Raw genomic sequence first — 1,153,433 nt, 5'->3', positions numbered from 1 at the left:
CTTGTTTCAGACAAAGGCTAGATATATTTTTATGTAAGTAGATTTTTTTTCTTTTATGCTTAAGGAGACTATATAATTGTTCAAACCTGACACTTCAGAGAGTGAAAGTAAAGTGAAAGTGTTAGTCACTCAATCATATCTGACTCTTTGTGATCCACAGACTCTAACCTGCTGGACTCCTCTGTCCATGGAATTCTCCAGGCAAGAGTACTAGAGTGGGTAGCCATTCCCTTCTCCAGGGTTTCTTCCTGACCCAGGGATCGAACTCCGGTCTCTTGCATTGTAGGCACATTCTTTACTCTCTGAACCATGGTGCTATTGATAATTATGCTGGGATACCAATGAAACTGGCTATTCCAGGCAAACCTGGATGAGTGGTCACCCCAAGTGTATATCCATCCCTAGTACCTGATTTGTGGTGCAGGCTCAGAGAACTTGGGCCATTGTCCATTGAGGGAAATGGAGGCACATGGGACAAGTGAGGTTGCTTTTATCTTTCCCGGCTTATCGGAAATCATTAAACCATTAAATCGAGGTTAGCAATAACTGTCTTACATGGTGACTGTATAAATTAAATGAAACCGTGATCTTATAAAGCATGAGTGTACATATGGTAATTGCATACCTCTTGAATCCCCTGTCCATCTCTGTAGATTACTTTACTGGCTCTGGTGGCTAAGTTTTGTGCATGGGTGTTTCTGCTGTGCTATGTACTCACCCCTCATACTTCCTTTCTCTATCTTTTGACCAGACATTGTAGGTGGTAATCGTAACTACACACATGGTTCTGCAGTTTACAGTGGGAGTTTAGTCATCTTGTTCAGTTGCCAAGTCGTGTCCTACTCTTTGTGATCCAATGGACTGCAGCACGCCAGGCCTCCCTGTCCCTCACTATCTCTTGGAGTTTGCCCAAGTTCAAGCACTTTTTGACCCTGAAAGGCATGAGTTGTAGTATTCAGTAACCACACCCACGTTCCCTGTGAAGTGTCTGTGGTATGCTTTTTTGTGTGTGTGCTTACTATTTTTTGGATGAATCATAATCTAAATAGGGGATTTTTTTTTTCTGGTAAATATCTGATAAGTGTGAATGTTTATATGCATTTAATAGACTTTGTGTGAATCAAAGACACTTGTTTTAAATGTCAGTTGTGGAGATGTATTTCTTCCCTGGGGAAAAAATCTACTGGCTGAGCCTTAGATTCGTAGGATAATTGGTAGCATATATAGCAGATCTGGTTTTCTTTTGTCCAGTGTTTATCTGTGTATGAGGCTGTGCCGGGTCCTAGCTGTGGCACGTGGAGTCTCAGTTGTGACGTGCTGACTTCTCTAGTCGCAGCACACGGGCTTCTCTGATTGCAGTGAAAGGGCTGAGTCGCCCCTTGGTATGTGGGATCTCAGTTCCCCCACCCTCAATCAAACTTGTGTTCCCTTCATTGGTAGTGAATTCTTAATCACTGAATCACCAGGGAAGTCCCAGCACAAAACTGTGGGAAATAGTAGACCTCCAAGTTTGGCTCTTTTGTAAAATGATCAGAGCCTTTTACCATTATCTTCCATAGCTGTTCTCTTCATCAGCAGTTCTGTTGGACATGGTATGGCCCAGTCTTTTGACTCCCAGAGAGTTTACTAGGGGCTAAATAAGTGAGTGGTTATGGTCATGTTATAAATTATGCATTAGTGAAATGAAAGGGAGAATGGATACATGTATATGTATAGCTGAGTCCCTTAGCTGTTCTCATGAAACTGTCACAACATTATTAATCAACCGTGATAGTAATAGTGTTAGTCACTCAGTTGTGTCTGACTCTTTGTGACCCCATGGACTGTAGCCCACCAGGCTTCTCTGTTGATGGAATTCTCCAGGCAAGAATACAGGAGTGGGTGGCCATTTCCTTCTCCAGGGGATCCTCCCAACCCATGGATCAAACCCAGGTCTCCTGCATTGCAGGCAAATTCTTCTGAGCCACTGAACATACCCCAATATAAAGAAACTTTAAAAAGGAAAATAGTGGAATGCAGGAGGTGCTGTGGGAGCCCATGGCGGGGCACTGCAGCTGCAGAGGTTAAGGGGGACTGCTTGTGGAGGTCATTTGAGCCGACTGTTTAAAGGTGAGTTGGTCTGCAGGGAGGCAGAAGAAAGCGTTCTCGAATAGCCTGGGAAATAGCAGATACAGAACCTAGAAAGGCACATACGGGGCATGATGTGTTTGGGGATAAACAAGTACATCTTGGTCTGAAGATGAATATGGATGAGAAGCAGATGACTGATTTTTAAAAGCAGTATTCTTTTTCTAGTTTGATAGAAACAAGCTTTCCTTTTAGGGGCTCTGGGCATTATGGTAATTGAATGGATAAATGATATATAAGTAAATAAAGTTCTAATTAGAAGATAAGTAGAAATATTGATGGTTTGGAGTAACCTAAACTTCACATATCTCTGTAAGGAAAAAATTTGTTGACGCTTTTCATTCTTGATGATTTCATTATAGTCTCAAGAAATTAAATATTTAACATATGTTTGTTCTTCAGAAGGAGATTGCTACTTTAAAATATTCTCACTTTAAAAAATAGGTATAAACAGATAACACTGAAAGCTATACTATTTCTAGCCAGTTGATTTAATGTTCCATTCACTTTAATACTTTCTCCTGTGAGCTGCTCTTGCCACTGGAGTATGTTACTGTGCAGATTCTTTGCAAATTTTGCCTTGTCAGAATGAGGACTGTGAGGGATGAAATTATTAAATAGTGCTTTTTTTTTAAGACAATAAATAATGCCTTTCAGAAAAATAGGCTGATTTTAACTGCCATTTCTACTCCATTTTGCTTCCAAGGGTCATTTGAATGTGTACTCTCAATCTTTTCATTATATCAAGAGGTAGAAATATAAATAGTGACTTTTACTATTAACCTAGTAGTAGTATTTCTTTAACATCTGAGCCACTAGAGAAGCCCCAATTAAGGGAAAACATATTTAATTAAAATTTGAAAAAGTATTGTCCCAGTCTTAAAAAACCTGTGTCACAGACAGCAGTGCCTTTTACAGTATCTGAGTTTCCTATCAGCGTACCTGTTAGTAGCCTGTACTTCATCATTGCTGTAGTCGTGATATAGGTGTAAGTGTTACAGTTAGTTATAGCCATCCTCCAGTACCCGTGGAGGGTTGGTTCCAGGGCCCACCACAGATACCAAAATCTGAGGTTGCTGAAGTCCCATGGCTGTGTCTCCGCATCCACAGATTCATCCAGCCGTGGATCAGGTAGTACTGTAGTATTTATTGAATAAAAATCCATCTGTAAGTGGACCCACACAGTTCAAACTCAGGTTATTCAAGGGTCAGCTGTACTTGATGTGTCTTGTTATTTACGAATTTAAGTTCATGTCTCGTATTTTTTTCTTTTATTTCTCTTCTTTCTGGCTTCTGTGTTGAGAATTATCAATCTGAAGGTGAAGGACGTGCAGGGAGAAGCAGTGAGACTCATTAGGAGGCAGCTGGAGTAATTCAGGTGGAGAGTAGGGTAGGGTGGATAGAATCAGAGCCAACAGGGCCTTCTGACAGATTGCATAATGGGTGATGAGAGAGAGGAGTCAGTATTAACTGTAGGCATTTTGGCCTAAGCACCTAAAAGGATGCATTCTGGATGGTTTGAACTGAGGTGAAAGAGTGTGGGTGCAACAGATTATGGAGGTAAAATCAAGAGTTCCTTTTGAGCATGTGCCCCCGAGTGTTCAGTGCAGCACTGTTTATAATAGCCAAGACATGGAAGCAACCTCAATATCCACTGACAGATGAATGGATAAAAAAGCTATGGTATATATGTGCGTGCGTGCACACATACACAATGGAATATTACTCAGCTGTAAAAAGGAACACATTTGAGTCAGTACTAATGAAGTGGATGAACCTAGAGCCTATTACACAGAGTGAAGTAAGTCAGAAAGACAAAAACAAATATTGTATATTAACACATATATGTGGAATCTAGAAAGATGGTACTGATGAGCCTATTTGCAGGGCAGATTCTTTACACTGGGCCACCTGGGAAGCTTTAGTGCTTTAGTTAGTCTGATATACCCTTTCTGCCTTCATATCTGGTTGACTTCAGCCACTGGAGCCAACTTGAAGAGGACTTGATGAAGAAGAGTGCTCTGGGCTGCAAAATTCTATTGTGATGGCACAGCAGGAGATGATTGATCAGGGCTTTTGGACAAACAAAGGGCAACATGAGGAGCTGTTGGATCCCTGCAAGGAGAGGGTATGGGGAACTGGGAGTAGAAGGGAGACTGGTTAGGATCAAACCTGTTTATGAAGACTAGATTAGTCAGGTGTTTTCCAGATGAGCAATATTATTTTCAATAGTGGTAGTTACTTTTCTCAGCCCTTGCTTCCTCTTCACCTCCTATCCCTCAAGCGCCCAAGTCAAATAAATGTGATGACCTGATTAATTAACTAATAAATGGAGACTGGCCCATGAACTTCCATTTAAATCTAGTGTCTTTAAATCTTTTGTTTCATATGTGTAAGAATAGTAGGCCTTTAGGAGATGCTTTTTTTAAAAGTGTATTCTACTTAATTATTCATCATTTTATTAGGCGGTAGAGTATTTATTAGTTCAGGGTTTGATCTCTGGTTACAGGCTGCCTGGATTCAGGCCTTGGCTTTTCCCCTGTTGAGGTATGTGATCTTGGGCAAGTTTTATAACTTCTCTGTGCCATGGTTTCCTCTTCTAAAAAGTAGGGACAATAATAGTACTAGTCTCTTAAGATTATTATAAGAATTAAATTTTTACATCCAGAGCACTTAGAATAGTGTCTGGCATATGGTAAATATTTAATAAATGTTAATACTTTAACAAAAGCTGTCAGGCATTTAATATTTTTAAAGTGAGAAAACGAAATCTCCACTTCTTCCCCAAATAGTGTTATAACTGGCAATGAAGGCTTGAGTGTCGGCTGTGTGAACTGTAGTTATTTAGTCTTCTTCCAGTGGCTGTAAACGGCTTCTTGTATTTCTGAAGATGAAGGAATAGAAGTCATCTTCCCATCTGGCCTCATGTCTGTATATCACCTTTGACACCTAAACGTAACGGTGCTCATATGAGACTGAGTTGGATTTTTAAAAATTGGGGGAGATTGTGATTAATATCTTGATTTATTTTTTTCTTAGGCCTTCAGTATCCATGATCTTTAATGTCATGTGAGTTTGTCCATCTTCCTGCTTTGTCCCTCCACCCAAATTTATAGAATCAAAATAAAGGAAACTGTATTTCCAGAATTTAAAAGAAGATGAGATTTCCATGCAGCCAGTAGCCTGTTATCCACTGGGTCTGTGTTGGCATGGACTCGTTCTCAGGGAGCTTGGCAGTTCTGCCCAGTAATGAGGGCAGAGTTCTCCTTGTGTGGTATGCCCAGGGACTACCGTCCCAGCTTCCAGATTTGTTCCCAACAACCCAAGTCTGTTTAATAAGTCCATGGTAAGATGTGGCTTCTCTAGCAATAGCCACCTGGTGCGACAGCTCTTCAGAGTTCATACAACACTTCTAAGTAGATGAGCCTAGTTTGACACTCACAGCAAACAAAGGAGAGAAATAGTCTTATCAGTATTCTACAGAAGGAGAAGTAAGAATCCATGCATTTAAAGGTGTTCAGGGTTAGACAGTAAAATAAGCAGTGAGCCCCCAGGTCTGCTGACTCTTTAAATCCTCTGCCCTTCCATTTTCCTGATGTCTAGTCTAATTCACTCAGGCTCAGTAAAATCATGTTATAGTCACAGGTGTCAAAGCCAATCCTATTAATTAGAAATCATAATCATGGGGTTAGAATTTCAGGTAATGCTATTATATTTGATACTTTTTTTAACTGTTGAAAGCTGCTTTTTATAATAAAAGGACCTAGTTTCCTTTTAGCAATATTGTTCATTCACATATAACATAAGAATTTTCTAACCAGCTTTAAATTTTTAAAAGTCCTTTTTTCATTTTATGTATATATATGTACATAGATATATACTCTTTGTCTTTAAAGTGGGTTTCATGTTGACTGAAGTTTTCTCTTTCACTGTAGCTGGTATTGAGCAGGCCTAGATTAAGACTCTGAAATTCTTAGAAAAGTGTAATTACAAGTTCTTATCCTATACTGGTAGGTAGGTGAGTGGTCCCAGGAAGGGTGAAATGGTTCTATTTTTGTAACCATTATTTTCCTAAGCCTCATTCTGAGTAAAAGGCACATTTCTGTATCGCGTGGACAAACCACAGACCCGTGGTGTTGGTTTGAGGTATATAAGAGGGAGGCCCTGGCCATTTGCTGCTTCGTGGAGTTGTGTTTGTGTGCCTGGCATGAGCTGCCAATGCCTCTGCTCATCAGATGCAGCCACAGCTGCCAATGCCATAGGTCCAGTGACTTGCTGAGTGTGAGCTTAGTCACCACTGCAGCAGATTTGGGCAGAGGCCTGCCTAGTCCAAGATCACATTCACTGATCAATAACTAATGAGCTCTGAAAGACTCAAACTCCTTCAGTAATACTAATAGCAGCTATTTTTAAAGTCATTACTACATGCCAGGTTGTATTTAAGTCTTCATAGTTATTGTAACTAAGCTCTGACAAATGTAAAGATTCTTATTTCCACTTTGGAGAAGGAAATGGCAACCTACTCCAGCATTCTTGCCTGGAAAATCCCATGGACAGAGGAACCTGGTGGGCTATAGTCCATTTGGTCACGAAAGAGTCAGGCACGACTTAGTGACGAAACAACAACAATTCCCATTTTAGAGCCAAGGAAGCTAGTAATTTGTCTAAGGTAATATACCTAATGAGTGGAGAGGTCAGCATTTGAACCCAGGGCTGTCTGAGCACTAAAATGTGTCCCTAACTAGCAGCTTCCATAGGAGGGATGGTGAAATATATCACATGTATATGCTGCCTGTCTGTGTGTGTGCTCAGTCATGTCCTACTCTTTGTGGCCCCATGGACTGTAACCCACCAGGCTCCTCTCCATGGAATTCAACACACCAGTGGGTGTGTTGAAATTAGGCTGATTTGCTTTGGGGAAGTAATATAGAAAATAATTGCCATATTTTATCAGAAGAACAAACATGCAGTATTTTTCTGTAGACATCTTGGTTGAAGTAGACAATTAAATTTCAGTTCAGTCGCTCAGTCATGTCTGACTCTTTGTGACACCATGGATTGCAGCACGCCAGGCCTCCCTGTCCATCACCAACTCCCAGAGCCTGCTCACACTCATGTCCATTGAGTTGGTGATGCCATCCAACCATCTCATCCTCTGTCATCACCTTCTCCTCCTGCCTTCAATCTTTCCCAGTATCAGGGTCTTTTCTAATGAATCAGTTCTTCAAATCAGGTGGCTAAAGTATTAGAGCTTCAGCTTCAGCATCAGTCCTTCAATGAATATTCAGGACTGATTTCCTTTACAATTGACTGGTTTGATCTCTTTGCAGTCCAAGGGACTCTCAAGAGTCTTCTCCAACACCACAGTTCAAAAGCATCGATTCTTCAGTGCTCAGCTTTCACATCCATACATGACTACTGGAAAAGCCATAGCTTTGACTAGATGGACCTTTGTTGGCAAAATAATGTCTCTGCTTTTTTATATGCTGCCTAGGTTGGTCATAGCTTTTCTTCCAAGGAGCAAGTGTCTTTTAATTTCATGGCGGCAGTCACCATCTGCAGTGATTTTGGAGCCCAAAAAATTAAAGTCTGTCACTGTTTCCACTGTTTCCCCATCTATTTGCCATGAAGTGGTGGGACAGGATGCCATGATCTTAGTTTCTTGAATGTTGAGTTTCACGCCAACTTGTTCACTCTCCTCTCATTTTCATCAAGAAGCTCTTCAGTTCCTCTTCAACAATTAAATTTAATACAGGTTAAATTCCACTTTAAATAATATAAAATCATCTCCATGTCAAAAAAAACTTAAGTTGATTACTGATTTATGTATATATATTTGAAATTTTTCTCATAGATATTTGAAATAAAAGAACAAATTTTGATAATGTTCATGGAGTTTTAAATGAAATTAGATTTTTTCTTTTTAACAATCAACAGAAACTGGCTGTGGAATCCCTATTAAATTTTAATCATAGATCAAAATACTAATCCTATAAGAATTGAATTTAAAATTGTGTTACGGTTAAAACTGTGGAAATTATTAGGATTACAGCTTTTAGTTAGTTAGTTCTTTTTCCTTTTGATCATAGCTACTACTTTGACTGAAGATGGTGGTTTTGTTTGTTTTTTTTTTTCTTAATTCCACAAATGATCAGATAGACATTCCAGTGTCTCTCCTGCCCCTCTCCCCTTTTTAAGTTTTTTTAAATTAATTAATTAATTTTTTGGGGGTGCTGCTGGGTCTTCATTGCTGCACACAGGCTTTCTCTAGCTGTAGCGAGCTGGGGCTGTTCTTTAGTTGTGGTGGGCAGGCTTCTCATTGTCATGGCTTCTCTTGATGCAGAGCTCTGTTCCAGGCACACAGCCTTCAGTAGTTGCAGTTCACAGACTCTAGAACACAGACTCAGTGGGCTCAGTAGCTGTGGCACACGGGCTTAGTTGCTCCAAGGCATGTGGGATCTTCCTGATCCAGGGATCAAACCCATGGTCCCCGCATTGGCAGGTGGATTCTTAACCACTGGAGCACCTGGAAAGCCCCTCTTCTGACTCCTTGATTTATAAAGGGGCTGCTTCCACTGCAGGATTATTGAAGAGCATCTTGGCACAGGATTCAGTGTCAGAATTCTTGAGCCAAAGATCAGTAACGCCTACAATATTCAATATTCAATTGTCATTCCTGCTGCTTAGTGTTCAAATTTCTAGGAAATTCATTCTTTTCTCCTCTGAAATCTGAGATATAAACTGAGAAATAGAAAACAGAAAACATATCAAAATATGTTTTTATAGGTAAGCAATTCAATCAACAAAGAGATTGAGGGTGAGATTTAATCCAAATTAATGTGTAATATGGGGCTTCCCCTAGCTCAGCTGGTAAAGAATCCACCAGCAATGCAGGAGACCCTGGTTTGATTCCTGGGTTGGGAAGCTCCCCTGAAGAAGATCATGGCAACCCACTCCAGTATTCTTGGGCTTACCTGATAGCTCAGATGGTAAAGTATCCACCTGCAATGCGGGAGACCTGGGTTGAGAAGATTCCCCTGGAAGGCTGTGTAAGGTCATGGAAAATTGCTTGTCTTTTGTGGGTATCTTTTAACCTAAGTAACTTTAAGTACTTTTAAGTTATTTATCTCAATTTGCAAAGAAATGAAATAACTGGTTAGTAGTATTTCTTCCGTCACTCTGCTTGTTCTCAGTAATACCATTTCTATTTCTTCTTTATTGATAAGGTTCTAGCTATTCATACTTTTAAAACAGAAGATAATACTTCTCTGTAAGACTGTGACCACAGACCCCACTAACTCTAATGGTTACTTTGAAGTGCTGGTGGCCAGTTGAAGTTTATAATTTGTTACCAAATTACTATTATCTTTATTTTTATCCTGTATTTTGCCTGTCAGGCAGTCATACTGTCCAAAATTGTAGAGTCAAAACCTTCAACTAAAGAGTTTGTTTAACTAGAGACAGGAAGAGCCTATTTACCCTTGAAACACATGGGAAATTCATTCATTTTCTTTTGTTTTAAACTCTTAAAAGTCTGGAAGTTATTACGGGCTATTTAGGGGTTTGGTTGGTTGTTTGATTGGTATTTTTTGTTTTGTTTTTGGATTTTGTGACACTTTTTCTGATGTCTAACCAGTGCTTTTTCCTTGCTTGATTTATAGTGTTCCTTTAGATAAAGAATTAGCTTCTCACTAATTTTAACATCTCTCAATAACCTTGGACCATAGCTTGTGTGTCCAGGATTTTTCATGTAACATTACTTTAATTAATCTGCATATTCTTGTTGCCTATTTTGCAATCACAATTTGGGGTTTGATGGGTGGCGCAGGGTGGGTGGGTGGAGACAAAGGAGGACTTTTTTTATTTTTTTTATTTTTTTTTTTTTTAGGTTTTTTTTTTTTTTTTATTAAATTTTAAAATCTTTAATTCTTACATGTGTTCCCAAACATGAAGTAAAGCACTATTACCTTTAGAAGAATATCCAACCTCAAAAACACAATCACCACACCCTGGGGAATGGATTCTGTGTGATTTTTTTCCTTAGCTGGTATGTCAGTAAGACTTACAGGGGAGTACAGGGATGAACGTGCACAAGGCAACGGAAGGATTCTGGGTATTCTGAAACAAACAAGGCGATCAGTGAACACCAATTTTAGAAGATTGGCATCACCAATCTTACATGGTGCATTGAGAATGGAACCTCCTTCCCTGGCATGGTCAGGTTTGAAGCAAGGCTTGAAGTTTGGGATTTCTGATCATTGACTTTATAGTTGCTTACCTGACTTAAAGTTTGCTCTCCTGATTCCTGTATCTTGGTATTTTCACTGGTAAGTCTTGCTCTTCTTCCATCAGGACAAATACTTCTTTATTACACTTATGTGACTGGATTGCAAATGTGTCTCATCAGTCTTCAGAGTCCAGAGGCTGCAGAGTAGAACATGGGGACCAGTTCAAACACACAGGAGTACCAAGTGGCTCAGGGCTTTTTTAATGTATTAATATTTCATCGAGGTAGAAGTGACATGTTCGTTTTGGGTGTACAACATAAGGATTTGATATTGTGAAACGGTCACTGCAGTAAGTTAACAGCATCCCCTTACAAGATGTGTTTTTTCTTAAAATGAGGACTTTTTCTTTGTGTGTAGGGGTTTTTTTTTTCCTCCCTTGCAGTGAGAGTTTTTATGATTTCCCTTAGCAACTTTCAAATACAGTATTACTAACTATAGTCACCGTGTGTGTGTTTATTAGTCACTCAGTTGTGTCTGATTCTTTGTGACCCCATGAATTGTAGCCCTCCAGGCTCCTCTGTCCATGGGCTTCTCCAGGCAAGAACACTGGATTCGGTTGCTGTGACCTTCTCCAGAGGATCTTCCCGATCCAGGGATCGAACCTGGGTCTCCTGCATTGCAGGCAGATTGTTTACCATTTGAGCTACCAATTATATCCCCATGCTTACTTATTTTATAATTGAAAGCTTGTACCTTTGACTCCTGTAAGCCAATTTGCCCACCCCCTCCATCACCTCCTGCCTAGTTCAACCACCACTCTGTAGCTCTACACTTGGGGTTTTGTTGTTGTTGTTTTAGATTCCACCTACAAGTGAGATCACATGATGTATCTTCTTCTCCCTTATTTCATGTAGTATAATGCTTTAAGATCCTCCCATGTTGTTGCAGATAGCAAGATTTCCTGGAATAATATTTGTGTGTGTGTATATACATGCCACATATTCTTTCGTTATCCATAATGGTAGTTTAGGTTGTTTCCATTTCTTGGCTATTGTAAGTAATGCTACAGTGAACATAAGGGTGTGTGTATGACTTTCTTTTGAGAATGATAGTATTTAATACTTGTGTATTATACATACAAATCAATTTGAGTATTTGTTTATTTTGTTAAAGTAATAAATTAATATGATGTTGAACCTGTCTTGAGAAGGAGAGAAAATAGCAGGTGAGTTTATTTAATGCATACTCTTGATATACCTGTTTTATAAACCCTTTAATTATTTTAAAGCATTTTCTAAATATCTGGAATAAAAACTGTTAGATTGTCCAAGTTTATCCTACTATATCTATAACAGATATATTTTCCAGCATATATAAAATTGTTTCACATTAATCTAACAAACTACTGTTTTCACATTTGTTACATACTTACAAAAACACATGAGTTTTTACTCCCAAAAGAATTTTCTCATTGCCAGAAATTATTGACAACTTTTAAAATTTATATATTTTATTGCAGGATAATTGCTTTACCATATTGTATTGGCTTCTGCCATACATCAGCGTGAACCAGCCATAAGTATACATATGTTCCCTCCCTCTTGAACCTCCCTCCCACTCCATCCCACCCCTCTAGGTTGTCTCAGAGCATCAGATTTGAGTCTCTGCATCATACAGCAAATTTCTACTGACTATCTAAGATATATATTTTTGAGTTAGCATGCTTTTTCTTTTTTGGATAAATATCCAAAAGTGGGATTGCTGAATTGTATATACTTATATTTTAAATTTTCTAAGCGACCTCTGTTCTCCACCAAGTTCACATTTCCACCTACAGTGCACCAGAGTTCCTTTTTCTCCATATCCTCTCCAACACTTGTTATTTGTTGTCCTTTTATAATATTCATTCTGACAAGTGTCAGGTGATACCTCACTGTGATTTCCGTTTGTATTTTCCTAATGATTAGTGCTGTTGAGCATCTTTTCACATGCCTGTTGGCCATCTGCGTATTTTCTTTGGCAAAATGCTTATTCAGGTCCTCTGCCCATTTTTTAATCTGGTTGCTTGGCTTTGGGGTTTTTTTTTGTTTATTTTTGATATTGAGTAGTATGAGTTCTTTATATATTTTGGTTATCAACACCTAATTGAACATAGAGTTTGCAAATACTTCCTCACATTCAACATGTTGCCTTTTAATTTTCTTGAGTTTCATTTGCTGTGCAGTAACTTTAGTTTGATGTAATCTCAAACTTGTTTATTTTTGCTATTATTGCTTCTGGTTTTTGGAGTCAGATTCAAAAAATCTTATCAAAACTATCAGGGAACTTACTGCCTGTCTTTTCTTCTACGAATTTTTTGTCTTCAGGTCTTCCATTCAAGTCTTTAATCCACTTTTAGTTAATTTTTGTATATAGTGTAAAATAGTAACCTAGTTTTATTCTTTTGCATGTGTCTATCCAGTTTTCCCAAAACTGTTTTTTGAAGAGCCTATCCTATTTCCATTATATCTTCTTGGCTCCTTCATCATAAATGAATTGACCATATATGCAAGGGTTTATCTCTGGGCTTTCCCTTCTGTTTCATTGACCTATGTATCTGTTTTTAGTCTAGTAACACACTGTTTTGATTACTATAGCTTTATAGTATAGTTTGAAATCAGGAAGTGTGACACATCCAGCTTTGTTCTTTCTCAAGAATGCTTTGACTATTTAGAGTGTTCTGTGATTCCATACAAATTTTAGGATTGTGTAATTCTATTTCTCTGAAAAATACCATTGAGATTTTGATAAGGATTGCATTGAATCTATAAATCACTAGTAGTATGGAAATTTTAACAGTACTAATTCTTCCAACCCAGGAGCACAGAATATCTTTTCATTTAGTGTGTCTTCTTCATACTTGACCAATGTCATATTACTGCCTTGACACAATTTATTTCTATTTTATTTGATGTAGTTGTAATTGGATTTTTTTCTTAATTTATCATTTTGAAGGACACTGAGTTATTATTTCAAAGAAATGTTTGGATTAGTTTTTAAAATGCACTACTTAGATTGTAATACCACATTTTAAATTGTGATCTTTTAGATAATTCTCTCATGAAAGGGAATTTAATTTTCTGGATATCCATTGTTTGATAGTGATTTTTAAATTGTGTCTCTAGGGGTTATAGTTTAAAAGTTATAACTTTATGGCATTTGTCTAAGATATAATAGGAAAAGTATAAAAATAAATATCATTTGGTATATATCACAAATGTATTCATGTGGTAAAAGACTGAATATTACTTTATATGGAAAAGAAATAAGTTAAGGATCTCAAATCCTTATCCTGGATTATCTAGATGAGCCCTCGTGCAGTCGTATCTATCCTTGCAAGAGAGAGGCAGAGGGAATTTTTGAGGCCAAAGATGATGAGTCAGTGGGAGGCAGAAACAATAGTGATGTGGTCATAAGCCAAGGAATGCCTGAGCCACTGGAGGTTTGAAGAAGGATTCTTAAAACTTCTCTTAGTACCTTGGTAGGGACGTGGCTCTGCTGATACTTTGATTTTGGTTCAAAATCAAAACTGATTTTGGACTTCTGATCCCTAGAACTGTAAGAGAAAATTCTTTATCACTTTGTACATGGACTGAATGTTTGTTTTCCCCTAAAATTCATGTGTTGTGGTCTTACCCCATTTTGATGGTATTTGAAGGTGAGACCTTCAGGAAGTAATCAGGCTTAGATGAGGTCATGAGGTCATGAGGATAGAGCTCCTATGATGGATTTCATGCCTGTATAAGAAGAGACCAGAGAGCTAGTTCACTTTCTCTCCATCCTAGGAGGATACAACAAGAAGGTGGCTGTGTAAAAGCCAGAAAGTGGGTTCTCATTATACAGCAGATCTGCTGGCATCTTGATCTTGAATCTCTCAGCCTCCAGATCTGTGAGGGATAACTGTTGTTTAAGTTGTCAAGTCTATATATTTTGTTCCAGCAGCCTTAACTAAGATACTCAGTAATGACACAAATACAACAATAAAATGTAGATATAAGGTAAATCATAGGAGAAAATCTTTTACAAAGAGAATGACAACTTTTTTTTTTTTGAGAATGACAATTACTTTTTAAAAGAGAGTATTGTATGTAGTGATAGTGAGGAGATAATAAGACAAGCATTTTCATACACTTCAAAATGGAGCAAGATTATAGAGCTATTAGAAACTGTTTTCAAAGAGTATTTAAGGTCAAAATATGACTACCACATAATCCTAAGTAAAAACAGAATTTTTTTTTTTTACATTATGAACCAAATTTAAGTATTAGTTAATCTATTCCATAGGAAAAGAAATATGAAGTAAAAAGCAACATATGGAGCAAATCTGCCTTTTTTTTAATCCTTCCTTTTCCAATTCTTAGCTGTGCAGTCTGGGCAAAGTACTGCAGATTTCTGGGCTTCTGTTTCCATCTACGAAAAGCATGATAAAACAACCTATGCACCTTATCGAGGACTAAATGTGGTGGTATTTTCTCAGTGCTCTAAACAATGACTAGCATACTCTTTAAGTGTGCAATGTAGTGTTTTCATTTGTGTATAATACAGATTGGAATAAAAAATTTGTAATCTAGGAGAGTTCTTTACCTGATGACTTCAAAATTCATTTCCTTCTTCCTACATTTGAAACACAGATACTGAAGAAAGGCTCCACTTCCACAATAGCAGACCTCCCCCACAGCAGAATACAAACATAACTGGTAGAAACTATTAAAAAATAAAACAGTCACTGGATATTGCCCCACAGGTATGTACCAAATGAAGAAAGATCTATTCAAGAAAATCTACTCACACATGGTAAGGACAACCAATATGGCAGCCGAATTATGACCTACTCCTACCCTGTTGCCCTCAACTCAGCATTACAATATATCCACTCTTAACTGGTGTGGCTAAGAAGACAGGCTTCCTCTCCTTTCATCTCCCATGAAGGGATACCATGTCTTACCAGGAGGGTAGGCTGCCAGTATTTCTCACCTCCTCCAATGTCAAGTTACAGAGGCTGGATTCCTGGTAAGTGCAGCCAAGAGGTCAGGAGCTCCCTTCCTTCACCCAGCCCCTACTGATAGAATGAAGACGCCATTGCAGGTGTGCAGGCCTAGAATACTAGGGCCCTAGGTGCCCTCACTCCATCTTGCTTGATGGCCAGAAGTTCCACACTGGGAGAGAAAAGCCAAGGAGACCAGAGCTACTGCCTGCACTGAGCTCTTGGAGCAGTGGCTCAGAGATCTTGCCTAGGGGAAGACACAGTCCCTAAGAACAGAGAGCTTCAAAGCTCTTTCCACAGGAACTGATTTTATTTGAAACAAGAGTGTGGGGAAGTTCAAGTTTCAGGATACTCTCAAAAACAATGGAAATCTCTAAAGTAAGCAAATGAAAGAAGGCTGGTAGAACCTCTTAGTAAACAAAATGCTAAACCATAGGCCAGTTTCACAAAAGAGAACCTAGGAAAGAGCTAAGAAAAGCCTTCCTGAAGTCAAAACAAACCTCAAAGATTAGTTGAAAAAACTGCCACTGCCCACACTGAATTGCATCAGACTATGAAACAATTTGGACTGCAAGGAGATCCAACTAGTCCATCGTAAAGGAGATCAGTCCTGGGTGTTCATTGGAAGCACCGATGCTGAAGTTGAAACTCCAATAATTTGGCCACCTCAGGCGAAGAGTTGACTCATTGGAAAAGACCCTGATGCTGGGAGGGATTGGGGGCAGGAGGAGAAGGAGACAACAGAGGATGAGATGGCTGGATGGCATCACTGACTCAATGGACGTGAGTTTGAGTGAACTCTGGGAGTTGGTGATGGACAGGGAGGCCTGGCATGCTGCGATTCATGGGATCGCAAAGAGTTGGACATGACTGAGCAACTGAACTGAACTGATGAAACAGTTTATGCCTCATAGCATTGTTTGCAACAATAGAGCAATATGTCAGCAATTCTTTAAGCCCAAAACCTAGGCAGATGCCTTAAGTAGGGGTAGGGTGGAGGTGCAGGTAACTGGTAACAGAAACTGTGAAAGGACTCAGATGTTGAATTTAACAGAAAAAGACCTCAAAGCAGCTGTTGTAAAGATGTTCAAATAACCAAAGGAAACTATGCTTAAGGAAGCCATGATGACAGCTTCTCATCACATTGAGAGAATGAAGAAATTATCAATATAGAAACTGTAAAGGAGAGCCACATAGAAATTCTAAAGTACAATGAAAAGTACAGTAACCAAAATGCAGAATTCACTAGAGGGGCTCAGCAGTTGGTTTGCACTGGCTAAAGAAACTAATGAACTCAAAGATGGATTGACAGGAGGCCATGCAATACAAAAAAAAGAATAAAAAATGAAGAAAAATGGACAGTGCCTCAGAGAATGGTACCACTAGGGCTACTGACATAGTAGAGTACTAGAAGGAGAAAAGAAAGAGAAAAGAGCAAGGAAAAAAATGGAATAAATAATAGCTGAAAATATCCCAAATTTGATGAGAAACATTAATCTATACATCCAGAGAGCTTGATGAACTCCAACAAGGATAAACAAAAAGGGATTCATACTCAGGCACATCATTATAAAATGCAGAAAAACAAAGAGGAAATCTATTATAAAAGCAGCAAAAAGAAAAAACAACCAGTCACTTAGAATGGAATCCCAATAAAATTAATAGCTGACTTCTCATCAGAAACAATGGGGATCAGAAGGATGATAAAAAAAATTGTCAATTAACAGTCTTCTGTCCTGTAAAACTGTCGTTCAGAAATAAAATCAAAATGACATTTCCAAATAAACAAAACTCAAGAGAATTTTTGCTTACAGATTCACCTTGCAAGTAATCCTAAAGGAAGTTCTTTTTTAAAAAAAAAAAAAATAGCAATAACATCGGATTTATACTCAACAAACTTAAGTATACAATACAGTATTGCTAACTATACACAGCTATATATTGCATCGCTAGATCTTTTTCATGTTGCTTGACTGAAATTTTATACCTATTAAACAGCAACTCTCCATTGTCCCACACCCCATCCCCTGGCAGCCACCATGCTCCTTTCTGCTTCTATCTGACTGCTTTGCATTCCTCATATAAGGAGAATCTTGCAGAATTTGTCCTTCTGTGACTGCCTCATTTCACTTAATAATATGCTCCAGCTTCATCTATGTTGTAGCTATGACAGGATTTCTTTCTTTTCTTTTTGTGATAGAATATTTGGTTGCATGTATATACTACATTTTCTTTATGCATCCATCCATTGATGGACATTTAGATTATTTTCAACTCTTAGCTACTGTGAATAATGTTGCACTTGACGTAAGTGTATAAATTTATCTTTGGGATCCTGATTTCCAGTTATATTGGATAAATACTCAGAAGTGGGATTGCTGGTTCATATGGTAGTTCTATTTTTAATTTTTGAAGGAAGTTCCGTACTGTTTCAAAGAGCCTGCACCATTTCATGATAGTGCACCTGCCAACAGAATACAAAGGTTGCAGTTTCTCCACATCCTCACCAGCTCTTTCTGTTTTTGTTTTAGTAATCACTGTCCTAACAGGTGTGAGCTGATGGCTTACTGTGTTTTTGATATTTGTTTCCTTGATGATTAGTGATGAGCATCTGTGGATGGCATGTTTGTCACCTTTGGAAAAATATTATCTATTCAAAAATTTTTGCCCCGTTTTAACTTAGGTTATTAGGTTGTTTTTGTTTTTGTTTGCTCATTTTTGCTGAGTTGTAAGAGCTCCTTGTAAATTATGGCCATTAAAATGTTATCACATATGTTTTGCAAGTATTGCAAATGTTTTCCCGTTTTGTAGGTTGCCTTTTCACTTTGTTAACTTCTTCCTTTATTGTACAGAGCTTTTTAGTTTTATGTCCTCCCACTTGTCTATTTTTGCTTTTGTTGCCTGTGATTTTGGTGCCATATCCAAGAAATTACTGCCAAGCCTAATGTCATGAAGCTTCCAGTATGTTACCCTCTGAGAATTTTACAGTTTCAGGTCTTACGTTTAAGTCTTTAATCCATTTTGAGTTGATTTTTGTGTATTTTGTGAGATCAGAGTCCAATTTCATTTATTTACTTGTGGATATATTATTATATGTTTTTAAATCACAAAGTGTGATGCCACCAGTTTATTATTCTTTCTCAAGATTTTTTTGTGTGTGGGGGGGACTACTTGTGGTTATTTGCAGTTCCATATGAATTTTTAAATTGTTTTCTCCATTTCTGTAAAACATGTCATTGAGATTTTGATAAGGATTGCATTGAACCTATAGATCACTTTTGATAGATTGGACACTTTAACAGTACTAAACTATCTGTACCTGAGCGTGGAGTGTCTTTTCCATTTGTGTACTCTGTAATTTCTTTCATCCAAGTCTTGCTTTCAGTCTACAAGTCTTCCACCTGCTTGGTTAACTTAATTCCTAAGTATTTCATTCTTTAATGCAATTGTAAATGGGATTGTTCTCTTAATTTCTTTTAATGGCTGTTTCGTCATTAGTGTATAGATATCTGATTTTTGTGTGTTGGTTTTGTATCCTGCTTCACTGACTTTGTTAGTTGTAACATTTTTTGTGTGTGGATGCTTGTTTTCTACATATAAGATAGTAACATCTGCAAACAGAAAATTTTACTTCTTTCTTCCTTATTTGGAGACCTTTTATTTCTTTTTCTTGCCTAATTGCTCTGGCTAGGAATTCCAGTACTATGTTCAATAGAACTGGCAGGAGTGAGAATTCGTGCCTTATTCTCAATCTTAGAACAAAAGCTTTCAACTTTTCAGTTTTGAGGATGATGATAGATGTTGGCTTTTCATATGTGGCCTTTATAAGTTGAGTTAATTTTCTGTACTCCTAGTCTGTTGAGAGTATTTATTATGAAAAGGCATTGAATTTTGTCAGATGCTTTTTTACATTGATGAGATCATGTGATTTTTATCCTTCACTCGGATATGTGGGATGTTATATTAATTGGTTTTTGTATTTTGAATCATCCTTGTATCCCAGGGGTAGATTGCACTTGTTCATAGTATATGATCCTTTTAATGTGTTTTTCAATTTGGATTGCCTGTGTATTATTTAGGATTTTTGCGTCGATATTCTTCAGGATATTGACCTGTAATTTTCTTATACTATGCTTGTCTGGCTTTGGTATCAGAGTAATTCTGGCCTCAAAATAAGTTTGGATATGTTCCCTCCTCTTCAGTTTTTAAGGATTCTGAGAAGAAGACTTTGAGAAGGAGTGGCATTAATTCAGTTTTTAAAAATATCTGCTCTCATATTTATTAGTTCCCTCCTTCTGCTAAATTTGCACGTAGTTTACTTTTCTTTTTCTGGTTCCTTAACCCATAGAGTTAGGTTGTGTGAGTTTTTTTTTTTTCTTTTAATATAGATGTTTATTGCTGTAAACGGTCTCCTAGGTACTGAGTTTGTTGGTCCATAAATTTTGATTTATTGTGTTTTCTATTTTGTCTCAAGATATTTTCTAATTTCTCTTTTACTTTTTGACCCACTGATTGTTCAAGAACATTCCATTTAACTTCTGCATATTTCTGGATTTTCCTGTTTTGCTTCTACCTTTGATCTCTAATTTCATTACATTGTGGTTAGAAAAGATACATGTTATGATTTCAACCTTAAATTTGATAAAATTTTTTGGTTATTCAATATTTGATCTATCCTGGAGAGTGTTTTATGTACACTTGAGAGGAATATATATTCTACTGTTGTTGGGTGGAATGTTCTGTGTGTGTATATGTCTTTAGGTCCATTTGGTCTATGGTGTTGTCCAAATCCTTTGTTTCCTAATCTGTTCTGAATGATCTATCCATTGTTTAAAGTGGGGTATGGCTGTTCCCTATTATTGTATTGCTGTCTGTGTTTCCCTTCAGTTCTGTCAGTGTTTGCTTCATATATTTAGATATTATGATTTTGAGTGCATGTATATTTATAGTTGTTGTGTCTTCCTGGGGAATTTTACCCATTATCATTATCTCATGACACTGACTCTAAAAATATTGGCAGAGGTTTGGACATGTATTTGATTAATGTCAAATATGTAAAATACTTGTCATGTTTTATTATTTACTGCCTAACCCAGATTTACAATTAACCAGCCAATTACCATTCTCAATTATAGTAGTAAGAGACTTCTGCTATGAAGCTCTGGCCTTGGAGCTGAGAACTTCCTGGAGACTGGGTTTGCAAGTTGTTAAGTCATTAATAACATTAAACATATTAAGCATCTATTGTGTGTTTGGCCTGTCAATATGTAGCTGGTCATCGATACCATGACAATGACTTTGGTCACTCAAGGAGAGAGTATAAATGAGTGGCACAGAGGATAGAGCCAGAAATTCACTAGTTAACAGCAGCCTGAAAAAGAACAGCCCACAGTGATGACTAGTGGAGAATGACCAGATGGATAGAAGAAGCTATGAAAAGTAGGATATAAAAAATCAGGAAAGAGTGTTTACAAAAGAATGGTCAGCAGCATCAATGCTGTAGAAGCACCAAAGAAGATACAAAAGTAACTTGAGTATGAAGATATGGGCCACCAAGCATGAGATTCTTGGGAAACTTGTTGGGAATATTTCATTGGTAAATGGAGGACAAGTTATAATGAATTCTGTGAGATGAATGGAAATGAATTATAATTGTAAAAACTTCAACCATGTATAAATTTAATATTGTGCATATTTGAAAATATGTTTCAATCATAACTTCATTCTCTTTTCCCATATTCTGTGGGATTATAGGTGATTTTATTATCTGGAGCCTTCCTCCGGTTTTTAGAATTTTCTATAATGAACATATATTGCCTTTGTAGTTGAGAAAGAAAGTGTCTAAAAGATATAATGTATCCAGAATCTTTCCAAAAGATACAACAATTTGCAATAGCCTTATCTATCAATATGTTGGAATACAAAAAATGTTTTCTAAACAAGTATTTCACAAATTGCTAAAAATTTCTGGGCTACAAAAGACCCTTTTCTTTGGAATTTCCTTTAATTTTACATGGAATAAGAAAAATTTTGTTTTGGAAATTTCTGAAGCCTTGGGTAATCGTAAGGGTCTCTGCTGAATTGTTTTTTGGCTTGTATAATCCACACACATGGAATTATTAACCTATTCTAACCCTTGAATTTTACTTCTCCTTGTAGTCTCCTTGGACTTCCCTGGTGGCTCAGACGGTAAAGCATCTGTCTACAGTGCAGGAGACCTGGGTTCGAACCCTGGGTCGGGAAGATCCCCTGGAGCAGGAAATGGCAATCCACTCCAGTACTATTGCCTGGAAAATCCCATGGACAGAGGAGCCTGGTAGGCTACAGTCCATGGGGTCGCAAAGAGTCGGACACGACTGAGCGACTTCACCCCTTGCAGCTGTAGTAGAGTGATAGCAAATAGAGAGAATAGGGCTCTCACTTACCTAATGGGATTGAAAAAAAGAGATTGAAACTTTTGATCATCACCTCCTTTCTTGTATTATATATGAGGTGTGGTGAGCGGGAAAGTGTTTACCTACCATGTGTTTAGTGCAAGACACTGTGATGAAGTCAGGGTCTTTTTCTCTCCAATTTGTTTGTAAATATATATGTATATATATATATATATATATAGACCCTGAAGGAGCCCTGGCTAATTTCCTTATTCCTGAAAGCTAGATTTGGTAGATAAAATGTGGCTTTGACATGCAAAACTAGATTTAAAAAGCAATATAAATCTTTACGGCAGCCTTTAGTTGAAAATGCCCAGGAGTGGGTTCTTTTTATAATACAGAGTAGAAAGTCTTGAAGTCTCTCTCATCCAGTTCTCTCCATTCTCCCTCACTAGCATGGTAGCCATCCAGCAAATCTTATGCCAAGAAACTGCGTCCCAGTGTCCATCCGTCACTGCTTAGCTCTGTTTATCATGTCAGCCTCAGGCTGTTTTCACTGCTAGTGTCCAGTACCTGCGTTTCTGCATTAAGGAGCAAGGTGGTGAAGGGGTGGCAGGGGGCAGGGGAGTCCATCCTCATATGGTTTGGCTAGGGAGAGAAGAATGTTGCAAACCTGTATTTTTAAAAATTGTATCCTTATAACAAATACACAAGTGCTTTTTTCTCTTTGTTTTTTTAAATCTCTCTGGGGAAGGGTGACATCTGGTGGCTGAAGCAATAAGCCCCAATTCAAGAGATACAGAGCTGGAGGTAAATCATTTCTGCTGAAATTGTGTGCATATGTTCATGTTTTGTCTTTGTGTGTGTGTGTGTGTGCGCAATGTCCCATGTACTCATTCCAAGTAAACCAGTGTCTTTGCCACCATGTTTAAATGCTGCCTCTTATGTTACTCATCACCTATGTTTTTTATTCATGCTTGGCCTTAATTCAAGATCCAAAATACTTCCTTAACGGAATGTTTCTTAACAAGACTGTCTTCTTGATAATCTCTTATGTAATTAAAACCTAAAACTTTTCTGTTCGTTTTAAGTTCTTAATTGTTAGTGATCATTCTAATAGAAAAACAGTTTTACCTAATGGTTAAAGAAACTATCCACCTGAAATTAGGCTGTATGATTTATAATCCTAGCTTTATTTATCTTTGAATCAACTTTCTATCCAATGTTTAATTGGGTTGCTTCCTCAGAGATACTTATCCTTAACTTGTTTAGTCCATCAGTAAATGGCAACCAGAATGTCAGTTTTGTTTTCAGGTGGTTTTCATTGGTTTGGTTATTTTGCCTCACTTTGTTTAAAATAGGAAAAAAGTGGGGGAGGATTTAGGGCAACAAAGGCATGTTACTAAAAAATATAAAAGTTTTTTTAAAGTAAAAATGTGGCAAAAGAGATACAGGTATCTTTCTCTTAGAGTACAGATTGCACTATTGTATCCCTAAATTTCCTCAAAACTGATTTTAATTCATTTGTTTTTTAATAAGCAGTTGATAAATATTATAGTGATCAATATAGTTACAGTTAATGATAAAATAATTCTTGGTAGTTTTTCCCCATGATCAAAAGAATGCTTTACATTCACAAGAAAATAAAAGGCAGTTTTGTTCAGGAGTCATGGTTTTCAGAATTTAGACCTACATTGTTCCTCATGCCTTATAATCCTGAGTAGTGGGATTTTAAGAAGCAGAAGTGAATCCATTCCACATAATTATGCCTGCTTTGAAAGAACTTTCTGTGAGGCGAGGCTCTGTAGGATGACTTTTTAAAGCCTCTTGTCTAGAGAAGATGGATTTTATAATCCAGTATTGAATTTTTGTCTATCACACACAGAATTATCAGCCTGTTACGTTCAGCAGAACTGTTACTCACCCCACAGGCATTTTTGCCGAGGTGTTTGGGGCTTCCCTGGTAGCTCAGACAGTAAAGAATCTGACTGCAATGTGGGAGACCTGGGTTTGATTCCTGGGTCAGGAAGATCCCCTGGAAGAGGAAATGGCAACCCACTCTAGTAATCTTGCCTGGAGAATTCCATGGACAGAGGATCCTGGCAAAGAGTTAGACCCAACTGAGCAACTAACACTTGGTATGATACAGTAATTTCCATGTTACTCTAAATATAGTAGAAAAGTGTATTCTAGTGGATCATATTTAACCTCTTTCGTAAATCAAGTAGGTATCTTTGAATTTCTGTTTTTTTCCCAGAATCAGATTTTTATAGATAAGCAACTTCAAAGTAACATCTAAAACAGTTAAGACTCAAAAAAAGTTGTTTTAACATATAGTATACCAACAACTGGTTTTCAAGGTCAATTGTGTATCGTAAAATATCAAAACTATGGTGCAAAGAAAGCAATTAAGTCAAAAGCCAGACTGTGCTTAATTACTACATTTCTTGAACCATTAACCACTATTTTGTTGATAATCTGGGCTTCCGTGATAGCTCAGTTGGTAAAGAATCAACCCGCAATGCAGGAGACCCTGGTTCGATTCCTGAGTTGGGAAGATCCACTGTAGAAGGGATAGGCTACCCACTCCAGTATTCTTGGGCTTCCCTGGTGGCTCAGCTGGTAAAGAATCCGCCTGGAGTGCAAGAGACCTGGGTTCAATCCAGGGGTTGGGAGGATCCCTGGAGAAGGGAAAGGCTACCCACTCAATTCTGGCCTGGAAAATTCCATGGACTGTATAGTCCATGAGGTTGCGAAGAGTTGGACACAACTGAGCAATGTTCACTTTCACTTTTATTGATAATCTAAGACATCTTAATCTCTCAGATACATATGACACACCATTTTAATATATTAGTTTCTAGAGAAACAGGACTTCAATGTCATACAGTAATAAAGCAATATAGAGACTGTGTAGCTGTTACAGAAAGAATGTACTAATTACTCAATGTCTGCAAATATGCTTTACAGAGTATCAGTACCATGTAGATAATCTGTAAAGTACAAATAAATATACTATAGCATGTTTAGAAACATACATCCAGTTACTATGTTTACAGAATTTTAAAATGAAGCATGATAATATTTTAATCACTATTGTTTCCTATCCTCATCAAAAATATTGACTGTTCAAACACTAATAGAAAATAATAATGTAAATATAAAGAGGGGGAAAGTAGTTTATTTGCGACCACACCTCTTACAGCTACACTTCACATCATCAAAGTTATTTGTCTTCCTTTTTATCATCTAGTCAGAGGTCTACAAACTTTCTGTAGAGGGCCAGGCAGTAAATATTTTAGGCTTTCCTGGCCATGTGGTAGAACCACTCAGTTCCCACACTGTAGCACATGGCAGCCATAGACGGTAGTAGGTAAATTAATGAACGTGACTCTGTTTCAGAAAAACTTTATTTACAGAAACAAGCAGCAGGCCATACATAGCTTACTAATAATCCCTTCCAATATGATCATAGAGATAGCAAGTTGAAGCAGCATAAATATCTGACTTCTGACCAGCTTGGCGGCTGCTGCTGCTTTCAGCGTCTTTACAGTGATATAATGCCTGACAAAACAGTGCAGTAGGCTTTCCCAAACAGCGGATTTACTTGCAGAATTTTTTCCTTCTATATTTTGAGGTATTTGGAAGTTTATGATATTTTGCCACTCCGTAAATGAAGCATTTGACAATGGCAGGATTGCTTTCATACTATTTTGCCAGCATTACAATCTCCCTACCTCAGCGGTAGGTTTGAGGAGTTTCATTGTGCCAGATTTCTGGGTTACTTTGATTTTACCAACTGCTAAACCTTTAAAATGTCAATACTACAGGGTGCTAGATTTGGTTACGTTTTTTTCTTTTCAGTTGTATCCCTTACTCGAGCTTTCAGAGTATGCTTTGGCTCTGTGTTACACTTGGGATCCATGCTTCCTCATCAAGATGCTGTGAAGTTAATATAGAGTTCTTGAGCTGGACTACCCACCTTTTCTTAAGCCTCTGTCATTGCGCTTCATAGAGGTGTGCATGTGTGCTAAGTCGTGTCTGACTCTTTGTGACCCTATGGGCTGTAGCCCACCAGGCTCCTCTGTCCATGGGATTATCCGAGCAAGAATACTGGAGTTGGCTACCATTTCCTTCTCCAGGGGATCTTCCCGACTCAGGAATCAAACCCTTGTCTCCTGTATTGGCAGGCAGGTTCTTTACCACTGAGCTACAAGGGAAGCTTAATAGAGATACAGACCAGATTTGAGCCAGGCTGAGGGAAGGGTACAGTTTGGTAGCAGTGGGCCAGGACAGCAGAAAGGCATAGCAGTTATAAAGTTATGAATGCTGAGATAATAAAAGTTTTGAACTATTGGCAGTGAAAATGTCAATCAATTGAGAAATTTCAAAATAAAGTATTGGAAAACAAATGTCTGATTCTAAAGGTGCTTTTTAAGTCTGGATAATCAGGGTTGGGGTAGGAGAGCTTGAGAGAAGAGGGTTTAATAGAGATTTCAGTAAAAATTTACATGTAAAATTACAGCGGTCCTCATCATTATTAAAAATATTTCTCATTTAAAGATATTCAACAAATATGAAAATAATGCTTTAATGGTTTGATATGACCTGTACTTTACTTATAAATATGTTCCAGATAAATGTACCAAAATATCTTGTTTCTCATCATCATGTGCTATTTTAATGCAGTATATATTTGTGTGTGTTTAATTTAAATTTATATGCATGATACACAGCCTACAGCACATAAAGGAAACTTCCCGTATCCCAGGAGAGCAAGTAACTAAATTATGGCCTTGGGAAACTTGAAAATTTTATATCTGGAAAACTTTTTGGATTAGGAATTTTTCCACTGAGCTTGCTTCACTGGAAATATCTTTCCTCTCAGATAGTTTGTAGCACTTTCTTTTAGCTCACTTCATCCATTTTTTGGGTGATGATTTACTAATTTATTTTCACATATAAAACTTCTAAATGTCTTTTGGAAAAATGTGTGGAAATATTTTGCTTGTTGTTGCTGCATTTTTCCTAAAAGGAAGTGGGAGAAATTTGAGTCATTAATATGTAACAATTCTACTGTGTCTGTATGCATTTAGATTCACAGCAGGTTGTTCAAAATCATCTAGGTAAGGAACTTTGGAATGTTTATTCAAAACAAACTTCTGGCACTGTTTGTACAGAGAAGTATATCCCAAAGTCAAGTTCGAGAACTCATGGGAAATCATCAGGGCTTAGTCAAAGGTTCCCTTGGGATAGATGAATTTTTAGAAAGAAGAACGATTAACAAAAAAGAATTTGGAAATTGCTGCACTGGTATGAAGCAAAGAATTTTGAAAATATTTTCTGGCAGTTTTTATATTATATTTACCTGTGTTTTTAATTGATAAAACACATGAATTTTTAATCCATAGGAATCTCCAAATCTATTAAAAGGGGCTACCTAGATTTCATTAGTATGTGCAAGGCCAGTTTCTTTATCACTCTTTGATTATTTAAAACAAGATTAGTAATAGGAATATCAGCTGAGAAATTCTAATGATGTTTGAAATGCCAAGATTGTCCACATAATTAAATGGCATATGTACACACTTTGGCTGTATTCCAAACCCAGGGATTACATGCCTACATTAATCCCATGTGTCTACAAAAGCTGTTAGGGTAAACATCTGGAATCTTTTACTACCAAAACTAAAATATTAAACCTAGTCAGTCAAAAGAGCTTCTTACCCACAGATGTCCTACAGAGAGCAATTTTTGTGTGTGATCTTATTTTAAAGCAGATGTGTAGGGAACTAAATGTATCCGATGCTTCAGCCACCCTTGAAACGTGACTTTTTCTTTAAGGTAAAAATAAGGACAGGTTAAATGTTGCTGAAGAGTTCTGTTCAACCCCAAATATTCCATAATGAGACAGACAGGATCAGTTGGAGATCAAATTCTCACTAAAACTGTGTGGCTCAGTTCCCAGGCGGCTATAGAACCTATTGGAACTCCTTTGATCGAAAGCATTTGGTATCTACTTACATAAATACTGAAGCTCTAAGTAAAACTTGTGATCTTTCGGGTTGCAACAGAAAAACCACAAATTATTTATATCATTTTTTGGTTTTACAACATAAAACAACAAGAATAGTGAGCTTTCCCATATTATTTCCACTATGTTCCTAAGGTGTGTTTTTAGTAAGTTATTATCTCACTCTTTCATCCTAAAGCATATTAAAATTTTCCAGAATAGAAGTGGTTTCTCTAGAAAAATCACATTATCCAGATTCTTATTTTAGAGGGAAAATGAATAACATGAAGGGTTATTGGTTTTCTTATGATAGATATAATATGAAAGTGAATATTCCCATTCTCACAGAAATAAACTTAAAGAGTCATTAAGATTATGACCAACCTAGACAGCATATTCAAAAGCAGAGACATTACTTTGCCAACTAAGGTCCGTCTAGTCAAGGCGATGGTTTTTCCTGTGGTCATCTATGGATGTGAGAGTTGGACTGTGAAGAAGGCTGAGCACCGAAGAATTGATGCTTTTGAACTGTGGTGTTGGAGAAGACTTTTGAGAGTTCCCTGGACTGCAAGGAGATCCAACCAGTCCCTTCTGAAGGAGATCAGCCCTGGGATTTCTTTGGAGGGAATGATGCTAAAGCTGAAACTCCAGTACTTTGGCCACCTCATGGGAAGAGTTGACTCATTGGAAAAGACTCTGATGCTGGGAGGGATTGGGGGCAGGAGGAGAAGGGGACGACAGAGGATGAGATGGCTGGATGGCATCACTGACTCGATGGACGTGAGTCTGAGTGAACTCTGGGAGTTGGTGATGGACAGGGAGGCCTGGCGTGCTGCCATTCATGGGGTCACAAAGAGTCGGACATGACTGAGCGACTGAACTGATCTGAACGGAAGTATTGTTTTTGTTTAAGCATATTTTTTTGTGGAGGTGAAAACTGTTTCTTTGCCTTTAATATGCAAACCTGCCTGGCCCATGAGGTGTTTGCAACCCTCCAGGTAAAGATTAACCTCAAGGACTAGAGTCATACTCAGTTCCTGTCTCAGCTCCAAGTATTAGCTGTATTATATCAAGTTAATTAACCTTTTGGAATGCAGAGTTCTAAAGAATAGCAAGGAGATATAAGAAAGCCTTCTTCAGTGATCAGTGGAAAGAAACAGAGGAAAACAATAGAATGAGAAAGACTAGAGATCTCTTCAAGAAAATTAGAGATACCAAGGGAACATTTCATGCAAAGATGGGCTCAATAGAAATGGTCTGGACCTGGAAGCAAAGCTAGTGGAGGTGATGGAATTCCAGTGGAGCTGTTTCAAATCCTGAAAGAGGATGCTGTGAAAGTGCTGTACTCAATATGTCAGCAAATTTGGAAACCTCAGCAGTGGCCACAGGACTGAAAAAGGTCAGTTTTCATTCCAATCCCAAAGAAAGGCAATGCCAAAGAATGCTCAAACTACCGCGCAATTGCACTCATCTCACACGCTAGTAAAGTAATGCTCAAAATTCTCCAAGCCAGGCTTCAGCAATACGTGAAGTGTGAACTTCCAGATGTTCAAGCTGGTTTTAGAAAAGGCAGAGGAACCAGAGATCAAATTGCCAACATCCTCTGGATCATGGAAAAAGCAAGGGAGTTCCAGAAAAGCATCTATTTCTGCCTTATTGACTATGCCAAAGCCTTTGACTGTGTGGATCACAATAAACTGTGGACAATTCTTCAAGAGATGGGAATACCAGACCACCTGACCTGCCTCTTGAGAAACCTGTATGCAGGTCAGGAAGCAACAGTTAGAACTGGACATGGAACAACAGACTGGTTCCAAATAGGAAAAGAAGTATGTCACGCTGCTTATTTAACTTCTATGCAGAGTACATCATGAGAAACGCAGGGCTGGAAGAAGCACAAGCTGGAATCAAGATTGCCGGGAGAAATATCAATAACTTCAGATATGCAAATGACACCACCCTTATGGCAGAAAGTGAAGAAGAACTAAAGAGCCTCTTGATGAAAGTGAGAGAGGAGAGTGAAAAAGTTGGCTTAAAGCTCAACATTCAGAAAACTAAGATCATGGCATCCAATCCCATGAAACAGTGGAAACAGTGGCTGACTTTATTTTGGGGGTCTCCAAAATCACTGCAGATGGTGATTGCAGCCATGAAATTAAAAGACGCTTGCTCTTAGAAGAAAAGTTATGACCAACCTATACAGCGTATTAAAAAGCAGAGACATTACTTTGCCAGCAAAGGTCCGTCTAGTCAAGGCTATGATTTTTCCAGTAGTCATGTATGGATGTGAGAGTTGGACTATAAAGAAAGCTGAGCGCCGAAGAATTGATGATGCTTTTGAACTGTGGTGTTGGAGAAGATTCTTGAGAGTCCCTTGGACTGCAAGGAGATCCAACCAGTCCATCCTAAAGGAGATCAGTCCTGGGTGTTCATTGGAAGGACTGATGTTGAAGCTGAAACTCCAGTCCTTTGGCCACCTGATGTGAAGAGCTGACTCATTTGAAAAGACCCTTATGCTGGGAAAGATTGAGGACAGGAAGAGAAGGGGTTGACAGAGGATGAGATGGTTGGATGGCATCACCAACTCAATGGACATGGGTTTGGGTGAACTCCGGGAGTTGGTGATGGACAGGGAGTCCTGGTGTGCTGCGGTTCATGGGGTTGCAAAGAGTTGGACGTGACTGAGTGACTGAACTGAACTGAATTAACCTGCAAAGCCTCTACATTCTTACTTGTAAAATGAGCAGGATAATAGCATTGCCTTCATGCTTCTGAGTTCACAAGTGTCCTGGCATAGAGGAAGCTCTTGGCATCTGCTGGTGCCTCCTTCTTACCACCACCTCATTAAGCAGGACCAGAGGCACCTGGGGCTCACCTGGTGAGGTAGGTAGGAAGGAAGATGTTCCAAGCAGAGAATATTATACATGGTGAGACACGGAGATTTGGTTGCCTCAGAAAGGGAAAGTGTAGTTGAGGAAGGGGCTGGAGTGACATGGCATTGGTAGGAACGTGGACTTTATCCTAAACGTCAGTGAGGAACATTCATGGATTTGAGCATAAGAGGCCTAGATATATATTAAGAGTGAATAAATGAAGGAATCAATGAGGAAATGAACTAGGTTGCTTTTGGATACATTTTTTCTGAGAAAAAGCTAAAAAACGAAGAGGTTGTCATGGTATCTGCTTTTTTTTTATTTGGCTGCGCTGCACAGCCGCAGGGTCTTAGTTACCTGACCAGGGATCAGACACAGGGTAGTATGCACATGGTCTTAAGCACTGGACCACCCGGGGAGTCTAGTGTGTGCTAGTTAAGCTGAGTTTGAACACTTATAATTAGAGGAATGAGGCATAGATGGCTTTATATATTCATCTTTTCAGTATTTTCTATTTTCTCCCCCTTCAGTGAACGTTTCTGTTTTTGTTATTGTTAAAGAAATGTTAAATGTATGAAAAAAGCTCTCTTTCAACCAGGTGATTTATTCTTAGCCAACTGTGAAAACAGGAGTGGACTGTCATTAAACCATACAACTTATTAAGCAAGAGTAAAACTGGCAGACAGTCATGCCCAGCAAGAAGGGTCATTGCTTTGGTACAGCCTAGAGAAGTTCATTAACCTTACCTCTGGGAGTTAATAATTTTTATCAATGGTATTGAACACTTGGGAAAATGCCCATTAAAGTTTACTGGGAAATGCTGGAGGTATCTTCATTAATCTAAAAAATAGGATGAAGTTCATAGCGACTAATGCACATAGAAATTAAAACCAAACTGCTTCAATACAGAGAAGGTACCTAAAAAGATAAGAAAAGTCTACAACAAACCAATTAGAACAACTCTGTAGCTTCTTGGTGAATCTACTGTATGTTTTTAGTTAGATGGACTTTTAAAGCAGTTCTTAATCCAGTATCAAATTGTAATGGGTATATTACATAGAAAAGATGTAATAAATAATTTGCTGTATTTAGACCATGTCTCACCCTTATTTGACTTCACCTCCCCTTCCTTTCTGCTTTTTAATAAAGTCGCAGGAAGTTTTGCAAAGTTTTCTGAATTTGAAGTGCAGACAGTAAATGCTGGAGGACCTGGAGTTACTTAGCCTATCAGAAAAAAATCATGAGTAATCTTCTAAGAAGATTGTTTGATCATTCCCACTCAAAAGCTTTATTTTTTGAAGTAGTAAGTGTGATGAAAATCCTAGGTAAGCATGGGGCTATTCCTTCCTGCCGCTGTGGACACATCTCCCATCCCCCTGCTCACCCCTTGGCCACTGTATTTGTGGAAGCTGAGTATCCTGTCTTTGTGGTGTCGTAGCTGGAAAACAGAGAAACCCTGACCCAGATGATCTCCAGGTTCTTTCAAGTGCAAGAGGTGCACATCCTTTAAATGTGTGTAATTGCTGCTAAAGAACTACCCTAGTAAGGGAGATGGGCGTGCATGCGTACTCAGTGGGTCTCACTCTTTGTGACCCCTTGGACTGTAGCCCACCAGGCTCCTCTGTCCATGAGATTTCCAAGGCAAGAATACTGGAGTGAGTAGCCACTTCCTTCTCCAAGGGATCTTCCCGACCCAGGGATCAAACTGCGGCCCTGACTCAGCAGGTGGATTCTTTACCACAGAGCCACCTGGGAAGCCCAAGGTAGGTGGGAGACTGCCCTAAAGCAAAAGGTGGAGAAGCAGTTGTGCCTGGTGATGTAGCATGTATGTTTCAATGAGTTCTGAATATCACTCTGGAGTAGAGCATATTAAAACAGACTAGTTAGGAGATAATGAAAAACAGCGGCCTAGCACTGCTGAGCCACCAGGGAAGCCCCTGTTTTTTCAGAGATTGTTAAATTGTCTTCTTTTAATTAGCAGCAAGGAAAAATAGGAAGCAAACAAAGGTGAGAAACCATTTCAGCCTCTCAATTTAATATGGAGGAGACCAGAATGTTCAGAAAGTTGGTGTGGATTTGTTTATATACATTTGTTGGGTTATGTCAGATATCTTCCAAGGTCTCTGTGATTTCCATGATATTTCTTCCTTCTTGTTTCTGTGCCCACATTTCGACAAGAGTTAGAAACAACTGGCTTAATGAATTTTTAGTTCATTGTTGATAGAAACCATCTGAATATTCTTTGTAAATCATACCTCTATGATTGCAGTGCATGTTGGGGAAATCTATGACTCACTGTATAGATTCATCTCAAACCTTTTGACAAGGACTTCTCTTTTCTGAAGTGGAAAATTATAACTGGGGAATAAATAGAAAGTTATTTAGCAAAGATTAATGAATGTCTTATTTTTTTATTAGACAACCAGCAGTCAGGTTAGCACTGAGATATGTTTAGCACAGTAAATGTAGGTAATTATTTTCAAAAGCGAATCTGTTTCATGGCATCGACAGCCTTTGCATGGCCAGTGGACCTCCATGACTACCTCAGTGGGCTTCTCACAACTTGTGGTTGGCGGGGGTGGGAGGCAGGGGGGAGGTGTGCACGGACCTGTTCATGAACACAGATTGAGAGAAGGAAGCTGGACGCAGGGAAAGAGCTTCAGAAGAGTGGCTGTGTCCAGAAAGCTACCTCTAAAGGCTACCACTTTCCCAAGAGTCAGAGACGAAAGGGAAGTAATGGCCCAGCCAACCTCAATGTAAATTAAGCCAAGACCAGCTCCATTCTTGACCTGAACTTGAGTGCCTGTGATGTGTGTATACTTAGGATCTCACTTTCTCTTTGGGATGTTGTCTTTCTACATGTCTCCACTGTCACTTCACATACTAAGCCTGTGATTGTCTGTAAACAAGCCATACGTAGTAGTATATATGTGCTTGAGATGAACTCATGCCACATAATAAAAGTTTGCTCTCTGAATAATGTCTTCTGTACTGATTTACTTTTAGAGTGAAGTGTTGTTTCAGGATCAAAGTCTCAAAGGAGAGCTTCCTAAGCCCTTTTGGAAAGAGACCATTTTTTAAAAAGCAATGAAGACCACAAAGATAAATAAGCTAAAATATGTGGTTTTGACAGTTTCCTGAAAGCATTTACATTCTCCATTAATTTTGAGCACCCCAGACCCTGTGTAACTACTTATGTGTTTTTTATACTTTGTGTTTAGAACTCCAGCTTCTGAGGCATGTTGAAGAGCCCAAAACTATAGAACTAGATATTTGGTTTTTAAATATGTCTTCAGCATACACTTTCATCATTGTTACCCAGGGCATGTTAGAAAAAAAAGAAAAATTACTTGTATAACCTACTCTTTAATTCCCAAAATTAATTTGGGAAAATAATTCAAAATGCTTTCTTCAAAAGTTTTGGGTTTGTTTTTTTTTAAGCCCATTTAAAAGGGAACATATTTAATTTGCTTCATTTCCAAGCAGATATAATTAGTGCTCAGTGAAGCCTCAGCTCCCAGCACGCAAAAGTAGGACGTTGCTTTGTCTCTTGTCAGTTTTATTTAATTTGACTTTAATGTCTTCACAATGAATTTATTGGCCTGATAAATTACTCCTTTGTTTTCAGAGACAACCCTTTCCTATCACTCAGGTCTCTCAGTTTTTTCCACTTAGAGATTTGTGAAACAGTAACAGATGTTCATTCTTCCTATATGATTGTAGAACTACCTTTTTTTCATAGAAAATATTTATATTCTTCAAGTGTGTTTTGAGTTCTTTTCTTTTAAAAACTATGTTAATGGCACTTGCAGTTTGAGGTATTGGAATCACAGGACTGGGAGGAACATCTTAGGATTTCCTCGTGACTGAGCTGGAAACAGGATCCAAGGCTGTGGGTTACCTGTGAGGCTCCTCCGCCAGTGAAATTGAGCCTACTGCTCAGGATCAGGCTCCAGAGGTCAGGAAGGGGTCTTTCACAGCATTTTCCAGAAGAATTAGCTTTGCTAAGTAGACAGGTCAATCTCTGTTGCTTGGTTTTGTAGGCAGATGTACAGTGGCCTTTTGATTCATCTGCTTATAGTTCCCTTGTGATAAATTGAGGGAGGTGATAGGGGTCTGAATGGTGAGTTTTATGGTACATTCTATTAGGGCTGGCAGTTAGAGAACTGAAGATTGGAAACCTGAGTTCTTATTAACTTAACTCTTGAGCAGTTTAGTTAACCCGCTGTTTTGGTGTGTTTTGTTTTGTTTTTGGTGGTAGGAAGGGGTGTTAATAAAATCATTGTGATAACTGCCTTGCCTAACTTTATAAATGATCTAACACTTATCAACACTATTTGAATATTTCAGGGTAAAAAAAGTATTATCTTGAGGTTTAATGATTCCCACACTGTGGTCAGTCATGTAAAACATCATGGTCTGTAAACAGCAGTAGTAATTAATGATTTCCATGTCATCTGCTCTGGATTTTTCTAATAGTATGATTTCATGTCAGTGCTCTTGGCCTGTTACCTTCAAAGGAGTCTTCCTGTGACCTGAGAGTTGAAAGGGTGCCTTTTGCTTTTACTTGCTGTTTAGTTCTTGAGTGGATTTATTTAGATAAAAATTGTACGTGCTCAGTCGTGTCTGTTTGCGCCCCTACAGACTGTGGCCCACCAAGCTCCTCTGTCCATGGGATTTTCCAGGCAAGAATACTGGAGTGGGTTGCCGTTTCCCTTCTTTCCTTCAGGAGATCTTCCTGACCCAGGGATTGAATCCATGCCTCCTGCATCTCCTGCATTGGCAGGTGGATTCTTTACCACTAAACCACCTGGGAAAAAATTATAACTACTGGCTTAATTTAGAGAAATCAACTAATTTGCCTAGATTTAATGAGCAACTATAAAAAGAAAAAGAATGTTTGTTATTTGTGTCTGTTCTGTATAATCACGTGTTGCTGAATGTCTGATCCCGATGGTACCATGATTAACAAAGAGCATGGGAATCACACTGTATATTTTAAATTATTTTATTCCTTGACTTTGATTATTCACTCCACAAATTTGTGTTGGATTCATTTAAACAGTAGCCTTTTTGTTCTGTTTTTAGTAATAGTCACATTGGTTTTGTGTTTTTAGTTAATTTTGAATAACAACTTTAAACATATTAGTATTCTTACTTTTTTTTTCAGCATTAAATGACATTTATTGTTCCATACATCTTTTTTTTTTTAACCCCCCTCTCACCTCCCTCCCCATACCATCTCTCTGGGTCATCCCAGTGCACCAGCCCCAAGCATCCTGTATCCTGCATCGAACCTAGACTGGCGATTCATTTCTTACATGATATTATATGTGTTTCAATGCCATTCTCCCAAATCATCCCACCCTCTCCCTCTCCCACAGAGTCCAAAAGTCTGTTCTATACATCTGTGTCTCTTTTGCTGTCTCGCATACAGGGTTATCGTTACCATCTTTCTAAATTCCATATATATGTGTTTGTATACTGTATTGGTGTTTTTCTTTCTGGCTTACTTCACTCTGTATAATCGGCTCCAGTTTCATCCACCTCATTAGAACTGATTCAAATGTATTCTTTTTAATGGCTGAGTAATACTCCATGTTCCATACATCTTGAGACTCAAAAAGGAATACTAACTAGACAAGCAAAACTCTAAAACAATGAAGAGAGAGCTCACTTCTTTCCTAAGTGATTGGTACAAAAAACATGTGGTCATACGAAAGCAAAGGGGAAATGACAGAAAGGAAAGCTCTCCAGCTTAGGGTCTATACAAGTAGATGGAATACTTAAAGACGATACTTCTTTTTTATATCAAATAACCCCACTTATGAATAGTATTCTTACTTTTTAAAAAGGAATTTAGCACATTGTTTCTCTTCATAATGTAAGATTTACGGTTCAGTAGCTAAACACAAATGATTGGATATGAATCAAAAAAAAAATTAGCAGCTTCATTCTCTTAATCATTTTGCCACTATTAGGTAAATTGTGAACAGTGGGAAAATTTTCAAAAGGAGTCCAAATTTAGACTTCTACTAGTGCTTCAGCACCTACTAATGCTGTAGACACCTCTTGACAATGAAAACATCTGTCCTGTGTTACAATGCAGAAATATCCGTAGTCCCATCCCCACCCCCCTCCCCTGACCCCACCCCAGCCATCTGAGAGTAAACTCCTTAGGACTTGAACCAATCCTTGATTCCCCTTTCATTAATGAGGTAACTGCTGACTCTTTATTGGGCTTTGACTTTTTATTGTTTTCTGAGCACTGAATATATAGAACTAAGAAGTGTATTCTATTTCATTTTTTAGACCATGATTAGCATAGTTTTATTCTGTATGATTTTTTCATAGTCTAAAATTTAATAATCTATCTTCTCTCCTGAATATTGTTATCCATCACATTGAACACAAGTCATGAGATTTTTTACATTAGTTTTCATATATACAGCTTTTAGAGTATTTCATTGTTTAATTTATTCCTTAGAGGTTCATACAGTTGCTTTTCTTTGGGAATTCAGAATAGTATTATGGATTTGTGGAAATTTAGGCAATCAGAAATGCATAAATCTCCTGGCTTTGACATTGGATGATTATATAATTTGAACAGTTATCTACTGGGTAATTCATTAATTAATGAGCATGCAGTCTGTTTATAGGATATATAGTTTTGAAAAAGGGGGTATCCTGACTGCTGCTGCTGCTGCTGCTGCTGCTGCTAAGTCGCTTCAGTCGTGTCCGACTCTGTGCGACCCCATAGACGGCAGCCCACCAGGCTCCCCCATCCCTGGGATTCTCCAAGCAAGAACACTGGAGTGGGTTTGCCATTTCCTTCTCCAATGCATGAAAGTGAAAAGTGAAAGTGAAGTCGCTCAGTTGTGTCATCCTGACTTCTAGTTAAGCTATAAACAAAGAGTATGTATATGTGTAAATGGGCACTTGTGTGAATGTATGTGCATATGTATAATATAGATACATGTATAAATACATAAATATATACACATACATACATACATGTGTGTATACACATGTGTGAATTCTCCAGGCAAGAATACTGGAGTGGGTTGCCATTTCCTTCTCCAGGGGATCTTCCCGACCCAGGGATCGATCCCAGATCTCCTGCACTGCGGGCAGACGCTTTACCAACTGAGCCACCAGGGAAGCCATCATACACATACACATGTGTTAAACTAGAAATTGCTAGATCTGAAATGCTAATTGTCTAGGTCAGTCTTAAAGGGAAAGCATAGGACAGCCCAATATAAATTTTACAGTAATTCTAAAGAGAAGCTGTTTAAGGGATAATTAGCATATACATGACTGAGTTTTATAGCTTGATGTCTCCTCTCCGATGCTTTGATGTGTTGGATCTGTCTTCTCAGCATGAGGTACGAATTTGCCATTTTGTTGGATGCTCTACAGAAATATTTTGCTCTTACAAATTCAAAATACCTAAAACGTAATTAACTTTTCATTTATGGCAGAATCACACTAAGATAATGAATTGCTAGTTATTGTGGATGTTTTGGCATTTTTCGAGTCTAGTTTTAAAAATGAGATGAGGTATATGTTAATTCTATCCTGAAATATTATAAGTAAAAAGGTCTGTTTATTTTTTCCCTACCTAAAGAAGCTAAACATAGAAATTTAAGAACTTGCTGACTGAGAAAACAGATAATGTATTTGAAGGAACAGTTGGGTAAAGAGCATGTGTTGTATTCATTCTGTATATTTCCAGGCTATAAAATGAATATTACCACAGCCTATCTATGGGTTTATTTATCTCCATAATCTTAAGTTATTCAGATAGATAGTTCATAAACCAGAATCTGAAAATGGCTTGAGAAGTCTGTGCTGTTTACTTTTATCAGTTCCTTTGTTTTGATTTCATTAGATTCCTTACATTCTTTTTCTTAAAAACCCTCTTAGTTTGTAGGGTGGTGCTTGTGTTTCTTCTTGACTGGTGACATTTGGCCTATTTTGATTAATTTGTTTTTAAAGAAGAAAGGCTTTGCTTAAGTGATAAGGTACTGAGAAAGAGCTGTGTCAGGAGAATGTTATACTACATTGATTTTTTTTTGCCATTTCTGAACATTAGACATTTTTTGCAGTTATGTTTCTATCTATTCTTTCATAAATGTGATTTACTTGCACATTTTGTTTCACTAATTATTTTAAAACTAATATTTCTAAAATTATTTAAATGAAATGTTTTACTTGGGATTTCCCTGGTGGCCTAGTGGTTAAGATTCTGGGCTTTGACTACATGGACCAGATTCAATCCATGGTGAGGGAATTGAGATCCTGCAAGCCACATGGCACACCCCTGCCCCCCAAAATATATATATGTTTTATCTGAGATCACATGGAAGCCACAAGTTGTAGGTTAAAATAATAGCATTCCTTCTCTAGGTATTGACTTGGGATATATTTAAGAACTTTACAATATGGTGCAGCATTCACAGTAGCATCTTTAATGATAAGATTTAACATTTATTCCAGAGTTTAAATCAATAATGCAAGGTTTTACTGACCTTAAAATACTTGAATGCCAATTTTGTCACCTCTGGGTTCACACTGACACTTTCTCACTAGTTCTGTGCGTTTTCCCCCTCAGTTAATGGTAAACTGTAAATTCTTTCTCGTGCACTTAGCACAACAAATGCACGGTGCATCCTGTATGTGTCAGCCACTGTGCTGGAGTGTTCAGGAGGTAGAATGAGAATCAGAGGAGTTAGCAGGTAAACACTTTGAGAGCTGCCGTGGTAACACCAAAACAGCTCTTTGGAAGCACGGGGGAGAGTAGCCACCTCCAGATCGGAACAGGGGCCAAAAGGGAATCAGAAATGTTTTCCAGTGAAGGAGAGCAGTGGATGCAGGGTAAAGATGCTTGAGAGAATGATATATTCAAAGAACTGAAATATCTTGGAGCTGGGAGAGTTGCAACGTAATTAAGCGGTGGTCCATCAATGACCAGAGGGCAGCGGAGAGCTATCAAAGGACTCTGAGCAGGAATATAGAATCAAATTTGTGTTTAAGAAAGATTTTCTGTAGCAATAATGTAAAAAATGAATGTGGAGAGAGAGAGATGGGAGGGAGGGCAGAGGGATCAGTTGGCAGGCCATCATAGGCTGGAGCAACTCCACTCCAAGCCAGGTGGCCTCATTTATAATAACCAAAAATTGTAAACAACCATGCTGTCCATCAAGAGAAGATAGATGAATAAATCGTGGTTTATTTGTACAATGGGAAATCCTACTGCAGTGAGAAAGAACGAAGTGCCTGCTATGAGCAGCAATGGGTATGAAGCCCAGCAGACATACTGTTGCCAAAGAAACCAGGCACCACTTCATAAGATAGACCCCATTTATGCAGAATCCCAAACCAGGCAAAACTAGTCTGTGATGAGAGGCCCCTTCAGGGAGGGGTCAGGATTAGGAGAAGGCTTCTTCTTGATCTTGGAAGTGACTAGACAGGAGTGTGTTTGCTGTGTGAAAATCCATCACACTTAATTGCTGAATTTTTCTGTAGTATGTTTTACTTTAATTAAAATGTTTCTTCAAAAATCAGCTTTTCTCAACTGCTAGGCACATACATTACTCCAGGACCATTCCCAACACCCTTCTATCTAGTGAAAGTGAAAATGTTAGTTATCCAGTTGTTTCAGACTCTGGGACCCCATGGACTATAGCCTGCCAGACTCCCCTGTCCATGGAATTCTCCAGGAATTCTTCAATTTGTGTTTCTTACAAATTGAATATTTATGACAACCCTTCATCAAGTAAGTCTGTTGGCACTATTTTTCCAACAGCATCTGTGTCACATTTTGGTAATTCTCACCAGTATTTAAAGTATTTTAAACTTTCATACCATTATTGTATTTGTTATGGTGGTCAGTGATTTTTGATGTTGCTGTTGCAAAAAGACTCAGATGGTGGTTAAAGTATTCTTTAAGGAAGCTATGTATGTACTTTGTCTTTTTAGACAGAATGCTTTCACATACTTAATAGACTTTGGCATAACTTTTATATGCACTGGGAAAGCAGAAAATAATTTGTGAGCCTCACTTTATTGCTATAATCATTTTATTGCAGTGGTCTAGAACCAAACCCTCAATATCTCCAAACTATGCCGGTACTTTTAAATATCACCAAAAGATGTACCTATTTTTGCACATCATCTAGGGATTTCATTACTTAATCAACTTATATTTTCTTCAGGAAATACATAGAATAAGCAAAATAATTTTTGGCTCTTTTCTGATGGTTTGAATGGATACTTTAAAAATTTTCTTTCTGTGATTTGATATAGTTCTAGTTTAACAAAGATGCTTAGAGATCACGCCTGTTTAATTTTGCCAGATATAATATCTGCTTTCCATACTTTTAAAGCAGTTTGTGCTTTTATCAGCTGGTCCCAGGAGAAGAAGGCCTGGAAAGGTCAGGGAGCCATGGGTGGCATGAGACAGCGGCCACTTGTTTGGTATGAAGGGGTGTCCTAAAAGCGACGGGAACGGAGACCAGCACACAGAAGCAAACACATCAGTCTAGGCCAGGGCCTCCAAGAGCCGCTACCGCCACCCTCTTTGTAAGCCAGTTCCTGATGGCAGTGGAGCCATTGGAGGAATCTGAGCAGGAATGTAAAGTCAAATTTGTATTTAAGAAAGACAGTGTTACCCTTGCTCTACTGTGTTAATTAAATCTTAAAATTGAAGTTGTAAAGTTTTATAGTCTAATAACCACTTCGACAGTCAGTAAAAGAAAGGTGCTCACCTTTTCCTTAATTTTATATACTTATTTTATTACTATTTCCTCCTCAGATCATCTTATTTTGGCCTTGAAATGTTCATATACTAATTTAGCTTTGAAATACATACCTGAAAAGGAGCATGTTTGATATATAGTGGTAGTGGTGGTAGTTTATTCACCAAGTTGTCTGACTCTAGCAACCCCATGGACTGTAGCCCACCAGGTTCCTCTGTCCATGGGAATTCCCAGGCAAGAATATTGAAATGAGTTGCCATTTCCTTCTAGGGGATCTTCCTGACCCAGGGATCCAACCCCCATCTCCTGCATTGCAGGTAGATTCTTCACCACTGATCCAGAAGGGAAGCCCATGTTCAGTATATAAAATCTGGCTATTTAAGTCACCATTGTAACTGTGTAGGACTTCCCTGGTGGCTCAGAGGGTAAAGCATCTGCCTGCAATGCAGGAGACCTGGGTTCGATCCCTGTGTGGGGAAGATCCCCTGGAGAAGGAAATGGCAACCCACTCCAGTATTCTTGCCTGGAAAAACCCCATGGACGGAGAAGCCTGGTGGGCTACAGGCCATGGAGTCACTGAGCGACTTCACTTTGCAGCTGTCAGTCAAAAAGTGTTTTGTCGAAAAGTTTATGCACTTAATTCATCATAGCTGTAAAAATGGGCTTGTTTGTCAGAATTAATGGACTCGATGTTTATGATATTAAGAGTGAGAAATCTATAGGTGAAAAATACATTTACTTTTATATTAAGTAAAACTATGGGTTTCATTGAAGAATATCATTAATGCTAAATTCAGAAAATAGATTCCCTTTACCTGAATGGAGGCTATAAAGTATTGAACATGATTTAATATCATGTAAATGGATGAAAACCAACAATGCAGTAGCCCATATCTATTTGGGTAAGGAGAAGAAAAATAATTCTGCCTTGCACATTGGCTTATTGTAGTAGAAAGAAAATAGACTCCAGAAGTCTGAAAGCATTTGGATTCAGACAGAAGCTCTGTTCTTACTTTACTGAGACGAGCGTGACTGGCAGGAACCTCAAGGATCATGTGTTCCTTACTAAGTCTGATTGGATCATTGACCATCAGCCCCATGTGTCTCAGTTCTGTGGCAGTAATTAAGCTAAGTATGTTACTCACCCTAGCGGTATTAGTGGCGCTAGTGGTAAAGAGCTTGCTTGCCAGTGCAGGAGACAGAAGAGATGCAGGTTTGACCTCTGGGTCGGGAAGATCCCCTGGAGAAAAAAATGGCAACCCACGCCAGTTTTCTTGCCTGGAGAATCTCATGGACAGAAGAGCCTGCCAAGCTACAGTCCATAGGTCGCAGATAGACTTAGCACACATACACTCAAGTCATTCAGCCTAGTGGCATTAGAATTAATAGCCACCATGGTCCATCTGGCTTCCCTGGTGGCTCAGAGGTTAAAGCGTCTGCCTCCAATGCAAGAGACCCGGGTTTGATCCCTGGGTCAGGAAGATCCCCTGGAGAAGGAAATGGCAACCCACTCCAGTATTCTTGCCTGGAGAATCCCATGGACTGAGGAGCCTGGTGGGCTGCAGTCCACGGGGTCACAAAGAGTCGGACACGACTGAGTGACTTTACTTATTTATGGTCCTATCTACCTGATTACTTTCTCTTCTGAGCCAGAACTGATGATTACAAATGTCCTGACAAGCTTTACTAGTAACTTTATTTCATCAGTATGAATAAAATACTTACTTACTTTCAAGTAGAAACTGGGAAGACAATCACATGTAAAATAGTTAAGTAAAAAACCTTGACAAATACACTCATTTGGTCATCAAAATATAAAAAGCTGAAAATGATATTGCATTCGATACTTTGAAAACAGCAGTATTCTATTCCAGTGACAAACCCAAAGCAGATCCCAACTAAGAGTTAAAGCTCTTCTACTCATACAAGCAGCCCTTAGACAGGAATCATACACACTTTCATCCAGAATGGTCTCACCTCCCTATCCTTACCTTTTTATTTTGTTACTTTTATGGAAATTATTCCATGTGTTTATGTGTTTTCCATAAGTAAATTTTTGTTCAGAATGCCACTAAGCAACTACAGTCAACCTCAGACAGAATCTAAATCATTTTTATAGAAGCAGAAATAGCCCAATAAGGGGGTCTCAGGTTAAGTGAGAGGCGTGGGTGGGTTACTAATCAACATGGAATGATTTGTCATTTGATCAGCACAGTGACATTACTGAAGGCACTTTGAAAATTGGCCCCACCCAATAAATCACCCATGGGATGCAAACCTCATGGTCCTGGAATCCTTTCTCAAAGGTATGAATGAACCACAAGGACTCGCCAGGAGAAGGATGAGGAAAGGCCCTGTCCTTGCCATGTGTCGGGAGCTGACCGGAGACAGTTATGTCCTTGTACAGCCCGTGGGAACACAGCGTGTCCTGGCATAGCCGTGGCCCACAGCCGTCCCCCAGGGCGCACGGGAGGTGGGTGTGAGTGGGAGAAACTGACTGACTTGGATGAGGGGCACGCAGCACCCCCTGGAGGGACAGGGTCGGGGAGTGCCACTGCGGCCTCCAAATCGCCATCCTGGGTTCATCGACCGGTCTCTGCTCTTTCCTCCTGGGCCTCCTCGCACTGGGGGTGGGAGGGCTGGGTGTCTTCCTCCTGGTCCTCATTGTTGTAGAAGTGAATGGTGGCTCGCACTGGGAAACTGGCTGACACCTCCTCCCCTGAACTCTGCAGATACTTTTGACACTTAGAAGTGGGTAGCTGAAGTCTTTCAGGATGCTGAAACCCCAAGGCCCCTTCAAACCAAAGGTTTGTTGTTCACCCCCTGGCTCAGGATCGCTTCCAGTTCTGGTGGGTTCAGCATCCTGAGGAGTCAGCATCCAGGGTCTCCGTGCAAATGGCTCTCGGGCCTGCGCAGGGGCAGAGGTCCCCGGGCACCGTCCCTGGCGCAGTGACAGACACAGCCCCGTGCCTCCCGGGCCCTGACAGCCTCCTCAGATGGATCTCCTGGTGACCTCTGAGCTTGCACCCCTCCAGCAGCGGCAGTAATTGGCCATGCCTTTAACTGCCCAGGTGAGGGCGCTCCAGTATAATTAAACTTTTTAGTAGTTGAGTATTATCAGATAAGGATCTGCCACATGCTGGTTTAGTGACTCTGGCCTAGTTACTGATTCCTCTATGCCTCAGTTTCCTCATTTGTTTCATAATAATTCATGTCACATAGATGAGTATCACAAGAATTAAATAAAATTTTATATACACATTTATTACATATATGATACATGTAAATATATACACACTTAGCTTTGCATCTCTCACATAGTAAGAGTTCAGTAAGTGTTAGCTGTTTATTATTGTTGTTGCTAGATTAAGTAACAAAGATATTTCATTTGAAGTGTTTGGTTTACAATTGAGGTACCTTGATATATATATATACACTTTGGTATCTATTTAAGGAGAAATAGCATGAATCTGGGCTTCCCTGTTAGCTCAGCTGGTAAACAATCTGCCTGCAATGCAGGAGACCCCAGTTTGATTCCTGGGTTGGGATGTTCCCCTGGAGGAAGGGCATGGCAACCCACTCCAGTATTCTTGCCTGGGGAATCCCCATTGTCAGAGGAGCCTGGCAGGCTACAGTCATGGGGTCACAAAAAGCTGGACACGGCTGAGCGCCTAAGCACAGCACACAGTACAAATCTATTTGTACTTCAGTCTATCTTTTAAAATCTCACCACGTTTTCAGTGACTGTTTTAGTAGAAATACATGATACCATTATTGCTCACTGCCGGTTTTCTAATGAACTTAAAGGAGAGCCATGAAATAGCATATGTAATAAAAAGCATGGTTTAACTGATGCCAGAATTCAGGGTTTTCAAGTGACTTTAGCAGCAGCAGCAGCATATTAACACTTGGAGAGTGTGATATCTTTCCTGGTCCTGAGAGCTCCAACAGAAATTAAACCATCACAGAAGGTGGCTCTACACACATGCCTGAAGCTATCTCTAAAATGTCACAGGGTAGACTGGGACATCTACAGAAGATATAACTATAAAACAGATGACTTTTTAATTTTTTTATTTTATTTTTAATTGGAGGATAATTTCCCGTATTGTGATGGTTTCTGCTATGCATCAACATCAAGCAGCCACAGGCATACACTTGTCCCTTCCCTATTAAACCTCCCCCCCCACCTCCCACCCGCTCCCACCCCTCTAAGTTGTCATAGAGCACTGGCTCTGGGTTCCCTGCATCATACAGCAAATTCCCACTGCCTGTCTCTCTTACATAAGGCGGTGCATATGTTTAAATAGATTGATTCTTTACTGTCTGAGCCACCAGTCCTAGCTATTGTAAGTAGCACTGCAATGAACATTGGGGTGCGTACATTTGTCTTTTTCAATTATAGTTTCCTGAGGGTGTGTGCCCAGTGGTGGAATTGCTAGGTCATATGGTAGTTTTCAGAGAAGACGATGGCACCCCACGCCAGTACTCTTCCCTGGAAAATCCCATGGATGGAGGAGCCTGGTGGGCTGCAGTCCATGGGGTTGCACAGAGTCGGACACGACTGAGCGACTTCACTTTCACTTTTGACTTTCATGCATTGGAGAAGGACATGGCAACCCACTCCAGTATTCTTGCCTGGAGAATCCCAGGGATGGGGGAGCCTGGTGGGCTGCCGTCTATGGGGTCGCACAGAGTCGGACACGACTGAAGCGACTTAGCAGCAGCAGCAGCATGGTAGTTTTGTTCCTAGTTTTTTTTAAAGGAATCTCCATACTGTTCTCCTTAGTGGCTGTATCAGTTTCCTTCCCACCAACAGTGCAAGAGGATTCCCTTTTCTCTATACCCTCTACAGCATTTGTTGTTTATAGACTTTTTGATGATGGCCATTCTGACTGGTGTGAGATGATACCTCATTGTACTTTTGATTTGCATTTCTCTAATGAGCAGTGTTCAGCATCTTTTCACGTGTTTATTAGCCATCTCAAAACAGATGACTTTATGTTCCTTTTTTTCGGTAATACAGCAGCACAAAGTGGAACCCAATGGTGTATTATTTTTGTACTTTTAGATTTTTTAACCAGCAAAATCTAGTTGTAAGGTCACACACTATCCCACCTTCCATGAACATTTAAGAAAATTGGCAAAAACAAGCAACATACAGTTTTTTCATGCTAATTTTCTTATGTCAGTGGCACCCCCCATTTTATGGTCCAACTGTTTTCATTAGAGTTCTTAACAGGAGCAGCTCCCTCAACATCTTCTATATTGGGCACTTAATTTATCTCAATATGTGTTAAATTGAATTATTTAATTTCAGTTTTCAGAATAATCTAAATTGATATTACTCCAGAGATTGGCTAATGTCTATCCATGTGACCTTGATCAAATGATAAAGTTTGACCAGACCTCAGCCTTCTGTGTTCAGTGAACTGATTATACTAGTTGCTGGACAGCAGATTGCTAGCTCTGAAAAGCAAGATAGCTGTGCATCTGGTCTCAGTGAACTCTCTGGAGTGAGGGCCCTTATATGTCTGGAGAAAGCACTCTCATGTGGCAGTCCCTCCCTAGCATGTCTAGGTGTAAGGAATCCACAGCTTCCTTGGGACCTCACCCTGCAGAGCCAGATTACTTTTGAGTGACATTGGTAGGCTTGTGACTTAAAAGGGAAAATATGGCAAGGCTGGAACAACAGAAAAAAAGAAGAAAAATGCATGTGTGGAGATTAGTAGCATTCATGTAGAATGGTGGCATTCCAGATGAAGTTGACTCAGGCATACTACCACTTGGAAGATTTCAGCCATCAGGAATTGGCTTACAGTCAGGGCTGTAGAGGGTCTTGGAGGCCCCCAAGACTGAATTGTTCATTTTTGTGTGTTGGTCTTGGTTCATTTCCATCACTTTGATAACATGCCTTCAGACTATCCAAGTGGCCTTTGTCTCATGCCTCCTGTAGCTCCCTGGCTTCTCCATGTCTTCTTGTTCTCCTGTGACCTTTTTCAAGATGCGAATTTCCAGGTTAAATTCCAAAGCAGAACACTTCCCTTATGAGTATTCTGTTAGCCAGAAGTCAAAGAATTCAAGCTAATAAACATGTCTTTGTGTTTCCATGGGATATTAGAATGATTTTACAAATGGTAACCATTTTGAGAGGATTAGGGAATAAATTACTTTTTGGTGATGTCAGTATATTAGACTGATAAAAGGAGTTATTTAGAAGAGCTTGCTTTTGAGATGAACTTTGGTTACTGGAAAAACATCTGTTCTCTAAAATGGATAATTAAAGATTTTGCTTTTTCTTGAATTGTAATTAGTACATAGAAATCCTGTATTTCTTATTCAGAGCTTCAATTCACAGGTCAAAAATCTACCCAAATTGTTAGTTCATATATAAGTACTGTCCTGGCAAAGTACTGAACTCCTAAAAGATTTTCGATAACTGCTCTATGACCTGTTGGTTTACACCTCTCGGTGTGGGAGAAGTCTCCATTTCAAAATCATAGATATGAGTTTAACCTTATATTTGATTCAGAAAAATATAGTTGTCAATAAGATATCTGGAAATGAGCTTTCAATAAGAAACTCCAAATTTCATGCTAAAGAAAAAACTGAGGTTGCTAGATAATGTTTATTTTAAAATTTTAATTTTTAAAAAAGATAATTCTTAGTAGAAGGATCAGTATTTTCATATCAATGACTTTATTTTTTTTTTAAGGCATTCTATTTCTCACAAATGTCACTTGAGAAGTTATGCATCTTGGTTGAAGTGATATACTCAGGATTTGAATCTCAGAATGCTATCACCCTGATCAATGTTCCCTTGAAAAAAGTGGCTTATTCCAGGAAGTAGTTTTTAATAGTGTGAATTTAAGGAAATGCCGGAAATATCTAAGAAGCTTTGCTTTATATTTAAAGCAAGAGTTAAAAATCATCACAAACAGGCAAGCATATTTTATTTAGGGACTCTGTAAAATAAACGTCAACATCATTTTCTAAAACTGGAGGAATAATTTGTTGGCACTGAAAAATAAATGTGATGAAACACTTATTTTGCTGAAATGCACATTTATCATAGGTTCTCTGGACTAAAACTGTAGTCTCTTAGCACAGTTTATTAATAGGTGATTTGCCTCCTCTGTCTCCTGGAATGGCAGATTTGTACCTACTGTCCCATTGTTGTTTATTACTAGAAGTAAATTTCCAAGAGATGACAGATGAGATTTCTTAGTGTAATTTAGGACATTTTAAGAGCATTTATTTGGGTACAGTAAGTCCTTTTAGAGACTAGCCTTATTCATTTCTTGGTTTCTTTATTCACCCCAATTGTGAATATATGCCCCCAAAATACTAGGTTCATGACCTCGAGAGAATTAGTTATTTAAGCTTTCTGAGACTCAGTTTTTTCACCTTTAAAAGAAGATGAGTGGTACTGAACTCAGTGAACTGTGCTGTGAGGAATAAATGGGGCATGACACGTGGGCTTGGCAGATGGTTAATACTCGTACGAGCACTCCTTGCCATGGTTGCAGAGTGGCCACACGCACACGTCGTGTCTGAGAAGCATCAGATCATCACCTGTGTTTGAATGCTGTGACCTGAGGATGGTGAGTAATAGAGGAAAGAGTATGGGTTTATTGGATTTAATAGTTAATACACACGTAGTACTTAGCATTTTAAACGTTTAAAAACATACTATTAAAGAAAAATTCTATGATTTAGACAGATGTCTGAAAAGAAACGATATAAAGCCCTTCTTTAGAAGAGATGACCTTGTTGTGGCAATGAAGACTTTTTTTTAATAAGCAAAAGAGAAAGCAAGGGTTCTTTTAAATTTTCTCATTTGTCCTTTATTGTTCCTACAAGTAAAACTTCTAACTGTATCCATCACCACTTCTAAGTGCCTCAAAATACATTAAAGAGTGGGCAGAAATCTTATTCTTATACATAGGCATATTTTCTAAAAGCTAGTAGTTTGCATCCTATAGTATAAAACAAAGACTTTTTACAGGCACTGTAGCCACTTCCACTGCTCACCTCCACCGCCCCCCCACCCCCACCCCACCCCCTTTACCCCCGCCCATGCTAAGTCACTGAGTAAGTTTAACAGAGTTTGACTAGTTTCTCTACCATAGGGTATCAGAACCTTTGTCTCCCAGAGATGACATGTGATGAGAAGTTTCCCAGAATTACTGAACTGGAAGACTTTATTTCCCATGGTGCATCTCTCAGGACTGCCATTGTCAAGAATTAATTTTCAGTTCAGTTCAGTCGCTATGTTGCTGCTGCTAAGTCGCTTCACTTGTGTCCGACTCTGTATGACCCCATAGACGGCAGCCCACCAGGCTCCCCCATCCCTGGGATTCTCCAGGCAAGAATACTGGACTGGGTTGCCATTTCCTTCTCCAATGCATGAAAGTAAAAGTGAAGTCACTCAGTCGTGTCCGACTTGTAGTGAACCCATGGACTGCAGCCCACCAGGCTCCTCCATCCATGAGATTTTCCAGGCAAGAGTACTGGAGTAGGTTGCCATATTCAGTCGCTCATTCGTGTCTAGCTCTTTGCGACCCCATGGACCGCAGCACACCAGGCATCCCTGTCCGTCACCAATTCCTGGAGCCTACTCAAAACTCAAACTCAAACTCCTCCTCAAGTGTCCATTGCATTGGTGATGCCATCCAACCATCTCATCCTCTGTCATCCCCTTCGCCTGCCTTCAATCTTTCCCAGCATCAAGGCTTTTTCAGTGAGTAAGTTCTTTGCATCAGGTAGCCAAAGAATTGAAGTTTCAGCTTCAACATCAGTCCTTCCAATGAACACCCAGGACTGATTTCCTTTAGGATTTGACTGGTTGGATCTTCTTGTAGTCCAAGGGACTCTCAAGAGTCTTCTCCAACACCACAGTTCAAAAGCATCAATTCTCCAGCACTCAGCTTCCTCCATAGTCCAACTGTCATATCCATACATGACCACTGGAAAAACTGTAGCTTTGACTAGATGGACCTTTGTTGGTTAAGTAATGTCTCTGCTGCTTTTTTTTTTAATTGGGGGCTAATTACAATATTGTAGTGGTTTTGCCATACTCTGCTTTTTATTATGCTGTTTAGGGTGGTCATAGCATCTTTTAATTTCATGGCTGCAGTCACCATCTGCAATGATTTTTGGAGCCCCCCAAAAATAAAGTCTGTCACTGTTTCCCCATCTGTTTGCCATGAAGTAATGGAACCAGATGCCATGATCTTAGTTTTCTGAATGTTGAGTTTTAGGCCAACTTTTTCACTCTCTTCTTTCACTTTTGTCAAGAGGCTCTTTAGTTCTTCTTTGCTTTCTGCCGTAAGAGTGGTGTCATCTGTGTATCTGAGGTTATTGATGTTTCTCTCGGCAATCTTGATTCCAGCTTGTGCTTCATGTGGAAGACGCTTATTTGTTTTACTAAGGTCATCTTCCTTAGCACCACTCTTGACCTTGTGTACCTTTTTTTATAACAACCCACTTTCTGTGATACCATTTACAGAACTGCGCTATAGTGAAATAATGAGTTGGATTAAAGTAACCTTTGACTGGCGTCTGAGGCAGCTTTCCAAAGACTGTTCCCGCTGTCTGCCAAATCGGGGTGTTTTCACTGTCTCTCTCTTCTCTCACGTTATGCTTCATCCTGTCATGCTCTCCAGGTTGTTTTTCTCTTCAGTTCTTTTCCCATTTCTGCAGACAGCAGGTACCCATAGACACTTTTTACATCAGTAATATTTCAACATTAAGAAGTTATTACTTTTTTAGTTGGTAGCAATGATTCTATACAGTTTCATTGAATTCTCACATCAAATTAGTTTTGGAACGAGCTAATATGAACTCCTTTTAGTTATATTTTTTTACCAATTTTGTACACAAAGGAGAATTTTAGTATCTGGTTATTAGTAGTTCTTATAAGTCCTATTCAGAATATATATTGTGTTCGTTGTGCTGAATCTCTTTCTCTGTGACACAGAAAGAGCTAGCGGCCAGCATCAGTGTTTGACTTAACTAACTAGTTTGATCATGAAAATGTTATTATAACCCAGTTTATCTGTATACTATTTTTACACAGAATTCTTTGACATGCAGTAATGTCAGACCTTGAAGAAAGCTAGCAACAAAAGAAATGTTAAAGTTGGCAGTAAGCTAGCGTGTGGTTGCATGCAGTGTCCAGGGAGTGATGAGATTTGCTCAACAGTTTGACGGTTGCTCTCACAAGGAAGTTATATCCTTTAGAGATACGCCATCAGTTCTCATCATTTGCAAGAGCCTTTGGTCACAACAGTGTCATCATCTGATAGTATATCACCTTGTTTTATGTGTTTTTCCGTTTAAAGACACTTTGTTTAATATATGTCATTGATTCACCAACATTGAATTCACAGTCAACAGCACTACTGTACATGCCTGAGCAAAGCGTACCTAATAATGTGTATTTTTCTCTAGGTCACATCAGAGCCTTCTTGCCCTTAGGAACCCTAGACAGCACTTCAGCGCAGTGCGTGGGGACTTTTTTAAACAGTGAAGTCACCAAAAGAAACTACGAAAATGCAAAATATGACCCTATATATAGACTGAGAAAAGGACATTTGTTGACAGAATGGAGCTGAAATAAGACAGCACAGATTTTGCCCAACCCCAGCGGGGAACACTAAGCCAGGCAACTCCAAGTTTCCACCTCTTTGTACGTGTCTGTGAGTGACCATGCAAGCACCACAAGTGTGGATCTGGGGGTTGCAAATAAATTTTAGTGAGTGGGTGAGTTCACAGATAAGGAATCCACAAGTAATGAGGGTTGAATGTAATTGTTTATTAAAAGCCCTGGTCGTGGGGTAATATGTCTCCACAAATTTAGGTGCTTAATTCCAACAGACATTTTTTAAATTGAAGTATAGTTGATATACTATACTGTGTTAGTTTCAGGAGCACAGCAAAGTGATTCAGGGTGTTTTTTTGTTTGTTTGTTTGTTTGTTTTTCAGATTATATTCCATTATAGATGTAGGTGGTGCTAGTGGAAAAGAACCTACCTGCCAGTGCAGGAGGCATAAGAAACACAAGTTGGATCCCTGGGTCGGGAAGATCCCCTGGAGGAGGGCATGGCAACCCACTCCAGTATTCTTGCCTGGAGAATCCCATGGACAGAGGAGCCTGGTGGGCCACAGTCCATAGGGTCGCACTGAAACGACTTAGCACACACACATAGGTCATTACAAAATACTGAATATAATTCCTTGTTCTATACAGTAAATCCTTGTTGCTTATCTACTTTATTTATAGCAGTTTATATCTGTTAATCCCATATTCCTAATTTCTCCCTCCCTCCCTTCTTTGGTAACCATAAGTTTGTTTTCTGTGTCTGTAAGTCAGTTCCTATTTTGTATGTAGATTTATTTGTATTGTTTTTTTAGATTTCACATATAAGTGATGCCATACAATTATTTGTCTTTGTCTGACTTCATAAGAATAATATTTTCTAGGTCCATCTATGTTGCTGCAAATGGCAATATTTCATTCTTTTGTTTATGACTCAGTGATGTGCTATTGTACATATGTATATCACATCTTCTTAAGCCAGTTGTCTGTTGACGGGCATTTGGGTAGTTTCTATCTATTGGTTATTATAAATACTGCTGCTGTGAACTTTTGGGTGTATGAACATATAAAGAAAACATATGCATCTTTTCGAATTACAGTGTTCATTTTTTTCCAGATATATACCCAGGAGTGGAGTGTTAGCTCTAGTTTTCTATGGAATCTCTATTATTTTCCATAGTAACTGCACCAATTTACATTCCCAACAGTGTTAGACTTCCCTGGTGGCTCAGATGGTAAAGAACCTGCCTGCAGTGCAGGAGACCCAGTATGAGCCCTGGGTCAGGAAGATCCCCTGGGGAAGAGAATGGTTACCCACTCCAGTAATCTTGCCTGGAGAACTCCATAGACAGAGAAGCCTGGCAGGCTACGGTCCGTGGGGTCGCAGAGTCGGACACAGCTGAGAGACCAACACTGCCACTACAGCTACTGCACCAGCAGTGTATGAGGGGTCCCTTTTTTCCACACACTCTCCAGCATTTGCTATTTGTCGAATGTTTGATGATAGCTGTTCTGACCCGTGTGAGGTGATACCCTGTTGTGATTTTGATTTGCATTTCTCTAATAATCAGCAGTGTCGGGCATCTTTTTGCTTGCCTGTTGGCCAGCTGTTTGTCTTCTTTGGAGACATGTCTGTTTAGGTCTTCTGCCCATTTTCTGATTGGGTTGATGTTTTTTATATTGAGTTGTACAAGCTATCTGTACATTTTGGAAGTTGTCTGTTGCATCGTTTGCAAGTATTTTCTACCAGTCTGTAGATTGTCTTTTTGTTTTGTTGATGGTTTCCTTTGCCGTGCAGAAACTTTAAAGTTTGATTGTTGTTCAGTCACTAAGTCACATCCTACTCTTTACCACCCCAGGGACTGTAGCCTACCAGGCTCCTCTGTCCATGGGGTTTTTCCAGGCAAGAATACTGGAGTAGGGTTGCTGTTGCCGTTTCCTTCTCCAGCGGTATCTTCCCAGACCAGGGATCAAACCCACGGCTCCTGCATTGGCAGGCGAGTTCTTTACGAGTGAGCCACCAACCTAGCCCATTAAGTTTGATTAGGTCCCACTTATTTTTGCTTTCATTTCTTTTGCCTTGGCAGACTGATCTAAGAAAACATTGCTCCAGTTTGTCCCAGAGAATGTTTTGCTTATGTTCTCTCCTAGGAATTTAATGGTGTCATGTCTTAAATTTATAATTAAACCATTTTGAATGTAGTTTTGTATATGGTATAAGGGAATGTTCTAATTTATTTGATTTATATGTAGCTGTCTGGCTTTCCCAACACTACTTGTTGAAGAGACTGTCTTCTCCATTGTATATTCTTGCCTTCTTTGTCAAAGATTAGTTGACTGTAAGTGCATGGGTCCAATCAACTTTTAAGATAATAAGTGCTTCTTAGCTAAAAGAATACTTGCTCCCCAGTTGCAAGTTACTGAATAAACCTAGTTCTTCATTATAAAAATTATTAAAATAATAGTGGTTTGAATATAGAAACCTCATAATGAAAACAGTAACAACTCTGCAGTAGAACCTTACTTCTACCTACATCACTGTTTCCATGGAAAAAATGTATTCCAAATTCCAATTAAGATGCTATGGTCCTTCTGCTTCCTGAGTTTTTAGTTCCAATGATGACCAATCCACCACACGCACCTACAGTGTAGGACTTCCATTTTCCCCTCTAGTCTAGTTCTGGGAGCAGAGCTTAAGAGTTGGACTCAGAGGGTATAAAGGAAAGAACAGGGTTGCAGCTTTTAAAAGAGAGTACTTGGGGCTTCTGCTTAGAAGATATGTTTCAAATGACTCTCATGAGTAACCCTGATCATAAAGAAAGGAAGGAATGATTGTCAATATAGCTCCACACTTGACAAAAGCAAAGTGATCCTCCTGCAGTAGAATTTTGGACCATATGGTTATTTGATCTCATCCATAAGGGTGTTTCCTACCCTCCTTAAGAATCTGAAAGATATTATTAGCAGTGTTAAAAATGCAGATGCTGATCTTCGCAATGATGAGGCTGTGGTAGGACGTCTCTGATCAAGAGGATAAATACCCTGAAGTTTATATTAATTAAGCAGTATTATTTATGCTCTGTGTTTTCCCACAACTTTACTATACTCTGTGATATTTAACAGATGTATATGTCTTATGTTCATTTGTATTCAGTTAATGATTAAAAATTCAAGGTGAAAAGATACTAATGCAGAGAGGAAAATATATGATGGTATACTAAAACCTTTATGGAACTTAATAATGAACCTCAGAGGTTTCTTTTAAACAACAGGCTTCCGGGGGTGGGAGAGGAGGACTTTTAATGAGATCTGCTATCTTTCTTCTTAGTTTTCCCAAGTTTAATCTTTTTAAAAATAATTGTTTACTTTTATAATGTTTAAAATTTTAATACTTTAAAGTTTTATTTCCATTTACAGTTGTTGCAAAATATTGGCTATGTTCCCAATGTTGTACAATACATCCTTGAGCCTATCTTACTTCCAGTAGTTTGTACCAGCCACTCCCCTGCTCTGTATCATCCCCCACATCTGGTAACCACTAGTGTGTTCTCTGTGTCTCCTTATCTTTTTATACTCACTAGTTTGTTGTATTTTTGTTTTTAGATTCCACATGTAAGTGATATATAGTATTTGTCTTTCTCTGACTTACATCACTTAGCATAGCAAACTTGTCCATGTTGCTGCAAAAAGCAGAATTTCATTATTTTTAATGGCTGAGTAGTTTCCACTGAATATATATACCACATCTTCTTTATCCATTTTTCTGTTGATGGACACTTAGGTTGCTTCCGTATCTTGGCTATTGTAAATAATGCTGCTGGATACATTGGGGTGCATGTATCTTTTCAAATTAGCATTTTTGGTTTTTTTCAGATATATACCCAGAAGTAGACTTGGAGAGTCATATATTAGTTCTATGTTTCGTTTTTTTTGAGAAACCTCCATATTGGTTTTCCACAGTAGCTGCACCAGTTTACATTCCCCCCAACGGTGCATGAGGGTTCCCTTTTCTCTGCATCCTGGCCAACATGTGTCATTTGTGTTCTTTTTAATGATAGCCATTCAGACAGGTGTAAGGTGATATCTTCTTGTGATTTTTGATTAGCATTTTCCTGATGATTAGTGATGTTGAGCATCTTTTCATGTGCCTATTGGACATCTGCATTTCCTCTTTGGAAAAATGTCTATTCAATTCTTCTGCCTATTTTTTTAAATTGAAGTGTTTGTTTTTTTGATATTGAGTTGTATGAACTATTTATATATGTTGGATATTAATCTTTTACCAGCCATATTATTGGCAAATATTTTCTCTCATTCAGTAAGTTGTCTCATTGTTTTGTTAATGGTTTCCTTTGCTGGGCAAAAGCTTTTAATTAGGTCCAAGTTTAATCTTTAAATGAAACATAAGGGACTAGGTATTAAATACATTTAAGAATTAAAGATTTTAAAATTTAATAAAAAAAATAAATAAATAAATTTAAAAAAAAAAAAAAAAAAAAAAACAAATGGATGGGCACCCTCAATTACAAAGAGATATATAGAAATTATGGGCAGTGTCAGGTGACCTTACTATATGGACGGGAAACTTTACTTTAAATATTAATGATCCTAAGGGGCCATTTCAAGTTCATTTGCATATTAATAAATCTTACTCTGCTATAAAAAAAAAATTCAGCTGTTTTTTATTTTTAATAAAATAATTTAAATATATTAATGTAATACAATATTAGTGTTTGACTACTTTTCATCTTAATTTATCCCCAAAACAAATAATGCCTATTCTATTTTTAGGAAATAGAGTGCCTACCAGGAAAGGAAATCAATCTTATTTAAGTCAGAACTCTTAGGTTTCCTTTCTATAACTGGTCTCTAAATAGATTAGGAATGCTACTGCTGCTGCTAAGTCGCTTCATTCATGTCCGACTCTGTGCGACCCCATAGACAGCAGCCCACCAGGCTCCCCCGTCCCTGGGATTCTCTAGGCAAGAACACTGGAGTGGGTTGCCATTTCCTTCTCCTAGATTAGGAATAGTAGCATATAAACCTCTTGTTTGAAATCTGGTTTGTACACCAGCCTATATAATGTTCCTGGAAATCTAGCTGCAAAGGAACTTTTCAGGCTTTATCTACTGGAATTCTTACATTTCCTTGGCTTTGAAACCCTATTTCCCCAGAAATTTTAACATCTTACATTACTTTGTAAATGAGGGAACACAGTTATGGGAATCAGCTTGTTGCAGGCAAATGGCCCTTTCTCTGGGCAGAAAGAGGCTTTGTGAAGCCACCTTGGCTGCAGTGGAGACAGCTGAAGCAGCATACTGGGAACCTCAAGTCTTTCTTCCCCTTGTTTTCAGGACGACAGAAAATATTTTGTACCTTCTCTAGAAAAAGTAATTAGGTTTATTCTCCTTCATTTCACATGTGTTCTGACTCTGCCCAGGTGACCAGGTGACCTAGAACTGCCTTAGGTCCTGTAAGAAAATGTGCAAGGACTAAGTTAATATTTTGTAGGAAAAGTTTTATTGTTTTTTAAATAAGTTTTTTGATAAGTAATTAATCCTGAAATGCCAGTGCCATTGTAAACCATTAAACAAATTTAAATGTTTTCTTTAATTAAATCAATCTTTATTACATGTCATAAACTTTAACATTCTTTTTTAAAAACAGCAAAGAAATAGGAAGATGACAATGGGCAAACAAATTGTAGACTGACTAAGGATTTTTATTAAACACAGGAACAGTTGAGTTTTTAAAAACCCACAGGAAAAAGAATTGCATGTGATTGATTTTTAGTAGGGTAGTAATAACTTTTAATCAATAGAAGAAATCAAGGCATTTGATTTGACCATATGAGAATGTAAAATTTTCTGTTTCACTTTATTTATGCAGCTAAATAAAATATCAAACACTGGGGAAGCACAACAAGTAAAACAGAAAGATTGAGGTTTACATTATTGGAATAGCTCTTTAATTTAAGGCAATTATCTAACTCCTTGTTAAATAAATAGGAAGAGGACAAGTAGCTCGTACACAGGAAGGATCAGTCAAAGAAGGATTACATAACCTCAGGAAGATATCTTTACAAATGTTGGCAAGGCTGCAGAAGCTGGTTCAATTATTTATGATTTCTAAAATGACCAGAAAAAACGTTTTTCTTTTTTTTAACCTCAGAAGTTATCCTAATGAAAGTTTTTTTTAATTAATAGTTTGCAAGTTGAGCAAAAGGGCTCAGGCAAATAAATATGACTTCTTATAGTCAGTGGAGAATGATGTTATGAGTAATACTCTGATCGGGAAGATGGTGGTACCATGAGATGTCATGAAAGGTGGCCATGGGTGTATCTACACTGCTCAGTGCAGTTCAGTTCTGTGAATCAGTAAGCCCATGGTCATTAATGGTGGTAGGACTATGCTGTATTAAAATATGTCTTGGTAACATTTACTTATTAGAAGAAAAGTTAAGATTTGTTTTCTTAACAGTGTTTTTTCCTCTTTTTAGCTGACTACGCAGTCTCTCCTTTTCTGCGCTTTCGTGGCCAGAGACATGACCTGACACCTTGACGCCCAGTCTCAGGGCCCTCGGGTGACTGGCTGGGGCACCATGGAGCTCAAAGTATGGGTGGACGGAGTTCAGAGGATTGTTTGTGGGGTCACCGAGGTCACAACTTGCCAGGAGGTTGTCATAGCCTTAGCTCAAGCAATAGGTAAGTGAACTCTCGGGGTGTCTGAGACAGACAGTTATGCCTATGCTCTCTGCTTTTGTTTGTTTGTTGGTTTCAAGTATAGGAGTCGTGTGGGTTTTGTTCATTTGGTTCCATGATGCACCTCTCAAGCGCGCTTTTACTGACTGCTGTCCCCCACGGCCCGCTTAGGTCAGTCTGTGAAGACACTTTTCTCTGCCTCTCCTGGATTTCACTCATCTTGAGTCTAGAGTCTGCGCTGTCTTTTCTTCTCCTGATGTTTATCCTAAACAACAATTTCTGGAACTGAAAATGTTTTCTTGAGCCAAAACATGGATTTCAAGTTCCCAGACCCTTCATTAGGGAAAATCCAATTTACTTATTATTCTGAATACTTTTAGAAAAGAAAATTAACAACAAATTAAATGACATGTTTCTTCCTGTAAAAAGTACAGGATGATAACATGCACTTTTCAGATTTTACACAGTGAAGGTGAAGTTGTCAAATCCACACTTGCTGGCTCCGTCTTACCCACTTACCATGCTGCAACTTTTCTTCTTACTTATTCTCAATTCATCTTTATCATATTTTATGCATATATTTTAGTTGCTGTAATTCCTTTTGGAACATGATGAGCACATAAACACCTGTACCAGTAAAGCCAGTGATGTGGGCTAAAGTTTGTATTTGTATCTTAAATCCATCACTTAGCAAACATGTAGAGTTGACCCTTGAACAGCACAGGTTTTAACTGTGAGGTCCACTTACATGTGGTTTTTTCCCCAGTATTAAATCCTGCTCTACTACACAGTTCAAGGTTAGTTGAATCCATGAATGTGGAGGATCTCCTGATAGAGGGGGCCAGCTGACTGTAAGTTACTTGCAGATTTTCAACTGCGTTAAGAGTTGGTGCCCCAACCCCTGCATTGCGCGCTGTGCTCGGTGTCATGCTGGATTTTATTGGAAGCATGTCGAGCTAGCTCAGGCTGGAGACAAGTCACTGTTACTGTGGCGCCTTTGCATCTGGTAGAGGTGACTGTCACCCAGCTTTGTGGCAGGTGCACTGTTCGAAGTTGTCAGTGTCCCTGTGCAAAGACAGAGGCTTTCCTTTAATGCTGACGCCTTTCGATTTTTCCTGAAGCACTGTATAGCACACTCATATATTAAAACAATGCTGAGAGTGCTAGGCTTTCACATCCCGTGAAATTTTCTTACATTTGGCACTGCTGTTATGTTTGTAGACATAAATTCAGTTAATAGAGAGGAGGAAATTAAGGCATTTAATTTTATCTCATATTCTTTGCAACTTAGTCCTCGCCCCCTTTAAAAGCCTCACATAATTTATTTGGAGTAAATGTTTAGTATTGTTGGTTTATCTTTCTTAGTGAAAACTAGAATTAGCAAGTATCAAATCTAAGTTTCGTTATATTTGAGAATCAAGCCATGGACAGTGGTTAAAAAACAAGATGGAGAAGGCAATGGCACCCCACTCCAGTACTCTTGCCTGGGAAGTCCCATGGACGGAGGAGCCTAGTAGCTACAATCCATGTGGTCGCGAAGAGTCAGACATGACTGAGTGACTTCACTTTCACTTTTCATTTTCATGCACTGGAGAGGGAAATGGCTACCTACTCCAGTATTCTTGCCTGGAGAATCCCAGAGACAGGAGCCTGGTGGGCTGCCGTCTGTGGGGTCGCACAGAGTCGGACACGACTGACGTGACTTAGCAGCAGCAACAGCAGTTTTTAGAAAAGTCGGAGCAGTTGGAGACTATAGTAAGCTGCCTTTGTTCAATTGGTAACCATGTTCTCTACACAGAATTTCAAGGGGAAGCTGTCCAGATGTACCAGGTGTGTGCTTATCCATTTGGACTGAAAAGGGTACTTGTTTGTGGACAAGCTAAAAAGAAGCTTTAACTGAACCTATCCCCCAATTTTGCTTTCTCAGTAACTCAGTCCAGAACTATTTTGAAAAGTTGACAACTTGAATACAACAGACTTTATGACATTTTTCCATACCTGGCTAAGCAACTCTTTTTCTGATTCATAAATACTTCATTGAATTTAGAATTCACCTGAGAGATGATTCAACTGTTGATCCCCGCTTCTGTTGTACCATGAGATTTTCTCAGCCTCGTGTTCAGTATGCTTCTGATACACACGTAGATATTTATCTCCCTTGTCATGAGAGTTATTGATATTCCAAGTCTAAACATTAGATGAAGATGTTACTGTATTTTGACCTTATTTCTACCATAAAAAATAATAGAGGACTTATTATTTAGGGAAATTTCTGCTCTAACAAACACCTGGAGAAATCTCTGTGGCTTCACATAGTAAAAGTTTAGTTACATTAATAGCAGCATATGGACTGAGCAAAACTGCAGATGTTTCTAAAAAATTTATAATGAAGCAACCTACAGAATAGCCTCTTGGGTTTAAGTCCATTTATTTGCCTCATATAGGGGCACTATTGGAGAAGGCAATGGCACCCCGCTCCAGTACTCTTGCCTGGAAAATCCCACGGACGGAGGAGCCTGGTAGGCTGCAGTCCATGGGGTCGCTGAGGATCGGACACGACTGAGTGACTTCACTTTCACTTTTTACTTTAATGAATTGGAGAAGGACATGGCAACCCACTCCGGTGTTCTTGCCTGGAGAATTCCAGGGACAGGGGAGCCTGGTGGGGAGCCTGGGTCGCACAGAGTTGGACACGACTGACGTGACTTAGCAGTGGCAGGGGCACTATACATATGATTAGGGATTATTGAGTTTTTCTGGATAGCTAAAATTGCTTTCCGGAAACCATCAGGATATAAAAACATGTACACAAGTTGGCAATCTGCAAATATATATAACAGCTAACAGTTTCTGATGCAATGTTGTTAATAGTGGTCAATCAAATTAAGTTAGAAAAGAGCTTAAGACAAACCATAATTTGATAAAAGATTTTTTTTTAATATTTATTTGGCTGCCTTGGGTCTTGGTTGCTGCAGGCAGGATCTTTCTTTGCAGCACGCAGGCTCCAAGCGTGAGGCTTCAGTAGTTGGAATGCATGGGCTTAGTTGCCCTGCAGCACGTGGGCTTCTAGTTCCCCGAGCAGGGATCGAACCCATGGCCCCTGCATTGGAAGGCAAACTCCCAACCACTGGACCACCAGAGAAGTCCCTTGATAAAAGATTTTACGTGTTATCTTCTAGTATAGCTGAAAATCCTTTCTGCTCTGATATTTGACTACTTGACAGGTTATATTTGGGTGGTAGAAATCGAACACTTTCTAAAATTATAAGACAGTAACTAAAAGTGAAACCACGACGACACACTTAATTGGCGTGAAGTGATTAAACTGCCCAGCAGGGGTGCACTGTGTTGGTCACTGTACACCCTGGGCTTTCTGAAACATTCCCAGTCATAAATATTCAACCTTGGTTTTCCCATATACCATCCCAGAAATGCCATTATTTCAGAGTTTGAACTGCTTCTCAAAACTGTACATGAAACAGAAAACCTTTGACAACTCATATGTCTCAAGTTATAGTGGAGAAAATACATTTGCCTTGGTAAAATCACAAACAAAAAATATGAAAAGAAGATACTTCTGCCCTCAAGTAGCTTAGAACTTAAAGTACAGCTTACAGAAGATTAGAGAGGAAGAGAAGAGGACGAAATCAAGGCGACTAAGGGAGAGGTTTCCTGATTCGTATCGCTTTGTTGCCTGGTGCCAGTGAAAGTACTGAAGATTCAGAGTGTTTCTCTGTTCCCACTTCTTGTCCTCATATCTTTTTCATTTGGGGCCAGTGAAAGTGCAAGTCGCTCAGCCATGTCTGACTCTTTGCGACCCCATGGCCTATACAGTCCATGGGATTCTCCAGGCCAGAATACTGGAGTGGGTAGCCTTTCCCTTCTCCAGGGGATCTTCCCAACCCAGGGATTGAACCCAGGTCCCGCGCATTGCAGGCAGATTCTTTACCAGCTGAGCCACAGGGGAAGCTCTTATGGGCCAGAGCTAGCATTTTTAATAGAAACAAATTGATTGGAGCTGGGGGCCCAAGGTGGCATGGACTGTTCTAAGAAGCCACGTTTCTTAGAGTTTGCCCCAACAGAATCAGTTTTCACACAAACACATTTTATACTGAACTCTAGTTTTACTATTTGTTAATATTTCTTTCTCTTCTCTGAAAGTTCCTTCAAAGTGTGGAGGTCCTGCTTGTTTTTCTTATACCATTGCTTTTCCTGAAGCAGCTGCTCGATAAAACAGTTTCTAGAACAGTGGTGCCCCATAGACCTTTCTGCAAGGATGGTGATGTTCTGTGCCTGCAGGTCCAGTGCGGTAGCCTTGAGCCACATGTAGCTATTATCTCCTTGAAGTGTGGCTAGTGTAACTGAGGAATTGAATGTTTAATTAAAGTTTAAATGTGGCTAGTGGCTACTAGCTATTGTAGTAATATGACTAATTGCTATCTAGACTAAAAATGTCAAAACCCAAGCTTTGTGTCCCATCTGTTGCCCATCCTCAGATTTCTTCCTTCTCATCTCCACAAATGAGGATGCTTGCTTTTTTTTTTTCCCAAAGAAAAAATTTTAATTGTAATATTAAAGGATGAGCTAAAGGAGGAGCAAGGGGAAGAAAGAAAAACAGGAAGAAGTAAAGATAAAATGTGCATCAGCAAGCAGGCCCTCCTGCATCCCATCCCACCTCAGACTGCAGGCCTAGCCCCAAAGGCCAGCAAGGGGCTCTCTGCAGAACCCTGGACAGCTCTCACAGCCCTGCCTCACGACCTCCACTTCTTTCCCCACCTTGCAGGTCCTGCCTTCACTGTGGTGGGGCCAGAGGAGCCCAAGGGCCTCCTCAATTCAGTTCAGTCGCTCATTCGTGTCCGACTCTGCGACCCCCTGTCCATCACCAACTCCCGGAGCCTACCCAAACCCATGTCCATTGAGTTGGTGATGCCATCCATCTCATCCTCGGTCGTCTCCTTCTTCTCCTCCTCTTTCCCAACATCAGGGTCTTTTCAAATGAGTCAGCTCTTTGCATCAGGTGGCCAAAGTACTGGAGTTTCAGCTTCAACATCAGTCCTTCCAGTGAACACCCAGGACTGATCTCCTTTAGGATGGACTGTTTGGATCTCCTTGCAGTCCAAGGGACTCAAAAGAGTCTTCTCCAACACTACAGTTCAAAAGCATCAATTCTTCTGCACTCAGCTTTCTTTATTGTCCAGCTCTCACATCCATACATGACTGCTGGAAAAACCATAGTCTTGACTAGACAGACCTTTTTTGACAAAGTAATGTCTCTGCTTTTTAATATGCTATCTAGGTTGGTCATAACTTTCCTTCCAAGAAGTAAGCGTCTTTTAATTTCATGGCTGCAGTCACCATCTGCAGTGATTTTGGAGACCCCCAAAATAAAGTCTGACACTGTTTCCACTGTTTCCCTATCTATTTGCCATGAAGTGATGGGACCAGATGCTGTAATCTTAGTTTTCTGAATGTTGAGCTTTAAGCCAACTTTTTCACTCTCCTCTTTCACTTTCAAGAGGCGCTTTAGTTCTTCTTCACTTTCTGCCATAAGGGTGGTGTCATCTGCATATCTGAGGTGATTGATATTTCTCCTGGCAATCTTGATGCCAGCTTGTGCTGCTTCCAGCCCAACATTTTTCATGATGTACTCTGCATAGAAGTTAAATAAGCAGGGTGACGATATATAGCCTTGATGTTCTCCTTTTCCTATTTGGAACCAGTCTGTTGTTCCATGTCCAGTTCTAACTGTTGCTTCCTGACCTGCATACAGGTTTCTCAAGAGGCAGGTCAGGTGGTCTGGTATTCCCATCTCTTTCAGAACTTTCCACAGTTTGTTGTGATCCACACAGTCAAAGGCTTTGGCATAGTCAATAAAGCAGAAATAGATGTTTTTCTGTAACTCTCTTGCTTTTTCGATGATCCAGCAAATGTTGGCAATTTGATCTCTGGTTCCTCTGCCTTTTCTAAAACCAGCTTGAACAAATGGTAGTTCACAGTTCACATATTGCTGAGGTCAAAATGACCCCACCTGCACCTCAGAGACAAGGGGCTGAGCCCAGAATTGCAGACGAGTAACACTTGCTTTTGGAGAAGGCACTAGCACCCCACTCCAGTACTCTTGCCTGGAAAATCCCATGGATGGAGGAGCCTGGTAGGCTGCAGTCCAGGGAGTCACTAAGAGTCGGACACGACTGAGCGACTTCGCTTTCATTTTTCACTTTCATGCACTGGACAAGGAAATGGCAAACCCACTCCAGTACTCTTGCCTGGAGAATCCCAGGGACGGGGGAGCCTGGTGGGCTGCCGTCTATGGGGTCGCACAGAGTCGGGCACGACTGAAGCAACTTAGCAGCAGCAGCAGCAACACTTGCTGTTAATTGCTTAGATCTAAAATCTTTGAATTATCTTTGATTATTTTCCTGCCCTAGTACCGTACAGCTAATCCATCAACAAGTGCTGCCCACACTACCTTCAGTGTATATTCAGAATCGTGTTGCCCTCCCCATAGCCACTAACACTTGATATAAGCCTCCATCATGACTCACTGAGATTTTTGTGGTGGCCTTCCAGCCCATTTCCCTGTATCATTCTGATCCCCTCCAGCCTATTCTCAACAGATTTTAAAGTAATACTTAGAAAATGCACATTATCATCAGTGTTCTGCTCAAAACCCCTTAATAGTAACCAGACTCACTCAGAAAATTTTAAAGTCTATGCACTGGTCTTCAGCACCCTAGATGAATCCCTGCTTTACCCACAGTCTCACTCACTGTTGATTGCTTTCCTCTTAAACATATCAGAGACATTTCTGCCTTAGTCTTTGTATCTGTTCTTCTCTCTGCTGAGAATACTGTGCACTCAGATATCTTCCAAATTCACTTCCTTGGCTCACTGCTTAAATGCCATCTTTTTAAAAATATTTTTTAATAATTTTATTTACTTATTTATTTTTGGCTAGCACTGGGTCTTTTTCTTTTAACTTTTTATTTTGTATTGGAATATAGCTCAGTTGGTAAAGAATCCGCCTGCAATGCAGGAGACTCCAGTTCGATCCCTGGGTTGGGAAGATCCCCTAGAAGAGGAAAAGGCTACCCACTCCAGTATTCTGGCCTGGAGAATTCCATGAACTGTATAGTCCATGGGATTGCAAAGAGTCGGACGCAACTGAGCGACTTTCACTTTCACAGCTGATTAACAATGTTGTGATAGTTTCAGGTGAACAGCAAAGGGACTCAGCCAAACATATACATGTATCCATTCTCCCCCAAGCTCCCCTCCCATCCAGGCTGCGAAATAACATTGAGCAGAGTTCCCTATGCTATACAAAAGTAGGTTCTTGTTGGTTATTCATTTTAAATATAACATTGTGTACAGTTTCTTTTTAAATTCCACATATAAGGGTTGTCATAGGATATTTCTCCTTCTCTGACTTACTTCTTTCAGTATGACAATCCCTAGTATATCCATGTTGCTGCAAGTGGCATTATTTCATTTTAATGGCTGAGTAATATTCCATTATATATACGTACCACGTCCTCCTTGTCCATTCCTCTGTCAGTGGACATTTAGGTTGCTTCCTTGTCTTGGCTAATGTAAACAGTGCTGCAGTGAACACTGGGGTGCATGTATCCTTTTAGACCATGTTTTTCTCCAGATATATGCCCAGGAGTGGGATTGCAAGGTCATATGGGAGCTCTATGTTTGGTTTTTTAAGGAACCTCCATACTGTTCTCCATAGTGTCAGTACCAATTTACATACCCACTAACAGGGTGGGAGGGTTTCCTTCTTTCTATACCCTCTCCATCATTTATTGTTAGTGGATTTTTTGATGATAGTTATTCTGACTGGTGTGAAATGATATCTCCTTGTAGTTTTGATTTGCATTTCTCTAATCATTAGCCATATGAAACACCTTTCATGTACCTGTTGTATATGTTCATTGGAGAAATGTCTGTTTAGATCTTCTGCCCGCTTGTTGACTGGGTAGTTTGTTTTGATGCTGTTAAGCATCATGAGCTGTTTGTAAATTTTGGAAATTAATCCCTTCTTGGTCACATCATGTGCAAATATATTCTCCCAATCTGTGGGTTGCTTTTCATTTTGTTTCTGTTTCATTTGCTGTGCAAAAGCTTTTAAGTAGGTCTCTTTAATGCCGTCTTATCCCAGAGCCCCTCCCTGATTGTCCATCCATGCATACCTGCGCATACATATCCACACACATGCGCATACTCCCCATCTGCCATACTCTATTTTTCTCTATTGTACCCCGATACATTACCTATAGGCCACAGTCCATTATCCACATTTTTGAATCCTAAAAAATTCTGAAACCCTAAAGTTTAATCCTAGTTTGTTAGCCATACCTGTATACCTTGAACTCATTTGGGAGTAAAAACTGATGATTTGATATGAAGCTGAGGCTGTTTTTAATCTATATTTATTCAATTTGGCATGAAATTGATATATTTTAGAATTTTCAATATGTTTGACTGTGGACTTGCAGGATAGCACTCTGCTACCTTTCTGTCAATCCAAAAAATTCTTAATTTTTAGCATATCTGACCTTAAAGCTGATGGATAACGGACAGTAGACCTACATTCATTCATCCATGTGCTGTGTATTGCCTGCCACTGTTTGCTTATTCCTTATTGCCATAGCTTAAAACCATGTCTAGCATGTAGCAGACACTCACACACACTTGTGAATAAATGAATGAATGTTTTAAAGTTTCTGTGAACTTGGTTGAAATTGGTGCAGGCTGAACTGTACAGTACAGACTGAACGTGGTGACCACCTAATGTCCTATTCATCTGTAAGATTATATGCTACTTTAGAAGATAAAAGAAAATAATGTATCATCACATTTAACTCTTAATTTCATATACAAATGATCAATTTTAGAAAATTATGAATTGGTTAATTTTGTATCTGCTTACAAAGTGGCACTATCTATTGTAGACTGTTTTGAAGTTTAGCAAAACACAGGCAAGGTAAAGAATCGCTCATGACCTTGCTTCCTAGAAGTAAACATTAAAAGCAATGCTTTCTATGTTCCTACAGATGAGCTTTAAAAAAAAAAAGACTTCACTCTCCATAAAGCTTCATAGTTAAAGCCTCACTTTTCACTACTGAATTGGGAATTAAATTTTCCACATCATTTAATCCTCAGAACAGTCTTATGAGAAGAGCCCTGTTATGACCCCTGTTTTGGAGGTGATGGAGCAAGGCACAGAGATGCTAAATGACTTGCCCAAGCTCCTGTAGCTGGTAAGGAGCATCCTGGGATTCAAACCAGAAGTCTGGTTCAAGAACCCCGCTGTTAACTACTGTTACACTGCATTATTTATATCCTCTATAATCCCAGTGGACAACTGTTAGAAAATATAGTTACCGACTGAATTACATTGAAGTGAAAACTAAAAATCCTTAGTAGTAAAATGTACGACTTTTTTATAACCAAGATCATCTTTTACAATTTTTATATTTATAGCAGTAGTATAGTGTATCAGCCATAATTCTAAGTATCTTCTATATATTCCACATCCCTAAAAGATATGAACAAATGTGAACACATGTAATTCACAACATGCATCAGTCAGGATGGGTAAGATTATGCTGCATTAATAAACAATCTCCCAAAACTTAGTGGTTTATATTGATGTGTTAGCTGTTATTTTGGTTAATACTATTTATGTAAAGTAACCAGCACAAAGCCTAGCATATAGGGGACATACTCAGTGTTAATCATTATGAAATCAATAAATGTTCATTGCTTTTAATGGTAGTAAATTTGTAATAAAACCCTAAGTAAGTCCTAAGTTAATATGCTGTAATTCTGTGATTGTGTGATAGTCTCATCAACACACTGGGAAAACATACTGCGAATGGTTTAAGAATGTGCTGAGTGCACAGCTAGCTGACAGGCTGCACTGTGTCACTGTCATCATAAGAGTACTCTATGGGAAGTCATCTTAATAGCTACATGCAGGACCTATAGAAAATGACTGACAAATTTGCAGAATACTTGCATATCACCAGGAAATTTATATATATATATATATATATATATATAAAATATGTATAGATATGTATATAATCTGCCTTCCAGTGCAGGAGACTCAGGTTTGAGTCCTGGGTCAGGAAGATCCTTCTGAGAAGCAACCCACTCCAGTTTTCTTGCCTGGGAAATCCCATGGGAGTGCCATTCCCTTCTTCAGAGGATCTTCCCAACCCAGGGATTGAACCCAGGTTTCCTGCATTGCAGGCAGATCCTGTACCACCTGAGCCACCAGGGAAGAGACCATGTGTGTGTCTGTCTGTCTGTCTGTCTGTCTGTCTGTCTGTGTCTGTGTGTCTGTGTGTGTGTGTCGGTGTGTGTGTGTTTATATGATACAATGTAAGTTCTGTTACAGAGCAATGTTTATTGTAAGAATTCTAAACCATTACAGAATGAATTAATTAGGTTCACTAACTAATTTCAAAATGTTTATAACTCAAGGGGCAAAGTATTGTCAGAAGAACTGAGTCAGACAGCATAGATTTTTCACTACAGATATAGAATAACTCCAATGTTAACTGAATAATATGTCCAGAAATAGGAGGATATATTATCATTAAATTCGTAAGAAATCAGTACAAGGTCTCTGTCATGTTCTTTTCAAGAACATACATTATTCATCTTTGGAGTAAGGAGAATTTGATACTGGAGAAAAAAATCAAATGTCAGATAAAACTAAAATTTCTGCAGAGCATTTATAATAAGGGTGTTTAATTGAATATATTCTCATGGCCTGACACTATTTCTGATAAATGTATGTTCAGTGTATATTTGTTGAATTAAAGCAAGATGTGACACTTTTAAATGATGATTTTACTTTCTGTCTCTAAGAAATTTCTTAAAATTATTTCTAAAATAATAGTTGCCACTCTTTTTAAATTGTTGAAATAAGGGCATAATGCTTCTGGATGACTCATATTTGAATATTTGAGTATATATTTGGGTATATATTTCTAAAACTTCATATTACTTCATAGTCTTGTATTCCGCTTTAAATTAGGTGAAAGTCATCTGTTACCTCCTTTTAATGATGTCACTTATACAGTGAGATTCCCCTAATGCGCTAAAATCTCTTTGTGATTTTCCTCATTATATGAAGTTAATGATTCTTGGGATTATACTCAATTGCTTCAACTCTTCTAAAGTGTAGCCAGTATTTATCACTACAGATTATAGCATTCAGACCCAGGTAGCCAAAAGCTTTAAACTACAAATGCCACAGATAGATAGATATTCCTTTTTATTTGTCTTAGGCTACATTGAGATAGTATACAAGGTAAAACTAAATGTATCCATTTAATAAACTGCACTAAAAGGAGTTCTGCAGGAAGAATTGGAATCTGTCTAAATGAAGTATTCAGATTCTGTAAGACCTTGCCAAGTATAGGTATTAAAAACAATGATTATGGGGTTTAACTCTATGTCTATCTAAAACCCAATTTCTATAATAAAATCAAAGTATTAATTCATTTACCTCTTAAAAAGCTTTTTTATGTTGCTGGATATATATATATATATTTTTTTTTTTTTTTGCCTAATTGCACTAAATATGCATTATTTAACAGAAAGGAAAAGCTGGCAGTAAAAGCAATATTAAATAATCTACCAAGGCATTCTCATGGAATAGCATTGGAAGAATCAGCTTTATATATAATTATGACTCAGTTACAGGCCTTAAGAATTTTTATTTTGTTCATACAGTATAATTATTCAGTTTTCTTTTTAAAGACACTTCATGGCCTGGTAGGATTAGAGAACATTCTACTGGTCTTGTCTAACCCTTCATATAAACTGGTGAGGACATGGGGTCCAGGTGCCAGGAGAGAGATCCTAAAAGTCGCTGACAGACACCAGAGCCAGGAACACAAAGTGCTGTGATCTTTGAAGCAGAGTATACATGTGGAACGGGTTTAACCTTGAAGATTGGTCATGTGGTTTTTCTGCGGGTAATTACAGTCATTTTTAACCTGAAAATCTTAAGAACATTTTTATTCCAGAAAGCCAAATCCAGGTTGCAAAGACATTTCAGTCTCCTTGTTTGCCCAGGTATTTCGATAATAGTAACAACTAATGGTGCTAGTGATAAAGAATCCGCCTGCCAATGCAGGAGGCACAAGAGACGTGGGTTCGATCCCTGGGTTGGGAAGGTCCCCTGGAGTAGGAAATACAACCTGCTCTGGTATTCTTGCCTGAAAAACCCCATGGATAGAGGAACCTGGCGGGCTACAGTCCATGGGGTCGTAAAGAGTTGGACACAACTGAGTGACTAACACACTGACTGTCAGAACCTGTGAGGTGCTACTGCCCTCCGCATTGTAGAAGTGAAGGAATGCTGCTCATCCATTCAGTAATTTACCCAAAATTAAAACTCGAGTCTGTTTGCTTTCAAATCTTCCAAGTTTGCAGCTGCATCCAAAATTCGGGTTTCCTTAAAGAAGATCATACACATATACTTAGAGCAATGTCATTTTTCAGCTTCTGAATTGCATATGTGAGTGTTCATATATACATATCCAGATTTCCATTTATTGGACCAGTAGTTGAGGAAATACTGCTACTGGTCCAGAAGTTCATGAAATTAAAAAAGAAGACACAGAAAATAAATCTGTAGCTGTATATGCCAGTATTATAATTGCTAGATGGCAGGGGGAGGTTTTTTGGTAATAATATTAGCGATTAATGGATACTTTTTAAAATTGAGATATCACTGATATATAGGGGCTTCCCTGGTGGCTCGGGGAGACCTGGGTTTGATCCCTGGGTTGGGAAGATACCCCTGGAGAAGGGAATGGCTACCCACTCCAGTAGTCTGGCCTGGAGAATTCCATGGACAGAGGAGCCTGGCGGGCTACAGTTCATGGGGTCATAAAGAGTTAGACACGACTGTGCGACTTTGACTTTCATTGATATATAACATTAGTTTCAGATGTCTAATAGACATTGTTCACAAATTAATATCCATCTGACCCACACGTCTTAAATGGAAATATTTAGGAAGTGTATTCAAACTAGGGACATAAAGTCTTCTGAATCTTTATCTTCCATAATCACTGTTATATTCAGTATATTTTAATATAAATATAATTTTATTCTATTTTTGCTCTTTAATAGTATAATTTTTGCCTTGTTAATTTTTTTTAAAGACTCTTTGAAGTTATTATTTATCAAAAGTGAACAGGATTTCTCTTCAGGTCCCACTTTTTATATGAAATTGTTTTGAAGGGTTGTTTTCACTGAGGTGATTTTTTTTTATTTGCCACAGGTATACAGGAAGGTGAGGGCAGAGGAAAGGCCTGTCCTGTGCCTGTTAGCTGGGTAGCAGGCCCTCCATTGGCTCCATGTCTCCCTTCAGGAGGAGAAACAGGGGCCCCAAGCTTCCCAAGTCCTGCTGTGCAGGGAAATCAGCAGGATTCACCAAGTAGACATTTGCTCGAGTTCTGAAGTCCTTCCTGGTTCCTGGAACCAGGTCCTGGCTTCCAGCAGGACTCTCTAGTGATCTCCTTAGTTTCAGCGGAGGTCTTGCCCCAAACGAGGTCTGGGCACTCAGACGGGAAGATTCTCATTGAGGTTTAAAGTATAAAGATGATTTTCTAAAGCAAGTCTGAAGGGTATATGCAATTCACATCCCATATTTTATGTGTTACATATCTTAAGGAGTTCAGTGTCTTTGAGTGAAGTTTTAAAGGCATCATAGACCGGAATGTGATGCTTATTGAGAAGACACAGTTATCCAATAGGTCCTCTGTTTGGAGGCATTATTTTAGCTATTACATATCCCATCTTGAAAATTTATTTTTGTGTTTTTTATCTAGGTCGAACTGGAAGGTACACGCTTATAGAAAAATGGAGAGATACTGAAAGGCACTTAGCACCTCATGAAAATCCTATCATATCTTTAAACAAGTGGGGGCAGTATGCTAGTGATGTACAGCTGATCTTACGTCGCACAGGGCCATCTCTCAGTGAGCGACCCACGTCGGATAGTGTGGCTCGAATTCCTGAAAGAACTTTGTACAGGCAGAGTTTGCCCCCCTTAGCTAAACTGAGGCCACAGATTGACAAAACAATCAAAAGGAGAGAACCTAAAAGGAAATCACTAACATTTACAGGAGGTGCCAAAGGATTAATGGACATTTTTGGAAAAGGTAAAGAAACTGAATTTAAGCAAAAGGTGCTGAATAACTGCAAAACAACAGCAGATGAATTGAAGAAGCTGATCCGTTTGCAGACCGAGAAGCTCCAATCCATTGAGAAAGAGCTAGAATCAAATGAAATAGAAATACGATTTTGGGAGCAAAAATATAATTCTAACCTTGAAGAGGAAATTGTCCGCCTGGAGCAAAAGATCAAAAGAAATGATGTAGAAATTGAAGAGGAAGAGTTTTGGGAAAATGAATTACAGATTGAACAGGAAAATGAAAAACAGCTGAAAGATCAACTTCAAGAAATAAGACAGAAAATAACAGAATGTGAAAGCAAGTTAAAGGACTATTTGGCTCAGATTCAGACTATGGAAAGTGGTCTTGAAGCAGAAAAATTGCAACGGGAAGTCCAAGAGGCACAAGTAAATGAAGAAGAGGTTAAAGGCAAGATCGGTAAGGTCAGAGGGGAAATTGACATTCAAGGCCAGCAGAGTCTAAGGCTGGAAAATGGTATTAAAGCTGTGGAAAGATCTCTTGGCCAAGCCACCAAACGATTACAGGTAAGAACCTTTTTATAAAAAGAATTTTTTTAATCTGTTTAAAAGAATATCTTTCGGCATCTTCTTTAATGATTATTCATTTTCCCTTACATTTAGAGTTAGAAACCTACCTTGGTTTATAAGTTCCTTAGAATTTCTGTGACTTATGACAGTGCTAAATAGGAGACTAAACCAAAGATGAGAGCTGGAGCCACAGGTCCTTTTCCATGAAAGCAGCTTTCTTAACTGGGGTAATAGCAGCACTAGGAGGAGAAGGCAATGGCACCCCACTCCAGTACTCTTGCCTGGAAAATCCCATGGATGGAGGAGCCTGGTGGGCTGCAGTCCATGGGGTCGCGACTGAGCGACTTCACTTTCACTTTTCACTTTCATGCGTTGGAAAGGAAATGGCAACCCACTCCAGTGTTCTTGCCTGGAGAATCCCAGGGACGGCGGAGCCTGATGGGCTGCCGTCTGTGGGGTCGCCCAGAGTCGGACACGACTGAAGCAACTTAGCAGCAGCAGCAGCAGCACTTGGTAATTGGAGACAGGAGATGAGAACCTCCGAGCAGGTGTGGACACTAATGATGAGGTCATGAATCTGACCTCCTCCTTTTAACGGTAGGGTAACCAAAGCTGATCACCGAGAAGTGGTTCACAAAGGCTGTGTGGCTAGCTGTCTGCGTGTCTAATCGCCTCTCCTTTGTTGCTAACCACGTCTTCTCTCCTCTCCAGAGGAGCAGGTTCCTCCCTGACTTTTTCCCATCTCTAAACCGCATACAGGAACATTTATATTTCACACTCAGACCATGATCACTCAGCTTATATTTCTTGGATGCCTATTCTTGGAAAGACAATGTGGGAGTAAATGTTAGGGGAGTTGCAAAGAGGTATCTGACAGCCGAAATGAGGAGACACAATTGATTATCAAATGTTTACTTCACATTTTTTAAAAGATTTGGGGGGCGGGTATGTGGACCATTTTTAAAGTCCTTTTTGAGTTTGTTACAGTATTGCTTCTGTTTTAGTTATTTATCTGTTTATTTTTAGTGTTTCAGTCAGGAGGCATACCAGGGACAGGAATCACACTTAACCACTGCAGCGCCAGGGAAGTCCCTGGCTACTTACGTTTAAACTGAAGTTGAATAATACTCAATGAAGCTGTTTAAAAATATTAAATAAAGTTAAATTTCTGTTTTAGTCATATTTGGCCTCTTTTCAAGTGCTCTAGTAGCACATCTGTTCAGGGGCTCATGTATTGGGCAGTGCTGATTTAGAAGCTCTGTAATCATGGATCAGAGAGTGAACCATGAGGCTTCAGGGCACAATGGTTAGAAATTCAGACTGTGTGTAGTAACAGCATCTCCAAATAGCGCCTGTGCACATTGGAGTTTGAGAAGAGATGCTTTAGAGGAGGGACAGTTCCACAAGCAGAGAAAGCTGAGGTTTCAGGAAGAACTGATAGGATTTCCTGTCTCTGCCACTCATTACGGTAAGAGGCAGAACTACCACAAAAATTTGGAAAATCAGGAATTTCTCAGTAATAGAAGGTTGTTAACCTATGACTGGTCTGTTAACCTATTGTACTGTTCTGTTCAGTTGCTCAGTCGTGTTCGACTCTTTCGCAACCCCATGGGCTGTAGCGTGCCAGGCTTCCCTGTCCTTCACCATCTCCCGGAGTTTGCTCAAACTCACATCCATTGAGTTGGTGATGCCATACAACCTTCTCATCCTCTGTCAACCCTTTATTTAGACACTTAAGGGTACATTTGGTAATGATATTGCCTTGATATTACATACTAATTTATGAAGATTGTTATTAGTAAACTCCACTTCCTGTGAAAAGTATCTGAGAATCAAATTACTCAGATATCTCCAAGTACCCCCTACACTCAAAGTAGCAAAAAACAACCACTCCTTTCTCTTTCCTCTTCCCTATCCTTACCAGAACCTTCAGACTCACCCAGCTTAGATAAGGCCCTCCTGCTTTTCCTTACAGTGCCCTAAGAGAGAAAGAGAAGAAAGTCCATTTGAATAACAGAATGCCTCTCCTTGCTTTTGGACCTTTCTGGCCATCCAAACTTGGTCTCCTTACGTTAGAGCTCTTCAGTTCACAGACCTGCTTGTCGAGGATTTAAAAACCCCATAGTGGAAATCTTGCCTTCCTCGTGCTCTAACATAAATCTCAGTAAAGCATTTCATGAAAACTTAAAAACAGTTTTAAAAAAAAACAAGGAGCATGAATCTCATGAACCAAATGACTGTTAATTTTGCTGCATACTGTGAAGTAGTGGGCTTCCCTGGTGGCTCAGTTGAAGGAGTCTGCCTGCAATGCAGGCAATACCTGGGCTCAGTCCCTGGGTCAGGAAGATCCCCTGGAGAAGGAAATGGCAGCCCATTCCAGTATTCTTGCCTGGAGAATTCCACGGACAGGGGAGCCTGATGGGCTACAAACCATGGGGTCACAAAGAGTCGGATACAACTGATTGACTAACACTTATTATGAAGTAGATATGGGGAAGTATAGTTATGAAGAACTTACCAAGATTGCTGTAAACGCTGGGATAGATGGAATCCAGTATTTTATTCATGAAAGTCTGTAGACATAGATTTATTTCATCAGGTACATAGTGTACTCCTAGCAGAGGAAGGCATGACATTTAAAAGCACAAACTGAAGAAGCTGTTGTCTTTTATTTGCTTATTTTTTGGCCCATGCCACAGAGTGAGCTTGACCTCCTCAGCCCAGTATGTCAATATAAACCGGGTTTGTTACAAGCACTCTTGTGAAAGTGAGCATCCCACCTTTAACCCTGTAGCAGGTGAACAGTGACCAGGATGTCTGTAGCTGGCCAATAATGAATCCTCAAATTTTAGAAAAAATTTAACTTCCATCTAGGACAGAGAACAAGAATTGGAGCAGTTGACCAAAGAGCTGCGGCAAGTCAACCTCCAGCAGTTTATCCAGCAGACAGGGACGAAAGTCACCGTCCTGCCAGCGGAGCCCATTGGAGTGGAGGCCTTGCATGCAGACACAGAAAGGGGTAAGCTTTGAGAAACTGCTTTTTAAAACCTTGATTTTCACTGTTAACTTTGAATAAACTGCTTACATTTGGTTGCAACATTCTCCTACTACTCAAAACTGATTCTTGGGTCACTTGAAATTTTTTCTGGGAAGAATCAATAATGTTTACATTATTTATTTACTTAGATGGGTAAATATCCTATCACTCATTTTAAACTGTTTCCTTGCAAACTTGTCCTGAAATATGTGTGAGTCATGGTCTATTAAATTGAGTGGTAACTTCTCTTTGTTCCTAAGGCCCCTTCTTCCTCTCCTAAAAGTCTTCATTATTAATTTGTGCTGGTATTTAAAAGACAGTTCTAAATCTGCCTATGCTTATGATATGAACAACCCAGAAAGAGAGGCACAGTGCTCACCTTTTTCAAAAGATCATGAACTCCTCAGATGACTGGAAACTATTTAATCAACTGAGAGTGTCAAGCAGACTCAGCCTGTCCTCTCACCCAGAACCTATGGGGGTGCAGTCATTACTCTGTATCACTTGGTTCTTGAGAACAGGGAAAGTTCTGATTTCTCATATCCAGGTCACTGGTGCAAACATCAAATGACGTTCTCTGTTTCTTGTTTAGAGGCACCATTCCAGTCCGGGTCTCTGAAGCGGCCTGGCTCCTCTCGGCAGCTCCCCAGTAACCTGCGTATTCTACAGAATCCTATCTCATCTGGTTTTAATCCTGAAGGCATCTATGTATAACATTACCTGTCTTCAGGGGAGAGACCCAGTAAAGGTACCAAGGACGGTGAAGATTCCTTCTTTGATTTTGTGCCAATGATGAACGGAGGATCTGTTTCACAAGCCACCGCATCTTTTTTCTGTCCTAAGTTGCATACCACTTGGAGCCATACCCTGTGCACTGATGCTAAAGAACAAAGAAACTGTGTCTTCACACATCCACAGTGTTGACGTTTTTGTCCAGCAGCTGTAATGCCAAGCCTTCATTTTTATTTGTAGCATTTTGAGAGCATTAGGAAAGTATTATACAGTGTGCATACGTAAATAAAACCGTGACTTAAGAGTGAAGAGAAATATGTGACTGACTTAGTTTATTTATTCCATGTAATCAATTAATGAGTGAATGTTGATGTTTTAATATTTTTATTAATACTTATCCTGTGACTGTATTACATTACATACCGTGTGATAATGACTTCGTGTGCATGTCGCCAGACTCCACGCATTGCTGATTTACAGCTCCACGAGCGTCATAGGACGCTCTGCCATTGTGAACCCATCCTAGCCACTGCTTAATTAGGTGAGAGAATTCAGGTTTTCTTTTTAATCTGAAGCTTAATCTTTCCTTTACAGTATTTCCAGCATAGGAATGACCACATACAAAAATGGAAATATTTTCATGAAGTAAATTTTATATATATGTTTAAAATGTTTGCAGTGCTTCAGACACTGTTGAATAAAAATATACTTGCTGAATATCTATCCAAACAGGCATGGGGTTTCCCACAACATGATGTGTTTTGTTTCTGCCCTGCCTTTTGTTTTAGTCTCATGGATCCTCAGAGTTGCCGTAATAGACAAATTAGAGAAATCTGAGGATATTTTCAGGAAGGTTGCTTTAAGTGATATAATTTTTAAAATAACCCACTTTGTATGTATGGTCTATTGCTGAAAGCACCCTGGATAAGTTATTGCTTGCACATAATTTACTGTGTACATTATAAACAGTTGCAATTTCTCCAGTCATTTAGACAGAAAGTAGATTGGAGTTAGGTACTTTTTACTAAGGAAATAAAGTTAAATTCAATGTTTGTTTTCATTAATTTTCAGTTCGACTTTTACAGGACATGAAGCTCCCTTTGTGCATATATTTTCTTATTTGTAAAACCAAAAATGAGTCAACACCTCTGACCTAACTGAGATGCACCAGATTATCTGGATGGATGTGGTCAGATACCTAGCCATTTTTACATTCCCTCTGATCAGAATTTGGTACAATATAATTTAGACTTTATTCTAAAATTTAAAATAGTTTTTAATTCTGAGGAAAACATATTGTCTGTATTATTGACATGCAACAGAATAACAGTGGGTTAGTATATTAATGCAATGGTAACAATAAAAAGATGTAAGTTATACGCTATGCATGAGGGCAACTTTGGATGTTTTAAACATATTTGACTTATTTTTGGTTTAATGAATGCTAAGAATGCTGCTATATTTAGGTTTCCAGTGAAAATTTTTAAGAATGGCTATGACAATATATAGAAGCTTCTGAACTGAAAGTAATAATGCATAGTTGCCTTTTCTAGTCCAGCTAAATGGCAGACCTCAACTAAAGATATTTTCTTTGGGTTCTTAGAATTACCAAGTTGACCTTGCCATTATACTGTTTTGCAAAAAAACTTGATAAATCAATGATTCTTACCTAATAACCACAACCTATACACATTTGCTCTCAGTTTGTAATAGTTATTTCATATCTATATATATTTAAAAATTAGAATTAAAAAATCAAAATAATTTGTAGATTTTCTGATAATAATGGTTTATGTATGCCTGATATATGCCTTATTTTTAAAAGGTTCCATTCTATACTGGGTCATTTTGTTATTGTTGTTCAGAGAATTGAGATCTTATTCACAAAGAAAAACAATTTTTATAAATTGATTACATTCTATTTAAATCAAAATGCTAAACTGAAGACATATTAGACTTTGCAGTTTTTCATTGCAAAGATGCCTGGGCATACCATGAAAAACACAAAGTCAGGATCCAACTCAATTGTTGTCAATTATTATCAGCATTAACCTAATAACTTTAACGAAAGACTGGCTGGATCCTGACAGTTCATCTGAATTTTCAAGCTGCCAAATAATCTTCACAGACCTAATTACGGATAGAAATACTATTTCCTAGATAAGAAGATTATATAAATGTGAATTTGATTAATACAACAAGCAACTGTACTTTTTAATCAGTTATATAACTTCTGGAAGTACATCTCTAAGAAATCTTTTCTAAGTCTTTTTTTACAATGGAGGAAAGAAAACTCATCTCCCTAGAACATCTTAAAAATATCTTAGTCTATTTCTGATCATTTTTATCTATTGTAAATATAATGAGTTAGATTAAGTACCACATCTTTGGATATATTTCAGAGAGGGGAAGTGGGCACTGGTATGTAAAAATACTAAATAGAAAAGTTTGCATGTGGGGGAATATTCAGTTTCTGAATACTAAATTAGATTATAAGTTTTTTTAATTATTACACTGAAAGTTGTTTTATTGTGATTTTCTACAGGTATTAAATACATTAGAAGATTTTTTTTTCCTTACCAGGGGATAATTTGAAATAGTATTAGTATATTTGACCCTTTGGAGTGTTTGTCATCCTCAGAGAATGATCTGTACTAGGTTGCCTCAGTCCTTTTTATTTCTGATGAAATATTTTGGTTAGCTTTTTTTTTTTTTCCTCATGCATGGGGAATTTATATGTGAGATTTCAGTTGGTGTTAATAGGAGTTACCCAATTAATTAATTCCCTCAGCCATCACTGAGCTAGTCATCAATTTCTGTAGTTCAAATTAACTGTAGATGAGAGCTAAAGCAAGACTAAGACCATAAAAACATAGAACTTATGGTGTGAGATGTGAATATTAACAATCTTTAAGCAGAACAAAAAAGCACTCACTTCCAGAACATAAATACATTTTGTACCTGCACTAAAAGAATATTTTCTTTGTGAATAAGAGCAAAGTGGCCTTTCAAGAAAAGAAACTTCATTTAAATCCACTTCTGTGAACACCTTTCCAAGTTAGAACTATAATAACAGATTGAAGAAATAACATGGAAAAGGAAAAAAAAACTCTTGACTTCAGGTGTGCAAAGGGCATGAGCAGATGGATGGTTCCCTGTGTACATTGCCTTTGAAAAATTGGGCCTTAATTTATATGTAAATAACAGTGCTGTGTTCACGTCCCTCTTCTACCTAAAGTTGTCTTTATTAGTCCATATTGTATTAAAATTTAGCTCATTAAGTCTTACTTTTATATTATGTCAGTTGTTTTTTTAAGTTGCATGTTTATGCTATTTGCTACAGTGTTTTTCAGTTTGGGTTGAAGGCCATCAGCTGTATGGAGAAGACAAAACAATCACTATTTATTCAGTATTGCTGCTTTACATTTCCAGAATAAGCTTTCGATGCCAGGACAGTGACTGCTTGAAAGCTGCAGGAGCTCTATTCCAATGCATTTTATATATTTTTAGAAACCAAATAAATGCAGATAACTATTTAGTATACTAATTATATTAAACCAGCAGAAATATAAAGGCAATAAAGTATATACATATATATATGGGGGGAGGGGAAAGGTTAAAAAAATAGGTTTACAGCCAGACACAGTGATAAGCCCTAAATGTATTTCTCAATCTGTCTTTCTTTATTGACCCGAAGAGGATTTGAGTTGCTGCAGCTTTACACAGAAAATTGCCATGTTCACCTACTATGAACCCATAAGTATGCTTTTAGTACTGCTTTGCTTATGTACAAGTAAAATACCTGTAATCTGTATTATATGTAATTATTTCTTTTCTTTTGACTGTCATTTCAAAATGTATATTTTCTGATTATTATCATGAGCTGTAAAACAAAGGATCAATATCTGATATTCTCCCAAATAATAAATTTTCAGGATTCACCGGGGCATTACAATTGCTGGCTTGTTTCTTTAATATTTTTAAATATAATTTTATTTCCTTTTAAAAAATGCCCAAGAGAAAAGGTCTGCCTAGCAGTGACACAGAGTTACATTTTTCTAAAAGTAATGTTAATTATTATAGGTAAGGCATTACCTGTTGCTGCCAAGACAGCTGCTTCATCTAAGTGAAACTGAATTAAACTAATATGCCTCGCTTTTATTTCAAAAGTAAAAGAAAAATTATTTATTACTGTAGCTCTGTATTCCCAAATCTCTTTAAAACTACCAGTGAAAGGAAGAGAAAGAGCAATTCAGGACTTCCCACCTGGCCTGCCAGGCACAATAGGAGGTGTGTTCCACCATCCCGGAACTTTACGTAACTCGTAAGTAGTTCACAGGGCTGTTGAATTTAGTCCTTCCAGATACCGAGGTACTTTCCTGAATCCCGTGATAAAGCTGCATAATCAGTTATACAATAACCAGCTTCTACATTTTAACCGCCTTTTTTTTTACTGCGCTGCTTGGCGTGGGGGATCTTAGGTTACCCATGCGTCCCGCTCAGTCGTGTCACTGCTTCCACCTTTTCCCCCTTCTATTTCCCGTGAAGTGACGGGACCGGATGCCATGGTCTTAATTCTTTTAATATTGAGTTTTAAGCTGGCTTTTCACTCTCCTTCACCCTCATCAAGAGTCTCTCTAGTTCCTCTTTGCTTTCTGCCATTAGAGTGGCATCATCCACATATCTGAGGTTGTTGATATTTCTCCTGGCAGTCTTGATTCCAGCTTGTAGTTCATCCAGCTCCACATTTTGCATAATGTGCTCTGCGTATAGGTTAAATATAGAGGTTGACTGACAATAAACAGCCTTATCATACTCCTTTCTCAATCCTGAACCAGTCAGTTGGTCCACACAGGGTTCTAACTGTTGCTTCTTGACCTACATACAAGTTTCTCAGGAGACAAGATTGTCTGGTATTCCCACCTCTTTAAGAGTTTTCCACAGTTTGTTTTGATCCACACAGTCAAAGGCTTTAGCATAGTCAATGAAACAGAGGTAGATGTTTTTCTGGAATTCTTTTGCTTTATGATCCAGTGGATGTTGGCAATTTGATCTCTGGTTCCTCTGCCTTTTCTAAATCCAGCTTGAACACCTGGAAGTTCTTGATTCACATAATACTGAAGCCTAGCTTGGAAGATTTTGAATATAACCTTACTATAAGATATCTCTAGTCTAACCTTATGGAGAAGGCAATGGGACCCCACTCCAGTACTCTTGCCTGGAAAATCCCATGGGCAGAGGAGTCTGGTAGGTTGCAGTCCATGGGGTCGCTAAGAATCGGACATTACTGAGCGACTTCACTTTCACTTTCCACTTTCATGCATTGGAGAAGGAAATGGCAACCCACTCCAGTGTTCTTGCCTGGAGAATCCCAGGGACGAGGGAGCCTGGTGGGCTGCCGTCTGTGGGGTCGCACAGAGTCGGACACGACTGAAGTGACTTAGCAGTAGCAGTAGCAGTAGTCTAACCTTACATGGGAGATAAGTGCAATTGTCTGGTGTTTCAAGCATTCTTAAGTACTACCCTTCCTGGGAATTGGGATGAGGACTGACCTTTTCAATCCTGTGTTTTCCAAATTTGCTGACATATTAAGTGCAACACTTTAATATCATCATCTTTTAGCGTCTGAAATAGCTCTGCTGGAATTCCATCACCTCCACTAGCTTTATTGACAGGAATGCTTCCTAATGCCCACTTGACTTCACACTCCCAAATGTCTGGCTCTGAGTGAGAGACTACACCACCATGGTTATCCATCATTCAGATCTTTTTTGTACTAGTTCTTCTGTGTATTCTTGCCATCTCTTCTTGATCTCTTATATTAGGTCTTTACCATCTCTGTTTTTTATTGTGCCCATCTTTATATGAAATGTTCCTTTAATATTTCCAATTTTCTTGAAGAGATCTCTCATCTTACCCTTTCTGTTTTCCTTGGAATTCTTAGTAATAAATGCTGCTTTTAAATAATAAAGCAAATCATAGACACTTTAAGCAAAGAACACAATGAGCTACATGCTGTACAGCCACAAACAGCACACAGGAGGCTGGGCAGAGCAGGGGTGAGTAGTATATGCCAGGAATGCCCCACTCCGGCCAGAGGGGCAGTCACAGCACTGCCCGACTGCTTCCACACTATCTCCACCAAACAGCTTGCATCAGAACCCCCAAGGACTAGACCCACCCGGGCCACCTCGACAGGTTAAAAAGGTCTCCTTTTTATTGAGCCTAAATAGATTTCCTTGCTGTTTCCAACTTTCCCTAAGACCCAGATAGAAGAAACAATCTTTCACCAATGTGACGGCACTTCAGATATTTGAGGGCTTTGCAGGAGCGGTAGAGAATCCACCTGCCAACTCACCATCACCTACAGGAGATGTGGGTCTGATCCCAGGTCAGGAAGATCCCCAGAGAAAGAAATGTCGACCCACTCCAGTATCCTTGTCCTATGGACAGAGGAGCCTGGCTGGCTACAGGTCATAGGTTTGCAAAGAGTCAGACATGACTGAGCAACTGAGCACACACACATATTTGAAGGCATCTCTTAGGCCCTCAAGTGTTCTCTTTCCCCAAGTTTAAATAGTATATTTTCCAGTCTCCACACTTGAATGTGGCAAAGAGGACTGAGCACAAAACTCTGTCTGTGATCTGACCAGGTCAACTTGGAGGAATTTGATTCATTGTTATGCAGCCTAAAACTCAACTTGGTGGGTGGTTAGGTTTTGGTGAACTTTGTCTCATTATTGAATCATAGAGCTGAAAGTTGGCTAAAATCCTGGTTTTTGGTTTTTTTACATTTTCTGCTGCTAGCCAAGTCTTTCCTGATTTGTATGTGTGTGGAATTGAATCTGGGGAAGCATGTGCAGAATCTTAATTTATCAGAATACTTATCATCCCTGAACAGTCTGAAAGTAATAAATCCCAGAAGGAATATGTGGACTTTAGTCAAATTCATAACAAGGTCACTTTCTTGGAGGGCAGAGTGCTGCTGGAGCACATCAGAGGTGAGCAGAAGGCAGGAACGAGCTCCATCAAAGAGAGAGCACAGGCTCTGGAAGAACTAGTAGGCTTGCATCAGCCATGTTTTTTTCTTTTCTGAAGGCTAATTGTTTTACAATATTGCGTTTGTTTCTGCCATACATCAACATGAATTCAGTTCAGTTCAGTCACGCAGTTGTGTCCGACTCTTTGCAACCCCATGAATCGCAGCACGCCAGGCCTCCCTGTCCATCACCAACTCCCGGAGTTCACTCAGACTCAACGTCCATCGAGTCCATGATGCCATCCAGCCATCTCATCCTCTGTTGTCCCCTTCTCCTCCCGCCCCCAATCCCTCCCAGCATCAGAGTCTTTTCCAATGAGTCAACCCTTCGCATGAGGTGACCAAAGTACTGGAGTTTCAGCTTTAACATCATTCCTTCCAAAGAAATCCCAGGGTTGATCTCCTTCAGAATGGACTGGTTGGATCTCCTTGCAGTCCAAGGGACTCTCAAGAGTCTTCTCCAACACCACAGTTCAAAAGCATCAATTCTTTGGTGCTCTCAGCTTTCTTTACAGTCCAACTCTCACATCCATACATGACTACTGGAAAAACCATAGCCTTGACTAGACGGACCTTTGTTGGCAAAGTAATGTCTCTGCTTTTCAACATGCTATCTAGGTTGGTCATAACTTTTCTTCCAAGGAGTAAGCATCTTTTAATTTCATGGCTGCAGTCACAATCTGCAGTGAATTTGGAGCCCCCCAAAATAAAGTCTGACACTGTTTCCACTGTTCCCCATCTATTTCCCATGAAGTGATGGGACCAGATGCCATGATCTTACTTTTCTGAATGTTGAGCTTTAAGCTAACTTTTTCACTCTCCTCTTTCACTTTCATCAAGAGGCTTTTCAATTCCTCTGCACTTTCTGCCATAAGGGTGGTGTCATCTGCATATCTGAGGTTATTGATATTTCTCCCGGCAATCTTGATTCCAGCTTGTGCTTCTTCCAGTCCAGTGTTTCTCATGATGTACTCTGCATAGAAGTTAAATAAGCAGAGTGACAATATACAGCCTTGACGTACTCCTTTTCCTGTTTGGAACCAGTCTATTGTTCCATGTGCAGTTCTAACTGTTGCTTCCTGACCTGCATATAGGTTTCTCAAGAGGCAGGTCAGGTGGTCTGGTATTTCCATCTCTTTCAGAATTTTCCACAGTTTATTGTGAATTAACCATAGTTAATATAGACATATTACATAGACAAATGTTCCCTCCCTCCTGAACCTCCCTTCCACTTCCCACCCCATCCCACCCCTCTAGGTTGTCAAAGAGCACCAGTTTTACTTCCCTGAGTCATACAGCAAATTCCCGCTGGATATGTATTTTACATATGGTAGTATACATGTTTCCATGCCACTGTCTCCATTTGTCCCACCCTCTCCTTCCTCTTCCCCACCTTCTCCTTCCTCCCCTTCCACACCCTCCATGTCCATACGTCTCTTCTTTATGTCTGCATCTCCACTGCTGCCTTAAAATAGGTTCTTCAGTACCGTCTTTCTAGATTCCATATGTCAGTTCAGTCACTCAGTCATGTCCGACTCTTCGCAACTTCATGGACTGCAGCACACCAGGCCTCCCTGACCTTCACCAACTCCTGGAGCTTGCTCAAACCCATGTCCATCGAGTCAGTGATGCCATCCAACCATCTCATCCTCTGTCGTCCCCTTCTCCTCCTGCCTTCAATCTTTCCCAGCATCAGGGTCTTTTGCAATGAGTCAGTTCTTCGCATTAGGTGGCCAAACTACTGGAGTTTCAGCATCAGCATCAGTCTTTCCAGTGAATACTCAGGACTGATTTCCTTTAGGATTGACTCATTTGATCTCCTTGCAGTCCAAGGGACTCTCAAGTCTTCTCTTCTTCATTCAGTCTTCTGAATGTTGAGTTTTAAGCCAGCTTTTTCACTTTCCTCTTTCACTTTCATCAAGAGGCTCTTTATTTCTTCTTCACTTTTTTGCCATAAGGGTGGTGTCATCTGCGTATCTGAGGTTATTGATATTTCTTCCAGCAATCTTGATTCCAGCTTGTACTTCATCCAGCCCAGCATTTCACATGATGTACTCTGCATATAAGTTAAATAGGCAGGGTGACAATATATAGCCTTGACGTACTCCTTTTCCTATTTGGGACCAGTCTGTTGTTCCATGCCCAGTTCTAACGGTTGCTTCTTGACCTGCATACAGGTTTCTCAGGAGGCAGGTAAGGTGGTCCTGTATTCCCATCTCTTTAAGAGTTTTCCACAGTTTGTTGTGATCAACACAGTTAAAGGCTTTGGCATAGACAGTAAAGCAGAAGTAGATGTTTTTCTGGAACTCTTTTGCTTTTTCAGTGATCCAACAGATGTTGGCAATTTGATCTCTGGTTCCTCTGCCTTTTCTAAATCCAGCTTGAACATCTGGAAGGTCATGGTTCACATACTGTTGAAGTCTTGCTTGGAAAATTTTGAGCATTACTTTGGTAGTGTATGAGGTGAGTGCAGTTGTGCAGTAGTTTGAACATACTTTGGCATTGCCTTTCTCTGGGATTGGAATGAAAATGTATTATGTCTAATAAAGCCCATGATAAAAACCCCAGCTGGACGTAAATGAAAAATCTGTAGACTCTGCAGAGAGACTGTCCAAATGGTGCCACAGCAAAAATTTCAGGACCTGGCCTTTGGCTTAAGATCAGGTTGACCCATAAAATTAACCATCAGAGTGTATATTTAGATTACAATACATATATATCAGCCAAATAAAACCCTTTCTTCTTACTGAATACCACTGTGTACAAACTCTCCAGTATGAGTCTCCAGTAAACCATTGGAATCAGTATTGCTATTTGACCATATTTCTCTTGCCAAGAGCTCTGGCATCAAATAAATGTATAGGATTTAAAGAAAACAGTGGATCAACACTTTCCACAGTCCTCCCTAAGCAAACACTCATGAAACTTCATGTCAAGCAACCAAAAGGACGTTTAGGCAAACTCTTAAAAACCTGTTTGCTAGAAACCAGTTCATATCTAACCATACGTCTCTTCTTTCCTTGACTATTTCTTATTTTATGATGTAACCAAGTGAAGAGAGAATGCTTCTGAACCAGATTTTCACTGCTTTTCATTTTTTCTTGCCTCAAAATTATATCCTTGATTCTTCCAAATCAGCAAACATTGGCATGCCCTTCAGGTCCATTCAGGGCACTTGTATGCTGATGGACATCATTCTGGAATTCTACCACTTTGAGATATCTGTCATGGGGGTGGGATCCACCAGCAAAGGAGCTACTGAGAGGATAGTGAGTCTAGATTTGCACTTTTCCTGTTGAGATGCTGGTAGAATCTGCATTGACATAGCCAGACATGACATATCAAGGCAAACAGATGGGGAAAAATTGGGAACGGTGAAAGACTATGTTCTTGGGATCTAAATCACTGTGGACAGTGACTGCAGCCATGAAATTAAAAGATGCTTGCTCCTTGAAAGAAAAGCTATGACAAACCTAGACAGCGTATTAAAAAGCAGAGACATTACTTTGCCAGCAAATGTCCGTATAGTCAAAGCTATGATTTTTCCAGTAGTCATGTACAGATGTAAGAGTTGGACCATAAAGAAGGCTGAGTGATGAAGAATTGATGCTTTTGAACTGTGGTGTTGGAGAAGACTCTTGAGAGTCCCTTGAATAGCAAGGAGATCAAACCAGTCAATCCTAAAGGAAATCAGTCCTGAATATTCATTGGAAGGACTGCTGCTGAAGCTGAAGCTCCAATACTTTGGCCACCTGATGCAAAGAGCCGACTCACTGAAGAAGAGCCGACTCTTTGAAAAAGACCCTGATGCTGGGAAAGACTGAGGGCAGGAGAAGGGGGCGACAAAAGATGAGATGATTGGATGGCATCATCAAGTCAACGGACATGAGTTTGAGCAAACTCCAGGAGATGGTGAAGGTCAGGGAAGCCTGGCATGCTGCAGTTTATGGGGTCACAAAGAGTCAGACACAACTGAGTGACTAAACAGCAACATCCAGTCAGCATTTGAATATGCAGGTCTGAAGCTTGAGCAGGAAACGAAGCTGAAGATGGACTTACAGAAACTATCCACATCAAGACAACAGTTGAAAATGCAAGAAAACACCCCCTCATAAAAAAAAGTACAAATATATTTTTAATGAAAGAAGAGGTAAGTCTTCTTAGGGAGAAGTATACATATTTGCTATTCAATATGGTCAGAGGACCAGCAGTCTTGGGGACAGCCAGGAACTGTCTAGAAATGTAGTGTAACCACACTCCAGACTTCGTGAGTTAGAATTTGTATGTTAATGCCAATAACATGATATTCACATGTGTGCTCAGCTTGGAGGAGTCCTGGAATTCACCCAGGAGAGGGCCAAGGGCAGGAGTTGAGGAGCCATCTGCATTTATGAAGCTGATGGACCCAAAGAGAGACGAGGAGGAATCAGAAGCTGAAAACATCAAGAGAAAAGTTATCGTCTAAGGGCAGATGCTAGAACGCCAGTCTAAACAAATTGCACCTGGGTAACAAGATGATAGGAGGACAAATTTTTAAAATTAATTTTATTGGAGTATAGTTGCCTTCCAATGCTGTGCTAGTTTCTACCGTACGGCAAAGTGAACCAGTTATACGTCCACATATATCCTCTTTTCTTTTTATTTTTTTTGGATTTCCTTACCATCTAGGTCACCCAGAGCACTGAGTAGAGTTCGGAGAGTACAGTCTGTTCTCATCAGTTATCTGTTTTATACATAGTATCAATGGTGCATATATGTCAGTCCCAACTATGAGGATAAATTTAACCAATGCCTTTTAGCTTTTAGTGTCTTTTGTCTGTAGCAACTCCAGATTTTGTAGGAATACAACAGTATCCTCTTTCTCTACTCTTCTGGCCTCCATGCTCAGTTAGTCTCTTTGCAACCCCATAGACTGTAGTCCACCAGGCTCCTCTGTCCATAGGATTCTCCAGGCAAAAATGCATGTTCAGAAGGGATGAAAATATCATCAAGTATCCAAATATCTGAGCCCTTCTTACCTCTTAAGACGGCAAATTGCTTTTTGTATGCAGGTGAACTAGGGTGGTGGTGCTGCTGCTGCTCCTGCTGAGTCGCTTCAGTCATGTCCAACTCTGTGCGACCCCATAGACGCCAGCCCACCAGGCTCCCCTGTCCCTGGGATTCTCCAGGCAAGAACACTGGAGTGGGTTGCCATTTCCTTCTCCAATACATGAAAGTGAAAAGTGAAAGGGAAGTCACTCAGTTGTGTCCGACTCTTTAGTGACCCCATGGACTGCAGCCTACCAGGCTCCTCCGCCCATGGGATTTTCCAGGCAAGAGTACTGGAGTGGGGTGCCATCACCTTCTCGCCTTCTCATCTCATCACCTTCTGAATTAGGGTAGGTGAAGTGAATTTTGAGATGGGAGTAAACTGCCCTACAAATAATCTTGATGATTTAAAGCTAAGAGGCCAAACTAGATGTCCACTGACAGATGAATGGATAAAGAAGACGTGGTACATATACACAATGGAATATTACTCAGCCATAAGCAAGAATGAATTTGAGTCAGCTGTAGTGAGGTGGATGGACCTAGAACCTGTATTAACAGAGTGATGTAAGACAAAGAAGTTTTGTCAGAAAGACAAAAATGTTGTATATTAACGCATATCTATGGACTCTAGAAAAGTGTCACTGCTGAACCTATGTGCAAGGAAGGACTGGAGATGCAGATGTGGAGAATGCACTTGTGGACACAGCAAGGGGAGGCGGGGGATGAATGGAGAGTAGCACTGACCGCTATCATGTGTAAACTCACATGTAAAACAGCCACTGGGAAGTTGCTAAGTAACACAGGGAGCTCCGCCTGGTGCTCTGTGATGACTGATTTACATTGTAGGACAGAAACCAACACATTGGTTGGTTTTGCATGCAATTTTCCTCCACTTAAAAAATAAAAATTAAAAAACTGAGATGCTTGACATTTTAAGATACATGATATGCTGACAAGTATTTGGAAAAGATTAAGAAATAGTTTTAAAAATACCTTCAAAATAATGAAGTATTTCATACATGAAAAAAACAAACATGATTTGAACTCCAAGTTACTGCATCCCTTATAAAGCATTTTTTAATCATTAAAAAAATAAATAAATAAAGCTAGCAGAATAACAAAGGGCAATAGACTGGATTGGGCCTGAGCAGTGAGGGTTGAATAGGGAGGAATAACCAACACCTGGAGGAAAACAGGATCAGCCAAGATGGAGAGGACCTGAGGGCTGTGGGCTCTAGGGACATCCACAGATGCTTCCGCAGGGCAGGGGATGCGCCAGACTGAGCGTGGCTGCAGCAGGAGGCTCGTGTGGCTCACGTGGAGGTGGGGAGAGCAGAGCTGCGGGTTCAGTCCGCCGCCTTGCAGGGCTCCTCCCCCAGTGCGGCCTAAGGACCAGGCCCCTCACCTCTTCTCTTCAACTACATAGCTCCGGGGCTCCTTGTGCTCTCCAGCGGAGGGGAAGGAAAATACCAAAAACTGACCAATATAGCATATAATTATGAAAAAGAACAAATCTGACATTGATTTAACTTTTAGTGTTGCGAAGAAATTCATTCCGTTTCATTTCATTTGCCCTCTATGCCACCAGGGGCTTCCCAGGTGGCGCTAATAGTAAAGAAACTGCCTGCAAATACAGGAGACCTAAGAAATGACAGGTACGATCCTTGGGTCAGGAAGATCCCCTGAGGAAGGAAATGGCAACCCACTCCAGTATTCTTGCCTGGAGAATCCCATGGACAGAAGAGCCTCGTGGGCTACAGTCCATGGGGTCACAGAGAGTTGGACAAGACTGAAGTGACTTAGCACGCACTATTGCCACCAGAGTTGCTTTTTTTTTTTTCCTGATAGACTTTATTGGAAACGGTTTCTCACAGGTTAACAGTCATTAACTCCTAACACCTAGGATGAGGACCCCGTCTCCCCACTCAGTGTGGTTGGACAGACCCTCCTCTGGCTAAACTTTACCATTCCCAAATCCTCTCTGCAGGGTGTCCTTGGATATCAGGCTGTCCATTGTACTTAAAGAGTGACCCTGCAGGAAGAGGGCCCTCTGTCTCCGTCTCCAATCCTCATACCTGCCTTCCTGGCTGTAGATAAAGAAGTCTACCTAACATACTTCCTTTCTTCTCACCCCATCAATTAGGTTCATATGCTAATAGCATCCTTTACTTCCAATCACAGAAGTTATAATTAGGTAGTGGTTTGTCTGATTATGTGATATCTATCTCCTATACATCATTCGGGCTTCTCTGGTGGCTCAGCAGTAAAGAATCTGCCTGCAAGGCAGGAGACGCAAAAGACTAGGGTTTGATCCCTGGGTCAGGAAGATCCCCTGGAAAAGGAAATGGCAACCCACTCCATTATTCTTGCTTGGGACATCCCATGGACAGAGGAACCTGATGGGCTAGAGTCCATGGGGTCATAGAGAGTCTGACACAACTAAGCACACACACATAGATCATTTAATGTCTATCTTACTATCCTGTAAGCACCAAAAGGGCAGGGACCATGTCCAGCACCAATCCCAGTCACTGCCATTTGATATGCAGTCAATATTAAAGAAATAGAGGAAAACAATAGAATGGGAAAGACCAGAGATGTCTTCAAGAAAATTAGAGATATCAAGGGAACATTTCATGCAAAGATGGGCACGATAAAGGACAGAAATGGTATGGACTTAACAGAAGCAGAAGCTATTAAGAAGAGGTGGCAACAATACACAGAAGAACTATATAAAAAATATCTTAATGACCCAGATAACCATGATGTGTCATCACTTACCTAGAACCAGACATCCTGCAGTGCAAAATTAAGTGGGCCTTAGGAAGCATCACTATGAATATAGCTAGTGAAGGTGATGGAATTCCAGTTGAGCTATTTCAAATCCTAAAAGATGATGCTGTTAAAGTGCTGCACTCAATATGCCAGCAACTTTGGAAAACTCAGCAGTGGCCACAGGACTGGAAAAGGTCAGTTTTCATTCCAATCCTAAAGAAAGGCAATGCCAAATAATGTTCAAAGTACCGCATCATTGCACTCATTTCACAAGCTAGCAAAATAATGCTGAAAATTCTCCAAGCTAGGTTTCAACAGTATGTGAACTGTGAACTTCCAGATGTTCAAGCTGGATTTAGAAAAGGCAGAAGAACAAGAAGTCAAATTGCCAACATCCTTTGGATCATAGAAAAAGTGAGAGAAATCCAGAAGAACATCTACTTCTGCTTCATTGACTGTGCTAAAGCCTTTTACTGTGTTGATCACAACAAACTGTGGAAAACTATTAAAGAGATGGGACTACTAGACCACCTTATCTTATCTCCTGAGAAATCTGTATGCAGGTCAAGAAGCAACAGTTAGAACTGAACGTAGAACAACAGACTGTTTCCAAATTGGGAAAGGAGTACATCAAGGCTGTATATTGTCACCCTGCTTATTTAACTTATATGCAGAATACATCATGAGAAATGACGGCTGGATGAAGTACAAGCTGGAATCAAGATTGCTGGGAGAAACATCAATAACCTCAGATATGCAGATGACACCACTCTTATGGCAGAAAGTGAAGAGGAACTAAAGAGCCTCATGATGAAAGTGAAAGAGGAGAGTGAAAAGCTGACTTCAAACTCAACATTCAAAAAATTAAGATCACAGCATCTGGTCCCATCATTCCAAGGCAAATAGATGGGGAAACAATGGAAACAGTGACAGACTTTATTTTATTGGGCTCCAAAATCACTGAAGATGGTGACTGCAGCCATGAAATTAAAAGATGCTTGCTCCTTGGAAAAAAGTTACGACCAACTTAGACAGCATATTAAAAAGCAGAGACATTACTTTGCCAACAAAGGTCCAACTAGCCAAATGATTTTTTCAGTAGTCATATATGGATGTGAGAGTCGGACCATAAAGAAGGCTGAGAGCCAAAGAGCTGATGCTTTTGAAGTGTGGTGTTGGAGAAGACTCTCGAGAGTCCCTTGGACTGCAAGGAGACCCAACGAGTCAGTCCTAAAGGAAATTAAGTACTGAATATCCATTGGAAGAACTGATGCTGAAGCTGCAGCTCCAGTACTTTGGTCACCTGATACGAAGAGCCAACTCATTATAAAAGACCCTGATGCTGGGAAAGATTGAAGGCAGGAGAAGGAGACAACAGAGGACAAGATGGTTGGATGGCATCACTGACTCAACAGACGGGAGTTTGAGCAAGCTCCGGGAGATGGTAAAGGACAGGGAAGCCTGGCGTGCTGCAGTCCATGGGGTTGCAAGGGATGGACATGACTGAGTGACTGAGCAACAACAACAATTTAATGGAATGAAAAGAATGAATTTCACCTTGCATATGAGAAGATGAAGACTGATTAGCCATGTCATATCACTAACGAGTGGGATACAGAAATATGGATCTGTTCTCACTGTCTTCACCACCCCCCTGTCCTCCATGCCAGGAGCCCCCCACCTTCCTCTAGACGTCAGTCTCCTGGTGGTCGCACTGGTGCTGGACCAGGTGGTGAGGGGGATGCGGGTACAGAGGTGGCTCCGGACTGGTCTTTTCTCAGTTGCCCTTCTCTGCTTGTTCACTCATGGTCCGTATATACTTTATGAATACTAACTTGGCATCTACCCTCAGAAGTCTGTCTGTTTGCAGAAGGTCTTAGCATCTGGCCCAGCAGCCTTAACCCTCATGTAGAAGATCGTATTGACGAATCCAAAACCGTGACCTCTCACCTCTCCTGCACCTTCATCCATATCATGGACTTGTCAACTGGGGGGGCGGAAGGAGCACAAGGTGAAAGTTGAGAATTGTGTTCTATTCTAGTGGGCTTTCTGAGGACTAAACCCGGAGAGGCGGCCTCAGATAGTTCTGAGGGATGGCTCCGAAGAGGTAAGGGAGGAGCCAGGATGTATAGTTTTTGCAACAAAAGCTCAGGCAGTTAGAACATCAAAAGATTACTGTTAATTAAAGAAAACCAGATACCTCAAGTTAATGAATTTAGTACTTTTCTCTGTATGGGAAGCTGCAAGAGTTTGAGCTCACTGAAATCACTTCTTCGATATGCACCTTAACTACCTGGGGCCAAACTCCTGGTTTTTTCCATTCTGAATCCCCTGGGGTACACAAGTGTGGATGGCTGCAGTGGCTGATGACTTGACTTTCTGATATGGCAGGCAACATTATTCAAGCACAGACTCCAGTACACAAACACTCGGGTTAACATATGGTACTTGTGTTTTTTCCAACGGGCAGGATCACGTCTCATTCCTAATGCAGCAATTCTGTCTGTGTCCCAGATACCTGGGTTATGTAACCTGAGGCTAGTCCTTGATCCATGAAGCCAAGCTCGAGGTCCATTCCCAAAGCCTAGGTGTCCTTTGCCTCAATTTTCTTTCTCTTGCCCAGAGCTACATTCCTCAAAATGTCCACTCTATCTGCTACATCTGCTTACCTCCCTCTTTCTGTCTTCCATGCCCACAGCTCCCTTTTATTAAAATATTTCTTGGGAGTTTGAGACTAGCAGATACAAATTATTACATATAGAATGGATAAACAACAAAGTCCTACTGCAGAGCACAGGGAAAAACCATAGCAGAAAAAAATATAGAAAAAAATGTATCTAGCTATATAACTTAATCACTTTGTTGTACAGCAGAAATTAACACTGTAAATCCTCTGTATTTCAATAAATAAAATATTTCTTCAAAACTCCATTAGGCTTAATATCCCTAAGAAAATAGGATAAACACATTCTTGCCTAAATGGAAATTAGTTTAACTACCTTTTCTCATTGTATAATGTCATTGAAGCAAATTCTCAAAGTTTCAATGACTCGAAGTACTTTTCAATGATCCTTTTACTTGTTTGTTCTATTTATCACAACTCAGAGAAAAAGCATTCTCTACAGACTTTCCTCTACCTCTGTTGACCATTTATTGGATTTTTTAAAAGCCTGTCTTTCTCCAAACCAGCCTGTAGCACCGAGAACATGTGAAGAAAGAGTGAGGACGTTTGCACGCATGGAGTACAAGGTCAAGCCGAAAGTGATTCAGTTGCCCCTGGAGCGTGATTATGAATCAAGGCCTGATTTAAGGCTCCCACCTTCCCAGGGGATGCAGTGAGCTACAGCCACGCTCTCCCTGCCTGGTCGCCGGCGCCCTCTGCCGGAGGACTCTGTCTTGGCTTCATCCCTCTAAGTTAAGTTCCTGCAGTCTTCACAAAGCCGGAAGCCTGACCTTGTGACACTGTTACCTGCTAATTGCAGTCCGCCCCCCTCCCCCCGCCAATTCCCATCTGTTTAAAACTGGGGATTTGTTTCCACGCTACTAAATTTCACTAAAAAATTTCTGTCTACACAGAAATTCTGGTGTGTGGCCGACTTTCAAATCTGGGTGGAAATTCTGACATGGATATCCATGTTCTGATTTATTTTTTAAATCCCTTGGCATATAAAAATAATTACCTTCTTGTTTTCCCTTTGTTCTAGATCTTTAACCTAAGTCTATATTTCATTTGATCTTCCATACTGAAGAGAAAGTATTTGGAGCAGGCTGAGCTGAAGAGTAGAAAGGGTTATGGTGAGAGAGAAATTAGGCTCTAAGCCTCATCTTCTGCAATTTACTGCGATGCCTTGAAAAGCCATCTCACTCCTGTGGGCTTTGGTGTTATCTTCTGTAAAATTAAGAACATACCAGCACGATTCCCCAAGATTTCTTCCAGCTCTGAGAATTAGTCACCCAATGCCAAAGAATGCTCAAACTACCACACAATTGCACTCATCTCACATGCTAGTAAAGTAATGCTCAAAATTCTCCAAGCCAGGCTTCAGCAATACGTGAAGCGTGAACTTCCTGATGTTCAAGCTGGTTTTAGAAAAGGCAGAGGAACCAGAAATCAAATTGCCAACATCTGCTGGATCATGGAAAAACCAAGAGAGTTCCAGAAAAACATCTACTCCTGCTTTCTTGACTATGCCAAAGCCTTTGACTGTGTGGATCACAATAAACTGTGGAAAAATCTGAGAGAGATGGGAATACCGGACCACCTGACCTGCCTCTTGAGAAATCTGTATGCAGGTCAGGAAGCAATAGTTAGAACTGGACATGGAACAACAGACTGGTTCCAAATAGGAGAAGGAGTACGTCAAGGCTGTATATTGTCACCCTGCTTATTTAACTTCTATGCAGAGTACATCATGAGAAACGCTGGACTGGAAGAAGCACAAGTTGGAATCAAGATTGCCAGGAGAAATATCAATAACCTCAGATATGCAGATGACACCACCCTTATGGCAGAAAGTGAAGAGGAACTAAAAAGCCTCTTGATGAAAGTGAAAGAGGAGAGTGAAAAAGTTGGCTTAAAGCTCAACATTCAGAAAACGAAGATCATGGCATCTGGTCCCATCACTTCATGGGAAATAGATGGGGAAACAGTAGAAGCAGTGTCAGACTTTATTTTGGGGGTCTCCAAAATCACTGCAGATGGTGACTGCAGCCATGAAATTAAAAGATGCTTACTCCTTGGAAGAAAATTTATGACCAACCTAGACAGCATATTCAAAACCAGAGACATTACTTTGCCGACTAAGGTCTGTCTAGTCAAGACTATGGTTTTTCCAGTAGTCATGTATGGATGTGAGAGTTGGACTGTGAAGAAGGCTGAGTGACAAAGAATTGATGCTTTTGAAGTGTGGTGTTGGAGAAGACTCTTGAGAGTCCCTTGGACTGCAAGGAGATCCAGCCAGTCCATTCTGAAGGAGATCAACCCTGGGATTTCTTTGGAAGGAATGATGCTGAAGCTGAAACTCCAGTACTTTGGCCACCTCATGCGAAGAGTTGACTCACTGGAAAAGACTTTGATGTTGGGAGGGACTGGGGGCAGAAGGAGAAGGGGACAACAGAGGATGAGATGGCTGGATGGCATCACTGACTCGATGGACGTGAGTCTGAGTGAACTCCGGGAGTTGGTAATGGACAGGGAGGCCTGGCGTGCTGCGATTCATGGGGTCGCAAAGAGTCGGACATGACTGAGCGACTGAACTGAACTGATGCTTACTCCTGGGTCATCCTTCTCTGTCAGTATTTATCACTTTTTAAGAGATCCTGTAAAACCATTTTTACCCCCTACCTTGTGTTTCGTGCCATTTAATGGTCATATTTATGAGTCTGCTGCATTCGCTGTACTCTCTAGAACAGAGGTCAATGATCAAACATGTGAATTTCTCAAGAAAAAGCGATGACATAGTCATTTTGATCATGTTTTTAAATTGTTAAAACCTTTTTCTTTCTTTCTCCATCCTCTTTTCAATTATGTATTACATAGATATTTCTTTACTCTGTAGATTCTTTAGTATCCAGCATCAGACTCTGAAGGGATAATAGTTAGTGATCTTTTATCAACCAACAATAAAAACATTTACTGAGCACCTACTATGAGTCAGATGTTCTGCCAGGTCCTATGAATACAAAGACAGACCTGGACCTGGTAAACTAAAGCTAAGAAGAAATGTTCTGTACTGTTTAGAAGTTAATGTGTTGCTGCCTGCTCCTCATTATTCTTGCTTTATCCCCAAACTGATTTCAAAGATATGACACTGGATCTCCAGTCCCTAATGTGGACAGATAATCTGAGGCAGAGGAATACGATCTTCATACATAAAATATGGCTTCTCTTATATACATGTGGCAAATGAAAATTCTTACATGATTGTCTCAGCTTCTTGATCTGTAAAATGTAGTTTTGTGTGTGGACTTTTGGCAGGCGGTAAGACTGCACGATTCTAAGGTTCATTCTCATTCTTAGAGATCTGTGGTTTGGACTTATAGGTCAGTATGCTGCTGCTGCTAAGTCGCTTCAGTCGTGTCCAACTCTGTGCAACCCCATAGACGGCAGCCCACCAGGCTCCCCCATCTCTGGGATTCTCCAGGCAAGAATACTGGAGTGGGTTGCCATTTCCTTCTCCAATGCATGAAAGTGAAAAATGAAAGGGAAGTCACTCAGTCGTGTCCGATTCTTCGCAACCCCATGGACTGCAGCCTACCAGGCTCCTCTGTCCATGGGATTTTCCAGGCAAGAGTGCTGGAGTGGGGTGCCATTGCCTTCTCCAGAGGTCAGTATACAGTGCCTTTAATAATTGATAAGAGACAAGACTTTACTTCTTCATAAAGTAGGCAGAATGCTTTATAAACTAGAAGCAATGAAGCCCAATTCATAGACTCTTTTCTTGTAGGAAAATCAAATACATATCTACAGCGGTGGACTAATTGGTCAAGATCACAATATCAGTGGAATAAAAACTTCATTAAAACAGAGGCACGTGCATTCAAAAACAAATCTCATATCTGGCTGATTGTGAAGATCATTATCATCTTTTTTTTTTTAAAAAAGTAGAGATGAACAAAGTTGAAAAACTCCATGGCCAAAATACCTGAAGTACAAGCGATGTTCAAGCAAGTCCTTCAGGCAGAAGGAAAATGATACCAGTTGGAAATATGGATCTACCCAAAGACGTAAAGAGACCTGCATTGAACAGATTTCATTTGCTTATATTCCAGCCTCTACCAGATGAAAGGCAGCAAATGAAGAAATGGTAGAAACAGTTCAAAGGTCTGGTAAACACATAAGCTGATCATTTGCAGAAGAAACAGCTGATGACTCTACATCCAGGGAAGAAAAGAGGAATAAAATTTCTTGGAGGAGGAAAAGACAGAAGAGAAGAAATAGTTTTAAAATCCTAATGGGCTAATCCCAATTAGGATTGGCCATCAAGAAAAAAAATCAAACTACATTCAAGATATGCTTGAAGAGGGTAGGAAACCAAGCTATGCCTTTAAGAGATTTTTTGTTTAAACTGAGTAAGCTAAAATTTCATTACGAGACTAGCAAAAAATTTAAAACTGGGCTTACACTCTTTCTTTATAATTTTGTGGCTGCTGTTCTGATTTCCAAACCAGATGGGTATTGGAAGGCAGGAATTCTGCCTTCTACCTCCAGATTCCCTCACTCTCAGCACAGGCTCTAAGCCTGGGACTCACAGAACAAGTGCACTGTGACTGAATCCTTGATAAATTAATTGCATAAATTTTCAACTAAAATTTGGTCCAGATACCAGGCCTATTTAGTCAAACCTTGAAAGTTTAAGCTGAAGGAACACTACTCCTAGTCTCTTCTTAAATATTACGAATTTGAAAACTTTAACTTAAGTTTGCCTCTTGTCACATAATTATGCTGAAGAGTCAGAAAATCTTTTCTGGTTTCTTTACAGCAAATATCTTTCTAGTCTTTTAAACAGAGATTCCCCAGCCTCCAGGATCTAATGCCTGATGGTCTGAAGTGGAGCTGATGTAATAATGATACAAATAAAGTGCACAATAAATGTAATGCTCTTGAATCATCCCGAAACCATCCCCCACCCCCATTTCGAGGAAAAATTATCTTCCATGAAACCAGTCCCTGGTGTAAAAAGGTTGTGTGTGTGTTAGTCAGGCAGTCGTGTCCAACTCTTTGCGACCCCATGGACTATAGCCTGCCAGGCTCCTCTGTCCATGGGATTCTCCAGGCAAGAATACTGGAGTGGGTTGCGTTTCCTTCTCCAGGGGATCTTCCTGACCCAGGTCTCCTGCATTTCAGGCAGACTGTTTACTGTCTAAAGGTTGGGAACTGCTGTTTTAGAATATGCCCCATTAGATGTAGTAAACATGCCCTCACAATTCCTACAATAATGATCTTTATTCTCATCTCAAAATGATGGCGCTGAATGAAACCCTCCCTCCCCCAGGTAGGACCCAAGCGTGAGGCTTCAGTCACAGAACGTCACTTCAGCTGCCCCTGCCTGCAAGTAACTGTTGACTGGTGATTTTACACGAAGAAAAGTGCCTCCATATTCTCCCAAAGACCCTGAATTACACATTCCCATTCAGGACTGATGAAGTACGAACATGCAAAATAGATTTGGAATCTACATCTGTGGAACAGATGAAACTGACAGAAAGCCAGATCCATGGGCCTTCAGTCTGTACAGGGCCCTGAAACTGAGGGCCCTCCCTGTGCTTGGATTAATGCTCTGCTGTAACTGTCATGAAATTCTTGATAATTTTATTTTTGACTTTGTGATTTGTAAGTGAAGTCAAATGGGAGAGTGGAGTGAGCACGTGAGCAGAAGAGATACACAAGATATGCATGTCCATTGTTCCTTCGCCCCTCATCTGCAAACGGCATTCTCCATGTCCCATGAGCACAGAAACCCAGTGGGCCCACAATGCCAAGGAGTTCAGCCACATGCAAGGCTAGTGCAACATAAGTGTCCACATTGATGATTGAGCCAGTGGGAGCACGGAGAGACATTTTTTTCTTTGGAACCATAACTCGCTTTCAATGCAAATAGAAGACAGTGGTGTTTTAAGAAACACAAAATGACTAAGAAACCCTATCATATTCTTTCCCCTTGCTGTTATCTATCCAAGCATTTATGCTGTATGCTTTGACATAGAAGAAAAGGGGGAAACATTGGGCAACTCACAGTCCCTTTTCCTTTCCATCCTTGCTTACTCATCAGTGAGACAAAGGTAGAGAATGTTGGTTGGATGTTCGTGAAGCAGGAAGTGAAATTAAAAAAAAAAAATAGTTGAAGTACTTTTGTTTAGCATTTCCATTGTTCTGGGAAGAACAAAATACATAAGTGTGTATGAGCTACAAAATACAAATTGTGTAGTTTCAATAATTTCAGTGTGAGTTACATTTGTGCTTAATAGAATTATATTTATTCTTGTATTTGCACTCTGTTCTTAAGGATTTGCACAGAGCGAAGTAAGCAAAACTTGTCCAGGGCTTGTAACACTTTAAATGTTGTCAGAGCTCATGTGGGGCACAAGATAAGGGGCATAATATATTGCACAATATAAGAATGAAAACAAAATTATTTCAAGTAATAAAATTTTGTTTTTAATTTTTACATTATTTACATAAAATAGCAAATAAAACCACCATAACAAGTTTAGGGAGGGGGTGAAGTAGAAAAGAAAAAAGATTTTAATATATATTTTAGTACTTTTAATGGTACTCTTGTCCTGTTTTTTAAACAAATAATCCCACGTTTTCATTTAGCGGTGGGCTTTCATTAGGTGTGCAGCCCTGAAAAGGAAAAAGCAGAAAATGATGATAAGAACATCAAATTTGAAGCAATGACAGGAAAACATTTATAGGACTTTTTCTTCAAACAATTACAAATAAATGTTATAGCTACTCATTCTAAGAGAATGATATACGCTTTTAAAAGTTCTCAATTATCTGTATCAGTTAAACACAGCACCTTTGTTTATTTCCCACGCATCTGGCAGTGGGCTACTGGAGATGCCTGCAGTAACAAGACGTTCTACACTAGGGGGCAGCAACTACCCTTCATCAACCTTCTGGGGCCCCAAAGCGGCAGGATTAGGAGGAGTCTTTGAAGAGACCGGCAGAAAGTCTACCTAAGAAGTTTGCTGTTTATTTTAATTTGCCTTGCTGTATCGTTTTTGAAAGTACATGGACCTCTTACCCCAAAGACTTAAGTGTTTCTTTGCCAGAAAAGAAATAAGTAGTAAACATATTTTATTTGCTCACACTCTATGACTCATTTCTAAAGTGACAAAGTAATAGTCTGAAAGATGGATTTAAACTGTTTCTCTGTAAAACATGGTAGCCATTGGTCATTTTTATCTCTCATGCATTTGATCAAAGGGAACAAATCATTTCACTGAGGCCACTTAGCAGCTGTCAGGTGATAATTTTGTAACTCACGAAGGGTGTGCAGATTTCAGAGAGTACTGCCAAGACTGCCAAGGATTAGTAACCATTACAAAGTCCACACTCAGTCACTCAATGTGGCTTGAATCACTGAAGAATCAGTGTCCTAAACAGAAACAAGAATCTACAAGTCCATATTTTTAAAGGAAATAATTTACAAAACTATTTGTCCAGCTATGGAAAGCTATCCAGTTACCATAAAGTGGGCATAGCATTGCCCTACAGATGAGTTGGCTCAAACATAGCAATATCATATTCAATTGCTCCAATAAGATTTCCCAAATAAAAATTTTGTAAAAACTAGATTGAAAGCTCAGTGAAACAATATAATAAGAATCATTGCTGGTTATTCCAGACTCTTTGAAAGATTTTGTAAAAAAAAAAAAAGTATATGTATATGTATATACGTAGATATCTCAGGTTATCACCAACATTCAGGGAGGTGCTTCTCAACAAAGGCAGTTCTACCCACGAGGGGCATTGTAGATCTGCAGGGTATTCCTGGTGGCATCAGTGATTAGAGGCACTACCACCACGTTACACAGTGGAAAGCAGGGATGGTAAACCTCGTTCAATGTACAGGGGAACCGCAAACACTGAAAAAGTATCCTCATGTGTGCCTCACAGCTTTTAATGCCCTGCCTTAAATTACCAGGCCATCCCTGGTGGCTCAGATGGTAAAGACTCTACCAGCAAGGAGACCCAACTTCAACCCCTGGGTTGGGAAGATCCCCTGGAGAAGGAAATGGCAACCCACTCCAGTCCTCTTGCCCAGAGAATTTCAACGACAGAGGAACTTGGTGGGCTATGGTCCATGGGATCACAAAGAGTTGGACATGACTGAAGTGACTAACACTTAAATTGACCAGTGGAAAACTTGTGAATAATCTTTTGATCCCGGAAATGAAGTCTATTACATGTATAAGCACGAACCATTTCTAGTGTTTTTTTAATAAAAATTGAGTGTTCCAAGAATATAACTACCAGGTTCATCAAAGGAAACTTGTGCTTTATTTTTTTCAAACTTTACCAGCCGTGAACTAGCTCTGAAGATCACGTCACCAGCAGCATCTCCGCCTGTGGTACTGAGTTATCAGTAGAACATATTGGCAACAGTTTGTGTCAGTAACTTTTGCTTTATGGTAATTCTGTGGGTACATTTAAATACAGTGAGTTCCCTATGTATGAACCTTCAAGTTGTAAACTTTCAAAGATGTGAACATATTATAAACCTATTTTCCTAGGCTATATTTGTTGGACTTATGAACAAATTGGACCTATGAATATGTTCTTGGCGTGGAACCTGTTAGTATGTAGGAGACTTACTGCCTCTCGGTCGTCATTCATGATGTCAAACACAAGAGAATCAACTTGAAGATTTTTCTGCATCTCTTAAATTTCACATATTATCAGTGTAAGCATCTGACTACATTGTGTTTTATAGTAGAATTATATCTATGCATTTCATATATATTAATATATTTTTTCCAGTTATTTCTTCTTTATATTATAGGGAAAATAATATGTATTTTTAGATTTTGTGTATTATAAATTATATTTTCTATGGATTTTGTTTCAGGGTGGTAAGGGAAGATACGAAAATATTTGTTATATAAAGGGGGCTTTGAGTCTTATAGGTTTGAAATCCAAGGTTCTAAGGGTGTAGCTACCTCACCATCCCTCCCCCTTGCCCCACCATACTCTTGTTGTTTGCACAGAAGGGAAGAGTAAGTAATAAGAAATAAGTAAGTAATAAGAAATGGTTAGTAACTAGTCCATGAACAAATTTTTCTTCTGACTAATAGTTTTTTTAAACAGTTATAAATTGAGCATTCTCATACTATATGGGTATAAATACAGAATTGTGAAAAGTACATATTAATTAATGTAATTCATTAAGTACTATTAAGTGCCTATAGGTGTAAGACATTTTGCAGTTAAACAGATAAGTGTCTAAATAGCAACAAAATCATTGTTACCATAAAGAAAATCTCATTCTGGAAAAATGAAACAAAACAAAAAATATGGATTTAATATAAAGCTGTTTACTATACATGACAAAATAATTGACTGGGTGAAATTTTCATCTGGATATTTTGGAAGCATTTAATTTGTGGAAAAAGTGAAAGCATTAGTTGCTCAGTTGTGTCTGATTCTTTGCGACGCTGTAGACTGTAGCCTGCTAGGCTCCTCTGTCCATGGAATTCTCCAGGCAAGAATACTGGAGTGGTTTGCCATCCCCTTCTCCAGAGGATCTTCCTGACCCAGGGACTGAACCCAGGTCTCCTGCACTGCTGGCAGACGCTTTCCATCTGAGCCACCAGGGAAGCCCCATTGACTGCATGAAATTTTCGTCTGGATGTTTTGGAAGCATTTAATTAGAATCCTATCCATATCAGGCAGGTTAGGTCACAATAAACCAAAAGCAGAGTAGCTATGCAAGAAAAATAAGATGAAAGTAAGATTTCACATTAGGGGAATAAAGCAATTTTTAAGAAAACAACTCAGTAATAAAATGATACAGTAGTTTTGACACAAATATAAATTTCTTAGAGTCAGAATTACACGACTGTAAAATTAGTCTAGTTTTTGAAGTTTTTTTATATGACTATTTGGAATCAAATTCTTTATAGTAAATTTAGTGATAGAAAGAAGTAGTCCAGCAATTATTAGGGACAAATAATATTACTATAGAAATGTTACTATGTTAAATGTTACTATAGAAATTTGTTTTTCTTTCCTCTGACTGGTTGCTAAAATCAGGTATGGACTAGCAAAGGGCAAAACAAGCCTGGCGAGGGTGGCTGTGTGACTAGAGCAAGTTGCTTAATCTCTCAGTGCCTGGGTTTCCTTATCTCTTAGCACCTACCTCATAAATTTCATAAATCAGTACATGCTATGTGCTTAGCACAGTACCCAGCAGTATATATAGTAAGAGGCACATAGCAAATAGCCACTGTCATATCCCTTTTCCACACCAGAAATACGAAGACTGTTCATGGAAACAATCACCTAACTCAGGAAGGGCCATCTTTTTTTTTTTTTTTAAAGCATTAACTATCCTACAGGGATTCAGGGCATTACACATTCTATTTTTTAATTTTTTTAAGCTTTTTACTTTATATTAGAAAAGAGCGGATTAACAACATTGTGATAGTTTCACCTGGACAGCAAAGGGACTTAACCATACATAAACATGCATCCATTCTCCCCCAAACTCTCCTCCATCCAGACTGAGAAAAGACCATCTTGACCTGACTAGACTCACGTGACTTCCTTAGCAGTTCAGGGTTCCAGACATGAGATCTGTCTGGATGCAATTAAGGGTAGTTGACAGCCTGGGACTCCTGGGATGTTCTAAGCATATATTCAGTTTTGTGCTGGTTAGAAACATGGAAGGTCTGTGTGGATTTTAGATACAGGAGTTTGTTATCCAGCAACAGACAGAAGTTCTTGAAGAAATTCTGAGTTATCTCGTATCTCATTTGTGAAGCAGCTTCCTGTTCAGTGGCTATTGTCTCTGACCACAGTGAACCCAAGAGCTCATGGTCCTCTGACCCAGAAAAACCCTCACATGAGAACTGATTAGATGGTGAGACACAAAGAAAACTAGTTTTACAACCTACAGAGTGGCTGAAGGTCGGTCTCATTGTCTGGGGAGCAGGAAGGGCAGGGCCACTGCCCCTCACTGCCCCCAATAGGGGCAAGCGTGGGAATGAGCTACAGAGCCTCTGCTGCTCTGTGGCCCCAGAAAGGGCCGACCTAGCTGGGGCAGGTTGATCCCTCATCCCAAGCAGAGACCACACCTGTCTCCCTGCCTTCCCAGCTTTCCAGAAAGCAATGAAAATACAGCAAGTCTAAGATGATGTCATTTAACCCTTCTAGCTATTTTCAGCTCATTAAAATTATCCTTTATACAGGCAAGGAAACATAGATTTAAAGAAGTAACAGCTAAGGTCATAAAGCAGATAAGTGAGACTGAAACTAGGCTGTCTCACTTCAGAGTCCATGCTCTTGACCTCTGTGCTAGACTGCTTCCTAAGAACCAACTACAGCTAACATTTGTTTGGCATCTGAACATTCATGAAGCTCCAAACCCTCAAGGATCTTATACCGTCACCGTTTCTTTACATCAGTAAGGAAATGGACAGAAGGATGTGTAAGTGATTCTCCCAAGTTTATGCAATTAGACAGTGGAGCCAGGATCTGCACCCCAGGCGTTTTGAACCTCAGCAGAATTTACTATTGGAATGCTCAAATGGAACAGGGTGAGCTATGCTGAGAGCCCAGCTTAAGGTGAAAGAGTGCTGAGGCCAAGACCTTCGCCTATTTTTGCCTTTGCTTTGCCTATCCAGACAACACTTTTACACGGATAGAATTACCCGATGATAACCTGTATCCTGGTTACTGCATTTGTAGTCTAGATATATTACAGTGATATATAGGATTTGTATAATCTGGGAATGTCTTGTCTATTGAAGATGAGTATTGAAGAGCACACCTTGAGATTTAAGCAATATCCTTAAAGTAATAGGTCAGGAGTATTCCACTCCACGTGGAAATCCTTCCAGCTTTAGTGAACAAGTACTGTCTGTCTACGCCAAAGCCTTTGACTGTGTGGCTCACAATAAACTATGGAAAATTCTGAAAGAGATGGGAATACCAGACCACCTGACCTGCCTCTTGAGAAACCTGTACGTAGCTCAGGAAATAACAGTTAGAACTGGACATGGACCAACAGACTGGTTCCAAATAGGAAAAGGAGTACATCAAGGCTATATATTGTCACCCTGCTTATTTAACTTATATGCAGAGTACATCATGAGAAATGCTGGGCTGGATGAAGCACAAGCTGGAATCAAGATTGCCAGGAGAAATATCAATAACCTCAAATATGCAGATGACACCACTCTTATGGCAGACAGTGAAGAAGAACTAAAGAGCCTCTTGATGAAAGTGAAAGAGGAGAGTGAAAAAGTTGCCTTAAAGCTCAACATTCAGAAAACTAAGATCACAGCATCTGGTCCCATCACTTCATGGTAAATAGATGGGAAAACAGTGGAAATAGTGGCTGACTTTATTTTGGGGGGCTCCAAAATCACTGCAGATGGTAACTGCAGCAATGATATTAAAAGATGCTTACTCCTTGGAAAGTTATGACCAACCTAGACAGCATATTAAAAAGCAAAGAACATTACTTTGCCAACAAAGGTCCATCTAGTCAAAGCTATGGTTTTTCCAGTGGTCATGTATGGATAGGAGAGTTGGACTATAAAGAAAGGTGAGCGCCAAAGAATTGATGCTTTTGAACTGTGGTGTTGGAGAAGACTCTTGAGAGTCCCTTGGACAGCAAGGAGATCCAACCAGTCCATCCTAAAGAAATCAGTCCTGAATATTCATTGGAAGGACTGATGTTGAAGCTGAAACCCCAATCCTTTGGCCACCTGATGCTGGGAAAGATTGAAGGTGGGAGGAGACGGGGACGACAGAGGATGAGATGGCTGGATGGCATTACTGACTCAATGGACATGAGTTTGAGTAAAGTCTGGGAGTTGGTGATGGACAGGGAGGCTTGGTATGCTGCAGTCCACGGGGTCACAAAGTGTTGGACACTACTGAGCAACTGAACTGAACTGAACTGAACTCTCTAAGATGCTAAGACTCAGAAAGAGATCACAAAATGAGAATCTTCCATCACCCTTGAGGACAAAAGCTCTCTAAATTTTCAAGCTCATTCCACCATGGTGATCTAATAACCTACTGCTTACTGTGGATTTCAGAAAATCTGAGAGGGAAGAGTAGTTAAATCTATAGGGGATTGCTGGGCATGAGAAAGGAAATAGAAATAACAATCTTGGTTACAGCTGAAGCCCCCAAGCTTGAGCCTCTGTGGTGCCTGTCTCATAACACTGCCAGGCATCACCAGGAGGTTTTGTGAGCTCAGCGATGTCTGCAATCACAAGGACCTTAGCATCTAAATGTATAAGAGAGTTACGGAGATCAGTAACCTCATACCTGTTTCACCATATTTCCCCTCCTTCCCCGGGAAAACTTCGTTTTTCAGCTATAAAACATATCAAGTGTTTCACCAGTTTATCTCTTTAGGCTCAGTTGTAAAGTTTATTTCATGTTATCTCAAGTAACATGGGTGCTCAGGTGTGTCTGTCTCTTTTGCAACCCCATGGACTGCAGCCCACCAGGTTCCTCTGTCCATGGGGTTTTCCAGGCAAGCATACTGGTGTGGGTTACCATGTCCTCCTTCAGGGGATCTTCCCGACCCAGGGATCGAACTCATGTCTCCTGTGGCTCCTGCATTGTCAGGCAGATTCTTTACCACTGAGTCACCTAGGAAGCCCTAGTTAATTTACCAATTACCAATTTATAATAAATGTAGAATATACTATTCTCACAAGATAAAACTTTCTCAAAAATATTTTCAGCCCATGAAGTAAAAAGTAATGCAATGCTTTTCTCAACTACATAATAAATGATCAATACTGCCAAATTTTACCTATTTTCCAATATTAGAGATATTAAAAGAGATTTTAGAAGGTCCATTCATTTTATGGGTGAATGGATTAACTAATTAACTACTTTTTAAAATATTTACTTAATGCCAGGCATGGTGTTAGGTACTGGGGCTATCCAGATTAATAATTAACCAAAACCCAATAGCCTACCTGGTCAATAAATCAGTATAACTTCATGAGCAGCAACAAGGAAAGTAAGTCCATTGGAAGTATTCTAAGTGAGGACATTTGAGGAAAATTCCAAAATAGAATTTAGGAGACATTGTTTTTGTCCTATTCTGGCTCAATTACTTTGTTGTCTGTGTGAGCCAGAGAGCACACATTCTCCCACTGTGACAGGAAAGGGGTGACAAGCACTTCAAACCCACTACGTGTTTTTTGGGCAGAACCCATCAATGGCAAGACAAAACATTTACAGTTTATTGTAAACCTAGATCCAAACTGAAGGAAAAAGTTTCCTGAAATATAACCTTGAATTCTTGATAACAGTGCTTTGGAGCTTGACAGTCAGGAGTTTCTTGGCAGTCCATTGGTTAGGATTCCACACTTTCATTGCCCAGGGAAGGGTTCAATCTCTGATTGAGGAAGTAAGATCCCACAAGCCACGTGACACCATCAAAAAAAAAAGTTCCCAGGATTAAGAATTACTCACTACTATATATAAAATAGATAACCAACAAAGACCTACTGTAAAGCACAGAGAACTACGCTCAACATTCTGTAATGACCTATATGGGAAAAGAATCTGAAAAATAATGAATTTATGTATAACTGAATCATTTTGTTGTATACCTAAAACTAACACATATTGTAAATTAACTACGCCTGCGTGCTAAGTCACTTCAATTGTGTCTGACTCTTCACAATCCTATGGACTGTAGCCCACCAGGCTCCCCTTTCCACGGGATTCTCCAGGCAAGAATACTGGAGCGGTTTGCCATGCCTTCCTGCAGGGGATCTTCCCAACCCAGAGACTGAACCCGTATCTATGGCACTGCAGTCAGATTCTTTACCACTGAGCCACCAGGGAAGCCCAAGTGTATGTATGTGTGTGTGTCTGTGTGTGTGTGTCTGTGCGTGTGCACGTGCGTGTGCACGTGCGCGCACATGTGTCGGTTGCTCAGTTGTGTCCAGCTCTTTCCGACCCATGGACTGTAGCCCGCCAGGCTCTTCTGTCCATGGGATTTCCCAGGCAAGACTACTGGAGTGGGTTGCCATTTCCTTCTCCAGGAGATCTTCCCGACCCAGGGAACGAACCTGGGTTTCCTGCATTGCAGACAGACGCTTTACCATAAATCAACTGTTTTCCAATAAAACTGAAAAAATAATAAAGATGGGCAGTTCGCCTTTACCTCTGCCGAAACATCTATTCCCAACAACCAGAAAGAAAAACGACTAAAACCACAAATGTGGGGAGGGGAGCTGGGTATTAAACTTCCAGATGTCTTGCAGGCTGATGCTAAATCCTGTGAGGAGAGCCAGCGCATCTCGGCCCTTACCACAGCCAACTGTCCAGGAAAGGAATCCTAGTCCCCACAGGCAGGTGGAGAGTTTACTGACATGACAAACCAACTCAACAGCTTGACATCCAGTCCTTTGAAACTGGACAATCTGGGTTCAAGCCAGGTCAGCTGTAGGAAGGTAGGCCTTCATCCGCAGGTAACACAGAGGCCACACAGTGAAGGAGATCCCATCACCATTCGATGAGTCGGGCTGGATAGGAGGACAGTGGCCAGGGCACCTAATTTCTCACTGTCATGAATTTCCCAGGACTCTAGAACTAGAATGGAGTTGATAAATACAGATATATCATCCTTATTTCTCTAGAGACAGATGCTATTTAAGTTAGGTAGACATAAATGAAATGGCTAATATTTATCTATTTGAAAATGTATTTAAGGGAACATGTATTTAAGGGTCCCCTTTAGTTCTTAATTTGGGTTGTGAATTTCGAGTTAAGAAAATCTGCTCATCACATAGTGTCAGTGGGTACTTGATGTCCACATGACTTATAAGTGGTGATGTCGACCTTGATCTCCAAGTGAAGGTGGTACTTTCCAGGGTTCTTCACTATAAATTACTACTTTTTCTTTCCATACTAACTTTGGATGTAACCCCAGTCTACACTCAAGTGGGATGTTTTGTTTACTATTTATTTTGAAAACACTTCAAACTTCCAGAAAAGTTAACAAAAATAGCGTGATGAATTCCCATGTGTGCTTCATCTAGTTTCTCCCCAAGAAACATGCTTTATCAGTCTCTCTCACTCCTTTTACACATCTACATATTAATACTATTTGTATTGTTATTGTTTCGACTAAACCATTTCAGAGTAAGTTGTAGACAGCTTTGTCCCAAATACTTCCACATGCATATCCCAAGAATAAGGAGTTCTTTCATAGCCACACTACAGTGATCAATTCCTGGAAATTTTACATAAATACAATACTATCATCAAATACTATATAGTTCAGCATTTCTGCTTTTGTCTGTGACGGAGGATCTGGTACTAACCTTCTCACCTTAACTATAAAATTAGACAAAATGTCTAAGGCAAGTGTTTTCAAACATTGGAGAAGCAACAACACAGGGTAGAGCAGGCAGAGAATCAATCCCTGGAGGCAGGGAAACCTAAGAGGGGAGCCTTATGACTCCCGGCTGTCTGCCTGGGGAAATTCGCCTGCTTGCCGTGTAGCGATCTGGAATCCAAGCCGAGAGCAGCCGTCCCTCTGAGCTGAGGAGGAGGAGATGGGGCCTTGGGCAGCTGAAGCACTGGAATCTGCAAGGCAGGGCCTCAGGCAGGAGCTGTGCAGTTTATATAAATACCATCATGAGTTCACACTGACCCTTCTAACTCTAATCTAGTATCACAAGGCTTTCCCTAGTCTCCTAGTCCATACGTCTGGCACTCTTTTAGAAACCCAGAGCAGACTGATAAGGTAAGTCACCATTCTCATTGCCAAGTCTCTCAGCTGAAGAAGAGCTTGCCAGGGGTGACGTGACAAAAGGAGGGACCAGGAGCAGCCATCACTTGTGAGAACCCCTGAGGACAAATGATAGAAAACACAAAAAGTAATGGATCTGGGGACAGAGGGGGCCCCAAACATAAGTAGAAATTTAGAGGGTACACAGTAGCATGTCTACCTTCTAGAGTGTCAATTAGATGTTACTTAAGTGAAATTTCGGGTTATTTAGGGGTAATGTATTTTTTATTTACCTCAATAATTATTTCACCGCAGCATCTTCATTTCTGAACTCTTTCTTTTGATTCATTTCTCTGTTCTCTAAGTGTCGATCTTTCAGTAATTTTTTTGCTGAAAAAAGGGTTCATGGATTTGGTTTCCCTCGATTCAGTGATTTTAGTCTGAGTTGCGTTTTGTAATGACCTTGGCTGCTGCTGCTGTCACGTCAGTCGTGTCCGACTCTGTGCGACCCCATAGACGGCAGCCCACCAGGCTCCACCGTCCCTGGGATTCTCCAGGCAAGAACACTGGAGTGGGTTGCCATTTCCTTCTCCAGTGACCTTGGCAGCTTCTGAAAAAACTGTTGGCTTCTGGTCATCCTCTCGGGCCAATTCAATCAAATTCTCTGAGCATATGATCCATGCAAAAGAGGTTTTTAAGAAATTCCTCAAGTGGTTCTAATTTGCAAACAAATACTTCCAATTTCAAAAAAATTACATAAATAGGCTTTCTTAGGAAAAAGAAAAACAAAGGACCAAAGAAAATTTCAAGCAGAGTTCAAAGCAGCAGCCTAGGGGTCACCCGAAGATCTGATCAAGCACAGATTCTGATTCAACAGCTATGAAATGGCAACTGAAATCCTGCATCTCTAATAAGCTTCCCCCAGATGCCAAGGCTGCTGGTTCATGTACCACACTTCTGGGTAACAACGCTACTCCTCTGTCCTCTGCAGTGAATATTGCTGTGGAGGAATCTGGAGCTACCTGAACTTTTCCTCGTTTTCCCCTTTTGGGTAGCTTGATTCTTATTCCTGGATATTGATAAGATTCTCTTCTTTGAAATTCAGATTTAGGTTATGGGTATTAACAAAGAACAGAATGAAGATTCTCACTTTGATATGACATTTGCTTCTAAATTTTTTTTTCTGGTGCCCAAATGCATAACAGTTTCAGCTTTTGCTAAAGACGATCCATAGAATAGGCATGATACCTGGCCTGCAGAGTGGCTGAGACTCCTGTCTCCTCTTTTGCACATTCATTCTTAAAATAAAATGCCATCACTTGAGGGAACTGGAGTGAGTCTGTTCCTTGCAACCAAAAGAAATCAATTAAAACATTAGAAACCACAGATTAAAAAATACACAATATGAAAATCAAGATTGCACAGAAAGCTGTGTCAAAAAAACATGAATGTAAAAAAAGAAAATGTACTTACAGTGATGGCTGGCAGTGGGGGACAGATATTTTCTTAATTTCAATGTGCTTCTTACAAATAATTATTTGAACTAGACTGATTGACAGATAATAAATAAGAGAGAATGTAGAAAATTACAGAGCCAAAAAGGAAGGGAAGAGAGAATACAGATTAAAATGTGATCCTAAAAGATTCTGGAAGACTTAAAACCAATTAAAAGCTGAAAACTGAGAATAAGAAACTCTTCAAGGAATAACAAGGTGAAATCTTACACCAGGAGAATTATAAAAACTTACAAAACAGAAGTACAACATGGACTATAAAATAAGCTGAATAAAGAACAAGAAAGTAAAATTTGCAAGGATACCAGAAGGTTAAAATAACTATTAAAATTAAAATAAGAATGAAAGTTAGTTATGAAATAATTTTAAACAGATGAAAGTCAAAATTAAAAAAGGTTGAAGGTGAACAAGGTAATAAGGAAGTTATAAAATAGATTATGAGAGTAGGATTAAAGATAAATATAATTAATTTATACAGACTTTAAAATACCATCAAAATATATTTTTTAAAAGTTTAAAAGTTGGAGGAAAAGAGAATAGAAAAATGACTCAAAACATACAAGAAGAAAGCAAGCTTAGTGCTTTTATAGTCTTTCTCCAGGGGACAATCTGGTAACTCAGCAGTGGTGTCCTTAGGTGGAACCCAAGGGGACAGAGAGCAATGTGACACCTTGGACATGGAGGCTTCCCCATTGCTCTCCTCAGCAAGTGCCAGAAGCCAGCCTCACCAGCAGTAATCAGAGAAGACAAATAGGAGGTATTAATACAGCAGACTCACAGCTGGACGGCACCGCCCTGACCCAGGAGGAACTCCCTAGCCTGCCAGCCACATTCGCCCCTGGATTATCTCCTCCAAATTTAGCCCACACTCAAGAGTCAGGGGAAACTACTGTCTCTACATCAATACCCACGAAGCATCAAGTGTCAACAGTTGTCTTTCATAGCTAGACAATTTTTTAGGAACTGGGCTATAGCCCCCAGATTTTAAAAAGAAAGCGGCGGGAGGGGGGCACGTTTTACTCTCCGTTATTCTTGCCTGGAGAATTCCATGGACAGAGGAGCCTGGCGGGCTGTGGTCCATGGGGTTGCAAAGAGGCGGACACGACTGAGAGACTAACACTTTCACTCTTTTGATAAACATTTATTTGATAAATGTTTATTAGGCATCTTGCCTGTCCCTGACAGTGTACTAGACTCCAGGAATACAATGATGAAAGAATAACAGAACTGCTTTAACAGAAATCTGGACTCACCTTGTGGAAAGGAGAGTGGTGGTTTAACAGTCATCAGTGACACAGATCGAAGGGCTGGCTCTGAACAGAAGGGTGACTTTTTCCTCTGTAGTGGCAGGAAGGAAAACGAGGGTGTGGGAGGCGGTAGGTAGGAAGGGTGAGAGCTGGGGAGATGATGCCTTATGATTTGAAGCAGGAGTTTCCCGAGACTGGGAAGATTCACAGAGGACTTGAGGTAAGTGGGACAAAGGTCCGAGACAGAGGGTCATTACGGAAATATGAGAAGGAGCTAAGGACAAGTCAATAGTCACAGCATCGAGGGCCAAGAGAGGCTGGAGATGGCGCCAATCTGAGCAGGAGCAATGTTTGGTGCCAGGGTGTAGAAGACACACCCAGTTAATTACAACACAATGTGAACAATCCCAGGGTGAGAGGGTAATTTATTGAGACATTATCAGTGTCTGTTCTCATTGCATTTTTCCCTTCACCCATTTTCAAGAATAACTTCAGGGCTACTTGTATCAGGGAAGTTTGGGGTTAAATGCTTGAAGGAAACCTTTCATCATGCCGTCCTTCCATCCCACTCCCACCCTCCTTTAAAGCAGAGGTCTCAGAGTGACTTCCCCAGGCTAATACTTTTGACAGACATGCTTCATTTATAAGGAATAGTGTTTTGAGGTTTTTAAAAATAGTCGCCAACATTCTGGGAGTAGATTTCACATTAAAATCTAGACTTCAGATTCTCCTGGAAAAGTCCAGTGACCTGGAAGTTCTGGGCAACCTTTTCACCTGGCTACAATTAGTTGGAGTAATGTCTGCCTCTCTTACGGGGGTACAACCTCCAGTTCACTGTGACCCCTGTCATTCTCTATGGTCTTATTCTCAGCCAACATCACTCATTTAAGTTAACTGCCTGGCTCCTATAACCCTCTCCAAAGTTGGAGATTACCTTAGGAGTAGAGGCAGAAGCAATAAGGCATTGCCGTCACAGGTCTACAGTTCTTTTGATGTGGCAAAGGCCCAAGTGGGAATGGGGACTCAGTGCTCCTAAGGTCTGGATCCCCAGCCTCAGCAAAGACTGTACCTAGACAGCGGCAGTCTTAGACACTGACAAGCATCTCAGACAGTACGAGTATGAAGAGAACCTTTCTTTGTTATCCTGGAGTCCCAAGTCCTTGTGAAATCCTAAGGAGGGTGGAAGTGGGACGGCCCACAGTGACTGAGATTTCTTCCCACCAGCCCTTGGGGAGGCGGCTTGAAGTTAGACTTAATGAGAGAAATAAGGACATCATTTCTTGCACACGCATGCTTGTGCAGTGAGAGTTTAAAAAGCCAAGTGGAGATTTAAAGAAAGGGCTAAGAGAACACAAAGCAAAGGAATGGGTGAGGTTCCCTTTTGATTCAGACAGTTCTGGAAGTTTTGACAGAGGAGATGTAATTTGGGCTGAGTTTTGACGCATAAGTAGGAGACTTCCAAATAAGGTTATTTCACCCAAAGACAAACATTTGAGAGTACAGAGCATCTTAAGGAACTTGTGGTAGTTCAGTGCAACTAGGGCAATTGATGCCCATCGTCTGGTTGGGGGCAATAGGAGAAGGGGCAGAGTCAAGGGAAGTGAAACTAGAAGGGAAATTGAAGTTTTCATGACTTCTTCATGTAATGGGTTGTCTCTAACTATTCTTTAGTGTGCTGTTGATATTGAAAGAGTTAACTGAGCTGGCAGTGCGGTCAATGCATGGGAAATAAAGACTGGAAAAAGGCCACTGAGCAGGTTCTTGCAATAATCCAGGTGTGAGACAAAAATACTTGGAACTAGGACAATGATTGTGGAAATGGAGAGGAGAGTTTGGATTTCATCAGCCATTTATTGAGTGCTTACTGTTTGCCAGGCATTGTGCTAGATGCTGAGCACACACTGACACATGCTGACTGGCTCTCCCCATGAAGAAGCTCATTGCCTAAGGGACAGAGGTTATCACACCTGGCAAAGCTAATGAGGAATAGAAGCATTTGGGACCTTCAAGCCCTATGTACTGTAAATTCTATCATGGGTTGAAGTCTGAGGATCCCACTCACTTTCACGCAGGCTCAGTAGCCATCTGACAGCTGAGACAGAATCTTTGATACGTAATTCTTCTACAGGTTGCCTCGGGATGGGGAAATGCTGTCTAATTTTTAATTTCAAAGCAGGTATTTCAGTTTACTGAACAATTTCTTTTAACCATAACTTGTAATCATTTGGACTAAGATGGAAATGATATTAATTCTATTGTTAGGGGAAATCTATTAATGCTTAAATACCATGTTATTGCGACAATAAAATTCAATCAGCCTCCAAATCATTCCCAAGTTGTTTCCCATTTGCAGGCATCGGGCGTTAACTGCCTTTGACTCCTTATCACTTGCTGGTGGCTCTGTGTCACCCAGGTGCTCAATAAGTGTTGAGGAAATGAACTTTAACAGGCAAGGGTTGCTTTGAAAGGCCGTGTTCTGTTGTCTTTAGTGAGGTAATCAAGCTGAAATGCTTGCCAGAGATGTTCATTCATTCATCCAGCAAATGTCTAGCTAAGATCAATACATGTTTAGTAAAAAAATTAAAAAAAAAAAGGCAAATAGGACTTTCCTGGTGGCACAGTGGACAAGAATCCACTTGCCAATGCAAGGGACTCTAGTAGATCCCTGGTCTGGGTGGATTCCACGCTGCGGAAGGACAAAGCCCCTGTACTCCTCAACTACTGAAGCCTGTGTGTCCTGGGGCAAGCAATCCGCAACTACTGAGCCTATGTGCTGCAACACGGAAGCCTGTGCACCGAGAGCCCAGTGATCTAGGAGAAGCCATCGCAATAAGGAGGCCATGCAGCACAATGACGAGTAGCACTGATCACTGCAACTAAAGAAAGCCGGCTCACAGCATCAACCAACCAGCGCAGATTAAAGAAAAAAAGAGCAAATAAATATTTATTTATTGCCAGGTACCATTCTTGGCATTAGACAAAGGGCTGCGAACAAAATAAAGTCCGTGTTCATCCCAATGAGACAAGCAATAAACAAATTATATGTCTGTGTATTCATACAAATCTGTACATACATGATGTCTGGGTGATTCCTGCTATGAAGAAAAAAGAGCAAAAATAAAATGATAAGTGGCATTTTATATATTGCCTACAGGCTGCTCAGGGGGAACCTGAAGAAGCTAGCATTTGACCAAAGACCTAAAAAAAACGTGGGGGTGCGGTTGGAGTCAACTATCCCCCTACTGGGGATTGAGTGTTGCAGGCAGATGGATGAGCAAGTGCACACATTCTGGGAAAAGATCAAGCTTGTCCTGTTGAAACAGCAGCAGGGAGGCTAGTAGGCTCCAAGAGGTAAGGGAAGGGAGAGGGGAGGGGAATTGATGCCTTTTGCCTGGTATCTTCCTAAGTACCAACTGAAAAAAAATCCAGTGCACTGAGAGATATGATCTCTAGAGGCCATAAATAATAATTGGTTGGCAAACGCCTGGGAACTTGCAAGGCTTCATTGCAAGTTTTGAGCACCATGATGGGTGAATACGTCTATATAAGTCACTGCTATATAGCCAATGCTTGGCATATAGTAAGAGCTTGATAGATATTTGTTGACTGAATAAATCTACCTTTGCTTTTTCAACTTTCAGAGTATTACTGATAACTAAGCTGTCTCCTACAAACACTTTGGGTGGTACAGAAGTGTTATTCAAACTCAATCTGCAAGACATTGCCCATACATATCAGTAGGAGGCAAACGACCATGAATTCGTTTTGTGTTTTGTGAATGTCTGTTTGCTCACAGCAGTCTGCCTCCAGGGTGGCACTCAGTGTGCCCTTTACTCTGGAGAGTTTACAACCACTGTAGCACGTCTTAGCAAATACTGGCACCTGACTTGTCCAAATATTATTGGCAACCCCAAAGCTCACTTTCCATCACATGACCCGAACCAAATCTGCAAAGGGGTAGTGAGGCTTCTCTATCTTTGTAACACTGCCGTGTGCACCCGCTTGGCCAAAGGGCCTCACGAACTCCACATTTCTTCAGAGGAATTACTCAGTTTAGATCCTTTATAAACATGCACGTTTCCAGACGTGTTACAAAATCAAGTTACTGAGATCACTTCAAAAAGCCGAAGTATGAGACTTGCTCATTTTTCCTAACAGCGTTTCTAAGTAATTTTTGAAAATATAAAACCCATCCCCCAGCCCCTGAATAATTTCCTCCACTTTAGTGCACCCTGCAGAATCCTTTAGGGCCAGAGAATCACTCCTTTTACTTTACACCTTGCCTGGAAAGTCCCAATATATTAATCACAAATAAATCTCCTACTGATTAATTAATGAGAATTCAATTTGCAAAACCGAGACCAATGAAAGATGCTCCCCCCAAACCCCGCCCCCCCAACCTTGCCCCTGCCACTGCCAGAGGTTTCTCCAATAAGACATGCCCAGGTCAGGCCAGGGTCTGGCCCGCGTCCCGGCGCCGCCGGGTGTGTCACAGGGTGTTACCCCCACCCCTTAGCTTGTCACTTCCCCCGGCTGCGGCCAGCCCAGGCATGAAGTTCCCGCCCCCAGGCCCTCCAGGGCGGCTGTCGACCTTCCTCTAACCCGCGCCCGGCAGGGCTGCTCGGAAACTGCTGTGTCAGAATGGTTCGAGGAGCGCGGAGTCACAGCCAGCTTTAATTCGGGAGGAATGACTACCGCGGGCCGGCCCGCTAGGACTCGGAGAAGCAGGGTGCGGCGCAGCTGTCGGGAGGGCGCGTCCGCGTCCCCGCCCGAGCGCCTCGCCCAGCCCTCTGCTCGGCCCTCCGCCGGACCGCCCTCCAGTCCACCCCAGCCACCCGCCGGCTCCCTCGAGTCCGTTTCTTGTTGGGGAGCTGGGGAGCGGGAACCGGGTCCAGCGCGCACGCGCAGAAGGCAGCGCGCCGGAGTCTCCAGGTCCCCGCCCCGCCCCCTCTCACGTGCCGCGCAGCGTGCGCCGCGACATGTGCGGCTGCACGTGACAGCGCCGCGTCCGACCCAGGCTCCCTCACCCGGCTCGGCTGTACTTTGAACCCGGGCGTGGGAGGGGGGAGAGGGGGAAGGGGAGGGGGCCCGGAGGAAGGAAAGCCGGGCGGGGACGGGAGGGGGAGGCCGGCCTCCGGGAGAATGATATCACCGGCCGATTTATCGCTAGGCAACCTAAGAATGCGTCTCTCTTTCCAATCCTAGAGCTCCTTGAAGATCTGCCGGTTGATGACATTATTCCCCTCTTGCTTTACCTCCCCCACCACGCCGCGCTCTAACGGCGATTTCAGAACTAGAGTTGGTTTTCCAGTTTTTAAATGAGTACTTTTCAAACACAGAGCTCAGAAATAGGTTCTTTATCGCGCCCACTTGTGTCTGCAGAGCTCGCCAGGGTGCGGGTGTTTCTTCACCAGTTTGGTCTCATGCGGACCACACAGCTACGTTATAGCTGTGCAGATAAGCCCCGTTAACACACATATATACTCGAAAACAAAACTCCGCGTAAACCACCGAAAGAGAAGCCAGTGTCTTTAAAATCCCCTGTCAGAGGGAATTTTATAATTACTCGAAGTAACTCAGGTCTTCAGAAATTTAATCCAAACTGCAGTCCCCCTGTCAAAACTAGCTTTTGAAACACTGCTTGAACCTGTAAAGCCGCATGTGAAAGCGAAGTTTTACAGAGTTACGTGGTGGATACTCAGCATTTGATAGTGTATATACACGTGCATACCCATATGTAAGAGGCTTCAAATTGAAACCGTAAAGTTGTGAAGTGAAGTGAAAGTCGCTCAGTCGTGTCTGACTCTTTGTGACCCCGTGGAATTCTCCAGGCCAGAATAGTGGAGTGGGTAGCCTTTTCCTTCTGCAGGGGATTTTCCCAACGCAGGGATCGATCCGAGGTCTCCCGGCATTGCAGGCGGATTCTTTACCAGCTGAGCCACAAGGGAAGCCTTGTAAAGTTGACAACACCCCAAAAATACCCCATATAAAAACTGTAGCAGAGCACCCTCTTTTCTACTTCAATTCTAACGATTCTCTCTGTCCAGATGCTTGGCTTAACTTGATCCCTCCTTTCATGGAGAAACTTTAGAATCACTAGGTACAGAGGGGTAGAGACAGAGGTGGTAAACTCACTAGATTATGTGGGGACTTCCAAACCTAGGAGGAAACCTTTCTGGAGGTCTCCAAAGTGAGTAGACAGCAAAATTGTATGGTTCTTTGTAGAGTATGTTGAAAATTGTTTTTCTAGAATTTCGCCATCATAATTATCACATGCGTTTATGACATAATCTGAAAAGGTTATCACTGTGCTAATCTTCCCTTGTTCACCAAAATCATACAGTCTGCTTCTTATGACCGCAAATGGACTGGCTTACCTCATTTAAAGAGAAAACCACAGCCTATCGCCTCCTAATTACTATACTATAGGATAATGGTATAAAGAACAGTGGACTTAAAACCAAAAAATCTGGTTCTAGTCTTGGTTCTGCTACTTACTGAGCTACCTGACCTCGGATTAGTTGGCTACTTCAGCTTTGTCCCAGAGGTTTGGAAAAACAGGCTTTAGGATTCTTGTTTCCCTCTAGGGCTCCTTTCTCTCATTTCCCCTTTGGGTACTGAGTGGAGAACATGGATCGTCATGCCCCTACCTGTAGGGGAAGAAGTCACCCTGAGTTTCTTTCTAAGATGGATGGGTGAGGTGAGACAGAGCTGCTTGCCAGGTACTATTTTTTCCCCCTCTACTTCATTAGATATTATCAAGTTATGAATACTATTCTTTGCAGTAGGAAATATCATGACCCTACCTCAATCCCACCGAATGGCCCAGATCCTCAGGAGATGATGGTGAGAGTCAGTATGGCAGTCAAGTCAGAAAGAGACTTGAGAAGTTAGGAAGTACTTACTCAGACCTCAAGTCAAATATAACCAATTAAACGGTCCTGGCCCTTAGCACAGGACCAGACTGTGCCAGAGCCTTCTCTTTGGAGATGGACTTACTCTCCTGTTCCTTCTGTAAAACCCAGCTACTTCTTAAGGTCTTCTCTGGTCCACCCAGGTGAAGTTAGCAACCTTCACCCCCAAGTACTATAATCACGGCTCCATAGCACTTACTATGTTGCAGTGTAATTTATTTTAGTGTAGATCTGTCACCCCTAGTAGACTTTGAGATCCTGAGATCATTAATCTTTAATTTTCCAGCTCTTACCACAGCATCTCACACACAGGAGAAAAACAAATACCTGGAACCTCATGTCCACTCTTTCTTGAATATGTAGGCTCAAGGAAAAAAGAGTCTGTTGCAGTCCACACACAAGGAGTCTAGAACCTCTCAAGGCTCTCCAGTGGGCATGTCTAAATTCACAGACAGCATCAGGGCCTACATGTCTTCCCTGTCAGTTCCCAGAGTGCATTAGCTGGACCTGCCAACCAAGATATCCAAAACCCAGAGGCAGAGGAGATGGTACACCAGAATCAAGGTCCAGAGTCATCCATGAATCAAAATGCAGGATCAGTTTTCACTGAAGGCCATTGGCCCCCTATTCCTATCAACCTGAGAGAAAGAGTATTTATCAAATCAAATAATTGGCTTCTGGCATTGGAATTTATTTTGTAGTAACTGTAAAATAAAACCATTTTTATGTAATAAAATGATTAAATATATGAAGTGTTTGAAGGCTTTTGCATAAGTGTTTCTGATATAGAATATTGCTGAGAATGTGAAAGTTAAAGGAAGAAAATAAAATTGGCAAGATCACCATGTCATTGATTCTGCAAGTTCACAGAATTTAGAGAAGTGCCCCTCAGGTACTCTGTTAGAACGTATTTATTCTCATTTTATACGCGTTTCAAAGGGTGTGGTTTTGGTTAAATGGTTTCCCAGGCTATAGTAATTCAGAAGTAGCAAATTAGTGAAGACTTGGAGGCAGAGGCTCTGACACATCAAGAAGTGAAGCTGGTAGCCTGACCCTGAGTAAAGAGACTGAAAAACCTATAAAAAAGCAGATATCAGGACTCAAAAAGGAATTTAGTGCAGGTACCAGTCTTCCCAGATGATATTCATAGTGCAAAAGTGATATTTATAATGAATGATGACCCTGAATTATTGAGAAAGGTTAACTACAGATAAGGTACTTCTTTCTAAGATACGTGTAACATATTTTACTAAGCTTTTCAATGAAATACTAAAGAAAAAATAAAGAAAAGACAGACAATGTTGGCACCTGACCATAGAAGCTTCTGTTTTCTCAATCATTGTTTCATGGGGCATGTATCATTCCCTGAAGTAACATAAATTGGACATCACTTGGTTCAAGATTTTAAAACATCAACTTTTATAAAGGTTTAGTTTTACATTTGTTCAGTTTTCAATATGGAATCACTGAACAAGTGCAAGAAACCTAATTTTAAGACAAATGTCCAATTCCTTTCCCGGAGCATTTTTTTTTAAGTACATGCTGCACATGTTTTTTTAGTATGAATCCCATCCTAATCATAGAAAATATGTGATAATTTTCCATGTCAATCCCCTGTCATATTCTTTGAAAAACTGGAACTTACACTGGGCTTAAGCATGCACTGTATGGGGAGTTACACATCCTCATGGGGGTTTCCCAGGTGACCCTAGTGGTAAAGAATCCACCTCCCAATGCAGGCAATGCAAGAGATGTGGGTTCGATCCCTGGGTCAAGAAGATCCTCTGGAAAAGGAAATGGCAACCCACTACAGTATTCTTGCTGGGAGAATCCCATGGACAGAGGAGCCTGGTGGGCTACAGTCCATGGGGTCACAAAGAATCGGACATGACTAAAGTGACTTCACACACATATGCACTGTATACCCATTTGGACTTATTTAAAACAGCACAGTTAGAACAATGGGTGGGCCTAAATACTGATCTGAGAGTCTAACAGATTAAGAATTTTTCTTGAATGAAAAACATCAGATTGCTCTCTGAAGTAAAACACTATTATCACAATAATATAGCCAACTTTTGGCATTATAATGGGCTTAATTTGCTCATGAGGGCTCTGTTCATTTCTATCTAAAGTAAAAAGTCCTGCCTAGTCTGTACAGCCTTGTCTTCTCAGAATCTCTACTAGAGTTCACCTCCCATGAAGAGGTTCAGAATTGACCTGTGACATGGGCAGGAACAGCCTGAGGCTTGACATACTTCTGAACAAACCTCAGGTAATGGGCAATAACAAAAGTTGTGGCCTGTATGGTTAGTAACAGAGAAGAAAATGAGAAATAGTTTTCACAATGATAGAAACTAAAATTCCAGCCATACTTTCAAGAGCTATTAAAATATAGTTCCTAGTGCCTTATAAACGTGCTTAGTCCTTTGGAGTAGGAAAGGATTTTTATCAGTTCAGTATGAACTTTGCTAAGAGCTCTGTGTATGTAAAATTAATTGATATAATACTATATGTGTAAAAACATTATTGACCCAAGATTCATATTTGTCATATATTGAAAAATCACATATACTACAAAGGATCTAGGCTAAACTTCACAGTAATAGGTATAGAATCCTCTTCAGCAAATTATGACGACTTGTCTTTTGGTTCATTAAAATAAATCAATGACTAAAATAACATTTTCCAGACGCAGTATAGATAATATTATTTTGCAACTCTCTCCTCAGCAGCTTTATCTTATTACCATGCTAGTATAAAGGCATTTGAACTAAAAATCTAATCTCTAAGATCTAATCCAACCCTAAGGTTTTTTCTTTTATTATACCAAAACTATACAAATGGTAAAACATTTTATTATCCTGACTTACTTTGCATCTCTTTTGGCTATAAAACAGATTATTACAACATGTCATCAACATGTAGCTCAAACTATTCAAAATGCTATTTTTTCCTTTATTTTGGTTTAGACAGAATATTTTTTTAAAGTTCAATAAGTTAAAATGCTCAAAAATCCTACATAGTTTTGTAATGTTAATATTTGTTTCCTTTGTTCCTGTGGCTTATTTGAATGCTGCCCAATCAAATTTGGTTTATTTGGTTCAAGATGCTGCAGTGGGAAGTACTTCACTGACTGGGGAATACAACAGATCTGGCCTCTAGTGCTCACTCTAGGTAGCTGTGTGACCTTGGGCAGATATCTGATCTCTCTGGGCTTCATTTCTATTTAAAATGCAGGGGGCTGGACAGCTGTTCTCTGAGCTTCCTTCCGGCTCCACTTTCTATGACTTGCAGTTTGGTTGCCATAAAGTCAGCAGAGGGAGCACTTTTTCTACATCTCATAAATTTTGACTATTATTTCAATACCTCTAAGAAATCAAGGGGTTTGTGAACATTGAAACTAAATATTGACAATCCTTCACACAGTTGGTATCAAATCCAAATCTGATTATAAACTTGAGAAAAGTCTAGAAATAATTATCTCTTACTTGAATTCCATAATAAAGTCCCACAAGGGACTTACTTTATAAAGCTTAAGCTAAAATATACCGAGAAATTAGCCACTCCTAAGTGGTACAGTATTTATATGGGACCCAGTGAAAGAGAAACACCAGGCCATATATCAGAGGCTATCTGGTGTCAAAGATGAAAAGGGAAACACACCTCAATCATGAAAGCATTAGAAAACTGGGTGTGACATAAACTAGGGGAGTGATTGATAGGTTTTTCTTTTGCAATTTTCATGCAGATACATTGGGAACAAGCAAGTAGATACAGCTAGAACCTGGAGGCTTGCAAGACATTTGAAATGTGTAATATCAAGCCACAGACAAAGTTGGGTATCTGAGAACCTAAATGACCTTCATCCCTGTATTCTTAGATATCTTACAACTAATCGAGCATCCCTTATGCCTTTTTAATTATTAGACGATCTCATAGCATACATATATTAAAGTTTTTATTCCTTAGTAAGAATTTTAAAATCACAAAATAGCATGGCAATATTTATTTTCAGTAATAGAATTTATGGAGTGCTGAAAATACTAGAATATAAAGATGATTTCTAGTTTATCTTCACATACTCAACTTTTCTAAACCAGCTGGTTTCTTGCAGACAGTATTTATTTTTTTTAATAATTTAAGACAGCATAAGCTTGTACCAAGCATAAGCATTGTAACAAAAGTGCAACTTTTCAGCAAGTCCTCCCCCAAAGATATTTTAACTCAAAATATCATTAGCACTTATTTTCTCCCTACAAAAATAGCATGTCAGACATCATTAATTGGATGTATTAACAACTATGTACATAAGAGCCACCTTGTAGGCTAAGAGTTTAACGTTGTTTAAACACAGCGTTTGAGGCAAACAGTAGCAACAGCAGCAGCAAATGCACCAAACGGACTGAACGACCCAGATATTTTCTTCACTCATAGTCAGACTGTTGTGTCTCACCCCTTACATAACATTCAAGTGAGATTTCTCACAGTGCTACCTTGGCAACACACTAAAAATATCTAGACAAGGTCTTGGTTTAAGCCTTATTAAAAAAGCTTTCTTTGTGATTATCTAGTATCTGGTTTGGTCTCCAGAAAATACATAGACTTGGAGATAGGAAGGCCTCACAGGGCTCCATTCCACACGTTTACAACATTTCCAAAGGAAACTGTCCATGCCTTCCTCCTCCACTTTTGTGAATTAACAGAATATAGGATAAATCAGTTTGGACTTTTTAAAGTTCAGTGCACATTCTGTATTTTAACAGGAAGATGATACAAACTTAGAAACATGATGGATTAAATAATGACAGGGTAAGAACAGAGGCACTCAATTTCACATATATATGTATATATATGAAATTAAGATGAGTTAATTGATTCACGGTCAGTTTCTCAATAAAGTGCTAGCAAATGTACTGAGAATGACTCTGGCCTTCTTCATCCCTTTCCCTGACTTAGTTCAGACCATGGCCCAACTCCGCACCTCTTTTAAACGAGTGCAAGTACTAAGTAAGAGATACCACTCAAACCACTTCAGAATGGATTGCAACGCGAGCGCCTGCACTCTCACCTCTTCCTCTTTGACAAATGCACGCCTTTAAAAAAGCTAAACACTATAAAATACTGGGGTAAGTCGAACTCGAAAAGGTCCTCCTTGTGCCTGTGGAAAGCCTCCTAAAGCAGGGAGGACAGCTCTGAGACGCAGGCAAACACCAGCTACCTGGGGTTCCACGTTACCTTCTCTTACCCTGGTTCAGAGAGCAGACCGTTCTCACTTCCTCGAGAATTCGGTTCTGTATTTTCAAAGAGAATGGAACGTGGCCTAAAAGAAGGCCAAACTTATTATGGGGAGTTCTTCAAAGAAAGAAAAGAATCAATATCTAGGAGGTTCTTTGACAGCTGGTGGGGGGGCAAAAGGGATGTAGGTGTGTGAAGGATAGTGGGCGGTGAGGGGTGAGCAAAACAGGAACTCCACATGTACACAAGACACCTGTGTTGTTGTGTTGGTTTTTTTTTTTTAAAGCCTGTCGTGCGTCTCTTACACTTCCTCCCTTAAAAACGTTAAGGGTGTTTTAACTTATTAATATTATTATTCCGCGTGAACCCTGGTCCCCTCTCAAGTGGAGCACGGATTCAGAGGGTTTCCTTTGCTGGCTGCGAGGGATCTTCCTGAGCAGAGCTCTCCGGGTTCCCGGGCTCGCGAGCGCCGGCGAAGGGCAGGTGGGTGCGGCCGTGCGGGTGCGCGGGGTGCAGAGCCCCAGGGGGCGCCACCTCGTGCGGCAGGAGGGTCGCGGCGGCGGCAGCGGCCGCGGCCTTCTCGGGAGGGGGCGACAACACGGAGGACAGGCAGGGGAAGGCGGCGGCGGCGGCGGCGGCCGCGGCGGCGGCGGCGGCGGCGGCAGGAGCGGGGATGCCGGGGTACAGCAATGGGAACGGGGCGGCGGCCGCCGCCGGGTACAGATACTTCTCCAGGCCGCTCTTGTCCAGGAAGGGCTGCACGTAGGCGGCGGCCGCCGAAGGCGAGAGGAAGTAGAAGGGCAGGCAGAAGGGGGCCGCGGCGGCCGCGGGCTGCGCGAAGGGCGCGCCCCCGCCTCCGCCGAACGCCACCAGCGAGCTGAGCAGGGCGGCGTCGGGTCTCAGCAGCGCGGCCGCGGCGGCCGGGTCGGGCCCCAGGAGCGCGGCCGCCGCCGCCGCCGCGCCGCCCCCCGGGCCGCCGCCGCCGCCGCCGCCGCCGCGGGTATCCAGCCTCATCCTCTTGGGCGCCGGCAAGTCCTCCCCGGGGGGCTCCTGCTTGATGGTGACGCGGCTCGCCCCCGCGCCTTTGCCCTTTTCGCGGTCCGGCCGGGCCTCGGCCTCGCCACCGTAGCCGCTATCGGTGTCCGTGTCGTTCTCGGCGGCGGCGAGCTCGGCGCTGGGCTGAGTCCGCTGGATGACCGGCACGCAGTGGGCGAGGGGTTCCAGCTTCTGCCCCGCGCGCTCCAGGCAGGGGACGGCCCCGGAGCCGGCGGGGGCGGCGGCCGTGGGCGCGCCGGTGCCTTTGCTCAGAGGAACCTGTTGAGTCAACAGCTGCGGGGTGGGCAAGAACTGGGTGGCCACGGCGTGCAAGTGGTTGATCAGCTGGACACACCGCGGCTCCCTGGGCGTCCAGCTCTCAAACCGGGCGAGGTATTGCAAGACTTCTTTGGCGCATGTTTGAAATCCCGAGTGGAACGCATCCAAGTCGGACTGAATGGGCGATTTCAGAGATCGCTCCCCTAGGATGAGGAAGGGGTGGGGGCGGGGGAAGGGAACAGAGGAATGAAGGCAAGAAGAAAAATATCGACGTTGAAACATCTGCTTATCACGTGGGCCCTGCACTGACTAAAGTGATCTCGGTTTTTCCTCTGTATTCGCATGATATTATCCACCGGTTGCCGAGCGGTGGGAGGAGTAGGGGGTGGCGGGGGTGGGGAAGCAGGGGGGCGCTCTAGTCCCAGCTGAGAAACTAAAGTGGAGAGGGCGCAACCACCACTTTAAATAAAAATTTGATTCCTCCGAATTCTGCTGGAAGCCTCTAGGATGCGTCGGAAGTGGGCACTTTCCAATGAAGGGAAAGTGTAAGCAATTTAACAAATGAAAGTGAGCCCTGGGAAGGAGGTGGAGGTGGGGTAAGAATCCTAACACTGCTCCTCTGTGGGTTGCCCTCCTTCATTGGGGTGGGTTGGCCTCCCTGAATTGACTTACCATTCTGTAAAGCAATTATCTTCTGATGTTGCTGCTCCGTTAAGGCTGTCAAAGCTTTTAAGTGTTTCAAAGTTAATTCCAGGACTACCGCTTTCTCCAGATGCCCCAGAGTCTGCAATGATGCAAAAAAGAAGGGAGCACTTGGTTACTTAAAAACATACATTTGGCTTGACTGGCTCTGCATTTGGCACAGCAACTTAAGCAAATACTTGAAAGAAGTACTATTCCTATACTTCTCTGAGTTTTCCACCATACAGGTTATAAATGATTTCTTGTCTTCAGTTGTGAACACCTACTCTTGAGTTTGCAGGAAACTCTACACTATAGCACAAGTTGTAAGGCATGTGATATTTACATTTATTCTTATTTCTCTTGGGAGTGGTACCAGGCTATTAACACAACCCCGGAGAACAGCAAAGAATAAAAATGTGCATCTTACTGTCAACTTTAGATGTTCAGGCAGTAAGTCTTTCAGCTGAGCAATGCATTCATTAATTCGGTCTCTTCTTTTCTTTTCTATTAATCTGTGCGGTAATTTGTAGGTATCCTACAAATATGAGAGTCATGGAAGAGAAAAACCGATAAGCTAAATATTCACTTACTGCATATAACAATACTGCCCCCTCCCCAATACTACGTGAGAAACTATGCCCAAGACACCTCTTTCCTCTGGGCTGTTCTGAAATACAATTTAAATTCAGGTATAATGTTTAATCTCCCCCTGAGAGTATCCAGCAAACCACTTAAAATTCACAGTTGGGGAAGCTCAAAGGCTGGAATATATTTGCGGGCAGAGCTTCCCTGTGAAATCAATGGCCCTAATTAACTACCCAGGCAGGTTATGGGGAACATAGGAAACTACACTTACCTTGCTATCGTCTCGCTTCATGCTCCTTTTGGGCTTACACATATACAAAGAGGGATAATCCAGTCTGCAAAACAGAAATCAGCATCAGGCACCCATTCGGGGAGGGGCTCTGCCCTCGCCCGCTCCATACCACTTTCTGGAGAAAAAAAAAAAAATTCAAACTGAAGCCTAGACAGATTTTCGCAAGGGTGCGTGCACCTTACCCTATAAAATCTCTATGTTCCAGTAACTGTCTCTCTTGCAAATGAGGAATTCCTTCGTCCATGTTCAACCGCTGTCCGTTTCCTCTGTTTCGATTTTTGGGGTTTATAATCTGTGGGACGGTAGCTTTGGGAGATCTTGGGGGATCTGTAGGTCTCCAGTCTCTCTCTCTCTCCCTCTTCAGTGCAGTGTTGAAAGTGTGAAGCAGTTGGTCCCCCCCTCCCGCTGCGCTTGCTCTCTCGCACACACACGCACACACACGCACGCACACTCGCGCCGGCCCCACTGCGCTGGTAGTTTGCTCTCACTCCGGGCAGTGTTTGGCCACAGGGCACGCGCGTCGCCGGCCAGACCAGCACCCAGCTCACGTGCGGAACGTACCATCCGCGGTCCAGCCCGGAGGGGGGCGGGGGAGGAGGGGCCGGGCCGGGAGGGGGCGCAGGGAGCAGGCTGCGAGGGGAGGCGAACGGCGGGAGGGGGCGGGGACACCTGATCAGGGCCACCGGAAAGGAAAAACAACTTCAGCCAAGCTATTCATCTTCCCGAGGGCGGTGCAGTCAGCTGGGGAGTGGGAGGGGGCGCCGGGGGTGCGGGGCCGCCGGGGCTTCCTCGCCTCGGAAGTGCGACTCCCTCCAGCCGTCCGTCATGACGGTTCAGGAACGTGAACGTGGCTTTTTGCCTTTCCACCGACTGTGCTGTTGGTTTGGACCAGAGAAAGGAAAGAGAAAGAGAATTCGCGGTGGGTCAACTTCAGCCCCAGAGGACAATTTGGAAACTTGTTTGCTCACCGCTGGGCGGCCTGGGTAGGGGGGAACCCCTTATAGCCCTGATTGGAGGTTGTCCCGAAAAGGGACAGTTTGAAATACGCTCCCTGAAGGATTTAAGATAAATGCAACTGTAGCCACTAGGACAGAATGTCGCAACCCGAGTGTCTTTCGGCCACACGGTGTCCCTGGGCCACCCAAACTTCCCGCAGCCGCCGGAATTGCGGTGCCACTAGTCACAGCCGCAGATGACGACGTTCGGGGCCTCAGGCGCTCCCGGAGGGACGCAGCGAGGAGGGAGGGGAGAGGATGGGGTGGCAAGAGAGGGGCGACGGCGGAGAAGCAATGCAGCAGTATCGTTCGCGGGCTCAACTCTGCCGCCCCTCCGCGTCTCGGGTGGTGCTGCGTGCTTTCCCCGACCCCTCCCCCCGCGTGTGATAAGCGTCGCCGGGAGTGTGCAGAGCCCACGTTTACTACCGCTGGCACCTCCAAAGCCTCCCTCCTTAATCCTGTCTCCAACGGGTACCAGCACAGGGCCAGCAACGTGATCCGACCTGCCGCGGCTGCCACATCACTGCGCGGGGAACCCGTGCGCGCGCGCGCGCTCGCCCTGCAGCCGCGGCGCTCGGCGCGGGGAAAGCACAGGCCGGCGGAGCAGGGCTAGCTTTCCCCAGAGCCATCCCGGGAGCATGACTCACTGCTAGTGAGAGTTACCCGGAGGTGCCCGCATTTGCGCAGCGGAGGGCCAGGGACCTTGGAGACCAAGCGTGGTGAAGCGCCTTCTGCGGGACCCCCAGGTCTCTGGCCCCGCTGCCGCCACTTGCGTCTGCCAGGGCAAGGATGGAGAGACGATATGTTAATCTGTCTGTACACAAGTAAATCGATTTCAAACCCAACGTTTTTCCTTCCTGCATTCTCCCGGGTGATCCCCGAAACATTCGTTATTGCCAGTGGCACGTGAACCAAGGGGCGATGTACGCTGAAATGCACGCGCACCCGGTCGCAGCAGGGACCGGGGCCGTCGCTACGTGTCCCCCGGCCCGCCCCGCCGAGCGCGGGTTCCGGGGACGGGTTTGGGTCGCGGGAAGCGGCGGCCGGGAGGAGGTCACGTGTCTGCGGGAGTCGCGTCTCCTCCCCGCCTCCGGGAACCGCCGGGGCTGCGGCCGCGTTGCTGCAGTCTCCCGGGTCCTGGGCGGAGACGCGCCGCGTCTGGCTTCGTGACTCCGGCGGCGGCGGCGGCGGCGGCCCAGGCTCACCCCGGCGTGAGCAGACGCTCGCGGCCCGTCCGCTCCGTTTGCCCAGAGGGCCCTCTAAGGTCGCTCGACTTCCTCCAAGAGGGAGGCGTATTTTGCACCAAACAGGCAATTTAATCATGACAATACTTTAAAAGTATTTGCTATAAGAAATACTGATCGTATTTTTTAGACCTAGAGCCAGTCTCTCGTTTCCAAGTGATTGGGTGATTAATTTCCTTTGGTGGGAAGGGCAAATTGTATGTTTAAAAGCAGCATACCCCTGCGGCACTGTATCGTTTTGTCCTCTTGTTCTAAATAACAACCCCCCCCCCACACACACACCAAAAAAAAGAAGGGGCGGGGAATGTTTCAAAGTGAAGAATTTTTAAAAATGAAATACCAGCACCCCTTATAGGTTTCTAACGGTTTGGAGAAGAAAGAGGGTGTAAATATTTGCTCTAGAGCTAATTTTTCACTTGAAAAGGATGGTTGGAATATTTAGGGAAAACGTAGTGAAGATTGCGTCTTGGCCTTGAGGGTAAAGCGGACCAGACCCAAGGCAGACAGCTTACCAGGACACACCTTAGGGAGCTAGTCCCGGGCAGACTCTAAGGCAATAGGAAGAATTGGGAAGGAAGTCTGGCCGATCAGAAGTGTGTCAATTTTGGATGTAAACTTCCCCTAATTCAAAGACAGAGGCCTTGCTGCAAATGAAGCCTTCCTGTCGCCATTTTCATCTCTCTCTCCTCCCTGTCTCTTCTGTTCCAACGCTTCTGTTTTCTCTTTCACTCTTCTTTTTCTGATAGCTCAGGCTCTAAGTGGAGTGTTTGCTCGTGTTTGGTCTCTTTTGTTACTTTCATTCCTCCATTTCTTCCTTTTTCATGCCCACCTTTTTACTCTCCCCCCCCCCCCGCCTTTTATTTTTCTCTTCCTACCTTTACCCTCCTTAAATGTCTGCTTTACTCTTTCCCTGTAGCTTTTGCTGTCTTATTTCCTTTTTGTCTTTGTAAATTTCTCACCTCACTCTTCTTGCTTTTTCACTCCGCTTAACCTTAAATCCTACTCCTTTTCTTTCACAGACTTTTGCCTACTGGAACATCAGGCACCATTTAATGCCTCTGAATGTCACTTTGCTGCAAGGACGGTGTAACAATAGCTACAAATATATAGCACTTACAATTAGAGTATTGGGCACCATTCTAAAGGGCTTTTAATGTAGTAACTCATGTAAGGTAGATACTATTATCGTCTCCACTTCTCAGATGAGAAAATAGACACATAGGGAGATAAAATATGTTCATGCCGCGGAGCTAGGATTTAAGGACAGACGTTGGACAGTGTCTGCGTTCTTCACTGTTACCCCTGGATGTGAACAGTGAGGACAAGATCTAAATGTTAACTAGCTGTTTCAGGGATATTTCTTAATTTAAATTAAGAGGGAGTGTGCATATTTGTTATTGTGTGTGTGTGTAGAAGAGAGATGGGAAAGGGAGAGACGTTAGTATTGGAGCCCATAGTAGAGAAAGTAAAAGGTATGGAAAAAAAAAAGGAAGGGTGGCAATCTTTAATCAGTAAGCGATTTCATTGGCATCTAGCCCCAAATGTATTGATTTAAACCGAAATATCTTAATTAATGTCATAATTTGTTATAATTTCATACAGATGGACAGAGGAAAGTACAGTTGAGAAAAAGGCTAATTATGACCAGCTGTTTACATCCGCTGAGCAAACTAAGCTGCAATCTAATGTGATGTCTCAGGTTAGTGATAGGGAAGTTCACCTGTGGTAAGTTAAGAAAAGGAAAAAAACTAACCTAACAAAGGAACAGAAGACCAGAATGCCCTCTTTGGGTATGTTTAAAAATAGGTTGAGTCGTATCTTTTTAGGAAGGTTTAATACTGTCCTGCTGAAAGCCAAGAAGCTACAAGATGAGCTCAAAGCCCCTTTGAGCCTATAATTAAAGAGTTTTGTGCTGCTTTGCTTTCAATTAAAGATACCCATCTTTCTCCTTTTAATGGTGGAGGGAGGGGGTGCTGCTGCTATTGCTTTTCTTGGGTAAGTAGGGAAATCACTTAAAATCATTTGGGACTCTAATTAAAGAGAACACTTATTGCAGGTCCCACCCCTCTGCCATCACCCTGGCCTAATTATTCTAAGCCCAACACTCATTTTAGTCACCTTGTGACTTTAGAAGGTCTTATGATGTTTGCAAAGTCTTGAATTTCCAACAGAAAATGAACTCTCCAGAGAGGATTAGAGTTTCCATGGAGAAGAGGTGTCCTATCTTTTTAGGATTCTACAAGGTTTGCCAGTCTCCTGGAGTGGTGACTACGGTGTTTGGGACAAACTACCCCTGCATCTCTAATGGCCTTTAGGCCCCAGATCTGCCCAGGGGTGAGGAGCCTCCTGCCTGCCAGAGAGGTGCACCATTAGGTGTGCAGAGGCCTTTCTTAATCACCTCTGTTTAGGGTAGTGGACAAGAATTTGGTCATTCTATATCATTTTATGTCAAAAAAACCTTCATGAATCAGTTTAAGAAAATCGAAAAAGCTTAGGGCTGATGCTAAAATCAAAGTGGAGGCCACGGGGCCGTGGACTAGAGGGAGATGATAGATCAGGGATGTGTGAAGCCCCTGGGAACTCCTCTGGCCATGCACACTGCTCTCAGGGGAGAAAGGTTAATGTTGTCAGGTACATCACAGGAAGAAGACATACCACCTCCTAGGAGCATCTAAGGAGGGAAAGCCCCACTGCTATTCACCAGAAGCCAGATAGGAATTGATAATGCTCTTTGCTGAAGGCACCAGGTTTAAGATCCCAGAATAGGAGGCTGGGGTTTCTAGTTGCATCTTCAGCAAATTAGCACAAGTGTCTTTATTTAATTCGTAAAAGAACTTCAGTCTTTCTGTAGGCTACCAATTAATGTGTCTTTATGTTGTAAACATACACATGAATCACATTTTATATATGCAGCACCACTCAAGAAGTTTATATACTTACTAGACTTTGCTTAGCACCATGGAGCAGGTAATATTAAATATAGGAAATGAATTTTATTGCTACTGATATTATCTGTAGAATTATTGAAATTGTTGAAATAATTATAGGAAATTATTTTGTGCTTATCACAAACACATGCATGTGGGCCTGAATTTAGCATATGCTCAATGTTCCTGGAGTTCTTACATACAAAAGACAACTAGAGGAGAGCCAAGCCTAAGACCACTGCGGGGGGGGGGGGGGGGTGATCCCCGGGGATCCCCCTGGCTCTTCTCTCCTTAAGTATCTGCCTGGTTCCTCCCACGCCCAGGGGCTTCGCATACTAATAGAGACCGGAAAAGTAGAGTGAGAAGCAGATGACACATCCATAAGAATTTTCACAAAGTGATCACTGCCTGTCTCTGGGTTCTCAGACCAGCTGGATGGTGCAAATAAGAGAAGCTTAAGAGAAGCTGTATGAAGAGGGGACTTTTTAACTCCTGTGTTTCTTTTGTCACTGTTGGTGAAAATCCTTAGAAATTCTTCAAGAGATATATGTTTGTGCTATTGTGTAAAACACAATAGGAATAAGATATACAAATAGCCACTTATTTCACCTGCCCATTAAGGGCGTGGTTCTTGACTTGGTCTTCAGAGGGTGTCCACCCAATGCGGAGAGCTATCTATAATAGAATCTGGCACTTTTATAAAGGCAGCAAAAGACTAGATTTAACCTACACTTTGAATTATTGGTATAAATTTTATTCAATAGTTAAAGCAAGAATTCATATATAATTATGAAAAAAATCATATGTTTCTGATATTATGGTTCTCATGCACAAGGAAACTAATGGCAACCTAGGCTAGGTGTGAGTATCAGTTAAGAACTGCATTTAAGCCAAAATAACAGCAGTTTAAACAAATGAACTTCTTTCCTAATCCCTTAAAACAAGTGTGGGGGAAAGGAGTCCAGGGGTAATGTGAAGTAGTAATAGTGTCATCACTGTCCCAGACTTATGTTCCATTCTACACCATCTTCAGGATTGCCTCGTTGTCATAAGACGGATGCTGGAGCTCCTGCAGGGAAGGATAAAAGGGTGTTTACTAGCTGAGTCTCCTTTAAAGAGCTTTTCTTATAAACTCCACCCATTGATTTCTGCTTTGTGCAATCCTATCCCTAGGGACTAGAAATACAGTTTTCTATTTAAGGCTCCCTCCAAAATGTAGGGAGTTCTTTAGTAAAGAGGGAGTAGAGAAGATATTCAGTTGGCACTAGCCATCTCTGTGGTGGTAACAACAAAAGGAGATGGCTTGTTTGGGTCCTTTTCATTTTTTCATCAGTGGGCCTTTTTTTCCCCTCCACCATGCCATCTGTGTTGGCAATGTCCCTTTATTGTATAAGGTATTTAAAACCAATTTCAGAAATATTTCAGTCTTTCCATAAGCAATTGCACATACTTAACTAGTTCCTTAAGCACATGGTCTTTAACATCTGTATTTGTAAGTTCTATTAATTGCAGAACTCTGCTTTTCTAGGGAGTGAATTTAAAGTGTTTGCTTTACTTCCTTTAGAATGCAAATTGCAGCTGCAGTGTTTTCTGGAAAACAATTGTCTTCTTCTTAATGTAGTTGCATCTGTCCTCTTGCTCTGCCTTCTGCCCCAGGCATTTGAATTGAAGAGACTGAGAGGGACTGAACAAAAACTTCCAGCAGAAATTTACCTTCTGATAGTTCCCACCTGAACGGAGCTAGGACTTTGCTCTTCCATCTACTTGGAGCCAAGTTCATATAGGATACTTTATATCAGGAGATTAGGAGAAGAGCTTTGTGACTGCAGTTTTGGAGCAGATGAGGGAGGAGAGAAGAGGTGGGTGAATGTAATAAGATGCGAGCAAGCAGGGCTAGTCTCTGAGACTGGAATCGGGAGGTGAATTCTGGAAGAGAATGCAGCTTTGGAACATTTTGCTGCTGCTACGTCGCTTCAGTTGTGTCCGACTCTTTACGACCCCATAGACGGCAGCCCACCAGGCTCCCTCATCCCTGAGATTTTCCAGGCAAGAACACTGGAGTGGGTTGCCATTTCCTTCTCCAATGCATGAAAGTGAAAGGTGAAAGTGAAGTCGCTCAGTCGTGTCTGACTCTTAGCGACCCCATGTACTGCAGCCTTCCAGGCTCCTACGTCCATGAGATTTTTCAGGCAAGAGTACTGGAGTGGATTGCCATTTCCTTCTCCATTGGAACATTTTAGTGGACAGGTATTAAGACAGGTGTCTTAGAAACATTATTTAGATCTCTCCGTTTTTGAATGAGGCACCAGTAACTCTACTGTATAGCTGAACAAACTCAGATTTAGAGACTTTAGGTAACTTGCAAAGCCAGACAGCAGGGAACCTGGGTCCTGAGGTGCTCCTGGTGTAGTCACCAGCAGGAGTCTAGTGCTGTTACGGAAACCTCTCTTCAGCCCTCAGGGGAATCCCCAGTCAAGACTTTCACCTCCCTTGGTAAAGCCGGTACTCCAGGCTTTGGGAACCATCCCCAGAGGCTGTTTCGAGGAGTTATTGAGAAATGAAGAAGGTGGTGAGAGGGGCCATCCTTGACCCCATTCTAATTGTGGAGTGGTATTCCTGATATGGGTGTTCCTACGTGGGAATTTTGAGTGTTTCCTCACAGATGGACACATGGATAAACATTGTGGTTAGCCCACTGGATGAAGCTGCCCAGCATCTTGAAATCTGCCAATCTGTCTTCATCTGCTAAACTGATATTTATTGTGCATTGTGAGGAGCATTAGGGATTCAGTAAGGAACCTTGTCTCAACAGCCTTGCAATTTAATGGATCATAGTTTCTCAAAGAGGAGCTGTCACTAAGGAAGCTGAGTAGTTATCCTAAAGCCTTCTCATGTTCCAAGGTCTATATATACTCAGACACCTCCTTTTCAGGTATTTGAGATACCCTTACAGCTATGCTTCTCTAGAAAGCACTTTAGAAGTCATTCCAGAAGGTGTAAACAGAATATCCCTCAATGGGAAGATGGACAAGGAAAATACTATCTGCCCTGCTCCCACAAGCTGCCGAGACCATCATTACCCTCCCCTGATGTACCCTGCCTTCTTGATATTGGTGGGAACGCCCCCTTCAACACCCACCTTCTCCAAGCATCTACAGCTTTACTTTATATGCTCTTCATCTGCTCTGTCTCTGATTCCGCCATCCCCTGTGACCTGATCTTCCCATAGCTTAGTGTTTGAGCTTTCTCTCTTTGATATTTGAATCTAAACTTTGCCCTCTGGCTTATGAATCGGTTTGCCTCCTCGGTGTTCCGTATTCTTTGTAGTCTCCAGAACGAAGCTCCTGCTCATCCTTGTCACTCAGCCCTCACCCTGGCCCCAGCTGCTTGGTTGTTGCCCCTTTTTTAGGGGGAGATTGGGACAGATCTTGGCTTAACTGACTTTCTCTGCTCTGCAACAAGTTGGAGCAGTTTTGAAAAAGGTGATAAGCCATTACAATGGCCCTTAGCATCCAGGGTGTAGATTTTCCCATCCTGTAAAATGGCACGTCTTCCTCACCACTAGTCTGTTGACTTCCTCTTCTTTGGCTTCAGTCTGGAAAGGAACCTGGGTAGGGCTGCCACTTGGGGCAGCCTGGTTTCCATACCCCTGTGGCTGCATGGACTGGCTGGCAAATTTAACAAGATTGCTTGAACATAAAGCCAAAAACTTGGTGGTGATTTTTGACCCCTTCTCCTCCCCTATTCCCCTTATCCAATTATAACAATGTCCTGCAAATGCCACTTGTTAAATCCACATTAAATCCATCCTAATTTTTTTTTCTATCCTCACTGCCTATACCCGAGATCAAGCCCTCATAATTTTTTACTCCCAATCCTGCAAAAACTTCTTAACTGACTTTAATAGTTGAGGTTGAGTGAGGAAAACGGAAACTCTACATATCTCAAGTAGGAAGGATTTAACCTAGGAGACTGGAAGCGTACATAATTTTGGATTATGCTGGGGCAATCGAGGTTAGGAATAATAGCTACCAACCTTAGGGAAATCTTGACCGTTTGAAATTTCAGGAAAGCCTGAATGCCTTTGGGCTCAGCAGTCTGCTTTGCTGAAGAGGCTGACTTGCAGGGGCTTGCCTGGAAGTGAATATGAACCTCCTCTCTGCTGACGTGGCTGCAGAAACATAGTGTATCTCTTCCACTTTCCTCCTCTTGCACAAGGACCTCTCATCAGTATCATCTAAGCCGAAACCCTGTGGGCCCGGGAGAGTGTAAAACATCATTCCCAAACCACCTGTCATGAGAGCCTGGGGAGAAGGCAGTGGATCTGGGGTAGAGTTGACGGCAGACAGCTCATGCCCATATCCACCATGTAGGACTGCCTTCTGCCTCCACCACACCTAATGCAGTTCTACACGATGACCAGAGCAAGCTTTCTGTTCATGTCAGTTCCTTGATCAAAACCTTTTGTTTCCCATTTCCATCAGGTTAAAATAAAAATAAATTCTTCAGTGGCCTGAAAAACACTGTCTATGACTTGGCCTCTGCCAGCGTCCTCCTTGCATCTCTCATTTCTCTGTCTCTCTTTCCAGCATGCTGGCTTCCCTGTAATCTTTCTTTTTAAAATGTACCCTGACCTTTCAGGTCCTTCACTAATATTGTCCCAACTTCCCTACAGATTCAAATGCCTTTTCCCCACATCCCGAACTCCCTTCAACTCTTGTCCTCCTAGTCATCTTTCAGGGGTCCTGTGAACTGAAGCCTTGTTCCAGGAAAAGTCATAACCCAGCCACCTAGCATTTGAAGGAGCCTCATAGGTGCAGGAGGTAGGAAATGAAGCTTGGCTCCTACCCTTCCGTCCTCCGCCTGGCACCTCCCCATATGATCTGGCTCTAATGAGCAGAAGCACTGGGCACTTCGGCAAGTTTCTTTCTTGGCCTCGCCTGGTATATGAAGATCAGAATCGTAAATGCTTCTAAGATGGCAGGAATCCCAGGAGGCCGGCAGGGTCTCTACTGGAGGTGTAGGCAGTTCTGTTGGGACCTAGAGTCTGGACCTCTGGAATGGCCGTTGGTCACCGTGCCAGGGTGGACGTGTTCTGTGCCCAGAAGGCAGTCAACTCTGCCAGCATGCTTCCTACCAGTCTTGGTGAGTTGGTGTTCTCACTCACAGAATTGTACTTCCTTTTGCAGTGTGCATAGGCAAGGCAGAGCCTTCAGGGGCTGAAACTAGCCCAGCTGAATTCCACAGGTCCTCTAGAGACTGTGGGCTGGAGATGTAACATCCAGGGCCTGGCTCTCTGAGGCCAGCAGTGGGGTGGGGGAGCAGTGTTTGGCATGGCAGTCTGTGTTTACAGGTCTGCTGGGCAGAGTGGATCACAGGAGGGGGTCATGGGGCAGTGCCAGCGAGCTCGGTTACCAGGAGTGCAGCGAGAAACAAGCACTGTGCCAGGATGTAGGAGTCAATCCTCAGACTGTGGAACAAAGTGGGAGGGTTGGGAGCCAGTGAAGCCAGCCCATCAGAATGCCAAACTGGTAGGCACAGAGGAGACAAGGAGTGAGGCAACAGCACACACAAAAGAGAACTGGAGTGAGATGCAGGAGGCAGGAGCCAGGTTGGCATGAGATGCTGCTAATGTGGGGCGTTTTGCAGTGGGGAGAACCACTTCCACCCTCACCCCCAAACCAACTTTGCATTTACTCCTGGCTCTCACATTTGCAGAAACACAGAGGTACTATTTCCTAATATATTCAGACAGACAGCATTGATTTTCCTGATCATGAGGTTGCAAAATAAAGGCTACCCATATCAAACCCAGGTCCTTGGAGATCCGGTCCATACAATTCTGAGCCTATTGTGATTTTAGATAGTAATGCTAATGATTTTTCTAGAACCTATGGTGTTTTTGTTTTTTTTTAATGTTTTAGAAATTCTGCCTCAGACATAGGTAATGAAATTGACATCGTATATTTCTCTCCTGTTTCATATTATTTCACATTCCTGTTTATGGTGACAGAACGTTGTGGGCTCTGGCTTTAAGACCAAGAGACTTGCATTCAAGTGTTGTTTTCCCCTGTCCAGCTGACCTTGGGAAAGTTATTCATGTGTCAGTTTTCTCAAATGAAACCCAGAGGTATTGGTGCCTACCTCTACCTGGTTTTTGTGCAGGTTGGTGACAATGCACGGAGAACCCCTGCCGCCTACTGGGAGAGCAGCTGTGCAGTTGCTCAGTCGTGTCCGATTCTTTGAGACCCCATGGACTGCAGCACACCAGGCTTCCCTGTCCTGTACTATCTCCCAGAGTTTGCTCAAACTCATGCCCATTGAGTCAGTGATGCCACCCAACCATCTCATCCTCCATCGTTTCCTTCTCATCCTGCCTTCAATCTTTCCCAGCATCAGGGTCTTTTCCAGTGAGTTGGCTGTTCGAATCAGGTGACCAAAGAGGTGAGCAGTAAATGACAGCTATTATTGTCCTCCTTTAGCTTCCAGGTTAAAATTATGGGTATCATAGAGTATGGTTTGAAAATAATTGATAGATTTGGTAACACATTTTAAGTTCAAGAGGTAAACCTATTGCTTTCAGTTATTCTTTCCTTTACTAATAGGTGAATAACAAGTAAAATAGAAGGCCAGACCTGTCTCTGTGATTTTCCACTAATGAGGTGTAATTCTATTTCATGTCCTGGTTGAAAATGAGCACCACTCACCACAACCATATGATTTTGAATCATACTCTTCATCAGAAAGCTCTTCTGAGAGGTCACACAGTTCCACATTTTTGCATGAGTGTGGGGAGACACTGTCAGCCCCTGTTTTGTCTTAATTAAAGTCTTCTTCAGGTCTTCAATGAATGACATGACTGAATTCAGTTTCAAGGGTTTTTTTTTTAAATTATTATTTATTTTGGCTGCACGGGGTCTTGGCTGCACCCAGGCTTTCTCTAGTTGTGGCGAGCTGGGGCTACTCTCTAGCTGGTGCTCAGGCTTCTTGTTATGGTGGCTTGCTTGTTGCGGAGCACTGCCTCTAGGCACACAGGCTCAGTAGTTGTGGTGCAAGGGCTTGGTTACCCCGGGGCATGTGCGATTTTCCTGGACCAGGGACCAAACTGCAAAGTAGATTCTTAACCACTGGACCACGAGGGAAGCCCCTCAGTTTCAAAGTCTGTTACCTGGCTGTAGAATATACATGGACTTATTTCTGCTTTATGCCATCTACCCTAATAATAACAGCAAGCACTTTTGTAGCAGTTATTTGGTGTCATGCTCTCTTTCAGTGTTTTAATTTATTTAACTGCTAAGTGGTCCTTTGAGATGGAAACTGTGATGAAGCCATTCAGAAAAGAGGAAAACTGAGGCACAGGAAGCACTAATTTACCCACGTCACACATCTCGTAAGTGGCAGAGCCAGGGTTCCATAGTCAGTGCCCACAATCCCCTGTTTTATTTCCTCTCTGCATAATGGCCTCTCCAATATCCAGAGGAAAATGAAACATTTCTATTCACTATCCGTGACTTTTTGTTTAGAGAAGAGAGGTTCATGGTGCCAGAAGGAACTTGGGCTTTGGAACCTGAAACAGCACAAAGTTAAACTTTGCCCTGTTTGTCTGAAGGCAAGGTATTGAGCTTCTGCAAACCCCAGCATCCTCACTATTTATATAGTGAAGATATTCTATACCTGTTGTGAGGGTGACAAATACTTTGTGTGATACATAGAAGGATGCATGCCCAAGAAAGATGTCCCGACGTTGTTTACTAAATATCTAAATATATCCAAATGCCCAATTATTGGTGGTTTCTTTCCTCCTGCATAATCACTTCTTGACTTCTTTTTAGCTTTTCAGCTTAGAAAAATAGGGGAAAACTTGATCACTCAGTTAATAATGAAGCATGTCTATGTGGAAAGCATTTTCTTCATCGGTGCTATTCCGCAGAACTTTCTGTGATGATGGAAAGGTTCTGTAATCTGTGCTGCCCAGAACGGTGGCCACTAGCCTTGTGTGGTTATTAAGCTTTTGAAATGTGATTAGTTTAACTAAGACACTGATTTTCAAATTTTATTAAATTTTAATGAATTAAAATTTGAGTTTAAATAGCCACGTGCGCTTCGTGGATAATTGTATTGCTCAATGAAAGTGTAGATGGTTTAATCAGGTCCAGATGGCTCACAAGCAGATAATTCTTTCAAAAAAAGTCAAGTCAGTTTCTCAGTCTGTTCTTTTTCTAAGATATCTAAGACTTCTGTGTGGGAAAGAAAAAATATCAGTTATCAAGCACAAATTCAGGCAAATAAAGAGAAGCTATAGCCCTCAACCTCTGGGTTTTATGATATTTGACAGATCCATTTTAATTTTACTGGAATCCAAATGACATAGCTCATCAATATTTTGATCATGAATTTGCTGTGAATATTTTATTTGCTTCCCATAAATAGATAGTAATGTAATAATTTTAATACTGCATGTAATACCATATGCCTATTGGATTTGTATGTAAGAAGTAGGATGCTGGTAAACCATTAACTAGCTCTCTGGGGAAAATATGTGCATGTATGTTTGGGTGTATTTATATAGTTCAGTATACTTTTTACTGTTTTTAAAGGATATGTAGCAAAGCACACATTTACACACAACAATAAAATTACAGTATTTTCTAAACTCCATGTAGTCAATTGATTCTCACTGAATGCTTTTATTGGTTTTTTGCCAAACTCTTTATCCCTTGCCAACCTATGGTTGCAATTAATTTACAAGTGTAATTCCTACATGAATGTTGGTTCATTTTTTTATTTGCTGTGTTATGAGTTGCTATGTTAATGTTCTGTATATTACGTTCATAACTAAAAGTGAAAGTGAAGCAATGAAGACATATGTTGGAACCTTACTCATCAATGATATGAGCAACTTCTTTATTAAACCAGATAATTTCCACATTCTAGAAAAATATTTCCTGAATTTTTTGTGCTATACACAATATGATGACTATAGACATGACACGTTTAATCTGCTTGATTAACATTTTCCCTATCACTTTCTTGAGTCTAAGCGTTGACAAAATAGTAAACCAAGCCCTAATCTGTAGCGCGTGCCAGTTTCCATGGCATACACACTCCCACCACCACCAATTTTAAGCTACTGATGCAACATCACTGAACACGGAGTTGGGAAGCTACAACAGACATAATTAATCTCAAGAGCACAGAGAATAGAAAAATGTAGTAAAATAATTAGGAAGTGTTGAGTTTTGAGTATTTATTACTTTTGTTGTTAATATGATTTATTTAGTTTCTGTTTATGTAATTTAATTTCTAATAATGTCTAGCCCAGAATTAGTCTTGTATTCATCAGCATTTCATTGAGGGGCTGCTCTTTGCCAAGACTAAGTGCTAGGGCTATAAATATGAACAGAGCCTGCCCAAAACACGTGCTTGCCCTCTCTCTACCTACTTTTTCTCCCTTGATGATCTCATCTAGGCTTATGGCTTTAATATCGTCTTTATGTTGATGACTTCCAAATTTATGTTTCCATCTTCGTTCTCATGGCAAGCTCCAGACTCATAAATCCAGCTACCTAATTGATGACCCCCCTTGGATATCTTAAACTAGTTGTCTTAAACTTGATTGTTTCAGTCTGTACATCTTAATGTCCACCTTCTGCCCCAAAGCCGCTCTTGTCAATGACGCTACAGTACACCAGTTGATTGAAACCCAAATTTAAGACATATCCTTGGTCCTCCACTCTCATTGCTCTCTGCATCCAGTCCAATAGCAAGTTCTGTTCTAAAATATTTCCTGAATGTGGATAATCATCACCATCGTCAGTGCTATCAGCCTGGTCTCATCCCTTGGGACTAGGAGGAAACTCATTTGAACCTCCCTCTTGAACCTCCCTCCAACTCCCACCTCATCCCACCCCTCTAGGTTGTCACAGAGTACCAGCTTGAGCTCCCTGTGTTAAATAACAACTTCCGATTAGCTGTTTGTTATACATATGGTAATGTATATGTTTCAGGGCTACTCTCTCAATTTGTCCCACCCTCTCCTTTCTCAAGTGCATCCACGTTTGTTCTCTGTGTCTGCATCTGCATTTTATTTTCTTCATAGCCTTAATCAGGGTTCAAAATTGTCTTAATAATATGTTTATTGTCTTTGTAACCCCTTACCAGACACATCATTAAAATAGAAACTTCATGAAATCAGAAATCTAATGTACCACGTTCATCCAGTAAACACTCAGTGAGTATTTGTGGAAAAAAATGAATGAAAACAGGCATTTTGCCCCCTGATGCACACAGTAGATGGACAAGAAGATAAATGAAGCTGCATAATAAGTGCTATGAAAGGGGTTCATGGAACAGTGTAATGATTGCTATGAAAGGGGTTCATATGGGGTATTCTAGACATCTATAGGAAAAGTACCTAGGCAGTCTTTCCAGAGGAATGACTACTGGGAAGAATCTTGACACAAAAATAGGAAAGTAAAGCCAGGTTAAAGAGAAAAAGAGCAGGTGGATTTTCAGGCAGAGGAGGTTGGTGGGGCAAGGGCACAGTAGTGTGAATTAGAAAGGTATTAAGGGCATTGCAGGTGGTTTGGCTACCTGGGAGCCTAAAGTGAAAAGAAAATGCCTCATCACGGATGACTTTGCATGACCTACAGAGAGATTTTAAATTTGTCCAGGTGGCAGTTAGGGGTCCTTGAAGTGTTATAATCTGTGTCACTTTTTCATTGTAAAAAATTCATTTTGATGACATTCTGGAGAACAGATTGAAGGGGAGGGATGCTGAATGAAGTAGGATATTAGTTGGGCAGATATGGCCACTGTCAAGATAAAAGACCCCAGGGAAGTAGCAATGAAGATAGAGAATGACAGGGAGAAGCAGTTTAGAAGTGTATTTTATAGGATTGAAGACCAATTCATTGCATTAAATACGGGAGAAGAAGGACTAGGAATGACTCTCAGGTCTTTGGCTTGGGTGACTGGGCAGAAAGTGATACCACCAACAAGAACAGAGAATACAGGAGGAGAATGTGAGACAGATTTCACTATGATATGTTTGAGGTGCCAGGAGGGCGGAGGAGACACCCAAGACACTCTTGGATAACTGGATCTGAAGCTTGGGGGAAGGATAGGATGTGAGGTTTACATTTGAAAGTCAATGGCATACATGATGTGGGTGTCTGAGAGAATTCCACAGACAGAGAGACTAGAAGAGAAGTGGGTCAAGAGTGGAATGCTGTCAAATAGCAATTTTTATGCATTGGAAGGAAGAAGATTAATCCAAGAATGGGACCAAGGTGGAATAGTCAGAGAGGAAGGAAGAATCAGGAATAAACTCTTGCCCAGAGGTGCCTGGCTTCTTCATCTGCACCTGTGCTTTAGCACTTGTTTCAAATGTTGCCTCTTTTAGGTCATCTCAGATGAATGCCATCACTTTTCTCGAATTACTACCACTCCTTACCTGTGCCAATTTTATGGTGATTGTTATATTGTATTTTTTTTTTTGTACTTTGGTCTAATTATCTCCCTCCTAGCTTGTAAATTTCTTGAAAGCAGAGACAATAATTTAGTTTTCATGGCTTGCAGTTTTCAGTAGAATATCTCACACGTGTCATGCTTACGACGAATATGACCACTGAATGTACCAAATATTTTGGAGACCAACATTTACTCACATTTTAAAGAAAACAGTAATCATTTGAATAAATATAGGTGATACCAAACAGCTAAGCCAAGTATCTCTTCAAGATGACTGGAGTGTATCATGTTGAGACACTTGATCATTATGAGTTCCCATGTAGTCATAATAGAGAATTATTTACTGAATGCTTACTGTCACAGACATTCTACAAGAACTTTACACATATGGTTTCTTTTAATCTTCCTGATAACCTATTGGGTTGGTGTTATTATTATTCCAATTTCACAGGTGGAGGATAGGAATCTCAGAGACGTTGAGTAACTTGCTCAGGACCACACATCAATGAAAGGCTAAGATTTAAAGCTGGCACCCTGTCTCCAGAGCTCCTATTTCTCTAGTGCCTTTCAGGTGACTTTGTAGGCAATCTTGAGCCAAGGCAAGTAGAATACAAGAGGGGGTATTCAGAGACCTACAAAAGGATTTTGTAATTAATTGCCCATAAGCAGGTATGCATTTTGAATAGTTAGAAATAAAAATATGATATATTTGCGTGTGAAACAAATAGTTGCATTTCTTTGGTGAAACAAAAGACTTGCTGATTGAAACAAACACTAGAATAAGATCAGTTCGTTTAGTTAGAGATGTAGGATGCAGAATTTTGCCATAGTATACAAAACACGAAAATCAAATCTTGGCCAAATACTCTAAGGTAGGAACAACTGAATCTAATGGAGTGAAAGACCTAAAGAGAGTTTAGTACCCGAAGGAGATGAGCATTAAGAGAGATTGTTACTTCAGCCTCAGTAGTAGTAGCCAGTCCTCCTGGTTCCTTACTGTTTTACAGTAAGTGGGAGAATGGTCTTTGTTTCCACTGGCCTGTTGAAATTGTAACCTATAATATATAAATTGTGCTTTCTCAGACTTTGAGCCTCTCAAGCAGAGCTCAGTTTCCCCAGAATTCTGTAACAAAGACAGAACAAGATCTGTCAATGGGTAGAATACAACCTGTAGCAATTTTGCAATATGAGGCAGGTACAAACTATAGGAGGTAGGGGCTCTGCCGTCTCTGTTTGCCGCTGACCTTCAAGACAGATCCTGAAGGAAGCTAAAATTTGTTGGAAGAGTGGGTTTATAGAATGGGATAACTGTCTGACAGGTGAAATGGATTATATACGAAATCTTTCCATTTCAAAGTCTGTGATTATATTATTCACAGTCTAAAATCCTATTGAAAAATTAGGAGTTGGTCACCTTTTTTCTCTGCCAAAGCCATACAAACTATTATTTTCAGTTTACTTTTCCAGATTCTTCAACATAATGATAAATTTGCTAGTATGCAAGTACTTCTATAGCCCCATATAGTATGTTTTCAACTACTATTTCAATTAATTCAATAACAGCAAATTTAAATGATTGACTCTTTTATTATATGTTGGAGCAAGAAAGAATTTTAATACTGTCAAACCCACCCACTCAAACCCATGGTCTATGAATTGTATACAGTCTGTGTTTTTGCCAGTTATTAAAAACTAGAATTGACGTGTCTGTCAAACTCCTGTCACATCTATATCTGTGGAATCAGAATATCTCAGACTTCACTGGTCAGATAACACCATTGTGCTCTTTAGGATTCACCCCGTGCAAGTGGCTGAAACCAGATTCAAATTAGCCGAAGCTGCAAAGGAGTGGTGCAAAAAAGTGGTGACTGGAACCAGCTGAGCAGAGGGCAAGGCGACAGAAGTACAGATGAGAACATCGCTAGGTGTCCTTCTCTCCAGCTCTCATCTGAGTTCTCTCGGCAAATTAGCTTTATCTTCTCAAGCCAGTTTCTTCCCCAGGCTAAACCAGAGGTGACGGACGGGAGTTGAGGGTGGGGGTAGGGGGCACGGGACTTCGGCTTAAAGATACATCTTCACAGATTTGTAATCAGAAGGATTTTCCAGTTTTAGCTCAAGGATTCTGACTGGCTCCTCTTGGGAGTTGATCATCTGTATGTCCTAGAAGGGCTGGGAAGGGGCTCTGATCGATTAGCCTCAGTGACAGGTTTGCCCTTATGGTTGGGAGTGAGGTGGGATCTATATCAAAGGGATGGGGGCACAGGGCAGGAAAAACAGTGGTGTCCTCCTACACCTAGGACATCAGCATTCATTCCCTGATGGCTGTGGGCTCCCACACTGGGGACAGCAGGGACTTCTGACGTGTACAGAGCCTCTGTCCACTAATACTTCAGGCACTCCTCGGAATGCTTCTAAGTATCCAAGACTCAATCTCAGCTTTCACTCCCTATTGCTCCCACGGTCCTAGACGTGTTCCTGATACTCTTCATACAGAAATGGGGTCGCAGCCTTGGGTTGGATACCGGTGGAGATGACTACCTGCTCCACGAGGATAGAATTGGAATGCTGCCCAGTGGCCTTCCACCAAGAGTCTGCAATTCTTGTGCTTGCCTTGAGATAATTGCCTCTAAATAACATTCCTCTTCCAGAGACATAATCTACTTTGGTGTATGTGCTAGGATGGACAGAGGTATGACTGCGTTAGTTACCTCATTGTTAGGGTGAGTTTTGGAGCACCCTCAGTCTCATCCTCATTCTGACCTCTGTTGGGACCATTTCAGGTTAAGAGGTGTAAGGAAACTTTATGCTATTGAATTGTATCCCCCAGGAGTGATTCTCTGATATCAATTGATTTAATTATCTGCATAATTTCTTAAAATGGAAATTCATCTTAACTTTAGTAGTAATAGGAACCCGACCCCCTCCACACACAACTATTAACCTTTTAAACCATGCAGAGAGCGAGTTAAGGAAAACCTACTGTTTGTAAATTTTTTAAATAACAGTTTTATTGAGGTATAATTCACATACTATAAAATCCACCTATTTAAAGTGTATAATGGGGCTCCCCAGTTAGCGCCAGTGGTAAAGAACCTGCCTGCCAATGCAGGAGACATAAAAGATGCGGGTTTGATCCCTTGATAGGGAAGATCCCCTGGAGGAGGGCATGGCAACCCACTCCAGTGCTCTTGCCTGGAGAATCCCATCGACAGAGGAACCTGGCAAGCTCCAGCCCATGGGGTTGCAAAGATATACCACACTTTATCAGTTGATGGACATTTAGGCTATTTCCACTTTTAGCTATTATGATGTACAAGTTTTTGTGTAGACACATGCTTTCTGTTCTCTTGGGTATAGGACTAGGAGTTGAATTGCTGGATCATATGGTAACTGAACTGCCAGACGGGTTTCCAAAGTGGCTGCATCATTTACGCCCACCAGAAGTATAAGAGGATATGAATTTCTCCACATTAAATAGATGGCATGACAAATGTGAAAGTGAGGCATGTGAAGTCATGATCTCCCTTATTTACTGGCAATAAGCGCAAATAGCTTAAAATGTTTAAGATTTGTTTTATTCAACCTAAGAAGTAGTGTTTAAAATACATATCTACATTGTATCTAAGAGAACTTTTCAGAGTTTAGAATACATCTTAGTATTTATATAATGAAGTAAAAGCTTCATAAATAGAAATGGCCATGAGATTATAAAATAATTAGTACATTTATTTTGTGATTTGTAATTATGTGAATTTCCGTTAAGGGAGGGACTTAGAGATCTTGCCTGGGGATGAAGACCTGTACATTAACACAGTGCACTTTTCAAGGACCTGTGTGATCCAGCCCTGGCTCCTTTTCCATCCTTCTACCACGCTTCCTTTTACGCACCGAGAGTCAGGTTATCTCCATGGCTTTGTGTAACTCAACCTTACTTTGAGGAGTCACCTAGCTTCTTCCTCAGATTCTAATAGGTGGCATGGCCCAAGTTAATGCTATTGTGGAGGAAATAAAGTAGGATACTGCCTAGTTTGTATTTTTATTTTGGGTGCTGCTGGTAGGAAACCCTAACTGATCTGAATAAAACCCAGGCAGTTGAATGCTCTAGTTTTGATTTTGTAAGATAAATAAGTGAATACTGTAGGCTTGTGTGATGATAAAATATAGACCAACTTGATGTACAGCTTTATAGAGTGGATGTAAGTAAAAATTTGAGGGGTTGGAACAAGTCAGAATTCCTCTGCTTCAGGTTTTATGATTTTTGCATCTTGTATTCTATAATATTTTCATTCAATTCCATCTTGTTTCATCATGGCTTTCTAAAACTATGTCTACATAAAGTGAACACCATGAGCTCAAAGGATTGTAACATGGTGATTTTAAAAAAGCTTCTTAAAAAAGCTTTTTTTTTTATCTTATGAGATTCTCTCAGTGGTGCTCTTAAGCGACATTTTCCATTCAGAAATGTCTTAAAAATAAATGAAGACTTTCCAGAATCACAGTGGACAAAATGCTCTGTCTGCCCTATCATTACTGGCTAATCTTAGTGCAGTTACCATTCTCATCTGTATTGTTACATACTCAGACCTACTGGGTGACCCATGCAAATTCCTGGATTTTTTTTTTAAATCAGAAATTCTCTTTGTCCCCCATCAAGCATTATTCCTGTTTAAGGTTTGCAATTAGAAAAGCATCAAACGATCTTGTATTTTAAAGTAATGGTAGATTTTCCTTCTGAAACATTTCTCTATGGTGAAGAAGCACTTAGTGTAAACTGATGAATGTAGGGCTTACTCCCTTTACTTGGTGTAGAAAAACTATTTTAAAATTGGCTTAGATGTGATGCAGTTTATAAATTCCACCTCAAAAGTACTGTGTCTATTTGCTTGTGTTGCTGCATTTGTAAGCATCCATGAAAGTTTACTCATTTGTAACTCTCAGGATTGGAAATATTAACACTTTCTACTTTTTATACATTTACCATATGTGGTAATTCATGACCAAATTGGTGATTGAGAGGCACTGGGACAATGGGGATTTTTAAAAAATCATCAAAGGAAGAACAAATTTTGTCCCTAATGATTTCAGTATTTAATTCATTTTATTTTAGCATAAAAAATTGGCCTCAGAGAAGCCAAACATCAGACTTGAAGCCCAGCTTCATCTTTGCCTAGCTCTGATCATGGGCAAGTTATCTCACCCCTCTTAGCCTCCTTTTCCTCATCTCTGTCTCATTGATAATCACATATAGCTCATAAGTTTCTTGTGAGAATTAAGCAAGCCAATGCATATACTTATCTGGCACATAATTTGTCTTCAGTACGTGTTGCCTCTTGCTATTGTCAACAACAGCAATGGCAACAATACTACTACTTTGGAAATATGTGTTATTCTATGTGGGACCTGTGTTGTAATCTTTATTAATCAAATAATGTGATACCCTATGACTCAATTACTACACCTCTTATTATGTAGGTAATATATGTAGCTATGCACACATGTATAAACATGTATGCTCACACACACACAAGTCCATACACACTGTACCTGAAGTTTTTTAAAATTTATTTTTAATTGGGGGAAATTGCTTCACGATGTTGTGTTGTTTTCTGCCATACGACAATACAAATCAACCATAACTATACATATGTGGCCTCCCTCTTGAGCTTCCCTCTCCTCCCCTCATCCCACCCCTCTGTGTCATCACAGAGCGCCAGGCTCGGCTCCCTGTGTTATACAGCAACTTCTCACCAGCCATCTATTTGACACGATCGTGTATATATGTTGATGCTACTTTCTCTACTCGTCTCACTCTCTCCTTCCTCCATTGTGTCCACAAGTCTGCACCTGAAGTTTTGAAGGAGAGGTCCTAGAATTTAAACCCTCCTATGTTGGGATACATATATTCTCAAGGTCAGTACTATCTCAAGTCTTCTCAAATGCAGGAAGAAACATGGGCACATAACTATGCTATACGGTGCACTGTCTCAAATTTGAAGATAATTCCGGCTGACTGAACACCATCTTAACCTAGGGCACCCATGGTTTATAGCTCCCTCTTGATTGTGTCAGGAGGGCTCAAGGCCAAGCTTGCATTAGCCCGAAGAAAGAAAGCACTCTGCAGAGATCAAAAAGTGGATTTGACTCTGGGGCAGCACCAGGGTGCTGTGATTGTCCTACCCGTAGTCTCATACTTTCCACTTCATACAAAGCTCTGTGGCAACATCTCACAGATAAATATTCTAACCTTGAACAGTGCATTTTAGTGAAAGTTTTTTTTTTTTTTATGTCTGTGTGACAGTCACCCTCAAAAGGCACCCTCACAGGTGAGTCTATTAACCAGTTATAGTTTCACATATTGATGCTATAAAACTGATTTTAAGCTAATGATTTTATCTTCCCAGTAATGACTAAGTTGTTTCTTTGTCCTATGCAGAGAGTTTAAATATGCTTCGTAAAGAATTGTTTATAAATGTCCTAGTTAAAAAAAAGTCAAGAGAAAAGCTACATATTTTCTTTTTGTGCAAATCCCTGTACATTTTTAATTTGGGGAGTCATCAAAATTACTATAACCTACTTACCTCTGAAAAAAAAGTCTTAAGGGAGATTCTTGAGACCCTGAGCCGAGGACATTTTATAATGAATGAACATAAGGCCCAGAGCTGTGAATGCTAGTGAATTTTGGAAGGAAGCATGCGCTTTGTTTCCTCAGACCCTTCTTAAAACCTGGAGAGAGGCATCACTGGGATTTGTGCTGTGTTCTGCATGAGGATAGTTTTGCCTCTGGGAAAGTCAGAGCCAGGCCAAAATCACCCCTGGGATTTGAAGTCTGAAGTCACTTGTTTGGCTCTGTTACTAGCAGGACTCAAGAATGCTATTCATTGGCCAGTGTGAACAGTGGTTAAGAAATGATTTGCTGTAGCAATCATTTCCACAATTTGTGAAGATACAGAAATTCATCTTCATTGTGTTTCAGGCTCCAGAAAGACAAATCTTGGTGGGGTTTTCAGGTGGGACTTAGAAATAAAGGGGCTGTTATATATTTAAAAATCTCCAGGACTGTTCTCTCAGAGAACTTTTAAGCGCCTGTTTGCTTTTGAACAGGTCTGTTGAATAAAACAATCGTACTGTAATGCCAGCATGAGATCAGCTTTTGTTAGAATACCCAAGTAAAACCATCGAACATTACCAAATCCTTTTGGAGGTGTTAGAAGAGAGCCCAGAGAGAAAGTGAAGGGAAAAAAGTTCAATCTGGGATATTTAGATTTGTGTTTACATTATTTCCCTATTTAGATCTTTTCTCGACCATGAAAAATAGTCGTGTACATTGTGTTAATTTTTCCCTTGCTGTTACCCAGCACAACTGCTTCCTATATATATAAAATATAAACTTCTCCAAACAGAAGTTTAGAGACTCAATTGAGGATTTTAATCTCCTGGAGAAGGAAATGGCAACCCACTCCGGTATTCTTGCCTGGAGAATCCCATGGACAGAGGAGCCTGCTGGGCTACAGTCCATGGGGTCGCAAAGAATCAGACACGACTGAGTGACTTCACTATCACTATCTATATATATAATAAAGTTTATACTTTTCATATAAACTTTCACTGTCACATTTAGAAACTTCAACACATATTTATTTAATGCCTAGTGTGTATTGGGAGTTGTTCAAAGTTCTCAGACTACATTGGTGAACAGACAAATCTCCCTGCTCTCATGGACCTTGCAATTTAGCTCACACAGAACATATAACATATCTATGAATGACAAGGTCCAGACTTTAGCTTGCTTAAAGGGTCCACGTGGCCTAAAGGGGTCTATTACAAATTGCTTGTAGTGTGACTGCAAATTCACTAACATATTATACTCAGACATGAAGAAAATACATATTTTTAAAATTTTTGTCCATATCTGATTTAATTTTCCTTAGTTACCCTGCCTGGAAGAAAATAAAAACAAAACAGCTAGATATTTTCTCATCCAATGCGACAATGTATTGCTTTTGGGTAACACTTAGTCTCTGAATTGAAAAAAGCAGCGCTGCATCAGGTACTTCTGTATGCTGGAAGACCATTTTCTCAATATTTTGTGCTATTCATAATTCAGTGACTGTAGACACAACACACTTGTCTAATTGGCATGGTTTACATTTCCCCCGTCATTTTTGTAAGTCTAGACAATCAACAGAACAATAAGTCAAGCCCTGGTTATAGCATTTACAAAATACTTTGATCTTGATATGCAGATGATACCACCCTTACGGCAGAAAGTGAAGAGGAACTAAAAAGCCTCTTGATGAAGGTGAAAGAGGAGAGTGGAAAAGTTGGCTTAAAGCTCAACATTCAGAAAACGAAGATCATGGCATCTGGTCCCATCACTTCGTGGGAAATAGATGGGGAAACAGTAGAAACAGTGTCAGACTTTATTTTTTTGGGCTCCAATATCACTGCAGATGGTGACTGCAGCCATGAAATTAAAAGATGCTTACTCCTTGGAAGAAAAGTTATGACCAACCTAGACAGCATATTCAAAAGCAGAGACATTACTTTGCCAACTAAGGTCCATCTAGTCAAGGCTATGGTTTTTCCAGTAGTCATGTATGGATGTGAGAGTTGGACTGTGAAGAAGGCTGAGCGCCGAAGAATTGATACTTCTGAACTGTGGTGTTGGAGAAGACTCTTGAGAGTCCCTTGGACTGCAAGGAGATCCAACCAGTCCATTCTGAAGGAGATCAACCCTGGGATTTCTTTGGAAGGAATGATGCTGAAGCTGAAGCTCCAGTACTTTGGCCACCTCATGCGAAGAGTTGACTCATTGGAAAAGACTTTGATGCTGGGAGGGATTGGGCGCAGGAGGAGAAGGGGACGACTGAGGATGAGATGGCTGGATGGCATCCCTGACTCGATGGATGCATGTCTGAGTGAACTCCGGGAGTTGGTGATGGACAGTAAGGGCTGGTGTGCTGCAGTTCATGGGGTCACAAAGAGTAGGACATGACTGAGTGACTGAACTGAACTGAACTGATTTCAAGCTACCGATGTGACGTCAGTGAATGTAGACAAGAAGTGCCACAGTTCATCCTTGTGTACTGTTTCCACCAAACAGATATGTAGCCACAGATGACTTCAAGATCCCAGGTATAGTAAACATGTAGTGCAAGTAAGATATTTAGGAAGTGGTGAATTTTTGAGAGTTCAAAACATTAAAATTTTAATACAATTATAAATTTATACAATATGATTTTGAGTAGTGACTATGTTTAACAACTGGCTTATAGAATTCCTAAAAATTTAAGAATTGACTCTCACAAGTCACTGTGTCAGGTCAAAATCAGAGTAAATCATAAACGATTCCTCTAATTCTTTTATCATTCTCCTTTAGTCCAATAGCAAATCATATTGACTCTCCTTCTGAAACACACCTTGAATCACTTCCTTCCCTTTTCCCGTCATACTTCTCATCACCAGCATGTCCTACCTGTGTTCCTGCAGTGTCCTCCTCTCTGCTCTCTCTGCCTCCACTTTTATCTGCACTTCATTCTTCATACAGTAGCCAGAGGCATACTATTAAAATGTATCACATCATAGCAGTATCACTTCCCATCTTCAACACTCTCGTTGTCCTTAGAAGAAAACCCAAGCTCTTATTATGCCGAATAACACCCTACATCATCTGGCTACAGCCTCCCTTACAACTTCATCTTGCCCATTGGCCTACTCAAGCACTACATGCCAGCCACACTGGCCTTTCTTCTTCTAAAACACAGTTGATCTCGAGGCCTTGCCATTTGTTCCCTCTGCTGGAAATGCTATTTCTTCCTTCACAGAATTCCGGGCCTGATTCCTTCTCATTAGGTTTCTGTGAAATCACTCAGTTCACTTCTGTTCAGTCACTCAGTCGTGTCCAACTCTTTGAGACCTCATGAACCACAGCACGCCAGGCCTCCCTGTCCATCACCAACTCCCAGAGTCCACCCAAACCCATGTCCATTGAGTCGGTGATACTATCCAACCATCTCATCCTCTGTCATCCCCACCTCCCCCTGCCCTCAATCTTTCCCAGCATCAGGGTCTTTTCAAATGAGTCAGCTCTTCCCATCAGGTGGCCAAAGTATTGGAGTTTCAGCTTCAACATCAGTCCTTCCAATGAACACCCAGGACTGATCTCCTTTAGGATGGACTGGTTGGATCTCCTTGCAGTCCAAGGGACTCTCAAGAGTCTTCTCCAACACCACAGTTCAAAAGCATCAAATCTTCAGTGCTCAGCTTTCTTTATAGTCCAACTCTCACATCCATACATGACTACCGAAAAAACCATAGCCTTGACTAGACAGATCTTTGTTGACAAAGTAATGTCTCTGCTTTTGAACATGCTGTCTAAGTTGGTCATAACTTTCCTTCCAAGGAGTAAGCGTCTTTTAATTTCATGGCTGCAGTCACCATCTACAGTGATTTTGGAACCCCAAAAAATAAAGTCTGACACTGTTTCCACTGTTTCCCCATCTATTTGCCATGAAGTGATGGGACTGGATGCCATGATCTTAGTTTTCTGAATTTTGAGCTTTAAGCCAACTTTTTCACCCTCCTCTTTCACTTTCAACAAGAGGCTCTTAGTTCTTCTTCATTTTCTGCCATAAGGGTGGTGTCATCTTTGTACCTGAGGTTATTGATATTTCTCCCAGCAATCCTGATTCCAGCTTGTGCTTCATCCAGCCCAGCATTTCTCATGATGTACTCTGAATATAAGTTAAATAACTAGGGTGACAGCCTTGATTTACTCCTTTACCTATTTGGAACCAGTTTGTTGTTCCATGTCCAGTTCTAACTGTTGCTTCCTGACGTACATACAGGTTTCTCAAGAGGCAGGTCAGGTGGTCTGGTGTTCCCATCTCTTTCAGAATATTCCACAGTTTATTGTGATCCACATAGTCAAAGGTTTTGACATAGTCAATAAACAGAAATAGGTGTTTTTCTGGAACTCTCTTGCTTTTTCCATGATCCAGCAGATGTTGGCAATTTGATCTCTGGTTCCTCTGCCTTTTCTAAAACCAGCTTGAGTATTTGGAAGTTCACGGTTCACGTATGTTGGAGCCTAATTTCTATCGTAATGGCATTTTGAAATGGGGCCTTTGGGAAATAATTAGCCCCCATGAATGGGGATTAGTGTCCTTATAAGATGAGATACAAGACAGTTTATGTGGATCTGCATCTCCTTTTTCTCCCACAAGTTATCACATTGATCCATTAAATTGAGGACTTTATGTTAGTTGAACCTAGTGAGAAAGAAGTAGCAACTACTCTAGACTTATCAGTAATGATGTTTGCATGCCAGAGCGTGGGAAATCTGACAACATTTCAGACGAAAATAAATCTGACAAAAATTCAGACATCTTCTACCTCGGTGAGATTTCCAGGGGTCTGGTTGGGTGGGGCATGTAGGGAGATTTTTTTCTAAGGTGAAGGATAAATTGTTGCACCCAGGCCCTCCTACCACCAAGAAAGAGGCATGGCACCTACTGAGTCTCTTTGGATTTGGGGGGCAACATAGTCCTCATTTGGGGTGTGTTACTATGGCCCATTTACTGAGTGATCTGAAAGAAAGTGAAAGCCACTCAGTCATATCCAACTCTTGGCAATCCCATGGACTATTCAGTCCCTGGAACTCTCCAGGTCAGAATACTGGAGTGGGTAGCGTTTCCCTTCTCCAGGGGATCTTCCCAATTCAGGGATTGAATAGCTGCGAGTTTTGATGGGACCCAGAACAAGAGAAGACTCTGCCACAGGTCCAGGCTGTTGTGCAAGCTGCTCTGCCACTTGGGCCATGTGACCCAGGAGATCTAGTTGGTCCTTCAGGTGTCAGAGGCAGAGAGGGTTGCTCTTGGAGCATTTGGCAGCCGCTGTTGGAGTGGCTCAGATGGTAAAGAATCTGCCCGCAATGTGGGAGACCCAGGTTCAATCCCTGGGTTGGGAAGATCCCCTGGAGAAGGGCATGGCAGCCCACTCCAGTATTCTTGCCTGGAGAATTCCGTGGATAGGAAAGCCTGGCAGCTATAGTCCATGGGATCACGGAGTCATATGTAACTTTCGCTTTCACATAGGAAAATCATAGTGTGGGCCCTTGCGACTTTAGAACAAAGCCTTTCCACTCTCTGTAGATAATTACTCTCCTTTTGAGAAACAGTATTTGACCTGCTACTGGGTCTTAGTAGAGAATGAACAGTTAACCATGGGCCACCAAGTTACCACATGCTAGTAAAGTAATGCTCAAAATTCTCCAAGCCAGGCTTCAGCAATATGTGAACTGTGAACTCCCTGATGTTCAAGCTGGTTTTAGAAAAGGCAGAGGAACCAGAGATCAAATTGCCAACATCCGCTGGATCATGGAAAAACCAAGAGAGTTCCAGAAAAACATCTATTTCTGCTTTATTGACTATGCCAAAGCCTTTGACTGTGTGGATCACAATAAACTGTGGAAAATTCTGAAAGAGAGGGGAATACCAGACCACCTAACCTGCCTCTTGAGAAATCTGTGCAGGTCAGGAAGCAACAGTTAGAACTGGACATGGAACAACAGACTGGTTCCAAATAGGTAAAGGAGTACGTCAAGGCTGTATATTGTCACCCTGCTTATTTAACTTCTATGCAGAGTACATCATGAGAAACGCTGGACTAGAAGAAGCACAAGCTGGAATCAAGATTGCCGGGAGAAATATCAATAACCTCAGATATGTAGATGACACCACTCTTATGGAAGAAAGTGAAGAGGAACTAAAAAGCCTCTTAATGAAAGTGAAAGAGGAGAGTGAAAAAAGTTATGGAAAAACTATGCAGCCAGAACCCAAAGGAGGGTAGCTGGGGCTCTACAGTACCTTTCTGGGCCATCCCTGAAGGAGAATCATGATGGGAAATCTTCTCAAGGAGCAAAACTTTGAGCAGTGCTCCTAGCTGTCCACTTTGCGGTGTTTACTGAAGGCAAGGGGAATATGGAGTGGGTAATGGAAGAAGGTAGTAGTTATGAATACCCTGTGACCAGTCACAGAAATGAGGACTATTTCCTCCTTCATTAGTTATGAATAGGTGTGTGTATCAAATATCTTTGTTTCCCTCTCATTTCCTTATCATGTAACATAAGATATATTGGTTTTATATCATAGTCTTTTTAAGTGTTGTTAATTTATATCACAGTATTTCAGTTATGAGAAATCAAAGAGAAGAGTTAACAATACTCAGAACTTTACCTCTTCTTCGGAGGAAGAGATTAGGATGTTATAGCTTGCATGCAGGATAGGTAGATCATGTTAGGTGGAGTTATGACTTCATTGTCTATATTTGGAGATTGCTGCTGCTAAGTCGCTTCAGTTGTGTCCGACTCTGGGCGAACCCATAGACGGCAGCCCACCAGGCTCCCCCATCCCTGGGATTCTCCAGGCAAGAACACTGGAGTGGGTTGCCATTTCCTTCTCCAATGCATGAAAGTGAAAAGTGAAAATGAAGTCGCTCAGTCGTGTCTGACTCTTAGCGACCCCATGGACTGCAGCCTACCAGGTTCCTCCATCCATGGGATTTTCCAGGCAAGAGTACTGGAGTGGGGTGCCATTGCCTTCTCCATGGAAGCGATTAAGTATGGCTTAATGTGTATGTGTGTCCTTAGTCACACAGTTGTGTCCAACTCTTTGTGATCCCATGGACTCTAGCCTGCCTGGTTCCTCTGTCCATGGGCATTCTCCAGGCAAGAATACTGGAGTGGATTGCCATGCCCTCCTCCAGGGGATCTACCCAACCCAGGGATCGAACCCAGATTTCCCGCATTACAGGTAGATTCTTTACCATCTGAGCCACCAGGGAAGCCCATACATGAGTCAGTACCTTATAATAAATCTCTTTTCATCTATTTGTCTGTCTATCTATCTCCTGTATTGTTTTTGTTTCTTTGGAGAACTCTAACTAATATAATGTCCTAGGAGAGTCTTCCCTGATGATTTTATCTAAAGTAGCCCCCACTCTCCACGTTACCACTGTCTCTCTTGTTACCTTATTCCCATGAACTCATGCAAATTACTTAGCCTTTTTTATGTCTCAACTTTGCAATATGTTAAATGGGTGGAACTGTAATGTTTTCCTCAGTGAGTGTTAAACTCTGAGTTTTCTAATCTGTAAAATAAGAATAAAAATGGTACCTATGAGAATTAATTGAGATAGAGTAAGGAAACATTTTAGCTCAGAATGTGGTACCTAGTATGAGTTCAATGACTAGAAGCTATAGAGAGCTGTTTGTTTGCATATTATCAGCAAGCAGATTAAAGAGCAGGAGAGTGTCTAGAGCACAGTAGAACTAGAACCAGTAACACAGAATCATAGCAGATCCTGGGCCTTAGGAAGAAGTGGAGTTTGGGCCTGGAGGTTGGGCACCATGGTGGCAAGTGTGTAATGAGATGGTTGCTCATGACAGTAGAATGACAGAGGAATAAATCAGTTTTCATAGATGGAAAATTTTATTAGGAATGATATCTGGATATTTATCAAAATGTTGGAGAATCTCTATTCTTCACTTCTGAATATCTATTTTTTAGAGAAAGAAAGAAAAACCATGTTCTAAGACCACTGAAGCAGAACAACTTGGCTGTGGGCTCATTTTAAATGAATGACAGTTCATCATATGAGGCCAGGTCACTGGGTAACCTCTGTTCATTCTTATATTGGGTAGGTCAAATAATAGAGAATCGTGAATTAAAGTTACTAGTTCAGATTGACCAGGGAGAGGTGAATCACCAGATAAGTGGAGAAAAAGAAGAAATAATTGTGAACAGGGAAGAGAGGGCCACAGATGTAGGGAATAGGAGCAGGTGTCTGAAATAGAAGGGGATGGTTTGGGGTAGAGAAAAAAGTGAGAGATAAACAAGCCTTAACAATGTAAAAATGACCCAGACTTTATCCCTAAATGGCTATAGCATACAACTTGAAGACCTCAAAGAAAAAATACCTTAACATTTAAGAAAGTATCTCCTGGCCCACCAGTAATAGACTGATGCCCCTTAAATGGCTTTGAAATAGGTGTGTAGGCGAGAGAGTGATTTGGCAGAAAGGGGAAGAGTTAATCTATAAGGGGAAATCTGAGGTTAGGAGAACATGAAAGCAGATCATTCATGATGCATGTAAAGGAAAGAGCAAGATTTAATAATGAATCAGGGGGACAAAGTTCTTCCCAAGCTAGGGATCAAACCCAGGTCTCCCTCATTGCAGGCAGATTCTTTACCAGCAGAGCCACCAGGGAAGTCAGACAAAGATTAGCGCTAACAATAGGAACCGTGTACTTATGACTCATGAAGCCCACCATGGCGAGCTTTTTACATGTACCACCACATTGAATGACAGCCACCCATAAGATGAGTCTGTGGTTAACCCCACTGAATGGGGTAACTTCGTAACTTTGTGGAGATGGGTCTTAGAGGCAGGAGATCTGAGTTTCACATCTAGGCTCTCTGAGACAATGACTCGGGTGCTTAACTGTTCTCCCCAGCTGAGAGAAGATGGTGAAGCTCCGGAAAGGACTGGGAAGGGGGAATACAAAGAACTTCGATGTTAAAGAATTTTAAAATGAAAGTAAGACACAGCAAAGAGGAAAATGTTTCTAAAGGAGTAAAGGAATTCATATTTATTGATCATCTTGCAAACTCAGGAGCACATATATAATGTCTCTTCATCACCCAAGAACTCTTGAAATAGACGTGATTTCCGTTCACACAGATGAGGAGATCGAAGTGCAGAAGTCACCGTTAATCACCGAGTTCGTAAATACCAGAGCCAGGATTAGAACCACTGTCGACTGCATTAGAAAGCCCACAGTATTTCCATTTGAACAGCTGCCTTGGGAAAGGAAGTACTGAGGCTGGGTGTGAGAGAGCAGAAATGGCATCTCCTTCGAATGGTGGGGCAAACATGCAAATAAAGCATGACTAGAAAGACAAAAAAAGGAAATGAGAAAGGGAGGACCACAAGGTGATAATTAGGCTCACACCACCTGTTTTTTCCTTTGGCCAAAAAGGTCTCTCTTCAAGGCTTTGAGTGACAAACAAAGCAACGGAGTGGCTCAGAAAGGCCAACATGGGTCATCACATGAGATGTTCAGAGATGCTAAACATGTGATTTCAAGAAACCCCAAACTGTGACAAGAAAGAGATCCCAGACAATTGACATACTGCTGCTGACTGCAACAGATATGTCACAGAAAACAATCATTTGAAAAAGGGATAAACAGAGAGGAGCTCAGGAAGATGCATTCTCTAGAGGTGCTTGACAGGAAGTGTGGTTACTGTATAGATAGGATCAGGAGCCACATAGCTGTGGAGGAAAAACAACCCTGCAAAGCTGGTGGGTTAGGTTTAATTATCACCACTTTGCATAGAAGGAAACTGTGGCCCATAGAGTTTGAGGACTTGCTCGTGGTGCCTAAGTTTTAGACTCTAGGTGTCAGACCCTCAGTCAAGTGTGATTAGTACATGAACCATTTGTCATGTAAAGCAATATGTTTCTAATGGTGAATTTAGAGATTCAGATTATGCGGGAAATATTTTTGAGCTGAGCTCTTTACTTTGTGCCATACAGGTAGCACTTTTAAAACATTTATCTAGTTTTTAATAAAAGCAACCTTGGTTTCTAGATGAAAATGACATTCAGTTCAGTCTTGTTTGTGCTGTGTTTGGTTGCGGTAGTATTTTCCGGGTGCGGATGCATGTAGAACCTTAACCCTGTATGGGCTAATAATTAACAAAGGTGGACGCTGACTTCACAAAGTGATTGGGGATCTGACAGCAGATCCTTTTGTTTGCAGCCATCCAGGATACAGTTATCCTCTGGAAAGCGATTCTTTGATGGCCAGCTAAAGGTCATTCACAGATGTAAACTGACAGCTGGGAAATGCACACCACAGCCACCCCCAAACCCCACCCCTCACCCTGACCCTGAAGTCTTTGTTTCACTCTTAAACTTGTCTGAGTAAATGGACTGAATTAACTCTGAACCATTCAGAATAAAAGCAACTCGTTTCAACCCACAAACCTTTATGTTAGATATATTCACAATTACCAATTCATGCTGACACTCTTGGACTGTTCAGATAACCAGTTTTGTTCTTCTTTAAGGAAGTCAAAATGCCCAGCTCTCTTTTCCCAATTTCTGACCTAGGATGAGTAGAAGACACTAAAAATTATGGTCTAAGTGATTTTAAAGTTTCCCGTTGAATGTCTGTAGACACTCCGTGGTTATATTCTGCATCCCTGTTTCATTCCATTTGGATAAAATAAATATTCCCTGGTATCAGTAAGACTAAGTGGCTCATTAACAGCATGGCAGCCCCAAAGTAGAGGACAAAAATCAATGCCTTGACCACTATCCAGGCTCTTCATGAAGAATCAGCTATTTCCTGAGTCCAGATGGGTGATGTGCTTGATCATTTCTCCTTTTGACATGGTTTGTTCAGGTTTCAAAATATTTTTATAAGAAAAAGCACACAAATCTCATTATCCACCTTCTGAGCTGTGATAAAGGGGTACTTCATCTTTTTTCTTTGCTCAAAATCTCAAATCCAAGGCAATTAGAATTAGAGAAGAAATTTTGTTTTAGATGGTAGAAAACTTGTTTGTTTTAACATAACAGAAGACAGAAGTGGGATATTAATCAGTGTAGCTTGATGAGAGAGAAGATCTCCAGAATCTTAACAGCTAACCCCTGTTCACCATCCAGTCTCTTCCCCACCTCGCTGTATTTCCTCCTTCGCTCCCTCACTTTTGTCATTTCTTTTCTTTCTTTTTGCTCTTTCTCTCCTTTCCTTCCTGTGTCTCTCCTCCCCACCTCCTCTCTTCCTTTCCTTCCTCTCACTCTGTCTTTCTTCCTTCCTTTTGTTTTTAATTATTCTGTATTTGTGGGGCTTCCCAGGTGATGCTAGTAGTAAAGAATCTGTCTGCCAGGGCAGGAGATGCAGGAGATGTGAGTTTGATCCCTGGGTCAGGAAGATCCCCTGGAGGAAGAAATGACAACCCACTCCAGTATTCTTGCCTGGAGAATCCCATGGACAGAGAAGCCTGGTGGGCTATGGTCTATGGGGTCTCAAAGAGTTGGACACAACTGAGTGACTGAGCTTCTGTATTTGAACATCCTTACCTACTTCCTGTTCTAGACCTCCTCTTCCCCATATATGAGCCTACCCTGCCTGGGTTGTCTAAACAGACACATAACCTTTCTGGCCACATCTAACATCCCTGGGCAACAAACTGGCCAGGATGGAGACCGCTTAATGGCTTAGTTGTAGCACCTTTAAGCTCTGAATGACAGCTTCTTACACCTGCACCACAGACTGGCAGGAAGTCCCTCTGACGATGCTCACTGACTCTAACAGGCGCTAGCAATTCTTTCTGTAACCAGAAGAGGCAGATAAGGTCCTCGCCGAGAAAAGTTGGACGGGAGGTTGCTAAACACATAGAGCTGAGGAGCCCAGAAGGAAGGGCTGCTCCCAAAGAAGACAACTAGGATCTCATTTAGTTTTTATGTCTAGGACACTCTGATTTGCCCACTGTCACATAGTGGCCCTTGAAAGCCAGGTGCTGTGAGTCCTAGTTGAATGCTGTTGAAAGATTGTTCTCATACCACGGACATGACATTGATTGCCCTGTCCTCCCAATATAGTGTAAACATGGACACTCATTTTATATTTCTAATTCCCCCCTGCCCCTTCATGTTTTTTTTTTTTAATACTTTCAAGTTTATTCTTTATTTTCATTTCCAATTTGAAGTCAATTTACTTTGTCTGCAGACCCAACTACTCACTGCCATCTAAACACGGATGACATCATTGTGTTAGGTGGTATGAGAAATTACTCTGCTATTCTACAGTTACTGTCAGAGCAAGCCCATCTTTACATCAAATGCTGTCAGTCATTTTGAGGATTTATGCAAGCAGCAACATTCAACATAAACATACCGTGGTTTGTCTCCTTGATAAGAGAAAGGGATGTGTGATTTTTTTCTGCATAAGTAGAGCTTGTCAATGGCACCCCACTCCAGTACTCTTGCCTGGAGAATCCCATGGACGGAGGAGCCTGGAAGGCTGCAGTCCATGGGGTCGCTGAGAGTTGGACACGACTCAGTGACTTCACTTTCACTTTACACTTTCATGCATTGGAGAAGGAAATGGCAACCCACTCCAGTGTCCTTGCCTGGAGAATCCCAGGGATGATGGAGCCTGGCGGGCTGCCGTCTTTGGGATCGCACAGAGTCAGACACAACTGAAGTGACTTAGCAGCAGCAGCAGCAGCAGAGCTTGTCAATGGCAGCTCTTTCACCATTCTTCTTCCTTCTTTATAACCTGCTTGGTTCTTCCTCACTTATTGCCTCTACTGTTGCCACCCTGGTCAGAGCCACTGCCATCTCTAGTCTTTATTCATTTACTGATTATTTTGGGGTGTACTGGGTCTTCATTGCATGAAGCCTGTTTAGCTGTGGAGCCGGGGGACTACTCTCTAGTTGTGGTGCATGGGCTTCTCAATCAGTGGCTTCTCTTGTGAGCACAGGCTCTAGGGTGCACAGGCTTCTATAGTTGCCTCACATGGGCTCAGTAGTGGTGGCTCCCAGGCTCAAGAGCACAGGCTCGGTAGTTGTGGCACACAGGCTTAGGTGCTCCGCAGCATGCGGGATCCTCCTGGATCAGGGATTGAACCCCGTGTCTCCTGCACTGGCAGGTGGACTCTCCACCACTGAGCCACCAGGGAAGCCCCCTCATCTATTGTCTTATTGCAAGTGCCTCGGGAAGATAGCTCTGCTTCTGCTCTTCCCATCTTCAGCCTATTCCCAACACAGCAGTCTGAGAGAGCATTTTAAAAGAAAGTCATATTCCATCACTCTTCTGCTTAAACCCTTCCTATGGCTCTTGTTTCACTCGCAGTAAAACGCAGACTATTTTAGCAAGGTCTACAGAGCCCTTCATGATCTATTTTCACCCTTCTTAACTTCAATCTCCTCCTTTTTCTCTTCCCTCACTCCCAGCCACGTGGCTTCCACGCTGTCCCTGGAACCTATCAAGTGCTTTGGGCCTTAGAATCCTTGCATTAGCTCTTCCATCATCCTGGAACAGTCTTCTCCAATGACAGCCATCAGGCTCACTCCTTGCCTTCTGTAAGTCTTTCATCAAATCTTTGTTCTCAGTGAGGCCTGCCCTGACCACTCTAAATTTGCAGCTCATTGTGCATCCCTGTGCTCCTAATCCTGTACCCAAGTGGATATGGGACCTTCCTGGGACAGATGCTCCCCCAAATCCTCTGCTTTAGCTCTTCTCTGAAGTACCTAGATAACAGTATCTGATGCACATTTCCTGTGTTTTTCTACAAATGCTAAAACCACCACCAAATGGAAGAAATTAACTACTTGATGCCAATGTGTACATAGCCCCCAGACTGACCGGCACCTAGGGATTAATAATGGTAACCCCTGTGACACTACCTTGTCACCTCACTGTCAGCCAATTAGAGAATTGTGCATGAGCTGATCACATGCCCTGGGGACTCCCTCTCCCTCACCTAGCTTTTGAAAATACTTTGATGAAATCCATCAGGGAGTTTGAGAGTTTTGAGCACTAGCTATCTGGACTCTGGGCTTACCTGATGGCTCAGTGGTAAAGAATCTGCCTGCAATGCAGGACACCCGAGTTTGACCCCTGGATTGGGAAGATGCCCTGGAGAAGGGAATGGCTACCCACTCCAGTATTCTTGCCTGGAGAATCCCATGGACAGAGAAGCCTGGTGGGCTACAGTCCATAGAGTCGCAAAGAGGCAGACATGACTGAGTGGCTGTCACCTTCACCTTTGTCTGGACTTCTTGCTTGGTGCCCTATAATAAATGCCGCACTTTTTCTTACCACAGCCTGGTGTTGGTACACTGGCTTTATTGTGCACGGGCAAGTGAACCAAAGTTTGGTTCTGCAACAGCTGCCCTTAATCTGCTCTATTTTTTATTTTCTTTCTTGCCTTAAAATACTTTATGATTTACTTACATTTTATGTTTATTTATGGGATGTCCCTGGTAGCTCAGACAGTAAAGAATCTGCCTACAATGCAGGAGACCCAGGTTTGATCTCTGGGTCAGGAAGATCCCCTGGAGAAGGTAATGGCAACCCACTCCACTATTCTTGCCTGGAGAATTCCATGGACAGAGGAGTCTAGTGGGCTACAGTCCCATGGGGTTGCAAAGAGTCAGACATGACTGAGTGACTAACACTTTCACTTATATTTATTACTTGTTTTTACTGTCCCTCTAATAGCATGTAAACTCCGCAAAGACAAGGATTTGTATTTTGTTCAAGTACCTAGAACAATATTTGACATGTAGTGGGCAAATCCCCGGAGAAGGCAATGGCAACCCACTCCAGTACTCTTGCCTGGAAAATCCCATGGACAGAGGAGCGTGGTAGGCTGCAGTCCATGGGGTTGCAAAGAGTCGGACACGACTGAGCGACTTCACTTTCACTTTTCACTTTTCACTTTCATGCACTGGGGAAGGAAATGGCAACCCACTCCAGTGTTCTTGCCTGGAGAATCCCAGGGATGGTGGAGCTTGGTGGGCTGCCGTCTATGGGGTCATACAGAGTCGGACACAACTGAAGTGACTTAGCAGCAGCAGCAGCAGCAGCAACCCAGTACATACTGTTGAATGAGTGAGTGAACAAGCAAATATTTGTGGTACATGCCAGTTTGTTTGAACTTTTGTCCTTCTTTTGTGTGATGTATCACTGGCCAGTCCTTTTAGTCATCACCTCATTTGCCTTTTGGGTACCTGTTGCTATCTCATTTCATCATCTTGCATGCAATGGTATCAAATCACTTCCACATTTACCCATGTAATTGTGCTTTCTGTCATTCATCTAGGTCTGTAAGACTGCAAGAGAGCCTCTCAGCCAGTCCTACTTTTAGGCAAATGAAAATCCAATGAATCAGTTGGCTGTTGCAGCTGAGTCCCTCCTGCTGTTAAACTTATGGCTCTCTTGCTTTAGCTGAAGCCTTGAATTTCTCCTTTATTCTCTTTAAACCTGGATAACTAATCACCAGACATATCTTCCCATGAAGCCCTCCATGTAGCTGAAGAAAATAAATCTAACCCTCAGCATGCTAGTCTATAGACCAATATCGTTAATCTTTCTCCAGGAGATGTATTTTTTCTGAAAAGATGCCACTTTAAAAAATATATTTCACAGCAATTTACTGACTGCATCAGTTGACTAAAGTTCAGACTTTAGTGGGGAGCAAGAATGGCCTTTATGAGGAAACCACATAAACTTGCCTTAAAAGAGTTTTGCTTGGTTTAAACACTAAAATGTTCATGGTAGGAAAAATCCCATTAAGGTACAACTTCAAAATGACCTGTATGTTTCACTGTATGTGTGTGTGTGTGGGGGGGGGGGCAGGGTAGAGTGACAGAGAGAGTGCCAACCAACAGAACAAAAAGCATGAGGCCTGGGACTTCAGAACGTAGAATACAAATATGGCCATAGCATCACAGCATGAAGAAATTGAAAGCAGTGTTTTCTTTTTCTCTTTCTCTTTCCTTCTTTTTTTAAAATTGAGGTATAATATTATAAATACAACATTATATTAGTTTCAGGTGTACAACATAACAATTTGTATACATTATGAAGTGATCATAAGTCTAGTTTCCTCCTGTCACCATCAAAGTTACAAAATATATAATGCAATATTATTGACTATAGTCAGCATACTGTACATTATATCCTGACTTACTTTTTCTTAATGACTGAAAGTTTATATCTCTTGACACCCTCCCCCAATTTTGCCCACCATCCAAACTTCCTTCTGACAACTACCAGTCTTTTCTCCATGTCTGTGAGTTTTATTTTGATTGTTTTTTGTTTTTAAATTTCATATATAAGTGAAGTCATACAGTATTTGTCTTTCATTGTCTGACAGTATAATGCTCTCAAGGTCCATCCATGTTGTTGGAAATGGCAAGATTTCATTCTTTTTTAGGACTGAGTAATATTTAATTGTATATTTTGTTACTGAGTTGTATGAATTCTTTACATATTTTGGATATTCATCCCTTATCACATATATGATTTGTAATATTCTCTATGTGTGTGTTTATATATAAAGTCCATTTGGTCTAATGTATTATTTAAGGGCAATTTTTCCTTATTGATTTTCTGTTTGGATTGGCTATCTATTGATATAAGTGGAGTATTAAAGTCCCCTACTTTGTCTGGGAAATCCCATAGACAGAGGGGCCTGACAGGCTACAGGCCATGGGGTCACAAAAGAGTCAGATATGGCTTAGTGACTAAACAACAACAACATATACTACTATTATATTTTTGTAAATCTTTTTTTTTTAAGGTCTGTTAATATTTCCTTTACATGTTTAGGTGATTTTATGTTGGGTGCATGAATATTTACGAATGTTATATCCATCTTGTTGGAATGACCTTTTATCATTTATATAGTATTCATCTTTGTCTTTTATTACAATTTTTGTTTTAAAGTCTATTTTGTCAGATGTAAGTATACCTACTCCAGCTTTTTTTGGTTTCCTTTTGCATGAAACATGTCTTTCCATCTCTTCACTTTCCACATGTGTGTTTTCTTACATTTGAAGTGAATCTCTTTAGACAGCATATTTTTCTCCATTTAGCTATCCTATGTCTTTTGAGATGATCCTAAATGATGCCGTGAGAATGCTGCACTCAATATGCCAGCAAATTTGGAAAACTCAGCAGTGGCCACAGGGCTGGAAAAGGTCAGTTTGCATTCCAGTCCCAAAGAAAGGCAATGCCAAAGAATGCTCAAACTACCACACAATTGCACTTATCTCACACACTACAAAGTAATGCTCAGAATTCTCCAAGCCAGGCCTCAACAGTATGTGAACCGTGAACTTCCAGATGTTCAAGCTGAATTTAGAAAAGGCAGAGAAACCAGAGATCAAATTGCCAACATTTGCTGGATCATCAATACAGCAAGAGAATTCCAGAAAAACATCTACTTTTGTTTTATTGACTATGCCAGAGCCTTTCAGTGTGTGGATCACAACAAACTGTGGAAAATTCTGAAAGAGGTGGAAATACCAGACCACCTGACTTGCCTCCTGGGAAATCTGTATGCAGGTCAAGAAGCAACAGTGAGAACTGGACATGGAACAACAGACTGGTTCCAAATAGGAAAAGGAGTATGTCAAGGCTGTATATTGTCACCTTGCTTATTTAACTTATGTGCAGAGTACATTATGTGAAATGCTGGTCTGGGTGAAGCACAAGATGGAATCAAGATTTCCAGGAGAAATATCAATAACCTCACATATGCAGATGACACCACCCTTGTGGCAGAAAGTGAAGAAGAACTAACGAGCCTCTTGATGAGAGTCAAAGAGGAGAGTGAAAAAGTTGGCTTAAAACTCAACATTCAGAAGACTAAGATCATGGCATCTGGTCCCATCACTTCATGGCAAATAGTTGGGGAAACAATGGAAACAGTGAGAGATTTTATTTTGGGGGGCTCCAAAATCACTGCAGATGGTGACTGCAGCCATGAGATTAAAAGTGCTTGCTCCTTGGAAGAAAAGCTATGATCAACCTAGACAGCATATTAAAAAGCAGAGATGTTACTTTACCAGCAAAGGTCCTTCCAATCAAAGCTATGGTTGTTCCAGTAGTCATGAGTATGGATCCAGTATATCCAGTATGGAAATGAGAGTTGGACCATAAAGAAAGCTGAGTGCTGCAAATCAATCACTGTGATACACCACATTAACAAATTGAAAGATAAAAACCATATGATTATCTCAATAAATGCAAAGAAAGCCTTTGACAAAATTCAACATCCATTTATGATTTAAAAAATCCAGAAATAAGGCATAGAAGGAACATACTTCAACATAATAAAAGCCATATATGATAAACCCACAGCAAAACATTATCCTCAATGGTGAAGAATTGAAAGCATTTCCCCTAAAGTCAGGAACAAGACAAGGATGCCCACTCTCACCACTGCTATTCAACATTGTTTGGAAGTTTTAGCCACAGCAATCAGAGAAGAAAAAGGAATAAAAGGAATCCAGATTGGAAAGAAGTAAAACTCTCACTGTTTGCAGCTGACATGATCCTCTAGAAAACCTTTAGAAAACCCTAAAGACTCCACCAGAAAATTGCTAGAGCTAATCAATAATATAGTAAAGTTGCAGGATATAAAATTAACACACAGAAATCCTTTTCATTCCTATACACTAACAATGAGAAAACAGAAAGAGAAATTAAGGAAACAATTCCATTCACCACTACAACGAAAAGAATAAAATACTTAGGAATGAAGCTACTTGAAGAAACAAAAGACCTATATATAGAAAACTATAAAACACTGATGAAAGAAATCAAAAATGACACAAAGAGATGGAGAAATATACCATGTTCATAGATTGGAAGAATCAATATAGTGAAAATGAGTATACTACCCAAAGCAATCTATAGATTCAATGTAATCCCTATCAAGCTACCAACGGTATTTTTCAGAGAACTAGAACAAATAATTTCACAATTTGTATGGAAATACAAGAAACCTTGAATAGCCAAAGCAATCTTGAGAAAGAAGAATGGAACTGGAGGAATCAACCTGCTTGACTTCAGACTATACTACAAAGCAACAGTCATCAAGACAGTATGGTACTGGCACAAAGACAGAAATATAGATCAATGGAACAAAATAGAAAGTCCAGAGATAAATCCACGAACCTATGGACACCTTATCTTTGACAAGGAGGCAAGAATATACAATGGGGAAAAGAGCAATCTGTTAATAAGTGGTGGTGGGAAAACTGGCCAACCATTTGTAAAAGAAAGAAACTAGAACACTTTCTAACACCATACACAAAAATAAACTCAAAATGGATTAAAGATCTAAATGTAAGACCAGAAACTATAAAACTCCTAGAGGAAAACATAGGCAAAACACTCTCTGACGTGACTCATAGCAGGATCCTCTTTGACCCACGTCCCAGAGTAATGGAAATAAAAGCAAAAACAAACAAATGGGACCTAATTAAACTTAAAACCTTTTGCACAACGAAGGAAACTATAAGCAAGGTGAAAAGACAGCCTTCAGAATGGGAGAAAATAATAGCAAATGAAGCAACTGACAAAGAATTAATCTAAAAAATACACAAGCAACTCCTGCAGCTCAACTCCAGAAAAATAAGCAATCCAATAAAAAAAAAAATGGGCCAAAGAACTAAACAGACATTTCCCCAAAGAAGACATACAGATGGCTAACAAACACATGAAAAGATGCTCAACATCACTCATTATCAGAGAAATGCAAATCAAAACCACAGTGAGGTACCATCTCACATTGGTCAGAATGGCTGCTATCAAAAAGTCTACAAACAATAAATGCTGGAGAGGGTGTGGAGAAAAATGAACACTCTTACACTGTTGGTGGGAATGCAAACTAGTACAGCCACTATGGAGAACAGTGTGGAGATTTCTTAAAAAACTGGAAATAGAACTGTCATATGAGCAACAATCCCTCTGCTGAGCATACACACTAAGGAAATCAGAATTGAAAGAGACACGTGTACCCCAGTGTTCATTGCAGCACTGTTTACAACAGCCAGGGCATGGAAGCAACCTAGATGTCCATCAGCAGATGAATGGATAAGAAAGCTGTGGTACATATACACAATGGAATATTACTCAGCTATTAAAAGAATGCATTTGAATCAGTTCTAATGAGGTGGATGAAACTGGAGCCTATTATACAGAGCAAAGTAAGTCAGAAAGAAAAACACTAATACAGTATATTAACACATATATATGGAATATAGGAAGATGGTAACAATGACTGTATATGTGAGACAGCAAAAGAGACACAGATGTAAAGAACAGACTTTTGGACTCTGTGGGAGAAGGCAAGGGTGGGATGATTTGAGAGAATAGCATTGAAACATGTATATTATCATATGTGAAGTAGATTGCCAGTCCAGGTTCAATGCATGAGACAAGGTGCTCAGGGATGGTGCCCTGGGATGACCCTGAGGGATGGGATGGGGAGGGAGGTGGGAGGGGGTTTGGGATGGGGAACACATGTACACCCATGGCTGATTCATATGAATGTATGGCAAAAACAACCACAATATTGTAAAGTAATTAACCTCCAATTAAAATAAATACAGAAAGAAAGAAAAAAAGGAAAGCTGAGCGCTGAAGAATTGATGCTTTTGAATTGTGGTGTTGGAGAAGACTCTTGAGAATCCCTTGGACTGCAAGAAGATCCAACCAGTCCATCCTAAAGGAAATCAGTCCAGAATATTCATTGGAAGGACTGATGCTGAAGCTGAAACTCCAATCCTTTGGCCACCTGATGAGAAGAACCAACTCATTGGAAAAGACTCTAATGCTGGGACAAATTGAAGCCAGGAGGAGAAGGGGAGGACAGAAGATGAGATCATTGGATGGCATCACCGATGTGATGGATGTGAGTTTGAGTAGGTTCTGAGAGTTGGTGATGGACAGGGAAGCCTGGTGTGCTGCAGTACATGGGGTCGCAAAGAGTCGGACACGACTGAGTCACTGAACTGACTGATTCTATGTCTTTTGAGAATTTAGTCTGTTTACAGTTAAAATAATTATAGATAGGTGTATACTTATTACTATTTACATAGAGTAACTATAGATAGTTATATATTTGTTACCATTTTGTTAATTGTTTTGGGGTTGTTTTACAGTTCCTCTATGTGCCTTTCTTCTTCTCTTATTCTCTTTCCTTGTGATTTGATGATTTTCTTTAGTGTTATGTTTGGATCCCATTATGATTATCTTTTTTTGTATCTTCTATAGGTTTTTGCTTTATGATTACCAAAAGATATATATATATATGTACATATATGTATATATAACTTTAGTTTTAGTTGAAATTGTTACATGTGAATGCATTCTAAAACTACATTTTTACTCCCTCCACCACATATTATGAGTTTTTCATGTCACATTTTGCATCTTTTTTATTTTGTGGATCCTTTAACAATTGTAATTATGGTTGTTATTATTATTATTTTTTGCTACTTTTCTCTTTTCAGTTCAGTTCAGTCACTCAGACATGTCTGAATCTTTGCAACCCCATGAACTGCAGCACATCAACCTTCCCTGTCCATCACCAACTCCCGGAGCTTGCTCAAACTCATATACATTGAGTCAGGGATGCCATTCAACCATCTCATCCTCTGTCATCCCCTTCTCCTCCTGCCCTCAATCTTTCCCAGCATCAGGGTCTTTTCAAATGAGTCAGTTCTTTGTATCAGGTGGCCAAAGGATTGGAGTTTCAGCTTCAACATCAGTCCTTCCAATGAATATTCTGGACTGATTTCCTTTAGGATGGACTGGTTGGATCTCCTTGCTGTCCAAGGGACTCTCAAGAGTCTTCTCCAACACCACAGTTTGAAAGCATCAGTTCTTTGGTGCTCAGCTTTCTTTATGGTCTAACTCTCATATCCATACATGACTACTGGAAAAGCCATAGCTTTGACTAGACAGACCTTTGTCAGCAAAGTAATGTCTCTGCTTTTTAATATTCTGTGTAGGTTGGTCATAGCTTTTCTTCCAAGGAGCAAGCATGTTTTAACTTCATGGCTGCAGTCACCATCTACAGTGATTTTGGAGCCCAAGAAAATAAAGTCTTTCACTGTTTTCATTGTTTCCCCATCTATTTGCCATGTGGTGATAGGACCACATACTACAATCTTAGTTTTTTGAATGTTGAGTTTTAAGCCAGCTTTTTCACTCTCTTCTTTCAGTTTCATCAAGAAGCTCTTTAGTTCCTTTTCACTTTCTGCCCTAAGATGGTGTCATCTGCATATCTGAGGTTATTGATATTTCTCCCAACAATCTTGATTCCAGCTTGTGCTTCACCCAACCCTGCATTTCACATGATGCACTCAGCTTTATGAATCTGATCTGAATATCTGTTTCCTTCTCCAGGGTAAGGAAGTTTATAGCCATTATTTCTTTATATAGATTTTCTGTCCCTTTTCTCTCTCTTCTCTTTCTGAGATCCTGTAATGCTAATATTATTTTACTTAATGTTTCATATAAGTTAAATAAGCAAGGTGACAATATACTTTTGTCTTTTAACCTTCATATTCTACAAGTGATTAGTTCACTACCTTTACTATACACTTACTTTTACTAGTGAGATTTTTTTTCCTTTCATGTGTTTTCTTGCTACTAACTTGTGCCCTTTCTTTTCAGCTTAAGGAAGTTCCCTCATATTTCTTGTAAGACCAGTTTAGTGCTGGTGACTTCCTGTAGTTTTTGCCTAACTGGAGGACTCTTTTATTTCTCCTTCAGTTCTCAGTGATAACCTTGCTAGGTAGAGTATTCTTGGTTGGAAGTTTTCTGCTTTCAGCACCTTGAATATATCATGTCCCTCCCTTCTGGTATGTAAAGTCTCTGCTGAAAAATCTGCCACTGGTCTTATAGGGGTTCCCTTGTATATAACAAGTTGTTTTTTCTTGCTGGTTTTAGGATACTCTCTTTTAACTTTTGGCATTTTAACTGTAATATGTCTTGGTGAGGATCTCTTTGTGTTCAACTTATTTGGTGCTCTGTGAGCTTTCTGAATCTGATCTGAATATCTGTTTCCTTTTCCACGTTAAGGAAGTTTATAGCCATTATTTCCTCAAATAGCTTTTCTGTCGCTTTTCTCTCTCTTCTCTTTCTGAGATCCTGTAATGCAAATATGATTCTGCTTGGTGTATATAGCTTGAGATCCTTAAGCTATCTTCATTTTAATAAATCCTTTTTCTTCTTGGTGCTCTGTTTGGATGAGTTCCACTGCCCTGTCTTTCAGATCTCTATCCTTTCTCCAATTTCATTGAGTCTTCTGTTGAGCCCTCTAGTGTACTTTTCAGTTCAGTTATTATATTCTTCAACTCTGTGACTTCTGTTTGGTACTTTCTTGTATTTTCTGTCTCTTTATTGAAGTTCTGTGATCACCCATTCTTCTCCTGAGATTGGGAAGTTATCTTAGTGACCATTACTTTGAACCCTTTATGAGGTAAATTAGTTATCCCTGTTTCACTAAGCTTTTGTTTTTTTTTTTTTCCCCTGGGATTTTGTCTTATTCGTTCCTTTGGAACACAGTCCCCTGCTACTTCATTTTTTTTGACTTTCTGTGTTTGTTTCTGTGTATAACATGAAATAAGTACCTCTTCCAGTCTTGAAGGAGTAGTCATAGGAACACTGGGGTTGCATTTTAGTCTACTATCTGTGAAGTGCCCTGGGTGAGTCAGCCTGCCAAGACTTGTCTCTCTGTTTTGGTCCCGTGGGGCCCTGAAATGCAAATTCCCTGACCACCAATGCCAAAATGTGTCCCCTATATGCACTGCACTCCTGCTGGGTTTGGCAGGGTGGGGTTGTGCGGGAGTATCAGTCTGGGCCAAGCCTACCTGCTAAGTTTGGTAGGACAAGAAAAGCAGTTTTCTTGAGTGAGGGCAGATTTAGACTTGAATGTACTGACAGTAAAATGCAGGGAGTCTAGTGAGACACACTAGACTTAAAAAGGCAATCAATACCTTTTCTATGACAAGTTGTAATCAGTTGTTAAGATAATACGAAACGACTCTGAAGTCCTCAGCCAGAGCAAGAGAAATAGGTGAATGTGAAACATAAGAATAAGTGACAAAATTTTTCTATTCATAGTTCTAAAGCTTGAATATAAGTGGAAGGGCTTCCCTGGTGGCTCAGACAATAAAGAATCTGCCTGCAATTCAGGAGACCTGGGTTTGATTCCTGGGTGGGGAAGATCCCCTGGAGAAGGGAAAGCAACTCACTCCAGTATCCTTGCCTGGAGAATTCTGTGGACAGAGGAGCCTGGAGGGCTACAGTCCATGGGGTCAGAAAGAGTAAAACACAACTGAGTGACTAACACTTACTTACTTATAAGTGGGAACCTCTGTTACTCCAATAAAGATTTATATTTCTTTAGGCACAGATATGTTATATATCATATGGCATATCTTAAAACATTAAATAAACATCAATAGCATTGTGCCTAACATAGAGCAAAAAATATAATGAACTCCAGTGTGCTAAGTACTAAGGTCACCAGGGTGAACAAAAACAGTTCCTGCTTTCAAGAAGCTTAGTTGACAGAGGAAATTCTGTCCATACTGTGTATCTTTTGAGCAATTGTTTTAATGAAGAGTTGTTTTAAAAGAAATAAAGAGCAGCAGTAGATTGCCTGCATGAATGTATTATAGCTACTCTTAATTGTCGGGTCTGTATAAAACCCAGTAAGCAGATCACTCAACTGTAAGTTACAGCATCACCACGTACCAAGGGTAGATACCTGAACTACAAACAGTGACTAAAAAAGAATTGATCACCCTCTAGAATAATGTTTCTCAAAGCCTTGTCCAGAGACAAACCTGCATATAAATTATGTTTCAAACTTGTTTAAAATACAGATTCTTGAGATTCCTTCTCAAGAATTTACTTATATCATATTTGCAGTGTTGGCTGCTGGAGTCTTTGTTTTAAAGAATCTCCAGGTAGTTCTCCAGCACTGTTTCAGAGTCATGCTGTTTGGGTTTAACACAGAATGGTTTTTACACATCTGAACCTATGACAGGATGACAAGCGTCAAAATATCCTAAATTTATATTAGCTTATCTCCTAATGACACTATATTATTGATTGGTCAATATGAGCTTCATTGTCAAATATGAGCCCAAGTTTTTTTTTCCTATCATATGGAGACCTAACCAGTTCTTTCCCTATATTGCATTTGTATTCTTGGTTCACTTTTATTTCTTAGATGGTATATCTTTTTATATTTGTTCCTATTAGATTTCATACTATTAAATGTCCCTATTGAGTTTCATCATTTTGATCTTTAAAAATCTAATCAAGGCTACCTTTGAATTTGTCTCTTTCTCTATAGTATTTTTCAACAGTTCAATATAAGTGAGAACTAGTGACATATTTACAAGCCTACATTTGATTTCTTCTTTTATTTGTAAAGATGCAGATAGGCAAACCCCCTCCTAACTCTGCTCTTCAGACTGATTTTTGTGGAATATCACTTTACCCATTAGTGGTCCTCAACCATGAGTAACTTTGGCCGTAACTTTCACGTCATTCCCATAAAGATAAATGACTCTTTTCTTTGTACATAGTTTATTGCCTGGTTTATACAAACATCCCATACAAAAATACTTAGAGGATGGTGGGGGTGGGGTGAGGGTAGCAGTGGTTATAGGAAGAAGAGTTCTTGAATGAGTATATTTATTTGAAAGGTTATTAACTTCTAGTTGGAATAAGAATAAAGGTTTATACCATCTTCATATTTTAAAATTAATAAATAACTGAGAAAAGCTCTAGATGATAAGTCACCACAAATCTTGAGCCCCAAATAGCATCTATAGAAAGCTGGGGAAAGAAAGGATTTCCTCTTTGTAAAGAGCTCACTGTCTTTCTTGGTCTGACCCAGTCCTTTGGCCTTCAGGACATCTTATAAATCTGCCCCTTCTAGATTTTGAGAATAGTGGCTGTCAAGCTGATATTTTAATGCACCATGTTTTAACTACTGCTGCTTTGTTATATGCATCCTAATTGAATCTTTTCAATTTTGTACTTATGGCCTGAAGCAATCTAATCAACCGGGATACAATTTTAATAAATTGAAAAAAAATTTTTTTAAGGTACAGTAATGAATGGGACTAATAGTCATTTTGCCTCACACAGTGTGAAGTAAGCAGGAGATGGTTAATAAATATTAATTTATGACCACGACAGTTAGCCCTAGAGGCAGGGTACATGGTTTTCCTTTTCTCTGAGTCACCATGAAATCAGAGAAAAGGTACTTTTATACTTCAGTTGCACAACCCACAAAAGAAAATAGTTCTTATTCATCATTATCAATCCGGGATAGAAAAAGAAATGCAAAGGGATTAGGTTAATAATTGCCTTTGTGTTTTAAGGTGGCAGCTGGCCAGGTGTTCTCAGACTCAACTGAAGAATTAGAAAGAAATGTGTTGGAACTGGGAAGATTAAGGTTAAATGATGAAATTCTGGAATGCTCCTGCTGGACACCTTTTAACTGGGCTTTCTTGCTTCAGATGGCCACTGCAGAAGGTTGGATAGGATGATCTCATACAATCTCATCACTCAAGTCAGTTTCAGGAAACTGTTATGTTTTAGAGGTAACACACTGCAATGGGAGCTCTTGCACAGTCTCTTAATAATTATTTACTCTAGGATAAAAACATTGATTATTTAAATACCTAAACCTAGAAGATTAATGTCTGAGAAATATGGTTGAAGGAAACTGTCAAAATTACCAGCAAGGCCCTGGTTGATTGTGTATTCTTTGGTTCAGGAATCCTTAGACTCTAGAGCAAACTATAAGCCATCTAGTCATAGGCCTGCCGCCTATTTTTGTACAGCTTGTAAACTAAGAATGGTTTTCACCTGATTGGAGCAAAATTTTAAAAGACTAATATTTAATGACCCATTAAAAGCTAAATAAATTTAAATTTCATTGCATATGTGTAAAATTTTCTCTGAACACAGATATGCTTATTCATTTACATATTATTTGTGACTGCTTTTGCATTACATGAGCAGAGATGAGTGGCTGAGAGAGAGACCATATGGCCTGCAAAGCCAAACAGATTTATATCTGGCCCTTTACAAGAACAGTTTGCCTATTCCTGATCTAGAGAATCTATCCAGAAGAATAGAATACACTTGTCATCATGGTGTTACATAGAAAAATTGGGAAAAATTGTAAAGTTTCCCCAAGTATATAAAAACTATTAAATAAACTGTCATATCCACTCAGTGGACTATTTCAAAACCATGAAAAAAAGAAGACAGTGACAATTTAACAATCAATTCAGTTCAGTTCAGTCACTCAGTCATGTCTGACTCTTTGAGACCCCATGGACTGCAGCACACCAGGCCTCCCTGTCCATCACCAACTCCCGGAGTTTACTCAAACTCATGTCCATTGTCAGTGATGCCATCCAACCATCTCATCCTCTGTTGTCCCCTTCTCCTCCCGCCTTCAGTCTTTCCCAGCATCAGGGGCTTTTCCAGTAAGTCAGTTCTTCTCATCAGGTGGCCAAAGTATTGGAGTTTCAGCTTCAACATCATTAACAATATTGAAATATAAAATGGTTATGTTAAGTAAAGTGGAAAAAAATCAGAGCACCAAGTTGTGTAACTATATAATTATAGCCTTTCATCATTCAATTAATTTAGTTATCCAACACCCCAAACTGGTACTCTGTGACAAGCTAGAGAGGTGGGATGGGGAGGGAGATAGGAGAAGGGGTTCAAGAGGAACGGGATATAAGTATACCTATGCCGGTTCATGTTGATGTATGGCAGAAACTATCACAGTATTGTGAAGTAATTATCCTCTAATTAAAAAATCAATTTAGTTACCCAACAAACATTTACTGGAGTCTAGATTATTATTGATATACACATGAGAGGAAAAAAACCCTGGAAACATTTATACATAGTAACTGGGAGAAAGTTTTGGATTTTGTTGATTTTTTTTCTCATCTCTTTTTACTTTTTTTGTATGATGTTTATGTTACTTACATATTAAAAACCTTGTGGAAAAACATTGGAAAAAGCATCAGAATACATAAAAGGACAATGAACAGCTCTCTATCAGACTGAAACTGCCTGGTGGGGTTTGCAGAGGACCCTTGACTTTGGTGTCTGTGGCTTGTTCTGCTCCAGCAACTTCTCAGTCTTTATCTCCTCAGTTAGCGTATTCCTCTCTATAAAAGGAAAAAACTGGTTTTCTTTTTAAAAATCTTCTCTGCTTTCTACCCACATCAACCCAAGGAGCCGATAGGCATGAAAGACTTTCCCCTCATTCAGAAAAAATTATTTACCAATAGGTGTACCGTGTGAGGAAACCGAGTTTTTCTCTGAAGAGATTTAATGGTATTCTGTGTTCCCAGGTGGTGGTAGGTGTAAAGAACCTGCATGCCAGTTTTTGCAAAAGGTGTAAGAGAAGCAGGTTTGATCCCTGGGTCAGCAAGATCCCCTGGAGGAGGGCATGGGTACCCATTGCTGTATTCTCTCTTGAAGAATCCCATGGACAGAGGAGCCTGGTGGGGTACAGTTCATAGGGTCTCAAAAAGTCAGACACGGCTGAAGCCATTTAGCGTGCACGTTCTTCACAATGATCTAAGGACTCACACAGGAGCAAGGCGAAGTGGGAGTTTTTCTGAAATAGAAGTGGTTCTGGAGCTTAGATGCCAAACACCCAGCTCCTTCCTCTCCTTCCCCAGTGAGGAAATGGCCATTAATTGCAGTCCTTAAGGTAATAGTATCATCATTCCTTAATATTGCTGGTTCAATATTTTGAGACAGTAAGAAAGAAAATAAATAGCAAAGAAAACATTCATAGGATTAAATTTGTGACTGACACAAAACACTGAAAGAAGGGGCACTAAGAAATTACTCTGCACATAAGACATCCACAGAAAGATGAAGAAAAGAAGTTCAAAAAATGCCAGAATGATGTAGAGAAGGAAGGATCTATCTGACCCAGTATTCTGAGGCAGTTGTGGACCACTCAGTGGGAGTAGGCAGCAAGCATGGATGGTTCCTCCCCATGAATGAAATCGTACTGGCCTTGCAGTCGACCCTCTCTCTTTACCTCTGGATACAGTTCTTACGCTGGTCAGAGTCATCTATGGGGGCTTTGGAAAGTGGAATTAAATCTAATCTAACCTCAGCAACATTGAAGTTAAAAAGTATCAGAAGATGGTGTACTCTGGTTGACAGGAGGAAGGTGGAATGGAGAGGGTGGGCATCAAACTGCCATGGCTGTGATTCAGACATGAAGACATGGTGACAGTAGCAAAGAAGAACACAAGGAAACATGAGACACATTTCAAAGGCAAGATCTGTATGGCTTAGTGATTGATGAGATATAGAGCTCTATATAGAAGTTTCCTTGAGGACAGTGTTTGTGCCCTAGACAAGCCACAGTGGCTAACATGGTACCTGTCATTCAAATGTGTTTTGAATGAAACGGGCTGAAGATGATTGTCAGGCTGGGAGAAATGTGGTACCATTAACAAGATTAAAAGATAAAGAAAGAAAGCTAGATTTACTTAAGGATTTTTTTAAAATTTATTTTTAAAATTATTTTTAGCTGTACTTGGTCTTTGTTGCTGCTTGGGCTTTTCTCTAGGGGCTGCTCTCTAGTTGTGGTGCACAGGCTTCTCATTGCGGTGGCTTGTCTTGCACAGCATGGGCTTCAGTAGGTTGTGAGGGCTTCAGTAGTTGTGGCTCCCAGGCTCTAGAGCACAGGCTCAATAGTTGTGGTGAATGGGCTTAGTTGCTTCTCTACGTGTGGGATCTTCCCAGACCAGGGATTGAACCCACGTCTCTTGCATTGGCAGGTGGATTCTTTACAACTGAGCCTCAAAGGAAGCCCTTAATTTTTTTAAAAGAAAGATTCTGAGCATAGTTTTGGAAAAATAATTCAATATAATGGTGGATTATCCAACATCAAATATCTTGCTAGCTGATTGGAATTATGGAATTCTAGGGGAACTTTTGAAAACTATTTCTATAGTCAGCAAGCATTTCTTTAGTTTTGAAACTCCTAAAGAATTGATTCTGCTTTCTAATAACAACTTTGGCTCTTTTTTTTCAGCCTTTCAAAAGTAGTTGGAAGGGTTTCAGTTAATGTGCAAATTAATGTTGTCCAGTAATATTGCCTGAGGATGAGATGGTTAGATGGCATCACTGACTCGATGGACATGAGTTTGAGCAAGCTCGGGGAGTTGGTGATGGACAGGGAAGCCTGGTGTGCTGTGGTCCATGGAGTTGCAATGAGTCGGACATGACTGAGCGACTGAATTGAACTGAACTGAATAATATTGCTTGGATTCTGAGCAATGACAATCACTCATGATGGGGGATGTTTTTGAAATATATTTATAAGGTTTTCCCATACATTTTTCTCTTTTTTTCAGAGCACCCATTTGCCTTGAGAAAATTTAGGAATGTTATAGAAAGAATGAATACAAAGGGCTTTTGTGGGGTTAGTATTTATCCTCAGACATTAAAATATGATTTTCAAAATCATATGATAGTCATTTAGCTAGATTTCTCCCAGAAAGAAAGATTTTTCTAAATTTCTTTAACTATAAAGACTAAGCCATGATAATTTAAATCAGAGATTTTCTTCCATAATTCAGAGAGGAGAGCTCTTACCCCTTAAGAGAGTTAAGCTATGAAGGTGGCTGACTGAGGAGAAAAAAGGCTATGACATAGAGGAAGCAGAAAAATTGAATCCTGTGCCTTCTGGTCCAAGGGAAGGAAGACAAGAATTTTGAGGAGATCAGATAATCAACCCCTCACTCCTACCTCCCATGTGAAACTGAAAGCTCAGTTAGTAAGGTTTTAGAAACACCCAGATAGGTATGTGGAAGCTGAGGACATTTGGACTGATGTCTTACTTTCTGAGGCTAGTGTTGTAGAAGTTATGGTTCCTAGAAAAAGCTCCAGCCCTTGACTTTATACACATCCAAGATGGCATGAAGAAGATGGCATCAGGGTAGAGGACAACACGGTTCAAGAGGTGAGCAAGGGGTTCCTCCTGCTCACATATGTGCCCTTAAAGGGAACCCTCCTGGAAAGGTGCCAGGGGTGCAGAAAGAGGCTGTAGACCAGCAGAGGCTTAGGTATGGAGAGAGGAGACTGAAGAGTTGAAGACTTAGAGGCAAGTGACCTGAACCACAGATTCTAGTGTTGGAGACTAGGCTTTCAGTTTCAAAAACTAGACAGTAAACAACAAGGTTCTACCATATTGCACAGAGAACTATATTCAACATCCTATAATGGAGAAGAGTGTGTGTGTGTGTATAATAATCATTTTGCTGTACATAAGAAATTAACACATCATTGAAAGTCAACTATTTGTTGTTGTTGTTCAGTCACCAAGTTGTGTCTGAATCTTTGCAACTCCATGGACTGCAGCATGCCAGGCTCCTCTGTCCTCCACTATCTCCCAGAGTTTGCTCAAATTCATCAGAGTAGGTGATGCTGTATAATCATCTCATTCTCTGCCATCCCCTCTCCTCCTGCCCTCAATCTTTCCCAGCACCAGTTCAGTTTAGTTCAGTCGCTCAGTCATGTCCAACTCTTTGTGATCCCATGGACTGCAGCATGCCAGGCCTCCCTGTCCATCACTAACTCCCAGAGTTTACTCAAACTCATGTCCATTGAGTTGGAGAGGCCATCCAACCATCTCATCCTCTGTCATTCCCTTCTCCTCCTGCCTTCAATCTTTCCCAGCATCAGGGTCTTTTCCAATGAGTTGGTTCTTCGCATCAGGTGACCAAAGTATTGGTGCTTCAGCTTCAGCATCAGTCCTTCCAATGAATATTCAGGACTGATTTCCTTTAGGATGGACTGGTTGAATCTCCTTGCAGTCCAAGGGATTTTCAAGAGTCTTCTCCAGCACCACAGTTCAAAGCATCAGTTCTTCTGTACTCAGCCTTGTTTATGGCCCAACTCTTCTCATCAGTACAGGACTACTGAAAAAATCATAACTTTGACTATACGGACCTTTCTCAGCAAAGTGATGTCTCTGTTTTTAATATGCTGTCTAGGTTTGTAATGGCAATCCACTCCAGCACTCTTGCCTGGAAAATCCCATGGATGGAGCAACCTGATAGGCTACAGTCCATGGGGTCGCAAAGAGTCGGACACGACTGAGCGACTTCACTTTCACTTTCACTAGGTTTGTCATAGCTTTTCCTCCACTTAAATAAGGAAAAAAAAAAAAAAGACTGAGTTTTAAAATCTAATCAGAAAAAAGCTAGACAGATTTTTGTCACATCTCAGAGGTCACCAGTCCAAGGAGTGGCACACCCCACATCTCCCCAAGTTTCTCCTATGAGGACGCAGAGCCTCGGCCCCTGTCCTACACCCAGAAGCTTTCAAAGAGAGGAGCAGAGGAGGGAGGCAGCTTCTAAATGGCTAAGCATTTATCTGAAGTCATCTAAACAGAAGCTGTTATCTGAAGAGATCGTGCAAATGACTGGATAGGATTAACATGTGTAAAGTAAAGAAACTATGTACCCTCTGACCACCCTCCCACTTTCCAATCCTCCAACAATGTGCAGACTTAAATCTGAAAAGTTGTAATGTAATAAAGAAATTGTATTTTGGGGTACATCTGAATGTATATCATGTAAGTGAATATTCAGCACTACTCTGTATTATTAAAATTAGGAATTAAATGAGGACTGACAGCAATAACTGATTTTCATTGTAACTCAGTAAGTATAGGATAAAGCTGAACTAAGAAACTTGTCTTCAAAATGTGCAGAATTATTTCCAATTGCTCTGAGTAAGAACTGTTCTAAGCCATTATCAGACCATCTTCCTCCAATGACATTAAAGCCGACTTCGAATATAGAGCTAATTTAAGAGTCTTTATGTATTTACTGAGATCCAAACAAGTGGATTGATTATCACTTTTGAAATCCTTTCAAAGTAACAAAGCACTGTGAAAAATCTGTATACCCATTTCTGAATTGTATGCTTCACCTCTTCTTCTCTAATCATCTATTGTCATTACTCTAATTTTTCTCTGTGATCCGTGATTTGCTAATTCCAAGTATGTTAGAGGACAGTTGCTTCGGTTCAGAATCTGATATTTTATATTTTGAAATTCATTGAATAAATAGTTATTGAGCAAGTCCCTCTTCCGAGTGAGATATTACCTCCCGTTTTGGCCTCACTTATTAGTCTAAGGGTGGAGATGGCGAGACACAGCTTTGTCTATTTGGTTACAAAAGTAATAGTAAATGTAAAAGTGCTCATCGTTTGTCAAGCATTATCAAAACTACAATGAGGTATCACCTCACATGGGTCCGAATGGCCATAATCACAAAATCTACAAACAATAACTGCTGGAGTGAGTGTGGAGAAAAGGGCACCCTCTTGCACTGTTGAAGGGAATGTAAATTGATACAGCCACTGTGGAGAACAGTATGGAGATTCCTTAAAAAACTAAAAATTGAACCACCCCATGACCAGGCAATCCCACTACTGAGCATATATCATGAGAAAAACATAATTCAAAAGATACATGCACCTTAATGTTCATTGCAGCACTGTTCACAATAGCCAGGACAAGGAAACAACATAAAAGTCCATCAACAGAGGAATGGATAAAGAAGACATGGAACGTATATGCAGGGGAATATTAACTCAGACATAAAAGAAATGAAATTGGTTCATCTGTAGAGACATGAATGGACCTAGGGATTGTCATGCAGAGTGAAATAAGTCAGAAAGAGAAAAACAAATATCGTATATTAACACATATATGTGGAATCTGAAAAAATTGGTACAAATAATCTTATTTACAAAGCAGAAATAGGGATACAGACATAGAGAACAAGTATATGGATACCAAGGGGGGAAAGCCAGTGGTATGAATTAAGAGATTGGGATTGATGTATATACACTGTTGATGATATGTCTAAAACAGATAACTAATGAGGTCCTACCATAAAGCACAGGGAACTCTATTCAATGCTCTATGAACTAAATGGAAAGGAAATCCAAAAATGTAGGGATATATGCATAACTGTATAATACATATACATATAACTGATTCACTTTGCTGTACAGTAGAAATTAGCATTGTGAAGCAACTATATTCTAATAGTAATAAAAAATAATTACTTTATAAATTATCACATTTCACCATCACAGTAACTTTACGAGTCTGGACTACTTTTATCCTTATTTTATAGATGAGGAAACTGAGATGTAGTATCTTGCTCTAGGCCTTTGACTGTGGCAGCCACAACAAACTGTGGAAAATACTTAAAGAGATAGGAATACCAGACCACCTTACCTGCCTCTTAAGAAATCTGTATGCAGGTCAAGAAGCAACCATTAGAACTGGACATAGAACAACAGACTGGTTCCAAATTGGGAAAGGAGTATGTCAAGGCTGTGTATTGTCACCTTGCTTATTTAACTTGTATGCAGAGTAGTATATCATGCGAAATGCTGGACTGGATGAAGCACAAGCTGGAATCAAGATTGCTGGGAGAAATATCAATAACCTCAGATACGCAGATAATACCACCCATATGGCAGAAAGTGAAGAGGAACTAAAGAGCCTCTTGATGAAAGTAAAAGAGGAGAGTGAAAACGCTGGCTTAAAACTCAACATTCAAAAAATTAAGATTATGGCATCTGGTCCCATCACTTCATGGCAAGTAGTTGGGGAAACAATAGAAACAGTGACAGACTTTATTTTCTGGGCTCCAAAATCACTGCAGATGGTGACTGCAGCCATGAAATCAAAAGACGCTTGCTCCTTGGAAGAAAAGCTATGATCAACCTGGACAGCATATTAAAAAGCAGAGACATTACTTTGCTGACAAAGGTCTGTCTAGTCAAAGCTATGGTTTTCCCAGGAGTCATGTATGGATGTGAGAGTTGGATCATAAAGAAAACTGAGCAACAAAGAATTGATGCTTTTGAACTATGGTGTTGGAGAAGACTCCTGAGAGTCCGTTGGACTGCAAGGAGATCCAACCAGCCCATCATAAAGGAAATCAGTCCTGAATATTCATTGGAAGGACTGATGCTGAAGCGGAAGCTCCAATCCTTTGGCCATCTGGTGCAAAGAGTTGACTCATTTGAAAAGACCCTGATGCTGGGAAAGATTGAGGGCAGGAGGAGAAGGCGATGACAGAGGATGAGATGGTTGGATGGCATCCTGGACTCTATGGATGTGAGTTTGAGCAAGCTCTGGGAGTTGGTGATGGACAGGGAGGCCTTAAGTGCTGCAGTTCATGGGGTCAGAAAGAGTCAGACACGACTGAGCAACTGAACGGAACTGATCTTGCTCAAAAGTCAGACTGCTAGTAAGTGGCAGAGGTGCAAACAAAACCCATTCATTTTTAACTTGCTAGCTTTTCTTAACAATGCCTCTGTACTCTAGCTTGGTTGCTCTATTTCTATACCGGATTGCTGTGTGTGTGTGTGTGTGTGTGTCTGTGTGTGTGTGTACTCAGTAGTGTCCAACTCTTTGTGGCCCCCTGGGTTGTAGCCCACCAGGCTTCTCTGCCCATGGAACTTTCTAGGCAAGCATACATAGTGGGTTGCCATTTCCTATTCCAGGAGGTCTTCCTGACCCAGGGATTCAACCCATGACTCTTTCATTGGCAGGTGGATTCTTTACCACTAGCGCCACCTGGGTAGCCCACTGGAGCACTGGAGCTCATTCTGTTGTGGTATTGTGGTACTCTGTGTTGAGCTTTGTTTATTTGATGTGTCCCACAGTGATTATTTCCTAGTATATATCCCTCTATTAGGCACTAGGTTGGGGCTGAACCATAGATGAGTTCACAGCTTAGTAGAGCACATGGATTTGTCAACAGCTATTATGGAATGAACTGTGTGGATGACATTGAAGGTTACTGAATTCTTCCTGGGGAGAAAAAGTGGAATCTAAAGTAGAGTCTGGAGTCTCTGGAGGTCCCTGAAGCCCTTTCAGGGGAGTTATAAGGTCAAAACTATTTTCTTAATTATACTAAGATATTATTTGCCCTTCTTATGTGTACAGTGAAGTCTTCCTAGAGCTTACTTGATGTGTGCTCTCACAATACAACGAGTGCAGAGCAGTTATGAGAACCCAGCTGTCTTCCATCAACCCAGAGATTTACAAATATTTAAAACAATGTCCCTGTTTTCACTCTTTTCTTGCTTTGGGAATTATACTTATTAAAATATTTATGTTAGTACATGAATTTTTATTTTATTTTTAAATGTATTTATGAATAAATATTTTTAAAGATCTCAGTTTGAACTGTTGATATGTAAACATTCATAGGTGTGATCCACTTAAATAAAATGTCTTTGGGCTTCTTAATAATTTTTAAGAGTATAAAAGAATCAGAAATCAAACTTTTGAGGACCGCTGGTATGGAAGAAAGAATACCGATGTTGGCATCAGAGGGCTCCAGCTCAGGCTTTACTTGTGCCAGCTCTCACCTCTGTGCATGGGGGAACCATCTAAAGGCACCAAATCTTGGTTCTCCCCAATACAAGAAAGCAGCACCTCCTTACCCACTAGGTGTAGATCACATAAGATACTGCCCCAAGGTGTTGATCAAGTGAAACTGCCCCAAGTCACAAGAGTCATTCATCGTATTCGATGGGCAATAGATCCTGCTTCGGAGAAGGCAATGGCAGCCCACTCCAGTACTCTTGCCTGGAAAATCCCATGGGCAGAGGAGCCTGGAAGGCTGCAGTCCATGGGGTTGCGAAGAGTTGGACGTGACTGAGCGACTTCACTTTCACTTTTCACTTTCATGCATTGGAGAAGGAAATGGCAACCCACTCCAGTGTTCTTGCCTGGAGAATCCCAGGGACGGGGGAGCCTGGTGGACTGCCGTCTATGGGGTCACACAGAGTCGGACATGACTGAAGCGACTTAGCAGCAGCAGTAGCAGATCCTGCTTATTTCAGTGCTTATTTTCAGTGCTTAATTCGTAGACACTCACTTTAGAATTTTAAAAATTCTAAAATAATTCAAGAACATGGTAAGAAAACCCAAATATTCCAGAAGGCTTTTGGGCGGGAAAAATATCTCCTGGTCTTTAGTTCATCACTTCCACTCTCCAGAGGTAAATATCTTCTCTTATCCATGGCTATTTTCAGTTCCAGATGTAATTCCCATCACAGCTCTAAATAACAGGCTTACTCCTTTACTTTGACTGGAAATTTTCACAGTATCTAAAAGGTCCCTGCTGTGAAAGATGGGGATACAGCTCAGTGTATTTATACCTGAATAGATGCTAATATATCTTTTAAAATAAGATAATTAGAACTCTACTTGCTGCCGCACCACCTCTTTTTCCTTTTTTATTTCATTACAGTTTTAGACAATCTCTTTTCTCTACCCAGAAGATTCAAAGCTGATAGCATTTTTATCCTGTATCAAGTTATTTTTCCTATATTGTATCTACAGGTTGATTGAAATATCACTGAACAGCTGAAGATCTGGAGAAAATTTCCAGCCTGAAAGTCAAATGTGTTTTCAGCATATACTCAAAAATATCCTGATTTTTGATTTTTTATTACATTAATATAATCACTAAATACAAGGAATCTACTTCCACTACAGAGATCTTTCTCATTTTCTCTCTGAATCATCTGACCTCTTGTTTCAATCCATTGTTTTGATGACTTCAAATTCTTATTTTATGGATGCAATATCTTCACTGATAGCCCAAGAAGACTCATTAAAAATGTTAGCTAGTCCTCTTCTGTATCCCCAATTCTCTATGTTCCTTTTGAGGGTCATTCATTTTGATCGTTCTGTTTTGGGGAGGCAGGATAGAATGACTGGCAGGCTCCTAGTGTTTCCCAACTTCCAGAATTTGGGACGTTTAGTCTGGGGCATGACCTGCTAGCTAGAAATCTCAACACTTTCATTTAGAAAGAGTGTGGAGGTAAATGCCAGGGTGGTCTGGAAGGGTGCTGTTCAGCATTGAAAAGTGAAGGTGGAGATGGGGATGACAGGTGCCACTCTTCTCTAAAGAGCGTTTTAATTAAATCCTAAGTTTTCAGGCCCATCTCTGACCTTTGCCCTCTATTCCTGCAGATCAGGAACCCAGAGCCTCCCTAGGGCTCTCCTCAGGACCCTGTCTCTGCACCCCTTTTCTTAGGGGATAATCAGGGGTGCTTCTCCTGTCGAGGTGCTCCCTCCCTCTTCCCAATGTCCAGATGGTTTTGATTTCCTGCAAATGCTGATGACTCCTTCCCTTTCCTTTCCCTGTACACTTGCAAGCTTATGCCTTTCTTCTCCCCTCCCCTCTCCCTTCCTCTTCTGCCTCATCTTTCTCCTCCTCTTCCTCCGTCTTTTCCTTCTCTATGGCCATTTAAATAGGGTCTTGGGAAAGAGGATAAGCAGATACGTATGCTCAATCATTATCTTATATCAGAAGCCCATGGTATTTTTCTTAAAAAGCTATTTTAAGGATTGATGGACCAGCCATTATATCTTCAAATTTTATGTTTCAAGAAATTTGAGGGCTAAATCCCAGTACATTAAAATATGTTGCCCTGATCATTTTTCTTATTTCTTTTTGTTATTCTGTTGACTGTGGCCCATGCATGTGGATGATTAAGCTTAAATAATGTCTTTGAGGATGAATGAAGAAACGGAGATTTATTTAATATCATAAAGCTGATAGACAAGGAAAAATACATTTACAACCATTTCAAAAACTCAGATGAAATATGTGGTACATGTGATTTCTGTATTAAATTCATAAATTTCTTTTAGTGGAACATCCTAAGACATGGAAAGCAGAGCTCTCATGGTTAAAAGTATCCTAGGGAGGAAGTGGCCAGTATTTCATTGGTCACCAAGGAAACAAATACACCTTGTTTACAACCTAGTAAAGATGCAGGAGGAGAAGGGGACGATAGAGGATGAGATGGCTGGATGGCATCACTGACTCAATGGACGTGAGTTTGAGTGGACTCCTGGAGTTGGTGATGGACAGGGAGGCCTGGCATGCTGCAATTCATGGGGTCACAAAGAGTCGGACACGACTGAGCAACTGAACTGAACTGAACTGAAAGATGAAGTAAAAATAAATCAGGAAACTTCCTCATCGTAGCCACAAAAAATGTTAGATATTTGAAGGTCAAATACACTTGCAGGGCATCATCACTAACTTATTTACATACTTGATCTTTAAATACTATCTTGGTTAAATATTGATTTTTCTTCAGGCTCAACTTAGACCACTAATACTGATCACATCTGAGTTTTTTTCACTTTTAACAGCTTTATTGAAGTTTAATTGACGTGTAATAAATTGCACATATTTTAAAAGTACAATTTAATAAATTTTGACACATGCACCCGTAAAATCATGACCACAATCAAGATAATGAACAAATCCATCACCCTCCAAAAGTTTTGTGATCTATCCCCTCTTGTCCTCCCCGTCTCCCTTACCATCTCCAGGAAACCACTGATTAGCTTTCTGTCACTGTAGATATGTTTGGATTCTCTAAGCTTTCATAGTACTATATGTACTTTCTCTGTCTTGCTTTCTTCTCTTGGAATAATTATTTTTAATTCTTCAATGTGGTTGTTTCCACTTTAGGGCTACTGCAAATACGGTTGGAATGAACATTTGTGTACACATCTTTGTGTGGACATAAGCTTTCATTTTTCTTAGGCTGGTTCACATGTATACTTAACTTTTAAAGAAACTATCAAACTCTTTTCCATAGCGCTTGTACTATTTTGCATGCCTACCAGTAGTGAATGAAAGTTCCAGTTTCCCCACATTCCTGTCAACACTTGGAACGTGCAGTCTTTTAAATTTAGCCATTCTAATGAGTGTGTAGTGATATCTGCATTTCCATAATTATTAATGATATTATACATCATTTCAGGTACTTATTAGCCATCCATATACTTCTTTTGTGAAGTGTCTATCCATATCTTTTGCCCATTTTTTAATTGAATTATTTGTTTTTTCTTACTGAATTTGAGAGTTCTTTATTTATTCTGGGCATGTCTTTTGTCTGTGTGGTGTGCAGATATTTTCTCCCAGTCTATGGTTTGTCTTTTCTTTCTCTTACCACCTAGAAGTTTTTTTTGTGGTCTTTAAGGAAATTTTCATTTTTTTAAACAATGAGGATAATCATACCTAGCAATCACACCCAGTTCAGTTTCTTAGCTATACAGAAAATCCAAGGTGATACTTCATCCTTTCAAACCTACATTTCAGAGACAGTTTACTAAAGCTGATAGTTACTATGGGTAGTATAATTTTATGGAATAAACAGATGTTGTTTCTTAAAATTAAAAAAATCACAAAGCCATATTTTCATGGTTTTAAAAGGGAATATATTCTGAGTATAGAATTTTGAATTTCTTAAACTACAGAAAATTTCAGATGTAGGAATTCTTTTTGCTTTGTTGGTCTCTTTCTTTCTGTTTTCATTTAGATATTTTAACCTAAATTGTTCCAATTAAATAATTTAGTCTCTCTATCTTTCATCCTTTTTATAGATAGAAGACTGAGAATCATTAAATTGGCCATAGACTATTGGGCTATGTGAATCACATTCAGTAACAAATGAAAGGGAGACTATGGATGATGACCCTACTCCTTAATAGTACAAGGCTTTCTGTATTCTTAAAGTGGTGTAAAGATTTTGATATATTTAATCCTGGAATTCAGACAAATTTTAGATAAGGATGTTAAAGCAGTATATTTTAAATTCAGCCTCCTTAGACTTGGATCTTTCTGTAGGCAATGGGAAGCTGAACATTCCTGAACAACTCTCAGAAACTTCTATATTAAAAATCTTCTTTATCACTCCTATTGTTATATTCTTGGTGCTTGTTCAGAGTGAAACTACATATTCCTTCAAAAGTAACTGAAGCTGTTGGGCCTTCCCTGGTGGTCCACTGGTTAAAAGTCCAGACATCCTATGTGATGTGGTTAAAAAAAAAAAAATACAGAGTAATTGAAGTTGCATGATCTGCATATTCTTTGGAAGTAACTTAATCCTCTACTATAGAAACACCATCCCCACCTTTCTTAAGTCAGATACTTGGTCACCATTTTCTTTTCACCCTCATCCCCAGTTCTCTACCATGTCCAAACCCCCATTGTTTCTCTTCTGGGTCCTTACAGCAGCCTCCCTTTTGATGTCCCTGCCTCCGTTCTTTTCCTCCCTTAGTCCATTATCCACACTGCAGCCCAGTGATGCTTTCAAAATATAAATCTAAACACATTACTACTTTCCTGCTCAAATCTTGGTCAAAGTTTTCTATTATCTTAAGCATAAAGTCCAATTTTCTTACTGTGACTTTGCCAAGCTGTTCATGTTGAACTTTATTCTTAAGGAAATAAGAATAGAAGAACAGAGGGAGATAGAATCAAAAGAAGTTCAAAATATAAAATTAGCAAATCTCAGTGACCATTCCCGAATAGATAGAGGGTCATTGCAAGAATCCAATGAGGTGATTTAAGTAAAACGGCTTTGTGAAACACCAAACATTATTTTATTGCCGTTATCATATTAGTATTATTCCTTTCTGTCTCTCAGTACATCACTGGCATTACTGAATACAAGAATTTCACTGTTGAGTGGCTTGCTATTCCAGCCTAGACTTGTGAAACCCTGGCATAGGGGGTTTGTTGCTATGGCTCTGAACTCAGATAAAAACTGTACCACTGGGGACCTTTGTTTGCATGCACAGTCCTTAGAGGTGCTCAGCTTTGAGCAGTCAAGCTGCCCCATGGCTACTCAGTCAGGATCATCCCAGGGGAGGGACTGTGGAGGTAACGGAAGCCCCGCAGGGATCAGCCCCACCTGTTGCTTCACCGCCCAGGAAGAACACCGTTTTACTTCTTAGGCTCACCTGGAAGGACCAACTGGGTTCCTTGGGGACCAGAAATCTTGAAGTAATTGAGTTCTAATAATAAATCCTTTGGTTACTAGCAACAGAAATCCTAGAACCTGGAAACCAGAAAAATCAGGAACTGGAGTTAGTATCTCTCAGTCTTAAGTAATACATGGTCTCTCTCTCTCTCATCTGTTTCTGACTATATGCTCACTCTTCTGCGGCAACCAGCTCCTTACTTCAGTAAGCACAGAAGACCCAGCATGGCCTCATCCAGTTCCTATCTACCATGTATCAGGACTGGCTGTCTCTGACATCCACTAACAACAGGACTAGCTGCTCAGTTCCCAATTCAAGACTATCCAGAGAGGATTCTGATTAGCCCATATTGTCATTTGAATAAGGCCCCAAGTCTCAGTTCACCGTTGGCCTATGGATCAAATCTCCTGTGTCAGCTATTTAAGTTACCTAACTACTTGAGGCCATGAAGTGCAAGGCCACATTCTTTGATGTGTGTGGCTCAGACATACAAGACCTTCTAGAACTAACACCCAAGAATGATGTCCCTTTCATTACAGGGGACTGGAATGCAAAAGTAGGAAGTCAAGAAATACCTGGAGTAACAGGCAAATTTGGGCTTGGAGTACAGAATGAAGTGGGGCAAAGTCTAATAGAATTTTGCCAAGAGAACATACTGGTCATAGCAAACACAAGAGAAGACACTACACAGGGACATCACCAGATGGTCAATACCAAAATTAGATTGATTATATTCTTTGCAGCCAAAGATGGAGAAGTTGTATACAATCAGGCAAAACAAGACTGGGAACTGACTATGGTTCAGATTATGAACTCCTCACTGCAAAATTCAGACTTAAATTGAAGAAAGTAGGGAAAACCACTAGACCATTCAGGTATGACCTAATAAAATCCCTTATGATTATACAGTAGAAGTGAGATATAGATTCAAGGGATTAGATCTACTAGACAGAATGCCTGAAGAACTATGGACAGAAGTTCATGACACTGTACAGGAGGCAGGGATCAAGATCATCCATAAGAAAAAGAAAGGCAAAATGGCTGATAAGGCCTTACAAATAGCTGTGAATAGAAGAGAAGCAAAAGGCAAAGGAGAAAAGGAAAGATATACCCATTTGAATGCAGAGTTCCAAAGAATAGCAAGGAGAGATTAAAAAAAAAAAAAAAAAAACCTTCCTCAGAGATCAATGTGAAGAAATAGAGGAAAACGATAGAATGGGAAAGTCTAGAGATCTCTTTAAGAAAATTAGAGATACCAAGGGAACATTTCATGCAAAGATGGGCACAATAAAGTACAGAAATGGTATGGACTTAAGAGAAGCAGAAGATATTAAGAAGAGGTGGCAAGAATACACAGAAGAACTACACAAAAAAGATCTTTACGACCCAGACAATCACGATGGTCTGATCACCAACCTAGAGCCAGAATCCTGGAATGTGAAGTCAAGTGGGCCTTAGGAAGTATCACTATGAACAAAGCTAGTGGAGGTGATGGAATTCCAGTTGAGTTATTTCAAATCCTGAAAGATGATGCTGTGAAAGTGCTGCACTTGATATGCCAGCAAATTTGGAAAACTCAGCAATGGCCACAGGACTGGCAAAAGTCAGTTTTCATTCCAATCCCAAAGAAAGGCAATGCCAAAGAATGCTCAAAGTACCACACAGTTGCACTCATCTCACATGCTAGTAAAGTAATGCTTAAAATTCTCCAAGCCAGGCCTCAAAAATAAGTGAACCGTGAACTTCCAGATGTTCAAGCTGGTTTTAGAAAAGGCAGAGGAACCAGAGATCAAATTGCCAACATCTGTTGAATCATCGAAAAAGCAAGAGAGTTCCGGAAAACCATCTACCTCTGCTCTCCTGACTATGCCAAAGCCTTTGACTGTGTGGACCCAACAAACTCTGGAAAATTCTGAAACAGATGGGAATATCAGACCACCGAACCTGCCTCTTGAGGACCTGCCTCTGTATGCAGGTCAAGAAGCAACAGTTAGAACTGGACAAGGAACAACAGATTGGTTCCAAATAGGAAAAGGAGTACGTCAAGGCTGTATATTGTCACCCTGCTTATTTAACTTCTATGCAGAGTACATCATGAGAAACACTGGGCTGGATGAAGCACCAGATGGAATCAAGATTGCTGGGGGAAATATCAATAACCTCAGATATGCAGATGACATCACCCTTACGGCAGAAAGCGAAGAAGAACTAAAGAGCCTCTTGATGAAAGTGAAAGAATAGCGTGAAAAAGTTGGCTTAAAACTCAATATTCAGAAAACTAAGATCATGGCATCTGGCCCCATCACTTCATGGCAAATAGATGGGGAAACAGTGGCTGACTTTATTTTTTTAGGCTCCAAAATCACTGTAGATTGTGACTACAGCCATGAAATTAAAAGACGCTTACTCCTTGGAAGAAAAGTTATGGCCAACCTAGACAACATATTAAAAAGCAGAGACTACTTTGCCAACAAAGGTCATCTAGTCAAAGCTATGGTTTTTCCAGTAGTCATGTATGGATGTGAGAGTTGGACTATAAAGAAAGCTGATCACAGAAAAATTGATGCTTTTGAACTATGGTGTTGGAGAAGAGTCTGGAAGGTCCCTTGGACAGCAAGGAGATCAACCAGTCCAACCTAAACTAAATCAGTCCTGAATATTCACTGGAAGGACTGATGCTGAAGCTGAAACTCCAATACTTTGGTCACCTGATGGGAAGAACTGACTCATTTGAAAAGACTTTGATCCTGGGAAAGATTGAAGGTGGGAGGAGAAGGGGATGACAGAGGATAAGATGATTGCATGGCATCACCGACGCAATGGACATGAGTTTGAGTAAACTCTGGGAGTTGGCGATGGACAGGGAGGCCTGGTGTGCTGCAGTCCATGGGGTCGCAAAGATTTGGACAGAAATGAGTGACTAAACTGAAATGAACTGAACCATTTTCTTCTCCAGGGGATCTTCCCAACCCAGGGATTGAACTGAAGTCCCCTTCATTGTAGGCAGATTCTTGACCATCTGAGCCATTAGGGAAGTCCCCCAGTTAAGAGAATGGTAAATATTTATTTGGTACTTGCTGTAGGCCAGGCTCTGTGCTGGGACTGCAGCAATAAACATGTAAGTGCTCAGACAGTCATAGGCTGACAGCAGAGGAATAATCACGACAAGACACAAAGGGCTAACCATGACAGGGCGACTTTCACAGGAGAAGCATGGGTGCTCTGCAGAAGGGCTTGAAGGGCAAAGCTGACCAAGGCTGTGAGGTCCAGGCAGGATTCCTGGGAGATGGCTAGCGGGGGAGGGCAGAGAAGAGTGTTCAGGGCACGGAGAACAGAGTGTTCAAAGGCCCAGCAACAAGAAGGCAGCACATCTTGAGGGAGGGAAGGATTCTCATGTGCCTGGAGAAGAGACAGAGAGGAGAAGGTGAGGGCAGAGTGAACAGCAAGGGAGTCTGGCTAAGAGGTGTGCACTTTTCTGCAGAGGGTAATGGGAAAGGGTGGAAGAGGTTAAACTCATCACTTATGGACTGGCTTTCATGCGTACTGATGGATTACCTTCTCCTCTTTGGATGGGTGTAGAAGCCAGGCGCTAGGACATGGGGTGGGGAAGGGCGGTGGGAGCACGGTACCATCAGGACACAGGAGGGTTCAAAAGTAATGCAGGCCCATGTCAAGAGAAATCCCCTCTACCTCACAGTTTCGCTTGGGGACTCTGTATTCCTCAATCTATCACTGATAAACCAAAGCTCTACATGGGCATTGTGTTCAGTTTCTCGTGACCGTACCCATAACGGCATCAGAAACACTGGCTGTCCTGCTTATGATTTTAGTTCCAAATGCCTTCTAAGAGGTCTTGCAAAATGGCGTTAGCAAACTGTGTGAAAGTCATCAAGAACAAACAAACTCAAGTTCATGCCCCAGTTTAAGGCTACCCGTTGAAAGCGGCAACAGAACCGATCCGTTTTCAGCTGTGTGCACTCTGTGTGTGTCTCTCTCTATTTTGCACACACAGACACACACACACACACACAGAGTGCTGCAGTCTCTTTGCTCAGGGCAGCACTTGGGTAATTGGAACCTTCAGAGAGTTGGATCCTGTGTTCAGCCAGGCTCTTTTATTTTGTCTTTCAGTGCCATAGTCAAATATTTACTTCAGATGCTGTCTTTTTGTATGAAGAGACTCAGCTGGTCCTGATGTGCAGAAGTATGCCCCGTGTGGCATTTTTGTTGGCACAGCAAAGGCTAGCGCCCCCTGACTGTTCTGTGCTCTCCCACAAGCATTCTCGGAACTACAGTACTTTGGCAAGTAGCTGAAGAACTTTGGATGTAGTTGAAAAAAGTTAGTGAATTTATATTTCATCTTTTTTCTCTACTTCTTCTCCTGGAGGTGTGAACAAATAATGAAACTGCTAAAAAGGAAAGGCACCTTGCAAGCAGGAGGCTACACAATTGGCCCTTGAAAATTCAGCATCTTGACCGTTAGCCGAGAATCTGAGTTGGAGGTGCTGAATATTCATTCACACGATCAAGCACCGAGCGGTGAACTTTCTTTTCTTGACACAATGAACAGAGTGTCCCGACACCTTTAGACGCAGGATGCTGGTGGAACCTTGTCAGAGGTAACAGGAAGGGAAGGGACTTTTTACTTTGCCTCCCACACCAGCTCAGAAAGCCCCACCATCACACGACCTACCTGACATACATAAGCTCAGGCTACAAAATATAAACTGCACCGCTGAGTTTACGAAATTTGATTTCTCCCATTTAACTGTCCCCTGGGTGTTCTGAGCACAGTAGCATATTTTTCCCAAATCTGAAATTTAACTTTCGAGTACATGGTTTAATAACAAAACAATTTGAGTCCAGAGAGATATTCCAGGGTGAAAGAGCATTACCTTAAGGTACAAGAAAACTTGAAAGGTGCTTGAGATCTTTTCAGAGGAATGGGGAGGAAATTATATATATATATTTTTTGTCTTTTCATTTTCTCCTAATCATACAGCATCTCACACAAGTAAGGGACTCAAATGCTGAGTTCAACTCCAAGCTAAACATCTATCAAGGATTGTTTGCATGCATAGAGCATCCAGAGGGCAAGAATAAAAGTGGAAAGATACGCAGCAGAATTTATAGGTCTGGATAGAAGAATTAAAATTATCTAAGGGGGAAATAGGTTTTCCCCAGTGGCTCAGCAGTAAAGAATCTGCCTGCAATGCAGGGGACCCAGGTTCTATCCCTGGGTCATGAAGATCCCTGGAGAAGGAAATCACAAGCCACTCCAGTATTCTTGCCTGGGAAATCCCATGTCAATTCCATGACAAGGGGGCTGGTGAGCTATAGTCCATGTGATCCCAAAAGAGTCAGACATGGCTTAGTGACTAAACAACAACAAGGGAGAAATAAGCCCTATTTTCTGCCAGTTCATTCAGATGGTCACACTGATACACCCTCCATAATCCTTGCTGCTTTGGCTATGCTCCAGAGAAGATACTGTTTGAGAATGAGAAGCAGGCTTAACAAAACCAGAATGATTCTCTTAACTGCACAGAATCTCATACAAGTTTTACTTTTGCTTAAAAGCGATCTATTTTCTTTCTTGGGCTTCCCAGGTGGTGCAGTAGTAAAGAATCTACCTACCAATGCAGGAGATGCAAGAGATGTGGGTTCAATCCCTAGCTTGAGAAGATCCCCTGGAGTAGGAAATGGCAGCCCACGCCAGTATTCTTGCCTGGAAAATCCCATGGACAGAGGAGCCAGGAGGGCTAGAGTCCATGGGGTCACAAAAAGTTGGACTTTACTGCGCATACACACACTTTTTTTTTCCCTCTCATTTTTCCTCTCATTTCCTCTCATCTTATAGTATAAAACTATGGTATCTGTGAAAATCTTTTTCTTTTCCTAGAGTTTAATACTCATTTCTCCCTTTATATCTCAAGAAGCTGTTCTCGGTATAGTTGAGGCATTTTATCCATTTCTTTGTTTATCCAAATTCTGTGTTATCTTCTATTTGAAGAAATGATCACAGCAAAAATTATGTTGTTAAACTAAAGTTATTATTTAAGACCAAAGTCCTACTCCAACTTTCTTATTGATCAAGAGAGATTGGTCAACAATGGCAGCCTTCATGTGATACCTTTTTCTTATAATTTTCTCCCCAAAGGTGGCTTATAAAAGGGGTGTGGTTAGAATGCATTAAAAAAAAACAAACTAGTTTCTCTGGATTCAACAGGACAGTTTACACAAGGCAATTAGGTAGGCAATCTGGCAATCATATCTAAAACTGTATAGTTGTGAAAACAGAGATGCCTATTAATCACAGATCAAAGTTTAGCTATCTTTTTTTTTATTATTATTTGTAGGGTGATCTGAGCCAAATTTGTCCAGTGAGATACTGGCCTGATGAAAATTAGTAACTAAACCTTGCACATTGATGCCCCTCATTGGAACACTTATAAATGAAAGGTACACTGTGCAACTTAGAAATCAAAGACTGAGTTTTAAGAAACCAGAATTTATAGGTAGAGATCAATTTGTTTCCTTCGAAGTAGTCACTTTGGAAGGTGTTCCACTCACATGGTGTTACTGTTGCTGTAAGTAGTTTTGTTAATTAAGGTTATAGAATTTCTTTTAAGCTCTGTGTGGCACATTATTTTAAATACTCTCTATGGACATAACAGTATTTTGGAAGGATGGATTAATCTTTTGGGACAATCAACACTTGTTGGAGATGAGTAAAGCAGGTGGCTGGTTGAGGGGAATGGAGCACTGAGAATGTACCCTTCTGATTTTGAGACACAACACTGCCATCAACTAGTAGTGAGTCTGTGGGCAAATGGCACAGCTAACCTGAGGCCCTCAGTGAAAATGAGGAAGCAGAATCATTCATCCATTCACTCATTCACTCACTCACTCACTTGTTCATTAAATAGAAGCTAAGCCAGCATTCACTATGTGGAGCAGAAAACAGGAGGGGAGGGTTAAGGTGATTACCTGACTTTACATTTCTGTCCCAAGTTAGCAATCAATCTTTAATAGAATAAAGTTAGCAGGCTAGGTTAATACAAGCCTTAAGTAATAAGGATGATTATCAGTTGGCTCTTCAATCATCTTTTTACTAAATTTCCCAAAGAAAAGTTCCAAATGTTTGAGCAATTAGAGCTTTACTAAGTAAAAGTTTACCTTCTTTCCATTGACAAAGTTGGAGGACCTGGGTCATTTCAGATGCATTAGTTGGTGCCTGGATTGATTGATGAATTTCATTTGGGATAATGACCTACAACCCCAGCTATCCATCAAGATTATCTATGGAATATCTGAAAAGTGCCGACGCTGTATGTCAACCCACTTCCTGAATTAGAATCTCTAGAGGAAGGTCTTGGTCACAAACATTTAAAAACATATGAGTGATTCTGATACACAGTCAAGGATAAGAACCACTGGCATACTATAATCTCTCATACTTTCAGAAATTTTTGCTTTTATCTTAGTATATTATACCTATCTTTTCTTTTAAAAATATAACCTTAGCAAAATCTCATTATTGAAACTAAATTCAATTAATATATGAAGATTCAATCCAGAGAGAATTTCTTTATCTACCAAGTATAATATCTTTTTAACTGAGCATCTGTTATGTACCTAATTCTCCCTTATTTAGGTGACTCTAAAATAAATCTAAGACTCAGTCTCTACTGAAGTGAGTTTCTTTTGAAAACTAAGGGTATAGGGGGGTGTTTGGTTTGGTTTGTGTTTTGTTTTGGTTACATGATAATATAATGTGCCCATTCATGAACAACAGAAAAATAGGAAGAAGTGGAAAACATCATGCATGTCCCACTGCCCCCAAGCAACCGCTTTGAGCATCTTGATGAATTTTTTTCTAGGTTTAGGTGCTAGTTTCATTATTAAACCTCAAGCAGCTTCCTTCAATAAGCATGTCACATGCTTTCTCAGCTCTCTCTAAACAAGATGCACAAGAAGATTATTTTGATTTAAAATATGGATTGTTTAGGCTTTTAGGAACAGAAAAAAAAATAATGCATGATATTGGAAACCATGCCCCTTCCCAAAACCTGCATGGTGTATTACCTGTTTAGTGTAGATGGCTTAGGGATGAAAAATATGACTAAGTGAAAAACAGATGCTGAAGAAAGTTGCAAATGATTGACAGGCATGGGGTTCATGAACTCCAGCAAGATCTTGGTTCTTCAGTACGCAGGAGAGCTGAGAGAGGGCTGTCCTCCGAGGGCCCAGCCATATGGTTGAGGGGCTTTCCAGGTGGCACTAGTGGTAAATAACCTGTTTGCCAAAGCAGGAGACATAAGAGACCTGGGTTCAATCCCTGGGTCAGGAGGATCCCCGGAGAAGGGAATGGCCACCCACTCCAGTATTCTTGCTTGGAGAATCTCATGGACAGAGGAGCCTGGCGCAAAGAGTCAGACACAACTGAAGTGACTTAGCATGCATGCACACATTGAATCAATCAGCTCCACCCACTGTGTCCTGGTCTGATTGTATCTTCACTATCCTGAAGTAGAGGACCACCAAACTGAAACATGGAAAGTTTGTCTTCAAGGACCAGGAATAAGGAAGGAGCTATTCGCTGGGTGCCATGATGCGGTAAGTTTGAACCAGCAGGTCCAACATCTCACATCCAAGCATCAGCCCATGGATAAAAATCCACAAGGTTGAATGATCCTGCTGCTCTGCCATACATTTCCCAGATACACAGGCTGTGTGCCTTAGATTGTGATGTGCCCTTATGGCTTGCTATGCCTTACACACACGTCTGTCCACGCACATGTAACACTTTATTGCACTTCTCTGTTGTATTTGTCTCCCTCCAGTTGAAGGTGAGCTCCCTGAGAGCAGGAACCTGCTGCCTTTTTACCTGCTGCCTGATGGCTTACTTGGCCATATTAAGCAGTCAATAAATGTTTACTGAATGAACTCAAGAAAGAACATTGTACATTGCTCACTCTTGAGAAAGAAGTACCAAGAAGAAATAAAATTATAAAGTTACAGTTGATCTTTGAAAAAGGAATGTTTCTTATTGCCGTAGGTGATGGCTAGAGTGTTGAGTTAGCTTGGAGTGTGTTCTGGGCAGGTTTTCAGAGTGATACTTAATCACAAGCATGCATATTCAATTGTGTCTGACTCTTTGCGACCCAATGGACTGTTTCCCACCAGGCTCCTCTGTCCATGGGATTTTCCAGGCAAGAATATTGGAGTGGTTTGCCATTTCCTCCTCCAGGGGATCTTCCTGGCCCAGGGATCGGGTGCAACCCAAATGGACTAACTACCTAGACTCCACCTAAAATATAACTAAATCAGACATTCAAATCAAAAACAGGTCTTTAGTATTCTATAGGTGATTCCCACCAACATCTCTGGCTTAAAAGCAGTGCATACAAGTATCTGTTAACTTAGTACTTAATTTTATGATTTAGGCTAATGAAAGAGCAACAAAAATTCCAAGTATAATTAGCTAGTTGAGCATAATACTCATACAAATACACCTAAGATGAAAGTGGTATCGATTATAAAATAGCATTTGGCATTTCCTCATCTGCCACATTGCAAACATATTGTAAACAGACACTTAATAAAATATCTACCCTGCCCTACAAAGGCTTCATATCTTCTGATATAATTTGTATCTTCTGATATAATTTGACAGAGAAAACCCCACCCCGATATTTTAACATTCCTGTCTTTGGAAATATACTTGCTGCTCACTTGTTACTCCTGTGTGTTTTTATTAGGTAACTGCAGGTCTGGTGTTGCTGAGGCGAGGATGCTCACAGCAGAACAGATTCACCTGGGTGGGTGCATTATTCATGGTACCTTCAGTTTCGAGGGATAAAAATAATTAAGCAAAAGGAATATTTGTTGTCTTGTTTACTTATTTAACCATTCAGCAAATGCTGATTGAGTCCCTTGTGCAGGTCAAGAGTGATGGTGCAGTGTAAGCAAGACCACCTCCTGCCTTGGGATGTCAGAACATCAATGAGCTGTTTTAGGTACAGTTGTTTGTTGAGGCTCAAATGTCAACAAACCTCTCTCCTCTTCACCTTCTCCATAAACCCCCCAATCTTTTTGGCTCTTCTAGCCTTTGTTCCTCTTTGCTCATTGGCCTTATTCTCACCTATCATAGGAATAACCCCTCCAGGTTGTGGGAAAGAAACCCTACAATTGGCAGCCTTCCTTCTGAAAGAAGAGAGGACCACACCTCATCCCAGCATCCTTATCTCATGCCAGTGGGAGAATTCTGGTTCATCCTGCACTGAATGAGTCCTTCATGTGCCTGGCCTTTAGATACAGGGCAGGGGGCAGGGGTACTACAATTGGCCAGACCATGTCCAAAGGCCTACTCTTGTCATCATGGGGTGGGCAGCAGTTGGCATGTGTAAGGAGTCATTCCCCAACATAAAGACAGATATTAGGCCAAAATCATTGACAAATACTATACCATGTATGCTCTTTTAGGGAATATAACACTTGAGAAATGTGAACTTTCTTTCTGTCAAGATTTCACTAATCTAGCTTAATGTGAGATGATCAAAACTTTGTTTCTGAAGTATCAGCAATATCAGTAATTCTGTGAAATAATCTGAATTCATTTGGAGAAATCAAGTGAGAATTTCCTATTTATTTTGATGTTACCTTCACAAGGGGCATAGCAAAAGATTATAAATAAAATGGCAATCCTTTTCTGATTGGCTGGGGTGGATGACAGACAGTATTTCAGTTTGGTCACTTCCCTGAAAGGGTTCCCAGGTGGCTCAGTGGTAAAGAATCCACCTGCCAATACAGGAGATGAGGGTTCGATCCCTGAGTTGGGAAGATCCGACTGGAGGATGAAATGGCAACCCGCTGCAGTATTCTTGCCTGGAGCATCCCATGGACAGAGGAGCCTGGCGGGCTTCAGTCCATGGTGTCACAAAAGAGTTGGATGGGACTTAGCAACTGAGCACGTACCCTTCCCTGAAGCAGGGGGTGGGGCCAAAGCTCAGATGAGGGGGCACTCTAAAGAAACAGAACACTAGAAGAAAGGGGGAGGCCTCATCTTTCTCTAGAGGTCATTCTGGAAAAGGGACTGAGTAGAGAGTGTGGCGATGAGGAAAAATAAAATTACGTTGTGAAGCCAATCTCTAATTCAGAAGTTGAAATTTCAGAGTTATCAGATACTGAGTATAAGAGACCAATGGGGAGAGTTAAACATTCTGTGGGGAGTGTAGCAGGAGAAACAAGGACAGACTTACCAAGGAGCAAAGGAAGGTAACGCAGAGAAAGGAAAAGTGAATTAGAAGAGAGAGCGGGGCTAGGGTAATAGCGAACGCCTGCTGACTAGTTATCCCTGTCAGGAAACGTCCTCTGTGTTTGCCTGAACTATTGTATTTACACTACATAGTATAAATGAGGTAAGTACTTTTAATATTCACATTTCATGGATAGGGAATCGAGGCCTAGAGAGGTGAAGGAAGGCAGCTGGTAAGAATTAGAACCTCAGTTGGAACTCAGGCTGTCTGAGTCCAGTGTTTGCACTCATTGCCACATAAATATGAGAGAGAATTCATAGAGGAATGGTAGGGGGAAAAGAACAGACTACAAAGATTTGTCTTAGGGCCAAAAATGTCTTTAGAGAGAGTGATGATTGGATATAGAACCAAATGCAGGGAGTTGTAAAGTCTATGGAACTCTGCATATTATAAAAATGAAAAAGGATGTTAGTCTGGCTTAAAGTCAGACAGTGACTCAGTTACTCTAAAGAGAAAGATTAGCAGTCAAAATGAAAATCATACAGTTTGTTTATAACACATAGGATATTTAAAATACACTTCACGGTGTTTTTAATGTTATTATTTAGAAAACCTGGTTAGAATTCATCCAAACTGTCTTGGTTGAGTTATTCCTAAAGACGACTCTTAAAAAGAAAAATGGACAAAATATGCAGTTCAAGGATTTTAAAGATATATTTTACATATATAAAATATCTGAATCCAGATGAATCTTGTGTGTAAACTGTATGACTATTTAGGATCTATAAATATATATTAAAACCATACAGTGTTCTTGGCATCGAGCTGGGTACTGTGGAAACAGTACAGACTAAAACCCAAGATATCGGCCCTCACCGTGTTTATGGTACAGACTCTATACTGCTTCTGTTCTTACTACTCTGGGACTTGGTAGGAATATCTATGCACAAAGCACTTATGCTCTTGTGATTTATAACAAGATATTTGGTCTTCATCACTGTTTCTGGTACAGAGCTCCTAAAATCCCTGGAATTTCCCAAGGGAGAAAGCTACAAAGTTGTGTTCTGTTATGTTAATGAGATGACTTTTGGAACACACCTAAAGGTGTAGGCTGGTTACCAGGAGAACCAGTCACATGATTCAGTTCAGTTCAGTTCGGTCGCTAAGTCCTTGCCCACTCTGCGATCCCATGGAATGCAGCACGCCTGCAGGCTTCCCTGTCCATCACCAACTCCTGGAGCTTACTCAAACTCATGTCCATTGAGTTGGTGATGCCATCTAATCATCTCATTCTCTGTCGTCCCCTTCTCCTCCCACCTTCAATCTTTCCCAGCATCAGGGTCTTTTCAAATGAGTCAGTTCTTTGCATCAGGTGGCCAAAGGATTGGAGTTTCAGTTTCAGCATCAGTCCTTCCAATGAGTATTCAGGACTGATCTCCTTTAGGATGGATTTGTTGGATCTCCTTGCAGTCCAAGGGACTCTCAGGAGTCTTCTCCAACACCACAGTTCAAAAGCATCAATTCTTTGGAGCTCAGCTTTCTTTATAGTCCAACTCTCACATCCATACATGACTATTGGTAAAACCATAGCTTTGACTAGACGGACCTTTGTTGGCAAAGTAATGTCTCTGCTTTTTAATATTCTGTCTAGGTTGGTCATGACTTTCCTTCCAAGGAGCAAACATCTTTTAATTTCATGGCTGCAATCACTATCTGCAGTGATTTTGGAGCCCCCAAAAATAAAGTCTGACACTGTTTCCACTGTTTCCCAATCTATTTGCATGAAGTGATGGGAACAGATGACATGATCTTAGTTTTCTGAATGTATAGTTTCAAGAGTTTTTCACTCTCATCTTTCACTTTCATCAAGAGGCTTTTTAGTTCCTCTTCGCTTTCTGCCATGAGTGGTGTCATCTTCATATCTGAGGTTATTGATATTTCTCCCAGCAATCATGATTCCTGCTTGTGTTTCATCCAACCCAGCATTTCACATGATGTACTCTGCATATAAGTTAAATAAGCAGAGTGACAATATACAGCTTTGACGTACTCCTTTCCCAATTTGGAACCAGTCTGTTGTTCCATGTCCAGTGCTAACTGTTGCTTCTTGATCTGCCTACAGATTTCTCAAGTGGCAGGTCAGGTGGTCTGGTATTCCCATCTCTTTCAGAATTTTCCACAGTTTGTTGTGATCCTCACAGTCAAAGGCTTTGGCATAGTCAGTAAAACAGAAGTAGATGTTTTTCTGGAACTCTTTTGCTTTTTTGATGATCCAACAGATGTTAGCAATTTGATCTCTGGTTCCTCTGCCTTTTCTAAAACCAGCTTGAACATCTGGAAGTTCACTGTTCACATACTGTTGAAGCCTGGCTTGGAGAATTTTGAGCATTACTTTGCTATCATGTGAGATGAGTGCAGTTTTGCAGTAGTTTGAACATATTTGGCACTGCATTTCTTTGGGATTGGAATGAAAACTGACCTTTTCCAGTCCTGTGGCCATTGCTGAGTTTTCCAAATTTGCTGGCATATTGCGTGCAGCACTTTCACAGCATCATCTTTCATAGCCATGTGATTAGAGGGTTGGAATTCTCAGTCCCAACTCCAAGATCCCCAGGGAAGACAGCCCCGTCCCCTCCACCGCCCCCTTCCACCATGGAGGTTGAACCAATCACCAGTGTTTTTAGTCACTCAGTCTTGTCCGACTCTTTGCATCCCCATGGACTGTAGCCCACCAGGCTCCTCTGTCCATGGGTATTCTTCAGGCAAGAATACTGGAGTGGGTTGCCATGCTCTCCTCCAGGGACTCCCCAACCCAGGGATCAAATCCAGGTCTCCCACATCGCAGGCAGATTCTATGCTGTCTGAGCCACCAGCCACTGATTTAATCAATCAGGCCTATGTCACTGGGGCTTTCCTGGTGGAAGACTCCATAAAAAATCAAACAAAAAAGAAAAGAATTGGGAGAGCTTCCAGGTTGGTGAACCAGAACAGTTCCATGTGCCACACTGAATGGCCCCAAACTCCAGGAGGACAGAAGCTCCTTTGTTAGGAACCTGACTCTGTATCTCTTCATCTGGTTATTGATATGTGTCTGTTAATATCCTTTGTAATAAATAGGCAATTTACTGAGTAAACTCATTTCCTGAGTTCTAAATTCATGGACCCCAAGGAAGGAGTTGTGGAAACCTCTGATTTATCATCGGTGGGTCAGGAATACAGATTACCATCTGTACTTTCAATTTGCATATGAAGTGGGGGCAGTCTTGTGGGACTGCCCTAACCTGTAGACTCTGATGGTGTACTTGGGTAGACAGTGTCAGAATTGAGTTGAATTGTGGGACAGCCAGCTGGTATTGGAGAATTGCTTGGTGGGAAAACTCACACAGTAGAATTGAGAGCATAGCCCTAAATATGTATGTTTAACATATATGTGAGCATATTTAATACATATGTTAGCACACATTTGCCTTTACCATGCATGACTGCCTGGGCGTGCAATGTATTAATGCCATTTCTCAATATAAACAATAAAAATCCGTCAAAATAAATACAGTAATTTTGTTCAATTTTTTTATGTACCAATCAAATCTCAATAAAGCTGAAAAAAATTCCACGTCATTCAGCTAAAATATAAGTGGCAAGAGCAGTGGAGTTGGAGCTTAGGACTTGTAGCCTTCAAAGGAGATAGCAAGAGTCGGGGGAGATAAATTAGGAGTTGGGGATTAACATTACACACTGTGCTGTGCTTCCTTGCTCAGTCATGTCCAACTCTTTGTGATCCCATGGACTGCATCCTGCCAGACTCCCCTGTCCATGGGGATTCTCCAGGCAAGAATACTGGAGTGGGTTGCCATGCCCTCCTCCAGGGGATCTTCCTGACCTGGGGATCAAACCCAGGTCACCCTCATTGCAGGCAGATTAGTCTGAGCCACCAGGGACACCCAAGAATACTGGAGTGGGTAGCCTATCCCTTCTCCAGGGGAACTTCCTGTCCCAGGGATCAAACTGAGCTCTCACAAATTGCAGGAGGATTCTTTACCAGCTGGGCTATCTGGGAAGTGTATATCTATATATACACTACTATATATAAAACAGACAAACAGCAAGGACCTACTCTATAGCACAGGGAACTATATTCAATATCTTGTAATAATCTTTAATGGAAAAGAATCTGCAAAAATATTGTATATGTATGTTATATATATATATACACAAATCACTTTGATGCACACCTGAAACTAACACAATTTTTAAGAATGGTTTAAAAAATGTAGTCACTTAACTTGAACAAGTCACTTAACCCCTGAAGAAATTTCAACTTCATAGGGTTTGGTTAGATTTAGAGTAATCATTTGAGTACTTCGCAACCTATAAAATATATGTAAGTATGTCTGTGTATATATCTATATATGTATATACAGCCCAGACATCGTTATTATTGTACTTTATGTACTTTATGTAAATGATGGGTTTTGTTCCTTCAAAAGAATATTTCAGAAGATAATGTAGCTTCATTAGAACTTATCCATGAGATACAGCAGTAAAATGTGCTATGGGATAGCTTTGGAAGTAGAATGGCTCCTTGTCATTTAGAGGAATATTGAGACTATATCCATTGTCTGAATATTCTAGACAAGGCCAGAAGAGAGAGATTCCAACCGCCTTCCTCCCACACCTGCTCACTAACCTGTGTTTTATCTAATCTTACATTCTTTCCTTCTATCTCAGCCTGTGAAGGGACTTTCCTTTTGACTAATTCTCCCACCTCAAGAAACTTATCTGATCAATTGTCGATAAAAAGAGAGGCAGACTTTTCCTCACCTTTAAATTATCTCCTTTGCTACAACTTTTCCTCTTTCTTCCCCTTCATGTGTATGTGTTAAGCCGCTTCAGTCGTATCTGACACTTTGCGACCCTATGGACCGCACTGTCCATCGGATTCTCCAGGCAAGAAGATGGGTTGCCATGCCCTCCTCCAGGAGATCTTTCTGACCCGGGGATTGAACTCACCTCTCTTATGTCCCCTGCATTGACAGACTGGTTCTTTACCACTGGCACCATCTGGGAAGCCCATATACATATATCCCCTCTTGGATTTCCTTCCCATTTACGTCACCACAGAGCACTGAGCAGAGTTCCCTGTGCTAGACAGTAGCTTCTCATTGTGAATACTCTTTGATTCTTTACTGCTCTTTCTTTGAATAGACAGATCTTAATTCTTTTCCCCTCAAATGTGATCTGGATTGAATGAATCCCTTTTAAAGAAAAGAAAGTGGCTCAGTTGTTGCTAAGTGACTTCTGAGGCTGCGTCATAAAAAGGATAGCTTTTGTCTTGTTCTTTAAATCTCCGACTCTCTTGTTCTTGTTGAAGTCAGCCACCATGTTTTGAGGACACTCAACCAACCCTGTGGAATGGCCAATGCAGGGAGAGGCCTCATGAAAGGGAGCCAACCTGCAGCCAGATGAAGGAGCCACTTTGAAGATAAATCTTTCTGCCTCAGTCAATACCTCCAGTGGTTCCAGGCTCCAGTCTTTAAGTCTTTCAGCTGAGACCCCAGAAAATGTGAAAAACAAACGATCCCTGCTATACCCTATTTGAATATTTAGCCCACAAGAACTGTTATTCCAAACTAGTAAGTTTTTAAATTTTGGGTAATTTATTATACAGCAATAGAAGAATCAGAATGGCATGGGAAAAATGAATTTAGTAAGATAATTCAGATTAAAAAAACTTTACGTTTTCTATTGTTAATAACCAATGGATATACAATCACTTCCCATATTTCTCCTTTTTACTACATTTCAAAAATTGAGATGTCATTACATATAATAATATGCATAGATCTTAAGTGTTGTTCAGTGAGTTTTTCACAGTTGTTAACACCCATGTAACTACTACCCAAACCAGGATATAAAGGACTTCCAGCACCCCAGAGCATCCCCTCCTGTTCCCTTCTGGTCAATTCTCTCATCCCAACTCCACAAACACTTTTTAAAATGCAATTATCATAGATTTTGCCTTTTTAATTTTTATATAAATGGAATTATGCTGTGCATATTCATCTGTCTAGTTTCTTTCATTCAGCAAACTCTTAGTGAGATTCATTCAAGTCATTGCCTGTATCTGTGGTTCATTCCTTCTTATTAGCAAGTAGTATTCATGGTATGATTGCACCACAATTTGTCCATTCTTCTCCATGTATTTCTTAATTATAATAAATAGTTATTTCTGCCTTATAGGCAGTGGACACATCAAAATTGTATAGACAAAGATATTTACAAAATTACATGTAGAATAATTTGGTATTATAAATAACATCATATAAAGAGGTGGAATACATTAGAAAAGAATTGATAGTTATCACTATCAATTCTCTACAGAATGAGAAAGTTATAAGACTCCTGTGTACCACAGAGGGTACACTGCATATATGATGTTTAACTTGAGAACACAAATTGCCGTGCAAAGATCATAAATGGGTCGATTCTTTAGAGAAAAATTGAGCCAGAAGATATCATTAGAATTAATGATATATAAATAAAGAAAACACACACAAAAATGTTTTCTTTTATTTGTTGTGTACACATACATCGACAATATCTCATGTCACTTTAGATGAGACAGAGAAGTCAACGGTGCTTCGAATCATAAATGGGCTCTCAATTGTTCTCTGTAGAATATCTGATACTTCTTTAAATCAAATCTAATTGAATATTTAAAATAGAATTCATTACATACTAAAGAAACTTGACACAGACCTTGAAACTGTAATAATTTCTCCTATGAAACCTTTTTGTTCTTGGTGAATCTAAGATCATGTTGATTTGGATTATTTCTAGTTGTATTAATATTTCCTAAGGACTTCCTGTAATGACATTAATTTTTTCCCCAGTTCTGAAATCCTGAAGCATAAATATGTCTAAATAATATTGAAATACAGAAAACAGAAATACTAAGCTTATTTTTGTTGTTTTCTCCAGAGGATCAAAATAATCTCAAGCCTTATATTACCTACTCTCCTGCAATTTCTAATTTACAATCTCTGTCAGTTTTGAATAATAGAAGCACCAATAGAGTATCTGAAGACAATTTCTTTCTACTTTGCCTTTTTTTCCCCCAGTAATATAAATATCTGAAGAGATTATTGCTTAGCCTATAAAATAGAGACATTATAATTTATGAATACTAAAAAAATCCTGTTCATTTCTGTTAAACTAGATGATGAACTGGAAATGGTGATTTTTCTCATGGGAAGGACATATTAAAGGAAGAGCTTTCTTGTTGTTGTCTTTAAAGACCCTTTGATCCCATTTTAGCCTTGACTGCTCTCTATAACTTTGTTGTTGTTGTTTAGTCACTGAGTCACGACTAAAGTTGTTTAGTCACTTAGTCACTTTAGCCACTAAGTACCCTGCCAGGCTCCTCTATCCATGGGATTTCCCAGGCAAGAATACTGGAGTGGGTTGCCATTGCCTTCTTCAGGGGATCCTCCTGACCCAGGGATCAAATCTGTGTCTCCTGCACTGGAAGTATTCTTTACTACTGAGCCATCAGGGAAGCTACTAACCTTCTGACAACCTTTCTCACCCTCTTCTTTGTTTCTACTACGTAACATCAATGAAATGAAAATATCATCCTCATCACTACTCCCTTGTGGTATTGCCAAAGCCCAGGCCCCCATTGGACACAGATTCAAGAATTCGGTTGAGAATCTGAGCAAGTGAAAGGCTCCCCACGCTACTGCCACCTTCCTCCACTGGAAGCTGAAAATTGAACTTGGCAGTTGTAATCAGACTAGAAGGATTGCAATTTATCTGGGCTGTTGTTCACTGCTACTTGTAACTTGTCTCAGCTAGGCAATTAAAAGTAAGCCTTCATTATAATAATTTATGTCCCACTGGAAGCCACACTAGTTCTGAAACTCAGAAGACCAACCTACAGGAATATCCTATTATTTTGTTTACCTATTCCAATTTAAGATATTGAGGAAAAGGTTAAGAATATTCTTAGCTAACTGATAACCCAGCAGAATGGTCAGCAAATAAAGCTTGTATCTAGCTATAAGTCAGTAATAAAAATAAGGGTCTCAATCGACTCTCATATATATTATGGTGGCAGATCAACATATTTTTTGTAATGTACTGAAATACTCTTAGGTTCAAGGCTAATAGTGAATTCTGTGACAGACAAAATACTACCTGTGATCATTAAGGGACTCGTGAGAGTCCCTTGGACAGCAAGGAGATCAAACAAGTCAATCTTAAGGGAAGTCAACCCTGAATACTCAGTGGAAGGACTGATGCTGAAGCTGAAACTCCAGTATTTGGGTCATCTGATACGAACAGCTGACTCATTGGGAAAGTCCCTGATCCTGGGAAAGATTGAGGGCAGAAGGAGAAGAGGGCATCAGAGGACAAGATGGCTGGATGGCATCACCGAAGCAACAGACATGAACTTGGGCAAACTTGGGGAGATGGTGAGGGAAAGACAGGCCTAGTGTGCTGCAGTTCATGGGGTCACAAAGAGTCAGACACAACTGGGCGACAACAATGATCATTAGATTGTTTCACATCACAAATGATTTAAACAGTTCTCCCACTTGCTTGTTTACAGGGAATAATGAATAAAACAGATAATCTACAAGGGTTCATATTTGGTTCCCCTCACTCATCTAACTAGATGTGGTACTCAATAATCTGGTTAGTGAATAACTCCCATACTCAATTTTTTCATTGTTAAAAGAAGAAACTATAATTACACGGTGTTTGTAAGGAGTAATAGGAAATAAAGTAGTTAGCATGTGCTTGTTACAGAATAGATACTCAGTAACTGGTAGCTGGATCATCCCTAAGAACAAATAATTAATTCAAGGTAGTCAGTTAGTTTCCTAAAAAAGTTTTCTAGGTTTATGTAGAAAAACTTGGTCATTTGGGTTGTTCTCAATCAGGCACAAGTCACATAGGTACCTTGGTGTAGCAACAGCTTGCATTTGTTCTCACTAAAAATCCTAATGGCATAAGGGCCCCAAAGCTGACAGCAACCTTTCCTCCGTCCCACTGCTGCTCTTGTGAGAGTGAGTGCTGCTTCTCCTGCTTCTAGGTAGACCACTGGGATGTGCAATTTGGTTTCTGCTTGTTAAGTTACTGCATTTGTTCCATGGACCATATTTTTCTCACTGATCCAGAAGGACTCCCGTGTCCCTAAGCCGAGTCCAACTCTTCGCGACTCCAGGGACTGAAGCCCCTCAGGCTCCTCTGTCCATGGGATTTTCCAGGCAAGAATACTGGAGTGGGTTGCCATCTCCTCCTCCAGGGGATCTTCTAGACCGAGGGAATGAACCCAGGTCTCCTGCATTGCAGGTGAGTTCTCTTACCACTGAGCCATCTGGGAAGCCTGATCCAGAAAGAAGGTATAAGGAAAACACTGCAGTTCATAAAGTAAGCATATATTTAATACCTTCAAAGGTGCCCAAGGAAAAGCTGATGATGATTAGTTTCTTATTTGGAGACAAAGCAAGGAGTTAGATTTTTCTTTAAATTAGCTGATAGCAAACAATCAAGGAGTAGCCTTTATCCTAGCATCCTGGCAACATCACTTAGTTTTTAATAAAGCTTTCTGAACGCTAAAATGACCATACCAAAGTAGATATAAATACTCCAAAGTGATGGTATCATTTCTTAGTGGTTTTACTGAAGTTTGCTCTAAGTGCTACTGAGGAGAGCTATGTGGGAATAACAATGATTGGTTTTATTGATTTGTTCGGTGACTTAAGGCAGGGACCAAATCTACCTTGAGCATCCTTCTTTTCTAGCACACTGTAGGTGAGTTAAACATATCTCAAATGTGGACAGAGTTATTAAACCCTCTAGCTTTCAAGGTGTATAATAATCCCCCTAGGCACCGTTGTGGAGATTGGCAAAGACTGGCTGGGGACTTTACATAAACGATTAAAGGGGCTTTTAAAAGCAAATACACGTGAGAGAGTTCCCAATTAGCCGAGAATCTCTATAAACAGTCATTTCAAAAGCAAATACCATTTTCAATGGGAAAAATGCCTTGATTTGTCAGCTGGATCGCAGAACTTTAAAAAATAAGAGCCCAGGCCTTGGATGGAAAATAGGGAACAATTTAACTTCTGGAAACGACTTCACAGCTTGGAGCCTAGTAACGCCTCTTTTGGATTAAATTGTCTACTAATTAAACTCAAGTGATTTAAACACTCATCACCTTGCATTGCGCCTCTCAGAAAACAGAAAAGCGAAAAAATCCTGGGGTTCGAAGTGGGGAAAACAGACAACACACAGAGACGTGCAGATGCACGCACACCCCCCACGTGCGCACACATACACACGCACGCGCGCGCACACGCAGCCTGTCCAAAGACAGGCCACCCTGCCGGAGTCTGCGGGCGCTGCGTCCTGCCCGGCGCGTTGGCAGTTGGCGACCCCCCTCGACTCCCCCTCCGCCGCGGGCTCCCCGTGGCCTTCGGAGGCTCGGCCAGTCGCTCCAAATGTTTTCCATATTTGTTCAGCCTCCGTAACTCGCCGAGCCGGGCCGGCGCGACCCGCCCCGCGCCGCCCCCGCCGCTGCCGCCCCCGCAGCCGCCATGGGCAGGGAGCGGCCCGGCCGCGGCGCGCGGAGCCAAGGGGGACCGCCAGCCGCCGACGCCGCGGGGCCCGACGACATGGGGCCGAAGAGGGGCGCGGGGGCCCCCAAGGAGAGCGGGGAGGAGGCCCGGACGTGCTGCGGCTGCCGGTTCCCGCTGCTGCTCGCGCTGCTGCAGCTGGCGCTGGGCATCGCCGTGACCGTGGTGGGCTTCCTCATGGCCGGCATCAGCTCCTCCCTGCTAGTCAGAGACACTCCATTTTGGGCTGGGATCATTGTAAGCATCGAGTCTGTTTTGCCTGAGCGCGTTGCCAGACAGGAATGCCACGCCGCATGGTCGAGTTACCACTAACCCACCTGCATGCGCCCTTCCCCGGCAACAAGCCTCTAACTCGCGGCGGCTCAGTGACCGAGTCCCGCCGGACCAGGTCTGCCCAGGCCCGGCGCGGCGGGGCTCGTGCCCTTGTCCTGCTTGCGGCTCCGAACGCCTCCGACACTTCTGAGCCTCGGGCGCTGGAGCTGGGGAGGCGAGGCCCGGGCTGCTTATTCTGGTCACTTTGAACAGTCTCAGTAACAACAGCAGATCAGCCCCACGGACCCCACCCTCCTCCCTCCAGGACTAGCAAAAAAGTGAAAAGTTCAGCTTGTGAAAGCAAGTTAGGAAAATTCCTGTGCGTGGAGTGGCCCCATTGGGTAGAATTGATTTTAGTTTTTAAATCGGAGGTTCCATTAGGAAGTTTTAGAAAACCGTGGTGGAAGGCAGGAAATGCGAATACAGCAAGCACAGCCTTAATCCGCTGGAGTCTAAAGTGGGATAAACCCAGGGCGCTGGCCGAGGCGGGAGACTATTTGGGACCCAGCTAATGAATGTACTGTTCCAAGCAGAACCCCGTTCAGCTGTTGTGTTTGCACACAGCATACTTTTAGCTTAATTAAACGTTTTCTCTGATAAGAAACGGGTGCCATTTATTGAGCACCTACTTGGGCCTGTCCTGCTAGAGGCCCTACATATTATTTCTAACCGTCACATCAGTCTTATGGGATAGTTCTTATCCTTCCATTTCTCAACCGAGAGAACCAAGGTCAAGAGTTGGCAAATCAGCCAAGTTGATACCTTTCTGCTCCAGAATACATCTGCGCTTGCCTCACTAAGTCCCGTCACTCCTACCTTTAGTTTGTAATTTTAATATTATATGATATTTCCTTGGAGTCACTAAAATCTCTTCCACCTCCATCGTTTCATTTGGTCTATGGAACAACACTTTTGAGGTGGGAACTGTGGACATGAGGAAACAGGCTAAGAGAAGTTAAATGACGTTCTCAAAGTCCAGAGGTGAGGCATGGGAGAGCCAGGAGGGACAAGGATCCATATTTCTGGCTCCCAGTCTCACATGGCATCCTCACCGTAATTACTGACCAGAAGAACCATAACTCACAAAACAACCCTCAAAATAATTTTGTATCAGGGACAGATGTTAAAAACACCTGATTAAATATGCATTGATGCAGGTATTTTCTAATTAAGAGTATTTGAACTCTCAAATTCTTGCAGAGTAATTTAAAACTTTTAATCTGTGTACTAAGAAGTCCCATGAAATTATCATGATTGGAGTTTTCTAAATCAAGTGATTTTAAAAATAGCTTTTCACTAAGATATACTGGGTATTTTAGTCACTTCAGTGACTGTCAACAGACTCAGAGGGAAAATATGTCTGTTCTTTAAGGCTAGGCGAATTCATAGAAGAAAGGAATGAAGCTTCTCATATGGTGGTGGTTTTGCATATTATTTGCAAATGTGTTTTCTATCCATTCTTTACTCCAACTTTAAAAAAGTCCAGTGCCAAAAAAGCAGACTAGCTGGGAAAAAATTGTCTTAATGTTCAAGACAGGAGTGTACAAACCTTGCAACTCTGAAATTTCTTGAGCAGCTTTTAGGAGCATCACATGTTCCTAGTTGCCCAGGAAGCTCCTTGGGTGTGTGGCAAAGAGTGTTATCTATAGCCAGTTCTGTTTTTTTTTCTTTCCAAGTTTCTAGGTTATGATCTGGGATCCACGTGGAGTTTTCTGGTAGTGATATTTGTGCTGGTGATATCCGTAGTCTTCTCGTTCAATGGAGAGCATATGTAGAGCAGAGCAGTTAGTGGAGATGGCCTGAGACAAGTGAGGAGGGACCCTGAGGAGCCTGGTGAGGAAAAATTCAACCCAGCTGGGCCAAGGCTGCAGGCACCTTGTCCCTGTTTCCCACAGACACCATGCTTGTTGTCCTTGTCACGCTGTCTGTGGTTGGTCCCGGGGCGCTCTTCCAAGTTTTCAGGGAAGAGAAAAGGCAGGGAGGCAGGATGGTAAAGGACAGAAGCAGGACTCTGGAGACGAACCTGCCCCCCACCTCCCACCCCTCACTGTTATTTGCTGAATAAGTCCAAGTGAATAACTCAGTCAAGGCAAGTTCCTTTCACTTCTCCAGGCTTCTGTGTCTTCATTGATGAAATCCAAATGTTAATGATAATACCTACCTCTTAGGGTTGTCCTGAGGAATAGATAAGTGAATACATGTTCTTGCACTTAGAGTCCTGACTTGGGGTACACGTTCAGTGAGTTTGCGCCTTTTATTAGCGAAGAGTGGAGCAGTCACTGGTAGCAGCACTCTTGGAAGTAGCCGTGGCTCTGTTTTATCTCTGATCGTGAAGAACAGTCACTTTGGACTTGCTCCATTTCCAAGACCAGTTTGAACCCTAAAGGAGGTATCAGCTCGGCCATCTCACCTTTCTCTGATCTCAGCCAAGTTACTGTTAGCAGTCTTAGCGGTATTTGTTGAATCTGGTACTTTCTGAATGACACGACTGAGCGACTGAACTGAAAAACTGAAAAAACTTTCTTAATCTCTCTGGAGGTTTCCAAAAACTAACTTGGGGGGTGGGGTGGGGGGAAAGGGCCTCCTCAGGGTCATTTTTCCCTAGGAACAGGGAATGATTCTGGCCTGGTATATCCGCCAAGGAATACTAAAAGTTTGCCCTGTTTAGCAGACATGCTAGACCAAAGTACAGGTCAACACTCCCTGCGAATAGGGCAGAGTCAAACCTGCTTCTGGAATGTATGCTGAATTCAAGCACGGCACCTAGACTGAGGCACCGTCCTCATCCACAGCTTGACCTGCTTCACTCTTCTATTTCTGTTTGTATTGGTTGCCTCTGACCATGATACGTCCTTCATTTTAACAAGGCTTGCTATGGATTTGGGTATCACCATTCCCATGATACAATCTAAGTATACAGATAAACTCACTTAAGCAACTTCTTCGTGACTTCTTCGTGATCTGGGTGACTTGAGGAATATGCAGTGAAATTCTAGTTATAAAAAAGAGACATTGGTGCTCTCTGATCTGAGATTTATGTCAAGGCATTTTAGAAAAACAACTTATTTCTTACTTACCTCTCACTCTCCATCAGAGGGATGACTGAAGTCTTTTTACTTCAATTACAAAAGATTCTCATAAAGAAAAGAAAAAAAAGAATGGAGCCACTATGGAGGCTATGTAACCTGTAAGAGTGCCATTCTTCTCTTAAATTTTTTTCTATGTAGCTTGAGGGTTGCAAGTCACTTCACAGGGACAATGCAAAGTCAACCAGAGTCTTTGAGGATGCACGTGGCTAGGGGAAAGGGATCCTAGGAAACCCAAGTTTGCGCAGCATTTTATTCTATTAATGACTTGAGTAGCTGGGTTGAATAGGCATTCAAGTTTGTCGTCATTCAGAATTATTCTTGGTGAAAAGCTGCATGGATTGAAGAAATCTGAGAACGTTGGGGCCTTTACTTCCATTTTACTTAATACAATTTTGGTTCCAGTTCAGTTCAGTCGCTCAGTCGTGTCTGACTCTTTGCGACCTCATGAATCGCAGCACGCCAGGCCTCCCTGTCCATCACCAACTCCCGGAGTTCACTCAGACTTGCGTCCATTGAGTCAGTGATGCCATCCAGCCATCTCATCCTCTGTCATCCCCTTCTCCTCCTGCCGCCATTCCGTCCCAACATCAGAGTCTTTTCCAATCAGTCAACTCTTCACATGAGGTGGCTAGAGTACTGGAGTTTCAGCTTCAGCATCATTCCCTCCAAAGAAATCCCAGGGCTGATCGCCTTCAGAATGGACTGGTTGGATCTCCTTGTAGTCCAAGCGACTCTCAAGAGTCTTCTTCAACACCACAGTTCAAAAGCATCAATTCTTCGGCACTCAGCCTTCTTCACAGTCCAACTCTCACATCCATACATGATCACTGGAAAAACCATAGCCTTGACTAGACGGACCTTTGTTGGCAAAGTAATGTCTCTGCTTTTCAGTATGCTATCTAGGTTGGTCATAAGTATAACATGTTTGAATCTTTGCTTATTTTTCTTCACTCAACATTTGTTGGGGATGTCTGCCCAGCTAGGTATTGGTTTAAAAATAATGAATCATATACTAGGAGGAGATCTCCAGAGATCCTGATGGACATGTGGCCTTATCATATCTGACAGTAATGAGTACTTCCGATTAAAAAATTTAACCTACGCAAATATTTTTAAAGTCCATTTACCTTTCAAAGTATTTCACTTACAGTGATTTATTTGCTTTGGCATCTTTACTCTGAAGTCAATTTAGAGCAAACTCTTGCTTCTCATCCCAATGGGGATGTTTAGTATTTGTTAGTCTCTTGGCCCTTGTAGGGAATATTGCCATGAAAAGTGGGAACTTATTTGCCTTATTGTGGTTTTAGTTTTCCTCACTCTTACTCCATTGCTCACATACCCCACCTCCTACCCCTGTCTACCTGGAATAAAATCCCTGAGATATATACTACATGAATCACTTTAGAAAGTTTAAGAAAAGGGCTTTTAGGGAAGTATGTTGTTTTTCTTTAATATCATTCATACAACTTATCTTATGAATTGTAATAAGAGTCTTGCTGCTGCTGCTGCTGCTAAGTTGCTTCAGTCGTGTCCGACTCTGTGCGACCCCATAGGCGGCAGCCCACCAGGCTCCCTCGTCCCTGGGATTCTCCAGGCAAGAACACTGGAGTGGGTTGCCATTTCCTACTCCAGGGGATCTTCCTGACCCAGGGATCGAACCCATGTCTCTTTTGTCTCCTACATTGGCAGGTGGATTCTTTACCACTGTGCCACCTGGGAAGCCCTGCATAAACTTTGGGGATGATCAAATAAAAAGTAAAGCAGGCAATTCTCTTTAAGTCTGTTAGGTGTCCATGGGGCCATTATGTATTCTGACACATGATGGTATCCAATGTGTGTTGAATTAAACTGTATTCCATACTTACTATTAGAGTTTCTGTTTTAACTTGTATATATCCACTTTAAACTATGGTTTGAAAAAATGACTTACAAATGTATTTTGCAAAATAGAGAATTTTAAGTTTATTGATAATGCTGAAAAACACTGAGAGGTAATAATAAGGAGTGTGTTATTACTCCATTTTGGGCTCTTCAGTTTCAAAAATATTCAGAATATGTTAACTTAGAATTATTGAGATATTTTATTTCAGATTATAAGATGACTGCAGGATTTAAAAAAGAAACAAGAAGTCACATGATTTATTTTGCATGCCCCTAACTTGAATAAATTAGGACAAATTGGGATTGATGTGGCTGAATGGTAGATGTCAACATTTGCAACCTTACCTTTTTACAAAGAGAGCAGTGGTATAGGTTTTCCTAATATTTGGTCTAATAGTTTCCTAGATTGCCATTATGATGTCTACTTTCAATTTGGTCTGAGGAAATGGATGTTTTCTAGACTTTTTCTTGCAATTCGCCTTGCCCATGACATTTCTATTAAGGGCAGTTCTTTACCTGGGTCCACTTGCCTGTGCTGCACCCTGAAGGACTGCCCTCGACATTAAAGGATACACACAAAGGCATGTGAAGAGTTCAGGGTGCATGTTTCTGTGTTACTGTAGAATACGGGTGGAATCCACTCATTAAACTTTAATTGGACACCATTTCGCTGCAAAGCATAGTTCACTTTTAGGACTTAGGTCCTGGCAAACCAGAGACATGTTGCTCAAAAGAGCCCATCAAAATCCAGAGTCGGATGAGGCCTTGTGATGACGTATGTAACCCTCTAGTTACTACTGGCTGTAAACATTCAAGTCTAGGTTTAATACAATGAGTTTATAAGCTGAAGGGGAACTTCTTATGGATGTGGGGAACAGTATTTGCAACTGTATAAAAGTGTGTCTGTATAAAATGTCTAAAATACATTTTCCTTTCTGTCTTAGTCTGCCCCAGCACGGTGGGGTTCTGGTGAGGAGCTGTCTTCCTAGCTTGCAGATGGCCTCTTTCTTGCTATGTGCTCATGTGGTCCTTCCTTGATGCATGTATGAAGAGAGAACAGGGGATCTTTCTCTTCCTTTTCTTCTAAGATCACCAGTCTTGTAGGATTAGGACCTCACCTTTTAACTTCTTTTACCCTAATTACCTCCTAAAAGCCCTGTCTCCAAATACAGTCACATTGAGGATGAAGGCTTAAACACAGGAATTGGGTGGAGGGGGGCATAATTCAATCCATAGCCCTTTCAGTGAGGAATATCCACTTGTACAGCCACCTCAGTGATTCATAAATGTGTTTTCTCATCTTTTCAATGAAGATCCCATGGCTTTCATGGAACATCTAGAAGTCTGAATATGGTGAGCCAGTAAGCTGACACTTGGCAGTGCTGTGAGATGGCATAACTGAATTGTTCATGCCAGTAGTGAAACATATGGAGGAAGGTATTTTCAAGGCATTTTACTAATTGTTTTTTTTGTGTGTGTGTGTCAATTTTCACTAAAAATAAAATCAAGTAGATTAAGGTGGTACATACAACTCTAAGGGTAACTTAGGCATTTCATTTGTCCCCTCAGTTTTTTAAAGCTTAGTACTCACGTTTAGTAAATCTCTAACTTTTCATATTGCTCCAGGAGTGAGTCACTGTCAGGATCTAGCTACATGACACCCTGGCTTCGGAGGCAAGGAAATGAGGATGGTAGACTGAGCCCGGCCTTGGGGGTATGCTCAGATTTTCAGGAATTGGATGAGCCCTCTGGCCTCTGGGAGCAGTGATCTCAGGCTTGGTCTTTCTAGAATTCAGGGAAGCCAGCTCTCTTCCCCGAATAATATACAGCTGATGCTTTTTAATATGTAGCTGATGATTTCTTTATAATAATGCAGCTGATGCTTTCATTTTATGATGATGATTTTGAAAATTAGGCAAACAGTCTTTGTTCTGTGGAATGGGTCAAAATAAAGCCTGGGGGGTGCTCCCACCTGGGGGCTCATGCTGTCACAGCCTCCAGCCCGAAGCCCCTGGTGGACCCCGCTTTGGTCTGCCATCAGGGCTTCTCCCCAGTTCCCCGGTGGCTCAGTGGTAAAGAATCCATCTGTGACCCAGGAAACACAAGAAATGTGAGTTCAATCCCTGGGTAGGGAAGATCCCCCTGGAGGAGGGCATGGCAACTCTCTCCAGTATTCTTACCTGGAGAATCCCATGGACAGAGGAGCCTGGCGGGCTGCAGTCCATAGGGTCTCAAAGAATTGTACAAGACTGGAGCGACTGAGCGCTCACACACAGGGCTTCTCATCTGATCCTGTTTGTCCAGCTTAGAAATCCTGAACTGTGCTGCACAAACCCCAACCATCCCAGAGAGAAAGACTAGAGGAGTGACTAACCATCTGATTCGCCGCCTTTTGGTCCAATCCTAGTCCAAAACGAGTAGTAAACAAAGGCAGGGCCATGGTTCCAGAGACATCCTGGAATGTCGCTGGTTTGATTTTTGAGCTTATTTAAAGTCAATGCTCTCTGATCTAAGGTTGCTAGAGCCACATCCACAGCCTAACACAGTCATGAATCTGAGTGTTTCAGTGCTGTCTTCCCTGCGCTCTGACATGAGGCCGGTAAGTGGCTGTTAGAAAGCAAATGGTTTGTTCGCAGATCGCATTCCCACATTCTGCTGAAGAAGCTCGCTGGGCCTGCTTCTGTTGTTGCAGAAATGAGCAACTTCTCCCCGGCTGGGAGAGGCTGTGGAAACCTCAAGGAGGCTCTTTTAGCGGCATCCCACTCAACTGTTGTTTTGAAAGTGTTTGATTCGGCATTCGCTGTAATGAGCCATTAAAATCCCTTTACGATAGATTGTTACCAAGGCCTCTCTCTTGTGTAGAAGATAGTGACAGGTGACAAGAAAAAAAAGAAGGAATTGCTAATGTGTTAACTAGACCCTGACTAAGGAATGGATTTTTGCTTTATTACTAAGGGAAAAAAAAATAACACCCGCTTCCTTCTAAAGTATCAGGTGTGGCACACATATCAGGCTTTTAGCCGTGCCATTTATCTGTGCCAGGAAAAGTAAGGAGGCATTTTCTAAGAAAAGGGAAATAGCATTTCAGCCTTCATCCTTTCTGGTGGAGGGTGGAGGATGCAGGGAGAAGAACACAGGAAGAACATCCCTCCTGTCTCAGTGGAGGGGTGCAGCTTCGGAGGCAGTGAAAGGGCCAGCTAGGCCTCTGGAAGGTGTACACTTCATAATTGAAGCAAAATAACTTCTCCATGACCACCTACAAATGAAAGGCAGAATTCGACCATTTTAATATACATGTTCCACATTCAGGAAGTTTATGCCTATCTGTCATGCGCCTGGCTACTTAGGTGCTGAAACAGACGGATCACACCACTCCGGCTGGCTTTGTCATGTAACCTTTCATGAATAAGTTGTCTGGGATGCCTACGATGAGAGGGTTTCAGAGTTAAGGGCCCTGAGACCAAGCAAAAAATTTTAAAATGAACATAAGGTAACCGTAACTATTGTGTTCGAGAACTCTCGGTAAACAATTCTCATTCAGTCACTGAATCTAGTGCGTCACGAATTTTTCCACCTGGAGACCTCCCTGAAGGCTCGCTCCCCCTTCTCCCTGTCCTCACACACACATCACAAAAAGCTCAGTGTCTTGCTAACCCATGTTGCCATGGAAGGGAAGAGAGGAAATGCGGGAGAGGCTACAGGCTGCCTGGGGACACTGACCTCTTCATGATGAAGAGGACAAAACACATTTTAAAGAAGTAATGTTACTATATGTTACTTGGCATTCCATTATATCCTGTTTTGTTGTTGTTGTTGTTTTGGTAAAAATTACTCTTCATTGGAAAAGCCACCTGATAATGTTTTTTAAAGGCTGTATAGGATGGTTCTCTCATTTACGCTTCAGTTTTGATTGACTTTGTATTGATTTACTGTATAATTCCTATATACTGGACCATTTCATCAAATTTCACTTGCTGTGCTGTTTCAGAGAGATGGGCCCAGGAGTATTAATGTAGAATTATCTGTGCAATCATTTCTAAAGTGGGACCTAATTTGAGAACCAACTTAATTATGCTTGTATCATAAAATACAGCTGAACTCTATACCTCTGCATGTGTGTGCAAGTCACTTCAGTCATGTCCCATTCTTTGCAACCCTATGGACCATAGCCTGCCAGGCTCCTCTGTCCATGGGATTCTCCAAGCAAGAATACTGCAGTAGATTGCCATGCCCTCCTCCAGGGCATCTTCCCAACCCAGGGATTGAACCCATGTCTCTGATGTCTCCTGCATTGGCAGATGGGTTCTTTACCACTAGTACCACTTGGGAAGCCTCTCTCTACCTCTGGAATAGGCTAAATCCATATTTATAAGATTCCTTTCGCTTCTGAGGACTTGAAAAATCCTGAAATGGAACAAATGAGTTGTACTTTATTTTTTTCCACAAATATGTAACACTTCTAACCCTTGTGTTGATTCATGAGAAATGCTGAAACGTTTTAGTTTCAGATTTTAGTTTCTCTTATATTCTTTGAAAATAGATTACTTTGCAAAAGTATGTATTTGTAGAACCTATTGATGATTAGCTTCTGGTAAGTCACCATAAGCGTGAGGGAGGTGGTTGAAAAGCAACAGAACAGAAGCCTATAAAAGAAAGATTGTTGTTTAGTCACTAAGTCATGTCCAACTCCATGGACTATCCTGTCAGGCTCCTCTGTCCATGGGATTCTTCAGGCAAGAATACTGGAGTGGGTTTCCATGCCCTCCTCCAGGGGATCTTTCCCACCTAGGAACTGAACCTTCATCTTGTGCATTGCAGTTGGGTTCTTTACCACTGAGGCACCTGGCAAGCCCTAAAGAAAGATTACTGACTTGTAAAACAGAAACCTTTCAGATTTAGCCATTCTCCTGGTATCTTTCCATATGCCATACAGGTTGCCACCAGGAGCTGTGTATGGGGGAATACACACACACACACACACACATACAATCAACTGCAATAAGTTTAAAAACCAAGTGTTTGAAGAAAGTGGCACAGAAGGTGTGATTAATCCTATCTGAGAAGAATCAGAAAAGACAAGGAGAGGGGCCTGAGACTGCAGGAGGTCCTCTAGTTTTGGAGTAAAACAAATGTGGGTACAATCCAAGCTCTACAATTTTCAAATAAATTTAGGTTATTTTTATTTTCGTGCAGGTTGAACAAGTATGGCCAGTTCTATACAATCCTATGATTTTAACTATAAAAAGATGTAACTGTATAATAGCATGCATGTATGTATGGTAAGCCGCTGCAGTCATGTCAGACTCTTTGCAACCCTATGGACTGTAGCCCACTAGGCTCCTCTATCCATGGGATCCTCCAGGCAAGAATACTGGAATGGGTTACCATGCCCTCCTCCAGGGAATATTTCCAACCCAGGGATCAAACCCTCACCACTTTACGTCTCCTGCATTGGCAGGAGGGTTCTTTACCACTAGTGCTATGGGAATCCCATATAATAGCATAGACAGAATAATAAAGCAACTTCCTATCCAGATTCCTCAAGTTTTAATATTTTGTCATAATTGTATTGTTTCAATACATTGAAATTGCATCTTTCCTTTCTTAATCATACTCTCCTGCCTTCTTCTTCTCCAGAGGTATCTGTTGATTATATCTTGAATTTGGTATTTATCATGCCTATGCATGTTTTCATACTTTTTTTGTATAGATCCATAACCAACAATTATTTTCTGTTTTAAATTTTATATAAATGATAGCAAAATATCATTTTTAAATATTGTTTTGAGTCATTTATAATAATTCATGGATATCATTTATTCATTTTTGCTATACTATATTTCATTATACAAGTATGCAGCAATTAACTTACTCATTCTCCTGTTAATGAAACTTTAAGTTGCTTTCAAAAGAGAACTTTTTCCTCGCAATTACATATAGTGACATAGTGGATGTTCTGTTCCATGGCTCTTTATACATACATTTCAAAGTTTTTAAAGAATATTCCTAGGAATTGAATTACTGGCTCTTCAGATACAGACATTTTCAACTTTCTAGATATTGCCAAATCAGTACTGCAAACCTAAAGTTGTATAGATTTACACTCCCAGTAAGTAAGAAGTCCCACCCACTGTTCTATATACATGCCAACATTTGTTACTTCCAGACAATTTTAACTTAAAAAGTACTTATATTTTTTTAATTAAAAAATGTTAGTGCAGTTTTAAAAAGTTTCTTTCCATTTGCAGTTATTACAAAATATTGGCTATATTGCCCGGGTTGTGCAACATCCTTGAGCCTATCGTACATCCAATATTTTGTGCTTCTCATCCCCTCTTTATTTGTTTTTCTCTTTCTGACTTACTTCACTGTGTATAATAGGCTCTAGGTTCATCCAGCTGATTAGAGATGACTCAAATATATTCCTTTTTATGGCTAAGTAATATTCCATTGTCTGTGTGTACCACAGCTTCTTTCTTTATTCATCTGTCAATGGACATTTAAGTTGCTTCCATGTCCTAGCTTTTGTAAATAGTGCTCCAGTGAACATTGCCCCTCATCTCATACTGCTCCTCCCTGAACACTGGTAAACACTAGTTTGTTCTATGAGTCTGCTTCTTTTTTGTTATATTCATTAGTTTGTTGCATTTGTTAGATTCCACATATAAGCAATGCTGCTGCTAAGTCACTTCAGTTGTGTCCGACTCTGTGTGACCCCATAGACGGCAGCCCACCAGGCTCCCCTGTCCCTGGGATTCTCCAGGCAAGAACACTGGAGTGGGTTGCCATTTCCTTCTCCAATGCATGAAAGTGAAACATGAAAGTGAAGCCACTCAATCGTGTCCGACCCTCAGCGACCCCATGGACTGCAGCATTCCAGGCTCCTCTGTCCATAGGATTTTCCAGGCAAGAGTACTGGAATATCATACAGTATTTGTCCTTTGTCTTTTTCTGTTTGACTTATTTCACTTTGCATAATGCTGTTCAAGTTCATTTATTTGGTTGCAAGTGGCAAAATTTCATTATTTTTTATGGCCAAATAGCAGATAATTATAGTTTTTGCCTATCTTACTTGTGTGCAATGATATCTTATTTTAATTTATATTTTTCTGATTACTGCTGGAGTTGAACATATATGTTTATTGACTGCTCAATTATGTTTCCTATCCTTTATTTATTCAATGAATATTTTCTGTGAGTTGTTTTTCTCTAATTGTTTTATAAGATTTATTATCATTGTGACTTAGTGTTTGTGGTTTTAGGTGCTGCAAATATCTTCTCCTAGTTGGTATCATCTCTTTTACTTTTGTTTATGATGGTTTTGTTGTGGAAAATACTTAATTTTAATGCATTTACATATATTAAGCTTTTTATGGTATATGCTTTGATATATTTAAGGAAATCTCCCCCTGCTTCAAAGTCAAAAAGGTATTTTTCTCTAGTGTTTTCTGAAAATATTGAAAATGTGCTTTTGTATTTATATCTTTAAGTGGTCTAACTTTTTGCATAGGGATATGAGGTAGTGTTCATATTTTATTTTTGGAGTGTTAATTATCTTAGTACCATCAATAATCAGTCCTTTCACACTGATCTGCAGTTTCCATTTGTCATCTACCAAGTTTCCATATTAGATTTGAGGAGTGTATCTATGATTCTCTTCAATCTTGTTGTTTTCTTTGTCTGTCACTGTGTTGATATCACACTATCTAAGTTAAAGTAGCGCTATGATGCATCTTGTTATAAAGATGATGGCATAAGCAAATCCACCCCTACTCCTCCCTGCGTATTTGCTCAGTCACTCAGACGTGTTCAACTCTGTGTGACTCCATAAACAATAGCCCACCAGGCTCCTCTGTCCATGGGATTTCCCAGGCAGGAATACTGCGGTGGGTTGCCATTTCCTACTCCAGGGGACCTTGTTGACACAGGGATCGAACGTGCGTCTCCTGTGCTTCCTGCATTGGCAGGCAAATTCTTTCCCACTGCACCACCTGGGAATCCCTACCCCTATCTTATTCTCCTTCAAAATTGTCCTGAGTCTTAGCTATATTTTCTTCTGTATATATTTTAGATTTGGCTTCTCATGTTCCAAGAAAAATACTTTTGTATTTTCATTCAGTTTGTACTTTCTGTGTGAGCAAAGAATATCTCACCATTTATTTGAATTTTCTCTAATATCCTTTTTGGTTATCTTTTGATTATTAATTTCAAATTAATTGCTTTGTGCTCAGTTCATGTGTTTTCGTACTATCAGTCCTTTGACATATGAGACTTACTTTGTGATCTAGTATGTGACTAATTTTTTTTTATAAATGTTCCATTTAGCTTGGAAAAAATGTGAATTCTCTCATTTGAAATTAGGGTTCTGTATTTCATTTAACAATCAAGCTTTTTAACCATGTTGTTTAATTGTCTACATCTTTACTAATATTTTTCAGCTTGATATGAATATCATACTGAGAGATGTGTATTCAAATTTCTCAATGTTAGATGAATATGTTTCTCCTCGTTTTCCCATTTTCATTAAACATTTTTAGTCTACTTAATAACCACATACAAGATAGTGATTATAAAATAGTTCACTAGTCTGAGGTTAACAGCTATTTTTTCCCATTAAAAAATATACCATTTCATTGTCTTCTGACTGCAGTTATTGCTGCTAAGCAGTTTGGTATAGAATTGTTTTTCCTTTATAGATAACCTGCCCCATTCCTCTGGTTGCTTTTCTGATTTTCTCTCTTTGGGGTTTTGTAGTTTAACTACAGTATGCCTATCTGTGGGTTCTATTGTATGTTTCCTGAATCTAAGATTTTTGTGTCTTTCATCAATTAAAAAAATTGAGCCATTATTTATTTCTTCCAAAGATTATCTCCCTCTTCTCTTCAGTTGCTTTGCTGGAAATGCTATTTTAGATGTATTTGGACATTCTTGTTTTCTTTCCCTTATTTCTCAACCTCTCTGTTAAGTTTCATCTCCCTGTATCCTCTGTGCCATATTTTGGGTCATTTCTTCATATCTAATCTCTAGTTAAATATTCCCCTTTTCAGTTGAATTTAATCTGCCTCTTACTTTTCCAAGAGCTTTTAATTCCAATGATTTTATTTTTCATTTCTAGAGCTCCTATTTTGCTTTTATTGATTTTTTAATATGTTCCTGGAATTTTCAGAAGTGCCCTGTTGTTTATTCGTATTTTCAATTCCTTCTTTTACATCTGTTTACTTTGAATGTACTTTGAAAAATGTTTATTTATTCAAATATGTTCACGGTAGATGGTTATGTAAAAAATAGTTACAAATCACATATATAATATAAAATTATCTTGTAAACCAGTAGTATAGTTCTATATTGAATGTACTTTTTATAAGCTCTATTTGTCAGTTCTGCTATTTGAAATTCATCTGGCTTTAATTCTGAGAAAGAGGAAAAGAGAGAGGAGAGAAAGAGAATATGTGTGTGTGCATACATACACATTTATATGCATGTGGTTTCTGGCCTTTACTAATGAATTGGTTCTTCATATGTTTGGTGTAAGTGGTCTATGAGTTCATTTTCTAAGAGGCTTTATATGTGATAATTTGGTGTGGTGTAACCTTTCCAAACAGTTTGCCTTGCCAAGTGTCCCAATGGTATCATGATCCAAGAATTGCCTTTTTTAAAAAATTTACCTATTTATGGTGGAAAATTTTCAAACATACTCAAAAGTAGATAAAATAGTATAATGAATTCCTATGATTCCATATCTAGTTTCAATAATTATTACAAGATGATCAGTGTTGCTTCATTTGCCTATTCTGGCACTTTCTCCACAGCGACACATCACACACTGGATAATTTTGAAGTAAATCTTGGATATTATGTAATTTCATCCATAAATATTCCACTAAGTCAAAAGATGAAGACTAAAAAATAATCAAAATAGCAGTCACACCTAACAAGTTAACAAGATGAAATCGGAGTTTGAACATTCATGATTAACTCATGAATATTTCTTCACAGTTTGTTGAAATCAGGATCCCAACAAAATTCATGAACAGCAATTGGTTCATATATTTTTTACATCCACTTTACTCAGAGATTTACCTTTTCCCTCTCCTTTTTCTTCTTTATTTGCCTTTTTCCTTTCTTTCTTCTCTCCCTCTCTCTCCCTCTTACAATTTATTTGTTGAAAAAAAAAAAACTCAGGATCACTTTCATGTTGCTGTCTATTTTCTTACCTTCATGGGTTCCAAGACTCTGCAAGTATTAAAATCCCTCAGAATCTCTACCCCACACCATCGACTGAGACAAAACAATTTTCTTGATGAATTTCAGTGCTACTGGGTTAATTATTTTGTAGTCCTATAAGGGTGTAGCCATTTAGGGGCCTACCTTCATGCCATGGTCCATCCATCTCTTAGCCTATATAAGCTCAATGCATTTGAAAGTGTTTTATAGAGAGAAGTTTCTTATCATTTTGTCCTTAATACTGTGTAAAAGTGAAACCTCTTAATGCTTAAAAAAAAATCTTTGGATTTTTTTTGCAAGTTTCTTAACCTAAGTTACAATATTCTATAAAATGGGGTATTTTTTTTTTCTTATTACTTTGTTTGGGGGAATAAATGAGCTGAAAGTGTACAAAGTGGGCAATGAGTATAGAGGATCTTTGAACAGACTTTGAAGAATGAATATACTAGATTCAAAATGATTGAAGGAGGAGTACCAGGATGATAAAGAAGTAACTTTATTGCTCAACAATTTTGTTGTTCATGCTTACTCAATCTTTTTTTTAAAAGGTTTTAATGTCGTTTACAGACTTTTGTTTGTTTATCTTTGGCTGTGTTGGGTCTTGTTGCAGCATGTGGGAGCTTCTCTGTAATTGTGGCATGCGGGCTCTAGAGCACGTGGGCTCAGTAGTTGCAGTGCGTGGGCCTCTCTAGTTGCAGCTTATGGGCTTTGTTGCCCTGCAACATGTGGGATCTAGTTCCTCAACCAAGGATCAAACTCAAATCCTCTGCATGGGAGTGCAGAGTCTTAGACACTAGACCACCAGGGAAGTCCCCTGGGCTTATTCAGTTTTTTGAGGGTGTAATTGCAAAGCTCTCAGCAGTTCCTATAAAATATGTATCTTGGCATAGATGTGCAAATCTGCATTGCAGTATTAAAATAGGACCCAAACGAAATGGACTCTACTTGAATGTCTGTTTGACAAGTCATGCACAGGATAGTTGTCGGATTTTTCTCAGTTTTCTGTACGTAATTTGATGAAACAGTTGTGAGATTCATTGGTTTTAAAATTATGAGCTAATTTGCAGTCATTTGCAAGCAAGGTTTTTGAAACTTAGAAATTGTAGCAGCTTTGTTCTGACACATCTCTTGCAGATCTCCCTAGCTTTCCAACCTATTTTGGCAGGAACATCAAGGAAAGCACACTATATCCATAGGATTTGGAGGATTCAGGCTCCCTTCATCCAGCTGCTGGTCACAGGTTCCAACTCATCTTTATCAGTCCCATCAGGATAGCTTTCTAACATCTTCTAAAGCAACATAGCAGATATAACCATCTGCAAAGCACAATGTGTGCTAAGAAACAGGGTAGTCACCCAACAGCACATTGTCCTCCCCACTCTTTCTGTGTTGATTCAACAGATCTGGCTAACCTCCACAGCAGTGCAAAGTATAATGTAACACTGGTTAAAAATTTTTTCTAAACACGTGTATAAAATCTACCTATCATAAATTATATATATATATAATCTTTCTGTATATAAGAGATTTATAAAGATATATAGCTATATTAATATCAAAATAAACACAGATATAGATATAAAATTCTGGTTATTGGATAGCTTCAAATCATGATAAAACTCATTACTTGGAATTAGAAAGGATATATTTTACTAAACAAAGGACTTCAGTCTGGTATGTGCTTCTTAACACTTCATATTTCTTGGCCAGGCAATCAGATCTTTTATCACAACAAATCAGTTGAATCCACTCTCATTGCTGGCAATGGCAAGAGCAATAATTTCCTGAACAATTGTCTCATAAATTCTTAGAAATTTTACTTCTACAATTTATTTTCCAAAGCGATCTAGATTAAAGAAAGTTCTAGGTGATGATAGACCTGCTTTTTTCAATTTATTAGCACACAAATCATTCATTTTGCTTCGATTGGAATGTCTTTGCAAACTCATAGATGGAAAGTCCATAGATTACAGCAATTCAGACATAGATCTGTCAGGTAACAACTCCTCAGGCAAGAAGACAATGATAGTAACAAAGGGAAAGAAAAAGACTGAGATGTTACAGGTGAGCTCAGCTTAGGTATGGTTCAGCAAGTGTCTTCTCTCTTTAAACTCTGCAAAAAAATAATTTTCTCTGAGAGAATTCATCATCTAGAATTACCTCTTTGCTGAGAAATTTTGACCTGGATCTTTATCAGCTTCTTGTAAAAATAATCTGACTTGCAAACTAAAGATTACAAATTATTCCCTCCAAGAAATACATAGAAATGCACAGATGGGGATGTGTTTCATAACCCAAACTCTTCCTGGGGCAGGTGGAATTTAATCCTTAGATGAAGAGAGTATTTCTATACTACATCTCTTCATTGACAACATTTACTGTAATGGAAAAATGAAAATAACAAGAGTAGAGCGACGAAGTTCTGGGGTTGTAGATTCCTAAGGCAAGTGGAAAGGCATTGAGTATCTTCCTAATAATATGTCAGCCAAATAAAACACTCCTTAAAAAAACTTACTAGCTATAAAAAGTTGTTGCTCGCTATAGCTTTATTTGTGGTAGAAAAGAAGCTGCTATTTTGCGTGCTAAGTTGCTTCAGTCATGTCTGACTCTGCAACTCTATGGACCACAGCCTGCCAGGCTCCTCTGTCCATGGGATTCCAAGGCAAGAATACTGGTGTGGGCTGCCGTACCCTCCTCCAGGGATCTTCCCGACCCAGAGATTGAACACAGATCTCTTATGTCTCCTGCACTGGTAGGCAGGTTCTTTACCTCTAGAGCCACCAGCTTAGTTTAATAAAAGCCAAGAAAAAATTTTTCAAAGTTATAGTGTGCTATGTTTTAATGCTTATACAGTTATATTTGTAGTATTTAGAGACAGATAGTTACAGTTTGCCCCCTCATCTTTTTTTTTTCTTGTTGGAATTTTTAAACTGAAGTATAGGTGATTATATGTTATAGGCGTAATATAGTGAGTCACAATTTTTAAAGGTTATACTCCATTTATGGTTATTATAAAATATTGGCTGTATTTCCTGTGTTGTACAATATATCCTTGTATGTTATTTCATGCACAATGGTGTGTACATTTTAATCTCCTACCCCTATATTGCCCTCTCCCCATCTCATCATTGGTAACCAGTAGTTTGTTCTCTGTATCTGTAGGTTTGCTTCCTTTTTGTTGTATTCACTCGTTTATTGTATTTAGATTCCACATATAAGTGCTTATAGTATTTGTCTTTCTCTGTCTGACTTAATTCACTTAGTATAATACCCTCCAAGTCCATCCATATTACTGCAAATGGCAAATTTTTATTCTTTTTTATGGCTGAGTAGTATTCCATTATATATGTATATATGATATATATATCACATCTTCGTATATAGATCATATATATCACTATCATATGAGTCACATATATCATATACATATCACATCTGCTTTATCCATTTATCTGTTGATGGACACTTAGGTTGCTTCCACGTCTTGCCTGTTTTGAAAATATTGCTGCTATGAACATTAGGGTTCATGTATCTTTTCAAATTATGTTTTTCTTTTTATTATTATTATTTTTTAATTTTACTTTATTTTACTTTACAATACTGTATTGGTTTTGCCATACATCAACATGAATCTGCCACGGGTGTACATGAGTTCCCAATCCTGACCCCCCCCTTTCCCCTGCCTCCCCGTACCATCTCTCCAGGTCTTCCCAGTGCACCAGCCCCAAGCATCCTGTATCCTGCATCTTTTTCTTTTTTTTTTTCATGTGTATATACCTAGGAGTAGAATTGCTTTATCATATGGTGGTTCTATTTTTAGGAACCTACAATCTGTTTTCCATAATGACTGCATCAATTTACATCCCCACCAACAGTATAGGAGAGTTCCCTTTTCTTCATATCCTTGCTAACATTTGTATCTGTGTTCTCTTTGACGACAACCATAGGTGTGAAGTGATACATCACTGTGGTTTTGATTTGTATTCCCCTGATGACTAGCCACACTGAGCATCTTTTAATGTGCCTCTTGGCCATCTGCATTTCCTCTTTGGAAAAATGTCTATTTAGGTCTTCTGCCCATTTTTAAATTGTTTTTTTTTTTAATGTTAAGTTTTATGAGCTGTTTATACATTTTGGATATTAACCCCTTATTAGCCATATCATTTGCAAGTATTTTCTCCCATTAAGCAGGTTGCCTTTTCATTTTGTCAGTGGTTTCCTTGCTGTGCAAAAGCTTTTAAGTTTAATTAGGCGCCATTTGTTTATTTTTGCTTTTTTTTTTTTTTTGCTTTAGGAGACAGATCCAAAAAAATATTGCTATGCTTTATGTCAAAGAGTGTTCTGCCTATGTTTTCCTCCAGGAGTTTTATGGTTTTTGGTCTTACATTTAGGTCTTTAATCCATTTTCAGTTTATTTTTGTATGCAGTGTTAGAGGGTATTCTAATTTGATTCTTTTATGTGGAACTGTCCAGTTTTCCTGGCACCACTTATTGAAGAGACTGTCTTTTCTCCACTGTATATTCTTGCCTCTGTTGTACATTAATTGACCATAAGTATGTTCTCCTCTCATCCTGATGTTCAATTCTGCCATAAATTCTGGTTAATTTGGAACCTTTACTTTTACATGCCTATCACTTTTAGAACTTCCTATTAATATCTGCACACTAAGTTTGGCTGAAACAATTTTGCTTTTTTAAAAAAGTAACATTAATTTTGGATCTATTATGGATAGAAAATATTTTTAACGGCATCGCATTTTTTTTTTCAGAAATTAAATGCTTATCTTTGTAAAACCTTAATAGTGTAATCAGAGAAACATATACAGCTCCGCATGGTTACCAGGATTGGCACTTCCTGAGTAGTACATAATAAATATTTAGATTGTAGCACAAAAGAAAAGAAATAGAGAAAGAGGTTTTATAATTCTTAGGTCTTTGCAAGCTATTTAGGTCACATTATTAGAAAGATTTTTGAAAAGTAGGTCTTTGCTATGAAAGCAAAAGTAGCCCAAATCTCTCAATGAATGGATTCATTTATTCATTTATGTATTTGACAAACAAGTATTGACTGCTTCATGTGTGCTGGTACTATAATAAACCTTTTACACATGCTGTCTTATATAATCTTCACAGCAATTTATGAAGTAGGTACTGTGGTTATCATCCCAAGATGATGCAACTGAGGCTCAAAGAGGTTACCTGTCTGAGACTGAAAGCTAAAAAGTGATGGAGGTGGCTTTTGAATCCCGCTCTGTCAGATCCAGAGCTAAGATATACTGACCCAGTTTCTGCCAGTTAGATGCAGCTGATTTTGCTCTCAACCTTTATGTACTTATCCTCTGTTGTCCATTCTCTGGGAGCCTGTGAAGTCTTAGCTAACTTAGAGTGGATACATGTTGTTGAAATAATAATCAATGAGATTCTCATAAGAAACAACCTAGAGTCTACCATCTTGTCTTAAGGAATTGCTGGGTATTACCAATTCATTTTTAGGGAGAACATAATCACTTTAAGGATTTATTTATTTTTGCTGATTACTATATGTCATGTTTGTGTGAAAAAGAAGCCATGATGTTAAATGCTATGCTCTCCATAGCTCTTCTCAATGACTGACACATTACATTTCTTTAAAATATATATATTTATTTATTTGGCTGCACCAGATCTTATTTGCGGCATGTAGGATCCTTAGTTGTGGCATGTGGGATCCTTAGTTGTGGCATGTGGGATATACTTCTCTGATCAGGGATCGAACCCAGGCCCCCTGCATTGGGAGCCAGAGTCTCAGCCACTGGACCATCAGGGAAGCCTCAACACATTATATTTCTACTTAATTCACTTGTTAAGGTCTGCCTCTCCACTTTAAAACATTGGCTCTATCAAAGCAGCAATTTTTGCCTCTACTCTTAACTCTCCAGAGCCTCTGGAGCTTCTAGTATCTCCAGAGCCTCAAAGACTTTCTAGCACATGGTAGATACACAGTGAACACTTATTAAATGAAGAGAATGAGATTATTTCTAAGATGTGATAGAGGGCTACATCTATTTATATCATTCATTTCAGCTCAAATTTCAGAGTAAGTTGCACTGGCACAGTTTGAGGTCATATGAGATGGAAAAAATAATACCTACTACCCTTCTGGGCACATTATTTATGATCCTTAAATTATAAAGGAAGTTTTATTTTCTGTTTTATACATGATGAGATTGAGCCTCAACGACTGTGTCCTCATTCCGCAGCTTAGACAGAGTCTGGATTTCAAAGACTGATCTTTACACAATGCCTCAGGAGCAGGGCTTCCTGCCCTCCCACAAGGAGAAGAGCAGATGATGGAATGTTTTCTAAATCTCTGCAGCTCTCCTTCTCTTATAGGGCTGTCTAGAGTCCTCCAAAGAGAGGCAGCCAGGATGTATAATGGTTAAAAGTCAGGCTCTGTACTCCTGACCACATACAGCCTTGAGTTCTGTATTTGCTATATGACCTTGAGCATAAAACCATTCTGAACTTTAGTTTCCTCATCTATAAAAATGGGGTAATAACAGCAACTATCTCAAGGATATTTTATGATACCAAAGAAGATAATTTACAAAGAGTTCTTAGTTTAATGCCTGGCACATAAAACTGCTCAATATTAGCATTAAAATGTCAAACAATCTAGACTTGTTAATTAGTTTTTCTTACATAAAGATTGTACCAAGTATCCACTGGCACTAATAAAAAATATTTTCATATTTGTAACCAAGACAGTACATGTGTTTTCAGTTCTAAACCTGCTTAAGTTGGTAATACATTTCTGATCCCTGAAATACACTCTAAATTTGGCTTACTGTAATAAATGTATGAGTGGCTCTACTTGCAATAATAATTATGGTAGTAACCACTAGAAGTTATTATCCATTTGTTAAGATATTATCCTAGGCCCCTTACTTATATTATCATTAATTCTTTAATTGACCATCAAAAGAAGGCAGTATTATTTGCATCTCACAGATAACAAAACCAAGGCTAAGAAGCTATAATTTTGTTCAAGATCTTTTAGGTGCCAAGTGGCAAGGTCAAGATTCAGACTCTAGAGTCCACATTTGTTCCACTATGCAGCACTGTCTCCTTGATTATAGTTCTAGACTTGATTTTAACAAAACTAAAGAAGCAGTAATCACCTGTTGAATGAACTGTAACTTGATGTTCATGCTTTTGAGTTATTTTTACCTTTCTCATCTCATCTGATTGGAGTAGTTTTTAGTCCTTTTATCTTGCTTTTACCTTAATGCAATTTAAAATAATAACAAATGTGGAGAGTGGATAACTTCATCATTCTACCATATTTACAGCCTATCTGATTAACAGAAAACACTTTGTTGTCTTTAAAAACTAAGGCACAGCAGGAAAAAAAAATCACAGTTGATTCAATGTCCCTTATATTATGGAATGCATGAGCGTTTTTAAATTAGTTAGTTAATTGATTAATTTTTGGCTACACTGGGTCTTTGTTGCTGTGCATGGGCTTTAGTTGCAAGAAGCAGGGGCTTACTCTCTAGCTGCAGTGCATGGGCTTCTCATTTTGGTGGCTTCTTTTATTGTGGGGCACAGCTGTAGGTACATAGGCTTCAGGAGTTATGGCACATGGGCTCAGTCGTGTGGTTCATGGGGTCTAGAGCTTGCGTTCAGTAGTTGTGGCACATGGGCTTATTTGTCCCATGGCATGTGGGATCTTCCCAGATCTGGGATGGAACTTGGGTCCTGTGCATTGTCAGGCAGATTCTTAACCACTGGACCACCAGGGAAGTCCCAGCATGAGAGGTTTTGATGAGCAGTCAGGAAATAACAGTTTAAATGAGTTGCTATGGGCTGCTCATTCTTACACTGGATCTATCCTGGTCAAATGACATTCTCCATGGCGATTAATTTTCCCATGCCTCAATTTCTCTGCAAAGTAGAGATTAAACTGTAAGTTTCTAAAAAACAAAGGCCCTATCTTACTCTTCTTCCTAGTGCCTACCACAGTAAAGCTGCTGAGCTCAACTCAGTTGGGGATTGATGCCTACATTGGCATGGTCATGAATAACAAGAGCTCAGAGATTGTGCTGCCACAATTCTTACTCCATTTTCACAAATTAGGAAATGAGTACTAGGATTTCTCCCTGGCTTATTCCCCTGCACCTTTATACTATTGCACCTTGATACTGATTCTGTAGGCTAGTTTCAGTGATTCCAAACAACTAATAAAAAGTAATGTGTCAAACTTTACTCTTTGTTGTTGCTGTTTAGTTGCTCAGTCATGTCTGACTCTGTGACCCCATGGACTGTAGCACACCAGGCTTCCCTGTCCTTCACCATCTTCTAGAGCTTACTCAAACTCATGTCCATTGAGTTGGTGATGCCATCCAAACATCTCATCCTCTGTCGTCCCCTTCTCCTGCTGCCCTCAATCTTTCCCAGCATCAGCGTCTTTTCCAGTGAGTTGGCTTTTTGCATCAGGTGCCAAACTTTGCTCTTTAGTTACAAACTAATCCCACTTGGTAACCAGATGCTTCCAAAGAGGAGGCATACAATGTGGTAGGAAGCGCAGGATGTTCTAGGGCACTTCTGATGGACAGACAGTGCAGTAGGGGTGTGGGGTGCGCTAGGGTACAGCTGATGGGCTAGTGAAAACTGATTGTGTACATCTCTTCCCAACTCTGTGCTCAGTGACTTCACATTGGTAGCTTTAAATCAGCACTGGTAGCAGTATTTCCACCATGGAAATTAGCAAATGCTGCAAATAGCAGCTTCCAGCCCTGCAGCTGGTAATCATTTACCAGCACCCTGCTAAAGAGACGGTCCAGTATTGGATGTTTGCCTTACTCTGGCTTGGAGTGCCATAGGCAGTGCCTGTCAACAGTAGCGGAGTGCCACATCGCACTGCGATGACTTAGAGATGCTCCCCAATCATCGACTACACACACTAAGGCTACAGGCTCTAGAATGAGGTCATATTCAAGTAGTAATGAAGACAAAGCATATTTCCCTCCAATTGTAAGGAATTTTGCTACAATAGCCATGACTAAATTTATTTATGGGGAAACTACCGATACATCTCATTACTACTGGTAATAAACAACTCTTCTGTAGGAAACTCCACAAGTCAATGTATCACTTCTAACCCCTAATCATCCAGATAAACCCCATAGCATCAGCATTTAGAAGAGTACATTTTTAGCTTAGACTAGCGGTTCTCAGGGCTTCCCTGGTGGCGCAGCAGTAAAGAATCCTCCTGCAACGCAGGAGACGGGGTTTCGATTCCTGGTTTGGAAAGACCCCCTGGAGGAGGGAGTGGCAACCCACTCCAGTATTCTTGCCTGGAGAATCCCATGGACAGAGGAGCCTGGTGGGCTCCAGTCCATAGGATTGCAAAGAGTCAGACACGACTGAAGCGACTTAGCAGGCAGGCAGTGGTTCTCAAAGTGTTGTCTTCTTTGTTAGAAATGCAAGTTCTTGGTCTCTGCCCCAGACCTATTGGATCAGAAATCCTGGAAATAAAGGAGTTTTCACCAAGTCCTCCAAGTAACTCTGAACCACTAGCTTAGACTTGTGGTTACCTCTTACCAGAGGCAGTTGCAATGAGAATCTAGTAAAAATGCTTAAGCTGTGCTAAAATATTCTATCCCATTCTTCTGAAATCTTGATCCAATAGATATCTTTTAATAGATTCTCTGAAATGTCCTCTTGAATATTATTTAAGTCTCTGATAAGCTATGTATTCATAAGCAATTCTTTTGAGACTGCTTCATTTGACAGATTACAATATATCTATCATTTGTTGCAAATTATTTCTGATACACTACCTTAAATTCTACTAAATAGGTGAAAATCCATAGAAATTCTCTTAAGAAATATCCAGAGAAACATTTATAGTTCTGCTCCATCTCTTGTTGATCATCTTGGCTGTGCAAACATGAGAAGAGAGTTTATTTTGTTACTCTATTGACTGAATTAAAGTACTTTAAATACAAGGGTGAACACTGATTAACTTACAGAAATAGAATCACATTTCAGGTACACAAAGGAAAGGGAGGATGAAAGGAGGAGAGAAACCTTGAAAGGCATTTGACAGGGGAGGTTATATTCCCCAGATAGCCCTGTCAGGCAGCTCTGTCGACAACAAAAAAGAAGAAAACAAATAAATTGGAGGTTGTGTGAATGTCACAAGACCAGAATATAAATATGACACAGAGCAAAGTAAATACCAATAATTCTCACAAAATGTTTTAGGGTGATATCTTCTTGCTATGTCAGAATGAAAAGGGGAAAAAATGATATGTAGGTAAATCTGCAAGACCCTGGGTGCAACATTCACTCTTTATTCATAATAAACCCACCCTCAAAATGAACCACTGCAGGTACAATAGGCCAAATAACACAAATAAAGACCAAGAGTGACAAGACTCAGGACATGGATTTAAGATTCAGATGATGCAGTCTTCACCCTGAGCAGACAAAGAAGCTCTTTAGAATGTGAAATTCAGGACTTAGGTTTTCTCTTCTTGCTAAACAGACTGCAGAAATACACATCCAAGAATAGGTTTTAAATGATGGCTTTTCTCTTTATTCATTAAAAGCTTCTTTCAAGCTTTTGCTATCAACGTAATTATCCATCTGTATATGAACTAGATCTTGACAAGCTCTTCGAGGCTAACCCCTCAGCACTAGTTTTCTCATTGCCACCCAGGTCCTGTCTGATTTTGTCCAGTGATTCCACCTGTCTGCCCCTGGTCCAATGGACGCCTTCTTGAAAATCTTACATAACTGCCTTTTTCCTGTTCCATGGCTTCACCTCCCCGTATCTAATGGGAGCCCTTGCTCAGAATCCAAGACTGTTGTTCCAGAGAAGCCTGGCGAGTGTCACTGCTCATGATCAAGAACTTGCCCTTTCCCGCCTGGGGAAGCCAGAACACCCTGTCTTCCTGGCATGCCCAGGTCCTGCTGGCTCAGGAAACAAGACTCTTGGTCTGGTATGAGAAATCTGCTTCGCTCCCTGTGGTCATAAAGCCTTCAGCTTTAACTATTCAATAAATCCTAAAGGAAATCAATCCTGAATATTCACTGGAAGGACTGATGCTGAAGCTCCAATACTTTGGCTACCTTGGGAAGAGCCAACTCATTAGGAAAGACCCTGATTCTGGGAAAGATTGAAGCTAAAAGGAGAAGAGGGCGGTGGGGGATAAGATGGTTAGATAGTATCCAATGCAGAGGGGGGTGAAACCGGGCTCCTCTTGAGTTTGGCGGGACACTCGGTGTTCCACTCGAGTGGAGACGGGTATGTCGGGGAACTTCTTGTGTTGCAGCAAGGGTGTGAAGAACCCTTTCGAAGTTCAAGAAGGAAGGTGTGATTTCCCTCGAGACGCTGCAGTGGAAAAGGGCCTCATCTCGCCTGGAGGGGAGAGCCTCCTGGTTTTTCTCCAGTTGTGGCAGGTTCCTCTTGAGTTACGATGGGGACCTCAGGGACCCGCTCGTGTGGCCTCAGGAAAAGCAAGTCGCCATGCGAGTTGCAAGGGGCCTCTCGGGATTCCTCTCCAGTCAGTGCCAGGTCCTAACTCCAGGAGATAGTGAAGGACAGGGAAGCCTGGAGTACTGCAGTCTACGGGGTCACAAAGAGTCGGACACGACTTGGCGACTGAACAATTCAATAAATACTACTTTTCTATAAGGTGCTTGCATTCTAAATTCCAATAAACTCTCTGATAAAGAAGTATTGTTCTCTATGACTGATTCATACTGATGTTTGGTAGAAACCAACATAATACTGTGAAGCAATTATCCTTAAATTAAAAATAAATAAATTTAAAAGCAAGTTACAAAAGCATACTGTAGTACGGTGAGACTTACACAAATTTAAGAAATAATATGATACTATGTTTTGTTATGGAGATGTATGTAATTGAGGGTAATGGGAAAAATTATTAGGGAAGTTGCAGATCAACCTCAGGAGAGTGTTCATCTTTGGGACTGGGAGTGTAATAATGGTTTCAATTGTATCTATAATATTTTGTGTTTTAACATTTATCTAAAACAATTTGGACAAACATTAAAAAAAAGTATTGTTCTAATATGCAGAGCTGTAGGTGAGAAAATGAACTCCCTCACTCTCCTTCCAGAACCAATCAAGCCAAGAAGTTAAAATATGTTGGATCGATCCAGGCTTTATAGTAAATAACCTATACTAGGATATAGAAGCCAGAGAAGGCAATGGCACCCCACTCCAGTACGCTTGCTTGGAAAATCCCGTGGATGGAGGAGCCTGGTGGGCTGCAGTCCCTGGGGTCGCTAAGAGTCAGACACGACTGAGCGACTTCACTTTCACTTTTCACTTGCATGCATTGGGGAAGGAAATGGCAACCCACTCCAGTGTTCTTGCCTGGAGAATCCCAGGGACGGGGGAGCCTGGTGGGCTGCCATCTATGGGGTCGCCCAGAGTCGGACACGACTGAAGCGACTTAGCAGCAGCAGCAGTAGCAGCAGCAGGATATAGAAGCTGAAACTTCTAAAAATCCAAAAGGATGATCATTTTCATAGTATTTAGACATGTCATGGGGTACAACCAAAGTTAAGAAGTGTATTTAAGGTGCTTTCTGTTCAAACTATCCAAAGGTTCTTCATAACTGGGTAACTTCTTTGGCTCTTTTTGTTTTCCTTAGACTGTCTCTGGGTGAAACAGCATTTCTGATGGTTTCCATTGCCTCAAGGGCTTATCTTCAGCTCAGACCTCTTTCTGAGTTCTAGGCCCATGTGACTGACCTCTGAGTTCATGTGGGCTTCACTGATTTCAGTTCCCATTCTGCTTTTCCTCTTATTAAATGTGACTTATTAAATGCGAACTCCATCCACCTGGCACCTCATGGCAGTAACTGAGCATCTCACGGATCCCTCCCTCTCCTTCAGCCCTCACATATAATTAGTTCTCAGAGCCCTAAATCCACTTCCTTCACATCACTCAGACCCACCTATTTCTCTCAGTTACCTGCTCAGGCACGCTCCATTTCTCTGTAGATAAGAACAACTTTCTAGCTGGTCTTCCTCCCCTAATCCATGCTTCACAGCCAGAAAGACCATTCTAAAAGGCAAAGTCAATCACATAACTCCTTTGCTTCAAATGTCCTAGACTGAAATGAGTCCTTTGTGACCTACTTCCTGTCCATCTCTGCAGGCTCATCTTTTGCTTTCTCTTCTTCCATCCTCTGCGCCGGAACTACGGGAGAGGATGTTTACTGTGCATTTCTCCATGCTTTTATACCTGCGAGTACTCTCTCTACTCTTCCTCACATCCTTCTGCTTGATTTCTGCTTACCTTTTAAAATCCATCTAAGTTTCTTCAAGTTACCTTCAGATTAATCACCCCTTCCATGTATTACAGCAGACACAGTCTAGTACTTACATGGTATTGTAACTTCACTCTCTTTCCCCACTGGACTGAGAGCTCCTTGAAGGCTGAAACTTTTTCTTATCACTCCGTTCCTGGAGATGTTGAAAAAAGTCTGGCCTCAAAAAAAATACTTCTATCTAATGACTAAATGAAATACTCTAAGAGTGTATGTTCCTGTGGTACTTTTTGCTGGAAACAAGCTAAATTAAGGCTTCAGAGAAGTAGATATTACTGAAGTCAAAAAAATTGTGCAAGGAAGGCAGAGTTAGATTTTTAAGATACTGGTCAGTTAGGCTTGATTGTTGGAACGTGTCTCTCCTAAAGACAAAGGGGAGAGTCTTGGCAGTTGCCAACTTCCCAGCAGCCGCTAGGGACAAAAGCAGTTACGTGGGAGAGAGCCTGACTCTGTGCACCTGTGGACAGATGTTAACAAAGGACCCCAGACACGTGCTTAGGGTCTGACAGTCCCCACGGAAGCAAGTTTAAAAGTCTTCACTGGGCTTGTGGCCAATAAACAAAAAAAGGTCTTTCTTCCATTGTTTCAGTTCTGTAGATTCTTAATTTGAAAAATACATAGTAAGCCCCTATAAGCCTTATCAAATTTACACTTCCATTAGATATATTTAAACATTTTAAAAATGTATTTATTTTTAATGGAAGGATAATTGCTTTATAATATTGGTTTGATTTCTGCCACACATCAACATGAATTAGCCATAGATGTACGTATGTTCCCTCTCTCTTGAATCTCCCTCCCTAGATATATCTTTAAAACAAACTTTGAAAAATAATTTCATGCCTCACTTGAAAATACAGCCACATTTTGGACTTCACGAATAATTTCTGTATCATTACCTCCACATTTGTCAATGCTCTGCTGAAAAGCTGCCTTTCTGGGTTCTATCTGCTATATTTTCTACCCAAACCTTTCCAACCCACATTCTTGTCTCTCCACCAGACATGTCATCTATGTTCTTTAACCATCAGCCTATCCTAGTGGCAGAAAACCCTGAAAACAGCTTGCATTCAAAGAAGACTTGGCTTTGGCTTCACAGCCCAGTGGAAACCTCACCAACTCTCAACTTGGGAATCTGTGAGGGCACAAGATACTTACTGATTTTGTCATCAAAGGGAGAATGGAATAGAGGTTCTACCTTAACATGCTATGTGGGCTTTGTAAATAAACAGATCTACTGCTCTAGCAGAGATGGTCTGAGGTTCAAAGCTGGCCCTGGAGGGTAGGAGTTATGATATCGCCAAACCAGCCATTCAATGACTTGCTGGGCGACTCTCAGCCACACTTCCAACTTTGTCTCTAGGAAAACTGTGCTTATTGGAAAACGCAGTTTGGTTGCTTATGTTTTCCATCCTAAAGTAGAACTTAGCAACATTTTAAGGTTTCCAAAGTTGAGTGTGAATAGGTATGCTCTGATTAGGAACTATCAATCAGAGTTTAAGAAACTCTAATGCACTAAAAAGGAAATCAGATCAAGCATGTTTTCTGTCGGGAAGCCCAGGTGGCACAGTGGTAAAGAATCTGCTGCCAGTGCAGGAGACACAAGAGATGTGGTTTGGATCCTTGGATCGGGAAGAGCCCCTGGAGTAGGAAATGGCAACCCACTCCAGTCTTCTTGCCTGGAAAATTACATGGACAGTGGAGCCTGGCTGGTCCGTGGAGTCGCAGAGAGTCGGACACAACTGAGCACTGTCCACACGCATTTAATGTGCCACGTCTTCTTCATCCACTCACCTGCTGATGGACACAAGGTTGCTTCCATGTCTTGGCCACTGTAAATAGTGCTGCAGTGAACTCTGAAGTTCATACCTTTTCAAACTAGTCTCTTCTCCAGAACATTATTCAGCTATAGAAACAAATAAAATAATGCCATTTGCAACAAATGGATGGACCTAGAGATGATCACATTAAGTGAAGTCAGAAAAAGCAAAATATCATATGATATCACTTATATATGGGCTCTTAAGAAATGATATAAATGACCTTATTTACAAATCAGAAATAAATTCACAGATATAGAAAACAAATTTACAGTTACCAGAGGGGATAGTGGGGGTGGAGGGGGAGATAAATTCGGAGTTTGGGATTAGCAGATACAAACTGCTATATATAAAACAGATAAACAATAAAGACCTACTGTATAGCACAGGGAACTATATACAGTATCTTGTAATAACCTATAATGGAAAAGAACCTTAAAAAGATATATATATATATATATATATATATAGTGAAAGTGTTACTTGCTCAGTCATGTCTGACTCTTTGTGACCCCATGAACGGTAGCCTGCCAAGTTTCTTTGCCCATGGGATTTTCCAGGCAAGAATACTGGAGTGGGTTGCCATTTCCTTCTCCAGGGGATCTTCCTGACTCAGGGATTGCACCTGGGTCTCCCGCATTGCAGGCAGATTCTTTACTGTCTGAGGAGGGAGATAAGTTAGGAGTTTGGGATTAGCAGATAAATACTATATATAAAATCGATAAACAACAAGGACCAACTGTATAGCACAAAGAACTATATTCAATGGCTTATAATAACCTATAGTAGAAAAGAACCTAAAAAAGAAATATATATATATATATGCGTGTGTGTGTGTATCTGAATCACCTTGCTGTACCCCTGAAGCTAACACAACATTATAAATTAACTGTGCTTTGATTTTAAAAATTGTTTTAAACATTGATTCTGTTTTATAAGCTGCCATTCCTCTTGAAGCCTTCTTTCTGTCAGGCGCAGCCCCGCTTTTTCGGTCACTAACACTCAAGAGCTTGAAGATAGCTTTCTATTTCTCCCATTCCACTGTCCACCCATCAGTCACACAATAGTCAAGATGTACAGATTTTACTTTCACTTCGCCTTTCCTCTCACCTCTTTCTCTGGCTTTGTCCACCACCCTCTGAGCTCTGGCCCACTGGATGGATTAATCCTGCTTTTAGATTCGTAAAACAAGATTCTGATGTCTTCACCGCCAAGCCACCCAACACCCACTGCTCATTTTCCTGAGCCATGTCTTGAAGAACGTCATTCCCCTGCTCAAAAGTGCTCAAGGGAGCCCCACTCTTTGCTAAATCAGGTCTATCTCACCACCTACCTTGCCTGCTCTAGCCTGTGTTATTTCCGCTGTGGATACATGTTCACCCTTCTTTCCACACACACTCCTGTATCTGTGCTCTTGCCCATACTGATTCACCCCAGCTACCTGATTTAAGGTCTGGTTCCAGCACTTCCTAGCTTTGTGCTTCTGTTCCCTCATTTATAATACAGGGATCATAATAGCACCTACTTCATAGGGTTTTGTCCTGATTACATGAAGAAATCCACACAAAACTCTTAGAAGAGCCCCAGCCACAAAGTAAGTATCCAGTGACAGTTAGTGATCATTACTATTATCGTCATCCCTTTCAAGAACCATTTCAGATCCACCTCTTTAGCAAAGGCTTTTTTAATTGCCCAACTCAATGTTTTGTTTTTTTTTTTTCCTCTTTTTGTACTTCTCTGAATAGCATTTGACACAGAATGCCCTGCCTTAGAATAGTGTGTGCACTTATTGTCGCCTGGCCTGGACTATACAGTTACTGAGGTTGAGGAAGTTTTGTTCATCATCGTATGCACTGAAGGACCTTGCATAGCACCTGGCACATCAAAAGGACTTCATAAATACTGGCTAAATTGAAATAAATTGACTTTCCTATTTTTAAAACTCCATTCCAAGCTGAGGAAAAATATCCCATAAAGATAAGCAAATGAAGTGAACACCTTGATAACAAGGATGTTACTGGTGAAAGACACAGAGATTGATGTCATTAGGAAGCTTGCCCTGATAACATCCTTTCATCCTTGTTCTTGGTTGCAGGTCTGCTTAGTGGCCTATCTCGGTTTGTTTATGCTTTGTGTCTCCTATCAAGTTGACGAACGGACATGTATCCAGTTTGCCATGAAAGTAAGTTGTCATTTTTCTTTCTCTTTTATTGTCACAGAGAAAGAAACATGAGTACAAAATCGGAGGACTTTTTAAGGGGTTGCATATCTGATTATTCTAGAAATTGGATTTTTAGACAGGCCAAAAAATGTTTTAGGAGGGCATTCATCCAGCCCTCAGAGGTAATGCAGATTTTTTTTTTTTTTTTGGTAAGTCTTAATTTCCTTGAACTGGATTTGCATGGAGCATATGAAGTCTGTCCTCCAATGCCCTTAAAAGGAATATCGAAAATTTGTCAGTTCAACAAAACACTTGGCTAAGGAAAAGGTGTCTTAGATCAGTGCCCACTTTCCTATGTTGGGCTTTTTTTTTTAGAATGCTTTAATAACAAAGCAGTCTAAGTGCATTTCCCCTTATAGGTGGGATCACTGAGACAGAGAAAAATATATTGGGTGCACCCAAATGATCTGTGCCAAGAGTCTGGGGCAAAGGTGGGAGATTGGGATATGGTTGGTGTAGCAAGTGTGTGTGTCTTTCCTGTGTGTGTCTTTTTCCTGTTAGAGACGGTGCATTTGGTTGGAGCCAATTCAAGTACACAGCATTTTCACTGCACAGTAGAATCTGCTCCAAAGGGAAACACAGACACACCCTTTCAGAGTTTAGGGAGATAAGCACCCCACTCAGCCATCAGAGTTAGTAGAAATTCAATTCCTACATTCTCTTTTGACTCCTGCAGCAGAGAACAAAAAGCTTTCTGTTATGTTAGTGGTGGTTTTTTTTGGGGGGGGGGTATCCACTCACATTGTTTACTTTTCTTCTATAAGAAAACACACAAAAACTGGATACTCTTTAGTTCACTAAAATAAGAAAGCATAAGGCATAAGAATAAGTTAACTATATCATTTGGAAATTACAAAAATGAAGAAAATAAGATGTCAGTGTATTCTAGTATCTTGACATAAAAAACAGTGTGCTGATACATACATATATGTATATATTTAAGTCACTGTAAAAGATCAACTAGTGAAGAAATACTCAAATTATTTTGACTAGCAAAAAAACTGGCTACACAAAATATATGGTATGATCATACAAAAATAAAATAGCTCTTATGTACAGAGAAAAAAATAGTTTCTCTGAGTGGTGGGATTATAGATAACATTCTGGTAGGTTTTTCTATTCAATTTTGAGGTGTTCTCCAATAGTTAGATGTAACTTATCTAATTTAAAAATTGAATGGATGCTATTTTAAAAATTGATAGAGTTAGAATTTTGGTGGATATGCCTCACTTGGAAATTTTACTTTTTCTGTCTGAGGGTGTTCCTTAAAGAAGTCCAGACTAAGCAGACATCATCCCTGTTTACTTTTAGAGTAGAAGTCTGAATAAACTGCAAGGCTTAGTAATGTTTTTTTTTTCAAAGCCAGAGAGCCTAGTAAGAAATGATATGTTAAACCATGTGAACTTCGTTCATGAGGTTAAAAGGGCTCTAAGCTAGGTTCATCAATTTCTGTGAACCGCCCTCATCTCCCTCTCCCTCTCCCCCAAGATCCCAGGAGACAATAGAGGCAACAGCATCATCTTCAAAGAGGCCCCTAAAGCCTAACGTCTTCACTTAAGGTGTAAGGACAAATAAATAAAATAAAAAAGGCATTGCTAATGTCAGCCAGGTTGAGAAGTCCCCACTAGGAAGATCTCATTAGCTATCTTTTTTTTTCCCCCACCTGTGACAGACATTGAGAAATACAGAAACACTTTCTCTTCTCCTGAATGTGACCTTTCCTGATGCTAGTTTCCAGCTCTCTAAGGTGCCCGCTGTATTATCTTCAGGTCGAAAATGAGCTTCAGTCAATCTCCGGGTTTTCCAAAGTCAAGACAGGTTACAGCCACTCTACCCTTGTGCTTCTTTCTCATCGTTTAAAGGAGAGGGGATGAAACACACCTTCCTGTGGTGTTTCTTACTAGCAAAACCATTTTATTACTTTGGAGAGAATTTATTTCCTTGTGTTGAACGCCCAGATGGCCAACACACACACACACACACACACACACACACACACATTTATTACTTTGGAGAGAATTTATTTCCTTGTGTTGAACGCCCAGATGGCCAAAACACCCACCCACACACACAGACCCTACCCCCCCACTCCCCGCCGTAAGCATCCTTCCATTCTTCTCCCTGGATTCTGCTCCTGGGCTTGGGGGGCCATCTGGCCGCGGATTGGGCCTCCTGCCTATTCTCGTGGCTCTATCTTCTCGGGGCTCACCTTGATGGTTTTCAGAATCGTGTCTGGTTCATGTGCTTGCGGAAACACTCGAGAGGCACATTCTCCTACGAGGGTATTGGAGGCGCAATGGCCCAGTACCCACCGCCCTCCGGGAGGCCCCCTGGCTGCCGCCGCTTCCCCCTGCCCATCGAGGAGCAGAGGGGCCTTACCCTGCCTGCCATCGGGAAGATAATTAAATTGAAGCCGAACCGCCCTCCTCCCGAAGTAACAACGCTGAAGCGGCGGCCGGGTACCAATTAGAGGCGGCGAGCGCGGGGCCGTGGTTACATAAGTTGCAGGGGGCGCCCGCCTCCGCCCGCTGTCCTGCGCCGGCCGCCGGCGTGTTACCCGCAAGACAGATGAGGCCGGACCGCGCTGCTAGCAAGATATATTCGCTGGCATTCCCAAGGTCATCGTAAACACTTTCATTGATAGTTTATTTGTGCCTTGTAGGTAAAACCAGCCACTTGATTTTAAATTACAGATTCTGACTCAGAAGCTTGTTGCTGTCGGCTGAGTTGAAAGCCGCGAAGGAAAAATGCTATAACGCTGCAAAAGTGGCCCATAGGCTTTGGCCGATCAAGTCTATATTTATGTCTTGAAATGGAGAAGAAACTTGATACTGTGGCTCACTCTTGTTTACTTGGCCCGATGCTTTTCTGCAGTGGGAGAAGCAGACTCACCATGTGTGAGCTAGTGCACCAATGAAAATGTATTCGTATTTAAAGGAGCGGAGGGGCATGGCTTTCATTGGTGCTCTTGAGGCTTTTAGCATATTTAAGATACTCGGTTAAAACTGAGTAATCTCTCCGTATTTGTGTAAATATTTACATCTTTTATACAAGCCAAGTATGTGTTGTTATTCTCACATGACACAGAAGACAAAGTCAGTAGGATTGATATCCTAAAAGTCCTGAGAACAGGCAGCTCTTTCCACGTCTACTAATGTGTTTATTTCACACATACTTAAATAGTGCTACTGAGTACCAGCCACTGTTCTAAGCCCTGTACATATATCAACTCTTTGGATCCTGGGAGTAATGCTGTGAAGCCAGTGTTAGATGAAGAAACAGAGGGACACATGGGATTGATTAATTTGCCCAAGGTTCATAGTTAAGGGGGGAGAACCAGGATTCTAACCCAGGCTGTCTGGCTCCCCAGCACATGCCTGTAATCCTCATCCAGCCCTGCTGTGCACTTGGTAAATGTCTTGGCAAATCTTTTGATCTTTAGGCCAAAAAGTTCTCTTTTAAAAAGAGACAAAACTCTCATTTCAGCAAATGGATTTTCATAATGGTTATGAGAAAAAAATGTTTTTGCAACAATTTGACTAATTTACAGATCAAGAATAAGGGATTATTGTCATTGTTTTGAGATAATGCATCAGTGGCTGCTCTAGAAATTCTCTAAGGATATATATGTGAGTGTGTGTGTGGGTGTGTTATGACAAAACGTCGTTAGTACCATCCATTGATGACAATAAAATGTGTAAAGAATATTCTAGTTGGGGCCTTTCTAAAGAAGCGGATGACTCTCGGGTGGGAAATTATCCCTTTAATTTAAGCCTTCTCTGCTGGTAGAGTCTCTGCCATATCCATGTTCCCAGAGCAATTTGTTCCCAGTCCCCTGTGTCTGCGCTGGAGACGCAGCTTCCAGCGGCAGGCACGGGCCACGTGGCCAGCACAATTTAGTCTGGTCCTTGGTATCAAGGGCTTGAAGTCAGTTGTCAAGCCTGAATATTTCAAAACAACCCAAAACGTTTCATACATTCTGCCTCGATGACCCCACAAAATAAATCTATACATTTTAGCCTATTTTTCTAGAAAATATGCCCAGTGAAAATTTGGGGGATAGGCAGAACCAAGGCCATCCATTCAATATTACAAATCAAATAGTTCCTCTTAATTTTTATTAAAATAGTGCCACTGTGTGTGTTTGTGGTTCCCTTCCTCCAAGAGAGAATAAACATGTTGTGCATAGGTTATCCTTGTTAGGTCCCTGAGATAGAGGTTTCCATAAACTGTGTCACATGTGAAGAAACGTGGGTTATATGTGACAGTCCTTCTCATATGATTTGAAAATGAAAAAGGGACTGTGTGTTTAAGATAATTTTGTTGAGAAGATCCCAAGAATCCCTGCATTCTTTGCTCCTGCAGCCACGTGACGTCCAAGTGGCTTTAGCCAGGTCTATTCTCTTCTTGTGTCTGCAGCGAAGCTTCCAAGCAAACCAGATCCATGCACAGAGCCCCAGCACACACACCCACACCCACACACACACACCATACCACATACCCCATTCAAGAAGGAAAAAATAAATTTGGAAGTATTCTATATTTAAGACTTGAAATTGTCCCTGTGTGGAAAATCACTTATCTGTAGGACTTATGTGCATGTATTTTATAATCTTACATGTATGTTTTTATTTTGAGTTGCATTTACTTGGAGGTAGGGGGAGGGCATAATCTTTTCAGAGCAATTTTTTAATTGGAGGATAATTGCTTTACAATGTTGTGTTGGTTTCTGCCATACAATGGAAATCAGTTATAATATATACTATATACTATATATATATATATATATATATATATATATATACTCTTGCCTGGACAGTTCCACGGACAGAGGAACCTGGAGGGCTACAAAGAGTCCAAAGAGTCAGACATGACTGAGCGACTAACACTTTTAAAGATATATATATATATATGTATATAAATCCCCCTCCCTCATGAGATTCCCTCCCCCTCCCTCAGATCAACTTTAATCTGAACCTGGACTGGATGTGCCTGATCTTCCTTTGAGGAGCTCACATTCACCGGAACTGCTCTATGGGCACCTTTTGACTACAGGTGTGCAACTCTTACACTAAGAACTTAGTTCAGTACACCAGTGCCAACAGCTGGGGACTCTGTTCCTTATCTAGATCCTCAGTAGGCTGGACCATTAAGAGGAAGGATTCCAGTAGGGAAGTCCAATCACAAGATTTCTTGTTCTATAAAATGGTTTATATAGCAGTCACATCAACAAGTATTCACAATTTCATGATCAAAATATTTCAGGTTTAGGGTAAATGTCTGAGTTGTTCAGGGATTCCATGGTTCTTTAATAGCAGAGTTACAACTTTCACCAGACTTTTCCATTCCAAGGCTAACACGCAGGCTAATGGTGTTTAGAACCTTGGTGACCAAGGGGCCAGAGGGACCACAGGTGACCAGATAATGAAGCTAACGTGGAGTAACCTACTTTCTGGAGATATATATATATATATATATATATATATATATATTTTTTTTTTTTTTTTTCCCAGCTACCTCTGACTGGGGATATTGGCATTCCTGGACATAGTTTGGCAACCACTCCATTGAGCATCTTCCCATGTGATGCTAGTGGTAAAGAACCTGCTTGCCAGTGCAGAAGATGTAAAAGACCCAGGTTCGATCCCTGGGTCAGGCAGATCTCCTGGAGCAGGAAATGGCAACCCACTCCAGTATTCTTGCCTGGAGAATCCCATGGACAGAAGAGTCTGGCAGGCTACAGTCCATGGGGTTGCAAAGAGTCAGACATGACTGAAGTAACAGCACATACACAAGCCACTGAACATAGTTTCTTGTTTTTTTATTAACACATGTTGCTAGTTGACCAATCATTGCCAGTTTTGGCCAACACAGTGTTTACATTGCAGAAACTTGTTCTCCGCTCCTAGGGTTGTTGCAGTCTTTATGTCAGCAATCGTTAAGGTCAAAACAAGCACAGTCTGTCCTTCAGGGATGGCTCTTGTGTTTGGGATTCATCTAAGCTGCCTGCTACACCCACACACAAACAGCCCCAGATTAAGCTCAAATTGTTGGCTTGATTCATGAAAACACCCTCCATCTGTACGGCAAATGAAAAGACCATCAGAGTTCCAGGAAGGCTCACTAACAGTCCATAAGGAGCCATTGTCACGTCTTGGGCACCACGTTTCTGAGGATAGAGGGGGAGCTTCCTAGGAGAGAAGTCTTCTGTATTAGCTTTGGCGGTAGTCATCCAGCATTCTCTGTAACTGGAAAGCCTTTCTTCTGCTTTCTTGCAGCTCTTGTACTTTGTGCTGAGTGCCCTTGGCCTGACAGTCTGTGTGTTGGCCGTGGCGTTCGCCGCTCACCACTATGCCCAGCTCACACAGTTTACCTGCGGAACCGCGTTCGACTCCTGCCAGTGCAAACTGCCCTCCTCCGAGCCCCTCAGCAGGACCTTTGTGTACCGGGATGTGACTGACTGTACCAGCATCACTGGCACTTTCAAACTGTTCCTACTCATCCAGATGATTCTGAACTTGGTCTGTGGCTTGGTGTGCTTGTTGGCCTGCTTTGTGATGTGGAAACACAGGTACCAGGTCTTTTATGTGGGTGTCAGGATGTGCTCCGGGACAGCTTCCGAAGGTCAGCAGCAAAAGGTCTAACATTCTTGCTCCAAGGTAGAAGAGCAAACAGCAGCCTGACTAACTGAGATTTTTTTTTTAAAGAAGAGAAAAAGAAGGAAGGAAGAAAAACTTTTGACAATAATCAGTATTCACCATTCTAAATGAATATTTTTCTAGTTTTCAGGAAATGAAAGAGCATTTTTTCAGGTTTCCTTAGTATTTTTTTTAATAAATTCTTAAGATCTAAATTGACTTTGAGATGTTAAAAAAAAAAAACAACCCACAGAACACAGAGAAAGGTACAGATCTACCTTAGAGCCTGGAGTCTATTCTTAATACTCCTGTATCTATTGCTTATATAATCTTCTTTCCTGTTAGTCCAGCTTGATTAGGACAGTTTCAGGCCCACTTGCTAAATTTTCTAGACTCTTCCTCCAGCCTCTCACCCTTCCTGCCATGATTGTCACTGCACTTCAGAGGAAGGCAGGAGGCAGAACTGAACAGCCAGGGTGACTCTCTCTGTTCTATTTTCCCTGGTAGAGATGTCTCCAAGGCATAGAAACAGCCTAAAAGAGCAGAGTAGAAAAGGAAGAGACTTTGTGAAAACGCTAAATAGTTACAAACACCTGGGCTGGGGTGGCCTTTCTCCTCTGCTCCCTCAGTTTGGGTCTGTAAGCAGATCACTTAGTGAATGCTTTGGATGACTGTCTGCTTCTCAATAATTGAGAGTTGGTGGTAGCTATGTTCTTAATGGGGCTTCCCTGATGTAGAAGGCTTAAAAATAATTACATTATGCTTCTATTCTGTCATCTAAAACAAATCATTAAAACTAATTTCTAGCTAATTGTTAATTATAATGATGCTCAGAAGTCTATTTAATGAGCTCTGGCTGTACTTACGTAGCACCATCGGTATTAGGAGAAATTACTCACAAGAGAGGAGGCTCAATGATTCTTCCTTGTGAAAGCCAAGCTTTACAAGGGAGAAAAAAATTTTTTTATTAATAGCTCAGGTTAAAAATACTCATTTAAATAAAAACAAGAGCATTTGTAATGGGAAATGTTTATACAAATAGCACATTTGTGATGTTTTATAAAGTTTCTCTCTTGGCAGCTAAGCACTTTTGAGGAAGATTGGGTAATGCTGATGTGTTCCATTCACGGAACTCGATTTGATATGTAATCCTAGTGTTGATTTGTATGCACAGTCAACTAGAGCCTTAAACTAATATTTTGAGGTCCTTGTTTGAACACTGGGCCATTGACTTGGAGGGTAGTTTTCGGTTTTGTTTTGTTTTGAAGTGATTGACTTTAAAAGAGTACAAGTACACTATGGTGGGAGACTTTCCTCCCTAATTATTGTTATCATTAAATTTGGAACAATATCAGTGTTTTAAGGAAGGAGCTGAGATGCAAGTTCATGTAGCATAAATGTTACCAAGAACTTTCTCTATTAGGCTGCTCTGTTGAAAGCAGAAACTCAAGATAATAATTGAGCTTAAATTTGCTTCCTTCTCCACATTGCCTATAGATATATTTTACTAATAATTAAATCCTACCCTTAAAAAATAATTCCTGTGTTTGCCTTATAAGGCATTTGAATAATTCCATTGATTGTGACAGAAGTGTCAATTATTATATACAATAAATATTTAAAAACAGGAAATATTAAGTTAGTTGGAGGATTATAAATAGAGTTTATGCCCTCCAGATAAAACACTTGATTAACAGATGTTAAAACCTTTTTATGTATTGACTTGCTTTAAAAATGACCTTCCTACATACTAGCTAGGACAAAAATGCACACTTAGGGGCTTAGTGGATGACTCAAGAGCAGAGGTTTGATCATGCACAAAAATTACATCAACACAACACCAAGCGTCTTGGTGACAACCTGAGAAATACTTTGTGCCCTGTTTTTAAAAAGTTCCAATAACAGTGTCCATTTTTTATTTTGATAGTTTCCTACAAAAGAAAATGATTGATACTCTGTGGGCTCTTTTTTAAAGAATAAGAAACCAGTGCTTTAATGCTAATTACTATGAATAAAGCATCTTTGGAAGCACACTCTGAATACCTTAAAAAACTTTTATGGCAAACACTACAAATTTTTCTATCAGAAAATTAAATCCTACACAACACTAAGGTGCTCCATGCTTTACAAGCAACTCACAGGGTATTTCAAATGGTAGAATAACTCTAGGTTATGTGCTTCCTTTTTTTTTTTTTAAATAATGCAACCAGTAAGAACTGACATAATGATAAATTGATACTAATCAGGAGACATATATATATATGTATATATGATGTAGGGCTTCCCAGGGGGCTCAGTGGTAAAGAATCTGCATGCCAATTCAGGAGACACAGGAGACATAGGTTCAGTCCCAGGGTTGGGAAGATTCTTTGGAGAAGGAAATGGTAACCCAGTCCAGTATTCTTGCCTGGAGAATTCCATGGATAGAGGAGCCTGGTGGGCTACAGTCCATGGGGTCACAAAGAGTCAGACACGACTGAGTGACTAAGCACACACCACATATATGTTGTATATATAATGAGGATTTTGCTATTGTGTGACTGAATCATTCTGAAATCCCTAAAGAAAGAAAAAAAATTACTTCAGTTCAAGAATTAAAAATAAAATGAAAAAAATTTAAAAGGAAAGAAAGGGAAGATTTCTGTGCTGCAAACTCACTCTGTATTGATACATGTGAGAATTGTGTTGCATGAATAACAAACTGCTTTGGGCTGAACTTGAAGTATTTTGAGGTTGTGTTTTGCAAATATTGAAGTTACAGTAATGGCAACAGAAAAGGAACAGATACAGAGCTTTACACTTAGCAAAATGTTACATTTAAAATCTGACAAGGAGCCAAGATGGTGACTGTCTCTTCTAAACCATGCAACAGTAAAATTTGCGCAATCCTCCTCCTCTCCCACCTCCTTCAGGGGAATTAAATGAATCAAGACTTTGAAAAGAGGGGGAACAGCCAGGACTTGGCAGCACTTGAAATAGGAGGAATACAGCAGCCTAAATGTGCAGACTTTGTAACCAAGCCCACCCGAGATCGGTCTGTGCTTTCACGTGACCACCATCTGTGCCTCCCTTGCTTCATCCAAATTTGTGTAGGCAGCTCCTTGGAGCCATTCCTAAAAATATAGCTACACCAGGCCCTGGAAACTGTAGTCAAGTAACAGGCCTAAGTTTTTTCCCGCCTTGAGTTAAACCTCCATTAGATCTCTTTTGAGGGACCTTTCAGCTGCAAGCATCAGTGTGTTCCGACAGCGAGACACGTTATGTGTGTGTTTTCTATTTGGATCCGGGGCATCAGGATACAGTTCATCTTCTTGTACTTCCTCTCTGGCATGCAGTATATCTGGACTATGTTTAGAAGTCTGTCTAGTAAAGGGTGGGATAGAGGATATCTAAGGGAGTTTCCGAGGGACGGAGATGGATCAGTTAACGATAATCAGAAATGAACTTAAAAGTTGCCTTGAAAAACCAATCACATCCTATCATGACGCATACCTTTACATTGCCTAGCTCCTGTCGCTGAACTGTTGCTGTGTAGCCGTACGTTTCTATAAATCTTGCTGACTCAGTTATCACTGTACTCAAAAGAACTCGATCGTGTGTTTAGATGTACGTGTATTGAGGGTAGTGTTACAAAGTGCGGATGGCCACATATATTGACTCACAGTGGAAACATTCATTTGGAGAAAGCCTCAGTGGCTCAGCCTGTGAAATGAGCCTGTGATGGGTTCTTCTAATTGTCTAGTATTTTACTATCTCAAAGAATTAGTCCCTTTGAAAATATTGGTCTGTACTTTGGTGCTGTGGTTTTGTTCTTCTGGCATTGAGGGTATAGTGAGTAGAAACCAAAGTGTATCTTACATGTTTGAGGTGGTTGTTTTTGAGAGGGTGTGTATAATGTAGATTTTCTTTGTTAATAAAATTTTCATTATCTCTGAAAATGCTGTGTTTGAATGTGTTTTAAAGTGATGGTACGTTGCACATGAACTAGTCTACATAAAATCTTAGTGTTTACATCAAAAATCTGGGTTTAGAGCAGACAAGCACCAATATGAATTTTGACTCCTTTGTTCCAATGTTCTTTCGGTATGCTACAGCCACTGTTGAAGTCGAGGTTGTAAATTCTCTCCAGGCAAACGGAGTTGAAAAAAAATTTTTTTGCAAAAGATACTTGGAATGCTGATCTTCATTTATACATATAAATGTTAAGTAACATGCATGCTCAGTTGTGTCCAACTCTTTCCAACCCCATGAAGCGTAGCCCGCCAGGCTCCTCTGACTATGAGATTCCAGCAAGAATACTGCAATGGGTTACCTTTTCTTCCTCCAGAGGATCTTCCTGACCCAGGGATCGAACCCACATCTCCTGCTGCTTCTGCATTGGCAGGCAGATTCTTTACCACTGAGTCATCTAGGAAGCCCCAAGTTTGGCCTAAAAGAATGGGGTACATGTCGAGTATTCTATGCTCAATCATATTCAACACTGAATTATACATAAAAACAGACAGCCTATTCCATTTCAAACCTGAAGACAAGGGCTCCTTCTTACCAACTCAGAGGCAATTTAAATAGTTGATTAAACTGTAAAATGCTAGTTCAGCTTGTAGAATGCCAAAGGAAAGGGGTAATAATTAGGACACACGCTCTGAGCTGGATTTACTATCCTTAGTCCTAAGACTGCAAGTCCTAGGCTTAGAAATCTGTTTGTCACTTTCTGGCTGTGTGACTTTGGACAAAGCATTTAGTTTTGTTTCTTCATCTATAAAGTGGAGAAAAACATAACTGCCTCACAGAGTCATGGGAAAGGTTAGATGAAACAGCACTTTGCAAAGTGGCTCATAGAAGGGGCTTGATGAATATTTGGTTTCCTCCTTCCTTGCATGCTAAGTCATTTCAGTCATATCCAACTCTTTGCAACCCCATTGATTGCATCATCCCAGGTGGCACTAGTGGTAAAGAACCTGCCTGATAATGAGGAGATGTAAGAGACATGGGTTTGATCCCTGGGTTGGGAAGATTGCCTGGAAGAGGAAATAGCAACACACTCCAGTGCTCTTGCCTGGAGAATCCCATGGACAGAGGAGCCTGATGGGCTGCAGTCCATGGGGTATCAAAGAGTCAGACACGACTGAAGCAACTTAGCATGCACGACTGTAGCCTGCCAGGCTTCTTTGTTCATGGAATTTTCCAGGTGTGAATACTGGAGTGGGTTGCCATTTCCTCCTTCAGGGTATCTTCCTAATTCAGGGATCAAGCCTGTATCTCTTACCTCTCCTGCATTGGCAGGTGGGTTCTTTTTAATACTTCCTTTTAATAAGCCAGGAATAATATCAAATGGGCATCAAACAGAAATTTTGCTGTTAAAATAAGATAGTACCAGTTCTTACTCATGATGTGCATGGAATCATTTGCTGGTGGGATCCCTATTTGTTGGTTTATACACCTGAATGTGTCATCTTCTCTCAACGCTTCTCTCTGGCAGAAGTAGAAACTGAGACATTTCTCCTGACTTTTATAGCTCTTGGAATTTTATGTAACAGAAGCATGTTTAACCCCAGCTCTTAAAGTGTAACTTTATCAAGCATTGGTATTATACATTATCACTCTACTGCTTATTAGGTTGTAACATACAATCCCTCATTTATTTAAAAACCAACCGTTGAACACCTTTAATATGCTTGATTCTGTGGATCACTGATTCTCATTCAAGGATCATAAAAGGTTTTATTTTTGTGTACAGTCAGAAAATATCAGCGAATCTCCAGGCTGCATAGGAAAACATTTGTATAAATCTTCATACTTGTGGTGAATTTAATTATTAAAACCCTACAGCCAAAAATCTACTTTTCCCTTGATACAGTCTATCTATATTTGTACTTCAGGACAAATTATTATAAATTGGTTTTTTACTTGACAAATTCATCTTTTGTAAGTTAGCGTTTATGAAGTACAGGACTAATGTCAGCTACTGCACATTGAAAATTCAGATTGTAAGCAGATGAAAATAAAACTAATGTGTGGGGATGCCAGCTTGGAGACAATATTTCATTCTTCTATTTCTTTCCAACAAATATATACATATATATACATATATATATATATATATATATATATATATATATATACATACACACACACACACACACACACACACACATATATGTTTATTCAGGTTTCCCTGGTAGCTCAGCTGGTAAAGAATTTGCCTGCAATGCAGGAAACCCCAGTTCAATTCCTGGTAGGGAAGATCCCCTGGAGAAGGGATAGGCTGCCCACTCTAGTATTCTTGGGCTTCCCTGGTGGCTCAGACAGTAAAGAATCTGCCTGCAATGAGAGAGACCTGGGTTCGGAAGATCCCCTGGTAGAGGGCATGGCTACCCACTGCAGCATTCTTGCCTGGAGAGTTCCATGGACAAAGGAGCCTGGTGGGCTATAGTGCATGGGGTTGCAAAGAGTCAGGCATGACTGAGCAACTAAGCACACTGCTGAGCATGTTTATTGATTCCTCCCAAAGCCTGGGTTCTTAGAGGAAGTCTTTTTCTGTTTGAAAAGATCATCAGAAAGATCCTTTAATCAAAGAGATGAGGGATATACCTTCAGCTCTATTTTGGGGGAAAAGCAGATATTAGGGCAGTAATTCAAATTATCAAATTATTTCAATTCAATTGAATTGATTTCAACTGAGAATGAAGCCTTTTGTTTAACAAAACCTTTTGACTGGGGCAAGGGAGGAAGATGGGATGACTTGTGGGACGGGTGCTGGTCCTTCCTCTTCCACATGAGTCCTGCTGGAGAGGGAGGTAGGGGTCCCTGAAATGCTGCTGCTAGGAATTACCCAGGAGTGAGAGGCCAGGGGCACTTTGGGGTCTCTGAACCAGGACACATTGAAGACACCTCTCTCCAGGTGGGGTGCTCTGTCTACTCTGACTTTCTACTCAGACCCTTCTCCCCAGAAACTTAGTGCATTATCTTCCCAACCGGGTGTGCAGGGAGAGAGCAAAAGGATTACTCTCAAGGACCAAAGAAGCAATGGCTCTTGTGACCGGAGAAGATGACTGTAATCTTACGATTCGTCTCCCAGTATCTTCCTAGCTGCTGCTGCTGCTGCTAAGCTGTTTCAGTCATGTCTAACTCTTTGTGACCTTGTGGACCGTAGCCTGCCAGGCTCCTCAGTCCATGGGATTCTCCAGGCAAGAATACTGGAGCGGGTTACTATGCTCTCCTCCAAAGGATCTTCCTGACCCAGAGATTGAACCCACATATCTTATGTCTCTTCCACTGGCAAACGGGTTCTTAACCATTAGCGTCACCTGGGAAGCCCACATCTTCCAAGGCCCGTGTTTAATAGGCTGTTAGTACCTGTGAAAGTGGTGTGCCAGCAGAGTGAACCATCGGAAGTAGAGGAACCAGAGTCTGAACATTATGGAATTAAAGTTCTCACCAGCTTCAGTGGATTATTTTTACTTCTCTTTCCCTCAGGATAGAATTCACATATTCTTACAAAGTAGGCAATGTTCCCTCAGATACTTTTATGGGCAAGAGTGGATTTCCAATGTTTTATTAAATTTTTTTCTTAGGTTGCAACAAAAGTGACCAAAGGATGGTTATACAACTGAAAAGAGAGAGCGCGCTTATGTATTTTACTATAGTGAAGTTTACACTGTGGACACTGAGCTTGGCTATGTATCCAGCAGCTGGGAGCATGTCCTTGGACAGATGTAGAGAGGAGAGACATCTTGAGTGTATCTGGGCCCTGGATGAGGGGGCTGTGAGAGAGAAACTGGGTCCCACTTGGCCCCGCTTGGCTTAGAGTAAGAGCAGCCATCCTGGTACAACCCTCACACTGCCAGATTTTGAAGATTTTGAAGTTGACCTGACAACTCTAGGTCAAATGTCCAAGAAGACCGCCTCTACTTCTGAGATGTATATCTCTCTCCTGGGCTCTCTACTCTTCCAGAGAACGGACAGCTCCCCACCCGCACCCTATCCCACAGCAAAACCTGCCCCTCCTTCATGTCCTGGCCCATGCCCATGAAACTCAACTAAGGTGTTATTCACTCTGGTGCAGGGTGCAGGGTTGCAGGGTTGGGTAAAGACCTTGAATACAGTTGTTCAGTGACCTCATGGACTGCAGCTCACCAGGCTTCCCTATCCTTCACCATCTCCCAGAGTTTGCTCAAACTCATGTCCATTGAGTCAGTGATGCCATCTAACCATCTCATCCTCTGTCATCCCCTTCTCTTCCTGCCCTACATCTTTCCTAGCATCAGGGTCTTTCCCAATGAGTCGACTCTTGACATCAGGTGGCCAGAGTATTGGAGCTTCAGCTTCAGCAACAATCTGTCCAATGAGTATTAAGGGTTGATATTCAGGTTTGATTTCCTTTAAACACAGAGATGCCTGAAAATATGGTTTTCATTTTCATAGACTATTTCTAAAGATCAGAAAATGTCTCAGATCCAGAGAAAGGAGGCATGATGCCAAAGAGGGGAGACCTGCCCGGTTGTCCTTCCAACCCAACCCTGTGGGCAGCCACCTACTCTGTCTGGGCAGAGGAAGCAGAGCTTCAGAGCTTGCAAGACGTGGAGAACATTTGCCCTGGGCCCTGACTCCAGCTGTGGCTTGGGAACCCGCGTAAGTTTGTGGAGGCTGCGGCCGCCGGTTACAGCTGAGCAAACGCCAGCTCAGACTCATGGAAGGGAAGCATGCAGAGTCTGTGGGAAGGACTCTCTCCTCCCACCATCTCAGAGGGCTCTTTATTGTGGAAGACAGAATGGGGAGGCAAAGGGAAGAATCCATGTGGAACCTCACTGCCCCTAGTGCCAGGCTTCCTGAGCATTGCCTGTGACAACTCACCAAGGTTGACTGCCTTCGTTCAGACCCCGGGCTCCTCTATTCATCCCACATAGAACACCCTCGGAGCCTGGCTTGGCTTCACCCTGATGCCCAGGGGAGAACGTGTCAGGCAATAAGCAGGAAAAAAATGCTCATGTCTTATTGAAAAAAGCCAAAATTGTAACTTAACAGGATGATCTTCTTTCTAAATTTTTATTTCCAAAATGTGCTTTTCCCCCAGAGTCCTTGAGCACAGACCTGTGGTTTTCTCTCTTGGGTTTTACAGTCTTTCTGCCTCAAGCCAAGAGCCTTGGCTCCACTCCCCCTGAGTCAGAGTCTCGGCTGGTAGCTGAACCCAGGAAGCTCTGGCCCCACGTCTCTCCCTGGAACCACCAGACCACACAGCCTCCTGGGCTCAATCCTTTGGCTGGGTGTCTTGCCTCCTCTTTGTTTAGAAAGAGATGTCTTACGTAACCACACAACCTACTAAATGCTCCATTGTCTTCCACTTGGGAGAGCTCAAAATAACCCATTCGTGACTTATGACTTATCACAAAGATGGAATCTATTACCCACCTAGCCACAGCCCCCAAGGAGTGAGCCTCACCTATCTTACTCAGATCAACGATCCCAATACCAGTGAGACTAAACAACTGTGGTCTTTGGGGAATTATAAGTTCAGGACAAGGTGCAGGAAATACAAAGCCTGGTTCATCTATAGGTCATGGTGTTTTGCTCAAACAGCACAAGAAAGTCATTTGTAATTCAAGATTGAGACAGGCATAAACAACTCTGTCGGATGCTTCTCTTACTAATCTGATTTTGATAAACAACTGATGAAAATGGAAGGTGTATGTGTGTCTGGTCACCGGAGGAGAGATACCTAGGCAGTGAAATCAGTTGCTGTTATCTCACTGAGCTGGATTTATTTCAAGGCTCCTGTTAATAGCCCACAATACCAAGAACTGTGATCACTGCCCCAGACTGGAGAACCCTCTGAGCAGAATGACAGAAACCGATTGGTAAGGTCTTCTCCATCTTTATTGTCTATGAATCCCTGATTAGCCCTATTGGGAATTAGTTTAAGCTGGTATCTCTAGAAAAAAACCTCCTTGGATTCAATTAAAAATGAGAAGAGCTGCTGCAGGGTGTTACCAAGGAGCTTTTGCTATGTAAGGCAGGGGTATAGACCAGGATGAATAAAACACTCGGCATTAGGTGAGATCTGGTTCTGCTGCCAGAGCTGCCCAGGGAAGGGGTGCTGGAGAGAGAGAGAGAGGGGACAGCCTGCTTCAGCCTGCTCGTTCTTCCCCATGAACCTCTTCTTCTTTCAAGGATCCCTCAAGGCTCTTATTCATTTCTTTCTGCAGCAGACATTTTCTCACCTGAGATGAATATGTGATTAGTTTCAGTTGGAGGTACATTTCTGTCCTTGCTTGGTGACATGGGAGCCCTCAGCAAAGCATTCAGAAGGGACCCCTCCCTAAACTTGGTGACGTGCAGCCAACTCCAACAGCCTCATGAAGTGTCCCCTGGCAGTCTGGAGAGAAGAGGTGAGGGGCTGCCTCCCCCTGTGCCTGCTACCCTCTGCCATTTACTCGAGGTCTTTGTACCAGATACCAGTCCAGCAAGTGCAGTGTGTGTGTGTCTCTGGATAGGAGCAACCAAACTAAATGTGTAAGGAACTGTGCTGTGCCAAGTCTTGTGTGCAAATGTGCCTCTATGTGCGTGCTAAGTCACTTCAGTCATGTCCAGCTCTTTGCGACACTGAATAGTGGAGTGGGTTGCCATGCCCTCCTCCAGGGGATCTTCCCGACACAAGGATCAAACCCACATCTCTATGTTTCCTGAATTGCCATGCAGGTTCTTTACCACCAGTGCTACCTGGGAAGCCCAAATAGGCCTCCATGTCTCATCATATCAGCTCATAGAGTTAGAAAAAGCTGAGAGCAGAACAGGGTTTCCATTCTGGCTTCACAAGAGTGATTTTACAAGGATCTCTGAAACCTAACCCCCTACAAGAACCGGGAGCTACATGCCTGCATTACAGTGAAAAATTTTAGGGCACATAATTTGAAAATCACAATCAACCTTGAAATAATAAGAAAAAAAGTTTAGCTTCTTATGGTTTCCAGTTTCCAGGAGACACAGTGGAGTTTATGTCTACCTTAACTGAGAACGTCAGATTGTTTCTGTTTTATTTGAATACAACCTGCAGCCAGAAGTGGCTGAGGGCTACTTGTACTGCAAGAACAACTCAAAAGGCAACTCATCATAGCTAATGCAAGTGTCATTATAAATCCATTTTCTTTTCTAATGCTAACTTGCTGCCTAGGAAGGAATGGAAATACATATTCGAATGGCATTCCTAACTATCAATGTGCAAGATATGGAAGAGATTACCAAGGGCAATTGTAGAATCCCAATCTTCCCAGAATATTAAATAATCTTATCTAAACTATGAGAAAAAAATTCTTTCAACTGTAAATCATGGGAATTTACCAAACCAACAGACTTCTAATGTTGTCACCGTCCCTTTTTATTTGTCTCTTGGTCTCTTCTATCGCTAAGAATACTTCCAGCGTGGGGTATTTTGGAGGCACTCAACAGTAGGGAAGTTAAGAACAGTATATAGGAGTGGATTGGAAATATAGAATTGTTGTTTTAAGGTAACAATAAAAATAAAACTTAATGAAAAAATTCTTAAGCTTGGACTACATATTTTAAGTTTATGCATTAAAGTAATAGGCAAAAACACAGTCCTGTTTGAGTAGATCTGAGAAATCCCAGAAAGCTATTTTAAGGACCCTTTGAATTCAGTGTTTATATGCATTTGAGATGCCATATGTGTGTGTCAGTTCAGTTCAGTCGCTCAGTTGTGTCCGACCCTCTGCGACCCCATGAATCGCAGCACACCAGGCCTCCCTGTCCATCACCAACTCCCGGAGTTCACACAAACTCATGTGCATCGAGTCGGTGATGGCATCCAACCATCTCATCCTCTGTCATCCCCTTCTCCTCCTGCCCCCAATCCCTCCCAGCATCAGAGTCTTTTCCAATCAGTCAACTCTTCTCATGAGGTGGCCAAAGTACTGGAGTTTCAGCTTTAGCATCAGTCCTTCCAATGAACACCCAGGACTGATCTCCTTTAGGATGGACTGGTTGGATCTCCTTGCAGTCCAAGGAACTCTCAAGAGTCTTCTCCAACACCACAGTTCCAAAGCATCAATTCTTTGGCGCTCAGCTTTCTTCACAGTCCAACTTTCACATCCATACATGACCACTGGAAAAACCATAGCCTTGACTAGATGGACCTTTGTTGGCAAAGTAATGTCTCTGCTTTTCAATATTCTATCTAGGTTGGGTATAACTTCTCTTCCAAGGAGTAAGCGTCTTTTATTTCATGGCTGCAATCACCATCTGCAGTGATTTTGGAGCCCCCAAAAATAAAGTCTGACACTGTTTCCACTGTTTCCCCATCTACTTCCCATGAAGTGATGGGACCAGATGCGTGATCTTAGTTTTCTGAATGTTGAGCTTTAAGCCAACCTTTTCACTCTCCTCTTTCACTTCCATCAAGAGGCTCTTTAGTTCCTCTTCACTTTCTGCCAAAAGGGTGGTGTCATCTGCATATCAGAGGTTATTGATATTTCTCCCAGCAATCTTGGTTCCAGCTTGTGCCTCTTCCAACCCAGCATTTCTCATGATGTACTCTGCATAGAAGTTAAATAAGCAGGGTGACAATATACAATTTGACGTACTCCTTTCCCTATTTGGAACCACTCTGTTGTTCCATGTCCAGTTCTAACTGCTGCTTCCTGACCTGCATACAGGTTTCTCAAGAGGTAGGTCAGGTGGTCTGGTATTCCCATCTCTCTCAGAATTTTCCACAGTTTACTGTGATCCACACAGTCAAAGGCTTTGTCATAGTCAATGAAGCAGAAATAGATGTTTTTCTGGAACTCTCTTGGTTTTTGCATGATCCAGCGGATGTTGGCAATTTGATCTCTGGTTCCTCTGCCTTTTCTAAAACCAGCTTGAACATCTGGAAGTTCACAGTTCACATATTGCTGAAGCCTGGCTTGGAGAATTTTGAGCATTACTTTACTAGGGTGTGAGAGTGCAATTGTGTGGTACTTTGAGCATTCTTTGGCATTGCCTTTCTTTGGAATTGGAATGAAAACTGACCTTTTCCAGTCCTGTGGCCACTGCTGAGTTTTCCAAACTTGCTGGCATATTGAGTGCAGCACTTTCACAGCGCCATCCTTCAGGATTTGAAACAGCTCAACTGGAATTCCATCACCTCCACTAGCTTTGTTCGTAGTGATGCTTTCTAAAGCCCACTTGATGTCACATTCCAGATGTCTGGCTCTAGATGAGTGATCACACCATCATGATTATCTGGGTCATGAAGATCTTTTTTGTACAATTTTTCAGTGTATTCTTGCCACCTCTTCTTAATATCTTCTGCTTCTGTTAGGTCCATACCATTTCTGTCCTTTATCAAGCCCATCTTTGCATGAAATGTTCCCTTGGTATCTCTAATTTTCTTGAAGAGATCTCTAGTCTTTCCTGTCCTGTTGATTTCCTCTATTTCTTTGCATTGATCTCTGAGGAAGGCTTTCTTATCTCTCCTTGCTATTCTTTAGTACTGTGCATTCAGATGCTTATATCTTTCCTTTTCTCCTTTACTTTTCACTTCTCTTCTTTTGACAGCTATTTGTAAGGCCTCCTTAGACAGCTATTTTGCTTTTTTGCATTTATTTTCCATGGGGATGGTCTTGATCCCTGTTTCCTGTACAATGTCATGAACGTCCATCCATAGTTTATCAGGCACTCCATCTATCATACCTAGTCCCTTAAATCTATCTCTCACTTCCACTGTATAATCATAAGGGATTTGATTTAGGTCATACCTGAATGGTCTAATAGTTTTCCCTACTTTCTTCCATTTAAGTCTGAATTTGGCAATAAGGAGTTCATGATCTGAGCCACAGTCAGCTCCTGGTCTTGTTTTTGCTGACTATATAGAGCTTCTCCATCTTTATATATATATATAGTCATTAAGCACATGGTTCTAAAATTAGGCTGCCTGGGTTTGAATTCCAGTGTGTGGCCTTGGGCAAGCCAAATACCCTTGCTGTGCCTCTCTGACTCTGTTTCCTCATCTGAAGGGTAATTATAAGGTTTTTGTGAAGACTAAACCAATGAGTGAATGAACAAATGATCGTCTGTGATAGATTTAGAATGGAGCCTATGGTCAATGCTATGTAACTGATGATGACAAAGTTGGTGAGTGTGTGCATGTGTGCTAAGTTGCTTCAGTCATGTCTGACTCTTTGCAATCCTATGGACTGTAGCCCACCAGGCTCCCCTGTCCGTGATATTCTCTAGGCAAGAATACTGGAGTGGGTTACTATGCCCTCTTCCAGGGGATCTTCCCAGTGCAGGGATCAAAACTGTGTCTCTTATGTCTCCTGCATTGGCAGGAGGGATCTTTATGACTAGTGCCACCCGGGAAACCCGTTGATGAGTATAAACTACAAGAAACTGAAATTTAGGAAAATATCAGGAAACAGGAAAACAGTGGTAGCACGTGTAATTCCTATAACAAATCATGGTGCAGCAACACACAAATTAATAGTTTCTGTCCTCTGGAGCCTAAGTACAAAACAGTGATCCCCCTGCCCCTTGCAAACATTGGATATGCAGTTTAGATGATGAGAGTCAGATCATAAAAAAGGCTGAGCACCGAAGAATTGATACTTTTCAACTATGGTGCTGAAGAAGACTCTTGAGAGTCCCTGGTGTTCAAGGAGATCAAACCAGTCAATCCTAAAGGAAATCAATGCTGAATATTCATTGGAAGGATGGATGCTAAAGCTGAAGTGCCAATACTCTGGCTACGGTGCAAAGAGCCTACTCATTGGAAAAGACCCTGATGCTAGGAAAGATGGAGAGCAGGAGGAGAAGGGGACAACAGAGGATGAGATGGTTGGATGACATCATGGACTCAACGGACATGAGTTTGAGCAAATGCTGGGAGATGGTGAAGGACAGGGAAGCCTGGCATGCGGCAGTTCATAGGGTCACAGAGAGTCAGACACGACTTAGCGACTGAACAACAACAATAATACTCAGTGATCCCTCTGCCCCTTACAAACATTGAAGTGCAATTCAGATGATATCGTTGTGTTTATTTCCCAGCCACGATCTCTACTCAGGGCTTTGCAGTCCTGGCCTGCGACTCACTGACCTGGGAAATGATGTACCAGGGCCAGAGGAAGATTTTTAGAGCCCAGAGCCACCCCGTGGGCCACTCTTCTAGTCCCATAGATATAGAGGGCTCCAGGTTATTTAAAAAAAAAAAAGCCTCATGTAGGCTTTGAGGGAGTAAAAATGTCACAAAGAACTTCCAATCATGGGCAGTACACACTGGGAAGGGAAACCACCATTTCTGCTTTGGAGATGCTGGATGGTTTATGAATTAAGTGTTTGCACAGTTATACGTGACTTCTTTCTTCTTTCAAACCCAGGTGGAAGAACTGCTTTCTTCCTCCCCATCCATCAGCTCTGAGTCCGTGCCCAGTACCAGGCTCCACATAGGGACAGGACCTTGGCAAAGCCCTAGGAGGGACCTCTGTGTAACAGTAACATGGCTCAAAGCAAACTGGGATCTTTGAACTTTTTGGATCCATGTCTTGATAGCCAAGGTCAGCCCTAGAAGCCAAGAGATAAAATCTGCAGAGGACTTTTTCAAAGCTGTTCTTACCAGGCCATGTTGCTGGCCCCAGAGGCGCCATGGGCAGGTGCCAGAGTGGGCTTAAGATGCAAGCCTCCTCACAGGCTTATAAATGGGTTTATAAATGCAGAGTTTTATAAATTGACATCTTGGGCTCTCTGAAGAGCTGAGATAGATGAGATTTAGATTCTCAGCATGCCTGTGCATTAAAAATAGAAATTAAATACAGACAAGAAGAGAACTATTTGATTAGGGGGTGGTTCCTTCTTTTTATTTAAGAGAGATGTACTGAGATCTAATCTGACCACCAGCAGACACTCCAAGCCACACCCATGCCTCCAATAATTGTAGAAATAGGGAATAGCCAGGACTACCCCTTGGAGAAGGAATGACAACCCACTCCAGTATTCTTGCCTGGAGAATCCCATGGACAGAGGAGCCTGGCAGGCTACAGTCCGTGGGGTCGCAAGAGTCCCATACGGCTTAGTGACTAAACCACCACCACCCAGGACTAACCCTGACTCTAAAGTGCTTCCCCTTCTACCCCAAGTTCACTCTTTCCCAGCGTCATTTTCACGTAGAGAAAGACGTACAATGGGGCGGGGCTAAGAGTGGGGACAGGATATGTGCCCGCAGAGTTTTGTACTGTGTATTTTGTATTCTTTCCTCAAAAAGCAGTTCTGGACGAAGACGACTTGGAAGGTCAGACTGAATACACATGTGAGGGGCTCAAAGGGCAGCACCAGGGATTTTTTACACTATGTTCTATGGAAACCTAGGATTTACTGAAGGATCGTGTACCCTTTTGCGAGAGTAGATTTCAGGTGGGTTTTTGTTGTTGTTGTTGTTTTAATGAAATTATCAGATTTTAAAATGTTTTTCTTAGAAATAGTATTTCTGTTCTCTGACCCCCGGATTATACTCCCTTCCACACTCTACAACCTTGCATTTTTTTCCAAATACAGTCAGGACCCTTGACATAAATCCAAAAGGAGAAATGTTTGCTCTCAGGTTTTGACTAATGAATCTTGTTATTTACAGGATCAGTTATTCAGCACACTTGTTTTACTGTAATAAGGAAAAAATATGAAAAGGGAAGAGAAAATGTTTTACAATTTCTGTAGTTCACTCCCAAACCTTTCTCCTTAGCATTTGCTTCTTTATCTTAACATCATTGCCTTTTAGCTGGAAGGAAGCCTCTTGTCCGACTTGTTTCCTTTCACAGAAAAGCAAGCTGAGGCCACATGAGGGTAAGTAACTTGCTCAAGGTTACTAAACTTCTCTGTCGTTTCTCTATTTAACTTGTCTTTGGCATAAGTTCTTTCTGTTTTATTTTGTTTCTTTACTCTTTGCCATATTTCTCTGTTTGATTGGAATCTGCAATGACACACTTTCTGACTTCAACAAATTGGAAATCCCCACTCCATATTCTCAAGGAGAGTAAGCGTGGTTTTTTATTTTTCCGGAACAAGGTGAAAACCCCGTGTTCATTTTGCTAATATATTCCAGGACATTTCTTCTACACTTTTTTTTTTTTAATAAAGTAATAAAATAAAAGTTACTCATGTGCTCCCAACCTCAATGACCCCGAGTAAGCAGAGGAAAGGAAAGAGTGATTCAGGGGAACCTAAGAACCTGCTTGAAGAGGAGCAACTCTAAGCGGCTGGGGAGTACTGAGGGGCAGAATAAACAGCTCCTGGACAATGTGCATTTGGTGCTGATGAGATGATGCTGGAGACTGGAATCCTCCAAGGAGCTGCTGTTGGCCTCACTTAAAGACACAGACTCCAGAACGAGTTGGATTGCTAAGGGTCCAAGTCTAGGTTTTGCTACCATTTATCAGGACATATGGTTTAGCCGCTAAGTCATGTCTGACTCTTTTGCCACCCCTGGACTGCAGTCCACCAGGCTCCTCTATCCATGGAAATTCCTAGGCAAGAATACTGAAATGGGTTGCCATTTCCTTCTCCAGGGGATCTTCCTTAGTGACTAAACAACAACAACCAACTACAGACTCTTAGGAAAAAGTCCTTAACTACTCTATACCTACATCCCTTCATCCATAAAATTAATAAGAGCACCTACTGCATAGAGTTGTTGTGAAGATTCTGAGAGTTTGTATCTGTAATGTGCTGGAAACGGTGCCTAGAACATTCGAAAGGATCAGTCTGTGTTAATTATTATCATTACCTGTAATTACCCTTTCTCCTAACCCTACACCCAACTTTAACCATCAAGGCATACTTGTTCACAATTAACATTCAAAATAGAGAACAGTTTCCAAAGCATGCTTTCTTAGAGAATTTTCTGGTAGACTTCAAAACTTTTAGATGAAAGTCTGGCCGCTGGTTAATATAACAAGCCTCTGTGTATCTAATATACACCGGGTTTTCTCAGTGTGACATGAGAACTGTAACAGAAATGACAGTCCCACCAATCTCAAGTCTTCCTATTTGGGGTTACTGCTGCTGCAAATGCTGGGCTTCCTTTGTGGCTCAGATGGTAAAGAATCTGCCTGCAGAGTGGGAGACCTGGGTTTGATCCCTGAGTGGGGAAGATCCCCTGGAGAAGGGAATAGCAACCCACTGTGCCTTTCTTGCATGGGGAATTCCATGGACAGAATTCTCCTGGTGGGCTACAGTCCGTGGGGTCACAAAGAGACGGGCACGACTGAATGACGAACAGTAAGCTCCAAATGCTCCTTGTCAATAAGCAGTAGTTATTTCTTCCCAGTCATTTTCCTGTCCCTTTGGTGATTCCCTTTTCAAACCTGGGCTTATCCTCTGCAGAGCTACGTCCTGATACTTCTAAAGAGAACCAGGATTTCAGAGCCAGCCCTTTTAGATGCATGAAGAGGTTTGGTATGCAAATAATGAGATATTTCTCCCCTTCATCAAGTCATCACTCTTTCTAGTATTGTGTCAGTTTTTTGCCTTTAGAAGGGTTGTTGTAGATCTCTCAGGAAGTATCACATAACACAAAAAAGTCAGGAGAGGAGCTAAAGAAAATTTCCAGTGGCAGTTAATGGGCCTGACATCAGCAGATTCTGAAAGCCATGTTATGCTAGGAAGAAAAACAGTGATCTAGGAATCTCTGTGATGCTAATGGAACCATGCTGCTGGAGAAACTTTCACTGCTTCTGCTTTTTCATCTTTGTCTTGTGTACAACCACCAGTGCAAACAGGCGACACCCACAATGACTGGGTAAGCTGGTGAATTGCATAAACTCTTTCCAAAGCGGTCAAGATTGTCTTTCCCCACTGCATTTGACAGAAAAATCAAACATGCAACTTAAAGCTAAAACACATCAGACTTTGGAGTTAGTAGGTAAAACAGAAACAAGCACCATCATCGGTCAATGCCACCAAAACAGAAACATTCTTCACCTGTTCAACATGATAAAAGGACCGGGTTCCTCCTTATCTCCTGCTGAGCAAGTGAGTAATGTGAAATCAGCCGTGGGGAAGCCTGCCACGGGTCTCAGAACAGGCTCCTCTGCTCTGTGTGGTGCCCTTGGCAACACAACAGAAGGCTGGGGGGAGCTGGGAGAGGCCTGATCGAGGACAAGGAAAGAATGGCATGAAATACGATGCAGCTGCTGAACCTTCTTTTCATTAACTTTAAATTATATCAATTTCTAGACTTTTGGATACTGAAAGGAGAAAAAAAACACTGAAGAGACAAGCTGTCTGCTTTTAACCTAACTCAAATTGAGCGATAATGAAAGTGATTCAGCCTGGTGCAGAAAGACAGGACCACCACTATCCTGGCTACCCACCTTTCACTTTTATTTAGCTAGAAGTTTCCATTTCAGCTCTCCTCCTCCAAGACAAGAAAAACACATCTCCAGAAGGAGGCAGTCCCCACAGCTGGCTCTTCTGCCCAGCCTTGCCCCTACATGGAGTAACTCAGCCAGGCAACACCTTCGCAGTGTGGCATCAGGACAGAGAGCTTGTAATGTGGCTGTGTGAGTGTGCACCAACATTTCAGCTTGCCTATTCACACTGTCCCAAAGCTCATCTACCAGACATGGCCAATAGCGCCTGGATCATTATTTTTGTACTCCATTGTCCAAGCATCTTCTAGGGAAGAGGTGACTAGGAAGCTGTTTCTTGGCTATACTAAGCCAGCCAAGACTGAGGTGGATGGATGGGAATGTGGTAGGTGGAAGGGTGGGTATTATCTCTCCTTGTCAGATCCCCAGGTGTTTAAGGTATTAGCCCTCCAAGCCCTTAACTGATCTTAGCCCCGAGGTGCCTTTATTATAACTGGATCCACAGATCTTTGAATGCTCTGAGCTTTTCCAGAATAATTGTGCCTCTGGTTTGTTGTTTAGTGGCTCCGTCGTGTCCAAGTCTTTGCAACCTCATGAGCTGTATCCCACCAGGCTCCTCTGTCCGTGGGATTTTCCAGGCAAGAATACTGGAGTGGGTTGCCATTTCCTCCTTTAGGGGATCTTCTGGACCTAGGGGTCAAATCTGAGTCTCCTGCCACGTCTCCTGCATTGCAGGCAGATTCTTTACTGCTGAGCCACTGGGGTGGGGGGTGGGGGAAACAAGAGCAAGAGCAAGAGGAAAAGGAAATGTAAAAGATTTAACACTCTAATACATGTTTATTGAATACTTACTTTGTGTTAGTCCTTATTCTAGGAGCTGATTGTATAAAGAGTAACAAGACTTACATTCATGCAGGAGAAACAGACAATGAAATATAAGCAAATAAAAACATTTTAGATAGCAGTAAGTATTATGAAGAGCAGAGTCTTGGGAGAGAGTGAAGGGGCAAGGCCACATTGAGATAATGAGGGAAGACCTCTTTTGGGACATACCATTTGATCTGAGACCTTAGAAATGAGAAGAAATGAGCCATGCAATGATTTTTTGAGGGAAAGCATTCCAGGCAGGAGGAACAGCAAGAGTTCATACCCAATAGTGAGGTTAGGCAATCAGAGAAAGAAGATGAAGAAATCTTGATCAGAGTGCCGTAGGGGCAGGCTGCTACCAGATAGGAGTGAGGAGGTAAGTTGAGGTCAGCTCCCAAAGGGATCTGATCAGGGAAAAGAGTTTGGGAGATACTGGAGTGCTTGTAAGCAGTGCAGTCATAGGAAGCCTGCCTCTCTGTTTCTCATTCCCACGTATGACATACGTACATACACACACACATAAGGAAGATACATAGAGTAGAAGCTGAGCTTGGGTTAGGACAATACTTTTTATAATTGCATGTTACTTTAGATTTGATATTTAGAAGGTTGAACTCTTTCTCAGAAAGGCAAGAAGGGCTATGTTGCAAAATAAGGCAAATGTTTCCTTGAAGCCCTTTTGTAAAATTAATACCTGAAATGGAATAGCGCCATCCATACACAAGTCATGGGGGACATTAATCTTTCAAAGCCAACTGTTAAGATATTTTGTTATGGCTAGAACAGAGACACAACAGGGACGAGAAAGCTAGATGGCTTTCTCATAAGTCCCCAGGGCTTAGATATCCATTAAGAGAAGGCACAACTTGGTTTAAGAAACCAGTAACCAGTAATTTACAAGTGGCGTGGTTTCTCTATATTTGCAGAGAGTACCAGGTCTCCCTCTGAGATCCAGACGAGAACCTTCAGTTTTACTCACTTGTTTAACCACAATGGTTTCTCTTTGTTCCAGGACATTGGCACCAAGCTGGAAGATCCAGTCAATGAAAGGACTTGAACAAGTAAATGTTTTGGGGTTGTTGACCTATGAAACTCTTTTAAATACTCCTTTTTCTATGTCACTTTCTTTCTTTTCTTTATTTCCTTCCTCCTTTCTTTCTTTCAAAACTTTTAATGAAAGGAAAATCTGACAGAAAATGATTTTTATTATGAACTGTGATTGTGTATAATAAAGCTAAAATTACATAATGCTATTCTTGTAAAAGGAGGAAGTTTTAAACACCTAGTGATTAGAGGCATCTTTCAGACTGCAGGTAAACAGAGACTGCATATCCACAGAATTTCTTGTTGTTTAAAGCAAATATGTACAAAAGTCAAACACATACCTTTTTATAAAACAAAGTTAACATTTGAAGAAAGACCGTGATGGACTTGAGCAATGTACTTATTAACAAAGAATAAATGAAAACATGAATTTCTTATAGATATATTTTTTTCAGTTTATTATATTAATCCTTTGCCAACTTAAAGACATTAATGAAATACAAAATATTTTAAATGAGTAAAAAGAAGTTGAACATTATATAAGATAGGGAGAGTATAAACAGTAGGAGAAGCTACTCTAATTAAGCAAAATACTTAGCTCTGAAAAATGTGGACACTTTCTGCCATCACATACTTCAATTTCACAGTGGTGCGCTGAGTAGCTCAGGCATGTCCAACTCTTCGTGACTTCATGGGCTATAGCCCACCAGGCTCCTCTGTCCGTGGTATTTTCCCAGCAAGAATAGTGAAGTGGGTTGCCATTTCTTCCTCCATTTCACAGTGATTCTGAGCCCTAAATAACTTAGATTTTTAAGTTTCATTTTCACCTCAAAGATAGTTCCTTCATTTAAACAGACATTGGAAGTTAACTCAATGACTAAAAATCTAAAGAACTGAAGTTTGGGAGATGGATCACTGACCCCCAGTAGATATCCATTTTCTAATCCCCAGATCCCATGAATGTTATTTTACATAGCAAAAAAGGATTCTGCAAATGTGATTAAGTGAAGAGCCTTGAGTGATCATCCTGGATTATCTGGATTGGCCCTAAACATAATCACATGCATTCCTATAAGAGGCAGAAGGAGGCCATTTGACACAGAAGGGGAGAAGACAGTGTGAGTACTGAGTCAGCAGTTGGTGTGGTGTGGCCACAAGCTAAGGGGTGCTGGCACGCATTGGAGCTGAAAGAGGCAAGGAGTGGGCTCTTCCTGACAGCCTCTGGAGAGGGGCAGCTCTGTCGATACCTTGGTTTTGGTTTGGTGAAACTACTCAGCAATCACAGGAAGCCAATGCAAAAACGGCATTCTGAATTAATACTCACTGGCATCTTAAAAGGAGTGAAAATAGCTGTGGGGAGCAGGAGAATGCTTTTTAATGAGGCAGCACTGAAAATTATTTTATTTCTATATCAGAGGAGTAAAGTACAGTACCTATTTCATTGTTTAGTACACATGACTTCTTCAAAGAAAAATGGATAAATATCTAGGTTATATTGACTGGTACAATTTTAGTACTAGGCATGTAGAAAGCACTGATTCTTCACTTGTTGAAAAAACTATAAACTCTTAAACATTTTTATATCAACATAATGCATGCACATAATAAAAAATGGTGCAGAGTTTAGGCTGAAAGCTAATTTTCTTCCTTGAGAAATTGAAAGGATTAAAAGGGAATTTTATGAATAACTGTATGCCCATTATTTCAACAACTTAGGGTTAGATGGACAAATTTTGAGAAAGTTTCAAATTACCAAAACTGACTCAGGAAGAGATAGAAAATTGAAATAGATCTATAATAAGTAAAGAAACTAAATTAGTAATTAAAAATCTTCCCACAAAGACAAACTCAGGTCCAGAGAGTTTCACTGGTGAATTCTATCTAATATTCTCTCTAATATTTACAGAAGTAATACAATCCTTCACAAAATCTTCCAGAAAGTAGAAGTAGGAACACTACCCAACTCATTTTATGAGGCCAGTATTACTCTGATACAGAAGTCAAACAAATACTTCACAAGAAAAGAAAACTACAGACCAATGACCTTTATAATTATGGACAAAATAATAATTAAGACAATTTTAGTGTAACTGAATCCAGCGACATAAAAAATGAAGACAAGGTAAGATTTATCACAAGAATGCAAAGTTGGTTCAAGATCTGAAAATCAACTTAAAATATGAAACAAGCACCACATGATCATCGCAATAGAAGCAGTAAAAGCATTTGACAAAACATCACAGCCATTCATAATTAAAAATGTAACACAAATAATAGAAGGGAATTTCTCTAAACTATGAATGTCGTGATACTTTCTCGATACTCTAAATTTGCTGCAAGTCATTTAACTGTGTAATTACAATAAATAAATTTTATTACATAAAAATTATATCTATGTAGCTATTATTTTAAAAAATGCTTTTAGTATTTAATTCTCATCAGTAGAAGATGCTATAAGCAAGAAGTGTACCTTTACTATGTTCTCTTTGGAGCACAGCTCATTAAGATTGCTCAATCCTTAATGGTTTACTCAATTGAGATTTTAAAAACTAACCATATTCCATGGACTATACAACCTAAAGCGTAGCATTTAAGTTATTACATGTCTTCACTATAATTCATTCTGTCTTCTCAAAGCAGCTTCTTGTACCCATTTCTCATTTCTGATCCTTTTCTGATTCTGAACCCTTCATCCACTAGGTGGTACTTTTGGTACTTGTAGCTTCGTTGCTAATCAAAAGACTCAGGGTAGTTTGAGAGAGGCAAATGCATTATGTAAACAGGCCATTTGTTAGTGGGATATTCACAAGCTGAAGAGAGCCTTTATCAGATGTACTTAGACAACTTTAACACACACTCATGGAATACATCTTTTTCTTTTCTTTAGCACAAGTGGAATATGAAGGATTTCATGTTTCAGAATGTTTCCAAAATATGGGTTCCTTGGGCTATATGCACATGAAAGCCAATCTTATGAGGGAGCAAGTGAGCAGCTGCCCTAGTAATAAGGCTTCACTTGTTAATTCTTCAGCCAATATGTATTGAACAACTGCTCTGTGCCAAGCACTGTTCTAGGTATTGGAGTCACAGCTGTATTCAAAAGTTCTTGCCCTCATGGGGTCTGCAGTTGCGGGAGAGATAATCACAAAACAAATAATTGTTGATGCTTGGTCTGTTAGGACTTTGGGAAAACTTGCAAAGCAGAAAAAGGAGAAATTGGAATGATAGAAGTGGAATGATAGCAGTCACCATTGTATGTGGAGTGGAGGCCCAGAGCTTTTCTAACAAGATGAGGTTTAGTACAAATGCTATATTAAAATGCAGGCATCATGTCAGGTGGACTTCCCAGGTGGCTCATTGGTAAAGAATCCACCTACCAATGCAGGAGATTCAGGTTCAGTCCCTGGCTCAGAAAGATCCTCTGGAGAAAGAAATTCCAGTTTTCTTGCCTGGAAAATCCCATAAACAGAGGAGCCTGGCGGGCTATAGTCTATGGGGTCGCAAAGAGTCGGACACGACTGAGCGACTAAACAACAGCAACATCTGTAGGAAGCAAGGGAGGGGATCATGCAGCTCGTTTGGGAAAAAGCAACCCAGGCAGAGAGAAAACACAATATACAAAGGATTGTAGGCAGGAGCACTCTCAGTATATTCATTTAAGAGGAGAAAGGGCATGTGAGTGGGTGTGGCATGGAGTGGAGAGGGTACATGGTAGAGATTAGTTCAGAGGCGTAGACTTGGTGTGGCTTGTAGAGCATGAAAGGCCTTGCAGGGCATTTTAAGACCTGTGATTTCACTCTGAGTGAAGGGTTTTGAGCAAAGAAGTGATACAATCTGACTTCTGTTTTAACACGATTACTCTGGTTGCTGTGTTGAGGCTGACTGCAGTAGGACAGAGGTGGAAGCTGGGGAACAGAAGCTGGGATTATTGCAATAATCCAGGCAAGAGGTGATGGTGGCTTAGATCAGGGTGTAAGCAATGGGAGAGACAAGAAGAGAACATGCTTTATACATTTTATTTCTAAAGAAGAGCCAACATGATTAGCTAATGATTAGATAATGGGTGTGAGAGAAGGAGAAGAGCCAAAGATGACAATTTATTTTAATTATTTAGCAGAAATTTGAAAGTGTGAAACTTAGTCGCTCAGTCATGTCTGATTCTTTGTGACCCCATGGACTGTAGTCTGCCAGGCTCCTCTGCTCATAGAATTCTCCAGGCAAGAATACTGGAGTGGGTTGCAGTTTCCTTCTCCAGGGGATCTTCCCTACCCAGGGATCGATCCCCAGTCTCCTCTATTGCACATGGAGTCTTTACCATCTGAGCCACTAGGGATAAATAGTGTGAGAAAAAGAGAAGAGCCAAAGATGATGATTTATTTTAATTATTTAAGAGAAGTTTATATAGTGCTAATTCTATACAAGGCACTGTTCCAAGTTCTTGACAAATATTGACTCATTTAATCTACGCAATAAGCCCATGAGATAGGTACTATTTTTGTCCTCTTTTTCCTGCCTTCAAGGTTTTGGCTCTGAGAAGCTGGAAGGATAAATCTGACATCTACTGAGAGAGGGAAAGCTATATGAAGAGTAGGTTCAAGGTGATATGTTAAGGTCGAGAAGACTGAAATAACTGTGTGAAGATGCCAAGCAGGTGGTTGGTTATGCAAGACTGGAGTTCAGGAGAGTGATCTGGTTTGGAGATACACATGCAGTGAAAAGATGTGATTTAAAAACAGGAAACTAGATGACATCTCTAGGAGAGTAGAGATTCAGCAGAGGGTGAAGCACCAGTATTAATGAGGACATGAAGATGAAGATTCGAAGAAGACAGGCATTGGCCAAAGAGCTTGGCATCCTGGCAGCCAGGAGAAGAAGGTGAAGGAGAAGAGGGTGAGCAACTATGTGCAATGCCTCAGCTTCCTCCAGGAAGAGAGAGCTCAGAATTTACTGGTTACTTTGAAAAGAGCTATTTCATTGAGTGGTAGGGATGAAACTTGGTGTGCAAATGAGGTCAACAGAAAAGAAGAGGAGGAAATGATGAATAAAGAGAACTGTTTTGAGACATTCTCTATAAAGAGGAATATGGCAGTAATCAGAGAATAGTATAGGTAAGGTCAACAGAGGGTGTCTTGTTTTTTGTGGTTGTTGTTTTCTTTTGTTTTAAAAATGGGTGAAATTGTGAGTGAAATGGGTGAGTTGTATGCAGATGGAAATGGTCCAAATTGATACAGGAGAGAGGAGGTTAAATGATGTTAGTGAGCTGATGAAAGAGGATGATAACGTCTGGGGCTTGGACTTCGATGGAAGCAGAGACCATTTGTTTCTGATAAATGGAGGGAAGGCAGGATATACAGTGATAGATGCAGTCATGTGGGGAGTTGGGGCTTGACATTTGTGGCTGTTCTCATCTGGTTGCTTCTCTTTTTCTCAGTGAAACAGGGAAAAAGCCATAAGCCAAAAGAGATCAGAAGAAGTATTGGAGTTTTGAGGAGACCACAGCTGTGACAAGATCATCTAGGAAAATGAGGACTATTATCCAAAACATTAGCTCAACCACAGGTCAGCCCGTGATTACAGTCCCATTATTGGGGTCTAGAAAAGTCTGATTTTCAAGTGGACTCTATTAAAATGCAGATACTTAGAAGCCCAAGCGCTGTTCAGCAGGCTTTCTCTTGTAACACATTCACATCAGAAAATGTCTGAGTTGTCAGACTGCTGGAAGTAAGACCCTCAGGGCATGATGCATTTGCTCTCTTTTTCCTGGGCAATCTACATTTTTACTCATTTTGTTTTTTCAAGAGAAGTAAGTTGTTAATGTAGAACTGAGTGTAATTCATTTGAAAAGCTTTGCAAGATTCGATATAATTAAATCCACATATAAGAAAAAAAATTCCTCAACCCGTTTGTCCCATTTTCTCTCCTATAGAAATGTAGCATAAGTCCAGGCTCTTGGTAGGAATCAGAGTAGAGTAAGGAAAGACCTGATTTGTTTTTCAAATGGAGGAAAGTGGCTTCCTACAGGAATTAAGTATTATTATTCCAGACCAATAATAATTCTTAACAACTCTGGGGACCTTCTCTGTGTCTGTCAAACCTAAGTATATATCATTTAGGTAATGTGTGTGTGTGCGTGTGCGTGCGTGCTAAACCACTTCAGTTCAGTTCAGTTCTGTCGCTCAGCTAAACCACATCAGTCATATCCAACTCTGTGACTCTATGCACTGTAGCCTGCCAGGCTCCTCTGTCCATGAGATTCTTCAGGGAAGACTACTGGAGTGGGTTGCCATGCCCTGCTCCAAGGGATCCTCCTAACCCAGGGATAAAACCTGCATCTCGTATCATCCCCTGCACTGGCAGGAAGGTTCTTAACCACTAGCTTTACCGCCCGGGAAGCCCCATTTAGTTAATATCCCCTCCCACATTAATAAATATTGAGCAGGAACATACTGAGTTGTCCTTTTCTGTACAACTGTGGTCTAATAAATTGCTATAGAATTGTCTTTTTTAAAAATGCACAGATTGGTCCACAGATAAGATGGCAAGAGAATGTTGTTAGTTAAGACACAGAGGCTCTGGCATATCCTTTAAGCTTCAGTTAGCATTCCAGGTCTACTACACCCTGACTTTGTGGTGTTGAGGAAGCCTCTGATCCTCACTGAGCCAACCTGTCTTTCATAAATCATGGGTTACTGATAAAAGTTGCTACAAAATTAAAAGAAGCAACCTGTCCAAGTAAATGGGCAACACAGTGTCTGGCACACAAATGGCTACTGCTATTGTCTGTGTTCCAGAAAAACATCGATTTCTGCTTTATTGTCTATGCCAAAGCCTTTGACTGTGCGGATCACAATAAACTGTGGAAAATTCTGAAAGAGATGGGAATACCAGACCACCTGACCTGCCTCTTGAGAAACCTATATGCAGGTCAGGAAGCAACAGTTAGACCTGGACATGGAACAATAGACTGGTTCCAAACAGGAAAAGGAGTACGTCAAGGCTGTATATTGTAATCTTGCTTATTTAACTGATATGCAAGAGTACATTATGAGAAACGCTGGGCTGGAAGAAGCACAAGCTGGAATCAAGATTGCTGGGAGAAATATTAATAACCTCAGATATGCAGATGACACCACTCTTATGGAAGAAGGTGAAGAGGAACTAAAGAGCCTCTTGATGAAAGTGAAAGAGGAGAGTGAAAAGGTTGGCTTAAAGCTCAACAGTCAGAAAATGAAGATCATGGTATCCGGTCCTATCACTTCATGGCAAATAGATGAGGAAGCAGTGGAAACAGTGGCTGACTTTATTTTTCTGGGCTCCAAAATCAGTGCAGATGGTGATTACAGTCATGGAATTAAAAGACACTTACTCCTTGGAAGGAATGTTATGACCAACCTACACAGCATATTGAAAAGCAGAGACATTACTTTGTCAACAAAAGTCCATCTGGTCAAGGCTATGATTTTTCCAATAGTCATGTATGGGTGTGAGAGTTGGACCATAAAGAAAGTTGAGCACTGAAGAATTGATGCTTTTGAACTGTGGTGTTGGAGAGGACTCTTGAGAGTTCCTTGGACTGCAAGGAGATCCAACCAGTCCATCCTAAAGGAGATCAGTCCTGAGTGTTCATTGGAAGGACTGATGTTGAGGCTGAAACTCCAATACTTTGGCCACCTGATGTGAAGAGCTGACTCATTTGAAAAGACCCTGATGCTGGGAAAGATTGAGAGCAGGAGGAGAAGGGGACAACAGAAGATGAGATGGTTGGATGGCATCACCGACTCAATGGACATGGGTTTGGGTGAACTCTGGGAGTTGGTGATGGACAGGGAGGCCTGGCGTGCTGCAGTCCATGGGGTCGCAAAGAGTCGGACACGACTGAGCGACTGAACTGACTGACTGATTGTTTGTGTGTTGCTAGACACTTAAGGCAGTATTTTCCCTTGTACCTGAAGGAACATCTAGAGCAGCAGTCCCCAACCTTTTCTGCACCAGAGACTGATTTTGTGGAAGACAATTTTTCCACAGACCAGAGAGTAGGAAGTGGTTTGGGGATGATTCAAATGTAATACAATTATTGTATACTTTATTTCTAATCTAATGATGCCGCCGCTCTGAAAGGAGGTACCTTCACCACAGTCCAAAGTTTGGGGAGTCTTTTCTAGAGGATTTCTGTTTACACTCAATCCAAAGATGCAGCTATCCCTAAACAGAGGTAAGTAAATGGAGAAGAGTTGGGAAAGTAGGGAATGTACTGGCTGTTTTTTTTTTTTTTTCTTTCTTAGAAACATCTTCATTATGAGCGTTCTTCTTTTAAGGGATAGATCTGGGACTAGACCCTGCTTTTCAAAAAATTGAGATATAATTGACACATTATATTAGTTTTATATGCATAATGTATATGTGCGTATTGCAAAATGATGATCACTGTAAGTCTAGTTAACATCCATCACCACACAAAGTTAAAAAAAACTTGTTTCTGGTGATGAGACTTTTCAGAATATACTCTCTTAAGAACTTCCAAACATACCACACAGTATTATTGACCATAGTTACCACACTGTGCATCACATCCCGGAGCTTATTTACTTATTTATCTTACAACTGGAAGTTTGTAGCTTTTAACCACATTCATTTTACCCATTCTCCACCTCTGGCAACCACCAATCTGTTCTTTGAATCCATAAATTTATTATTTGTACTATTTTTTCTAAGATTCCACATAAAAGTGAGATCATTCAGTATTTGTCTTTGTCTGACTTATTTCGCTTAGCATAATACCCTCAAGGTCCATCCATGTCATTGCAAATGGCAGGATTTCCTTCTTTTGTTATGGCTGAATGATGCTCCATTGTGTGTGTGTGCGCACATGTGGGTATCTCACATTACTTTATCCATTCATCCATCGATGAACACTTAATTCATTTTCCATATCTTGGCCATTGTAAATAAGGCTGCAGTGAACATGGGGGTGCACATATCTTTTTGTGCTGGAGTTTTCATTTCCTTTGGATAAGTCGAATTGTTAGATCATATGATAGCTCTTGCCTGGAGAGTCCCCATGGACAGAGGTGCCGGGAGGGCTATAGTCCAGGGGTTGTGAATAGTCAGACACGATTGAGCAACCAAGCACAGCACACAGTCGCTCTGTGATTCCCAGATGGCTCAGTGGTAAAGAACCCACCGGCCAATGCAGGAGATGCAGGAGACCAGGGTTCAATCCCTGGGTTGAGAAGAGCCCCAAGGGGAAGAAATGACAACCCACTCCAGTATTCTTGCCTGGAGAATCCCATGGCCAGAGGAGCCTGGCAGACTATTGTCCGTGGGGTTGCAAAGAGTTGGACATGACTGAGCAACTGAGCATATATGCATGGTAGCTCTATTTTTAATTTTTTGAGGAAATAGCCTATTCAGGCTATGTTTTTAATTGTCTCCTTGGTAATATAAACATGTCATGGACTGCTGTATATATTTTCATCTCTAGCTTGCTTGAGATTCTGAGAATTTTTAGCCAAACTGAAGAGGACATCTTCATTTTACCAGAATATTTGAGAAATTCCAGAGGGTGGTGACCATATGTCTAACTGAACGCAGTGGGGCTACTTAATAACTCGTTAAATAGAGAATAACAATCTAACAAAAATGTGTGAACTTCCCAAGCAGTTGAGTTTCAAAGGACTGTGGCCACAGTCTCCATCTCACACTGGCCTGGCCCTGGGAAGTGAGTGGGTGTGCTGGCTGCTGGCCGTGAACCTGGATTTAATGATATCCTCCAACACTGCATCCTTTGCTGATATAGCTGTTTGAATCTTGCAGCTGTTGTGTGTATTTTCTTGTATATTACAGTTTAAAATGAAGAGAGCAGGATAAAGTCTTTGGGGCCACACATGGAGCCCCGTGTGCAGTGTGTCCTCAAGCTGGGATGCTTAGGGAATAACAAAGCCAAGGTCCTGTGTTCCACAAAAGCCTGTCCTTCTGTGACCTCTGTGCATCCATCAGCCCAGATTACAGACAGTCTGGCCTGTGGAAAAGGCTAGGGCCCCAGGACAGTCCTACTAGGCAAAATCCTGGTTGAGAGCTCAAACTGTTACCCATTAACCTGCCCAGGTGGGAAAGAGTCAGTCTGTGCCTGACACACTAGTCTACAGGTCACAGCCACATCTTTTACAACCAGCTGGAGTGTGGGGCCACTCCCATGCTTGTCACCTGGCCCTTTTTTTTTTTTTTTTTTGCTGGAAGATATCTATTTACTCCTTTTCCATTCCATTCCTACAACTAGGCTGTAGCACTCGGTGAAATTTACAAGATTATGCTGTTCAAAGGTTTTTAAAGCATCTTTATTTAGCTGTAGAACGTCGTCTCCCAACAAAACGTCACACAAAAGTCCAATATTTGAAAGAGTTCATGCAAGAAGTATCTGGCTTGAAGTGGAAGGAGATGGTCTCTACTTATCCCATCACACACACACACACACACACACACACTCTCTCTCTCTCTCTCTCTCTCTCTCTCTCTCTCTCTCTCCTTGAGGCACCTCTGAAGAATTCCTAGGACTTGAAGCAGAGAAGTTTGAAAATCCCTGATGGTCTTAATTTCTCATTTTTGCAGATGAGATAAGACATCTAGATCTGCCCTGTCCAGTGTGTGCTAGGGTCCACAATGTTCCAGGGTGGTCCACCAGGAATGTGTAGCCTAGTGAAATGGCTAGTCTGAACCGAAGATACTATAAGTGCAACACACACACTCAATGTCAAACATTCGGTACCAAAACCAAAGAATATAAAATATCTCATTAATACAGTTTAAAAACTGACGGTCCATTGGTATTATATTTTAGATAGATTAGGTCCAGTAAAATACATTAAAATCCATCTCACTTGTTTCATTTTACTTTTCTTTGTAACATGACTACTAGAAAATTCAAAATTACATGAGTGGCTCTCCCTCATGGCTTACATTATAACTGTTGGAGAGCGCTGATTCAGATTGTTCTGCCCAGATCACTGGAGGCAGGTCGGGACTTGCTGTCCTAACCACTCTCACCTTACTCATTTGCCTGGAGACACAGTCAATAGACAAGCCCTTAACGTGACATCCCTGGGCAGTTTCATTTAATATGATGGGATAAGAGAGAACTTGCAGTGGTGGGATAGGATTAGGCCCACAGATTGCCTTCCCAGGCACATATATTTATCTGGCATCTAATATACCCAGGGAAGGAGCATTGATTTAGAAACAAGAAGGCCTGAGTCTTAGGCCCTTTGATGATGATGCTCCCTTTTTGTGTAGGTCATCAGACTTCTGGATCTCATTTTTCTTATCTATAAAGTGAGAGAGTAAGTTTCCAAGGCTCAAAGTCTTCTTCATTCCCTGGAATTCTGTGATTTACTGTTTATCTATTCGCTTATATTCTTCACTGCCAGAAAAAGCTTTTTGATGAGGTGTTCCTGCATCTATTTCTCTTCCCTTTCTCTTTTACTCCTCCTAAAAGTGAACTTCAGCCAAGAGAAGTGGGTTGAGAAGGGAAGTGAGCTCTAAATCACTTACTTTTACCCTTAACCCTGAGAGCAATGAAAGAGCTGTCATGCCCTTAACCTCTGTCACAGAAAGGAGGACCTGAAGGAGGAAAGGGCAAGGAATGGCTGAAGGGAAGGGGAGGTGAAAGGATAGGGGAAATAAGAATAGCAAGAAGCAGGTGACGCAGAAAAAGAAATCTTCACACACCTGTATGTTCATAGTAGCACTATCCACAACAGCCAAAATATGGGAACAACCTAAATGTCCATCAACAGTCGAGTGGATAAGAAGATGCGATGCCTAGATTTAAATAAAAACTACTCAGCCATAGAAAAGAATGAACTAATGGCTCTTGCAGCAACATGGATGGACCTAGAGGTTACCATACTAAGCAAAGCAAGTCAGAAAGAGAAAGATGAATACTATATGATATTACTTATATATAGAATCTAAAATATGACAGAAATGAACTTAACTACAAAACAGAAACAAACTCACAGACGTAGAGAATAGATTTGTGTTTGCCAAGGTGAGGGAGAAGGAAGGGGCAGATTGGGAATTTGGGACCAGCAAATGCAAGCTATTATACAGAGAATGGATAAACAAGGTCCTAGGATAGGAACTATATTCAATATCCTGTAATAAACCGTGTGTGTACGTGTGTGTGTGCTGTGCGCATGGGTGCACACTCTCAGTTGTGTCTAGCTCTTTGCGACCCCGTGGACTGTAACCCACAAGTCTCCTCTGTCCATGAGGTTTCCCAGGCAAGAATACTGCAGTGGGTTACCATTTCTTCTTCCAAGGGATCTTCCCGATCCAGAGATCAAACCTGGGTCTTTGCAGGACCTGCATTGGCAGGCGGATTCTTAACCACTGTGCCACCTGGGAAGTGTAATAAATCATAATGGAAAAAAAATTTTGTTTAAAGAAATACATATCTGAAGTATTAATTAGCCTTCTATCTGGACTCCTTGGTTTATTGACTCCAAGGAAGCAGGGACTGTGTCCAATTTTTTTTTGACAGGGGAAGTGTTTTTCTTATACAATACCTGAGCACACTGCTATTTGCTGGATGAGAACCATGAAGTAATCTCCTCGTGTGGCTCACTGAGTGTTTTATAGCTGCTTTTTATGGCTGGCGCATCTAATGAAGGCAGATGAAGCACATAGGTACGCAGGGCAGGAGAAGTCAAATTAAGCAACACTTTTATTAAACTTTTTCCCCTCCTTCCAAGCTCCTAGGAAGCAGAAAACACCCAGACATTGTTTTAAGTCAGGGAATTTCCAACTTTGCAACTGAACTCCCTGGCGGAGGGCCAGGCCTGCCATCAGCGCGTGGGAGAGCACGCGGCATTCTCAGGGCTGGGTTGGAAGTTCCAAGTTTATGGGACATTTATTTCAGGATTTAGCTCTTACCTATGGGTTCAGGACAGAGAAGGCAATGGCACCCCACTCCACTACTGTTGCCTGGAAAATCCCATGGACGGCGGAGCCTGGTGGGCTGCACTCCATGGGGTCGCTAGGACTGGGACATGACTGACGCGACTTCACTTTCACTTTTCACTTTCCTGCATTGGGGAAGGAAATGGCAACCCACTCCAGTGTTCTTGCCTGGAGAATCCCAGAGACGGGGCAGCCTGGTGGGCTGCCGTCTATGGGGTCGCACAGAGTCGGACACGACTAAAGCGACTTAGCAGCAGCAGCAGCATGGGTCCAGGAAAAAGGATTTTTCCTCAAAAATGTACTTTGTCTCTGAATCGCAGCACATGTTATGACACTGGTTTATGCCCTGTTTTCTTCTTAACACTTCTCTAAATTCTGTCTCAAAGAAAATGATGAGGCTGGAAGCTTCTCTCAGGTCCCACCCACACTTGCACGCCCTGAAGGGAGAGCGGTGTTAGGGGAAGTGGCTCTGAGGAGCTGTCCTGGACGCTGGCCTGTGGCGCCCCATTGTCCTTGTTCTCACATAGGCGTGGGCAGTGCGGATGGGGAGGGATAGGGGCAGCCTTGAAAGGCAGCTAGCACTCAACCTTTCCTGCACACTCCAGGGGCACTCACAGTGGAGCTTAGCTTTGCCAGGAGCCAGACAGCATTTAATTCAAACAGACTTTTAAAAAAAGAAATAAAGGAAAAAAGGCAAAACCAGAATATTTCATTAAAATATCAGATTTAGGGAAAGGTTAGAAAAGATTAAAACTGAAGTAATTGAGATGGTGGTGGTGGGAGGGACCCAATCATTAATCCCTCAGCGCTTTTATACTGTTCATGTTGATGTCCAAACCCTGCCTCATAGGAGAGAGAAAACAAAACTAAGCCCTAGCAAAACTAATAGCCTTCCATCTAATGCTGTGTATCATGTAGGCCTCCTTCCTGAAGTTCCCCTAAGACCCTCTCAGCCAAAACCTCGGACTAGTTTCCCTTGATATACGTGAGGCACGTGTATAAACCATTCCTTTGGCAGGTTCTTAACTGAGAAGGGACTGCTGGAGGGCCTGACTGGGCTCCAGGAAAAGGGATTGTCAAGAGGGGCTGGAGGAGAATGTCCCTGGGTTGAGCACACTGTTGAGAAAGTGCTGGTTAGAACATCCTGGAGAAGAAGGTCCATAGAACTGCATTTCCTTACTGGGTCTCTGCATCCTTCTCTGCACCAGGACATAGGAGCCTTCAGAATTTTTCTTAAAACACTCAGGAACCCAGTCTCCAAGATCCATTTGTACTCAGGACTGTGATAGGGGGAGGAAGGCCTCTCTCTCTGTGTGCCTTAGCTTTTCCTTCGTGAACCATCCATGGAAGGGACAGGTTTTGAGTTCTAAAGAAAAGCCAAAGTCTGCCTGTAATGCTGGAAACCGGAGTTTGATCCCTGGACTGGGAAGATCCCCTGGAGAAGGGAGTACGCACTCCAGTATTCTTGCCTGGAGAATCCCATGGACAGAGGAGCCTGGTGGGCTACAGCCCATGGACAAAGAGTTGGACACAACTGACCCTTTCACCAGATTTAGGGCAGTTTCAGGGTCACCATGAATATTAGTCTGCTAGGGCTGCCACAAGGAAGTTTTACAGGCTGGGTGGCTTAAACAGTAGAAATGGATGTATCATCTTGCATTTCTAGAAGCCAAAAGTCTAAGATGCAGGTGCTGGCAGGGTAGACGTCTCTCCTTGGTTTGTGGATGGTTATCTCTCCCTGTGTCTTCACATGGCCTCCCTGCTGCCTGTCTGTGCTCTGATCATCTCTTCTTCTAAGGAGACTGGTGGTATTAGAGGGGCGCCCACCCATGACCTCGATTTAACTGAATTATCTCTTTCAAGCCCCCGTCTCAAGTACAGTCACATCCTGTGATACTGGGTTGGGGTGAGGGTGTAGGTTAGAACTTCAACAGATCAGTTTGGTGCTGGGAAGGAAGACACATAATTCAGCTATGATATCATGTCTATGACTTTCAGAAAGGCTGGGAACTCCAGACAGCCCCCCTACTCATGGCCATACACACATTTAGATAACCCAACAGTGCCTTTCCATTCCTTACAAAGTATTCCAGATTTACCAGTCTTTCTGAGCTCATTAGGCCAGTCTTCTCCAGGATCTCATTTCTTCTAGTGTCGGGGATGTTTCCTGGAACATTCCTCTTGAGGATGGCTGCCTTGCTGAGATGGAGGCCACTGTGTTCCCTCACCCACCGCTCCTCCCCTGCAGACCCTTCCCAGTTCTGCTCAAGTAGACCACCAAGCCGTTAAGGAGAGCTGTGGTCCTGCCCAAAAAGCCAGGTATATACACCCACTCCCCCAAGCCCCTCGGGGTGGCATTTGAAAAGACAGTGTTCCCTTCATCAGCTGGTACTTCCTGTGGTGTCCATAAGCAGGCCTTCAGTGCATGAAGCAGGTTCCAGAAATGGATGTGCAGGATCTGGTTTGCTTCCCACCACTCCTCAAAAAGGGACGCCCTAGTCATGTATGCTAGTCATGCTGGGAAGGAAGACAGGATTACTGAGCCCAGCAAAGATGCATCTAAGGCCTCAGTTTCTTTCCTAGAGCAATTTAAAACCACTTCTCCTCTCCCTGAACCAGAAAAAACAACTGTTCCTATACTCTGGGCTCTGCAATTCAACTCTATTTTCTATGATCACAGTGCTGAGTTTATTACACAGAAACAGCCCTTACGAATCCTCTCCCTCAGATGGATCATTCCTGGGTGGTCCTTCTTGGGTGGGTTCCCCAAGCGCAGGAATCCCATACCATGCCTCCTCCTCTGCTCAGCGTATTGGGCAGATTGTACCTCAGGAAGCTCAGCTCCAGCTTGTCAAGAGATAAGATCAGAGACGTTGCAGAAGGGCCCTGTTTTAACAAGGCCAAAAATACCAGGTTATTCCAACCTTCAAGCCTACTGTGCAAAAACTATCCCCCCCCTCCACAACACACTCTGGCTTTGGGGGCCCTCTCCCGGAGAGTTTCCTCCTCTCGTAAAGATGGATATCACCAGGTGAGGAAAGAGTCACGTTGCTCCCAGCCAAGCTTCCAGTCAGAAGGGCTTCACTTTCAATTACCCAAGAACAGCTGTAGACGGCTGCTTATGTAACCACCCCGTGCCTCCTTCTCAGGAGGAGGACGTGGAACCATTTGGTGTTTGCTGAATAATGAGTCATGGTCAGATTTAGGGAGTAGAAACAGTGGATTTCCCCCCTTCATGCTTCATCCGGAACTTCTAGTAAAGGACGTGAGGCTGTGAGTCAGTGGCTGATGGGGTCAGCCCTGGGAAGGGAAAGTACCACAGAGGGCCCTGAAATGAGGCCCCCTGCCCGACCCAGACTTTCATGCTGAGCTGCTGAAGGAACTCCAGGAGCTGGGCACTCTGTGAGGAGAGTCACCATTTATTTAGACCTGTGGCTGACCCAACAGGGGCTTTCCTATCTTGGAAAGGCTGCAGTTGCAGCTTTCTTCCAGGCCCTAGACACGAGGCTCCAAAATGAACAGAGTTTTCTCCAAACCTCTTCTGAACCCCAAGAAATGAAACAAATATGAGAGGTGGGAATCGAGAAACTAAAAGGTTTGCTTTCATCCAGAAAGAAGAAAGAAATTAAGATATGCTATTGTTTATCACATTCTGAGGTAAAACAAACAAACCCCCAAGGAAAAGAAATTAAGCTCTGTAAGAAAATGGACCAAACATTATTTATCCCTTTGCATATTTCTAAGAAATTCAGTCACACTTGTAGATTTTCACATTATGAAATTATTTCTCATGACCCCCACCCCCCATTCCTTGCCCCCAGAGATGCTTTTTCAGCATGCCCAGGAAGAGTTTATTGTGCTTTGTCACAGGCTTTATTGTGCTTTGTTAGCAAGTCATAGGGCTTCCCTGCTGGCTCAGAAGGTAAAGAATATGTCTGCAATGCAGGAGACCAGGGTTCAATCCCTGGGTCAGGAAGATCCCATGGAGAAGGAAATGGCAACCCACTCCAGTATTCTTGACTGGAGAATCCCATGGACAAAGGAGCCTGAAGGGTCTACATTCCATGGGTTCACAAAGAGTCAGACACTACTGAGTGACTAACACTTTCACTTCAGCCAGTCACACCCTAAATCTGTGTCCTTGTACAGGGCTCTCTCTCTTAGGGTCGGAGTGTCTACGTTACTTTGCGGAGGTGCGGCAGAAGTTTCACGGAGTGTGTCTTGATGAATGATGAAGGGAAATTTGCCTCAATGCACAAGGCTTCGAGCTCTGCCCTTGAGAAGTCACACAGGCACAGAGGTTAAGGTCAAAGTGCCTCAGCTTGAATCCCAGCACTGCTACCCACCACCAGCTAAGTGACTTTGATGTGCCATTAGCTTCTCTGCTTGGTTCCCTCATCTGTAAAATGGAGTCAGTGAGAGTCTGCACCTTATAGGTTTATGAGGTCTGAGGCAATACTTCTAAGGCACTGTAAATGGTTTCTGAACATTCACTAATGATAATGACAGTGATATTAACATTACCATTATTATCATTGTTATTTTGTTCCTCTCTAGTGACTTCTACCCCGAAACATAAATAGAACAGCAGGAGTAGGCCTTATGGTGAAGCAGATCCAGCCTTTGTACAATGAGTACAATCTTTCTCTAGTATTTTTGTCTGTAAAATGGGGGAAATGTTGCAAATTTATAGCAGAGATTCAATAGAATAAAGGATAGCAAGTTTTTTAGTTTGGAAAATACTCAGTCCATGGTAGCGATTTTGGTTATTATTATCGAGTTCATGAACCTGAATTTCTGCTCAAATAAGTTCCAGATTGCTTTATCCCCTGTAACAAAATGAAGTTCCAAGACCAGATCACAGGCCTCCCTTTAGAGTATTTCTATGTATATTTATGATAAAAATTTTCCAAGGGGAGGCAAACTCGTAGAATTCTAATGTAACACAGAGGTCATAAGGGACCAATCTGATGTCTGGTTGAGGAAAAAAAAGGGATAAGGGACAAGGCAATTTTTTAGATTCTTTAAGAAGGGCTCTTTCAGCTGAGTTATATTGATTGCTTTCTTGCTTTGATTTACTTCATGGTATTTTGACCACAGGAAGCAGATGACACACCTCCTCTGTGGGTGTGTCATCCTGTAGCCTCTCTGAGTGCTGTAGGATGGAGGAGGGGAGAGGGCAGCCACATAACCAGCACCGCCACCACCACCATCATCATCCCCCAGCCACACAGCTCCCACATTTGGGGAGCTCTTACTATATGTCAGGCACAGCACAAGGGACTTTTATCTCAACTTTATTCTTAACATGACCCTGCTGTTTTAATATTATTATCTCTATCTAAAGGACAAGAAAACAGTGTTCCTTAGAGACTTGCAACCTGCCCATGACCCCACAGCTGTAGGTGGCGCAGCTGGGGGTGGAATCTAGGATTCTGATTCTGGAAGCATCATCTATTAATACCAGGCTATATTGCCATTACTACTGGGTGTGTGGTGTGGGGCCAGGGTAGGGTTGGGGGTGGAGTGTGGGTTGCTACCTGAAACACCCTCTGCAGCCGTGGCATATAAATCATCTGTCCTCACGTCTCTGTTGAGCAGGAAAGGTGACCTGCTCTCCAGGAAAGCTCATGGCCGGTCTGTGTTTGAGGGGGCACGGCAGCCATTGCCGACAGGCTGCAAGAGGCCATTGCCATCCTTGGTGTAACTGAGATGAACTTGACCAAAAATGATCCAGTTTCACGGGAGAATGAAATTCCCCACAGCACTTCCAAGTCATTCTGCAGAGCCAGCGGTAGAGGGAGGGGGACCAACCCCTGTCGTTTGGGGTGGTGGCCTCACACGAGAATGACTCCCACCCCCCAGTGTCTTCATGCAGCTATCAGAGCCCTTTGAGAAGGGCAGAGCTGATGGCTTGGACAAGTTTCTTTTCTTGAAACAAAGCTAATTTGTCCAGTTTTTTGTGGCTTTCTTATGTGGAACAACATTAGCTCATCCAAGCTTGTGGTTTATTTGAAAACGAAATTCCGGTAAATCTTTCGCACCATCTGGCAGTGTGGTGATTGGCCACAAGTTAGGAACAAGCCACGGAGCACACAAGAAAACAAAGCAAAGAAAACCCACCCCAAACAGAGAGGCTTTCTATAATCTCTGCACCAAAACAACCCCACCGGGCTCTCAGGATGGGGCTGCCCTATGAGCAGAGCTGTAACCTGTCACTCTCCGGGTAGGAACGGCTTCCTCTTGATCGCTGAGGCTCAGTGGAATTTCTCAGCCTCAGCTTTAGCCAAGGCCTTGCATTCTTTCTATATAGATTAGAATGGGCCCTCTGAGATCACATACAGAGGATCTAGAAACCAACATAAGTGATCAGGAGAAAAGGGAAATTCAGCCATCAGTGGTTGACCTTTGGAGTACAGAAAAATGGGTAGGCCTAGGTCCCTGAGGGATGTAAAAGATTCTATTCTTATTTATGTGTCTGCCACACCCACCAGTCCTGTCCCCACCTTCATTATACATACAACAGACATTTCCCCAGCACTGACTATGTGCCTCAAACTGCCTATGTCACAGGGACCACATTGTGAACTAGACAGACATGATCCTGCCTTTAAAGAGCTTAGCATCTAGTAGGATAGACGGATTAGAAAACACATCATTTAAAGTAATACTTTCAAATACACTAATTGCTGTGCCAGAGACAAAACAGGGGCTGAGAAGGAGAATCAGTGTGGGAGGCTGAGGGATCAGGACCATTTCTAGCTGGGTCGCTCAGGGAGGACTCTCAGAGGAGGTGACATTTAAGCTGAGACTCTCATGATGAGATGATGCTGGTCAGGCAAGGTGTGGGAAAGCCGAGAGTGCTAGAGGAACTGAGAGACCTGAGAAGACAGGCAAGAAGAAGGGATTCATAAAACAGAAAAAGAAGCCATTTCCCCCTTTTGCACAAGTGCCAGGCGGGAAGGCATGATCTAGCTTACATGGAAGAAGAGCATTTTTGTCATTCAGGAGAATGAATCATAGGAGGACAAGAATGGAAGTAGAAAAACAAGAAGTTATTTCAGTTGTCCAGATGAGAGGTGATGGTGGCTTGGGCCAAATAGAAGGCAATGGAAAGAGAGACAAGAAAAAGATCAGAGGTAGAACCAATACAATTTTCCAATGGATTTGACACTGGAGGGGAAAGGGGGAGATTCAGTAAGGATGCTCCCAGGTCTTTAGCTTGAGCAACTGGGTAGGTAGTGACACCAGTTAGTGAAATTTAGAAGCACAGTGGGAGCACCATTATTGGTGGGAGGGATCAAGAAATCTGTCTTAACTTTGAGACATCTGATATATTTAACTTGGAATACCAAATAGAGATTCTAGAGGTCAGCAAAGCAAAAGTATAAATTAAGATGTCATTAGCACGAAGCTGGTATAACTCATGGGGAATGATGAACGGACTAAGTAGATGTGGAGTAGAAAATTACCCCAGAAAAGAATATTTAGGGATTTCTTCTGTCCTGGCTTGCATAGGCCCCAACACAGACAGAGGCTCTACAACCACATCAGAAGAGGCCCTGTGTACATATGTGTGGAGACCTCAGTGGCTTGTGTACAACTCACAATCTCCACCACTAGTTCACTTACTATCCACAAGTCAGGGATGAACTTGGGGAAAAGGCTCTAGACGGGCCCTGAAAATGGGCCTTGAGTTGTTTGGAAGGAATTCCAGGGTCCTGGAGAAGTGGTCAGAAGGGAAGCATGTGTGGTGGGTGGGACCTGTGGACCCTCATTCATCTGGATAAGGGTCAGAGCAGGGACCACCAACGCACAGGATACAGGGCAAGGGCCCAGATGCCAGATCTAAGGCTGGTTCTGTGTATGTTATACTCCCAGGGTCATCAGGGCCATTTCTCCAGGCAGCTGATGTAATAGCCCTGGGAAGGGAACTTGCATAACTCACTCTGCCAACCCCTGGACTACTTCTGTGGCTTTTACTACACAGTCCACCACCTTGATCCATACTGACCTTGTCACAGTAGCAGTGAGCAGCCTTCTAAACTTGTCATGACTTCTATTGGTGGGAAGGAGGGAAATGATGAAGATGAAGATTCTAAGATGAAGGCTTGGGTGGAAGGGAAGCAAGGCAGCTACAGAGCCTGACCTCAGCCAGGTGCATCACCAGCTCAATGCACAGGGTCCAGGACATTCAGTGGACACTGGAGCATCAAGCATGGTCCAATGAGATAGCAGGGAGAGACCATCCTTCAGGTTGTGCCCACTATGGGAGTTCTAAGCCCTGAGTGACATTCAGGAGGTGAAGAGCAGCATGGTTTCTGCTGGACTGTCCACTCCAGTGCCAGATCCAGCAAAGTGTTGACTGGCCAAAGAACAGAATTCATTCAATGCTCTTGGACCCCAAGGGCTGGGAGTTAGCAAGAGCCAGCTTTCTAACTGTGAGCCTTGGGACTGTGTTCCCTTTTTAGTGGGTTATGAAGGTGCTGGGCAAGATAATTCATTGTACTCTGTGAACTGGGTCAACGTTTTGGGAGAGGCGGGGTGCCAAGGATGAGACGCATTTGCTCATTTACAGTGTGTCATCCACTCACACCTCCAATATTGGGACCACTGATATCATGAGTTAATTTCCTGCTTCATAATAGAGGGCTAAGCCACCTACCTCTGACCTAGTTGGCTCAAGTCAAGACAGGGTTGCAGGCTCAGCCCATCAGCTTTCAGTTTTCAAACACTCAAGGACTGGCAGCCCTCCCATCAACTTGAGGACTGGTGACCAGGTCTTATTTGATGTCTAAATAATGAAATCCTTAGCGTTCCTCATCTAACTGAGCAAATTCCCAAGGGGCAGATGTCACATACAATAGGGCTATAAAAATAATACAGCTGCCTGACTCTCTGTAACTCATTTTTTTTTTTTTTGGTCTTCATAGCAACCCTAGTCTCCCTGTAAGGCTGTCAGGGAAAGGCCCTGAGAACCAGTAACGATATGTCTCATTCCAAAGCCCAACAGTGGCACATTTTCTGGCCTTGGGCAAATCATTCAATCTATCTGCTCCTTTCCAAAATGTGAAACAACCCAAAAGGGAGCAGGGAGAATTCAATAGTTGAGTAGAAAGGTTTGAGCAACTTGGTTTCATCTGTGCGATAATGACCTCTTTCTCTTTACAAGACTTTGGCTCCTCTTCTCACTTCACTTTTGATAGTCAAGTGTATTTGCAAGTAAATGCGAGCTCTTATTAGCAATCTGCAGAGCTTTCTAAAAGCCTCTGGTTTCCAGCTTCCAGAGAAAATGTCAGGGACCCTTTAGAGTGTTACTTAGAATGGCTTTCAATAAGACTCAAGTCAAGACCATTTTGGAGCAAGATTTATGTGAAAATGAGTTTGTTATATTCCTCCTTTAAATTAAGGCAACTCAAAATTTGTTTCTTTGCATTGTGGCCTTGAACTTGATATGCTCAGTTACCTCCAAAGACTGACTCACAGTCTAGTGCATGGCTTTGTGTGTGTCACATTTAAATGCTTAACTAATGCTTCTGGCCAGAGAGATGAAGGCATGGATGACTAAATCTTGATTAGTCAAAAGTCACCTACCATTAAGTTTCACCCTCACTCTGGAATTCTCAAGATTTGGTGTTTAGGATCCTCAACATCAGGATCCTGATGTTAACTTCCAGCCTCTTACTTCAGCAGAGTTCAAGTTTCGCTTGGATTGAGGTGAAACCAAAAACAGATTCACTACGCTTCTTTGCAGCTGTGGGAAAACACTAAAAAGTACAGTTTGTATAGAGAAAAAAAGTGCAGTTTGTGTATGGGCTTGACTTACAGAAATAGAAACTAAGTCTTGGAGACATTGAGCATGTAGTATGGTCTTATTCCTAAGTAGCCACTTGTGGTTTAAGTGCATTGAAAATCCCCCACCCCAAACTCTTGTCGGCTATCTTGCTCACACTTTTCTAAATGCTCCTAGATTCTCTGTACCAGGACAGGAATTCTATGCCATTCCCAATATCTTCACAAGATCAGTTTATCAGATTTGCTTCTGAGAGTCTGAACACAATCAGGCCCAGAGAAGAGACTAGTTCAGCCTTAGTGGTCACCAGTCTGTAGAGCAGCCCAGACCACTCACTTCCTAATAGAAGCTAGGGATGATTCAGAAGATTCCATGTGCTTCATGGGTACCATTTTCCCATTCCACCATGAGGTCTCATGAACCTCTGATGGACTAAGTACTTAATATAAGATAGACTGAAGAGCTTCCTAAAGAGACTGTTGAAATTTAATACCAGACTAAGTTTATTGTGTTCATTGCTCGGTCGTTTCCAACTCTTTGCAACCCCAAGGACTGCAGCCCACCAGGTTCCTCGGTCTAGTGGAATTCTCCAGGCAAGAATACTGGAATGGGTAGCTATGCCCTTCTCCAAGGGATCTTCCTGACCCAGGGATCAGACCTGGGTCTTCTACATTGCAAGAAGATTCTTTACCATCTGAGCCACTAGGGAAGGCCATAAAAATGGGCAGCACGTGCCGGGAGTCAGCGTGAGGAACTCCACCCATGGCAAAGGTCATGAGGAAGGAGGCTTCGGCATAAGCAAAGACAGGATCGAGCCTCAGGAAACCCCTTGTTCCCGAACATCTACCCCCAAAACCAGAGTCCTACTTTACTGTTTTATGCTCTCACCTACACCTCTGACTTTACGGGGGACTCTCCCCCATCACCTCTCTCGGAGAAGGAGTTAACCTACAGCTCCAGTTAATAAAAATTCCTGGGCGTGACAAGAGTGTTTCAACTTACGAACTCCTCTGAAGGTTATCTAGCCTGCCTGTACAGGTTCGTCCAGGCACATGTGATTGTTTACAGCCTCCCAACCGTGAGAGCCATGAGATGTTTTAGACTTACTACAGGCAGATTCTTTTAGGAATTTAGAAATGATTAGTATAGTGGGTTGATTAGGAATTATATTGGTGAAGGTTTTTTCATTTGTTGAGCCAATATTTGCTGCTAAATCTCCATATTCCCTGCCCTTATAATGAATATGACTAGCATATAGAAGAAATAAGTATTAACCTTTAAGATTAATCATGTTAAACCTTAGGCTAAGTAAATTCCTTTCTTAATTGTAACCCACTACACCCTCACCCTATAAGAATACAACTTTATCTGGTACCTTCAGAGGGTGGTGCCTGGTTTAAGAAAAATCACCCCTGGAAAATAAGTTTTTTGGTTGACTGACCATTATCAGAAAGAAAGGATCATAAAATGTTAGCGGGCCTCATGGCCAGAAGATGATGTAAAACCCCTAAGACCTTTTTGTATTTATATGAAGCACCTGATTTTGATAAAGGTCAGGACTGCTGACCCCCACATGACTTTAAAATTTCCATTTGTCTCTGCTGCTGCTGCTGCTGCTAAGTCACTTCAGTCATGTCTGACTCTGTGCGACCCCATAGATGGCAGCCCACCAGGCTCCCCCATCCCTGGGATTCTCCAGGCAAGAACACTGGAGTGGGTTGCCATTTCCTTCTCCAATGCATGAAAGTGAAAAGTGAAAAGTGAAAGGGAAGTCGCTCAGTCGTGTCCGACTCTTCGTGACCCTATGGACCGCAGCCCACCAGGCTCCTCTGTCCATGGGATTTTCCAGGCAAGAGTACTGGAGTGGGGTGCCGTCACCTTCTCCGCCATTTGTCTCTATGTGTAACAAAAGGTATATAAGCAAACCTGAAAATAAAGAAAACAGATCAGTTTCTGGAAAGACTGATTCCCCTGTGTCATTCTTTCTTGTTCTCCGTTTTTCTGGCTGAATTCCCATCTGGAGCGTGGGTGCTCGCCAAGCCTGCTAATTTTGCCCTGGCTTTTAAGTTCCACGCGAGAGGTAGCCCAAGGCAGGGCACCCTCTGATATTCAAGTGGGCGCCAGTGGCCTACGTAGGTGGTGCAAGCTTCTTGTCTTGAAGCTTTATTGGTATCCCATGTAAACCAAGTTATTCAGCCTCTTTTTCTCCACTAATTTTCCTTCTACACTATTTCTTTCTAATCTCCCTCCATATCTTTAATTAAGCAATTAATTCCTAGGACGCTGACTCTGTCCCCGCTTCGAATTACCCTGGATCTACTGGGGCTGGACCCTGGCAAGCACGTGTGCTCAGTCACATCCGACTCTTTGCGACCCCATGGACAGAAGAGTCCACCAGCATTTGCAGGCAGATTTGGAGCCATTGGAGAAGTTTACTGTAGTGTCTAAAAGCCTCACTACTTAAAGTGTGGACCCCAAATCAACTACATCTGGCAACCCATTAGAAGTGTAGAACCCAGGACCCTCTCCAGACCTAATGAATTCTGAATTCTTCAGCAGATCCTGAGATGATTCATTCAGATGCACATAATAGTTTGAGATGCACTGGTCTAAAGTACAGAATCTTTCTCTGTCCCTTCCTCATTGTCCAGTAAGTTCAACTTAAGCAGCTATAGCACAATATGAAAACACTTTTTTCCCTACACATCTCAGTGCACCCTAAGTAAATTTGTGGCCCTACTGCAATTGAATAGAGGTAAAGAGTAAACTGCAGAGAAAAGTGGGAGCTTCTGCCAATTCTCTGAGTAAAAAGAAGCAGGTAAAGCCATGCTGGCAATTGTGTGTCAGCTCACAGGTCACTTCTGTCTGTTGACAGCTGCTGTCTTGAGTGCTGTGTTGAAAAGGATTCTGAGTCACCCCAAAGGTCAGTGGGAAGGAGAGCCATGCCAGATTAGCTATAACTGTCCTGGCTGAGGGATGGGAGGGTACCAGACCACCTACCCAAGTTTGTCAGCTCTGAGGTAGGAGATGTGCTGAGAAGCACCAATGGGGATAGAGCCTTCGATCTCATCTCGCAAAAGCTGCAGCAAAAGCTGCAGGGAAAATTAAAAGTTCTTTCTGATTTTTTTCTTTCCATGCTTGCGTGGCTTGTGGGATCTTAGCTTCTGACCTGGCCCTTGGAAGTGAAAGCTCAGAGCCCTAACCACTGGACCACCAGGGAACTCACACTTTATGCTTAAAGAAAATGGTTCAGTGAATGACATGGGCATAGAAAGTCTACCTCACCATAGAAGAGACCCTGAGCATTTCGGGATCCCAGTCATTTTGACTTCATTCTCTTTAAGATGCAAGTGGCCAAAAAAAAGTGTTTTGCTAAGCATAGCATCAGAAGAACAAGTCATCAGGACCAGACTTGGTCCTTGTTTGTGGAAATGTTGCTTTCTTAAGTTTTAGAAGCACTGGTTATATATGATTTAGGTTTCATGAATTTTACCAGAAAAAAAATGTTTCTGCAAACATTTTTTTTTGTGTGTATGAACTGCATTATTTAAAAGAAATTCCATATTTAAGATGTTAAAGATCAGACATCTTATTTCCTCCCCTTCTTTATGGCATTATGGTAAGAGCACTGGACTGGGGGTTGAGAAGATGTAGGTTCCAACTCTGATCCTCTTTCATACTAGTTATGTCGGCTGCTGCTGCTGCTAAGTTGCTTCAGTCGTGTCCACCTCTGTGTGACCCCATGGACAGCAGCCCACCAGGCTCCTCTGACCACAGGATTCTCCAGGCAAGAATACTGGAGTGGATTGCCATTTCCTTCTCCAGCTATGTCTACACTTAATTTAATAAATCTCTCTAAGCCTAGTTTCAATGGTACATACTAAGCAATCAATAACTTTCTTTAAAGAAATCAATCCAAGCTTCCACGATAAATTTTATTTCATTTGAGTACATATTTTTGTTAATATAGAGACTCTTTGATCTCTGAAATTTTCAGGGCATCAGACAGATGCTGAGGGTGGAGGAGCATAAATCTTTGCAGCTAAAATTCATTCCTCTTTTGATTTAATGGCACAGACCTCCCTGGAAGCAAGAGATCAGGACAGAAGACCACCCCTCCTAGAGGCCCCTGATTCCCTAAATAAATGCGGTCAGGTTGAAGAATATTAATAGAAGAAAAAGCACAAGAATTTGCCATAGCCTGTCCCTCCCAAAGGGCTAAAAATAGACAGACAAAAACAGACTACTTCAGGTGGCCATGGGCTGCGCTACATCCTCCTGGGGCATGGCGCCCATGGCTCAGGGGCTAGTCCCAGGAGTCCCCACACAGACCATTTACTTCCATATTTCCAGGGACCCATTTTAAAGTCATTCACAAGCAGTTGCATTTGCTGGGGATCTTCAGCAGCAACAACGATCCCACCCAGAACAGCCAGAGAACCGTAAGCTCATTGTCCAGGCCCACCACTTCCAGTGGGCGGGTGGAGAGCAGGAGCAGGCTGAGGTCCGTGACCCCTTCCCAGCTGCCCGCTGGACTTGGAGGCTGAAAGCAGGGATGGCAAATGGGAGAGCCATGATCTCCTGCTGCTGGTGATTCATAGAGCATCCAGGTGCGGGATCCACCTCTGACACCAGTGGGAGCGTATTTCGTACAGACCCAAGAGCCTCTGCTGGCATGTGAGAACCACATGAGGCTGGGAAGTCACAGAGGTAGCTGGGGGGTGGCGGGGGTGTGTGGTGGTGGTGATGTGAGTTCTCACAGTCCAGACCATCCTGGTGCCGAACTCACTGTGTCTTCTTGCTTTTCTTGCCATCAGAGGCCTTTGTCCATTTCTCCATTAGTCTGCTTAGGACACCTGGGCTTCCCAGATGGCTCAAGCGGCAAAGAATCCATGTGGGTTCAATCCCTGGGTCAGGAAGATCTCCTGGAGAAGGAAATGGCAACCCACTCCAGTATTGTTGCCTGGAAAATCTCATGGACAGAGGAGCCTGGCAGGATGTAGTCCATGAGGTCTCAAAGAGTCAGACACAACTGAGCATGCGTGCACAGCTTGCCTGCAACCTGCTCCAGCTGCATTCCCCATTTTACTTTCACAGGCATCCTGAATCGCTAAGTCTTTGGGGCTTCCCCAGTGGCTCAGCAGTAAATAATCCGTCTGTAACGCAGGAGACGCAGGAGATGGGGGATCGATCCCTGGGTGGAGAAGATCCCCTGGAGGAGGGTATGGCAACCCATTTCAGTGTTCTTGCTAGGAGAATCCCATGAACATTGGAGCCTGGCAGGCTGTGGTTCATGGGGTGGCAAAGAGTGAGACATGACTGAAGCGACTAAGCACTTTTGTAACTTCTCCACAGACATACCAAAAGAATCCCATACCTTCTAGAAGGATGTAGCCGCTTTCACCCCCCACAGAAAATCAACTCAGGCCAGGTCTCCTGGCATCTTATTGCCTATGAAGTTGTGTGAGGCTTGGGCCCCCTGCCTTAAGTATGAGACTCTTATTAGACTACAGGAAAATCAAGCAGCAGCTATTTGGCTTTTTCCCCTGAGACAGTCTCCAGTGGGATTTGATCTGTTTCCTCCTCTCCTTTCTCCTTGCCACAAAATGCTTTGCTCAGGATACTTGGCACCAGAAACTCATCATGTGCCAACCAGAAACTTATGTGTCCCTGTTCCTCGGGGATCAGGATGCTTTCACATCATCTGAGGCAGAGTGGCCTCCGTCTCCACATTGTCTGAGGGGTTTCCTCCCTTTAACACTTGAAAGTGTTAAGTCACTGTTGTGCCCTTTCCTCTCCTGCTCCATCCTTCTCCCAGGGAAGGAAACTGCAAGTTCTCTCCTCATGTGATTTCTAGTCACAGGCAAAACCCTGAACTCCACACGGGTTTACTAGAGCCTATGTCTGGGCTGCCTGGTGTCTTTTTTTCCCTATCTGCCTGGCTGGACATCACCACAGCAGGAGTCTGGAGGTGCCTCTCAGTTCCCAGCATGGGTGCCACACATGCCCGGAAGCACGAGACACAACATTAACCTTTTAGGGGATTTTCCAGAGCAAATGAGACCAAACATGGCATGCTATTTACGCCTCTTCTTCTTCACCCATCCTTTTTAAAGCAGCTATTTGGAATGGACAGAAGAGAGCAGAAGTCAGAGAACGGTCTATGCATCCTTTCCTGAGCTATGATTAAGGTGGAAGCTCATTTGTCATCCCGACCATTGGTGCAATCAAGCATAGGATAGAGCGAGATTTTGGACCATTTTTATCAGTTCTGGAACTGCAGCTCTTCCGTGGCCAAATTTCCCTTCATGTCTCAGATTTCCCAGCGTAGAATAACATTTCCCGCACAGACAGGCCGGGCCTCTGCTCTTCTGCCTCGGCTGACCACTGTTCACTGTAGCTGCATGCAAGGGGGAGGAGTGGATGCCTTCCAGCTTGCTGGGGTTTGGAAAGGCACCTCTCATCCCCAGAGAAGGGATTCTCTGTGGGGGCTGAGTTGGCAGCACTCAAGCTTGCCTTGTGGTCGGCACGTAGGCCATCAGAAATCATCGGGGTGTCAACCTGCCAAGCTGAGGCCATCCTGGGGCAGAAGGATTTATTGCTAACAGAAGAAAGAAAAGAAGGTATCTCTCTAACACTGCTCTCCAGACCACTATCATAGCAAGGGACTCCACTGTTCCCCTGTCAGTTCAATATCTAATTCATCATGCCTATGTTTCTCCCCAGCAGTTCAGGCCTGCCTGCCGTCAGGAACAGGTGCCAAATCAGAGTGTGGAATTTTCCTAGCAGGCCCCAGGGTGTGTTGCTGCCAAGGCAACTGTGGTAGGCTTGAGGAATAGCAAGTGAACCACAAATCCAGAAAAGGAAGAGGAGGCCGCCTTTTTGGCGTGGGCTGACTCAGGCACAGGCCGTCCCTTGAGGAAAGATGTGGGCTGTGAAGACCCCCCTAGTGCCAAGGCCGGACAAGGCCAGGGCAGGCCAGGCTGGACCCCACAGAGCAGCTTCCCAGAACTGGGTTAATCTGACCAGGTGAGGACAACAGAGAGTGGCTGCCCGTGAAAGTCACAGCAGGCTCTGCCCAGGAGGAGTAGCAGGAAGCAGTGGGTTGTTGGGAAGTCCTGAGACCTGCGTTCCGTGAGCAAAAGCAGCACTGAGTGAGTATCTGGAGTAAGGGCTGGAGCTAAGCGGATGCCAGGGAAGAAGCAGAGCTGTGCGCCACATAGGGGCAGGCCTGGCCTCCAGACAGGATTGGGCATGTTCAGAGTGGCATGGCCATAGATGTAGGTTTGGCCTTCAGAAGAGAGGGACAAGGGCAGTGATATCCAAGGAAGGGAGGCCAAAAGCCCAAGCCAAGTGGGTAGAAACAGAGTAGCAAGCTCTTTGGGGCCAATCAGGTGCAAATATGGATTGGCATTCTCTGATAGAGCCTGGTTCTCCCCATCCTCGTGATGGCAACTCCACCTGTGACCAACATGGTATGCAGCCTACCTAGACAGACAGGAGGCTTGTACCCAGTACTGCTCACCTGCCTTCACTTGTTCTGGCTCTGCAGCCTTGGCTGCAATTCTGAGACCACATCCAAGGTGAGTGGGAGTGACTGATGCGGTGTGATGCCTGCTGCGGAAACAGGAAGAGAGACTGAAGGCGCAGTGGTCATGGACATGGTTTTCCTTCCTGAGTTTTTGCTTCATTAACTTCATGAATGGAAACAATGACAGATTTTATTTTCTTGGGCTCCAAAATCACTGCGGAAGATGACTGCACCCATGAAATTAAAAAAACATTTGCTCCTTGGAAGAAAAGCTATGACAAAGATAAGTTAGACAGCGTATTAAAAAGCAGAGACATCTCTTTACCGACAAAGCCCGCTTGCTCCTTGGAAGAAAAGTTATGACCAACCTAGACAGCATATTAACAAGCAGAGACATTACTTTGCTGGCAAAGGTCCATATGGTCAAAGATATGGCTTTTCCAGTAGTCATGTATGGATGTGAGAGTTGGACCATAAAGAAGGCTGAGCAACAAAGAACTGATGCTTTCAACCTGTGGTGCTAGAGAAGACTCTTGAGAATCCCTTGGACAGCAAGGAGATCAAACCAGTCAATCTTAAAGGAAATCAGTCCTGAATATTCATTGGAAGGACTGATGCTGAAGTTGAAGCTCCAATACTTTGGCCACCTGATGCTTCCCTGGAGTTGGTGAAGGACTGGGAAACCTGGCATGCTGCGGTCCATGGGGTTGCAAAGAGTCAGACAGGACAGAGCGACTGACTGGACTGAACTGCGAACAGCCGACTTCATCGGAAAAGACCCTGATGGTGGGAAGAATTGAGGGCAGGAAGAGAAGGGGGCAAGAGAGGACGTGATAGTTGGATGGCATCATCGACTCAATGGACATGAGCTTGAGCAAACACTCAGGAGACAGTGGAGTCTGATGTGCTGCAGTTCATGGGGTCGCAAAGAGTTGGACATGACTGAGCAACTGAACAACAACAACTTTATGAAGACAAACAAACGTTTTGTTGAGAATGACTGAGCCTACAATTTGAAATGAGAACCATAGTTTTACATTATACTTAACATTAATTTAAACAAAATTGTACATAGCAAATTAAGGATGTGGAATGAGATTTGACATGAAACTCCAGGCCTTCATCACTAAACAAATAAACAATATCAGTGTATTTGATTATTTGGTTCTTGTCAAGTTTTGATTCATCTAGTTCATTGTTCCTCTTCTATGTACACATTTATTGGATAGGATTAAGATTTTTCTGGTTTGAAGTCTGAATTGAAATTCCCACTGGACTGAATCATTGATTCCCTGACACTCCCTATATTCCAATATTGAACATCACTGGCAGAAAAACTTGACATTCTCTTTTCTAAACACTATTGAGTGGGCATAGAAGGATTGTTCTACCCAATGACCTCTTAGGGAGGTGGAACAAAGCTATTTCCTCCTCCTTTTTAAACGAACAGAGCTATGAATGTCTAATATTTCTATAGGGTTTAAAATCTTAGAGTTTGTGCTGGCAGTCTGATAAGGAGAAAAGTAGACCAACATTGAGTAACAAGGTATCGAGCACTATGCTGGAGCTTTCTCCTATAGATTGTGTCATTAAATCTTTAGAATAACCCAGAAAGGAGTCTTTGCTTCCATTGTTATATATAAGTATAGGACAGTTCAGATAGATTGAATGCTACAGAATAATAACTGGTAGACCTGACATTTGAATCTGATTGTAAACCCCACGGTGCTGCTGGATTCTATTCTTTTGATGGTGATTATTTTGAACTACTTGTTTCTTCAAACACTTTATGCTATAGCTTTATAGCTTGACACATTAGCTGCATTCACCATTAGATAAATAAACTGACTAGTCAATTTGGAAAAGAGCTTGATGTTCTGTCTTCCCAGTACTGTAGTTATTATATTTTTAATATTGTATCTATAACTTAAATGGTGCAGATATTTCAACAATATTTTGATTCCGAGGCAGATTATTCTGTAAAGTTTATGGTATGTGATAAAAGGCAAAACAGTACAACCTGAGCTGACCTCATTGATTCTTCCATTTTCACTTGTATGTTTTTAAAGTTTTCAGATAATCCAAGGGCATCATAATTCTTGACTAGAAACTGGGCTCATTTTCCTCTATCATTTCTTTTTTGTGTTCACCTGCTCATTCTCTCTCACCTCTCCTACAGATCTCCTGATTCTGGGATTTCAGCTCTATAAGAAACTACATTTTAAAGCATGAATCGTTCTGATATGACTGATGGAAAGATGTCTGAGGTATATAAAAGTATGGGGACAAAGAAATTGTTGGCCTGTGTCAAAACTGATTGTAAAGAGATGCTCAAAGCCCAGACCTGCCCACAGGAAATCTGGCTGCTGCAGCAGAGAAAAACCAGAGAGGCAGCATTTGAGTCTGAAAACAGAGAAAATCAGAGGCTCTCAGGACAGAACCTTTAGAGAGTATAAACTCTTGAATAACAACAAAGAACTACTTGGGATACAGGTGCTGTTTTTATCACTTAATTCTACTGAAAGTATGGATTTGAGATGAAAGAGAAAGAGCTAAGAGATCAATGATTGCCTGTCCAGAGAGTGTTGATAACCTGGATTTAGATTTGGGGCCCACTGGCTTAAGATACTGGAATACTGGGTTCTTGGCCACAAGTGGTTCACTTTTCACAGGCACAGAAATAATGTGTCTGCCCAGAGGCTAGACTGACAGACCCAAAAGGCTTTTAACTCAATATAGTGGATGAAGGAGAAAAGCAATCAGATAAACCTGGGAAAACAGTTACCTTGGAGAAGGGCAGGTAGAAACATGGAAAGAAGAAATCGAGAAGGAAAAGGCATGGTGAGTCATACCTGTGATGGAGAGCAGCCTTCAATATCAGTGCATCAGAGTGGGGAATTCACAAGGGTAGGGGCAGGTGATGATGAAGGGATCTGGTCCTCTGTAACAAAGTTCTGAGGAAACTTCAAGGGCACAGCTTAGGTGGGGAATAAGGCAAGATGCCAGGAGGCAGAGCAGCAGAAACAGTTTGAGAATTTGATCCCAGAATGGGTTGCAGTGATTAGGTGCAGGAAGTAGGCTGAATCCATGCTTTAGATAAACATGTTTATTAAGGTGTACCTTACCCTTAAATTTTAAGAGATTTAATATCTTGCTTAGGGAGCTCAGCCTAGTGCTCTGCGACAATATAGAAGGGTGAAATGTGGTGGGAGGTGGGAGGGATGTTCAAGAGGGAGGGGACATATGTATACCTATGGCTGATTCATGTTGATGTATGGCAGAAACAAACACAACATTGTAAAGCAATTATTCTTCAATTAAAAATTAAAAAAAATACCTTGTTTAAAAAAATCAAGAAGAAGAAGGCTGGATCTTTTCCAAGTTGCCAAGGGTTATTCAGACTAATATATGTACTTAGGAGGTGACAAGTGGAAGTTGGGCTTGTTAAGAGGCCTATGGCTAGGCCAAAAGTACATCTTTGGGCTTAATTTCATCCATATTAATAAAACTGGATAGAATTTCTTACTGACATATTTATTTATTTAACAAGTATGAATTGGGTGCCTATTTTGTTGGGGTCCTGAGGATAGAGCACTGAATGAAAGAGGTGAGAGCCATCCAATGATGGAGCCTAACTAAAAAATGAGAGGGAACGAGACAAAAGATAAACAGGATAGCAATTCAGTTAATGAGTATTGTACACAGTGATTTCTCCTATGAGAAAAAAAGTGATAAGACTGAGAGACTGCCAGTAGAGATGTAGAGAGATGAGCAGTCAACATGAAAAGGGAGATGGTCAGGGTAGCATTTCTGAAGATATACTATTTGAATGAAGTCCTAAATTATGAGTTGGATTCACAATGTGAGGGAATAGAGACTGAATAATCTAAGCCAAGGGAACCGCATTCACAGTTGCCCTGAGGGAGAATCCCACCTGGAAAGTTTCAAAAAATAAGCCAGAGTAGCTGGAGGATTGTAAATGAGGGGAAAATAGGAGGAAATGAGGTTGGAAAAGTAGACAGGGCCTCAGCATGCAGATATTTGAGAGTAATGGTGAGGAATTTGGATATTTTTTTAAGTATAATAGGAGGCCATTGGATCTCTACAAGACTATCAGTGGATTTCTCAGCAGAAATTTTGCAGGTCAGAAGACAGTCGGGTGACATACTCAAAATATTGAAAGAAAAAAAATTGTGAACCAAGAATACTATACTTGGTTGGATGGCATCACCGACTCAATGGACGTGAGTTTGAGTAAGCTCTGGGAGTTGGTGATGGACAAGGAAGCCTGGTGGGCTTCAGCCCATGGAGTCTCAAAGAGTCAGACATGACTGAGCAACTGAACTGAACTGAGCAAATACTATACTTGGCAAAGTTGTCCTGCAGAAGTGAAGAAAACATAACAATTTCCCAAACACACAAAAAGTGAGGGAGTTCATCATCATCAGACCTGCCTTACAAAAAAATGCTAAGGGCATTTTTCAAGCTGAAATTAAAGGATGCTATTTAACATCATAAAAACATATGTGTTCACAACTCACCAGTGAAAGTAAATAGATTTTCAGAAATTTTCTAGTATTGTAATGGTGATAAGCAAATCGCTTCAATTTTAATTTAAAAATTAAAAAGAGACATATTGAAATAAATATAACTATAATAATTTGTTAGTAGATACACAATGTAGAAATGATTTCAACTGTAACATCAGCAACCTAAAATGTGAAGGGAAAAAAAGTAGAAGTATGTGGTTTCAATATGCTATCAAAGTCAGGTTGTTCTCAGCTTAAAATAGGATGTTATAACTCCAAGATATTTTACGTAAGTTTCACCATACCCAAAAAGGTAAAGCCTGTAATACATACACAAAGGATTAAAATAAGGACATCCAAACATGTTGCCATAGAAAGTCACCAAATCATAAAGGAAGAGAGCAAAAAAGAAGAAAGTGACAAAGGAACTACAAAACAGTCAGAAAACAATGAAAAAAATGGCAATAGTACATGAGTTCCCAACCCTGAACAATGTATAGCAAAACCAATACAGTATTGTAAAGTAAAAAAATAAAATTTAAATTAAAAAAATTTTTAAAAATGGCAATAGTAAGTCCTTAACTATAAATAATTACTTTAAATGTAAATCAGTTAAATTACCTGATCATATAGTGGCTGAATGAATAAAAAGGAAGCAGAAAACTCCAAGATACAACAATATGCTGCCTACTCTTTAGCCTTAAAGACACATATGGACTGAAATTTAAGGAATGAGAAAGATATTCCAAGCAAATGATAACCAAAGGAAAACAGAGGTAGCTATACTTGTATCAGTCAAAATAGATTTGAAGCTAAAAATTGTCATGAAAGACAAAGGTCATTATATTATGATTTAGAGGTCAATTCATCAATAAGATACAACAATTGCAAATCTATATTGAGCACCTAAATATGTAAAGCAAGTACTAACAGAACTGAAAGGATAAGTAAATGACAATGTAATAATAGTCGGTGATTTTACTACCCTATTCTCAACAATGGACAGCTCATCCTTACTGAGAATAAATAAGGAAGCAGTGGATTTGAATCACACTAGAGAACAAAGGAACCTAATAGGCATAAACAGAATATTCCACAAAATAGCAGCAGAACACACATTCTTCTCAAGCACACATAGAACATTTTGTAGGATAGATCATATTTTGAGCCACAAAACAAGTCTCAAAACTTCAAGATAACTTGGATGGATCTATGGGAGAAGATTTTCACAGCTATAAAAATCTTTGTATCATATATTACATACATACCAGATAGCATCAGCCACAAACAAAGCATAAAATATCAAGCAGACAGAATAACTTAGCTAGCTGACATTAGCAAACCTCTGTCATCTGTCAGTCCAGTGCTGGCGCAATGCGCCTATGAACGGGGTACCATCATAGCATAGTTGGAGGCTATTCATGGGCTCAGTAACATGGACTTCCAATCACCAAGGCTGATATAGCTATTCCTACCACCAAATGTCCAGTCTGCTACCAACAGAAACCAATTATAAGGCCCTGATATGATCTCATTTCTCAAGGAATTGACCAGACACTTGATGGCAAGCTGATTATATTGGATCCTTTCCACCTGAAAAGAACAGTGGCATATATTCTGGGTGTGGTTTTATTTTTCCTAGGACTTCAGCCTGCAGTGCTATCAAAAAGCTTATAGAGTGTTTGATCCATTGAATTGGGATCTTGCATAACAACACACTGGATCTACAAACTCACTTTACAGCAGTGGTTCTCAAAGTGTGGTTCCTGGACCAATAGCATCATTGGAAAAGATATTAGAAATGCAAATTTCTGGATCCCACCCAAGAATTTTCATAAGACTGCGGTAGGGCCCAGAAGTCTATGTTTTAACAAGCCCTTCATATGATTCTAATGCACACTAATGTTTGAGAACTACATATTTTTATAGCAAAGAATATGTGACATTGGACATTTGACTATAATATCTACTGGTTGTATCACATACTGTGCCACCAAGAAGAAATGGCCTTTTGAATGTGCTTGCTTGCAGAAACCACAGTGTAGATACGTCATCCTCTGGGGTAGAGGATATACCCTGAGTCTTTCTCAATCAAAATTCCATGAGAGATTTAAGCCACACCCCAAATTATTAGAGGGACTATTTTCTCAATTTTCACAAGGCTGATCCACAGCTAATAAATACTATTCTAGACTCTAAGGAGTAAAGTTAATTCATTGTATATAATGGATATATTATGGCATTAAGGCTTGATTATCATGGAGAATCCTTGTTAAGAATAGCTGCCATAAATCAATGACCACTATATTGTGCTGTGCCTCCAACAGATAAAATAAATGGGTCTAGAAAATAAGAGGAGAAGTGGTCTAGAAAATATGATGGTCACTTACCATCATCAGTGACCCATTTGGGAAATGTGTGCTCCTTGTCCCTACAGCTCTGGGTTCTGTGAGTCTAGAGGCCCTAGTTCCCAGAAGATGTGCTTCAATACAAAGAAAGAGTAACCTGTGAAAGGGAAAAAAAAATGTTATCTGGAAAAGAGTGGATTCAGCTTAGGAGAGGGTGAAGATTTAGAATAGTAACTATACAACCTACACTGAAAACAAGTTGTAAAGTTTGAAACAGCAGGATTGGGTGCCTAGGAGACAGGTATCCAAACTCAATAATGTAGATACTATAGATGGTAATGTGATGGAGCACCCAAAAGAACTGAGAATATGCAGATGCAAGTTACGAAAGTAAAAATTTAAAAAGTTTCAGGTAATAGTAGGAAAAAAAAAAAATATATATATATATAGAACAACTCAGGTAGAAATAAGTACCTGAGAAATAAGTATGAAGGGAAAAGAGAGTTGCTGATAGCATGTCCTCCCTAGCTGAGTTATCTAGGGAAGACACAAATAAAGACATGAATAAAATGAAGGAGTAAGTCATGAAGTTAAGAGAGTCAGGGAGAGAAGCATTCAAGGTAACAACAAATACAAGTGAACAGAAAGGGCATTAGTATGGAAAGGAGGAAAGGAGGAGGATTGGATGTCGGAGGTGGAAAGGAGGAGGATAGGATGTTGAGTATTTGGGGAGTAAAGAGATGTGTGGAAAAAAAGTCAATTAGGACAGCGTCAAATCTACTGCTATAAAAATGATGTGGTGTGCCAGGCAGTGTGGTGTGCCCATCTGAGGTCTGTGGTCATGAATTTAAGCAAGATTACTGGCACCCCACTCCAGTATTCCTGCCTGGAAAATCCCATGGATGGAGGAGGCTGGTAGGCTACAGTCCATGGGGTCACAAAGAGTCAGACACGACTGAAAGACTTCACTTCACTCAGTTCAGCATGATCCTGTGATTTTTTTCCAGCAATGTTAAGACTTAAGATGTAGGCACAATACAGGATGTAATCAGAATCAGAGTTTAATTAGGTGAGTATGATACACAAAAAAGAGGAAGATATCTGAGATGTTTGTTCAGTTATTTTAATGATGGAATTTAAGCTCACTAAGGAGTGAAATGGCGCTTTCCTGGCAGCTCAGTGGTAAAGAACCCACCTCCCAAAGCAGGAGATGCAGTTTTAATCCCTGGGTCGGGAAGATCCCCTGGAGAAGGAAATGGCAACCTACTCCAGTATTCTTGCCTGGGAAATCCCATGGACAGAGGAACCTGGCGGGCCACAGTCCATGAGGTTGCAAAGAGTTAGACATGATTTGATGACTAAAAAACAACAATAACAAAGGAGGGATGTGGGGCCATGAAGGGGGGGTGATGGATAATGAAACTTTTCCAAGTTCAATAGACTTAAAAAACAAGGTCTAACCCAGTAGGAGGGGATGCAGTTTAGTTGCCTAAGAAGTGTACATCTCCATAAAAGTGTAGAAACATATAAATTTGAGGGTGAGAACATTAGACAGGAACATGGGTGGTTTCAGGAAGGAGAACACACATGGGGCCAGCTGGCAGAGGGGATAAATTCCTGACCCAGATCTCAACATGGCTTAGAAGCCTACTCTAACCAAGAGGGCACCCGCAGGGAGTCTCACTTGGCTAAAAGTAGAGCATCTGACAAATTCCTGTTTTACTCTACTGACAGAGGCGTCAATCAGCAAGTGGAAGGAGAGACAGGAAAAGCTCCTACTTTAACAAGGAAGAATGTCTTGGCAAAAGTGCAAGTGATGGGACTATAGAGAGAAAGTGGTCTGATTCCCTTAACTGTTCTAGATGAGCCCAGTTCTCCTGGTTCATGAGATCACTGAATTCAATATTGGTGACTTTTTGTGGAATTGTGAAAAAATAAAATAATGTTGGCAATAGGTAAAAGGTTCTGCTTACTTTCTCTGCAAAATAGCTGAAGGATTATTGGAGAAAAGGATAATTAGATGTAAAAATAAGCAGTTTCTGACCTTATCCAAAGGATGAAGATTAATCAGAAGATATTTTTGACGACACCTGACAGAAAGCAGGGGGGGAAGAGTTAATATAAAGAAGCTTCCCAGGTGGCACTAGTGGTAAAGAACCTGCCTGCCAGTGCAGGAGACACAAGAGACGTGGGTTCGATCCCTGGGTCTGGGAGATCCTCTGGAGTAGGAAATGGTAACCCACTCCAGTATTCTTGCCTGGGAAATTCCATGGACAGAAAAGCCTGGCAGGCTATAGTTCATGGGGTCGCATAGGATCGAACATGACTTAAGTGATGCAAGCAAGCAAAAGCCCAACCATAAATGGCCCCCAAATGTTGTTATAGTGAGCTAAATCTACTAATGCCAATAAATTGGTTTTAAAAAGCTGTCTTTTAATTCTGTACTTATATGGACTAGCTTCACTATGGTGGAGGTGGTGGTTTAGTCACTAAGTGTGTCCCACTCTGTCTATGGAATTCTCCAGGCAAGAATACTGGAGTGGGTTGCCATTCTCTTCTCCAGGGGATCTTCCCCATCCAGGGATCAAGCCCGAGTCTACTGCATTGCAAGCAGGTTCTTTACCACTGAGCCACCAGGGAAGCTCCAGCTTCAAGCTATTTCTAACCCTAAAGCAACTTTGTAGTGGAATTCTTACTGTTGTGGTAACTGAAATTGAATAAAGTAATTGACTTTCCTGAAATCTCTTAGGATATGATAGGGCCAAGATTCAAATCAGGTCAGTCTCTCTACAAAGATCCTCCCTTGATGTCACTTGCATCTGAAAGACAACTCCATATAAAGTGTATGCGAGAGAGCTTTGTAATGATGAAGACAGTCTTTTAGTTGACAATGGCCCATTTAGAGTGATTCCTGGTGGCTAAGCTGTAAAGAATCCACCTGCAATGCAGGAGTCTTGGGTTTGATTCCTGAGTTGAGAAGATCCCTGGGAGGAGGAAACGGCAACCCACTCCAGTACTCTTGCCTGGAAAATCCCATGGACAGAGGAGCCTGGTGGGCTACAGTCCATGGGGTCACAAAGACTGGGATACGACTCAAGGACTAAACAGCAACAGCCCACTTAGAACCAACAGCGTGGTTCAGTGATCACAAAAACTAAAATGGTTTTAGTTCACAACAGCAGAGTGTGAGAATATAGACTAGTAACTATGTGTCTCAGCTATAACTATACTGTTGTGTCCAACTGTGAGTATCATCCTTGAAAAAGAGATATAGACAAATGAGATTATATTTGTAAAGGAATGATCAATTTAATGGAAACTCAAAACCATGTTGACGGCCCAGTGAAGAAACTCAGCCTTTGGAAAAGAGAATACCTAGAGACGATACGATGTTTCCTGAAACACTTGTCGTGCTCCTTTGTGGAAGAGAAAACAGGCTTATTCTATATGACATCCAAGTGATAGAACAAGAGCTAATTGATACTAAGACTCAGAGATTCAAATAGAATAAGGGAGGACTTCCCTGTTGGTCCAGTGGTTAAGAATCCACCTTGCAATGCAGGGAACATGGGCTCATCCCTGATCTGGAAAGATCCCACATGCCATGGAGCAACTAAGCTCATGCAACCATAACTACTGAGCCTGCACTTTAGAGCCCATGCTCTGCAACAAGAGAAGCCCCTGCAATAAGACTCTGCAGGACAACTAGAGAGTGGCCCCCCCACCTCGCTCACTGCAACTAGAGAAAGCCCGCATGCAGCAATGAAGACCCAGTGCAGCCAAAACTAATTAAGAATAAATAAAAATATACTTAAAAATAGGGACTATCTGAAAAATACATTAAGTTTCTCATCCTGGTACGTTTGTCAACTACTAAGCACAGATATCGGAGAAGACGATGGCACCCCACTCCAGTACTCTTGCCTGGAAAATCCCGTGGACAGAGAATCCTGGTAGGCTGCAGTCCATGGGGGTCACTAAGAGTTGGATAAGACTGAGCGACTTCACTTTCACTTTTCACTTTCATGCATTGGAGAAGGAAATGGCAACCCACTCCAGTGTTCTTGCCTGGAGAATCCCAGGGATGGGGGAGCCTGGTAGGCTTCCGTCTGTGGGGTCACACAGAGTCGGACACAACAGAAGTGACTTAGCAGCAGCAGCAGCAGCAGCAAGCACAGATATTATAGAAGTACTTCAAGCTTCAAATGGGTGATTGTGTTACATGATTTCTATATTCCTCTCGAACTGTAAGGTTTTATGATTCCATGAATTCTCTTTTTTTAAGTCAATTTTCTTTATACACACAACTATATGGTACTATAATACATAAATGCTATTATGTCATACCTGCTGTTTTTTATAAAAGTAAAGTCCAACATGCTTCTTTTCCTTTTTCAAACTTAGATTTTCCCCTCTTATTCTCCCTATTCCACTCAGTTCAGCAGCTTTGCACCCCTGAGGGTTCAAACCTCAGCTCTGCCATGTACTGTGCATCCTTGGACAAGTTACTCAATTTCTCTGTAGTAATACCTGGCTCATAGCTTTATTATGAGGATTGATAAGTCAATACATGTGAAGCAGTGGAACCATGCCTAGCATTTAGGAAGCACCAGATAAACCAGGGCCACCAGATAAAGCACCAGATAAACCAGAGCCATTGCTATTCCTCATGTCATTCCATCCAGGTCAACGGGCAGAGCACTATTTGACTGTAATGGTCGCATAATAGTCTACAGTTTACTCAGTTCCTCTTCTTTTGGTGAGTATTCTCTTTTTTTCCAGTTTTCCCTCATACAAATAGCATTGCAATATGTATGTATGTGTACTTAAGTCTTTTGCATTGCTGCTTTTGCTTCTATGAGTTTAAAACAGGAACAGATTGCTGGATTGAAGGATATGTGCATTTTTAATTGCAAGAGATGCTGCCATTTTTCCCTCATGAATAAAACTTAAAGTCTTCATATTTCTTCCAGTAATGTATGAGTGCATTTGCCCCTACAATCCCAATGACAATAGGTAGTAGAGTTCTTTTTTGCTTCTGCCAAATTAATAGGTATTAAAGTGATATTTCATAGTTTTCTTTAATTTGAACTCCCATGATCTTGAGGAATTCAAGCACCCTTTCATGTTGGTTAGCCATCTACTCACTTTTCTATTGAGTTTCTTGTATCTTTTGTGTCAGTTTCTAAGAGCTCTTTGTATAGCAAAGATATTAACTCCTGTGTGATTTCCCTTAAAACAACCTTGGTTCTAACCATGGACACAACCCTATTTGGCTCACTTATGCACTGTCCTTTCTACCTGAATCTTCTTCCTCTCCTTCTCTCTTGAGTACCTGGGATGGAGATTGGTCTGTGAGGAAGTAAAGCATCCCAGAAGAACACAGTGGGGCTCCATGGGAAAAGACACACTACCCCAGAGCTCATGAGAGAAGAAACAAGGATTAAGTGATGGGACAAGCAGGATGAGAGATTAATCTGAAGAAGCTGAAGACACAGGATCAAAGTCAGAATCTCAGAGCCAAGAGTGTGAAGCCAAAGAGATGAGACCAAAGTGTGGGAAGGTCAGGGTGAGGGGGCAGTGGGGTGGGGTGAGCCATTTGCTTAAAACACCCATTACAGTTTGAAACTGTCTTTATGGACCAGCAGGACCATAATGTGGTGGTGGGTGGACCCAGCTTCAAATGCTCAGGCAGGCACAGACAATTTGCTTGTTCAGAAATCTTTATTGTAGCCTCGGTGCCTAAATATCAGAGTCCCTGGTACTTTAATTTGATCTTCAAGGTCTTCTAAAGTCTGATCTGACCTTTCTCTTCTCACTTTGCACCCTCTGTTCCTTTATTGCTCCTCAAATTCCTTTCATCTGCTGGGTTTTGCCTGGAATGTCATTCTCTGGCCTTTCCTGTACAAATTCTATTCATTTTTAAAGGCTCTGTTCCTCTGAATGCTGTCCTGACCACTCTGGCCTGATGTGAACTCTCCCCATGCTGAACTCTCGCAGTAATTATTATCTGCCCACGCATTTGGCAATTGATCATTGTCTCCTTGAGATCCTTTTGGAAACAAATTCCCCACCAAGCCAGCTTAAGCAATAAGGAAATTTATTATCTCATGTAGCAGGAAGCCTTGAGTTAGGAGAGGCTCCAAGGTTGATTCAGGGACTCAGATGCATCATTGGAAATGCAAATTTTCTCCGCAGTGCCATCCCATGTCTGGTTTCTTCTTCGTGGTCACAAGAGGGCTGTTAAATGCAACTAGGGCTATGCTCTATTTTGTTCACTTCTAGTGACAGAGAGTAGGAACCCTCTCCTCAAGCGGTAACTGTTTTCCTCCAATCAGCTTGAGCCAGCCTTAGTCACATGTCCACTGCTGGACCAATAGCAGTAGCACAGGGAATGTCATGTGTTAATTGTCTTTGCTAATCAAAATCTAAGGGCTTCCCCGCATGGCTCAGCTGTAAGGAAGCCACCTGCAATGGATGTAGGTTCGATCTCTAAGTCAGGAAGATCCCCTGGAGAAGGAAATGGCAACCCACTCCAGTATTCTTGCCTGGAAAATCCCATGGACAGAGGAGCCTGGAGGGCTACAGTCCATGGGGTCACAAAGAGTCAGACACAAGTTAGCAACGAAGCAACAACAATTAGGATCTAAACCTGCTCTGGGAGAGAGTCATCTTCCCCTCTGGCACCAGGAGGGGTGAATACTTGAATACAGTTGAGCTGCAGATAGAAATCCAGAAATGGGGAGATGAATGCTATATAGTTATAGGCTGTCCTGTGACCATGCTCAAGATCTTAAATTGACTATTTATCCTTTTCATTGTCACTTTTTCATAGTTTTGATGTCTTCTCTCCCCAAGTAGATGGCAAACACTTTGAGAGAAAGCCTCTATCTTTCATCCTGTAACCCTCAAATGACATTTTTGTAGATGTCAGTAAGTATTGTTCAGATCTGGCTTCTCAGAATCACCCACGTTCTCTAACCCGTGAGCACAGAAGCTTCTAAGGTTCAAATGATAAACATAAAAATAAAAAGCTTTGGCAACTCCAAACTCGGAAGGCTGGAGATCTGTTTGGGCTCCTTCTCCACCTCTGCCTCAGGACTACGTGTGTATTAGCATCAAAGTCTGATCCAAAAAGTAAACCAAGGAGAGAGAAAATTCTGTAATGCAATACATCTTTTTATCTTTGATACTTGCATCTGAGTACAATCCACTGCTGAGAATTATGGAATTTCTCTGAGTGACAAAACATTCATTTTATTGTATTCTTTTTTTACATATAATTTTTTTAATCTATTTTTGACTGTACTGGGTCTTTGTTGCTGCTTGGGCTTTTCTCTAGCTGCAGAGAGCAGGGGCTACTCTCTAGCTGTGATGCCAAGGCTTCCCATCGCAGCTGTTTCTCTTGTTGTGGAGCATGGGCTGTAGGGTGAGTGGGCTTCAGTAGTTACGGTGCGTGGGCTCCCAGGCTCTAGAGCACAGGCTCAGTAGTTGTGGCGCATGGGCTTAATTGTGCTGAGGCAAGTGGGATCCTCCTGGATCTGGGATAGAAACCATGTCTCCTGCATTGGCAGGTGGATTCTTTACCACTGAACCATCAGGGAAGACCCGATTGTATTTCTTTTAGGAAAGACAGTTATCACAAGATTGATACTTAAGATATTTCATTTATTAATTTAACTTATTTTTTGAATATTTATTACCAAGCTTTGTGCTAGGCCCAGGAAATAGAAAGTTGGATAAGAAATCATTGCTGCCTTTGACTTGCTTATTCATAGATATGCTATCACTTCTTCAAATGTGGTATTCTGTGCAGCCACTGGGTTTAGACTTCACACCAACACCTGGAGTATCTACTCTAGAAGTCAGTGTTTCACTGTGGACATTTTGCTAATTTTGGTGGTAAGAAGAAGTACATTTTCAGCCTCTGTTCAATGTCTAAGGTGATTCACTTAGCTCAGCATCTGTTTCACTAAAATAGGAATTAATTCTACTAGCCTGCTTCTGGTACAAGCTATAAAACCCATTACCCACGTGTGAGGCATAAATCTGACAGCCTGAGCTGGAGAATATCATTAGCTAAAGTGTAGTGAGATGGGGTGAGGTGGTTGTTACGAGATTTCTGAATGAGTCAGGCCTCTGGTGCTAAACATATTAATGAGTCATTTTCTTGCCTAGCAGACACTGTGGCAGAAAGTGAAAGAAGAAGCCATTCGATGTCTCTTTTTTAAAAAAAGTGTGTTCTGATCTTCTCTCCACCAAAGGAGTTTTTGACATATTTTCACATTTTAGACCTAATACTTGTCACCAAAACATTCTTCGGTTTCCTCTCATTTTGGAAACAGCAATTGAGTACTTGCCTCCAGGAATGGGGAAACTGGCTTTCATCTCCTTTCAAGGGTTTTGGATGATAAATCTTAGTGGCCAGACATATCATCCATTATTGTGCCTTGTGCAGCACCTAAGATTCAAATCTCATCAGATTCCAGCCCTTACTGAAACCTTCTTCGTGACAAGGATGATGACAACTTGTTGACCACACATTCACCTACCTTCTAGGACTTTATGGGCATTCATTTCCAGTGCATACCTGTTTCTACCTGCAGCTATATCCTGAGTCTCTTGATGAGAAATTTCCCAACCAAGATCTCAAATTAGTCCTTGATTGCAACCTCCTCATCTAGTCTCTCTTCCACTCACTAACAAGAAATAAAAGTCCTCTTTTACCGTTATGCTACCGTCAAGTACTTATTATTCTTTCTACAACACCAGCACCTTCCAACTCCTCCTGATACTTCATTCAGCTTGGGCTCATAGTCAACTATTATAACATTGTCCCTGCCAAACTAGACTCCTTGCCAAGTCTATCATGAGAACCCCAAACTCTGGTCTGCACTCACTACGTACTCAGGAGCTGCCCTTGTCCACCAGAGACTGTGGAATAAAGATTCAAAATCTTATGGGATTTGTCTTCAAATTTACACTAGAAATTTCACCTGACCTGCAGAGCAAAACCAATACAATATTGTAAAGTAATTAACCTCCAATTAAAATAAATAAATTTATATTTAAAAATAAATAAATAAAAATAAAAATTCTATCAGAAGACCAAACATTCCTCCCAGTCAGTATTTCCAAATGCCCCATCTTCTTTAATCTTCAGCCATGCTGTCCTTGACCTCCACAAATTAATTTGCCTTCTTAATTTATAGAAAATACTGATGCCATTTCATAATTTTTCACCTTCTTCCTTCTTCTCTCTCTCTCTGTCTGTGTGTATATCCGAATAAACATATCTATCTACCTCTCATTCTCTCTCTCCATCTATCTAAAACTCCTTACAGTATCCATCTTGGCTCAAGCCTTGTGGTAGCCTTGGAGATACATTGTCCAGATTCCCCTTGAAGGAATGACTTGCTGCCCAGCTGTGGGCAATGTGATCTGTAACAATTCTGTGTCAGCTTCTTAAGGGTCTACTTCAGCTGCCAGAGTTGCCTTGCCTGATCTCACATTCTTATAAGAGTGGTCCACATCTATGATTGAGGAAGGCAAAAACAAAGTCCAAGCTATTTCACCCCCACCCCCACCCCACCCCGCTCCATTGCAGGATGCTGCTGCTGCTGGTGCTGCTAAATCACTTCAGTCGTGTCCGACTCTGTGCAACCCTACAGACAGCAGCCCACCAGGCTCCCTGTCCCTGGGATTCTCCAGGCAAGAACAATGGAGTGGGTTGCCATTTCTTTCTCTGATGCATGAAAGTGAAAAATGAAAAGTGAAGTCACCCAGTCGTGTCTGACTCTTAGCGACCCCATGGACCGCAGCCTACCAGGCTCCTCCATCCATGGGATTTTCCAGGCAAGAGTACTGGAGTGGGTTGCCATTGCCCTCTCCACACTATAGGATGACTGATGAGCAATCTTAGCTCTTGGGCTTTCCATCACATTCAAATTTCTCTACCTGATCTTGCTTCTTCATCCATCCTTTATAGGTCTTCATCTCTAGTAAATACATTGGCTCCAAACTCTGTCTCAGTGTCTCCTTCTGGAGAAGCCCATCTAGGAGTGGTTCTATAAAATAGGCAGAAATTAGATTTTGACTCCTGGCTGATAGCGAGGAGACCATTGCTGGTGGAAGGTGAATCATAGATTGCCCCTGGCACAAAGTGGTGATGATACAAGCCTATGTTCTAATCCTTCTGATGACTCCACTACAACATCTACCTTGATATCACTAGATGGATATTTAAGGAGTTGATGACTGTGGGTTCCTTGCTACTAACCAGCTATCCCTGCAAGATGGCAGGGGTTGGGGGTCCAGGTTGTTTGTCTAAGTCATGTTAAACTTAATAATTTTTAATGCATTTAGTAGACTGGTGGTCAAGAAACTATCAACAATTGGTTGGTTTGAAAGATGGACGAGTCTCTTAAAAAATAAATCAGTCTTGGCAAGATAAGCTTATGAAATGTTGTCTAGAGGACTGGGTCAACGTTATAGGAGAGAGGCAATTTTGAATTCACCAAGTCTCTGCTACAGAAATCATGTCATACCTATTTGTCCCTCCTCTATCTTATCTTCAGCCCTCCCCAAACCATTTACAATTATATCATGGCCATGGGGAAAGGCCATGGTATAAATAAATAATATTTATCTTATAATGGTGTAATATTATACTATATTTTTAGTTTAAGGATCTACTTGATGTCTAGAGAGATTAGAGTGGAAGACAACAACAGATACCAAGTTTATTCATTTCCTTTTAGCGAAAGTAACTCATTAAAGCAGAGAAGGTCTTTTTGTCTGCTGTGGGGTACTAGTCAAGGGGTATCACTAGAACTGAGACTTATTCAAGGCCTAAAGACCCAAGGAAACACTGTGCCCTTTGTATTCTTCAGATGTAACTCCTTCTGCTTTACCAGCCCACACTTCTGAGACTTGAGAGGTGTTCTGTGTGGACTACCCTATCTCACTATCATATTTTAACACCTGTTTCATAGGCCTTCATTGGCAACTCTACCCTGAAATCTCACCTCCTCTTTTAGAACTCCAAACATATTCAGTCTGTCTTTGGTTCAGGTTCTCCAAAGAAACAGAATTATTAGGATGAATATATAATAGATTATATAGATTATAAGAAACTGGCTCAGACAATTATGGAGGCTGGCAAGTTCAAAGACACGTAGTTAGCAAGCTGAAGATCCAGGAGAGTATTTGGTTTCATTCCAGTCTGGAAGCCAGTAGATTACAGACCCAGCAAGAACCCATGTTTCAGTTAGAGTCAGAAAAAAGTTGATGTTACGGTTTGAAGGCCCATAGATAGGAAGAATTCTTTCTTGTTCAGGGGAAGGTCAATCTTTTTGTTCTATTCAGGCTTTCAATGAATTGAACAAGGCCTATCTACATCAGAAAGGGCAATCTACTTTATACAAACTAAAGTAGATTTTTAATTGTTAAATGTTAATGACAACCAAAACATCCCCATGAATATATCCAGAATAATGTTTGATGAAATATATTATCATTCCATGGACTAGTGAAGTTGATACATTAAAATTTACCATCACTGGCTGTGCCAATAATTTTGGCCCTGAATCACCATTTTATATATATATATGGCTTAGTTACTGGAGAAAATGGGCACTAGGTTTGAACCATCTATATAGTATTCAGCAGAATGCTAGGTCCATGGTGATCTGAAAAAAAAAAATCTGTTGAAACAATAAATGATTTAAGACAAGGGTTAAATGTAAAATGAGAAAACACTGACTTGGTGATCTTACATTCTGCTTCTTTCTACTTTCTTGCTTTTCTCCCTCCCAGAGCAACCAATCAACATAACATAACCCACTCTGGTTGCCCTAGTGTGAAACCTCAGTCAAAAGGTGAAACCCCACCCGAGAGATGAAAACCACTTTGGGAAATACCTTACCTCTTTGATATTTTTTTCTTTATTCTTTGATATGACTTTCTTCCCCTGTTCAAAAGTGACTGACTGTCTAGTGATGCATTCCTATAAGGTCCTTGCTAGGAAACAGGAAAATCTGAAAAGCTACCTTGCAATAAGTTGCTAATGGCCCATGGTAGCTTAATAGAACCCTTTGGTTTCAATAGCAACCTTGAACATGCAACTCATTTAGATAAAATTTACTCTATTGAGTATTTTTCCTGTTAGATAATACAGGGCCTTGTCTTAGATGTTGCCATTAAACTATGTCATTTAATAATTACAATAGCTATGAAAGTTAGCATCCCTACTTTAAAAAGGAAAAAAGCAGAGCCTCAGAAAAAGTAATTTATTTGCTGAAACTCGAAGAAAGCTGAATTGAAACCCTAGGGAAGTGTTCTGTCCACTCACTAAATGAGGGCTTTCAGCATCTGGGTAAGTGTGACTTTTCTAAGCAGTGGAACTTGTGGCAATCCTTACACTGTTTGTCCTTAGGCTGTCTGTGTAATAGCAACACCTAGGTGAACACCATGTTTTTGTCTAACACAAAAGAGGTAGAAGATCGCTTTTCTATGTGTTTCTATGTTATTTGTGAAACTGCCATTCACATGTATTTTCAAATAAATGCAAACAAAACCTGAGGTTACTTTATTTTTCTATTGCTTCAGTCACAAGGGAATAGACTCTGGAAGCAGCATGGGTTCCAAATTCTCTCCTTTGAGGGAATCAGTGGGCATAAGAAAAAGAAAACTAAACAAAGCGAGTCTTTTTCACAACTGTACATGAATCACAACACGCATCCATCAGGTGGATACTATTGTGCTATCTTCTGCTTTGAAAAATGATTAATCAGCAATTGCACTCATCTTACACACTAGTAAAGTAATGCTCAAAATTCTCCAAGCCAGGCTTCAGCAGTACGTGAACCGTGAACTTCCAGATGTTCAAGCTGGTTTTAGAAAAGGCAGAGGAACCAGAGATCAAATTGCCAACATCTGCTGGATCATGCAAAAAGCAAGAGAGTTCCAGAAAAACATCTATTTCTGCTTTATTGACTATGCCAAAGCTTTTGACTGTGTGGATCACAATCAACTGTGGAAAATTCTGAAAGAGATGGGAATACCAGACCACCTTACCTGCCTCTTGAGAAACCTGTGTGCAGGTCAGGAAGCAACAGTTAGAACTGGACATGGAACAACAGACTGGTTCCAAATAGGAAAAGGAGTACGTCAAGGCTGTATATTGTCACCTTGCTTATTTAACTTACATGCAAAGTACATCATGAGAAACACTGGGCTGGAAGAAACACAAGCTAGAATCAAGATTGCCGGAAGAAATATCAGTAACCTCAGGTATGCAGATGACACCACCCTTATGGTAGAAAGTGAAGAGGAACTAAAAAGCCTCTTGATGAAAGTGAAAGAGGAGAGTGAAAAAGTTGGCTTAAAGCTCAACATTCAGAAAACGAAGATCATGGCATCCGGTCCCATCACTTCATGGGAAATAGATGGGGAAACAGTGTCAGACTTTCTTTTCTTGGGCTCCAAAATCACTGTAGATGGCGACTGCAGCCATGAAATTAAAAGATGCTTGCTCCTTGGAAGGAAAGTTATGACCAACCTAGACAGCATATTCAAAAGTAGAGACATTACTTTGCTACAAACGTCTGTCTAGTCAAGGCTATAGTTTTTCCATCGGTCGTGTATGGATGTGAGAGTTGGGCTGTGAAGAAAGCTGAGAGCCGAAGAATTGATGATTTTGAACTGCGGTGTTGGAGAAGACTCTTGAGAGTCCCTTGGACTGCAAGGAGATCCAACCAGTCCATTCTGAAGGAGATCAGCCCTGGGACTTCTTTGGAAGGAATGATGCTAAAGCTGAAACTCCAGTACTTTGGCCACCTCATGCGAACAGTTGACTCATTGGAAAAGACTCTGATGCTGGGAGGGATTGGGGGCAGGGGGAGAAGGGGACGACCCAGAATGAGATGGCTGGATGGCATCACTGACTCGATGGACGTGAGTCTGAGTGAACTCTGGGAGTTGGTGATGGAAGGGAGGACTGGCGTGCTGCAATTCATGGGGTCGCAAAGAGTTGGACACAACTGAACGACTGAACTGAATTGAACTGATTCTTTTACTAAAACTCAGATTTCTTGGATTAGGATAAGTTGCTTTGTAGTTAAGTTTTTGAAAGACAGTTTGTTTGCTGGTTTACTTGCTTTGTCTATTCCTGATTAGCATATAGAACCTGATTAACTGTAAACCTTAACCTATTTACAGTGTTAGAAATAAATGGATACTTTCCCCTAATTTCATACAAAATATCACTTTTATTAGCCATTAAAAATTGATAAAGTTAAAAGGTGCTTTCCAGAGAAAGAAAATAAAAAGTAATCTGGGAAAAATATTATCAATACATGTATCTGGAAAATAACTTGAATCCAGAATAGCAAAATTTATAACTCAAGAGTAAGAAGTGACACAAATAAATATGGGTAAGATGGGAGCAGAAAGTTCACAGAAACACAGTCTATAAGAGAGAGTTACCGATAGCGGCGTAAGAAGTTCCTGAAGTCCCTCCTCCCATGGACACAACAAATCTACATATGGAATGACATATAGAATAATTCCCTCTGAAAACTGAAAAATCATCACAACAAAGGGTAAAGGGACAGTGCTGAGACAGAGAGGAGAAACAGAGATACAGAGATGTGGTCATGCCAAGGAAAAAGACCACACCGCAGCTGCAGTGATCCACAGTCAGAAGGATTATAAAGGTATAGATCTTTCCTCGAAGAATGAGGGATGAGATTTCCACATCTGGTGCCCCAGCCCTTAAATCCTGCACAGGGATGATGAGACCGCAAGACACCTGGTTTTGAGAACCAGTGAGGAATACATCTAAGAAACACTGTAGACCTAGAGAGTACAGAAAAATCCACTGGCAAAGTGAGCAGGCTCAGCTGACCTGAAAATAAGCACAAAAATGCCAGACTGAAAATCTCATGGACAATAGGTGAAGGAGATGCATGTGCTTATCCTGAAGCATCTGCTTTAGAGGCAGGGACCTGTTTGGATGCTCTTTGAGGACTGAGACACTAGACAGAGTCATTTTTGTGTCCTTGCTAATACTGGTGCTGGTGGGCACCATTTTGAAATTTTCCATCTAATCTGTTAGTTTCAGTGGGCATACATTAACCCTGCACGTGAGCTGGGTCTCACAGCAGGCTGGGCAATAACCCAGCCCTCCAGCACCTAGCAACCACTATGGCCAGGTCCAGTAGCCATTTGAAGGTCAACCTGACACACCAGCCTAGAGCTGCTGCCACATCTAGTCTATGTTGGCATTCTGAGGGCCAGCTCTGCCCACCAGCATGCTTTAGTAGTGGCCATGTCCCTACTAGACAATGCATGCAGTATACACAGGGGAAATCTTTTGAAGACCTGGCTCTGGTAGTCAGAGGGGATTGTGCTTCTGAGCACCACAAGACATCTCCTAAATAAGATCACTCCATCCAGAGTGGGAGAGGTAGATGATTTACCTAATACATAGAAACAGATATAGAGAATTAGGCAAAATGAAGAGTCAGAGGAAAATATTCTAATTAAAAGAAAAAGTCCAAACCTCAGAAAAAGAACTAAAGAAAATGAGATACATGGTCTACTTGATAGAGTTAAAAATAATGGTCATAAAGAGGTACATTGAACTTGGGAGAAAAGTGTATGAAAACAGTGAGAACTTCCAAAAAATGATAGAAAATATAAGAAAATACCAAACAGAAGTTAGAACTGAAAAGTACACAAGAGGGGTTCAAGAGCTGATTAGATGACACAGAAGAAAGAATGAGTGAGCTGAAAGAAAAAGCAATGAAACTTAGAATAGCAAAATAAAAAAGAAAAAGTGAAGATACCTTAAGAGACATTTGGGGCAACATTAAATGAAATAACACTCACAGTAAAAGAGTCCCAGAAGAAGATGAGGGTGAGAAAGGTCCAGAAATCTTTTTGAATACTGGCTGAATACTAGAGATGAGAGTAGAAAGGACCAGAAATTTTTGAATACTAGCTGAAAATTCCTCCTAATCTGGGGAGGCAGAAATCTAGGTCCAGGAAGTCCAAAGATTTATAAAAAGATGAAGTCAAAGAGACACATGTCAAGACACAGTATAATTAAAACGGCAAAAGTTAAGGATAAAGAAAGAATCGTAAAAGTAGCAAGAAAAATAACAGCAACTCATTATATACAAGAGAAACTGCAAAAGTCTATCAGATTTTCCAGCAGGAACCTCATAGGCCAGAATGGAGTAGAAAAACGTATTCAAAGCAATGAAAGAAATAAAACTTCCAAAGAATTCTCTACCCAACAAAGTTATCATTTAGAATGGAAGGAAAGAATGAGAGTTTCCCCGATAAGCAAAAGTTAAAGGAGTTCACCAACACTAAACCAGCCCTGTAAAAAATGTTAAAAGGACTTCTTTAAAATATAAAGAAATGACATTAATTAATATTAAGAAAATGTGCAAAAGTAAAAATCTCACAGCAAATGGTAAATGTATTTTAAAAGGTAGTGAAACAATTACTCATAAAGGAAACATGAAGTTTAAAAGACAAAACTAGTAAAAGTAACTAATCTTGCAGTAATTAGTTAAGGGATAGAAAATAAGAAGATGGAGCATTTCATCAGAAGTTAAATCGTGGGGTGGGGTGTAAAAAGGTAAGAATTGTGGATGTATTCAATTTAAGTTGCTACCAACTTAAAACTAACTTATTTGCATAGAATGTTGCACGTGAACCTAACAGTTCAGTTCAGTCGCTCAGTTGTGTCCAACTCTTTGCAACCCCATGGACTGCAGCACGCCAGGCTTCCCTGTCCATACCAACTCCCGGAGCTTGCTCAAACTCATGTCCATTGAGTCCGTGATGCCATCCAACCACCTCATCTTCTGTTGTCCCCTTCTTCTCCTGCCTTCAATCTTTCTCAGCATCAGGGTCTTTTCCAAAGAGTCAGTTCTTCACATCAGGTGGCCAAAGGACTGGAGTTTCAGCTTCATCATCAGTCCTTCCAATAAATATCCAGAACTGATTTCCTTTAGGATGCACTGTTTGGATCTCCTTGCAGTCCAAGGGACTCTCAAGAGTCTTCTCCAACACCACAGTTCAAAAGCATCAGTTCTTCAGTGCTCAACTTTCTTTATGATCCAATTCTCACACCCATACATGACTACTGGAAAAATCATAGCTTTTGACCAGATGGACCTTTGTCAGCAAAGTAATGTCTCTGCTTTTTAATGTGCTGTCTAGGTTAGTCATAGCTTTTCTTCCAAGGAGAATGTGTCTTTTAATTTCATGGCTGCAATCACCATCTGCAGTGATTTTGGAGCCCAAGAAAAGAAAGTCTGTCACTGTTCCATTGTTTCTCCATCTATTTGCCATGAAGTGATGGGGCCGGATGCCATGATCTTCGTTTTCTGAATTTTGAGTTTTAAGCCAGCTTTTTCACTCTCCTCTTTCACTTTCATCAAAAGACTCTTTTAGTTCCTCTTCACTTTCTGCCATAATAGTGGAGTCATCTGCTTATCTGAGGTTATTGATATTTCTCCTGGAAATTTTGATTCCAGCTTGTGCTTCATTCAGCCCAGCATTTCACATGAAATCTCTGCACATAAGTTAAATAAACAGGGTAAACAGGGTTTCAATATACAGCCTTGACGTACTCCTTTCCCAGTCTGGAACCAGTCTATTGTTCCATGTACAGTTCTAAATGTTGCTTCTTGACCTCCATACAGGTTTCTTAGTAGGCAGGTAAGGTGGTCTGGTATTCCCATCTCTTGAAGAATTTTCCAGTTTGTTGTGATCTACACAGTCAAAGGCTTTGGCGTAATCAACAAAGCAGAAGTAGATGTTTTTCTGGAACTCTTGTTATTTTGATGATCCTACGGATGTTGCCAATTAAACCAGCTTGACTATCTGGAAGCTCATGGTTCATGTACTGTTGGAGCCTGGCTTGGAGAATTTTGAGCATTACTTTGCTAATGTGTGAGATGAGTGCAACTGTGCAGTCGTTTGAGCATTCTTAGGTATTGCCTTTCTTTGGGACTGGAATGAAAATTGACCTTTTCCAGTCCTGTGACCACTGATGAGTTTTCCAAATTTGCTGGCATATTGAGTGCAGCACTTTCACAGCATCATCTTTTAGGATTTGAAATAGCTCAACTGGAATTCTATCACCTCCACTAACTTTGTAGTGATGCTTCCCAAGGCCCACTTGACTTTGTATTCCAGGATGTCTGGCTCTAGGTGAGTGATCGCACCATCATGGTTATCTGGGTCATGATCTTTTTTGTATAGTTCTTTTGTGTATTCTTGCCACCTCTTCTTAATATCTTCTGCTTCTGTTAGGTTCATACTGTTTCTGTCCTGTATTGAGCCCATCTTTGCATGAAATATTCCTTTGGTATCTCTAATTTCCTTGAAGAGATCTCTAGACTTTCCCGTTGTATTGTTTTCCTCTATTTCTTTGCACTGATCACTGAGGAAGTCTTTCTTATCTCTCCTTGCTATTCTTTGGAACTCTGCATTCAAATGGGTATATCTTTCCTTTTCTCCTTTGCCTTTCACTTCTCTTCTTTCTCAGCTATTTGTAAGGCCTCCTCAGACAACCATTTTGCCTTTTTGCATTTCTTTTTCTTGGGGATGGTCTTGATCCCTGCCTCCTGTACAATGTCATGAACCACCATCCATAGTTCTTAAGGCACTCTGTCTATCAGAGTTAATCCCTTGAATCTATTTGTCACTTCCACTGTATAATTGTAAGGGATGTGTTTTAGGCCTACCTGAATGATCTACTGGTTTTCCCTACTTTCTTCAATTCTTCAATTTTCCTGTGGCTACTTCAACCTAACAATAGCCACAGGAAAAAATTTAAAAAATACACAAAAGGGATGAGAAAAAATCTAAGCATAACACTGCCAAACGTCACCAAAACACTAGGTAAAAGGTAAGAAAATAAAGGAGCAGAGGGGAACCACAAAAGCTGCCAGAAAATAATTAATATAATGGCAACTGGTGGTGGAACTGATTGGTTCAAGATGGAGAAAGGAGTAGGACAGGGCTGTCTGCTGTCACCCTGCTTGTTTAACCTATACATGGAGCACATCATGAGAAATGCTGGACTGGATATGAGTTATAAGCCAGAATCAAGATAGATGGGAGAAACATCAAAAACCTCAGATATGTGCATGATACCACTCTAAGGGCAGAAAGCAAAGAGGACCTAAAGAATCTCTTGATGAAGGTGAAAAAGGAGAGTGGAAGTACCAGCTTAAAACTAAATATTAAAAAAAGGCTAAGATCATGGCATTTGGCTCCATTCAGTTCAGTTCAATTCAGTTCAGTCACTCAGTCGTGTCTGACTCTTTGCGACCCCATGAATCGCAGCACGCCAGGCCTCCCTGTCCATCACCAACTCCCGGAATTTACCCAAACTCATATCAATCGAGTCAGTGATGCCATCCAGCCATCTCATCCTCTGTCGTCCCCTCCTCCTCCTGCCCGCAATCCCTCCCAGCATCAGGGTCTTTTCCAATTACTGCATGGCAAATAGAAGGGGGAAACGTGGAAGTGGTGACTGATTTACTCTTCTTGGGCTCCAAAATCATGCAGATGGTGAGTGCAGCCATTAAATCAGAAGACATTTGCTTCTTGGCAGGAAAGCGATGACAAACCCAGACTGTATCGAAAAGCAGACATATTACTCTGCTAACAAAGGTTCGTATAGTCAAGGCTATGGTCTTCACAGTGGTCACGTGAGAGCTGGACCAATAAGAAGGCAGAATGCCAAAGAACTGATGCTTTCAAACTGTGGTGCTGGAAAAGACTCCTGAAAGTCCCTTGAACAACAAGGAGATCAAACCAGTCAATCTTAAGGGAGATAAACCCTGAATACTCACTGGAAGGACTGATACTGAAGCTGAAGCTTCAGTATTTTGGTCATCTGAGGCGAGCAGACGACTCATTGAAATAGTCCCTGATGCTGAGAAAGACTGAGGGCAGAAGGAGAAGAGGGTGTCAGAGGATGAGATGGCTAGATGGAATCACTGATGCAATGAACATGAACTTGGGCAAACTCTGGGAGATGGTGAGGGACAGGGAGGCCTGGCGTGCTGCAGTTCATGGGGTTGCAAAGCGTCGGACATGACAGGTGACTCAACACCATGGTGGTGCTAGTGGTAAAGAATTCACCCGTCAATGCAGGAGATGCAAGAGACATAGTTTTGATCCCTGAATTGGGAAGATCTCCTGGAGGAGGAAATGGCAACCCTCTCCAACATTCTTGCCTAGAAAATCCCATGGACAGAGGAACCTGGCGAGCTATAGTCCATAGGGTCACAGAGTCAGACACAGTTGAAATGATTTAGCATGCACGCACGCACATGTACTTTTATGTCCATCGCGGCATTATTTACAATAGCTAAAATTTGTAGACACCCTCAGTGTCCACTGACAGATGAAAGGATATATAAGATGTAATATATCTATACATGGTGAAATGTGAGCAGCCATAAAAATAGAATGAAATTCTGTCATTTGTGACAACACGAAAGGACCTTGAGGGTAGCACACTAAATGAAATAAGTCAGATGGGGAAAGACAAATACTGTAGGATTTCGCTCGTATGTGGAATTAAAAAAATAAACAAAACCAATCAACACATGAAAGCAAATTCATAGATACAGAGAACAAATTAGTGGTTACCGAAAGGGAAGAGGGTTGAGGTACGGACAAAATGGGTGATGGATGGTAACTAGACTTGCATGCTGATCACACTGCAGTGTATACAGATGTTGAACTATAATGTCATACATCTGAAAGTTATAAAAAAAATTTTAAAGCTCTATAAATTGGCCAAAAAGTACATGAAAAAGTACTTACCAGTAGTCATTGGGACATGAAAATTAACAGTGCAATAACATCTGAAGCCATTAGAATGGCTAAAATTTAAAGAACTAAAAATTCTAAATGTTAGTGAAAATGTAGAACAACAGGAACTCTTGGTAGCTGGAGTGAAAGAAATGGTACGGCAACTTGGAAAAAAGCTTGACAGTGCCTTATTTAAACATAAACTTAGGAAACCATCCAGAAATTTCACTCCTAGGTATCTATTCAAGAGAAACAAAGTGCATGTCTATAAAAAGATTTGTGTGGAAATAATCACAGCAGCTTCGTTTGTAAAAGCTTGGAGAACCACCCAAATTTTCATCTACAATATAATGAATAAATCTATTTGAGCATATTCACAAAGTAGAATCTTAGCAATAGAAAGGAACAGACTGATACAGACAAGCTGAGTAAATCTCAAATACGTTAAGTGACATCATCCAGGTACAAAAGATTACATACTGTCTGATTCCGTTTCTATGAAGTTGTAGGACTGGCAAGATTGATATATGGTGGTAGAAATCACATCAGTGATTGTCAGAGAGTCATGAGGAGGGGAGAGGAGATTGTAAAGTAGCACAAGTGAATTTTCGGACTGGGCAGGTTGTTACATGTATATATTTATGAAAAGTGATCAAAGTGTATACTTATTTATGACTGCTAATATACAACTTATGATACATTTGTTTTTAAGTGGATAGGCACAATAGTAAGTATTGAGCAAGCCCTGGAAGTTGGTGATAGACAGGGAAGCCTGTCATGCTTCAGTCCAAGCGGTCACAAAGAGTCAGGCACGACTGAGCTACTGAGCTGAACTGAACTGTAGACTACTTCATCCAGTGACAGCAGAATACACCTTCTTCTCAAGTTCACATGCAACACTGACTAAGACAGACTAAATTCTGGGCCATAAACCACACCTTAATTTTATAGGATTAGACATCATACAAGTCTGTTCTCAGACCACAACAGAATTAAAACTAGAAATCAGTAACTGAAAAATAACTGAAAACCCCAAAATACTCCCAAATGATTAAACAACACATTTCTAAATAACACATGGGTCAAAGAAGAATTCTCAAGGGGATTTTTAAAATATTTTTAACTAAATGAAAGTGAAACGTCAATTTATCAAAATTGGTGGGAGGTAGTGAAAGTGGTACTTAGAATGAAATTTATAGCATTGAATGAAAAATATAGCAAAAAGAAATATTTAATTATATAATATGTAAAATAATAATATAATATAAATATTTCTTTATGGTAAAGAAATATCTAAAATCAACCATCTAGGATTCTGTCTTAAGAAGCTAGGAAAAGAGCAAATTAAATCCAAAGAAATAGAAGAAAAGAAATGGTCAAGAGTGAAGCAAAAACCAGTGAAATTGAAAAAAGGGAATCAATAAAGAAAATGAAATCAAAAGCTGGTTCTTTGGAAAGATCACTAAAATCAATAACCTTGTAGCTAGACTAACTGAGAAAAAAGAGAGAAGACACAAATTACTCATAACAGAAATGAAAAAAAGGATGTCATCATGATCTCATGGACCTTAAAGGGATTAATTAAGGAATACCATGGGGGAAAAAAAAAAAAGAATACCATGAACAATTCTATGACCACAAGTTTGATAACCTAGGTGAAATGGAACAATTCCTTGAACTTTACAATATGCCAAACACACAAGAAGAAACAGACAATCTGAATAGGCTTTCATCTACCATAAATACTAAATCGGAATTTTTTCACTTTCTCTTGCCCCATGTGCGGTTGGTGTCCACAACTATGGGAACGTCTGGGCTTTGACACCCCCTGTCTATGGCTAAGTGTCAGAACAAAGTACAATGACCATGGAGAACCCTGAATTCATAGGCATCATTTCAGGGAGTAATCCAGGGACGGCAAACCAATGAAAGCAAAGAACCGTCTTGCGTCAGATGCAGTCATTTCCCATACTGGTCTAATCACCTGCGAATTCTTAGTCTTACTGGGTTTGCTGACGACGGGTCACCTGAATTGAATTCACCTTGATGGGTGAAGGACCATGTAGACAATTGGCCTTCATCTTAGGGCCAATCTGTGTCACCAGAGTTTTTCTTTTATTTTTTAATCTATAAGGAATAAATTTATTGTCTTACAAAAATCATTGTCTAGAAATACGGGAATACAAGAAAAGATATTTGCAGTCAGGTGTCTGGTGGTCAACAGCCTGTTCTGGTGCCTCACCAGGCAGCTTGGGTTTTATGTATGAGTCATAATGAATCAGAATTTTTGTTTTGATCCAGTTCAGCAGTTATGTCTCTGAGAGGCTCAGGTGGACACTTGGAGCCACCCAGACACAGTTAGATTGCAAATTTTGTCACAGAGGGAGAACTCTACAAATCATCCTCTGACTGGTTCCCAAAAGGACGAGGAAAACAGGATGGTGCAGCGTTTAGTGTCACCAATTAGCAAAGTCATGGGGCTGAACCAGTCATTCCAAAACTGAATATCCACCAACTCAAAGGCAAGCGGCCTTTTAATTATTTGGGAATAATGGGCCTCAGGGAAGCAAGTGCTCTCAACCTTGTGATCTGAGCAAGGTTCAGGAGCTGGAAAGGTTTTGGCTGAGTCACCGCTGGCTGCATGACCCCACACACATCACCTGACCTCCACATGCTTCGGCTGGCCCTGCTGCAGAGATGAGTCAATGCGGCCCAGAAGGCCTTGACGCGAGAGACGGCCTTTTGCACACAGCTGCCCTGGGGCAGCTTCTAGGGGTGCAGGCTATATCTGTTAGGAGGATCCTAAGAGGGACTCCCAGAGGAGCCTCATTCTAAAAGCCATCTCTGGAAAGGTGACCCTTGCCTACTCTGGGGGAGGGAGTATATGCTGGCCAAAACTTCACATATTTTGAACATATGATTTTCCTCCAATGATATTTATTCTTAGAAAATCATCAGTATTGTATACAAACATTAATGTTCAACAGTGTTCATCACAGCATTGTCTTTAATGATGGAGAACTGGAAATTATCTAAATGTTAAACTGCAAATCATTGATAAATAAAATATAGGATCTCTGTATTTTGGAATAGTGGATAGCTAGTCAAAAAATCACTATAGCAGAACAATTAATAATTTCCTAGCAGATGTGGGAAAATGTCCACAATAGTAAGTAGAAAAGGATTATAAAACAAGGTGAGAATAATCCAACTTATTTAAAACTATATATACTCCCATGCATATAATAAACAGCTGGAAGGATATACACTAAACTGTTAAGTGTTTAGTTTCTGGGCCTTAGAATTGTGAATCCTTTTTTTATTCATGATGTTTCCTGAAGCTCCAAATTTTCACAATAAACATGTGTTCTTTTTGCCATAAACATCAAGTTTCTGTTAACTGGGACTCTCGCGTATGAGGCCAACCTGCACACATACCTATGGAGCAAATGAATACAGTGACATGTCTGTGAACTAAGGCTTGAGCAATACCAGCCCTGGAGGCTCTCTGGCCGGGGAACAGAGTGGGATTTTTATTTGAGAAGCCTGAGCCTGGAAGAATGATGACTGTGTGGGTGGTTTCATAGATCCTCAATGGACGTGGCTTCCAGACCTGACTCTGCCCTAAAATTCTGGTTTGCTGACCAAAACTGAACAGTGAGTTCGCCTAGGCTGTTAATTACCCTGCATAAGCCTGGGGTTTACTCTGTATATATTTAATATCTATTAAGCAACACTTGATCCTGCTCACTAGGAAGTATGTTCCAAAGGGAAGCTTTCTTTTAAAGTTAAGCAAACATCCTTGGTCAGGGGCCCTAACAGCTGGGAATCACGCAGTTAACTTCTTAAGCGTCAAGTCTACATGACCATCCTGAGTCACAATTCCATAGTTGACGGGATGGTAATCTCACTGTGATACACCCTGTGTGGGAACAAAACTTTTCAAATGGCACATCTTCCTTTGAGGAGAAAGCTGTATCCATCATAATTCATACTGGGAAGAAAATAGGCAATTTATGGGAAAATAAAATTCCATCATGCATAGAGCTTTCAAGATAATATTCTGAAGCAACACAGTCATTCTTAAATCCCTTTACCAAAGCTGAGAGGCTGGGGTAGTAGATCTCAGAATTCCTGACATCTAGCTTGGGATGGCTTGCTTAGGGTCATAGCAAACATGTATCTTTCCTAAGCAAATTTTTTTTTAATTTATATTTTATTATATTTTATTATATTTTATTTTTAATTGTAGGATAATTCAATAACCTCAGATATGCAGATGACACCACCCTTATGGCAGAAAGTGAAGAGGAGCTTAAAAGCCTCTTGATGAAAGTGAAAGAGGAGAGTGAAGATGTTGGCTTAAAGCTCAACATTCAGAAAACGAAGATCATGGCATCCGGTCCCATCACTTCATGGGAAATAGATGGGGAAACAGTGGGAACAGTGTCAGACTTTATTTTTGGGGGCTCCAAAATCACTGCAGATGGTGATTGCAGCCAGGAAATTAAAAGACGCTTACTCCTTAGAAGGAAAGTTATGACCAACCTAGATAGTATATTCAAAAGCAGAGACATTACTTTGCCGACTAAGGTCCATCTAGTCAAGGCTATGGTTTTTCCTGTGGTCATGTATGGATGTGAGAGTTGAACTGTGAAGAAAGCTGAGCGCTGAAGAATTGATGCGTTTGGACTGTGGCATTGGAGAAGACTCTTGAGAGTCCCTTGGACTGTAAGAAGATCCAACCAGTCCATTCTGAAGGAGATCAGCCCTGGGATTTCTTTGGAAGGAATGATGCTAAAGCTGAAACTCCAGTACTTTGGCCACCTCATGTGAAGAGTTGACTCATTGGAAAAGACTCTGATGCTGGGAGGGATTGGGGGCAGGAGGAAAAGGGGACGACCCAGGATGAGATGGCTGGATGGCATCACTGACTCAATGGACGTGAGTCTGAGTGAACTCCGGGAGATGGTGATGGACAAGGAGGCCTGGTGTGCTGCGATTCATGGGGTTGCAAAGAGTCGGACACGACTGAGCAACTGAACTGAAATGAACTGAATTGAATTGCTTTATACTATTGTGATGATTTTTGCCATACATTGACATGAATCGGCCATAGGTATACATATGTCCTCTTCCTCTTGTAGGCCCCTTCCACCTGCCCCTCCCACTCATCTAGGTTGTTGCAGAGCACTGGCTTTGTGTTTCCTGTGTCGCACAGTAAACTCCCACTGGCTAGCTATTTTTCTGGTGATGTGTGTGTTTCAATGCTATTCTCTCAAATCATCACACTCTCTCCTTCCCCCATTGTGTCTAAAAGTCTGTTCTTTATGTCTGTGTTTGCTTTACTGCCTTGCACATAGGATCATTTGTATTACTTTCTAGATTCCATATATATGCATTAACATATGATATTTGTCTTTATCTTTCTGACTTACTTTGCTCTGCATATTAGGCTCTAGGTTCATCTACCTCATTAGAATTGACTCAAACACATTCCCTTTTTTAGCTGAGCAATATTCCATTGTATATGTGTACCACAGCTTCTCTATCCATTCATCTGCTGATGGACATCTAGGTTGCTTCAGTGTCCTTGCTATCGTAAATAGTGTTGCAAGGAATATTGGGGTACATGCGTCTTTTTCAATTATGGTTTCCTCAGTAGTGGGATTGCTGGGTCATATGGCAGTTTTATTCCTAGTTTTTTAGGAATCTGCATACTGTTCTCTGTAGTGGCTGTATAAATTTTCATTCCTACCAGCAATGTAAGAGGGTTCCCTTTTCTCCACACCCTCTCTAGCATTTATTGTTTGTAGACTTTTTGATGATGGCCCTTCTGACCTGTGTGAAATGATATCTCATTGCAGTTTTGATTTGCATATCTCTAATAATGAGTGATGTTGAGCAAATTTTTATGTTTTTATTAGCCAGCTGCAAGTCTTCCTTGGCAAAATGTCTGTTTAGGTTTTCTGCCCAAGTTTTGATTGGGTTGCTTGTTTTTCTGGTATTGAGCTGCTTGTATATTTTGGAGATTTATCCTTTATCAGTTGCTTCATTTGCTATTGTTTTCTCCCATCCTGAGGATTGTCTTTTCACCTTGCATATAGTTTCCTTTGTTGTGAAAAAGCTTTTAAGTTCAGTTAGATTCCACAAATCAAGCCTTGGTAAATTTTAAAAACTTGAAATCATTTCAAACATCTTTTCTGATCACAATGCTGTAAGATATCAACAGCAGGAAAAAAATTATGAAAAACATCAACACATGGAGGCTAAATACTACACTACTGAATAACCAATAGATCACTGAAGAAATCAAAAACAAAATACAAATATGCATAGAAACAATTGACAATGAAAACACAACTCAAAGCCTAAGGGATGCAGTAAAAACAGTGCTTAGGAGGGAAGTTTGTAGCAATACAGTCTACCTTAAGAAACAAGGGAAACATCAAATAAACAACCTAACCTTACATCTAGAGCAACTAGAAAGAGAATGACACAACAACAACAAAACACACCAAAGTTAGTAGAAGGAAAGAAATCATAAAGATCAGAGCAGAAATAAACGAAAAATGAATGAAAGCAACTATAGCAAAGATCAATAAAACTAAAAGCCGGTTCTTTGAGAAGATAAAATTGACAAACCATTAGCCAGACTCATCAAGGAAAAAACAGAGAAGATGAAAATCAGTAAAATTAGAAATTAAAAAGGAGAAATTACAACAGATAACACAGAAATACCAAGGATCATAAGACACTACTATGAGCAACTATATGCCAATAAAATGAACAACTTGGAAGAAATGGACAAAGTCTTAGAAAATATAACCTTTCTAAATGGACTATGATTTTTTCAGTGGTCATGTATGGATGTGAGAGTTGGACTGTGAAGAAAGCTGAGCACCAAAGAATTGATGATTTTGAACTGTGGTGATGGAGAAGACTCTTGAGAGCCCTTTGGACTGAAAGGAGATCCAACCAGTCCATTCTGAAGGAGATCAGTCCTGGGTGTTCATTGGAAGGACTGATGCTGAGGCTGAAAGTCCAATACTTTGGCCACCTCATGAGAAGAGTCAACTCATTGGAAAAGACCCTGATGCTAGGAGGGAGGGGGCAGGAGGAAAAGGGGACAACAGAGGATGAGATGGCTGGATGGCATCACCGACTCGATGCACATGAGTTTGGGTGAACTCCGGGAGTTGGTAATGGACAGGGAGGCCTAGCGTGCTGTGATTCATGGGGTTGCAAAGAGTCGGACATGACTGAGCGACTGAACTGAACTGAACTGAAACTGAATTAGGAAGAAATAGAAAATAAGAACAGACCAATCACAAGCATGGAGATTGAAACTGTAATAAAAAATCTTCCAACGAAAGCCCAGGGCCAGATAGCTTCATAGATGAATTCTGCCTGTTTTTTTTTTTTCCAGATTTTTTTTGATGTGGGCTACTTTAGAAGGCTTCATTGAGTTTGTTAGGGCTTCCCCGGTGGCTCAGCAGGTAAAGAATCTGCCTGCAATGCACGAGACACAGGAGATGTGGGTTCAATCCCTGGGTTGGGAAGATTCCCTGGAGAAGGAAATGGCAACCTACTCCAGTGTTCTTGCCTGGGAAATCCCCTGGAGCCGGGCAGCCTACAGTCCATGGCGTCACAAAGAGTCAGACAAGACTGAAATGACTGAACACATTGAATTTATGATCATATTGTTTCTATATTATGTTTTGGCTTTTTCGCCTTGAGGCATGTGGTGTCTTAGCCACATGCACCCCTGCACTGGAAGCACAGTCTTAACCCCTGGTCTGCCAGGGAAGTCCTTGCTCAACAAACTTGTTGAAGATGGCCCAGGGGCATGCCCAGCAGAAAGGGGAGCAGTCAGAAGTATATTTTAATATCGTTCTGGATAAATCGGGTCTTCCCTGGTGGCTCAGTCAGTAGAGAATCAGCCTGCAATGCAGACTTGGGTTCGATTCTCGGGTCTGAAAGATCCCCTGGAGGAGGACATGGTAACCCAGTTCCGTATTCTTGCCTGGAAAATCTCTTGGACAGAGGAGCCTGGTGAGCTACAGTCCATGGGGGTCACAAAGAGTCGGACATGACTGAAGCAACTGAGCACGCAAGCACACAAGGATAAATCACAGTATGAAATAAGAATAACATTATCTCCGTTTCACATAAAAGAAACCAAAGAATCACCCAGAATCCTAATTTATTTAGTATCTAATTTGTGTTAGGTACTGTTTTAGGCACTGGGGAAACAGCAGTGAACATACAAGGTAAAGTTCTTGGCCTCAAAACACTTACATTCTATTGACAGGAAACATTAAACAGATGGATAATATATTGAATGAAAACTGATATAAAGAAAAATAAAGCAGGGGACTTCCCTGGTGTTCCAATGGTTAAGACGGTGTCTGCTGATGCAGGGGACACAGATTCCATCCCCGGTCTGGGAAGATTCCACATGTCGCAGGGCGACTAAGCCAGTGCACCATAACTACTAAGCCTGTGCTCTAAAGCCCAACAGCCACAACTCCTGAAGGCTGTGCACCCTAGAGCCTGTGCCCCTCAACAAGGGAAGCCACTGTGATGAGAAGCCCGTGCACCACAACTGGAGAAAGTCCATGCCCAGCAACAAAGCCCTAGCGCAGCCATAAATAAATAAAGAAAATTAAAAAAAATAAAATAGGCCAGGGAAAGGGAGAGAGGTTGGGGGAGCTGCAATTCTACATAGAGTACTACCAAGGGGGGCTTTCTCTGATAAGCTGACATTTGAGGAGAGACACAAAGGCGAGAGACACATGAACCCTTGCAGGATGAATGTTTGAAGAAAAGAAAGTGAAAAGTCAAGGGGTGAGCAGTTCATGATGTTTAGAAGATCAGCAGGGAGGACAGCGTAGCTGAAAGCCATGGTAAGACTCTGGCCTTTGCTCTGAATACTATGAGAAGTCACTGGAGAAGGTTCCCAGGGGAGGAGTGTCACACTGTCACTTACCTGAATGTGAAGGGTGGGCACGGTCATGGATAAGAGCAGGGTAACCAATTAGGATGTTATTACCATCATCATGGTGATCACGATTTGGACCAGGCTTGAAAGAGTGAAGGTGTAAAAAGTGGAGCAATTTCAAAGGAATCTATAAAAGGACCGGTTGATTGCAGGTGGGAGGTGAGAGGAAAAGATGAACAAAGATTGGGCCGAGCAACTAGAGCAATAAAGTTATTTTCTGAGATTAAGAATGGGGTGGAAGGAATTCACAGTTAAGGTTTGGATATACAGTCAATTCTGCTTATTCACAATAGTTATATTCTACGAAGTCACCATGAACCCTGAATTAATGAGTACTGAACCTTTGCACCTAGGGGAAATATAGGGATAACTTCCAGGGGTCCCCTGATACCAATGTTTTTGTCAGCTGCAATATAGGACTTTCTTTTATGTATGCTTCTGTTTAAAGACATATTACTTAATATGTGTTGTTTACTCACTGTCATTGAACTCATTGCCAACAGCATGATAACTCATTCCTGAGTGAAGCTTATGTAACACATGTATTTTCTCCATAAGGCACATCACAGCCTTTTTGCACTGAGGAATGCTAGACAGAGCTTCAGCACAATGCTTAGGAATCATTTTAAACAGGGAAATCACAAGGAAAGTACACAAATTTTTAAAATATTTTATTAAAGAGATTACTAGAGGATGCTTATTTACATTATGGGAGTTGATGCAAGAAGGCAAAGTGTTGCCATGTTTGACCTTAGTTGGAACGTGCATGTTGAATGACTCAAATTTTTGCAGCTTTGCACATGTGTGCAAATGATTGAGAAGGCACCATGGGTATTGATTTGGGGGGTCACAGATAAATGTTAGCAAATAGACAAATTCTCAAATAATGAAGACTGACTGCATTAAGATTAAGAGGCCAAGTGAAGATATGAAAAAAGAGTCAGATTCTGGGGGATTCCAGGGGAAACATTGGGGCAGGAGGTACTGACTTGAGAGCCATTGTCATGTATTTATATCTGTAGCTTTCATGAGACTGAATGAAATCATCAAGGGAGCACAGAAAAAAAGGACAGAAAAGTTCCAGAGACTAACCCCTGGGACAGTCCAGTGAGGAAGTGTCTGTAAAGGGGACGAAGGAAGAGTGGGCAGTGGAGAAAGAAAAGAAACAAGAAAGAATTGTGTTTCAGAACAAGGGAATCCAGGATGAGTCAAATGCTGCTGAAATGTTGTGTCCCACTCGAGGACCTTCAAAACTGACCTTCAGACTGGGCAAGATGGAGTTCACTCATGATTCTGATGAAAAATTTCATTGGAATAGTAGAGAAAAGAAATAAGGTTTAAACTGGAGCAGGATGTAAGATCAAGGATTCTTTTTCAAGGGAGATATTACAATAGAATGTGTACACTAAGGGGAATCAACCAATGGAGAGGGAATGGTCGATCAGAAAATAAGAGAAGGGACAATCCCATGTGGTCCTCTCTGTAACTGTAGTAACTCATTGCAGTTCAGTTCAGTTCAGTCGCTCAGTCGTGTCCGACTCTTTGCAACCCCATGAATCACAGTACACCAGGCCTCCTTGTCCATCACCAACTCCCGGAGTTCACTCAAACTCATGTCCATTGAGTCAGTGATGCCATCCAGCCATCTCATCCTCTGTCATCCCTTTCTCCTCCTGCCCCCAATCCCTCCCAGCATCAAAGTCTTTTCCAATGAGTCAACTCTTCGCGTGAGGTGGCCAAAGTACTGGAGTTTCAGCTTTAGCATCATTCCTTCCAAAGAACACCCAGGACTAATCTCCTTTAGAATGGACTTGTTGGATCTCCTTGCAGTCCAAGGGACTCTCAAGAGTCTTATCCAACACCACAGTTCCAAAGCATCAATTCTTCAGCACTCAGCTTTCTTCACAGTCCAACTCTCACATCCATACATGACTACTGGAAAAACCATATCCTTGACTAGACGGACCTTTGTTAACAAAGTAACGTCTCTGCTTTTTAATATGCTATCTAGGTTGCTCATAACTTTCCTTCCAAGGAGTAAGCGTCTTTTAATTTCCTGGCTGCAATCACCATCTGCAGTGATTTTGAAGCCCCCCAAAAGAAAGTCTGACACTGTTTCCCCTGTTTCCCCATCTATTTCCCATGAAGTGATGGGACCGGATGCCATGATCTTCGTTTTCTGAATGTTGAGCTTTAAGCCAACCTTTTCACTCTCCTCTTTCACTTTCATCAAGAGGCTTTTTAGTTCCTCTTCACTTTCTGCCATAAGGGTGGTGTCATCTGCATATCTAAGGTTATTGATATTTCTCCTGGCAATCTTGATTCCAGCTTGTGCTTCTTCCAGCCCGGCATTTCTCATGATGTACTCTGCATATAAGTTAAATAAGCAGGGTGACAATATACAGCCTTGATGTCTCCTTTTCCTATTTGGAACCAGTCTGTAACTCATTTAATGTCACATTAATTGTATGTGGTCCATACTATTACTATCTTCAGGTACAGATGAGAAAAATGAGGTACAGGAAGGCAAGTTACTTGTGCATGGTCACACAGTGAGTAAGAGGCAGAAGGAGGATGCCAACCAGGGCCTTCTAGAATGGTGCATGTGTATCATCAGTCATGTCCAACTCTTGGTGATGCCTGCCAGGATCCTCTGTCCATGGGTTTCCCAGGCAAGAACGTTGGAGTGCGTTGCCATGCCCTCCTCCAGGGGATCTTCCCAACTCAGGGATTGAAACTGTGTCTCCTACGGTTCTTGCATTGGCAGGTGGACCATTCTAGAATGGGGGCCCATGTTTTAGCCTCTGTGCAACTTTAGACTTCAATCAGTTCACTTACACTGATTACACATTTCAAGCAGGCACCAAACAAAGCTTAGTGCAGAGAGGAAGAAGGAGTGAAATCCAAGACATGAGCTTCTCTGCTCAGCACTCTTTTGGAAACATCACACTTTGTCCTCACAGGTGAGCAACGAAAATGCTGCTGTGGCAGTTTGGGGGAAACCCATGAAGTCTGGGTCACTGCTCATAGTTGATGCTTCTGGAATGTGTCTCACCTTACAGCACACGGGAAATAAAATTCATTCCTTGGGGTCATTCCCAAGTCAAGAATTTAATTAATCTCCTCATAAACTCCTCCAACTCTTACCTTGGTCCCATATGAGAGATTTCTGAGAAAATTGCTCAGCTTTCCCCCAAATGTATGCAGCTTGGCATCCCTTGGACCCTGTCTACTGCCATTAAATAAATCACTTGTTGCTAAACAGAGCAATTTATTCCCCTGACAGCTACATGGCCCTCTTGGTTTATTTTAAAATATATCAACTAACTTGCCACAACTGCCATTGCTTTTAATGTGTCTGACACATCCAATTTCGATAGCTCAATGAAAATGTCCTGTAATAAAACAGAGAGAGGCAGAGGGAGAAGGCAAGAAGTTGGTGTATAGACACAACCTTGAAAAGTGAGCAATGAAAAGGCTTGTTCAGGTGGGATTCAGGAAAGGGTCTTCCTGCCAACAGCATGAGAAATTAATTTGATTACAGAAATACCTCTTTTTATAGGCTTCCTTGATGTCTCAGATGGTAAGGAATCTGCCTGTAATTTGGGAGACCCGGGTTCAATCCCTGGGTTGCAAAGATCCTCTGGAGATGGGAATGGCAACCTACTCTGGTATTCTTGCCTGGAGAATTCCATGGACTGAGGAGCCAGGCGGGCTACAGTTCATGGGGTCACAAAGGGTCAAGCCTGACTGAGCCAGGAACGCACGTACACACTTCTTATTATATATTCTCTTTACAACATGAATTCCCCCACATGTGTTATTTTGGCTAATGGAATCTACCCTCTCTCCCAAGCTTTTTCACAAGAAGTAACACCTTTCTGACTAATATAATTTTTCTTTTAAAATAAATTTATTTACTGGCTGCACTGGGTCTTCATTGTTCTGCTCAGACATTCTCTAGCTGCGGCGAGCGGGGCCTACTCTCTAGCTGGGATGTGAGGGCTTCTCATTGGGATGGCTCTCTTGTTCCTGAGCACAGGCTCAAGGGCACACTGGCTCAGTAGTTGTGGTGCACAAGCTTAATTGATCCTGGGCATGTGGAATCTTCCCAGACCAGGAATGGAACCCGTGTCTCCTGAATTGGCAGGTGGATTTTCAACCACTGGTTGTCCCTTTAATTTTTCATTTCCTTGAAAATAGTTACTCAGAAATGTAATCATGTTATTTAACAAAGTAAAGACTTTAAAAATGTTATCCATACAAATGAATAAATCCAGTGATTTGATGCTGCCATACACCAGGCATTGTGACGAACATCAGAATCACAAGAATTAATAAGATTGGGTATGATCTCCATGGCTTTGCAGTCTTGTGAGGATTGTCTCTCTCCAGGCAAAGGTAGAAGGATGTGGTTCAGTTGTAGCTCCACTAATAACTGTGTGATAACTAACACAACAGACTTTGATTCCTCAAAATTGGAAGGATATTAAAGGATATTAAATATTATCTTGGAAGAATATTAAGTACCTACCCTTAGGATTATTGGGGGGATTAAAAGTAATGTCATATGTTAAAGTATTGTAAAACGATGTAACTTGATTCTTCTTAACTGAATGCAAAATACACTCAATTAATTCCTCTCTATCTATTTATTGTTTGGTCTCTCACTTGTATCCAGCTCTTTATGACCCTATGGACTGCAGCACTCCAAGCTTCCCTGTCCTTCACTATCTCCTGGAGTTTGCTTAAACTCATGTCCATTGAGTCAATGATGCCATTCACTCATCTCATCCTCTGTTGCCCTCAATCTTTCTCAGCATCAGGGTCTTTTCCAATGAGTCGTCTCTTTGAATCAGGTGGCCAAAGTATTGGGGCTTCAGCATCAGTCCTTCCAATGAATATTCAGGGTTGATTTCCCTTAGGATTGACTGGTTTGATTTCCTTGCTGTCCAAGGGACTCTCAAGAGTCTTCTCTACCACCATAGTTTGAAAGCATCAATTCTTCAGTGCTCAGCCTTCTTTATGGTCCAGCTCTCACATCCATACATGACTACTGGCAAAACCATAGCTTTGACTAGATGGACCTTTGTCATCAAAGTGATGTCTCTGCTTTTAAATATGCTATCTAGGTTTATCTATAGCATTAAGGACAGTGATTCAGTTTCCATCTATAACCTGTTACTAATGTTTTTATAGGGAAACTATCTGGCATTGAAAATAAGGTGTTAGGTCACCATGATGGTATTACTTTGCCTCAACAATGATAGAGTCTACTATAATATTTATCTGGATGTCTGGTAGATTCCTCAGATTCCATAGATCACAAACCTGCCCACTGTGAAGAATTTTCTCTCTCCACTGATGGATGTCTACCCTCGCTCCCAAATTAGAATCTTAAGATAATCCTCAACAACGAGCCTGCTATTGATCTAAGATCCTCCACCTCTACCTTGCTGGTGTCTCTTGGACCTGTCCATGCTTCTTTGTAGAGCACCAGTGCCCTGGCACAGGCCTTTCCTTGGGTGATCTGCACAACAATCCAGCTGAACTGGCCTTCCTGTTGATACCTTCTTCCTCTCCAATCCAGCCCTCACTCTAATTACTTTTCTAAAACTAAACACAATCACATTCTGCTTCCCATTTAAAAGCTTCCACTAGCCCTTCTCCCCTTGCTCCTTAGGATAGTAACACGGACAATTTCATGGCCTGGCTCTTAGTACTCCTCCAAGACACAAAAGCCATTGTGACTTTGGCCATTCTGTAAATACGGCTCCTTTTCCTTGTCTCTTTGTTTGCCTTCATTCTTCTTGACACTTCAAATGCCTCTTCTTCCCAAGCCTTTCTTTGGCCACTTTTAACTTCCGATTCAATTCTTCAATGTCGTTTCCTCTGGGCAACCTCTCTCCCCACATTGGATGTGGCACCTTCCATACTTCAATGATAGTATTTACTACTGTGTGTTGAAGTATACATTGGCCCTTCTCACTCTGGAAATGCAAGCTCCTGAAGTATAGTGGTTATATTTTATTTGTCTCTGTATTTTCAGTGCCCAGATCAGTGCCTGGAACAGTGTGTGACTTTGACAGATGTTTGATGGATAGATAAATGTAGGAAAAGGCAGAGCTTGTCTTCATTTTCTCCCATCCCTCAGGCATTTGTCCTGCATCTCCATCTTTTGAGAGCTGCCAAGCTTTCCTCCCACCTCTGTCTCTTCTACTTTTCTTTAATTATTTAACAACACTGCCATATTCCCATCTCTTCTCCAACATGACTTGTCCCACACCTTTTGTTCTTCAGTGCATGGGATAGCACATGGGTTGAGAGGATGGATTTTAGAGTCAGACTGTGTTGGTTCAGGCTGTACAAGTTGTAAGACTTTGGGCAAATTGCTTAATTTCCCCATGCTTCGGTTTTCTCATTTTTAAGCTAGAGGTAATTGTAATACATCACAGGGTTACAGAAGAATTAAATGAGTCAAAACATACGTGCAGCATGTATTGTTTCTTGGTGCACAGTCAGGGAATGCTGGTTGGTACTAGTGGTAGTCAGGTGTGAGTGCTCCAAACACGGACTCCTCTTTTTTCTCCTCCAAGCTCCTTCTTCTGGGCTCCACAGTCTACCCCTCTCCACCACTCCTTTTCCTCCCATGAGTTCTTTTTTGCAGAGCATGTTCCACTTTATCCCTCATCTTCTATACATAGAACAATTATTTTTTTAAACTAAAATTATTTTTACAATTTTCATTTTCCTTTTATTTTTATTAATTTTTTAACTATTATTTTTAAAGATGTGACTATTGAGTAATAGTTCATATCAGATAGACAGTGACTCTGGACAAGTAGGGATGGGCCTGCATTTCACAAAATTAGCTACTGCTCTGTGCTGGATTGGCTGCCCTTATAGCTCATTCACTGAGCCAGCTCAGGGTCTTTAAAGGTGACCCTAAAGGGCTTCCCAGGTGGCTGAGATGGTAAAGAATCTGCCTGTGATGTGGGAGACCCAGGTTTGATCCCTGGGTCAGGAATATCCCCTGGAGAAGGGAATGGCAACTCACTCTAGCATTCTTGCCTGGAGAATTCCATGGCCAGAGGAGGCTGGTGGATTACATACAGTCCATGGATGGCAAAGTCTATGGGACATGACTGAGCGACTAACACTAGGGGAAGAAGATTGTGGGGGCACAAAGTCAGTCTCAACCTTGTTGTATAGTACATCCAATATTTGTACGCTTGTCTATATGCATGTCCATGCACAGTCCTGCTAAATTATTTTAAATGAAGAGAAGGCATATAGTACAAGGTACAGGTCAAACCAATAAAACAATGTTGAAACTACTGAAAAGCAGGTCAATTGTTATGTGCTGTGATTCTTCAAGCCAGAAAATTGGGCTCTGCAATTATGGAGTGAGTTTGAACTGGTGATAGTAATATGCTTATCATTTAAAATTTCCTGAGTTTATACTTGTCTGTAATGCTTTACGTAACCAAACAAAGGAAGGATTTTGGCAAATGACGGGAGTGGGAGGTTGGGGTTGGCAGAGGTAAGTTTCTATATACAGGATGGAAAAACAACAAGGTCCTACTGTACAGCACAGAGAAGTGTATTAAATGTCCTATGATAAATCATAATGAAAAAGAATATTAGGAAAAGGGTATATATATATAACTGAATCACCCTGCTGTACAGCAGAAATTAACACATTATAAATCAACTACCATTCAATAAAAAAATTCAGTTGTAGAGAAGGCTCTTCTGCCACTTTCTTTTTAGTTCAGCATTCAGTTACATCTCTACCGTGAAGTGAAGTTGCTCAGTCGTGTCCAACTCTTTGCAATCCCATGGACTGTAGCCTACCAGGCTCCTCCATCCATGGGGTTTTCTAGGCAAGAGTACTGGAGTGGGTTGCCATTTCCTTCTCCAGGGGATCTTCCCTATCCAGGGATCGAACCCAGGTCTCCTGCATTGTAGACAGACGCTTTCCTGTCTGAGCCACCAGGGAAGTCCCTACCATGTGAAAGGTGACTTGAAGTGAAGGCTAGGAGTTGGTTCCTCAGGATGTCCTGTGCTATACTGAGCCTACTTCATGCTACCTTCCTTGCTGTTCAGCCGCTCAGTCATGTTTGACTCTTTGAGACCCCGTGGACTGCAGCACACCAGGCTCCCCCGTCCTTCACCATTTCCTGGAGCTTGCTCAAACTCATGTCCATTGAGTCAGTGAGTCATTCAACCATCTTGTCTTCTGTGACAAGAGGAGAACCCGCTTCTCCTCCTGCCTTCAGTCTTTTCCAGCTTCAAGGTCTTTTCCAATGAAGGCTCATCACATCAGACAGTCAAAGTATTGCTACCTTCCTGGGATCCTTCAATCAGCAACGCTGGAGGAAGGAGAGCACGGACTTCCCTGTGGTAGAAGACCATTTTCTTCATTCCCACTTCACTTCTCTTGCTTGAGCAGGTTGCTACGCATGCTGGCAGCCCAAACTGTGGTACCTAGTTAGCACTTTTCATAGAAAACATGCTTCCCTTCTACACTGATTCTTGATTCTGGATTCTCTAGATGCGGCACATTTATTATTCATTCAATATATGTAAGCATTATCCCAAGCAACCTTCCTGTCCCAGGGTCACAACAGTTTTCCTCCACTGTGCTGTTGTTCAGTAGCTCAGTTGTGTCCAATTCTTTGTAACTCCTTGGACTCCACGTGTAGGTATGCCAAGATGAACCTTGCTTCTCACCTGCCTCATTCTACTTTCTGTAGAGTTATACACAGGAAATTTATCTCTAGAGGTTGAATGAGATTTAATGGGAACAGAAGGGAGAGGGGGAAGTGTGACGTGGGGACTGATGGACTCAGAGCATAGTTCCCATGTAAAAGGAGATGGCCACTTATTATTATTATTTTTTTGAAGAGTGGAGCCCATATCTTGGGTAAGGGATAAATTGTGAGAGTGATTCAAAGTTTTCTCCTAGTTTCTTTTTTTTTTTTTAATTGTTTCTTTAAGGCTATGCTGGGTCTTCATTGCTGCATTCAGGCTTTCTGTAGCCGTGGTGATTAGGGGCTGTTCTTCCTTGTGGTGTGCAGCCTTCTCATTGTGGTAGCTTCTCTTTTTGTGGAGCACTGGCTGTAGGCCTGGGGGCTCAGTAGTTGTGGTGCTTGGTCTTAGTTGCTCCATGGCATGTAGGATCTTCCCAGACTAGGGATCAAATCCATGTCCCCTGCACTGGCAGATAGATTCTTAATCACTGGACCACCAAGGAAATCCTCCCTTAGCTTCTTACCTTAGACTGTCCACAAATTAATTCTGAGAATGGAATGTCAAGGGAACGGCCCCAGTGTAGTTAGAAAAATTCCTTTAACTCTTAAATAGACTTTGCTTTAATAATTATATTACCTAGTTTATGTGTGATGATGGAATTTTGCTTCTATAACATATTATTATGTATGGTATTACCTAATATGCTTAGAATAGAAACTTAGGAGAAAGTTGAGTCTCTGACACTCTACTAGTATATTTGATAGGAAATTTCATATCTTTTTGAAACTCCTCCCTTGACTTCTGAAACATTATTCTTTTTTGTTCTCACATTAGCTCTCTGACTTTTCTTTTTTTTTTTTTTAAGCTTCTCTTGCTAGTTGTTCTTTGGGGCTCTGTCCTTGATCTTCTCTTCTCAAGGTCTAATCTCTGTCTTTCAGCATTTATTTACTTCTTTAGTCTCACTGTCATGTATGTCTCAATGACTCTTACAACTTTTATCTCTAGACCTGACTTCTTTCATAGACTTCAGACCCTTATAACCTCTATCAAACAGATATTCCTTCCCGGATATGTCTTAAAGAACTAAAACTGAGTATGTCCAAGAATAAACTCATCTTTTATTTCCCCCTTGAGCCCACTTCTCCAGTATGCCCTAGCTCAGTAAACAGCATCACTCTTTGCCTATTCAGCAAACTCAAAGCCCAAGAATCATCCTGGAATCCTTCTTCTTGAGCATCCAATTGAGCACCAAGTTCTGTTGATTCTCCCTTCAGAATATTTCTTGTAACCAACCCTTCTTTCTATCCCCAGTGCTTACTCTTTAAGATAAAATCCTTATCATATCTTGCCTGGACTTCTTTAATATTTCTTAAATAAAATAAACACTAAATATACACATGTTGAGGGGCTCCCCCAATTACTCAGGCGGTAAAAGATCTTCCTGCAATGCAAGAGACACGAGAGACTCAGGTTCGATCCCTGGGTCGGGAAGATCTCCTGGAGGAGGAAATGGCAACTCACTCTGGTATTCTTGTCTGGAAAATTCCATGGACAGAGGAGCCTGGTGGGCTACAGTCCATGGGGTTGCAGAGTCAGATGTGACTGAGCATGCATAAGATGAGAAAGATGTAGAAGTAAATGAATATATCAATATAGAGCTAGAGGTTACTGAAAATCTCAAGGTTTGTTTGCTTTTTACATGAGTCATTGTCTTCTATATCCTATATTTATGCAACTGAGCTCTTTGGAGCTAAACTTTACATTTGTCCCAGTTAAAGTCCATCACAATAGCTTTGTTCATCATTCTAGTTTTCTGACCATATTGTTAATTTTGTCATTCATCTTGTTAACTTCCCAACTTTATATCACCTCCACATTTTAAAAAAAATTGCTATTTCTTTATTTCAGACATTGAAATAAATGTTGATCAGGAAAAGGCAAAGGACAGAGATTTAACAATAAAGTGAAAGTGAAAGTGAAGTCACTCAGTCGTGTCCGACTCTTTGCGACCCCGTGGATTGTAGCCCACCCGGCTCCTCCGCCCATGGGATTGTCCAGGCAAGAATACTGGAGTGGGTTGCCATTTCCTTCTCCAGGGGATCTTCCCGACCCAGGGATTGAACCCAGGTCTCCTACATTGCAGGCAGACGCTTTAACCTCTGAGCCACAGGGAAGCCCTAATTAATTAACAATAGGCCAAGGATATTTGGGGCCTCCCACATGGTGCCAGTGGTAAAGAATCTGCCTGCCAGTGCAAGAAATTCAAGACCAGCTTTGGTCACTGGGTTGGGAAGATCCCCTGGAGGAGGAAATGGAAACCCTCTCCAGTACTCTTGTCTGGAAAATTTCATGGACAGAGGAGCTTGGCAGGCTATAGTCTATATGAGTTCACAAAGAGCTGGACATGACTGAGTGACTGAGCACACACACATACACAAGGATATTTTACTCAAATCTCATGTCAAGTAAAATTCCCTCATGTTAAGTTTACTTGCATACCTATTTGTAGAACTCTGTTCTCATCAAGGACACATTTTGTATCATCTGTAAAAAATCATTCAACTTTTATTTAATGTCTTGTTGAAATCAATATAAACTGTGGCTACAGTATTTACTTAATCCACAGTTTCAATGATCGTATAAAATATAAATGAATTTGGGAAAACTTATTCTTAGAAAACACTTGTTGGATTCAACACAACTTTCATTTCCTTTTAAAGATGCTTAAACCATAAAAAACTTAGAAAATGAAAAAGGAAACTAATATATAATCCCATAGTTATTTTAAAATAAATACCATTATAGTGGATTTTGTTCAAGTCCTTTTGAGAAACATGCTCTTCTATAGTTAGAAGTGTACATAAAATTTGTAGGCATTTTAAAAGTTTATTCTGCTTGTTTTCCAATGTAGCCTGTTTACATACTTTTGGTGGCTCAGATGGTAAAGAATCTGCCTGCCATGCAGGAGACCCTGGTTCGATCACTGGGTTGGGAAGATTACCTGGAGAAGGCCATGACAACTCACTCCAGTTTTCCTGCCTGGGGAGTCCCATAGATAGAGGATCCTGGCCATCTATAAGCCCATGGGGTTGCAAAGAGTTGGACATGACTGAGTGACTAACACATGCACACCCACACACACACACACACACACATGACAGTCCATTCCATGATTGAATCATAAATTTTAAAACACACCCAAATTACTGGGTCTTTGTACTGCATTCAATTTTTAAAATTATAGTTTGTAAACGTAGATTTTTCTTCATCTTTTTCTTGGATACATCTCAGAAGCTGTACATTTGGGTTAGTTTTCTGGTCCCTAATACAAATGTCTGTATTAGTTAGGTAGACTTGTGTTATGCTATAGTAACCATTGCATATACCCTAATCTCATTTATTTAACAGGAAACAAAACTTTTAAATGTCAATGACTTATCACAGTTAAGTTTTTTACTCATATCAATTCTGCTGTGTGTATCAAGGATCTTCAGGGTATTTCTCTTCAAAGAGCCAACTCAGGGTTTCAAGATGGTTCCATCTTGGCCTCCATGATTAAAGTGGTGGGAAAAGAACTTGAGGTTGTGCAGGGACTTTTTTATTGCCTCCACTTGTCAGTTGCACTCACAATTCACTGTTCATAACTAGTTATATGAGCCACATGCACAAAAAATAAATAAATAAAACAGAACCACTGTCTCACATCATACAGAGAAATCAACTCAAAACGGATTAAAGACTTGAATATAAGGCCTGAAACTATAAAAATCCTAGAAGAAAACATAGGCAGTATGCACTCTGACATTGGTGTTAGCAATGTCTTTCTAGATATGTCTCCTTAGGCAAGAAAAGCAAAAGCAAAAACAAACAAATGTGATTATATCAATCCTGAAATTTTCTGTACAGCAAAGGAAACCATCATCAAAATGAAAAGACAATTTACAGAATGGGAGAAAACATTATATATCCTTTATCTATATCCAGATTCTATATCTGATAAGGGAGTAAGATCCAAAATATATAAAGAACACATATAACACAACAACAAAACACAAATAACCCAATTAAAAATGTTTCCAAAGAAATACAAAGGGCCAATGGGCACATAAAGTTCAGTTCAGTCGCTTAGTCATGGCTGACTCTTTGCAACTTCATGAACCACAGCATGCCAGGCCTCCCTGTCCATCACCAACTCCCAGAGTTCACCCAAACCCATGTCCATTGAGTTGGTGATGCCATCCAGCCATCTCATCCTCTGTTGTCCCCTTCTCCTCCTGCCCTCAATCTTTCCCAGCATCAGGGTGTTTTCAAATGAGTCAGCTAAAAAGATGCTCAATATCACTAGTTAGGAAATGCAAATCAAAACCACAATGAGATATCACCTCACACCTGTTAGAATGGGTATTATAAAAATGCAAGAAATAACAAATGTTGCAAACAATGTGGTATACTGTTGGTGGGACTGTAGTCGGTGTAGCTACCATGGAAAACAGTATGGAGATTCCTCAAAAGGTTAAGACTACAATTACCAAATGATCCAGCCATGATACTTCTGGGCATTTATCCAAAGAATGTGAATCCACTAATTTGAAAAGATACAGGCACCTTTATGTTCATCATGGCATTATTTATGATAGCCAAGATATGCAAACCACCTACGAACCCATCAGTGGATGAATGGATAAAGATGTGGTATATATAGACACACAATGGAATACTGATGAATCATAAAAAAGACAAAATCTTGCCATGTGAGACAACATGGATGCACCTTGACAGTTAGTACTAAGTGAAATAAGTCAGATGCAAAAAGACAAATATCATAAGATTTCACTCAGATGTGAAATATAAAAATCGAATAGATAAAATAAATGAACAAACTAAACCAAATAAAAACAAACATGTAGATACAGAGAACAGAATAGTGGTTACCAGAGGGGAGACATGGGTAAAAGGGATCAACTATATGGTGATGATGGAAACTAAATTTTTGGTGGTGGGCATCGGTGGTGGACAAGCTGTAAGGCCTACAGAAATGGAAATATAATGCTATAAAACAAAGTTACCCCAGTGAAAAATAAATCTTGGGACAACCCTCGCAGTCCAGGAGTCAAGATTCTGTGCTTCCACTGCAGGGGGCATAGGTTTGATCCCTGGTTGGATCAAGAAAACTGAGATCCCATATGCTGTGCAATGTGCCAACAAAACAAAACAAAAACAACCCTTATAAAACTCTGAAAAAAAAAAAACACCCAGTAGTGTGTCTCCTCCCAGCTGCAGTGGGTGCTGGGAAATGTGTCGTTTGTGTGTCCAGGACAAGGAGAGCATCACTACTGGGGAGCATCAAGTTCTACTCCAGTGGAGTGGCTTTGCACTACCTCAATTTAGCTTAGCTAGAACTACATTTCCCAGAATCCCCTCTCTCAGAGGATTAGAGGTTACTTTTGACCACAGGAAGTATTTTCCTGAGATATGGAAGGTGGGAATGAAACAAGAGTTATTAAGTTCAGAAGGAGTAGACAACAGCTGCCACTGAAACCTGATCTCCTGCTCATGATACTGGTGTGAACAGTGGCGAGAATGACAAGTCTTCCATTTTCCAGCTCCCATCAGACCTCTAGCTTCTCTGAGTCCTGGGTCAGATGCATTCCGTTCCATGGTGAAGGCCACCAGCTTTTTATGCCATTGAGTTCGGAGGTTGTGAGAGCCAGAGGCAAATCTTAAGTTTGTCCTCCTGGGTTGTAATTTGTTCTTGCCCTTCCATGCCTCACACCCAGCTTTTTTTTTCTGACCACCAGTCCTACTGACTTAGTGATTTCAGACTCAACCGCCAATGCTGTTGCAGCAGGCTTCTGCAGAATTCTTCACCAGCTCTTCACTACAACTGTGTGTGCATGCTTGAGTGCGTGGTAAGTCACTTTAGTTGTGTCCGACTCTTTGGAACCCCATGGACTGTAGCCCTCCAGGATCCTGTTTCCATGGGATTGTCCAGGCAGGATTACTGGAGTGCGTTGCCATGCCTTCCTCCAGGGGATCTTCCTGCCCAGGGATCGAACCAGTGTTTCTTTAGTCTCTTGCATGGGAGGCAGATTCTTTACCATTAGTGCCACCTAGGAAGTCCCCTTTCCTATAACTGCATGAGGTCAAATCCTTAAAATAGATCGCTCAGTCCATGTCACCCAACCTGATTTTTCTTTTCCCATAAAACCCTAAAAGATCTAAAATACATATATATTTAATACAACCAGGTCTAATTTTAAGGTATTGTGTTCACAAACTTTTCTATTAGAAGATAACTGCTGAAAAGATCAGGATCACACAAAAAATCTGATCTATGTCGAAAGAGAAGGAACAGGTTATGGCAGACAAAAAGGCAGATAAAACTGTCCACAGTGAAGACAATTATAAAAACAGAACGAAAAAGCACAGTTGTTAGAACAGGCAGCAGCCTCAGTGGCAACTTTTCCCTGTGCAGATTTGAGTGGAGAAGACTTGGGGAGGAAGCACTGCGGTGGATTGTAGAGGAAATTCACACCTGTATCCACATTTCCACAGCTGTGAGGACAGTTCTACCTGGAGCTGATTTTACTCCAAGGACCAGAGGGAAAAGGAAACAGGCTAATCAAGGCAGAAATCCACACTGAAGTGCAAAGACCAGGTTTTTCTGTTAGATTGAGCCAAACTATGTTCAACAATTCATTTCTGTTATCAGTTTTCTACCTTCATCAAGTTTGGTCTCTGTGTTTCTGCGTTCCACGTGGCAGTTTCCCTGAGATATGCCAGTGCCTCTGCTTTCAGGGAGGGACATAGGAGTGGTTCGAGTACACAGATTTCTGGCCTGCAGATTTTTGTGCTCTGAAGACTTGGCTTCCTAAGACTTCCTCAAAGCACCGCGGTTGACAGTCAAATGCAGGGTCACTTTCCAGTGTCCATGACGCTCCCCACCACGTGTATCCTCCGTTTGTGCCAATTTCTCTCACTGGAAGAGGAACTCATTGTTCAGTTTCCCTCCCAAAGCCTTTCCTCAGATCGCAAACAAAACAAAACAATTCTTGTCACCCAGCTTCAAGGACACTGCAAAATGTCCATGTGAGCAGAGAATTCTCTTCGTGGTTTGCACGTGATTCATGCAAGTCATTTTGATTTCAGCTGTGCCATGCTCTGGGGGTGAAGAACTAGGAAATTCTGGATGACCATATGATCTGTGCCCATGGAGCCCCTGCTGGGTGTCAGCACAATGTTGATATACTAGGAGGTGCTGGCCAATTGGGAGTCGGGCCAATTCCCAGTAAGCGTTGGGCACAACGGCTCACCTGAACTATCTTACCAGTGTGGTTCAAGCTGCCAAAGTTTTGTCCCCTAAGTCACCATGTAAAATAGCAATAGTAATGATTTTCATACCAATATAGTATTTAGAAACATTAACAAATGACAAAGCACTTGAAGTATCACACACAAAAAAAGTTTTACAAATTCAACTTTATTAATAATAATTTATAAGTTATCTGGTCTTGACATATATTAGAATCATACTTTTTGAGGCAAATATAGCAATCTTCTACTGCAGGGGGAAAAAAGGCTTCTGGTGAAATGAGAAAAACTGGTATGATACTTTCATCCATTACTCAAGTCTGTGGAAACACTCAGTTCAGAGGTGAAATCCGGCTTTGTTTTCAGATTTCTTGAGTTTCACATGCATTTTAGCTCCTCTGCTCCATTTTGGTGTAGTGTACTTTCTTCTACTAAATGGTGTAGATTTACCAACAATTCTTTCAGAGATAACAAATGAGTGACTGTGCTTAGTTGCTCAGTTGTGTCCAACTCTTTACAACCCCATGGACTACAGCCTGTCCGGCTCCTCTGTCTATGGGGATTCTCCAGGCAAGAATACTGAAGTGGGTTGCCATGCCCTCCTCCAGGGGATCTTCCGGACCCAGGAATTGAACCAGGTCTCCTGCATTGGGATTCTTTACCAGCTGAGCCACCGATGACTAGAGAGCCTCAACTGGCCTCAGGCATTTTCTTCCGAGTGGAATTAGGTGTCAAATTTGTAAACAGAAAGCTCCCCACATTAGCAGATGCAAACTAGTATATACAGAATGGATAAACAAGGCCTTACTGTGTAGCACAGGGACCTGTATCTAATATCCTGGGATAAACCATGATGGAAAGAATATGAAGAAATGTACGTACATATATAACTGAAGCACTTTGCTGGACAGCAGAAATTGACATAACACTGTAAATCAACTATACTTCAATAAAATAAACTGAAAAAAGAAAGCTCCCCATGGGTTTCCCCTTCCCTACATACAATGCTCCCCTCACAGCTGCACTCATACTAGTCACTTTTCTGGTTCCTATGGGCACCTGCACTTGTGTTTAAGATGCCTGCTGCACCCCCTTTTTGCATTGCATTGAGTGTCAGGGCTTCCTGGAACAGGTCTGTGGGTCAGAATATGCTGATATGCGATTCTGTTAAGATTTAAGGACTGCTGGAGGGAACACATCTCTTACGGATACTCTCCACAAAGCCCTGTTCTTTGCATGTTTAAGGGTTATCTCTTGAGATTGTAATCTGTTAAATCATTATACCTGCGCAATATTTACTTACTTATGTCCCAATCTACTGGGTCCCTGGAGGGTAAGCCCTGTTCATCCTACTATCTACCCTTTACTCTGTCTTTCCCCTAATCATACTACGTTATTACTAGCTCAGTTGTGTCTGACCCTTGGCGAACCCTGGGCTGTAGCCTGCCAGGCTCCTTTGTTCATGGAATTTCCCAGGCAAGAATACTGGAGTGGGTTGCCATTTCCTCCTCCTGGAGATCTTCCATCCCCAGGGATTAAATCCGAGTCTCCTGCTTTGCGGAGGCGGGATTTTCACCACTGAGGCACCATGGAAGTCCTTCCCCTAATCACAGTGAAGTCCCAACGTGCACTTTCCCTCCCCAAGTCTGTAGATCCCCAATTTCTCTGCTTTTTCTCAGGCTTGGGGCATGGGGACAGAGGGTGGACCCTTTGGCATTACTGCTTCTAATAAAACAACTATAAACTAAAAAGAACAACCAAAACAATGAGTTGTGAGCTGAGAATATGGAAAAAAGCAAACAGTTCTGACTTGAGCAGAATATCTTCCTGATTTATCAATAATCCACTAGAAAATGCATCCTCATCACCAACAGAAAAGTTTCAGTATGCAAGAAAATAAGCCCTTGTCTAAACAAACTTTTAAAAGGTAAAATATGTTAATTTTACATGTATAAAATTTATTTTTTAGTATTATAGTCTTAAAACATACCTGCATGAAACTCTTGGGCTTCAGAGTGGACTATGTAGGGGAATCAAATCCTTTTGAAATTAAAAATTATGTTCTGCAGAAACTGATACTTTTAAGCCAATATGGGTTTTAATAACTAAACAGTAAAACATTTCTCTCAACATCAAAATCAAAGATGATTGTACTTATTTTAATATCACTATATAAATATGAGAATGTTAATTGACACTTGTTTAGGTCAAATATTCCAGTTGCATTAACAAACATATATAAAACAAATATAAATATATAGTGAAAGTCATGATTATCTGCTTCATCATGAATTTAATAGCCTGAAAGCTGCCTCTTTTGTTTGCTTTCGTTTATTTTACTTTAATAATCTCAAAGTATTGAGGAAGGAAAGAAGAGAAACACAACTGAGCAATATTTCAATTTTGATTAAATAAGAGTCTGGTTAGTTGCAATCCCTTCTGAATACGTCTCAGAGGAGAAAACACACTGTGATATGGTGACTTGCCACTCCACAGTGGTTGGAGAGGTTAGGCCATTTCTTGATAGCAGGTACATAGCCAATGACTCATTTTCCCTAAAAAAAAAAGTGTAAGAAAAAAGTAGGTAGTTCATCTGAGAGGCTGCTCTCATCTGTACAAACTGATTTTTTTTCTTGATGCTGGGACATCCATCAGAAACATGTTAGCTTGTGCTAAACAGAGATAGGTTCTGACACTGCAATATAGCCAGTATTTACTACTTTACCCTGCCTGTGAAACTCTCGGCCTGCCTAGTTAAAATACTTTAAAAGGGTACTTTTCATCTAATACTGTTAATAACAAGAAGGGCCTTATTTTGTGATTTTTTAAAAATGGCTGCTTTGGTCTACTTCAGTTTTGGTGAAGTCATTTAAAAATCAAAATGTGATACGGTTTAAAGTTTTAGTGAAGCATTAGGACTGAATGACGTAAAATTTCTCATATATTCACTGAATGCCCACTGGGTCCTAGGCTCTGTGTTGCATATAGCTCAGTTTCTGAGTATCACTTGATCGTGATCCTTCAGGGATCAGTCCAGAAAAATACTATCACATCAGAGTGAGGAATTTTTAACTTGGGGAGTTATTTGGGGGGGGGCATGTTATCAGCAGATTCAGTTCAAAAATTCACTGCTCTGGGTTCCCACAGCTTTCCTCCAAGTCTACATTTTAATGGGGTGTGGAAGAAGGATGGTTTTGGGCATCCTTTATCATCTTCCTAGACCGTGATTAGAGAATTTTAGAAGCCAATAGCTTAAACTACATTCCAATAATCCAAAAGCTTTAAAAAGGGGCATAGCAAATCCTGTCCAGACCTTAAACCTTGGTGGTAATAACACGAGAGTTTAAAAGGCAATATTTCGTTCTTTTGGGGGCAGCAACCAGAAAAGGTCAGCTTGCTGAGCACCTCCCAGAGTCTGGTGTCAGTGCCTTGCTCTCTCACCATATGGTGGTTCTCCTAACACTTTCATGATGTGAATTTTGCTTTAGCATTCTAAAGGCATAGTCTCTGAGACTAACACAGGCATGGCAGGTTATTTTCTCCCTCTACAAATTCTGGTTGCATAATTTAACATAAAAACAATTTGAGAAAGAGATTATTATCTTTTTACCTTTTGCAAAGCTCTTACTTATAGAGTTTAAAATATACAATTGAAACGTTGTATTTTCTGGAGTATTCAATACATTTCTTGGATTGTTTTCCTAACTGCAGGAGTAGAATAAATAAAACCACTCAGTTCTTAAGCACAGCAAACGTGAATCAAATAGCTTTTACTCCATATTTATAAAAGGCAATGCCACCATCATAAGTTTCTCTGTATTTCCTGTCACCTTTAAGCATTTTCATCTGTTAATCTCAATGTATTTCAATAGCACACATACGTTCTCAAAAAATTCTTCTCTGGGGCTTACTGTCAGCTTTTTTGTTCCCAAATCTTTGATAGTCTTAGTCTCTACATGATTTGAAACATGATGTTAACAAGTTATATGAAAGCCTCCTTTTGTGCTCTGTATTGACAAGAGTCCCTCTGAATCTGGGAGAAAGCAATCATATTCCAGTCGTGTTGTCAGCTGAGGGACATAAGCTCCAAAGCACTAGTTCCTAGGGCCATAAATCCATTGTGTTCCATGTTATAAATAAGGAAATTGCCTGTGATGGCTACGATTTGGAAGCATTAACATTTTTTATTTGCAGCTCTCATTTTTAATCTTTTTAGTTATTTCCCTTAGTAAAACTTAGCCACCAAAATATGACTTCCTGTATCACTGACCCAGATGCCATAATTAAAAGAAAGACATTCCAACCAATCATGACAAAGGTTGCAGTGAGCATTAAAGACAAAACAGACCCTTATCGATTCAGCCAAAGGTAGTTCTCTCTGCCCTGCATCTCTTTCCCCCCTGCCTCCCCCTTCCTCTCACTGTCCACTGGAGCAAGCGGCTTCACTTTGCATTAAGAATGCGTGATGTGTGCTTTCTAGCGGCTGCATTTTAAGTTTGGTCTTCTCAACCATGAAAAACACAGTTAAAAATTGTTCTCAGAGCTAAACCACTCAACATCTTGGCACTTGGTTGTTTTTAACTTTTCAACAATAGGCACTGTTCACTCCCCTCCGTCTCAGTTCTTTATTCAGTGATCAGGCAGCACACTGATGAAAGGCTAGTCACGGCTGCCCCCATGGTATCAGTGTGGTGGCATGTGATGGTTCACATGGGGTGTGTTTGATCCGAGAAAGCCCAGTCTCTGCTTATTCTTCCTTTGTTCTGTCATCTGGGGGAAAAGAGAGAGTGTATTAAGCTGATTTTTCTCACTCCTTCCCAGCGCTGGTGGAACACACAGTGTTGGGTGAATATTTCCCAGTGAATATTTATTGAAAAAGGGAAAATATTTTTAAAAATGAATTTCCATAGGCAGAGAAACACAGCAACCCCCTCTCTGTGGTTAAGAAAGAGGAACCATGGTTCTTTTAAAGCAGCCCCTGCTTGTCACATATCATCACTGCCATCATCTTAGTCATTTTAAAAGCGACCACAGTTAACTTTTGATACTATTTTTACTAAGGCTAACAATCTTACGTGAGGAAGGGATTGACAGTAGCACTGAAATGACAGATACTAATGACGATCTGCTTTTCTGACGAACTTAATAATTGCTGTGACGGCAGAATATACGATTTTTTATCAGAAAGTCCAAAGCGGTCCCTGTCTTTCAGTATTTGTTCCTTTTCCCCTGTTCCACAGAAGAAGTGTCACACAAGATGCGTGTGATAAGCAGAAGCAGCCTCTGCTTGCCGAGAGGTGGTTCTTACAACATAGCATGGGGTTTCTTTACTGTGATTTACAATCCCGTGGATAACAGTGATTGATAACAATCTAACTGCCAGGATTCTCCAGTCTCTCCCACTCACAGTGTGAAAGACTTCCCATCACCACCCCCACTCCCACCACCACCACCCAGCTCCATCTCCGAAGGGCACCCACCTGCTCCTTGAGCTCTGCCAGCTGACCGGACAGCTGTTTGACCAGACTCATGGTTGACTCCAGCTTCTCCTGCAGGTTCCGAATCTCGTTTTGCTCGCTGTCACCTTCATTGCTAACAAGGGACATGGCTCGCATCCGAGGAAACCAGTCCAAATTCTTCTCCTGAAAGCAAATAAATGTGCAGGAACAAGGGAATAAATATGGAAGGGAGCCTGAAGTTATGTAAAGAATGTTTAGAAGGGTTCATTATCATTAACATTTTGGAGAAGAAAATGGCAAGCATGAACAGAGGAGCCTGGTGGGCTATAGTTCATGGGGTCGCACAAAGTCGGACACAATGGAGCAGCTGAACACATTATTAACATTCTTAGCACTTTCAAAGCAAAAGGTACTCTTTCTGGCCAGGGGTGGGGAGAGGTTGAGGGTGGGAATGAAGTGAAGGTTCCACATTAGTCTTCATGAGCTGAGGGAAGATTTTAAATATTGGAATGAATTTCTTATGGTTTACCCCGGAGGTCCCCGGTAAAGCATTTAGGACAGCATCCTGCACCCTGTAGGCAACTAGTGAATCTTGATGAATGATGAGCTATGCATTGGAGGCTGAGAAGAGCAGATCCAAATGTGTGTGGGGACAGTAAAGGCCTGAGCTGTTTATCCTCCTTACCCGATCCATGCCCTGGCGCAGAGGAGAAAGGGGTGGTGGAACAGGAGATGATAAAAGGCATGTTTCAGTTCCAGGTGCCCACGCCCATTTACCTCCCACTTCCCCAAGACAGGCTCTGGGGAAGAGGGAAGTGGGAGGGCATGGCCCTGGGTTAGCCTGTCTGCTCCTTTTGGAAACAGTTTATTACAGTGGGGATGGGGTTTTAGAGTTAGACTTCCCCAGAGGGCAACAGCGGGTGCCACTTCTGTTTTTCCAGGCTGAGAGTGTAGGGGTATGTGTGTGTAAGTGCACGTGTGTGTGTTCCCTCCATTGTGGTAAAAACAGATGGTTACCAAGATACTCACATCTCTTGAAAATTCTTCCTGATTGCCCAACATCATAGAATCCCTGTGAATTACTTGTATCCCATCTTTCAATCCTCAAGAAAATTTCCCATTTTACATATGAGGAATCGAGCAGTTCCAAGAGTTTAATTACCCTCACCACAAGCTAGGAATTGGCAGAGCTAGGGTTTGAAGGCAGGTTAGCCTTTTGGCTGGGTTTCCCTGGTGGCTCAGCAGTAAAGAATCCACCTGCAATACAAGGGACCCAGGTTTGATCCCTGGGTAGGGATCCAACACAGGAGGGGATGGCAACCCACTCCCATATTTTTTCCTGGAGAATCCCAAGGACAGAGGAGCCTGACAGGCTACAGGCCGTGGGGTTGCAGAGTCAGACGTGACTGAGTATACACACAAGCCTTTTAGCCACTGATCAGGAATCCCAGTCTATATTTACCTATTTCCTTAAATCACCTTCTCCCAGTATCCCTAGCAGTGACCTTCCTGCTTAAGATTCTTTCCACTCCAGAAAAGACCACTGCAGTGGCTACAAAGGCATCTGCCCAGCTGATGCCTAGAACAAGAGCAGGAAGAGTTCTTTCTTCTCCTAAGGGGAAAGGGGAAACGTCCAACCTCCGTACCTTGGCGCTTCCGTCTAAATCTCATCTGGCCCTTTGGTTGGTTTCTTTGGTAGTTGTTAGTCAGAGAGCAACACATTCTTTATAGTTCCTGACCCCCAATGGCAGTGGAAAGGGCTGATAAAGGATAGGATAAAATATTCAAGAGAGTTAAGCTGCATTTAAACAGCTGAAGCTAATCAGCATTTCAAAGGAGAATGGTAACTTATTCTGAAGTGCTGAGTGACAGCCAGATTTATTCGATTAGTGCTTCAACATCTATTGCCAGGTATTTAAAGATGAAAATCAGGTAAGACAAAATATCTGCTCTCAAGTAGCTTGTGGCTCAGGACAGCCCTCCATGAAAAGTGGACTGGGTAGTCTGCCTGTCAAAATTCCCTGGGGTTGCTTGTAAAAATAGCAGATTTCAACCCCACCACCTCTTATGAAATCAGAACTTCCTAGGGAGCCTGCATGATTTGTAGGTGCACTAAAGTTTTAAGAAGTCTGATCTATGGAGACATAGAAGATTAACAAGAACCACTAGGGTAGTGGCAGATTAGGGAGATGGAGTGAAAAGGAAAGATCTGATGTGGCTGGTATAAGGAACGGGAAAAGTGAGAAATGGGACTGTTAGTCACTCAGTTGTGTCCGACTCTTTGCAACCCCATGAACAGGCTCCTCTCTCCATGGGATTCTCTAGGCAAGAATACTGGAGTGGGTTGCCATTTCCTTCAACAGGAGATCTTCCTGACCCAGGGATCGAACCCAGGTATCCTGTCTTACAGGCTGATTCTTTACTGTCTGAGCCACCAGGGGAAGAGAAGCCAAATAGAGACCACTGAATGCTTGCAGGGCGGAGTGGGAAACCCTACCTTGGAATGACTCCATCAGAGATAGGGCTCACCAACAGCCCAGGTGGGTGTGCAGCTGAGGCCAAGAGCTGGACTGATACAAGATGGTGTGTCCCCCAGAAAGGGCATCAGAATGACAAAGGTTATCGGGAAGCTAGGTATGTCAGCAGAGCAGTGGCTGGTGAGAGGAACACTAGTGTGTGGACTGGTAGGAGGGATGGATAATAGACAATCCAGTGAACTCCAGTTCTCTTATCTGTTTAGAATCTGCATTATCTACTGTACTATCTCTTATCTGAATTTTACAAATGCAGAAACTGAGGCTAGCCAGCACAAGCTGGAATCAAGATTGCCGGGAGAAATATCAATAACCTCAGATATGCAGATGACACCACTCTTACGGCAGAAAGCAAAGAAGAACTAAAGAGCCTCTTGATGAAAGTGAAAGAGGAGAGTGAAAAAGTTGGCTTAAAACTCAACTTGCAGAAAATTAAGATCATGGCATCTGGTCCCATCACTTCATGGCAAATAGATGGGGAAACAGTGGAAACAGTGAGAGACTTTATTTTTTGGGCTCCAAAATCACTGCAGATGGTGACTGCAGCCATGAAATTAAAAGACGCTTGCTCCTTGGAAGAAAAGTTATAACCAACCTAGACAGCATATTAAAAAGCAGAGACATTACTTTGCCAACAAAGGTCCATATAGTCAAAGCTATGGCTTTTCCAGTAGTTATGTATGGATGGGAGAGTTGGACTAAAAAGAAAGCTGAGCACCGAAGAATTGATGGTTTTGAACTGTGGTGTTGGAGAAGATTCTTATCCAACCAATCCATCCGAAAGCAAATCAGTCCTGAATATTCACTGGAAGGACTGAAGCTGAAGCTGAAACTCCATTCCTTTGGCCACTTGATACAAAGAACTGACTCACTGGAAAAGACTCTGACGCTGGGAAAGACTGAAGGCGGGAGGAGAAGGGGACGAGAGAGGATGAGATGGTTGGATGGCATCCATGATTCAATGGACATGTGTTTGAGTAGACTCCAGGAGTTGCTGATGGACAGGGAGGCCTGGTGTGCTGCAGTCCATGGGGTTGCAAAGAGTCGGACACAACTGAGCGACTGAACTGAACTGAACTGAGGCTAGCAAATTATTTTGCTGGAAGCCCAACCCAGACCTGTCTGTATCTAGGCCTTCTGGCCAGAAAGGAGACTGTGGACAGAAAGTTGAATAATAATAAAGTAGGATAACTTCAGGAGATAAAAATACTAGAGTAAGAAAGTCTGAAATCTGATAAAATATCAGTGAATTTGAGGAATTAGTATATCATGGGTAATAGTTGGAGAACTTTAGTTGGAGAAGATGAAAAATTTCTGGAGATGGACAGTGGGGATGTGTGCATAACGATGTGAATGTACTGAATAGCACAAAACTTTACACATAAAATGGATTAAATGGGGCTTCCCTGGTGGTTCAGTGGCTAAGACTCCATGTTTACAATGCAGAGGGCCTGGGTTCGATCCCACATACTGCAGATAAAAGCTCCCAAATGCCTTAACTAAAAAAAGAGTCTGTATGCCACAACGAACACTGAAGATCCTGCATGCTACAAGTAAGACTCAGTGCAGCCAAAAAAAAAAAAAAAAAGTTAAAATGATATGCATATGTATACTCAGTCACTCAGCCATGTCCTACTCTTTGTGACACCATGGACTGTAGCCCACCAGGCTCCTCTGCCCATGGGATTTCCCAGGCAAGAATACTGGAGTGAGTTGCCATTTCCTTCTCCAGGGGATCTTCCCGACCCAGGTATCAAACCCGAGTCTCTTGTGTCTCCTGCATTGGCAGGTGGATTCTTTACCACTAGTGCCACTTAGGAAGCCCAGGATGGAACAGAAAGGTGTGACAGCCTCAGATGGCTGGCTGGATCTGGGCTGAGGAGGTACCAGGAGACATGATGGAGGTGGCGAAAACCTCAGCTTTTAGAACGTTTCCTAGAGAAACAGAGACAAAACACTGTTCTAATACTTAGTTCACTGGAAAAGACCCCGCTGGTGGGAAAGATTGAGTGCAGGAGAAGTCGGCGATGGAGGATGAAATGGATAGATGTCATCAGCAACTCAATGGACAGAGTTTGAGCAAACTCCAGGACATAGTAGAAGACAGGGAAGCCTGGCATGTTGCAGTCCATGGGATTGCAAAGAGTTGGACATGACTGAGCGACTGAACAACGACAACAATGCTTAGCAAAGATAACATGGGTGAGCTGGAAACTGCCTCCAAAGAAACTGCCATCATAGGTATCTCAGGGGCCAGATCAGCTCAGTCCACAGTCTCTTGCTTTTGAGGAAACAAAAGCAGTTCTCAGGGGACCACTGCCCCAGCCGGTTGGGCCACGGGACTCTTTTCCTTACACACTCTTTCTTCACTTGTTCCTTTGTTCATGTCTTCATGGACTAATTCTTCCTTGTTGACCCTGTCTGTGCTAGGCACCGGGAGAACAATGGGGAGCCAAACCCAGTGCGATTCTTGTGCTGGTGGAATTGACAGTGACAGCCTAGGTGGAGGATAAGACTTCAGTCAAAGATGGTGAAAATAACGACAAATCCGACTTAAGTGCTGGGGAGGAGTCACCCGGCTCCACTGTCCTTTCTTCTAAGCTCCCCAAAATTATTCTCTCTTCTAACCGTCTGGTTTCTCTCATCTGTCTTCCTTTCACTGCCTGTTATCTTTCTCTGTGTATGTTGGCTTGGTTCTCAGCCTTTTCTCCACTCATTTTATACTGTTTCAGTCCTCTTTTTCTCTGTATACCAACTGACTATAACCTGAAACTAAAATATAATGTGTCATTAAGATTTTTTTCATAATTGAATGCTTTCTGGTTCCTTTTCTTAATTTTTAGGAACCTGACTTGAATGCCTTGCATCTCACTAAACTAACAAAAAATAAGCACCCTAAATTGATTATCTTTTGTCCTCTTTCTACAAAAAAGCCAGCCTTTTAAAAATAAATGTTCACCACTGATTTCTCCTAGTACAGAAAGTGTATTCTTTTCACCAAAAAGTAACTAAAATCCAAACAAGTTCTTAGAATAAATGCTGCACGTGGCTTTTCACAGAAAGTGGTTTCCAATGAAATACCCCAAACTTCCTCTCTCTGCTCCAATGTCACAAGGAGCAGCTTCCACAGGAGGCTCAGCCTGAGCAGGGTGAGAAAGGAAACCCTGGACTTTATTCTGAGCCAGAACCACAGGACAGACACCCAGAACACTTGGCTGGTTAACAAGACACCACTCACTCACCGTGTTGACTTGTAACATGGCTGCCATCTAACAAAGCAGTTTGATTTGATTTGTTATTTCTTGGTTACTCACATAGGTTATGTCCAGCCTGTGATCATGCTCATGATTAGTAAATTCCCATGGTGACTTTGGTTAGTCAATATGACATCATTTCTTTGATTCACCAGGAATGAATATGTTTGACCACAGGGTAGTATAAAGTTGGGAAGTTACAGATTAAGTGTTAGTTTCTGAGGTTACAACTTACGATCCTAGAAACTTGGTGAGTGGAAAGCGAAGCTTTTCAAAGGTACCAAGATGCAACTCCCAGAGATGAAGGGACAGAGAGCATGGCAGCCGTGATCCTCTTGCTATCCCTAAATTTTAATAATAATGCATCTTCTTAGAAGACCAGAAGATGGATAGATAGGAGCGTAAAAACCTTTCAAATAGTCCTTTTAACAGTCAGATCAATTTGCTTTATTTAATTTTGTAGTTATTCAGTAAATGATTGGGTTGTCAGAGTCAGTCAGAGCTTATCTGTGCTGTCTTTATAATTTGTCCTTAAATGTGATACCCCATCTTCAGGAAAGAGGCCACACAATATCAAGGAAAAGGCACTGATCTAGGAGTCAGGACACCTGGGTTCTGATTTTAGTTCAACCAAAAATGAACTATGTGATAGAAGGAGGGTGGGGAGCCTTATTCTCCAAATCCAAGTTTCCTCGTCTGTAAAACCAGAATGTTAACCCTGGGTGGTCTCTATGTCTCTTCCAACTCATCATTCCATGAGTTATGAATTCAAAACTTTAAAAATCAGATTGCTGAGACAAGCCCTAAGCTTGCCAACTGAGCAAACAGAAACATAGCATTTAGGCTAGAAGCAACCTTGAAACCACATAACCCAAGCTCAGCACATTACAGATGCCCAGTCTGGATCCTAGAAAGTTTAGGTTTCCTTGAGGTCTCACAGCTGTTCCTCTGTACTTGATTTCCACTTCTGGACAAGTCCTTCAACTTAATGTAGTGGAACAGCTCTTACATAATGTAACCTAGCCCTGCTGATGTTTAATCGATGACAGGCTCAAAAAAACATAGAGTGTAATGATTTCTCTCCGTATCACAATGAGATTGAAAAGTAGAATAAGATTGAGTTCAGTGAGCCAAACATTGGAGAAACTGTCTTATGTCTCTTTAATGTGTACTAGGTACACATTAAACGATGCCTGGGATAAATTGGGAGTTTTGAATTAACAAATATATGCTGCTATATATAAGACAGATAAACAACAAGGACCTACTGTTTAGCACAGGGAACTGTATTTGATATCTTACAATAATCTATAATAGAAAAGAATCTGAAAACAATACATACATCTATCTCTCTCAATATATATATAACTGAATCACTTTGCTGTATACCTGAAACACTGTAAATCAGTTCAGTTCAGTTCAGTCGCTCAGTCGTGTCCGACTCTTTGCGACCCCATGAATCGCAGCACGCCAGGCCTCCCTGTCCATCACCAACTCCCAGAGTTCACTCAGACTCACGTCCATCGAGTCGGTGATGGCATCCAGCCATCTCATCAACTATACTTTAATTTCAAAAAAATGTGGAAAAAAAGTTGCCTGCATGTAAGTTAAAGAGAATGCAAGCACTGTAGTTCTGTATCATAGTAATAATCCCATTTTTAGCTGCTTGGCAAGTGTCAGCCACTTAAGTCATGCTACGGCCAATACCCACAAAAATTCCATAAGGTTGAGACTGTTGCCAGCCCCATTTTACAGAAGACAACACTGAGACAGGAAGAGGATTAGTTACTGGCCAAGGCCACAGAGTGGTGGTAAATGGCTGGGACAAGCTTTGGCCTCCACCCTAGGTGACTGGAAATCTTGTACTCTTTTCACTACCCTGGACTATTTCTCCACGTCCAATAGAGATGCCAAATGCTTAGCTTCTCAACTTGCCAGAGAAAATAGAGACTACCCAAGGGCTCAGTGGGTAAAGAATCCACCTACAGTGCAAGAGACACAGGAAACACGGGTTTGATCCCTGGACTGGGAATATCTCCTGGAGGGAGAAAATGGCAGCCCACTCCAGTATTCTTCCCTGGAGAATCTGATGGACAGAGGAGCCTGGCAGGCTACAGTCCAGAGGGTCACAAAGAGTCGGACACGACTGACCGACTAAGCATGCACCACAGTGAGAATATATTTTATAACTTGAATTCCCCTGATAGTTCTTCTCGGGTAGGCTGAAGATTTATTTATTGAAAATCAGAAATAAATGCTTTAGGCATTGTATCAGAAATGTAGATGCAGATACTGTGGAAATACATTGATTGACCCTTGACATTAGCTGCAATTTTGCAGACCGCTCTGAAATATTGCTAATGAGAGGTACCGCACTGAACGTACCACTGTACTGTGCTGTACTGGAATACTGATAAACTACTGTACATGTATCTTCACCTCCACTTCCAGACTCTCTATGCTTAAAACATGCTGTCACAAGACCATCTGCAAAGGTTTTTCTTGGTTACCATCCTCTTCTAAGCCTCAAATTTACACTGCAGTTTCTATTCTAAAACTGTATGTGAAGCCTCCTAGGCTGAGGAGCATAACCATCTGCCCAAAGCCTCAGTGTGACCCACTACATTCCTCTCTTGGCACTTCTGGTTTCAAGATGTCAGCAGAAATGGCTCTCAAAAGGAACACCAGCAACGCTAATACTATCTACTCACTGGAAGGTCCCTGAGGGAAAGACACTATTCCTGCTTTCCTGGAACTTCACAGACCAAGGCCAATAATCTAGAAGAAGGATTCCTTCTGATTACTTCTGTAATCATATGATTACTTCTGAAGTCAAAGTAATCATGTGGGTTAACGGGAAATGAGTCATATAGCCCATCCCAGCCTCTGCTCCATGAAGGAGGGGCATGGTGGGCCTCCCACCCTCCAACCAATATGGCGGCCTTGCTGGCAGGTGAGACGTTGTCTCAAACCCTTAAGGAACACCCACAACACTGGCATTTGGACTTCTAGCTTTGTTCCTAGTGAACACTCCACCTGTATGTGACCAGAGTTGCTTAATCTGGACAACAAAAAGGCTGATTCTCACAGGGCTTTGCACACAGACCCTGGGTTAAAAGGAAGGAAGGATGAGCTGGGAAACACACTCTTGTCTGACAAACACCGGGGACTGTCAGTGAAAGAAAGGGTCCAGCTGTGTCCTTTGAAGCTAAAACGCTATTCTTGGATTGATAAATAAATGAGAAACTTGTCAACTAATTCTAAAAAAAGGGAGGGAATAAGAGTAAAAATTTTGCTGTGTTAGAAAAATAGCACATTCCAGGACTGGAAGATTCATTTGCCACCCTTTATTAACTGCATCTTCCTTCTGTCTCTGTTTATTCTGTTCTGTATCTTCCTTCTGCAACTGAGTTCCTGAAACTCTGGCAGAGTACCCGACATGGGTGGCTTGAGAAATTTAAAATATGTTAGTTATTCAAGGCAAATCTGTATGAAAGTTTTTGTAAAGCAACAAACTCCTTTACGGTGTCATGTTCAAACTTTGAAATATTTTACAAATCTAAAGGTGTGGACGTCATGTTTGCATTGTGTATGTGAAAGTGGTTTGAACCTTACAAGGTGGAGATGGGGATGTGTGTTGTGTCAGTCACGTCTGACTCTTTGCAACCCCATGCACTGTAGCCCGCCAGGCTCCTCTGTCCATGGGATTTTCCCAGCAAGAATACTGGAGTGGGTTGCCACTTCCTTCTCCAGAGGATCTTCCCAACCCAGGGATCGAACTCACATCTCTTGCATCTCCTGGCATTGGCAGGAGGATTCTTTACCACTAGCACCACCTGGGAAGCCCTGAAACTTACAAAGCAAGGTACAAACATCAAAGATCCTCGGACTGCTGAACAGACTGCACAGAGGCAGGAATCTGTCCCTTAGAGGCATTTGACGAAGGCTGAAAAGCAAGAGACCTTGACATCCCTGCAGGGCTCCTGCCTGACCCCTTTCCATGGCCCTGCCTCCAGGGGGCTGCTGGTGTGGGAGCCCTCCAGGGACAAGGCCTACTTTATGCAGTCCCTGCTCCCAAGGTCCAGCAGAAGTACCACCGAAAGAAGAATGGTGGAATGAAAATGACTTAACAGGTTACTGATCTCGGCAGGGCCCCAGGCTGGTAGTCCCAGTCTCAGCTGGGAGGGACTGGACACCGGTCCAGTTTCCTAGTCCCCTTGTTTTATATGCAGGATCACCGCGGTGGGAGCGGCTGGCCTGGGCCCAGCACAGGGGGTGCAGGAAGGCACTGCTCATGGCCTGGCAGGCTCAGTTTCTGTGGCAATGAAAGCCTGAATGCCCGCCTTCTGTGGCTTCCTCATCTTCGGAGCCAGAGCAAAGCAAGTGAGTGTGGACCTCATCGGCTGCAAAGAGGGTTAAAACAGTTCAACCAACATTTATAGAAGAGTGTCAGAAAAAGTGCTGGACTCAAGTTTCAGACTCATGGGTTGAGATTTCTGTTCTTAAACATTTCCAGACTGTTTGTTTTTTAAAAAAAAGCTATCTAGGTGCTGGTAAAAAAAAAAAAAAAAAAAAAAAAGAAATCAGTTGCTTAGTCATATCCACCAGGCTCCTCTGTCCATGGAATTCTCCGGACAAGAATACTGGAGTGGGCCGCCATTTCCTCCTCCAGGGGATCTTGCGGACCCAGGAACAGAACATGGGTCTCCTGTTTTACAGGCAAATTCTTTACTGTCTGAGCCACCAGGGAAGCCCCAGGTGCTAGTAAAGTCAGCCGCTCATGGGGACTTTGGCCTCCTGCAACGGGCAAGAGGCACTGCATGTACTAGGTCAACCCAGAGGTCACTGCCTAAGGGTGGTCTACATGCTGGATGGTGGGCTCCAGCTGCTTGGAGGTTGAGAGAACTGTGATTGCCAAGGCCCATCTAACCCAGCAACCTGAAAATGCACTGATTTTGAAAAGCAGGGCTCTCAGTGGTGACCTGGAATAGGTTACCATCTGATGATATCACAAGGCTTGTGCCCCTGGGAGTGAGCAGTAAATGTCATCACTGACAGCAGGAAGGACCATGAGCAGAGCCCACAGCCCCGGGGCACCCACCTTGCTTCCTAGCCCGATCCTACTCCCTCTCTGCTTCCCAGGGCTCCCTCTTAGCCGCATCATGTCTGTCCACAACCGTAGGGCAGTGGCTGCACTCAAACTGAAAGTGCGTGTGGATTCTCTTTTGGTCTCAGACTTCCCACCTCTGATGCAGCTAACCATGGCCCTCGGGTGTCTACACAACGCAACAGCTACATCCACAAATGGAGGAGTTCTGATCTGCTCCCAGACATCAGGGCACCTAAGGAAGCAGCTGCACTGAGAAGAGACAGTGGTCCATGGCTGGGAGGGCTGAGAGGGCCCCGGACCCAACACAGCTTAGGGCAGCTGGGAGCTATAGTTCTCTCGTCAGTATCTAGCCCTATTGCTAGGTCAGGAACATCGAGGGGCGGGAGGGCTCTGGTTGCGGGAGCAGCTGTGATGTAGGGCTTCTGGAGGTGATGGACCTTACCTTGAGCAGCAACCAGGTGGGCAATCACTCAGAGAGAGAGGAGGGGAGTCCAGCACCCAGAGCTGCTTTAAGCACCGGCCAGCTGATCCCGAGATACACAGCAGCCCCAGAGGCAGGGACTGAAACAGTCAAAGGTCTGAGGATGCAGTGATGGGAGGCTTGTCTGCCAACTGGCTGTGAGTGATCAAGGAATCAGAGGGCCTGCCTTTCTCCTAGATTCCTCTTGCTGGTTTTCCTAGAGAAGTGTTAAGTGGGAAGCATTCTGACCACAAAGGAAAAGTAAACAAATAAGAAAAGCTTGTGTAACAGAGGAAACCGTCCTCGTCAGGGACACTGGGCAGCTCCAAAGTCCTACCTGTGGGCTTCCTCAGAGCAGGTCATTTCCCTTCTTGTTTGTGGTTTTCTTTTCCTGTCAGTTCATAACTCCACTTACTCAATATTTTTGCTCTTGGGACTTTAACCCTTTCTTCGTCTTATGATTTGTTAATTTCCATATTGATTCTCATAAGTTACTCTCTCAGCCTTTTTATCAAAGAATATATTTACTTTCTTCTGCAAATAATCTCAAGTATGAGCATTTGCAAATCTCACTAGGACAGAAGAAAACTGGAGATTTCTTCATGGTGAGATTGTACTCTGAAAGAATTCTGAAAGTATTCTGAACAGAGTACTGAATACTCCAGTGGTCATCTGTCCAACTTCTGGCTGCCTAACACCTGCTGCCTCCAGTGCGTGAGGAAACCGCTACTGGGGGTCATGATGGGAGGCTGGGTGCAGCGTCCTGCTCTGGAAGCTGAAAAGGCTGATGCCCGTCTGTCCTCTCTGAGGCAGTCAGGGTGCAGTCATATGACTTATGAGTGCCCACTCGTTGCTCCTGCTTGAGATTTGGATGTGGAACAAGTGCTAGCAAGAAGAATTCTTTTTGTTCACAATGGGTGAAAGAGTGACTTCTGGTTGTGAGGATACCATTCGTGCCAAGGCCGACTTCCAGGACACTGCAACATGGCAGGGGCATCTTCCCTCCAGCCAGCCTGGCCCAACCTGGGACTTTCTGGCCGGTTCACTTGGTCTGGATTGTGCCCAGGTGGGCCTGGTTGTCACTTTCCTCTTAATTCTGTGCGTCCCTTCCACAGATCAGTTGTTACTGTTTAAGGACTCTTGATGGGTGCAAGTGTCAAGGGACCTACAGGACCAGGTGCTAATTTAACACTGGCAAATTCTGTCCAGAATAAAGATGATAAAATTTTACAGTGACTAAGGTCCTTATCTAAGTCACAGGTGTGTTCTTAGTCGCTCAGTCTTGTCTGACTCTTTGCGACCCCATGGACTGTAGCCCACCAGGCTCCTCTGTCCATTGGGATTCTCCAGGCAAGAATACTGGGTTCAGGGGAGGGGGGAGTTGCCATGCCCTCCTCCAAGGGGTCTTCCCAACTCAGGATTGAACCCAGGTCTCCTGCACTGCAGGAGGATTATTTACCAGTTGAGCTACCAAGGAAGCCCAAGAATACTGGAATGGGTAGCCTATCCCTTCTCTAGGGGATCTTCCCAACCCAGGAATTGAACTGAGGTCTCCTGCATTAGAGGTGAATTCTTTACCAGCTGAGCTACCAGGGAAACCCTATCTAAGTCATACAGCTAACTAGTTATTATATAATTGTATTTAATAATATCATAGCTATGGGAGAATTATCATCATACCATAAATAAAATATCATAATCATATCATAATATCATGTCATACATAATTAATATTACTGATTAATTATGGGATCATCAAACAGAGAAAAATTCATAAAGTGTTTAGCTTATAAGCCCTTTAGAGGGCAGTATTTCTTTCTGATGTCTTCTTGCATCTTCCATTTCTATGTCCTTGGCACTAGGTATCTACTGTTGGTAAAAGAGATGCATGATAAGGAGTTGCTGTATACAGTGCAAATGAACATAAGTAAACACAGTAACCTGAATTTTTTAATAAGACATATTTTATTATGAATGGTTCCCTTTCCTTTTTGTTCTTTATTCATCCAAAGCAAAAAGACCTCCTTCCTCTTTCTTCAAATGTATTTAATGAGCACCTGCCATGTAGTCAATACCGTTCAAAGCTCTGGGTAAAGCAAATAAGCAGCTCAGAAAGGACCCATTTCCATTCTAATGAAAGGTGAATAAGGGGATGAAGACAATAACAAATGAAAACAATTTCAGATAAGGGTAAGTACTATGAATAAAATCGTGGTTTGAAGCGTAATCTTTAGAGAAGAGGGGGCTACTGTGGATTGAACTGGCTGTAAAGGGTGCTCTGAACTAATGGGTCAGAGTTTCAGGCAGAAGGAACACTCATGCAAAGGCCCCAAGGTTTGAAATGAGGCTGGCATATCTGGGGAACAAAAAACAAACAAAACTAGAGTGTGCTACCAAGGGAGAGATCGAGAGAAGTAAGAGAGAAGGTGCCAGAGGGGGACAGGGGAGGCCTGGAGGTGGGGGGAGCCGAGGAGAATTTTGACTCCCAACAGTGGAATGGCATTTCCTGGTTTGCAGCAAACACATACACACACACACATGCATTCAACACACACATACACATTCAACACACACACACACACACACACACACACACACACAAGCTAAACAAAACATTTTGGCTGCTGCATGAAGAACAGACATGGGAGACTTCCATTTGGAGAGCACCATCTCCAGGTGGGCATTCTTGGGGGCTTCGGCAAGGGGGTGGGCAGGAGTAGGGCACAGGGAAGTGCTTCCACAATACTGTCAGCCCCCGGGGGGCTTTGAAGGCAGCCACTGAGTGTTTGGAAATGCATGCTTGACAGGCAACACCAATCCTGGAGGATAAGACTGCATTCAAAGAGCTCAAAATATTTGGTTTGCATGATTAATGTGATAGGTAGACTGGACAATTCAGCCCCTAAATGGATTACTGGGTCAGAACTTCACAGCTGCTCTCCCACAGGAGACAGCTGGGTTGTGCCACTGTGCCCATCTCTGAGTTCAGTGACACCACATTGGCAGCCTGAAATCAGCCATGGCGGGAGTAATTACACCAGGGAAATGGGCAATGCTACCACCACGGCATTCCTGGTACCCCCAAACTGCCCGTTAAACATTAGTGCAGTACTAGAACGTCTCTTATTAATAGAGATGGAGGGAGCCTTAAAGATAGTTTAAATTAAACCACTAATTCCAAAGTCACAAACCAGAAGATCATGGCAGAACCAAGGTGACAACTCCTGATACCGAGTTGGCCAAAAATTTTGTTTGGATTTTTCTGTAACATCATACAAAAATCCCCAAAAAACTTTTTGGCCAACCCAATATATCAACTTCAGGAGATGTCACCAACTGAATTCTTGGTTTACAGAGTTCCTATAAGTGCCTTTTTTTTTTTTTCATTACTGACTTTTCTTTTTTGATTTTAAAGAACCGGATGATCTTACTCTAAACACACTTCTCACTGTCATAATTGAGGAGAGTAATATTCAAAGTACACATATAAACACAGAACAACAAAGATTCAGGAAGAAAGCTTAACCTATGAATGTTGTAAACTAAAAATTCAGTTGGTGACGTCTCCTTAAGTCAAGAGACGTTTAAGGTCAGGGACTTCCTTGATGTGTTGGGATGGTTAAAAAGTCTGGGATTTGGTACAATGTTGCAGAAAAATGCTGAATAACAAGGAGCGACATAAGCAGTAAAATGTAGATCAAAGCTCCTTTTCCTGATATTTTGACAGGGCTCTCCGGAAACTTTGCTCAAACATCATCGTTCATTTCCACTGTACATGATTTCATATGAAGTAAATTAAGAATAATACATTTATTTTAAAAAATAATAGTCAATTTATAAGTAGAGCTCAGGGGAAGTTTTTTGGAGACACGTCTATACAGAAAACCTAGAGAAAAAACTTTCCCAGAAATTCTTTTACACCCGAGTCAAAGGCAACACAATAAAAAAATGGAATGAAAATCTGTTTTAGTAACTCCATCTGTTACTGTTTGAACTTCACTGTCTTTCATACCTCATAGACATGTATCACATATATGTATGTGTCTATGTATATATACATATGGGCTTCCCCGGCGGCTCAGCGGTAAAGAATCCGCCTGCAATGTAGAAGATGTGGGTTCGATCCCTGGGTCAGGAAGATCCCCTGAAGGAGGGTACAGCAACCCACTCTAGTATTTCTCCCTGGAGAACCCCTTGGACAGAGGAGCCTGGTGGGCTACAGTCCATACGGTCAAAAAGAGTCAGACACGACTGAAGTGACTGAGCACCGCATGTGTATATACACAGCACATACAGGTTTGTCTGAAACAAACAAAAAGATGAGTAAATCTTTGAAAAGACCACTTAAATTCCTCCTCTGGAATTAAAAAAGAAAAACAAAAAAGAATGTCCTTTTTCCCCCCACGAAAGTAAGCTATATAATGAATTGTCACCAAATCTCAAAATCACACATACAAGCAGTGAAGGATCCAGCACATGGTTATCACTGCAGGGCTTCACCCGTCATAATCTGATTAGACTGAGTTTGCAGCTGGCCAGCTCACCAGCTGACGTTCTTATACGAGCCTGTAATATGAAGACGTTTTATCAAATTGTGCTTTTAACTTGGTTGGTTTATTGTAAAGTCTTTTTCCTTGTCTTCAAAGTACTACCAAAGCAAAGGAAAAGAGTTAGTGGTCCTTAAGTGTGTCTATCTTGGGCTAGCAGCCTTAACATCAAATGGGAAACAGAAGCGCAGATTCCCAGGCCACAACCCAGACTTGCAGAATCAGGTGCTCTAAGGTTGGGGCCCCGTATTCTATGCTTTAACAAGCCCCCCTGGGTGATGCTGATGTGTACTACAGTCTGAGAATAACCACTTTAAATAATTCAAGACCTAACCAGTAATATCATCACTAAGTACTGGATGAACCTTAACGAAAATCCTTAACTGTATTCCTGTACATATTGAGTAATCAAACAATTTGTAGGCTAAATAGGGACACATTTGGGCTTGACAGGAGTGTTATTAAAAATTCTGCAGAGACAATGGCATAACCAGAATCGTTCCCATCAAAACTATGGTCCCTCATGTTTCCATGAAAACCGAGACTATCATTTATAGTATCTGGACCAATCCGTTAGGAGAATGAAAGAATTCCATATCTGGGCAGCCTGGAGATAAGAAAACTGCATGAGGCTTCCCTGGCGGCTCAATGGTGAAGGATCCGCCTGCCAACAGGAGACCCGGGTTTGACCCCTGGTCGGGGAAGATTCCACATGCCCCAGAGCAACTAAGCCTGTGCACCACAACTACCGAAGCCCACGCACCTAGAGCCTGTGCTCGGCAATGAGACCACAGGAGGAGCCCACACACTGCAACAAAGAGTAGCCCCTGCACACGGTAACTAGAGAAAGCCTGCGTGTAGCAACGAAGACCCAGCTCAGCTTAAACAAACAGAATTACATAAAAAAAGACAACTGCACTATGGACATAAATTGCTGAAAGGATATTTGTGAGATATTATCTACTATGAAGTCATATTTAGGTCACTTGTAAATTGCCTATAAAAATGGGTTTTGATACATTCTCATGGGAGTTGTCCATGCCTGCCTTGCTCATTTCATTATTTCTCATTCTTTTTCTTTTTTAAAGTGGATGGATATTAATAAGTCCCTGAAATCTCTCTTTGATGCCAATGAACTTCTGCTAAAAAAAATCCAAATTTGTTCCTTTAGTTTTTATCATCATTGGTCTCTCTGTCAGTCCCTGAATTGTTTAAAAAATCTATCATGAAGAGCTTCAGCATGGTTCCAATCAAGATCTGGAGTGGCTTTTCATAGGTCAGTCTCTAAGCACAATAGAATTAAAAACACTTTCTAATACCATACACAAAAATAAACTCAAAATGGATTAAAGATCTAAATGTAAGACCAGAAACTATAAAACTCCTAGAGGAGAACATAGGCAAAACACTCTCCAACATAAATCACAGCAGGATCCTCTATGACCCACCTCCCAGAATACTGGAAATAAAAGCAAAAATAAACAAATGGAATCTAATTAAAATCAAAAGCTTCTGCACAACAAAGGAAACTATAAGCAGGGTGAAAAGACAGCCTTTGGAATGGGAGAAAATAATAGCAAATGAAGCAACTGACAAACAACTAATCTCAAAAATATACAAGCAACTCATGCAGCTCAATTCGAGAAACATAAACGAGCCAATCAAACAATGGGCCAAAGAACTAAATAGACATTTCTCCAAAGAAGACATACAGATGGCTAACAAACACATGAAAAGATGCTCAACATCACTCATTATCAGAGAAATGCAAATCAAGACCACAATGAGGTACCATTTCACACCAGTCAGAATGGCTGCGATCCAAAAGTCTACAAGCAATAAATGCTGGAGAGGGCATGGAGAAAAGGGAACCCTCTTACACTGTTGGTGAGAATGCAAACTAGTACAGCCACTATGGAGAACAGTGTGGAGATTCCTTAAACACCTGGAAATAGAACTGCCTTATGACCCAGCAATCCCACTGCTGGGCATACACACCGAGGAAACCAGAATTGAAAGAGACACGTGTACCCCAATGTTCATCACAGCACTGTTTATAATAGCCAGGACATGGAAGCAACCTAGATGTCCATCAGCAGATGAATGGATAAGAAAGCTGTGGTACATATACACGATGGAGTATTACTCAGCCATTAAAAAGAATACATTTGAATCAGTTCTAAAGAGGTGGATGAAACTGGAGCCTATTATACAGAGTGAAGTAAGCCAGAAAGAAAAACACCAATGCAGTATACTAACACATATACATGGAATTTAGAAAGATGGTAACGATAACCCTGTATATGAGACAGCAAAAGAGACACAGATGTATAGAACAGACTTTTGGACTCTGTGGGAGAGGGAGAGGGTGGGATGATTTGAGAGAATGGCATTGAAACATGTATAATTACATGTAAGAAATGAATCACCAGTCTAGGTTCGATGCAGGATACAGGATGCTTGGGGCTGGTGCACTGGGATGACCCAGAGAGATGGTATGGGGAGGGAGGTGGGAGGGGGGTTCAGGATTGGGAACTCATGTACACCCGAGGTGGATTCATGTTTATGTATGGCAAAACCAATACAGTATTGTAAAGTAAAATAAAGTAAAATAAAATAAATAAATAATAAAATAAATAAATAAAAACAAACAGATGGGACCTAATCAAACGTACAAGATTTTGCACAGCAAAGGAAACCATAGGAAAATGAAAAGACAACCTATGGAATGGGAGTAAATATTCACCAATGATGCAACAGACAAGGGCTTAGTCTCCAAAATACATAAACAGCTCATACAACTCAACAACAAAAAAACAAACAACCCAACTGAAAGATGGGCAGAAGACCTTAATAGACATCTTTCCAAGGAAGACATACAGATGTCCAATAGGCATATCACAAGATGGTCAACATCACTAATCATTGGAGAGATTACAGATTAAAACTATGATGAGGTACCACTTTACACCAATCAGAATGACCATCATTAAGAAATCTACAAATAACAAACGTTGAGAAAAGGGAACCCTTCTACACTGTGGTGGGAATGTAAGTTGGTACAGCTACTATGATAAACAGTGTGAAGGTTCCTCAGAAAACTAAAAATAGAAGTAGCAAATGATCCAGCAACTCCACTTATGGGCATGAAGAAAAACCTATAATTCAAAAAGATACATGTACTCCTAATGTTCATAGCAGCACCATTTACAATAGCCAAGATATGGAAACAACTTCAACGTCCATCAACAAATAAATGGATAAAGAAGATGTGGTACCTATATAAAATGGAATCTTGCTCAACCATAAAAATAATATTAATATCATTTACAGCTAGATCCAACTGGAGATTATCATACTGAGTGAAGAAAGTCAAAAAGAGAAAGACAAATATCATATGATACCACTTTTATATGGAATCTAAAGTATGGTACAAATGAAACTATCTACAAAACAGAAACAGACTCACAGACACAGATCAGACTGTGGTTGCCAAGCAGGAGGGAGAGGGGTGGACTGGGAGTTTGGGGTTGGTAGATGCAAACTGGAGAAGGCAATGGCACCCCACTCCAGTACTCTTGCTTGGAAAATCCCACGGATGGAGGAGCGTGATAGGCTGCAGTCCACGCGGTCTTGAAGAGTCAGACACGACTGAGCAACTTCACTTTCACTTTTCACTTTCATGCATTGGAGAAGGAAATGGCAACCCACTCCAGTGTTCTTGCCTGGAGAATCCCAGGGACGGGGGAGCCTGGTGGGCTGCCGTCTCTGGGGCCGCACAGAGTCGGACACAACCGAAGCGACTTAGCAGCGGATGCAAACTATTACATTTAGAATGGATAAACAAGGTCCTATTGTAACAGCACAGGGAACTATATTCAATCTCCTGGGACAAGCCATAATGGAAAAGAACATAAAAAAGAAAGTAGATATGTGTACAGTTGAGTCACTTTGTTGTAATACAGAAATTAGCACAAAATTGTAAATCAACTATACTTCAATAAAAAAACAGAAAATAAAAAAGATCTGGAGTGTCTATTTGGGGATAGTATGATACTGAGACCTAAAAACAAATTCGGAGTTGGGCCAAGGTGATGTGCCAGGCTGTACCACAGAAATCTTACACTTGGATCATTTTCATTAGCATCAACGAGCTAATATATTTTCACTAAAGTTTTTGCAAAGGGCATTATATGGATTGAAGGAGGCTGAATAAAAAACTCTTGAGTCAAAACCAACACGTTTTTCTGGGATAGGGGCAAGCAGGATGTGATGTCAACATGAGACTGAACTCTAAGTCTGATGATAGCTTGCAGGGTATAGCACTGACCACTGTCGAGCTGGCTCAGGGACTTAGAAGAGCTGTAGGATGGTGCATAGGCTTCCAGGTGGCACAAGTGGTCAAGAACCCACCTGCCGAATGCAAGAGATACAAGAGACCTGGGTTGGGAAGATCCCCTGCAGGAGAGCATGGCAACTCACTCTAGCATTTTTGACTGGAGAATCCCATGGACAGAGGAACTTGGCAGGCTACGGTCCACAGGGTCACAAAGAGTCGGACACGACTGGAGTGACTTAACACACATGCACGCATGCTGGATGGTGCACAGTTTGACTTCGACTGTCAAAGCATCAACAGCTGGTCACTGGGTCCAAGGACCATGTAGCCCTGAATGTAGGAAGCCTAACGGCTACAGGTGATGACACGTAAGTCTCCCAGACAGCTGCTGTTAAGTGTGAGAAGAAACAAGATAATCTCAAGTGCAATGAACAAGGGAAACCAAATGACACAGACGAGCTATGGGCTGCCCAGGACACAAGTGAGGCTGGCAGAAGAGTAGGGTGTACTGGAATCCCAGGGGACGGCAGCTCTTTTTGAATGACTCCCGGCTGACTGCAATGATAAGATGCCCAGCCACAAAAGGCACAGGGTCTTGGTGAACAGGAATTGCAGCCATAAGGCCATGTGGAAACAGTCACTGATCATACAGTAGGTGTTGTATTTCTGATTTCTGTACACTTTCACAAATACACTCCCCATTTTTCCAACTGAGGCTATTCAGGTTTTATTCATCTTCATGCATTCCACCCCCCCTTTCTTTTTTTAAATTCTTGGCTGTACAATGCAGTATGCAGGATCCTAGTTCCCCAACCAGTGATCACACTTGTGACCCCTGCAGTGGAAGTGTGGAGTCTTAACCACTGAGCTGCCAGGAAAGTCCCCATGTTTCCATTTTTGAAACATTTCCCTAATTATTTGTTTTTATGGAACATCAATCTGACGTAAGACTTAAACTGAAACAGATGCTGAAGCAATGCCTACATGTAAAAATCATTTCTGTCACACGATGGAGCCTGTCGATGAAGCACGGTGATGCCTGGTGGTGACCAGCTGCTGCACACAGGTGCTCTGTGTTGATGAGAACTCAGACGCTGTCCTGCTTTATACCGAATACTGGCTGACTTTTAGACTGTTGGGCTTCCCTTGTGGCTCAGCTGGTAAAGAATCCACCCGCAATGCGGGAGACCTGGGTTCAATCCCTAGGTTGGGAAGATCCCCTGGAGAAGGGAAAAGCAACCCACTTCAGTATTCTGGCCTGGAGAACTCCATGGACTGTATAGGCCATGGGGTCTCAAAGAGTTGGACATGACTGAGCAACTTTCACTTTCTTTCACTTTAAACTGTCTCCTCATTCAGGTGGTGCACATCTTAAGAGTTGAAATCTTGGATATGGCTATATGTATGTGCCTCCCACCCCTGTCGCCAGCAGTACAGGCAATTTCTGATCTCACATTTCTCCTCTGACTTGCTTCTACCCCTATTGCCTTCCTCCTCACTGACCACTCTCAGGCCTGTCCCTCTCCTTGGCTACGGCCAAGTTATATAACAAAGACTAAGACTGTTTCTGGTTGATTCCTAAGGGGAGATTCTATTCTCTTGTATAATCTGTGTGCATGCTCAGTTGCTCAGTCGTGTTTGACTCTTTGCTTCCCAGGTGGCACAGTGGTGAAGAACCTGCCTGCCAATGCAGGAGTGTAAGAGATGTGGGTTCGATTCCTGGGTTGGGAAGATTCCCTGGAGGAGGAAATGGCAACCTATTCCAGTATTCTTGCCTGGAGAATTCCACGGACAGAGGAGCCTGGTTGAGCTATAGTCCACAGAGTCGCCAAAGAGTTGGACATGACTGAGCGACTTAGCATGCACATACTTAGGGTATAACCACACAAGGTAGAAAGATTTATCCAGGGTGTGTTTATGGATAAAGAATAAAGCGAAAAGGATGCTTTTGGATTACGACCTTAAGTTCTCTCTTCACTCCCTACGTTCTGCCTGAGTGGTTAGGAGCGGTTTGAATCTACCAGCCTGTGAATGTTCTGTGAATTGAACTATTAACTCTAGGATGTGCTCCCCATTTCCTTGTCAGCAGTGAATTTGGTGCATGAGATAATTGACAATGTTGAAGCAGAAAGTGAAATCACTGATAATTTTTTTAGAATAAAATGTCCTGGTAAAAATATAAACTCCTTTCCCAGCATGATCCAGTCTCTGCCCTCTCCTCTCCTATAGCCTTGACAGTCATCTGCTTTCCTCACTAGCTCTGGTCAAGTGGGCCACCCTGCTGTTCCTCCCTCATGCCCAGTCCATAGCTGTCAGGGACTTGCTCTTGCTGATTCCCAGATCTCTCCATGGCTTGCTCACTCACTCCAGTAGAATATACCTCCATCCCTCTACTCCTTCAGCTTTCTTTGCTTTTAATTGGTTTAATTAAGTCTCATTTGTTTATTTTTGTATATTTATTTCTTTTGCCTTAGGAGACTGGTCCAAGAAAATATTGCTACAATTTATGTCCAAGAGTGTTCCGCCTATGTTCTCTTCTAGGACTCTTGTGATTTCAGATCTTACATTTAGGTAAACCATTTTGAGTCATTTTTGTATATGGTGTAAGGGAATGTTCTAATCTCATTGTTTTACATGCAGTGGTCCAGTTTTCATGGCACCACGTGTTGAAGAGATTGATATTTCTCCATTATATATTCTTATCTCCTTTGTCATAGATCAGTTGACCATAGGTACATGATTTTATTTCTGGGCACTTTGTTACATTGGTCTATATGTCTGGTTTTGTACTAATACCATGCTGTTTTAATTACTGTACTTTAATTTTTAATTTTATAGTATAGTCTGAGGACTGGGATGGTCATACCTCCAGTTTTGGAGGTATGTGGGTTTTGTGGTCCCATATAAATTTTAGGATTATTTGTTCTAGTTCTGTGAAAAATATCCTGGGTATTTTGATATGGAATGCATTAAATCTGTAGACTGCTTTGGGTAGTATGGCCATTTTAATAATATTAATTCTTCCAATCCAAGAGCACAGGATATCTTTCCATGACTGTGGAATCATCTTCAGTTTCCTTCATTGGGGTTTTATAGTTTTCAGAGTGTAGGTCTTTCAGCTCTTTGGTTAGTTTATTCCTAGGTATGGCAAATTTTTTTTTTTTGGATGCAATTGTAAACATGTTTTTTAAAACTTTCTTGTTCTGATATTTAATTTTTAGTGATGGAAATGTAACATATTTCTGTATACTAATCTTGTATCTTGCAACCTTGCTGAATTCATTTATTAGTTCTAACAGTTTGGGGATGGAGACTTTAGGGTTGTTTATATAGAGGATCATGTCACCTGCAAATAATGACAGTTTTACCTTTCCTTTCCAATTTAGATAGCTTTTATTTCTTTTTTGTGCCTGACCGCTGTGGCTAGGACTTCCATTACTATGTTAAATAGAAGCAGTGAGAGGGGGCATTCTTGTCATGTTCCTGAATTTAGCAGGAAAGCTTTCAGCTTTTCATTATTGGGTATATTGTTGGCTGTGGGTCTGCTGTAAGTGGCCTTTATTATGTTGAGATACGTTCCCTCTATACCCACTTTGATGTCAGTTTTTATCATGAATGTTGAATTCTGTCGAATGCTTTTTTCACCTCTACTAAGATGATCACGTGGTTTTCCTCATCATTCCCTAACATGGCTTTCCTTACATAGTTATTTGTCAGTTTTCAGTGATAAAATGCAAATTCTAGGAGAGCAAGGATTGCCTGACTTGTTCTTAGAGCCTAGAACAGTGTCTGGAACACAGCAGGCTTTCAATAGATGCTAGCTGAATAAACGTAGAGGCTCCAATGGAGGATACAGAGGAAGAAAAGGTTTCTGCCATTGCTCCAATTTTTGCAAGGTCAGAGCTAAGGAATATTCAGGTAAAAGGTGAAGTGGCTTCTGCCATCCTAGACTTCATGTTAACACTTAACAAGGTGAAACCACTCAAGACATTTCCCAAGTGAGAGAACACTTAGATGAGCAGCGACCCAGTAAAGCAGGCTGTGACTGAAAAGGCAGGGGTTTTGGAGGCAATCCATTTTCTTTCTGAATTCCAGCTTTTTCTCTCATGAGGTGTGTGATCAGAGAAGATTACTGCTCAAGTTTCATTCTCTGAAAATGGGGATAATAATACCTATCTTTTAGGACTTGTGTCAGGATTTGAAGAAATGATGTAGAAGAACTACTGCAATGATTTTGTCTTGTGGGGAACAAGAACTAGTATGTATAACACGTTTCTGGTGGGAGGAGAGTGGAATGGGAGCCAGGCAGGGTGGTGTAGGTGTCGGATGGGGCAACATATGGTTGGGGCAAAGAGGACGGAGAGAGTGGGAAGACTGGCCTGTGACCGGCCTCATGAGATTATGACATCACTGGAATCAACAGATTTTAAGGGACAAGAACAAGGAGTCCCCCTGACATTGAGTTTTAACATTTCCCCATGTCGAATGCTACTTGGGAGTTTCAGAAGGTTTTCCCTCCATTCTGCCCCACCCCACCATGAGTAACCTTGTGGGAATGAAGAATCTATTCATTTGTTTCCAAATTCCCACTTACAACTTTGCCTATATCTGCCCACTTTTTAAAATGTAAATTCTTCCAGTCACCATGGATTTCAAAATCTACTGCTTGAGACTCACTGACACACAAAGAGAGGAGGAAGGCCAGCTCAGAGTGGAAGAATTCTACTTTTCGCTTCTGTTTCTTTGCAAGGGCAACCTGTGGTCAGGCTTCCAGGGGTGGTGCGCACACAGAGCCCGTAACATTGGTGTATCCAGACTGTTACTCGGAAAGAAAATGCTAAGACTCTGTTCCAGGGTATTTTAGTCCTTCCACATTTTACTAAACACACTATTAATTCTCTTTCACTTTCTCCTTTATTTGTTGCACCCAAGGTACAGAGAAACCCTCCTGATCAAGTTTATCTCTTCCCTTTCCCATTCTGACCTCCTTGTCACCTCTCTTCAAGGCTCACTGTTTTGGAGAAAGAAGTGATGTTGACCTGTGGCTTTGCGTGGTCACAAAGCCCAGGGTCATGCTATGAATTGTGTTGAAGAAGCCTTGCCCTTGGAGCCATATTTGGCTTTGCCTTAACTTTGTGCTTGAAAATAAGATTACGTGAGATGTTGGCACTTTGGCCTGGTTTATGGCATCAATATGCTGCCAGTCAATGCATGCCTTCTTAACTTCTGAGCTGACAAGGCTTTTTAGTGCCCTAACAAACAAGATTTATTTGGATTAAAATTTATCACCAGGAATGGAAAACTGATAGTTTTGCCAGTGTTAATAGGCAAGACTTCCAAGGTCCTGCTGAACTTAAATTTATCCTTAGTTCTCCAACAGATGGTCTGCTATATCCTATACATCCCACCAGGCAGATATAAATATATATATTTTCTTTCTATGACAACTTCAATGTAATTTGATTATACATCTTTGTGTGACAATTACAAATACTTTTATAAGACACTGCAGTTGTCCAAACAATACATTTTTTGGAACTTGGAGTACTTACTTAGAATATAAAAGAATGTTACCAAATAGCCTCACATTTAATTATGTTGTGTTAGGTTGAAAATTACATTATCTATTGGAATTATAGCAACACCTATTCAACATTAGTTAAGATATATGGTTATCATTTATATCCTTGGTCATGGTTTACGTATCTTATAAATTTGAGCATAATTCCCCCACATTTCTGTCCCTCAGGGTAATCTTTGTACCCCAAGCCCATTGTCTCTTAACTCTTTTTTTTAATTTGCTGAAAAAATGTGGGGAATGATTTGGTAATACAACTATATAATGCAGATAGTATTGGTTGAGATTGTACACAATGACCAACTCCTGGAAAAAAGATAATCTGTTCTGACTCAAGACAGGTAGGTGTCATTAGATAATATATATAAGACCAGATTTATAAAACCAAACAAAATAGATTATTTGCTATTCGTTTCATAAGTCTTTCCTAAAAGAATAATCCCAGGATTTCTTTAGGTAACAACTTTCCCAGGTACACCAGAAGTATGTTTCCATTTTCAACACAAAACATTTCACTTGTATGTGACACTCCAATGAAGTGTCTAGGGTTAAAAACGAAGGAGAGATCTTTTTGATGTGCACCATCAGGTTAAGCAGCTAATTTAGCAAATGATTATTTATATTGACAGCCATTGTCCTGCAAAATGGAATTGTACAGGATGAAAGCAGTCAGTGCAATGTGCAGGAGAAACTTTCTACCACCCAAATCCCACTTTCTCTTTTTTTTGAAACAAAATGTGTTATTTTACTAACCCTACTTTTGTCATACACTGGCCACCTCTTTAATATCTAGAGACTAGATACTATAAAATTGGGACCCATTTGTAAAGCACATACATATACCTATACAGTAAAGTTAAATGAAGCACATTTAACACATGGAAAGCCGAAATGTTCTAGCACGCTAGCAAAACCTTTTGCAATCTTCCCTCCCACTTCCCTCAACCCAATGAAAAAGCACAGAGTACACTGTTCAGAGAGGTTTACCAATTTCATTTCTAACAACAGTATTTCCCGTCAGTTTTTTACGGATATTTACAAGCAACATTATTCTACCCCTTCTGCTTTTATATGCATCAAGCACTTCTAAATACCTAGAAAGACTAGATATTTCATATAAGAGTTTACTTGTCTACTATGTAGATAGGAAACTAAAGAGCCTCTTGATCAGAGTGAAAGAGGAGAGTGAGAAGCTGGCTTAAAATTCAACATTCAAAAAACAAAGATCATGGTATCTGGTCCCATCACTTCATGGCAAATAGATGGAAACAATGGAAACAGTGACAGACTTTATTTTGGGGGACTCCAAAATCACTGCAGATGGTGACTGCAGCCATGAAATTAAAAGACACTTGCTCCTTGGAAGAAAAGCTATGACCAACCTAGACAGCCTATTAAAAAATCAGAGATATTACTTTGCCAACAAAGGTCCATACAGTCAAGGGTATGGTTTTTCCAGTAGTCACGTATGGATGTGAGAAAGTGAGAGTCGCTCAGGAGTGTCCAACTCTTTGTGACCCCATGGACTATACAGTCCATGGAATTCTCCAGGCCAGAATACTGGAGTGGGTAGCCAGTCCCTTCTCCAGAGCATCTTCTCAACCTAGGGATCAAACACAGGTCTCCCACATTATGGGTGGATTCTTTACCAGTTGAGCCACCAGGGAAGTGATGTGAGATCTGAGATGTGAGATGTGAGGATGGATGTGAGGACTGGACCATAAAGAAAGCTGAGCACCAAAATTGATGCTTTTGAATTATGGTGTTGAGAAGACTCTTGAGAGTCCCTTGGATTGCAAGGAGTTCAAATCAATCAATTCTAAAGGAAATCAATCCTGAATATGCATTAGAAGGACTGATGCTGAAGCTGAAACTCCAATACTTTGGCCACCTGATGCGAACAGCTGCCTCATTAGAAAAGACCCTGATGCTGGGAAGGATGGAAGGCAGGAGGAGAAGGGGACGGCACAGGATGAGATGGTTGGATGGCATCACTGACTCGATGGACATGAGTTTGAGCAAACTCTGGGAGATGGTGAGGGACAGGGAAGCTTGGCATGCTGCAGTCCATGAGGTTACAAAGACTTGAACGTGACTGAGCGAATGAACAACAACCCTGTACACAGCACTGTTAAATAAAATTGTACAGTGTAACAATGGCTATAATCTGAGGCATCTTCTAAATATGACCATTTGGGCCTGAACCATTTCCTCCCTTGCTTCCTTGTAGCCACCACCACTCCACCTTGCTGTGTATAAAGTGTATATAATGGACAAATGAGTCCTAATTTACAACAGCTAGTCTCTCTATATGTTAAAGAGGTTGCCAGAGTATGACAAAAACAGAGTTAGTAAATAATACATCTTGTACATTTTGTGTTAAAAGTTTCTAGGAAAGATTGTCTTCTGAAAATTTGAGCATTATAGCCCTCTGGGTTGGTGGAGGTGGCGGGGGACAGAAGAGAGGAGTCTTAGGCTATGAAGACACTTTCAGATTATAATTGGTACATGTGTGCAGTTTATTCAAGATTGCTCTGTATATAGTGGACAAATTAAGTCCTTATTTGAAACATCTAGTCCATCTAGATGTTTAGAAGTGTCCGAAGTATGTCAAATGTAGTAGTGAAATATCACTTTGTAAATATCTTTTTGCTCAGCTTTATAGGAAGTACTGTCTTTGGGAATGTTAAATGTTAATAAACTATCTCTGTGAGCAGCACACTGTTGTCTATACTGGTTAGTGGTTTGGAGGAGGTGGGGGGCAGGGGAAGAATTGCAAAAGGTAATATGCTAGTACATTTGCACCTGGATATTTTCAGATGAACCCATTTTTGTATATGTTATGTGCATTTTGTTTTGTTGTGTATATAGTGTATATAATGGACAAATGAGTCCTAATTTTGTGACACGTAGCTTCCAGATGTTAAAGAGATTGCTAGTGTATGACAAAGTAGTTAGTAAAATTAGCACATTTTTGCACACTTTGTGTTGAAATTCATAGGAATGCTTATCTTCTGGAAATGATTTTTGGATATGAATTTGTTCAACCACCTCTAAGTGTTACAAATCCCTTTTTTAATACAGCATCTCCTGTGCTATTTGCTGCCTGAGTCATAGCATCTCCTTCTTATCACACAGAATCCCATTATAATAAATACGCTTGTGACGGGTGGAACAAGGCAGTGAGATGTTTCTAATATGCTCCACTTCCAAGTGGCCCAGGATCCTGCAGATGAAGGCAATGCATTTCCAGCAAGGCTCTCGGCTGCAGTGAGAGCGCTGAAGCACCATCACAGACTGAGTCCCATGCAGCTGTGCGGGACAGTGCACGGAGCGGGGTGCCTGTCACCTGCTCCAGCTCACCTGCTCCAGCTCTGGAGAGGCTCTCTCTCAGAGCTGCTCACTGGCTATATATTTCCAGCCTGAGCTGGAGATCAAACCCAGAGCTCACAAGGATGTGGTCTCTCTCTCTCTCAAAAACAAAACAACTTATATAGTGCTTTCGTAGTCTAAACATCAACACAACATTTTAGAGAAGAAGTTTTCTCATCCTTTCCTGATGTCACATGTACCTAATGACCCCTCAGGCATTTCTCTGGTTAGTGTCTGGCACACAAGCCCAACAAGCACTCAGATATTTGGGGCTAGATACACACATGGAAGAATGCGGGAAGATGTTTCACTATCATCACTCCCTCATCTTCACAGATCACAGTCTTGTTGTGGTGAAGGGGCTTATGTAACTCACTGAAGCTATGAGCCAGGCTGTGCAGGGCAACCCAAGACAGACAGGTCATGGTGGAGAGTTCTGACAAAACGTGGTCCACAGGAGGAGGAGCTGCAACTCACTCCAGTATTCTTGCCACGAGAACCCCATGAACCGTATGAAAATGCAAAAAGATATGACAGCAGAAGATGAGCCCCCCAGGTCAGAAGGTGTCCAGTATGCTACTGGGGAAGAGCAGAGGGCAATTACGAATAGCTCCGGAAAGAATGGAGCGGTTAGGCCAAAGCGGAAACGATGCTCAATCATGGATGCCTCTGGCGGTGAAAGTAAAACCCGATGCTGTAAGAACAATATGGCATACATGAATCTGAGCAAACTTCGGGAGACAGCGAATGACAGAGGAGCCTGGTGTGCTGCAGTCCATGGGGTTGCAAAGTGTTGTCAGACACGACTTGGCAACTGAACAACAACAACTCTACCTGCTATTTTTACTTAGTCGCTCATTACTTATATTTTTATTTGGTGTCTCATCAGACCCTTTTCCTCTAATACAGTACTGCCAGGACTCCTTTAAACCATCATAATAAATTCTTCTCCTGTTTAAACACCATCATTTTCTAACCTATTGCGAGTGAAACTTTTTGGTTTCTTGATGTAACATTAAAGCTCAACTACTAGAGATGTCCCTGGTGGTCCAGTGGTTAAGAATCTGTCTTCCAATGCAAAGGACATGGCTGATTGGGAACTAAGATCCCACATGCCTCGGAGTAGCTAAGCCCATGTACCAAAACTAGAGCGCTTGTACTCTAGAGCCTGTAGAGAAAGCCCTGCCCTGTGATGCAAGTGAAGACCCAGTGCAGCAAAAAATAAAAGAGGCTCAACTACTAGGCAGCTACTTTTCCTAGTCCTTGTCAGTACCATACTATAGTCGAAAGAATGCATAAGTGGGAAACAAAAGGTAGGGAACATGCTGGCAGCCAATCATCTTAGGTAAATACTTTTGTTCTCTGATCCTCTCTTGGAGAAGGAACTCCTGAGTTGGCGTGGAAAGTTGGACTAGTTAATGCAGCCCTTAGATTCTCTAAGCTTATGCTTTATCATCTCAACTCCTACTTAGGATTGTGGGCAAAATATTGGTACAGATCTGAAAGGAAAAGTGAAGGAGAAACTACTAAAAACATCATTAAAATTGGTACTACTTCAATCACATAATACTTTACATAGTTCACTGCTCTAAACAGTTGTTTTAAATAGTTCACATGAACTCTGTGAAGGGCACCCCAAGACAAAACTAAAAGGAAACTAAGGTCCATCGTTGTCATTGCTTAACCAGTGTCACACGAATGATGAATAAGTCAGAACTAGAATACAGACTTTTGATTCTCAGGGCCCCAAGACCCTTTCGCTGGGGATCATGAGATATTAGAATCCTTTTCATGATCTTATCCTACAAATTGCTCTAAGTATGCAGGTGCCTCTCAAATGCTTGAAGTTAAGACTTAAAAACTAACTTGTGATAAATGAAATTTGTACTCTGACAACTTAAGGATAACATGTCCTCCAGAACAAAGCAAGACCCACGGTTAATGAATCAATGAAATTAACTCATCTAAAGGCAACTTTGTCTACTGCCAGGAAGAAAGTTAGCTTGGGACAAAGTGGGCAGAAAGCATCACAATTGGCTTGTGTGCCACTCACTCACCTAGGCTCCATGTGGTCCCTGGAAGTGGACACGAGAGCATCAGGAATAATAATAACTTAGAATGAAAAATGTAATGGTCTGGGTCTTGTCATATTTACATTCATTATTTCACTGCAGTTAAAAGCAACTCCAGCACTTCCCTGGTGGTCCACTGGTTGAGAAACCCAATGGAGGAGACATGGGTTCGATCCCTGGTATGGGAAGATTTCACGTGCCTTGGAGCAAGTGAGCCCATGTGGTGCAACTAACTGAAGCCCGGGCACCCTAGAGCCTGAAACAGGAAACAAAAGAAGCCACCTCAGTGAGAAGCCGGTGCACCACAACTAAGAGGAGCTCTCACTCACTGCAACTAGAGAAAGTCCACGTGCAGCAACGAAGACCCAGAGCAGACAGGGACAAATAAGTAAATAAAAGGAACGCCACCGCCCTCGTTCTTTCCCCTTCTCTGCTTAATTTTTCCCTGTAGCATCCATCACCACCTAGCATACTGTGATGTTTATTGATGTTGTTGATGGCCTGCTGTTAGAGCATAAATTTCATGAACATAGGGATTTTCCTCTGTTTTGTTTACTGCTCCTTCCCCAGCACCTAAAATAATGCTCAGTTCATTATAAGTACTAATAAATACTTGGTAATGAATAAACAAGTGAATGAGTTTTGAGAACCCTAAGGTAGGCACTAGTTCTCTCTCATTTCACAGAGAAGCAGACTCTTATACAGAGTGATTACTTCCCAAGGTCACAGAGCGAGGAGGTGGTAGAGCCAGGACTCACCCACGGGACTCAAGCTCTCATTTACAATCCAGTCTACAGCTGCATGCAGGGATGAGGCAGGATCAGTTTATCTCACGCTGACCCACTAAACATTCAAATCATGCATCCAACTAGCTCCCTTTGCTCGGAACCTCTGCTCATTAAGCAACCTTCAGATTACAATCTGACTTCTCAGGAAAAAAAAACAAATACACTGACCGGCTAGTATGTGTACCTGTTCTGTTTGGAAATTATAATTTATCTTGTTAAATCAATGCCTAGGTGTTCTGATTTCTCTACAGCTCTGTCTTTATCTTGTTAAATCAATGCCTAGGTGTTCTGATTTCTCTACAGCTCTGTCTTTGGACTCTGATTAGTACATTCCCACCCCAATTCATTCTGTGTGTCCTGATGGCATTGAGGATCTGAGGCTGGGAAGTTGAGCACAGGATCTAGAACTTTCATCACATGGGAAAGGACCTGTGTGGAGCTCTGTCCCTGAGACACCATCTGGTGACCTGCTGTAGGTCAGCCTCTCCAGGTGGTGGCCCCACATCACTGCATTCACATTTGATCTGGGATAAAGCATTTTCAGCAAAGCAGTAGTCTAACTACAGTTAACTGATATAATTTGTGAATGACAGTGATGAACAGGAATCATGAAAGAATGCTTACTGATCTCAAGCTAAGAGTACAAAAGCAAGCCATAACTTTATTGCAGTTTCCAAGCAAGGTTAAGGCAATGGCGACCCACTCCGGTACTCTTGCCTGGAAAATCCCATGGACGGAGGAGCCTAGTAGGTTGCAGTCCATGGGGTCGCGAAGAGTCAGACATGACTGAGCGACTTCACTTTCACTTTTCACTTTCATGCATTGCAGAAGGAAATGGCAACTCACTCCAGTGTTCTTGCCTGGAGAATCCCAGGGACGGGAAGCCTGGTGGGCTGCTGTCTATGGGGTTGCACAGAGTCAGACACGACTGAAGCGACTTAACACTAGTAACAGTTAACAGCAAGGTTAAACTGGAAACTCTAAGGAAGTCTGACAATTTTCATGCTTAAACACAAAGGACTTCAGCAAAGGAAAATGAACAATGTCACTATATATAGAATGTAAATTAAATTTAAAGCTTAGTAATTCCCGTAGCCTGAGTACCTAACAATATTTTTAATATAAGAGTAAGACATTGTGCATTCCCCAGTCATGCAAGGATTCCAGAAAGGGCTCCTACAACTTTAATTATAGGAACCATTTTTAAAAATGAAACTGTTTCATTTTTCTTGACACACTGTATCCCCAGACTTAAGATATGGGAATTCAGGGGTAATAGATCAGAATTTTCATTAAGCACATATGACATTCTTGAAACATAAGATTGTTCATGCCCATTTACCATTATATACATATATGAGTTGCAGCTTTAAATCCTAAAATAAATGAGTTCATCTGTGCGTTTATTCTAGAAAGCGAGAAGCAGAAAAGAAGTTCTCTAAGGAAAATAAATTGTGAAAAATATTTATCTACTACTTAAAGGAAAAAATGTTTTAATTAAAAGGGAAATCTATCACCTAAAGAGTTTAAATAAACTTAAAAAACACTTCGTCTGATTAAGATGATGTTAAGTGATGAGGGCAGATAAAGAAAGCAGAGCACCGACGGATTGATGCTTTTGAATTGTGCTGGAGAAGGCACAAGAGTTCATTGGACAGCAAGATCTGAAACCAGTCAATCTTAAAGAAAATCAACCCTGAATACTCATTGGAAGGATTGATGCTGAAGCTGAACCTTCAATACTTTGGTTACCTGATGCAAATGGCCAACTCACTAGAAAAGACCCTGATGCTGGGAAAGATTGAAGGCAAAAGGAGACGAGAGTGACAGAGTATAAGACGGTTGCATGGCATCACCAATCAATGGACATGAATTTGGGCCAACTCTGCAAGATGGTGAGGGACAGGGAGGCCTGGAGGGATACAGTCCATGGGGTAGCAAATAGTTGGACATGACTTGGCAACTGAACAACAAGGAGTACAGGCACAGGAGTGAGTGAGCAAGAAGAAATCTTCCACAGACACTGGCCCCATGGTGTTGACTGCATAGAAACCATTTCGGAGTATTTTTAGGTAATATTGCATTATTCTTGCATGTTATCCAATGTACCATGAAAACTATAAATTATATTAAACTAGAAAAGAAAAATAATAGAGGATTTCTTTAAAAAGACATCAGAAGAGAAATCTATTTTAAATTAATTGCCAGTTAAATATCTTCTTTCTGCCCGCTGACAAGTTTTCAGTATTTATGCAACAGTTATTCTTATTTTCCTACATTAGGTGGACTTTTATGAAATGGTTTAGTCTGCTTTCCTTGTTCTCTTTGCAAACTTTAAAGACATTGTGTGATGCAGAAAATGTAGTTTCTGCTGGTTTAATGGCTAATTACGGCAACAAGCAAGGAAACAGGAAAATCCAACTAAATTGCAAATAAGTCATGAAAGGCTTTGTGAGCTCTAACTACAATTTCACACTCGGTTGCAAATGTTTTACACTCTGTTTTTAAATAAAGCCTTTGTCAACAATTCTTTTTGTTAATTTTAGTTTGATATTTCTATGTTTATTAGGTACCAGGGTTTCACAGAAAGCGGCTTTGGATTGTGCTTATGCTTTTCGTTAGCAAGGATGTCTTTATCAGGATCCACTCAACTACAGTCCTATCTCTGCTCTATCTCCAAAATAAGATGCATTCTTCTTCCGGTGTTGGACTAACTCAAATACTATCTACCGTGTTCTTCTCCACTATTGTTTCAGAATTTCTTTGGCTAAGAATACTAAAGAAAAATGCAAGTTTCTACAAGACTGTCCCTCCTCCTTTGCACACCCCTATTTACATTCATGGCAGGAGGGAAGCATGCATTTATCTGGGAGGGTGTATTTTACTTGAATGTTTCCTTTTGAGAAACAGCAAAAAAACCAATCTATTGAACAGTCACTGCTGGAAAGGATACCCATATTGACAGTTGCCATAACCATAAGGAAAGAAAAGTCATTTTGTAAGAATGCATTTTCTAGCTCTATAAAGTCAACACTCTATTTTCTCACAGTGAATACAAAAGAGCAATGGAAACTCATCCATATATCATTTTAAACTAGGACTGATTAAAACATTAAAAAATGGATAGTTAACTGTGGGCACTAGAGATTATTAAAAATATAACTTGAAAGACAAGCAGACTGTGTCATGTAGCCAAATTCATCTTCCCCCCCCAAAAAAAAATAAAAATATCAACTTCAAAATCTCCTCCAAATCCCCAAACTATAATGCAATTCTTGATCTACTCAACTTTCTGGAGTGGCTGTAGAGGCATCTATTATACATAGACAGGATGTACCTAATTTACAACACTAGATATATACTTTTATATCTGAAGGCCTTTTGAGGCAATTGTGTAAAATATTATAGCAAGGATTGTTGGAAATATTGAATAATTTCATACTGTAAAAATGACATTAATGTCACTTTAAATTTAACAAAATGGTTCCTTACTTTTCCATATACATTTTAACCATCTTCTTCACAAACTTCTTCAATAAATACTGCACAAAAACAGCATTTCACACTTTGTGCCATAGATGCAATTTGCCAACTGATTGATTTCCTTCTGCGTAGCTCACCTGGCTTCTATATATTATATATTTTCTCCTTTATTAAAGATGATGTAATCTTAGCTTCTATGATATTTACATCTACAAAGCCTACTGAGAGAGATGCAAAGATGAAGATGGGAAGGAGAGGATTTCACAAAGCAGGTTTGCAACCAAATATAAAAATCTGATAAAAACTCATAAGGAAGATGCAGAAGAGTGATAAAACAATATTATATAAAAAGAAGAAATCTGAACCAAACTAAGACACATACCTGGAAAAAACTACGAATGAGCAGTAGGAAACCAATTATTTATTCTGAAAAGATAATGTACTATGATTTTATCAGATCAAATACTTTATGTACTGCCTGATGGAGAAATTGCATTCACATGTGTTAGCCCATGTTTCTATCACTGTTTATATCTAGACAGTGCCTTGTCTCTCTCTGATGATAGAAACTAATTTCTCTTCCTTCTTAGGCAGTGTTTTATCTGAGAAAGAGTAAGACAGAAAAGAGATGCTGACATGGGCACTGAGCTAAATCTGACTCCACTTTCAGCTACATTTTTGCTGCCATTTCTCTGCACGGACCAGAATTAGCCATGAAAATCATAACCATGATTAGAAATAAAGCTTTTCAGTGACTGCTTACATCCTACAAAGAAAATTTAGTTGGGGCTACAGGACCACCTGGTGACTATTTGAATGAGCAGACTCTTATGAGAAAGAGAGCACCACTGCTTTTCTTCCACTTTTGGTGTATGATTCTCTGATGCACCCCTGGATTCCATGTCTCTCAAGACCTGTCGCTTCGTTTATAAAACCAAAGCATATCAGGGCTTGAAGCTTTTCTGATAGTCTTAATTCAGTTCAGTTCAGTTCAGTTCAGTCACTCAATCGTGTCCAACTCTTGGTGACCCCACAGACTGCAGCATGCCAGGCCTCCTTATGCATCACCAACTCCCAGATCCACCCAACTACAAACCCATGTTCATTGTGCCAGTGATGCCATCCAACCATCTCATCCTGTGTCGTCCCCTTCTCCTCTTGCCCTCAAACTTTCCCAGCATCAGGGTCTTTTCCAAGGAGTCAGCTCTTCGCATCAGGTGGCCAAAGTATTGGAGTTTCAGCTTCAACATCAGTCCTTCCAATGAAAACCTAGGACTGATCTCCTTTAGGATGGACTGGTTGGATCTGCTTGGAGTCCAAGGGATGCTCAAGAGTCTTCTCCAACACCACAGTTCAAAAGCATTAATTCTTCAGTGCTCTGCTTTCTTCACAGTCCAACTCTTACATCCATACATGACTACTGGAAAAACCATAGCCTTAACTAGACGGACCTTTGTTGGCAAAGTAATGTCTCTGCTTTTGAATATACTATCTAGGTTGGTCATAACCTTCCTTCCAAGGAGTAAGCGTCTTTTAATTTCATGGCTGCAATCACCATCTACAGTGATTTTGGAGCCCAGAAAAATAAAGTAAGCCAGTATTTCTACCGTTTCCCCATCTATTTGCCATGAAGTGATGGGACCGGATGCCATGATCTTCATTTTCTGAATGTTGATCTGTAAGCCAACTTTTTCACTCTCCTCTTTCACTTTCATCAAGAGGCTCTTTAGTTCTTCTTCACTTTCTGCCATAAGGGTGGTGTCATCTGCATATCTGAGGTTATTGATATTTCTCCCGGCAATCTTGATTCCAGCTTGTGTTTCTTCCAGTCCAGTGTTTCTCATGATGTACTCTGCATATAAGTTAAATAAGCAGGGTGACAATATACAGCCTTGACGTACTCCTTTTCCTATTTGGAATCAGTCCGTTGTTCCATGTCCAGTTCTAACTGTTGCTTCCTGACTTGCATATAGGTTTCTTAAGAGGCAGGTCAGGTGGTCTGGTATTCCCATCTCTTTCAGAATTTTCCACAGCTTATTGTGATCTACACAGTCAAAGGCTTTGGCATAGTCAATAAAGCAGAAGTAGATGTTTTTCTGGAACTCTCTTGTTTTTTTGATGATCCAGCAGCTGTTGGCAATTTGATCTCTGGTTCCTCTGCCTTTTCTAAAACCAGCTTGAACATCTGGAAGTTCATGTTTCACATATTCCTGAAGCCTGGCTTGGAGAATTTTGAGCATTACTTTACTAGCATGTGAGATGAGTGTAATTGTGCAGTAGTTTGAGCATTCTTTGGCATTGCCTTTCTTTGGGATTGGAATGAAAACTGACCTTTTCCAGTCCTGTGGCCACTGCTGAGTTTTCCAAATTTGCTGACATACTGAGTGCAGCACTTTCCCAGCATCATCTTTTAGGATCTGAAATAGCTCAACTGGAATTCTATCACTATCACCTCCACTAGCTTTGTTCGTAGTGATGCTTCCTAAGGCCCACTTGACTTCATATTCCAGGATGTCTGGCTCTAGGTGAGTGTGAGTGGTCACACCTTTGTGATTGTCTGGGTTGTGAAGATCTTTTTTGTACAGTTCTTCTGTGTATTCTTGCTACCTCTTAATATCTTCTGCTTCTGTTAGGTCCATACCATTTCTGTCCTTTATTGAGCCCATCTCTGCATGAAATGTTCCCTTGGTATCTCTAATTTTCTTTAAGAGATCTCTGCTGCTGCTGAAGCTAAGTTGCTTCAGTCGTGTCCGACGCTGTACGATCCCATAGAGGGCAGCCCACCAGGCTCCCCTGGCCCTGGGATTCTCCAGGCAAGAACACTGGAGTGGGTTGCCATTTCCTTCTCCAATGTATGAAAGTGAAAAGTAAAAGTGATGTTGCTCAGTCGTGTCCGACTCTTAGCGATCCTATGGACTGCAGCCTACCAGGCTCCTCCATCCACGGGATTTTCCAGGCAAGAATACTGGAGTGGCTTGCCATTGCCTTCTCCATGAAGAGATCTCTAGTCTTTCCCATTCTGTTGTTTTCCTCTATTTCTTTGCATTGATCGCTGAGGAAGGCATTCTTATCTCTCCTTGCTATTCTTTGGAACTCTGCATTCAAATGGGTATATCTTTCCTTTTCTCCCTTGCCTTTTGCCTCTCTTCTTTTCACAGCTATTTGTAAGGCCTCCTCAGACAACCATTTTGCTCTTTTGCATTTCTTTTTCTTGGGGATGGTCTTGCTCCCTGTCTCCTGTACAATGTCACGAACCTCCGTCCATAGTTCATCAGACACTCTGCCTGTCATCCCGTTGTTTTTCATACAAGGAAGCAAGAGGAGGCCAAGCAACATGGCCAAGCTCTCATGTCTCTTAGTCTCTAATTCCGTCTTCTGTGTCTACTCGGTCTATTTTAGACTTGTTGACCCCTCTGATCCAAGGTTCCACTTGAATGTGTGTATACTGGAATGTACTAGGAGAGAGTAGTTTCCTAATTATGAAAGTGAAAGTGCCTAGATGTCCATCAGCAGATGAATGGATAAGAAAGCTGTGGTACATATACACAATGGAGTATTACTCAGCCATTAAAAAGAATACATTTGAATCAGTTCTAATGAGATGGATGAAACTGGAGTCGATCATACAGAGTGAAGGAAGCCAGAAAGAAAAACACCAATACAGTATACTAACACATATATATGGAATTTAGAAAGATGGTAATGATGACCCTGTATGCAAGACAGCAAAAGAGACACAGATGTGTAGAGCGGACTTTTGGACTCTGAGGGAGAGGGGGAGGGTGGGATGATTTGGGAGAGTGGCATTGAAACATGTATACTATCATGTAAGAAACGAATTGCCAGTCTATGTTCAATGCAGGAGGCAGGATGCTTGGGGCTGGTGCATGGGGATGATCCGGAGGGATGATGTGGGATGGGAGGTGGGAGGGGGGTTCATGTTTGGGAGCTCATGTACACCCGTGGCGGATTCATGTCAATGTATGCCAAAACCAATACAGTATTGTAAAGTAAAATAAAGTAAAAAAAAAAAAAATAAAAAAAAAGAAAGTGAAAGTGAAGTCGCTCAGTCGTGTCTGACTCTTTGCAACCCGTAGACTGTAGCCCACCAAGCTCCTCTGTCCATGGGATTCTCCAGGCAAGAATACTGGAGTGGGTTGCCATTTCCTTCTCCTGGGGATCTTCCCGACCCAGGGATCGAACCTAGGTCTCCCACATTGCAGGCAGACACTTTAACCTCTGCACCACCAGGTCTTCAAACACAGTTTTAAGTGTTAAGGTAGATAATAGTTTGTTTTTTTCCCCCTTTTCTTTTTTAACAGATGAGGACACTGAAGCAGAGGGGCTAAGCAAACTGCCCAAAGTCACACAGCTAGGAAGCAGCCAAACTGGGATGTGAACTCAATCTAATCCCTGTACACGTCTTACTAGCCCATTTTGCTCACCAACCATCATCTGCACTATTAGGACGCTAAGCTAAGCCACTAGAGACATATCATTATTTATTTCTTATTCATTTGTTTGTTCATTCCGTCATCCATTCATTCAGCAAGTACTCACTGAGCACCTACTATGTGCTAGCCATGGCTTTGAGTCCTGTTAATATAGCAATGACCAAAAACATTGTTGCCTTACTGCAGATTATGTTATTTATGTATGTACGAGGAAGACATGCAGTTAAAAAATAAACATACAATATAATGTCAGGTTGCAATAGTGTTTGAGAGGAATCAGTAAGAAGGGTAGAGGATTAAGAATGATATAGTCAGGAGAAGTGCCTCTTTTTGAAAAGGTGACCAGAGACAGACTCTCTGAGATGCTGACATTTAAGCAGAAACATGCAGGATATGAAAAACAAGTGGCATGCTGTAGGCCAAGGGGAAAAACGAATACAAAAGTCCTCAGGTAGAAACAGGCTTGGTGTATTGTGGGAGGAGCAAGGTCAGACAGGCTGGAGCCAAGGAATGAGAGAGGCAGTGGATGGCAGGTGTCAGGGTGTATGGGCCTGAAAGCAAATTTGCATTGTATTCTGTGTACTTCAGAAAGCCAGTGGATGGTTCTGAGCAGGTGAGAGACATACTCTGATTTACAGTTTAAAAACCATCACCTTGTTCTCCAAGGAATAATCAATAAAAGGGCAAATGTGGAAGCAGAAGTTTAGAGGCACCTGCAATAGTCTAAGTGGCAGCTGAGGGTAAGAGTTTTGGCAACAGTAGATTCGTATCTATTTCACCAGAGAGAGTAGATGAAATATTTTGATGGAGCATGGCGAAAGGAATGGCAACCCACTCCAGAATTCTCTTTTTTTTTTGGGTGGGAGGCAGTTAACAGGTATATTTTATTTTATTTTTAATTTATTTATTTATTCTAATTGGAGGCTAATTACTTTATAATATTGTGGTGGTTCTGCCATACATTCACATCAATCAGCCATGGGTGTACATGTGTTCCCCATCCTGAACCCCCCTCCCACCTCCCTCCCCATCCCATCCCTCAGGGTCATCCCAGTGCACCAGCCCTGAGCACCGTCTTATGCATCAAACCTGGACTGGCGATCTATTTCACATATGATAATATACATGTTTCAGTGCTATTTTCTCAAATCATCCCACCCTCGCCTTCTCCCACAGAGTCCAAAAGTCTATTCTTTACATCTCTGTCTCTTTTGCTGTCTCACATATAGGGTCATCGTTACCATCTTTCTAAATTCCATATATATGCGTTAATATACTGTATTGGTGTTTTTCTTTCTGACTTACTTTGCTCTGTATAACAGGCTCCAGTTTCATCCACCTCATTAGAACTGATTCAAATGTATTCTTTTTAATAGCTGAGTAATATTCCACCATGTATATGTACCACAGCTTTCTTATCTATTCATCTGCCGATGGACATCTAGGTTGCTTCCATGTCCTGGTTATTGTAAACAGTGCTGCGATGAATATTGGGGTACACGTGTCTCTTTCAATTCTGGTTTCCTCGGTGAGTATGCCCAACAGTGGGATTTCTGGGTCATAAGGCAGTTCTATTTCCAGTTTTTTAAGGAATCTCCATGCTGTTCTCCATAGTGGCTGTACTAGTTTGCATTCCCACCAACAGTGTAAGAGGGTTCCTTTTTCTCCGCACCCTCTCCAGCATTTATTTTTTGTGGACTTTTTGATAGCAGCCATTCTGATCGTCATGAGATGGTACCTCATTGTGGTTTTGATTTGCATGTCTCTGTGAACTTCCTGATGTTCAAGCTGGTTTTAGAAAAGGCAGAGGAACCAGAGATCAAATTGCCAACATCTGCTGGATCATCGAAAAAGCAAGAGAGTTCCAGAAAAACATCTATTTCTGCTTCATTCCTATGCCAAAGCCTTTGACTGTGTGGATCACAATAAACTGTGGAAAATTCTGAGAGAGATGGGAATACCAGACCACCTGACCTGCCTCTTGAGAAATCTGTATGCAGGTCACGAAGCAGCAGTTAGAACTGGACATGGAACAACAGACTGGTTCCAAATAGGAAAAGGAGTACGTCAAAGCTGTATATTGTCACCCTGCTTATTTAACTTATATGCAGAGTACATCATGAGAAATGCTGGATTGGAAGAAACACAAGCTGGAATCAAGATTGCTGGGAGAAATATCAATAACCTCAGATATGCAGATGACACCACCCTTATGGCAGAAAGTGAAGAGGAGCTAAAAAGCCTCTTGATGAAAGTGGAAGAGGAGAGTGAAAAAGTTGACTTAAAGATCAACATTCAGAAAACGAAGATCAGGGCATCTGGTCCCATCACTTCATGGCAAATAGATGGGGAAACAGTGGAAACAGTGTCAGACTTTATTTTTGTGGGCTCCAAAATCACTGCAGATGGTGATTGCAGCCATGAAATTAAAAGACGCTTACTCCTTGGAAGAAAAGTTATGACCAACCTAGATAGCATATTCAAAAGCAGAGATGATACTTTGTCAACAAAGATCCGTCTAGTCAAGGCTATGGTTTTTCCAGTGGTCATGTATGAATGTGAGAGTTGGACTGTGAAGAAGGCTGAGCGCCAAAGAATTGATGCTTTTGAACTGTGGTGTTGGAGAAGCCTCTTGAGCATCCCTTGGACTGCAAGGAGATCCAACCGATCCATTCTGAAGATCAGCCTTGGGATTTCTTTGGAAGGAATGATGCTAAAGCTGAAACTCCAGTACTTTGGCCACCTCATGAGAAGAGCTGACTCATTGGAAAAGACTCTGATGCTGGGAGGGATTGGGGGCAGGAGGAGAAGGGGATGACAGAGGATGAGATGGCTGGATGGCATCACCAACTCAATAGACGTGAGTCTGAGTGAACTCCGGGAGTTGGGGATGGACAGGGAGGCCTGGCATGCTGCAATTCATGGGGTTGCAAAGAGTCGGACACGACTGAGCGACTGATCTGAACTGAACTGATAATGAGTGATGTTGAGCATCTTTTCATGTGTTTGCTAGCCATCTGTATGTCTTCTTTGGAGAAATGTCTGTTTAGTTCTTTGGCCCATTTTTTGATTGGTTTGCTTATTTTTCTCCATTCCAGTATTCTTGCCCACAGAATCTCATGGACAGAGGAGCCTGGTGGGCTACAGTCCATGGAGTCCATATAAGAGAGACAGGAGGTAGGATTCCTAACTTCTAATTAACTTTTAAAGCTCCTTTCCACTTTAAATAAAAGCAAAAAACACATATATAGGAAATGGGGAATGTATCTACTATACAAAAAGGAATGTGACTGGTCTTTATCCCTGCTTCTAGAGAGGGAGATTCTAATTTGACAAAAGTGTCTTTGTTATTCATGAGTCCCTCAGTGTTAAGAGATAAGATGCCTCAGGATGGGGGCTGGTCATCAGAAACACCAACACTATGATTATAGAGTTGGAGTTTTGAGTCAGTTCAACCTTCGGGGGGCAGGGAGGGGGCTGAAGGTTGAGTTCAATCATTTGGCCAATGCCACAAAAAGTCAACCATGCCTATGTAATGAAGTTCTGATAAAAACTCTGGACACCAAAGCCCAGTGAAGCTTCCTGGGCGGTGAACACATCTCTGGGCCAGGAGGAAGAAGCACCCTGGCACACCCACAGAGGGAGGCCAGTGGAGTGCTGTGTCTGAAACCCACTCAGATCTCATTTGGGCTTCCCTGGTGGCTCAGAGGTTAAAGCGTCTGCCTCCAATGTGGGAGACCTGGGTTCGATCCCTGGGTTGGGAAGATCCCCTGGAGAAGGAAATGGCAACCCACTCCAGTATTCTTGCCTGGAGAGTCCCATGGACAGAGGAGCCTGGTGGGCTATAGTCCACGGGGTTGCAAAGAGTCGGACACGACTGAGTGACTTCACTTTCACTTTCAGATCTCATTTGGCTATTCTCAATCTCTATACTTTAAGTAAAACTGTAAGGGTAAGTATGGTGTGTCTCTGAGTTTTGTGTGTTACTCTAGTGAACGATCAAACCAAAGGGCTCATGGGAAACTCTGAATTTATAGTCAGTTGGTCAGAAGTGCAGGTGTCCTGAGAACAACCGAAGTGCAGCTGGCATCTGAAGTCAGGGAGGTCTTGCTGCGGACCATGACCTGTAACCTTTGGGGTCTGGGCTAGCTCTGGTGGACACCATCAAAGACACAGTGCAGTATAACCACTGGTTTGAGAACAGTATCCCAGATCACCACGGCTGTACAGGACAGAATGGACCTGGGGAGAATGACTCATCCACAGCCAGGTCCTAATGACAAGGGAGTCCTTTAGTTCCACCACCACTCTGCCCTAAATACTGAACAAATTCATGTAACTATTACATGTTAACATTGATTTACCGTGATAAAAGTTCTTAACATTTTCCTTTCAGTTATTTGAATGAAAATATAGGATTTTCACTCAAATATCAATAGCAACACTAACAGTCTTAAATAAATCAACCTTTATTATTACCACCAGTTAGCAAGCATGAATTTCATCTATGAGTTTCATAACATCTTCAGTTTCGTCAATCTACTCTCCTGGACTCCAGTTTTGTTATTGCCAGGAACCATGCAATCATTAGCCTCTGGATTGATGTCCCACTGTCATCATATGTGGAGTGAGCTGGCAACCAAAATTACTGTTTCCCTGCATGTTTTGGGGGGGGGTTAATTGTTAATATTTCAGGCAAAAAGGTATTCTCTAGTCACCCAAACTGAAAACCTTAATCTTCTTTTCTCTAAACCCATGGTCAGCTAAGAGTTTGATTCTCAGGTGGAATTAGGGAGTCAAAAATCAGGTCTGGAAGGACCTCAGAGATGAGTTATTTATACACTTCTTTAATAGATACTTGTTTGAGAGGCTTTTTATTCCAGATGCTATTCTAGGGACTGGGGAAACAGTGAACAGGACATTCAAGAGTTCAGTTTCCAGGGAAACAAAGACTCAAAAGTAAGTTAGCACACTCATCCGCATATCATTTCAGACAGTGCTGAGGATTTTGTAAAAATATGACCAGATGCTTTTATCAAGGGCCTGGGGGCTTGGCCAGGAGTGGGATTTTAGTTCTTGAACACTGGCATTCCCAGGGGACGGGAAGCAGGAGACAAAGTTGGAAGAACATTCCTTTTCTGAGGAAAGAAAAGCCAGGAAAGTTGGGCACAGGGACAAAACTGCCTGGTTCCTAGGTGGCAGAAAAGGACAACAGCCTGTCCTTGCTCTTGGTCCAGTCTTCGTCTCACCACACCCTTCCTTTCCATTCTAGATTCCTTCCATCACATTTTCCATCAGTGATGCTCACCAGATTCCCTTCCTCCAGCCTTCTGCCCTTTCACTACTGCTACCGTTTAGGCCCCGTCTAATCCAGGGGTGGGTCCCCTTATGCTTTGCTCTCACTCCTCAGATCTGCTTCTTTCCTTTACACACAGCCAGCTCTCCCCAACCTGCAGGACAGTTCCTTATCTGCACCTCAGCGTATGTTGCTACTTGGTGTTATTAACCAACCTTTGTGCCCATGTATTATGCTCTCTGTATTAGGCACAGGCTTCTTGATAGCTGGGAATTCATCTGTCCTTTATCTGCGCTCTCCTACATGATCTAACCCATTGTTACAGTCATGGCAGGCACTCAATATAAAAGTTGTTGAATAAATAATAATTTCTTGAGCCTTGAAATGCTATTCTGATATATTTGAATTTGTTTTTCATCATATAAAAGTTTATTTTCCTGAGTGTGGTCTGTATAATTTTTTTAATTGGAGGATAATTGCTTTACAGTGTTTGTGTTAGTTTCTGCTCTACAACGTGGATCAGCTCTAAGTATGTGTGTGTGTTTATATATATATATATATATATATATATCTCCTCTCTTGAGCTTATCTCCCAGCCCACATCCAACTAGTCTAGGTGATCAGAGAGCACCAAGCTGAGCTCCCTGTGTTATACAGCAGCTTCTGATACATATTTTAAATTTTAATGTAATATTTACTGTGTGTCAGATACTGTAAAAATATTAATTTGTTTAATTATCATAAAAATCATAGAGGTAGAGATGGTTACCTACTTTTCAGATGAAGAAACTGAGACACAGGAAGATAAAAGCATCTGCATGAGCCCCCCAGTCCATGTCAACACACCATGCGAGGCTGTGTCATTCTCACATACGGTATCCCTCAGTAGCTCCCTTGCAACACTCCCCGCTCTTACTTCATCCTCAGATACTTGCGCACAAGTGAGTTATGTACTAGAGGACCAAGTGAGGAAAACATGATCCTTTCAAGTAACCATACATTTTATCATTCCCAGTAAAATGAGTTATCTTTGTACATATCTGTTGGCACTATGTCCTTGTCTCCCGGGTTGAGTGCTTCCAAACTATACTAGAACATGAGCTCAGGAAACAGGAAGTCTCTGAGGCCCCGCAGTACAGGGACCCCCACCAAAACCACAGAGGTTTCTCAGAGGTGAGGCTCCAGGTCTTAGAGGGTAATTTATGGTCTGATACTAACCAATGCGGTCCTCCAGGGGACTCCAGCAGCATGGATGTGTAATCCTGTGGACAGCAGACCATTTACCATCTAAGACCCAGGCTTCAGGAAGGGTTGGGGGAGAGGTCAGTCCTAGAAACAAATTTGGACCACTCCAAACTACTTTCTATCCCAACTGCTTTCAGTTTGTAACAGAAAACAAACATTAACATACTCAAAATCTGATGTAAAGAAAAATTTTAAATATTAGAGTTGTCAGAATTTTAGAACTAGAAACCACTTTAGAAGAGACTTTAGAAACTACTTCCATTCTCACTCTGAGTGAGAAATTGATGTGTGTGGCAGTTGAGTCTCCAGGTTACAGGTAGAACCAGGGCCAAGGGCCTTTATACCACAGCATGGTACCCAGCTGGCTAGAGAGAATTCCTGGGTAATTGTCTCTTTGTCAAGTTACAAGTACCTCTGCAAATAAATGAGGCTTCCCTGGTGGCTCAGATGGTAAAGAATCTGATTGTAATGCATGAGACTCGGCTTCAATCCCTGTTTCAGGAAGATTCCTTGGAGAAGGAAATGGAAACCCACTCCAGTATTCTTGCCTGGAGAATTCCATGGCCAGAGGAGCCTGGCGGGCTATCGTCCTTAGGGTTGCAAAGAGTTGGACATGACTGAGTGACTAACACATGAATTTGGCTATTTTTGAATTTCAGATGAACTGGTGAACTGGTGTTTCCTTTTTAAGCCAGTTGTGTTTGAAATTCTGATCAGTACTCTCACAGAATGGCATAACACTAGGAATCCTTTCTTAAGAGTTAATAATGACAGTAGAGCTCCAATGCAGAAGGGAAGTTAAATTCAGGATATTCTTTCTAAAGGGAAATGTGTGCTTTATATTAGAACTTTATGAAATGCTGGGGAAAATTTTAAAAAGTGATTACATGACTGAAAAATGCTGTAAATTCTTCACTTGAAGAAGCCTAAAAGGTACTCTTTGGAGATGAAACAGACTTTCCTATGCCTCCCACCACAGAGCCAAGATAAAGGGAAAGTTTTCACCCTCCCCACCCTTTCCCCCAGGGGGAACTTGAAGTAAGCCAGACAAAATCTGTTTTCCCAGTGCTTTTGTTCTGACTCAGTGGCAGCTCCTAGTTCTCTTTCCAAACAGCCCAGCCCCCGGGTCCTGCTAGTAGGACCTTTCCTACTAGCATCACACCATCGCTCTTCGGGGAAAGATCTGGCTTCCCCAGTGGCTCAGATAGTAAAGAAACTGCAATGAAGAAGACTCAGGATTGATCCCTGGGTCGGGAAGATCCCCTGGAGTGGGAAATGGCAATCCCCTCCAGTATTCTTGCCTGGAGATTTCCATGGACAGAGGAGCCTGGAGAGGAGCCATGGGATCACAAAGAGTTGGACACGGTTGAGCAACTAACACTAAAGTCACTTATTGCACTCAAATGAATTCAATGGTTCAAGCAATATTGAGTGAGTTCCTGACTTTCAGCTTAATAAAAAGGAACAAATGCCAGAAGGACTTGAGTTTGGGTCAGGTCACAAGATAGGAAAGTCCCTCTGCCCAGCCTGTTCTAAAGATAACATTCACTATGTAAAAACCATCCTGACTTGTTTAGGATCTGCCTTCTGCTTTAAACAGAAAATTCCATGACAGGACACACTTGTCCTGCTCTCCTCTGTCCACCTTTCCAGGAAACACTGTAGTGTCTAGGACAGTTCAGTTCAGTCACTCAGTTGTGTCCGACTCTTTGTGACCCCATGGACTGCAGCATGCCAGGCTTCCCTGTCAATCACCAACTCCAGAGCTTGCCTAAACTCATGTCTGTCGAGTCAGTGATGCCATCCAACCATCTCATCCTCTATCGTCTCCTTCTCCTCCTGCCTTCAATCTTCCCCAGTATCTTTTCCAATGAATCAGTTTTTCACATCAGGTAGGCAAAGCATTGGAGTTCAGCTTTCCAAAGAATATTGGAAATTGGAATACTGGAAAATGGAAAATTGGAATACTCAGTCTTTCCAATGAATAGTCAGGACTGATTTCCTTTAGGATTGACTGGTTTGGTCTCCTTGCTGTCCAAAGGACTCTCAAGAGTCGTCTTTAATACCACAGTTCAAAAGCATCAATTAGTGCTCAGCTTTCTTTATGGTCTAACTCTCACATCCATACATGACTACTAGAAAAACCATAGCTTTGACTAGATGGACCTTTGTTGGCAAAGTAATGTCTCTGCTTTTTAATATTCTGTCTAGCTTGGTCATAGCTTTTCTTCCAAGGAGCAAGTGTCTTTTAATTTCATGGTTGCAGTCACCATCTACAGTGATTTTAGAGCCCAAGAAAATAAAGTCTGTTACTATTTCCATTGTTTCCCCATTTTTTTGCCATAAAGTGATGGGACTGGAAGTCATGATCTTCATTTTTTGAATGTTGAGTTTTAAGCCAGCTTTTTCACTCTCTTCTTTTACTTTCATCAAGAGGACATGGTAGGTAGTAGTTATTGAACAAATAAATTGACTATTCCCTGATCTCTAAGAGGAACGTGGTGCTGAATGCGAAGAGTTTGAACATTAAAACTCTTAAGAATGCTATGAATCTGTGAAACAGTATTTAAATAGCCACATTATTTGAAAAACATCTATTTCTGCTTCATTGACTACACTAAAGCCTTTGACTGTACGGTCACAACAAATTGTGGACAATTTTTAAAAGAGATGCGATTACCAGACCATCTTACCTGTTTCCTGAGAAACCTGTATGCAGATTTAGAAGCAACAGTTAGAACTGGACATGGAACAATGAACTGGTTCCAAATTGGGAAAGGAGTATGAAAAGGCTGTATATTGTCACCCTACTTATTTAACTTACATGTAGAGTACATCATGTGAAATGCCAGGCTGGCTGAATCATAGGCTAGAATCAAGACTGCTGAGAGAAGTATCAACAACCTCATATATGCAGATGATACCACTCTAATAGCAGAGAGTGAAAAGGAACTAAAGAGCCTCTTGATGAGGGTGAAAGAGAAGAATAAAAAAGCTGGTTTAAAACTCAGCATTCAAAAAATTAAGATCATAGCATCTGGTTCCATCACATCATGGCAAATAGAGGGGAACAAGTGGAAACAGTGATAGATTTTCTTTTCTTAGGCTCCAAAATCACTGCAGACAGTGACTGCAGCCATGAAATGAAATGACACTTTCTGCTTAGAAGAAAAGCTATGACAAAGCTAGACAGCATATTAAAAAGCAGAGACATCACTATGCTGACAAAGGTCCCTATAATCTAAGCTATGGTTTTTCTAGTAGTCATGTATGGATGTGAGAGTTGGACCATAAAGAAGGCTGAGTGCCAAAGAATTGATGCTTTCGAATTGTGGTGTTGGAGAAGACTCTTGACCTTGGACTGCAAGGAGGTCAAACCACTCAATCCTAAAGGAAGTCAACCCTGAATATTCACTGGAAGAACTTGTGTTGAAGCTGAAGCTCCAATACTTTGGCCACTTGATGTGAAGAACTGACTCACTGGAAAAGACCCTGATGCTGGGAAAGATTTGAGGGCAAAAGGAGAAAGGGGCAGGAGATGATGAGATGGTTAGAAAGCATCACCGACTCAACGGACATGAATTTGAGCAAACTCCAGGAGATAGTGAAGGACAGGAAGCCTGGAGTATTGCAGTCCACAGGGTTGCAGAGTCGGACATGACTTAGTAACTGAACAACAGTATTATTTTAAGAGGCCAATGTTTTAAGTAGAAGTGGAATGATCAAATATTTGTTGACCAGTGACTAGGAGTCAGACACCATGTTAGGTACAAGGATGGATGTGATTTTGTTGAATACATACAGGAATCATGGTAAAGAGGAGTAGGATCACCATTTATAGGTGAGGAAACAAGATTCAGAGCTGGGGCAAATTATCTCAGATGCTATTGTTTCAGAACACCTTGATCTCTAAATCCTCATAAAAGTAACTGATTGCATACACATGACATTAAGTGACTCATCTTTGAAATCCAAGTGCTGAATCATTTTTGTAAAATTCAGCCATTATTTTTCAGGAATTCCCTTAGATAAAACTAGTCCAAAATCCTATGGAAACTAGCTTGCCTGATAACCTTACCTAACATAAATGTAGTGTTTCAGCTTAATTGCTGTCTTGACTAATTACTCATATGGGGCATAGGCTATGCTGGTCTATTAAAAACCATTAGATAGAAGCTGTGTGGCTTTACGGTATATAGTTCTCATTCCCACAACTTACATTTTGATGGCATCTGTTACTCTCTGGAAGAAAGCCAGAATTTCTGAGTAAAATGTATCAGTCCTAACAATGTGGACATTATTATTCCAGAAAGCCAACTGAGAATTGAACAAGATCTTACGGTAATGACCAGAACTGGGAAACAAGAATTTTCTTCAGCACAGTGGGAAGAAGTCTTTTTATTAAGGTAAAGAGAATCAGAGATATGAACATCCCTTTATAAGGTTCAAATAAATACCTGAGGATGGGTCATAATTCAAGTAGGTTTCAAAGAGTCTTAGATTGAATGAAACCCAAATAGCTTTGGGTTTGCAGCATAATTCTATCCTGAAACTTACTGATCAATGTTGGGTTATAAGACAGGCACAAACTGACCAAAACACTGCTCAGTTAGCTGGCCAATGAAAAATTAAATTTGTTTTTTGGTGCCCTCCTACCAAAATTGTTTTTCTCTTTTCTGGGTTCACTTTTTGATGAGTAAAATCTGGGTGGCAGGTTCTAGACATTACTATTATTGTTAGTTGTTATCATCAGTATTATGTAGGTTACAGTTCTGTGTCTGTCTAAGAACACGTTCCTGTCAATTACGCACTCTGTGTAGTCTCCCTTGGAAAACTTTATCCAAATTCAGCTATCGAGTATATTCCATGAGGCATAAGCTTTGTGGTCATTTAAGAAATCTTTACGGTGTACCTACCCTATACCAGGCATTGTTCTGTGCTCTGGAAATCTCCCTTCTGCGGTACTTGATCTTCCCTAACTGTGGGAACTGGAGACCTCTCTATTCTGTTTCTTACTGGACAGACACATGCACTTAGAAACCCAAACTGCTCCTGTGCCCTTGAATACCATGAGGCAAACTGAGATGATCACACTTCCTCAGCTGGCTCCTGATGAACCGATGGGAGTTGGGTTGGGCCCCACTGCTCAACCCACTGCCCACAACTACCCAAGACTGAAAGCTCCTTCCTCTTGCCTTCAGAAAGTCTTCTGCCTGAATCTTTTCATCCTCATCATTTCTTCTCAATCCCCAGTGGCATTTCATACCAACTCCCATCACTGCTGCTAGGTAATTTTTTTCTTGCTCCATGACGGTCCCCTTAAATACAGTTCCCATGCTGTCATGGAACATACTTTCTAAAATGCACACCTGACATTGTCTCTTTGGTTTAATAACTCTGAAGGGCTTCCCTTAGCTTTTAGGGTGAGGTAAAGACTTCCCTGGTGGTTCAGAAGGTAAAGCGTCTGCCTACAATGCGGGAGACCCGGGTTCAATCCCTGGGTCAGGTAGATCTTGGAGAAAGGAATGGCAACCCACTCCAGTATTCTTGGAGAAGGAAATGGCAACCCACTCCAGTGTTCTTGCTTGGAGAATCCCAGGGACGGGGAAGCCTGGTGGGCTGTCGTCTCTGGGATCGCAGAGTTGGACACGACTGAAGCGACTTAGCAGTAGTAGCAGCAGCAAAGACCTCCAAGCACACAAGGACCTTGTGATCTGGCTCCTAGTTACGTTTCCTCCTGGACAGCTTCACTCTTTCCCTAGACGGGCCGACTTGCTCCCTCCACCTGCTCTCTCCTAATTTCCTGACTCACTCGAGCATCCAGGCATGACCTCATAAAGCCTCCTTGCCCAGGCCGTCTGCTCCACAGCAGGCTCCGCTGCTGTCTTGCGCCATTATCACTCTTTTATTAGATTCCTCTGTCTGCTGTATTTCACCAGTGCTTCTGGAAGGAAGTAATGGTCTCTGCCTCAACCCTGAATCCCCAGGCAGCCCACTAAGCATTCAGCCTGTGAGCCTGTTTTCATCAGATGAACAAATCTTGAAATGATGAAAAAAGATTTATTGGTTTGCATTTTCAAGACATTTGGGATTATGCCTCAACTACTACACCTTAAAAACTAAGGATTCTAATTCCTTAAAACAGCAGTCCCCAACCTTTTTGGCACCAGGGATCAGTTTTGCAGAAGACAATTTTTCCACGGACTGGGGTTGGGGTGGGGGGTGGTTTCAGGAGCATTATAAGAGCATTACATTTATTGTGCACTTTATTTCTATTATATCAGCTCCACCTAGGATGATCAAGCATTAGGTTCTGGAGGTTGAGGATCCCTGACTTTGACATAGATATTGGAGAAGCAGGAAGTGCTTTCTTCCTTCCAAAGGATGCCTTTGGTTGGTGTTTGGGTTTGTTCCTCTACCTTTTCTCCAACACTGAATTTAATATATATTTGATCTTGGTTGTTCTACCTGATTCTTCACTAAGAGATAGCAAAGTTAAAGCAAAATCACATACACAAGTCCCAGAAAAATGAATGTTTGGATTCTGGTTCAACGCTTACTGACTGAGTACCTTGGATAATAAGTAATGAGCTTCTCTGAGTCTCAATGTACAGAAAATGAGTATAATTAAATAACATGCAAAGCTGCTGGCACACAGCATACGTAGAATTCATCTTCTTTTTCTCTGCTTATCCTTTCCCTTTAAAGATACACACTTCACCTGGAATATATCTTCCTCCATCCCTCCTGGCCACATCCTCCTCATTTTTAAGGTCCAACTCTCCTCCAAATCTTCTCTGTGCAGTTGTCCCTGAAGCCTTCAGCCAGAAAGGGCTGTCCTGTCACTGGGGCTCCAGTGCCTCAATATCTTATTCCCTTTGTTCAGCAGATCTATGCCGAATGCCCACAATGCCCACTGGGCATTAATTTTGGGGCTGGGAATCAGCAGTGAACAAAACAGATGTGGAAAAGGCTGAGTCGTAGTGGAGAGGAATAAACTTGCTAACAAGTATAAAAACAATATTTGGTCAGATGACTGTAAGTGCTCTCACGGGTAACAGGAAAGGAAGTAACTGGAACAGGGATGTCAGAGAGGGTGCCAGGCATGGAAAGAGCTAGGGGACAACAACTGCAAGTGGAAGGCACCCACATGCCAAGGCTCTGACCCAGCAAAAGTGCGGCATTCTCAAGGAAAAGCACAGGGTCAGTGCAATTGAACTGTCCTGGGCTAAGCAGAGTGGGACGGAGTAGGACTGGTGAAGTAGGTAGAAGGGGGGCCAGGAAGATAGCCTGCATTTTATTCTAAGTACCACTGAGCAGCTTTAATAAATCAGGGCTCAGGGACTTCCCTGGTGGTCCAATGGTTAAGACTTTGTGCTTCCAATGCAGGGGACGTGGGTTTGATCCCTGGTCAGGGAACTAAGATCCTATATCCTGTGCATTGTGGCAAAAAGATAAATAAATAAGTAAATAAATCAGGGGGGCACTGGTATACTTTGTTCTAAGATTTCTCCAGCTACAGTGTGGCTGAACATCTACTATCTCTCTCACAGGAGTTCTGGTTTGCACTATAGTTTTCTGGTGCTTGGCTTCCCTGGTGGCTCAGATGGTAAAATATCTGCCTTCAATGTGGGAGACCTGGGTTCAATCCCTGGGTCGGGAAGATGCCCCGGAGTAGGAAATGGCAACCCACTCTGGTATGCTTGCCTGGAGAATTCTGTGGACAGAGGAGCCTGGCAGGCTATAATCCACGGGATCAAAAAGAGTCAGACACTCCTGAGCAACTAACACTACACTTTCCGGTGAATACAGCTGTTCTATTACCCGGTGGTTCTGTAAAGGCAGTAATGATGTTTTATTCTTGTTCCCATCAGTGCCTCGTGCACAGTCTTCCCAGTAAAACGCTTGTCAAAGTAAATGAAAATGTCCCGTAGCTTTTCTTACCTACCACTGTAATAATTGTAGTTGCAGCCCTTCTAATCTTTGCAGGAAGCATGCCATTGCCAGCCAGCTCTGAACAAGGACAGTCCTATTTGTATTTCTCTCAGGCCTTCCTGCCATTGTAGGCTTGTCTGCTGACTTCCTGTCTTCTGGCTCAGTTACTCCTGGGCCCGGCCTGCAGGGTACATTTGTGGTCCCTCTTAGGTAGAGCATGAGGTTTGTGCTGGAACCCCGCCCTCAGAGGAAGCACTGCCGGTAGCTTTACATAACGAACAGCATCACAGCACAATAGCACGCATGCTGGCCACTGCATGTCACGGACACAGCATCCCTTCCCGCTGGCCGTGCCGTTTGGGAGCTAGTTACCAGTCCTCTCTAAGCCTCAGTTTAATCCTGTGGAGAGTTGGGATAATCATAACAGACTGCCACCTAGGGCTGATCCAAGGCCTTTAAGAGATCATGTGTGTCACTCACTTAGTACAGCACTGAGCACACAGCACTCATCAAATGTCAGTTTCTATGAGTCACAGTAATGCTAGTATGCAGGATTTCATTTAATCCTCATAGCATACTACTTACTATAGACAGGGTTAATATTTACCTGGTTGGCATAGATGCGGCCTTGCTAGTTGCTAAAACTATTGCAGTATTTCCTAGTTTTCAGATTACCCACTCTCTCAAGCCCTCCAAGTCCTGCTCCCCTCCCCACGACCCTGCAGCCTTCTCTGCCCAGCTTCTTTCCTTGGGATCTCTGTCTGCTTCTTCGCTTCATGATCCAGCAGCTAATGGAACAGGATCCCACAGAGCAGGAGGCCTCTGGGATCCAGGCACAATTCAGCTCGTTCAACTCTGAGTGTTGACTGGCTGACTATACTTTCTTCATGGATAGGTAACGTGAAGTGCAGAAGCAATCAGGAAAAATCATGGGTCTTGCATAAGGGAATTCTAGCAAATCAGACTTCAGAATCTGAGGCCCAGGTTCCTTCTGTGACACTGAGCTTCTCCATAGAAACTGATTAGAAAAACTAACAAGAGCCACTTTCGTTTCTTGAACTTTGAGGACTATTACCTGGACGCCAGGGGCTTTCCCAGTGGCTCAGCGGTAAAGAATCTGCCTGTGATGCAAGAGGTGTGGTTTCGATCCCTGGGTCTGGAAGACACCCCTGGAGGAGGGTATGGCAACCCACTCCAGTATTCTTGCCTGGAGACTCCCATCAACAGAGAAGCCTGGGGGGCTTACAGTCCATGAGGTTGCAGAAAGTCAGGCATGACTGAAGTGACTAAGCACATACCTGAATTCTGGCAGGTTCAATTTCTGATTAATTCAGGAAACCAGTCAATGACAACTGAGAGCCCACACCTCATGTGCCTGCCCTGGTCCTTCTTACTCATTCCACTTCCATCCCTGAATCTCATTTAAAACAATCTGGCCCAATCCTTTCACCCTCACTTCTGGTCTTTAAGATGAAGACTCTATGTACATCCACACTGTGAAATATTTACCTTTTCTATCTCTGTATTTCAAAATAAGATGAGGATTAGAAAGATGTTAAGATGTACACAAAAATGTGGTAACTCATGGATCATATGTATGAATACTAAAGAGGAAATTTTAGAGGATAGATCCCACCACAAGAATGAAATCCAGAGTTGGGAACTGAAAAAAAGATGCCTCTTAAATTGAAGACACATGTCTGGATTTAAAATGTGGACAGCAGAGGTGGCTTTCCCTTCTTAATTGTGCATTCTGAAGCTATAACCTCTAGCCTCCTGCATCCCTGGAAATGTAAACATTTTAAAAGTGTCTTATTATGTTCCAACGACTTTAAAATAGGTTTTGAAGATTGAGCAGTTTCATAATTGGCTTAATTAGATCCAATTACACAATTAGCATAAACTGGAAATAATAGAATCAGAATGTGTAATTTCATAATTATAACACATGACAATAAAGCAGCAATTAAGTCAGCAAATGCTGTTGATGCAGAAGGGGGGCATATAAATCTTAGAAGACCTGATGTCTTTCATGAGCCCACCTCCCTCCTGAAATAGTTACTGCTCAAAAACACCGTTGAACTAAATGAGACTGATTTTGAGTTCCAGACACAGAAAAACAACATCTGGTAAATTCTGAGTTCTTTTCCTTCCTTCTGGGTGACTAGACTGCTTTTCTATCTCATTAAAGGATAGCCTCTCTCTTTCTGAAGTCTTCATAGATCATGGAAGAATTCATTCTAATGGGTGAATCATGCAGAACAACCCACCATTGTGCATGCCTGCCCTCTGCCAGACCAGCAGCTTCAGGTGCACTCCTGAGTGCTTTGCATGTATGTGAGGAGCTGGTCTTGAGAAATACTTGACGACAGAGGGATTAAATCACCAGTCTCTCAAATCAGCCATCTGATTTTTAATACTGCATCCATTATACTTGGTTCGGGTGGCATACCCTTCCTGCTTTGTCTTTACCTTTTGACTTTAAAAGAGGGGAAAAGATGATATTTGCCTAATGAGAAATTCATAGTCTAAACCCGTGCAGCTATTTTGGTATATCTTTCTGTAAATTATGTCCAACTACCAGAGAGCTAAGAAACTGTTCATTTGTTAATTCACTCATTGTTTTATGTACTCATTCAGCAAACATTTTAAGCTTCTTGAGGGTAGAGATTGTGTGTGCTAAGTTGCTTCAGTTGTGTCCAACTCATTTGTGACCCCATGGACTGTAGCCCACCAGCTTATTCTGTCCATGGGATTTTCCAGGCCAGAATACTGGAGTGGGTTGCCATGCCCTCTTCCAGAGGATCTTCACGACCCAGGGATCAAACACACGTCTCTTATATCTCCTGCATTGATAGGCGGGTTCTTTACCACTAGTGCCACGTGGGAAGCCCAAGGGAAGAGATTACTTCTTGTTTAGTCTTATGTATCAAAACCACAGAATAGCTGCTAGCATAGAAGAAACACTAAATGTCTACTGAGTTACTTTTAATGTACATTACAGATATCACCTGCTCTGGTCTTACACAGAACAAAAGCTACTCTATTCCTAGTTGTGGCCTTCAAGAAACTTAAAATTGTTTTTGTGTCAAGACAACTATTATATTAACAAAAACATGAGTTAATTGGTACAATTATTATGGAAAACAACATAAAGGTTCCTTAAAAAACTAAAAATACTATCATATGATCAAGCAATCCCACTCCTGGGCATATATCCAGAGAAAACTAATCTGAAAAGATACATGTGCCCCAATGTTCATAGCAGCACTATTTCAATAGCTAAGACATGGAAGTGACCTAAATGTCCATTGGCAGATGAATGGATAAAGAAGGTGTGTTATATATACACAGTGGAGTATTATTCAGCCATAAAAAATGAAATAAAACCATTTGCAACAAAATGGATGCAACTAGAGATTATCATACTGAGTAAAGTAAGTCAGACAGAGAAAGAAAAATACTGTATGATGTCACTTAATACATGGAATCTAAAAATAAATGATACAAATGAACTTACCAAACAGAAATAGAGTCACATATGTAGAAAACAAATTTATGGTTACCAGAAGGGGAAAGGGGGGACAGGATAAATTGGGAGACTGGGATTAGCAGATACAAACTATATAAAATGGATAACCAAGAAGAACCTATGGTATAGCACAGAGAACTCTACTCAATACTCTGCAATGACTTATCTAGAAAAAAAATTTTTTAAAGAGTGTATGTGTGTGTGTGTGTTTATGTATATAAAACCGATTCACTTTGCTGTATAGCAGAAACTAACATAATATTGTAAATCAACTGTATTCCAATAAAAATTAAGAAAACAAAAAAAAACCCCATACAACTCCAGCCCCTCAAAAAAGAACAAGTGAAACTGTCCCAGCTGACATCACCACGATGTCCACAAATAATTATTAGTCAAGAGTCAAATAAGCATAAGAGCTTAAAAGTGCCATACACTAAAATGAGGAACTGGTCCCCCCCAAAGCCAAGGTCATGGGGCATGGCCAGCCAGGGTCTGGGTTGCCACCCAGTACACCAGAACACGTGGGCAATTCTCTGAACAAGCAGGGTACCTGCCTTTCCAGTACCTCTGATTTCAATCTCACTGTTTGTCAAACTAAGTACTAAATATTCCCAAAGGTCCCTAACATACCTTGGCAAATGAGCAACTGAAAATCTGAAAATGTCTCCAAAATGTTACAGAAACCTCTAAAAGCCTTGGGCATTTTTTCTAATGATCTCTATTTTGTTTGTTCCTCTTCAATATCGTCCTTTGGGTAATGGCAGAAGCAAAGGGGCATAGTGATGCTCACAGGCCATTACTAGCACAGCCTATAGGACTTACCCTCCTAGGCCCTTTCCTCCTAGTTTATTGGGTTCTTTTTCATTATTTTTACTTTCCTGCACGGTCCTTCCTTTTCTGTCTCCCAGTTAGTGTCCCCCAATAAACACTAGCTCAAAATGTCAATTCTCTTATAAAAAATGAGAACCTGTTTGCCAGAAGAAAATATATTCCCCAAATACCCTGATCTACTCACATCTCCCATAACAATATCCCAAAAGAGTTTTGTGTTAATTCAAAGACTCAGACAGTGGATAGTTAAACATCTTGACACAGGGTCTGAAGGCAGGAGTGAGGAAGGTTTAAGTTCCTATGAATATTTTAGAGGTTTGACCCTGTCACTGGGTGGACGTAGAGGCACAAATGTATTTTCTAAGAATCTAACCCCGAGAAACAATATATCAATTTATTTATATATATGCTTTAATGCATATAAGTATAAATATTCTTTATGCGTGTTTTGTGTGTGCCAAGTTGCCTCAGTCCTATCTGACTCTTTGTGACCTTTTAGACTGAAGGCTTCTCTGTCCATGGGGTTTTCTAGGCATGAATACTGGAGTGGGTTGCCATGCACTCCTCTGGGGGATCTTCCCAATCCAGGGATTGAACCTGTGTCTTTTATGTCTCCTGCATTTGTAGGCGGGTTCTTTACCACTAGTGCCACCTGGGAATGAGTGCCACTCATTTTTACCTGAGCATAAAATGGATGGATTGGAGGTGAAAAAATACACAGAGGGGAGAAACAGCCCCAAACTTGGTATATTCTTTTTTCTCATTTCACCAGAAGACAGGAAGCATTTGCTAAGGCCCCCTAGGTCCAAACTGGGCTTACTTATAGTGTAGTAGAACTCAGATGAGTTGTTTCATGAACAAATATGAGGAACTTCCTTATTTTATTTTGCATAAATCCTTGAGGGTAAAACCTATGTCCATCATGAAGAAATGAAAACTTCTTCTAAAGTTCTATTGATAAACAAGCATTTAAATCAAACTGGTAAATGTATCTAATTTTAAAGACCAAAAATTGAAGTGGTAGGAAAATGGAAGATTTCCTACCAAGCTGTTAAGAGTGATTACCTTTGACCTGGAGGAAGAGAAAAATACAGTCTTTGAAATGAGCTACAGACGTGTGTTGACTTGCCATGAGCTCGAAAATCTCTCTCTTGGTGGATCAAGATTAGGAGGCCATAATCTCCATGGAGCTTGAAGTACCAATTTTCCAAACTGGGTTTGTCAGTTACAGATTTTCAGGTTTTCCAAAAGGGCTATTTCAGTAAATGAACACTCTTAAGAGTCAAATGACTTTTTGTTTCCATCCTTCCTAAGCTTAATATCAGTCTTCCTTCTCCTGACCATTAAAATTCAGGACCAGTGCCTGTTCTCTTGGATGTGGTCTGCCTGGATGAGAATGAGACATTTCATGCTTGAATAAGCTTGTGGTTCTCCTCCCTCTTGTCCTGCTTCTTGAGAGAGGAGAGAATGGATAGACACATGGAAATCTAAGTCTTAAACATTCAAGAACAAGAGCCTGGAAAAATGGTGATTTTAATATGAAGGCTAAAGATGGGTCAACAGTTTCTTGGCAGTTACCGGGGATTTCCTTACCCAAGATCCAAAGGCTTGGATCTGTCTCTTCTTTGCAACAACTGATGCTGTGAACTCTGACACTGAAAATGCTCATCTCTAGGCTTCTGACACACTCCACTTCCTGGTGCTTCTTCTACCCTTTTTATTGTCTCCTTTTTCTCCTTATTTTATTTGTCTTCTTCCTTCTTCCTCAAGATGAGATCCCCCAGGTTTTGTCTCTGGCTTTCTCTTCTCTTTATATTTCTCCTTTCTCCTGCCACTCACTAACCTGATGGTGCCAGCTGTCTTTCCATGTGGATGATCCCAGGGAAAACTGTCAATTACTGAGTACCCAACCATAAGCAAGACACTTTTTACACATCATCTCACTGATCTCACACCCATTTTCTGCCTCTCAGGTGAGGAGGCAGAGTCTCAGGGAGGTTCAAAGACTCACCCAAGATACCAAGACCACACAGCAGATCCATGCTAGAGTCAGGGGGTGAGTCCAGATCCTTCTGGCTGTAAGACGCCTACTGTTGTCACTATACCATCTCTCCCAATGACTCAGGCTCCTGTCTTGTTTCAAAATCAACAAGTCTTCTTCTCTGACTCGTTTCTCCACCTCATAGAGACTTTCTGAAACCCATTCGCTACCTTTCTCCCGATGACCAGGCTCACAGCGTCAGGTGTCCCTGGCTCAGCTCTCAGCCTTTCACCTGCTCCTCCACGGCCCCCTCCTAATCCTGTCAACTGCCAAGTACCACCTCTCACTTCGTCTTTCCCTTCCCCAAACCAGCCCACGCACCTCCGCCTGAACACTCCACTGGGCCATATTATTCCCTTAGGTAAAAACCTCTGTGGCTTCCCTTTGCTGAAAGAAAATAATGACCAAAACCTACACCTCTTACTCAAAAGTCCAGTTGACTTTTTGGGTCATAACTTGCAGGTCATAACTTGCAGAACTTCCTTAGAAGTAAACCATGTGCTGGTGAAACCAGGCAAGTAACTATTCCCCAAGTGTTTGAATGTCCCATTTTGAGGCTTTTCTTTAGGCTGCTCCCTCTTATAGGAACTTAATCCAGCAGACACGCCTCATCTGCACAAACTCTACCCTGTCTCATGTATTACACATACATGTAGACACACACACATGCACACCCCTCAAATGCCTTCCACCACCTTCCAGTTAGTTATCACTCTACATCATTAAGTCTTCAGAGCTTTCTCTTTTCCACTCTTAGGGAACTTGGTTTGTTGTACTTTAGGTTTATTATTCACCTCCTCTTCTTCAGTTCAGTCAGTTCAGTTGCTCATTCGTGTCCAACTCTTTGCGACCCCATGAATCACAGCATGCCAGGCCTCCCTGTCCATCACCAACTCCCGGAGTTCACTCAGACTTATGTGCATTGAGTCAGTGATGCCATCCAGCCATCTCATCCTCTGTCATCCCCTTCTCCTCCTGCCCCCAATCCCTCCCAGCATCAGAGTCTTTTCCAATGAGTCAACTCTTCGTATGAGGTGGCCAAAGTACTGGAGTTTCAGCTTTAGCATCATTCCTTCCAAAGAACACCCAGGGAAGCTCTAAATTCTTTGGCTTTAAGAAAAGGAATGTTTCAGACTTCAGTGTATTCTCCAAAATCTTTAGTCCAAAGGACATAATAGATGACTGATAAATATATATTAATTAAATGTAACTCAAACTTTTAAAAAATACAGCAGTGTGAGGTCACATTGTATTTACTTACTTTTCTAAATTTAAAAAAAAAAATTGGCCACACCTCAAGGCATATGGGATCATAGTTCTCCAACCAGGGATGGAACCCACAAGCCCGGCATTAGGAGCATGCAGTTTTAACCGCTGGAGCAATAGGCAAGTCCCGAGGTCACATGTTAAATGAATGCTTACATGATTTTTCCCTAGTAAGCAGAAACAAAATGCTTCACACAAATAGTCTCTGAGCATCTTGAGATCAAGAATAAATGATGACTGTGAGTGTCTATTCTCAAAATGATAACCTGTTTCCTAGTTTAGAAGGAAGAGAGGGCAGATAAGGCTACACAGAAAAAAAAGAAACAATATTAGGTTCTGCCCACTGTCATATAAAAATGGAGAGAAAATAACTTACAGGAGGATGCATGTCCATAATAAAATAGGATGAAAAATGCTGAATTAAAAAAACTCAGTTTACACGGAGCTCTCCTGGGACACGTAAATATTGTCAGGTAAGGTAAAACAGTGCAATGTTAAGATGTTGGTAACTTAGTAAGATGTTAGCCTCTGAACATGTTCTTTGGTTGTTCATCATATTGTAGCTTATGCCTTCCTAAGTGGATATAAGCTCCCAGAGGGGAAGATCCAGACCCATTGTTACCTGGCTCTCCTGACACTCTGGTGTTTAAAATGTTATCCTTGGGATGGGGCTTCCCAGGTGGTGCCAGTGGTAAGGAATCCACCTGCCAATGCAGCAGATCCAAGAGATGAGGATTCGATACTTGGGTCAGGAAGATCCTCTGGAAGAGGGCAAGGAAACCCACTCCAGTATTCCTCCCTAGAGAATCCCATGGACAGAGGGGCCTGGTGGGCTACAGTCTATAGGGTCATAAGGAGTTGAACACGATTGAAGTGATTGAGCACACACATTCTTGGGACTCAGCATTAAAGAGGGTCTTGGCTCTTCGAAGGCTGCATTCTCAAATAATTAACACAACTTTGGAGGATGGTTTTTGAGGCAAAATCCAATATATGGCCACGTTTATTATAAGAATACAAGAATTTCTATCAGATGCAAAGATTTGTCATTATTCAGTTACTAAGTCATGTCTGACTCTTTGTGACCTCATGGACTTGCAGAAGACCAGGCTTCCCTGTCCTTCACTATCTCCCAGAGCTTACTCAAATTCATGTCCATCGAGTCGGTGATGCCATCCAACCATCTCATCCTCTGTCATCCCCTTCTCCTCCTGCCTTCAATCTTTCCCAGCATCAGGGGCTTTTCCAATGTGTCAGCTCTTTGCCTTAGGTGGCCAAAGTACTGGAGCTTCAGCTTCAGCATCAGATGCAATGATACTCACTAACTCAATGGACAGTGGGTTTGAGCAAACTCTGGGAGATGGTGAAGGACAGTGAAGCCTGGTGTGCTGCAGTCTATGGTCGCAAAGAGTTGGACATGACTTAGTGACTGAACAGCAAAATACATATCATGGATACGGGAAAGTTGCAACTCTGACTTCTCTTTAAGCCAGTTCATTTTAATTTTCTATGAAACAGAAGAAACTTTGAATTGTGGACAACCATACTCTCTATGCAATGCTACTGATCGTGAGGAGGAGTCACAAGCAACTGGACACAGCAGGATCAGGGCAAACCCATCACCAACACTGGTCAATCAATCCAAAATGTACACTGACAAAAAGTCAATGCTGTCCCACTGGGGTTGAACATTATCCCCTCCCCAAACACTCTTTAATTGCTTAAATGCTTGATTTCTGAAATTCAAGGCATTTCTTGAAGTATGAATCATGTGCCAATGTGAAAGTTCCAGATTTGGGGAACTGAGACATTAGTGATGACAGGAAGCATGAGGTCAGACGATGACAGAAAGGACTGAATTCACTGCACAAAGAATTCTCCAGGAAATACCATCTGTACATCTGAAGCTTAGATACGGTTTGTATAACCAAGACGGCCACTAAGATTCAGCCAGGAAAGGGGTTCTTTAGTGATTGACAGTCCTATTTAAAAGTTAACAAAATGACTCCTAGAACCTTTGCATTCTGGAAGAAAGGTAGGGTAGGGAATTGGAAGCATACAGAATACAGTATAGTCATAGATCCAAACCCTCCCCTCACTCACCACAATCATCTGAGCCACGTAACTTTCAGGTCCAGTATATTCAGTTGGGTCTTTCACCTTCACCAGGACTAGAAAGTACAAATAATGCCACATATTGTGTTCTGACTTGATGTGTTCCTCAAAAGAAACCGTTTTATTATCAAACTTGTCCCTCTCGAGTCCTGCAAAAAAACCATGAGAGACAATGTGTGTAACGTGTCATTTAATCAGCACTCACTTTTGGCATAAAAACATAATCATTATTGTGAAGAAACATTTTCTGAAAGAGCGTGACAATTTAAAATGTTATGATTAAAAACAACGCAGTACACAAGACCTCCAGAAAAAATGCCAGAGTTTTTCATTTCTTCCCAACTAACATTATCCCCTGTGGATCCTGGGAAAAGTGGAGTCCTATTATAGATGCAAAATTTGCAGACAATTTAAAACGTAACCAAATAAAAATTGTCAAATTATAATAAATTGGACCTCAAGTCTAAGAAAAAGAAGTCAAAATGATTGTGCAAGAAAAAGCATGCATGCTAATAATCGGGGCAGGAAAAAAAATGCCATTTTATCCAGGAACTTGGGTAAAAAGAGAAAAAAAGGCAGCTAACAGTCATCTCTCTTCAAAACCACTTGTAATCAGTGAAGGGCAAGAGAATGTCCACAGAGATCTGTGCTCCGAATGCAATAAGGATTCACAGGCTTGTCCCACCCTTAGACTACTGTGTTCCAGGCATTCTGGGGAGGGGAAGGTCTGATCAATTTCCAGGGAATATTTTTTTAGCTTCTGGAAGAACACTGAGGAGAGGATCTGGGTAGTAAGATGCTTTTCTCTCAAAGGCTGAAGGGGAGATGAAACGAAATGAATGGAGATGAAGAAAAACGTCTATGGAAAAATGAATTAGGCTGCCAAGTAAAATGGGGTGTTGGGATTCAGTCTGGTTTTGCAGTTCGGATACTGGAGAAGAAATCTGGAAACTGAATTCCAAAACTGGCTACTTTCTTCCTAAACATATTTTTTTTTTAAAAAGTCATCTGGCCCTTTAGGCATGAAGAAGACCCTTTAAACAATAAGATACAAAGTACATAAATCAAAAAAAGTCTGTCCCCAATGAAGGTGTGACCTTTTAAATTATATTATTGGATATTTTTACGGGAAATACCATAAAATTTAGCTGGCTGATGGTCATGCCTCGTCTTACTTGACCTATCGTCAGCTTAGCATGCTTCAAATAAAAATCCAATCCTCTCCTCAAAACGAGCTCCACCCACGTCCTCTTTTCATTCCAGTCTTTCAGTTTTCAAGCCAAAAGTCTAGAGTCATCCTTGAATCCTCTGTCTCACATGTCACATCCAATTCATGTTGAAATTCATTTGGTACTTTTACAATTTGCCCCACCTTCACCTTCCTCTGCTGGGTCCACAAATCTGTTCTCTACGAGGCTCATGAATACCATTTTTTCTAGATTCCATATATATGCTTTAACTATACAATACTTGTTTTTCTCTTTCTGGCTTACTTCACTCTATAAGAGGTTCTAGGTTCATCCACCTCACTACAACTGACTCAAATTCATTCCTTTTTATGGCTGAATAATATTCCATTGTATACATGTACCACAACTTCTTTATCCTTTCACCTGTTGATGGACATCTAGGTTGCTTCCATGTCCTGGTTATTGTAAATATGGCTGCAATGAACACTGGGGTACAAGTATATTTTAGAATCATGGTTTTCTCACGGTATATGCCCAGGAGTGGGATTTTTGGGTCACATGTCAGATTTCTTCCTAGCTTTTTAAGGAATCCCCATACTGTTTTCCATAATGGCTGTATCAGTTTACATCCCCACCAACAGTGCAGGAGGGTTCCCTTTTCTCCACATCCTCTCCAGCAATTATTGTTTGTAGATTTTCTGGTGATGGCCATTCTGACTGGTATGAAGTGATACCTCATTGTAGTTTTGATTTGCATTTCTCTAATAATTGAGAAAGTAGCTCTGACATATATACAGTGTGTGTGTGTGGGGGGTGGGGGGTTAGTGGCTCAGTTTTGTCTGATTCTTTGGGACCCCATGGACTGTAGCTCACCATGGAATTCCTAAAGCAAGAATGCTGGAGTGGGCTGTCATTCCTGACCCAGGGATTGAACCCAGGTCTTCTGAATTGTGGGCAGATTCTTCACCATCTGAGCCACCAGGGAAGCCCATATATACACTATGGTATATAAAATAGATAGTGGGAAATTACTAAATAACATAGAGAGCCCAACCTGGAGCCCTGTGATGACCTAGAGGGGTGGGGTGAAGGGAGTGAAAGGGATATATATAATTTATGACTGATTCACATTGTTGAATGGCAGAAACAAACACAAAATTGTAAAGCAATTTTCTACCAATTAAAATACTTTTAAAAAATTAAAAAAAAAAGAAATTATTTTGGCTGTATCTTCAACATATACCCAGGATCTGATCACCTCTCACCACCTGCAAGGCTACCACTCTGGTTCGAGCCATTATCATCACTCATCTGGTTTACCCAAATAACCCCCAGGCCTCCTTGCTTCCATGTTTCCTCTCTAAGGTCTGTTCTCAACACAGCAGCCAGAGTGGCCCTTTAAAAACCTGAGTAGGATAGTGTCTTTCCTCTGTTTTAAAACCTGCAGTGGTTCCTCATCTCCTCAGAAAAAAGGTCAACTTTCTTACAATGGCCGATGAGTAGGGTTGCCAGGGAAAATACAGGATCCACAGTTAAGCCAAAAATTGAAAAAATAATGAATAATTGTTGAGTTTAAATATATCCCATGCAAAAAAAAAAAAAAAAATATATATATATATATATCCCATGCAATAGCAGCTTGCTAAACCCTATGTGATGTGGCCCTCCAGCCTTTCTAATCTTATCTCCCATCTCCTCTCCCTGGCTAACTCTCCCCAGCCACCAAGGGCTTCTCTGCTCTTCCTGGCACCAAGATCCCTGCCTCAGGGCCTTTGAACTGTTTCCTCTCCCTACAGCTCTCTTCTCTCTGATATCTCTTGGACTAACTCACTTGCCTGCTAGTTTTTCTCAAACCTCACTTTCTTAATGTGGCTTAATTTGATTGTTTTATTCAGTCTGTCCCTCCCTTTCTACTGATACTTTTGATCACGCTTTCCTTCGTCTTACAGTGTTTTTCATCTCCAAACAGACTGAAAATAGCTGTATCAAAGGTGTTCAATTAAACTGGACCACAAGTCTCAGGTATATAGGTAAAAATTATTGTGCAAGAAAAATGCAGCCTGCTAATTAGCACAAAAGAAAGGCATAATGTTTTATCTGGGAACTTAGACATGAGCTTATTATGTTGGTTATTTACTGCATGTCCACAGGTAGATATATGTGTCTCTTTTCTTCAACAGTGGTCCCTGTAGTTTAGAACATTGCCTGGCACATAGTCAGCACTGAACAAAATATTAATTGAGTGAATTAAGAGTATATCACTAAGAACACAACAGAATTGAAGAGATTCAGGAAAGAGTGGAATATAAGCAGAAAGCAATGAAGCAGTAGAAGTTGCAAACTGGCAGAAATCAGGAGGCAGAGCCGCAGGTAGAGAGAGGGAATTAGAATGGCCCTAGAAAAGAGAGAAAGGGGGAAGCTGAGAAAAAAGTTGGGTAGTAGCGTATGGTGGGGCTGCGGGTCTTGCTAAATTAAAGCACCTGGCTCTCCATGATGGCTCTTTTGCTTACTACATTTGTTATCTTAAATTGCTCATGCAGTCTTTCAATAAATGCTCATTATTTTAAGAAAAAAAAAAGGAATATGTCACTAGGATTCATAGAATCCTAGGATGTTCCACTAGGATGCATATAATCAAAAACAAATAATAGCAGTATTGATGACATGGATAAATTGGAACCCTCCTATACTTCAAAAATAGTTTAGCAGTTTCTCAAAACTTGAACACAGAGTTACCATGTTACCAGCAATTCCACTCTTAGAAAAAAATGTATGTCCACACAAAAGCATATACATGAGTGTCTGTAGCAGCATTATTGATAATAGCTAAAAAGTAGAAACCCAAATGTTCATCAACCAATAAAAAGATAAACAAAGTATGGTATATCCGTACAATGGATATTTTTCTGCAATAAGAAAGTACTGGTGCATGCTAATGTGAACCTTGAAAACACACTAAGTGAAAGAAGCAAGTCACAGATGACCACACATGATACGATTCCATTTATACAAAATGCTTAGGACAGGCAAATCTAGAGTGACAGAAACTAGATCAGTGGTGGCCTAGGGCTGAGGAGGATGGTCAGTTTGATGGGAAGGAAGGGAACAGTGATGGCCAAAGGGCAGGAGGTTTCTTTAGAGCGCAATGAAGATGTTCTAAAATTATGATGATACATGTACACCCGTGGCTGATTCATGTCAATGTATGGCAAAAACTACCACAATATTGTAAAGTAATAAATTAAAAAATAAAATTATGATGCTAGATACACAACTCTGAACATACTAAACCCACTGAAAATGTATACTTTAAATCAGTCTATCATAAGGTTATGTAAATTATATCTCAACAGAGCCATTACAGAAAAATGGAGAAAATTTTAAAGTAGCTTTCTCCTAGAATCCAATTCAAACAATTACCTACCTACGTACCTGTTGCAAGGTACATAGATCTATAAAGATAAAAAGATAATGTCTACCATCAATCAATCCATAATAGGGTAAAGGAAACAGACAAATTATATTACATTCTAAGTGGTATAAACTATCAAGGAAATATAAAGGAGGGCAAAACGAGTGCTGATCAGATACATTTTAAAAGGTCTCAACAAGGCATAAAGTTGTAAACGTCTGACCTATGAAACATGACCTTGGCAAGTAGAGAAGAGATGATCAGTAAGAAAGGGTACTTAATTTTTACTGAGCACCTATTTATGCTGAGAACTATGAAGATGTTTAAATATGCTATAATAACAACAATAATCAATCTGACCTTTCAGCATGTGAAAAAAGAGATTCAGAGGGATTTCATTGATTGCTCATGTTAATACCTCTACTTAGTGGAAAAGCCAGCCAATATTTAAATAAAAATATTCCTGACTCCAAATCTATGTTCTTTTGCCTCTGGGCAGGGGAAATAGCACAGCAAAAATTGAGATGAAAGCAAATGCCCTGTTTGGGGTACTGTCAATTCTTCTTGTATGGTCAGGAGGGAACGCTCGGACATGAAGATGAAATGGTACATTTGGCACAAACCCTGAAAAGTTTTACACACAAAGCTAAGGAGCCTGCACTTTATTCTGAAGGTTTCTGAGTGGAGCCTAGCATACTGGGTGCTGCGCTTTAAGTAATTTCTGCTGACAGGATTTAGAGGAAGACTGTGAGAGAAAAGGAGAGGGTGGGAGTCCAGGGGGCCAGAGCATGGGAGGAGGCATGTAACGGAGGGAAACTGGTTGTCTTTCATCATCATTAGATCTTACTCTCTAAGCATCACAGTCCACTCGTGTGGTTTCAACCAGCATCACGCTGATGATTTCTCAATCTTTATTCCCAGTACCGACCTTTCTTCTCAACTTTGGATTTTATTTCCCGCTGCCTCCTGAATAACTTTACAGGCATGTCAAACTCAACTAATCAAAGATTTATGTTTCTAGCCCTTCTTCTCTTCTGCTAATGAAGTCCCTGTCCACCAAACCTGATGCTGCCCTCAGACTCAGGGACTAACTATCCACTCTGCACACGTCCTGTGGCCGCCCTGACTTTCTCACTATTCTCCAAACACACCAAATCCTTTGAAAATCCTATGCCTCTATCTAGTCTCTTTCCCACTTTATAGGAATTCCTTCTCCAAGAGCCAGCTCAACCCCTGGCACCACTCTGACTCCCTTGGTTGATCCTTTCAGTGTCTTTCTGCAAAAACTTGTCTGTTTCTATTGATTCCTTAGGCTCTACTACTTTATTGTCTGATTTATTTTTTGTATTACCAGCACCTGGCATAGCAACTGGAAAACAGCTGACATTCAACTAAAGTTGACAGAATAATTGAATATATGAATAAGAGATTGAAGAGGACTCACAAATGAAAACTGAAGAGGGCTTGATGTCCAATTAGAGGTATAGATTTAGTAGGAATGAAGGATGACTGACTTTTCTGACTTGGTGAGCGAGTTTAAGGTAATATCAACAAATCAAGAGGAAAAAAATTGAAGGAAGAGATTTTAAAGGGAGGATATGTTTGATATGGGATGGGTTCCGCTTAAGATGCCTATAGAAAAATTAATGCTGGGATGCTAGGTAGGAAGCTGGGAACTCCAAAAGAGCATTCACGATGTAACTCTACTAGTTCAAGGATAAATGACATAAAACAACAATGAAAGCCAGAGCACTGGATGAGATGACTAAAAAAGAAAGAAAGGATGGGTAAGAAGAGTTCTGTGTGCCCAATACGAACTTTTCCGGAACAATGAGAAGACTACACTTATGCTGTGTTTCACACCCAGGACGACTAAGGTAAGGGCACATATCCACTCAGCAGCCAGGCATTCCTATTCCTCTTCTCTGCTCTATTTTTCTCCTAGTCCTTGTCATCATTTGACACTGTATGTGTGTTAGAAAATAAGCTCCATGATGACAGTGCTTTCTGTCTGGTTTTGTTCACTGCAAGATCCTACTACACTGTGGATATAAGTATTGAACAAATAGATGAATGAATGACTTTCATGCATAAGTTTAGAGAATAAGAGAATAAAACAGTGCATAACATATAAGAGAATAAAATCACGCATAAGGTATAGAGGAGGAATTAACATACCAAGAGAAGAACACAGATGCTTTCCTCACCAAATAACCTTTATTTCCTATTCAAGCATCTAGAAAGATCTTTAATTCCAGGAATCTGACTCTCCTTATGATAGGAATTCTGACCTTTCTCCGTTTTGTTATTCTGTTGCACTTCAGCCTCTAGTAATTCAAAATTAATAGTTAATGTGGACAACAGAGCCAAACTGTTTCCATGCTTACTGCTTCAGCTCTGTCACGTGTTCATCACCACCCTATCATGACTGCCTTCTGGATCCCTAAGCAATTGTTTTCTGAATCATAACTGATACACCTGGTCATGTCTTTAAGGCTTAGAAGTCCCATCTGCTCTCATTGCCTGTCACAGTACCTACCTCTTCTGCAAACGCTACTATGAGTATCCTTGGAATATTCCTAGAGCCAATTCCTACTGCGGAGAATCCCTTTCCTGTTATTTGATACCATATTCCCCTCTGGATCACAATTTAATACCAGACTGTTCGAAGAACCGTTTCTAGATTAAACACAACTCTTTTATAGTCTTCTAATACAACTCCCAAATATCCCACGTTTAAATCACTCTTGAAGATATATTATTATAATATATATGGTATATATTTGGGCTTCCCTGATAGCTCAGTTGGTAAAGAATCTGCCTACAATGCAGGAGACCTCGGTTTGATTCCTGGGTTGGGAAGATCTCCTGGAGAAGGGAGCGGCTGCCCACCCCAGTATTTTGGCCTGGAGAATGCCATGGACTGTATAGTTCACAGGGTCACAAAGAGTCGGACATGACTGAGCCACTTTCACTTTCAGTGGTATATATTAGATCTTATATGTAATAAGCGATTCCAGGAATGAATGCATATCTACATATACATGATCACAACACTTTATACATATTTCTGCTTTTTGAGGGCAGAGGATAAAGAACCCTTAAGTTACTGAGGTCACAGGGATTAGCAGCTATAGGAACTTGGAAACACTTTTCAATATTTAAGTTTCTAATTTATTTTAAATGTTCATACTAAATTTGTTCTACTTTACAAAACAGTTGTTCCAGTATAAAAAAATACTATTTAAATTTGTTGTTTGGTTAACTTACCTAAATGGCCTCTCAAATATTTGAATAAATATGAAGTTTCTGAACAATACACTACATTGATCTAATACTTCTTGATCTGTGTGTGTGTTAGTTGCTCAGTTGTGTTCGACTCTGTGACCCCATGGACAGTAGCCGGCCAGGCTCCTCTGTCCATGGAATTCTCTAGGCAAGAATACTGGAGTAGGTTGCCAGCTCCTTTCTCCAGGGGATCTTCCCAATCCAAGGATTGAACCTGGGTCTCCCACACTGCAGGCAGATTCTTTACCATTTGAGCCAGGGAAGCCAATACTTTTTGATATCTCACACTATATATCCCTGTGGATATGTGTATGCCACAGAAACTATACCCTACATGTAACAAAATTTGGAGTAACTTGGAATTAGTGAAATTAAGGTTTTTGTCTACAGTATAGAGTAATTTAGGATTTACTTGCTTTATTTTCCTTTATAAACAATAAGCCACATAAGTATAGAGACAATGTTAATTTGGAGGTGACTAATTGGATAGTCATTCATTAAGCAAATATTTATGAATAATCTCCAATACATACTGAATTGGCCAAAAAGTTTATCTGGAGTTTTCCATTACATCTTACAGAAAAACTCAAAAGAACTGTTTAGCCAACCCAATAACTGGAAGCATAAAAATGGGTAAGATGTAGATGCTGATCTCCTAAAGAAGAGAAGTTACCACGTATTGAAAGCTTACTTTCAGCTAAGCACTGAGTTAGGGATTTTTATATACAAGACTTCATTTATAGCCACCACAACCCCAAAACATGGCAGCATATTCTTCACTTTCAAGGCGAAAGAAGGCTTGGCTAAGATCACAAAGCCAGGATGGGGAACCAGTGTAGACCCACATATATGTGACTGTAAAGTTCATTTACTTTCTATAACATGGCAATGCATAGTATCCAACAGAGGAGATAAGGCTACGGAGAATACGTACAGTACCCTAGAGCTAATCATGATTGAAAAATTTAGCAGCGAATGCGTTTGCTCCAGATTAGTAAGACCAGAGAATGCTGAACTCATTCAATAACAATTTTAGATCTGGGTCTCAGAGAGAGGGTGGTCGTTCAACAGCCTAGGAGTTTGGGCATTCTAAACAGAAACACCATAACTGAGAACAGAAGAAAGAGTTAAAGATGAGTAACACGTTGAACCAGACCTTGAGCTATACATGGGAGAACAGTGGAAGGAAAGACAGGCAGAAAAAAGAAGAGGCCCAACTGCAGGGCATCCTACATGCCAGGAAAATCAGCGTTTTTGAGTTATAGTCTGTACAATGCTATTGATGGTCTTTTGAATAAGGAAATGATGAGCTCAATGTGGAAAATTTTGTCTGGCAGCACTGAATAGGTCATTTGGGGGTATGAGCCAGGGTAAGCCTGAAAAACCAAGGTGTGGCTGTGGGAATATGTGGAAGGAAGTGAGTGAGATTGTGAAAACAGATTCATTAGCACGTGGTAAGCAGTGCATCTGGAAGAGGAAAAAGGAGATGCTTAGAATGATGGAGAAGCTGCCAGCCCAGTAGGTTGTCATCAATTGCAATATGGAAGTCAGGATAAGCTGCTGGGTTAGAGGAGGGAGATAGAGAGGCATGATGTACGGGTTCGCAGACATGGTAAAATTGGCTGCCAGGAAGTCATACCTTTTAAAATGTCAATCAACTGTGGAAAACAAAGGATGAAAGTTTGGAGAGAGTCTGGAGCCTTGGCCACATATTTGGCAATAAACTGCATAGAGCTGTGTTAAAGAGGTCAGCAGAGGGAAGACACAAGGAGTCAATGATAAAATCATGGGTTCTGAGAAAGTCTGAGCCCTTGTGATGGACCCAGAGAATGTGCAACCTGAGCTAGAAGAAAAGGTCAGCAGGAAATTCATGTTGAGGTTTGAGACAAACACTTCCATTTGGGGAAGAAGCTTAATGTGATATTTTAAGGAATTTATAGGTTACAAGCTTTTTGATAACTTTGAAAAGCCAGAGAGGATTTTGATATTGAAGGGAAAGCTCAGAGGAGCAGGAATGGGGGTGAAGTGATGCACTTATTTGCTGTTCATGCTTTTTCTTGTTAGAATAGGGGAGACAGGATCATGCCTTAGGATGAGATTCACATTGTACTGACAGGTTTTTCCAAAGAGCCCATGTTTCAGAGGCAGGGTTCTGACACAACAGTCATTGTGATTGTGAAGAAAAAGGCTTTGAGGAAGCAGGGTAAAGGCAAAGACCACGAGACACAGGAAACTCTTCAAAGGCAGTTGTCTTTCTTCCTCTGTGAGGCTCACCCTTCTGTTAATATATAACTCTCTTCTCAAATCCCCCAATTACTGTACAACATCTTCCTGACGCCATGTCAGTCTTGCGTTCCTCCACCTAATCTAGACATATAAAGAGAAGACTCTTTTCTGTGTCATTTCCTTCCAGCAAGTCCCTCCCCAGCACTGTGCAATCTGGTCCCTGCCCTTATCCACATGGAAACTCCTAAGACTCCAAAACCTCCTAAACAAGAAATTCAAAGGCTGTGTTTCAATTCATGTTACTGGCCTTCTCTGCTTGGGCACAGTTGATAATCTATTGTATTCTTCCCAAGGCTATTTTCTCCTTTCACTTTCACGTGCCATCTGTGCCTGGCTGTCCTCACACCATTCATACTGGATAGTTCTTGTGTGTCCGTGATCCCCTTTCTTTGCTGATGTTTTCCACTTGAATCCCATTGTCTCCTCTTCTTACTTGGAAGCCTTCCTCCACACTAGCTTTTTCTATCCCATTCAGGCTGAGGACTCCCCAGTACTGTCTCCTTCTCTGAGCCTCAGACATATATGTTCACCTCTGTGCCGGGTGTATCCCACTGGGGTGTTCAGTTGTTGCTCAGTCGTTCAGTCATGTCCAACTTTTTGCGACCCCATGGACTGCAGCATGCCAGGCTTCCTTGTCCTTCACCATTTCCTGGGGCTTGCTCAAACTCATGTCCCTTGAGTTGGTGACATCATCCAACCATCTCATCCTCTGTCATCCCCTTCTCCTCCTGCCTTCAATCTTTCCCAGCATCAGGGTCTTTTCCAATGAGTCGGCTCTTCCCATCAGGTGGCCAAAGTATTAGAGCTTTAGCATCAGTCCTTCCAATAGATATTCAGGGTTGATTTCCTTTAGGATTGACTGGTTGAATCTCCGTGCAGTCCAAGGGACTCTCAAGAGTCTTCTCCAACACCACAGTTCGAAAGCGTCAATTCTTCAGCACCTAGCCTTTTTTATGGTCCAACTTAGTACACACCTCATTTTCAGTACTTTCAAAGCCAAATTCAGCCTATGCCTACCTAAAATTGTTTTTATTCTTCCATTCTCAGACTCAACTTTTGTTACTATCATCCACCTGGGCACCCACATTCTTTCATATCCATTACAAACCACTGAGATTTAAGGATTCTGTGTGTGCTTATGCAAGCTCAATCATGTTCTACTCTTTGCGACCCCATGGACTGTAGCCCAGGCTCCTCTGTCCATGGGATTTTCCAGGCAAGAATACTGGAGTGGGTTGTCATTTCCTCCTCCAGGGCATATTCCGACCCAAGGGCTGAACTTGTATCTCTTGCATCTCCTGCACTGGCAGGCAGATTCTGCCTCTCCAATATTTAACTCTGTCCATTACCCTGAATATTGCCATCACTACCTGTCCTGGATCAAGGTTTCTTTACCTCTTCTGGACAATGGCAATAAGCCTCCACCTGGCTCCTCTGCCTCCAGTATTGTTCCCCGATGAACAACTTCCCATAGCTGCCACAGTGACTGAAAATAATAATTACACCCTGTATCTTCTATTTAAATTTCTATAATGATTCACCATCTTCACCATCTATAATAAAACCATAAGGATAAAGTCCAAACTTTTTAACATAAGAGGTCACGCATAGCCTGGCCAGTCTCTTTTGCTGGCATACCCTGCTCTGAAACTTTCACTTTAGCAACATCAAACTGTGAAATGAAGATTCTTTTCATCTGTTTATAGGAAATGAACATTCTTTTCATCTGTTCTCCTCTCCATGCTTTTCATTATGCTAGCCACTGTGCTTCTGCCCACTTTCATATGGCTCTCTCCTTTCCATCTTTTACCATCAGCTCCATCACCATCTATTCCAGGAAACTTTTCCTAACTTTCTATGCCCTCTACTACAGACCCATGAAATGTTAACAACCTTTAAACTTCTCTATCATTTCCCTAATGCATTAGACAGCAATGGTATTTTTTTTTTCTATATTTCACAATAGACTGTGGATACCCTGGAGACGGGCATGTTGAATCTGTGCTTGTTTCCTTGGAAAACAGCTCAATTATTACAGGTTAACATCTGGCACACTTCCACCTGTTGGAGTGACATTGGGAAGGCTTGGATGAGCCATTCAGGGAAAAGAGACAGGTGACAAAAGGTGAACTGAGGAAGGAAGGGGATTACTGAGGGTGCAGTTTAAGTTACATAGAATAAATGTTATCTATGTTATCTACTATATAATGAATGTTGAAGCCCTTATGCTTATTTTGTGACTTCAGCTCAATACGGAAAAATAGATGTTGAGTATCCCCAGGAGTTGGTGATTATTCAAGGAGGGGAAAGGGGGACTTCTCTGGCAGTCCAGTGGTTAAGACTGTGTTTCCATGGCAGGGGGCTTGGATTCAACCCTTGGTTGGGGAATAATATTCCGCATGTCACAATGGCGCAGCAGGCAAAAAAAGAAAGAAAGAAAGCAAAACTACATCCATGTTATAGCTTCTATAAAAGAAAAGGAGGGGAAAGGATCCTAGGATGACTAAGCCAGCTAAAGAGACAACTAAAGCCAGAAAAGGCTGAGGTCTATGAAGCAGAGGGTGGAGCCAAAGGACATAATGAGGACGAAAGGAAAGTTGGGTGGGTCTGAGAAAGGAAGAGGAAAAGGACAGGGTGTGAGAGACGGGGAGAGAAAGACAGAAACTGGGAGAAAGCAGAACTCAGAATGGAAGACAAAGTGCTGCCAGGGAGTAAAGAGGTCAAGCTGCTGGAACAGTCATCTGTGGATTCATAGTCTAACCAAATAAAATAAAAATCACTCTATTGTTTAATCAATATGTTATTGTGATGAAAAATCTGTTTGCCAGTTGGTGGAACCTTCTGGCATTTTGCAACACATGCTACAGTTAGAGAATCATACAAATGGCAGAAATAATGACAAGAGAGCTTTGGGATGTGATTCTTCTATTTCTGGAAGCAGAGTATCCCGGTCCAATGCTCAGTTACATAATCTGAATTTTGTCCAGCTTTCATTTTGAAATAATTTTTCCCAAGGCATGACAAACAAAAAATCCTTCCATCCCCTCCTTTCTAGTGGGTAGTTTCTTTTTCTCTTATTTTAGTATCTTGAGAACACTCACCACAGATGAAGCACGTGGTCTTTAGAATTTCTTCTTTTTTCTGTTTTTCACTTCTGAGATCAGCAAAAGTATCAATGATAACCCCAAAAATCAAGTTCAGAACGATAATGATGACAATGAAATAAAAAAGAAGGTCATATATCACACGGGCGGCAAACAAGGGCTCCTGAAATAAAACATTTTAAAAACATTAAAAAAAAACCCCTCTATCATGTATGTATACAAACTCACATTTTCAAGGCATGTTGATTTAGCATATTGTCTAGCAGAAAGTACATATTCAATAACTGTTTGCTCAATGACTATAAGCAGTATTCCAAGTTGGAAAAAATAAGACCCATTTTCTATCTTCGTTTACTTTATAAGTTTTGTGAGGAAAACTTTCCAGTCTGTCCCCAGACTCCTTCCATGGACTTGTACTTTTCTTCTCCAAAGGAGGGATTTATCATGTGTTAAAAATCACTTTACATGTAATTATGCTAAATGCATTTTGGTGCAGTGGGCTCCTATCCCAGGAGCTACCCAGAAGGTAAACAAATGCCATTTCCAAAGATCAAAGAGACTGGAAATTTGAGTATCATCTAACGGTCTGTCCATTTCTGAAGGAGATTTTGCTCTTGGCCTTATAGGGTCAAGTACATTAACAACTCGAGCATATTTCTACTTGATAAATGTTATTAAATACACATTAGAGATCAGATAATCTAGGTGTTTCATAGATGAAGAAACGTGAGATGGCTGGACAATGTGATATGGCTGGCCAGTTAGAGGACTGAACTTGTTCAAGCTCCCAGGGGGGGACTTGAGATGCTGCCACCAATGAGAAGTTTTTCAGCCTTGCCACTTTGATATATGAAATCCTGTTAGAATCCGTTCAGATCAGATATTCCTTGTGGACAAATAATGGAGGTTGTCCCTATTCAGAGGCAAAGAGTAAATCTCCACGCCTGCAAAAACCGAGAGACAAGAGACAGCCTGGTTTCTGTTATTTATGTAACAATCAAACTCCTCCATAAAGTCAGAAGTCATGATTTTGTTGCTGTCATACAATATACAGTTCAAAGTTGCTAAGATGTCATGACCTACTAACATATATAGATTTTTAGGACATTTGCTATTTCTATGGAATTCTATTATACAATGGGTTGCTTTCAATAGCTACCATTATATTTTTATAGCAAACAACATAAAATGGAGTACCCTATAAACAAAAACTGGGTTGTAAATGCTGTTAAGAAAGGTTAAAAAAAAGACTGTGTGCTCCGTGAAAAACTATTTTTCTGCAGCTTACATCTTTCGATGGTCTTCTCAGCACATCGCCCACGCCTCCACCATTCCTGAGGCCCTGGTTCAGGACAGTCACAATGCACATAAGAAGAGTGTCACACGTCCTTTCAATCCCATCTTCATATTCCTCATCAGCTATAAAAACACAAAGTCACACTGTACAGCAAACTCACGTTTTTAAAACACTCTTTTCTACATCTAAAGATCTGTTTCTTCATAACTGTGCCAGGACACACTTTTTTGAAGTCATATATTAATAACACATTTTCTATGTGGCATCCCAAGACTGACATAGACTGATAAAGCCACATGTATATCCCCAAATCACTTTTTCTCCCATCAGTGGAAAATGACAGAATGAAAAGGATGAAATATAAGAAAGTTACTATTCATTGTGCGTTGTCGTGGTATGGGGGGAGTTCCATAAAACCTTCCGAAAACAATCAACTCACCCAGGGGAAAGAATGTGTACAAGAAAGCTAGGTGAGCCCAGCTTCAAACTCTACTCTGTTCCAGAACTGGGACTTGGGCAAGTTATTAACCTCAATGTACTCATCTGTAAAATGGGGAAATCTGTTTAAGGATTAAACCTTTTGGAGGGTTGTTTAAGGATTTTATTTAAGGTATGTAAAAGACTTTGCACAGAGATTGGCATACCCATAGTAAATGCTTACAAGTTGAGGGCAGATATTATTTCATTTCTTTGGTAAGTGACTAACTTTCTGAATGACTAGCACAGTGCTACAATGCATTTATGTGAACAATTTGTTTCATGTGAATAATTTATTTTATGTGAATGTGTTTATGCGAACATGTGCATGCTAAGTCACTTCAGACGTGTCTGACTCTTTGTGACTCTATGGAGACCAAAGTCAGCCAGACTCCTCTGTCCATGGTATTCTTCAGGTATGAATATGGGAGTGGGTTGCCAAGTCCACCTCCATATGTGAAAATATTTAGGGACAAATAGAGAGAGGAAAAAAATTACTATGCGACAGAAAAATCTATAGTTTTTTTTAAGATAAAATTACTAAAATTGGTAGTAATCTCTCAGTCACTTAAAATAATAAAAAGTTCACACCAAGCTAGAAATTAGAATCAAGATATCCTAAATTGAGAAGTGAGAAGAAATGTATTTTTCTTGTTAGATTAAAAAACCATATGGTGCTGAATTTTGGAATTGTGTAGCCTGTCTGCATGTTATGGTGTGAGTATAAAAATCACCACTACCAAAGGGAAAAGAAGTACTTTCTTATGAAAAGGCTGGTTTTCTTCTTGTAAGCTGACTTTAATATCACATGGATGGGGGGTCTGATATTTTCCCTTTACTCAGAGTTGTTTCTTTCTAAAACATACACCTCAGGGTATATGCCCAGTAGCAGGACTGCTGGGTCATATGATAGTTTTATTCCTAGTTTTTTAAGGAACCTCCATACTGTTCTCCATAGTGGAATACCAGTTCATTTGTTTTTTTAAATCAGTTACCCAGTGAAATTCAAAATCAGAAAGATGAGGGGAAAAATACACAGTAAAATATTGTGAAGTGGAACTGATGGAAAAATATGACTCCCTTGAAAATCAAATGTTTTCATACCCCACTGCTCACCATTTATTCTAATTCTGACCTATCTAGTGGTTAAGAAAAATCCCTAACATACAGAATCCCAGATTTATTAATAGTGTTGATTAGGAACAATAAATAAATTTGCTTTGAACAGCAAAAAAATAAATAAAAATTTAAAAAGCAGAGCATACAACCTTGAGAGAAGGGCGGAAGTCAGAGATGGGCAAGCGCCAAATGCAGCTTGAAGATACTGGCAGAGCCTGCACTGGACCGTGGACCTCAGAGGTGAGCATCAGGCACATTCTGACTTAGAAAGTAGAAGAAATGAAACTGCTTTTGGAGATGTGGAGGAGGGGAAGCTTGTGGTGACAGCCGTCAGGGCAGCAGAAGAGACAGGCAAGGCAGAGAAGACAGAGAGCAAGCTCAGCGTGCCAAGTGCTTGGTTAGGTCCCAGTGCCTGGTGGCGGTGATGGCAAGCAGCATGTGAAGAAAACAGAAACATGTAAAAGAGGTAAAGGAAATTTTGAAGAGTAATATAGCTTTCCAGCAATGCCATCATGGGCAGTATGTCTTATGCTACTTTGCCATGGTTAGACTTGCAAATAATCTTCTATCTAGTGGCATTTATTTATCTAATCAGCGACTGCCTGATCATATGACACCAGTGTTTACTAAAGACTTATTACATGTGGGTGAATCAGTTCACAGAAGCTACAGGAAAGCACGCCCATTTCTACCCAATAATTGAGAAGTGAGGTTGCTTGTTCTTTAGGAGGCCAGTACAATCCACACGCAACTCACGTGATTAGCCATTGTGAAGTAAAATAGATTGGCTGCCAACACATGAGGAGAACTGGCTTCCTGTGTGACATGCAAACAAAGGCAGAGTGCCCAGGTCAGGGTCAATGCCAGCAAAAGCCCAGTCCACTCACTCCATACCTAGTGCTTAAGCATGCTGGAATCACATAGCAGCCTCTGTGAGTATGGATAATAAGCTTCTACCTTTATGAGATGGATCTAGTCACGATTTGTTAAGCCACGATTCCAGGCATTCAGACTGAGAGCCAGGCCCTCAGTCATGGTGAATCAGTTCAGTTCAGTTCAGTCGCTCAGTCGTGTCCGACTCTTTGCGATCCCATGAACTGCAGCACGCCAGGCCTCCTTGTCCATCACCAACTCCCAGCATCCACTCAGACTCACATCCATTGATTCCGTGATGCCATACAGCCATCTCATCCTCTGTCGTCCCTTTTTCCTCCTGCCCCCAATCTCTCCCAGCATCAGAGTCTTTTCCAATGAGTCAACTCTTCACATGAGGTGGCCAAAGTACTGGAGCTTCAGCTTTAGCATCATTCCTTCCAAAGAAATCCCAGGGTTGATCTCCTTCAGAATGGACTGGTTGGATCTCCTTGCAGTCCAAGGGACCCTCAAGAGTCTTCTCCAACACCACAGTTCAAAAGCATCAATTCTTTGGCACTCAGCCTTCTTCACAGTCCAACTCTCACATCCATACATGACCACAGGAAAAACCATAGCCTTGACTAGATGGACCTTAGTCGGCAAAGTAATGTCTCTGTTTTTGAATATACTATCTAGGTTGGTCATAACTTTTCTTCCAAGGAGTAAGCATCTTTTAATTTCATGGCTGCAGTCACCATCTGCAGTGATTTTGGAGCCCAAAAAAATAAAGTCTGACACTGTTTCTACTGTTTCCCCATCTATTTCCCATGAAGTGATGGGACCAGATGCCATGATCTTCATTTTCTGAATGTTGAGCTTTAAGCCAACTTTTTCACTCTTCTCTTTCACTTTCATCAAGAGGCTTTTTAGCCCCTCTTCACTTTCTGCCATAAGGGTGGTGTCATCTGCATATCTGAGGTTATTGATATTTCTCCTGGCAATCTTGATTCCAGCTTGTGCTTCTTCCAGTCCAGCGTTTCTCATGATGTACTCTGCATATAAGTTAAATAAGCAGGGTGACAATATACAGCCTTGATGTACTCCTTTTCCTATTTGGAACCACTCTGTTCCATGTCCAGTTCTAACTGTTGCTTCCTGACTTGCATACAGATTTCTCAAGAGGCAGGTCAGGTGGTCTGGTATTCCCATCTCTCTCAGAATTTTCCACAGTTTATTGTGATCCACACAGTCAAAGGCTTTGGCATAGTCAATGAAGCAGAAATAGATGTTTTTCTGGAACTCTCTTGCTTTTTCCATGATCCAGCGGATGTTGGCAATTTGATCTCTGGTTCCTCTGCCTTTTCTAAAACCAGCTTGAACATCAGGGAGTTCATGGTTCACATATTGCTGAAGTCTGGCTTGGAGAATTTTGAGCATTACTTTACTAGCATGTGAGATGAGTGCAATTGTGCGGTAGTTTGAGCATTCTTTTGCATTGCCTTTCTTTGGAACTGGAATGAAAACTGACCTTTTCCAGTCCTGTGGCCACTGCTGAGTTTTCCAAACTTGCTGGCATATTGAGTGCAGCACTTTCACAGCATCATCTTTCAGGATTTGAAATAGCTCAACTGGAATCCCATCACCTCCACTAGCTTTGTTCGTAGTGATGCTTTCTAAGGCCAACTTGACTTCACATTCCAAGATGTCTGGCTCTAGATTAGTGATCACATCATCATGATTATCTGGGTCGTGAAGATCTTTTTTGTACAGTTCTTCCGTGTATTCTTGCCTTGTCTAACTCAATGAAACCAAGCCATGCCTGTGGGGCAACCCAAGACGGGCGGGTCATGGTGGAGAGGCCTGACAGAATGTGGTCCACTGGAGAAGGGAATGGCAAGCCACTTCAGTATTCTTGCCTTGAGAACCCCATGAACAGTATGAAAAGGCAAAATAATAGGATACCGAAAGAGGAACTCCCCAGGTCAGTAGGTGCTCAATATGCTACTGGAGATCAGTGGAGAAATAACTCCAGAAAGAATGAAGGGATAGAGCCAAAGCAAACACAATACCCAGCTGTGCATGTGACTGGTGATGGAAGCAAGATCCGATGCTGTAAAGAGCAATATTGCATAGGAACCTGGAATGTCAGGTCCACGAATCAAGGCAAATTGGAAGTGGTCAAACAGGAGATGGCAAGGGTGAACGTCGACATTCTAGGAATCAGCAAACTAAAATGGACTGGAATGGGTGAATTTAACTCAGATGACCATTATATCTACTACTGCGGGCAGGAATTCCTCAGAAGAAATGGAGTAGCCATCATGGTCAACAAATTGTCCGAAATGCAGTACTTGGATGCAATCTCAAAAGTGACAGAATGATCTCTGTTCGTCTCCAAGGCAAACCATTCAATATCACAGTTATCCAAGTCTATGCCCCAACCAGTAACGCTGAAGAAACTGAAGTTGAACGGTTTTATGAAGACCTACAAGACCTTTTAGAAGTAACACCAAAAAAGATGTCCTTTTCATTGTAGGGCACTAGAATCCAAAAGTAGGAAGTCAAGAAACACCTGGAGTAACAGGCAAATTTGGCCTTGGAATGCGGAATGAAGCAGGGCAAAGACTAATAGAGTTTTGCCAAGAAAATGCACTGGTCATAGCAAACACCCTCTTCCAACAACACAAGAGAAGACTCTACACATGGACATCACCAGATGGTCAACATCGAAATCAGACTGATTATATTCTATGCAGCCAAAGATGGAGAAGCTCTATACAGTCAACAAAAACAAGACCGGGAGCTGACTGTGGCTCAGATCATGAACTCCTTATTGTCAAATTCAGACTTAAATGGAAGAAAGTAGGGAAAACCGCTAGACCATTCAGGTATGACCTAAATCAAATCCCTTATGATTATACAGTGGAAGTGAGAAATAGATTTAAGGGTCTAGATCTGATAGAGTGCCTGATGAACTATGGAATGAGGTTTGTGGCACTGTACAGGAGACAGGGATCAAGACCATCCCCATGGAAAAGAAATGCAAAAAAGCAAAATGGCTGTCTGGGGAGGCCTTACAAATAACTGTGAAAAGAAGAGAGGTGAAAAGCAAAGGAGAAAAGGAAAGATATAAGCATCTGAATGCAGAGTTCCAAAGAACATCAAGAAGAGACAAGAAAGCCTTCTTCAGCGATCAATGCAAAGAAATTGAGGAAAAGAACAGAATGGGAAAGACTAGAGATCTCTTCAAGAAAATTAGAGATACCAAGGGAACATTTCATGCAAAGATGGGCTCGATAAAGGACAGAAATGGTCTGGACCTAACAGAAGCAGAAGATATTAAGAAGAGGGGGCAAGAGTCATGGTGAATTCACCTAAGTAAATGCCACCTGGTGGAGACTTACCTACATAACCAGCTGGCTTTCCCCATGCCAAGCCTGTCTCATTTCACTTCATCAAGAGCCCCTGGGCTGGGTACTGGAAATATAGGTGAGAAGACGAAAGTGCTGCAACCCCCAGGAAACTCATGGTCCTCTAGGAAACACAGGTCAGCATATGAACGGAGGCAAGGCATGAGTACCAAGGAAGCAGGATAGATATGCAACTCATGGGCTGGGGCATCAGGGAAAGCATCCTAAAGAAGGTGGCACCTGGGTTGACTACTGAAAGAGGGGCATCCTTTGCCAGTAAGATGAGTAAAGACATACGAGGCACATAAAATGGGATGAGCAAAGGCAAACAGGCTTAAAAGTATCTGGAGTGTTTGCAGAATGACACATGGATGGGACTTCCCTAGTGGTTCAGTGGTTAAGACTCTGTACAGTCAATGCAAGGGTGGTGGTTTCTATTCCTGATTGAACATGCTGCTAGTGCGGCCCACCCCCCAAAAAAACACAGTAGACCAGGAATGGCTGGGCCTTTGGGATATACAGACGAACATGGGAGCTGTAAGAAGAGAAGGAGATAGGGGCCAGATTATTGCAAGAATCATACACCCAGGTGAAGAATCTAAACTTTATCCAGGAAGCGATGAGGAGGCACTGGAGAATTTCATACAGAAGGAAGGTGATTTACCATCTAGTTGGCAAAATAGTATGAGATAAAACATGAACTTAATTAACCACACAAATTAACACATGATAAAAGCCATAAGAGTGGCTCAAAGAGATCAAAACAGAGAGAGAACTTTTAATAATAAGGATAATGAGAGGGGAGCCCTTCTAATTAATGCAGATACTGAGTTTGCCTTGACTATTCAACAGAGTCAGAAAGCAGGAGATTGGCATTTCACAAGGCATGGACAGAGTTAAAAAAAATTGCTTAAAGATGAATAGCAGTATGTAGAGGAGTGGAAGATATGGCTGGCGATAAACTGGGAGCTCTCCAAAAAGCTCTAAGGAGTTTGGATTTTAGCTGGCAGGCAATGGAGGATTGTGGAGATCTTAAGCTGGGGTAGGGGAGAAAATATTCAATGCAGTGATTTCTGACAAGTGGTCTTAGCAGTGATACAGTGGGTGAACTGAAGAGGAGAGAATGACCAGATGTAGGAAGACCACTTAGGAGGCAGTTGCAATAATTCAGGCATGAAGTGCTATGAGTCTGAATTAAGAGTAATGGTTGTGAGAATAAAAAGGATGAAAGAATAGGACCTAGAGGGACTTGATAGGAAGGAGATGGCAACGTTAAGTATCAGACTGAAGCTTCCAGCCAGCGGTCACTTGGGAAAGGTTGGTCTCATTAAACACAGAAACAGAAGCTTTAGAAGGAGGAATTGGATGCTTGTGTTTTAATGAAGACAAGGGAAGAATCTAAGATGCTCTTTGTTTATGGGATATGAAAATTAGAAAACATTTTAAAAGGCTAGAGAGGACAAGAGAGCTAGGAGTGTAGTGTGATTCAAAATTAAGGAAGACAATAATTTAAAGATGAAGAGAGTAACAAAAAACATCAAAATTACACAAGGATCAAAGGCAATGAGAAAGAAGAAAAGGTCACTGGGTTTAAAATTAGGTGATCAGGAAATGATCGGAAGATGGCAAATAGTGTAAGAGAAGACAGCTGATTCAGAAATTGAAAGAGAGAGTATACATCAATTGTTTTTAGAGAAAAAGTTGGTGCTGAAAGGAAAGAGTTAATAGGGTATTAGTGCTGAGGGGGATAAGCGAATGCTAAAGAAGGTTCAATTAAGACCCAAAAGTGTTTATAAGAAAAAAGAGAATAGATGGTAATAAGGAAAAGATTTCAGTTATAAACAATGATTGAACTAATGATGGCAAAGGCGGAATGATGAAAAACAGAGATGGTTCTAAAAGAAGCGAGAGGACACAGTTGTTTACATGCAAAAAGGAAAACTTAATGGAAATAGACTTTCATGTGGATATGTTTTAAGAACTAAGTATATTCATGTAAGTAACTTAGAATACTGCTTGGCATGTATTTAGGGTGTAATAAATTCTAGGTATCACAATAGCATTCTTACAGATAGATGGCTCTCAAATCTCATACAAAGCTATAGTTTTAATACAATCAACAAATTCTGTACTTGAACAATATGAGGTTAAATTATACTCATTTTCAGTTTAGTAGTATTAGGAAGGATTTTTTAAAATTCCTAATAGGAATGTTTCATATGAGAAAAGAAATAAAAACATATCCTATTGACTCTGAAATAATTCCCCTAATCTGAGGCGTTAGTCTGTAAATTATTTTAATATTGGACATGCATGAATAAGAGTGTTTACTAATGTAACAATTAAGTTATTTCTTTTTTATGGTTTCTTAGAAAGTAACAAATTGTCATTGAGATACATTTGAAACAATGAGTACAACTGAGAACTTCTTGTGTGTTGGCCTTGAAATTTAATCACAATCAACTCAATATGGAATTGCTGATTTAAAAAAAACAATTAGGGAAAAAAAACTGAAAACATTGGACACCCAGTGAAGTGGCTCAGTCATGTCCGACTCTGTGACCCCATGGATTGTAGCCTACCAGGCTTCTCCGTCCATGGGATTCTCCAGGCAAGAGTACTGGAGTGGGTTACCATTTCCTTCTCCAGCGGATCTTCCCGACCCAAGAATCGAACCTGGGTCTCCCCCATTGGAGGCAGACACTTTAACCTCTGAGCCACCAGGGAAGCCCAGTAGGAACCAGGGACACCCAGTAGGAAGACAAAATGTAGAGCAATATAAAGACTGACTGGTTTCTGCTATTCATCAACCTTTTTTATTACAGTAAAATACCAGAATATACTCAATGTGAATAACTCATAGATGTTGGACATCTGTTAACTTCCTCTTTTTCCTGTCTATTCAAATGATTTGAACTGAGAAAATAATTGCAATATGTATCATATATAGTGCTTCCTCGGTGGCTCAGGAGTAAGGAATCTGCTTGCAATGCGGGAGCTGCAGGAGACGTGAGTTCATTTCCTAGGTCAGGAAGATTCCCTGGAGGAGAGGATGGCAGCCCACTACAGTATTCTTGCCTGGAAAATTTCATGGACAGAGTGGACTGGCAGGCTACAGTCCATAGGCTGCACAGAGTTGGACATTACTGAAGAGGCTTTAACACCCACACATGCATATTATATATATAATATGCATATGTACATGTCCAGTCATATCCAGCTCTTGCCTCAAAAAAGTCTTACTTTTTTTGAAAATCAGTTTGTTTTAAAGAGATATTTTTTTGTCCAGGAAGTCAGGGAGGTCTGCAGCAAATAAAAGGTTTTTTGTTTCTTTATTCAACCACAGTTGGTTGCCAGCTGCCATGAGAATTTGCTACCTCTGGGACAATGACCCTACCCACATTCGTGGGGCTTCCTCAGGAGTTGGCAGCTCAGCCTCCCACTCCCCGCAATGCTTGTTATCATGCTACTGCGTGTGTCTGGGTCTTTTGTAATGTGGACCTGCTGTCCACTAGGTGACAAACCAAAACCTTCACAAATGCACACTAGGGCTTGCAAATTAAAATTTATCCTGGTCTTACACATAGCAAAGTTATTTTTAAATCTAAGTGATACATGCTGCACAACAAACCCCAGGTTCTAGCTTTCATTCTACTTTCGCAGTTAAACACATGTGGCCAAAATTTCAAGGTGGCCAGGGCTCCAAGATCAAATCCATTTTCAATCAAATGTAAAAAGGGCACAGAAGGAAAAGGAGATTAATACAGGCTTTCCGGTAGCTTTTAATACTCATTTAGGAATGATCCCTAATGATGAACAGCTATGGCCACCAACTCTATCTCCCACCATCCTCCCTATCACACCTCCAGTGCTGAAATCCCTGCAGGATTCTTTCCTCCCTACTCTGGGAGCTTCCCTTGCAAAATCATACCCAGCTTTCCCCACAACTTCTAGCTCAGGTCCAGCCTAAAAAAAATGGAGACTCTGCCCCTGGGGTGCTATGCCTGGAAGAACTGTCCCCATTTGTCCATAGGGAAAAAGGAAGTTCTGTTCTCTGTATAATGTAGTAGGTAAAAGTGATGGGTTATAGAGGTATTGTGGGAAATCTTTTATTCATGTGCATTCAGGGCTATAATATAAACCAGTATCCGAACAGCCTTTACGACAGAACAGGGTTTCTCAGTCTTAATACTATTGACATTTGTGCTGTGTTCAGGTTGTGCCCAACTCTTTGCAACTCCATGGATTGGAGCCATCAGGCTCCTCTGTCCATGGAATTTTCCAGGCAAGAAAGAATACTGGACTGGGTTGCCATTTCCTCTTCTAGAGGATCTTCCTGACCCAGGGATCGAACCCACTTCTCCTGCATCTTCTGCATTGGCAGATGGCTTGTTTACCACTGTGCATGGGCGTGTGGGGCTGGAAAAGTCTTTGCTGTGGGGACTGTCTTGTGTATTGAAGGATATTTAGTAGCATCCCTGGCCCCTACCCTCTAAATGCCAGTAGGACTCTTCCCAGAGTCACGGCCACCAGAAAAGTCTCCAGACATTGCCAAGCATCCTCAGGCCAGGGGGACAGGTGAGAGCATTAACTCCAGTTGATAAACACATAAGAGAGAAGATTTATTTTTTAAGAAATTGCCTCAGAAGACTATATGCATAAAGAAAATCTATCTAAGCACTCTTGTGGGAAAGGCAATATGGTAGGCAGAATTATAACAATCTCTAAATTTTGGCTAGGAAATAAACCATTTGTAGAGATTAGTCTGTTACTTAGGAGGCGATAAAATTTAGAAGGTTGGAACATAGGCCTTGAATCAGAGATCTAAATTGATTTACTAGCTGTGATCTTACTGAACGGCTCTGTCCTTCAGTGTTTCTACCTATAATATGAGGATAGTTAGTAGCATTTTTCTATCCTTGAACATGCCTCAAGGCCTTCATTTATGCAGTTCCCTGCGTCTAGATGGCTTTTTCTTCCTCTTGGCCTGACTGGCCCCCTTTTATTCTCCAAATCTCAGTGTAAATAATCCCTCCTCAGAAGGGCTTCTCTAATTGCCAGCAGCCAGGCTCTCTTGTGATTACCTATCATAGCACCATATCATAGTTCCATACTTTGCAACTTTGCTTCCCTCACTATTTTATAACTTCCATAATGTCCAGGATTATCTTTTATTCAACACTGTCCCGAATAACCAACATGATGGCTGGCCCATAACAGAGGCTCAACAAATATTGTTGTATGAAGAAATGAATGAATATACAAGGTTTTCATAATTATTAATATATCACTGTCATCACTGAGGATCTGTACTGATTTGGCTTAATTTCTAATTTACAAAAACACTTCATTGTGTTAAATATTAAGGTCAAAATATCACAATTCGTGAGAATATGTGAAACAATGCCACCAGAATACCTGGCTGAGCATCTACAACAAGGCCTGGGGAACTGTACAAAGCCTAAAATCCGCAGACTTGCATAGAGCTGGACAGCCACATCCTGGGATGTGTGCACACATGTGTGACCTGGAGGACCTCATTCTTGGAAAGTGGGTTCCCACAGCTCTCACACTGCACCTTAGAGTTTCTGGACGCTTAGTGGTGGACAAGCACCACTGACGCTCAGCTGCTGTGCTGGGTCAGCCCCCTTTACAAACTCTGGCAGGAGGAACACCAGTTTCTTTGTTGGTTTACTGACAAACCAATATTTTCCTCTTAAAATCAAACCACTGTTTCAGTATATTTGTTTTTTAAAAAAGGAAATAATTTTTTTTTTCCTTTTCATAAAGGGAATTAACCTTGAATACTCACTGGAGGGACTGATACTGAAGCTGAAGCTCTAATAATTAGGCTATCTGATGCAAACAGCCCAATCATTGGAAAAGACCCTGATGCTGGGAAAGATTGAAGGCAGAAGGAGAAGAGGGCAACAGAGGATGAGATGGTTGGATGGCATCACTGAGTCTATGGACATGAACTTGGGCAAACTCTGAGAAATGGTGAGGGATGGAGAGATGTGGCGTGCTGCAGTCCATGAGGTCACAAAGAGCTGGACACGACTTGGCAACTGAACAACAACAGTAATGAGGCAGGAATAGGGTTACTCTATTTGAGATCATGTCGTTAAAATATTTTTGCTAACAAGAAAGTAAATTTTTAAACATACCTGTTTTCATATTTGGTCTAGGAGAAAGAATGATAAATTGAAGAAGTAACAAGTATTTAAGACAATAAATTGATGTTCAAGGTGGCTGAAAGATCCCAAGAGCGATTTAAATTTAGCCAGCTTCTTAAACTAGGTCTACATCTTTGAAATAGCTGTCTGTGATTTTTTGAATCATGGATAATGGCAAGAGAAGAGAAACATCTATAGACCTGAACTTGATATTATGATAAACTCTGCAAACTATGACAAATAAGATTAATGCTGATTCCACCAGATAAGAGAGGTCATTTAAAGGATAGTGTGGGAAGGAGTCAGGATCAAGAGAAGACAGTATGGGTTCTGACTAACCTCAAATTGAGAATACTGGCAGATTTTATGTATCCTGGCTTTGGCAAGAAGGAATTAAGTAGTAGCCTCATGTCATACTTTTTTTAAAAAAGATAGAGGAACATGGGCTAAATGGTAGTTTATTTAAGACAGATTTCTTTGTGGGTAAATAATGCACAAAACATGCCTACAGCAATCTGAAAGTATGTTTTCAGTGGCTGCATGCCAAGGACTCTGTTCTTAGCATTGTCTCCATGTAACATTTCTAGCACCTTTTGTGAAAATCTTCTAGAGGTTGGCAAAATTTATTCTGTTAAGGGCCACAAGACAAATATTTTAGGCTTTGTGGGTTACAGATAGTCTTTAATGCATCTTTTTCTTTAAAGGAAGAAAAAAACTTTAATGTAAATAAGTTTAACAAAAGCTACACATTAAATATACGAAGATCATGGCATCTGGTCCCATCACTCCATGGGAAATAGATGGAGAAACAGTGGAAACAGTGTCAGACTTTATTTTTTGGGGCTCCAAAATCACTGCAGATGGTGACTGCAGCCATGAAATTAAAAGATGCTTACTCCTTGGAAGGAAAGTTATGACCAACCTAGATAGTATATTCAAAAGCAGAGACATTACTTTGCTGACTAAGGTTCATCTAGTCAAGGCTACGGTTTTTCCAGTAGTCATGTATGGATGTGAGAGTTGGACTGTGAAGAAGACTGAGCACTGAAGAATTGATGCTTTTGAACTGTGGTGTTGGAGAAGACTCTTGAGAGTCCCTTGGACTGCAAGAAGATCCAACCAGTCCATTCTGAAGGAGATTAGTCCTGGGATGTCTCTGGAAGGAATGATGCTAAAGCTGAAACTCCAGTACTTTGGCCACCTCATGTGAAGAGTTGACTCATTGGAAAAGACTTTGATGCTGGGAGGGATTAGGGGCAGGAGGAGAAGGGGACGACCGAGGATGAGATGGCTGGATGGCATCACTGACTTGATGAACACGAGTCTGAGTGAACTCCGGGAGTTGGTGATGGACAGGGAGGCCTGGTGTGCTGCGATTCATGGGGTCGCAAAGAGTAGGACACAACTGAGCGACTGAACTGAACTGAACACATTAAATATGAAACTTTAAGACTGTCCTTAAAAAAGCTCATTCTCTTTTTGCTGAGTTGACTTTCCCTCTTATTTTATTTATATGCCATTCTAAAGACACATAACAATATTTGGGACTATAAATAAAGTCAATGAATTCAGTTGCAAACATTCTTAGCCCGAGAGCTGTACAGAAACAAGTGACATTTGACATGTTTTCTTCTCAGATTTCCCCATGGGCCAAGTTTGCTAACCCCTGTTCTAGAGCTTATCAGACTTGATGATGACACGTGACAGAAAGAATATACTGCTTAACAGAATCAGGATTCATTAGGACACCATGAGCTCATGGCACGTGAGCACTGGAAGGGACCTGAAACCTAGAGACCATCTGGTCAAGATGCCCCTCCTCTATTCACAGGAAAAACTGGGACAGCCTGGGGCTATGGGTTGGCAGAAATATATAAATATAAATGCATGGTTTTATACTTGAAATCCCAAACTCCCAATTACGTGACTACAGAATAGGCATTTACGGCTTGATAGCTGAACCACTGAAGAATGGCATTTTAACTGAGAGTCAGTCAAATATGGGTCAAGAGTGCGGTGTGACTGCAAGTTGCACTATTCTGAAAATGATCACCCCATTCAACCTCGTGCCTTGGAGTGTTACATGAAGAGTCATGGCCATAATACATAGGCAAGAATGAAGAAACTGGAGGTGTACAGGCCTCAGGAGGCATGTAATGGGATTTCAGAAACTTCAGAGCACAGTAAAGCTACACAAAGACAGAACAAACTGGTTTGTGGTTTACAGGCCTGAACTGGGTACCCAGGAGGTCAGGGAGAAAAGAAGTCTGAGTGGTCACTGCTCACAGTGCCTAGAGCTGCTGGCACATGGGAATGGAACATGTGCGTGCGTGCTTGCTCAGCCGTGTCTGACTTTATGACACCATGGACTGTAGCCCACCAGGCTTCTGTGTTCATGGGATTTTCCAGGCACGAATACTAGAGTGAGTTGCCATGCTTTCCTCCAGGGGATCTTCTCAACCCAGGGACCTGTCCTCCTTCAGGGGATCTTCCCATCCCAGGGATCAAACCTGCATCTCCTGTATCTCCTGCACTGGCAGGCGGATTCTTTATGACTGAGCCACCTTCAAAGCACAGTGGAACATATGAATGTGTTTAACTCGCTCTTTAGGTCATAGAGAATGAAACATTTAGTCAGTAGAAGGGATTGTTCGTTTTTGCTGGGCTTCAAGCAATAGTCTGACATCATATGGTAAGAAGCAACTTGGGGAAAAATCCTCTGTTGTTATGACTAAACAGTGTCCTTCTGGATGGAAGTGAGGAAATCCATCCTTACGCTGTGCTTACCTCTTGCTTCCCTCACTTTCTCTGAGTCCAGTTTTGCCTTTTGTAGATATCACAGAGATTAAATCCATTCCTTTTTTATATATAGAACTCTTGAAATAGCTAAACACTTCCTAAATCTCTGCTGCTTCTGGAAATAGATCACTAATTCCTTCTACAATTCATTAAATTTCACAAACGCCCTAGTTTCCAAATTCCTGCCACATCCTAAGAGGACAATGTAGAGTTTTAAACATTTTTTGTATCTATGGTTACATTTGTTCCTTTGCAGGCAAGAAAATATCATAAGCCCTACCTACCTATCTATCTATCTATCTATCTATCTATCTATTACCTCCTTATCTCCCTGCCTGCCTCCCTTTCTTCCTTCCTCTCTTTTTGGACAAGCCATCTGAACAAAGTCTAGGAAATTTACATAACATATCCAAGACCTAAATCTAGAAAGCAACAGGTCAAGAATTATAACCAAGCCTTTTGAGTTCTAAACCCATGCTTTTCCATTCTTTGTTAATGGATGGATTCTTTTGTTAAAGGTAAGACACTCAGTGAAAGGCTATACAGTGGAAAGGGTCTTGCTGAGTGCAGTATGGTTTTGCAATCTGGTAACAGCATTTTTAGCAGTATGTACCACAGAGTAAATCTGAAAAATTCTCATGATTAGAAATGATATAAAGAACAGGGTGAGAATACAGAATGTTGGATATGAGAATCCTTTCCCTAGTTTGAAACTTTTAGGTTCTTTCACCCTCCATTCTATTTCAACTCACCATGAGATTTTCAGAGCAACTTTCTAACCCCAGGAGATCTTCCCAACCCTGGGATTGAACCCTGGTCTCCTGCATTGCAGGTGGATTCTTTACCAACTGAGCCATCAGGGAAGCCTCAAGGTGTAATAACTTTAATCAACTAAACATAACTTCAGAATCATTGAGTTCATGCTGTCCTGGAGCCCCTTTTACAAACCTGTATTTGAAGCTGGTATTGTAGGTGAGCAGTTGTCCTTTTCGCACGTGCTCAGGATAGAAGTTAAAGTCATCGTAGGAACTGCATTGCTACCTGAGAACACACAACAGAGACACAGTAAAGAGATGAATATACAAGTGATAAGAAGTGAGCAGATAATTACAAAGGCACACACATAAAAGGCACTATTACTCCAATTAGCTGCCTTCCTAAAGTTTTTGGTTAAATTAGTGTGGAACTCTGAATACAGTTTTGCCTACTGAAGCAATTTTATAAATAGAGAATAGGTTCATGGGCCAACCCACTAAAAGCCTTTTCTATCTTTTTAAAGTGGCTGAGATAAAGTATTAATAATTCTGCAGGCACTAACCACCCTGTATGACAAGTTTCCCATGGCCAAATGCATTCAGGGCTGCGACTTGGAAATGCCAGCAACACGGTCCCCCAGGGTTGTTGGCACCCCATGAACCCTCAGCCACTGATGCCCATGGCTGGAGGTGGCGGCTCTAACAGTAACATGTGGGCTCCTGGGCACAGGGCATAAAGCATCTCAAGGAAGCGAGAATCATCTGCCAGATCCCTTTCAGGATCTTGCTTTTCTTCCTTAGTCCCCAAGGATCCATCTGCTTGCTGGCTTACCACCTACCTCCCTGGCCCAGATGTAACAGAAAATAGCAACCTTCTTCTCCACTTAAAAAAAGTTTCACATAGTTTGTTGTTAGTAACAAAGTGAATAGGTTCATTCCTCTCAAACCCATTTATTACATGAAGCCATCAAGGAAAGCCCAGAAGATACAGGGAGAGGATTTGGTTTGCTTCTTTTTTTTCCACCCTGCTTAAGCACATTTCGTTTATCGTCTTCTTGGTTGGTTAACCACTGAGTTGTGTCTAACTCTTTGTGACCCCATGGACTGTAGCCTGCCAGGCTCCTCTGTCCAGGGGATTTCCCAGGCGAGAATACTGGAGTGGGCTGCCATTTCCTCTTCCATCTGTTCATTTTTATACACTGAAAAAATATTCAAGTGCATGTCAGGGCAGCACCCCCCTCAAGGTTAGCCTGGTTGTTTAATGAGGAGAGGGTGCAAACGGAGAATGGTGGCTGGAGTTCGGACATGTGATGAGGAGAGGGACTAGGCCTGGGTTTGCCGCTGACACAGCCCTGGAGACGAGAGAGTTGGGGTCCACGAGGAAAGAGGTCACCAATTTCACCTCCGTCTCTCCCCGCACCCTGACTGGGGCAGCTTGGTGGGTAAATCATGGGTGTAGCATGAGTCAGGTGGTCAGAGAAAGAGAGGTGAGGTTCCTGAGTGTCCCTTATAGCCATTCCCTTAAATTAGTAAATATTTACTCACTTTGTGCTGGCTCTGAGGGCTCGGAGTTGGGGCCTTGAAGAACCCACAATCCATTAGGGACACAGAGGCGTACAGACATAGTTATAGCTGAATAAAGGGAGTGCAGTACAGGTGAAGTGAAGGAGTACCTCAGGAGAGGGAGAAGGGAATTCTAGAAAGGAAAACACAAAACTTTTCGGAAAAAGATCCATCTCGAGGAGACAGGATTTACCCAGGTAGAGAGAAAAGGCTGCAGTTCCGGGAACAAGCGGTATGAAAAGGCACAGCAAAGGCACAGACGAGGCAGAGCTTCCAGGCTAAGGATTTTAAACAAAGCATTCCACAGCCAGCCCAGGATCCAGCAAGGCGCTGAACCCATGAGACACAGAACCAGAGCCACGGGTGGAATGAACGACATGCACTGGCAGGAGAGAGGATGCCATCTGAAGCCATCTGGGAAGTTTCTACAGTTTCCTGGGGAGAGGAAAAGAGGGTGAGAAATAGGAGGCCAGCACTGAGGAGGGGCAAGAGGGACAGCAGGGGAGACTCTGGACCCGCCACTTGGCAACACCACCTTCTCGCCAACTCCTTGGGCTCATCTAACACACGGATTCCTCTGACCCCTGTCAGATGGAGCTTCCTGCATCTACTCAGATTCTACTGGTGCCAAAGGCGGGATCTGCACTGTGCTGAATTCCCAAGGCCATCGGCAAATTGTCAGCCCCCTGTTCTCCCACGTGCCTGTGACGCTCCTGTCATTCACTCTAGAATCTCAACCTCCTCTTTGCTCCCTGACTCTTCACATTTGCTGAAGGGTTGCGTATTTATGTACTCCCAATTTCACTTGCTCTCCAGATGTGTATCTTTGATAATTTCACTCAACTCTGGGAGAAAATAGTGTTCAATAACTGAAAGGATAAACTTTATGCTATGTATCAACAGCCATAATATATAAAATTAGAAATTAAGCCAAAGCTCCAATACTTTGGCCACCTGATGCGAAGAACTGACTCACTGGAAAAGACCCTGGTGCTGGGAAAGACTGCAGGCAGGAGGAGAAGGGGGAGACAGAGGACAAGATGGTTGGATGTCATCACCAACTCAATGGACATGATTTTGAGCAAACTTTGGGAGTTAGTGAAGGACAGGGAAGCCTGGCATGCTGCAGTCTATGGGGTCACAGAGTTGGACATGACAGAGCGACTGAACAATGAACAACAACAACGTAAATACGAGTGATTTTCCAAGGAAATGGTATCACATACGTACACTCTATGAAATAAAAAGCTCTCAGTCTTTGAGGAATCAAAAGTTTAACTTTGTTAGCTGGTTTTGAGTGCTAGATTTACAGAGCATTTATAAATGCTTTATTTAACAGTTTTCATATAAACGCATAAATATTTTTAGTGACGATCTTGACATTTTAGTTTCAGTGCTACTTATTATGCAAAAAAAAAAGACTTTTAAAATAAAATATTTCTAAGGCAAATATATCCATAATATAATGACACTAACCTTCTTTTAAAACAACACAATTAAAATTATTTACTACAAGATTCATAAAACAATAATGACCATATACATTTGAATTCAGAAATGATGCCCAAGGGTCAGGCTTCCTGGACTTCCCTGGTAGCTCAGAGGTTAAAGCATCTGCCTGCAATGCGGAAGACCTGGGTTCGATCCCTGGGTTGGGCAGATCCCCTGGAAAAGGAAATGGCAACCCACTCCAGTATTCTTGCTGGAAAATCCCATGGACAGAGGAGCCTGGTGGGCTACAGTCCACGGGGTCACAAAGAGTCAGACAGGACTGAATGACTTCACTCAAGGGTCAGACTTACTCTGTATTGCATAAATCAATATGATTAAGCCTAGTAAATACTTAGACAAAGATTTTTGAGAATAGGAATTCACAGTTTAGTACAAGTGGAGTTTTGGGTGTATTTGTATAGATGAGCTTTTCCTATAAATATTTATACCTGTAAATCTCTGGATAAAGAAACATTTAAGGAAGAACAAGAAAGGTCATAACAGAAAATGTACGATGTGGCTGTGAACAAAGACTACTACCTAGGTCTGAAATTCAGTCTCAAGTTTAGTAACTTTCAGCTTATGTATATGTTGTTTCTATTCTATGCTTTGATCACTTAGACTCTAATAGATTTAAATGCCATTTAATTATGCTATATTTTAAAAGCACCACTAGTTAAATCCTGCTTTTAAATTTGATGGTTTGAAGAAAGAAAGTGTCATTTTGTGGCTTCCTTTCCCTGCAATCCACAGGCAGTGGAATCACCCAGAGAAACTGTTAGCAAAGTGCAGTAACTATGACATCCATCTAGCAAAACAGGAGAGTGAAATGAGAGTAAGAATAAAATTTAACCAAAACAACAAATGTAGGCAAAAGGGAAAAAAGAAATCATTAGGGAACATAATAAATAAAAAATCCAAAGTAAGATGGAAAGAATCAACCCTCACATCTCAAGAATCACAGTGAGTATAAATGAGGCATGGCTAACCAGTCAGACAACAAAAATAAATATCACACAGAAATTCTGACAGCCACAGACTCATGGATAGTCTTAATTCTGACAGTATTAATGACAATACTTTGAGCATTTATACTTTCCAGTTATTCACGTATAATATAATGTACTGTGAGAAAAATGTATGAAGTAATGACTGTAAATGATGCTGGATATTCTTGGGAGAGCTAGCCCACAATGGGAAAAAGAGGAGGAAAGAAGGAAAAGAATCTCAAAGCAGTTACCCTGAACTGAAATTGTCAACTGTCTCTTGGAGTACGGTCAACAACTGTTGAAACTTCTGTACTAAGACTGAGCTTATGTGATGCTTCTTGTACAAAGATTTTCCTAAATAGTACACACTGTCAGCTAACAAACAGCCTATGGGTATTTCACACTCATGAGCTCTTAGTGAATAAGAAAATGTTTTCAAAGCAATGAAAGAAAACATTGCCTCCATTAGTGTTTATCTGTGATCCTCTTAACAAGCTATGTACAAGCTGTGCGTGATCAGTCACTATGTCCAACTCTTTGCCATCCCATGGATTGCAGCCCACCAGGATCCTCTGTCCATAGGGTTTCCTAGGCAAGAAGGCTGGAGTTGGTTGCCATTTCCTTCTCCAGGGATCATCACAACCCAGGGATCAAACCTGCGAGTTTTGTAAGGATATTAACTGCATTACCTGTGATGGGAGTTCTGTTTTTCAGCCTATCCACCTCCATAGTGAAGTCATCCTTCAGAAAAAGGAACCCAATAATGGAAAACAGGTAGACAAGGATGAGGGCAAGAACCGCAGTTAGAATAATGGATCGGCCATTCCGTGTGACACTTTTTATGACATTGAGCAGAGTCTCTTCTCTATAAACCAAATCAAAAAGCTACAGGAAAAAAGAAAAGAAAAGAAAACAAAGGCAGGGGAAAAAATGCAATGAAGCAACAAGTGAATAAATACAAGCGTAATCACAAATACAAATGCAGCCATTTTAGTTTACCCATGAGAGAATAACAATATAAATAAGGCCTTAAAAATGAACCAAGATAGGTATTTCTTCCCTAGTTGGAATGTATTAATAAACTGCTTTTCACTAAAGATAACTCTAATACAATATATAATGTGCATCTACTGATTTCCCAACCAACAAAATATCAACTTTTTTAAGACATGGAAATAGCACAGAAAATTCAAATTTGAATTTAGAATTATAATATTATATGTAATCAACGTAGCTGCTTATTCCCTATTTTTAATCTTTCTAATATTCTACAGTTGCCTCTGGAATAAGTGAAATAGCTAATGTGAAAATGCTGAATTATGTTCACCTAAGTGATGAATAATTGACAGATTCATTCAATGTATTGTTCAATTAAGGGATTAGAGGTGAGATGATAAGAATTCAATTTTATGAGCCCACTATAATATTAATAGAAAAAGTATGCAATTTAAAAATATTTGAGAAATGTAAACATCTTTCTTAGTTAAACAGGTAGAATGAGGGCAAAATCTATTACTTTAGTATGTACTTGTGGAAACAAAAATATAATACACAGTGCTAATTCATTTCTTCTCATAGGTTACTATCAATTTTGTATTTAGTAGTAGAAAATCTATGCTCTAATTAAGAACCTAGGTATGTGTTTGCTATCTGTTGTCAACATTAAGGAAAATTTTATTTATTGTTATATTATAATGTTGAAATTAAACATTAGAAAGTACCTGTTTTATTATCAAAAGCTGGTTAAAGACAATAAAGTAACAGTTCCTTTAAAGAAGGCATTAATAGCAGTATGGAAATGAATAGCATTTTTAACACTGGAATAATTGGGTTTGTCTTCTACTATCTGTGGGCAGTGATTAGAATTTCTGACCTGGTTTAAATTATCAGTGTCACTCATCCTTTCAGAAACACCAGGGCTTTGTACACTGTTTTTCTAAGTACTGAGGCTTATATGGTCACTTACCAATTTAATTGCAGCTGTGCAAATAATTGCCCTAAAGATATTAACTTGTTTGCTCACCTTAAGACACGGATATTTTATGATGGTCAAATATAAAAACATATGTTTAACTATTTTGCTATCTGTTTATCTCAGGAGGGAGCTACAACATTTAGAAATAAAGTCCATATTCTTCCATAAAGACAAATTAAGCAACGCTGATTCAGCTTCCAAATTATTGACCCGGCTTATTTAACTTATTTAAACATTTAGTTGACAGAAAGGAGATTTTTCCTCAGTTGAACAGTGGCTGGAAGAAAAGGTCTGGCAAAATATCTAGTTCATTTCTGGATAGTTTCTGAAAGTTTTTAGTTTTCAGAAGCCGATGGGATGCTTGCTAAAAAATACATATTTTGGGGCCCCATTCCATATGTATGGAATCAGAAGTTTGAGAAGGCAAAGGTATTGACATTAGACAGATGAATGGTTCCTTCTGTTTATTTCTGTAAGAAAAATCTACAGTGTGGTTTTTATTACTGGTTAAAGGATGCCCGGGCATTTGTGGACATAACTGAGAGTGCATATTCATATATTTTTTAAATATAAAAATATTTTAAAATACATTGAAATACTATTTTAGCACTATATTCAATAAAATGTCCTCCTAGTACTCTAAACATGAAAATGAAATATATCCTTTTATAATCAACCCAATGAAGACAAACTAGCATCAGTGTTGTACAATTTGAAAGATGAAAGATGAGGAAAATGCAAATAGAAAATAAGACTAACACAAATTAATAGTAACATTACTATTAATAACTCATATAATAATTCATATATACCTTTATTTTGTCAAAAACCTTTCCTTCAATAATGCAGAGTTACATACATCATTTCACATGGTTTTCATATTATTTCTTTAATGGGTCTTGATATTATTAGTCTCTCATACTAAACCTATCCATTTTATAAATAGGGAGGTGTTTTTTTTATAAAAACACTGTCATAAATTTTACATATTACAGTCAGGGAAAGGTTCTGGGTATAACCTATTATATCATATATAATACATGATATAACTTGTCTATTAAATATCATAGGCAGATTTTTTTTAATGGAAGTTTTATGGTGAATCAGAGCAAAGAAGATATTCATTTGCATCCCTGGATCAGAAAAAAAAAATCTACTTTTGATTGCTGAATACTAATCTAACTAAACTGCCTAGAATATAATTTTGTATCCTTATGTTGATAAGGGACAAATCCATTCTTCACTGCGGCTCTTTCCATTGCTTTAGGGTAAATGAAAATGCAGCCTCTTATCCAGAATGTGGCTGTTCTGGATAACAGGGCAGCAGAAGACTATGAATTTGCCTCTCATGATCTAAGCAAACCAGTCAAGATAATGTTTTTAGATCTTCAGCTTGTTCTTTAGGAACTATTTTATTGGGTAGTGCTCTCCTCTGCACGTCAGTTGTGAGGTAAAGATATAAAGAAATTGTGCTTATGGCATCATGATGCTAACCTGGTAATGGTCTATGGTTCAAAACATTATATACTTGTATCGACTCTTCTCCTGGCTTATGGCTGGAGAGCATACACATAGGAAGGAAAACTGATAATCAACAAAAACCAAAACCAAAACCAAAATACAACTTTAGAAGAAATCTGCAAGTCTATCCAATGAATAGATATATGTAAATAAGTTTAACAACAATGCCATGTTAAATCTGAAACTATAAGAGTGTCCTTAAAACAACTCATTGTCTTTTTGCTGACTGTTGGCTTTCCCTCTCAGTTTATTTATATGCCATTCTAAAGATATACAAGATACCTGGGATTATAAATAAATACAATGAATTCAGTATCAAGAAAATAAATCGCTTTTCTTGCTCAAGAATCTCTAAGCTAATATGATGTGGCTAAAACCCAAAGCAGCCCACTACACGAAGCCTGGGTCAAGAGCTGGGTCTCAGAGAGTACATAAAGAATTGCACCACCTATGTAGTATCTCAGAGAAAAAGACTAAAAATAATGATAATGCATGATTTTCCCAGGCAAGTCTAAAAATAACATAATTTGTCCTCAATGCCAGACTCTGCTTAAAAAAATCAAAGAGAGAAGCATAAGAAGCAGCAGCATTGTGTATGTTTTTCAGCAGTGACTGTCCACATAGAGATGTACTCACCAGGAAGCTATAGAAGAATTCATGGACAAAGAGGCCCAGCATGCAAACCAGGACATACGCCACGTGGTAGAGAAAGGCCATATCCAGGATGACCGCTCGGTAGCCTCGGGTGAACGTACCACGATTTCCAACAAAGCTCACCAGAAACACTATTTTATTACAAAGCTAAAGGGAGGAAAAGATTCGATTTTATTGTCTTATTCATACCGGTGAAGCTCACAAAAACAGCAGGTCACTGACAAAACCTATTATTTGCAAAGTCTGTGGTTTTCTTTGATGATTTCTCATTTTGCAATTTTTCAACACTGCTTACAAATCTACATGTAAACACAAGACAGACAAACCCTGTATTCTCTGAAATTCCAGGAAAAGCGAGCAAGAGTGACTAAGAGACCCAGCTCTGCAATCAAGACAGACCTGAATTTAAATCCTAGCTATCCCACTACTATTATATGATCCAGGCCATGCAACCGTAGGCCTTGGTTGTTTCTTCTCAAAAATTAGAATAAAGGAATTCCCACCTCAGAGAACTCTTCAAAGAATTAAGTAATTCATAACGCATATGAAGCCCTTAGTAAAATGACTCTTGAAATATTACTTACTATATCTTCCATATTAAAAGTAATACATGCAATGTTTTAATCATACTGTAAATGAAACAGAAAAATACATTTCAGAAAGCAACCAGAGATTTGTCCTGGATTTTTTTTATCCTGGATTTTCTCCACTGAATATTATTTTATTTTTTTTTTTTCTTTTTTTTTTTTATTTATTTTTATTTTATTTTATTTTATTTTATTTTTTTTTTAATTTATTTTTTTTTAATTTTTTTTATTTTTTTTTATTAAATTTTAAAATCTTTAATTCTTACATGTGTTCCCAAACATGAAACCCCCTCCCACCTCCCTCCCCATAACATCTCTGTGGGTGATCCCCATGCACCAGCCCCAAGCATGCTGTATCCTGCGTCAGACATAGACTGGCGATTCAATTCTTACATGATAGTATACATGATAAACAAGCAAGCAATGAAAAATTATTTTTTAAAATTTACTCTGCATTCATAAAAAATAGATTTATCTACTTATATTAAAATAAATATAATACTTGCATGTATCTTCTAAGCTGTATGTATGGTAATTATTCAGTAAGCATTTTGGAGTATTTATTATGCTTTGTATCATGTAGAGTATTTAATATTTAAGTTAAAACTACATTTAAAATTGCCTTATGTGGCATAATTTTAGAATACAGAAATTTATACTGAGGTTTGGGGCAATAACAATGACCCATGTAATGATTTCCAAAGAACACGGCTATCATAAACTTAGTGCCATCTCTTTGGTTCTAGAATCACTGCATTATTTATCAATGGAAAGACTAATTTTTCCATTTAGTTATCAAGGAAAGAATTACAGGTTTCAAAATTTCAGTTAGTTCTTTCAGATCATTTCCTGAGTCCTTAAAAATTTTCTAACGCCACCATATTTGTCTTTATGTGTCCAGACCTAACTTTAGGGAAGACAGCTTGCTCTCGGCAACATCATACATTTCTCAATGTATATGAAAGAAATTGTCTTATGGAATGATTTTGAGTAACATAAGAAGGAGAATAAATAACATTTTGGACAGAAGTAAAATTTGAGAAGTTGAAAAACCTTCCCTTCAACTTTCTGAAGTCCAAATCAATACAGATAAAATGAGAAAAGGCTTATCACTGCACCTTGTGAAGTTAACCAAACCAAATCAACAGCATGGCAAGTAAAAGTTTCAAACCTTTTCTAAGTTTGCTCCATGTTAATTAAATATCCTCTCAACAATCACCTTTATAAATTTCATCATCTTGGTAACAACCTGAATAGTGTCAAATGAAGTTTTACTTTACTGGTGTTACATCATCATATCTTGACATTACTATTAAATATAGCTACAGTATTAATAGATGTCTTTATGCTTACTATCCAAGAGCAAGTTTAATTCATTCACCCAAATCATTAATATGAAACAGAAATAAGAAGTTCAATAAAAATGAAATTAAAGGTTTAAATTATGACTTTTCAGAAGGATGAATGATAAGCTGCAGACAAATTATTTATATATTGTGTCTTTAAACTGAGTCATAAAAAGTCAGGCATGAAAACTATGTACACATCCTTTATACTAAGTAAAAGGGATATACTGATTTCAAGTTCTCAAAAAGAGCAATATATTTCACTTCTCAAATGATGCAAAAGCAAGGACACACTTCTGCCTGAAAGGGCCTCTGCCATTATTGCATGAAAAATAAAGATTAGCCTTATTGGTTTCAAGTTAATTCTTCTGAACTTTGACCTAAAGTTTGATGTTGATGGACATGCTCCTGTTCTCTTGATGGAATTGATACTGGTAGTGACAGCCACCTATTTCTGCACAGAATAGAAACAAGGAATTTGAGGTCTTTTTAAGAGTTCATATCATGAAGAAATAAGTGCAAGTATAAATGATTTGGGTAGGAAAGAACTTGAACACTGGTTTTTCTTGCCCATGACCTTGAAATTTGTGAACTAATCTTACTGAGCATTAGTCATGAAAGCTGGGAATATTCACGAAAATAAAGAAGTTATGGAAACATTCTCCTTCTTCATGTCATTACTTATTGGACACTGTCTAACCAGTCCTTCATTTATGAATACCATTATGTAGGCAATCATTGCTTCTATGGCAGGGGTCCATGTGGGCAACAATAAATGGGGAGTGTGGGAACTGGGCAAGGTGGTTAAAAGGCCATCCTCAGAAAAACAAACATTGTATATTAACATATATACGTGGAATCTAGAAGAATGGTATAGATGATCTTATTTGCAAAACAGAAACACAGATATAGTGAACAAACATATGAACACCAAGGAGGGAAAGGGGAGTGGGATGAATTGGGAGACTGGGACTGACAGGTATACACTACTGACACTATGCATAAAACAGATAACTAACGAGGACCTACTGTAGAGCTCAATCTTCAGTGACCTAAATGGGAAGGAAATACAAAAAAGAGGGCATATATGTGAACACATAGCTGATTCACTTTGTGTACAGCAGAAACTAATACAACTCTGCAAAGCAACTATACGCCAATAAAAATTAATTTTAAAAAGGTCATCCTCTTCTGAACTGCTGTTGAAAGGACCTTTCAGTCAGCACACAAACACCAATATAAATGATCATAACTATCCCATGTATTTTTTTGTTCTCTGTGCTTCAAAGCTGCCCTTGATATATCGGGTTGACTAAAAAGTTTTGTTTGGGTTTTCCTGTACAGAAAAACCCAAACAAAACTTTTTAGCTAACCCAACAGTTTTCATTGGAAGGACTGATGCTGAAGCTGAAGCTCCAGTAATTTGGCCACCTGATGTGAAGAGCTGATTCACTGGAAAAGACCCTGATGCTGGGAAAGATTGAGGGCAGGAGAAGGGGGTGACAGAGGATGAGATGGTTGGATGTCATCATCAACTCAATGGACATGAGTTTGAACAAACTCCAGGAGATAGTGAATGACAGGGAAGCCTAGCGTGCTGCAGTCTATGGGGTCACAAAGAGTCAGACACAACTTAGTGACTGAATAACAACAACAATATTTTTAATTAAGAATATGGTAAATTATGTGAAGATTGGGAGGAAAAAGTGGTGGGTGAGGGAAAGAAAGAGTAGAAAGATAAGTTCTCTGTACAGCCTTTTTAAAAGTGGCACACCATCCAAATGATTTATGAATGTCTCCTACAATAGCAAAATTAATGCTCATTTGTTAATTAATGTACACTAAAATAAGTTCATTAATTTTAACTAAGTAAATTAATTATACAGTATAGCAATAGTTTCACAGATACATTACATTTAATTGATATGTCTTTGCAAAACTTTTAACAGCACAGTATAGTGGAAAGACCCTGGCTTAGAAATTGGGCCATCTGGGTTCTAGCCTCTGTCATTAATTACTTTGGTAAATCCTCCTGGTCTCTATAGGATGTGTATATACTCATTTCTAAAATGAAATGACTAGAAGGGAATAAGCCTGAAGGTGCCTCATAGCTCTAGAATTCAAAGTGGTGTTCTTTAAATTTTGCTATTTTATGTGATCCCAGAAATTTCCAGCTGCCTTTATATTACCCTATTTGTTATTTGACTGTGTATTCCTGATCGGTAATCCCACCCCTATCTTACATTGTTCCTATTTATATCCTAGGAATAAATTAAATTAAAAGAAGATTGGTTTATTGAAAAGCAAAACTAAACTTATTGTCTTGAACTATAGTTTAACTATATTACCATATATTCATCAACCATCAACTTTCTAACTAAAAATGAGATTATTTGATTCAAAAATTTCCATTTCAGTGATGTTACATGGGCAGGATAAGGTTCCCCAGTTGTCAAAGCCTAAGGCAAAATTGTTATGTAGTCAAAATCACCCAAGAAAACTTTTAAATTGTCAACAAAACAGTACAGTAAACAAGGGTATAAACAGTAGTGTCTCTTACTAAATTCAACACAGGCTACTAACAGTATTCTCAAAGCACTGGAGCAGTTTTCTGTCTCTGCAACTGAATATCAGAAGTAGGTGCCGCAGTGAGTATATTACAAGAAAAACACACAGAGAGTGTGAGTGTGTGTGTGTGTGTGTGTGTGAGAGAGAGAGAGAAACGAAGAGAACAGGAAAGTTTTGACTCAGAAAACATCTTTCACAGATATATACTGTATTATTATTTACTATAAAAATAATCTAAAAAATATGAATAGTAAGAATTAATGGGATGGTTAAATAAATTATATGATATCCATACAACTGGAAATATTATCATTACTAAAATGAGATTTACAAATAGGTTTAATGGTATGAAAAAATATTAACTGATCCCAAATTGTTAAAAACTGTTTATATTTGCCAAACTAATGTTAATTTCCAGTACCCATAGCTAAAATTGTAATGCAGAGGGTGGGAAGGAAACTGTATTGGGTTATAAGATAGGCTTTTATAACAGAGAAAAACATTTGAATTTTTTAAGCATCTCAACGATTGAGATAACTAACCCCTGTGACAAGACAAGAGAAGCTATCTGCAAACTAAATAAAACTTCAATTTTTAGAACCTAGTAAAGATGAAGCATCATAATAAGCAGAAACTGATAATATGAAGTACTCAGAACACAGATTGAGGTTTTTCCTCCCACTTGATTCCTTTTCCAAAAAAGGAACTTTCTGTATTTGCTTCAAACTGTGAAAGACACTGAGTCAGAAACAAACAAGTTCCTGCGAACCAAAACACAAACACTTTAAGGATGATGACAGCAACGTTCTACAATTAAATCCTACTTCACATATTAGGTACCTAGTAAACACGAGCCTTCATTGCTGTTTTATCATTATTACTGCTGCTGTTCTTTTTAAATCTTCACACTAATCTCCCGAACTGATCTTCTCAACAACCCATTTTACTGATGAAAAGAATGAAATTCTGAGGCATGCTATTTGCCTAAGGTCTGAAATTCTGATTCTCACTAAGTCTTGACTCTCAGGTAGACATTTTTTTCCTGTTTCTGATACCTATAACTTTTAGTAATTATAGTTCCACTTGTTATACAATGCAATGTTTTAAGTGCAAATTAAGTTACTAAATATGTTAAAATTTAAGGTACAAACACAACTGATTTGTTTTCTTTTTCCCCCTACCTCCTAGGAAATGGTAAACCATAGATAGTTCTTTAACGATCCTGTACGTTAAATGTTAAGATAAATGACACTCACTAAAACATTTCTATTTAACTGTATAATATCAAAACTATAGATAAAAACTCTATCAATATTTATCATATCAGAATTACAATTATTCCATTTAATTTGTCCCAAACGAAAGCTGATTACTTCTTTTTCAGTCAACATGCTCTAGATAGGCAGATAATAATGCATTATTTAGGGGTTGTGCAAATAAGTGTTTTATGCTCTGAACATTTTAGAGTACCAACAGATTGACAAAGTTAAATAAAACAAAGTTTTATCTCCAGGTAGATTTCTTCTCATGAAGAAATTAAAGTATAAAACTTGTCAGTCAAACAAATACTCATTTCTTACGGTGGAACTATTTTCACCAAACTAGGCAGAAGTTATCTTTTTATCCTGTCTCCCGAGGGGGAAAATACTCCCAATGTTTTCGGTTTTCCCAATAGACTTTAAAATGTTATTCCTTATTTCTTTATACATTCTTGAAGCTTCTGGATGACAAGAACATAAATCCTCTACTGGAGACCCAATATATGCTGTTATTTTGGGTCTAACTCTGTCTAGCTATTATTTCACTGATCAAATTTGAATTTTCTCACTTGGATTAATGTCTTATTGAGAATCAGCTATTAGTTTATGTATATTATTTGCTTCTTCAAATAATAGGGTTCAATAGTCACTGTATTTTTTAAAGAAAAAATAATAAGCTGGAAGTAGTAATAGGCTTAGAAAAATCAGACAAAGCCATGAAGATTCCTTAACTCACCTGCTGGAAATATGGCAAAATCAGCTTATTTCCAAAGCACAGAAAGTACAAGTTCAGTTCATGTAAACCATTTTTGAATATTTAAGTGCTAGGTATTAAAGTAAAATGGGGCAAGTATTGAGGTGGACAGGATTATACCTATGAATGTGACAAACTCTGCCCTCAAGAAACTTATAGAAAAATATATTTGGTACTTTACAGAATTTCTACTGATAAACTATTTGTATGCATAGTATACTTCACTTTATTCACAATAATTGTGGAATAATTGGTAACATGGTGACCTGAATGTTCTAGTTTAACATATATAAACATATAAAGGTATCTGTCATATCAGTTCAGTTCAGTTCAGTCACTCTGTCCTGTCTGACTCTTTGAGACCCCAACGGAATGTAGCATGCCAGGTCAGACAGATAAGGACATCTGTCATATATGTGTGTATATATATATGTATCCATCACATATATATGTACATATCTGTCATATATATCATGTTCAATTTTCGAATAATTATAATAGAGATCGGAAACATAGATTTGGCCATACTAACTCAGCTTTATAATTCTCAAAACTTCAGTTGATTATTTCATTTATTCATTTTCAATATATATTTGCCACATTTTTATGGTGAGGCACTGTAAATGTGTAAGAATACAAAGATAATCTTTCACTCATTCATCTACTTGTTCATTACTTAAATTACCTAAGAAACATTTGTTGAGTATGAATCATGTTCCAGACTTTGAATGATTACTCATTTTTCTTAAGAACTTATGTAGAAAGGGAGATACCAGATACAGATAAACAGATACCAGAATATAGGACATTATGTTAGAAACCCAGTGAAAAGAAAAGAAAGTACTTAGGTATTCAGTGGACATATTAGCAAGATTTATTTGCCTACATGCAACTTGTTCTTTCATCAACTTGGTGATTTATTGTTTCTTAATATGCCTTTTCATCTGTACCATACAGAAAGTTGTTTAGTCCCTTTAAAATTTTATCACTTGGGCAAAATTACTGCTATCTGCAATAGTAGTCTGGCTTACTTATCTTAAACTTACCTAGTTAAGGCTGTGAAATGTGCTCCCTTGTTCTAATATTTTAAAATTCAGTGGAAAAAAAAAACCCTTAATCTCATCTATCCCTTTCACAAGTTAATAGCTGTTGTTCACATTTTAAAAAGCCCAATTTCATATTTTCTGTTATAGCAATCCTTTTCCTTTGGTCATTTTACAAAAGATACTCACTTCTAAAATTCTATTGAATATAATTTAATCTTTCTTGGATGATTTAGAAGTTACTTTAGAATGTTAACAGTGGCTCAGAGTCATTTTTATCAATAGCTGCCCATATAGGATGCCAAAGGCATTAAAATTGGATTGGGTTAAATTGAGTGCAGAACTGGGTCATGCCCCAGATGCTGCCATCCTAAATATATAAAATTTTCACTTGTCATTTTTTCTTTCTCTAAAAAAGTCAATGAAGAAGGTACACATTAAACTCAATTTAATTTGGATTTACAATAAATTAGAATTTATTTACAGAGTTAAAGCATAAAGCTACATTTTTATATTTAGTACACTTTTAATTAATCTAAAACAGTACAAAACTAAATAAAGTACTTACATTTGCTGCACCAAGAAGTATTAATGTAGGCCCAAGACCTATTGTATATATTGATCTCAGCATTATTGACACAAGAAATGGCCGAATACCCACAGGCTTGGAGAAGAAAAACAGCATAGATGTGCAGATTGCCACTGCTATCCAAAGTAGAATTGAGAACAACGGTGAAAGAGTACCTGTAAAATGTGGAAGGAGTTTATTTTTACTAAGAACAAAACTGGAAAATGTTAAATCATTTGCCACTTTATTTTATATATATGAAACTCCAATACTTTGGCCACCTGATGTGAAGAACTGACTCATTGGAAAAGACCCTGATGCTGGGAAAGATTGAAGGCAGGAGGAGAAGGGGACAACAGAGGATAAGATGGTTGGATGGCATCACCAACTCAATGGACACGAGTTTGAGCAAGCTCCAAGAGTTGGTGATGGACAAGGAAGCTTGGTGTGCTTCAGTCCACAGAGTCACAAAGAGTCAGACATGACTGAGAGACAGAACTGAACTGATTTCATATAACAGAGCAATACAAGTTGTAAGATACTGAATTTCAAAGTAACCCACTCTACATTCAGAAAAGTAAGATTATGGCATCCGGTCCCATCACTTCATGGCAAATAGATGGGGAAACAGTGGAAACAGTGACAGACTATTTTTGGGCTCCAAAATCACTGTAGATGGTGACTGCAGCCATGAAATTAAAAGACACTTGCTCCTTGGAAGAAAAGCTATGACCAACCTAGAAAGCATATTAAAGAGAAGAGACATTACTTCTGCAACAAAGGTCTGTCTAGTCAAAGCTATGGTTTTTCCAGTAGTCATGTATGGGTGTGAGAGTTGGACTATAAAGAAAGCTGAGCACTGAAGAATTGATGCTTTTGAACTGTGGTTTTGAAGAACACTCTTCAGAGTCCTTTGGACTACAAGGAGATTCAACCAGTCCATCCTAAAGGAAATCAGTCCTGAATATTCACTGGAAGGACTGATGCTGAAGCTGAAGCTCCAATACTTTGGCTACCTGATGTGAAGAACTGACTCATTGGAAAAGACCCTGATGCCGGGAAGGACTGAAGGAGGGAAGAGAAGGGGACAACAGAGGATGAGATGGTTGGACAGCATCACCAACACGATGGGCATGAGTTTGAGTAGGCTCTGGGAGTTGGTGATGGACAGGGAAGCCTGGCGTGCTGCAGTCCATGGGTTGCAAAGAATTGGACACAACTGAGTGACTGAACTGAACACACTGTATATTTAGAGATGTCTTTGTATATATTATTCGTTATTTCTTGTACTCAGACACTCAGTGGTGTCTGACTCTTCATGATCTTATGGAATGTAGCCCCCTCATCCCCAGCTCCTCTGTTCATGGGATTTTCCAGGCAAGAATACTGGAGCAGATTGCCATTTCCTCCTCCAGGGGATCTTCTGGACCTAGGGATCAAACCACCATCTCTTAAGTCTCCTGAGTTGGCAGCTGGATTCTTTACCACTAGCACCACCTACATTTCCAGAAAGCTTGTGATGAATCCCAGGCTGCTTAAATACTCACTCGCCAATGCTCCTTACATTAGTTCTGAAACTTGTGTGTCTTTCTTTCCAATGGGAGTCATGCTAGATGCTTTGGATAGGGGTTTCTCATTTAATGAATCTTAATTCAAAATGAATGACTAATGGCCATCAACTATTCAGCTAAACCAAATGGAATCCAGCACTGAACGCATACCTTGTCCTGTTTTATTATAATCAAGGTTTTATATTATATTAAAGAATTCAGAATGCACACTCTACTTTTTAATGAAATAGACCTAAGCTTTAACTGTTAAAACACACAAGTGTGTTTATGTGTATGAATACATAGGTATATGTGTGTGTTTCTCAACTTCTAAAAATAATGTTCGGCTATTTACTTCATCAGAAAACAAAAGCTCCAAATGTTTCAAAACTAAACTCCATTGCAACAACAGTTTCTTTAGAAATGGCCCAAGAAGGGGTTTATAAATACATTTCTTTTTTTATAAAGGACAATTTATTGATATTTGCACTGACATGTGTATTCAAGGAATCCCCCTCTGAAGGTTAAGTGATGCTATATTTGCAGAAGTAAATTAACGGGGAACACTCTTGGGCTGATTAGACCTCAAACGTGTATTCAGGTTGTTGAAGTCAGAGGGGAGACGACAAAACAGGGATTTTCCACTAGTTTTCCACTAGTAAGATTTTCTTACTAGTTCAGATAAGTCAGGAATCAGGCACTGAACTCATATCTTGTCCTGTTAAATTATTATCAAGTTCTTATGGTGGCTTAGGGGTAAAGAATCTGCCTGCCAATGCAGGAGACATGGGTTCAAGTCCTGATCCAGGAAGATCCCACGTGCCTCTGAGCTACTAAGCCCTTGTGCCACAGCTGTTGAGTCTGTGCTCTAGAGTCTGGGAGTCCAAGTGCTGCACCTACTGAAGGCCTCTTTGCAACGTGTGTGCTCTGCAACAACAGAAGCCACCACAATGAGAAGCTCTCTCACTGCAATGAAGAGCAGCCCCTGCTCGGCACAACTGGAGAAAGCCTGTGAGCAGCAATGGGGGCCCAAGCTTAAGTGTTTTTAAGTTATAGATTCAGAATGTAAAATATCCATTCTTTAAGGAAACACACCTAAACTTTCACTGTTAAAACACTTGTTAAAACACACATTTATATATATGTGTGTGTGAAAGTAAAAGTGTTAGTTGCTTAGTGGTGTCCGACTCTTTGCAACCCCATGGACCCGCCAGGCTCCTCTGTCCATGGAATTCTCCAGACAAGAATACTGAAGTGGGTAGCCATTCCTTCCTCTGGGGGATCTTCCTGACCCAGGGATCGAACCCAAGTCTCTTCCATCTCCTGCGTTGGCAGGCAGGTTCTTTACCACTAGTGCCACCGGGGAAGCACCAATTATTTGTTGACTATAAATAGAAACATAACCTGTGAGCTCGTTTTGAGTAAGTCCATCTCTAGTTCTAAATTTCCCAAGTTGTGGAGCTTCACTCTTAGGTTTAGTAAAACTGCCAACATCTTTGCACACTTAACTCTCATCCAATCACTAGATTCTTCAGTATAATTCATAAGCAATGTCTTGGTGTGACATTCTTATTTTAAAAGTCTCAACTTTGGCACTGCTAGTCACACTGTACATTGTCACTAATGCCTGATAAGCTAACCACAACTTGACCACCCTTTCTCAGACAGTATCTGGCTTACTGATATTTCCTCTTGATCCAATGAGAAATTATAACCATGAACTTAAAACTGGACATTTGATCCCTTTGTAGAGAGAACTCAAACAGTGTCTAGCTTAGTACCCTGCACATAGTTTAATGTTAAATATGTATTTGTGAAGAGTAAATAAATTTAAAAGTTACTTAAATGGCTATTTATACTATTGTCAATTGACAACAATTTGTAATTATATTTTGTAAGAATGATCATATTTGTTTTTAGCTGAAGATTTGATCTTCAACTAGAAAAATAAACTGAAATCCTCTGACAAACTTTAGAAGACAGTAGACTGTCAAAGCCGTTTTTTAGCCATTAACGGTGGAAAGAGGGGACTGTCTTCTTGATATCTGTATTAATTTTCTATAATGATCATGTATTCTTTTATAATAGAAAAAAATTTAAGAATTCACTCTATACATTTTAAAATATTAGAGTATAACACTTGTCCGTAATAAAAGAAAATTCAAATAGAAACACTGGAGACCTCAATTCTACTCTCATATGTACTTCACACTGACTTGTTTTCTTTCTTTATTTTATTTTTTAAAGTTTACTTATAGCAGGGGTTCCCAACCCCTGGGCCACAAACCAGTACTGAGCAAGTGAAACTTCATCTGTATTTACAGCCACTCTCCATAGCTCACATGCCATGGTCTAGGGAAACATCGTCTTCTATGAAACTGGTCCCTGGTGCCAAAAAGGTTGTGTGTGCATGCTAAGTTGCTTCAGTCATGTCCAACTCTTTGCAACCCCAAGGTCTGTAGCCCACTAGGTTCCTCTGTCCATGGGATTCTCCAGGCAGGAATACTGGAGTAGGTTGCCATGCCTTCCTCCAGGGAATCTTCCCAACTTAGGAATCAAGCTATTTCTCCTGAATTACAGGAAGATTCCTTACCCATGAGGCACCAGGGAAGCCAGATGGTCGGGTACCGCTAACGTATAACACATGCTGCATCTTACTCCCCTCTCTCCACTCCTCTGCCTCCAGCAGAGACTTGTAAGGACTTCCTATTTCCCCCTTCTCAATCTGGCTAACGCAAATTAGATAAATCTATGGGTGTTCTTTACTATTGTGTCTCACTCCTTTCTTCATCCTTTAACTAGACTATAAGCTCCTTGAGGACAAGGTCAGTTTTCCCAGTGTTTGTATCTCTAGGGTCGAGCACAGTGTCTGGCATCCAGCCACACTCTATCAGTGGTTGCTATTAAGGTGAATGAATTAAAATCACCTTGAAGATTTATTTCCTTTAACACAAAGCACTTGAGGGAAAAAGAATGACATCCCAAATTTGAACACAGTATTTTTAAAAAATCACATGCTAAATGGATATGCTGCTGCTGAGTCTCTTCAGTCGTGTCCGACTCTGTGTAACCCCATAGACGGCAGCCCACAAGGCTCCCCGTCCCTGGCATTCTCCAGGCAAGAACACAGGAGTGGGTTGCCATTTCCTTCTCCAAGGCATGAAAATGAAAAGTGAAAGTGAAGTCGCTAAGTCATGTCCGACTCCTAGCGCCCCCATGGACTGCAGCCTACCAGGCTCCTCCGTCCATGGGATTTCCCAGGCAAGAGTACTGGAGTGAGCTGCCATTGCCTTCTCCAGCTAAATGGATATAAGAATGCACAGTTCTCTGCTAACCCCTCTGCCTTCACCAAACTGGGCAGGGATCGTTGGCATGGCAATGCTCAACTTCTGAGTGGACATCTTGGAGATTCCCTAGCATCAATAGCTGTGGCTTCAGCCACAACCAGCATGACCTCATTACCTAATTTGGCACAAGTTTCATTCTTAGAGAAGCATATGTTAAGCATATACATTAATCAACCAAACAAGGAAACCCACACCAAAATCTACAGCACACCAACAGGCCCTGGATTCTTGAAGAAATTCAAAGAAAGCTCTGCAAAGCCTGACTATGGAAAGAGATTATTTGCAGTAGGCATTGGGAGGGTGGACGTCTGACAAGCTGGTACTCTGAGAATCACCTTCCATTAAGTATCTCCCTTTTATTATCGTATTCTACTACCCTGGTTGAAGGCAGACTCTGTTCTCTCAGTTAATATTATAACGTAAGCATGAACCAGATATCTGGACACAAGTGATTTCCACAAGCTCACTGTGTGTTCAGGCTAGAAAATACCCTTGGAGACAGCATACACAGCCCATTCCCCCTGCTGCCAGCCTCTCCGTCCTCACCTGACACATTAGCCAAAGTGACTCCGGAGCAGCTTGTATTAGGATCTGGGGTTGGAAAAGGTGGCCCGTTTGGACCACAGGTCTTTTTTTCTGGCTCAAGATTCACCAGGTGATTTTGTGATCAACTTCTGCCCAGAATCTAGGAACCTCAGAGCTGGATGGAATCCTCATATTTACTTATTTTTTCTAACTTTTAATTGTAGAACTCTTTCTGACTAATGTTACAGTTGCAAATATAATACAAAATTCTCATTGACTCTTCACTTGGCTTCCCCAAATATCGACACCTTACATAATCACACAACAATGATCAATGTCCAGAAACTAATACATTAATAGAGTCGGACCATAAAGAAGGCTGAGCACCACAGAACTGATGCTTTCAAATTGTGGTGCTGGAGAAGACTGTTGAGATTCCCTGGACTGCAAGGAGAATCAAATCTGTCAATCCAAAGGAAATCAACCCTGAATATTCATTGCAAGGACTGATGCTGAAGCTGAAGCTCCAATACTTTGGCTACTTGATGTGAAGAGCTGACTCATGGAAAAGACTCTGGTGTTGGAAAAGATTGAAAACAACAGGAGAAGGGGACAGCAGAGGATGGGATGGTTAGATACCATTACTGACTCTATAGACATGAATTTGAATAAACTCCAGGAGATAGTGGAGGACAGAGGAGCCTGGCGTGCTGCAGTCCATGCAGTCGCAAAGAGCTGGACACTTAGTGACTGAACAACAATCACTTTAATCTACAGACCTTTATTCAAAGTTCATGAACTGCACAAATAACGTCTTCTTTTCTGAACCAGGATCACACATCACATTTAGCTGTCAATTTAGCTGTCATGTCTCTTAGTCTCTTTTAATTCCTCAGCACTCCTTGGACTTCACAAGCTTCAAGAGTACTGGCCAATTATTTTGTAGAATATTTCTCATTCTGCATTTGTCTGAAATTTCCTCACTTTATGCATTTTTGTCAAAAGATGCCATATCCTTGTCAGCACATCATGTCAAGAGGCACCTGATGTTGCTGTGTCTCTTCACCGGTGACATTAACATTGATCACATAATTAAAGTGATTTCTGCACTTTAAAGTCACTCTCTTTCATAATAAAGTATATGATGGGGAAATACTTTGACTACATCAATATCCTGTTTCTCATTATACTTTCTGATCTAACACTTCTCTGTCAATTTTAGCATCCACTGATGATTATTACTATTATATGGTATTTGCCAAACAGCAACATTCTATTTCTATTATTACTCTTTCTACACTGATTAACAGGAATACTATTGTAAGGAAGAGCTTTCTCCGCTACCAGTATGGATTCCTGGATTCTTATTTTATTCTGTGGGTTATTATGTATTACTGTAACTATTTTTATCTCAAAATTTCCACAGGCTTGGCCACTGGGAGACCTTTCAAGTTGAATCCTGTGCTCTCTGACACATTCCCATCATTTTTTGTAGCACTTTTTGGAAGGAATCTTAATGATCAACTAATTCATCTTTAAATCATCTCAAAGCGTCCCAGTCAAGGAGTCATCCAGTCTACGCTTGACAAAATCCAGCATTAGAAACTTGCATGCCCACCACAGAATTTACCTTCTCCAGCCAGTTCTGATGGCCAAGTACAGTAATCAGTCTTAACTTTGCTTTTTCAGCCTTCTCAGCTATGTATAGCATGTAACTGAAGGTTAGAGGCTCAGCTAATCCTGATCAAAACTGCAACCTTATTCATGGAGCTATAATTAAATAACTCATCTAGAACTGTAATCAGATTACCCAAATATAACCTTGGGGTTCCATACTGCCAAAATGGCAGCTCATGCTTTCCTTTCCCCCTTAGTGCCATACCCACACCCAGATACTTAAGAGTGAGCCTCCACCTTGATCATTGCTATTCACCTCTACTCAGTCCTATCCGAAGAGTAAAGTGCACACCTGCACCTGATGAGGATACACCTTGTCTTCCTGCCTGGTCTTATTTCTTTCTGAGGCTGGAGCCTCATTCCCAGTTTTACCATATATGTGGTTTCAAGCTCTTGTTCAAGGACCAGTTGTATTAGTAACACCTCGGGAAACTTGTTAAAAAGTATGTATTTTCAGACTCCCGAATTACTGGTCAAATGTTCCAAAGCCTCAAGTTCTTCATCCAGAAGGATGAAGTACTTACTTTGTAGAAATGTCAGGAAGATTACGTAGAATTATGTACGCGACGTGCTTAGCCCTTTGCCTGATCCAATCTAAACAGTAAACAATAACAGTTGCTATTATCATCATTAGCCATACTATTACAACTGTTATTAGTCAGGCAAATATGAAAAAAACGTATCAGACGCTTTACTTTCTCCTCAATGAGTAAAGAGTAGATGTTCAGAGGGGACCCGTGCCCGTCACCATCATATTTAACGTATAATAGGTGGCAGCACAGGCTATATACTTTGGCTCTGGTGGTCTTGTAAGGTATATCATGGCATAGAACTTAGGGACGACGATGCCCATGTATAAAGGGGCACCTGTTATTAACACGCTTCTAACCTAATCATCCTGCAGAAAAGTCTGAGAGCACAAACAAATGCTTTAACCATCTAGTCTTAGATCTGCCATTCTCTGGGCTTCCATCTCTTTATGTGTCAATGATGATTTGATATTAGATGATTTCCAGAACTGCTTCTATATCTAAGACGTTATGCTCTACTTACCAGGATGCTACAATCTAGTTAGCATTCCGTGTGCAGATGATACTAATTTATCATTTCAGGCTGGACTTCTCTCCTTACGAAAGTTATGTTCTTTTGTGCCAAGAGGGCTATCATCACTAAATGAGACTAAACACAGTGAAGAGAGCTGTTTCCACTTCCTGCTGTATTTGTAACTTCCCCACAATGGACGGCCAAATATTTGCTATGTTTTCATTGCTATTTAACTCACACATCTACTCCCTTGTCAAATATCCTTTTATTAGCGCTGGCGTACCTTCTAAAAAAAAAAACCGTTCTATAACTACTTAGATTATACCCAAAGGCTAGAACTTTGCTATCTGCCGTCTGCAAAAGACCTTAGAAATAGCAAATTACTTCTGCACTCCCATTTCCCTTCCTGCTCACGCCCCTTCCTACTCAGATCTAAAATAGGTTTAAATAGCTCTTGCTCTTCTCATACCCTCATTTCCACCGAGCTTCCCTTTGTAGTACTAATATTCACCTTGTAACAACAACAGCTAAGCTTTATCAAATGATTAGTAGTAGTAGTGTTAATTGCTCAGTCGTGTCTGACTCTTTGTGACCCCACGGACTACAGGCCACCAGGCTCCTCTGTCTATGAAATTCTCCAGGCAAGAATACTGGAGTAGGGTTGCCATTTCCTTCTCCACGGGATCTCCCAAACCCAACTGAACCTGTGTTTCCTGCATTACAGGCAGACTCTTTACTGTCTGAGCCACCAGGGAAGCCCAGATAAAATATAAGCGCTATGTAAATAGCTGAAGATGAGTGGCAAATTCAAGTTTTATTTTTTGGGTATCATATGATTACTAGTTGCTATTTTTAATGCTTTACCTACAACATCTCATTAAATTCTCACATAATCCTATAAACTGATGAGATACAAAGGCATCTTGTGGTTATTATTTGCCGGTATCTCTCATCCTGTCCTCTGAGCCATTCTTTCAATACCCATTCCAAAGTTATCTACCTGATTGTATCCCAATCAGGACACAGATTGTGACATATTCTCCCAAGTTCTTCTGCCAGGTTTAAAGAAACCTTAATTTCCACAGCATTTAGTGTATCTCTCCTACTATTTCCCGTTTCACTTAACATGGGATCATTTTTCTTGTCTTTGCTTTTGCAAAACCTCATGTATCAGCAGTTTGATAATATTAGCTTCATGGTCAATATCCTTTGTGCTCTATTATTATAATCTGCCTTATGCTGTACATTTAAAATTATTTTTCCAATTATCTGCATGCTTACTATAGAATCCTTAGACAATACCAAAAGCAAAGAAAAGAGAGTAAAATAGAGATTCTACTGCTTAAGATAATCACAAACAACATTTTGGCATACATCTCTTACTTTCCCATGTATTTATAGGATTTAGATGATATATAAAATGCTTTTGCTCACAAAGTAAGGTAGAAATATTTTTCTTGCCTTATTTATCAATATAGCTCTTCTGTATGAATTTCTTGAAAAATATTTATATTGACCATCATTTTCTGCCTATTCTACTTACGATCATTCTGTTTCCAGTGAATAAAGAAAAGCTATTTAACAAGAATGAAATTGTTGTAACTGGGGAGATCTAAATAGTTAAGGCATGCATCAAAAGTATTGTTTTTAGACTCTAACATACTTATCATTTAAAGACAGACAAGCACTTACCTTCATCTCCATCGTCCCCAAATGGGTAGAAGAGGGCCACAGCTAAGTTGATGAACACAGCCAGGTTGAAGGAGATGCTCCCCCAAAGAGAAATATGCCTTGAGAACCAGAACAGGGCAGGATTACCTGGTGAGAAAGAGGCATGGTGGGACAGAAAAGAAAATGAATTTTGATTTCAATACCAGAGCCCTACTGAAATAACATCTTCCTAAATGCATTTTTGCAAACTACTATAAAAGCATATATAAACAAACATTTAATGCAACTTATTTTAGAATATTTATCATCAATACCATAAAGGAGTTTTCCATTTGATTCCTTCTTTTCTTTAGCCAGTTTACACCTAAGCTATTGTAGAAGGGTGAGTAATTCTGCAACTGCTAATTCTGGTCAGAAAAGATGACTCTGGGTTAATTCCCTTTAATATATCCCTAGAGCAGGTTGGGGGAAGGCAGTTTAGCAGTCACCTGGGGCCCCTTTTAATGGAATGGTATACACTGCTGTGTAATTTAGTAATATCAATTAACTGGTCTCACTCCCCTGTCTTAAAGTAAAATAAAACCCTCACCCTTTGCACAGATGTATCTCTGGTGAGAGTTTCAAATCACAGGCCCAGTTACCTGAAACTCTGAAACTTAATAGCATGGCATAGCACTGCTTACTGGGAACTAGTGATTTATAATATTACCTAAGTTTTAAACCTTTATGCTTCCCAAGAAGTTGTTGGGTTTGCAACAGCGAAAGTGAAACATACAACAAAAACTACCAATAAGTGGGAGAGGTTTTGCTGAATATTTTCAGAAGTGGGATTCTGTATCTGTCACCAGAAATGAACTGATAGATGCATCTACTGAATAAAATTTACATAAGCCAAAATTCAGTTTCTTTCACCTCTCCTAAAAAACTGAACAGACACGTCATGCATACAAGTTTGTCACGCAACATATTCAGGTCTTGTCCACTGTTTAACTCTTAATAGTTTAACATTAGATTTAAAATATTAAGAGTCAATTGAGGGGAAAAGCCATCTAAATTTTCAAATAGAAATTTTAAGCTTTACAAAGTATGTTCTGAGAATTCCAATCTCAAATCTGCTGCTTACTTATAAACTACACTTCCCTTCAGTACATCTTGTTTTCTTTATCTTGGAATAGAGCATTCCAACACCGGAGTAGGCTATGATTAGCTACGGCATTTAGTTGACTAATGTGTCATAAATTGTAAGCATTTGCATTTTCATCATTCCTGAATTAGGAGTCCTCATTTTAAAAAGCAGAATATTAAGACAAAATTAGAAGATGTTGATACATACATTTGTAACAACAAATTCATCAAATGAATTAGATTCTGTCTAAAACCTCATCATAAGCTACTTCCAAATTTTAAAAGTAAACTGTACACTGGAAATTATTTTAAGGTTTTTTTTTTGACAAATGACAAAATATTTATCTCAAAAACACTGGAAATTATTTTAAGGTTTTTTTTTTTGACAAGTGACAAAATATTTATCTCAAAAACACAGACCCCACAAGCACTAGCTCATTATCCAATTTACTTTTTGTCAGGAATAAAATGAATGATTTTCAAATTGAGTTTCTGTTATGTTCTCTGAATACCTAAGTTTCTCTGAATTCCATAAGGTTCTTCATGGGAAAGTCTATGGGAGAGTAATTTCTTTATTTTTTTCAAATATCCTGCTAAGAAAGTCTGACAATGCATGCTACAATCTTTATTCAAGGATGTTATGTCTCAAGCTCAACCAAATTCATAAACCATAATCACTGACGTTCCCAGGAAACTAAAATGATGCAACACTGTTGAACAGAAGTATTGAGAACATATGCCTGTTGTCTGGAAAATCTCTCCAATAGTCAGAAAAGCCCTAATCAAAAGTTTTATCCCAACGATTTTTATTAAAAACTCATGATATTTCTCATCTGGGAAAGTAAAGTTTATTTTAGAATTGAAAAATTTTCAATCCCTTTGCGGTCTTATTTAAAAACTTTTTAAAACGTATTGGAGTGTAGTTAATTAACAAAGTTGTGTTGATTTCAGGTGTACAGCAAAGTGATTCAGTTATCCATATACACGTATCTATTCTTTTTCAGATTGTTTTCTCATTTTGGTTGTTACATATTTCCAAATAGACTTAAACCTGAGAAATAAGTAAGGGGAACTATAAGATGGTAACTTTTAACTGTTACATTATAAGCTTGCCTGCTTTGAATACAAGTGTCACACAATTTTTACTTCGACTTGGCAAGATTCAGATACGTTGAAAAAAGGAATGAGTTTCAGAAAAAACACTCAACAGTCTACCTGATCATAAGATCACAGATACAAGAGGACAGGCATGCCTATGCCAGGATCTCTCCACTCCATTCACTGATTGTTAAGGCCGATCAAGGCCTATTCATGGACTTCAAACCTGCAGCTGCTCCACAGCTGAAACACACAGCTGCAATCTTGGATGTCATAATATTTGTAAAACTATAGGATCAGCACTAAAAGATGATCTAATTAGTCAGAACCTTGTATGTTTCTTAAGCCACAGGTGTCTTGGCTCCAACTATAGACAGAGCTTACATGCTTAAGCTTATAAGTGATTTCAGTAACATCAGACGGCAAGAATTTAAGAGCCAATTGAAACGAACCCTGTCATGTATCCCAAAGTACTGGTGTATCTATCGTTATGCTCAAAACATTTTCATTATGCTCAGATCATTTTGGTTCATTGAACTTACTCCTGATTTTCTTCTGCCACTTCATCTCATTGTAGAGATCTTCAGTTTGCTGGAAAAAGTCATTCACTTTACTTCCCTGTTCATCCCTCTCTGTGGTGTTGAATACACGACACTTGGATTCTCGCGTGAGGTATTCACATATATTGGGAACAGGAAATACTATTTGTTCCATTGTCCTGTCATGCCGAACAATCTGAAAAACATTAATTTGCATTTGTTTTAAGCTTTGGAGAATCTTAGATGACTTTCTGCTTCTAGCATGACTTCAATAACGATGCTTTATGAATTCAGCTATGAAAAAATATGCCAACTTGAAATATCTGAAATAGTCCTGTATATTATTCTCTTTAAATGAGAGAAATTAATCAGGCTAATCTATCATCAGTATTATACTATACTGTAAATAACAAAAACCAAAATCTTTCTCAATTAACATTAAACTCTTGCCACCCATTTTTATCTTCACGAAGTACATCAGACAGCTAAGAGGGTCTTCACTGGGAAGTGTCTGGCTATGTAACCTTAAGCACAGCACGTGTTGTATTTTTATCCTGCTCTTAGCCTATTCTTCCTAAAAATGGCTACTGGGGAACAAATGACATATACAACATAATGTGCCCTGCATTCTACAGAGAAAAATGTTTTATGTCATTAAAATGTTTTCCTGATAATGGCAAACATATTTTTATGTGTAACATCATTCAAGCATACACTCAGATGTGAATATTTGTTGTTTTGAACTTCTCTAATTTGGTATTGGTAACAGTTTGTTGTTTAGTTGCTGAGTCATATCTGACTCTTTGTGACCCCCTGGACTCTGTCCACGGTGTTCTCAAGCAAGAATTCAGGAGTGGGTTGCCATTTCCTTCTCTAGGGGATCTTCCTAGACCAGGGAGCAGACCTGCATCTCCTGCACCGGCAGGTGCACTAGGCCACCTGGGAAGCCCTGATCACAGCTTAGCTTTAGACAGAAAAACAAGTTAAATGATTTCATACAGAGTCCCTATGTCACAAGGGTTCATGCAGACTGCCTGTCAAGGTTCACACTGATGTGCTCTGCCTAGCCCTCAAGAATTAATCAGAAATTAGTCTAAGCTAAAAGAGTCATTCTATCTCCCTGTGCTACTGACTGGTATGGTCATGAGCACTTGGCCTATTTCTGGAAAATGAGGCATATGGAGAAATATCCTGGGGCTAGAGGTGCTCTCAAGGGAGATTTTCCTTCTAGAAAAGACAGAAGCCACATGAGACAAACAAAAGATCAAATATACAACACACCAGCTCTTTTTCATCAGTACCCTCTTTCTCCCTGATTAGAAAAAAAGGTGATAATGCTACTTGAAATTCTGGCAGCCATTTTGCAACCATGAGGTGAGACAGCACCCACACAATAAGAAAGACTTAGCTGAAAATATGGAAAAGGTCTGAGTGTTTGAAGGCATCACTGCATCACTGAATCAATTATAGAACTACTGGTGCCTCCAGACTTCCCATTATGAGGGAAAATCAAATATTTTTATTGTTTAAAAACTATTAGCCTGGTATTTTGTTACTTGTAATTGAAACTATCCTAAATGATATGTTATATATACAAACCACATACTAGAATACTATCATAAAACAAAGAAGAAATCTGTAGTGGTAGATAAAAATTCTTGGAACATAGGTTAAAAAAATCAATCATACAAAATAAAAATTGGAAGTATTTGGTATGGTAAGCAACTACATGGGAAAAAATGGTTTACTGGTTCAAATAGTGCCAAACATTAAAAAAAAAAATTCTCCAGATGCATTTAAGAAATAATGTCCTGATGACTATAAGCCAAGCTTTTCAGCCCCTTTGTGACATGTTATGTTTGATCCTGGTTGTTACATTTCACAAGGGACACTGACAGACTGGAGGGAGTACTGAAAGAGATGGGGATGTGTTAACAGCAAAAAGCCAAAAAAGGGATGCTTTTTTCAATACACTTATACCACACATGCTTATTCAGGCCTTAGGTGAGGAGTCCTGGGAAATTCAAAGTGAAAAAGCATGAACCCCAATCTATAAAGGCTTGCAATTTTGTAATCACGATGGCACCTCAAATGTCTGAACCAAGCTATCATGGTGACAGGGGAGCAAACAGTCTGAACAGCAGGCAAACATGAAAGTGGGCTGGATTGTGTGTGTTATCAAAAAATAATTTTCTAATTATTAGCTATTCCAAATCAGATGTTTCCTCCTGAAGTAGTGAGATGGCTGTCACAGGAAGAATTTAAAGCTGAAACAGGACCTTTGCAAAGCAATTCCTCCTTGGACTGGTGAATAGACTAGGTAACCCGTAAGGTCCTTGCTATTTCCCAGGGTCTTTAAGCCTATAATATACAGACAAACTATTATTTGCAACAATATTTATTATTCTGAGGCTATGTTTCAAGATTTGGACTGTGAAGAAGGCTGAGTGCCAAAGAATTGATGCTTTTGAACTGTGGTGTTGGAGAAGACTCTTGAGAGTCCCTTGGACAGCAAGGAGATCCAACCAGTCCATTCTGAAGATCAGCCCTGGAATTTCTTTGGAAGGAATGATGCTAAAGCTGAAGCTCCAGTACTTTGGCCACCTCATGCGAAGAGTTGACTCATTGGAAAAGACTCTGATGCTGGGAGGGATTGGGGGCAGGAGGAGAAGGGGACGACCCAGGATGAGATGGCTGGATGGCATCACGGACTCGATGGACGTGAGTCTGAGTGAATTCCGGGAGATGGTGATGGACAGGGAGGCCTGGTGTGCTGCAATTCATGGGGTCGCAAAGAGTTGGACACGACTGAGCGACTGAACTGAACTGAACTGATGCTTCAAGAACAGTGTTCAGTATTGGAAATAAAAGGGTGATTAAGAGCAGTCCCTGCCTCAAGTAGGGGGCCAGTGACCCAGAAGAACCTAACAGTATTCCACATGATACCTTAAAAAAACAGAATGATCAAAATGCCTGTGGGAGTATAGTGGGATAAAATAAATGAATGCAGAGGTGATATAAGCTGGTCTTCGAATAAGCATGAGGTTGGTCAACATGAAGAGTTTAGATCATCAGTCCAGATTATTCCTTTGAACCCCTAACTTCTATATCCAGCTTCATGCATTCCTCAAGTCACCTCAAATTCAATTTATCCAGGAATCAACAAATGACCTTCCAGAACATTTTAACTGCCAAAGTTAGGATCCTTGTGCATAACACCAATTTCTGTCCATTTATTCAAACCAGAAGCCCACGGGGCATCCTTTCCTCAGTGTTTCCCTCACCTTACATGCAGAATCCAACATCAAGCATCAAGCCCTGTGTATATGTATATGTGTGTGATGTAACATAATAGTGTCTCTATTTCCTCCAATCTGTCATCTTCAATTCCACCATCTCTCTCTTTTCTATCTTCCTATCTCATCTACTTGCTTTCCTTGCCTCATTCCCTTTTCCAGTCCTTTCTCCAAACAGCAATTTTAATAATCTTTGAAAAGAATCTTTTCCTTTCGTATGTTCTTTCTCTTTCCCTTCATTCAATTCTACCTGGAATTCCATGCCCAAATTTTAGTAGAAAGAAACCTCTACTCGATCCTTTAATATATATTTTATGACAACTTTCTTTGTGAAATCTACCCTGAAATACCCCAGGCACAGTTAAATACTATTTTCTCTAAATATCCTTTGTTTATACAATTACTATACAGAATGATATTCTCTATGTATATGTAACTGGTAGAGAGTAAAGGCTCAGTAAACATTTATAGAATGTATGTATTCACAGCTAAATCTCTCCTCACCGCTGAGACCCCACAGAAGTCTAACTCCAACCGCAGTCCCCAGTTCTTACAGAGAGGTATTAATTCAACCCCTACTTCTGGCCCACCTGCTATTCCATCTATTCCTCATATTCTCTTCTAATTACTAACCTTGTTCTTTGGCCTCTGGGACCTTAAATAGAAACTTGGTGGTTTGATGATCTATTTGTATCAACTTATCTGGCTTCTCAGCCCCTAAGCACTTAAGATAGTGAGCAATGTTTTTGCTGTGGGTGCAAAAACCCCAGCTTGTGGGTTGCACTAGGTCAAGTCTCCCACCAAAGCTATTAATGTTCATAAATGTGAGTAAGGGATCCACTTTGCAACACAAGGTAATAATGATCATTATTGCAAAGGTTTGGCAACAGTAAACAAGATGGTTCAGTGATAACATACCCTGAGAGTTAACAGCAGTAATGCCATTGTGCACTCTTCTAAAAACTGAAAAATATCTGCCGAAGTGGATGAATGCATGAATGTAAATTACCTTGACAGGCGTCAACTATTCTATTCACTTCTGCCTGATCATCTCTGCCAACCAGTGTCAAAATGATACCATAGCTAGTAAATGACAGCCAGATGGTTCTCACAACACATAATGATTAAGGCCATCTTGATCCACACCTCCAAAACTGCCACCAGCCCTTAAGTAAGGGCTCATTTATGGGGGCAGGGTCAACTGCTGCAGACTGAAATGGAAACTGTTAAGCCATTTCAAGTCCATGCTATCAATATGAAAACTTTACTAGTGCCTTCCGTTTTTCCCACCCTTCTGTACACTTTCTTACACAGAGAGCTCTTCTTTAATAAGCCTTCCACAGTTTTTTAAAAGAAACAATTTCTTGAATGATAGAATCTATTATAGTAATCCTGTCTCTAAAATATCTTCCAGGACCAAAAGAAAATAAGAACAACTTTATTATTTACAAAAGAGAATTTACATAGAGTTCAGGTCAAAAAAGAAAGACAATTTTGAAACATGTGCACATTGATTTCTTATAGACCACCCCTCACATCTCCTCTTTTGGTATATATGTTGATACTTTGACAGTTTACATCACTCAATTCTATGTCATTGTTCTAGGAAACAATTATAAAAATGGTCTGAAAGAGAAAACAAACATATCTTTTCACAGTTGGGCCCATTGATGGTTATTACCTCAATCTGTGCGGTATGGTTGGCATAATACTTCAAGGCTTCGTCGCCATCATCTGGATCGGATCCTGGTTTGAGCATCTGCTGTAAAAGTTTGTTGTGGCGGGCCAACTAAGGGAAAAAGTGAGAAAAATGTTTTAGTTCTTTTTTCCCCTCTTTACTGAGGACAGATTTTGAAAACACTTTATCTACTTTAATACAGAACTTCACAGTTCTGGGACTAATGGCAATTAATTCCATTTCAGGAGAGGATGTCTATCTGAAAGGCATAAACAATGACATCACTATAGCAATCTTGCATTTTTATTTGGTGATATAGGTTCTTAGCAAGGGCTTCCCATGTGGCACAGTGGTAAAGAATCCACCTATGAATGCAGGAGACACAGGTTTCATCCCTGGGTGGGAAAATCTCCTGGAGTAGGAATGGCAACCCACTCCAGTGTTCTTGCCTGGAAAATTCCATGGACAGAGGAGCCTGGTGGGCTACAATCCATGGGGTTGCAAGGAGTCAGACATGACTGACAGTGCATGAATTCATGCATGTTTTTAGCAGATGACCATGTCTTGCTCAGAGTAGGTATTCAGTTGCTATTGTTGATTACACATCTTCAATAAATGTATAATCGTGCCAAGAAGAAGAAAAGCCCACAATGATATATAATTGACATTCCTTATAATAAATTTTGGAGAAGGCAATGGCACCCCACTCCAGTACTCTTGCTGGGAAAATCACGTGGAAGGAGGAGCCTGGTAGGCTGCAGTCCATGGGGTCGCTAAGAATAGGACATGACTGAGCGACTTCACTTTCACTTTTCACTTTCATTTATTGGAGAAGGAAATGGCAACCCACTCCACTGTTCCTGCCTGGAGAATCCCAGGGACGGTGGAGCCTGGTGGGCTGCCATCTATGGGGTTGCACAGAGTCGGACACGACTGAAGTGACTTAGGAGCATAATAAATTTAGACTACATGTACACATAAAATAACTTGATGAATACTGTGATAGTTCAATGGGTAGTGGTACCAATATAAATGGCAGCTTCTTAATGCACATAAATAGGTATCTATATTTCCTATAGCTTCTAATCAAAGCTCTACAATTAGCAGTTTCTACTAAAATCCTATGCTTCTGCATAGTCAGATGTCAAAATTGCTGTTTTATGAGTACAGAGCTCAGTTTTATTAAAATTGAAACCAAAGATTTAAAACACAAAAATTTCATTATAAATTATCTTAAATGGTTGTCAACAGAACTAATGTTTTTCTCTCATTTGAATGTCAATGGCATTTGTTAGCCTGTTCTCTCACTTTGTAGATAACTAATACATATTGCCTTCAAATAGCTCTTTTATGGTTGTCTTGAACAATCTCTAAAAACCTCATAATGTCTTTAACCTTTCAGATTTTCTATTAAGCCCTAAGTTCCCTGAGGGCTTCTGGTAACAAAAACTCTGACATATAATTATTTTATTCCTAGCACCATTCCTATCTTTTTCTCTGTGCCAGACACTATCCTAAACATTTAGGTACATGAATGCATGTGAACCTAGTAAGAAATCCTGGGGTAACCACTATTACCCCATTTTACAGACAGGAAAACCGAGGCACAGAATATTTAAGGAACTTGTCTATGAGAACATAGCTCTCGAGCTAATGATAGCTCCAGTATTGAACTCAGGCAGCGTGGTTCCAGAATTAATACTCTCATCAACATGAAAGAGCAATAGATAAGTGTTTGTATTATTCATTAAATGTTATTATAAATTGTGGGTGTGAAGAATAGTAATAAATTTTAAACAACAATCCTGAATCTATGAAACTAAATAAATATCATCCTTGTTAGTGATAATTTGGTAAGTTATATATTCATTACATTGATGTGCCTCATTTTATTAAACTATTATTTTAGAATTGGCTTTCAGGGATATTTATAAATCACTCAAGAAAGCCATTCCTATTTTATATTTATATTTAATTTTTGACTGAAATGTGAATTATATAGATTTTATTACAAACCATAGTCATAAAACTTGTTGTGACTTGCAGGTGTTTCTAAACTCTAAATGAATTTCAAAGGATAAGATTATGGTAATCATTTAGGCACATTAGCATATGTTCTAGGAAATGGCCAGTTCTTGAAGGCATGAACTGGCATGATTTGTTTATCGAGTGAATCTGAGGCATGCGAGAAAGAGAGGAGTTAAGGATGGACTCCAGAATTACTGACCTGAGCAAGTGAAAGTCTAGAAATGCCCTTTACTAAGGAAAAATGCAGGAGCAGCATAACTTAGGGGGTCAGTATCTGGACTTTGGTTTTGGACACAGAAAGCTTCAGATATCATTCAAAGGGAAAGAGTGAGCAGGCTCTTTGCTGTTTGCCAGGAATTCTAGGCAGGGGCTGGGGATGGAGCTGTATGGTAGGCATCATCAATATATGGCTGATATTTAAAACCATGACCCTTGAAGAGATCAGCTGCCGTAAGCTTAGCCAGAGAAAGGAGACCTAAGGAACTCTGATAGAGGTTAGAAAGATGAGAGGCCCCAGCAAAGGAGGCTGGGAAAGTTGGGCCAGTGAAGTAGGAACGGAGCCAGTGAAATCGGGTCTCCCGGCAGCCAAAGGAAGAGAGAACTTCAAAACGGAGGGCATGATCATCTGTCTCACATCAGATGAGGGCGGGGAAGTGGTCACTGGGGTTACCAACTTGGAAGTCGTGGTAACCTTCACAGTGGCAGTTCAGGCAGTAGTGGACACCAGTGTCTAGTCGTAGCGAGTTTAAATAAGAATGAGAGGAGAGGAAGTACAAACGACCAGTGTAGGCAGATCTTGAAGACTGCAGCTGTTAGGGGAGCCAAGAAATAGGGTGGTAGCTAGAGAAAGGGAATTACAATGAGAGTTGCCATTAAGGAGACTGTGGGTTTTCTGGGTTAACAACATGCCAAAAAAAAAAAAGAGAGAGAGAGAGAGAGAGGTGGAATTTAAGAGTCTGTGCAAGGAATGTATATAGGACCATGGAATCTCAGCTGAATAAGGAAGGAAATGAAGCCAGGAGGAATGATGAAAAAGTGACAGGATCAACAAATTGTAGCTTCTAATGTGGTTTTAAAAATGTGTTGGGAGTTTGGTGCAAGGTAGGAAGCGCTAGTCAGAGTGAGATACTTGAAATGGAGCTGACTGACAGAGAGCAGGGAGCAGTGATCAGTCAGGACCAGGTTTCAGGAGTGTCTATCGTCTAATCTCTATCTCCTACCTCTCACACCTCCACTTCACCCTGGTCCCAGTCTCCATCTCCTCTCGCCTGGAATTCTACAATAGCCTCATAACTGTCTCCTGGTTCCACCTCTGTCTTCTAGATATCACTTTACTCCAAGGCCAGAGTCCTTTCGATCAGATCATGCCTCTTTTCTGTCCCAAATCCTCTGATGGCTGTCGTCTCACCTGGAGTCAGAGCCCAGTCCTCACTGTGGCCGTGAAGGATGACAGAACATGGCCCTGCTCCCTCTATGGACTCCTCTCTGCCACCCTCCCCAAGTCCAGCCACACTGGGCTCCTGGCTGTTCCTTCAGCCTGAGAAGCATGTTCCCGTCTCAGGGATTTGGCAGGTGTGGCTCCCTTCGCCTAGATTCTCCTCCTCTGGATTCCTACATGGCTTGCTCCCTCAGCTACTTCGGGACTCCTTTCAAATACTATCTTATCAATGACTATGCTTTCAGGGACCACCTTATTCACCTCTCCCAACACATCTAACCCCACTTTCTGCTTTGTTTTTCTCCATAGCACGCACTATGACATACCATATTTTATCACTGATCTATCAGCTATCTCCCCCCAGAGAATGTAAGCACATGCTCTCAGAGGAAATGGGTTTACCTCTGTTTTGTTCATCGCTGTATTTTCAAGGCTTAGAACAGTATCTGGTACATAGCAGATGCTCAGTACATACCTTCTAAAAATCAACTGAATGTCAGTCTTTAAATCTTAAATTATGGATAGCTTCCCAAGGTGAGACACTAACGTGAATGATTTCTTTTCAATTTATTTATTAAAACGCTTCAATTTTTTTTCTTCTCTAGTCTTTCTATTTTTAAATTGCCACAGAGTTAATTTACAATGTTGTGTTACTTTCAAGTGTACAGGAAAGTGATTCAATTATGTGTATACATATAAATGTATATTCTTTTAAGAGTTTTTTCCATTATAGGTTATTACAAGATACTGAGTTATTTTGACCTGTGCTTTTTAAAAAAAAAATCTATCTTTTTTTCAAAAAAATCTATTTTATATATAGTACTGTGCAGCTCTTAATCCCCAATTCCTCATTTGTCTTTCCCCCAACCCTTGCTATCCCCTTTGATAACCATAAATTTATTTTCTCTGTCTGAAAGTCTATTTCTTTTTTGTAAATAAGCTCATTTGTAAAAGAAATAAAAAGCTTTTATGTCTTTATAGGCACTCTATAGTGTCAAAACTGCTATAATTATTTTAAGAAACCACTAATGCTATTTCATATGATATAATCAATAGTACAAATCTATACAAATAATTTTTATTTCATCCAGAGTAACAGAAATATGGTAGGGCCTCTCTCTCCTTCAGTCCTAATGAAATGCTTCGTTTCATTTGTCTTGTTTGACTGCAGATGAGAGGCACCCTAAAAGGCACATCAGAGGCTTCCCTGATGGTCTAGTGGTTAAGATGCCAGTGCTTCCAATGCAGGGAGCCTAGGTTTGATCCCTGGTCAGGGAACCAGATCTTGCATGTCGCAACTAAGAGTTTGCATGCTGCAGCTAAAGATCCTGCATGCCTCAATGCAGACTGAAAATCCCACGTGCTGCAACTAGGACCCAGCACAGTCAAATAAGTAAAAACATTAAAAAGACACTTTAAGAAAATGCCTAGGCCTCCTTTCACATGTTCAAACATTTATTTTATCTTCATTCACAATATGTAAGTAATCTATATAACTCCTGGAAAATTTGAAATATATATATATATATATATATGCTGCTGCTGCTGCTGCTGAGTCACTTCAGTCATGTCCGACTCTACATATATATATTAAAAGACTGATTCATTTATATCTGTGGCTGAGCTGGGTCTTTGTTGACGCACGGGCTTTTCTCTAGCTGTAGCAAGCGGGTGCTACCCTAGCTGCAGTGCACAGGCCTCTCACTGCAGTGGCTTCTCTGCGGAGCGCGGGCTCTGGGGTGCTTGGGCTGCAGCATTCAGGGTTGCAGCACGTGGGCTCAGGAGCTGTGGCCCGACAGCTTAGCTGCTCCATGGGCTTATGCTCCATGGCACGTGGGATCCTCTCTGACTAGGGACTGAACCTGTGTCTCTAGCACTGGCAGGCAGATTCTTTACCACTGAGCCTACCAGGGAGCCCTGAAATACATAATTCTTTCAAATAAAAACAAATTAGAAGTAATTGTCATTTTTAAAACCTGGACATCTTTTACATTCTTTATAACTGATGGCCTTTCCTGACTAAAGTCACCTAGTTTCTTCTTCATTGTTCTGTGTTCAGATATTGCCCTTTACATTTCTAGAGAGTATAATTTTCCATATTTCCTCTTAGTAACTATCATTTTTCTTCAATGGGCTGCAAACAACCTTGAGAAAAAGTGCTTGGGCTTATTCACTTCTACATTCTCAGAGCCAGAAGCAGAACTTGGTACACCAAATAGACAAAAACAAATATTTGTTGGATAAATAAAGAAATGGGTTAACTAGTGACAGTCATTATGCATTTAAATGAGCAAGGACACGTTTAAGTTTCAGTAAATTATCTCTGTTTTCTCCTCAATAAATGAGAAAGGCCAAAGACAAAGAAATATGATTAGATATCAGATGATGACAGAATTCCCAGCATTGGTAGAAATAAAATATTTTAATATTTTTTCTTATCTCATAGCTGTTCACGTACTTCTATTTCTTCCGCTAGATTGTAAACTATTTGGAGAGGAAGGAACTGGGTACTCAAAAACTGTTGAACTGAATCCTTTACGAAGCAAGGATACATTCCTATCACATAGGCAAAATACAAAAAAGTAGACTCTCTCAATGATTCTGAAATGTGTGAAAATGTGTCACTTTAGAGCTCTCTCTTGGTCCAAATTTATAGTTTACTAAGAGCACAGTACAAATTCTCAGGGACCAATGAACACACATCTAATTTTTAAAAATAAAGATTTAGTCCCCTATTTACGCAATTCTATCAAAAATATGAAATGTTCCCTTGGTATCTCTAATTTTCTTGAAGAGATCTCTAGTCTTTCCCATTCTGTTGTTTTCCTCTATTCCTTTGCATTGATCGCTGAAGAAGGCTTTCTTATCTCATCCTGCTATTCTTTGGAACTCTGCATTCAGATGCTTATATCTTTCCTTTTCTCCTTTGCTTTTCACTTCTCTTCTTTTCACAGCTATTTGTAAGGCCTCCCCAGACAGCCATTTTGCTTTTTTGCATTTCTTTTCCATGGGGATGGTCTTGATCCCTGTCTCCTGTACAATGTCATGAACCTCAGTCCATAGTTCATCAGGCACTCTATCTATCAGATCTAGGTCCTGAAATCTATTTCTCACTTCCACTGTATAATCATAAGGGATTTGATTTAGGTCATACTTGAATGATCTAGTGGTTTTCCCTACTTTCTTCAATTTAAGTCTGAATTTGGTAATAAGGAGTTCATGATCTGAGCCACAGTCAGCTCCTGGTCTTGTTTTTATTGACTGTATAGAGCTTCTCCATCCTTGGCTGCAAAGAATATAATCAATCTGATTTTGGTGTTGACCATCTGGTGATGTCCATGTGTAGAGTCTTCTCTTGTGTTGTTGGAAGAGGGTGTTTGCTATGACCAGTGCACTTTCTTGGCAAAGCTCTATTAGTCTTTGCCCTGCTTCATTCTGCATTCCAAGGCCAAATTTGCCTGTTACTCCAGGTGTTTCTTGACTTCCTACTTTTGCATTCCAGTCCCCTAGAATGAAAAGGACATCTTTTTGGGTGTTAGTTCTAAAAGGTCTTGTAGGTCTTCATAAAACCGTTCAACTTCAGCTTCTTCAGCATTACTGGTTGGGGCATAGACTTGGATAACTGTGATACTGAATGGTTTGCCTTGGAGATGAACAGAGATCATTCTGTCGTTTTTGAGATTGCATCCAAGTACTGCATTTCAGACTCTTTTGTTGACCATGATGGCTACTCCATTTCTTCTGAGTGATTCCTGCCCGCAGTAGTAGATATAATGGTCATCTGATTTAAATTCACCCATTCCAGTCCATTTTAGTTTGCTGATTCGTAGAATGTCGATGTTCACTCTTGCCATCTCTTGTTTGACCACTTTCAATTTGCCTTGATTCATGGACCTGACATTCCAGGTTCCTATGCAATATTGTTCTTTACAGCATTGGACCTTGCTTCTATCACCAGTCACATCCACAGCTGGGTATTGTTTTTGCTTTGGCTTCATCCCTTCATTCTTTCTGGAGTTATTTCTCCACTGATCTCCAGTAGCATATTGGGCACCTACCGACCTGGGGAGTTCCTCTTTCGTATCCGATCATTTTGCCTTTTCATACTGTTCATGGGGTTCTCAAAGCAAGAATACTGAAGTGGTTTGCCGTTCCCTTCTCCAGTGGACCACACTCATTTCATGCAAAGATGGGCTCGATAAAGGACAGAAGTGGTCTGGACCTAACAGAAGCAGAAGATATTAAGAAGAGGTGGCAAGAATACACGGAAGAACTGCACAAAAAAGATCTTCATGACCCAGATAATCATGATGGTGTGATCATTAATCTAGAGCCAGACATCCTGGAATGTGAAGTCAAGTGGGTCTTGGAAAACATCGCTATGAACAAAGCTAGTGGAGGTGATGGAATTCCAGTTGAGCTCTTTCAAATCCTGAAAGATGATGCTGGGAAAGTGCTGCACTCAATATGCCAGCAAATTTGGAAAACTCAGCACTGGCCCCAGGACTGGAAAAGGTCAGTTTTCATTCCAATTCCAAAGAAAGGCAATGCCAAAGAATGCTCAAACTACCACACAATTGCACTCATCTCACATGCTAGTAAAGTAATGCTCAAAATTCTCCAAGCCAGGCTTCAGAAATACGTGAACCGTGAACTTCCTGATGTTCAAGCTGGTTTTAGAAAAGGCAGAGGAACCAGAGATCAAATTGCCAACATCTGCTGGATTATGGAAAAAGCAAGGGAGTTCCAGAGAAACATCTATTTCTGCTTTATTGACTATGCCAAAGCCTTTGACTGTGTGGATCACAGTAAACTGTGGAAAATTCTGAAAGAGATGGGAATACCAGACCACCTGACCTGCCTCTTGAGAAACCTGTATGCAGGTCAGGAAGCAGCAGTTAGAACTGGACATGGAACAACAGACTGGTTCCAAATAGGAAAAGGAGTACGTCAAGGCTCTATACTGTCACCCTGCTTATTTAACTTATATGCAGAATACATCATGAGAAACACTGGACTGGAAGAAGCACAAGCTGGAATCAAGATTGCTGGGAGAAATATCAATAACCTTAGATATGCAGATGACACCACCTTTATGGCAGAAAGTGAAGAGGAACTAAAAAGCCTCTTGATGAAAGTGAAAGTGGAGAGTGAAAAAGTTGGCCTAAAGCTCAACATTCAGAAAATGAAGATCATGGCATCCGGTCCCATCACTTCATGGCAAATAGATGGGGAAACAGTGTCAGACTTTATTTTTTGGGCTGCAAAATCACTGCAGATGGTGACTGCAGCCATGAAATTAAAAGATGCTTACTTGGAAGAAAAGTTATGACCAACCTAGATAGTATATTCAAAAGCAGAGACATTACTTTGCTGACTAAGGTCCGTCTAGTCAAGGCTATGGTTTTTCCTGTGGTCATGTATGGATGCAAGAGTTGGACTGTGAAGAAGGCTGAGCGCTGAAGAATTGATGCTTTTGAACTGCGGTGTTGGAGAAGACTCTTGAGAGTCCCTTGGACTGCAAGGAGATCCAACCAGTCCATTCTAAAGGAGATCAGCCCTGGGATTTCTTTGGAAGGAATGATGCTAAAGCTGAAGCTCCAGTACTTTGGCCACCTCATGCGAAGAGTTGACTCATTGGAAAAGACTCTGATGCTGGGAGGGATTGGGGGCAGGAGGAGAAGGGGACGACCGAGGATGAGATGGCTGGATGGCATCAGTGACTCGATGTATGTGAGTCTGAGTGAACTCTGGGAGTTGGTGATGGACAGGGAGGTCTGGCGTGCTGTGATTCATGGGTTCGCAAAGAGGTGGGCACGACTGAGCGACTGAACTGAACTGAACTGATCAAAAATATTCTGCAGAATGGCCACACTGACAACCAGAGACATCAGGGTTTCCTCAGAGATGGGCTCTTACTCTGGCCACATCTTGTCCATTCTATCAGCCATGTACCTTTTCCTATGATGCAAATAAAGAAGAACAACCCCAGCATCCAAAGATGCAAACACTCGCTAAATTTCTGGACAAGTATGGTATGTCTGTCAAGAGCCATCACAGTAAGAAATATAATTTAAATCCTAATGAAAAACTGGAAAACAGCTAATTTAAATAATCAAGGACAGCCATCTTACAATATCCAACTTGACTTGACAGAGACCCTCACCACAGCACTCAAAATCATATGATGTCACGACACACCACAGTCTGGAAAGCCAGCCAACAATCAATAGTAGTAATCATGAAAAGCTGAACATGGGCAACAACACTGGATGCTAAAAGGGATAACGTCATAGGTGGGAAACCTCTGAGAACAGAAACACTTGTAATCCACAGCAATACTTGTAAGGCAAAATAGTAGCAATTGTTTTACACATGATATGGACACAGGATTTACACTTGTTGTATCTGCTTAGTACGTGATGGTCAAATAATTTTACCAATAAACAACTCCTATTAGCTCATTAATACAAACAGGAAAATTAGTCCTGAGATAATCTGTTGTCTATCAAAATAATAAGGCTTTAAAACAAATTGCAATGCAATCATGGGGAGATATATTAGTGAGGAAAGGATCAAAAGCTTTGGTGGATAGTTAGCCTTATAAAAGGACTTCCCAGTGGCTCACAGTAAAGAATTTGCCTGCATGCAGGAGACCTGGGTTTGATCCCTGGGTTGGGAAGATACCCTGGAGGAGGGCAAGACAACCCACTCCTGTACTGTTGCCTAGAGAATCCCATTGACAGACAGAGAAGCCTGGCAGGCAGTGGTCCATAGGGTTGCACAGAGTTGGACATGACTGCAGGGACTGAGCCGCAGCAGCAGCCTTATAAAAAAATCAAGACATCCCTAATAGCAAAAGACTGCCAAGAAGGGCTAGGGTTCTTTCACTATATATTGAAAAGAAAAAATGAAAGTCATGTACCTTATTATTAATTATGGCATTTTTAATTTAGTTAAATACATATGCAACACTGAATGGAATTTAAAATATGTATATGTATGTACACACACTTTAAATACAAACCTTATACATAAACCTATAGTAGGGTCTTTGACTAACGCTGGGCAGTTTTAAAGTCCAAGATTGGGAAATAAAGATGATGGACCTGGGCTTTTCACTTTTAGCAGCAACTCTTGCGGAAACAGTGGAAACAGTGTCAGACTTTATTTTTGGGGGCTCCAAAATCACTGCAGATGGTGATTGCAGCCATAATATTAAAAGACGCTTACTCCTTGGAAGGAAAGTTATGACCAACCTAGACACGATACTGAAAAGCAGAGACATTACTTTGTCAACAAAGGTCCATGTAGTCAAGGCTATGGTTTTTCCAGTGGTCATATATGGATATGAGAGTTGGACTGTGAAGAAAGCTGAGCACCGAAGGATTGATGCTTTTGAACTGTGGTGTTGGAGAAGACTCTTGAGAGTCCCTTGGACTACAAGGGGATCCAACCAGTCCATCCTAAACGCCATCAGTCCTGGGTGTTCATTGGAAGGACTGATGCTGAAGCTGCAACTCCAATACTTTGGCCACTTCATGCGAAGAGTTGACTCATTGGAAAAGACTCTGATGCTGGGAGGGATTGGGGGCAGGAGGAGAAGGGGACGACAGAGTGTGAGATGGTTGGATGGCATCACCAATTCGATGAACATGATTTTGAGTGAACTCCGGGTGCTGGTGACAGACAGGGAGGCCTGGCATGCTGTGATTCATGGGGTTGCAAAGAGTCGGACACGACTGAGTGACTGAACTGAACTGAACTGAACTGAACTTGTTAAACCATTTCGCATTTGCATTCTTATCATTAAGATTTTAGTGTTTATTTTAGTTTGGAGCCAAGTAAGGATGAGGTAAAAAAAAAAAAATCAAGCAATTGCATTTGAATGTTATGCAACAATAATTATTCTTTGGCACCTCTCATCTGTGAACTTTTTCATGTAGTCTCCATTTTTATTAATTGGTAAAACTGACACAGCTATCCAAAGATCACAAAGTGAGCTGGAGCCTGAAGTCAGAATAATTGCCTTATCTGCTCAGGTTTGGTACACTGCTTTTATACCAAACACTCTTCTTATTTGAGCTAAAAATCAGCAGAAGAGGGTATAAACTAAAGTTTTACCTATTCTAACATGCTTAAAATATACAAGGCCTCTATTTTCAAATTATCTGTTTTCCTCTGATTTTGTGATTATACTATATGTAAAGCACAGAACTAGTGTGGGATTTCAGAGATAAGTGAGATACTTTATTCTTTTAAACAACTTACTTTTTAGTTGGAGGAATTAAAATGATTACAGGAATGTAATTCAAAGAGGGAACACAAGGGCAGAAATACAAGGAGTCACATTTGGGTGGTGATCCTAGAAAAGGAATCACATATGAAATCCATCTGATAAAGGTTTTTAAAGAACAGAGAAAATGAAGAAGCAGCTGGAGATGATAGCACAAAGAAGTTATCCTGTGTAGAGACGGATCCCCATGAACAAAGTCACAAAGAATGGGTAGCAGGAGACAAGACTAGAATTTGGAGCCAGATTAAACACCCACATGAGGAGTGTGAATAGAGAATATGGCTGTGCTGCTGCTGCTGCTAAGTCACTTCAGTCGTGTCCGACTCTGTGCGACCCCATAGACAGCAGCCCACCAGGCTCCCCCGTCCCTGGGATTCTCCAGGCAAGAACACTGGAGTGGGTTGCCATTTCCCTCTCCAATGCATGAAAGTGAAAAGTGAAAGTGAAGTCACTCAGTCGTGTCCGACTCTTAGCACCCCATGGACTATAGCCTACCAGGCTCCGCCATCCATGGGATTTTTCAGGCAAGAGTACTAGAGTGGGGTGCCATTGCCTTCTCTAGAATATGGCTGTAGATTGAATTATATCCACCAGAATGGTACATTCAAGTTCTAACCCCCAGGACCTGTGAAATTGACCTATTTGGAAATACAGCAAGTTCTGTTCAATGTCCAGAGCATGTCCAATTGTTCATAAGCCCAACAAAGTTAGCCTAGGCACCCAACTAACACAATCAGCTATATAGTACCATAGTACAGTAGGTTTATAATATTTTTCACACAAATAATACATACAAAACAAATACACAAAAATAAAGAAAACATTTTAAATTTTACAGTACAGTACAGTAGTATCAGCTACATCACTGATGCTTTTATGCTTGCTCCTGGACATCTCAGGCTTGAAATAAAGACACTGTACTACCGTACTATAGTACCATACAGTAAAGTACACAAATCCCCTACACACACTTGTAGGGGATACACGCATGTGACAATGTACGCCAGACACATGAATTATTAAGAATTTAAGTGACTGGACATGCGAACGCATATTGGCATCTTTGAAAGTTCACAACTTGAAGGTCTGTATGTAGCGGACTTACTATAAGGTCTTTGCAGACATAAAGATATTAAGATAAGTCATATCGGATATTGGTGGGCCCTAATCCACTGAGTAGTGTCCTTATAAGAAGAAGGAAATTTGGACACACACACACACACACACACACACACACACACACACAAACACACAGAGAATGCCATCTGATGACACGAGAGATGGGAGTGAGACAAGCCAAGGAACACCAAGGACTGCCAACAACCACCAGAAACTAATAACAGCAGGAGGGCAGGGTCTTCCGCTAGAGCCTAGAGAAAGAGCCAGGCCTGCCAGCACTTTGATTTAGGACCTCCAGCTTCCAGAACTGTGAGATAGTAAAAACCTGCTGTTTTAAGCCATCAAGTTTGTGGTAACTTCTTATCACAGCCCGAGGAAGCTGTCTTAGTTTGTTCAGGCTGCTATAACAAAAATATACACTGGTGGCTTATGAACAGAAACGGATTTCTTACATTCCTGGCTGCTGGGAAGTCTAAGAACAAGGACCAGCAGGTTCAATGTCTAAGGAGAGCTCACTTTCTCATAGTCAGATGTCTTCTCATTATAACTCTACTGGTAGACAGGTCAAAAGATCTCTCTCAGGCCTCTTTTCTATATAAGGGCACTAATCCCATTCATAAGGGCTCCACCATCATGACCTAATTACCTCCCAAAGGCCCTGCCTCCTAATACCATCACATTAGGCATTGAAAGTAGTTGCTCAGTTGACTCTTTGCAATCCTATGGACTGTAGCCTGCCAGGTGCCTCTGTCCATGAGCTCTCCCAGGCATGAATCCTGGAGTGGGTTGCTATGCCCTCCTCCAGATGATCTTCCTGACCCAGGGATCGAACCTGCATCTCCTGCATTGCAGGCAGATTCTTTACCATCTGAGCCACCAGGGAAGTCCCCACATTAGGCATTAGGATTCAACCTAAGAATTTGGGGGGAAGGTACGTAAATACACAATAAAGAACAGAAACAAACTAGAAAGCAAGACAAAGGGTGCATCTGGGGACTGGGCATGGGATCATAAGAAACTTTATCATTATTTTTTTAATACCATTTAAGCTTGGAAGCAATTAAGTTCAAGCATAATGATTTAAAATTCATGGTCTTAAACTGAAATTGTTTGTACCAAGCTAATATCTGTTGCTAAAAATTTTGTTATAATTGCTTCCAAGCTTAAATAATGATAAAGTTAAAGTTTCTTATGATCCCATGCCCAGTCCCCAGATGCACCCTTTCTAAAGTCCAGTTTGTTTCTGTTCTTTTAGTGTGTATTTACGTACCTTCCCCCCAAATTCTATCTTTATCAATCAAAATAGGAACCATTACAATCAACACATTTTTGCCAATGAGAAATAAGTTTCACACTCATTCAATCTATAGCAGAAGCTAATACAAATACAAACCATAAAGGAATTTTTCTCTTAATGTCGCAAGATAAATTGAGATCCTTATCTATTCTTTTTGCTTCTGTTAGAAAAGGAGTCGGGGATTAGAGAGAAGCCATTTGGGATTGGTGTCACCTGCCCAGAGCCACTCCCAGGACTGTGAGGTCCTTTATAAAGAAAGTAGACCAAAGAAGAAATAACTCTTCTCCCAGGATATGGATGCCAGAATTATTATTCTGTTAGAACAGGGTCAAAGCCATGACGAGAAGAAAAGGTTTTCTCACATGAGGTAGTTCAGCTGTGTGGTCTTGGCAAGAGAACAATCACATCACCATGGCAGGAGCTGTTTGTACTACGATACGTCAAAGGAGAACTGGCTTTAGGCCCTCCAGGTAGACAGGAGAACACCCCTCCCACCTCAGGCAGTACAGCCCAGGCCACAGGAAATCCCCATTAATATTCGGCTCATGTCTGAGGTTAAGAAGTGAAGGGCTCCTTTCACAAGGGGAACATGATGGCTTTTTCCCAAAGGGAGGAGGTGACAACATTAGGGACTGGGGAGAAGTCAGGTAAGAATGAGGCAAAGCGGGAAGAGTACTGTAGATGGGCCATGGGAAGCAGAGCCAAGTAGGGATTCACCACCAAATAGTATAATGGAATCGATTAGCTGGGAAAAGTAACAAATCTCAGTCTTAAAAAGTTAATTCACAAGTCCCTTTTTCTCCTTCTCAGGTTTCCCCTGTTACTCAAACACAGTTGTCCATATTACCTTGAGCAGTATTTGGACTGTAACCAGAATGAAAGAGGAAAAAGGCAATATTTGTTTTTCTGGATTTCCAAACAGGCTCCTGAGAATCCAAAGAGAAAGCCCTTAAGACAGTGTAACCAAGAGGAAAGCTGGCAATGAACAGGAGAAAGAATAGCCTGGGCGTTCATTCTGAGAAATACAGTTTGGCACCCCGGGAAAGAGATGGGGCAAATTCCTTAATACCTTGCCAGGCAGCTGTGAAGGATTCATGGACCACCAGCCCAAAGAATCCCAGACCCAGGAAAGCATGAGGTCTCACGACTGCTTTCTCTTTTCATTGCCACGTATACACAACCACTGGTCCTTTCCCTCCAGTGCAGGACTGAAGGAGGGACCCTGCAAAGCCAGTATTACTCTGTTACAGCATTGTTATCTAAGGTGTTAAAGAAACATAGCTCTTACTTATCTAATATCTAAAATAAATCCTTTATATTTCTTAGAGATCAGTTTATTATTTCCATTTTACAATGGTAGCCAATCTAAAGATAATGGGAAATAACAAGAAATTTGCCAAATTTTTTAAAACTCCTAATTTCCAAATGATCTAGACTCCTATTCATGAGGGTCTGTCTAAAATTATAGTAAAATCAATAAAAGACCTTTAGTGATCATAGTAAATAAATATTTGACAGCTAAACCCTTGAAGCAAGGCAAAAAAGGAGAGGGGGGAAAGGGCAAGAAACAATGCATTTTAAAATGACTGAAGGTAGTAAGTTGTCTTTGAACTAAAGTTCTGCCATAAAGCATTACAAATTGTTGTGAGGAAGAATCTAGCTTTCTTGCTGATTGCTAATACTTAATGGCAACCCAATCCAGTATCCTTGCCTGGAAAATCTCATGGACAGAGGAGCCTCAAGGGCTGCGGTTCATGGGGTCGCAAAGAGTCGGGCACGACTGAGCGGTTAACACTTACTATGCTAATATAAAGGTTCTCAGAATATGGTCCACTACCGGTGACATCAGCATCACCCGAGAACTTGTTAGAAAGGCAAATTCTAGGGGCCCACTTCACCTTCAGAATCAGAAACCCTGCAGTTTGCAGTTGGGGGCCAGCAACCTGGTTTAACCAGCCCTCCAGGTGATTTCAATGCTGCTAAGAGTTGAGAATCCTTGTCCTTTATAAATTTTTATCACCAGTACCAACTTATATTCTTAACAGGAAATCCCCTTTTGTAATCTAAAATTAAACTTAAAATTTAGAAGCAATTCTGTTTTTAAAGGAGGTGACTCAGTGGGTAAATAATCCACCTGCAATGCAGGAGATGCAGGTTTGATCCCTGGGTCGGGAAGATCCCATGGAAGAGGGCCTGACAACCCACTCCAGTATTCTTGCCAGGAGAATCCCACAGGCAGAGGAGCCTGGAGGGATACAGTCCATAGGGTCACAAAGAGTCAGACAAGACTGAAGTGATTGAGCACGCAACATTTAAAAACTCTTAAAAACAGTAGTTACTGAATCCATTTAAAAATAAAAAACAACTGAAATTGGGATCAGACATATAAAAAGTATTCCATTTAATTAAAAAAAATTGGCCACTTATCATTCACACATTCCAATTTCTGAGTTCACTTTGCTCTTTTAAAAAGATTTCTGTACTCACTATTTACAATAGCCAGGGCATGGAAGCAACCTCAATGTCTATTCACAGAGGAATGGATTAAGAAGATGTGGTACCTATATACAATAGAATATTACTCAGCCATAAAAAGAACGACATAATGCCATTCGTAGCAACACGGACCTACAGACTGTCATACCGAGGGAAGTAAGTCAGACACACAAACACAAGTATCAGATGATATCACTTATATGTGCAATCTAAAAAATGGTATCAATGAACTTATTTACAAAATAGAAAGAGTTACTTACAGCTGTAGAAAACAGAATAGAGTTACCAGGGATGAAATAAGGCAGGAATAAATAGGGAGAATGGGATTGACACATATCCACTACTATACATAAAACAGATAACTGATAAGAACCTACTGTACAGCATGGTGAGCTCTACTCACCACTCTGTAATGACCTATAAGGGACAAGAATCTAAAAAAGAGTGGCTATATGTATATATAAAACTGATTCACTTCTCTGTACACCAGAAAGTAACACAACATTGTAAATCAACCATACTCCAATAAAAATAAAATAAATAAATAAAATATTTCTGTACCAAAATCCCATTCAAGTAAAAAATGTTTATTAGAAGGTTTACATAATTATATAAGCATATTAGTTTATCAAATTAGTTTACAGATATATTTTCATGAATAGATGATCAAAATTACCTTCTAAAAGATAGCTTTTTCCCTAGAATTGCTTGTCATATTTATTCTTTAGTTTCACTTCTTCAATTAAAACAGGTCACACTTTCTCATATTTAATACTGTAGAAGTTATATATGTTAGTATTTTATTAAAATTTTATAATTTTGAAGGAAAATATCTGTCATTTTGTATTTTTCATGAAAAAATTTAAAAAGTACAATATAATGCTGAACTGCTTCTGATATTAATGTAAGAATATTTTCTGAGTGACTAACACTACTGTCCATGAAAATAAATTGTATGTAAGTAGATTATATTCTCTGAAATCAGCATTTCACAAAAATATTCTATATTAATCATTGTTGGCAGCATTCTACTCAAAACAAATAAAATATTTTCATGGCTAGAAGTACACAAAAAATTAATCTACTTGTTTAGTGGAGCTGTTCAAAATACAGATTAACATTAGCAAGTGATCTCCAGGAAACACCCAAATGATATACCCTAAGGAGTTTTTCTTTTGCTTTGCAGAATTGATGAAAGACAGACATTTCTTCAGACTCTATTTCTTTCTGATGTAAATAAAGACAAGTCTTGGAAATTTCCAGGTTTTACTAATCCCATAGGGCTTCTCTGGCAGCTCAGTTGGTGAGGAACCTGCCTGCAGTACAAGAGACCCGGGTTCGACCCTCGGGTCAGGAAGATCCCCTGAAGAAGGTAATACCAATCCACTCCAGTATTCTTGCTTGGAGAATCCCATGGACAGAAGAGTCTGGCAAGTTATAGTCCATGGGATCGCAAGAGTTGGACATGACTTAGCGGCTTAACCACCACCACCACGACTATTCCCATAAAGGAAGTAATGCATTTCTTCAGACCCAGAGATAAGAGGATAATAATACTTTAGTAGCTTCTTCAATCATCTAGAAATAAATTAGCTGGAAATTTACAATCATGTCCCCTCCCTAAAGATCTTTCAAATGTAGTTTGGGAAACACTAGCAGAACAGAAGGATCTTTCTCAACAGAAAGATTAATTAAAATAATGAAACATGGCTGTGAATTAGCATTTATCTGATGTTAGAGTATCTCCCTCACCTAGAGTAAAGTCCTGGGAGGACAGGAATTTTGTTTTGTTCATGATTGTGTCTCATTTATCAACAGAGTCCAGCATACAAAGACTCCTTAATAAATATTAATTGGATGGATGGATGGATGGGTGGGTGGATGGCAGGCATAAAGAGTTTTTGTTTGTTCGATTTTTAATGGTAAATGTGTTTAATTTTCCAAAAGAGATTGATTTTTAGAAAATATTGAATCATAATTTGTAAATGTGAAAGATGGTTTAATTCATTTTTATGCAGGAAAGCAATTGTTTACTTACAAAATAAAGAATTGATGAATTAGAGTATTGCTTATCTGTTCAAAAGTATTCTGATTCTTTCACAGTTTCTAGTGATTCTTTTTTTCCCCCCTAAAGGAGAGCATTAAGAGATGAAGACAGTCATCTTTCTGAAGTCTTTGAACATATTAAAATGGGTCTTACGGTTGTCTGGGAAAACTTAGAGAACACTTGCTCTCAAAATAATTGTTGGAGTGAGGGGGTGGTTATTATCCACATTGAGGGATTATCTCTGGTTCTGCCCTGACCTTTCACAGGAACATATACAATTACTTGACCTTTTATGTCTAATTTACCTGGCTGTGAAATAATACCTACAATACCCTATCTAAGAGAATTACTGGAGAACCTATGCTTCTAATACTCCTGACATTCCTCAACCAATCAGGCTTAGCGAAGAGCACAGTATTACTGCTCTACTCTCCATTATGATAAACCTCGTCTAAGAATGAGTCAATTGCTTTGCTCTTGCTCATAGCCTTGACAGAGCCACTTCAAAGTGGCCTAATTAAAGGCTTAGAATCCTAATGATGAGTTCCACAACAGTCCTGCCACTGCCAGTGTGCTCAGGAATCTAATCTGAAGTGCACAAATGAGTCAGATGTAAAACTGGGGGAGGAATGTGGGGAATTGAGCAGAAGCACCATGAGATAATTTTCAGGAACTTTAAGATCAATTGCTTGAAAGCATTTCAACCTCAGGTTTCTGCAGCTTTCTATTTCTGAGTTACATCAGACTGAGAAATTTACCGTGGTAGTGCCTCTCTATGTTTAACTGTCTAATCAACAGCTGCATTAAACAAAAAAAAAAGGTCAGCCTTTGTTAGACAGACTGGTTCTCAAAAGTGAGAGAATTATTGCTCAAGTGAACTTCTGCATTCAAAGGCAAACCTAATAAAGGAGGAAATGAGGTGGCAAGGTGAATTTCAACTCTAAGTTAGGATTCAGATAAGTTGAATCAAACTGAAAAGAAACAAAGAGTTTCAAACAGACAGATTTTGTTGCTTGTTCATTCTGTGACACCCAACACCTTTTAAAAGTTATACAGTAATTCAGAAGTTAAATTACCCAGGTTGCAACTGAAGAGACAAAGAGAAGGCATGCTGTGAAAAGAGAAAAGGAGGAAAGAAAATTCAGAGACATACTCAATTAGAAAGACTTGTTCTCCTTTCTTAAAAAATACATTGCTAACTGGTCGATATCTAAGGATATAGGCATCAAACACAAACATATAGATACTACAGAGAATGCTATATTCTGCAATTTATGCTTCTTTGGTATTACATGATAAGGTCATGAGTTATCCATAAAAGAAACAATACTGTTCGATCCATAAAGCACTGCAGCTGCTGCTGCTAAGTCGCGTCAGTCGTGTCTGACTCTATGCGACCCCACAGATGGCAGCCCACCAGGCTCCTCTGTCCCTGGGATTCTCCAGGCAAGAACATTGGAGTGGGTTGCCATTTCCTTCTCCAATGCATGAAAGTGAAAAGTGAAAGTGAAGTCGCTCAGTAGTAGTAGCAGCAGCAGCAGCATATGCAATTTTAACATAACAAAAACGCCACTTATCCCAATCCAGGACAACAACAACAAAATTCTCTTCATAGTGTAAGCAATCATGAGCTAAATACTATGACTGGCGAATACCTTCTGTGTTCATTCTAAAATGCTTCATGAAACTGTGATGTGTGTCCAGTAATTCTCTAAACATAGGGAGCATGCATAATAGTGAACGTAACAGACAAAATTCCTGCCCTTATGGACTTTCCAGTCATGGGAGAAACATACACAAACAAATCTATGGCCAATCAAAAGGGGAAAGTGCTAAGACAAGAAGCAGAGGATGGGAGTAACGAACACTGGGAGGGGCTGGAGGTTGCTATTTCAAATGAAATAGAACATTGTAACAGAAACTTAATAACAAAAGAAACAGTAAATTCAATGATAGAAAGCAGGAGTATGTTTGCTGGTTTCAAAACACAGCCTTAAGACCAGGGTCACTTAAGTAGGGGAGGAAGAGGGTGGCCACAGAGGCAGGCAGAGGGGGTGCAGGAGTCAGGTCATATTGGGGAGCTTTTGAAGCCAATGATTTGATGCTGTTTACAAACTAGAATTATCAGAAGGTTGTGAGCAGAAAGATGACATAATCTGCATTGGATTCTTAAGGGTTCAGGGCAGTGCTGTTAGAGAAGCTGCTAGGCTTCCCAGGTGGCCCTAGCAGGTAAAGAACCCACCTGCCAATGCAGGAGATGAAGAGACATGAGTTTGATCCCTGGGTTGGGAAGATCCCCTGGAGGAGGAAATGGCAACCCACTCCAGTATTCTTGTTTGGAGAATTCCATGGACAGAGGAGCCTGGCAGGCTACAGTGCACGGGGTCGCAAGGAGCTGGACATGACTGACACAACACACCAGCTTCCCTGCTTCCATTCACCCCAGTGTCTTCTCTAACAGTACGCCGTGTATGTTAAGTTGCTTCAGTCATGTTCGACTCTGTGCAAATCATGGACTGTAGCCTGCCAGGCTCCCCTGTTCATGGGATTCCCCAGGCAAGAATACTGGAGTAAGTTGCCATTTCCTTCTCTAGGGGATCTTCCTGACCCAGGGACTGAACCCACATCTCCTGTGTCTCTTGCAGGCAGATTCTTTACCACTGAGCCACCAGGGAAGCCCTCCAGTAGCAGTACTTTATTCCTATTTATCTCAGAGTGGTAATGATTTCATGAGATACAGCACTCAGTACTTGATAACTATGAGTCTTTTTTTTTTAAAGTAATCAGGCACATGAGCATCAAAGGTCTCCCAAGCCTGTTTGTGACTGCCTGCTCTGTTCTATTGAAAATGACTGAAAAGTTTGGTGAGGAGACAGACACAAGTAGTGGGTATTTTAGAACAATCCCTCTGACCTTCCGGTGGAAAGTGGATTAAAAAGGGACTTCACTGGAGGCAAAGGAAGGAGGCTGTTACAGCTGCCCGGGCAGAAGGAGGAAACGGGCAAGAAGAGGAAGAAGCCTGGGCAGGTCTGAGAGATGTCAGAGGGAGGAAATGGTGAGCTATGCTGTCTGGGTTGGTGGGTGGGGAGGGTGGAGATGAACGCCAGCTTTCCAGCTGGGGAACTGGTTAGAGAACCGTGCCATCACTGAGAAAGGGGGCTCAGTGCAGTTCTGGGTAGAGGCTGGTAATGACTTTAAGGTGGCTGCTTCTCTGTGCCACCAACTGCAATGCAGACTGTGACGCACAAGAAAAGAAAACATCTGAGCCCCCAGGAGAAGCGGGATAGAGCCTGGCTGACTGTCACCACCTGCGGCCTCAGCACTCATCTTTCCTGGATACGCTGAGTGTTTATTACTTCGGAAGACTTCTCCCTTCCTCTGCATCAATGCTGAACATATGGAAGTGGTCAACTTTCCATTCATCTCCCAGAATAATGGAAATAAAAGCAAAAATATACAAATTGGATCAACTTAAAAGTTTTTGCATAGGAAAGGAAACAATAAACAAAATGAAAAGACAACCCACAGACCAGAAAAAATATTTGCAAATGATGTGACCAATAAGGGATTACTCTCCAAAATTTACAAACAGTTCATGACGCTTAACAGCATCAAAACAAACAACTCACTCAAAATGGGCAGAAGACCTGAACAGGCATTTCTCCAAAGAGGACACAGAGATGGGCAATGGGCACAGGAAAAGATGTTTAACATCGCAAGTTAGTGCATAAATGCAAATCAAAACTACAATGAGACATCATCTCACCCTGGTCAGAATGCCTATCATCAAAACATGCATGACAATAAATGATGGAGAGGGTGTGAAAAGAAGGCGTCCCTCCTGCACTGTTGGCGAGAATGAACACTGGTACCGTCGCTACGGAGAATAGCATGGAGGTTCCTTAAACACTGAAAGTAGAGCTACCATGTTGTTGTTTAGTCGCTCAGGTGTGTCCAACTTTTTGCGACCCCATGGACTGCAGCACGCCAGGCTTCCCTGTCCTTCCCTATCTCCTGGAGTTTGCTCAAACTCATGCCCATTGAGTTGATGATGCTATCCAACCATCTCATCCTCTGTTGCCCTTCTCCTGCCCTCAATATAACCCTGCAATCTCACTCCTGGGCATATATCCAGAGAAAAACATGATCCAGAAGGATGCATGCACCCCAGTGTTCACTGCAGCACTGTTTACAATAGCCAAGACATGGAAGCACCTAGATGTCCACTGAGAGAGGACTAGATAAAGGAGATATAGCACATACATACAGTGGAATCTGACTCGGCCATTAACAAGAATGAAGTGCCATTCGCAGCAACATGGACGGACCTAAACAGTGTCACAGTGAGTGAAGTAACTCAGACAGAAGGAGAAACATATGACATCCCTTTTATGTGGAATCTAAAAAGAAATGATATAAATGAACTTACTTACAAAATAGGGACTCACAGAAAATGAACTTATGGTTGTTGGGGGGTTGGGATAGTTAGGGGACTTTAGGAAGATCATGTACACACTGCTATATTTAAAATGGATAACCTAAAAAAATAAAATAAAAAAAATAAAATGGATAACCAACAAAGACCAATTAAATGAAGCATAGCCTTTCACAATAAAACAATGTTTTGTTTTTTTTTTTAAAGAACAAGCTAAATTCAATTCATAGTCAATCAAATGGGGATGATGGATGATGTCAAGGAAAACCTGCCAAAGAATGTGTTTTCTGTTAAAACGATGTAGACTAATGTTTGTTTATTCCTTTTGGAGTTCATTTGTGGGCCCTCTTGCAGTGTCCATTTAGGATCTGAATCCAGCTGTCTGAATTCGAGCCCTCCCCAACTCTAATGAGCCTCAGGAAGGCTGATGCACTTCTCCTTCCTACTTCTGTCTCAGCAATCTGAGCATGAAGGCCTTGCTGCAGCTCCCGAGCTCACTGACATTTAATTAGCACTGTCGCTGCTGTCTCATCACGTGAGTTACCATCTGGGAACCGCAGAGCACCACGCAGGGTGGGTACCAGTTGAAATAAATGCCTTGTCTGGCAGCTAAAGATCTGCTTTTGCAAACAGGAATGCGTATTTCCTCTTAGCCCTTTCCTGGCAGTGCTTCTGGATAATGCCACTGTGCTAAGAGCAGAGACAAACCTGTATGAGGAGGCTTCGGAAATCTGGGATGGGCACGTTAAACAAAACACACACACACATACACACCCATTTCATCTGAAGAGCAACTGCCGTGTGTTGAGGGTATAAAAGCTGCTCAGTGACAAAGAGAAAATTTGATCTGTAATGCCACCAGTGTTTATCTCATCCTCCCTTCCCTCAAAGATTTGGAACTGATATTTCACTTTAATTATGCTTAAGACAGGGATCAGAAGAGGATACACTGGCTAAGCGGCTCGGATAGGATACACTGCTTCTCTAATATGCACCCAGAGCGAATCCACTTTTTAGTATTAACCTACAGCCCTCTCTGCTCACTGATGTCTGTTGGGGGCCCCCACCACTCAGTATGGATTGCCCCTAGTGAGGCTGTTGGTGACCTAAGTGCCAAACCCTGTTGGGATTTAGGGCTGCACTTTAGGTATTGCCTGATGGTTCAGATGGTAAAGACTCTGCCTGCAGTGCAGGAGACCTGGGTTTGATCTCTTCATTGGGAAGATCCCCTGGAGAAGGGAATGCCTACCCAATCCAGTATTCTTGCCTGGAGAATTTCATGGACAGAGAAGCCTGGCGGGCAACAGTCCATGGGGTTGAAGAGTCAGACACGATTAACACTTACATATTGAGTTCGTTGGAGTCCCTGGTCCCCTGCTCCTTTGTGAGTCTGTCTATTTTGCTTTCATGCCCCATTTGCTCAGACCTCTCATTCTTAACCTACATGTTTCTCTTTCTCCTCCTTTCCTGTAAAGTGTTCCATTCTTGGGGCTTCCCTAGTGATCCAGTGGTTAAGAATTCGCCTTCCAGTGCAGAGATGCAGGTTTGATCCCTGGTCCAGGAACTAAGAGCCCACATGCCTTGAGGCAACTAGCCTGCGTGCTGTAACTACTGAGCCTGCACACATCATAGAGAGCTTGCACACTGCAAAAGAAGATCCACTGTGCCACAACTAAGAGCCGCCACAGCCAAATTAATTCGTAATTTTTTTTTAAATAAAGCATTTCATTCCTGATCTTTTTCTCCTCTCATTCCAACTGTCCTGAGAAATCTCATCTATGCCCACCAATTCAAATAGCATCTATATACTACTATCTCTGTCCATTCATGTTCCAAACCCAGGTCTCTTTCCTGAGAATCAGGTACATATAATAAACTGAAGGTTATATACCTGTGACCCAGTGTCTCACAAATTCCTCAAACACCAGAGCAGCTTCTTTCCCCCGCATCCTACCCCCTACGTAACGTAAGTTGCTCAGTCATGTCCGACTCTCTGCGACCCCATGGACTGCAGCCTGCCAGGCTCCTCTGTCCATGGGATTTTCCAGGCAAGAATACTAGAGTGGGCTGCCATTTCCTTCTCCAGAGGATCTTCCCAACCCAGGGATCGAACCCGGGTCTCCCTCGTTGTAGGCAGATGCTTTTACCGTCTGAGCTACCAGGGAAGTCCTACCCCCTAGTTGTCTCTATATCCCATCATACCCAGCCACCAACTCTACACCTGGCAGTTATCTCCCATCATCCCGTTCTCCTCACGCCATTCCCAGAAACGGAGTGGAGTTTGCATTTAGACGATGCTAAAGGTCAACCCCCTGAGGAAGCTCTCCAAGTGTCCTGGACTGACCCTGCCAATGTCCCCTGCCTCATCCCTGGCCCTCTCCCATGCTGTGCCCCAGCTGTCTGGCCTTCTCTTCTTGTTTGGTCCTTAGGAATTTTACAAGCAAAGCATGGTGAGGCTTAGGATTCTCACACAGCTATGGGGGATCTAAGAATCCATGCCCACGAGGAGAAAGTTATGGTTTTTGTTTTGATGTAAAGTTTTTTAAAAAGATTCTTTCTGTGGATAAATCACCCAGGTTAATTCTTTTAATTTCAAGTAAAAGAAAATTAGGTGATAATCAGATTAGTTTGATAGCACAAAGGTAGAAATTTCAAAAGGAGAGGGACAGGAAACAGATTAGAAGAGGCTGGATCTGGGTCAGGTGACCAGGCTCTGGGACAATTAGGGAAGGAAGCTGGCGAGGGCGAACGTCTAGCCTGCGGACAACTTGAATAAAAATACCCAGGATGGATGGTAAGAGGCAGTTGCGGGCTCCACCCCAGACTTAGTCAATCAGAGTTTCTGGGGACAGGGTCCAAGAGCTGATGCACACTACAGAGGGATAACTGCTGCTCTGACCTCAACTTTTTAAATTTAATTAGAATATAACGGCTTCACAGTGTTGTATGAAGTTTCTGTTGTACAACAAAATGACGCTGCCATATGTATGTGTATTGCCCCTCCCTCTTAGCCCTCCCTCCAGCCCAGTCCCATCCCGCACCTCTAGATCATCACAGAGCACTGAGCTTAACCTCCCCATGCTACACAGCAACTTCCCACTAGCTATCCGTTTTAGACATGTCAATGCTACTCTCTCAATTTGTCCCACCCTGCCCTTCCCCTCCGTGTGTCCACGAGATCATTTTCTCTGTCTGTCTCTATTCCTACCCTGCAGATAGGTTCATCACAGTGTTTCCCCAGTTTGGAGATGAAAATATTACCTTTCCCCCAGCTAGCAGTTTCTTTAGTTTGCCCTCTCACCTCTACCCCTAGGTCTGTGTCATTCCAAGTATTGTGCCCCCATGCTCCCCTCTTCTGCTTCTGTTCTACTTGATGCATCCATACCCCCGTTTCACACTTGATTCACTCATACTCTCAATCTAATGATTCAGCATACACTGCCCAGTCAATGGGTTAGTTAGCATCAGGCTTCCACTCTTCATAGAAGGCTGAAATCAGGATCTCAGCAATGCAGAGTGACTTCACTTTTATCCAGGCAGATTCTAAGTGTATGTCTCTCTGTGGTATGTGTGTGTCTGTGTGTTATAATCATAAACAAAGTGAATTAAATGTTATAAATATAGAGATGAAAAATAAATGACCTATCACTTCTGACTCACAGAGATTTTTCAAACGTGAGAAACTTCAGACTGTGAAGATTCTACAGATCCTCTAAAGCAGAGTTTGGCAAACTCTGGTTTGTGGGTCAAATCTGGCCTAACATCTGTTTTCATCAGTGAAGTTTCATTTTAACACAGGCTGGTTTGGCACTAGACTGGTAAGTTAATGTTTCCAGCAGAAACTGTATAACTGAAAACTAGCCTAAACTATTTACTAGGTGGCCCTTTGCCGAAAGTTACCTGTAAAAGTAAAAAAACAAAACCAAATACTTGCAAATACTTTGCAGGTCTCATAGAGCAGACAAAATCAAAGAGAGAGAGAGAGATACATAGTGAAGTGAGAGTCGCTCAGTCGTGTCTGACTCTTTGGGACCCCATGGACTATACAGTCCATGAAATTCTCCAGGCCAGAATACTGGAGTGGGTAGCTGTCCCCTCCTCCAGGGGATCTTCCCAACCCAGGGATCAAACCCAGGTCTCCCGCATTGCAGGAGGATTCTTTACCAGCTGAAAAGGTATCTTTTGAACTAAAGAGCTTTATACCTCTACACTTGATATTACTTCACTGATTACATAAATCCCAACATGGGACTTTCCAGAACTTTCCCCTTATAATTTCAAACAACTACTTGATTGTGATGTAGAAGAGGGACTTTTTCAGTCTGGCTGAGGGTATCTACTTTCCTTTCTGAAACTTGACCTTTTAGTTCAACAGTTTATCGTCTAGCATTATTTTGTCACTGTGGTCTTTCACTTTTCTGTGCCTCTGTTTAAGTAATTCTAAAACTCCAAATGCACCAACACCCACAAAATACAAAGGCTGGGCCAGCTCATCACGTTACTAGTAAGATTCAACATGCCTACAGAAGTCTCTCGGCTACTAAATCAGAAAAGAACTATTCTCATATTCCACCTTAATACTCTACCACTGGATATATTGATTAAAAGCGTAAAGTAGATCCTTCTGTCCTGACAGCCCATCCCATCTCATACTTCTACAACATGTTCTTGGAATAAAGTGTCAGCTATCTGTTAAGCTCTCTTCATTTATGTTGGAGCTGGAAAAACAAGTTAACCCATAAACATAGGCAGATACAGGAAAGCACATACACACCAACACATACATCCAGGATACTCCTCGTGCCAGGACATTAGTGTTTTTATATTGGCGTACGTGTTTACTAATTACATTTTCTCATGGGTTTGTGTCTAATTGATCTGTCTTTAAATACTTGCTTAATACTGTCAGGGTATAACTTAGCACATGGAATAAAAGTACAGTCATTAAAATATCTTTTGGAGACTTGTAATAATGCTTTTGAGTTGGTGGATATATTTAAAGCCAAGTTCTGTGCCATGTGTCTCTGTGTTAGTATGTTTAGCATTCAACAAAATCCTTAATGTCTCATTAATTTTATGGCAACATAAATAAGAACTAAGTATCCTAAGGAAGAACTTAGTAGAAACTTACACTATATTTTAATAAATATATCAACTGAATTATTTTTTGGCACTTAAAACCCTCCAGAATTTCGTAAGGTATGTCCCTCCACTGCTACCTCCACATCTGAACAATGCTGCTCTATCTCCTGATGTCCCAGAGCTCCTCACTTCCATACACATATCATGATGACTACTTCTGGTTCCTCTGCTCATTTTTTCCCTGTGATGGAAATGCCTTCCTCTCTTTTCTCTGCTTATCTAAATCTTATCAGAGCCTCTTGATGACGGTTAAAGATGAGAGTGAAAAGCTGGCTTAAAACTCAACATTCAAAACACTAAGATCATGGCATCCTGTCCCATCACTTGGCAAACAGATGGGGAAAAAATGGAAACAGTGACAGACTTTATTTTCTTGGGCTCCAAAATCACTAGGGACAGTGACTGAAGCCACGAAATTAAAAGACACTTGCTCCTTGTAAGAAAAGCTATGACAAATCTAGACAGTATTAAAACACAGAGATATCACTTTGCCTATAAAGGTCCGTATAGTCAAAGCTATGGTTTTTCCAGTAGTCATGTATGGATGTGAGAGTTGGACCATAAGGGAGGCTGAGCACTGAAGAATTGATGCTTTTCAAATGTGGTTCTGGAGAACACTCTTGAAAGTCCCTTGGAAAACAAGATCAAACCAGACAATCCTAAAGGAAATTAACCCTGAATATTCATTGCAAGGACTGAGGCTGAAGTTGAAGTTCCAGTACTTTGGCCATCTGATGTGAAGAGCCAATTCAACAGAAAAGATCCTGATTCTGGGAAAGATTGAAGGCAGGAGGAGAAGGGGGAAACAGAGGAATAGATGGTTGGATGGCATCATCAACTCAATGGACATGAGTCTGACCAACTCTGGGAAATGGTGAAGGACAGGGAAGACTGGCGTGCTGCAGTCTATGGAGTCTCAAAGAGTCAGACATAACTTAGCAACTGAAGAAAACAAACCTTATCAATATACAAGGTTTATCTAATATGTTATCCTCCTTGGTAATTCCTGATGGTCCATTGGCTAAGACTCTGAGCTCCCAATAGAGGGGCCTTAGGTTCAACCCCTGGTCAGGGAACTAGATTCCACATGCCACATCTAAGAGTTTCCATGACACAATTGAAGATCCCACATGCAGCAAATAAGACCTGATACAGCTAAATAAATAATTATTTTAAAAAGTACAACAAAATGTTAGCCCCTCCACAAAGCCCTCTACAGTAACACCAATGCTAAGCTCTTCCCTTTCTAGTCATCTGTGGCACTTATTAACTGTAATAGTCACTCATTTAATCACTCAATCAAAGTATTTACTGTATCAAACACAGTCCTGTGCACTGGGCAACACATTCATGAATAAAATAAAACTAACGTTTTTACGGTCTGGGTCTGTATCTAAGTTAAAAAGACTATGGCAGAATCAAGAATTTCATTACAAATATGTTAAGTGTGAGATGCCTAAAAAGGCATTCAAATGCAGACTTCCTGGGCGGCACAATGGTAAAGAACCCACCTGTCAATGCAGGACATGTAAAAGGCAAGGTTTTGATATCTGGGTCAGGAAGATCCCCTGGAGAAGGAAATCACAACCCACTCCAGTATTCTTAGTGGAAAACTGCATGGACAGAGGAGCCTGGTGGGCTACAGTCCACGGGGTGGCTAACAGCTGGAGACAGTTGAGTGACTCAGTACACACGAACAAGATGCCTAAAAAGACATTCAAGTGAAGATCTTAAGCAGTTGGATGTACATATCTGGTGTTCAGAGGAGAGACTCAGGTTCAAGATATAAACTGGGAGTTGATTATGGTACATCTGCTGTTTAAAGTCACGTGACAGAATGAGACCATCTGAGCGTCCGCTGAGAAAATCAGAGCTGTGGAATGGGTCCTGGAACTCTCCTTCTGATAGAAATGGGAGAGGAATAGGAACCAGTGCTGGGAAGAAGGCAGAAAGGGTGGAAAACTGTGCAGCAAGAAAGCTAAGTATTTCAAGATGACAGCATCCCAGTGTGTGAAATGTTAGTGACAGAGAAATATGATGGAGACTGAGGACAAGCCATTCAATTATTCAGGTGGCAGTCACTGGTGACCTCATTAGAAGCTGTCCTGGTGGCATGGTCAGGAGGAAAGCCTGGCAGGGAGGGATTTCAGAGAGAATAGAAAGAGGAAACGGAGGTAGCAATTGTATACAACTTTTGATCGTTTTGCTAAAAAAGGGAGCAGAGCTACGGGTCAGTGGGCTAGGGGTTTTTTTTAGAGAAGCTGATTTGCCTGCGTGAGTGCTGAGCAAATGATTGAGTAGGGGGAAAGCGATGTCTCTGTTCCTCTGACTCTCTCTCTCTCTGTGTCTCAGCCACACACTCACTTTCCTGTGCACACTCCTAACCTGAGATCCCAGAGCATCCCAGGGACACACTGTCCACAGGGTTGCTATGCTGTGATTGTCTTTATGTGGCTGTCGTTTAGTCACTCAGTCACGTCTGACTCTTTTGTGACACCATGGACTGTAGCCCGCCAGGATCTCTGTCTGTGGGATCTCCCAGGCAGGAATATTGTTGTGGATTGCCATTTCCTTCTCTGGAGGATCTTCCCAACCCAGGGATTGAACCCGCATCTCCTGCATTGGCAGATGTATTCTTTGCTGCCACCAGGGAAGCCCTTGACTGTCTTTATGTCTCCCAGTAATAAAGGGTAAATTCCATGAGAGCAGAGACTATATCTCACTGTCATGCCCTCAGATTTCTCCATCTGTGGCACAGTTGGTGTCTCTAGAATGGCTTTCCCAAAAGGAACTGGTGATGTGATCTCAGGGATCAGGCTCATTGACCATGGAATCTGCATCTGTTTGCTGAGAATATAACCAGGTGATAATATGTGATCAATAAATTCACATTGACTTAAGAATGAACTAAGAATGAATTTAAAGTCATGAAAATAAATCTGATAAGCCTTAAAGTTGATGGAGCACTTCTGAAGCATCAGGATCTGTCCAGGTGCTGGATGTGTATGTAGGAATATCTGTGGAGAGAATTGTCAGTCTTTATATCATGTTAAAGTCGTTACTGAAAATACAATTGCCTTCTATCACTTTGCTGTATGGCAACAGGATACAGCTAAGTACTTTTTAAAATTTAGAATCTGACAGGCCTTTTTAAATTGCGAAGTTGTATTAATCTAAACTTCTATCATATGACCAGTAATTAACACTACTAGTGAAGGTTCCCTCAATCAATTCCTATATTCCTCAGGTACAATGAAGTGTTGTACTTCACTAATCATCAATATGGGTTTGTTTTTTTTGGGGGGGGGGCTGGGTCTGGGTGGGGTGTTATTTTACATTATATATTATCATATAACTTAAATATTTCTATGCCTTGGTTGCCAAGACACATAGAAAAATTAATGCTCAAAATAATATTAGTTAGTAATATTTTTTCCTGATGCTAAAAGATTGAAGGCAAAAGGAAAGGGGGGTAGCAGAGGATGAGATGGTAAGATAGCTTCACCAACTCAACAGGCGTGAATCTGAGCAAACACAGGGATAAACTGGAGGACAGAGGAGCCTCAAGGACTATGGTCCATGACGTTGCAAAGAGTCAGACATGACAGCAACTGAACAACAACACACAATGTATTCTCTTATGTCAAACTGCCATATGATAGCAACATAGAAAAATATCTTTCTTGTAGTGAGAAAATAGCAGATCCTGGTTTTCCTATTCCTTTGAGACAAGAAAACTTGCAATTATGTTCAGTTTTCAGTCAAAGTTCTTTTAATTGCTTACATTTCTACATATCTATCTGCCAAGTCTAACAGCAGGTTTTTTACCTAGCAGGGCAATTAGGATACACGTATTTTCTGTTATTAGATAAAATAATCTCTTGATATTTAAATTATTAGAATTCACATATTAGAAAGTTTCTACAATATGAAAGTCTCTCTATGAAGTGACCTTACATACCTATTTTCAGAATGAGTGTTGTACACACTTCACATTTATTTATATTCAACTCTTGATTATAACTCAAAAATACAGATAATTATTTATCCCTGAAGACTAAAAACAGTTATGTTCATTTTTTTTTTCTGGTGTGTTCTGCAGAACAGTTTAGAAAACATTGTTTACAATGCTGTCTTCTCCCCTTGTATATGTTTCTTTTAGAATTAAATAACAGTAATAAGTTGGTCATAAATGAAGAGTATAGATATGACTTGTATTGCCCATTATTTTTCACTCTTGCTTATTACCAAGAAGCTCAGCACTACCACTGATAAACAAGAAGGATACTGGGTAAGATACCTAGCATACTTCGATTCTTTTCCTTCTCAAGCCTTTTGATCTTGTATTCTAACAGTCTAATTATACAAGTGCATTTCTTGCTCAACCTCAAATTCCTTTTAAAAGTAGGTAAGGTAAAAATAAGTACATAAATATCTAGTAGCTGGTTAGTTTTGTTGCTCTTGTTCAGACACTAAGTCACGTCCAACTCTGTGACCCCACGGACTGCAGCACGCCTGGTTTCCCTGTCCTTCACCGTCTCCCAGAGTTTGCTCAAACTCATGTCCATTGAGTTGATGATGCCAGGCAACCATCTCATCCTCTGATGTCCCCTTCTCCTCCTGCCCTCAATCTTTCACAGCATCAGGGTCTTTTCTAATGAGTAGGCCCTTCGTATCAGGTGGCCAAAGCACTGGAGCTTCAGCTTCAGCATCAGTCCTTCCAAGGAATATTAGGGGTTGATTTCCTTTAGGATTGACTGGTTTGATCTCCTTGCTGTCCAGTTAGTTACTTTGTTACATTACTTAAAACGTAATTTAACTCAGTAAAAGAATCTTTACCGTCCAACTACTTCTAGTTCAGTTGAGGTCAGTTCAGTCACTCAGTCGTGTCTGACTCTTTGCGACCCCATGATCTGTAGCATGCCAGGCCTCCCTGTCCATCACCAACTCCCAGAGTTTACCCAAACTCATGTCCATCAACTCAGTGATGCCATCCAGCTATTTCATCTTCTGTCGTCCCCTTCTCCTCCTGCCCACAATCCCTCCCAGCATCAGGGTCTTTTCCAGTGAGTCAACTCTTCGCATGAGGTGGCCAAAGTACTGGAGCTTCAGCTTCAGCATCAGTCCTTCCAATGAACACCCAAGACTGATCTCCTTTAGGATGGACTGGTTGGATCTCCTTGCAGTCCAAGGGACTCTCAAGAGTCTTCTCCAACACCACAGTTCAAAAGCATCAATTCTTCGGCGCTCAGCCTTCTTCACAGTCCAACTCTCACATCCATACATGACCACTGGAAAAACCATAGCCTTGACTAGACGGACCTTTGTTGGCAAAGAAATGTCTCTGCTTTTTAATATGCTGTCTAGGTTGGTCATAATTTTCCTTCCAAGGAGTAAGCGTCTTTTAATTTCATGGCTGCAAGCACCATCTGCAGTGATTTTGGAGCCCCCAAAGATAAAGTCTGACACTATTTCCATTGTTTCCCCATCTATTTTCCATGATGTGATGGGACCAGATGCCAGGATCTTAGTTTTCTGAATGTTGAGCTTTAAGCCAACTTTTTCACTCTCCTCTTTCACTTTCATCAAGAGGCTTTTTAGTTCCTCTTCACTTTCTGCCATAAGGGTGGTGTCATCTGCATATCTGAGGTTATTGATATTTCTCCCAGCAATCTTGATTCCAGCTTGTGCTTCTTCCAGCCCAGCGTTTCTCATGATGTACTCTGCATGTAAGTTAAATAAGCAGGGTGACAATATACAGCCTTGACGTACTCCTTTTCCTATTTGGAACCAGTCTATTGTTCCATGTCCAGTTCTAACTGTTGCTTCCTGGCCTGCATACAGGTTTCTCAAGAGGCAGGTCAGGTGGTCTGGTATTCCCATCTCTTTCAGAATTTTCCACAGTTTACTGTGATCCACACAGTCAAAGGCTTTGGCATAGTCAATAAAGCAGAAATAGATGTTTTTCTGGAACTCTCTTGCTTTTTCCATGATCCAGCAGATGTTGGCTATTTGATCTCTGGTTTCTCTGCCTTTACTAAAACCAGCTTGAACATCTGGAAGTTCACAGTTTACGTATTGCTGAAGCCTGGCTTGGAGAATTTTGAGCATTACTTTACTAGCGTGTGAGATGAGTGTAATTGTGCAGTAGTTTGAGCATTCTCTGGCATTGCCTTTCTTTGGAATTGGAATGAAAACTGACCTTTTCCAGTCCTGGGGCCACTGCTGAGTTTTCCAAATTTGCTGGCATATTGAGTGTAGCACTTTCCCAGCATCATCTTTCAGGATTTGAAATAGCTCAACTTGAATCCCATCACCTCCACTAGCTTTGTTCATAGTGATGTTTTCTAAGGCCCACTTGACTTCACATTCTAGGATTTCTGGCTCTAGGTGAGTGATCACACCATTGTGATTATCTGAGTTGTGAAGACCTTTTTTGTACAGTTCTTCTGTGTATTCTTGCCATCTCTTCTTCATATCTTCTGCTTCTGTTAGGTCCATACCATTTCTGTCCTTTATCGAGCCCATCTTTGCATGAAATGTTCCCTTGGTATCTCTAATTTTCTTGAAGAGATCTCTAGTCTTTCCCATTCTGTTGTACTAGTTAGTGTCCAATAGATCTCTGGAAGTTCGCTTTGCAAACATAGCTCATGGATACTCATGTTGTTGTTTTTTCCCCCCCAGAGAAAGCTGAAGTCAGAGAATTTGAGTGACATAATCAGCTAATGGAGAGAACACAGAGTTCAGGGTGAATACAAGTTAAGCAGTTTGTACCATATTCTGGACAACATATGACTGTGAGTTGAAAACCCAGCCATGTTTTCTACTCTCTGCACTACAGGCAATAATAAAGATGAAGTAATTGTTAAGCTAGTTAAAATCCTTCAAAGATATTAAGGATGGAAGTCATGTATCCAATTACAGGCCCATCCTTCTATTTCTAGGAATAAAATGAAACAAGGTTGATGACTACGTATTAGCATAAGAAAATAGAAGTGGCAGAGAGGTGAAGCAGCGTAGGTCTCTAGGGAAAACATTTTAAGTAATCTGAGCAATATGTACATTTCATATGATTTTCGTATAAAGTAAAAATTAGCTACTTAAGAGTTATGTATATGCATATCCCTTGAAATGAATATAGCTCTAGCTGTGAGATAAGAATTTTAAGGGGAAAAAACAGATTAATGACCAATAACAACTCATTAATAACAAATTCCATCAGCATGACAGAAAGTACCCTAGTCCTTGAAATAGGATGGCAGTTCCTACCATCCTCTAACCCCTAAAGGGGAAAAAAAAGAGACACAGGCTTTGGTTTGGGACAAGGTAACAACTCAAAGGTTAAAATATGCTAGTCATGCATTGGAGAAGGAAATGGCAACCCACTCCAGTGTTCTTGCCTGGAGAATCCCAGGGACGGGGGAGCCTGGTGGGCTGCCGTCTCTGGGGTTGCACAGAGTCGGACACGACTGAAGTGACTTAGCAGCAGCAGCAGGGGATGTATGTATTTCCCTGCATGGAGAAAAAGTATATAGAAACAGCCCGCCTGGTATCTCTAGCTCTACTAATAGACTTTGAATTCAAGAATATAGTTGAAATCAGAGCAGACCTAAAGAGGAGCCAAAGAGGGCTTCCCTGGTGGCTCAGAGGGAAAGAACCTGCCTACCAGTGCAGGAGATGCAGGTTTGATTCCTGATTCAGGAGGATCCCATGTGCTGCAGAGCAGCTATGCCCATGTGTCACAGCATTTGAACCTGTGCTCGACAGCCCGGGAGCCACAAATACTGACCCCATGTGCCACAACTACTGAAGTCCATGTTCCCCAGAGCCCGTGCTCCAAAATAAGAGAAGCCACTGCAGGGAGAAGGCCACACAGCACAATTAAAGAGTGGCCCCTGCTGCTACAACAAGAGAAACGCTTGCCACCCCATGGTCTGTAGCCCACCAGACTCCTCTGTCCACCTAATTCTCTAGGCAAGGATACTGAAGTGGGTTGCCATTCCCTTCTCCAGGAGATCTTCCTGTCCCGGGGTCAAACCCAGGTCTCCTGCGTTGCAGGCAGACACTTTACTGTCTGAGCCACCAAGGAAGCCCAATGAAAACAGCACAGCCAAAAAACAGGTACATAATGGCAATAAAAAAAATTTTTTTAAGAGGGGCCGAAGACACAACAAAGGGCTTCTACATTCCTAGAATTCAGATTGATGCTCTAATAATGTCACTCAGAAATAAATATAAGTCTACCAACTATGAAATGTTAAGCAGAGAAATAATTGCTTTAGCTGAACTTGACTTGATGATCCTCACACCAAACTAACAATTAGAAGTCCAATTACAATCCACTTTCTGGACTATACTTTTTTTTACTGCTCCCACTAACCATGACTTGGAGAGGTCATATGAAAGGCAGTAATCCAGAGATTCTTTGGTGCTTGTTGAAAGATATGCAGGAGCCTATTTGAGGGGTTAAATACCTAAGCATTTTTCCCTGAGACAGTTTTCTTCATGAAAAAAAAGTTTTTAAATGAGCCTTCATGGGTGCCCAGATTTCACGAATCTACTACTAATAACGTAGCCAAGACCTACATACATGAAATAAGGAACAATTCTAGAATTATACACAGCATAAGCTAGTGAGAAAGAATGTAAGCAGTTTGGGGCAGTGAGTGTGGACATAACAGAACTCAAAACGAAGATCACTGTTCACTGGAAATGGGGTAACTAGGTTTCAATTTGAGCTTTAGAGGAACTAAGGTAATAATAAATGAATTTTAAAAACAAGGAGAGATATTTTGCTAGTTCAGAGGAAAGATGGTATCCTGAATGAAAATAAGAAAAGTTCCTGATATGCGGGAAGATATTGTGGGATCCTGTCTATGTAGTTTGCTGATATGACTGGTAAAGAATAAACTACAAAATTAAAAAGAAAGTCCACAGCAGCTGAGTAATATCCGTGACTGTGAGAATGCTAATGTCAATTTTGCAGGATTCTATAAATCTTAGAGTACCTGTATTTATATAAAAACACTATCAGCATGCATGAATTTTTGCAAAACATTATTCTCCCAAACTCTCGTTAAGTATCTACTATAGCTAGGTACGATACTTAGCATAGGAACGGAAACAATAATTGTTTGTGCACAGGATTTATTCTCCAGTGGAGGGAAATACCATTAATTTTGATTGTGGTAATGAGAACAGGAAAATATCTTCGTTTTTTAATTACAATACTTAGGTTAAAAATATTAAAGTTTTAGAGTATATCATGTCCTATTCATTCATTCACTCAATCATGCAACATTTGTTAAATGCTTACAATCAGGGTCATTACAATTATGAAAGATGTTGACTCAATTCAAATTATTGTAATTCATTTCAAATAAAGACATAAGTAGATACCACACCAAATCCTTAGCAATATTCCCCAAAGGAGTTCCTTTCTCTAAAATGTCTGTGGTGTATTTTTGCAGAAGTTGTTGCCTCTGCCTGGAATGTCCTCCCCAATTTCCCTATTTGTCAAGATTCAGTTCAAGTGTCACTTCCATGCATTCTCTCCTGACTTAAGAGAAGTGTGTCTTGTACATACCTCCATTTTAACAAACGTATGTTAGATTATCATAATTTATCTGTCTCCCTCTCTCCACTCCAGGGTTTCCCGGGTGGCGCTAGTGGTAAAGAACCTGCCTGCCAATGTAGACAGACGTAAGAGACACAGGTTTGATCCCTGCGTTGGGAACATCCCCTGGAGGAGGGCATGGCAACCCACTCCAGTATTCTTGCCTGCAGAATCCCATGGACAGAGGAGCTTGGCAGTCTGCAATTCATAGGGTCACACAGAGTCGGAGACAACTGAAGCAACTTAGCTCTCCCCACTCCAACACACACTTAACTGTGAGCTTTTTAATGGCAACTTTATTCATGTTATACCTTAGCAACTAAAATGATGCCTGATATAAGAGATGTTCAGAAGGAGGGGAAAAGCAAGGCCAAGGGATGCCCGTGGTGGTCCAGTAGTTAAGAGTCTGCCTGCCAGTGCAGGGGACACAGGTTTGATCTCTGGTCCATGAAGATCCCACATGCCGCAGGGCATCGAAGCCCATGTGCCGCAACTACTGCAGCCCGTGCAACCTAGAGCCTGTGCTCTGCAGCGAGAGAAGCCACCACCATGAGAAGTCCATGCACTACAACCAAGAGCAGCCCCTGCTCACTGCCACTAAAGCAAAGTCCACACAGCAATGAAGATCCAGCAAAGCCAAAAAAAAAAAAAGAGGTGCTTAATCAGTAAATGTTCCTGAATGATAATCTTATAATAAATGAGCCTCAGGTGCAGTGTTTGTAATCACTATAGTGTTTAAGTGCTGGGAGCTGGGTGAGGGTCCAGCTACACAGGTCTTCTTCTCCTGGAAACATGCCAAGCTTACTGCCACTTTCCAGACATCTCTGGGATGCGCCCCCACACTGCTCCACTACATACTGCTGACTTCTGCTTTTTTCACCTAGATCTAGCTTCAATTTCACCTCCCTAGAGAGAACTCTCCTCATCAGTCATTCTGCAATAGGCCTCCTGAGTGCCTTTCATCCCTCCCTCTTCTCATTCACTGCATAGCTTGTATGACTATCTGCTCTCTCTGGTTTGTCTACTCATCACTGCTACCAGTCAGAATCTCAGTCCCCTGAGAGCTGATTTCGTCCTGCTTTCCCTCACTGCTGTGTTCCTAGTATCTAGTTCAGTGCCTGACATCTGGTATAGCACTCAAAAAGACCATATAATTGAATTAAAACTGAATGAGAAATTCAGATCCCTTAGTCCACAAGTGGGCTTCCTTGGTGGCTCAGTGGTAAAGAATCCACCTGCTAATGCACGAGATGTGGCTTTGATCCTTGGGCCAGGAAGATCCCCTGGAGCAGGAAGTGGCAACCCATTCCAGTATTCTCACATGGAAAATCCCATGGACAGAGGAGCCTGGCAGGCTACAGTCCACGGTGTCGAAGAGTTGGACACGACTTAGCAACTAAACAAATCCACAAGTGGCAAACTATGGTTCGTAAGTTGCATTCTGCCTGCTGGTAAATTTTGGTTGGCATGCTTGATGTTTTTAAAATTTTTGAATGAGTTGTCAATTTTTTTAAATTAGATTTTACAATATTTTAAATTTAAAAATTCAGACATTTTGAAGTAGTGGAGAAATAGGAAATTTAGTGCCTGCAATCCCAATTGGAAAGTCAACAGAAGTAAGTAAGAGCTTACCAGATCACCAGATAGTCCCAGCCTCATCTGCCCCCACATCACCCATTTTTGCTTGATCCTGAGGTGGTTTGGGTTTTGGCCCTGGTATCTAATGTCCTACATACATCATGGTCATGTAATTACTAGAAACCCTGCCCTCCTGGACTGCTGTTACTACTAAATCTTGGACTATGTCTTTTCAGATAAATTAGAACAAGAACATACCTTTATATTATTGTTCCATTATGACATGGAAAAATTAAACAATTAAGAGCAAAAACTGAATTTCCTAGATACCAGAAAAAAATCTAGGTGAGTGTTTAAAGATATCAAGGTAATGGAAAAAATTATCATTAAAACATTAGAAAGCAAATGAACCAGGATGAAATAGATATAACTACTATGACTAAGATTTGTTGACCTTAATTAAAATTCACAAAGAAAAAAATGAAACCCAACTGAAGAATGGACAGACACATTTTCAAGCAATTCAGAGAATAAGTAGAAATGACCAAATAACATATTAAAAGACAATTCATTTTATTAGGAATCCAAAAGATTTGGATTAAAATGAAATTCCTTTTCATCTACCTCATTAATTTATTCAACAAACATGTGTTGAGTGGTCACTATGTTCCTGACACTATTCAACTTGGTGAATCTTTATTTAAATGGTAATAATTTTAGGATTCAGTAAGATGATTACCATCACATGGTAAAAAACAATTTTATAATGTGCATCAAGAACCATAAAATAGTTACTACCATGAAACCTAGTAATTAAACTTCTTGGAATTTATCCTAGGGAAATCGTGCAGCAGACAAACATTAATGTATGAGGATGTTAATCATAGCATAATTTATAATATCAAAAACATGAGAGGCCTAAATGTCTAAAAAATAAAAAGTGATTAAATAAATTATGGTGCAATAAAATGGTGAACAATTATGCAGACATTAAAACTGAGTTTTCAAAGACTATTTAATGACATGGGGAAATGATGATGAAAAAATTTAAAGCCTATATTTAAAAATAATTTCATATATACAGTTAAAGTGATCCATTCTTTCTTGCCTTAAGAGCCAGGAGTTGTTTTTGCTTTCCACAGGCAAGCTATCTAATACTTCTCCGAATACTGCAAGGCACATAACATTTCCCATTTCTCCATATGCTTCTCAACTCTAGTAGGTACTGAAATAAACGGTCTCACATGTTCACTGCAGCATTATTCACAATAGCCAAGACATGAAAGCAGCGTAGTTGTCTTTCAATCAATGAATGGATAAAGAAGATCCAATATAGCTATACAATGGAATCTTATTCAACCATGAGGAAGAAGGAGCTATTTGCAACAACCTGGATGAACCCTGAGAGCACTGTGTTCAATGAAATAAGTAAGACAGAAAAGGACAAATGCTGCATGAGATCACTTATATGTGGAATCTAACATGACAAACTCAGAGAAGCAGAGATAGAGTGGTGTTTACCAGGGTTTGGGAGGTGAGGGAAAAGGGAAGTATGGGAGTCAAACTCCCAGTTGAAAGATTACCAAATTCTGAGGATCTGATGTATAGCCCAGTCATTAGAGTTAGTGATATTGTATCACAAACCTGAAAGTTGCAAAAAGAGTTGATCTTAAATGTTCTCAACACAAAAGAAAAATCGCAATCATGTGATTAAACTGGGTGTTAACTAATGTATCAAATCAACATACTTAGACCTTAAACTTACACAATATTATGTGTCAATTATATCTTAATAAAACTGGGTAAGAAAATAAAATTAACACAAAATAAACTCTCATAAAAACAGAACTGCCACATGGAATCAAAGAAACAATGTGTGTGTGTGTGTTAGTTGCTCAGTCGTGTCTGACTCTGTGTGACCCCATGGACTGTAGCCCTCCAGGCTCCTCTGTCCATGGGATTTTTTTTTTAGGCAAGAATACTGGGGTGGGTAGCCATTCCCTTCTCCAGGGGATCTTCCCAACCCAGGAATCGAACCCAGATCTCCTGCACTGCAGGCGGACTCTTTACCATCTGAGCCACCAGGGAAGCCCTAGAAAAACAATAGGCCTGCATATATGTTAAACTTATCTAAAGTACTGAACATTGTTCTAGATTTCATGCAATGCCTGTTTTATAGAAAGATAGGAAGAAAGAGAAGGAATAGGAAGAAAGTAGAATATAAAAGACCAAAGCTAGAGCAGAGAGAGGAGGCAGAGATGCATGAGAAGAGCATGTGAAGGACAGAAAATGTAAAAGGACACATAGCTGAATTTTAAGGAAATTACTCTGCATGACACTATGGTATTAGAACTTAAGAAATTCCCCTTTTCAGGTATTGATAGTTCTATGTAGATCAGACAAGACGCTTACAAGAAGCATTATTTGTTTCTGGTAACATCAACCACAGGAAGGGCCAAAAAGGATGTCATGGTAGAAAAAGCAGAACTACCCAACTACCATGAAAAGAATAACAACAAAAATTGAAAGTCTGAGGGCACCAAAATAGACTGTCTGTGCAAAAGATGATTATAGTAAAACAAGGAGGAAGCTGAACCTCAGTTTTGGAATTACTGAACTGTGCAAAGGCAGAAACCAATCTGCACGGTCATCAGCACGGCAGAGCCAAACAACTCCACATTCACAATGGATACAGCCAAACCTGGACCCCAGAAAACTCTTGGAGCACGGCTACATGGCTACTTCTGAAGCAAGGCTTACAACCACTGTCTTTGGCATTTGTGCCTCAGTGTGGAGGCTATCTGGACAACAGAGTCATAAGGAAGGAATTCAGCAACCATCTCTGCTTCCTAAGAAACCAGTACAATATCCTGGCCTAGAGAAAGCCAAGGAAGTCACTTCTGGAAAGATCAAAAGAGCATGGGTTGGCTCTCTTTTGAGTGAAAACTGAATTTTTCATTAAAGCTGGTGGGAGGAGCCACCCCAAAGAGGATGCATGCATAAAGCGGCGAGGGAGCAACTTCCTGGGTCATTGTAAGAAAGTGAGCAGGCCGTTCGTTGCTTAACCGCCCTGTAGGTTATATACACTGTTCCACACATCTTGCATTCCTGTCCTAGACTCCCGTTTCATGTTTACACTCTTACAATTTAATCACAAGGCCTTAAGGATTCCAGATCTCCTTCCCTCACTCAGTCTGACATTCTCCCTCTTCCTGAAGTCCGATTTTATTTATGTGCCTATATATTGTACCATCGCGGCTCTGCATACTACTGCTTTTCTAACATTTTGGTTTGGGGGAGATTCAGAAACCTTCATTCAGGCCATTTTCACATCCATTATCTCTTTGTTTCAGTAAGTAGTTTTTAGCTCTTCGTTACTTTTTTTTAACAGGTAGTTCTGAATTCCCACTCGTTGGACAATTCCACCATCATCATTGAATCTGTTTCTCTCTAAGCACTTTCATAAACTCAAATCCATCAAAATCATTGACATTATGCTGTCTTCATTTTTAACCTCTTTCATAATTTAAATCATTATCTTTCAATCTAAGAGTAGCTTTTGTATTCTTTATTCTTATTCTCCACTCTTTTGAACATTCACCTTAACTTGTCTTAAAAATCTGTATTCTTGGGACTGCCCTGGCTGTCCAGTGGTTAGAACTCTGAGCTCCAACGCAGGGGACACACGTTTGATTCCTGGGTTAGGGAACTGAGATCCCACACCCCATATGTCATGTGGCATGGCCAAACAAAAAACACAAAACCCTAATCTCTACTCTTGTATTTAATCTACTTAAAACTGAACTGACCGAATATGGGTCTTTCCTGACTATTTTTATTGTTATTCATAACTGGTAACATGAGATAACACTTTTAAATGTCTTCTCCACGGGTTCAAGGTAATTTGTCTCAAACATCTACTCTTCTATTTGTCTCAGGGGTGACTTGGCTGGTCAGGTTGTTCACTTCCAACTTGAAAGACACATGGTTAGATCTTGCTCATGTAGCTGCTTGCTCAGGCAGCGGAATAACCTTTCCAGGCAGAGCGAGACTAGCTTTCAGCCAAAAGAACACAATGGGTGGCTGTACTCCCTGACTTCCTTCTAAAACTTATTACTGCTCACTCTGCTCTTCTCTTTTTCAGTCGAGTTCCTTCCACAATGCTGCCGCTTCTGAAATAACTTCTTGCTCATGTACACGTGCTGTGTCACTCTATTTCTATCCTTGTTGTAGAAGCCAATATGATCTTAATTCTCAGTTTGTGATTTTTTTCCCTCTGTACTCTCATTCACTCTCTGGACAGTCCTTTTCTGGCTTGACTCGATTGCTGTCACCCAATTTCTTTCTCTCTAAAAGCATACCTCTTCTGCATCTTAAATCTCTGTGTTCTACTTTCTTCAGTGCATCTCTTCATCTTAGCTTTCAGTTCCTCAATACTTAAAATTATCTTGTCTTCCTAGCTTTAACCCCTTTTCCCTGACCTTTTCTGTTCTATATATGGATTTTGCTATACTGTGAGAAGGTTCCCTGATGGCTCAGCAGGTAAAGAATCCACAAACCATGCAGGAGATGTGATGCTAGTTTGATTCCTGTGTTGGAAAGATCCCCTGGAGAAGGGAAGCAACCCACTACAGTATTCTTGCTTGAAAAATCCCACCAACAGAGAAGCCTGATGGACTACAGTCCACAGGGTTCCAAGAGTTGGACGTGGCTGAGAACATACTGTGACAGACCTAAAAATCTTCTCAATGGTGCAAACTATACTATAAAATTATTGCAGCTTCTTGTATTAATATCTTTTAGAATTTGACTCCTTTTTAAATTTTTTATAAAAATTATACTCAAGGTTACATGCCTTAGGCAGTTATGTATAAGGACAGAGATGGTTAAGAATCGTCTAAAGAGGAAATTTTTAATACCTTAAACTTACACAGTGCTATATGTCTATTACATCACAATAAAACCGGAAAAATTTTAAAAATAGAAAGTTAATCTATTCAGAGTCTTATTTATATCTACCAATGTTTGTTCAATTACCTGATAAGATATACAAGGAAGCAGGAAAAGGTAGAGATTGTCAATGGGGGAAAATGACTAGCAAGACAGTCTAGAAATTTAGACTTTATTCTGTAAAAAAGTGAGAGCTATATAGATAATCGCTATACGATGTGAAGAACTGACTCCTTAGAAAAGACCCTGATACTGGGAAAGATTGAAGGCAGGAGGAGAAGGGGATGACAGAGGATGAGATGGTTGGATGGCATCACCAACTCGATGGACATGAGTTTAAGCAAGCTCCGGGAGCTGGTGATGGACAGGGAAGCCTGGTATGCTGCAGTCCATGGAGTTGCAAACAGTTGAACATGAATGAACAACTGAACCGAATTGATATAGATAGTCAAATGGACATACGTACATCTCAATTTTTTAACTTCTAAAAAAACTCTGCATTAGAAGATGCAAGTTTAAAGTGGATCTTCAGGAGTTGAGCTGCATAAGTTGCTTGTATATTTTTGAGATTAGTTGTTTGTCAGTTGCTTCATTTGCTATTATTTTCTCCCATTCAGAAGGCTGTCTTTTCACCTTGCTTATATTTTCCTTTGTTGTGCAGAAGCTTTTAATTTTAATTAAATCCCATTTGTTTATTTTTGCTTTTATTTCCAGAATTCTGGGAGGTGGATCATAGAGGATCCTGCTGTGATTTATCTCTGAGAGTGTTTTGCATATGTTCTCCTCTAGGAGTTTTATAATTTCTGGTCTTACATTTAGATCTTTAATCCATTTTGAGTTTATTTTTGTGTGCGGTGTTAGAAAGTGATCTAGTTTCATTCTTTTACAAGTGGTTGACCAGTTTTCCCAGCACCACTTGTTAAAGAGATTGTCTTTACTCCATTGTATATTCTTGCCTCCTTTGTCAAAGATAAGGTGTCCATATGTGTGTGGATTTATCTCTGGGCTTTCTATTTTGTTCCATTGATCTATATGTCTGTCTTTGTGCCAGTACCATACTGTTTTGATCACTGTGGCTTTGTAGTAGAGCCTGAAGTCAGGCAAGTTGATTCCTCCAGTTCCATTCTTCTTTCTCAAGATTGCTTTGGCAATTCGAGGTTTTTTGTATTTCCATACAAATCTTGAAATTATTTGTTCTAGTTCTGTGAAAAATATGGCTGGTAGCTTGATAGGGATTGCATTGAATTTGTAAATTGCTTTGGGTAGTATACTCATTTTCACTATATTGATTCTTCCAATCCATGAACATGGTATATTTCTTCATCTATTAGTGTCCTCTTTGATTTCATCAGTGTTTCATAGTTTTCTATATATAGGTCTTTAGTTTCTTTGGGTAGATATATTCCTAAGTATTTTATTCTTTTCGTTGCAAAGGTGAATGGAATTGTTTCCTTAATTTCTTTTTCTACTTTCTCATTATTAGTGTATAGGAATGCAAGGGATTTCTGTGTGTTGATTTTATATCCTGCAACTTTACTATATTCATTGATGAGCTCTAGTAATTTTCTGGTGGAGTCTTTAGGGTTTTCCATGTAGAGGATCATGTCATCTGCAAACAGTGAGAGTTTTACTTCTTTTCCAATTTGGATTCCTTTTATTTCTTTTTCTGCTCTGATTGCTGTGGCCAAAACTTCCAGAACTATGTTGAATAGTAGCGGTGAAAGTGGACACCCTTGTGTTGTTCCTGACTTTAGGGGAAATGCTTTCAATTTTTCACCATTGAGGATAATGTTTGCTGTGGGTTTGTCATATATAGCTTTTATTATGTTGAGGTATGTTCCTTCTATTCCTGCTTTCTGGAGAGTTTTTTTATCATAAATGGATGTTGAATTTTGTCAAAGGCCTTCTCTGCATCTATTGAGATAATCATATGGTTTTTATTTTTCAATTTGTTAATGTGGTGAATTACATTGATTGATTTGCAGATATTGAAGAATCCTTGCATCCCTGGGATAAAGCCCACTTGGTCATGGTGTATGATCTTTTTAATGTGTTGTTGGATTCTGATTGCTAGAATTTTGTTGAGGATTTTTGCATCTATGTTCATCAGTGATATTGGCCTGTAGTTTTCTTTTTTTGTGACATCTTTGTCAGATTTTGGTATTAGGGTGATGGTGGCCTCACAGAATGAGTTTGGAAGTTTACCTTCCTCTGCAATTTTCTGGAAGAGTTTGAGTAGGATAGGTGTTAGCTCTTCTCTAAATTTTTGGTAAAATTCAGCTGTGAAGCCGTCTGGACCTGGGCTTTTGTTTGCTGGAAGATTTCTGATTACAGTTTCAATTTCCGTGCTTGTGATGGGTCTGTTAAGATTTTCTATTTCTTCCTGGTTCAGTTTTGGAAAATTGTACTTTTCTAAGAATTTGTCCATTTCTTCCACGTTGTCCATTTTATTGGCATACAACTGCTGATAGTAGTCTCTTATGATCCTTTGTATTTCTGTGTTGTCTGTTGTGATCTCTCCATTTTCATTTCTAATTTTATTGATTTGATTTTTCTCTCTTTGCTTCTTGATGAGTCTGGCTAGTGGTTTGTCAATTTTATTTATCCTTTCAAAGAACCAGCTTTTGGCCTTGTTGATTTTTGCTGTGGTCTCTATTGTTTCTTTAGCATTTATTTCTGCCCTAATTTTTAAGATTTCTTTCCTTCTACTAACTCTGGGGTTCTCCAATTCTTCCTTTTCTAGTTGCTTTAGTTGTAGAGTTAGGTTATTTATTTGACTTTTTTCTTGTTTCTTGAGGTATGCCTGTATTGCTATGAACTTTCCTCTTAGCACTGCTTTTATAGTGTCCCACAGGTTTTGGGTTGTTGTGTTTTCATTTTCATTAGTTTCTATGCATATTTTGATTTCTTTTTTGATTTCTTCTGTGATTTGTTGGTTATTCAGAAGTGTGTTGTTCAACCTCCATATGTTGGAATTTTTAGTAGTTTTTCTCCTGTAATTGAGATCTAATCTTAATGCATTATGGTCAGAAAAGATGCTTGGAATGATTTCGATTTTTTTGAATTTATCAAGTTTAGATTTATGGCCCAGGATGTGATCTATCCTGGAGAAGGTTCCATGAGCACTTGAAAAAAAGGTGAAATTCATTGTTTTGGGGTGAAATGTCCTATAGATATCAATTAGGTCTAATTGATCTAATGTATCATTTAAAGTTTGCATTTCTTTGTTAATTTTCTGTTTAGTTGATCTGTCCATAGGTGTGAGTGGGGTATTAAAGTCTCCCACTATTATTGTGTTATTGTTGATTTCCCCTTTCATACTTGTTAGCATTTGTCTTACATATTGCGGTGCTCCTATATTGGGTGCATATATATTTATAATTGTTATATCTTCTTCTTGGATTGATCCTTTGATCATTATGTAGTGGCCTTCTTTGTCTCTTTTCACAGCCTTTGTTTTAAAGTCTATTTTATCAGATATGAGTATTGCCACTCCTGCTTTCTTTTGGTCTCTATTTGCGTGGTATATCTTTTTCCAGCCCTTCACTTTCAGTCTGTATGTGTCCCTTGTTTTGAGGTGGGTCTCTTGTAAGCAGCATATAGAGGGGTCTTGTTTTCAAGCAACTTATGCAGCTCAACTCCAGAAAAATAAACGACCCAATCAAAAAATGGGCCAAAGAACTAAATAGACATTTAGGATGGCTAACAAACACATGAAAAGATGCTCAACATCACTCATTATTAGAGAAATGCAAATCAAAACCACAATGAGGTACCACTTCACACCAGTCAGAATGGCTGCGATCCAAAAATCTGCAAGCAATAAATGCTGGAGAGGGTGTGGAGAAAAGGGAACCCTCCTACACTGTTGGTGGGAATGCAAACTAGTACAGCCACTATGGAGAACAGTGTGGAGATTCCTTAAAAAATTGCAAATAGAACTACCGTATGACCCAGCAATCCCACTGCTGGGCATACACACCGAGGAAACCAGAATTGAAAGAGACACATGTACCCCAATGTTCATCGCAGCACTGTTTATAATAGCCAGGACATGGAAACAACCTAGATGTCCATCAGCAGATGAATGGATAAGAAAGCTTTGGTACATATACACAATGGAGTATTACTCAGCCGTTAAAAAGAAATCATTTGAGTCAGTTCTGATGAGATGGATGAAACTGGAGCCGATTATACAGAGTGAAGTAAGCCAGAAAGAAAAACATCAATACAGTATACTAACACATATATATGGAATTTAGAAAGATGGCAATGACGACCCTGTATGCAAGACAGGAAAAAAGACACAGCTGTGTATAACGGACTTTTGGACTCAGAGGGAGAGGGAGAGGGTGGGATGATTTGGGAGAATGGCATTCTATCATGTATACTATCATGTAAGAATTGAATCGCCAGTCTATGTCTGACGCAGGATACAGCATGCTTGGGGCTGGTGCATGGGGAGGACCCACAGAGATGTTATGGGGAGGGAGGTGGGAGGGGGGTTCATGTTTGGGAACACATGTAAGAATTAAAGATTTTAAAATTAAAAAAAAAATAATAAAGTGGATCTTCAGGTTAAAAGAACTAAATGTGTCAAATAACACTAACCAAGCACCTGTTTTCATACTAACACAAAATAGAAATGGTTTTCCTTTGAAAGAATGTGAATTTAGCTTCATATTTTTTAGAAGTCCGGTAAAAACAGTTAAAGGCTGTCACTTTACAGGTTCTGCAGGAAATATGCTAGCCTATAATTCAAAGAGGCCAGAAGTCTGTTTAGACCTGAATGCATCCCTTCCTTTACACTCTCTGTCTTCTCAGGAGCCTCTGTCCTCTCTGCTTCCAGACTTCCATCTGTTGCCATGGATACCTATTCCTCAGGCTCTGACATGGGATTCTCTCCTCCTTGCTGGCCCAGTTTTTGGTACCAAGTACTGTTTTCTTGCAGAACAGCTCTGACCACAGCCCTAGGGGCACTCTGGGAGCTTTTTTTTCTCTTGACTCAGAGCAAGGGACACAAGCACTGAATAAACGGAAGGACCAGATCTTGAAAGTATTGACAGCAAGCCATGACATATGATGAGACTGATAAGATTAGCAAAACAATACAAAGATTAAAAAAATGTGATACCTGATGGGCCAGGATATAGATATTGTGTCCAACATCCTTTGGGGAAACATCATCATCTCCGCCCTCATCATCCCCATGATCGCATTCCAATCCTTGGTTATAGGCATTCTTCATCACATCCACCTATCAAAAAACCAATAGGAACATCAAGACTTGAAATGCCACAAACAACGTGCATTTGCCTCATTTATGGGGTATAATAAAAAACTGGAATGCCTCCTAAGACTTGAAAAATATGCAAGAATTCTAAGTGAAAATGGCATTGGAAACCTTCTTCATTTAAACGATTATGGAATTATTTTCCTACAAATTCTCTGTTTTCCTTGGAAATTTTGGCTTTGATTTTTGAAAGCAGACAGTGCTGAAGTTCCCATGAATTAGGAGACTTTGGAACCCTGATAAGCATCCATTATTTATCAAGGGTCCACTAATAACAAGAACACATGGTGCTGGACAGACACCATCCTCTGCCTGAGGACCCAGTGGTGGATATGACAGAGTTTCTGCCCACAGGGAGCTTACCATCCAGTGGAAGAGTCAGCAAGAGGCCAGCATATATGCGGATGAGGAAGTGTCTTGCTCTTCCTAGCCCACTGCCTTGCAGATACTATGCTGTCATTAAATATATGTTAAATCAAATTGCACCTTATCTTCCTCTTTATCTACATTCTTCCACTCTGTTCCTTACTATTAAAGAAAGCAAAAGAGGTCCTTCATACGTCATATTTCTCTACCCTCCCTGCCTCTCTGCTCTTCTCCCAACCTTCCATGTTTCCTGTTAACATTACACATTGCTTCCCTATCCCTTCCCTGTACCTCCTGGGCCCACAGTTTGTTCTAATATTTAGCAAATGCTCTTTCACATCAATGAATTTATCCTGCTTACACATTAAAAGTGTCTTCATAGAGTTGCCCATAGCACCAACAGGGGTACTCAAACAATTAGGACTTAGTTATTAGGGGACTGGCTATACAGTTTGAGAATGTTCTCAATGCTTTTGAAACTCAGTGCTGTTAAAACATGCTGATATTTCTTCATAATTCCCATGTCACAGTGAGGAGGAAAATATAACCTCTCCAATAGGAAGACAACACTAATAATGATCTCTGGGGATTTCCCATCAGGTCTCCATGCAATTTTCTCCAGGCTGAACACTGTCCTCAGTTGAACATGAGGACAACTGCAAAAGATATTTATTCTGCTTTTATTTTCAGAAAGAGGTATAAATATAATTTTTGAAGGGTGCAAACATTTTTATTTATCTTCCTCACATGTATCCTAATACACAAACTAAAGCAAATGTTTTCTGGGGGCAAAAATAATTTGCAGATAGTTCAGTCAAGTTTAACAAGCCGGTTAAGAAAAGTATTTAGAGTGGACAAACCAATGAAGTCATAAGGACCCAAATCACACAGGCCTTTGTGTTCATAAGCCTTCTGAGGTATCAGTAATGACAAGTCGTGATGTGCCATCAATGTCTCAGCAGAGCAGGGAAAGCCTTAGACTTTTCCCCTGACATGTATATTACACACTGTCCCTTTTAGGTTACACATTATTGACATGACTTTCAAAAGTGCTCTTACCAGTTCTTTGGGTCTCATGTTGAAAAGAATCCTTTCTGCATTCTCGCTGTCATGCCTGCTTTCCATGATGGCCAGCAAAAGCTTGGAGGCATTGTTCTAAAGATACACATTGAGTTGATGCACATGAAAAGCCTATTTCATGGATTAAGGATCCCCTGCATGTGTTTCAATTGAGATTATCAGGACTATTTTTTAAATCAAGCACAATTGTAAACTCCTACTTTTCAGTTAGCTTATTAACGTTTTAAAAGAGAATGTTTTATTTTATTGTCAACACAAAGATAAAAGCAATGAATCATTCGAAATATGTTACAAAGGAAATTTTAAATATTGCTATAAAGGCATTTTAAACACAAAATTGACTATATATGATATATTAAAATATAATCATATCTTCCTTCACTATTTCCTAAGTAGGCCTTTATATGAAGACAATCTAACAAGACAGTAAGGTGAACCAGTATCAATGACATATTTTACAAAAAATGGCATATAGTTCATTAGAATTTAGCATAATTGTTTTTAACATGAAACATCAACTCATAGCAAATCAAAATCTTAAATAAATTTGATCAATAATTAGTGAGAATTAATTTACAAATTTCTAAATTCATGAGTTAGAAACAAAATATAAATTTATTGATAACAGTTTAGACTCCCTACATGGTAATATATGTATGCAACATTTTAACAAGTTGGGTTGTAGAATATTTTCTATTTTTTGTTTAATAGAAAATAAAAACAGTTCATGTTGTCTTTGGTGCTTCCTAATTTGGTTTTAAAAATATATTCTCTCAAACATGTTTACCTATAGAAGAAATCTTAAATGTTTCTGATTCAGCCAATTTATTATACAAAATGGGTACCACACAGTTACAGAAAGTCTTATAGCACAAAGCAAAATATCCTCAACGTTTGGAATGATGCTCCATTTTTAATTTCTACAGATTTGCACAAATCCTAAAATTTCCTTTTTATAATCCAGCATCACACACAAACAACATATCTTTTAAAAAGTAAGGTTCTAGAGTTAGTGAAGATCTTACATCTTTAGAGCAATCTGAACTGACCCAATATAATCAAAAGCTAAAACCCGGGCAACACTAACAGTACTCTCTCTAATGAACTTCATTCAGCAGCCCCAATACAAATTAGCTTAAAAATACATCCAATTTCAGAATATTGGCAATATGGTGTTTTCCTAACCAATCTTTTTCATACTAACTTGGGGGAATAGAAATCTTGTAAATGACCTACTGAAATCTAAATCACTTTGAAAGTTCAAGAGATTATATATGCTAAGAAATCCAATTTTTATGTGTTAATAAAGGATTCTCTTCCAAAAGAAGTTAGAGTCCTTAGACCAAAAAAAAAAAAAAAAAAAAACCCAACAACAACAGTAACAATAACAACAAAAAAACCTACTTATTTTACAAATTCAGCAATTTATAGTCCAGGTCAGTTATGAAATATAAATTAAAAGGGACAATATATATATATACATGAAAAAATTCATGAAATTGTATAGTAAATGAGTACAGTTAAATATACTTAAAATTATACTTGTTTAAGTAATTAATTTTAAGAGTAAATGATATATAATAAAACCTTAACATTTTTTTTCATATGGCATCTCTATAATGTTCCAGGGAATTTACAATTAAAAGCATCCTATATACACCTTCTAAAATTTGCCAGTAACTATATCATTCTGTCTTACAAACATTGTTCTCATACTGGCCATTATGTACAAAGCCTCATGCATTATTTAGAAACATACACTCATCTCTCTTAGTAAAATATTATAAATATTTCAATTCAAATTCATTCATTTTCTATTTTACATATACCTTGACCTATCCAACTGTCATATTTTGAAAAGGTAACATAAATGAAATTTTAAATGACCCTTTTTTCAAAACAGATTTTCATTTGAGTAGCTAAGAATATCTTCATACAAGTAAGTCATACCTTATCATTTAGGGTTCCTCCCCATAGGTTTGAATTTGTAAATAACGTATATGTCTATACTTTGTTTTAGTTTATTTTTTAGATTGTTTTTGATGTGGGCCATTTTTAAAGTCCTTACTGCATTTGTCACAATATGGCTTCTGTTTTCTGTTTTATTTTTTTGGCCATGACATGTGCGATCTTAGCTCCCCAACTAGGGATTCAACCCACAACCCCTGCATTGGAAGGTGAAGTCTTAACCACTAGAGTGCCAGGGAAGTCCCCTACACTTTGTTTTAAGTTGATGAATCCTTCAGTATTTCTCCCAGTTAAGTTATATCTATTAAACATAAGATTTAAAGGTGTAAGTCTTTAGATAAATGAAAGATTTTTAAAAAACCCAAATCTAAGTCTTCAAAATGGTGTTTCTTTCTGAAATATGGTTAAAGATGAATTCAAGATGACATAATTTTTTCTCTAGTAACTCCAATTAAGCTATCATATAGGCCAGGCTGACTTTGCTAACTGAAGAATGAAGTTAATGAGGAAAAGGACACAAGTGCAATCTACCTGAGAATCACCTTCTTTCTCATTTATGAAGAGAAAGATCCAAAGCTGATACCTATTGCAAATAAAAATAGTGAAAACACACAAACATAACTCTGTTTGCTTATTAAGAGCCATCAGCATAATCTCCACATAGGTAGGACATATATGCATTCCATTATGTAATCTAAATCTATATTTAGAAACAACTATAAAAATACCATTTCTATCCTTCTCGGCCATCAATTTACCTATAAAAGGTAAACTTTATCCTCTGTGATATTGGATCAACCCTATGTTTACGGAAAAATTTTAAATAAGCAATGTTTTTAGTTCTAACACCTAACACATGCAGTCTTTAATAATTCATCTCAATTGAATATAATGTCTTTTTATTTGGAACTATATAGTTTCTTGTGTATATTCACTTATTTATTTCCATTTGAACAAAAAGTTGAAGAAATTTTTTTCAAAATGCCATTGTGCTCCTGACTTCTGATAAATGGAACTGCTATAAAGTACACACATGATTTACGCTAAAGCAACTTCTCAAAGGGGGCTTCCCTGGTGGCTCAGTAGTAAAGAATCTGCCTGCAATGCAGGAGATACTGGTTCGGACCCTGGGTCAGGAAGACCCCAGGGAGAAAGAAATGGCAACCCATTCCAGTATTCTTGTCTGTAAAATCCCATGGACAGAGAACATGGGGCTGCAAAAGAGCAGGACACGACTTAGCAACTAAACAAAAACTTCTCAAAGGGAGCTTGAAAATGGCTTACTGTATTAGGGAAAAAATTAAAATTCTAATATAAAAGAAAACAACTTTTAGAAAATAGACATAAAACGAAAACAGAGCCCTCTTCTACCATAGTTTCATTAATTGTGACTTGTGAGATAGAATTCTATAGTCAAGATGAATTAAAAACATATGGCAAAGTGAATGTTCAGCATCTTATGTTCCTCTATATAATGAAAAATAGAAAAGAAAAGCAGTGAAACAAAGTGGCTGCTTAGAAACACTTACAGTAAGGTATCCTCAAGTCTTATTCGACACTTTCTTAGGAAGTCAGTGCTCATGCTTTTACTTTCCCTTTCTGTCAATTCATTACTTGAAAATATGATAAGACCATGCTTTTCAGAAGACCCTACTTGAACATTTAGAGTCAACTCTGAAAGTGAGTTTTATATAGAGAATGTCACTTTCCCCTTCTCCCCAGTGGGTTTATTTTACCTTTAGCTGGAGCACCAGGTCCATTCGATATTTACCAAGAGGGTTTATGTCATTTAGAATCAAAGCAATGATGATATCAATTCCATTAGATTCATGAGTAGCAATACACGTCTAGAAAACAAAATATTTTAAAAATAAGTCTATTTACAACATAAGAGCACTAGAGGCCATGATATAAAATAATAGAATCACCTTAGCCTTTTAACCTTTAAAATACAATTAAGATTTAACTTTGAGATTAAGTCTAATATAAGTCAAAGATTTAACTTTACATATTCTTTTACATAGAGTCTATTATTTTATTAGTGTTAATTAAATGACTTGTATGAAGAACACGGAGAAAGATATTGTATAAAACAGGTATCTTTTCAGGTGAACCATTTTTGTAGAATTTCAAAAAACAATGGTTAAGTAAAACACTCGGTCTATAAATTTTTATATGTCCTTCATTCGAGAAATTCTTTAAATTTAGAATTTTAAGATCTGATCAATTTTAAGAGAATATTCCTATTTATAAAAACCTTATGGCCAAGGTTTGTAAGTCAACTTTATCTGTAATGATGTGGCATCTTCATTTCTCTGCTATTTAATGCTAAATGAGTAACAATCTATGCTGTTGACTGTGCTGGGAATACAGTCACTCCTGATATTTCAGACATCGTGTCAATTATGCTGGTTGAGGGAAAAGGTTAGCAGATTCCTTAAACTTAAGCAATTTATAGAGGAATCTGATTTGGGAAAAGTTTATAAAGTACCCTGAGAGATAAATGTCAGTATTTTGAAGGTTAGGGCCTACCATGCTAGGACTCTGAATTTAATTCATTTTATACAACTTGAAAATCGGAAACTCATGGGTTGGAATTTGTCGAACTACATCTTACCATGCAGCACCCAGAATCAAAGGGATTTGAAAAATTGAAACCCAGGTAAAATAAACGAGAAAGAGTAAAATCAAGGTAATTCTGAAAGGATTGTTATTTTTCAGGATGGGCTTCATTTCTCTCTTCACAAGGAAATTTTTACTACCCTGACACCAAGGAGAGGTATCTTCCACTCATCTACATTTCCTGAGGTTCTTCTGATCATGACAGTGGTTGCTAAACTTAGAGGAAATCAATTTGCAGATCATTTCTGAAATTTGCTAGCAATTTTCCTTCCTTCCACGTATTTCCAGAGCACGGGGTTCATAGTAAGCTTATTTTTAGAGTATATGGGATTTATGCTATATTATTATTAATTTCTGTTTTTAGCTAATTTGATTTAGTAACTTTCAAAACTCAGTTTCATTTTCTTAAAAAACCCAGAGTGGAGAATACATGCTTTCTATTATAGATTTACTTGATTTTAACCAACAACAAAATGAAATCTTTGAATCTGCATATATTTCCTTAACTTAAAATCAATAGATTTTCTTATATTATTGCCCTGGAAGAGTGAAATATAATACAGAGCAAAATCCACAAACTCTTTCACCATGTCACATGCACATTACAGGGGATAAAGATCCCCATAACAAATTATTTATGCCAATAACTGTCATGTTTTTGTTCTACATACCTATGTATGTACATGTATGTATGTGTACTTTGCACATATATGTCATATAATTTGCAATAGAAAAGCAATTACTTTCAACATTTCTTTCCTGTATCAAGCACTGACATTTGGTCTCAGTGGTTTCTTTAAAATTTATATCCAGAATGTGTGTGATTTGAAAATTCTTCCTTCCACGGTGGATCCATGCTTGTGATGGTAGCTCTATAACATCTGTGTGGATGTGGAGTCAATAAACTCCAGGCTGCCCCCCGCCCTTTACCAACCCAAGTATTCTATCTTCTACTCCCTCTCTGTGTCTGTGATATCCAAGAAAATGGAATCAGAGACAAACACTCTGGAAGAGGGAGTCGAAACTTTGCCCTGGAAAATGTTATACAGTCAAAAGCACACTCTGTTTAGACTCAGCCACAAGTCCTGAGTCTTAAGAATGACCCTACAACTTAGAGATTCCATTACTCTGGGACCCTGGACATCACTTAATTTCTGAGTCACAATCTAACTATCAGCAAAATGGGAACAATATAACCTATTTGCTACATTTACTGTCAATATAAAGATGGTAATATACACAACCCACTGCAGTGGAGCTGAAGAAGCCAAAGGGAGCCGATGCCACAAATCCTGGAGAGAATGACTAAAGGTGAAAACTGATCAATGACGAAAAAATATATTGTACTCTGATTTTTATCTCGGATGTTTCCATGGGAATTTCCTTTTACAGTGAAATTAAATTAAAATATGGCATAGTATTTGCTAGTCTATAATTCAGTCTTTGTATGCATTGTTAGGAAAGTAAAAATATCTGGCAAAGTAAAAGAAAAATCTTTCAAATGCACACAAAGCTTGGCTCTTTCACCAAGCTGATCCTCTGGCTAACTGGTCGGAATAATTTTAGTGAAGGACTGCTTTCAGTTACCTGATTTTCATGGCATGGACCTTGGCAATACTCAGTCAAGCTCTCCAGAGTCTGGTTGACCAGCACTACATTCTTCTCGTTGATGTAGAGACCCAAGAGTCCCAGGCCCCCTGTTGTACTTCCACAAATGCAATCCAAAAACTGAAGGGTCTCACAGACAAGGTTGTAATTTGTTTTGTTGTTTTGATTCCTCAGGAAGTGCTAAACAACAACAAAAAAATATACCCAAGATATTAAAAAAAAAATCACTGTGCTAAATGTTTCCAATTTTTTTCTAAGGGTGTTTTATCAACTCAAGAGGAACCCCATGGTAATGTGGAACAGACCTGCTCTTTTTTTTTTTTCCCAGATTTTATTTTATTTATTTATTTTTTACTCTACAATATTGTATTGGTTTTGCCATACATCAACATGAATCTGCCACGGGAGTACATGTGTTCCCAATCCTGAACCCCCCTCCCACCTCCCTCCTCATACCATCTCTCTGGGTCATCCCACTGCACCAGCCCCAAGCATCCTGTTTCCTTCATCAAACCTAGACTGGCGATTCATTTCTTATATGATATTAGTCCATGGGGTGGCTAAGAGTCGGACACAACTGAGTGACTTCACTTTCACTTTTCACTTTCATGCATTGGAGAAGGAAATGGCAACCCACTCCAGTGTTCTTGCCTGGAGAATCCCAGGGACGAGGGAGCCTGGTGAGCTGCCGTCTATGGGGTCGCACAGAGTCGGACACGACTGAAGCGACTTAGCGGCAACAGCAGCAGCTACGTGTTTCAATGCCATTCTCCCAAATCATCCCTGCTCTTTATAAGGAAGTATTCACATTTATTACATTTCTCTTAGGATTAAGAAAAGAGAGATATTTTTCAAGCATCTATATTTATCAATACAGTTCATAAAAAACATTTCTCAATGTCATTATCTTAAAACTATATACAAAGGGCAAAAATAATTAAGTAGCAGGTAAGGAGAAAAAAAAAAAGGAAACCAGAAGAAGTTAATCAGGGAAAGAAGCAACTGAACACTCAACTAAGCAATCCCTTATACATAGTGTAGCTTCAAATGATTCAACCAATATGAAGGGCAACTTGGAGGACCTGTCAATATTTTGAGTAACAGACAACTACAAAGAGATCCAGAGCACACTGCTTGTAACAGCCCCAACTGAATATCACACCATACCAATCACAAGGGGACTGATTTAAAAAATAATTGTATATCCAAACACTGGAATACTTAGAAGCTATAAGAATGAGGTACTTCAGGGGGCTTTCCTGGTGATTCAATCATTGGGAATCTTCCCTGCAGTGCAAGAGATGCAGGGTTGATCCCCGGTCAAGGAAGTTAGATCCCACATGCAGTGGAGTAATGAAGCCCGCATAGCCTGTATGCTCCAGAGCCTGCCCATCACAACGAAAAGATCTCATATGATACAGTGAAGATCCTGAGTGTGCAAGTAAGACCCAATGCAGCCAAATAAATAAATAACTACTTAAAGAAAAAGAAGGACGTACTTCAATATGTACTGACAGAAACACAATTTAGTAATAACTTACACCTTTTAGAACTAACACCCAAAAAAGATGTCCTTTTCATTATAGGGCACTAGAATCCAAAAGTAGGAAGTCAAGAAACACCTGGAGTAACAGACAAATTTGGCCTTGGAATGCGGAATGAAGCAGGGCAAAGACTAATAGAGTTTTGTCAAGAAAATGCACTGGTCATAGCAAACACCCTCTTCCAACAACACAAGAGAAGACTCTACACATGGACATCACCAGATGGTCAACACCGAAATCAGACTGATTATATTCTTTGCAGCCAAAGATGGAAAAGCTCTATACAGTCAATAAAAACAAGACCAGGAGCTGACTGCGGCTCAGATCATGAATTTCTTATTGCCAAATTCAGACTCAAATTGAAGAAAGTAGGGAAAACCACTAGACCATTCAGGTATGACCTAAATCAAATCCCTTATGGTTATACAGTGAAAGTGAGAAATAGATTTAAGGGCCTAGATCTGATAGATAGAGTGCCTGATGAACTATGGAATGAGGTTCGTGACATTGTACGGGAGACAGGGATCAAGACCATCCCCATAGAAAAGAAATGCAAAAAAGCAAAATGGCTGTCTGGGGAGGCCTTACAAATAGCTGTGAAAAGAAGAGAAGTGAAAAGCAAAGGAGAAAAGGAAAGATATAAGCATCTGAATGCAGAGGTCCAAAGAATAGCAAGAAGAGACAAGAAAGCCTTCTTCGGCAATCAATGCAAAGAAATAGAGGAAAAGAACAGAATGGGAAAGACTAGAGATTTCCTCAAGAAATTAGAGATACCAAGGGAACATTTCATGCAAAGATGGGCTCGATAAAGGACAGAAGTGGTCTGAACCTAACAGAAGCAGAAGATATTAAGAAGAGGTGGCAAGAATACACAGAAGAACTGTACAAAAAAGATCTTCACAACTCAGATAATCATGATGGTGTGATCACTCATCTAGAGCCAGACATCCTGGAATGTGAAGTCAAGTGGGCCTTAGAAAGCATCACTACGAACAAAGCTAGTGGAGGTGATGGAATTCAAGTTGAGCTATTTCAAATCCTGAAAGATGATGCTGGGAAAGTGCTTCACTCAATATGCCAGCAAATTTGGAAAACTCAGCAGTGGCCACAGGACTGGAAAAGGTCAGTTTTCATTCCAATCCCAAAGAAAGGCAATGCAAAAGAATGCTCAAACTACCACACAATTGTATTCATCTCACATGCTAGTAAAGTAATGCTCAAAATTCTCCAAGCCAGGCTTCAGCAATACGTGAACCGCGAACTCCCTGATGTTCAAGCTGGTTTTAAAAAAGGCAGAGGAACCAGAGATCAAAATGCCAACATCCGCTGGATCATGGAAAAAGCAAGAGAGTTCCAGAAAAACATCTATTTCTGCTTTACTGACTATGTCAAAGCCTTTGACTGTGTGGATCACAATAAACTGTGGAAAATTCTGAGAGATGGGAATACCAGACCACCTGACCTGCCTCTTGAGAAATCTGTATGCAGGCCAGGAAGCAACAGTTAGAACTAGATATGGAACAACAGACTGGTTCCAAATAGGAAAAGGAGTACGTCAAGGCTGTATATTGTCACCCTGCTTATTTAACTTCTATGCAGAGTACATGAGAAACGCTGGGCTGGAAGAAACATAAGCTGGAATCAAGACTGTTGGGAGAAATATCAATAACGTCAGATATGCAGATGACACCACCCTTGTGGCAGAAAGTGAAGAGGAGCTAAAAAGCCTCTTGATGAAAGTGAAAGAGGAGAGCGAAAAAGTTGGCTTAAAGCTCAACATTCAGAAAACTAAGATTCTGGCATCCAGTCCCATCACTTCATGGCAAATAGATGGGAAAACAGTGGAAACAGTGTCAGACTTTATATTTTTGGGCTCCAAAATCACTGCAGATGGTGACTGCAGCCATGCAACTAAAAGACACTTACTGCTTGGAAGAAAAGTTATGACCAACCTAGATAGCATATTCAAAAGCAGAGACACTACTTTGCCGACTAAGGTCCATCTAGTCAAGGCTATGGTTTTTCCCCTGGTCATGTATGGATGTGAGAATTGGACTGTGAAGAAGGTTGAGTGCCGAAGAATTGATGCTTTTGAACTGTGGTGTTGGAGAAGACTCTTGAGAGTCCCTTGGACTGCAAGGAGATCCAACCAGTCCATTCTGAAGGAGATCAGCCCTGGGATTTCTTTGGAGGGAATGATGCTAAAGCTGAAACTCCAGTACTTTGGCCACCTCATGCGAAAAGTTGACCTATTGGAAAAGACTCTGATGCTGGGAGGGATTGGGGGCAGGAGAGAAGGGGACGACAGAAGATGAAATAGCTGGATGGCATCACTGACTCGATAGATGTGAGTCTGAGTGAACTCTGGGAGTTGGTGATGGAAGGGAGGCCTGGCATGCTGCGATTCATGGGGTCGCACAGTCGGACATGACTGAGCGACTGAACTAAACAACTTAGTAATTAACTTAGTAATAATTAATCTATTAACTGTTGTTATTCAGTCATTAGGTCATGTCCAACTCTTTGAGACACTGTGGACTACAGTGCAACAGGCTTCACTGCCTTCACCATCTTCCAGAGCTTGCTCAAACTCATGTCTGTTGAGTTGGTGATGCCATCCAACCATCTCATCCTCTGTCATCCCCTTCTCTGGCCTTCAATCTTTCCCAGCATTGGGGTCTTTTCCAACGAGTTGGCTCTTCCCATCAGGTGGCCAAAGAACTAGCATTTCAGCACCAGTTCTTCCGTTGAATATTCAGGGTTGATTTTCTTTAGGATTGATTGTTTTGATTTCCTTGCTGTCCAAGGGTTCTCAAGAATGTTCTCCAACACCACAGTGCAAAAGCATCAATTCTTTGGCACTCAGCCTTCTTTATGGTCCAACTCTCACATCCATACATGACTACTGGAAAAACCATAGCTTTGACTAGATGGACCTTTGTTGGCAAAGGGATGTCTCTGCTTTTTAAGATACTTTGTAGGTTTGTCATAGCTTTTCTTCCAAGAAGAAAGCATCTTTTAATTTCATGGCTGCAGTCACCATTCATTGATTTTGGAGTCCAAGAAAATAAAGTATGCCACTGTTTCTTTTTTACCCTCATCTATTTGCCACGAAATGATGAGACCAGATGCCATGATCTTAATTTTTGAATGTTGAGTTTTAAGCCAGCTTTTTCACTCTCTTCTATCACTCTCATCAAGACGCTCTTTAGTTCCTCTTTGCTTTCTGCCATTAGTGTGCATATCATTTGCGTATCTGAGGTAGCTGCTATTTCTTTGGCAATCTTGATTTCAGCTTGTGAGTCATCCAGCCCAGCATATCCCATGATGTTCTCTGATGTAAGTTAAATAACGAGGGTGACAATATACAGCCTTGACATATTCCTTTCCCAATTCTGAACCAATCTGTTGTTCCATGTAAGGTTCTAACTGTTGCTTCTTGATGTGCATGAAGGTTTCTCAGGAGGCAGGTAAAATAGTCTCATATTCCCACCTTTTAAACAATTTTCCACAGTTTGCTGTGATCCATAGAGTCAAAGGCTTTAGTGCAGTCAAGAAGCAGAAGTAGATGTTGTTTTTTTTGGGAATTCCCTTGCCTTTTCTATGATCTAATAGATGTTTGCAATTTGATAAGATAACTACTAAAAGGCTTCCCAGGTAACGCTAGCAGTAAAGAATCCACCTGCCAATGCAGGAGACGCAAGAGACATGGGTTCAGTCCTTGGGTCAGGAAGATTCCCTGGAGGAGGGAATGTCACCCCACTCCAGTAGTTTTGTTTGGAAAATTGTATGGGCAGAGGAGCCTGCGCTACAGACCATCAGGCCACAAAGAGTCAGATAGAAGTTGGCAACTGAGCATATGCACACATGGGATTAACAAACACACACTACCACATATAAAATAGGTCTTCCCTGGTGGTTCAGATGGTAAAGAATCTGCCTGCAGTGTGGAAGACCCAGGTATGATCCTTGGGTCAGGAAGATGGTCTGGAGAAGGGAGTGGGTACCCTCGCCAGTATTCTTGCCTGGAGAATTCCATGGAAGACGAGCCTGCTGGGCAACAGTCCAAGGAGTCACAAAGTGCCGAGAGCCAGCATGGGGAATCCCGCCCATGGCAAAGGTCATGAGGAAGGAGGCCTGACATACACAAAGGCGGGATCAGGTCTCAGGGGTCCCCCTGGATATTCTCGAGCATCTACCCCCAAAACCAGAGTCTGCCTACCTTACTGCATTATGCTTTCACCTACACTTCTGACATTACGGGGGGCTATCCCCCACCACCTCTCTCTGAAAAGGAGTTAACTTAGAACTCCAGTTAATAAATCTCCTGGGTGTAACAAGAGTGTTTCAGTCCAAAAATTCCTCTGATGGCTCTCTAACCTGCCTGACAGGTTTGTCCGGCCACATGTGATTGTTCACAGCCTCCCAACTGTGAGAGGCACGAGATACCATAAACTTTCTAAATACAGATTCTTTTGAGAAGTTAGAAAATTATTAGTATAGTATTAGCAAGTTAGTTAGAATTTATACCAGTGGAGGGTTTCATTGTTGAGCCAATATATGCTGCTAAGCCTCCATATCCCTTGCCCCTTATACACACTAATTGATATAACTGCATATAGGAGAAATAAGTATTAACCTTGATATTAATCACGTTAGACTTTAGGCTAAGTAAATTCTTTTCTTGATTATAGCCCACTGCACCTTTGCCCTGCAGGAATGAAACTTTATCTGGTGCCTTCGGAGGGTGGTGCCTGACTTAAGAAATATCACTGTTGGAGAAAATAAGTTTTCTGGTAGACTAATCATCATCAGAAAGGGTCATAAAATGTTAGCGGGCCTCTTGGTCAGAAGATGATGTAAATCACCTGAGAACTTTGTATATCAGAAAGAATGCAGAAAGAAAGCGTGGTTTCAATAAGGGTCAGGACTGCTCACCCCACGTGACTTTGTATTTTCCGTTTATCTCTACGTATGGCTTAAAGTATAAAAGCAGCCCTGGAAAATAAAGAAACAGACCAGTTCCTGGAAAGACTGGTTTCCCTCGTGTCGTCCTTTCTTGTTCTCTTCTTTTCTGGCTGAATTCCCATCTGGAGCATGGAGGCTTGCCAGGCCTACTAATTTTGCCTGGGCTTCTAAGATCTGAACGGGGAGGCACTTTGTGTCTCCGCTCCTCCAGGAGACCGGGAAGACACCTGTGGCCTATGTAGGTGGTGCAAACCCCTTGTCTTGGGGTTTTATTGGTTTTCCACGTAAACCAAGTTATTCATCCTCTTTTCTCCACTAATTTTCCTACTACACTATTCTTCCCTAATCTCTCTTTATATCTCTAATTAAATAATTCTTTCCTAATTGCCGACTCCATCCTGGCTTTGAATTACCCTGGACCCACCGGGGTTGGACCCCGGCAACAAAGAGTCGGACATGACTGGGCAACTGACACTTTCACTTTCACATATAAAATAGATAAACGTTAAGCATTTACTGTATAGCACTGGAAACTATTCAATATCTTGTAATAATCTTTAATAGAAAATAATTTAAAAAGATGTGTGTGTGTGTGTATATATTTATATATATATATAGTCCTGATACTAACACAATATTATAAATCAACTAAACTTCAAAAGCAAGAAAACCCTCTTCTATATTAATCTGTTTATAATAAAAACATATATTAACTCTGTTTATAATGCTGCTGCTAAGTCGCTTCAGTCGTGTCCAACTCTGCGACCCCATAGATGGCAGCCCCCCGTCCCTGGGATTCTCCAGGCAAGAACACTGGAGTGGGTTGCCACCTCCTTCTCCAATGCATGAAAGTGAAAAGTGAAAGTGAAGTCGCCCAGTCATATCTGACTCTTAGCAAGCCCATGGACTGCAGCCCACCAGGCTCCTCCATCCATGGGATTTTCCAGGCAAGAGTACTAGAGTGGTGTGCCATTGCCTTCTCCACTATTTCTAATAGACATATATTAACTCTGTTTATAATAAAATATAAAGATATTCTGTATCCTCAGTCAAGAAATATGAACTGAGTTGGCAATGATGAAGGCCCTCCAAGTCTTACAAAACCCAGAAAGGTACAGATGAGGCAAAACTGACCTTATTCAACAAATCTCAGAGTCCTAAGGTTAGAGGATACCCACTGAGACTGGAGAGATGTGAGTTGAGGATGCAAAGAATGATACTGTAGGAATGCATAAAGTAATTTTCTTCTCGTTTTTCTTCACCCAGATACCAAAATTTCTTCCCATTTCAGAAAAGCACTATTGTTCTTATTATCTCTCCAAAACATTAGTTTTACCTGAATTTAATCACTATCATCATAGGCTGGATGCTCAGCTCTCACACAAAACAGAACAAGTACCTGCAGCTCCCGGTTGTGATTCTCACAGAGTAACTGCAGAAACCTCAAAATCGGCTGCATGATGGCAATGGCAGGGCTCATTGTTACTTCCTCGGTGGACTTGTCCTCGGCATTTCCTGCTTCAGGTCCTGCACACATGATGTCTATTTCTGGATCCATTTCTCTTCTGTATACACAGTATGCTTTGGATGTGGCTGAAGAAGCTTCTGTTAACTGCCCTTTCATTCCCTCTTTTAAATGTAATGATGAATCTCTTACTGAAAATAAAGCAGTACTCATATTTATGAATTAATTTCCATTTGCTAATTTAAAAAAGACAGTTACCCAAATTCTCTAACAATTGGATTTCAAATCACCTGACAAGAGGAGCAACAACTTTTCCCAAAAGAATCTGAAGGAGCAACCAAAACATTAAATATGCACTGGGATTTTTTTTTAAAAGATCTTAACGCTTAGCCCATTTTAGAAGGGCTCCTGTCTTTCTGATAAATATAAAATTAAGAGCTCCTAAATACAAGAAAGTGAGAAAATAGTACAAAGTTCAAAATATTTATACAATTTGTTTTTACTATCCTGATGACTTTGTTATTCCAAATTCCAAGAATCTTTCATAGAGTTTAGTGCTATAATTCTGGTTCTTACAGTTTACATTTCATGAGCATTCAGAAGGGATGGGTAGTTGTTCTTTACCATGAATTTCACGATGAAATCAAATATTTTCACGTCACTAGCTGCTTTGCACTGATAATTCCGTGTTTGAGGCTGACCCCACAAAGCTGTCTGAAGGTCAATACCGTGACCACAATAATTCAAGGACAGTGTTCCATACACAGAGGCACAAGTGGCATAATTAGACTAAGGTAAGTAAGATGACAAAGATAAATGAGCTCTAAAAATTGCGTTACCCGCTTTTCTCCTACTCATTCTCCCAAATACTCAGCTAGTCCTTCACCTCTCATCCGTGGGCCAGATGTCATCAGCTCTGTGTCTTCATCCCTTTTTTTGTTACCTAAGTCGATGGTGTTAACTGTCACTGTTGATCTTATCTCTTTCTGAGCAGCCTTCATTCGGTCGTAGAGAACTTTGAAGAATTTTTCTGATTTTTTTTGTTCATGTAACTGCTGGTAGAAGGAATACTGCAAGAAAACGTATTTTAAGACATCGACCCCCAAGGATGTTTGAAATAAATATAAGCATTATGGATAAAAGCCCGTATTTAATGCGCTGCTCATGATTATTTCATAAACTGACAGCTTTACCAGTCTCCTATACTACTTACTGTGTCCTAATAATAGCTTATATTTGCTTAGTACTTTCCACTAAAATTCAACATAATTTTATGTTATTGAAGTCACCTTTAGTGATTATTTGTTTTAAAATTTCATAAGAACACTGTAAGAGCGGTATGCAAAGAGCTCTTTGATTTTTATATTATTATGAAGTCATGTTTTGAGGTCCTACTATGTTCCAGGCCCCATGCTGTGAAGTGACAGAACACTCAGGAAAAATAGCTACAATTCCTGCCTTCATGACTCTGTAATCTAGACTGGAAAACAACCACTAATTCTGTGATCATCCTGGTAAATGTGAGCCTACAAAGTTATTTTTCTCTTTCCCTAAATTATTGTATATTTAATTTAGACTGTGTTACCATGGCAGCCTCACTCATAGGAACCCACTGATAAGTACGCACTAAGTCCCTGGGGTATTTTATTAGCTACATTGTTTGCACAGGATCTAGGAGAAGCCCACCATAAAATGCAAGACGTGAACTCTGCTTCACAATCAATAATGATATGGAAAGGATTCAACAGTCAAAGTAGGATAAAAACACATCTCTGGAAATAACGGACCTTGAGATCATCTGCCCTAATCACTGTCTGCTTGGAGAAGTATCCAGAAGAGGTATGAGTTAGGAAACGTGATGTGCTCTGAACAAGAAATTTTAAGTTATTAAGACTAAAACCACGGGACAGATACAACACAAGAGAAATACAGTAAAAATAATTAATAAAGATAGTAATTCCAGTCACTGTACTGATATGAGAGGAGTTATATAAACTTGATGAGAGACAATGGGAAGAAAACATCTGAAGAAATAATGACTTCCAGATCAAGTAGAATTGACTGTAATCCAATAGAGTAGACAATTTTGGGGAGTTTGGTTCCTGCAGATACCCTTTCTGAAAGAGTGCCTGAAACCATGACTCACAGGTCCTGGGACTTGCAGGTGAGAGTCTGTCTAATGACATCAGGCCTGGAAATGGATACCTGTCTTGAAATTTCTGCTGTGGGTGATGCACATTCTCAAAGCGTTTTCATAAAGTCTTACAAGTCGGTTTCATACCTACAGCGGCAAGCACTAGGCAGAGGGCTAGCAACAATTCAAGAAAGCAGGCCAAAAAGCCACAGTAACCATAGCAACCACAGTGAAACCATCAAGCTGGTTATTAATTCAGAGGATAAAGGCAGATTTCAGAGACCTCTGTGGTCCCATAAATTACACTTATGCTTGAACCCTAATATTTTCAATATAATGGCATTGGAAGGCAGAAAGGGATTCCTATATATTAATGAGGAAGTTATAAAACTTTGTGGTTCTATCAACACAAAGTTTTATAATTTTTGTTGTTCCTTGACATGTATTATCTCATTGATTCTTTCAGGACAACTGTATGATGAACACAGCGTGCTTATTTCATTTTATATATCAACAAAATAAAGTTTGGTGAATGTAAACGACTTTCCCAATATTATATAATAGTAATAGAGATGGGATTTAAATCTGGATTCTTTGACTCTAAATCACTATATAAAATGACCCTTTAAGCTCAAAATAACAAGTGATTTACACGGACTTTTAAAAACTAGAAAGGAAATCAATCCTGAATATTCACTGGAGGGACTGATGGTGAGGCTGAGGCTCCAATACTTTGGCCACCTTATGCGAAGAACTGACTCATTAGAAAAGACCCTGATGCTGGGAAAGATTGAAGGCAGGATGAGAAGCCGGTAACAGAGGATAAGATAGTTGAATGGTATCTCTGACTCATGAGTTTGAGCAAGCTTTGTGAGATGGTGAAGGACAGGGAAGCCTGGCATGCTGCAGTCCCTGGGGTCACAAAGAATTAGACACAACTGAGTGACTAAACAAAAACAACAACAAACCTGAACACTATGATTTTAATAAAGATAAATAGTATGCTTTTATAATACATATATAATCTCAAGAGGTAGCATAACAATTTAATCTCTCACAAAGGGAAACCACCTCCATAAGCTTCAGAGTATAAGGGAAAACTCCTTTTTTCTCAGGAGCCAAGGTGATAGATAAACAGTTCCATGTAATAGAGGAAGGACTTTCCCCCAAGAAGGATGGAGAGCAACTAGAAATGAGAGGGCAGAGAAGAGAAATGAAGTGAGGACTCAGAGAGATGAAGTAATACTAGGGTGTAATGCAGGGTGATCAGTCAGTGAAACTTCCCAGGAGTGAGTAGACAGAAGGATATTTTAGAAGGACATTTTAAATATTTATTATTCATTAGCTGCATCATATGGGGTCTTCTGTTGTGGCGTGCAGGCTTAGTTGCTTTGCAGCATGTAGGATCTTAGTTCAACCACCAGAAACCGAACCGACGACCTCTGCATTGCAAGTTGGATTCTTAACCAGAGGACCACCAAGATAGTCCTGAATGGAGATGTTTATAGCAGTTAAGAGCACAGACACTAGAGCCTGTCTACATGGGCTCCAATCCTAGCTTGATTTCTAACCAGCTACATGAGCTTATGTGTATCTCAGATTCTTCTTTGGTAAGATGAGATAGGATTCAAGTTCCTGCACAGGTTGTTGTGAGGATTAATCAAGCTAATACACAGAAAGCACTAAGAAGAGGGCCTAGTATTTAGAAGGCATTATTCACATTGTTGGAGAAGGCAATGGCACCCCACTCCAGTACTCTTGCCTGGAAAATCCCATGGATGGAGGCGCCTGGTAGGCTGCAGTCCATGGGGTCGCTAAGAGTCGGACATGACTGAGTGACTTCACTTTCACTTTTTACTTTCATGCAGTGGAGAAGGAAATGGCAACCCACTCCAGTGTTCTTGCCTGGAGAATCCCAGGGATGGTGGAGCCTGGTGGGCTGCTGTCTATGGGGTCGCACAGAGTCGGACACGACTGAAGTGACTTAGCAGTAGCATTCTCATTGTTGCTATTATTAGTGTACAATTTGAAATTGTAATTTAACCATCTTCTTTATCCTCCCCTCAACCAATTTTTAATTAAGTACATTTAAACATATAAATTGATTTATGTAGCTAGGAGGGTAAAACTTAAGAAAGAGCATCAGATCCCTAATTCAGGACTACAGAAGCTGGGTGTCAAGACAATCCCTGAACTAAGTAAGCAAGACAACAGTGGTCAATGAGACAATTAGAATATAAATCCCCCTAGATTTTGACAAAAGTCTTGGGGAGGGTAAGCATTCCAGCTGACCTCAATTAGACATCTTAGGGCCAGGAGCACACAGTTGACATCTGGGTTACACAATGATGTAGATAAGTGAGAAATCTGGATAGTGCAAGGCTGGTAAACAAGACTGTCATAACCCTTTTAAAAGATTTTCGTAAACAAAAATCACTGAATTCTATTTCATCAAGTATTTGTCAAATGGCTATAAAGCTGTAGATATGAAGAACAAGACATGATCCCCCTACTTTAAAGAAGATGCCATTTAACTGGAGAAGCAGAATCTTATATAGATAACAACGAAGCACAGCAGCACAGGAAAAATGCCAAGTGAGCATCCAAGAAGTAAATGTTATGGGAGCTCAGATAAAGAAGTGGTCCCAAAGGCCACAGCAAAATAGCGAAGACTTTGTAAATAGAAATGGACCACTCATTCATAGGGATGTTCACTTCCAGTTATTTACTGAATCCCTAGGCTGGGCCAGACATGGTGCCAGAAACACGGGATGTGAAGATGGAAAACATGTGGTCTCAACCTCTAAGGATTCATAATTCACTAGACAGAGCCTGCTGTACTCATGAAGAGGTGCACACACACACATGCAGAAATGCTACTGCAGATATCTGCAGGATATAGCAGAAGCATAGAGTCACTAGTGGACAATTCTGCCCAGTGGGACGTGGGGTAAGAAAAGGCTTCCAAGAGAAGTTCATGAGTTGAGTCCTCAGAGAGGAGAAAGTGACATGAGAAATGGCATAGCACATCCGAGGAGCTATAAAGAGCTTAGTACATCTGGTGCACAAGAGAAAGGATGGAGGCAGGAAGAGATGGAGTAAGAACGGAAAGTTAGAAAACTTGAAGAAACTAGATCATGAAGGAGCATTTGCCTTTATAGGGGAAAGTGACTGACTTTAAGCAGGAGAATAATATGTGTTTTGGAAAGGTATCTTTAGAAGAAACATGATTTTTTTTTTTTTTTCATGCTTAATAAGATGTGATGTCTACTTGCCATGAATAGGGAAAATAGATTCTGGAATTTCCAATTAGTTGTTTGCCTTCCTGACCAAGGCAAACCTGGAAATACCTTGTTAGTGAGTGGCAGGGCTGGGAGGAGGAAGGCTGTTCCCTGGGAACATGTCCCAGCTCTCAGGATCACACAGTGAGCTCTGCCTTTAGGTGTGGGGAAGTTCAGGGGCAACTTGGCAGGAGTTTCTAAGTCACGTGTGTGCCTTCGGGAAACGGTATGATCCTACGTGCAGGTGAGCGCACTGCTCACTGGATTGGAGCACTGAGTAGATGAACAATGACTCTCAAGTCACCCCTCCTGAGCTGAATGAGTAAACAGAACAAGAAAAGAAGGAATGGTTCTTCTCTGCCCACAACGGGGAAAGCTTCAGCTACTCAGAGGCAGCAGGGTAACAAGCACCGGCAGATTTGAATAGGGAACAGAAGAGTTCTCTGTTTCTAAAAAGGTAACTGAGATGCATGGTGAATGCTATCAGAACTTGTTTCAACGTCAAGTACTGTATGAGGAATTTATATATATATATATATATATATATATATATATATAAAACCTCATTTAATAAATGCACTTAATTCCTTTTTTTACATATAATTCTTGGATAAGTCAAAATGTCCTAATCTGCTTAGTCAGCCTAAAATTTCCCTAAGCAAATGAGAATTTCTGGAATGTTCTGCTTCACTGAGTAATTTGCAAAGTTCTGCTTCCCAGGTGGTTCAGTGGTGAAGAACCTGTCTGCCAATGCAAGAGACTTGGGTTCAGTCTCCAATGCAAGAGACTTGGGTTCAATCTCTCGATCAGGAAGATCCCCTGGAGAAGAAAAAGGCAACTCATGCCAGTATTCTTGCCTGACAAATCCCATGGACAGAGGAGGCTGGCAGGCTACAGTCCACAGTTGCAGAAGAGTCTAACATGACTTTGTGAGTAAACAACAACAATGTAGTTACTACAGCAAATCAAAAAATTTATAAGGATAATGTGATACAAAGTTGTTGTGGGTTTTTTTTCTTTTTGAGATAGTCATGAGAAACAGAGAAAAATCATTACTTGGGTTTCCAAGACAAAGAAGTAAGAAATACAAAATAACCAAATGTAACCAACGACAATGACGGTAAGCAGGTACCTGAGTTTGTGTGTTTCCTCCTTCCAGCAAGGCAATGCCAAGTAAGATGCCTTCTGAAAAAATTCTGTCATTTTTGGTATTCACTATAACATCAATGACAAGTTCAGATGCACCTTCTTTATCCAGGAGACACTGAATATCTGACATGGATATCCCCATCTTATCTGAATCTTGCCCAGAAAAGCTTCCTGTGATTAGGAAAAATAAATAAGTACACCTTTGTTAAAAGGCAAAATTAATTCTAAAGCTCAAATTTGTTTCATGAACCCAAAATCATACAAAGGTTTTTAACGTGCTTTATACTTATTTTTCCAGTTTTATTGAGATATAATTGATATATAACATTGTATAAGTTTAAGGTGTACAACATTAATAATTTGATATATGTATATACTGCAAAATGATGACTATAATAAGATTAAATTCATCATCTCATAAAGTTAATTTGTATTCCTTGTGATGAGAACTTTTAGGACCTGTTTTCTTAGCAACTTTCAAATATGCAATACAGTATTGTTACCAACGGTCATCATGTATATTCAGTTCAGTTCAGTTCAGTCGCTCAGTCATGTCCGACTCTTTGCGACCCATGAATCGCAGCACGCCAGGCCTCCCTGTCCATCACCATCTCCCGGAGTTCACTCAGACTCACGTCCATCGAGTCAGTGATGCCATCCAGCCATCTCATCCTCGGTCGTCCCCTTCTCCTTCTGCCCCCAATCCCTCCCAGCATCAGAGTCTTTTAATGAGTCAACTCTTCGCATGAGGTGGCCAAAGTACTGGAGCTTCAGCTTCAGCATCATTCCTTCATGTTGTATATTACAGTCCCAAAATTTCTTTATTTAACTGAAAGTTTGTTCCTTTTGACCACTTTCACTTAATTTCTCTACTCCCCACTCTCTGCATGTGGCAACCGCAAATCTGATCTCTGTTTCTCTGAGTTTTGAATTTTTAAATTACATATATAACTGATTATTTCACTTAGCATAATGCCCTTGAGATCCATCCTAGATGACACAAATGGCAGGATTTTCTTTTTGCTATGGGTGATGATGGTGCGTTTTAAATGAATCTTTTCATATTTGTGCTATTTTTAAGTAAAACACTAGAATAACACTGGCACGCAGAGATGTCATTAGAATTTGAAAATAAAGGGAAAAATGATATCTTGCCTCCTCCTTGTGCAGTTTTGCAGTAGGTTCCAGAGAGGTGTCCATTTATAGAGACTCCATAATCACCTTTAAAGTATCGATTCAGGAGGATTTTTCTTAATGTATTACCCTAATAATAAAAAGGATAAGAAAAATTTTATTGTTCCTTTTTCTAGTAAAAGAGAAAGTTATCAATACATTAAAATGCCACTTAAAATGCATTTTATCAGTGATGTTGAACATGGAAAAACTAACATTGTATAATATTTTCTAAGGCAAAAATCTGCCAATATTTCCCATGAAAATAACAAAAATGTTGCCTTTTCCAGAGATAAAGAATAAATGTACAGTATTTTCAATAGAACAATACAGTCACAAACTCTATAAATTTAAAATTGCTTCAAAAGCTGAGGGTCCCAGTGTCGGTAAGAATATTCATGGCATCTAAAGAAAACACAGATTAATAAATAAACTAAGAATTGGAAAGGAAAAGCCTTCACTTAGATAGGCCCAGTAAAAAGAGCTAGAAAAGTCCTAGGTATACAGAAGGTGCTCAAAAAATTAAGCTTGATAAGACAGAATGAATTATATTTAAATTCCAAGAGCTTTATTCAGAAGACAGTGGGCAAAAGATAGTCTATCAAACACACAATTCAAAAATTCCTGTTTTCTACTGTTGATTGCTAATAAAGGTTGACAGAGAGTCATATACTAGTTGGTTGTTTGGACTTCCTCTTTTAGAAAGACTTTGTTTACCTGATTTTTTTCAATTAGATTATTTCTTTCGCTATTGACAAAAAGGAGTTCCTTTTATATACTAATTTCTAGTCCTCTGTCAGTTATATATGTTGCAAAGTCTCCTTGTTTATTACTCCTCTTCCACCACTTTTCTTTAAGGAAAAGAGCTGTTTAATTTTAATGTAGCCACGTTTATCAGTGTTTTCCACTAGTCTTGTGTTTTTGCATTTTTGTTAGAAATGCTTTCCAACTTTGGTTCAGAAAGACATCTTCAAATATACTCTTTCTAAAGTTGAAAATTTTGCCTTTCACATTTAGATCTATACTCCAATTTGAATTGAATTTTGTGCCAGGTGAAAGGTTAAGATCTTAATTTTTTCCACATTGACATCAATTGTTCCCACATAATTTATTGCAAAAATCATTTTTATCACTTATCATCAATAAACTTCTATCATATACCAAAATTTTTTTGTCTTCAATTTCATATAGATTACAAGAGATTTTTAAAATAGTATATTTTGCAATATAGTTGCTTGCATGAACAGAAGAAATGTAGATAACTCCAAATCTTTTATCTTAGTGGCTATGATTTGAATAGACAAGAGTACTTTTTAAAGTATTATGTAAGGACTGTAGATTTAAACTATTTACATTAACACCACAACTGCAACGGTAAGGACATTGTGGTCTAAAAGCTTATGCACTGGCTGCAGATCATGCAGCTAACAGGTGACAGACAAAGACCTGAACTCAGCTCCTGATGGCAAAATGTGGCCATCGCCCCAGGCCATATGCCGCACACCCCCTTTGCATGCCCCCCTTTCCTGCTGTGACACGTGATTCCACTGCACCTTCTCTCTCCCATGCTTTAGGTGTCCCTGTTTCTCCAGCCCTTCAGGCTTTGTCCTCAGTTCTCCAACTCTTGGCTCCCCACTCCCCATGAGCAACTTCTTCCAGCCCTTGCTTGTACAATCCCTTGGGCAGGTCTCACGGTCAAATGTGTCTCCTCTATCCTTGACCTGGTTCTCCGGAACCTCTCCTTCTCTTTCCATTCACATCTCCTTATCTACATCTGGAGGTTCTACTGGCAACTAAACTCAGCTTTTCACAATGTATTAATTCTTCTCTCTTCAATGTGTTTCTCTCTTAAGTGGAAGAAATTCAACTGGTTTCAAGGCGATCACATCATTCTGGTCTTTTAGGCTCCAATATCCCCCCAACTTGAAAATGATTTGTGAAAACCTACCCATTCTACTTTTTCAACTGTTGGTTCCAATAGTGTCTTCACACATTATACTGTAAAACCCAACTGAACGATGTGATGACTACTCAATCACAGTTTTCTAGTCTTTCTCTTTGTTCATATCATATTCTCAGTTTGAAAGCTCCTCTTTTGTCTTACTTATGGACATATCCTTGGAGGAGGACATGGCAACCCACTCCAGTATTCTTGCCTGGAGAACCCCACAGACAGAGGAGCCTGGCGGGCTACAGTCCATGGAATCGTAAAGAGTCGGACACAACTGAAGTGACTTATCACACAGGCATGGACATATCCTATCTTCCCTCTTCATTCTACAAATATTCATTACGAATCAACTGTATTTTAGGCACTATCTTAACTTTATAAGAGATAACCCTCCTCTCAGACATAGGTGTAAAGAACAGACTTTTAGACTCAGTGGGAGAAGGAGAGTGTGGGATGATTTGAGAGAATAAGATTGAAACATATGTATTACCATATGTAAAATAGATAACTAGTGACAGTTTGATGTATGATGCAGGGCACCCAAAGTCGGTGCTTTCTCTGTGACAACCCTGAGAGATAGAGTGGGGAGGGCGGTGGGAGGGGGATTCAGGATGGAGGGACACATGTATACCTACAGCCAATTCATATTGATGTATGGCAAAAACCATCAAAATACTGTAAAGTAATAATCCTCCAATTGAAATAAATGAAAAAATACAAATAATTTAAAAAATATATAACCCTCCTCTCAAAAGACTTTACAATAAGATCAGTTCCATAAGAGAGGTCCATACTAAGACCTACGGAAGTGCGTAAGAGGGAATGGCTCAGAAGTGGTTTCACATGGCAAACCTCCCCTGGTAACCCAGAGGATCATCCCAGCAAAACTGTCTCATGCAGTCAGTGCGGAACAAATGTCCTAAACGTCACAGTGCCAAGAATTCCAACAGACACTCAGAGCCTTACAGGGACTTTTATTTACTGACACTTAAGATTTCTAGAACACATCTATTATTCCTCCCTATTTCATGCTTTCTTCGTCTAAGATTTTTTCATATAGGGGTGCTATGAGTAAAGATGATGACTAGTCTTAGAAGAGAAAGTGACTAAGGAAGAGTTTATTCTACCAGTGAAGAGAACTCGACTCTCCCCTGTCAAACCGAAGTGGGACACTTATAAAAGACACAAGAAACTAAAAGTTCTCTTTTTACTTTGAAAAGAAACCCTTTTGAGCTGAAATAACTTCATCTGGCCAAAGAATGATGCTTCCAAAAGGGTAGGAAAAACAAAATAGTACACTTCTTTGGAGTCAAATGGACTTTTTATCATGTATCTCATTACAGCAGAAGGAGACGCTACAAAAGACCTTTTTAGACCCATAAATTATAAGGTTCAAGTTGTGACCTGGGGAGAAAGATGTGAGGACACATTAACTGAATTAATTTCTTTAAAGGGCAGCTCAGTCTGTCCTACTAATCATCATTCTCACCTCTACACATGAATGGATTGCTTCTTACTCAAACCCTGTAACGTATAGTTGGCCTAGCTGAAATAAATAAAATTGATAAATGTGAAAACACAGGACTGTTTTTCTTTTTTTAAGGTATGCTGCTGCTGCTAAGTCACTTCAGTCATGTCCGACTCTGTGCGATCTCATAGATGGCAGCCCACCAGGCTCCCCTGTCCCTGGGATTCTCCAGGCAAGAACACTGGAGTGGGTTGCCATTTCCTTCTCCAATGAAGGTATGGGTATTAATTAATTAATTAATTTTTTTGGCTGTGGCAGGCAGGATCTTAGTTCCCCGACCAGGGATCAAAGGTGCTCCCCAGCAGATGAAGTGCAGAGTCTTAACCACTGATTGCCAGGGAAGCCCTCGGACTGTTATTCATGATACGGCACAAGTCACAGTCACCTCCTGGAAGAGAACTTGTTGTGAATGAAGCCCCAGGTCTACGTGAATGAGCTCCCATTTTATTCTCTGTAAGAGCCTTTAAACCCCATTACTCCAAGAACTCAACCAAGAGATAGAGAAACAGTAGTTTCTTAAAGGGTAACTAGAGTGATCACGATGGTCTGATTACTCACCTAGAGCCAGACATCCTGGAAGTGAAGCCAAGCGGGCCTTAGGAAGCATCACTACGAACAAAGCTAGTGGAGGTGATGGAATTCCAGTTGAGCTATTTCAAATCCTAACAGATGATACTGTGAAAGTGCTTCACTCAATATGTCAGCAAATTTGGAAAACTCAGCAGTGGCCCCAGGACTGGAAAAGGTCAGTTTTCATTCCAATCCCAAAGATAGGCAATGCCAAAGAATGCTCAAACTAACACACAATTGTACTCATCTCACATGCTAGTAAAGTAATGCTCAAAATACTACAAGCCAGGCTTCAGCAATAAGTGAACTGTGAAATTCCAGATGTTCAAGCTGGTTTTAGAAAAGGCAGAGGAACCAGATATCAAATTGCCAACATCCGCTGGATCATGGAAAAAGCAAGAGAGTTCCAGAAAAACATCTATTTCTGCTTTATTGACTACACCAAAGCCTTTGACTATGTGGATCACAGAAAATTCTGAAAGAGATGGGAATACCAGACCACCTGATCTGCCTCTTGGGAAACCTGTATGCAGGTCAGGAAGCAACAGTAAGAACTGGACATGGAACAACAGACTGGTTCCAAATAGGGAAAGGAATACAGCAAGGCTGTATACTGTCACCCTGCTTATTTAACGCATACGCAGAGTACATCATGAGAAGTGCTGGGCTGGAGGAATCACAAGCTGGAATCAAGATGGCCAGGAGAAATATCTATAACCTCAGATATGCAGATGACACCACCCTTATGGCAGAAAGTGAAGAGGAACTCAAAAGCCTCTGATGAAAATGAAAGAGGAGAGTGAAAAAGTTGGCTTAAAGCTCAACATTCAGAAAACGAAGATCATGGCATCCGGTCCCATCACTTCATGGCAAATAGATGGGGAAACAGTGGAAACAGTGGCTGACTATTTTGGGGGGCTCCAAAATCACTGCAGATGGTGACTGCAGCCATGAAATTAAAAGATGCTTACTGCTTGGAAGGAAAGTTATGACCAACCTAGACAGCATATTAAAAAGCAGAGATATTACTTTGTTAACAAAGGTCCATCTAGTCAAGGCTATGGTTTTTCCAGTGGTCATGTATAATGTGAGACTTGGACTGTGAAGAAAGCTGAACGCCAAAGAACTGATGCTTTTGAACTGTGGTGTTGGAGAAGACTCTTGAGAGTTCCTTAGACTGCAAGGAGATCCAACCAGTCCATCTTAAGGAAAATGGGTCCTGGGTATTCATTGGAAGGACTGATGTTGAAGCTGAAACTCCATTATTTTGGCCAACTGATGAGAAGAGCTGACTCATTTGAAAAGACCCTTCTGTTGGGAAAGAGTGAATGGAGGAGAAGGGGATGACAGAGGATGAGATGGTTAGAGACCATCACCAACTCAATGGACTTGAGTTTGGGTAAACTCTGGGAGTTAGTGAACGACAGGGAGGCCTGGCGTGCTGCGGTTCATGTGGTTGCAAGAGTCAGACACGACTGAGTGACTTAACTGAACTGAACTGAGAAAGCTACATTTTACCCTCTGTTTTAAAAAATGCCCTTTATGTTGCTAAAGAAGAAAGCTATTCAAAACCAATCAGAGAGCAGAAGAGTTTCATGGCAGATTAGAATATGCACCCTATCTGTCATTATTTCTAAATTATTTTCAGGCAGATAAAATGAAATTGCAGGTGCTTACCAGATTCATAAACATCAAAATCAAATAAGCCACATTTTTGTTATCTAATTCCAGCCAAGTTAGAAGCATCTGTTTTCTAACTACGAATTCAAAATGCCACAGAAAGGGGACAAGGGCTCCCTATATTCTGCTTTCAACTCTGGAGCCACACTGTCCATGCTTCAGTCCCCTCTATGCCACATACTAACGGTATGTTTTAAGCAAGTTACTTCACTATACTATCCAGCACTCAGTCCTACAACTGTCAAATGAAATGATCATAACACCCTTCAGGGGGCTTCTGTGATGTGGAAAATATGTAAAGTACTTAGAACAATTTCTAGAACATAGTAAGTACTCTGTAAGTTGTGTATAATTGATGCTGTTGCTAGTATTAATACCAGATCACAGAACAGTTTACAACTGACATGGTGATTTTGTACATAGTTTCTCACTGTATACCAAACCGTCCCACATACTAAGAAAATGGCAAAAATAAAAAATGGCAAACTAAGTGAAAATCCTCATTCATCCACTATTAGTCAGTCCTTGAAATTACATACTTGTGAGCTAATCTGCACATACTTTGCCTTTAAAATGGACGTTCCAACTTCAACTAAGTGGAAAAAATTCTATTCTGGTTCCAATTCCACAGTTTTCAAAAAAAAAAAGCAAACCTTGGAGCTAAACAGGGCTTTCCCGGTGATGCTTGTGATAAAGAACCCACCTGCCAATACAGGTAGATGAAACAGACATGGATTCGACCCCTGAGTGGGGATGATCCCCTGAAAGAGGGCACAGCAACCCGCTCCATTATTCTGCCTGGAGAATCACATGGACAGAGGAACCTCACAAGCTAAAGTCCGTAAGGTCGCAGAGAGTCAGACATGACTGAAGTGATTTAGCACCCACGCGTGGGGCTAAACAGGAATGAAGAATAGGCAGAGATGGAATAGGATTCTGTTTGTCTTAACTACCCTCATTTAAGACTGGAAAACCTCAGATATCGCTACATCACAAGTTTAGCAGACAACAGACATTTGTTGTCCAGTACTGAGTTCTGACTTAAAGGATGGGAGGCAAGTATTTTGCCTCAACTTGTCTTGGGGCATTCTTGGTGGCCTTACAGTGTTGACAGCTTGGAGGCAAGTCATTTCCACAAATTCCTTTAACTCAAAGTAACTGTAGAACCAAGGTCAGAAATTATGGTGCCAGGATTATAAATAATAGTCTCAGAGCTATAATTGCCACAGCAGAAATTTGGGAAAGAACTAAAAACATATTTTGAAAAGCATCCTAAAACGGAGAAGCTCAACTTCTGTACTTGCTCTTCAGCTTCCAAAATGAATTCCTGACTGCGCTCGCCATGGAAGGTGTCTTTATTGGCTTAGGCCAAGTAGCAAGGAATGTCCTTCCCTGTCTTTTCAATATCAGAGTCAATTCCAGGCCACAAGACACAGTTTTTAGCCAATGCCTTCATGTGAACACATCCCAGATGTGCTAAAGATAATGTAGCCAACATAACTAACAACCACCTGAAATTGCAACAAAACATCTCCATAAAAAGAGAAGCCACAAGTTTGTGAAAATCTGAGAAGATGGGTTTTGCCCGGCCACTTCCTGTTGCATCAACTCTAATGGATCAAAAATTAAGAAGCTTAGAAATGACTGCCTTTCACAGATAGACATGATACCAAGTATGTTATTAGTCTTAAAAAAGGACTAAAGATTTTCTTTGACTTTCAAGGAAGCCCAGGACAGTCTCATTAGGAGTTGGCAGCATTCGGAGTGAAGGGTTCAAGGATGTGATATTTGAGGGACCAAATCCACATTTGTTCCCATTTCCTTGGAAAAATCAGACACTAAAGTAACATTTTTCTACTGTGTGCAGTATCCTTAACATACCATCAAAATACGTCCCACAACCAGAATCCTAGAAAACTAAGTCCTCAAGTAGAAATTTAAAATGCAATGAAAATTGCAAACTAAAGATGCTTAATTTACGGTTTCTCCTCCAGGACTAACAATTAGCTGCTAATCAGCTTGGATAAGATCTACAAGAAAGTGATTGTATGTTTCTGTACCCTCTGCGTAGTTTTATTTTAACATTAAACTTGGTATTAGTCTAACCGGTGCTCTCCTAACCTTTCTGTTTAATGATAGTCTCTCTGATTAGATAGTTTTCCTCATTTGAATTCCAAGAGGTTAAAAGGCATATTTCTAATTTCAAATAAATTATTGCAACAGCTGTCTCCTAGTGGAATTACATTAAATGTGGCATTATAATCAACTACATCTTCAAGGAACTCCATTGGGAAAATGTGGCCAAACTCCTATAATCTAGTTGTCTGATGGTTTAAATTTCTGGGTCACTGACTCCAAGGAATGTAAGCCAGTTCTTTCTCCTGATAATTCCCCCCGCCCCACTTCTTAAGATAAGAAATACAAACTTCAACAGGAATAGTTATTATATACATTCACAGATACTCTTTATCAACACGATGACACAATCATGATAACCTTGAAAACATACTGATGTTTCAATAAATCTAGTAAAGGAGGTTATGAAAAATAAAAGAATGTAGAAAGTTTTTTTAAAATTTTAAAACCAATTCATACACTAGAATGACAGTCTACTTCCATCTCCTTTCTTCCCTTTTTTTTCACTCCTTGTTAAGACATATTATATTTCTACCATGTGTCAGACACTAGGAAAGGGGCAGCGAAGAGCAATTCGGCAGCATATGCTAAAATAATTTTCAAATATGGTACAGCTGAAACATATGGCACTGTTTTTCAAAATAAATAACTGTCACCAGACCATTTGATTCCATTTGTGAAATCTGAACATTTACACAGTAAAGGATGATATTTAGACGTTTAATGATGATACTGGAGGTAAGAGTGACAAGTCATCGTTCTGGGTTTATCAACTATCAACTACCTCTAGAAAAAACAAGATTGCGAACACTGTTTTAGAGGATGGGTTTGTGCCCCATAACTAGTGAGAAGTAAAGGAAACTATTTATCTTTTTTGAGGTTTAATAAAAGCCTCTCAGTATTTGGTTTCCAGGAAGGACACAGACTGACATGAAACTCAACAGCATCGTACACCTCCTCACCCATTTTAATACAGGGTCTGCTTAAATTCTAAGGGTTGAGAACTTATTCAACCCTTCACCCACAGTACTGAAAATGGATCTTTCTGCTTATAATTGTTCACTTTTCTGGGTAAGCAGTCTTCCTCTCATCTCTAGAACATAAAGAGCTGAGAGAAGAATAAATAAGCAAGTGATAAGCAGAGGAGCCTTATATACCATTTCCCTATTGAAGCAAAACTCCTAGACCCACACATCATAAATCACTACCTCATAAAATTACACTCAAATGGCAGTGCATACAACCACTGAAGTTAAGCCCACCGTCCCCTGGTAAAGAATGCAGAAACTACCTGTTACTGAGAAAATGGAATCAATATGCTGCCGATGCAAGCATGAGCACTCACACTGAAGACCAGGAAAAATGGAATTTCTTATGGTTAATTTCAAAGCTCCTGTAAAAGCTTTGTATACCTGAAGGATGACATGCCCGAGTACAGATCAATAAAGATCCAGCCTATGGAGGTCTCAGAGAACACAAGAGAACAAAGCAAGATGGGAGAGGAGATGGAAATAATTGGAGACCTGAACTTGATCTGAACGTGAAGTACAGGTGAACAGCTTCCCTCTTGGACAATGGGAAGAATGATATCCGTTTTAGATCCTCCAGTGCTGTGCTTCCTCTCATATTTCCACTATCACTTGGTAAAGATTGTTACATAGGTACAACTTTGCAAGACGGAGTACCAAGTGGTAAGGAACAATATATAAGTTATTGAAAATCAACCTCTATCTCACACAATCCACAAAAAATCAATTTCAGGTGGATACAAGATTTAAATGTGAATGAAAAAACTATAACACTTTCAGAGGTCTATGTAGGAGAAAGTATATTTATGACAAAGGGGTAGGAGAGGACTTCTTAAACAAGAAACAAAATCTGCAAACTATAAAAGACTACAGTAAACTTAAGAGCTTCCATTTATTAAAAGACATCAATAAAACCACTCAGAAAAGATAATTTCTATATATATATAATATTTAAAGAATTCCTGCACACTGGGAAAAAAGCATAAACCATCCAAAAGAAAATAAAAAACTCAAACAGGCAAGTTATATAAGAGAGAAGCCAAATAGCACCCCCCAAAACATACAAAAATAAACAACCAACCTCACAAGGAATTAGAGAAATAAAAATTTAAACTGCAGTAAGAGACTTCTCATTCACAAGACTGGCAAAATTTTAAAATTCTTTCAACATCAACTTTCTACAAAGATGTGAGCAAAAAGAACATCGGGAGTTGAGCAATTGGTGTAGCTACTTTGAAAAATAATTTGATATTCTCAGTGAAGCTAATGATGTACAGATGAAAAACAACAACAAAAAACAAAGCAAAACAAAAAGAGAAAAGAGAGAGAGGAAAGACCAGTAAGTTCCAGCCCTATACTCACCTTCCTATTTCTATGGATATTATGTTGTCAATGCAGTTGATGAGTTGCAAGCTGTGTTCTACCTGTCTACAACCAAGTGGGTTTGGCTCACTGGGCAGTGAGAGGGGTACAGAACTTGGCAGAGTTGTTGAGGGAACAAGATGGTAGAAGAACCAACCCCTTCAAAGAAAAAGAGAGAGAGAATCCTCACCCCCTTTCCCCAAAAATACTGGAATGGAATTAGCCTTAAAAGGGAAGGAGAAAACTACCACTTGTATTACTTATCAATCAGTGCAAATATTTTGACAAAAGAAGTATGAAGGCAACTTTTAATAAGTTCAGAATATATTTAGAAGTTCTTAGATTTATGGAGCCAATGGAATGAAGAGGAGCTCTACAAAGCCACAACGTTAAGGAAAGCTCTTGAAAATTAAATGAGATATCTATCAACACAGTCTAACACATAACGAAATTTAGAAAGCGCTCAGCATTGGAAAGCTATACACTTACTGAAAATGATAATGTTCTCAAAACCAACATAATTAGTTAGGATCTGGGTTCTGCCACTGGCTTCATGATCTCAAGAATTTTATTTACCTCCCCCTGGACTCAGTTTCTCCATCTCTGAATAATAATATCTATGCTGCAGGGCTATTTTAAGAATTAGAGATTGTATATGGAAAGCTTATGTTCTTAGCCCATAATAAGTGCTAAACAGACAGTTATTATAATATTGTGTTTAACATTAAAAAATAAGCTTCAACTGAGAAAGATTTGCACAAATAGCATATACAGGATATGACAATGCCTAGCTCCACAAAGATACCCATAGTTTTAACTGCTGACCTAAGTATCCAGCTCCAACTTTCTATAAATGTGTAGGAGAAGGCAAATGAAAAATAGCATTCGTTTTGTAGAAGATCACTTTGAAGCCAACTTGATCAGTGTGTATGGTTTAATAAAAATAATACATTAACATGCATAAGTTTCAAGTGTCCCTAGTGCCTGTACAAAGTAGAACTCTTCCAAAAGCCAATAGTCTAATTTTCCATTAGGGAAAGAAAAAGAACAGTATTTCATCCTAGTATTTGTTTTTAACATAAGAAATGTAACAAAAATATTTTAAACATTTATACACAGTGTCCACTAGGAAAGACTGCTTGCTAACTAGTGTCCCCACACGTACTTGGTGCCCCTGTAATTCATTCTCTGATATTCAGAGGGCTGTGAAACAACAGAGGTCTATAATGAATATACAAGAACACATAAAAATGCCTACAAATTGATGAGAAAAGATCTCGTGAAAAGTGGACAAAGAAATGAACTGGCATTTCATAGAAGAAAATACATATGGCCGATAAGCATGAAAAAATGCTCACCTTTATTAGTAATTAGGGAATATAAATTAAGTCTGTTGAAAAAGAATACATATATAAATATATATGTGTGTATATATATCTGAATCACTGTTGTGTACACCTGAAACTAACACAGCATTTTAAATCAGTTATACTTTATTTAAAAAGAGAAACACCAAAAAGACTATCATAAGGCATCATTCTACAAGCACTAGATTGGCAAAAATTAGGAAGTTTGACAAAATGAGTGCTGAAGAGGACATGAATCAGTTATGGAAATGAAAACTGGTACAACCAGTTTAGAAAATGTGTTCTCACCTGGCAGTTACATTCCTAAGGAAATGTGCTCCAGAAGATACATAGTACCACATCCTAGCCATTTATATTAGCACTGATAGCAAAACAAACAGGCAAAAATTAAACAAAAAAGCTGCAATCAATCCAAATATCCACTGACAAGAAAATGGATCAGTAAATTGTGGTACATTCCCAGAATGGAATAAACAGTGGTAAATATGAAAGAACTAGAGCCTCACAGCAACACCCAACAGCCTTGAAGAATTTCAGAAACATGATGTTGAGAGGGAAAAAAATGTCCTGGAAGACATGAAATGCAGTATTAAAAATGAGAGGTACCAGTTTACCAGTTGCCTCTGGAAGATGAAGCCAGAACACATATGTAGATGCATGCTCTTATTCAGTTTGCTGGGGGATTCACACATCTTCATTACATTATTGTGTTTTATAATTTAAAGTGATGGTGTACATATTATCTCATACAAAGTCAATATTATATTTAAAGAAGATATTCAATAACTATTAAACATCATGATAGTTTGCATGTCATGTATATTCTGTGGCTTTTGAATACTGACCAAAACCCACAGCATAGGTTACATAAGGACACATGACCCAATGTCTACAAATCTTGTCATTATTGTTCTATGAATCAGTCTATATCTTCCTCCTACCACACAAGCCTTTCAGTGTCTCATGGTGTCTCTTCTTCCTCAAGGCTTTAGAAAAGATGGTTCCTTTTGCCATCCATGCTTTCTTTGTCCCTCTCCCTCTCCATCCCCCAGCTTTGCTTAATTGACTCTGACTTGAGAGATTAAAAGTGTCTGCTTGCAATGTGGGTAGACCTGGGTTCAATCCCTGGGTCAGGAAGATCCCTGGAGGAGGAAATGGCAACCCACTCCAATATTCTTGCCTGGAGAATCCCATGGATGGAGGAGCTTGGTGGGCTATAGTCCACGGGTCGCAAAGAGTCGGACACGACTGAGCGACTTCACTTTCACTTTCACTTGACCTTTAGGTCTGAGCTCAACCATAACAAAGTCATCCTCTGGAATCTTATCAAACTAGTTTTCTTTCAGTCCCTTCATAATACCATGTGCTTCATTCACCACAGTCTTAGTTTTATAGTTATTTATATCAATCTATGAATGATTTCAATCTCTTTCTACTAGATTATAAAAACCACAAGGACAAGGACTTGCTTTTTTTTCCCTTTTGCCATTTTTTTTTTTTCCTTTTGGCTGATAATCAACTCCAACATCTAGTGCAAAAGCTGGCACATTAAATACTCAATAAAAACTTTTGAATGCATGTATAAACCAGTGATTCTGAAGGAGAGGGCACTATTTACCAAAAAATAGTCACATTGAGTGGAGCCTTTTTAAGGACTGCAATATTTGACATCTGTCATGCCTTACAACTTTGGAAGATATTTTAAGAATTAAAGATTTTAAAATTAAAAAAAAAGTAACTACTAAAAAAAATAAAAATAAAAAAAAAAGAATTATACTTAAAGTTACTTACATATTCAATATTTTCAATACACAAACTCATTAACTGTGCTTCCAGGTCAGAAAGAAGTTAGTTATGTTGGAATTCAAGAAGCAAAACATTAGACTACCGAAAAGAAAAGGTGAACAATTCTAACAGTCAGTCTGAAAAATTTGAAGGTAAAATGTTGATCAATGATTGTGATATGGTCTAATGCAAGAAAATACACCAATATGCTAAAAGTCTAGTCCAAGTTATTCCCTTGTCACCATACGTCTAATGAAATAGGATTTTTGTATTTTACTGAAAAACATTCGTATTTACTGAAAAGCCTTGATGCTATATCTAGTCAAGGCTATGGTTTTTCCAGTAGTCATGTATGGATGTAAGAGTTGGACCATAAAGAAAGCTGAGTGCCGAAGAATTGATGCTTTTGAAATATGGTGTTTGAGAAGACTCTTGAGAGCCCCTTGGACTGCCAAGGAGATCCAACCAGTCTAACTTATTTATTTATTTATTTATTTTTTTAATTTTAAAATCTTTAATTCTTACATGTGTTCCCAAACATGAACCCCCTCCCACCTCCCTCCCCATAACATCTCTGTGGGTCATCCCCATGCACCAGCCCCAAGCATGCTGTATCCTGCGTCAGACATAGACTGGCGATTCAATTCTTACATGATAGTATACATGATAGAATGCCATTCTCCCAAATCATCCCACCCTCTCCCTCTCCCTCTGAGTCCAAAAGTCCGTTATACACAACTGTGTCTTTTTTCCTGTCTTGCATACAGGGTCGTCATTGCCATCCGTTAAAAAGAATTCATTTGAATCAGTTCTGATGAGCTGGATGAAACTGGAGCCGATTATACAGAGTGAAGTAAGCCAGAAAGAAAAACACCAATACAGTATACTAACACATATATATGGAATTTAGAAAGATGGCAACCAGTCTAACTTAAAAGGGATCAGTCCTGACTATTCACTGGAAGGACTGATGTTGAAGCTGAAACTCCAATACTTTGGCCACCTGATGCGAAGAGCCGACTCATCTGAAAAGCCCCTGATGCTGGGAAAGATTGAGAGCAGGAGGAGAAGGGGACGACAGAGGATGAGATGGTTGGATGGCATCACCAACTCAATCAACATGAGTTTGGGTAAACTCCGGGAGCTGGTGATGGACAGGGAGGCCTGAAGTGCTGTGGTCCATGGAGTCACAAAGAGTCAGACATTACTGAGTTGACTGAACTGAACTGAATACATCATTGCAAGGATCTGACTGAGTAACATAATTCTTAATATTATGAAAGCATGTCTCTTAAAAAGATACTATTTTCTCTTAAAAATATTATGTTTGGTGTGCCATAATTTATAAAAGATAAAATCAAAAATAATTTTTTTCTAACTCATTTTCCCCTTATCAAATTAAAATAATTTTTTCTTAGTTTTTGCTGTTATGACAATAAAAATTATGTAGGTCTAACTTTGACGGTTTTCCTGCATCTAAGTGTCCATGAGACCATATATCTTGCCTATTTTAATATAAGTAAGCATCTGCTTATATGTCCCAACTATGTTCTAGAAGCTAACCATAATTTTCAAAGAATTCCACAATGAAACACTATGAGACAATGATTTAGAACGGGTAGAAACTAGGAATTCCATAAATATTCAACAACATTTTAAAGTACCAATACAATTATTACCAAAAGAAAACAGATTTCAATTCAAACAAACCTAAAGATGCCTGAGCTGATTAAAAGACAAAGTGTCAAATGCCTACTTTAGGAAGATACTTTTTCAGTCTTTGACTCAGCTTATTACAGTCTTTTGAACACCATTTTGAAAGTCATTTATTCCCTCTGGCATATACTATGGCAGAAAATTCACTATCTTATACATCCTGAAATGTAACTGAAATTCAAGCCACTAAGAAAGTAACACTTAATGTCTGAAGTGAAGTGTTAGTCACTCAGTTGTGTCCCCACTCTTTGCAACCCCACGGTCTGTAGGCCACCAGGCTCCTCTGTCCATCCCATGGACTTCAGCCTGCCAGGCTCCTCTGTCCATGGAATTTTCCAGGCAAGAATACTGGAGTATATAGCCATTCTCTTTTCCAGGGGATCTTTCCAACCCAGGGATTGAACCCCGGTCTCCTGAATTGAAGGCAGATTATTTACCAGCTGAGCCCCCAGGGTGTCTAGTAACATGCAAAGTACTTCTGCTGCTATGGAAGCTGAGCTGCTTGGCAGGGCTGGGGTGTAAGGGATCTGCATTATAAACACTCACACAGCCTCGTGAATCACCTGTCCAGTTAGCTTTGGAAAGGAACAAAGCAAAATATTTTCATGGTGAAAACACAATCTTCAAAATTTTGACTTGAGGTACATCAGCTACTTTCAATTAGTAACTTAAATAGGACATGGAAAAGAAAAATTTAAGTAAACTATAGGTTGCTAGACAGTATATTGAAAAACATAGAGAGACATCACTTTGCCAACAAAGGTCCATATAGTCAAAGCTATGGTTTCCCCAGTAGTCATGTATGGATGTGAGAGTTGGACCATAAAGAAGGCTGAGCACAGAAGAATTGATGCTCTTGAGCTGTGGTGTTGGAGAAGACTCTTGAGAGTCCCCTGGACTGCAAGGAGATCAAACCAGTCAGTTCTAAAGGAAATCAATCCTGAATATTCACTGGAAGAACTGATGCTAAAGTTGAAGCTCCAGTATTTTGGCAACCTGATGCAAAGATCCAACTCACTGGAAAAGACCCTGATGCTGGGAAAGACTGAAGGTAAGAGGAGAAGGGGATGACAGAGAAGGAGATGGTTGAATGGCATCACCAACTAATGGATTTGAGTTTGAGAAAGCTCTGGGAGTTGGTGAAGGACAGGGAAGCCTGGCATGCTGCAGTCCATGGGGTTGCAAAGAGTTGCACATGACTGAGTGACTGATCAACAACAATAGGCTGCTAATCTCATACTCCCAAATTCGGAAACAGTTAAGTTGATGACTCTTTCTCTCTTCTTAATCTGTGTGTGTGTGCATGAGTGTGTGTAAAATATAATTTTTACACTCATGGATATTAACATGATATTAGCATGATCAGTCACTTCAGTCATGTCCAACTCTTTGAGACTCTATGGACTACAGCCCACCAAGCACTTCTGTCCATGGGATTTTCCAGGCAAGAATACTGGAGTGGGTTGCCATGCCTTCCTCCAGAGGATTTCCCCAACCCAAGGACTGAACCCACATCTCCTGCATCACCTACATTTCAGAAGGATTTTTTACCTCTGAGACTGGAGAAGCCCATTATATTATAAAAGGTATTGATCAAGTCTTTGAGGTATTAAAAGTCTTGTTTCTCCTGTGGGTATTGGCAGCATAGATGATTGAGTTGCCTTCAAAAAATAAAAAGGGCACAAACACATCTCCTACTACATTTCTTATACACACACACACACACACACACACACACACACACACACATATATATATATATATATATATATTTTTTTTTTTTAACTTGGCTGCACCAGGTCTTAGTTGCAGCATGTGGAATCTAGCTCCCCAACCAGGGATCAAACCCAGGCCCCCTGCACTGGGAGCTCATTCTTAGCCACTGCACCACCAATGAAGTCCCTCATATTACATTGGAATGATTTTTTTTTCCACAAGGATATATTTATTATTTATTTTAATAGGAAGAAATGAAAAACACTTCAATGATTCTAACACACACATTTTCACCCAAACTTTAGGATTCCTGAATTACAGGTCAATCTAAAATTAATGGTATACCATACCTCAATTGGCAACATTTCTTTTCTCCCCAAGAGATACAACTCATGGCACATTAAAATTGACAAGGTAGAAAAAATATCTTTTAATTTAGCATTGGAATTCAACAAAGCCTTGTGGTATCTGGTATCACTCACTATTACACCTACTTTCCAGTTCATATAAAGCAAGATGAAAATATACCAGAGATTTAGGGATTTAATCTTATAATCAAGCTAGTTGTCTTTAGTGTTTTCCATTTTTTACTGCTACCTGTTCCATGCAATACTTCAGCTCACCATCATCTTATGTTTTCATGTCATATGCTCTGAATTGGGCCTACATTAAGATCAGTATACAAAATGAATATATTGACAGAGATGAGTTATGCTTTACTTATGAACTAAGAGCAACAGAAAAATAAGGGAGATGCATTTAAAATAATATTAAATAAATTATTTATTTACTTAATATATTTATATATAAATATATAATATTTAATATAATATAATATAAAATTAAATTAAAATAAAGCATGGACAATATTAAATTGCTCTCCTTTAAAATATTCACCCTTAGATACCACTTTACCTCCACTAAGATGGCTAAAGTAAAAAAATAGAGGCAATAACAAGTCTGTAAATGCAGAAAAATTGGGACTCATACATTGTTGACCATAATAAATGGTACAACCACTCTGGAAAACTGTTTTTCAGTTGCTAGAAATTAAACATATAGTTTCATATGACCCCCAAATTCCACTCCTAGTTATGTGTGAAAGAAAAATAAACATATATGTCCACACAAACAGCTGTACCTGAATGTTGACAGCAGCGGTATGCAGGTCAGGAAGCAACAGTTAGAACTGGACATGGAACAACAGACTGGTTCCAAATAGGAAAAGGAGTACGTCAAGGCTGTATACTGTCACCCTGCTTATTTAACTTATATGCAGAGTACATCATGAGAAACATTGGACTGGAGGAAGCACAAGCTAGAATCAAGATTGCCGGGAGAAATATCAATAACCTCAGATATGCAGATGACACCACCCTTATGGCAGAAAGTGAAGAGGAACTAAAAAGCCTCTTGATGAAAGTGAAAGAGGAGAGCGAAAAAGTTGGCTTAAAGCTCAACATTCAGAAAACGAAGATCATGGCATCCGGTCCCATCACTTCATGGGAAATAGATGGGGAAACAGTGAAAACAGTGTCAGACTTTATTTTTGGGGGCTCCAAAATCACTGCAGATGGTGATTGCAGCCATGAAATTAAAAGATGCTTACTCCTTGGAAGAAAAGTTATGACCAACCTAGATAGTATATTCAAAAGCAGAGACATTACTTTGCCAACTAAGGTCTGTCTAGTCAAGGCTATGGTTTTTCCTGTGGTCATGTATGGATGTGAGAGTTGGAATGTGAAGAAGGCTGAGCGCCAAAGAATTGATGCGTTTGAACTGTGGTGTTGGAGAAGACTCTTCAGGGGTCCCTTGGACTGCAAGGAGATCCAACCAGTCCATTCTGAAGGAGATCAACCCTGGGATTTCTTTGGAAGGAATGAGGCTAAAGCTGAAGCTTCAGTACTTTGGCCACCTGATGGGAAGAGTTGACTCATTGGAAAAGACTCTGATGCTGGGCGTGATTGGGGGCAGGAGGAGAAGGGGACGACCGAGGATGACATGGCTGGATAGCATCATGGACTCGATGGACGTGAGTCAGAGTGAACTCTGGGAGATGGTGATGGACAGGGAGGCCTGGCGTGCTGCGATTCATGGGATCACAAAGAGTCGGACACGACTGAGCGACTGAACTGAACTGAACTGAACTGAAGAAGAAAAACCCAAATGTCCCTCCATGATAAGTGGATAGACAAAATACATACAATGGAGTATTATTTGGCCATAAAAAGGGAATGAAGTACTGATACAGGTAAACATGGATTAGCCTTGACAACATTATGCTAAGTGAAAGAAAGCATATGACCACATAGTTTAAGATGCATTGATATGAAAGTCTAGAAGACGGAAATCCACTGAGAGAGAAAGCAGATTAGGGGTTGACAGGGGGTGGGGTGGAGAATGGAGAGAAACTGCTAAGGGTATGGGGTTTCTTTTGGGGGTAATGAAAATGTTCTAAAAGTAGACAGTGAGTGTTGTTTGCAAATCTGTGAATATGCTAAATACCACTGAATTGTATACTTCAGCAGGGTGAATTTTACTATGTATGAAAATTTTAGTAAGGCCGTTAAAACTATAAAATATATACATTATATTAAAGAACTTCACTCTATCAATTATTTTTAAATACTTATCTTAAAGAAAATAATGTCAATTCTGTCCAAATTTTTGCTAATAAGCAGCTGAGCCATCACTGCTATTTGCCACAAAGTTCTTGCATTTAAGTACATTTGTACAACACATGTATCAAAAACAGCACATGTTTTGAATGTTACATCTGTTAGTAAAATACAGAGCAGCTCAAACTGCTAATTAAATATAAAATTGCATGTGTCAATTAGGAGCCAATTTCTTGTTAAAGCTATCTAATGTTTAAGGCACAGTAAATTGAACTATCATCTAAGACTGCTTGTCTTGACCTGTGTGGGAAGGCGCCCAGCGCACTGAATATAGGCTGGACAGTTTCCATGGATACCTCACACCATTTGAGGTGTAAGAAACCAAAATTTATAAACAACCTCAGGAAAAGCATGCTTCACAAAATATATTAGTTTAAAAATAATGATCTTCTTGAAGATGCTAGAATTAATTTTGTTGATAAGTGGATAAGGTTTTGGGGAGGGCATGAGGGAGGGTTTTAAAAGGACAGCTTTTGAGTTAAAATTCACAGTAGAGGGAAGACATATTCAAAAAGCTTTACATCATAAGGTTTACAGCAAACCTCAAGAGTTTTCAAGATATTTAGCTTTTATAGAAACCAACTCTATTGAATTATTCCAGCTGACTTTAATTAATCTGGCCACTGCATACTAATATGCTGATCTTTCCCAATAACTGTAATTACCACCAGGGTACTCCACCCACCATCCTTTTACTCCTTCCCATGGAGTAAGACTACACATTTTCCAGATGTAACATGAAAGCCACATGTTATTCAACAATCATTTCAGAATTAAACAAAATAAAGCATGAGAAGAACACAGGTATCTGTGTATGTATGGCTGAGTCCCTTTGGTGTCCACCTGAAACTATCACAACATTGTTAATGGGCTCTACTCCAATACAAAAGAAAAAGCTCAAAAGAGAGAAAAATTAAAAATTAATAATGCTTTTATTTTATTATAATTTATTATTTTTAAAATATGTATTATTGGTTATTATCTTAATATGTATCATTATTTTAAAAGTATTTTTATTTTTTTAAATAATTATTTTTAAAACAATAATGCATTTTTTAAAAAGAAGAAAAAAACACACATGCAGCTTTCAAAAGAGCTATTTCCCAGTCCACTTTGCTGAGAAGACCTGACTCTACACCTGTTTGTTTACACCTTTAAAGTTTAGAGAAGAAGAATGATGAAGTCATTGAATCAGTTTTTCCCATGTCCCCAAATCACTTCCTTTATTAAGCAATCAAATCAGGATTCAGTCCCAGAACTCAAGAGAGAACCAGCATGAAAACATGAATGTTTTCTTTGGACCATTTAGTCCTGTTATTACACGAGATACAGCGTGAGTGTTTTAATAAAGGAGACAAGTGAATCAGTACATTTTAATCAAAGTACTACAAATATTTAATTTCTATAAAGGACAGTTTCACAAATACCTCATTCAATGCTGATAACAAACTGACACAACACCTCATTTAGCAGCAAGAATCAATTCAGATGCATAAGCTCTTCCTCAATATTTCTGGAAAGCATGGATCTCACTTATTTTAAAATAAAGACAATGTTGTGAAAAATTAGAAAAAAAAATTAGAAAATATTCAATAAAAGTGTTGGGGCAGAAGCTGATGGTCAAAGAAAATAAAAAAGAACTCTACCCCAAAAACACTCATATTAAATAGAATTCCGCTCGAATGAAGTTTTCTTGATTGTTGCCAACTCTGTTCCCCTATTTCTTGTTTGTGACTCAGTGGTGAAGAACCCACTTGCCAATGCAGAAGACGTGGGGTTGATCCTTGGGACAGAAAGATCCCCTGGAGAAGGGACTGGCAACCCAATCCAGTATCCTTGCTAGGAAATCTTATGGACAGAGGAGACTGGCAGGCTACAGTCCATGGGGTCGTAAAGGACTCCCATGCAACTTAGCAAGCAAACAGCAGCAACAGTCATCTTGATTCCCCTCAATTCTTCCTGCTTTCTCACTTTGCTTTCACCTGAGCTGTAACCAGTTCCTTCCTTGCAGTCCCCTTTGGTTCTGGATATCTAAGCTTTCATCAGGAGACAAGATCTGTATAGTATTATCACCCCATCTGTGGAGCAGGAGCAGGAGCAGGAGCAGGAGCCTTTGAACCTACTGCTCCTCCCAGCCTGCAGCATTCCACTGCTCTCTGCCTTCACCAGCACCTGTCACCCTTCAAATTTCAGCTTAAATGTCACTTTCTTGGAAAAACCATCTTCTGGATGCTCCTCTCCTCACCTAACCTGCATCCTCCAATTACACACTCTTAAACAGCATTCAGATCTTCCTCAGAGTCATTAAGTAAAGAAAGTAATTAATCCCCACCCAACCTGATGGTTGGTGTCTGTCTTTCACTAAACTTTAAATTCTATGAGAGTGTAACAGATCGTTCAAGGCATTCTCAGGGCTTAGCAGACATTCAGTAAATTTTTGTAAATATATACTGTGTCATCCATTGTTTTCTATTTCCAAATACCTCTGCATTCTGACATTTTCCTGATTTCCTAATAAAAAAATTGTCCTTAGAATCAGATTGTTTTTCAAAATCTCCTAAACGGTCATACTGTGAAATAAATATTCTCCATCCTAGGGTGAACAGAAAACAATCACTCTCGAGCACATGGGACCAATGCATAAACACCTGTGTGACCATATCTGGGACGTGTGCAGGACTAATGCACACAGCTGGAGAATGGTAAGGCAGAAGGGAATTTCCATACATCCACTTTAGCTGAAAATTAAGACTTGAAACTGAAGCCATTTTCGTCTTCCACTTTCACCCTTCAGCCCGCATTAGTTTCTTTAGCTCTGACCCCTCGACACCTTGCCACACGATCTTACCATTCATGGCACTAAAATCTTGTGCTCTGCAGCTTCTGTCACCTGGAACGACCTCCTGGTGCCTCTCTACCTCATTTACTCTTCACCTCATTTCAAAGTTCAGCCGCAGACGTCCCTCTGCCCATATTTCACCTCTCAATGAACATAGAAGGGCACCAGTTTTTAACTCTAAAGCACTCGAGCACACACTTTACAGGAAGACACTCTGCAGTATCATCATGAAGCGAGTATACTGCATTTTCACCCAGGGGATCTCTCAGGTCTGTGAAAGGCATTTTCACCCCGCATTTTAAAAGCCCAAGCTTAGGTCAAAATTAAGATTCACTATGGTATTGTCATGATGTTAATATTTTTGTCCTTTGAAAATAAATTAATATTGTTCCTTCTGGAAAACATAAAACATTTTATAAAAATCCATTGGTAAAGACAGCAGCACCAGAGGGTGGGGCAAATTGAGAGAGTAGCATTGAAATATATACATTGTCAAGTGTAAAACAGAGTGGGAAGTTGCTGTATAACACAGGGAGCTCAGTCTGGTGCTCTGTGATGACCTGGGAGGGGTGTATATGTGGAAAGGAGGGTCAAGAGGGAGAGGACATATGTATACCTATGGCTGGTTCATGTTGTTATATGGTGGAAATCACCACAACATTGTTAAGCAATTATCTTCCAATGAAAAATAAAGTAAAGGCCTTCCCTGGTGGCTCAGTGGTAAAGAATCTGCCTGCCAATGCAGGAGACACTGCTTCAATCCCTGATCTGGGAAGATCTCACATGCTCTGGAGCAACTAAGGCCATGTGCCAGAACTATTGAGCCTGTGCTCCAGAGCCCAGAAGCCACAGCTACTGAAGCCGGCATGTCCTAGAGCCCAGGCTCCACAAGAGAAGTCACTGCAACGAGAAGCCTGCGCACAGCAACTGGAAAGCAGCCCCCATTTGCCACAACTAGAGAATAGCTGGCACAGCACAACAAAGACCCAGGACAGGCAAAACAAAACAAAACAAAAAATAAAACTAACTAAATAAAAGTTTTTAAAAGATAGCAGCAGCCATCCCTGCCCTGATCAGAAAACTAAGATCATGTCATCCGGTCCCATCACTTCATGGCAAATAGATGGGGAAACAAAAGAAACAGTGAGAAACTTTATTTTGGGGGGCTCCAAAATCACTGCAGATGGAGACTGCAACCATGAAATTAAAAGATGCTTGCTCCTTGGAAGAAAAACTATGACCAACCTAGACAGCATATTAAAAAGCAGAGAGAGACATTACTTTGCCAACAAAGGTTCGTCTAGTCAAAGCTATGGTTTTTCCAGTAGTCATGTATGGATATGACAGTTGGACTATAAAGAAAGCTGAGCGCTGAAGAATTGATGCTTTTGAACTGTGGCGTTGGAGAAGACTCTTGAGGGTCCCTTGGACTGCAAAGAGATCCAACAAGTCCATCTTAAAGGAAATCACTCCTGAATATTCACTGGAAGGACTGATGCTGAAGCTGAAACTTCAATCCTTTGGCCACCTGATGCAGAGAACTGACTCACTGGAAAAGACCTTGATGGTGGGAAGGGTTAAAGACAGGAGAAGGGGACAACAGTGGATGAGACGGTTGGATGGAATCATTGACTCAAAGGACATGAGTTTGAGCCAGCTCCAGGAGTTGGTGAAGGACTGGGAAGCCTGGTGTGCTGCAGTCCATGGGGTTGCAAAGAGTTGGAAACAATTGTGCGACTGAACTGAACTGATCCCTGCCCTGTAAGTGTGACCTTACGAGCTCAAGAGGAAAAGAGAGACACTCTGGTTTACTGGTAGGAGAGGCAGAGATTGGCCGGCTTTCACCAATCCTCTTCCTCTTCTTCTCAACTATGTTGCCCAGCCTTCTGTGCAGTCAGGTGGGGCCACGTGACTGAGCCTGAGCCGAATGAAAGGGAACAGAAGGAACAGGTGCTGGGCCCACGTTGGAATCTTGCATCTTTCCTCTACAGTGCGCTCAGTTTCTTCAGTAGTGCTGGACTCTTTGCAACGCTATGGACTGTAGCCCGCCAGCGTTGTCTGTCCACGGCATTCTCCAGGCAGGAATACTGGACTGGGTTGCCATACCCTCTTCCAGGGAATCTTCCCACCCCAGGGATCGAACCCATATCTGTAGCCTGAAGCAAAAAGTTACAGCAGCCAAAGAAGATGCAGAGACAGGAGAAGGATGGAATCTGAGGCTCCATATTGCTCAGGAGCCGCCCAGCCAGAACATCACACTGGGATTGTACCTTTCATTATGCAAAAGCACAAGCAAACAGTTACGATACTAAGCCAGGGAAGCTTTGGGGCTTTTCTGTTTCAACAGCTAGGGCTACCTTAACCAATACAGGCCAGCCTGGAGAATGGGTTAGCCTGCATGGAGAATAACTGGTCTTGTCCCTGGCAGCTCCAGTTGTGACTCTTCCTAAGGTATTCTGTCCAGACTCACCTCTGTCTGGAGAAACTGACTCCGGGCACAAGCTAGTCGTGAAGCTGCCATGAAAAGTCATCTGGGAATAAAATTTCACCCTCATCAGATGATTCCCGGTTTCCCTTAACTTGTCGCAGCTTTCCCTCTTCCCACCATCTCTGCCTTCTCTCTCTCTCATCCAACTTTTCTATTGTCTCCAATAACCATTACTACAATTCTCTCCCTCTAACACACACACACTTTTTTCCCATGTGGTTGATCCTGAAAAAAAGGGAAATACAAAAGGAAAGTCAACTAACTTCAGGCCGCACACACATCAACTATTTCAAACTCTCTAGTATTCAGCTATGTCTCCACCAACTTTGTTACCTGTCTGCTTCCATTTGTCCCGTCTTTGAACCTCTGAAAACATTTCCCCTTTCACAGTGATAACTGAAGGCTTAATAAGACTCGGAAAGTATTAGAAATTCCTCAATTAAATATGTATTCCAAGAACAATATGATACTTCCAAACAACATAAACCAAGATTTGTCTTCAGTTTTTCATTATTTTACCAACTATGGGAAAAGTATGAGCTAAATTTCTGAGAACAATCAGTTTTCACGTGAAAAGCTTCCAATTAACTTCACTTTTAAAAAGAGTTAGGAAAAAAGCAAGAGTGAGGGAATGGAAATAGGGACAAATGAATTGAGGAATTGTACCGGCTGGAATTTGTATCAATTTAATTCAATAGCAAAGAATGAAGTGATTATTGCTATGTCTTCTAATGAAGTCCCAAAAAATGATTTACAAGAATATTTACTACAATTACGATGTTTCTGGTCTTGAAATAAATCCACACAAAAGATATTCTTTTGTACTAGATCAATCAAGTTCCAGCCTGGCTAGAGGTGATGATAATTATTGGAAAGTAAATTGTTATGTTTTCGTCTGACTGCCTGTTACCTTGGCACATGTTATTTCTAATTTCGTCTGGAAATAACAGTACATCAAGCCATCTTGGGTGACTTACATAACCAGCTACTATCATTTGAAAATTGTCAGCTCTAGTACCTTGCTACTGCATGCACAGTTACAGTGTTGGAACACTGACTCAGTTCATTTATTTTCTGTCATGGAGAACTGTTATTTTACAAGGCAAATTAATTCTAAAGCTTAACCTTTCATCTTTTTTTTTTTTTTTTTAAACTTTAAGCTTTTTTTCACTGGGGTATAGTTGATTAACAATGTTGTGGTAGTTTCAGGTGAACAGTGAAGGGACTCAGCCATACATACATATGTATGCATTCTCGCCCTTACCTCCCCCCGCCCCGATCCAGGCTGACACATAACACTGATTCACCTTTAATCTTAATTCAAGCCATTTAAGTTTGGTAACCAATGATAATCAAAAAGGAATAAGATTCAATGAACAGCTGATCTCAACTTTTCTTATTTTATCAATTAAAATTTGCACTTAATTTATGACTAACTCTTCACACAAAACATAATTATCTACTGCTGTCTGTATTTATAATCACTGACTAAAACTGTATCCTTAAGTTAGATAATTATCCTTAAGTTAGAAAATTATTCTCCTAAACTCTGGACAGTTTAACAAATACAAAAGGTAATTTCTACCTCAGTACTCACTAATATATTTTGCACTATCAAAAAAAAAAAAAAAAACCAAAAAAAAAAAAAAAAAAAAGAACAAGAGACCCCAAAAACAGTGAAAAAACAAGGTCCATAAAATCTTACTCAGATTAAGCCAATTTGGTCTGATACCAGCAAGAGAAGAAGAGAAATAGAAAAAAGAACCTACAAGTGAAAAAAAGGGAACACTCTAGAGGAAAAAACACACACAAAAATACAGAAGCTTCATATCATTTATTAAAGAAAATAATTTTCCTGGACTATAAAAATACTAGCACCAAGTTCCAATACTAAAACCAATTTTTTAAAGAAGTGAAAGTCAAGAAACTGAAAAGCAACATCTCTCTCATTGTTTACAGTGACTTTTGGGGGGCAATCTGAACATTATTTTACTTTCAAATATGAACAGCACCTGCTATAACTACTGTATTACCTGGGTAAACCATCAAAGCCCAATATTAAAATGCTAGCCTTTAAAAGCACATACTGACTTCCAGTATGATGTGAAAGTGTTAGTTGCTCAGTTGTGTCTGACTCTTTGAGACCCTATGGACTGTAGCCCTCCAGGCTCCTCTGTCTATGGGATTTCCCAAGCAAGAATACTTGAGTAGGTAGCCATTCCAGGGGATCTTCCTGACCCATGGACCAAATCTGGGTCTCCTACATTGCAGGCAGATTCTTTACCATTTGAGCCATCAGAGAAGCCTGTCTTTCAGTATATGTCTGACTAATTAATCTAATATCATTATACTTCTGTGGAAATCAACGAACACAACAATGAAAGAGACAAAACCCTGAAAACTCCATTTTCAGCAGAAGGAGGAGACAGATAACAATCTGAAGGCTACAAAGGACTGCTGTCTGGCATAAGCCGTGCAGGATAAAGTGTCACGAAGAAGCATTAAAAGTGCTAAGGCCAAAAAGGAAAGGCAAAAATATACCCCCTAAAGTGATGGACCAAACCCTCCCTCCAATCTACAAAAGCTACATTCTACATTATATCATCGGATTTCAGGATGAGAGTGAGGAAAAGCAATGTGAGCTGTGCCGAGGAACTAGAGTTGCCATATTTATAAGATGGTTCTGTCTTTGTGATGGCAGGAACGTGCTTTTGGACCTCTAAGACCTCCTATAAAGTATTTGGTTGTATCAACAGAAAGAACATATAAAAAGGGACATGAAAGGATGGAAAAGGTGAAATGAAACAGCAAAACAAATCAATATATGTCACCCATATGAATTATACATATGGAATAAAACTGCTAACAAAATATTTCAACACACATTCTTTTAAGTTATAATGACATCACATCTATAAATGAACACAGCAGAGCAAAAAGAAATAATTCACAACGAGACTATGGACAATACAATAGGAGATGAAACTAAGAAAATATTTCTTCAGAAATGAGTAAATAATTTGAAGGGACACTACAGAAATCAGACACAGAAGACAGACAAGAAAAAGAAAACAATGGACATTAAGTAATTTCTTCAAAATTAAAAGCAAAAGTGAAAAAAACAGAAGATAGGGAATGAAAACAACACACACATAATCTAGAAATATAAGGAAGCAAATCATAGAAACAAAAGAGAGTAAATACTTAAAGACATAACAGAATTTTCCTAAATGTAAAGAAAACTTTAAGACTATAACAACAGCAAAAAAGAAACTAGAGATTAGTTTTTAAAACCTGAAAACGAAAGAGCTTCTGCATCTGGTAAATAATATGCTCTCCTTAAACATTTGGGCCAGAGAGAGAATTCAAACAAAATTGAAGAATTTCTAGAAAACAACAAGTAAATTCCTATACTGAGAGAGATGCTATAGGATACAAGTAAAGCAGTGCTAGGAGAAAAATTCATAGTCCTAAATCAGTCAGTCCTAAAGGACTGATGCTGAAGCTGAAACTCCAATACTTTGGTCACCTGATGCAAAGAACCGACTCATTGGACAAGACCCTATTGCTGGGAAAGATTGAAGGCGGGAGGAGAAGGGGACAACAGAGGATAAGATGGTTGGATGGCATCACCAACTCAATGGACATGAGTTTGAGTAAGCTCTGGGAGTTGGTTGGCGGACAGGGAAGCCTGGCGTGCTGCGGTCCATGGGGTCACAAAGAGTCAGACACAACTGAGTGACTGAACTGAACTGAAACCTTTGTACCAATAAAAGTAACTTAAATGTCATATCTCAAAATAAAAACTAGCAAAAATGTAAGCCAGATAAAAATTTAAATACAGAAGTATAATGTAATGCATTAGAAATACAAACAGCACTGATAAACTTTTAAAAATTGCTTTGGGAAAAATGAAAAGATTAATCATCTGACATAGTAAAGAAATAATATAAAACACTAAGCAATAAATTGCAAAGGGGAAATAATCAAAGAAACAAAAAATTAAATGATCATAACATTTTCTATGATCAACATAATTTTCCATCTCCAACATTTTTCTTCAAAACCTGAATAAGATAATATTCTAGTAAAATATAATTCAACAGAGTTGAGCCAAAATGAAAGAAAAAAAAATCTTAAAGGTCCATTTCCATAAAAGAAATAGAGAAAAGCATCAAAGGAGCTAAATACCCAAAAAGTACCAACTCCAGAGAGTTTCACAGGAAAATTCTACCAAACTTTTTTTTTGAACTTTTTATTTTGTATACTGAGGTATAGCTGATTAACAATGTTGTGATACTTTCAGGTAAAGAGTGAAGGGACTCTTTAGCCATATGTATACCTGTACCCATTCTCCCCCAAGCCTCTCCCCCGTCCAGGCTCGCACATAATATTGAGCAGAAAACTCTACCAAACTTTAAAGAAGAGATTATTCCAATGCTATCTGTTTCAGGAGAGGAAAACAAGAACAACTTCTAAATTCTTCTTATGAAACAGTAAAAGTGATACAAAAACTTGAAGAATAGTGATCAACAATAATAAATGCCTACAATTTTTTAGAAGTATCAATTTTTGTGTGTGTGTATGTGGGTGTGTTATCAATTCTATGACTCAGAGGACTCTGTTCCAGGAATACCAAGATGGCTCGATATTAAGAATACTAAGAAAACTATTAACAACATAGGAAATTAAAGGAAATATATTTACTATATTAAGTTTAAAAAGAAAAGTTGTATGGTTGGTAACGCCCTATAGATGGTAAAAACCCACTTAGTAAAATTTAACCTCATTTCTGATCTTAAAAAAATAAGCTCAATAAATGGTTAATTCCTTTAACAAAGTAATATACTTATCCCCAAATTCGACATCATGCTAAACAGGAAATATTAGAAACACTGCCATTAAAGCCAGAAGCAGATGAAGATGCTCACTGCTACCATTAATATTTAACACTGTGCTGAATGTACAGGCCAAAACAATTATCAGAGAGAAATTATTTTAGAGATAGAGAATCTGGAAACTAGCAGTATTTGCAGATGATGTCATTCTATCCTGAGAACGCCAAAGAGAATAACATTTAAAACTACTGAAAACAGTAAGAGAAGCCATTAAGGTAATGAGGTTCTAAAACATGATGAAGCTTTTTATGTATGAATACAGCAAGATCAACAAGATATACCATTAAGTAAAAATACCAAGGTGCCAAAAAGCGGTATGAGAAGTAATATGATAACAAAGATAAGCCTAAGTATTTGCACACCATATGATATCACTTATATGGAGAGTGTAAAACATGACAAAATGAACCTATCTCTGGAACAGAATCAGGGACATAGAGATCAGACAGGTGGTTGCCAAGGGGGAAGGGTTGGGGGAGGGATGAAGTGGGAGGGCGGGGTTAGCTGATGTAAGCTTCTACATGTAGAATGGATAAACAACAAGGTTCTACTATATACTAAAGTCGCTCAGTCGCGTCCGACTCTGCGACCCTGTGGACTGTAGCCCACCAGGCTCCTCCATCCATGGGATTCTCCAGGCAAAATACTGCAATGGGTTGCTATTTCCTTCTCCAGGGCAGCTTCCTGACCCAGGGATCGAAGCCGGGTCTCCCGCACTGCAGACAGACGCTTTAACCTCCAAGCCACAGATAAGCCATAATGGAAAAGAATATTTAAAAAACAATATGTATAGATATAGATATACACACACACGTATGCATAACTGAATCACTTTTCTGTACAGCAGCAATTAACACAACAATGTAAATCAATTACACTTCAATAAAAAAGCATGAATATGTATTTGCATTTGCTTGTGAATGAATAAAGACTGAATGTGTATATGCCTGCTCAACTGCTCAATCGCGTCCCACTCTTTGCGACCCCAATGGACTGTAGTCCACCAGGTTCCTCTGTCCATGGGATTTCCCAGGCACGAATACTGGAGTGGGTTGCCATTTCCTTCTCCAGGGGATCTTCCCGACCCAGGTATCAAACCTGGGTCTCCTGCATTATGGGCAGATTCTTTACCTCTGAGCCACCAAGGAAGCCCTGAATAAGAAACAAATAACAGTGATTATCTGGTTGGAAGTAGATGGGAGGGTTTGAAGGTGAGAGGAATATCATTCTGTTTATATTTTTGTACCACATGGTATATTAACTGTTCAAAAAACTAAACTTCAAATAATTTTTAATTGAGAGAATTTTCTTAAGTTACTTAAAAGTCGAGCATGCCAGTTATTGAGCTTCCCTGGTGGCTGAGTGGTAAAGAACCCACCTGCCAATGAAGGAGACACAGGTTTCCTCCCTGGGTCGGGAAGATCCCCTGGAGAAGGAAATAGCAACCCACTCCAGTATTCTTGCCTGGAGGATCTCATGGACAGAGGAGCCTGGCGGGCTACAGTCCATGGGGTTGCAAACAGTCAGACACAACTGAGCGACTAAACAACAATAACAATGCCAGTTATTAAGCTACTGATTCTCAGCTCCAGATCAGCTCTTGTGATGCAGGGGCTGGGACTTAATAGACCTCATTTCTACTTTGCTGGCTGAATTCAAATAAGGCTCTGCCAATAAGAGGCAGGAGAGAGTGTACAGGGCTGGAAGAAGAGGCTCCTTCTTTCCTGTCGGCTTCCGGCAGGCTTCCTGCTTTTGCTTCCTGTTCTTGTATGTGGCTTTCCAGTCACACATTAATCTGACAGGGGTGATTCCTGCCCACAGCTATATCTAATCTGGGCTTCCCAGCTAGCACTAGTGGTAAAGAACCCACCTGCCAATGCAAGTAGATGTAAGAGACCTGGGTTTGACGCCTGGGTCAAGAAGATCCCCTGGAGTGGGTATGGCAATCCACAGTATTTTTGCCTGGAGAATCCCATGGACAGAGGAGTCTGGCAGGCGTCAGTCCATAGGGTTGCTAAGAATTGGACATGACTGAAATGACTTAGCACTCACACACACCTAACCCAGTCTGTAGTTTTTTCATCATGCTTTCCCCAAAAAAATCTGCTCCTAGTCTTTCCTACAGGGCTCACAAACCTGATCCAGCCACATCAGTCCCCTCTGCTAAGTTTTTCAGTTTTAGTGATTCCCAATCACTTCCCCTTGCTCCTGCCCTAGGGGTGATAGCTGCTTCTAGAAGTTACTTTCCATACCATACTTCAAGTGTGTTTTTATTTTAGCCTTTTACTTTTTCAATTCCTAATTAACAATTCTTCATATTAATCTATTAAAATAACCTGTGCCTTTTTCCTGACTCAAACCCAATTAACACACCAAGCAAATTTTTAAAACAAATTTTAAAGCACATACTACTCATGAACTTGATTAGATATTTGTGGAAATGGATCTTCTATAGGTTGATACAACTTTGGAAAACTATACAAGACAAGTCAGGCACTGGGGAGAATTCATTTAGGTAAGAAGTACAATTTCCTTTTAGAAAACCTGAATAAATTATTTCCTGGACCAAACACCATCACATTAATATAACAATATGAGTCACTGTGAAAGAATGGACATTAGAGACCCAGATTCTGCCCTTAAGTAGTTTCCTTGCTGCTGCTGCTGCTGCTAAGTCACTTCTTTCCATGGTATAAATCCTCGAAACTCCAGCTAACCAGCTTTCATAATGCTGATTTCATTTCTTACCTGAAGACATTTTTGTGAGATGGTGCATTTTCAACGGCGAAAAACTGACAATATGTGGTTCATTTGCCAAGAAAAGTTTATTTGCACACGACTGAAGTTCAGAAAACCACATCATACTTTATTATTATTTACTTCTTAAGTATAACACATGGAAAATTATTTCTATTAATTATGTAATACTAGTATTCTGTAAAATTTAATTAAAAATGCCTAATATATCTGCCAATCATATACTTGGTAAACCCATTGTGACAGCTGAATCATTAAAAATATGTTTCTAGAAAGTACATATTCTGCAAAGTTGTCTGTATGCTGGCTATTAACTTAGAACTGTCAAAATTTTTCAGATTCATTGCAGGCATTCAGAGTCCCATCCTGCATCTATCCAAAGCCCAAACCATGATGTTTGGTTATGAAGCAAGTTAGGTTCACATACTTAATTTGACTTTTGCAAACATCTGCCTTTAAGACAAATATCTGTGGTACAAAACGAGATGATCTTTGCAAAAAGACAAGGTGGGGGATGGAGGTAGGGAATGAGATGAAGAAAGGAAAGATGTTCATGGAGCCCCAGCCCCTGCAATGATGCACATCATCTTTTAAAGATGTCAACAGGGAAAGGAAAAAAAGGACAATTATGGTAGGGCCAGGGGATGTGTTAGCCCCTTTTTATTATTTTGCAAAGATGCAGCAGCAAGTTATATCCACTGGTGAAAATGAGCCATCCTTCCAACAGCAACTCATTAAACCAACTCTGAATTCACTCATTAACAAAGTTACACCCTAGCATCAATTTAAGACCTGGAGGCTAGCTAGCCTTTTAATAACAGATGCCATTTATTGAATTATATTTCCCACTATTTTCTTTTGATTATTATAAAATACTACTCTGTTACCCACAAAATATCTCGTGTCCATTTTGAAAAGATATATTTTCTATTAAAATTTTACCAACAAACAACAACAACAAAAAAGGACTATGTTTTTACAATTTGGTTTGAATACACACACACACACACACACACACACACACACACATATATATATAATGGCAACCCACTCCAGTGTTCTTGCCTGGAGAATCCCAGGGACAGAGGAGCCTGGGAGCCTGGTAGGCTGCCATCTATGGGGTTGCACAGAGTTGGACATGACTGAAGAGACATAGCAGTAGCAGCATATTCATATATGTGGGCTTCCCTGGTGGCTCAGTGGTAAGAATCCAGCTGCAATTCAGGAGCCTTGGGTTAGGTCCCTGGGTCGGGAAAATCCTCTGGAGTAGGCAATGGCAACCCACTCCAGTATTCCTGCCTGGGAAATCCCATGGACAGAGGAGCTTGGTGGACTACAGTCCATTGGGTAGAAAAAAGAGTTGGACATGACTTATTGACTAAGAAGTACATATATACACAAGTACATATATACACATACACACACATATCAGAAGGATAAACAGAGAAAAAAATATATTTGAAGTAGAGCATAGAGACGTTCTAATGCTATCTCTATAGTTCAGAATATTAAACAAGAAGCAGCTACCAACTCTTATCTTACATCAGAAGCACCTGGGAAGCTATTTTAAAATGAAAAAATCTGAGACCTTCACTCTAGGCATAATAAAATAGGATTTCTTTGAAATATGGCCCAGTCTAGCCCTAGTCCATGGCACAGCATTTGAGGACCATTAATACATAGTGGGATGAGAAGGCTTACGATCTGTTTTGGAACCTCTATCCAGTTACCTCCTTGTACTGTCACCCTGGGCAGCTCATTGTACTCCTCTACTCATCAATTTTCCCTTTGCTTAATAAAAATAACAGTAGTAATACCTACTGCCAATGGTTAGAAAAATTAAACCAGTAAAAATACCTATGCTTGTTAAATCTCACAAAATTTACATAATCTATCAAAAAGAAAAATTGTTAAAATCTGGGTTTTACTATGACATGTTAGAAAACAACTCACTTACAAATATCAACTCACACTAAAAGGCAGGATATTAAGTTGCAGTGAGCAAATTCATGTCCTAAGGATTTCAAAGGTTAGGAGAGAAATAAAAGCTTTTTCCAACAGGGAAAAATCTACAACAATGGTGGTTTTGCTGCCATCAGTTCAAGACCACCTTGCCTAAACCCACAAAGGAACTGTACTCTTTAATCCCCACTGATAGAACAAAATGGAAGCTCTCTGCATAGAATTTTGGCACCTTCTGTTTCAATTCAGTTCCCAAACAATTCTAAAGAACTTTAAGTTCTTACCAAAGCTTTTGGTTGAAACCTTAAATTAAATCTCATTTGGAGGAAAATACGGGTAAAAGAAAGCGGGAAAGTCAAATTCACATCACTGATTTTGGTGGTTTCCCAGTGGCCCTTTAAGCCTTTAGTATGATGATAATCCTGACCTTCCAAGTTTTAATTTCTCAATATCTACTCCGACCTTCCCTCCTCCATCCCAGATCTTCTTTCGTGAAAAGATATCAGAAGTTTCCAGCCAAACAATATGGGCTTAATTTCAGATAGATCCCAACTCCTTAAATTGATCATCTACAATTCACAAAGAAAGCAAACTCACTCAGTATAAAAAGGCCATTGAACTTATAATTCAAAATTCTTCCTAATCCAAGTTCTTTTGCCCACCCCCAACCAAATTATCACTCTATCCATTTTTTATTCTCACTCACAGATCATAGTGTAAGCAAACATACAAAACATAAAGAAAAAAAAAATAAACACCACACAAGCAGCCTTTAAACTGATTCCTCAAAATAATAGCAAAATATATTTTAAAGAAAATCTATTCTTAAGTGTCTGTAAGAAAATCTGTTTTTTTCAGTCGTGAGGGTTGGGTGTTTTCTCCCCCCTTATTTATCCAGGTTACATAATGCTTACACTCTGCTCTTCTGTGGCACAATGATATATATATAATGCAAATATCCTTGCTGGAATTATGATGGCAATTTCTCAATTTATGTGGGGCTAATCAACCCATTTGCTTTCTAGTGGAGAGCAGTAAAAGCTTATCTCATGCAGACTCACGGATCATTCAAAGCAATCTAATTGAATTTCAGGGCCAAGAGCATTGTACAACACGTGATGTGTCTCCAGTGGAGCACGGTGCCAGACACTGCAGGCGTTACATAATCCCATGCCGTCGTTGGCAGAGGACGCCTCCTTAGCTGCCTCGTGGCTTGGCAGTCCATGCGTCCTCCAATCATGCCCTGCAGCTTTAATCTGCACAGGCTGTTCACATGGACGGTCACATGTTTTGAAACTTTCATAGCAGTGAATAATAACACAGGGACCATTTCCCTACTGGTAAGTAAGAATAGTTCATTAAAATCAGTAGCACAGCACACAAGATTATATCAGGACAGAAGATACACACTGCAGTTTCTCAGCAAGCAACAGAGAAAGCAAATGTGAAATATTCTACTTTTTGTATAATTAAGTGTGAATAGCAAGTGTGAAATAATAATAGTCTCCACCCATGGTTCCTGCTATGTTTGTTCTTTGACCCTGGTTTCCAACAAAAAGCCCCTAAAACCTTTGTAATTTCCCAAGTAATAGGTGGATCTAACACAGAGCATCTAAATCTCTTAGAACTGCCTGGGGAATAGGAGCATCTTTTGTTCCAATGAGGTAACTCCCAGCAGACTCCTGCTTGGGGCCTGGTCACCAGAAAGACCAAGTCACGATTAGAAGTCTGCAATTTTCAGTCCCCACCTCCACTCCCTGGAGAGGGAGAGGGGCTGGAAATGGCACTAGCCATCTATCATGCCTGCACGATGAAGGGTCCATAGAAAACCCTGAAGGGCAGTGTTGGGGCTTCCGGGTTGCTGAATGCATGGAGGCGCTGGGAGAGGGCAAGAAAGCACCATTTCCCCTTCTCACATACTTGCCCTTCACACGCTTCCATCCCACTGCTCCTGAGTTCTATCCTTTTACAACAAATTAATAATTTAGTAAGCAAATTGTCTTTCCTAAATTATGTAAGCCACTCTAGCAAATTATCACACCTGAGGAGGGAGTCCTGGGAATCTCAAATTTATAGCTGGTCAGGGCTTCCCAGGTGGCTCAAGTGGTAAAGAATTCACCTGCCAATGCAGGACAGGCAAGAGACATGGGTTCAATCCCTAGGGTGGTAAGATCCCCTAGAGGAGGAAATGGCAACCCACTCCAGTATTCTTGCCAGGAATATCCCCTGGACAGAGGAGCCCAGGGGGCTCCAGTCCATGGGATCACAAAGAGTCAGACATGACTGAGCACACACATGTACACATGCACACTCAGAAAGTGAAAGTCGCTCAGTCGTGTCCGACTCTTTGCGATCCCATGGACTGTAGCCGACCACGCTCCTCTGTCCATGGGATTCTCCAGGCAAGAATACTGGAGTGGGTTGCCATTTCCTTCTCCAGGGGATCTTCCCGAGCCAGGGATCAAAGCCAGAACTTCCGCATTGTAGGCAGAGCCACCAGGGAGGTCGTGCACACGCAGAAGCACAGGTCAAAACCTGGCATGTGAAGGACGGAGCAAGCTTGTGGGACTGAGCCCTGAACCTTCAGAATCTGATGCTGTCTCTAGGCAGACAGTGCCAGGATTGGGTTAAATCATGCCCAGCTGGTGATGGAAAATGAGTCAAGGGCAGGGGGCAGGGAGACTTCTACATTTGGTGGTGGAAATGAAGAATGAGAGTAATAGACAGCCCTTATCTGCAGGTTCTGCATCTGCCAATTCAACCAACCAAAGATTTAAAATATCTGGAAAAAGCTTGAGAAAGTCCCAAAAGGCAAAGCTTAAATCTTCTGCAGGCTGGCAACTGATTACATGCCATTTACATTATATTTACAACTAGCTACATGGAGTACAACCAAGTGTCAGACATGAGACGGTTATTCCTGCAAATGAGCTTTTACAGGGGCTCCAATAAATCCCCACCCTCATATACTCTATACTCATTAGTTGATTTCCAAGGATTGATTAGAATATGCACAATTTAAACATATTAAATATATCTAGTTTTAAAGTAATGTTGTAAGATTTGAAAATACTGAACTATCATATAAGCCTAGACATTTAACCTTTGCCTTCTTTCCATTTTACTAGTATTATGTCCTAATGTTAAAAAATTCTAAAACTGAGAGTGAAATATAATACACACTAAACAAACAAAACCTTCAAACAAAGAATAAAATTCCATACCTAAAACATATCTACATTCAAGATCCTGAAACCAGGCTCCTGGTGATATCTTCAGACTTTTTTCTTTAACAAAAGAAAGCAGTTTAGTTTGTACCAGGGATGTCTAATTGAACTTTCTGTGATGGTGGAAATATTAGATGGAAAAGGTAAAAAAAAGGAAATAGGAAAATGAAAACCAAGTACACAAACCATATGTTTTTCTTGCTCCAAGATGTCTATAGGTCCATCAAACATTAAAATATTATCAAAATAAGTAACATAATACTACAGTAGCTAAAACTAAACGGACTATCAGTTGTTAAAAGGAATCACAAAACAGCAAAACTGTCAACAAAATGTGATCATGGTATTAAATATGTAACTAAATTTAGACAAAATTTGTTGATTTCATGTGATCTGAATAAATATTTATAATTATGAACTGATAACTCAAAAGATATGAGATAAAAAAAACGTAATTTATTTTATATACAATACGCTAGCTTTAAGTTCAGAGAAGGTAATGGCAACCCACTCCAGTACTCTTGCCTGGAGAAACCCATGGACGGAGGAGCCTGGTGGGCTGCCGTCTATTGGATCGCACAGAGTCAGACATAACTGACAGGACTTAGCAGCAGCAGCAGCAGCAGCAGCAGCAGCAGCAGCTTTAAGTTAGACTTGACAAATGCTCAAAGTGGAATAAATCACTTGTGAGATGGTGACACCTATTGATGAGTTGTGACACTGCAGCCCAGCTCTATAGGTCCGTTTATCACGGTGAAGAGACAGAAAGGAAATTTCAAAAGACCTCAATGCAAAACGTGAGCATCACTACCATGCAGACAAGGGAGTCAAGGAATGGAAAAGAAGTGATACATATGTCCCTGTCAACCTTTCCAGTTTTAAAGCTTCCCAGGGTCCAAGTTTTGAAGCCCTTGATTGCATGATAACTCCCTTTTAATAGCTTTTAGTTTGGGATTTCTGACAGACATATAAAGTCTACCCTTTTCAACTGAAAGAGCCACAGAAACATATTTCATAAAATCTCAGATGGACAATTACAGTACTCTCCTACATGACTTATCTGCCTACAGCATTTCTCACCAACAGTACCACAAGATTAATCTTACAGTCATTCCTTGATCAAAACCCTTCATTCAGTAGCTTCAAGTTGATGCACTGCAATGTGAATTCTATTCCTACAGCTTTAAGACCTTCTATAAATTAGTTTTACTTTCCAATTTATATCCAAGTACAATTAGAAGAAAACTTAGCACCCTGCAGCCTGCCAGGGTCCTCCGTCCATGGAATTCTCCAGGCCAGAATACTGGAGTGGGTAGCCATTTCCTTCTCCAGGGGAATCTTCTCAACCCAGGAATTGAACTGGAGTCTCCTGCACTGCAGGTGGATTCTTTACCAGCTTTGATTCCTCGGTCGGGAAGATCCCCTGGAGAAGGAATAGGGTATTCACTCCAGTGTTCTCAGCTGGTGGCTCAGCTGGTAAAGAATCCACCTGCAATGCGGGAGACCTGGATTCGATCCCTGGATTAGGAAGATCCTCTGGAGAAGGGAAGAGATACCCACTACAGTATTGTAGCCTGGAGAATTCCACAGACTGTATAGTCCATGAGGTCGCAAAGATTCGAACATGGCAGAGCGACTTTCACTTTCACTTTTCTTTACCAGCTGAGCTATATAGAAGCTCTAACAGGAACAGTGCTCTGGATGATCTGTTCACAAACCACATTCTGAACCATCTGGCACTTTGCTTGCACTCTCACCCAGACTGCAAGACCACCGTCTTTCTGCTCTGCTTGTATAAGCTACATTCTCTATTCATTTTACAAATGTTTACTGGATAATCCAAAACACAGTGATGTGTACTGCAGATACAGTAATAAACACAAAAGACAAGAGTTTTAGTCTCATGGAGTTATAGGACTATAGAGGGAGACACAATTAATAAGATAATATAATAGGAGACAATTGAGGGGAATTATTTTAGATGGGGGTCATCAAAAACAAACAAACAAAAAAAAACAAAGGTATTTGAGCTAAGAATGTGACATCTGAGCTGAGACCTAAAGGGTGAAAGGAAACAGGTGTGGTAAGAGCCAGAGGATCAGCATTCTGGGCAGAAGGAATAGCAAATGCAAAACCTCTAAATAGAAACAGATCCTTTTGTTTGAGGAACATAAAGGACAGTATGTGGCCATCTTTACAGTAAAGTAAAAGAAAGATGAAAAAGATGGCACAAGCTAGGTCATGTAGAGTCTTATTTATTCTGGTAAGAAATGGAACTTTTCTTTTAAAGAGCAACAGAAAAACATCAAAGGGGTTTTAACAGAAGAATGGCATCATCTGATTACAACTATTATTCTATAGAAAAAAATGCACTGGGAGCTACAAACAAGGGAAGCACAGAGATGAATTAGGTGGTCACCAGGTAGTCCAGGCAGGAGATGATCATGTCGTCAGGAAATGGGTCCAAACCAGGGAACTGCAGGGCAAATAAGAGAGCTGGGTGTGTTGAACATTACAGGTAGAATCAACTTGTTGATGCATGGCTGTGTGGATGAGAGGAAAGAGGATCAAGAATGACACTTAAGGTTTTGGGTGAAGAGCTTGGTAGATGGTGGTACTGCCTACTAATAAGTGGAATGCGGTAGAATGCAGTGTGAGAATGGGGCTTCCCTGGTGGCTCAGATGGTAAAGAGTCCGCCTGCAATGCTGGAGGGAGACCTGGGTTCGATCCCTGGGTTTCAAAGATCCCCTGAAGAAGGAAATGGCAACCTACTCCAGTCTTCTTGCCTAGAGAATCCCCACTGACAGAAGAGCCTGGTGGGCTACATTCCACAGGGTTGCAAAGAGTCAGACACGACTGAGAGACTACACATAGCACAGTGTGAGAATGACTTGGTCCTTGGGATATCGAAGGACCAGCTAAAATTCTACCTCCCTCCTGAAATTTCCTAAGACCAAAAAAATCTCATTATAATCGATTCCTGCAAAGTTTGCAGTAACACTCATTTTTAGTGTCTCAAACTTTATGAATAATTCCTAGGAAATGGCTTGTAGCCATCCCAAACCTGTCAAAAATGACTTTGGTTCATGACTTCACATTCTGCCTCTAACGTCTATATAATTCACTTAGCAGGTAGCACAGACTTAATTCACGTTATTTACTTTTCACATGGACTTGCCTGGCATGCATTCTACCCTAGGGCACAAACTTCCTGTGAGCAGATGATTGATATTTCCTGGTGCCTCAGAACTTGGTAGTGTTGTACTTTGTAGGGAGCAGGCTTTTGATAAGTGTGTGTCATCAATGATAAGTGGCTAACAGTGGTGTCACATCCTGAAAATTCTATTAAACAGTGTCCAACAAATCAGAATGGTTCTGATATGGCAGAATGCTCAGCATTTTAAGCAATGGTAATGAAACCAGTATCTTTCAATTCAGGTTTATGGGTAAACTTCCATAGAAAATCAGTTCCAAATATTCATTTTAGAGAAATTTTCTTTAGTCAGTCTAGACTAACACAGACCTATACTAGGGGTTCTCAAGCTCACAAAGAAAGGATTTAACATCAAAATTGGCAATTATGTACAGCTTAGCAGTAGCACAGATCACGGTACCCGTATTGATGGCATGTTATTAATCAATATGTTTCTATGAAAAAAGTTAAAACCTAGTATTCCCAATCTATAAAGCAAGGATACATATACCCTTGGAAAAGGAAATGGCAACCCACTCCAGTATTCTTTTCTGGAGAACCCCATGGACAGAGGAGCATGGCGGGCTACAGTCCATTGGGTCACAAAAAGCAGGACATGACTGGGTGACTGAGCACAGAAGTATACAGTATTTCTTATGAGAACATGAGCTTAGCATGGATAAAGGCAATTAAAATTCACTATGTAATGAAATAAGACTCCCAATGGAGAAACAACAACAAATGGAGAAAGGTCAGTGGAGAAGCTCCTTTTTCCTCACCTCGTATGCCCTGGGTGAAGAATTCCTATTACTGCCACTTCTGACCTGTCTTTGCCAGCTCACTTCCCCTGTAAAAATGGGAGTGCCTTATCTGATTGGTGAGTTGTAAAGAAGGACTAGGAAGATGCTTAGTAGAGCTTCTCCTGAGTTCTTCTTGACCTCGAGAGCAGGTGAATTCTGGGCTGCTCTCTGCCACATTCTAAGAGGCCTGCCCTTTGGGGGAATCTGGGGTTGTTATTAGGTTGGGGCAAAATATTAGCAAACATATCCACAAATTGGAAGCACATTTTTCAGTTGGATATTCCGGTCAGTAAGCTGGCATTTTGACCTCAATCTGAGTGACTTCTATGTCTCTCTACACTTCCAAATCCTGGGAGAAGGATGCTGTCTAAGTGGTTTATCTCAAACCCTTACAGTAACAGACAGTTTGAATTAGAACCTATTTCTAAGGTCACTGAAATTTAGAAATACATGGTGCTGAATTTTCCTGTGGGGCTACAGAGCTGAACATGAAATCCAACACACTTATATCATCTGGGAACATTGCATCTATCCCCCAGGAAAATATCATCTATCTTACTATCCTCTCTCATATGCTTCCTTAGTCACTTGTTATAGCAATACCCATCCTTATGAAAACCTGCAGGGATAAGCCAACTGGAACAGCACTTCTTCTCGGGTCACTGAACTCTATCTAGTCTATCTAGTATCTTTGGTGCTGTGCTGTGCGGTGCTTAGTCGCTCAGTCGTGTCCAACTCTTGGTGACCCTGTGGATTGTAGCCTGCCACGCTCCTCTGTCCTTGGGATTCTCCAGGCAGGAATACTGGAGTGGGTTGCCCTTTCCTTCTCCAGGGGACCTTCCCAACCCAGGGATCAAACCCGGGTCTCCTGCATTCCAGGCAGATTCTCTACCAACTGAGCCACCAGGGAAGAAAATCAATCAATTACTGCAAATGGTGTTGTTTTTTATTTTTTTAATCACAAATATCCTTAAAAGTAAGAGAGAAGATAAATGGCTGGGAGCTGAGTACGTTCACTTCTGTATGTGGTTCCCTCGGAGCACTAACAATATTCACTGCACTTTCCTGACGCAGCTGATTGTATTCTGCCAACTGAAATATCTCAGGCAAAACAGACCAGCATAACACACTTCAGCATTACGTGTGGAAGACACGTCAATAAATGCACTGAAAATATCAGCAGTGAACAAACAAATCAGACAAAAAAAAAAAGATTTTCACATTAAAGTCTATAACCTACTCTAACTGTTCATTTACTATACAATGGTCATGTATATTAAATTGGAGCAAAAAAACTAAGCTTAGAGAAATTCTGCAGTGGACAGGTATAAATAGTGGTTTTTAAAAATGCTTCTGGGGTTTGTGGGTTTTTTTTTTCCATAAAAAGGATACATCCATTAAAAAATACTCTGATGATGCCTGTTCTTATATAGCTCAGACTGGCTCTCCACTTCCAGGATCCTGTACTTTAGTCTCGTTTTTATTTATAGGTGATGTTTTCTCACATACACCTATGATTTTCAAATGCCATATTCTATATCTCATGTTTACTGCTTTACATATGTATATAAATGTTTACCTGAATCATCCACGAAAATTCTTTTCTTGTGCAGTTATCGAAGTGACCATTTAGAATCCCACGGGAAAGATTATACCAAAATCAAAACAAAACCTGTATAGCTAATCTTAATTTAGCTATATAGCTACCTTTGTAAGAACAGAAGGAATTACTGTGTGAATGGATCTTAAAATATTTTTCTGGTACTACTTATTTACATTTGTTAGTAGGAGAGACTTGATTTTAAATATTCAAAAAGCAGAACTTCACTCCGAAGAAAATAAAGTAACATTGCTTTAAAATATCAGAAAAATGTTCTATAAGCCAGGATATTTACAAAAGCAATACAATGACATGAGTCATTTTCTTCCTTAAAATAAGGAAAATTTGCCACTTCATCCCACAGACAGGCACAAGGAACAAGGTACAGAAGCTAGGATAAAAGTAGTATTCCTGGCTGTGTTTCGTTTTTTAAATTTTACGTTATGTGAGTATTAGAAATAACCATTTTTTTTAAAAAAAGGTACCTAACAAAATTAAAATGTGTATTTGAATTTTACAAATAATAGGAAGCCCTCCTCTAGAAAAAGCATACTTTTCTTTAAAAAAAAAAAAAAAAAATTACTTATTTATTTTTGGCTGTACTGTCTTCATTGCTGCATGGGCTCTTACCTAGCTGTGGTTTGCCACCCTTTCATCACGGTGGCCTCTTGTGTGATGGAGACTGGCTCTAAGGTGCGAGGGCTTCAGCAGTTGTGACATTTGGGCTCAGTAGTTTCAACTCCCAAGCTCTACAGCTCAGGCTCAATAGTGTGGCGCACCGGCTTAGCTGCCCTCCAGCATGTGGGATCTTCCTGGACCAGGGATTGAACTCGTGTCCCTGCAATGGCAGGCGAGTTCTTAACCACTGTAGGACTAGGGAAGCCCCAAAAGAATACTTTCCAATAAAGGATTTTAAGTGTTTAATTTTTATGAGAAGACTAGACTGATAAACTGCTAAAATGATATTCCAGAATAATTCTTTAATTTGGAATAAATAAACTCCAAAAGATCATATCTGAAACTTCCAACTCTTTGAGATTCTGCTGAAACACTGTCAAAGTACCCAAGAGAAAAACTGGACTATGTCAGGCTAAGGCTAAATAATAATATCACAAATATTAAATTCTATCAAATTTTCAAATTTTCCCATTTTCTGTTTTCAGAACCAGTCAGATCTATATAGTGTTCCAATTTTATGCTCAAACATTTATCCATATAATTCCCAGCATCACTGGAATTTTTATGCCAATCAACACTTTTCTTTCAACATTAATCCAAGATATGAAACGAGGAAAGTAAACCCTGTTTTGTTTCTTTGTTGGTGTAGACCGACTTTAATAATGATGTTTAGAAATAACTTCCTAAATCTCTGCTTGCAGATACCCAGCAATCTGCTCAGTGCATTTTGGCTGCCCTCAACCAAATGAGCAAATGAGAATCAAACATAGAAATCATGTGAAAACATCTTATCTATGTGTATAGACCTAGGTGGTGGTTGTTGTTCATTCGCTAAGTTGAGTCAGACTCTTTGCCACCCCATGAACTACAGCATGCCAGGCTTCCTTGTCCATCATGAACTCCCTGAATTTGCTCAAATTCATGTCCATTGTGTCAGTGACGCCATTCAACAATCTCATCCTTGGGGTCTTTTCCAAGGAGTCGGTTCTTCGCATCAGGTGGCCAAAGTATTGGAGCTCCAGCTTCAGCACCAGTCCTTCCAGTGAATACTGAGTTGACTTCCTTTAGGATTGACTGGTTTGATCTCCTTGCTATCCAAGGGACTCTCAACAGTATTCTCCAGTACCACAGTTTGAAAACATCGATTCTTTGAAACTCAGCCTTCTTTATGGTCCAACTCTCACATCCATACATGATAACTGGAAAAAACACACTTTAACTATACAGACCTTTGTTGGCAAAATGATGTCTCTGCCTTTTAATACACTGTCTAGGTTTGTCACAGCTTTTCTTCTAAGGAGCATCTTTTAATTTCATGGCTACAGTCACCATCCACAGTGATTTCTGAGCCCAAGAAAATGAAATGTGACATTGTTTCTAATTTCTCCCCAGCTACTTGCCATGAAGTGATAGAATCCAATGCCATGTTCTTTGTTTTTTGTATGTTGAGTTTTAAGCTGGCTTTATCACTCTCCTCTTTCATCTTCATTAAGATGCTCTTTAGTTCTTCTTCACTCTCTGCCATTAAAGTGGTATCATCTGCATATCTGAGGTTGTTGATATTTCTCCCATCAATATTGATTCCAGCTTGTGAGTCATCCAGCCCAGAATTTCAAATTATGTATGAAATACATACATACATACAAAGCATGATGTACTCTGCATATAAGTTAAATAAGCAAAGTGACAATATACAGCCTTGACGTACTCCTTTCCCAATTTGGGACCAGTCCGTTGTTCCATGTCCAGTTCTAACTGTTGCTTCCTGCCCTGCATACAGGTTTCTCAGGAGTCAGGTAAATTGGTCTGGTACTCCCATTTCTTCAAAAATATTCCACAATTTGTTGTGATCCACACAGTCGAAGGTTTTAGCATAGTCAATGAAGCAGAGGTAGATTTTTTTGGAATTTCCTTGCTTTTTCTGTAATCCAACAGATGCTGGCAATTTGATCTCTGGTGCCTCTGCCTTTCCTAAATCCAGCTTGAACATCTGGAAGTTTTCTGCATACGTACTGCTGAAGCCTAGCCTGGAGGATCTTGAGCATAAGCTTGCTAGCCTGTGAAATGAGTGCAATTGTATGGTAATTTGAACATTCTCTGGCATTGTCTTTCTTTGGGATTAGAATGAAAACTGACATTTTCTAGTCCTGTGGCCACTGCTGAGTTTTCCAAATTTGCTGGCATATTGAGTAAAGCCACTTCCATAGTATCATCTTTTAGGATTTGAAATAGCTCAACTGGAATTCCATCACCTCCACTAGCTTTGTTCATAGTGATGCTTCCTAAGGCCCACTTGACTTCACACTCCAGGATATCTGGCTCTAGGTGAGTGATCACATCATCATGGTTATCTGGGTCCTTAAGAGCTTCTTAGTACAGTTCTTCTGTGTATTCATGCCACCTCATCTTAATCTCTTCCACTTCTGTTAGGCCTTTGCTATTTTCGTCCTTTATTGCGCCTATCTTTGCAGGATATGTTCCCATGGTATCTCAATTTTCTTAAAGAGATCTCTAGTCTTTCTTGTTTCACTGTTTTACTGTTTTCCTCTATTTCTTTGCATTGCTCACTTCACCTTGTAACCCCCAAAATTTACAATTAAAGTCCTATTACCTTAGAACAGGGCCATACTTGGATGTATGGGTTTAAAAAAAGTAAGTGAATTGAAACAAGGTCATGGACTTCCCTATTGGTCCAGTGATTGAGAATCTGCTTACTAATGCAGGGGACACAGGTTTGATCCCTGGTCCATAAAGACTCCATATGCCACAGAGCATCTAAATCCATGTGCCAAAACTACTGAGCCCAAGATCTAGAGCCCCTCCTCCACAAGAGAAGCCACTGCAATGAGAAGCCTGCACACACACATTGCAACTAGAGAGTGGGGCCCACTTGCCACAACTAGAGAAACCCTGTGTACAGCAATGAAGACCAAGTGCAGCTGAAAATAAATAAACAAATAGGCGCGGTCCTAAGATGGCGGAGGAATAGGACAGGGAGACCACTTTCTCCCGTACAAATTCATCAAAAGAACATATAAACGCTGAGTAAATTCCACAAAACAACCTCTGAATGTCGGCAGAGGACATCAGGCACCCAGAAAAGCAGCTCATTGTCTTTGAAAAGAGGTAGGAAAAAATATAAAAGACAAAAAAAGAGACAAAAAAGGTAGGGATGGAGCTCCGTCTGGGTAAGGGAGTCTTAAAAACAGAGAAGTTTCCAAACACCAGGAAACACTCTCACTGCCCAGTCTGTGGCGAGCCTTGGAAGCACAGAGGGCAACATAACAGGGAGGAAAATTAAATAAATAATTAAAACCTTCAGATTACGAGCCCAACAGTAACTCCCCGAGCAGAGAAGCAGCGCAGACGCCTGCATCCACCACTAGCAAGTGGGAGCTGGGCAGGGAGGCGTGGGCTGCATTGCTTAGAGTAAGGACCCGGCCTGAATTCCCCAAGGGCAATCTGAGAGAACTAACTTGGGCTAGCAAACCAGACTGTGGGATAGCTACCATGTGAAAAGTCCTAACCTAAGACAGTGCCAGGCCCGCGCACAGAACAAAGGACTGAACAGAACTAGCTGGCTGCAGACCATCCCCCTCCGGTGACAGGCAGCCAGAGCTGGAAGGGGGCAATCACAGCCCCAGAGAGACATTATCTACCACTGCAAGCAGGCTTCTTTGCTAACTAAGACTTCTTGGGGTTCTGGATGGTCAACATCTGCCTGAGAAGGTGCACCGGTTGAACATCCAGAAAACCAAGCGGCAGGGACGGTGGAGGCGATAAGTTGCAGCGACTGTGCTCGCCAAACACCTCATCACCTGAGCTGCTCCGACCTGGGAAAGGAACAAAACACAGGCCCAACCGAGTCTGCGCCTCTGAGGACTACCCGAGTGCCTGAACCTGAGCGGCTTAGACCTGGGAGGTGCATGCAGCCCAGGGCTGGCCTCGGAGGGCTCCCGGCAGGTTCCCAGCAGAGCAACCTAGAGCCTGAGCAGTGTGGGCAGGAAGGGCACATGCGCCACAAGCAGGGGCAGACCCACTGTGGCTGAGACACTGCAAGCACACACAGGTGTTATTTGTTTGCAGCGTCCCTCCCTCCCCATAGCACAACTGAACAAGTGAGCCTTAAAAAAGTGTCCACCACCGCCCCCCTTGTGTTAGGGCAGAAATCAGACACTGAAGAGACCAGCAAACAGAAGAAGCTAAAACAGAGGGAACCGCCTTGGAAGTGACAGGTGCAATAGATTAAAACCCTGTAGTTAGTACTGACTAACTATGGTACATAGGAAGGGGCCTATAGATCTTGAGAAATATAGGCCCGACCAAGGAACTATCCAAAAATGAACTGACCCCACACTGCCCACAACAACTCCAGAGAAAGTCCTAGATATATTTTTACTATTTTTATGATCATTCTTTTTTCTTTAATGTTTCTAAATCCTCTATTACTCCTTTAATTTTCATTTTTATAACCTACTATTACTTGGCAAAAAAAAAGACCTTATTTTTTTTAAAGCAAACTTCATATATATATATTTTAACAATTTTTGTGACTTTGTCTTTTTTTTTCTTTTCTTTAATATTGTATTTTTGAAAACCCAACCTCTACTCTAGATTTTTAATCTTTGCTTTTTGGTATTTGTTATCAATTTTGTACCTTTAAGAACCCAATCTTCAGTACCCATTTTTACTTGGGAGCGAGATTACTGGCTGGACTGCTCTCTCCCCGTTTGCACTCTCCTTTTTGTCCACCAGGTCGCCTCTGTCTTCTCCCTCCCCCTTCTCTTCTCTACCCAACTGTGTGAATCACCAGTGTGTTCCAGACCGTGGAGAACACGTAGGGAACTGATTACCGGCTGGATCTGTCTCTCTCCTTTTGATTCCCCCCTTTTTATCCTCCTGGCCACCTCTGTCTCCTTCCTCCCTCTTCTCTTCTCTGTATAACTCCATGAACATCTCTGAGTGGCCCAGACTGTGGAGCACACATAAGGAAGTGATTACTGGCTAGCATGCTCTCTCCTCTTTTGATTCCACCTCATCTCATTCGAGTCACCTCTAACTCCCTCCTCCCTCTTTTCTTCTCCATGTAGCTCTGTGAACCTCTCTGGGTGTCCCTCACTGTGGAGAAACTTTTCATCTTTAACCTAGATGTTTTATCAACGGTGCTGTATAGAAGGAGAAGTCTTGAGACTACTGTAAAAAAAAGATTGAAAACCAGAAGCAGGAGGCTTAAGCCCAAATCCTCAGAACACCAGAGAACTCCTGACTCCAGGGAACATTAATCGACAGGAGCTCATCAAACGCCTCCATACCTACACTGAAACCAAGCACCACCCAAGGGCCAACAAGTTCCAGAGCAAGACATACCATGCAAATTCTCCAGCAACACAGGAACACAGCCCTCAGCTTCAATATACAGGCTGCCCAAAGTTACTCCAAAACCACTGACATCTCATAATTCATTACTGGACACTTCACTGCACTCCAGAGAGAAGAAATCCAGCTCCACCCACCAGAACACCGACACAAGCTTCCCTAACCAAGAAACCTTGACAAGCCACCTGTACAACCCCACCCACAGTGAGGAAACTCCACAATAAAGAGAACTCCACAAACTGCCAGAATACAGAAAGGCCACCCCAAACTCAGCAATATAACCAAGATGAAGAGACAGAGGAATACCCAGTAGGTAAAGGAATAGGATAAATGCCCACCAAACCAAACAAAAGAGGAAGAGATAGGGAATCTACCTGATAAAGAATTCTGAATAATGATAGTGAAAATGATCCAAAATCTAGACATCAAAATGGAATCACAGATAAATAACCTGGAGACAAGGAATGAGAAGATGCAAGAAAGGTTTAACAAGGACCTAGAATAAATAAGCGTCAATATATAATGAATAATGCAATAAATGAGATCAAAAACACTCTGGAGGCAACAAATAGTAGAATAATGGAGGCAGAAGATAGGATTAGTGAAGTAGAAATAAACAAATAATATTCATTTAAAAAAACAAGGTCACAAGAGCTGGCCTTAATACAACATGACTGGTATCTTTATACAAAGAGGAAATCCGGAGACAGACATGTATACAGAGGGAAGACCATATAAAGACAGGGAGAAGACAGCAATCTAAAGCAAAGACACAGACCTGGATAGCTCTCCCCTCACGGTCTCAGAGAGAAACAAATTCCCCAACACCCTGATGTCAGACATTTCATCTCCAAAACTCTGGAAAAATAAATTCCTGCTATTCACCAGTCTGTGGTACTTTGTGCCATGATGGCAGCCCACAAAAACCAATGCTGGTAGTATCACATCAATTCTTAGTTTCTTAAAACCACAGAGAATGATAACTCATGACAAGTTCTCAGGAGGTGTGGTGCTCTGACTCAAACAGTGTAAGTGAGGACAGGCTTTTCTCTAAACTATCTTCTCTCTGGTGCCTAATCCATGACCCAGGGGAATAACGATAAACACAGCCATTCCTCGATAGCATGGGATCACTGGCAGCCATGGCAGAGGCCTCCCTGGGGCAGATCCTTCATCTACCCTTAATTTCTGGCCCAACCCTAGAATGGTTCCCAAGTTTTGTGAGATTCTCTTTTCTCCCTAAAATAGAGGCACAGCAGAGATATTTAGTATGCTCTTTCCAGAGATTATCCCTGGCAAGAATCAGCAGGATGGCAGGTGAACATGTGAATCTCTTTTTACTTTCAGGAAATCGGTGATGTCGAGGAGAGCTGACTTGTTTTATTTCTGTTTTTCCTTAGCCCCACCATGAAGCCTTTGAGATCCTAGCCGCTTGACCAGGGATCAAACTCATGCCCTGAACAGTGAAAGCACAGGGTCCTAACCACTGGACCACCAGGGAATTCCCCAGCTGTATGTCTTTAAACACAGCTGAGGACAGTGAATCTTGCCAACAGACTTTAGAGGGAACCATGCTTGATCTCAACTGTGAAATATATTCCCAGACCCTGACACACCCTTTAGAACAGCAACATCTAAAAATCTCTTCTACTCTAATTTTTACATGACTGTAGATAGAGCTGAAGAAATAACAATTCCATCACACATCAGTAAGTTATGGTATATTCCAATTTATTAACTCTGCTCTAATAATAGAGCATTCTGGCTTAAACAATAAGAAAAAGGAAATCTTGCATGAAAATCTGAGGAAGCAGTATCCCTCTCAAGATCTTGTAATGAGATCTTTGCAAGCCATTTTATAAAACAAATTAAATTCAATGTTACACAGGCAGTTTGCTTAGGAAGAGATGACCCCATGGCATTGCAAACAAATAAGTTCCCTTCCAAATGAGGCTCACGCTGTGGTTGGCATACTGGCTTAACACACAGCTAACTCTTTGCTAACAGACCTCAAGATCAGGTTATCTATATGAAGCAATTTCTATGCTTATGATTAAAAAACATTTTATTCAGTATGGAGGTTCCTCAAAGAACTAAAATAGAGTTGCCATATGATCTAGCAACCCCATTCCTGGGCATATATCTGGAGAAAACTATAATTTGAAAAGATATATGCAGCCCAGTGTGCATAGCAGCACTATTCACAATAGCCAAGACATGGAAACAACCGAAATATCCATTGACAGATAAACAAATAAAGATGTGGTATACATCTATGATGGAATACTACTCAGCCATTAAAAAGGATGAAATAATGCCATTTGCAGCAATGTGGATGGACTCAGAGAAAGCGAAGTAAGTCAGAAAGAGAAAGACAAATACCATATGATATCACTTACATGTGGAATCTAAAATATGAGACAAATGAACTTATCTACTAAACAGAAACAAACTCATAGAGAATAGGCTTATGGTTGCCAAGGGGGAGGGGCGGTGGGGAGGGATGAACTGGAGTTTGAGATTAGCAGATACAAACTATTAAATATAGAACAGATAAACAACAAGGTCCCACTGTATAACACAGGGAACTATATTGAGTATCCTGTGATAGGCCATAACGGAAAAGAATATATATATATGGAAAAGAATATATATATGTATGAATCATATATTATATATGAATCACTTTGTATATAGCAGAACATAACATTGTAAATAACCATACTTTAATCCAACTTTTAAAAATGTTTTATTGATTGACTAACAGAATCAACTTAAAGTGGACTAAATTAATCATCTCCAGAGATGTCATGAATATCATGCATAATAAAAATGAGCCAAAAAGCTATGTGGAACATGTACACTGCTTTCCATATACTAACAGAGCACAGAAGAGACCACCCAAGTCCAGGAAAATTGTACCGACAATCAATAGATAAAGGCTCTGGGCTGAAATGTGTGCTCATTGTATCTTCCATCACAGCCTTGTCAATGATCTTCTCATGCAAAGGTGTGAACAGAAATTAAAACTATTAGTGAACATCTGGAAAAGGCTATTCGAAGTCCAGTTCAAGAATGTGATCTGGTTCTCAAGTTCATAGTTTCAGACAAAGAGAGTGTAGTTATCAACCTTGGGACTCAGCCAAACACAGCGGGGCGGGAAGGTGGGTGGATCTGAGCTTCAGAGTCTCCCTGAGGGGTGTTCAAGGGCTGACACGAAAGATGGCTTTTCACGAAACTAGAGCAGAAGTATTATTTCAATGGTCATACATTTAGTTAAGTACAGGAAAAGGAGGGAGAATTCAAATGGAAGAAAAAGCATATATGTTACTAAATTAGAAATTTTAGCCCTTGATTTGAAAATAGGAATTTTTCTTATTCCTATTCCTGAGAAAAATCCTTACTCCTTATTCCTGAGAAAATTTTTTATTATAATGTAACAATTATTTAAAGATGGTGCATATAAAGAAGGAAAGAATCCAAAAAGAACAACTCAGATGTCAGTCAAGATTTCAAAGATTAATATTTACAAAAACAATTGGCAAACAACAGTGTGTGATCCAAGAGCAAAAAATGTTGCAGCAGATGTCTTGTCAAAAGGCTACAGATGACGAGACGTAGCATACTCTCGTCCATATGTTTTCTCAGTCTGAGAAAAGAGATCCTCAGCCATTTTTCAATTCTGGAGAACACACAGTGCCTGTGTACACAGTGAAGTAGACGTTTTTCTGTCAGGGAACTTAGAGCCAAGAATTCCCGTTTCATTTGGAAAAACATAGCATACACAGTTCAGTGGAACATGAACAGAAAATCAGGCAAATAACTTAAATAATCTAAACTACTCAATCTGTCAAGAAACAAATTGCAGAAGAAACTGGAATGCGCTTTGGTTGTTTTGGTTTTCCTGGATATTCTTCTCCCTAACCTTTTAGCAACAATATTTCAATTCTCTAGTGGGGAACCACCCTCTCATCTTCCATGTTAGTGGCCCGGCTTCAACAGCTGCTCAGCAGTTGGGCTTATGACCGTGAAATAATAAGCAGACAAAGAGACCAAGCTGGGCAACTGGGAAATTGGAGGGGTCAGTGGTTTTGATTAGGTCAAAGAACAGTCATAACGGTTGTAGTTAAATAAACAAGCTGAATGGGAAAGAGGATAGGGCAGCCAGTGAGACATCTGAATTTGCTATCATGGGAAAGAATCAGCTCCTGGTGATGAAAATGTCCAAAATGTTGCTAAAGAAGTGGGTGATGGACGTGGACAGGAGAAGGTCAGTGCGGATGCAGGGCTCAAAGGCCTCAGAGGCCGAGGTGCTGAATGTGCTGCCATGTGGACTGGTCACCCCAATTGTTAGGGGAAACACACTGTCTGAAGCCGCCCACCCTTTCAGGCACTAGAGTAACCATGTGTGTGAGTTATTTTATGACAGGAGGTCCTAGTAAGAAACACAGAGCTAACAAACCACCACTAATCAGAAGAGTTCCAGAAAAGTCAAAAGGAGACGTCATGCATCCTATCAAGCTCCCAGAATCCTCGCTGGAATCCATCTTGGCTGAGTAATGTCAATGGACCCTGATTCAGGGTCCTCCACCAGGAAGGACCTTGAATCAGAATGACTGGCCAGAGACAACTGGGAAACTAATCCCATCACCACAAAACCTGAGACTGCAAGTCACATGGCAGAGCAGTACACATGGGTTCCCTTTACCCTCTTGCTCTCTTCTGGGGCACCAATAAAGTCTCTTCCTTTGTTAGCACATGTGTCTTCTCAGACAATTCATTTTCTAGTGTTAGATAAGAGGCCACTTTCAGGCCCAAGAAGGGGTCTCCCGTCCTGCAACACAATGACAGCAGGTCTGGGGCTAGAGACATGGAATGAGAGCTAGGTTCCAAAATATTGGAGAGATGAAAGGCAGGGAAGGTGAGGGGGTTGGGGACTGGAAAGCTGGCAAAGACAGGGTGACTAAGTCAGAGGGTCTGAATCTCAAAGAGCTATAGATTTTAAAAGATGGCAGAAGAATCAGTCTAGAAATAACCAACCACAAAGCCTCTTCACATACTGGGTATGAGAGAAAAGCTCTAATCCACAGAGCTACTGAGAAAGAGAGGTGGCCTCAGGGAAAGAGGCTTGATTAAAACAAGAAGGCGGGGGGCTCCTCTGGTGGTCCAGTGGTTAGGATTCTGGGCTCTCAATGCAGGGTGCCTGGAGTCAATCCCTGGTCAAGAAACAAGATACTGTGTGCTGCCGCAAAGACCCAGTGCAGTCAAGTAAATAAAACGAAAAATAAACAAAGCAAGAAGGTGGGAGATGGATTGGGAATTTGGGGTTATCAGATGAAAACTATTCTATATAGGATGGATAAACAACAAGAGCCTACTGTATTGCACAGGGAACTATATTCAATATCCTGGGATAAACCATGATGGAAAAGAATATGAAAAAAATGTAAGTATATGTATAGCTTTATCACTGTGCCGTATAGAGGAAATTAACATGACACTGTAAATCAACTAAGCTTCCATAATAAAGAAATAAGTGAACAAATAAATCAATAAAAATTTTTTTTTAAAGGAGGTGGAGGGAACACTTATATGAGAAGATGAGGACACAGGAGCATTTGCTGAGGAGGACAAAAGAGAGGAAGAGCCTGGGAGCCCGAGGGGGAGAGGAATAGCAGGTTCGGGGCGAGGAGACAGGCAATACCGCGCAGACAGCAGTGGGAACAGGACTGGGAGAAGGGCTTAGTGTTTACACTTTGTGCCCTGAATGGCAAAAGCATGTGGAATTGATATCAAAGATCTCTTTCAAGAGAGTGGGCAATCGGCCAATAGCCAGAAGTCATATCTAACTCTGCCAAGAGGACAGGGAATCTCAGCTGACTCTACATACGGTAAATGAATAAATAAGTGCATGCTCCGTGGTGGAAGATGGTGAGAAGCCTAAAGAAAGCATGCTTCTCAAAGGTATGCCCAAGTATGAGATTACTTCTGGTTACCACATACCTGCTGGTATGTACATCTCTGGCTACTTTATGAATGTACTCTGGCATTTTGAGAGAACGGGAAACAGACTCAATTCCTGGGATGGGAATTTACAAGTACATCAATATTATTCCTTGTATCTGATATTAACTGTAAGCACTCGATTTGACTTTAACTGTCACGTGCCTTCATTTAGATTATTTTTTTTGTGTGCCACCAACTCATTAAACCAAGCTGCCAGGTTGAGTTCATTAACACATCACGTCTGTTTTCCCTATTCCATGACTATAGAACTAGTATAGTCTGTAATTTGAGTTTTAATTAAAAACGCAGCCAAAGGCTACGAGCAACTGAGAAAAGATAAACCTGACATCACACTGAGCAATCTGCAAATATTGTAAATGTTGTATGCTGCTCTGTTTTAAGTAACCAAGATGTATCCAAAAATGCTTAAGATTTTCAAGCACCAGATGGAATGTGCAGAAACGGAGCCTACCCTGAAGAAATCAGCAAATGGTAGCTGTTCAGAATCATTAAACTCGAGAAGAAATATCTTACGGTAGTTTGTGTTACTTGAAACAAGAAAACAGTTTTCCTCTGACAGCCATGAGTGACATTCTTAGGGCTTTGTAAGTTGATGCCAGACTAGAATGAAAGGCAGCTTCCCACAACGATTGCAAACCTGGGCTCTGGAGCCAGAAGACCTGAGTTTTCATCCTGGCTCCACCATTTTTTCACTTGTGACCTTGGGCAAGCTCTGTAACCTTTCTGGGCTACAGTTTCCTCAATGTGTTGTTATGAGGGTTAAACGAATTAACATTGTGGAGCATTTATACAAGCACCTGACTTTTATTATACAGTAAACACCATAGAGGGCTTCCTTGGCAACTGAGTGATAAAAATTCCACCTGCCAATGCAGGAGATGGGGGTTTGATCCCTGGATTGGGAAGATGCCCTAGAGAAGGAAATGGCAATCTGTTCCAGTACTCTTGCCTGGGAAATTCCATGGACAGAGGACCCTGGAAGGCTACTTCTGTCCATGGGGTCACAAAAGAGTAGAACATGACTTAGTGACTAAACAACAACAAAAACAACAGACATCACAGAAGTTATTTATATTGCTATCATTTAGAGCATGTACCTAAAAAAGAATGAAAATACATTTTCCCTTTTTTTTAAGATTGCTTGAACTCCCCAGGTTTCTAGAGGCAGTAAAAGAAGTGAAAGCCTGAAAGAGGGTTTCAAAAAGTAAAATCACATTTAAATGGTCATTTATTTTCTCCATCATTATCTGATTTCTTACCATGTGGAGAAGCATCACATACAGGCTAGAATCAGAACTCCTTGATTCATATCCCTAGCTCTGTCACTGACAAATCTATGATTATGACCAGATCATTTCCCCACCGGGGCCTCAGTCTTATCTATAACAATGGAAATTAAAAAATATTTGCCTACCTCAGAGAGTTACTGTAAGGCTCCAAATGCCCACAGACACATTGTTATTTTGCAAATAGTTTCTCTAGAGATGCACAATCAATGATAGTTAAATAACAGCAACAGCAATAATGTGGTTTTAGTGTCTCATATACTAAGTCAGATATTTCCTCTGTGAGTACCTGTCCGCAGATGAAAGCATCAGACAGAAAAAGTAAAATATCTCAGGCCCAATCTGCTTCAAGCCTTTATATCCCACTTTTTCGTTACTGTGGTAACAGCAGAACAGTTTCAAACACCAATTTTGTCCCATGGCAGGAGATCCTGATGCTACTTGAGAGCAATTGGTTAGTGGGCCGTAAAGCTAGTTACAAGCTTCCCAGGTGGCTCAGTGGTAAAGAATCCACCTTCCAATGAAGGAGACACAGGTTTGATCCTTAGGTTGGGAAGATGCCCTGGAGAAGGAAGTAGCAACCCACTCCAGTATTCTTGCCTGGGAAATCCCATGGACAGAGGTCCCTGATGGGCTACAGATCAGGGGGTCACAAAACAGTCAGACACAACTTAGCAACTAAACAACAACAGCAGCTAGTAACACTAGTTAACCGGACAAGTGTAGTGATCAGTTCAGCTGACCGGGTCTCAGCCTCTCTCCAGAGCCCGAATTGTTCTCAGGTTCTTGGTTCTGCAGTGGGCTCTTCCCACTTCTTGTGTGGCCTGAGTTCCCTACTTGTTCTCGAATTCCTTCTCAGGGGAAGGGGGCCCCTCCTGAGAGCAAAGCCAAGGGGCTGGATCCTTCCTCCCACCTGCCTGCCTTCAGATCCCGTCATCCTTCTGCAGCAGCTTCCCCGAGCTGAGCACCCATGTTACCATGACGGCAAGGCAGACCACAAGCAAACACCACAGGGCACATCAGACAAAGCCTTTGCTACAAGTTAATCTGCTTCACCAGCCCTCAAGAATGTATGGAGATCTCCTTGCAGCTGGCCCAACTCTGCAGGTGTGTCAAGTACCAAGAAACCTTCCTGGGTGACAAAGAGATGCAAATTAGAGTGTGAAGTGATACTTGTAGAACCCACTTCTTGGATATGACTAGTGAAGGGCAATGTGTTGTACAAGCAGACAGTCGCTAACATTTATTTCTACTGTGTATAAATGTCAGTTCACAAACACTGAGCAATGATTGTGCACCACAGGGAACACTGCAGGGAATAAGATCAGCCACCTCTGTACCCAACAGCACAATGCTTGGGACATGTGGAGTGGGACTGGGGATAAATACAGAACTAGACCCTTAGAGACTCTCTGAAAGGTCTTCAGGGCATTTCTTCACATCTATCAGACCTGTCCTCAAGGAGTTCCTAATTTATTTAAAACTAACAACACACATCCTTCAAATGGCGAGATAATAAAAGGCCTACACTGAAGAACCTGCCTACCAGTGCAGGAGACATAGCAGATGCAGATTCAATCCCTGGGTCGGGAAGATCCCCTGGAGGAGGGCATGGCGACCCGCCCCAGCGTTCTTGCCTGGAGAATCCCAAGGACAGAGGAGCCTGGTGGGCTACAGCCCATAGGGTCACAAAGAGGCAGACACAACTGCAACGATTTAGGAAGGATGTAACAAGACCAAGATGATTTTGTAAGTAATTAAATGATTATAAACTAGAATAATATGGAGTTAAAAGAAACTAATCATGGAATGCATCCTGAAAAAGGGTTTAGGTTAGATGTAATTGGAACTAACACAATAATTTAGTAATACATTAATTTTAGCTTTGTCTTTTGTTCTTTTTGTTTTTAAAAAAACTTTCTATGTAACCCATGTTTATTTTTTAATCACAATATCATTTTTCACATACATCCATTAACTACAAATAACTGGAGTACTGATAATATTTTCAACATGATCTTTCAGTCACTGATCTGTACAGAATCAAGGCTTAACTCAAAAATCATTGAGGCAGTGATGTTATTGTCAGATTTTTAAGTGGGAGAGTAAAGTCAAGATGTATTTCAGAACTTTCTAATTTTTGTAATAAGGGTACAGTGATGAATAAATCTGATAAACATGTCACTCTGATGGCCTAAAACAAGTGGCCAAGCCAGCCCAGCAACTGACGAGTAAATTTCTAAAAGTAACTGCTTCCTTTGTGCCCACCTTAATGCTGAAAGTCTTTCTGCCCCTATAAAAATATAAAACAAAAACTCCAAAGGGTAAGAGTATACTAACTATATTTCTAAAACAGATCTCCTACTGTAAGGAGACATCAACATAGTTTCATATTCCAACCATTTAGTTACCTAGTTAAAGCACAATACACATACCTTCACAAAACAGGAATGGTGGTACAAAAGGTTTATAACATCATTTACTGTTTTAAAAAAATATTAGAATATAGGGGGAAAACTTCACTCACCTCTAAAATGTATGTTTTTAAAGTTCTACAAAATGCATCTGATGCTAAAACTGAAACTTATTTTTCTTTAGCAAAGCAATTATTAAGCTACGCTGCACTTTATGTAACAATTCTACATAATTTGTTTATCTGCCTCCTAAAAAAGTGAAATAAGCATATGCATAGAAGGTGAATAATTCTGCAGACTCTTACAATAAGAGGAGTTTGATACAATTTATAAGTTTGCAACAATGTAATTACTGCTGGGACTGACAAGTCTGCATATTTGATGTAGGAGTGAAGTTCCTTGGTATTTTCCTGACATTCTTTTCGCTGCTTTTCAAAATCAGAAACAAAAGATTAATTACAATGAATTTTTTTTCCTGCTGAAGAAAAAAATAAAACCTAGTTAACTCAGTAAAATTTTTGAGTTAAAGGTATCTTTATAAGGTATCTTAAAAATAACTCGAAGCATCCTTTCTTAAAGATCTTTATTCCATATCAATCCAGATACCAACTTTCAAACCAAGAAGCTCTGTCATCATTGTACAGTGTGTAAATATCACCTATCCCACCTGGGCATTCGTAAAGATCACAGCTCTCAATTAGATGCTATGTTGTTTGTTGAATGCCACATTTCCACAAGAGGCTATCTACCATGTCATAAGCATTGCTTGGGACTTTTATATATAATACTCAGGCTACTAGCAACTCAGACATGATCACAGGGTGGGACTTGGGAAGCTCTGATATTGATCTGTAGGTCTGTAAAAAATAATCTTAAAAATCTGCACAGCTCTTGCATCACATTGTTCCCAAACAGCTCAATCTAAAATCTTCAAGCCTTTCCTCAGCAGCTCACTGAATCGAGGCTTTATGCTTTCCAGCACACATGCATACAAATTTTTATCAAAAACAAAACTAAAAAGCTTTTCATTTTATTTAGGTGAATATCTGAGAAAACAGAAGAGCTGTGATTGTAAATTGTATCATCTGTTTGGTTCTAACATCTTGTTAAGACCTCAGAAGCCAAACTGTTTGGGTGGAATACAAGCTCTCTTCACCTACTCACACTATATACCTTGGTTTCCGCATCAGTAAGAGAGGTGTAATACTGCCAATGACAAAGTAAGTGAAAGTATTAGTTGCTCAGTCGTGTCCAGCTCTTTGTGACCCCATGGATTGTAGCTCACCAGGCTCCTCTCTCCACAGAGTTCTCCAGGCAAGAATACTGGAATGAGTTGCCATGCCCTTCTCCAGGGGATCTCCCTGACCCAGGGATCAAACCTGGGTCTCCCACATTACAGGCAGATCTTTAACCAACTGAGCCACCAGGGAAGTCCGATGACAAAGAGTTAAAGATTAAATAAGATAATACATACAAAGGGTCAGGAAGAATATCTGATTTTTTAATAAGGTTTCCCTAGTGGCTCAGATGATAAGGAGTCTGCCTGCAAGGCAGGAGACCTGGGTTCGATCCCTGGGTTGGGAAGATCCCCTGGAGAAGGGAATGGCTACCACTCCAGTATTCTTGCCTGGAGAATTCTATGGACAGAGGAACCTGGGGGGTTATAGTCCATGGGTTCACTATTTTTTATTTATTAAAGAGAGATAAAATACTTAATACTATGGATGACAAAGAGTTAAAGATTAAATGAGATGTTACACACAAAGGATCAGGAACAGTATCTGATTTTTAGTGAGCTCCCAAATAAATGCTAGCAATCATCACTTTATAAAAACAAGCATATAAAACCATACCAGAGTAGAAGTGGTTTCTAGATCCCTTTGCAAAAATATTCCAAGAATATATAGCATTTCAAACCTGAAAATTTGAAGAATATTGAACTTGACTAAACATCTTTGTTGTCCTGTAGATTTTTTGTACTGTCAGTATAATTTACAAGTGGATATGAATATACTCACAGAGGAAATTATGATTGGCATTCTAAATAGGTCAATTTCTTTGACTACAAGGAAAGAGACTGTAAATCACCAGATCCACAGGCTATCAGGGCTCTTTATCTTTTCCGGTTCTACAGGACAGAAGCTACGAATTTTAGACATTCAGGATCAGATCTTATAAACATCTTTACTATTTTTTATTTATATATTTCTCCCTTTTATGAGAGAAATAATTTCTAATGCTCTATAAATCTTAATGAAAATATATACTGAAGGGCATAAGATGAAGAAAACTGACCAAAAAAAAAAAAAAAAGTCCTTCAAGCCAAACCAATCCTCTGTACACAGTTTTTACTATTTCCTGCTCAGCATCCCGACCATCCACCTACATCCAACCCATACAGCTCTATCTCCTGACCACCTCAGGTAAACCTTACTCAGACCTGGACCTAAAACACCTTGAAGTACATAAAACTCAGGTGCGGTGCTAAATTAAGCTTTGCTGTTCAAAAGCACACACATCCTAACAGGTATTTCTATTTTGTGGTGGAGTCACAGAAATAAAAGGGCTTCTCTGGTGGCTCAGATGGTAAGAAATCTGCCTGCAATGAAAGAGACCCAGGTTTGATCCCTGGGTTGGGAAGATCCCCTAGAGAAGAAAATGGCTACCCACTCCAGTATTCCTGCCTGGACAATTCCACAGACAGAGGAGCCTGGTGGGACACAGTCTACGGGGTGGGAAAGAGCTAAACATGACTCAGTGACTAACACTTCCACCTCCACAGAAATAAGAGTAGAAAAACACGGCACTGAGGATGGGGAATATTAGAAATCACACTGCCTTCAAGACATTTTAAAAAACATTCCTTCTCTTCTCTTCCCCTACACACATTTTCCAACACACATATTTTTTAAAGTGCAAATAAACATGCCTGCTGTTGTTACCTAAAAGGATCCTTTCAAATGGAACCCATCGCAAAGGAACCCTGAGCTTTCAGGGTACTTATACATATCCTTTGTAACTTTTTGCTTTTCTACCAGAATCGCCTAAACAAATAAAACTTTGTAAAATTTTTATAAAACTCAGCTAACTCCCTCCTTCAGGGATTTTAATATACAATTTTCATGTTTTAATCTTCAATAAAAATAAGCATTGTCACTTGTAACAAATGGTACACAGATGATCAGTGGGTTTCACAGAGGCTTGCCTAATAGAAAATTAAATTTTCATTTACTTGTATTATTCTATTTGAAATCTTCAGGATATTACCACCCACATCTTCTCTCTCAGCCTTTGGCACAAAGGAACATAAAGCAAGGAAAAATATTAAGTAAAATTAATTTAGGAGCTATGATCAAAGGGATTATAAATTGAATACATTTTAAAAATCAACTAAATACCAGAAAAATGTAGTTACATGAATGTTTCCTTAATATTTCATACAGAGAGGACTAATAATATCAGAAAACTATGGTCTCGAAGTCCAAAATTGCTTTAAGGACATCTGTTTCAACCATGAAGCAAATTTACTTCACTGCTCTATTTTTAAATTTTCACCCCTATGCACACACACAGACACACACACTTCTAGTACCAGAGACGAAAGAAGCAAAAATGAAAATGGAGATTTCCTTTTACGGGTATTAAATTTAAATTAATGAAGTCTCAAATGTAACATTATGATGTTACTGATGTTTAGTTGTAAAATTGTTTCTGACTCTTTTGCAACCCCACAGACCAGAGCCCACCAGGCTCCTCTGTCCATGGGATTTCCCAGGTAAGAATACTGGAGTGGGTTGCCATTTCCTTCTCCAGGGCATCTTCCCAACCCAGGGATCGAACTCCAGTCTCCTGCATTGGCAGACGGGTTCTTTACTACTGAGCGACCAGGGATGTGGAGCAACATTAAGATGGCTAATATGAAAAACCCTGGTGTGAGTTTTCTGTTTTGATTTAATTCCGGGAGATCTCTCGGGAGGGCTTCAATATACAGACAGTAGACACCCAGCTGCTGTCAGGAAGCCGGGTACTAGGTAAACTATGCGACAATGCAAGCCAGTTTTCTGAGTCTCTCCACATTACAAACCTGGACATACTGCTTCCTGTTCTATATGCTTCCTAGAGCTGCTGCAAGGTAGCAAAATATTTTACAGTACTTTGAAACCAGCAAAATGCTAGAAATTCAAAGCAATTTTTGTCATATTCATCCACATTTAAACTGTCCTACATTTTAATCAGCCATAGGTAAGCTCTCCAGTAAAAAGATCATTGTGATAGATTGGGTAATGGCCCTCCCAAAGATGTCTATGCCCTAGCAACAAAAACCTGGGACTGTCACCTTACTTGGTAAAGGAATTTTTCAGGTGTGATTAAGTTAAGGATCTTGCGATGGGAAGATTATATAAGATTATCTAGCTGGTTCCAATGTAATCACAATGTCCTTATAAGAGGAAGGCAGGAGGGCAAGAATAAGAGTGGGGAGTATAACAATGGAGTCTTTCTCTGTGTGTATGTCTGTGTGTGTGTGTGTGTGTGTGTGTGTGTGAGAGAGAGAGAGAGAGAGAGAGAGAGAGAGAAATAAGGCCGGAGGTGTGGAGGGAGGGTGTTGAAGATACTACAGCTGCTGGCTTTGAAGACAGAAGGAGAAGCCATGAGACAAGGAGTGCAGGAGGCCCCTAGAAGCTAAAAAAGGCAAATAAAATGAATTGTCTCCTGGAGCCTCTGAAAAGAATTCAATTGACATTTTTATTTTAAACTTCAACCTCCAAAACTATAAGATAATAAACATGTGGGTTGTAAACTAATGAGCCACTTGATGAGGATGAAAGAGGAGAGTGAAAAGCTGGCTTAAAGCTCAACATTCAAAAAACAAAGATCACGGCATCTGGTCCTATCACTTCATGTCAAATAGAAGGGGAAAAAGTGGAAAGAGTGACAGATTTTATTTTCTTGGGCCACAAGCCACTGTGGACAGAGACTGCAGCCATGAAATTAAAAGATGTTTGCTCCTTGGAAAAAAGCTATGACAAACCTAGACAGTATATTAAAAAGCAGAGACATCACCATGCCAACAAAAGTCCGCATAGTCAAAACTATGGCTTTTGTAGTAGTCATATATGGATGTGAGAGTTGGACCATAAACAAGATTGAGCACCGAATTGATGCTTTCGAACTGTGGTGATTGAGAAGATTCTCGAGAGTCCCTTGGACAGCAAAAAGATCAAACCAGCCAATGCTAAAGGAAATCAACTCTGAATATTCATCAGAAGGACTGATGCTGAAGCTCCAAAACTTTAGCCATCTGATGTGAAGAGCTGACTCACTGGAAAAGACCCTGATACTGGGAAAGACTGAGGGAAAGAGGAGAAGGGGACAACAGAGGATGAGGTGGTTGATGAATCACTGACTCAGTGAACATGAATTTGAGAAAACTCCAGGAGATAGTGATGGACAGGGAAGCCTGGCATGTTGCAGTTCATGGGGTTGCAGAGTCAGACATAACTTTGACTGAACAGCAATAACAAGTAGGAAACTAACATAGTAACGAAAACACAACCACCTGTTATCCAGGACAGATAATCAGGATTTTTCCTGAAAATACATAGTAGGTTGTAAAATAATGGATTTGACCAGCTTCTGAATCTGTTACCCAAGGCCATTTCATCCAGACTGGTGGGTCCTTTAGCTCCCCTCCACTGGCACAGAAAAGGGAGCACCAGCCATGTAACATGGGCCAACTGACAACATGCAGAGATCGTCCATTGCTGTCTCTTTCCCAGCAGAGGTATCTGAATCATTCTAGATCTAATATGCTTTCTAAAAATTTCATATAGGGAGAACGTCTTCTCCTTCCACTAGTAGAAGTGCTTCTCACTCTACAACATTTAGAATTAAAATGTTGACTAAGATCTAGAATTCTTTCAGCTACAGTTTTCTTATTCCATCTTTAATAGACACAGAAATTAAGAAATGATATTTATGTAAGTCTCTTTTAGGTTTTTCTAAGTTAATGACTACATTTCCATATTCCTTAATGTTTAATTCTAGGTTGCTAAACTTTTACCCATTTTGGATATTACATTCTACTATATTCTGTCTGCTTATGACTTAAAATCCAGCCCCCCCAAACATGTTGGACAAAATATACTAATCTTTCTTACTAGTGATATACATCATTTGTAAAAGTTGTCTGTGATCTGATAAATAAGATTAGGCAGAGAGGAAGGAGCCCTGGTTTTGGCTGTTTCTGGTTCTGGCCCTGCTGTGTGACCTTGGGTAAATCACACTACCCCTCTGGGTCTCAGTGACATCATCTATAAACGAGCTTGGACTACATACCCAGATACAATGTCTTAAAAAGAGAGGCACCATGGAAGCAACCTGGATGTCCATCGACAGATGAATGGATAAAGCAGTTGCGGTACAGATACATAACGGAATATTACTCAGCCATAAAAAGGAAAGCATCTGAGTCAGTTCTAATGAGGTGGATGAACCTAGAACCTATTATTCAGAGTGAAGTAAGTCAGAAAGAGAAAGACAAATATCATATTCTAACGCATATATACAGAATCTAGAAAATGGCACTGAAGACTTGGTAATTTACAGAGCAACAATGGAGAAACAGACATAGAGAACAGACTTATGGACATGGGGAGAGGGTGAGATGTATGGGAAGAGTAACATGGAAACTTACATTACCATATGTAAAATAGATAGCCAACGGGAATTTGCTATCTGGCTCAGGAAACTCAAACAGGGGCTCTGTATCAACCTAGAGGGGTGAGGTGGGGAGGGAGATTGGAGGGAGTTTCAAAAAGGAGGGGATACATGTTTATCTATGGCTAATTCATGTTGAGGTTTGACAGAAAACAACAAAGTTCTGTAAAGCAATTATCCTTCAATAAAAAATAAATTAATTTTAAAAAACAGAGAGAGGCACATAGTATTTTGTTAATTCTATTGAGAAAGTATCACTTTTGGCAAAAACAGTTGATAAGTATTCCTCATTAGCTCCTTCACAAAGATAACACTGGGGGTATTGAGGCTTATTTGTATTTTAACAATCCCAATTCCAGATTGGGAAGGCTCAGTGTTGAAAAAGCCTGAGGGACACTGAAGGCACCTTAAGGACAGGTTTCTAGAGGCTAACGGATGAGGAAGGGTGAGGCAGGGAGGGCAGAGGGGGTCCTGTAATACCCAGGCAGTGCAGAGCCCCTGCAGGTTCTTGAAAGGCTATCATGATCTCTGCAGACACTGACAGGACCCCAGAAGCATGTGAAATGCACTCCGTGGTGGCCCTGAGTAAGCTGTGCCATTGGTCTCCATATCCCCAGTGCCCAGACACTAGGGCCACCATTTAATACTTGCTCAGGCAGTGTGAGCTGCCAGAGTGAATGAGCCTAAAGAGCCTCAGCTGACCCCTTCCCTGAGGATCGTGTCCTGGGGGTGCCGTTCACATCATACTTGATGGGAATAGTGTCTTTGGAGCTCTGAAAACAGCAGCCCTGCCTCCCTTCAAGGAGGTCTCAGGGAACTGGGCACTGGTGTTTTCCAGATAAGAGAAGAGGAAAGCCTGAACTAGTTAGTGATGACCCTAGGAGTGTAAAGGAGACCCAGATAGCAGCATGAATTATTTTACAGTGGTTTGGGAGATGTGCTGAAACTCTCCCGACTAGTCACAGTAAAATTTTGCCTGATTTCTTTCCTAGTTTCCTTTATAGTAATTCAATAATCATCTATTATATAAAATTGAAAGGCTTATCACATATCTTCTGTTAAGCACAAATAACTGTTATCATAAACTTCACTCATCTCTAAAAAATTCATATGACCTCATTTTTTCTACTTTAGGATCTGATATTTCAGCCAATATCAAACAATCTACAGCAATAGTTTGAAGAACCAAAGGAGAAAGAAACAAAAAGTCCCAAGGAACTCTATGTACTGTTTTTAAGAACATACCATATAGTCAAACTTATAAGCATATTTCTTGAGTTCTACGGTACAGCAATATTTATTAAAACTGTATTGACCACGTGTATTTTATTAATGTTTCCCAAATACAGTTTTAAGGATGATGAGAACTAATGCAATGCAGAAGTCATTTTGATAACTGAAGCAAACAACTGATTCAAATGCTGTATTTTGAAGCTATCCCCCCTTCTATTAATATCCAAGATTCCACTGCAATTCTTTTCTACCAAAATATGTTAAGAAAAAAAATCTACCACTACAATCTTTTTGGAATTAGACAGCATATACATAAATAAAAATAAAATCTTTCAAATTTTAAAGATACCAGATAATTAATATTTACAGAAACAGAACAAAAATTATTAAGGAGCATGTTATAAATTATGTTTGATACCTAACATAAAAGTAAACAGTAAAGGTAGCTAGCTAAAAAAAAACCTACATTAGATTTATATTTTATATTTAAGTGTATCACCTTGGGTATTAAACATGCTGCCAGCTATCTCTTAATGAGCACCTGAGCTGTCATTTTTAATAACAAGCTGACAATTATTATCTATAAGTTGATATTCCCTGAAAATCATCTGTGCAATATTTAGTATAGTTAAGAATAGAAACTTATAGTTCCATTTATTTAAAAAAGTACTATTTTATAATACTGGGTATAATATTCTAGAAAATGACATGAACATAAATGTACAATGAAAAATCAACATATTCCAAAATGCACAGACCATTTAAATTCACAGCAGAACTTTGTACAAAATCTTAATAATGCTTAAGAAAGATCATTTGGTCCATTGATACTATATGAGAAAAATATATATATTCATGACAAAAGATAATAATAACAAATAAACCAAATACTTGGGCCATTCTAATCTTAGTTACTTCTCAAATCAAAAGTAAACATTAAGAGATGAATAACATAAAAACTCAAATTATCTAATTCACCTAAGTACACACACTATTAATAAGTAATACAAATAATCATATAATAGCCTATTGTTAAAACATTCATTATAGTATTCTAGAAATTCTATTTTATTTTCAAACAGCAAGAAAAAATTTTAAATACCTCTTCCACAAAGCTGTCTTTCTTCTCTAGCATTTCTCGTAAAGTCTGAAGAATTTTAATGCACAATTTTTCTTCTTTTTCCATCAGTTTCTTTGTATGATTAATCAACCTTAAAACAAAACATTAAGCCTTAATAGGATAGTAATTTCTCTTTAAGTCAATATAATAGCATCATATACCAGAGGGAAAGAAATAATCACACCATTATTTTAGAGTATAAAGCAAACTAGATACATATCATCAAAATTTTAAAATTATAAACTTTGTATTATAAAACTTTTGCTTTATAGTTAGTATACCCCAGGGCTTCTCAAGTTTATTCAGTTAACACACTTTTAGTGGGACATAATACTCTAAAAAGACCAATGAAATGCTGATTATCTTCAAGTCTATCATGTGAACTAAAACAAGTTTATTAGGAAAGAAATATGAATATCTGAAGTATAGTACACTTTATTATATTATGCCATTCTATATTATTTTCCATGTAGTATATCACATTAACTATATAATAGCAGCATACAACACTGGAGCCTTAGCATTAATGGGATGCTTTCCAGTTTCCACTAATAATAACTGCTATTTTTCACTGCTAGGGCTTGGTAGAAATTGGCAGTTTTCGTGATTAGAAGCAAAAAAAAAAAAAAGTAAATTCAAGATAGTCTATCCATTTACTATTTTTGCTATAATTTTGGCAAAGATTCTAATTAATTTTACAGTGGTGACCTCTGTAGTGGAGTTCTGTCAAGAGAAATATTTGAGGTCACAGTTATATAACATCTCCAAGAACTCAGAATCAAATAAGATGCTGAGAATCAGAATTTATAGCTTAGCACATAGAACTCATGTTGTTAAAAAGCTGGTTCTCAAAACAACCCCGTGAGGTATGTCCTCCTAGAAAAAAACAAAACCATGTAAAATATAATGGAATGATTTGATTTCAGTGACATAACAGGAATCCTATGGGACAGTGCCCCGAGGAAAAGTGAGCTTTCACTAGATAGCGGCTAGTCAGTGCTTATCAAGTGTCAGAGTGAAATATGAGCACTTTCCATGCATTTTCTCCACTTATCCTCACAGCAAGCCAAATTCATATGTTAGGTTCTATTAACAGGCTAATTTTGCTAATGAGAAAACAGAGACCCAAAGAGGCAAAGCAACTTTCCTCTGGTTACACAATTGTTAAGTTGTGGGATCTGGAAATAGACCAGGTCCATCTGACTTCCAGTAGTCATGGATGGATGTGAGAGCTGGACTATAAAGAAAGCTGAGCACCAAAGAACTGATGCTTTTGAACTGTAGTATTGGAGAAGACTTCTGAGAGTCCCTTGGATGGCAAGGAGATCAAACCAGTCCATCCTAAAGGAAATCAGTCCTGAATACTCACTGGAAGGACTGATGCTAAAGGTGAAACACCAATACTTTGGCCACCATGCAAAGAACGGACTCATTGGATAAGACCCTGATGCTGGTAAAGATCGAAGACAGGAGGAGAAGGGGACAACAGAGGATGAGATGGTTGGATGGCATCACTGACTCGATGGACATGAGTTTGTGCGAGCTCTGGAGCTGGTGATGGACAGGGAAGCCTGACGTGCTGCAGTCCATGGGTTCGCAAAGAGTTGGACATGACTGAGTGACTGAACTGAACTGAACTGAACCTGACTTCAGAGTCAAAATTCTGAAGCACCACTCTGTGGAGACAGGACATCCCTCCACTGATGAAGGGAGTCCTAGGTTACATACAGCTGTGTCTTATAAGAAGTTAGAGCAGAGAGAAAGGCAAAAGTCATAAACTGGACAAAGAAGCCATTACATTTTGTTGGGGAGCTGCCTAGGGCTGACCAGAGAAGGTTTCAGAAACAATGTAACATTTAGCTATGAAGATTTCACCTGGCAGGAAACAGTGGGGAGAAGTGATTTCAAAGGGAATGGAAAAGAGAGCAGAGGCAGAAAAGCTGATGTCATGTCCAGGAAATAGGTATACTCTAACTGCCAGCTGACAGCTAAAGACATGGAAAAGGAGAGTGTAAAAAGTGCAGTCTGAAAAGAAAGAACTGGGAATATTATGCTAAAGAGTCTGGAATTTATAGAAAATAGAGCACCACTGTGTTAAAGGAGCTGTATGATCCTGCCTACCTGTTAAAAAGACGGCAGTGGGGACAAGGGCACGGAAGCGTGAGAACAAGTAAGAGATGAACAGGGCACACGATGGGGAAAGGGCATAAGAAGCAATACAGAAATAAAACAGCCATGACCTGGCAAACAATGGCATACAGGAAGTAGAAAAACAGAGGGAAGGGAGATCACAGATGCCGAAAATGTATGAGCTGGGTTAGTAGGTGGAAAATGGTGATGGACAGGGAGGCCTGGCGTGCTGCGATTCATGGGGTCGCAAAGAGTCGGACACGACTGAGCGACTGAACTGAACTGAACTAATGATAGTTTTAAATGACACCTATTTCATGTTGGGAAGGATAGTGATTTCCTCTTAGACTTGTTACATCTGGGCAGGGCGCTATATGTCCATGTGGTCAGGCACATTTATTGGTAGAAAGGTCTCCTGGCAAGAAACAAAAAGCCTCTCTGAAAGAGTTATTCAGTTTTTTTTCCTATAGACTGTGCTGTCCTTAGCTGCTCAATCTTGTCTGACTCTTTACGACCCCATGGACTGTAGCCCGCCAGGATCCTCTGTCCACGAGGATTCTCCAGGCTAGAATACTGGAGTGGGTTGCCATGTCCTCCTCTGGGGGATCTTCCTGACCCAGGGATCGAACCCAGGTATCCTGCATTGTGGGCAAATTCTTTACCATCTGAGCCACCAGGGAAGCCCAAGAATATTGGCGTGGGTAGCCTATCTGTTTTCCACGGGATCTTCCTGACCCAGGAATCAAACCAGGGTCTCCTGCATTATAGGCAGATTCTTTACCAGCTGAGCTACCAAGGAAGCTCATGAAAATCATTTGGTAGACACTAAATTTCTTTTGACATTTTTCTCTCTTAGGCTATTTCTATTTTCCTTAATTCTTCTTTAGATAAAATTTTTTTTTTAGATAAAATATTTAATTCACTAACCATTTGAAAATATTGGTAGGAATAAATGAATACTTTCTTGGGATTTATACAAAGTATTCATCTATCAAATAATGTTTGGTTGAATTAGATCATTTGGCTTTCAAATTTTCTGTATCTAAGTAAAGAGTAAGCTTCACAAAACAATTCGCCATACAAATACATGAATGTGAGTGTATTTATACAATGATCACAAAAAGTTACCTTCACTATATGAGATGCATGCTGATATTTTATATTCTTTCCCAATTCTTTTTTACAAATCGGTGGTTTCCTCTTCATAAGTCACATCCCATAATTTGGGAAACATTAAGCTTCTCCTTCATAAGGGAGGAGTAAGTATGGATATTAATGAACTACATGCAGCCACCATAAAAGCCAATTCTGACAATGACCTATTCTCTTCTCTCTCACTACGTGTGACTAATGTGTAATCTGGTCCTTTCCTGGGGGTTAGCCCTGACATTCTCCAGCAAACTCATCTGACTCAAAAAGTTCCAATAATTAAATTCATCTGAGGAAGTCAGAGGGCCCACTTAAGACCTACAGCAATTAACGATGTTGAATTCTAATTTTATTATAATAGATATCCTTGCAAATAAAACTCTTGGCTCTTCCCAGAATTATGCAAAAGTAAACAGATATCCCTGAGCCTCAAGCCATGCTACAATCACTCACATACAACTGCATAAAAATCCTTTCTCTAACCACTAAACTATGTGTGAGTTTCTCTTCCTCCATCCGAATGTAGGACCTGTGATACATTCTCAGTATCATGTCATTCTGCTTCTCTCCTTTGAATTTACCTAATATTGCAACAGACTGGCTTCATCTTCAGCACAGGTCAATATTTTCTTGACATTTTGAGTTACTTTACATCGCCTTCTCACACACCTATATCCTTAAGTTCTAGACCAGAATTTTATTTGAGATCGTTGAAATGTTCTATAACTGTGCTGTCTTAGTTGTTGGCCAGTAGCTAACTAGGGCTACTGAGTATTTAACATGTGGCAAATGTCGACTGAGGGACTAAATATTTTATCTGTGTTGTAATGAATTTAAACTTTCATATTAATAGCCATGTATAGTTATCGTATTGACACTAATTCTTGACACTGAATCAGCAAACTCTTTCTCTCAAGGGCAAAACAGTAAATAGCTTAGGCTCTGGAGGCCATGCAGACTAGGCCACTAGTCAGTTCTGCTGTAATAGTATGAAAGTAGCCACTGATGACAATACGTAAATGAATATGTGTGGCTGTGTTTCAATAAAACTTTAGTTGCAAAAATTATCAATGGCTTGTGGGCCAGAATTTGTCAATCACTTGTCTAGACCATCAAGCCTCTGGGATATAGCTATAGCATCATATGAATATCCTGGAGTTAAAAATCTCACATTTATTGCCTACTTTTTAACCTATGTTATATATACGTTGATATATATTCATGGGAGAAAAAGTATATTTGTCAAAGACCCTTTTTATACTAGACAACACCTCTACTTTTTTTTTTTTCCCAGTGGTTTCCACAGTCAGCAGTTTGCAGACACTCTAGACCTCTTCATTTAAAAATGCTTATTAGAAGGCTGGTTAGTACCCAGACAAGACCACTCTTCCCAGGCTTCTTAAGATACAGTGATAAAGAGTAAAGAATTCCTGATTTTGGCCATAATGGAGGAATTCCACCTGCTCTTCAACATGATCCCTACAGTCAGTTCTCACCCCATACCTCTTTTTCTCTCCCCAAATCCCAACTTTAACTGGTAAAAGAAAGAAACACACTTCCTGTGTCCACTCATCCTTCAATTTCTGCCTCACTATGTCACAGTCAATAGAGGAGGCTTTGAGACCGTTTTAGCCATATTCTCAACCATACAGAAGAGGCTGTGACAAATAACGGTCAAGGGGGTTGCAGCTTCTTCTGACCCTTCATCCAGATTCTCTCCCCAAGGAGCCCACGTCCCTCTGCCTGGCCATCTTGAGTCAACATGCGATTACTTGCACAAATCATTCAGTGAAGGGTCCTCTGCATTAGGATGCATCTTTCTGGAGCTGCCTAAAACTTTCTCTCACAACTGCTTACATTTCCTTGAGAACTGCTCCTTTATCATTAAAATGAAAATATTCTAGGATAACACACCCACTGCAACAGACCTGACAATACCACAAAAATGTTAAGAGAAATACATAAATGAAAGAGCTTTAGATGAGCATCATCAAAGCAGCGTGGCTGAGTGCCAGGTTGAGACTTAACAGCTGGTTACTGAAGCACAGCTGGGCCTCAGTTTTCTCATCTCTAAAATGAGGCCCAATCTCTCAGCGCATTTGTACAGATTAGATAACATGGGTAAGCATACACAGGACAATAGCCCACAAAGTAAGACCTCAATAAATGCTAGTTCCCTTTCCCTCCTCTTTCTCTTTAGGAAAATCAGTGACCTTAAACTGGAATCTTTTAAAAGTTCACACCATATAGCTATAGAAAGGACTCAGAACAAAGATATTCTTTTATGTGATATTTTGTGCCCAATGATACATTTCATTTTCAGTCAATGTTAATAAATATGATAACCTGAAAATCACCAAAACAAAATTTCCACTGAATCACACGAATGATTTTGGAAGTACATTTGCAGGGATTTCAGACGCTTCACATGCTCTGTGGACTGTCATGAGGCACCAGCAGTGTCAGAAAACAGGGATGTCAGAGGCAGGCTCGGTGCGGCAGCACCTGCAGCATCTCGCTGTACCCACTTACTTCGACATGAAAGCGCCACATCTTATTCTCGCATCGCTTCCCTCAGGAAACAGCAGTTCTGGGCTGTACAAGACATCAACCAACACTGAGAATTCAGCCTGCATCATCGGGCTGAACTGTTGCTCCAAGGAGGCCACTACATCCTAAGGAATAAAGCACAAGAGAAGACATGTGAAGACCTGACTCAGATTTCATCCTTTAAAAATAGGACAAGCTTATGAATACTAACCAAAAATGAGATGTGGGACTTTCAGAGAAGAGGTACCCTACTTCCCAAAGCACTGGATACGTGTGCTTTAAGCAGAGGCTGGCCTTCTGTCTAAATACTTCCTGGATCTCCTTTTTCATTTATATGATAAAGGAGGAGTGGGTAGCTATAGATTTCTAAGAATATACAGGAAAGATAAAAAGTCAGTAAAGCCACTGCTACAAGTACGGCAGTGTCTGGGACTGTAATACAGATAGTGCAAAAGTGAAAGTGAAAGTCTCTGTCATGTCCAGCTCTTTGCAACCCCACGGAATAAACAGTCCACGGAATTCTCCAGGCCAGAATACTGGAATAGGTAACTGTTCCCTTCTCCAGCGGATCTTCCAGACCCAGGAATCGAACCTGGGTCCCGTGCATTGCAGGCGGGTTCTTTACCAACTGAGCAACCACAGACAGTACAGGTATTCATCAAACTGGAGTTAGAGTATGCTCAGGGAACAGCTAAGAAAGACTTCATGTGTGTCACTGGTCACCTGAAACTGACCATTTTTTTCCAGTGGGGGAAACTCCCTGATATATTACCTGAAGCAGTATTAGTACTATACAAGGGTTTGATGACATTTAGTAGTATTTTTAAATTATACTTTTTGACGGACACTATTGATCATCTACCAGTAGCCTTTCCTCATCCTTTTCCTTGCTAACAGAATCTCCATGTTTGTTCTCAGTCAGGCAACAACATTGTCAGGGAGAGGAGCCCCTGCCCACCTCCCCTAGAGTCAAGGTTGATTAAGCCAGTCGTGGTCATTCCATTTCCCCTGCCAACAACTGGTTAGGTGTGATTCTGTGACACAGTCTTGACCAATGAGATACCAAGTGAAGTCTGCTGAGTGTGAGGGTGTGTATGGAGCTGGGGAGTGGGCAGGGCAGATTCTTTAGAAACTAGCTATGGCTTCTAAGATAGCCTCAGAGTGTGAAAATTCAAAGTACAAGGCAGCCCTCAAAGGACCTTTGAAGACCAGCCTTACGCTGAAAGTCCACAGACTAATGGTGGTTGAGACCCCAACCAATAAAGCTACTGAATTAAACACCTCAGGAAGAGCCCTAGTTTCAGACTTCTTGTGTGTGAAAAGATATATTTTTTATTATTTAAGCCACTTTTCTCTGTTAATTATAGCTGAAAGCAGTCAACTGACATATTGCTTAAATTAACTATAAGCAATGATAATTTATTGAACATTATTTAATGATGAAAGCCTCCCCTTTTTGTTTTAAAATTAACTAAGAAAACAAACTGAAAAAAAAAAAAACAACACTCACATAAAGCAATACTTTATTTGCTCATAACTGTGGCTTTATTCTCTTAAGCAGAAAACTGACTGCCAATTGCTTATTGTTACTCTCAACATATATTTCTAAGTTATTTTCTTCCTGGTAGTCTCTTGATTCCTTATGACTAGATTTCAGGAGTTAACTTTTGTTTAACTCTTTCCTTCCCTTTTAGAAAAAGTGATAATTTCTCCTTCAATTACTAAATAAGTTTTCTGAGGAATTCCTCATAATAGTTGAGAGAGACTACCAGGGAGGAAAAAAAAAAAATCACATACACAGAAACTAGATATTATACAAAGGCGAGAAGAGAATATGGTTATCAAATGTGACCACAGTTATCGTAGTTAAGAAAACATCACAATAACATACCTCTCTTTCAGATTACCTCTCAACTTCATTTCATTCTCTAAATAAACTGTGTCCAGGCATCTATGATGTCAGACTTTATCTCCTGTTTCAATCATGGGTCAACTACATAATCTCTTTAATTCATTTTTTTCCCCAATGTGAAAACCCAGGATAATGATACTAGCAATTACATAGGCTTGCTGTGAGGATTAAAAGTAAATACATACAATAGCCTCTACAATGTTTTGTAATAATCTATAATGGAAAATAATCTGAAAAATGATCACTGATATACACCTGAAGCTAATACAACACTGCAAATAAACTATGTGAAATAGTTGCTTAATCATGTCCAGCTAGCTCTTTGGGACCCCATGGACTGTAGCCCAACAGACCCCTCTGTCCATGGAACTCTCCAGGCAAGAATACCCTGATGGGTTGCCATTCCCTTCTCCAGGGGACCTTCCAGACCCAGGGATGGAAACCGGTTCTCCTGCATTGCAGGCAGATTCTTTACTGTCTGAGCCACCAGGGAATCTCTCATTACCCCCCAGATTAACTATGCTTCATTTTAAAAATGGCTTAAAAAGCTAAAAAAGAAAAAACAGCCTCTAACATGTACTGGCCACTCCTTAATGTAGTAATCATTGAATACCAGTTAGCTGCAATCATCACCTGGAGAATCCCAGGGACGGGGGAGCCTGGTGGGCTGTTGTCTCTGGGGTCTCACAGAGTCGGACACAACTGAAGTGACTTAGCAGCAGCAGCAATCATCACCATGTTGCTAAATTCAGTGGTTACTTTTCTGTCCTCATTTTACCTAAGCATTTTACACACTGTTTCTGATTCGTCAAACACTTTCTACTCTTGGTTCTGTAACATCACTTTTTTCCTTGTTTTCCATCTATGTCCTGACTAGTCCTTTACCAAATTCCTGGTCCTTTCTCTTCTATATCTACAGTTTCTGTGAGGAACCTCATGAAATTGCATGGTTTTGACATCATATGTATGCTGAAAATTCCCACAATTATATTTCCTGCATTGATATCTTTCCAAACCACCCCAGACCCATACATCCATCTGTCTGTTTGACACATCCATATAGATACTGACATAGACATCTCACACTTAAGATTCTCCATACAGAATCTTTGGATTCCAACTCTCCCATCCTTCCTTACCTTAGCAAATGATCTAATCATGTTATACCAAGGCTCATCCTTGATTTCTCTTTCCAACAATCCACAACTCTCCCATCCATCCACCAAGCCCCAATGGCTCTAGGACCAACTATATCCAAAATTTATTATCTTCATTGCTATCACTACCTCCTTAAGCCAAGCCACCATTACCTTTTACCTGAATTAATGCAATAACTAATGAACCAGACTCATTGCTTCTGTCTGGACCCGACAGTCAATTCACCACTCGAAATCCACAGTGTTTTTTTAAAGGTAAACCGAGTCATGCCTATTTTCTGCTAAAAATTCCCAATGATTTTCCATCACATTTAGAATAAAGCCAAACACTTTATCATGCATGGCAGTCTCTATGTGATTTGGCTCCTTATTTCATAATACTCTCTTCCTTTGCTCACATCTGCCCCAATGGGATTCTCTTGGTTTCTCAAATCCCCAACCTCATTCCTGCCAAAGCATCACTGCATTTCCTTTTCCTTTCCCATAAAGCTCTCTTTGAATAGACTCTTCCTCCTCATTTGGGTGTCAACGTCTTCTCGACGGAGAAGCACTCCCTCACTACAGGATCACTCTCCCAGTGACGCTCCATCAAACTGTTATCAGAATTTACTCACAGAAGTTTTAATTATCTAACCTTATATCATTTACTTAATGGGTTACAATGTATTTTCCATGAGGATACAGACCTCATGGTTCTATCTCCAGTACTTAACACAGTGGCTGGTACAGAGTATTCATCAAATATATATTTATTAAATGATTGCCACTGACTATGCTAAAATAAGTTGAAAGCATGCCCTCTTTATGCTGGTTGACATGACAATCTCTCCCCTGAAATGTCTGCTCCCCTGTCTCTCATAAACCTGCTTACCTCCTTTCTGACTGTGCCTTTTTTCCCTCATTTTATTTGGCCATTCTGCAACTTTTAGGCTAATTTGTTTAGCCTAAAAAAAGGTTCTTTGTTTTTCCTATCACTATACTCTTTCTTTTAGCAACATCAACCAACTATTACCTCCAAATATAGACCTACCTTCCAATACATTCAGTAGCCAATAAATCTATTCACTGTGTGTTCGGTGAGCACAGCCAAGATCCTTTTACTGTATTCTCTCCTTCCTTCTGACAGTCTAGGGACTACAATGTCACCTAGTCTCCAATCATCATGCCTCTTCAATGTCCCTCATGCTCCCTCTCTATCTCCATCTAAGAACCACCAGGTCTGTTGACCCTGCCTTCATTTTTTTTAGAATTTTATTTAGTTAGTTAGTTATTTTTGGCTGTGCTGGGTCTTCATTGCTGTGCACGGGCTTTCTCTAGTTGTGTCAAATGGAGGCGACTACATTCATCTATTAAAACTGAATCTTCACCAAGTAATCTACTCATTACCTCTTATAATATTTATTCCAGTTCATGTTGTGACCATTCTCCATGCCAAAAACTTTCCTCAAGCCATACTCCAGTTTGTGCCATGAAATCTTTCACTGGTTATGTGAGTGGGAAGGTATCTCCTATGGGCCGAATTGTGTCCCTCTCAAAATTCATACGATAAAGCCCTAATCCTGGTGCTTTGAGGCTTCCCACATGGTGTTAGTGGTTAAAAAAAAAAAAAAAATCCACCTGACAATGCAGGAGATGCAAGAGATGTGGGTTCAATCCCTGCGCCAGGAAGATCCCCTGAAGAAGGGAATGGCAACCCACTCCAGTATTCTTGCCTGGGGAATTCCATGGGCAGAGGAGCCTGGCAGGGTTACAGCCCACGGGGCCGCAAAGACGGACACGACTGAGTGGCTGAGCACACAGCACATACACAGCGATGCTTCAGGATGTGACTGTATTTGGAGTCAGGGCCTTTAAAGAGGTAATTCAAGTAAAATGAATTCATATGGATGGGCTCTACTTCGAAATGACCAGGGGCCTTACAAGAAGCAATTAGGACAAAGAAGTGTATGTGCACAGAGGGACGACCACATGAGGACACGGAGACAAGCATGCCACCTGTGACCCAAGGAGAAAGACCTCAGAAGAAAACAAACCTTCCAGCGCCTTGATCTTGAATTTCTAGCTCCAGAGCTGTGAGAAAGAAATTTCTGTCGGTTAAACCACCGAGGCTGTGGTATTTCATGATGGCAGTCCGGGTAGATTAATACAATGCCTCTCTTTACTCAGTGTCCCAGAATGTCCAGGCCAAACACAGGAGTGGGATACTATGCAAATAATTTGGGAGTAAAGGTGCTCACACCATTCTCATCAAAGAAATATAAAAGGATATTGAGACATGAACTGAAGCAAGGTTGTAAAATATTTATTACATGGGTCTTTAAAGTAAATTATTCTACTAAATGTGTTACAGTTATTATTTTGATATTAAGACCCATTACCTCACTGCCAGAACACATTAAATAATACCTACTCAAAAAGAAAAAAAGAAAGACTCCCAACAACTTCTACCTGGAAGCAATGTTTTAAAGAGGATAGTGTTGGTTGGACATTGGAAAGCAAAGCCTGGTACCCAACTAGAATTTGATAGTTTTAACCATAGTTTATGTGGCCACATATATTCAAATATTAATTTAGAAAATATTAATGTCATTTCATGCTCTTATTGTACCTGTAACTTTTCAATAATATTTCTGTAATCCCAAGAAGGCCCTCCAAGAGCTTCCTTAAAGCGTGGTCCAGAGCGAGCTGATAGTCTCCAGCCCATGGCTGCTCTCTGCACCATGTTTGAATGACTCTTCATGAAAAGAGTATTCACTTGGCTGTCCAAATCCACTGGAATGGCAATTCCACGATTCTTTGCTGAAAAGGAAAGATTTAAACAGTTTCCTCTTAATTTGACTAAAGTTACTTGCCTGGTATCAAAACAATTCAGATAGAACAAATACAAAAGAAAAAAATAGACAAATTCTGATATGTAATGTAAATATGGTGATTATAGTTAGCCATACTATAGCGTATATTTGAAAGTTCCTAAGAGAGTAGATCTTAAATGTTCCCATTATAAGAAAAAAAAATTATGACTGTCAGATTGTTAACTAAATTTATTGTAGTAATCATTTCACAATATATACATATATCAATGACAATATTATATGCCAATTATATCTCAATGAAATGGGGAAAAAAAGAAAACTATCAAAGCTTCAAGTTCTGCCATTAAATTATTTTACACAACTACAAAAGTGTTTAACTTGAAAGTGTCTCAGTTCTTAAGACCAATGATTAAAACAGACTCATTAAACATTCAAGAGCTTATTTGATTTCTTGATGGTTAATGTTTAAAGTATACTTTATACAGCATCAATATGGGAAAACACTGTAACAGTCATATATATTTGTACCTTCCTAGATGCAGAAGACAATTAAAAAGCAGATAGAAAATATATGACAAAATCCTGCCAGTCCATTTTATAAATATAATTCTTGTGTATATGTGTATGCACACACATGTAAAATGCACAAAACTACATATGATAAAACAACTGAGACAAGAAATAAAAAAATTGAGAAGTATGAGAAAATGTGCATTGGAAAATAGTACACAGTACATGTTCTTCTTTCCAAGATCCACTGAAATTTATATTTCAATAGACAGTTTTTCCTGGGTGGCTCAGATGGTAAAGAATCTCCCTGCAATGGAGGACACCCAGGTTGAATCCCTGGGTTGGGAAGATCCCCTGGAGAAGGTAATGGCTACCCACTCCAGTATTCTTGCTTGGAGAATTCCATGGACAGAGGAATCTGGTGGGCTACAGTCCATGGGGTCGCAAAGAGTCAGACATGACTGACACTTTCACTTTCATTTCATATCACAATACTGAAAAACAAGATTGCTTGCCAAAAAAAATACAGAAACATTGAGGTATTTTTGCAAGCAGAATGAAGATGAGATTGGTCCATCAGAGAAAGAAGAGAAGAAATTGCTCTGCAAGAGCTTAGAGTTAGAACAGGCCTTCCTAGGTTCCCAGCCAAACAATACATAGAGTGGACATGGGAGGTGGGATAGTCAGCTGGCAACTCCAGAAAGAACAACATCTGAATAGCTGAAGTTCAAGCCCTCCTCTCTCTGATGAGCATAAACAGAGTGACAAGCAGCAGAGGCTTTTACCCAGAGGATAAAGTTAGAGAAATGCAGAAATGTTCTCTCAAGAAACAAGAATACGTGCCTGAAAGGATGCCAAATGAAGGCATTAGGGATTGACAGAGAAGCTGAATAGGGCTGGAAGTAACTCCAAAGATCCTGATCAAATAAGAAGAAGAATGCAGGGGAGAGGGAGGTTTTTAACACCAGTAAAAAGAGAAAATATATCAAAGATTTCAACCCATGGGAAAAAACCTTCTGATTTTAACACTTGTTAGTACTTCCAGGTTGTTTTCTCTCTCTCTCTCTCTCTCTCTCTCTCTCACACACACACACACACACACACACACACATACACTACAAGAAAGCCTGTGTATCATTTGGGGGGGGGGCTTCCCTGGTGGGTGAGATGGTAAAGAATCTGCCTATAATGCAGGATACCCAGGTTCATTTCCTGAGTGAGGAAGATACCTTGGAGAAGGGAATGGCTACCCACTTCTGTATTCTTCCCTCACCCAGAGTTCAGGGTAAGCCTTGTCATTTACATGAGAAAGCTAGTAGAGAAACAGACTCTCAAAACTGCAGTGGAAGCCCGTGCAGGTCATTTATAGATCTTTGTAAATATGACATACCACCACAAATCACAGGGAAAAGCAAGAACATTAGAATAGCCCTGGGACTTCCCTAGCTGTCCATTGGTTAAGGGTCTGCCTTGCAGTGTGGGGGACACCAGTGTGATCCCTGGTCCAGGAAGATTCCACATGACTTGGAGCAATTAAGCCCATGGCCACAACTACTGAGCCTGCTCGCCTAGAGCCTGGGCACTAGAGAAAACTGGTGAGAAGAGAAAAACAAATATCATATATTAATGTGTATATGTGGAATCTAGAAAATGGTACAGATGATCTTGTTTGTAAAGCAGAAATAGAGGCACAGATGTAGAGAACAAATGTACGGACACCAAATGGGAAAGGGAGTAAGATGAATTGGGAGACTGGGATTGACATGTATGCACTTCTAGGAATAAAACAGACTATCTAAGGAGAACTGACTGTACAGCTCAGGGAACTCTACTCAGGGCTCTCTGGTGACCTAAATGGAAAGGAAATTCAAAAAAGAGAGGGCATTTATATACATACAGCTGATTCACTCTACTGTACAGTAGAAACTTACACAACACTGTAAAGCAATAATACTCCAATAAAAACTAATTAAGATAAACACAGGGAAGCACACAAAAAAAATTCAAATAATTCTAATTATTGTCCTCAGAAACTGTGAGCACACATCACCTTCAAAAAAATAGAAAATAAAAATAAGAAAGCAATCTTGGAAATTAAAATGACTGCACAGACTGTACAAAAGAAATTTCAAAATTGGCTGAAAAAGATAGGAATAAGGACCCTCTGGTGACTCAGGTGGTAAAGAATCTGCCTGCAGTGCAGGAGACCCAGGTTTGATCCCTGAGTTGGAAAGATCCCCTAGAGAATGAAATGGCTATCCACTGCAATATTCTTGCCTGGAAAATTCCATGGACACAGTAGCCTGGCATGCTACAGTCCACGGGGTTGCAAAAAGTCAGACACGATGGAACAACTAACTAATACTTTAATAACTGGGAAAGTCAAGGAATCTTCCACAACACAAAGCATAAAAGAGTCAAAGGGACAATATAAAGAAGATGAAAAAGATGGAAACACTTTGTTAAAAAAAAATAGTACATCTAGAATTACTGTGGTGCTAAATGGAATAAGCATTTGTTATCTAGAAAATTCACTCATGTGAAAAGACTTGAAGACTCATAATAATAGATGAAGTATTATAATAGACCATATTTTAAATAAAATGTGTGAGTGTTAGTCACTCAGTCATGTCCAACTCCCCTGGACTGTGGCCCACCATGCTCCTCGGTCCATGGGATTCTCCAGACAAGGATACTGGAGGGGGTTGCCATTTCCTTCTCCATTAAATAAAATAACTATGCATAAAAATGAGTCCAGGGGAAACCAAAACAGAGAGAAAATGAAATAGGGAGGGTCACCCAGGAAGTCAAATATCTAATAAATGTAAGCTCCGGAAAGAAACATCTAAGACAATGGAAGAGAAGAAATGATTAAGAAAACATAGAAGACAATTAATTACTTTGAGTTGAAAAAAAAATGCAAGTCTTAACTGAAACGGTCTACTGTGTGTGTTAAATAGGATTAAATAACCATATTGTTCATATTCTAACTGGACTTCCCTGGTGGCTCAGACAGTAAAGTGCCCACAATGTGGGAGACCTGGGTTTGATCCCTGGGTCAGGAAGATCCCGTGGAGAAGGAAATGGCAACCTACTCCAGGACTCTTGCCTGGAAAATTCCATGAACTGAGGAGCATGATAGGCTACAGCCCATGGGGTCGCAAAGAATCGGACACAAGTAAGCGACTTCACTTTCACTTTCACAGTGTCAGACTTTATTTTTTTGGGCTCCAAAATCACTGCAGATGGTGATTGCAGCCATGAAATTAAAGGACACTTACTTCTTGAAAGGGAAGTTATGACCAACCTAGATAGCATATTCAAAAGCAGAGACATTACTTTGCCGAGTAAGGTCCGTCTAGTCAAGGCTATGGTTTTTCCAATGGTCATGTATGGATGTGAGAGTTGGACTGGGAAGAAGGCTGAGCGCCGAAGTTAATGCTTTTGAACTGTGGTGCTGGAGAAGACTCTTGAGAGTCTCTTGGACTACAAGGAGATCCAACCAGTCCATTCTAAAGGAGATCAGTCCTGGGTGTTCTTTGGAAGGAATGATGCTAAAGCTGAAACTCCAGTACTTTGGCTACCTCATGCAAAGAGTTGACTCATTGGAAAAGACTCTGATGCTGGGAGGGATTGGGGGCAAGAGGAGAAGGGGACGACCGAGGATGAGATGGCTGGATGGCATCACCAACTTGATGGACGTGAGTTTGAGTGAACTCCGGGAGTTGGTGATGGACAGGGAGGCCTGGCGTGCTGCAATTCATGGGGTAGCAAAGAGCTGGACACGACTGAGCAACTGAACTAAACTGAACTGAAGATAATTCATTGTATTTCAGAACAGAATACAAACGTCACAAGTCATAATAATGCAGACCAGTAATCTATAAAGCAATCACTGGAACACAAAGTGGGAAAAAAAAAAGGTGAAAAATGAAGAAGTGTTAATTTCCTGATTTTCCACAGTGTGAAGATAAAGACATTATTTAGACCTGTTATTCAAGGGATAGGGATAAAAAGATATTCTTTAAAGTTAAAATAATAATCACTAGATTTCTTTAATGGAAATAGGAGGGAACGAATAAAAAGAAATGAGAGTGAGTGAGAATGAGAGGATCTGGCTTGCTTCATATAATAGAAGGAAAGTAACAGCAGTGGCAATACTATTCCTCTTGGTGAAAATCTTGTGATGCTCAGAGATACTTAAAAACTTGTTTGAAAATATATAATTTTAGCTGCCAAGACAAAAAGTTCCCAATTTAGACAGGAGCTCGAGCTAAAGTTTTAAGGAAACAATAACAGCTCTAACCCAACCCTGAACGATCAGTTGTACTACTGTCCAAATTTCCCAAGTGAATATTTTCCTAATATTCCTTATAAATTTCCCTTTTCCACAGCATACAATGTCTCTGCTTCTGTCCATCACATACAGCAAAGCAAATGCACTCCAGTCCCATCTGAAGGACCAACAGCCTCAAAATGGCCAAGCTGTACATCTTTTTTAAATACTTAATTCTTACTTGACTGATTCACCCATAATGACTGCTTCACACATATGCTGGGTTTGCTCTAAACATTCAAAAGTCTAACAGAAGACAATATTCCTTATATGTTATTTTCTAAGCAACAGAAAATAAGAAAAATTATAGAACTTAAAGTGTTAGTTACTCAGTCGTGTTTGACTCTTTGCGAGCCCATGGACTGTAGCCTGCCAGGCTCCTCTGTCCATGGTTAATACCTGCTTCTGAACTGCTGTGCTGGAGAAGACTCTTGAGAGCCCCTCGGGCAGCAAGGAGATCAAACCAGTTAATCCTAAGGGAAATCAACCCTGAATGAATATTCATTGGAAGGACTGATGCTGAAGCTTTAACACTTTTGCCACCTGACGTGAAGAGTCAACTCACTGGAAAAAGACTCTGATGCTGGAAAAAATTGAGGGCAGGAGGAAAAAGAGGCAACAGAGGATGAGACGGTTGGATGGCATCACTGACTCAATGGGTATTAGTCTCAGCAAACTCTGGGAGATAGTGAAGGACAGGGAAGCCTGGCGTGCTGCAGTTGGGGACACAAAGAGTCAGACACAACTTAGCAGCTGAACAAAAACAACATAAAACTTAAAACTGCTGAAAACATGTTGCAACCCAGTTTTCACAAACGTTTAAACAAAGGGGATAGATTTACCTCCCCTTTAGTAACCAGATATGTTAGATACAACTAACCATCAAATGAGTGTATGCTGCTATGAATACAACTTACACAAAGATGTACCTAAAAAGTATTTTTCTACTGACACCAGTGAAGATGCAATCCACTGGTGTGTGAGTGCATGCTACATTGCTCCAGTCATGTCTGACTCTTTGCAACCTTATGGACTGTAGCCCGCCAGGCTCCTCTGTCCATGGGATTCTCCAGGTAAGAATACTGGAGTGGGTTGCTGTGCCCTCCTTCAGGATATCTTCCTAATCCAGGGACTGAACCCGCATCTCTTACATCTCCTGCACTGGCAGGCGGGTTATTTACCACTAGTGCCACCCCAGGATATGAAGCCCCCCATCAGTGTGGTCAAGAAAATCTCATCTCCTACCCCCTCCTCATACATCCCATGAGCTGCTACCACTATTACACTATAGCCAGCAGCAAGGAGACACCACTATCCCAAACTTTGTTGAAAGGGTGTTTCTGTCCCCCAAACTGAACCACTCTAGCTGGTTTTTTCTAGCCTTCTGTCTTGGCACAAATTGCAAGATATACATTAACTGGTTAAAATAAACCCTACTTTCTCATGCCCAAAGGTAAACTCTAGTCAAATGATAAATCACAATTTCTAGGCAATAAAAGAAAATCAATTAACCAACTGGAGAAAGGAGAATTTGAGTTAAAATAAGTCAGCTGTGTAGATAATTATAAAACTTTTTCAAGCAATTGTAAAAATATCATTACCTTTAAGACATGGCCTGAAATAGATTCTCAGCACTGTCAAAATATTATAAAGATTAAGTTGAAAGCAAAGCTGACAATGCTAATTTAGTTTTCTATATATAGTTTAACAATTAAAGCAGAAATTAAAGCAGGAAAAGAAAGGAATTAATTCATGATCTCACTTTATAAGGACATTAATAACTAGAATAATATTTTTCTAATGTAATCAAAAATATGATCCACATTTAGCTTCCATTTATTGAGGTAGAAAACATTCTGATATAAATACCAGAATGTGAATTGAAATGTGAACTAGGATGTATTTTGGGGGTTAATGGTTTCCACACCTCCTATCTCCAATCAAAAAAAACTAATGAATTACCAACAGTCAATCATTCTTCCAGCATGTGGCATTAACTCCAACTGTGCTTTAGTGGTCATATAAAAGTTTAAAATATTTTAAAAATAAATATTCCTATTTCACCCCTAAGCTAGAATGCAACTAAGATACTATCTCATTAAGGGTATTTTGTCAGAGAATAAGTATATGGATTTCTTTAAAATCAAATAAGAGAGAAGATGGGTTATTATTAACAATTTATCTTTTACAGTGTTCTGCCCAGAGATGGCTAGTTCTCTAAAATGCATTATCTTTATTCATAGGTATTGTGATTACTGAGCTAACTGACTAATTAGGCTTACAAATCCTGAAAATTCTCTAGGTATGACAAAATTGCTTTAAGATATAATTAAAAATCTATTTTTAATTATTATTCATTAAATATTGCATATTCTGTGATATTTTTAAATTAGACCAAATCAGTGGTGGCAAATGGCAAATGAAAATCTCTGAGAATACACAAATTACAGTGGTAAGTGCAAAAGGAAAAAAATGTTTAGATAGATAAATTGACAGGTTGGGGAAAAACGCAACAGAAAGTGTAAGCATTTATTAATAACACTTGGTTTGTTGTCAAGCACCCCTGTACAGGCTCAGAAGAATAAGAATGGCTAGTGCCCAATAATGATAAGTGAGCAGAGTGGTACCTTTTCTGAATCAGATAAAAATATCCAGGATAAATCACAACTGAAACACTAGCATTCTTAAATATGAAGAACACTAAGTACACAAATTGTATCTTTCCCGTTTGGTACTCAATCTACACTTAAATGACCCCTCAATTAAATAAAGAAAATTTTATTACAAGCATTGGAGAGGATGTGGAGAAAAAGGAACCCTTGTGCACTGTTGCTGTTGCTGCTGCTGCTAAGTTGCTTCAGTCATGTCCGACTCTGTGCGACCCCATAGACGGTAGCCCCAGGCTCTGCCATCCCTGGGATTCTCCAGGCAAGAACACTGGAGTGAGTTGCCATTTCCTTTTCCAATGCAGGAAAGTGAAAAGAGAAAGTGAAGTTGCTCGGTCATGTCCAACTCTGTGCGACCCCATGGACGGCAGCCCACCAGGCTCCTCTGCCCATGGGATATTCCAGGCAAGAGCACTGGAGTGGGCTGTTGTTGCTGTTGGTGGGCATACAAATTTGATGAAGGGGTAAACAGTGTGGAGGTTCCTCCAAAAATTAAAAATAGAACTGCCATGATCCACATATTCTACTTCCAGGTATTTATCCAAAGAAAATGAAAACACTAACCCCAAAGGTATATACAACCCTATGTTCACCACAGCATTACTTACAACAGCCAAGAAATGGGAGCAACCAAAGTGTCCGTCAATGTATGGTACACGGATAAAGAAGATAGCACACACACACACAAACTGGAAATATTCAACCATAAAAAAAAAGAAGGAACTCTTGCCATTTGGGGCAGCATGGACGCATCTCGAGGTTACTGTGCTAAGTGAAATAAATCAGAGAGAAACACAAATACCACACAATTTCACTTACATGTGGAAGCTAAAAAACAAAGCAAATGAACACACAAATCAAAATAAAACTCAAAGATCTAAGAACAGCTCAGAGGAGAAGGGGTTTAGGAAGTGCACGTAAAGAGTCAAGGCAGTCCAAACACATGGTGAAGGATGGAAACTATACTTATTGTGGTGATCACTTCATAGTGTGTAAAAATATCAAATTATCATGTTCTAAGCCTGAAACTCGTGAAGTCGTGAAGTCGCTCAGTCATGTCCAACTTTGTGACCCCATGGACCGTAGCCCACCAGGCTCCTCCATCCATGGAATTATCTAGGCAAGAGTACTGGAGTGGGTTGCCATTTAGTGTACTGTTATATACCAATTATACCTAAATTAAAAAAGAATATATAATTTTATGGGTTATGTAAGAACTAGTATTGGCATACCTGACTATTCATCTGGAAAAAATTAAGTTGATTTCACATCCTCTATCTTACAACTAAATATATTCCAGATAACTCAAAATTGTAAACAGCTACACCAAAAAACAAACAGACCAGGCAAACTAAAACCATGAAAATTCTCAATGGGAATTAAAAAACAACATCTTAGGCTTATCAAGGCTATTCTGGAAGATGAAACAAAACCTAAAAAGCCTACAAGTTCAGGATGGGGAAAACATGTACACCCGTGGCAGATTCATGTTGATATATGTCAAAATCAATACAATATTGTAAAGTAATTAGCCTCCAATTAAAATAAATAAATTTAAATTAAAAAAGAAAAATGAATGGAAAAAACATTAATGAAAGAAATCAAAGATAACACAAATAGATGGAGAAATATACCATGTTCATGGCTCAGAAGAATCAATATAGTGAAAATGAGTATACAACCCAAAGCAATCTATAGATTCAATGCAATCCCTATCAAGCTGGTAAGCGGTATTTTTCACAGAACTAGAATAAATAATTTCACAATTTACATGGAAATACAAAAAACCTTGAATAGCCAAAGCAATCTTGAGAAAGAAGAATGGAACTGGAGGAATCAACCTGCCTGACTTCAGACTATACTACAAAGCTACAGTCATCAAGACAGTATGGTACTGGCACAAAGACAGAAATATAGATCAATGGAACAAAACAGAAAGCCCAGAGTTAAATCCATGTACCTATGGATACCTTATCTTTGACAAAGGAGGCAAGAATATACAACGGAGAAAAGATAATCTCTTTAACAAGTGGTGCTGGGAAAACTGGTCAACCACTTGTAAAAGAATGAAACTAGAACACCTTCTACCACCATACACAAAAATAAACTCAAAATGGATTAAAGATCTAAACATAAGACCAGAAACTATGAAAGTCCTAGAGGAACACATAGATAAAACACTCTCATCCTGCACAGCAGGATCCTCTATGACCCATGTCCCAGAGTAACGGAAATAAAAGCAAAAATAAACAAATGGGACTTAATTCAACTTAAAAGCTTTTGCACAACAAAGGAAACTCTAAGCAAGGTGAAAAGACAGCCTTCAGAATGGGAGAAAATAATAGCAAATGAAGCAACTGACAAATAATTGATCTCAAAAATATACAAGCAGCTCATGCAACTCAATTCCAGAAAAATAAATGACCCAATCAAAAAAATGGCCCAAACAACTAAACAGAGATTTCTTCAAAGAAGACATACAGATGGCTAACAAACACATGAAAATATGTTAAACATCACTCATTATCAGAGAAATGCAAATCAAAACCACAATGAGGTGCCATCTCACGCTGGTCAGGAAGGCTGCTATCAAAAAGTCTATAAACAATAAATGCTGGAGAGGGTATGGAGAAAAGGGAACCCTCTTACACTGTTGGAGAAGGAAAAGGCAACCCACTCCAGTATTCTTGCCTGGAGAATCCTATGGATGGAGGAACTTGGTGGGCTACAGTCCATGGGTTGCAAAGAGTCGGACACGACTGAGCAACTTCACTTTCACTTTCACTTACACTGTTGGTGGGAATGCAAACTAGTACAGCCACTATGGAGAACAGTGTGGAGATTCCTTAAAAAACTGGAAAGAGAACTGCCATATGACCCAGCAATCCCACTGCTGGGCATACACACTGAGGAAACTGGAATTGAAAGAGACACGTGTACCCTAATGTTCATCGCAGCACTGTTTACAATAGCCAGGACATGGAAGCAGCCTAGATGTACATGAGCAGACAAATGGATAAGAAAGCTGTGGTACCTATATATAATGGAATATTACTCAGCTATTAAAAAGAATGTTTTAGAATCAGTTCTAATGAGGTGGATGAAATTGGAGCCTATTATACAGAGTGAAGTAAGTCAGAAAAAAAACACCAGTACAATATAGTACCACATATATATGGAATTTAGAAAGATGGTAATGATGACCCTATATGCAAGACTGCAAAAGAGACATGGATACAAAGAACAGACTTTTGGACTCTGTGGGAGAAGGCGAGAGGGGGATGATTTGAGAGAATAGCATTGAAACATGTATATTACCATATGTGAAACAGATCACCAGTCCCGATTCGATGCATGAGACAGGGTGCTCAGGGCTGGAGCACTGGGATGACCCTGAGGGATGGGATGGGGAGCGAGGTGGTAGGGGGGTTCAGGATGGGGAACACATGTACACCCATGGCTGATTCATGTGAATGTATGGCAAAAACCACCACAATATTATAAAGTAATTAGCCTCCAATTAAAATTTTTAAAAAAAGAAAATAATTTCTACATGCCAAAAAAAAAATTCAAATGACAAATGAAAAACTGAGAAAAAAATATTGGCTACTTACAGGCAAAGAGCTCATTTTATTAATAGATAAAGGGCTATGCAGACTATCAGGGAAAAAAAAACTTTACAAAAAGTAAATAAAAAAGTGACAGTTCACAGAAAAGGAAATACCAATGACTCAATCATATGGAAAGGTTTTTTTTTTCCCCTTATTTGTAAGAAGAGAGACACAAATTAAATCTATATGGATACTTTTACTTAAAAGATTTGCAAAGATCTAAGAATCCAATAACATACCATATTATCAAGGAGATAAATTATCTCCTGCATTGTTTGTGGCATATAAATTGAGTAATCTCGACAGACTACTGTATCTGTCAAAAGTATAATATCAGAAATTCTACCCCTAGGTATTTATCTTATTCTTCCTCATGAGCAAAATGATTAGAAACAATATAAATAATAATGGGGTTAAATAAATTAGAATGTAGGCACACAATAGGATATTATGCAATCAATGACAAGAGTAGAATATTCATTCATTTGTATTCACTCAGGTATTTTATTCATATAATAAATATTCATTGATCTACCATGCTCTAGCCACAGTGTCAGATTCTCGAACTTTGTAACAGATAAAGCACTTAGCTTTGTTTTTTACTGAAGCATGATTGCTTTACAATGTTGCATTAGTTTTTTCTGTACAAGGAAATAAATCAGCTATATGTAGACAGGTGAAAGTGAAAGTGAAACTGAAGTCACTCAGTCGTGTCCAACTCTTTGCGACCCCATGGACTATAGCCCACCAGGCTCCTCTGTCCATGGGATTCCCCAGGCAAGAATACTGGAGTGAGTTGCCATTTCCTTCTCCAGGGGATCTTCCTGACCCAGGGATCGAACCCAGGTCTCCCACATTGCAGGCAGATGCTTTAACCTCTGAGCCACCAGGGAAGCCCTATGTAGACAGGTATCATCTCCCTTTTGTGCCTCCCTCCTACTCTACCCCATCCCACTTATCTAGTTTTATTCTGCTTTGTGATTTCTGTACATGTTACATTTACCCTCAATGTACTAGATATTCACTGAGGGCAAGAAATATGGTTTCCCAGACTGTATATCCCTAAAACTAGAGTAATGTTTTTCAGATAATGAGGGCTCATTATCAATAGCTGAATTAATAAATACATGAAAAAGTTTATAAAATTTGTCCTAGCTTCTCCTTCAGATTTAATTTTTTAAGTAATAATGGAGTTTTAAAATTTCCATTATTACTTTAAAACCATAATTATAGAGATACAATATGTCAAATGCTTTATACAATCAGTCATAACATCTAGAGAGATGAAAATAGACACACTGATTTAAGAGAGATTGAATTTCTCTTCTCAAAGGGTTAATGTTTTACACACATTCAAATTTGGGGGCACGACTGGCTTGAAGATTGATGTTCATTATTCAAACCATTTGTAACAGATATTTTGCAAAATTTCCATTTGGGAAAATGATAATGTTTTTAACAAAGTACCCAATATTAATCCCCTCAAATCATTTGAAAGTTATGGAACAAAATTCTTTTTTTACATGAAATAAAATGGGAGTAATCCTTGGATGCTTTTTCCTCAAAGTACTTCTAACATGTGCTATTGTATTTTATACAAATGAATAAACTGAAGAACAGTAACTGACTAATGAACTTAACATCCTGATCAATATTTTGTACTTTAAAGGTATAATACAATGTTATTTAAACTGATTTCTGATAGCAGAGCATCACAAATGCCTGCTAGTATGTCAGTTTAGAAGCCGTTCACACCTGCCTGTGTGACCAAACTAGTTACCTAACCTTGCAAACCTCATGACCCCATCTTTAAAATGGGCCTACGGATTATGTCCACATCACAGGGTTTACCACATTGTCTAACACTAATAACAAGGCTTCCCAGGTGGCTCAGTGGTAAAGAATCTGCCTGCCAATGCAGGAGCTGCAGGAGACGCAGGTTTGATCCCTGGATCAGGAAGATCCCCTGGGGAAAGAAATGGCAACCCACTCCAGTATTCTTGCTTGGGAAATCTCATAGACAGAGGAACCTGGTGGGTTACAGTTCATGGGGTCACAAAGAGTCAGACACAACTGAGTTACTGATCATACGGTGGCTCAGAGGTTAAAGCGTCTGCCTTCAATGTGGGAGACCTGGGTTCGATCCCTGGGTCAGGAAGTTCCCCTGGAGAAGGAACTGGCAACCCACTCCAGTATTCTTGCCTGGAGAATCCCATGGACAGAGGAGCCCGGTATGCTACAGCCCATGGGGTCGCAAAGAGTAGGACACGACTGAGCGACTTCACTTCACTTCATACATGCAATAACACTAATCAATGCTCCCCACTCCCAGTAACGTAAGTTCTGACCTAGTAAATGCTTTTGCTGTTTTTACTACCTTTTGTATCTAATGTATAAATATGAAAGAGAATGAAATATTTTTGATGATAGATGAGTTCAGCCAATATACTTGAGAGCACTTTACAAATGACAAAATGTTATGTAACTATAACTAGAATAGACAATATAAAAATTATCTGCCTTTATAAGAATGTGTTTACCAGTTTGTAAATGCACTGAAATTTTGCTTTATAAAAATTAAGTATTCTCTTTGACTTTGTAACATTTTTCTTAAATACATATATTCACTGTTTTCTTTAATATAAATTCATACATATTTCAATTGTAATAAATGCCTCTTTGTATTCTTAAAAAGGAGTTGAAACACAAAAATGACTTTGCACCTGAGTTGTAACACGTCAGACAGATCCCTACCTGGTGAGCCAAACTGCCATAGTCCTAGTTTATATGTTGGGGCTTTCTAAGAAAGGACTCTGGAGCAACCTCGTACGGCATCAACTTCATACTCAGAGACACCTGGATTTCAAATCCAGCTCGACTTATTAATCAGGTAAGTTATTTAACCTTTCTATGCCTAAAGTTCACCATCTGCAAAAATATCTAGCTCAGGGATTATTGTCAGTCAACAACATTCAAAAACCAGCTATGTCAGAACCAGACACTTAAAAGCAGAAGCAATCAGTGAATAAAGCAAAATCCCTGATTTTGTAGTTTATATTCTAAAGGGAGAAGCAGACAACAAAGAGGTAAACAAACAAAGTGCTTTCAAACAGTGGTAAGGGCTAAGACGAAAATAAAACAGACAGGACAACGGGCAGGAAGAAGCTGGAAAACTACATATGGAAAACTATATCTGGGACACTTCACTGAGCATTTAACATTTGAACATGTCATCATATGGGAGAGAAGGATTCGAATAACAGGAATAGTACATGCAAAAGCCCTGGGATGAGAAAAAGGTTTACAGATGAGAAACGGAATGTAGGCCAAGGTGGGTGGATCAGAGATGGGAATAGGGAAATGAGAGAAAGTAGTAGCAGATGAAACTCAGATGATGAAGGTCTTTCTAGGTCATGACAAGGAATAGGAATTTTTAGTGCAATGGAAAGTTTTACATAAATGACTGATATGATTTGATTTACATTTTAAGATCACTATAACTACTATATAGAAAATGGATTGTAGCGAGACTGGGGTAGAGGTAGGGTATTCAGTAATGAGATTCTTCTATAATCCATGTCATATCATAGTGCATTTGAAAAGACTGTCTGACAAGAGAACAAAAAAACTGATGGAATTTGGAAGTGGAACCAGTAGAACTTGCTATTGTATTTAACAGAAGTGAACAAAAGGGAAGAGTCACATGTGACGCCTAAGGTTTTAAAAATGTACTAACTGTAAATAGTTATTCTTTGAAGTGGGACAAAAACCTGCCTCCTAGGGAGTTTCCTGGCAGTCTAATGGTTAGGACTCGGTGCTTCCACTGCCAAGGTTCAATCCCTGGTCAGGGAACTGAGATCCCATAAGTTGTGTGGCATGGTCAAAAAAAAAATTTTTTTTTTTAATCTGCCTCTTTCAGTTGCCATATATTAATTATAATCCTATTCCTGGGAACCTGTAAAGGAAATCCATTCACACCTTCAAATGTTGGAAGATAAGACTTGTTTTTTATTTGTCTAAATTTTTTCAAATGTTTTCAAACACTGTTAGAGGAAGCACACTGACTGAAACCACCCATCCTGGCCAGGCACCAGAGTAACCATTTGCATGAGTTGTTTTATAACAGGAGGTCCTGGTAAGGAACATGGAACTAATAAGCCACCACCAACCGGAAGAGTTTGGGAAAGATCAAAAAGAGACACTGCATGTCCAACCACCTCCCAGCATCCTTCTCACTGGCATCCATCTTGGCTGAATAAGGCGTGCACCACCAGCAAGGACTCTGAGTCAGAATGATTGGCTAAAGACAACGTGGAAACTAATCCCATCACCATAAACCTGCAAGCCAGGAGCTACATGGCAGAGCAGCTCTTTTGGTTTCCCTTGCCCTACTGCTCTCCACCTGGGCACTCTTTCCCAATAAAATCTCTTGCTTTGTCAGCACATGTGTCTCCTTGGACAATTCATTTTCAAGCGTTAGACAAGAGCCCAGTTTCAGGCCCTGGAAGGGGTCCCCCTTCATGCAACATCACTACATAAGTAAGGGAGGTTTAGATCCCTTTACAACCACAGACGCTCACTTCTGAATGCTTTCATTCTGATGATGTGTTTTTCCATGAAGCATATCCACCAATAAACAAACAAAAAAAAAGATGTGGTCGATCCATTACTCATTGGAAAAGACCCTGATGCTGGGAAAGAGCATCAGGAAGGCAGGAGGAGAAGAGGATGAAAGAGGATAAGATGGCTGGATGGCATCACCAACTCAATGGACATGAGTTTGTGGAAACTCCAGGAAACAATGAAGGACAGGGAAGCCTGGCATGCTTCCCTGTAGTCCATGGGGTTGCATTGAGTTGGACATGACTTGGTAACTGAACAACAAAAACCCATCACAAAGCAGAATTTGCTTTTCACTTTTTCATCTTAGACAATACCTTTTATTAATATATTTTTCACAGACATTTCATAGTCGTTGTCCCTCAAAATCTAGTAGATTAATACTTAGCGATGGTGTAAGATAGGATAAAGTTAAGATGTAAGAAAAGTATAAATGGTCAAATGGGGATGAGTTCAGATCTGGACCTGTAAGTCAGAAATGGCTTTAACGGAGAAATTTGAACAATAAAAAATTTCTAGTAATGGAAAAGATACTGACAAATGGCAATGGTGGAAACTGGAGAGAAAAAGACTTATTAGGTGAGCAATATCTGGGGCAGAATATCCAGTTCTCTGTGAGGGGGTGAGAAGCAGTGAGCAACTAGTCAAAAGAGGAGGCAGGGCGGTGCTGGCAAGGCCACCAACGTGCAATGAGGAATCCATCCTAGCTTATTGGACAAAGGGATGCTGCTGAAGGCTGAGGACCTTGTTGTCGATGTTTTTAAAACAACAGAATTTGACATCAAGATTATTCTGGTAGCTTTCTTTTTTTTTTAAGTGAGGAAAGAACACAGCATGCCTATGTGGTCCAGAAAGGAAGTAAAGAGGGGTCAAACTAGGCCATTATGCAGTAGGAGAGGGGGACAAATGCAGACGGATAGTTTCCTAACTGTTCAGTTGGAAACAACAAATGAGGAACTGGAAGGAAATATGCTTGCCATTTGCAGCGCCATGGATGGATGGACCTCGAGATTATCATAATAAGTGAAGTGAGTCAGACAGGGAAAAACAAATATCATATGATATCACTTATATGTGAAATTCTAGAAAATGATGTAAATGAACTTAACAAAATAGAAACAGACTTACAGACACAGAAAAAAAATTAATGGTTCTCCCAACAGATCACAGAAGAAATCAAAAAGGAAATCAAAGTATGCATAGAAACAAATGAAAATGAAAACACAACCCAAAACCTATGGGATTCAATTCAGCAAGAGCAGTGGTAAGAGGAAGGATCAGAGCAATACAAGCTTACCTCAAGAAACAAGAAAAACATCAAATAAATAACCTAACCTTACACCTAAAGCAACTAGAAAAAGAAGAAATTAAGAATACCAAAGTTAGTAAAAGGAAAGAAATCATAAAAATCAGAGCAGAAATAAATGAAAAAGAAACAAAGGAGACTATAGCAAAATCAATGAAACTAAAAGCTGGTTCTTTGAGAAGATTATAAAATAGGCAAACCATTAACCAGATTCATCAAGAAAAAAGGGAGAAGAATCAAATCAATGAAATTAGAAATGAAAATGGAGAAATCATGACACAGAAATACAAAGGATTATGAGACTACTATCAGCAACTATATGCCAATAAAATGGACAACTTGGAAGAAATGGACGAATTCTTAGAAAAGTATAGCCTTCCAAAACTGAACCAGGAAGAAATAGACAATCTTAACAGACCCATCACAAGCATGGAAATCCAAACTGTAATCAAAAATCTTCCAACAAACAAAAATCTAGGACCAGATGGCTTCACAGGTGAATTCTACCAAAAATTTAGAGAAGAGCTAACACCTATCCTGGAGAAGGCAATGGCACCCCACTCCAGTACTCTTGCCTGGAAAATCCCATGGATGGAGGAGCCTGGTGGGCTGCAGTCCATGGGGTTGCTATGAGTTGGACATGACTAAGTGACTTCACTTTCACTTTTCACTTTCATGCATTGGAGAAGGAAATGACAACCCACTCCAGTGTTCTTGCCTGGAGAATCCCAGGGAAAGAGGAGCCTGGTGGGCTGCCATCTATGGGGTTGCACAGAGTCAGACACGACTGAAACGACTTAGCAGCAGCAGCAGCAACACCTATCCTATTCAAACTCTTCCAAAAAACTGCAAAGGAAAGTAAACTCCCAAACTCATTCTATGAGGCCACCATCACCCTAATACCAAAACCAGACAAACGTGCAACAAAAAAAGAAAACTGCAGGCCAATTATCACTGATGAACATAGATGTATGTTCATCCTCAACAAAATTCTAGCAAACAGAATCCAACAACATGTTAAAAAGATCATACATCATGACCAAGTGGGCTTTATCCCAGGGATGCAAGAAGAACAGACTTCTGGACTCTGTGGGAGAAGCTGAGGGTGGGATGATTTGAGAGAATAACCCTGAAACATGTATATTACTATATATGAAACAGATGACCAGTCTAACTTCAAAGCATGAAACAGGGCACTCAAAGCTGGTGCACTGGGACAACCCAGAGGATGTGGGGTGGGGGGGGGGAGGTTTGGGACAAGGGGACACATGTACACTCATGGCTGATTCATGTCAATGTATGGCAAAAGCCACTACAATACTGTAAAGTAATCAGCCTCCAATTAAAACAAATAAATTTTAAAAAATAAATAAAGATAATATATTTAAAAAAGAAAACAAACGAATGGTTATAAAGGGGAAAAGTGGCAGGGGGCAGGGGGAGTGATAAACTAGGAGTTTGGGATTAACATATACACACTACTGCACATAAAACCTTAATAGATAGCCAACAAGATTCTACTATATAGCACAAGGAACTATATTCAATAAATTGCAATGACCTATAATGGAAAAGAACCTGGAAAAATGTGCCTGTGTGTGCACGCGCACGCACAAATGCATGCACAACTGAACCACTTGGCTGGGCACCTGAAACACTGCAAATCAAGTATATTTCAATTTAAAAAAACATGCTTTCACACAAAGATAACGCTGAGACTTTATACCAAAGCATTCTTCCAAACCTACTTTGATTATTGACTTAAGATATTTTTTGGACTTCCTTTCACATATGTCTCTACAGCATACAAAAAGAGACTAAAATTTCCTGTTAAATCATAAACAGTAAAGGAAATGGTAGAAAATGAAGTCCTGTAACATAGAAATAAATTCTAGTCTTAGACTGATAGAGTTTCAGTGACTGTTTTAAACTTCCAAAGTTGTGCCACCCTGCTCTGCAAGAACTGGCCTGACTACATGGGGAACAACACTGGAATTGCAACTCAGACGGAAAATACAGCATGGCATCTCACTTGTGGCTCAGAGCTCTTCATCTCTCAATTTGTAAGTGGTATGAACAGCATACCCTCCATGCCCCATGTTTCCCCCCATTGTATTTGCTGAATACAAACGCTTAGGGAAGAAGAGGAGGAGACAAAAAGGAAGTGAAAAAAAAGGTGGGGAGGAGAAAGAGGAAAGGGGAGAGAAGAAGCAGCAAGATGAGGAGGAAGAAGGGAGACTGCCTTAAAATGTAAAATACAGAAACATACTTGACAGCAAAGACAATGCAAAAAAAAATTCCTTTGTAAAAGCAAATCATCATATTTTTTTGCTTTTTCTTTAGATTATCTTTTGATGGTTAGTATATTTCCCAGCTGACTGGGTCAAAATGAAAATGCTTTTAATATTGCTGTATTACAACTTGAGATCTAGTATTAAAAACTCACAAGTTACAGGAAATCATGCACAATAGAACCATTCTACCCCCAAGCAATAACCTGTGTTAATACTTTATTTATATCTTTTTAAAAAAATTTATTAATAATTTATTGTCAGTAAGAAAGACTGGTTAATGATGTCTGTATATTTGTGATGCAAGGTCTTGTAAAGGTTTTTACTTTATTTATATCTTGCTGGACACTTTGCTATATGCATCTTTTCAAAATGAAATTTAAGTTCTCTTTTGTGTTCTTTATTTTTGACAGTACGTGGGATAGCCTGGGCTTCACTGTGGCTCAGATGGTAAAGGATCACCTACAATGCAAGAGGACTTGGGTTTGATCCCTGAATCAGGAAGATCCCCTGGAGAAGGGAATGACAACCCACTCCAGTATTCTACCTGGAGAATTCCAGGGTCAGAGAAGCCTGGCAAGCTACAGTCCATGGGGTCACAAAGAGTCGGACATGACTGATAAGACTAACCCTTTCACTTTCATGATGGCCTCTTCCTTCTCTTCTTGAACAATTCTCTCCTAGGGGTTCCCTTGTGGCTCAGCTGGTAAAGAATCTGCCTGCAGTGTGGGAGACCTGGGTTCAATTCCTGGGTTGGGAAGATCCCCTAGAGAAGGGAAAGGTTATCCATTCCAGTATTCAGGCCTGGAAAATTCCTTGGACTATATAGTCCATGGGGCTGCAAAGAGTCAGACACAACTGAGCTACTTTCACACACATTCTATCTTAAAACCCGGAGGCAGAGCAGAGCAAAGTCAAGTGCCAACACTGGGTAAGGATGCATTAGGGGCTGAGGTGGTCCAGAGCGTTCACACCCAGAAAGAAGTGGAAGGCATGTGCCTAGGAGGCGCCCTGGAATGGAGAATCAGACTTTGGTAAGGAAGCTGTCCACACTGGTGGACAGCCTGGCACGGTGACAAAGATGATAAGGGTATCCATGCTATCGAGCGACCCAGCACAGAGTCAGAGGCCACCGGGCAAGAGAGCAATAGCCTGATGGGGGCTGTGTGCAACCAGTGGGATGTGAGGAGGAAGCTTCCACAAGGAGGCAGAGGCCAGGCTGTCAGAGGACACAGCCTTGTGGGTGTGGCCCTGCATGGGGTGTCTAGGCCCAAGTGGAGGGGGTAGAGAGTGTATGCAAAGGAGTCCTGTTTGAAAGCAGTAAAATTACTAACTGTGGAGAACTGACATCCTTACAAGTTGAATTTTATAATCCCAAAACAGTATTTATTTATTGGAAAAAAAAAATGAAGTCGCTCAGTTGTGTCCGACTCTTTGTGACCCCATGGACTGTAGCCTACCAGGCTTCTTTGTACATGGGATTTTCCAGGCAATAGTACTGGAGTGGGTTGCCATTTCCTTCTCCAATTTATTTATTAAATCTTATAAATTTAACATAATTTAATAAATCCATTGATTAAATTTAAATAAAATCCATTTGCTAAATAAAAAATAAGTTAAAATCATTTATTAAAAATTCAAACAAATCATTTATTAAAATCTTTTATATCCTTCAAAATAGCAATATAATTTTACTCTTATGTTTCTTATTTTGCCTAAAATATTTTTATTGTTGTGACATAGTTTTTCAAATGTATTCTCTCTTTGGGATATATAGAAGATCTGCCAAGTTTAATACTTATTTACAATTTACAATCACCTAGTTCTCTGCTGCTCCTGCTCCTAAGTTGCTTCAGTCGTGTCCAACTCCATGAGACCCCAGAGATGGCAGCCTACCAGGCTCTGCCGTTCCTGGGATTCTCCAGGCAAGAATACTGGAGTGGGTTGCCATTTCCTTCTCCAATACATGAAAATGAAAAGTGAAAGTGAAGTCGCTCAGCCGGGTCCAACTCTTCACTCACGACCCCATGGACTGCAGCCCACCAGGCTCCTCCGCCCATGGGATTTTCCAGGCAAGAGTACTGGAGTAGGATGCCATTGCCTTCTCCATTCATCTCTTATTTCTAATAATTTTCAATTGATCCTTTTAGCTTATAACTCCTTTTGAATGTATTCAAATTAAAATTGGGTGGGCCATCATTACATTTTGTCAATATTAAATTACTTAAACCAAATTGCACAAGAGGAGAAGAGACTAAAATATTTCAAGTGATCATTAATTAGTTAAACCGTTTATTCATTTATCAAATATTTACTAAGCACATACTGTAACCCTGGCCGAGTTAACTGATCTAGATAATTCTGTTTCCCCAGCTGTAAAATAAGCTGTAAATAAGTGATGAGCCTATCTAAGGATTAAATGAGATAATACATGTAAATTGCTTAGCATGGCAAACGGTATATGCTGACAAATGTCAGCAGTAATGATGATCACAATAATGAAACACACAATAAGCTGCCCTTTCCAATGCCTGCAATGCCTGCAGAACCACCATTAGCTGAGACGAATGATTCAGCTCCTGTTTGTTTTCTGAAGTCCAGTCCAGTCTATATTTCTTTTCCCTCCTCCTTTCTGCCATCTAGAACAGTCCAAATTTACTTAAAAAAAAAAAAAAAAAACAGGAGAGAACTCTGAAAAATACTTTCTAGAATACACTAACCTTCCCTTAAGTGTTATTCTCTGGCATTCCATTTTATCTGTAATTTCTGAAGCCTCATATGGATAATAGAGGCTCAAATAAATATGAAATAGATTTCACACAAAATTAGGAAACTAAAAACCCCTCAAGAAGTCCTCCTGCAGATATTAATATATTAGGCTACTTAACAGGCAATTCCATAATAAAATCTCAGATAACAAAACAGACTCATTTGTATAATATTCTACTGAGCTATATTAAAGCACAAAATATTAATTGAAGGTTAGAAATATAATAATTTAAAAATAAGTATTTTAAAAATATTTAAAATGAAGAAATTTAATAATTATACTCTCCTCCCTAAAAGGATGTGATGTTCAGAATCGTTTGCTCATCTCTGCTCTTCACCTTTATAGAAGTCACACAAGCTGCTTTATACTGCCTATTAGATAAAAGCCTGATTTCTTTTACATAATGTGAAGTAAGTAAAATCTGACACTCAAACTTACCTACTTCAGCCAAAGTTCTGATACAGGACTCCACTGAGGCTTTCTGGGAGGGATTTGGCCAGGTGCAATTATAAATTCTGAAGGCAGACTGGAGCAGCTGAATAAAAACTGGCTGATGTGTCTGAAAACAGAAAGAGGCAAACAGGTCATCAAACCATTAACCCTTCTGATGTGACAGCTATTCATTATCAAAACAGGCCCATCAAAATAAAATACAATCTTGTCTTTTAAGTTTCAGTGCTATTTAATGAACATCTCATTCAACAGATATTTATTATGTACTCACTTCATGACAAGAACCACATTAGACACTATGGAAAATTCATTATTTTACCTATATTCTTAATCTGGCAAATATGACATTTCTTAAAGCCAATGATATAAATTTAAGTATGCTTTTATAATTCCTGGCTTATTTCTAAGTATAAACAGAACATGGATTAGAAAACAGCACTCCGGGAGTTGGTGATGGACAGGGAGGCCTGGAGTGCTGCAATTCATGGGGTCGCAAAGAGTCAGACACGACTGAGCAACTGAACTGAATTGAAGCCAGTATTCTTGCCTGGAAAATTATATCGACAGAGTATCCTATTGGGCACAGTTCATGGGGTTACAGAGAGTCAGACACGACTGAGCAATCAAGCACGCATAAATAGAACAGGTGCTTTGGGTTTGTTTATTTCATTGATTGTATGTTTAGGTTTCATTGATGAGCAAGTAGAGGAGACAGCAATTTTGACCTACAAAAACAATTTTACATGATTTTAACAGTCCAAAAGTTTTCTCTAAAAAGGTAAAACTGAAATACCATTTTTATAAGAGCAATATATAATCACTGTAGAATATTTGGCAACCAAACAAATGAAAATCACCAATAATCCTAACAAGTAAAGATAATTAGTATCAACATTTTTAAGGTAATTACTGAGTTTTTCTATGTATATATGCACATATATTCTTTATACACACAAACTTGGAGGACACTATAATGCAATTTTGTGGCCTATTTCAATTTATATTGCTTTGTGATTATTTTCCTTAGTCATCAATTTTTCTTTTAAACCATGACTTTTAATTGAGATATAATAAGCCACCTATAGATATACCACAATATATTTAGCTAATCTGCTTGAGGACATTTGAGGTTGACTTCAAATTTTAAGTATTTATAAATGAAAGTGAAAGTGTTAGTCACTCAGTCGTGTCTGACTCTCTGCGACCCCATAGACTGTACGCCACCAGGCTCCTCTGTCTATGAAATTCTCCAGACAAGAATAATGGAGTGGGTTGCTATTTCCTTTTCCAGGGAATTTTCCCAAATCATAGATGGCACCCAGGTCTCCCACACTGCAGGCATTTTCTTTTCCACCTGAGCCACCAAAGTAGTTAATTTCCTGCTTGCGAACATTTAAAGTTGACATCAATTTTTAAGTGTTATAAATACTTCAGTGAAAATCTTAGTATATAAATCCATGCTAATTCTTTCAGGATTTACTAAATTGGAATTATTGAGTCAAAATGTCCATCCATTTAAGGAATCATACCAGTTTATTTTGACACATGGGAAACAGTCAATCTACAGTTGTGAAAGTTCCTATTTTGCTTAGAGACAGCAAAAAGAATTCAGCTTGAAGTTTCATTTATTGAAAATAAAGATTGGGAAACTCAGAAAGGGGTATAACAGTGAATACTATGAAAGAAGACTGATCTTTAGGAGGGCAAAAAAGGACTTTCTGGCCATATTACATTTTTTTCCACTCAAATAAGGTACAGAAATTCTGTGTGACAGGATGCTTTTTACTTTTTGGTAATGTTACCTGGAGGCTGGTACTGTTGTCTGAAAAGGGTGAATTAAAGAAGCCGCTCACAATGTTCATTATTGACTCAGTAACACACTTCTCCAAAAAGGTGTCTGCATGCTTCCTGTCTGTGGTTGTGTTACAAACCTGGAAAGAGACGCCAAACAACTCAGTGTGTTCTTTATAACTCAATATCGGAACCTTCAAAAAATTGTCCTGAAATGGTTATTGATAACATTTCTTCTGCTTTTGAAAGTTGCTTTGAATAAAAATATTCCTGCCTAAAATCCACTCGAAGTTTATCATTCAGCAGTAGCTTCGCCTTTAAGTTTGGTTGTCATTTCATCTTTGAGCCAGAATTCTTTCACAGACCACCGCCCCTTCTCCCTGATCTGCTTCTCTTTCCTCCTGCACACAGCCTTCTCCCTCCATCCTCAAGCCTGACTTTGCTGGAAAATACTTTTCCACTTGATGTGAGGAAAATAAAGAGGAAACAGACATTATAAGTACAAAAAGAGGTGAAGGGGATTACTGATGGCTCACATATCTATACACTTTCACCTCAAATAACTGGCCCATATGGGAGGATGCGAACATAGAAAATACCTGGAGAGGAAAACAGAAACATAAGAAAAAGCCAAACCCTTGCCAGTAATTTCGACTTGTTCGTCCAAAGACTATCTGGTAAGCTCAGAGGATCTATGCTCGTGCCTTCTTCTCCAAGTCGGCTAAGCGAGAAGAGACGACTCTAGAGCAAAGGGAACATCAACAAAGACCGTGGGCTCTGACCTTCATGTGGGAGTAAATGAGGCCAAAGTTGGTTATCCTGCTAAGCAAACTGTAAATTTCCAAGCATGTCAGAGTAGACAAATTGCAAAAGCTAAGATACACATTGAAACTAAATGAAAGAGTTGGGCGGTAGGAAAAAAACAAATGGAGTTAAAAAAATAAAAAGAAGTGAGCAAGGGAACATAGGATGTGAGAAAAGACTCAAGGACTGGGCAGAGAGAAAATTTAAATATTCACAAGATTACAATGTGTCAGTATGGTGGCCAGATGTTCCAGATGTTCTTAGACAGTTCCCAATTTTTACATAATTTATTCTTTTCAATAAGGTGATTAATCAAAAGAGTAAGGAAATATAATTTAATCAGATATTCCTTTAATACCCTGCACACAAGTAAAATCACCAAAGAGAAAAACTCCCTTCTCAAACTGTGTGTCCCAGTGTTTTGGTTTGGAAAATAAGTCTTCACTAAAAGGAAGAAAGGGTACAGGGTTTGATTTGCTAAGTCACTTTCCCTCCAGGCGGGGGATCTCACTTTTTTCCCATCTATTAAATGACACCTGCCTGACAGGGGTGTTATCAGAACTAAAAGGTTTTCAGTGTGTTCCCAGGTAGCTTAGTGGTAAAGAAATCGCCTGCCAATGCAGGAGACACAAGAGACACGGGTTTGATCCCTAGGTTGGGAAGATCCCCTGGAGGAGGAAATGGCAACCTACTCCAGTATTCTTGCCTGAAGAATCCCATAGACAGAGAAGCCTGGTTGGCCACAGTCCATGGGGTCACAGAGTTGAACACAACTGAGCACACATACACAATCTCATAGCTATGTAGGGAATGATGCAATTAATGGCAATAAATTATGCTGTTATATCATCTTTTAGTTATTGTTTTAGCAGATAATGCAATGCCTGATAAATGAAAAATGATCAATAAATGTTTATGAAATGAATGACCAATTAATTTTTAAATGAAAGAATAATAGAGAATAAGAAAGGATTCATTTATCTTAGGTTAACTAAGGGTTAGATTTTATTTGTGGAACACCTAACCTTGGATTAAAATTTAATGTGATCACTGAACTAATATAAAATTGATTTTCCCATGATGGATATAAAGTAGGATTTAATTCATTTAATATCTTTACAGCACTGGCTCTTATGGTGATTTTTTCTGATACACAGGATAAAAATACATTAAATTTGGGTAGGTGGTTAAAAATTCCACCATAACCAACCCACAGATGCTTCTTCCTCATCAAGGAAGAACAGCTGACATTTCACCGATTGAATGGGGGTATTTGGAGCTACCATAGAATCACATTTGCATTATCTGCAGCTGAACATTTGCTAAAGAACCCCCCAGATTTGCTTTAGTCTGTGGACAAATTAAAGGAATCTACTTCTAGATGAAAGCTTTCCTCAAAATCCTGGTTGTGGAAATTCTAGGTTTACAACTGTGTGAAACCTATTTCTCAATTTATTGGACAAGAAATTCACATAAATCATTCAAGATATTTTTTCTGCCACAGATGAATGACAACTTTTTCACCTCTAGACCCTGCATCTTACATTGTGACATTAAGGGCAGGCAGTCTCTTTCCCACAAAGATTAGAAATAGCTAAAAAAAAAAAAAAAAAAAAAAATCACATTAAATTAATTTTATATATAATACATGTGTTTTTAAAGTTTCTGTTTGCAGACACTATTATTTCCTATCAAATATTCCTATGTACCATCAATATCTAAACACTTATTTCAAAAGGTTATTCCATAGATTCCACTCTAATGAACCATTATGCTTTAATCTGTTTTTGGAGGGAGTTGAAGTGTGTTAATTGCTCAGTCGTGTCTGACTCTTTGCGACCCCATGTACTATTGCCTGCTAGGTTCCTGTGTCCACAGAATTCTCCAGGCAAGAATACTAGAGTGGGTAGACATTCCCTTCTCCAGGAGATCTTCCCAACCCAAGGATCAAACCCAGGCATCTTGCATTACAGGCATATTCTTTACTGTCTGAGCCACCAGGGAAGCCCAATTGCAGTTTAAATCTCTCCCCAAATCTCTGGTATATATCATTATTTTTTAAATATTTTAATTTAATTCTATAAGATTGATTCTCGATTTGTAATGTGCTTTACACTGGGAAAAAAAATCCACCTTTGTTATCCTTTCCAAGAAAAAAATCCATCTTTTGAAATATCTGTCCTCATCTACTTTCAGATGAATTTTGCCTCATATCAGTCAAATTTCATGGACATGAACTTCAAATTTCACTTAGGGACATGAACTATTAAATTAAAGCTAAGTATTAGACTAGGAATTAGAACAGTGAACCAAAAACAGAAAAGAAAAGTCTATACTCTATTAGAACTCTAATTCTAATCAAGAGATACACCATAAATAAATTAACAAACATATAAGTGACAAAAATAGAGAAAACAAATAGGCTCCTGAGGAAAATAAAGAGCAAGCGGTACAGGCAATACAGCAGGAGGAGGAGGCATAGGGAAGGATGACTACTTTATCTATTAATAAACTGCTTGGAGAACTTCTCTGTATAAGGCCACATTTTAACAAAGAACTCAGGAAACAGCCATGGAAGTTTCTGGAGGAAGAGCAAGTAAAAATCTGTCTCCACAGACAGACACACAGTAGGTATTTAAAACTGTTGGTTAAACAAATGAAGTGCAATTTCTAGATATAATTATTTCTGAAACTTCTCCTCTTTTATATATGATGTCCCTTCTCTCTTGCGCTCTAAAAGTGGTTGATATCTTTCAAAGATGACAGACTGAGCTAAATAAGTTATCATATATATGCTGGAGCAGCCCTGTCCATAGGATTGTCTGCAAAGACAGAAAACTATATCTGGCACGTTCAAGACAGTAACTAGGCACGTGCTTACTGAGCACTTGAAATGGATTTTTCATTCTATTTTTTTAAGTTTTTATTGAATTTGTTACAATATTGCTTCTGTTTTATGTTTTTTGGCTTTTGGGTCACAAGGCATGTGGGATCTTAACTCCCTAACCAGGAATCAAACCTGCACCCCCTGTTCTGGAAGGCTCAGTCCTGACCACTAGACTGCCAGAAAAATTTCTTTTATTCTACTTTATCTAGCTAAAATTAAAATTTAAATGTGGCAAATTATTAACCTATCAGATAGGGCAGCTCACACCAGTAACATACCTTTGATCATACAGACCAAGGAATACAAATCTTAAAGTCATTTTTTATTCCTCATAGGCAGTAAAAATGTTTTTATAAATATCTGAGGTAATTATCTCATATTTATTTTAACTTGCATTCTTTTATTTATGAGGCCAAAATTTTTTCAAACATTTGCTTTTTATACTTCCTTTTTATGTGAGTCATCTGTGCCTACACTCAGTTGGCTTTCTTAGAATTTTAAGTTCATTTATAAAAAAGACAATATATATTGATGTTAAGATAGCAAATGTGGGAGCCTTGTAACAAAATAGAAAAATACAAAATGGAAAACAAAAACTATCCACAATCCTAAAATCCAGACAAAACCATGGTTAACATCTTGGAATCTTTTCTTCTAATCTTCTTGCTCTGCCTGATATATTTTACATAATTGAAATAATCCTGGATAATCAGCTTTTTATTCTCCTTCTTATACTCATTACTCAATCATTAGCACTCTCATATCATTAAAAATCTTCAAAAAATAGTCACAGTGACACTATATCTTCAATCTTGCAGATATATCATAATTTGTTGAACCATTTCTCTATTAATTAAATATGTAAACTATTTCCTACTGTATTTTATTATGAAAGTATGTTGAACTTTCTTGACCATAAATCCTTGATATCATTGTTAATTATTTCCTGAGGACAGATTCTTGGAAGGTAAATTACTTGACACATTAAAAAGATATGAAGGGTTTTTTTAAATGTACTACAAAAATGTGTTTCTAAAAGATGGCATAAATTTACTTTCATCAGCAAGGTTTGTGAACCAATATTTAGTATTATCCTTTTATCTTTTTATTTTTATATGTTGATAGTTATAAATTAGATCTTATTTTCCTTTGTATTTTTTTAAAGTTATTAACAGTTGACTATTTTTTCAGGGATTTACTTGTATGTAACCCAGGAAATACCTGGATTTGGCCCATTTTATCATTAGATTATTCATATTTTTCTTATCAATACATATATATGTTTTCTGCATAAAGGTTATGAGCCTTTTTTAATGTATGGTAACTTTTTCTATTTTTATGTTCTTTTATTTTTATGATGTTTAGATATATATATATGTATATATATATATATGAGAAGGAAATGGCAACCCACTCCAGTATTCTTGCCTAGAAAATCCCATGGACAGAGGAGCATGGTGCAGGCTACTGTCCATGGGGTCACAGTGTTTTACATTTTCAAATAGGGAAATGCTTTTTTCACAGCTAATTTTGTCTACTGCATTTATGCTTAGAAATAACACTCTCATCCAAAGACAGATAAATATATACCTACACATCCAACCATTTTCATCATTTCACATTTATCTATTGCAATTTATACAATTATATGATGTAAGGACAGGAACTAAGTTCATTTCATCCCAAAGAGCCAGGTCTTCAAATGTCATTTTGATTTAGTTCAAATCAACAATTTTTATTGAATGCCTTATTCTATGCCAAGGATGTTCTATGTACCTGGGATCTATCAGTGAACAACAAAATATATAAAAATCACTAACCTGATGAAGTTTATTATTACTAATTTAATAATCCAGAGGTAGGCAAACTACCATGGGTCAAATCTAGCCATATCTATTCATTTATATTTGTCTACAGCTCCTTTCCCTTCCGTAATTGTTATAAGAGTTGTGATAGGAGCCTGAAAAGCTAAAATATTAACTATCCCTCTCTTGACCAAAAAAAGTTCGCTAATCACTGGAAATTACCCATCACTTCTGAACTAATAGGTGATTAGTTATTATATCATAATATCTTACATAAATACAAATCATTTTCTGGCTATTTATTTCATTCCATTGATATGCCCATTTAATTCTGTGCTAAAACCACACTTTTTTCAGATTCACTTTTTAAATATTTTCAACTTCATATGAGATTTATTTATTCATCCCACAAATTTGGGAGGTCCTTGGCAGTCTAGTGGTCAGCACTTGATGCTTTCATTGCCCTGGTCCGGGTTCAGTCCCTGGTTGAGGAACTGGGATTTCACAAGATATGCAGTGCAGTCTAAATAAATAATAACACAAATACTGAATATCTATTATGTGTAAGACACTGTTCCATGTCAGATATGCAGCAGTGAACCAAACAAAATCTCTATCCTTTTATTGCAGCAGAAAGAAATACAAATACATTAAAAAAAATCAGGTAAGGCTAAGTTGTATAAAGAAAAATAAAGCAGTATTTCCCTGGTGGACCAGTGGTTGAGACTGTGCCTGCCAATACAGAGGACATGGCTCTAACCCTAGTCCAGAAAGATCCCACGTGCCACGGAGCAACTAAACCCGAGAGAGGCAACTACTGAAGCCCCAGCACGTAGAGCAAATGCTCGGCAACAAGAGAAGCCACCACAATGAGAAGTCTGTGCACCAAAAGTAAGAGTAACCTGCACTCGCTGCAACTAGAGAAAGGCCACTTGCAGCAACAAAGATCCAGTGTACCCAAAAATACATAGATAAAATTTTTAAAAAGAAAATTTAAGCTCAAGAAGAGGGTACAGAAGGAAGAGATTGTTCCTTAACATCGGGAAGTCAACCAAAGCTTCTCTGAAGACTTTAAGGGGACTTTAAGTAGGGGAGGGACCTCAAAGAAGTCATGAGGATGGAGGGTACCTGGAGATGAGTACATCCCAGGCAGATGCAGAGATGCTGAGAAGGGAGTGAGTTTGCCATGTGTGAGGAGCAGCAAGCAGGCCACCAGAAGCAAAAGAGCTAGGCAAGGAGACAACAAGAGGACAGTGGGAAGCCACGGTGGGGTTGGGGTGGTCACTGAACAGAGGAGAGTCCAATCATATACTGATTTTACTCTGTGAGCAGTCTGAGCAGAGGAGGAACCTGAACCAATATTCTTCCTCTTTTTTAATTATTATGGCTGCTGAATAGAGAAAAGATGAAGGGAGGGGTCAACAGTAGAAGCCGGAAAAACAGCTACAGCAATTATCCAGATGAAACTTAATGGTACTTTGGTGCAGGGTGGCAATGATCAAAGTATTCAGAGGTAGTCAGATTTTGAATATTTTAAGGTTAGAGCTTGTAGAGTTTGCTAAAGGATTAAATTTAAGAGCAAGAAAGTAAGATTTACAGATGACATCACAATGTTTATGCCTGAACGTCTGGAATGACTGATGATATTGCCATTTACTGAGATGCAAAAGACTTGAAAAGGAATTAATTCTTAGTGGGACATGAAAGTGAGTGAAGAATTTGAGGTTCAGTTGCCAACTGGAGATGTCACGTGGGCAGTGGGACATGTGAGACTATAAGAGGAACGACCCAAACTTCGACCAGCCTGGGATTAACGTTAGGAGAGCAGATGAAAACCGCAAGCAACTGTGGAGAGAGGAGGGAGCTAGTTTAAGGTTTGCGCCTGGCACACTTCAATATTTAGAAGCTAGGAAGATCCAGAGGAAATAGCAAAGGAGACTGAGAAGGAGTGGCCTGGTGAAGTGGAAGGCTGAGAGTAGGACTGATATCCTGCGGGCCAAGTGAGGTCATGTTTCAAGGAGATTATCAACTATGATAAATGCTAATGATGACTCGAAGAGCAGAAAGTGCTATGCAGGACTGGGGCCAACCAGTCATCAGTGAAGAACAGTCAAACAAGTGTTTGCTCCACACGGGCACCACCATTATAAATTCATCATGAAAGCTGAAAAGAAAAGCAGAATTACAACTGAGGGACTGGTGCTACACACAAAATGACACTTACAGAATACTTACATTCTTCACTTGCCTGCCGTGCTAGCTATTGTTGTTCAATCACTAATTCATGTTTGACACCCTGTAACCCCATGAACTGTAGCAAGCCAGGCTTCCCTGTCCTTCACTATCTCTTGGATTTTGCTCAGACTCATATCCATTGAGTCAGTGATGCTACCCAACAGGCTTTTTAGAAGAGACTTCCCTGGTGGTCCAGTGATTAAGAATCTGCCTGCTAATACAGGGCACTTGCGTTTGATCCCTGATCCGGGAAGATCCTACATGCCACGGGGTAACTAAGCCCATGTGTCACAACTACTGAGCCCGCACACCTACAGCCTGAGAGTCACAGCTCCTGAAGTCCTCGTGACCTGTGTGCCCACACCCTGCAACCAGAGAAGCCACAGCGATGAGAGAAGCCCCCACACCACAACTAGAGAGTAGCCCACAGCCAAAACCAAAAATAAATGCATTTTTAAAAGAAGGCCTTAGAATGAGACTTCTCAGTGGCTCGTTCAACTTAAAAACCAATGAAGAAAATTATGGAATCAATTCATCAAGCAAAGAAAATCTATTCAATTCTATCAAATCAGAGAACCTGGAAAGTGTGTTTAAAAGTACATATACATTGTATCTTTTCTGTTATTTCCTACCTGTTTGGTAAGCCAAAGGCGCTCAAGTGATCTACTTGGAAATGAAATACTCTGATTTGTCTTGTTAAGCAGTGTTTGATGAGACAGTGACATGACACTGTGGCAGGTGTGTCTCTAAATTATTCCTCAGCCTAATTTCATCAGCCAGTACATCACTTAAGAGTATTGTTGACCATTAGAGAACCTTGGAATTGGTAGCAAAATTAGGAACATCTTCAAAAGGAAAAAAAAGTCTGAGGCTAACACTGACCACAGCTCACCCTTCTCCATGTGCCTTCTAATAGGACTCAAATCTCCTGACTCTGCAACAACAATCAGTTATGGAGCAAAGAAAAGCATTTCTGTCTTACAAACACCGATTTTAGCTGCACTGACACAGAGATCAAAGTGGGCTGTTGTTAAATGCTCTCTCTAAAAGACAGTTAAAACAACTTTTCATAGACCTAACAGCTTTGCTGTCGGTCTAAATCTGGTGTATTTATAGGATGTGGATGCTGGTTCTGTCAGAAAATCAGAATAGAATAAGTATATGAAACAAGCCAGTGCAAATAAACAAATATTTAAGAATAATAAAAATTAAAACTAAACAAATTTGGTTTAGTAAAAACTGTCTTTAGGAAAACTTTTCTTACATGGGTCTTAACAAGATAAAAGACAGGAGAGTACAAACAGGAACATGAAAGATACTAATTAAGGGACTCTTTAGAGGACTTTACCAAGAGCAAACAAAAGGAACTTGGTGGTGCTGACTCGGGAGAAACATGAAGGCAAAGGTGGAAGGTGGTCTGAGGGCCACCACACATTAATATTTCATTTGCCTTTCAAACAGGATTGCTCTCCAAATTTTTAATCATCAGCCTTGTGCTGGCTTGCACTTCCCAGGTGGCACTAACTGTAAAGAATCTGCCTGCTAATGCAAGAGACACAGAGACACAGGTTTGATCCCTGGGTCAGGAAGATCCCCTAGAGGAGGAAATGGCAACCCACTCCAATATTGCTGCCTGAAGAAATTCCATGGAGAGAGGAGTCTGGCAGGATATACAGTCTATGGGGTTGCAAACAGTCAGACACAACTGAGCAACTGAACCTATGCACACGTGCACACACATACATACTTGCACTAGTTGAACCTTGCCTGAAGCACTGGGTTCCATCCTGAATGCCATGTTTAAAACACTAACAAATTAGAGAGAATTCTAAAGTGTACTGCAAACAAGCCCAGAAATCTTAACGGAAGAGGAACCACCGAAAGTCATGGAGAAAACAATAGGAGACGTGAGGGCTATCACAACATACTTGAGAAGTTGCTGCGTGAAGAACCCTGGATTCAGCACCCGCAGGCCTTCCAGTTCTATTACCAGCCAGGCAAAATATCCTATGCTAGCAAATTAATCTCTCTGGAACTTGGGAGCAAAATTATCAGGTCAACCTAGATGATCTTAAGTTCCTTTAAGTTGTATACCTTTATCATTTCAAACTAGATCACTAACAAGGAGACTAGCAAACACCCACATCTTTTCTGAAATGAATCATTCTATGTTGCTACAAAAGGAAAAATAGGTAAAAAATTATAACATAAAAATCTGGATCAATATAAGACCTTTTAACAAGTTTTCTAGTAATGAAACCAGTTGTCTCCCCAAAAAAAGAAGACTGAGGTCACTGTTAATGGAAATATACAGGCAGGTACTGAACACTGAAGGAGATCAGCCCTGGGATTTCTTTGGAAGGAATGATGCTAAAGCTGAAACTCCAGTACTTTGGCCACCTCATGCGAAGACCTGACTCATTGGAAAAGACTCTGATGCTGGGAGGGATTGGGGGCAGGAGGAGAAGGGGATGACAGAGGATGAGATGGCTGGATGGCATCACTGACTCGATGGACGTGAATCTGAGTGAACTCCGGGAGTTGGTGATGGACAGGGAGGCCTGGCGTGCTGCGATTCATGGGGTTGCAAAGAGTCGAACACGACTGAGCGACTGAACTGAAATGAACTGAACTGAACACTGAACTGCAGGATTGCCAGTTTCTTTCAACCCTGAGATCCTCTGGTTCTTCAGGTCCAATTTACCAAATGCCTTTCCTCCAGATTACCTTCACCTGTCTCAGTGATGGAAATCAGTTGCCCCAGGATTTCATAACTTTGTTATAACATCTGAATTTAGTCCATCTCTATGTCAGGTTGCTGTTGCCTGCGTCCAGCTTCACCAACATGGCTTCTGGGTCTCACCTGTGTTGGATGGTCCTCATTCAGGTCATCCTCCATGTTATTATTGGGTCTTGGGGAAACTACTTGAAATTGCTTTAAAGGCTACATATAACCTTTTAATAATACCAGTGAAGTTACCACGATATGGATAAGATGGATGATAGTACCAACTCTCTTACTAAGTGCCATGCCTGTGTTAAGACCTATATACCCATTATCTCATTGAATCCTCCCAGTAACACTATAAAGAATGCATTGTTATTGTACTGATTTTACAAAAAAGGAAATTCAGCATCAGAGGGGTAGGTGTCTTGCCCAACAAGATAATTGAGCTATTAAGAGGCAGAATCTAAATTAATTAGCCTCCAATTAAAATAAATAAATAAATAAAAAGAAAAAAAAAAAGAGGCAGAATCTAAATTTTAACGCTGGTCTGGCTAATGCCTCTAAAATGCCTAGTCTTAACAATCCTGCCCTACTTCAGTGATTATCAAAGTGTGGTCCCTAAACCAGCATCTTCAGGACCATGTGAAAACTTCTTAAAAATGCAAAGACTTTCTTTTACTGAATCAGTAACTATGGGGGTGGGGTCCAGCAATCTGTGTTCTATCAAACCCTGCACGTAATTCTACTGCTTACTAAAGTTTGAGAATTACTGCTCTACTGAACTGAAAATTTGCCTAAAACGCCACATTATACTTACTTACATATATATATATATAGTTTTTTTTTTTTGTATTTGAATTTGAAAGTGTGTGGTAGCTCCTTAAACTTTCTTCAAGGGGAGAAAGACAAATCCTAGATATGGAAAGTCAGGTTTCCTGTCCCTTCCCTGACATAAGAAGGGTGATTCCTTATCTTTCTCAATGAGGGGATAAAAGAGTTCCTGCTTGACATAAACAAGAGGGAGGGAAACAAGAAGGAAAGAAAAAATGCTTTCTGCAGCATAGTTAAGCTATTGTGGTTAGACATAAGGACTGAATAGACCAAGAAGACCATGAAATTCCCTTAGAGCCTTTAATACTAATAACACTGTCTACTTAATCAAAATAAAATAAAAATCCTGCCTACACACACACTTTAAAACAAAAATGTACCCCTTAGCCTTATGAATAAACACATCAATGGAAAGACCGTTTCCAAGGTAGCATGATCAATGAATCAATGACAGTTATCATCAGCTTTCTTTAGTTTAAAAATAAAAATCCTGTTAGCTTTGCAGCACATGCTGTCTAGAGTGTGACTCTGGTCTTTTCAACCTTATCTTTAGTCCAGAGCACCGTGCAAATCTGCAAATCAGTCTGCAATATTTTTACTATCTTCCCGCACATGCAATTTTAAACCTCAGCCATCAGCATGTAAACCGCTGTTCACTCCAAGGCCTCCAGAGATACTTGTGGCTAGTCATTTAGAAGCGCTTTCACAAGGTCACAAGGGTAAATACAGGTGGTATGTAGTGCTGTGTAAGACAGGATGACTCCTGCACAGGTGCAGGTCCACCTGAGGAAGGTAACGAGTGGCTTTGAAGGTCTATAGAAATACAGGAACTGCTTTACTTCACGCACGTGTGAACACAGCGGAGCTCAAGCATACTCCCCCACATCAAAGATGAAATAAATACATTCCACCTGCTAACCCTGACTAAATATAAGAGTGCCTGGACTAGAATATGTGATTTATTCTGTTATCTAAGATTGGTCCTGGATGTCTGGGTCTGCAGTTGTTTCCTTATATCCCCTTTGTCCTTCCTCCTTCCAGAAAGAACTGTAAGGAGGCAGTGAGATAATGGATAAAATCAGCATCCATTCATGTGGACTTCATCAACCCCTCTCCTTCACTACATCTTCAGTGCATCTTAGTAGGACCCATGTAAACCACAGCACTCAGGAATGCAGGAGGCCAAAGGACTGGGACAGGACACCATAAGTCATAACACGTCTAAAGAGTTAGCTATACATTATCTTCTATTAGTGAAACCCTTAATTGAACAGTATGTCCCATAATTTTAAAGAAGAAGATCCCCAGCCCCCTGTAAAAAAAAAAAAAAAAACCTAAAATAATAGAGTTTGGACATTTTGATAATTCAGTATGCTTAGAAGGGGCATAAAATATACTAACTAAAATTAAGTGCTATCAAAGGTTCCTTCCTTCCTTCCTTCATTTATTCAGTCAATATTAACAGACAAAAACGTATGCTAGACAATATCCAGAAAATGCCAACCAGCCTACATGTGTCCTTCCCAACCCTCAAATAAAGCCAAACATGAGAAAATGGACTCAAAGTAAAAAGCAGACTGCGTTTTGGCTGACATGAGTAAAAACAGCAGATGATTCAATTACTGGAACACACTCTCATAGGCAACAGTGGGCAGTGTTAGGTCCCAACCAGTATAGTCAAGTACCTACCTGACTGAAAGCCATAGTCAAGATATCGTGAGACTTCTTCCATCTACAGTTTGTAACTGACATGAGGCTGAATAAATTGATCTCTGCCAAATAGCTTCTCTAACCAATGTAAGATGGCTACTAAAATTCTGTTTACTAATAGACCAATATAATCAGTGGTAAAAATGAAAATGAATACCTTATTGCCATATACACTGTACTGGCATTTTGAGTACCTTAATTAATTAAATCTCACTCACAGTCCTGTGAAACACAGTCACAACTTTTTGAATGTAACAGATGACATCCAAACATAGCGGGTTTAAGTTTTCATCTATCAATAGCTGCTTGATGCTATTTAGTCAAAAGCTACATCAACAACCTTACTAAACATGAAGCAGCATTTAATGGTCAAAGCATAACTTACCCTTGCCATATCCACCAAGAAGTTCTCAAATAATTTCCAAATGTGGTTACTTGTGTAGATTTCTTTCATTTCCACTTCAGTGTCAACGTAACAGTGATTAACAAAATTCACATAAGCAATTTTAACCTGTGCCAAGTTTCAAATATAAAAGAAAGTAAGTTTTTTCTTTTAGTTTTTTCTACAATCTTCATTTTCAAATATCTATTAGGAACGGTTAAATAAAACTCTTATTTCCTATAGTAAATTATAGTATGATTTGTGTCTACCCAGAGAGCATGCCTATCTCCTTTCTTTTACCAAGATATTTCATCCCCTGACCCGGGGTAAACACATGACCTAGTATTCTGTTCCCCTGGGCCCAGTGATTGGTGTGAGAATGTGAACTTCATGTAAACCAAGTTTGACATATTTGAGACAAATGTCCCTTTCTCTCTCTCCCTCCCTCTACTCTCTCGCATCTCCCCACCTCCTTTCCCTTGTCTCTGTCATTCATTCATTCATATTCATCCTCTCTCTCATTGTCAAATGGAACAAGGTAAACCTGAACTCCAAGAAGCCTCTTCTCCGGGTGTTTAGAGGAAAATTATGCTCAGAAAAAAGCGCATGAGGCAAAACCACAAAGGAAAAGGAACAAGAGATAGATGGAACTCTGACACAGCTTGAACCTCTTGACTCATCTGAACAACCGTCCTTCAAATTTCCAAATACTGGAGCCAATATATAAAATTCCCTTTTAAAATTTAAACGAGTCTAAATTAGGTTTCTGTCCATTGCAATCAAGAGAGATCTAATACAACACTTAAATATGTTGAGTAAATAATACTGTATTGCCATTCAAAAACAACTAAATTGCTATTTCTGAGAAGAATCAGGCTCACAGTTTACCAAAAAAAATGGTATTATTTTAAGATGTATTAAAGTATTTTTCCAGATTTACCAAAACTTCTCATAAGAGACTGGGATGAGTCTCACCAACACATACCATTACTAATGTGCACAAGACAATAGTTTTTGGTTTTCTTTTCTTTCCTCTTTTTTTCTTCCTCTCTCCTTGTCTTTCCTCTTTCTCTTTATGAAAATGTGATGAAGGCTATAAATTTCCCCAGTAAAAATCACATATATAAAAAAAATCAGGTAAACAGTTTCAGAGGATTCATGGAATCCAAGTTAGAACCAACAGAAATACAAGGCCAGCTTTTATGGCCTTAGAAGTTATCATTGCTTGACTGAGGTCTAAAACCTTCAACCACGGGGTGCCTGTGTCAAGGCTGCATTACAGGGTTAGGAGGCGTCAGACTCTCCAGCATTCTGGAGATTCTGCAATATCTTAATTTAATTCCCCAGCAATTCTACCAGATATGGACTATAGTTATTATACACAAAATTGTGTAAACTGACAATGAGAAAGGTTAAGTCACCTGCTGGAGTCAGTCACACAGGTAGGAAGTAACCGATCCAAGATTCTGACTCATTCTTCAACCCATTCACTCATTCACTCAAAACATATTTATTAAATGTAGGTCCAGGCTTAGAGAATATAATGGTAACTATAAATAGACCCAACTGTTACTCTCACTGAGCTCATAATCTTGGTAAAGAATGAAAAGACTACAGACATTTGTTAATCAATAAAATTCAAATGTCAAATTTCAAATTGTAGACTCTTATAGGCTCTAAAACTAGAAGCCAGGAGGGTCTTCTCTGAAGAAGTAATACTTGAATCAGGATCTAAAGCATGAAGAGGGGTGAAGCAGGTGAATATAAGAGGTTAGAGTGCTATGTCAGAGAGAACTGACTGGCTAGAATCAGGACTTCAAATAAAGACAGAACCCACGATTTAATCACAACACTATGCTTCCTTTCTTTGCTACCTTACTTCAAAACAATCAAGGCATGAAGTACTCTTGGTTTGAGGTGTGAGCAATCCTAAAAAATTTCATAAAAAATATACTTTCAAGTCCATCACTATGGAGGACTATTTGGAAATAGGAAAATTAACTAACCTGGTATCTTTTAAAGTTACTGTGATTTAAAATGATTGGATTTAGCATATCACATATTTATAAACTTTGCAACAATACACTAGAACAGTATAAAAAAAGAAATTATTGTCATATACATTCCTGGAAGCTTCATTAATGCACCTGGCAGACAACCAGTCTCTAATGAGTTTTTTCCCTGCCTGTCATGCCAAACTAGGATGGAGGGTAGGCGACGTATGAATAAAGGAAAATATGTGTCCACGTTTCCAAGAAAGCTGCTATTCCATAAAGCAAAGGTAAACCTAGAGAATCTAATAGTGGTCCTGCAGCACCAATCTAGCCTCTATTGATGACTGCGAATTATTCATGAAGCACCTGTTTTATGCTCAAAACATACTAGAAGTTACAAGTAAATGTTTAAGTCTGATCACAATACCATACCTAGAAATTTCTATAGTGGAATTTCTAGAAAACTAACAGTGGCTATACTCTTAAAAAGGCTTATCAACTTTCATAGTCCCTTGTAGAACAAAAAAGTAAGTTTTAATGATTTTTAAATTTGCCTAATTATATACCTAGGTACTATTCTGTGACTAAGTGTGTTATCTCATTACAAATAACCATAGGAGGACTTCTGGCACTTACTAGAAATTGAAAACAATTCTATAGCTGCTAAGCTTTTGCCAGGCTTACCTCAGGGATGCAGTCATCATGGGTCACCACCCTCACTATGTCGTCCAGGGGCAGAAGGGAATTGCACTTGATTTCAGTGTAGACATTTTTCCCCTCTGTGCATGCTGCCAGCAACTCCACGAGGGTGATGTGGTAGGCTAAGGGGCCACTCTCATCCCCTCGGTCTCTCTCTGAACACATCATATGAAGAAGGATGGGAAATGATGCTCTATCATTGTAAAATATCAGCACATCTTCACCCCCATTTATCAACTGAAATGATAATAAAGAGAGTCTATATAGCAGTCCAAATGTTCACCCTTGCAGTTATTTCCAAGGGCTTGGTCTATGTGGAAACACGTGTATATCTTTGTAAAAACATAGATAACATTGCAAAAGCAGAACTATACCAAAGCAGGATGGCAAAAAGATTGTATTCATGTGTGAAGTGATTAATTATGAAAGTCATCAAAACCAGTTGAGGAGATATGGGAGAGGTACATGGCATTGACAATAAATGACACAGATGACTAGAAGCTGGTCAATGAGTTAGCCACTGAAATTAAACCTCCAAAATATTCCAGTAAAGTTACTTTCTTTAATTTCAAATGGTAGATGCCATCGCCAAGTATGAGAAATCTCATAAGTCTCATTTTACTATGAATTAAAATATCCCCATCCCCTTCAATAGTGATGGAATAAGTAAGCAAGTACACATAACCAAATGTAACTCTACAAGAATTTGCAGATACCATTTGTTGTAGATATCAGTAGAGGATGGAGGTAAAAGCAGAAAAATAAAAAGAAAAATATAAGCTTAAAAAAAGAGAGAGACAAAGAATGAATAAGTAGGGGCTTCTAGGAAATAAATTTTCCCTCCTGTTTTGTTTGTGTAACAAACTAACTAAAGTGGAGTTTCCAGCAGGATTTAATTTTATTGCTAAATCACCAGAATGTCTTATTGTCTATTTGGGGGGAAAACAGTATTATTTTATTAAGGAATCTACTTTGCCGTGAAGCCCTGGCTGAGTTAACAGTGATGAGTTCTGGAGGTAATAACACTCCACTCCAGACTATCACTGCTATCTTCTCTCTCTCCCTCAACTGAAAACCCAGCCTCATGAAGTCTCAATTCTCGTCCTCCTATTCCTGGAAGATGCCCAGGCTAGTTATGTAAGAGGCTTCTGCAGAGAAGACAACTTTTGTCTTCCCAGGAGACAAACCCTCTACTTTGCTTTATGAGGCAGATAGCAACCCCAAACCACAGACAGGTCAGGACCTGCGCTGGCCTCAATTCTTTTTGTCTATTCTAGTACCAATTTTCTACCCCCAGTGGGAAATATTTAGGTAGGTAACACAGATTACATAACTTTTTCTCTATTTTATTTGAATTGATAACATACTTAAATTGATAAGACAATTAACTGGCTTACACAGAAAGTTCTGTTGAAAGAGAATGTATTTGTGTCAAAAACATATATATTAACATAAAATTATAAATATTTCTTTACATATAGAAACATGTCACCTAATAAATGCCCTTGGACTTGCTTAACTATTTGCTGCTTTCCCATTTTAATTCTTTCCATGATGATTTTCCAAAATCAAATTAATTGCCACATTTCTAGGCAAAGGAGAACTATTATGAATGCAAATACAGATAGGTAAATTTTACAAATTTAAAATGCTCCTTAAATGTTTAATAACAATAATTTACATTAAAAATTCAGGACTTTACACTGAATTAACTTTGAAATTTTTATGGGGCAAGAGGGACTCACATTGTAACAATACAGAAATTTCTCCCACCCCAAATTTAAAGTGTATAATTATGAAAATTCCCCCAAATCAATATAATCCACTAAGTAACTGTTTGTAGATGGTTGAAAGCTGCTTTAATCCATCCAGGCCTTTAGAGAACATTAGGTCACAGGGCAATGATCTACCCACCACATAGGCTCAAAGTGTTCTCCAAAGTAGGCTTCCGAGGTGGTGCAGGTGGTAAAGAACCCGCCTGCCAATGCAGGAGACATAAGAGATATGGGTTCAATCCCTGAGTCAGGAAGATCCCCTGGAGGAGGGCATCACAAGCCACTCCAGCATTCTTGCCTTGAGAATAGCATGGATAGAGGAACCTGGCAGGCTACAGTCCATAGGGTTGCAAAGAGTCGGACACAACTGAAGTGACTTAGAGCACACACACATCCATTCTCCAAAGTATCACTTGGTTCCTAGTAAGTAACTCATTCACTGTATAAATCTGGCTCAGTGAGAAATATCATAATGAAGAGGGCAAAATAAATGGAGTACATCATCCATTTGCTTTTCTTAAATTTTTAACTGACTCTGAAGAGCTAAGCTTCCAAATGTAAAAAATCACTGACAGATAATTTCTATTAATTTCATTTCCTTCAAAGCCCTCTGTAAATAGTAGCAAAGAACATCCATTTTAGGATTACAGGAACACAGTAATAAAGGCACTCGAAAAGCAGAGTTTAATCCATTTTTGTTATATTTTGAAACTTAAAAATATAAATTTTAATCACTTTCATTTTAAATAATCTATAACATTTCATAGGATTTTACTCATTATTTAAAATACACAAATTCATTAAGGCTCAAAAAGAAAAATACACTCCTAGAAAATTATAACATCACCTTATGATATGTCACTTCCCTAGACCTAAGCAAAATACATTTATGCTTAAGAGTTGTACTCAAATTATTTTCCAAACCTATGTTGTTGGATTTTTTTCACTCAAAATTAACAGAAAACACGTATCTGAGCATATCATTTATGTGAAGCTGGTAAAATGCAAACTGAGAACATACCTCGGTCATTACCATATCCTGGCATTTCTTCACGTATTTACCATCTGCTTTGACAATCGTCTGCAGAAACCTTAGGTACTCCACGTGGCGGCCATGTGTCTCAATGCAGTGCACAAAGTGCTGGACAACCCTCTCGCTAATTTCATTGCACAGATGGTAATTGTTCATGAAGATGTGCCGCACGGTTTCTGCTTCAAGGAGCTACACACAAAGGAATGTGCCCTTGTAATTCTGACAAGATCAGTTTTCTATTTTACAGTAACACTTAGACCATATTACCCGGCTTGTGATCAGTTTTCTATTTTATGCAAAATTGCAGTGAGTTTTCTCTTCCACAAAATGCAATGAGATTATTCAGCATTTAAAAAATAAAAATAAAAAAACTGAGCTCACAAAGGAATTTAGTTGGAAAAGGGAGCTTATTATAAAGGTCAACAGGTTGGCAACAGTATTCTTGAGATTAATGTAATCATGTACTATTCAAACATGGCTCTTCCTTAGTATTCGCTGACACATGTTTTACAGAGCAGAGGAAACTCCACCTTCGAGTTTTTCATATTTACTTACTTGTGGCATCATACTTAGTCTTTGCTGTACCTTATCTTTTTCCTAACTGTGTACACAAAAATGAAGTTGCCATCTGCAGGTAAGATTTGTGTAATTTTTCAAGTTTCTTTAAATGTTCCCTTAAAGAAAAGATACTCACTTTCAGGGGAAGAAGCCCCTACAAGGAATAAAATGAGGTGATGAAGATGAATATGGGGCCTCCCAAGTGGCACTAGTGGCAACAAACCTGTTCGCCAATGCAGGAAACTTAAGAGATATGGGTTGAAGCCCTGGGTAGGGAAAATCCCCTAGAGGAGGGCATCACAACCCACTATAGCATTCTTGTCTCAAGAATTCCACGGACAGAGGAGCCTGGTGGACTACAGCCCATGGGGTCGCAGAGTTGGACACAACTGAAGTGACTTAGCACGCACACATGCACAAAGATGAATAAAATTCTACCCATTAATGTTGCTAAAAGAAATGACATGGACACTTTACTATAAATACTATAAATATTAGAAGTCACTCAAATACTTACACCAGGGGTTAAGAACAAATTCAGATGTTTATGGAGGAGAACTTGATTCTGTGGATTTCCCCGACAGAAATTCTGCAGGAATGTGTGAGCCAGATTCATTACTTCATTCATCTTCTCATCGTTCTGGAAGTTAAAAAGTAGAACATGATACAGAGAAACACACAGAGCAAAAATACTATCAAAGAATATTTTTTTTTACACAAGCATTTTTTCCTGTTTTCTTCACTGTTTTATGGTCTCCTTTCTGTGTCAACACCTCTTCCCATTTTGCAGATGTCTCTCCCCTCATCTTCATTCTATTAGCTGTTCTGCTCCCCTTTTTGTTTCACAGTCCACTTCTCGTTCTCCTCAGTCTTCCCACTTGTCCACTACAATTTCCCATCGCTGTACAAAGCTGCCCCTTCTCCCCTGCATCTGTCCCCGCACCCCCTCTGTCCCCGGTTCCTCTCTCTCTGGCCTCCTCACTCTCCCCAGTTCTGTTCCCTTCTGCCCTGCATCCTCCAGTCCCTCTCTTTCCTTCCCTCTCTTTGATTTACCTTCTTCCAGTGTTTCAGTGTACCTGGAGCCTCCTGATCCTTCTGCTTTCTGTTTTTCCTCATTCTTGTATCATCTCTATCCCCCGTTTCTCCAGCTCCTCCCTTTCTTCTCCAGGCATTTATCCCTCCTCCTCTGGCTCCTTCTGCTCCTTCTCTCCTGCTCTCATTCCTTCTTCTCTCCACTCACCTGCCCTCTCTTCCCCACTCTGTAAATTATACATATTGAAGTTGGTCAAAAAGTTCATTCAGGTTGTTGCATAGCGGCTTATAATAATCTTGAACAAACTCTGGCCAACCCAGTATTTCTGACCTTCCCTCTATTCTCCGCTCTCCGTTCTCTGTGCCTGCTTCTTTTGCTACTTACTTTGCCTCTTTTTTCCATCTCATTCTTTTCCTTTATCTCTTCACTTTCCACCTTCCTCTTCCCCCACGCTCTTTGTCCCCTCTTTCTTAGCACACATACTCTTAAGTCGTTTCCTTATTCACTGTCCTTTCCCAAAGTCCTATGATAAAGTACTTTGTTGCTAATAAAAATTTCAATAAGAAACTTGAGTTTCAAAACTCACAAAGAATGCAAAGTTTTCTTCTTAAAAGTTATCTTTTCAAATTTCACTGAAACCAACTAAAATTTTTTTAGGCTAGGTCATGTGGCAGTGTCAGATACACAAAATGGATTTATGTTTTGAGTCACAGTTTATATTAAAATAATTCAACATTTTATTGTTTTCTTTTTTCCTAATCTGAGAGTCTAAATTTTATGCCATATATAACTAAACCAACAGCCTAAGATCATTAATAGACTCATTTCCTCATATTTAAAATAGGGATGAACTAACTAGACTAATAATTATGTCCAAAAACTCCATTCCCATCTTGAAAATAGGAAGTTTTTATTTCAAAATATACTAGTATTTTCTTTTACATTTGTAGTCCAGGCATAGCGAAAAAATATCAAAGCAACTTCAGCTACAGGAACACTCAATTCACACAGAAAAGCCAGCTAGTACACAAGAACGGCAGGGGCAATTCTACTAGAATTGGTATTTCTTTGAAGCTGTCACCTTATGCTTTTTTTTTTTGCTTGTTTATGAACAATCTAGTTATTAAAGCTGAGAAAACCCCAGTGGCATTTTTCACAGAAATAATTCTAAGATTTATATGGAACCACAAAAGACCCTTAATATCCAAAACAATCTTGAGAAAAAAGAGCAAAGCTGGACATCCATGCTTCCTGATTTTAAACTATACTACAATGCTACAGTGATTCAAACAGTATGATGGTGGCACAAAAACAGACACATAAATCAATGGAGCAAAACAGAGAGCCCAGAGATAAACCCAAAAACATGTGGCCAATTAACCTAGGAATGAGCTCTGAGACAGATGATACCACATTGTATGTGCTTTTCAGTGATGTGTAGGAAAATTCTTCAACCTTATATTCAAAATTTAGGTGATGCAAGTTAAAAATCACTTGGTTTAGATATTCTAGGCTGATGAAGAGACTGGAGAAAATGTATCAGGAAAGAATGAAAAAGAAGACAATCATACACCTTGGGGAAAACAGAACTTCTTAGTGTTGGTGAAATTGGACAGCTACATGCGAAAGAATCTACTATCGTATACCATATACAAAAACAGACTCAAAATGGATTCAAGACTTAAATCTAAGACCTGAAATCATAAAAATCCTAGAAGAAAATACAGGCTGTATACTTTTGACATTGGTCTCAGCAACACTTTTTGGATGTCTCCTCAGGCAAGGGAAACAAAAGCAAAAGTAAACAAATGGGAACTGATTTGATTAAATTAAAATTTGATTAAATTAAAAAGTTTTGGCACAGCAAAGGAAACTATCAATAAAACAAAAAAGCAAAATACTGAATGGGACAAGATATTTGCAAATGATGTATCTAATAAGGGGTTAATACACAAAAACTCATATATCTCAACATCAAAAAAAAAAAAGAAAAGAAAGAAAGAAATGGGCAAAGACACTGAATAGACATTTTTTTCCAAAGAAGACACACAGATGGCTATCAAACACATGAAAAGATGCTCAACATCACTATCAAGGAATTGAAAGTGAAAGTTGCTCAATTGTGTCTGACTCTCCGCAACTCTGCAAGTCCATGGAATTCTCTAGGCCAGAATACTGGAGTGGGTAGTCATTCCCTTCTCCAGGGAATCTTCCCAACCCAGAGATCAAACCCAGGCCTCCTGCACTGAAGGGGGATTCTTTACCAGCTGAACCACCAGGGAAGCCCAATTATCAAGGAAGTGCAAATCAAAACCACAGTGAGATATCAACTCACACCTGTTAGAAAGACTATTGTCAAAAACAGTAACAAGTGTTGGTGAAAATTTAGAGAAAGGAGAACTCTTGTGCACTGTTGGTGGAGACATAAATTGGTATAGCCACTATAGAAACAGTATAAAGTTTCCTCAAAAATTAAAAACAGAACTATCATATGATCCAGAGGTTCCACATTGAGTATTTTTCTGAAGAAAACAAAAACACTAATTCAAAAAGATATATGCACCCACATGTTCACTGGAGCACTGTTTACAATAGTCAAGATACAAAAGCAAACTAAGTCTCCATGAATGGGTCAAGAAGATGTGAGATATATATGTATGCATACACACACACACATATAGATAGACAGATACACACACAATAGAATAAAACTTAGCCAAAAAGAACAGAATCTTGTCATGTGCGACAACACTGATGAACCTTGAGGGTATTATGTAACTGAAATAAATCAGAAAAAGACAAACACTACATGAGTTCACCTATATGTAGAGCCTAAAAGAGAAAACAAGCAAGCAAACAAAACAGAAACAGATTTTACAGATACAGAGAACAAACTGATGGCTTACCAGAATGGAGTGGGATGAGGGGATGAATAGGTGGAGAAGATTAAGAGTTACAGACTTTCACTTATAAAATAAACTAGTTATAAAATAAACAAAGGATGTAATGTACAGCATAGGGAATATAGCCAATAATATTGTAATAACTTTGTATGCTGACATCATTTTGTGATTATAAAAATATTTCAAATCACTCTGCTGGACACCTGAAACTAATATCGTAAATGAGTAATATCTCAATAAAAATATAATAATAAAATAGAAAACCCACAAACATAAAGTAGTAGTAAAATACTCAACACTATAGTTATATTTTTAGAAAAAGGGACTTCATTACATGTCATATGCCTGTGTCATAATAATTTGAATTATAAATACTAAGGAGTTAATACGTGTGGCTGCTTTTCAATAATTCTTTTACGGTATTCTCTAACATAGTTTGAATTATACCACCTTATAAATATACATATTAAAATGCAACTAAGTCAGACAGGGGGCAATTCAATAAGAGAAGTGAAAAGTCCAAGTGGGAAGGGTATATGGCCTGGCATGGTTGGATTCCAAGAGATAAACAGGGCATCTATTCGCAGATGGAGGTCAGAGCCTGAAGGACAGGGGAGCAGTGATGGTGGAAGATGAGTTATAAACAGTATATTAATAAGTGAGTGATTATACTCACACACACATATATCCTCTAGATCTGTCTACTTAGAGGACCTAAAGAAGCGAAACCCCTACAGAAATAAGTGCATTAAGTTCTCAGAATTTTTCTCCCAAATACCATTCTCCCCCAAACAGATCTGGAGCTTCCTGAAGAAACAGCTAATTCCAGGTGAAACAAGAAAAATGCAAGGTGAGCTTGGAACATTTTAATGTGCAATTAAGTGATGAATCACTCGAAGACTGATGAGGCCATGTTAAGAGGACAGGCAACTAACCCCAAGGGGCTCCACTGGCCCAATTTGGGACAGTCAAAATAAATAATGATAGAAACCTAACGTAATCTATTACGTGAAATGAGCATCCATGAGTCCATACTAAAATAAATAAATAAATAAATGAATAAATCAAAGGTTTAATAAAATAGCCAGCTAATGGAAGCTGCGGTATATAGCATACGGAGCTCAGTTCAGTGTTCTGTGATGACCTACGGGGTGGGATACATGGGGAAGGAAGCTCAAACAGGAGGGGATATGTGTATACTTATAGCTGATTCACGTTGTTGTACAGCAAAAATCAACACAACACTGTAAAGCCACTGTTTTCCAGTTTTAAAAAATTGCTTAAAGGGTTAAAAAAAGAAATTTTAATAAAAAATGGAATATTTACTTAGTTTCAAAGAATTGTGCCACAAAGTATTTATAACAGAGGAAAACTGAGTGGCTCACAGTGAGAATTCTGGCAGACACCATCTTTATCAAGTGACCCAAGTAAACATCACCGGTCATGAGGCAAATCAAAATTGCACGCTGTCTGATAGGAAGTGGTGGGAAAAACTTAAGTGTCACTCCTGTAACGTTCCTGCCAAAGACGCGTAACTGAATTGAATCATGAGGCAAAGTCAGATGATCCAAATGAAGAGCCAGTCTTCAGAATAGCTGATCTGTCTTCAAAAGTGTCCAGGTCATGAGAGGTCCAGCATGAGGAGGTTTAAATGGACATGACACCAAACAGCAGCTGTTTCTGAAGTGGAACTTTTTGTCAAACAGTACGTGATTAGGATGATGGGAGCACGTGAATGGCTTGTGAGGATGAGATGGCAGCAGAGCGCCATGTTCTTTCTCAATCTGGAAGGGTGTTATGGGGTGATGTTCACAGGGAAAACACACTAAAGGACCCAGGGGAGGGTAGGGCATCAGGTTGGCAACTTACTTGCAAAGGGTTTGGGGAAAATATTAATTGCAACTTTGCTATACTGAAATTGCCTCAAAATTAAAAAAGGAAAACAGGACCTAAAAACTCACCTTTTCATAAGGTATCTGCAGTAGATCCAACACCACTGAATGGGCTCCCATATTTTTCAGTAATCGTTGATGTTGATTGCGACACTTTTTGTTCTGGACGCAGAGTTTACTGAGCCTAATCAAAATCTTTCCAAACAAGAAGAAAATCATTAACCACAGAAAGTACAATATTAAATATAATCAACAGGCAAAACTCTTTTGCCATGCAAATATAAACCCACATAAAACTAGCTGCTGACCTCCTTTACAATCCGATAGTTGTTGCTCTTATTGCTGTCAATCTGAGGTTTCTTTGTTCCATCTTGCACTGGACTTAAAATGTTTGAGTCCTAAAATAAACACAAAGATGCATTTTATGTTCTGTATAGCTTCATAATACATTTGGTTCTTCTGCAAAAATAAGAAATACATTTTGAAATTATTTTGTGATAAATTTATTATTCAACTTAAATGTTTCTTTGGTAACTTTTTACCTCATAAAAAGCTCCTTGGCTTCAAGGAGTCATGCAAATGACCACTTCCCAATAACAACCAAATTACAAGATCTGGGACTTCTCTGGTTGTCCAGTGGAATCTGCCTTCCAATGCAGGGGATGTGGGTTCAATCCCTGGTTGGGGAACTAAGATTTATTTCATATGCCATGGGGCAACTAAGTCCATGTGCCTCAACTAGCAAAGCCCCCACATGCCTCAGGGGAGTCCCAATGCAGCCAAAAGAGAGAAAAAAAATTACAAGATCTATGGCATTACTCAGTGCATTTCCTTATGCTAAATGTATCAGACCTTATATGGCCCATAGAAAATGGAATGGTAAAATTTCAGAGCACAGCAGGCACAGTTTTATTATCAGGGATAAGCTGCTGGAAAAAAAAAGACTGAAGCATAATTTCAGAGATGAGAGGTAAAAACACCTTAACCCAAGAATTCTCTGACAGGTTATAGTGACATTCTTAGGAGTCATGACTAGGGGCCGAACAATCACATATAGACCATGAAAATGACAACAACAAAAAAAAGAAAATGTAAATTAAAAATAATATTTTAAATTAACAAAGTATATTAATAGGACCTAGAATACCAGAAACATTTTATTATAACAACCATTATCTGCAGTAGCACAATAAAAGACAAATATTAAGCAGTGTACATATTTTAAATACCAATTATTGGAGTCATCATATGAAAATAAAACACTAGTTATAATACAATCGCCAAACATTTACTAATCCTTAATGCATGCCTGGTACTAGACAATGGTGAGTGGATATAAGAAATAGAAGATATGGTTCTTCCCACAAGAAATTGCAGTCTACCTAAGAAAGCAGGGAGAAATATGAAAATAAAGATCTGAACTGAGCAGAATTTACTATTCACAGAGACAGAGAGAAGGAGACTAGATATAATTTTAGACAGCTTTATGAAGCAGGCAAGTTTAAGCCAAGGTCTTCAAAGATGAAAACAATTCAGTTAAGTACGAGAGACATGCGAAAGGGCAGGAGACATTGGTTAGGTGAAGGCACCTTACTCAAAGGTGCTGCAGAAAGGAAGGAACAATGGTGTACAGAAAATGACGAGAACTGACAAAGCACGCTGCAAAAGTAGGCAGTTAGGTGGAGCGGGGCCTGACCACCTCCCTGATCTACAACTAGTTCAAAATTGCATTTGGGATGAATACCAAGGGTGGTTTAAAAAACACCCTGTATTCCTGACTACATTGAAGGTGCTGAGCTCTCACAGTTAAATGGGACGCCAATCTAAGCTTGCTGCTGCTGCTGCTGCTGCTGCTGCTTCAGTCGTGTCCGACCCTGTGCGACCCCATAGACAGCAGCCCACCAGGCCCCTCTGTCCCTGAGATTCTCCAGGCAAGAACACTGGAGTGGGTTGCCATTCCCTTCTCCAGGTAATCTAACCTTAGGAGAAAGTTAAAAAAATATATATGAAGTTAATTGATATAATTTTATTTGTCCCTATTTTTCCTATTGTATTCCATGATAAATCACAAAATAAACTCAAACCAAGAAAGAAAAATCATTGTGTTTTCCTAGCTAGTCAAAGATTTCTGATCCAAGGTTTCAAGCAAGAGAGTGACTTGGTCAGGTATGGAGTTACCACCACTGCTCAGGAAGCTCCATGTTTCTCTTTGACTTTTCTCCAGGCAAACATCATCCAAGATGGAGGCTCTCAATCTGAACTCCATTTTAGCAAGTAACTCTTCTCTCATTTTACTGAGCATAAGAAAATTCCCCTACATGATGCTGTCTCTTCTGCATTTGAAAACATCCAGTATCATCCACAAAACTGTCTGCATTCCCTGCTGTGTCTCAGAGAAAAAGAACTTTTGAAACTCAGATTTTTAAATTCCATCTCCCCCACCTTTTCTCTCTGATTCATCCCTGTTTCTGCAGGTGAAAAGTTTCTATCCTCTACGGACTGAGCACTTTCCATGAAGGAAAGGAAGTCATCTTGCACCTTGGATTATTACCCCCACTAAGTTTCTCGAAAGAATAATCTACTGTACTAAAATTGTTTTATGTGTCAATAACTGAATGACTAAAATTGTCTTTAGCATCTGATTCTCTGGTTCACTACCATTGTCTTTAAATTCCACTTCGTTTTATTATGACAGGATATTCTCCAAGACTTTCTGACCACTTTGTCTCTTTCACTGAATGGACCTGGAACCACAAAAAGTCACGAATAAAAACACTGAAAGCATTAACACTGTTCCTGTTACCTTCCAGGGTTGTGTCATCTATGCTAATAAATCCTAGGAAGGAAATGAAAGCAATCCAATTTCCACCCTAGGTAAACAAAAAAGAAAAAAGAATGGGAGATAGTATCTACAAGACAATAAACACTAAGTAAATCCAAAAAAGTTACAGAAGAAAATGTAAAAATATATATGTAAGTGAGGCCACTGTATTAATAGAAGAGGGAAAGGGCCCCAGTGCCTCATATGAATGGAAGCTATTTGGATGGAAGAGGTTGGAGGTCACAGCATATGAGAAACAGGGTTTCTACTTGACAGAAAAATAATTTATTGATGAGAAGTAGACATTGCAAAGGTAGAAATATAATTAAATTTCCTTTTTCTGATCACAAAGGTGAAGGCTGAATTTAAAAAGGCCATATTCATTTTTTTCTGGAAAAGAAAAAATATTAAAGAAACCTAAGTTTGTATTCCAATCCAAGATTAAGATGTTACCAAGTCTAAAGACTGACAAAGCTCCTAAGGTGGAAAGGAGATCCTTCTGATATATTTCAACTTTTTAAAAAATCAGTCAAATATAGAGGCAAAGCTTTGGCAGATATATTTAAGTCTATTTTTCAAGCAACGGCCTGCAGAAAAAGCAACTGTCTTGTTTTAAGAAAAGTAATCTCAGGGAAGATGTACTACATTACAAAAGTTATGCTCTTTAGTTCTGCCCAAGGGAGGATGTAGACAATGCTAAACTTCCTAAGTATGGAAATTATAAAGAAAAATTATTTTAATTTAAAATTGCCAGCAGTCAACAAAGGAGGCAATGCTGGAGAATTCAGTGAACGGCCCCTTTTAATTTCAGAAAATAATTCAATGTAATTAAACTGAACAAAAATATTAACTCATAGAACATGTGGATGATCCCAAAGCAGTGATCAGGGGAATTTAAGAAATATGTAAACTATATAATTACAGTTAGGTTTTATTTTCTTATTTAATGCCAAGCTGCTCCAAGTAAAGTTGCCCTGTCTTCCTCCAGAAAGGAAAGAAATTGATTATATATTTTTTATATCCTATACCTCTTTGTCCCTAGGTTAGTGGCCAAATCTACAAAGTCCTGGCTTTATTCTAATGATAACATATTAGTAAAGTGTAAAATGTAGAAGTGTAATTTATGCAGAATCCCAGAGTTGAGGAGGCTCAGGAAAAAAATGTGTAACACGGAGAGCAGTGCCATGCTTATAGTAAATACCTAAATTATGCTTTTGACAACAGTGATGAAGAAAGGCAATGCAAAAATACTTGTTCTTTACTGTAATTGTTTCCTATCATCTGGAAGAATTTGAATTTATTTCCTCTAATGGAATATGGGAACCACTTAGTCAAGTGATTTTACTGAGGCAGCTAGATTTTTAATGGCATAGTATATACTGTAACATACTTTGGCCACCTGATGTGAAGAGTCAACTCACTGGGAAAGACCCTGATGCTAGGAAAGATCAAGCGCAGGAAGAGAAGGGTACGACAGAGGATGAGCTGGTTGGTTAGTGTCACCAACTCAATGGACATGAGTTTGAGCAAACTCAGGGAGATAGTGAAGGGCAGGGAAGCCTCGTGTGTGGCAGTCCATGGGACTGCAAAGAATCAGACATGACTTAGTGACTGAACAACAGTAACATAAAGCAGTATATTCTGAAACATCATAGCAAGGATAGTTTAGAAGGGTCTAGAAATTTCTGGAAGAGTCTAGAAATTAGATGGTCAGCATGGATCTAGACATGCTCAGAGTAAATAACTAAGTAAATACTGGCTCTGAACATCACGTTGACCCCACACTTATTTTGCATCAGGCAAGGAAACTCTTTTTAGATAAATAGCAAAAATGATATAAGAAAATAATACTGTAAGAATCATATGGTGAACTAAACATGGGCACAAGTTAATGAGGATCTGGCTCCTTAATTTAAACAAGGTCGATCATGCTTTTAAAAAAGAACTTTCCAAATCCTACAATGTAGAAATGCCTACATCTACCACAGCTGTGATTAAAATAGCTCAGTGCATTTCTTTGCTTTGTCCCAACCCCAGTGAAGTGAAAGGATGCCCTTCTTCAGCAATGCTATCAAGTCAGCAAGACTGGAAAGCATTCTACTCACCATCTGGACCCCTAGCCTTCTCTTGTATCTACCTGTCAACCAAATCAGTGGCATCATTTACCAGTCACCCTCCTCTCAAGTTCAGATGTCAAATGCCACCCGTTCTGCTTCTTACCTCCCTCCAAAACACACTAAAAAAATCTAATAATCAGACTTTGATGCTTGACTGACCAACCAGATTATAATTTAATTGAAGCTCTTCATATTAAATATCACCTCCTTCAGACAACTGAATGATAGCCCTGCCGTGGGAGGATGAGGTATGTTTTTCTCCCATACATCTAAAAGTTACATCACATACCAGCCATTTATGATGATATTCAAGGGGTTACAGAAACTCTTACATCATCCTGAATCTAATTATCTGACCTTGGCAGTAAAGCTAACACAGACCATCATGGGGTCATGACTGACAGTTTCGGCTTCCCTGGTTGACGCCTAAGGCTGCTCTAAGACTTGGTGAAGACATTAATACTGGCAGATAACCTTCCTCCAGATTTCCCTCAAGCTGGGCACAAATTTCTACTCTTCTAGAGGGTAAACCATACTCTCAGTCTTACTCCAAACCTGTTTGCTTTCCCTTTGTCCCAAGACAATACAAATATTGACATTTTTTAATTCATTTGATGTCATTTTAATTAGTATTTGATGATGTTTGATCAGATGTCCTAGAAAATACCGCAAATCTCTTTGACTATCAGTATCTCTGATAAAGTAACAAAAAAGTGTGTGCTACTGGAGTGCTTTCTCGTTGCTTAAACTGATACTCAGAAAAATAGGGAATGTACTGATGATAGGTATGCTCAAAGTAAACTAAGAGCTGTTTCCATAGGCGTGCAATAAGAACCCACTATAGCACAGTCATGTACAATACTTTTTACATAATACCTTCTATAATACTTTGGTGGTTTAGTCACTCAGTTGTGGCTCCTCTGTCCATGGAATTTTCCAGGCAAGAATACTGGAGTGGGTTGGCATTTCCTTCTCCAGGAGATCTTCCTGACCCAGGGACTGAACCCAGGTCTCCTGCATTGCAGGCAGATTCTTTACCAACTGAGCCAGCAGGGAAGCTATAATACTTTTTAATATGATCCTCAGCAGTATTATATAAAATGTAGAAAGGAAAGGCAACCCTTTAGTTAGCACGGTGACCAAGAATAACATAGCACTGTTCAGGAAGTGAAAACAGCAACACAACAGAACCTGACATATGTGAGGGAAGCAACCCTAGTCGCAGTCATCTCAGAGCAAACCCCGTTGCAACTGGGAGAAGAGGGCTGCGTGGACAGAAGCGGGGGAAGAAACCAGCACCTTCTCTTCAACTCCCTCTTTAGCAAGCAGTCATTACAGAAACGTTGTTTTCTGGCCCAGTGCCATAGGTGTGCTCTGATTTGAATGAATCAACTATGATTTCCTTGTAAGCCACTTGCTAAGGGAAAAAAACACAAAGGAAGTTAGACTCCTCACTACCAATGAGGCAGGAGCTAGATGGGCCTCAGGGTGAACAGCTGGTTTCTCCCCTGTGGACAGATACTCTAAAATAGCAGGAGCAGGAGAGGAGATGAGCCCTGTCCAGGTAAGAGACAGGGACCACATATTTCTAATTCTCGAAGTCAAGGAGATCTCCCTGACTACACATGCACAGAAAGGCCCCTTGGAGATCAAAAGAGAGGGGACATCACATTTGATATCAACCTACCCACAGGCCCCTTTACTAGAATCCTTCTTGGCTGAGAGCTGTGTGCACACATATGGGAGGACCCTGAGACACACCAAATATGGACTCAGAACCAGGCAAAGCAAGATGACTGGCCAAAGGAAACCCAGAATAAACGCACCATAAAAGGGATTCAAACCTCCACGAGGGCACGACTTTCTCTCTGAGACCACCCATGTGTCTATCCACACGTATTCTTTCTCTTCCATTAGGAGGGCTGTTTATTAAAACACTTTACTTCTTTCACTACTTTCCATCTCTATGTGGAAATTCATTTCTACACAGCTGACAGGCCAGGGCCTTGTCACCGGCCACTGGTCCCTTGAGGTCTAGTCGCGCAGCTTCAGTGCTCTCACTGCCGAGGACTGACCTTAATCTCTAGGCAGTAACCAAAACCCTGCTTCGAGCTGTTGCAGGCCAAAGCCACCCGAGATCACCAAATTTAAATGAGATTGAGAACAAATGGCAAAGTGGAAAAAACGAATAAAATAGTAACTTTCGCTACAACACGAAGGGAAATAATAAAACAGCATTAATTTTAAATGCAGGCCAGAAGACAAGACGGAGAAAACGATTCTTATCCTGGAAACAATTCAAAGAAACCAATTCAGGAGATAAAAGCACTACATTTAAGAATCTGCATTACAACCAAATAGAATGAGGATGTGTATAAGTAGCATTTGGCTCAAGCCTAAAAATCAGTTTTCAGCTGAATGTCTTGTGAAAGGACTTATTAAAGTGATACTCATGTACAGAAATCACCTTCAGTAACATCAGCTCAGACATAAAGGACAGAAATATGTAATCTGATATAAACAAGTAAAATAAACATACAAAGAGGTCAAAGGCAAAAGCAGAAAATGAAGAAAACAAACTCCATAAAAAGAAAATTCACACAAGCACTCTCCCAAATAAATGGATAAAAGGTCTCTATCCAATTACCATAGAGTCCTGCATAAGTCAGATCATCTAGGAAGATTCTGCCTGAAACTCATGGACACTTTCTGTACCCAGCCATGAAGGTTAGACATTCAATCAGTTACTTTTGCCAAGAGTCAGCTGGTCAATCACAAGTTTTGCCAGAGAAACCAAGTTTATATAAAACTATTTCCCTGCTGTGCAGAATCAAAGTCCTAACACTTGGGAAAGCATAGCTTTTCTTTCAAGATATCTTTCTAGAGGGAACAGCCTCCTTGCCTGTTTGCCTCATCAAAGAAAAAAGATCAGAAGTGGTTGGCAAAGAATGTAAACCGGGCTTCACTTTTAAAGAATACCGAGATGTGGGGGTAAGACAGAAACCATCAGACAAGGAAGGGCTGTCGACAGAAAAGCAGAGGGAAAGCAAAGGAGGGAAGGAAAGGGGGCCGGAGGGAGGGAAGGAAGGAACTCAGTTCATTCTCTCAGAAAGGTAAACCTGCAAACTAAAATTTAAATACCTGTGAGGAAAGCGAATGCTAAGGTAGATAACAAAAAAACTCAGTAATGAGACTCTGCCATTCCCATGCAAATGAAACAATTAAGAAACCTTCTGAAAGGACCTTTATGTAAGTTTAAAATGGGCTTCCCAGGTGATGCCAGTGGTAAAGAAGCTGTCTTCCAATGCAGGAGACCTAAGAGACTGGGGTTTGATCCCTGGGTCGGGGAGATCCCCTGGAGGAGAAAATGGCAACCCACTCCACTGTTCTTGCCTGGGGAATCCTATGGACAGAGAACCCTGGTGGCTACAGTCCATGGGGTCGCAAAGAGTCAGAAACGACTGTAGCAACTTAGCATACACAAGCACATGTTTAAAATAATCATAGAAATAAAGTGAGGAATAACCTCTCTCACCCTAGGTGGACCCCTGTGTGGCTGCCGCATGGTCAGGAGGACCCACGGCATCACTTGGGAGGGATTAGGGAGAGTCTTACTGGGAAAGGGAGGTGGAGCAGAGGGGAGGGGGGGAGAGACGCAAGCCAAGGGTCAGCAGAGAAGGGAAGACACGTGTCCCCCAGCCTTCAATCACCCTAGAGAGGCGTGACTGTCATGCTGGACGCCATCCTGGGTCTACATTTCTGACAAACAACCTCCGCCCCTTCTGAGCACAACTTCTCACAGGGCAAGTTGGAGAGTAAGGGGTCTCTGAAGGTGTACAAAACACCCTCGGCACCAAGCAGTCTGGATTTAGGTGCCTGCTGTTTGCAGAAACTGATCAGGACTACCAGCTATGAGGCCCATACAAATAAGACTCCTCCTGCTGAGAGGCAAGAGTCAGGGGTCCACATGAGAAGTCAGATCAGTGCAGGGCCTCTTGGGAGAGAAGCTCCTGCCCCACCCCCTCACCCCCACTCCAGCAAACAGCCAGCCAGCTTGCTGCCTAGGCAACCCAGAGTAAGCCCCCAGGGACACTTTCTAGTTAATTCTGTCCCTTACAGCACACACCTATTAAAAGGACAAAAAAAATTATGAAGTGAAAACACACAGATAGGAATCTTGAATGCAGAGATATGAAAAAAATCAATTAGAAACTCCCAAAGAAAAAATCGTCCTTGATGGAAAAACTGGACAGTTTAAACATCAGACTTTAGATTGTGAAGACCGTAAGTTTTTTGTTTTTTTAATGTTAGTCACTCAGTTGTGTCCAACTCTTTGAGACCCCATGGACTACAGCCCACTAGGATCCTCTATCCATGGAATTTTCCAGGTAAGAATACCGGAGCAGGTTGCCATTTCCTTCTCCAGGTGATCTTCTGGACCCAGGGATTGAACCTGGGTCTCCTGCACTGCAGGCAGATTCTTTACCATCTGAGCCAGGAGAGAAGCTCCCCCCAACACGCTTTTCTTTTTTTTTTTAAAGGAGCAGGCAACCATTTGTAGAGATACATCTATATACAGACACAGACACAGAAGCACAATCATTGTGAAGGAAAATTAACCACCAAAATATTTAACACAAGTGGGAACTTCTGTTAGAAGTCTTGTGATGCCTCCATGTCTTGCTTTTCAACTCTTTATAAAGAGATGGGTGAGCATAAAGGGCAATCCGGATTTAACCCACTCAGATCTGACTTCCTGAGTTAATCCCTCCTTCTTATATTTAGAAGTCAACATGCATTTGAATGTGATGAACTAGTAATGCTACAGAGACTGTCAACTTGTTATACCCTAGCTTTTAAGTTTTCAGCAACAATGCCCTTTTTAATGCCCTTGAAAGTAAGTTAATAGGGAAACCCTGTAAGATATAATAGGTAATAAAGCTCATATGTACTAGGGACGCAGTGAGCTTACTAGAAGACCCAATCTACCCCATCCTCCAACGTGTTTACACGAGATCAACTACAATATAGGATAATTTTGGTTACACTGAGATTTGGTAGTGTTAGTAGGTGGATTATCAGAGCTTCCCAGGTGGCTCAATGGTAAAGAATTCACCTATCAGTGCAAGAGATGTGGGTTCCATCCCTGGATCAGGAAGATCCCCTGGAGGAGGAAATGGCAACCCACTCCCGTATTCTTGCCTGGAGAATTCCATGGACAGAGGAGCCTGGCAGGCTGCAGTCCATGGGGTCACAAAAAGTCAGACATGACTGAAGCAACTAAGAAAGGCACAGCAGTTCAGTTCAGTTATTGACCCAAATCAACAAAATTTACCACTGAGGGAAAAAAAATATTTTTATGCTATTGGAAATATATCTTATTACCAAAATGAAGACTCACTGTACTGTTATCTGGCTTTCTGATGTCTAAGCAGGCACAAAGTTAGAACATTATGAGCTGTTTTAAAACAATGGCAATCATCCTGTGTTTAGAGCCTTTGTAAAGATTTACTACACAACAAAGGATTATTATCTGTACTGGCTTGCCAGAGTGCGTGCCGCCTGCTACTGGCTGTTTCCATTGATATTGTGATGTATTTCATCCTGTTTACAATAAATTGTCACTATCTCTGGCAGTTGGTTCATTGCATAACATAGATTATTTGGCTGTGTACAAGTTAGTAACTCTGTAGTCTCTCACTTTTTCTCTGTATATTAATCCATTAGAAATGTACCTTTCTCCTGGCTTCTCAACTCTTCTTATGTCCATTTCTACTTTTGCTTCCCGAGCTCATGCTCCCCTAACCTCTCACGTGAGTTTAAACAGGAGGCTCCTAACTGGTCCCCACCTTTAGGCTCTTTTTGCTGAGTCATCCTTCCCCCAAATCTTCAAGGGTTCCCAATCTCCAGCCACTTCAAATACAAACCACTTATTCCTGTTGAATTCTGCTTCTCTTGTGATTATTCCTGAATTACTAGCTAACAAAATCCTCCCAACCTTTTAAAACAGTGAAGCCAGGCTTCCCTGGCACCTCACTGGTAAAGAATTCACCTGCCAATGCAGCAGAGCCGGGTTTGATCCCTGCGTGCGCCATAGCTATCTGAGCCCGTGCTTTAGAGCCTGGGAGCTGCAACTACTGAGCCCTCGAGCCACAACTATGGAATCCCATCTGCCCTAGAGCCCATGCTCAGCAACAGCAGAGGCCATGCAATGAGAAGCCGCTGCACCACACTGGAGAGTGGCCCCTGCTTGCCACAACTACAGAAAAGTCCGCGCAGCAGCAAAGACCCAGCTCAGTCATAAATAAATGAAACAGTGAAGTCTTCTCCACACAGTCACGCCCACACTGATCTCTCCCTTTCCTGTGATGCAACAGTTCAACATTTAATCATACATTTGTCATACTGTTTTCTGGGTGTTATTCTGTGTGTGTTATCTTTGAGAGCAAGCATCATATCTCAAATATTCATTCTGATTCTATATATCAAATGTTAAGAAAGGAAACAAGAAATTCAGGTGTGTACAAAGGTATGGAAGCATGATGGTGAAGTTATAAAGTTGTACCTTTAGGAGAATATTCAAAAGAAGAGTGGTGTTCTGGAGAAATATGAAAGCAATCAAGGAGAGCAGGTTCAGATATGGTCTGATCATGCCTGAGCGACTTCCCTTTCACTTTTCACTTTCATGCATTGGAGAAGGAAATGGCAACCCACTCCAGTGTTCTTGCCTGAAGAATCCCAAGGACGGGTGAGCCTGGTGGACTGCCGTCTGCGGGGTCACACAGAGTTAGACACGACTGAAGTGACTTAGCAGCAGCAGCAGCAGCAGAGTGGCTCTGCCCTGTGCTCAAGTAAAGATGCTGATTGTATCCCTCCTGGGTGTCCCTCCCCCTCCATATCTCACTGGCCCTCCAGAGCCATCCCCAAGAGATGCCTCGAGATTCTCAATGCAGCCATGCCTTGGGCTGCCTTGGTGCTGCCACACTTCAGGCTCTCCTCCTTCCACAACCTTCTGTGGCTTTACAGCACGATTGGAGCCAACAGAGATTATGTCGAGAGGGCACTGGTGGCCTGACAGCCTGGCCTGTCATGGGGCAGTGGGAGTGGGGCACGGTCGGGTGACCACCCCAGACATTTGGCCTTCTCCCTGCTGGCTGCCTTAGAACCGTCCCTACATTAGCAGTTTGCTTTGTATGCACTTTGTTCTTTTCTTTGGATCTTTTTTTTCTTTTTTTCTACTTTTACACTTTGACATTGCATTTCCCGACGGAGGGACTCAGGTTGTCTGAAGTCACTGCACAATGCATCTCAGTCCACGTAGTGATGGTCCCCTTGGTCACTCTCTTTAGTTATGTCCCTCCTCTGTCACTTCCTTCACTGGATGGAGGAAAACTAAGCCATGGTTCCCCCCGCCCAGCCCTCCCCTCCTGTCCCTTCAACAGTTTCCCCGTGGAAAAAATCAGTGAGTACGAATAAAGACACTAACTGAAAAAAATAAAATAAAAAGTTGAACAAATGAACTTCATAAATAAAATTGTGACCATGAAAAAAAAGAAAAAACAAAATTATTAGTGAGTAGATGGATGATTTAAATACAATAAGCTCGATTTGCAAGTCACATATAAGGAATCCTATACCCATCCACATTCTACTCGAGCATGAGAAGACAGTTCTAAAACCTGAAGATATAATAGACCATAAAGCAGTCCCAACAGATCTTGGGAGAACTGGTATCATCATAACCACATTCTCTTGTTGTGTGTTAATTAAAGGTTCAATAGCCAAAGAAGTGTAAATTTTGCAAGTATATTTGGAAATTTAAAAATTCATTTCCAAGTAACTTTTCTGGGCCAAAGAAGAAATCATAATGAAAAATTTTAATATCTAATATTGAACAATAATAAAAATTGTTGCTGTTCAGTCACTAAGTCGTGTTCACTCTTTGTGACCCCATGAACTAGAGCAGACCAGGCTCTTCTGTCCTCCACTAACTCCCAGAATTTGCTCAAATTCATGTGCATACTATCTAACCATCTCATCCTCTGTTGTTTCCTTCTCCTGTTGCCTTCAATCTTTCCCAGCATCAGGGTCATTTCCAGTGAGTCAGCTCTTTGCATCAGGCTGCCAAAGTATTAGAACTTCAGCTTCAGCAACAGTCCTTCAAAAGAATATTCAAGGTTGATTTCCTTTAGGACTGACTGGTTTGATCTGCTTGCAGTCCAAGGGATTCTCAAGAGTCTTCTCCAACACCACAGTTCAAAAGCATCAATTTCTTGGAGCTCAGCCTTCTTTATTTGCCAACTCTCACATCTGTACATGACTACTGGAAAAAAACATAGATTTGACTATACAGACCTTTGTTAGCAAAGTGATGTCTCTGCTTTGGACTACACTGTCTAGGTTTCTCACAGCTTTTCTTCCATGAAGCAAGCATCTTTTAATTTCATGGCTGCAGTCACTGTCCATAGGGATTTTGGAGCCCAAGAAAATAAAATCTATCATTGCTTCCACTTTTCCCCCTTCTATTTGTCATGAAGTGATGGGACCAGATGCCATGATCTGAAGTTTTTTTTTTTTTAATGTTGAGCATCAGTGCAGTTATTTCACTCTCACCAAGAGGCTCTTTAGTTCCTCTTCACTTTCTGCCATTAGAGTGGTATCATCTGTATATCTGAGGTTGTTGACATCTTGATTCCAGCTTGCAATTCATCCAACACAGCCATTTCTCATGATGTACTCTGCATGTAAGTTAAATAAGCAGGGTGACAGTATACAGCCTTGTAGCACTCCTTTCCCTATTTTGAACCAGTCCATTGTTTCACATCCAGTTGTGACCCACAAACAGGTTTCTCAGGAGACAGGTGAAGTGGTTGGGTACTCTCGTCTCTTCAAGAATTTTCTGCAGTTTATTGTGATCCACATAGTCAAAGGCTTGAGCGTACTCAATGAAGCAGAAGTAGATGTTTTTCTGGAACTCCCTTTCTTTCTCCATGATCCAGCGAAATATTGGCAATTTGATCTCTGGTTCCTCTGCCTTTTCTAAACTCAGCTTCTATATCTGGAAGTTTTTGGTTCATGTACTGCTGAAGCCTAGCTTGAGGGATTTCGAGCATAGTCTTGCCAGCATATGAAATAAGCACAGTTGTATGGTAATTTGAACATTCTTTAGCATTGGCTCTTCTTTGAGATCAGAATGAAAACTGACCTTTTCCCATCCTGTGGAATAATGTTTGTCAAAATCTGTGGGATGCAGCTCCTTAGGAATTATACCATTTATTTTTTTTTAAGTCTGCAAAATATGTCAACATAAAAGGCTAGAGTATAATAGGATAAATATAACAAAACAGCAAACAAGCCCAGGAGCTTAACAAGCCAAAAATAAATTCATTTAAAAAGATGAATAAAATATGTACAGCTCTGGTGAGATTGTACCTGACATCATACATTTGTCAAAACTCATAGAATTGTGCAACCTAAAGAGTGAAATCTAAAGGGAAAAAGAAGAGAATGAAAAAGGGGTATGAAGCTACAGATATAACAGAAATTTTGAAAGATAATGAAAGATGAATAAATTTGAAAACTAAAGTATACAGCTAAAATAATATACAAGTTGACCCACAAGAGAAAAGTTTAATGAATTTATAATCTCTACGATATTAATTACTAGTTAAAATTTACCCAAACTAAATCCAAGGCCAATGCAGATTTAGACAAGTTCTACCAAACACTGACAGAAGAGACAATTCCAATCTTACCCAAAGAAAGGGTAAGAGTCTGTAACTCACCTTGTGATGGAATTAGTCTAACCTTGATACCAACAACTGACAGGAGCAGCACAAGAAAGCAAGACTGGAGACCAACCTCACTGATAACACAGATGTAACATGGTACGCAAAATCCTCAGAAGCTAGATGTAGTATCGTATAAAATATCACCAAGACATATTTACTCTAGACTACAAGGTTACTATAGAAGTTTACTGATGATTCATGTTATTAAAATTAGCAGATGAAAATTAAAGAAAACATCATCTTGATAGATGCATACACTGCATTTAATTAAAATCATAACCATTCATGGCAAAAAGTATCAAATGAAAAACAGGAGAGAATTTCCTCAATTGATAAAAGGTGTCTACAAAAAAGTATAATAAACATCATGTTCAACAGTAAAATATTAAAATTATTCCCTTTAAAATCAGAAGCAAAACAAAAATGCCATTATCACCACATCTGCTCAACACTGTACCAGAAAATCTTACCAACACACTAAAATAAGTAAAGAAATAACAGATGAAAAGACAGTACTCAATTTTCAACTTAAGAGCATCACCATGACTTGATATAAAAAATATTTTTAAACTCAGTAGTAGGTACACATGAATTGGTAGGATCTAACTACCTGCCCACACAGAATTGAGCTTAATCTAAACTGGAAGAGGAAGTGAAATGTCCAATAAAAGTATAAAAACATGCTCAACTTCATACAAATCCAGAAAAATGAAAATCACACAGGGATAATAGACCAAACACATCCAATTATCAAAAATGGAAAAGCGAGAAAACCAGCAGTCTTCATGATGGGGAATTACAGAAATTGTTACAAACCCTGGGAATATCATTTGGTGTTTGGAAAGCAACCGACATTATTTGGTAATCATACTAGATGTTTACACCTAAATATATATCCTGAAGGGTCTCAAACATGTCCATCAGGTGACATTTCAAAGTTTTTAAAGCTCCTTTTGGTAGCAAATTTTCTTTCAAGACACTAGAACTGTAAAGAACGAAAATGTCTATCAAGAGTTTACTAGATAAACAGCTGCATAAAATGTAATCATGTTTATTAGAGAAAATAAAATAAGTCACTGCTACATAACAACGAAGACAGAGAACAAAAACATACCTAATAGGTCTTCTGCTCATTTTTCGATTGGGTTGTTTGTTTTTTCGATATTGAGCTTCATGAACTGTTTATATACTTTAGAGATTATTCCTGTCAGTTGCTTCATTTGCAAATATTTTCTCCAATTCTGATGACTATCTTTTTATTTTGTTTATGGTCTCCTTTGTTGTGCAAAAGCTTTTAAGTTTAATTAGGTCCCATTTGTTTATTTTGGTTTTTATTTTCATTAATCGAGGAGGTTGGTCAAAAAAGATCTTGCTGAGATTTATGTCGAGGAAAAAAAAAAACTTCTGCCTAAGTTTTACTCTAAGAGTTTAATACAATGAAACATTACTCAGTCATAAAAATGAATGAATTGGGTCATCTGTTGAGATGTGGATGGGCCTAGAGAGTGTCATACAAAGTGAAATAAGTCAAAAAGAGAAAAACAAATATTGTATATTTATATATATATATATGTGGAATCTAAAAAAAATGGTATGTTTGTGTGTGTGTGTGTTAGTTGCTCAGTTGTGTCTGACTCTGTGATCCCATGGACTATAGCTCACCAGGCTCCTCTGTCCATGGACTTCTCCAGTCAAGAATACTAGAGTGGGTTGCCATTTTCTTCTCTAGGGGATCTTCCCAACCCAGGGATCGAACTCTGGTCTCCTATACTGCAAGCAGTTTCTTTACCATCTGAGCTATCAGAGGGAAAAATGGTGTAGATGATCCTATCTGCAAAGCAGAAATAGAGACATAGATGTAGAGAACTCCAAGGCGGAAAGCAAGAAGATGGGAGGAATTGGGAGACTGGGATTGACACACATACACTATTGACACTATGTATAAAACAGATAACTAATACGAACATACTGTCTAGCACAAAGGACTCTACTTAAGGCACTGTGGTAACCTGAATAGGAAGGAAGCCCCAAAAGGAAGGAATGTATGTACATGTATAGCTGGTTTATCTTGCTGTACAGTAGAAACTAACACATTATAAAGCAACTGGACTCCAGTAAAAAAGGCTAAATGAAATTCTTTTCAGTTGTTAAATGTTTTAGAAATATAGATACACATAGTAAAACCACTATGATAAGTAAGGAAATTATTAACATAAACTCATGAAAATGACTGGAATAGAGGGATGGACCATGGGGACATCTTATTGGTAATATTCTATTTCTCAAGCTATACACTAATTTCAACAAACTGTTCTACCTCAGGAGGTATTGAATTTCCCATCACAGAAGTTTGTTTCAAGAAATATCTCACTTAGGTGAGCTATTTAGAGACAGAACAAATACCACATAGGAAATGGACTTGATAACCCTACAAGTATCTTTTAAGATTTCCTAATTCCATATGCATCATAACAAACAGCACAATACGTTGTGCATAAAAACCAACAATAATTATAACAAGCATTGACTGACTACAGATTTTTGGCAGACACTGTTGGTTGCTAACCTACATCCTTACTTCCTTCTCCCTTGCCAGCAGATTTTTTAAAATATTTATTTATTTGTTTGGTTGTACCGGGTGTTAGTTGCAGCATGCAGAATCTTTAGTTGAGGCATTCAGGCTTTAGCTGCAGCATGTAAACTCTTAGTTGCAACATGTGGGACCTAGTTCCCCGATCAGGGATTGAACTCAGGCCCCCCACATTGATAGCATGGAGTCTTAGCCACTGAACACCAGGGAAGCCCCACAAGCAGATTCTGATTTTGTTTATCCTTCCCCCACATAACTCAGGGGAGAGTATTCTAGTAGCCTGTGGAGCATCTTTTATTTAGTCTAAACTCACAGCCCTTTGGTTTAGAGGTAAACCTGTGGTCCTGCTTCAGCCAAGGAGACATGAGATAGAATCTACTGAGGGGCACCTGGGAAAGGTTTACTTGCTGTTGAGCAGGAGACCCAGAAAAGCACAGACATTTTTTTCTTGGGGTGTTGTGATGCTAGGAAGAGGATATCCTGATGCAATCATGAGGAAGATCAGTCTCAGTATAAGGCCACTGGTCCATAATGATTGCACTGAGACAATAAATTAACTAAAGCTGGAGTCTCACTTCTTGACTTGTTGGTAACTAATATGTCACCGTATTGTCTGTATTTTCCCACTGAAGTCACATCAACTGACACACCATATGCACAGAGTTCACTCATTTAATCTTCACTATGAGCTAAGTATCATTAATAAGTTCACTGAATGGACAATGAAAACAAAACTGAAAGAATTCAAATCAGTTGCCCAAAGTCACACATATAGTAAGTGGCAAATTCTAGGGTGTCTGATACCAAAACCTATCCTCCGAATGCCCTATCCATTCAAGGCCCATCCATCTTTCTGAGGGTGTGCGGGGTGAAAAGAAAATCCCAAGAGATCTGAGGGGTCCATACATGTCTAACGTACAAGTCAGTGCTGGTGCCTGCAGTTATTTATACAGTAGCTGATGCAGATTCTTGGCCTCTGAATCATGGCTATGATTGTTTGACCCTGAACTCTATAGTCCAGAGGCAGCCTCTAAAACTGTATTCCTCTAGACATTTCTAAAATTGAATTCCTTGTATTAAATCACTTCCTGCTTTAAGTACCTAAACTTATTAACATGTGCTGAACTGATAAATCCCGACCTCAACAAATAAATAAATATATTTCAACTTTATTGATTTATATTCATCTGAAGTCCCTAGAAAAATAGTTTTATAGCCCATGTGTAATGCAGTTTTATTTTTAATAAAATGACTTATCATCAGATGACTTATTCATCTTCTTTCTCACATCAATACAAACTTTTATTAAATTGCTATGAGGATGTTGTGGATATACACTTAACAGACAGGTTCTTTCTCCACTTTCCCTCATGACTAGGAACTTAAACTGTAGACTAGCGACTGACATCCCTCACGGAACATCTCACTTCTACTCGAAAGTGATTTTCTGGGCAAACTTTTACAAAAAGCATAATGCATTTTTCCTAAGGGTTAGAGCTGTTCTCTATTAAAATAAAATGATGAAAAGTTCTGAAAAGGGAAGAAACATTACATTTATCCTCTAGAATACTTACAAAATATGTATTTGTAAAAGGAAGAGGTATTCTAACTCATGAAAGCATAATACATCTCTTAATAACCTTAAATACTGTATCAGAAAGTGCAATTTTACATTAAAGAGCCTGGAGCTTATCATTATAAAGACCTGAGTTAAAATCTCATAAAGCTGCTTGATAGTGAGAAAATCTTTGGGTTTTCTGAATTTCAGTTAATTCAGCTGATTCAGAAATGTGATCTTTATAACTATCTCCAAAGTTTACTATAACATTTTAAAAAATATACCATGCATGACAGTTTCTGCTGTAAGAGTTGGTAATATAGCAAATACTACATAAATGTTGAATTTTCTCTTACATCTTAAAAACGCTATGGAAAAACTCCATTTCAACAAACAGCAACAAAAAAGCTGTAGAAATTCTACATGCCACTAGCATATCATGTGCATGTGCGTACTTAGTTGCTAAGTTGTGTCTGACTCTTTGCAACACCATAGACTATTGCCCACTGGGCTCCTCTGTCCATGGGGATTCTCCAGGTAACAATACTGGAGCGGGTTGCCATTTCTACCTCCAAGGGATCTTCCTGACCCACAAATTGAACCCATGTCTCCTGCGTCTCCTGCACTGGCAGGCAGATTCTTTACCATTGAGCCAACTTATATCATAAAATCACAGAAAAGTTTCTGAAGAATTAAGTCAAAAATATCATGCAGATCAGTGGCAATTAGTCCTGAGACAAGTAGAAAGTAGTTACCCACCATTGAACTTCCCTTTGGAATTTTTCAGCATCTTATTATTTCCCATTCCCACTAATTACCTCCTACTCTATACCCTACACTACAAAATACTTTGGGTATTCCAACAAACAGAAAAGTCAGGGCAGGTAAACCCCTCTAAACAGTTTACATTGCTGTAGATTAAAAGGTTCGATGCAGGATACAGGATGCTTGGGGCTGGTGCACTGGGATGACCCAGAGGAAGGGAGGTGGGAGCGGGGTTCAGGATTGGGAACACGTGTACACCCGTGGTGGATTCATGTTGATGTATGGCAAAACCAATACAATATTGTAAAGTTAAAAAAAAATAAAATAAAATAACAACTGAATAGGGACTTCCCTGTGGTCCAGTGGCTAAAATCTGGTACTCTCAAAGCAGGAGACCCAGGTTTGGATCATGGTCAGGGAACTAGATTCCACATGCCGCAACTGAGAGTCCACACGCCACAGCTAAAGATTCTGCATGACAAAACTATGGTCGGACATCTCACATGTTGAAACTAAGACTCAATACAGCCAAATAAACTTTAAAAAAATAACTAAATAAAACACTGGACAGGTATTTAAGAAACTCAATATATTATCAATTATGGTGTTGGCACTGATCTTCTAAAAAATGCTTAAAATTTTTTAATGGTTTATTTAGTATTTAGAAAAATGCAGAAACAGCAATGAAATTAGCCCAGTGAAAACTAAAACCAATATAACAAAAGACTTATGAACACCATTTTACCATTTTTCAGATCAAACAAATTTGGGGGATTTTCATGTTGGCAATGTCCTTTCATTTGGGTATTTTTACTTATTTATAAGGATATTCAATAATGAAAAAAATGATTTATAGGTTGGCAATAAAAAAGCCACCATGAACGCTAAAAATGAAAATTCCCCTCTCTTTATAGGTTTAGGCTTACGACCTACTCCTTTTCTCTCCACCTCACTCCATCTTGTTGTCTTGATTCTTGGATTATAAGCTTGAGCGGGAAGGAGAAAGAGTGAAAAAGGGGGCAGATGATATAATAACAATTAACAAGAATTAACCAAAGTACAAGTTTATGTGGATTATCGACTTGGCAAATAGAAATTTTATACTGGTTTAAAAGATATTGTTCGGATGATTTCCATTTAGAGCTTGAAAACAAACCTCAATTGGCTCTTCACCACCTTTTACTTGATTTTCACCCATTTCTCCATTCTCATAGCTGCTGCTCTTCTCAACCCATAACTCCGATTTCTCTACAGTAAGTCGAAGCTGGTCTAGATCTGCTTTGATCTGCTTGTAGTTATCTACATCCTGATTAGACACCAGCAACTGCACCTGGAAACAGAATTTCAAACTTTGATTTACTTATGGAATTTCATTTATGTCAAAAACCCCAAGTCTTTTAACATATGTGTCCTTCAGTTGAAGTTTAGTATTTCTAGGCTATTTATGGGTATTTTACAGGTATATTGATCATGGAAATTTACCTGAAAGTATCTGTAAATTCCACTTAATATATTCAAGTTTAAGAAATTATACATATAAAAAAGTGAGCCCTAACAATGCTTTTCAAAATGTTAAAGAGTAATTTAAAGTAAAAGATACCCCAACTCTAATTTTACTGATAAAGTTAATTTTTCTGAGACTCCCTGTTTGAAACAGGTAGAAACATAAAAATAAGTGGAAGAAAATACCCATGTAGTCTGAAGCTTAATTTGTATATATTATGTGAGTATATGAATGCTGCTGCTGCTAAGTCACTTCAGTCGTGTCTGAATCTGTGCAACTCCATAGACAGCAGCCCACTAGGCTCTTCTGTCCCTGGGATTCTCCAGGCAAGAATACTGGAGTGGGTTGCCATTTCCTTCTCCAATGCATGAAAGTGAAAAGTGAAAGTAAAGTCACTCAGTTGTGCCCGACTCTTAGTGACCCCATGGATGCAGCCTACCAGGCTCCTCTGTCCATGGGATTTTCCAGGCAAGTGTACTGGAGTGGGTTGCCACTGCCTTCTCTGGAATATATGAATAGTTTTATCCATTTATATAGTTACTTTTAATTATTTCATATTTTAACATATTCCTGTAAATTTTCCTAATGAAGATCAATGCTCTATTAAGGAACTATTAGTGAAATACATGTAAGCCTGGAGATAGTCCTCATTCATAGTCTCAAAATTGGTATCATTCAAAGATGACAAAGAAAAAGATTAGCTCCATCACAATTCTCTTTTGGATTCATATATTTTTCAATCACAAAACATTTATTTCAGTGCAGTACCCAAACTGATCAGTAAAATTTAGGGTCAGAATAACAGCATGGGCAACAAAATTCCTAATATGGTATTATCCCCCAGTGCCTTCCTAAATCTTAGTGCCTATCATCTACATTAAAGATATTAACTGAAAAATCACCTTCTAAAATAGATCATGTCTTAGCTGCAGACAAGGCCATATCTATCTTTAAAAATAGAAAGTGTCCCCAGGAAAAGCTGCAGTCTCATTAACTCTGCAACCATTAAGTCAGGTTGGATGCTATAAACAACATTTCAGAGCCTCTGAGGGTGGAAGCACTGAAGGCTACTCCATCTCACCTGTTTAAATGCCTGTAAAACTTCCGCTCTCTGGCTGAAGTGCTTGAACAGCAGCTGCAGGGCTCCTGATAGCAGAGGCGGGTAGTCATGCATGATCAGATGAATGAGGACCCGTAAAAATGTCCTGCCTCCTTCGTCATCCAGTTGAACTGGATTTTTCTCCTTTCTGTAAAACCAAAAGATCATTGTAAAAGACTTGTATTTACATAAAATCTAATCATAAGTAGCTAATATTGTGTATACGTTCTCAGACTTACACCATTTCCACCATCACCCCTCCACGAAAAATTGGAAATTGGAAAGGAAGACATTTTTACTTTCTTTGTCCTCATGTTACTAATAAGGGGGCTTCCCAGGGCGGCGCTAGTAGTAAAGAATGCCTGCCAATGCAGGAGACATAAGAGACGTGGGTTTGATTCCTGGGTTGGGAAGATCCCCTGGAGAAGGGCATGGCAACCCACTCCATTATTCTTATCTGGAGAATCCCCAGAAACAGAGGAGCCTGGAGGGCTACAATCCATAGGGTGACAAAGATTCGGACACGACTGAAGCGATTTAGCTTACAGGCACAACGAATGAGGAAAGGGAACATAAAGAAAAGCTTGTGACTGTCCATGAAAGGAGGGGTGACCAAAGTCCCAGTCTGTCCAAGACTGAGAAGGTTCCCAAGATGGGGGACTCTCAGTGATTGCAATAGGAAAGCAGCAGGCAAACTGGGATGATCTGATAATCTAGGCACAGACAAAAGACAGAATCTGCATCAATCCAGAAGCGTTTACTGAGAAGGCATATCAGCTGGATGCACGTCAAGAGCCAATGTACCAACCCCCACCACTTTCCCGCCAGGCCCAAAACCTTAGGACCGGTGGTGAGGCAGTGCGGCACAGCGGCACAGCATGCGCACGCGCACGCACACGCGCACGCGCACAGGCACGGCCATAGCCCGAGCAACTCTGCGGGTTTGCTGTGTTTGGACTCTGGGCTAGATTACCAGGATGAAAAGTTCGTTTATTTTTCGGTGAAAATCATACACTGCTTTATCCTCTTCTCGGGAATAATGAAATACTTGAATAGGAAAACACAGTAACAATAACAACAGCAGAAACTGGCAAAACAATATAAAAACAAACCTAAACCAAAAGTTCACTAGAGATAAAAATCCTTTTGGGCTTCCCTGAGTCTTTCTTCTCTTTCTTGCTAATCAAAGAAAATGCTACAAAAGGGTTAGTACAGAAATCTGTTAGGTATATATGGTACATCTGCGATAAAAATGGGTGCTACAAACTCAATATTTGTAGCTCAGACATCGTACAGTTTTTACTTTTCTTTTTTTCTTTTTTCTTATTAGTTTCATTTCTGGGGAAACTAAAGAAGCAACCTAAAAACAATGAATAGTAGGGCTCCTGACAGCAAAGGAGGGTAGCCATGGCAGAGATATTTCATTTTCTTCAATCATACGGATATTTTCAATTGGCAGATAATAAGCATTAGTTCTCACATATAGTTAATGATAACATTGAAAGAAGTTACTTTCTTGCCTCAAATTTCTCCGATTTTGGGAAGCAGTGTTTTGCAAGATCCAGCGATATTTTTGCCAGGGGACTTAAAGGGCATTCGTGTGCTGTCATTATTTGAGGAAAGAAAAGCAAAGAATTCAGGGGAAAGTTCAATACACTGATCTCATCTCTTCCGTCCTTTTTTTTTAACCTGACCTAAAGAAAAGCTATGCTTTCTCATCTATAGTAAATTTGCAGCTTCATTTCTGGCAGGAATTATGTTGGCAACCGTAAGGGATATAAAATTAAATAGATATAGGGAATGACAAACTATTGTAAAATTCTAAGTAAAATCTTATTCATAAAATAATGATATATAAATGCTACTATACCTTCCAGCAAACATAGTTTCTGCCTGAGCTGCAATTTCATCTATATCAGGAACAATAGCTGCAAAGATAAATGGTAAAAAATCCATTCTTTATATTTTTATAATTAGGAGTCCCAATATTTATATTAATGTAGCATACCTAAAAATATTTTTGTCTTAATTTCTTTATGCCACCAAAAGTCAATTAACACTTTAAAAAGTCACAACACAGTTTCCCTTATTCATCAATATTTTAAATTGAAGCTTACATTTTAAAATCATTATACTCAAAGATATATTGAAAAGATCACAAAGAACTATTTAGTTTCTTCATCTATATAAGCACATATATATATAACTACATACACACATACCTATATACATACATATAATTTAAATGGATAATGATATGGGAAGATAATATTTTTTAAAGAATCACAATATACCTATAAGGAACCTTGTTATTACATGGTACTTCCAAACAATATGATCTTTTTACCTAAGCTTACTTTTGCAATTCCATACCTTCTTCTTGTGGGATAGAGTGCATTTTTTTTTTAATGTGAACCAGTCTTGATTCCTCACCCATTCCCACCACTAACATTTTGAAGATGTCTATGATAGGTACACAATTTATTTCTCATCTCCAAAGCATGAAAAGAAAAAGGAGCAAGATATAAAAAGGGAAAAAATTATTCCCAGAAAGCTACCTCATACAAATACAACCGATTTAAGAGGTCAGATAAATCAAAGAAGACTGGTTTTCTGGGGATGCCCCTAGACTTCCTCTCCCACACTTTTACTGACAGAGCTCCGTTTTCCAGAAGTCTGGCTTCTGAGAGCCAATAATTGTTATGCTAGTGTCAATGCAGACGCCAGCAAGACTTTCTGGTTCTGCCTCCTCATTCCTGGAAATAGCCCCTTGGGGTTCTACACTTCTGGGAAGCATAAAAACAACACAGCTGCAAATGTGCCAAGGAGACTTCTAGCTCAGGAGAGCTGAACTCCATCTGTAGAGCACGCTGCCTTTGGATGGTACTGATGAGTCAGGGAGCAGGACGTCTGGCTTAGCATCCATGTTAACTACTCTGACTTTCCTATCAAACTGACTGATGCACAAAGAAGAGGCTCCCTGATGTTACCACAGTGGTTGTAGTTCCCAAGAAGTTTCATATAACTCCTACCCCAGCAAAAGAGTTCAGTGAACTGGCTAAATCGTCAATGATAAAGATTCCATCTTCAATATGATATAGTTTCCAGCTTGTCATGGCTGGCCTGATCTAGCCAGAAAAAAAAAAAATGGTGATTTAATATTTCTTAGGTTTCATAAGGTACTTTCTAGAGTCATAACATTTTTACAATAATTTTTATGCTCTTTTCATTATGCTCCTATACTCACAGAGAGAGTAGCTTCATTCTTACACACTTTAAATGTGAAAAACTGAAAAACAGTACCAGTTTACAACTGTACAAGATAATAAAGAACCAACACACATACATACACAGCAAAACTAACACCCACATCTAGACCTCTATGGGAATGCCATGTCTTTCTTCTTGAGTTGGGTAATTCCTACAAAATACCTTTCTTCCTGATAGATGCATTTCACATGCTCTGTGATCCAGCCAAAAAAAATAATCCCCTTGCATTTTCACCCAAACAGCATAATTCTTAAAAGATTCAGACCTGGAGTTGGAGAGAACTCAGAGAGAATCCCTTTTCCACTACTTCATAACTTTAAGCAAGTACCTGAATCGCTCTAACCTTGGTCTTCTTATCAGTAAACTGGCACGATAAAGAGTACTCAAACTTGTGGAGTTGTGAAGATAACAAGAGAAACTGCATTCAAAGGACTGAGCACCAGAGCCGCAAGCATCCTCCCTGCCATTCTTGACAAGTTATTTACTTCCTGTCTCAGCTCCTTCATTTCATTGGTGGAGATTATTTGGACATTTTTGTCTCATACAGATGCTTCTTGTCTTAAAACATCAATAGGAACTTTCAAGTTCTCATGGACACGTCATCCAGAGAGTAAATACTGTCACAAAGGTAATACCTGATGGCAGCAGGGTATCAGGAGAGCCATTGGTGGACGTTTCGGCATTTCCATTGTTCTCCCCGAATTCCTTCTTATATATTGACAGCATATAGGAGATCCTATAATCTAGTCTGACACTCAAGATAAACTATAAGAAACATTAAAAACAACATAAGTTCCTTTCATCAGCATGGTATTTAAAAATTACTTTCATTCCAGGACAGCAAGAACAATGTAACTATCAACATGTCACATGAACTACTTCGAAACTTTACTGGAAAACTCCACACTTCCATCACACACACATCATAACACTAAGCACAGTGAGGCATTTGCAGGAGCCAATGTCAGTAAAATCCCTCAACAGTTTTTGAAAGGAAGACAACTTGACTTCCCACGATCACTCTTGGAATATTCCAGGTGGGGCTATCCAGTAGATATGGATGAAGACATTATGGTGACATAATTTCCCGAGCCCTGAGCAGAGTTTCCACTGGCTCCACAAGAAAAGTGCTGGAGCTGAGACCCTCATTCACAACAGAAAGGCCAGGATTTTAGCTACAATAGTGTGGATTCTGACTATAACAAAAGGAGTCCTTGATCTAGGCTTCAGAGGGGCAGCTTAAGTAACAGCATCCGGTATACCAGGGATATGCCTCACTGCTGCCTGGCTCTCCTTGGCTCTGTGTTGCTCTCCTTGTTCTCTTTAATGGACGTATTGACAGAGACTAAGTACCGATAAGGTTCCCATCTGTGCTCAGCACTGAGAAGGGTGCAAGTGCCTAGCGCCCAGGGTCCTCGAGAAGAGTGATTGAGTTGGAAAAACTCAACATATTTTGCTATAGCACTGTTTGTTCTTGTTACTTGTTTTTTGCTTCACTGCACAGCATGTGGAATCTTAGTTCCCCAAGCAGGAATCAAACCCTCACCCCCGCAGGGGAAGCACGGAGTCTCAACTACAGGGCTGTCAGTCCCTGCTACAGCACTGTTAACATACTTAGGAGATGATTGAGGGCTACCCATGTGGTATAAATATAATGGAGAGCCAGAAGGAAAAGGTATATGTTGCTACCTGAGTGGAAATGGCAAACAACAGAGAGGCAGACCTGCACAGGGCAACCTGCCATCCCAGGCTGCCTGGGAGAGTCCTGGGACAGCCTTTGCTCCCAGTATAATTATTATCTGTGTCCCCTGCATTCTCTTAAGAGATGCTCATTGGGACAGCAAACAGTTAACAGTCATGCAAGTTTCAGAAAACTTGGGGTTTGGTGGTACCCTCCAAACCCAGTTCTCACTATCTATGCCACAGTCAGTAGTGTCAGACCCCCATCTCCCTCCTGCCACCCTCCCACCCCCTTCCTCTCTCTCCTCTGGTTCTTCTCCATCCCAACAGCACAGGCTGGAATGCCTGCAGTGTCTCTCTTGCCTCCTCACATTTATTTCCACTGTTCACTTTACCTTGAATATTCTTCTCCTCTACCCCATAATTACTAGCTTTTGAGATAGCCAAGGTTTGAATCCCTTTTGAAATGAAGCTTTCCCTGGTTCCCCAGTCCAAATCAAGTTTTCTCCTTTTTGCTCACCCAACACATTATTTACAGCTACAGGCCCAAAGTTGAATGCCTCTCTCTCTCCCCCTTCTCCCTATTCCTGGTCTGCTAGACCTTCATGTTCCTCCTGGGCCACAGCCATGCTCCATGTCCGCTATGTCCAGTCAAGTTCCACACACTTGTTGAGCCAGGTACTGAGGCAGGTACCAAGAGTGCAGAAAAGGTGCCAAGGATATAAAACCTGCCTCTGAACAGCATATAATCCAGAGAGAAAAGCAGACACCAAAGAAACTCTTATTAGCATGCACTGAGCACCACTACAGCTATCAGTTGAACTGATTCCAGTTACTTCGGGGATTTTCAAAGCTGGAGACAGATTGTGGGAGAAGAGGGCTGAGAAAGGACCGGTGGGCTTGGTGAGCAGAATGACAGGAGCAGAAGCTAGACCGCAGATGCATAAAATGAAGAGTTGTTTTTTCAAGTGAATTTATTTCTCTGGTGGCTCAGACGGTTAAGAATCTGCCTGCCAGAGTCTGATCCCTGGGTCGGGAAGATCCCCTGAAGAAGGAAATAGACAGCTAACCTAGGATTCTCGCCTGGACTATCCCGTGGACAGAGGAGCCTGGCAGGTACAGTCCATGGGGTCACAAAGAGTTAAACACAACTAAGCGACTAACACTTCACTTTCATGTAAAGAACAAAGAGTGAAAACATAAATTAATGAAACACTCATTGGCTTTTAGTTGACGATTAATACTCAAAGAATTATATTTTATAAATAGAGCCAAAATTCAAACTTTCATGTCTAATATAGTTAATTGTGAAAAATAATCGAAGGTAGAAGGGGAGGGGGAAAGGAAAGAACAAAAAGGCAGAGAAAGAGAGTTAACAAAGAGCTCGAAGACAGACAGAGGGAGAGAATGGGTAAGAAACAAAAAGCCTTAAAGAAAATACACACAACGATGGGAAAAGAAAGGAAGGGCAGGAGAGGAAGAGGAGCTGGCGAGAAAGCAGGCGACTTGACTTGCTTAAGGAACATGGCTGCAAAGAAATTCTTCAAGAGACATTCGAAAAAAGAAACATTCAAGAGGAGCACAGGGAAACACAGACACAGGGAGTCAGAGTCAGACACAGACACACAAAAGCTGGAGCAAGAACAGAGTTTCAACAAGAAATACATAAAGAACCCAAAGGCAGCAGCAAAAGGAAGCCAGTCCTGCTCTGCCCTGCCATGGTTTTGCCATGCCATCATTTTTTAGCTATAATAGACTGTTTGGTAAATTCAGAATATCTGTAACTGTTATTGGTCTAAAATGAGGACGTGTATTTCAGAGTCTGTCCCATGAGGAGGCTGACACTAGGCTGGGAGCCCTTTAGGCCCACAGGACAGGTGATCAACACCTTCCTTGGGTTAAGAACAGGACAACTGAGTGATTTCTCAGGGTAGTGAACACAGGGTTGGGATGCCTGCCAATAATTTCCTGGGACTTAGCCTTTGGAATTCGTGGAGGAACTGTGAAACTTTTTATGATTATAAATCTAATTACTTTAAATAAAAATGTACAGATCCTTCCAGGACAACTAACCCACTTCTGGTCGCTAGTCTACATTAAATTAGGATGAAAGACTTAGTAAACTGTAGCCAGAACTTTAATAGATCCTCAAAAACTCCAGGCTCCAATTTTCAAATATGGAATAAGTCCTATAATTAAAGTATCATAAAACTACTTTCCAAACTTAAAAAAAATGCTAAGAATCCATAGCTATAGTAATGAGATTTTTATCTACTATCCCATACTAAACCACTGGTCACAAAATAGCAGTTTACTCCTTTAACCTCATGGACATAGGTATTAGACTAGGTTAGTTTTTAAATGTATATATTATTGATCTTCCCTGGTGGTCTAGTGGTTAAGGATTCTTCTGCCAATGCAGGGGACATGGCGGGTTCAATCCCTGGTCTGGGAAGATTCCACATGCCGTGGGGCAACTAAGCCTATGCACCACAACCACCAAAGCCCAAGAACGGCAATGAAGAGTAACCCCTACTCACTGCAACTAGAGAAAGCCCACACACAGCAACTAAGAGCCCACACAGCCAAAATTAAAAATAAGTACATACATAAATAAACATATCTACATATATTATTCCTAGCCTTTTGGAAACAAAAACATCAAGACAGTCACTTACATAAAATGCTAAAAACAGTAATTAACTTTTAAGTTAATAAAAATAAAAAGTCTCTTACTATGATAAATCTGTATACATAGAATCAAATGTCCAATTCAATTAAAAGTTAAAAAAGAGTTGGAATTCAATCTTAACTTTGCCTACTCTGAAGCCCTTCTTAAATTAAGGTAAAATTAAATCAAGGTCAATGTTAAATGATAAAATATGTATTAAAGAAGTTATGCCAACCTCAAAGCACTCCACATTTGTTAGGTATCATCATTAAACTATTTAATGGCCATGTACATGTGTAATGAATATGTTAAATAGTGTCAGTGTGAAATTTTTTTACCAGGCTTATCATTATCTTAAATGAAATAAAATAAGATCAACAGCATTTCAGAATATTTACACCGTGATCTGGAACAAAAAGTTAAGACATTAAGCCAACAGGCACAGGTAGGTGCTTGTTGCTTGCCTCCCATTAGGCCCTTACCTGTAAAATCTCAATGATCTTCAGCTTGGTGTCCATGACGGTGACGTCCTCGTGATCAGTGGGGCTCCCCTGCTTGCTGGGGTGCAGGCTGGGCTGAATGTCAGGCACACTCATGGGGAAGATAGAGCCTCTGCTGAGCACCATCTGGGTCATCATCTCTCCCACCCCATGGATGGTTCTCATGACATTGTTCCCTGGCACAAGAAAAGCCCACAAGTCAACACACATGCGACCTCAGGAGACAGCTGTTACATCCGGTGGCCGCAACCAGACTGAAAATGTGGCAGGAAGAGCACTAAGGATGAGAAAGAAGAGCATCAGCCCTGCTCCGGATCCTTCCTTGCAGATCAAGTTAAAATAGTGCAGACACATTTCAGAATAGCAGATTTTAGAAATACAAGTTTACTTTTCTCAGAAAATGCTTTCAAATGACACACGGCAGGTGAGTTGTTGCTGGCTCTAACAATATCCAAACCAGGTCCTTCTGGAACATAGCAAGTCCTACCATCCATCACACCAAGAGGCACTAACTCTTACAGTCACGAGGAAGAAAGGTGTTCAATCTCTACCATAAAGAACATTGCAAGTGAGGATACAAAGACTACAGGAAAACACTTATATGGTGACTACTGTCCTAATCCTACCTTCAAGCCTAGGACTTTTTAGCTTGGCTTTCATAATGCTTGTGAAAAAAGCTTGGGAGGAGGATTTTTACAGCTTCATTTTAAGAAAACTCTTTTCTAGAGAAGAAGCACATTTTACCCATTTCTTCATCAATTTGAGTTTAAAATCATAATTCAAAATCCACAAAAAGCAATTGTGTTTGAGATAATTACAGAAACAAATTACTAATTATCATTTTCAGTGAGGCATCCTGCCTCTCCTGCATCTTGAGTTTGGCTCCTCATTTAATTTGTCCTCCAGTAAAACTGCCCATAGGCTTCACTGGTGGCTCAGCTGGAAAGAATCTGCCTGTTAACACAGGAGATGTAGGCTCAGTCCCTCAGTTGGGAAGATCCCCTGGAGAAGGGAATGGCAACTCAATCCAGTCTTCTTGCCTGGAGAATCCCATGGACAGAGGAGCCTGGCAGGCTGCAGTCCATGAAGTCGCAGAAGAGTCAGACATGACTGAATGACAGCACGAAGCACGCAAGAAACTGCCCACACACTCATTCCTCACGCTGACCACAAGCAGCTGTACCAAAGGGTCCTCCTGTTACTGCTATGATTTACCCTCTCCTCTGCTATTTCTCACTTCTAAATCCCTGCAACAAGAAATGAGAATTTGAAAGAACTCTCTGCTTTCTTTTCTGAACAGTGGTCTTTGCTTCGTGGGTGTTCATGGAGCTTTGCCTCAAGCAAAGACCTAAGAATCTGGCAAAGAATCTTCCTTTCCCCAAGTGTCTCAGGGTATAAACCAAGAGAAAGGGAAATGGAAATAAGATGGGAAGAGATTAAACCCTCAGCTCCAAGCAAAGACCATAAACTGTGGGAATACCTACAGGATTGAAAGCCAAACAAATAAAGAAAAGGAAAATATTTAAAGGATGACTCAAGAGTATCTTCATGGTCCTGTGCACAGACCACAATTACCATCAAGCCAGTGGTAACTGATATTATTTGTACACTGTGAAAGGTGAAATGCCTTTTAAAATTCATTATCTTATCCACAGATTAAATCAGTATACATAAAAGAGGGTGGTACTGAAGTAATACACTTTTGAGAATGCAATGAAGGAATATTGTTTTCTAGAGTGGCATCTTCCAGGCAGAAATTAATTAGGGTTTTCATTCTGAGAGTCTAGGACCTTTTATTACACTGCAGCTAGCATAAACCCAAAAACGGGGATAAGAAAAAATATATGAAAGATAATTTTCAAGTTTGGACAAGCTTGAGACAAAGGATTGAGACAGTCTCATTTTCTATCAGAAAAACCTCGAGGCAGAAAGCTTCATTGTCTGTGGTTCCAAATAATCCTAACAACTAAGCATTCCTACATCTCCCCACCAACTGCAGGCATGCAATCTGGTTGCTGGCAACAGTTTTGGATCATCAATGTTCAACCAGTACATTTATCCAAGGCTCGATTCCAGTATGTATATGCAGTAGCCTCCAAATGATGCTTGCTTACCACCAACACAGAACAGGCTCTTCTGTTATTCTTACCCTTGATTCACACAAAAATCCTAGGCACCCACATTGTCTGCACCTTATTTATAATTTCAAGGAAAATAACCATTTAATCCAATTGACTGTTACACACAAAACATTCACCCAGACAATTCTTACCGCCCCCCCCCAAATATAGATCTTGTCATCAAGCAATTAAAATCTAGTAGCCAGTTCTGTCATAATAGATAACACATGTTGTCAATGAAATGGGCGGGCTCATCCCAGGGGCAATACATCATTAGATGCCTGTGGCACTTGGTGGCCACAAAACTCTCCTAACCTCTCTGTGTATGGCCAATGCTGAGTTTGCAAATTAAAAGATGCTATGTCTTCCAGAGTTTTTGGGTGGTGATGAGAAGTGCTTCAATTATGAACTACTACAGCTTGGAAAACGTAAATCAAACACCACATAAATCACAGACAAGCAAGGCGTTATTTTTTCCGCAGAAAATTTTTTTAATTCTAGGACTGTTGAGATATCTCAGAGGTGGTTGAAAGTGAAAATCACCCAGTCATGTCCAACTCTCTGATCCTGGTAATTACAGATCTCCTTCTCCAGGAGATCTTCCCAACCCAGGGATCGAACCCAGGTCTCCAACATTGCCAGCGGATTCTTTCCCATCTGAGCCACCAGAGATACCCAAGAATACTGGAGCGGGTAGCCTATCCCTTGTCCAGGGGATCCTCCCAACCCAGGAATCAAACTGGGGTCTCCTGCATTAAAGGTGGATTCTTTACCAGCTGAGCTACCAGAGTAGCCAGTGGTGATTAGTCTTCAACAATGCAAAAGAAGAAATCTTAGGATGTCTCTTCTCAACCATGATTAGTTAATACGACTGAAAAGTTTTCAGTGAAAAGGCTACTATACTATAATATAAATCTTCTGAATAAATTCAAGTTTTCGATGTCCTTTATATTAACCCAGAAGCTAGAATTTGGATTTATGTACAAAGTGTATTGAGATGGTTTGAAAAAGGGAGTCACATTTGTTACGTAAAACTACAAAGGAAGGAATTTCTTAGAAACAAAAGCAGACAGACTTTACAGGTGCTTTCATTATGATTGTATAGGTATTTTAGGGCTTCCCAGGCGGTGCTAGTGGTAAAGAACTTGCCTGCCGGCTAATGCAGGAGACATAGAGATGCAGGTCTGATCCCTGGCTGGGGAAGATCTCCTGGAGGAGGGCATGGCAATCCACTCCAGTATTTTTGCCTGGAGAATCCTATGGACAGAGGAGCCTGGCAGGTTACAAATGCATAGGGTTGCACAGAGTCGGACAGGAGTGAAGCAATTTAGCATGCATGCTAATCCTAATCCCCTCAAGAGAAAACCCCCCAAGGCGAGACAAGTACAGTAAATGCATACTGGAAATGGGTTAAGAGTTCTTTGCTTTGCTTCTTTGATGGTTTTCATGAGTCAAGTTTCCATTACCAATTCCAGAGATAACACTAAAACTATGCTGACCATAATTGAATTTTTCCTTATTCCAAAGTCATTTTATTACTGGCCACACTATGGGATTCAACAATCTTTAACACTTTTGTGGATTTACAGAGAGTGCAAGGGATTTAGTAGAATCTTACTTGATTGATTGAAATTTACTGTAGTCCTCTGGTGTTTTATTTAAAGTCATTCTTTACCTGCTATCTCCTTCTGTTAGAAATACTTTTCTCTGGGGACTTCCCTGGTGGTCCAGTGGTTAAGAGTCCACCTTGCAATACAGGCGATGCAGGTTTGGTCCCTAGTTGGGGAACTAAGATCTCACAAGCTGTGGAACAACTAAGCTCCAGTGTCACAACTACTGAGCCCACAGGCTATAACTAGAGTCCACGCACCTCAACAAAAGATCCCACGTGACGCAAGGAAGATTCCACACGCCACAACTAAGACTTGCCATAGTCAAATGAACAAATGAACATTTTTTTTTAAAAGAAATACTTCTCACCTATGAACACATAAGAATAAAATTGATCATCTGGGTTTTCTAGTTGTTCGGATTTCAGATAGACATTTCTGAAATCTTCTAAGCATTTAAAAGAGAAATAGATATATCTGATAAGAGTTTTGTGAATAACTGCTCACAGCAATTTTCTTGTTTTGTGCCTACCAAAGGCAACTCTCAATGCTTTAGAGTAATGGAAGCCAAAAAATGGATAACACCAAAACCATTCTTATTTCCCTGAAACATATTTTTATAGTTGGACTTGGAAAAATATATCTGCTGTTTTCATAATTCATTTGAAACAGAATGATGTTAAACCATAAAGACATGTTTCAGGACATCTTCCTACTTCCCCTCCCTGCTTAGCAGCTCCTTATAAACCTCCTCTTGCTGGAAAACGCCTACACTCCCTAGAACTAGAGCAGTTTTCTATTATGACCATTCCCTGGAGCAGTGCTTCCTCCCAGTGGTTAGGGTCTGGGTTCTAAAAGGACTTTTCTGTACGCACACATACACAAAGAAAGCATTAACACAAGATCAAAACCTTAGTTAAGATAATGGTATAATCAGAGTAACAGGGAACATAGTATCAATCTAAATCAAAAAAAGATTAAGATTTAGCATCCCAATAGACAAGTAAGTAACCACTCCCAGTTAAGCACTCCCAGTTACTGGCACTCCCAGTTCAAAGTCAGATAAGAATAAGAGCTACATATACAGTCCATATAGGTTTTTTTTTTTAATTGCTCATGATAGTTTTAAAATTTATTTTATTAAACTATCCCTTCCTTATCCCCTCTTCTCCTTGGCAATCACAAGTCTGTTCTCTATGTGAGTCTATTTTCTTGTAGATGATTGTAGATATTGTGTCATATTGTAGATTCCACATATAAGTGATATCATGTGGTATTTGCCTTTCTCTTTCTGACTTCCTTCACTTAGTATGATAATCTCTAGGTCCATCCGTGTTGATGCAAATGGCACTGTTCTTGTTGTTCAGTCACTCAGCCATGTCTGACTCTGCAATCCCATGGACTTCCTGACGCAAATGGCATTCTTTCACTATTTTTATGGCTGAGTAGTATTCCTTTGTGTATATGCATCCTATATACCACATCTGCTTTACCCATTCCTCTGTCAATCACATGGGGTTTTAATCCGTGTGCTGGAACAGGAGAGAACTTGGTATTCCTTTGCCTGGAGGTCCCCAGATGGTCACTTGGCTCTCTCCCTCAAAATCCTTTCTGATTTCTGGTGCAATGTCACCTCTTCAGACCTCTTCTGATCACCCTCTTAAAGAAGAATTGCCATCACTCTGGATCCTGCTTTATGTTTCAGTCAAGGCATTATCACTGTCTCACATCATATTTTATATTTGTATATGTGGTTATTGTTTCCCTCTCCCCCAAAAAGAACATAAGCTCCATGAAGACAGAGGTTCTGCCTGGTTTACTACTCTATCTCCGGCACCAGGTACAGTGTCTGACATGCTACAGTCATTCAATCAATGCTTATTAGATTACTGCACAAATAAAAGAAGTTGGATGAACAAATGAATTATTAAAAATGCTATGAACTGCAGCCCACCAGACTCCTGAGTCCATGGGATTTCCAAGGCAAGAATATGAAGTGGATTGCCATTCCCTGCTCCAGGGGTTCTTCTCAAACCAGGGACTGAACCCCACATCTCCCTTGCCTCCTGCATTGCAAGTGGATTCTTTACCAATGAGCCGCCAGGGAAGCCCAATTGTTATAAGGCTTATATTAAAAAATAGGTATTATTAAACTAAAGGGTAAGTTTCATCAAGGTGAGTGGGTTTTTTTTTTTTTGCTTTCTTTTACACTTTCTTAATTTTCTAAATTTTTTCAAAAAGCATATATAATTTCACATTACTTAAAAACATATTTGTTAAAAAGTATAATAGATAAGAATGAAATAAGGCAAAATCATTGAAACTGACTTTATCAAGGGCATATCACATTGCATGTATTAATACTGTGCTAGGCCACACACACCATTCACAGCAGGGTAGGGAGGTGGGGAACCCATCCCATTTTATATAGTAGCAAGTGGCAAGGTCACAGATTCAGGTTACTTAACATCAATGTGCATCTTTTCTCCATACCATGTTGCTACACTAAAGGCTATCACCTTCCAAGTGTACAAAGATTTTATACTAGGACTCAGAAAACCTACCAAATGCAGAAAGAAAATATCTTAATTAAAACTGTGTAGTGAAAATGTGGGATGACTATTAATCATTTTATGAATCTGCTCACATTATTCTCAAGTGATCTTATCCAACTGCTGCTGCTGCTGCTGCTGAGTCGCTTCAGTCGTGTCCGACTCTGTGTGACCCCATAGACGGCAGCCCACCAGGCTCCCCCGTCCCTGGGATTCTCCAGGCAAGAACACTGGAGTGGGTTGCCATCCTTCTCCAATGCATGAAAGTAAAAAGTGAAAGTGAAGTCGCTCAGTTGTGTCCGACCCTCAGTGACCCCATGGACTGCAGCCTACCAGGCTCCTCAGTCCAACTAGTTAATATTAAATAATTGTCCACACACTACTTGTGGCATTTTGCTTACATTACACAATTTAATTCTAAGGGCAGTCTCTGCTCAGAAAGTATTTATTAAGCAGTCAGTGTTCACCTGGCTTTATACTAGGGACATGAGGTGTAGAAGGACATAAACTGAAGTGAAACTGAAGTCACTCAGTCGTGTCCGACTCTTTGCGACCCGTGGACTGTAGCCCACCAGGGTCCTCCGTCCATGGGATTCTCCAGGCAAGAATACTGGAGTGGGTTGCCAAGGACATAAGAGAAGTAAAAAACTTGTTGCTGTTGTTTAGTGGCTAAATCATGTCTGACTCTGAGACCCCATGTACTGTAGTCTGCCAGGCTCCTCTCTCTGTCCATGGGATTTCCCAGGCAAGAATACTGGAATGGGTTGCCATTTCCTTCTCCAGGAGATCTTTCCAGCTCAGGAATCAAACCTACATCTCTTGCATTGGCAGGTAAGTTCTTTACCACTTGGCCACCAGAGATGCCCAGAAAATTTCAGTACAGCTAAGAAAACAGAAAACATGCCCCTCATCCCAAATTTAAGAACAGATAGTAATAACACAGCATGGACAGTATTCAAAATTGCTTAGGACATTTTTTTTTTCCATTGGGAAAATTATCTTAGGGTAAGGAAACTAAAAGGCAGCTTCACTAAAGAAATACAATTTTGAAGTAGGCTTTGAATGGGGTGAAGGATTTAAATTAGTGTAAATCTTTCACAAACCATTTCACTACCTGATGTTCAGAATCTGAATCCTAATTAAAAAGTTTCCAATTTCTTGTGAGAATAAAATTATATAATATGTGCCCCAAAAGTCATGAAAAATATCACATAATTGTGAGGTATTATTTCAAAATGAAAAGCGGAGGATTCGTGCATGCTTTCACTAAACTTCTGAAAAACAGCTCTTCTCTGCTGCGTTATGTTCTATGACAGCAGTCACCACCTTACTAATAAGTGTGTGATCCACCACATAATCATAGCTCATAATCACTAACACACCCATGGGGTTGACACAAAGTATCACCTCTAAAAGAAGGAGTCTTGCAGAGGAGTGGCTTGTAAAGAATACTCAATGGACAGAGGATATGATATGACACCTAATCTTTTTCATTCTGAATAAACACCCAGTGAACACAGTATGTTGATAAGCCATTGACAGATTCCAACTTTCCAGTTGGAAATAGAGCAAAGCAAAACCTACTAAAAACATGTTACTAAGGTATAGTAATGTTATTATCCATCTTTTTTTTTTGAATATAAAGTAGACTGCTTAGAAGAAAATTATTTCCCATCCCACACCCTAAAGAAGACTTACACAAAGGATGAACTGAAAAAGCAATTCATACAAAACAGTGGTTGAGTTCTACGTCTTATTTTGAATTTCATCACTGTCAAATACTGACAAAGTCATTTCAGTATTCCAAACCTCAAGGTTTCATTTTAATTTGCCAAACTGATCTTTAATTCTTAACAGCTAGTAATGCAAGCAATAAGTGGATTTACTATTTTTGTAATTGAGATGTAAATTAAATACAGGCTGTAGCAGTTTGGACAAGGGAGGACCCATATAAACCACAAAACATCCAGATAGTCAGACATTTCTATTATCCAGAAAGCTCTTTTGTGCCCTTTCCCAGTTAATCCCTTCCACATTTCCCCTCACCACCACCACAAAAAAAAACAACCACTCCTCTGATTTATCACACTGTAGAGCTATACACTGAATAATGTACAGTTTCATAGGTATGATTTTAGAAGCTGATTTTAGCCAGAGTACTATTAAATCCATCACTGTTAAAGTACTGAAGGGCCTCTAGTTCCTTCCCGCTCTGTTGTTGCCTCCACCAGAGAAGCATTTTTGTCAGTGACGGGTGAAGTCAGAAAGAGCACACTTTTTTTAAAGTATTTATTTATTTACGGCTGTTTTAGGCCTTCGTTGCTGGGCACAGACTTTCCCTAGTTGCAGCGAATGGGGGCTCCTCTCGAGTTGTGCTGCGGGGCTCCTCACTGTGCTGGCTTCTCTCGTTGCGGAGCGCAGGCTCAGTAACTGTGGTGCACCAGCTTAGCTGCTCTGCAGCATGTGGGATATTCAGAGACCAGGGATCGAACTCGTGTCCTCTGTATTGGCAGGTGGATTCTCCACTACTGAGCCACCAGGGAATCCCAGAAAGAGCAAATGCAAAGATAATATGAAACAAGGAAAGATAACTAATATAGTAAATGACTGCATCAAATCCCAAAACTCCATGAACAGGTTGAAAACTAAGGGGTTAAAAGCAATAAAACCAAGAGCTGCTTCTTTGAAAGGCTAAACAAAATAGCCAAAACCTCTAGCCAGGCTCACCAAGAAGAAAGGAGAGACAATTCAAATAAACAAAATAAGAAATGAAAAAGGAGAAATTTCAACTGATATCCCAGAAACACAAAGAACCATAAAAGAATATTATGAACTGTTAATTATGTGCCAACAAATCTGACAACTTAGAAAAAATGGACAACTTTCTAGAAACATACAGCACACCAAAACTGAATCAAGAAGAAATAGATGATTTGAATAGACCAATCACTAGAAGTGAAATAGAATCTGTAATAAATTGAAAAAAAAAAAAAAAAAACAACTTTCTACAAACAAAAGTCCAGGACCAGATGGCTTCACAAATGAATTCTACCAAACATAAAAAGAAGAACTTATACTGATCCTTCTCAAGCTCTTCCAGAAGACTGAAGAGGCAGGAATACTCCCAAAGACATTCTGTGAAGGCACCATTACCGTGATACCAAAACGAGACAGGGACAACACCAAAAAAGAAAATTACAGGCCAATATCTTTGATAAGTATAGATCCAACAATTCTTGACAAAATAGTTGCAAACTGAATGCAAAGCACATAGAAAAGATCATACATCATGACCAAGTGGTTCTGTTAGTCGCTCAGTCATGTCTAACTCTTTGGGACCCCATGGACAATAGCTCACCAGGCTGCTGTGTCCATGGAATTCTTCAGGCAAGAATACTGGAGTGGGCTGCCATTCCCTTTTCCAGAGGATCTTCCTGACCCAGAGATCAAACCCAGGTCTCCTGCACTGCCGGAAGATTCTTTACTAACTAAGCCACCATGGAAGCCCCTTGACCAAGTGGGCTTCATCCCAAATTCACAAGAATGGTTCAACATTCACAAATCCATCAATATAATATACCACATTGAGAGAAAAGAAAACTACTGGGTTAAATTCAACAAGGTAAACTGAAAATATAAAATTCCCTGCCATTTAGATACAAATAAAACCAACTCAAGTATATGATGGGGAAAATGTGGTGTAAACAGAGTACAAACTAGAACTTGAGTTTCATTCAAGTAGAAATCAATAGTAGGGCTTCCCCAGCGGCTCAGCAGGTACAGAATCTGCCTGCAAGGCAGGAGACACCAGAGATGCGGATTCAGTCCCTGGGTGGGGAAAATCCCCTGCAGACAGAAATGGTCACCCATTCCAGTATTCTTGCCTGAAAAATCCCATGGATGGAGGAAAAGGTCACAAAGAGTTGGACAAAACTAAACAACAGAGCACGCCGCAGACCACACGCAGAAATCAATGCTAGGTCATCATTACCCGAAACACTCATTTTCACCTAGACGGTATTACAAAAGTAATGTTCAGAATAAATGAGAAAATAACTGTTCTTGCCAAGCAGTGATCAAAAATATTTGAATCATAAAGGGAACTGTTAAAGGAACTGCAGGTGATGACACAGTGAGGCGGAGACACACAGGTGACAGGCTGGCCATTTTCAAACAGAAAAAACTGATGTGTGGGAGTGAAGCTAGATTTCAGCATGGCTCCAGGGAACAAAAGTAGAGCTGTGTTTTGGAAGTGGGAGGGAGGAATCTTTAGGATAACCTAACAAAGGAGACCTGATATTTAGAGCTGCCTTTTGCAGCAGTAAAATCTTGGTCACTCAAGTGTTCCAAGATATCCTAGAGGACCATTTTCAATGGTTATTACAAAGATCTACAGATCATACAATGTGTAGGTGATTTCTTTAGTCCCTTTCTGCACTAATGTTCTATCATCTCTATGTTCCAATAAGGTCCTTCATTGTAAGTCATTGGTGGATGCTCTTGACCAGAGATTGAGGCTCAAAGAGAACTTAAGATAGAGGAAATAACTGAGTAGAGAGGAGGTGAGGACAACCTGGTCCTCTTTAGTCATTCTCACCACTTGGGAGGTCATATAAATATTGATTTTGCCTGATTAACTGAATTTGGTCATGTCAGTAGCTCTTTCTGGCTTTCAGGAATCATTCATATTGCTCCTAGGAAACTTCAGAGACTTCAGTCACTTTAGAGCTTAAAGAATGAGAATAAACTCCACAGTAAACCGAAAGGTGCTTCATCCATTGTGGGGCAGATACCTCTGCAAAACCAAAACCTCAAAAACTACAGACAGTTCTTTTGTTTCCAACACCCCCCAGAGAAACACAGATAAACTTAGAATCAGTCTTCTGTTTCTACTGAGTTAAATAACTTACAATAACAAAAAATATTTTTATATATCATAACTTTGCTCACTTATGTGAGCAACCCCTGACTGAGAGAACTATAAGGAAGTTATACAGTCGCTTCATGACTTAGTATAGTATGGAAATTAGGCATGCATCATACCCATTAAATCCTTCCGAAATTTATTAACCCACACAGTTAATAAGGGAATATTTCAACCATATTATTCTGTGAAGAAGGTGTACTAAGCCTAAATGTCCATTGACAGAGGAATGGATAGAGAAGATGTGTACACATATACAACAGAATGTTACTCAGCCATAAAAACAGAATGAAACAACGCCATTTGCAGCAATGTGGACAGGCATAGAGATTATCACACTAAGTGACTACGTCAGAAAGAGAGCAACGAATGCCATATGGCATCGCTTATATGTGGAATCTAAAATATGACACAAATGAACTGATTTACAAAACAGGAACAGACTGGCAGACAGGAAAACAAACTTAGTTATCAAAGAGGAAACGGGGAAGGAGGGATAAATTAGAAGTTGGGATTAGCAGATACAAATACTATATATAAAGTAGAAAACCAACAAGGACCAACTATATAACACAGGGAACCATATTCAATATTTGGTAATAAGCCATAATAGAAAAGAATACAAAAAAGAATGCGTGCGTGTATATATGTATGTTCAGTTCAGTTCAATTCAGTCACTCAGTTGTGTCCGACTCTTTGCAACCCCATGAATTGCAGCACACCAGGCCTCCCTGTCCATCACCATCTCCTGGAGTTCACTCAAACTCATGTCCATTGAATCGGTGATGCCATCCAGCCATCTCCTCTGTCGTCCCCTTCTCATCCTGCCCACAATCCCTCCAGCATCAAGGACTTTTCCAATGAGTCAACTCTTCGCATGAGGTGGCCAAAATATTGGAGTTTCAGCTTCAGCATCAGTCCTTCCAATGAACACCCAGGACTGGTCTCCTTTAGGATGGACTGATGGATCTCCTTGCAGTCCATGGGACTCTCAAGAGTCTTCTCCAACACCACAGTTCAAAAGCATCAGTTCTTTGGCACTCAGCTTTCTTCACATTCCAACTCTCACATCCATATGTGACCACTGGAAAAACCATTGCCTTGACTAGACGGACATTTGTTGGCAAAGTAATATTTCTGCTTTTCAATATGCTATCTAGGTTGGTCATAACTTTCCTTCCAAGGAGTAAGCTTCTTTTAATTTCATGGCTGCAATCACCATCTGCAGTGATTTTGGAGCCCCCCCAAAATAATGTCTGACACTGTTTCCACTGTTTCTCCATCTATTTCCCATGAAGTGATGGGATCACATGCCATGATCTTCGTTTTCTGAATGTTGAGGTTTAAGCCAACTTTTTCACTCTCCTCTTTCACTTTCATCAAGAGGCTTTTTAGCTCCTCTTCACTTTCTGCCGTAAGGGTGGAAGTGAAGTGAAGTCACTCAGTCATGTCCGACTCTTTGCGACCCCATGGACTGTAGCCTACCAGGCTCCTCTGTCCATGGGATTTTCCAAGCAAGAGTACTGGAATGGATTGCCATTTCCTTCTCCAAGGGATCTTCCCAACCCAGGGATTGAACCCAGGTCTCCCGCATTGTAGACAGACGCTTTACCGTCTGAGCCACCAGGGAAGTCTACCATAAGGGTAGTGTCATCAGCATATCTGAAGTTATTGATATTTCTCCCGGCAATCTTGATTCCAGCTTGTGCTTAACCAGCCCAGCGTTTCTCATGATGTACTCTGCATAGAAGTTAAATAAGCAGGGTGACAATATACAGCCTTGACATACTCCTTTTCCTATTTGGAACCAGTCTGTTGTTCCATGTCCAGTTCTAACTCTTGCTTCCTGACCTGCATACAGATTTCTCAAGAGGCAGGTCAGGTACTCTGGTACTCCCATCTCTTTCAGAATTTTCCATGGTTTATTGTGATCCACACAGTCAAAGGCTTTGGCATAGTCAATGAAGCAGAAATAGATGTTTTTCTGGAACTCTCTTGCTTTTTCCATGATCCAGCAGATGTTGGCAATTTGATCTCTGGTTCCTCTGCCTTTTCTAAAACCAGCTTGAACATCTGAAAGTTCACGCTTCACATACTGCTGAAGCCTGGCTTGGAGAATTTTGAGCATTACTTTACTAGCAGGTGAGATGAGTGCAATTGTGCAGTAGTTTGAGCATCCTTTGGCATTGCCTTCTTCGGGAATGGAATGAAAACTGATCTTTTCCAGTCCTGTGGCCACTGCTGAGTTTTCCAAATTTGCTGGCATATTGAGTGCAGCACTTTCACAGCATCATCTTTCAGGATTTGAAATAGCTCATATATATATATAACTTAATTGCTTTGCTGTGTACCAGAAACTAACAAAACAGTGTGAATCAACTATACTTTCAATTTAAAAAAGAGATGAGGGGCGTCCCTGGTGGCTCAGTGGTAAAGAATCCACCTGCCAGTGCAGGAGACATGGATTCCATCCTTGATCCAGGAAGATCCCACACTGCAGAGCAACTAAGCCTGTGTACCACAACTACTGAGCCTGTGCTTTAGGGCCCAGAAGTCAAAACTACTGAGCCCACGTGCCCCAAATACTGAAGCCCACTCACCCTAGAGCCAGTGCTGTGCAACAAGAGAAGCTCCCACAATAAGAAGACTATGCATCGCAACTAGGGAGTAGCCCCCACTGCCTATAGCTAGAAAAAAAGCCCACACAACAACAAAGACCCAACACAACAAAAATTAAATAAATAAACAAAATTGTAAAAAAAAAAAAAAAAAAGGTCAGCAACATTAAAATAAAGAAAAAAAGAGATGGTGCATGAGAGATCCCTGAAAAGGTATAACATAAGTAATCACTAAAATTGTAAGAAACAAAATATCAGAAGCATTTTGACATCAACTGGCATTTGTCTTGGTATCTCCCATTCATTGGCAATTTGGGCAGCCAAATTAAAAGTTCATGAGTAATAGAAGAAAAAATTATACATCTGAAATGTTATGGTCTCAAAAATATTTTTATCATTCAAATATACAAACCATATAGTTTACATACATTCCTCAAATGCATGTCACTCAATGGATAATTTGAAAGCCAAGTATGCATTAAAAAGCATGTTAGGCATGGTCCAAGTCAACTCTAAAACCAGAAACAGAATCTATTCTCAAAATTTTTCTCCCCACTTTAGTTCCCTCAGCCAATAAATTTCAATCTTTATTATTGAATTATCTAGGTAGTGATTGTAAAAGTCATGGAGTCTTTTGTAAGTCTACTAGAAAAAACAGACATTAAAAAAAATTTTTTTGACATTAACAAAAAGGCAAAAGCATACATTTGGAACATTAGGGTCTCAAATTTTTGTCCTTCAAATGCATGCATATCTATATAAAGCATGTCACATACATTCATCCTAGCGATAAGTGAGTTATAAAAGTATACATGAAATACAGTAATATTTGATCCTGGAGGATAAAGTTGTTTCATATTCCTGGGAATCAGCAAGAGACAGACCTAGAGACATCTAACGCAGATAAAGACCTGCGGGCATCAACTTAAGGTACTGTGTTGTTACTCTCTAGAGATTGAGAATGAGTAACTCAGAAGGATCCTTATGCAGGAATGTGGAGAAACAGCCAAAACCAGAGACAAAGAGACCAGCAGGGAGTGAAGAGAAACATCCAACTTCAAGATATTTAAGCTGGCAAAAGTTTTAAGACTTGTGACTGAAACTTTGTTTCTGAGACAAGTCCAGCAATGGTTCATGAAGGCGAGATATTTGGCTTAAAAATTTTTTTGGATCTGACCTGTGAAATCACCTTAAGTTACATCAAAACTCCTTAATAAACACCTACTGTTCCGTACTAAACTTTCTCAGGAAACCGGGAAAAGGTAGAAAGCAGGATCCCTGCAGATGAAGAAGTCATCAGCACAGAAAGCAGTGGAGCAGCAGAAAGCACATTGGTGGCAAGGCTGTCAGGTTTGTGAAGAACTAAAGAAAAAGAGACAGAAACCTGAATTCAAAATTTGGCTCAGCAAGCTACAAGCCGTATGGTCTCAGGGTAAGTACTTAACCTCTGAAAGAGCCTATTTCCTGGGCAAAATGTGACCATAACATCTAACAAGCTGGATTATGACAAGGACTGCAGATAAAAATATGCAAGACCTATATGAGTGCTAGGTGTTAAATATAAATAGAGACCCTGCTAAATGTGTGGCCTGGCCAATGGTGGAAACTCAGTGTGAAGGAGACATATTACATAATTATTCTTTGCCTATTGTGTGTGTGATTTTTTAAATTTCATTTTAAATTGGAGGATAATTACCATATTGTATTGATTTCTGCCATATATCAACATGAATCAGCCATAGATATACATATGTCCCCTCCCTCCTGAAACTCTCTCCCACCTTCCAACCCATCCCACTTTTTAAAGGGACATGATCTAGTGTAGATCATGTTTCTGAGAACCTCTATATATAGAGAACACTTAAACCTTAAAACTTAAGGGGAGGAAAACAAGTCCTCCCAGGCACCATTGGTAACTAAGAGAAAGCCTGACAGTTACAGGCATTTTTTCTAAAACTTACAAACGCTAAAGGAGAAAAAAAAAATACTGTATAAAAGTGTAAAAGGCATTATGCATTAAGTCAGAAAGGACTTAGCGGTGCAGTCAGCATAGCACAAAGCTGGTGGAAGAACCAGACTCATGAGATCAGAATGTCACAGAAAACTTCATATCTGAAGAAAAGGATTTCATACCAGACTTGCTGCCTAGAGTAGGTTTCTCTTGCCTGTGATTCTGGGGCATTTGAAAGCAGGTAGCATCTAGAAATTTCTTTCATGTCTAGAACTTTGCTGTGCATTTAAATGTTTTAATGTTGTTTTGGAGTCCCTACATCTCTATCTCCTGTAAGATCTGAATCACTTTTATGGTTCCTCCTATTCTGCATTTCCTGTGAGAGCTTAATCTTGACCTAAAATTTTTCTAATCATGGTACTTTTCTAGAAAATATCTATGGTGGATGCTGTGATGGTCCTGCCCAGATTCACCTTCAAGAATGAAGGACTACTGTCTCAGCTGCTGGCAGTGCCACCTGGGGGACAGCCTTCAAGGTCAGCCCTAGGGGGACTGACTGATCTGAAGAGAGCTGCCTCAAGCAAGCACCCATGCCATTCCAGAGTCCCCCACAGGGGCCTAAAGACTCAGCCCCCTCATCCAGTGAGAGACAACTCTGAAAGGACATCCAATTTCAGACAACCCTCAGGCTCCCCCTAAGACTGCATCACAATCCAGTTTTTTCCTTGGCCCAGTCCTGCTTCCATTCTACCATGCCCTTCCATTCCACTGGTGCTGTCCTAAGAGCTCCCCCTAATATACCTCTTGAGGGCTAATCTCTGCTCCCTGGGGAACATAACCTGTTCTGTCTCGAGGGAAGTTACTGTCAGTAGAAGAATCTCAAGGCAAGATGAGAACACACTCATCTGACACGGTGTGCACACACAAAGGACGAGATAGACATCACTATGGACAAAACTGCACGTGTCCTTGCTTCCTCTTCGAGGCTCCAGCTCCCTTTACTGGAAGCCTACAATGTGGATGGAGAGAAGGTTGTAGATAGAAGGGAGAAGCAGATGGGGAGCAGCCAGGTGTGAGGAAGGAGACCTGGAGAGGATGAGACAGATCTAAGGGCGAGCGACAGGCTTGAAGCTGAGATGAGGCAGGACCAACTGAAAGAAGCATCTTAAGAAGAAGAATGGTGGTTGGAAAAATTAAGTCCAGAAGTCCATGAAACAGATGCTCAAGTGATGTTGGGTAATCCGGCAAGTCAATCTGCCTGACACTTCTGAGCACTGTGAGCTCCACTGTGAACATATGTCCTTTATACCAAACTGGAAGGAGCTCAGTCCGATGAAACATTAACAGAAGCTGAAGGGACACTGGAACGAGACCTAAAAAGAACCTTCACTACCTGCTCTTTGGTTATGGTCATGGAACTAAGCCTCATTTCTGTTCTGTCTCATCCTGCATCTCCACACAGACACCTCCTCGGAGCCCCACTTTTCACCCAGTCATACCTTCTTGCTAACTTACTTGCCTGCTTGTTCTGTTTTTTTCGGCTGCACTACGCAGCATGTGAGATGGTAGTTCCCTGACCAAGGATCAACCCAGATCGAACCCAAGCTTCTGCAGAGGAAGTTCAGAATCTTAACCACTGGACTACTGGGGAAGTCCCCTTGTTTGCTTTTTTGGTGACACACTCCATACTTTAGGTGAACTAAAGCCCCCGGTTTCAAGGCACTGTAGCTGATGTCTTTACAAAAAGCAATCACAGCTCTTAACCAGGAGACATGCTTCACGGATATTTGCTAAAAGGAGTGTTTTGCAACACACATGAAGAAGAACAGCATTCAGTGAGGGAATGAGAACTACACACTAATCTTCGAAGAGCCCTGGTTTTGAACTGAAACAGACCGCAAAAATCACATTTGGACTAACCTCCTGATTTTATAAAGGAAGAAACTATTTTCTGGAAGATTTTTTTTGCTGCAAATATTTTCTTCCTTTCCCACCCATAGAACACTATTAAAAAATGTTTCTGCTCCACCTCCCATCTCAATTTCCCTTCTCCTTTTAAAAAGCAACAAGGCTGCCAGGAAAAGCATTTCAAGGTGGATCACGTGAAGTCCCAGCCAAGCCAAGGGAAAAAAAAAAGTTAAATTGAAGAAGCAGCTGGTCCTTTGCCACCAGATGGGAAGGTAGCATACTCTTACTCTCCGCCCCCAATCTCCTGGAGCAAGGAAACTGCTACTAGACACTTGTGTCTCCGAGGTCGCTCTCCCTAACCCTACCCTTTCCCTGCCCTTCCCTGCCCTGGGCTGGGCCTGCAGGGCTACACTGAGTCGCCCAGTGCGGCTGGGATCCTTTTAGAGAAAAAGGATCATTCCAGGCTGCTGTGGTTACCTGTATCCTATTTCCCTAAGACCAAAGGCACTTCTGCTCCAACCCTAAAAACCTCAAAGGAAAGGAAATCCTCAAAGAAAATGGAATTCTTCATTGATTTGGGGGGAGGGGGTGATTTACTCTTTTCAATATTATAACATATATGCCCCCTAAAAGAGATTATCTGATTACTGACTGGGAACAGGCCCACATGTCAGGGTTTGATTATGGGAACTCCCAAGAATGTGGAGTTGTGAAAAACCAAAACGATAGGAGATTAAAATAAAGAAGAAGAAGAAACTGTTTAGCTCTCATTTGGTCTTTTGGTAGTTTTCTATCTGTTGTCTTTCACACTATGGTGAGTTCAAGGACAGGAAGACAACTGTGAAAAGAAATGACAGTGGTGGCCTGGATACCCAAATGGGCCCAACGTTTACTCAGTGGTTAGACATTATTGCTTCATTTTGGAGGTTTAAATTTGAATCCTAGTTCCATTCAAAAGCAAACAGACAAATTAAAGGATACCAACAGGATAACCAAATAATAAATTAACCAAATAATAAATTAGACCTAAACCATTTCCAGACTGTGTGAAGTTCTATTTGAACAGATTATAGAATTTTCCGAGTTAACATGCTATGTCACTCTTAGAAGAATGTTGTAAGTAGGATTCACATTTGTCCCAACTATTTAAATGACTCTCAAGTAGAACAGTATATACACAACCACCTGTAATAAGTGATCTTAATTAATCACATCAGTACCGGCAGACCTCAGAGATGCTGCAGGTTCCATTCCAGACCTCCAACCATAAATCATACAGTGCAATAAAAGTGAGTCACAGGAAATCTCTTTGGTTTCCTACTGCGTGTAAAAGTTATGTTTCCACCATGGTTTAGTCCATTCAGTGAACAGCAGCACTATGTCTAAAAACACAACATACATAGCTTCATTTAAAAACACTTTATTGCTAAAAACTGCTGTCACCTGAGCCTTCAGCAAGTTGTAATCTTCGCACTGGTGGAGAGTCTTGTCACAATGAGATGCTGATGGCTGCTGAGTGATCAGAATTGCTAAAGGCTGGGGTGGCTGTGGCAATTTCTTAAAATAAGACAACAAAGTTTGCTCCATCAATTGACTTCTTTTCATGAACAATTTCTCTGTAGTTGTTTGACAGCATTTTAACCACAGGAGAACTTCTTTCAAAGTTGGGTTCAGTCCTCTCTGAACTGCTTTACCAACTCAGTTCATGTAATATTCTAAATCTTCTATTGTCATGCCAAAAATCTTCACAGCATCTTCACCAGAGGTGGATTCCATCTCAGAAAACCACTTTCTTTGCTCATAACAAACACCTCCTCGATTGTTCAAATTTTAATGTGAGATTTTAGCAATTTGGTGACATCATCAGATGCCATTTCCAGTTCTCTTGTTACTTATACCACATCTGCAGGGACTTTCTCCACTGAAGTTCTGAACCCCTAAAAGTCATTTCTGAGGGCTGGAATCAACTTTTTCCAAACTCCTGTTTTTTGACCTCTTCTCATGAATCACAAATGTTCTTAATGAAATCTAGAATGAGAAGTCTTTCCAGAAGATTTTCATTTTACTTTGCCCAGATTCATCAGGAGAATCACTATCTAAGGCAGCTATAGTCTTATAAAATTTATTTCTTAAATAATAAGACTTGAAAGTCAAAATTATTCCCTGATCCATGGGCTGCAGAATGGATGTTGTGTTAGCAGCATGAAAACAACATTAATCTGGTTGTACATCCCAATCACAGCTCTTGTGTGACCAGGTGCACTGTCAATGAGCAGTAATATTTTGGAAGAAATCTTTTTTATTCTGAACAGCAATGGGCTTAAAATATTCAGTAAACCATGGTGTAAACAGATGTGCTATCATCCAGGCCTTTTTACTGCATTTATAGAGTACAAGCAGAGTAGACACCACAAAATTCAGAAGGATTCTAGGACTTTCAGAATGGTAAGAAAGCACTGGTTTCAACTTACAGTCACTAGCTGCATTAGCCCCCAACAAGAGAGTTAGTTTGTTCTCTGAAGCTCTGAAGACAGGCATTGACTTCTCCTCTCTAGCTATGAAAGTCAAAGATAACATCTGCCAACAGATGGCTGTTTTACCTACATTGAAAATCTGTTGTTCAGTGTAGCCACGTTGATGAGTTATCTGAGCTAGATCTTCTGGATAACTTGCGGCAGCTTCTACATTAGCATTTGCTGCTTCATCTTGTACTCTACGTTATACACACAGCCTCTTCCCTTAAACCTCATTATGAACCAGAGTTGTCCAGCTTTAAACTTTTCTTCTGCACCTTCCTCACCTCTCTCAGCCTCCAGAGAATTGGGGAGAGTTAGGGCTTTGCTCTGGATTAGGATTTGGCTTAAAGAATTATTATGGCTGGTCTGATCTTCTAACCAGACCATTACACAACTTTCTCCATATCAGCAATAAGGCTTACCGTTCAGGTGTTCACTGAAGTTAACACTTTTAATTTCCTTCAAGAACTTTCCCTTTACATTCGCAACTTGAATAACTGGTGCAAGAGGTCTAGTTTTCAGTCTATCTCGGCTTGTCAACATGACTTCCTCGCTGAGTGCAATCATTTCTAGCTTTTGATTTAAAGTGAGAGATGTGCAACTCTTACAATTCACTTGAACACATAAAGGCCACTTTATGGTTAATTTGGTCTAATTTCAATATATATGTGTCTCAGGGGAAAAGGAGGGCCCAAGGAGGGGAAGAGAGATGGGGAATGGCAAGTTGGTGGAGCAGTCAGAACACACAACATTTATTGATTAAGTTGGCCAGCTTACATGGGTACAGTTAGTAGTGGCTCAAAACAACTACAAGAGAGCATCAAAGATCACAGATCATCACAACAAAAATACTAATAATTTTAAAAGTTTGAAGTACTGGGAGAACTATCAAAATGTGGCACAGAGACTCAAAGTGACCACTGCTGTGGGGCAAATGGCTCCAGCACACTTGCTGGACCAGGTTTCCACAAACCTTCGATTTATAAAGAAATGCACTACCTGTAAAGCTCAGTAAAGCTAAGTGCACTAAAAGCAGGCATGCCTGTGGCAGTACCAATCTTCGGATTGTATATCCTTCAGCAAGCAGAAAGAGAGATGAATAATTTTTTAAACGAACTGTACTTTCACAAGCATATTGAAAATACCCAGTTTATCAGCCTGTCTAAGGGTTTGCTTTCAACTTATGGACATGGCAAAGAAGAGCACTGTTTGACATAATCCTTCGACCCAAAAGATCAATTACACCGAATGGTGTCTGTGCATTTTAAATCACTGAGTAAATGATAGGTATTAGGCAAAGCAAACTGAATGAACAACATAGCCTGCTGGGAGTGAATACATTTGTTTGAAAACAATACTTCTTTTCCTAAGTGAGTACATAACGGCTAAAAGGTTGCTAGCTGATGGTTCTGAAGATGAGAGTCTTCTCCCTCACCACAGGAAAGGGCAGGGAAGTGCCAGCCCCCTCTGTCTCCATGTGAGTATGCCTCCAATTTTCTGAATGGACCACCTCTAGGGCACCAAAATGCCGAGCAGCTGCGCATGCCAACCAAAAGCCACTGTGATGATCCGTTGTCACAGCCTGGGGGCTAGATTCAGACCCCCGACCAGCTCAAGGGCAACTCCCAGCGATAAGAAGGGCTGAACTGTAACCAGGAACCCAGAAGAGGAAAACGTCTGTAACTGCCACTTTACAAGGCAGCCAACCCCATCACCTCAAACACTAATCACTGGCATCAAAGCCTACAGGATTTCCCAGAAAAACACAAGAGTGCGGTGTGCACACCCTATTTAAGACAGGCGCCACTGAGGCCAGCAAGGACTGGAACTCTGGAACCGGAACCGGAACTGGAAACCTTCACCTTCTCGACACGCCTCTTCTTCCGCTCCCCTGTGTCTGACCTGCCAAACAATGACGAGACATGTGTCTCTGAATGTATAACCCTAACTGCGGCGGAGCAGAATTCCTAAGTGGTAAGTAGATCAAAAGGATTAAAAAAAAAAAAAAAAAGACATATTTCTATTGCACAGAATTTTCCAGACACATTATGAGAAAAGAAATCTGTTATCTTTTACTTGAAAGAGCTGGTTTGTCTAGCCACCGTGCTTATAAAATTGTCTCCTACTTTTAGAAAACTGTGCTTTGCAAATGATTTCCAATTAAAAATAAGAAAATAGAATCCAAACCATTTTAATATAAAAGACAAGAGGATGCTACACCAGGTACTGTAATGTGGTAACACTGCTATGGCTCCCTGACTTTTCCTTTAGAATAACGACTCTTTTTTTTCCCCAGGTACTTCCCGTAATCTGGGATTTCCTTTCTGGCATCAACCTCAGTCTCACTCTGTACCACAGGAATTTTTCCCAGGCCTGACAATCCTGTCTCCACCTTTGGAAATTCCAGAAATGTGTTCTCTCTTGCTTCTTTTGCTAAGAATTTATAGAGTCTAAGACGACTTTTTAAGGAATTTATAGCCTAATAGAATTCAGCTATAATAACACAGCTCCCAGAAAAGTTGCAGGATAATGCTGTTAAGTTTGAAGTGTCATCTTACATACAATAAATCATTTTCCTACTTGGCTAATTATCTAAGTCATTAACTTTTCTGTTTTGAAATACTCTCAAATTTATGGAAACAGTGGCAAGAATAGTACAAAGAACTCCCATAACACCCTCTGATCAAAATTATCAGATTCACAAATTCTGCCACATTTGCATCCTCTCTTTCTTTCTCTCTGCTCTCTCTCTCACGCACAAAAACACACACACACAATCTTTCCTGCACTATTTGAGAGTTAGTTCCAGACATCATAGCCTTTTTAACTCTCAATTCTTCAGCTGTTTGCTAAAAACAACTAGATTCTCTTACATATCCACAGTACAATTAGAAAAATGAGAAAATCTGATACAACACTACAACCTAATATACAATCCATATTCAAATTTTACCAACTGTGTCAATAATGTCTTCTGTAGATAATAATTTTCTTGATACACCACATATTCTATTTAGTTGTCATATTTCTTTGATCTCTTTTATTCTGAAACAGTTTTTCAACCTTCATCTTTTGTAACATTGCCATTTTTGAAACATTCAAGCCAATTATTCTATAAAATACCCCATCATTTGTATCTGCCTCATATTTCTTCATGATCAGATGGAGATGATGAATGTTTATCAGAAATTTGAAATAGGCAATGCTGTGCCCTTCTTAGGACATCACATCTAGAAGCACACGATGTTGCTTTGTCCTGATTTTATTATTTTTATTTTAAAAATTACCTTTAACCTCTATTTTGTTTACTTAACTTAAAGAATATCTATAAGACTGAGCCCCTACAGAAATGCTAACTTTAAAAAAATTATGGAACACAATTCTAACCTCAATAAGAATTTTTCTGAAGTATTAGCTCATTGGACTAATAAACAATGTAGCAGTGCAAAGGATAGGAAGACTAATTTCTTGCACTTTAATTCTTAGCAATGCTACTAACTTACTAATGAATCTTAGGCAAGTTAATTAATCTCCCTGAATATGCTTTCCTATATTGGTACTTTAAAAAATTTTTCTTTTACAAAACTGGGGACTCCAGGCACAATTTCATTATATTTGCATATTGGCAACATTTATGAACAAACGATGTATCCCTGTGAGGTACCTTCTTTCTTATTTTATGTACTGTAAGTGAAAGCCACATATGCACTTTTTCAAATGTATCTCAAGGCAATATTGACAAAAGTATAGTATCTTTTCTTGTCTTACAAATATAGATAAGCTCCAAAGAGATCTAAATAAGGTGGCGCTAGTCTGAGCGACTTCACTTTCACTTTTCACTGTCATGCACTGGAGAAGGAAATGGCAACCCACTCTAGTGTTCTTGCCTGGAGAATCCCAGGGACGGGGGACCTGGTGGGCTGCCATCTCTGGGGTCGCACAGAGTTGGACACGACTGAAGTGACTTAGCAGCAGCAGCAGTTGTAAAGAACTCACCTGCCAATGCAGGGGAACTAGGAGACGTGGGTTCGATCCCTGAGTCAGGAAGATCCCCTAGAGGAGGAAATGACACACACTCCAGTATTCTTCCTCATTAAATTCCATGGACAGAGGAACCTGATGGGCTACAGTCCATGAGGTCGCCAAGAGTCAGACACAACTGAAGTGACCGAGCACAGCACACTATGAAAGCACTGTCCTTCCATATGTGTCAAGATAATGCTATTAAATAAACAGTTAATGCTACTAAAAGCAGAAATAATTCCCTGAGAAGGACTTTTTGAGTTGAGAGAAACGAAAAAAGCTAATCATAATAAATTCTCTCAGAGGTATTGTGTGTAGTAAGTAAAATTGTCATTATTATCAAAAGATGCTTAACAACAAACTATATTTTCCTACAGCTTAAATTATGTATCCAATAATAGGAATGCATAAAAGAAATAATTTACCTTCTGATTTGCAAATATCAAAAGAAGAAATCAAACTATCATCCTTAAATTCAAACTGATTTTAATACACCAAGAACTAGAACAACAGATTTCTAGAATACTTACTACTAAATAGGGGGACAAACATATTGGTTCAGATTCCAAAAATCTAGGCAAAATGCACAAACCCTTACCACAAATTAAGAAAATGTGTTTCCCTAACGAAGAGACACCATTCTACACACCACACCAGTCTCAAAAGGAAGACCTCTGAATCTCAGTTCATGTAGAACACGTATAAGTATTTCTTACCAACACGACAAAAAGTTTCTTAGAAAAACTATAATTGGCTGATAAAAACTATCATGAATCACTTTTTTATACTACAATAGAATTATGGTGTTTCATATTTCATTAATGGAATAACACAAGGTTAAGCCCAAGTCACATGACATGAAAGGTAATCCCATAAAACCACTGAGCACATAAACTACTCAATGAACAGGTTATCTAGGAAGTACATTATATAAGCCAACAAACAATTAAAATAACTTTTTGTTTGGCTTCTAAGACATTGCATTCTCCTGGTCTTCCTCTTTACTTGCTGGCACTCTGTCCCAGTCTCTTTTGCTGGCTCCTCCGCTATCTCATTGTTCAATGTTGGCACATCCATGATTCAATCTTTGGACATCATCTTCCCAATCAACAGTCACTCTAGCTGATTATATTCAGTCTGATATTCTGAATGGCTCTTGTGTGCTGATTCTCACATTCCTATTTCCTACCATGACTACACCCTAAGTTAATTCACATATCCAACTATAACATCACCAGGAGATTCACAATAGTCATTTCAGACCTGAGGTACCCAAACAGGAATTCCTGATTGTCCCTACAGTCTCACTGACCTGCTATTCTTCCTTATCTCAATAAACAGTACCACATTTACCCAGCTGCTTTCAAACCCCTGGAATAATCTTTGATTCTCTTCCTTCTTCCCCATTCTCATGAAGTCCTATCAGTCAGGACTGCCCCACTCTAATATCAACCACTTCTCTACCTTCTATCCTAGTCCATCACCATCACCCAATCCTGAAATAGCCTCCTTTCTATAGTCTTTCCAACATTTATGTCCACACAGATGTTCACGACTGTCCACTCAGCAGCCAAAGTTATCAAATCATATTGTTCCCTTCTTAAAATCCTCTTAAGTTGCTCATCCAACTCAGAACACAATTCCAATTTGAGGGTGTAATAATCTCTACAATCTGAGCTTCTCCAACCTCTTATCCTATGTTGGCCCTAACCTCACTTTACTTCAGCCAAAATGGCCTTCCTGCTTGATATGCACATATATCAAGCTCATTCTGCCTCAGGGCTCTCTCTCCTGATGCATGTGGGTCTCCGCTCAAATGTCTGAGAGCTAGTTCAATTCACTAGCTAGAAGTGCAGATCCAAACTACAATGAGGTATCACCTCACACAGGTCAGAATGACCATCATCAAGAAGTTTACAAATAATACTGGAGAGGATGTTGAGAAAGGGGAACCTGCGACAGTGTTGGTAGGAATGGAAATTGTGCAGCCACTATGGAAAATAGTATGGAAGTTCCTTTAAAAACTGAAAACAGAGCTATCCTATGATCCTGCAATCTCACTCCTGGGCGTATATCTGAAGAAAACTATAATTTTAACAGATAAATGCACCCTAATTTCATAGCAGCACTATTTACAATAGCCAAGACATGGAGACAATCTAAATGTCCATCAACGGATGGCTAAAGAAGATGTGGTCCATGTGTACAATGAATTATTACGCAGCCAGAAAAGAGAATGGAATAATGCCACATGCAACAACATGGATGGACCCAGATTATATACCAAGTGAAATAAGTGAGGCAGAGAAAGACATACCATATGATCTCACTTATGTGTGGAATCTAAAAAAAGATACAAATAAACTCATATACAGAACATAAATAGACCCACAAATGTAAAAAACAAGCATGTCTACCAAAGGTGAATAGGGTGAGGAATAAATTAGGAGTTTGGAATTAACATATACAAACTACCATACATAGAGCAGATAAACAACAAGGACCTGCTGTAGGGCACAGGAAACTATACTCAGTATTTTGTAATAATCTGTGAGAGAGAAGAATCTGAAAACAAAACAATATATCTGTACGTTAACTAAATAACTTTGCTGTATACATAAAACTAACACAACATTGTTAATCAACTCTACTTCAATTTTTTAAAAATCCATTTTAGCTAAAAGTAACTGCCTGTCCCCTCCTCATCATACTCCACATTGTCCTAGTTGGTTTTTGTCCATAGTGTTATTCAGTACAGCAGTGTACGTTCACTTATGATCTGCCTATCTCCCCCTGTAGGGAGAGGGGTGGGATTATGCCTATTTGGTGTCTGTTCTGTCTAGGCTAGGGACTGCATCCTGTTCCTCATTTTTCCCAGTGACTAGAATAGTGTCTGATAGACAACACTTGCTCAGTAATAGTTACTCAGTGAGAATTTACTGAGCAATTTAATTAGTGGTTCTCATAGAGCTGATAAAATGAGTAAGGTATCCAGAGGTGAATGGAGCCCGTGAGAAAATATGAGAATTATAAAATATTGGAAAGAGTAAAAAAAAGATGTCTCTCAGAGGGCAGACATGCATAAAACAGTGGAGAGTCCATACAAGATACTAGCAATTTTCCAAGGGATTCAAACACTTTTCTTTAGGATTAAACTCTGAAAACAGATTATCAGCACTGAGAACAAAAGTCAAAGTCAATTTTTAAGTTTTTAAAGGATGGTCTGGTGTAAAGTAAACTGGATATTGTAAAAACATCACACCAGGAAGCATCTCTACTTTATTTCTCCATTTGCTTTCATACTGCTTCCTTGCCCCCACCATCACTCTCTCTGAATGCATACTATACGTAATAGTTTCTGTAATCATTTATTCCGTCATGAGTCTTGGAGATCACCATTCTGTACAGCCCCACATGCATAGTTCAGGTTTTCTTTTAGCTACAGAATGTTTTCTTGGATTGGAATTTTAACTCTCAGGTCTGTTCACTGTTTCACGTTTCTTTTACAAGGACTCCAATTATTCACACGATGGCTCCTCTTTGCTTTCTTCCATTTCAACAATTTTCTCACTGACTTTTTCACTTGTTCTTTTTTACCTACTTAATATTCTCATTCAGAGAAGGCAATGGCACCCCACTCCAGTACTCTTGCCTCGAAAATCCCACAGACAGAGGAGCCTGGTGGGCTGCAGTCCATGGGGTCGCTGGGAGTTGGACACGACTGAGTGACTTGACTTTCACTTTTCACTTTCATGCATTGGAGAAGGAAATGGCAACCCCCTCCAGTGTTCGTGCCTGGGGAATCCCAGGGACGGGGGAGCCTGGTGGGCTGCCGTCTTTGGGGTCGCACAGAGTCAGGCACGACTGAAGCGACTTAGCAGCAGCAGCAGCAGGAACATTCTCATTACTGTTCTGCCTTTTTTCAATGGTGCTTCCTACACTTCCAATCAAATCTATTCTCCCTTTGATATTGTATAATTCAGTCTGTTATTTCTAATAATAATAATAATAAAGTCTTTCTCCTTTATGAGTCCAATCAACTTTCATTTCATTTCTTACTGGGCTTTTTTTTTTGTCCATTTCTAACCTTAGTTCTTGGATTTATGATTCAAGGTGTCTATCATATGTTTATGTTTTCATATTTGAAGGTATTTAATTCAGTTGAGAGTATCATGTTGGAATTCTCTTCTCTTTCACGGTTGATGTTGAGAGAAATTTCCATCAACTGAAATGTTTTGATTCTCCATTCTGTTTTGATCTTATAGTCCTTTCATACAGATGACAATTGATTACATCTCTGCATTTCATGGACAAGGTGACGTGGGCTGATTCACATGATCTTTAGCTCAAGGGCACCCTCTCCTGTCCGAGTCATGAAATACAGTTTCTTTAAAGGCTGGCCTTTGTTGGGAGGCTGTAGAGATTATTTTCTTCAATTTTATTTTATCTTGTGGTATTCCAGATTTCCCCACCTTGTTTCTTTTCCCTTTCACCAACAAGAGTCCAAAGGGTGCCTCTGTCTTACTTTTAACCTGTTCACCTCTAGTTTTCCACAACTGCTCCCTGTGTCCTTTCAAGTTCATTCCTCTTTATTCAGAGTTCTTATCTATCTGGATTCTGGATTCTCTTTCAATATTTTTCATCCTTAGGATAGACCTTCTCTTTCTAACAGTGATTTCCTTTTTTTTGGTGGGGGGAGATGGGTGTGGCGCACCGCACATGGCTTTCAGGATCTTAGTTCCCTGACCAGGGATCGACACCCTCCTTCTCCACCACAGTGGAAGGTGTAGAGTTGTAACCACCAGAACCGCCAGGGAATTCCTTCTATAGATGATTTTCACATAGTCTCTTTCACCTGATTTTTCCAGAACCCCTTAACTATCCACATAAGCTCTCAGTGGGAAGAGTGAGGCAGCGCCACTAAAAACTGATGTCATTTTTCTACTTAAAATAATTTCATACTATCTTCTAGTTTGGCTGAAGGTGAAGGATATATAAAGTTTCATTTGCTTCTTATTGACATGTACAAATTTTTGGCAGATGTAGAAGGAACTGAGATTTAAGCAGCGGCAATTAATTACTTCAGCTACTTTATCATTCTTTGTCAGATATTTCTTCTCTATATTTGAAGTTAGATTTCTGGCTTCACTGTTTAATCCTGCAGTGGGTTCTGTAGTGGATACATTGTGCTCCACGCTCATCACCTATTTAGAGCTGAGGTATCTATATCCTCAGTTGCTGGCCAGTCATGGCTGCTGCCTTCTCGTACCCATGCTTCTCACTAAGAGAGACCACTGTCCAAAAGGAACTGCCTTACTGAAGGCTGCACATCTTCTCTATGATGAAGCCAGCAATCAATGCTGGCTAATATGAGGATACAAAGCCCAGGCTCTCTGCCTTAATTTGTAACCACTGTGAGGGACCATCCCAGCTCCAGAGATCCCTGTAGGATCAGCAAAGACCACAACTGTAACCACCCTGTGGCTCAGCTTCTCCACTTCCTTACAGGTGTATATCCTAAATGCCAATCCTACCTTCCTCACTTCCTTACAGGTAATATATCCCAAATGCACTCTTCAATATACATTCCGCAAACAATTTTATACCACAGGGTATTTTCAGGGCATCCAACCTGAAAACAATCACCATCTGAAACAAACTGTATCGAATTATGAGCCAGGCACTGTTATAAGTGCTTTGAATATGTTGCATACGTTCACTTAATTCTTACAAGGAAACCATGAGGCAGATACTATCATTCAGTTCAGTTCAGTCACTCAGTCGTGTCCTACTCTTTGCAACCCCATGAACCGCAGCACGCCAGGCCTCCCTGTCCATCACCAATTCCCAGAGTTCACCCAAACCCATGTCCATGGAGCCGGTGATGCCATCCAACCATCTCATCCTCTGTCGTCCCCTTCTCCTCCTGCCCTCAATCTTTCCCAGCATCAGGGTCCTTTCAAAGGAGTCAGCTCTTTGCATTAGATGGTCAAAGTACTGGAGTTTTAGCTTCAGCATCAGTCCTTCCAATGAACATTCAGGACTGATTTCCTTTAGGATGGACTGGTTGGATCTCCTTGTAGTCCAAGGGACTCACAAGAGTCTTCTCTAACACCACAGTTCAAAAGCATCAATTCTTCTGAGCTCAGCTTTCTTTATAATTCAACTCTCACATCCATATATGACCACTGGAAAAACCATAGCCTTGACTAGACGGACCTTTGTTGACAAAGTAACGTCTCTGCTTTTCAATATGCTGTCTAGGTTGGTCATAACTTTCCTTCCAAGGAGTAAGCATATTTTAATTTCATGGCTGTAATCACCATCTGCAGTGGTTTTGGAGCCCAGAAAAATAAAGTCAGCCACTGTTTTCACTGTTTCCCCATCTATTTGCCATGAAGTGATGGGACCAGATGCCATAATCTTCGTTTTCTGAATGTTGAGCTTTAAGCCAACCTTTTCACTCTCCTTTTTCACCATCAAGAGGCTCTTTAGTTCCTCTTCGCTTTCTGCCATAAGGGTGGTGTCATCTGCATATTTGAGGTTATTGATATTTCTCCCAGCAATCTTGATTCCAGCTTGTGCTTCCTCCAGCCCAGCGTTTCTCATGATGTACTCTGCATAGAAGTTAAATAAGCAGGGTGACAATATACAGCCTTGACGTACTCCTTTTCCTATTTGGAACCAGTCTGTTGTTCCATGTCCAGTTCTAACTGTTGCTTCCTGACCTGCATATAGGTTTCTCAAGAGGTAGGTCGGGTGGTCTGGTATTCCCATCTCTTTCAGAATTTTCCACAGTTTATTGTGATCCACAGAGGCAAAGGCTTTGGCATAGTCAATAAAGCAGAAATAGATGTTTTTCTGGAACTCTCTTGCCCTTTCGATGATCCAGTGGATGTTGGCAATTTGATCTCTGGTTCCTCTGCCTTTTCTAAAATCATCTTGAACATCTGGAAGTTCACAGTTCACATATTTCTGAAGCCTGGCTTGGAGAATTTTAAGCATTACTTTACTAGTGTGTGAGATGAGTGCAAGTGTGCAGTAGTTTGAGCATTCTTGGGCACTGCCTTTCTTTGGGATTGGAATGAAAACTGACCTTATGACCATATCTCAAAGAGAAAAGAAACTCTTAGAGAGGAGAAGTACCTTGCCTAAGTTAATAAAAAGTGGTCAATCCAGAATTGGAACACAGGCGCTCTGACTCAAAAGCACACGCTCTCTTGCCCACTGTACTGTACTGCCTCTGTAATGAATGGCTTTGCACCCACTGCCTCTTTAGTGTGACCCTGCCAGGACCCATTCTCTACATTTTTCTATTGCCCTGCTATGAAGAGTAGCCAGCACGTGACACACACCAGGATGATCTCAAATTTTTTTTTTTTTTCAATCTGGCTCTTCTTCGTTGCAGTATGGGGTTCCTCCAGCTGTGACATGCAAACTCTTAATTGCAGCATACAGGATCTAGTTCCCTGACAGGGATCAAATCTGGGCCCCTTGCAGGAAACATGGAGTCTTAGGCTCTAGACCCCCAGTGAAGCCTCAAGTGTTTGTTTTTTAACACGTAATATTTTCACTAGTGAACTGACCATAGCATGATGGAATTCCTTGATCTGATGAAGTTGTCTTTTAAAGCTTTTCATTAAAAAGAGAAGCATGTTAGCACATCTAGCCTCCTGGCATCCACAGGATGAAGGTCCACGTGCACATATATATTACCAGGTACATGTTCACAACCACTCGACAGATTTGTTCTTTATCTCACCTCAAAGTGATGCCGAAAAGATTATAACTTTTCTCCAAAGTTCTTACCTCCATCTTGATATTTGCTTAGTCTTTCAAAATATGATGACATGGGGGCCTGGACGATATCTAAGATCGCCAGAAGAGTCCTTGTTAGCCTTAACAATTCACTGAAACTGTAAAATCCAAAGTATATAAGATTCCGAGCCAAGTGAACCACCTAATTTAGAAAAAGAAGAAAAAGGGTAGAAAAGAATAGAAAAACATTAGGAACAAAAATAAGCACTGAATTTTTATTATCTAAGTTTGTGCAGACATGTCTAATTATGTCTAATTCTTTTTTTTTTTTTTCACATGGTCTCATTTAATAGAAAGGTAGATTTTAAAGAACCCTGCCTAAATATGGAGAACAAACTAGTGATTACCAGTGGGCAGAGGGAAGTGGGGAGGAGCAATACGGGTATAGGAAACTGAGAGGTACAAGCCATTATGTATAAAATACATAAGCAAAAGTGATATACTTTATAGCACAGGGAAATATGGCCATTATTTTGTAATAACTTTCAGTGGAGTATAATCTACAAAAATATTGACTCATTCTGTTATATACCTAAAATTCATAAAATATTGTAAATCAACTATACTTCAAAAATTTTTTAAAGAATTCTATCTAATCAACAGGAAATATATCCTTCAGCAGTCCTCTTCTAATTCATTAATACCTAGGAATTTAATACCTGCAAAAGTAACCTCTGATTTAATCAAGTTTAGAATTAAATCCAAATAAGACCAGTTCATCAACCCCATCACAGGCCCATGTGACAGGAATATGAGGTATCTGGTGAACAGTCCGCAGGGGAAGCAAGAAGACAGATTTTAGATGTATCAGGGTGGTTAAATGAGGTTTACATTAGAATGATTGACTTCTTGCTTAAATATTAAGTTATTTAGTCAGTAGGATATCACTTAATAAGCAGTCACATTAATGAATTACTTTAACAACTGAATATTATCCATGAAATTTGTCTAGAAATACACGTTCTTTATGCCACTTTATGGTCTTCTGGATGCTACAGGACATACTAGGCATGACAGCCAGCTTCCAAGATGGTCCCCAACGCAGGGTCTCCTTCCACATTGCCCCAGGCTCAGTCGGTGTCACCAACAAAATACAGCAGGATGATGACAAGACACTTCTAAGCTCAGGTTATAGAAGACTGCAACTTCCATCTTGGGCCCTTTCTCTCTTTCAAATAGTTACCCCAGGGGAAGCTAGGCACCAGGCTGTGAGGACACTGAGGCAGCCTATGGAAAGGCCCACATGGCAAGAAGAATGAGGTGTCTAGACAATAGCCAGCAAGGAAGTACAACCACACAAGTGAACTCAGAAGCAGATCATCTGACCCCGGATGACGGTAACCCCAATCAGCAGCTTGATTTACAGCCTCATGAGGGACCCTGATCCAGAACCACCAGATTTCTGACCCACAGAAACATGAGATAATCATGCTTGTTGCTTTGGGCTGCTAGGTTAGGGGGTAATCTGTTACACATCAGTAGTAGGTACCTAATACCCCAGGTATCAGGTAACAGCATCTTCTCTCTAGTTTTGTCACCATCTACTCAAAGTGATATTATAATTTCAATTTAGTTTAATGAGGCTAAGAACATCACTTTAATGGAGATTTTTTTAAATATATGCAAGATATATCATAAATATGCAAACTCTCTGTCCATTAAATGCAATAAAGTTTGCACAAATAAATCAAAAAATCAAAGAAAAGAGTATATAACATAATTATAAATAAAATATTTTATATATCAGGTATAATTAAAGTATCAAATCTATCTTTTAATCAATGGCAGAGGGAATCATACCTTCAGGAATTTAACTACCAAATGATCAAAACATCCTAAATATTAGAGGGAAAAAAAATCTTTGATGTTCAATGTCCCTAATTTTAGACAGTGTAAAGTGAATAACTTCACAGATTAATTGTTTAAAAGAAATTACCTCAAATGTCAGCTTGTTTTTTTCTTTATCTCCAAAAGGAAAAGGCTGATTTACAACTTCTTTCAAGTATTCTTCAACAAATTCCATTGTCAGTGCAAATTTCCTCTTCATGTCATTTCTGGAAGAGTCTGTTATAGAATCATATCTGGGAACACAGAAAGAATTTAAGGGAAGTTAAACTGATTGTAGTCATTTAAATTGGAAAATACATATACTTTAACCTCCTGACTTCTAAGTTTGGGTAAATTAACCAACCTTTCTAGACGCTGTGTCCTCATCTGTAAAATGGGCCTGTTTTGAAATGAGTTACTACATGTAAAGCACTTAAATCAAAGTCTACCATAATATTAAAGACTTAATAAATTTTTGCTCCTATTATTAATACATTTCTTGATTACTGGTTTCCAGAATAACATTTCTATTCTCAAAAGTTGTCATTTTACTTTCCAAAAAGAGTATCTCATTTGCATTTGGAAGGTTAAAGAAGCCAAATTTGAACACAGAAATGCCTTTCCTTATATTCCATTTCAAAATTGAAGACATTTGGGGGAGGGATGGACTAGGAGTTTAGGATTAACAGATGCAAACAATTATATATAGAATGGATAAAAACCTAGATCTTACTGTACGGTACAGGGAATGATATCCAATATCCTGTGACAAACCGTATGGAAAAGAATATGAAAAAGAATGTATATATATGTGTAGAACTGAATCACTTTTCTGTATAGTAGAAATTAATACAACATTGTAAATCAACCATCATACTTCAATAAAATAAATTTTTTAAGAAATTGAAGACATTTGATTTTGAGTTCATCAGCTGAATTTAAAGTCATCGAGAAATGTTCCCAAACATACTCATGAATTGTGATCTTTGTGGGGATTTCTGTCCAGAGCCGGGCATAGCGGACAGGCACCACGGACTCCTGGGGATCCCGGTCAACGTGCATGTGGAGCATGAGGCGACAGAAAGATGCTCGGAGGTCAAAAGGCAGGCTCTCATCTGACATACATCGCAGGATCAAATCAACAGAGAGCTGTGTAGAAATCTGGTTTATGGCCAGATACTGGCGATCCAAGCACATCCTTGCAAAGAGATTTAGCTGGTACCTTAAAAATAGTAAATGTATTACATTATTTGTCTTATCCGGATAAAGTCTAAGTATTAGTATCAATCCGCATCTACTTTTATGTTTCTAATATTTCCAAGTGTATGTGATACTGGACATTGTGGTAGTGGGTTAAGTGATTGAATGGCACGTAGATGAGGCCATTTCTGTGCCCATTCAGTTGCAATTTCTCTCATTTGTTCCAGCAACAAATTTCTAGTGGAGACGGCCATCAGGCTCTAGGTTCTTGGTTTCCTAGGACTACAAATACACTAAGCCCAAAGGCTATGGATAACAGCTCTCATGAAACCATCTCTCTCTGCCTTGCTCAGACTCACTCAGTTCCAGGCTCTCATGTCTACATTCCAAGTGTAGACTTACTTAGTTCCCAAATGATCAATGATTATTCAAGTGACCAGTCCAAATGCATCAGTACACTTTGATTCATCAACCTCCAAGATACAGAAAGTAGCCTTTGATTTTGTAGCTGTAGAAATCAGGGAACACAAGGAATTCTCTGTCTTTCTCAGATTTTTGTGATTTGGGCCCAGTCTTGGTTTCTGCTTTGGGTTTCCATGCCTTAGACTCTGGAGAAGGAAATGGCAACCCACTCCAGTGTTCTTGCCTGGAGAATCCCAGGGACAGGAGCCTGGTGGACTGCCGTCTGTGGGATCACACAGAGTCAGACACGACTGATATGACTTAGCAGCAGCAGCCTTAGACTCAAAAAACACCAACTCGGTTCTTGCTCTCACTATACTGACTACGTCAACCACCACTGAAACTTCAACTACTATATGCCACCACTGAACTGTCACAACTATAGACACCAGTTTGTCCAAAGTCCTAGGTCTCTACATGACCATGAGCAATATGTACATAACTACTGGCTAACCGTCACTGAGGCCACCTCTACAACCAAATCAGCTTCCCTGGCCCCAGTGCTATCTCCTTCTCAACTCGATTATCTGCACCCACACCATTCAACAAGAGGAAAAACTCCTTTGCTGCACAACAGTTCCAAACTAGCAGAAAATGAGAAAATAGCAAGTGATATATGTGGAAAACACAGATGTTTGCATTTATTGTGAATATGTTAAATAATATTAAGTATTTCAGCTACCCTAGTTCTGATATAACTTCTTCAACTTCTTCACAGACATCTGACTTCACAGATTTACAGATTTCTGAGAATCACCTCTCAATATGTGAGACTGAGAATTATGGTTCTCTATGATACTTAACCTGTAATAGGTAAGGACTTCCAAATCAGCCTTGGTGCCCTCCTTTGCCTCCTGGGCAAGGTGCCTAATAGCTTTGCCATGAGGTTCCTTGTTGCTGTCAATCCAGTAGAGCCAAACTTCTTCCTCATCAATGTCATCTGAAAGGATGGCACTCTCCATGGGGTTGTCTCCTTGCATTGAGACCAGTCTTGAAATAAATAACACACACAAAAGTCTATGAAAAAGTTCATCCAGAAACAAGACAAGGAACTGTCCTGCTTACAAATAATGAACATAAAAGGATGCCTCCATCATTTGGGCTTACTTGGTTTGAATGAGAATGTCTGCATTGCCTGGGCTCAACATAAATTTGCAGATGAGTTCTTGAGTCACGGGTATCGCGGTGGTATTAGACACACACAGATCTGATAAATAATCCAAAAACCTGACAAGAGAAAAAAAATTAAACTGAACATTAGCAAAAAGCATCTTATAAAATCATCACCCAAAATACACTTTGGGATATAATGAAGCTGTCTAGATATATTTTTAATATTATTTCCATGCAACAGTATTCTGTGTTGCTTATCTACTGCAGCATTAGAGACAAATTAAACGTCCAATTATTTGTATTTAGTACAAACCTTGTTTCCAAAAATGATATAAGCTTGCTTCTACTTATTTGCTGATATTCATCCCACAGCACTGTGACTTGTTATATTTACAGTATCAAAACAAAGCCAGATCAAAGTTAACGCTGTTCTCAGTAAACTAGCCAGACAGCACATGAATTCGGTCTGGTCAAGTCAGAGGCCTAATTCTATCTTCTAACACGTATTTGCCATGCTAATTAAGAAGAGTTTGTCATTCTGCTTGACTTCTCTGCAATCATTTCTCCCCGATAAGGCAGCATGGTATAAGAGAAAGGCGACTTGCCATGGAGTCAGAAACCCTAACTTCTCTTTCTAGTTGGTTTGTAGACTTCTATTTTCGCATCTCTAACATGTAGATGTTTTATGACCAGTGTACTTCAGGAGAATGTGCAAGGATTTAAATGAAACAATGTATTAATATATATATGAACATATTCTGAAAAACTATGGAGAACTATAAAAACACAAGTTATCAGAGTAAAATCAACCACATTTAAATACATTATCTATATAGGGTTTTGATCCCCTATGAGATAATAACTCACGATGATATATAATTATCATAGCAATAAGTCCAACATTGTTTAGTCCATGAAAGAATTTTAACTTTACAAAAGTTCTGAAAAGTTCTGAAAATAAAGCAATAAGCCATAATCCCCACAAGAAAACACTGCATGAGCTACTTCCAACCTTGGCTCTCGATTTCTCCTGAGTAAACTAACAAATGTTTCTATTTCTTTTGCTGTAATGTGTTTCTCTAGTAGTTTTCTGTTGTTGTGCAACAAAGCTGTGATGGTATCTTCTGCCAAAATATCATAGCCGATCTGGGACTGCATGACACAGAAATTCTTAGCAATGTATTCCTGCAAAGGAGAAGGACTGTCAGAATGCGCTGCCAAACAGCTTAGAAATAACAGGTTCTATTAGGGTCAGCAACAATGATTAATTTATTCGTAAAAGAAAACGCACTAAAAATTATTGTCAAAAGAAAAGCAAATAATTCTTCAATAAATAGGAATTTTGAGGAAGGAATTGCAAATATATTAAGAGACCTCATTTTAATTATAACAGAAAATTACATGTCTAGAAGTAATTTTTAATATGGTGCTTACACTTACAAATTAGAAAAACAAAAATAAACCTAGCTAAAATCACAATTTTTTATGACATGATAACTAAGTATCTCACCAGTATAACAGATGGCCCTCTTCAAACACTCACTAAAAGTCATAACCCAGGATTTTGGCATAATTACAGAAATGAAAATGACCCTCTGACATTTTGTTCATGAAGCATGAGCTTCATATTGTTATATGAAGATCCCAGGTGAACCTAGGCAATTTCTTTTTTTTTTATACATACTACAATGATTAAATCTTCTCTTTAAAATAATGATAAAATTACATAGCACTTTTCATCTTTAAAAAAATATCAGTGAAAAAACTCACAAATAAAAAGGTAAACAGGAAAAAAAGTCCAGTAAGGTAATATGATTAATCACTTTATTGCTCAGACCGATTCATCCAATAGATATGTCTGGAAGGGCATTCCAGCTCTATAGTATGGTTATGTAAGAGGATGCACTTGTTTTTGGCAAACACGTACCAGAATTGAGAGGTAGGGGTATGGCAGTAAACAAGACAAACAAGCTCCCATGGAGCTCATGTCCTAGTGATAAAGGGCAGTCATTGAGCTAACAAACAGGATCATTTTAGGTATTGCTAAGCAAATGAAACAAGCAGAGGATGGGAAAAGCTGACTAATTTAGATGGGGTAGGTGCTGAAGAAGTGACATTTGACCTGGGATAGAAATGATGAAAATGATGAAATGATTTTCTTTTAATGAGGCAATCATGGGGAGAGAAGTCGTCGAAGCATGGGAGCAGCAAGTGGAAGGTTCCGTGGTGGTGGAACCCAGTCTCCTGAGCTCTGTAAACACAGAGTGCCCGTTGCAGCAGGAAAGTCATCATTGAGGAGAAAACGAGCTGACATGGGAGGTGAGGTCCTGGAGAGCCATGTGAAAACAGGTCCATTCTTAGAGCAAGAGAGAGCCACTGGGGAGATTCCCCCATGTATGATTCCATCTGCTTCTTCTTCCCACCAGCCTGCCTTTCTATTCCAAGCCACATCTCAGAACTGGCAAGCTTAACCTTCTCCACAGTCCAAAGTGTTCACTTCAATTTCTTGGGGATTCTCTTTGGGGATGTTTTCTATGCTGGGAAAATTTACTGACTAGAATATGTTCTTGCTTTAAGTAAAACTTACTGATACCAAGGGAACATTTCGTACAAAGATGGGCACAATAAAGGACAGAAATGGTATGGACCTAACAGAAACAGAAGATATCAAGAAGAGGTGGCAAGAATACACAGAAGAACTATACAAAAAAAGATCTTCATGATCCAGATAAACACAATAGTGTGATCACTCACCTAGAACCAGACAAGTGGGTCTTAGGAAGCATCACTATGAACAAAGCTAGTGGAGGTGATGGAATTTCAGTTGAGCTATTTCAAATCCTAAAAGATGATGCACTCAATATGCCAGCAAATTTGGAAAACTCAGCAGTGGCCACAGGACTGGAAAAGATCAGTTTTCATTCCAATCCCAAACAAAGGCAATGCCAAAGAATGCTCAAACTACTGCACAATTGTACTCATCTCACACACTGGCAAAGTAATGCTCAAAATTCTCCAACCCAGGCTTCAAACAGTAAATGAACTGTGAACTTTCAGATGTTCAAGCTGGATTTAGAAAAGGCAGAACTCAAATTGCCAACATCAACTGGATCACAGAAAAAGCACGAGAGTTCCAGAAAGAAAACATCTACTTCTGCTTTATTGACTATGGCAAAGCCTTTGACTGTATGGATCACAACAAACTGTGGAAAATTCTTCAAGAGATGGGAATACCGGACCACCTGACCTACTCCCTGAGAAATCTGTATGCAGGTCAAGAAACAAGAGTTAGAACTGGACATGGAACAACAGACTGGTTCCAAATCAGGAAAGGAATACGTCAAGGCTGTATATTGTCACTCTGCTTATTTAACTTACATGCAGAGTACATCATGAGAAATTCTGGGCTGGAAGAAGCACAAGCTGGGATCAAGATTACCAGGAGAAATATCAATAATCTCAGATATGCAGATGACACCACCCTTATGGCAGAAAGTGAAAAAAAACTAAAGAAACTCTCAATAAAAGTGCAAGAGGAGAGTGAAAAAGTTGGCTTAAAGTTAAGATCATGGCATCTGGTCCCATCACTTCATGGCAAATAGATGGGAAACAGTGCAAACAGTGACAGACTTTATTTTGGTGGGCTCCAAAATCACTGCAGATGGTGACTGCAGCCATGAAATTAAAAGATGCTTACTCCTTGGAAGAAAAGTTATGAACAACCTAAACAGCATATTAAAAAGCAGAGATTACTTTGCTGAGCACCAAAGAATTGATGCTTTTGAACTGTAGTATTGGAGAAGATTCTTGAGAGTCCCTTGGACTTCAAGGAGATCCAACCAGTCCATCCTAAAGGAAATCAATCTTGAATATTCATGGAAGGACTGATGTTGAAGCTGAAACTCCAATACTTTGGCCACCTGATGTGAAGAACTGACTCATGTGAAAAGACCCTGATGCTGGGAAAGATTGAAGGTGGAAGGAGAAGGGGACGACAGAGGATGAGACGGTTGGATGGCATCACCGACTCGATGAACATGAGTTTGAGTGAACTCCGGGAGTTGGTGATGGACAGGGAGGCCAGGTGTGCTGCAGCCTATGGGGTGGCAAAGACTCAGACACGACTGAGTGACTGAACTGAACTGAACTGATTCCCAAATAGCACCCAGCCTCCAGGTCAGCATCCTCAGCCCTCCACAGCTCAGCCCACATGCCTTTCCAGCCCACTCCCACACCATCCTTCTTCATGGACTAAACTCATCACCAAAGTTTCCTGACTATGCACTCATCTCTCCAACTGTCTAAGAGAAACATAGGACACCAATTTACCAAATGATAATTAATTGAAAACAATTTTGTATTAAGCAGATGTATATTACTGAGCCCACTACATGTTATATTTTCAGACAAAAATGAGATGAAATTCTACATGAGCTGGCAACTTTAAGCTATATCCCTGGATACACCTGGGTTCCCTGTCCTCCATGGTTAGGTGTATCTTGATGAAACTGCCCTTCTAGGATCCATTATTCTCTTTTCAGAAATCTCTGTTCACTAAAATGCCAGTTCCCATACAATTTCTGAAAATGATTCTTTTTTTTTTTTTTAATGATTCTTATTGTATTCAAATGCTTCCTTCTCCAAGCACCCTTCCTGGGTTACCTGAGGTGAGCTCCTCTCTCTCCTGAATTCCCACAATACTGTCTTATCACCCATACCCACTCCATGACTCTGCCTTACATTTCAGATGCACATCATATTTAGCCTACACATGATGGGGTATGTCACGTGTTTCTAGAAATGCCAAGAAATGTCTCATTCCTCTTTACATAATGTATCCAGCATGCCTCCTGCCCATCAGGAGCTAATACCATGCACACATGAGGACTCAGACATCTTCCCCCAACAATTCTAATTTTACAAGGAATAATAAACACATATGTCATTTCAAATACATTTACAGGTCATTTTTGTGTGTTATAAAATATTTCAACTATAAAAGAAACATTTTGGAACACACACAAATGACCAAGAGAAAGCATTTCATTGCAAAGCAGAATTTCCCATTCCTAATTTATATGTCTTGGAACTGTAACCAAACAACTTCGCCCATACTTTAGATGTTAAAAAGATAAAAAGAAGGGCCATCCTTGAACCTGATTTTTCCGGTAGTCCTGCTGTGAATGTCTCAGCACACGGTAGCACAGCCTCAGCATGTACTTATAGGGGGCGTATCTCTGATCCCCCAGATCTTCAAGTCTCAACATTGAGCCTTCTCCTGCTTTCTCCTTAAAGGGTGCTTTAAGAATCCCAAATACCTATTAAGAAAACAACACAACTATGACTTATTCCGATGAATGGAGATGCATGTTTAGAATTTTTAAATTTTTTTTATAACAAAAAACGTTGACTCAAAAAGGCTTTTGTAATATTTGAGTAGAATTAGAGTAAAGTAAAAACATAAAAGAAAGATTTTTGGGGGATATAAGACCAACATATTAAGGGACAGAAAAATACTGCTAAAAGTATTCCATAAATTAAATGACAAAACAATATTTAAATAAAATGCTTCATTTTGTTTAGAAATTCTATTTTATTAAAATAATATTCAAGAAGTGTTGAAGTTCCCAAATAAGTCAGACAGAAAAAGAAAAAAATCATATGATATCACTTATATGTAGAACTTAAAAAAATCATACAAGTGAATTTATTTTCAAAACAGAAACAAACTCACAAACTAGAAAACAAACTATGGTTACCAGGTGGAAGGTGGGAGGGAGGGCTAAATTGGGAGTTTGGGACTTACACGTACATACTGCTATATTTAAAGTAACCAATAAGGACTTAATGTAAATAAATAAATATTTGGTTAAAAATAATAAAAAATTTAAAGATTTCAAGTTTTACTAAGTTACATGAACATATTCAGATGAACTAAAATATAGTTTGACTTCAATGGGCTTTACAACTACTTCTGTTATTCTCCATAACTTTCTAAAGTCAAAACACTATAAGGAAAATATTCACTTTTCATCTAAAACTGACATCAAAAACTACCTCCAAATATTGCTTTTAAACCTCTTGGTAAAAGAATTAACTTATTATTTGTATACATTAAAGATGTGACCAAATCAATGAATGTATCAGTATTCAAAACAAATAAGGAGCCATATGGGCACCTGGTGATACCCAGTGACTCAGATTCTTCTTGTAAGAAAATTAGCAGTTGGGAAGTATTTAAAAAGCATTGAGGAGCATGACTCTTTTAGGCAAGAAGACAGCAGGTAGGATCACCTGGAGATGAACTGGCAGGATGAGTATTTATAAAAGAGCACCTAGGCAAAGGCATGAGGAGTCATACAAGAAAGCAGAATTATCCTCTGCAGTCCATGAAATGAAATATGAATTAAAGTTTCTTCAATAATTCTATATTCACTCAACTGTGAATTTTCTATTCATAATACTGAAGTAAAATGTTTGACATATATTTGTTAAAATAATATTAATAAATCATTCAAGGTTCTAAAAGTCCTTGAAATCAAAAGTTTTATACAAAAGAAATGCTAATGTTAGAAAAGACTTTGTCTCATTAGATTTGCAACCTTTATTTTATTTGAGAAAAATGTTGATTTCATATATTCTGACAATCAGCTACAGAATATTAATTGATAATGTCTACTGTTTTCCTTTCCCAACTCTACAATAGCATGTATATTAATAACATAAATTTTCTTTCTTAAGTATCTTCCTATAGTCCACAATTAAGGCAGAAGCCCATTACTTATATAGCAATTAACAGAATAAAAAGAATGCATGAAGGTAGGCATGTCCAAACGTGCACAGTATTAGGGAGTAAATTAATTTGCTGGCACGTGATGAACAACTTCAGGAAGACATAGCATAGGAGCATTTCTAGACTTTCAGGGAAAAAACTAGAATACTGTAAAGAGCACTTGTGACTAATGAATAGACTGCCCTACTTTTTGAGGGGAAAATGGGGAAAAGGTAGGAAGCAGATAGAGATGGCAGCTTCTAAGCTCCCCTGGAAATTCTACTTAGAACATTATTACAGCATGTTTTCTGCAGACAGTTTGACCATGTAGGTTTTTCATAGGTCTGTGGCAGGCCGTATCCAAGATAGCCCTCAGTGAACCCTGCCTCCTGGAATTACACTCTTATGGAATCCTGTCTTCTTGACTGTGAGCTGGAATTACTGGCTCACTTCTAACTAAGAGAACAAGGTAGAAATGATGAGATGCTACAGTTTCTAAGATTTTTGTTACAAAAAGACTATGACCTCCACCTGGAGGCCCTCTCTTCTTCTGTCTTGGATCCCTCACTTCTAAGGAACGCAACCTTCCTGGGCTTGAGGCAGCCCTGTGGAGAGGCCCAGGCGAGTGAGCTGGGTAATAAATCCTCCCCTATTTGAGCCTCGAGATGACCACAACCCAGCCAAGACCTTGACTGCAGCCTGTGAAACACCGTGAGCAAGAACTGCCCGCCTAAACCACCCCTAGATTCCTAATCCCCAGAAAACCTAAGTATCTGCTGGCTTCAGACACTAAGTTTTGGGCTAATTTGCTGTACATCAATAGGTAACTAATACAAGAACTTTCCTGATACTATAATTCAAAAGATAAAACATGAAAATCACCTGTGCCAATATGTTTTGTTCCCTCATTAACTTCTGACGTTCTCGGTTTGGCTTGGTGATAAGCACGTCAAGAACATCTTGTCCATTGTTAGGTACATCAGCAACAAAGAAGATAAGGTCTTCCAATAACTTGGTTACAAACCTATCATGAAAAGGAAATATGATGTGCTTAATCTTGGGAATATTTTCAAATAAACATTAAAACATTAAAAAAGTAAAAGTATTTTATAATAAAATCATTTAATAACTAATACAGTAAATATTTACTTAAATCTTCGCAAAGAGCATCCCTTATTCAGTTTCACCAAGCCCTACTCCCACCTCCAACTCTAATCAAGTATTTGCAAAGACAATTATGAAATAAAACCCCATGAGTCCCAAAACCAGAGGTGTTGAGAGGATAACACCCATCGGCAGATGCTTTTTCATGACTGACTCATAAAGAAGGGTATTTTGGCTTTATGAGAGGACAGCTAAACTAAATTCTTAAACTCAAATTTGTACTTTTTTATTATCAATTCAACTACATTTTCTAACCTTTAGTACATTACAGTTTCTTCCTGTACAGAATAGGAAAAACTTAAATGACCTGCAAAGAAAGACAAGAGCAAGCCATCCTATCCCTAAATTGTTCTGAAAGTATTAACTGATCTATAAAAATCATAACACCCTAAAATCATACACTAATGTTTACCTTTAATTCTACACTTTGGCTATTTTTTTTAACTATTACTTGAACACTAGTGGTGTCTGGCACCTAAAGTGTCTGGAGAGCCCTTCTTCCCTTAGCTTTCTTCTTCCTCCTTCCTGCGTTTTATCATTTTCTGTGTGACTGTTTTTTGTAAAATTCATACAGGCACTATACCACCAGGGAACTGCATCCTATATGAATTTTTTAATACTACAAAAACTATCCAACAAATATTTAAGTAAACTTTATCCACGAAGATGTCATATATATGCATGATGGAATGCTACTCAGACAGAAGAGAATGAAATAGTATCATTTGCAGCAACATGGATGGACCTAGAGACTATCATTACTAAGCGAAGTTCAAGTCAGACAAAAACAGAAAAATACCATATGATATCATTTGTATGTGGAATCTAAAATATGACACAAATGAATTTATTTACAATGTTTTAACATTTAACAGAAACACAGACATGGAAAACAAACTTCTGGTTACAAAAGCAGGCACAGGGTGGGGGAAGAATAAATTAGGAGTTTGAGATTAGCAGATAAAAACTACCATATATAAAACAGATAAACAACAAGGTCCTACTGTATAGCACAGGGAGCTATATTCAACATTCTATAATAAACCATAATGAAAAAGAATATGTATATTTATATATAACTGAATCACTTTACACTAGAATCTAACACAACATTGTAAATCAACTATACTTCAATAAATAAGCTTTATCCATATATATCAGCATAATTATTCACTGTTATTAGTACAATCAGTCAAGATTACATCAACAAAAAAACTACAATTTAAGAGATTCAGTGACTCCAAAAGAGTGTGGCATGTAATCAGTTATGAAGCACCTTGATCTTACCTCCAGATTCAACTCCTGCAAGAGAGTAGAGCCAAGTGGATACACCTATAATCCAGAATTTAGCCACCACATCCAAATTCAACACACCTCCAAGGTTCATAAACTTACTCCAAATTCCAGAGATATTATGTTTTCTTGTGTGCCTATTTTAAATTTTAACCCAATCTGTTTCAACAAAATGTCTTAGGAATAGGATTCACTGACATAACTTCTAGGGGCAACCACAGAAATGTAAAACATGATTTCTACACATCAAAATGTGGTGTGAATTTCTTTCGAAAATTGTGACTCAACATCTTCTAAATTATTCTGTTGTCCTTAACAGAAATAATAAAATATTTATTTTGAGCTCAGACTTCTTCAGCAAACTAAAATTGAGTTGAGCCTCAAGGGCTCAATCTACAAGTCCAGTCCAAACATAAATATATCTGCATTTTCTTTTTAGAAATATTGGTTTTTTTTTTTTCCTCTTGCTGTTTAGAGGATATTGTATTCAGGTGTTTAGTTATCTAAGGAAGTACAACTCTGGGAGCAACTACAAATGCCTCTGCTTCAAACTCTTCCAGATGGCTTACAAATGAATGATGGTGGAGATGCAGATGTAGAGAATGATCTTGTGGACATAGCAGGGGAAGGAGAGGGTAGGACAAATTGAGAAAGCAGCTTTGACATATATACACTACCATATGTAAAACAGATAGAGTGGGAAGTTGCTGTATAACTCAGGGAGCCCTGCCTGGTGCTCTGTGATGACCTAGAGGGGTAGGATGGCGGGCTGGGAGGGAAGCTCATGAGGAAGGGGGATATATATATATACATAGTTATGACTGATTCTCAATGTTGTACAGCAGAGACCAACACAATATTGTAAAGCAATTATCTTCCAATTAAAAATAAATTAAAAACTGGTGATAGCTAATGGAATGGTGATGAAGAAAATTAACAGTCTTGACTGAGAATGACTATACATTAACCTTATTTGCAGAGCCTACCTCCCCTAATGATAGTCAAGAAAATGAGTCTTCTCTTTTGACCTCCAAAACTGTTGAAACCTTATTTTTGTCTTTTCACCTCGAGCATCCCATCTGGGGCAAATAAACCTGTTTTTTTCAGTTCAGACCAAATTACAATTCTATACTGGGAGATGGAAAGTGAAGTCGCTCAGCTGTGTTCGACAATTTGTGACCCCATGGACTGTAGCCTACCAGGCTCCTCCGTCCATGGGATTTTCCAGGCAAGAGTACTGGAGTGGGTTGCCATTTCCTTCTCCAGGAGATCTTCCCAAGCCAGGGATTGAAACCAGGTCTCCCACATTGTAGGCAGAAGCTTTACCGTCTGAGCCACCAGGGAGATGGGTAGGTCCTTTCATCATTCAAACTTATTAATTTCCTTTTACTAAAAACTTTTAGTGTGAATTTTTTTATCATATGCAGCCATGATAAACAAAATATATATTTTAAAAAGACATACCTAAAACATAACAAAAAACACAGTCAACCAGGAATAAAATAAGAAAAACAGTGATGAGCAAGGATAATATTCAGTACTAGCAAGACAATGGGGACTGAAAGCATATGGCAGGGAACTAAACTCAAGATACAAAAGCAGAGACTAAAGCAGCGTGTCTCTATCTCTTAAAGGAAGCCTAAAAGTATTGTGACCAGTCCTGGCTGTGCAGTGAGTGATGGGAGGAAAGAAAGGAAGCACAGAGACAGGACTGTCCTCAATCACCTGCAATCTCCATGGCTAAAGCCTCAAATTACCAGAGGACATGAATTCTCAGCCCTCAGTATCAGACCTGGCTCTGGACTTGTTGAGATGAGCCAGGTGGAAGCAACCATAAAACTAATAAAGAAGATGAGAGAATGCGGAGAAAGAATAAGAAAAAAATTTCCACTCAAGAAAAACCTGCGTACTTAAATTTCAAAGCACAAGAGAAAAATTGAGATTAAGAAAGCCATCCATCATACTAAAAAACCAGGAGGCCACTTCATTACCAAAAAAATGCAAGTAACAGGACAATTTCAAAATAACTTTTAAATCAGTGAGTCTCCAATCCTCAAAGAGTTAAGAAAACAATTATATACCAAAGAAGACAACATACGTAAAAGAAGGCAGATACAAATGAAGAAAATGTGGCTGTGCAAAAGAACCAACAGAAATCTGAGAAACAAAATTATAATCATTTAAATAAAAATATAATTCATGAAGGTGAAATACTACACACACATTCTAGAAAATGTGGTGACTTACAGACAGTATCAAAAAAATCAATCTAGGAAGCAGGACAGATTTCAAAAGGCAAGTTAAGAGACAAGGGAGATGAATTAAGAGGATTCAACACACATCTAACAGGAGTTCCAGAAAAGAGGGAAGAGGAAAAGATAAATACCTGAAGGAAAATGGCTGAAAATTTTCCAGAACTGAAGAAAACTAGAAGTAGTCTGATTAAAAGTATACCCTAAGTGTCAAGTGGGTAAAATAAAAATAAAAATTACTTGTAAACACATTGTAGTGAAACTTTAAGGACATAAAAGACAAAAGAAAAAATCTACACAATTATCAGAAAGTAAAGAGAAATGCCAATAAAGAATTCTTAATGGCAACAAGATACAACAGAAAATAACTGTTATAACTTTAAAATACTAAAGAAAAAGAACTGTCAAGCTGGCTTTTCATACATAAAGTATCAGTTAAAAAAGGTGGTAAAATAAAGACATCCCCATATAAAGATTAATAAGATTTATAACCTCATTGAATAGACTAAAGAAAAAATTTCAGCAAAAAGAAAAGTGAACCCAGAGAAGAGTGAAATGCAAGAAATAAAAGCAAGTAGAAGAGAAGGTAAAATACATTAAGAAATATAATTAATATCTGAAAAATAATTTTAGGAACTAAATTTTCAGGAAAAAAGTGATACATCATAATTTAGATGACATAAGTAATTTAAATAAACTCAGAACTATGCATCTAGATAACTAGTCCCCCCCCATCAAAATAAAAGATGGGAAGTAGAATAGCAGAGAATAATCAAAGCATTCTGAAGTATTTTTCTCCCATGAGAGAAAGAAATATTCTCAAGTTATGTAAAAAAGAATATATAGCTGAAATGTATGACAAGACCATATGGGCACTTGCAAAAGAATACGAAAGGATCTATAGCTTCTAAACCAGAAGAAAAGTAAAAATGGGGAGAAAATACAAACTTAAACACTCTAACAGAAAGGAAGAAAGAGGAAGAGGGAAAAGAAAAAAAGCTATACAGGAGAAAGAAAATAACAAAATACGATACCCATTGGTATTCAAATAAGTCTAAACACATTATTTAACAAATCAAGGTAATTAAACTTTAGAGAATTCAAATAGACTATCAGATTATATTTTTAAAATCCAGCTCTTGCCTGCTCACAAGACATTAACAAAGCAAAATGACAGGCAAATCTGAAACAAATGGATATTGAAAAAAGGCATCTACCCGAACACTAAACAAAGGACAGCTGGTGTCAAGACAGGAATATCAAGCAAGTAAAATTCAAAGGGAAATGACACTGCTATAGGAAAATATTAACTCTGTATCAGAAGGACATCTGATCTGATGATCACATGTTGGATGGCCCCTGCTCTAGATTCTGAGCTCCTATCTCAGGGAACTGGAACCAATACTCAAGCCCGTAAATTGCATGAAGATGTGAATGGAGTCTGTGCTGTTCATGGTTGCATTGCCACCGTGTGTAAACTGTCCTAAGAATAGTACACAAGTTTAACAAACAAGGAAATCCTGTCACATATGAGAATATGAGTGAACCTGTTTTGTGCAATAAACCAGTCACAGAAGGACAAACACTGCATGATTCCACTTACAGGAGGAGTGACTGCTTCCTTAAACTTTGTTCCTTACTGTCAAACTATATTTCAAAATGCTTATATCAATTATCTCCTGGAAAGCAAGAAGATCAAACCAGTCAATCCTAAAGGAAATCAGTCGTAAATATTCATCAGAAGGACTGATGCTGAAAGCTTCCAATACTTTGGCACCTGATGTGAAGAACTGACTCATTGGAAAAGACCCTGAGGCTGGGAAAGATTGAAGGCATGAGGAGAAGGGGATGACAGAGGATGAGATGGTTGGATGGCATCACCGACATGATGGACATGAGTTTGAGCAAGCTCTTGGAGCTGGTGATGGACAAGGATGCCTGGCGTGCCGCAGTCCATGGGATCGCAGAGTTGGACACGACTGAGCGACTGAACTGAACTGCTATCAATTATCATTTCATCAGCTGCACATGAGAATTTCAGTGTGTGAATGCCTGGGAAGTTGGTACTTTCTTATTTTTCTTATTCAAATTGAAAGGTATGTAGCAGACCATGAAGTGGAGAAATACAGAGAATGCTTGCACTCTGGTGTGTTGGAAACCTATGGACTTTAAAAACACACATGATTAAATCCCCTACTTACAGTGTGACCTTATCTGACTGGCTTAAACTTTCAATTACCCCTTATGTAGAATGGGAATAATGGCCATATCAAGGCTGTTTGAAGGACTAGAGAAATATATTTACAGTGCTTAACACAGTACCAGTATAAAGTAGAGATGAAATGACTGGTGGCTATCAGTATCACTCTTTCTTACTCATTTCCAAAATGGAATGAGTGGAGGAATCAAGATCCAGTTTCTTCAAGTGTCTTTGAGTGAGTTACAAGGGCAGAAAGCTACACTCTTGCAGACTGTTTGCTGGTATTATATAACATGTTTGCTTTGTGGACTTGAGCAGAGAAACGTATCTTGAATAAATAAGAACAAAAAGGCATAAAACTTTTATAGGGCCTTTAAAACTCCAAACCCAAATACCAAATCAAGTGCATCAAAAGGCATCTCTTATGAAACATTTAAAAGGAAAGGTCAGAAAGTAACTCAAAACAACTGTGTTCAAGCCAAACTAAAATAGAAAAATGTAAACATTCCCCAGATTTTAATGTTACTATTTTCATTTAGGCACCAGGATCTGCTCATTGAGAAGCAGGTAAGCTGCCATGGAGACCATTCTACATATTTCCTTAGAGTCATTCATTCACTGAGAGCTACTGCATGAGTTGACAACTGACTCTTGATGATTTAAAAGTTATTCTAGCTCATGCAGCTCAATACCAGAAAAAGCTTCCCTGGTAGCTCAGACGGTAAAAGCGTCTGCCTACAATGCGGGAGACCTGGGTTCAATCCCTGGGTTGGGAAGATCCCCTGGAGAAAGAAATGGCAACCCACTCCAGTATTCATGCCTGGAAAATCCCATGGACCAAGGAGCCTGGCGGGCTACAGTCCATCGGGTCACAAAGAGTCGGACACGACTGAGCAACTTCACTTCACTTCAATCAAAAACCAGGTCAAAGAACTAAACAGACATTTCTCCAAAGAAGACATACAGATGGCTAACAAACACATGAAAAGAAGCTCAACATCACTCATTATCAGAGAAATGCAAATCAAAACCACAATGAGGTACCATTTCACACCAGATGGAATAGCTGCTATCCAAAAGTCTACAAGCAATAAATGCTGGAGAGGGTATGGAAAAAAGGGAACCCTCTTACACTGTTGGTGGGAATGCAAAATAGTACAGCCACTATGGAGAAGAGTGTAGAGATTCCTTAAAAAAGTGGAAACAGAACTGCCATATGACCCAGCTATCCCACTGCTGGGCATACACATTGAGGAAACCAGAACTGAAAGCAAACAAGGTACCCCAGTGTTCATCCCAGCACTGCTCACAATAGCCAGGACATGGAAGCAACCTAGATGTCCATTGGGTGATGAATGGATAAGAAAGTGGTGGTACATATACATGATGGAATATTACTCAGCTTTAAAAAGAACACATTTGAATCCGTTCTAATGAGGTGGATGAAAGTGGAGCCTATTATACAGAGTGAAGTAAGCCAGAAAGAAAAACACCAATACAGTATATTAACACATATATATGGAATTTAATAAGATGGTAACAATGAGCCTATATGTGAGACAGCAAAAGAGACACAAATATAAAGAACAGATTTTTGGACTCAGTGGAGAAGGCCAGGGTGGGATGATTTGAGAGAATAGCATTGAAACATATATATTACCATATGTGAAAGAGATGACAATCCAAGTTCAGTGCATGAAACAGGGCACTCAAAGCACTGGAACAACCCAGAGGGATGGGATGGGATGGGATGGGAAGGGAGGTGGGAGGGGGTTCAGGATGGGGAACACATGTACACCGTGACTGATTCATGTCAATGTATGGCCAAAACCACCACAATATTGTAATTAGCCTCTAATTAAATAAATTAATTTAAAAATATGACTGATAAGTAAGTAAAAGTCACTCTAGAAAGTTACTAACCTCCTTTCATTCTGGGTTATTGTGCCATTTTCCAGCTTTTTAACTGTAGTCGCCAGCACTTTATTTGCATCGTTGGCGAAGTCTAAGTCTCGGACCTCGGACAGTGGGACAGACACAATGGCAAATGCTTCTTTATCTTCTTTCGTTTGGCAAGTTCCAATCTGCAATGTGTTTTTCCATTAAGATTAGTTGCTTTATTAAAAAATGATGCAATACTCTTCCAGTACTAACACATCTTAGTACTGCAGAAGAGGTACAAAACAGAAGCAGATGATCCAAACACAATTCCTACAAGCATTGCCCACTTTGAAAAGCTGTAGAGACACAGACCTCTCCTGCCCATTTCCTGCCTTGTTCTCAAAGCCCAACTGGCAGTGTTTCCCTTTCACCCCTGCCATTTGCTTCAGTTTCAACAGAGGAAAGACAATGCCCTTCTGGAATCTTCTTCCCTTCCGACATGCTGCTCCCATTCTCTTGGTATCTCTGCTGCATCTTCTTGAATCACAGCCCTGCAGTGACCTGACTGGGGGGCCTGAGTCCTTGATGAAATTCACTGCAATAATTTCTAATATTGACGAAGTGCAGTTGTAAGAACATGTCAGTCTTCCCGTAATCCTATTCACTCAACATCTGGGTGAAAAGTAAACCATTCTCAGAAACATTTACCTTCAACATAACAGGCCTCTCTTCATCCGTGTCTATGGGGATGCTAGTACTGGTTACCCACGTGTTTGTACATAAATGTCTTAACCGAACATATGAGTTCCTAAAAGAAAAATAATATTTAAAAAATTGTTTATAAAAAATTAACACACTTAATATTAACATATTTAAGTTTCATACATGATATGAATATAAATATATTTCACACAGTTAACTGAGTGTAGATCAGTCACGTTTAAAGGGAAAATCTGACTACAGACTATTTCAAAGCATGCAGTATTATCACCTAGACTGGTAGTTCTCAAAATCTGGACCTTGGACCAGCACCATCAGCATCGCCTGGACACTAGTTAGAAATACAAAGTCCAAGGTTTTACCCCAGTCCACTGAATCAGAGAATCTGAGCGTGAGATCCAACAGTGAGTATTTTACCAGCCTTTCCAGGAAATTCTGATGTATACGAAGGTAAGAAGCACCGACTGTGTAACCATCTCAGTTATAATGGCTGCCTCACAGTAGTCCCTTTTGTGGTTTAACCATTTACACATGAAAGTATATAGTGCAGTCAATCCTCAATAATTGCAGATTATGGACCTGTGACAAATTATCTGTAACCCCAAAATCACTTCTTGGGGGCACTTTGGCAGTCTTTCTCAGACATGCACAGAGTGGCAAAAAATTTGATTCCCTGCCATTCACATCCCCAGTGAGGCTAAACAAGGCAATGCTCTGCCTTCTCGTTTCTGCTCTTGAACCATCAACAAGTGTCTTTTCATGGTCTGTATATTACCATGTTTTTCACTGTCACTGGGGAATTCACTGTTGAAAACAGTCCCAAGCGTAGTGCTGAAGTGCTGTCTTGTGTTCCTGTAGAGCAAAGCTGTGATGTGCATTATAGAGAAAATACTGACAGAGAAGCTTCATCCAGGCATGAGTTATAGTGTTGATGGTCATGAATTCAGTGTTCATGAACCAAAAGTATACATTAAGTGAGGTGTCTTTAACCAAAAACACATAGAAAACAAGGTTGAGTATTAACTGATTGACAAAAATACTGTGTCCAGAGGCTTGCAGGAACCTAACTCTGTATTTCCCTTAGGAGCAATGGTCCCATATTTGCTAATTCATGTTCCAGCAATAATAAGAACCAATGATAGGTAAATTGTGACAGAGTGTATGAGAAAGAACAGCTAGAGCTTCCTCCACCTCAAATATTATCATGTTCAGTGAAACTTTTATTATCATTTCTTAAACAAAATGAATAAAGTGTCCATTAAAAGAAAACCATTCTGGTAAGTTCTCTGCCTTCAAGTTGCGAGAAGTTCAGCAGGAAAGATAAGATAAATCCCTATAACACAAGGCAGAAAACATTAAGGCCATTAAGAGAAACTCAAATTGAATAAAAAAACAAAGGCTTCAAGGAAAGAGATTTAGTCTCAAACACTATGGTTCTGCTCATTCATAAAAGTAGATCGAGACTGAGTTTCAAAAATCTAGACCAGCAAGGGCCAATCATTGTCCAAATAATCAGCAAAGGTCCAGTACTGAAATACCTCTGTGATACCACTTATCTTCTGCATGGAGATGTCATTTGGATTCAACTATCCTCACCATTGTATTTTAAGCATCTGGAAAGTGGGGCCATAGCTTATTCGGCTCCATGGTCGTTCCCCCTAGTCTTACCTCTGCACTTTTTCTATAGATGTTTATGGAGTCAACCTAGACGGCTGAGTTCCAAACTAATGAGACCACACTTGAGCATAATAACTTGCAATTTCTAAGAATTCTAGAAATGAATAACTCCTTAGGACCTACACCACAAAAATCCTTTCTTAGAATCTTGATGTAATTTGAATGTCTAAAATATGAAGACATTGGGAGGACTTCCTGGGAGTCCAGGGCTTAAGACTTTGCCTTTCAATGCAGGGGTATGGGTTTGATCCCTCGTTGGGGAGCTAACGTGTGGGGATCTCACATGTCTCAAGGCCAAGAAAACAAAACATAAAACAAAAGCAATATTGTAACAAATTCAATAATGATTTTAAAAATGATCCACATTGAAAAAATTTTAAATAAATAAAAATAAAAGATGAAGATATGCATCATAGTGGTTAAGAGTATAGACTTCAAATTCACACACATCAGGATCAAATTCCACCTCATGAGCCAGACATTGATTGATCAGCCTAGTCACACTAAGCCAGCAGTTCCCCAACCTGGCTGCACATTAGAGTCACCAGAAAAGCTTCTATAGCCTGTTGCCCAGGCTGCACTGCACATTATTTAAATCAGAATGTCTGCGACTCAGAGAAGGCATCAGTACTTTTTAAAGATCTCCAGGTGATTTCACTGGTCTTCGTGTGGCCAGAGCATACAGGGCAAAGTGCTGCACAGGTGATTCCAATTTAAAGCTGACATGAAAAACATGGCATTAACTAGTTCATCCCAGGTGGCTCAGAATTCGCCTGCAATGTGGGAGACCTGGGTTTGATCCCTAGGTTGGGAAGATCTCCTGGAGAAGGAAACGGCAACCCTCTACAGTATCCTTGCCTGGGAAATCCCACGGACAGAGGAGCCTGGTGGGCTATGGAGTCACAAACAGTCAGACTCTACTGAGCGATTAAGCACACGCAGCACAGCTAGTCTTCAGTTTTGATCTGTTAGAATTGCTGCCAGAATATTTATAAAGAATTTGACAAGAGTGCTCAGCACACAGCAAGAGCTCCAGAGTTATATTACAATAGTAGTTATTACTAAGTGTTCATTAGCAGAAACTTTAAAACAACTAATAACAAAGAATATGTTAATACAAAAATCTGTTCTATAATGAGAAGGGCTTCAGCGGCTCTGAATAGTAATAGATGAACCCTTCCATATAGAGCAAGGCTTTGGGGATTGTCTATATAGTGAGATCTTTCTACCTTTTCCTTAAGCAAGTTTTCTTGGTTAGAGTTCAAGAAGGACTCTGTGTTTGCTGAGTTAAAATCTAGAGTCGTCAGAGCAAGGATTTATTAAGATGCCATACTCAGAAAAGGTCAGAGACTTGCATCAAGTCAAACCTTCCATGCGGATCTCTTTACAGATCTCTGTTGGTAGCCCAAAGAGAAATGGCTCATGCAAGGCCAAGACTCAGCTACCTTTCACCCATCGAAGTACCAAACAGGTCTGACCCTGCTTAGCTTCCAAGATCAGGCATGTTCTGGGTGGTGTGACCATAGACTCAGCTACACATCTCATGAGTGAGAACAGCTGTGAAACAGCCCAGGAAACCCAAGGAGCAGTGATTTCCAGCAGTGTTAGTAGAGCAACTTTTTACCTTCTCTGAAAGTAACCTGCACAGTAATGTCTGCATTTTGAGCATGTACATTCAATCTAACCACTGCGATCTGCCCAAGGCCAAGGACAATCATGCTGGATCAAGGACAATTTAGAACAATCCCACCAAACTTAATAACAAAGGCAAAACTCTATGCATATAGAGATTGCATCCTAATACTATTGTTGGAAGGTAGACAGCTGTAGGTTAAAAAAAAAAAAAAAAAAACACTTCACCAAATCCAAACAAAAGAATGTAAAATATTGTAAGTTAACAATTACCTCATCAACAATCTTCCTTCCCCCTCTTCATTTAGGTCTACTTGTCTCCTAGCTGGGCCTTCAACACAGCTAGCAAATTTAAATATTATCCATTTGGTGTTCCTGCTGCTTGAAACACTTCTCCCAGATGGAGAGGGCTTGATCTTTCAGATCATTCAGATCTTTTCTCAAATGTCCTAAATCAGAGAGGTCTCATACCTAATAATAGAACTCTCCATATGCTTCAATTTTTCTTCAAAACATTTTTATTACCTGACCTTATAGCTCGTGCTTATTTGTTTATTACCTCTCTCTCCCATTTGAATTTAAGTTCATCACCAGTTTGCTCACAGTTGTCCTCCCAATGCCAAGGGCAATGCCTGGGAGGTAATCAATGTTCAGTAAGATTTGTTGACTCGATGACTAAATAAATGAACAAATGGACGAATAAATAAATAAATGAATGAAATATGGAATTTGACATAATAAAAATGTCATAAGTATTTTTAAATTAATTTTTATTGGAGTATAAAAATGCTGTAAGTATCAACGGAAATGCTTCTAGATTGTTTTTCACTTTAGTAACCACGGGATAGCCAAGTAGTAAAAATAAATAATTCTCATGAATTTTTCAGAATTTCTCTTATCCTGAACATTTTACTTATTTTTAAGAATAGAACAACTATGTTAATCTACTCATAAAAAAGGTATGATTTTTTACACTTGTTTTTCACTTATACTTGCTCTCTTGCTGTCACAAAAATTATATTAAAATTATGGTTTTAATTCCTTACCAACCAGTCAAATTATTCAAAGGGACATTATTGTTTAACCTGTCTTTTTGTGGGTTTTTTTTTTTACCTTGGAACCAGGCAGTCCGCTCTCTGAAGAGTCGTGGCATCCAGTTCGAAAAGCGACGCAATGTCATTTCCATGAGGGACTGAAACCAAAGTGTACATGATCTTCTCCCCTGCCTGGCGTTTCTTCTTTGAAGCTGGAAGATCGCCATCTCTCTGTTGAGGTGATAGAATGTTTTTTACTTTTATTAGGTTTCTTCCTAAATTGGGAGAGAAGTTTAAATTTGCACGTATTTCTTCACTGGATTATAGTGATGCCTAGTTCACACACTCCAGAGGACTTCATCTGGGTAAATTATCAAAGCAGCAACAGTCAAAACAGTTATGGCCCTTCCCTGATAGTAAACCTATTTTCACAGTAGTAATTTTGAGCATTCCACATGTGGAATTTAGAAAGATGGTAATGATAACCCTGTATGCAAGACAGCAAAAGAGACACAGATGTATAGAACAGTCTTTTGGACTCTGTGGGAGAGGGAGAGGGTGGGATGATTTGGGGGAATGGCATGGAAACATGTACAATATCATATAAGAAATGAATTGCCAGTCCAGGTTCGATACAGGATTCTTGGGGCTGGTGCACTGGGATAACCTGAGGGATGGTACGGGGAGGGAGGTGGGAGTGGGGTTCAGGATGGGGAACACGTGTACGCCTGTGGCGCACTCATGTTGATATGTGCAAGAACCAATACAATATTGTAAAGTAATTAGCCTCGAATTAAAATAAATATTCATTTTTTTGAAAAGCTACAAAAAATAAATAAATAAAACACAGAGGGACTTCCCCAGTGGTCCAGAGGTTAAGAATCCACCTTCCAGTGTAGATGATGCGGATTTCAATCCCTGGTCTGGAAACTAAGATTCCATATGCCTGAGGGCAACTAAACCCACGCACTGCACTGACTGAGCGTGAAAACTCTAGAGCCCCTGCTCCACAACTAGAGAAAACCTACACACCACAACGAAGACTCGGCTCAGCCAAACGAAACAAACAAAAACACAGAGAAACAGCGGGCTGAACCATCCAGATTTCATAAACTGGAAGCTGGAAGCATCTCAGAGTTCCTGCCTAAGCCCTGAAACACCACTGGGATATTAACTTGGAGTGAAGGGGAATCAACAGCAGGATTGCCATTCAGTTCACTGGCTATTCTGTTAAGATCCCAGAAGATACTATAATGTCAAATAAAGTGAAGTCAAATGGAATAGAAGCCTTTATGATGAAACTCAGCCAATATTTCCACTACATCCCTACCATTTTAAGCAGAGAGCAACACAAGACGGATGATTATGCATTTTCTCTTGAACTTCCCCAAGTTCCTATGTCCCATGGAAGGATCTGATGTCTAAGAAAACCAAAAGAGGATACAGCAATTATAATATAAGCTTGGCAATACTTCTACATATTTATTAAATCAATTAAATTTGAATATAAGAGAGGACGGCTGTCATTGTACCATCAAAGGAAGTTGAAAGAAAGTAGAGGAGGGAAGCGATGCTCGAAGGTAAATGAGAGCAGTTCACACCCAAAGACAAGCTTTGCTTTCAAGGTCACCATAGCAATGCAGCACTACACCCGACCATTCCAAAATGTTCACTTAAAGCACCGTCCCAAGGCTGCGAGCACCATTTTCCTTCATCAGAAAACCCTTGCCATTTCTTGCTGGTGTCTTCTGTAAATGGTGCACAAATTGGCAGCACCACTGACCTACAAACGGGCAGAGGAACTGCCAGGGTCCGAAGTAGAAGCAGGACAGCTAAATCTCACACAGCCTAGCAGTCCCTGGTAGCTCTTGGCATCTTTCACTTATAGGCCCTCCACAAAGACCCAAGTTCAAACTTAAATGAGGATAGGAGTCTGGCAAACTCTCCCCAGGTAGTTTAATCCCCGTAACGGTTGTTTCTTATCAGTAAGTATGAACTATGTTTATTCATCAGGAAAAAAGGTAACTTACTACACATTAGAAGAAGTATAGGGAAAGAGGAAAGAAGGAAATGCAAAACAGTAAGCAAATTACACTTGTGAATTTACACAAAGCTTCTCAAGGTACCCAAACCACTCCTTGGTTGTTCTTGCTAATCTTACAACAAAAATTTGAAAAAGAGGAAGAACATTATTTCATTTAAACAAAGAGATGAGTGCAGTTACCTGCAGGAGATGAAAGACGAGGGAAGGAGAGAAAGAAAGAGGATGGAGAGGGGGAGGACCAGAGGAGAAAGAGGGGGAGGAAAGAGAAAGGAGAGGAGGAAGAAGGGAAGGCGATGGGGACTAGCCATCTCCATCCATGTCACCCAAAGCCAGAGGCCTGGTCTGCAGCCCTCAGGCACTGAGTGAGTCACTCCTCAAAGAACAGGCATAAACGTAATGCTTAACAACCTTCTTTAAGGTTTCTGAAAAAACTCATGGGTCAGAAGACCCAATTCACAGTCATCTGCATTGAGGCATGGAAATCTATGAACTGAAAACAAAAGTCTCTGAAGGGCAAAACACGATCCCATCTTGAGAGAAAACCTAAATGTCTTTAAATAACCCAATAAAAATGGCCTTGCCAGACAAGTAAGTTAGGAAAGAAGGCAGCCTGGGTAACATTATAGCTCAGGCTCACAGAATCTCCAGCTTGGAAAAGATCTTCACAGATCATCTGTGAGCTAAAAAGACTTCTTCCCAAATAAATCTCTGGCAGCAGCTAGTCAAGTGAAATTCTATGGCTTGAAAGGTGTTCCTTTGCATCATGAAAACACTGGTCTTTAATTATTCCCTACTGAAATTTAGGCAGCCTTTGTGCCTTTGTGCAGTTTCGTTTATTTCCTGTATTTCAACTCTCACAGACAGTTGAGGGAGTCTAAAGAAAGAAAAATAGTTGGAATGAGAAGGTGAAAATAAGGGAAGGAATGGGAAGTGTGGACACTAGAAGGAAAATAGGAATGTGCGAGAAAAATATGACACCAAAAGCACTTTCAATGAAAAAGAATGATCGATAATCAAGCTTCCATGAAAACAAATTTCTCCTGCTCTGTGAAAGACACAGTCAAAAGAATGAGAAGATAAACCACAGACTGGGAGGAAATACTTGCAAAAGACATATTTAATAAAGGACTGGTATCCAAAATATACAAAGAACCCTTAAAATTCAATAATATGAAAACAATTAATCAAATTTTTAAAAGGGTACAAGACCTGAACAGATACCTCACCAAAGATGACATATAGGTGGTAAATACATATATGAAAAGGTGATCAATATCAAATGTCATTAGGGAACAGCAAATTCTCTAATTAGATCTCACTTGCAGCAATGATATACCATATACACCTACTGAATGGCCAAAATCCAAAACACTGACAACACCAAAGGCTGACAAGGGTGTGGAACAACATGAACTCTCATTCATCGCTGGTGGGAATGCAAAATGGTACAGTCACTATGGAAGACATTTCAATGGTTTTACACAAAATGAAACACACACTATACCATATGATTCAGCAGTCATGCTCCTTGTTATTTACCCATAGGAGCTGAAAAGCTATGTCCACACAAAAACTTGCATCATAGCTTTATTCATACGTACCAAAACATAAAAGCAAACAAAATACCTTTCAGTAGGTGAGTGAATAATAAACTGTGGGACATTCAAACAATCGAATGTTATTCAGCACTAAAACGAAATGAACTATCTAGCCATGAAAAGACATGAAGAAACCTTAAAGGCATAGTTAAAATGAAAAAAGCCAATGTGAAAAAGCTACATACTGTGTGACTTCAAATATACAGCAGTATGATATTCTGGCAAAAGCAAAATTATGGCACAGTAAAAAGATCAGTAGCTGCCGGGGATGGGAGGGGAATGAGTAGGAAAAACACAGGGGATTTTGAAAGCAATGTAACTATTCTGTATGATACTTTTATGGTGGATACATGTCATTATACTTTAATCAAAGAGATAGAAAGTTCTACACCAAGAGTGAACCCTAACGTAAACTGGACTTCGGGTGATAATGATGTGCCAAGGTAGGTTAACCAGTGTAATAAATGTACCACTCTGGTAAAGGATGCTCATAGTAGGGGACCCTGTACTTTTGTGCAGGCAGCTGTGTACTGGAACCGTCTATATCTTCCACTGAATTTTGCTATGCATCTAAAATGCTCTTTACAAATCCCTGTTTAAAAAGAAAACAAAACCCCAATCTGTGTGTGCCACAACTACAGAGAAGATCCTCTAAAGCCCGGGAGCTGCAACTACTGGAGCCCATGCACCCTAGAGCCCATGCTCCGCAACAAGAGCAGCCGCAGCAGGGAGAAGCCTGCAGCCGCAACGAGAGAGCAGCCGCAGCTCACCGAAACCAGAGAAAGGCCCGCAAAGCAATGAAGACCCAGGACAACCAAAACTAAATAGATAAATAAAGTTGTTAAAAGTACACAGTCTGAGAGGGAATATTAGTAAGTTATTTATCTGATAAGGGACTTGTATCCAGAATATAAAAAGAACGTTTACAACTCAACAGTTGCAAAGACAAATAACCCAATTAAAAACTGAACAAAGGATGAGACCAAACATTTCTCCACAGAAGACAGAAAAATGGCCAAGAAATGCTTGCAAAAGTGCTCAATCTCCTTACTAAATAGGAAAATGCTTTAGGATGGTTATAATCAAAGTACAGACAATAACAAGTGTTAAGATGTGGAGAGCCTGTAACACTCAGTCTCTCCCCATATATTGCTGAGGAACACACAATGGTGTAGCCACTTAGGAAGAGTTTGGTAGTTCTTCAAAATATTAAACATATAACCAGCAATTCTAGGCTTCCCAGGTGGCGCTAGTGGTAAAGAACCTGCCTGCCAATGCAGAAGATATAAGAGACACGGACTCAATCCCTGGGTCGGAAAGATCCCCTGGAGGAGGGCATGGCAACCCACTCCGGTATTCTTGCCTGGAGCAGCTCATGGACAGAATAGCCTGGCAGGCTACAGTCCAAGGGTCGCACAGAGTTGGACATGACTGAAGAGGCTTAGCACAGACACAACCAGCAATTCTAACTCTAGGTATCTACCCAAAAGAAATGAAAGTATATGACCATGCAAAAACTTGCACATGAATGGTCATAACAGCTTCATCTATAATAGCTGAAAAGCAGAAATAAGCCAAAAGTCCATCAAATGATAAACAAAATATGGTACATGTACCAAATGGAATATTATTTGCCATGAAAAGGAATGACATACAGATACATGCTACATGTATGCACTTTGAAAACATTATGTTAAGTGACAGAAGCCAGACACTTAAAAGACCATATATTGTATAATTCCATATACTAAATATTCAGAAAAGGCAAATTCATAGAGACAGTAGATTTGGGTTGATAGGGGTTGCTAGTGGATATAGACTTTCTTTGTGGGGAGGGTGATAAAAAAAATGCTCTAAAATTAGATAGTGGTTACAGATTCACAACACTGTACCTTCTAAACAGGAGAATTCTTATGGTATGTGAATAATAACTTAGTAAAATCTGCCTGCAATACAGGAGACCTGGGTTAGATTCCTGGGTTCGAATCCTGGGTCGGGAAGATCCCCTGGAGAAGGAAATGGCAATCCACTCCAGTATCCTTCCCTGGAAAATCCTATGGACAGAGGAGCCTGGCGGGCTACAGTCCACAGGGTTGCAAGAGTTGGACATGACTTAGCAACTAAACCACCACCAAAGCTGTTGAAGGAAGAAAGGAAAGGAAAGAACAGGGAGGGAGGGAAGACGGAAGAGACAGGGAGGTAGAGGAGGAGGAAGGGAGAGAGGGAGGAAAGAATAAAAGAACCAACTAACCAACTCAAAAGTACGCTGTTTCATTATCTCTGCCATCCAACTCAATATGAAAACCCAGATATTATAGTAAGATATGGATGAAGGAAGTAGCTTTCCCTGGTGGCTCTGAAATGTACTGGTGACACAGGAATCACACTTCTGTCCACCTCCAAGTAACTGAGTCAAGGTCTCAAGAAGATCTACACAATCCTCTTATATAGGGCCCAGTAGAATGTACCATGTGTAACCAGGAACTCCTTCTCAATAGTAAAAATGGTGGTGACATCTGATATCGAAGATAAAAATCACTCTGATGAAGAAGGTAGAGAAAGAGGAATGGGGAGATTTAAGAAGAGAAAATGCTAATTCTAAAAGGAAAAAAGGAAATTATTTTCTTATTATAACATGAAAACTTGGGGAGAAATAGATCAGGAGATTTACAATCACAAAGAAATATTATAGAAGAGCTCTTTTTGGATTTGGCAATGCTATTGCAGCCAAAATAAAGAACCACCAACATAATGAGTGTTATTAATACACACGAGGGAAGACTGCCTCAGATTGGAAGAATGCAAAAATAATGGATGAGATCAGGCAGTTGTAGGAAAAAAACTCGAAGGATTTTTGAGACAAGTGGCTTAAATGTAGTATCAAAAAGGCACAATTAAAACACAATTTTAGCTAAGGAAAATAAAATCTAATCAATTATATTGAACCATATTTGAAGAAGGGCTTCCCTGGTAGCTCAGATGGTAAAGAATCCACCTGCGATGCAGAAGACCCAGCTTGATCCCTGTGCTGGGAAGATCCCCTGGAGGAGGAAATGGCAACCCACTCCGGAATTCTTGCCTGGAGAATTCCACGGACAGGGGAGTGCCGGGAGCCAGTGTGAGGAATCCCGCCCGTGACAAGGTCATGAGGAAGGAAGCTGACATACGCAAGGCGTGCTCAGACTTCAGGGACCCCTCTGGAAATTCCTAAGCATGTACCCCAACAAAAATCTGCCGGCTTCTGTGCTCTGCTTTTCCACTCTTCTGACATTTTCTGGAAAAAGTCAATTCAGGGCTTTAGTCTTCTACATTTGAAAGAGTGTTTCAATCCAAAAAACCCCTCTGATGGCTTTCTAGCCTGCCTGCAGGACTCGTACAGCTGCGCATGAGATTGTTTGAGGCCTCCTGACCGCAGGAGGCACAGGAAGCTTAAAACATCCTAGGAATGTAGGGGCTTCCGAGTCAAAATCTTTAGAATAGGACTGATTAAAAGTTTCATTTGTTGAGTCAATGCTTGCTGCCAAATTTTCATATCCTTTGTTTTTAGATATAGTCGGTATATAAAAAAACAAGTAGTAGACCTGGTATTAGCAACATTAGATCTTTGAGTTAAGTACCTTCTTTGTTATAACCCACTGTGCCTTTGTTCTATAGAGATGTAACTTTAGCGCTTTTAAGGAGATGCAGATTAAAGAAAAACACTTCAGGAGAAACAAAATTAACATTCATTGAGGAAGAGAGCCAAAAAGTGTTAACAAGCCTCTTGGCCAGAAGATAATGTAAATCACCTGAGACCTTTTGTATACAAAATGATGTATAGAAAGAGTCTGGGCTGCGAACGCTACATAGTTTTGTGTTGCCCATTGATCTCCGTGTTTTATCAAAAGTATAAAAGGCCTTCTGAACAATAAAGGACCGGACCAGGTTCTCAGACCAGCTTCTCGGACCAGTTTTTCGGACCAGCTTCTCGGACCAGCTTCTCGAACTAGTCTCTCGGCCTGGTTTCTGGGGAATCTGGCTCCCCCCGTGTCTCTCTCTCTCTCATTTTCTCTCCCTTTCCCTCTCTCTGCTCTTTACTTTAATTTCAGGCTGAATTTCCATCTGGGGCGCAGAGGCTCGCCAGGTCTACTTACTTGCCATGGTTGTAAAGACCCGCGCGAAAGGGAGCTTAAGGCGAGGCACCCTTAGATATTTAAGCGGGCACCGGTGGCCCAACGTAGATGGTGCAAATTCCTTGTCTGGAATTTTATTGGTCTTCCGCGTAAACCAAGCTATTCAGCCCTCTTTCTCCACTTAATCTTCCTACTACACTATAGTTTCTTAATCTAATCTTATATTAATAAATAAACGAGTTTTTCCACGCCAACGCCATCCACCCTTCGAATTCCCTGGATCCACCGGGGCTGGACCCCGGCAGGGGAGCCTGGTGGGCTAGAGTCCACAGCATTGCAAAAAGTCAGACATGTCTGAGCAATGAACTTTCACACACTTCACTTTCGTATTTGAAGAATGTTTTATTAACAGAAGATAAGCATGTACCCTAAATATTGGAGAGTCAATGAACAAGTATTTGACAGTTTCTCTCACTGTAGGCCAGTGTAGATGCAACAAATTAGTATTCTAGTCTTCCTGGGGGCATTCCATATCCCTGAAAGGTATCTGTGCCATCTGCACACCAATCTTCTCATCATAATTTAGCTTTCCTTCAGGGAAAATGCACTAACTGCCCCAAGGCTTCATGTCTACTTAGCAACTGAGAGGGCTTCCCCAGTAGCTCAGTGGTAAAGAATCTGCCTGCAGTGCAGGGGACACAGGCTTCAATCCCTGCGTTGGGAAGATCCCCCGGAGCAGGAAATTGCAACCCACTCCAGTACTCTTGCCAGAAAAATCCCACAGACAGAGGAGCCTGGTGGGCTACAGTCTACAGGGTTGCAATGAGTCGGATATGAATAAGCGACTGAGAGAGGCCACTGTGATTATACATCAGTCATTTGTCATCAGTCATTATACATCAATTCATTTAGTGGAGTCAATCCTCCTGCCTACACTCTCCTTTTCCTCTTTTGAAACGCTAATAAAATGAATTTTCTGGACACATAAAGGGAGAGCAGGTCCAGGTTCCTGGAGACTGCCCTCCTACTGAAATGGAGCAGGACACTATGGCCCGTGTCCCCCATGTCCTCAGCCTGCCTTTTGTCCATGGAAAAACTTCAGCCAAAGAATAGGTTTAATCACCGAAGTGAGAACATGCAGAAACAAAGGAAACCAGTCAAAGGAGACCAAATAATAATAGTTCAGCCATTAAGCAGAGTCAAGGACCTTCAGTTCCTCCTCAAGGGCTATAGGTGATATTCTGAGCCATAGTCTGTGAGCTGTTTTGCAGATACTGAAACTCACACAGAGTGGACGAAGTCAACTACAGGATGACCACACTAGCCGTGACATAAGCCGCCACAATTCAGAGAACTGGCCTCAAAGAAATGGAACAGAGCAACCTTGGAAATGAAGATTAACTGTGCTTAAAACAATTAAGATGATATTGATCAGACCACCAGTGACCGATTTCAAGATGACTGTCGGGACTGACTCTGCTGTTTCTGCATGTAGCCCCCTCCCTCTGTCTATAAAAGCTCTTGCCTCCAGACTGCTGAGGCGGGGAGGGGAGGGGGACAGGGTGAGGGGTAGGGAGGAGTTGGCTTTGGACAGGCATCTGTCCTCTCCCTCTATCCCTCACCAGTTGCCCACCTCCGAAATAAAGCAGTTTCTACCAAACTGGCCTCTTTAATGGCTTCTGAGCAATGAGCAGCTGAAGCCCACTTTCTATTATATCCCACTTGGTAATATTTCCCTGTGGAATCCTGATAAGAGTGATCAGAGACCTCTCTAGTTTGACACTCTTACAGTGAACAATAAAAATCCTTCCCTTACAGAAACCTCACTTATTAGGGCTAATTAAAAGCTCACTTTAAATTACTCATACTATTTAAGACCTGTGGTTTAACTTTAATTACACAGGATAAATGAAATGTATATTGTACCCCCAAATCATCTGCTTAGGTCCTTGGGGATAAAAAGCTTTACTGAACAGATAAGTTCCATTTATAAAAGCATAACAATTGTTTATTTGGGAATAGGAGCTTCTAACACATTTAGAAGTTTTTTAAAACAGTGCTGCAGTCTAAACCTTTTTGCTATTAATCTCTTGTACTCTGTTAATTTGCTTAACAGCTGTCATAAGCAGTTTGACAGCAAACTTCAAGCTAGCCTTTTGGAATTTTTTAAACAATGAAATGTGAATAATGAGTTATAAGTATATAATTTCTAAATGAATGGATTGAGTTTCAATATACAAGAAAATTAATGCTTTATTTCCATAATATAAAATCAGTTTTGTTCAAAATCGTGTGCTTGTGGCTTTTGTTTATAAACCCACATCTCTTTTGAAGGAAAAAAAAAAAGACCCCAAAACACTAGTTCCCTGCTGAGAATTACAGAAGCACACTTCTCTCCCTCTTTGCATCATGAAAATACATTACGGTACAACAGAGCTTAAACAGGTGTTACATTTCACATCAGCTCGTTCTCCCAAACTCCCTCTCTCAATTTAGGGCATGCAGGGCCTCAGAATGTTAACCTAGTCTGCTGGGCTTTTAGAAAACTAGCATTTGCACTTGGAAGGAAAGGCACACCGTCTCTCAGACTATATAAGTCGAAAATCCTGTATGGGAAGCCAGAGAGGATACTAATGGCTCCTTGGCTTCTCCTGGGCCCTGCTGTAGCTTAACAGCAGGCAGCCTCCTGTAACACCTTCTCTGTTGACTCATTTGTGAGTCATCGAATTCTTAGCAGAGACAGCACGTAGGGATTCTGCTGTGAGGAGCCAGAGACATTCGGTAAGAAATAATGTATGTGTTTTCAGGGCTGATTCAGACCTGTGCGCAGCCACTGCAGCCTAAGATGTGCAGGCATCTGTGTCTTGGTCCAGACCCTCTGGGGCTCTCATTGCAGACTTTATGTAACAGACACAACCCTGCCAGTTAAAGCTGCAAACACTGCTTCTCTTGCCAGGGTTCCTTCACAATCAAGTGCTCTCAAACAAATTCCTAATATGACCCCTTTTTCTTTCTTTTCCTTATCATCTTACCACTGATGAATATATAGTAAAACTCAAAGAACTGGGGGAGTCTTCTTTCAGAATCTGTCCCCCAAAGAAAAAAATCTATAGAAGTTTCAAGTCTATTTCAGCAAAGTTTCATGCTTCCTAAAACCTTTCTGTTTCATGTATGTTTTTGATGGTTCTCAAAGGAAGACAATCTGGCTCCTAGGAGATATTTGGTCATTTACAGAAATACTTTAAGTTGCCACACTTGGGTGAAGGGAGAACAGGGAGACCACTCCTGGAATCTAGTGAGAAGAGTCCATGGACGCTGCTAAAAATCCTGCAATGCAAAGGACAGCCCCTACACCAAAGAATGATCTGGCCCAAATATCAATATATCAGGATTTCTGGGGTTGAGAATCCCCAGCACAGACAAAAGACATTCCCTCAAAAAATCAGATCACATTCCACAGAAATAAAGTAAGTGAAAATGAGTGGTGTTATCCTCCAAAAAGTCCCCTTCAAAGAGCCTCTGAAAAGATGCAGGCTTTCACGGAGAAAAAAAACTAATGACTGTCAGGTTCCCAGCTGGGCTTGATACAGTTCCAATATTTACAGGGTCCCTGTGGATGCTGTACATTTGTAAGATTGGAAATAATAGGCTTCTTTGTAGAATAAATACAGCAATTTGGGTCTTAATGGGAGCTCTGACACACTCCGCCTCATTTCAGCAGCACCATCCATTAACCTTTGAAACTTCAAAAATGGAAGGCAACACTTGATAAAGGTTTCTGAATTACAGGAAAAATATTAACTCGATATTAAATAGACAACATAAGGAACATTAGAAAAGAAAATAATTAGCATGGTCACAGTGAATTCAGCGTTACTGGAACCTAGATCTGAGGTGAGATAGCATTGTTTTGGGAAACAGATTTCATTTTTCACAGGCTACACTCCAAATGTTCCTCTGTTTCCTTTCTTAGACAGAAACGTCATTATTGCTAGGTGGTAAATGGTGTATAAAATGAGCAGCCATATTGTTAGCTTTACTGCTCCATATTCTCAGTTTTATTTACTCTCAAGCTAGTGGTTTCAGAGAGAAAAGAAAATGAAATCAAGTGTCCCAGTTGGATGTGCTTCTGAGATGACAGATGAGAGCCAATCATAAAATTCTACAGCAAAAGCAAATCCACCTGTGTGGTATGCAATTAAAGTATCACTAGTAACACTGCTTAAACAGAAGGGTGCTTAAGAGGTGGAAAAAAAACTGTACTTCAGAATACAAAGAAACAATATCTAGCAAGTCTAACTAAGGCTTGATTAACACAAAGAGTGAACTTCACCATGGATTGATTACTTATTTATATGCTCTGTGCGGCTCCATAAGCCTTCACACACTATATTCTTCCACTCACCTCCACCCAGAAGCATCAATAGCATCTCCAAATGGTATGGAGTGTAAAAAAGATGAGCACAGAAGATTTAATTCAACTACACAATTTGAAGCTTTGATATGAGGCCCCCTTAAGAGAAACAACTTACACTTTTTTAACCTACTGACATCTTTTAGACAATGAGTTTTCCATCCATCTGCTTTGATTTTATCCGCCTAGCATGCAAGTGAGGGATGTAGGGCAAACATCCTCATTCTATCAGACCGGTGAAGAAACTGAGTCTCAGGAAAGTTATCTGACTTGTCTGAGGCTATGCAAGTTTATGGTGGTGCTAAAGCAGAGCTCTCTTGTCTCTACACCATGCTCAAGAAGCCATACAGAATATCACAGAAATAAACCTTGACAAAGAGAAAAACAGTCCTTGACATCCAACAGCTGGCCTGGTATATGAGCCAGGCCTTGGAGTTGCTAGGAGCTGGCCTGACCCTCGAGTTGGGCCTGGTGAATATGGACAGTTTCACAAAACAGCAACACCAGATAAGGCCACTTCCTGACTGGAATGCATCAAGGCAAAACAACACCACTTCATAACCAGGTCTGAACACCAACAGATTGTGAATATTGTACAAGCCACAAAAAAATGATGATCCTGCTCTCCTCTACCAAGTATGAGCAGCTACTGCCTCTTTAGCAAGGACATGGATCTCACCTACCCTGCCTATAGAGAAAATGTATTAAGACACCTCTTCATCTTTAGCAAGGACATGGATCTCACCTACCCTGCCCATAGAGAAAATGTATTAAGACACCTCTTCATCCTGACAGCATTCCTATTCACAGCAAAGCTTCACCTGTTTAAGTTGTCCCCAAAATCAACTGCATAAGCCCAAGCCCTAAAGGTTCTTCCTAACATGTGCTCACTGAGGTACCCCACAGTTCCCCACAGTGAGAGTCCAAAGAGTAATGAACCCCATTTGTTCAAGTACATGTATTTTCCTGGTGGTCTCTGATTAGAAACCATTGAGGGCACAAACAAGCTTACAAGGAGAACACACTGTGCTTTTCAAACATGGCTACTGATGGCGTTTTCCTAAGTCATCAGAAGGTAAGAGCCCAACAATCCTGGTACAGCTACTTGAAAATCAAGGCGAGAAAAGCCCATACCAGGAGATAAAATTGAATTACAAACAAAAGATCCAATTTATCTTAAAAAAAAAAAAAACTACTTCTCTATATAAAGATACTTGGACACAAATTAAAGTTTTTACTGGATCAGTACCTGATACTTCAGCTTATTTCTATTGTAAACATGATAATTATTTTGCAGAGAGGAGTCAAACAGGACTGACTCAGGTCCAGAAATTCTGATTTGATTCATCACTTCCATAATCATTATCCTCATAAAACATAAATCTGCATACCAATATAAAACAGTGACCACTTTAAATATTCGAACTGTTTCTATCGAACAGCAGAATTTGGGGTGATGCAGTAATAACACCTGCTCATTCCAAAAGGGATGGCTAAATCCCTACCAAATTGTATTATAGACTTTGTCTATTTTATATCAAAATATCTGGCTAAATTGCTTTTAGGGCTTCCCAGGTGGCACGAGTGGTAAAGAATCTGCCTGCAATACAGGAGAGGTAAGAGACACTGGCTTGATCCCTAGATGGGGAAGACTCCCTGAAGAAGGAAATGGCAGCCCATTCCAGTATTCTTGCCCGGAGAATCCCATAGACTGAGGAGCCCTGGTGACTTAACACCCATACAAATTGCTTTTAAAGAAATCCAGCCCTACTGAGAGTCAAGTTTCAGTTCAGTTCAGTCGCTCAGTCGTGTCCAACTCTTTGCGACCCCATGAATTGCAGCACGCCAGGCCTCCCTGTCCATCACCATCTCCCGGAGTTCACTCAAACTCACGTTCATCAAGTCGGTGATGCCATCCAGCCATCTCATCCTCTGTCGTCCCCTTCTCCTCCTGCTCCCAATCCCTCCAGCATCAGAGTCTTTTCCAATGAGTCAACTCTTCGCATGAGGTGGCCAAAGTACTGGAGTTTCAGCTTTAGCATCATTCCTTCCAAAGAAATCCCAGGGCTGATCTCCTTCAGAATGGACTGGTTGATCTCCTTGCAATCCAAGGGACTCTCAAGAGTCTTCTCCAACACCACAGTTCAAAAGCATCAATTCTTCGGCGCTCAGCCTTCTTCACAGTCCAACTCTCACATCCATACATGACCACAGGAAAAACCATAGCCTTGACTAGACGGACCTTAGTCGGCAAAGTAATGTCTCTGCTTTTCAATATGCTATCTAGGTTGGTCATAACTTTCCTTACAAGGAGTAAGCGTCTTTTAATTTCATGGCTGCAATCACCATCTGCAGTGATTTTGGAGCCCAAAAAAATAAAGTCTGACACTGTTTCCCCTGTTTCCCCATATATTTCCCATGAAGTGATGGGACCAGATGCCATGATCTTCGTTTTCTGAATGTTGAGCTTTAAGTCAAATTTTTCACTCTCCTCTTTCACTTTCATCAAGAGGCTTTTTAGTTCCTCTTCACTTTCTGCCATAAGGGTGGTGTCATCTGCATATCTGAGGTTATTGATATTTCTCCCAGCAATCTTGATTCCAGCTTGTGCTTCTTCCAGCCCAGAGTTTCTCATGATGTACTCTGCATATAAGTTAAATAAGCAGGGTGACAATATACAGCCTTGACGTACTCCTTTTCCTATTTGGAACCAGTCTGTTGTTCCATGTCCAGTTCTAACTGTTGCTTCCTGACCTGCATACAGGTTTCTCAAGAGGCAGATCAGGTGGTCTGGTATTCCCACCTCTTTCAGAATATTCCACAGTTGATTGTGATCCACAGTCAAAGGCTTTGGCATAGTCAATAAAGCAGAAATAGATGTTTTTCTGCAACTCTCTTGCTTTTTTCCATGATCCAGCAGATGTTGGCAATTTGATCTCCGGTTCCTCTGCCTTTTCTAAAACTAGCTTGAACATCTGAAAGTTCATGGTTCATGTACTGCGGAAGCCTAGCTTGGAGAATTTTGAGCATTACTTTACTAGCATGTGAGATGAGTGCAATTGTGTGGTACTTTGAGCATTCTTTGGTATTGCCTTTCTTTGGGATTAGAATGAAAACTGACCTTTTCCAGTCCTGTGGCCACTGCTGAGTTTTCCAAATTTGTTGGCATGTTGAGTGCAGCACTTTCACAGCATCACCTTTCAGGATTTGAAACAGCTCAACTGGAATTCCATCACCTCCACTAGCTTTGTTCGTAGTGATGCTTTCTAAGGCCCACTTGACTTTGCATTCCAAGATGTCTGACTCTAGGTGAGTGATCACACCATCGTGTTTATCTTGGTTGTGAAGCGCTTTTTTGTACAGTTCTTCTGTGTATTCCTGCCACCTCTTCTTAATATCTCCTGCTTCTGTTAGGTCCACACCATTTCTTTCCTTTATCGAGCCCACATACAGAAAAGGAGGTAATCAGATATATGAAGCAATAGACACCATGGGGCGACAGCAAGTTGTACTCAGTTTAAACAGTTCAGTATAATTCACTTCATTTGCTCAGTCAGGTCCAGCTCTTTGAAACCCATAGGATGCGGCACGCCAGGCTTCCCTGTCCATCACCAACTCCTGGAGCTTGCTCAAACTCACGTCCATCAAGCCGGTGATGTGATCCAACCATCTCATCCTCTGTCGTCCCCTTCTCCTTCTGCCTTCAATTTTTCCCAGCATCAGGGTCGTTTCCAATGAGTTGGTTCTTCACATCAGGTGGCCAAAGGATTGGAGCTTCAGCTTTAGCATCAGTCCTTCCAATGAATATTCAGGACTGATTTCTTTAGGATGGACTGGTTGGATCTCCTTGCAGTCCAAGGGACTCTCAAGAGTCCTCTCCAACACCACAGTTCAAAAGCATCAATCCTTTGGCACTCATCTTTCTTTATAGTCCAAAATTCACACCCATACATGACCACTGGAAAAACCATAGCCTTGACTAGATGGACTTTTGTTGGCAAAGTAATGTCTCTGCTTTCTAATATGCAGTCTAACGGAGCCTGGTGGGCTGCCGTCTATGGAGTCGCACAGAGTTGGACACGACTGAGGCGACTTAGCAGCAGCAGCAGCAGGATAGTCACAGCTTTCCTTCCAAGAAGCAAGTGTCTTAATTTCATGGCTGCAATCACCATCTGCAGTGATTTTGGAGCCCCCCAAAATAAAGTCTCTCACTGTTTCGTTTCCCCATCTATTTGCCGTGAAGTAATGGGACCTGATGCCATGATCTTAGTTTTCTGAAAGTTGAGTTCTAAACAAACTTTTTCACTCTCCTCTTTCACTTTCATCAAGAGGCTCTTTAGTTCTCCTTCGCTTTCTGCCATAGGGCAGTGTCATCTGCGTATCCGAGGTTATTGATATTTCTCCTGGTAATCTTGATTCCAGCTTGTGCTTCATCCAGCCCAGCATTTCACATGATGTACACTGCATATAAGTTAAATAAGCAGGGTGACAATATATCGCCTTGACATACTCCTTTCCCAATTTGCAACCAGTCCATTGTTCCATGTCCAGTTCTAACTGGTGCTTCTTGACCTGCATACAGGTTTCTCAAGAGGCAGGTCAGGTGGTCTGGTATTCCCATCTCTTTAAGAACTTTCCCCAGTTTGTTGTGATCCACACAGTCAAAGGCTTTGGCATAGTCAATAAAGCAGAAGTAGATATTTTTCTGGAACTCTTTTGCTTTTTTCCTGTGAACAAGTGGATGTTGGCAATTTGATCTCTGGTTCCTCTGCTTTTTCTGAATCCAGCTTGAACATCTAAAAGTTCACAGTTCATGTACTCTTGAAGCCTGGCTTGGAGAATTTTGAGCTTTACATTCCTAACATGTGAGATGAATGCAATTGTGCAGTAGTTTGAACATTCTTTAGCATTGCCCTCTTCGGGATTGGAATGAAAACTGACCTTTTCCAGTCCTGTGGCCACTGCTGAGTTTTCCAAATTTGCTGACATATTGAGTGCAGCACTTTCACAGCATCATCTTTTAGGATTCAAAATAGCTCAACTGGAATTCAATCGCTTCCACTAGATTTGTTCGTAGTGATGCTTTCTGCGGCCCACTTGACTTTGCATTCCAGGTTGTCTGGCTCTAGGTGAGTGATCACACCATCATGGTTATCTGGGTCATGAAGATCTTTTTTGTATAGTTCTTCTGTGTACTTTTTCCACTTCTTCTTAATATCTTCTGCTTCTGTTAAGTCCATACCACTTCTGTCCTTTATTGATGCCCATCATTGCATGAAATGTTCCCTTGGTATCTCTAATTTTCTTGAAGAGATCTTTAGTCTTTCCCATTCTATTGTTTTCCTCGATTTCTTGGCATTAATCACTGAGGAAGGCTTTCTTATCTCTCCTTGCTATTTGGAACTCTGCATTCAACAGGGTATATCTTTCCTTTTCTGCTTTGTTTTTCGCTTCTCTTCTTTTCTCAGCTATTTGTAAATCCTCTTCAGACAACCATTTTGCCTTTTTGCATTTCTTTTTCTTGGGGATGATCTTGATCCCTGACTCCTATACAATGCCACCTCCATCCATAGTTCTTCAGACACTCTATCAGATCTAATTCCTTGAATATATTTGTCACTTCTACTGTATAATCATAAGGGGTTTGATTTAGGTCATACCTGAATGGTCGAGTGGTTTTCCCTACTTTCTGCAATTTAAGTCTGAATTTTACATAAGTTCATGATCTGAGCCACAGTCAGCTCCTGGTATTGTTTTTGCTGACTGTGTATAGCCTCTCCATCTTTGGCTGCAAAGAATATTATCAATCTGAATCTGGCATTGACCATCCAGTGATGTCCATGTGTAGACTCTTCTCTTGTGTTGTTGGATGACCAGTGCATCCTCTTGGCAAAACTCTTTTAGCCTTTGTCCTGCTTCATTCTGTACTAAACGGACAAATTTGCCTGTTACTGTAGTTATCTCTTGATTTCCTACTTTTGCATTCCAGTCTTGGGTGTTAATTCTAGAAGATCTGGTAGGTCTTCATAGAACTATTCAACTTCAGCTTCTTCCGCATTACTGGTTGGAGTATAGACTTGGATTACTGTGATATTGAATGGTTTGCCTTGGAAACAAACAGAGATCATGCTGTCACTTTTGAGACTGCACCCAAGAACTGCATTTCAGACTCTTCTGTTGACAATGAAGGCTACTCCATTTCTTCTAAGGGATTCTTACCCACAGTAGTAGTTATAATGGTTATCTGAGTTAAATTCATCCATTCCAGTCCATTTTAGTTTGCTGATCCCTAAAATGTCGATGTTCACTCTTGCCATCTCCTATTTGACCATTTCCATTTTACCTTGATTCATGGACCTAACATTCCAGGTTCCTATGCAATATTGCTCTTTACAGCATTGGATTTTACTTCCATCACCAGTCACATCCACAACTGGGCATTGTTTTTGCTTTGGCTCCATCTCTTCATTCTTTCTGGGGTTATTTCTCCACTCCTCTCCAGTAGCATACTGGATACTACCAACCTGAGGAGTTCATCTTTCAGTGTCCTATCTTTTTGTCTTTTCATACTGTTCATGGGGTTCTCAAGGTAACAATACTGAAGTAGTTTGCCATTCACTTCTCCAGTAGACTACATTTTGTCAGAACTCTCCACCTTGACCCATCTGTCTTGAGTGGCCCTACACAGTATGGCTCATAGTTTCACTGAGCTAGACAAGGCTGTTCTATGTGATCAGTTTGATTAGTTAAAACATTTAGTTATATCTTTTTTGTGCAATAATTTCAGACAATCGAAATTATTTGTTAGAATGTTTAAGATTCAGTTCAGTCAGTTCAGTCGCTCAGTCGCGTCTGACTCTTTCAACCCTATGAATTGCAGCACACCAGGCCTCCCTGTCCATCACCAACTCCCGGAGTTCACTCAGACTCACGTCCATCGAGTCAGTGATGCCATCCAGCCATCTCATCCTCTGTCGTCCCCTTCTCCTCCTGGCCCCAATCCCTCCCAACATCAGAGTCTTTTCCAATGAGTCAACTCTTCACGTGAGGTGGCCAAAGTACTGGAGTTTCAGCTTTAGCATCATTCCTTCCAAAGAAATCCCAGGGCTGATCTCTTTCAGAATGGACTGGTTGGATCTCCTTGCAGTCCAAGGGACTCTCAAGATTAGGTATGAAAATATTGAGAAGTTTTGTTCTCTTAAGTGTGTTTTCAGATCATAGAAATTATTTAAACGTTCTATTTGGTCATATAAAATTGTTTACTTATAAATTTTGAACCACTTCTAGATGTTTACTAGCTTTTGTGTGTCATGGAAAACAGGAGTCTCCGGGTTGCCAATTTTCTACTAAAAGAAGGGAAACTGAATCAGTTTAAAAAATAGTTCACAGTCTTTTCCTGTCAGAAACTGAGAAACAGGAGTTTGATTTTTAGGTCTTGTCCTTAGTTGTTTCTAAGGACAGTAGTTGCAGAAGTAACTTAAAAATATAACAACAATAATATAAATGATAATTAGACATACCAAAAAAAAAAAAAAAAGAAATCTAGCCCATCATCTGGGCTTTATTTATATCACATCAAAGTGTCCTGAATTTCTGAATTTTTAATAAGTTTCAGGCATATAGCATCATAATTCAACATCCTATAGTACACAGTGATGACTACCAGAAGTCTAGTTACCATCTATCACCACACAGTTTCACTTGTACCCCAAACCCATTCCCTCTGGCACATCCCTTCCTCTCTAAAATTTTATTGAATTAAATCATGTTGTCATCATTAAGTCATTTTCTTTACAAGTGGGGATGAGATGAGCAGGATGAATAATAATAAGTATTTTTAATGAAAAATGATTGAGATCTTTTTGAGTAGCACATGGTAGAATATTAGAAACTAAAATTATCTACTTGCTGAATAGTTCAATTTCTTGCATAAATAAAACACAAGTTATTTTGAATCAAAAATGATTTTTCCATTGTCCTATTTTAATATTAAGTCACAATTCCACTCCTCTTTCCTAATTTCTATGCACTTCTGAAAACTAAACCTAGACGAAGCATACCTCGGAGACCCAGCTGCCTTCAGCACTCTATCATAAATAGCCTCCAAATTGCTAGAAATCTCCTTAAACACCCACTACTGATCATCTTCTTATACTCTAAGCCACCTCATCATTTACTTTTATCTTTGATCCACAAACTCTACTCAGAGTCTCTCTCTCAGAGTCCCTAGTCTTCAAATTGTCTACTACTTTTCAGTTTGTTCATATAAAATATAAATAATCTGCTTGTATTTTATGGAGAAAAAAATAGTTCTACTCACCACATTTTTCCCTTCATTTTGGGCATCTCGATAATCAGGGTTAAGCTAAAAAAAAAAACAAACAAACAAACAAAAACTAGTTTTGAATTGCTATTAAAAGTACATTAACAAGAACAGTGATCTTTAATTCCAGTTCACTATATTCCCAGAGAAGCCTGGTGTGCTGCAGTCCATGCGGTCGCAGAGTCAGACATGCCTGAACAACTGAACTGAACTGACCTGATACTCACAGGTGGTGAAGTGATCAAGAATCCGCCTGCCAATGCAGGAGACATGGGTTCGATCCCTGGGTTGGGAAGATTTGGAGGAGGAAATGGCAGCCCACTACAGTATTCTTGCTTGGAAAATTCCATGGACAGAGGAGCCTGGTGGACAGGCTACAGTCCATGGGGTCACAAAGAGTTGGACACAACTGAGCACACACATGCACACAGACAACATATACTTAACTAAATTTCACATAGAAAGAGGCGAAGAAAAAAGGTATTACCAAATACCTTCAAATCCGAGTGGCAGGAAACTAGAGGTAAAATACCAAAGCTATGGCCTTTGTTTATATCAAACAGTTGACATTTTTGAACAAGTGAGAGCTGACAATCTCACCTCCTAGGAAGCATTAGAGAAACTTCATTTTGCCCACCACAAAACCTGCCATTGACCAATAATACAGACACCAAGTTTTAAAAGTAGACCAAAGGCAAGTTTTAACTGTGATTCAAGATCCTGCTGCATGTGCTATACACACAAGAAAAGAAAGTCAAGCAAAAGAGGAACTATATATATACATATACACACACGCACACACACACACATATATATACATATACACACATACACATATCACCTATGTCAACTAATGCATGTGGCATATTTAACAAAAAAGAACTCATGTCTCTGGGTTGGGCAGTGGAGTAGTTTGGGGGTCATTCCAAAGAGAAGCATGAGATCTGGATATGCTGTGTGCTGGCCCACACATTTCCAGCTGGCTAGAATTCATAACTCCTGACTCCCACTGGACTTCAGTTTAGTTGCCCAGTCATGTCCAGCTCTTTGCAAACCCATGGACTGCAGCATGCCAGGCTTCCCTGTCCATCACCAACTCCCGGAGCTTGCTCAAACTCATGTCCATAGAGTCAGTGATGCCATCCAACCATCTCATCCTCTTTTGTCCCCTTCTCCTCCTGCCTTCAATCTTTCCACCAGGCTGCTGCTGCTGCTGCTAAGTTGCTTCAGTCGTGTCCGACTCTGTGCTACCCCAGAGACGGCAGCCCACCAGGATCCCCCGTCCCTGGGATTCTCCAGGCAAGAACACTGGAGTGGGTTGCCATTTCCTTCTCCAATGCATGAAAGGGAAAAGTGAAAGTGAAGTCGCTCAGTCATGTCCGACTCTTAGTGACCCCATGGACTGCAGCCGACCAGGCTCCTCCATCCATGGGATTTTCCAGGCAAGAGTACTGGAGTGGGGTGCAGTTTCAAAGAGGCGTCCTTGTTGATCATTTGGTTTATAAGCTGTTTTCTCAAAATAACAAGCTGTCCAGTTGAATGTAATCCTATTAATGTGAGTCAGTTTGTGTATATAATATGCAACACCAGGTAATTAAAGTCACCACTTAAGACATAAGGCTAGAGGTCTTTTTCAGTATGACACTTGGTTAGTAGCTCTGACAAATGCCCCTGCCAATTAATTGCTAAATATTAATGAAGGTGCTGGAAAAAGATAAAAAAGCAAAATACTGTCATAACACTGAAGACTTACACTGAAAACAACCTAAACCTTAAATATTCAGTGAATCGACAGTAATTATAAAGCTGGAGGAGAGGCAATACCTCCCCAGTTGTCATCTCATGGCAAATCTCAACCTCACTTCAGGCTACTGTCCAAGTGAACACAGTTCAGAAGATACTGGCTGTGGTTCCACGATTTGCCTGCTGACCCACAGAACCTAAGTATTCATCAACCAACGACCCATACAGAAGTGCTTCTCCATCCCTGAAAAGCTGCTAGGGAATGGAGCAGAAATTTTCCCCCATCCTTCATCTGGGCTTCTCAGGTGGCACTATTGGTAAAGAATCTGCCTGCCAACTCAGGAGACACAAGAGAATCAAGTTTGATCCCTCCGTCGGGAAGATCCCTTGGAAGAGGAAATGGCACCCAACTCCAGGATTCTTGCCAGAAGAATCCCATGGACAGAAGAGTCTGGCAGGCTACACACAGTCCATGGTGTCACAAAGAGTCAGACATAACTGAATATCTGATCACATCCTTCTATCCTCTCCATTACCTCTTTCTGCTTCTCATAATCAAAGAGATATAACAAAGCTCAGAAAGCAAATGGGCAGAAAGCGCAGGAAGCAAACGATGGCAGAGGGTTTTCTAAGAAGCTCTGCCTGAAGAATCAGTGAGAAGAGAAAAAACTGTAGCTGCTGCAGTCTGGAATCACACTGCATGATGATGGAGTTAACAGGGAAATAGCAAAGGAGCCCGGAGAAGGCAATGGCACCCCACTCCAGTACTCTTGCCTGGAAAGTCCCATGGACGGAGGAACCTTGTGGGCTGCAGCCCATGGGATCGCTAAGAGTTGGACACGACTGAGCAACTTCACTTTCACTTCTCACTTTCATGCATTGGAGAAGGAAATGGCAACCCACTCCACTGTGCTTGCCTGGAGAATCCCAGGGATGGGGGAGCCTCGTGGGCTGCCGTCTATGGGGTCGCACAGAGTCGGACACGACTGAAGCGACTTAGCAGCAGTAGCAGCAGCAGAGGAGCCAGGAAGAGACACAACTGCAAGAGATCCCAGGGACGCAGAGTCGACACCTGCTGGAACTGGGAGGCAGGCAGGGACCCTAAAGCCTGCCCTGCAGCTAAAGATTCAGCAAGACGATTGAGAAAAAGCAAGAGGAACAAAAGGACCATCCACTCAAACCTTCTGCTTCTGAGGACAATGAGGAAAGCATGAAAAAAACAATATGGGACAGATTACAAAGTATGTTAAAACAGAGGGAATATGTTCTCAGAGTCTTTCTGAGTATTATCTATAGTATGCCTGCAAGAGTGCTCAGTCATGTCCGACTCTTTGCAACCCCATGGACTGCCCACCAGTCTCCTCGGTCCACGGGGTTCTCCAGGCAAGAATACTGGAGTGGGTTGCCATTTCCTTCTCCAGGGGGTTTTCCCCACCCAGGGATCAAACCTATATCTCCTGCATTTCCTGCACTGCCAGGTGGATTCTTTACCCACTGAGCCACCTGGGAAGCCCAATATGATCCAAAATAAGTTTTCAGGAGATGGCTTGGCACATTCAAGAAAGTACAAGTAAACACTGCCTCTATATGAAGATAGCAAAATATGAACAGCTAAAAATATAATATGAAATAATAATATAAATAATAAAATAATTAAAAAGTAAAGAATCACAATATAAAAAGAAGCTAAATTAAGGGGAATTTCAATAATAATGAAAACATACATAAATACAAAATTAAAGTCCATGTCAGCAGCAGGAATAAACATAGTTGATGTTATAGGAAATGACTGATGCAAAGAACAAAAATTGAACAGGTATCTTTCAACACAGAGGAAACATGTAAATAAATGAAAATTAGGAAAAAGGAAATAGTCATAGAGGACCAGAGAATGGAGTATCAACTAATGGACCTCCAGAGTACTAAAAGGAAGAGAAAATAAGTGAAACATAGGCAATGATCAAAGATAGTGGAAAATAAAGCTTTCCTCAGCTGAAGAAAGAATAGTGTATGCTGAGTTCATATTCCAGGAGTTTCCTGCAGACCATATTCGAGGAAAATCAACTAAAAAGACACACTTATTTGAAGATGATGGGGAAGGTGGGGAGGAACAATGGTAGGGATATAAAACTGAGCTAGAAATTAGGCTTAGACAAAAATGTCTATCATGTAACAGGAGACTGGATTAGCAAAACATGGCATATTCAAGCAATGGCATACTAGTCAGCAATAAAACATAGAGCTGCTGATGCACATAACAAGGAAAGATCTCAAAAGTATATACCATGGAATATTACTCAATCGTAAAAAAAAAAAAAAAAAAGAAGGAAATCCTGCCACCTGCAACATCGTGGATGGACCTTGAGGGCATTATGCTAGGTGAAATAAGTTGGACAGAGATTGGCGAATACTGTAGGCTGCAGTCAACAGAGTCGCAAAGAGACAGACATGACTGAGTGACTAAGCACAGCACAGGCAAATACTGTATGATCTCACCTATATGTGAGATTGTGGCATCCAAAACAAAGAAACTAAAAAACAGAAAATGAACTTAGAGAACAGATTTGTGGTTACCAGAGGCAGGGATGGTCGTGGGAGAAATGGATGAAGGCAGAGTCAAACGTTACTGTCTTCCAATGATAAGACAGTAAGTCCTGGGGATGTAATGTACAGCATGGTGACTACATTTAATAATACTGAATTGTATATTTGGAAGCTGCTAAGAGAGTGGATCTTCAAAGCTCTCATCACAAGAAAAAAATTTTATAACTGTGGTGATGGATGTTATCAAGATTTACTGTGGTGATCATTTCTATATGTGTGTGTGTGTGTATGTGTGTGTGTGTATGAAGTCACTTCAGTCATGTCCAGCTCTCTGTGACTGCATGGATTGTTGCCTGCCAGGCTTCTCTGTCCATGAGATTTCCCAGGCAACAATACTGGAGTGGATTGTCATGTCCTTCTCCAGAGGATCTTCCCAACCCAGGGATCAAACCTGTGTCTCTTGCATCTCCTCCATTGGCAGGCAGGTTTTTTACCACTAGTGCCTATATACACATATATATACATATATATATATATATATATATCTTTACCACTACCACTATATATATATATATATATATATATACACACACACACACCAAGTCATTATATTGTACACCTACAACTATGTCAACTATCTTTCAATTTCAAAGTGGGAGAAGACACACATGGTATGACTCCATTCATATGAAATCTAAGAACAGACAAAACGTTAAACTATGCTTAAACAAACCAGAAAGTGAGTGGGGGTATAAGGGAGAGGAGTTGCCAGTCCAAGAGCCTCTGGACAGCAGTCTTCCAATTTTCAGAGCAGACAGACAATGGGGTGAAGGAGGGGTTATAAAATAGGAATCCAGTTACAAGTTGCCTCTTGGTGCCAGGCTAGTAACTGGGGAGATCTGAGGCTGAACTTTATTTTTCTATGGAGATGTGTACCTCAATCTCCTTAAATTCCCTTGAATTATGATTAAATGAGTCAGTTCCAGAACAGTACTATTCTTGCTTTTGGAATCCAACAGTGAAAGGTAGAAAGTGAAAAGACAGCGTACTGATTAATCAAACTCAAAAAGACACACTTTTACTCGGTAGTAATGAAAGTTCTAACAAAGGGAACAGAAGGGGTTTATTCAGCTTTCTTAGTCAAGTAACACTGTTTTAGGGAATTTCGTGGAGGTTCGATGGTAGGACTTGGCTGTTTTCACTGCTAAGAACCGGGTTCAATCTCTGGTCAGGGAACTAAGATCCTGCATGCTGTGTGATGTAGCCAAATTAAAAATAAAATAAAATGCCTTTAACAAAGAGAGGATCATTGTTTTATTTTTTTCAGTTTGAAGAATTCAGAATTTTCTTTTAAGTTAAAAAAATATATATATACACTAAAATTATAGTTAAACTATATTCAAAAGGTATGCAGCAAGTTTAACCAGGATATATCATATGGTCAAAGTTTTCATCCAATAAGCGTTTGGACTAGTTGGTTACAGAAACTGTGAAGTAAATCAAATTCATGCTAGAAGCCATGACATATGCATCACTAAAATGTGGACAAAAACAGGAATTAACGTACCAAAGTCAAACACAGAATCACATACACCCTTTAAGACACAGGTCACATTCTACCTTAAAGTCAATCTTACTTTCTAAAACTCTTCACACATTCCACCCTTTTAGCATCACCCAGTCCAGTCTGTGACAGATGTGTGGGGAACTGGATTCCAGACTCTGGTCTGGAAGGAAATACCATGGGTCTTAGGAGAGGTCACCTAACCCTGAAAGAACTGAGGATCCTCATCTGTAAAAGAAAGAAGTCTATGACTAAAGCCTAATCATACTAATTCCATGTCATTAAATTAAAGAGGAGAGTGAAAAAGTTGGCTTAAAGCTCAACATTCAGAAAACGAAGATCATGGCATCCGGTCCCATCACTTCATGGAAAATAGATGGGGAAACAGTGGAAACAGTGTCAGACTTTGTTTTTTGGGGCTCCAAAAAACAGATGGTGACTGCAGCCATGAAATTAAAAGATGCCTACTCCTTGGAAGGAAAGTTATGATCAACCTAGACAGCATATTCAAAAGCAGAGACATTACTTTGCCGACTAAGGTCCGTCTAGTCAAGGCTATGGTTTTTCCTGTGGTCATGTATGGATGTGAGAGTTGGACTGTGAAGAAGGCTGAGCACCGAAGAATTGATGCTTTTGAACTGTGGTGTTGGAGAAGACTCTTGAGAGTCCCTTGGATTGCAAGGAGATCCAACCAGTCCATTCTGAAGGAGATCAGCCCTGGGATTTCTTTGGAAGGAATGATGCTAAAGCTGAAACTCCAGTACTTTGGCCACCTCATGAGAAGAGTTGACTCATTGGAAAAGACTTTGATGCTGGGAGGGATTGGGGGTAGGAGGAGAAGGGGACGACCGAGGATGAGATGGCTGCATGGCATCACTGACTTGATGGACGTGAATCTGAGTGAACTCCGGGAGTTGGTGATGGACAGGGAGGCCTGGCGTGCTGTGATTCATGGGGTCGCAAAGAGTTGGACACGACTGAGCGACTGAACTGAACTGAACTGAAGGAGGAGGAGAAGAAGGAACAAGTACCCAAATAGATCTATGGCTACATAAATTCACCAACATTAACCAAAGATCAAATAAATATATGCTTTAATATATGTTCTAATCATACTGCTGATCTCCTTCTACAACTATAACCATAACAGTAATTCAGCAATTAGACTAAGGATGAATAAAAAAAATATTTCTAAAGACGGGGAAAAAAGACACGGTGATATGAAGCTTCCTGAATCTTTTAGGACTTTAAAGGAAGTATTTTCTTATGTTAAAAGATGAATTATAAATCTGGCATTGGAGAGAGAGATCTAATATGTTATTCGATCATTTACTCAATAAATATTAATAGAGCATCTAAAATGGACAAAGAATGGTGGCATTAGGTATTGTCACAAAGACAAAAAGAATATGGTCCCTGACCACAAGACTTTACAATCTAGGAGGGAAAATAGACATAAATACAGTTAGCAGTAATACAAAATAGAATATGACAAGAGATACAAGACATGAATGAATAATTTATAAATAATAATAGGTCAGAAGAAGGAGGGATCTGTGGTGGGCAAACTTATTCAGGAATTATTCATGAAGGGACTTCACTGGTGGTACAGTAGATAAGAACTCGCCTGCCAATGCAGGACACAAGGGTTCAATCCCTGGTCCAGGAAGATTTCACACGCAAGAGAGCAAATAAGCCTGTGCTCCACAACTCCTGAAGCCTACGCACCTAGAGCCTCGGCTCTGCAACAAGAGAAGTCACCAGAATGAGAAGATCACACTCTGCAAGGAAGAGTAGCCCCAGCTCACCGCAACTAGAGAAAGCTCAAGTGCACCACAAAGACCCAGCACAGCCAAAAAATAAGCAAACAAATAATTTAAAAATAAAAAAGAATTATTCTTGGAGAAGGTAGCACATGAGTGAAGCCTTGAAGATAGGCAGAATTACAACTGGGAGAGAAGGAAATATTTTCTATATAAAATAGGTTCTCAGAAAGGAAATGCTGTACAGCACAGCGACCTTGACTCAATACTCTTGTAATAACCTATGGGCAAAGAATCTGAAAAAGAACAGATACAGGTATATTTATAACTGAATTCCTTTGCTTTACACTTGAAACTAACACAGCATTGTAAATCAACTATACTCCAATATAAAATTAAAAGTTAACAAATAAAATTTAAAATGAAAACTGAAAAAAAAAAAAAGACAGACAGACAGACAGAAGGCTGGAATGAAGAAGACAAGCAGTACAAGGGGAGCTACTGCCAAATATCTGAGAAAATGAGCCTTGATCAGAGCAGGCCCGTAAATGTCACTTATAGAATATTTTTATATGCTTTTCAAGGTTAATTCTCCCCATACAATTATCCTATTAGAAGCAACCCTTAATCCCATTTTCCAGGTGAGACACCTGGGGCACAGTAAGTACTCCATATAAACTCAAACCACTGAAGAGCAGCAGGTTATTCAGAAGCACCGGTCTGACGGTTCTAAAGCTCCATCTTTTAGTTCTGATAGCCAATGACTTCCCTCCCACCCCCATAATGAGGACTGGTATGATCCAAGGTAAGAAAGAAGGCCTAACTAATGGGGCTTTTTTTGCCACATGCTAAAGGGTTTGCATCTTCAGGAAGATTTTGCATATATCACTGGGAAAATGTTTGCAGAAACAGTGCACTGAAAACCCTCCCTTGGCCATAGTTAGCAGGAGATAGAGACAGATGATAAAAGGGGCAATGTAACCAAGTGCAGGCCTGGAGTAAGTGGTGGTAGAGCCCCAGCATCAATAAAGATGCTGAAATAGAAAGGAGAAAGTGGTTGGGAAAGATTCTACAGAGACAGAGTCAAGAGAACCTGAAGGTTGAGGGAGAAAACTGAGGGAGAAAAAGTGTTTATCATGACTCCCAAGGTTTTCACCCACAGCTAAGAAAACTTAGTCTCTCTGGGGAAACAATTTCATCTTAGATACGATTGTTGAGTTTCAATTGGCAGTGAAATATCTAAGATCAAAGTCATGGCCCACTGCAGCCAGGAGAGTAAGTAACAGAAAGAGAAAACAGGCACTAAACTTTTTTAATTTTTAAAAATTATGTATTTATTTATTTGGCTGTATTGGGTCTTAGATGAGGTATGTGAGCTCTCTTAGGTGTGACATGTGGAGTCTAGTTCCCTGACCAGGGATAGAACTCAGGCCCCCTGAACTGGAAGTGCAGAGTTTTAGTCACTGGACCACCAGGGAAGTCCTGAAATTAAGCTTTGAAGGGAATCTTCATTCAAGTGGCCAAAGAGGACTAGAATGAAGTCAGGCAGAGCATATGACAAGTTCGAATAGAAAAGTGGCAGAGAGACAGATTAATATCATAAGCACCGAGACAGTGAAAGCCATGGCTATACCACTTATCAAATTAAAGACAGCTGCAACTGTCTCTCAAAAGAATAGCAAGCAGCAGATGGCAAGCTGTAAGTCCAAAATTTACGTTCATTTTTGTAAAAAAAAAAATTATTTTTATAATGAAATGTCTTTTGATCAATTTTTATTATATATAACACCGAAGTCATAAAGTCAACACATGTATAATTTTAAATAATTATATGTTCCTCTTTCCAATGACAAGGCATTTCAGAACCAAGCTATTACTGTTAGGGCCAGGAAAGAAGGGAAAAAATAACATTTACAGGATGCTGACATGTACCAAGCATCATGTATATTTTGATATATATTTATTGTATATAAAGAGTCTGGTATGCATGTTCCTCTATTGTATATAAATTTTGCATACATATATATATATACACACACATATATATAAAGACCCTTTTCATACACTATGGCTGATACATTTGAAAGAGAACCAAACATTGAGGTATTTAAAACTACAGCCCTAATATACATAAGATCCTATGCTAATGTACAAGTTCTTGAGTACTAAGTTTTTAATTAACTAAAATCCAAAGACTACGCTGGAGTTAGGAAATAAGTGTTTACTGCCATCTGGTGGAAGTCTGGCCTATCTACAGATAAATAAGCTAGTTGTCTTAAAATGGGCAATTACAAAATCTTTAATAAAATTATTTTTCACTGTCACTCTTGGGAAATGATTATCAAAAGTTAGTCCTTTAATAACATCCAAAGAAAGAAAATGCAGCAGATTAGAAATTGTGATATTTGAGTTATAATTCTTCTTACAGCTGTAGAAGAGCTATTTACTAAGGCTTTCATATTGTCCCTATTCAGATTATGATAAAATTACTTTCTCAGCCACAGACAGGATTGTGAACACTCCTGCACCAATAGGTGATACAAGAAAAAGATCTATGGCAAAATGGCAAGGAGTGTGCTGATAACCGTGCTGTATATTAAAAGCAAGGTTCAAAAGGGAGGGGATATATGTACACCAATGGCTGATTCATACTGAGGTTTGACAGAAAACAATAAAATTCTGTAAAAATTATCATTCAATTAAAAAATAAATAAATTTTTAAAAAGAAAAAAAAGCAAAAATATATGAGTGTTTACTTCCGTTCATGTCACCTTATTTCTTGCATGGCCCACAGAAACTGACATTATAGAAGAAAGCCTAATAATACAGTCACAAATGCCCTGCTACCTAATTCACAAATATTTTGTTCCACATTTTGTCATGAGTTAGTAGCACTGTATAGTATTCAAAAATAAACCCTTAATTCGCTAAGACAACACTGTTGGAGATATTCAAACTGAGTAAGGGTTCATTTCTAAACCTTAGTTGACCTCAGTAATTTACAGAATAAAGTCTAAACAGTGTTATATCATATCACCATCCTAATTCCTAGATGTTTTCTACAATTACACACACACACACACACACACACACAACATGGTGCCATTCTTGAATAGCTTGTAATTTACCGGTTTTGTCTCCACAGTTAAGACTACACAATACTCAGCACATGTAACAGTCTAATTTTCTTTAGTTTACCCTTCATTTCTAAACAAATAAGCTTATTACATTTTTCTGAATAACAGCCACCCAGTAAGCACTGGTTAAATAGAATATCAGATTACGAAAGTGTAAGTTAAAAATTTAGGTGTTTTTTCTCATATGTCCTTAGATTTAAGGTGGCAGCCCTTTAAACTTACTGAGAGATTTATCATGAGCATCTTTAAATGTTAATAATTTAAACCTTACACATAACCTGTTATCTCAGATATTTATGTATGCTGGAAACAACTGACAAATAGATGTCCCAGTGATGAGTTAATATAATTCCCCTCCAGACTGCACATTCTTGAAGGACAAGGACAAAATGTTAGTCATCTTTGATTTCTTCGCAATAACAGAACAGTGCTTTCATCTAGGAGGCAGTCAATAAAATGATTATGTAATTTCAGTATAACATACATCAGTTTCTCAACATTGGCACTAGTGGCATTTGAGCCCAGATCATTCTTTGTTGTGGGATCTGTCCTTCACTTTTTAGGATGTTCAGCTGCATCCCTAGCCTCTACCCACTAGATGCCAATAGCTCCCTCTCCCCAACTGCGACCATAAAAATGTCTCCAGACTTTGTCAAACACCCCCTGGGAAGAAGACCATCCTCCATTGAGACTCACTGATAGGGATGAAGCAATGCAAGTGTAGCATTCAGCCTGAATACTATCATTAACCTTGTTTCTTAACTTTGGACAAAATAAATCCCTTCTCTGACTCTGGGTTTCCTGTTTTGCCAAGCGAAATGCCTGGACTTAAAACTTCATTCTCTCTATGATTTATTCATTAGACTATTCAATACTTACTGAATATAAATTATCAGAGACTGTTCTAGATACAAGGTACCCAGTGGTGACTCCCAAAACATTTTACCCCTTAAGTTATCTGATTGACAAAGAAATGTCAGTTATGAATAACAAAAGTAATAAGGATAAATTTTAAAATAATAATAAACACAACTACACATTTCCTTTCCCCTTCCTCCCAAAGGAAACAAAGGGACTTAATACTTACTAAATACCCTTTATGTACAAGATGCTTAAAATTCACAAGATATTCTTTAATTCCAAAAAATCCCATATGATATATATTATCACCTTTTTCACACACAAGGGAACTGAGGTTCAGAGGGGTCAAGTATTTGCTTAAAGGCAGAGAGATTGTGAGCAGTCTACCTGGGACTTTTCTTCCCACTACTCCAGGCTCTCTTTGCTGCACTGGCCAATATAAATACCATGAACTCAAAGGCAATTTAAGAATTGTATCATCCAATTGACCAGGGGTGCCTAAGCATACTAAATTAATGTTTCAAACTATAAATAGGTGTGTTGAAAGTGGAAAATTTGAGGAAAAGAGTAACATGCCTCCAAATCCTGCCCTCTGATAGATCGTCCCCTAGAACAGCTCATCCATCTTACTGTATGGTAATGATAACCCTGTATGCAAGACAGCAAAAGAGACACAGATGTATAGAACAGTCTTTTGGACTCTGCGGGAGAGGGAGAGGGTGGGATGATTTGGGAGAATGGCAGTGAAACATGTAGAATATCATATATGAAACGAGTCACCAGTCCAGGTTCAATGCATGATACTGGATGCTTGGGGCTGGTGCACTGAGATGACCCAGAGGGATGGTACAGGGAGGGAGGAGGGAGGCGGGTTCAGGATGGGGAACACATGTATACCTGTGGTGGATACATGCTGATCTATGGCAAAACCAATTACAAAAATTAAAAAAAAAATTTTTTTTAATCTAATAGAACTCTTCCCTTCCTTTTATGACTCTGATTCTCCCCCTTCACAACCATTATACAAATCTCAGTCCACACCTCCTTCTGATTGCTAGCTTCCTCATCTCTTCCTCTGCTCCCTGCATTCTGGTCTTACTAAAAATGCTCTCAGTGAAGTCACAGATGACCATATTCTTGCCAAGTGCTGTGAAGACATTTTGTTCCTGACCTTTTCTGTAGCACTCCCTCCTTGTTGAAACCCTACCTTCTCTTGCTTGGCGCCTGTGACTCAGCCTATTTGATTTTCCTGTTGCTTGTGTGACTTCCCAGGCTGCCAGTCTTTCTAATTTTACTTAATTAAAAAAATATAAAGTTTAAATAGCTGACACGCTGCTGGTGACTACCATATTGGACAGTGCCACTCTGGAGTGGTCTGTTTTGAATACAGATTATTTAGAATGCTGCTCTTTAAGCGAAAGATTAAACACATTCTGCATGGCTTAATATATATGGCCTGAAAATACCAGCTTCCCTACATTTCTGGCCCCATCACTCCCCTCCCACCTTCGAGCATCACTTCTTAACTCACATATATCTTATGTGTGATATACACATGATTTACCCATGTGAAACTAGTTTGTAAAATAAACATATCTCCTCTGCCTCACTGCCTGAACATGCTTCTCTCTCTTCCCCATCTGCCTTATTCATCCACCAGGCAGCTGCCCTTCCTTGTGCCCCCCACCACCCTCTACCAAGGGGTGTTGTACTTGAGTGTTTCCCCATTTCTAAGAGAATTTTAATCCTAATTTCTAATCTTTGGTAGGACACCCACTAGGCTTTTCTAATTCTTATTTTAGACAAGATTCTCTTACCTTACTGCTTAACTTTTCCAAAAAAAAGTTACTTCAAAACATTTATGGTATCAGCAGCCCATAAATTGTGAAGCTCTATTTCATTTAAGTGAGCCGATTCATTAAAATTGAGTCAGATATTTATAAAGGTAAGAATGCTTTCTACTTGCCATATAATAAAATTAATCTTGCCAGCATTCCTTCCTGGTCACACATTACACCAAGCACTTTATATCATTTCATTCTCTTGATAAACTTATATAAATATTGTGATCATCCCCATTTTCCAGCAGAGGAAACGGGAGTTTAGAGAGATTAATTTGCCCAAATATGGTCTCAAATGTGTCTCAAATACAAATTCTATGATTTTCTTTTTTCCCATTCTCTAAGCTTAGGGAACCCTGAATAGCTTCTTCATATTCATTCATTCATTCAAAATGTATTCACCAAATGCTTTCAAAGTACCAGGCACTTTCCCAGGTACTGGGCATCCAGTGGTGATGTTAGCAAAAAAAAAAAATTCCTGCCTTCAGAGAGTATATTCATTCTGACAGAGAAAGTCAGTAAGACATATAAAAAGTGAGAACGTGGGAAATACTATAAGGAAAACCATCACAGATTAACATGACGGAGAGGGTAATGGGTTTGAGTTCTACTTTAGACTGGGGTCAGCGTATTTATAGAAACTTCCTGTTTGCACCACCTTTTTCGCATCAGCTTTCCAGCCCCACCTACTTACCCTCTGAAACATCCAAAAGCAAAAGTTAGATAATTAATACTAGACATTCCAAGACAAAATTCTGGTTTAGAATCCCAGAAGAAACTCTAAGTTGAAAAACAGAGTTAAGAGTAAAATGAATGGATATTTCATATATCTGAAAACAAAGATTTTCTATATAATACCATATATAAAATAAACAACAAAGATTTACTGTATAGTACAGGCAACTATGGGTTTCCCTTGTGGCTTAGCTGGTAAAGAATTCGCCTGCAGTGAGGGAGACCTGGGGCCTGGAGAAGGAAAAGGCTACCCACCCCTGTATTCTGGCGTAGAGAATTCCATGGACTAGTATAGTCCATGGGGTCACAAAGAGTAGGACACAACTGAGTGACTTTCACTTTCACAGGGATCTATATTCAATATCTTATAATAACCTATAATAGAAAAGAATTTTCAAAAGAATATAAATACATATATATAGATACACAACATGTATATTATGTATGTATAACTGAATCACTTTGCTGTAAATGTGAAACTAACACAATATTATAAATCAACCATGCTTCAATTTTAAAACGATTTAAGAAAAAATAAATTTAAAATTATAACAAATATTTTCAAAACTAGTTTTAAACCAGATAACTAACCTTTAATTAAATCATTCCTACAGCTTCAGTGCTGTTATTTCTACCACTTTTCACTCTGTTAACATGCATTTAGTGGAGAAAGAAAAGACCTTTCTACATTTTTACCATTTTTATTGACAGTTTTAAGACAGTGCAATATCTCGGCGGTGGGGCGGGGGGGACCCTTTCCTTTCTAATGGTTTGAACAATGAAAGCCACCCACCAGTGAAAGAATAGCCACAGAACATCAATCTGAAGCTATCTAGACTACACCACACCAACTATGAGCTGATCAGGATTCCAAATCAGACATTCTGAAAGAGTGACGTCAAACAGGAAGTCTCAGGATGAATCCCACACTGGTGCAAATCAGATACCCTCTTCCAAATACCCTTACAGCAAACCAACCACATGGTTCTATTGTGGTGGTTGCTGCTGTTTTTATTTTCAAAACAAAGATTATTTTAAGATTTCAATTAATATTTACATTTTGAGAATAGCAGACATGCCAATCCAGTACTTGATTAGCAATAATTGAATGTGCACAATAACTGTTCCTACAAATACATCTTCTCTATTGCCTGTTTTACTATTTCTGAATCTAGAGATTTTACAACACTAGATCTGTTAATCTTACCTCTGCAGCTAAATAGTTCCCGGTTGCAAGATGTTTAAATCGGAACAAGCTGTTCCACTGTCCTGCACCCCCACGGCATGGATCATGATGAACTACCTACAGACAAAAAGAGAAACAAAAGTAATGGCTAAAAGACATGCATGTTCCAGGCAAGCAAATCTCAACAGGTTACAGGGGGTACCCGCATGTTCACGTTAAACTTGTCAAACCTAATATACCTTTTCAGGAGTCCAACGTAGCAGAAAACAAGATTCCCCATAAATAAGCAAGAGAACAGTTACCTTACTGGGCTTGGATGATTCTCATGTCTCATATCTGCAAATACAGCCTTACTCCAAAAGACATGTTTCCAGGCCCAAACTGGAAATACTGTGGGGCTTCCTCACATTTGTTATTCATTCACTCAACAGATTATGTTAAGAGTCCACCAGGTGCCAGGTACTCTTCTGGGCAACAGGGACCAGAGCAACGAATAAGACTAAGCTTTCAATGAATAAGATTTGGCAACACCAGCAGGAAATAGAGTGCGTGATTGAGCACCCAGAGAAGGCTCTTGCTTGTGCTCAGTCGCTCAGTCGTGTCCTCCTCTTTGTGACCACATGGACTGTAGCCTGCCAGGCTTTCCTGTCCATGGAATTCTCTAGACAAGTATACCGCAGTGGGTAGCCACTGCCTCCTCCAGGGTTATCTTCCCAAACCAGGGGTCAGACCCACGTCTCCTGCATTGGCAGGTGGATTCTTTACCACTGACTCACCAGGGAAGCTCCATACAGAAGGCTACTTTGGATCAAAACGGCAGTCAGCATGGGCACTCTGATGGGTAAGAATGAGACGGTGATGCAGCGAGACTGGAAAAGATCATTCCAGGCAGAGAGACCACAAAGCCAAGGCCTGGAAGTCTGGACTAATTTAATTCCTGGCTCTTTCCACATGTGGCTTGTTTAACACCACGTCCTTTGATATCTGCCCTAGATGCTGAGCCATTAGGTGCGCTAAAAATGAAAGTGGTAGAAGGTCTGAAACTGTTGCTTATGACAAGCGGCTCAGTGCTGAAGCAAAGTTCAAGTCCTCCAGTTCAGAGACAACTGGTTTTGGGTCCCACCAATGATCCATTCCAGTATTCTTGCCTGGATAATCCCATGGACAGAGAAGCCTGATGGGCTACAGTCCATGGGGTCACAATGAGTCAGCTACAACTGAGCATATATGTTCTTGACATTAATGACTATGGTCTGATCACAGAAAGGAATGTAACATCTCAGAAACCTGTTTCTTCATGTACTGCTGCTGCTGCTGCTAAGTCGCCTCCGTCGTGTCCAACTCTGTGCGACCCCATAAAGGGCAGCCTACCAGGCTTCCCCATCCCTGGGATTCTCCAGGCAAGAACACTGGAGTGGGTTGCTATTGCCTTCTCCAATGCGTGAAAGTGAAAGCGCTCAGTCGTGTCCGACTCTGTGCGACCCCACAGACGGCAGCCCACCAGGCTCCCCCGCCCATGGGATTTTCCAGGCAAGAGTACTGGAGTGGGGTGCTATTGCCTTCTCCAATGCGTGAAAGTGAAAGCGCTCAGTCGTGTCTGACTCTGTGCGACCCCACAGACGGCAGCCCACCAGGCTCCCCCGCCCATGGGATTTTCCAGGCAAGAGTACTGGAGTGGGGTGCCATTGCCTTCTCCGTCTTCATGTACTAAGTACGTTTAATTCATAGGATTGCTGTGAAGAGTAAATATCACAAAGGCATATTAGAGTGTTCAGATAACTTTCCACTGTTCTTCAGCAGATCACCTTCTTCTTTTTGATATCCTTTGCCTCCTGCCCCAGCCTCAATTCTGTGTGCTAATGTATGAAGTGAAAGTGAAAGTGTTAGTCATTTAGTGATGTCTGACTCTTTGCGATCCCATGGATTATTGCCCTCCAGGTTCCTCTGTCCATGGAATTCTCCAGGAAAGAATACTGGAGTGGGCTGCCATTCCCTTCTCCAGGGAATCTTGCTGATGAGGGATCAAACCTGGACCTCCTGCACTGCAGGCAGATTCTTTACCATCTGAGTCACCAGGCAAACAAATGTATAGAACTTCCCAATGCCTTTTGCTAGACTCCAGCCCCCATTTCTTCCCATACTCCAAAAGCTCAAATGAGATAACTATGAAAATACTTCAAAGTGGATAAAGTCTTACAAAAATACTCCCCTTATGGCCAAACACCTGCTTATCCTTCAAAGTTCAGTTCTCAAATCAACCTTCTTCTACCAATCCTTTGCTAATCCCACCCCTACCATGATCTTGTCAATATTTGAACTCTTACTCCTTTGGGAGAGACATCTCTGAGAATCCGATAAAATCCATGAGTTGTCTCACATACACACATACTCTCACACAACTTTTGTATACAACTGCTGGAGGTTAATAAATAACTTGACACTCACCAGGGATCACAGACTAAGAACGCCTGCCCTCTACATTAGCGGGTCTAGCAATAGTAGTACATACAACTCCCTAAAGGACAATTTGGAGTCAGGGAAGGGAGCACGTTTTCATTTATCACAGTGATTTTTGAGGGATGCTACTGGAATGAATGAACAGTGGCCAAGATATTAAATATCCTGCAATTCACAGAAGCGTATAAGCGTAGGCTAGATACTGTGTGTGACACTCAGGACCATTCCCGTCCTTCTAAGGGCCCTGCTGTATCACCAGGATAGGAAGCAAAGGAGAGTGAAAGACAGAATCCTCTAAGGGCTCCAATAAAGGTGGCAGCAGCTGCCTTGCAGGGCCTCCCACAGGGAGGCGTCGGGGAGCACTCCTGGGCCACAGGAAGAGGCAGCCCTGGCTTCCAGCCCTATCAGATCTTTACATAAAACCATATTCTTCATCCCACTTTTTCCCATCCAGTCCTTCCAACAACATTGAAACCAATTTCCAATTTTAAATATCTGTCTGCTTGAAACACCTGATGCTCAGGCTTCCTGAACTGAAGCCTGGTTGATGTAGCACACCATACAGAAACATCCCCTAGTATCACTTTCAAATCTCCAACAGAAATAAAACCTACCACAAATATAAACTGCTAGTGCTGTAACATGTAATCATACGGAAAAGCTTTTACATCAAGTTATATGAAAAGGCCAATCATTTTAGAGACATTCACTGTGGATAAGGAAGCTTACCTGAATCCAAGACATTATGTCAAAATTACTGAATAATGTATTCACTCTCTCCATTCTGACTGCTCAACGGATCATAACATTTCCAACCACGCATTTTGTTGGGAAGGATATTGGTGCAGTGGCAAAATTACATCAAGAGCTATAAAACTAACAGCAAATATATAAGAGGGAAGACACAAAACTTCTTTTAACAGAGTTGAAACCAAACTCACTGTGTAAGGAATCTGCTATATAACTTTTCCATCACTGTATTTTGCTAATAAAATTTTAAAATAGCATTTAACAGTACTGCTGAAAGAAAGTGAAAGGTAAAAGTGTTTGTCAGTCGCTCAGTCGTGTCTGACCCTATGTAACCCCATGGACTGTAGCCTCCTAGGCTACCCTCTCCATGGAATTCTCCAGGCAAGAATACTAGAGTGGGTAGCCATTCCCTTCTCCAGGGGATCTTCCCAATCCAGGGATCAAACCTGGGTCTCCTGCATTGCAGGCAAGATTCGTTACCAACTGAGCCACCAGGGAAGCCCTATCCCCTATATTTTGAAAATTCTTAGAGCACAGTGGTAAGAAATCTATGGTATGAAAAAATGTTTAACTACGTATTTATTTCCTGGTTGCCTGTTATCTTTCTCTTATTCTAATAAGAGAATTTGTGAGATTGGCTTCTGGGAAGAGGATTATGTAGTTTTGGCAGTAGTTGATTTCCTCCGACTTAGAGGTTAAAGCGTCTGCCTGGAATGCAGGAGACCCGGGTTCAATCCCTGGGTCGGGAAGAGCCCCTGGAGAAGGCAATGACAACCCACTCCAGTACTCTTGCCTGGAGAATCCCATGGAGGGAGGAGCCTGGTAGGCTACAGTGCATGGGGTCGCGAAGAGTCAGACACGACTGAGCGACTTCACTTACTTTACTTACTTTCACCTACTAAAGACCAGTGTATCCAAATACACTGAAGGACATGGTCCCTTCTGAATGCAGGAGACTGAAAATATGCCTCAACATGCTTTTGTGCTATTTCATCTCTATTCTAAACCATGTCATAACTTAGAGAATTGTCTTTATGTAACATTTATAATTAAGGCTCGGCTCATTTACATAAATATTATACTTTCTCATTTTCTCTGTTTCAATAGCCTATAATTTGCCTCATTATCCTTATTCCAATTATGGTGATTTCTTTTTTAAATCATGTACAAATGAGTCTGTTCTGTTATTACCTCTCCTAACACTAGATATTACCCAAGGGCCCACATTTAGCTCTGCTATTTCATTTTCCTGTACTTATATAGAATGGCTTCTTATCCTTTTCTTTTATCACCTCTCCCAAATCTAAATGAATCCATCAAAATGAAAGTGAAATGAAAGTGAAGTCGCTCAATCGCGTCCAACTCTTTGCAACCCCAAGGACTTTACAGTCCATGGAATTTTCCAGGCCAGAATACTGAAGGGGTAGCCTTTCCCATCTCCAGGGATCTTCCCAACCCAGGGATCGAACTGGGGTCTCCTGCACTGCAGGTGGATTCTTTATCAACTGAGCTATTAGGGAAGCCCCAAGATGGGTATAAATGTTATAGTTTCTAGGAGTATGTATTTATATGTTGAAATGAATATTATTTTATTATAAATTATTTTCCTTTTGTATCTTCTTTGTATTAGAATTTGGGCATTTTATTGATTTTTTAGTCATGAGAATATATAATAACATTAACCATGAATTTCATTTTCATACATAAAGGAAGTATAACAAAATAAATTGCTGTAAAAGGTGTGATGATGGGTTTGAAATGGTTGAGAACCACTGCTATAGTGGCTGGAGATATATTAAATCCAGATGGAACTTATCGGGTTGTTTACAGCCACTCAGGTATATCTTTCTTGCCTGGAGAATCTCCATGGATAGAGGAGCCTGGTGGGCTACAGTCCATGGGGTTGCAGAGTCAGACACAACCAAGTGACTAAGCACAGCACAGGTATATCTTATCTCTTCCAGTATATATAAAGTTCCTTAAAATAAAAACCCATACCTTATATTTTCTTAATTACTCTATCATATTGGCACATTTAAGAAAATCTCTCTTAAAGGTGAATGAATTCTTAACTATGGTTCTCCTCACTCCAAAAGAAAGAGCATCCCCAGAAGACACAAATGCTCTTTTCAGTGACTGTGTATTTCTGATGCTCACTTACAGTGAGTCCTCCTGCTCCATCTCAACACCAGTGCCATTCAAGGCACAAGGCCTGCAGTCTGATGTTGGCCTGAAGTCAACACTTTACAATGGAATATTTAAAAGCAGAATTATATATATGTGAAGAGAAATAAAGGAAGTAGCAACATTTCAGACTGGTCACAGCAGTAAAGAGGTACAAGAGGCTTCACAAAAATTATTGTTTTATGGATCTATCACAAGTGATGCTTGGGCTTTCCAGGTAGCGCTAGTGGTAAAGAATCTGCCTACCAATGCAGGAGACATAAGAGAAGCAGGTTCAGTCCCTGGGTCGGGAAGATGCCCTGGAGGAGGGCATGGCAACCCACTTCAGTATTCCTGCCTGGAGAATCCCATGGACAGAGGAGCCTGGTGGGCTAGAGTGATGAGGTCGAAAAGAGTCGGACACAACTGAAGCAACTGAGCGTGCACACATGCACAAGTGATGCTCATGACGATAAACCATACAAGTGACCTTGTCTTTTAGATATAAGCATTTATTAAAAGCCAAAAATGATTTACGCACCTCTATTTCCCAGAGTGCTTTAGAGCTGGTTGCAGAAGTGGCTGACTGACGCAAGGTTGTACGAAGGAAAATATGCTGTTTTTTCTCATATTCATCACAAGTCAGAAACTTCTCTTGTTCCGCATGGAACAATCGAACAACATCACCCTAGAAAAAGAGGCAAAAAAATCCTGTATTTCCTTTGCTGTATGTCTCAGGGAACTCAAACCAGGGCTCTGTGACCACCTAAAGGAGTGGGAAAGGGTAGGAGATGGGAGGGAAGTATGTATGGGGACCTATGTATGCCTATGGCTAATTCATGTTGATGCGTGGCAGAAATGAAACCATTATTGTAAAGCAATTATCCTTCAATTAAAAATAAATGAAAAACTGTATTTTCAACAAAAGTTTGATCAAACAGACGTAAGAAGTAGGTGACTCTGTAGGATTTTGATACTCTGGGCCCTTCTGTAAACATTTGGCTTTTAATGATTATGTATACATTTCCAAATATAGGAAGGAAAACTCAACATGAGTTTTAAGGTTTACAGTCACATTCTAAACTTCAAACACAGTGAATACATAGGTTTTGCACCTAGAAGCTCAGTAAGACAGCCTTCAATTCTTCCAGCAAATGTTCTACATAACATACTTACTCCTTTTAGTACATCTTCTCGATAGGAACTGTATTTCATGAATAAAGTGATTTTCCAGCTAGTGTTGCAATTAACAGCATTCACCTATTAATGAAGAGATGTTAAGTTATAAGACTGCAGGTTCCATTTTATACCATTAAATTACTTAATTGAATTATTACTTCAACTAGAGGAAGGAGAAAAAAGAATAACTTTGGGCAATGGGGTATGTATGTCAAAAAATATCTTCAAAGGACCATTCAAAATCCATAGGTATCTTAACAATAATAACTAGCATAAACTGGGCTTATGCTTATGAAAACAATGAAAGAAAGTACAAGATTTATTTTTCTTCTCATGATAAAAATCAACAAATTCACTTCCTTTCCTCCCAAACTTACCTCTTTACACCCTGGATTATCGAGTAGTTCTATGTTGCTGGCATGTAGTGGCTGTCCTGCATTCACGGGCATCAAAACAACTTTATCTCCAACAACAATCTGGAAATCAGAATTAAGTTGCAACTGAGACACTGCATGGATCTATGGTGATATATTTGATGCTAAAAATAAGAGTCTTCATTATTGACCTAATATTTGACCTGTTTATCAAATTTTAGGTCAATTCTTTTCTCTTTAAGGGGAAATATCTTCTGATAAATGACTATATAATCATGTCCCACAGAGCCTATAAGTGTGGATTCATAAAGCTGGTGTAGATTTTTTTTCTTTTGCTTGGCATGTGGGATCTTAGCTCCCCGACCCAGGATCAAACCCACGCCCCTTGTGGTAGAAGCGTGGAATCTTAACCACTGGATTGCCAAGGAAGTCCCTAGATTCTTTTCTTATTGGTCTGCCATTTCAGTTAGAGCTTTCTTAATGTCAGTAATTAGGTCAGCATCCCTCCACAGAGGTCTAATGCCACGTACACAGGAGCTATCAAGAATAAATGCATCTGCCACAAAACAAGAATCTGCCTAAACATTAAAACCACTTCACGTGCAAGCAGGGAATCTTATACATTTGTATTTGCTCTAAATTAAAAACAAATCTACTATATTTGATCTTCCCCATAGTCTCAGAAATTTAATAAACGTTCTAATCTCATCTGGATTCAGAAAATGAAGAATCTGGTATGACCCTGTAGGAACACATTTATAGTTTGGACCTTGGGCAACTGGTTCACTTTTATCTTAAACATCTAATACTAACAGTGTTCCTTAAACCTGGTGCTCATTTGTAAATTAAAATTAAAATTAATTATGGGAAAAGTGCTCTAAAGAAATAGGTCAAAGTTGATCTTTTTATTAACAATGTCTGCTTGATCTTTAAGTGTCTTTATTCATCACTCAGATTTTGGGGAAACGAAGCTGTGCTTTTCTTAATGATAATAGTGAACAGTTATAGTTATTAAAGTTACTTTTGTTAAGTTCCACTAGAAGATTTACTACTGTAGTACCTTCACTCTTCTTCACAGAATTGCTCACTTCAGAAATGAAAATCAATACCTTCCCTTTGCACATTTCATATCAACTAAATATTAGAATAGCCTAGTAGATAACTGAAAAACAAATTAGGACTGAGACAATAAAAACAGATAAACGTCTTCTCCCTGGATCTGAATCTAGACTAAGACTTTAAGGAGCATAATTTCACATTTGCAATGTCAATAAATTATATACAAGAGTCAACATTCACCTACAGTACTGTTGTCACAAACTATACCTGGAGATTCAAATATGATAGAGAAGCCATAAGCTCATTAATCGAGCAAAAGAAGAAATTCTTTGGTTTTCAGGAATAGCTTCTGTTATTTACAGGACTAGTCTCTATTCACCATCCTGCCTTTCAAGTCCATAATCAGGTGGAGGCTGTGATTCAGAAAGAACCATTACAGAAGCTCTTTATTATGTCCAGATAAGGAAGAAATCATTTAGAAACTGTGTTAAGTGAGAGGATGAAAGGGCAGAACTGGGCTATGTTTGTGTAAAACAGAGAGAGTAGGAGTATATGCATAAGAAATCATCCCAGTGGTTAACTGTGAAAAAGAGAAGTGGGAACTGAGAACATGGGAAAAAGGATTAAAAAGAGACTTCTCCCTATTTATCTTTATATTGTTTTCTATCTTTGAATCATGAATTGGTATCTATTTTAAGCAATTAAATTATAAACAAAATAAACAAAAATCAACATCACAGACATATTTTCAATACCTCCCTCAAAAAACAAAAACATATGTTATTGCACATGACACCAAGCCAACTCCAAGTCTCAAAATCATGTAGAAGCCTGAGTAGTCTTCCATTCTACAGACACCGGAACTGGACACTACACTCTGCCAATACTACATCTGGTCTTCCAATTTCCTAAAGAACAGTTAGATTTGGTTCACTATCATTCATGTCTGTACTATATAAATATTAGCCAATTAGTTGCTAAATATAGTGACATATTTTAGCTATATATTTCTAATTAAAAGAATACTTTTGGTTGCACCTATAGTCAGTGCTCTAAGTCTCACTATTTTACCATAACTTTCTGTAAGCTTTGGATCAATCCCTATATTAGTTTTACTTCAAAACAATAGCTGTGAAGTCTTCTATGACTTTAAGAGACTAGTCATATAGCCAAAATGTCACCAACTTCAAGGATTCATAAGTGTGGTATTCATAAGGAGAATCTAACATTATCTCACTAATTTCCAGGTCCTAGGTCTTGGTGTTGACAATGGTTACTTTGATCACACATGATGAATAAAACTGACAAATGAAATGGACAAGATGCTAATCATAAGATATAAAAAGAACAGTAAGAAGTGCTAAGAATAACACAAACGTGTGTAAAAAGTAGTCTCTACTCTTGAGGAATTCTTATCTATTCAGATAACTTGGTAAATTTGGTAGTATTTTCAGAAGAGTGCAGGCATGGAGCCTGATCCACTGACGGGGGAAGAGGTCCTCTGAGAAGCCATATATTTAATACAGAACTTGAGGATGACATCATTTTCTGCCATATCACGTTCACCCTAGTGCACACACATTTTAAAAAACTGCAATTGCAAAAGCATTTCTGCCGATTTTATGTAACAGCCATGGAAGATTCATGCTGGGATTTTACTGAAAATAAAGAGGAATACAATACCACCAGCAGCCACCCTTCTTTGGAAGTGGCACCTGGTGTGAAAAGACCACTGCAGTAGAAATCAAAACAACAGGGATCGAGTCCCACCTTCTCTGAAATTCCAAGGAGTCTAGGTTTTCAAGAGTGAAATCTACTTGCTCTTTAAAGAGGCTCTTTCCCTAAGGGCTGTTTTTCTTTTTCCTGATTGAAAGAAATATCTGACCTTTTCTCCCTTTTAAAATCTACTATCAAGGTATAGAACCAATGTCTTCTTAGAACAAGTTGAAGATGAAAAATTAACTACTCCATCAAGGGAAGATAAACAAAAATAAAATATTTATGTACTCTGTTCAAAGCTGTCCCCAGTGACTTTCTGAGCAACAACAAGCATGGATATCTACACAGCTAAAAGTTGAGAGATACATGAAACTATTTTTCCCCAAAAATTATCTACCCTGAAATTCTATAAAATATATGACAGAGACGGCCTTAAACAGTAGAAACTACTGATTTTTGAGGAGATGAGCACTTTTCCCTCCAGCCTATCATCAGCCTCAGTCTTACATTAGCTTTCAGTCACTGAACATCTTTCGGGTAGTTATAACCTAAATTGCAACTTAACTAATTAGTAAATAATAAAATAGAAATTTTGAAACATGTATACTATCATGTAAGAAACGAAGTGCCAGTCTATGTTCGATACAGGATGCTTGGGGCTGGTGCATGGGGATGATCCAGAGGGATGATATGGGGTGGGAGGTGGGAGGGGGATTCAGGATTGGGAGTTCGTATACACCTGTGGTGGTTTCATGTCAATGCATGGCAAAACCAATACAGTATTGTAAAGTAAAATAAAGTAAAAATAAAATTTAAAAAAAAGAATAAAAAAAATAGAAGCCCTTTAAATCTTGCAATTTCTTCCTTTTAGTTTAATGTTTTTTTTGAAAAATCTACAGTCTTATATAGTCACAGAAGTTGTATCCTGTTGTTGTGTGAAAATTGTATAAATCTTAATTATGTTGAATCGGTTCATAGTGCTCTTCAGGTCTACTATATCTCTTCTACTTTTCTGTCTATTCCTTCTACTAATTTCTGAGAGTTTGATACTGAAACTCCAACCAAAAAAAAATCTTAATTTATCTACTTAAAAAATAATTGTAACATACAGTGGAAATAAAGGTAACTTGGTTCTGTATTTTCCAAGTCTCCAGTAAATGTTATCATACTTTCATAATTTAAAAATTTTTTATTAAAAATTGCTTCAAAAAATCAATAGTAATTAAAACACTTGTTATGAAATGACAGGGTTTCCAACTGCCTTCAATAAAATACAGTACACTTGTATTTTAGAAAAATGCTACCTATTCCTAAGGAGGAAAATGAGTATTATGATACAATTATTTTCATGGAAATAAAGGTCTATGGATGTGCTTATGCTTTCACAGCAACCTTAATCACACACAAAAGCTACAGTGGTGAGCAAAAACAGTGAGCTATTTCAGCAAAAAGCAATGTGTAAGGTTGTTTTAGCCATGCTTTATGGAGCACATCTATATAAGGAGGATCTCTATTTTGCACATAACAATTATACTATCCACTTTAACCAAGATGGAGTGCTTGGGTGGTAGGTTGTTCCCTGTCCTGCAATCCAGTCCAGCTAATTATTTGAAATAGTTCATTACAGTCAACTCTCTTTGATCCTCTAAAGACATTTGAGAGTAGGGAAAGGAATATAAGATGAAAAATTAGATAGGATGAATTAATAAAATCATCCTTATAATAGCTTATTGACAAGGAGCATTTGGAGCTTTCTGTTCGTCATTCAGTCATGCCCAACTCTTTGTGACCCCATGAACTGTAGCCCACCAGGCTCCTCTGTCTATGGGGATTCTCCAGGCAAGAATACTGGAGTGGTTGCCATTCCCTTCTCCAGGGGATCTTCCCGACCCAGGGATCAAACCCAGGTCTCCCACATGGAAGGTAGATTCTTTACTATCTGAACCATGAGGGAAGTCCATAAAGGCATTTGGGAGTAGGGAAAGGAATAGATGAGATGAAAAATTAGATAGCATCAATTAATAAAATCCACACTAATCTCAAGGCCCCAATTTATCCAATGATTTCATTCCATTCCTTTAGAGCTTGAGCTCAGCTTTTGTTTGTTTTCATGCTTAATTTTCACTGACTACCTGCAAACAGGGACCCTACTCAGTGAGGGGGGCTGGAGAAGTATTTTAAAACAGGGCATCCAAAGATACAGGTTGTTCTTAAGCTGCATGACCAGTCCCTGAATAATTGAGAGTTGACTGTAATTAACTACCTACTGAAATTAAAATATGTCATGCTCACAGCAAACATCACTTGATGCCAAAAGGAAAAAGAAAATAACTTATTTTCAAGGAATCCAAAACAAGTTTAAAGTGCATTACATTCCTGCATGCCATGCTTCTCCCAAACCTTACCGAAGGAGGATATCATCAGCTAATCTATTAACCAAATTAAACCATGAAGCTTGTAACCTGTGGAGTTGAATTTGGACTTCAAAATTCACTGGAAAAATAGATTTATTACAATATAAGACATTTCTAAGACAAGAAACAGCCAATACATTTAAAAATATTATTACAGTATTGATTGAGAAAACTGTCAGAATAATAAGACTTTAACATTGCTTTCAATTTTTGTTAATTTTTTTTAATTTCAACTATTTTTATTGATCACCTGACCCAATATTTGTATTCTATTTACAAAATTTATTGAGTACTTGGTGTCAACCAGAATTTATTAAGCATCTCCCACATGCCAGGACTGTCACCTGCTACTTCATCTATTGCACACAAAAATATCTAACTTTTGATCCTATTGAATCATCACACGTAATTTTTATTTTCTCTACTCCATAAAGCAGCATAAAAATATTCTGCAACTACTAAAATTCATATGATATAACATATTTAAGTACTGTCATCAATGAGTCACTGCCAATCATTACATTACACATCTCCTCATATATTACACATCTATTAAGTTGTACAGATTGTAAACAAATGGCCACTGAGCCAATAAATGACATATTGTCATGATTTGCTGTGTTACTCTGTAAATTCAAAGGAATAAACTCCATCTCCTAACACAGCTTTTCTATACAGCCACACTCCCCCCGAATAAGGCCGAGAAGCAAACTCTGCTTCTTTCTCCCTTAAAAGTCTCAGTCAGTATTTTAATGTTAAATTCTTTCACAAAATTCTGGCCGGAAGATGATTTTAAATCAATCTGATCTTAGTCTTTTTATGATTCCCGAGCACAATCTGTACTATAAATAAATGCTTTTAACCTATTAAAGAAATTAACATAAAATAATACATTGAAACTTGAAAACTATCTTTCCTTTCTTCGCATTTTTTGGATTCGCCATTACTAACATCTTCAAGAACGCACGTTTTTCTCATCTTAGAGCTACATACATTGTCGCCCTCGCTTCTCAGCTTCCAGAAGGGATGAATATAAAACCAAGACCCTTCATTTCCCGCAGCATCCAAGGACACGCGCATGGCATTCTTCTCCAGTAAAGCAGGTAACCTCTTGTTGACAGTCAGATACTTGTTGCTTTTTATATGCAGTAGCTGTAGGAAAAAGTTAGGGATTACTGCCTTCATTCTTTGATCTCCTCTGTTCATTACACACATGTGTTTATATTTATATCACATACCCACATAACACGGCTCAGGGGAGAGAGTAAACAAAGAAGCTCTTTGCAGACTCACCATCTATCCAAGTTGACTTTCTCTGGGTTCCTCCTCACCTCCACCCCCAGTGCTGTTTCATACGAAGTGAGCACATAAGGGAAAAAAACTAAGGACACGTCCCTGAATGATTTTCATCTACTGATACAAAATAGGATAGACCCAGGCTTTCCAAAAGAGACCAGGATGTTACTCCCAACTACGGGGTTGGCCAAAATGTTTATTCAGGTTTTCATAAGACATTACAGAAAAGCCTGAATGAACTTTTTGACCAACCCAACATATTCGTTCTCAATTCCTGCCCGGCCACAAAATCAAACTATATTAAAGGATAAGAAAGGAACTGGAATAAGGCATCAACCCACTTCATATTATTAACCACCCCTGCCTAAAACCGGCCCTCATCCCCCTGTGTGAGGAGACCAGCTGCTCGTCCCAAACAACCTCTGCCACTCCCACAAGAGGACATGATCCCGCTCCTTCTCAGATGAAGCCGGGAGCGCCACTGCTGGGCTTATTTGGATCCCATGGGCAAAACCTTTCCAAGACATTATTCTGAGTAGGAAAACTGAAACAAATAACCTTCCTGTCTACTATCCCAATCATTAAAAAAAAAAAAAAATGGTCGCTTTAACATCCACAAAATAAGAAGGAAATTATCTCAGAAATTTCCAGTGAAATCAGTGAAAACCCTCAGGTGCCAACTCCAGTCCTTTTGGAATCCGCCCTGTTAAGAGGGCGTGGCTCAGCCCTTAACATTTCGGGAAACATGTGCATGTCAGATTGTGGACAAGAAACATAAGCTCTGCTTGCTGGCACTTAATATGAAGCAAAACGTGGTTAAGAGAAACTCTAGTTATGGGAGGACCACCCAAGGGACATTCAGCCACAGGTAACACACAGTCTATTATGGGATTAACTTGTAAGAACCAGGGAGTCACAGACCCAGGGCTCTCCTCTTGCCCCATCAGAGAATTGCTCTGTTGGTCCCATGCTCTGGCACTTGGCCACTGGCCAATAAAACATCAGGGGATGTTATTTTTTGAAACAGCTCTAAGAAACACCTCATTGTAGCGTTTATGGTAAGGAAGTTGTTAGGGCCATTGTTTACTATATTAAACAGTGTCCTCTTTATGAGAGCTCTTTGGAGAAACAGTTCTCTGGTCCTCTTCCTGAGAATGTTTGTGCTTCCAAACTTCTGACTTAGTTCTCTGTACTAGCCTTCTACTAATATGTAAATATCACAATATTTCACATGGCCTTATACCTAGACAAGCAACAAAAAGGCTTCAACTCAAAGTTTACCAGTCTTTACAACATGGATATGATAAACATGCCTCACCTTTGACTTCACTTTATTCATGTAATCAGTATTTTCCCTTTGATCCAGTTACCTTATTTATTTCTATTTTATCTTGTTATGTGAAAGGTATTTTTGAAAATGCCTTGCATTCTTTTCGGAACAAGGTTGGGGCATATATTAACAACTATCCAAGCAAAAAATTATAAGATCTAGTGAAGCACAAGGAAGAAATGCTGCTGAAATAAATCAGTGTGCATACTAATTGAAATAGAAGATATAATAACTCAAGGACAGTACAATTTGAAAACTTTCCTCCCTACAAAATGAAAAGATAAAGCTTCATATGTTACATGTTTAGTCTCATTAATTCTAAAAGACTATTTTATTACAAGCTTTCCCCATTTTCTTCCTTTTGATTTAATAATTTGTGTAATTCATCTAGATAAGCTCATTTCTTTATGTGTACACACTGGATTTATTCATATAGAATGACGTGCTAAATATCAACTGAAAATATCACACTGTATAATTTTAACCGAAGAACAAACTATTGTAGCCCCCAATTTTAACGCAGGTTGGCATTCCTACCAAATGCAAATTATCGATAAAATATTCATCTCCTTTATACAAAAATAAATAGACACTTACTTGTATAACATTACTGTATTTCACAATTTCTCCCAATAGCTTCTTATTCTCTGATTCATTTTGTTTTTGTTCCAGTTCTGCAGCATGCTATAAAGTGATTATCAAATATTTACTGTGAAACCATAACAAATAGAGCACAATAGCTGACACAGAAAAAAAGGTTTATTGTAGGAACAAAGAATACAATCAAGACCAAAATAGGCAGATTGCTTTAAACTTGGTGCTTAGGGAGAAGTGGGGCAGTAACTAAATCTATGATTATAATGTGTGACAATTCTCTCAGTTTAATGTTGAAATGTAGCCTAAAATATACTGATATGCTCTTATGTTAGAAATTTCAGAAAAAGGACTAAGCAGTTTGGTCTTAAAATTATTTTCAGAAGGAATATTGCTAGAGAAGCCAAACACAGACAAATTTCAAAAGCTTCAAAATACAGCTTCAATTCTAAAAGTAACAGGAATTTTAATAACAAAGTCTTATTAAATTTACACAGAGTCCAAATCAGAAACAATAGACTTTCAATTTTTTTCTGATAGTCTTTCAAAATAAAATGGGTACTATGTCAAGTAAAATATAACTGCATTTGATATTCCTGCAGAGATTCTGAATGGTTTTCAGTGTGATGTGAATGTCTGAATTGGTCCGGCACACCCTAATAAACAGCAAGAAATACAATACCTACACACCAGGAAATCAGAAGTCATACATGGATTAGAAAGACTTAAACGTCCTTTCCACTTTCAGCGTGTTGCCACATCTGTTCTGGATCTGAACGTATTGCGGGAAATCACCAAGCTATGGAATAGATCTTTTGTTATTGTTGTACTTGTTCTATCTTAAGCCAGAGAGATGGAAGGCTAGTCCTTACCTGTAACTTCTTCAGCAAGGCCGCCTCTGTGTGGTTCCCTTGTTTAGCTTGCTTGGCTTTCCAATATTGCTTCTGAGCAGAATATCGGTTCATAGGGCACACCTTAAAGAGGCAGTCTATGACAAATCAACAAACGAAAACACTGTAACTAAGGAGACCAGCATTTTTTAGATTTCCCTTATAGCTGAGTATTAGAATCTCGAATGTCTGCGTATAAATAACATTTAAACATCATTTAGCCCATACTCAGGTGAATTCTTACATTCTACCCATAACATTGCTTTTCAAATAATTATTTACTCTGTTAAAATACCACCTTTTTCATTTGGTTAGGGTTTTTAAAAGAAACCATAGCTAATGTGATTTATAAAGAAACCAAACCAATGTAAACATTATTAAGCACTTCTTAATTATAATGCGGTACCTGGTCTTAGAAAGTCAGGAGAACCAGATTAGTGTCTTTCCTTGCCTTATCTGACTTTGTACAATCAATTACTTATTCATGGTATGTATCTTTGACAGGCAAAAGTGATGGAAGAAGTAGAAACAATCACAGCAATCAAGCAATCGCATCTCAGTCATCTATTCCCCAAGGTTACACATATCTAGGGTGAACATGGTGTGGAAATCTGAGATGCAGTATGTTATAATGATTGTACTGCACTGTTATAAGGGAAAAACAAAGCAAAACAAGAAACTAAGATTATACTCTACTACTAAATATTAAGTTAGAAAATCATAGTGTAATAATATAGTGATATCTCTAAGTGGAAAAACAAATTTTTTCTGTTTAAAGAGGAAAATGGAAGTCTGCCTGAACCCTGCTTTTATTTGTTAGTGATTCTGTATGTTTGTGGAATGGATTACAATCTAGAATATAGGTCAATGCCCAATATTCTATTGTAAAGGAGTATTGTCACAGAAGATCCAAACATTATTTTCATTTATCTCACAAAAATTTGTAAAAATTCTATATAATAAATTAACCTTGCTTTCACTGATGTGTTAATGTTCACATTCATTTTCATTTTGCAAATACATTTCCAAAGATACAATTCAGTCAACTCAAATGTCAACTTTAGGCACATTATTGACTATATTACATATATATACACACACACACACATACTCATTCTATTATTCTCTTTAAAGTTAAGTGTAGAATTAAATGAGGTGATTGCTTTTCTTTTTTATATACTTTTGTTTATTTATTTTTGGCTGCACTGGGTTTTTGTTGCTGGGCTCGGGTTTTCTCTGTTGCAGTGAGCAGGGACTGCTCTTCCTTGTTGCACACAGGCTTCTCATTGCAGTGGCTTCTCTTGTTGTGGAGCACAGCCTTCAGTGGTTGCAACACATGGGTTCGCTAGTTGCAGATCAGGGCTCCAGAGCACAGGCTCCGTAGTTGTGGTACACGGGTTTAGTTGTTCCGTGGCATGTGGGATCTTCCCGGACCAGGGGTCAAACCCCTGTCCCCTGCATTGGCAGGTGAATACCTATCCACTGCACCACCAGGGAAGTCCGAGACAATCTCTTTTCAAATCTCTCTTTTGGTTCTAATGGCACACATGATCAAGAAATATTACTGTAAATTACTTAAGGAAGTTTTAAAACTCAGAAGGAATAATGACTTTTTTCTATAGCTTGTAATTAGAAATAATAACAAATTTTATTGATTGCTTCCCCTCTACACATATACACCTACAGAAAACATGATTAACTTCTGGTCTAAAAGTTATTGATGTGGATGAGTAAATATTTTATAAGTAGCAGAAAACAGACACCTTCTAACTGCTCAAAGTAGGTGGGAAGACTGTCATAATTAGAGCAGGAGACAGGAATCCTCACCAGGCACAAGCGTGTGAAACCCAAATAACTAGATTTAAAACCTGTTTTCCTTGGCAGCATAGGTTGATAACCCCTAGGAACTATTCCTATATATTAGTATCTACAAAGAGAATATACAAGTTTTACAAGCACGCATACCAAGGTTGTTTAGTGATATCTCCAAAAGAGTACTCCCAAAGTAACACAGCAGACTGCTTTAACTGTCCTATATTAGGCAAAATACAAGTCTATATTTAAGTAGAACTTAACTCCATAATCTACAATCTCTACTTCTGACTACCTTCATCTATGAAGAAAGAAAGAAAAAAAAAAGGGGGGGGGGTTCTCCATTACTTCAAATCCCTAGTTAAGTCCATTAGGAAATAGTCTTCTGACAAAAAAAATTTTTTTCCTAAATTCTAGACCACCCCAGGAGCACTCCTAATGAATGGTATCCTTGGGTAGCTAGCAAAGAAACTGTCACAGTCCTCATCGTCATAGCCAAAGCGATTGTGATGCATCCAGTCAAACATCCAGCCAACTAGGGTTGACCAGTAGGCTGTGCCTCTGGGTGTGAGGACTCAGACCCTGTCCTCAGAAAGCTCTCCATCTAGTGGGTGAAACAGGCATCAACTGTGTGATGAATTTTCACAATGAGGCTCTGGAGAAGGTGCTATGGGCCTCAAAGACCCAAGAGCCCATTCACATTGTTTAGGGGGATCCAGAAAAGTCTTTCGGAAAAGAAGACACAAGTTAAGTGTTAAAGAATCTATACTAATTCAGCATGTTGGCAAGAAGGTTCAAATGCTCAGGGGTTGCAGGGTCGAGGGAGGGGGTGGGGGGGTATCTCAAACAGAGTCCATGCCAGTCCAAGGGCAGAGAAGCCCTACCAGTTGGTCAAGAAAATGACGTTCCAGGCTGTGAAATGAAATCGGCAACACTGGCTGAAATCTGGGTCTGCAGGGTGCCATGTTTCAGGTTAGGAGTATGCTCTCTACTCCAGGGAAAACACCCTATTCTTAGGGTTTTCAGCTCTTACAGCACATGGGGGATGACATAAACAGCAAGATGAGAAGCCCAGCATGAAAGTCCACTGCCAGTTTGATCAGAGACAGGGAGGATCTAGGCCTATGGGAGTTTTAGGGTAGCTGCAGATTTAAAAAGAAAGCAGCAGAACCAACAGGCTTAGTCTTAGCTATTAGTGTGGGGTGGGGAAGGGTGAGGGAGAGGGAAAGTGAGGTTAGTCTAGCTGACATCCTCCCACTCTGGTTGAGACACTAAGGCTTAGATTTTCAAAGCCCTTTCCATTTTCACAGCCTCAGCTGTTTAGTTCTCCTCAGCCACCTTCCCCAGGAGGCATCTCATTTTGTAAATAATTGAAGTGTTTCTGTGGGTACCATCATCACAGGACTATTCTGGTTGACAGGAAGAAGCCTAGGGCATTCAGACCTCTGTAAAAATGATGTCGGTGGTAACAGTGATGGGTGTGTGTGTGTGTGTGTGTGTAACTCTCCCTCTACCTCCTTTAGAAAACATTTTTAAAAATCTGTTCTTGGGCTAGTCACGTATTCTGTCTGATTTTAAATTTACTGCACAATAAAGGTGGTAATAATACTTGCCACACCTAATTCACAGGGCTGCTGAGATGAGAAAAAAAAAAAAACAGAAAATCTGTGAAATTACTCTGTGAACTTTAAAGCCCTATAATAAGCATTAAATGTAAGGTATTATTATTAACATTGCTCCATTCATTCAGCAGTAGCTTTACTAAGATTAAGAAGTGACTAAACACTTCCAGAGCTCTCAGCAAAGAGCTTCCAAAAGTAGAGCTCTCAGATTAAACCCAAACGTAACCCCAAAATGTCAAATTCATGACAAGGTGTTCACCCCTTCATTGATGCCACAGTCTCAGACGCCACAATGTGTCTTTGTATACAGTTCTTGAATTCCCAGAAAAAGCACGGCAAGAAGTGGAGGGTAAAGTCTCCACTACCATGTTCAGTTCAGTTCAGTCGCTCAGTCATGTCCGACTCTTTGCAACCCCATGAATCACAGCACGCCAGGCCTCCCTGTCCATCACCAACTCCCAGAGTTCACTCAGATTTACGTCCATCGAGTCAGTGATGCCATCCAGCCATCTCATCCTTCTCCTCCTCCCCCCAATCCCTCCCAGCATCAGAGTCTTTTCCAATGAGTCAACTCTTCGCATGAGGTGGCCAAAGTACTGGAGTTTCAGCTTTAGCATCAGTCCTTCCAATGAACACCCAGGATTGATCTCCTTTAGGATGGACTGGTTGGATCTCCTTGCAGTCCAAGGGACTCTCAAGAGTCTTCTCCAACACCACAGTTCAAAAGCATCAATTCTTCGGTGCTCAGCTTTCTTCACAGTCCAACTCTCATATCCATACATGACCACAGGAAAAACCATAGCCTTAGTATCTTTTAAAATATGCAGAAGCAATAACCAGCACCAGCATGGGTACAGCCTTGACAAAAAGCCTTCCTTTCTCTTCGCTGGTGGCTCAGCTGGTAAAGAATCCACCTGCAATGCAGGAAACCCAGGTTTCAATTCCTGGGTTGGGAAGATCCCTTGGAGAAGGGAATGGCCACCCACTCCAATATTCTTGCCTGGAGAATTCCATGGACAAAGGAGCCTGGTGGGCTACATGGGCTCACAAAGAGTCAGACATGACTGAGCAACTAACACTTCCTTTGGCACGCAGGAATCCAGACCTATCTATCCACTCTCACTACCCTCCTCAACCTGCTTCCAGAACTCTGGAACCCCTTCGTCTGCTCATTCTCTAAATTTAAAGATGTATATACTGGTAGGAAAAAAGACCTCAGGGAGTTTTCTAATTACAAAGCTACTTCGTGTCATTTATTAACTAGGTAGCAACAATCTCTAGCATTTCAAGACTCAAAGCATACTTTAAAAAAAGAAAAAGGCAAGGTTTGCTTCATAGAGCAAACATCAAAAGCATAAATAAGTAATTACAAGCAAGTAATTCAAGTTAAATTAAAAAAAGAAAAAAAACTTAACCTAAAGATCTAAGGCCAGCAATTTTTGCAGAATTATAGAAGGTAAAGAAATGCTAGAAATCTGACTAAACAGGCTATGTTCAGTCAAGCAATATTGTAAAAAAAAAAAAAAAAAAGTCTTAAAATTGGAACATTTATTTTAAAACCATGGAAGGAAATCAAACCTCCTGGAAGTGTTCACATTAAACTGAAAGATCTGCTGGTATCTTAAACCTTCTAATAAATGTTCATGGAGGGAAGAAATATGAAAGCCACTCAAATGGTGTGGAGCATGTATTCCTCAGTGTGGAACACTGTAAATCAAAGAACTAACCTTCCCAAGCGACGCCATGTGCGTCTGGAAGGAAACCAGTCTAAATTTCTACTCGCAATACCTCACTAAATAGTTCTCAAATGTTTTGCTTTGTACGGATACAAGTGCTTCCTAAAATACAAGGCAGCTTTTGCACCCCAGAAACGGTCTGTAGGACTCTATTCTAGGTTATTATACATGAAGTTCAAGTTATGTAGTAGCCAACAATTTCCCTTGGTAATGGTGGAAAGAAAACTTTGTTTCATTTCTTCTCCCTCCATGAGATGTCGTAAGATTTAAATGAGGCAAAACATTAAACCATCAGCAAATGGGTGTCACAAAGCAGGCATTCAACAAATGGCTCTTTCATGGAAGCCTGTAAAATTACCTCATGCTGATTACAGAGAATGTGGCTGCCAAGGGCTTTATTATCTCCACATGGAGAAAGGTGGGGAGGGAGAGCCTCTGAGCTTCTCCTGTTTTTAATATAAACCGGATGGAGCAGAGTTCCATGAAGACAACAGGCCCTTCCCAATGATAAAACGGAAAGTGGTAACAAAACTCTCCCCAGGGCCAGGGACAGGCAGATGAGGTGTGACTGGATGCCAGCAATTAGAATTAACAGTTGGTCAGAGAGGGGTACACATTCACTGGCCAAAAATATAACTGTAGCTCTCTTCTTGTTTTTCAGTTTCTCTAAGAAATGTATCCTGAAATACAGTGTGTTTAAAGAACTCTTTAAGTTTAGAGTATGTTTTTTTAAAGGAGTCTGTTTTGTTTTGTTTATGCGCGGAAATTTCAAACCAAACATCTACTCCCTGATCGTGATCAAAGGCAAGGATAGAGGATGTCTAGGAGGGGAAGCGTCCTCTAGAATGTTACAAAGGCCGAAGAAAATTTACTGCAGGTGTTAGCACATGTTAAAATTTATCAGAATACGTGGCTTCCAGCATGAAGGTTGCAGGATAGCTTCTTCTAAGCAAAAGTCAGCTATTTTACTACTGAAGAAGGAGAGAAATGGCCTGTAGATTATAAAAATGTTACAACTCGAAGGGGCTCCAGATAAAATCTAACCTTTCCCTTCTCTGACATAGGAAGTAAAAGCTCAGAGTAAGTTGCCTTAGTCATTCAAGATAGAATCTATAGATTGAAATAACTTACAAATATACACAAGTTCAATCACACACAGGACGCTTGAAAGCCCTGTGAAGTGACTGGCCCCGCAGTGACAGATGTTGATACAATACTTGGTTTGCTCAATACAGTGAACTGCCTTGGAGCACCTCGTAAACCATAGAGAGCAATGCATATTGATAATAAAGAACATCTGATCTTCACAACAACATTGAGAGTTAGCGGGGATAATTTTCTCTATATTCCAGAGAAAGAAATTGATACTTCTCTTAAATCCAAAAAGTTGTTAAGGAATTAAGTCAGAATGTGAACTGTAATCCTCTGATATACATCTATCTGAGTGAGTGAGTGAAAGTCGCTCTTTGCAACCCCATAGATATCTATCTACATCTAAAAATATATAGATTTCTGATATTTAGATAGCTAGATATAAAACAATTATAATACTTCAAAGGTACATTTATGTTTTATCATGGGAAGTACACCACCTGAAAGTGAGAGTAAAAGTCACTCAGTCCTATCCGACTCTTGGTGACTCCATGGACAGTCCATGGAATTCTCCAGGCCAGAATACTGGAGTGAGTAGACTTTCCCTTCTCCAGGGGATCTTCCCAACCCAGGAATTGAACCCAGGTCTCCTGCATTGCAGGTGGATACTTTACCAGCTGAGCCACAAGGGAAGCCCAGTGTGCCACGTATGCATATATTAAATAAATGTTAAGACATCAATAGGAATGTTACAACATCTTAGTCTCAAAAACATTTATTACCTGATTCCTACATTAATGGCTAAATTCTCAAAAACAAGGGAAATTTTATATTCTGCTTCCTCTGGAGTGAAACAGAAAAATAAAATTCAAATATACCGAATTTTCATTCCTGTCAAGGTTTTAATTTTAGCATTAAGCAAACACTAGGCATAAGCAGAATTCACTACTAAAACATCATAATTTATAATTTTCAATTAATTTCCCATTCTTAAAGTTTCATATTAACAAGGACAATCAAAAAATGTGTAATCAGCAGGCTTATTTCAAAATCAAAAGGCAAGTCTTCAAGTCACAGACACAAATATCAAGTCTGAAAGAAACTGAAGCAAATTTATACATACATAAATGAGTGTGTACATACAGACATGTGTGTGTATATATATGTGTCTGTGTGGATCCCAATAAACTGTGGAAAATTCTGAGAGAGATGGGAATACCAGACCATCTGACCTGCCTCTTGAGAAATCTGTATGCAGGTGAGGAAGCAACAGTTAGAACTGGACATGGAACAACAGACTGGTTCCAAATAGGAAAAGGAGTATGTCAAGGTTGTATATTGTCACCCTGCTTATTTAACTTCTATGCAGAGTACATCATGAGAAACGCTGGACTGGAAGAAACACAAGCCGGAATCAAGATTGCTGGGAGAAATATCAATCACCTCAGACATGCAGATGACACGACCCTTATGGCAGAAAGTGAAGAGGAACTAAAAAGCCTCTTGATGAAAGTGAAAGAGGGGAGTGAAAAAGTTGGCTTAAAGCTCAACATTCAGAAAACGAAGATCATGGCATCCAGTCCCATCACTTCATGGGAAATAGATGGGAAACAGTGAAAACAGTGTCAGACTTTATTTTGGGGGGCTCCAAAATCACTGCAGATGGTGACTGCAGCCATGAAATTAAAAGACGCTTACTCCTTGGAAGAAAAGTTATGACCAACCTAGATAGCATATTCAAAAGCAGAGACATTACTTTGCCGACTAAGATCCGTCTAGTCAAAGCTATGGTTTTTCCAGTAGTCACATATGGATGTGAGAGTTGGACTGTGAAGAAGGCTGAGCACCAAAGAATTGATGCTTTTGAACTGTGGTGTTGGAGAAGACTCTTGAGAGTCCCTTGGACTGCAAGGAGATCCAACCAGTCCATCCTGAAGGAGATCAGCCCTGGGATTTCTTTGGAAGGAATGATGCTGAAGCTGAAACTCCAGTACTTTGGCCACCTCATGCGAAGAGTTGACTCACTGGAAAAGTCTTTGATGCTGAGAGGGATTGGGGGCAGGAGGAGGAGATGACAGAGGATGAGATGGCTGGATGGCATCACTGACTCGATGGACGTAAATCTGAGTGAACTCTGGGAGTTGGTGATGGACAGGGAGGCCTGGCGTGCTGCGATTCATGGGGTCGCAAAGAGTCGGACACGACTGAGCGACTGAACTGAACTGAACTGATACATATAGACATAGGGCTTCCCCGGGTGGCTCTTTGATAAACAATCTGCCTGCCAAGCAGGAGATGTGGGCTTGATTTCTGGGTTAGGAAGATCCCCTGGAAAAGGAAATGGCAACCCACTCCACTATTCTTGCCTGGAGAATTCCATGGACAGAGGAACCTGGTGGGCTACAGTCCGTGGGATCACAAACGAGATGGACACCACTGAGCAACTAAACCACTACCAACACCATACATATAGACACAGACATACATATACACAATACTTATTTATATATATTTTATATCTGTTTACTTGTATTTTTTATTTATAGCTATATAATACACTTTTATAGTGTCTCCTATGTATCAGAGCTTGTCACATTCCCTAACTTAATTCTTCTGAAAACCCTTTGAGGTTAGCATTAATTTGATAAATGAAGAAACTGAAACTGAAGATCTATCCTAAATTTTCAAAAATAGTTTTTAGATTTACTCCAGATTAATCTCTGTTTTCACAAGAAGTAAAAGAAATCCAAACATCCATCAAGAGATGAATAGATAAACAAAATGTGCTATACACTTACGATGGACTATGAAGTGAAATGAAGTCGCTCAGTCGTGTCTGACTCTTTGTGACCCCATGGACTGTAGCCTACCAGGCTCCTCTGTCCTTGGGATTTTCCAGGCAATAGTCCTGGAGTGGATTGCCATTTCCTTCTCCAGGGGATTTTCCCAACCCAGGGATCGAACCCGGGTCTCCTGCATTGTAGACAGACGCTTTACCATCTGAGCCACCATGGACTATAGCTCCACCATAAAAAGAATAAAATTCTGATACATGCTAAAAGATACACTTAGGTACATTTACTGAAATTAAAACACAACATGATAGCCTAGCTTTTCCTGGTTTCATACTCCTAGAAATGCTTAACTTCTCCTGTGCATACGTGCCAAGTTGCTTCAGTCATGTCCGGCTCTTTGGGCTCCTTTGTCCGTGGGATTCTCCAGGCCAAGAATACTAGAGTGGATTGTCATTCCCTTCTCCGGGGGATCTTCCCAAACCAGGGAATGAACCCACATCTCTTATGTCTCCTGCTTTGGCAGGTGGGTTCTTTACCACTAACGCCACCTGGGAAGCTCAAACCTCTCCTGCTGCTGCTGCTGCTGCTGCTGCTAAGTCGCGTCAGTCGTGTCCGACTCTGTGCAACCCCATAGACGGCCTCCTACCAGGCTCCCCCGTCCCTGGGATTCTCCAGGCAAGAACACTGGAGTGGGTTGCCATGTCCTTCTCCAATGCATGAAAGTGAAAAGTGAAAGTGAAAGTGAAGTCGTGTCCAACTCTTCGCGACCCCATGGACTGCAGCCTACCAGGCTCCTCCATCCACGGAATTTTCCAGGCAATAGTACTGGAGTGGGGTGCCATCGCCTTCTCCGCAAACCTCTCCTGCTGCTAAGTCACTTCAGTCGTGTACGACTCTTGTGTGACCCCACAGACGGCAGCCCACCAGGCTACCCCATCCCTGGGATTCTCCAGGCAAGAACACTGGAGTGGGTTGCCATTTCCTTCTCCAATGCATGAAAGTGAAAAGTGAAAGTGAATTCGCTCAGTCGTGTCAAACTCTTAGCGACCCCATGCACTGCAGCCTACCAGGCTCCTCCGTCCATGGGATTTTCCAGGCAAGAGTACTGGAGTGGGGTGTCATAGGACCCAAAAATGTATTTTAAAAAGGGCTGAGTATCTGCGACTCTGACTTAATAGAAGTAACAAAGTAGCAACCTTGAAACAATTAGGCAGGATATTTCATGGTCTTAAGGCCTCCACTTTAAAAGTAGTAATTTTCAAATAGCTGAATAATTAAACTTTTAAGACAAGTAAAATAACTTTATAGTGATGGACTTTTTAAACCAACTGCAGCATGGCAATAATAACTCCTGGCTTAAACTTTTTTAAAGTTGAATACAAAATATTTTATGCCAAGTTATAATTATGTAATGGAGAGTTATGTAATATTTAGATTGAAGAATTTCTTGCTGTTCATTATCTAGCTGTTGAATTCATTGTTACACCCATACAGGAGAAAAAAACAAAATCAGTGTCTCATGCTAGGTCCTCTGTGAGCAGATATACCCATAAGGAAAAAAAAAAAAGATGACAAAGTCCTAATCATCACTATTATTGCAGAGTTGTGCCCAAGTAAAACTACTTTTTGTTGATTATTATGACCATAAAGCATCTATCTCTATAAATAATTTATAAGTAAATGGACAATAATTCAATGGACATAAGTTTGAGCAAGCTCTGGGAAATAGTGAAGGACAGGGAAGCCTGGTATGCTGCAATCCCTGGGGTCACAAACAGTCAGACATGGCTTAGCAACTGAACAACAATAGTTGTTTTAAAAACTGTAATTGTGCAAATCAAGTTTGAAGTCAATTTATTTGGCTTCAGTCAGCCCTTTTTGAATGGACTGAAATGAAATGGGATGGAATGAAATGGCATTTGACTTTTTAATTTTATTTTATTTTTAATTGGAGGATAATTATTTTATAATATTGTGATGGTTTCTACCATACATCACCATGGAGCTTCAAGAGGGATGGAATGAAATGGAGTGGGAAGAGAAGAGAACATAAACAGAAGTCATTGCACTAGCAAGTATTCTATTCAAGAAACTTGTTTTGTGTGTGTGTGTGTGTGTGTGTGTGTGCATGCACACGTGTACGTGTGTGTTACATGCTGGATTATGATGTGAAACGTACAGTATTCAGTATTCCACATTGAGAGTTGCAATACAAAGTGTTTGAAAGTGACTACTTTATAGGATTCCCTGGTGGCTCAGAGGTTAAAGCGTCTGCCTCCAATGCGGGAGACCTGGGTTCGATCCCTGGGTCGGAAAGATCCCGTGGGGAAGGAAATGGCAACCCACTCCAGTATTCTTGCCTGCAGAATCCCATGGACTGAGGAGCCTGGTGGGCTGCAGTGGTCACAAAGAGTCGGACATGACTGAGTGACTTTACTACTTTACAGATGAATACAGGTTAGGGTTAAAGGAAATGAAATTGTAAAAAAATCTACATAAAGAGTGGAGAAAAGGAAGGGAAGGAAAGGAAACAAAGGAAGGAAGGAATTCTGTTGTCAAGAGGAGCGAAAACTGACATGATCAAAGGAACTTTTTCTTGATTTATAGACTTCTGAAATCCAGTTTTTACTTTGAAATAAAAATTATCCTTCTATTAATTGCCCTATGAAGTTTCTATACAGGCAATTACAATAGAACAGGAAGATATCCTTTGAAATAAGTCTTCCTCTTTTTCACCCCACTCTAGTTGACCTCTACCTTTACAACCTTACCTATCCATCAGACGGCATTTTTGATAACTAACATGATTGCATGTAACTCTACATTCATCTTCCTTGGTAGCTCAGCTGATAAAGAATCTACCTGTAATGCAAGAGACCCTGGTTCAATTCCTGGGTCAAGAAGTTCCCCTGGAGGAGGAATTAGGCTACCCACTCCAGTATTCTTGGGCTTCCCTGGCGGCTCAGATGGTAAAGAATCCCCTTGGGTTTGATCCCTGAGTTGGGAAGATCCCCTGGAAGAGGGCATGGCAATCCACACCAGTACTCTTGCCTGGAGAATCTCCATGGACAGAGGAGCCTGGCGGGCTACAGTTCACGGGGTCAAAAAGAGTCGGACACCACTGAGCAACTAAGCACAGTGCCCAGCACTACACTCAGCACCTAATATCTAATATATGGAAGATGCTCAAATTTTGCAGAGGAAACACCTGCCAAATTGCCTGAGAAACAATTGTTAGATTTCTGTTCTTTCTGCTCCATAAGGTTTTACTCATTTTTGTCTCCTGTTAAAATGCAAATATTTGAGACGGGAACACTCTAAGATCCTGGGCCTCAGTTTAAAAGTGGAGATGAGCTGGTGCTGTAGATCTGGGGAGGTAACTTTTATATTACCAAAAAAAGGATGTGCAAGAAAGGTGTGTATCAAATTTTCAGATGGCACAGAATGGGGATGAATGATTAATTTGACAGACAAAAATCTAGATTTGAAATAATCTCTACAGGACAAACATCAACACAATGATACTTTAACAAAAGTACAGTTCTGAATTTAAATTCAGAAAAATGCAGCTGCTTGAGTATCTGACAGATTTGAGTTCAACTTCATATAATTTTATGTGTCCAGGCCAATTCTGGTTTTATACCTGGTGCCTGAGCTTAATTACCATGTCCTTTTTTACTCTCAAAAGTATCCTAATTTAGACGATAAAGTATATGTTCACCCCAAATATAATAAATGAATACCATGATATTGCCACTGGAAAGGTGATAGAGACATTTCAGGCTGATTCATGGAAGAATGGAGCTTCAACCAGAGAACTGGGGACACATTCAGAATATTAGACTCAATGATGCACACTCAGAATGCTGGGCTCAATTATAGCTGCAACATTTTAAGCGGCACCCTGACAAAATAGCCTATCTCCAAAGTTGGGCACACAGGGAAGCCAGTATAATACAACAGCAAATTAATCACAGGCAAGTTAGCTTTCACAATAGGGTTCAGGCAGAGGCAGATGAGAAATGCTGTCAAGGGGATCTTGTGTTAGGAAGAAGGCCCTTTCTATATACTACCTACTGCCTTCTGTGTTATGACGGACCCATGGCAGAGATGACTGGCATGAAAGGTTATAGAGTTCATGTTTAGAATTTCCTGATAAAAAGCTTAGACAGCTCACCTGCCCCATCTGTGTTTATCACATCATGGACTGGTCTGGCATCTCACTATTACAAAGACCAAGAAATTGCAGCCCTAGACCTTCTAAGTCTTTCACTATGAAATATCTGTCAGCAAAGGGTAAAATACTCAAAGTTAAAGCATTACATAAATATCCATTATTATTACTTCCAACTTTACTTTCCAAATGAGCAAATACAGTTGTGTTGATTATACCTCAGAGTTTCAGAATATGCTTGCTGTGATATTTTGTCACTTAAGTTGCTTAATTTCATAAGATCCTTTCAGATGAAAAAAAGGTGAACAGAGAACTGAAGTTTAAAGAATGAAAACTAAGAAACACCCTCTCTGCACAAAACACACACACACTCACACACACTCTAATAACAGCTAACAATGAATGGTCAGACACTATGCACCAAGCACTATGATAAGAGCTTCACATCAATTCTATCATACTCCAATAAAAATTTTAAAAAATAAATTACAAGGGCATACTGTATAGCACATGGACCAGTCAATATTTTATAATAACTTTGTATGCCATATAATCTATAAAAATATCAATTACTATATTGCACATCAGAAACGAATATTGTAAGTCAACTAAATTTCATTTTAATTTTTAAAAAATTAAAATAAATGTAAAATCAAAAAAAGAAAAATGAGAGAAAGGTCCTACTCTCATTCCCATTTCATGGATGGTGAAAGTGGAGGTAGAAGGTTAGGTTTTGCCCAAGGTCACAGAATTAAACAAGTAGTGGAACTAGGAGTCAGACCCTCATAACTCCCATCAGAGTCTGTGCTTTTATACACTAATGGTGGAAAGGACACACAGAAACCAGCTATTTTGCATGTTGGGAAGTCAGGGCAGTAAGATACTGAAGAACTAGGAAATGGCAGGAAAGGGAAGACTTCCAGGAAGCAGGCTGGACATGGGAAGTTGGAAAATTAGAAGATGGGGTGACAGAGTAGCTTCTGCAGGAGACAAGGCATTTTGGCAATTTCTTGAAAAATTAAATATACACTGAATATACAATTCAGGAATCCTCGTTCCAAGGTATCTACTCAAGAAAATTAAAACACATGGTCCACACAAAGCCTCATACACAGATATTTGTTGTTCAGTTGCTGAGTCTTGTCCTACTCTTTGCAACCTCCATGAAATGCAGCACGTCAGACTTCCCTGTCCACAAGTGTTTACATCAGCATTATTCATAATAGCCATAAACAAGAAAGGGAAACAACCCAACTTCAAATGAATTAGTATATCCACAGAATGGAATATTACGGAGTCAAAAAAAAAAAAGGACTGAACTACTCATACACAAAACAGCATGGATAAATCTCAAAAATATACACAAAGTAGAAGAAAGTGTGAAAGTGTTAGTTGCTCAGTTGTATCCAATTCTTTGCCACCCTCTGGACTGTAGCCTGCCAGGCTCCTCTGTCCATGGGATTTCCTAGACAAGAACACTGGAGTAGACTGCCATTCCCTTCCCCAGGAGATCTTCCTGACTCAGGGATCGAACCCAGATCTTTCACATTGCAGGCCGATTCTTTGCCATCTGAGCTACCAGAGAAGCCCGTGGAAGCCAGACACAAAAAAACTATACACCAAAATAATGCCATTTATATGAAATTCTAGAAAAGGCCAAACTAGAGCATCCAAAACAGTCAGTGGTTCACCTAGCACTGGGCTGGGGACAAGAGTTGACTGCAAGGGGGCAAAAGAAATTTTGAGTTGGGGGTAATGGATATATGATTCTGTGTTGGCTGCAAAACTGCATTTTCCAAAACGTATTGAACTAGGCACTTAAAATGGGTGAGTGTTATTATATGTTAATTACTGTAAAATAAAACTGAAAAAATAAATCACTAGATTTGTATATAGCCCTAAACTGGTTTCTTTTCGATGGTGTTTCTTTTCTTATCAATGGTGTCCATAAATAGTCTTAGGATAAAAGATAAAATTCTGAGGACATAATAAGGTTTTTTTTTCTTTTTTTTTTTTGCTGTTTGGGTTGAGATTTGCTTGATTTGGGAGGAAGAGGTGACTTGCTGGCTACAGATCAGGCTCCAGCTGCCCTTCTCTGCACCTGGAGGCTCTCACACATACCTGGCGATGGACTGATAAGGCACACCCAGGGGTGCAGCAGGGAGATCTGATTAAACCTAGTGAGACACATTTTCCTAAACACAGCACACAATAAAACTGAGGCTTAACCCAAATTTTAATTCCAATTTGGAGGAAAGAACAGCCTGGAATACCTTGTCCTACCTGAAAGTGAGTGACACCGGCTGAGTCACATCAAAAGAGACTCCTACTCAACAAGGATGAGGCTGTCTGCCTAAAGGTTCATGACTAAAGCGGACTAAAGCACAGCAAATATGTTAAAATCCATGAGTTCACAGTTATAAGAAAAAACACTTATTAGTCTTCTTTGGAGGTCAAGGTATCAACTCATTACTCTAAACACGAGTAAAGAAAACTAAGCATTAAGAGATGTATACTATCATGTAAGAATTGAATCGCCAGTCTATGTCTGACGCAGGATACAGCATGCTTGGGGCTGGTGCATGGGGATGACCCACAGAGATGTTATGGGGAGGGAGGTGGGAGGGGGGTTCATGTTTGGGAGCACATGTAAGAATTAAAGATTTTAAAATTAAAAAAAAAAAAAGATTAAAGGAAGGTACATCAGCACTTTGAAGCACATCCACAGAAGCACATCTGTGCTGCCCTGCCAAGTGGAAGAAGTAAGCTACACCACGTGCATAATGCGATCTTGGTGTTATAAAAACAAACAAAGCTACACCACGATATCATTTGCTTGATAAAAACACAAGGAAGATAAACTATTCGCCTTGAGGAATGGAAGTAAGCATTGCAGAGGAAGGAAAAGTGATTTTCACTCTGTGCTTTATCAAACTCTCTACAAAAAAAATTTTAACAAATTTTTTAACAAAAACTTTTTAAACAAGAATTTTTCATTTTCCCAAGAAAAAGATCTAACTTACTATGAACTACTTAACTGTCTACTTTGTTTAGTCCACTCATATTCTTTTCCATGGAACTCTGTGATTAAGTAGCACCCAATTATTCCCCATAAAGAAAATCTGAGGCAGGCAACCTGCCCAGGCTGAGGAGGGGAAAGCTCCCGGTGAGGGAAGAAGCTCAAGGCAGCATATACCACTTGGAGGCTGGCTGTGTCCGAGGCCAGGGCGACGCCTTCTCAGCCGGGGAGGGTCCCGTTTAATTGCAGTGTATCCCTTTTAGTCTCCAGTTAAGGAGTTTATTTAACAGAAGCGGTGAAGGATACAATTAGAAAATTTCTCAAAGGTTAGGAGAATTGAAACAATGAGAGTTTCCCAACAAGACAGTGACTTTTCTAAGTGCTAATAATTCTAACCTCTTTTCCCAGCAAGGTCAGGGTCTCTGTATTAGCCAGTTTTATGTATGTGAATATATGGTCCTTCAGAGCTTCCCTGGTAACTCAGACAGTAAAGAATCTGCCTGCAATGAAGGAGATGTGGGTTTGATTCTTGGGTTGGGAAGATCTCTGGAGGAAGGCATGGTAACCCACTCCAGTATTCTTGCCTGGAGAATCCCCGAGGACAGAGGAGGAGCCTGGCAGGCGTTCATGGGGTAGCAAAGAGTCACACATCTGGTCCTTCCTACTTGTACAGTGACATCTTGGAACAGAAGATCTTAAAGAATAGGGGGAAGGTTGAAGAGGACTGATATGTTTAAGGCATCACAAAATTGAGAAGATTCTTGACCTGGGAACCGTGAACAAACAGCTGGATGGGATTCACGGAGGTCCACAAACCCACAAATGTATTAAACTTGACTTTGTTAATCAACAGGGGAAAAAAGTATATTAAGGAAGGACAGGATTGTTACAAGATGCTTCAGAGAGACCAGATAAAAGTCAGTCCTAAACGTGTGCCCGGGCAGGGATGGACTCTTGCGGCAGGTCGGCAAGAAGCCAAGGGCGTGCCCAGCACCAGCGTGAATGAGCACGCCAGAACAATGTGGAAAGACAGATGAAGAGGGATGACCTAGCAACATCACTTTTGTGTGTTTATCCAGGAGAAATGAGTGCTTGTTCACAGCAGTATTATTCACCATAGCCCCAAACTGGAAATAGTCCAAATGTCCGTCAACCATATTTGGATAAATAAATTGTGGTACATTCATAGAACAGAATCCTAAAGAGTAGTGGAAAAGAATGAACTGCTGAAACACACATCACCACAAATGGATTAACTACACAGATATAATGCTGATGAGAAGAAACCAGCCACTCAGGGCTTGTGCTTTTCAAGGCTAGGTCTATACCCAAGATAACTGAAATGTGTATCCACACAAAACTTGTATGAGTGTTTATAGCAACAGTAAGCATAATCGCCTAAAATGGGAAACAACCCAAATTTCCATCAACTGAGGATAGATAAAATATGGCATATTCCCACATGGGATATTATTCAGCAATAAACAGGAATGATTTGTTGATTCACGATACAACATGAATAAACCTTGAAAATATTATACTAAGTGAAAGAAGCCAGCCACAAAAAGTCATATATGTTTCCATTTATATGAAATGTCCAGGATATACAAGTCCAAAGGGACAGGAAGTCGATTGGCGGTTGCCAGGGTAGAAGTTGGGGAGATTGGAGAGGGACTGTTAATGGCCAACGTTTGGGGAATGTTGAAAAAGTTCTGGAGTTACAGAGTGGGAGAGTTGCATAGATTTGCAAGTGTACTCAACAACACTGAATTGTACACTTTAAAATGTGAATTTTATGGTATGTACATTATATCTTCATTTTAAAGCTTATATATGGCTCTATTTACATAAAGGTCAAAAACAGAGGAAACTAGTCTATGGTAAAGTGAAGTCACTCAGTCGTGTCCGACGCTTTGCGACCCCATGGACTGTAGCCTGCCAAGCTCCTCTGTCCATGGGCTTTTCCAGGCAATAATACTGGAGTGGATTGCCACTTCCTTCTCCAGGGGATCTTCCCAACCCATGGATCAAATCTGGGTCTCTCTCATTGTAGACAGACGCTTTACCATCTGAGCCACCAGGGAAGTCCAGTTTATGGTAAGGAGGGTAAAAATACTGGTTACTTTAACCAGAAGAACTGACAAGGAGTGGGAAAGGGCATAAGGAAACTGATCGATAATTACATGAATATATACGTGAAAATATATTAAACTTACACTTGATACACTTAACCTTATTGAATGTTTATGTGTTTTATGGAATGTGAGTTAAACTTCAGCAGAGAACTTTGTGAAGAAAAAATCCTTTTACAGTCCTTAATACTGTAGCTTGTAAGCTCCACAGCACATAGTATGTGCTTAGGGAAGCAATTTCACCTTTTCAGTTGCCTAGACTAAAAAGCCTAGAGCCATTCTTGATTCCCATCTCTTGTACCTCATATCCAAAACAATAAAACACCTATAGGTTCTTTTTTTACCCACTGGAACAGATAAATTTTATTTTTTAATTTACTTTTGTTGTTGTTAAAGTACAGTTGATTTACAATGTTGTGTCATTTTCAGGTATACAGCAAAGTGATTCAGTTATACATATATATAATCTATTCTTTTCCAGATTCTTTCTCCTTATAGGTGATTACAAAATATTGAGTAGAGTTCCCTGTGTTATACAGTAGGTCCTTGTTGTTATGTAATAATATTTTATATACAGTAGTGTGCATGTTAATCCCAGACTCTAATTTACCCCCCCCCTCTTTCTCTTTGGTAACCATAAATTTGTTTTCTATGTCTGTGGGTCTATCTGTTTTGTATATAAGTTCACTTGTATCATATTTTAGATTCCACATATATGCAACATTATTTGATACTTGTCTTTATCCTACATGGACTTCCCTGGTGGCTTCTGTGGGTCTATTTGTTTTGTATATAAGTTCACTTGTATCATATTTTAGATTTCACATATATGCAATATTATATGATACTTGTCTTTATCCTACTTACTTCAGTTAGTATGATAATGTCTAGGTCTATCCATGTTGCTGCAAATGGCATTATTTCATTCTTTAACACCATGAAAGTGAAAGTGTCAGTTGCTCAGTCATGTCTGAACTGAACTGGGTCTCAGTCAACTCTTTGCAAACACATGGACTGTAGCCTGCCAGGCTCCTCTGTCCATGGAATCCTCCAGGCAAGAATACTGGAGTGGGTAGCCATTCCCTTCTCTAGGAGATCTTCCCAAGCCAGGGATCGAACCCAGGTCTCCTGCATTGGCAGGTGGATTCTTAACCACTGAGCCACCAGAGAAGCCAAAAGGAAACCATAAACAAAAACAAAACACAACCTACACTATAGGTTCTACTTTTAAAATACTCCTAGAATCCACTTTCTTACCAACTCACCGCTCTGACCCAAATCACCACTTCTCTCCTGGATACAGCAACAGTCTCCTGACAAAGCTCCCTCTTTCTGCTCTTCTGACTGTCGAGTCTCCACCAGGTGGGGTAACTGGACCCACTGAAAGACAGTCAGGTCCCATCAGCCTCTGCTCAAAACCCTGCAGCAGCTTCACTCTTCCAGGTCCAGCACCCCCAGGGGCTATCTTGACTTCCCCACTCAGGCCTCAGGCCATTCTCGAGGCCCTCCCCATTCACTATTGCTGACACTTACCCAGGACCCCCCACATCAGGGCCTTTGGCCTTGCTGCTCTCTCTGCCTTTGCCTTTTCCCCACCATTTCTGCATGGCCAACTCTTGACTCCTTCTTCAGGCCTCTGCTCAAATATCAGGGATACCCCAGCCCCAGCACAGTGAAAACACCAAGCACCCCCTTTCCAGCCTGTACTCTCAGCTACCCTGCTTTATTTTTCTACCTCGTGTAGAAAAATATCACCACCTGTCTGGCACCTACTACACACTCAGTGAATGTTTCCTGAATGAATGAACACACACACGTGGATAAAGGAGTGAAAGAAATGAATCAATATTAGTGACATTACTTCCCAGATGTTGAATAAAATCCCACAACCTTTGGTACCATCTGAATTCTTCATCATAAGTATGGATCACTTTGACCATAAACAAAAGACATCAGGAAGAACGACAGGAGCCTGCAACTTAACTGGATTCCACCCGTGATTCATCAAAAAAAATAAATAATAAGTAACAAAATAAATCACCAGGAAATGTGCTGTCTTTTCTTGAAAGTGGTTCCTGGGATCTTTTAAAAGGAAAAGGTTAGCACAGAGGAAAATAAATTTGCAATCAAGATGTGATTATTCATTTTAGACTGTCTGGAGAAGTTCTTTGTGAAACAAAGTTCGACAAACGATGATAGGTGCCACTTTTCTGAGCTAAAATGTTTGTGTGAAAGCGATAGAATCCTCCCGAAGTAGCAGCACTCTTAATGTTCTCACGAGTCACAGGGGCCTGTCCTGCCCGCAGATTAGCTGTGGTTCTGCTCGAACAGGCAGGCTTTGATGTGATCCAGGAATGGTGAACAACAGACCTCCCGTGTTCCTTGCCTGCCAGATGAAAACATGGAAACAGAAAGGAGCCCAGGTGTTTTTGCCTTTCATCCTTGAACACACACAGACACAAAGCAGCTGTGACTTGGCCAAATGTGAGCAGGTCCAGGAGAGGCACAGTTTTGATCGCACTTCTAATGATGACACGTCGTGAGGCTCCCGGCTCTTTGTGCCTGAACCCTGGCAGAGGACGGCAGCCACCCTCTGTGCCACCAACATAAAAGTTTATTTGAGGCATAAACTCTGGATGCTCTAACAATCTGGTAAATGGTACAGGATTATGTTTCAATAGTCCAAACAGCAGAGTTGAACTGTCAGCTTGTTAGAACAATTGCTACAGAGAAAGCGGACTCAGATTTGAAGAAGCGCCCCTGAATGCCTTCCCAGAACCACTGTTTTAAGAAAGAAAAAATGCCTGAAAGTTCTCCATTACAGAAGTCTGTATTGGGGGGGGGCGGTGGCGCTGCTCAGGTGCTCAGACGTTTCTGACTCTTTGCGACCCCATGGACAAGCCCACCAGGCTCCTCTGTCCATGGGATTTTCCAGAAAAGAATAGTGGAGTGGGTTGCCATTTCCTTCTCCAGGGGAACTTCCTGACACAGTGATGGAACTCGCGTCTCTTACGTCTCCTGCATTGGCAGGCAGATTTTTTACCACTGCACCACCTAGGAAGCCCACAGAAGTCTGTAGGGTAATCAAATTTCATGAAGCAAAAATCAGGAAACATTTGGTTTAAACATTTGGCTTAAAAAATGTCGTGGTCACAAAGTTATTTTGTGGAACCCAATTATCAAAAAGTGGCTCTACTTAATGGGTAAAAAAAAAAATTATTTGTAATTCAAATGTTAGTCCTTGCTGCAAACAGAGGCTGACCTAGTATACGTTCAGTACATGCCAATTTAATTTTAAAACATACACCTCTGTCTTCCAAAAAGCCATCCCTGACTGCAACAGCTCATAAGAGACCCCCTTCTCAGATCCCTCCAATATTTACTATCCAACAATGATTATAAACAGTATTTTGTTGTTCTTTGGTTATTTTATACAAAGAGGCTTATCTCCCCAACTTATTTCCCAACTCCCTCAAATTCAGAGCCTAAACATTAAATTTCTTTTGAATAACCCAGCAGTACCTAACCTAGGGGACACAGAGTGGGATTAAATATAAAACATCTCACCCCATTCACCCTAAGGGAGCACAAACAGCTTGAAATATAATATTCCTACAACACACACACAAGTCCTTGCATGGCTGTTCATGAGCTGCTTCCTTGAAGACCCAGTAAAATCTGCATGTAAATGGAGGCCACCTGGAGAATGAGCCCATTCTATTTTGCCCATGTCCCCCATCTACTGAGCCAGAGAAGACAGGGCTAGTGTTCTCTGTGGTGTTCAGGAAGCACTGGACGTGAGTTTGAATAGGAAATGAGCGGAAACAGCCTAACAATCTGCCACTCTAAACCATGAACACGTCTTTCCTCAGCTGCTGCTCAGTCCTACTTGGTGCGGCCTGCCTCCTGGGAGATGCGGTCTGGTGATTCAGGTCTTTTTCAAAGAAGTCTTGGGAGGTTTTATCTGGAAACTCAGAACACCCCTGGTCTGGTGCAAGGGTCACAAATTTAATCTGGCGACACTGTTTTCCTCATTACTGAAGCACATGTGGGCCACTTATGATTAATTAATTTATACTCACTAATAAGATGCACATAAAGAAAAAGAGATGATTACCAAAGTAATCCAGTCAAAGTGGGTATTCCAAAACCTCTGTGTATACACGCCTGTTCCTTCAAAGGTCTCAAGTGCTCTCTTATTAGTTGTGTATGTGTGTTGTATTTTGTTTAGTGTCTTAATTAACTTGAGCCTAATTCTCTTATAAGCTACATCAGAGTGACTGTAAAAGTGAGGCAAACATGCTTCGACTCTCTTCCAGGTTCACAAAACTCCTTCTGCTTGCTAAATATCCAAGTAAATCAGAAGCGAGAAATTGCCCAGGTCAGAGCAAAGCTGTCTGGACAGGTAATCAATCTTTCAGAGTTTCTCTACATTAGTTAAAGACTACTTAATCCAGTTTCAAAGGCTATATTGTTTTATCTGCACTTTGAGTTAGCATAAATATGTACATGTTTAAAACTTCAAAGATTATTTGCGAAATCTTTGTTCATTTTGTTCTCAATTCTGTAATTTACTCAGCTCCAAGCTCTGAAAAACACCCACCATCACTTAAAAACACTGTCTTCAGTCAGCTGGTAGCATTCCTACCCTTGCAGTTCTTGGTTCTTTATTAGTGCTGCTACTCATTTCTGAGAGTGGTTATCACCCAGCCAGGTGTGTATAACCAGGAATCATATAAAGCTACCACTTTGGAAGATTTTAAAAGTCAAATATTGGTAATTTCAAATAATGCACACAAAATATATGATTAAAAACATCTTCAACTCCTCTTGTCTTAATATTTACTCACTCAAATATAAATTTTTGTCTAATCCAATATGGTTTTTCTGATATGCCTCTTGCTTTAACAACTACCATTCTCTATTTGCACAGCTTCACCTAAGCACACAGCTCATCACCTTACATCAAGACAACTATATGTCCTTGCTTGAGTCTCCATCATGAATATCTCCCCTTTCAATTCAGTCTTGAGTCTACTGGATCAATTTCTTCCAACATCACTTTTTTTTTTTTTTCTGGGCTGCACTGAGTATTAGCTGCAGCATGCAGGGCCTAATTCCCTGACCAAGGATTGAACCCAGGCCCCCTGCATTGGGAAAACGACGTCTTAACCACTGGTCCACGAGGAAGTCCCTCCAACACTGCTTTTAGCATAGTTTCTTGTTTAAGAATTCTTCTGCATCAAGTGCAAATTCATTTACCCCATCTTGAGTGTGCTCCACCAAGTCTCCTATCTCATATCACTACTTCATTGACCTTTTCTCATTATTCCTCAACAGATTCTGTGTTTCAAACACACACAAAAAGTCCCTGCCCCAAATCCATAGCTTGTTTTTCCTTCCAAAGACACCTATGTGTGTTGTTCTATCATCTAAATAATTTGGTCTGTCAACCTCCCACCAAGTCAAATCCCTTCTAACTTCAAAACCCTGAAGAATCACTTTCTCCAGGAAGGCTTCCCTAATTAATTTTGTAACACTCAACTAATTCTATAATATTACAAAAAAAAAATCATTCTTTCTGGTTTTTTTTCTTTTTTAAAAATTTATTTATTTTTTAATTGAAGGATAATTGCTTTACAGAATTTTGTTGTTTTCTGTCAAACCACAACATGAATCAGCCATAGGTACACATATATCCCCTCCCTCTTGAACCTCCCTCCCATCTCCCTCCCCATCCCACCCTTCTAGGTTGATACAGAGCCCCTGTTTGAGTTTCCTGAGACATACAGCAAATTCCCCTTTGGCAGCTGCTCCTCTCTGAATTTCAAACATGTATCTCTAAACCATCCTTTCATTATCGGAGTCATGATTTCCCAGTTGCCTGAGGACAAGTCCACTGGGTGTCTCATTTTCCACGTGAAATAAGACCTTCCTTTTAGTCTTAATAAGAATTACAATGATTACTTCTTGACATTTAAATAAACTCATTTTTAAATTGTGAAATAGTAGATGGGATTCTAAAATACCACTTCCTCCAGGAAACCCATGGGTGATGAGTCACTAGAAAAGAAAATGATAAGGAACTTGAAATACAAATTTGAGAGTCCATCAGCACAAAGATGGCAATTTAAACTGTAAGAATCAACGAAACTTTTACATGGAAGTATAAGAATTGAGAAGGGAAAAGGGTAAAATCTGAGGAAATCTGTACCTTTAAGTATGTGCTGAATGACTAAAAGAAGTGAGATTCATTACTGTATGAATTTGGTTTGACAGGGATTTGACTCTCTGGTACCATATGGTACCCAAATACCTGCACCCTGTCTCCAAAAGTATTATCTGGATTCCTTACTAAGTTCTCATGGGTTATCATTCCTACAGTTCAGTGAGTCCAATACAGAAACTAAAATACAAACAGAACTCAAGAAGGTTAGCACTGACTTATAAAACGTCCAGGTCAGAAAATGAAAAACAGACTGTGATCCAAAGCAGCTTTCAGACATATTACTCATATAAATTTCTAAGGGGGAAGTCACTACTTATTCTAATATAATATAAAATGTCAAGCTTTTGCGGAAAAATCTGAATTGTATTTACATTTAAGTCATAACTGATTTTCTAAACGTACACATCAAATAGTTTCAATCCCTACTTTTTTTCTCCTGGAGAAACAATGAAAAGTTCATATGTTCCACTACATTCATCACCTGCTCCTGATTCTACTAGAGGAAATAAAGACCTTTGTTTTCAAGTCTTGTGTCAGGGTTGTTAAGATTTCAGCGCTAAGGATCACAACCAAATATCAGTGTTCTTTTTAGGAAACAAAGCCTATAGATCTCAAGGAATGCAAAAGTTAACTTGTCCAATAGCTTCTTATGTGATCATCCCCATAAATGTCAAAAAAGTAAAAATAAATACCAAAAAAACTCATTTTCTTTACTATAACATAAGCTCTCTACCTATAATTCCCTAACAAGTCTAGTAATTTAAATAGCATGTCTTAGGACACAGTTACAGGATCTTTGAAAGGGAAAAAGACATGCATGATTTATTAATCATGTATGGTTTCTTCCTCCCCCAGCACTGTTAGAATAAGCTTCACCATTGTTAGTTAATATTTGCTGAGTGTCCAACAGTGGTGAAGCATGGAGCCAGAAATGGGGCAAAAAAAAAAAAAAACACAGGACAAGGAGCCACAGTCTTGAATAAGCCATTAGGAGAACAAGAAATGATTCCACTGCTTCTTGAGAGCCTGGGGAAGAACAAGAAGACCTATTTCTAAACTCCTGTTATGAACATGAATGTAACCTTACATGATAGCATAACACTTCATTCCACATTGAAAGAACTTTTTCTCAGTTTGGAAAACGTTCACTATGATGTCAAGTTTCAGGTCGCAGATGTAGATTTCTAACTTCAATATCCAAAAAAATTTAGATTTTCATTCTGCAACCTGCGTAGGCAGATACACTCAACATCTCTCTACGGGCATGCCATACTTACCACTCCCTTGGTCATTTCCTTATAGACAGTAAGTTATAAGACCCCTCCCTCTCTTCTGATAACAGCTGGGATAAACTAGAGACTAACAGCTCATCTGAAAATAACCATCTCTCATCTGTGTAGTGCCAAGGTGCTGACCTTCATTCAAGAGGTCTGCTCCCATCAAGGTCCTCTATACTTGCTGGTGACTGATTAACGGGAGGGTGGGCAGGGCATGTCCTCTACTCTAAACCAGGACACCTTTTAACGCTGAAAGAACTGTAATGACGCTAGAACAACAGATGAAAACCAGGACTGACTCAGTAAAACTGGACATAGCATTATGACAAATTAGCCTAAACCAATACTCTCTCAGTACACAAGACTGGGAGCGTGGGGGAAGTCAGGAGAAACACACAAAGTGAAATTAGTAAACTAAAATCCCAAGGCAGAAGAGAAGGAAGTACGTATCATGAATAAACAGAAGAGATGAGACAGAAATGGCATGCGGCAAAGCGCTGACATTTCAGACTGCTACAACTCGCGACGTCTCAGCGCGGTTCCATGAGATAGCTGTAATTACTCCCAAATTTCCACATGAGTTAAGTGAGATCATCTGCCCAAGATCGGGTAGCTAGTTAACACCAGTCAGGCCATGAAAACAGCTGAGTCATCAAAAAGGCAAACTACCAGGGCAGAAGGTTTCCACAAAGGTGTGCACATTCTCCGGGAGTGCCCAGTCTACTAGGGTGTGGAAGAAATGTCTAAAAACAGAATATATATTCAGATTTATCCCCTATTTTTTAACTTATTTCTGTGTATGTTCAATAATGCATACTACTCAGTATTACAATAATATATATATATAATATATATATTCTATAAGTAAACATCTATTATTCCCACTTTGCTTCAGTTGGAACATATGATCAAAAAGGTTGAAAGACCACTGCCTTCAGGTTCAAAGCAACAGATGGCCACTTCGGAGGAGACAATTCTATAGTTACGTGACGTCGTCAGTGCTCATCTCACACTGCCAGAGCCCTTGTTGGGAGCATGAGTTATGGTGACAGAGGTTCGCTTCTCTACTACTTCCAACAATACCCTACCCTCAGCTCAAATCATCATTTTGTACTAGAAGTTTTAAAGGTCCTAAACAAACAACACTAATCACGAGTTTAAACCCACCCACAAAATTATTTTTACCACACGACTGACCAAAGCAACAGAGTTATACAACTATGTGTGTATACTCTTGTTAAAGTATTTAAACAGGAGGCCATCACATGGGGGAGGATTGGGTGGAGGGGCCGGTGCTGGCAGCATCTAATGCCCTGGTAGCCTAAGTAAGCAACCAACACCGAAGCCAGAATCAAATCTGAGAAAGTGAAACTTAAGAACAACCGATCACAACCAACCCACGAGGCTTTCCCAAAGCAACTGATAAGCTATAACCAATCAACTAATTGCTTTGCTTCGTTTCTGCATCCTGTCTGTAAAAACCTTGCCCTTAGCTCCTGTCCTTAGAAAGCTCCTAACCACTTCTGATTTGGCATGGTCCCATTAGAATTGTGTTTGTTTACAAACGCTTCCAAAAAAAAAAAAAAATGTTAATGTGCCTCAGTTTACCTTTCAACAATTACGAAAGGGCAAATGCATATGCAGGATTAATAATAAGTTTTCAAGAGTAAGGAAATCCTTTAAAAATTTCACTTCAGACATCTAAAAACTCATCTTAATTTCAACAGCCCTCTTGGTTAGTGATACAGCTCTTCTTGTTTATGCTACTATCCTCAGACTGCTTAAGCCAGTTTCTCCTATTACATCCTCAGGTGAGATAATGACTAGTTTTCATCAAGGCATAAATTTTTGAATAAGTGAAAACCCATTTATTTAATTCAACTCTTCTTTCTCTATCTGATATACATTCATATCTGTTTGACTGTATTGGACTCTCAGGAAGTGTACCCTATGTTGTGAGGGTTCTTGAGCCAGAATCCTTAGAAAAATACCCTGTCAGGGGGTAGACAATGAGGAAGTGAGGATAGGAGGTGACTGCTATGACTCTCCTAGCTTGAGAACTTGTAGACAGTCAAAGCCAGTTCTTGAAGCATTAAGAGTAATTGTTTACTCAGCCATTAAAAAGAATACATTTGAATCAGTTCTAATGAGGTGGATGAAACTGGAGCCTATTATACAGAGTGAAGTAAGCCAGAAAGAAAAACACCAATACAGTATACTAACACATATATATGGAATTTAGAAAGATGGTAATGATAACCCTGTATGCGAGACAGCAAAAGAGACACAGATGTATAGAACAGTCTTTTGGACTCTGGGAGAGGGCGACGGCAGGATGATATGGGAGAATGGCATTGAAACATGTAAATTATCACATGTGAAACGAATCGACAGTCCAGGTTCGATGCATGATACAGGGTGCTCAGGGCTGGTGCACTGGGATGACCGGGATGGGGAGGGAGGTGGGAGAGGGGTTCAGGATGGGGAACACATGTACACCCATGGTGGATTCATGTGAATGTATGGCAAAACCAATACAATATTGTAAAGCAAAATAAATAAATAAAACTGAGATTTTTTTTTTTAAAAAAGAGTGATTGTTTATGCACTAATTAGAATTCCAAAGAATGGTAAGAGTCAATAACGCTTGATTCTTTAAGAAAAGAAAACTACCCAAATTAAGAGTCCAGGGTAAGGACCTCTCCTCCTGCCTCCTCCTCCCTCCTCATGGCTAGCTCCTCGGTCTCCATCTCTTCAATCACCTGGAGCCTTCTCGTCTACATCCTCTCTCCACTCCCACCGTTCTCACTCTCTATCTCCCCCTTCTAATCTCCTCTATTCATTAACTAGACAGATTATAAAAGTATATTTTAAGTACTTAATATACACTAATGTCTCCTTTTCTCAGTTTTAAAAGATTTGCTAAACAAGAAAACTGAGAAGTAACCAATGACTACCTACTATAATATGTAACATGATCATTGATGTTAGTCTTCTCCTCCTTGTTTACTGTATGTTTTTGCTTGGCAACTGACCCTTACTTGATTAATTTTGTGAGGATTAAGATTCCCTAAGGAAGAAAAAAGGGTTTCCCACCTTAAAACTAGCCTTTTCCCATAATACTGCCATAACAGTTCCCAAAAAAGTCCAATTTTCCAATGCCACTGTTAAAAGACACAAGTCCAATAATACAAAGCCTCTTATTAGGAAAGAGAATGTCCGTGTCTTTATAGATTAGACACAGAAAGAGAAGCCCCAGGTAGAATGTGGCACCTGCTTCAGGAGCCAGACTATCTTACTGAGTTTCAGTGGCCACCAAAGTATTAACATTTCAACTGCTGCCCATCTGTCGAAGGTCTATGGCTTCTCCTTTTGAACTGGGCATTAAGGAGAATAAGCCAGCATTTTCTTTTAAATTTTCTTATTAAATGCCAAGATAGATATAAAATGAAATAAACATATGGCTTTTCAAACAAGTTATTGATCCTCTACAGACCACCTTTACCCACTATGACCAAAGTCAAGAAGTCAAACTTGAATGTTCTGGGCATAAGGACTTCTGTGGTGGTACAGTGTTTAAGAGTCTGCACTTCAATGCAGGGAGCACAAGTTCGATCCCTGGTAGGAAGTTCCATTGCCCCACGATGCAGACAAAAAAGAGATAAAAATGTTCTGCACATCAGTGGCCAGTCACACCATGAGAGCAGAAACAGTGTATGTATTAATCACCTTCATATTTCCAACATCTATCAAAGTATCTAACATACATGTATATCACATCATCAACTTGTATGCTTTAAATGTACATAATTTTAGTTGTCAATCAACCTTCATAAAGCTGGGAAAATTTTTTTTTTAATTTTTTTTTTACTTTATTTTGCTTTACAATACTGTATTGGTTTTGCCATACATTGACATGAATCCGCCATGGGTGTACATGAAACTTTTTAAAGTATAAAGCACATAAAAAGTCTTCATTAAATACTTTAGAAATAAATGAATGATACAGACATAAATTCTCACCTTTCAAGTAAAACACCCCTTCCCGGAAGTAGGTGATGGGTCATATCCACTGTAAGAACTAACAGGTAAGAATTTCCTTCTCTTAGGAACAAGACTCTTTCAAAATTCTTTCAAAATTCTCTCACAGGAATAGACTTGTGCTGCACTTGGAAACACATTCAAATAAGTAGAGTTTTTCCTTTGTTTATGTAAATCAAACTACAGTAGCAAATCCAGGTATGCCCTAAAACATATTATTCATTTCATGAGGGCACAGCTGTTTTGCAAAAGAGCAGAGAGTAGTTTGTAACTGTCTGACTTCCCTCAACAGCTGCTATTTAAATTGCAAGGTATCATTCTGTTATGAACTGTATCTTACCTAAGGAAATTACACAAGCTTTGCAAACACTATACAAATCTAGACAAACTAAACACAAAATTACTAATTCTATGAGCTGACACACACAACCCACCTAATGAAAGGTGAGAATGATGCCGTCAAAGAGTGAAGAGTAATTAGAGGTGGTGGAACCGGACTAACAGAGTGCAAGACACTGAAGGAGCAGCTGTGGGCAAAGCCAGGAACAAGGCATGTGATGTCCACATAAGCTTTTCTAGAGCTTCAGTGACTTGTGCTGACTCCTCCACTGAGCCCAAACAAAGTCTGAACTAAAATCACAGCAATGTGGAGGTCACCAGAATCAAACATGAGTGTACTGGAATAACAGAGGTGAAAATTAAAACAATTCTCAACAGACTTGGGCTTGTGAAGGGAAAAAGGAGGGGAGGGAAGGAATGGGAGTTTGGGGTTAGTGGATCCAAACAGAATATACAGAATGGATAAACAACAAGGTCCTACTGTAAAGAACGGGAATTATATTCAGTATCACAATGGAAAAGAACACGAAAAAAAATCTATGTACATGTATGGCTGAATCACTTTGCTATAGAGCAGAAATTAACAACACTGTAAATCAACTGTATTTTAATTTTAAAATGTGTGTATGTATATTATATATATATATATAACAGAAGCAGAAGATATTAAGAAAAGGTGGCAAGAATACACAGAACTCTATAAAAAAGATCCTCATGATCCAGATAACCATGATGGTGTGATCACTGACCTGGAGCTAGACATCCTGGAGTGCAAAGTCAAGTGGACCTTATGAAGCATCACTACGAACAAAGCTAGTGGAGGTGATAGAATTCCAGCTGAGCTATTTCAAGTCCTAAAAGATGATGCTGTGAAAGTGCTGCACTCAATATGCCAGCAAATTTGGAAAACTCAGCAGTGGCCACAGGACTGGAAAAGGTCAGTTTTCATTCCAATACCAAAGAAAGACAATGCTAAAGGATGTTCAAAATACCACACAACTGCATTCATCTCACACACTAACAAAGTAATCCTCAAAATTCTCCAAGCCAGGCTTCAACAGTACATGAACCATGAACTTCCAGATGTTCAAGCTGGATTTAGAAAAGGCAGAGGAACCAGAGATCAAATTACCAACATCTGTTAGATTATAGAAAAAGCAAGAGAGTTCCAGAAAAGCATCTATTTCTGCTTTATTGACTATACCAAAGCCTTTGACTGTGCCGATCACGACAAACTGGAAAATTCTCCAAGAGATGCGAATATCAGACCACCTTACCTGCCTCCTGAGAACTCTTTATGCAGATCAAGAAGCAACAGTTAGAACTGGACATGGAACAATGGACTGGTTCCAAATTGGGAAAGGAGTGCGTCAAGGCTGTATATAGTCACCTTGCTTATTTAACTTCTATACAGAGTACATCAATGCAAAATGCTGGGCTGGAGGAAGCTACAAGCTGAAATCAAGATTGCCAGGAGTAATATCAATAACCTCAGATAAGCAATGACACCACTCTTATGGCAGAAAGCAAAGAGGAACTGAAAAAACTATTAATGAAAGCAAAAGAGGAAAGTGAAAAAGCTGGCTTAAAATTCAACATTCAGAAAATGAAGATCATGGCATCTGGTCCAATCACATCATGGCAAATAGATGGGGAAACAATGGAAACAGTATCAGACTTTATTTCTGGGAGCTCCAAAATCACTGCAGATGGTGATAGCAGCCATGAAATTAAAAGATGCTTGCTGTTTGGAAGAAAAGCTATAACCAACCTAGACAGCATATTAAAAAGCAGAGACATTACTGACAAAGATCCATCTAGTCAAAGCTATGGTTTCTCCAGTAGGCATGTATGGATGTGAGAGTTGGACCATAAAGAAGGCTGAGTGCTGAAGAATTGATGCTTTTGAACTGTGGTGTTGGAGGAGACTCTTGAGAGTCCTCTGGACTGCAAGGAGATTCAAACCAGCTGATTCTAAAGGAAATCAGTCTTGAATATTCATTGGAAGGACTGATGCTGAAGCTGAAGCTCCCATACTTTGGCCACCTGATGCGAAGAACTGACTTCTTAGAAAAGACCCTGCTGCTGGGAAAGATTGAAGGTGGGAGAAGAAGGGGAGGGCAGAGAATGAGATGGTTGGATGGCATCACTGACTCAGTGGACATGAGTTTGAGCATGCTCCAGGAGTTGGTGATGGACAGGGAAGCCTGGCATGCTGCAGTCCACAGGGTCACAAAGAGTTGGACACAACTCAGCAACTGAAGTGAGTATACATATATATATATATATAAATCAATTTCCAGCATTTCAAAGAAAAGGGGAAAGAAAGAAGAAATTTTATATAAGATATAGAAATTTAACTATATCTTCCATCTATATCTCTAATTCCTTGTATTAATAATAAAGGGAATGGGTGGGGATTAGGAAGAAAACAACCCTTAGTGATCCACCTTGAGCTAGTAACTGTGCTTGTAAATTTACACAAATTGTGTAATTTTCAAAGAACCCCAGGGCATCAATATCACCATCATTTTACAGTGTGTACACTGAGACAGAGTGGGATGAAATAACACCTCAAAGTCACACTCCTAGTAAGTGGCCAGGACAGGGTCTAAACCTCCATCAGTCTGACTCCATTACACCCAGCTCAGGACAAAGAAGCTCCCAGTAAGACAACCAAGAATTGCATGCCAGCTCTGTGGTTCCAGGAGAGAAATAAGCCCTAATGCCTAAGAAATTTACTAACAAATCAACATCTCTCCTATCACATAGAATGGACTGGTTATGTGTCATTCTTTGGAGAACTGAGAAAGCGGTCCCTCACATTATTGGCCATGCTCTGTGGTTAAAGGACTAATTCTGACAAGAAGGGCTAGAATGGAGCATCTGCTGGTTCCTGGTAAGAGTGGGAAAACGTGTTCTCAGACCTAGCAATACCACTCCCAGGAAATACCCTAGCAAGAACATGTCGTGGGCCTTCAGTGAGCCAGTGGAGCCAACAGACGCCTTCTCAGAATAATGTTTTATTAGCTCCTTTTGTAATTAAAAGCACAACTAATAAGAAAGAGTGAAACATAAAAGAAGCGAATGAAAACAAGGATGTAATTTTTTTCCATCCAATTTCATGGACTCAGAAAACAATGAGATTTGTATATTTAATTTAGAAATACATACATATAGCGTAAATGATAAAACTAAAGAAAGAGGTTGGTTAACACAAAAGTCAGGACAGCAGTTATCTCTGTGGGGGAAGAAATGGCAGGATATGAGTAAGTGGCACACAGGGGCTTTCAAGGTGCTTGCACGTTCTAGTTTTATGCTGGCTGATCAGCATTCATGTTGCTGTTGTTTTAACAGTACTATTAGCGGTGGAGGGAAGGTTCTTTTCCACTTCCATTGTTTCTTTCTAGTGATGGGACTTGAAGAGGGAAACTGTGATGTGTCCCACCCTTTGGCTTCCTCCCACTAAGGAAATAAAGGGGCTTACCTGAATATCTGAATGCTGCTTGTGACTGAGTAAAGACTTGTACTTGACTCTATTAATAGATTCACAATCAGCATACCCACTTGGTCAAAATGCCTCAAGTCAAATCTTCAAACCTAGCCTTTAGCTTATAAAAGGTGAAATTTTGGTATCCATCTTCCCCACCAACTTCCCAATTTGTCCTTAGTGAAAAAGAAAAGGGCTACTTCAAGATTTACTATGAAGCTACAGTAACCAAGACAACGTGCCAAGAACGAAAGAATAGAAAAACAGATCAATGGAATACAACAGAGTCCAGAAGTGGACGCCCATAATTATAGCCAACAGATCTTTGACAAAGGAGCAAAAGCAACAAAATGGAGAAAGATGAGCTTTTCAACAAATGCTGCTGGAACAACTGGATAGCAACATGCAAAAAAAAAAAAAAATGAAGACCTTACATTCGTCACAAAAATTAACTCAAAATGGATCACAGACCTAGATGTAAAATGTGAAACTATAAAACTCCTAGAAGATAACATAGGTGAAAACCGAGATGACCTTGGGTATGGTGATGACTTTTTAAATAAAGTAGCAAAGGCTCAATCCATGAAAGAAATGATTGGTAAGCTAGACTTTGGCAAAACTAAAAACTTCTACTCTGCAAAAGACACTGTCTAGAGAATAAGATCATCTACAGATGGAGAGAAAATATTTGTAAAAAACTTACCTGACAAAGGATTGCTACCAAAAATATACAATAAACTCTTAAAATTCAATGATAAGAAAACCAATGATCCAATTAAAAACTGAGCAAAAAAATCTAAACAGATGCTTCACCAAAGAAGATACAGAGATGGCATGGAAACAATTGAAAAGATGTTCAACATCATTTGTCATTAAGGAATTGCACATTAAAATAATGAGCTACAACTACACACCAGTGAGAATGCCCCAAACCCAAAAGACTAAGACCATCAAATATTGGCAAGAATTCTCAATCATTACTGGTGAGAATGCAGAATAGTACATCAACTTTGAAAAAGTATTAGGGGTTTCTTATAAAACTAAATATAATCTTAACATCCGATCCAGCAAGCTTGTTGGTATTTATCCAAATGAGCTTATGTCTACCAAAGCTGCACTCAGATGTTTATAGCAGCTTTATTCCTAATATGCAAAATTTGGAAGCAACCAAGATGTCCTTCAGTAGGTCAATGGATAAATTCACTGTGGGAATCCAGATGACAGAATATACTAATATTCTAAAAAGAAATGAGCTATCAAAGTCATGAAAAGACAAGGAGGAACCTTAAATGTATAGACTTAAGTAAAAGAAGCCAGTTTGAAAAGGCTACATCCTGGAAAAAGCAAAACCAAGGCAAAAAGTGAAAGGATCAGAGATTAGAATGGGAGAAGATATTTGTGAAACAAATATCTGATAAGGGATTAATATCCAAAATATATAAAGAATTCATAAAACTCAACAGCAAAATAACAAACAACCCAATTTTAAAATGGACAGGATTTTGCACCAATAACAAAGGGAAGAAAAACAAAATTAAAAAAAAGTGGGACTACGTCAAACGAAAAAGTTTCTGCACAACAAAGGAAACTGTCAATGAAATGAAAATGCAACCTATTAAATGGGAGAAAATATTTGCAAATCATATATCTGATAAGGAGCTAATATTCAAAACCTATAAAGAAGTCATACAGTTCAGCAGCAAAAACCCAAACAATCTGATTAAAAACTGGACAGACATGAATAGACATTTTTCCAAAGAAGATATACAGATGGCCATCAGGTACATGAGAAAGTACTCAACATCATTAATCATCAGGGAAATGCAAATATAAAACACAATGAGGCATCACCTCACAGCTGTTAGAACGGCTATCATAAAAAAGATAAGAGATAACAGAGTTGGTGAGGATGTAGAGAAAAGGGAATCTTTATGCAGTATTGGTGGAATGTAAATTGGTGTGGCAACTATGAAACACTGGAGATTAAACTACTATATACATAGTCCAGCAATCCCATGTTTGGATCTTAAGGAAATGAAATCACTATCTCGAAGAAATATATGCACTCTCAAGTTCACTGCATTATTATTTATAATAGCTAAAACATGGAAACAATCTAAGTGCCCATCAACAGATGAATGGAAAAAGGAAATATAGTACATACCATATATAATGGAATATTATTGGAATGAAATATTAATGGAATATATTCAATGGGAGGTTGAATATTATTCAGCCATAAAGAAGGAAAAAAATTTGCCATTTGTGACAGCATGGATGGAACCTGAGGGCATTATGCTAAGTGAAATGAGTCAGGCAAAGAAAGACAAATACTGGATGATAGCATTTATAAGAGAAATCAAAAAAAAAAAAAACCTCACAAAAACAGAAGAGATTAATGCTTGCCAGAGGTGGGGGGTGGGGGGAGGGGGTGGGGTGATGGGCAGGGTAGTGGATGGGGATGTGAAGGTGGTCCAAAGGCACAAATTTCTAGTTAAAAGATAAATAAGTTCAGGGGAGTTCAGCAGAGTGACTAAACACTTACAATATTAACCATATAGTTAACAATACTGTATTGTATATTTGAAAGTTGCGAAAAGAGTAATGGCACCCCACTCCAGCACTCTTGCCTGGAGAATCCCATGGACGGAGGAGCCTGGTGGGCTGCCGTCTATGGGGTCGCACAGAGTCGGACACGACTGAAGCGACGTAGCAGCAAAAGAGTAAATCTTTAAGTTCTCATCACAAGAAAAAAACTAAGTGAAGTGATGGATGTTAACTAAATTTATTGTAGCAGTTGTTTCACAATGTATACATATATCAAATCATTATGTTGTACATCTTAAACTAATACAATATTTTATGTCAATTAAACAAAAAAACTGGCAAAAAAGGGCTCAGGCGTTGACAAGGTTTAGTGGAGCGGGTGGAATGAATAGGGGGAACACGCATATGCAGTGACCCAACTGTACGTGATACTGTAATGGAAGATACATATCTTTATGAATTTGTCAACCTCCACTGAATGTACACCACCAAGAGTGAACCTTAGTAACAACAGACTTTCAGTGAAATGATATGTCATTGTAAGTTATTGATTATAACAAATGTCCTACTCTGGTGGGGGATGTTGACCTGGGAAATCTCTGTACTTTGCCATCAATTTTGCTGTGAAGCTAAGACTTCTCTTAAAAATAATGTCTAATGAAAAAAAGAGCAATGTTAGTTTGAGGCTCTACCCAGTTGGAGAAGGAAATGGCAACCCACTCTGGTACTGCTGCCTGAAGAATCCCATGAACACAGGAGCCAGGCAGGCTATAGTCTATGGGGTCGCAAGAGTCGGACACGACTGAGCGACTACACACTCACATAGTTTCAGCAGACCTGATATTGGCAGTTTTCATCTTTCCTCTTCCCTTTCTCCTCTTCATCAAGTGGTATTTAACATGTAACAGTGACCTTCCCCTCTCCCCTCTCTTTCTTATTCCTCAGGCTTTTTGTTTCTTTTGCAATGATCCTGACACGTATAGGTCCTTCCACTAGAAAGCAGAAGGGTTGAAAATGGACTCTGAATCATGGATTGTGACACTCTGAACCAAGTACAGTCTGCACCAAATAGTAACTCCCAGTGTTCTAGAATGACAAGAAGTTATGTGTTGCTCTTATTTGTTCATAATACTTACATTTTTAAAGGAAAATATTTCAAGACATAAAGGAACATATTCTCTTTGAATCCTTATTAATAAATAAAATGTTGCTGCTGCTGCTGCTGCTGCTAAGTCACTTCAGTTGTATCCGACTCTGTGTGACCCCATAGACGGCAGCCCACCAGGCTCCCCTGTCCCTGGGATTCTCCAGGCAAGAGCACTGGAGTGGGTTGCCATTTCCTTCTCCAATGCATGAAAGTAAAAAGTGAAAGTGAAGTCGCTCAGTCATGTCCAACCCTCAGTGACCCCATGGACTGCAGCCTTCCAAGCTCCTCCATCCATGGGATTTTCCAGGCAAGAACACTGGAGTGGGTTGCCATTTCCTTCTCCAATGCATGAAAGTGAAAAGTGAAAGTGAAGTCGCTCAGTCGTGTCCGACCCTCAGCGACCCCATGGACTGCAGCCTTCCAGGCTCCTCCGTCCATGGGATTTTCCAGGCAAGAATACTGGAGTGGGGTGCCATTGCCTTCTGCAAAATAAAATGTTACATAGCCACAATAGAGGTAGGCACATGGTTTTGTTCTGTTTTAATCTTTCTTAATTATGAACTACTTCCAATATATAGAAAAGCAAAGTCTAACAAAAAATAAAATTTTCCAGGCTCATTTATTAGATATTTAGTGAGGACATAGTATGTGCCAAGCACTATGCTATTTGCTGGGAATGAAAAAATAAACAAGAGGGTTATACTTTGTAGAGTTTTTACTTCCATAGCGGAAATGTACACCTAAGAACATGTAGCAATGGTGCACCTATTTTTAATGGCAGTGATATTTCATGGTTTACTTACTCTTAAATTGTTGGGTATTTTGATTGTTTCTTTTTTTAGCTATTTTGAGGAACACAGCTTTAAAATAAGCAAAACAAAAGTTCTGCAAGTTCTTTGTCCACTTTCTAGCTATGCTAAGACTCAACTAGAACAAAGGCTTTGACAAGATTATCAGGCTCTTCCATCTAGATCTGTTATCAGATAGAATGGGAAGGAAAAGTCTAACTACTCCAGGGGATCTTCCCGACCCAGGGACTGAACCTGAGTTTCTAGCCTCTCCTGCATTGGCAGGCAGATTCTTTATCAATGAATCACCTCGGAAGCCCCGTTCTGATGTATGTCACATGGAAAATACTATTTTGTTGCATTTTCACACAAAATTCTAGGGTGTTACTTATGTTTCATGGACAAAGAAATGTTCCAGTTTATATCAGTTAGACTCTTTGATTCATCAGCCTATGTTAATTATATACTTTATGAGCTAATAATAGGTTTTATGAGCCACTGATCACTGAACTTGCATGCTCTTAGTAGGCAGAGACAGAACCTTATTATTTAACATTTAAGATGAGAATTTTTTCTTGCTGGATATTTTATATTTCCCTCTCTCAGCCAAGGCCTTGTAAAGTAGCCTTGGTTCATCAGACAGCTCTCCAGACAGTCTGTGCTAATTTATAATTTCTCCTTGAGTGTAAGAGTGCCTATTTCCACATAGCCTCTTTTTTAAGAGGGGGAAGTTCATAACCTCTCTAAAGCTTACAATTTTCACCTATTTCGGCTGACTGGACAACAATAATAGTACCCCAAGTTGGTACAACTTATGAGTTTTAACATTTTATCACATGTTGACTACATGACCTTCTGCTTTTCATAAGCTTGATTAATATATAATTTATATTCCATTAAGTTCATACTTTAAGGTACAATTCAATTGTTTTAAAAATATTCAGAGAAATGTACAAATATCATTATATTTTAACTTTAGAAAAATTCATCACCTCAAAAAAAAATCTTGTACTCAGCACCCATTCCCCTACATTCCCTTCCTTCACGTGTGTGTGTGTGTGTGTGTGTGTGTGTGTGTGTTAATCACTCAGTCACATCTGACTCTTTGCAACCCCATGGTCTACAGCCTGCCAGGGTCCTCTGTCCATGAGATTCTCCAGGCAAGCATACTGAAGAGGATTGCTATTCCCTTCTTCATCTCTATGTATCACTAATCTACTTTGTGTTACTCTGGACATTTCCCATAAATAGTATCATATAATATGGAGTCTTTTGTAACTTAGCATAATGGTTTCAAGGTTCATCCATGCCATGTATCAGTACATCCTTACTTTTTATGGGTAAATAATGTTCCCTTGTGGGGATATACCATGTTTTGTTTATCTATGTATCAGCTGATGAACATCTGGGACTTTTTTCACTTTGGGCTATTATAGATAATCCTGCTATGAACATCTGTATGCAAGTTTTAGTGTGGATTATGTTTCATCTCATTTAGGTATATATCTAGAGATGATTTCCTAGGTCAAATGATAACTTTATCTTTTTGAGGAACTCCTGGATTGTTCTCCAAAATTATACATCATTTTACATTCCCATCAACAGTGTATAAGGTTCTAATATTTCACATCCTCACCAACACTTGCTATTATCAATCTTTTTTAGTACAGCCATAATACATGTGTGAAGTAATAGTCACTGTGGATTTTATTTATATTTCCCCAATGACTACTTATATTTAACGTATTTTAATGTGCTTAATTGACCATTTTTATCTTTTCTTGAGAAATATATGTTCAGATCTTTTGCCCATTTTTCAATTACCTCATTTGTCTTTTTATTATTGAGTTGTAGGAGGTCTTCATACATTTGAGATATGAGCCCTTTATCAAATATATGTTTTACAAATATTTTCTCCCAGATCATGGGTTATCTTTACACTTTCTTGATGCTGTACTTTGAAGCATAAAAGCTTTAATTTTGATGAAGTCCAGTCTATCTATTTTTTCATCACTTGTGCCTTTGATGCCATACCTAAGAAATCACTGCATAACCTAACATCACAAAGAGTTATTTCTATGTTTGTTTTTAATAATCTCAATAGTTTTCACTCTTACATTTATGTCTATAATCTTCTTTGAGCTCATTTTTGTATATGGTCTTTTCACTTTTAAATGCCCAAAAATTTCCCCTACTAAAGAAAGGAGAAAAGAAAAAAAGCGAAGCACTGAAGGACTATCTATGTTCTAGAGAAACCACTAAAAACTTCAGCAAGTAGAATATATGTGTGCATTATATGTATATATTTAATTATTATTATTTTTCCTCCAATACAGGCCTAGTTTTTATATCTTCTAAATGGCAAAGGGCAAGCAAAGCTGCAGATAAACTAGTATTTCTTTATTTTCTTCTAATCACTGCTGCAAGCTTTCTTGTTCTTTTCTTGACACCCCTGCAGCAGCCAGGCCTCCTTCTCGGCCCAGATTCTGGTAAAGATCGTCACAAGGAGCAGTCGGTGTTACAGGACAAATTAGAATGACTTCTTGAGTTTGTGTCTTCCTTCTGGTAAGGGCACTATCGGCTGCCATTTCTCCCTCCTCGGCCTGGAATTCCCTCCTTCTCTGCCTCCTCCAGACATTCAAGTCAGCTTCACACAAGCAGTAAAGAAATTAAAAGATTCTGAGCCTAGGACAGAAAAACATCTCAATCTGAAACAACTCAAAATGTTTTCTAGTGGCTTAAAATAAGTGTGTGTGTATGTAAAAAAATACTTGACTTTTCTCTTAATATAGAACTGATATATGATCAAAATACTTTGGAAAATCTAAAGAATACAAAGAAAAAATAAAGTCCTAACTTTTTTCATGCCCCAAGGTTAACCATATTTATTATTTTGATGTATGCTCTTAGAAAGGCAAACAGATACAGTTACCAAAATATACAACTATACATGCCTATGTATTTTAGATAACTGAAAATATATTTACAATTTTAACTAGAGCTCTTTTCCCACTTCACATTATCTCTTCTTTCCAGTTTTACGAGACAAAATTAGCATATAGCACTGTATAAGTTTACAGTGTACGTCATAAAGATTTGACTACATACATTATTAAATGATTGTCACAATAGGGTTGGTGAACATCCATCACCTCATGTAAATACAACATTAAAGAACGGGAAAAAACTATTTTTTTCTTCATGATGAGAACTCTTAGAACTCTTAAATCCTAAGTGTTAATCATAATTAACAGCAGTGTTAATTATATTTGTCATGTTGTATAGTACACCCCTAGTGCTTATTTATCTTAACTGGAAGTTTGTACCTTTTGATTGCCTTCCTCCAATTCACCATCTCCTCCCCACCCCACACTTCTTCTAACTATAAATTTGTTATCTTTTTCTATGCGTCTGAGTGTTTGCTTTTGAGGTATATAATCAACCTACAACAATCTGTTAGTACTTACTGTACAACACAGTGATTCGATGTTTCTATACATTTCAAAATGTAAGTCTAGTTACAGTCTGTCATCATACAAAGATAAAATGCATTACTGACTCTATTTCCCACCCTGTACATTTCATATTCGCGACTCAATTATTTTGCAAATGGAAGTCTGTACTGCTTCATCTCCTTCATCCATTTCTTTCTTCCCCATGCCCCCCTCCCTCTCTGACAACCACATGTTTGATCTCTGTATCTATGACTCAGTTTCCATTTTGCTATGTTTGTTCATTTGTTTTGTTTTTTAGATTCCACATATAAGTGAAATATTACAGTATGTGTCTTTGTCTGACTTATTTCACCTAGCAAAATACCCTCTAGGTCTATGTCTGTTATTGCAAATGGTAAGATTTCAATTATTTATTATGGCTGAGTAATATTCCATTGTATATATAAATACTAATTTGTAAAGCTATAGGGCTTCCCTGGTGGCTCAGAGGTTAAAGCATCTGCCTGCAATGCAGGAGACCTGGGTTCAATCCCTGGGTCATGAAGATCCCCTGGAGAAGGAAATGGCAACCCACTCCAGTATTCTTGCCTGGAGAATCCCATGGACGGAGGAGCCTGGTGAGCTACAGTCCAAAGGGTCACAAAGAGTCGGACACGACTGAGCGACTTCACTCACTTACTCACTCATGCACCCCTACGTTCTTCACAGCATTATTTACAGTAGCCAAGATATGGAAGCAACCTGAGTGCTCCCCAACAGATGAATGGATAGAGAAGATGCAGTGTGTGTGTATATATACGGACGTGCGCTGTGCGTGCTGCCACTTCCGTCATGTCTGACTCTGCAACCCCATGGACTGTAGCCCTGCAGGTTCCTCCATCCCTGGGATTTCCCAGGCAAGAATACTGGAGTGGATTGCCATGTCCTCCTCCAGGGATCAGACTCATGTCTCTTACATCTCCTACATGGGCAGGCAGGTTCTTTACCACTACTGCCACCTGGGAAGCCCATGTATATGGATATATATATCCATTCATATTCTGTAGTTATTAAACTTTACTTGAAAATATTAAATTCCCACTAAGGACAAATCACAATGTCTATATCTTTTTTCTCCTTGTGTATATTTAAGTTTCCTTCATTATAAAAATACTATGATAAACACTGCACCTCATGTTTTTCAAACTTTTATGTGATTCCACAATCTTTATATTTTCCAATTCATTCATTCATAAATATTTGTCAAAGGTCCATCCTGCTGTAGGCACAGTGCTGAACTCAAAAAATTCACGGAAATAACTATGTACTTTGTCCCTTCATTTTGTCCTGCCTCCTTAGGTATACCTGCTGGTCTGACTTCTAATTACTCTCCCTGACCAGAGTTCTCACCTGTTTCCTGCCTATCCACTGCTTTTAACACATGCTTTCTCCTACAGCTCAGTTAAGCTGATTCCTAACTCTTGCTACTTGACTGTTTCTCTAGTAAACTGTTCTCAAATTTTTTGGTATCAAGACCTCTTCACAAGCTTATAAATTATTGAAAACCCCTAAGAGACTTTCTTTTGTGGGCAGTTTCTATCAGTGTTTACTATACAACAGATTAAAATTAGAAATCTGCAACACAATAAAACACAAGCATATGTTCCATTAGCAAACAGAGAGATAACAGCATCACACTTCACAGGGCCTCTGGAAAATCCCACTGTACAGTCACCAAAGAACGAGAGTGGAAAAGACGACACCTGAGTATCATTATGAAAATACTTTGATCTTGAAGACCCTCTCAAAAGGGTCTGGAGGACCCCCAAGCTAGAGAACTACATCTAGGTCTTTGTCCTACAAGTAATTCACACTTTGCATTTACTATCTCTTATGGCCTGTGGTGGGCTTTCCTCAGCTGATAAAGAATCTGCCTGCAATGCAGGAGACCCTGCTCAATTCCTGGGTTGCAAAGATCCCCTGGAGAAGGGATAGGCTACCCACTCCAGTATTCTTGCCTGGAGAATCTCATGCACAGAGGAGCCTGGCGGGCTACAGTCCATGGGGCAGCAAAGAGTCAGACATGACTGAGCAACTAGGCATAGCACAGCATGGCCTCTGGCAACGAAGGCTGGGCTGTCTTCAGCCTGCTTGGTTGCTACACATCCATCATAGCATGGCTCAGAGAACACATGCAACAAAGGCTCCTGACTGCCTTGTGTTCTCTGAAGAAAGTGATCACAGTTTCCAAGTCCAAAAGGTTTTATGCAACTAAGTTGCTGTTTCAAGGCTACTTCTGTTCTACCCTATTTAAGTGATGAAACCTTGAATTTCAGGCTGTTTGATATTTTATTTGCAGGGCAAGGAAGATACAGAAAGAATATCCCAAAAAGCCACTAGAACATGCTACCCATCTTTGTGTTAGGTGAAAGTAGGGAACTTGCTTGCTATCTGGGCTTGCCTATATGGAAGTCAACCAGTGAAGGTACCTGCCTTTTGTTTTATTAACAATGCTGGCCAAATATATATTTTTTAAAAAACAAGTGTTGACAAAGAAATAGGAATCAAAGAACATCCAATTATTGCTTTAAGTCAAAATATCAGTTACACTCAATCAGCTGCTCTTTCCTTTTTTATACATTTGCCCACTGGAGGGTCACATTGGTTTTTTTAACATGCCATTTCAAGTATTTGATTTTTTTTTTTCTTTTATGTGGTAACATCACAAAACCTAATGCAGGAGAGACCTGGGTTTGATCCCTGAGTCGGGGAAGATCCCTTGGAGACAGAAATGGCAACCAACTCCAGTATTCTTGCCTGGAGAATTCCATCGACAGAGGACCCTGGCAGGTTACAGTTCCATGGGGTCACAAACAGTCGGACATAACTGAGTGAGTTTTACTTTTCACAAAACCTAACTCCCAAACTAACCACATAATTAACTTTGTTTTAACTCTTTTTACCTTCCATTATTTATCAACATGAAGGTTTTAATTATGCAGGTACAATCAGAGTACAAGTTGAATAACCATGAAGCTTTCTAGAATAATCATAGCTGGACTTGTGCTTTATGCAGTACATCTAAATGGAACCAAAAGGACAAAGCCCAAGGCCTTATCTCTCACCAGAGCTGAAGCTTTCTGTTTAGGAAGTACTAGCTTAAAAATCATTTTGAGCCTACCTATACCTATGATTTCAAGATAGAACACTTTATGGATGTGCTTATCATCTTCTGGTTTTTCATGGACCTTGAGAGACTCTAGAATTTTAATTTTAACCGGCTCTAAGTCATCCAGTGGAACAGTCACACACACAAACATGCACACGTGCAAACACACACACACACATACACACCACCACCACCATCACCAAAAATCACAGTCATATAGCGAAACATTAGAGAAGAAGCAAGACTCCGAGAACCCCTACAGACCTATCACTTTCACTTTCACAGGGCATAAATCTCTTTTTGCGGGGGTCCCCAGTTAATGAACTGGTAAAGAATCCACCAGCAAAGCAGGACACCCCTGTTCAATCCCTGGGTCGGAAAGATCCCCTGGATAAGGGATAGGCTACCCACTCCAGTATTCTTGGGCTTCCCTAGTGGTTCAGTCAGTAAAGAATCGGCCTGCAATGAGAAAGAAACCCAGGTGGTTTGATCGCTGGGTTGGGAAGATCCCCTGGAGGAGGGCATGGCAACCCTCTCCAGTATTCTTGCCTGGAAAATCCCCATGGACAGAAGAGCCTGATGAGCTACAGTCCATGGGGTTGCAAAGAGTCGCACATGACTGAGCGACTAAGCCCAGCACACACCCGCTAACAAAAGACGACAAGGCTTGAGAAGAACAAAGTGAGAGGGTGGTGAAACACCAGTTGAGGCTGGATCTCTACTCAGAGGGCTGCTTTGTTCAGTCTTTACCTCTTATTCTTCAAAAGGCAACATTTCCAAACTACTTCCAAGCATTTGTAAAACAAACACTGCCACCCGCCAGCAGTTTGCTTTATTCTGAAATTGCTGTATTTACCTTGAAAACCACAAAATGTAAACAAAGGCACCTGATCAGAGAAGATCTTTAAACTGCTTATTCACTAAATCAACACCTGGGAAGAAAGGCGGTTGACTTGGACTTGAGCATACAATGTACAAATCTATCTTTTATCTGTGGTTGCTTAAGTTAATGATTAATAAGTTTTATATAAGATGTACGGAGACTTTCATAAACAAAACATATATTAATTTATTTAATACTCAAAAGAGTGAAATAAGTAAGGCCAATCTACCATAAACCATAGAAGTATAATCCTAATTCACACGTACTCTCACTTGAAATATCAAATGTGGATAAGATATTTTCCCTCCCACTAGAGATATTTTATGCTATACAGCTTGTGAAAACCGGAGTGACTGACTTTTTAATATGTTTTCAATACGTCTAATACATGACAAAACGAGAGAGGACAGGGAAATAGTTTATTTAAAAATAACACAAGGAACCCATCCTGGTGCTCTGTGATGTCCTAGACGGGTAAGATGGGGGAGGGGAGTGACGGTCAAGAGGGAGGGGATTATATGCATAATTATAGCTGCTTTGCATTGTTGTACAGCAGAAATCAACACAACATTGTAAAGCAACTTTCCTCCAATTAAATAAATTTTTAAAAATAGCTACAGTTTAATTCACTGAAGAGTTTCTGAGTGAGCCATAGCTTTAGTTTTACCAACAGTCCATGCTTCTCACCACAATGTGTTTCTGAAAACTATATTATAAAAGCAATGCACTTCTCATAGGAAATTCCACTGGAATAATATACTTGAAATTACCTAAGAAATACAAAAATAATAATGGATATAGCACAGCTAGAAATACTCTAACCTTCCATATATTTAGAAGAACAAACATCCTATAAAAGTGATTAAAATGTGCTTTGTTGTACTTTCATAAGGATTGTTCTTTTCCCCAAAATTAATACTGTATTATGTAAATATCTGAAGACCTCATCAAGGACCTCCAGAGAGGGCCCAGAGAAGCAAAGAGTCCTGAAGGCTTAAGGGCTTTCTCCATGTTTCAACACAGCTAGACTTAGAGGTGAAAAAAATTCACAGAAGTGTAGAGGGGGGATATTTCATTATTTTTCAGTGAAGTCATGAGATTATTTCTGGATCATATGAACTTCTAACCATTTCAGAGCTAGTTTTCCCCTCTGTACTATTCTATCTTGAATTGACTAAATTTACCCCTCCTGCCTCAGCCTCTTCCAGAATAGTATATAAATGGAACCATACGTTAGGCAGATTTTTGAGACTGACTTTTTTCACCAAGTGTTGTGCACTTGAGAGTCACCATATTGCTGGAGGTATCCCTGGTTCACTCCTTTCTACTGTTGAATAGTAATGTACTTCATGTATTATTTATCCATTCATTAAAAGAGAGTTTTTAATTTTTTCCAGTTTTTAATATAAGCATTGAAGAACAGTTATCTTTGTATGAAAGTAAGTTTTAGTTGCTCTTGGTAAATATTTAAGAGTGAGATTTGGGCTTTTATAGGTATGTGTGTTTAACTTTATAAGAAACTGCTAAACTCTTTTCCAAAACGGCTGGAGCATTTTTCCCACCACTGACAAATGCATGGAGCCCTAGTTGATCTGCATCCTTGTAAACACTTGATATTGTCAGTAGTTTTATTTCACTCATTTTTGTAGTAGTGCTTCCTTGTGGTTCTTGATATTGTTGTTTTGGGAGAAGTGCCTTAAATGTTGGCATTCTCTGGGATTCCATTTAGGGAACTCTTCTCACTCTCAGCTTTAAATTCTATCTATATGCTATCAAATTTCAAATCTATATTTGGCATCTGGATTTTTTTCCTGCACCTCGAGATTAACATCTCCAGCAATCTTCTAGATCTACCCCTCTGGCAAAAAGGATGCCAGAACCAAGTTCATTACTGTGGTAAATGGCAAGCAGTCATAAATTCTTCTCATCCCTGTATGCACGTCTCTTTACAAGTGGCTCTGCAGGTGCTTCTGTCGAAAGACACAGTCAATTTCTCCACTCTCTGCCTCTGAACTTACCCATATAACATTACAGGTCTGAATAATACTTGAGCACTAGGGGAGAAGGACTGCCCTTTCTGGCTGTTCTCACACTCACCTTATGGGAGGAATCTGAGCTAGCCTGACAGAGAATGAGATGAATGGCCCAGCCACGCCTGTTAACAACCTATACACACACAGATAAGTGAGTGAAGCCAGCCCATACCATCCAGCCATCAGCAGACCACAATACACGAACAAGTCCATTAGAGATCAGCCAAGTCAGCTCAAAACAGAAGAAGCCACAGGCAAACCCCGAGATTCAGGAGTTAAGCAAATGAATGCTCAGAAAGCCACGCAGTTTTGTTTGGGGGTATTTTTTTTGGTGGGGGAGGAGGGTGGGTGTTAAAAATTAAAACACCTAGACCCTCCTCCTGGAGAAGGCAATGGCACCCCACTCCAGTACTCTTGCCTGGAAAATCCCATGGACAGAGGAGCCTGGTGGGCTGCAGTCCATGGGGTCGCTAGGAGTCAGACACGACTGAGCGACTTCCCTTTCACTTTTCACTTTCATGCACTGGAGAAGGAAATGGCAACCCACTCCAGCGTTCTTGCCTGGAGAATCCCAGGGACGGGGGAGCCTGGTGGGCTGCCGTCTATGGGGTCACACAGAGTCGGACACGACTGAAGTGACTTAGCAGCAGCAGCAGCAGACCCTGCTCCAAGCTCATTTCTGTCACTATTCCACATTCTCCTCAGCTTTTCACTTCCCTAAAACCACAACCACAAATGAGTCATGCTATTACACGTCCCTGTGCCTGTTTCTCCCCAGCCCTCTCCTGTCCACCTAGTTAACAACTGCCCATCCTTCCACAGCTCCAGCTTACCTCCATCCTTCCTCTGAATTCCCAAGGCAATTGTGATCTTCTCTTACTTCAACAGCCCTTTAGGACTAAAAGCAGTATCAGTTCAGTTCAGTTCAGTCGCTCAGCCGTGTCCGACTCTTTGCGACCCCATGAATCGCAGCACGCCAGGCCTCCCTGTCCATCACCATCTCCTGGAGTTCACTCAGACTCACGTCCATCGAGTCCGTGATGCCATCCAGCCATCTCATCCTCGGTCGTCCCCTAAGAGTCTGGATCTCAGTCAGTCTTTTGCTTCTTACTAGTTATATGACCTTGGACAAGTTACTTAACTTCTCTGTACCTTGATCTACTGATCCACAAAATGGGATGTGTTGGGACTTCTCTGGTGGTCCAGTGGTTGGGAGTCTACCTGCCAATGCAGGGAACATGGGTCCAATCCCTAGTCTGGGAACTAGGATCTCATTCAGCCCAATATACTATATGACTATTACACATAAGTAGGAGTAATACATGCAAATCCAGAAGTTCTCCTTAAAGAAGAATCTGCTTGCCCTTTGCCCTCTTTGTATTGACTACAGAATAGTAACCACTGAAGCAATTTTGGAAGCCATGTGTTAAAGACAATACAGTTACAAGACAGTTCTGTATCACTCACCTAGGAACTATTAGGTGAAAGAGAAATAAACTTCTATCTTCTGTAAGCCTTTGGTCTTTGTTGTTGTTTTATTTGTTTTAGCACCTTATATTTTTTTCTGTTTCAAGGTCTGCAGTATTCTGCACTTAGTCACTCAGTCGTGTCTGACTCTTTGCAATCCCATGGACTGTGTAGCCCACCAAGCTCCTCTGTCCATGGCATTTTTCAGGCAGGAATACTGGAGTGGATTGCCAGTTCCTTCTCCAGGGGATCTTCTGACCCAGGAATCGAACCCAAGTCTCCTGTGTCTCCTGCATTGCAGGCAGACTGTTTACGCGCTGAGCCTCCCAGGAAATTCATCACCTTATACAGTACACGCAGATAATAATATCTTAATAACAATGCGTACTTCTTTGAGTTTCAGAAAGATGGAATGGATAAGATAATATAAAGCATTGCAGACTAGGTGAAATTGCTTGGTAGTGTCCGACTCTTTGCAACCCCATGGACTGTAGCCCACCAGAGTCCTTCATCCATGGAATTTTGCAGGCAAGAGTACTGGATTGGGTTGCCATTTCCTTCTCCAGGGGATCTTGACCCAGGGACTGAACCCGGGTGTCCCGCATTGCAGGCAGACACTACCATCTGAGCCACCAGAAAGCATTGCAGGCATCGCCTGACATATAGTAAGGACTAAAAAATGCCAGTGATTAGCAGCAGTGGTAGTAGAGTAGCCCTGATCACATTTAGTTATCATTGGTTTACTTGTCTATGTCATGGAGAATTTATTTGGGTAATGGCTTGGCACTTTCATCTCAGTATTATACTTACTATTTAAAAGGGAAATGCAATTTAGCTTTGCATACCAAGTATTCCCCTGGGAACTACTTTCATGAAAAGGTGAATACTAGGCCTGAAAAGCCAAAATGTCTCTTCCCCATAGGCACAAATCTTTCTACTAACAGGGAAAATGCTATCTTAATTAAGGAGCTATTCTCATCTCTCAAAACAGTAAATTGAAATCTCCATTTTTGATATATGGGCATTTGGTTTCTAGAAAAGACATCAGAGGAAAACTGCCCTTTAGCATCAATAGAAAGGGTCTTATCACCCACTCTTAACAATGAACATACCATAACAAGACTTCCCTGATGGTCCAATAGTTAAAAGTCTGCCTGTCAATACAAGAGACACAGGTTCAATCCCTGGTCCAGGAAGATCCCACATGCCAGGGAGCAACTAAGCCTGTGTGCCGCAACTACTGAGCCTGCACTCCCCAACAAGAGAAGCAACCTCACCACAACTAGAGAAAACCTGCAAGTGGCAACGAAGACCCAGCACAGTCAATAATAAATAATAATTAAAAACAATTAGCACAGCATGAAACTATGAATACGTTTGTCAACTGAAAAGACATACATCATTTTTATCCAGACTACAAACCAATAAACCTCAGACTGAGAACTCTGAAGAACTGGCTAAAATTTGCAGACTTTGGAAGTGGCTAGCTTCTATCCAACAGGACAGAACAAGATTAGCTTTCTGGTTCTACAGAATCCTTTTCTTTATCATTCATCTTGCCTGTTACTGTATACTGACACCCTCTGTTTTCTCAATGTGACTCCTATTACCTTCATTCTATTACTTTTGACCCCTTGTGGTTATGAGAATTACCTGATTCACAGGCATGGAGTCCACCAAGCATAGCACATGACCAGTAAACAAGGTATGGGAATAACCCATGGTTGTAGGATAGCTTATCGCATAACGCGCCTAGGAACGACCAGTCTCACAGAATGCTGAAATGCTTTTCTAAAGACACAATCGATGTACCAGGCAACTCTCTGGAAGAATAAAGTGCCATTCTTCAGCACGCAGTGCATTTACTAAATCAAAGACCTCTACAGGTCCATGTGCCCAAGAGAGGGGGTAGATGGCTTGGGAACAAAGGGGTGGAGGCAGTAGCGGCCCCATGAACCGTCGGCACCTATGTCTACCATATATCTTTATGCATTCCATCCCCACACCTCTGGGCTCCACAGGGCCACACCTGCTCCAACTCACGAGTCTACTAGCTTTGCTGTGGTTCAGTCACTCAGTCGCGTCTGACTCTTTGCAACCCCATGGACTGCAGCACGCCAGACTTCCTGCTCTTTCACCATCTCCCAGAGTCTGCTCAAACTCATGTCCATCGAGTTGATGATGCCATCCAACCATCTCATGCTCTGTCAGCCCCTTCTCCTCCTGCCCTCAATCTTTCCCAGCATTAGGGTCTTTTCCAATCTACCAGCATGGAATATATACTGTGGTTTATCAGCTGGACTCCTCGACTAGAACTTACTTATTTTACTATTAATAGAAAAGTAGTTCATTTTCTCCTTATTGTGGTGGTGGTTTCACTGGTATATGTATATGTTAAAACTCATCAAATTGTACATTTTAAACAACTGTACCTCAATAAAGTTGTAAAAAATTTTAAAAACTCCATCATTCCACAACACCATTACTATAACTTTTTATGTAGCCCTTTGTACTTTCTTAACCAGATGGTCAATACCAAAATCAGATTGATTATATTCTTTGAAACCAAAGATGGAGAAGCTCTACACAGTCAACAAAAGCAAGACCAGGAGCTATGACTCAGATCATGAACTCCTTCTTGCCAGATTCAGACTAAAATTGAAGAAAGTAAGGAAAACCACTAGACCATTCAGGTATGACCTAAATCCAATCTCTTACAATTATACAGTGGAACTGACAAATAGATTCAAGGGATTAGATCTGATAGACAGAGTGCACAGAGAACTATGTACAGAGGTTTGTGACACTATACAGGAGGCAGGGATCAAGACCATGCCCAAGAAAAAGAAATGCAAAAAGGCAAGATGGTTGTCTGAGGAGGCCTTACAAATAGCAGAAAAAAGAAGAGAAGTAAAAAGCAAAGGAGAAAAGGAAAGATATACCCATGTGAATGCAGCGTTCCAAAAAAATGCAAGGAGAGATAAGAAAGCCTTCCTCAATGATCAGTGCAAGAAACAGAGGAAAACAATAGAATGGGAAAGACTAGAGATCTCTCCAAGAAAGTTAGAGATACCAAGGGAACATTTCATACAAAGATGGGCACAATAAAGGACAGAAATGGTATGGGCCTAACAGAAACAGAAGATATTAAGAAGAGGTGGCAAGAATATACGGAAGAACTATACCAAAAAAGATCTTCATGACCCAGATAACCAAGATGGTACTATCACTCACCTGGAGCCAGACATTCTAGAGTGCAAAGTCAAGTGGGCCTTAGGAAGCATCACTATGAACAAAGCTAGTGGAGGTGACAGAATTCCAGCTGAGCTATTTCAAATTCTAAAAGATGATGCTGTGAAAGTGCTGTACTCAATATGCCAGCAAATTTGGAAAACTCAGCAGTGGCCACGGGACTGGAAAAGATCAATTTTCATTCCAGTCCCAAAGAAGGACAATGTCAAAGAAAGTTCACACTACTGCACAATTGCACTCATCTCACATGCTAGCACCCCACTCCAGTACTCTTGCCTGGAAAATCCCATGGACGGAGGAGCCTGGTAGGCTGTGGTCCATGAGGCTGCAAAGAGGTGGACACAACTGAGAGACTTCACTTTCACTTTTCACTTTCATGCATTGAAAAAGGAAATGGCAACCCACTCCAGTGTTCTTGCCTGGAGAATCCCAGGGACGGCAGAGCCTGGTGGGCACCCGTCTATGGGGTCGCACAGAGTCAGACATGACTGAAGTGACTTAGCAGCAGCAGCAACACGTGCTAGCAAAGTAATGCTCAAAATTCTCCAAGCCAGGCTTCAACAGTACATGAACCATGAACTTCCAGATGTTCAAGCTGGATTTAGAAAAGGCAGAGGAACCAGAGATCAAATTGCCAACATCCCTTGGATCATAGAAAAACCAAGAGAATTCCAAAAAAAAATCTACTTCTGCTTCATTGATTACACCAAAGCCTTTGACTGTGTAGATCACAACAAACTGGAAAATTCTTCAAGAGATGGGAATATCAGACCACCTTACCTGCCTCCTGAGAAATCTGCATGCAGGTCAAGAAGCAACAGTTAGAACTGGACATGGAACAACAGACTGGTTACAAACTGAGAAAGGAGTACATCAAGGCTGTGTATTGTCACCCTGCTTATTTAACTTATAGGCAGAGTACATCATGCAAAATGCTGTGCTGGATGAAGCACAAGCTGGAATCAAGATTGCTGGGAGAACTATCAATAACCACAGATACGCAGAAGACACCACCCTTATGGCAGAAAGTGAAGGGGAGTTGAAGAGCCTCTTGATGAAAGTGAAAGAGGAGAGTGAAAAAGCTGGCTTAAAACTCAACATTCAGAAAACTAAGATCATGGCATCTGGTCCCATCACTTCATGGCAAATATACAGGGAAAGAGTGGAAACAGTGACAGACTTTATTCTCTTGGGCTCCAAAGTCACTGCAGATGGTGACTGCAGCCATGAAATTAAAAGATGCTTGCTGCTTAGAAGAAAAGTTATGACCAACCTAGACAGCATATTAAAAAGCAGAGATATAACTTTTCCAACAAAGATCTGTCTAGTCAAAGCTATGGTTTTTCCAGTAGTCATGTATGGTTGTGAGCTGCTGCTGCTGCTAAGTTGCTTCAGTTGTATTCGACTTTGTGCGACTCCATAGATGGGAGCCCACCAGGTTCCACCGTCCCTGGGATTCTCCAGGCAAGAACACTGGAGTGGGTTGCCATTTCCTTCTCCAGTGCATGAAAGTGAAAAGTGAAAGTGAAGTTGCTCAGTTGTGTCCGACTCTTCGTGACCCCATGGACTGCAGCCTACCAGGCTCCTCCGTCCATGGGATTTTCCAGGCAAGAGTACTGGAGTGGGTTGCCATTGCCTTCTCCAATGGATGTGAGAGTTGGACTATAAAGAAAACTGAGCACCAACACATTGATGCTTTTGAACTGTGGTGTTGGAGAAGACTCTTGAGAGTCCCTTGGACTGGAAGGGGATCAAACCAGCCAATCCTAAAGGAAATCAGTCCTGAATATTCATTGGAAGGACTGATGCTGAAGCTGAAACTCCAATACTTTGGCCATGTGATGCGAAGAACTGACTCATTGGAAAAGACCTTGATGCTGGGAAAGATTGAAGGCAGGAGGAGAAGGGGACCACAGAGTAATGAGATGGTTGGATGGCATCACTGAATTGATGGACATATGTGTGAGCATGCTCTGGGAGTCAATAATGGACGGGGAAGCCTGGAGTGCTGCATTCTATGGGGTTGCAAAGAGCCGGACATGACTGAGCGACTGAACTGAACTGAACCTGTACTTTCTATGTTGGGTTGCAATTATTTACACACACATCTTATCTCCCTCATTAGATTATAAATTCCTTGAGAGTAGCATTACTTTCTGACTCATTTGAACCCTAGTAACTAGCTCACACACTGCACTGCACACAGTGAATAATCAATAAATCTCTACTACATATATCGAGATTTTAAAGAGTTCAAAACATCAGCTTCAGATAAGGCAGTCTCTCACCTAACAGCTGTGTGACCTTGAGCATATTATTTGACTTCCTCACAGTGTGATTTCTATATCTGTAAAATGAGGCTACCACGAATTAAGTAAGGGAACATGGCCAAAGGCCATCCAAAGCACTCAAAGTTAAGAATTTCAATACGTAGGACTTTCTATTCTTAGAAAGAGAAGTCTTAGTTATTAAGTTAAAATGTTCACAGACAAAAGGCATTTATTCTCTACTTACCAAAAATTTAGACACACATTTAACATCATGCATAACACTTGAAGGGAGATTTTTACAACAAGCTCCCAACTCGGAAAATTGGCCCATGGATACAGAACAGTAAATAAGGGAGTTGTTCTAACAGTACTAAACCGTGGACATCACAAGTGCTCATTTTCTGCCCATTACGTTTACTCTCCCTGGAGCAAATTAAACTTCACAAGTCAAAGCCACAAATCAATCAAAGTTCATTTGTATGTATGAATCAAAGTTCATACAGCATACACAGAGAGACAAATACACGATTAACTGTGTTGTTCTTGTTGTTGCAGTCCAAAACAGAAAACCACTCAGGACAGCAACTTCCTTCCAACAGAGACTAAAATATTTTAAAAGTACAAGCCCTTTTACAATCCTGACTAGAGTCAACAAGAGAAGCAAAGAGACAAAGCAATGTGTTTTCATTCCATCTTTTGGCCCTTCTCTGAAATCTCACTGAAAAGAATAAACTTACTATCCAATTTCCACTGCCACTTAAGCATTTAATAATAGGGGATTAGCTTTAGAAGGTTCTTAATATGATGACTTACCACAAATACACAGAATCAACACAGCAGAAACATTTAACTGGAGAATGTTAAAGATGTTTTTCAATAAACCATGGGGTTTCTGGCTTGGAAATTCACTGCAGTTTTCTAAACTGAGTAGCAGCAAACTATAAAATGCTACAACCTAAAAGAACTTCACTTAATTCATGTAAAAGTTTTCATCTTCTGCTATTCACACTACAGATTTATATATTAGAATGCATAGTTTTAACACCAATGAACTGAAATTCAGAGGTTGAGAATATAAGGCTGTAATAATATAATAGGTCTACACTTGGCTTTCTCATGAGTGAAATAATCACCTAACATCTATGTTACATGCTGGGTAATAGTAAGACTTCAAAAAAAGCATGTGATGACAGAACTGAAATTATATTGCCTTTGAGAATTACAATTTTCTAGGACTTTATTCATTAATTCAACAAAAATTAATTCAGCCCCAACGATACACAAAACACTGTTCTTAATCTAGGTAACTCAACAGAGCACAGTTTTTGCCCTCAAACAGTTTGTAGTCTAATCACAGACCTTTCAAATAAAGAAACGGGTGCAAATTCTAAGCACATACAAGTACCGCAACTATGTGTCCTCAGGCCCAAGTTCACTGACAACCACAGTGGAGAGTTCCCAGCATGTGGGCAGCTTCCAAGCTCAAGCGCCCACATCGCTCCTCCTGTCCTCATGATCGCTTCCCCGACACTTGGAGAAACTAGCAAGCAGGAGCAACCCAGAAGTTCGTGTGGAAGAAATGACAACACAGTCCACAAATCCACCGAGGATAAAACTTGGCTGCAGCCTCGGATAGGAGATTCTGAGGCATGTTCCTTGTGGTTTCTCCAAGGGCCCCAAAGGACTGAGCTCCAGCTGGCACACTAGTGAGTCTTACGCACACTTTGCGTGCATGCTTGCTAAGTCGCTTCAGTCCTGTCCAACTGTGTGCAACTCTATGGGGTGCAGCCTGCCAGGCTCGTCTGTCCATGGGATTCTCCAGGCAGGAATACTGAAGTGGGATACCATGCCCTCCTCCACGGGCTCTTCCGGACCCAGCGATCAGACTTGCGTCTCTGACATCTTCTGCATTGGCAGGCAGGTTCTTTCCCACTAGCGCCACCAGGAAGCCCTATGCACACTTCAGCACTTTCACTGCATTAGGCTCACTCTCCTTCACTCCCTCACATTTCCCAGGACCATTTCCCAAACTGATTCTCTCCACCCACGTCTTCCAGGGTCTGATGTGACAACAGCTCCAACCAACATAGTCCCAATCTAGTTCTCTTCAGGAGTGTTCAGTCACACTGGAGTAACACATGAAGCGAGACTATCACATATATCCCTGTGATCCACTTCAGCTTCAAGATGTCAGGAGGCTGAGATTTTGAATAAATAAGGTGGATGAGAGTTAAGATCGAAAAAGAGAGAACGAGAGAGAAAGGGGAAGTTTGGAAGGCTAGATCAATGACCAATGCTCAAAAGATGAAACATAACAGATCCCCCATCTGGCTGCAAAATACCATGCATTGAGCACGGAGGGAAAGCAAGGGTCCAGAGATGCAAATGAAAAAGTTTCAGGAGTCTGGCTTGACTAACACCTATAGGGGAGTTGGGGAGTCCTGCTCAGGACTCTTGGGCTGCAAGTGTGGCATCCAAAAACAAGGTAGGGTCTCATCACAACACAGCCAAATGTACTATATTCAGATCTCCCTACGCCACTAAGAATGACATTGACATATAGGAGCCTAACCAGAATCCAAACATAGCAGCGAGATGAAGACTAGAGAAATCACTGAAGATAATGTAGCTGGCAACAGGTGAAAGAATTTTTTAAATTAAGACTGTAGAAGAAAAGACGTGCAAGAATAAAATCATTCTAAACAAATACAGAATGGCAGGAAAAGTAGAGGGCGACAGAGGATGACATGGTTGGATGGCATCATCGACTCAATGGACATGAATTTGAGCAAGCTCCAGGAGATGGTGAAGGACAGGGAAGCCTGGCATGCTGCAGTCCATGCGGTCACAAAGAGTCAGACACAACTGAGCAACCAAACAATAACAAACAAATACTTAAAGCTTCATTGTGTGGAAGAGGGATTAGATAGAATCTATGTGGCTTTTCAGGGCCAACAGGTAGAATTTACAAGAGGGTATTATACAACAGACAGTAGGGTAGTTGTTAAAAGCAAACAGCTCTAGAGCTAGATAAATTCATTTTGAATCCTAACTCCACCACTAATAAGCTTGGGGACCTTAAAATGGTTGTATAATTTCTTTATACTTAACTCTCTCAACTGCAAAATTGAGACAGCACCAATTTCTACTTTACAGGGTTATTGAGATGACTATAAATATTAATGCACAGGAAGTCCTGAGCCCAGTGTTGCATGTATTAAGCGCTCGGTCAATACATGTTAGTGATTTCAAATCTGAAATAGTTTCAGTCTTCATCCCCAAAATTACATGATCATCAAATCTGAAGGAATTCAATAAAGGAATTGTGAAACTGGTAGAGGAAGTAGATATTTATAAATTGGCTCATACCAGAGAATTACTATGTTAGACAAGATTGACACATTCAACTATATAAAATGTCAAAGCTATTACTTAGCCAGATAGCTTTTTCACCAGTGCTCTTAAGTGTATAACCTCCAGAAAAGCGTTAGTCTTTCAGTCATGTCTTTGTGACCCCATGGACGGCAGCCCACCAGGATCCTCTGTCCATGGAATTCCCAGGAAAGAATACTGGAGTGGGTTCAGTTCAGTTGCGTCTGACTCTTTGTGACCCCATGGACCACAGCACGCCAGAATTCCCTGTCCATCACCAACTCCTGGAGTTTACTCAAACTCATGTTCATTGAGTCGGTGATGCCATCCAACCGTCTCATCCTCTGTCATCTCCCTTCTCCTCCCACCTTCAATCTTTCCCAGCATCAGGGTCTTTTCCATTGAGTCAGTTCTTCGCATCAGGTGGCCAAAGTATTGCAGTTTCAGTTTCAGCATCAGTCCCTCCAATGAACATTGAATTCAGGACTGATCTTTAGGACAGACTGGTTGGACCTCCTTGCAATCCAAAGGACTCTCAAGATTCTTCTCCAATACCACAGTTCAAAAGCATCAGTTCTTCAGTGCTCAGCTTTCTTTATAGTCCAACTCTTACATCCACACATGACCACTGGAAAAACCATAGCTTTCACTAGATGGACCTTTGTTGGCAAAGTAATGTCTCTGCTTTTTAATCTGAGGTCCAGGTTGGCCATAAATTTTCTTCCAAGGAGTAAACGTCTTTTAATTTCATGGCTGCAGTCACCATCTGCAGTGACTTTGGAGCCCAAAAAAATAAAGTCTGTCATTATTTCCACTGTTTCCCCATCTATTTGCCATGAAGTGATGGGACTAGATGTCATGATTTTAGTTTTCTGAATGTTAAGTTTTAAGCCAATTTTTTCACTCTCCTCTTTCACTTTCATCAAGAGGCTCTTTAGTTCTTCTTCAGTTTCTGTCATAAGGTTGGTGTCACCTGCATATCTCAGGTTACTGATATTTCTCCTGGCAATCTTAATTCCACTGAAGTGGGTAGCCATTCCCTTCTCCAGGGGATCTTCCCAACCCAGGGATTAAACCTGGGTCTCTTGCATTGCAGGCAGACTCTTAACCATCTGGGCCACCAGGGAAGCCCATAACCTCCATGAGCAGAGCCAAAAGGTGAGAGTATTGTTGTTGCTGCCGTTTTTGTTTGGTCACTAAGCCACGTCCAACCCTTTTGCGACCCCATGGAGTGCAGACCACCAGGCTCCTCTGTCCATGGAATCCTCCAGGCAAGAATACTGGAGTGGGTTGCCACGCCCTCCTCCAGGGAATCTTCCCGACCCAGGGAATTGAACCCATGTCTCCTGCTTGGCAGGCAGGTTCTTTACGACTGAGCCACCAGGGAAGCCCGGAGGTGAAAGTGCCAGCCTGAAGATGGCTCTGAGTTACACACCCAGAAGAAACTGAGTTAAAGAGACGTCTTGTCAGTGTTCCCCCAAGTCCTTGATACTCACGACCTGCTCTCAAGCAGCATCGCACAGCAGAGACAGTCTCTGTTTTAGTTCCTGAAGCATTCAAAGTTCTGCCTCAGAATGACTTTTTGCTTGCCGGAAGCAGCCTTTTGATAGGGCTGGTGGATTATGAAATAGTCACATGTCAAATGACCACAGAGTCACAGAGATGGAAATTTCTAGAGCAAATAGCCAAAAAGCCTGTGGTCTAGGAGACAGGCCTGTCTTCTCTTCCCTCGGCCCTCCTGGGGAGTGGGCCCCTGAGTTCTGGGTTACTTCTGTGTTTTATCACCTTTATGGTTAAGAAAAGGGCACACAAACCTCTCTTGTTTTGATTTAGGTCTGTTTCTCCACCTAATAGAAAATGCATACATATTAATAGGTCTAAGTGTTTTGAAAAATCTATACCCAACTTCTCTTGAGAATAGGGGTAGACATGCATAAAGGAACGAGGACAGGGAAAAGAAAAACGGAAAGAATGTAAAGTCAATAGAAATAACTGCTATCATTTAGTGTGCAGGAGGAGGGCTAAACTGTACATTAGGATCTTCACACTAAGACTCTGCATTCCCAGTGCAGGAGGCCTGGGCTCAATCCATAATAAGGGAACTAGATCCCACGTGCTGCAACTAAGAGTTCGCATGCCATAGCTGAAAGATCCCACATGCTGCAACTAACACCTGGCACAGCCAAACAAATAAGCAAATATTTCTTTAAAACTATGTATCAAAAAATAGTATTAATGATAAATCATGTTGACAATATGTGCCCCTGATATGATGTAGGGAAAAAGTTGTTAATATCCCTTCCCAAAACCTTAGCCCCTGTCTAAGTATGATGAAAACATCAGCCAGACCAAAATCAAGGAACATTCTACAAAATATCCGGCCAGTACTCTTCAAAAGTATCAAGGTCATTAAAAAAAAAAAAAAAAAACAAGGAAAGACTGAGAAAGTGGAAGAAACCAGAGGAGACTAAACAGCCATGATGACTAATGGCACGTGGGATCCTGAACGGGATCAGGATTGCGGAAAGGATAATGGAAAACTGATGACATTCAAAGGAAGCCTGGAATTTAGTCAACAGCAATGTACAAATGGTAATTTCTTAACTGTGACAAATGAACCACAGTTATATAAGATGCTAACACAGGGGAAAGTGGGTGGAAGGGAACTCTCTATACTCCCTTAACGACTCCTCATAACCTAAATGTATTCCAAAGTTTATAGCCGATCTTTAAAAACGAAAGAATATTTGATCATGAAAAGACTTCTGCACTTACTTAAGAGAAAGCCAATGTGCTTCTGTTAGTGCTATTCTGATGGTGTGGTTACTGAAAATAGCTGTCCATCCGCCAGGTTTTAAAAAACCCTTGGGAAGCTGTTTGTTTGTTAAAGCTTCATTTCCTCTGTTCATGTGAAAAGCAGAGGGAACCCGTCAAAGGAATATTGCTTGTACAATTGTGTGTATTGGGGATAATTGTATTAACCTCTTTAAAATTTTGGTTCCTCATTTAAAAAATTGGGAGACCCATATTCAATTTACTTTTTATTTATTTATTTTGGTTGCGTTGGGTGTTCATCACTGTGCATGAGCATTCTCTAGTTTCAACGAGTTGGGGCTAGTCTTCATTGCGGTGCACAGGCCTCCACAGGCCTCTTTCACTGTGAAGTACAGACTCTAAGCACAAACTTAAGTAGGTGCAGCATGTGGCCTCAGCAGTTGCTGCTCATGGGCTCTAGAGCATGGGCTCAGTAGTTTTGCCACAACAGCTTAGTTGCTCCAGGCCATGTGGAGTCTTCCTGGGCCATGCAGAGTCTTCCCGGGCCAGGAATCGAACCCGTGTCCCCTGCATTCCAGGCAGATGCTTATCTACTGTACCACCAGGGAAGTCCTTAACTGACTGCTAATTGCCTTCTAGAAGCTCTAAAATTTTATGATTTGCTTGAACAAACCATACAGTAAGTATGAAAAATAAAAACTGTTTCAAATTAATTTGCAGACACCATTTGTCTGGCTGAGGCAAAAGAAAGTGAGGTGCAGCTGAACTGGGGATACACTGTTGTTTCTTCATATTATCTAAAAAGTAACAATAAGGGAGGGTGCTCTGGAAACTTGGCAGAGGGGTCTGGAAAGGCAGGAGTGGTGATCTTGGGAGGTCAATCTATGCAAAAGTGATGGCTTTTACAGCCAAAGGGAAGAATACGAACACATTCAGGAAGAGAAGGATGAAGCTGCAAAAGAATATGGTATGAGAAAGGATACAGGACTGGGAAAACAAGGTCTGCCAAGCAACGTGAAGGCCAGGGAAAGCAACGCAAGCCCATCTCATGGAATTCTCTGGGGCCCCATCAGGAGGGGCCTCCAAGAATCCAAGGAGAAGAGTCAGAGCTTTCAGACAAAAAGGAATCTTGAATCTTCAATGGCAAGATACCCTCCTTCTCCAATGATGAGTGGAGACAAATGACTTAGTCTTACACAAGAGGTAGAAAATGAGAGCAAACCAGCAACGACAATGACCTAACGTATTAGATTACAGGAAAAGCCAGCCTTCCAGGGGCGGACGGAGCACCTGAATGATTCATACTTTGAACCAATGCCCGCTGAATCATATAACACCAAGTATTTGTGTATAATTACCTCCTGGGTACAGAGCTGTTACTGCAGAGTTCCCTCAGATACACTAAAATATTTAAAGGAAAAAGACAGCCACAAACCCTGAAGATTTATCTTTGACAGACTAACTTCCCCTGACAGAGGAATAAGGCTACACAAGCTCATGATCATGAAGTATGAAGCACCCCTGGGAACCAAGTTGTATCACACGATCCCAGGGAAAGTGTGGGTCTCTCACCCATAAACAGCTAATGGCTATTTTTTTCTTATGTGTACTATGGGCAAAGTTCTGTGCCTAGGAAACACAAACAGAATAAAAGAAAAGCTTGCCCTTGAAGAGGTTATAATGTAAGAGAAGAGCCAATTATTTTTAAAGGAAATACATTATGTCTTTCTATCATAAGTTAGCTACCATTTGTATAATGACTTAAAACACTTTTACATTTATTCTCTGGAAATAATCCAAGCCACACAGAGCCTTGTGTGGCAAGATTATTCTTGTTTTTATCCACCCCTGGTCCCACCAGGCAATGACAGATGTCCTCGGAGACACTAAGTGGTTGGGTGACCTACTTAAGATGACAGTTGGCGAGAAATGCGGTCAAACCCAGACTCCACTCTTTTTCCTGCTACAAATACAGATCTGTTCTCCCAGTTTGCTTTTAAAACTTTTTATCTTCCACATCTTACAGTTCACAAAAGAGAGTCTGTGGATCTGAATTTGTTTATCATCCCTTCTCTGAATTCAATATATCTCCTCCACCTGAGAAACAGTGGCTTTCTACAACTTAGGCAAGTTCTCACCCATATCTCTTTACACATTGCCTCATTCTCATGCACTCCGGCCTCTCCTTCTAGAATCTGATTAGATGCTGCTAGACCCTCTCGGCCCCTCCCCAACACTGGTTTTTCATGACCTGTTCACACGTTCCTCTGCCCTGCATTCTGGGTAATCTCCTCAGCTCTCTCTTCCATACCACAGTCTCCTCATCTCCTCATGTAATACACTCGCTCACGCTTTCTAGAACCTGTATGTTCTTCTTCATAGTGTCCGTTCTTCCATCAGCCTCCTCTAGCCTCTTCTGCCTCTGAAATCATTTCCACACACTTACTGCACAGTCTCTGGAAAGCTCTCCTGGAGCACTCTGTGTCTGGTTTGTCACAACTGCTGACTCTCCTTCAAGCAGGTCAACAGTGAGTCCCTCCTCCATGGGGACTGTGTTGTGAGAAGACTTCACGTGCCCAGGGCTGGGGGAGTGTCCCCACTGAGCAGGGGTCTAGGCGCACTGATGGGTGGTATCACTCCCTCAGTCTGCTTTCACGCTAATTTCTCCACATGGAGAGACAAGTAGATGGCGTATTCAAAGTGACTGATGTCACTCAAACCACATTTACTGTGCCTGTCACTCTCTGAGACAAAAATGCAATATTCCTGCAAATCCTTATAATAAAAATGGTGTAAGAAAGTTACAGAACATGAAGCATGGGAAACACTCATCAGACATGAAGGCTCCCTCCTCCCCCATGCACGTGGACAGCATCCTAACCTGGGTCTGGGGCTCCAGCGAACCCCTCTGACTCTCTACCCAGATCAGGCTCCCTTATTAAAGCTGTCTTTCACCAATGTGAGGAGGAATGCTGACACAGTGTATTCAAAAGGAATGTTGCTTTTAAGTTGTTATCATTATATTATACACTATAAAGTATTAATTTGACTTGCACAAGCTCTTAATGACTGGTCTTAGTTGTCTATGATTCTCTACAAGTCCCATTAATCCTTCTCTTGTAATAGTCATAATCAATTTGCTACTGTGAACAACTTCTCAGCTGATAGTATGACACTGCCTCTAAAATTATACCTAGAAAGGAGTTCTAAGACAATTGTTAGTTATTACGTACCACCCAAAGTGACATTTTAAAAGTGAAACTAACACATCAGTGTCACCATGCTGGAGATTTTACAAAAATAAATTAAAGAGCTGATAAGGAAACACTAATATTTATGGTGTAACTGTCACGGAAATATATAAATACATATCATTCAGCTATATTTACCGGTTTGAAAAGTGGCCTCTTAACATACAGACTACTCTCTAGCAAAACAAAACTTGAAGCTATTCTTTGAGTATCAGTCCTTCAGTGTGTCAAGGAAGAGAAACAATGGGGAACTTTTGAAAGAGTTTTCAGCAGATATATTTCTATTTGAAAGTTTTATATTGAATAAAGTTCTAATATTACTTCTTTTAAGACACAAAAATACCCCCACTTAGGTCATATAATATAAAGTAAGTATTTCTTTCCTACCTCGGAACTTCTTGGGAGGGTTGGCAAGGTCCCCTGCTTCTGGGTGCACCACACATCGGTCATCCACCAGTCTGGAAGGAAAAGAACATTCACACTGTTGACATTGTCATGTTCATAGAGCACAAAATGCACACGGAGATTGCATCAATATTTACAAAAAGTTTTTAATACCACTCTTCATTCAGAAATGTTTGAATAGTCATAGATTTGGAAAAAGATCTGGTTATACAGGCGTGAATCAAAGCAGGGTTTAGAAAACTCAAAACTGAAAAACTGTTAGGTGGTGCGCTTCCCAGGTGGCAGTAGTGGTTAAGAATCCGTCTGCCAATGCAGGAGACCTAAGAGACGAGGGTTCGATTGCCAGGTAGAGAAGATCCCCTGGAGTAGGAAACAGCAACCCACTCCAGTATTCTTGTCTGGAAAAATTCCATGGACAGAGGAGCCTGGTGGGTTACAGTCCATGGGGTTGCAAAGAGTCGGACATGGCTAAGCACCAAGCAGCAGCAGCAGGAAACGTTAGAGAAATCACGATATTGACAAACCATGAAACACTGCAGAGCCATTTACAATTCTATTTTTTAAAGGCAGTAGTGTGGAAAACATTTATAATATGTGGTGAAAATAAGTGGGAAAAAATCAATAAGATATTGTATGTATTTAAACACACACACACACACACCCCTCTACAGAGATCCATATGAGGACTGGAACACAGACATCAAAACATTAACAGGGATTAGACTGCCCAAGTTTTCATGTTCCAGCATGAATGTGAGCGTGTTCTCTTTTATTTTTATAAGGAATGTGTAAGCTTATGAGATCAGGCTCACAGAGTGATGACACAATAGGATAAAAAGTGCTCATCCTGTGTTCAACTATGGCCCAGCCAGGTGGGGGTTTGGACCTCCTTCGCTACACCTGCAAACACAGATAAGAGTACCCACCTCATGGTATTGTCAGGAGGACTGACTAACTTCATTGCTGTAATGTACCTAGCACAGTTTCTAGCATAGAGTAGGCCCTTAAATATTAAGTGTTTAAGATAATAACATTTGGGACTTCACCTGCCCTATTCCTATCTTCCTCGAGAAGGATGCCTGACACTTAGTGATGAGTACTCAATAAATTTACTCAAATGAACAGAGTACCTTTCTAGTTACAAAAACTTGCCCCTATTAAAATGTCCATGAAAAGCCAATTTTGAGGAAAATTCCCAGAAAAGCTGAATCTCTGGTCTAAGAGCCAGAAGACATGAATCTCTGTGTCAGGATAATATTTAACTACCAAAAGACTCACTGATAGTCATTTTCTCCATTGACTAAATAATGAGAGCCATTAGGGTTTTCTCCAGAATATTGTAAGAATGCACATGAGTTAGTCCAAATTTATGAGCTCATTTAAAGAATGATGCCCCAGTTGGAACTTTGTTAAAAAGCACACATAAACCCCAACACAAAAGTAAACCCCATTCACTAATATGCATTAACCCCAGCATAAAGTAACCCCAATTCATGATCAACAGTACCCTTGAACTAGAATAATTAACCAAATCAAGATGAAACTTTTGGTTCCTCGTTTATCTGTTTACAAAAGCAGACACTTCCTAAATCATTGGATTTCTCTATAAGATCCAATTTCCACCAAACAAAATAATAATTTGATCAAGCATATAGTTTTTTGTTTGATTTTTTTTTTTAGTATACTTCATTCATACTGGTTTGCTAAAATGTGGTTTTACAAGAGCTGCCAAGCATGCAAGAAATTCCTTTTAAGAGGCTTCAAAATTGTTTTCTTAGAAACAGGAAGTCACAATGGGTCAAGAAAAAGCAAACCCAAACCTCCACAAAATCCAACTTCAGGCTGTAACACTGAATGTGCAAGGCTCAGAGTCCTAAGGATGTCACAATATTATATTTAAATCTAAAAAAATGCTGTGAGGGAAACTCCAGCTTTTCTAACTAGTTAAGTTGGGGGGGAAGGGGAGTGTAGGATGAATTGGGAGGGGAACACTGACATGTACACACCGCCATGTGTAAACAGAGAGCCAGTGGGAAGCAGTTACCCAGCACAGGGAGCTCAGCTCAGTGCTCTGTGACAACAGGGGCAGGAAGGGGGGTGGATGTGTGATGGGGGGAGGCGTGGGAGGGAAGCTGAAGACAGGGGTTATCTGTATACTGATTTATGCTGATATACAGTAAAAATCAACATAACACCATAACAACATAACAATTATCCTCCAATTTAAAAAAAAAATGAGTTAAGAATTCAAAGCATAATAATAATTTTTAAAAAAGCACATAGTCTAATTTAGAGACTTCATGGCAAACAGAAGGGAAAAAGTGGACACATTTTATTTTCTTGGGCTCCAAAATCACTGCAGATGGTGACTGCAGTCATGAAATTAAAAGATGCTTGCTCCTTGGAAGGAATGCTACGACAATCAAGACAGCACATTAAAAAACAGAGACATCACTTTGCTGTCAAAGGTCTGTATAGTCAAGGCTTATGGTGTTTCCAGTAGTTATGTACAGATGTGAGAGTTAGACCATAAAGAAGACTGAGGGCCAAAGAATTGATGCTTTCAAATTTGGAGAAGACTCTTGAGAATCCCTTGGACCAGTCAATCCTAAAGGAAGTCAACCCTGAATATTCACTGGGAGGCCTGAAGCTGAAGCTCTACTCTGGCTACCTGATGAGAACATCCAACTCACTGGAAAAGACGCTGATGCTGAGACAGACTGAAGGCAAAAGGAGAAGGGGACAGCTGTGGATGGTGGCACTGGAGAGGAGACAGTTGGATGACATCACTGACTCAATGGACACGAACGTGAACAAGTCCAGGAGATGGTGGAGGACAGGGGAAGCCTGGCATGCTGTGGCCCATGGGTTCTCAAAGACTCGGACGTGACTTAGCAACTGAACAATAACAACGCATCTAGAGCACAAAAAATATGTATTAAAAGTGGCATTGATATTTTACTTAGTCTTTGTGTTTGCCATTCCCACAGAAATACAGGCTCCCCTAGAATCACCCAAGGAGTCTCCACCTGCATGACGGCTTGCCATCAAGAGGAATGGGAAAAAACTAAAGCCATCAGTCAGGTCACAGTGCATTTACATAAATATTTATGCCTATCCTCAATAGCCCAGATAAAAACATTAGTAATTAAGAGTGACTTCAGTTCGAAGAATTTGTCCTATTCCTTACAAACCAAAGTCTGTGAAAATTACAAAGACAGTCATCTCATCATACAGACTGAATGAGCTGGAACTGAGTTTGGAGAGAATGGAAGAAAGGGAAGGTTACGATGAAATGGGTGGATAAAGAAGCAAGTGTGAATTTTATAATAGTGTAAAACAAGTGTGAATTTTACAACAGTGTGAATGTTATAAAAACATATATGATCACAGATGTTAAATGTTAAAGATGACTTTACTGAACAACTTCTATAATATCTCCAAGAGCCTCTTCTTGAATACCCTCAGGGCCAGAGTATTCACCACTTACCAGCTTCCTGCTCTGTTTTATAGGTTTTTTTCCATCACAGAACTTACATTTTCTAACTACTTGCTTATTAGTCTGAACTTTCAATAAATTGTAACTCCATGAAGTCAGAAACTGAATCCATCTAGTTTACCATTATATCCTTGGCACCCATTAGAATGAGTTATAGTGGCCACTAAGTAAATATTTGTTAAATGAATAAATGAAAAACAATGAGACTGGCTTTCCCAAATAACCTTCCCTTTTTGGTCTCAGTTCTTTCTTTTGGACTAAGTTTTCTTTTTCTAGGATGAACAAGTCTATTTCTCTCTAGTTCTCCCTCATATAGATATTTACCAAGGAGCTCAACATCCTTTCACGCATCCAAGTGTTCAGTTCAGTCGCTCAGTCGTGTCCGACTCTTTGCGACCCCATGAATCGCAGCATGCCAGGCCTCCCCATCCATCACCAACTCCTGGAGTTCACTCAGACTCATGATCATCGAGTCCATGATGCCATCCAGCCATCTCATCCTCGGTCGTCCCCTTCTCCTCCTGCCCCCAATCCCTCCCAGCATCAGAGTCTTTTCCAATGAGTCAACTCTTTGCATGAGGTGGCTAAAGTACTGGAGTTTCAGCTTTAGCATCAGTCCTTCCAAAGAAATCCCAGGGCTGATCTCCTTCTGAATGGACTGGTTGGGTCTCCTTGCAGTCCAAGGGTTAACACACCCATAAATGTGATCCCAGAGACTATTCACATGAATCCAGGTGCATCTCCAACAAGTGCAGGGGTCACAGGTCTCTCACCTCCTTCTTTCTGACACTAAGCTTACAGTTATGCTACCTAAGATTACATCAGCTTCCATGGAAGTCAAGCCCACTCCTGACACTCATTATAGCTGGAACAATTTCAGGTGTTTTCACGTGTACTACTGATAAACCAGGCTTTCCCATCCACCACTGGAGCAGTTAACTTTTATAACTTACAAACAAGGATTTACAATTGAATAGGTACAAATATAAAGATCAACCTTTGGCCAATGAGCAGAAAATCATCTGAAAGCCATCTATACCCTCTTGAAGTCATTTAAATACCTTCTCATGATTACTTCCCATTTTTCTCACTCATAAATAGTGTTTCCCAAATCTGGCTCATTGGCTGAATCATATATATGAGGTAATAATAATAATACCTTTCTTTGGTTCCTATCTACCAAACAAAAATTTCTGAGGATACAGTCTAAGAATCTGTATTTTTTAAACACTTTTCAATCTTTCTTGAATGGATTAGTAGCACCTATACTCCCACAGTACCTGAGGCTGTCCTCTATAAAAGAACTTCTCACACTCCATCCAGTTTTCTTTTACGTGCGTATTTTACTAGCACTACAAATTGTAAGTTGCAGGAGAGTCAGCACATTTCTGTTCTGCATGCATGCATGCATGCTAAGTCACTTCAGTCATGTCCAACTCTTTGCAACGCTATGGGCTGTAGTCTGCCAGGCTCCTCTGTCCATGGGATTCTCCAGGCAAGAATACTGGTGCAGTTGCCATGCCCTCTTCCAGAGGATCTTCCCGACCCAAGGATCGAACCCACATCTCTTATGTCTCCTTCATTGGCAGGTGGGTTCTTTACCACTAGTGTCACCTGGGAAGCTCTCACCATAACATGTGAGAGCATATTATGCCCAAATCTAAATTTTAGGCCTCAAACATGCAAGATGTTAAGTATTAACTGAGTGAATGACTGAGTCACTTTTTGAACAACTGCTGCTGCTGCTGCTGCTGCTGCTAAGTCACTTCAGTCGTGTACGACTCTGTGTGACCCCATAGACAGCAGCCCACCAGGCTCCCCTGTCCCTGGGATTTTCCAGGCAAGAACACTGGAGTGGGTTGCCATTTCCTTCTCCAATGCATGAAAGTGAGAAGTGAAAAGGAAGACGCTCAGTCCTATCTGACTCTTAGCGAACAACTGAGTAAATCAATAATGTTATTTTTGGTATTAATAGATCACAAAATCAATAAAAATTACTGGCACTAACAAATGGTTAACTAATAGTAGATGGAAGAAAGGATGACATATCTCAGAAAGTTATCAAAAATGTCAAATCCTGATAAGGACCTAGACAGCCTGCTCTAAATAAAAGTATCTTATATAGAACCTTTCAACTTCAATCTGTCAGTACAGTTTTTAAAGGGATGTATTAATCTCCCCCTGTTTGAATCAGCAAGTAGGCCAAATCGGCAATTATAGCCACAGCCAAAAATTCTCAATCTGTCACTGAAACTCAGCTAACATAAAACCTGTTATCCTTCATACCTATCTTCTCTTCATAAGGTCATAACTGTAAATTATTTGTTTACTGTAATTAACAAGAAAAAAATCATTCAACAATTAGACCTTCCAAGGTATCTATAAGGAGATTTCATTAGCTACTTTGAATGATTTTATACATAAATATGAATCAAAAATATACATGAATCAAATCTTAACTGGACAGATATGCCCCCTAGAGAAATCTTGCAAATTTTGTGCATCTGAAGACGTGTTGATACAAGAGTTTTTGAGGCAACACTTCATGATAGCAAACACTGGAAAAACTCAAATGTCCATCAGTAATACTAACGTGAATAAATATACCATGACAAGTGTGTAATTCCAAGCAAAAGAGAACTAATTTAAAAGGTGAATAAACTGCAATTACTTGCAACACTCAAATACATGAAATTGAGCTAAAAACAAGTAAGTCTCAAATGTTATATAATTCCATTTATACAGAAGGCATAGGTAGGCAAAATTAAATAGCATATATTTTAGGAATACACATGGAGTGTAAATAAATTATTGTATAAAAATACATGGCTTTCCAATTTTTAAGTAGACTTCCAAAAAAAAGCAAATTACTCTGTTGGTCTTCAGTCCCTTATTATTCCACGAATTGTAAAGAAACTGCCACAAAATAGGTAAAATATAATATGTTAGTCATATGTTTTTCCTCATGAAGCCATAACTGATATTTCTAGCTTTGAAATATCATAATTTTTAAAATAAGTGTGTTATCTTCCTGATATTTGCCTACCACACATATGCAATCCTTGTGCAATTAGGTGATATAGTTTATTTCTAATACAATGGTTTTGAGGCACATTTAAAGAAAATGAATTTGAGGGGAGAGAGAAGAAGGGGAATCCACAGTAGGTGTCATTAAAAACTACTAGTAAGAAAGAGAGCTAATATTGTGACCAGGTTCATAAGTATGATGGAATTACCTTTACAGAACTCTCAGGACTCTGTCACAAACCATTTTACCCTTCAGTTCAGTTCAGTTCAGTCTCTCAGTCATGTCCGACTCTCTGCGACCCCATGAATCGCAGCACGCCAGGCCTCCCTGTCCATCACCATCTCCCGGAGTTCACTCAAACTCACGACCATCGAGTCAGTGATGCTTAACTGGGAGATAAGAGTTTTACCCTGATGGCCATATGAATCTCTCCTCTAGCTGCAATCTTCTGACTTTTAGCAAAACTGCCCCTCTACCCCACACAGCCCCACCACCTGCCGTCAGTCAACCCTGGCACATCACCCTCCCTTACTGTCACTCAGAAGTAGTAGTAGGGGAGAAGAAACATATGTTGAGCTCAAATCCCTGGTCTGCCACTTTACAGCCAGCTGTGTTTATGCTAGCCACTTAACCTCTCTCTGCCTCATTTTCTAAATGAGGCAGCTGTGATCTCACAAATTCCTTCTATTTCTGTGGTTTCTCATTTCTCTGATTCTATTTTGTAATCAAAGTTGGCTTTGGTATCACCTTTCAGTAGCAAATTCTGATTTTTTTTTAATATAAACTTATTTTAATTGGAGGCTAATTACAATATTGTATTGGTTAAAATATTGTATATATTGTAGTTTGAAAGTTTAACTGTTCAGAATAAATTGCTTGAAGTTTATTTATTATTTTATCATACCAAGCAAACTACTAGTGTGTGATCTTTGTTCCATTCATTCACCACAGTCTTAGAATGCAGTGTTTTAGCATCTTAAAGTCTTGCCATTTAGTATCGGGGACATTTTTTTACTGACCAATACTCAAGTTGCCTAAGTAAAAAGCCAAACTCCAGGCCTGTAGAGCCAACTTGATTCACTGGAAAAGATCCTAATGCTGGGAAAGACTGAGACAGGAGGAGAAGGGGGTAACAAAGGAGGAGATGGTTGGATGGCATCACCGACTCAATGGACATGAGTTTGAACAAACTCTGGGAGATGGAGAAGGACAGGGAAGCCTGGCATGCTGCAGTCTGTGGCGTCACAAAGAATTGGACATGACTTAGCAACTGAACAACAACAAGGCCTGTATATTCTTGTTTGTAAGCCAACTAATGTGTCTCATGATTCAGAGTAACTTAACATGAAATACTAGGTTCTACAAATGTCCAGTTCCATACCTTAGATCTGATAGGCCCTGCGGATACACCTCTGCATAACACCATAAACAATTCTAATCACACAAAAAGGGAAGTAATTTCATTGTTAAACTTTCTGCCAAAGAGTGTTCTAACTTGTAAATGTAAAACAGATGCAGCATAGAAAATTCACTCATGGCCTGGACTCATATTTTGCCTATGTTGACAAGTAGAATTAAATTCCCTTTTGCCATTGGAAATGTGAGATTTTTAAAAGTTAAATCAATAAAGTTGAACATTATTTTCTCTTATTAGGTTTCCTATTTCAATAATATATTTTTACTAACACAAATACTTTAAGTTTAAACATTAAAAGTATATTTAATTCCACATGTAAGTTTTTCAACCACGCACAGGTTTGTTGCTGCTAATATTTCTAAAATTGGTTCCTTCCAAAGTTGAAATTGTGCTTACTCTTACATATTTCAAATGTTTCCAGTTGTTCTTCCATGAAAGATAAAATTAATCTAAACCACATATAAATTATAGCATAAACACTAAATTATCAAACAATACTACATAGAAATCCCGAAAAATACTGAGTGAATCCTTATGTTTAAATTTTTTGATCAGCACTATCATCTATGCCAAATGACCTAAAGACCTTTAAACAAAATGCTCAGGTCGAGAACTTTGTTAATACTGACACTACCATACTGTCATGGCTATCTGAGTTTTTGCCGCATGTTTGGTACCACCTTAAAGGTGCTACCAGTAAAAAGGCTATAAAATGGGAAACTCATCTAATGACACTCTCTTATTCCAAGAATAGACACCTCCCCTGCCCCAGGTTTCTGCCTGGTTTTGGTCACTCACTCACACTTTCCAATAGTTGTTTACTATTTTCTGTCCAACTCAGCAATTATACTGTAGATTATACTCAAGAAATAAGAGTTTGAATATTTCCAAAGTTTCTACTGCAGCAAGCTGCTATTCCATCAGCAAAAATAACAACAAACATACACTTTAATTACCAACTTAAACTATAACTAATATTTACTTTCATTTCAGTTCAGTCGCTCATTCATGTCCAATTCTTTGTGACCCCGTGAACCGCAGCACTCCAGGCCTCCCTGTCCATCACCAACTCCCAGAGTCCACCCAAACCCATGTCCATTGAGTCGGTGATGCCATTCAACCATCTTATCCTCTGTTGTCCCCTTCTCCTCCTGCCCTCAATCTTTCCCAGCATCAGGGTCTTTTCCAAGGAGTGAGTTCTTCACATCAAGTGGCCAAAGTATTGGAGTTTCAGCTTCAACATCAGTCCTTCCAATGAACACCCAGGACTGATCTCCTTTAGGATGGACTGGTTGGATCTCCTTGCAATCCAAGGGACTCTCAAGAGTCTTCTCCAACACCACAGTTCAAAAGCATCAACTCTTCAGTGCTCAGCCTTTATAGTTCAACTCTCACATCCATACATGACTACTGGAAAAACCATAGCCTTGACTAGACAGACCTTTGTTAACAAAGTAATGTGTCTGCTTTTTAATATGCTGTTTAGATTGGTCATAACTTTCCTTCCAAGGAGTAAGCGTCTTTTAATTTCATGGCTGAAATCATCATCTGCAGTGGTTTTGGAGCCCAAAAAAATAAAGTCAGCCACTGTTTCCACTGTTTCCCTATCTATTTGCCACGAAGTGATGGGATCGGATGCCATGATCTTAGTTTTCTGAATGTTGAGCTTTAAGCCAACTTTTTCACTCTCCTCTTTCACTTTTATCAAGAGGCTCTTTAGTTCTTCTTCACTTTCTGCCAAAAGGGTGGTGCTATCTGCATATCTGAGGTTATGATATTTCTCCCAGCAATCTTGATTCCAGCTTGTGCTTCCTCCAGCCCAGCATTTCTCCTGATGTACTCTGCATATAAGTTAAATAAGCAGGGTGACAATATACAGCCTTGACATACTCCTTTTCCTATTTGGAACCAGTCTATTGTTCCATGTCCAGTTCTAACTATTGCTTCCTGAGCTGCATACAGGTTTCTCAAGAGGCAGGTCAGGTGGTCTGGTATTCCCATCTCTTTCAGAACTTTCCACAGTTTACTGAGATCCACACAGTCAAAGGCTTTGGCATAGTCAATAAAGCAGAAATAGATGTTTTTCTGGAACTCTTGCTTTTTCAATGATCCAGCAGATGTTGGCAATTTAATTATCAACTTAAACTATAACTATTATAAATATTTACAGACATTAAAGATACTTTTCTTAAACGAAAAAAACAGAAAGAGCCCATCAAAAATGGCCAGACAGACTTGATAAAAATTTCCAGAAACAAAAAATAACTGTTAAACTAAGTAGGTAGGTTTAATATAGAAAATCAAACACAACTAATTAATAACCTAGAAGATAGATCTTAAGAAATCACTCAAAATGAAACAGAGGACAGGAAAGAGAAAAAATATGAAAGAGAGGTTAAGAAACGCCAGGGCTTCCCTGGTGACTTACACGTTAAAGAATCTGCCTGAAATGCAGGAGACCTGGGTCCAACCCCTGGCTCAGGAAGATCCTCTGAAGAAGGGAATGGCAACTCACTCCAGTATTCTTGCCTGGAAAACCCCATTGAGAGAGGAGCCTGGGGGCTACAGTCCATGAGGTCACAAAGAGTCAGACACAACTGAATGACTAACACCCAAGAAACACAAGGGATGGAACGAGAAAGTATCAATGTATTATATTTAGCATCTGTGGAATAATAGACAAATGGAAGAGAGGCAATATTTGAAGAGATAATGGTTGGAAATTTCCTAAACTAATGAAAGGTATGAATCCACAAATATAGAAAACACAACACATTGGGCTGCTAGTGTCTCAGATTCAATACAAGCCAGAGGATTTTGGAATCACTTCTTTGAATGTAATCATTTAGTTGAAACTGTGTGCCCAGCAAAATTAACTTTTAAGAACAGGGTGATATCAAGTATTTTTAGATAGATAAAAGCTAAACTTTACCACTAACAGATTTTCACTAAAAAACTTTCCAGGATATACTTCAGGTAGAAGGAAAATTATCTTAGTATAAAAATATCAGTTCTTAGAAGACATTGGAAGGAAAAAAACTAACATGTGAATAAATGTAAATAAACATTTTTAGTATAACAGAATAATACTGACTAACATATGACTTTTTAAAAAATACAACATTACATATCAGATATCTGCATATAAGTAAAAAGAGAGTGATCAGAGTTAAATAGTTCCATGGTTCTGAACTGTACAGGAATTAGCTAAATATCAATTAACTTTTTACTTTACTGAGTGTGCATAGCATAATTTTTAAAATACTAAAACGTATTAATATGTAACACAGTGACTTCCCTGGTGCCTCAGACGGTAAAGTGTCTGCCTACAATGTGGGAGACCTGGGTTCGATCCCTGGGTCGGGAAGATCCCTTGGAGAAGGAAATGGCAACACACTCCAGTATTCTTGCCTGGAAAATCCCATGGACGGACGAGCCTAGTTGGCTATTGTCCATGGGGTCACAAAGAGTCAGACACGACTGAAAGACTTCGCTATCACAGAGCCAACAGAGAAGGATGAACAGAACAAAAAGAAAAATAAGCAAAAATTCAATTGATTCAAAAAAGAATTAAGAGAGAAGAAAAATTTGGGAAAACCATGATTAACATAAGGCACAAAGTAAGAAGGTAGAAATGAGTCAATATTAATCATAATAAATTTAATTTTAACATAACACTTCAAAGACAGACTAAAAAAAAAAAAGATGTCCAGACTGAATGAAAAAATCCAACCATATATTATGTACTAGAATTATACCCAAAACATAAGGACAGAGAAAAGCACATTAAAGAAATACTGATCAAAAGAAAGCTATAGTAGAAAAATAGACTTCAGAAGTTTTTTAAAAAAAAGCATTATTCAAAACAAATAAGGTGATTAAATAACAAGAAGTGTTTCAGTTCTCTAAGAATACATAACAATTCTAAATTTTAATGTAACAGCCTCAAATTATGCAAAAAAGTTTTAGAATTACAAGGAGAAATTAACAAAGATATTATCACAGTGGGAGATTTCAACATATTTCTCAATTACTGATAGGGCAAGCAGACAAAATGTAGCAAGGACACATGCTTTAAAACCCATAATTGGCAAGCTTGATCTAACAGACATATGTAAAACATGCAACTTCTCATAGAAATATATAAAACAACAAGTGGAGAAAATATTTTCTTTTTGAGAATATATAGAACATCAATATTCCGGCTCTCTCAAATTTACTGATTTACTTCATATGCTGTCTTCTCCCCTCCATCCTCCTAGTATTCCCACCAGTAAATAAAATCCACACAGGGGACAGTCAGGAATAAGAAATATAACAGGAATTATGAGCACAGGGCAAAAATGATTGTTAGCCAATTAGCATTAATAATGTTACACATAGTGTAATGATTAAGATTTGCAACTCTGGTGTCATCAGACTGCTTGGATTCAAATTCTGACCTTGCCATTTACTGGCTGTGTGACACTAGGAAAGTTATGTAACTTCTTTGAGTCTCAGTTTCCTCATCTGTAAAACAAAGGATTAATAACAAGAACCTAAAGAACCTGTATATTGTCAGGCTGTGTATTGTCACCCTGTTTATTTAACTTATATGCAGAGTACATCATGAGAAATATCGGGCTGTATAAAGCACAAGCTGGAATCAAGATTGTCAGGAGAAATATCAATAACCTCAGATATGCAGATGACACTACCCTTATGGCAGAAAGCGAAGAGGAACTGAAGAGCCTCTTGATGAAAGTGAAAGGGGAGAATGAAAAAGTTGGCTTAAAGCTCAACATTCAAAAACACAAACATCATGGCACCCAGTCCTATCACTTCATGGCAAATAAATGGGGAAACAGTGGAAACAGTGACAGACTTTATTTCCTTGGGCTCCAAAATAACTGCAGATGATGACTACAGCCATGAAATTAAAAGACACTTGCTCCTTGGAAAAGCTATGACCAACTTAGACAGCATATTAAAAAGCAGAGACATTATTCTGTTGACAAGGTCCATCCAGTCAAAGCTATGGTTTTTCCAGTAGTCATGTATGGATGTGAGAGTTGAACCATAAGAAGGCTGAGTGTCGAAAAATTGATGCTTTGGACTGTGGTGTTGGAGAAGACTCTTGAGAGTTCCCTGGACTGCAAGGAGATCCAACCGGTCCATCCTAAAGGAAATTGGTCCTGAATATTCATTGGAAGGACTGATGCTGAAGCTGAAACTCCAATACTTTGGTCATGCGAAGAGCTGACTCATTGGAAAAGACCCTGACGCTGGGAAAGATTGAAGGCAGGAGGAGAAGGGGACAAAAGAGGATGAAATGGTTGGATGGCATCACCAACTCGATGGACATGAGTTTAAGTAAGCTCCAGAAGTTGGTGTTAGACAGCAAAGCCTGGCGTGCTGCAGTCCATGGGGTCACAGAGTTGGACATGACTGAGCGACTGAACTGAACTGACTGAAAGAATCTACCACACTTATATTATGACACTTATGCAAGCTATTTGCCATATAGAGTTTGCACCTCTAGGAAATGAAAGATCTAGTTAAGAATGCACACTCAGGTAATTATTGTGGAGACACACCCTTCATTTGAGAAGAAAGCAAACAAGATGTTCCTTGAGTCTTCTTAGATTAGGCCTTGCTGAAAAAATGTTTCAACAAAGCAAGACCATCCATGAATAAAGCAGAACCGATGGCTTTACAGTGTTGGGCTGCAACTCATAAAGGCCTCTTCTTGTCTCTGAAATTTCAGAAATCTGTATCTTGCAGAGAATGGAAAAAACAGGTAAGAGATATAAAAGGCAGCAGAAGTACACGCATACCTGTGTCACTGTGCTTTGCTTTATTGTGTTTTACAGATACTGCTTTCTTTTTTTAAATTGAAAGTGTGTGGCAGCGGTGCATCCAGCAATCTATTGGCATTGTTTTCTTAAGTTTTTTTTTACAGGAGTTTGCTTGCTTTACAATGTTTTTGTTGGTTTCTGCTATACCACAAAGTAAATCAGCTATACACATACAGATAACCTCTCTCTGAACCCAAAGAGCATTGAATAGAGCTCCCTGTGCTAAATAGTAGGTTCTCGTTAGTCATCTAGTTTATGCATAACAGTGTATAAATGTAAATAAACATTTATGTCAGTCCCAATCTCCCAATACATCACACTCTCTTTTTAACCCCCTAGTGTCCAGTTGTTTGTTCTCTGTATCTGCTTTGCAAATAGATTCATCTAAGTATATACCAGGAAAAAAGTATATACCAGGGCCCTCAACTCTTTTCAGGTTATATGGTTTTCATATCCCTACTCTATTGTAATAATATAGCCTAAATTTACAAGGTTTTGACAAATTCTCTTGGTGCATAGTATTTAGCTTAAAACTCCATACTCATCAATCCTCTAGAAGCTTAGGGTCTCCTTCTATGATCCCACCATATTTGATATGCACTCTTTCAAGCTGCTATATACTGTAAATACTTTTAGTTCCATGCCTCTAATGAACACTGAGATCCTTGGGGACTGCAGCAGTATACATTTAATCTTCATATTCTCAATACCTAGCATAGTTACTGGCATATAGTCAGTACATAGAAATAACTGCTGAATGAATGAACTTACATACTTCAGTGGACCACAAGGATAAGGAAAACAAATCTCAAAAGACAAAATGCGGTCAATAAAGAGGTAGCAGGAAGAACATAGGAAGAAAAGATGAATTAAGTATGTAACAGTGATCGAACTGCTCCTCCCGGGCTCATGCCCTCAGCAAAACATAAAGTAACATCATATATTACAGAAGTGAGTGGCTAAAACAGGCCTCAAAAAATAACCCAGTCAGTAGGAGCTCCTAGGCAGAACAAACAATTTATCCAAAAACATTTCTCTCCTTTGAAATCTCCAGAGTACAATGCAACTAGCAATTAGTTTTACAGCTATTAGGACCTGTGTCTTCCCTGTTCTTTTAACTATGCTACCTTCTTCAAAACGAGACGAATGTAAGAACCAAATATCATGCTAATCAGACATAAAAGAGAAATATACCTAGGAGGAAATAGTTGGCAAGAGAAGTTCCCTCACCAGAAAAACCTCTGGGAACCATAAACCATTTTCTCACAATGATTAGCATAAGAAACTAGACTTCTTTTTTCCAGTAAGTTGGAGGGTATAAAAGCTACCGTGTTAAAGCTACAAGCAGATGACTCTGAGTCAACAAGAACTGGGACATTTCTAAGAATTGCCAGAAAAGGGGGAGCTTTAAAAATCCTTCTTAAGAAAAAAAAAAAAATCACACTCTCACATAGATCCTTCAGAGACGTAGCTTCCAACATTTAATTAACAGTGGCTAAATGTGCGTAAATATAGGTTTAAAAAAACAGACATCATTCTAAAGTTACACATATAATTTGTATGGATGGAATCAGTGGACATACCCTCTTTTAAGTCATTCTGTGCACAAAGAAAATAATTCCAAACTTATTTGTGTTACTGTCAAGGGTCTAGTTGTAGCTGAAATGACAGATACATCCTTTTCTGTAGTGTTTTAACTAAAGAGCAGAGACCTGTCTTTCTGGGATAGAGTGAAAGTATTCTTACCTGAAAATAGTAAAAGAAACCATACAATCTCTAAACAGAGAGCCAATTGACAGTAAAATGAAAGGTAAACAAAAACAGCAGAGAAATCTGATGGCTGAAAAGAGCCACACATGTATGTACTAAATTAAATTATTTCTCTTGCTTCCAAGTTGGACAAAAAGTTTTTTCCCAGTGCCTAGAAGATGTGGTGTTGGAGAATACTCTTGAGAGTCCCTTGGACTGCAGGGAGATCCAACCAGTCCATCCTAAAGGAAATCAGTCCTGAATACTCATTGGAAGGACTGATGTTGAAGCTGAAACTCCAATACTTTGGCCACCTGATTTGAAGAGCTGACTCATTTGAAAAGACCCTGATGCTGGGAAAGATGGAAGGCGGGAGGAGAAGGGGATGCAGAGACAGTTGGATGGCATCACCGACTCAATGGACATGAGTTGGAGTAAACTCCAGGAGTTGGTGATGGACAGGGAGGCCTGGCATGCTGCAGTCCATGGGGTCACAAAAGTCGGACATGACTGAGCGACTGAAGTGAACTGAGAAGCAGAAATACTAGTACTCTTAAAGTAGAATTTATAATGAATCCTAGGTAATGAACTTACCTATAAATGGAAGGATGTGTGTGCTCAGTCGCTTTAGTTGTGTCCAACTCCTAGAGATCCCATGGACTAAAGCTCACCAGACTCCTCTGTCCATGGGATTATCCAGGCAAGAATACTGGAGTGAATTGCCATGCCCTCTTCCAGGGGATCTTCTCCACCCGGGATCTAACCTAGGTCTCCTGCATTGCAGGCAGCTTCTTTACCACTGACTACCAGGGAAGACCAAACGGAGGATACTCCTAGTTCTAAACCCTAATCCTTCAGGCAGTGATCATCAAAAATAAGGGACATTTCTGGTGGTCTACGGGTTAAGAATCTGCCTGCCCATGCGGGAGACAAGGGTTCGATCCCCGGTCTGGGAAGATCCCACATGCTGCAAGGCAACTAAACATGTGCCACAACTATTGAGCCTGCACTCTAGAGCCTGTGCTCCACAGCAAGAAAAGCCACCACGATGAGAAGCCCAAGCACCACAAACAGAGAGTAGGCCCCACTCGCTGCAACTAGAGAAACGCCATTGCGCAGCAACAAACACTCAGCACTGCCAAAAATAAATAAATACTCATTTAAATTTTTTAATTTAAAAAAAAAACACAAATAAATGTTCCCAAACAGATATATTGGCTCTACTAGATTAGGACAAAAATAGGATAATATAAATTTAACAACACATGTTTCTGGAACTTCTCTGGTGTCACAGTGGATAAGAATCCACCTGCCAATGCAGGGGATATGGGTTCGATCCCTGGTCCGGGAAGATCCCACTTGCCAAGGAGCAATTAAGCCCACGAGCCACAACTACTGAGCCTGTGCTTTAGAGCCCAGGAACCGCAAGTACTGAAGCCCTAATTCCTAGAGCCTGTGCTCCACAACAAGAGAAGCCACCACAAAGAGTAGCTCAAGAACCGCAACAAAGAGTAGCCCCTCTTGGCACAACTAGAGAAAGCCCACATGCAGCAAGAAAGACCCAGCACAGCCAAAAAAAAAAAGAAAAAAGAAGGTGTTTTTTTTTTTTAAAAAAAGCCCTTAACAATACATGTTTCTTTTAAGATTCTAATATCACAACTGTACTGATTCCATATAAACATGTGATGTTGGGAAGTTATTTCTCTGGCCTACCTATAAAACTGAGATAACTTAGTACTAACATCATAGAGTTGATCTGAAAAAACAACTGATTTAACAATGCGAAACACCCAGTACAAAGTTAACATTCAATAAAGGATAGCCACCACCATCATCAATGTTATTTATTATATAAATACCCAGCACAAAGTACATTCTCAATAATTATGAGGATTCATCATTTTCATTCCTGTTATTTATTATTAACACATAGTTGTTGAAAAAAGTTCAGCAGTAAGGCAATCACTATAGAAAAAAGGAATTAAAATCTCTTCATCAGGAAATTCATTCATTCCACAAATATTGACTGAGCAGTACGATGTGCCAGGCATTATTCTAAGAGCAAACAAAACCAACACTCTAGTAGGGAGTAGTAGGAAAGAGACAAATAAGAAACAATAAACACAATAAATCCATTAATTACATAGAGTGTCGCTCTATCGTGTCTGACTCTTTGCCACCCCACGGACTGTAGCCCACCAGGCTCCTCCACCCATGGGATGTGCTAAGGCATAAATACTACTTTAAAAAGGAAACATAAAACGTGATAGAAGACATAACGGAGGTAAGGGAGTTACCTAAGAGAACTGCATTCCAGGCAGAGAAAACAGCACAGTGGGGGCATGTTTGCCGTGTTTGAGGACGGACAAGAGGGAAGTAAGTCAGAGAGAAAAAGACAAGTAACTGTATATTAACACATGTATATGGAATTTAGAAAGACAGTACTGACAATCCTACCTGCAGGGTAGCAAAAGAGACACAGACATAAAGAACAGACTTGGACACAGTGGGAGAAGGCAAGGGTGGGATGATTTGACAGAATAGCAATGCAACAGGTATATCACCATATAAAATAGACGACCAGTGCAAGTTTGATGCATGAAGCAGGGCATCCAGAACAGGCGCTCTGGGACAACCCAGAGGGATAGGTTGGGGAGGGAGGTGGGGGGGGGGGGTTCAGGATGGGGGGACCCATGTATATGGTGGTTTAGTTGCTAAGTCATGTCTGACTCTTACAACCTCAGACTGCAGCCCACCAGGCTCCTATATCCATGAGATTTTCCAGGCAATACTGGAGTGGGTTGCCATTTCCTTCTCTGGGGGATCTTCCCAACCCAGGGACTGAACCCTGGTCTCCTGCACTGCAAGCAGATTCTTTATCAACTGAGCTACCAGGGAAGTTGATTCATGTTGATGTATGGCAAAAAGCATCACAATATCGTAAAGTCATTATTCCCCATTTAAAATAAATAAATTTTTTTAATCTAAGTTTCAAAAGTCAGCACTGCATCAAGGATTTAATAGTCTCCTGCTCAGCACGGGTCCTCAATGAACCAAACAGAAAATTCAGAACATTATGCATTTCAAAATTAAACTGTCTTAACTTATCAAAATATATCTCAAGATTTTCAATGCATTTGAACCCTCCTCAGTGGGTTATTCTCAAACTTGCATGATAAGTATAGAAAGAAAACATTCCTCTTGTCTTTAAAAATATATATATATGCATCATTAGAAAATCACTGTTGAATGAAATATACATCAAAGAAAGAACAGTGAAATTATAATTGAAATACATAGCAGAGTGTTTCAAACAACACCCACATATTCTAAAGTATTTCCTTTCCCACCAGAGCCAACCTGCACTGGTTCCATGTACGAGCCCTGCCAAGCACAGGGTGTTTAGCACATGCTGATGCCCTACAAGAGTCATTACAAGGCCAGTAAGTCAAAGCTTGAACATGTACAGAAAATCCAAATCACTGTGCCTGCAATCTGAAGACAGAAGCTCTCTCTGATTTATAACAGGTTTCACAAGATTACTATGCTCACTTAGTTAATGTTGGCATTTATTCTCTTAATTCTCAAAAATTCTGCAAGAAAGACAGAAGTCATTCCATTGAGGACATTAAGTGTGTTTGGTGATATCATCCAGAAAACCAGTTGTTCAGAACCAGAGCAGCTTCCTAGGAAGAGGAGACTGCGTGACTTGAGGAGAGGATCTAAATATTTTATTTTCTGTTCCTTACAGTCCTTAATGAGGTGCTATTATTTGAGGTACTTTCTAGGCTTTTAGGGTTTAAGGCAACCACTTTTTGGGCTTCCCTAGTGGCTCAGCAGTAAAGAATTCGCCTGCCAATGCAGAAGACGCGGGTTTGATCCCGGACCCATTGACATCCCAAGACCATATCAACCTGAAATGAACCATATAGGGAAGGTGCCTCAGACATATGTTACTTTTTATTCTGCTCCTTGACCTTTTAGAAGCTTCCATTTTCCACTTAAAACTCTTAACAGAGCATAGTTAAGAACCAAGAAGACCTCTCAGCCACCCAAGGAAGGATAAGAGGCCTAGGCTGACCGCTCTTGTCACTTCCTCCCAGACACAGTGCTTCATCCAGAGGACAGTATACAACCCCAGCAGGGCCAAGGCACCTTTACAGAAGCAGATATGAACAATGAATGGGAAAGGAAGCAGTGCTAATCTCCTTCTAGGATCAAGAATTGTGATGGAAAGTGTAGGTCTAACACTGTCAGGAATCATTTATCCCCACCATGGGTGGAAAAAGTGCCAGAGTAGAAAGCCCAAAAGGAGGGAAAAAATGAAGCAAAAGACAAAATCCCGGTCTCATCAACTGAACCCCTGGTTCCAACTGTACCTGAAGCGAGACCTCCTCATGCACTTCTCAGGAATGCAAGCCAAAAAGCCTTTGTTTTATTTCCCGGATTGGGTCTTTGGTCCTTGCAAAAGAAGTTAATGTACCCATGAAGGGCCCAGAGCTAGTAAAGAACTGGTGAAGTACTGAATATAAGCAACCAGAAAATCCAGAGTAGCCATGTAATCACAAACAACATACATTGATTTTGTCCCTGACTCATTCATTCAACAAACATTCATTGAGGGCTGACTGTGGAGGGATGGTACTAGGCACAAGGTAAACAGCAGAGTATAAAACAGACCAAACCCAGAGCTTACATCTTAATATAAGCACCATAATTACATACTAACACAAATGTTCCCAAGCTTAGGTCCACAGAGTGGGTTTTAGGGAGCATTGAACACCCTCAATATATATAAAATTTTATGTCTGTGTATATTCATGGCAAGTTGAACCATAGTTCTCTTAGTCTCAAAAGGGAATATAGCCTCCCCCAGGCCCCAGCCAAAAGATTTAGAAAAACACTTGGAACAAAAGCATACCTTAGGATCAAGAAGTCTTAAGTTCTCATGGAAATTCTCCTATCATAATGTTAGCATAGTTTTGTTCAAAGAAGACACACTCTATTCAACAGATTTTACATAAATATCGTTCTCCTTGAACATCTATTAGGAAGCTAACTCCTTTCATACTTTATTTTTCTACGGAAATAAAACTAACAGCTAATAAGTGGTTGTTGTTTAGTCACAAGTCGTGTCCAACTCTTCTGATAACCCATGAACTGTAGCCCACCAGGCTCCTCTGGTCACAGGATTTCCCAGGCAACAATACCGGAGTGGGTTACCATTTCCTTCTCCAGCGGATCTTCTAGACTCCGGGATCAAACCCGCGTCTCCTGCATTGATAGGCGAATTCTTTACTGCTGAGCCACTAGAGAAGCCCAAAAAGTGGTTGCCTTAAACCCTAAAAGCCTAGAAAGTACCTCAAATAATAGCACCTCAGTTAAGGGCTGTAAGGAACAGAGAATAAAATATTTAGATCCTCTCCTCAAGTCACGTAGTCTCCTCTTCCTAGGAAGCTGTTCTTGGCCAACAAATAGCTCAATAACTTTTTTAAAACTGATGGGATGCAAAGGAATTACACATCTTTTTTTAAAAGGAAAATTCCATCCCCACACCCACACCCATCCACAATAAGTTTTGAAGGGCCCAGTTTACAAATACTGCTATTATTAACAACCAATTTTTTTCTTCTCCCTTAGCAACTTAATTTGTATTTGGAAGTTTCCATGCTGTAATTCAATACAACTAAAGAGCAATCAAGTTGCAACAAGCAAAAGTCAAAGGGGAAATTACCATTATAGAAGTTTCTCTTGAAGTTATATGTCTCATCTTTAGAATTTTAAGCGAGAGGAAAATTAATTGTACAAAGACAAATTCAAGAAAGGTACCATCTTCTGCATTCTCCCCTTCATGAGAATGGATGTGGATATTCTGCCCTATTTTCTAACTCCCTTTTATATACAGGTTGTTTATGCTTCACACTTGCATTTCCTGGACCCAAAAGAAAAGCAACTTCCTTTCACCTGCAAAACGGTTTCCTTCTAAATTGATACTGATCAGATTCGTATCTGGTAAAAAAAAAAAAAAAAAAACAGGAACCAGGGTCACTGCTTACCCTTATTCCAAAAATAAGAAGATCTTTGGAGATGTTTAAACACCAGCTGATGCATCATAATTATTTTCTCATCAAAACTGTCTCTAAGAATGTGTTCTGGTGGTTTTTGCTTTGGCTATTCCTACTTCTAAGTAACCAAAAGCAGATTCTTTTTCAAGACAAAATAACTCATTTCTCAACTTTCTGCCATCCTATGGAGGGAAACTGAAGACCAGGTAATCAAAGGTAAACAATGAATTTTTTTATTCTGCCCAAATAATTCACTGATTCATATTCATGAGGGATCCACTACCTTCACCCTTCTCTAAAAATGTCTGGACAGAAGTTAAGTTTCACCAGCCTTTTTCACTGAATTCACAGGAAGTAGCACCTGGCCTACCAACAGTCATACGCTCTTTCTCATCCTAGGTTTTCCACATAATTGTAACGACTTTGGAATCTCACAAACTGATATTCTGAATAACTTAAAGGAGTAATTATGCCTCTTTAATTCTAGATTTGCAGTCTCTAAATAAAAATTACATTTCCTCATTTAGCACAGTAGACATATAAATAACAACCATCTATGAAAAGATATAATTTCTCTAAGATATAATTTTTAACACCATACATTTAGGGAGTAGACTTAATAAGACCAGCCAAGTTTACTTATGGGTGGTATAAAAGATGTCTCTCTAGGGACAGCAACATTTGACATTTTGGTTAAGATTTTCTCAGTTTCCTCAAGATGCTATGACTGTCTTGCCCCCGTGGAGAGGTAAGAGAAAAACAATGTCACCAGCAGTCATTTTGCCCCATGAAAAAAACCAGCTACAGTCTTTAGGCAATTTGTGCTCTCCTTAGTCTTCTCTATCTGTCTTTCGCATTTTTTCTCTTTTATAATGTCAAGCTTTAAACAGATTTTTTTTAATTTTGTTGAATTACAGTTGATTCACAATGTTGTGTTAGTTTCTTCTATATAGCAAGGTGACACTTTTATGTATATATATATATATATGCACAAAAATATTCTTTATCATAATTTTTTCCATTATGGTTTGTCACAGGATACTGAATATAGTTCCCTGTGCTATGACGTGAAGTGAAAATCGCTGTCATGTCCAACTCTTTGTGACCCCATAGACTATACAGTCCATGGAATTCCCAGGCCAGAATATTGTAATGGGTAGCTGTTCCCTTCTCCAAGGGATCTTCCCAACCCAGGGATCAAATCCAAGGATCGAAACCAGGTCTCCCACATTGCAGGTGGATTCTTTACCAGCTGAGCCACAACGGAAGCCCAAGAATACTGGAGTGGGTAGCCTATCCCTTCTCCAGGGGATCTTCCTGACCCAGGAATCAAAATGGGGTCTCCAGCACTGCAGGCAGATTCTTTACCAACTGAGCTACCACGGAAGCCCCTTCCCTGTACTATATAGTAGGACAACTATTTTATAGAAGATGGATAAACAACAAGCTTTAAAAAGATATTAAGTAACATTTATTCAAAATATTTTTAAATTGCCTTTTAGAGCAACTGTTTTTAGGGCCCAGTCATCTTGCCAAACTGATGATTTCAAACCAAACTTCTAATCAAGAAGAAAAAGATAAACATCCACGATTACCGCATCTTATTGGACATCCTCTAAGAAACAAATGTAGGCTTCATAACATACTCAATTTCTCCCACAAACCAATACAACTTTCAGCTTTCTATTAAAGTTTTTCACTTCGCACATTAAGCCACAATACTGTTCACAACAACAAATTACATGGGAAAAATACATCCGTCAAGAGACAAAATCCTGCAATTGTGCGTTGGTTCTAGCTTAGACACCAAGGGCTTCATCACTGGAGGGTCTCATCCATGCAGATGCGGACAACTGCTGCCAGGAGAAGAAATGGCTTCCTAGGTGGTGCAGTGGTAAAGAATGTGCCTGCCAATGCAGGAGACCCAGGAGATGGAGGTGCAACCCCTTGGTTGGGAAGATCCCCTGGAGGAGGAAATGGCAACCCACTCCAGTATCCTTGTGGAAAATTCACAGACAGAGGAGTCTGGCGGGCTACAGCCCATGGAGTCACAAAGAGTTGGACATGACTGAGCACATACATACACACACACACACACACACACACACACACACACACACACACATAAAGAGTAAAAATCCTTCACCATGGCATTTGGCCCTTGCTCTTGTCCTGTCTGAAGAAAGTCTATGAAAAAGGCACGTAATTCACTGTGGACAAGATTTACTATTACCAACAGAATCACCACATGCCTTTTCTAGTTTCCTCTCTCAAAGTAATTCTATGCATAGTCCCTAGAGTGAAGGATTGCCCAAAATCCTTATAGCTTTTCCCCTGGAGAGTCCTATTTTTCAGTGCTAAATTAGCGAAATGACGTATCTTCAGCTACCTGCTGAATTCAACATTCTAAACTACTGAATTCTCTCTGAATGTAAAAAAGTTATACAGTAGGAACTCACTGCTTCCCCACTGTCCACCCTTTCTAATTCTTCCCTATCCTCAGCGCAGCACCACAGGGATGTTCCGTCCTCCCTTGTGTTCACAAACTAATCAAAAGCCTCTTCCCAGACTGTCAAAAATCTAAATTCCAAGAACTTGGCAGTACAGAGGCTGTTACTGGGCCAGACTCATAAGTATTCCATCCATGGCCTAAAGAATTGTTAAGTAGCTAAAGTTTTCTCTAAAGACCCTGGAATTTAAAAACAGGAAAAGAAAGGATGTGATAGGAAATGCTTCATTTTCCTTCATTTAACGTTACATTTCCTTTAATTTATGAATATCTTGATTTAAACACGTAACTGTGTTTACTATTTTGTCCTTTAAGCTTCCCTAAACACTGCAATTTTAAGAAACAGCTTCACTAGATTTCTTTCTAACAATCAACAAATCTTAAACTTATGTCTCATCTCTTATGTTTCAAGGTTTAAAAAAAAAGTAATCTGGTAGGTTACCTTAATGACACACCAATTGTCATGACTGATCTGTTGAATTGTAATCAGATGATATTTGGAGTATAGTTTTAAAACCACTGCCTAAAACAAGGTATGTACACAACTAAACATAAATTATTTCTATTTTCCAAATATATTTATCAATAAATACAAAGTATAATCAAGAAAATACTGAGTTATGTAACCAATTCAATAGTTACTTGCATCCCTGCTAAAGGGGAAACATTCCTGGCTTTAAAATTATAGCAAATCTGGAAAAGTAAGTCACTGATATTAAAGGTGTAATATGATTCAATTGTTGAAAATAAATAGGTTTCAGTGACTTCTCTATGACTTAATCAGTTTTTAAACCCTAGGAATAAATTTAAGCGAGGCAGTGAAAGAGTTGTATGGTGAACATTACAACACATTAATGAAAGAAACTGAAAACACGAATAAATGGTAAGATATTCTATATTCATTGATAGAAAAAAATAATAATGTTAAAATGTTCATACTACTCAAAGCAATATACAGATTCAATGCAATCCTTATCAAAATTCCAATGGTATTTTTCACAGAATTAGAACAAACAATCCTAAAATTTATATGGAATTGCAAAAAAAAAAACCTGAATATCGAAGGCAACTTTAAGAAAGAACAAGGCTGGAGGCATTATGCTCCATCATTTCAAATGCTATTACAAAGCATCTTCCCTGGTGGTTCAGACAGTAAAGCGTCTGCCTACAGTGCAGGAGACCTAGGTTCAATCCCTGGGATGGGAAGATTCCCCGAGAAGGAAATGACAAATCGTTCCAGAACTCTTGCCTGGAAAACCCCATAGGCAGAGGAACTTGGTAGGCTACAGTCCATGAGGTCGCAAAGAGTCGGATATGACTGAGCAACTTCACTTTCACTTTCACAAAGCTATAGCAACTAAAACAGTATGGTATGGCAGGGGCGGGTAGAGACAGACACATTGATAAACAGAACAGTATAGAGAACCCAAAAATAAACCCACACATATATGTTCAATTAACTCTGGCAAAGGAGCCAAGAATATACAATGAAGAAAGGACAGTATCTGAAGTAAATGGTGTTGGGAAAATTGGACAGCCACATGCAAACAAATAAAACTGGACCACTATCTTACACAATACACAGACATTAACTCAGAATGGATTAAAGACCTGACTATAACACCTGAAACCTTAAAACTCCTAGAAGAAAACAAAGACAGTAAGCTGCTCTTTGAGATCACTCTTGACGATGATTTTTTGAATCTGACACCAAAAGTAAAAGCAACAAAAGCAAAAATAAACAGTGGAACTACATCAAACTAAAAAGCTTCTGCACAGCAAAGGAAGGTATCAAACAATGAAAGGCAATCCACTGAACAGGAAAAAATATTTGCAAATCAGATATTTACGAGTTAATATTCAAAATATATAAAGAATTTATACAACTCAATAGCAAAAGAAAAATCCAATGTTTAAGTGGGTAACAGACCTGAATAGACAGTTTTTCCAAATAAGACATTCAGATGGACAACAGGTACATGCAAAGGTGCTCAACATCACTAATTATCTGGGAAATACAGATCAAAACCAAAAGAAGCTATCACCTCTCACCTGTTAGAATGGCTATTAACAAAAGACAAAGAATTAACAAGTGTTAGCAAGGATGTAGAGAAAAGAGAATCCTTGTGCAGTGTTGGTTGGAATGTAAACTGGTGCGTGTGTGTGTGCATGCCTATGGGTGCTCAGTTGTATCTGACTCTTTATGATCCCATGGACTGTAGCACAGCAGGCTCCTCTGTCCATGAATTTTCCAAGCAAGAATACTAGAATGGGTTGCCATTTCCTATTCCAGGGGATCTTCCCAACCCAGGGATTGACTCACACCTCTTGTCTCCCATACTGGCAGGGAGACTCTTAACCACTGGTGCCACTATGGAAAACAATATAGAGGTTCCTCAAAAATTAAAAATATAACTACCATATATGATCCAGAAATTCCACTTCTGGGTATGTATCTGAAGAAAATGAAAACACTACCTTGAAAAGCTATATACATCCCATTTCACTGCAGCATATTTACAATAGCCAAGATATGGAATCAGCTTAAGTGTTCACTGGGCTTCCCTGGTGGCTCAGAGGTTAACGCATCTACCTCCAATGCGGGAGACCTGGGTTCGATCCCTGAGTCGGGAAGATCCCCTAGAGAAGGAAATGGCAACCCACTCCAGTATTCTTGCCTGGAGAATCCCATGGATGGAGAAGCCTAGTAGGTTACAGTCCATGGGGTTGCAAAGAGTCGGACACGACTGAGTGACTTCACCTTACCTTACCTCACCTTAAGTGTTCACTGATGGATAAACCTTAGGAAGCATCATTAGGAACAAAGCAAGTGGAGGTGATGGAATTCTAGTTGAGCTATTTCAAATCCTAAAAGATGATGCTGCTAAAGGTGTTGCACTCAATATGCCAGCAAATTTGGAAAACTCAGCAGTGGTCATGGGACTGGAAAAGGTCAGTTTTCATTCCAATCCTAAAGAAAGGCAATGCCAAAGAATGTTCAAACTACTGCACAATTGCTCATCTTACACACTAGCAAAGTAATGATCAAAATTCTCCAAGCCAGGCTTCAACAGTATGTGAACCACCAACTTCCAGATGTTCAAGCTGGATTTAGAAAAAGCAGAGGAACCAGAGATCAAATTGCCAATACCTGCTGGATCACAGAAAAAGCAAGAGAGTTCCAGAAAAACATCTACTTATACTTCATTGACTACGCTAAAGCTTTTGACTGTGTGGATCACAACAAACTGTGGAAAATTCTTCAAGAGATGGGAATACCAGACCACCTTACCTGCCTCCTGAGAAATCTGTATGCAGGTCAAGAAGCAACAGTTAGAACTGGACATGGAACAATGGACTGCTTCCAAATTGGGAAAGGCGTACATCAAGGGTGTATATTGTTACCATGCTTACTTAACTTATATGCAGAATACATCATGGAAAATGCCGGGCTAAATAAAGCACAGGCTTGAATCAAGATTGTCAGGAGAAATATCAATAACCTCAGATATGCAGATGACACCACTCTTATGGCAGAAAGTGAAGAGGAACTAAAGGGCCTCTTGATGAAAGTAAAAGTGAAGAATGAAAAAGCTGGCTCAAAACTCAACATTCAAAAAATTAAGCTCATGGTATCCAGTCCCACCACTTCATGGGAAATAGACAGGGAAACAATGGAAACAGTGACAGGCTTTATTTTCTTGGCCTCCAAAATCACTGCAGAAGGTTACTGTAGCCATGAAATTAAAAGAAGCTTGCTGCTTGGAAGAAAAGCTATAACCAAACTAGGCAGTATATTAAAAAGCAGAGACATTACTTTGTCAGCAAATGTCCATCTAGTCAAAGCTATGGTTTTTCCAGTAGTCATGTATGGATGTGAGAGTTAGACCATAAAGAAGGCTGAGTGCTGAAGAACTGATGCTTTCAAACTGTGGTGTTGGAGAAGACTCTTGACAGTCCCTTGGACTCCAAGGAGTTCAAACCAGTCATCCTAAAGGAAATCAGTCCTGAATATTCATTGGAAAGACTGATGCTGAAGCTGAAACTCCAATACTCTGGCCACCTGATGCGAAGAACTGACTCACTGAAAAAGACCCTGATGCTGGAAAAGACTGAACGCAGGAGGAGAAGGGGACAATAGAGGATGAGATTGGCTGGATGGCATCACCAACTCAATGGACATGAGTGAGCAAGCTCTGGAATTGGTGATAGACAGAGAAGCCCAGCATGCTTCAGTCCACGGGGTTGCAAAGAGTTGAACACGACTGAGCAACTGAACTGAACTGATGGATAAACTGAGAAAATATGGTATATACCACATACAACTGTATATTATTTAAACAAAATATTAATGGATGTATACAATAGGATATTATTCAGCCATAAAATAGAAAGGAAATCTTTCTATTGTAACAACATAAATGGACCTTGAAGTGAAATATGCTAAGTGAAATAAGTCAGACAAAAAAAGATAAATGCCATACAATGTCTCTTTTTAAAATTTATTTATTTTTAATTGGAGGATAATTGCTTTACAATATTGTGTTGGTTTCTGCCATGTATCAACATGAATCAGTCATAGGTACATACAATGTCTCTTATATGTGGTCTCTTAAAAAAAAAAAATACAAGCTCCCAGATGGAACAGACTGGTGGTTACAAGAGATAGGGGGTAGTGGGTAGGAGAAATGTGTTAACTTTTTTTTTTCTGTTTAAATAAACTGAATTTTTTTAAAAAATTTAAGCTCATATAGTAACTCCAGTGTTCTCGCCTGGAGAATCCCAGGGACGGGGGAGCCTGGTGGTCTGCCGTCTCTGGGGTTGCACAGAGTCGGACGTGACTGAAGTGACTTAGCAGCAGCAGCAGCAGTAACTTTTTAAATATTCAGCATATACCAATATAGTTTTCCAAACACTCACACAAGTATAACATCATTTCATACCCTCAAAGGACCACTGAGGAACAGAGTAGAAGTGTTAGTAGTACTCCCAAATTAAAGATGAGGAACTGACTTCAGAGATTAAATGATGTGTCCAAGTTCTCAACTACTTCAGGATAGACTAGAATTCAAAACTAAGCACTTAGACAGCTCTTTACAAGATTCATATTTTCAAAAGTTCATAATCAAGTATCTATTTATTCAATGATTTGACTTCAACCTTGAAATTAAATATGATTTCTAGATAGTCATTTCATAACCAACCAATCTGCTCAATAGTTCAAGATGGACCTCAGTTTTAAATATTTAAGGTAAGACTAAAAGCTCCTCCGTCCATGGGATTCTCCAGGCAAGAATACTGGAGTGGGTTGCCATTTCCTTCTCCAGGGGATCTTCCCAACCCAGGGATCCAACCCAGGTCTCCCACATTGCAGGCAGACGCTTTAACCTCTGCGCCACCAGGGAGAAGGAGGTAAAACAAAAATTGAAGACACTGACTATTAAGAGAAAAATTTACTATGTATTTTCTAAATGTTACATAAAGATCACATTTCAAATATTACATATTAATTAGGTATTATAATTCATTTCTAGCTGTGACATAAAAAATATTTGTCTTACAGAGGGAATTTTTAATGAAAAGTATTTTAGCAACATTTGCTAATTTTGATATCTAAATTAACAATTTTCAGTTTTAAAATTCGTATTTTTAATCCTGCTTATGTTACACCTTGCTTAACACATATCTCCATCATAATAACCAATTCTTGTACACTGTGTATATATAAGGTGACACAATTATTCTATAAAGTTGATAAGCTGCTTATATCTAAACAAAAGATATGAATATTAAAAGCAAATACATTCATAATCAAATTTACTGTGAGCAAGAGATTCAAATGCATGTATCTTCAGGATGAGATTCATTTATCAAAGCAGGTTTATTCATATACTTATGAAAAATGTACACATTTTGAAATAGCTTGTTTCCTCAACTCCTCTTTCCTTTTTCACTTTGCATCAACGTTACAATAAAATGCTGCCTTCCTTTTTTGACCCTCACTACAACCCCCACCCTTGATAGTTCGGATTCTTTCCTTCAGGAGACGATGCCAAAGAAAAGTTTAGACCAGACCAGACTAATCAGGCTTTACCACGCCATGCATAGTACTCAGGTAATTTTCCTTTTCATCATGAAGTAGACTCCACCTGAAACTGTGTTACTTTAATACCCAAAACTAGTAAACTGGAAAGACAATAGTCTTCTATAGCATCAAAAATAACTAATGGTGTCTAGAGAGAACAAGATGGCAGAGGAGTAGGTGGATGTGGAGCACCTCTCTCCCCACGGATACATTAGGAACACACCTTCAGACACAGAAGTGCATGCAGAACCCCAGCTGAGAGAGGACAGGAGTACCTGAGCAGAGGAAAGGAATACACAGAACCACGCAAACTCAGGAGGAGGAAGGAACCAGGGCGAAAAACAGGAGTGTTCCTAGGACTGGACCTGTCCTCTGCGGGTGGGGGAACTGAAGCAGGGGTCCGATCCCCACATCAGGACAACTGTCTGAGTTAGAGGAGAAACATTTAAGAATGAGAGTGAAAGAGCTGATCTGTGGCAGCCTAAATGGAATGAGAATCACAGTCCTTGCCGCAGCCATACATAGCTCGGACAGGGACATGGGTCCTCTGGAAAGCACAGCAGCTTGGAGCTGGAGTTTGGGGACTATGGAGCAATAGCAGGGGGAGGGCTGCTGTTGACTGTGAGAGACAGATGGAGGGGAGGTAAAGGAGGAAATTGTGGTGGGAAATGCCTGTGGAGGAAAGCTGGCAGCCATGGAAGCAAGGTGATACTGCTGAGTCACGCATAAGGGTGGGGCCATCACCAGAGCCTCTCTCTCCCCACATGCCAGCAACACACAGACCTACAGAGCAGGACCCCACCCAGGGTGCCCCTTTAAGTGACTGATGCCCCGAACTACAGAGTAAGACCCCACCCAGGGTGCCCCTTTAAGTGCCTGATGCACCGACCTACAGAGTAAGACCCCACCCAGGGTGCCCCTTTAAGTGACTGATGCCCCGAACTACAGAGTAAGACCCCACCCAGGGTGCCCCTTTAAGTGCCTGATGCACCGACCTACAGAGTAGGAACCAAGCCAGGGGGACCCCTCTATGTGCCTGAACCGGTGGAGCTACGGAGAAAGACTGGTCAAAGAGACCTTATGTTTGTCAGCTACAAGAAGCTCGAAAAAAGACTCTGATAGGGCCATAACTCCTGCAGCGGAGGCAGTCCATGTCCCTGCACACTTGGCACCTCCAGGATCCCCACAAGCCAAGCAGCTGCGCCACCTTCACACTCAACTCTCACTGGGGCAGAGCTGCCACAGGCAAAAAGGCTCTTACGTCTATGCACGCAGTAGCTTCAGTAGTGTCCGACTCTTTGTGACCCTGTAGACTGTGGCCTCCTTCTCTGTCAAGGAGGGGGGTTCTCCAGGCAAGAATACTGGAGCGTATTGGCCAATACTGGTTGCCATATCCTTCTAGAGCATTATAGTTCCTGCTGTCCTATCCGCCAACTCCCCTGAGTACCTGGTGCTACCAAAATCCCTGCAACCCAAGCAGCTGCACCACCTCCACACCAGGCCCTCACAGGGGCAGACCCAAGTGTTCCAGGGCAGCCTCAGGAGCAAACCCCGGCGGATGACCCACATGCAGAGGTGTAAATAAAACCACAACTGAAACCCAGGGGCAGTGTGTTTAAGGAAGAAGACCCAAAACCCTCCCAACAGCTGTACAAGCTGCAGATTAGATCCACACGATCAACTAGGCAGACTCTGTGTCTATGGAATATATAAAAGGTCACTGAGATCTCCCACAAAAGAACACTGTGGACATTGGAGGCAAGAGCACATAGGACTAGGACCAGGTTAGAATCTGAGCTGCCCTCACAAGCAGGTCCAGAGATCAGCACAGTGCTGGAGATTATCTTCGGGAGGTGAGGCAGACTCTGACTCCCAGTGAGGAAAAGGACTCTGACAGCAGTGACTCAAGAAAAACATTTATTATTCTTACGTTTTGACTTGTTCTGTAGATTGTTTTGGATTTTTTTTCTCCCCCCACCCCCTCCACTTTTTCTTCCCTGTCTGTTGTAGTTGTCGATTTTATTGGCACTATGAAATCTTATTAAGCTTTTGAGCTTTTTTTTTCTCAGTCACATTTTTCACTGTTGTTAAAAACCTCTCCCTCTATGGGGTTTTCTTTTTTTTTTTTTCTTTTTTCTTTTCTCTTTTTTTAATTTTAATTTTAAATTTTTTAAACCAGTTATTAATTTTTCTACATTTTTGCCTTTGTTTGCTTTGTTTCCTACTGTTCTCTTTCCCTTGCAGTTAATCTTTAATATATATAAATCTTCTTTACCTACCTCTATTTAACTTTGCATATCTAGTCTCCCTTTCTTTTCCTTCTTTCCTTTCCTCTCAATGTATATATTAGTTTTCTTTTCATTCCTTTATTTCCCAATTGGCACCTTGCTTTAGCTGTGTTTTCCAGTTTGAGCTTTGGTTAGCTCCGTTCTGGTAGATATAATTTCTGGTTTCCTTTGTTTGCCAGGTCAATCTATTGTACTTTATTTTTGTTGGACTATTTTGATTTTGCTTATGGGTGTATATGTACATGTGCATATTCAGTCACATTTTTTATTGTTGTTATAAACCCCTGCCTCTACGTTGAGCTTTTGCAGTTCTATGGAGTTTCCCTTTTTCTTTTTCCTTTCTCTTTCTTCTGTTTTTTTCTCTTTTTTATAATTTTAATTTTTAATTGCTTTTAAATATTATACTTTTCTACATTTATTCCTTTGGTCACCTTCCGTACTGTTCTTTTCCCCTTGCAATTAATCTATAATGTATATAAATCTTCTGCATTGCCTCTACTTAACTTTGCATATCTATTCTTTCTTTCTCTTCTTTCTCTCCTTTCCTCTCAAAACATTTTTTACTTTTATTTTCATTGCTTTCTTCCCCACTTGGCACCTTGCTTTAGTTTTGTTTTTCAGTTTGTGCTTTAATTAGTTTTGCTCTTAACTGGTAAATATAATTTTTTATTTTCTTCCTTCACCAGGTCCATCTACTATACTATATTTTTGTTGGACTGTTCTCACTTTGCTTATGGGTGTATATGTATATTTGTATATTCCATTATTTTAATTATTATTTGCCTGATTTTATAACCACCATTTGTCTGGGGTTCATCTTTGGTTTCTCATTTTTGGATATTTGCTTTAGTCTCACTTAATGCCATAAGAATCCACTTGTGGAATCTTTGTTCTTGACCAGAGATCAACCCCTGAGCCTTTGGAGTGGGAGCACTGACTCCAAGACCCTAGACTACCAGAGAACTAACCATAGGGAATATCAAATAGTGAGAACTCACACAAGGAAACCACTTGAATACAAGACCCAGCATCACCCAACCAACAGTAGCACCCTGTACTAAACAACAAACAAAACAAAAATACAAACCGAATCATCAGCAGACAGGATTACCACCTCACTCAGCCTTGCCATCAGAGGAAAAACAAACAAACACAAACAAAAACTCAGCGCAAATCTCACCCTATATGGGAAGCTTACACAAGCCACTGGACCAACCTCAGGACGGCAGAAACCAAAAGGAAGAAAGAATTCAACCTTGAAGCCTGGGAATAGGAGACCTCAAACACAATAAGTTAAAAAAGAAAAAAAAAAAGAAAAGGCAGATAAATATTACACAAATGAAGGGAACAACTAGAAACACAGAAGTCCAAATAATGAAGAGGAAATAGGCAAACTACCTGAAAAAGAATTCAGAATAATGATAGTAAAGATGATCAAAAACCTTGAAAACAAAATGGAGAAAATGCAAGACTCAATTAACAAAGACCTAGAAGAATTAAAGAATAAACATACCAAGACAAACAACACAATTACTGAAATTAAAAATACTCTAGAAAGAATCAATAGCAGAATATCTAAAGCATAAGAGCAAATTAGTGAGCTGGAAGATAAAATGGTGGAAATAACTTCTGAAGAGCAGAATAAAGTAAAAAGAATGAAAAGAACTGAGGGCAGTTTCAGAGACCTCTGGGACAATATCAAACACACCAACATTCAAATTATAGGGGTCCCAGAAGAAGAAGAGCAAAAGAAAGGGTATGAGAACATTTTTGACAAGATTATAGTTGAAAATTCCTACAACATGGAAAAGGAAATAGTCAGTCAAGTCCAAGAGGCACAAAGAGTCCCATACAGGATAGACCCAAGGAGAAACATGCCAAGACACATACGAATCAAACTAACAAAGACTAAACACAAAGAAAGAATATGAAAAACAACAAGGGAGAAGCAACAAGTAACCTACAAGGGAAACCCCATACACTTAACAGCTATCTTTCAGCAGAAACTCTGCAGGCCAGAAGGGAATGGCAGGATATATTTAAAGTATTGAAAGGGAAAAATCTACAACCAAGATTACGATACCCAGCAAGGATCTCATTCAAAATCAATGGAGAAACAAAAAGCTTTTCAGACAAACAGAAGTTAAGAGAATTCAGTACCATCAAACCAGCTTTACCACAAATGTTAAATGGACTTATATAGTCAAGAAATACAAGAGAAGAAAAAAGATCTACAAAATCAACCTCAACAATTAAGAAAATGGTGATAGGAACATATATATCAATAATTACTTTAAATGTAAATGGATTAAATGCTCCGACCAAAAGACACATACTGGCTGAATGGATACAAAAACAAGACGCATATATATGCTATCTACAAGAAACGCACTTCAGACCTAAAGACACATATAGACTGAAAATGAGAGGATGAAAAAATATATTCCATGCAGATGGGAAGCAAAAGAAAGCTGGAATACCAATCCTCATATCAGACAAATAGACCTGAAAATAAGAAGATTACAAGAGAAAAGGAAGGACACTACATAATGATCCAGGGATCAATCCAAAAGAAGACATAACAATTGTAAATATCTATGCACCCAACATAGGAGCACCTCAATACATAAGACAAACACTAACAGACATAAAAGGAGAAATTGACAGTAACACAATAATAGTAGGAGACGTTAACACCCCACTCACACCAAGGGACAGATCATCAAAACAGAAAATTTTAAAGGAAACACAAGTCTTAAGTGATACATTAGATGAGATGGATCTCACTGATATCTTCAGAACATTCCATCCAAATGCAGAAGAATACACCTTCTTCTTACATGCACATGGAACATTCTCCAGGATAGACCACATCTTGGGTCACAAACCAAACCTCAGTAAATTTAACAAAATTGAAATCATATCAAGCATTTTCTCTGACCACACTATGAGACCAGATATCAGTTATAAGAAAAAAACTGTAAGCAACACAAACACACAGAGATTAAGCAACATGTTTCTAAATAACCAACAGGTTATTGAAGAAATCAAAAGGGAAATCAAAAAAATTCTAGAAACAAATGACAACGAAAACATGACAACGCAAAACCTATAGGATGCGGAGAAAGCAGTTCTAAGAGGAAAGTTTACAGCAATACAACTCTACCTCAGGAAATAAGAAAAACATCGAATAGACAGCCTAACTTAACACCTAAAAAAACTGGGGGAAGAAAAAGAACAACAACAACAAAAAATTAGTGGAAGGAAAGAAATCATAAAGATCTGAGCAGAAATAAATGAAAAAGAAATGAAAGAAACAATAGTAAAGATTAATAAAACTAAAAGCTGGTTCTTTGGGAAGGCAGACAAAATTGAGAAGCCTTTACCCAGACTTATCAAGAAAAAAAGAGAGAAGAATCAACAAAATTATAAATGAAAAAGGAGAAGTATTATGAACAACTATATGGCAATAAAATGGATAACCTGGAAGAAATGGACAGATTTTTAGAAAAGTTCAATCTTCCAAGACTGAACCAGGAAGAAATGGAAATTATGAACAACCCAATTACAAGCACTGAAATTGAAGCTGTGATAAAAAAAAAAAAAAATCTCCCAAAAAACAAAAGCCCAAGACCAGATGGCTTCACAGGAGAATTCTACCAAAGATTTAGAGAAGAGCTAATGCCTATCCTTATAAAATTCTTTCAAAAAATTCCAGAGGAAGGAATACTTCCAAACTCAGTCTACAAGGCCACCATCACCCTATTACCAAAACCAGACAAAGATAAAGCAAAAAAAGAAAACTACAGGCCAATATCACTGATAAACATAGATGCAAAAATCCTCAACAAAATTTTAGCAAACAGAATTCAACAACACATCAAAAAGCTCATACACCATGATCAAGTTGGGTTTATTCCAGGAATGCAAGGATTCTTCAATATACACAAACCAATCAATGTGATATACTATATTTAAAAATCGAAAGATAAAAACTATATGATCATCTCAATAGATGCAGAAAAAAGCCTCTGACAAAATTCAGCACCCATTTATGATTAAAACTCTTCAAAAAATGGGCATAGAAGGAACCTACCTTGACATAGTAAAGGCCATATATGATAAGCCTACAGCAAACATTATTCTCAAGGGTGAAAAACTGAAAGCATTCCCCCTAAGATCAGGAACAAGACAAGGGTGTGTACTTTCACCACTCTTATTCAACGTAGTTCTGGAAGTCCTAGCTACAGCGATCAGAGAAGAAAAATAAATAAGAGGAATCCAGATCAGAAAAGAAGTAAAGCTCTCACTGTTTGCAGATGACATGATACTGTACATAAAAAACCCTAAAGATGTATCAGAAAACTCCTAGAGCTAATTAGTGAATTTAGCAAAGTTGCAGGATACAAAATCAATACACAGAAATCACTTGCATTTCTATATACTAACAATGAAAAATCAGAAAAAGAAATTAAGGAATCAATCCCATTCACCATTGCAACAAAAAGAATTAAACATCTAGGAATAAACTTACCTAAGGAGACAAAAGAACTGTACACATTAAATTATAAGACACTGATGAAAGAAATCAAAGACAACATAAACAGATGGAGAGATATTCTATGTTCCTGGGTAGGAAGAATCAATATTGTGAAAATGACTATACTACCAAATGCAATCTACAGATTCAGTGCAATCCCTATCAAACTACCAATGGCATTTTTCACAGAACTAGAACAAAAAAATTCACAATTCATATGGAAACACAAAAGACCCCGAATAGCCAAAGCAGTCTTGAGAAAGAAGAATGGAGCTGGAGGAATCAACCTTCCTGATTCCAGATTATACTACAAAGCTATAGTCATTAAGTCAGTATGGTACTGGCACAAAAACAGAAATACAGACTAATGGAATAAGATAGAAAGCCCAGAAATAAACTCATGCACTTATCGGTACCTTATTTTTTACAAAGGAGGCAAGAATATACAATGGGGCAAAGACAGCCTCTTCAATAAATGGTGCTGGGAAAACTGAACAGCTACACGTAAAAGAACAAAATTAGAACACTTCCTAACACCATACACAAAGATAAAATGGATTAAAGACCTAAATGTAAAACCAGACACTATAAAACTCTTAGAAGAAAACATAGGCAGAACACTCAAAGACATAAATCAAACCAAGATCTCCTAGAGTAACAGAAATAAAAACAAAAGTAAACAAGGGGAACCTGATTAAATTCAAAAGCTTTTGCACAGCAAAGGAAACAATAAGCAAGGTGAAAAGACAACCCTCAGAATGGGAGAAAATAATATTAAATGATACAACTGACAAAGGATTAATTTCCAGAATATATAAAGCAGCTCATACAACTCAATGCCAGAAAAACAAACAACCCAATCAAAAAGTGGGGAAAAGACTTAAACAGGCATTTCTCAGAAGAAGACATACAGACGGCTAACAAACACATGAAAAGGTGCTCAACATCGCTCATATTTAAAGAAATGCAAACCAAAATTACAATGAGATATCACCTCACACCGGTCAGAACAGCCCTCATCAAAAAGTCTACAAACAATAATTATTGGAGAGGGTGTGGAGAAAAGGGAATGCTCTTGCACTTGGTGGGAATGTAAATTGATACAGCCACTATGGAAGACAGAATGGAGATTCCTTAAAAAACTAGGAATAAAACCACCATATGACCCAGCAATCCCACTCCTAGGCATATACCCTGAGGAAACCAGGGTTGAAAAAGACACATGTATCCCATTGTTCACTGCAGCACTATTTACAGTAGCTAGAACATGGAAGCAACCTAGATGTCCATCAACAGATGAATGGATAAAGCTATGGTACATATACATGAAGGAAAATTACTCAGCCATAAAAAGGAACACCTTTGAGTCAGCTCTGATGAGGTGGACAAACCTAGAAACTATTATACAGAGTAAAGTGAGTCAGAAAGAGAATGATAAATACCATATTCTAATGCATATATACGGTATCTTGAAAAATGGTATTGAAGAATTTATTTTCAGGGCAGCAATGGAGAAACATAGAGAACAGATTTATGGACATGGGGAGACGGGAGGAGAGAGTGAGATGTATGGAAAGAGTAATATGGAAACTTACGTTACCATATGTAAACTATATAGCCAACAGGAATTTGCTGTATGGCTCAGGAAACTCAAACAGGGGCTCTGTATCAATCTAGAGGGGTGGGATGGGGAGGGAGATAGGAGGGAGGTTCAAAAGGGAGGGGATATATGTATACCTATGGCTGATTCATGTTGAGGGTTGACAGAAAACAACAAAATTCTGTAAAGCAATTATCCTTCAAAAAAAATTTTTGAAAAAAAAAAAAACTAATGGCTTCACATTTTAAAACCTGATGGTAAGGACACAGGAAATATGGCTTTGTTATGTCCACAGAGCAATTCCATCTGGCTACAGTAGACATGTGTTGTTATTGCCTTTCCAGCATCCACTGTCTTCCTTCTGGCCATTGAGCCCTGAAAGGAGAATGGAGAAGGGCTCTTTTTCCACGTAGTGCATGATGGCGTATCCTCTGCCATCAGAGCCTCTCATCCCCTGGCCACAGTGTTCAGCTGAAGATGGGACTGTTATCCCAGTCATTGCAACAGTGAAGACTGCAGCACTTCCAGAGTTTAAAAAACTGAGACACTCTCTTTTCAGCTCTGGATGTAAGATGGTAGGATGCACTAATGATGAAGCTGCCAGCAGACACACTGCCACTAGAGGCAGAAGGCCTGTCTGAGGATGGACTAATACTGATGACAAAACCGAATCAAGGATAAAGCCGGAGAGCCTATAACAAAGTTATGCATAGACTTTTTAGCTACTCTGATCATAAACAATACATTCTTGTTGGTTGCCAGAGGCGGGGTGGGGGGTGGGGGGGAGGAAGGGATAGTTAGGGAGTTTGGGATGGACATGTACCCACTGGTGTATTTTAAATGGGTAACCAACAAGGACCTGCTTTATAGCACAGAGAACTCTGCTCCATGTTATATGCCAGCCTGCATGGGAGGGGAGTTTAGGGGAGAATCGATACATGTACATGTATGGCCAAGTCCCTCTGCTGTCTACCTAAAACTACCACAACGTTGTTAATGGCTATACTCCAATATAAAATAAAAAGTTTTTTTAAGTTCTCTTCTTTGCTAACAATTGTTCCAATTGAGTTTTCTGTTTCTTGCAACTAAGAAACATCCTGGCTAACAAACGGTCTTCAGATTGACTAATTCACTGTCAGAACAAGGAATGGAGCACTTTTATCCATTAGTAGTTAGTCCAGTAAGACTAGAGATAACAAACTGGCATAAACTGCACCATCAGGAACTGCTCTTAACTAAAAGGAAATACCTTCTCACAGAGAAATTTTCTAACAAGAGTTTGCAAAGCAGGTTCAAGTGTTTTAATGCTTTAATTTTTAAGAGTGCTTCAACAGTCTGAGTGTATATACATAGTAAGATTCTGGCAAATAGCAAAATCTCCTTCCATATCTTAATCAAAAGACAGCTACAACCTGGATCATTTTTGTTCACTAGGTACATCTAAGTGGCAGGAGTAAGATATCCTCTCTATGCCTTTCAGATCCCTATGATTTTGTCTAAAAATCATTATTATTCTAAAGAGAAGTAACCATTATAATTTGATTAGTCACTGTTTAAAATCTGACCTGATTGTCCTAGGCAAATTTATTTCTAAACTAATTAATTATCCAAATTAGATAAATGTTTTTGCTAATCCCTCTAACAGTCACAGAAGCTCAGAAGGAATTCTTGGCAATAGGAAATTTCAGAGAAGGGATGGTGACACCAGCTGCTCGGTGGAAACTTATGCAAAACCTCCATTCTAATGGCTTCAAAGCAAACATTTGTTTTGTCTCAATAAATAAAACGGTTTCCTTTCACCACTGTGTTCCAGTAGGGAAGAAATGTTAGCCACTGAAGTAGCGTGATGGCTTTAAAATTTAACAAGACTTGAAAATTCTAGTCAAGGAAGATATAGAAAATGTATGCCAAGCAATTCAAAGGTTGTGACTAATGTTGATATACTTTAGGTGTTTGCATTACATCAAAAAGATAGCATGCATCAAACCACTAATACAAGATAAACAGAAGTGCCTGCAGTTTAGTAGTACACATTATCAAAGTAAGGAAAGGAGAAAAAAAGGGCCAAAACCAAAGCAAACAATAGATAAGGCGGAGTGCCTTTGAACAGCCTACTAAACAAATACCCACTGAAAAACTGGTTTCCTGCAAAGTTTTATAAACACAATATGGCAGAACTTTCAAATCAATGCAGTAAGAACTTAGCCAAGCTTCCAGAGAGACTCTTGCTGATTTTTTCAGATAGAATAATAGTAATAATAATGGTTTCTACCTATTTAACACTTAGGTGCCTAATTCTAAGAGGCTGAAGCTAAGGGTTTTACATACATTAATTTCCATTAGTCATCATGGCAATACTATAGGTAACAATCCCTCTTTACAGATAAGAAAGTTGAGGTTTTCAGTATTAAGTAACTTCCAAACATCATACCATGAGAAGGAGTAAAGACATAATTTGAAACCAAGTTTATCTGATCAAAAACTCATCCTCTTAGCCATTATGCTAAAACATTACTCATTTGCTCAATATGTTTCTTGAAAACCTATTATATGACAGATACTGTGCAAGGCAGTGGGGATGTAACTGTAAACAACACAGTTGCTGCCCTTACACAGTTTAAAGCCTAGTGGGAGAAACATTTGTTATTTAGTCACTCAGTCATGTCCAACTCTTACAACACCATGGACTGCAGCCCGCTAGGCTCTTCTGTCCATGGGATTTTCTTTCTTTCAGAAAGTTTACCCAGTTGTAGTTTTAATTGTACTTCTTTTATAACAATTGGATTATCTCTGTTTCTCCCAAGCTTCCCAGGTGGCTTAGTGATAAAGAATCCACCTGCCAATGCAGGAGGACACTGGATTGAATACTGGAGTGGGTTGCCATTTCCTTCTCCAGGGGATCTTCCCAACCCAGGGATCAAACCCACATCTCCAAATGATTCATAAATCATTTGGGTCTAAAGTCAGACACTAAACAAAGATATTCTCCCTTCAACGATTCTGATGAGAAGCTACTCTACATCCCCATTCCAGCTGCTGGGTTCAGGCTGCTTTCATGAGTCACCTGGTTCCTCCCATGCCTGCCATTTGCAGCTTGCTTCTACTTCTCTTTACCACTGTCTGATCTTCCTAGAGCAAAACCTGATCATTTCATTCTTCCTCTTAACTGTTCATCAAGGGCTTCACATTGCCTAACAGGGAATACATGATCTGACCCCTGTCAGCCCATCTTGTTTCATCTTCTGTTCAAATACAGACAGTACAGCCAGGATTTGCAGATGTCCAGAGAACAGCTTCATTTCTTGCTATCCTGTTACTCCTAAAGTATTGGCCTCATCAACATGGTTCAAGACGGCTTCTTCCCTTGCACATTACAAACAGGTGAATGGGAGTGGGCTGGGGGGTCAGAAGAGGGGAGTAAACATCTCCTGTAAGGGTCTGACCACAAATTCTAGTCTGAAGCCATACCTGGCTACAGAAGAGCCTAGGAAATGTGGTCCTTATTCTCAGCATCCACACACTCAAATACTTCTATTATCATGAAAGAGTGAAAAACTAATGCTGGGGACTAACTAGCACACTCTGATAGAAAAATTAAAATCATTGTGCATTTTGCTAAATTAAATATGGTTCAAACTAAATAATGCAGTTAATATTGATTCTTTGAGCATGTATTACAACTTCAATTTTGAAAAAAGTACAATATGAATGTTGATCTATTCTTTCAAAAATGTTTATAGTATAAAATTATGGCTATCTTGTTGCCAAATTATCAACTCTCCAGAGCCTGTACCTGTCAATTTACTTTAACAATTATTTTTTCAGATTCTCCAATAATTAACAAAATGTTTTTCTACCTGCAGTTTGATAGTTTTTAAAAGCCAGTTCTGAGAGATTCTATAGCAGCTAAGACTTCAGAAATAAATACTTTGTTTCACCATGACAGATAACAATGGCTTCATTTGTGCTGACCAGGAAAGGAGGCTCAGTCTGGACATGGATTTAGAATTGGAACTCAATTACTAAATCGTGTCCTGCCAGGTAAATAGGGAAGAAAGATAAATAAAGGCCTTTTATCATTTGTTATTAATCCTGGCGATGGATTCATTCAGTAAAGTTTTAAATAACTAACACTTTCATTGACAAGTAATCTTGATTTGACTTAAAATGTCATAGTATTAACCATTCCTAGCCACAAGTAGAGTCCTCAACACAACAAGGAGTGTTGTAAATTCTTCCCTGTGAATTTTAACAAACCCAAACTAAAATTACCCTCTTTGCAAACATGGCTGAAACCAAAAGTCTACTTGAAACGCAAATGTCCAAGTAATTATATCCCTGATACTAGCAATGACCTTGAACACTTTAGCCAAACACAAATAACTAGTCCTTGAATCATTAACTTACTTTGGATTCCTAATTCATCTTTTATCTCAATATTACTTTTCTAAAGATATCATATTTTTAAACATCTATCACAGTCGATCACAACATGTTAGGACTAGAGGAACAGAATGACCTTGTTCTATGTTTCTATGTTATTTTATCATTTGTACACATCTACATTTTTCCCTTTATTTCTCTGTCCTATATGCAAATATGCTCTCAAAGAAGTTCTCATTTGTACATCACTACCAGTAAGGATTCCAAGAATAAGAGTGAATAACAACACTGGAGAATTTTGAATTCTTAAAGAGAATAACCAGACATGTCTTTTGGAATAAGACTGAGGCAGAGCACATTATAACAGAGTCAACAGAAAGAACATTAAGTAACGAAGAACAAAAATACCATTCACTTATTCTCCTCAAACTACATTTAAGTACCCATCCCTTTCCAGACACTTTTTCCTAAATTTCAGAAATAAATACTACAACTTGTTATATGCCCTCTTCTATTTAGTAAACTAAAATTATAAATTCCCCAAATACTTTCTGGTTTCATATTAGCAAATTATTTTCAACTAAACTTTTTTGCTTAAAGCTGTTAGGGTACAAAATATTTCCCTGGATGTATTATATACTATCCACTAAGAAAAAGGGCTGATTGAAATTAAGAAATGGTCTCACAAAATGTTTACAAATTCACTTTTTGCATGTGCAAAAATAAAACTGAACTTTCAGAAATAACTTTAATGTGTCTATAACACTCGAACCACTAAATAAGGCTATAAGTAAGTTTTATCACATGTTAGGCTAGGGAGGTGCAGAGATATGACCCAAGAGATTTATTAAAGTTCCTAGTACAGCAAGAGTTAATGGCACTATAAATCTAGTGACAACTTTCATTCATTTTAAAAGAATTACCCTTATGGCTTCTCAAAGTATTTAATAAGAACAATTACACTGACTTTACAATTAAATTGACTTTTTTCCCAGAGCAGGGCTGATGTTAACATCTACTTAGAGATTTGGGAATGTTCATATCCTAATTCAACATGAATTCATTCAACAAATATTTATGGAGTCAAGAACTTAAGATACTCAGTGACAAAACAAAAGATCTCGGCCTTCAAAGAGCTTGCATTCTACCAGGGGCAGACAGGTGATAAACACTGAACACAAGAAATAGTAAATTATATTGTGTATAATAAGAAGATATGAAAGAAAAAGGTAAAGCAAGATAAAGAGAACAGGAAAGGTTGGGGCAAAATGTTAAATATGGTACCATGTCCAGGCAATTTCCCTCCTTAGGTGTATACCCAAAGGAATTAAGAATATGTCCACAGAGAACCTTACATACAAATATTCACTGCAGTATTACTCGTAATAGTCAAAAGGGAGGAGCCACACAAATGATAATCAACTGATGAATGAGTAAACACAATGGGCTGTATCCTTATCATAATATACTATTCAGCAATAAAAAGGTATAGAGTCCTGACACATGCTACAATATGGATGATCCTTGAGAGCTTATGCTGAGTAAAATAAGCCAAATCCTAAAGGACCACACCAAAGCGGGGGGTGCCCTGGTGGGGAAGATGGGGAGTTATTTTCAAAAGGGTGAAGAGTTTCTCTTTGAGATGATGAAAAAGTACTGGAAATGGATAATGGTGATGGCTGCCCAATACTGTGAATGCATTTAACGCCACTGAACTTTACACCTAAAGATAAGTAAGATGAGGGACTTCCTGGTGGTCCAGTAGCTAAGAGTCTACACTCCCAATGCAGATGGCCCAGATTCAATACCACATGCCACAACAAAGAGAGAAGATTGCGAGTGCCACAACAAGGACGCAGCACAAAGAAATAAATATTTTAAAAAAAAAAAGACAGCACATTTTATGTTATGAATAGGACCATAATTTTAAAAGGTGCTGAGAAGTTACTATTCAATTACCTACTAAGTGATGAGATCTCAGTTCACTCAGGTCCTCCGCACTCTCTTCCTGCCATACCACACCGCCCTGGAAGCAGGCAGAAATAAGAGCCCCACTAAAAGTGATTTCCCTGATAATCAGATCTGGCCTTGTGACTCTTCTTCATGGACATAAGTGATTAATCCAAGTGGAGCCAAATTCTATCATTCTGCATTTTGAATGGTAAGAAGATAAAGGGTATAGAAATTGCTGTATCCTAGTCCTGTAAATGGCAGGACCAGACAGAAGGTTCTGCTACCAATATACCCACAGCAGCTCTGAGTTTCTGCCTTTCTTGATGTTCACTTGTTGAGCTCATCATTCAATTTCCTGGAGCTCCTCCAGGATCCTTGTACTTATAAATTCCCTTCTTTGCTTATGCTAGCCAAAGATGGTTTCTGTTCCTTACTAACAATGGAACTTTATTTCTAATATTCAGTTCTTAAGCTTTACCCATATGGGCAAAGAGATATTCAAGTATCTTTTGCTTTCCAAATCTTTTGAGCTTTTGTGATCAGATAGTAAGAACAGCAAGAGAGGGGCTTCCTTGACGGCTCAGTGATAAAGAATCCACCTGCCAGTGCAGGAGACTAGGGTTCAATCCCTGGTCAGAGAAGATCCCACAAGCTGCAGAGCAACAAAGCCCATGCAATGCAACTATTGAGTTGGTGCTCTAGAATCCAAGAGTCACAAATACTGAAGCCTGCACCAGAAGCCGGTGCACCACAACTAGAGAATAAATAGCCCCCCACTCGCTGCAACTAGAGAAAGCCTACACACAGCAATGAAGACCCAATGCAGCAATAAATAAACATTTTATTTAAAAAAAAAGAATAACAAGAGATACCTACAGGCAGCTTTTCAAGAGTTCCAAGACAATACAATATAAGGTTTGCAAATAATTTAACTAAATGCAAGTTGGAGGGGACTTAACATTCTCTAGTTTTTATAAATAATACACTTTGATTTGCCACTGGAAAAGTTAATCAACAATTTTTTTAATCCAGTTTCGTTTTTGGTTGGGTTTTTGTTTGTTTGATATGTTGTATTTAGCTCTGATAATCCATAAGTTCTTTACACAATTTGAAGAATCCTCTTTTCAATAGGAGATAATACGTGGAGAGTAGTAGTGTCTGCTCCTAGTGGCTATTTCATAATCAGTCATTACCACAGATCTTAGAGAGCTAGACATCTAGGAACTGTCTAATTAAAAACATAAAAGTTTGTTCTAAGATTCCACTGTAGAGTTTTTTTGTATAACAAATGCATAATAGAAGTCCGGCAATTTGCAATTTTCACGAAGAGATTTTTCTGATGATATTTTAACAATGACTCAAACACTTTAGATAGAATCTTAATAACACATGCTTGAATTCTAAGAATTTAGATATGAATTTAGATTATGCTTTGTTCACTTCCTAAGTCTTTCCTGGCCATCATGGGAATCTATCTATGGCCTCTATTGCTTGTTAAACACCCACAGGAAATGAGGGCAGAGTGGGCTCCACAGATACCAGTACTCTACGCGAAATGGAGTGTGTGTGTGCGTGTGTGTGCGTGCGCGCACACGTGCACCTGTACATGCATGCATGTGTTGACAGTCTCAGGCACTATGAAACAAACAAAAAAAATTATAACTATTTTAGATGGAAAGTTTTCTTTATTAGCAAAGCTTCCAGGGATCTAGAAGACAACTGAAGTCCATGATTAAGGAAGAAAAATGATGAAACACTGGGATAAGGAGAAATAAGGGGGAAAGGAATGAAATCAGAATATTCAAAGAAGCTGGAAATACTATAAAAATTCCCCCAAATAATTGCCAAGTTTCTGGGCTTTATATCCTGCCCTCTTTACCCCTTGTCTCAGCAAACTGACTAAACTCAGTTAACATGTCTCAGCACATGACAAATTCAGAGGGCCTGAATAAAACAAAGCTCTTACATTCGATAAATAAGCATAAAATATGTTCTCAGGATATTTCTTCAATCTTTGCACATCTCAATAATATCAAAATTTTGCTTCCTTTTTTGGAGCTATTAATATAAACAGTAAAATTTCACTAATTCTTTGAATAAAAGAAAAAAGTACCAAGAATATATTGTCAAGTCTAGTGGTTAGGATTCAGCACTCCCACCACTGCGGCCCAGGTTCGATTACCAGGCAAGGAACTGGCTAATTTAGATCCAGAGGCTCACGGCAACAGTTGCTATGGGCCTTGGTCAGTTCCAGAGATTTTTCTTCTGTGACCTTGGTACAGGGCTCCACACTGTGACCTTGGTATAGGGCTCCACATACATGATCAAATTATGGACACAGGTTTGAGACAAATATTCACCTTAATGATCCCACAAAGTTCAGCTAAATATCACCTCCTCTCTGAAGCCCTCTTTGGGTCATACCACTCAAAGAATCCGCTTTGGTTTCCCTGTGATCTCTGTTTTTAATCATCTTTATTTGAAAAAAAACTGCTTTATGTTGTAGTTATTCAATACCAATCTTATCTCCATGACTAAATAATGACTACATTGATTTCACAAATATTTATTAAATGCCTACTATGTAGCAGGAATTATGTGAGGTGCTGAGCATACAAGAATTAAAAGTAAGAGTCAGTTCCTGATCTTGTGGCATTTACAACTTTGAGGGCAGAGATGTCAAATGCCCTTAGACTCCCATAGATCCTAGTCCAATGTCATACTACAAATTATCAAAGGAAGTCTGAATTTCTGAGATAATAATTAAAATAGCACAATATCTGGCATCTCTTCATGCTGGATCCCTAACACATAGTCAGGGTTTGTTAACTATGTGTCATATGAACCAGTGATTCATCTGCAGCATCCTCCAGCATAAACCACATCACCAAGAATGGTCCATAAACTTGATCATGCTGGGGACACATTTTCAATTTCATGATTAAATTTTTCTGAATAAACTGATAATTTATTTTTAATTCAGGGTTGGAGTTCTGTAGGTTTGTGTCAGAATAAACTATAAAATCACTATTATTAACCAATCATTGATTTGAATTTTGAAAGGGCTAATCTATCCATTTCAAAGATATTCAATAAAAACAATTACTCAAATGATTTCAATCACATACACACAAAGAGCCCTCATTAAGTAATACCCATAGAAACTGATAGACAATAAAAGTTCCATAGTGGGTACTAAGATTATTAAAATGAACTAGTCAGTCATGCTGAAGGGCATACTTCTTACATGTGTAAACAGACTTCTAAAATAGACTGTATATTTACTGCACAAGTTAGTGTTAGTCACTCAGTCATGTCCAACTCTGTGATCCCATGGACTGTTGCCTGCCAGAATTCATGGAATTCTCCAGGCAAGAATACAGGAGTGGGTAGCCATTCCCTTCTCCAGAGGATCTTCCCAACCCAGGGATCAAACCCAGGTCTCCCACACTGCAGGCAGATTCTTTACCATCTGAGCCACAAGGGAAGCAAAAGTTAAATCAACCATTTATAAAGGATCAGCATTACTGGCCAAACATTTTTCCATAATACATTTTAAAACACCAACAATAAATAACTAGGAACAAAAAATTTTATGGTAAACATATGACCTATATATTTTAGCAACATGCAGTTCCTGGTTTGTGGGGTTTGTCTACTGACAATGACCAGGAAAATGCTTTCTTTATGCTTTTTAAAATAAACGTTGATGAACAGTAATAAGAAACTGAAGATCCTCAAAAACATTATTTTCATTTTAGTTAACTGTGCTGTTAACAGTAATAAATGTCTAATTAAAGAAATATATGTATAATCTGGGAAACACAGGAGACCTAAGAATGAAAATAAAAATGAAAATCATGCACCCATCCATGAAACGGTGTCACCACTGTTAGAAAACATGCTGCAAGGTCTTCGCTTTCACTATTTTCCGTGGATATTTTTTTCTATATTTTTACATCAGAATTATGGTTTTCTAAAGCATATATTAAAAACATTCCCACCTAAATCTGCATGAGAGTCGAAAACCCCTGTGCATTTGAAAGGCACAATCAATTTTACTCATTAAATAAATGAATGGATGAATGACCATTAAAATTTCACTTCTCTGATTACTATCCGGTGATTTATTACCAAGTTCTGACGTAAACAAAAGGAGGAAAATTCAATCACTTGTTATGCTAGAAATTTGTCACAGAAGTCCACTGTAACTTCCTTTATATTTATATGAAGATACACCTTGTGTCCGGAATTTGTTTTAAAAGTTTGAATTTAACTTTTAAAGTATTCTGTCTATACGCTGAGTTCCAAAGGGAATACATGATTGTGAAAAGCACTACCTATGCAAAAAACAAAAAAAATGTTTTAAGTAAAAAAGCTCTGTTAAATAAAGAACGAGGGCAATCATTTGCCTTTGAATTCTCTTCTCCCAAAGTCAAGGCACTTAAGGAAGCATGGTTGTTTACCTGACTGAGCTCTCCACCGGAGAGGGTCTAACAGCTACCCTGTTGTTTATGGAATGACTTCAAAGTTTAAGAAATGGTCGACCTTTCAGCTTAAAATAGACTTTATGTTCACCACTTCAGAAGCTGTCTTTGTATTCTAGCTGATTTCAAGTTCCATAACATGACACTACTAACCCTCACACTTTCCAAAACAACTCAGTATTCAAGATTATACTGTCTTCTTCCTCCTCTTTAAAGACACATGCAAACATCCAATGGATTTTTAGATACTTTTATCATAGTAACAAATGCTGTAGCCAAAACAGAGCTAAATTTATACACCTAGTTATAGAGAAAATAATGGCTGTTACTTGGAAGAGTTTTATCTAGAAGAGACTAAAGATAAATTACAAATTAATGCAAACATAAGTCAGCTGTAACCATTCCTGTTTCATCCAAGTCTCTACTGATTAAACAGTCCTATTAAGGGGAAGATTTTCTAAACTATGAAAAGAACAGAAAAATTAAATAAGTAAAAGAAGAAAAAATTAACAGTCAAATTTGAAAACATTTAAATATTAAAAACTTTAAGCAGAAAAAAAGCTCAGAAAGGAAAATTCAAGGGACTACAATTGGAAAAAATAAACATAGGACTTTACACAGTCTTGTTCATTTATCTGAGGGATTAAGTCAGAATTATAAATGACCCACCATTCCCCTACCTGATATCCATCATTGAACATGGAAACAAAACTCATTGAACTGAGAAAAATCAAACATGAACTAAAAATAAGAGTCCTGATCTTTAGCCACTTTGGCTAAGCAACTATTATGATACTTGGCAGTCACTGCTTCAATGGGTGGTCACCTGAGCATTTTCTCAAACCTTAACAAGCTGGTATTGATTCTTGGTAGGTCCTGAGAAGAACCCTCAAACCAAAGGCAGTAATCACTTAAATATATGTATACAGACGTACATGATCACATACGCTTGTCATTCACTGAACCCTGAACTACGAGCAGAACAGACAATGAAACAACAGTGTACTTTTCACTGACTCTACTGTCCCGTGGAATTCTGTCCCGCTCACTCCCACAGTGTGGTATGAGATCCTTGATTAAGGCGATGTACCCAAAATACCTCATGTCAGAAGTGCCAAGGCGAGGACTTCCAAAACTAGGTTGAATTAACACCATACACAAAAATAAACTCAAAACTGATTAAAGACCTAAATGTAAGACCAGATACCATAAAACTTTAGTGGAAAACAGAGAAAACTCTTTGACATAAATCGCAGCAATATCTTTTTTGAGCCATTTCCTAGAGTAATGGAAATAAAAGCAAAAATAAACAAATGGGACTTTATTAACTCAAAAGCTTTTGCACAGCAAACAAAACCATAGGCAAAACAAAATGACAGCCCACAGAATGGGAGAAAATATTTGCAGATGATGTGACTGACAAGAATCAGGCTCCAAAATTTACAAAGAGTTCAGGCAGCTCCATATCCAAAAAACAAACAACCCAATCAAAAAATGGGCAGAAGACCTAAGTAGATATTTCCCCAAAGAAGACCTACAGATGGCCAGGAGGCACATGAAAAGATACTCAAATCACTAATTATTAGAGAAATGCAAATCAAAACTACAATGAGATATCACTTCACACCACTCAGATTGGCAAACATCAGAAAAAACCTACAAACAATAAATGCTGGAGAGGATGTGCAGAGATGGGAACTCTCCTGCACTGTAGGTGGGAATATAAATTGGTGTATCCACTATGGAGAACCATATGGAGTTTCCTTAAAAAAAAAACAAAAATAGAGCTACCATATGATCCAGCAATCCTACTCCTGAGCATATACCTGGAGAAAAACATGGTTTGAAATGGTACAGTCACACCAATGTTCAATGCAGCATTATTTACAATAGTCAAGATGTGGAAGCAACCTAAATGTCCAGTGAAAGAAGAATGGATAAAGAAAATGTGGTACATATAAACGATGGTATATTATTCAGCCATTAAAAAGAATGAAATAATCCTATTTGCAGCAACATGGATGGACCTGGAGATTATCATACTAAGTAAAGTAATTCAGAAATAGAAAACCAAGTATCACAATATCATTTACATGTGAAGTCTAAAAAAAATGATACCAATATACTTATTTACAAAACAGAAATAGAATCACCTACTTAGAGAATGAATTTATGGTTACCAGGCGGAAAGGGAGGGAGGCACAGATTGGGAGTTTGGGATTGACATACACACACTACTATATATAAAATGGATAACCAACAAGGATATACAGTTCCCTGTACAGCACAGGGAACACTGCTCAATATTCTGTAATAACCTAAACGGGAAAAGAATTTGGAAAAAAAATGATAAATGTACATGTATAACTAAATCACTTTGCTGTACATCTGAAACACAACATTATTAATCAACTATGCTCCAATATAAAACAAAAATTTTAAAAGAAAACACAAGTATCAATGACTAGCGAAGTAAATCTCAATATAAAAAAAATAGAGGAAGGGGAAAGAGACAATTAACGCTGCATTTGGTGCAAATAAAATCATCATCCTCAAAAACTCTACAAATCACAAATGCTGGAGAAGATGTAGAGGAAAGGGAACCCTCCTACACTGTTGGGAATATAAGTTTGTACAGCTACTATGGAAAACAGTATGGAGGTTCCTCAGAAAACTAAAAATTACCATGTGATCCAGCAATCCCACCCTTGAGCATATATCCAGATCGAACTATATTTCAAAAAGATATATGAGCTATGTTCACAGTAGCACTATTCACAATAGCCAAGACATGGAAACAACCTAAATGTCCATCAATAGATGGACTGATAAAGAAGACGTGGTACATAGATACAATGGAATATTCAGTTCAGTTGAGTCGCTCAGTCGTGTCCAACTCTTTGCGACCCCATGAATCGCAGCACGCCTGGCCTCCCTGTCCATCACCAACTCCCAGAGTTTACTCAAACTCATGTCCATCAAGTCGGTGATGCCTTCAGCCATCTCATCCTCTGTCGTCCCCTCACCCTCCTGCCCCCAATTCCCCCCAGCATCAGAGTCTTTTCCAATGAGTCAACCCTTCACATGAGGTGGCCAAGGTATTGGAGTTTCACCTTTAGCATCAGTCCTTCCAATGAACACCCAGGAATGATCTCCTTTAGAATGGATTGGTTGGATCTCCTTGCAGTCCAGGGGACTCTCAAGAATCTTCTCCAATACCACAGTTCAAAAGCATCAATTCTTCGGCGCTCAGCCTTCTTCACAGTCCAACTTTCACATCCATACATGACCACTGGAAAAACCACAGCCCTGACTAGACAGACCCTTGTTGGCAAAGTAATGTCTCTGCTTTTAATATGCTATCTAGGTTGGTCATAACTTTCCTTCCAAGGAGTAAGCATCGTTTAATTTCATGGCTGCAATCACCATCTGCAGTGATGTTGGAGCCAAAAAAATAGTCTGACACTGTTTCCCCATCTATTTCCCATGAAGTGATGGGACCAGATGCCATGATCTGTTTTCTGAATGTTGAGCTTTAAGCCAACTTTTTCACTCTCCTCTTTCACTTTCATCAAGAGGCTTTTTAGTTCCTCTTCAATGGAATATTACTCAGCCATAAAAAAGAATTATATAATGCCATTTGCAGCAACACAGATGGACCTACAGATTATCATACTAAGAGAAATCAGAAAGAGAAAGATACAGAAAGATACAGACTTCCCTGGTGATTCAGCGGTTAAGACTCTGCCTTCCAATGCAGGGGGTGCCAGTTCAATCCCTGGTCAGGGAGTTAAGATCTAACATGCCTCAGAGCCAAAAGATCAAAACATAAAACAAAAGCAACACTGTAACAAATTCAACAAAGACTTTAAAAATGGTCCACATCAAAAAATATTTTTAAAAAAGAGAAAGGTAAATACCATATATGATATCACTTATATGTGGAACCTAAAATCTAAAACGTGACAGAAATGAACAGAAACAGTCTTCTGGACATAGAGAACTGACTTGTGGTTGCCAAGGGAGAGGGATTGGGGGAGGGATAAAGCGGGAGGCTAGGGTTAGCAGATGTAAGCTATTATATAGAGAATGAATAAACAACAAGGTTCTACTATATAGCACAGAGAACTATCCTATGATAGACCATAATGGGAAAGAATATTAAAAACTATACACATATATATATGCATAACTGAATCACTTAGCTGTAAAGCAGAAATTAACACATTGTAAATCAACTATATCTCAATTTTTAAAATTAAAAAAAACAGCGACACCACATTTGAAACTGTACAGTATGTCCCCAAACTCCTTCACTTTTAAAAGAAAAATAAAAACCATAACCTTAAAGTGTACAGTAGCAAAAAAAAATTGTTTATTTAAAAGATATTCATCTTCATCCAACAGGACTTAACAGTTTTCCTTAATGTGTTTCCTAAATAGATATGTAGATCAAAAATTAAGTTAGAAAATATAAACCAGGCCCCTTTGTTACCAATACAAGCTGGAAGAACAATATTTTACCTTATTTAGCAACAACTCAAGGCTTCAGAAACATCAGGTAAGTACTAGTTAAAGGATAATTGTGGGGAGGTGGGTGGGCGGGAGGGAAATGCAAACCTTTGCAACAGGAGCAGTCTAATTTCTCAGACTAAGAAACTGAGCTTAAAAGCTAGGTCACAGAGCCTACAAAAATCTTACCACACTTCCAGTTGGAAAGGCCTCTAAAAGGGCCTACTGAACTCTAACAGAATGAAAACCTGTAATTTTTTTTCCAGCTGAAAAATTCATGACTTTATTGCAAGAAATTCCCCAAAACCAAATAATAACAATGTGTATTCTCTCAAATTTCCATACTAGATACTAAAATCAGATACGATTTATCTGCAGACAAATAAATATCTAACAATTATCTCGTGATAATTAAGCTGAATTTGAAAAACCATCACACGACCAAAAGTGTCAAATAGATAAAGAGTGAAAACAGAAGTCAGAAACCTTTAGCCTCATTTTTAGCTCTTCCGCTGAGTTTTTAATATTACAGTGGAACAAACTATGCTGGCTAACTACAATGCCAACGTCTCCAATCAAGCTCTCTGATTCACTTTAACAATTTACACACCTTTGAAGAAACTTAAGGGCCACAAGGGAGAAGGCAATGGCACCCCACTCCAGTACTCTAGCCTGGGAAATCCCATGGACGGAGGAGCCTGGGAAGCTACAGTCTATGGGGTCGCGAAGAGTCAGACACGACTGAGCGACTTCACTTTCACTTTTCACTTTCATGCTTTGGAGAAGGAAATGGCAACCCACTCCAGTGTTCTTGCCTGGAGAATCCCAGAGACAGAGGAGCCTGGTGGGCTGTCGTCTATGGGGTCGCACAGAGTCAGACACAACTAAAGCAACTTAGCAGCAGCAGCACCACCACCACCAAGGGCCACAAGAATATGAGCATAATGTGGATTTTCCTACAAACTGTCTAAAAAAAGTGGGGGGCTCTTTCCTTTCTGTCTCTTCCATTCACTTTTATAATACTCTAGGGGTGGGACAAGCATATGCTTTTACTCTCTACAAAGACATGCTGACATGAAAAGGGAATAAATGATATGAACAAGGTTATAATTAACAATAGGCCTCAGACAACAGATCTCCCTCCAACTATAGAAGAGCAGAGAGATTCAATTTGAAGTATGCTCTCTCTCTTTGATAGAAAAAGTGTATTACTACGATCCTACAACAATATAATGAAAAACTATAATGCTGCTTCCATATTTATGGCCCTAAAAAAGATGCAAGGTAACATATCTACCAGTTGTCTTCTACACTAGCAAAGCAGATGATGCTACTTTGCCTAGAGAACATTTCACGTCGCATGCACATAGGCTCCTGCCAGTTTTGTAACTCCTAAAACTCTCAGGCCAATGTAGTTCCATGAACTATATTGTACTCCAACTATTCCATGGACTCCATAAAGAAAAAGAACACTCAATCAAAGCACCAAGCTTCACCAGCAGCAGCATACCCAATCCTCACCTTAGAATTGAGCCACACAGAGGTCTTGTCATAGTAACCTCAAAAAGAATCCGTTTGTCAACAGAAAAATAACACTGCACAAACACACTCTAAAGCAACTCGACTTCCACAACACCAGCAAGAAATGTTGAATACAAATCTACATGCTACATGAAAGGTCAAGCTTCTTTCTTTCAAGGCTTAAAGACAACAATATGTAACCAAAGAAAAGCACACTTGGCTGAGAATCTGGGGACAGGGCTACAGTTCCAGCTTTTGACATTAATGCCCTCTGCTTCGTAGGTAAGTCACTTCATTTCTCTTCCCCTCCGTTTCTCCACCTTCAAATTGAGCGGGAGAGACACTACAAGTGCTTAAGTAGGTAGTTACCAAACACATTCCTCTGCTGAAAGTGTGTATGAGTCGCTCAGCAGTGTCTGACTCTTTGAAACCCCATGGACTGTAGCTGGCCAGACTCCTCTGTCCATGGAATTCTCCAGACAAGAAAACTGGAGTGGGTTGCCATTCCCTTCTCCAGAGGATCTTCCCAACCCAGGGATTGAACCTGAGTCTCCCGTATGGCAGGTAGATTCATTACCATCTGAGCCACCAGGGAAGCCCTCTTTTGCTGAATAACACACTACAAAAACATGGCTTTTTAATTTGACTAGGTTTTATACTTTATTCCTAATCCTTTTTATTATTTTGTCCAAGAGTGTCACTATTGCTCACAGTTACCAAGGGAGTGATAATTACAATAGCGAACATTTTATACAACTGCTCCCGTGCCTGGTGCTATACTAAACACTTTATGTTAACTCACTTCTTAGCACAGTCCTATGAGGTAGTAACCACAATCTTCCCATTTTCAGAGGTGAGGAAACTGGAATGCAATTATACAACTTGCCCAGGGTCATCAGGTTCATAATAGGAAAAGCAGAGATTTGACCCCAGGCCCCTGCAGCTTAACCACTATGTTACCTCCACAAAGAGTCCACAGTGGAGAAGGGTGATGTGCAGCAGAGTCCATCCGCAAAATGTTACTGGGGGCCCAAACACTGACCTTGTACTGTGAACTCTCCCAGAAACAAATGTCAGCTTACGATTTACAAACTCAGCACCAAGCACGTGTTACAGCTGTTTTTTTGTTTTTTTTTTTCCTTCCATGCTTTAGTTTCACAATAAATTAACACTGATCTTAAAGGAATTACATTAAATCTACCTCCCTTCTTTCACTCACTAGAGGAGACGCACAAGTAACAGAAACTGTGGAAGTTGGGACTCCCATGTCCCCTGTCAGGTAGACACCACCCCGTGAATAGCATGGCTCAAAGTCACCGTCCAATGACCCTGCATGTTAAGTCGTGTGCCCTAAAATCTAACAGCAGGAAAAAAAAAAAAGTGACCAGTCATAAGTGGAAACACCAGTTCCTCAGCCTAAAATCTCTAAGACTGGGGAGTCCAGCTACTGAAACTAGGCGGCAACAGCAACAAAAACCGTGCCTATCAAAAGACAATGCAGTGCGCATTAAAACTACAGGCTGGTATTCACCATCAGGACAGAGAGAAAATACTAGTAATCAAGGAAGTCCTCTTTACCCAGCTAGCACAGGTTATGTTTATATACCTACTTCCCCCATTCAAAAATCAACTTCAATCTCAAGAGCCAAGCATTTGGCTGCATCCCAGGAGAGGCTGAGCATTTCAACTGCCCCAGGCCCGGAGAGGGGAGAAAGCAGGTGTGAGTTCTAGAACCCAGAAGCCCCCAGGACGCCCCCGAGGAAAGGGCGAGTTCCCGTTTGGCACGGCCAAAAGGAAATTACTTCAGCGTAGCGGGGACAGTGAGCTCCTCCCGCAGGGCAAAGCCACACTCCTCCCGCTCGCCTCATCGTCCGTCTCACGTCCAAGGCCACAGACTTTTATCGACTGCTCTTACAAACCCGGCCGTGAGGGGCAGGGGCTTGAGAGTCGTAGCGAGCAAAGGTAGGGAGAGAAGCCGTGTTGTTTGTGTTGTTTTCTTTTTTTCCCCACCTGTAAGGGTAAAAAAAAAAAATTTTTTTTTTTTTTTCCCCAATCAAAACAACCCACGGAGACGCCAACGAGGACTTCGTCGGGCCTGTGTTCGGGCTTCTGAATCACTTCCTCCTTTTCAGATGCGTCTGAGCTCGAGATTACGAAGTTGCTGAGAAAGTCCTGCCTCCACCGGCAGCTTCCTGCGAGCGCGCGAGCCGAGCGCACCGCGCTGTCCGCGGGCATAGAGCCTGCCCAGCAACCCCAGGCGAAGGGGATGAGCTCCGAGGGGACCGGGCGTCACGGCTCCCCAGCCCGCGCTCCCCACCCGGCGCCCTGGCTTACCCCAGCGTGTTGATGAAACCGTTGACCGAACCCTCCGCGTACAGGGACACGATGTCCCCTATATAGAGGAAGCTGGACATTTTATCGGACATGCTGCTTCATGCTCCGAAGAAGACGTCCCCTTCTCTTCTCAGCACCCGCGCCGCCCTCTCCGGGGAGCCGCAGCGGCAGAGGCGGAACGGAGCGCCCGCCTGCAGCCCAGAACAGCGGCGGCGGCGGCGGCAGGCACGACCAGAGGAATAGAGCTGCGCCGGGAGAGCTGCCAGGACCGGAGCCGCAGCTCCGGAGACCCCGCGACGCGCGCCGCCCGGACGCCGGGAGAGCTGCAGCCGCCGCCTCCCGGCAGGTTTCCTGTTCCTTTCAGAACTTTTCTCTCCGACACCTTTGCTCCTCCTCCTTGCTCCTCCGCTCCCGCCTCCGCGAACCCTCCGCGCTCCGCGCGCCTCCGCGGCGGTCCCGGCCGCCTGGCCGGATCTGCTGCTTGCAGAGCCTTTGGGTCCCCTCGGGGAAATTTTTGGACCAGGTGGTGGTGCCCATTGGGCGAAGGGGAGCCGAGGAGCGTGGGGACAAGGAGGCGGAGGCCAATCAGGCAGCGGCGGCAGGGGGCGGAGCCCGGCCAGGGAGGGACGACTTTAGGGGGCGGGGGACCCGGCCCCCCGGGAAGCCGCGGCGCGCGCGCACCGAACGCGGGGAGGCGCTGGAGGGGCGACAGCGGGGCCCCCGAGCCGGGAAGCTGTCGCCCGAGAGCCGCCCTGGAATGGCTAGACTTGGGATGCGACAGTTCCCGCCTGGGAAGGCGAAGGGCAGCGGGGTCCAGACCGGTTCCCGGGTCTTAAAGGGGGCGGGGAGCATGAGAATTGGCGTTGAGGCGGACGCGCTGGACCCGAGCAGAGGGAGCCAGCCTCACGCCTGCAGATGAAAAGGAGGAGTCAGGGTGGACTGGGTGCGTGGAATGGGTAATATGCTGACTGAGGGAGAGAAAGGTGTGTTGAAGTAAAGGAACAAATAGAACTTTTTCAAAATACACAATAAGGAAAGAAAATACGAGGGAAAAGGAGGGAGACAGTGGGGAGGGAGAGGGAAGGGTTTGTCACCATGTGGAGTTAGTAGTTTAGGTTTTTGTCTCTAGTATTAATGTAAGGCGTTAGTGAAACTTGACCCGTCAGCAGATGTCCAGGTAGACGCGAGGGAAAAGTCACTTGGCCGAGCCAGCAATTTTTTAGCCAACCGTAGGCAGCGAACCTTCTCTTAAACCTCGGAGGCCGCGCCTCCTGCTCTTAATCCCAAACCCAGGTTTAATCTTCCACCTCCGGAGCCTGCTGTTACCCTCTCACCGACAGCCTCGGTTTGTTTCCTTTTTAAAGCTTCTGACTCTTAAAGTTCCAACGGTCATGAATAAAACTGGCAGCGGGACACGTTTCCACACCTTCTTTGTTGTTTTTGTAACTCTCGTCTTATCATTTTAAAAGACTTTGGTCCTATCCTTCCGGAAGACCTGGAAAAGGCAAACTTGGGCAGCAGTTAGGACTCTAGACACCCAGTAAAAGAATTTCGACCTAAGTAATCCCCCCAGAGCAAGGTTTGCTGAAAGGTGAAGGGACTGGGGCGGACAAACAGGTGTGTGCCAAACTGTGCAACTGATGGAAATTTAAATTTACAGTGCAAGGCTGTCTTACATTTTGAAGATGGTTGACACTTATATAATGGAATGTAAAGCTAGTTCTGCAAAGTTGCTTTAGTCATGTCGGATTCTTTACGACCCCATAGTCTCTAGCCCACCAGGCTCCTGTGTCCATGGGATTCTACAGGCAAGAATGCTAGAGTGGGCTGCCATTTCCTTCTCCAGGGGATCTTCCCAACCCAGGAATGGAACCAGTGTCTCTTTTATGTCTCCTGCATTGGCAGGTGAGTTCTATACTGAAGGAATAAGCTTAATATTCAGACGTTTAGAAAGCATACAAGATAGAGGAGAATAAAATGTTCACAGAATCCAGGAAATGTCAGCGCAAAGCCTGTATGTGTTGAGATAAACTGGACCCAGTCATTGTCCTACCATGTAACTGACAGATCTCCCTTTACTTCCGTGTTCTCCTTTGGAAATCGTTACTTAGCAACTTAGAAATGCCTGTTATGTGACAGAAGCTCTCTTCTGTCTACATGATACACTATATTAATGTTGGGAGCCTCCCAGGCATTGAACTATTTAAAAGCTTGCGATGGAACTTGATGAAGACCCTGAAAATGGAGGTTTCTATATATCCAAGAAGCCCATGGATTACATTCTATGGTTTCTCATGTTGCACAATCCTGTGCCAAATATCCAAATGGATGCTCCACTATTATTGGCCGAAGTCATGAATGTTTTTCTTTGTTTCCCCTAGGTACAAACTTATCGGTGAACAAGACATTATAAACACGTGCATCATACTAATGAACAGGTACAAACTTCAAGTCATATAACCAAGATCAATGTCTTTTTTCCTCCTCACCCCATCCCCACCACCACCATCCACTGATGTGTCCTGTATAGTTTGAGACCTGAATCCAGTCACACTTGTGCATTAGCATGAAATAGATGGTCAGTCAACCTCCAAAGGGTCTTCTGTGCCTTAGCTATTCTGGCAATTCTTTCCTTCGTCTGCTCAGCTTGGAAATCTTAGAATCATTTTTGACTCCTCTCTCTCATGTCCCACATTCAGTTTACCAGCAAATCCTGTCAACTCAGCTTTCAAACTATAAACAAAATCCTACAGCATTGGTCCATGCCTCCATCATCTCTCTCCTGGATCACAGCAGACTACTCACTGATTTCCCCTCTTCCACCGTTGCACCTTTATGATCTGTTCTCTACCAAGAAGCCAGACATTTGCTGTTAAAATAGAAATTAGGTCAAGCCTCTGCTCAAAACATTGCAATGGCTTCCCACCTCAGAGTGAATTCTCAAGTCACTTCCATGGCCTTTAAGGCCCTATATTGATCTTCCCCCTGGGCTGATGTGGTGCAGCTGTGCAGGTACACATATGTGAGCAGCACCTTACGTATGAGTGAATGGTGAGCAGTCCACACCTGCACAGCCATTCTGAGAGCCCGCCACCACATCTCTGACTTCATCTCCCACCACTGACTTGAACCCTTCCGCTCCAGCCATCTTGGCCTCCTCGCTCACCTTCACATATGCCATAGGAGGGCACTGCACTTGCTGTCCCCTCCACCTTGTGTGTTTTTCCCATGTGTATCTGCAGGGTTTGGTCCTTCTCCTGCTTCAGGACTCTGCTCTGATGTCACCATATCACAGGAGACTTTCCCTGACCACCCTGTAAAAAATACTGTCCTCAGCTTCATTTGTTCTGTCTTCCCAATTCCATTTTTCTTAGATTTTTTTTTTAGCACAACATGTTATTTGCTTATTTATTGTCCTGTCTCCTCCCAGTAGAATATGAGTTCCAGGATGGCAGAGAATTTGTCCATTTTCATTCCTGTTTTATTCCACTATTATAAGAGTTCTTGGCACATGATAGGCAGTTAATAAATATATGTTGAATGTGTGGGAGAAAAATCCCCTAGTACAGCTATTGTTATAGAGTCTCAGGGACCTCTGTAAAACTTGCTATCTCCAAGAGTAACCGTACTTCAGTTGGGATGCATGTTCACCCTAATCCCAGATTCCCAAACTTTCTTCAGGATCTATCATTGTCTTCTCTTTGAAGCTAACCCTAGGATAGAGAACCACATTTGAACCCAATCCTAATTCTAACCCACTCTATACGTACTACTTGTCAACAGGTACCATTAACCATTAATGACGACTAAATCCCACATAAGAAGAGGATGAAGGAAAACGCTGAGTCCTAGATTTACTGAGACTAAAACTGTGGTGATTGAGAAAACCTAAACTCAATGTATCCAGAGTTGACTAGATTTTTACCACCAGTGAAGTGAAAGTGAAGTCACTCAGTCGTGTCTGACTCTTTGCCACCTCATGGACTGTAGCCTACCAAGCTCCTCTGTCCATGGGATTCTCCAGGCAAGAATACTGGAGTGGATTGCCATTTCCTTCTCCACAGGATCTTCCCAACCCAGGGATCGAACCCGGATTTCCCTGCATTGGAGGCAGACGCTTTAACCTCTGAGCCACCAGGGAAGCCCTAGTAGAGATGGGCAATTGAAACCGATTAAATTATTAAAGACCAGGTTGGCCTCACATCATACACAAAAATTAACTCAAAACAGACCTAAATATATGAGCTAATACTATAAAACTCCTATAAGAAAACATAGAGGCGTTGATGTATTCAGAAACCAATACAATATTGTAATTATCCTTCAATTAAATAAGAAAAAATATAGGGGTAAATGTTCATAATATTGAATTTATCAATGGTCTTGTAAATATGGCACCAAAGCCATAAGCAACAAAAGAAAAGATAGATAAATTTGACTTTACCAAAGTTAAAAATTTTGTATCTCAAAGGATGTTATCAAGAGAGTTAAAATAATCATATGGGAGAAAGTATTTGCAAATTGTATATCTGATAAGGGACTGATAAGATAATAACGAGTGTTGACAAAGATATGGAAAAATTGAAATGGTCTGTTGCTATTAGAAATTTTGGAAAAAGAGTTTGATAGTCCTTTAAAAAAGCTAAACAAACTTAACATTTGACCCAGCAATTCCCTGGTGGCTCAGAGGGTAGAGTCTGCCTGCAATGTGGGAGACCCAGGTTTGATCCCTGAGTCAGGAAGATCCCCTGAAGAAGGAAATGGCAACCCACTCCAGTATTCTTGCCTGAAGAATCCCCATGGACAGAGGAGCCTGGTGGGCTACAGTCTGTAGGGTCGCAAAGAGTTGGACACGACTGAGAGACGTCACTTTCACTTTCAGCAATTCCATCTCTACAAATGTATTCAAGAGGAATGAAAGCATATATGTGCACAAAAAAATTTGTACAAAAATATTCATAGTAGCTTTATTCATAATAGCCAATGTCCATCATCCATGATGAATGGATAAATACACAGTGGAATGGTACGTGGCCATAAAAACTACTGGTTCATATTACAACATAGATGAACCTTGAAAACATTATGCTGAGTGAAAGAAACCAGGCACAAAAGATCACGTTATGTGAGTCTAATTATATGAAATGTGCAAAATAGGCAAATTCATGTAGATGAAAGTCAATTCATGGGGACGTCCCTGGTGATTCAGTAGCTAAGACTGCACTCCCAATGCAGAAGCCCTGGGTTCAATTCCTGGTCAGGGAACTAGATCCCACATACTGCAACTAAAGACCCACATGCAGCAACAAAGACCCAGTGCAGGCAAATAATTAATAAATATTTTTTAAGCCAATTGTGGTTACTTATGGCCTGGAGTGGATAGGAAAGGACACCCGGTTCCTTTTGGGAGTGATGAGAAAGTTTTCTTCAAACGTACACTTTTGCTCACTATATTTTTCCCTTGACCTCTGTGTTCTTGGTTTCACCTGACACCTACTTTGAGCAACAGTAGCCTCATACTCAGCTGCCAAGACTGGGGAAAAGGTGGTAGGTTATAACTAAAAAGAATTCAATGAAGCTGTAGGTGGGGTAAAACACATTACTTAATTCCTCATTAATTGGTCTGAATGCACAAACTCAAAATGTTCCATCTTCCAATCAAATCACTTTTGTCATCAATGACATCAGCAACCTCTTAAGTAGTCAGACGCAAAGTCTTGGAGTCACTCTTTTTTCTTTTCTCTACCTACTTTCTTTCCTTTATCTCAAAAAATGTCTCCTCTTTACCTTCCCTGCTTGCTCCATCCTGTACCTGTTGCCTGCTCCCAAGTCTCTACTCTTCCAGTCTCCCCCACTCACGGTCCTCACAGCAAGCCAAAGCACTCTCCTTATAAGGCTGATCTGATCAAAACTGCTCAAACTTACAGTGACACCCCCTTGTCTACAGAAGAAAGTTTAAAGTCTTTAACTGCTGGTATGAATATTAGATACTGTGGACATCAGTCCATCTAAACGGATTTCCTCTACTGAGAATGTGACGCCACCATGTCATAACATTCCACAGTGGTCATTATCTGGTCTCCTCCTTTGATAACTTTAGTTTCTACTCTTCCACTCCTGATAGCCTTGTGGGAAGCCAGACTTCCCACATATAATCTAGTACTTTTAGTCTCATGATTTTTCTTTTTATTGACTGCACCGGGTCTTAGTTGTGTCGTGTGAAATCTTCAATCTTCATTGTGCCATGTGGGACCTTTTAGTTGTTGCATGCAAATTCTTAGTTGCAGCATGTAGAATCTAGTTCCCTCACCAAGGATCAAACACAAGCCCCTTGCATTGGGAGCTCAAGGTCTTAGGCACTGAGCCACAGGGAAGTCCCAGTCTTCATGCTTTTGAATGCAATGGTCCCTCTGCCAGAAAATCCCCTTCCTCCTTCCCTCCTCCCACCTCTACACCCTAAAGCTCCATTTCCCCAGGGAAGTGTCCCAGGTACAGCCAAGGCAAAGTGCCCCTTCCTCCTGAATCCCATCTCTGTATTCACTAGGGAGAGTTCTGTGGATTTGTCCTCTAACAAATATGCCTTAGTCATGTATACAGCCTGCTGTGAAATTTTGTACTAAAAAAAATGCTGTGAGAAGTTGATAAGATTCTCATAGGGTTTGTCATAGATCCCAGAGAACTGTCCACTTTTCCTTCATGTCTACCAGCCTGAGTGGGGTCAACACCACCCCCCTCCTCCAACTCCAAGCATGGGTTCTGACTAGTCTAAACCAGTGCTTCTCAAAGTTTAGTGTAAGAACCATTTTAAAACACAGCTCCCTAGGCCCCATCCCATGAAATTTTTGACTTACCAGGTCTAGAGGGGGGTTTACTAGCATTTCTGGAGGAGGTGGTCATGTGTGGAAGGGGTGGAGAGAGGTTGGGTGAAACAGACTTTGGTGAGTGGAAAGGCATTGCTGAAAAAATAATGTTTTTCCTTTTTATCCTGAAATAATCTCAAAGTTACAGAAAAGTTATAGAAGAGTAACTTTTTATGAAGAGCACATCACTTTGACCCAAATTCACCGATTTTTATAATTTGCCACCTTTGTTTCATCATTGTCTTTCTCTACAAACACACACATACACACATACAATTTATTTTAAGAACCATCCGTCTACAGCTTGCATATATCATGCCCCTTTACCTAGGACTTCATGTGTTCCTAAGAGCAAAGATATTCTCTTCTGTATCCATAATACAGCTATCCAGCTCAGAAAAGTTAACATTGATTGATCTAAAGCTTTAATCTACTGTCGATAATCCAGTGTGGTCAACTGTCCTTCATAGCAGGGGGTTCCCAGCCTTCAGGATCTAATGCCTGATCATCTGAGGAGGAGCTGATGTAAAAATAATAGAAATAAAGTGCGCTGTAAATGTAATGTGCTTGAATCATCTCAAAACCATCCCCACCACCCCCAGTCCGTGGAAAAATTGTCTTCCACAGAACCAGTCCCTGATGCCAGAAAGGTTGACGACCACTGCTTGATGGCATTGTTTTTCCTCCAGGACGGAATCCCATGCAGGATCACATACAGCATTTAGCTGTCATATCTCTTCAGTGTCTTTTGATCTGTACCAATTCTTCAGACATCCTTTGTCTTTAATAACATTGACAGTTTTGAAGAATCAGGCCATTTATTTATAGGATAGTCCTCTGTTTGGTTTTGTCTTGCCTTTCTTCCTAACTAGATTAGGTTAAGCGTTTCCAGCTAGAATAGTATTAATACATTAAGTGACATCGTGTACTTCCTCAGGCGACTTGACCTCAGGAAAGTGGTGTCCATCTGTCCCCTTGTTTATGACTTTAGTTTTGATCACTGTCAAAGTGTTGTCTAGTGGAGAAGAGTTTAGCAATAATCCCAAACCAGGTCTCATATTAAAGATTGATCCACAAGAAACACCCTTTTAGCTTGGGAAAATTCCACAAATGTAGGCCAATCCCAAAGCAGCAGCAAGTTTGATTTTCCTGCCAAGAATGGTGTCCAACCCATCTCCTGACCTTTAACCTATTTCCAAAGCTAGGGTTTTGACATCTATCTGTTTCCCTACCTGCAGGGGACAAATTCCAGTCTCCCCCAGTGGTGCCTTTGAAGTGCTTCCCAGATGTGAGAGCCAGTTATCTCTTCCACACCCTCCTCCCAATACACACACACACACATACACACACACACACACACACACACACACACACACACACACACGCTTGGATCTTGCCCATGCACTGAGGGTGGGGCAGGACTCATAACACAGCAGCAGTGCACACCAAAGCACTTCAAAATCATTTATCATCTCCAACAGCCTAGCTCATGTTTCCCTTCACAATTTGCATCTTGGTCTTAATTATTGTATTTCAATGTCTCCACTGAAAGTTCTGTTTAACATCCTATTAAAATATTCTTCCAACCTCTTAGAGATATTTACACTACCAGCTGTTAAACTGCTCAAATAATTCTTGCTTACTTTGCAACTATTCTTCCTCTAATATAATTTCATGTTCTCAGCTAGATATCAGGACAACAGTCATCAATCATAACTGTATACCAGAATAATTAAAAATAAAGCATCACATAGACCTGGTTTCTGTGTGTGTGAGCCTCTCAGTCGTGTCCTACTCTTTGCAAGCCCATGGACTGTAGCCATCAGGCTCCTCTGTCCATGGACTTCTCCAGGCAAGAATACTGGATTGGGTTGCCATTTCCTTCTCCAGGGTATCATCCCAACCCAGTGATCAAACCTAGGTCTCTTGCATTACAGGTGGATTCTTTATGGTCTGAGCCACCAGGGAAACCTGGTTTAAGTCACTAATTGACTCTCTGCTGACTTTATGCAAATATTCAGCCTCTGATGCCTAATTTTCTTTATCTGTAAAATGAGAACAATAGTACCTGCCTCCTAAAGTCCTTGTGAGATTTAAATTAGAAAATACACTAAACAAGTTTGACATGGTGTTAGTTATTTTTGTCATTACCATTGTCTGAGAGAAAAGCAATAGTAAAAGTCATAAGAAAATCAAGCATCAGAGATACTGTGACCTGTGCAAGAAGACAGATCAATGACAAAGTCAACACCAGACCTGTCTCCAGAGAGTCTGAGTCAATAGCTGCTTTATTTACACATCAGCCCCTTCAGTAAATAGTAGTGAATGCCTGATAATCTCTCTCAGGGATATTTGATGCCTTAAAATTTCTTTAAAAGAAAGAAATCTGATTTTTAATGGGAAAATTTCAAACATACTAGAGAAAACAAATTTTGAAACCAAAGTGGCTAAATTCCCACCCTGGTGCTGCACAACCACCCCACAATGTCCCGTGGGAACTCTGCCTTCCGCAAGTTTTTATCTCTTCACAGAAGGGGGGCAGATAAAACCCTGAAAGAAAACTGCCATGTAACACAAGAAAAAGCTATTGTGCTTATGGTCCCCAGCCTGATAACTGGAAGACATAAAGCAGACCTCTGACTATCCCTCACCTCTTACAGACTTCCCGTACTATAAGAAGTGCAGTTGGGGCAATTAAGGTCCTAAAATGCAAACTAGGAGCAATTTCTCAACGTGTAATCCCATTTCCCAGATCCCTCAGGATTTCTGACTTGCTCTTAAAGGTTTACTTCAGGAACTTTAACCTTGTCTTAATGAGTGGAAACAGACTACTAAGGCCAAACCCGTCAAACTGGTAACTTGTCAATGAGAATGAAAGACGTAAGAGCAAATGTGAGTAGAAAGGAAAGAGATGGGGAAAAGTAATTATATTAATGACTTCTATATTTGAGTCTCCGAACAGAGCACTTCTCGTATATTATCTAAGAACTTCCAGGAGATAAATACTACTTACTATCAGCCCTATTTTACAGCTGAAGAAACTGAGTCTAAGAGAAGTTAAAGAACCAACCCAAGGGCACCCAACTAGTGGGAGAAAAAACAGCACCATAACTTAGAAAAGGGCAAAAACAGGGAGAGTAAACTCAAGGAGAACTTCCTGAAGTCTTTTTTTTGACCTGACCTTTCCCAAATTTGCCTTGGTTTCCTCTCATTTGTGTACGTACTATAAACTATCATATCGTCATTTCTCATTATCTGTGGGGGATTCGTTCCAAGAGGGCCCACGGAAACCAAAATCCCCAGATGTTCAAGTTCCCATGAGAGGGTTGGTCCAGCTGGTCCTCCCTATTAGTGGGTTTTGCATCTGCAGTTTTAACCAACATCCAGGCATATACACACACCCGTGTAGAGTTGTACCATATTCGCAAATCGTGGTTGGCTGAAAATTCTAGTTTAATGCTTTTAGAACATCACATGACATCTTAAGATAAATTCAGGAGAATGTAGTTATTCAATAAAAAACTCAAAAATGAAATTTAATATTTATAAGTATGTATAAGGGATTTCTGAATTTACAATACATATGCATTGATATAAAACATAAAGTAAAATGTCAAGTAGATTTAATTCATACAACTGTAGAATATTATGTCAAAATTCTAATAAAATTTAAAAGAAAACAAGATGGGCAAACTATATGCAACAAATGTTATGGGCAAAATGTTGGATGTAGGCAAGAAATGAAAGTAATATAATAGTAAGATGTAATTTCTCATAATAGCAAAAAATATTTTTTACTTATAGTAACCAATGCTGATGGTGAAAGAGCCAATCTCATATCTTTACAGCCTTTTTCAATGACAATATAGATCCAAGGAGTATATCCTGAGGAAATAATTCTATATATGAAAAATACTCACAATTTTTGTCATAGTATTAATAATAATAAATATTGGAAGCAAAGCAAATATTGAACAATAGCAAATCAATGATGTAGAAGCAGTAGCTAACATATATGCCAATGATTCTTATTAAGAATATGTAAAATATATGAAAAGATTTATGTCAAGATTTACAAGTAGGATCAAAGTTCTATATTGAGTTTGGTCACTAAAATGTCAGGGGAAAACAACATACTAGAACACAAGACTTGTATGGTAAAACTAGGACTAATTTTCTCTACTTTCTTAATGTTTTAGAAAGTTTGTATTTTTTAAAATGAAAAATAAAAATCACAGCAATAAATGACACTTCTTTTTAAATGGAAAAATTTCTAACGAAACTCTGAGAAAGATTTTTTCGAAGTTTCAGTTGACACAATAGAGTGAAGGCAGAACAGGAGAAAATGGAAATACCAGATTCAGTCATGCAGAAGACATGCCTAGGACGTCAGCTTTTGATTTTGGTTTTTTACTTAACCTTTTGTTGTTAAGGCATGTTTTTAAGGAAGTGTTTATCAGAGTCTTTGTAGTGGAATTACAAGCAGAGGATATATAGCTGCATGGCAATTCAGTAATTCAGTTTGGGCTGGCCCAGTGTCTCCTAGAGGGCCTCCTAGGTGGGGCACGAGTGGTAAAGAACCTGCCTGCCAATGCAGGAAAGAAGAGAGACGTGGGTTCAGTTCCTGGGTCAGGAAGATCCCCTGGAGGAGGGCATGGCAACCCACTCCAGTATTCTTGCCTAGAGAATCCCATGGACAGAGGAGCCTGGTGGGCTACAGTTTATGGGATCACAAAGAGTTGGACACGACTGAGTGACTAGGCACACACACACGTGTCTCGTGGCATCTTTCAGAACATCTCAGTAGACAAAATGCCAAGTGGAAATTCAAGAAGCCTGTAGAATTCAAATCCACCCTTCTTGGCAAAAACAGATTTAAGATCGGAATGTAGTTCTCCATGACAACCTTATCAATGTTTGGAGTCTGGTTATTTCTGGGTACCAGGTAACAGGAAAGTGTTGCAACTAAACCTGTTACCATTTTTGCCTTAGTTCTGGGCCTTTGGCTAAGTCAGGATTTGGCTAGGCTCACCCTTACAATCAATCTCTGCTTATCAAACCGGAGCAGGCTTGATATTGAATAAAACTTGCCATAAATGACATAAAAATATTCATTTTTTTGTAATTATATAAAACTCTAAACTGAATAAGAGATTTTAAGAGATACTCAAATAAACAGGCCTAAACTCAGCTTCCCCAAACTCTCCCAAATTATATTGCATCTTCTCTTAAGAATGCCTGAGGGCTATTGTATAAAGCGAATCTAGTATTTTTCATGTGGAAGTAGGTTTACACTAGACAAAAACATTCCTTCAAATATTGCGACCATCACGGCCACTTCACACACACTTTCATTTCCCTGAAGAGGTGAACACCTGGCTCAAATGTCATTTCCTGTCCATGTTTGTGTGTGGATGAAGATAACATAACACCAGGTTTTGAATACATGCTCACTTCCTTCTAGTCAGTCAATTTCTGAGAGAAGGTGTAAGCAGCAGTGGGTAGAACCAGAGGATGAGAAGGGAACATGCTAGAACTTTTAAGACAACTTGTCAGCAACATCTGTTCTGTTTGCTTCTAATGGACATGCAATTCCTTCATTCTCACAGCATTTGAAATACTCTCCCCTAGAGTCATTGCATAATGGTTCATGTCTCTAATGATAATATGTCTCTGTGTATGCCATCTCCCCCAACGCAGCCATACACAATGCCATATAAAGTTGTACCATACTGGTTTTCTTAGCAGCTATGTTACAAGTCTACATTAACTATACTTTGTATTCTTAGAGTTTAAAAATCATTTGTCTTTATTTTTTTTTTTTTTGGTTGGCAAAGTAATGTCTCTTTATTTTTATTTTTATTTATTTTTTTAATTAGTTTTTTATTTTTTTAATTTTAAAATCTTTAATTATTACATGCGTTCCCAAACATGAACCCCCTTCCCACCTTCCTCCCCATAACATCTCTGTGGGTCATCCCCATGCACCAGCCCCAAGCATGCTGTTAAAACAGAAATAGATTCACGTATGTATAAAACAAACTTATTGTTACAGGGTGGGGGAAGGGGTAGGGAGGGATAAACTGGGAGATTGGAATTGATGTATACACACTATTATATAAAAAATAAATAATAAGCACTTACTGTATAGCACAGGAAACTATTCAATACTCTGCAATGACCTATATGGGAAAAGAATCTAAAAAAGAGTGGATGTATGTATAACTGAATCATTTTGCTATACAGCAGAAATTAACACAACTTTGTAAATCAGCTATACTCTAATAAATTTTAAAAAATATCATCCGGTCCTGTCACTTCATGGGAAATAAATGGGGAAACAGTGGAAACAGTATCAGACTTTATTTTGGGGGGCTCCAAAATCACTGAAGATGGTGATTGCAGCCATGAAATTAAAAGACACTTACTCCTTGGAAGAAAAGTTATGACCAACCTAGATAGCATATTCAAAAGCAGAGACATTACTTTGCCAACTAAGGCCCGTCTAGTCAAGGCTATGGTTTTTCCTGCGGTCATGTATGGATGTGAGAGTTGGACTGTGAAGAAGGCTGAGCGCCAAAGAATTGATGAGTTTGAACTGTGGTGTTGGAGAAGACTCTTGAGAGTCCCTTGGACTGCAAGGAGATCCAACCAGTCCATTCTGAAGGAGATCAGCCCTGGGATTTCTTTGGAAGAAATGATGCTAAAGCTGAAACTCCAGTACTTTGGCCACCTCATGCGAAGACCTGACTCATTGGAAAAGACTCTGATGCTGGGAGGGATTGGGAGCAGGAGGAGAAGGGGATGACCGAGGATGAGATGGCTGGATGGCATCACGGACTCGATGGACGTGAGTCTGAGTGAACTCCGGGAGCTGGTGATGGACAGGGAGGAATGGCGTGCTGCGATTCATGGGGTCGCAAAGAGTCGGAGACGACTGAGCGACTGAACTGAACTGAACTGAATGCTATATGTAAAAGTTGTTAAGAGTAAATTTTGAGTTCGCAATACAACAAACACCAATCTTTTTCTAGTTCTTCAATTTTGTACTTATATGAGATGATAGATGTTCACTAAACTTACTGTGATAATCACTTCATGATGAAGGTAAATCAAATCATTATACTATACATCTTAAATGCGTACAGTGCTGCATGTCAATTATATCTCAATAAAAGGGAAGAAAAAAGATTAAGCTCCTTATATTTTTGGACTGACACTTTCCTCCTATAGAGATGTATTATTGTGTATATTATTTTCTACAGCCTTTTTTGTGACTATGCTGGGTCTTCGTTGCTATGAGCGGGCTTTCTCTAGTGTGGCCAGTGGAGACTACTCTCTGGTTGCGGTGTGGGGACTTGTTGTGGTGGCTTCTCTTGTTGCAGAGCGCAGGCTCTAGGGTGTGTCATCTTCAGTAATTGTGGTGCACAGGTTTAGTTGCCCCGAGGCGCATGGAATCTTCCCAACAGTGATCAAACCTGTGTCCCCTGCATTGACAAGCAGATTCTTAACCATTGGATCACCAAGAAAGTCTTTTTGTGTATATTACTAAGAAAGAGTTTGGTGAGGGAAGAGAATTTAGAAAACTGATGCTCTGAAGAAAAATAAAACCATACACTGTCACCCATGAACAGTAGTAAGTCCAGTGACACATGTCTTTCAAAGCATACATGCAAAAAGAATTCCAAACATTTCTATTTATAAGATGGTTATTATATAGAGACTCTCAAGGGTAAAAAAAAAATAAACAACAGACTTGAGTGGTTTGTATTACAAGGAACGTCAAATATTTTCACATTCAAAATATATTAAAATACTAGCTCAATGTAATAGCTGATCAATAAACTTTGGCACCTGTGTGCAAACCATTTTCAACTTATATAAGTCAAACACATTTTATTGTTTGTTTCCATAATTTATCCCGAATTGAAATAGACTCTTAATGTCTGTCTGTATGTGTGAATTTACTATAATCAAATAGTATTTTGGCAATGTATCTTTAATAGTATAATGACACAAATGTGTTTTATCATTTGGAAAGAAGACAAAAATAGGAATTTTTTCAAGTTATGAAAAACATATAGAAAGAAAAAGGAAAGGAAAGCAAAAAGAATGGAGAGGGTAGAAGGGGAGAGGAGGCAGATGGTAAGTAAGGATCAATAAAGAGAACTATTGGAATTCCCAGGTGCCTCAGTGGTAAAGAATCCACCTGCCAATGCAGGGGACACAGGTTCGATCCCTGGTCCAGGAAGATTTCACCTGCTATGGGGCAACTAAGCCCAGGCACTACAACTGTTGAAACTCACCCACCCTAGAGCCTGTGGTCTGCAAAAAGAGAAGCCACTGCAATGAGAAGCTTGTGCACCACAACTAAGAAAGCCCAAGTACAGCAACAAAGACCCAGCATAGCCAAAAAGAAAGAAATCACTTTTTACAATTTTCAAAATCATTTCTCTATTTAAAGTTTAGTAAATTTTTAAAATTAAGAAAAAATAAAACTATCCCCCAACCCCCCACACGATGTGATGCAGAACAAGGTAGCCAGGCCGGGGTAGCAAGACCCAGCCTTTCTAGGGTCAGCTTACTTGTTAGGACGCATTTATTCTTTGTTTGGATTTTAGAATGTCAGTGCCACAAATGCTTTCTTTGAATGAATGTTCTCAAAGAATAAAAAGATACATTTTGATTAAAAATAATTGCCTCCCATGTGTAATAATTAAATAGCTAAACCCTTACTTATCCAGAGAATTTCTGATTTTACTCTCTCAAGCTTTATATTTCTTCCAGGATATAGCTTGTTCCCAAATAACTTATTTTTAAAAGCTTCCAACCACTTGTAAAAGAATGAAACTAGATCACTTTCTAACACCGCACACAAAAATAAACTCAAAATGGATTAAAGATCTAAACGTAAGACCAGAAACTATAAAACTCCTAGAGGAGAACATAGGCAAAACACTCTCCGACATAAATCACAGCAGGATCCTCTATGATCCACCTCCCAGAATTCTGGAAATAAAAGCAAAAATAAACAAATGGGATCTAATTAAAATTAAAAGCTTCTGCACAACAAAGGAAACTATAAGTAAGGTGAAAAGACAGCCTTCAGAATGGGAGAAAACAATAGCAAATGAAGCAACTGACAAACAACTAATCTCAAAAATATACAAGCAACTTATGCAGCTCAATTCCAGAAAAATAAATGACCCAATCAAACAATGGGCCAAAGAACTAAATAGGCATTTCTCCAAAGAAGACATACGGATGGCTAACAAACACATGAAAAGATGCTCAACATCACTCATTATTAGAGAAATGCAAATCAAGACCACAATGAGATACCATTTCACACCAGTCAGAATGGCTGCGATCAAAAAGTCTACAAGCAATAAATGCTGGAGAGGGTGTGGAGAAAAGGGAACCCTCTTACACTGTTGGTGGGAATGCAAACTAGTACAGCCACTATGGAGAACAGTGTGGAGATTCCTTAAAAAATTGCAAATAGAGCTGCCTTATGACCCAGCAATCCCACTGCTGGGCATACACACCGAGGAAACCAGAATTGAAAGAGTCACATGAACCCCAATGTTCACTGCAGCACTGCTTATAATAGCCAGGACATGGAAACAACCTAGATGTCCATCAGCAGATGAATGGATAAGAAAGCTGTGGTACATATACGCAATGGAATATTACTCAGCCATTAAAAAGAATACATTTGAATCAGTTCTAATGAGATGGATGAAACTCGAGCCAATTATACAGAGTGAAGTAAGCCAGAAAGAAAAACACCAATACAGTATACTGACACACATACACGCAATTTAGAAAGATGGTAATGATGACCCTGTATGCAAGACAGCAAAAGAGACACAGATGTATAGAACGGACTTTTGGACTCTGAGGGAGAGGGAGAGGGTGGGATGATTTGGGAGAATGGCATTGAAACATGTATACTATCATGTAAGAAACGAAGTGCCAGTCTATGTTCGATACAGGATACAGGATGCTTGGGGCTGGTACATGGGGATGATCCAGAGAGATGATATGGGGTGGGAGGTGGGAGGGGGATTCAGGATTGGGAGCTCGTATACACCCGTGGTGGATTCATGTCAATGTATGGCAAAACCAATACAGCATTGTAAAGTAAAATAAAGTAAAAATAAAATTAAAAAAAATAAATAAAAGCTTCCATATTAATTTTGATCTATAATACATTCTGAACTCATCTCACTTTTACAAAAATTGTTGTCACATAGATGAAGGCACATAGCTGACTATTCTTAAGCTTTTTTTAAGTTGATGTGTGTTAATGTGAATAAGACATTTGCAGTGCCAAAACAAAGCAGTAAATTGTAATTACAAGTCAACAAACACTACATATCATAAGCTACCCATTATTCACTAGCAATTTTCACTGAATCAGGACCAGCACCTTTCTGAAGGCCAGGAAAGAAAACTCTCCCTATCACAGCTCCTCTTTGATAATGTGGTGATGGTGCTTTAGTCACCAAGTCACTTGCAGCCGCAGAGACTACAACCCTCCAGGTTCCTCTGTCCATGGGGTTTCCCAGGACAGAGTACTTTCCTGGGACTGGGTTGCCATTTAATTTTCCCCTCAATAACATGATCTGCTTATAAAATAGAGATTTAACCATCTAAACATTAACATTTAATATGAATTCTCATAACGAAATTCTCTTGGCCTAACCACTTGTACAATGACTGCTTAGAACAACTTTATCATTTAACATGTATTTTAACACTTTTTACAATTTTCAAAATCATTTCTCTATCTAGTTGAGCTAGATACAGTGAATAAAAGGAGACAATGTAAAAAATTATGTCTGAAAATAGGGAGGATATTAGTAAATGTGAAAAAACTGTGGGGTATATTAATAGACTACAAGAACTTGTTTCTTTGGTAACATTTTCAGGAAAATAAGTTGCATTTTTTTATCAGTCCCTCAATTTGTAATGAGAATTATCAAATAGCACACTTTTAGATTTTTCATCTTCATTCTGAGTTAGAGAAATTCTCAAATTGGATTTATAAGCAAAAAAGCATCTATCTATTCTCAATTTAGTACAATCCCAAGACTGTAGTATTAAACTTTATATAATCTGAAGAAAAATGCTGTATGAATTTGTGACAACTGTGTAAGGATTAAATCTATATTCCTGGCAGATATGTAACATGTCATCACTAACCTTAAAATGAAAATTATTTTATTTTGCTGTAATACTTGCACATTTCAAAGAACAGAAAATTCCATATTTGTCAGTTTGTTCAACATAATTCATACTCCAAAATGTATCATAGAATCAGAAGGTGTGCCTGAGAGAAAAGAATCCATGATCCATGACTGCAAACTTTATATCATTCAATCTGATTATGAGAAATGATTGAATCATCAGTATTAATAAATCTTAATAAACCTAAGATAACAATCAGAAGGTGACTATTCACATATGTATATTTTTCAGTTAATATTTTTTAATTTCTTAAGCTTTTATAGGTGAAGAAGTTAAAACATTTGTAGGTGTTTCTGATGATGTTTACTAACAATGCAAAATGAGGCAGAGAACTAATGCAATCCTCCAGATAATTCACACTATAATGAAATAGTCAAATACTTGAGTTTAAGCTTAGGTTTCTGTTTTCGCTTTCTCTTTTGAGCTCAGTTTTCCTATTGATTTTGCAAACAGAACACTCCCAGACTTGATAGCCCTCCACACCTAGATGAATATCATCTTTTTCTCATTTTACAAGTGACAAAAGCTAAGGACCAGATATATCAGGTGATTTGTTCATAAATCAGGAATTAAATCATAACCTTCTCACTCTGATCTCATTATCATATTAGAATCTTTTTTTGTAGTAACAGAAACTATGCTTGATTTTTAGAAGAATATACAAATAAATCATGCTTATAGTACAAAACAGAAAATAAGATTAACAATAGAAAAGATCATGCTATTCAAACCATTTGGAAACTGCATTTTCTTACTAAACAGTAGATCATTATCATATTTACATCATAAGTAAATTTTTATTTGCCCTGTTTCTCAAATGCTATATCTAGAGATTATCATACGAAGTAAAGTAAGTCAGAAATGGAAACACAAATACCATACGCTATCACTTACATGTGGAATCTAAAATATGACAGAAATGAACTTATCCACAAAACAGAAGGACTAACAGACATACAAAACAAACTTATGGTTATCAAAAGGGAGAGAGGGTGGGGGAGGGATAAATTAGGAGTTTGGGATTAGCGTATACAAACCACTATGTATAAAATAGATAAGCAACAAGGTCCTATGTATAGCACAGGGCTATTACATAGTATCCTGTAATAAACCATAATGATAAAGAAATTAAAAGAATATATATATGTATAACTTTTTGATTATACATATATATAAATCACTTTACTATGTAGCAGAAACTAACACAATATTTTAAATCAATTATACTCTAATAAAAAATTGAATTTAAAGAGGGCCCAACCTAAACAAATACTTTCCAATAATAGAAAATTAGTTATCACTATTAGCAGTTAAGGTTGCTTCCCTGGTGGCTCAGACGGTAAAGCGTCTGTCTACAATGTGGGAGACCCGGGTTGGAGCCCTGGGTTGGGAAAATTCCCTGGAGAAGGAAATGGCAATCCACTCCAGGACTATTGCCTGGAAAATCCCATGGACAGAGGAGCCTGGTAGACTACAGTCCATGGGATCACAAAAAGTCGGACATGACTGAGTGACTTCACTATTAGCAATTAAACTATTAAAAAACTACTATAAGCATCAAATTGTTACCATCATTATCAACAATACCTTTATAAAAGTAACTTTTGCTCTGACATTCAAATGTGTAACAGGTATCACATTTATTTTGCAACTGTTAAACAGATACATTTTATTCCCCACTCCATAATCAGGTTTCAATGCTGTCTTCATCTCAGAGACCAAGCCCTGGATTTTAATCATACTAGAGGTACTTCCCTGGTGGCTCAGACGGTAATGTGTCTTGCTTACAATGCTGGAGACCTGGGTTCGATCCCTGGGTCAGCAAGATCCTCTGGAGAAGGAAATGGCAACCCACTCCAGTACTCTTGCCTAGAAAATCCCATGGACAGAGGAGCATGGTAGGCTACAGTCCACGGGGTCACAAAGAGTCGGACACGACTGAGCGACTTCACGTCACTTCACTTCAGAGGTAGAAGGGCATGTTTTGGGTTTCTTGATCAAGACAATAGGTAAAAATCCAGAATGGTGGAAAAGGAATTTATTAAATTCGTTATTTCCCTTTCAACAAATAATACCTGCCACAGAGTAGGGACGATACCTTTAGTGACACCAGTGTGCTCAGCTGTGACAATAAAGTGGAAATAGGAGAATGTGACACAAGAGAAGCAAAGAGATGCAGTATTTTAGAATCTAAGACAACGTTGATGGTAAGGAGCACCATTACACCACCAAGAAAGAAAAAAATTCTGCTAATTAAACTAAGGACATGATATGAATTCTAAGACCCAATTTCAAGGATATTCAAATATGAAGCGGGTGGAGAGCACTTCTCTGATGCCCAAGTACCGCAAAGGAATAGACAAGAAAGGGGGCGGGGGAGGTGGGTGAGATGCTCTGATCTCCTCAGTCTGGGGCGTTAGAGACAGGAAGATGGAGGGAGGCTAGTTCGAGGGCAATGCTGAGGGCAGAGTCGGGGTCAGGCTCTGCTTCCAGTTAGAGTTCCAGAAGGAGGCTGCCTCTCAGGCAATTCCCATGCCAAATGAGGGCGGCAGAGTGCCATGTTAGAGAAAAAGTGGTGAGTCCGTGTCATTGGGCAGAGAGGGGAGACAGACAGCAGATCCCCCAAATCTGCTTTTACTCCCATGTGGTAGAAAGTGTGAAAGTGTTAGTCACTCAGTCCTGTCCAACTCTTTGTGACCCCATGGACTGTAGCCTACCAGGCTCCTCTGTCCATGGGATTCTCTAGGCAAGAATACTGGAGTGAGTTGCCATTCCCTTCTCTAGTGGATCTTCCTGACCCAGGGATCTAACCCAGGTCTCCTGCACTGCAGGCAGATTCTTTACCTCCTGAGCCACCGGGGAAGCCCAGTGTAGAGATGGGACCCAAAGTGAGGATCCCAAGGGTTAGACTGTGAAGTCACATGAACGGAGACCCAGTGAGGTTGCCACAGGGCCTCTGTCACACATCCCACCCCATTTTGGTGAAGGGTGAGATGATCCATAATCCACCAGGCCAGTGGCCAGATAGGAGACAGGGCAGAAACTCAGAGGGGACCATGGCAAGCAAGCAAATGCCAACTTGGTGAAAGAGAATTCCTGGGCTCAGATCAAGCTCAGTGAGCAGACCATGGGTTACCAGCACAGACCTCAGCCAAGAATGTCAGCAGAGCGAGCAGCAGCCTGGCAGACAAGAGGTTTCACAGAACCTCTTGCCAGAACACAGAGCGGGACCCCATACCCCCACAGCCACGAGGTCACAAAACCACATTCCACCAGGTGAAATCCGAAAGGCCAAACATTTCACCCCAAAGATATTAAATACTGACTTAAAGGGATTGCTTGAATTTATGTAACTAGATCAAAGTTGGGGCTTCCCTGGTGGTTCAGTGGTAAAGAATCTGCCTGCCACAACCCAGAGGGATGGGAGGGGAGGGAGGTGGGAGAGTTGCTCGGGATGCGGGACACACATACACTCATGGCTGATTCATGTTGCTGTATGGTAAAAACCACCATAATATTGTAAAGTAATTAGCCTCCAATTAAAATAAATAAACGAATCAAAAAAAAAAGAAGACTCTGCCTGCCAATTCAGAAGACATGGATCAGGAAGATTCCCTGGGGAAGGGAATAGCAGCCCACTCCAGTATTCTCACCTGGGAAATCCCATGAACAGAGGAGACTGGTGGGCTACAGTCCATGGGGTCGCAAAAGAATCAGACACGACTTAGCAAATAATCAACAACATATCAAAGTTTAAACAGAATGGATTGAAGTCAGTTTTTTTTCTGGTTGTCCATCAGATAGAGTCTTGATGAGAATCAAATTCACTGTGGACAATGCAGTTTTATTTTTCTCTCTAGTTTACTGAGATATAATTGGCATACAACATTGCATACATTTGGGAGGCTTCCCTAGCGGCGCTAGTGGTAAAGAACCTGCCTGCCAATATAAGAGACATAAAGAGACACTGGTTTGATCCCTGGATTGGAAAGATTCCCTGGAGGAGAACACAGCAACCCACTCCAGTATTCTTGCCTGGAGAATCCCTTGGACAGAGGAGCCTGGTGAGCTACAGTTCATAGAGTGGCAAAGAGTCAGATACAACTGAAGAGACTTAGCATGTGGTGTGCAAAATGTTGATAAAGTGTACACAAATGAAGGAACCATGTTTCCTAGTTCCTCTGACATGCAGAGCAGGTAAATATGTGACTGAAAATTATGACTTCTCTTCTTTATACCAAACATATGGTATTTGATGATGTCAAACTCTGTTGTTTCCAAAATTATGTAAAGAAATACAGAATATTCTTCACGAATCATCCTTGATCTTTCCAGCCAGAAGAAATCCCTCCTTATTCTAAATTTCCATACCAAGTTCATTTTTGAAATGTGCTGAGAACTTGTTAGAAATGCAAATCACTGGACCCCCCCTCCCAGACTTACTATATGAGAAACTCTGAGGGGTGGGGCCCAGCAATCTGTATTTTAACAAATCATGTAAGTATTCTGATGCTTGCTAAAATATGAGAACTGTGGTCACAACATTTTGTGCTTCTTTTATGAGCTCTATTACATTCCAGCATTACAGTTTTGGTTTTACTGTTCTTTGGTACTCAGGTTTGAATATTGTATGTGGCAGCCTTTATTTTTCTGGCCTCCAAAATCACTACAGATGGTAACTGCAGTCATGAAATTAAAAGATGCTTACTCCTTGGAAGGAGAGTTATGACCAACCTAGACAGCATATTAAAAAGCAGAGACATTATTTGCCAACAAAGGTCAAGGCTATGGCTTTTCCTGTAGTGTGTATGGATGTGAGAGTTGGACTATGAAGAAAGCTGAGCGCAGAAGAATTGATGCTTTTGAACTGTGGTGTTGGAGGAGACCCTTGAGAGTCCCTTGGACTGCAAGGAGATCCAACCAGTCCATCCTAAAGGAGATCAGTCCTGAGTGTCCATTGGAAGGACTGATGTTGAAGCTGAAACTCCAATACTTTGGCCACCTGATGCGAAGAGCTGACTCATTTGAAAAGACTCTGATGCTGGGAAAAAGTGAAGGTGGGAGAAGGAGATGACAGAGGATGGGATGGTTGGATGGCATCACGGACTCAATGGGCATGAGTTTGACTAAACTCTGAGAATTGATGATGGACAGGGAGGCCTGGCATGCTGCAGTCCATGGGATCGCAAAGAGTCGGACATGACTGAGCAACTGAATTGAACTGAATCTTTATCACAGTCATCTATAGACTACTGAGTCATCCTTTTCAATTTTCTGCAGATTTACCTTCTGGCTCACTATTACTCTTGCCAACACTTCAGGCATAACTCATAATACTTTCAGTATCTATATGAAAGATCTTTCTCACATCCTGGTCTCTAACTTAATCAACCCCAATTTTTCCTCTCTGCTTCATCTGCTCACTCTGTGAGCATTTTGTGGATCCTTATCATTACCAATAGTAATTACAAACATAAACTTTAATCTCAAGCAGCTACCTAATCTCACTACCATCTGCTTCCTGTTTTTGTAATGACCCTAATTCCACCATCTTTCAGCCTGCTAAGATCCCACTGATCCATCACTTTTACATGGGAACCCGCCTCTCACAAGCCCTATTTTCCTTCATTGCTCGGCTGGCTTAGGGTCCATTGTCATCATCACACATGACTATTTCAATTTTCTTTGTCTTCTCTCTCTGTATTATTCACCTAGACAACTGCGACTCTGGCTAAATCCAATATCCCAGCTTGCTGCAACCTGCACTGTTAACTAATATCACTAGAAAAAAATGCAAACCAGTCCCATTCTAGAATCGCAACTACTGGATATGTATGGCTGAGTCCCTTCACTGTTCACCTGAAACTATCACAACATTGTTAGTCGGCTATACCCCCAATACAAAATATTTTTGGTGTTAAAATCGTAACTACTGGACTTCCAGGGAGTGAGGCCGTCAGAACACATTTTCTTAATTCCATCCCTCTTCCACTCCTCTGTATGACTGCTCACACCTTCTCATCCCTCCTCAAATGCCACAGCTACTCCCCAGCTCTGACTGTCTTCCTGATGGTAGCCTTGTCTCCCAGCTAGTGAGGAAATGGAAACAATTGAGACAGAAGCTCCACAAGCACCTGCTGGCACACCTCTGCCATTTCCTGTGTCCCCTGCTCCGTTGTTATGAGCTCACCCTGATGGTAGCTAATCCCCTTACAGAAAGCCTCCTGAACAGAGTTGTGCATAGTCTCATTCTCCAATTTGTCTCCTCCCATTCTCTCTCTCTTTTTAAATTTTATTCCTGTGTGGCTGCACTGGGTCTTCGTTGCTGCCTAGTCTTTCTCTGCCTGCCGTGAGAGGGGGCTACTGTTTGTCGTGGAGCTCAGACTTCTCCCTGCAGCGGCCCCTCTTGTTGGCATGTTCATGGGCTCTAGGTGCAGCAGTTGCAGCATGTGGCCTCTAGAGTGTGGGCTCAGCAGTTGTGGCGCACAGGCTTGGTTGCTCCGAGGCATGTGGGATCTTCCCAGACCAGGGAAGGAACCCACGTCCTCTGCAGTGGCAGGTGGATTCTTAACCCCTGGACCACCAGGGAAGTGCTCCTCCCATTCTCTTTTGCGTGCTTTGGCTTTGCCCCCACGAATCCACTGAAACTACTCTCATCAACATCGCCGGTGACCTCCATGATGCTAAATCAGTGGTTCTCCGTCCTCATTTTACTTCTCCTATCATCAACCTTTTGCACAGTGGTCGACTCCCTCCTCTTTGATCTCTTTGCTTCCGTTACCTTCAGGGATACCACCTTCTCTTGGTTTTCCTTGTACTGACACGTCACTGATTGCAGGTGCCTCAGTATATCTGATGCAGCGAAACAATATTGTGTCCCAGGGCTGAACCACTGGGCCTCTTCTCTTTTGAGTCTACCTTCACTTATAGGCTTTCCACTCCAGGTTTAATTCCAAATTCTATATCTACCTGCCTAGACATTTATACCTCTTTGTCCAATAGACAGGTTTTAGTCCTACTGATCAGCAGCATTTGAGATAAGACAGCTCTGGCTGCTGCATGAAGAAAAGACTCAAGGGGAGCAAGAAATAAAATAGGGCCACTAGTAAGAAAGCTCCGTATAGTAGCCCAGGCAAAAAATAATATTGATGTGAACTCTAGTGGGGGTGGTAGAGATGAAGAGATAGGGCCTCATTTAAAGTTGTCTGAAAGTTTGAATCAAAGGACATGATAAGGGATTGGATGGAGGTGTGGAGAAATTAAAAGATTTTTTATAAAAGACATTATCTCTTCATGTTTAGAGTCATCACAAACTGTCACAAAAATGAATGAAATGTCCTGTGGGTAGCAGACATAAGGGTAGTAGAATGATATTAACTTCCTAAGACCAATAATTTCTTAACAGTTTCTTCTTTTCTTGTTTTTTTTTTTTTGCCAGTTTTATAGAGGTATAATTGGCATGCAGCACTGTATAAGTTGGAAGTGTACACCATAATGATTTGACTTACATATATCATGAAATGATTACAATAAGTTTAGTGAACATCTACTATTTCATATAAATACAAAATTAGAGAAAAGAAAAATATTTTTGCTTGTGATGAGAAATCTTAAGATTTATTCTTTTTAAGAACTTTCATTTATAATGTAGAGAAGTGTTGATTATCTTGGTCATGTTGTGCATCACACTGGTAGTACTTATTTATCCTGTAACTAGAAGTCTGTCCTTTTTGACTGCCTTCATCCAATTTGCCCTCCCCCTCAACATCTGCTTCTGGTACCCACAGACCAGATCTCTTTTTCTATGAGTTTGTCTGCTTCTCTTCTTTTGAAGTATAATTGACCAACAATAAATACTATGTTAGTTCCTGGCACATAATATATTTCTATACATTTCAAAATGATCATATGAAGTCTAGTTACAATATGTCACCATAAAAAGATATTACATAGTCCTTGACTATATTCCCACACTGTATGTTTCATACCTGTGACTCAATTATTTTTCCAACTGCAAGTTTGTACCTCTTGGTCTCACTTACCTCTTTCTTTCCTCTCCCAACTGCCTTTCCTCTCTGGCAACCACCCTGTTTGTTCTCACTTCTATAGGCTATAGGCTATAGCTATAGGCTCTGTTTTTGTTTTGTTGTTTGGTTATTTGATTTGTTTTTAGATTTTACATACAAGTGAAATCATATAATATTTATCTTTCTCTAACTTATTTCACTGAGTATTAATACCCTCTAGCTCCATCCATGTTGTCACAAATGGAAATATTTCATTGTTTTTTTATGGCTGACTAATATTCCATTGTCTATATATACACCACTTCTTTATTCATTCATCTCTTTTTTCCTTTTTTAATATTTTTTTAAAAATTATGAAAGTATGATAACTCATTTACAGGACACTATAACTGGAAAATACAGAACAAGTTTACATATAGTTCCACTACATATCACAATTATTTTTTAAGTAGATAAATTTAGATTTTTAGTTGGAGTTTCAATATCAAACTCTCAAAAATGAATAGAATGAATATACAGAGAAGTAAAAGGATATAGTAGACCTGACAAGCACTGTGAACCAATTCAACATAATTAAAATCTGTCTAGTTTTCACACCATAGTAGGATACAAATTCTATTCAAGTTTCTATGGACTGTAAAGTGGAGATGCTGAAACAGATCCAAGGACATAAAACAAGGTGCAAAAGCATCATGGGCTTAAGTGATTGAAATCATACAGAATCTGTTCCTTTATCACTCTGGAATTATGTTAGAAATCAGTATCAAAAGATATTTAAAAATAGGCCCATATATTCTCAAGTGCAACGTGACATTTACCAAGAGAGGTCTTTGACTTAGCCATTAAAAACCGCAGTAAAGTTGGAAGACTGAAAAAAGCACAGAGGGTGATTGCAGAGAAGAAAACATTTAAATGAAATGAAAAGTGAGAAATTAATATCGAAGATACTTTAAACAAAATTGCATGTATTTGGAAATTAAATGTCCATGTTTAAATGATGGATGTATCTAAGAAGCCATAACAAGCAAATTTAGCAAATATTTGTAATAGAATAAAAATGAAAAGAGAATTTACCAAAATTTTTTGCACACAGCTGAAGCTGCTCAATGTAATTAAATACAATGTGGAGTCTTGACTAAGGTATGAAAACATATAGTGGACACTGGCATAAAATTTTGTGAAATTTGAACAAAATCTGTAGTTTGGTTAATAATATTGTATAACTTGCTAATTTCCTGTTTTCTTTTTTACAACATAGTTTATATTCGTACTTTATATTCATTCAATGTCTCTTAATGGTCCCTTAGGTTGGTTCTGTATCTTGGCTATTGAAAACAATGCTGCAATGAACATAAAGGTCCATATATCTTTTCTGATTAGTGTCTTGTTTTCTTCTGATATATACCCAGAAGTGGAATTGCTGGATGATATGGTAGTTCTGTTCTGAGTTTTTTGAGTAATCTCCATGCTGTTTTTTCTATAGCGGCTACACCAATTTACATTCCCCCCAACAGTGTTAAAGATTTCCTTTTTTCCACATCCTTGCTATCACTTGTTATTTGCATTCTTTATGGTAACAGCCATTCTGACAGGTGCGAAGCGATATCTCATTGTGGTTTTGATTTGCATTTCCTTGATGATTAATGATGTAGAACATCCTTTCATGTGCCCGTTGGCCATCTGCATGTCTTCTATGGAAAAATGTTTATTCAGGTCCTCAGCGCATTCTTGAGTACATCTGCCTCCAAACATAAAATTTTGTTTACTGTGTACAATAAGGAAAAGGGCAATAAATGTTTGTGGACTGATTGTCTCAATGTCATAAGCTAAATGCAACCAAATTTTAGATAGCTCACTAGGAATTCTGAAATCATTTAATTTTCCTCTTTTTATGGAAAAAAAAATAAGCCTCACTCTCATTAATTGCCTGTAAATGATCAGGTTTTCTTCACCATAACATGTGATTCTTCACAAACATAGAATCAAGCCCTTCTTTTAGCCTCATTGAACGTTGCCTTTAATTTTTTTTTAAAGGAGGAACATTTTTTCACTGAAAGGGAAGGAAAGAGGAAGAAGATGGGTGCAGAAATAGATGTGTTCATAGGATTTTCCAGGGTATGACCAGAGAGCAATGCTTTTTTTTTTCCTCAATGAACTGGAATGAAGAAGAGATAAGAAGTGGGAGAGAATGAAAGGTTAAAATAGAGAGGAAAACATGTTAACTAATCAAAGAAAGAGAGGGGAAACTGTTTAGAAAAATTCCCATTTATAAGATGGAAAATGAATAAATTAATACAAAAATACTTTTCTGTGAGGGGATGTAAGGATACTGCTAGGTAGAAATAAATTTCATATTTCTGTGTTCAGAAGAAAAGGATCCATAAAAAGTTTAAGCATTCAGAAAACCATATGTTGTGTAAATAAATTGGATGTAAGCTCTTATCTTGAACTTACAAGATTTTAGGATTATAACTGAAACAAATAGCTCCCTATTTGCCTGTGATAAAAATAATACAGAAAAAAATTAATGAGAAGGAATTCTGTTAATTGTCACTTAAGCCAAACCATTTCCTTTCTTTGAAATCCAGCTGGAAAAGTTCACAGGGCGAGAATTTTGTTGTAAACCCAAGGTACAAACACTCATTACAGGACAAACAGCGGAAATTATTCCACCATTAATCTGTCAGTCATCAACACAGCCCATTCAGACCATTACAAAGGCTTTTTTTGCTCATGGACTTTTATGCTCTGGCTCTATTTCTCTTTCCTTTCCTTAAGAAGGGAGAGACATTTAGTCATCGGAATACGGGAGGGGCACTGAAATTTATCTGGCTCAGTACTCTGCATATGCTTGCCTTGACTTTACATAAATCACAGACTCCATGCATGAGAGTCTCTAGCTAAATAAAACTCAGTGACTCTCAAGGGAACCCGTTTCAGGTTGAACGGATCTTCCTTCCATTGAACTGAAATGTTTCCCTGATGTGTCCAGGTCTTTCCTGAGTTTGTCCATTAAAAATTTTCAAAACAACTCTAATGTTTATTCCATATGCTGTGGTCACCAAGAGGGAAGACAGCTGTGGTATATACCCCAACCTTCTTTCTCCAGTTGTTGTTCAGTTGCTGAATCATGTCTGACTCTTTGTGACCCCATGAACTGAAGTACGCCAGGCTTCCCTGTCCATCACCATTTCTCAGAATTTGCTCAAACTCAAGTCCATTGAGTCGGTGATGTCACCCAACCATCTCATCCTCTGTCACCCTCTTCTCCTGCCCTCAATCTTTCCCAGTATCAGAAGCTTTTCCAATGAGTCTGCTCTTCACATTAGGTGACCAAAGGATTAGAGCTTCAGCTTCACCATCAGTCCTTCCAATGAATATTCAGAGTTGATTTCCTTAAGGATTGGCTGGTTTGATCTCCTTGCAGTCCAAGGGACTCTCAAGAGTCTTCTCCAGCAACACAGTTCAAAAGCATCAATTCTTCAGTGCTCAGCATTCTTTATGGTCCAACTCTTACATCCATACATGACTACTGGAAAAACCATAGCTTTGACTATATAGACCTTTGTCAGCAAAGTGATGTCTCTGCTCTTTTGATACACTGTCTATGTTTCTCATAGCTTTCCTTCCAAGAAGCAAGTGTCTTTAAATTTCATGGCTGTAGTCACAGGCCACAGTGATTTTGGAGCCCAAGAAAATAAAATCTGTCACTGTTTCCACTTTTTCCCTTCTACTTGCCATGAAGTGATGGGATCAGATGCCAGAAATAGCCAAATTCTGGAAAGAATAAAAATTAAGGCAATTATATTTCATCTTTATGATAAATAAAGATTGCTTACCTAAAACCAATTTCACATTTCAAATAGCTTAGTAGAATAGGATTTTACCAGAACAACTTGTGAACAAATAGTAGGAGAGAAAAATATCTAGTGGGAAAGAGTGTTCTCTGTGTCTATAACATTTGATTTGATTATAAGCTGAGTACATTTGATTTACTTTTCACAGAGTTCTGTCAGAAAACTGCTCCGTCTGCTTAAGACTGCTTTTCTTTCTTAAATTACAGAGGTAACGCCAAGCCATAGTGACCCATTACACCTATACAATTCTGTTGCTAAATTGCATAAGGAAAGCTGATATTTTTCTTACACTCTGTGCCTCTTAATGCATCACCCTGGGCCTCTTCCCTCTTTCCCAGCTTCATTCTTTTTCTTCATAGAAACCATTGTCTGGCTTACATTAAGTATACTTTAGAGGCTCCCCAAGGGGCTCAGTGGTAAAGAATCTGCCTGCAATATAGGAGACATGGATTCGATCCCTGATCTGGGAAGATTCCACATGGCACTAGAGCCCAGTAGTCACAAAAATACTGAGCGCATGCGCTGTAGCTACTGAAGTCCCCTTCACCAGAGCCGATGCTCTGCAATGAGAAGCCACCTCAGTGTAAAGCCTAAGCACTAGAGAGTAGACCCTGCTCACTGCAACTAGAGAAAAGCCTGCAGCAATGAAGACCCAGCACAAGCAAAAAAAAAAAAAAGGAGGGAGGGAGTGTACTTAGCTTGTTGCCCAGTTTTTCCAAGAAGAAAACAAAAAGTTAATTAGAAATAAATAAATACGAAAAGGCTATCATTAGAGCGTCACTTCTTTAATGTAAAACAGGCTTATTCTAATCATTTCATTTCTCTTGAATTTTCTCTTTCATAAGAGTGCTTTTATGAACCACTTTTCACAGGAAATGTCTCCATGCAATGCAGTTGTTCTGCCATGAGCAGGTTCAACCCAGGTGGGTAGATTTTTCTTTTTTTTTTCCAGAAATTGTTCACACTGAAGACATACTGACTTCTCTCACCCAGAAACCACAGGTCTCAGTTTCTCTGCTGGGGCAAAATGGTTCTCCCCAACTTCTCAGCAGTTTTCCAGCAAACTTACTAGTTCATGATCTTTCCATTTCATAAGCTTAACTGTATTAGTTGTCATTAACCCACCCAATTGGCCAAGACCTACCAGTATCACCCAAACCCGTCACGAAGTAATTTCTGCCCAGGGTCTACTGCGGACAGGGACATTTTATTCATTCATTTTAAATATAAATTTATTTATTTTAATTGGAGGTTAATTACTTTACAATATTGTATTGGTTTTGCCATACATCAACATGAAAGGACATTTTAAACAGATGACTGGAGCCTGAGGGCATTTTTGGAAGCTGTCAGACTCCATGGAAATGTGGGAGGACTCCTCAATGCTAGCGGGAGTGTATCAACCTCCATACCAATCCTAGGGCTTCCACTTCCTAATTCTGGGACTTTGGGTCCATTGCTCAACCTCTCTGTGCTTTGTGGTTTTTCTCTGTCCTTAAGCCATGTACTGAGCCCCATGGTAATGGGTACCTCCAGCCTATACCACCCAGACTGACCTCAGACTTCTAGTTGTTTCAGTTCAGTTCAGCAGTTCAGTTGCTCAGTCGAGTCTGACTTTTTGTGATCCCATGGACTGCAGCATGCCAGGCCTCCCTGTCCATCACCAATTCCTGCAGTTTACTCAAACTCATGTCCATTGAGTCAGTGATGCCATCCAACCATCTCATCTGCTATAGTCCCCTTCTCCTCCTGCCCTCAATCTTTCCCAGCATCAGGGTCTTTTCAAATGAGTCAGCTCTTCGCATCAGGTAGCCAAAGTATTGGAGTTTCAGATTCAACATCAGTTCTTCCAATGAACACTCAGGACTGATCTCCTTTAGGATGGACTGGTTGGATCTCCTTGCAGTCCAAGGGACACTCAAAAGTCTTCTCCAACACCACAGTTCAAAAGCATCAATTCTTCAGTGCTCAGCTTTATTTATAGTCCAACTCTCACGTCCATACATGACTACTGATGATACGAAATTGGAAGGGGGAAGAGCACTTGTTTCCCCAACACCTCGCTAACCCCTGCGATGGTCACGTCCCCTGCTCCCCCAGTCCCCAGATCACTGGAGTTCTGACTCATCCCATGACCGAGAGGAGCTCATTCTGGAGAAGCTCTTCATCAGCTCTAACACCATTCTGTTGACTGCCGTTTCAGCCTAGAGGTAGAAATGACTTCCTACTGTGGCTAGTTTCCTGGATGCCTCAGCATTCCTGCTTGATTCCCTCAGATCTGCCTACACATCTGCAAATAGTCCCTTCTTTGAATTCGTTTCAGAATTTCATTTCTGTGTATCTCTTATTTCTTGCTGGAGCCTTGACTAAAATACCTCATAGGACTGTTGGAAGGATTAAATAAATTAATATGTATAAAGTGCTTCCCAGGTGGCTTCCCAGGTGGTGCTAGTGGTAAAGAACCTATCCGCCAATGCAGGTAGATGTAAGAGACACGGGTTCGATCCCTGGGTTGGGAAGATCCCCTGGAGGAGGGCATGGCAACCCACTCCAGTATTCTTGCCTGGAGAATCCCCATGGACAGAGGAGCCTGGTGGGCTACAGTCCATGGGGTCACAAAGAGTCGGACATGACTGAAGCAACTTAGCCCACATGCACATATAAAGTACTTAAAACAGTTTAGGGCACAGATTAAATACTCTGTGATTAGCTGTTGTTATCACTAAGGCTGCCATCTCTTCCTTTCCTATCAGTCCTGGAACACAGAGCACTCCAGTTGCCAAAATATTGAGTTGGCCAAAAAATTTGAGTTTTCCTATAAGATGTTATGGAAAAACCCAAATGAACTTTTTGGCCAACCCAATAGATAGGGGTCCTATCTCTAGAAAGCCTTGAGTGTCTGGAGGGCCTCCACCAACCTCCCTCCATGAGGACATTAGCACAGGCTTGGGTGGGAAATTAGAGTGAAACTGACTCAGATACAGATGGAAAACCAACAAGCTGGGGCTTGAGGAGCTTGGAGTCTCAAGAAGTAAACAGGCAGAAACTGAAGAAGTCAGTCCTTTTGGTAAGATTTGGGCTCCAGGAACTGAAAATTAGAGGAGTCTTTGACTGATTGGATATTTAGAGGGTATGGAAGCAGAGTGCAGGGACGTATAAAATGCCAAAGACCAACTTCCTCTACTTCATAACTTGGCCAAAGGCCAGTCTGGCTGTTGTCCAAGTTTCTGAAGACCAGGTGGACTTGAGTGTTTGGGACTAAAAGGATCTTATCTTAAAGTGTGCCAGCTGGCAGAGTTCATGTTCACATATTTATACTGGTGGGATCTAGTTCAGGCAGGAACCAAGACCATTCTTTATTAACAGGACTGAGGGCATAAATAGAGGATTAAGAGGCTGTATAGGGTGGTGGTTGAAACGCAGGCTCTTGGGACAGCCTGACAAGATTCAAAATCAGTTCTACTACCTTCTTAACTGGACAGCACTGGGCAAGTCACTCAGGCTGTCTAAAGTCTCAATATTTTAGTCTGTAAAAACGTTAGTGACAGATTCTACCCTGAAAGTGGTTATGAGAACTAAATAAGGAAATGAAGATACAGGGCCTCATATGGCACCTTAAATATAGTAAGTGCTCAGAAATGTTTGTTTTCATAATTCTCATCATTATCATGATCACCATCATGGTTCTTAACCATCAACTGATAGAAATCTTGCAGGCATAAGCTAATGAAAGTGTAACAAGGCTTGTGAAGATACTATAAAGGACATGGAGGTTACACTGTATGATAGTATTAAGTCAACCAACTTATTCTTTCTCCTTGTGTCATAAGGATGTGTAGCTCAGATGTAACTCAGATGGTAAATCATCTGCCTGCAATGCAGGAGACCCAGGTTCGATCCTTGAGTCGGGAAGATCCCCTTGAGAAGGGAATGGCAACCCACTCCAGTATTCTTACCTGAAGAATTTAATGGATGGAGGAGCCTGGCAGTCTATAGTCCATGGAGTCACAGAGTCAGACAGAACTGAGTGACTAATGCTATCTGTAACAGATGTCATAATGCCCCAAATTCAGACCCAGGACAATTGCAGTCATGAGCCAAACCTCAAGATATACCTGCTCTTTAGCATAGTGATTTAAAAGTCAAGTTCCAGCCTTTCTGCCCATGGACACTGCCCAGTAAGCAACATTAAAGTCTCCACCCACCCTCGCTGTTGCATGATTGTCTAACTCAGAGTCTCCCAAAGAACCCAAACAGCTGCAGAAGCTCTCCGTCAGACTTTTGAGCTTTGAAACAACTGAGGAGAGTCCAAGGAGCCATTCTGAGCAATGGGGAACACTCACAGACTGTATGGTAATGAGGGCTCCAAACACCAAGCACTCCAGAGGCTTCGGCTTTGTCACACGTGCCTTGTGGAGGAGGTGGATGCGGCCAGGAAGGCCAGGCCACGCAAGGCAATGGAGGAGTTGTGGAGCCCAAGAGAGCCGTCTCAGGAGAAGATTCTCAAAGATCTGGTGCCCACTTAACTGTGAAAAACAGATTTTTATGGGTGGCACTAAAGAAGACACTGAAGAATATCACCTGAGAGGTTATTTTGAACAGTATAGGGAAACTGAAGCGTTTGAAATCATGACTGACCGAACCAGTGGCAAAGAGAGACTTCGCTTTCGTAACCTTTGGTGCCATGACTCTGTAGACAAGACTATCAACTACCCCGTGAATGACCACAACTGTGAAGTAAGGAAAGCCTAAGCTAAGCAAGAGATGGTTAGGGCTTCACTAGCTGGTGAATGAATGATGGCTAGTGATTTCGGTGGGAATGACAACTTTGGTCGAGGAGGAAACTTCAGTGGTCAAGGTGCCTTTGGTGGCAGCTGTGGTGGTGGCAGATACGGAGGCAGTGGGGACAGCTATAATGGATTTGTGCTATGCTTAGTTGCTCAGTTGTGTCTGACTCTTCAAGCCCCCAGGCTCCTCTGTCCATGGGGTTTCTCCAGGCAAGAATACTAGAGTGGGTTGCTGTGCCCTCCTCCAGGGGATCTTTCCAACCCAGGGATCAAACTCAGGTCTCTCACACTGCAGGCAGATTCTTTACCGTCTGAGCCACCAGGGAAGCCCAAGAATACTGGAGTGGGTAGCCTATCCCCTCTCCAGGGGATCTTCCCAACCCAGGGATTGTACCCAGGTCTCCTGCATAGCAAGCAGATTCTTTACCAGCTGAGCTACCAGGGAAGCCCCATAATGGATTTGGTGATGACGGAAACAGTTTTGGAGGTGGCAAGAGCTACAATGGTTTTGGCAGTTACAACAGCCAAGCTTCACATTTTGGACCCATGACAGGAGGAAACTTTGGAGGCAGAAGTTCAGGCCCTTGTGGTGGTGGAGGCCAGTACTTTGCCAAGCCATGAAACCAAGGTGGCTATGGCAGTTCCAGCAGTAGCTATGGCAGCGACAGAAGGTTTTCATTACTGCCAGGAAACAAAGCTTAGGAAGAAAGGATAGTCAGACAAGTGACAGGGAAGCCACAGATTACAACAGACTTGAGAACTCAGCCAGGCACAGTGGTGGCAGGGCCTAGCTGCAACAAAGAAGACATGTTTTAGACAATACTCACATGTATGGATGAGAAACCTCCAGGACTGTGTTTGCGACTAATTGTATAACAGGTTATTTTAGTTTCTCTCCTGTGGAAAGTGTAAATCATTCCAACGAAGTGTTTTAGTTGGGTTTTATTTGTACCCATGCTACTGATGCTCAATGTAATAGTCTGATCATGATGCTAAATAAATGTGTCTTTAAAAAAAAATAAAAGTTCTATAATCAGACCCATCTGAGTTCAAATTCCAGCTCTGCCTCTTCAGAGCATTTTGACCTTTGGGTAACTGACTTTATCTCATTAAGCTTCAGTTTTCTCATCTGTAAAATGAAAGGAGGAATAGTTCCAACCTCCCAGGATCGTTATGGATTTTGAGATGATGCAGCAAGCATTGTCCCTCATTCGTTTACTTCCAACAGATGAAAGTTGTGAGAATTCAAATGATAACTAAAATAGAAGGCATCCCTAAGAACATGTGGGGACTCTCACAACTAAAAAAATTCAGCCATATTGGTAGAAGAATTGACTAGAAAGGAGCATGAAAGTAAACTCCTTGCTTTTGCTCATTCGTGTCTGGCTCTTTGCAACCCCAGGGACTGTAGCCTACCAGCCTCCTCTGTCCATGGAATTCTCCAGGCAAGAATACTGAAGTGGATTGCCATTTCCTTCTCCAGGGGATATTCCCGACCCAGGGATTAAACCCGTGTCTCCTGCATTGCAGGGAGATTCCTTACCATCTGAGCCACCAGGGAAGCCCCTGAGGGTAAATTGTGGGGATGGTGATAAAAATGTTTAATTCTTGTTCAGGGTGGTGTATAGAGTTGTCAAAAATTCATTGACTTGAACATGTAAGATCAGTTCATGTTATTGTATAAAAATTATACTGCAATGAAAAGAGAAAGAATAGTTATGAACCCCGCTCTAGATCTAAGAGTTTATCTCATCCAAGTCTGTATGTGAAGCCTATAAAGTATCATTGATAATATTTATATAGACAAAAGGTGAGGGAGATGTTGTTGTCCATAAGTTACTATTTCTGTTCTAAACTACTCATCTGCTGAAAACCAGTAAGGGCAATGTGGAGGCCCTAGTCATGAGTGGTGTTCATAGGATCCTTGGGAATAGCGAATCCAGGGCTTATCTTCACTGATCTTACTTTGGGCTTCTATCTATAATTGACTTGATAAATGGCTAGGGCAGGCACACGCACCCAAAGACCTGTTTGTATATATATGGCAAAAGCTTCATTAACAGCAGCTGGGGACTTTCCTGGTGGTCCAGTGGTTATGAATCTGCCTTCCAATGCAGGGGACATCCCTGGTCGGGGAATTAAGAACCCATGTGTGCCAGGGCAACTAAGCCCATACACTCCAACTACTGAGCCCATGTGCCCCAACTAGAGAGAAGCCCATGCACCCCAACGAAGAATCTATATGCTGCAACAAAGATCCCACATGCTGGAACTGCAACTAAGATCTGATGCAGCCAGAAAGAAAGAAAGAGCCATCCACCTTAATTAAAAAACAACAACAACAAACAAATAACAGTGGCTGCAGTCTTGCTGTACAGGAGTAAGGCATGTGTACCTGATGACAGAAAGGGTGAAGCCATGAGTTGATAAATGGACGAATGAACAAATAAGAGCTTACTTAATGGTTTTGCGATGCATCACTTTGATTATTTAACATGATTTAATTTCCAAAAAATTGTGTGAAGTAGAGGTTATTATCCCCACTTTACAAATAGGAAAATCTATGCTTAGAAAGTTAAGCGATTGATTAGCCTAGCATTCTATGGCCTGATCACAGCAGAAATGGACCCCGTATAATCTAATGACATTCTAAGTTATTGCAAATAATATTTTTAAGAGCTCCCATGTATCATATTAGAGCATGTAATCATCATTTAGTATGCATCAAGAGATTTAGTCTGTTTCAGACGCCACTCCAGTCTATGCTTCATACCTCTGTTACATAATTAATCAATAGAAAGTTATGAGGTAGGATACATTTTTAAAGTACTAGCCAATGCGTTCCTCTATTATTTCCTCTACTTCTTCATTCTTAATGACTTCCAAACAGCAGATAGGTTATCTGAATTCTATTATCCTCAGGCCAGGTGCTTCCCAGGTGACGCTAGTGGCAAAGAACCTGCCTGCCAATGCAGAAGGTGTAGAAGACTTGGGTTTGATCCCTGAGTCAGGAAGATCTTCCTGGAGGATGGCAACTCACCCCGGTATTCTTGCCTAGAGAATCCCACAGACAGAGGATCCTGAAGGGCTACAGTCCATAGGGTCACAAAGAGACGGACGTGACTGAGTGACCGAGCATGCATACCCTCGGGCAGAATACATTAACAGAAAGTAGAAAATAATGAGCTGCTTTTGGCTTTTGACACCCCAAAGAGAATGGCAAGTATGTAGGGCATAAATAAGATGTAGAAATCTACTCAGTAATGTAGAAGTTGGGATCCCTGACAAAGATTTCCTGGTGTAGGAAGAAGCTGGAACATAAATGCTAATGTGGCCTTGAGATGGCCCCACCCCTGCCCCTTCTCCATCACTCATTCAAGAGTCAGGTGGGAAGGAAGCATTACCAAAGCTCCAGATAGGTTTTGGGGTTCCTGGGAATAGCCTAGAAAAATGACTGTGAGGTGTACCCAACAGATAGATACTGAAGGTGTGGTCCTTGCGGGAGCTGGGGTGGCAGGTCCTTCCCATTCCCAGTGTCGGCCATCCCTGTGATGCCCGCCAGCATGGACAGATGGTGACCAGAGGTCAGATTCAAACTTGTATTTCCACTCCCAACCTCTCATCCGTTGAACATTCTCCAAAAATTTGATGCAACTCTGGGAAATGTGGGAGGAAATCCCCGAACTGACAGAGATTAATTCCTGCTGCATTGGAATAATGGGGGCTCCAAACAGAAATTAGGTTATAGAAGAACAGACTCCTATACTCCCTGCCATAGCTCAGCAGGTAAAGTGTAGGACTGTAGAAAAACAGGCTTCTTGTACAGTTCAGTTTGCCGAGTGGCATTCACTTTACTATAATTGTGTCCACATTAGATAGTCATTCTTCAAATAGTGTGGTTCAGTTCAGTTCAGTTCAGTTGCTCAGTCGTGTCTGACTCGTTGCAACCCCATTAACCACAGCACACCAGGCCTCCCTGTCCATCACCAACTCCTGGAGTCCACCCAAAACCACTGAGTCGGTGATGCCATCCAACCATCTCATCCTCTGTTGTCCCCTTCTCCTCCTGCCCTCAATCTTTCCCAGCATCAGGGTCTTTTCAAATGAGTCAGCTCTTCGCATGAGGTGGCCAAAGTATTGGAGTTTCAGCTTTAGCATCAGTCCTTCCAATGAACACCCAGGACTGATCTCCTTTAGGATGGACTGGTTGGATCTCCTTGCAGCCCAAGAGACTCTCAAGAGTCTTCTCCAACACCACAGTTCAAAAGCATCCATTCTTCAGTGCTCAGTTTTCTTTAGAGTCCAACTCTCACATCCATACATGACCACTGGAAAAAGCATAGCCTTGACTAGACGGACCTTTGGTGACCCTGTTTTGTTGTGTATGCCGCTGCTGCTATTTAGTCACTAAGTCGTGTCTGACTCTTCGAGACCCCATGAACTGTAGCCTTCCAGGCTCGTCTATCCATGCGATTTCCCAGGCAAGAATACTGGAGTGTGTTGCCATTTTCTTCTCCAGGGGATCTTCCCGACCCAGGGACTGAACACACATCTCCTGCTTTGGGAGGCAGAGTCTTGACCACTGAGCCACCTGCAGAAGCCCAACTTTACGTATATAGCCTCACGTTTATCTTTGCTTGAAAACCCTGGACTTTATTTTTCATGAGTTATGTGACCTTCAGCTTATACCCCTTTAGAGCATATTAAACTTTTGTCCTGGAACTTGTTTATTTTGAAGCAGAAACTGTTAAGTTGAGAGTCTTTTATTGGTGCCAAAAATCCTCCTGTCCAACACGAACTTTTCATGATTCTTCTCTGTGTGCTCCAAACTCCATAGCAGATCCCTACTCATTTTTTAAAAATCTTCTGGCCTCACCCCAGAGCATGTGCATGCATGCGTGCTCAGTTGCTCCAGTCATGTCCAACTCTTTGCGACCCTATGGACTATAGCCTGCCAGGCTCTTCTGTCCATGGCATTCTCCAGTCAAGAATACTACAGTGGGTTGCCATGCCTCCTGCAGGGGATCTTCCTGACCCAGGGATCAAACCCGCACATCCTTTGTCTCCAGCACTGCAGGCAGATTCTTTACCCCTAAGCCACCTGGGAAGCCTCACCACAGGGCATATGGGATCTTAATTCACCAACCAGGAATGGAACCCACTGTGGCCCCTGCATTGAAAGCACATAGTCTTAACCACTGGACCACGAGCAAAGTCCCAACAGCTCCATATTCTTACTTATGTAGTCATCTCTAGTATCCCATACATCACCTGGACCCCATACATCAAGGATGACTGAGGGATAACCGTGCAGATAAGGCAAAAACAACTCAGGAGAGGGATGAGCCAGCAAGCCAATTTCCTTGAAAAAAATTTGTCATTTGAACCTTAGGAGACTCAGTGGCCCAACCCAACAGCTGGGTGGATGGGAAAGTGGTCAAAGGTAATGGAAGTAAAATCTATTTCAGTGGCCCGGGAAATAGATAATGATGTTTTGGACTAAGATGTAATGTTGAGACATGATTGATTTAGGAACACAGTATATTTTGAAAGTAGAATCAACAGGATTTGGGAGTAGAGTATGAGGTAAAGAAAAAGGTCAGGTCTGGTCCCTGTGGAACTGTGTACAAGCCCCTCTGTCCTTGACTTTTGAAGTAAAATGCTGACTCAAGAGTTAACGATTGGGAAATGTGAAGATGTAGGAACAAAGAAGAGCTGTTGGGCTAGGGAACTGGTAATAATTTAGACGATAATTCCGCCATATCACGGAATCATCATATTCCCAGTTCCCTGCAGGACATAGACAAAGGCCTGACACACATTCCTAAGTTGATTTTATGGGAGGCAGACCACCCTCTCTACCCTCCACTCAGATGAAAACTGCTGACCACAAGAATACAGACCCTACACCGGTTGAAACCAGAAGATGGATGACGCTTGAAACTCCACCTTGATGTCAGTCAGTCCAAGAGCTGATCATGCTCTGCTCCTTGAACACTATAAAACTCCTCACTGCTCCCTCCAGGGCACTGTCTTCAGGGCACTCGCCCACTGCAGGCCCCTTTGTCTAGCAAAGAAATAGCAGCTACTCTTCTTCCTACGTCACCCAAAACTCGGTCTCCGCATTTCTATTCGGCACCACTGAACAGAGGCTGAGTTTTGGCAACACCTGTGCAGGTCACACTTACCTGGAATTTCACACCAATGAATAAAATGTGGCTATCAAGACTATGACCAGCATCCATGACTCCCCACAGCACCCCATGTATAGCTTATATCTTTTTTTTTTCCGTATAGAGAAAACTTTTATATTTGGAATTAGCCAGCTGGACTCAGTTTAGATGATCCCAATTTTGTTGGCAACATCCAAAGCATCATAGTCAGGAGCCAGCTGAACATATGCCTTCTTCTCTCCATCAGGCCTAATCAGAGTTTTGACCATAGCCATGTCAATGTCACAGAGCTTCTTCACAGCCTGTGTAATTTGGTGCTTGTTGGCCTTAACATCCACAGTGGATACCAGTGTGTTGCTGTCTTCTATTTTCTTCATGGCTGACTTGGTGGTGAGGGGGAATTTTATGATGGTGTAGTGGTCAAGTTTGTTTCTCCTAGGGGCACTCTTTCAGGGATATTGGGCTGCCTCCTGAGCCGCAGTGTTTTGGGCCACCAGAAGGTGGGTGATGTCTGAATCTTCTTTTTCTTGTGGCTGTGGACACCTTTCAACACTGCTTTCTTGGCCTTCAAAGCCTTTGCTTTGGCTTCAGCTTTAGGAGGAGCAGGGGCTTCCTTCTTCGCCTTCGGCGCCATCTTCATGAAAAGGTATACTCCATATCTTAAGAAATAACATTTTCCTAGGACTCTTGAAAACATTCTTCTATGTCTCATTTGTTAAGACAGCCCTGTAACAATGTTCAGAAACAGGTCAAGTACTTTAAACTTTGCCCTCTTGATGATGTAATGGTTTTAAACTAAATATAGATATTTGTTTCCATATGAACAGAGAATAGTGTTAAAATCTCAGATAGGACTAGTGATGAGAAAGGCAGGCTGATCAGAACAGTGTTGAAAATATGAAAAAAAATTCTCATTAATCTAGGCTATCCTGGTAGGCATGGTGCCCACAATATTCTCTCTTTAAAACTAGGCTTTTTCACTCCCACACACATCCCCTTCATCTGCTACCCCTCAGGGTGAATGGTGATTGCTCCAATCTCCTGATGTAGAGAAAACAATGCTTGGGGAGTGGGTCAGATGGCCAGGGCCCAGGGAGAAATTATGTCTCTCTTGTCTTCTCTAGGCAAGATGCAATGGAAAGCTTATAGAACTGGAGACAGGCTTTCACTACAAACAATGAAGGAAGGATCAATTATTTCCTACCAGGCATCATGGAGACAGTTGGCAAAAAACTAACAACTTCAGAGCCCAAGCAGAGAGAACAAAGAGTAACCAGGTGGGACAAGCAGCAACAACCAAATGATAAGGAGCATTTGGAAGAGGGGGCTGGTGATTAAGCCAGCTCTTGGGTTTGACAACTGAAAAAGGAGAAAAAATGTTCTTAACGTTCCAATGGGAGTGTTAAGTTTTATTTAACCATTATTCCTGGGCTTCCCTTGTGGCTCAGCTGGTAAAGAATCCACCTGCAATGCAGGAGACCTGGGTTCAGTCCCTGTGTTGGGAAGATCCCCTGGAGAAGGGAACAGCTACCCACTCCATGTTATTCTGGCCTGGAGAATCCCATGGACTGTGTAGTCCATGGGGTCACAAAGAGTTGGACACAACTGAGCAATTTTCACAACCATTATTCCCAAGAAAATGCTAACACATACTAGAGCTAGAGCCACTCTTATTCATTTCAGACACTGTGTGTTGATGGGCTTTTTATTCTGTAATATCTGATTCACTTATATGGCTGCTTTATAAGGGGGTGTGGTCGGAGCACACAACCAAGATGCAAATTTTCTTTTTTGAAACAAAACCTTTGTTTTTAAGAGAAATTTTAGGTTCACAGCAAAATTGATTGGAAGATACTGAGATTTCCCACTATTTCCTCCCCCCAACAGAGGCATGGCCTGCCCCATTATCAATAAAAGGGGTACATTTGCTACACTGATGAACCAGCACTGACACTTCATGAATATCCAAGGCCCCTGGTTTACGTTAGGGTTCACTCTTAGTGTTTTATGTTCTGTGGGTTTTTCTCTCTGAGTCACTTCAGTCGTGTCCGACTCTTTGTGACCCTATGGACTGTAGCCCACCAACCTCTGTCCATGGGAATTCTCCAGGCAAGAATATTGGAGTGGGTTGCCATGCCCTCCTCCAGGGGATCTTCCCAACCCAGGGATCAAACCCAGGTCTCTCATACCTACCTGCACTGGCAGATGGGTTCTTTACCACTTGTGCCGCCTGGGAAGTCCATATGGGTTTGGACAAATGTAAATGACATGTGTCCATCATTATGATGGTATTTTCATGGCCCTAAAAAATTATTTCCATGAGGATTTAATTTTTAAAATGAAGCTATTTTTTGTGAACATAGAAAAATATTAAAATTTGGCTTTTCAATTCCAAACTAAAAATTTTACTTCCTTTTTCCCAGTTTTGTCTACAAATGCCATGTGCCAGAACACTGTACCAATGTTTTGCTTATTAAACAAACTTTCTTAATATGTTTGAAACTTCTCCTGAAAGGTCAAATAATTACAATATTTTCATCATCGTTTCTTGCTCCTTTTCCCACCCCACCCTCTGCATTGCTTCATTTTGGGGAGATAGTTCCTGGAAGGCTGTTTTCTATGCTGTGTTGTGATGTAGTACAGTTTTGACTGAAAAACTCCGTGTGGGACCAGCAGAGTGCACACCAAGATGGTTGGGTAGCAGCCTCTACCTCCCCTGTTAAAGCCTTCATTAAGCTCTAGTAATGGGGCACTTTCCTGGTGGTCCAGTAGTTGAGACTCTGTGCTTCCAACGCAGAAGGTGTGGGTTTGATCCCTGCTCGGGGAACTAGGATCCTGTTGAGTATAGGCAAAAAAAACCCTCTAGTAATGGACTCATCTGTTTTTTCTCATCTGTCTTCCACTCCAGCACTGTGAGCTGTAAGATTGGGGTTGTTTTCCTCACTACTGTATTTCTAAGTGCTAGAAACCAGAGGAGATACACAGTAAATATTTTTTTAATTATTGAATAAACCATTATTGGTGAGATCATTTCCTCTGTGATTCTGAACTGCTTATCTCTCTTCTTTTGATCAACATTCTAGATGGCCTATTTCAACAGGACTTGGGGAACAAGGGTGGTCTCATCACTGACCACTCATTCCCCTATAGCGAGAGCTGCATTCATTTAAATGATTCCCAGAGATAGTGGAAGCTTCTATTAATAGTCTGCAGTGACTCAAAGAAATGATAGCATTTTTAAGCTTGAGAAAATCTTGGGTCTATGCAAGCTATAGCAAGCAGTAGCTGAATATGCAGTGTCCTTCATTTTGTTATTGTGTTGAGGAACTTTTGAGATGATAGCAGGTTTCATCAAGCCCCATAGAGGCTGAAACAGGTATATAGCCATTTGCGTTATTCCTAGGAACATGGTATTTACCAACTCTCTATTGGCATTGATTAGCTTGTTCACATAAATTTCTGAGGTGAACTATTTTTCAGAACTGTTCTCAGAAAGTAACACCTGTTTCTGACCATGGGCAACTGAGCATCAAAAGAAAAAAGGGAAGGCAAGGAGGAATGTTTTCCTGGGTGTCAGCACAACACACCTGGCTGTATCCATCACTGGGAATTTACACCTTCAGATCCAGTATCAAGTATAAACCACTCCCAGAGTAGATCTTGCACTTAAATCAGTATAATTTGTTTATTAACATTAAGCTACCAGGAGGGATCCAAGTCTCTTTCAAAACTCACACATCAGGAACATCCCTGGTGGTCCAGTGGTTAAGAATCTGCCTTGCAATGCAGGGGACATGGGTCCAATCACCAGTTCAGAAACTAAGATCCCATGTGCAGCAGAGCAACAAAGCCAGCATGCCACAACTACTTAAGCCCACGTGGCGTAACTAGAGAGTCCAAGCATCTCAACAAAAGATCCTGCATGACCCAATGAAAACCAGATACAGTCAAATACATAAATATTTTTTTAAACCCTCTCATTTCACTTTTTAAAGTCAATGACACAGATCTTGAGTACAGTAAATTCTGAAATTTTGCAAGTGTCAGGTTCTATGTCCATGGATGTAACAAAAAATAGAACTACACTCCCATTTATGTTGTAACAATTCTCATTTACTCTTTCTGCTAAACTTGGTCCAAACTGTGTGGCTTTTTAGTCACTGGTGCTTATGTCAAGAAAGAAATTCTAGTGACAAAAATAAGTTGCATTCAACTTGGAATTTCATAAGATTATTCCATTTCCAGCAGGATGGCAGACTAGATGCCCTAAATGATTCTCTTACTAGAAACAAATAAAATGATGGATAAAATAACAGGAAAGAAAGAAATATTCAGGTCTCCTAACTAAGTAAAAACCCTCTCTGACAGAAAATAACAGCCTGATTCTCACAAAGATTTATAGCCTGAATTGTGATTTACAGTTTGCCACTGAATCAAACAAATAAATAAATAAAACTTCTTAAGATAACAGTTTTATTTAAAATGGTGATATTGTCTCCTAAATGGTTGGCAGAAGAGAGTAAAATCTAGGACACAAAAATTCCCATAGATAAAGATCCAAGAAACTTTACATTTAGAATGGATAAACAGCAAGGTGTATGGCACAGGAGACTATATTCAATATAATGTGATAAACCATAATGGAAAAGAATACAAAAAAAGAATGTATATATGTGTATAACTGAGTCACTTGGTTGTACAGCAGAGACTGACATAACATTGTAAAGCAACTACACTTCAATTAAAAAAAAAAAAAGACCCAGGGAAAAGGAGTAAGTCACAAAAGAATCTGCACAATTCCTTGCACAAGGAAGCAAGGCACAATGAATAGGAGATAGCAGAAACAACAGGGGAAAAAGATCCCCAAAGACTTCTGATGTTGGAATTATTAGAGACAGACATAAAATAATTATATTTAATATGATTAAATAAATAAATGTGAAAGCTCAAAATATGAGTAAAGAACAACAAACTCCACAGATGAAAAAACAGATTTTAAAGGGAACCAAACAATTGACATGTACACACTACTATATTTAAAATAGATTACCAACAAGGACCTACTCTGCAGCACAAGAAACCCTGTTCAATACTCTGTAATAACCTAATTGGGAAAAGAATAGGAAAAGAAGAGATTCATGTACATTATAACTGAATCACTTTGCTGTACGCCTGAAATTAACACAACCTTGTTCATCAACTATACTCCAATATAAAATTTAAATAAAATAAAATGCAGGAGTGAAAATAAATACATACATGAATAAAGAGAACCAAACGGAATTTCTAGAGATCAACAATTGAATTGTAAAATATCAATGGACAGGAATAATCGGTTAGCTATACCCGAGGAGAGAATTTGAGAATGGAAAGAAACATACAAAAAAATTCAGGAAATATCCCAGACAGAGATGAAAAATATGAAATAGAAGTTAAAAGGCATGGAGTATAGAGTGAGGTCTAACTATCATTCCAGAGTGATGTACTAGAATACGTAAGAAAAACTTTGTCAGGATAATGGCTGGGAATTTCCCAGAATGCTTAAAAGGCACAAATCCAGAAAAACCAAATGAAAACAAAACAAAAAGCAGGACGGAAAAAAAAGCATTCTATACCTAATCATAGCCACAAAACACCAAAAGACAAAATGCCTCCAACAGCGCACAGACGGAAGGTGCGCCACCCATAATGAGCTAGCAGGTAGGCTGACAGCTGACTTCTCAACAGCAGTGAGAGAAGCCAGAGCCAGTGGGGTATCTTCAACAGGCTGAGATAAAACAGTTGACAACCTATTATTAACGCCCTTGAGAAAATAATTTTCAGACAGGTAAAAACTGAGAGAATCTACTACCAAAGAGCTCACCAAGGATTAAAGGAAGGACTCTATTTCAGAGAAATGGTAACAAAGACATTGGTGATAGAAGGATAAAATTAACAACATTGATTGTTTATAACTGATTACATTGATTGTAATGTTATAAAAATCAGTGGGAATAATTAGCCTAAAACACCATTTTAGTACCTTACAAATAGTGAGAGGGTGGAGGGTGACCAGAATTAAAACATTCTAAGGTTGACACTTCCCTGACAGTCCACTAGTTCAATCCCTGGTCAGGAAACTTAAGATTCCGCATGCTGTATGGCTAAAAACAACAATAACAAAACTCTGAACTCTTCGCAATTTTTGGAAGGTAAAATTATTGAACAACTATACACTCTGACACGTGTTCACATTAAAATAATCGGAATAACCACCAAAATAAGAGACACAGAGCTTATTATTTCTAAGTTCAGGTCAGTTCAGTCGCTCAGTCATTTCCGACTCCTTGCGACACCACGAATCACAGCATGCCAGGAGTCCCTGTCCATCACCAGCTCCCGGAGTTCACTCAAACTCATGTCCATTGAGTTGGTGATGCCATCCAGCCATCTCATCCTCTGTCATCCCCTTCTCCTCCTGCCCCCAATCCCTCCCAGCATTAGAGTCTTCTCCAATGAGTCAACTCTTCACATGAGGTGGCCAAAGCACTGGAGTTTCAGCTTTAGCATCAGTCCTTCCAAAGAATACCCAGGACTGATCTCCTTCAGAATGGACTGGTTGGATCTCCTTGCAGTCCAAGGGACTCTCAAGAGTCTTCTCCAACACCACAGTTCAAAAGCATCAATTCTTCGGCGCTCAGCTTTCTTCACAGTCCAACTCTCACATCCATACATGATCACTGGAAAAACCATAGCCTGGACTAGATGGACCTTTGTTGGCAAAGTAATATCTCTGCTTTTCAATATACTAATTAGTACATGTGAAAGACTCAAATAAGGGAAAACTTAATGAATTTGAAAGACAGCAATATTAAAGAAGGGAGGCAGAAAAGGCGGCACAAAGAGAAAGGACATAATAAGATTTATTTATACAATCCTAATATTTCAATAACCACAATAAATGAAAATGCATTATTTTCCCACTAAAACAAAGCAAATATCACACTGTATTTTTTTAATCCACTGTTTAAAGCTGGTACTTTTAAAACATAAGAATTACAGAATGTCTGAAAATCAAACTGATGATCAATGAAATAAATCATTTAGTGTTTGTGTTTTCCCTGAACTTTCTAGTTTTAGAGTCAGGCTACAGGGAAGTGGTCCCCACAGTCACTGTAAATAAGCAGTTACTAGGCAACCACTTGCAAACAGTGTGTCTATCTATGTGTTGCTGAAGTTCTGAGAGAAGAAAAAAAAAAGCCACCTCAAATCTTTTTAAGCTCAAAACTTTATGAATTTTCTAGCCAAAGATTTTTTAATTGTTATGGTTTTTAGATCTCACACATGAAATATACTTTTCTTTTGGAAAAGTACCTAAAAATCAAGATTTTAAGAATGAGATCATTCTCTATTGTTTACTTCTTGGATCATCCTGTTCATCAACCAAAGGAACCCAGAATCTAACACTCTGGCAAAGTTACTCTATTATTTATTTTCTGTTATCACATGTCGCAGAGAATAGAAAGAGCCCATTAAGTTCCTACCTATTTAAATGAATAGTAACTCTCTAAAATACTCAAGCACATATTCTCAAGCTATCCATAAATCTGTCTTCAGTTTTCTCTGACAGTGTACATGATGAAATGGAATTTGAAGTGCTCAATCTCTTCACCCTCAGGGGTCACTGAAGTGCTTCCAAGTAAGACAGCCAAGCAAGCCAGTGCAGTCACTTCTGCTAACTCTCCTATGGTTGCCACGGGGAGAAGGGTTCACTTCAGTAAGTTCTTGTCACCTATCACTACGGAATCATAAAATCTAAGAACCAAAAGAGACCACAGGGAACTTTTGGTCTGATCGTCTCTAACTCAAAAACTGCAAAATCTGAGACGCCAAGAAAGGAAGTGTACTAGCTAGTTAATTGGGAAAGAAACAAGAACCCATGTTTCTTAACTCCCTCCAATTCAGAGCTTTCCATTCCTCCCCCACTTTCCGTTTATCATGCTGTTGATAAAGCCTTAAATGCTTAATAAGAAGGATACAAACTGTTGGCTGGAGGGAGCTTTCTATTTTCAGGACTCATCAGAATGATGGAGTCTAACTTTTTTGGGTCATTAAGCTCAGTGAAACAGATGGCAGTTTGTCTGGGTCCACATTCCCTTTCTGAGACACATGAGCACGCCCTCCTGACAACCCCATCCTCTCCACAGGGAGTTCGAAGGCAGATCCCAGCAGACGTGGGAAACCTGCAGGGCTGGCAGTCGTGCTCAGACTGTCAGCTCATTTCCCAAAGGCAGCATCAAATGCTGCTAGTTCTTGGCCACATTTTCTCCCGGTCATCATTTAAGTGAAGCAGTCTTTTATATTTAGACAAGATGAAACTCTTCCTTGATGTTTCCTTTCATTCTGCTCATGTGAAAGACTGTTGGAGAACTTAAAGAGGGTCGAAGATAAGCAACTGAAAAGCCCAAAGGATGGGAAGTGGTTTCTCTGTGGCAGTTAAGTGAGGTGGGACTGTTTATCTAAAGAAGAGACAGCTAAGTGCAGGAAAAAATACATTAAGGAGGAATTGCCTCATTAAAAAGCAAAATGCTAATCTTTAAAGTAATTTCAAATTTGGGTTTCTGAAATGTTATATTGCCACCAGAAATAATAATAAACTATATTTGATAAATTCTGTATTTTTGTGATTAGCTCTGTAAGAAATGGTCAGTGTGTTTTTCAGAGTAGCTGTGCCATTTTGAAACTATTAACAGTGTTTCCCCACATTATTGCCAGCATTTGATATTGTCAACATTAAAAGAAATAAACAATTTTGGTAATTATGTGGTTCTTATAGCCTAAGAACTTTTTGTGTAATCCAAGGTCATAAAGTTTTTCCCCAAGTTTTCTTCAGGAAGTTTTATAGTTTTACCTCTTATATTTAGATATAACCTTGATTTTTTAGTCTAAAATTAAGTGTGAGGCACAAGCCAGGGAATGGACTTAGAATCCCTTGACAAAAAAAAAAAAACGTGGGGGGGGGAAGCTTGGTCAATAGTTGTTAAGGCAAATAGTATTTTATTTTGTTTTGCTTTGGTTTTGCAATTTACAAGTAAAACCAATAATCATTTCAATATTTCTCAACATTCTGTGTATATTACATACAAGTAGGAATTGTGGGCAGGGAAGAATCTCAAGAAGTAGCAGACCCACTGAACTTTTTCCTAATGTGTTTCCATTTAATTAAGAAGATGAAACATGAGAATTTGAATAATAGAAACTGTTTTAAAAGCTGCACATATTTCACTGAGAAACATAATGTACAGAACCCGTGATCCTCAACAAGGAAGAAGCCCGGTCCTTCTATGGAGATATATTGAAATCACCGAGAAGACTTTCAAATTATACATGCTTCCCACCCCCGGCCCCTGCACATATACCTACACACAGACACACACACACACAGACACACACACACACACACACACACACACACACCCCTACATACTGAAATTCTGGCAAAAAACCTCCCGTTTCCAACTGAGGGTAATATTGGCTGCTGTTACCAAAAGGGCATATTTTAACTCTCAGAGAAGCCTTGGGAAAGTTGTGAATCACTGCTCTAAGTGCTTTGGGAGTTGTCTACCGAAGATTCATGATGGTTTTTAATTGGGTCTTAAAACATAGGGTGCAGATAGAGAGGATGGAGATCATTTCAGGTTTTTTTTTTTTAATAATTAAGAGACAGGCAGGAAAATGACCAGGAGATGTTTACTTCCCTTGGAGCACACGTTAAACCAGGGAGATGAGTCTGGAAGGCTAGATTAGGGTTAAATTGTGGATTGTAAACGCCATAAACATAGGGGCTTTGCCTATCTTGTTCACTTCTAGATGCCCAGCACCCACAACAGTGTCTTGCACATCACAGGCCCTCATGAATGTTGAATAAATGAAGTCTTGACTGTCAAATTAAAAATCAAGGACATTATTTTCCATATCTAGGCAGTGTAGAATAACTGCAGACAGTCATGGAGACACTAAGCCTAGAGTTCCAGGAAGAGATCAAGGTGAACCCATAAGTATGAAAAGCTAAGGTAAGGTATAGAGAGAAGGCAAAAGTCAAGAACCGATGACCTGGAAGCAGAGAAGGGGTGAGGGTGAATAAAATAAGATGGGAGGGCTGTTAGATAATAAAAATAACAAACATAAAATATCACTTTATAATTTACAAACTCTTCCATATACATAATAACAGGTAAAAAAGGCATTGCTTCTCCCATGTTACATAGACTTCAGTGGTGGGATAGTAATAATAAAACATTACCAACCTGAAGATAAGAAAAGAACCAAGCTAATTAAAGAAATTAAAAGTAATATTAAGAATAAGGGGTGAGTCAGTCTGGACAATCAGGAAACAGGACACACAGGAATTTGAAAAGGGAAGGTTTTATGTAAAGAATTATTAACTTAGGAGAATAGCTTTAAAAAGATGTAAGAAAGATTCTAAAGTATACCTAGGGCTGCTGGACAGTGCGTAAGAGAGAGAAAACCTGGAGAAGGTCCACTCTCCAAGAGCAGAGTTTAGATCTCTTTAGAGAAAAGGACGCTTGCCACCCCCGAGATGACAGGGATGTTTACTGGGTTGTCACCCCCCAGCCAGAAACAATCTTCCGGGGTACAGATGCTCCAAGGCCGACAGGCGGATGCATAGCGAGGGTCTGGGTACCACTGCTGACGAACGTCAGGAACGTGCCAGCGTCCAGGCGGGAGAGTCACGGTTAGTGGCCAGCGGGGCCTGGGCCGGGCTGCCAGGTCACCAAAGGACACTGTGTGGCGAGTAAGGAGCGCACTGGATATCCTCTTTCACACACAATCTTGCTGAGTCCTTCAGCAGGAACCGGCAAAAGCGTTAACAGCGCCCGGAAACCAGACGCCTCCTTCTTCCTGCAGCGTCTCTCCAGCGCTCTCTACCGGTTAAGCGCAACATTGCGCTCAACCTGAAGAAGAAATGCTGGAGACAGCACCAGTCCATTGGGAGTTGAAAAGGAACAAAGCGTAGCTCGCACTGTGGGTTATTCGACTTTTTTCAGAGTGCCTGTGCGTGACTGAGCTGTTCTGTAAGTTCCACAAACCAGAGGCGTTGAGAGAAGCGGAGTGGGGAGAGGAAGGAGCAGTGATAAGAAGCCTCAGGTTAACATTCAACCAACCTGAGAGGGAAGGGAGAGATTTTATGTCCCAGCATGTCCATATAAAACCCCAGAACGCAGTAAAAGTCGAGCCTGGGTCTCCTCCCTAAACCTGGTCTTTCCCAACAGCAAGAGGCACTGAGGATTTTGACTGACCAACCCATAGTTATTTGCTCACCTGCCTGGCCAGAGAGGTGGGTGACTGTGATGGGTCACTACATCATTCGGTCACGAAATAGGTGGAGGAAATTTTCCCAAAGGGAGGTCGTTATGATGAAAATGAGGGACAGGGATGCCTAAAACCCTCTGACCTCTATTATGGGGGCACAGATGAAAACGGAATAAGTCTGTTTCTTTGCAGAAGGCCTTTTGTTGCTGTTTTGTATTTGTTTTTTATTGTGTTACTACATCAACATCCTTTTGTGAGCCCCATATTAACTCTAGGTAGAGCTAGATGGAAATCACTGAAGGAAGCCACACAAGCCTGACTCTGTCAAAATGCATCAGTGGCCTCCCTCTCTCACTCACTGTACTGTCACCATGGAGCAGTGATGTTTTGAAATAGTGGGAATCTTCCATTCTCTGTTAGTTGATACAAATGATATGTGAAAGCAAAAGGCTTCTAACCCTTAAATATTGCTCTGAACATAAGTTAGAAATGCTAATGGGCTGAGCTTAAATGTTGTTGCTTTTACCTTTAGGCAGTTTGAGGTTCAGTAATGTGATATCCAGTTACCCAAGTGAGCCATGGATACCAGTAAGAAACACAGAGGAGCCTACCTCGCCGCACCTCTTTGTTGTCCGTGAATTGGATCAGAAGAGTTTCAACCATATCACGTCTGGGGCTGGTGCTAACATCTGTCTCTGTGAATGTGCTGGCTGTGACAACTCACTATTCATGCGAAGAGATCCAAACTCTTGATAGCAAGCCAGACACAGGTGCTATCATTGGAAAATTATTCTATTATCCAATTCTTCCATATGCTTTCCAAGGGAAAATAAACTAGTTTCAGGTAAGCATTTAAGTATCTTTAACCATCTGTTCAGCACTGTGTTCTTGCAGTTATTAAGAATAAACAGGGATCATTAAAAAGAATGAAATTGTGCCATTTACAGCAACACGGAGGGACCTAGATTGTCATACTGAGTGAAGGAAGTCAGACAGAGAAGCAGAAACATTGTATGATGTCCCTTATATGCAGAATCTAAAAAGAAATGGTACAAAACAGAAATAGACTCACAGACTTAGAGAATGAACTTATGGTTCCCAAGGGGGAACATAGCGGGGAAGGGAAAGCTAGGGAGTTTGGGATATATAGATGTGCACACTGCTATATTTAAAATGGATAACCAACCAGGACCTACTGTATAACACAAGGAACAAAAATTTAAAAAATTAAAAAAAAATGTTTCAAGCTTTCCAAGTTGTCCGTGTAATAATTTGTATGTAGGTGTCTCAGAGCACTAACCAAGAAATGAAGTTATTTTAAAAGGCTCATAAAGAAATTTTCCTGTAAGGAACTTAGTTCAAGAAGAAAAACAATTCAGTATTTGAATTTAATAGAATATAACATTTTTAGACACAAGTCTTAATTGTCAATCATTAAATAGTTGCTAGGTTTTGGTAAATTTTTTTTTACTATAATATTTGTCCAAGTAGTTTAATAAATTTTAGTGTTTGTTCTATGATTTCTACTCAAAGTTTGTTTTTCATAAGGACTTTACGAGCCTGAGATGAAAGAATGTCTATTTTCAGGGTTTAAAAATACTGGTTTATGATTAAACTGACGTTTCTGTCTCAACAGAGATCTTTAACTCCTGTTTCAGTATTCTGTCACAGGAACAGAGCAAGCAAACAAACGTAAAACGTCTTCCTAAAGGCAAGTTCTTTATTTCACATGTAACTTAACAGGTCACACTGGTTCATAATGTTAGACTGCCAAGGTGGCTAGAATATAACCCTTCTATCAAGACCTTGCAAGGACTGCCTTTAGAAGATGAAGGAAGAGATTTCCAAATCACGGCGCTGGTGTCTGGGGATTTCTGTTTCCAGCAAACGCGAACAGCCTCCATCACCTCTACCCTTCATGTGCTGGACAGGGATGACGTAAAGGAAACAAGCTTGATTCCGTCTCCAAGTGGGTGAGTGTCCTCATTTTAAAAAGTACCAGGACAGCTGTGTGAGATGCTCAGCCTATGAGTTTAGTCAAGAGCAAAGACAGGACATGACGAAGCAAAACCTTGCCCTAGAGAAAGAGTAAGGAATAGAAGACCACCTCAGAAGGAAGTAGACACATTTCACAATGTTGCTAATAAACAGGCTCTTAGAGCAAAGCTTATTATGATAATTCCTTGAATTGGAAGACAAACTCTCCAAATACGTGAACTCTTGGGAACTTTTTATTTCTCATACCATTTTATTTTACACTCATGGACCAAACACTAACTGAGAACAATCCTCCTTTTCTCTTGCAAAAGGCAGCAACCTGAATACACGTATGCCTTGTAGGCATAGAATACATCAGAATATTATAGTGACAGTAAGGGAGGAAAACTGGGAGACTGGGCAACAAGAATGAAGGGGTAAAAAGGAACACTGTATATTTTATATGATTTTCATTTTTGTGCCTTCTGACTCTTTTATTGTGTTCATGTATTACTCACGGTTTATAAGGTGTCTTTGCATGTTCCATGGCATATGGTTTTGCTCATTTATCTACTCATTCATTCATTAAGAATTTAGTGAGTGCTTACTATTTGCTACATCCCGAAGAGGCCTGGAGCAGGAGATAATAGGAATAAATTGTTGCCAAAGAACTCAGTCTAATAGTGCAGTAGGGTATGTAGGAATGTAATAAAGAAACTGTAATATAGTGTAACGAATGCAATAACAGAACCATATGAAATATGTAGACGCTAATTTGCAGCAACACTGATGGACCTAGAGAAGATCATACTAAGTGAAATGTCAGACAGAGAAAGACAAATATCACACGATACCATTTGTATGTGGAATCAAAAAAATAATACAAATGAACTTATTTACACAACAAAAACATAGAAGACAAAGTTACGGTTAATGAAGGGGAGAGGGAGGGATAAATTAGGAGTTTGGGATGAGCAAATACACACCATATATATATAAAGTAGATAATAAACAAGATTCTACTATAGAGCACAGGGAATTATATTCAATATCTTTCAATAACCTATAATGGACCGGAATATGAAAAAGAACATATATGTATTTGTATATATAACATATAAACACTCACATTACTGTACATCTGAAACTAACACAACATTGTAAATCAACTGTACTTCAGTAAAAAAGAAAAAGTTATAGAGGCTAAATTAGTAGCTTAACCCAGCTGAGGGTAGGATGTTGGCAAAACTTTTTGGATGAGATCATGTCTATGATGGATTTTAAAGTTGAAGTTAGCTAGTTAGAAAAGGAGGCACTATAGTCTCAAAGAAGGACCTCTTTGATGGTTACAAAAGCATTACACAGAATGATATGTGTGGGAAACCACACAAAATTTGGCATCGCTGGAACACAGGGTGAGTTGGCCAGTGGCGGGAGATGAGGCTGCAGAAGTTAGCAAACCCTGGATCTTGAAAAGTCTTGTGGGCTCCCTGGCACCTTTGAAGGTCTTAGATATGAAGGGAAGAAACAGAAGCCTTCAGAACAGAATCTAATCACTTCACCCTGGAAATAAAATCTATTTTCCTTGTCTTAAAAGGCCTAAAAAAAAATTTTTTTTTATAATTTTGGGTTTGGCATGCCTATTCATTTCAACAGTAAACCAGGGCTGTATGATGCTCAGATCCTCTCTGGATCTGTGAGGATTATTACTTGGCATTTCATTCAGTAAAGCCAGGACCTCCTAGAGACACTAGCCTCACGACCCCAACTCTGGACTGACGTCAAATCAGGGTCTATTACTTAAAAGAGTGTATTTAGTAATTGCGGGAACTACAAGTCAATACTTCCATTTAAGAGGAGATCTACCATTCATTTAGAAGAAAAAGAGGTGAGATAAAGAAGTATAAGAGAACAAAGAAAAAGGAAGGTGCATGGAGAAGAGGGATACAGGAGGGTGAAAGGAAAGGATGGATGCAAGGAAGGAAAGGACATGAGGTAGATGAAAGGGAGGACACAGGGCAGAGCACAGGGATGGGAAGGATAGGACAGGTCACCGGAAAAGAGAAGGGACAGAAAGGAACAGGACAGGTGCAGTAGAGTGAAAGGCTTTTTTTGTGCCAGGCGACTCGCGAAGCGTCCTATGTCAGTTCATATTCAAAATATCTGGGACTTTCCTGGTGGTCAGTGGGAAAGACTTTGCCTTCCCCTGCAGTGGGTGCGGGTTCGATCCTTGGTCAGGGACTAAGATTCCACATGCCTTGAGGATGAAAATGCAAAACATAAAACAGAGACAGTATTGTAACAAATCCAGTGAAGGCTTTAAAAATGGTCCACATTCCAAAAAAAGAAAAATCTCTGAAAGAGAAACTACTATACCCATTTTCTGTTTGAAGAAACTGAAACTCAGACCAGTTAAATAACTCAAAACTTTCAAACTCCAAAATGACTTTCCCACTGAAATTCTTATCTTCTGACTTGAAGTCGTCAAACACCTGGGTTTGGATCGGGTACTTACTCTGTTCCTTTGGACATTTCACTTAGCTCTTTGAATCTCAGTTTCTTCAACTATATATTGGTCGTTTAGTCACTAAGTCGTGTCCAATTCTTGTGACCCCATGGACTGTAGCCTGCCAGGCTCCTCTATCCATGGGATTTTCCAGACAAGAATACTGGAGTGGGTTGCCATTTCCTTCTCCAGGGCATCTTCCCAACCCAGGAATCGAACCCAGGTCTTCTGCACTGCAGGCAGATTCTTTACCAACTGAGCTATGAGGGAAGCCTCAACTATATATTAGGGATTATAATAATTGTCCTCCATCCTCTCCTAGTTATTGGACGTAGCAATAAACCATGTGAGAATATTATATACACTCCTCCAGGGAATCGTCCAGACCCAGGGATCAAACCCAGGTCTCCTGCCTTGGCAGGCAGGTTCTTTACCATTAGCACCACCTGGGAAGCCCATATCATTCTAAATACACTCTGAAGGCCCACATAAAAGTAACGGGTTGTTAATAAGGCAACAATTCACTCTGTGTGTTCTTTTAAATTTTCAGTGTTAGGGTCCAAGGAGGCTCAAAGTTTTCTACCAACGTAGCTGACATCACTGTTAAAGCAGCTGCCGAAATTCTTGGTATTGGAAACCATCTCTTTTTGGTGCACATACTGGCAGACTATTTCCACTTGGATCCATCATGAGTGACTATGAACTCCTTCAGAAGCAAGATAAACAAGCACCTTTGGAACCTTCCAGTGTTGGCTGCAGATCCCAGGTACGTCATTCCTTTACAAGGTCCCTTTGTACAATTCCACTGGCCTATGGACCGTGAGGTTTCTACAACACTGCCAGAACTAATGCAGGTTTTTCAACAGCATGCTTCCTCTAAGTGTCCTGCCCAGATTTTAGGATATAAGATTACAGGTTGGAGATTACCTCAAAAACCTCAGAGAAGACCCAGACAGTTAAGGGCTGTCCCAGTGACAACGATGGGGCCAAATGAGATAACAAGAAAACCAAACAAACCCTTCTCTGTTTCATAATCTACCTTAGTGACGTCTTGGATCCCTAAAGATGTGTCTGTGCCTGCTCAGTCGCATACTCATGCCCGACTCTTTGCGACCCTGTGGACTCTAGCCCACCAGTCTCCTCTCTTCATGGGATTTTCCAGGCAAGAATACTGAAGCAGGTTGCTATTTCCTCCTCCAGGGGATCTTCATGACCCAGGGATCCAACCGGCGTCTCTTGCATCTCCTGCATTGGCAGGCGGATTCTTTACCACTTCGCCACCTGGGAAGGCCCCTAAAGATGAGGCCTCATCAATTTCTGGCTTATTTGATCACTTAAGACAGATCACTCCTATCCTTGACCCTGACTTTATTCCAGGTACCCCAAGGTATGCAAAGACAACAAGGCTGCTGCATACAGTAGCAACACAGAATTCATTAAAGAGAATTCTCCTTGACAATAAACCTTGAATATTCTTTTGCTTTCCCTGAGGTCATTCCTTCTATGGTATCAACAGCTACTTCATTCACACATTTTGACTTCCTTCAGAGTAGAATTACCATATCAATGTTATTAGGAAAACTAGACTCAGCAGAGTAGGGAATAAAGGGGGCACAGCTTGATCCACAGGACAAAAAGACAAAGGCATCCTGTTTTATTTGACATTGTCTAAGAGTCAGTTAAATAAGCAGGGTGACAATATACAGCCTTGACATACTCCTTTTTCTATTTGGAACCAGTCTGTTGTTCCATGTCCAGTTCTAACTGCTGCTTCCTGACCTGCATACAGATTTCTCAAGAGGCAGGTCAGGTGGTCTGGTATTCCCATCTCTTTCAGAATTTTCCACAGTTTATTGTGATCCACACAGTCAAAGGCTTTGGCATAGTCAATAAAACAGAAATAGATGTTTTTCTGGAACTCTCTTGCTTTTTCCATGATCCAGCGGATGTTGGCAATTTGATCTCTGGTTCCTCTGCCTTTTCTAAAACCAGCTTGAACATCAGGAAGTTCACGGTTCACGGATTGCTGAAGCCTGGCTTGGAAAAATTTGAGCATTACTTTACTAGCATGTAAGATGAGTGAAATTGTTCAATAGTTTGAGCATTCTTTGGCATTGCCTTTCTTTGGAATTGGAATGAAAACTGACATTTTCCAGTCCTGTGGCCACTGCTGAGTTTTCCAAATTTACTGGCATATGATGCTGGGAGGGATTGGGGGCAGGAGGAGAACGGGACGACCCAGCATGAGATGGCTGGATGGCATCACTGACTCGATGGACGTGAGTCTGAGTGAACTCCGGGAGATGGTGATGGACAGGGAGGCCTGGCGTGCTGCGATTCATGGGGTCACAAAGAGTCAGACACGACTGAACGACTGAACTGAACTGTACTGAACTGAAGAGTCAGTTAGTCAAGCTTGGTATTCAAGAGCCCTGCTTGCTTCATCCCAGTAGTCTCATTCTCCTGGGTCCTCTGTCTCAGAGGAAGTAATGTCAGATAAAGACTCACCTTCTGAGGGACTATCTTCAATGACAACATTGCTCTGCAAATGGAGTGGCTTTGACCCAGTCTACCGGAAAAGCTTTGTCCAGTCACCTAATATCCTCCTGATAGCTTCAGCATCAGCAAGGGCAGCCTCCCATCTTCCCCTTGAGTTTAGGTAGTTGCTCTGGTCAAGCCAGCTGGGACAGAAGCATCTTCATGACCATAGTCATGTGTCTGAGACTCCTGAAGTTTCTCAGAAGAATCATTCATTCTCCACTCCTGCAGAGACATTTTTGCCTCTTAGCATGAACGTAAATACAAAATTTGCATGGGACAGTACATTTGACTCAGCTCTTTGGCAGTGGCAAACAGCTTGTTTCACCAACAACCAATTAGAAGAAGACTCATCATCTGATGTGACTATGAGAACTCGATCTTATTCTAAGGATATCTCATCATTGATGCATTTATCAGATTTATCCCTTTCTGAGCTGCCCAAATTGGTAAATACATTTGAGCTACCTGAAAGTATGGGCTCAAAGACTGTACTGCATTTTCCTATCGACTGATATTCAGGACATTTAGTTTTTGGCAAATTCTCCAGAACTAACCAGACTTCAACAGGCAACATAATGTTTAACCTGGATTCTACTGAAATGGCGATAAGTCACTCATAAACCTCCCAAAACTTATTGACAAGATATGGGACTGTTTCTGATGTTAACAACATGCAAGGTAAGATTGTGGTAGTTGCTTAGTTTTCTATTTGCTATATTTTTCAGTGAATCTTTATACAGACAGGTAGTAACCAGCTAATGTTGGTTAAAATATTCAGATTAAAAGAGAGTAAGATTAAAATATAGTGCCTGATGTCAACTGTGGTGACATTATACTTTTTTTGTTTTCTTCTCTTTATAGTTTCTGTATTTTCCAATATTTCTACAAGGAGTGTAGTGATTTTCAGGAAGAATAATTTGTAATAAAATATTATGTAAGAAAATTCAACAAAATACAGTATCCACTATGGCTGATTCATGTTGAGGTTTGACAGAAACCAACAAAATTCTGTAAAGCAATTATCCTTCAATTAAAAAGAAATAAATTTTCAAAAAAATTTAAAAAGACATGATATCCATTTTCTACCCTCTATACATTAAATACAATTCAGATTTACCGAAGATTAACAAAACTGGAAGGAACGTTAAACCATCACTTAGGCCGTGCTGTCTAGTTATTATTATTCTTAAATTATCTCAGAAGGACAGTATTCATCTGTTGCAACCTTGTGGTTTCTCATCATTAGAAAAAGTCTTGCTAACAAATTTAATCTCATCTGGTAAAGTTAAGACCATGTTCTCTCCCATCATATACTCTAAACACAAGCAACATTGATTAAAAATTCAGTATCTATAGTCAGAAAAGGGTTTGAAATCTAGTTCTATAATATACTATTGTGTGACCTTAAGGAGCTACTTAATTTTATTATTTCATTTTCGTCATTTATAAATTGAGGATAATTATTATCCCCATATATTTGTTGTGAAGATAAAATGAAATATACACTTAGCACAGTGCCTGGCATTGGATGAATGTTTTTTAAATGTAACCTGTTATCATCTCTGCCCATCTTCTCTTTTCTGAACTAGGTAACTCATATTTGCTAGACCCTGTTTCATATTGAAGCATATTTGAATGATAACTTCATGGAAAATTTCACATATGATTTTTAATTCTGGGAGAATTCCTATGTTTGAATTAAACATTTAATTTAAATTGATGCTCACCCTTTTATTTGGATTCACTCCAGAGTTTTCAGTTCAGTTCAGTCGCTCAGTCATGCCCAACTCTCTGTGACCCCATGAACCGCAGCACACCAGGCCTCCTTGTCCATCACCAACTCCTGGAGTTTACCCAAACCTATGTCCATTGAGTAGGTGATGCCATCCAACCATCTCATCCTCTGTCGTCACCTTCTCCTCCTGCTCTCAATCTTTCCCAGCATCAGGGTCTTTTCAAATGAGTTAGCTCTTCGAATCAGGTGGCCAAAGTATTGGAGTTTCAGCTTCAACATCAGTCCTTCCGAAGAACATCCAGGACTGCTCTCCTTTAGGATGGACTGGTTGGATCTCCTTGCAGTCCGAGGGACTCTCAAAAGTCTTCTCCAACACCACAGTTCGAAAGCATCAATTCTTCAGTGCTCAGCTTTCTTTAATAGTCCAACTCTCGCATCCATACATGACCACTGGAAAAACCATAGCCTTGACTGGACAGACCTTTGTTGACAAAGGAATGTCTCTGCTTTTTAATATACTGTCTAGGTTGGTCATAACTTTCTTTACAAACTTGGTGAAACAAGCAGTTTGCCACAGCCAAAGAGTTGAGTCAAATGTGCTGTCCCATACAAATTTTGTATTTGCGTTCATGCTAAGAGGTGAAAGTGTCTCTGCAGGAGTGGAGAATGAATGATTTTCCTGAGAAACTTCAGGAGTCTCAGACACATGACTATGGTCATGAAGATGCTTCTCTCTTGCTTTTTTGATGATCCACTGGATGTTGGCCATTTGATGTCTGGTTCCTCTGCCTTTTCTAGAACTAGCTTGAACATCTGGAAGTTCATGGTTCACGTATTGCTGAAGCCTGGCTTGGAGAATTTTGAGCATTACTTTACTAGCATGTGAGATGAGTGCAATTGTGCAGTAGTTTGAGCATTCTTTGGTATTGCCTTTTTGGGGGATTGGAATGAAAACTGATCTTTTCCAGTCCCATGGCCACTGCTGAGTTTTCCAAATTTGCTGGCATATTGAGTGCAGCACTTTCACAGCATCATCTTTTCAGGGAAATCATTTAGACAAAATATAACCAGTTTGTCTCTCGCTCAATATGAATTGCTTCTGCAACAAAGATGCTGAAAACATGTGCTATCCATTCTGAAGCTCAGAAACCTGAGGACATGTCACCCCGAGGTAAGCAATTCTATCGCCAAGGAGGGAAAGCTGATGGAACTTGAGCCTGTTTGGAACTTATCTCCCTGGTAGTTAGAACATATACTGCTAGGCTGTCCCATGAAATATGCAACAGTGCTCAGATCTCACTTCAACATAGTGTTTCTCTTCATTAAGTAGTTGCCCCATTCTGTCTTCTAGATTCATTCTTTTCTTCCCTAGTATGATGCTCTTCTTTCCAACTTAGTGCAACTTACAATATCTAAAGCCACCTGCCTTTGTTATATTGCAGCATATTTCCATTTTTGCAATAATCAGTCACCTCATCTTCTTTCTCCAACAACACCAAACCTTTGCTGTGCAAAACTTAAATTGTTTTCTGGCTTCTATGAGATTTAAGTGTATTCATTGAAATTAGAATACTAGTTATTACTGTGTTTCTGTTTAATTATATAACTTTCATGTCCTGAACTTTAATATTTTCTTTTTTGGCTGCACCAGTTTTTAGTTGGAGAAGGCAATGGCACCCCACTCCAGTACTCTTGCCTGGAAAATCCCATGGACAGAGGAGCCTGGTGGGCTGCAGTCCATGGGGTCGCTAAGAGTCGGACATGACTGAGCGACTTCCCTATCACTTTTCACTTTCATGCATAATGTTCTGTTATACCAGCGTATAATAGTAGAGCCTGGTCTCAGGTGGTTAATACAATTTGTTCAGTGCTGCTGGAGTTTAGGTAGCCAGTGAGTTTAGCAAAAAACAAACCAATTAAATTGCAGCTAGCTTTCGGAACCCAAAGGATAATCATTTACTGATCTCACTGCAAGTGTCAAGTGAGTTGAGCTCCTGTCTTCCTGATCATAAAAAGTGTAAGGAGGAACTGGGAAACAGGGTCTGTGCCCAAAAGTTGCTATTATAAATTGAACTGGATTAACAACTGTTGGAAACATGTTGGGTTGACCCAGAAGGAACAAACAAGAATCAAATGTCAACAAATATCATTTTTATTTAAATATTTAAGATTGTCTTGATGGTTGACTTATTTCTCCCTATATTCCCTTTCGGGGCTGATGCACATGTGCATGTGTGTGTATGTGCGTGCATGCGTGTGTGTGTGTGTGTGTGTGTGTGTGTGTGTACACATGCTCAGTTGTGCTCTACTCTCTTTGACCCCATGAACTGTAGCCTGCCAGGCCCTCTGTCTGTAAAGTTTTCCAGGTAAGATTACTGAAGTGGGTTACCATTTCCTCCTCCAGGGGATCGTCCCGACCCAGGGACTGAACCTATATCTCTTGTGTCTCCTGCATTGGCAGGTGGATTCTTTACCACTAGTGCCACCTGGTGGGAAAGCACATATATCCTGTATTTGGGCACCACTTATGGCACCCCACTCCAGTTCTCTCGCCTGGAAAATCCCATGGATGGAGGAGCCTGGTTGGCTGCAGTCCATGTGGTCGCTAAGAGTCGGACATGACTGAGCGACTTCTCTTTCACTTTTCACTTTCATGCATTGGAGAAGGAAATGGCAACCCACTCCAGTGTTCTTGCCTGGAGAATCCCAGGGACGGGGGAGCCTGGTGGGCTGCCGTCTATGGGGTCGCACAGAGTCAGACACGACTGAAGCGACTTAGCAGCAGCAGTAGCACCAGTAGTAGCTCCAGGAGGCAGTGAAAGGCTCTGACTTCTTTCATCTGTTTTCAGCCTTCCTCCTTCTACTCAAGGGTCAGGTTCATCCATCATAAGCTAGCTACTCTTTCTCTTCTGTTTTCTTTCTCCCACCTCTGTCTCCCTCTCCTCTACTTTTCTTCATTTTCTCCCTTATAAATAATTGGTAGATTTCACATTACAGCCTTGATGCTGCTTATTATATTTATGGAGTTTGTTAATTTCTAAATTTCCTAATCTTCTCAGTCTTTTTTATAGAATGGAAGAACATCTTGAGATTAGCTCATTAATAGTATCGAATAACTAAGTCTCGGTAGGAGGGCTTCAGAAACACAGTAATTGGGCAGTCGGTTTAAATTTCTAAACTGATTGTGTGTGTGTGTGTGTGTGTGTGTGTGTGTGTGTGTGATTTAAAAGCTCAACAGGGACATTTTTTAAAGTTTAGGATATAAAGGACTTCCCTGGTGGTCCAGTGGCTAAGACTCTATGTTCCCAATGCAGGGGGCCAGGGTTTGATCCCTGGTTAGGGAACTAGATCCCACATGCTGCTAACTAAGAGCCCTCAGGCCCCAACTAAAGACCTCACATGCTGCATTGAAGATCAAAGATCCTATGTGCTACAACTAAAACTGCTAAGTTGCTTCAGTAGTGTCCAACTCTGTGCAACCCCATAGACGGCAGCCCACCAGGCTCCCCTGTCCCTGGAGTTCTCCAGGCAAGAACAGTGGAGTGGGTTGCCATTTCCTTCTCCAATGTATCCTTCCTGTCCATTACCAACTCACGGAGTTCACTCAAACTCACATCCATCAAGTTGGTGATGCCATCCAGCTATCTCATCCTCTGTCGTCCCCTTCTCCTCCTGCCCCCAATCCCTCCCAGCATCAGAGTCTTTTCCAATGAGTCAACTCTTCGCATGAGGTGGCCAAAGTATTGGAGTTTCAGCTTTAGCATCATTCCTTCCAAAGAACACCCAGGACTGATCTCCTTCAGAATGGACTGGTTGGATCTCCTTGCAGTCCAAGGGACTCTCAAGAGTTCTCTCCAACACCACAGTTCAAAAGCATCAATTCTTCAGTGCTCAGCTTTCTTCACAGTCCAATTCTCACATCCATACATGACCACTGGAAAAACCATAGCCTTGACTAGACGGACTTTTGTTGGCAAAGTAGTGTCTTTGCATTTTAATATGCTGTCTGTGTTGGTCATAACTTTTCTTCCAAGGAGTAAGCGTCTTTTAATTTCATGGCTGCAGTCACCATCTGCAGTGATTTTGGAGCCCCCCAAAATAAAGTCTGACACTGTTTCCACTGTTTCTCCATCTATTTCCCATGAAGTGATGAGACCAGATGCCATGATCTTCATTTTCTGAATGTTGAGCTTAAGCCAACTTTTTCACTCTCCTCTTTCACTCTAATCAAGAGACTTTTTAGTTCCTCTTCACTTTCTGCCATAAGGGTGGTGTCATCTGCATATCTGAGGTTATTGATATTTCTCCCAGCAATCTTGATTCCAGCTTGTGCTTCTTCCAGCCCAGAGTTTCTCGTGACGTACTCTGCATATAAGTGAAATAAGCAGGGTGACAATATACAGCCTTGACGTACTCCTTTTCCTATTTGGAACCAGTCTGTTGTTCCATGTCCACTTCTAACTGTTGCTTCCTGACCTGCATATAGGTTTCTCAAGAGGCAGGTCAGGTGGTCTGGTATTCCCATCTTTTTCAGAATTTTCCACAGTTTATTGAGATCCACACAGTCAAAGGCTTTGGCATAGTCAATAAAGCAGAAGTAGATTTTTTTCTGGAACTCTCTTGCTTTTTCCAGTGGAAAATAGCCCCTAGATTAAAAATCTGCCTTTGGCTTTGTTAGTAAGTATGTGTATACTGACTGTGGCAGTAGCGGCCTGTGTTACACACTATTTCTGTAGAAACTGTAAGACATTTCTTTTTCCTCAGTCCCTGATGTTTCAAAGGAGAAACTTAATAAGTAATTCAGACCAAGAAATGTATGTTCTAAGGCTGAGAAAGCCCCCTATCCTGGAGTGTGAAGTTCCACCCTCATCTGGATTATTGAGAAGGGCACCGTTACCTCTTAACAAGAGTAGGCAGTCTTCCAGCCTCCAAAACACCAGCTTTCATAATGAAGTGGATCTCATTAGCCAGCAGAGAAGGGAGTGATACTGTCAGAAAGCCAGATGTGTCAACAACTGTGTGACAAACAGGGATGACTGATCTAGAAAGCAGGTAAAATGAACAATAAAAAGCAATAAATACTTTACCCTCTGCATTAATTGTATTAACATACTACCAATTAATTCTAATTACTTACCTCTCCTTAGAAGCCTGATGATCAATTATAAATTTATGTCATCCAGGCCACCACTATCTTAAACAAATCATCTAGACTCATCCATTATAGAAAGTAATTGCATCACTCGGAACAGCATTTCCCAGTGTACAAAATGCTATAAACTGCCAACACAAGACATTCTTTACAACCTCAGCATGATGGCATAGTATAACTGTAAATAATAAATTCTGCAATAGGTTAAGATTTGACTATGAATAGGAAAAAATTAGTAAATGCTTACCTCTCCATTGTGTTTTTTAATTTTTTTCAAGTTTTATTGAGATAGAAATAAAAGTGCTGAGTTGACATATAGCACTGTTTAAGCAATGATTTCATTTACATGTATCATTAAATGATTTACCATGATAGATTTAGAGAACATTCATCATCTCCTATAGATACGTCACAATAAAGAGAAAAAATATTTGTTGTTATGATAACTCAAGATTAATTCTCTTAATAACGTTCCCCATGAACAGTATGAAAAGGCAAAATGACAGGATACTGAAAGAGGAACTCCCCAGGTTGGTAGGTGCCCAATATGCTACTGGAGATTAGTGGAGAAACAACTCCAGAAAGAATGAAGGGATGGAACCAAAGCAAAAACAGTACTCAGCTGTGGATGTGACTGGTGATAGAAGCAAGGTCCAATGCTGTAAAGAACAATATTGCATAGGAACCTGGAATGTAAGGTCCATGAATCAAGGCAAATTGGAAGTGGTCAAACAGGAGATGGCATGAGTGAACATTGACATTCTAGGAATCAGTGAACTAAATGGACTGGGTGAATTTAACTCAGATGACCATTATATCTTCTACTGTGGGCAGGAATTCCTTAGAAGAAATGGAGTAGCCATCATGGTCAACAAAAGAGTTCTGAAATGCAGTACTTGGATGCAGTCTCAAAAATGACAGAATAATCTCTGTTTGTTTCCAAGGCAAACCATTCAATTTTACGGTAATCCAAGCCTATGCCCCAACCAGTAACGTTGAAGAAGCTGAAGTTCTATGGTTCTATGAAGACCTACAAGACCTTTTAGAACTAACACCCAAAAAAGATGTCCTTTTCATTACAGGGAACTGGACTGCAAAAGTAGGAAGTCAAGAAACACCTGGGGTAACAGGCAAATTTGGCCTTGGAGTACAGAATGAAGCAGGGCAAAGACTAATAGAGTTTTGTCAAGAGAATACACTGGTCATAGCAAACATCCTCTTCCAACAACACAAGAGAAGACTCTACACATGGACATCACCAGATGGTCAACACTGAAATCAGATTGATTATATTCTTTGCAGCCAAAGATGGAGAAGCTTTATACAGTCAGAAAAAACAAGACTGGGAGCTGACTGTGGCTCAGATCATGAACTCCTTATTGCCAAATTCAGAGTTAAATTGAAGAAAGTAGGAAAAACCACTAGACCATTCAGGTATCAAATCCCTAAATCAAATCCCTTATGATTATACAGTGGAAGTGAGAAATAGATTTAAGGGACTAGATTTGATAGATAGAGTGCCTGATGAACTATGGAATGAGGTTCGTAACATTGTACAGGAGACAGGGATCAAGACCATCCCCATGGAAAAGAAATGCAAAAAAGCAAAATGGCTGTCTGGGGAGGCCTTACAAATAGCTGTGAAAAGAAGAGAAGTGAAAAGTAAAGGAGAAAAGGAAGGATATAAGCATCTGAATGCAGAGTTCCAAAGAATAGCAAGGAGAGATAAGAAAGCCTTCCTCAGCTATCAGTGCAAAGAAGTAGAGGCAAACAACAGAATGGGAAAGACTAGAGATCTCTTCAAGAAAATTAGAGATACCAAGGGAACATTTCATGCAAAGATGGGCTCTATAAAGGACAGAAATGGTATGGACCTAAGAGAAGCAGGAGATATTAAGAAGAGGTGGCAAGAATACACAGAAGAACTGTACAAAAAAAGATCTTCATGACCAAGATAAACACAATGGTGTGATCACTCACCTAGAGCCAGACATCCTGGAATGTGAAGTCAAGTGGGCCTTAGAAAGCATCACTACGAACAAAGCTAGTGGAGATGATGGAATTCCAGTTGAGCTGTTTCAAATCCTGAAAGATGATGCCGTGAAAGTGCTGCACTCAATATGCCAGCAAATTTGGAAAACTCAGCAGTGGCCATGGGACTGGAAAAGGTCAGTTTTCATTCCAATCCCAAAGAAAGGCAATGCCAAAGAATGCTCAAACTACTGCACAATTGCCCTCATCTTACACACTAGTAAAGTAATGCTCAAAATTCTCCAAGCCAGGCTTCAGCAATATGTGTACCATGAACTTCCAGATGTTCAAACTGGTTTTAGAAAATGCAGAGGAACCAGAGATCAAATTGCCAACATCCACTGGATCATGGAGAAAGCAAGAAAGTTCCAGAAAAACACCTACTTCTGCTTTATTGACTATGCCAAAGCCTTTGACTGTATGGATCACAATAAACTGTGGAAAATTCTGAAAGAGATGGGAATACCAGACCACCTGACCTGCCTCTTGAGAAACCTATATGCAGGTCAGGAAGCAACAGTTAGAAGTGGACATGGAACAACAGACTGGTTCCAAATAGGAAAAGGAGTACCTCAAGGCTGTATATTGTCACCCTGCTTATTTCACTTATATGCAGAGTACGTCATGAGAAACTCTGGGCTGGAAGAAGCACATGCTGGAATCAAGATTGCTGGGAGAAATATCATTAACCTCACATATGCAGATGACACCACCCTTATGGCAGAAAGTGAAGAGAAACTGAAAAGCCTCTTGATTAGGGTGAAAAAGGAGAGTGAAAAAGTTGGCTTAAGCTCAACATTCAGAAAATGGCGATCATGGTATCTGGTCCCATCACTTCATGGCAAATAGATGGGGAAACAGTATCAGACTTTATTTTGGGGGCTCCAAAATCACTGTAGATGGTGATTGCAGCCATGAAATTAAAGGATGCCTACTCCTTGGAAGGAAAGTTATGACCAACCTAGATAGCATATTAAAAAGCAGAGACATTACTTTGCCAACAAAGGTCCGTCTAGTCCAGGCTATGGTTTTTCCAGTGGTCATGTATGGATGTGAGAGTTGGACTGTGAAGAAAGCTGAGCACTGAAGAATTGATGCTTTTGAACTGTGGTGTTGGAGAAGACTCTTGAGAGTCCCTTGGACTTCAAGGAGATCCAACCAGTCCATTCTGAAGGAGATCAGTCCTGGAAGGACTAATGCTAAAGCTGAAACTACCATACTTTGGCCACCTCATGCAAAGAGTTGACTTATTGGGAAAGACTTTGATGCTGGAAGGGATTGGGAGCAGGAGGAGAAGGGGACGACAGAGGATGAGATGGGTGGATGGCATCATGGACTCGATGGACGTGAGTCTGAGTGAACTCTGGGTGTTGGTGATGGATAAGGAGGCCTGGCATGCTGCAATTCATGGGGTCGCAAAGAGTCGGTCACAACTGAGCGACTGAACTGAACTGATCTGAACTGACTGATTATGTATGGCAGTGTTAATTACCTTTATCATATTGTATCTTAAATCCCTGGTAATTTTTACTTATCTTCCAACTGAAAGTTGGTACATTTTGACTGCCTTCGTTTATTTCCCCCTCTGGTAGCTACAAATCTAATCTCTTTTCCTATTTGTTTATTAAATTGTTTTTGAAGTATAATTGACCTACAGTTCTATATGAACTCTTTGTGCACAACATAGTGATTCAGTATTTCTGTACATTTCAAAAGGTCACCGTAATAAGTGTACTTGTCATCTGTCACCATACAAAGATATCACATAGTTATTTACTACATTTCTGACACTGCATTTCATACCCTTCACTCATTATATTGGAACTGAAAGTCTGTACCTCTTAATCTATGTTACCTATCTCTGTCCTCCCCGGACCCACCTCCTTCCAGCAGCCACCTGCTTATTCTCTGAATCTATAACTCTTTCTGTTCGATTATGGTTGTTTATCTGTTTTGTTTTTAGATTCTACATATAAGTGAGACTGTGCAGTATTTATCTCTGTCAGACTTAATTTCACTTAGCGTAATACCCTCAAGGTCCATCCATGTTGTCACAAATGGCAAAATTTCATTATTACAGCTGAGTAATTTTTTACCATCTGAGCCACCAGGGAAGCGCAATTTTCTAAGCCTGGCATGGTGAAATCCATGGGGTCACAAAGAGTTGGAACATGGCTTAGCAACTGAACAACAACAACCACATGTTCTTTCTCCATTCATCAGCTATGGTTACTTAGGTGGCTTCCATATCTTGGCTATGGAAAATAATTCTGCAATGAATATGGGGTGCATGTATTTTTTCTAATTAGTGTTTTCAATTTCTTTGGGTAAATGCAAAGAAGTGAAAGTGCTGGATCATATTTCTAGTTTTTTGAGGAGTCTCCATACTGTTTTCCACAGTGTCTGCACCAATCTACAGTCTCACCACAGTGCACAATGGTTGCTTTTCTCCACATCCTTGCCAACACTGGTTATTTGTTGATGTTTGGATAATACTCTTCTGACAGGTCTGAGATGATATCTTGTGGTTTTGATTTGCATTTACCTGATGATTAGTGGTATTGAATATCTTTTCATGTGTCTGTTAACCGTCTATAGGTCTGCTTTGGAAAACTGCCTATTCAGGTCCTCTGCTCATTTTTAAAATTGGATTGTTTGGTTTTTGAATGTTGAGTTGTATAAGTTGTTGGTATGTTTTAAATATTAAGTCTTTTTCAGATTTATCATTTGGAATTATCTTCTCTCATTCAGTAGGTGGCCTTTTCACTTTGTTGTTGGTTTCTTTTGCTGTGCTAAAGCCTTTTAGTTTGATATAGTTTAATTTGTCTATTTTTACTTTTGTTGCTCTGTGTAAGGAAACATATCCAAAAAAAAAATTCCTAAGTCTGATGTCAAAGAACATACTGCCAGCATTTACTTCTAGAAGTTTTATGGCTTCAAGTCTTAGAGCCTTTAATGCATTTTAGGTTGATTTTTGTATATGGTGTGAGAAAGTAGTCTAGTTTGATTCTTTTGCATGTAGCTGTTCAGTTTTCCCAAAACTATTTATTGAAGAGGCTATATTTTCCCTGTTGTATATTCTCACCTCCTTTTTTGTAGATCAATGGCCCATATAAGTGTGATTTTATTTCTGGGCTCTCTATTCTGTTCCATTGATTTGAGTGTCTGTTTTTGTGCCAGTACCATGCTGTTTGATGATTGTAGCTTTGTAGTATAGTTTTAAATCAGGGAGGTGATACATCTGTTTCATTCTTCTTTTTAAGATTGTTCTGGCTATTCAAGATCTGTTGTGCTTCCATACAAATTTTAGAATTATTTGTTCTAGTTCTGTGAGAAATGCTATTGATATTTTAATAAGGATTGCATTGAATCTGTAGACCTGAGTAGTATGGTTATTTTTATTTTTAACAATACTAATTCTTTCCCTAAGACTGAATCATGAGGAAATAGAAAATATGAATGAAACACTTATCAGTAATGAAGTTGAGTCAGTAATTTAAAAACTAACAATTAAAAGTCCTAGACCAGATGGGTTCATAGGTGAATTCTACCATGCATTTAGAGAAGAGTTAACACCTATCCTTTTCAAAGTATAAGTGTGAATGTTAGTTACTCAGTCATGCCCAACTCTTTGCACCCCATGGACTGCAGTCCACCAGGCTCCTCTGTCCATGGGATTTTCCAGGCAAGGATACTGGAGTGGGTTGCCATTTCCTTCTCCAGGGGATCTTCCTGATCCAGGGATCAAACCTAGGTCTCCTGCACTGCAGGCAGATTCTTTACCAACTGAGCTACAAGGGAAGCCCCCAAACTATTCAAAAAATTTCAGAGAAAGGAATGCTTCCAGGCTCATTCTACCAGGCCAGCATCACCCTGATACCCAAACCAGACAAAGATATAACACACACTAAAAAAAAAATTATAAGTCATTATCACTGATGAACATAGATGCAAAAATCCTTAACAAGATATTAGCAAACTGAATTCAACAATACATTAAAAAGAATCATATATCTTGATCAATTGGGATTTATCCCAGAGATGCAGGGATTGTTCAATATCTGCAAATCAATCAATGTGATATACCACATTAATAAACTGATGAATTAAAAATCATATGATTGTCTTAATAGATGAATAAAAAGCTTTTCGACAAAATTAAATAACCATTATGATTAAAAACTCTCCAGGATGTGGGCACAGAGGGAACCTGAAAGTGAAAGTGAAGTCACTCAGTCGTGTCTGACTCTTTGCACCCCATGGACTGTAGCCCACCAGGCTGCTCTGTCCATGGGATTCTCCAGGCAAGAATACTGGAGTGTGTAGCCATTCTCTTCTCCAGTGGATCTTTCCAACCCAGGGATTGGGTCTCTTGCATTGCAGGCAGATTCCTTACCATCTGAGCCATGAGGGCCCAATAGAGGGAGCCTCCCCCAACATAATAAGAACCATCAATGACAAACCCATGCTTAACATCATACTCAGTGATGAATAGCTTAAAGCATTTCTTCTCAGATCAGGAACAAGATAAGGATGCCCACTCTCGCCATTTCAGTTCAACATAGTATTGAAAGCTCTAGCCATAGCAATCAGACAATTAAAAGAAATACAGGATCCAAATTGGAAAGGAAGACATAAAACTGTCACTGTCTGCCATTGACATGATTCTTTACATAGAAGATTTTTAAGATGTCAACATAATAGCTACTAGAACTCATCAATGAATGCAGGATACAAAATTGATATACAGAAATATGATGCATTTTTTAATTCTAACAAAAAGCTATCAGAAAGAGAAACTAAGAAAACAATCCCATTTATAATAACAACCAAAAGAATCAAATACCTGAGAATTGGGAGTTCCAGGGATCGAGTGACTAAGATACACCAGTTTCAGTGCCATGGCCTGGCTTCAATCCCTGGTCAGGAAATTGAAATCCTGCAAGCTAACAGGACAAAAAATTTAAAAAGCAAAAAACCCCAAATCCAAAACCTGTCAATAAATCTAACTAAGGAGGTAAAACACCTGTACTCAGAAGACTATGACACTGATGAGAGAAATTGAAGGTGACACAGATAGACATACCATGCTCATGGACTGGAAGACTATTGTTGAAATGACTCCTTTGTATTCTTACCCTTAGTTCACAAACAAGCATATGATATTGATTTTTTTTAAAGACTACCAAAAAATAACAACAAACCTTCCCTCAGTTCTCTTACTGAGCTGCTATACCTGGCAAGAGCACTTTGGCCACCACACTTCTGAAAGAGCTGATTCATATCCTCCCCTTCTAACTGCATTCAAGCAACATGTTAATCACTACAGTTTAGTTTCTACTCCCACCACTCCATAGAAATGGCTTTTTGGAAGTAATTGCCAACATCTTGGTTGGCATATTTTTGGTTGGCCTTGTCTAAATCTTCAGTCTTCTGAACATCTCTGCAACTCTGGTGGCACTTTTGTATTCTAACCTCTTTGACCTTTATTTTTCCCTTCTCTTATACCACTTAAAACATATTCTGAAGGACTGTTCTTGAACCCGGTAAGTACATAAATTTAATGTGATGTCTGCTTTTAAATAAGATAATATTTCTCTCTTCTTTTAATTTTCAAATCTAAATAGTTGAGTATTACTCCATTCCTTACTAAGAAAGAAATTACAGGGGCATGTAAATTCAAAATGCTCTTCTCTTTTGAAGTTTTTTGAAATTTTTATTTTTAATTGAAGGATAATTACTTTACATTATTACTTTGGTTTCTCCCAAACATCATCATGAATAAGCCATAGGTCCTTTGAAGCTTTTAATTTTAAATTGATTCAGGACAGTGGTGGAACTAATTTAAAATGTTACAAATGAGAAAATAAATTAAGTTTGCACCTTTCACTAGGAGGAACTTGTTTCAATACGTACAAGCTACTAAATTTAGTTTCTACCAAATATTTGGTCAGAATATAAAAACAAATCTATAAATCAGTTCAGTTCAGTTCAGTCGAACCACATGAAATGGCCAATATTAAATTTTGTTTTTACTGTAAATATGACAGTTTTATATGGTTCAATCTAATATGTTCACTTTAATAACAGAACTATATTTCAATGAAATGAAACCTAATAAGAATAAATTCAGAGTTCTCAGAATTAAGTCTAGTGCTTCAAATCTTTACAATAATATGGACATTTCTAGATTTGCTCACATTAGCAACACCTCCATAACAAAGTTAACATCTGGACACTTGTGTTCTCCTGCTGTTGCTGCTGCTGCTAAGTCGCTTCAGTCATGTCTGACTCTGTGCAACCCCATAGATGGCGGCCCACCAGTCTCCCCTGTCCCTGGGATTCTCCAGGCAAGAACACTGGAGTGGGTTGCCATTTCCTTCTCCAGTGCATGAAAGTGAAAAGTGAAAGTGTTCTCCACACATGTACAATTGTGCTGGTGACTTTAATTGAAGTGTTACAGAAATAACAAAGCAAATAACACAGTGCCTCATAAAACAATGAGAACAAACTACTGTAGATTGTTTTGCCCTCAACTAAGGGCACTTAGTGCTGTAAAGTCAGGAATACAAGAGCAGTATTCAAGAATTCAAACACTGGTAACTTTCCTCTAAAACTACGCTGTGTGTTTTTCAGTCTTTTTCCATGATATACAAGTGTCAATCCATATATTAACAGATATATGCATTAATGAGGTTTGCACATGTCCACACAGTGATCTTGAACAATATTCATATAAACATGAAAATTTTGGAGTAAAATATCACACTATTTATGACTGTAATAGTTCATCAAACAAACCATGCAATTATCACAGGATTGTGAAGATTTTACCATACACTATGGTTTGTATACTGTCGACCCACACATCCACTGTAGACTCATGGACACTCACAGTGATTTGCAATTTTGCAGTTCTTGCAGGAGAAGGTGAGTGCACGTCTTTTTACTCTGCCATCTTGTTGAACAATCAGAGGAAACTAACCAAACTGATCACATTGACCATTGCCTTGTCTAACTCAGTGAAGCTATGAGCCATGCCATTTCGAGCCACCCAAGACAGATGGGTCATGGGGGAGAGTTCTGACAAAATGTGGTCCACTGGAGAAGGGAATAACAAACTACTTCAGTATTCTTCCCTTGAGAACCTCATGAACAGTATGAAAAGGCAAAAAAAATAGGACACTGAAGAATGAACTCCCCAGGTCAGTGGTGCCCAATATGCTACTGGAAAAGAGTGGAGTAATAACTTCAGAAAGAATGAAGAGACAGCCAAAGCAAAAGCAGTGCCCAGTTGTGGATGTGACTCGTGATGAAAGCAAAGTTTGATGTTATAACCTGGAATGTTAGATCCATGAATCAAGGTAAATTGAAAGTGGTCAAACAAAGATAGCAAGAATTGACATTTTAAGAATCAATGAAATAAATGGACTGCTGCTGTTGCTGTCACTTCAGTTGTGTCCAACTCTGTGCAACCCCATAGATGGCAGCCCGCCAGGCTCCCCCACCCATGGGATTTTCCAGGCAAGATTACTGGAGTGGGGTGCCATTGAATTTTCCAAAAATGGACTGGAATGGGTGAATTTAATTCAGACGACCATTATATCTATTACAGTGGGCAAGAATCCCTTAGAAGAAATGGAGTAGCCCTCAGTCAAAAAAAGAGTCCAAAATGCAGTACTTGGGTGCAATCTCAAAAATGACAGAATGATCTCCATTCATTTCCAAGGTAAACCGTTCAATACCATAGTAATGCAAGTCTATGCCCCAACCACTAATGCTGAAGGAGCTGAATTTGAACGGTTCTATGAAGATCTGCTAGACCTTCTAGAACTAACATCAAAAAAAGATGTTCTTTTCATCATAGCAGGTTGAAATGCAAAAGTAGGAAGTCAAGAGATACCTGGAGTAAAAGGCAAGTTTGGCCTTGGAGTACAAAATGAAGCAGAACAAAGGCTAAGAGAGTTTGGCCAAGAGAATGCACTGGTCACAGCAAACACCCTCTTCCAACAACACAAGAGATAACTCTACACATGGACATCACCATATGGTCAATACTGAAATCAGATTGATTATATTTTTTGCAGCTGAAGATGGAGAAGCTCTATACAGTTAGCAAAAACAAGACCAGGACCTTGCTATGGTTCAGATCATGAACTCCTTATTGCCAAATTCAGACTTAAATTGAAGAAAGTAGGGAAAACCACTAGACCATTCAGGTATGACCCAAATCAAATCCCTTATGATTATACAGTAGAAGTGACAAATAGATTCAAGAGATTAAATCTGATAGACAGAGTGCCTGAAGAACTATGGATGGAGGTTCATGACATTGTACAGGATGCAGTGATCAAGACCAGCCCCAAGAAAAACTAATGCAAAAAGGCAAAATGGTTGTCTGAGGAGGCCTTACAAATAGCTGAGAACAGAAGAGAAGCTAAAGGCAAAGGAGAAAAGGAAAGATATACTGGTCTGAATGGAGAGTTCCAAAGAATAGCATGGAGAGATAAGAAAGCCTTCCTCAGTGATCAATGCAAAGATGGGCACAATAAAGGACAGAAACAGTATGGACCTAACAGAAGCAGAACATGTTAAGAAAAGGTGGCAAGAATACACATAAGAACTATACAAAAAATATCTTCATGACCTAGATAACCAGGATGGTGTGATCACTCACCTAGAGCCGGACATCCTAGAATGCAAAGTCAAGTGGGCCTTAGGAAGCATCACTACAAACAAAGCTAGTGGAGATGATGGAATTCCAGTTGAGCTATTTCAAATTCTAAAAGATGATGCTATGAAAGTGCTGCACTCAATATGCCAGCAAATTTGGAAAACTCGGCAGTGGCCACAGGACTAGAAAAGGTTTTCATCCCAATCCCAAAGAAAGACAATGCCAAAGAATGCTCAAACTACCTCACAATTGCCCTCATCTCACACGCTAGCAAAGTAATGCTCAAAATTCTCCAAGAGAGGCTTCAACAGGATGTGAACCATGAACTTCCAGATGTTCAATCTGGATTTAGAAATGGCAGAGGAACCAGAAATCAAATTGCCAACCTCTGTTGAATCATCAAAAAAGCAAGAGAGTTCCAGAAAAACATCTACTTCTGCTTTATTGACTATGCTAAAGCCTTTGACTGTGTGGATCACAACAAACTGTGGAAAATTCTTCAAGAGATGGGAATACCAGACCACCTGACCTGCCTTCTGAGAAATCTGTATTCAGGTCAAAAAGCATTAGAACCAGACATGAAACAATGGACTGGTTCCAAATTGGAAAAGGAGTACATCAAGTCTGTATATCGTCACCCTGTTTATTTAACTTGTATGCAGAGTACATCATGTGAAATGCCAGACTAGATGAAGCACAAGGAGGAATCAAGGTTGCCAGGAGAAATACCAATAACCTCAGATATGCAGATGACACTGCCCTTGTGGCAGAAAGCAAAGAGGAACTGAAGAGCCTCTTGATCAAAGTGAAAGAGGAGAATGAAAAAGCTGGCTTAAAACTCAAAATTTAAAATTAAGATCATGGCATCCAGTCCCATCTCTTCATGGCAAATAGATGGGGAAACAAGGAAACAGTGACAGTCCTTATTTTTTTGGGCTACAAATCACTGCAGATGGTGACTGCAGCCATGAAATTAAAAGACACTTGCTCTTTGCAAGAGAAGCAATGACAAATCCAGACAGCATATTAAAAAGCAAAGATATAACTTTACTAACAAAGGTCCATCTAGTCAAAGCTATGGTTTTTCCAGTAGTCATGTATGGATGTGAGAGTTGGACCATAAAGAAAGCTGAGCACTGAAGAATTGATGCATTTGAACTATGGTGTTGGAGAAGACTCTTCAGAGTCCTTTGGTCTGCCAGGAGACCCAACCAGTCTATCCTAAAGGACATCAGCCCTGAATATTCATTGGAAGGACTGATGCTGAAGCTGAAACTCCAATCCTTTGACCACCTGATGGGAAGAACTGACTCATTTGAAAAAATCCTGATGCCGGGAAAGATTAAAGGCAGGAGGAGAAGGGGATGACAGAGGATGAGATGGTTGGACGGCATCACTGACTAGATGGACATGAGGTTGAGCAAACTCTGGGAGTTGGTGATGGACAGGGAAGCCTGGCATGCTGCAGTGCATGGGGTTGCAGTGTTGGACACGACTGAGCGAATGAACTGGACGGATGATTTGTATATCTTCTTTGGAAAAATGTTGACTCAATCCCTCTTCTGCCATTGAGTGGTATGAGATCTTTATATATTAACCCCTTATCAAATACATAATTAGCAAAATTTTCTCCCATATCAAAGGTTGCTTTTGAATTTTATTGTTTCTTTTGCTGTGCTCTTTAGCTTGAGGTGCTATGCTCAGTCTCTCAGTTGTGTCCAACTGTTTTAGACCCCTTGACTGTAGCCACCAGGCTCCTCTGTCCATGGGATTTTCCAGGCAAGGATCCTGGAGTGGGTTGCCATTTCCTTCTCCAAAGGATTTTCTCGACCATGGGCTTGAGGTAGTCCCACTTATCAATTTTTGTTTTTTTTTGTGCTTTTGGTGTCATATCCAAAAAATCATTGTCAGTAAGTTTCCCTCCTATATCTTTATCTAGGAGTTTTATGGCTTCAAGTCTTGTTTTTAAGTTTTAAATCCATTTCAAATTAATTTTTGTGAGATAGGGATATAGTTTCACATGTTGTTATCCAGTTTTCCCGACACCATTTATTGAGTATTCTTGGCTCCCTTTTCAAATATCAGTTGACCATACATATGAGAATTTATTTATGGGCTCTCAACTCTGTTCCATTGGTCTATGTGTGTATTTTTATGCCAGTACCATACTGCTTTGATTACTATAGCTTTGTAGTATAGTTTAAAATCAGCAACAGTGATGCCTCCACCTTTGTTCTTTCTCAGGATTTCTTTATTTCTTTCTCCATACAAATTTTAGAACCCTTATTCTAAAAAAAAAAAAGTGCCTTTTTTTTAAAAGTGAAAATGCCACTAGAATTTTGATAGGGATTGTACTGAATCTATAGATAGCTTTCGGTAGTATGGCTATTTAAACCATATTAATTTTTCTGATCCATAAACATGGAATATCTTTCCATTTGCTTGTGTCTTCTTCAGTTTCTTTCACCAGAGTCATAATTTTCAATATATATAGACCTTTCTACCTCTTGGTCAAATTTATTCTTTAGTATTTTATGCTTTTTGATACTATGGTAAATGAAATTTTATTTCTTTTTCAGATACTTCATTATTAGTGTATATAAATGCAATTTAATTCTGTGTTGATGTTTTATGCTGCAACTTTACTGAACTTTTTGATTAGTTCTATCAGTTTTTTTTTTTTGGTAGAGTTTTTGGATTTTCTATTTAAGATTATATCATCTGCAAACAGTCAGTTATACCTCATTTTCCAATTTGAATGCTTTTTATTTTTCTTGCCTGATTACTCTGATTTCCAGTACTATGCTGAATAAGAGTAGTCTTGTTCCTTATCTTAGAGAAAAAGTTTTCAACCATTCATCAATGAGTATGTTGTGAACTGTGAACTTGTTATATAAAGCCTTTATTATGTTGAGATATGTTACTTCTATATCCAATTAGTTGAGTACTTTTATCATAAAAGAATGCTGTATTTTATCAAATGCTATTTTGCATCCATTGAGGTGATCTCATGATTTTTATTTTTTACTTGATTAATGTGATGCATCACATTTACTGATTTTTATATGTTGAGCCATCTTTGCTGCTGCTGCTGCTGCTAAGTCACTTCAGTCATGTCTGACTCTGTGCAATCCCATAGATGGCAGCCCACCAGACTCCCCCAGCCCTGGGATTCTCCAGGCAAGAACACTGGAGTGGGTTGCCATTTCCTTCTCCAATGCATGAAAGTGAAAAGTGAAAGTGAAGTCGCTCAGCTGTGTCCGACTCCTAGAGACCTCATGGACTGCAGCCCACCAGGCCCCTCCGTCTATGGGATTTTCCAGGCAAGAGTACTGGATTGGGTTGCCATTGCCTTCTCCAGCCATCTTTGCTAAATCCCCCTTAATCATGGTGTATGTACACTTTTTAATTTGTCATTGAATTTTGTTTGGCTAACATTTTGTTGAAAATTTTTGCATCTATATCCATTTCTCTTCTTGTAGTGTTCTTGTCTGGATTTGGTATCAGGGTAACGCTGGCCTCATAGAATGCATTTGAGAGTGTTTCCTCTTCTTCCATTTTGTGGAAATTTTTGAGAAGTGTTGGCATTACTTCTTTAACAATTTTGTAGAATTTACCAGTGAAATCATTTGGTCCTGGGCTTATCCTTTGGAGAATGTTTTTTTATTACTGATTCAATCTCTTTACTTATAATTGGTCTGCTCAGATATTCTATTTCTTCATGATTCAGTCTGGTTGTATATTTTTAGGAATTCACGTTTTTTCTGTTATAGTTTGTTGGCATATAATTATTCCTAGCAGTCTCAACATCTTTTGTATTTCTGTATTATCAGTTAAAATGTCTCCACTTTCATTTATCATTTTGAGTCTTTTTTCTTTAGTCTAGTTAGATATTTGTCAATTTTATCTTTTCAATAAATCCAGCTCTTAGTTTTATTTCTTCTGCTGTTTTTCTGACGTCTATTTCATTTATTTATGCTCTGATCTTTGTTATTTCTTTCCTTCTTCTTACTTTGGACTTCTTTTTCTGTTTTCATGAGGTGTAAAGTTAGGTTGTTTACTTCAGATCTTTATTCTCTGATATAGGTGTTTATTGCTACAAACGCCTCTCTTTTGCATCATACTGTATGTTTTGATATGCTGAATTTCCATTTTTAAGATATTTTAAAATTTCTCTTTTGATTTCTTCCTTGACCTATTGATTGTTCAAGACAGTGTTATTTAATTTTCACATTTTTGTAAATTTTTAAGTTTTCCTCCTGTTAGCAACTTTCAGTTTCATACCACTGTCGGCATAAAAGATACTTGGTATTATTTCACTCTTCGTAAACTTGCTAAGATTTGCTTTGTGACCTATCATGTTAACTGTCCTGGAGAATATCCTGTGTGTGCTTGAGGACAATGTGTGTTCTGTTGCAGTTGGATGAAATGTTTTATGCGACTGCTTGGTTCATTTAACCATTAGTTTTCTATCTGAATTACTTATTCATTGTTGAAATTAGGGTGCTGAAGTCCCCTGCTATTATTGTATTGTTATACTACAATAATATTTATCCTTTCAGAGCAGTTAACATTTGCTTAAGGTGCTCAATTATGGGTGAATATATGATTCTGATATTTTCATGGTGAATTGACCCCTTTATCATTATATAATGACTGTCTCTTGTCATCATTTATGGCTTTAAGTCTATTTTGTCTGATATAAAGTATATCTACCCTGCTCTCTTGGTTTTCACTTGCATGGAATGTTGCTTTCCTTTCATTTTGAGCCTATGTGTCCTTAAATCTGAAGGAGTCTCTTGCAGGCAGTATACAGTTGTGTCTCAAATTTTTAAAAAATCCATCCAGTCACTGTATGTCATTAATTAGAGAATTCAGTCTATTTACTTTTTGAGTACTTATTGATAGGTAAAGACTTGGTAATGTCATCTTTATTGCTGGCTGTTTTGTGTTTCTCTTGTTCCTTTCTTCCTCTCCTGCTACCTTATTTTGTGAATTGACGATTTTCTGGAGTGGTATGCTTTGATTCCCTGCTCCTTATGTCTTCCGAGTCTACTGTAGATATTGCTCTGTAGTTACCATGAGTTTTATATAAAATATACATGTATCAGTCTACATTACACTGATAATAACTTTAATCACATACAAGAACTGTACACTTATTCCTTTTCATGCTTTTGATATCACAATCATCTACTGTATATTTATTAACAAACTATTGTAGTTATAATTATTTTTAATACTTTTGTCCTTTAACTTTTGTAAGAGTTAACACCACTGGGGAAGTTGGGTGCTTATACACTCTCCCTTTCTCCACACTAAGATCTCTTTTGGCCCTAAGCTGTGTCACGCTGGAGGAAGGGTGATGCAGGGTAAGGTCAAGCTGTTTCTCTTACCTACTCCAATACCTCCAGATGTACTTTTTTACTCAATGGTGTGCTGAAACTTCTCACCTAGAAACTTGGAATTCCACAAAGGCTCGTGTCCATGGGTGACTGCCTAAGATAGTGTTTCCCAGGGGCTCCCAGAGTGTAGCTGAGGGTTTGGTGCCTCTTCATGAGCCACTGCATGGCCCACAGCTGAGTCTACCTCGACACACAGGTGGCTGGGACTCTTCTCAGGCTGTCATAGGATGCAGAATTCCACAGCTCCCTCAAAGGGACTTTTGTCCATGGATGGATGTCAAACTTTCATTGGTGGTGTTGGGGAGTCAGGGGACAAAAATAAGGGACATCTTTTGCTCCCATGATACTGATATCAGAATCTTTAGAACTGAAAGTGTACTTGTTCTCTCTAGGGTAACTTTGATTCCCATGATCATTAAGCCTGGACTTAAGCTTAGATTCCAGTATTGGAAGGGTAATAAATTTTTAAATTTATATTTTGTCCACTTCTCTTGACTAGTAAATCCTCAATATGGATCCTGTTTTAGAAGAACCAAAAACTCACCAACCATTCTTCTATTTTTGTTCTAAAACAGTCACGTCTACCAAAGGGCTGTAATAGATATTGCAGGATAAGACCAATAATACATAGCCTGATGTTCTGTGGGAGATAAAGGAGGAGCTCAATTTTAGGTGCTCAAAAGGCATCTAGACAGGTAAGAATGTGTCTGCTGGAGATTATTAACCACCAACAATATATAGAATAATACTAGTTCAAAATGCAGCCATAGAAACATCCTCCCAGTTGGTAGAACACAGTAACAGCAGTATATATGCAAAAATAATACTTAAAAATGAAGACTGAAATGTAGATAAGTCTGTCAACAAAGGAGCACTGCCTTAGCACATGGGAAAGGAAGAAGCACAAATTGAGAGTAAAAAAAAGAGTCTCTTTCAAATGGGTTATAAAGAAAGTATTTTTGAATTAAGAACTAAACTAGGGACTTCAACTTGGTCAAGTTAAATGGGTATCAAGGATAAGGCAGAAACGGTCAGAATTCATATTTACCACAAGTAAATATGATCCAATAATTTAGTACTGGGTTACAACTCTTTAAATCTTGCAAGTCTAGGTGCTAATTAGGTCTGGTCATGCATTTGAGTGGTGTGTATCTAAGCACAGTGGTAGAAATTAAGATGGCACTAGCTTAGGGTAGAGGGCAGATGCAATGGCTTAGAATCGCACAGGAGTGGATAAAGGAGAACATTGTAAATTTCACTGGATTGACAAGATAACCTGCTGAATCCTTGTTTAAGCACAAGGGATTTTTTTTTTAAAATAGAAAATACTGAATTTCTATATTTAAACAAAGAGCTTTTCCTGTTCTCTAATAGAAACTCAAAGAAAAATGGCAAGCCTAGAATTAGCATTTAACAATGAAATAACATGTTTCTTGCAACATGTTATGAACTTCCAAAAGCAGCACAGGAAGAAGACTCACCAAACATATACCATATAACTGTGACACTTCTGAGAGATGAGGAGACCAAGATTCTATTTAGGGATTAAAATAAGCGACATAGTAACTTTTCTTTAAGTCCGCAGAAGCAATCTCCTTCATCTTCTTTCAATACGAAAAGTTAATGAGTAAGTTTTTAGCAGAAAAAGAATTGTAACATCATCCAATATGGGTAAATAAGTCTGCAAAGCAATCTCCTTCATGCTTCTTTTTCAATATGAAAAGTTAATGGATAGTAAGTTTTTGGCAGAAAAAGAATAAATAACATCATTCAACAAGTTAACATCTCCAAACTGAAAACTACCTGAAAACGCTGCTTTTAAAAGGGCAACACACACACACAAAATAATCTAAAATAAAATACAAAATAAGCAAACAAAAACATTAGTTTTTGGAAAAGCACTGCATATGTTGCAGATTCATAGGCAATATTTTATATTAAATACTGTAAATATCACCCAAATTGTTAAAATTTCTTAAAAATTTCTCAAAATTGTCAGCCATTATATGAATATAATCTTTTATTTAAAAGAACACTCTGATATTTTGCATTTTAGATATTTTAATAGTTTTATTTGGCAAAGAGAAGCCTAAGAATTTTTTAAAAAACATTTCCAGAGGGAACACCCTCTACCATAAAATAAATTTGTTTAATTTGGGAGGACAAATGTATATTTTTGACATATGTGCCAATTTTACAATTAATACAAAAAAGATAAAGTTAGTTGAAATATTTTAAAAATGTAAAAACCAGTCCAGGCATCATAACTATACAATCTTGCTGTAAAAGTTCTTATATCAAATTCCATCCAAAATATCTATGCAGTATACTAAATTCAGTTGCTCAAGTCACTCTTTACTGCCGGCTGGCTTTTCCGTTTTCTGTTGTCTCCATTCTGGAAAATAGGAGGGAAAAAAAGTGCTGGTAAAATAAAATATTCATTAACTACCCGTATTTTTTCTCTTTATCAAACTTTTAAATGAAATTAAAATCTAATATAGTCACAGAACAGAAGAATGTAAACACTTTAGAAAACAACTAACTTGAGGGTTCCTGATGGTTAGTTTAACGTCCTTGTTTTGCAAATGAGTGAAAATTGAGGGAGGCCCAGAGAGATTGCATAAAACTAAAGGAAAAAATCTTTACCATTTAGACAAGAATTTATTTCCTTTTCTACTAAAAAAATTTCTTTATCAATATATTTTAAAGAGAATTTCTTCTAAAAAAGCAATTAAAATAACCATTTAAATTATTTTATATTTATCCTAATAAATCTTCAATTATTTGTAGATTTTGGATTTATTCAATTAAACTCAATATTCCTAATACTGTACTACTTACTAGGAAAATATTTTCTCCCTGTCATTTTATACAAGGGTCAGTGCTACATACTAAGTTTTCTTTATGATTTTTCCCTCTATGATGTTTACTGAACATTCATGGTTACAATGAACAATATCAGGTCTTTTACAAGCACCAAAAATTTAAGAAAGTGATTTTTTTTCTCCTTTTAAGTAACATTATCAAAACTACCGAACACAAAAAACAGGCAGTGTTTTTTTTAAACTTATTAAAATAAGGCAATTAACAAAACTAATTTCTACAATAAATAATACAAACCCATTTTCCTCTTTAAGATGTTGATATAACTCAGCTCTGTTATTAACAGAGTTCAAACGTCCAGCAAACTCCTGATGCTTTCTGGAATTGGCAGTGTTGATTCTATTACTCCATAAAGATAATAAGGACACTGGTCCTGGCGTAATATTTGAAAGAAGAGAAAAAAAAGTAGAACAATTCATTACTTCAAAGTTTACAAATTTACCTCTAATTCTTGTTCACTTTATATGAATTTAAGCAATATCATCTTCTCTTTATTCTAAAATTTTTATGTGTTTAGGGATCTCCAAGACCACCTGCTAGAGTTCAGTGATTTGCTAGAAGGATTCGAATAACTAAAATTAAGCTACAGTCATAGCTAAGAATCATTACAGCAGCACAGTAAGAATACATAGCCAGCCCAGTGTGGCAGAAAGACACAACAGGCAAAGACCAGAGAAATCCATCTATAGGCTTTCTATGTTCTCTCCTTCCCATGAGGATTCATACAGAGTGCATACTTCTTCCAGCAGCAAAAATGCAGCCATGTGTGTACAATATTTCTGTCAGAAAAGCACAAAAAAGTAAGATTCAAGAGTTCAACAGAGGCTGGGCACATATGCCTTCTCTTCCTAACTACAATTACCAAAATTCCAGACTCCTAGAAGCAAAGAAGGTGTTTAATTCAGACATAACTTCATCATTTGGGGAATGTTTCAAAAGCCATATTCCCAGATGTCAGCCAAGGGCCAAACATGCAAGCAGGCTTTTCTAATGATGATATAGCCTCAGGCCTGCTATAGTTAACTCTTTTCTACACAATTTGAAGAGGCAAAAAACATTCCCTAACACCATATACAAAAATAAACTCAAAATGGGTTAAAGACCTAAATGTAAGACCATTAACCATAAAACTCCTAGAGGAAAACACAGACAGAATACTCTGAAATAAATCATAGCAATGATTTTTTTCTGATCTGTCCCCTAAAGCAAAAGGAAAAATAAACAAATGGAACCTAATTAAACTTAAAAGATTGCACAGCAAAGGAAACCATCAACAAAATAAAACCAAAACCTACTGAATGCGATATAATATTTGCAATTGATATGACCAATAAGGGGTTGGTATCCAAAATATATAAACAGCTCTTACAATTCAACATCAAAAAAACAAACAACTCAATTTAAAAATGGGCAGAAGACCTGAATATGCATTTTTCCAAAGAGGAAATGCAGATGGCCAACAGGCACATGAAAAGATGTTCAATATCCTAAATCAAAACCACAATAAGATATCTCCTCACAGCTGTCAGAATGGCTATCATCAAAAAGAACACAGATAAGTGTGAAAGGAGGTGAGGGAAGTCTTTCCTGAAAAAGTAGTTATTATCTAAGTTAAAATCTGAAATGATATTCCTTAGCGAGAGGGGAGGGGAGACATTTGTGACAACAGCAATTCTGGGGCTTTATACATTCCACCCTATGGGCCCATGGTCATTAAAGTCGTTCTCTTACTTAATGCATGTTTCAGTTGCCTGAGACATTTTGTTACTACTAATAATTTTTAGAGTTGTATTTTCCAAACAATGTTGAAACATTGTTTAGAATTAACCTAAATTAACTGCATCCTAATCAGCAGTGGAAAATTCATCAAGAGATGGGAATACCAGAACATCTGACCTGCCTCTTGAGAAACCTGTATGCAGGCCAGGAAGTAACACTTAGAACTGGACATGCAACAACAGACTGGTTCCAAATAGGAAAAGGAGTATATCAAGGCTGTATATTGTCACCCTGCTTATTTCACTTGTATGCAGAGTACATCATGAGAAACACTGGGCTGGAAGAAGCATAAGCTGGAATCAAGATTGCCGGGAGAAATATCAATAACCTCAGATATGCAGATGACACCACCCTTATGACAGAAAGTGAAGAGGAACTAAAAAGCCTCTTGATGAAAGTGAAAGTGGAGAATGAAAAAGTTCGCTTAAGCTCAACATTCAGAAAACGAAGATCATGGCATCTGGTCTCATCACTTCATGGCAATTAGATGGGGAAACAGTGAAAACAGTGTCAGACTTTATTTTTTTGGGTTCCAAAATCACTGCAGATGGTGACTGCAGCCATGAAATTAAAAGATGCTTACTCCTTGGAAGGAGTTATGACCAACCTAGATATCATATTCGAAAGGAGAGGCATTACTTTGCCAACAAAGGTCCGTCTAGTCAAAGATATGGTTTTTCCAGTGGTCATGTATGGATGTGAGAATTGGACTGTGAAGAAAGCTGAGTGCTGAAGAATTGATGCTTTTGAACTGTGGTGTTGGAGAAGACTCTTGAGAGTCCCTTGGACTGCAAGGAGATCCAACCTGTCCATCCTAGAGGTGATCAGTCCTGGGTGTTCTTTGGAAGGACTGATGCTAAAACTGAAACTCCAATACTTTGGCCACCTCAGGCGAAGAGTTGACTCACTGGAAAGGAGACTGATGCTGGGAGGGATTGTGGGCAGGAGGAGAAGGGGAAGACAGAGGATGAGATGGCTGGATGGCATCACCAACTTGATGGACATGAGTTTGGGTAAACTCCCGGAGTTGGTAATGGACAGGGAAGCCTGGCGTGCTGAAATTCATGGGGTTGCAAAGAGTCGGACACGACTAAGCGACTGAACTGAATCAGCAGTGGCATATGAGTAACAAGATAATTTACCGGGAGACGTTTATTTAAAGCCTATTATTTTGCAGGTACCCTGGCAAATGCCTGACAGACAAATTTGATAAGACTGCCTCTATCTCTAATTTCAAAGAAACTAATGAACTGGAGATTATTAAGATGTATTACAATACATATTACAATAGCAGTACATAAAAAAACAAACAAACCTCCCTAGGATGAGCTACCAGTAACTAACCTGGCCAGCCTTGAGGTCTTTCTGTATTACTAAGGCTGCAGTGGTTAAAAACCCAGTCCTTTGTCATACCATTTCCCATTCACCCTGAAATAACTGAATTTAGTTTACCTTCAAGATAACTAAGGCCTACAATAAAAAGCTATGACCAACCTAGACAGCATATTTAAAAGCAGAGACAATACTTTTTTAACTAAGGTCTGTCTAGTCAAAGCCACGGTTTTTCCAGTAGTCATGTAAGGACGTGAGAGTTGGACCATAAAGAAAGCTGAGCATCAAAGGATTGATGCTTTTGAACTGTGGTGTTGGAGAAGACTCTTGAGAGTCCCTTGGACTGCAAGGAGATCCAACCAGTCAGTCCTAAAGGAAATCAGTCCTGAATATTCATTGGAAGGGCTGATGCTGAAGTTGAAGCTTCAATCCTTGGGCCATCTGATGCGAAGAACTGACTCCTTAGAAAAGACCCTAATGCTGGGAAAGTTTGAAGGCAGGAGGAGAAGGGGATGACAGAGAACAAGATGGTTGGATGGCATCACCAACTTGATGGACATGAGTTTAAGAAAGCTCTGGGAGTTGGTGGTGGACAGGGAGGCCTGTGTGCTGCAGTCCATGGGGTCACAAAGAGTGAGACACCACTGAGCAACTGAACTGAACTGAATTGAAGTGACATGAGGAGCCATGAGTAGCTCTTCCTCACACAAAACATAGAGGACTCTGTACAACAGAACTAAACTGGAAAACTTTTTACATAGTTACCACAGTTCTGCCTTACCTTTTGATTTTTCTACTGGTGGAGTTTCATCCATCTCAACAAGAGGCTTTTTATTTGGAGGTTCTGGGGAATCAGGTGAATCTTTTATAATCTCAGCTTCAGCCAGCTCTTCTTTCCCACGTTCTAAGATTCCTTTTAATCTTCCAGAGGGACAAATAATAAAAACTTACACATTAAAAAAAAAAAAAAACTTAACAAGTTTACATTCTTAGAAATCTAAAAGGCTCAGTAATTAAACTAGACTTTGCAAATCAGCCTTACTAAGATATCTGCTGTCACAACATAAGCCTAGGAACAAATCAGGAACAAATCAGAAGCTAACCCTCAATTTACAATCAGGTAAGAGAACTTAATGAAAAAAAATACAACTTTTCCTTTTTCTTCATCATAGTGTCATTATTCAGTAATGTTGTTAGCTGTAAAATGGTGCTAAAATTGTAAAAAAAAAGACAGCAGGGGGGAATTTAGAAAGGTAAAATGCAAAAGATCAGAAATAATATAATCTTTGGAAAATAATCCACAATTTTAATTTTTCTAAAGATACAGACAAAACACTATTTCAAATTAGAACTAAGATTAAGAAATCTACTAGAATTTGTTCCCACTAGTTTATGTACTGTGAAATGTATTTATGTTCCATAAGTTAGGAACTTCACTTCAAGGTTATCTTGAATTTCATGTACTTGAAGATCAATGGGATCAGAATGAGAATACTCTTCCCTCCTCTTCTTAAAGCAAGACAATTTTGTGTCAGAAACTCAGCAGCCCTAAGGAAGAAGTGAATTTCTAAGGCCAAAGAGAATAAAAGTATTCTGCCTACTTACGAATGAAATAATACACTTTTCAGTATTAGCTTCAAAATATTCACATTGGGGAAAGTGAAGGGTGGTAATGTTGAGGGGAATGGATGTGGATATAGATGAAATGAGGTTTGCTACAAATTGATTAACTATTGAAAGCAGATAATAGGTGACTGACTGTTCTACTGCTGCGTATGTCTGAAATTTTCCATGTAAGTTCTGCTTTTAACTATTGCCATTACGATAGTTACCTGGCTCTCTGCCTGATTTCTGGCAAGAAGGCAGAAGATGAATCCAACTAACACGTCATGATATTTTTTATTTATAGATGTTTACTATTTTTTGTTTTTTTCAAATTTAACCTGACACCTTTCTGAGGAAAAAGAATGTACTAATGAGGAAGGTTTCCAGAATAGGACTATGATCTTCTGTGCTTTCAAGTGTTTTTCCTATGCCTATTTTTATAGCAGCGTCTTTCACACTTTGCTATAAATCGCTTACTTACTTGGTCAACCTCTACACAACACTGTTCATCCTTCCAGGGTAGGGATCTTATGCCAAATGTCTGGCATGTGATAGGCAGTTAAAAAATAGTCACTAAATAAAGAAATAAAACTATGCCTTTGATGTGCATAACACATAAAAGCAATTACTGATAACAAAAATCATGTATTATGATTTCAGAAGTTAATTAGGAAAAATTGAACACTACCTTTGCTGTTAAATAGTGGGGGGGGGGGGGAAAAACCTCTTTAAGCCCAAGAAAGACCTTCCAGATTTAAAGAATAATAACAGCTATAAAGTAAAATAAACACATTAAATGTATTACTAATAAATAAGGTCTGAATGTTCAAATGTGTTACATGTAGAATGTCATATGACAGAAGGCACCACGGACTATGTTAATATCAACAAATCACCTCTCAGAATCTTGCCAGGATTTCTCCTGTTCATAATCTTTCACTGCTTTCTCTGACTTGTCCTCTCTGTCCTCCCTCTTTCTTCCTCGTTTCTTTCGTTCTTCTTCTTCTGGGGGTTTGCTTCTACATGCCATTAGACATTCCAAGACTCTTTGATGTTTCTCCGAATTGTTGATATGGGCTCTGACAAGGGTTTCTAATTCATTCCACATGATTCGGTACTGCTCATCTCTAAAGTAAAGATGTAAAAATAATGTCCTTACAAAATATTCTTTAAATAATATCCAAGTGTCACTTGTTAATGATGAAGTTAAAAGAGATAATTAAACATGGGCTTCCTTTCTCTTCCAGTGGTGCAATTCTAACTGATAATGTGTCCAATTCATCTATTTTGTTTTTTACCATTTCATCTTAATCCTATGTATGTGTAGATATACACTCTAAAACACATAAGTTACATGTGGAATAAGTTAGCTCAAAAAAAAACAAAACCCCAATAAGCATCAAATAAATGTGACATATGAGAAAGAAAGAAAAAAACTTACCTTTTAGGACCTTTTCCTCTTGTACCAACTGTGGAAATAGGCAGAGGATCGTTTTTTCTTTCCATATCAACTAAGTTGTATATTGTTTTTTGACAGTTTAATACATCTTCTTCTGTCAAAGACTCTTTCACAATAACACTGGCTAATGGAACTACCTGTCAGATTCCAAAAAAAAAGGAGAGAAAAAGAAAATCTGTCATGAAAAATAAGTATCAAAGCATCTAGACAGAACTTGAATTGATTTTAAACATCACCATGGAGAGCTAATCTATTACCATCATTTCCATTTTCTACTGTTTAACTGTAACAAACACATATAATTTTATTCCTTGCTTGATAAATGTTATCTATAAATGATATATCATTAATCCAAAATAAAAACAAACTATTTCACACTTACCGCTTGCATATTAAAAATGGTGGTTTGTGAAATAATCATAGGCCAGTAACGGGTGTGCTTTTCTAACTGATCTTTTGCTCGTTCCAAAGGAATCTCAAGACTTCCATCGATTTTATATCTGGGGTCTAGAAAAGGAGTTAATCTGTTTTCCCTCATAAATTCACCAAAATCCTAATGATAACCAAATAAAATAAAATTAGAAACTATTTTCTAGTGTTTCAGTGTGGATTACATGTAACAGTCTGTTCCCCTGATGTCTTCTGTCCTGTGATATACAACAAAGCATTTTCTCTAGTAGACCACCCTCCACACACTAATTTTTTCCTTTCTTTTTGAGCATGAAACCCAGCCTTTACTCAATGGAGAGTAAGAAAGGCTCAAACATAAATACATTCATGGTTCCTTCCACTTTTTAAAACCACTCATTTTTCTTCACATCTGTAATTTATCTCTTTTCTATTATATGCAGATAAAAGACTAAGTTCGTCACATTAAAATACCATTCTACTTAAAAATTATCTTAACACAACATCAAAATGTTAATAGTGTTTATCTTTAATAACGGAATTATAGGTAATTTACATTTAATTGTTCACATTTAATTGTTATCATTCACATTTAATTGTTATAACCACCTTAAAAAGTAGACAGTCATGAAATATCCAATATAATAGATGGGTAGGGAGTGAAAAATTCAAATAAGAACAATGTAGTTTCTATCAAAAATAGACCCAATTGCCCTGTATGTACCTATCAATAACACAAACATTGACAGTGTTATTTCAAAGTAGCAGAATCCAAACATTCAACGGTTTACGCTTGGCACTTATGTTACTAGAAATTAAAATTCAGCCTAAGGTATTAGTTCAAATCAATTCCCACTCTTTCCTATTAATTCCATCATGTCAATGCTATCCACATACATCTCAGCATACACTGAATACATAGGGAAGATGACATAGTGATAAATAGCTCTTTTGAGCACATACTGCAGGAAATTCACCTAATTAAAATAATAATAAAAAATCAACTTCTCTAAACTTCTTTCTGCTACAGGTCTTAGCATGCAATAGGCCTTCTACATGTTTGCTGAATGATCAACTCAAAATTTACAGATATTAGTGTCTTACTGTAATCCGGTAGTCGGTAACTCTTCCTCCACATCCTTCACTAATTGAAGGTGGATCTTCTAGAATGGATCGAGAACTGCTAAGGACGTGCAAAAAAATCTCTCCTCCATGGCTACTAAGCATATGACTAATGACTTTGGAACCTGACTTTCGTGGTTGTTCCAATAAAACAGAACGGCCTGTCAAACACAAAATTACTCTTATCAGTGATGGAATCCAAGTGGCTCTCAATTTTTCCCATAAGATTGACATCTAGATTTTTCATTTTACTTATTGCCCCTCATATTTTAACTAGCATTGCTAATTCAATCTATCTGCATATCAAGTTCTAAAAATTTGAATGCTAGCCTTAGCCTTCTCTTGGTTACTCCAAGCTTACACAGGTATGTAAGATAGTTTTCCAGAATAAGTATAGTGGTCTCTGGTATGTTTGGTTTCATTCAGTTTCAAGTTCATATAAAAATTTTCTTCCTGAACGTCAAGAAAAAAGTGGGACAACTCTTTATATAAGAGTTGTTAACCCTCAGATTATCAAAGCTACAAACCATTTTAGGGAGAAAGCAAGTCTTAATTCACTTCTACAATACCTCCCTATCAGCACAGTTACTGTTACTGCTTTCTATTTTACATGACCAAATGTTATTTAATCTGGACTTTACCCAATCTGATAATCAAACTGTGTTTAATAGAACAATTGAATTAACTTTATGATAAAGGCAGAGTAACTCTTTACTACAGTGGTTCCAAAACCTAGTTATTGTAAGAATCACCAAGGAGTCACTGGAATTTAGATTTGGCAAATGGAATTCAATAATTTGGCCTAAAAAAAATTTTTTTTTACTCAAAGAAACCACAGATTTAAAGTTATATCTCTAAGAACCACATCACATATTACTGAAAATAGAATGTTTATTTATGATATAATAAAGAGAAATAAGTTCATTTACATTTTATAATTTAAAATTCAATAGGCCATGATAATCTACATTCTATCTTCCAAAAAAATCAACTTAAGACTCTAAATGTCAATTTTTAAAAATAAAAATACCAAAAAATATACTAAATAAATTTACTTAGATACAACAGTCTGAAAGACATAAAGTCAACTTATTTTTAAACATTAGTAAAACTGTTAAAGGATAATTATACAATTTTAAAACAGCTTTGGGCTTCCCTCGTAGCTCAGTTGGTAAAGAATCTTCCTGCAATGCAGGAGACCTGGGTTCAATTACTGGGTTGGAAAGATCCCCTGGAGAAGGAAATGGCAACCCACTCCAGTATTTCTGCCTGGAGAATCCCATGGGCAGAGGAGCCTGGTGGGCTACAGTACATGGATGGGATCGTAAGAGTAGGACACGACTTAGCTACCGAAACCAAACAGCTTTGGAAAATAAAACGGTTATAGACTATATTTAAGCTTTTCCAGAATTCACATTTTCACATATTCTAATGATTCACTTGTAATGATCTCAGTAAAAACAAATAAAGAAAGTTACCATTTAGAAGAAAATTAGTGAGGCAGGAGGAAGGTCTACTATTTACATCTACAGGTGAAATTCGGTAAGCGCCAGTGCAATAGTGCAATTCTGAAATAGAAGAAAATACTGATTTGAAAGAATACAAAGAAATATTTCTACAATTAAAAGAGAAAAATAAGCAAAAACAAAAACTTGTTCTTTGAGCCCCTAAAATAATGAAAAACAAAAATTCAAAAAGAAACAAGTGAACCCTACCTAACACTTAAAAAGAACCTTTTGATTTATTCTTTTCACTTTCAATTATTGTTAAGTACCTACCAATGTTATTTGTCCTTGGTGTGCACCACTTTAATGTTATTGTTTCTTTAAATGAGCCTTCTCTACTGCTGCCACTTAAATGGTTATCACCTTTAAAAATAATTTAGAGAAATATTAAGATTATTAAATAGATCACAAACTTCAAATGTGTGCCAAGATTTCTGAAAGAGTTTAAGCTTTATAAGAGAAAATAAGTCAGAGAGAACATCTTTTTTATTAAGCCTCTTAGAAAAACACCAGAGTTTGGATATTAGTTATTATTAAAATAGGTACTTTATTTTCCTTCAAATTTGTTATTAATAACTTAATCATTTTATTCACTACACTAAAAATCAACAGCAAAATTTTTTACATTTCAAGACTCTACATCTGTTTCCCTCTGACACCATTAAATGATAAAATAATGTGGTTATGTAACTAAACCTTCAGGAATCTAAAATACATAACTCATTGTTCTGAATCCCAATAAATTTATTAGAAAAAACATAAAATGAGGAGTCTATAAGTTAAATATATGAGATATAAGTGAACACTTTTTCTTAATGGAGTAAACAGATGTCAAAATAATGACAACACTGAAGTCTTAGACTCCTCAAAGTCATCCAAGAGGGTTGAAATCAACTTCTCCCAAACTCCTGTTAAGCTGAGACCTCTTCCCAACAAACAATAAATGTTGTTAACAACATCTAGAATGGTAAATCTTTTCCAGAAGGTTTTCAACATTTTTCAGTTCAGTTCAGTCGCTCAGTCGTATCCGACTCTTTGCAACCCCATGAATTGCAGCATGCCAGGCCTCCCTGTCCATCACCAACTCCCGGAGTTCACTCAAACTCATGTCCATTGAGTCGGTGATGCCATCCAGCCATCTCATCCTCTGTCATCCCCTTCTCCTCCTGCCCCCAATCCCTCCAGCATCAGGGTCTTTTCCAATGAGTCAACTCTTCGCATGAGGTGGCCAAAGTATTGGAGTTTCAGATTCACCATCAGTCCTTCCAATGAACACCCAGGACTGATCGCCTCTAGGATGGACTGGTTGGATCTCCTTGCAGTCCAAGAGACTCTCAAGAGTCTTCTCCAACACCACAGTTCAAAAGCATCAATTCTTCGGCGCTCAGCCTTCTTCACAGTCCAACTCTCACATCCATACATGACCACTGGAAAAACCATAGCCTTGACTAGACGGACCTTTGTTGGGAAAGTAATGTCTCTCCTTTTGAATATGTTATCTAGGTTGGTCATAACTTTCCTTCCAAGGAGTAAGCGTCTTTTAATTTCATGGCTGCAGTCACCATCTGCAGTGACTTTGGAGCCCAAAAAAATAAAGTTTGACACTGTTTCCACTGTTTCCCCATCTATTTCCCATGAAGTGATGGGACCGGATGCCATGATCTTCGTTTTCTGAATGTTGAACTTTAGGCCAACTTTTTCACTCTGCTCTTTCACGTTCATCAAGAGGCTTTTTAGTTCCTCTTCACTTTCTGCCATAAGGGTGGTGTCATCTGCATATCTGAGGTTATTGATATTTCTCCCGGCAATCTTGATTCCAGCTTGTGCTTCTTCCAGCCCAGCGTTTCTCATGATGTACTCTGCATACAAGTGAAATAAGCAGGGTGACAATATACAGCCTTGACGTACTCCTTTTCCTATTTGAAACCAGTCTGTTGTTGCATGTCCAGTTCTAACTGTTGCTTCCTGACCAGCATATAGGTTTCTCAAGAGGCAGGTCAGGTGGTCTGGTATTCCCATCTCTTGAAGAATTTTCCACAGTTTATTGTGATCCACACACTCAAAGGCTTTAGCATAGTCAATAAAGCAGAAATAGATGTTTTTCTGGAACTCTCTTGCTTTTTCAATGATCCAGCATTTTTAGTTGAGCTCAATCAGAGGAATCACTATCAAAGGCAATTATAGTTCTACAAAATATATTTCTTAAATAGTAAGACTTCTGAAGGGCTTCCCATATGGCTCAAGTGGTAAAGAATTCACCTGCCAGTGTAGGAGAGGCAGGAAGGAGATGTGGGTTTGATCCCTGTGTCGGGAAGATCCCCTGGAGGAGGAAATGGCAACCCACTCCGTATTCTTGCCTAGAAAAATCCCATGGACAGACGAGTCTCGTGGGCTACAGTCCATAGGGTTGAAAAGAGTCAGACACGACTGAGTGACTAAACACAATGGTTGAAAGTCAAAATTACTCTTTCATCCATGTGCTGCAGAATGGATGTTGTGTTAGCAGGCATGAAAACATTAATCTTACTGTATGTCTCCATCAGAGCTCTTGAGATATCAGATGTACTGTGCAACGAGAAGTAACATTTTGAAACAAACCCTTTTCTCTGAGCAGTAGGTTTCTGTGCTTAAATCTCATGAACCAGCCTCTGCTAGCTTCAAACTTTTCTTCTGTATCTTCCTCATCACTTTCAGCCTTCACATAATTGAAGAGTGAAGGCCTTGCTCTGGATCAGGTTTTGGCTTTTGGCAATACTGTGGCTAGTCTAATCTTCTATCTAGACCACTGTAACCTTCTCCATGCCACCAATAACGCTGTTTCACTTTCTTATCATTTCTCTGTTCACTGAAGTAGCACTTTTAATTTCCTTCAAGAACTTTTCCTTTGCATTCACAACTTGGCTAACTGTTTGGCACAAGAGGCCTCACTTTCAGCCTATTTTGGCTTTCAACACACCTTCCTCACTAAGCTTAATCATTTTGAGCCTTTGATTTAAAGTGAGAGATGTCCAGATAACAAAACTTAAAACAAAAATAAACAAATGGGACATAATTAAACTCAAAAGCTTTTTCACAGCAAAGGAAATCATCAACAAAATGAAATGATGACCCACAGAATGGGAGAAAATATTTGCAAATGATGTGATGGACAAGGGATTAGTCTCCAAAATTTACAAACAGCTCATGCAGCTCAACATCAAAAAAACAATCCAATCAAAAAATGGGCAGAAGACCTACGGAGACATTTCTCCAAAGACGATATACACATGGCCAAGAGGCACATGAAAAGATGCTCAATATTGTTAATTATTAGAGAAATGCAAATCAAAACTATAATGAGGTATCAGAATGGCCATAATCAAAAAAATCTGCAAACAATAAATGTTGGTGAGGTTGACAAGAAAAAGGAACCCTCTTACACTGTTGATGAGAATGTAAATTAACACAGCCATTATGGAGAATAGTACTGAGGTTCTTTAAAAAACTAAAAATAGAGCTACCATATGATCCAGCAAGCCCACTCTTGGGCATATACCTAGAGAAAACTAATTTGGAAAGATACATGCAGCCCAATTTTCACTGCAGCACTGTTTACAACAGTCAAGACACAGAAGAACCTAAATGTCCAGTGAAGATGAATGGATAAAGAAGGTATGGTACATACATACCAAGGAGTATTACTCGGCTATTAAAAAGAATGAAATAACACCATTTGCAGCAACATGGATGGATTTGGAGATTATCTAACCTAATAATATCAATATTTTTGTGTCTCAGGGAATAGGGTGGCCCAAGAAGAGGGAAAGAGACAGGGAACAGCCAGTTTGTAGAGCAGTCAGAACACACACAACATTTATGGATAAGTTCTCTGTATTATATGGGTACAGTTTGTGGTACCCCAAAACAATCACAATAGCAATATCAAAGATCATCAATCACAGGTGACCATAACAAATATAATGATGATGAAAAAGTCTGAAATATTCTGAGAATCACCAAAATGTGACAGAGACATGAAATGAGCAAGTGCTTTAAAAAATGACACCAATAGATGTCACAAACATTCAATTTGTTAAAAAAAAAAAAAAGCTACATCTGCTAAAGCAAAGCATGATAAAACAAGGTATACCTGTATTTGTTCCATTAGCCTCATTTTTCCCAAAGTATACTCAAAAGAACACTAGGTTCCATGACCATTAATGTGTGACACTGTCAGATAAGTTGGCAAAGGGATGAACTAAAGTCATCAGGTTAGTTACTCAAGAACTTCTCAAAGCTGTTAGTATGTTTTCCTATGTTAGATCTTATAAAATACTACTTTCCAATGTCTCTTACTTACCACTTTTCAGGAAATCTACATGTGCATCTTTGTGATGAAGCAGCTCCACATCATAATTGGCAGATGTGTTAGCATGTTGTTCTTCCTTAAAGCAAAATTAAAAATAACTTGGCTTTGATTTTTTTTAATGAATTATTTATTTTGCTTAAAGTGAGATCAAATATACTCAACAGTAATTAGCAATAATAATGGGACAATGTGCTCAGTAATGAATCTATTTAAAGATGCAATGATTTTCCAATTAAATACAAACTATATGAAAAAAACTACTGGCTACAGTTCAGCAATAAAGTAATGGTTTTTATGTCAGAATTAACGTAGATGACTAATCTAGAAATTTAGAATTTTTTTTACTCTGAATGCATTGTCCTGCCAATACATTTTTATACACATATATGACATAACTCAAATAGTTTGCTAATTGTACAATAGTTGTTTAAAGGAGGAAATAGCATCTTTAAATTCCTATAGTAAATTAAACAAGCACCAATTATATAAAATAGCAAATATAGACTAATAAACAAGTTGAGCAACTTGTTTTCACTGAACAGTAAATAGAAACTTTAGTACTATCTATTTACAAGAAAGAGACAGAGATTGAGGAATCACACCAATAACACACAAATATGGTCAAATTTAAAAAGTAATGTATCTATCATCCTCAAAGGATTTTGCTTGCAACTCATGAAATTACATAAAGTGTATCCATTATGCTATTTTAATCTTAATTGCTTCCTCACCCAAACTGATTAAGGCTATAATTTCTACTGAAGAGCCTGCCACTGGTATAAGGAAGGAATTAATAATGAAAAGATTACATTTCTCATGCAAATTAGTTTTTAGAATATGCAAAAAAATACAACTGGACTTATAAGAAATGAATTTAAATGTTTAGATACAGTGGCTACTTTATGTTTGTAGACATAAATAATACAATTAAACTGAACTCCACTCAGTAAAAATTCATCTGAAGCTTTCTATAGGCCAGAGATCATACTGGTCTTAAGACAACTAAGTAATATAATGAAAATGCTGTTGCTGTTGTTGTTTAGTCACTAAGTTGTGTCTGACTCTTTGTGACCCCATGAACTGTAGTGCTCCAGGCTCCTCTGTCCATGGGATTTCCCAGGCAAGAATACTGGAGTGGGTTGCCATTTCCTTCTCCAGGGGATCCTCCCGACCCAGGGACTGAACCCACATCTCCTGCACTGGCAGGCAGAATCTTGACCACTGAGTCATCAGGGAAGCCCATAATGAAAATGACAAGTTAGTAATAGATTCCTAAGAAAATCCTTCAGTAAAATCCTAAGACTCATATGGTAGTTTTTCAACTAGAATAATAAACTTGTCTAAAATTATAAACTTTTTCCCCCTAGTTAGACCTATCAGTGATAAACACCTTGATGGTGGGTAGGGAAGAACAAAAACAAAGGAAACAGAAGATATACTAGAACACACGAAGTGAGTTAAATCTAATAACAACTGTCAGGAAAAGAATCACAGAAAAAGTAATCATTTCAGATGAAAATTATATTTTGATGAAAATAATGAGAACAAAATTAAAAACAAAAAAGCTGATATAGAAGGTTCAAATTAGGAAAAAAAATACTGCATTTTGTTCTGTGATCCTTTCATGTTGCTTTTCATTATTTACTAACCTGGTCAAACACACTGAATGTGGGCTAGCAAAACAGAAAATATGATATGGGAAGAAAGAATTAAGGTTCATTAAAACAAATAATACATATCAAGCAAATACTTAAAAAGAAAAGCAGAGTTTTCAAAGTAGCAAGAAAAAGAACTGCCTACCTTCATTGGAATATTAGTAATAGTAGTTGAAGCCAAGTCGAAATGCTGCTGTACTAAAATATTTAATTTGGTAGCAAGATGCCGTCCTGCACGAACACTATGAACTTCACTGGTTAAAACCTGGGACAACTATAGAGAAGTATGAAAAAAACCCCCACAAAACATTAATACATTGTAATTTAGGGCTAAATACTTTACTTCAACCCATAAAAATTAAGTACTTTTTAACTTTTGAGATAGGAAGCAAAAGATCCATAAGTTAATCATAATCATTATCTCAGTAATACATTTTTATTCATTCATTCAGTCAACAGATAGGTAAGGAGAACTTACTATACTGATTGCCAGAAATTGTGAGTTATTGGAGGATACAGCAGTGAACAGGTAAAATCTCTGTCCTCTTGAAACTCAGAGTAGAATAGTCTTTGATTTAAATATATATTAATTTATAAGTTTAACTTCTATTTATCTATATGCAAAATTGATTTGAGGTGATCCACAGAAATACTGTAGAATAATTAATTTTGTGAAGAAGACAAACCTCTGCAGATAACACTACTCATTACAAAGAATGAAAATCACTACAAATGTCATATTTTGTCACCAATAAATGTAATAAGGCAGCCAAAAGTCACTTATAACAAGGTAACATTTTATTTGTTCCAGGGTAATATTTATCATAAGTAAACTGTTTACTTATTATAAAGTAAAATCAAAGTACTGTCATGATATCAAGAGTCATAAAAAAGCTAGCAAAAAAATGGGTTTACACTGGAAATTACCTAAAATACAATGACAGAGATAACCTAAGAAAACCAATTAAAAAAAAAAACCCACCAGTTATTAAAAAAAATCATTAATACTTTAGATGTTTATAATAAATAATGCTAGATTAAAAAAACAGAGATAAGAACATATACATTTAATATCATTATATAAACACATACGTCTGTATTGCTAAACACAGACCACTGATATGGTCTATGCTATGTGAATCCATTTAATAATCAACAGACTCATCTTTTCCTTTAAAATTGTGCCAATTTATTTGAAAAGTAAAACTAAGGTTGGAAATTAGTCTTTTCCCTTCTGGATAGATAAAATTAATTTCTTTGCTATAGGAGTATATTTTGACTAAAGACTGTATTTTTCTTCTAATGAGGAAAAAAGAAAAATTTTCCAGAATAAGAAGTCATTAAAGCAATTTGGCTCAGATGATAGAGTCTGACTGCAATGTGGGAGACCTGGGTTCAATCCCTGGGTCAGGAAGATCCCCTGGAGAAGGAAATGACAACCCACTCCAGTATTCTTGCCTAGAAAAATCCCATGGATGGAGGAGTCTGGCAGGCTACAGTCCACGGAGTTACAAAGAGTCAGACACAACTGAGTGACTCACATACACACACATACACACACAAAGTAATTGAAATTTGAGGAACAATACAAATTGTGTGTGGTTTGACAATAAAGTTATTTGAAATAAACATCAAGAGGCAAGAAAAACAGAAAATACTTTCAAAATCTACAATTATAACATGAAGAGCCAATCCAGGTATTTTGCCATACAGGTAGATTTCAAAACCAAATTTTCTTAGCAGAAAATGTTGGCAATCAGATCATTCTTATGCTAAACCTTGTATTTATCATTAATAACTAACAATGACCTCTTCTTCCATGACCTGTACTTACCTCTTTCTTAGTACGATCAGATACAAGGCTGTCTTCACCAACAGGGTAGGTGTGGATCAAGACTAGCTCACATTTCTGAATCTGCATGAGACTTAAAGAAAAACTTTTCACTTAAAAGATAAGAACACATACTATGGAATGAATTCAGGCAGGTAAACCATAAAACATTTAATATACTAAAACAGTGTATAAATCAGATTAGTATAGTTAACATAAAAGCTAAATAGTCAGAAAGACTGTATAATTGCTATCCTTCTATGAACATTTAATGAATAATTTTTATGAATTTAATTCAAATGCAAAAATGATCATTTTCTGTGTTTTTGAAGGATAGAATAAAGGAAAAATTCTTACATTCTGGTATAATTTTCAAAAGATAACTGCCATAGAGAGAAATGAATATACTGTGTATTAATTTCCCTTTTACTAGTATTTAAATGGCCACCCTCGCCACTATTCTTGCCTTGAAAATTCCACGTTCCAAGGAGCTTGACAGGCTACAGTACATAGAGTTGGCCACAACTGAGAGCATACACATACATACTAGTGTTTTTAAGGACAACATCAGGCAACTATATTACCTATAATTGGTTATTTCCAAGAATATAGGATCTGTAATACTAAAAAGTTACCCCAACATTTTATCTGTTTTTTGCCCCTCCATTTTATTTTATTTTTTAAATTGAGGTGTAGCTGATGTACAATAATAAAAGTTTCAGGTTTACAACATAGTGTGATTCACAATTTTTAAAAATTATACTCTATTTATAGTTACTACAAAATATTGGCTATATTCCCCCTGTTGCACACTATATCCTTGTAGCTTATTTATATACAGTACTTTGTACCTTTTAATCCTTACCCTTAACTTGCCCCTCCACCCTGCCCTCTTTCCACTGGTAACTACTAGTTTGTTCTCTGTATCTGTGAGCCAACTTTTTATTTTAAAATTTCCAAACCTACAGAAAAATTAAAAGAAAGGAATTATATAATGAACACCCACATATCCTTAACCTATATTCACTGTTAGTTACATTCATTTTCACTATAAATGACTAAATAGATGTACACTGTTTCTTTTTTTACTAAGTCATTTAAGAGTAACTTGCAGAGGCAATGATACTTCACTCCTACATACCTCAGCATGCTTCCTTCCCCTAGTGAGAATAATCCTACTTGTTAACAATAATTCCAGTACTCCACCTAGAAATTTAATAGCAGCTCAATCTAACATATACTCCACACTACAATTGTCCCAAACATGTCCTTAGTAGCTTTTTTCTTTTTAAAAAATTCATACAATGTAATTAGTTGTAATGTTTTGATTTGGCATTTTATAGATTTGTAACAGAGTATGAGATCTAGCCATTAAAAATATGCATTATAAATTTATCTAAAGACTCCACCAGAAAATTACTAGAGCTAATCAATGAATATAGTAAAGTTGCAGGATATAAAATCAACACACACAAATCCCTTGCATTCCTATACACTAATAATGAAAAAATAGAGAAATTAAGGAAACAATTCCATTCACCATTGCAACGAAAATAATAAAATACTTAGGAATATAGCTACTTAAAGAAACTAAAGACCTATATATAGAAAACTATAAAACACTGGTGAAACAAATCAAAGAGGACACTAATAGATGGAGAAATATACCATATTCATGGATTGGAAGAATCAATATAGTGAAAATGAGTATACAACCCAAAGCAATCTATAGATTCAATGCAATCTCTATCAAGCTACCAACGGTATCTTTCACAATTTGTATGTAAATACAAAAAACCTAGAATAGCCAAAGCAATCTTGAGAAAGAAGAATGGAACTGGAGGAATCAACCTGCTTGACTTCAGGCGCTACTACAAAGCCACAGGCATCAAGACAGCATGGTACTGGCACCAAGATAGAAATATAGATCAATGGAACAAAACAGAAAGCCCAGAGATAAATTCACGCACCTATGGACACCTTATCTTTGACAAAGGAGGCAAGAATATACAATGGAGAAAAGACAATCTCTTTAACAAGTGGTGCTGGGAAAACTGGTCAACCACTTGCAACAGAATGAAACTGGAACACTTTCTAACACCATACACAAAAATAAACTCAAAATGGATTAAAGATCTAAACGTAAGATCAGAAACTATAAAACTCCTAGAGGAGAACATAGGCAAAACACTCTCCGACATAAATCACAGGGGGATCCTCTATGACCCACGTCCCAGAGTAATGGAAATAAAAGCAAAAATAAACAAATGGGACCTAATTAAAATTAAAAGCTTCTGCACAACAAAGGAAAATATAAGCAAGGTGAAAAGACAGCCTTCAGAATGGGAGAAAATAATAGCAAATGAAGCATCTGACAAAGAATTAACCTCAAAAATATACAAGCAACTCCTGCAGCTCAATTCCAGAAAAATAAATGACCCAATCAAAAAATGGGCCAAAGAACTAAATAGACATTTCTCCAAAGAAGACATACAGATGGCTAACAAACACATGAAAAGATGCTCAACATCACTCATTATCAGAGAAATGCTAATCAAAACCACAATGAGGTACCATTTCATGCCAGTCAGAATGGCTACTATCCAAAAGTCTACAAGCAATAAATGCTGGAGAGGCTGTGGAGAAAAGGGAACCCTCTTACACTGTTGGTGGGAATGCAAACTAGTACAGCCACTATGGAGAACAGTGTGGAGATTCCTTAAAAAAACTGGAAATAGAACTGCCTTATGACCCAGCAATCCCACTACTGGGCATATACACCAAGGAAACCAAAACTGAAAGAGACACATGTACCCCAATGTTCATCGGAGCACTGTTTATAATAGCCAGGACATGGAAGCAACCTAGATGTCCATCAGCAGACGAATGGATAAGAAAGCTGTGGTACATATATACAATGGAGTATTACTCAGCCATTAAAAAGAATACATTTGAATCAGTTCTAATGAGGTGGATGAAACTGGAGCCTATTATACAGAGTGAAGTAAGCCAGGAAAAAAAAAACACCAATACAGTATACTAATGCATATATATGGAATTTAGAAAGATGGTAACGACGACCCTGTATGCGGGACAGCAAAAGAGACACAGACGTATAGAACAGTCTTTTGGACTCTGTGGGAGAGGGAGAGGGTGGGATGATTTGGGAGAATGGCATTGAAACATGTATAATATCATATAAGAAACGCATCTCCAGTCCAGGTTTGATACAGGATACAGGATGCTTGGGGCTGGTGCACTGGGATGGCCCAGAGGGATGGTACAGGGAGGGAGGTGGGAGGTGGGTTCAGGATGGGGAACACGTGTACATCCGTGGTGGATTCATGTTGATATATGGCAAAACCAATACAATACTATAAAGTAATTAACCTCCAATTAAAATAAATAAATTTATATTGAAAAAAATTATTTGTTATCCTTCTGCTCACCTTTCCTGTGAGCAAAAAGTAAAAATTTAAAGTGAAAGGGCAAATGGGACAAGAAGCTGCTGATCAAACACACGTTTTGACTAATTTGTGGAGCCAGTAGAGAATTCAAGGGAATGCTACCAATTACTATTTAAATTACTGGAATAATTATAATGAAATAAACAGGACTATAAAAATGGAATATTTATTCCATTTATGGATTTTACTCACTGATCTGAATTTGCAGCAAGTTTGTTATGCTCATGAATTGTTTCTTGGACACAGTCCTCAAGCATTCGCACATGACTATCACTATGGGGTAAAAAAAAATAACCAAGTTAAATAAACAATAAGAGAAAAACAGTTAAACACACTATTCAGCTGTGTATCATGTTACAGGCACTTTAATTACTGCAATAAGGATTGTCTGTAGCATGCTCATTCACAATACCAAACAACCAACTGAATGAAAACCTAGTGAGGGAGAAAAGTCAAATTAACCTACATGGTAACAATTCAAACAGTTTCACTGAGGTGAACTGGATATTTTAGAACTGGGAACACAGCTTTGATATTGGAAAGGCCACACGTGATATGCTTAAATGCTAACATGTTGCCTCTACTTTTTTAAAATAAAAACTACAATAGGACATGAAAAATTCCTCAGTAAGAATTACTGTGATTAATGTCTTACCTTTTTGCATTAGTAATGCAAATTATTCGTCCTCTATTTCCAACACGTTCTGCATTCTCCATCAGCAGAGTACGAGCCTCATGTTGGTATTCAGTAATTTTACAGAGTGTTTCCACTGCTGCAACGAGACCATGCAGAATACTGCAGCATTCTGGATCTGCCCGTGGATTAGGAGGCCCAACTGCAGCTAATGCTGCCATCAGCTAAGTAAAAGGGGAAACAATTATGTTGACAAGAATAAGCACAAGTCAGACAAAGGCATCACAAGAAATGGAAACTATAGACCAATGTATGTTATAAATATGGAGACAAGTGTCTTCAACAACATACTAGCAAACTGAATCCAGCAACATTTCAAAAGAATTATATACCATGACCAAGTGGGACTTATCCCAGGAATGCAAAGTTGATTTAACATCCAAAAATTAATTAACGCAAATGCTATCAATACAATTTTTTAAAAATCACATGATCAGCTCCAGGAAAAGCATTTGACAAAAATCTAAAATCCTTTCATGGGTTGAGAGAGGATTAAATGAGCCTAGGTAAAAAAATAAAATCTTTTCATGATAAAAACAGTTAACAAACTAGAAACAGAAGGGGAACTTTCTCAAGCAGATAAAAGACATCTATGAAAAACCTACACATAGGTGCATTCCCTCTAAGATTAGAAACAGAAGGATATCCACTCTCACCATTTCTATTCAACACTGTACTAGAGGTTCTCTCCTGGGCAATTAGGAAAGAAAAAGATGTAAAAGGAATTCAGATTGGAAAGGAAGAAGTAAAACTATCTCTATGTTGCAGATTAAATAATCATGCACATAGAAAATTCTAAGGAATCCATTAGAAATTTTCTAAAAATAGTAAAACTCAGCAAGCTTGCAAGTACATGATCAAAAGAAAAACCCAACTACACTGCTATGTACTTGCAAAGAAAAATTCAAAAGTGAAATTGAGAAAATAATTCCATCTACAATAGCATCAAAAAGAATAAAATGCTTAGGAATAAATTTAACAAGGGAAATGCAAATTTTATACTCTGAGAACTATGAGATATTGTTAAAATAAATTAAAGATCTAAATGAATAGAAAATACCCTATGTTCGTGGACTGGAAGATTTACTATTATTAAGATGACAATACTACCCAAATTGAACTAGGATTAAACATATGCCCTGTCAGAATTCCAGGTGACTTTTCTGATAAGCAGATTTGAAAGTTCATGTGGAACTGCAAGGATCCAGAATAGGTAAAACAATCTTTAAAAGAAAGAGTGAGGACTTTGTTCTATGTATGCATAAAGATACATTCGAAGGTCCAGTTAAAAACTAACAGTGATGGAGATAAACAATGATGTGCCAGTAAACCAGTTCTCTTAACAAAAAAAAATTCCTAATTTGTAGTGTTTACCAGTATCTGTGGCTAAAAACTCCCATGATAGCTTATTTCAATCTTTCACTGAGTGCAAAGGTGAGATGGGATTCACATACTCAGCTCTCTCAAGCTGGTATAAGCAGGCTCTAGTAGTCGGACACGACTCAGTGACTTCCCTTTCACTTTTCACTTGCATGCACTGGAGAAGGAAATGGCAACCCACTCCAGTGTTCTTGCCTGGAGAATCCCAGGGACAGCGGAGCCTGGTGGGCTGCCATCTATGGGGTCGCACAGAGTTGGACACGACTGAAGTGACTTAGCAGCAGCAGCAGCAGTATACCACTAACTGGAGCAGGGGACAAGTGGGAAATTCTTCAAGGCCTAGCTTTTATTTATACACACATGTATGTACCTATGTACAGAGGCCAATATATATGCAAATTTTATTTTTAAACTACATAGGTATTACCTATTCATAAACAATAATCAAAAAAGAAAAAATACTGTGTACACAGCACTATAAAAATTCCCAGTTCATAGGAGAAACTGCTTTTTAGGAGAGGGGTGCTGTGGTCATGGGAAAGCAGCAGAAAGTTTAACTTCTCGTGTCAGACAAATATGGGCTTAAGTTCTCGCTCTGCCTTTTAATACTGTGTGATCCTGGTCAATCTCTCCTAGTCCTTTAACCTAATCTGAAAGTGAAACCAATAGAACCTGCCCCACATTAGGTATGATACTTGTAGACTTTACTTAAATTTAGCTAACAAAAACAAGACTCTTGAGATTTGACACATTTTTTTAGTAAGATCTACCATGTAGAGAGAGGATAGCATTATGAGATGTAAGAGAAGAAGTCCTGAATCTAAGCATGTAAGTCAAACTACCTCTGGCCCCCTGGGCTTCAGTACCTTCACCAGCAAGAAGAGCCAAAGCAAAAAATGTCTACAATCCTTCCAGCCTAAACATTCTTCAATCAACCTACTATAATTTTTTCTCATGATTATTCAAAATAACTAGAGAAAGGTGTGACATAGATAACTAAAGCTAAACATAAAATGTGTCAACATGGAGATGATGATACATAATTTATACAAAATGTCAATTACTTTCTATCATCCTAAACACCAATGCTTTGCTATATGGTTGCATTCACAACTAGTTTCCCTTCAGTCCATAATCTAAAAGCAACTCTTGTGACATAGTATGATATAATATTTCGTCACCTTCAGAAAGCAGCAGGAAGTAGTACAATAATTCTCATATTAGTATATCTACCATTATCAAATGCATACCTTTTACTGCACTGCAGAGGTGCAGTAAGGAAAATCTATACAAAATTTGTACTTATTTTTATTCATATACAACTAGAGAAGCCTCAGCCTTCTTTCACAGTACCTCTTGAAAGAACAAAATAGAATACATGCTATTTCTAAGAGATTGTACAGGGGGAATGAATGCAATCTTTAATATTTTTTTCAAGCAATCAAAGAATAAAGATCATTCTGGAGTGATATAAATGCAAAGACAAGCCAAACAACAGCCCTCCTACCCACCAACCACCTTCAGTGAGTTACCTCAAAAGAAAAGAAGATTAGAAATGTTTATATATTATGTTAATCACAACATTTTAAGACCAAACACTGTGATAAACACATTTTCTTGTAAGTATTCAATTTAAAACCCCCATTTGGATGGGATTATTTCCATTAAGGGCTTCCCTGGTGGCTCAGCTGATAAAGAATCTGCCTGCAATGTGGGAGACCTAGGTTTGATCCTTGTGTTGGGAAGATCCCTTGGAGAAGGAAATAGCCACCCACTCCAGTATTCTGGCCTAAAGAATTCCATGGACTGTATAGTCCATGGGGTCCCAAAGAGTTGGACATGACTGAGAGTTTTTCATTAAAGGATATCCATTAACAGAGAATTTTTAACATGAAATAGTTCAAAATAATGTATTGAAATATTTCACTAATGCTTGTCTCTCTTGCTCATATTCATCAGTGAAGAACTTTGTAGACTGAAGTCTGCTATCCAACTAAACAACAGCAAAGAATGCCATCTACCACAAACTCAGTATCCTTAGACACATGTTTAAAAAGCATAAACTTGATGTATTGAGCATGGGTTTATTTCTGCTTCCTCCTAAAACCCCACTAAAACTGAAGTAAAGGAATTTAATTTTAAAAAGCAAACACCAAAGGCAGGGGGGCAGAAGGGGGGAACCCCAATAAACTCACAAATATGAAGAGAATGGAGGAGCAGAGAAGAGAATAAACAAGAGATGTCAGCAAGAATGTATGGAGAACCAGTAATCAACTTAGTAACACTGAATTAGCTGAATCTAAGCACCTACAGGGGAAAAAGTAAGATGATATGCTTTTCAGAATCTAGGAGAAGTTCAGGAACTGAGGTATCAAGTAGCACACAAAGCAAGAGTGAGCAAGATACTGAAAACTGAATGAGTTGACGTCAGTATAAAGTACAACTTGACTCCCAAACTTACACCCTACCCATGCAAGTGACCACCTCTCCCCAGACACAGAATCACATCCCTTGGAGGAACTGAACCAGGAAGTTACCAAACAAGGATTTCACCAAGTGCAGCAGAATATAAGGGTAAGACGCTAGACAAGTGCTGCCCAAAAGAATTTTCTGTGATGATGGAAATATTCTATATCTGTGCTGTACAGTAGCCATTATCCACATGTGTTTTATTTGAGCATCTGAGACATGGCCAGTACTACAGAGAAACTGAACTTTTTAACTGCATTTAATTTTGTTCAGTCACTAAGTCATGTCCCATTCTTTGTGACTCCATGACCTGCAGCCCACCAGGCTCCTCTGTCCTTCACTATCTCCCTAAGTTTGCTCAAATCCATGTCCACTGAGTCAGTGATGTCATCCAACCATCTCATCCTCTGTCACCCTCTTCTCCTTTTGCCCTTAGTTTTTCCCAGGATCAAGGTCTTTTCCAGTAAATTTAATTTTAAATAGTAGCTATTTAATAGCTAATAGTAGCTACATATGGCTAGTACACTGGACAGCACAATACTAGACCAAAACCAGAAAGACTGAGTGGAAGTTCGATATTTCACCTACCCTCTCGCCTGGTTCCCAGAAGGCTGATAACCAGGTTTACAGCATAGAGGTAGAAGAGTGGAAGGTCTTCCCTGGAGACCCCGAGTGGTCCCAGAGAGGTGATCTGTCCATTGTGACATCCAGAGGTCTCCCAGAGAGAGCAATTAGATAACTATGACAAAGACCAGTTGGCAATATCTACTTCTCACCTGCTGTTGAGTGCCTTTATTTTAAACAAGATTGCATACCCAAGTATCAGCAGGCATTTAAGAAAAGCCTCAACATGAAAAGAACACGGAAAACACAAAGAGATCAAAAGAAAACATCAAATAAATTACTAGTACCTTCAGATTAAAAAATTATACCCATAAAGCAAGAAAAGAAAAATGACAAACATGTACGTAATTAAAGCATAAGTAAAAGTTCTTGGAAATGAAAGATATGATCAAATAAAAAGTTCCATATAAGGGTTAAAAGGTGATGGGTAAAAATTTCAGAAAGAACAATGAGGACCAACGACAAAAAGAGTAAGGGAATTAACTCAGGAAGTCCAATTTCCCACTCATAGGGATTCCAGAAAGATGCAGAACACAAAGACAAGAACATTATCAAAGAAACAGTACAGGGAAGTTTCCCTGGAAGAATATAAACCCTAGCTCAATGAATGACAAAACACCAACACTGGGGCAAATAACAGAAATTTCAGAACATAAAGGAGGAAAGAAAATATTCTAAAACATTACAAAGAAATATTTCCATTTTACAAAGGAAAAAATATTTGGCTTCTTGACAAGACTGGAAGCTATATAACAGTAGAGTAAGGCCCTCAGTATTTTGAAGAAAAAATTATTTCCAAGCTTAAATTTTTATACCTCTAGTACGAATAAACTGTAAAGTAAATTACAGAAATTCTGGAGGGTATATCCTCCCAAAACAAGAGATTACACACACACCAAAAAAAAAGAAGAAAAAAATTGGGAACTGAAAGGCAGGGAGCAAGGAGGATGACAGCAGGGCAACAGGCCTAGAATGCAACCAGTTCAAACTGCAGCCCAAGACTGAGCTCCAGGAAGTTTTTCATGGGGAAAAAAAAAAAGTCAAACCGCCTAATTTCTAATTCACCAATAATAAAAATATTGAGTTTTTTTGTAGAGACATGAGGAAAACAGCAATATATTCTCAGAAAGCTAAGTATATTAAAAGCGAAAAAAGTAAATACAAATTCCAGAAATACATAAAAAAATTGTACAAGAAAGGAAATAACACAGAAGTCAAATCATTGTGCTGTACATCTTAAACTAATACCGAGCTGTAAATCAACTGTATTTTAATAAAACCTTAAAACACAAAACAAATGAAACAATCACATACGCTACTTGGCTTAGCAGTGGATAACCCCTTATGTAGACATAATGTAAACATGGAATTTTGAATTAACCAAAACTTCTGATTTAACAGTACCGAGAATACCAGGGAATGGAAGTGGGCGGTCATAGTGGCATATGCAAGAGAAACTACAAAAGGTAAATCTTCATTGACAATAATGATAAATAAGATTTAAATTAGGAACTCTATAAATAGCAGTAAAAATGTTATTTAGAAATATGGAAGTAAATACTAGATGAGCTAGAGAGTTGAAAGCTTGCTTCTACGAAGTGGGGAAAGACTGGAAGGTAGATAGCTGTTTTTCTTTTAGTGTTAGTTGGTGTTTTAAAACTACACACAAATACTATACCAGTAAAAAATTATTTTTTAAGGAAGTATTACTGTATTCACATATTTTCAAAAATGGCCACAACCCAAAACCTAGCAAAAAACAAAAGAAACTTAAGCATACCTCCTGCAAATTTTGGTCTTCTTGAGTCCAAGAATTTAAAACATGTGCTCCAGAGTCACTTACAATGAAATTCACCTAATAGAGTTCAAAGAAATAATTAGTATTCAACTCCAATTCCACTCAATTACATATTTAAAGTATTTATTTTATTATAAATCTTTTAATATATGTAATACAAACACAACTTCAAGTGCAGTCTCTAGCACTAGTTTGCTGACTGATTCATTCATACATACACAGAACACCCAGTACCAGGAAAACAGTTCTGCCCCTCACACCATGGGGAACATCAGGGGTTTTCAGATGTAGAAAGACAGAGGGCAGTGCAGGAAGAATACAAACAAAAATAAATGAACAAGATGATTTCAGAGAGTGATAAATGCTATGAAAAAGAAATTGTTTAGCTTCTTTAGATCAGTTGATCAGAAAAGGGCTCTCCACAAAAGTGGCAATTGAGAGGAATCCAAAATGACCAAAAGAAGCCAGCCAGGGAAAGAGATGGAGGTAGAGAATACTAGGTACAGCAAACTGCAAATGCAAAAGCCTCTGTGTACTCTCATAAGGTCAGAAAAATATGCCGGAGTCATATCACATAAGGCAGTGGAGGCCGGAAGAATGAATTTGGACTTCATTCTAAATTTTAAAATAAAATGCAAACCAAATAATACTATCAGGTAAGATGATGACAGTAAAGACATATTAGAAAATACATCAGAATATGGCTGTGTTCTCTTTTGGGAGGAGGATGAGATTATTTATTCTTCACTGAACTATACGGTATAATTCATGCATCTTTTTTCTTATTATCTGTGAAATACTAGTTTTGATTTCCCAGTAAGTTTGGTAAGTAGCCTTTTCTCTTGAGGCTTATCTGACAGGAACATGTCTTGCTGGCCCCCTTTACTCACATTCCTGCAGTGAAATCTTACAACAATCATAGGAAGGAGGTGTTATGCTGACTAGGGAAGAAACTGAGGCTTGAAGAGATGAAGCAAAAAGATCAAGGTCACACTGCTGGTTGCTTAATGATGTTAGAATTTGAACCAAAACCTATGCCCTCAACCACTACATTATGCTTCCTCTCATATATACTTTTTTTTTATCCTACATGATACACAATTTACAGAGGGACTAAAAGCAATTTATATTTAATTTAGAATACATCTGAATGTGTAATATATATTAGACTTTCCATGTTCAGCCTTACTGTTACTCCTCTGCCTATGCCAGTCGATGAACTGGCTAGGTCCCAGTCTACTCACTCCAGTATTCTTGCCTGGGAAATCCCATGGACAGAGGAGTCTGGCAGGCTACAGTCCATGGCGTTGCAAAGAGTTGGCCATGACTGAAGTGACTAAACAACAACAGGTCCCAGCCTATGTTGCTCCAAATGAGACAGAAAGCACACCATCCACTTGTGGCTAACCAAATGACTTCCCTTAAATAGAACAGTTGAGATTCTGAAACCTGAAGATGAATTTTCCTACTCGAAATTTTTATCAATCTTACATTTCCCTTCTTACTGATAAAAACAATTTCCACTTAGCATTCTTAAGAGTATTTCTTTACAACATGGCCAAACCCTGTGGCAGTTTAGGACACTTTCACTAAAACTGTAAGCAGCCTGGTTCTTAGAATTCTGGTTCTGCCTCTAACTAGCTATATGACTCAGAGCAGTTGCTTCTTTTGACCTCAGTTTCTGCATCTCCAACAAGGCAGTAATAAACAAGACTGATATTCACACGGAACACACCAACACACTCTGACAAAGTGCTTTCAGCCAACATCCCTTCTGGTTATGCTGGCAACAGTGCTCAGTGGTCAGTGTCTGTTCCATTCTGGTTATTACGTACTTTGAATATTGTCCCATTAATTACAGTAATTACCGCACAGGACTGTTGTGAGAGTCATAGGAGTTAATAAATATGAAGCACATGTATGAAGAGCTCCGTAACTGTAAGCTGTTATTATTATTGTTGGCCTCGATTAAATACACGTAACATATTAATCCCAAAGGGGAGTTCTATATACCACATTTTTAAAGTAGCAAATAAACAGTAACTCAAATTGATAGCAAATTCATATATAAAAAATGTAACAAGCAGTTAAGTACACCCCCCAAATCTTGATTTTCTTTGTACTTCACACTCACCAGCTTTTTGAAAGGAAATATGTCATACATTATTCTACAGTATTCCATGGAAGATTCTACTGAGCAAGTCCACAACGATTTAGATATGGGGGCCAATGGGATGATTCCTTGGGTCCTATTCTTCACCAGCATATCAAACTCGACATGCTGTCTGCACGATTCTGCCATGTAAGGGCAGTGATCCACGACAAACACTGTTTTATGAGATTCGGAAAAAATCTTCATCTTGTTTTAACCTGTAAAGGATAAATTATATTAGCCAAACATCTTATATATAACATTTAATCTCTTCAATTATTTCTAACGACTGTCTCTTTTCCTCAAGAAGATTTGGTAGGGAAGATTATTAAAATAATCAGTATTCAATGAAATTTATCCAACAAAGGACAAGATTTAATGAGGTCATGACAAGAAAGTAACTATTAATTCAAGGGATGAGCTGGTCCATATTAACCTGTCATTCTACCGGAGGCAGGCAACACTGCAATCCATGCATACATTTTTCACTTTTGGAATGCACTTAAACTTGTCCGCAGAAAATATTTTTACAAATAATCTAATTGTTTCTCTTACACAATATCAAACATAATAAACGACAAGTACTCTTCAAATACACTTTTGATGATCCTTGTTAATTGACATCAATTACATATAAATCCCTAAACTTAATTCAGTCAGTATTTTGGGGCTTCCCTCCAAAAAAAATCTCAAGACTTCTGAAGAAGGGTAGAGGGGGAGAAAGAATGAACTGGAAAGAGGAGTGACAACAAAGGGAAGTCCAAAACATAACAAACATCTCCTAAGATAACTGGATATCAGGTCTTCGCATTAGGATAAGGACCTCAAATTCACGTTCTCCCCCTTAGCTTATGAAACACCACGGTTAATTTATCATGTAGAACAGAAAAACTTAGGTGCTACCATCACGCTGATGGAGAGGAGGAACTTCAAGAACTTTTATAGGAACTCCCATGCTTCGCTAAGAAAATCTTACACTGAATAGACAATCCACATTCGAAAAGCACATGGTAAACAGAGCAAAAGTGCTCATCAAAACGAACTGACTTTTTACAATCTACCTATTTTCTTCTACTGCTTTCAAACGCATTTCCCCTTCATGCAAAACTCTTCTTTGAGAAACCTAGACACACTCTGCTGGAAGGTGGGGGGTAGAAAGTACAAGGTGAGTGGATAGGGAAGACCTCAGGATCGAGGTTCGCTTACTTTCGTGCCTGGTCCTGCAGTGAAAACGAACAGAGGCTATGGACCACAGCCTCTCTGGAAAAGGCTGCTGGCTGGGTGGGGAGGGTCAGCGCACAGTCAGGAGTGACTGGTACCAAAGACAGGGGACTATGCTTTCCCCGTTCATCTCTTAGCACACCGGTCCTTCCCAGGCTTCCTAAATGCAGGAGCGCGCGCGCGCCTGCGCGTGAACACAAACACTCACACACTCGGACTGGCGCGTGCGCAAAGCCCTCTTCGACAGCCCCGCCAAGCTGCCCTTCCCCCTCGGCGGGCCAGACACCCAGGTCTCTAACAGGAAGAGGGCGGAGCCAAGAAAAAAAATTGCCTCCGACCCTCGAGATTTTCTACCCGCTAATTTTCCCAATCACCCATTGGGAAGACTGATCCCGGCGACCTGAGAGCCTCCCCAAGAGGGTAGTACCAACCACAGCACCGGCTAAACCCGTCACGGGCCCCTAAGCGCAAAGGGCTCCCACTAGATCTCCCTGCTCCGTCTCTCCACCCAGCCCGTTTCCCCTAACAAAACTCGCGAGATTTGCGAGAGGCCGAGCAAAAGCCCGAGTGTGGACTAGCGGGGAGGGACGTAAAGTGGCCCGCCCCTACCACTTGCGCATGCTCAGCTTGAGGCCTCAACCAAATCGCTGAGGTCTGTCCGCCCCCCCCACCCCCCCACCGCTACGCGAGGAAGGAAGTCTCGCGAGGTTAAAGCGCTTTGAGAGCGCTGGTCGGAGGCGGTTGCCGGAGGTTTTCTCCTTGCCAGTGATGGGGCTGAGCCCCTACATCCCCGCAGCCAGCCCTGGTTTGCCTACTCTGGATTCTGCGTCTGCTCTCTGAGGAAGCTGAACAGGCGGGAGGAGTCTCTTCCCTTGGGTGCATAGGTCCCCGTTGGCAGAGGCTTTGAGTCCTAACCACCACAGCTGACGGCTGCGAGGGATTGAGACCAGAGTAAGTGGAATCAATCCAGGGAGACGAGCGGGCGTAGCGAGTCGTACGCTTTCCTTCCCCTTTTGCACCACCTCTTGAACCACCGGCTGCCGTTTCCTGGGCGCGGTACTTCCTGTTCTCAGCTCTGAGCACCTCTTTCCGGAACTCAGGTGCAGAAAGTTCGATGAAAAGCCTTGGCCCTAACCCGTGTGGACACACCTCTGTTCTCTGTTTTCTTCCTGCCTAACCCACCTGGCAGCTCACCGTTGGCGGGGCGGGGTGGGGGTGGTCTGCAGGGATGGAAGAGCGTTCCCTTTCAGGTTTCAATTTACCTCTTTGCATAGGAACCATTCCCTTTCTTGAAACCACCCTGCAAGGAATATTACTCTTCCTAGTTCTCTTCGCGGATAACCAACTGTCTTTAAACTGTCCTCTGAAGACTGCTACCTTTTTCTTGGTTTTCATCTCACCTTTCTTCTCTATCCGATCTCAGATAATAGTACTGGTATCCATCCAGTTGTCCGCACTAGAAACCCAAGGCTCATCCTTGGCTGTATTTCTCCTTGTACGGCACTGTGCTGTTTCTTCTTTCAAAACCAGATGATTTCCCCACCATCCTCCTCCCCTGGTTACCATTCTGAAATACAAATCTGTTTATGTCAATCCTTTCTTGAAACTTTTTCAATAACCTTACCGCTGACAGAATTAAGTCCTATTTGTTAAGAATATCACATAGCGCCTTTTACTGTCTGTCCCAATCCATTTTTACCTTTTCTGTTTTATATTGCCAATACCTCAATATTCGTTCACGCCAGACTGCTGTTTGTCCAAACACGCCAAGCACTTTTACAGCTCTCTGCCTTTGTATGTGCTGTACCATCTGTCTTGAATGCTTCCTCTTCCTTTTTATAAAACTTCATATCAAAATTTAATTCATAGACCATTGTCTCCTCCGGATCCCCCAGATGATACTGATAGCACCACTGCTCTCCCAAAGCACTTGAAACAGTATTTCTACAGAACTTTTTAGATTGCATAACATTATTTATTCAAGTATCTTGTGCCAATTTGAGCTTGAGTCTGGAATCACATCTTATTCATCTTTGTAGCAAAAGTTAATTCATTGCTTGGCACATAGCAGGCATTATGTGTATTAATATGTACATGTGTATATTTATTTATAATGTGTGTGTGCCTGCTTAGTTGTTCAGTGTCCAACTCTTAGTAACCCTGTGGTTTATAGTCCCCCAGTCTCCTCTGTTTCTGAAATTTTCCAGGCAAGAATACTGGAGCAGATTGCCATTTCCTACTCCAGGGGAATCTTCCTGACCCAGGGATTTAACCCAAGTCTCCTGCATTGGCAAGTGTATTCTTTACCACTGAGCCACCTGGGAAGCCCCATTTATAATATCAAGTAGGAGTCCTTAGCATCCTCAAAAAATGTAGAATTTTAGAGCCAGAGAAACCTTATATATTAGTTTAAAAAATGCTGACCAGTTTTGAGTATGAGGAAATTCTGTACCACTAACACACAAGTAATTGTATTTTTAGTATCTGTTAGTTGAGATAGTGCATCGTGGCACGAAACTATTATGCTTTTACATGATTTTGTATTTTATTAGCTGTCTCTGTCTAATAAAAATGATGGGATATATAGGTATGAGAGAAATATTTAGACTACAGACCATGCTTAGTGCATGTACATCTGTGCCACCCTTCCAGTGATTCCTTGCCCATAGGTTAGAATAACTGGTTTAGGTTAGATTAGCTTCTTCTTAAATTGTCATACTTGTTTGAACATATATATATATGAACTAATATTTAGTCACAATTCCAAGGAAACATGTAACTGAAAAAAATAAAACTTCACCTGTGTCCTTGTTTTCAAATTGTTTCTTCTAACTTTAAAAATTCATTTCCTTCAAAAAGCTGCTTCATAAAACTCTAAATGTGTTCATTCCGTTATTTTCAAGGACAGTGAAAATTTTTTGTGCTTTCAAATACAGTGATGTGTGTGTGTAAAGTGCTTTTTAAAAGTACATAATTTATAATTTACATGTTTTCTTCTTGATCTCCGTAAATTTCTAAGGAAACCATAACTATGCCTTTCATTTTTGTACCTCCATGGGTGTCAGTTAATATTTTCTACAAAGTAACTTTAGAGGCCTCTGCCTGAACAATAAAAATTTTTAACCAAACTAGATTGTTGACATTTATAGACACATCTGTGGTATGTCAGTGGTCACAGTATTTCTCTGTGGTTCCAGCTATAGGATAATGGATTTGTGGATAAAAGAGAAAGAAGAATGATTTTAATTTCTTTAAATTTTTCTTAACCAAAGTCTAAAAGTAAACAGCTGGCAGTTTCTTTCTTGGGTGGGTGGTGATTTTTATCAGCAGCAGAATGTTCTGAACGCTCTGCCAGGAGTCTGACTGCAAATGTCTTTGGTTGGTAGAGTGGGCGAGAATGTGCTTAACATGAAGAGGGGGGTGGGGCGGAGGGGAGTAAGACCAGGAACTGCTTTAAAAAATTTTTACCTGCAATCTGAACCTACCTGTAGAAGATAATGTAAGTAAGTACACTAGTTAAGTATGACTAGTTAAGATGCACACTTAAAAATAGATAAATTAAGAATATCTTTTTTTTTTAATTGGAGGTTTTGTTTTTTTTTAAATTTAAAACTTGTCAGAGAATGGGAAAACAAATCTTCCTCCCACTGCAGTTACCAACAAAAAGGGAGGACTCGGGGAGGGAGAGAAGCATAGCGGTTTCCAAAAATGTTGCAAAGTAAATGCACATTATAAAATATTTAAACTTTTCTGTGGTTTCACATACAGGAAATAAACATGCAGATTCTTAGAAATTTTATGTCACTGTTTATCTAAAGTGCTAATAAAAGTATGCTTTTAATTACCTGCTTTTTATAATTCCTTACCCTGAATAGAATTGGGCTTACCTGGTGACTCAGATGGTAAAAAATCTGCCTGCAATGCAGGAGACCCAGGTTCGATCCCTAGATTCGGAAGATCCCCTGGAGAAGGGGGATTCCCCTGGAATGGCCACCAACTCCAGTATTCTTGCCTGGAGAATCCCATGGAGAGGTGAGCCTGGCAGGCTGCAGTCCATGGGGTTGCAAAGAGTCAGACACGACTGAGCAGCTAACACTTTCCCTGAATAAATAAGTTTTTATAGTTACAAAACAGATTTTAAATATAGTTCATTTTGATAGGAGTATTTCATTATGCAATCTAGAGAAATTTTTTTTTTAAGTGGATGTTAATTATAGTTTCAAAAAACCTAGTTGGTCTTGTTAAAAAACAAAATTCAACTGAGTAAACTTTAAAAATCTTTTTTGGCTTTGTTCAACAATTCATGGATCAGGCAGCACCCCACCTAGCAGAAAGGAGTTCTAAGGAGCTGTACAAAATGAGACACTTTTATAGGAAAAGGAACAAGGAAGTTATACTAGCAAAAAGCAGGTTGGATGTGACAAGGTCACTTCCTTTAGGGGATGGCAGGGATCTGTCAGGCAAATGACCTCATAATGATTCCTGATTGAGTGATTTAAGGTTCCATTTCTGGAAGAGGCCAAAACTATAAGTTAAGTCTTGGTTTGGTGATGTGGGGCTTAGCATCAGTTCAGTTCAGTTCAGTTCAGTCGCTCAGCCATGTCCGACTCTTTGCGACCCCATGAATCGCAGCACGCCAGGCCTCCCTGTTCATCACCAACTCCCGGAGTTCACTCAGACTCGCATCCATCGAGTCAGTGATGCCACCCAGCCATCTCATCCTCGGTCGTCCCCTTCTCCTCCTGCCCCCAATCCCTCCCAGCATCAAAGTCTTTTCCAATGAGTCAACTCTTTGCATGAGTTGGCCAGAGTACTGGAGTTTCAGCTTTAGCATCATTCCTTCCAAAGAAATCCCAGGGCTGATCTCCTTCAGAATGGACTGGTTGGATCTCCTTGCAGTCCAAGGGACTCTCAAGAGTCTTCTCCAACACCACAGTTCAAAAGCATCAATTCTTCAGTGCTCAGCCTTCTTCACAGTCCAACTCTCACATCCATACATGACTACTGGAAAAACCAAAGCCTTGACTAAACGGACCTTAAGTCGGCAAAGTAATGTCTTTGCTTTTGAATATGCTATCTAGGTTGCTCATAACTTTTCTTCCAAGGAGTAAGCGTCTTTTAATTTCATGGCTGCAGTCTCCATCTGCAGTGATTTTGGAGCCCAAAAAATAAAGTCTGACACTGTTTCCTCTGTTTCTCCATCTATTTCCCATGGAGTGCTAGGACCAGATGCCATGATCTTCATTTTCTGAATGTTGAGCTTTACGCCAACTTTTTCACTCTCCTCTTTTACTCTCATCAAGAGGCTTTTTAGTTCCTCTTCACTTTCTGCCATAGGGTGGTGTCATCTGCATATCTGAGGTTATTGATATTTCTCCCAGCAATCTTGATTCCAGCTTGTGTTTCTTCCAGTCCAGCGTTTCTCATGATGTACTCTGCATAGAAGTTAAATAAGCAGGGTGACAATATACAACCTTGACGTACTCCTTTTCCTATTTGGAACCAGTCTGTTGTTCCATGTCCAGTTCTAACTGTTGCTTCCTGGCCTGCATACAGATTTCTCAAGAGGCAGGTCAGGTGGTCTGGTATTCCCATCTCTTTCAGAATTTTCCACAGTTTATTGTGATCCACAGAGGCAAAGGCTTTGGCATAGTCAATAAAGCAGAAATGTTTTTCTGGAACTCTCTTGCTTTTTCCATGATCCAGCGGTCATGGTGGAGAGGTTTGACAGATTGTGGTCCACTGGAGAAGGGAATGGCAAACCACTTCAGTATTCTTGCCTTGAGAACCCCATGAACAGTATGAAAAGGCAAAATGATAGGATACTGAAAGAGATACTCCCCACGTCAGTAGGTGCCCAATATGCTACTGGAGGTCAGTGGAGAAATAACTCCAGAAAGAATGAAGGGTTGGGGCTTAGCATCAGTGACTCCATTTGGTGATCCATTTGATGATCATTTTCATCATCTCATTTTTTTGTTTTTAACAGTCTTTCAGATTAACTCTGATGACTGGTTAAAATAAGTGCTAGGCTTCTTATGGTTATGAGGTAGGATATTAGAAATTTGTTATTTTTTCATCTTCGTTTACACTTCCACTTATTTTCTACTGCTGGTTTGCAGTGCAGTTTATGTAATATTTTGGAAGACTCATTGGTGGAGTAGCATCAAGGAATTTGCTTTGTTTTTCCACCCAGGACACCATGGTAGTTTTTGTTTTGTTTTTTTTTCACGGTAGTTTTTATATAGGTAGAAGCAGGCAGAGCCCTGGAGAGCCATCTTGGCTGATGAGCGTCCCCTAGACTGGGATCAGAAGTTCTATTTCTGGTACTCGCTTGGCTCCTTCCTTGCTGCATGGTGCTGTCAGTCAGCTCTTTTCTGTTCAAGTCCTGAGTCTATTTCTTCATTGATAAAATGGGGATAACAGTTATCCCAATGAGCAAGATTCAGTATAAGGTTGTATCCCTTCAGTTCAGAAAGCTACCAACAGTTGGAATCTAACAGCTGAGGCAGCTTACTGATAGATAAATAGATCCAGAAATAGCTCAGAAACATACCCATACATTTATTGAGAAAACATACAACTGGTGTGGCATTAAAATTCCGGTGGGGAGAAATGTACTGTCCAAAAAATGGGAAATGGGACAATTGGTTGTCTCCATGAGAAAAGGAAAATATAATTAGATATCTTCCACACATGCAAATAAACAGCAAATGAACTAAAGATAAAGGCAAAACGTTGGGGATAGGTAAGATTCTTTACTGTCTGAGCCACCAGGGAAGCCCTTATATCTCCCTGTCTAACCTGTTGTCAGGTTGGTAACCCCAGACACAGCTTAACTTCTTCATATTTCAGAAAGAAAGATTTATCATTATCTGAAAAGATTGCATCTAGATTCAGGGCTCTGTTTCAGTTAATCTACAGATTCCTTTGCCCAGAGAATTCTGAGAGCATAACTTTTGGGGAGAGGGCAGCTTACTGAATTACACACAGTATAGGTAATCGGTCACCTGTCACCTCATGCTGTGTGGGAACTTCAGTGCATTTTATTTGGAAACACAGCCTAGCTGTTGTTTGTAGATGTCATGTTATTGCAAAGCATAAGGAGGTTTCTTCTGATATTAGTCCCAATAATGTCATTTACATGTTGGGACCTCGGACTGTCAAGGTCCTCATACCTGAGTTGTTCTGTTAAATCAAGATAAACATCTCAAATCTTTTACAGCTTTCTCTAGACTTTGCTTTTTTATTTTCTTTCAACATCTGTTGCAACCAGTTATTTTTACTGTAAGACATTTTTTTCTGTTTTTAAATGTAATTTTACTCTAAAAAATCTGATGTTCTATAGTTAGTGGAATTGATGGGAGATATGGAGATATAGGGGCTTCCCTGGTGGCTCAGATGGTAAAGAATCTGCAATGTAGGAGACCCAGGTTCAGTCCCTGGGTCAGAAAGTGGCTAACCACTCCAGTATTCTTGCCTGGAGAATCCCATGGACAGAGGAGCCTGGAGGGCTACAGCCTGTGGGGTCACAAAGAGTCAGACACAACTGAGCAACTAACACTCACTCATAGAGAGATGAAAGTAAAGTGAAAGTGAAGTCGCTCAGTCGTGTCCGACTGTTTGCGACCCCGTGGACTGTAGCCTGCCAGGCTTCTCTGTCCATGGGATTCTCCTGACAAGAATACTGGAGTGGGTTGCCATTTCCTTCTCCAGGGGATCTTCCCAACCCAGGGATCGAACCCGGGTCTCCTACATTGCAGGCAGACGCTTTATCCTCTGAGCCACCAGGGAAGCCCCCCATAGAGATACAGTGACCCCCATATAAATAAGAAAGCTGTACTGTTGCCTAGCTCTGCTGCTGCTGCTGCTAAGTCACTTCAGTCGTGTCCGACTCTGTGTGACCCCATAGACGGCAGCCCACCAGGCTGCCCCATCCCTGGGATTCTCTAGGCAAGAACACTGGAGAAAGCTGTACTGTTCCCTAGCTCTAATTTTAGGTAATTCCAGAAGGGCAAGGCCTTGTTGGAGGACATCTTAGGTAGATTTTAATGACTGTCCTTTCGTGTTTTAACCTACAGTAAGAATTGGTTCCTTTAGTGGCCCCTTTGCTGTTGTATTTTGAAGTGCCCTTATCTAAATCTCCTAAATCTTTGAAGACAAATCTTTTGGTTTTATCTAGAGAGACAGAAGTTGTATTAATTTCCAACTTAATTCTTAAAGATCTCTGGAAATGTCTGGTCATATAGGGAACATTTTATAAATTGGCAGTTTTATTTTATTTTGATTGTCTTTTTATTCAGCTTTGAACCTGTTTATAAAAACAGGACAGTATACTCTCTGCTTCAGCTGTTGGGTACAACCAAGAATACTGTTTGAATTTTTTTTCATCTTTATTTAATTTGCAATTTTGAATCTTTGCTAGGTATAATCTTAATGAAAGCCTGCTAAAATGGTGGGATGTGTTGTATTTTCTTTCTTTTAAAATGTTACACAGTTGGGTTATTTAAATCTCTTGCTGCATTTTTCTGTATCTGAGGGGCTAACAACCTAACGAGTCCCATGTAGTAGTATTTTAAAAAGACGTATATTCTATCTTCCTAAACTTGGTGAAAATCCTTAATTATAGCCCTTAACTTTGTTCTACACATGAGTTTTAATTTAATTGCTATAGATTTGGCTTATGACATAGAAACATTACAAAATAATTTTATTTTTTGAGAAAATCGTAAACGGTGGCTCGTATATTAATAGAAAATAAGGCAAAACAGTAGAAAGAGAAAAATTCAAGAGTGATAAGTGTCAGAATGTTAAAGTTTTTGAGAGATTTTAAAATAAAAATTTTGTTTTGAGGTCTCGGCATATCAGTTGAAGAAGCTAACTATTGGCTGTGTTATGTTTTGTCTCCTAGTTTTTCAGCTCCTTTTATACATTTTAGTTACTGATTTTAACATATCAGAAGTTTCCCATAATGGCCAGTGTTGTTCTAAGTTAACACTTCCTTTGCCATTTACTAAGGAAAGTGCGAGAGTTAGAATTATTAAGAATTTTTCTATGAGAAGCTGAAGTTCCTCCAGAAGGAGGTTGATCCTTTAGTGTAGCATGACACGTAGAGGCCGCTTTGGCTGGTTAGTAGTGTACGTTTGTGGATGGTGTCCGAGGTCACCTGACCAAGCAGAGGCTAGGAGGGGTCATATGGTCGGAGGCCTGACAGTCACTGACTGCAGAATACAAAATAATAAAATGACCTTTTTTCACAAATGGCAAGATAGGGATTGCCCTCATGAAGAGCGCAATTTCTATATAACATTCAGTTCAGTTGCTCAGTATTGTCCGACTCTTTGCAACCCCGTGGACTGCAGCTGCCAGGCTTTCCTGTCCATCACCAACTCCCGGAGCTTGCTCAAACTCACGTCCATCGAGTCGGTGATGCCATCCAACCATCTCATCCTCTGTTGTCCCCTTCTCCTCCTGCCTTCAATGTTTCCCAGCATCAGGGTCTTTTCCAGTGAGTCACTTCCTCCCATCAGGTGGCCAGAGTATTGGAGTTTCAACTTCAGCATCAGTCCTTCAGTGAATATTCAGGATTGACTGATTTGATCACCTTGCAGTCCAAGTCAAGAGTCTCATCTAACACCACAGTTCAAAACCATCAGTTCTTCAGTGCGCTAAAGAATCCACCTACAATGTGGGAGCCGCAGGGGACGTGGGTTCGATCCCTAGGTTGAGAAGATCCCCTGCAGAAGGGAATGGCAACCCACTCCACTATTCTTGCCTGAAGAATCCTATGAATAGAGGAGTCTATATAACATAAAATGTATTTAGTGAATGTACACTTTTGTCCCCACTGTATATTCAGGGTGTTTTAAATACATTCTGATTTTGTTCTCAAACTTATATATATATGTAAGTAAAGTAAGTAAAGTCACTCAGTTGTGTCCGACTCTTTGTGACCCCGGGGACTGCAGCCCACCAGGCTCCTCAGTCCATGGGATTCTCCAGGCAAGAATACTGGAGTGGGTTGCCATTTCTTTCTCCAGGGGGTCTTCCCAACCCAGGGATCGAACCCAGGTCTCCCACACTGGAGGCAGATGCTTTAACCTCTGAGCCACCAGGGAAGCCCTATGTGTGTATATATATATACACATACATATATATATATATATATATAATGTGTATATATAAACATATGTATATATGTAATATATAATTACATATATTTATATATGTTGTGTATAATTTTTTGAATATTATAAAATCACTTTCAAGTTTATTCCATCTCAACAGGATCAAAACCACATGTGTTCTTAGATGGTTTTCATCCTGAGACAGTGAACGATTCAGTAACGAATATAGCTTAAGCATAATGTGTGTTAAAGTGGAACTAGAATAAGATTGATATGCCAGCTTTCTTTTGAATCTGTTTTTCATTTTTAACCCTGTGTATTCCTTTAGAAATGAGTTGCACCATTGAGAAGGCACTTGCTGACGCTAAAGCCCTTGTTGAAAGGTTGAGAGACCACGACGATGCAGCAGAATCTTTGATCGAGCAAACCACGGCTCTCAACAAGCGAGTAGAGGCTATGAAACAGGTTTGATTTTTTTTTCCCCTGTTGATTCTATTTTTAAAAGACCGTCACTGACATTTATGTGTTGCTTTTATTACAAACTTCTGCTTAACTAGTATTTTATTTTTAATGTTTTCTGAAGTGTAAAAGCAGCTTGACTTGTATGTTTTAGTTTACTTTAGATTGAAATATAATTTTGTCAAGGTCAACTGACATGTATGTATGTATATATATATCTTCTAAAACCATAGATTTGATCACTTAATTTCCTACAGTGATGCAGATTTGAGTTTGGAAAGTACATGAATTTTTTTAGGTCTAAATACATTTGACAAAGGCGAGATAATATCTTTTACTAATAGTGACACATTCTTTGTTCTGTCTATTTTTATAATGTAGAAATATTTTTATGAGAATATTTTGGTGGTGCTGTTTAATAAAATAGTTTTTGAAGATGATGCAAAGCAATATCTTGTTTTCGCCTTTTGCAGTTACTGCATTTGTGTGTGTGTGTGTGTGCTCAGTCGTGTCCAACTCTTTGCGACACCATGGACTATAACCCACCAGGCTTCTCTGTCCGTGGGATTTTCTAGGCAAGAATACTGGAGTGGGTTGCCATTTCCTACTCCAGGGGATCTTCCCAACCCAGGAATTGAACTTGCATTTCCTGCATTGGCAGGTGGATTCTTTACCACTGAGCCACCTGAGAAGGCCTATTCGTTTATACTTGCTACCTTAAGGAATGAAAAGGGCTTCACTTCTTGTTATCCTTACCATTGTGTATAAGAGCTTTCCAGTGGGCTGTGAAGTTGAACTACTATTTTAAGCCCTCTTCTGATTTTAACTTTAAGTTAAGATTTTAACTTTAAGAGAACTATAGAATCTCTGAAACTATAATGGAAATCACTGTAGGAAAATATATATTTATAGCTTAGTCTCATGAAGCACATCTCTTTTGTAAAAGGAGACAGCAACCTGGGGGTACTGATTTTAACAAAGTTGCTGAAAAAGTGAAGCAAGTTTACCTATTGGATTAGCCGAAAAGTTCATGTGGACTTTTCCATGACATCTTATGGGAAAGCCTAAACTTTTTGGCCAGCCCCATATTTTGTTTTGCAGTTCTGCTGCCCTGAACACGTTACGTACCTCCCTGTCTAGCTTGACTCATGCATTCCAGTGAACATACATGTCTTGTATTGAGTTGTAAAAAAGGTGGGGGGGGGTTGACAACCAGAGTTAAGAACCATACCATAAAATTTACCCTATTTTAAAATTTTTTTGGCTGCACCACATGGCATGCTGGATCTTAGTTCCCCAACCACAAAACGAACCCAATCTGCTGGAAGCATGGAGTTTTAACCACTGGGCCACCAAGGAAGTCCCCTACAGTTCACCCTTTTGAAGGGTGCAGTTGGTTGAATTTTAGTATATTCACATGCTCTGCAACCATAATCACTGTTAATTTTAGAACACTTCATTACCCATAAAGCTGCTCCCTCAGTCTCCCTTTCCCTGGTTCCTGGCAACCATGAATCTGTCAGTCTATAGGTTTGCCTGTTTTAAACATATCGTATGAATGGAATAGTACCATATGTGACTTCCTGTGACTGTTTTTTTAAGTTTTCAGTTTCATCTATGTTCTATTATGTATCAGTACTTCATTCCTTTTTATTGCTAAATGTTAATAATATTCATTGTAAGGATATAGCACCTTGTGTTTTTCTGTTCATTGGTTGATGAACATTTGGATTGTTTTTCTTCTGGGGCAGTTATGTATAATACTGCTGTGAATACTTGTATATACATTTCTATGTGGACATCTGTTTTCAGTTTTCTTGGGTATATACCTAGCTGTAGAATAGAAGGGTCTTATACCTCTATGTTTAACTTTTTGGGGATCTGCCTGTCTTGTTTTCCAAAACAGCTATGTCATTTTACATTCCCATCAACAATATATAGGTGATAGCAATTTCTGCACATCCTCTGTTAAACTCATTATTATTACTTGTTTTTTGATGAAGGTCATCCTAGTGGCTGTCATGTGCTATCCCCTTGTTACATTGAGCTGTGTTTCCTTAATGACTAATGATGTTAAGTATCTTTCATGTGTTTATTGACCATTTGTGTATCATCTTTAGAGAAATGTCTCTTCAAATCCTTTGCCCATTTTTTTCAGCTTTATTGAGATATACTTGATGTACAACATTGTGTAAGTTTAAGATAAACAATACACATGTATATATTGTGGAATCATTACCTACTAATCATGAGGTTAGTTAATACTTCTGTCACCTCACATAATTATGTAATTACTGTATGTGGTGAGAATATTTAAGATGTATTCTCTTGTCAAATTCCAAATATATAATATAGTATTGTTAACTTTAAACACCATGATGTCCATTGCATCCTCAGAACTTAGTCATTTGCCCATTTTTTAATCAGGTTCTTTTTCTTTTTATTGTTGAGCTGTAAGAATTCCTTATGAAATACACACACATATATACACATATATAAGATACGTATTTTCAAATATATTCTCTTATGTCTTGAAAAAAATCTTTTCATTAGTATCAAGAAGAAATTCAAGAACTTAATGAAGTTGCAAGACATCGGCCACGGTCCACATTAGTTATGGGAATCCAGCAAGAAAACAGACAAATCAGAGAATTGCAACAAGAGAACAAAGGCAAGCTATATTATCACTGATTATAGCATATCAAAAGTGAGCTTTAATCTCCAATTGCACTATTGAATTTGGATCAGTTAATATTTTTTAAATGGGAAAATAGCCAGTTAAAGTTACTTTCGCTAGTCTATTATGCTTCAATTACATATATTTCTCTTTATCCTATCCTACATATGAATGCTTGTCTACCTTACTTGGAATCATCTTAGGCTCTCACCTTCAATATCCATTTGTACCACTTAAATTATTACATGTGAAATAACTCAGTTTCATTCTCTGCAGTCCCTTGCTTAGGTGTTTATAGTCTCCGGCCTGAAGTATTCTCATTGGTCTCCTTGATTTCAGTCTCTTTCCGCTCCAGTCCATCTTCAGCACAGTCATCAGACTGATTTTACAAAAACATATCTGGTCATGTTGTTCTTTTGCTTAAGAACCATCACTGTACTGTTTCCTTATCCAGAGGCCTTCAAAGTTGACTCTAAGCCTTCTTTTTCGTATTCTTCCCATACGTTCTCCATGAGACCTTTGGTCTTGCCACCCTGAACAGGTTCCCAAACATACCATCCACTTTCATGCCTCCCTGCTTAGACTGCCCTGTCCTTTATTTTTCAACTGAAGGAATGTACATTCATCTCACTACTATACTTCTGTGAAGCCTCCACCAATTTTTCCTCACAGACTTTTTATATGTTTATATGTTTTAGGGTAGAGTTCCACTCTGCACTTACCACACTGTGTTCTAATTATTTATGTTTTGTTTTCTCCACTAAACTCTGAACTTTATGGCCTTTTGGTATTCCTAATATAGAGCATGATCTGACCCTCAGTTGTTGTTCAGTAGTTGTTAAAATGATTCTCAAAAAAATGAGCTTAAAATGGTTATTTTGAAAACTAATAAAGGACTCCATTTGGTGTCCTTTATTTCCATATGGCTAGATTTTTGTACCTCATATTTTCTTTATGAAATACCCCCTTTATAAGTTGCTTTTTAAAAAATATGATGTGGAAGAGAATACACTGTGCATTTTAAACTCAAGTTTAAATAAAATATACTGTTACTCTTGATAGAATTACGTACATCCCTGGAAGAACATCAATCTGCCTTGGAACTTATAATGAGCAAGTATCGAGAGCAAATGTTTAGATTGCTAATGGCTAGCAAAAAAGATGATCCAGGAATAATAATGAAGTTAAAAGAGCAACACACTAAGGTAATCCCATTCTGTAAATATAATTTGAAAAAAGAACAATCAATTAACTTGTGTTCAGATTTTTAAAAAATCACAGGTGTCTTACATGATATTGAATATTTCTCTTTTTGACATTTTCTTCTTTTCCTTATTTTTTTCATGTTATGTGTCATTTTCTGTTTGATTTAGTCTTCAAACTTCCATTCTTCCCTAGTAGCTTAAAATATGTATTAAAAAGTAAACATTATTTGGAAAATAAAGGTAAGTCTATTCAATTCAAATTATTCAAAATTATAATGTTACCTGCTTCAAAGAAATATTTCTTCTAACTTGTATATTGGTATATGTTGCAAAAGTGAAAGTTAAATGCCCCAAAATCTTTTTAAAAACCCAAAAACAGCTAAACTTAGATTTGTTTTTAAGCCTGTCTTCTGAATGAGGCTAATTCATCCAGACTATAGATACTCCTGATTATTAATGGAAGCACAAAGGGGTGGGGGGAGGAAAAGAAACAATATACTATATATATTGCCTTCCCACCCATCCCATCCTCCATCACATACCACTCAACAACATTTTTAGAGACAGAGCTGAACTGGCTAGAAATCAATGTTGTTTCTGCTGTTTGTTCATCTTACTAGTTGTGATCCCCGTGTTTGCTAGCAGCTGCTGTGAAAAGATAGCATAGTCCTTTACCATTTACATTTTATTTACTGATTTTTAGAATTGATTGTGATTACAAGGCCATTATCTCTATTGGATAATGATGAGCTATTTTTTATTAGTTATAATGAGTGTTATTTAAGAAGTATTGACTGTTATAATGTATTTTTATCTTTCTTAATTATTAAAACACTTTTTAGATTCTTTAAAATATTTATTCCATCTTGGTGCTTTTAGGTATTTTTTATTATTAACTCTACTAAAAATAAATATCTAGTAAATTGCTTTAACATGTAAATTCAACTTTCCATATTAAGGAAGTTAGTAATAGCTCTTGTGTCAAACAGTATAATAATAAGTTAACAAATGTAGTTTTAATATTATCTAATTATGCTATTTATCTCCTAACCGAAAGGAACCTTGGATAGTCAAGTGGCAATCTTTTGAGTATAAAATGTATCTATTGTTAATATCATTATAAAAACATTTTATTTTGAATATGTAATTTAAGAGGTTTTTTTAAGGTACAAATATGAACTGACTTAAAATTATTGGTAAAATAAGTATGTTCTTGAGACATTCCAAAAGGCCCTTGTGTTTAACAACCTAACAAATTTTTTAAGATCTACAGAGAATACTCTGGCAAGCAAGTGCTTAAGAATAAGATACTGAAGGTAACTAGTCCCTTGTGGTAGCAGCTATGTCAGAAGCAAATGTTTTCTAAAACACATTAGATTTTACCATTCATTACAGCTTATTAATTAGCAAGTTAAACATGTCTTAAGATAGCTGTAAGCCATTCTTTTTCATTATGCAGATGAAATTCTTCTTCTAAGTGCTGATTCTTGCCTTCCATGAAATAACAGTTTGGTTACTTGTTATTAATTCTAACTAATACATATTAATGTTTGTGATTTTGATTTTTCCCAAAAAGGAGATGCTTTGATTCAAACAAATATTTATTAACACTTGCACTGGCTTAGTTATCATAATGAGATGAATGACTAAGTTTTATTATTCTACCATAGGACCTTTCAATGCATTGGGAGATACAGATACAAACATGATTATCTAACATAAGGTAGGATGTGATGAATCCTAAATAGAGATCTGGATTATTACTGGAGTACTAGAGGAAGCAAGTTTAGTTCTCACGAGGAGAATCTGGGAAAGTGGCAAGGAAAGCTAGCAAATCCATCTAAATCTAGCCTCGAATTAATTTGGGGGCTTAACAAGCAGAAATGGGTGAGCAGAGAAACTTGCACGAGAAGTATGAGCTTCCAGAATATGTTTAAGTACTAGTGCTCTGATACACCTAAATGCAAAAATAATTTTATAACACATTTTTGGGTAAAACACAGAGTTACACTTAACAGCATTTTGGAGTAAGAGGCTCTGTTGAGACTACTTTAACAGAATTCTGCCCTCACCTAGAAGTTTTTGAGCACACATTTAAAAGCCAATAAAAAGTTTGAGGAGAACTCATTTTCATTCAAACACTCATTTTTACATTATTTTTGAACTACTACCTTTTTGGAAATCTTAAAAAAACAAACATTTCCAACAGTTGGCTAACTCGCATGAACTAACACTCATTCAGTTTTGAAATTACGGATATTGTCCGTATTAACATTATAATGACTCTGTACTACAGATTGACATGGTGCATCGTAACAGCTCCGAAGGATTCTTCCTTGGTGCATCTCGACACATCCTTGAAGCACCTCAACATGGACTGGAGAGGAGGCACTTGGAAGCAAATCAGAATGTACACTAAATAAAACAGTCAACTTTGGGGGTGTGGATGGGGGGGCCATTTAAAAAGTTCTTTTACATTGAATTCTCCCAAATTAAGTCAGCAAATAAATGAAATTGCTTTTAAAAAACACTATGCTTTTGATAGCCTTGCAAAAATACTCAGTGTAGAAACTTTAAATCTGTCATGAATTCGCTGTATATTGCATTATACATAGCCTGTTAGGTAATTGTAGGCTTTAAAGGTTCTTTAGGCCAGCCTTTCATTTTGTTGTTCTAGTTAACTGTAGCTGCAAAATTTTAGGACGCTTCAAATGGTTGTCCTTTTTCTGGACATCAAAGACATTTTCTTGACAGTAATTTTAATCTGACTTTGTAAAAATTTTGTTCAGTCAAACAAACAAATGAACTGTTTTAATTCAGATTTTCCATAGTTTATAGTCCTTTAATTTGCATTCACAATAAAATAAAATTACCTTTTTTAGGTGTTACAATTAAGTATAGTAGCAACCTCTCCATTGTGTCTGTTGTGTTTTGTCTTTTTTTTCCTCGAATGCTATTTCACGAGAGTGCAAAGATTTTGTTGCTAGCACTTCTTGCTTTTAAAACATTTTGAAAGCACAGATCTTGCCCTATTGTGCCTTTTAAGAGATTCTATATTTCCCTAAAGATCTTATTGTAATAAGTGGGTCATCTAGCAACCAGGCCTGTAAAAATACCCTCCTGTTTGTATTGAGTTTTTTTTTCTTATGATGGTTTTGTTAGAACAGACTGTACTGAAAAATGTAGTTTCTTGTTTTCTTCCATTGTAGAGGCAAATGATTATTCGTTTCCTTGTAGTTGCCATAAGACATCAAATCATAAACTGAGAAAGCTGTTGGTATTCAAAATTTTTACTCATTATCTTTATCTGACTTGCTGCTGCAGTTACCTGTACTGGACTTGCTTTTAAACGTTAGGCTTCCTTTATAGTAGGAGGGATTGTAATTTTTTTTTTTTAATTGTTATAGGACATGACAGTAGTTTGTCTTGATATCATTCTTAGCATCATAGTCTGATCCAGAGCTGTCTAATAGAACTTTCTGCAGTGATGGAAATGTTCTTTATCTGTGCTATTCAAATTGGAAGCCACCAGCCACATGTGGCTATTAAATGTCAGCAGTGCAACTGAGGGGCTGAATTGTTAATATCTTAAAATGTATTTGACTTCCAGTAATTCCAATTTAAATAGCACTGTACTGAACAGTGTAATTTATTTTGGCTTCTTTCTGTGTACTAGGTTTGTATAGATTATATTAAAATAATATAAGGATCTGTATTTTTGTTACTTAAGATATTAAACTTGTGGTTTGCTAAAGATATTCCTATTTGTTGTCTGTTTGAATATTTATAGTCCTTCCACAGTTTACTAGTGTTGTAGGTTTTGAGGGGTCTTGTTCAAATCCTTTTTCCAAATAGAGTATATACAACTATTTAAGAGACTGAATGTTTATGTGGGAAACTATCAACTTCTATATTTAAGTTTTGGCCTTAGTGTAACAAAGTAACCCTCAGTTGCCAGTGAGCAACATAGGATATATTTATACATCATGGAGACTTCAGGAAGGAATAGATATTGCATATATATCTTTCCCATTAGTTTGGTCATGGGGCATGTAGGTACGAAAAAGAAAATGTTGCTTATCATTTATGGTGAGAGGAATGTGAAATGAGTATTCTTCCTGTTTGTGGGTTTACATATCTTGTGCTGCTTATCCTTAATCCTAGTCCTAACAGAAATCTGACTTCACAAGGACATTTATCTTCGGTCAACAGTCTTGTAAATATCTGTTTGATATATTACATTTATGTAAAGGTATTAACATTCATATCAAGTAGTAATGTAGATTTCTTTAAAAGAGGCTTTTTTAAAATGTTTCATTGATTTACAGCTTCCATCTCCTTTTTTTCTAGGAATTACAAGCACATGTTGACCAGATAACTGAAATGGCAGCAGTAATGAGGAAAGCCATTGAAATTGATGAGCAACAGGGTTGCAAGGAACAGGAACGAATATTTCAACTTGAAGTAAGTTTTAAATTGCACATGTCGGTGAAAACTATTTGTACAAAGATTTATGCCAGAAAATATCTCTCATTTTTAAATATTTACTTTCTGGGATGCTAGTAATGTTCTTTTTCCTAATCTGGGTACTGGTTATTTGGGTGAATAATGCAAGACCATTTATATAGTAATGTAGGAGTCTAAGATCAGTAGCAAACTTATACCAGTCATTGAGAAAATTGACTTTTTTTGATCCTGTGTTGCTTCTGTTATCAGGTGAACAGTACCCTTGCCTGGAAAATCCCATGGACGGAGGAGCCTGGAAGGCTGCAGTCCATGGGGTTGCTCAGGGTCGGACACGACTGAGCGGCTTCACTTTCACTTTTCACTTTTCACTTTCATGCATTGGAGAAGGAAATGGCAACCCACTCCAGTGTTCTTGCCTGGAGAATCCCAGGGGCGGGGGAGCCTGGTAGGCTGCCGTCTGTGGGGTCGCACAGAGTCGGACACGACTGAAGTGACTTAGCAGTAGCAGTAATTTGTTAAACTATGTCTATTTTATCAGAGATCACAATGATGCAGGGGGAAGTTTTTTTTAATCCACAAATAATATTCTTTGGCCACTTGTATTTTTCTAGGGGATATAAAAACTTTCTTACCATCTGATGGCTCAGATGGTAAAAAATCCACCTGCAATGCAGGAGACCTGGATTCAATCCCTGGGTCGGAAGATCCACTGGAAAAGGGAATGACAACCCACTCCAGTATTCTTGCCTGGAAAATCCCATGGACAGAGAGCCTGGGGGGCTACAGTCCATGGGGTCGCAAAGAATCAGACACAACTGAGCAACTAACACTTCACATAAAAGCTTTTATTGCATCTGTCCTTTATTTTGTGTAGCAAAAGCACAAGTCATTGTTAAATAGCTTAAATTGGTAGAAGAGGTGACCTTTATAATTTTAAAACCTTCATTTTGAAATCATGGTGGAGAAATTAGTTATAGGGGACCAAAAATGATTTTTCTAACTGTACAAAGTTCTCTCATTCTTTGTAACTAAGGCAAGCAAACTTGCTCAGTAAAAGGCCAGATAATAAATCTTTTCAGTTTTGAAAACCAGGCAGTCTCTGTTGTAGGTACTCAGCTCTGCCACTGAAACGAAAAACCAGCCATACACACACAATATAAGATTGGACTCAACTGTGCTCCAGTACAGTTTAATTTACAATAATAGGCCTCAATTCCGGCCATAGTTTGCTGATGCCTGCTTTATACCATTGAAACTTAGAAAGTAAGACCAAAGACAAGGCTGTAGAAAATAAATTATGATAGTTATTCTTAAATGTCTAAAATTTCTTACAGTAGTTCAGTCGCTCAGTCATGTCCAACTCTTTGCAACCCCATGGACTTAACAGGAACTCATCTAGAAGATAAGGGCAAAGTCGTTTACTAGTGCTCAATTTGGTCGCTTACTTTCCTTCTTAAAAAAAACAGCACAATATATTCAGCCAGCCTGCTGCTGTTAAATCCTCACAAGTAAAGCAAACCAGGCTTGCCCTGCATTCCATGCTATCATGGAAAATAATAAAAGTAGTAAAGTACTAAGAGGTGTTAGTCCCAGGGTATTATTCACAGACTTTCTGAGTTTACGCAAATAAAACTCTAGATGTTATTTTCTTCATCTATGTTGTTGTTTAGTCACTCGGTTGTGTCTGACACTTTTGAGACCCCATGGACTGTAGCCCATCAGGCTCATTTATCCATGGAATTCCCCAGGCAAGAATACTGGAGTGGGTTGCCATTTACCACTCCAGAGGATCTTCCCGACCCAGGGTTCAAAACCCACATTTCCTGCATTGCAGGCAGATTCTTTACCACTGAGCCACCAGGAGAGCTCCTCTTCATCTATATATACTGTGTTATAAAATAAGGCAGTTTCTGAAGTTCTGTAATTGAAGCTGCATAAATAAAAAGCCTTCACAGTGGTGGAAGACACTGAACACGTGTTCTCTGGATTCAAGTTGGTAAAGGCATATATCATTTAATACAGGGTTCCCTGACCTCCAAGATCCACTGCCTGATTAACTGAGGTGGAGCTGATGTAATAATAATAGAAATAAAGGGCCCAATAAATGTAATGCACTTGAATCATCCTGAAACCAACTCCTTCCCTCCCACCCCCCACCTCCAGCCTATGGAAAAATTGTCTTCCATGAGACTGGTCCCTGTTGGCAAGAAGGTTGGGGACCCACTGATTTAATACATTTCTGCCAATTACAGTACTTGCTTTTATTTATCATATCTTCATACGTTTGGTTTTTCTTAAGATACGTTTTTAATATTATAGCCACTGTGCTGACTGCTTCTTTTTGTTTGCTTTCTTATAGCAAGAAAATAAAGGCTTGAGAGAAATTCTTCAAATAACTCGAGAATCATTTTTGAACCTTAGGAAAGAAGATGTGTCAGAAAGTACATCTTTGTCAGCGTTAGTAACCAGTAGTGACCTCAGTCTGAGGAAGAGCTGAAGAGCTTTTTAAGTCTGTGAACTTCTTACAAGGTTCCAACACACTCACTGGGACTGGCTTGTTAAGTGAATGAATCAACAGCAAAATCCATCTCAAGTTACCCTTTGTTTTGTTTTGTTTTTTCTATAATATGTACCGTGCACTGGCAAGGACATTTAAAAGATAGCAATGAAAAAATACATAGTTAATGGTCATAGACTTTATTCCAAAATATAATTGAAAAGCAGAAATTAAGCCTTTGTTAATTGGTGAACAAGATTTTTGTAATTTTTATAATTACAAAATTTGAATTACAAGAATTTTGTAATTCTGCCAATTAAATGTAATTGGCAAAATTAAAGATTTTCACAGCAACTACTGAACGTAACAAGAGCTTTCAGCGGTGCTGTTGGCTTTTGGTTGACATTTAGATACACATGAATATTCCCAACAAATGTCTTGGAATTCATAAAAAATATCCCAATTTTAATATACAGATTTTGCCACAGTATTGTGAATGGAAAAATCGTCATACTAAATTATTTTCTTCCTATTTGGTGAAAGTTAACAAATAGCTTATGTACCATGAGACTTCAGCTTTAATGATTGCCTATCTACCTTATCATTAATTTAAATTTTTGTCAAACAAAGTTCAGTTTAAAAGGCTGTTAGGAATGTTTTATATGCACCATAAATAAAACAGGTAATTTAGTTTGAGCTCATTTATCATAATAATGAGCTGACAATTGTCCATGACTTGCTTAAGTACATGAGATATCATTTCAGGAATGAAAGAGAAGGAATACTACTTTCTAAGAAAGAAGAGCTTATAAGAGACATATTTAGTAGGTTAAACTACTCCTTTGAATAAGTTTTGGCTCTAAATCAGTAATGAAGATGAGATTTTTCTCTTCTCTGGTTGATCTTTAAGGATATTATGTAGTTCATTTAGCTAACAGTTGGAATGTTTGATACAGCCAGCTAGGTGTGGTAATTTCACAGTAAATTGGGAATTGCTCTGCCTCAGAACCGTTTTTTTAAAGTAATTACTCTTAAGAGATACAGAAACAGTAAATTAAAATTAAAAATTTTTTTTGCTAGGTCTAAAGCTCCATCTGGTTTTCATAAACGTAAGCAAAAGGTATTTCTTGTAACCTTTCAGTCAAAGGGTTGGGGAGTGCCAGGGGAGGAGGGGAAATCTGGATTTATCAGTATTTGTTTTATGTTTTACAAAATGTATGTCTAATATATAAGTTTTTAAAAGCCACTAGAAATAGAAATGTGCTGACATCAATCAAAATCTAAATTTTTCATATTTTGTGGTGATTATAGAAGAAAAAGTAGGAAAGTCAAATACTATTAAATATACTGTACTCATTTATATTGAATATATATTAAAATATGCATGATAGAACATTCTACTTTGGAGTATTATATTTGTTAAATTAATAATCACATGGTAACTTTTATGTATAATTTCATATATGGTAAAATTAAAAACTGCTTTTCACTTCAGAATTTTTTTATCTTAAGTTTGGTATAGTTGAGGGGACTGATTGAATAGAAAATGGGCCCAAACATTAAACAGATTTATTTTCTCATTCAGAGGCTTTGATTGGTATTTTGTAAACAAGTAATAAATTTTATTTTTAAACTTTTCTATTGGTTTTTGGGAAAGTATCCTTTAATTTGATGGCACATTCATAGAGTTTTTATCCCAAGTCAGAATTAAAATTAGCTACACAATTGAAATTAAGTCTGAGGCAATTTGTTGGGGCAGCTCTATTATAAAAATTACTTGACAAATAATTATTTTTATAAACAAATAGGTTGAATTAATTTATTCTTGGTCTTCTTACTTGGATATTATTTTAAGAACTTGGTGTTTAAAAACACGTACTTTATTATATAGCAACAGTGTTCTATCCCATACTTTTTTTTTTTTAAGTAAAACCCTTAAATTTATGTCTGAAACTATGTACTGCTAGGAACCTATTATATCAATAAAGATGAGTAATTAAAATTGGTATGGTCTCCAAGTTAATTTGGAAACAATACTTACATTTATTCTTGTAGGTATTTTTTTAAGGCTGTTTGTTTATCCTTCAGTTCAGTTCAGTCGCTCAGTCGAGTCCAATTCTTTGCGACCCCATGAATCGCAGCACGCCAGGCCTCCCTGTCCATCACCAGCTCCCAGAGTTCACTCAGACTCACGTCCATCGAGTCAGTGATGCCATCCAGCCATCTCATCCTCTGTTGTCCCCTTCTCCTCCTGCCCCCAATCCTTCCCAGCATCAGTCTTTCCCAATGAGTCAGTTCTTCTCATGAGGTTGCCAAAGTACTGGAGTTTCAGCTTTAGCCTCATTCCTTCCAAAGAAATCCCAGGGCTGATCTCCTTCAGAATGAACTGGTTGGATCTCCTTGCAGTCCAAGGGATTCTCAAGAGTCTTCTCCAACACGACAGTTCAGAAGTATCAATTCTTCGGCGCTCAGCCTTCTTCACAGTCCAACTCTCACATCCATACATGACCACAGGAAAAACCATAGCCTTGACTAGACGGACCTTAGTCGGCAAAGTAATGTCTCTGCTTTTGAATATACTATCTAGGTTGGTCATAACTTTTCTTCGAAGGAGTAAGTGTCTTTTAATTTCATGGCTGCAGTCACCATCTGCAGTGATTTTGGAGCCCCCAAAAATAAAGTCTGACACTCTTTCCACTGTTTCCCCATCTATTTCCCATGAAGTGATGAGACCAGATGCCATGATCTTCGTTTTCTGAATGTTGAGCTTTAAGCCAACTTTTTCACTCTCCACTTTCACTTTCATCAAGAGGCTTTTTAGCTCCTCTTCACTTTCTGCCATAAGGGTGCTGTCATCTGCATATCTGAGGTTACTGATATTTCTCCCAGCAATCTTGATTCCAGCTTGTGTTTCTTCCAGTCCAGCATTTCTCATGATGTACTCTGCATAGAAGTTAAATAAGCAGGGTGACAATATACAGCCTTGACATACTCCTTTTCCTATTTGGAACTAGTCTATTATTCCATGTCCAGTACTAACTGCTGCTTCCTGACCTGAATACAGATTTCTCAAGAGGCAGATCAGGTGGTCTGGTATTCCCACAAAATTAGTACTTGGCAACAGCTTCTACCTGTATTCCTTAGGAACTGGCCAGCAACTTGTTGCTGATTCTGCAGACCTTTGGATCATCTGTAGTGGGTTTAAAAGTGTCTTCCAGTGATATGTGCAGGTACTAACTGCTCTACCTATGGATGTGAGCATATTTGCAGATACAGTCTTTACAGGTTTAAGGATCTCAGGATAAGATCCTCCTGGATAGATCCTCCTCCTAGATCCAATGACTAGTGTCCTTATAGGAAAAGAAGAGATTTGAAACTCACAAGGAGAAAGTCACATGAAGACAGAGGCAGAGGGTTATGCACATCAAGGAAACTTAAGTTTTATGAGGTGCTGCCAGAAGCTTGGAAAGAGGCATGGAATGACCTCATCTCCCTCAGGCCCTCCAAAAGGGATCAGCCCTGCTTGATCCCAGGCTTCTGGCCTTGATTTTCAGAACTCTGAGAGAATGCATTTCTGTTAAGCTTCCCACCCAGCCTGTACCAGCCTGTAGTAAGTTGTCACTGCAGACTTAGGAAATGAATATATCATCTATTATTTATCATCTATCCACCATGTTATTTTATAAAAGGGATACAATTCTGAAAAACTACTTATGTACAGGCTCACAGATAAAATGTTTTCTGCTCAAATTGATATTCTTTAACATCAAGATATCTTCCAAAATGTTGTGTTCCTAAACTGACTATAATGAATGGAAGACCACAGATCCTTAATTTGTGGTGACTACTACCTTTTTTGACTTTCAGAGTAAAACAAGCGTACAATTTTTAGTGAACTGTTGATGAAGAAGAATTTCTAATTGGTGTTTGAGGTGATGTTTCCTTTTTAACTCACTGGCTGCAGCTCATTCTCCTTTGTTTGTTTCTTTGTGATTTCTTAAAATTAGAGAACCACAGGGCTCAGTTCTTATTCCTGTTCTGAATCTAACTCACTTCCTTGCTGATCTCATCCAGTCTTGTGACTTTAAGTACCACCTATATGCTAGATGACTCCCAAATTTACAGCTCTCATTAGACCTCATTAATTCTAGACTCCTCCAACTGTGACTAAGAGAAATATCAAACTTAAGATGTCCAAAGCTGAATTCCCCTACTGACTCTCAGATCTCTCTGTATTTTTCCCCATCTCAGTTGATGACAGCTCCATCTTTCCAACTCGTAGAGCCCAAATCCTTGGTGGCATCTTTGACTCCACGTCTTAAATCTTGCACCAAGTTCATCAACAAATCCTGTCGAATCTCCCTTCTAAATACGATTGACCCTTGAACCGCAATGGGGTTTAGTAGTGCTGATTCTACACAGTTGAACATCTGAGTATAACAGAGTCAGCCCTCTATATCCAGTGTTCCTCCGTATTGTGAGGGTCTGAATCTGTGGATCAACCAACCATGGATGATATATTGCTGTAGTATTTACTATTGAAAAAAAAAATCCATTCAAACCTGTTATTCAAGGGTCGACTGTGTATCAGAAGCTTACCATTTCTCAGCATCACCACTGCTTCCACTGGCTAAAGCCACATTACAGTAATGACTGAGTTAAACTGCATTCAACCTAAATACAACAGGAAAAGAGTTAAATTTAGTTTTTTAATAATCTAAATTATTGATACCTATTCAATGAGGTTTATTACATACTGTGGCTTGATTCTAACAACAGGAAGAAAAAAATATGTGCCTAAATTTGCATAAGAAGCTTAATACTAAATTGCACATAAAACAACTAAGTCCATGGGGTTGCAAAGAGGCAGACACAACTGAGCAACTGAACTAAACTGACTGAAAAATCAAATGCATGGGAGAAATGTCCAGAAGCAAATAACATCAATATTCTAACAAATTATTCTATTGTTAACATACTCTAGCCAACTAAATTCTTTAACCTACAAACCAGTATTTTGTAACCATCATTGGGTAAATGCATTATAATTTTATCAACTATTTCCCTTATTGGTGTTTATTCAGATTGTTTGCAGTTTTTGTTAAGACAAATGCTGCATTAAACATTTATATAAAAAAAATAAACATATATATATATAGGCTTTTGCACTGTAATGTCTGGTGTATAAATTCCCAGAGGTTTGTTAGATTATGTTCACTTTTGTTATTTATTTTTCACATAAAGGGAAAAGAACTGTACATGGTAAAAAATCCAACACATGGAAAATATAAAATTTAGAGTAGTCAACCTCATCCTAAAACCCATGTCTAGTAAGTTGCCTTGATTTTTCTTTTCAGTTACTGATATCCCTTGTAAGTCTTTTTCCACATGAGTAAAAGGGAAAGAGTAAGGCCACTGTAGAGTAACCAAAAGCCTTCAGAAAATTTGCTATATTGAAATCAATATCAATGGATAGGATTGTGCCTAAAATAAAAATGCACTGATCTTGAAACACAGGGCCTACTTCTTGAGTATCAGTAGGCTACATTTGAGTTTTCTAACAAAGAAATCCTTAGTGATCAATGCAAAGAAATAGAGGAAAACTATAGAATGGGAAAGACTAGAGATTTCTTCAAGAAAATTAGAGATACCAAGGGAACATTTCAGGCAAAGATGAGCACAATAAAGGACAAAAATGATATGGAACTAACAGAAGCAGAAGATAAGAGGTGGCAAGAATACACAAGAACTATACAAAAAAATATCCTCATGACCCAGATAACCACGATGGTGTGATCATTCACCTAGACCCAGACATCCTAGAATGTAATGTCAAATGGGCCTTAGGAAGCATCACTACAAACAAAGCTAGTGGAGGTGATGGAATTCCAGTTGAGCTATTTCAAATCCTGAAAGATGATGCTGTGAAAGTGCTGCACTCAATATGTCAGCAAATTTGGAAAACAGCAGTGGCCATAGGACTGGAAAAAGTCAATTTTTCTTTCCAATTCCAAAGAAGGGCAATGCCAAAGAATGCTCAAACTACTGCACAATTGCATTCATCTCACTTGCCAGTAGGAGAAGGAAATGGCAACCCACTCCAGTACTCTTCCATGGAAAATCCCATGGATGGAGGAGCCTGGTAGGCTGCAGTCCGTGGGGTCACAAAGAGTGGGACACGACTGAGCAACTTCACTTTAACCTTTCACTCATGCATTGGAAAAGGAAATGGCAACCCACTCCAATATTCTTGCCTGGAGAATCCCAGGGACAGAGGAGCCTAGTGGGCTGCTGTCTATGGAGTCATCGCACAGGGCCGGACATGACTGAAGCGACTTAGCAGCAGTAGCAGCACATGCTAGCAAGGTAATGCTCAAAATTCTCCAAGAGGCTTCAGCAGTATGTGAACTGTGGATTTAAAAATGGCAGAGCAGCCGGAGATCAAATTGCCAACATCTGCTGGATCATTGAAAAAGCAAAAGAGTTCCAGAAAAACATCTACTTCTGCTTTATTGACAATGCCAGAGCCTTTGACTGTGGATCACAAGAAACTGGACAATTCTTCAATAGATAGGAATACCAGACCGCCTTACCTGCCTCCTGAGAAATCTGTATGCAGATTTCCAAATCAGGAAAGGAGTACATCAAGGCTGTATATTTTCACCTTGCTTATTTAACTTATATGCAGAGTACATCATGCAAAATGCCGTGCTGGATGAAGCACATGCTGGAATCAAGATTGCCAGGAGAAATAAAAATAACCTCAGATATGCAGATGACACCACCCTTATGGGAGAAAGCAAAGAAGAATTAAAGAGCCTCTTGATAAAAGTGAAAGAGAAGAATGAAAAAATAGGCTTAAAACTCAACATTCAGAAAACTAAGATCATGACTTCTGATCCCATCACTTCATGGCAAATAGGGAAACAATGGAAACAGTGGCTGACTTTATTTTCTTGGGCTCCAAAATCACTGCAGATGGTGACTGCAGCCACGATGTTAGAAGCTCCTTGGAAGCTTTTTGCTCCTTGGAAGAAAAGTTATGACCAACCTAGACAGCATATTAAAAAGCAGAAACATTACTTTGTCAGCAAAGGTCCGTCTAGTCAAGGCTATGGTTTTTCCAGTAGTCATGTATGGGAGAGTTGGACCATAAATAAAGCTAAGTGCCAAAGAATTGATGCTTTTGAACTGTGGTGTTGGAGAAGACTCTTGAGAGTCCCTTGGACAGCAAGGAGACCCAACTAGTCCATCCTAAAGGAAATCAATCCTGAATATTCATTGGAAGGACTGATGCTGAAGCTGAAGCTCCAATACTTTGGCCACCTGATGTGAAGAGCTGACTCATTGGAAAAGACCCTGATGCTGGGAAAGATCCAAGGTGGGAGGAGAAGGGGATGACAGAGAAAGAGATGGTTAGATAGCATCACGGACTCAATGGACATGAGGTTAAGCAAGCTCCAGGAGTTGGTGATAGACAAGGAAACGTGGTGTGCTGCATTCCATGGAATTGCAAAGGATTGGACATGACTAAACGACTGAACTGAACTGAACTGAAACGAAGAAAGCTCATTAGAATCAGCATTCCCTAAGCGCTTGTCCTTATCATGTTTGTATGTAACCCTGAACCTCAGTACATTGCTTTGATTTGTATAAATAGGTGATGAACAGGGCTAGTCGTCCTTGGTTGCCTTCAGTGCCAGAGGATTTTTATCTCGGATTTTGGTACCACTCAGGGATGAAGTGCTCAGTCCTGTCAAACCAAAAGCTGATATGAGAGGAAATGAATGAATTTCTCAAATATTAACTTCCCCTAGAATCCAAGGAGAGAAGGAAATGGCAACCCACTCCAGTGTTCTTGCCTGGAGAATCCCAGGGACGGGGGAGCCTGGTGGGCTGCCGTCTATGGGGTCGCACAGAGTCGGACATGACTGAAGCGACTTAGCACCAGCAGCAGCAGCAGAATCCAAGGAGTAAGCATCTTTTAATTTCATTGCTGCAATCACCATCTGCAGTGATTTTGGAGCCCAAAAAACTAAAGTCTGACACTGTTTCCACTGTTTCCCTATCTATTTCCCATGAACTGATGGGACCAGATGCCATGATCTTTGTTTTCTGAATGTTGAGCTTTAAGCCAACTTTTTCACTCTCCTCTTTCACTCTCATCAAGAGGCTTTTTAGTTCTTCTTCACTTTCTGCCATAAGGGTGGTGTCATCTGCATATGAAGTTATTGATATTTCTCCCGGCAATCTTGATTCCAGCTTGTGCTTCCTCCAGCCCAGCATTTCTCATGATGTACTCTGCATAGAAGTTAAATAAGCAGGGTGACAATATACAGCCTTGATGGACTCCTTTTCCTATTTGGAACCAGTCTGTTGTTCCATGCTCAGTTCTAACTGTTGCTTCCTGACCTGCATATAGGTTTCTCAAGAGGCAGGTCAGGTGGTCTGGTATTCCTATCTCTTTCAGAATTTTCCACAGTTTATTGTGATCCACACAGTCAAAGGCTTTGGCATAGTCAATAAAGCAGAATTAGATGTTTTTCGGGAACTCTTGCTTTTTCCATGATCCAGCAGATGTGAGAAATATCAATAACCGCAGATATGCAGATGACACCACCCTTATGGCAGAAAGTGAAGAGGAACTAAAAAGCCTCTTGATGAAAGTGAAAGTGGAGAGTGAAAAAGTTGGCTTAAAGCTCAACATTCAGAAAACGAAGATGATGGCATCTTGGTCCCATCACTTCATGGGAAATAGATAGGGAAACAGTGGAAAGAGTGTCAGACTTCATTTTGGGGGGCTCCAAAATCACTGCAGATGGAGACTGCAGCCATGAAATTAAACACGCTTACTCCTTGGAAGGAAAGTTATGAGCAACCTAGACAGCATATTGCAAAGCAGAGACATTACTTTGCCAACAAATGTCTGTCTAATCAAGGCTAGTGGTTTTTCCAGTGGTCATGTACGGATGTGAGAGTTGGACTGTGAAGAAAGCTGAGCGCCAAAGAATTGATGCTTTAGAACTGTGGTGTTGGAGAAGACTCTTGAGAGTCCCTTGGACTGCAAGGAGATCCAACCAGTCCATTCTGAAGGAGATCAGCCCTGGGATTTCTTTGGAAGGAATGATGCTAAAGCTGAAACTCCAATACTCTGGCCACCTCATGCGAAGACCTGACTCATTGGAAAAGACTCTGAAACTGGGAGGGATTGAGGACAGGAGAGAAGGGGACGAGAGGATGAGATGGCTGGATGGCATCACTGACTCGATGGATGTGAGTCTGAGTGAACTCCGGGAGTTGGTGATGGACAGGGAGGCCTGGCGTGCTGCGATTCATGGGGTCACAAAAAGTCAGACATGACTGAGCGACTGAACTGAGAATACGTTCATTTTAAGACCTGTCTCAATAATTGTAAGGTTTTTGTTCCCAGCTCATGCAGACTCTAGACATACATATTATGCAAGAGGTGAAAAACATCTCTATTCAGTAGAAAGAAAATCACTGGTGTGTTTTATGTGATATACACCACCCATGGAGAAGCAGGGAGCTTAATATATTTTCTTCCTTGCTGTTTGCAGCTGTTTCTGATCCTCTGCCCCTCTCCTCAAAGCTCCCAGATCCTGCACCATGACTACAGGCAGGCTGAGCACATTGAAGCTAATCTGGGCAAAAGATAATCCATTAGAGGAGAAGCCATAAAACCTCATGTGAAATAGGGTTTTTCCTCCTTAAGAACTTCAAAGGGAAAAGACTTCAAAAAAAAATGTGGCCATTTATTAACTTCCTTCCAGGGGAAGTACTGTCATATATTATTATACTTGTGTGTACAAGACTCTGGAATAGAAGGAGTGATTCCAAGGGTCATGGCTTATGAGTCACTGGGATTCTGACCTACCTGCCAGGGAATGATCACTAAATTCTAGGGTCTTGGGAGGAATGGAAAAAGGTAAATAGAAAAGGCAAGGTGCGCTCCATGCAGTTTTGTAAAACAATTAAAATGTAATGAGGAAGAGAAGACTGACAATCAAGACAGAACTATCATATAATCCAGCAATCCTACTTCTAGATACACACACACAAACACACACACACACAAAGGAAAACAGGGTATTGAAAAATTATCTTTATGCCTGTTTATTGCATCATTCACAATAGCCAAGGTAGGGAAACTACCTAAGTGTCCTCCATTGGATGAATGGACAAAGATGTTGCATATGTATGTAATCAAATATTATTTAACCATAGGGAAGAAGGAAATTCTGCCATTTGTGACAACACAGATGACCCCTGACAGCATTATGCTCAGTGAAATAAGTCAGCAGAGAAAGACAAACAACTATGGTACTAATCTGTGGAATCTAATGAAGCCAAACTCCTAATAACAGAAGCAGAATGGTGGTTACCAGGGGTAGGGGGAAGGGGAGCTGGGGAGAATGTTTAAAGGTATAAACTTCAAACGAGAAGGTAAATAGATACATTCTGGACATCTAATTCACAGCATAATGATTACAGTCAGCAATACTCTAAGTTGCCGATAAATGAAATCTTAACTGTTCTCACCACAAAAAGGAAATATGTGACATGATAGAGATGTTAGTTAATGCTCTAATGATAATTATATAGTAATATATAAATGTATTAAATCAGCATATGGTACACCTTCAACTTACACAATGTTATATATCATTTGTAACTCGATTTAAAAAAAAATGACAACATCCTGTCTGGATCAGCTGCTCAAAATGACAAGAGCTGAGAATGGGAGAGCTGATTCTGCCAAGCACCAAAATGAAGGGCTATAATGACTGGTGGGCGTACAAGTGAGATTCCACTGGGGCATCTCCAAAATGAGAAGGGAAGGCCTCCAGGATTTGTTCATGCTTTTCCTCTACTACATGGAATGCAGTGTGCCTCCCTGTGGTCCTAACTCATCTTCCAGTGAAAGTGAAACTGTTGGTTGCTCAGCCATGTCTGACTCTTCGTGACCCCACAGACTGGAGCCTGCCAGGCTTCCCTGTCCATGGGATTCTCCAGACAAGAATACTGGAGTGGGTTGCCATTCCCTTCTCCAGGAGATCTTCCCAACCCAGTGATCAAACCTGAGTCTCCCACATTGCAGGCAGATTCTTTACCATCTGAGCCACCAGGGAAGCCCTCATCCTCTAGCTGTTGTTTAGTCACTAAGTCGTGTCCAACTCTTTACGATCCCATGGACTGCAGACAGAGAAGCCAGGCTTCCCTGTCCTTCACTATCTCCCAGAGTTTGCTCAAACTCATGTCCATCGAGTCAGTGATGCCATCCAGCTATCTCATCCTCTGTTGTCCCCTTCTCCTGCCTTCAATCTTTCCCAGCATCACGGTCTTTTCTAATGAGTCAGCTCTTCACATCAGGTGGCCAAAGTATTGGAGCTTCAGCTTCAGCATCAGTCCTTCCAATGAGTATTCAGGACTGATTTCCTTTAGGATTGACTGGTTTGATCTCCTTGCTGTCCGAGGGACTCTCAAGAGTCTTCTTCAACACCACAGTTTGAAAGCATCAATTCTTCGGTGCTCAGCCTTCTTTATAGTGGTGTAACTCTCTCAATCGTACATGACTACTGGAAAAACTATAGCTTTGACTATATGGACCTTTGTCAGCAAAGTGATGTCTTTGTGTTTTAATACAGTTTATGTTCAGCCATAGCTTTCCTTCTAAGGAACAAGTGTCTTTTAATTTCATGGCTGCAGTCACCATCCACAGTGATTTTGGAGCCTGACAGTTTGTCACCGTTTCCATTTTTTACCCTCTATTTGCCATGAAGTGATAGGACTACCTTACCTACCTCCTGAGAAACCTGTATGCAGGTCAAGAAGCAATAGTTAGAACCATTGTTCTAACTATCCATTGTTCCATGGACTGGTTCAAAATTGGAAAAGGTGTACTTCAAGGCTATATGTTGTCACCCTGCTTATTTAACTTATACGCATCATGTGAAATACCGGCTGGATGAAGCACAAGCTTGAATCAAGATTGCCGGGAGAAATATCAATAACCTCAGATATGCAGATGACACCACCCTTATGGCAGAGAGTGAAGAGGAACTAAAGAGCCTCTTGATGAGAGTGAAAGAGCTAGCGTAAAATTCAACATTCAAAAAACAAAGATCATCCTCCAGGTCTCCACTTAAATGTCATTTCCTCAAGGAATTCTTCCCTGGCATCCCAGATTTTACCTCCAGTTCCATGGTAAATTTCCATTGTGTACTGTATTTCTTTTGTGTAACTATTTTAGTGTCTGCCTCATCACATGCTAAGCCCTGAAGCAGGGACTGGGCCTGATTTTTGCCAACGCCTGGCACTTAGGAACTTAACAAAATATTGCATGGATGAGTGAAGGTGAGGTCCAAATCAGAGTATTGTGGTATTACGATTTCTAAAATTTTGTCCCTGATGCTGATGTAGCTTGATCCAGAACTGCCAGCCTCCCCAGTGCTGTGATTATAGGGTCCCTGGTGAGTCCAAGTATCCACTAACTTGAGCCCCTCTCTACCTCAGTTTCATAAAGAGTAGTCCTTGCAAAAGCAGTAGCCAGACCACACAAGTGTCTCCCAATCAACAAGCAGGATTAAATGGACTTGTAAAGTGTAGTCATTTGCCAGGGTTGCCATAACAAAAATACCACAGGCCGGGCGGCATCACATCAGAAATTTTCTCAGTTCTGAGGCTGCAAGTCCAAGAGCAGGTATGTTTTGTCTGAGGCTGCTCTCCTCTGCTGGCTGTTGGCCACCATCTCACTGTGTGCTCACACCCACTTTGTCCCAGAGTCCTTGTATGTTCTAATCTTTTTCAGATTGGATTAAGGGCTCTCCCTGATGGCCTCGTTTTCACCTAAGTGAAAGTGTTAACACTCAGTCATGTCTGACTTTTTGCAGTCCCATGGACTGTAGCCCACCAGGCTCCTCTGTCCACAGAATTCTCCAGACAAGCATACTGGAGTGGGTTGCCATTTCCTGCTCCAGGGGATCTTCCTGACCCAGGGATCAAACCAGGGCCTCCCGCATTGTGGGCAGATTCTTTACCTTCTGAGCCACCTGGGAAGCTCGGTTACCTAATTAATTAACTCGTTAATAAAGCCCTTTCTCCAAATGGGCTTCCCCCATGGCCCAGACGGTAAAGATCTGCTTGCAATGTGGAAGAACCCTGCAATGCAGGAGACCTGGGTTCGATCCCTGCAGAGGGGCACAGAAACCCACTCCAGGATCCTTGCCTGGAGAATCCCATGGATAGAGGAGCCTCGTGGGTTACAGTCTGTGGAGTTCCAAAGAGTCAGACACGACTAAGCAACTAACACCTTCACGTTTCACTTCTCTCCAAATACAGTCACACTCTGAAATACTGGCAGGTAAGGGCTTCAACATATAATTTTTGGGTGGGTGGCACGAAATTCAGTGCATGTCAAAAAGGAAAACACAGGCAGCCTTGCTCCTAAGGACTGAACATCACACTGGGAAAGCCTACAGTTTTCAGGAAATGAGAGCAAAGAATTCTAGGGTTTTCATGAAGGTTAACAACAGGTATCAAGTACATCATCAAGGAGTGAACTTGACACCAAAAAATTCACTACAAATGCTGCTGTGGTGAAATACTTATGGAATTGGAAACGAAATATCTATTATATACTTTATAATGAGTATAAAATGGTCCATGACCATAACTTGGAAAAACATGTTTTCACTGTGCAAAATTAACACCTTCCTAGAAGAAGAGATCATGGCAATATTAGGAGCAGAGGAGCTTCCTAAGAATTCACTAACAACAGAAGAAAATTGAAAGAAAATCAATGATTCACATTTTCATCACAATAAGAGTGTAAAGCACATTTGGATAGGGAGTTCTCAAGTTTTGGTCTGGGCACTATTATTTGATAACTGTGACTTTATATAATTTACTCCTTAAGAATTTCCACAAGTACAAAATAACATGATTACATGTTAAGATCAGATATTATTGTATCTAAAGTCCATTCCTGCTTTAACATTGTAGCAATTTCTTTGTTAGAATCAGTTTTCTATCCCACTTTATATAGAACTCAACAGGTTTATAGCACTGGTTAGCTGCTGTGGTTTGGCAACCTAATAGCTAATCCATAATAGGTTAATCAGAACTAAAACATTTAACTGGTAGAAACAAGTTTCTGACAACATTATTATTTTTCTGTTTGACCCAACTAAAGTGCTAATGACACCAACACAAACTAATGCATTAAAGACATCTTTCCTTCTAATAAAGGATATAACCTTTAACACATTACCCCAGATTTCCTTCATTTCCTATCATTCCATTTATGCTTAAACTGATTTTTTTTTAACATATACATGTCTCCTTTTTCAAATTCTTATCCCAGTTAGGTTGTTATGTAGCGTTGAGCAGAGTTGCCTGTGCTATAAAGTAGGTCCTTGCCGGTTATCCATTTTAAATATAGCACTGTGTACATGTATATCTCAAACTCCCTAACTATACCTCCCCTTCAACCTTCCTACCCCCTACCCCCAACACTGTCCTACAACCATAAATTTGTTTTCTAAGTCTGTGATTCTGTTGCTGTTAAACTGATTTTTTGAAATGAAGAATTATTTGCCCAAGTTAAATACTTTTGTGTTTATAGCTATGAAACTGTCCTCATGTCTTATTACTTTTGTACAAATACAGATGATAAAAATTTTATAAGAATTTTATAATAATGAGACCTTTTTGCATTTGTTTCAAAATAGGTACTTATTATTAAAAACTTAAACAAACTGGCTTATTTCTCACAAATTATCATGAAAAATTTTAAACAATTTGTCTCCCCCCTCCAAGAAAGTATGTTTTGTCTTTATAATCTTTACTGGCAGACATTTTGATGTATAGAAAAAAACCACAAATATTCCATGTCACTTTGTTAGAATTTATGATATAGCAGAATACAGAATCTCTATGGTGAATCATAAAAAAAAGCCCACATTTTTTTCCTTCACGTTCAAGTGTTTTTCGAAGTTATATAAACAGTGAAGATTACAAAATACATAGCAAACAAACACCTGTGTAATTTCAACTTTTCAATTCAAGAAATTATTATACATTTTTTTTTCATTTTGTCTCAGCCTTTCCATAACACTTTTAAGAGCAAAGCTGAAAAGTCTCCAGTTACCGGAAGCATCAAAAACCTATTGTATATTGAAAAACCTGTAAAAGCAGCATCGTTTAAATAGTGGTTAACTCACAAATAGGAGTAGGGCAACCATAACCAACCTCACAGCTACTCAGGCATCTCAGTCACCAGCTTCAGATACAAGGTAGAACCCTGGCAGAGACTGACAGTTGTTAGAAGGCCACAAGGAGCAAGGATGCGGCCCAGGGCATCTGGGTGCTTTCCTGCGGTGCAACGAAGTCAGAACTGAAGGGACTCTTCTTACAGAATCCAGGGCCCTCATTGAAAGCAGCTTTATTCAACACCTAAATCCTTTCTCTCTCCTCACCAATTCACAACACAGATAGGACAAAGACTTCATACTGATATTTTTGAAGTTGTACCAATGCTCTAATAACTAATTTAGCAGAAAGAACTACAAAATGCAAATATTTTAAAGGTTTCTTTATTAATGGGACTATAGATGAAGCTAAGGGCCAATTTATCTCCCCAAAATAAAACAATTTATATGTCATTGAATGCAGTTTAAATTAGAAATCGGCTGTCAAAACTATTTTAAAAGGTTTTGAAAGGAAAAAAAGTCATTTTTTATCTGGAATATAAATAAGTCATCCATATAAGAACTTTATTATCTATATAAATTGACCTCTTTTCAAATGATTGAAATATTTCAGCTATTTAAATTACTATTTTAAGCAATAAAAGGCAAAGATGAGGAGTACCAACTGAACTATATATACACTTAAAATGATTGCTAGAGTAAATTTGTATTTTATCACAAAGATAAACAAAAGGGTAATTTTTGATAATATATGATATTTATGTGCAACTAAGTAATCAGGTTGCTTGTAGTCAGAAAATAAGTTAGTTCTCCCCACTTTGTACTCTGAAGTTCAAAGGTGCGATACCAAATCCCCAAAACTACAAACACAGTGGCAAATAAAAATTTATTTAAATAAAACCGCCCTCCGTGCCCTGGTCCCCAAGTTTAGACAGACTTAGAAGTTACAAAAAAAAAAAAAAAAAGCAGAAGACAAAAAACCCACCATGGCTTTACAGAACAACAATTAATTTTTAATTTTTTAAAAAGTGTATCTACTTAATGGAGTAAGTTGACACATAACCTATAAATCAAAAATGTAATTTCTTAAGCATTTGGTAATAAAGAAAAACCTCCTTACCACCAACATTATGACAATCTTTCTCACTCTCACTTAGAATTATTGTCGTCTCCCAGGCATGCCCTTACCCTCTTTCAATAAAGAGACCACAGTACTGTACAAAGCACAGATGCAGAGCCGGTTTCTTAGCAGACTTGCCCAGAGACTGCTGAAGCAGCCGGGCAGCATCACCGAACCTGAGATGGTACCTGGGTTGTACTTCTGTATTGCCCTGACCAAGCATTCTGGCATCTACAGAAGCAGGGGCGTTCTCTCTCCCGCTGGCTGTTCCCTCTGGAAGAGCCCTTTGATCTGGGCTAATCGGCTGAAGAGTCGCTCTCTTAGTGGAGGGATGTGGTAGCTGGGGTCCAGAATGTTCGTCACTCTCCGCTCACGCTCTCGCTTCCATAATTTGTATGGGTGGGGAGGGAAAAACGGCTGCCCTCTTTCTCTTCGAATCTGTAGCGTAATTCCACTTACAGCCAGCATCCCCCACACTGCCAGGACAATAAAGTCTACAGAACAGTAGAAAGCACAGTCTGAACTCTTGTATTTTAAAACTGATCACTAGATGTTAAGACATTTTATAGCCTCAATCTGTATCGTCTTTTCTCAGTTAAATACTACACTTTATGGTGAGTATGTTCAAATATATGCGTACTTCCTCACTTACAAGCCAGGGAATAAGCAAGGAAACTATGGTTTTACATTTCAAGATAGGAATTTCCTACTACAGGCATTTGAAAGTCCAGACAGAGTTATAAAAGAATCAGTTGTTTGAAGCCTTGGCATTCCAGTATTTTATGACTACAGGGATAGTGCTCAAAGGCAGAGTTGTTTGTTGTGTTTTTCCAGAGTAGAGAGGAAAGGCAGTGATCTCACAGACATACAACGTGGAACATCAGAGACCACCATGCTCTTCTTTCCCCATTCCGTCTGGTATGGGACCCCACCCCACTCATATAGAGTAGATATAGAAATGCATGAAGAGATTCAACAAATTGTACTGAGCTTTCAGTAAAATCCACTTCTACGACACGTGGATTTCAAGGTCTCTACCATCAACATCTTAAACAATGAGGGCAGGTTCAGGAGAGCAGAGGGAAAAAGCTGACCTTAAATATTCATAACAATTTCAATCATGCTTCTATAACTTCAATTCTAAGTCTTGCTTTACCATCCTCCCTATTTTAACATTCTGAAACCAACATATCTTGCAATCTTTGTGAACATTTGATTTAGTAATCATTTTTCTCCTTCAAAAACTTAATGGAAAATCTTTAATGGGTCAACTCTTACAATTGAGGAAAAACACAACTACTGATTGAAAACCACTTTCTCTTTTTATTAGCAAATTATGTGCTTCTTCATAGGAAGGAAACAAGGGAATAACTTAAAAAATCAGGTTGTCCTTCTCACCCCTCACCCTACCCTCAACTCATAAGGTGCCAAACAGCTTTATTCTCAGCATTTTTCTGATAACCGGGAATGACTAGATAAACCTTAGTAATCCTGGTTTAGAAATTTCTTAATAAGTTCATTTATTAGATTTTTAGAAGTATGAATTTCAGCCACCTTACAAATTTAAATTCTTTGCTCCTGTGATCATAAGTAATCATTAACACAGGGCTCTAATACCATCTGCATGGTGTGAATTTCCTCCTTATGGCCCATTAACCTTCTTTCAGTCTGGTTAGAAGAGCTCTTGTTAGCACAGGTAAGCCAATATTCCTACCTGACCATCACTTGGTTCTTGGATTTCGAGTCTTACCGTTCGTTTGAAAAGGCACATTCACGAAAGCTCTGCGGAAATCCACATGGAGTGCTCTCCTGAGTATGTTCAAAGTGATGTAAGAAAGGCTTGTGTACAGGTAACTGTCCACGGCCAAGACCACCAAATAGGAGCCAATGAATCCACAGCTCAGTATGTTCAGCTGTGGAAAAGCAGAAGTGTTTAGGCATCACCTCTGGTAGAACAATAATAGTTTTTATAGCTTTCATCACTGGCCTCAACCCTGAGGAGCCAGGAATCACTCCTGCTCCTTCAGGGCATATGAAAAGGGACCAAATCTTAGAACTGAATAAAGGTTACCTGAAAAGATGAAACTAGGGGCTTTCTTGGTGGCTCAGTGGTAAAGAATCCACTTGCCAAGGCAGGAGACACAGGTTCAGTGCCAGATTCGAGACGATCCCATATACCTTGGAGCGACCAAGCCCATGCACCATAACTACAGAGCCTGTGCTCTAGAGCCTGGGAACCTCAACTCCTGAGCCCACATGCCACAGCTACCGAAGCCTGAGCATCTGATAGCCTGTGCTCAGCAACAAGAGCAGCCACCGCAATGAGAAGCCTGTACGCTGCAACAAGAAGTCCCTGCTCACCGCAACTAGAGAAAGCTCACTTGCAGCAATGAAGACCCAGTGCTTTTTAAAATTTATTTTGGCTGGAAAATAAATTTTAAAAATTATGGAAAAAAGAAGATAAACTGAAAAAAACTTTTCAACACCTATGGTTCATAAAACACAGTGTCCCTCGTCATAGAAAAGGTCTTCCTGCTGAAATAACTTCAATAATAAATTCTAAGTAGATGAAGAATCTCCTGGAGAGACAGCAGAAATGAACAATCCATCAAGTGGCTGCATCACCATAAGCCCTACCTTCTCTGCTCCTGCTGTTAGAAGTGTGATGACCTGCACCACTTATTGGAAAAAATAATGTGATCATTGTAACAAGAACTTTTCTTGCTTTCACAGTAACAAGGCTATTCAAAATCAATCATCTGATACAGACAGACAGCTGTCTCTAGGGAAAAGAAATGCAAAATGATGCAATAAGTGAACAAAGGCAGGCCCAGGAAAATAGGGTGAATCCTGACCTGATGAAACACTTACTATTCTTAAGCAGCCCATGAAAACCACTGGAATGAAAATGGCTATACAAGAGAAGGTCACCCAGAATACTGCGTCGACACGGAAAATCTTTAGGTTTCCTGGAAAAGCAGAAAGAAATCAGGAGTAAACAACAGGTTCGCCAACTGGAATTTCATTTTCTCAACATGTGAACATAGACATACTCTGAAGGTTTAAAGTAACAAACAGGCACTTTTCACTTTACTATCAATACAATCCTCTTTGAAGGATGTGTCCTAAGAAAGTAGAGGGGTAGGAGGAAATATCAAGCAGGTAATGCTCTGCCTTTATTACAGGATAACTTAGAAGAGGCTGGACTAGCCCAAGCTCTATCATTCACCAGCTGTGATGCTGGGCCTGTTTCCTGATCCTTAAAATGAAAAGGTTGAACCACTTTATCTCCAAGCTTCAATTCATCCCTTCTAGCTATAAATTTCTATAATTCCCTGATTTTGTACTGTGAAGTAAAAAATATAAATGGCATTCAGAGTGATCATATGATATATGAAATCCTGTATAAGAAGCAAATTCTGTTTAGTCGATTTTGACCATCAATGCATTTCCTGTTTACCCACTGTACACTGGAAGATGTGACTTTTTCTCAGGCATCAGGAAAGATGTGAGCTAATCATTTAGCTAAGATGTGAGCTAATCCATCCTACTAAACCCTTCTCTAAAGTGCAGTGCACCTTGGGGTGACCCAGGATGGATATATTAGCACTTCTATTATAAATTATGTTTAAATAACAAAAATGTAAATCTGACAATTATTTAATACTGACATTGGCACCATCCCTCAGTCCAAATGGAGATGTCCCTGTATCTTGAGACCCACGTATTCTGAAAGAGTTGGAGGTCCACAGTGAGGGGTTCTGACCTGGAGACCCCATATTCTCAGAAAGCAAACTGCACCATGCTTCAGTGAGGTGAATGGATGGATCATATCTCCAGTTCACCAATGCTAGCCTTCACAACATGCACATGTGACTTTAAAAAAAGGAATACAAGAGATTAACAATAGTAGTTATGATGCCAGGCATGAGAAGACTGACCCACTCAGAAGACACATAATAAAGTGAAAAACAGTAATTTCATTAAATCTAGAAGTCAACCAAATCTTTTCCAAATTTTAGTGCTTAGAAATATGAGTTTGTACCCACTCTAATTAAGGTCACACTTACCCTAAATGTCCTTGAGGGATGAGATAGTTCATACATTAACTACTAAAAATAAGATAGTTCAACATATTAACTACAAAAGGTTCTAATCCACCATCCCTCCATCTTCTAAAGACTAACAAAAAGGAAGCTCATTAAATAGTATTTGGTTTAGCACTTCTAGAGTAGAGTTCTGAATCTGCATTTTCAATAAACATCCCTGACAGTCTGTGATTTAGCCGAATCTAAACAATGCTACTTTGCAGGTAGATAAAGAGCTACCTGTAAGGGGGCCTGGAATGAACTTGGCTATAGGTTTGCTAAAATCAGAGCAAAGGGCCTTGGAATTGTCAGTAAATACACAGGTCACCAATTCTTTCTGATCTAAAACATTTTAATATAAGAACTAAACATTATCAGAAGTAAAAAATAACCTAGTAGAGTACTTCTGGCCATAGACACCCTTTTTAAAAATTTTATTTTTTCTTGAAATATAATTAATTAATAATGTGTTAGTTTCTGGGGTACAGCAAACTGATTTGGCTATACACCTACCCACCCACTCACACACACACACACACACACACACTTCTTTTTTGAAGTATCTTCCATTATAGCTTATTATAAAATACTGAATATAGTTCCCTGTGCTATACAGTAAGTCCTTGTTATTTATCTATTTTATGTATAGTGTGTGTGCGCTCAGCTGTGCCTGGCTTTTGTGACCCCATCAACTGTAGCCCACCAGGCTCCTCTGTCCGTGGGATTCTCCAGGCAGGAATACTGGAGTGGGTTGCCATTTCCTTCTCCCGGGGATCTTCCTGACCCGGGCACTGAATCGACTTCTCTTGTCTCTCCTGCACTGGCAGGAGGATTTTCACCACTGAAGAAATGTAAGTTATCATACAACTACGGAGTGAAGGGCAGCAGAACAGGCACCCCAGAATGGGCCCCTTTGGCATGTGGATTATTTTGAGCTGAAGGCAATCAAGACCCAGCAGATTTGGGGGAAACTTTTCTCTCCCTTTACTGCCTAAAAGAATGTAGATCACAGGCCTGGCCCAGAATGAAAGCAATTACCAAAGACAGCTTTCTATCTGCAATGGCAAGCATCTGATTACCAAACACCTACCCTCCTTATGTTCCTGTGAAGTGCCCTCCACCTCTCTGAAGCCTCAGACTCCATCTGAATTCTTAGCTCAGGATGGCAGAGAAGCCTCAACTGCCTGACTGCCTTTGAGTCTTCTATTTTTATGGGACTCCAGTGGTACAGAATTAAATTTGGTTTTCTCCTAGTAATCTGTCCTGTGTCAACTGAATTATTAGAGCAGCCAAAGAACCTAGAAGGTTAAAAGGAAAATCTTTCCTCCCTTTTGAGTTAACTTACACATTACCTAGATTTTTTAAATGGATAGAAACTGAATAATTTAAAACCCCCCAAACCATCCCTGTGCTACTGTGCTAGGATGACTATAAGTAGGTACCTCAGGAACACTCAGGGCTTGCAGAGAGTGGGAGCAGGGGTTAGGGGTACAAGAGAAGACTGGCAACAGGGCACCAGGCTCCCTGGCTCAGCTGCCATCAGAGTAGTGCCAGTTTATCTGTGGGTTGTACCAGGCTTCTGCTTAAGACTCACTTGAAGAAACAGTTGCAAGGTTTTAAAAACTGAAAACCACTGTTCTGCCATATATAAAGAATTCCCTTTACCTCCATTAATTTAAACCAACAGAAATACACACAGACCCCTTTATGACACGTAGGTCCAAGGCAACCTCTGAAGATGTTCCAGAATTCATCTACATAGGGGGCCTTTGAGGAAAGGGGGATTCTTATTGGTACTGGCTTTCCCTAAAGTGGCGCATTATCAGTGCAAGTTTCCAGAACTCTCAGGAGAGGCCCCAAATCCCTGACAAGGGGTGGGGTGGGGGGAACGTGTCCTGGAAAGGTGAAATAAAGTCTGACAATTAACTGCACACACATAACATGAGTAATGGATCTCCTACCCAGGGGAGTGAAGAAAACCACTGACGCGACGAGGAAGCCCAGCACCAGTCCAACACACAGCATGCAGAGCGTAAGGACTCCAAATCGCCACCAAGCAGCTACCAAGAAAATTCCACCGATGCTTCCGGCGACGGCTGTCACAATCAGGCGGACTGCACAAGGGGAGCGGATGGACAGTTAAATCAGAGCTTCTCAGATGCATGCTCAGACACGCTAACATTACCAAAGCCAGACTAGACTACCCTTTCTCTGGGTTGGGCACCAAGGGTGCATCAGCAGTGCCATGAAAACAGCGTGGAAAGGCCCTCTCTAGGGAGGGTCTGAGACTGGAAACCAGCCGGGGAGCTAAGCCTCTGAGGATGAATGACAGGCATGGCTGGGTACAACCTCTATCTGGGACTGTGGAAGAAGGGGTGACAAGGATTCTGTTCAACGTGACAAGGAAGGAGGCTTGTGTTTGAGATAAAGAAAATCCTAACACTCTGTTGTAAATGTCATATTGTCAATATACCACATAGCTGGAACACAGGCTTATAATCCACATGGCCCTTCATTTCCCTGAGTACCAAGGAATTCTCCATGCAGATTAAAAACCTTGGAGAGAAGGTTTGAAGGAGTAGTTCAGAAAAGATGTGTAGAGCATAGGTGGCCAGTTATTTTACACACATAAGAGGATAGCACACTCAGTACTGGTCAACCTATACAAGGGATGCTGGGTGCAAACACAGCACCTTGCTTTTTGAACCTCCATCAAACTATATTATGTTCACTTACCATCATACTTAATAGGTGTCAGTCTTGTAATCAGTATATAAAAGAAGAATCCCACGAAGATAAAGCCTATAAAGAATAGTTCTAGTAGCAGACCACCAAGAAAGCAAAAAAAAAAAAAAAAGCTATGGTTAGTAAATGCAATTTAAATGTCTAATCTACGAACACATTCTTCAGTTCCCAGAATGTATACATGAGGGCATTCAAAGAAAAGAAATAAGTATCTAAAAGGCAGGAAAAATTCAGAAGTCATTGGGAGTAAATATTCTTATTAAATGGGTACAAATTAAAGTATTAACTATTGGATACATTTTTTGTATATAGGTCAGTTTCAATTGATCAGTTAATTGTTAATTTCATAGCTTGGTTTAGTATATTTATAGTTCCAATTTAAAACAGAAATAGTACTTTTGTTATTGTGTCTGATCTGAAATTACACACTAGATTTCAGTTCATTGTGCTCAGTCACTCAACCATGTCCTACTCTTTGTGGCTCCATGGACTGCAGCCTGCCAGACTCCTCTGCCCATGAAATTTTCCAAGCAAGAATACTGGAGTGGGGTGCCATTTCCTACCACAGGGGATCTTCCCAACCTAGGCATCAAACCCACATCTCTTGTGTCTCCTGCATCGGCAGGTGGAAGCGCCACCTGGGAGCCCTTCATTACATGAGCAAAAATAGGATTTGAAAGGTTAAAAAAATATATATTCCAAAGCAAAATGTGACTTTTACGTCCTCTTTTAATTCATCCTCTCTTGTTTAATATGAACATTGACTACTGTCTTTAACCATAAAAACCTAGTGAGTGAGTGAGTGAAGTCGCTCAGTCGTGTCCGACTCTTCCCGACCCCATGGACTGCAGCCTACCAGGCTCCTCTGTCCATGGGATTTTCCAGGCAATAGTACTGGAGTGGATTGCCATTTCCTCATCTTTTAAACTCTACATACAGCTTAACAATTAAATTCTGCTCATTCTACATTTTGAGCAATTAAATATTCTTCACAATATTCTCTTCTTAATTGAGATTAAAAAAAAGGTAGCAATAGAAGGAAAGGAGTTGCTGTTTCAAACAATTTATCAGTTGAAACAGTTTTCTAAGATCAGGATTACATTCACTCTCCCCTTGTAATACCATTATATCCCCTGTTAATGAATTACATGAAGGATTCATTTTTTTTTCCCCCAGTAACTACAAACATTAGGCTCAATGGGTAAAGAATCCATCTGCAATGCAGGAAAAACAGGAAAGTTAAGACCCCCTGGAGGAGGAAATGGCAACGCGATCCAGTGCTCTTGCCTGGAAATCCCATGGAAAGAGAAGCCTGGTGGGCTACAGTCCATGGGGCTGCAAAGAGTTGGACACGACTGAGTGACTAAGCACTCACGCAAACGTTAGTTATATAAAAGGTAATCCAAAGAATTCAAGTCAATTTAACAAGCACATTTCATATTCTCCTCCCTTCACTGGGTTTCACTGAGCAGATTGTGGCGTTCCCATTTGCTGTTTGAACCTCCCAGGGTTGTGCAGACATTTCAGCCTCACTGATTTGCAGCCTGATTTGTGCAAAACCACATCCATCACCATCACCAAAATCCACATATATTTTGTACACAGACATTCTGATTTCTAATTAGTAATCTTTGGTAAACTAGTCATTCTAGCAATTGATAAAGGTGGATGCACAAATCAAACTTTATACCCTGCTTAACAAGAGGAGTTTGCACTCCCTGGTGGAGAAAAGAGAAAAAATTAAAATGTACTGTAATTCAGTAAAATGTTTACTAAAAGACCCCAGCTACAAATCAATGAAATAGTGGAGATAATAAGTTGCTTACTCTCCTTACAGGTCATAAACTCCCCAGCAGCATTTCAGGGAAAAAAAAACAAAACAAAAAACACAAGGCATGTAAGTAGCAACTATTTTAGACAAAATACCTGTTTTCCAGAATCTGTGTCCAAAGAAACAGATGAAGAGGCCAAGCAGGGCAAAAAGAGTGAAGAAGACTTTGGTAGATACTCTTCCTAAAAAGAGTAAAAATTAAGTGGATAATACATCCAATTTGATATGTTATATCTATTTAATACAGAACAAAAGCTTCATGAAAAACAAGTAGAATGAAGTAATAACTTATTCCATAGGTATATAAGTTACTTCAGAAACATTCTTGCCACCCCTAGTGACTTTAAGTGGGTGATGAATACCAATGGCTGCAGGTCCCACAGAAAGAGAAATCAGACAACGCTGCTTCCTGATAAGAGTCTGCAATTCTACCTGCGACACGTTTGGGGGAGGGAATGGTGGAAAAGAGAAGAAAAGAGAGTGTGCCTAAAACAAATAATTCTGTTTCTTCAAAAGGAAACTAGAAGAAGAAAAAGGAGAGAGTGGGGAGGGAGAACTATGGTGTCAAAGGAATTTAAGACATACCAATTGCATGCAATGTACAGACCTCATGTGAAACCTGACTCACACACATGAACTGTGAAAAAGCAAGACTGGGAAGTGTAAACACTGGCTGTTAATTTGATCCCATTAAGGAATTATCTTCAATATTTTTCACTGAAACTTGTATTAATGCTACTGTGGCTATTTATTTTTAATAGCCCTTTTCTTTAAGATATACATACCAAAATTCCATAAGCAAAATGACCATTAGGTACCTGCTCTAAATAAATCCAGTGATAAAGGAGGGTGGAGGGGCAGAGACATGGTGGGTGTACAACTGAAACAAGATAACAGCCATGAGTCAAAATTGTTAAGGCTGGATAATGGTATATGGAAGTTCACTGAAGTTTTCCCTAACAAACGAAGTTAGGTTAGTTAACCGAAAACCACATTGAAATAAAAGAACATGTATTATTCTACAAGCCACCCGTGAACAAGTCACTACCAATCTTATTAATTATGCATGTTGCTTTGCATAAAAATATAGCTTAATAACTAATGATAAAGCACAATGTGCTCCCTGAAGCAGCAGAATCTAATCCTGTGATCCTCAAGCAGTGCAAACTTAAATCCAAAAACTAGAATTCGAAAGATAAACCCTACTGAAGGGGAAAATAGGCCCACTAAATTCACCATCATCATGAATCCTCTGAGATAAACACAAGAAAATAATTCCTGAACTAAAAATAAAAACACAGCACCTACACAAACTTATGTGAGGCATTACAAACCAACTACAAGTCAAAACACATAAAATACTCAAGCATTCCAGTGGATACCATGAAGACCTACATTTAGATAAAGAACTCAAGATAGAAGGCCAGAACTTGCAGGGCATAAAATATACCTAAATATCAATTTCTCTGCGAATGAAGAGATGAAAGGAAAGATGAAATGAGAGTTACTGCCACATTCTGCTTATTTCAGACCTATTTGTTGTTGTTCAGTTACTAAGTCATGTCCGACTCCTTGCAACCCCACTGATTACGGCACACCAAGCTTCCCTGTCCTTCACCATCTCCCGAAGCTTGCTCAAACTTATGTCCATCGATTTGGTGATGCCATCCAACCATCTAATCCTCTGTCACTCCCTTCTCCTCCTGCCCTGTGATTGACTGCTGCTCTACGATTCAATCATTATATAACAAAAACATGCAGTTTAGTGGGATAATTTTTTTCAAGTGAAAATGTAGTGGAAGTTTCCAACAAGTACAATCACCAGAGACAGCAAGCAGCCCAATAAAAACTGACCCAGTTTAGATATGTTCCTCTAGGACATTAGACAGCAGAGGGGAACTAAGAATCTCCGATCACTATACCAGGAAGGAAAGAGAGAGAAAGTCAAACATATAAGCAAACCAGAGAGGAGACAAGGTTTCATAAGAAGAACTGAGAGGTAAAATAGCGAGTTGGATGGGAGGATGGAGGAGAGCCAACGTTTACAGTGTTTTCAGTCATCACAGCATCGCTATACGTAATGACATAGGCAAAGGTTTTAATGAAATGGCAAAAAAGAGGAGATCCATGTATATATGTATGGTTGATTCACTTTGCTCTACAACAGAAAATAACACAACATTGTAAAGAAACTATATGCCAATAAATTTTTTTTTAATGAGGTAACGTGGATACATCCTCCCTACTCCAAGCTCTGGAAGGTCATCCTAGTGTGCACCGAGCTTGAAAAGGAAAGTGGTAGAACCCACATGACTGGGAGGGTTCCACCCTGAGTTGAAGGAACAATCAGATGGGACACTTCCCTCTCTTCCACCTAACGTGGAAAGACAGGGCCCAGAGTGCTCTGATCAGGAGGGCCCTGGTGCAAAGAGTTCAGGGGAAAAGGAACAGAAAAACCCAACAAGATCTAGCCTAGCTGTCAAATCACAGAACTTCTATCTGCCTGGTTTCTTGCACTGTATCTCTCAAGGCTCTCGCATGTGGCACTGGATGACAGGGTGGGACACAGCTCTAGCAGAGAAGAGCAAAAATTAATCCCTGCTTGAACACAACCAACAGACTTTATTTACTTATTTATTTTTTGGCCACACTGTGCAGCTTGTGGGATCTTAGTTCCCCAACCAGGGACTGAACTCAGGCCACGGCAGTGAAAGTGTCGAGTCCTAGCCACTGGGCCACCAGGGAATTCCCACAACCAACAGACTTTATTCTTTATAGAAAACTCCTTGAAAGAGCTCTTCAAACGCTTTTTCCAATTTCTTTCCTCCTATTTGTTCTTGAACATACTCCAATCAGGCTCCTCTGAAATGCTCCCAAGGACACCAGTAGCTTCTAGTTGTTGCTAAATCCAAAGGTCCTTTTCCAGTCTCTTTCTTAGCTGGCCCATCAGCTCAGTCCCAAGACCCCCTCCTTTTTCCTACAGCTATAAACATGAAAGAAATGATAAGTAGAGCAAAATGCCATTTGGCAAACCCGCTGGAAGGATTTCAGGCAAGTTCACTGGATCCTCCAGCCAGCAAGTGAAGAGTTTGAGAAGTGGATATTTGCCTGTATTCAAAGTATCTCTCCAAAAGATATTTAAAGGGAAAAATAGTTACTTCTCAGTGGAGAAACCTGGCAGACACCCCTAACCAAGTACTCAGGATTATGACCACCAGGAATGGAACAAACAGACATCAGGTGTCTGCAGAGAATGACACTCCATCACTTCTTTTGTATTCCTGCCAAAAATGCATCATCTGAAGTTAGGAGGAAACATCAGATAAACCCAAACTGAGGACTTTCTACAAAAATAAATACTAATCTGTATGCTTCAAAAAGGTAAAGTTTTTTGAAAGACAAAGACAGACTAAGAAATCATTCCAGATTAAAGAAGATAAAGCACCACGTGATACCGAAGTGGACCCCAGACCAGAAAAAAATTTTTTCCTTTGCGTATGAAGGACATTAGTGGAACAAACAATGAAATTTGATAACATCTATAGATTAAGTAACAGTAGTATATCAGTGTTCATTTTGTGATTTGACAACGTCACTATGGCTATATAAGGAAACGAACAGAAATATTTTAGGGCAAAAGGGTCTTTATGTCTGCAACTTACTCTCAAATGCTTCAGGGGGAAGAAATGTAGATATGTGTGTATGTCTAGGTAAAGAAGGAAAAGCAAACAGCAAACATGTTAACTAACATTTGAGGAATGTTGGTGAAGATTATACAGAATTCTTTGAATTATTTTTACATCTTTTCTGTGGAACTGTTTCAGAATAAAATGCTAAATACACACACACACGATGATGTTACAACACCCCGAGTGCCACTGTCCTCTCTCTCCTGGACACTATGACTGCCTCCTCATCAATCCCTCTATTTCTGCTCTTGCCCCTGATTTTTTCAAGAAAAGCACCAGAGTGATCCCATTAAAATATGAGACCAATCATAGTAATATTTGCTCAGGCCCTCCAATGCCTTTTCATTGCACTCGGAATAAAAGCTGTAGCTCAAAGGAGGACCTCCAAGGCTGCCTGCTCCTGCAGCCACACCAGCAGGCTCCCAGCTGAGTGCTCTGCGCTGGCTGTCTCCTCGGCCTGGCAACCCACTCCCCACCGCAGACACGGGCATGGCTCCTTGCCTTGCCATGGGTCTCCACCCTAATGCTACCAGTTCAGTAAGGACTTCCCTAGCTAGTTTCTCAAATTCTCTCGCCCTCACTGGTTATCTCCTCACTGGTTAATTCTTGCTCCTTAGCCCTCATCACTTATCTTAGGTACTGTGTATTCTACAAATGTCTTTTGTCTGCCTCATTCCCCTCACCACTAAAATGCAGGCTCCAGGAAGGCAAGTATTTTGCCCATTTTATTCACTCCTCTATGCCAGGGCCTAGAACAGAGAGCAGAGTAACACAGGGGCTCAGGAGGCATGTGCTTAATGCATGAATGAATAAAAGAGACAAAAGCACTTGTAAATATCCTGAAGTTCTTTACTAGTTGATAAAACTCTTCAAGGCCAAAGAAGAAAGTTCACAGTTGAAATCTACATACTCACCAAGGGAGGAACAATTACCCTCCTCTGCCTCAAAGTTACAAGCGTACGTGTGAGTGGGCACGTAAGCTGTGGACGTGTTTAGAAATGGATCCCGAACGATGACATTGTAAATGACACCCTGTCCCCGGAGAGAGGAGAAGGAAACACTTGTCTTATCGTCAGCTGTTAGGGTGACCACCTGAAGCCAAAAATAATGCATGATTAATGTTTAAGTTAAAAAAATCAAACCCCACAAGCTTTTCTATTATAACACCAGCTACATGTGCTATTAAATTGTAATACGAAAGCATCATTCTTGTTTAAAACCTACACCAGGCCATTTGACTTTTTTTAATGTACTGAAGTACAGATGATTTACAATGTTGTGTTAATATCTGCTATACAGCAAAGTCACTCAGTTATACACACATATATTTTTTTCATATTCTTTTCTATTCTGGTTTATCACAGGATACTGAATATAGTTCCCTGTGCTATACCTTGGGTGGCGCTAGTGGTAAAGAACTCGCCTGCCAATGCAGGAGACTTAAGAGATACTGGTTCGATCCCTGGGTCAGGAAGATCCCCTGAAGGAGGCCATGGCAACCCACTCCAGTATTCTTGCCTGGAGAATCCCCATGGACAGAGGAGCCTGGCGAGCTGCAGTCCACAGGGTTGCAGAGCCGGACTAGACTGAAGGAGAGACTTAGCAGGCATGCACTTGCTATACAGAGCAATTTGTTATCTATCCATCCTATATATAATAGTTTGCCAACTCATTTGGGTTTGTCGAAAGGTTACCCTATACAGTCTGTTTGTGCTGACATGATCAAGCTCTTACACAAAACATCAAAAGACTTTACATATGTTAATAATTTAAGTAAAATGTGATATAATGATTAAAATGTGCTAGTTAGGACGAAGCAAAAGAATTTTTCCCATCTGCTAGACTATAAAAGACATAAGGGCAGAAACCTTATACATCCTGTTCACAAGTCTCCTGTCAATACTCCACACAGAGTAAGGGTCCAAAAAACACTAGTGATCACTGACAGCCAGTACCAACAAAGGTCGTGGGGGTTAACAGCTCACAGCGAGCACCCACTTACTTTGTCTAACAGGCTCTGAAATAAGAAAAATTACATATAGCCGTGTTATCTTCTAGTCCTTCACTTCAACAATTCCCTTTTAAAGGTTGCTTTTAAAAAATTGTATTTATTTTTAATTGGAGGATAATTGTTTTACAATACTGTGATGGTTTCTGCCAGACATTAACATGAATCAGCCATAGTTATACACAGGTCCCCTGCTCCTGAAACTCCTTCCCACCTCCCAGCCCTTTAGGATGTCACAGAGTTCAGGGTTGAGCTCCCTGCATCACACAGCCAAGTCTCACTAGCTATCATTTTTTACACATGGTAATGTATATGTCTGAATGCTACTCTCTCAATTCATCATCCCACCTTCTCCTTTCTCCACTGTGTCTACAAGTCTGTTTTCTATATCTGCATCTCCACTGCTGCCCTGCAGACAGGTCCATCAGTACCATCTCTCTAGATTCCATATCTATGCATTAATATACAATATTTGTTTTTCTCTTTCTGACTTACACTCTGTGTAATAGGTATTCATCCACCTCATTAGCACTGACTCATGCCCTAGCTATTGTAAATAGGGCTGCAATGAACCCTGGGGTACATGTATCTTTTTTTAAACTCTGGTTTTCTCAGAGTATATGCTCAGTAGTGGGATTGTTGGGTTATATGGTGAGCTATATCAATTTACATTCCCACGAACAATGCAAAAGGGTTCCCTTTTCTCCACATGCTCTCCAGCATTTATTATTTGTTAATTTTTAGATGATGGCCATTCAGACCAGTGTAAGCTAATATCTCATGAGATCTCATGAGTAGTTTTGATCTGTATTTCTCTAATAGTGAAAGATGTTGAGCATGTTTTCCTGTGTTTATTAGCCATCTGCAACTCCTCTTTGGAGAAATGTCTGTTTAGCTCTTCTGTTCTCTTTTTGATCGGGTTGTCTATTTTTCTGGTATTGAGCTGCATGAGCTGCTTATTTTGAAGATTAATTCTTTGTCAGTTATTTCATTTGCTATTATTTTCTCCCATTCTGAGGGTTGTCTTTTCACCTTGTTTATAGTTTCCTTTGCTCTGCAAAAGCTTTTAGGTTTAATGAGGTCCCATTTGTTTATTTTTTTTTAATTTCCGTTACTTTAGGTCAGTCACAGAGGATCTTGCTTTGATTTATGTCAAGGAGTGTACTGCCTATGTTTTCCTCTAAGAGCTTTATAGTTTCTGGCCTTACCTTTAAGTCTTTAATCCATTTTTAGTTTATTTTTGTGTATGGTGTTAGGAGGTGTCCTAGTTTCATTCTTTTAGATACATGTAATAAAAACAAAAGCTCCACTTAGCCCTCATACACAGATAGGTTCCTACTAATAGAAGAGAGAAAACTAAATATTAAGAGTTTTAGGAGTGAATAATCTGGAAGCTTCTTAGAAAACTTCTACTGTTTAAATATAGTGCTTAGCCTTCAAAAATAATGTTTTCTGGGGAAAGGACTAGTCAAGTCCAATAGAATGCTGTTAACATTAGCTTCTACTCTTCCAAGTTGTTATTATGAGACATTCAACCTGAGAGAACTGTTAAAAGAATAACACAATGAATAAGTTATATACCACCACTTAGATTCAACAGTTGTTATTATTTTAGCACATTTGCTTTTCTGTCCTTCCCTCTTTCTCCCTCCTCTCCCATATATATATATATATGTATATATATATATATATTTTTTTTTTTTTTAAGTAAGTGACAGGTATCATGACATTTCACTTCTAAATACTTCAGCGTGCATGTCCTAACACAGTGCTTCTCAAATTTAACGGCCTATGAATCACGGCAGATTCTGACTCTGCTGGTCAGAGGAAGTACCCAAGGTTCTGCTTTTCTAAGAAATTGTCAGGTGTTGCAGTGCTATGCATTCACCCACCACACTTTGAAGAGCAAGTACAAGTATAAGGATATCCTCTGACGTGCCCACAATACCTTAGCTCACCTAAGAAAATTAACAATTTCTTATTATCTAATACACAGTCCATATTCGAATTTCCCCAAATGTCTTTTATGGCTTTTCTCCCCCTTAACCAAGATCCAACCAAGTTCCATATATGTTTATCTCCAATCTCTAATCTGGAATCACCTTTCTCCCACCTTTCAAAGATGAAGGAAGTTATTTTACAGATTATTCTCCAATCTGAATTTATCAGATTGTACTCAGGGTATTTAATTTGTACTTTCATCCCATGGATTTCTTGTAAACAGAAACTCCTATAAACAGGAAATCAAGTTGAACCTGTTTCACCAGAATATTCCATAAGTGATGGTGATAAAGTCAGCCTATACTGCTTTAAGCACATAATGCAGGTTCATCAGCAAAATTAAGTTTGATCACACAGATAAGGTAGAGACCGTTGAATCACTCCATTCTAAAAGTAGTTTTCCCTCTGCAATTAGAATGAACTTCAGGGTGCTATTTAGGCATCTTGGGATTATCCTGCCCCCTAACACTCTTTTACCTGGAGATCCTTGTCTAAATTATTTCACTGAGGGTCATAAAATGGTGATTTTCTAATTCTGTTATTCTTATGCAGTCACTAGCTGGCATTCTTCTTAAAGAAGAGCTTTCTGAGGCTTCCCAGGTGGTCTGGTGGTTAAGAATTCATCTTGCAATGCAAAGGACAGTGATTTGATACCTGGTCCATGAAGATCCCACATGTCACGGGGCAACTGAATCTGTGAATTGCAACTCCTGAGCCCACGCATCCTAGAGCCTGTGGTCCACAACAAGAGAGACCACTGCAACGAGAGGCCCACACACTGCGACGAGAGGCCCACACACCACAACTAGAGAGTGGCCTCCGCTCACCACAACTAGAGAACGCCTGTGTGCAGCAACAGAGGCCCAGCACAGCCAAAATAAATGAATGAATACTAAAAAAGTGAAGGGGAGCCTTCTCTTATCAACTGGGGGTGAATTCACATCCTTCTTTTGTTAAAAGTAAATTCCTTCCCTTTTATCAATTTTCAGAGTAATTTTATGTAAGTTGCTCCAATGGTAGGTAGCAACTGAGGAATTTTCCTTTTTCTTTTTCTTTTTTTAGTATCAGGATGGACTAAAGATGTTCTTCTTTCTTGAAGGCTTAATCGATCATGTTCTTTTTGATGACTGAATTGCCCCAGAGTTGGTCAGTGTGAGCCTCTTCAAACAGGCTCCATAGTCTTTTTGTCATGTCCTCAATTTGTGTTTCTTTGAATTCTGGCACACAATGTTCTAACTCTTAACCAAAAGTTAAAAAGTAACCTAGGGAATTCCCTGGCAGTCCAGTGGTTAGGACTCTGGGTTCTCACTGCCAAGGGTCTGGGTTTGATCCCAGTTGGGGAACTAAGAACTTAGTACTGCACTAAGCTGTGCAGTACAGCCCACCTCCCCCCCCAAAAAAGTCACATCCATACATGACTACTGGAAAAACCATAGCCTTGACTAGACGGACCTTAGTCGGCAAAGTAACATCTCTGCTTTTGAATATGCTATCTAGGTTGGTCATAACTTTTCTTCCAAGGAGTAAGCGTCTTTTAATTTCATTGCTGCAATGACCATCTGCAGTGATTTTGGAGCCCCAAAAAATAAAGTCTGACACTGTTTCCACTGTTTCCCCATCTATTTCCCATGAAGTGATGGGACCAGATGCCATGATCTTCGTTTTCTGAATGTTGAGCTTTAAGCCAACTTTTTCACTCTCCTCTTTCACTTTCATCAAGAGGCTTTTTAGTTCCTCTTCACTTTCTGCCATAAGGGTGGTGTCATCTGCATATCTGAGGTTATTGATATTTCTCCCGGCAATCTTGATTCCAGCTTGTGTTTCTTCCAGTCCAGCGTTTCTCATGATGTACTCTGCATATAAGTTAAATACGCAGGGTGACAACATACAGCCTTGACGTACTCCTTTTCCTATTTGGAACCAGTCTGTTGTTCCATGCTCAGTTATAACTGTTGCTTCCTGACCTGCATACAGACTTCTCAAGAGGCAGGTCTGTGAAGAAGGCTGAGCGCCGAAGAATTGATGCTTTTGCACTGTGGTGTTGGAGAAGACTCTTGAGCGTCCCTTGGACTGCAAGGAGATCCAACCAGTCCATTCTGAAGGAGATCAGCCCTGGGATTTCTTTGGAAGGAATGATACTAAAGCTGAAACTCCAGTGCTTTGGCAACCTCATGCGAAAAGTTGACTCATTGGAAAAGACTCTGATGCTGGGAGGGATTGGGGGCAGGAGGAGAAGGGGACGACAGAGGATGAGATGGCTGGATGGCATCACGGACTCGATGGACGTGAATCTGAGTGAACTCTGGGAGTTGGTGATGGACAGGGAGGCCTGGCGTGCTGCGATTCATGGGGTCGCAAAGAGTCAGACACAACTGAGCGACTGAACTGAACTGAACCTAAAAAGACTGTTATGTGACGTTTTATATTCTTCATGAGAATAAAAGTGGTCTTCGAAATTTCCTGTGTACAAAGGCACACTTTTCAAATTGAGCTCCTAATCTGCGAATAATCACAATATTTTTTAATTTAATTAATTATTGTTGGCTGTGCCGGGTGTTAGTTGCGACATCCAGGATCTTCATTCTTTGTTGCGGCACATGGAATTTTAGTTGCAGCACATGGGATCTAGTTCCCTGACCAGGGATCAAACCCAGATCCCTTGCATCAGAAGCCACTGGATCACCAGGGAAAGCCCACAGCTGCCCTATTTCAATTGCTTCCTTCTATATAATCTGGTAGACTGCAACTTTCTGGGAAGATCATAAGTCTGGAAAAATGTTCCTCACCAACTACCAGACTGACAGATGTCCTTGTTTATCAGACTGATATCAGGTACCTTTTAAGACATAAAGGCAAAATCCTGCCCTCCACAAAAATGATCGAGAGTATGAGTCTCAAACTTTAATGTGCAGAGGAATCACCTGGGGATCGTAAAATACAGACGCTGATTCTGTAGGTCTGGGGTGGAACCTAAGAGTCTGTGACTCTAACAAATTCCCACGTGATGCCAGTGCTGCCAGCTGTACCCCCACACTTGAGGAATAGCAAGAGTTTTCAAGGGTTCAAAAGCTCAGAGAAAATTTTTGCTGCAAGTTACAAATTTGTACTTGCATTTAAATAGTAAGGATAATGCATATATCTTTAAATAGTTTCACATTACTTTCTCTCGAAACACTATACACTTTATATTTCCCAACTTTTTATATCTAATAGTTATGGGAGTACATAGAAAATGACCACCCACTTCCACCCATAGCTCAAGATAACCAGCCACAGTCATGGCTGCGACAAAACATAACAAAATTTACATGCACCTCCTCAAAAGCCAATGGTACTCTGGGATGCCACTGGCATTGACTCCCAAGATGACAATGAAATCAAAGAGGATAAAATGAGAATCCTAGAAAGACCAAGAAAACAGTAAAAATAGTAATAATAATAAGCTCCTGGTAGCTTCTCCCCTTCTCAGCTCTACAACGGTGTCACAATCTGGCTACAGGAATTACAGGCATCAGACTTACCTTGACAGCATTGGCCTGCACCTGAGGCACCTTGGCCATCCTCTGCAGATGTCTTAGCAACACCTCTTCTGTGAGGTCGTTCTCGGGCAGAAAATACTGATAGACATCATACTGCAGCCTCCACCTGGAGTCCGGGCCCGTCTTGATGTCACATGATGGAGGATCTGAACCTCTAAAATCAACCAACAAAGCTGAACATTAATCTCTCATGCTACAAATCTCATCTACTAATGTAAAAAGGAATCAAAACTTCAAACTCTGCAACAGCGATTCCCAGTTTGGCATCACTAAGGAAAGAGAAGCGGTAGGTATGGTTAATTAACCAGATGTGAGTATCAGTCAGGCTGAGTCCACCGCCAGCTTAGCTACTTGTTGGCCGTGTGTATGTGGGCAAGTCACTGGATCTCAACAACCCTTAGGGCACTGCTCTGTAAAATAAGAACAACAGCCCCTTCTTCATAAAATTCTAAGGATTAAATGACAAAGAACATATTCAGTAGCACTGTGAATGATACACAGAGAGTGTTCAAATGTTACCTATCATTACTCTTAAAGTAGAAATTAGGGCAGAGTTTTAATTAAAACAATAAAATCCTTACAAACATAGGAATGTTTCACAGCTACAGAATGCTTTCTTTTTTAAAATATTTATTTATTTGGCTACATCGGGTTTTTGTTGCCACACATGGGATATTTGGTTGTAGCATGTGAACTCTTAGTTGAGGCATGTGGGTCTAGTTCCCTGAACAGGGATCGAACCCCGGCCTCCTGCATTGGGAGCACGGAGTCTTAGCCACTGGACCATCAGGGGAGTCCCAAAATGCTTTCCATATTTAAAAGTCTTTACAAAAACTAAGATGTACTTCTAAGCTCCTAATAAGGACAACATCTGGCTCTTCATAAGAAAGGAGGGAAACAATACTAACTGTAAATTACACTTTACATATTAATAACAAAGCTTAAATTACTTCTATTTGGAAAAAAAAATAAGCAGTTCAACTCTGCTAAGGAGAACTACGGATTTTGAGAGAATTTACTCAGTCTACACAACAGTGGGTCATGCTTATCCTAAAAAGAGTTTTGGGAGTTGGGAGACAGACATACCTCGTATAGCCTAGGTTTGCTGGAGCAAATTTGATCGTTGTTTCAAAGAAATTATACTCCAGGTAAATGTTTGGATCGATATCTACATCAAACTCCAAATTACAGCCACCAGGGATAGGATCTGGATGGGAAACCAGGAAGTTACTTAGAATTCTTATATAGTCAAAGCACACTCAGAAAAACAGAACCCCACTCTTATAAGAACACCCAACAGAGAAGTTCAGTGGAGAGCTTCAAGCTTTGTACTACCTCATGGACTGAAGGTAAAGTTATATGAGGTGATGGACTGTGGAAGACCTTTTCTGTACAGGGCCAGATAGTAAATGTCTTAGAAGCTGTTCAGACTCTCTGGTCTCTGTGGCAGCTACTCAACCCTGCCCCGTGGCAGGAAAGCAGCCACAGATGATATGTAAGTGAACGTCTGTGTTCTAATGAGATTTTATGCACAAAACAGGCCATGAGCTGGCTTTCCCTTGTGCTCTGCAGTTTGCCAACCTCTGCTCTAGAGTTGAAAACATCAGAAGAGACGGCTATTCTGAAGCTGGGGTCCAAAAACGGGTTTCAGGAGCCCTGTGAACACCTGGAAATTGTATGTCAACTGTTGAATACGTGCATTTCCTAAACACATTTTCTTTAGATTCTGAGAAGTTTTCGTTAGATCCTGGTAAGTAGAAAAAGGGTGTCCACTTTTCACTTAACTCTTTCAACAGGGAGAAAGATGGTGTCAATCTCTCATCTTCCTCGCTGGAAGAGTCTTTGTGTATACATAAAAGAGGAAAAAATAAAAGATCTCAAGAACCCCAGGATCATGTATTAGACACAGCATGTGCACAATTAAACACAAAATAAATCTGGGGTATTTGCATGCCTGCGTGCTAAGCCGCTTCAGTTGTGTCTGACTCTTTGTGACCCTGTGGACCATAGCCCACCTGGCTCCTCTGTCCACGGGATTCTCCAGGCAAGAATACTGGAGTGGGTTGCCATGCCCTCTTTCAAGGGATCTTCCCAGCCCAGGGATCTCCTGCATTAGTAAACAGGTTCTTTACCACTAACACCACCTGGGAATCCCCTTGGGGTATTTAATTTACATTCATAATATGGTTAAAACAGCTCTTATTAGGAATCCTATTCATAACCTTTAACCAAGACAAAATTTAAAGAAGTCACTTGGCATTAGTTCAATTCCATGCAAAGAACTGTGTATGGTGGGCTCAAGAGGAGAAGTTAAGACACAAGAAGGTAAACCAGTTTAAAGTACTTTAAGATCTCAGCTTCATAAGCTCATTCAATCGTTCCCACAGCTGGTTCTTAATTTCTATAAACTACTGGAATTCTGCAGCGCCGGAATGGAGACACCCAGTCTGCACTGCTTCACAGTGGACTCTTCCTCAGAATTCTATGCTCTTCTTTCACACTCTTCTTTTCCTGTATTTACAAACATTTACCACACCCAAGAAAAGCATGTGTACTGTAACTGACACTCCACTGCTCATTAATTTTCTTTGTACACTGACCTTGATGAAAACTTGACATCTATCATTTTCTTAATCAAATAATTACCCTTTGGCTACATATGTTTTTCTTCAACTCCCATCACTTTTTGGAATTCTACCTCCTTTTCTAGTTATTGCAACCTCGCCTTCCCTTTACCACCAAACTTCAAGAGAATGTAAATCTCCTCCCCTCACCTTCACTCCTCAATCCCTACGATCTGGTTTTCATCCTCATGGTGTCACTAAAATGACTCTCATTAAAGGCCGCCACTGACTCTGGATTGTGCCACCATAGGGACATTTTCAGTCACTCTCTTGACCTCTCTGCAAAGTCCTATTTACCACTTCTTATAATGCTGGGCGTCCAGTCTCTCTTCTCACTGTCCTGTCTACTCCTTAGCCTTCTAATTATTCTTCAGCAGTTAGCATCCCCCAGAAACTGTGGCAGGCACTAGTGTCAGGAAGCAATTTAACAGGAGGCTTCCTGTGTGCTGTTTGGGGTCTGTCATGAATCCGGTGTCCCTTATTAATTCCTGAATATTCAGGAATTAAGAGGAGTTGGCAAACCGCTCCGGGGGCTGAGGAACGCATGCATTTCCTTTGTTAGCTCCATACGGTGATAAGTAACTATTTACAACCCTCTTCCTTTTTATGAACCATACGGTAAAAGTGATTATTTACAATCCTCTCTCTTTGATATGGATTACCTTACGTTTCCTTGATAATTTGTAAGTCTGGACTTTTGATTTTTATCTTTGCTGAAAATAGCTACCTTGTAAGACAGTATATATACCCACACTATGTTGAACAAAACACCCTTGTTCCATCAGAGCTTGGGTCCCTGTGTCTTTCTTTCTTCCTCTCCCTCCCTCCGTCTCTCTCTCTCTCTCTCTCTTCTCTGGAGCGTAGAAACCCATCATGCTCACTCTCCTGCCTGGGCTTCTAAGACCCTTTCGAGAAGGCGCACTGTGCCTTCACCCCCTCGAGAGGGCGCCCAGTGCCTTCATGAGTGATGCAAGCTCTATGCCAAGAGCTTTATTGGTTTTCTGCGTAAACCCAGGAATATCAGCCTCTTTCTCTCTCTCTTTTACTTTCTTATCGTCTACTTCGGACCACCAGGTTCTGGATCATTAAAGGACCTCAACACACTAGGAAATTATTTGCTATAATTTTCCTCCCTAAATCTCTAAGTTCATGCCTGGATGACCTCACTCACTTCCATGACTTTACTAACAGCTATTCAGCTGTCCAGTTGGATGTCTAACCCCACTCCTCCAGTCTAGGTCCTTATTTTCAGCTGCCTACCATGCACGTCCATCCAGATGTCCTACAAGTGTCTCAGAGTCAATGTGCCAAACTGAAGTCACCATCTAACCCCATCCCGACCACCTAGAACATCCAGCACCACAAACACCCCATCTGATCACTATTCTGATCATCTCCCAGCTGGCCAAATGGGAAGTCTGTGCTCCCCACTTTTAACAATCCATAACCACTGGTTATTGTATCTTGTAATTCCATATTCCAAATTTCTCAAATCCAGCCTGTCCTCTCCACCCCCTTCTCAGGGCCTCTGTTCAGATCTTCATTTCTCGTTTTGAGTCCTGAAAGTTGTGTTGTCTTGACTCTGCTATGCCCCCTCCAACCCACTCCCTACATTGCTTCTAGGGTTAACCTTCTAAGAGAGGAAAGGCATCAGGTCATTCCTCTGCTTCAAAAGTCTCTATGCTGCCTCAGCAAAGAATGCAGACCTCACATTATATACCAGGACCTTCCCACTCTGGCTCCAGCCACACCCACTGTCCACCATCCTCCAAATATCCTGTTCTTCTCCCACACCCTCCTTGACCTAGAACCATCAACTAATGTGTGAGAACCATGTCTTGTCTTTTTTTAAAAAAATTATTTATTTTCAATTGAAGGATAATTGCACTGGTCTCGGCCATACATCAACATGAATCAACCTCTCCTCTTGACATATCTTTCTGTTACAGTTCCTCCAAGGGCTCCTTCAGTGTTTTCCAAATGAATACATGTGCTCTTCTAATCCTAGTCCCTTCCTGGGCTTTCACTCATCATGCTAATTCTCTGACTCCCCCGCTGTTAAAAACCTTTCTAATTCGAAGAACTATACTTATAATAAACACTTTTAATAGGATTATAGTTATCTCTAAATTCTCACCCACAAGTCCTGCATTCTGGACAGTAATAAGGAGTTGATGATAGAAAGGTTACCGCTTTCCGAGTAGGACAGTGGAATGGCCACATTTTGGACAGGCTCAGGGTCTAATGTCTCCAAGTGCCAAGTGCACATACTCTGCTCTGGTCTAAGAATGGAAACCAGTCCTTTGTCAGTGCCCGTCACCGAGGCATTAGGAAGGAGAGTCTGCAACGAGGAAAGAAGAGTCATTGCGAATCAGCAGTTGAACAAAGTGCTTAAATGCCAGAGTGAATGTAGTGTGCATGCCCTATTCCAAAGCTTCTCAAAACCAAAAAGGAGTAAAAAAGACTTTCCTTAGATGATTAAAGAATTATTTTCACCTCTATGTGCATGTGCCCACAAATATACATGGAGGAATTATTTAAAATATACACTCATTGACCAGGAATAGCAGATACACAATAACATTCCCAAGCTTTTCAGTCCCTTCAGTTAGGATTTACTATGTCAAGTACTTGGCTTTGCGGGCATTGCTAGTGGTAAAAACTTGCCTGCCAATGTAGGAGACATAAGAGATGAGGGTTCGATCCCTGGTTGGGAGGATCCCCTGGAGGAAGGCATGGCAACCCACTCTAGTATTCTTGCCTGGAGAATTCCATAAAGAGCAGAGCCTAGCGGGGTACAGTCCATGGGGTCACAAAGAGTCAGACAAGACTGAATTGACTTAGCACACATTTCAAGTACTAAGACTACTGGGTTAAGGACTTTCATGGAAATGACAAAACTAAAACAATTTAGTAACAAGTCTGATGTCCTTTATTCAATGGACCACCACTGATGGACTGGGGGAGGACAGTGCCTCACTAGATGTGGCGCATGCTTCCCAAGGGATATAGGGCATGAACTAGCTTTTTAGAGCATTAGAAGAGCATGCTCGGTTAGGAGGTTGGGATTTAGTCAGAAGACGAGCAAGTCCTATTTTCTAGGGTAAAGTGAGCTGGCTAAGCTGAGCTGGAGGACTGTGATCGGTATAAGTTAGGTTTCCTTGACAGGCATTCCCTGTAAGTGCAGTCTTAGGCTTAGATTTGTGATGTGGACCAAGTCACTAGAGTGGCCTCCATTTGTGGTCCTGATATACAAATTAACTTGACCACTACCAAGATAAAAAATAGAAGCTCTGCCCCCAAAGAGTTTGGTCCTTGAAAAGTTTTCTAAAAAAGAGTTATAATGTACATATTATAAATTACACATAGAGTATACCAATATATGTTTTGATAAATGCAGGCACCTGGGAAACCATCACCAAGACCAAGACAGTCAACACAGAGATCATCTTCTTTGTGCCCTGTTCTTACTCTTCCTTACACCCCCATACTCTCTCATCCCCTCCCTCCATCTGCTGGGAAAGCTTTTTGAATAACAAAGTACTAAAGTTGAGACGTAGTAGATTCAGAGTGTTTCCTTAAAGTTAAGGAAAAGACCCTGATGCTGGAAAAGACTGAGGCAAGAGGAGAAGGGGGCGACAGAGGATGAGACGGTTAGATGACATCACCTACTCGATGGACATGAGTTTGAGCTAACTTTAGCAGATAGTGAAGGACAGGGAAGCCTGGTGGGCTGCAAAGAGTCAAACACGACTGAGCAACTGAACAAGAAGGAAATGGAAGAAAAAAGTGCCATGTGGGTTTCAGTTTGACAAGCATAAGAGAGAAGGACCAAGGAACTTAAGGGTCAAAAGTTTCAAAGAACTAACTCACTGCCAAGATGACCCCAAAACTCCAAGATGCCACAAGTCGTCAGGAAGTTACAACAGAAACAGCTCTCTTCATGCAGACCGCTCCCTTCTAGAATTATGCACCGTTCTGGTTGTCATCTTCTCAGCAGTATAAATATAGTGAGAACTAAAGGCAGCCCAGGAAAGGAACACGGTTATCGTTAAGGATAACTAAGATCCTTTCTGCACGAAAACTGAGACCCAAGATGCTGCTCATCCAGGCCACTCTTGTCACATCAGTCATGCAGGTACCCCTTCACCTAACCTCTGTTTCCTCAAAAGTAGAGATAAACATTAGGACTACTTGGACAAACTGTTCTAAGAATTAAATTACCTACATGGAAAATCAAATGCGAGGGGTCCTCACTAGGAGGCTCAATGCATTTCCAGAGACCCCCATGAAATTATACAGATGTAGTCATACATTCTGCCAGGTAGAGAGTCCACAATTTCAGCAGACACCAAGTCTTTGGCCCCAGGAGCTCACGGATCACTGGCCTAGCACACATGCAATAAATATAACTGCATGTTTTTTCTCCATCCCGTCTCTTCCTTCAAGTGTTGTCTTTGCTGTGATGTTATTAAGAAGGAAATCATCTATGTGCCATTTTACTGTGTCTCCTAGGTAAGTGCCTGAATAGAAAGTTTCCCTTTGAATTTAGTCCCATAAAAAAACTTGGGTTCCCCCTGAAGAATGAGAATGTTTTTTCCTTCTAAGAAAGTTATGAAATTCAACATGCTTTGATTTCTGCTCTGGCTGCAAAGAACTCCCGCAAAATCAATGAATGGGTCATATACACTATTATATCTTCAACTAGTAGAATTTATTCTTTCCTCTTTTCCTCGATCAAGCCCTTCCACTTCTAGTCTATTACTTTTTGACTGTGCTGGGTCTTAATTGCTGCACGGGCTTTTCTCTACTTGTGGCGAACAGGGACTACTCTCTAGCCGCAGTGCACAGGCGTCTCGTGCTGGTGGCTTCTCTTGTGGCAGCACCAGCTCCAGGGTGCTCGGGCTGCAGCAGCGGCAGCACATGGGCTCAGTAGCTGCGGCTCCCGGGCTCTAGAGCACAGGCTCAATAGTTGTGGCGCACGGGCTTAGTTGTGCTCCGTGGCGTGTGGGATCTTCCTGAATCAGGGACTGAACCCACGTCTCTTGCATTAGCAGGAGGATTCTTTACCACAGAGCCAGCAGGAAAGCCCCCATATCTAGTCTATCAAACCACTACACACACACACACACACACACACACACACACACACACACACACACACACACACCTTCAAAACCTTTGTGGTAGGGGCAGGAAGGCAGGAACAAAGATTATAAAACACTTAGTGTGAAAGATACAACGACCAATGTCCAGAAAATATATAGAGACTGGATGAAGACAGCTTCGTTTAGCAAATTCCAGAATATTAGAAGGTAGGCTTGTGCTGTGCTGAGTTTCTCAGTCGTGTTGGACTCTTTGCGACCCCATGGACTGTAGCCTGCCCGGCTCCTCTGTCCATGGGGATTCTGAGCTACAGGGGAAGCCAGGAGGTAGGCTGAGGACAGATAAAAATGCAGCACAACTTCATACAGAGTGAAATTCATGTATTAGTCTAAGGGGTCACATGGACCAAAAATAAGTGGATCTGTAAAGGGTAGCAGAAATGGCAAAGCCCTAATGGCTTCAGCTGATTCAGGATACTTGAAAACTTCCCAGAGATGAGGTTGAGGCTTGGGGGTTTAGTGAGGACCTCTGTAAGAGGGTCCCAAATGCTGCTGGGAGCACATCACTGCTCTGGTTAAACTAAGAGCTAGGATTCTTTTGTTTCAATGAAATTCTAAAGAATAAAGCTGATCCTATTAGGTGTCTTAGTAAACTTCAAGGCTAAATGGCTAAATGACCACAGAAATCCATTAAAATGTATTCTCAGGTAAAAAAATCACTGAGGACCCAGTAGGGTTAAGAAAAAGAAAACGTGGGAAATACGGGGAAAGCTTAACTGCAGGCAGGAGACATTTGGTACAAGCCACCCCCGCCAAACTCAGCAGCATCACCCCTCTTTTAGGTCAGAGGTCACCATTCAAGAAAGGCCTGAAATATTCACCTCCTAGCCAGCCTAAATTACTAACTTGACAGGACTCAATCTTGATCTTTTAAAAGTTTAACACATAAAGAGGCATTAATTTCTAATGCTCACACTAAATACCAAACTGTGGAAATGGCTTTTATGGAAGTAACTCTTTGTACTTACCTCAGAAAAAGAAATTGTTGTATTCTGATACTGTGAGTGTATTTGGAAAATAACAAAAGTGACATTGCTGGAAATATGACGCAAAATAGCTTCCTCTGGAAAGGGCTTCTTGAGCTCCAGGTATCTAAATTTCCCCACAGAAAATTCCAGAAGACCTACAAGGGGAGAAATGTTTCATTTTAACATTTATACCTCTCTGTAACCAACTTGTAGGAATTGTATACCTAAACGCACATGCAAGATTAAGTTAGTCCTCAGAAAAAACTGTTGCGCTCTATTCACTAATGAGGACAATGAAACTCCAAAGGCAGAAGCAGCAACCCCCCACGCCCTCGTAAAGCTCTCCCCACCCCCACCCAAGGTGACTACTCATCTGGAAAGGGTGGAATTGAGAACTGGAGGGGTAGAAAGGTATTTCCAAAGATGCAAACACAGGATGTTCACGGTGCTCGGCTTCCAGAGCCCAAAGCAGCAATAAGAACTCTATTCAGAACAGAGTCCCTGAATTTAAGGATTAACAACCCTCATGAGTTACCACCAATTGTAAATGCACTGGTACTAAACAATATATTCTGAAATCAGTCCAGAAATTAAAAGACGCTTACTCCTTGGAAGGAAAGTTATGACCAACCTAGATAGCATATTGAAAAGCAGAGACATGACTTTGCCAACAAAGGTCCATCTAGTCAGGGCTATGGTTTCTCCAGTGGTCATGTATGGATGTGAGAGTTGGACTGTGAAGAAAGCTGAGCACCGAAGAATTGATGCTTTTGAACTGTGGTATTGGAGAAGACTTTTGAGAGTCCCTTGGACTGCAAGGAGATCCAACCGATCCATCCTAGAGGTGATCAGTCCTGGGTGTTCTTTAGAAGGAATGATACTAAAGCTGAAACTCCAGTACTTTGGCCACCTCATGCGAAGAGTTGACTCATTGGAAAAGACTCTGATGCTGGGAGGGATTGGGGGCAGGAGGAGAAGGGGACAACAGAAGATGAGATGGCTGGATGGCATCACCGACTTGATGGAGTGAGTCTGAGTGAACTCTGGGAGTTGGTGATGGACAGGGAGGCCTGGCGTGCTGTGATTCATGGGGTCACAAAGAGTCGGACACGACTGAGTGACTGAACTGAACTGAGAGACACGCATCTGTCTTCCGTTTTATCCCACCCTTTACTAGCTATGTGATCTCAGAAAAGTTACTTACTTCCCTTAAACCTCAATTTCTTCATATGTCTAATAGCACTATATTACCCAGCTTGTAAACTTTTGCCCATCAATGTGGGCAAAAATGTGTATTGAGTGTCCACACCAGGTACTTCATGAAAAACAGGACTTCAAGGAGTTTTTCGTTTGTTCGCTGAAGGATCAAGTTCAGAGTCCACATAAAAGGTAGGCTATAACAAGTTTTCCAACACCTCCTCTAGGCTTTCCCACCTGCTGACCTGCCTCCACTGTCTGGCTGTATTTCATTCACTGTGGGGCTTTCTTGTAGCTGCTCACCACTTCTTTCCTTTTCCAACCTAATTCTCAAGGAATCCACTAAATAGGCTGCTTTGACTTCTGTGTGGTTCTGGGTTCCCATCTCATCCTCTGCCCTAGAGTCAGTGTATCTCTGCATAAACAGCAGAGTTCGCAAGCATTACATAAGCAGGGTTGGGTGTCGGAGTCTAAAAATAAACAAAAAGATTTCAATTTAATATAGATGAAAAGGAGTCAATGAGGTAAAGATTATATTCACCAGAATCTTAGAGTGGAACAATCTTTTTTTTTTTTTTTAAAGAAAGAAATTTGAGTCAGTTGGAGCTGAAAGAAACACTCCAGACACTAAATAACTTTCTAACTCATTCTTATGTACCATTTCCAAAGAAAACGAACTTTTTCAATACTTTCTGTTTTTGTTCTTAACACAAGTACTCCATCTGGATGATTATAAAAAAGAAAGACTATTAAGAAAAGCTAACCAAGAAGCCAAACAGAACATATAAATAGTGGGTGAGAATAAAGGTTTTTGTTGCTATTGTTCAGTCCCTAAGTTGAGTCCAACTCTTTGCAAACCCCTGGACTGTAGCCCATCAGATTCCTCTGTCCATGGGATTTCCCAGGCAAAAATACAGGAGTGGGTTACCATTTCCTTCCTCAGAAGATCTTCCCAACCTGGGAATCGAACCCATGTCTCCTGCTTAGCAGACACTGAGCCACCTGGGAAGCCTAGAATAAAAGTTATTCTCGATAGTACCATTGTAACTTAATTTTTTAACTGATGACAAAAGGTTATTTGTGGTTACAATTTAATTTCTAAAAATCCAGTGAAAATTTTAATGAATGTGGTGTATTTCTTATTTATGTAACAAGAAAGACATCTCATCTTTTATGTGGAACAGAACTCCAGCCCAAATAGAGGTAAAAATATTAAGAAGTGACTACTAGAATAAACGGAAGTCTGGAAAAAGTGGCGCGTTTCCTGTTTTGTTTTTTTAAAGGGAGTAAGGAAAGCACTTTAATATATCCCAGGCCTTCCCATCACCATGGTTACTCTATTGTGCTCAGTCTCTAAGTCACGTCCAACCCTTTGTGACCCCATGGATGGTAGCCCACTGTCCATGGGATTTCCCAGGCAAGAACACTGGAGTGGGTTGCCATTTCCATCTCCAGATTACTTTACAAGGAAACCAAAATTATGTATACAATTAACTGGATCTCAGTAAATGGCCCTAAAAACCTTTCATGTTTTGCACTTTAATTTTGGTATCATCTATCCGCCATCTTCCAAGTCTTAAAACTATCCATAAATTCCAGTCTGCAAAACTAAAGAGCAGGATCAGTTTGTTTTCCTAGGAATTAATTAGATTTCCATCCTTGAACTGTCAAGAGCACTCAGTTCATTTACCGGCCGGCATTTTCGAGTTACATTTTCAGTTTTTGTGTTTTCAGAGCCTCGCCACCCCTTTTCTCTATTTGACAGATATTTATTTAAGTATTCTGCTGAGCTAGTCACTCTGCCTCTTGGGTATTGTGACCAAAACTGATGTAAGCAAATTCATGAAGGTTATTATCACTTAACACTTAAATTCGCCCCTAAGCCTGTCTTGGAAACTCTTTTGATAATCTTTATGTCTGTCTCCCATTACATGAGCCTTGAATCAAAATACTCTGTAGAACCTTTCAGTTAGTTCAGTTGCTCAGTCATGTCCAACTCTTTGTGGCCCCATTGACTGCAGCACGCCAGGCTTCCCTGTCCATCACCAACTCTCAGAGTTTGCACAAACTCATGTCCATCGAGTTGGTGATGCCATCCAACTATCCCATCCTCTGTTGTCCCCTTCTCCTCCTGTCTTCAATCTTTCCCAGCATCAGGGTCTTTTCCAGTGAGTCAGTTCTTCACATCAAGTGGCCAAAGGATTGGAGTTTCAGCTTCAGCATCTGTCCTTCCAATGAATATTCAGGACTGATCTCCTTTAGGATGGACTGGTTGGATCTCCTTGCAGTCCAAGGGACTCTCAAGAGTCTTCTCCAACACCACAGTTCAAAAGCATCAATTCTTCAGTGCTCAGCTTTCTTTAGAGTCCAACTCTCACATCCATACATGACTACTGGAAAAACCATTTATAACCTTTACAAACCCTAAAAGAGATTGATGCTATCAACTAGTGAAATCTTGGTTTTCTTAACCTTTCCTTAATCTATCACAACTCAGAAATACTTGGAGAAGCAAAAACTTCCAGTGATTTAAGAGACAGTAGGGAAAGACACAACCATAGAAATGAAAATATATTACTAAACAACTGGTAACTTAACAAAATAACTAGAGGTAATAAAAGTAGGTATTTCTGGGAATGTATGCTAACTGATTTTTCTTTTCTTTTTTGACTATGTGATCTTAGTTCCACAACAGGAACTGAACATGGGCCCTCCCCATTGAAAGTGCAGAGTTCTAACCACTAGACCATCAGAGAATTCCCTCAGTTTTTCTTTACACATTTCATTGTTTATAAAACTTCTATAGTGATCATGTGGTGTTCTTACCAGAAAGAAAATGCACAATTTGGAGAAAATCTCCTTCTTTGATGGCACTCAAAACACAAGTTCTACCTTAACTCTTCATCTGAAACTTATAAAATAGGGACACAGCCAACCTACATAAAAAGGTGACACTCTCAACACTTCTGTCACTTGTTATGTTTTTCCCTCAGAATGGTAATATTTTCTCAGATCATATATAACCATATTTTAAAAGGCTGATCATATTTAAAAATAAGATCATGCCATCACTTCATGGCAAATAGATGGGGAAAGAATGGAAATAGTGAGAGACTTTATTTTCTTGGGTTCCAAAATCACTGCAGATGGTGACTGCAGCCATGAAATTAAAAGATGCTTGCTCTTTGGAAGAAAAGCTATGACAAACCTAGACAGCGTATTAAAAAGCACAGACATTACTTTGCCAACAAAGGTGTATATAGTCAAAACTATGATTTTTTTTCAGTAGTAATGTATGGATGTGAGAGTTGGATAATAAAAATGGCTGAGTGCCAAAGAATTGATGCCTTCGAACTGTGGTGCTGGAGAAGACTCTTGAAAGTCCCTTGGAATGTAAGGACATCAAACCAGTCAATTCTAAAGGAAATCAATCCTGAATATTCATTGGAAGGATGGATGCTGAAGCTGAAGCCCCAATACTTTGGACACATGATGCGAAGAACTGACTCACTAGAAAAGACCCTGATGCTGAGAAAGACTGAAGGCAAAAGGAGAAGGGGGTGACAGAGGATGAGACAATTGGATGGCATCACCGACTCAGTGGGCATGAGTTTGAGCAAGCTCCGGGAGTTGGTGATGGACAGGGAAGCCTGGTGTGCTGCAGTCCATGGAGTCACAAAGAGTCGGACACAACAACAAAAATGCAAGAAATGTAGAGAAAGTTAATTTCTCCAGCAAGTACACTGTGCAGAAAAAACTTACTATTAACAGATTGGTATAATCTTTCAGGATTTAGGGGATATCAGCATAAGCATCTCCATGTAAATGGGAAAAAGAAAAACACAAATATGTCTTGGTATAGCCCATCTTCTAGATCTTAGATATCTTTCCACATCAACAGACAATCCTAGTTTTACTAGTTTAAAGGTTATAAAATATTATATTCTATGTCACCATGATTATTCAACCAGTCTTTTATTATTTTTTGATGCAAACCATTTTTAAAGTCTTTATAGAATTTGTAACAATACTGCTTCTGTTTCATGTTTTGGTTTTTATGGTTGAGAGGCATGTGAGATCTTAGCTGCCCAACCAAGGATCAAACCTATACTGCTGCACTGGAAGGCAAAGTCTTAACCACTGGAATGCCAAGAAGTCCCCAACCAATCCCTTATTAATAAATATCTATGCTGTTACCATTCCAGCATGAATAAGAAATAAGAAATAAAATTTTGCTGTTGTATAGTCACTAAGTCTTTTGTAACAGCATGAATCCACAAAGCTCCTCTGTCCATGGGATTTTCCAGCCAAGAAAACTGGAGTGGGTTGCCATTTCCCGCTCCAGGGAATCTTGCCAACCCAGGAATCAGACTCAGGTATCGAACCCAGGTTTTCTGCATCTCCTGCATTGCAAATAGATACTTTACTGCTGAGCCACCTGGGAAGCGCAAGAAATAAAATCACTGTATATATATTTTACATATATATATATACACACACATATATGTGTGTATATCAGCAATAAACCTACTTGAGAAGGTTTTTGCTGTGACAGTGTAGCAGATCACCTTCAATCCTAAATGGTTAAAATACCTAAGAAGTCTTGTTCTCCTTAAGAAAATGAGAAATGAAAACAAACAGCTTCTGTGAGAAAATATAATGACCAGGACCAAAACAGTAAGTGACAGCCCTTGCTTCTGACTTCAAGAAAAACACGTAGCATTTCAGAAACAATTACAATTTTCATCTATTACTTTGCAGATTTCCAAAAGCTTCCAAAAGGAAGATGATGCCTCACCAATCCTCTTCCCCCAGTCAAATGCCTCTGGCAAGAACCAAGCAGAAGCCAGAGAACAAAGGGGAGAGACACTACATTTAACAAACTGGTTAAATATTTAACAAACCAGTCACTTGACAAGTAAGTAGGGGTATTAAAAGCATGTCTCTCTGGGGTATACTTTAAATAATATTTTCTTTACACATTTCCTGTTTTTCATATTTTCTATAGTACTCATGAGGTGTCCTTATTAGAAAGCAATTTTAAGCTGTACATTACAATTATCTGAAGGTGCTTTTTTAAAGATATTGTTGCCTGGGTCCCTCTCCAGATCAGTTAAATCAAAATCCTTGGGGTTAGGGCCCAGGTATTAATTACAAAGCAAATATTTATTATAATAAATGCATGCAGATAAGGGCACAAAGTTTACACAACCAGGTCAAGAAACAGCATTCTAACCTCTCCTTCCAGTCACTGTCTCGTCCCTCCTTCCCAGAGGTAACCGTGATCCTCACTTCTAAAACCATAGGTGGGCTCTTTTGGAAATTTAATTAAACAGACTCGTATGGCATGAATTCTTTTATGTCTAGCTTTTTAAAAATCAACATTTTATTTGTGAGATTCATCCCAGTTGCTGTAGTAACCACTATTCACTCACTTCCATTGTTGTATACTTCACAAAATAAATATACCACAATGTATTTATCTATTCAGTTAATGAACATTTCGATTATTTCTAGTTTGGAGTAATTATAAATAACTCCATTTAGGCATTCTGGTATGTATCTTTTGGTGTACATGTACACATTTCTATAAGGAGAACCTATGAGTAGAATTATCAGGTTACAGGGTTTACTTATGTTCAATTTTAGTAGGTACTCTCTGAGTTATCCAACATCGTTTTGCCAATTTTGACCCCTATCAATCCGTGAGAGAACATTTCAGTAATCCAAGATGCTCACCAACACTTGGTAAGAATAGTTTGTTTTACTTATTGGCTATTTAAATATCCTCTCTGTGAAAGGGTCTTGTTGTTTGGTCCCTCAGTTGTGTCCAACTCTTTGTGACCTCATCACTGTAGCCCACCAGGCTCCTCTGTCCATGGGATTTCCCAGACAAGAATACTGGAGTAGGTTGCCATTTTCTTCTCCAATGAAAGAGTCTATTCAAGCCTTTTGCCCATGTGAAAAACTGGATCATCTGTCCTTACTGAATTTTAGGAACTCTGTAGACATCACTGATATGCGTATTCTGTCAAATATATTGCAAATATCTTCTCCACTCTTACAGCTTGTCTTTTCACTCTCCTGTTACCTTGAGATGAACAGAAGTTTTTGTTTTAATGTAGTCCCGTTTCTCAAGTTTCTCCTTTATTATTTTAAAGAATTATCTACCAACATAATTCAAGATCATAAAGATACATTCCCCATGTTAACCTCTAGAATTTTGTTCTACCTTTCACACTGAAGTCTAAAATCAACCTGAAACTGATTTTTACATAGGGTGTGAGGCTAGAGCCAAGGTTCATTTCCCACAGGAATATCCTGCTGACATAGACTTTGTTGAAAGTAGTTTTCCTACTGCTCAGAAATTCCATCTCTGACATAGGTCAAGTTGCCATTGGTCTATTTGCCTATCCTAACATCAATATCACAGTCTTAATTTCTGCCCCAAATTTGTTTTTCCTCTTCAAGACTGTCCTGACTATTTTTGGCCCTTTTTCATTTCCACATAAATGTTAGAAATCAACTTGTCGATTTTCACAAAACAAAACTAAAACCTGTAGAAATTTGATTGGGATGGAACTGAAAGTATTAATTTAGGAAGAAATGATATCTTTATAACGCAGGATTCTTCTGTGATTTTGCGATATCCCTCTATTAAGTTTCTTAATTTATCTCAAGAACATTGTATAGTTTTCTGTGTAGAGACTGTTCCATATTCCATTATAATCATCTCTAAATATTTAATATTTCTTGATGGTATTATAAACTTGCTTTTTATTTTATATTTCAATTCTAGTTGTCTCTTCATCAACATGCCTTTTTTTCAAGGCACTCTAGGTGATTCTAATGTTCTGCCAGGTGTGAGAACTCCTAACACAATGCTTGATGAATTAGGGAAGGATAATTATATTTTTTCCTATCCTTAGTTACCTTTAACTTCTGTGTGAAAATTCTTTGGCAGCATTACACAGGCAATCCAACAGCCATTTCACAATTTTTATAGAAGGTTGCATGTTAAATAAACCAATTATGGTTTGAGCCCTGACTTGCAGGGCTTTGTCATATTTGATATTCCAGGGCCTCAAACAGTCCCAGGCAACTGACTGGCACATGATAAGTGTTTGGTAAATGATGACTGAATTTTGTGACCTTGGGCAAGTAATTATTTCCTCTGGACCTCAGTTCCCTCATGGGAAAATGCAGGCAACTGTACTGTATACATCAAATGGCTGCTAAAAGTATCAAATGGGAAAAATATTTGTAAACTATCCAATACGCACAACAAAACATCATTATTAACTTCCATTAGCTTTCCAATGTTTCAGAGGTTCATGTAGTTACCAAGAAAAAAATAAAATGCAGGCAGTATGGTTCTGTTACAAATACACTAGTGAAAAGAAGAGGTCTAACATAGATAAATGCCCAGCACATCCATTATAAACAGCATTGAGAAAGTGACTTCCATAGCGTGACAGGGAAACACACTGAAAGTCAAGACAACTTTAACAACCCTGCCTGGCAGAAACTGCATTCAATCACTATTCATAAAAACATATATGGCAAAAGAAGACACGCATACAAAACACATCCTGAAGAGGTTAACAGGAACTCACTGCACCTCAAAGTCATCTGCAAAAGGATGCATCAGAAACATTTTATGAGGGATATTTAGGTCTTATGACTTGGGGGTGGGTGGGAAAGACGGCACATCAAAGGATGTTACAGGGCAAATGGCTACCAGGAGACAGAGCACTCGGATTGTAGCTCTTCTCTAAAAAGCAGTACCTCTGCCTTTTCTGCCAAAAATGTTTTTTGCCATCTAACCCACAGCAGGAGATCCTTTTCTGTTTTCATAGTTTTTCTCCATTCCTACCCAGAGTCATTTTTTCTTTTCAATATGTGTGTGTGTACTCAGTGGCTCAATCATGTCTGACTTTGCAACGCTATGGACTGCAGCCCACCAGGCTCCTCTGTCCATGGGATTTCCCAGACAAGAATACTGGAGTGGCTTGCCATTTCCTCTTCCAGGGGATCTCCCTGACCCAGGGATTGAACTCACGTCCCCTGCATTGCAGGTGGATTCTTTACCACTGAGCCACCTGGGAATGCCTTCTTTCCAATAACACCATTCTAAAAGGAGCTGCTTAGTCCCAATATTTTCCTTTTCTTTCTCAATCAGAACCTAAATGCGCAACCTTAACATTTTCCAACTTTTCCTTTTTACTATTTTACTAAAACACATCTCTTTACGTTTGTGCTTTAACACAACAAATTGTAGGAGAGATCTATCAACACTTCATAATTCTCTTCAGATGGAGTATTAAAAATAGTTCAGCCATTTGAGCTGGCTGGCATTCAACTGCCCTCCCAATTTCTCACTGATACCTTCTTATGAATTTTCATTAGCCCTAAAAGATGAAAAGAAACACAAACATATACACACTTTTGAGAGAAAGAGAACACTTGCAACTAACTACACAAGTGGCCTGCGAGGCACTTGAGAAGGTTCAAAGGGCACGATGCTAAACTCCAATTACTGGGTAAGTTCCATGTGAGTTACTGGATATGAACCTGAAATAATACTGAATTAAAAGTGTTAAGGGCAGCAGGGAACCGGGACTCCAAAAGAAGGGAAAACTGTTTAGACATATGATTCATCTCCTGTGCCCCACTGGTCACCATCCTCAGACATTCTACAAACTCAATCTGCCACCTTTAAAATTTCCCTTAGCTTCTAAACCACCACACAAGGTGTCAGGTTAGCTTATCCTGCTATAAAATGAGTAAATCCTTCTAACTTATGGCACTTGCTCCCTGGTGGCTCAGCTGTAAAGAATCCGCCCGCAACTCGGGAGACCTGGGCTAGATCCCTGGGTTGGGAAGATCCCCTGGAGAAGGGAAAGGCTACCCACTCCAGTATTCTGGCCTGGAGAATTCCATGGACCATACAACTGAGCGACTTTCACTCACTCACTTCACTCAAGTTATCAGAATCTCCCAATAGCAATCCAGCCATTTTCCAGGAGGATCAGGCAAGTGCTGAAGTGTCTCTGTTAATTCCCACTCAGATCTCTACCTGACAGATGTGGAGAATATCAGGTTTCATTACTGTTTAGCAGTCAAGTTCCCACATGCTGCCCTTCTACCCAGAAAAACAATACTGATGAAAGGGCAGAAGAATAACGTGGCTGAGGAAATGCTAGTGCTGTAATCACAGAAAGGAGGTGAGAAACAGCATCTGAAAAACATTAATTTCTCAAATTACTTCACGAGTCTGATCATTTGCACACTCTAATCTCTCAGACTCTTCTCCTTGGAAGAATGGAGCTGGCCTGATGAGGAAGGGAGAAGAGATTCTATCTCAAGGAATAAGAATTCAGAGAAGAATTAAGGGTAAAGCACCATACTAAATAAAGCATTCTCATTGGAGGGCAGCTTTGTAGAAGGGGAGGACCATGAAATTTACATGACACAGGGGTTCATAGCTACCTGTGCCCCACTGAGCTGTTTACTCCGGTAGTGAGCATAACCCGGGTCTCAGCTTCATCCTCCACCAGTGAGGGACAGTTATCATCACATAGGGTTGTGAGGCGTAAACAACACTGCCATGAAAAGCACCTGGCACACACTGCACGCAGTGAATGTGAGTGCCTTGTTAGAAACAAGGCTTTTTTTTTTTCTTCTTCAAAAGTATAACTGCCCTTTTCAGCTTTGGTCTTAAGTCCTAGGCAAAAATTCTAGGATTCAGTTTGCACAGAGCGTTTCACAGATGAGAAGCACAATCACATTATTCAGAAAATGTTATGTTTCAGAACTACTAGTCTCTTAAGCTCAATACATAACCAAAATACGCTTGACCTCACGACACCGAAAAGCACATGATTATCAGCTTGGTACAATTAGTGCTTTTTACAGTTTACATTAACAAAACACCAACTAGTGCTAAGATCCATTCACCAAGCACATGACCTATGAGCTGAAGTCCCATTCTGGGTTCACTTTTCCTCTGAAACTCCGCCAAGGATAACGAATTTGAAAAGCATCTAGATTGGGGGAGTACAAGAACCGCTGCAGCTTGGCTTTATCAAGCTTCGCAGTCCAGAGGTTCAGATGAGCCACTTGCGAGCAAAGGGGTGTTTTACGGTGTTAAATTAAACCTGCAAACATGGCTACGCCCTAAGGGAGAGAATAATGTGTCTGAACAAGCGGGTTTCCTATCTCTTCCCATTTCCCCAGTATAAATTAGGAGGTTGACAGTAGGGCCTTCTTAGCCAATAGGACTTGCCTCCTGCAGGAAAGGACCTCGATCCATTCCTGCCAGTTCTGAACGCACCGCCTCCCCCGCGCAGTGGACTGACCCCAGGGCGGATTTGACCCTGCAATAAATGCAAGACCAAATTTGGGTTGCAGAAGTCAGGCGCCCCCGACCTTACCCTCGCTGGAGTTTCCGACGATCTCAGCTCCGCCGGCCGCCCGGGTTACCGAAGCCAGCACCACGATAAGCAGCAGCCGAAGAAGCCCCATCGCTGCCCGGGCCGGGCCCCGCCGTCTCGCCAGCGCTACCCCGGGTCGCCCGCGCCTGGCGCCATCACTTCCCAGATGCACTCGCTGCACACCTGCCAGCCCCGAAGAGCCCGCGCGCCGGGGGCCCAGCAGACCGTTCCAGTTCCGGCAATAAGCCCCGCTGCGCGGCCTCGCACCTCCTCCCGACCTTCACGTCACGGCAGCTGGGCCTTGGGGGCGGGGCCTGGGCCGGAGCCTGGGTCGGGGCTGCCGGGGCCACGGGCGGGCCGGGGCCAAGGGCGGGCCGTGGCGGGGCCGGGAGCCGCGCGGGATCAAGGGGCTTGTCCCGGCAAGGCGAGCCTCGGTTCGGCTGGCTGAGTTTCTCAGACTCCCACCCCGGGGGCATCGGCGACCCCAGGAAGTTCTCTGGTGTAACCTGTGTCTCTCAACTTTGGTATCTTTGCACTTACGAAAGCCACCGTTCGAGGAAAAAAAATAAACCTTTCTTTTGCGGCCTAACGTCTCCCGGTACCACGTTTAACGGTCCTTTGCAAAAGGGAAAAAAAGAGGAA

At 40.0% G+C, this 1,153,433-nt stretch overlaps 7 protein-coding genes and 1 pseudogene across 11 annotated transcripts; 3 read left to right on the top strand and 5 right to left on the bottom strand.

Annotated features, from left to right (window-relative positions):
- Positions 1–58,592: 58,592 nt before the first annotated feature.
- RASSF8 (Ras association domain family member 8) lies at positions 58,593–81,170 on the top strand. Its single transcript, XM_068970114.1, has 4 exons — positions 58,593–58,708; positions 72,577–73,466; positions 76,344–76,488; positions 77,099–81,170. The coding sequence occupies exons 1-4, from the start codon at positions 58,606–58,608 to the stop codon at positions 77,218–77,220; spliced, it is 1,260 nt and encodes a 419-aa protein (XP_068826215.1). The 5' UTR covers positions 58,593–58,605; the 3' UTR covers positions 77,221–81,170.
- Positions 81,171–125,230: 44,060 nt separating this feature from the next.
- Positions 125,231–129,776, bottom strand: BHLHE41 (basic helix-loop-helix family member e41). Its single transcript, XM_068970884.1, has 5 exons — positions 129,508–129,776; positions 129,305–129,368; positions 128,876–128,983; positions 128,437–128,548; positions 125,231–127,967 (listed from the first exon to the last, which is right to left on the bottom strand). The coding sequence occupies exons 1-5, from the start codon at positions 129,567–129,569 to the stop codon at positions 126,847–126,849; spliced, it is 1,467 nt and encodes a 488-aa protein (XP_068826985.1). The 5' UTR covers positions 129,570–129,776; the 3' UTR covers positions 125,231–126,846.
- Positions 129,777–216,376: 86,600 nt separating this feature from the next.
- On the top strand, positions 216,377–255,961 carry SSPN (sarcospan). Its single transcript, XM_068971775.1, has 3 exons — positions 216,377–216,652; positions 249,192–249,278; positions 255,596–255,961. Exons 1-3 carry the CDS (start codon positions 216,377–216,379, stop codon positions 255,959–255,961), a joined length of 729 nt encoding a protein of 242 aa, XP_068827876.1.
- Positions 255,962–360,516: 104,555 nt separating this feature from the next.
- On the bottom strand, positions 360,517–958,784 carry ITPR2 (inositol 1,4,5-trisphosphate receptor type 2). Of its 3 annotated transcripts, none has more exons than XM_068970194.1 (57): positions 958,693–958,784; positions 900,868–900,938; positions 836,317–836,432; positions 835,448–835,534; positions 833,218–833,376; positions 827,036–827,134; positions 826,656–826,739; positions 826,021–826,167; positions 820,131–820,226; positions 804,733–804,777; positions 784,324–784,475; positions 779,890–779,989; positions 779,224–779,384; positions 771,274–771,415; positions 768,776–768,937; positions 764,632–764,804; positions 763,614–763,733; positions 763,311–763,496; positions 761,815–762,066; positions 760,954–761,098; positions 759,009–759,159; positions 726,960–727,153; positions 722,762–722,891; positions 720,727–720,784; positions 718,839–719,004; positions 717,410–717,583; positions 696,920–697,009; positions 696,681–696,806; positions 691,301–691,423; positions 690,214–690,414; positions 687,403–687,654; positions 684,728–684,853; positions 671,354–671,482; positions 669,537–669,657; positions 646,784–646,974; positions 641,089–641,231; positions 635,260–635,368; positions 567,127–567,235; positions 565,955–566,142; positions 560,294–560,477; positions 559,342–559,598; positions 551,410–551,610; positions 548,937–549,047; positions 545,212–545,307; positions 543,628–543,750; positions 494,055–494,162; positions 489,081–489,273; positions 486,337–486,462; positions 476,502–476,677; positions 468,359–468,523; positions 464,916–465,111; positions 460,377–460,469; positions 444,584–444,714; positions 443,293–443,458; positions 430,004–430,164; positions 365,785–365,946; positions 360,517–365,074 (listed from the first exon to the last, which is right to left on the bottom strand). In XM_068970194.1, the coding sequence occupies exons 1-57, from the start codon at positions 958,782–958,784 to the stop codon at positions 364,988–364,990; spliced, it is 8,106 nt and encodes a 2,701-aa protein (XP_068826295.1). In that variant the 3' UTR covers positions 360,517–364,987. The 3 variants fall into 3 exon arrangements, with proteins under 3 accessions (XP_068826295.1, XP_068826296.1, XP_068826297.1); XM_068970195.1 differs by having other exon boundaries at positions 804,736–804,777; XM_068970196.1 differs by lacking the exons at positions 543,628–543,750; positions 545,212–545,307.
- Positions 958,785–999,816: 41,032 nt separating this feature from the next.
- Positions 999,817–1,000,292, bottom strand: LOC138079208 (large ribosomal subunit protein uL23 pseudogene; annotated as a pseudogene).
- Positions 1,000,293–1,043,157: 42,865 nt separating this feature from the next.
- Positions 1,043,158–1,074,800, bottom strand: INTS13 (integrator complex subunit 13). The gene is made up of 17 exons (XM_068971121.1): positions 1,074,704–1,074,800; positions 1,073,480–1,073,715; positions 1,071,328–1,071,402; positions 1,065,036–1,065,238; positions 1,064,573–1,064,653; positions 1,060,917–1,061,007; positions 1,059,228–1,059,356; positions 1,057,419–1,057,503; positions 1,053,353–1,053,442; positions 1,053,053–1,053,142; positions 1,051,557–1,051,735; positions 1,050,427–1,050,597; positions 1,050,027–1,050,181; positions 1,049,482–1,049,712; positions 1,047,762–1,047,901; positions 1,044,107–1,044,242; positions 1,043,158–1,043,381 (listed from the first exon to the last, which is right to left on the bottom strand). The coding sequence occupies exons 2-17, from the start codon at positions 1,073,702–1,073,704 to the stop codon at positions 1,043,342–1,043,344; spliced, it is 2,121 nt and encodes a 706-aa protein (XP_068827222.1). The 5' UTR covers positions 1,073,705–1,073,715; positions 1,074,704–1,074,800; the 3' UTR covers positions 1,043,158–1,043,341.
- Positions 1,074,801–1,075,480: 680 nt separating this feature from the next.
- Positions 1,075,481–1,098,066, top strand: FGFR1OP2 (FGFR1 oncogene partner 2). 3 transcript variants are annotated; one of them, XM_068970619.1, is made up of 7 exons: positions 1,075,481–1,075,669; positions 1,085,174–1,085,310; positions 1,087,858–1,087,975; positions 1,089,044–1,089,186; positions 1,091,483–1,091,596; positions 1,093,537–1,093,650; positions 1,096,013–1,098,066. In XM_068970619.1, the coding sequence occupies exons 2-7, from the start codon at positions 1,085,176–1,085,178 to the stop codon at positions 1,096,148–1,096,150; spliced, it is 762 nt and encodes a 253-aa protein (XP_068826720.1). In that variant the 5' UTR covers positions 1,075,481–1,075,669; positions 1,085,174–1,085,175; the 3' UTR covers positions 1,096,151–1,098,066. The 3 variants fall into 3 exon arrangements, with proteins under 3 accessions (XP_068826720.1, XP_068826721.1, XP_068826722.1); XM_068970620.1 differs by lacking the exon at positions 1,091,483–1,091,596; XM_068970621.1 differs by lacking the exons at positions 1,093,537–1,093,650; positions 1,096,013–1,098,066 and having other exon boundaries at positions 1,091,483–1,091,605.
- A 13,075-nt stretch (positions 1,098,067–1,111,141) lies between these two features.
- TM7SF3 (transmembrane 7 superfamily member 3) lies at positions 1,111,142–1,153,037 on the bottom strand. Its single transcript, XM_068970839.1, has 12 exons — positions 1,152,792–1,153,037; positions 1,141,159–1,141,313; positions 1,137,216–1,137,366; positions 1,133,488–1,133,608; positions 1,132,384–1,132,555; positions 1,125,768–1,125,945; positions 1,121,260–1,121,346; positions 1,119,325–1,119,405; positions 1,118,550–1,118,702; positions 1,115,372–1,115,469; positions 1,114,251–1,114,413; positions 1,111,142–1,112,994 (listed from the first exon to the last, which is right to left on the bottom strand). The coding sequence occupies exons 1-12, from the start codon at positions 1,152,880–1,152,882 to the stop codon at positions 1,112,732–1,112,734; spliced, it is 1,713 nt and encodes a 570-aa protein (XP_068826940.1). The 5' UTR covers positions 1,152,883–1,153,037; the 3' UTR covers positions 1,111,142–1,112,731.
- Between the last annotated feature and the right edge of the window lie 396 nt (positions 1,153,038–1,153,433).

The sequence above is a fragment of the Capricornis sumatraensis genome, chromosome 4 (genome assembly GCF_032405125.1).
Source record: "Capricornis sumatraensis isolate serow.1 chromosome 4, serow.2, whole genome shotgun sequence".
Taxonomy (NCBI): domain Eukaryota; kingdom Metazoa; phylum Chordata; class Mammalia; order Artiodactyla; family Bovidae; genus Capricornis; species Capricornis sumatraensis.
This window is presented reverse-complemented; position numbering and strand designations above follow the sequence as displayed.

Bases quoted from the DNA above. Each gene is read 5' to 3' on its own strand.
- RASSF8 (XM_068970114.1), top strand. From the start codon at position 58,606: ATGGAGCTCAAAGTATGGGTGGACGGAGTTCAGAGGATTGTTTGTGGG. The intron at 58,709-72,576 runs GTAAGTGAACTC...TTTTTTATCTAG, and splicing joins AGCCTTAGCTCAAGCAATAG to GTCGAACTGGAAGGTACACG. The intron at 73,467-76,343 runs GTAAGAACCTTT...ACTTCCATCTAG, and splicing joins AAGCCACCAAACGATTACAG to GACAGAGAACAAGAATTGGA.
- BHLHE41 (XM_068970884.1), bottom strand. From the start codon at position 129,569: ATGGACGAAGGAATTCCTCATTTGCAAGAGAGACAGTTACTGGAACAT. The intron at 128,984-129,304 runs GTAAGTGTAGTT...TCATATTTGTAG, and splicing joins TGAAGCGAGACGATAGCAAG to GATACCTACAAATTACCGCA. The intron at 127,968-128,436 runs GTAAGTCAATTC...TCCTCATCCTAG, and splicing joins GATAATTGCTTTACAGAATG to GGGAGCGATCTCTGAAATCG.
- SSPN (XM_068971775.1), top strand. From the start codon at position 216,377: ATGGGCAGGGAGCGGCCCGGCCGCGGCGCGCGGAGCCAAGGGGGACCG. The intron at 216,653-249,191 runs GTAAGCATCGAG...TCTTGGTTGCAG, and splicing joins CATTTTGGGCTGGGATCATT to GTCTGCTTAGTGGCCTATCT. The intron at 249,279-255,595 runs GTAAGTTGTCAT...GCTTTCTTGCAG, and splicing joins GTATCCAGTTTGCCATGAAA to CTCTTGTACTTTGTGCTGAG.
- ITPR2 (XM_068970194.1), bottom strand. From the start codon at position 958,784: ATGTCCGATAAAATGTCCAGCTTCCTCTATATAGGGGACATCGTGTCC. The intron at 900,939-958,692 runs GTAAGCCAGGGC...TTTTCCTTCCAG, and splicing joins GGTTTCATCAACACGCTGGG to ACTGGTGGATGACCGATGTG. The intron at 468,524-476,501 runs GTAAGTACTTTA...TCCTCCCTTTAG, and splicing joins TACTTCTTGGTGCAGCAAAT to CTTTGTAATAAAATAGTGTT.
- INTS13 (XM_068971121.1), bottom strand. From the start codon at position 1,073,704: ATGAAGATTTTTTCCGAATCTCATAAAACAGTGTTTGTCGTGGATCAC. The intron at 1,053,443-1,057,418 runs GTAAGTAAGAGA...TTATTTTTAAAG, and splicing joins TGTAGATTTCCTGAAAAGTG to GTGATAACCATTTAAGTGGC. The intron at 1,044,243-1,047,761 runs GTAAGGCAGAAC...ATATTACGCCAG, and splicing joins ACCAGTAGAAAAATCAAAAG to GACCAGTGTCCTTATTATCT.
- FGFR1OP2 (XM_068970619.1), top strand. From the start codon at position 1,085,176: ATGAGTTGCACCATTGAGAAGGCACTTGCTGACGCTAAAGCCCTTGTT. The intron at 1,087,976-1,089,043 runs GCAAGCTATATT...TACTCTTGATAG, and splicing joins ATTGCAACAAGAGAACAAAG to AATTACGTACATCCCTGGAA. The intron at 1,091,597-1,093,536 runs GTACACTAAATA...CTTTTTTTCTAG, and splicing joins ACTTGGAAGCAAATCAGAAT to GAATTACAAGCACATGTTGA.
- TM7SF3 (XM_068970839.1), bottom strand. From the start codon at position 1,152,882: ATGGGGCTTCTTCGGCTGCTGCTTATCGTGGTGCTGGCTTCGGTAACC. The intron at 1,141,314-1,152,791 runs GTAAGGTCGGGG...CTCCCCTTGTAG, and splicing joins CGTCGGAAACTCCAGCGAGG to GTCTTCTGGAATTTTCTGTG. The intron at 1,137,367-1,141,158 runs GTAAGTACAAAG...TCCTCGTTGCAG, and splicing joins CAACAATTTCTTTTTCTGAG to ACTCTCCTTCCTAATGCCTC.